Raw genomic sequence first — 1,109,488 nt, forward strand, 5'->3', positions numbered from 1 at the left:
ACATTCTGTGCTCGAGAACACATTTAGCTGCCACAATTAGACAAATTGGGGGATGCAGAGCACTGAATCAAACATATTGCACTGCAAAGATGCTCATCATGCGCCAACTGGAAAACATAGTTGGCACAGGTACAGGTACAAAGTACAGACGGAACAATCTGGTGACACCACAGGTGAAGCTTTGCACATCAATTTGTGCAGTAATTTACTAAGCTATAACAAGCTGACTCAAATTTTGAAAATATTTTATGACAACCATGGATCTAAATGGAGAAAAATTGTGTGTGGGAATCGGTTATAATAAAATTACACAAAGACAAGTAGAAGTGAACATTATTTCACAATTTCGTGCAAGCTCTTAATGAGCTAACCATTTTGATTTTGACATTTTGCTGAAGTAACAACTGTAGCTCTGGTTTGAGCTGCTTATCGACTCTCCTTACATTGATTTAGAACCAAATGTCTACCCAAAATAAAGGGTGAATACAATTGTGTTCAATAGCAGAGGAAATAAAGGTCAAAATTCCTATAGTACTTTTTATTTTCCTATACGCAGATGCATTGATATCACTGGACATTCAATCCCAAAGTAAAACATGAAGACAAAATCATTAACTTTGTTATGAAACTACAGGAAGAGTGAAACAGAGAATATTAACATCTTTTAAGATCTTTTTACGGATACAAGCAGCCGAAATGGGTTTTCTCTGCAGGGTGGCTGGGCTCTCCCTTAGAGATAGAAGCTCGGTCATCCAGGAGGGACTCAGAGCAGAGCCGCTGCTCCTCCACGTCGAGAGGAGCCAGTTGAGGCTCGGGCATCTGGTCAGGATGCCTCCTGGACGCCTCCCTGGTGAGGTGTTCCGGGTATGTCCCACCGGGAGGAGGCCTCGGGGAAGACCCAGGACACGCTGGAGGGATTATGTCTCTCGGCTGGCCTGGGAACGCTTTGGGATTCCCCCGGAGGAGCTGGAAGAAGTGGTTGGGGAGGGAAGTCTGGGCCTCCCTTCTGAAGCTGCTGCCCCCGCGACCCGACCCCGGATAAGCGGAAGAAGATGTATGGATGGATGGATTTAAGAAGGGAAGTATTTTGTAAAATGAACTTATTTGAGTTTTACATCATTGTTATAATATTATTCCTTCATCAAAAAATGACTGGGGTGTTGCTTTGATTATTTCATGGTTGTTTGAGAAATCCTTGATTCTCCAGTGGGTGCCTAAGCAGTTGCTCTTACAGATCCTCTTCCCCCACGCCTTCTGCTCTTAGCTCCTCCAGACTAGTGGCAGCAACAAGTAGCAAACACCTGTGGAAATGTAAGTCTACTTATCAGTCCAATGTTCCAAAGAATGACTGTAAATGACTTAATGAGAAACACTGTTGTAATGAGGTACTGAAGTCAACGTGTCGGAAAGAGTAGAGACAGATTAAAGGCATCAAATTGCGAAATCAATTTTCTTTTAAGTGATGACTGATCTATACAGCATTTTCATAACAACTGAAGGTTGCTATAAAATGGCAATATGTGCCTGGAAAATGCGTAATAGTACCTCTTTACTGTTTAGTCAGTTTTTTTCTCCACATGTCAAAACAAAGGAGGATCTCAATGATAAATACAAGTTGTTCATCAGTGTAATTAAAAAAAGAGAGAACAAACAACTCATCCTGCAGGCTCACCACTCAAAGCCAAATTGTGCTATAAGATCCACAACCCAAGAGGTACAGCGGAACTTCCTACAACAGATGTTCCTGACTAATTATCTATTGTATCACAGATCCCACAATCCCTCAGTTCCTGTGTTGTTTTCCGATGGGAGGCTGGTCATCCCCGTTTCATATCCTTGGTTTGGTCTCCTCCTACCTGGGGCAAACCTCTCCATCTGTGGAGGGATCCAGAGAGATGCAAAGGCTGGCCCACCAGAAGCAAGGCACGCTGTTCGCACACCTTCAGCTGTCATTTTCAAGTACAAACACCACTCCATAGTGCTGCTGTAGCTCAACAGGAAAGGAGTTATATGAAGTTAGCTGAAACGCAGCAGTTATAGTTCCACAGAGGTGGAAGGTGATGAAGGCATGTGGGAAACACATTTGCCACATGGCTCATCACATCCAGAGACAGGCCGTTTTCATTCTGCAGGTTTTCATTTATTAGATTCAACAAGGATGGCCAGCATAAATGAAAAAACATCAGATGAAAACAGGAAGCATGATTTTCTCTCATGAAACCATTTCAGTGGATATTACTTGTTTTCTACACTCAAGACTGTAATTCAGAATTAGCATGCTGGCACTTTTATTCCTGATGAAAGCAATTTCATGAAATGCAAACTCGATCAGTGTGTGCACACATTTTATAAACACAGCCTGAAAATATCATGGAGAAAGGTCATAGAAAATTGGCAGTTTCAGTTACGTCACATAAAACAAAAGAACAGCTCTGGCTCTGGCACTGTCAGGTGCCTGAACCTTCAATGCCTTTGCTAGAATCTTCCGTTTGGACTGATAAGTCTATCGTCTATCTGGTTGAAAAAAAAATAAAAAAAAACTCTTCTTATGTGCAAAGCAAACCTCAGAATCACCTTGGACATCCTAGGCCAAAGCAGGGGAGAGCTGGGATGGATTAAGATATGCCTGGCTGCCTTCTGCAGTCCTGTCAACATGGGCTGGGTGTCTTTGCTGCACAGATCAGAGAGACATGAGAAGGTCATCGCCGCTGGGGAAAAAAGGCAGTGAAAATATTGTCCTGACAAGATGTAGAGTGACTTTTGCAACCCGAGGCTTGAGTTTCAGATTAAACAGTTGGCTGATAGAAGGGGTGAAGTTGAAGGAGGTGCTAAAGAGGGACTCAAAGGGTGTTAATCCCATCACATTTCAATATGTCCTCTCCTTCAAACCAATTTTCATTAGATTTTAAGAATACAGATGACACAGAATCACATGCTTGTCACAGATCTCTGGATGCCACAATGAATGTTTTCCTGAACAGCACCTAGGAGCTACCTTGTGGACTGTGCATCCTCTCCACAAAGGTTGAACTTTTACATTGACAGGCCTGAGCTTCAATAAACCTGACATGGTATTTACTTTATCTGGTTACTTATCTAACTGTCATCTCTACAAAAAAGAAAAAAAAAACAAGCTAACAGCTTCAAAGGTATCTTGAGGTAAGGGCCACCAGCTAGAGGTTTATATTTTATCATAGCTTTTGCCATGTTATTGTTTTAATAACCTAATAAATGAATTAATGTCATTATACTCGTGTACAGTGACAACACGCATAATATTACATTTAGAGTTGGTGTCATCTGTTGGACAGATGGGTAAAGTTCTGGATCATGTGGTGATTTATTATGTGGAAAATAATACGTAAGATTAACCCAATGAGTCCTGGTGCATCTCAATAAAATAAAATGTTTCTGAAAATATGACTTATTTCTGTTATAAGTGATACATAAAGCTTATTTAAGTTCATTACACACTGTTTTTACTGCACATATTTTGTCTCAGGTTTTATTGAGATACTGATTTAATTTTCCAACAGAACTTGGCATCTGTCCACACCACTAAAAATACTAATACTTATCTAAAGATCAGGGGTTTTGTGAGTTTGAATTATCAACTAACTGACCTGACATAAACCTCATGGAAGACCTCTGTGGAACTTGACAAGAGGAAGAGGAGCGATGCCAAACCCAAAATGGAGAGGAGCCGAAGGCCACCAGTGAAATGTATGTGTCTTTAAAACCTCAGCAGACTGACAGGGTGAAGCCAAACCCTTTAGAAAATGTATCTCATTTTACACATTGGGTCTTTACCCAAAAGTTTCAATTAAAAGAAATACAGAAAGATTCAAAAGTGTGAGTTAAAATGATCTGTGCCCAGAGATTTGTGTGCATACTGTACTCAGCAATACTGTGAATTAACCAGACTTATGATATTTCAAAATTTCTCAGTATAAATTTTAAATGATCTATTTAGAGGCTACAGATCCATTACAGATAAACTGTTCCAATAATAGAACATTATTTAATTATTTCAGACATTAATTTTTTGCATTTTTCATCATTTACTAGGCCATGTACCGATGAGATCATCGTGAAACTCTCCATGTTTATTTCTCTCCACGCTGGCAGTTTTTTGTCAAGTTTCTAGCATGTTACAGAAAAGAAAAAAACTTCAGCCCCACTCTGCATTAGTTTGGCAGATTCTTACTTATTAGCTGCTTTTAATTTCCCATTAGACCCACAAAAGCTCTATTCATGTGCTCTTTTAGGTAACTCATTAATTTAGTGTGATACAAGTGAGATGGTGAGTGAGGGCTTCTTGCCAAGAGTTGCTTAGCATTTTATGCATAAAAGAGGCACAGAGTGGAGCAGATGGTTACATTAGGGAATGATGATACTGGCACAGTGTTATATGTGAATATGTCTTTGTGTCTGTTTGCAGGTGTGAATAATTACTTGCTATATTTATTTAGGATACTGGGAGGTAATAATGCGGAAGTAATACGAATGTGCAAAACCTCTGTCACTTTTTTTTTTTTTTTGTATATATGAGTGGGTATCTGTGTATGCTGGTTCTTTTTCCCCTGGTTAACTATGTATTTCCAGAAAAGCAGAAAATAAAATGAAAAATTTAAAATGGAGCTTCACATGAAAAACAGGTGTAGTTTGATAACAAAGGAGTGGGATACTTGCCCAGCAGATTTTTGCATGTTCTGTCCAAGTAAATCTGGGCCTAACAAAGGGCTTAACTGGCTTTTCACAGCAGGGGGAACATTTGTTACCAATAACCAGCCTTCAGGGATGTTTTAAGGTTGAATGGATTTTCTTCTTTTGTTACCAGCAGCCGGGCTGTACAGTGGCGCAGTTGGTAGAGCTGTTGCCTTGCAGCAAGAAGGTTCTGGGTTCAATTCCCAGCCTGGGGTCTTTCTGCATGGAGTTTGCATGTTCTCCCTGTGCGTTGCGTGGGTTTTCTCCGGGTACTCCGGTTTCCTCCCACAGTCCAAAAACATGACTGTCAGGTTAATTGGCCTCTCCAAATTGTCCCTAGGTGTGAGTGTGTGTGTGCATGGTTGTGTGTCTCTGTGTTGCCCTGCGACAGACTGGCGACCTGTCCAGGGTGTACCCCGCCTCTCGCCCGAAACGCTGGCTGGAGATGGGCACCAGCACCCCTCCCGACCCCACTGAGGGAAAAAGGGTGCAAGAAAATGGATGGATGGATGGATGTTACCAGCAGCCTTCACTGACACTCTGAGCCACTTAAGATGCATCATCCTTATAAAGTAAGGTTTTATTTGGCTTTAGGTAAATTACAAAATGAGATCGCTCATATTTCATATTAAGAAAAGAAAAAAAAACTGTACAGTAAGTTAATGTGAGATCAACAGTTGGTGATACATTGAGTGTGAGTGACTACTACAATCATTTTCTGACCTAAGATAAACATTAATTGCATCGGTTCCCTTTTTTTTAAAAACACGTGAATCCATTCTCCCAAACAAACTTATGTCTTCCAACATATGAAGTGTGAACTGAAGCTGGTCTTCAGAGTTTGTCTATGTTCTGAGTTCAACTTTCACAGTTCACCGATTCAAAGTTTTATGTGTAAATAGACACAATAGAAAGATGCCAGTTTAAATTATTGCTTTTTTTTGTCAAATTCAAGACAGTCCCAGAAAATTTCATTTGAAGACTGACTTACCAACTTCTGGTAAGACAGCATAAGCCGAGGAGAAATGGTTTGTTTTGATGGTGAACTTAATCTGTGTGAAGATCCACACATTGCAGTCTTTCTTATTGTTGTCTGTTTCAATAATAACATATTTATATACACGTCTCTGCATAACTGCAGTACATGTGGCGCTGTCTGACGTTGCCTACTACAGGACTTATAGATATTATAACCCTTTAATTGTTATATATATAAAATCAATTCTCTTGCACATATCAATATTAAGGTTCATTTCTGAGCATCGCAAATAGATTTGATCAGTGAGAAAATAAAACGATGTGAAGGAGCTCTCATGGAAGAACCTCTGAGGGGCTAGAGACATTGCAATTATAGAAACTATTGACTTGTGTTTCCCAAGATATGATCAATTGCAGTGGAATAATGACATCTCTGTGTTGTTTTGACCCATTCACAGCCAAGGCAATTTATTTTGTGTGACAGGAGGCTTGCGAGGGACAACTCAGCTGATGTGTGCCAGGGATCAGGGGGAGGAGAGTTCTGAGCTGGAAAGTGAGAGGAGAATCAGAGGAAGGTCATTACTTTGTGCGTTGGCCTCTTTTAGGATGAGCACCCACATATTTTCCTTTGTTGAAGTTTGTTAACCTTTCCTGTCACCTTCTTAGACATTTTGGCTTCTGTAGAAAACCTTTAACATGTGTTAAAAAATTACTTATAAGTCTAAGTCTGTATTGTTATTTTATAAGGCCATAAAAAATTTGTTGAAGCATTTTCTGCACAGGTCGGCTATATAGTATTTACTTAAAAAGACAGGATAAAAATAGAAAAAAATTTTACTTACTAGACAGTGCTTTACCTATAAAACAATTTGACGAAAAGATAACATGCATGTATTTAGAGCCAGAAAACCCCAAATCATGATGGCATGTTAAATAATTGTCTTCAAAGGAAATAAGTAATTTTCAAATCCCCATTTCTGACAAAAAAGCCTCCTAAGTCCCATTTGCCCATAACAGCTGAATTTTGTCACATATGGAAAACAACCACTTCTGCCAAAGTATTGATTTCGTTGCAGTTTGGTTTTTTTTTCCACTTTTTCTGAGTCATTTCAACAAGCATAAAGTGTTGCCATGAGTCCAATTCCAAAACACACATAGTCAGCCAACTGCTAATTAAGTATTTAGTTTGAAACTGTGACATTTATTGATGGATGAATAACATACAAATATTTGTATTTTCAAAGTATAACTTTGAAAAATTAACCCTCATTTTTTTCTCTTAACAGTCTAAATAACCCGAAAATGTAAGTCTAGTAAACGATAACACTTCGTAGGGGCAGAGGTACAAAGCAACTATTCTCATCTTTAATGTACTAGAGCATCAGATCTTTTTCATCTCTCCATGGATGGAGAACAACATGTGTTGTTTTTCTCTTTGTCTACTAGAGAGCAACCAGAATGCATCTTGTAGAGTTGCACTGTCATGAAAGTGACAAATGGGGGTTAACAATCAAAGATAAACTGTTTACAAAAAAGTTATTTGGACTTTTATGCAAATCTTCATTGAAGTCATCATCACTTGGTTGAACCTTTTATGTAAATCTCTTTTCAGAAGGAACTCCTTTCATTCACTCACATCTGTATTTCTCTGTGACACAGATAAATGGGGCAATTGTAGACAGTGGAAAAAGTACTCCAAGTCCACTCACCTGTTCACAGAAAATGATCCATCAGGCACCAGACGACCCCTCTGCCCGTTCCTCTGCCTCGTCTGCAATTCGTTTAAGTCCCAATCCCAGTTCCACCCACACATCCATCCTCACTTTGCTGCAGCTTTTTCCCGTCACCGGCACATCTTGGTCACAAGCTCCCGGTAATCACTTTACAGGTGGGGCTTGTTGAGGAGCTGAGGTTAAGAGTTTGCTTGCATGGGCACAAGATGGATATCTTGTGCAGTAGTTAGTGCAGCAACAAACTGAAGTGTCTATGTCGTCTAATAACCAATTAACCAAAACATTTTGACCAACCAGAAAAAAAAGATCTTCATTGAAAATTTAGGTTAAATTGTTCTAATTAGGTTAGTAAAGCTGAATAAAACTTTGGCGAAAAGTTCAATAAATTAGGCAACCAATAAATCTGTGAATGATGGACCTGCTGACTGAATCAATACAACATGTTTGGGTTACTGAGATAAGTAGCGAAGATACCAGGGTTAGAATTTCTCACTTGTAGAGAGCATGAAACCTGCATATGAAGACTACATTGGTATTATTTTAAGCCTGCTTCAAAAAGTGAACAAGTTAATTCTTTTACCAACTTTCAAATAATTTGAAACTGTAGTATATTAAACCACAGTAGCACAACATGGGAAATGTATTTTTTTAAATAAAACACTGGATATTTTTTGTAACATCTTTAAAGATAATTAAAGAAAATGAAAAAGGTCCATCAGTCTTTTAAAAAATGTTCTAATATTTTACATTGTAGTTCAGCTGACACAGATGGTTCTCTCTATAAAAAAAACTGTTTCTCCTAAGTAAATGTCACAAAATGTCTTCATATCTTTCAGCTCAATAGAAATGAAATGTAAGAATACTAATTTTACTTATGTTTTATGTTTACCAAAGTAAAATTCAGTAGAAGGATATTCTTCAATCATAGAAGTTAAACACATCTCTGTTGTTTCTATCAGTGACTTACACACAGGACGGTCGCATAGTGGACTTTAAAGCTGCAACCTTTTTTGCACTCCATTTCCCATTCATATGATTATGTATGTGCATGCATTCTGCTCCATCTGCTTTGAGAATCCACAACAGAACTATTGCCAAAAACTGGGAGCAAAAGTGTTACAAAAATGTTAATTTGTCCTGCTTTGTAAACTCCTCTTGAGTTTGCATGTCCTTTCAGTTCAGAAACAAGACAGAAAGGCAAATCTGCTCCTACAATAACTCTGCACAAAGCAATTCTCCTACTTTAAATGGAACATTATGCATGCATTTAGGGGAAGAATGTGCATTTCTGTGCATATATGTGTATATTATATCCAGGGCAAAAAGCTTCTAATGGTATTCTTAAAGACCAGAACTGTTTGTGTTATGCAGATTAGATAAAAATATAATCTGCTGAAAGATGGTGGTAATTATAAGAAAGAGGATGAAAAAGAGGAAAACTATCTGCTGCTTCCTTTAAACAAAAAAGTGCCATCATCTACTGGAGTCGCAGCATCAGAGAGTGACTTAAAAAAGCTCAACAAACTAAAAAGAAAGCTGGCTCTGGGATGTTCTGGAAACTCTGGAGATGGTTGAGCATAGAAAGATTCTTCATAAAATGAACATTATGAACAACCCTGAGGACCTGAGACTGCTAGGCAACAACAAAGTGTTTTCAGTCAGAGGCTTCTTCAGATCTTCTGTGATACTGACTGCTACAGTAGGTCTTTCATGCTAATACCCATCACTGTCTACAACTCTTTGAAGAGGAACTGTATGAGATATAACATTAATTTTAGAATTTAATAATTCATTTTTGAATTGAACTAAATGGGATTTTTGACTTCCCTGTGAGAATGCTGCACTGTGGAAACTCTTTAGATAACTATCAAAGCCCCCACAACACCATGTATTATTTTGTACTAGATACATGAAAAGATTTTTGGTTGAAATAAAACTCATGAAAAAAAAATCCAGATTGTCCTTTTAAGTTGCAAAAGAAAATAGTCTTTTCAGGTTGAGACGTGTTGATGCAAAGGCTTTCAATCGAGAATGGACTCTTTCATAAAGGGATTTAAAAGTGGGCAACAAAGCAGCAATCCAAATTATTTGTATTTTCTGCTAACTGATTGATAGATTTTCTAATCCTAACTGGCTGGATAACTTGTTTTGTTTTGTTCCAGGCAAATCTAATTGACAATATTCTGTAATTTGTTTAGCTTACAATTGTCGTGAGTTGCTGCAAATATTGAAATGTGTCTGGAATAAGTTAGCTGCTGTGGAGTTGACTGCTTCATGCTGGTTTAGTTTTACACTCTGAAATGCTTGGTCATGAGGCATTGACAAAAAAAAAAACATTCAATCTAAGGATATTAGCGAAGACGTTTCTTTTTATTTGTTTTGGTTTAGCTGAATTGTTTGGGTTGCATGAAATTATTTTGGTAGTATGGCTGGAAATTGAATTTTGGAGCTTTGCTGTTAAGATTTTAGCCACCTAAATGAGATTTCTTGACACTAATGATTACAGCACGATGCCAGAGCGAAATGTTTTCTCTGCTTACAGTAAACGCTGGAGTTAAAATAGCCCGAGGTTAAAGTCACAGACTCTGTGATCCTCGCACTTCGTGTACTTGTGAAATCTGCTACCATCCTATTTCTGTATCTGTGAATCACAAACTGTCATGTGCAACTAACCAGGAATCACTGCAGCCATCTGCTTAACAATGTGCAATGCTTTGTCATAATGCTTTGTGAACAGAGGTGGCTTTCATATTTCCTTAATTTTCCTATGTGTTACAAACCTTGCAAACATTTTTTTCCCAAAGCACAAATTGGAAAAGATTTCCTTTCCATAACTGAACGAGTAAAGAGGGCATTGGCAGTCGATTTCCTGTTTTCTCATTGATGAAGGACTAAGTGGTGATAAAAAAGAAACACATTTCACAATGCAGTTTCTTTAATTAGGCAACAGAGTCTTGGGAGAAGAAAAAAAAAGTTGGGGGAGGAAGAAGGTAGAGAAAGAGGAAGATGAGATTGTTAATTCCTTTGCTGTCTCTCTGCATTTGAGCACTCATTAATCTAAGATGGGGGCAGACCTCGTTGTCTTGCTAAGCATCTTTTTTTTAAAGCAACCACCCTCAGCCCCTGTGCAGCATTGAGAAATTGTCAAAGATGTTTCACGGGCGAGATATGCTGAGAGTGAGAGATGGATGCTGTTAGCATACTGAGCCTTTCTGCTGTCCCTCCTTACAACACTCTGGACCCCGCAGCCAGAAAGCGAATCCATAACACTTTTCCACACAAGCAGAGAAGCTCTTGGACTGTGACCTTCAAAGTTTACTTGGAATACCAATCAAGTCCGACCGCTTTAATGTTTATCGTGTTCCTGTTACAGTTAATTGAGTTATTGTTGGCAGAGACGAACGAGCTCCTGCTATTTGTTTTGCTATTAGCGTTGATGTGATATTAGAAATGATTCAGACTTTTTTTTTCACTTCTCAATTAAGGCAATGTAATCTGTGTTTACACAACACATCTACATCTTTGTAAAATATATACTGTAATTGAAAACCAGACAATTAATTTAGTGCATGGGACGTCAATGGAAATTGAACAAAGGGCCATGTGTCTGTCATCAACTCAGAGCAATTGGCAGTTCACATGCTCCATGTTGAGTGCCTGTTCATCATCAGTGCATACATACATATTTATTACCCTGGCTACTCAATTCACATAGCAGGAGGTCTCAACAAAGGTGACAGAGAGGTGAACATCCATTATAATGGCTGCTACAAGTATGTTGGAATGGTAGCAGATGTATGTTTATATGTGTGTGTTTGTAAGCATGTATGTACACGGATGAAGGCCTTCTCATTTCCCAATCTGCGCCCCCCAGAGGCATTGGCACCCCGTCCCTCTCCTGGAGTCTCGTCAATAAAACGTCTGCTGCCTCCATTTCGCCCAGAGGAGAAAACCACGTGGCCGAGTCTAAGGTAGGTAGAGCCAGAACCCCCTCTCCCTCCCATCCTGCTCTCAGACTGCCATTAATCCACTGTTTCGGCAGACACAATCCATCTCCCCTTGGCACCTGTTTGACAGAGGGTAAAAACAGGGATGAGATAGTAGGGTCCAGATCAATGCCTTCGATCCTGGTCTCCATCTCAGCAGTCATTCTTCTGCCACTGGTTCTTGTTACTGTTATGTTGTTTGGCCTGGTGTTTTCCCACAACTAAATTATGGTTACGACCAGGGATAGATGCATGACCTAAGCAAATGAATATGTAAATAAATAATCCAAATGATGTTATGAAAGTAATGATAATTGATTAGATTAGCTGCAACACAGGGCTGCACAGTGGTGCAGTTGGTAGAGCTGTTGCCTTGCAGCAAGAAGGTTCTGGGTTCAATTCTCAGACTGGGGTCTTTCTACATGGAGTTTGCATGTTCTCCCTGTGCATGCATCTGTGTACTCCGGCTTCCTCCCACAGTCCAAAAACATGACTGTCAGGTTAATTAGTCTCTCCAAATTGTCCGTAGGTGTGAGTGTGTGTGTGCATGGTTTTTTGTCCTGTGTTGCCCTGTGACAGACTGGCGACCTGTCCAGGGTGACCCCGCCTCTCGCCCGGAACGTTAGCTGGAGATGGGCACCAGCAACTCTCCTGACCCCACTGAGGGACAAGGGTGTTAGAAAACGGATGGATGGATGGATGCAACACAAGAACTGCTTATTTTCACACCATAGTTTTATCTTGGTCTTGTAAAACCAAAGCTCAGTTGGTTTTGATAACATGTTTATTAGGAGTTCAGCTTCGTCACGTAACAAAATAAACTAAATGTATTATTCCAAAATATGATCTTTAAAAAATACCATAAAAAAATATATGTATTTTTGTTATCAGCTTCTGTAGGGATCATAGTTTGACAGATTTATTCAGCTGCATCGTTTTGCAAAGCAGTTAAATTCCAAAGCTGGTAAAAACAGTATTTTGCAGTAGTAATAAAAGTCACTGATGAATCCCTCATCCAAGAATGGAAATTCTAAACTGAGACTTTAAAAAAGCAGCAAAAAGCTGGAGCTGATTGAACTTAAAAAGGATTTTCATACCTGTCTCTTCTACACACTGGCTGTTATGTCACTCCACTTTCCCTATTCTGCTGTGCAAAGTCAATCAGAAACTATTCCACTGAAGAAATGTTTTCCGTCTTTTGATTGAAGTCTCAGAAAACACTTGGCTCTACTGCACTGGTTTGACATTGCTCACTTTCAGATGCATGAAAAGTAGAGACTGTTTTTTACTGCTAAAACTTGGAGGTGGAAACTGAACATAAAGGCAAGGAAACACTACAGCACAGGTCTAATATCAGGGAACTAAAGCTCCCTTTAAATGTTCACAAACCTCCATCTAATTCTGCCGACTATACATTTTGTTCATACAAACAATCAACAAGTTGAAATGTGTTGAATTAAATATCAGTAAAAGATATATGCTTCAGCTAAAGTTTCTAAATAGTTGCAAAGCAAAGTCAAAGACGCCCACAAATAGAGACAAAGAAGCACTTTGAACTTCTCACAATTACTTGTGAGAAATGTCTTTGGAGTTGCCTGTGTGCCCTGATGTTCCGTTCCCCGTCACTACGCCCCTTGCATTTAAAGATACAGAAACCAATGCACTGCAGCTACTGCTGACAGGTTGGGACCTGAGCCTTTGATATTTGTCCTTTGTGTTTTCCAACACATTGCAGCTATACGGTGACTGGTGAAAGGGCGGGTAGCTGTTCTCCTCTAACCTGACTTCAAGGTGAGTTGTATTGTTGTATTATGCTTGAATATAGATATGTGTGGTTTGTGTGTGGTCTAAATAGTGCTGATAAAACAGTAAAAATATGCTGATGACATTATATTGGTTCCAGAGGCCAAAAAGGTTAATCTGTTTCAACGGGTCTGATTAAAGTAAGACTGGAATTATAAACTAGAAATCAGCCGTGTAAACTTATAAAATGAAAAGATATTAAAAAGATTTAATATGGATTGAGCAGGGAATAATTTTGGAATTGTGTATTAAGATGAATAACACTGTCAGATATTATTCTTTGTGAATTGAGAATAACTTTTTGAAAATATATTAGTATCAACACAGATGTGTTAGTGCGCCCTTGTTGCCTGAGGAATATTTTATTATTAGAATGATAGACATATTCAAGTTAAACAACTGAAAGAATAAAAAGAAAACTACAAAAAAACATTCCATGTGTTTCCTAAACTTTTTGTAAAATAAGAAAAACATATTTGGCCTTTATTTTTACACTCATCATCCAATGGTAAAATGTCATTACGTCTATGTTTGCTGTAGTTTCAGTTATCATGTGTTAAAATTATCAAAATATCAAAAAAACGTATAATATTCAGACTCAAAAACAGCAGTTTGACTTGGTTTTAACTTGCTCAAAGTTTCACAAAGGATTTGCAGTAATGTATTTACATTTGCTTTGTTGCTGTTTGTTTGACTGTAAAGACTCAGGCTGCAGGGCTCAGCACTGAGGCATTGGTTGCAAGCTGGTGTTCTTTCTATGCAGATTTCTGTGTAGGTTTCCATCTGTGATGATGTCGTCATCTCACCTTCGCACCACACTGCCAGAGACCGAAACGTTGTGGGTGTTCAATCAACTGAGAAATAGAGGCAGATTTGCATGCTGTTCTCTTGAAAGCTAGAAATGTGTAGCCTTTGAAGATAATGATACACATCGACATGATCAAATGCTGATTGAGTGAGAGTTAACTTGATACTGGAGAGGAGGCGTTCTCAAATCTCTCCCAGCACTTAGTAGGTGAAAGCAATGGTCGTGTTGTGTTCACCTTGCTTATGGTCTTGGAATTATTTCCTTGCACTGGTCTTACTGGCTTAAAGATGTCAGTAAGTAATTATTTTGTCTCTGTTTTAGCTCCATGGTTAGTGGATTCTGGCATCTTTGCATACACAGCAATTTTGTAAGTGTCTGTTGTGCTGACTAGGTTTTAATTTTTACTTAAAACTTTTAAAGTGATTGATGTTTCTGTAAAATTGTGCCTGGGATTCAATTTGCCTCAATGGTAAGGGAGATTGAGCGAGCAGGGAACACATTTTTCTATTTTTTTGGCAATCTAGATATGCTAATGAATTAAAGCCATTTGAGAATTTTGTCAGTTCGTAAACGTAGAGCCTGTGTGAACCTTTCTCTGTTTTGTACAGCATCATTTCACCTTTCAGGGTGAAATCTAGTGATGGATCTAGTGATTTTTATTTCTCTTGGGTACACTGTTGGTGGTATCCACTTTATGCATGCTAAACCAGTGATATCTGAAATGCCCTTGTGCGACTGAGTTGGCCATCATCACACCCTGGTGTGATGTGCGGGCTTTCACAGTGTGCTGTGGGTAAGGTGAGAAAACTGGGAAGTGCTGTGATGCACTATATCAAGAGAGAGCTCAGAAGGCTGCTTTGAGCCACGAGATGAGAAGGATGAGTGAAGCAAAGAAAGTGTTGCACCAAATTAAAATCAAACATCTGAATAAAATGCATGATGAAACAGTTCTAAACGTATAATAATGAGGGAACTGGGGAGTGCTCACAACTAAGGTGTTTGTGTGAGGAGCAGAGGAAGCAAACTGAAAACTGAATAAATACAGCAAAACTTACCATACCAGCAGCTAAATCATAGTAAACATCAGTTGACAGAAGACCTTTAAGAGTGTTATAATGCTTAAATATAGCTGCAGGGATTTATACAGGGCATGCCACGGGTCAGACTCTGCTCTTCAGTACTGCGTTTTTCTCTGTCCTCTGCCAGGAGATCATTATTTCATGGATGAACATCAAACAAGTTTGTTAAATGTGAAGTTTTTAATGACTGGACAAGTGTTGTTTAAGATTTGAAAGAGTTGTTGGCTCTGATAAAAACAGTGTGATTATTAGCAAATAAACACTACTTAACCCTGAAGTATGAAGTTATCAGATCAGTAGAATTGGATGATGTTTTCTCTCCCTCTTTTAGACGCTAACTCTTAAGGTCCCTGACTTTGTTTGATTTTTTGTTATCTTTTTAATAACAACGATGGGTGTAGACCTCTAAGACAAACCTGTCTCGAAGAATGCAGAAACAAATTCTGCCTCTTTGCCTCTGTTGCCAGACTACAATAAGATGATTTAGATCAAAATACAGTCGTGTTGGAACAGTCCAGTCAAAGCCTCAATCCAAATGAAAATTAATAGCAAGACTTTTGAAAATAGCTGAAGCTCTTTATTGAAAGTGACAAAGCTTGAACTATTGTGAAATATAAAACACGACAAACAATGGACAAAACTTGAATTCATGACAGCAACATACAGAAGCAAGCCACACTATGAAGTTCTCTGTAAAACTAAATTGAAAACCATGCATCATTTCCTTTCATTTCCCAGTTATGAGATACTTTATGTTGCTCTTTTATCTAATATCCAGAGGAAATTCATTTATGGTTATAACGCAACAAAAATGTATAAAGCATACTATCAAGGGAGTGTATAAACAGAATGCTAACAAAGAAGCAGGGCTTCAGACTGACTCACTACAAATTACACCAACAGGAGACATAAAAGAAATCCATAAAGCTCATCATATTTTTCTGATGCAAATCTGAAACATAAAATGCGTTCATCTGAGTATGTTGCATTATGTGAGGTGCTATAAGAAAACCTCAAGGGTTCTGTTGGGTTAAGTAATTAGACTCCTTGAGACTGAGGTAGAAACAGCAGCTAGCATGAATGCACTCTTAGGTTGCCCCACAGTGGGTTCAGGAACAAAACACCCACACTCACTTCCGTACCTGCCAGTAATCACCTCTGTCTCATTTGACCCATTTAGTGCAACATTGTGCTTACGCAGCTGGCGTGATTTTAGCCTTCTTTACCATCCCCTGCTATTTCTACCCAAGCAAACTACCCTGATGAGAAATTCAAGGCCCTGATGAAAAATCAGTCTGCTAAAAAAAAAACTTTTAGATTAGGCCGTCAGAACATTATATCCACACTCGTTGTTGCTGCTCCCCCAGTGAGGGTGCCAGAGCCTTGGTTTTCAATGCAGCAACTGCAGCAGCAGGCTGTGGCTGATCTATGTGACCCAGGAGAGGGGTCCAGAGACCTGGCTGCTTGTTGAGAATACAGATCAACCGCCTACATGTCCCGAACTCTGCCCTTTCCACTCATTACTGCACACATTCGCTTTCCAGGGAATCGTGGTGCTGCTGAACGAACCCTGCGCTGAACATCCTTGTTGAGAATGTGAATGCTGTGGAAGCTTTTGCCAACTGTGTGAAAGTGTAGCTGGTTGTGCATTTAAATAGAATGGCTGCTGTATTGGGTTTTGATGAAGAACTCATTGTTTTGTTGATATGAATGTGCATCATCTTACAGTGCAGTTAGCTGATGAAGGATAGCTTTCTCCTATCAAAATCACACATTTCATCCACAGTTCTGTATAATTCTGGAACTTCTTCACAAAAAAAACACTTTATGATCATGAATCAGTAAGAATATGATTTCTCACACAAAATTTAACAATTAGTAAAAATGCAATTATCAAATCTTTATGTAAATATGACCCATGCAAAGACAAGGAAGTCTGCTAAATCCAAAGTTTGAAACAGTATTGTCTGCTGCTGACAGACAAAGAAGCAAAGAGCAAATTTGAATTATATTTTTCTTTGTACTTTTTGGCAGCTTGTTCTAGAGGTAAAGCATTTGTTACCACTTTTGTAATTGCATTTAGGGAAATACCAAAAATAATAAAAGCAAATTTGGATTGATAAGCAAGTACGGAAGGATGATCTTTAAAGGGACAATATTATGTATTTTCCTGGCACATGGTGCCATTTTGTAACACAATTAAGTAGCTATTTTATCTCCAGTTGTTATAAAAATACTGTATATAGCACACCTAATGTAAAACAAAAAAATGATTTCACTATAAGACACTTTGCAATTGGGCCTCTGTCTCTTTAAGACATTGCTGCACTTTCAGACACTGCCTTCAGCACATTATCATGACAAAGCTCCTCCATGATGACATTTACTACTGTTCTTAGGAGAGTTGGATTGAGTAATTTATATGATGACATCAGCAGACTTCCAGTTAAACCAGGTGTTAAGATGTTCATACCTGCTGCCGCTAGTCTGGAGGGGCGGAGTTAAGGAGTCACGGGGGAAGGGAAATCTGTGTCAACAAACTTTTAAATTAAAATGTTGGAGAACCCCAGGAGAACTACAGCAATTTGTTCTGCTAAAAAATTATTTGTGTTTTTCGACACAATATGATACCATAGATTTGTTTAGCTAAAATTTTCCTTTTATTTATTAAAAAAAAGACACTGCAGAACACAGCCCGTGGCACTAAAGTAACTTTTTAATTAGTGTGAACTAATTTAGTGACAGTACCCTCTCACGTCTAAACAACAGCAGAAAAAAACCTGCAAAAACACAGCAAACATTTTTTTTTCCTGTATTCAGACTTTTCAGCTGTGCAAACTCAAACAAAGCCCACTTCATCATAATGAAGCTCTGTCAGAGCGGATTGAAGGCCGTTGTAATGAATAATTATAGCATAGCAAAGGAAGATGGCAGAATACAAAGCAAAGAGAGAGAGAGGGAGGGGGAGCTGTCGAGTAAACAGGTGTGTGTCATGAATTACACATCTGGGCTGATGCACCTTACTTTTTGATGAACGCATTTGAAAATGTCTGTGTGCTTATTTGGGTTTTCATTTGCATAGCTAAAGAGGTAAAAGATATAACACGGATTTTGTTTTTGGAGAGCATGAAAAGCTTTTATGTTTAGGTACTGTCGTGATGTAATCCACCTTTGGGGTATTTAGTTAATTATGCTACAAAGAGATTAATTAGAGAGGACAGATGCGCTACGTGTGCGTGCTGCTTAACTAGTGCAACAGCGCCGTTGTTAACCCCACACAGAAACGCACCACAAGCACGCACACACACGGTGCCCTTGCTCGAAGCCATGTGCCCTGCTCTGTTGGTCACAGAGGTGGGAGCAACAAGCCGTGAAGCGGGGGACTTCCAGCTCAACAGTTCCACTGGCCTCTGACATCCCCCTCTAGTCCTGATGGTAAACTAACAACTGCTGGACTCAGGGATGCTCAGGCCAGCTTAAGAAGATAATGACCTAACAGCACAGCTGGGTCCCAAAAGACAGACAGAAAGTATCTTAAAAGACTGAATCGCATCATGTGTGTCTCCCTTTTTTTTAATTGATTTTAGTCAGTATGCTCCTCTATTACTGTACAAAAAAAAATCCTGAACACATTGCAGGTGTTTTTTGTAGCAAAATATTGTTTTAGTTTAGCCAAATGAGATTCCTCCTGGCAGATTGTACATTCTATGGAAGCATCTAGGGAAATGTGTTTATTCTTCAGCATCAGCTCATGCAGGATTTAGAAATCGGTCAGGTTTTTCTGCAAACGTAAAGAAAAGTTGGCTTATTGCTCTTGGTAAGGACACATTAATAGTAGTGTTTTGCAGATCAAGTTAATGCTGAAGTATAGCGTATAATCTTTGTTGTAGACAAATATCCTGTGTAGCATAGAACAAGACTTTTCTGAGGATGCCATAAATTCAAACTTACCAAATATTTTAAAAAAATAGTATCATACTTCTAATGAATGAGTAAGTGAATGTACTTGGCTTTGTTTTTAAACAAATTCTAAAAAAAATGTGGTTTTCATCTGCTTTCCAGGTAACCTGTTCTGTGAGCAGAGAATGTGAAACTTTTTTAGTTGTTTTTATGAAGTGATTTGGTAAAGAATATTCATTTAACGTCACTTATCACCTCATGTTGTGACATAAGAGTCCCTAACCAAGCCTCTTTTCAAATTGTGAGAACTTCCAGTTGTAATGTATTGTTCAGTCTCTTACATGTGTTTCTACAAACCAGACTGAACAATCAAAATCTGTCAATCTCTCCACATCTCATCCATCTCCTCCCTGTCCTTGAGGAATCCCGTAGATATTGTGGGAGTGTTTAAGGAAATACTGTTTCCGATCCAGGTGACAGGAACACAAAGGTGCTAGCATCCCTTCGTCTCTCAGGGATTTTTACATCCGATCCTCCAGGTCGCCATCTCAGCAACGATAGTGTATTCAGGTGGGATTTGGGAGGGATAGGAGGTGAAGAAAGACGGGATGTAAGTGCTCCTGTGGGACATAAGGGTCACTTCTTTATTTCTTTGCCTGACTCTATGCTTTTCTATTCTGGACATCACATGGCATCCCTGGTAGTTAATATGTTTTACATTTATTGTTTGCTCTTTTGCTAATAAAATGCTAATAAAGGTCACAGCTTGTTGACATGTAATTCAAAATGTTCAGATTTTAGAGCATTTTTCTGGTACACATGACCATTTGCATTTATGCATATTCCCCATTGATATGTAAATTAAAGGGGAGGTATTCTGTAAAATATTCATTTTTGAGCTTTATGTCATGCTCTAATGTTATTTCCTCATCAAAAACATACCTGAAGTGAACTTTTGATTTTTTTATGCATATTTGAGAAATTTTAAGGTATCCGGTGGCAGGAATTCAAGTACCTGCTGCCAAAAACCTCTTTCTTGCAGCTACTGTCTTCAGATAAGTTTTGCCTCACACAGCCCTCCTTCCCCACAACACAAGCCTCAGCTCCTTCAGACTAGCGGCAGCAGCAATTAGCATACACCTTGTGGAACTGTGTGTCTGCTGAGCTCATCATAGAAATTACTTCTCAGAATTAATTCTGTATAAGGAATTTACAGATTTTTTTCATTTGTAGACTTTAGACCAGCCCTCCCCACATTTCAATCCAGTCCATCTTCCAATACAATTTCTATCTCGGCTCAAATCACCTTCTCTCAAAGGTTTTCCAAGTAATTTACATTCCCAGTGATGTACTGCAAATATATAGTATCACCTCCAGATTAATGTAGTTTGCCACCAATAGCTGCCCTGCTGTAAACATATTTTTCGCCTCCAATGAGGATCTCTGCAGTTCCTGCTTGGTTATTTGTTTTGAATGCTGACCTTACAAAGCTTGTTGGTTTTGTTGAACTGCCACGTCTCTAAACTTAAACATGTATATTAACCTTCAGCTTTTGTCTCAGAGCTGACTGGTTTGTCTCTTGGTCTTCATGTTGTTTGTTCACCAATGTTTTTAACAAATGTTTGAGACCTTCACAGACCAGTTGTATATATAATGGGATACAAATTTCACACATGACTCTAATTACTAATTACTAATTTGTTGACTTCGAAAGACTACTCTGGATTTTACTTAGGTGCATCTGTGCTGTTTAAAATGAGTCTGGGACAGAGGAAACCAAGGACATGAAAAGCAGTTTTTAAAGGAGTTCAGTGTAACCACAAGAATAATCACACTTTGTTATTTGCAAGAAGAACCCAGAAGGAGTGGAAGAGGAGATGATTGGTTAGCTGGACGACTTTGGGAAAATGTCACCCCAAGATGAAGTTGACAAAATCCAGTGACTGTGTTGTTTGGGGTTACATAAAGAAGACATAGCTATATATCTGACAGTCTGTGATTAGGAGATGAGATGAGGTGGTGCTGCGTGCTTGGCATGTTTCCAGTCTTCTCTGTGAGGAGGAGCAGGGGGCAGTCAGGCACATGAGTGATTTTCAGTAAGGCGGGAAGCTTCCTGGCAAGGATTACCCAAGGAGTCGACTGTCATATCCAAAGGAACAGCAAAAAGACTTGTAGGATCTGTGGCAAAGAAAAAAAAAGGTTGGTATGAAGCATGGGAGCCTTGCAGGAAGAAGAGGAAGAAGTGCTCCAACATGAGCTCTTGGGACACTCAGAATCTAGTATGAAGGAGACAATAAGGGATGAAATCCAGCAACAAGGACCTTTATTATTAGAAAAGTGTGGAGAAAGCAACCTGGTGATCTTCTTCTTCAACCAGTCCTTTACACTGCCTCCTGCTGAGCTTTTGATGTTCTGCAGGAGAAGATGAAGCACAAAAACACACAAGATTGACAGAACCCAGCAGATGTGGCAGTGAAGCAGAACTTCATAGAACATACAAATTTAAGGAGCTCAATCATGTAAGAGCCCAATAAAATGTTTGATTGTAATGAGACAAAGTGTTGAAATATCACAAGGCATGTTTCTTTATTCTTTATTGCCAGGTGCATGCCTAAGCTTGTTGCTCTCCGTTTTTCTAAATTCTCCTTTTAAGTGAAGACAAATCGAAACTCTGCAATCCTGATTTATAAAACCTGTGGCATATCAATTCAGATTTGTTGTCAAATTGCCCATGCATATTGTCTAAATTTCATCCCCAAATTCCCACTAATAAACCTTATGATCAAGCTCAATGATGCAATGTCCACTCAGAGTATGTGTAAGTGAAGCGTGCATGCAAAAATGGCCGTTTTCACAAAGAAGAGATGAACTCTGAAAAACGAGTATACTTTCAAAAAACGCATCTTTACTTTACTTGCAGTTTGGATCTCTCTGTAATTCCTCCAGACAAGAAAGTCACTTACTGAAAGTTTCCATGGTTGTATCTGACTTCACTCCCTCAGCTGCTTTTGGCAGCTCCAGTGTGAAATCCTCTGGGAGTAGTTTCTACAAGAGCCATCCGCTTTTTTAAGGTCGAAGCTCTTAATTATGCTGGGTGTAAATGAGAGGACTGAAGAAAGAGCTGGCTGGCCAGCCAGGGGCCCCGTGTGGGGGTGACGAAGCTTATACCAGCACATCGGCTTTCTCAGCCGTAGGCTCTGCGCAGATGAAAGGAGGACAGAGAAAAAGACAGAACATAAGGCATGTCTACTAATGTGTCAACTCGGTAAGCTGGTAGGAGGATGAATAAAGCTGCTTCATCTCTAGCAGTATGAAGAAAAAAGATGTTACTCTGAAACGCATTACTAATTACAGTCTCAGTGTTTTGCTGTTATATTTGTGGATCACTGATGAACTAATTTGGTGGGTTCACAAATAAATTTACTGAAATTGGACAAAAGGTGTGTCCTGTTTGTCATCTAACTTTGTATCTATTTTTTTCACATATAGGAATTGCATTATTCAAGGTGCCACCCAACAGTCAAATGCAATGAAAGGAAACATAGCTTCAGCAATAGCAGGTTTAAATAGCAGCTATGAAAATGCTGTCATTTCCAGGACATAATAACCTTCTTCAGTCACCTCAAGAGGAAAAAGTGTAAACCGTGTAAACCATATTCCTATTCTCTCAGATATTATGTTTTATATATCAACATTCTGCTAATGCCTCAACCAGCTCTGAACTTGTAAGGTTTTATGTTTCTAGTGGTCATGCTCCATGTGTTTTTGGTACAGCCACAACATTCATAAACTTTTTTTCATCTTTTCTGAATTGTGCTTTTGATCCCGGTTGCAATTATGTGTAATTGCTGATCGATAAATTGCTTCCCTCCTTGACATTGTTATTGAAAAACAGTGTTTGACTCTGGAAACTTCATCACCCATTCAATATATTATTAATGTAATAAATAGATTGAGGAGGTGATAACTTTAATAAGTTTCCACTCTTGGGTCTGGATGTCTCATTTTTCAGGTTGGCTTGAAATGTTTGGGAGACTTAAAACTGATTGAGGTAATCAAAATGAAAGCTTGTGGGTTTATAAATTAATCCTGTGGAAGTGATTTTTGAAAAAGTTTTTCATTTTCTTCAGTTATTTATAATGCAATTAAAAATGATGCAAAATGCTGGTGTGTTGTAGGAAAACACTACTGGAAAAATTTAAATAATTTTTTGTAAGAGCAAAATCAAATGTTCAAGCAGATAAAAATCTTCAAATCAGATTTTAAGAAGGGTTTTAATTCATCTAAAAACTTAGTGTGCTTATCTGGTGCAGAGAGTTTTTGAGCCATTTTGTGTTTTTATCAGAATCAGTTAGCTGTTGGGAGACAACAGCAATGTTGATGTTTCTTTTTGTCACAGGTCTGAGTCTAGTTACAGTAGTTTTAATGAACTTGGAGTCACCAAATCAAATCCAGGCTGGTACTTGGATGCAGAACCAAATTAGCATGTCCACAATGGAACAGACGTATTTTTCAGGTCTCCATAGCTTTGTTTTAAATACAGGCTTCAGAGGGAAACTTTCACACTCGTGTATATGTGGACTGCAAAAATGTCTCTTTTGTGAAACATTGACATAGTAGCCCCGCCTCTAACCCAATGTATAACTCCAAATGTGTCATACGCATCATTCATAGCAACAACGGTAAATTATATTCTGCAGCAGCTCCAAAACCTTCTACAAAAGACTTCACACCTGCTTTTGTTGTTGGCCATTCTTGTTTTCTTGTTGAATGTTCTGCTAACCCAAAGAACTGTTAGTGTTTAGAGCTAGTAACAGTTCTGAGGTTGTAAAAACAGCATCTTGTTTTGTTCGCTGTGTTTTTGTGCGAATGAAAACATTTCTGAGAAGTGGTCTTGCGTGGAAGCAGAATTTTTTGAAAGCAATGATTCATTTTAAAAAAACAAACATTCAGGATCCATGGAGATCCTGAATGTACGAGTGAGATTCATCCAGGTGAAAATCTACGTTTGACTATTTTTCTGAACATGCTGCCTGTTGAGGTAAAGCTATTTAAGCACACAAAGTTCCAGGTAAAGAGGTATGAATTGATGAATTAATGAATAAGACTTGCAAATTACAATGCAGAACTAAAAGCAATGCAAATGGATGTTTTGTATTTTGACACACAGAATCATTTAAATTACTACAAATCAAACATTTCCATCAATAAGCAATCATCAACAAATCTTTACTCGCTTTAACAATTGTTCTTTTACTAAGATGTCATCATTCACTAACAAAATGAAAGTGAATAAATGGGAAGCATTATGCATTCATTTATACAAAAATGTAGAAAAAAACTTAAGGTCTTAAGAGTTCCAAGCACTGTTGTTTGCACTTGTGTCCAAAGTTTTGTTTTCTTGGCACATGTGTGGAGTAATGCAGGAATCAGTCAGCAAGTGAGGGACAAAAACGGAGGAAAGTGCAACAGGGAGATATGAAGAATGGTGGAGAGTGAGAGACGGTGTGAGAGATAGATATAGAGATGCAAGAGAGACAGCAAGAGAGAGTGAGAATTTGAGAGAAAATGTGATTTGGTCTGAGTGTTTTTGGCTGCATGCTCCATTTGCCCTCCTGACAGAGAGGCAGAGTGACGGGCATTGGCAGGAATTGAATCAGTAGATTAAACACCCCCGCTGCCTCCCCCTCGCCTTTCTCCATCTCCCCTCTTCTCGTCTGCTTTCTCTCCACTCACCTCACCTCCTTCCCCTCGTCACCAATTCTCCTTTTCCATAGACAGGGGAAATGTGGTGGCGATTGCAGGCTGAGATGTTCTCGCCAAATGTGGCTAAGGAGCCTTTGTCAGTGGTAAGATTGATTGTGTGATTAAATACCAGCAGTAGAGTATTAGTAGCCAATCTTGACCATTAGTGTCATCGAGCAGCAGAAATGCATCGAGTGTCTTTGGAAAACCTTTACTGCAAGATATCATCCTCAACGCTATCATGATAGAACTCACTTCTGTGTAGCAAGGCAATGTAAGGAGTCAAGATGATAAAAGCAAAGTACTTACACAAAGCCCCCATGCAAAGAAAGAGATAATCCTCCATACTCCACATGGTACAGTCATATTTTAATATCTAGGTCCTGCAATACCTACCAAAAGGTTCACACCCCTGGAATCTTTCACATTTTGTTCCAATCACAAATTCAGTGTATCTACATGGGGTTTATTGACAGACCAACACAAACTCTCTGTTACAGCTGCAGGTCTTTCAGGATATGTCTCTGCCATCTTTGCGCTTGAAAATTACTGATGTTTTTGCTATTTTTTGCAAAATAGATGAGGTTGGACCAAAGGTTGAGTATCTCTTAACGGATATATTTGATTCCTATCACATGTGTAGTTGGATTTAGGTCTTGATTTTGATCAGGTCATTCTAATACAAGAGTACTACTTAGTAGAGATGTGTAATAATGTGTACTTTGGTACAGATTGATAAAAATATAACTGATATTGATACCAATACTTTTTATTTTGTAAGTTTGATATATCATCAGTTTTCGTACCTTCAGATATTTTTCTGGTTTTCGGTTTGAATTATTTTGTTCTACTTATATAATTGCAAAACTAACTGCTATCCTTTTAAAGGGTTTTGACTCCTGTTTTGGGTGTTACCATGTTGACATATATGAATATTTCTCTGTGAAGCATTTTGTTACATTTGTACGTGAAATGTTCTGCCTAAAGAAACTTTTACTTGCATTTACACAGTCAGTCACCTACAGTCTGACAGCTGACATTAAAGGAATTACATAAAATTGCAATTAATACACTTCAGTTTTTTATTGTGAGAAAAAGTACAATGTTTTTGAGGATATGAATAATTTTGCAAGGTACTGAAAGCAGAAAAAAAGTATTTAACTCCATCAGTCAGCTAGTTTTAGTTTCTCAGTCAGCTTCAAAACTGCCATTACAGTGATAAAGCCATTCATTTAAGGGTTGACTCAGTTCTAAACGTCTGGGAGATTAAAAAAAAAAAAAAGACAGTCGTTTTCTTGAATTAATTTTTTTTTTCTGGGACTACTGCTCCATCCTCAACTAATGTCCTGGTAATTAAACACGCTGTCAAGTGATAAGTAAAACTTAAATCCTCATCAAATATCCTCCTTTTCTGCTCTAATCATAAGTTATACTCCACACAACTTCCAAGACACACCTCATTACCATATTTCCATTCCCTGCTTTCATTATGTTTCATTTAAATTGAATTGTCATTGCCATTTTGTCTTTGTGTTCTTAAGGCACAGCCTGTTCATTTCATCGTCCGTGCCGTGTTTCAACAATGAGAGGAATTGACTCGTGACAGGATTTTTCCATTCAAGCCCCTTGGGTGGTCTTAGTATAAGCTTTATCTATCTTTTTTTGTTGCTCTGTTTTTTGATTACAGCCTACTTGACAATCACAGACAGAGTTTACATTATGCATTACATGGCAAATCCTGGGAAAAGGCAAGCGCAGAAATGGTAGCCAGATTTTATTTATCTTTAGTTTAAGCTTTAACTTGTGGCTGATGTTGAATTAGGGTTGCTTAAGGACTGTGTGGAAAAAAAAAGACTCTTAAGAACTTTATTTCAAAAACAGCGTGGTTTTAATTGTTCAAATTGCAGAACAAATGATATCGTATAAAAACATGCATCAGTGTAATGTCTTGTTAAATGAAACTCAGCCGCGCTTAAATGTCTTTGACAAGATTAAAAAATGGTGCAAAATATGTTGCATAAACCAGAAATTGTATTTGACATTTGCTTCACACTTCTGTTCTAATTCTGGTCTTAGCCGAGGCAACGGTGGATAAAACCAAACACTTACTTGCCTGCATTTTCTTCTCTTTGCACTTTGATTTCACTACTTTCATCTCTTTTTCTGAGTTAAAGATACGCGGCTATTGATGGAGATCACCGGAGCCATGTGGGCAGGCTGGTCTCAAAGCATCATCGCTTTCACTTCTTCAACCTTTAATTCCTTCATGAACCCTTATTTCATGTCTCTATTGATACAAACTGGAGCTTGAGAGCCGATCAGATGTTATTTGATCCAACAGTGTGTTTTAAAACCTAAAATACTTTAAAATGTATTGCTATTATAATTTTCCAGTAAATATGTTAATATAGCTAAGCATGTACTCTAATAGGGTATATCAATGAACTATTCTCCAATGGCTGCATAAAACACATTAATGCATTGGTTCTGTTAATCATTATGGACAGCAAGGTGCAACAGTTTCATGATAAAGTGAAACTTTATAACCACAGAAGAGAGAAAAAAACTAGAACATATTCCCCTTTGAACCCGATTCAGTATATTTCTATTTTATGTTGTGCAGTAACATCATCTGACGCAGATCCAAATAACAAGGAGCTCTTTTGCAGTGTGCACCATGTTTATTATCCCATCCTGAATTCAGGTTGACATCCTCTGAAGCAGCACTTTTCTTTGATGAAAAGACCCTTTTCCTGCAGTCAGCCAAAGATGTGACTTAAGTGGACTTAAGCTGCAGTGAGGTAATGTGTCATTTGGCAGGTAGATAAACCTCTTCGCCATGCGCTGTCTTCCAAGTTATGGCGGACCCCGGTTCCTTTGGGCTGACCTTTCGCTTCAAGGAGGATACGCTGACCTGGAAATTCTACTGTGCTGATTGGTTTAGGAGCTTGGAGATGCAATCTGGTGATGAATACTGAAAAGGTCAAGGCAGCCTTCTCTGAAGCAAAGCCGTTTCGTTCGGTTCCATGCTGTCTAAAATGCTCTGATAATGCCTCCTACTCTGTCTGTGTGTCTCTCTCTTATTCATTTGTTTCTATTATTGTGTTGGACATTGTGTTTTAGTCGCAGCTGTGTGTCTCTTCCCCCTAATGAGTGCTCATTAGCCTCTGAAATTATATGCGGAAAACTGAATGCCCTCTGCACTCCCGGTATGTTGGCGTCTATGTTGACATATCAACTAAGCTAAAGAGATTGATAAATCTTATCAGGAAGTATGAAGTTGATTGTATGTGATTCCAGTTTAATGTTTAAGAACAAATAGCTCTAATTTCAGGGAATATCAATATATTCTGAGGAATGTATTGTAACAGCACTGTAAAACTAAAATGTTTGATTAACATATATACCTGTTGTTACGTAGCTGTCCAGATTCCATTTTCTTAACAGCTGTCATTTTATGCTGACATATTTTCAATGCATATAGCCTGACAAAAGAATCAAACTAGCAATTATTCCAAGCATTTTTTCAATCTGATTCATTGTGGTCAGAAAAGTATATATGTTATAAATCTTAATAGTAAAGCATTTAAAGTAATTTTACTCAGAGAAATAAACAATCATAATATAACAGATGGACTTCCATTATGTAATATATAAGGTTGTAATTTTAAATTGAACTAAACATGTTGGAAAGTTTACAAATAATTGCCAATGGATGTAGTGTATAATTACCTTCTTTCTAATCCCAATCTTTGATTTGGTCCCTAAAGACTTTGGACTTTTTCTACAATTTTATTAAATTCTGGTCCTGAGGCCAAAAATGGAAATAAATAGTATCCAATAATATAAAACAAAGCAAAGACATTTAGCAAAACTTAAATATAAAGATGTAGCTAAACTAAATCTGTTGCAGATTATGTCCATAGATCAGTATCCACAGATACTGTTACAGGAAGCTTAATAATACTATGCTTTTGGTGTGCTAATAAAGCACATCAAACGTTCAGTGATGTTTGGTGTGATCTGGACTCAGGTAGTCGAGATTGAAATAAGGGATAGCTTCAGCAGTGTTGACAAATTTTTCTCTAATATCACACCTAAAGCCAAAATGGTGATTTGTGAAATGTGGATTTAATATTCCCCGACTTATGCTTCATAGCTTTTCTTTCAATTTTCATTTGTCTGAAAAGTAGTCTTTTAGCAATTTTAAGACATCAGAATAAAGTCCATGTTTGATCCATTTAGTGTAGATGCAACTCATCTCATTCAGGTTTAAAAAAAAAAAAAAAAGGTTATTGTGGTAGTTTTATGCAGTTGTAAATATTAGAAAAATTGTGCTGACTTGTCCGGTACCTGACTTTACTGATGTAAACACACAGAATGTCTTAGTATGTCAAAAATACTTTTATTGTGTGAACTGAATGCATGTCAAGATTAAGACCAGAGAAAATCTTTTAGCTTGGCAGATCTTTTTATGTGCTTTAAGGCTTGTCTTAGAGAAATGATGTGATGGAATAATGTAAAACAAGAAAGCTTGAAATGACATTAAACTGTCTGTGCTACAGTTTGTAAATTCCAACAGCGATCCAAAAATGTAGAGTAAATTCTAATATTTTAAAACACTCCATTAAAACAATTATGTGAGACTCAATATCTAATGATGAAGTAATGCTGCTTAATCCTCCATCACATACAGTAAACTGAATTCTTCTTTTTTGTATTGCAAGCTTCAGCTTCCACAGTAACCAAGATTATTATCTATATGAGGGAAATGATTTTTCTCTCCATTTCTTCCTCCACTTTTCTCTCGCTCTTCAAGACGCAACTTGCCCTCCAAGCCTGAAAAGGATTCTAACTTCAGAAAGATATCTCCCACTTACATCCGTGGCTCTCACCCTGCCAATGCAGAGTTAGCCTTTTCTTTCATGCTCTGCCCCTGGGATTGTCATATCAATCTGCGTGACCTGATTACGAGGCTGCGGTTGGCTGCTAGAGCATTGGATCAAACAATCTCACCACTGTCTAATTAACACTAAAGTGTCATTGCTGCACATCACTGAATCATCCTCAAAATGTAGTTTGGCGGTTCTTCATGTCCCACTCTTGGTGCCTGAACAAGTCATTCATCTTGTAAAAAGGTAAAAATGACTGACAAGTAACGGCTGCACAGTGGCGCAGTTGGTAGAGCTGTTGCCTTGCAGCAAGAAGGTTCTGGGTTCGATTCCCGGCCTGGGGTCTCTCTGCATGGAGTTTGCATGTTCTCCCTGTGCATGGTGGGCTTTCCCCGGGTACTCCGGTTTCCTCCCACAGTCCAAAAACATGACTGTCAGGTTAATTGGCCTCTCCAAATTGCCCCTAGGTGTGAGTGTGTGTGTGCATGGTTGTGTGTCCTGTGTGTCTCTGTGTTGCCCTGCGACAGACTGGCGACCTGTCCAGGGTGTACCCCGCCTCTCGCCCGAAACGTTGGCTGGAGATGGGCACCAGCACCCCTCCCGACCCCACTGAGGGAAAAAGGGTGCAAGAAAATGGATGGATGGATGACTGACAAGTTTAGACATGTGGGTTTAATTTGAATTATATAAATAAATATTTACTAAAAACTGTTACTTGTTGAGCTGATGAACTGGAAAGTTCATCAGCTCATATGCTGGAACTTATGAAGTGGAATGTTACTTTCTTTAAAATACTACACAATACAAGTGAGGGTCATCTTTTTAGTGGGACTTGGACAAGAACCTTCTGGATAGAAAATGTTGCCAATGTCCAATAGCTCAAAACTTCATCTCAATTCAGTTGGAATTCATTGCTAATTATGGTTGGCAGCAAAACTGAGTCAGTCCCGAAAGACCCCATGTGAGGTCCAATTTTACAGCAGGAAAAATATGCTACCAGCTTGGTCTTAAGTGTTTTTTGGTAGCTTTTTCACTACTACTAAAGTATGTGGGTGATCTCATTACTTAAATTATCAATACCCCTGGCAGAATTGAGTTCAAAATCATTTTCATTCAACCAAGAAGTTTGTTTCTAACATCTGCAGGTTTTAAAACCCAAAATCCCACTTTTCTTAAGTAAGCATCAAGATCCTTCTCATGAACCGCACAGGACTAGAGGCAGTCCTTGTAACACTTACTGGGAACACGTTTGACTTTGTGCTGAGAATGCACAGTCAACTTTAAATTTGGGTATATAAGGACAGAATATTTCCTAAAAGTAACCCAAGTAGCTTCCACAAAATACTTAAACTGACACCTTTGCAAATCTCCAGATCCATAAAACAAATGTGGAGCTGACAATCAATCTCAGATGTAACCCTTAGCAGTTCCACCTGAGTGATCTGGTCCACTGATACCCTGCCACTGCCACCAAAAAACTATAAAAAATCAGGAGTAAAAGGTACAATAATTGCATTCATTTTCCCATGACCCACCGATAAACAAATTCCAATTAAAACAAGGGAACTTAAACAGTTTCCAGGCAATTTGTAATAGTTTGCCCACTGGTGTTTGTCCTTTTCATTTACACTCCTCACCTGGAGCTCCTCACCTTGAAATTGATGCTTTTTTTAATGCACCTTTGCTGAATCTGTAGTTGCAACTAGGCCTGTTGCGATAAACGATAAATCAATTAATCGCACGATAAATTAAACCTATCGACCTCATTTTAATGATTGGCTTTATCGTCTCTGCCCTTTCCTCTTTCTGTTGATGACACTGAATGAAAAAAGACTCAACTCCGGTGCTCTCCACTGACCCTCCCTTCCTCATTTTCTTAGTGTAATGTTCAGCTCCCACTACAAGAGTTATCGGCCCATTTTCAAAACCTGAGTGACCACACATTAGCCGACAGAAACCCTAGGTATAACGGTTCAATCGTGCCATGTGTTGTCCAGCCACATGGGCACAAAATAATGGCTACAAGTCCAGTTAACTAATTTTAATATCAGGCATTAATCAATGCTTTGCTAGAATCTACCTATGATGCATGTGGCTAGAGTCAGCGTAAAGTCCTGACTGAATGAAAATTGTTATAACCTATTTATGCCACGTTAACGAAGAACAGCTGGAAACTTACCGGGTTTATCAACTGAGGTAGCAATTTGGCTCCAACTCCTCCCCTTGTCATTTCTATATTCTTTGCACAAAATGTTGAATAAACATTAATGTTGTTTCCACATATCATCTCCAATATCGCTGGACTTCGGGTGGCACCATGTCAGCTGTTTGGGATTCCCCTCCGTAATTTCCCCTCTAAAAGGAAGGAGGAGAATCCGCGCTTTCTGATTGGCTACCTGTCACATTCAACAGGCTGCATTAAGCTCCAAGTCGGGGAAAACCCCTGATTTAGATCAGACATCACCTCATTAGGCTGTGCAGGGTATGCATTCTACTAAGGACGAAGTAATTTGAGATGTCGACAGAACCGACAGTCTACCGTAACACACCACACACTGCAGGATGATCAGTTACAAAATCACCAGCGACAATCTTAGATCGGCCAACGTTCTAAGATTGTTTTAAGGGGAAAATAGGGGCAAAAACTTGTGTGATGTGAACTATTGCATCATGTAGTCGGATGTGCCCGTCTTCTCTATTTAAATCTAGTGATTACTGAAGGGCAATATAGTATACAGACTTCATAATTTTGGTTGAATGCAGTATTTATTTCCACTTTGGCTTTATGTTGTTTAGTTTTTATTCAAGTATGTTTTTTGTTAATGGAGACTGAGAATCCATTTTATTTTTGGTTTTGTTTGTTTAGTTCATCAGTTCCAGTGTTATGTGTTCGTTTGAAAATAAAGTGTATCGTGTATCTATCTATGGCAGGAAATTGCATGCATTATTACGTCATTTCCATTAAATCAGTGTCAAAAGGTCTTGAAACAATATTATCGTTTATCGCAATAATTTTTAAGATAATTAATCGCTCAGCAAAATTTGTTATCGTGACAGGCCTAGTAGCAACACTTATTTTCTATAAATGATTGTAAAACGGTTTCAGTTAGCATGACAACATGTGTTTGTGTATGAGCCTTAAAAGACATACCAGGGAAAGATATGACACTTCCAGGTGGATACAAGCAGGAAGCCTTCTATTGGCCTGTATTTAACAGGTGTATAATCATTACTCCGTGATGGGCCAGTGTGACAGGAATGTGAGCTGACTATGTGGTACTCTGCTCTGTGGGAGTTCAATAACGACAGCCAGCCATTCCTGTCCTTGTCATCCTTGTGTCTGTGTGGCCTCATTACTCTGACCGGTGACACATCTTCCTCCTGGACGCCTTTTTTCTGCCATCTCTCATCTTAGTGCTGCATCATGGCTCTGGATTTGTATTATCTGTTTTGGGGGTTTTTTATTACTAGAGGTGAATTTATTTTACATCATCTAAGGACAGAAGGTTTTGCCCTTTTATTGGGATTGGACAACATAAAGGCAGGTCACTGGCAGAATAAGAAAGGGCTGTCTGTAGAAAGAGGACACCAGACATCACCTCATTAGGCTGTGCAGGTTATGCATTCTACTAAGGACGAATTAATTTGAGATGTCGACAGACACCCAATAAATATTTGAATTATTCATAACAAATGGAGAAATTCATAATGTCCCAGATTTGCATTTTAGCATAATTGATTCTTGAGAAAAGATGGAATAATAAATCAATGCTGGCCTCCTTTTACATGAAAGATCCCTCTACATTATCTACCCAACCCCTCTCTCTTCTCAGCACCATTTTTTTTACCTGTCATTTGTATGCTTTTCATTACACATCTTCTCCCTCATGACACACCAGTAATAGCCTTGGAGGAAAGCTAGTAAACAGTTTTGACAAATTAAAATCACCCAGCTCAAGTGAAGAGACTAAAGCTGTACACCAAGGGAAGGAGGAGTTGGGTTTTAGCTCGTCTTTGCGATGACAAGACCAGCTCAAGAACACGCTGCACACATGGAAACTGTGTTTCACTCATTGTGCTGTAGCAACACAATGGTCCATTTTCAAAGTGGGGACCCAGGGCAGTGGCACAGTGAAATGTATCACAGATGTTCAGAAAACAGAGCAGGGTGAAATATTTTTAAATGGTTTCATTTATTACATTTTGCTGTGGTTTGTTTAGCAGTTACCTTTGTACCACTGGCCCACAGTTTTTCAGAATGATGAATAATGTTGACATGCATATTTCACAGATGCATGAATAATTAAGTAATGACCAAAAAAAACCTGACTATTTTAGCCAACATGTATGTGACAGGTTTATTGAAACTTTGGGGTCATGCAAACAAGAAACAGTTCTTTGCTATCAATGCTAGAAAAATCTAACAATGACTTGTAGCACAACCTGCAGGTTGTGCTACAAGTAGTAGTCTTAGACTACAGAAGTAGTAGTCTTAGACTCCTGATTAGACTCCTGCTGTATCTGCAATCTCATGCATTCAGTGAAGTTCAGAATGTGTTGTAAAAAATTAACAGTGGCTGACAAAATAAACAGAAAAAACATTCTTTTAAAGTTTAAACTTCATAGTCAGTACCAGAAAATACTGCACTGCAGGCAGTTATTGTATACGATAATGACTACAAAAATGTTCTTAACTTCCTGTTCAACAAAATCACTTTCCATCCAAGACGCTATCTATCTTCATTTCCCATCATGGCTCGCTGACAGGGGTTTCCATCATGTGTCATTATTGGTGCAGGAGGAAACTCAACGGAACAATCCGCCAGTCTGGAGAATGAATCAATCACTGACTCCTTGTCCCACCCTGACAGTTCAGCTGGGAAACAACAGGAGCTTTGTCCCTCCATACAGACCCGTTTGAACCCACGCTGGATTGGTCCTAGGAGGCTCAAACCGTGTTTACCTGGTAACTGGGATTAAGAACCGCATGAGTAACAGCAGAAAATATCCATTTTGATCAAAATGCTTGTTTTGAATTCACACCAATTTCATGTTCTGATTTCTAAGAATGTTCCCTTTTGAGATGATTTGCACATAGCAGCTTTAAAAATTCAAAAAATATTGACAGATTTCTGTAAGTTTCTTGATTTTTTGTGTCTATTGTGTTATTATTCATGTGTTCAACACTCATTCCTTGTGTCATTTAATTTTTTTTTATTGATAACTTAGTTTGCATTTGTAGTTAATTTGATATTTTTGCAATGTAATGTGATTTTTATTCATCTCCACATGCACTGATTTGAGGTGGGGCTGTAGTTGTAATTCCTTTTATTCACCAGTAGAGGGAGAGTGTTGGGCGTGGTCTGCTGGGAGCTTTGTTGATCACACTGTCTAGTAACAGACTCACATGGCTTCCTTACTTTGTCCTGTAAAAATACAGGTTAGGTTAGTAGCAATAGTATTTTAACTGCAAATTACTGTTAAGGTTAGAAGATTGTTAATATGATAACTTACTTCTATGTCTGAAAGTAAGATTTTTGATAAATCGAAAGAAGGTCAATTGAGTTCTGCAAAAGCAAGCTCAATTCACCAGTAGTGTTTATTAGGTAAGGTTTGCTGACCTCAGCATGTTTTATTTAGTTTAAATGTGGCTCCAGGACTAGAGTAACCTTTAAAATATGGGATTTAATGTGAGTATCATACACTGGTAAGGTTTTGTGAGTTTTTGGTTAATAGTGATTTTGACTTTATCTTTGTGTTTGGTACGGAGAGATGTTTAATATGTTTTCATAAGTTGCTTAGTACAAATAGCAGTAAAGCGGTAAAGGTGCTGTATTTATATTTCAGCCTAAAGCTGTGCCATAAAGAAATGCTCCAAATAAAAGTAACAGTACCTCATAAACATGGACATTTTATGTTCTTTACACAAGAAGTAGAGTCAGAGGTTAAAATGGGAATTTGGGGGAAATGCTAAACTATAAGAATTGTGAAATAACACAGCTATGTAATGAATAAGCACCAATAAGTATAATTTTATCTTAATAAAACCAGACCCTACGTGCCGACACCACCTCCCACGTCTTCCTTACGTTTTCCTCTAAAATACAGAAGCTTTTAGCACAAGAGAGAGTGATTAAAACATAATTTTTTTCCTGAGAAAACCAATGAGGAAGCAAATGTTTATGTCTTTGCTCCAATTTAGAAGCTTACTTACATTTTATGTGCTTTGCCCTAAAACATTTTTAAGAAATCCCAAATATGTTGTCTTGACTTTTTAAGCTTGTTCTATGAAAACAGTGGGTATATATCTGGCTTCAATTGAACCTTCCAAACAGACAAATATCCATATCATTAAATTGTAAAATTAGTTTCAGATAATGTAAAGGAACATTTGGCAATGATTTGGAGCAGCTGTCACACAGTGTTGATGGAAAGCACAGAAGATTTGTGAGCAGAGGCCTTCAATGAGGTGGGATGGGACATTTTTTTTCAGTTCTACCTTTTTAGAGTCTCTGGAGGTACAGATGTTATACATCAATGGTTACAATAATAGCTCCATCTGATCCTGACCTTTGCAAAAAAACAAAACACACAAAAAAAATGGTTGTTCATCAAGCCTTATTACAGCAAGATGCTCAACAAATCAAAAATGTTTAAATGCTTTCTTGCCAGCATGAAATACTCATTTTCAGTCAAACTGAACTTTTCCAAGTTATTTAATTCGCTTAAACTCCTGAATTGTGTTGTTGTGATTGATTACGCATTTTTAGAATAGTTTAAAATTCAGTAAGATGTGTTTTCACGTTGAGTCAGAGTTGATACTAAAAAACCTAACAAGGCTTACATCAACACTGAAAATGTATCATTAAGCTTCCTGAGTTTCCAGTCAGGCAGATCAACCTGCAGCCAGCAGGGAGTTCTGGTTGACACTCAGACTCATTTTATGGACACAGTGAATTTCAATAAATAAGCAAAAGTATGTGGAGAGCGAGAAGCATCCTGATGAAAACAGAGAATGAAAAATTGAGAGTTGCTTGGGTCATCTTCTAGATCTAAGATGTTGTGACTTGGTTAAAATTCAATTAAATCTGAGGCAGGCTTCCCAATCAATCTGTGATCTTTATCAAGGCTTTGCCTCTCAGATCTCTATCTCTCACAGCAACCCATGGGAAATGGAGACGACTTTCATGACAATAGCTGGACTCTGTGCTATTGCTGTGCTGCTCCTTTCCCTCCTTTGACAAACAATGCTGACTGTATTGACAACCTTCACCTTGAGAACTGGTCCCAAGTAGGAAAACCCTTTCTTCTTCTTCATTTCTTTAAGGAGATTTAGCAACATGTCAATTAATAATTCATGAGGCAACACTGGTTCTCTTTGAATATTATTCTCACTTTCCCCATAAGCTCTAAAAGTAAGAAGCAGCTGAAAACAATCCAGGTTTATGGAATAATGTATGCAAACAGATGCTCTATATGTTAAATACACACACGAATTGGATGTTGAAGCAGCTAGTACAGAGTAGAGTGCTTTGCTTTCATACGTGGTCAACAGTCCTCACCAACTCCCTTAATCTCAAGCTCTCCTCCCTCACTAGAAACTGTCTCCCGGTGGTTAATTACTTTCTTTGATCTAGCTTTTTCTACGTCTGCATGATGTATAACGTTCTGTAAATGTAATGAATATGCTCTGGGCCAGTTATCTGATGTTAAATCCTGGCAATATTGACAAACACCAAGCGTGTTTGTGTATGCATCTGGGCACATTAAAGGCTTAAAGTGTTTCAGCTGAAAATTGCATCAGCAACATAAATTTATGAATTACTCAATGATATTTCTGTATAACATAAAACTAGATGAATGCAGCACCTCATGGGAAAAAAGTCTGAAATAATGATAAAATAAATGTTTGAAGTGACATAAGATTAGAAGTGGATTTTATAATGATTTTCCTTTATTTTTCATGTTCTCTTATTATTTAACAGTGCTGGTGTTTGACGTTAATGCTGTCTTCATTCATATACAGATAAAGAGCTTTTTTTGTCAGGTGAAATTGCATATCAGGATTTTTTTAGGGCTGGTTATATAAATAGAACGATTCAGTTCTAAATTGGTCAACCACAATAAAATATTAAATATAGAGAGAATTTATTGCAACAACCCCCCTTCAAAGATAGCTTTCAGGCACAAACACTCGTTACAGATCAGTCTAGAGACAGTTCCAACCAGCATAATTATAATTTTATATACCATATTAAACCACTTTATTTTTGTTGTACCCAAGATTAAATTATTCATTCTAATTTAAAACCAGTCACAAATAAGGCTGTAGTGTTACAATAATCTCATGATACGAAATCATACACAATATTCTGCTCAAGATACAATATATATTGCAATATTCAGCAAGCGATACAATTCAATACACTTTTGCAATTTTCTGAAAGATTTTAGAGGGACAGAGTGATTTTGGTGACATTTTGTGACTGTTACAAAATTATATTGAATAAATTTTACTAAAAACTGATTTAAAGCACCAACTACACAATACCTGGCTCTGGGTGGACACAGACTTAAAGTCGACAGCTGGACAAAATGAATCAAAGAAGTGGTAAGAAAACAGGTTTCTTTTAATTGGAACAGTACAAACTGTAGCTTACATGCATTTATAAAGTCAATAAAGTGCACCAAGTACCTGCTCTGAATAGTTTGATACCTTTTTATCCTCGACACTTAACATGTGAAGGAATCACTCTAAGCCTGATTACCTAATCACTCTCCCGGCGAAGCAAGCAGTGAGTGAGCAAGGTGACAGTTGGATGTTACGATACTTGCGGATGAATATCGATTTTTTTCTAGGAAAGAAAATATCGATATATATCACAAAATTGATATTATTACACAGCCCTAGTCACAAATAGACTAAAAGACATCACAGTTGTTAGGCTCAACTCTGGGACTAAAACCATTTTTGTTACCTCTTACCCCGGGTCAGATTATGAGGAAGTGATGTGACGTTCACAAACGATCCGGTTCTTTTGAAAGGCCCTTTACCCTGAACAGTAGGACTGGAGTCTCATTTAGTGAGACCTATTGTTTGTTTTTATCACTTAACATGCTTATAATGCCCAGTCAATACCCACATCATCAGTTATTATTTTTAATTATTGTAACATTATATTTATTAATTATGTTGAGAAACTTGGAATCCACACTTTCTGACTCTGTAAAACCTGAAAATGCCCTTTGGGAGACTTGTTCCTGCTTTTGTTGTGGCCACTCACATATTTTTAGCAGTCATTTCTAATTTCTGAAGAACATCTTAAGACTCATTACTTGCATCATAACTCACAATGGGGTTTCAAACCAAATGGCCCGGAAAAACATAAAAACCATGCTCTTTTAAACAGACACCTTGACAAAGCCGGCAAATGGGAATAAATATCTTAATTATTCACTAAACCATTAAACTTTACAATATGACTGGATTACTTTTTTTGTCTATTAAAATAGAAAATGTTTTAAAGTTCAGATCTTTTGATATCCTGTAATATTTAATGTCTCCTTCTGAAATAAAGACGCAAGCTTTAAAATCTCACACGGTGTAACTTGGAAGACAGAGGTTCCTCTCTATCAACACTGTGTTCGTAGGTGGCACATGATGGATTTCAGATCGGCGCTCTTTCCATCTCCGCACAGCAGAGATTGCTTGGGGATGCTGGCGGGTCCCTGACAAGCACGGCCTCCTCCATGGCTCACCTTGATCAACATTCAGCGTTGCCCCCTGAATTCATCACAGGCTGTGACAACACGCCCTAATTTAAGCTTTTTTATTTCATATAAGGTGATACACCTGCTGTTGGCGGTGATGAAGGTGATTAACTATATTGCCACAAAATTGGAATGAGAACCTTTCATAGAAACTACATGTATTTTTGATAAATACAAGAATTGATGCAGTTATTTATCCTTGTCAGGGTTGAAACAGACTGCTCTGCCTGTAAGGCAGTATTAAAGTCCTGTAGCTTTTAAGCAGAGTAGATTTACCTTTTTTTATATGTACACAAATAATCAAGAGCGATGATTGGACAGGAAATACGTACGTTTTGTGTTTCTGTGTGCAGCTGGGACCATTTCAGTAAGTTCAGTGGCAGTTTTTGACAACAGTCATATGACTAATCGCTGAGCTTTACCACATTTTCACAACAAGATAATAATGAGCTTCATAAACTTCAACTCCTAGAGCTACTCAAAAAAATTATGTGCAGCAAATCTCCCAGATGTAGATCTGGGAATCTGATTTCCTATTAATAAATGGGCATTTGATCTATGACTAAATGTACACAGTAAAAATGCGTGTTGAATTAACACCCAAAAGTGTTGATCACAAAACATAATGTGGTGTTAAAGTAAATAATTGACCCACAAGGTGTCAATATCAATCAAATCCAATGGAAAATATTCAAAACAATAAGCAGAAATGGAAAGTTTAACTTTTCTTAAACCCATTTCAGTATTATAGACCAATGTTAATTTGATAAAAAAAATGGGTGTCAATCTTTTAACATTTTCAAAAGTGTTACTTTAACACAGATGACTTGGACAGACACTTTTGGGTGTTAATTCAACACTGGCATTTTTACTGTGTACACAAATACCTTTAAAATGAACATGAAGCATTACACAGGATTCAAATGATAGTCCATGTAGGTTTTCTAAAACTAACACATCCAAAGTGCACAGGAGACGAACCTGATGAGTATCCACATGCACCCTGGCACCGCCTGCCTTTTTCATGACTTTTGGATAAGACTTTGTGAAGAATTATCAGCATGCCTCGAGTACAGCAACCCAATCTGCCCATCATGCTCCCTGCTTGGTGACATTACAAAAGCTGATGTGGAAATAATTAAATCCCACATGCTTCCTGCAGTACTAAACATTGCAATGAAAGCAACACTTAAGAACTAGATGAATAAACTGAGGTGATTCCAATTTATTTCAAAAACTTATTACATTATGTGTGTAATGAAAGAATATTTGCTTGTAAGGAAAAGAAACAGCAGAATAAATTAGAATCGTCATGGTCTCCCTTAATAAAACGCAACACTTAGTGTGTTGGGGGACATAGACTCGTTGGGTGTCCTTCGCCTTGCAGGTTGAATGGTGGCAAGATTCATTGAAATCTCAATAAGAAAACATTGAAATTTTCATAAAATGTAAGGGGATATTTGTGTTAGTAAAACCAAATATTGATGTCTCAATCTCTATCAATTTTCTTGATTGGTTGCTTAAAGTGCATACAAGACAAATGACCCGAAAGTGTATGTCTTTTTTCTCGTCTCGGTTAATCATTTATTTTACAGAATAAAATTATTGGTTCTAATTTGCTCATCAACACCAGCTTGTGTTATGTTAATGTTATTGTAGAGATTAACTGTCATAGTTTACCTCATTAAGTGCAACTTCTCAGATGGCTTTGTCATCAGCGGGATGTTGTGAATGGGTTTCTGAGACAACTAAATATGAATCACCATGCAAATGCAGTTTGTAATTATGAATGTACATCAAGAAAAGAAGAAAACAATAAATGTTGTTTACTCTCCAAAGACTCTTCAGCAATAAATGATCCCACAGATGTAAACAAGAGGTGACTGCTGAAACATGAGTTTCCATTAGTTACCCACTTAGATTAATGCTGCCACAATTACCATTCATGCAAGATATTTATGAGCTGGATATATATATATATATATATATATATATATATATATATATATATATATATATATATATATATACAGTATACAGATCTTAGTTTATTCCAGCCCTGTTTAGTCCGAATTAAAAATTTAACATCAGCTTCAATGTCATTTTTGCTTACGTTCAAGGACATTCTTGTTCATGCCACAGAAGGCGGCTGCAGATCTACAAAGCTCATTTTTCTTTCAGATCTTTCTTCTTCTATGACTTCTATGACCACTGGCCACTGGGTCCAGAGCTTTCACTTCCTCTGTCCCCTCAGCTCTGGAATTAGCTCCCTCCTCATATATGCACCACTAACTCTGGCTCTTTTTACATGCCGTCTAAAATCTACCTTTATGAAATGACTTTCTCTGTTTTTTCCATTTTATTCTTCAATCTAGTTGCACATTTGAATTTCATTTTGTTCCTCTAATACAAATTTTTAGGTTATTTTTTACACTTGTCAGTTTGCCTCATTTTACTGCAAGGTATGCTAATAAACTGCAATATTATTTCATGTGAAAATACTGCATAAAACATTGTATCAATTTTTAAATGGAAGGATTTTTTATGAAGTTTTCACTTCTTTCTTTGTTTCCCCAAGTATTAAAAGTGTGGCTTGCATTTGTGTTTAGTTTCATGTACTCTAAAATTAAATCTGGTGCAATTACCTTTAAGTGGCCTTTAGTCACACAAAATCTATAAATAAATCCATCTATGCTTATTGTTGTAATATGAAAAAATGCAAAAAAAAGAAGAAAAAGGCTGTAAATCTTTTTTCCAAAAAAGCTCCAACTCTTTCACTTCTGCATCTTTGTGATGACTGTTTTCTTTGTTTGTGGATACATTCTCCAAAACCAAGCTTTTGCTGCCAGGAACAACTCCAGTGTTTCAGGAGTATCAACGTTTGGATACCAAAGCAAAAAGACACCTAGTGGGTCTTTCAGAGACGCCAAGGGGTCCTGACAAAATATCAGCATTTGACACCCTGGGATGAGTGTGGGCTCCCTGAAGCCCTGCAGCAGATTTTTTCAAAAACCAACCTGCTGACTTTTGAGAATGAAAACAGCTTGAAATAGCTCTAAATTTTCTCTGTAAATATCACTGACTTCAAAGACAAATTTCACTCTCCCCTCTGTGTCTTGTCCTCTCTCTCAGTGCACTTTCGCTGCCATTTCCCTCCAGATGACTGCTTTTATTTGATATCAAACTAATGAGATTTCCATTCTCAAAGCATATCCTCGCAGTGCCTGGTCTTAAAGAAGATTCCATTTATGTATATACCCTGGATGATATTTGTTTTGCATATTTACATAAGCCACATCCACCATATCTATATGTTTTCCAAATGCCAATGTTTTATTCATGCACTTCATCATTTTTTTCCTACCCTCCGCCACTTAAACCACATAAACTGTCTAGAAGAGTGATGTGTATTATTGGTGTATTGAACATATAATTTTGTTTGGAGCTTATGTGGGTGAAAGCTTATAAACAGTCAGAATCATACAGAGCATTTACAATTGATATCTCCTCAACCAAACTCACTTAAAAATTATTTTATTTGTCCCTGCTTGAAGGACTCATCAACTGAACCGTCTTCAAATAACATCACGGTACTCCTTCCTAATCTGCAGGTGCTTTGTATTGTAATGTGCTGTATTTGGCAGCAGCAAAGGCTCCAAATGCGAAGCTTATCCCCAGCGCTCAACTGACAGTAAATGAGCACAGTGAACTTAAACACAGAGGATGACTGACATCCCAGCTGAGAACATGACAGCGAGCACTCAGCCACACTGGCAGAACCTCTCACTCAGGAAAACATCAGTTTGGGAGGGACAGAAAATCACATTTAATATTTGTCTTCCTCAGGCAAATCAGGCACAAATACCCACTCTCATATAGACTGATGAATAGTATCAGAGAGTGAAGTGCTCAGAGTCCCAAGATAAAATATTATTATAATTGCGGGAACATGTCCAAGCTGTTCTTCTTTCAGTTTGTCTTCCTACATGTCACTTTTCCTTGACACATATGCACACACATCTTTTTTTATGCACAAACATGCACACAAGCGTTGAATTATGGATGAATTCAGAGACACTGTGATGATACACATTTTGTCATGTCATCCTTTATAGCGTTGTCCTTATGCTGCCTACAGTTCACATTTTGTCATTTGACATTTACGGAGAGGCTTATGGCAGTCCTAAGTGCTGTTGCGCTGCTACTGCTGACATTGAATTCAAACTGGATGAATGCTGGCAGTACCTGAAGGCCTGCACAGCTCTCACTACAAATTTGTGCTCGTCTGATCGGCTCTTCTAGGAAGGAAAAATTATGCTTTTTTTATGCATAGTCATGTGAATTCTTGAATTTCCTGGAAAATTACATTAAAAGGCCCAATACAAGATGCTCAATTTAGAGGAAAGAAAACCCTAACCATCTGTGCAAACTTTTATATCTAAGAATACAATGATCTTATCAATCATGAAGAACCCCAGACATGAGGCAAGTATTGAAGACCTTTAAACTTACTTCGGTATACAAAAATAGCTAAGCCTGCAGCTTACAGTCAATCAAAAGCCTACATAACAAGGAGGTGATTCATAGACAACTGACAAAATGTGCCATACTGTATGTACAGTCTTCTGCTTTGTCACTGAGTCACTAAAATACTGAGAGTCTTTACAGTGAGAGGCAGAAAAGTGTCAGAGTTCTGTGCAGTGCAAAGAGTTGGTGGAGAAGAAGCAGGGTCTTCCATGTGGCTTTCAAATTCTCTAAAACACTTTCAGTTTGCAACACTTTCTGCAAAGTTTTGCAAGGCTGCTGTACTCTGAAGGCACTGGTGACTACTTAATAACTCACTGGGTTATTACCAGCACTGAATATACAATAGTGCATGGTTAATGTTAGTTGCTAAAGTGTTATTTCAGAAATTAGCACTTGAGACTTTCTGTAAGCAAGCATCAAGTCAAAATTACTGCAAAAGATTGCTGGTGATCTTCGTCCCTGTCTTACAGCTTTTTTCTTCTTGCGTTTGTGCGTAATTAAATCAGACGCCCTCATATTTCTCACTATTGAACTTTGTCATTTCCTTGTTTTATATTTGGAAAATTATAATTAAACTGTTTAAAGACTGGTAGATATGTCTAGAAGTCAACACAGCTTGCTAACATGCAGGATTAGCTATATTCTTCAGAAGAATATAGCTAATCCTAATATAGTTAAAGTTGTGCTCACCTACAAGAAATTTGTCTTTGGTTCCACTTTCCTATGTCTTACATACAAATAAAAAAATTTTGGGATATTTTTTTTTTCTTGTTGGCATGCATCTCTGCTGTTTTTAACTAAATTGGAAGAAAATGTTAAATTAGTTAAATTAGAGCAAATATAATTGGTATTAATGTGACTGTTAAATGTTCATCAGAGAGACAACACACCCCTCTGCAGCGGTGGGCTGGGATTGAAATGATTTGGTTTGAAGAGGCCTTTTATCCAATCGCACAACAAATACACTTTGAGTAATATTTAAAACAAAATAACTTTCTTTGCAGAGTAAGAAATCTTAACAGGTTAATACAAGACTAAGGAAAGATGTAATGCCAACCCAATCCTCAACACAGCACCTAATTCTTTTTTAAATGCTCCCCTGTCCTGCCGTCCCTGATCATCCATCTTCCTCCTCCTCACTTTTACTGGTCCCTCCTTTACAACTGCATTCCAACACTAACCCTCTGCAGCAGACAAAGTTGCAGACAGTAGCAGACAAGAACAAAGATAAAACTTTAAAGCACTTTTGCAAGGAATTCATTGAATTACAACACAAATATAATGGCAAAATTAATTTAAGAAAGTTGATAAACACACAGGTAGTGATTACTGACTATTTGTATTTTTCTTGAGCTTTTACAAAACGCTATAAATTGATGAAACAACAGAACAGAAGACCACTAGATGTAAAGTTTGTATATTCAAATATTATATTTTCAACTTTGAACATAAACTTTCTCCTATTTTATTTTTCTTTTGCAATAAAGTAATGAATCTTTTTCTGGTCAGCCAAAAATATGGGTTGATTTTTAATCAAATTGACACATTTTAAGTAAGTTGCATTGACTTTTGCCTTTATAAAACAAAGTGAACTAACAGAAGACATAGCTCCCCAAATCATCACTGAATGTAGAAACTTTACACTGGACCTCAAGCTGCTTGGGTTCTGTGCCTCTCCTCTGCTCCCTCAGAACTCTGGCACATTGATTTCTAACTAAAATGCTACATTTACTTTCACCTGGCAAGAGGACTTTGGATCACCAAGCGACAGTTTGGAAATGCCCAGGTAAGACATTTCTAATACTGTCTGGGTCCAGAAGTTGCTTCTCACAAGGAATATGACATTTGGTTGCTCTTGACCCTCTGACTCTGCTACATTATTCTGAATGTCACCCCTACATGCTTAAATGGGCTGTCAAGGCTGTGGTTACTATTGTTGCTTGTGCACCTTTTCCTACCACATTTGTCCTTCCACTCAGTCTTCCATCAATATGTTTGGACACAGCACAGCACACTGTACAATCAGCTTCTTTGAGAATGCCTCTTTGTGGTTTACCCACCATGTGAAGTCTCTTTGCCTGTAGTTAGACTGCTGTTGAATCAGTATTTTCCCTGACTTAACAGGGGAAATACTGTTTCCCTGTTATACAGTTAGCTGTTATACTGTTAGCAATTGGGTTGTTAACAGTATAACATGCTTCCTTTTAACATTAACATTTTTTGAGAAACTGAATGTATGGTTTTCATCGTGTTAGTCATGATTATTGAAATTAATAATCAGAGTAAGACCTGAAATGTATCACCTTATGTAATGAACCAGTTGAATATTTATGTTAAAATAACATTAACAGAAAAAAATGTTATGAACATCTTCTTTGTTACCAAATGTATGCCACTTTAATTTCTGCCAACAAGCAGCTGATCACTGAGAAATTTGTTTGTAAGACATAAAAGGTAAGAAATTGTGCTTTTCTTGGAGCTGTAACTGTCAGGGACTGCAAGGCAATTTTACATTAACAACAGAAAAGGTAATCCATGTCAAAATTGTTCAAGATGAGTTCAACTTAAATGAATCAAAACTGAATAACTTTTTAAAGGTGAAATTTCCACATATCAACAAAATATAAAGAACTTTCATGAAGAGAAACTCAAAACGTCAATATTCAAAAAGGCACAAAGTCAATCCTTTAAACAAAACAAAAGTTAACAATGAAATGACAATTAGCCACATCAAAGAACATGTTATTAATTAAAAACAATTGCTCATAAAAAGGCAGATTTTGATTTTATCGATATCCATGTCTAATTTTGAGATATGGTTGAAAATCAATAATCTACAAGTATACAACAGATATAATAAATATAACAAGACAGTATTTCCCAGTTTAAATACTCTCAAAGGGATCATTGAAATAAAATGTTACTTTGATATGTTCAATACTTGATTTAGCCAATTTTAAAGCAAGTTATATCTGTGCTGTTGGTCCAAACACTTTTCACTTTTAGTTTTTTTTTTGTGTTACTTCTATAAACCCAGAAACAAGCCTAAGTTTGGCATTGAGTGACTTTTGATGAGGTAGAGTATGACAGTGCACAAAGTCAGACTAAAAGCTGAAAACACAGACTGATAACAGTACGAGCAGAAGACCTGGAGGGAGGTGAGAACAGAGCAGCTGTCTCCATGACAGAGTGCTTAAATTTGAAGTAATTACATTTTCAAACATCCATTCTTTTTAGCTCTGGCTGGCATTCGGTGTAAGTCACTGTGTAGGTTTGTCTGGCACATAAATTTTACTTACTGCATGTGTGCAATGGGAAAAAGTCTACAGCTTTTGTCTGTAGAACCATCAGCTCAATTTCAGATCATCATTAATAACGGGGTCGTATCTGACAGAAAAAATCAATAAACGAACATATATTGTGGTGACTCTGCTGAAAGGAGGTAAGTAATATGAAAATGTATCTTCTGCTAATCTCAACCATCTAAAGTTTTCTTATTTTCTCCTATTCTGTCTAGTTTGGTGGTTATTTATTAATGGAAAACAATTGTTGCGCTTCAGAAAAAGTTAAAAAGGATTTTAGACTTTGGATATTAGGCAGGAGACAGACAAGTTAGGAAAAACTAATAATATGTGACAATAATCTGATTAATAATGAGTGACAGCAAACAGGAAACTTAGATGTTGAGAAAGGTTGATTGAAAGCGCAAGGAGCTGGTGGACCTCATTTAATGTGGCCCATGTTGGTTTAATTTTCTTTCTCCCTTGATGAGGTACACGTTATTTAAAAAAACTGCATTTTGTGTTTGTTTATGTTGTCTCTGATTAATATTTAAACCAAGTTGATACTGTGAAGCAATGAAGTGTAACAAACATGGAAAAACAATAGGAAACCAGGAAGGGAGCAAAAACTTTTTCACACCAGTGTAGCTGTAATGGGAGCATGAATGAGCAGCTGGGCTGGCTAATAAACACAGAATTATACAAGCTTTACAGGGAAAAACAAAACAGAACATGACTAATGACCAAGAGTGGATCTACAACCGAAAGCTAAAGTGACAACAAAACATAATGGATATGGGATCGTGATATGAATTGTGTGGAGGGAGAAAAGCTTCTCCTGGTTTTTCCCAGCCGATCAACAAGAAGTTTTTGGGTTTTTTTCAGTGAATGGAAAAGTTACAGCTGTACATATTCACATAATCAATTCCCCTCGTCATTTAATAATATACTTAAAATGCTGCAGATTTTAGTAAATTAAAACATTATAATTTGCACCTGCTTATATACCAAGAGTACATGAAAGACAATTCAGGTATTTGCAGACGGCTGTGACTCCGAACTCCTAAAAATACTTGTGGTCCACTTCAGTTAAACATTGTAATCTTAAATGACAATGTGATATAATTTTATATCAGTTTAAGTTTGTCTTATTGTGCAAAGTTAATAATTTATGTATTTCGTCAGAAATAAGTAAAACCTTTCTGGTGTAAAACCAGCATGGATCCTAGGAAAGCCTAAATTAGAATATGAAACCTCCCATCCAAATACTCTTTATCTCCAAGTAGAGTTTTAGATTTGATCAAGCCAGCTTTTACAAACAAAGTTTTGCTATGTTAAACAGCATTTGCCCACTAGGTGGTTGAGGAGCAAAGAAAAAAGTTAGTGAAGCATCACAGGATGCCGAGAATCATAAAAGCAAATGTAACCTAACAAAACGCAAGAGACCGAACAAATGCTGTAAAACAAACACTGTGAATGGCATAAAAAACTGATTTAAGGTAACATAACTACTGAGATAAATATTATAATTGCACAGTGGTCAGGAATGGTCTTACACCCAATGAACCACTCAACACACCTGCCTGTACGGATACACATTAGCCCATAAACTTGAAAATTGAGCTTGAGAACTATTTTCACGTCTTCATGCTTGGCGAATATTTGCATTAAGAAAGGTTTCTTTCATCCTGCCAAATGGACCCAGTCTCCAGCTTTCCAGCCTTTGCAGATGGTCAGTATGGTACCCAACTGACTCTGCAAAGGGGGCGTTCATTGAAATGAATTTCTATTACAGAAAACTGGCTGGCTCGAATAAATCATAATAAAAATGGAACTTGTGGCCTGTCATCTCTCAAAGATCGGCTACCTTGGGACACTGCTGAAACCTCTCCTATCATATGCCCCAGTGAAGCAGAGACGATGGGAAAGAGCATGGAGAGGATTTCTGTGCCAGAGGGAAAGATTTTGAAAGAGATTAAAATACAGTTCACTTTTTAAAGTCATCCTCTTTTTAGGAGTGGAGGCTTACAGATAGAGCTGCAGTTTTTTTGTCTCCTGCTTTTTTTTATACTGCAGACATGTCTGAATGTTACTTTATCGCTGTGACCATCGCTTCTGAATTATGCTGATAAATCATACACGTCAAATGGGAAAAGATAGACTGGTGGTTTGAAACAGCTATTTCATGTTTAGTCAGACCCCAAAGGTGTGCATGACAGCACGCCTTTTGGGAATATTTCTTGTTTCCAACAGAAATTAAGCATATTTTCTTGTCAAAATGCAACTGTCAGAATTAGTTTTTATTTTTAAATGAAAATTCAAGTAACAAAAACAATGAATCAAATCTGCTGTTTTGTATAATCAAATGTCAGTCTTCATTCACAAGATGAATTTAAGTACGAAAAGTTTGCCAGATTTTTATTAGTATCTAAAATCTCTCTTATTAGTTTCATGCCAGTTCTATTAATGTATTTCTGGTTTTCTTAATTCAATAGTTCTTACAATGTTGTATTAGTTCCATTGCAGCAACAAGGTCGTGGGTTTAGATCCTAGGAGGAGCCGTTCTGCGTGGAGTTTGCCTCAAGTTTCACTAATTACTCAGATTTGTCTCACCATCCTAAACTAATAGCACGTTCGGTTATTTGGAGATTCTACATCACCATTTTCTGAGTCAGTGTGAATGGTTAGTTTTCATGAAGACTAATTAGCTCAAACTGAGGTAGGTTCGTGTAAATGCAAACAAAGGTTAGCACGAGTTTTTGATCTGTGATCATTTTTGCTTGTTAAAACAGCTTGTTAAATATTACAGCAGACCAAAAAAGTTCTAGAAGGGTTGAATGTTAAAAGCTCTTTGACGCAAACAAATGGCTGCCTGATTACAGCTAAATAAGAGGAAGTTGGTTAAATTTAGTTCTACATTTAAATGGAAGCAAATGTAGAGATACAAGAGCTGAGAAGTGATTCGAGAATAAACAGGTTTGATCAGTAGTGTTGCAGAATGAAGTAATTGCAATTAGGAGGAAAATATACTCACGCAAGAATAAAGAGAATTGCATTCATGATAATTATACATTTTTGCTTCAGTGTTATCTGCACTCTTGCAGAGGTCAAAAATGAAATATAAAAACAGATCAAGGGAACTGAGGTTAATGATGTTCCACCTTTTAATTATTAATGGGTAAATAGAAAGATTTAATAGACTTAAAATATTATATTTAAAACTAAAGCAAATAAACCATGCATAAAAATAGTTTATAAAATATAGTTTTCAGAAAATGATAAAGAAATTAAGAATTTCACATGTATGTCAGTATTAAAGTCTGTATAAGATTGCTTGTTGTAAAACATAAGCCCAAAAGATTGCGAGAAACATTCAGAGTGACAGTTTCTTTGAAGCACACAGTGATGTACTAAATTTAATGGCTGTATTATCAATAAATCATTTCTTCAAGTACACTGACCTAAGATGAAGAGATGAAAATAGCATACAGCCATCTCTGAATATGTGGGGTTAGAAAAAGGGCAAAGCAGATGAAAAAGTAGATTACATCTGGAAATATTTCAGTCTGAACTTTAAATCCTGGCATGTTGTAATTTTTGGAGAAAGTAATACAAAATGAGTGGTTAAAATGAAAGAAATATAATGTTAAATGAAAGAAATATAATGTTACACTGTATTTGAAAAGGCAGCTGTATCTTTCTGATTTTTTTGTGTGTTGTCTTTTTGTCGCTTAAATTCTTTAGATCAAAGCTTGTGAGATATATATATATATATATATATAGAGAGAGAGAGAGAGAGAGAGAGAGAGAGAGAGAGAGAGAGAGAGAGAGAGAGAGCTGCAGCTGAATTTAAAACGTATTTGCCATACGTTTTAAATTCGTATTTGCCATAATTTACAAATTCGTTTTCTACATCACTTTGGAGAGGAGAGGATTATCACAGATCAAGTGGTCTGTTCCAGGTCATTTCACAACGTCTCATTTCCTTCAACATTTTCTGAAGAACATAAATCATGAATTCATTAATTAGACTCAGTTGTTTAAGGCCCTGAAAAACTAAAGCGTTGCACTGCCACCTCCATGCTTGACTGTTTATTTAATCTTCATTTTCTGAAACGTTGCTTTAGTTTTATGACAGATGCACCAGGTGCACACCTTACAAAAATGTGTCACATTTTCTTAATCAGTCAGTTGTTTTTTTTTTTTTTTTAATCTCAAGAATCATAAATATGTTTTTTGAGAAAAATGTGATGAGGCCTCTGTTCACTTTGCATAGCAGTTGTTTTTGCATTGGAACTGTCCTCTGGCTGCCATTTTCACTCAGCTGCTTGCTGAATCATGAAAAGTGCCTAACTGAGGCAGGTTAGGTGTGTGCTGCTTTAGCTGTTGCTGAGGGGTTTTTTGTGATGTCCAGGATGAGTCATCACTGTGCTCTTAGAGGAATCTTGCTAGGTCAGCCCCTGCTGGGAAGGGTCACCATTTTCTGCTTTCTCTACTTGTGGATAAATGCCCACAACTGGGGTTCACTGGAGCATCAATCCTAATGTCTCAATATATTTTATCTGATATTCAAATTAGTTTGATGATCTTAAACATTTACGTCTGACAAAAAAGCAAAAACTGGAGAAATCAATAAGGTGGTGAGGGTTATTCTGATTGATTCAAAGTTGTTTTGATGTTATGAAAGTGTGGAAGAGCTCTTAGCCAATGGAAAATGATTTGATTTGGTCAGAAACAACCTAGGAATGTCCATGATGGAGGTCTTACAAAAAATGGTGCTTATTTATACATTGTTGCCATATTTACAATGCCATAAAGGCCTCCAAAACAGACCTTACATGTTATAAATACTAATTTCACAGTTCATCCTTTGAAAACAAAATACAGCTGAAAGAAACTTTTTCCAGTCGGATGAGAAAAACCGAGTTGCTCAGTCAAATAAAACAGAAATATTTAACAACACTGATCCTTTATTGACTGTTATGTGCTCTTAGTATCATGTTGTGCAGCTATTTTCTCTGAGCACAACTGGTATATTGCAGCTATAAACATAAAGACAGTCTTACAATTGTCTTAGTAAACACTTTCATCTATTCTTGAGAAAAATTAGCTCTTTACCAGATGTGTAAAACCATGTTGCTAGTCTCAAAAGAGGATCTATGAATGGATTCAAACGCTTCGTCTTAAAGCACTGGAGACTGGTTCTTGGAAAAGAAAGAGAACCAAAAAGCTGAACCATATGCAAGTCTTGCACTTATAACCCAATAAAATATCATTAGTGATTTTTTTTTTTCAACAATTCCACACCGGCCATACAGTCTCAGGTAAGAATAATTGCATTTCTTTCCCAGTTTGCTATACCTGAAAATGTGGAACCTAATGTAGTCCTAGAATATATGTAGAGAACAAGTTCTAAACACCGTTTTTATGTTGTATTACGTACACGAGTTATCTCATTAAGCACCGAATATATTTTGATCTCATATTTAAATTTTGTTCATAGTTTTTGAAAGTTAAAACATAAACTACGAGAAGTTTCAAAGATGACAAGAAGTTGCCATAAACAAACAAACAAACAAACAAACAAAAAATACAGAAATACTTTGAAAAAGCAGAGAAATGCAGATTTAAACAAAAAATGCTTGTCATACTGATGGTTAGAGTGAGCTAACCAGGCAAAAATACCAGATATGTAAGCAAGCTCATGGCAATTGTCAAAGATGTTGTAGAGCTGAATTGTCATGACTCTTGTTATTTGTATTCAACAGTGACATTCTGCTGCAGAGGGTGTGGTGGTGAGTTATAAAGTAACTTAGTGTTACATAACGCTACTTTTGTACTGTTCAACACCTCAAAAGACCTGTGGGAAACAGAGTAAGCCCTCTTGTTGCTGCTGCAGCAGCTATCTCCCATAAGCCTATTTAATACCTACCCCTTCAAACACAGTGCTAGTATAAGTCAAAGGTTAATGAAAGGGCACCTGGTTGGGAAGATGAAGACATGGTAGCAGCGAGAGCAAAAGGGATTAGCCCTGTTCTTATATCAAAGGGATCCCCAGCCATAAGGGCTCAATCTGGATTTTGTGTGGAAATCTGACTCCATTGCAGAGATATTGGTTCCAAAAGCTTGAATCCTCATCTTCTCTCATATCCTTCACTCTCATACATAACAATGTGCAAACTTGCAGTTGAAACAGAGTATAATGCATAAGACTGTGAGGTGTCTAAAGGTAGGGTCATGTCCCTCAGGAAGAAAGTTTTGAAGCAAAAGGATAATATTGGAAAAAGGTTGATCAATTCTGATTAACGTTTTCACTGTTCAGTGAGTAAACAATTTTCACCTATGTTTTGCTCCAGCTCAGTTATATTTAGGAGGAACACATTAGATCATTTAAATTACAGTTCAGACTGAAAACAACCATTGTTCTGTAAAAATCACTTCATATATACAGGTCCTTCTAAAAAAATTAGCATATTGTGATAAAGTTCATTATTTTGCATCATGTAATGATAAAAAAATAAACTGTCAAATCTTTTAGATTCATTGCACACCAACTGAAATATTTCAGGTCTTTTATTGTTTTAATACTGATGATTTTGGCATACAGCTCATGAAAACCCAACATCCCTGTCTCAAAAAATTAGCATATTTCATCCGACCAATAAAAGAAAAATGTTTTAATGCCAAAAAAGTCAACCTTCAAATAATTATGTTCAGTGATGCACTCAATACTTGGTCGGGAATCATTTTTGCAGAAATGACTGCTTCAATGTGGCAATGTAATGAATCTAAAATATATTAATTGTTATCATTACATTATGGAAAATAATGAACTTTATCACAATATGTTAATTGTTTGAGAAGGACCTGTACACTGGAAGAAAACAAATATACATAATCCAGGCTGTGTAACTTTTTACCATCTCTCTACATTCATCGTTTTGTGAAGAGGAACAGTTTCTGCCTTTCATCCTTGGAATGACCTTAACGCTATTAGACAACTCTTCATCCAAACTGAAAGACTGGCAACAGATCCAAATGCTACAGAAACAGAAGGAGGTTCTGTGAGACGAGACATAAGTTAGACCTGAAGTGACAAACTCTATTCTTCTTTCTAATGTGGTGGCTATCTAGCAGGGGACAATGTGACTCATCACAAAGGTTGTCCAAAAATCAATCTGCACTCATCATTTTGTTTTTAGAAAACAGAACAGGCCTTTGAGAAACCTTCAATTTCCAGGTTTGCAGATTTCTCAAGATTTGTGATCCTTTTTCATTCTCTGATGAGCAAAGTATTTATTAGAATTCCCCGTTTTTGTGAGTTGCTTCAATTTTATATGCACAATTTCTTCAGCTTCAGTTAATTAGTTAGTAGATATCGTTTGGCTGACAGTATTTTTTATTGTATTTTTTCTGAATCTGTGAAATACAGAAACCTAGAATTTATTTTAATAGGATGCACATAGCTTGCTCCATATAATTTATAGATTTTTCTTTTTCTTTTGCTGCTCACCTGCTGAGTTTGTTTTATAGCTGGAGCCAGATGCTTCATCATCTGCTTGTAAAAATGATCATATACTTATCATTTTAAATACTCAGCGTCTTTTCCATTGTACTCAATAGGACTCTACTGTGGAGTACAGGGTTCACTGCCAAACACAGTAGTGAGCTCAGCACATTTTTTAAAGTATCCTTACACAGGATCAGACTTGTTTAACTTCCAGGGGATTTTCATCTAATTTTAAATACAAAAGAATGCTTCCATGGCTTGAAAAAATGTCCACACAGTGATTTAATACTGACCCAGTTCTACATGGAAAACTTGATCCAAAATGTTTGGTTTTAGTATTTGGTTAACATGCATCTAATCTCGCTTCCTTTTTTTATTTCAATTTAAAATGTCACAGATCGAGATTTTAGAAAAGTATTCCTCTTTTCTTTGTGTGTACTTAATAAGTTTCACTTTGAATATTCTACTCATACCTATGATACATAGTTACAAAATGCAAAGAACACATCAGGTCCAGGTTAGTATCCTCTCTACTGGAGAGCCGGGCAGCCTACATATCCGTGCATGAGATTTTATGTGAAGTCTAAGTAAAAATAATGAAGATAGACATGAAATTAAATCTTTGCAAGAGTTACTTATAGTATACATTGTTATTTACACATGTTAGCAGTTTTAGTTTACATGTTGCTTTTTCTGCAGCTCAATATAAACATAAACAGTCAAACAAAGGATTTCCAATATTAGTTCCCATTAACTTTAGTAACTTATTATTTGTAGTAAACCAAATGCATACATCTTACAAATTTAGATTTAAAGTAATCTTTAAATTTCACCAACATGTCTCTTCTGACTAGAAGTGTTATTAATGTGCCTGTGTTTTATTAATTATGAAGATTTCCCACTTGGATTTAATTTTAAATTAAAAGTTAGATTACGTTAGATCTAAAAGAAAACTACTTTTGACAACAGAAATTTGGCCTTAATGAAAAGCATGTTTATTACATAGCTGAATTGAATCTGTCCAATGAGAGTGGTCATTATTTAATAAAAAAGACTTATGAACTGACTTGAGACCCTGTCTGTGTCCGAACAAAAAACAGCTTTGTACCACTTCCATAATAGACATAACTCTTTGCCACATCTTCCTCTTGACATTGTTCAAGGACTGACTGCAGAGGACATAGTTCTTTGTCATAACACCTTACGTCCCGGGAACTATTGTATGCGGACTGGGACACATTCCTATGTCACAGTAATAATAAAAACAAGAAACAACTCTAGTTTATATTGTCTGACTGCTAACCAAAACAGACTGTGTTCATAGTTCTTGGAAATTTCTTCTACTTTCTTTTTTATGTCATTTTATACGGGTCTGTCTGAAATCCTCCTTTGTTCAACTTAGTCAACATAGTTGTCTAACATTCTCACACGCATTTAAAGGTGCAAACTCTGATACAAAACATTCCCATTGACCGACATTATGTGTTGTTTTTTAGTTACATTTCTGTGGCTTAACATTGTTCACTTCTTGTGACTCACCCATGTGGTCACCCTGTGGTGCTATATAAAAATGTTGTTTTACTTCCCTAGCTTATATGTATTTTTTCAAAGTTATTGTTTGGCATTTTATTTATTTTCTATTTAAAGGTCTTTGTAAAAATGTTGTCTGAAATGTTAAATGCTCTGAATCAACATCATCATATTCTGTGGCTTTTGACTAAGTAGTGTGATGATAAATGAAAGCTCTAAATCCTTCTGCTATTTTGGAAAAACAGTGCTACATTTCCCTCACATCCACACTCTGACCCACAATAACATGTCTGACATTGGCTCTGATTATCTTTGCATAAGGAGTGGTCTAAAGAAAATGTGTTTCTGTGTGAAGGCTGAAGGGAATTGTTTTGGCAGAGATGGATCGGCTTCTCTGTAGCCATCTTTATAAATTGGATATGGCAGCATAATTCAGAGCTACTTAAACACCTCGCAGTCACTCCCTGTGGTCCCACAGTGTGTCAGCTTTTCTCTAATATGTTCCTCAGAGATAGGCCTTCTGGATTTTCATAAAAGAGCCCAGTTGCTATGAAAGGATTTTAATGGATTTACAGGAAGTCATTAACATTAGGCGCCAGTGTTTGTCTAAGGTGCTATTATCATGGGATGTCAACAGAATAAATAATGTCATTCCTATTTATCTCTCTGCTCGTTGCCTTGTAAAATTCTGTGACACACACTGTGGTGTGTTACTTTCTTTAATCTTTTTCAGATGTATTGGGTCTATTGGGACAGCTGAAATAAACCTTTTTCATAAAAAGACATTGACGGATTACTTGTGTGAGACTGGTGCTTAATCAAAGTGAATTGTTCATTAATCTGAAGTGGCTTGTATTGCTGTACATTTATGCAGATCTGAAAGGTGTATCAACTAAAATGGGTTAGAATTTTTAGAAATAAATTTATCTGAATGGCAAACACCTGTAACAAAAGGGAATGACAACAACACACTAAAGAGTAGGGGTGTAGTGATACAATAATTTTACGATACGATATTCTGGCCACAATACGATATCAATATTTGTACGATATGTATCACGATATTTGTCGAGCAATACAATTCGATATGGTTTAGTGCATTTTTACGATTTTCTGAAATATTTTAGAAGGACGGAGTGATTTTTGTGACATTTTGTAAACACAAAATGTCACTTGAATTCAGTTAACTGAAAACTTATTAACAGCACAATACCTGACTCTGATTGGACAGTCTAACAGTCTGCAGCTGGACAAAATGAATCAAAGATGCAGTGAAAGAATTAGTTTCTGTCATTTAATTCATGTGGATTTTACATAAAACTTAAAAGTTTAAACGGTAATCCAGGAGCAGAGTGGGGAGATTATCAGCCTCTGTAGACTCTCAATATGCAAATGATTGCACTTATGTTTTTTTCTTTTGGACACTGTGGCTGCATTTTTACTCCAAAATTAGTCCAAAATCTTTTGGACTATGGGGAAGAAGGCTTTTCTACCTAGGCTCCCGGAGTTAGCCGTGGCTGTAAGCTGTTTACTACTAGCTGCTAAAGTAGGGGCTCCGCCTCACCCCGTAGTGATCGACTCCCTGTAGCTACGCAGCGCCGCTATTCCCTACCTTGGATCTCTTGAGTAGCTGCCTCTCAGACTGCCAGGATCTCATAGTTCTCTCAGTTTCTGATACTCTTTGTCTGCTGCTAATAAGAATAATCGATCAGCCATTCTTACCATGGAAATCCTCACTGCGCCGCGAATTCCGGCTGCGGGTTTTTCCTCTTCGGTCTTCCTGCTCAAAACACAGCGCCGCTGCGGATGTTATCAACCCATGTTCTTTCTTCAAGTAATCCTTTATATACAGAACAGAAACCACTAAGCTAAAAACTAATTACGAAGTGAATGCTACCAGTCGAAATTTGCATTAATTTCGCGATCTCACTGCTTTTGCAGCTGCTCCGTTCGCGCCGTTACTCCTTTCCGCTTCTCGGTTCCGCTTCTCTTTCACGGTTAATTGCGCAACTTTACTTCGTTTCTCAGCAACAAAATACAGCCGTTGTTATTTATTGAAGATTTTACATGTCCAAAAACACAGGAATCTAATGTTTCGTTTCGTTTTGTACGTTTGGAAGCTCATTCCCTCTCACATAACCGGAAAAGCCGGGGAATGGCGGCGCTTTTGACAATTCTCTGACATTCAGAAAAATATGGTTTACTAATTTTAGCATAACTCCGGTTATACTTGGCCTATTAACACAATTTAAAAACTGGTATGTAGTTTATAATGTGCACTTTAAGTGAGACGGAGTCTTGCTGCTACGCCTTAACAAACTAGACGTTAAAAAGAGCTACAAGGCTATGGACCCCGATGGGTTAACGGATCAATACTCGCGGATGAAAAATCGATACTTTCCGAGTGCGGAAAATATCGATATATATCGCCGAATCGATTTATTTATACAGCCCTACTAAAGAGTCATCTTAATTTCATTTGTGAGTGAAGTTAATCAGTCGGGCCTCCTTTCCAGCACCCTAGAGTAACCTTTCCCGGTTAGGATGAAAGTGTGATCCATTTATAATGGGAACACACTTCCCAGCCCCCTTTCCTAATGGGGACCACCAAGCTAGTCTACTACTCCAACAGTGTTGTCCTGGTCCTTCATGCAACAATTAAGGGGAATGCCAATCATGTCCACAGCCTTCAAAATGTCATGTCAAATCTCATCCGTACCTAGTGACCTGCCACCAGGGACCTTTTAAACTACCCTGACAACGTCTGCGATAGTGATGGAAACATATTCTCATGAGTCTTCAGGTTCACCCTCCTCAGTGGATGACCAGGATTGAGGAAATCCTCAAAGTGCTCCTTATTCCGCCTGACAATGTCCACAGTTGGGTCCAGAGTTCCCCTCCCACAGCATACTTGATTGGGATAGTATCTTTTTCCCTTTTCTGCCAAACGGTTACAAGAACTTTCTTAAAGCCAGCCAAACATCTCAGAGTTTTTCCTTCTGCAACCACTGAAGCTCAGTTCTTCTGGCAAACCGGCAACTGTCAGCTGCTTCAGGAGTCCCCAAAGATAACAAAGCCATAAAGGTCATCTTCTTTAGCCTAACTGCTTCCATCATCCCCGATGATGGGGATGATGGACACATGGGGATTAAAGTCCCCCAGGAGCATCTCTTGAATCCCTCTGAGACGCCTTACAGAGACTCCAAGAAGGCCAGGTAATCTGAAATGCTGTTTTGTGTGGCATGAACACAAATAACAGTCACAGCCTTCCCTCTCGCAACCTGGAGTCACAAATAGATGATTCTCACTCAGCAGAGAAAACTCCACAATCGAGGCATTCAGTCAAGGATTTGTTAATATTGACAGGTCTGCCTTATGCCTCTGTCTTAATGACACTCTGGGGTAGGAGATGATCCAGCCATTCTCCTTCAGCTGACTTCCAGAGCTCAATCTGTGCATAGAGGTGAGGTCAAGTATTTCTAGATGATATCCTTCAACCTTACAGAACAGCTCATCGGTGAGTTGACAGCCCTCAAGCCAGATTATGCCACCAAATGCGAACATCTCATGCCACCAAGAACCCTGCCAACTTGCATTTTACCCAATCCCAATGTGCCTCTCTGTAGATGGTGTAGATGGGGCTTCTCATCGTTTCTTCAGACTGAGCCAAGCTGATGCCCAGTGTGACAGTTGTGTGCAATTAAGGTTTTAGGGTGCCAGCCGTCTGTCTCCTGACATATAAGTGGTTTGATTATGTTTGATGACATTACAACAGGAAACCCACAAAAAGATGTAAGACAAGTATCACCCTAAACATTAAATGAAACAAACCCAATGACCACAATTTTTACCACAAGTCTCAAATGTATTTATACACTAAAAAAAATTGTTTATACAATAATAATTGATTTTTTTTTACTTAAAGAAAGACATGACTCAAGCCTCATTCAGTACAGGTTTTTTCCTCACCAGTCCAATCCCTTCAAAAATTAACCAACTCCGGAGGCCCAAACAGTGCACAGCGGCACAACAAGCACTGTGCTCAGCGGCACGCAAAGTTTAGCAACCTGCAGCAGGAACTTCACATATAAACAGGTTATTGTTTTTACTCACAGTATCAGCGTTTGGGAATACACTTGATCCAAAGGGAAGGCTTCTGTTGTGAGCCAGACGAGTTGTCAGACTTCTGTCTCTGCTGCCGCGCTTCATTTAAAAACTTTCAAAGGGACGTTCAACTGGAAACAACTGGGTTTGGCTGCCACCATGGCGAAGGCTGTAACGCTTCAAAAGGAAACGGGACCTAGCGGTGAGTGTCATTTGTGCATATGTGACCGGTCCAACCTTTAACTCTGGGTTGACCGTCTTTTATTTTGTCTGTTTGACATATCAAAAATAAAAAGTATTACATCTAGTCTAACACACCTCCCTCCTGCTAGCTCGGTGTAGCATTCAACCTCCTCCTGCATGCGTCAGGCTATGTGGCGCTGCGTGAGGTGCGTTCAAGTGCAATAGCATAAACTCACTGCTCAGTCCAAATAGGTACTAATAAAAAATAACTAATTTACATAACACATAATGACTTATTTGGTGGAATTTGAAGCTTAATTATAAAGTAATATATTGTTACACATAATATTTAATGGTGAGTAGTCAGGCTGTCACAACAGGAGCCAAAGCTCCATCAAGAGTCTTCCTCACTCACTCCTAATATCTACCTCCAAGAGGGTGCCACAGTCTCTCAAATATGGGTGAGGTTTGATCAGCATTGGAATATTTGAGTCCCTCTTAGTTTGACCCTTTCTCTAAGATCAGTTTGCCTTGGGAGATTACCAGGAGCTAAAGCTCCCAACACCCTAACCCCAAAGATCAGAGGGGTACACTAGCCCACCACCATGGTGGGAATAAAAATTACTATAACTCATTTTCTTCAACACTATAGAATTCCTATTACAGAAATTAGTCTATTCTTTAACAATATCTTTGCACGTGGTACTGAATTGTTTTTTTAAACTAAATTACAGATAACATGTCTCACAGAATCCCTGTGCATGCGTGGGTTTTCTACGGGTACTCCGGTTTCCTCCCACAGTCCAAAAACATGACTGTCAGGTTAATTGGTCTCTCCAAATTGCCCCTAGGTGTGAGTGTGTGTGTGCATGGTTGTCTGTCCTGTGTGTCTCTGTGTTGCCCTGCGACAGACTGGCGACCTGTCTGGGGTGTACCCCGCCTCTCGCCCGAAACGTTAGCTGGAGATGGGCACCAGCAACCCTCCCGACCCCATTAAGTGACAAGGGTGCAAGAAAATGGATGGATGGATGGATGTCTCACAGAAAACCCAGATATGTTAAACCTGCATTGTCATAGGCCTGTGGTATACAGTCCAAAATAATCTAAGCAAACTAACACAACTGTCTTAATGTAAAACCAGAACAACACAAGAAAAACAACACAAGAAAAACAACATCTCGATAGTTTACAGCTTAGCTTGGTTATAGTTTGCAAAAGTTAATCTTGAAGGGTTGTATTGCTGTTTTTTGTGTGTTTGTTTCTACAGCATAATATTTGAAATAGTTGGTTATCTGTGTTTTTATTCTGGATTGTTACCCTTGAAATGGCAATATTTATACTTTAGTGTCAGAGATTAAAAGTCCTTCCTACCAAAGTCCTCATAAACTTTCTAACACAGCATTTCTCTAAAAATGAGCAAAAGTTTAAAACAACCAGTGAACAATGAATGAATAACAAAACATTAAAATTATCTTAATTTTGGCCAGTATTATCTGACTTAGAGCTTTCTCAAAATCTGTAATGTTAGAGTTTGAGGATTTCTTTTTTTTTTCCCCAGCTCTTTAAAGCATTGTTGTCCTTGCTGTCACACTCAGCTTTAAGCCCTTTCATCCCTAATCCTTAACAACAGTGTTAAAATAAATATTCCCTGTTTTGAAGTCATTTTTCAGCAGCTGGGAATTCTATCTTTTTTTTTCTAAGAAAATATTGGTCACAAAGTTTGGAAGACTTAAGGTTTTCTTGAACCTCAAAACAGAAGTACATGCAATATGTTTCATGTGATTTCCAGACTTGATATAGGACCTGTGACAGGATTTCTCCATGAATTCAGAAATTTGGTTTAAATTATTTAAATGCTATTTAAAGTGTTGACTTAAATAGCATATGTGTTCATAATAAAATGCTTCCTTAAATTAGGTGAACATTAAAATGTAGCTGTCAGTTATGACAAGAAATAGGAAATGCCACAAAAGATGAACATGTAATGATTCAGCTACTTTTGATTCAGTGATGTTTTCATGATGTCCAAGTGGGGCAGGGTGGTTTTGGGAGGTCTGGTGTCTATCTAGTCATTGGGCGAACAGCAGGACTGTTTTGCGGCAGGTTGATGGTGTTGGACTAGAGAAAAGGAGAGAGAGCACAAGCACATTGAAACTGTGTACTTCAGACTTGTCTTAGAAAAAAAAAGGTCCAATAATGACAGCGCATACATCCCTCCTCACTTTATTCTTGACTGTAATACTTTGCTTTAGACATAAGAATACAAACTTATGACTCGTACTCTAATTATAAAAAAGTAATAGGATAAGATTAGTTTTTTGAATCCCAATTTTATTGACGATTGGAGATACATCTATAACAGCACATATGTAGTCTTTAATTTAATTAAAGTGTGCTAAATGGATTTTATGAAGGAGATTCATTGCACTGCTTTACATCTTTTATGACTAATTGTATTCTAGTTGGATTTATTTTCTTGGTTGTTCTATGGATGTTTCTGCTCATTTTCCCAAGACAACTTAATCTTTCAGTATCTGGCAATATCGCTGTGTGTTTTTGTCAGTAAAATAATAGTAAAAAAAAAAAACTTGCTAAATCCATTCAGCACTGGTAGGATAGTAAAGGGAATGTTAATTGACTTCAATTACAAACACATTCCTGGTGTCCTGCTTTTTGGTAACAGTTTCATTCCCACTTTGCTTTCTGATTGAAAAAAGCAATGAAGTATGGTATATGAATCTGAAGAGTTATTTTGAATTATAAAATATAGCTTATGTAAGCAAAGGCAGCAGGGAAGAATAAAAAATAAATCAAGTATCAAGTTCTAAACAACAAGACAATCAATAGGCTAATTGTTGAATGATGTCATGACCAGTGGTGGAGCTGTAAGCGAAGTTCAGAATGTTTAGCTGGTGAATTATAGACATGAGTTAGTTTATGGTTCAACACGGAGTTGAGTTGATGCCAGCAGGAAGTTGAAAAGGACAATTTATTTGGTACTACCAAAGTGCACCAAATAAATTGGGCAGTCAGAATTCTGGTAAAATAAACAAGGCACTCCCAGATTAATTAAGTCTTTTTTCACCAAAATTTTATATCACCACGATTTCTAAATTCTAAAAGGAATGTAATTCTTTTGCTAAGCATTATACTTTGATTCTTTTTGTTTGATTATGTTGCCAGACACTTGAACTAACATTTTAAACAGTAGTAATGAGTCCAAATCCTTCTAATTTCTTGCACCTGTAATTAAGATCCCAGAAATCCCATTCAGCATTTAATTACACTGCAAAAAAAACTGTTACTACAACAAATTACTTAATTATATTCTTGGGTAGGGTTTCAGTTGAAAGTCCTGGTATTTTTCTTTTTTTTTTTTTATCAGATGCTCATAGATTTGGTTTACACACAGCACGTGTTCATTAAGTTTTGCAGCATTTCTCAACCAGAGCTGTGGGGCTGAACACCTGATATATTGCCCTTGCAAAGTCATTTTTTAGGGACTAAAGTTCCCAGGTCTATTTTTTTTTTTTTTTGCTTGGTGCCACAAAATGTTCTAAAATCAGCTTGATGGCTTAAAGTATAGGCAGTTTCTCACTGACCCCCTACAGAACATAAAGGGGTGAATGGAGAACAGGTATTAGCCCCATAGATCATGTAAAATTAGCAGCAGGAACCGCTGTCAGCTCAGACATTGGCACTTAATCTTAGGCTTTTGGCAGACTGTTGCCTTAACAGGTCAAATGATATCTATAAATCAAGGATCCCCTGGTGGAGAGTGAGAGGCAGCCATAGAGAGGAGGGGTGCTGCACACTGCTGGCGCTGAAACTCAAAGGAATTAAAGCCTGGTCATGAAGACTAACCCAAGGAAATAATCCAGTCTATTTCATAAAGGATTAAAACCTTTAAAGAAGATTGATTGCCTCTTTTTGCGTTTCAATGCGATGTAATCCAAGATTATGCAGATCACATGGGGTTAGATTTAAAAGAAATTTGCACATGATTCATGATGAGAGGGGGATTGCTTCTTGAGATTGCCTGGCTGGTTTGCCACAGTTGTGCTTGAAGGAAATATTTTTGTTTCCTCTGTGCTCATTTCACATTGCATTTGTCAAAGACAGGTAGTATTTTATTTTGCAGTCTTACCAAGGCCAAATTGTCTTATCAGAGAACACAAATCAAACTCCCCAAAAATTGCAGAAAGAAACGGTAAACGCCAGACACCCTCTTCATATCTGAAGTCAGACAACATCTAAATGGCAGCACAGGTCTCACAAATATAGCACAAAAACCCCAACTGCAGCCAGAGAAATAAGAATAACGGTGATTGGACAAAAGAAAATAATGATTTAATGAGTAGTCTTTGCAATTAACAATAAACAAAATCTGTTTATGTCAAGGATAGATATTTGACACAATAATTTATCTTTCAATTAATTTTGACTTAATTGTAATCAACAGATAAATATGTACATCATATAATAAAGGTGGCAGTTTTGAAATGTCCCAAAAAATGTATTGGTCTCATTAGTTGGAGATCATATTGTAGTGCCAAAAGATGCTGTAGTGTTGCTTGTTTTTGAAACTGCACATCTTCTCAAGTCAAAAAAACAAAAAAAATAATTTAGCGCAACAGAAATAATCATAATAAAAAACATAACATGAAAGAACTTAGTTACTTTTTATTACTTAACAAGTTAACAAGCCTCTCCTAGTGCCATGGTGCTTCGTCTGCACAGTAGGGAAAGTAAAGCACTGAGACAGGGTGACTGGAATATCAGGTGAAGAGAGCCAATAATGATATGTAATCACAGAGTGCAGCAGCAGCAGTAGAAGCGGGGGAACTGAAGGTAGTGATGGAAATAGAAGTTTCTAGCATGTGTGTCGATGTGTTTGTGCAAAGTGGCCCCCAAGTTAAATGCTCCACCACCCTCGGAACTAATTTAAAGTCCTCGTTTAGAGGCTGTCACACGAGGGGCTGTGATGACCACTGATCTCTGCACATTTAACGGCAAAGGCAGCTGTCAGGGGCTTGACAGACAGGCCCCACCACTGACTGATTACATACAGAGCAAGAGTGAACTGTGATCTGGTGAACTTTATTTTCCCTGGCAGGTCCAACGTGGGGTGAATGCTTCAGCTTAGTGGCTATTCGCAGATCTGCTTCATCGTAGGAAGACTCTCCTATCTGCACCATTTACACCACATGCACATACTCAGCAAAGTTATCATTTATTAAGTTTGAAGACAGCAATTCCCTGACACCTTTGATGATAAAAAAATAAACACCTGCAGACAATTTTATTGCATTTGAGAGAAAAAAAGTGAAAGAGCTCAGTCATTCTGAGGACCGTGCATGCAGAGCTTCATCGTAATGCCGTTGGCGCTTTTAATAAATGCATTCTGCGAAGGCGAAATATTTTATGCTGGCATTATCATCACATATCTACTCGAGCAAGCGTTGCTGCTCCAGAAACCTTAAGTGTAACTACAAAATGTGTATTTCTAATTCTAGTTGGGACAAAATATTTCACTGTTGAGAAAACAAAGAGCAGGAGCATCTGTAGTGTCTAGAACATCACAGCTGAGTGAGCTATGCTAGTGATAAAATGTTGTTTTATTTTAATTGCATTTCTAAGATGCTGGGTTTTTAAACATATAACCAACATTAATGTTAACATTTATGAAATATTAGGATGAGACTCTGTATTGGCCAAAACCTATTCTTACTCGCTTACAAAACTGTTCTGGTCTCATTGTGCCATAAATGTACGGTCTTTCTTAAAATGTCTTTGCTGCTGAATGGTATCTTTTTATGTATAAGTTGTCATTATAGGTAAAAGTATATTAACATTGTTGTAAGAGTTATTATCAGGTATCTAATTTTCTCCCAAGTTCATGTAAATTTTTTTGAACATATTAGCAATTAAATGGGACAAAATGGCTGAATGAAAAAATACTGTCTAATTTAGTCGTTGGCCTTCATAAAGCTGTAAGTCATCTTGGCTCTTATAATTGTCTGACACCTGCTGCTTGAGGCAGCTGTCTGAAAATGTGAAAATATAGTCATCTGGTGACCACCTTCATTCTTAAAACGATGGAAGATGCTCAAAAGATTCCCAGGAGTATCACTACTGTCCTTACAATTATAGTTTCCTGGCAAAGTAAAGGCAAGCCCTCAATGCAGCAGCTATGGTAATACCCAGCTGCACATAATTGATTTATGAAGCATATCTTAACAGACACACTAGCAAAGCACAGTACAACAAAAATCACAATACGTGAAAAAAACATGCACACAAATGCAAAACATAAGCAAAAGCTTGTTTGAATGCATGGACAACTTAACTGCAGCATTTTGTATGACTTTTTAATATTTAAGAGAAACTTTGCATAGTGTTGAAAAGTAGTCTAATCAAGAATAAATAACAGCAGAGTAAGAGTATTATGATGACTTGTGTGAGTGAATCAAGATTGAGGTCAGAATCCAAAGTTATTCTAGATCCTGCTTAATATACAAAGGGTGCAACTGTCTGAAATCCAAGTGCATGTCTAATTTGGCAGCAAACATTTTAAATTTTCTTGAATTTAAAGAAGATATTAGTGACAGACAGACAATATTTTATTTCAGTTAGGTAGATGGTCAATTTAAGTGGCTTGCAGGTACAACTGAATGTTTTCTATAAAAAATAGTAATAGATATGATTAAAACACTGAGTATTCCATACCTGAGGACAAATATAACAAATTTAAATAATAATGGACCTAGTATCCACCCTTGAGGAAACCCATAGCTAAAGAAGCTTTTTGCACTTCATTCCAGTAGAGATGAAAAAATAAACCAGGCCAAAAATACCAGCCATATGTTTAAACCTATTAAGTAAAACACTGCTGTTCACAGTGCTGCGCTGAGGCTCAATATCACATGCAGATATTGCATGTGATATCTGCTCAGCTCTATTAAATACCTTTAATAGAGCTGAGCCTGTGGCACAGTTGCACACCACCACTAAAATAATATATAAAAACAGTCCAGGAATAAACTCAGTTTGAGGTTTCATCACAGATGTATCAGAAGCATTTGGAAAAGGGTGCTGTGGACATACACAGCTTCAAGTGTACTGTGAGCACTAATAATTGACTAAATGAGCATATGGCAATACTTGTGTTGAGAATACTTGGCTCGTGCAAACCATGAGGAAAAACGGCTCAATTAAAGGGCAGATTCTAAAACCCTGTCAGAATTCATGTTGTCAAAGCAACTCAAATGACTGAAATAGACAGTGATAGAATGAATTTACTTTATTTCACAAGAAAAAATCTAAATGTTACATAAAGGACATCATGGCCAAGAACCCAACAGAGGAAAATATAAAACGTTTTTGTGACAATCTGAACATTAACACAAATAACACAATAACTGTAAAAGTGTGCGCTAAGTTCTTACTGTACAGTAGTTGTACTGTACTTTAAGTTTTAAGAGTGTCCAAACATCTGCCAATAATTGTACATCTGTTCTTTAACAAACTTTTGGTTAAACCAGGGGAAAAAAAGTTGCTTTTTTATGTCCCTGTTTTAAAAGAGCTGATATCTCTCTCTGCTTGGACAAAGAAAGCCATCAAATAAGAATTCCAGCCTGTCTACCTTCAAATCTCCCTCTATCTGTGGATTAGATCTAATTCCTCCAGAATCTTGGGCTGGTGCTACATCAGAGGATGTGCAGCACCAGGGAAGTTACGTAACTCATTAAGACCTCACTGCTCTCTCCTGGGTTGGCTCCTTATCCCTTTAAACTTGCAGCCTTTGAGCAAATAAAGCCATATAAGAAGGCTGAACTATAAGACCCCTGCAAACTCTGAAAAACTTTTTGATCTAGCAGCTTGAATTCAGCTTGAGGGCAGAGTATTTGAACTGCGTCATTAGGCATCATTATACTGTTCCGCATTTTAATCAGAAATGCTGTAAAAATCATCGGAAAGAATCGATTATCGTGAATGTCAATGTTTTGTCCACATCAAAAAATGAACAGTTCAATAAAAGCCAAATTTGGAAGAAGTAGATTAAGTTCCTTAGCTTTTGTAAAAACAGATTCATATGCTATAAATATCTAAATAATGTGTGATGAATCAACTTCTCTAAGGCGTTTTTCCTGATAGCTTCTTTCCTGTCTTTTATAGGACACATTTACACAACACTGCTATGATTGGCACTCTATATTAGCTATCCCCTCCACGCCTTTTTTCCTATTGTCATTCCACTGCAGCACTGAGCTGCAATGTTCTCCCTCTGTCTCACTGAAGTGCCATGACAACGTGCTGTAAAAGCCCGAAGAAGCCCGAAGGCCTCCTTCTCAGTCAGGAGGGCTCTGCTTACCTCTGCAGATGACTGCACCATTTCATTTATTTTCATGAAGGAAAACAAAAGGAAAGATTGAACAGGGGATAAGGCGGCGTAGCTAAACATACCGGAGAGACTGACCTCACATACTGTAGCTGGCTCACATATTGCAACAGGAATCCAAATTATCTGCTGAGGAAAAAAAATGGTAGAAATATGTTCCTGACTGGGTTTAATTAAGGTTCTGCTGTATGAAAATGTGCTAACAATTGAACTCGATGTTTATGAGCAAAGATTTAATTTCATATAATAACAAAGCATACTGCTCAGAAATGCTTCATATTTTTAAAGACATAATAAATTTATTGTAATCTAAAAATGATCTAAAAACGTCCTGAAGAAAAATGCTGAAGTTTTTTCTATTACAGTCTTCACTCAACTCTTCTCAATTTTAGAAGCAATCTGTTGTATGAGTAATTTATTATGACAGAGAGTTGGATTAAGTTGGCAATTTCACAACTGAAGGTAACACAGTTACTTAATTGTGCTGTATATTGTGAACTATGAGGAATTCACAGGGCTGCTGTATTCATAGTGAGATTTATCTTCATATAGAAGGAGCCTGTTTACTACTTATGTTTCTTCTGAAGACAATGGTTTGTATTGGACTTTGGTAAAGGGACCATATTAACAAGGGTTTCATACAGATGCACATGACACTTTCCAGATTCTTTGGATCATATTTCTTCCATTTCACAGTGGTTCATTAATTTATGTTGATATATCCCAAAGAATCTCAAAAATCAAGGATGCGGTTGTAAAATGATAAAAGAGTTCAAGAGGTGCAACATTCTTGCAAGTCAATGTAAAGTACATTTCTATGTACTGTACATGCAACAGAACTAAAATAAGTCACAGGCCCATCTTTGGTATTACAATGTTTGGAAAAAATCTGTTAAGATGGTATTGCCTGAGGCTCAGTAAATTGAAGCAATGGTAGTGACGCAGTGCTAGATTTGATCATTACAGTTCTTTGTAAGTGAGAATAAAAAGTAAAGGGTCAAAGCCTGAGTGAAGTTTATAGACTGAAGCAGATAAAGTCGTGATTTTGTCAGAAACCTGTAAATGTCTGTGTACAGCTAAAGATTTCCTTTATCCTCTATTTCCACTGTAGATCAAAACAATCCCATAGAAATAAAAAATACAAAACACCGGTGCAAAAAATCGAAGTGTAACTTGACAACTCAGTCAAACAGCGAAACAGATATAAAACAGTTCAACGTAAATCCTTTATCTCAGACAGATCTGGTTTTACTGTATGAAAATCTGTCAGGATTAAAGCAAAACATTGTAGAGCAACTGCACTACAATCTGATGTGTGTTTTCTTTTGTAGGAACCATATGTGAAATAATTCACTGCCACGTTTTTCTACTCCAGTGATGAAACCTGATTATCATAGTGGCCTAAATAGAGAACCACACTGCATGTCCTTCCTTGTGTTTCCTGTGCTACAATCTCAAGATGCCACCAGTACTATTCGGTGTCCGGCTTTTCTCGGAAAGTCCATGGTGCCTCTTGGCGCCAAAAAGGGTCAACAATGCCTCATCAGCTCTTGTCCATGCGCCATAGTCTGTTAATACCACAGTGATAGTTTTTTCTCTCCTGAGTCAGATGGCATCTAACCTTTCTTTGCCCTGAGCCTTAACTGGAGAATTGTTTTCTTTTTTTGTTGTTGTTTTGTTTTTTTGTCTGCTTACCTCGACAGTTGGTTCTGACCTTACAATTTGAATGCAACAAATATATTGCATAATGCATAATGTTTTGATTATGTCTTACTTAAATATGTCGTAAAGTAATATTTTTGATTCCTGCTCATTTGTGCTGAGAAAATGTTATGTCAGAGGAAGCCTGTTGAGAAGAACTCTCCGGACTGAAGATGTCTTACTGCTTTGATGCCTAACTAGACCTGAGGCCAAAAAGACACAAAGGGAGGTGGGGAGATTTCTGATGCAACACATCTGACGTTCTAACTACTGGAGACTCTGCAGGGTTAAATCATTATAGAAAGAACTTGTGCGTGCAACCTCAAACATGTAGCTGCATCATCATTATTCCAGCTGGTTTTGGTATTTTGTTGCAGTTTTTCCAATGATGAATCTATGACCTTTACATTTGTTTTTACTTGTTTAATTTTGTCTCCTTTTATACATGTTATGACAAATCATGTCTAGAGAAAATGAAGAGAAAGTTTGTTTGCGTAGCAAAATTATTTCTTTTTTTTCCTTCTTCTTTTACTGTAGAGGATGTTTCTCCCCCATGTTTTCTAATTCCCATGCACAATCTGTGTTTTTGGGTTTTGTAAAGGTTAATTTGTGCTTTTATGAACAAGATTATGAAAAGAAAAGTTGAAATTAATCACAAGGAAAATAACAAGATCTTTACTACAAGCTTTACCTCTTACACTGCTCATTTCTCATAGGCTAAGAGTTTACTGCGCAACAAAATTTGCATTTTACTTGAATATAAAACGGACCTGGTGAGATAAAAGCAGAATCGGGAAGAAAGAAATGCCTAAAACCCTGACTGGGTGTTGCTGTAGATAATCTGGAGGATATGACTGTGGATATGCTTTTAGCTGATGTGCTTCAACCTTGCCCAGAGCCGGTGTAGATTTAGGGCAGGATGCTTGAGGCCCAGCCATCTCTGACTGATTAGATAAAGCAGGGAGGCCAAGCATTGGGACCGACTGCCAGGTTTCTCCTCCATTGACCTCTCTAAGATCAACATCAAATCAGCAAGCGCAGCGGGAGGCTGTCACTTTTTTGTGCTTTCTCAACTCCTTAAAGAGAGGTAAACACCACAAAATGTCTGAAGAGTGCTGAAAACGTTTTCCCCACCAATTAGTTTTCTAAAACAAAACATTTCGACTCGTTTGAGGCAACTGTCATGCCTGGGGTGGGAACAGCGACAACAGCTGCCTTAGGGACACCGTTATACTTTTCATGCTGTGTAAGTGTGGCTTTTCTTTATGGTAATGAAATTCACTGAGGTGTCAAATGCTCCTCTGGGCTCCTTCCCATCTCCCCGTTCAGGTCAGACGAGACCAATGTTCTGACAGTTTCGAATGTAGCCATATAATGTCTGACATGGCAGGGACGTTTGAGAACATAGCAGCAAGACATCTTGACATTTTTTCAGTGAAAATTGAATGACTTTCCAAAATGTAAGAAAATGAAACTGGCCTGTTGTTTAAAAAGACAGATTTGCATTTGAATGAGATTCTGAGCTATGCTGACTATCCAATGAATCAAACCCTCACTGCTGAAATGGATTTTGGAAAAATATGAAAACAATATGGTAATCTTGCAAAATATGATTTAAAGCCATCTATAAAGAGGAAATAATTGTTTTCATGAGCGTTCCACTGCATATCAAGAGGTTATGACACTTAGAACTGTCCAGGTTTGGGCAATTTGGAGAATAGCTACTGTCACAATCCACGGTCAAGGAGCGCATCTACTGAATCAGTCAAGTTGTGAAAACCAAAATTGATTTATATGAACAAAAACAACAACACTGAATCAGGAGAGTAAAACCTTGACAGAACAAAATCTGGGGTGAAGACTAGATTGAGAAAATGACAGATTTGACAAACAGCAGGGATTTGGAATAGAACAAAATCACAAAGAATCCGTGTGCAGGAGAAGCAAAAGCAATTACGGATAACAAAACAGTGAGTTTTTGGGGTAAGTCCTATACTGTATCTGAATCCATATTTATATTTTGTAGTTAAATAGAGAAAAATGAGAAAATGCTCACATAGTTGCAAATGTGTACCATTCAATTTTCACTTGTATGCTGAATTGTATGTTTTCTGTATTTTCATTCTTATTCCAATCTGAAATGTTTACAGCAATATTGGAAATGTTAAGTAAAAATCTTGATGGAAAGAATTACACCATGTTTAAAAATATCATTTGTTGACAATGCTGGTGAGAAATGTTTATTACACAGGATGCTGGGTAATTTGAAAGCAAATCAGCAAGCAATAGGGACAAAACGTTAAGTCTTTGAATTACAGCCAAAGGGCTTTCATACCCAAATGCCCACAGCACAAGCGCCATCTGCACATAATCTCATGAATATTTTGCTACTTTCTATTACTGTAAATGAGAATTTTCATGGAACAAGTTCATTTTCTTTTGCTGTGTTCAATCAAACAGGACAATGTTCCAAACCTCACTACTTTGCCTCTGAATGAGTCAAAGAAAAAACAAAATGAAGGGTTCCAAGTGACCTAGTCAAAGTTTATGATGTATATCTGATAAATGTGGTATGATCTTAAATAGAACATTTATTTTGCTTAAAAACTCGTAAATGTCACTGATTTAATTTTGAGAGACCATACTGAATATACATGTACATCTACTTCACAATAATCCACTACTTTGTTCTGGTCCATTGCATAAAGTTCCCATAGAAATTTTTTGTTGTAATGTGAAAAAGTTACAGGGGTGTGAATACTTTTCCAAGGTAGTGTTTAAATTTCTGGTAGGTTTGTGTTTTTTTTTTTTTTAAGCTCAGGGCAAAATATTAATTTTAATAATCCTGCAAGGCATCTGTAAGCATGATTGATGGCTTGGTGCGTGTTTTCCATCATTTAGTTATGGCGCGTAGGTCTTATGTTAAAAAAATTAGTTATCAAGGTTCTCAAGCCTTCTCCAATCCCAACTTTTTAATTTTGCAAATGCTTCTTTACAGGTGATGTTTTTCATAGTTAGCCACAGTCTTTTTAATCCCCTTACCTTACTCCCTAGCAGATGTTTGCCTTGGTTGGCTTGCGGTGTAGTAATTTATTTATTTTGGAAACCATAATAGCAGGGAGTAGGTAAACAACAACTGCTACTTGAAATGGTAAACAGGAGCTGACATGAAGTATACGTGGAATCATGCAAGTCTAACAGAGCACACAATCTCCACTGTACTGTGTTTGTGAGCATTTATGCTTGTCATTGCTTGCCATTGTCCCTTGTCAGCCTCTCATGGGAGCACCCAGCGCAGACAGGGCTTCCTCTGCTTCACAGATGGAGTTTGCAATTGGATACCTCCAGTGGATAATCTTCTCATTACTTATCGTGATGAACTGTGGCATGCAAATATCAATAAGGGACTGTGGCGAAGCAATCCAATTAAGGCCTAAAACCAGGAGTCTCATTAGTGCTAAGTCTCTGATAATGCAAATGACATCCAACAAGTAATCAACCTTGAATATAAATGGCCTCAGCAAATCCACCCCTGTGCAGGGCTCCCAGCAACAATACTGAGAGTTTAAAAGATATGTGAAGAAAGGTGAAACCAGGGAGGTTTTCTCAGTGTTTTACATGTTAACTTAAAGGCTTATCTAGATCTGATTTTTCTGTTGCCTTTGCAGAGCTTCATATTTTCTCAGGAAGTCTAAACCTACTGTCCAACTGTTTCTTATTGTGCCATACATGTTGGCAAATTGAAAAACATTTATTAAATAGATCTAACCACGAGGAAATGAAATGTGTTTTGTGAAACTTCAAATCCAGCCATGTCTTTTTAGAACGTTTTTTTTTTTTTTTGTATTGTGTTAAACGAATGCGTAGTGTTTGGTCAGGAAATGGGATCTTAATTTGAGTGTGAAACCGTTGTCTCTTATTTCTTCGCTTCAATGCTTAAGGATCACTTCATCTGTGGGGATTTAAATTTTATGCTTCATGTGTGTCCCCAGGTTATCAAACAATTATTTATTTCAGACTCTTATCAGTTCAACGCGACAAGCTGAAATACAGTACTTTTTTCATATTTTCATTTCTGCTGCTCTGATGTTGTACTGACCACTTTCTAACACGACAATGTACATTTCTCAGTTGTGGAACTAATAAGGGGTTATGTTATTTTACGATTTCAGCAAGTGGAGATAAGTAAACCTTCATCAGTTGGCATTGCCATATTGCAACGACATTTACACTGCAGATACATAAATTTAACTGTAGTCGAATGCTGTATATCATAGTTGCAATGCTCATGCCCCAAAATCTTTTGACACGTCCAAAAACTGCTTGATTGCTAGTTGGAAGTACATATCATGCAGTTTTAATTAGGAAGACAAATCCAAATCATTGTTTTGTCTTTTGCTGTTGAAGCAACAACAGATACTCAATATTGTGATAAGGGCATAAGAGTGGGTTGGTTAGAAAAACTTGAAGACATTTCAAGTAGTAAATCTCCCAAAAATAACTTGGATAAAACTCTAGTTCATCCTTTGAAGTCATGTAGCATTGACCATGTTTAATCTTAGAGAGGATAACTCTTACATTATTTCACCTGAGTGGGCTGCTTTCTCAACATATATACAGAAAATGCATTTTTGTACCAACACTTCTATTTGAAAAAGCTGGCAAAATGAATCTGTCAGTTTCATCTATTTTTTCTTTATCTGAGAACTTTATGTTTGACTGTGTGGTGGGAAGGCATTCAATCAGTTATCTTTTTTAAAGCGTGAGAAGTTTGAAGTGTAAATAGAATAATTTATAACTCTGTATGATACATGAATATAAAACGAACTGGAGACTTGATAAAGAAACGGAAGAAACTTTGATCATACGGATTTTCAGAGTACCGGCTGAAAGTCATCTCCTGAAATTGCAACCAGCTTTCGCTGCCCTCAGGTGTAAACATGTTTCAGTTTATGATAACAAACACAAGAGCTCCGGTGAGAAAGTCAGTGTTCAAATGTCACTGCAGAGTTACTGAAATGGTTAATGACAATTTTTTTATTGAGACTCGCAGCGAGGATAGGTCAGCAAAAGCAGCATCTCGCTAGAGAAGCAAGAGAAAACTGATGCAATGAAAATGCAACCCAATGCAGGAACTCCTTAGAGGTTTTAAAGCTGTCTGGTTCTCCCTGTGGCGATTTCACACACGGTGACTGTGCCTCATGAGCCTGAAATACGGTACACAGACATTTCTGTTTGTCCACAAAAACATTCATACAAAAAGATTTTATTGACTGAAGAAGATGCCTTTTCCTACAACTGTGTAAAACATTATTTTCATTAATATATGAGCGAAATGTATTAACTGTTGAGAAAAAAGTTCAGGAGTTTTTTAGTTTAATGGCTGTAGACTTAGTTTAGTCCAAGCCCACATCTAAATTAGAATAAATTTGTAAATAAATTGCTGCCTCATGAAGAACAGCTCTGAAATGAATATTAGAATTAATCTGGCAGATTTAGTAATTAAAATAAAATCCATCCATTGAGAATATGCAAGAAGAAGACATATGAAATACAAAGAAACCCCAAGCATTTAAATAAATATTGAATTTTTGGGGTACACCAGACTAATTGTGTCTGGCAACAACAAAACCAGAAAGACAAATGTTGCCACATTTTTATATCATAGTCTGATTATATGTAAAAGGAAAGTTTAGTTCATTCCAGTTAAGTGAAGGTGTTAGTTCTGTCTTGTTTCTTGCCTTTAAGTGATTGTTCACATGACTTGCGATGTTAGACTGTTTATTTTTACAGTTTCTATACTAAAATAAGCTTAAACTGTGGTTTTCAAAACACTTTGCATCTTTTGTTGTTTTATGTGTGTTTGTCACTCCCTTATGAACTGCAGAAATTATGACAATAATAAAATTGACAAACATTTAAGTGATACTGATCTTAAATTATTTGGAAAAAAAAAACTACATAAAGAAAAATAAAAGTTGTAAGTCATTACAAGTTGTCAGCCATTACAGCAATTCTTGAAAAACTTTTGGACCATTAGAGCAATTCTTAAACAACCAGTGATCTGGCATTCCTCAGATCTTTGTCTATTACGGCGCTTCTTTTATCTACCAAGACATCAGTGACGTCTGCATCTTCTGCAGATTTGGCAGTTGAGTCGAGTCCATATGTGCTGAAATTGATTGAAGCAAGTGTTTTTCTTTCTTCCCTTCTCCTTGTTTCTTTCTTCTTTGGTTTGTTTGTATCTTTCTTTTTTCCTTTATTTTGGTTTATTTCACTCAAAGAAAAGAAACTTTCTGGTTTTTGTAAGTTAGGTAAACGTGGCATCAAGCTAAAGAGGTGAAACTTGAAGCATCAGAACTGCACATACATAGTGTGTAGAGGCAAGCTATTACAATAATCCTATTACCTTGTCTTTCTTCATACAGCAGGGCAATTGGTGAGACTTAGAAACTTTTTCTGCCCGTAGAGTTTTTCAGTGCACTTTCAAGGAAATACTTTTGTTCTTCATTGTTAACCTCAAATTAAAATTTTGCAGTTTTCTATAACCTACTCTCCAGAACAGAAATAGGTGGAGTTAAGACTCAAATTATTGAAAATGTATGTCCACTAACACACTCCATTCAATCTAACTGAGCTGAATTTTGAGCTGTCTTGTGCAAAAGCTGATTGAAACAAAAATCTTTCAGTTGCTATCGCAGCAACAACTATTGCCTTACATATTTGTGCCTCTCTGCAGATTTTTTATTTGCAAGTGCCATAAAATGTGAGAAAACATCAAAGGATAAGAGATGATTTTTCTAAGGCAAACTGCAAAAAAAAACAAAAAAACTGCTGAACTGAAGTTCAGATTCAGAAACCTCAGATTCTGTCAAACCGAAGTTTATTATTCTTTTCTTGCACTTAAGAATAAGCTATGAGATTTTTTTAGTTTTGTTTTAACTAGTGTAGCCTTTTCTTGTTTTGTTTTTTTTCCCATCACATTATTTTTCACTTCTGAATGTATTGTTTGTGAATCCATATAAATTTAAACCTTTTGGGGTGGGATTTTTATTTATTTTTAACAGCACAGTCACTGCTATCTAAAGTTACATTCGGGCACCTGTGGAGGAGGCCATTTTTTACTAAGCCCACTCTCAACCTCAGTCGGCTTACAATCATTAATATGATAGTGGTCTGAGACTCTGAAAAGCTTTGAGCAGTCTTGAAGAAAATCCAATTATGATCTCTGATTCCTCTCAAGAAACAGATTACCTTTCTCACTAATGACATTTTCCTTCCCATTCATGCCCCCTCTAAATGTGACGATTGAGAGACTGTGTGGGCGTACCAAATGTGCGCGGATGATGATAATCTATTCCTTACAGGTCTATCAGACGGACGGCTCGCATTATGTATAAATGCTTTTCTTGAGATTCCCAGCTGCATAAGATGAACTTTATAAGGATTATTTGAACCTCTCCATATATTAAGTGAGGGCAAGAGGGGAAAGAGGATTTTTTTCTGTCTTTGGAAGGACTTTAATTTAAATGAAATGAGGGCAGACTGACATCCAGGCAGATTTTTATTTAAAACTACTTTGCCTATGATCAGTTGTAGCAGATGGGGTAAAATCTGTCTGATCCACAAAGGTCTCTGGAGATACATTCCCTCCCTTTTTAAGCTGAAATATCTTCTGCAATATCAGTATTTCTAATATGATAGGGTTATTGCAGCTCAGCCAAACAGCAATACTTTTTTAAAGACTATTACTTCAGTGGTTACACTCAATTTTTTTTGCACCTTTTGCTAGAAAAATGTTCTCTCTCTTAATTAATGAATTATCTAAATAATGACCACACAGCCTGCTCTGGTTAATGTATTAAAAATTTCAAAATCCTTAGGGCACCACACTGATAATTAGATCCAAGGTAGCTGTCTTCACTGATTATACTCCACTCAGGCATTGTGAAGGCAGCTTCTAATCACAGGTAAGACATGACTATTCCCTCTTTGGCTTATCGTTAATGTTAGCAGGGAGTCCTGTGTGCGGTGGAATGAGGCTGTGGCTGGGAACATCCTGGCTCTATTTATTTCAAAGTTTTATCTTAGTCCTGAGGGATGTCACGTCTTGTCACATGTTGCTTGAGGACAGCGCGTCATTCACAATATAGCTTAGCAAAGTGTAACTGCAGCACCTGAATATATATTTCTGCAAGTGTACCTACTTCTAAAGCTCTGGCATCATTATGAGCACATTGGCTCTCATGTGGAGTCTTGGCTGCGAAACATTAGAGTCCCACACCTGAGGCTAAATGAGCAGCAGCCGCTAAAGTCCCACAAGAACCGTTCAGCTTTTCTATGTGATTGTCTCATTTTTTATTTTGTATTAAAATTGCATCAAATAAGTGGGTATTTTTATTTTATTATTCTGTGCCATTTGCTTATGAGTCACGGTATATTACTATGAATAATGCAAAGCAAAGTGCCCAGTGTACATCTCTCCCGATTTCCTACAGTGAATGTATGCAGCGTTTATTACGTCCAAGAGAAAAAGAGAAATCCTGGGTTTTGTATTGAACACGGGGGACAGAAAGTTGGCAAGTTACGGAAAGAAGCAGAGTGATGGACAGATGGACAGACTGACAGGCAGAGGTTATGGTTAAGTCCTTTCTTCTCTCTTGTCCTGACTGATCAGAATCTTCATTGGAATTCGGCAACATACGCGATCTGGTAGTTAGCATGTCTCCAAGGTTAACATTTTTAATGCAAGACTGAGGAATTCAGAGAAGTGCTCCTTTGAAGTTTCTTGTTGGAGTCAGAAGGGAGGCTGCAAGGCTGCTGAAGACTGTCTGCGATATTGACATTAAAACCCGACACATAGAATGATGCCAATTGAAATTTCATAGTGTTCCCTTTGGGAAGCTGGGGAGTTGGGTATGCCAGTGTGAGATGAATAATGAAACTTCCCTCACTTTACTCATTTTTTATTTAATGTGGAATTCTCCTTTGTTGCGCCCTGAAGCTTCACAAGAGCAGGTAATCACATACAACCGACACGGAGTCAAAAGAAAACAGTCACGTTCTTCTTTCATATAACCATGAAACCATGCGTGAAGGTTATACGATTAGAATTAGTCTTTTGTTGTAGGTTCATTAACCATTGCAGGCTCACAGTGACTTGAGAAAGAACTGTGGATCTGTTTTTCTGGACCTGCTGTCTGGATACATAATAATATATTTGTCCAATGTGGCTTAAAAGCATTAATGATTAGTTGAACATGGTCTAAATACGTTGTGATTTTTCTGTTAGTCTAAAAGTTTTTAGTGGTATGTAAAAACTCATATTTACTTTAAAAAATTGTTATCAACTAGAGATGTGTCGATCAGGTTTTTACCTGCCAATACCTATTCCGATCACCCATGAGGGCCGATCACTGATACCAATCACATAATTAAAAAAAAATAAAAAATTTTAATCATAAACACTACCGGTTACATTATGTGGAAAAAGGAACCATGAATTCACCTTAATTTAGACAAAAAATTGTTTTTAATAACTTTTTCCAAGAAAAAAACAGGCATTGTGCAAATTGTACTGCTATCAATAATACTATCTTTAACAGACTGAAAACGTATGAAGGCTCTGAAGAGGCTAAATAATGCAAAGAGTCAAAATAAAACTTCTCAACATTGCCAAAAAATTCAAGTATAAAACTTAACATTCAAAGGCAAATACAGGATCCATTACAATAAACAATCCTGAGTTACTGCATGAAAACTTCCTGATAGCATGGCAGCTAGCTGATTACTGCTAGTTCTGACGTAACGTGAGTTGGTTTTGGATAGTCTGGTGACAGATTTCTTTTTCGATGTGTTAGCAGTGTGTCATTACACACTGCTTCACTTTCAGTTGTTTATTGTGATCTACTGTTTACTATATTAGCAGGAGCTAACAGCATTAGCAGGAGCTAACCCAAAATCTTTACAGCATAAACTCTGATCCTACATTATATGAACAGCAATTCCAAAATTCTTTCAACTGTTTCTGAAATGTATTGAGGTCTAACATCCTACATGATTTGTTTTTTCTCTGACATATCTGCTCTGTTTCTTGGTCTTCATGGTGCTGTTTGTTTACTAATGTTATTTGACAAACCTCTCAGGCTTTCACAGAAAACCTGTATTTATTTTTATGACAAATTCTTGGGAAAAACATCTTTCTTATTTCTTCCACAGCAGATAGAAGAATTGGCAAAGGCTAAACTCTGGCACATTTACTGTAATGTAATGTAAATCTTAGTGTGCACTGCTCCTATTTTAATAATAATTATATATTCCCTTGTGCTAGGTTATCACAAAAAAGCAATAAAAAAAACAACAGAATTTTGTTCACAGGGCAAGAAGATTCTTTAAAGGCACTGTAAAGAGCATATGTAGCATATTATGTAGTATTTCACTGGTGTCATGATAAAATGAGGTGTCTTTTTTGGGATTTAAAATGACATATTACTTAGGAGTTTTATTTAAAGTATTATGAAAGCCAAAAATAATTACAAAGTGTTACTTCAGCATCTCTAGTAAGCCTTTAGAATATTGAGAAAGAAAAGCTCAATTCTGCTCTTTTGTCAGCGGTTAAGCTAAAAGGGTAGGCATGATCTTTTGCTGATCATTATTACATCTGAAATGGCTGTCTTTTTTTCACAGTATTATGTTGCATTTGAGCACAGCATTCTGGCACAATAAAAGCTATCCATTCAGACAGGCACATATGTTTTCCATTTAGTTCTGAGTAAAGTTAAAGTCATTAGGCATTCAGGCACCAAAACAACAAGACTTTCTTTCAGCATCTGTTGTTTTTCATTTGTCAGAAACACCTGCTCTCTTTTCGTCCCACCTAACCTCTTGGCTCTTTCTGCCTGACTCAGCAAGCGTGTGTTGCAATGTAACCTCCAGAGACTGTGCGGCCACCTCTGAATCATAGCTCACCTCCTAAAAGGTTAATAACTTCATGAAAGGTCTGGGGCATCTAGTCGAGTGCTGCTATTGTTTAGCCGGTGGTGAAGAAAAGAATGATGAAAATCCAGAGACAGACTGCAACAGCAATACATTTAGTTTTTATTTAAGTAAACAAAAGTGTTCCATAATTTTTACCCTTGGAACAGCCAACAGGAAAAAGACTCCGGCTTGCAGCTGAGGCTAAAGGGGAAATTTCTTAGATCAAAATGATCATATTGTCTCTGAAATATTTGATGGCCACAGAGGTAATGTGATGTTACCAGACACTTTGTTTACAAGTGTTTTTGGCTGCTCCATAAAGATATTTCAGACATTTTAGCAAATTCAACTGGGTTATGATTCACTGCTAGCAGTACAAATACACATCAGAAATTTTCTTTCCAACAGAAAGTGATCTGTTGGAAAGAATCTCAATTAAACATCCAAATCTGATAGAAAAGTTTCATATTTTACTATATAATTCACAAACCAAAAAATCACTGGGTAATTAAAAATATAGACGTAAAACGGCTTTGTCAGAAAAATGGGCTTGAAACGCAGCGATAAAAACGGAAATACTTTCAGCAGACACTGTTTACGAGCAGTGCTTTTTTCCATGGGGGGAGTTATTCAGAGTTGTGAATAAATGATGCTGTATGGCTTTTTGCTTCAGGTTATTCTCATTTTTATTACTATTAAACCATAAAATCTAGAAATAAAAATGTAATCTTCAAAGCATAAAACAGACGTGTCACTTTAATTCCATGACCTGTGAGGTTAAGTTTTACTTGTTTAGCTATTCACAGTCACATTAATGTTGACCCCCAGGTGACAACCTTTGTAGTTTACTGCAGTTTTGCAGGCTAAACATGCAGAGGAGTAAGAGTGTGGCTGTTTGTTGTAGACACATTAGATTTTGCTTCATTGTACTACATCATTTGTCACGTTGCATTTTAGCTCTCGGAAAGAAGAGCAGCAGCTTTCACATTTAGTGAAATCTGCTGTTAATCTAATGGCTTTGTTCATAAGGTCTACTCGCTTTTAAAACCCACTGAGGGTGAAAATGATCCACCTGTGAGACTGTAGAATCACTGAGTCATGCTAATTAGCAATTACATCCACAATCACCCATGTTAATTCACTTATGGAGGAGGTCAGTGTAATTTATTCTCAGTTTTAGAAACTGAGACTGCCACTAAATTAATGCACCTTAAATAAAGCAGGATTTAAGTGGCAGTCTTCCACTCTTTATCATATAGTTAGGTGTCTAAGTCTCATTTCATAATGCACACACTGCAACCCCATAATTGCTCAAAAGATTTAGGGTTGCTTTTGAGTATAGAAGTATTGCGACTTCAATGAATTAAAAACAAAAATAAGGTCATGCATTTACATTTATTGTTGACTTTCTAAAATATAAATACATACATTTGTCCAACTAAATCTCTTAAAAACAGCTTCTGAAAGCTCTACAACATAATTTATTTGGAGTGGCCAAGTCGTGTGTTACTGGTGGGGACTTTTGGTTTTAAGTTAACAAAGTGTCAGAATGTTTTCAAGGTTTGCAACAAGACTTGACCTCTTCCAATTTTTGTAAGTAAAGTGGCCAATAACAAGCCAGACCCTGCTGACACTTCAAAAAGGCATGGTCAGCGCAATTTCCATTGGAATATTTATTCATGAGCTTGTTGTATTTGCATATATACATTCAACTTTGATTTGAGAAAATCCACCCTAAATTCTACCTTGTGCATCTGTTTTTTTTTATATAAAAATCATTGCATATGTTGCTTGTGTAACCATTCCACCCTGGAAAAATAATGCTTTAAATAAAAACCCTCAGATAATTTAGCATTCAAAAAGCCATGATTGGTGAATGGAAACTGCCTGAAACTGTAATAAATGCTGGGTGCAGCTCTGTATTCGGTGTGTCGACATAAAAGGAGTATGATAACCTCAGATGACTCTTTAAAAGGCACAAAGACATGTATTTCCCAAAATGCTCAGTTACAGAATAACAGCCATGATTTCGAGATGTTTCTAATAGAAAATGATCTTTGTTGACAGAGGGTTGAAAACACGCAATAAAAAGATGCGTCTGAAATGCAACTGCTTAGTGTGTTTGATTGTTTTTTTTGTAATTTCAGTGATCTTTCCCTGTGCGTCTGACTGCAAGTCAACACATGTAACTTCCTGCATGATTTAAATATGACACTGCTCCAACACACCTGATTTAAACAGTGGAATTATTCTCTCCGTCTATAGCTGTAGCTATTTCCAGGAAGCAATAACATTCCTAAGAGACTGGCAGCACACAAACTGGGTTTTTTTCAGACACCTAATCAAACAAGATTATTCTATAAGTCCTCAACCTAATCTTGTCAACATTGATATTTTTAGATCTAAGAAATCAATTTCCCTGAAAAGGCTCGTCTGTGGAAATGTAAACCTCTGAATGAAAATTCACCCACACAAGTTGTTGTTTTTTTCATCATCTTGTTCTTTATGGAGAAAGCTCACTGATACAGTTTCCTTAGTTGTTTCTCAATTCAGACACATGATGAATTCATATTTTGTAGCAGGGAGAAATACTGTGCATGATTATGTTTTCCAACCAATCAGTACAAATATTTAAAGTACCCTGGACAGTTGTCCAGAACCCTGGACAGTTGTCATTTGCACACTGCACAAATCCTATGAATGTTTTCCATCTGCATTTACAGATAAACAAGAAATCCAATCTACAGGCTTTGCTGTTTAAGCCCAGAGTTCAATTCCCGCTGAAAGATTCAGAGGAGATTTTCTCTGCAACCTGTGCTTTCATGGTTTTACAACAGACTTTGAACCACCAACCCTGGACATGGAGTAAATTGCATCAGATGCTATCATTGCTCCGTATCTGTAGGCGGCATGTCTTACCAGAGCCGCAGAGTTGTCGTTGGCTGGATTGTGTCATATCTCAGCCACACAGGTCTCTTCAGAAAGCCTCCTTGACAGACCTTCTGTGCCTTTGGCATTTTTGATTTATCCACAGCAAACAAAAAAAGTAGGTGTTATTACACAGTTTAACTCAAATGATCAATGTTGTAGTTTCTGCTATTTGTTACAGACATGCAAGATTCCTACGTGAGAAATGTTTGTTATTTTTATGAAGGCTCTTTTAAAATTTGCCAGTTATTAATATGTTTAGCAGTGTTCATAAATCCCTGAACATGTTAACTTTACCTGAGAAGATTAAGGAGGAAATTAACGAAGCAGTTTAATCCATTTTTTGCCAATGTTTTGCTGCTGCTGTTTGTTTGATTTCTGCAGAGGATTCACAAAGTAGATTGCACCAAACACTCGCAGACATAAACATTTCCATCCAGTATAGCACATTCAACAATTTGCACCTGATCTTACATCAGGTCACTGATGCCCTCTCCTCAGTATAAAACCCAGCTGGTGGTGAAATTATTAAAACAGAGAAGTGTTTATACTCAATTCGTCCTCCTCCATGTTCATATGAAGCTAAAACAAAATGCAATAAGTCAAAATATAGTGACTTCTAAAAACAAAGTATGTTTTCATGCATAAGCATCTGACAAAAGACAATGAAAAGCCAAGGTTTTATATAAGAAGTGACTGATTTACAGATATATAAAAAGTTCATAAAATGAGAAAATTTATTGGGCCTTTATACCAAAGAGTTTAAATAATCAGGTTAACGTCAGGTTCGGTTTGGGATTTTTTTTCTCAAAGCACGTTCTTTTTTTCTCTGGTATTTCTAAGATTTTTTTTGAAGAAGGAAAAAGAAACATCACCTTTCAACCAATCAATCTCCTGAACAAATGGAAAAAGGAAAATGATGGTGCATTTTCCTCAGAGTTGCACCAATCTGTCTTACTTTTAACACAAAATCTTTGTGAGTAATATATCAGCAAAGTAAAGTCAAGGACTGATTACTCTAAAGTTTGTTCCTGTTGGGAACTGGTGATTAGAAACTAATGTTAATTGTGTTTCCTAATTAAAAAGCTTCCCCTGAAAAGATATCCACATCATTTATAAGCGTATAAGTACAGAGCGCATCATGCCCTTCAACCTGCAAAGTATTGAGTCTGTATTTTAATAGTTACTGTTTTTAGCATTTTTAAAATACTTTAAAAAATGTGAACTGTTTTGATCTCTAACAGTCAAGAAATTACTATAATATAATAGTAGATAGAGGGCTGCACAGTGGCGCAGTTGGTAGAGCTGTTGCCTTGCAGCAAGAAGGTTCTGGGTTCGATTCCCGGTCCCGGTCTTTCTGCATGGAGTTTGCATGTTCTCCCTGTGCATGCGTGGGTTTTCTCTAGGTACTCCGGTTTCCTCCCACAGTCCAAAAAAACATGACTGTCAGGTTAATTGGTCTGTCTAAATTGCCCCTAGGTGTGAGTGTGTGTGTGCATGGTTGTTTGTCCTGTGTGTCTCTGTGTTGCCCTGCAACAGACTGGCAACCTGTCCAGGGTGACCCCCACCTCTCACCCGGTACGTTAGCTGGAGAGGCACCAGCAACCCTCCCGACCCCACCAAGGGACAAGGGTGTCAAGAAAATGGATGGATGGATAATAGTAGATATATTCATGGCTTTTGTCTGTAATAGTAAGAATTTGCGCTTTGCTGGACTTTTCTGTTGGGTTTTTTTTTTGTCAGTTTTCCTCCTGGCTCTTGATTGGTACTGGCCCTTTTATCTTAACTGCATCTGCTTTACATGGAATTTACATTCACCACAACAATAAAATAGTATAATATTTTATTTAATTGTGCGTTTTGTAATTTTTCCCAGAGTTTTAAAAGCTGTGGACTAGTTTACAAGATTCATCAAAAGTTAAGGTATTGCTTGTGCATGACTTAAACCTATTTTTATTTGTTTTTTGCCCTTTGTCCTTGAGATTTTAAACCACAATCTTCAATCGACACTAACAAAACCTTGTTTTCTGTAAGTCTTTTCTTTAAAGAGTAACAGCGTTGTTTTTAATCAGTCTGACTTTATAGCCCTTCACAGCATCAGCAGCTCCCCATGAACTCGCTAATGGTCTTCCACAGGCAGCCGCTGTTCGTGACTGCGATATTTTAATCCCTGTTGATCTTAGCACTTTCTTTGATACAGCTGATTGCTCCATTTTACTTTCCCTAAGAAGAGTGTTTTAACATCACAGTCCCATTATGCAAACACATTATCAGGAGAAGTCTTTTTTTTCCCAATGTCTGATCGGTCCATAACAAATTACATCAAAGCTAAAGCAAAGTAGATTGATTGTAATCAACATTTTCAAAAGCAGTTTTTCTCTGATTTTAGAAATGCTGAATATTTTTTTAATCAGAAAATGTTGTTTCCAGCTCCAGGAAATTTATATGTACATTTTGTTTCTTAACAACCGATTGATTGACAGTTTTCCATCTGACCTGACCTGAAATAGGATTGTTCAACCTTTATACCTTAGAAATATCTATTTGTGTAAAACAATCTCTCAAATTCAAACTATAAGAAATCATTTTTTCTAATGATCCCGTAGAGGAGGTCCTACTTTCAGCTTGACCAAATGCAGACCTTGATTTAGTAAAGCAAGTTAATTATGTAATTTGTGGCTAAAACTGAGGAAAATTAAAACACCAAAATATCACTCGGAATGAGTTTGGATTTTGAGATGATGTGTTAAGAGTGCTAAGTAAAGGTTAAATCATTATAACAACGTACAGGGTGGTCTTAACTCTACACTGGGATCCTTTATTGCATATTTTATAAAGCTCTCTGGGAACAGACAAGTCCCAAAAAACTCATTATGTGTTCCTGTGAGAAAGTACATTTTACTGTAGATTGTAACAACTTGAGAACATGCAGTACTTTGTGATAGAATTCAACTTAAGTACATAATTTCTCATGGAAACTTCTGTTCATAAAATGTAGATGTTTTTTTAATTTCCTATATTAATGTTTAAAAAGTGCTTAAAGTTTGTTATGAAATTAATAAGTGGGCACTTTTCCCTTTTTTTTTTGGTCTGTTGTTTGAGAAATTAGATTTTTTTTTGCAATTGATCATCCAGCATTGACTTTACATTGTTCATTGTGCTGACTGTCTGAGAGTCCACCCCAGTACAAATGTCCTCTGCTGTGCCGCAGCATCGTGAGATTTCAGCAGTCAAGCACAGTTCAGACACTTAAACGACTGTGAATTCACGGACGTGTCCTGGTGCCCGCTCCCAGTGACAGTAGGCTCAGCTCAGCAGCTTCTACCTGCTCCACACTGTTACCTCGACAGGATCAATATCCAATTCAGACTACACTGGCATTTGCAATAACCACCTTACAGACTGAATCACTTGTCCTTAAAGTCTGTTGCGCCTCAACAAGCTTTGTCTCCATCTGCCTGGTCTAATAACATGTTTCTACAGCAACGCCCACCCGTGCCAACATTACTGTCCTCACCCTCATTGTCACCATCCTGTGAAATATCAGTCACATGCAGTAAGCAAAGCTTCAAGCAATGCAGATTGCTACGTTTTAGACTAATTACTTTGTTGCTGGTTTTAGCACTGCAGTGGAAAAATAACTGCTGGCTTTCTAAATGTTTTTTTTTCTTTTTCTGCTCTCAATGATGTCTGTCTGGTAAAGTATTTTAAGACACTGCAGATTATATCATGTTATTTAGCACGAGCCACAGCAGGCATTGTGTATTTAATGTGAAACATTAGGCATGCAATGAATAAAGAAAAAGTTTCTGCTGTTTGATATAAAACGAATATTGCATAACTAATGTATTGATAAGGCCTGAGGTGAGCACATTTAAATTACCCAGTAAACATCCTCACTTTCCATTTTCATTCAGTCATTTATTTAATTGCAAACTCCCAGCAGATTTCCGTGCATCTTGTCTATTTTATTTTTGTCCAATAAAAATCCCAGCTGAAGCAAATACTGTTTGCAAGGGAAGTTTTGGCTGCACCCACTATCCCCCAAGACCAGAATGAGGCAGAGTGTGAATTTTATCTCCCACCAGCAGCAAGGGGTGTTTCTTTGCCAGAAGGAGCCAATTCTGTCACATTTTAAATGTGTTTTAATTGTTTTGTAGTTGTAGTTTTATTATAACTCCCTGCTGAGTGGTGCAATTCAGATTATTCCTGCCTACAGGCAGTGGGTTAGTGACAGCTACCATGTGAGTCAAAGTTTTAAAAGTTAAAAAAGGTCGCAAAGTGTTGTGTGTTGGGATGAAAACATGGGCATTTTGAACCTCATAAAGCAATTCAACGCATCTTTAAGCTATTCATAATAACTTAGTTAATGACAATATTTGACTAGTTTCGATTAAAGTCACATGACCACAAGAGGGAGACATATTCCCATTTAAGTATTATGTTCACTCTGACCCTTGAAATGGCGTTGAATAAATGTTAATACAAATTTTATGATAAAATTCTACCTGACATTTCCATGCAAACCTGTATTGATTCATTTGTCTTTTTTTAAATCTCTTATTTGTTTACAAGCAACAGAGCTGAAACCAGATGTTTACAAAGGCTGTAAGAGAAGATGCGCTTTGTTTTCTCGTTTCTTTAAAAACTGAAGTTTTCCTAGGTCATATAGGGTCATCAAAACTACTCAGACATATTTGTGGGATTATATAATTGTTAGATCCAGAAGTTTACAAACATTTCTTGAATATTTAGTAGAACTATGTGACTTGGGTCAGATGTTTCTGGTTTCTGTCCACAGTTTGCTGGAACTTAACCCATTTCTCCTGCCATAACTACTGTTGCTGTAATACATCATTTCAGATCTATCTACAAATGATCTGAGGGATTACGATCAGGACTCCATAGTTCTGCCTTCAGTGTCTTTAAGTCAGGTTGACCTTCTCACATTACTCTTATAGTCATTGTCCATTTGGAAAACCCATTTCCCCCAATCTTTAAGTTTCTGACTGATGTATTAGGATGTGGATTCAATGTTTCCATATAATGACTGTGTTTCAAGATGCCAGTATTGAACATGAGTTCCTAATGCAGCAAAACATTCAGAGAACAGGACGTCACCTTCCCCATATTTCACGTTCGGCTATCAATCTTCAGGTTATCAATCTTCTCTCTCTTGCCTCCAAACAGCCATGTTGGCCAGACACTTCAGTTTTAGTTTCATAAGACTACATTACACATCTCTGAGAATTAAAGTGCAAACCGTATCCTGTCTTTTTTGTGCTGCTATTGAAGTAACAATGACTCCTTCTTCTCTGAGTGACCTTTCAGACCACATCAGATGAATTACCAGTAGGTAATACTGTTATCTTCTCAGGTTCAGCCAGCATTTCAACAAAGTCTTTTGTATTTGTTCTGGAGTGGTCTACGTCAGAAGTAATCATAAACTTAGAAAGCTATAATGCCATCATCACACTTTTTAAAAATTACATTAAGTTATAGTGATCTTCCTGTATGCAACCTTGAATGTGAAAATAGTGAATAAAAATAAGTCATTTTGGTAACCATATCCCAAAAAAACAGCACAGGTTAGAATGATTTTATGTCAAAATGTGAAAAATGGCCATGTGTAAATAGTGGGTTTTAGACGCACCTGATGGATCTTTTGTAGCCACCCTAACCTAACTGTTGCAGTCTTGTCAACATGTGAGCTCTGTCTTGCAAAGAGGTTCCTTGTCATGGAGAGCTGACAGCTTTTGCTGTATTATTTGCCATAGACTGGATGGGAGCTGCAATTTCAAGATAGTATGCAAGTTTTGCATCAGCACAGACATCGCAGGCCAGTCAGATGTGACCTCTAGTTGAAATGCCTTTGGTCTTAAAGCAGGGGATAGAGGATGGACCACAGCTGATGATAAATTTATCACAAGACTCAAACAAAATTTGTGGCATAAACAAAATTTGCATTTGTTGTTCACTGAAGAATTCAAACTAAATCTATAGAAAGTCATAATTTAAAATATTAAGATCATTTGTTTCATGAGCCTTTTTTGCTCTAGTATTTTTTACAGGTGACTTGTGTGCAGAGTTGAAGTGAAAAGTAACATTGAAAACAGATGAGTGTAATCAGAGGAGCAGCCGTGTGTGAGGACCGAGGACAGGAGACACAGGGAAAAAAGCCTAACACAAACACAACAAAACATAAACTAAATGCACAAACGTAAAACCAGAAATAAAAACAAGACTAATCACAAGGAATGAACTAAACAGGACAAGAACCAGCCACAACGACCAGAATTTCTCTCTCTGTCATCTCTCTTCTGCACAAATCCAGCTTAAGTGTTTCTGTAAACTCATTAGAAAATGTTTTTATTGCACTTCTGAGGTGCTGAAAGTTAGACAAGTCGATGAAAGGAGAGATATTTTTAAAAGCAGAGCAATTACATAGAAAATTCTCCTACAGCGAGTCAAAGTAGTTAAATGGCAATAATAAGACGTATTGCATGCCTAAAATTGCAACATGAATGTCAGACGAAATTACTTCAGTGAAACTGTTTAAATGATTAAACATAGCTTGAAAACCGTCAAAAGAATGCATTAACCAGAGTTTTTTAAACAAACATTTACAAAATCAATTTGAAAAACATGAGGGGATAAAATAAGGTTATCTGAAAAGGACTGTCAGACCCACCAGATTTAGTTCTTTTTGCTGGTAAAACCATCAGATACTGCATGGACTTATGGTCTCATTCCAGGAAGTAAACAATCCCTTTACATACTAGAGAATTTACAGGAAATAAAATCCCTTAATAGGTAAAATCCGCATTATCTTACAGTGACCTTCTGTTTTAAGTTCACTCAGTTCAGTTCTCAAGTTAATCTTATCCACCTGATCGTAGCAAGCTGTGAAAAGCAGGAGCCATCGTCTCACACCAGCACCAAAAAGCCAAATCCTGACATTTAAATAAAAGATGGTATAATTCAAAAGAAAGCCATGGCTCCCAGGAAAATCTGATAACACAGAATAGCTCTTACTTCAATTTCATAGAGCTTCTCACCTGAAGGAGGTATTATTTTTATCTTATGTGCTTGCCATAAAATTTAACATTCACAGACTGCTTTCCCCATATTTACATACATTGTATTTTCCCTTTGTGGGCAAGCCTTTTTTTCAAGGGCAATTCTCCTATTCTTTGGTGATTCACTAACCTCTCATTTAATTGTGGTGTTGAATTACAAGTGTCTGCTTTGCTTTGGCTCTTGAGCACTGAATGAAACAAGCTGAAATTATGTAAGGTAAGTTCCCCTTTGGATTCAAGCACCTCAGACATTTGAAAGTGAGACCATTGTCATGTAGCTTCATTGTCAAAAGACAGCAATTGATGAATATTTCATCCCCCCTGCCTACCCATCCTCTCCTGCCTGCATACAGATGGTCATTGCTTTAAAGCAGAGTTGTGGCTTGCAGTATTTTTCAGAGACAGCAGGTGTGATTTGCCTACAAGTGCAAAGATCCTTTCCTGCAAAATAATAACCCATTATAGACAAAGATTTAATCAGTTAAACTTGATCAATGACTGACGTTTGAAAGGATTTTAATAAGTTAATTATATAGTTGAAAGGTGAGGTGAGTGACATTCATTGATCAAGCTGAGATAAAAATTATGGAAAAAGAGGCAGCATGAGTAAGTTTTTCTGTGTATATGCACTAACAACTGAACATTTTCAGACAACTTTGAACTGTTCTCTTTTGACCTTATTTGCTGAGCCGTACAATAGGTATACCCACAAGTAGGTGGGTATGTGTGAAGTGTGATTCTTTGACTGTTCAAGAGGAAATCGGCACACTGAACTGCTCTCCATGTTGCTGCGTCATTTTTTCTGTGAGTTCCCCCAAATCTTAACATTTACCTAAGGCAAATGCCAAACAGCCTATTGAACAATATGGTGTAAAAGCTACAACCCACATCTTTGTATAGTCTTAACTTTAAAACCGTGTGACTTTAGACACTTTCCACTGGAAAAGACCTTTAAAAACTTTCACCATTATGCGTCCTGTCCAACAGTAAAAGTTTGGCTCTATGGATCTGTTAAAGATGCTTTTATTTAGCTTCTCTTATCTTCTCTGGGCCGTGCTGATCACAGTTGTGTGCTTCTTCTCCCTACTCACAGGGCAGTTCTGAACAGTCCAAACTAGGGAGGTTAGCATCTGGAATAATTATGCTGTGGCCTCCTTGCTGTGCTGCTTTGACTGCACTGACTGGGACATGTTCAAAGAGTCCTGCAGGGGCTTGGATGAGCTTTTATGCTGCATTCTGAACTATGTGCTTATACCCACAAAGAGGGTAAACATTTATCCAAATAATAAGCCATGGGCTATTAATTCAATTAAATTCTTGATCATGGAAAAAATGCTTAGCATTTCAACAAGGAGAAAAGTTTAAGCAAAGCAGAGAGCTGCAAAGAGGTTTACTGAAAATTTGAAGGGTAAAAATAATTGTTTTCAAGAGTAAAATTAAGTGTAACAGACTTATATCAGCTTAGTCCAGCATGAGAAGTATTGCTAGTCCTCGGCTATACCTCTTGTCTTAACCTTGCTAATGATCTCAAGTGTTTTTATGAACATCTTAACTCTTTCTATTTTAGTCAGGAAGTAATAGAGTTAAGGTTTTTAATTGAGAGAACGAGCCTGTCGTGAATCAGAACAATGTTAAAAATGCTTTCTATTGCAATAAAATGAATAAAAAGTCCTGGGCTAGACAGTATTTATGCCTACTTACCGAAGCTTTGTTCACGAGAGCTAAGTTCAGACTTCCAACACATTTTAAACTGATCTTTAGAGACACAACATGTTCCTGCAATTTGGAAACATGCTGTCATTGTGCCAGTCTCTAATGGTAACCTTTTTAAGGCCCTGAATGATTTCAGACTTGTGGCCTTAACCTCAATTTAAGATCTTCCAGAAGATGTTCTGCTTGGAAATCCTGTAAAAGACTGAGCTTTCACACTAGATTAACTGCAATTAACATACAGACCAAGACTTGAACAGGCTTCTTTGTATATTTCAAATTTGATTCAGGCATATTCATTTTTCCTTATCTGAGGTCATCGTATCAAAACCTTTTAGTATCACCTGCACCCACTTCTAAACTGTCAGCTTGGACTCTGTGGATACATAATGTAAAATTAACTTTTTGATCTTTATATTATGTTACAATGATATTTCCAAAAACTTACCTGGAGTGTTTTTTCATGCATGTTTGAGAAAATCTTGAACCTCCCATGACAGTTATTTGGTGGTGCTTAAAAAGCTTGCTCTAACAAAGCACCACTTATTTCCACAAAATTTCTCCTTGGAGTTTCTGCCTCACAGAACACAGATTTGTCTGACAAACTGTGTTCTTCCCCTCAATCACCTCAATGGTGTGTATTCTCACCACAGGTTTTTTTTTTAAATCCTTTACAGAAACACACGTTAGAGCACTTTCATGAATCATTTTATCCTAAAATGTGTAAATGATTCTGTCACCATCATCAGCCTACTTGAGGGTTATGTAGACAGCCACAGATCTGTTGCTGTCTACTTTGTTCATTGGTTTAAAGTCACCACTCGGCAGCTCAATACAGGAAACACCAAGAATATGGCTCTGATTTTAAGAAAATGCATGTATAACACTGCAGACTAATGTTATAACAGGGCAGTTGTTTGAAGAGGTGCAAACATATAAATATCTTGGGATTATTACTGACTCAGCATAAACTCTGACCAAAAAAAAAAAAAAAAAGAAAACTGTGAGGCAACTACCTTCATGTCTTTTCTGTATTTGGAAGTAATCACACTTCCATGTAAACAGAACTATAATACCACTTTCAAAAGGGGCTTTTATCGAATCGGTTCTGTTATTTTGTCTCTTGGTTTGGCAGCCTGCTTCATCCGTGTTCTCACTAAAACCAGGAAGATAGAGCACATAACTCCAGTTTTAAAGTCCCTACACTGGCTCCCTGCAGCTCAGAGAATAGACTTCAAAATACTGTTAGTTTATGAATCATAGAACGGTTTAGCACCACAATACGTCAAAGATCTGCTGTTGCTGTATCAACCTTCCAGACCCCTCAGGTCTTCTGGTTCTGGTTCTGCTCTGCATCCAGAACCAGAACCAGAACCAAACAAGGAGAAGCAGCATTCAGCTTCTACGCACCACAAATCTGGAACAAACTTCCAGAAAACTGTAAAACAGCTGAAACACTGACTTCCTTTAAATCTCGACTAAAAACCCACCTGTTTAGAATTGTATTTGAAACGTAATCAATTACGAATTTACTGATGGCACTTGACTTAAAGTAATGTTTTGATAGTTGATTCTCTGTTGCATGACTTTGTGTTTTTGTGTTTGTTATGATGCAAAGCACTTTGAAATGAATTGCTGCTGAAATGTGCCATACAAATAAAATTTGATTGATTGAGTAATTGATCTGATTTATTTACCTTTTTAATTTTTTGGACTTGAATCAGTTTGACAATCCCTGGTTTAGAAGTGATTAAAATCTATTCACATAAAAAAGAGATGACCCAGTGTTGTCCCTACAAAAATCTCCAGGTAGAGTTTGGTATTTACTTGAAACACATTTTTTTCCCCTCCATTTCTTTATTTATGTAAAATTAATAACACAACTTTACAAACACAAGTTGGTATTTTAGCAAACACAAGGTTATTCTTGAGGAGTTATTTGATGAAAAATGTTTTTAGTAGTTGGACCACCTGACGGATGGCATGCAAGGTGATTGTTAAGCATAATTTATTTGGATTCTTTACTTTCTGGAATTTCACTTTGAGAAAACATTACTCAGTTTGCCCTCACTGTCAGGTCCAAAGACAGATAAGAACTCTAAAAAAAGAAAAACCTTCAGAAACAATAATGTTAGAAAGTTTAAAGAAATTAATAAAATCTGACTCCTTAAGGGTAAATATGAGGGATTGAATATCAGTTTTAAACTATTGCACAACACTGCATTAGAATGCATATATGGGATGCATGAACATGGAAATCTCATGCCAAAAGAGCAACACTATATCCTGCCAAAACACAATATTTACCACTCATGCTTCTTCTGGCTCCTTGTTTTATATAACCATTCTGCTGCTTTATTCCCCAGAGCCATTGTGGCATTACAAGGTATGAGAAAGGCTCTTCTCAAGCCTTTTGGCCTTCTGCAGAAAGGTTGCCTCAAATTCACAGTGCACAGTCTTGAAAAGCTGTGAAGCATGCCAAGGTCTTCAAGAGATTTGTTGATGTCATTGTTGTATTTTTTCCCAAATAAATCCTCAGGCAAGGAGCCAGGGTCCCATGCATCCTTTCTCTGATGAATATTGCATGGATTCCGACTTCTCTGGCAAGCCAGTCCGAGCCTTTAATAAAATCACAGTAAATTGGTGGAGTAAATTGCATTCTAACTGCAGTTGCACCAATTAATAATTCATTAGGTGCTTCAGAGGCAGTTCAGACCTGCATATCTTTATTGATACAGGTTCTAAAGGCAGAGTAGAAAAAGCTATTAGAAAAAAGTTTGCCAAAACAAAAACACAGGATTTAATGTGTTCGTCGTGAAATGAAAATGGCAGTAATTGTGTTTGTGTTTCTAAGAAATGTGTTTAGTTTAGGGTAAATATGATGATAAATGTGAAAATGTTATAATGCATGCAGCCATGTTGTATCCCTCCACTTTTTATTAGTTGAGGGGAAGCAAATGTTGCACTTGGATTTAATGAATTAACTGTACTGCATAGCATAAACAGTGACCACTGCACTTACTGTCTGAGTTGAGATGAAATTTGGAAGAAACCTTTTGGAATGAAACAACAATAACGCTTCAGCTGAATAATCAAATGTTTTATTCATGTGTGCACTCCATTTTGTTCCCCAGTAGAAATACGGTATATCCAGAACTTTGATCATTAATAAGAGCATGAATGCTGAAGCATTTTTATTTTCAGCATGATCACTTATGGTCTCTTGCATACCTGTACTGCAATCTGATGTTCTGTCTAACCACTTGAGTGGAAAGTTCAGCTACTTTGCATGGAGCAATTCTAAGTCAATTTCCCCAACTTTCTCAAGCGGAAAATGAGCAGAGCACAGATAAATGCAAAATTCATTGTCGTATGTGTGGTATATCAGCTTTATGATTGCATACATAAAGCCATAGTGAAAATCCTGTAGACTATCAGCAGGGAACCAACTCTAACTTGAGTCACCTTGCATAAATATTGTCCAATAATTCCCATGGTAATGATCCTTTCCAAGCATTTCTGGTTTTGTTAGGCTTTGTTGTTCTTTCATTAGTTAGTAGCTATATAAATATATAGTCCCTGACAAAGCTATATAATTATGGATTCACAGATAATTGGATTTGCTAAAGCCAGAATAAATGCTTGTGAAGCAGCTATGGCCCTGCAAACAGACTATTGTACTGAGGTAAGACTAGCACCTGACTGGAATAAATGAATTATAGACTCAAACAGTTACATAGTGATGACATTTAAACACTGGATAAGCACAAAAGTTTGAGCTAGCATCTTGCTATATTTTCATGGAAATAAAATTAAAGTATGCCTATTTTCAGATTTTTTTAGACAATGACTGGAAATGGAAAACAAAGTCTTTTGGTATACTACTTATCTGTCCATTTCTTACTTGCTTCTTTATCCTGTTTTATGTTGGAAGGTTGGGGAAATGGAGCTGGTGCCTAATCAAGCAGTCACTGAGAGAGGGGATACATCCTGGACAGATCCCCATTTCATCACAGGGCCCACACAGAGATAAACAAGACAGAACTCACCTGAACACAACCAGATTTCCTAACAAGGAATGTTTTTGGAGTAAGTGGGGAACCCAGAATACCTTTAGAAAACCAATGCATACACAAAGAGAGCAAGTAAACGAATGCAGGATTTTATGGTGAGGCTGCCGGGGTTGAACACTTCTGCATCATGTAGGTCACCAATTAATTAGTTAGAATTGAATTTAATTTCCTTTTGGGATCAGTCAATTATTTTTGAATTGAATTGAATTGACCCATGGTCAAATACTTAATTATTCCCTTGGCCTTTCATCATTAGCAGGTTGTTATTGTTTCACAGCTGCAGTATAATTTTTTGAAAATCTATTGGTTCATCAATCTCTTGGTCTGTCCATTTTACCAGCTTTCTTGGTTGATTGGATAATTTACATAGTTGTTTTTAATAATCTAAGTTTACAGTTTGTTTCCTTAATGATAGAACAGGATAGACAACAAAAATGCAGAGTCTAGGTCAGTTCACCACTTTGCCAATTTACACCTTTCTCCAGCTATTATGCACCGATAGTCAAGCCCACTTCTCCCTCGTCTCACCCCATTTAAAGAGCTCATAAACAAAATGATATTCGTATAGAAAGCAAAATCCTGCAATTGAGTAATAACTGGAACATACAATCTGAGGGTCAAAAGAGATGCAATTTAATTTGCACAAGACAAAATCTAAAACTTCAAATCATCAGACTTTTGTAGTTGATTTTAAATCTTATCACAATCATTGGAACAAATCTACCTAATCAAATTGAAGAATGGTGCAAATCAAATTAAAGAAACTCAAAATAAACTGTTCAGGGCAAAAGTTCAGTCATGATGCTAGTTTTTTTGCTTTTTTTGTTTTCAGATACAAAGTCTTGGAAATTTACAGTCACTGAGTTGACCATTAATCCTTCCGCATGCCAGCGTTGTGTTCTCTGAATCAAAGGTAAAACTTAGTCCTGCAAAATGACAATAAACCCAAGCACATAATAAAATAATCATGGTGGTGAGACCATGATTATTCTGGCTGCTTAATTGCAAATGACCAAACTTTAATAAACTGACACAAACTTGAACTCTGAAAGACAGAGAATCATGTAATTATGTTAATTTCTTAATTAATTAATTTAAGCAAGCTAATAATTGCTGTCATATTTCATGACTGTTTTTTCCTTTTACATGAAAATATTATTTCAGAATTTAAAGACAAGATATAATAAATCTTAATTTTCAAAGTGGTCATGTCATCTTTTTAGGATTAAAAAGCTTTTCGAAACTTAATTAAATGAGCCTGATATCATAATTCAACAATAATGTACATTTAGCGGCGTTCACTTCTGTGATGATTACAACAGCTATGGTTCTTCATTTTTCAACACAGCTGCTTTCGTGTCATAATGGAAATTAATCTTTCTAATTTGTCCTGTTTTGTGTGGATGACTTAAAAATGAATGAATGCTAATGTTCACTTTCAGCAACAGAGCAGCAGATGTGCCTGTAGCTGAAATATTGGATCTTCAGTCATTGTATGTATTCTATTAAGACAAAACCATGTTTTACACAAAATGCACAACAAAACATTCCCCAACAGCAACTGTTAAAAGGAGTCAGAAGTTAATGCTTTGTTTCTGGTAAATATCAAAGTCACACGTACTTGTTCTGATCTCTTGTTTGTTTACTAGCCTTACACACAAAAACTTCAACAATTCCTTTGTGCTGACAGATATCCGGTTTCACAATACCTCCTGGTATAAAGGGCTTAAATTTGGGTCACTATAAGTTATACTAAACACAGAGTACGGGCACTCAGGCTTACTGATGCTCTTCTGTTTTTCTTTTGCTCTGGAACAGTCTATCTTCATGGTATATGAATGCACATGTGATTTGAAATCAATCTTGAAAAGGTAGCAAAGACATTTATTTCTGATAGGCCTAATGTTATCAGGTGCATGGCTTGTTCAGACAAAAAAAACTGTTAAAGGCTGATCACTTACATTTTTCAGATTCCAGTCATTTCTGAGCATATGTAGAACATATAATGCAGGATATAGAAGACTCTGTAAATTGCAATGACTGCTTCTGAAGATTGCATCATATGGGAAAAACAGCAAAACTTAAGATATTTGGCAAAAATTCATTGAATTTGGACAGATAAAGTATTCATTACATTTATTTTTCATTATAACATTTTACTTCCTTTTATCAAACATGTGTTTTGTGAAGCAAAAGGCTGCAAGACAGAATCCAATATGAAGGAAAATATTTTTCATCATGCTTTATTAGTTGTACTCTGGAAGAGTTTCAATCCAATCACAAATGAATAACAACAGAGCGAGAGACTTATCCAACATTTCTACACTCATATGGATTTTGACCAAAAGAACAAGATGCATGATATGAGTTGCTAGAGGAAAAACCCAGGAGCAAACCCAGAACTTACTGGAGGCTCTAAATACCCCTTCTGGATTCATATATCCATCTTTCTTATGTATTTGTAAAATCCTGTTTACTGTTGGGAACTACAGTCTGTTCCATCAGTCAACCATGGAAAAATGGGAAACACCAGGGAAAGTTAATCAATCCATCAAAAATGAGACAATGCTCAAATGCACTAAAACCCAAAGGCAATTCAAAATTAACTAACCAAGCCAAACATGTATGTTTTAGGTTGTGGAAGGAGACAGGAGACTTGTCAGAAAACTCACACATGCATGGGAAGGTCATGCAAACTCCACATGTAAAGGCCACATTAGAAATTTGAACCAGCAACCTTTGAAGTCAAGATGGAAGATCTTTAAAATGGAATGAAGTTATTCATTCTGTTCAATGTATGTAAATAAAGGATCATAGTTCCTGTATTCATCTTTTGATACTTATCAAATTTTTGCCACAGCTTTTCTTTTGTTTACAAATAGATTACATTTTTTAAACACAAAAATAAAACCTTATTTTTGGAGGATGCACAACAGAGGACGCATGTTTGAATACTTTCTAGGGTGACACACTGCTGACTTTAAAGTACTGAAGTTAAAGCATATAAAAGGCAACAGCAAAGAGTATATGTTTGCTTATTTATCCTTCTATTGTTGTAATATCTTTAATGTTCTCTTTTTATGATTAAGTCTGATCTATGCAGGATTTCCTGGAGCCCAAGTGGCCTACTTCTTTTAGATGGCTCTTTATAGAGTCATTAGATTAAGACTGAAATAAATAAAACAAAAAGCATTTATTCCTTACCACACAATCCATAAAAAACACAGGCATGCCTATAGAAAAAAAGGAAAGTTATCAATAGGAATTTAGACTTAATATGTTTTTAGAATTTTTTTTCTACGTGCAACCTGTTAGGATTTTTCAAACACATCAAACACCCAGCAGAGTATGTCCCTGTGCAAACAGATAAAGTGCCTATGGCGGGGCATTTTCCGCCACTCCGGGGGTCACATTGTTTGTCGGCACCACATTTCAGGAAGTGATGCGAGGACCCCTGCAACAGATGGTCCAACATGCAGGTCGAACAAATTAAAGAGGGCAAGAAAGAAACCTTTGAGTTGTTTCCTTTCCTTTCATGCAGCAGCTAAATGATTAGGGTTTGTCTTTGAACAATGACAAGAAAGTGTTCAGGGTCCTTTCATGAATCATCTAGAAGCTATAGCTCATAATCTGAAAAATAATAGCCCATTATCCTTCTAACAATGAAACACTTTAACCATGATTAACACGATCTTCTTGATTTTATTCATTATAGAATTTTGATGCAACAGATTTTGCTTACCTCCCATGACCAGTAAAGCTGATTTAAAACATACACCTCAAAACCTCAATCTGCAACAGCAGAAAATGCAAAAACAAAACGATTTTGGACTTAAATCTGTTTGGAATCTCAAAGGCTTGGACATATAAACACAGTTTTATTTGTATTTGTACGCAGCAATTTATTTGAGACAGAAATCAAAATAACAGATATATACAGTGTGTGTAAATAACAATTTACACACACTGATATGTTCACACTTAAAATCCTTAACAATTTAGTCATTAAATATCTTTGCTTTCATGTTTTCAGTTTGGACATACAGGAACAACAATGTCTGAATAAGAAAAATCCCACATGATCCACCTGCTGCTTCCATTTTAAAACTACAGCTGATTTTAGCTGTACATTTTCAAAGGATTATGATTCAAGTTTGTGAGAGAAAATGCACTTAGTCTATAAATGTATGCTATATTTTGTCACTGTAACAAAATAACATTTCAAACACCTGAGCTATTAACAATTTAAAATACATCATTCAAATGTATTTAAAGATGAATTATCTAAACAAAACTGGGAGTCAGTATTAAAAGAAAATGACATGGATAAAGCATATGATAATTTTCTGAATATTTTTAAATCATTATATGAGAAAAATTGTCCGAATGTAGAGTCTATTTCTGCAAATAAATATTCTGAAACTCCATGGATCACAAAGGGATTGCAAAATGCCTGTAAAAAAAAGAATAAGTTATATAGAGACTTCATAAGGCATAGATCCACTGGGGCAGAAAATAAATACAAGAAATATAAGAACAAATTGACTGCTGTTTTACGAATAGCAAAACAAGATTATTATAGTAAACAGTTGGACAGAAATAAAAAAATATTAAAGGTATCTGGAATATTTTAAACAGTGTTATTAGAAAAAAATCCAAACATGTTAGTTATCCACAATACTTCACAAACAATGGAGATAAACATTTAAATAACATGGAAGAGATAGTTCATAATTTTAATAAATACTTTGTAAGTGTGGGCCCTAAATTGGCTGAGGAAATCCCACAGCCCACAGGACATGAAATACTAAATGATGTATTAGTTAGAAATCCAGATTCCATGTTTCTTACAGCAGTGGAGGAAAATGAGATCATAGATATAGTACATAAATGTGAAAATAAAAGGTCAACTGATTATGACGGTATTGATATGTTAATAATTAAGAAGGTGATTGTGGAAATTATTCAACCACTAACATATATCTGTAACCTGTCAATTCAAACAGGAATATTTCCACAAAAAATGAAAATTGCGAAAGTCATCCCACTACATAAATCTGGGAATAGACATGATTTCACAAATTACAGGCCTGTTTCATTACTTCCACAATTTTCCAAAATTGTGGAAAAAATATTTGTTGTTAGATTAGAAAGATTTATTAGTAAACATCATCTACTGTCTGAAAGTCAGTATGGATTTAGGCCACAAAGATCCACAGCGATGGCAGTTCTGCATTTAATAGAAGAGGTGACCAGTGCATTAGATAAAAGAAACATGCTGTTGGGGTGTTTATTGATTTAAAAAAGCATTTGATACAATTGATCATGACATACTCCTCAGAAAACTTGAGTGTTATGGTCTAAGAGGAGTAGTGTTGCATTGGATGAAAAGTTATCTCAGCAATAGGCAACAATTTGTGCAGTTGGGTGATGTCCAGTCCTCATGCATGGACATTGTTTGTGGTGTTCCCCAGGGATCAGTATTGGGGCCAAAATTGTTTATTTTGTATATAAATGATATATGTAAGGTCTCCAAGAGACTTAACTTTGTACTATTCGCTGATGATACAAACATATTTGGTACGGGTGAAAATTTACGACAGTTGTTGCTTGAAATGAATTTAGAGTTATATAAACTGAAAGAGTGGTTTAAAATTAACAAATTGTCGCTAAATTTAGATAAAACAAAGTTTATGTTGTTCGGTAAGTGTAAAGAGCAGAGTGATTTACAAATAAAAATTGATAATATCACTGTGGAGAGAGTGACTGAAATTCGGTTTTTGGGAGTAATGATTCAAAATAAGATCTGTTGGAAACCTCACATAAAATATGTCCAATCTAAAATTGTAAGAAGTATTGCAGTTCTTTCTAATGCCAGAAAATATTTCAACTACTCTGCCCTATATATTATGTACTGTTCACTTATCTTACCATATCTATGTTACTGTGTGGAAATTTGGGGCAACACTTACAGAACATCACTTCAATCATTATGCACACTACAGAAAAGAGCCATCCGTTTAGTTCATAACGTTGATTTTTATTGTCATACCCACAATCTATTCATAGATTCTTATATACTGAAACTCACTGACTTGGTAGAGTTTCAAACTGCACAGATTATGTTTAAAGTCAGAAAGAAAATATTACCAGAAAATATTCAAAAATTATTTTCTGATAGAGTGGGGGATATGACTATAGAGAAAACCTCAATTTCAGAACTTTGAAGGCTCGAACAACAATGAAAATAATGTGCATTTCTGGTGTTGGTGTGAAGATCTGGAATAAACTCTCTAAAGAGCTGAAGCAAAGTCCAAGCATGAGATATTTTAAGAAAGGTCTCAAAATAGCTATTATTCAAAGGTATAAGGAAGAACAAGGGAGATAATCCTGGCTGGGAATTAAAACTCTAAGTATGATTTCATCAAGTGGGTGCAGGTCTGTACAGGTGTGGGTAAATGTATAAAGGTATGTAAATAGTTGTGTATTTTGTATATAAGCAGATGGGTGTGTATATGGGTGTATGTATGTATATGTGTATAGATGTATGTATATGGGTGTATGTATGTATATGTGTATAGGTGTATGTATATGTGAATATGTATATATGTATGTGTACAAATGTGTATGTGTGTGTATGCAGTACTTTCATTTGGCTGTGGAAATATTACTACAATTATTATTTCATTTTGTCAGGAAGGATACTGGAAACTGAAAATAATGTGATAAATTACAGCTGGAAAAGGGGTCTGATTATATAAGTTATACTTCTTCATACTCCTTTTCAGACTCATAATCACCGATGTGATGTGTCTTCAAGAAATTTATTATGTACTTTGTGTTTGTTCTACATTGCCGGTGAAAGGTTTGTCTGAAATAAATTACTAAATTACTAATTACTAATTGGTTAGCTAGCTACTGCTTATGTTTCACTACATCGCTTTCACACAGCATACAAATACAAACAAATTGAAGATAATACTTGCATGTATCAGATGCTGACATTGTAAAGTCCACAAAAAATAATGCTGTCATTGATAGTAGATCAAAATCAGATGTTCCAGTGAAATTCTGTAGGAAAACCAATGACCCACTAATGGAAGCTTGGGGTTATAATGCAAATTCATTTTGTAAAATGCATTAGAGATAAGATTAGATTATTAATACATTTTTTGAGGGACAGATGGAACATGCTGGAGCTTTTATGGAGTCCAAAGTTTGGACTGTTTGAATCAATGTTAACACGTTTGCAAGAGGAGTCTAGTGCTCTGCTGAGATGGTGATGATGACAACTTAGTGCATCCCAGGTTCCGTAAACGGCCCAAATCAATCCAGAAAAAGTGTAATTACTGGGATTTCTCGGTGATTAAGTGGACAAAAGTGTTTTCCTTAAGTTGTTTTCTTAAAGGCTTATGGTATTTATAAACCCTGTAACACTTTGATTGGAGAATTTTTTTTTTTTCGCCTGCTGACCCCTGAGGTGCAGCACAAAGGTGTCAGTGATTATTAACTTACCTGGGATGTCATTGAAGCACATTGTAAACAGAATGTGGGGGTTTGAGAGAGGTAGAGTCAGATGTGAGGCAGGCAGTAAAGGGAGTGCTGTTCTGCTACTTTGTCCAACAGCACAGAGAGTTGACCTTGAGGGGAATAGGGAAAATTGACAGGGGGGAGCGCAGTAACAAGAGGTAGCTATATATCAAGGAGGCAATTTGGAATGGTTTATCCGATGAGGGTCAATTCCTGCTCCAGTGCCATAGATCAGCGTTTTCAAGCCTTAGCTTGGAGATGTGTGGAGCTGTTCAGATAGGCCCGTTTTTGAATGACGGCCTCACTGATCAATCTCCCACAAATCATTTACCCAAAACATACAAGAGTGGAGTAATCAAGAGGATTTGTGATGCAGGAAAACCCGCATCAGCAGATTTATCTGCTGCTTTTCGTGGCCTTGCAGCTCTGGCTCCCGTCCCAATCAAATCTGCTTCAAGCAGCACTTTCAAAATGGTCGCTTCAATTACTTTACATATCAAGGACATGGAATGGCTGATTATCCACAGGATTTAGGCATTAATGTCATTATTATTACCTGCAATAAAAATAAATATCCTTGTACACGTCCAAAGCATATTCATTCAATATGTAGTGACAGCATTAAAGCTTCTCAATAAATCTGTCAATGCACCACATGCCATGGCATAATGCCAAGACTATAGCAGTAATTCTACACATGCCTTTACTGAGCATCTGACCTTATCTATTATTGCTTCTGTTTTGAATCAGTCTTCCTGCACCTCTGGGTCTGAGCAGATGGCAGGTCTTCTAAGTGATAAAATTCGAAAGACAAGAGCACTATTACGCCACAAGAATGTTTGGCTGAGGTCCCAGCACCAGTGGAGGCTGGAATGAGCACATAACTTTGATTTGAATTCCCTTCATTATTCTGCTCTCCTCCGTGACCAACAGCCTCAGCGTAGTTCAGATGTTCTGCATTTATAGCGGAGAGACACGTCTACCGTAACTCGGATGATAAATTTAAAGGAGCTTAATGGACAAATAATTTTAGAATAAATTATACATTGTGCAGGAAGAGCAATATCTGTATCAGTGTGCTTTCTTAGTAAGTGAACAATACAATAATTACTGAAAACCTAATGTCTAAGTTAATCATTCAGTGTTTTTGTGGTTTAAAATAGAAAACAGGAAAATTGTGTGTTAATTGTGCATCATCTTTTTTCTTCATTTAATATGGATAACCGGCGCATCTTTCTCTTCTGTATGGGTTCTATATTGAATAAGAGTGCAACTCATACAAATTTGCTTTAATTGCTAATGTAAAAATATTAAACATCACATTTTCAGAGCAAACATAAAATCCTGATTTTGGAGTTAAGAGAAATCCTAGTAACAACTTAGATAAATGAATGGACTTGGGTCTAAGTTTTTCCAGAGTTGCTGATTATGAACTATGAAATACGGTTTGAGTGTGTGTGTGTGTGTGTGTGTGTGTGTGTGTGTGTGTGTGTGTGTGTGTGTGTGCGTGTGTGTGTGTGTGTGTGTGGGTGGTGTTGGTGTTGAAGCATTTATCCAGGAGGCAGTCCTGTGTGGAAGTCCTTGATTGCATGCTTGCTCACTCACGGGAAGCACTCTGGAAAATTTGTTGCCGCTTCTGAGCATTTTTTCAAGGCCTTATCAAAGCCATCCTGCAGCCCAGGTGAAAAGTGTACGCCAGAAGTCTGGAATGAATCCTGCAGAATCCCCTCCGTCTTTGCTCTGGAACATATTTAGGACATTTTTATGCAGCGTGCATATGAAAAAGGCTCAACTGGAGCAGTCATGATGTAATAATATTACTGAAAACATGGCTGCTGGTTAGAAAAGCTGTCACAGTAATTAACACAGAAATATGGTGCATGTTGACTGAGGAAGCCCTGATTGAGAACATGTAGCAGTCTTACTGCAGCTTATTTCACTGTATAGGAGCTGGATTTCACAAGGCTGAACTAATCAATTTTAATCCCTTTGACAATGAATAAGGTCTTTTATAGTAATGGTTCTGAAAGCTGGAGCTCTAAACCACAACATTTCTGCAAAGCTGGGAAGAAGTATGTTATACTTTAAAAATACACAATGAGTGAAAATATGTTTTTTTTGCGAATTTGCCTTATACTGCTTTATATGCATATCATGAAAAAAGTTGCTACTACAGTTTATATGCAAATAATGGTAGTTGACACTAAAAGCTTCCACATGCACAGCCTATAACTGATCCAGTTACACCAGTTCTGTCAGAAGGAATGAGCCAGAAGCAAATTATTGAGAAAAGCTTGTGGAAGGAAACTCAAAATATTTGACCAAAGTCTTACAGTTCAAATGCAGTCAAACACTGACAAAATGTGTGTGCATTTCTGATTTTGAACACATGAACAAATACATTTGGCAAATTCTTTCTCTCATTATTATGATATTTGGCAAATAGAAAAACATTGGTAATTCCAGCTGACATAAAACACTTGATGAGTTTTCTTGGAGTTGGACGTCTGTTAGCCATCAGAAGGACCTGAATCCTAATTATAGTCAAGCATAAGGTCCAGATTAACCACCTCCCTATTAACGTTTGAAGCAATTCTCCGGTTCTTAACTGTATGTACAATAGGATTGGAAGACTAAACTCCCCAAGCAACGACAGGTTGCCTGACACGTAGACACAGACGACCAGACATCCTGGGATGTGCTGAGAGGAGGATGACGCCATTGCGCCTGAGTCAGATGAGAGTGGGTTTCCCTGAGTGACTGCTCTGATAAAACAGGCAGATTCCGTTTCCCTGCTGAACAGGTGGATGACAGAAAGAGCTGTTACTTTGACACAGGACATGACAGAGATATTGCACCGATTATCACTCAGAAAGTGCATTTGTAGAATGCAGAAGAGGAAATTAGCTAAAAAACAGTTACAGTTCATGTAAAACAAAACAAACAAAAAATATAGAATACAGACAACAATTAAAAACTTTTGAAGTTGCACTGATCTGAAGGCTAGTTGACATTTCTTCTACTTTTGCTTCTTTTTAGATTTTAGATTATCAAGCAAATGTTAATATCAGACAAAGACACCCAGGGGAAATATCAAAACAATGTTTTTATAGCATGTTTTCTTAACACAATTGAGGAAAAACAGATATTCAGACCAATCTGGGCTTATGTTGAAGAAGTAGCCCATCTTTGTTAATTCATAAACTAACTTTGATTAATCGCACTCTTTAAATCTGTTTCCCAGATTACAACCAGCCCCGATTACTCCCAGAAGTAAAGAGTCAATAAATTACTTAATAGAAGCTGCCTGAAAACATGAAGCAGACTAACAGATCAAAAGAAGAGGTGATACAGATGAGAAACAAAGCTGGTGCCATCTACCAATTTGAAAAGGGTGACACAGTCATTCCTAAGGCTCCTAGACACTGAATTTTTGAATTTGAACTTGAGCAGTTGTAAGGACCATTATCCACAAATGGAGAAAACATTAAACTTATCCAGGAGTGCCGACCAAAATTACTTCCATAGCACTGCAACAAGTAATCTGCAAGGTCACAAAAGAAGAAATGTCACAGAAGATCCCAGAATGACATCTGAAGCATTGCTGGCCTTACTTGCCACAGTAAATGATTCAAAAAAGAAAGAGACAGAAAAGATGGTATTCATGACAAAGTTTAAATGCCAAAAAACACTGCTGACCAGGATGATCAATAAGGCTAATTTCACATTTAGATTTTTGAAAACACATCACCACTGACAATCAAACTTGGTAGTGATGCCGTGGGACTGCTTTGACACTTGGATGACTCGTTATTGTTGAATACAGCTTTTTACCAGACAACGCTGACGGAGAATGTCCAACTATCAGTTTGTGACCTTAAGCGCAAGCTTCACTGGGTTATGCAGCAGGACAAACAACCAAACCGCACAAGCAAGCTGACCATTAAATTGCTTAAAATAATAGAAAAAAATTAAGATTTCTGAGCGATCTAATCAAAGTCTGTTCTGGAATCTGATTGAGATGCTGGGGCATGACCTGGAACAGGCCATTCAGGCTCAAAAACCCTCTACAGTGACTTATTTAAAAACAATTCTGAAAAGAAAAACAGACAAAAATTCCTCCACACCAGTTGTAAAAAGAACCCTGTGATCCTGCTCTGTAGATCTTTTATATAAATTCAGAATACACAATAAAATGTTCAAACATGTACTGGAAACAGCTCTTCAGTGATGTAATAAAGTGCCTGTAAGCACACTTTCTGGCTCTGAAAAACCAAACTGTTTGGGGTTTTTTACGAACAGGCGAGCAAGTGACCGATTACAGCGGGGTCATTTGTGACTTTCTGCAGTCTTAGATATTATATAATGGAGGTTTTGTTGAAAAACGTCAATTGTACCATAAATGGGAGTGTGTTTTGTGGACAAAATGAATCACATAAAACAATATAGTAAAGAGAAAGACTGTTTCAGGAATGTAAGTGGTTCAACAGCCGTTTGTAAGTACATGCTGTTGTACTATTTGCCTCCACTCATGCTTTTTCCTTTCCCAAGCCCTGATATGGAATTATTAATAGCGCCAGGCAGGAACGTTCAACCAGAACTGACCCCTCAAGTGTTCAATAGTCTTTCTTTGGGTGCTTGAAGTAAACAATGTAGGTCGTCATTTATTTTAGCTGCAAATTCTAATGCTCGTTTGCATATGATTGATAGATTAGCAAAAGAAAAGTCTGTATCTTGGAAGGAGTTTAATCTTCTCTAAAGGAAACTTGTTTTCTTTCACATACCTCACATACAGTATTATTGTGGTGGATTACTCTGACCTTGTCTTGGAGCTAGGCACATGACAGAGGGGTGGAGAAAGCTTTGTAAAGGGGCATGGCGCTAAGTTTCTCATGGCCAATAAGAAGCACTGACCCCCTCATTTAGCACTATAATGTCCAGATCAACTCACTGTTTGATCTAGTCACTGACAGAATTCAGCTTTTAACTTTTTATTTCACTCACTGAAAATAGATCGAAGTTGACGGTGAGGTGCCTCTGGCAACTTTTGGTCTGTCATAGTAGATACAGACCCACAGATTCTTTCTGGCAAATCTGTCAAACATATGTGGAGAATCTTAATTTTTCTTTTTTTCGACCATATTGAAATCTGCTAAGTAATATTCAGTTATGTCTACTTTTTTAATGTGCCTTTAAGAGTTATTCTGCAGAGAATCTATCTTTTTTCTACAATTTCATCCAAGGTAAGATGTTACTTGGTTAAATACTTGATTTTCAGATGGGCATTTATGAAGAATCTTTTGCTTTCCTTTAATGTTATATTAATGTTTTTATTGTTATGCAATTCACAAATAAAAACGGTGCACTTTATGTCCTTTCCTCATTTTTAATAATCTGGATCATGATTTTGAATGCTTAGTGTCAGAATCCTAAGGAGGTAGCAAGAATCAAGCAGCTGTTCTACTATTAAATCATTTTATTAAAATAATAAACTTATGGATATTGATTTTCAATGTTTTCAAAGCTGATTTGTCAAATGTCTCTTTGTTTTGTTTATTTTGTTTAGGAACATTTAAACCAATTTTTTACCAATACATTAGGCATTTGCTAAGCATTTAGGAGATAAAAACTGTATGATTTGGAGATAAAAGTTAAAGTTATCCATAAAAATATCTCCACGTTTTTTTCATATCACTCATTGTTTGAGCTAACCTGGCTTTCCTCTGGTCTGTTTGTTGTCATGTAGCACTCTCAGGCTTCCACTCTCCCTGCTTTATTTAGACCTTTAGAGGAAGACATAAGCGTCATGCCTCTGTTTGTGTTATTTCATTCTTCCACCTGTCTTAACTAACTTAACCCTACAGTTCTTACTGAATTATTGACAATTTTATCCCTGATTGTGAAGCTGGGTGGATGATCTTTGGTAAAAATGACACAAAACATTGTTCGTATAGACATTTTAATATTAGAGCCAACCACAAACTTTTTGTTTTAAGCCTTCACAGCATGGAAACATTTGAATCTTTTATTCTTTGTGATTCTCCAGGTTTCAAAGAAAGTAGACAGTGCAGAATCAAAATCCAGACCATCTACATCCTATATTCATCAAAGGTGGGAATACAGAGTGGGGATACCTCTGCTTTGTTTGTGACGTGTCGTTGCCGCTAAAATCTGATTGACGACATTATTGATGAGATGCTACTTTATTAAAAAACTAGTATTTTTGGGAAATGTGTGCATAGGGTTTTAAGAAGCTATACCGTAAGAGAATAAACTCAAACCTTACTATTGCTACGGTAAAATAAGACTCTTTCCCCAAACTTTCAGGGAATCATTTATAAAAGCTTACCTCTTCATACCTATTTATTTAAAGTCATTGTAACATTGCAGTGCATAAAAATCTTCCATTTAATTAAAACAAATTTAAAAATCCAATTATACATTACATTGCATTTATTTGGAATGAAGAATAAAAAATCTTCAAGTATGTTCACAAATAAATGATCCATTTTTGCATAACTGACCCTTTTTTCAAGAAAAATGTATTAAGCTACTCCACATGATCAGAATACAAATAACTGATCGTAAAACTAAAAACAGCATAATATACATAAAGTCAGAAAAGAAATACATTATTTTACTCACCTTAAAGTTTCTGTTGACATTGTTCCTTGAATACAAAACAAAAAAGAGCACAAATCAAGTGATATTCACAGTCTCAAACAAACACAACCACTTAATGTTAAATAATGTTGGCTTCAAGCAATATATATGCAAATTTCAAAACATTTACCCAGGTGTATCCTACAAGATTTCAAGATTCTACCCATAATGAATGACTAAGACAGATACGATGATTTTTATTTATTTTTATTTTTTTTCCACTAATGTATCTATAGAACAACACAGGAGGTGCAATTACACCCGCACAGCTGCAGCTAAAATCCCAGCTCAATAACAAAAGTTATTTTATACATTAAATATTCACAACTTGCTGCACAAGACTGGCTTACCCAATAACTTTTCAGAGCACTAAACTAATTCATCAACCAAATCAAGTCCTGCTCGCCTGAAAATCGCTATATTATCACCCACTTTAGAGCTTAGCCCTGAGCTATGGAGCAGTGTGAAATCAACCTGTTTTCATGAGCTGATCAATGCACTCTGCATAGTCCCCCCTACCCCCCCTACGTGTAAACAATACTGTAAGCAGTTTGACTCTTATTCATCACCTCTAAAATGAAACTGTGTGGAGATCAGTGGCTGGGAGTTCAGTGAACTCATGTAGAGTAGAGAGCAATTCAAAGCAAAGTAAGACTAGGAACTGTATCCTTAATCTTAAACTCTTTTATTGACCCAGAGGTGTAATTAATTAGACAAAAATTGTGTTTAGATTTGTTTAACACAGGAACCACCAGCAAAGCAGCGCCGCTGAAAGAACCTGGTCAGGATAAAATACAACATTATTAGCTGTGTAGTGATTTCCTTTAGTTCAACAAGAAAGCACCTTTGCAATACAAAAAAGAAGTTTACATGGCAGCAGCTCACTATAGTTCTACGAAGGGAAAAGCTTTTCTGGGTTAAGAAAATTGTCAAGATTTCTTAAATGCGAAGTTATTGTATGTTCCTGCTCCTTTCCTGCAGTAGACAGACAAATGTCACGTTGCCATGAGTTTGTACAAAAGTGAATACATTCTCAAAGAAGTGAAAGGGTAGTCAGGAGAAGACTTTTAGCTGATATTTGCCGTTTAATAAATCTTAAACTGGAAATGTTTATATCAATTCTATAGTAGTATAGCATTTATTAGACACTGTAACTTTCATCAGAGAAATCTGTTGCTATTTTCTGATCTAAATAACTTGCATATTACTCTAAAATTGTGGGGTTTCTTATGTTTTAGGCTGCAATAATTAGTGCCACTAGGATTTCAGTATGATTCAAATATCTAATAGTGTTAGAACTAGACTCCAATTTTATTTTACTTCAAATAAAGATGTCAATGTAACGCCTTACAGTTTGGTTTCACTCAGAATTACTGAAACAATTGCATGGAAATGCATTCAGTTTCTCATTTTGATTAATTCATAGATGAACTACTGTAAATTCAAATCTTCTCAGGATTAACCCTCAAGTGATTTATTATTTTTAACAAGCCAAGAAAGTATACTAAAAAACTATTTTTTTAAGTGAACTCATGAAATCATTTTGTTTGTTTATCTCTTTTCTCTCCCCTGGGGCAGTTTTTTGTAATTAAGGAAAAATGCCAGTTGCCCTCGGAGGGCCTCAGGGCTACACGCCACCTGAGGGTGGCTGGGGTTGGCTGGTGGTGATTGGGGCCTTTATCTCTATTGGCTTCTCCTATGCAACCGCCAAGTCCATCACTGTCTTCTTCAAGGAAATCGAAGTGATATTCAATGTGACCAGCAGCCAGGTGTCTTGGATCTCCTCCATCATGTTAGCGGTCACATACGGTGGAGGTGAGCTGCACCCCACATCACAGGCTGTTGATAACACTTGACATTTAGCACATCACGAAGCTTGACTGAATCAATTCTTAGCTCTTAGCGTGAGTGTGAAAGATTTATTCCTGCTGTGTTTAGTTAAAAATCAATCTTTTAATTTTTTTATTTTTTTACTTTTTTGGTGAAATATAGCCTTTTACAAAAGTCTCTCATACAGGGACAAAGAGGCCCCCTATTCTCACACTCATACAGCAGACCAGATTAATAAATATGTCATTCTGGGAGAAAAAACAGAACAATACTGGAGCTCTGCTATTGAAGTGCTTTTGCAACACTATCTGTCTCAGAAGCAGATGAATAGGATTTCCTTTGTGTAGTCTTTTCCCTTGTGCTTTGAGAGTGGAAGACCACCAGGAAGTTTGACTGTGTTGTTGTACTGATGGTGGGTTGAATGATATGGTGGATGATGTGACAAACTTCTGGACAGTTGGATGGTGATAAGACCCTTTTCATGTGCTCAAACAGAGTGGAGTTCAAAAGGAGCTTTCATTGTCCCACGTGGCTCTCAAATCAAAACACAGTTGTGATCTTTACTTTTATTAAAAAAATTACTTTTTTTCTACATATTTCTTAAAACTTTCATTAGGTTTTGTCAGTATAACACGAGACAGATAATATGTGGAAAAGAGTCGCCTACTCCCCGTGGTCCTATTGCCATCTTCAGAAGTATACCGCCCCTGGTCAGAAACAACCAATCAGAGCCAGGAGGAGTGTCAGCGCTGTCAATCACACTCCTGTGTGTAGTGTAGCAGAGAGAAACAATGTGTGTACATGAGGTTGGTTGAAAGTGCTAAGCCCCTCCTCCTGGCTCTCATTGGATGTTTCTGACAGAGAGGCAGAGAAGCTTTAGTTTTTTTAGAGACTGTTTGTCTCTTATTATACTGTCAGGTTCTAACAAATATGTAAAAATTGTTTGTGTACTCCCTCCCGACCCCACTAAGGAACATGGGTGTAAAGAAAATGGATGGATGGATGTTTGTGTACTCTGCATAATGATCAAAAATAAAATGATATTTTAGAGAAACAGGACACATAAAGCCACGTCAAAAATAGTTTCTCCATAATGTTGGATTCCATTCACAAATTAAACCACATATTTAAAAATACTGCATAAAGACACATAGCATTTCTTTCTCACAATTAGACATGAATATGACTGAACCTTTCATATTTCAGGAAAGGTATTCTGGAATTTATGCTGATAAATTCCAGCATAGTGTCTTTTTTTCTTTCTTCAGACTCAGAGTTTGTGTTTGCTCCATTTGTATTTGGTAGAATTACCTTTCGATCTGTTAGACTTGGGGTAAACATTTTGTTTATCCACAATGGACTGCTATAGACTGCAGAAGTGGTGTAGCTGCACCAGGTTTGTAGACTGCCTTACTCCAACACACTTTTTCATCTTTGCCCACAAATTTCTATTGTCATTTCGAAATACTGACGTTCTTGTCCTTAAAATGCTTTGTATCTTATTTGACTTTACTATTAGAGCCCTTGTCCGTTTGAAAGATTCGTTTTGATCTAAGCCGTAGCTTCTTGAGATGTTTCATCAATGTTTGAACATAATGTTTTTTCCTCGTGATGTCATCTATTTTGGGAAGAGCACCAGTCCCTCTGCAGCAAAAACATTCACACAATGTGATGCTGCCACAGTCATACATCATGGAGATGCTCTTCTCTTTTCTCCACTCTTTCACATGGAACATTAGACATTCTGGCTAAAGATGTCAAATTTTGTTTCATCATGCCAGAGGGCATACTTCCAAAAATGGAGGTCTCTGTCCCTAAGAGCATTTTCAAATTAGTTAATTTATATTGTGTTTAGGATAATGGTTGCTTCCGCTCTGAGTGGCCTTTCAGCCCATATTTTTACTTCAGTTGTTTGCCTGTGGATAATGAAACTCTCCTACCAGCTTCAGTGACAATCTTCACAAGCATATTATATTATATTATATACTCCTACAGATAATAAAACTCTCTTACCAGCTTCAGTGACAATCTTCACAAGGTCTTTTGTCTGTGTCATCTGGTTTACGCACATTGTTGCACTCAAACACTTTCAAAGAACCCATCTTCTTCCTGAAAAGAAAGGAGCTTTTGAGTATCTGAAAAGTGAAAGAACTTGCTTTGTGATGGTTCCCATTTATTCTATTGATATTTTACATAATTTAGGAAGCACAATTAACCATGCCACATGTTTATTATATACTAGAAACAACTGAAATGCCTCTTTCAGTGTAAGGCTTCTTTACAGCCCAACATAACCATCGTGTTGAAATCCTTACAGGAATCAATGCTGCTTCGGGTTTGGCATCCAGTTACCCTAGCAAGTTGGTGCTAGGGTAATTTCCTACGTGTCGATGTAGGAAGTTACCGAGTTATAACGTGAGATTGTTTGATTAACCTTAATCGTATAGAGGGGTGTATTCAAGCCGTTTACCCATTCAAATAAATAGACTCAAGCTTTTGCGTGGTTAGGTGAAGTGAATTCTTCACATGTTTTTTCATGTGACCTGCTGTAACCTGCTGTGCCATAGATCCCTACACAAAGGACAACAGGAGGAACCTTAACCTTTTACTCCTACAGTACTAGGATGCTTTGGGCCCACTCGTCCCCTTAGAGGGAACAGTCTCAATACAAATCAATACCAACTTGTTCTGAAAGATCACCTTTGTCCACTTATGAAGCATCTCTGCTCAATAGAAACTGTGTCATACAGGATGAGATTGTTCCCCATTGACAGAATATGAGTTTTCAGTGAGCAGAATAGTAAATGGGAAAATATCTAAAATCCTATAAAATCATAAGTTTACAACTCAACTGAATATTATGTGTGACAGACATTGAAACAAATGAATTTCATTAATCCATCCATCCTTCCTTCCATCCATCCATTAAATTCTGCTTATTTGAAATAAAGTCACGACTAAAGTCTAAAAGGGAAACTAAGACAACCATTTCCACAGTGACTCTCTCCAGCTCAAGGTTGCAGGATGCTAAAAGTGTTCCCAGGCCAAAAGGAACAAGTAGTCTTGATCAAGACACAAAGATACTGGAGCTCCTGTTTAAGGCAGAACGTCACCCCTGAACTCAGAGAGAAGCCCACTTTTTCTTGGTAGATTATTAGCTTCTATCACATTCCTAGAATTCAAGAATATCAGTATTATTACATATACTTTCTTTTCATACTGCACATCCTTCCTCCTTAACCTTGATTGGATGTGGTAACAGCCCCATTTGATTTTACTCAAATGTGTACATGACAAAGTGTTAGTCCATATCCCCTTAATCTTTGCAAGTCTGGAGGGAGCTGGTGCCTATTTCCAGAGGTCGATAGGTGAGATGTTAATGGCTTCCTAGACAGGTCGCTAGCCTGTCAGAAGGGAATGATTTGATGTAAGAATAATAATTCATGCAAATATTCACATGAACAGTTAAGCTCTGCATTGTATTATAACCCAAAATAAGACAAGGAAATATTTTATAGATCTGTATATTCATTTTGACACTCTTAGCACATCAACAGGAGTAGTTCAATAATGGTGTAGTGTTGCGTATTTCTGTACTCCTTTAATTTTTGATACATCACGTTCATAATATTCTACCATGGTTTGTATCTGACCTTTATACCCTAAGCAACCCTCTCTGCAAAGTGGAAGGAAGGAACTCATTGTTTGCGTGGAGATGGCCTGCATTACAATTTAAAAACCCTTTGTCTTGCGCCATGCTGGCAAATGAGTTTGGACAACCTCTAAACAAAAACTGTCAGTTTCCATTTAGCTTCATTGGGGACTGCAGGGATTTGGCAGGGAGGCAGAAGTGTCTTCCATGTGGATCCTCATACTCATTTAGGCTCATTGTTATATGTGCTAGATGGAGATGGTGTTTTGCTTTCTGAAGTCTGCATGCATTTTAGTCAATTGTCTGCAAGTCATAGAAAAGTCATAAATTTTTCCCTTGAATTCAGTATGCATTTTGATTAGGTGATCCACACATTTCCTATTCAGCCAGTCTTTCAGTAATAAGGGTGACAGGTGCCAAAAATGCCAAAAGGGCAAAAAAAGAAGAAATTCTTTCATCTTCCTTTTGCAGATCAGTGATCACTGATACTCTCATACACACATTTCCAGAACACACACTTTAACTTGTCTGAAGAGTTTAATATTTTAAAATAAATCCAAGTCAATTAAAAAAAGAATACAGTGTCATTTTGTATTAAGAATCAAACGCATTTTTTCAATACAATGTTTGTAGTTTTTCTGACGGATCACATTACCAATGACATGAAAACACATTTACTGCAGTGCAGTAAATGATTGAGGAAACTGTTAGAATTTGCTAAGCCACTGATGTAACACTAGAGCCCCCTTGTGGATGAATGTAAAATGTACATTTGGTCTGAGTTTCAAAATCCTGTAACTCTTTGTGACTAGTTTTGTGTTTTTAAAATAATATTCCCAGGCCCTATCAGCAGCATCCTGGTGAACAAATATGGGAGTCGTCCTGTCATGATGTTTGGAGGATTCCTGTCTGGAACTGGATTCGTTGCTGCGTCTTTCTGCAACTCCGTTGAAGCGCTATATTTTTGCGTGGGTGTAATGGGAGGTTTGTGGTTTTTTTCTTTTACTATTTTTATATTTTCATATTTGGTCATGTGAAAATTAAGTATTCACATACTTGACTTTCTTTTTTTCTTTTGGTAATTTTTTTTAGGTTTGGGACTGTCTTTTAACCTCAACCCAGCCCTCACTATGATTGGAAAATACTTCTTTAAGAGACGGCCTGTAGCTAACGGGATTGCCATGGCTGGTAGCCCTGTCTTTCTCTCTACGCTGGCTCCTCTTAACACCTGGCTCTATGACCAGTTTGGTTGGAGAGGAAGTTTTCTAATCCTGGGTGGCCTTCTTCTTAATTGCTGTGTGGCTGGCTCCCTCATGCGACCAATAGGACAAAAACCCAAACCTGCAGAAAAGACCACTGAAAGGAAGAGCATTTTGCAGACCATTAACAGCTTCCTGGACCTCACTTTATTTAAACACAGGGGATTTTTACTCTACATTATGGGCAATGTTATCATGTTATTTGGTTTATTTGCTCCACTGGTGTTTCTTTCCAATTATGCAAAGAGTAAAGAAATCCCTAAAGAGAAGGCAGCATTTCTTCTCTCTGTGTTGGCTTTTGTTGACATGGTTGCACGGCCCTCAATGGGCATTGTAGCCAACACTAAGTGGATTCGGCCGAGGATACAGTACTTCTTTGCGATTTCTGTCTTGTATAATGGCGTGTGTCATGTTCTTGCTCCATTATCAGTAGACTACAAAGGCTTTGTAATTTATGCCATCTTTTTTGGATTTGCCTTTGGCTGGCTGAGCTCAGTGCTGTTTGAGACCTTGATGGATTTGGTTGGGGCCCAGCGCTTTTCAAGTGCTGTTGGGCTGGTCACTATTATGGAGTGTGCGCCAGTTTTGTTAGGGCCCCCGTTACTTGGTGAGTACAGATTTCACTAAAAAAATATACTTTTCATGTTTATACAATTTCTCAAACAGAAAGCCATCAGACAAAATAATAAATTATGACCCATTTTGTCTTCACAGGAAAGTTCAAAGACGTCTACCATGATTACAAGTACACGTACCAGGGCTGTGGGATTGTTCTCATCGTCTCCAGTGTATTCCTGTTTGTAGGCATGGGAATTAACTATCGACTGCTGGACAAGGAGAAAAAAGAAGAGGAGAGAAAGGCCAGGATGGGAGTTAGACAACCAAATGCCAGCAGGGATAACTCTGCAAAAGAGGTTGGAGAGGTTAGGAGCAGTGAAGACACTGTTTAGTGCTCTATTACATGCCTGCTTGCATTTTATAACGCAATCTAATGTCCTTTGAAGTTATTTTTCTGTGAATAACTTCACATCAGCATGTCTCTGTTTCATTATATGCTGCTTTCGAACAATGCCGGTGATATCACAGACCCTTTATTAGAACCCTTGAAGCTGTATTAAACTGTCAACATAAAATACCTCGTATGCATTATTCACTGTTTGCTTGTCCTACAAGATGACATTTATGTTAAGTCAGGGGTTTTTAACTAATGTTTTTCACTTTGCATAACTATATATATATGCCTGTTGTATTTTAATATGTACCAGGATCACAGCAAAGCCTTATACTTTAAAATAAGTTTTCTTGTTTATTTTTTGGAGTGTACCACACAATCTATTTTTGTAGATTAGTAAGTCATTTCTCAACCCCTCAAACGTTGTTCATTCCTATAAGATATTCATTCAGCATTTGATTTATCTTGTAAACATGTTTGTAATATAATTGTTCAGCCAATTAGGATTTTTTTTTGGGGAAGTTAATGCAATCTTGAAACACTGCTTTGTTTGCTAACATAATAGGAATATGTGGCACCATCTGCAGTTTGTTGTATTTTCTGTATATGGAAGTTACCTTAGAAAAAAAATAAACATTTATTAAAACTGTTCACTTCATTCATTGTGTTTTATAACCCACATACATTAATACATCTGCTCATTAAAGATGCATTAAGTCACATTTCCTATAATAAAAAGAGCATATGAGAGAGGATTAGTATGCCCATCCATTCATTCTTTATGTAGTCCTTGGGGTGGTGGGTAGCTGGTGCCAATGTCCAGCATTCATTTAGTAAGAGACAAAGTACACCCTGGAAATTCCACCACTCCATCACAGGGCAACACAAAGTCATATTGCAGATTCACACTTGAGGACAATTTTAAGAATTCTTGCTTAAAATTGCTACAGAATTATGCATTCATTACACAAAACAGAACAAAATAAATCAAAATCTGTATTTGGAATATGATAAAATATTAAAAACGTCAAGTAACGTTCAATTTTAGTGTAAGACTTAAGTAACTTGTTGAAATTTTACTTTAGACTTTGTAGAATATAAAATAAGATCAAATAAATCTCGCCACAGTTATTACCAGCCAATGCCAGGATATATTTGACTCTTTTGTTACCCTATACTTAATTAAGTTGTCAAAACATTCGACGTTGTCCGATAATGGATGCCTCCTACCAGCTTTCCCCAGCGCCAATAACGTCCGTGACGCAGAAGTCTGTCACGCGCTTGCAGGACGGGCGGTTAGAAACCGTTAGAGGCTAGCGTTTGAGCAGGTAAGGTAACTAACTGTAAATGTCATGCAGTTATAAACTTTCATGGCATCTGTTTAGAAACAAGGACCTTCTCTGGTGACTATTTTGGCTATTTCTTAGTGAGAAATGTATTCACTCTAACCTCCATTAGCAAGCACTCTAATAACATCAAGTGAAGTCCATAACGATCCTAAAAACCGAATTCAAGCTAACCTCTGAACTAATGCAATATTTCGGTCGTCTCTGTCTTCCAAAAGTGTATATATTTTCACATTTTATATATGTTTTTTATATATAAGAATATATATAAACGTTGTTGTCTTATTTTGTGCTGTTTCTCTCAGTTCAGGATGGACAGAGATCGAGGTTTTAGGTTCAAATTTTTGGTGCCTCCCAGAATAAGCCACAGCCATATAAATGCTGTCCGACCTCAAGGAACAGTAGGGAACCATCTTCTAAATTCAGAGCAGCAGGTTGCCTCTTCATTAAAACAGGTACATTTTCTGGTAATATTGGTTGGAAATGAATTACAAAATAACCAGATGAAACTTTTATTCACAGCAAAGACCAAGTACTCTGTATAAGACTATAATAAACACATTTTCAGAGAAAGAGTACTTTTGGCCATAATATTTCTTGAAACTGCCATCACAAGGCATTTGTATTGTAGGTTTCAAGTAAAAAGAAAAAAAACGAATTAAATCCTTGGTGCAAAATAGATTATAATATGATTTATATAATGTTTGAGTGCTGTTTAAATGTTCATTTTTATTGTACATAAATGTGCAGTAATACATAAACTCAGCACTTGACTTCTGAATTGTTTATTTCTAAGAGTGTCAATTCACTTCCTGCCATTGTGAATATTGCCCAGAATAATTCCAGCTCTGGTGAGCTTTATTCCAAGCTCTTTGATGAAGTAGAGAAAATACAGTCCTGGAAGGTCAAAGTTGAAAATGACACTGCGGAGAAAGAGAGAAGACTGCAGGATAACAAAAGAACGATTGAAACCCAACGAAAAGCCATTCAGGAACTTCAGGTGTGTGTCGATTGCTTCTACCTTTCAGTAGAGCATTTGTTTATTTTTGGTTTGCATTACTATTTATTTTTGCCTTAGAGTTGTTTAACATTAAGTGTTTTATCTTTACAGTTTAGCAATGAAAGTTTAAGCCTAAAGCTAGAGGAACAAATCTCTGAAAATGAGGACCTAAGAAGCAAGTATGTCTGTATTTCTTCCAAATTTATATAAATTTATATATTTATATAAATTTATACAAGCTACAACAATGTGGATGGACATATGTGCACACCAATACTTTGTTGAAACAACTTTTTATTTAATTCCAATAAACTCTGACTGCAGATATCCAAATGGGGCAGAAATGGATACTGAGCATAGTAAAAAATTTTACTATTCTCTTTTCCTCCTAATGTTTCTTTTGTTTTTTTTCTTCCAGAACTTTATAGTTGATTATGTTTAATTTCTTACCCAGTGTAAAAAAAAATAACCTAAGACATGTAATGTTAATGAAACACAGCAGTTATATTCTACTTTTTAAAAGATTTTATTATTTAATAAAATATTAATTTAGGAGTGTGCACATTTATGCAACATTTTTTTTTAGTTGAATAATAAAATTGTTTTCAGATTTAAAAAAATAATAATTCTAAAAAGATCTTGAAGTAATTTTTTATATCTCAAAGACCCACATAGTTGGTGGTAGTCTACTTGTATTAACTGTTTCATGTCAAATACAAATTGTGTTCGATTTATCAAAGCTTGGCATGTCTCAGCCTGCATTTTTAACAGTAAAATACTTTGCTACACATACAGGAACAATACAACAAGGAACTTGTGCAATATACTTAAGGAAACTTTTCAGAGATCTTCTGAGAAAATGCATTTATGTAAGCAAAAAAACCTTACACATTCAATTCAACTTTTAGAAATTCTTTGCTTTGATATTAAAAGTTTACAAAATACTGAAACATTACTGCTTTTTTGCAGTTGAATCTGAAAGGGAAGAAACACATCACCTCTTCATGGAAAATAGTGGGAGCATTAAGGTAGATTACTACTATATATTGGAGCTGGTGATTCAACATATTTAGATGACTTTTCTTGTCTGAACCCAAAAATCATGTCTTTCATTCTGTTTAATTGTAGAAACTACTTTCAGCATTTGAATCCCTCCGTATTCGAGTAGAAGCCGACCAACAAGAGATGCATAAAGGTAAAAGAGCAGTTTATTTACAGTACCTTGAAGTACATTTTATATAGTAAGACTAAATGAACAATCATGACGTTATTTCCAGTTTAAAACAATTTATTATTGTCCCTTCTTTATAGTGAAAGAAGACTTGTTGCAGTTTGAAGATCTGAAAGAGAAATATCATCAGGAATATATAATGAAAGATAAAGAGGTATATTTAAAAAATATATATTTCAATTGCTTGATGTGTTTTTGGAAAATAGGGAACTAGTCTTTGAATCAAATGAGTTAAAGATTTGAATGGTTATTTTTTTCAGAATGAAATGGTTCAGAAAAAACTTGAGGACAAGGAAAATGAGCTCCAGAAAGCCCTGCTAACCCTTAATGAAGCTCAGAAAGACGGCAAACAACTCCAAGACTCAACAAGTAAGATGATTATGACTATGTCTATGGGTGTATTGTTTATATATCCCAATATAGAGAAACAAGTGTAACATTTTGTTTCATAATATAAACATATACACAATTTAGACAAAAAATATGGGATTTAACTGGGGGTCATGTGTTTGCTTCATTTCCTAATTTTGATAGCAGCATTGAGTGCAGCATTAACCAATATCTAAAGTGTGAAATCAAATAACCAAACTCTTTGCTATAAGTGTATTACTGCATGCTGCCTATCTGGGCTGGACTGCAATGCACATACACTAATAAACTATTCCAAACAGCATATTTTCTACCTTAACAGAGCAACAATTTGAACTTCTCCAAAGCTTGACAACTGAAAAGGAATCTCTTCTTCAAAACCTGAAAAGTGCTGAACAATCCTGTGAAGAATTTAAGGTTTGTATTTGCCACTGATAGTAAAACTTTGCTCTTGAATTATGCTTGCTGGGATTGAAACAATAATAATGCAAAATAAAAATAGAAAAAAGAGGAAAACACTGCTGCAGCCCTGGAAAAAATAAAAAATGAGTATAAAGAGGTCATCCAAGACAAAGACCTGAACATACAGGACCTCAACAGAGTAAAAAATGAACAAGCAGAAAAACTGGAGAAGATTGAAACAACAATCAAGGATTTAAAGAATTCCCAGGCTCTGGAGATACAAAGGTTGACTAAAATCCATAAAATTAAAAGCATGTTGAAAATCTGATATAAATGATAACTTGTCATTAAATGTTTAACACTTGCTCAAGGGCCAAAGATCTGGAGGATAAACTAATGAAAAAGAGCAGTGAACTTGAAAGGAATGGAAAACTTTTAGGTAAGCCTTATCGGTGATTGATGTTGGGATCATTAGTTTAAGAGTATGCATATATTTGGTTTAATTTATTTGATGTTTTTCAAGACAAATGATTTACTCAACAGGAGAGACCATGGAAGAAGTAACAAAGAAAGAATATCTGATAAAAGCCCTTGAAAAGGAACTTGTAAGTTGTTAAAAAAAAAAAAATGTTTCTTTGGTAAATCTAGACGCTGGATTCAAATGTTTGTTTTTTGTAGGAGACAGAATTAAAATCCACTGAGAGGTTGAAATTCAAGGTTGATACTTTGGAACCCAGAGTGGATGAACTTATTTCTGAGCTATCAAGGAAAGCCGAGGAAATTCAGATGTTAAGGGTAATACAAGAAAAATATGTATTCCTTATATGGATATAAGGAATAGGAATATAGGGATATTCTAGCATTCATAACACATGTGACATGCTATTTTTCTTTCTGCTGACAGGATGAAAAAGAGGTGGCATTAGATGAAAATAGTCATCTTAAAGAAGTTTGTAAAAACACTTAGTTCTTACCTTTCTTTCTTTTGACTTCCTATCGAACTTTTCTTCTTACATCATTAACTCAAACCTTACTTTCTTGTGGTTTTCCTTGAGCCTTACCTTGTGTCCATATTCTCTTTTTTGTGGTCATTATGCATATTTTATGTCCTTCCTTTCTCATTTTCTTCATCTATTCTCTGTTCTCTTTTCACGTTTGTCTTTCATGTTGAGCCTGAAAAAATGTGAAATTTTTACATGAAAATGTTTTCATAATACTGTTATGTACGCAGATCAAAGTGAAGGAACTTGAAGGGCAGTTGTCTCTTGAGATCGAGAAAAATAAAGAATGCACCTTTCAGATGGAGCAGCTAAAGGAAGACATCTTGCAACATGAGTGGGTTCAGCTCTGCAGTTACATTACTTATTATATCTACTTTTGTACCTTTGCTCATATCGTCATGTAATTTGTTAATTTAATGACATTTTTAAGAGTGAACTATGAGGAGCTGCTGTCTAGTTTTGATAAGCTGCAGTCTGAAAACATGGCCATTCAACAAGAGTTTGAAGATGGACTTTCCAAAGTAAAAGAGTCTGAGGAAAACATGAAGGTAATGCATATCAAGACATATCTTCTCATATTTAAATAGGTGATGTTGCCGAAAGTAGTTCTAATTTCCATATGTCACTTCCATCATTGAATGATTTACACAGTCTGAAAACTTTGTTCAGGTAAGCGAGGAGAACATAATAAAACTCAAAAGAAAAGCTCAAAAACTGGAAGAAGAAAACAAGTGTTTAAGGTTAGTTTCCAGTAGAGGATCTAAATAACTCCATAAGTTTGTAGCCTTGAAGTGACTTATATTTTGTTTAAATAGAGATGAAATAAACACGATTAAAAAGAGAGTCAGTGGGACATGCCAAGACACTGACACTATGCAAAAGAATGCAGAGAAAATTGTGAGTGTTTAGTCTAAAGCAGTAATGAGTAGAAATGTGTGCACTTCTCAATATGGTGATTGTGAATGGTTTTGTTTGTGCATGTGTTTTGAACAGTGGGAGCATCTGCAAGAAGAGATAGCAGTAAAGGAGAAACAGATAGAAGCTGTGGAAGCAAATGTGATAAAGAAATTACTAATTCTGAAAAAAAAAATTTATTCTGTGATACTAACAACTCCTTTCCTTTGTAGCTTCAGAATCTCAGGAAGACATTTGAAAAGAAATTTAAAGTGCAAGAAGAGTTCAAGAACGAAGTATGTAACAACCATGATACTCTAGGCACTTAGCACAATACCCGAATCAAGAGGCACTGTCGTAAATTTGTCTTCATTGTTAACTCAGAATAAAATTCTCAAGAAACAAATTGCAAAAGAAACTGCTAAATGTACTCAACTAGAAAAGACGGTAAGTTGATTTGAGCTTTTATTTTTTATAAAACTTGGTCATCAGCAACAATAAACATTTGTGTTATTGTTCATTTAACTAAATGCACCCTCAATTTGTAAAAGAAACTATTTTTTTTTTTTTTTTTTTGTTTTTGTTAGATCGACAAGCTTCAAACAGAATACAAGGACTACAAGACAATGAAAGAGGAAGATTATCATCAAATGCTTAAGGATCTTGAATCAAAATCAGTCTTAACAGCAGACCTTGAAAATGAGGTCAGTCACAGGATTATTGTATTGTTCTTTTCTGACATTATTCTGACTTCATTGACAATATCAAAATTAAGTTAAAATTTATGTTACAGGTACAAAAGCTCAAATTAACAACAGCAGAAGCCGTTAAGAACAAAGAAGATGCAGAGCTCAAGCGCCAGCATAAGATTGCAGATATGGTAGCACTGATGGAAAAACACAAGGTACGGTATAATTCAGTTGCTTTTGTAGTTTGAAGTAGTCTATTTGTTGTTGCTCTATTTGCTGTTTGATTCTTTATTGCTAGAGCCAGTATGACCGGATGGTTGAAGAGAAGGACATGGAGCTTCATAAAAACAAGAAGAAAGAGATAGAGGCAGTTGCTCGTGCAAAATCACTGGTATGATTTATTTATTTTTAAAAATAATTTAAGGAACTATAATTTCTTACTAATAAAAAATATTTTCTTTTTAAATCTTACATAAGGAGTCGGACTTGTCAAAACAGAAAATGGAAAATGACCAACTAAAGAAACAGTTGAAGACAAAAGACACAGAAAAGGTAGACCCCTAATTAAATAAAATATCTTTCTGGTCTTGAAAACTAAAGTTTGAAAGACTGAAAGATTTTACATGTAAATATGTGTCATTTTAAGGCACTTCTACAAAAAGAAGTAATTGATTTGAAGAAAGAAACGTCTACTACAAAGGTCATGCAGTTGTCACAAGCAAACAACAAGCAGGTAATCTCAGCACTTAGTGGGGAACAGGTAAGCATATTTGCTATTTTTTGTTCCTACCCAATAAATAATCTTTATCTTTTTAGTCAATTACACTTGACTCTGAAAAAGTGATAGATCTTCAAACTCCAGCGGAAGGCTCAATAAAGAGATACATTTTTGACTTTAGCAAGACCAAGAAAACCCCCTCCAACAAGAGTCCTTCAGTCCTTAGGAAAGCTGTAAGTTTTAATTTCCAACACATTTTACTTAAGTATAATTTTTTTTTCAGGTTTTTAACTGGTCTTAGTTGTTAGGTTAGGTAGGAAATTCAATTATTAGGATCGATTTGCAATTATTGACTGATGGAGACATAATAATAAAACATTTTCAGTCCCAAAAGTTTTTTTAAATTGTTTTATCTCAATTTAGCAACTTCAGGTAGTGGCAATGATACTGATGTTATGATGTGTACTTACAGAAATTATTGTTATATTTGTATAAAGATGTGTGTTGAATTTTTAATGGTAAGGTGTCAGCCTCCAAAACACCCAGGACACCAAGTGGAACAACAGCAAAGACAAAGGTAGGCAACATTTCAGTGCTCTTTATTTACTTAGTTGTCTGGTTTTAATGAAAATTCATAATCATTTGATCAAGACAGTAAACAGTTTTCTGAAAAATGTTTGATATATCATATTTCCTCTGACTTTGCTTCATAGTCTGTTTTCAAAGAAAATACTGAGACTCCAGGAAGTAATAAAAATAGGATTGGTGGAATATCAAAGATGAAAGTAATACACTATATCTTTTTGACATTTTCCATAAGGAACAAAAATAAGCATGCCTTTTTCCTGACATTTGCTTTGTGAATTCTTTTACAGTCGTACAGAATAAGAACACCCCCTTCTAGTGAAAATGCAGGACAGTGGAGAAAGAACACTTTTGAACTTGACTCCAAGTCTGACAGCTCTGATCAAATTGATTTGTTTGTGAGTGCTACTTGTTGAAATTTGTCTTAAACCTACTTTGTTTAGCAACGTTTATTCTACAATTTCTGAAACATTCCAAAGATAATTGATGCCTGTTTTTTGTTTTTTGATAGGCCTGTCCACATGAACCGGCACCAAGTGATTCTGTTCTGCAGCACAAACGTAACATTTTCAAAAAGGTAAATATGACTATAATAATGTGTCACATTATGATACCATACAACCTGACAGGGTTGAGATGACAAGAGAAAAGAATTGAGCCATTTCTTAATTTTTTTTTGTCTGTTTTGTGATTTTTCTTTTGTTTGTTGCCAGATTCAGAGCCCCGTTGCTCTTAAATCACCTGGAAGTAACTTGAAGCTGGCTGCAATAAAAAGAATGAGAGACGCTGGTTGGACTGCAGTGACCAACTGCGACAAGAAAAAGAAGACTAGTGATAAAATATTTGCATAGGTAATCTCAATAGAGATCAGATCAATAGAACATTTTAGACAGATATTGTATTTTTCCTTCATACAATGTTTGTTCTGATGAAATAAGTTATTCTAATATCTAAAGGGTCTAGTCTTAATATTGTTCACTTAAACATGCTTGGAATTTAGAGTTCTTGAGGTTGTAGGTTTTCTTTGGAAGTTCACTGTATATGACTACAAAGCCATGCTCTGGGTTATCTAAAAATAAGCTACTTTTATGTATGTTTTGAATGAACTTAGCTTTATGGAAATTTGTAGTGTTAATGTGGTGACATTGTTGTAATTGAAAAAATATCTTATCAAATTGAAAACTTTTTTGAACAGGTTTAGTCTTAAAATTTTGCTCATTTATACGATTGTAGAGCTAATTTTGTGAAAAAACACTTGAGATGTTCTCCTTATGTGACTACAATGTCACCCTTATTGCTTTAAAGTTCTTGTGAAAAAAAAAGTTTTCCATAATACTGTTGTTTGGAAAAAACGTTATGCTTAAAACTGTTATCCAATTCCCTTAGTTCGGTCTACATAAACCTTTATTGTTATTTTGGTAAAGGTGTTGTTATGTGAATATATTTGTTTGGTCATTCCCACAAACTAATAAAATTATTTAATTAATTTCAGTTACATCAGTCATTGTTATTCATTATTACTTTCAGTATTACTTCCTGTTGGTAAATAATTTAATTCCACAGGTTCTTTTTAGTTCTGAAATAACACTGATCCATGGAGGAGAAATGGGATTCTGTCCATGTCCATATCAGTGGGTTATCACTGTGATTTAGCGTAGAGGTCTCTCTTTAATGAAGGAATTCAAGGCAAAATCGTGATGGTTCCGCAGGAGTGGGTGGCACATTGTCGTAGATTGGATGGGCATCATAAAGTCCTCCAGAAATAACAAGGGTGTCATCATCGAGCACAAATCCATCTGTTGAAAATTGAACAGTTGCTTTTATAAGGTTATAGTCACTGAAATTGATTGCATTTACTACATGGTAAAGCATCAGTCTTTACCTGTGCCATCTGAGGTGTCAAGACGTTGATGCAAGTACTGGAATTTATGTTTGCATTTGTAAAACATGATCATAGCTATCGTCAAAGCAAAGAGCCCAAACATGCCGCTGAAGATTATTGTCATATTTCTCTCTGACATGTTAAGTCTCAAACCTAACAGTACAGAAAGGTAAGACGTTAAAATCATTGACATAACCAGTGGAAGAAAAATATGTTAAGTCATTGAACATGGACACAGATGCTTACCTTCTGTAGCATTCACTGAAACTGTAGATGTAGTCATGCTGTGAGATGAGTTTACAGTTGAACCTAGTGTATCAGATGTAATATTCAAATGTGTTGTAGTCTGGATGGTTTGTGTGGTCGTTGTAAGCGCAGGCGATTGTGTGGTTGGTGTAGTGGTGTTTAGTGATCCACTGCCTGTTGGTGATGTCAAGATGGTAGCTGACTGAGAAGTTTGATGTTGACTTGTGTTTTCAGTTGCAGCGACTGTAGTAGAGAAGGTATTATTGCCATGCTTTGTGCTGGTATATTTGGCTGTATCCTTGGTTGAGGTTAAGAGAGTAGTTGGAGTTACAGTCGAGTTAAGTGAAGTTGATGCTACAGTGAATTCTGTCAGGTTTAAGTCAAGGTTTGGAGTAGTTGTGAAGGTTACATTCTGGTTGTCTGTGTGTGCCATTTTAAAAGAAAGTAGCAGGAGGAAACAAACGAGGGGTGCCACGATAGTTCCCATAGAGCTTAAATCCTGTTTTGGGAAGCAAAACATGGAAATTCTTGTCAGATAAAATCCTAGCAGTAAAAAAGGTTCTACATTGTGCTTTTGTAAGCAGGTTCTTTACATTTTTAAATTTTAGATAAGAATATGTCCAGAAGGAAACACATTTAAGAAGACTGAGCATAGCTATGTACAAACACTTTAGGTTTTGTGATTACGTAACGTATTCTTTTATACTCATTTACAGTAGTAACTAAGACTACACCATATTTAAATAATTATTATTTTTTTGTTATAGAATCAAAGTAATAGCTCACCTTGTTTTATCGAAAGGAGTGAAAATTGTAATCTTATTCAATTTCTTGGTTTGAAGTCTGCTTTCACTGATTCTTGGTTCTCTTCCTGGAACAGCTAAAGGATTATCTGGCCTTGGGTCAGGTAAAAGTGGGCAGGGCAGTTCATTGTAAACTTCCTCTTTTGTTTGTTTCCAAGGAGATGAAGGGGTGGTTTCAGCCAGTCCAAAGCTCAAACTCTACACTTCAGCTAAAATATGTTTTATTACCATTAATAAACACAGACATTGCCATCTAATCATCAACTGCATTGTAAAAATGTCCTCTTAGTTTCTTTCATCTTTTATTCTTACTTCAACCACGTGGTATAATGTCCTCTACAGTGAGTTTATGTGAATGTATGTGAACATTTGAAGTCTTGGTAAATTTAACAGTAGAAAATATGTATTAATAAGTAGGAATATTTTTCAGATTTTTCATAAAGTGTGCACAGTTTTCATAGAAAAATAAACAGAAGTCAAAGTACAAAACAATTACGCCTTTCAACATATTTTAAAAACAGCAGTAAGTGTATTTCTACTTCAGAGTAAAAAGCAGAATACATGTCAGGTAAATATGTTTTTAAAAATCATCTAGAAAAACAACAAATGGCAAAGGTTACATAGCAATAATGCAACAAAACCACTAAAGCAAAAAAATAGAAGGCATCTTAATCAACACAAACAAAGACATGATAACCTGGTGCTGTTGAATGCCTTGTTGTTTGAAGTACTTAATAAGGAACATCATGGTTTTTGACTTTGATCTTTTTACTCGAGCGTAAATAGTAGATAAAATGTAGCAAGTTTTCAATATGATCAATGACAGACAATATCGTTGCTTTTTTTTTGTACAAAAAATCCATAAATTATTTTAGATGCGTTTAATAAAGTGAGTAAAGATAATAGCATTATAGTTTTGTGGCATATTCTTTCTTTACATCCATCTCCATAAATGTTTTGCTGTCAACTCCCATGTGAACGTCTGTTGCAACTTTTTCGATTTCATCAGATACCTGCAGGAAGTTAACAATAGTGTCAGATTAGGAACATTAAAACAGCATACTTGGTAAACTGTTACTAATTAGCTAACAACATGACGAGGTCAGCATTTTACCTTTGAATTGTTGCAACCACTGAAGCACATCAAATCACTCCTCCTCACAAAGAGATCAGAGTTCATCTTCTTTTGCTTGCATCCGCCTGTAAAACAGACATAATCGCATTGTTGTTTTACCTTTGATCGGCCATTTAAATTAAACATATTTACTTTTAGTCTGTTTAAAGTAAAGCCTCAAGAAGTAAACCCTTACCAGTGACTATGCTCAAGAGCAGGCCAGACACCATTGTGGTCAGCATGCCAAAAAGGGAAAAGTAGAGATAGGACAGAGAGTACCAGGAGTCTGCTAAAGGAGGCCTGAAACTAAAAATGAATCGATTTAGTATTTTGCCTTCCTGCAAAATGTACTTAAAACAACTGCTGATAAGTAAGAATTTCACTCCTACTAAATCCAACTGAAAGACATAATACCAGTTAAAAGATCTGAAAGTAACATATATGTCTAGAAATAGAAGATAAATTAAATGAATTTAAGGTTTTGCCACATGTTTATGTATGTTTTACTCAATTAGAGCGTGTTACACTCATACTCAAGTGACCATTGCAAAGTAGTAAACACGGACAGGCATAAGGATTTAAGCAAGTTTGTCAAAGGCCATATGGTCAGTATCTTTTCAAATTGAAACAAGAAAAGAACAGGAGAGATCTGGTCAATGCTCACTGATTCACTACTGGCTCATTTGGTCTGATTAAACTGCTGAGCTACCTTAGTTCACATTACTGATAAGATTTCGGAGTAGACAACTGCATTGCGATCTGCTGAGCATAAACAATCAGGATCATAACGTTACACCTGATAGGGGTATAAGAAGAATGAAGCAAAACAAAATAGAAAAACTATTGTTGCTGTTATTACATGTCTCAAAGCTTAATTTTTAGTGAATTACATATTTCAGATCAGATTTTAAAGCCTGAATAATTTCCTGTCTGACTTTAATTTCCATAAGAAAAAAACATTGTTGCAAAAAGAAAGAAGAAACAAACAAACAAAATTGTTTTACAAGCAGGTTTCTGTTTTGTAAAAAAAATACTAACTCTGGAGTCGGATTTGCTGGGCTGGTCCATGGAGCTGCTGTTGTGCTGTTGAGGTCCACTGTTTTATTGCAGCCAACAGTGGTGAGGGGAAGGGGAAGTGTCTTGTTAGCTGTTTGAGGGTAAAGCAGAGCTCCAATTCCCACCCACAAAGTGAACGCCAGACCAGTGACCAATCCTCCCAGTCCTCCCTGAAAGGTAAATATGACCTGTCAACTTCCACATTCCTGTTTTGCTACTGCATATTTTCTGTTTTCTTAAGGTTCAGTTGTGCAAGAAAACATTTCAGATCAATGAAATACTCACTGTTGAGTTTGCTGTGCGGAAAAACATGCCTAATAGAAAGAGGCCAAGAAGAGGTCCACCGATTATGCCAAATATGGATAGAGCTGCCTGAAAATAGAAAAACGTTAATTTGTAGTGCTTAAGAAGTACCACTTGATGGTGCTGTAGAACTATAATTAACTGTAACAATATTGCTTTATTCTAACATAATTTTACCTGCAGAACACTTCCCATTGCTGAAGCAACTCCAGCCATTCCAATACACACGCCTCCAAAAAATACACCTGGGTGTTGGCAAAATAAAATAATAATAATTAAAAAAAAGCTGTCAAACTTAGGCAAAGATTAAAATCAGCAACGGTTTTATCACCACTTTGCTGCGGTTGCACAGAAAGGGCATTTCTATTCTATTCTAATTTGTTTTTTAATTTAGATATTTTGATTAGGAAGTACTAATGAACATCAACTATTAGGCCATGCAGCCAAGCAAATTTAAAAATGTATGCGTTTTCCTGTGCAGACAGGCCTACCTAATACATTTTTATATTAAGTCACGTCAGGTATATCAAATTTCTCTCACAAAGAGAACCCAGCCCTTCATTTGGGTTTTAAAAAAATTTCTGAGAACCAAGTTACCTGCTTATGCATTTCTCAGTAAATCAGTAAAGACAAAAACTACATGTTAGCCTGTCTGCTCCAAGTTATCCAGCCTTGTGCAATTCAGCTTGTGGAAAGTCAGTGCTGTGACTGCTCTATCCACAGTTGTTAAAGCAGCAGTCATATATTTGTGATTAATTTAGAATCATACATTGTACTGAAAGTTCAGACTGTTATCTACCAATGAAAACAACCGCTGAGATTATAAATAATGTCAATTGTGGCTTTTTGTTGGTCTTAACTGTAAGGAGTCAACAGCTAATGTTGTACTTTGTGGTTGCTGTCCGTCCATCTAGATAGATAGATTGGTAAGTAGGCAGGCAGGTAGGTAGGTAGAACTCACTCAGGCCCATGTTCATCCAGGTCACTTGTTTCTGTGTGAAATCTTTGTAGAATGGAAAAATGAAATCTTCCACAGTGACAGCAACAAGAGCATTAATACTGGAGGACACCGTGCTGAAAGAAGTGCAAAGGTAAAGTTTCAGAAACTTAACAAATCAGAAATGGATAAATGCAAATGGCTGCAAAGATTAGTACAAGGTGGAATGCAATTTTCTATGTTTGATGTCTTAGCACACACTTATCTGTTGGTTAGACAAAGTCGTGTCTTGAGTGTTTTATAGTTTAAATTTACCTCTTATCAGGAAGAAACATTTCCTTATCACAGCATAATTTCTGGAAGTAATTACATTTTTATTTCTTCTTTGTCTCAAGCCTTACCTGAGGGTACCGCTGTAAGCAGCAGCCACGAACAGACCTGGAATTCCAGGATAGACTGAAAGAATATCCATCACAAGGTATGGCAGCAGCTGGTTCACAAATACAAACGAATACTATTGTTAATCAGTGCTTTGTTACCCAATTAAAAAGCATACTGTGCATGGGATGATAGTTACCTGGTCAGAAGTACCTATATCCCCATTTGAAAGTGGGTCACAGTTCTTGTAAATGGAGTACATCGTAAGACCAGAGAACATAGCAAGACTCACTGTCATCCATAAACCAACCATGTTGATATACAGAGACCTGAGGGAAACATGACCTGTTAGTGCTTGAATCTTTGCTCACTGCCAGAGGGTTATTTGCATTTTATTTGAGTGATGCTTACAACTTGGCTTGTCCCAAAGTTTTGCAGGAGATATAGCGTTGCACCTGGGACTGGTTAATTGAGTAGATGGACACCCACATTATGCTACCACCAACCACAATACTCCAGAAAGTGTGCCTCTTTAGAGGATCTGGGTCAAAGCTGTGGAAAAGATCAACAATGAGAGAGAGAGCTTAGAACATGTCCAAACACGGCACAGCTTTTTTTGCTTTCAGCTTTCTTTTTTTATATTTTGCTAAATTAGCAGGTATTCTATTCAAGTCTATTCAGGTTTTCTTGAATATCTTGAATACTCCGATTTGGAAAAAGAGGCTCTTTTGATGTCAAAAAGTATTTAAAATGAGAGTTGTTAACATACTCAAAAGCTACCAGTCGGCCTCCTTTTGCAGCATCTTCCCAAATTGTTGATAGACCTCCTTGTACTACGGCTCCTCTTGCTATTACAGCTACAAATCCTGCCAGCATGATCACCATCTGCAGTACGTCTGTCCAGATAACTGCTTTCAGGCCACCCTGTGACAGAATTCATATGATCAGACAAGGCAGGTTTGATGCTAATTTAGGTCACTCTTGAATGTTCATGGCTTGATCAAGGATATGGTTCACTAAACATGCATACTATGAACTGAATAATGAATATCAGTTGTATCACAAACTCCAATATGATGAGAACCTCAGAGCTCAAATGCAGTATTTTTTGGCAGAACCCAAAAGAACAGAATAGCAAACTTTGAGTTAAAGATCCCATTCTCCATTTAATTTATTTCAAACATGAATTAAATAATGTCCAATAGATACTTATTTTTGAAAGAATAAGACAATACGAACCAAAGTACAATAGATGATGCACACTGCCCCCGTTGCCACCAACACTCCCCAGAGATCCAGCCCGGTAACTAAACAATTTGGAAAATTCTCCATTATAAATAAATATACATTTTGTAACTTTCTGCTATCTTTTCTTTTGGATATATGACAGCTGTATCTGTACGAGAAGATCAAACCAAGCTTTTTTGTGTTAAGACTTACTTTGGTTTAGTGCAAGAGCTGGAGCATAAATAACTAAGCCCGTGTAGAGAGCCTGAAAAGCAGGACCATTAATGAATTAGTTCCAAACACAATGTGGTCATATTTATATCGTCATGGCACAGGTATCTACAATCAGTAATGCATGAGGTCAAAATGAGAAAAGAACAGATGTTGTTTGTTGTTTTAAATGTGCGTCATAAAATTATTTAAAATCTTTTTTTATTTTTATATTGCAACAGTTATCTTAATATTTATGATTGTTCCAATTTATTATCCTATTTTAATTAAGAATGCATGGGTTACCGTTTGCACAATGTACATGGATGTTCCGGTCATCCGGGTTATCCGATTAAAGCGCCGTTCCAGGTACTAGAGATGAAAAATAAAATCCACATATCAACACCACTCAAATAACTATGCCATCATTCCAGGCATATTGAAAATTTGAAAAACAATGTGCAATTGTGTCCCCGTTTTCGGTAAATTTCCAGGATTTGTATTTCATTTTATATGATCTTGAGATTTTTTTTCTTGTGTTTTTCAGATCTCATATTAGCATTTAACTTATATCTTTTATCTGACTTTTTTACTCATTTTGCAAACCCAGAAAAGGTGAGTCATAAATTATTTAAGCATCTAAACAGTACTTTCACACTGCGATGTCTTACTCAGAAAATGTCAAAAAGCTTGTAGCAATCTATCTATATTTCCAGAACTTAAGCATTTTTTTAATGGTCCTGTTCTTGCAACAACAATAATAAATACTTTGATAAACTATGAGTTCAGTACCGTAAGGATCTTGACAAAAGTAAATAAATGAGCTGATATACCTGACAAATGCCTCATCCTTATATATTAAGGATTAGGCTTTTCTAGACTTTTTTTAGTTTCTTGAAGCCCTAGCTTTAATATTGTGTTTATTTTCTTGTTTTTTGCTAATCTTAAAAAAGATAAAAGGTATTTTGTCCCAGTCAAAGTGTGCTATCTTGGGCTTGTTCTGATTCAACCAAAGTTGTTTTGAAGACATTGTGTTTTTTGGCATGCTGTTACTAACACAGTACCTACCTACAGAATAACCTTAAGAGCCTTTTTAGCCCAGTGACAGTTTATCGTTAGATGGTTTAACAAAGAAAATAGTCAGATGCTACCAAACTTAAAAATATATTTTTAAAAACCTTAAAAATGCTGTAAACATGATAGATTGTTGCTTAAAATTCAAAAGTATGATTCTCCTCTAAAAACACTTTTATAGCTTTGCTGTTTCCTGAGATTTCTTTTTCTACTGCAGCTTTCTCCTACTATACAATAGTTTAGAATGTGTAGCATGTTCCTACCTCATAGGCACTGGTGATCCCCAGTCGGTAGAACATCGGTACAAATAATTCAGCAGTGATGGCAGACATGATAGCATAAGAAAAACCAAAGAGCCAGAAGGCAAGACCAAACCGGTATGCCTCTGAAGGTGTGCCAATGACTGTGATGCCAGACATGAAGCTGGCTGTCAGGGACATGGCGACTGGCACAGCTGTCATTTGTCGTCCACCTAACAAAAACTCTGTACTGCTGTTCTCCTTCCGGCCCCGGATGGCTTGGAAAAGGCCGATGCTGGCTGCTCCCAGAATCGTTGCAGCAAAAACCACATAATCCCAAGGAGAGAAAGTGGGTACTGGGCCACCTGTTCCAACCATTGTTGATTTACGAAATGGGTGGAAGAGTTTCTTTGAACCTAAAATCACAGTAAAAAAATATAATATTTGCAAAATACAATCTTGCTGAAGGTATATGTAAAACATCATAAGCATTATAAAAAACTCTACACTGAAGACAAAAAAGAAGATGCTTTTTTAATGAATAAATTGTAAAATTCATTTAACTTACCTCTACTCTTAAAAATCTCTCCTCAAACCTTCACAAAGTGTTGATGCTTCCAAACACTTAAAGACTTCAGTTCTACCTTACCTTAACTTTGTCACTTCAGTGATCAGTAGTTCATTGATAGTTAAACTACCTCTCGTGCAACTGGAAGTTGTCTGGTCAGCTTTAATGCATTCAGCAGACAATAAAGATTAGTTCACTTAGGTTAATGATCCATCAAGGACACAAGGCAGTGAAGCCTGGCATAATTTCAGAGATTATAAAAGAAAACGATCTGTTGGTGCGTCTCTGGTTGCGCACTGGTGACAATTAAAAGGTTCTTTGCTGACAATAAATCTATTTTCTGTGTAAAATAAAGTGATGCAGTGACACATTGATGGTAGGTTTGTTTGTGCCTCCTGGTTACACAGTACCTTTTGGTTAAATAAAAAATTCAAGGGGGAGGGAAAGCTGAGTCTTCAGGGTTTGGTCTTCACTCCTTCCGCAATATCATGTTGTCACTTGTGATAATATTTCTTTATTTAGTGTTGTCATCTTTCATTACATTTTCAGCATATTACTTCAAAATAATGACTAATTTGTAAAATGAATATTCAGCTTAGAACAGAAATATATAAATTCAGACATATTATTTATAAAGGTTAAAGCTTTGTTTTTTTTTTGTGTATATGTCAAATATGTTTTTGCTACCATGAGATTTCATATTTTAATGTCTGTTTTGTAAGAATTAACTGTAGAACAAGCAACAATAATCTAAGCGTTTAATAAAAATGACAGGTTATAATGTAAGATTTATAACACCTGCACAGAAGCAATGAGATACCCTTTTACGCTAATGCCGATTCACACTCGGACATGCATTATTCTTTGTCACTGATAAAGGATAAGGCTAATATTCTGCAAAGATAAATAAAATGAGATGTTGACAATACTGTCTAAACAATTGTGACCTAAGAGAGGAATGAGTATAACCTTTTCAACATGTCCATTTTACTTGGAACACATTTACTGTTTGTTTGTCCATATGAATCCAAGTGAACTAAAAACTAATAACAGATAAGCACCGAAACATCAGTGCGTTCAAAACTGCTGCATTTTGCTTCATAATCACTTAATGTTTCCAAGACACTTTTACTAGTCTGGCCAATCATTACTCAAAATTACAGATAAGAGGTCCGTGTATAAAGCTTTTGTTGGGTGGGTGTTTTTTCTAGTTTTTATTTGTCAGTAGTTTTTTGTGAAAAATGGATTCACTGCCAATTCCCATTGTGAAAGCAGATTAGATAAACCTGAATGAAAAGTACATGCTCTGCTAATTTGTTTTTACCAGCTTACATCTTTGCTGACATCAGTTTTTAACTCACAACAACCAAGAACGTAATTCAGACACACAGTAACGCACACAAAGACATTATTGCATCTTAACTTCTGTTAATTTTTAATCCAAAAAAGGCTGATTTGTTTTGAATAAAGTGGTTAAACCCACTCTTTAACTTATGTAACCCCTCATAACTTATACATTGTTTCCAGCACAAGATTTGTGGCACTTTGTGACACCTAGTGGTCAGTGAATTAGAGACTGCTTTCGGACATAATTACATTGTTGTTTTCATTATGTTATTCATTAAGAACATCAATATGTTCATGTCATCTACGAAATGGGCTAAATGTTCAGTGCACCTCTTTCGTCACAGATAGAAGATAATAGTTTGGATTAACATGGATTAGATTATGTTTGTATATATATCTACAATTCATCTAGAATGTTCAGACTCAGAACATTACTAAATCTGTAAGTGACTGCATCTCTTTAACTTGATTCTTTTGAACAAAGAAAAGAAAAGTCATTTGATGTAATCCTACGTTTTTTGTTTTTGCTTTGCTTGTCTTCCATTACTTTGCAGGAACAAACCTGGTTAAGGGAAAACCACCTGGCTGAAAATGGAGACATCAGCGTTCAGCTGCTGGGTTCTTTTTCTGCTGATTTATCCAGTTGTTCCCATGTGTCTTCCCACAGAGTTCACATTGTTCGTGGAAAAGCCAGAATGTGACTATTGTGTGGCGATCAACACTACTATCTGCATGGGAGTTTGCTTCACAAGGGTATGTATTTCTTTGTAGTAACAGAGAAAAGGCTATTAATTTTACTGTATGAAAAAAGTAAGTTTGTTGCACAGATGTCATATAATGTAAACCCCACGATGAGCTATTTTACTCAGAATCGTCAGATTTCAATTCTGTATAAGTTTAAAAACACATTTTTGATCAAAATGAGTAAAAAAATGCTGAGAGAAAATGCATTTCCTGACTGTGTTGAGAAAAATAAAAATGGATTGATCACTTCTGCTATGACCTAAGTCTGTTAGTTACAGTCTCAAACATAGTACTCGTGTAGTTTTTGATTCGTCATTCTGACAAAACTTTGTTGGCCAGTTTTCTATTTTACTCATAAATTTGGTACGATTAGCTGTTATTTCTAGTATATTATTTGGAAACTCAAATATAGATACACACTCTTTGTATGTTTGTGTCCCAGTCAAATGAGTTTTTCACAGGTTCATTCATCAGCTGTTTCCCATGTGTTTGTGTATCACGCAGGACAGCAATATGAGGGATATTTTCCGCTCACGCTTTGTTGTTCAGAGAAGCTGCACCTATGATAAGGTGGAATATCGCACAGTCATTCTGCCTGGCTGTGCTATCGACTCCAACCCTGCATATACCTACCCAGTAGCTATCAGCTGCCACTGTGGTGCCTGCAGAACTGAAAGGGATGAATGCACACGCAGAGTCTACAGCTACGATGCTAACTGTGCTAAACCAGTCAGGCGCGTTTATCCTTATCCTGGTCAAAGCAACTACATGATCCCATTTTAATCCTTCTGTTTATGTAAGAAAATAAAGGCTTTTACTTCTTATCTTATAATAGACCGTAGATGGTTTGCACTGTTTCATTCTATTTAATCTGATTGTTGACTAATAAAGCTATAGTTTGACATCTTAGTTTACAGTTGATTCCACATGTTTTTCTTAGCATCGTTTCCATACTCTTTCTTCCAGACTTTTATTATTTACTATTAAATAGATTCTCTGAATAAAAACCAATTAAAATTGCATCATCTAAATGGCTCTCTGAATCAGATGTCCTTGAATTAATCACATTCTGTTTCTTAACGTAGCTGTGTGTTTACTACATAACAAACCCGAGGCTGTTTACGTCAGCAGGTCACCTCCTGATTCTATATTTACCTGTGAAGTCATTCAGAGAAGTATGTGATTGTTGACACAACTCTTTTGAATGGGGTTAAACAGATGGATATAAAATCTGAAAGACTTAGCCCACTGTTTACAGGCTCTTCTAAACAGCACATTTAACACGTCTGTTTGTTAGCAGCGTCTATGTCTCATCCTAAATGGGGTTTATGCTAGTAGACTGTCCACAAAGGGAGTTTCAGAGACAGCTGGAGACTATAAATAACTCAGAATTTTGAGTGAGACAATGTTTCATAAAGTCATCTTCCAGGGTGAAGTCACTCTAAAAAGAAAATAGTTGAACCAACTTAATTGAATTGCTTCTATAGGTAACAAGCAATTCAATTAAGTTTATCCAACTGAATTTATTAAGTTTAACCAATTCAATATATTATAATCATCCAACCCAATTTGTTAATTTATTTTTAACAAATGTATTAAGTATGTTTAAGATAACAGATTTAAGTCAGTCTTACTCAAATCATTTAGTTTACTTCAAAAATGGTAAATAAACATATATAGCGCTTTTCCACATTTTGACCACTGAAAGCACTTTACACTAGAGTCACATTCACTTAATGTGTCGATCGGGAGGCAACTTGGGGTTAAATGCCTTGCCCAGGGCACATTGACATGTGGTAGGAGGAAGCTGGAATCGAACCTACAGCCTTGCAGTCACAAGATGATGACTCTACCCACAGAGCCACAGTCACTAAGGGAATCTGTCCCTGGTAAGCTTGAGTCATGGTGTCAGACGAGGGTTACAAATATGGTATTGAACTTAATTATTTCAAGTAAAGTCAAAGTAAAAAGGTCATTTAAGGAAAAGATTTGTGTATTTAGAGGACACTGTAAAAAGAGCATTAAAATTTTGTTTGGAACTACTTAAAAGTTTGAGATGACTTTCTGTAGAATTAAGTCAACGAGGTTTTAAATGTTTATTAGAAGAAAATAAATGATTTGAGTAAGGTTGACTTAAATTTGTCATGTTAAACCTCCTTATGAATTAAGTTGTAAAAACTTAGCAAATTGAGTTGGAAGGACTTAATGAATTGAGTTGGATGATCATGATAAATTGAGTTGGTCAGACATAGGATACGAAACTGGCATTGAACTCAATTGTTTTAAGTAAAGTCAAAGTGAAAAGTTCCTTTAGGTTAAAGATTTGTAAGTTTTGAGTTAAATGAACACAAAAAAGTAAGTTGTCATAGCAACAGCAAAAGAATTAAGTGAAATTAATGTAAATAAGTCCATAAGATGAACTGCAGCCCAAATACACTTTTTAGAGTGAAGTGACATTGGTCTTTCATAATCACTGATTGTATGAAGCTTTCACATATATTTTCCTAAAACATGAAGACATTTCAATGGTTTTTGTTGGTTCTAAAGCTCAGATTCTCACAAATTTTCTTAAATATAAAATAACAAAAGCAAAAAAGGGCCGCAAGTTAGATTTCCAGAGTGTTCCTGGCATTTTGTTAAAAGGAATTGCCAAGAGCCAAAGTTTAAAGTCTATATTAACTTTGTTGAAGATGTATTTTAGAACCAGAAATTAAATCCAGTTTATAAGAAAATATAGGCTAAAAGCTGCTCTACAAAGTACACAATGACGCACCCTAAAAACTAACCTGATCCTCTGTTTGGCTTTGGAGTGAGCTGACATAAATAAGCACTACCTTTAAGTCTTGTGACACAGGAGGGAGAATATTTGTGAAGTTACTGGTCTAACCTGTCTAGATTTTAGAATGGATTCTCTCTAAAAGACAAGAGAAGAAATGAAAATAGGTATGGCCATTGTGATTTTCAACATCAGGATATCCCAGAGGAAACGCTTACAATTGATCAGTTTCAGTTTAATTCCATTGGCCACTCATATTTTATTTTTTAAAAAAATTGCAGGTGGAAAATGATTTATCAAGCTATAAAATGATCTGTACCAAAAAATATCTACCATCATCAATGTATTCAAACCCTTCTCGTCGTTGCTGACTGTATTTTGGATGTTTGTATTGGTTTTTTGATGCTTTGTCTTTGTGGATTGTCATCAACCTGAACCTTAGCTCCTTCCAGTGATTCCCTATTATACTCTGCCAGGGCTCCTCCAAAATGTTAATATTACGGTACATCCAATCACAGGCATAAAGTTAGTAAAAATAAAAGGTTATTTTAAAGCTAAATGTGCCAGGTGAATGAATAATATCTGAGGTTAGCAGCATGCACCCAAAAATTGTGTGTCCTTCTCAGACAGCAGGTATTAATGGAGATTCCTACAGTATCTAAAAGTGGAATGGAAGGCAGCTCTCAGCTCAGCTCCACTTAAATGATGGCACTTTGCAAATCCAAGCATTAGCTAAAGGGTTTTACAAAGCAAGCTAAACAGAAAAGGAAAAGAAAGGATAGAATTTCTTCATCCTACAATATTTCATAATGTACTGAATACTTCTTCATAAATTGCTCTTCTCACTTTCTTTTCCTGAATCGCTACTGCTACAGTTAACGTTGGGTTTGTTTATTTGTTTCTTTGTTTGTACTCACGACTAAATGTGTTTGCGTACAAAATCCCACAAGAACATAAGTTAAGTCAAGTTTATGTGCATAGTACACTTCAGTAACCAAGCAGTTCAAAGTGCAAAAACCTATAAAGACCTGCAATTACGAATATGCGTTCTTTTTCAAGTTCCAACAAGTTGAGCTAGATCATCTCTCTCTTCCTGAATCTACTTCTGCTGAAACACTGGAGTAAAAAGGAAGCACTCAAAATAAAATAGACTCATATGATTTACAAAGTTGTTTGGCTATGACTCTTAAACCTAACAGGTGATAGGTCACCGTGGCTTAAACTGCCTGGCTGTAGTTGTGTTTTGTAAACCCTACTAACCTAAAGGATGAAACAGAGATTCCAAAGGAATTTGCCTGCCTCAGCACTGCACGGAGACCAGCTATGTGGTGAACATGCCGATCACTTTTTCACACTTTTGACTGCGTTTGGTTTACTCCGCTGGGCAAAGCAGTGACATGTTGAAGCAACTCCTGACAGCTTACAGTGTATCACCAGATTAGTATTACATCAGGAATATATTTTTGATCCTGAGAAATTTGCTCCTGGTATTTGCTCAGTGAGTAACACCTGACACATGTAAGCTAAGAAGTAACAGATTATGCTTCCTTTAGTCAGTCAGCTGTGTTACGTTGCTGTAATAGATGAGGAATCCGACATTTGGCTGCTGAGCCACATTGGATACTTTTTAAATGTGTGAGAACCAAGGATTTCAGCATGCAATTTTATTTAAGTGGTGGAAAAGAAAAAAATCAGTGTAATTGTATGCTTGTCAAAAACGCCAAAGCTTTACCAAAGATTAATGTAATACTGCATTGCTTGGACCAATATGTTTTTAATTTATTAAGGCTTTAACCTATTAAAGCCTTGGTTTGAATTTTCGTTCACATGTGTCAACTGGTTGTCTATTAATGCTAATAACTGATTGAAGTTGATGCCAGCTTTGCAAAGAGTACTTGCTTGACTTGCAAATACTGTGCACCCCTCTGTGTTACACAAGCTTTTAGCCCCTGGTTACATACGTAGAACCGGTTCCTGGTAATTTCTCAGAAAATGTTTCAAACCTTTCCAGAAAAATCCTCCTGTGTTTAGCATTCAGCTTGTAAAATTCCAAACTGTCTCCAGTAACCTAAAACAGAAACTTTTCTAGAAGAATTTACCAGATTGCCAAACACAGATCATATCTGCAAGATATATGGTATTCATATTAATTTAAAGTGGAGATATTATCAGTGTTCTAGCAGTATTTATTTATATACTGAGTATAAAGAAGATTTTCTGTAAAATTCTAAACCTGCAAGCACATCCTCAATACTTAAGAGTTACATTTCAGCACCTATGAAGAAATATACTGTTTTAATCATTCTGGCAGAGTGCAAAAGAAGGGAAGGACATAGATTAGTATATTATATTAAAATAATCAGCACTGGAATTTTCAAATAAAAGTAATGCTATCGAAAGCACCAAGTTTTTTTTAAAGATATAAAATACAAATACCAGATAATGTCTATCTGTTTAAAGATAGGCATTAAACCAGATGTCTATCTTTCTCATTTATACTGTAAGTTGAATAGTCAAAAGGAAGCAGGGCTAGAGTATATAATCTTGTTAAAATAAGCCTATTATACTACTATTACTATTCTTGAAGGAATGACAACTTTATTCGCATGGAGACAATCCTTAAAACAATCAATGAATGAATACATTCATCTGAAAACAAAATGGTGCTTCCATAAGTTTTATTTTGCATAACTAAACAAATTTAAAAAATTGAGTTCTTTAAACAAACATGTTTTGCTAAAAAGAAGTACATTTGTAAAACTATAAGCTGATCCGGAGTAGAATAGAATAGAGAACAGAAAGATCTAGTTCCCTTTTGTGAATCCATCAACACCCACACCTCAGGGCTCTTCAGCCATGACAAATTTAGTAGTTCATCTTAAATTAGCCGTGACTAGACCCAAAACTAGAAGTATATGTTAAGAATGAAAAAAATATATTTTGAGAGTCTAGCCCCAAGCTTTTCTATTCATGCATTTTAATTTTAAATAAAATTTTGAGCTTTTTAAACAATAGATTCTTTTTACATTTAACCCCCGCCAGTTGCCTCGTTCTAGCCAGTTACTCACTCGTTTCATTTTCCGCGCTCTGATTGGCTTAACATTTTAACTGACAGATCGATCGGCCAACGGGGACGAAACGAAGAGCGATATCTGAACTCTGATTGGTTTTCATTAAGGCGTATGCTCTAACAGTCTTTGTCATGATAAGACCAGTGGAAATTTCCAGTCGGTCTATTCATTGCTATAAAACGGAGGTGAAAAGAGGTTGGAAACGAAATACACTAACGGCTTAAAACACTTCTTAAAGCTGCATAAGACAATTATTTGGTAAGTACCTTGCTATATTTACGTCTTAGTGAATCACAAATCTTTTAAATAATCGAATTTGAGTTCTTACCTGTGTTATTTAGTTTTGCGGGCTGTGATGATTTGAATGGATGCTTTACGTTGCTGTTCTTTATATCAAACAGCAAACGCCGTAAGGTCTTAGGATTGGTTAGTATTGTTTGCGACCATGACACGTTTTCACTTGTCTTGAAGTAAGAAAATTATTTGCTGTCAAACTTTTATCATAATTTAATACCGGAAAAAGAATTCAGTTATTGAAATTATATAGTAACCATGTCCTGCTAATTTAGATATGTGCTATATGTAGTCACTTTCCTTACGAAGAAATGTGTTTTAGATCTCCAGTTATCTTACTTTTAGCCAGTACATTTCTGTAAAATTTCTATGGAAAGGCGGGAATGCCCTTTTAAGGCGTTCCGGAATGTAAATAGATCAGCCCCATGTTGTGGTGAGTGGGTACATCACAGCCATGTGACTCTGAGGCATATAGATAAGTTTAAACCTGCAGCTCTGGGTGGGTGGGATAAGTTCAGCGTTTAAAAGTCTGTGGCTACTCAGGATTCTGTTCACTTTTTGGTTTCATCTCTCCAGGACACTACTTACCAGCTTAACTGCAAGCACTTGATTCTACATCTCTCCATTTTTGCATCTTCCATCTTCACTTGTGGCATATAAGAGTCAGCATGTCTCAGCAGCAGATTAGGTAAGTCTCATTCACTGTTTTCCTGCTCCTCATAATATTGACCTCAACAGAATTATCTATAAAAAGTAATCTTAGAGTTTTACTTTTTGATATTTTTTTTTATTTTGATTATTTTAAATGGGTAATGTGTTCATTAGGCTTTAGTAAAACAGTTTTCTCTGTTACCTTTCAGCCTCCCTGCCAAACTCATTAATGGCGGTATTGCCGGTATTGTTGGGGTTACGTGTGTCTTCCCCGTTGACTTGGCTAAGACCAGGTTACAGAACCAGAGAAGTGGGCAGCAAGTCTACAAGAGCATGTAAGTATTTATAGCTACAATCTACACAACGCGGATGTGTGGTCTCTGGGCATTACATCTACTACGTCTGTGTTTAATCTGGTGCTATCCTTTCTAATTCCACAATGACGCATTAATGGAATCACAGTCACTGTGTCCTGACCTGATGGATTGTGACAGCTGTGCATTGTTGACGCTCCTGTTTTTTTTTGAGGAAGTCGCTCAGCTCATTTTTTGTGGAATTTTACAGTCCAAACCAATATTCTAGAATATTCTGTTACCTTGTGCAGCAAGTTTATGTAATCTTTGTTTTTGTTTAATGAAGGATGGACTGCCTTGTCAAAACTATTCGATCGGAGGGATACTTTGGAATGTACAGAGGTAAGATTATACATCTGATTATTAAGAAGCTTTAGGTTAGCACATGTGGAAGTTCCATTTTCATAGGATTAATTTTAGGAAAATGGTAAGCTCAGTGTCAAGTTGTTGTGCAGTAGTTTTATTCTTGGTTTTTGAAATAAAATCAAAGTAAATGTCAAAACCAATTCCAATTTATTGATGCTGTTAAATATGGTACCACACACTGTTTTTCTTTTTTTTTTTTTTAAATGTGTTTAAATCTGCAAAGAAAATGGAGACCATTAGGCTAGGCGTTTGCTCTTGTGAGGAATGCTGTTGTTTGCATCTGTGTTTTTCCATATTACAGACTTGGGTCCCCCTGGGATATTGAAGGCTAGCCGATAAGGCGCAGCCACGCTGGAGGCAAATATTAATGGTTCTTACAATATTGCTTCTACTTAAAACTATAGGCTCAAGTTTTATGTTTTGCCATCTGTTCTGTAATTTGACTTCCTGTCATTAACTACTTGGTTGTCTCTTCACTGTCCTGTCAACCTGTCATTGCTTGTTCTTTCCTTGACTCCAACATTACAGTCTTTGTTAGATCTTGCAAATTAATCTGGTCTGAACTATTTTATTTTATTTTTTTTAATGTTTTAATACAACAGATAAGTTTGTCCAAAGTCTGAAATATGTGTAGACTTAAAGTCAGCCTGTCTCGTCACTAACAACTTTTGATTCAATTTCTGTGTTGTCGTTAACATGTTTACACACTTTATTTGACTCATTTTAAAAAGAATAGAAACTTGTCTGAATTTTAGACTCCAACTTTGTTTCATTCCCCACCATTTCCTTTTCTGTCTTCTTGTCATTGTCTTTAAAACGATGCTTAAGTGTAATGTTTCATGAGATAATGTGCTTTGCCAGAGTTATTGAAGCAGCTTTAAGTTGAGTTCTATTTTATGATGTTATAAAAATATTGACAGGCAATGTCGTATCTCTGTCATTGGAAACTAGATTGTGACATCAATGCTAATTGTGAATTTGTTTGTTCCTTAGGGGCAGCAGTAAACTTGACTTTGGTTACCCCTGAGAAGGCCATCAAGCTGGCAGCTAATGACCTCTTCCGCCATCACCTTTCCAAGGACGGGTGAGTGCATTTGTCTAATATCTGTCAGAAATTTGATGTGTCACGACTTATGTCTGACTCATTGTTTTCTGTTAACAGAAAAGGCTTAACAGTATTCAAAGAAATGCTAGCAGGGTGTGGTGCAGGCATGTGCCAAGTTATTGTTACTACCCCCATGGAAATGCTCAAAATCCAGCTGCAGGATGCAGGCAGAATTGGTAAGAAAACCATTGAGTAACGGAGAAGGTACTTCATCCTACAACCTAATTTTTAACGTTTCTAATGTGTTTATATATATATATATTTTTTTTTTGTTCAAGCGGCCCAACAACAGAAACCAGTGATGATGTCTCCCACAAAGCTGGCGGTGACAAACACGGTGCTGAGTCGCTCGTACAACTCGGGCCCTGTGATTCCTGCAACAAGAGCCGTGTCGGCAACGCAGATTGCGAAGGAACTCCTGCAAAAACAGGGCATCCAGGGCCTGTACAAGGGCCTGGGGGCAACACTCATGAGGTGAAGCTCATTTTTATTCAAAAACAGCTTTCCCCCCCCCCCCACTCCATATAAGAGAAAAAAAATCTAAAGTTTAATATTTACTAATGAAGATTTTGTTTTATTTCTTTCAGGGATGTACCCTTTTCTATTGTTTACTTCCCATTGTTTGCCAACCTGAACCGACTGGGCAAACCCAGCCCTGCAGAGTCATCGCCCTTCTACTGGGCCTTCCTGTCAGGGTGTGTTGCAGGATCTACTGCTGCAGTTGCAGTCAACCCTTGTGATGGTAGGTTTCGTTTTATCCATTTGTCATCAAATACCAGTAGCAACAAGTCTTAAAGAATGTTCTCTTTCTCTTTGCAGTGGTGAAGACCAGACTGCAGTCCCTCAACAAAGTAGCAAGTGAGGAGAGCTACAGTGGAGTTATGGATTGTGTGAGGTAAGATGGCACATTCTTTCCACACCATCTACTGATGCATACTTACCCTGTCATATGTTGCTCTAAATATACCCATCCTTCTGTTTTGACAGTAAAATTATGAGGAAGGAGGGGCTGTCCGCCTTCCTGAAGGGGGCAGGCTGCCGTGCTCTGGTCATTGCACCTCTGTTTGGAATTGCACAGGTCATGTATTTTGTTGGTGTTGGTGAATATATCCTGGACAACTATTCTCCAAGTTTCCTGTCTGTCTGAGCTGCATCAGCAGGCTATCTAAACACTGGGCGTGGCGTAACTACCGGCAGCTACAATCAGTTTACAGCAAAAAACAAAAATCATCTTTATAGCTTGACAGCTGTGTCGCACTTTGCACACTTTTGTGACTTTGAAACCAACTGAGCCCATCATTTGCACTTGAATCTGTTGACTTTTTAAGGTGGTGGACTCAGAATTACAGTGTTCTTGTGTCCTAGTCCCAAAACATTCCCTCTATGAGGGAGAGGAACTCACTCAGACCTAGTTTTGTGTTTTAGTTTTTCAATTAAAAAAAAAAAAAAGTTATTATTATTATTATTATTATTAACAGGTTTTCATTTTATATACATTTTTCCCTACAGTTTCTGTTTATGTCTCATCATACAAAGCCTTCCACTTAGAAATAAGATTTGTGATGGCTAAATGTATGGGGCCCAGTTTACGCTTTAATTCTGTAAATGTGTTTTGTATTCTGCTATTTTAATAATATTTAGTTGGTTTATTTGATCTTGAGCCTTCCTTCTGGTGTGGGACCATGAAGGTTACCAAACCTTAAAAAGCGTCCTCATACAAAATCCTGTTATTGTTTGCCTGTCCTTTACAAAACGTGCTATTATTATACATATTAAGTTTGTGTACATAATCGCCCTTCAGACCTTTACATTTATATTATTCTAAATATCACCGGATTATGTTGTAATAGAGCAGAATTTTATTAATTGGGTTCTTGGAGGTAGCATTATTCACTTGAACATGAATACTGTGAGAGATGACTGTTGCATACTGTTACTGTGATAGATTTTTTACACATTATATCCATTAAAATGTTCTTTTCATTCACTTTGGTTGCATAATGTGCTTTTTTTCTTATGCAAATATTTTTATTTGGTGTAAAAATGTCCTTACCCTTGGTGTGTTGTTTTTTTTTCCTTGAATTTAAAAAAATCTCACCTTTTGTGTACATTTAAGTTGGATTGATCTGTCATTGCTGGTGCCTAAGTTATTAGCACCACTGCTTATTATATTTGTATACCGTTTCAACGCTTCTTGTTCTAGAAGACATAAGGTTGGAGTATTAAACCGCAACAATATTTTTTGGCTGGGTGTTTTGGGTCTCTCCAGCCTGACCAAGAATGTTTCACCAAAAAGCAGTTCATAGAAGAAGGTTGAATTTTTCTGGTAAACTGTTGCTTTGGGTAAATATTGCAATGGAAAACCTCATAATTTTCAGTGTATATTTAAAATGTACTGGAATTAACAATATTCACGGTGAAATAAATTTTAACAAGGACATTGGAAAATAAAATCCTTTAACACCAATCCTAACTGGAGTGTTTGAGAAACTAAATGCTACTCTTATCTGACTAGAACATACCATTCCATTTAGAGCACCTCCAGCGTTTATCAGACCCAATGCATTTTTATTGGTGTTGGGAAACTGGTGGCATTGTGTCTAATGGTTGTCCTGGAGACTGGGCAGTATTATGACTAATAAGCCACCCAAGTGTTCACGTGATGGCAAGTTTAAATGGGTTTGTCACATTTTCAGTTGCTTTAAATAGTTTAACTGTTGCTGTGATTGTAGCTATTATCTTGCAGTCAGACTGGCTCGTCGTTCTGTTTTGGCTGAACTGAACAAGCTTTTGAATCCAGAACAGCATGGACAACAAGACGACTCGATACGAGCACCCAGTATGTTTTATTATTAACAGAACAACAAACTGTATTATTTTCTATTTCACATCTTATTGGCACACAAACAAAATTTACATCCACAGAAATTTCCACAAAATGCGAACTAGCTTGCTGTTACAGTTTAAATGTGCTCAAGAAGAGCTCAGCGCAACACATTACTGACCTCAGAAAAATGTGTAGATTTACAAAAGAAGCGGTTCTTCATCAGACCTCCCTAACAATTTGAGTTTTCGTTCGTGCTTTACAGTAGAAATACTTGAAAGTGGAGGCAGAGAACAAGCACAGTTGTTATGTACATGTTAAATGTATGAAAAATTGCACACGTTATTCTGTAGTTGCAGGTTTGACTATGACTTAAAAGGTTCAAATAGGCACACCATGGAAACTCACTCTGCAAAGGTAGGCTAGTCCTCAAAACTCTTAACCACACAAACTTTGATGAGAATCAGGCCCGAAGATGCAAATGGATGGACCGGATAAATAGTGCTGACTGCAAACGTGTAAAATAGTCCATATTTACAGCAATACTCCTCCATCACAAACATTCTTGTGTCATAGAAGGCCTTGTGTATTGTGTTGTAGCTACAGTGCAGTATGACAAACTCCGCAGAGCACCATCTAACAAAAACATGTTAATAGCAGGGAATGTCACAACGTCATGCTAAAAAGCAAAGCATTAAGAATGGGAAAGAACGGCATTAAATCAGTGTTTCTGGGCTGGTAAAGTCACGGGGAAAAGCTTTGAAATGATCCAGCGTGTCGTGTTGAATGCAGCCTGTGCAGTTAACCTCCCCACCTCTCCAGTCTGATCTAAAAGGAGTGTCACAGACATGCAACAGTGGTGCTGCTCTACCCATACGGATACAATGATTATAAAGGGTCGTACGCATGTGTGGGGGTTCCGGTTGTTGTGTGAGTGGGTGGGTGTGTGAGGGAGTCGTAACCCCAACTATATAACTTCTCTGCTGTTCCTGATCGCACAACACAGGACCATGCTGAAGATCATTCCAATAATCTGAAAACAGACATAAACAGGTAACAAGATGAAACTCCTAATTCATTATTGTGTGAAAATCACAAGCCAGTACCTTTAGACAGATATTCAAACATTGTAAAAGATCAGAGTTGAAGGTGAAAGTTTTCCAAATTCTCACCATTACTCCAGCGATGCCAATCCCTATATATCCAATGATGAGCAGCTTTTCATCGAAGAAGTTTAATATTGCAGTATGACAGTCCTAAAAACTCAAAGAAAGGAAAGGTTTAAGATAAGAATCTGAAGTGCTGCGATGGACTGGCGACCTGCCCAGGGTGACCCCGCCTCTCGCCCGAAATGTCTCGCTGGAGAAAGGCACCAGCAGCCCTCCAGACCCCACGAGTGACAAGGGTGTACCAAAATGGATGCATTGATGGATGAATCTGAAGTCAATCAGACTCAGTCCTATACTGCCACCATGTGGCTAAGAAGTGTTACAATTATCTTACCGTTTCCTCTGTTTGGTCCGGGCATAATTCTGGATTTTTCTCCAAACTGGTACCTCCACAGCAATTCAGCTGTTCATGCAGAAGGTAAATAAATATGGTTATGTCAGTGTTTCAATGTCTAACGATGCAATGAAACAAAAGCTACGCTGTACTCACAGTTTTGTGATAAATTAGTGCTATGGCAGTGCCATTAACGTTATTATCAGCAATGGAGTCGCTATAAAACTTCTGGATTTCCTCAGCAATCTATTAGAAAAGAATAAAAAAGGAGTGATTAACTCCTGGTGTTTTGACAAACTGAGATAACCACTTAATTTGTTTTTTAAACAATAATCAATTATTTCACCTGTTCTTTGTTCAAGAATCCAAACACACCGGCAGTGATCTCTGCTCCAAAGATTATCAGAAGGCAGGCAAAGAACTGCAGAAGTGGGAAAGAAGGCTTATTGTTGCAAATACTTTTTTATTTATGTATTTATTTTTCACATTATCACATCTCAGTGATCATTTACAGCACAACTTATGATTCAAATATAGACAATCTCTGAGTGTTTTTAAATGAATCATCGGTAAAGTTGCTAAATTAGTTCATCAATAGTTTCTTTTAAATTAAAAAATAATTTCAAAACATTTTCAATAAGTAAAAGAAACCCTGTCCTAGCTAAAATATAAGACAAGTAACTAGAAATTCATATTAATCTCCATAGAAATTTAAAGTGAAGGATTACGAGTTCTAAGATTTTCAGCAAGAAAAAAATAAGATAAAATTTTGCATTACAGCAACACAAGTTTAGTTTTAAGCACTTGAACTCACCGATGAAAGAAGACACTGAGACTCCCGTATGGCTCCAAAACAACCGAAGAACCCGACGACCATCATCAGGCCTCCTGCACCAAGAAGGATGTAAACAGCTGCAGAAAGACACAGAAAGGTTGATTACGATTATTCAGTGCTTGTTAAGTTTTCTCAGAAAATCTAAACATTTGAGGGAAGAATGGTCATTTTCCTGCAGTTCACAGCTTCACCTGATGGTGGCAGCATGATCCAATGCGCCTTCATGTCTTTGGGTAGGTTTATAAAAAGACTGTTTGTTGTGTTTGGGTAACAGTAGAAACATGTAGGTGGAAACTTCTTTACCAAATCAAAACTTCAGAGCCGCCTCCCACCCCTCACAGTTGGATTATCAGCTTTCTCCCACACCGAGTTTCACAGCTTTCTATGGAGATAAGTGCTGGCTGCCAGCTTGACTGCTCCTTTCAAAGAGATTATTTTTAGGATATGGGTGTTTGTAAATGGTTTTGACACGCTGCCTCTAGAGTGTAAATAATGTATCTAAAATCTAAAGTGAAATGGATTTTTTCAGATGAGAAGATGTTGAGACAGTTCCACTAAAATGATCCGGTTTTGGCACCTCCAAATATAGCCATAAGATCTTCCCAGTCGTTGATGAATCACTGTTAAATTAAAAGCAAAACTGGTTTGAGCGAGTTTCCACTGTGTAATTTTGGTGCTGTTTTCAGCTGTAGGCTTTGTTCCTCCGTGTTCTTGGATACTGAAGCAAAGGAACAGACACGATCCGTCTCGTAAAGCTGCAAATCAAATTTTGGATGGATCAAATGCTGGAAACCACGACCATCTCTGCCTGTCTCCAGTCTGGGTGACGTCACCTCCTCTGTCTGCTCCCCTGCTCCCAGCCTTCGCTACTGAGTCCTCCTCTACGCTGCAACTATACACCAGGCTGCTCCCCGAGGTCCGTGGTTAGAGTCTAATCACTGCAGCAATATAATTAACCCACATGGGCCCAACGCAAGCTGTTGTTTTCCTGTTGTTGAACAAAAGCGCAGGGAAATGCGAGCAAGTCGATTGCTGACCTGCAGGGAGCTGAAGCGCGGTATGATCGGATTCAAAGCAAATTTTCTGGCCCAACATACCTGCAATGGAAAATATGTTGGGCCAAAAAAGCTTCCACTGTATATAAAAGGTGTCAACACGTTTTCCATCAGTCAGTCATTTTAGCACTTGTTCTTTTATAGAACTTCCTGTTAGTGAAACCAGTGACATCTTGCAGACACAGACCAAGCAGCCCTGGTGGTTTTTAAAGCAGGTATGAGGCAGAAACAGGCATTAGTAAGTGTAAACATCTGCATTATCTCTTAGTTAAACTCTGTCCCTATCTTATATACACACGCGATGGTTCTGTACACACTGGAAAGTGCGGAGGTGACAGTAAGGCAAGTGAATCATCCACAGGGAATGCTGTTCTTTTGTCTTATTAAGGTAGCGTTGTGTTTGCTCTCTGTGCCTGAGGTGAATTGTTGCTACTGATGCCTTACTATTGTTTTCAGGAACTTTACAATGGCATTCATTTTGTTGTGACTGATCCTTGGCACCGTGTTGCAAATAAACAGATGCCCAAACTGCTCCAGGTGTCATTCAGCCTGAATCTAATTTCATAAAATGAGAAGAGTAAATCAGATTTACGCTGCACACACTAACTCATCGGAGATGCGAAGCTGCCTCCGGTAATTATGCTCCTACTCATTCACTGAGGCTACTTCAGATTTTTAAAGCTTTAAATCATCATATGTAGGTGGAACATGAGCTGTAACTAATATTATTCCTCCAAGAGGAAGGGTTCCACAGAGCAATATTGGCTTGCTGACAGAACTGTTCATCAACAAGTTGTTCTTCCAGGAATCTAAACAGGGACATTTTTCTACATTATCAACCTTAATAACAAGCTTTCTGATACTCATGTACAGGAAACAATATAAAAAATATATAATTAAACTTCCTAATGTTGTTTTATTTATGTAGACCTCAAAGTGGCACCAGAAATATCTATTATTTTCAATAAATGTATTTCTAATGAGGCTACTGACATGATATGCTGATATTATGTTATGTTATTGCTTAAAACGCAATAACATAACATAACTCAATTGTATCATTTGTAATAAAATATGCATCTACAGTTGAAAACAGTTCTAACATCTACATGACTTACAGTGTAGAGCTAATTTGTTGATTATATTTTAGATCACCCAATTAATAATTGGATTGCAAAAGGTCCTTAATATTTTTTTTACAGAGTCTAAAATAGGTGAAGCTAAAACTATGCCACTTTCAGACAAAAGTTTGATTTTAGTCTTAAATGCAAGATATATATGTTTTATACAGTTTTGGCTCAATTACTGCTCTGAGTGTATTGTTCTTATAGCACACTGCCATATTATTAACTGTAGTTAATAATTTATTGATCACTAAATCAGCTGATTATTTCAATAATCGACTTATCACGATGAATCAGATCTTTTCATCCTTACTATAAATGTTGTTCAGGTGTTATTTTAAATGTTCTGGGGTAAGGGATCTTCTATGCAAAGTTTTCATAGAAGATCCCATATAGAAACCAATTTAATGTGTATATTTTGAAGCAAAAAGATTAGAAAGTTCTTGGAAGATCTTTTTGTTTTTATCCATTATAAGATGCTTCTTGGGACAGACCTAATGAGCAACCCATCAGGCTATCAGTTAGGAATAATTCAGCAAACGTTACTGTGCACTGATAGGAACCTGTTTTGTTACCGAAGGTGAAACATGGTGGTAAAGTAAAAAATATATTTAACTGACAGGTGTTTGGATATTTGCATGTAACCAAATTGTAAAGATATCTCACCCTGGATTTGCATAAATTTCCATAGCAAAAAAAAAAAGAGAGAGACAATCAGAGAGTTTCCATCTGACACACCCAACCTGCTCCTCTGGTCCTGAGGGAGGAACTGGTTCCATGACAGGACAGCAGGGAGTTGATGAAGTGAAGTCACCATTTTAGGTCATGCTCTAAACGGGAGCAACAAGAACAGGCTTCTTTCAAAGCGTGCGCTCCTACACAGAACAAGAAATAGAGAGCCTGTTGTATTGAGGACTGAACACTGAGGCTGCTTGTCTTCTCTACTGTATGTCTTAATAATCTGCTGTGTGTTTAGTGGGAGTTATGCAAAAAAACATAAACAACTCATTCAGTATTCAAAAAGCCACCTGACTACAAAGTGTCACCAAGTTAATGTGATAACATAACCGAAACAGGGCTGCATTTCCAACATTTCCAAAGATCTCAGTGAGCAGTTCATTTATTCATTCATTCTACCAATCCAAATCTGTTAGGCAAAATTCACAGATTTTGCTGCTATTTTCCCCTGCAGATCTTTATGGATCTGAGTACAAAGCAAACTTTGAGGTGTTCCTTTCGGTTTATTTTAGGATAAAAAGAAAAGCTCCGGGGGCGCCGCGTGGCTCAGTGGTGGAGCAGGTGGACTATTTACAGAGGCTACAGTCCTCAACGCAGTTGTTCTTGGTTTTGATTCGGCCATTTGCTGCATGTCTTCCACTTCTCTCTCTGTCCTTCTTCACGTACAGCTACTGTTAAATACATGCCATAAAAAACTGAAAAAGGAAAGCTTCACACTAATTTAAGTACGTTCATTTTCCACAAGCCGTAGTATTCTTTAAGGTAAAATGCTTATGTTTTAAGCTAAAAATGTATGCAAATGTGTTGAGTATCCCGACCCCACAAGGGAAAAAGGGTGTACAGAAAACGGATGGATGGATGGATATGTTGAGTAACCACCATGTAGAAGCCAGCAGTGTTCTTTCACATGAGAGCAGCTTTACAGTAGATTCAAATCTAACAGGAAGCAACATATGGGTAAGTGGTTAATGGACCGCATGAACAACCGCACCCATCTTCCATCTAAATGACTTGAATGCAACATAACTTTTCTACTAATGCTTGCAACTGATGATTAAATTGCAGTGATGAAAACAGCGATATTCAATAAATTGGAATATCCATTCCCATTAGGTTTCATCAGATTAAAAGTACCTTTTGAAAATAATAACACCCTTTAAGCTGCTATTAGTTACACTTTCATTTACGTCCATATTTTATTATTATATGTAGAAAGTTAGAAATAGGTAGAAATATAAATACTTTATGATCAAATTTACAGCTATGTGCTGTTTTAAATATGGTATTGGCCTAAACTGAAACACGGATTGAAAAGATCTACATGTAGTGTGCTGCCTTCTTCAAACGTAAATTATATACTCTTAATGCATTGAAGTTGAAAAATGTTTTAATTGTGTACGGTGAGAGAAGGAGACCTAAAAACTGCAACGTACCGATGAAGAAGGTGTCAGGAGCTCCATCGCCTGTCAGCAGCTTCACTGTGTTCGGGTCAAACCTCAGCCACAGTCCCACAGCCAGCACCAACAGGCCCGACAACTGCAAAACGATACCAAAAATACAAGAAATAATAAAGATTTCTGAAAATTATTTTTCTTATTTCTAACAGTTGACACTTTGACCTCCCCCAAAGTACTGACCCTTTACATAATTGTTAAAAGAGGTAAGTATTTTGAATGCTCCTAATAATTTGGGGTATGTTTTGTTCTTTATTAAGTTTTTCCCATATTATTTTCATCTTTGCTTATTAAATATTGACATGGGGGAAATATGGGGTGTAGTTATGGACACAGGAGGTTAAAATGAAATAATAAAAATAAATCACCAGATCATTGACTGATCAAACCCCTAAAATGAATTTATGGTTTGCTTCTTGTTGACTGTATCATCTTGTTAGTTAGCATTCTTCAGTAGGTGGCGCTGTTGCTCTTGTCTCATCAGTGAGATGGTTTCTGATGCTCACTGCCTGTTTTTCTTTCTGTTTATTCAAAACAGGCATGTGCCAGGAATGTTAATGGTTCACCTCTACAGCGACTCTGGCTCTGCTAAAAGAAACTGAAAAGAAAAAGTTCAAGTATATGCTTGCTGTGAATTCTCACTCCTGTTTTGGGTATGGCCAGACTAGTAATAAACCCTGAAAAAATTAGTTGTTTTTTTTTCTCAAACCCCACATGAACCAAAACCCTAAGATCCTAAAAAGACAACCAAACTGTGTGATCAATAAATAGCGCCTTCTTCTCTTTTTTCCCAATCTTTTGAAGCCTAATAGTGTTACCTGATTGCTTAATGGGTGTCATCAATAAAAGAAGATTCTTGCTGCAGTATCTCACTTGTCTACATGGACTATTAGAACAAGAACATCAGGGGGCCATCTCCCAGGGTGCACTTCAGCCACTGGTTGTGCCAGCCTCACAGCGCCTTGGTGATGTAACTCACGTTGGCATTGGCTGCATGTTGGCTGTGCACCCCAAAATGACAGCGCACTGTACGCCTCTTTTGGCTCCAGCGACAAGAACTCTCCTTTCTGCCTCAAAACGGCAGAAACAAAGAGGCTGCTGTCAGTTTTGGGGTGAGACAAGAGATCATCTTACAGAGCACAGAATCAATGCTGCTTCTTAAACTCATATATAGTGTATCATTTAACAGTAAAACACCAGTGCTCACAGCTGACAACCAAAAAGGCATTTGGCTTTGTATCTGTATTGATTTTCCTCTCTGAATGAGCAAGAAATGAAAAGTAGCTCGGGTTCTGAATTTACAACTAATAGAAGATTGTGTGAATTTATACTAGGGGTGTAATCAAATGAGGATGTAACTGATGCCAGCAAAAAACTGAAGCTGTGATACAAGGAATTGTAGAACAGAAGAGAAAAACATTTTAAAACATCTAAATTCTCTTTAACAAGCCTTCACATGCAACTTTTCTTTCTTTCTTTGCAATTTATAAAAAAAATCTAAAAGTATTCAGTACTGTAAAAAATAGATTTTATTGATTTCTTGTCACTCTTTCACTGCCAATGATAATTTGATAAAACAGAAAATGAAACAGGGTCATAAGTGAAATACTGTAAGTAACTCTCTCCTAAACCTAATAGCCACACTTGGCAGCAACAAGTTGTGAGTCTGTGGAAGAATTTTGATGCACATTTACATGTACTGGACTTACATCCAGACTTTGACTACCTCCATAATCATTTTGGGACAGGCTTTTGTGTTCTTTATACAGAGCAGTCGTTCTCCCTGGGGATTCTCCAGGAAATGCATTTTCTGCCCAGGAAGATCTGGTTCCTTTGTGGACTAATGAAAGAGTTGTCAGTGCGGTCTTGGAGTAATTTTGGTTAGCCATCCACATCTTGGAACATTCACCACTGTTGTTTCATCAATTTGTAGATAATGGCTCTTACTGTGGTTCACTGCAATCCAGAAGCATTAGAGATGCTTTGTATCTCTTTAAAAACCAATAGATGTCACTTTTTTTTAACTTGTCTTTTCTTGAAGTTTTGTTTTTATTATTATTGGAGCACAATTTGTTTCTTTGTTTCTTTATTTTACCCTACTTCGTGTTGTCAGAATGGTGCTATTTAACGGGTATGTTGATTCTGCAGATTAGTAATTACGCCTGGGTGTGGCTTATGAAATCAGGCCAGCTTTCCTAATTAACTGTGGCTTGACTTCTTCTTCTTCACATAGGCTACAGGTTGCAGCAGCTGATTTATGTCAGATGATGAGACAGTGCATGAAAAGCAAGCACCATTAAACTAAAACAAACTAAAACAAGCTCATTAAACTAAAACAAACTGATGCAGCATCTTGTTCAAAGTGAATATGTCTCCTAAAAATGCTCTGTACTGAACCCAGCATTGGAATAGGAAAGTCACAACACAATGCCAAGTCCGAAGGGATATGTGTTGGAAACATAGCAGCATAGTGCAGCTCTAATGAACAGTATGTGCTGTAGAATAGACAGGGTGCTTTACATGCAACATAAATCATTCTGAATAGAACAGATATTGTCTTTGCTAAATGAATATTTAAACACACTTTATATATCATTCATAACAAGGCTGCTATATTACTTCAGCGCTATTAGATTAATAAAATGAAAAGTAGATCAATATGTGTATTAAGAAGGGTTGAAGTAGGGAGGTAGTGCAGACTCAGAGAGGATGAGGACTGAACAGGTGCTTAGTAACTATCTGCAGAAATATATTCTCTTTAAAACTCTTAAACTAGGCTCCCATTAAAACACAGTATAAACAAATGGCACGCATATGGCGTGTCATAAATATTGAACATGTAAACACCACTGCGAGGCGAAGTGGATCACAAAGGCGCCAACAGTTTCTTGCCACCGGAAAAGATGATTATGTCGCTTAAAAACGACGGAAATCTTCTGCTTTTGTGATTGTATGTTAATCACAAGACATCAGAATATGCCCACACATCTGAGTGTTAAATATGAACAACAGCGTCTCCACGCAAATTCATTCCCATCGCGGACTCACCCAGAAGATGAAGTTGAAGGCGAAGAGCAGATATTTCACGCATTTCATCCCGCCTTGCACTTTGCTCATGATGTCGCCCGATATGTCGATTTGTCCGATCAGAAGCCTTTGTCTTGTTTTTTGTTTTATTTTGCGAACCGTCGCGTCTTACCACTGAACATCAGCCCCATGCAATGATGATGAAGACCTGCCCCGTTAGTCTATATGAAAACATGCGCACAAGCTGCTCAGGCTGACTGGGAAGCTGCTACCGCCCAATGGTGATGCGAGCGCCGTCGAGGAGGGAGGAGGCCATCAGGGTCCATTAGGGACCCTGAGGGGAAAAAAAAAAACACAAAAAACGTCAAACGGTTCCTCCACTTTGGTTACGTCAGTGTACATCAGTGTTGGCTTTAGTGACCTGGTCAATGAGAAATTCTCCTGTAATCTATTGTTTTTTCAACTGGCCTCATTTGCAAGGAAAATTAGTTTGCAGCTATGACTAAATCCACGAATTATATAACAATCTGTGTGAATCAACAGACGTGGCATCTGCTATTTTTATTCTATTTTTGATCAATCTAATTTTATTTGTACTATTGTAACAAGAGTTGTTATTGTTGACAAGTCATTAAAACGGGATTAAGCTTTTTTTGTCTCTTGTCTCTTTTTTCTTATAAACAATGTAATTGTGAAATTGATACACTGTTATTTTGGTTGAAGACATTTTTTATGAATAAAAATCTGATAACTGGCATGCATGCATAGAACCACCTTTTTTGTACTTGCAGGTGATTGTAAGGATGGCAGTATTTGTATTTCAATTCATGGTTTAAAATTATAGAACAAGTTAAATGAGGAGTCAAAATTTAATGCAATTTAAAAGGAAATAGAAGGAGGTCATTTTCACAAGATGAAAGCATTAACATGTATGTAAATTGAGGCTCACACATATGAGTGTGTGTGGGTATGGCTGTATTAATGTATATATTTAGACATATGTAAACCCAGATAAAACGGAAAATTAATTAGCCTATGTTTATTTTATATTTTTTTATTTAATAATGAGGGTCCATCTGAAAATATGGTATGAGTTTATGGGGTGGGAGTCCATAAGTTTCTTGCTTCTTCCTACTCCTTTTCAAGCATATTGTGGTACAAAAATAAGTGTGTTTTGTATTCCATGTTCATCTGTGTGATTTTATCCTTCTATCATGTTAAAAATAAATAAATACGGTGGTACGATGGGTTTAGTGTGATGTGCAGTGTTCATTTTTCACAATGCATAGCATTTTTTCATTTTGCGACAAATTTTCAGTTCTGGTCTCAGCACCTTATTCCATCCTCCACTTTCTTGAGTCAAACTGCATCGGTGACTCAACCAGTGACTCAATCAGCTGATAAAGAACGCTGACAATGCAGAAAAAGTTCCTGCCCACTGCCATCATCATTTTGAATGACTCGTTGAAGAAACTTGGCCAGTTTAAGTTGAAACATAATTTAGTTTTGTTTTGGGTTTAACAAACTCTGTTAAATGAAATTTAATTGAAATAGCTTGTCCTGTCAAGCCATTCTTCCGACTGTCCTGTGGATTTCTGCAGTTTGGTCAGAGTTACCGTGAACTTCTTGGCTTCTTTTGTGGTCAGTCCTTTCCATGTCTGACCTGTATGTTTAGATGGATGTTCATCTCTTTACAGGTTTACAGTTTTCCATACTATTTTCATATTTGGACAATGCACTGAATATTTCTGTCTGAGGTTTTGGATGCAGTTGTGTAACAGAACCTTACTTTCAACTTGTCCACAACTTTTTGTTTGACAGGCCAGACGTGTTTACTAGATTAATTGTAAAAACACTTCAGGTTTATATGTCACATTCCTTCCACGTCACAATTATGCAGTACTTTGCTTAGGATAATCCTATAAAAACCAAAATTCAATACATTTACATTTTTGGTTGTAATGTGACAAAATGTGAGGCACTGTACTTATATCATTGGAAATAAAGCAAAGGCAGGACGACACTGTCCTTCAAGAGTCGCTGATATCATTGTTTATTATGAAAATATAGTCTTGTCCTGTGTCCACTTTACACACAGACAGACACCAAGTCTACTCTTATACTAAGTCTACATCCAGACACTCTGTTCACTCTAAAACTTTGAATACATTTATGATCTTCAAATGAAGTATTCAGTTCAGTCAAGATTTAAATTCTGCTTATAGTGATTTTCCTGCACAAACTACAGAAAAAAACTTGTATTTCCTTTCAATGATATACAGATGGTATGTAGTGTCATGATTGGGAGAAAGTATGATTCTGTTATATCTTGAGAAAAACTTGCATGTTTTTCTCAAGATATATGACTAAGTGGAATCAGGAAGTAATTACATTCTCCCTGAATCCTCATGATGTGAGGTCACGTTGCTATGCTGTGCCGCCCTCATTTACAGTTTTGTTTTCAGGAATAGCACATTGTTTCATGACACAGTCGGACTTAAGAACTTTTGCATGAATGGTTCTCTTTAGATCAAATCACTTTAGATGTGTCCCTTTTGACTCAACACCATGGATGACTCTGTATCCTAGATTCCCTGGAGGAATCTTTCTTCAAGACTGTCAGTTGCAGATTTCATTTTCCAGACATTTTGTATTGCTTTTTCTTTTTCACAAGTAAAAGCCAATGAAAATCCATTTTCAGTGGCTTTAAGCTCATTTCAGTTAGCAGGTTTTCAGGAATATTTGCTTCATTTGCTGTTGTTTATGTCTAATTATATCAAATATTATTTGATTTCAATCAAAAAACAGTTTTCTGTTACTAATGACCTTCCCCAAGGGACCAATTTGAAAAATCTTGTTTAATTTTATTTACTTATGTTTAATTTTTACACAATGTAAACATAATCTAATATATATATATATATATATATATATATATATATATATATATATATATATATATATATATATAAAAGCACATATTTTTAGATATGTGCTTACAGCTGCAAAAAAAAATAAAAAATCTGTGAACAATTTATGTCTGAATCCAAGCCATTTCCCTGCATTAAGGGCTGATATGGCACATTACCAAAGCTCTTTGTCATCTGTGCAGGCCGGAGGGGGTCAGCTGGGGTTCACCCACTCTGACATCCAAGCTTCTCATGTTTGTGCCGCCTTTGTTTTCTGCCGTGCTGTGGGAGGGAAACAGCGACCCCACTGTTTGAGGACCAGTTTGGGTGAATCACGGGACACATCAGATCACTGCCTACTCATTTTATTTATTTATTTATTTATTTATTTATTTATTTATTTATTTAGATAGATAGATAGATAGATAGATAGATAGATAGATAGATAGATAGATAGATAGATAGATAGATAGATAGATAGATAGATAGATAGATAGATAGATAGATAGATAGATAGATAGATAGATAGATAGATAGATAGATAGATAGATAGATAGATAGATAGATAGATAGATAGATAGATAGATAGATAGATAGATAGATAGATAGATAGATAGATAGATAGATAGATAGATAGATAGATAGATAGATAGATAGATAGATAGATAGATAGATAGATAGATAGATAGATTCTCTTTGACACTGCTGACAAAACTAACGATTTCAATGTGTAAAATTATTCAGCTGCTTCATTGTCAACGTAACATCTGATCATCCGATCCTGTCATATAATTACCTCTGAGATAATATACTCACGCTGATATTATGTCCTGTGGGTTTAATGGAGTGAAAATCCCATCATCCCTACGCAGTCATCGTCTCTCCATCCTCCTCAACCGTCTTTACTGTGCATCACATGCAAATTGGACACTGTGGTGTAATCTGATCGCCATATGGTGCAACTGTGAGTCACCATCATGATCCAAGAGGCATCAAGCATCAGAGATGTGATCATGGTAAAATAATTACTGCCCTTGAGATTGCATCAGCATCATGTGTAATTCACTTCTCTGAAATAATTGGTGATTTACTGTCAAGGTGTCAAAAGGCAACTTGTGACCTATCACCAGGAGTAGCATCAATTACAAATCCATCATTAGCTGAATATTTTGCACGTGTCAGAATGCATTATTGTTGAATACATTAGAAAGACCTTCTATTAGATGAAGTTCTTAAAAGAGCAGGACTGTAAAATTTCTTTGTCGCCATCTAGTGGACAAAGTCAGAAGCAGCTGAATGACAGCTGCTAATCCAACCCAAGCCCACAAGGACACAGAGTGGTGGCAGCATCATGCTCTGAGTTACTTTGGTTCAGCAGAAATGAAGAAGCTTTAAAGTATTTGCCCTGTATTAAGAAAAATACAGGGCAGAGGCTGCGAAGAACTAGCAGGATTTCCACCTTACAGAAGGAAAATTTATTAAAAAATGCACAAATCATTTTAATTTTGTCTTAATCTCTTTATTGATTAACTAAATGCACTTATTTAATGAAACAGAAAAGCAGAGAATCTATAATAGATTTGCTATAGAAAAGGGATCTGTAAATCACTTCTGTAAAACTTTCCTGGCATTTGAGTAAAAGTGACTGTATATCCTTTTCCCGTTGTAATTAAACTGAAATCTAAACATGTGCTTAATAAGAGTTTTTGTAGTTTTTGCGTTCCATTTTAGGCAGGATTTTAATTTGTTTGAAAGTTTTCAGAAAGACTCTGATCTCAGTTACAATTTATCCATAGATTTCAATTAAAAAGTGTATCTGTATCAACTGCCTGAATTAAATTAAAAATGTAAGCTTATGGACGCTCTCCATCCAGTCTGATTGTTTTGTAGCTATTTTGAAAAGAAAGATGGGCAAATGTTTTTGGTTTCCAGACTCATTTTAGAAACATACACCAAAGGACGCGCAGCTATAACGAAAGATTTAAGGTTTTCTCAAGCATGCATTAAGGCAGGGATGTCAAAGTCAAATACACAGAGGGCCAAAAAAACAAATTTGCTACAAGCCGAGGGCCGGACTGGTTTAATGTTTATTAAAACATATTGAAATGATTGCACATAGCCTATTGAACCAAGACCTAACAGAGTGTATTATTTAACGATTAAATGAATAAAGCAATATTTTGTTATGGCTCTGTCAGTAACTTCAAGGGAAAACATTTTTCAAGAGGCAAACGGCAACAAATTTAATTGTTTTTAAAAACAAAATATGTTTCTTAATATCAAGATAAATGCATAAATCAAAGTGCATGCATTATAAACTGAAAATGCATTACTGTGCTGCTCTATGATCCTACCGATCACTGCTTTCAAATAGTAAAGTAAAAAAATAAATCAAATCAGTTGTATTCTTTCTCATGGCTCTTATCTGCAATTTTACCTGAATCCATTCAACTGAAAAATAAATACAAAAAAATAAAATAAAATACAAAAATATATGGCACACAGACAAAACAATACTTCATTCAAAGAAAAATCACGTCTTGTAGAAACAAATGTAAAAATTTAACTGAAACTTATAAACTGAAAATACGTTACTGCTCTGTGATGCTCACTTGTCTGAGGCTGAGCCTGATACTTGGAGGTGTCTCATCTTTTGTACAAGTTCATCAATGTTCGGGGTGAGGCTCTGAGCTGATGAATAATGAAGCCGTTTGGGCGCGCTGTAGTCACTTCGCGGGCTACCGTTGCATTATGGGAAATGTAGTGTTTGCAGGCAAAACACGAGCGGGCGGCTCTGGCTTGCGGGCCGGTTCTCATAGTAATTAAATATCATTCAGGGGGCCATAGATAATTGATTTGCGGGCCGGATGTGGCCCGCGGGCCTTGACTTTGACATATGTGCATTAAGGAATGCATGTTTGAGAAATTAATATTCTCAAACGGGCATAAACAGGGGACAAATTTTAACATGCTATAAATCTCAAAAATGGCAATTTTATAGATAATCCCCCCTTTAACATCTAGCTTTATTTTAATAATTAAATTAAATTGGACTTAACATAAACTGTTTTTTGTAGGGTAAATGTAGAACCATGGAATAAATCAAATCAACTCAAATTTTATTATATTTTCTATAGGGTTGTTTCAGTAAATATAACATCTTAATTATGGCCACTCCTGTATTTTTCATTTTACCACCAGACTTCAAACTGTTTATTCTATAGACACTAGAATGATTTCCCGCATGTTCAGTAAGGTTAGGTTCTGACATGGTTCAGTTCTGGTCTTTGTCCACTAGAGGGAAGTGTTGCATCTGATTTTGGGAGCAGCTCTTGAGGGATAGTCGGTCTCCAGATTCAAGAGCTCTGGTTGAAAAACTGCATTTATATCTGACAGGTTGAAACTATTACAAATGAAACGTCTTATTGTAAAACACCAGCTTCTTCATTTCACTTCAGTTTCCCTTGTGCTTCCAATCCGGAGTTTCACAAGATCTGCTCGTGAACACAAGTTGTGATACAAGACTGGGCAGGGAACCCAAAAATATCCCAACTGATACTGAGTGAATGCCAGCAGTCCAATTTTTTTGTGTGCAGACAACAGCAAAATGTCACTGCCAAAACAAAGAATATGCTAAGCCATGATATAATCAGTGAGCAGGCCTCATGAATCATTCGCTGTCTTACTTTTTTAATGGATATTTCTTAAACAAGTTGTTTCATATCAAATGTAGAATGATGGTGAGAAGAATCAACATAAATACCAGTCAAAGCAATAAATAAGGTTCATGATCTGTCAAAAACATATAGATTTGTCTGTTTTTTTTTAACGAAAGATGCAAATCTCATATTGTTTTTTTGTGATGTTTCTTCATAGTTGCAGGAACCACTTCAAGAAACATACAGTTTATGTTTGTATATGTTTAATAAATAACATAAACATAACTATTTATTATTTTAAAAAATGAACAAATTGCTTATAACAGACCTGGGTTAAATTGTATCCGCTGAATGGTTTTATTAGTCTTTCTCAGCCAAACGGATTTTCTTTAAGACGGTGAACAGTGAGGCAAAAATGATTGCAAGAAATTTGACTGTTGCTGTGCCAAAACTTTTACGGGCCTTTTACTGTGACTGACTCAGCTGCTATTAACAACACAGATTTTAGCCTCTGCTTTGTAAAAGCTACAGTCAAATAGACTTGTAAACCGAAATGCTGTGTTTTCAGAAGCTGTGGTTTGCAGTGCAGCTGTGGTTTGGTCCACAAGTCCGCTTCTTTGTCCAAATCTGGAATTTAGTACATCATAATTCTTTTTCCGATATAAAATGTTGTTGATGGTCATAAAAATAACCCATTAAATTACATGTTTAAGCAGGACAAACGTGCCGTCTGCAGGTTTGGGGCTAATTTTATTGTAGTTTTGTGGTTGGATTAGGCTCTACATCATACAAAATATAAGGAGAAAGCTGAATTCAGAGAAAATGCTACTGGATTGTATGCATTTAATAGTACCTCCTAATTCCTTTTTTGTAGGAACTCAATTGCAATAAGGAAGGATTAAAGTTCCTATTAAACTAAGGCTGTTTTTATAAAAGTGATACTTTGGAATTGGGAGAATAAAAAGCCCTTAAAGTATGGTTTAAACTAGCAAGATATTCTACATATATGTAATTTTCAAATTGCATTAAATTTACTTTGGCTTAGTAATATCTTGCGGTAAAGTACTAGACTGCAACCAACTGAATACTGTTCACTTCTCTATCCAAACATGTGACAATTATTCAGCTCCTTCAGTAGAGAAAAAAAGAACATGCACCAAGAAAGACATAACATTTTTCTGTCTTGTGGGTTGTGGTCAATTGTCTTTGAATACTATAACCCTGCATCACTGCTTAGTTTAAGGCTGGTTGGATTCCAGTATTGTTCTCTTATCTTAAGGTCAACAAAATTTTCCTCAATTTTCGTGACCATCAAAATATCTTTGAAGTTGATGGAAAATGAATAAGAAAAATACAATAGATTATTCCACCGTTTTTAGACTGTCATATTAAACTGTGAAAAAGTCTTTACAGCCCTGATATGTCACATTTAAATGTATAAAACTATCAAACAACTTATGCAACTCCTAAGTCTTTGTTTTGTTTTTGCAGCCATTGAGTGGCAGAAACTTCAGCTTATCGTCCCGAGCAGATGGCCGACTTTCTGGTAAAAAGATGAATTAATGGTGCCATCAGTTTGTTAGTCAACAAGTTATTGAAGAAACGAGGAAGTTCTAGACCATCACACTCCCTCCACCATGTTTAGCAATCTTTTGGTGTTTCTTTGTGGAAAAGCTGTTTTACTTTTGCTCCAAATGTGAACGGATGCATTCTTCCCGAAAAGTTCCACTTTTGTCTCTTCAGTGCAAAAAAAATCCCCAGAAATTTTGGGCACCATCAAGAACATCTGTTTTTAACTTTCTTAGTGTGAGTAATTAAGCCTTGGTGGAATTAAAAAAAGCTGAATTAAAAAAGTTGTTAATCCCAGGGATTAATAGTTTAATAAGACGAAATATTGTTTTCACATAGGACCAGGTTAGTGTAAACAGTTTCTCCATTACTAAATATAATGATGATTTAACATCTGTTGTTTTTGTATTTATTCTGGTTATCTACTTGCTTGATGGACCTAAACATGTATGTGTAACAAAAGATAGAAATGTAAGGAATCTGTAATGAGGAAATCAATTTCTTTCACACAACTCTATTTAACTGACTAATTCCACCACACAATATTATCACTCTAATTTTAATGTGACCTGGAATAAATTAATATTATACATCTTATTGCCAATTAATTCTCCTAAATGTAGCAGACTGACCAAGTTTTGCAGCTCTTTTAAGTAATGGTAATGGTTTTTACAAGGAGAACATTTCTAATTTCCAACTATAAAGTCTAATCCTTTAATAGTTGCAAGAGAACACTTGTACTTCACCAAACTGCCTCTTTTATAAAAACAGCAGCTGATTAAAACACCTTCACAATCATGTTAATACTTAAATGGCTAAAACTACTTGCAGATACTCTTTGACCCAGGTCTGGTGTGTATACATGCAGTCCTGATACTTTGACACATACAAGAATAATTTACTTTGTGCAGAGGGTGAGAAGTCCTTGGTGATAAGTTATATGCAGAAACACGGCGGTCGGCATTTTTATGTGTCTGTCTATATTGTGTTCTGTGTGCCAGACTACGGGTGAGTCTTCACTGCTGCCACGATTTGCGGCTGAGCACACACACACACGCCACGTTGATCCGAATGAGCCTCCAAGCCACCAGGTTCTTGAATGAAGTCAGCGCTCGGACAAAAGTGTGCGAGTTGGTGCAGTGGGAGTTCCAGTGCCTCGCGTCGATTCCTAAACATCTCGAGCCTCCAGATGGAGGGACGTGGCACGTCGTCTCAAAGAAATACTGTTTCTTGTTAACATTGTTTATGTTCACATACGGGAGCACTGTCACCTCATTGCCTGAGATGTCTGTGGCTTTGGTTTTGTCGCCCACCCAGACACTAACACTCTCACACACCGAGTACACCCCCCGGTGCTGAGGCTGCCTTCGAGTCCTCCTGCTGACACCCTGTCCCCCTGCTGGCTCCGCATCGGGGGGCTGTGAGCTGAAAAGCACCCTGGGTGAGAGGTGGCGGCGCTTATTGAAGAGCTTGGGGTCCACAGTGGGGATGGAGGTGGGGTTGTCCTGTTGTGCTGTTGTGACGCTGCACAAGAGCCCTATGATGGGGGCCACAGCCTGGGCACTGAAGACCAGAAACAGGACCAGCATGGATGACCTCATGGGCACACGATCTGAGACAACCAATGAGAAGAGCAAAAACAACTGTTACAACACAATCAAAAAACATCCAAATGAAAGAAGAAGCCAGCTTCTGGTATGTTGATGTGAAAAACGCTGGTGTTTGAGTTGTTTATAGCTACCTTAGAGAAACATCAGTAGTCATAAACAGTAGTTAACCTTTAACAATGTTTTTGTGCTTGTTTTTTGGCAACTCTAATGAATTTAAAACCTTCGTGTGTTCACCAGTTTATCTACTGCTTGGTCTTAGGCAAGGCAAGTCCATCTTAATGGCAGCATTTATACAAGAGGTGAGTCAACCTGCTTCACAGAAGAGTAAACACAACACAGATGAAGATAATTAAAAACATGACATACTTCAAAAACAATGATGATAAAGTTTAAGGGCCACATAAAAAAGCAAAGATTAAATTGGTGGCTTAAGAAGGTAATATATAAATACAATGCCCCATTAAAATAAAACTTGACCTTTATGTTTAAGTAGCAGAAAAACTGTTTTGCTCCTTCTTGTTTAGACCTGGTTCTGGGATTTCCAGATTAAAAGGTTTCAGATGATAAGCAGATGTATCCAAACTTTTTAATCACATGGGTCAGCACAGCAGTTTCAAATTTAATGCGCTTGGAGGCCACTATAGTCATTTTGTTCAAAATAAAATTTTAAGGATAATTTATTTGTGCTCTTTTTTATTTGTATTTGCTCGGTAATGAACCAAACATGTAAGATTTTATTGAAAGAAGTAAGATGGAAGGAGTTTGGTTAAACAGGGATCTGTAAATTATTTGAGATCCAAAACTTAAAAAGAGCCTTATTATAAGGCAAGCTAGTTTTTAAGTTAGACACATCCAATATTTTAATGGGTTTACTGTACATACATTCAAGGCAGAACCTCATGAAAAAATACACTGATGGTAGTTTAACTCTAAAGTAGAGAAAAAAATGTCCTCCCTAACACCAAGAGGCAATGGATTAGTGAAAGTAATTTTCTATATTATTACTCTGAGTAATTGTTGACTCAAAAAAATATGGATGACAGCAAAATGTCCGAATGAGTTAGTTTATGTAAACAGGATACGTTCTAATATTTAATTTTAACAATAATAGTGACAATACAATCATTTAAAACCCCCGGCAGAGCTAATATTATATTTGAGGTTGAAATCCATCCATTTTCTTGACACCCTTGTCCCTCAGTGGGGGCAAGAGGTGGGGTCACCCTGGACAGGTCGCCAGTCTGTCGCAGGGCAACAAAGAGACACACAGGACAAACAACCATGCACACACACTCACACCTAGGGGCAATTTAGACAGACCAATTAACCTGACAGTCATGTTTTTGGACTGTGGGGGGAAACCGGAGTACCCGGAGAAAACCCACCATGCACAGGGAGAACATGCAAACTCCATGCAGAAAGACCGGGGCCGGGAATCGAACCCAGAACCTTCTTGCTGCAAGGCAACAGCTCTACCAACTGTGCCACTGTGCGGCCGAGGTTGAAATCATTTAGTGTAAACTCTGTACAACACAACCAACTATTTTAATATCACTTCATTTTCAAGGTAGAAGATAGTTGTTTTATTCTATGATTTGATCACTTGAAGTGATCTGCCTAATAAAGGAGAAAACATCAAAATGTATATTATTTTTCAAGACAATCAATGGTAGCTTTGTCAAAACTCATATTTTTCATAGGTCAGCTTTAAAAATTACAACTAGACAAAGTCTTAACAAATTTACTGACAATTATCTTCAATTAATGTCTCAGTTTTATGTAAAATAAATCTAAAAGAATTCAAAACCAAGAAAAATTGTGATACGACCAGGAGGATGGATTTGCTGACGTCACAAAAGGCCATCTCATGATGAATTTCTTTATCTGCTGCAGCCAGCTGTCTTTGGCAGTCAACTAATGACTAGGATTCACATCTGTGCAATTTATTCTCAGAATAAATACAGCTGTGAAGGCCTCCGAGGTTTCTTACAGAACATTAGTGAAGAAACAGTATTAGGAGGACAAAGAAACACAGCAGATATGTCAGGCATGAAGTTCAACCCACCACCGGAAATGGAAAGTGTTGGCAAAACTCCAAACAGAATAAACTATGCAGGGGTTAAAACACACATGGCAAACTAAGCGCTCTGGTAAGATGAGTCCTAGTAAAAAAGGTTGGGAAAGATTCATAACCACAGTTTGAGAGATTTTGACAAGTGTCAGTTTAACACTTGTCAGTGTCTTATAGCAGTCACCATCTACAGCACTTATAATGCACACAAAGGTATTGAGAGAAGGGAATCATGATCTGATCAATCAATTTTTCTTTTGTATCTTGTTGACAGTTGGCATAATAAAATGTATATAAAGAAATACATCAAATAGGAAAGAATCATCAAGACAAAGAGCAGTTTAATGCTTTTGACAGCATTCTGCCTGAGCAGCCTGCTATGAATGTGGGTGTAGTTTTGACACGTATGACCATACTTTACATATAAAATAATATTTCTTCTTGGCAGTGGTTTTTATTAGTTGGAAAATGGTAGGAAAACAGCAGAAATAGTTCAAGACAAGCATGGGAAACACATTGCTGACGTTACTCTGATGGACTTGAAATTATCGTCATCAAGGATACGGCAAAGTGGACAAACAGTTCTAATCCAGGCCCATTTCACACCGTTTAAAAGGGAACCAATTTTTTGTTTTTAAAGTAGCATAAGGAGAGTTATTTTATGTTCCAAGCTGTAATTTTATGTGAAGCATCGTCTGAGGGACCGAGAGGTGCTTTGTGGATCAACCATTAACCCAGTCATGGTCATTAACCAATTTGTTTCATCGCAATTTTCCCACTTTTGTGTTTGGTTATAGCTTTGAACATGGCAGCAAAATCCCCAAGTAGGTTTTATATTTATAAACTAAAACTAAACAGATGTGGAGCTTTTATTTGGCTAAGGAGTGCAAGCAACAAAAGCTATGATTTGGTTCCAGTGGCTCTCTGGTCTGAGAAAGCAGTGGAAAGTATAATAAAACGAATGTGTTAACTATAAAACATAATATTTATGACGAAAATTATTTCTTCGTTATTTATTTTTATATACTTATCTTACAGCAAAATATTTAATGACTAATAAAAATACAGAAGGTATCACATTACAGTTTCATTGGCTGTTGTGATACAGTCTGTTTTTTCGTCAACATGTCTTGACTCACTTCAAAACAGAACGTCTGTACTTTCTGTTTTGAATAAATTGACAAGCGGTGTGCTGTATTTAAAGCTGCTCAGCACACATCATAGGCTTGTTAAAACCTGTGGTTCTTCTGCTGCAGCCAGGATCTGTCAGCTAACCTGCCTATTATATGCTGCGCTTGCCTCGGGTGTCAGGGTGAAGGCTTGTGGATAAAAACTGTTGGCACAACAAGTGAACAGGAAAATTCATAGCCTGTAGAATAGTACATAATGTGGGCTATGATATGCTAGCAACCGCTTGTGAGAATTATTTAACTTTAACTATACAGCCTCTCCCTGGATCTCAGATCTGTGTTCTGCCATCTCTGTGCTACAGTAATTTGACATGAGAAAATAACTACATTGCATTGCATTCACTTTTGTATAGTTACCATAATTACTTCTAACTATACTAAATTTGTATTTCTCAAAAAAAAAAAAGAAGTATTGTAATTTGAACTGATATGAAAACTGTAGGGATCCACACTGGTGAAACTGGTGGTAGCACTAATACCTTACAGCAAAAAATCTTGGGTTTAAATCCCAGCCTTGAGAGTTTCTGCATAGAGTTTGCATGCTAATCGTGTGCATGTGTGGCTTCTCTTTTTATACTCCAACTTCTTTGACTGTTAGGTTGATTGGTGTCTCTAAAGGATGAGTGTGTGTGCATGTAAGGTAAAGGTGATTTTATTTATATAGTACATTTTCAGCAACAAAGCAATACAAAGTCCTTTCCAGGAATTAAAAGGAAATACAAACAAAATAACATGTATGTGCGTGAGTGCTTGTACGTGCACGTTGTGTGTGTGTGTGTGTGTGTGCGTGTGTGTGTGTGGGCATGGTTGTCTGTCTTCTGTGTCCTAATGACTGCTGGAGATAAGCAGCATCCCCCCAATGCGATGAACATCTACAGACAACAGGTGAAATTTGTAAATATTAAAGCTAAAGTGTACACTGTTAAATTCTTTGTCAATTGAAAAAGTGGCTGAATTTGAAAAAAAAAAGAATCATCAGATAAATTTGTTTTAAAGGATCTAACATTTTGCAATTTTCTGACAACTCACTTTATTTTTCTAAAGGAACCCATGGCATGAATATTCTTAGCAACTCTTCAATAAGTAACAGACAGAAAAATCTTTATATTCTCTGTATATTTTTACACTTCTTCATATTTGGCTGAATACTGAAAACTAATAAGGTGTATAAGATCACAGTTTTCTACAACTTCAGCTTTTTAGGGAGGACTTTACCTGTTCTGCAGTAATTAGAAACCAATGCCAAAGTTTCAAACAAAGTATAAAAGTAAAAAGTGTCTGAAGTACATGGTGAACAAATAGCCAATGTATTTATAGTAGCTTAAAAATGGTTCATAATCTCCCCAGTTAAAAGTAACCACAGTTTGTCGTCCAAATACTTGCCACAGTTTTGATGACAACTAAAAATAATAAATATGTAATTAATTGACAAACAAAAATACATTAAGAGCTAAAATGTCAACAATTCCTATCAAAACATTCAGTAAACATAACTGTTTAGCATTTGCAGCACCTCCTGACAAAAACATCTTTGTGAGCAGCAAGTGTATTTGAAGTCAGACATATCTTTAGAAACAAAGAATTATGCTTTTTTAGATTTCTTAAAACAGCTATCCACATGTTGGAGCAAAGACTAAGCTGCATATACAATGTATCTGGCACTGACAAAATGGATATTTAACGGTAAAGGAAGCACATACCTGATGAACCAGTTTGTATAATTTAATTTCACTTCAAACTATAAAATTTTCAAGCACATACATGGCAATGATTTTATTAACTGTGGTGAAGTATTTGACCGGGAGGCACCTTGAGCAATTGCTTAACGTTAAATAATTCAAAAAATCAGCTTTGAATGTTTCCAATTGAAACATTATTTAATTCATTCATGTATTCATTGTCATAACTATCTGTTCTATCCTTTATAACTTATACTCTATTCCAGATAGAGTGGGACACTGTGTGGGTCACTAACAGGGCTAACACACTGGACATGCTGCCAGCTCTTTAAACGACCAAGACAAAGACGAACAACCACGTAAGCCCTTTCATATGGTTAAGATTTATAATCACTTATTAACCTGCAACTCTTTGGAGGCCCAGAGGAAGACGGAGCACTTTGAGAAAATCCCTGTAGGCACAAAGAAAACATGCCTGGTCCAAACTCCACATGCTGTTAAATTTAAAGAGTATAAGACGTTCAGCCCTAAGAGCGAAGCAGAAGCCTCTGTTTGTTAATACCTGTTTCAGATTAGCTCATTTTTAAGGGAAAATATGCTTTTACAAACACAGCCTGACAATGTGAAGTAAATTATCTTTTATTATTAATGATGTACGCATCTCCTAAACAGCATAAGAGTAATAGTTTTCACACTTAGTTCAGAGTTACAATGTTTATTTCTATAATTTCATGAAATTATGCAACTTTCATCATTAATGAAATATAGTCAGAATGTAGTATACAGCTAAAAATGTCAAATTGCAAAAATCCTTCATATTAAGCTTGAAATTATATAAATAGTAAAAAAAAATGCTATTTATAGAATCATATCTGTACACAAACTTATTGGCAACTTTCCATGCCTTACCTTTCAGTGTCTCCGTGTGAACTGCTTCACCTCAGAGGCTCCTACAGGATGTAATTATAGCTCAGCGAGATCTGGGCGCCTCCTGCCATAAGGCCTGGCTTTGGCCCCCATGCAGCACACCTCTGCCCTCCTATGTCTCGGCTCTTCAGTCCTGTTGAGAGACAAGCGGAGAAAGTGCCTCAGTCGCCTCATAAAACCCACTGTAAACACATTCTTTGCAAGACCAATACGGGAAGAGGAAGTTCATAAGATTTGTTCCCCTCACCAGCTCATCACATGCTGAACATACCAAAATAATGAAGCTGCCCTGCGTGACGTAGACGTTGTAGATCAAAAGCATGTTGTTTAGTTCAGTGTTAACCTTAAATTTTGTTGGTATTGTTAGAGACATGAGTTTTGACAGGTGTGTCTGGACTTCAAAACTCATGTGTTCTCAATATAAAACATTTACGTTTTAAGGCTTTGTGAGTTAAGAGTTAAGATAAATTTGTGTTCAGTATGTGAGGTTAAATATACACAACTGATGATTCAAAGGGGGATGGATGTCTTGTGAAGTTCTCTTACATCTGAAGAGTTTTACATAAGTTTTGCTTTAGATTTCATTTCCTTCTTAACCTCTCCGACTCCAGGCCTGTTTTTGAGAAATATGGCTGAAAATAACATGCCCAAATGAATTGAATGTATCTCAAGAACTACAGAGTTTATTTTAATTGTTTTGGTATCAAAACAAAGGCTAGACCCTATAGAATATATTACAGCTCTAAAAAACACTGTGCCTGTTACTGAGGAAAGTGAATTACTATGATACACAGCAGAAATTAAGAAAATAAATAAATTTCCACCTAAAAAACCCACTTCAATATATGAAGATTCCTTTCAAAGCATGCAGAGGAAATCCAAAACATGTAGTAAACAACAGTACACAATCTGACCTTTTACTGTGTCAAGTTTCATGAAAAAAAAAAAATTATCATATGAGTTTTAGAGAGGTACTACTTGATAAAAATCTAGGCGGACCTTCCAAATTAGCCATTTTGGCACAATTTGTCCCATTTGAATTTTCTCAGTTTTTTTTTCTGTAGGTTCTGTTTCAATCATTTATTCTCATCATATAATAAATGATTATTTATCATAGTAATTACATCTAATAATTGTTTTGCCTGCCAACATCCAGCAGACAAATATTTCAAAATTTCCTCGGAACTTGAACAAGGCCAAGCAAATTATATCTTTAAAACATTTTCTACTACTAAGGATTTCCATCTGTCAGTGGCTGATGAGACCAATGGCTTTTGGGCCATGGAGCATTTTCTGGATATAAATTCTCATCTCAAAGATATTTCACTGAAACAAAGATCCATCTTTGTTCAGTGGAACCAAAGTAACGTCATTGGGTCACTAAGAGAGTGTATGACAGCTGTAACATGTACCATATGGACCACCATTGTCATGAAATTCTGGTTCTCCCTAATTTGTGTGGCAGTTACCTTGTTGTGTACTAGAAATGGAAATAGCAAATGAGTCACAACGGTGCAAATATAAATAAACTTTACAAGATAGCAGCAGAGTACGATCAGATCTTTCAGAAAGATTTACTGTTCATTATGGAGAGATCTTGAACTCATTATTTACTTGTGACTTAGCTGTCTGTTACCCAAAGTCACAAGTAGTTCTGAATGTCCAAAACTTTAAAAGCTTTTTATTTCAGATCTTATGGTGCAGACCAAGACACCATGTTCTGCCAATAATAGATTTGTTACATGATAGCTTTCTGAATCATAATTGAACTGAATAGTGAGGTGCCTGAAAATGCCTGTGAAAAAACTGAGATGATTTCATGGAAAATATAATCCTGTCGTGCTTGAAATACATGTGTTGCTGTTGATGCAGCCCCAATAGTGCATGTGTACTGTGATCAAGAATGTGGTATTGACAGTGTTTAGTTGGACCATTGCCATATTTTTCATTTCTTTTAATCTCAAGGGTTAACTGATTCTATGGGAATTAAATTTGAATGCTCTATGAGTTCCCCAAATGGTCAGATAATTAGAAGGTGAGTCACTTACACTTTTAATTTCAAACATCTAACTTGCTAAAGTGAACTTAGTGCTTATATAGTGTAGTGTGACACTAAATAGAATAGAATAAAATATAGCAACAGTAGCCAAGGTAAGAATCACAGAAAGATAGAACATAAAATATTGAAAAGCAAAATGAAGAATGAAAATACTGTACAGTAAGGGCCAAATTTCAAAATAAATATCTTGTAGTTCTACAATAAATAGTGACCTCAGGTCCAAAGGAATGTGCAACTGATTTGGCTAATTGAAAATTATGAAGTTAAAAAATGTGCAATATATTTTTCAATATATTGCTGATAATCAATAAAAAGATATTTGAAAAAAAGAAAAATGTGAGCATACTAAAGAACAACATGTGTAGTGAGATGATAAATACTGCACTATTTTCCCATCACATTAAAAGGAAAGATATATGCTGGTGTCGTAGGGGTACTATGAACTATCCACCATAAATCAGCCAAAGCTTATCCAAAGAGTTGATAACATCTATGACACAATTCATAAAAACTGTCTGAAGAAGTAGCTGTTTTTTCAAATCATTGCTGCTGGGAATGGCTTATGAAGCAAGTGGTACACTTGCTAAATGAACGGAATGTGAGCAACATGTAAACAGAAGTGTATGGGTTGTTAATCTAAATAACTGGTGTGCTCCTGTACAAAATCCACATCAGCACAGAAAGTGTTTTATAATTAAACAAAGGTGGTCTCTGGATGTGATGAGATTTAAATGGGTGAACATTAAACTGCAACTTTGATTCATTCCTTTGCAGTCTTTTTATGTTTGACGACTACAAATGTACAGTGGCTGTATTAACATTTGCCATAAATGTAAGGGAAGAATCACTGTTCTGCTAATTCCCTCAGCAGCAGTGTATGTCATGATTGTATGTCATGATAAACATGCCTGAGATACGTTTTCGCACAACTCGGTTCACATGAAACCTACAGAAGCTTTTAAAGTGGCCCTTGAGATGTTTAGGTTAAGATGTGCATAAATTTAATTAGTGCATGCAAGTAATAGATAACAGACCTGACCCCATAACATAAAAATAATTTTAAAATAAATGCCATGCCTTGATGTTGGGACAACTTCTGCCAGCTACAAGAAACACAACAGCAAACAAAGTGAGTTAGGGAAAGAAAAACAAAGAAACAAGCCAAAAAAAAAAAAAAAACTTAACTCAAGCATTTGTGCTAAAAGCTGAGCTCTTGCAAAGTCAAAGTATTTGACACTCTGATTATGACAATTGAAGAGCTACAAAAACCAGCAAACCCAGATAAACAGTAATCCAAATTGAAAAAAATAAATAAATAAAACATATCTATGAACCGTGATGGTGAAGGTATAGATCTGAAAAGAAACAAAAGCATTTCTGCTTTGTTGAAAGACACAGTGGTATCCATTGTTTTTATAAATGGAAAAATGCTAAAATGTTAAATAAAAACTTCTTTACGCCATTTAGTCTGATTAGCACGATCCTTAAATTAAATGTAATTTTGCAAGTTAATCAATGATAAAACTAACTGATTGTTCTACTTACTTTGTCTTTACCTGCGCACCTTACCATAAGTCACAACTACAAAGTAAAAAAAACACAAAAAACAAACAAACAAACAAACAAACAAACAAACAAACTGGAAACGTACATATATAATCCGCACCGGGCTATAAACCGCTGATATCTCCGCCGCTCTCGGTTTTCCACAAGGAAAAATTAATTAATAAATCTGTTATTAAGACCGCAGCCCTCCGTCTCCAACGCCGAACCATGGTTTCGTTCACGCCGCGCTTACGCGCAGCGGCTCTACTTCCCTCCTGTACTGCCAGATCGATAGCCTTCAACTTAAAAGCTGCATCATATGAACTTCTTCGTGAGGTTTCCATGATGAGGGGGCATGAGTTTGAAAACCTTTCTCCGTCGTGCCTGCTGCTAGCATGGGCATGTTCTAAATAAAAATTAGCGCTTTCTTCTTTGATTTCCAATTTTGACTTCCAATGATTCACTTCCTGCTAAAGAGCCCCCTGGTGGTTGAAGAAAAATCCACAGAAAAGCCGCACCGGCTATAAGCCGCATGGTTCAAATCGTGGGGAAAAAGTAGCGGCTTATAGTCCAGAAAATACAGACTATAAGTTGGATTTTATGATTTTATATTTCCCGTATTTTCTTGGTTCTTGGATAATAACTGCTTTGTATTCACTTTACAGTGAAAATAAACTAAATCAGCATGCCCATCAGTGGTCTCTTACTCCTGAATGGACAGGCAACCCATAACCACTGACCTACAATACATTAGCTGTAATGGAGTTGGTTTAATGAGCCCTGGCCGAGTTGATTGACAAACAGCCTGGTTTGGCATACAATCAAGTCCAGGAACAATTCATCTCAATTCATTCATGGGGTAATAGTCACAGACTGGTTGTAGTAACTGCGACAGACTGGCGACCTGTCCAGGGTGACCCCGCCTGGACAGGACAGTTAGCTGAAGACAGACACCAGCAATGCTCCCGACCCCGCCAAGGGACAAGGGTGTACAGAAAATGGATGGATGGATGGATGGCTGTAGTAACATGATCCACCATGGCTGGCTGTTATTCAAAGGGGAAGGAAGGTGCATGTGACTTTATCTATCCTTTAAAGCTTTAAATGACATGCAGCTCATTACATTACTGTGGTCGTTTGTCTACAACTGATAACCGGGATGAATGAAGCTCCCTTTGTCTTAACTTAAGGAACCAAGCTTTCAGGAGATAATGCATCTGGTGAATCTGGATGCTTATTACAAACAATCTTTCAAGCACATATTTATCCTGATGATGGAGAGTAGCCAACTGAGGGAACACTTTTAATTTTTTCTTTATGTCAAGCCATGTGTAGGCTCTTTCAGGGTACTTCGGTTTCCTCCACAGTCCAAAACCCATGACTGAGAAGTTAAAACTTCAGTTTCATTGAAATTGAACTAAGCTTAATATCAATGCACAAATAGACAGTAAATTCATGTTTATTAAGGTTAATGACATTACCAGAAGCAACCAGAATTGAGCTGATTTGCTGACACTGTTGAGTTTTGAAAAATTTGAAGCTGTTTTAGTCAGCCTGACTTTTCCCCTGAGAACTCAGATGAAAGAGAATATGATGAAGATCAGGGAGCTTAAGAGACTAAATTGAACACTAAATTAAAACTACACTAAATTGAACTTTAACTGCTCAAGTCAACATTTGTTTCTCACAGTCATCGAGCCATGAAGGATGCTGTTGGGCATCAAATCTGAAACAAGCAATGGTGAAATAGTAAAATTAATAAAACTGATTGTGCCGTATGTGTTGTGCATGAAAAATTGTTGAAATTAATGTAACTTCATTGTATAGAAATGTCCAGCTAACCAAGCAATACTTTTTTTGCAGTAACTGCATTTGTAAAAGCTGCTCTTGCATTAAGTAGTAGCACTGTTAACTCACTGAGTAAAGGTCCTGAGTTCACATCTCAGCTGGGTCTAAGGTGACGTTTGCATGCTCACTCTGTGCATTCACATATTTCCTCTGGACACTACTGTTTCCTCGCCTCAATGCATGAATATGAAACTGCTGCTAAGAAAAGCTCCAGCCTACCCATCACCCTGAATAGGAATAAGTATAGAAAATGGATGTTTAGAAAGTGCCTTTACTTTTTTAGATAAGTAGTTGCTTTGTGTTTACCTGACCTAAACAACACTGGTTAGTCCGATGCTGTAACTCACACCTCACTGCTTTTGTACACAGCCCTTTTCTGTTACATTATACAAAACGATACCTTTACTGCTTGTGCAAACATGCTTGCATTTATAAAACAAGTAAAATGGCTTGGTAGTCATTAACTGCAGTGATAAAGCCAGTTCCATATCTAAAGTCCTCATATTTTTTTAAAAATGATGCAAGATGACCTTTGGAGATTCTTCCATAATCGATATATCAAATTCAATTTGGCTCAATTTATAAATGATTTTGTAACTCAAACTATCCAGGTTTAGTCATAGAGTCTTTGTACATGCTGATGGCTTTGGTTGTAGGAATGATTTTCTGTAGCAGTCTGTATTCCAGTGGTGATGAAGAACCTCCTGATTAAAGACATTCAGCTTTTCTGTTACAGTCTCATGAAGAGTATATTCAGAGTTGTCCGTTATGTTATTAATTTTATCAAGTCTCCCTTTTGTTGTACAAACTGCTCCAGAGAAGTCTCCAGAACAGAATCAACCTCTTCAGCTTCTTCAGCTGCGCACAATGCTAATTCTGCTACTCTGACATGACGGCACAATAAATTGCCCTCTCCCCAAAATTTTGTGAATTTTGGCCACTCACTGTCCCTCATGTGCAACTTTACTGTCTCATTTCCAGTCCAGCCTTTTGTCAAGACGTTGGGATATATTGTTAATAATTATGGTCCTAATATTTATAAGAACAGTAATAAAGTGCAGTGATCTATTTTCTTGCTGATTTTTGTCTAATTTTTTTTCACAATCATCACACATCTGCCTTCATTTAACCAATTCATATATATAAGATGTTCTGCGTTAATAAAAAAGACAGACACAAAAGTTAAACATTTTTTGAAATAAATATTGATAGGTGCTATTTTTGAAGTGTTTTGTAAAGGTATAGAATTGACCTAAATGGACAAAATGTAAATTATGGCGTTTAACCAACCATACAGAGTCATTTAAAAATTCAAATAGCAACGAGTAAAACATTCCAAAAATAAACTTAGTGTGTTTCTATTTTCTTTTTAAACATTGGCTAAAATGACAGTTTTCCTCTGTTGCTCTTTGTTTAGGGTGCAGTCTAAACAGCAGAAGCCATTTCACTGAGGTTTGCTTGTTTCGTAACAAATATACACAATTTTAAATGTTATTTTGGAACAAAACTGGATCCCTGTTACTATATTCCTACTTGCCAAAAATACAGTCTAAAGGACAATAGAGGACTGTCTGTAAAGTTAAATATTATGATCCCTGTATCGTGTGTCCTCTTTTTGAAACATTCACGTCATAATTGAAGGATGGAATTCCTAATTAACAGTTTCTGCATCTTTACTTTGTTGTTTCTATGGATGCACATTCATGGACAGGAAGATGCAACAGTGGCAAGATCTAAACAACGCCTGTGTTGACAGACTAAAGTAAACAGGGCGTATTTTTGTTTATGTGTTGACTGGACAGTGGATTCCATCCAGAGGCAAAAGCTTCAGTGTCTAACTGTACAGGTTGAAGCTACATTAGAAAAGACAAAGGCACAGTTGAACATATGATGAGACTGAACGTTATTAACGTAAAAGAAAAGGAAGTCCCAATCATTTTCCAGACATGATTATGGAAGAGTAGTTTGGTCTCCACTGATGCTCCCAGTGGAGAAATGGTTGTTCTCACTTCCAGGTCTCAGGTCCGGTTGCCTACACTGTATTTAATTTGGAGTCTTTTTGACAAAGACCCCAGCACACTGACTCACTAACACAAAGCACAAACAGCAACTGATGCCAGGCCAAAGGCTAAATACAGATAGAGAATATTAAGTTTGGTTGGGAAATAATTTAATGATAGACACAATTTATAGTGATTATTATCACCATAACAAGTTTTCTTCTAGAACTGCATGAAGTTAAATAAAGTTTATTTTAGTCTCACCTGTCCAGAGCACATTCTTCTACATGTTTGCTTTGGAACCATCCAGGCTTTGGTATAAACAGCAGCTGGACTTCTTATGACTTTCTTTCAACAATAGCTTCCTTCATGTGTCTCTGACAAAAAGGCCAAATTTCTGAAGTTCACTACTTCTAGTTATTTTGTCAAAGGATTTTCTCAACAAAGCTGTAGATCTCCTCCAGAGCTATCTTTGGCTTCTTGGTTGTTTTTCTCATTGATGCTGTCTTTGTTCAACGCGTCTATTTATGTATATAGATACTGAATGTATTAGTAGGTTTAAAGCTGTGAGATATTATTTCTTTTTTCACATGGTGGGCAGAAAAACATTCTGGGTGGCTAAATAAAAACGCAAGCCACATTTGTAAAAAGATTTGTTCTTGTGAAAAACAAATTGAAAGTTTGTTCATCTTTTTAATTTAATTTCATTTTTCATTCACTTTAAAATTATGCAATACTCAGTATTGCTTAACCATATACAGACAAAATATGACATTTGTGGTTGCAACAATACAAAGTGCGGAAAAGATCAAAGGGTACAAAAGTCGTAAGGCAGTATGTGCACTTCAAATATTCATCACAACAGTCTGCTGCCGTTTTGCTTTGGATGAAACCAGGCTAAACCATTTTTTACATTTTAATGTCCAAACCTTCACTTAGAGTTGGCAAAATGGAAATATTTAAGCATTGGACAACTTTTTTTGGTGATTTGTTTAAACTGTTTTCCTTACATCAGTCACATAGTGAGGCTTTCTACATCTGCAAACCTGTTGTGACTTGTCTACAGTTTATAGGGAAGGGAAATGTCAGATTTTTCTTTGGGACGACTTGTCAAAGAAAACATGTTAGTAAAGATAATAGCTTGCAATCCAGGCTTGTAATTTCCATTTTATCCTAACTGCTGTCCTGTTGCATCAAGGAGTTGCAACGTTCTGCTATACTATTATCAAGCAGCAATGCAGGAAACCATTTCAAACCGACCTTGGCTTGAGTAACACAGACTCTGCTGGCACTCAGCTGTGATTTAAGGCAGATGTGTGAAAGCCTTTTGGACACAAAAATCCAAAGTCGTCTTCTGGTCCAAACTGAGACAAAATTGAGTCTTGCTACAGAATACATCAGACATGATCAAAGAAATCAACAGTCACAGAAGCGCAGTGCTAACTTTTCCATCCAGCACTTTTTGTGTCACAATAGAAACTTCAAACTCTGATTTGGCCGTTTGGATAGTAATAGTTTATTGAACATGTCTATGTGTTTAGACGCATTCTTATAAAATAGCACCATGTAGTATTTACAACCTAAATGGTTTGTTCAATAGCTTTTGACACAGAACACAAGTCTGTTTTATATCTGAGATGACATAGTAGAGCTAACATCTGCAAACACGTACAGAAAAACCTTGTGACATCAAAGACGAGTTGAAATGAGGACAAAAAATGCATCAATAACTGCCTTAACATTTCATAGTTTTCTGAATTAAAGATGTGTAATGAAATTGGTGACAACAACAGAAGTAATCCTTGTGAGAATGGAATGGAAAATGGCATTACTCATGATGTTGGTGTCTTTCACTGCATTTAAAAAAGCACAGATGACTGCAGTCACTGAACACAATCTAGTCAAACAACAACAATGCCCAGACTCCATTCAAACACTTCAAATTAGTTAAACATATTCTAACAGAAATGAGTCAGGGTAGAGAAATGTGCTATTTCATCATCTTGTGGCTCACGTTCAAAAATGGACATTTGTTTTGTGCTCAAACTTTGGCAGATGTTGGTTGTCTGGGATAAACTGCGTCACTACAAACTTTCTTTGAAAATTAACTTTAGCTAACATGAAAAACAGTCTGTGGGAACTGAAGATGTCTCAGTTTTTTCTACAGATAGCAGAGATTGTGGATCCTACTTTGTTGCTTTAGCCAAGAGGACCAGTCAATGTGCTTTTTGGAGGAAATAAAAACGGTATATTCCACATCAGATGTTGCTTTTATTTCTCTGCTCTCTTAAGAGATGGATTGGCCAGACCTTGACATCCTCTTGTCTCCACACTTGGCCAATGTCAAATCTGTCATAACAAAAATCAGATCCTTTAAACAGATTGCAAGACACATTTTTTCCCATTGAAGATTTTTAAAGGAAACAATGAGTTCAGTATGTTTCTATCAAAGTATTTTTCCCTTTTTTCCCAAGTGCTGCTATTTGTCTAAAACTGTTGATTGTGTTGATTGTTAGTTTTATGGGTTTCCAGACTTTACTTGGGCATCCACCCATATTGAAAATCCCTGCCAAAGGGGCCACCCAGTTTACGCTTTCATTTTTTTATTTTCCTAAACATCAAAAAAGGGATGTTGTCCAATGTTTTTTACAGGTTCACATAAAATATATCTGAAGCTGTATTTCTGGAGATTTTATCTTGGAAGTGTAGTTATAAGCTATGGTGTCAGCAGTTTGCATTCCTGGATTTATTTATTTTTTGTCTGTATGATTATTCCCACTCCTTTGCGTCAAAGCAGAATAGATTGTCAGCATAATATGCATTGTTTTTACACTTTTCAGATGATTAATATAGCTTTGCGATGGTGAAAACACAGCTAAGATTTCTCCTCCAGTTCGGCTTCAGTGTGTGAGCTCCTGGTGATTCTTTTCAAGTAAATCTTTAGACAGAGTAACTCAGCGTTTTCTTTTTAGTTGTGTGTTTTTACAGCTAAACACACAATCTTAGAATAATCCAGTTAGTACAATTTCTCAGACAAGTAATGAGCACTGAAATCTCAGCTGGAAGTTGCTCTTCATCATGAGTTTGTCTCAAAGTACTTTGAAATTTTAAACTTTTTTTCTTTTTTTTTTGGTGCTCCGGGTATTCATTCTTTTAGAAATCACAGCGCTACACAAAGAGACATTTAAGTTTAACATTTTTTAAAACCTTTTTTCAAATTTAAGTACCACAGCCTACACTACTTAGATTTATTTATTTATTTATTTACATACTTCAAAAGAAAGTGGTTAAAAACTGAACAGAGTCCACTGTTGTGCAGCTCAGTGAGCAGCTGGTTTAGGGGGGGATACGTCATCATAACTGTTTATGCAGGTCATTCTTGTCTCTTCTTCTTTGTTTAGCTCTGACCTATTGCAAGCATTGTCAAATGTCATGGCAAGCCAGGCTTTCACAGTTTGTTTATTAAAGTCAATAATTCCAAATGTGCTTACACAAAGCAAAGAAATAGGGACAGATTTGATGGATTAGGAATATCATATTCCTGGGTAAATTACGTGAAGGACATAAACTGGGAGGGGAATCTTATGTGGTGCAGAAAAAAAAGTCTAAATGGTCATGTATGCAATAAACAGCATAGTGTGCTGTATACAACATCACCAGACAAGTAAACATTAGCATGAATGAGGCTGCAGGATAAATCGCCGTCCGTGGATTCTACAAGCTTTTCTCTATGTGTCACAGCAAACATCACAGGTGTTTTGAGGTCTTCAAAATGTGAGCTTCACAAGGTTTTGTCTCAATACCTCTCAGTAGAGCCCTGCGACAGACTGGCGACCTGTCCAGGGTGACCCCGCCTCTCGCCGGAACGTTAACTGGAGAGAGGCACCAGCAACCCTCCCGACCCCACTGAGGGACAAGGGTGTAAGAAAATGGATGGATGGATGGACCTATCAGTAGATGTCGTGTTTATCTTAAAGGAACAATTAGCTTCTTTAAGATTTTAGAAAGCTTTGAAACTATTCATTCATTTGAATAAATGAGTTCAAAATTAATCTTTGACACAATAAATAATCAAAATGAAAAGTTATAATCAATTATTATGCATTTTTCCAGTCAGGAGATGATTATGATGCAGTGAGGGTTTTCTGAGTGCAAATGTGTTTTGTAGTTTTTCACTGGCTTTCTAAGAAGCTACTAAGTTTTTTTCTGAACGGTTGGTTGATCTCTGGCGATGCCTCCTCCCCAGAGCAGGCTGCCGGAGTTGAATTTGTAGTTAGTGAGAGTCTTAGAATCAAGGAGGCATGATTTTCTGACAAACTTCATCAAGTGATCCGCCTTTTGAGATCTGGTTGCATTAAATGTACTTTTTTCAGTTTGTTAGTCAGAATACCTATTTTTTAAGGTTCCTCTTGAATGTCTGTTAGGCTTTCTTGGTACTGCTATTCCCTTTATATCCAAAATGGGGAACCTTTTGGATTTCTTAAGTGCAGTATGAGACTAGACGTTGCCCATCTGACTGATTTCTGGAATCAGCACTGCTGTTGGAGCAGTAAAGTAAAATATTTCTGCAGCTGAGAGAGAAACAGAAGCCAGAATCCTCCTGAACCTGCTGCACATGCGTCCCTTTCTTAGAACAGAGGAAGACATCAAGAGTAGGATTAATTAATTAGTAGGTGCTTTTAATATATTTTTTTCTAATATGTTAACTGGGTCGTTTTTATGGTTTTCAGTAAATGAATAAAAATATGTGGTTTAAAACATCTTGAATATTAATATCAACTTTTTAAAAAATGCTATAGTTTTTTTATATAAACTCCATAAGAAATAATTTTTAAAAACTTCTTTTCCCTAAAATCCACCGTCTTACTGAAACTCTTATTTCAACACTACAACTGTCTGACTCCCTATATTATGGTTTTCTCCTTTTCTAAATAATTTCACTTCTGCTGTTAGGCAAACTAAACAATGTAGCACCATAAAAGTGGCAGTGTGTATTTTTGTTTACATGTGTGGCAATGCGATCGGTTCGGGGTGCTCATGGTTTTACAGTTTCACACCAGAAGACATTTTCCTCACTAGTCTGGACTCAACAGCTCAGCAAACCTTTAAACTTAAAACCCTGAAAAATGCCAGTTAAATAATTTAAATCGAGAAACTACACGTTTTCAATGTCGGTCACTGATTTTACTTTTAGGCTGGGTTATTTTAAATAAAAAGTACAAATGTTCTATAAACTCTGTTACTTAAACTGCAAAGATGCAACAAATTACACAAATATGTGCATAGTGATCATATCTTGACAAGCAGAAGTTACACATGGATGGTTGATTTTGAACTTGGATGATAAAACTGAGTCAGAGTTTATAAACTTTCACAATGTGAATGTGTGTGGTCTTCTAGTAATTTTCACCGTAGAATGATAAAATACAGCAGCCTGCAGGGTGCTTCACTTGAAAGACACAATACTGCTCAGGCACAGGCCTGTTTCAATGCTTGGAGATTCACCTTTCCTAAATGTGTTGGTCTCTATTAATGCCCTTCTAAAGCAAGTAGAGAGTATCTCTGACTCATTAGGGGAGATAACTGTCTGCAGGCTTTAACAGTAGCCTTTAGTTCTTTTTGTGTTTTTAAGTGGGCAGCCAGGTCTTTGAAGTGGGCCTGAGGCAGAAAGTGATGATCAGACATGTTTTTGTGGAAAGTCAGATGATGCTATGATTATACATGAAAGACGGATTATCAAGCTTGATGGCTGTGAAGGTAGGAGGGACAGAGTCCTCTGTAATGGTGTGTAATTACTGTCAGCTCGTCTGAGACATTAGAAGAAGAGGGGTATCCAATAAATAGTTTCTATAATATCTACTAAAAAAACAATAAAAAAATACTTTTATTTTAAAAGATTATTATTTTTTTATTAAGTAGATGCCCTTCCTGTTTTAAGTTTAACTATTTCCCTATTTTCCTGTTTTTATAAGTGGTAGCAATTATTGATTTTGAACAAATTCTTTAATTTAATCTTCAAATAATTACCTTTGTAAAATAAACTTATCAAAACTCATTCAGGATGGTGAACCTTTTTGGGAAGAAATTAGTCTTTGAGATTGTTTTAACTAAATTTCTATTATACTTTAAAATAATGACTGAATAACCAAAAATCCAACGTAAACAATTCTGATTCTATTCTATTCGCCCTAAATTACAAATGAAAATAATTTAGTCTCATTCTGTCTCTAACTCACTCTACTGTTAACTCAGGATGTGGAAATCCAGAGAAGTCACAACGCCTCGCAGAACAATTACAAACTTCATGCCAACCATCATGCAGAAGAAGCTTTGGAATGTAGGATAGTGCAGGCCGTAGCAGCTCACTACTGCAGAAATGTTGGTTCCAAATATTTGAGGGCTCTCGTTAAAATATTTTGGTACAAGTAGACTAATGATACACCGAGGAGCACAGAACAAATAAGCAAACACTGAAGTAAGCTTTTCAACTTGCATTTTAAGTAGTAAGCTTCAATGGCCTGCACAACTAGTATCTGAATACCATGCAATACCAACTTTACTTAAATAACACTTTAAAACAGTGGTTGTTGAAACAAAGTGCTGCACCTAAGGAAATAAAAATACAAAAAAGAACAATCATATATATAAATAAGGCATAGGCACAATCAAAGATTAAACAATACATCTAGTTAAAGGGGCAGTATTAAGTCAAATTTACTCTTTTGAACTTTACATCATGTTATAAAGTTATTCCCCCATCAAAAATACGCATGGAGTGTTGACCTCATTCTTTTATGCATGCTTGAGAAATCATTTAACCATTTGGGCCTGAACTCTCACTGAGTGCCATCTTTTCCATGCAGTTCCTCCTTGAAGCTACAGTCGTCAAGCCGAGCTTCTGCATTCCAGATCACCCCTCCCCTGTCTGTCCCCGACTCAACTCCTCCAGACTAGCAGCAGCAGCAATCAGCAAATGCTTCATGGAACTGCACATTTTCTGAGCTCATTTGAAGAACTACTTCTCAGTCCAATGCTGGTAAGAATGGTTGTAAACAGCCTAATGGAGAAGCTATGTTGTGAGGGTGTGCTGAATGTGATGTGTTGGGAAGAGCTGGTGCTTCTTAAAGAGACAGAGTCCTAATTTCATAGCATTAAATTGGGAAGTCAAATTTCTTGTAAGTCGTGTTTGATGTATACAGCAGTTTTATAACAACTGGACGTAACATAGTTACTTGATTGTGATATAAAATTGAATCATGTCTGTAAAATACATAATACTTTTTGTTTTCTCCTTGAAAACAAAAAAAAAATGTTTTAAAGAGGACTCTAAAATGCACAAGGAGCCAGTGAAGTAAGGCTAGTTTATGGCATGAAGCAGCATTTTCAACCATCTGCGGAGGAAGAGAAATAAATGACTCACTCCAACAAAGAGTCCATTACAATAATCTCAGTGAGATGAAATAAAATCATGGATCGTTGTTTCAAAGAGAGGTATGGACAGAAAGGATTTAACTTTTGCCAGTCATTTTAGGTTGATAAAAGCAGGATCTTACAACTGGCTCAATTTGTCTTTCCAATTTAAGATCAATGTCTAATTTATAACCCACATCGGTGACAGTTGATTTAAAATAAGCTGTCACGGGTCCCAAATCAACAGTGGTTGGAATCACAGGGCCCACTTGGTCCAAACCCCTATTTTCTTTTAATTTAAATTCAGGAAATTCGGGACTAAACAAACTTTAATATTATCCAGGCAGTCCAAAAAGGCTTTCATTGAAAAGCTGTCCTTCTGCTTTAAGGTGGTGGGACTTTGTTGATGGGTCTTGCTTGCTTTGAATCTGATAATCATCAGCAAAGAAAAGGAAAGCGATTTATTAGATTGCTCCTTATTATTGAGTCAAGGGGAAGAGGTAAAAGTAAAAAAAAAAAAAAGAGGAACCCTAAAGTTGAGCTTTGTGGGACCCCAAAAGATAGAGGAGCGCATATTCAGTGTCTAAAATGTTGACACATTAGATCTTATCTGATCAGCCAGATAAGATCTAACCCAAACAGGACGTGATATTAAGATCCTGTGTTGTAATAGTGTTGCACTCTCACTCTTTTTGGACTGATGACATTTGTGTAACCTGTCAAAAGAATGCTAATCTCACTTGCCTGTTCTTTCACTCGTGTAAACCTTCACTGATAGGAACTACAGGGAAAAACATTGATATGTGATCAAGTAATTCAAGTTTCCTTGATGACTAATATTTAGAATGATTTAGATTTTGTGGATTGGTAATTCTTTTTTTGTATCAAAGTGCTACATGGAGCAAAACACGGACGTTTCTGGAAAAAGTTTTCTCAAACATCTCAGAATGCTAGATGAGGACAAGACCCATCAATAAGGTCCCACCACCTTATAAGCATTTTTGACTTTGCGGTTCAGGCTTAATTACTGTGACTGCACTTTTCAGTCTTCACTGTGAGACAAATGGTACATTTATATGTGCAAACACATGTGGCTTTAGGTGAGCCATGGTCCATAAATCAAACATGTAGTGAAATGCATGCTAAGAACAAAACATATCACATACTCAGCATACTTGAGATAGCGTTGCGGATATTAAGTTACTCTCCAGGCGTCCTACCAATATTTGCCAGTGAAGTTTTGTAAGAGCATCTTGTGGTTTTCTGAACTAAGCTTTGATGTCTGCACATTTATTCTTTTCCACGACTTAAAGCCTGACAACACAAAATAATTTACAAAAATCTGAGACAAGGAGCCATGTGGTATCCAGTTTTGTAGCTTGTCCAGTAAAAGTTTAACCACAACATTTCTTGTCAGCATGTGAAAAAAAAAGTCTCTGATACTTCACAGATGCTATAAGCAAAGAAAAACACTTTGCTCCTTACCGCAAAGCATCAAAGTGTTTTTAATCTATCGAATCTATTTGGAAAATATAATCCAAGATTGTTAACCATAACTAAGGAACTGCATATCAAAATCAGAGTTGTGCATTTGTATGTTTGCATATCAGCCAAGCTCAGCTCTATGGGCAACTTGCTACCTGCAGCCCACCCCCCTCTGATTTGTCCCTCTTTGTTGCTGTAAACCGACTACTGCTTCTATTGTCTGTGTGCGGAGAAGCCTTTCTTTCTGATAAACGTTCTCCTTTTAATGCCAGTTCGCAATCATGTTATGCATATCTGAGTTACCTCCTTTATGAAGCTGACCCGTTTGCTGTAAGCCAAGTACTTTTGGCAATGTCACCCCGGTAAGCATGCAGAACTTTAAGTGATTTTCTCAGCAACTATAAAGGCTTCCATATGTATAGTTAAAGGTCTGATAAAATTTCCCAAGACTACCAGATGAAGTCATCTAGAGTCTAATAGCTGACTTTTATGTGAATTATGCAATAATTTGCAGTAGGTTTGTTGGTGTATATTATTTCAGTGAAGTGCCCTACAGCTAGCTTCTTGTTTACAACCACAGATGACATTCAAATACACCAATTTGCAGGAATGCATGAGAACATTACCTTGAAGTGAGAGCAAGTCTGATGGCTTCTATTGTAACACTACGCAGATAAGCCTGGTAGGTTTCTTGGGGGATGAGGGGAGATGACAGGTGATTTTCATTAATTTACAATAAAAATCTAAACTAAAATTATAACAAAATGTTATGCGTATATAAACTTAAAACATAAAATGGTTTACTTACTTAATAATGAGCTTTTTGGTTGCTTTTTTTTTACAGTGTAATGGCAAATTCATGCATTGTAAATGAAAGTTTAATCCACCTACCTTTAAAGTATCTTCTCCCATAGATGTAGAATTCATGAAGCTTCCTGAAATATATCCCAGTTTGTACGTCCACTTCCACAGAACTCCAAGAGCAGAACAACCGTTTTAATCCAAGCACTCCTATCTGAGCCCTGCATTTGTTTGAAAATTGTTCAGAAAGAAAGTGGGAAACTTCTTACAGGCTGCAAGATCTCTGTGGCTGCACCAAGCTCAGGTCCTAGTGCCCCCCGTCTGAAACGTTACTTGAATATATATATGGGTGGAGGCATGCGTTTTAATAAACTCTCCTAAAAAAAATTAGCACAAATCACTTAAGAAAATCTTTTATCTTATTCCACAGGGAATTCCATTGAAGATTTTTAATGTGTATTTTGCTACTACTTTGTTGCAGTTTTAAAAATGGATTGCAATCAAAATATATTGAACAACTTGCACTAACAAGTATGTAGCCTTTGAAGTGCCATTTGTAGAAATTATAAATTGAGGACTTCTTGGTTAGCCATAAACTTAAGGTACATACAGATATGAACATAAATTTATTACATCCAAAGGTTAACTATTGATGATAACGCCTACATATTTTAGCTAACTATTGACTATTGATCACTAGACCAAGGTTCAAGTAAAAGCTTGGACTCACAGAACAGTAATTGTTAAGATAAACTCACAATATGCTACATTTAACTGACTTATTTACAAAGATCCTCAGTTTTTTTTGTGCTTCTTTGATTTTGCATTCTTCATTTTTGGACAACCTGAGTTGAGAGTATACTATAGCACCTTTCCCCTTAGTTCCAGCAGGCTTGTGGAGCTGCTTCACGGGAGATGAAAAACAACTTTTTGCATTTCCACCATCTTGTGATGGCAGCACTAAATTACAACACAGTACCAGTATTCTGTATCCTGTAATAACTAAACAAGTTCCTTAAAATCAATTCCCATTTTTTACAGGCAGACTCTTCCTATTAAATCAGTGTTACATGAAATGTATTGAAACTTGATTTAGCTCTGGAAACAGGCAAACATAGGGAAATAGAAAACAGAAATTATGGCTCGGACTGCAATACCAGCTCTGCTGTTCATACTCCAAGTATAAAACATAAAAATAAGAACAATTATTTACATACAGTTGCTCCATGTACTTCTTTATGTATTCTTGTGAATACTCTATTTTTGCAGAAATTTGAAAAACACAATTTACATGAATACACTTTTTTTCACAAAATCAAAGGACAAGTTAGAATTCCCCTTTCTTATTCACTTTCCTCAACAGTTTTTTTCAGTGTCTGTATCTAATGCAGAACTATGATAATAATTAACATTAGGAAAAAGCAGGAGTAAAATAAGGTTTTAGTGTATTGCTCACCTTTTTGCTGTTGAATGAAGGTGAACTTTGTGATTTGCCAATGCTAATTTTAGTAAAATTATTTGTCAAGTTTTTTTACTTACTCTAAACCCAAACAAAAGTATTAATGTTGATTCTCCAACTGGCTTAATAGCAAATCCTTGTTGACAATTTCCAAGCATTAGACAAGTCAAACTGAGGGAACAGACTCCAAACCATTGTACATAGTGTATAAAAGTGAAGTAACAAATAAATCAAATTTAAAACACATTAGTTTTGGAGACAGTTCTGGTGTTTTGTGCCATTCACGTATGCCTTGCGGTGCAAAACAGAAATCCACAGAAAGACAACTAACTGCTCTCTTATGAGGTTGAAGAAATCAGAGGTAACATAATCAAGACGTTTTTGTGCACCTTGACATATTCATTATTCTATTGTTTTGATTTCTCTTTTGAAGAAAAAAAAAAACATCAGTTCATCCACCTGGCAGTTTAAAGCAACCATTATCCAATCTTTGATTCTAGATTTTTGGGACTGAAATCAGCATTGATACCAATGTTTTATGAGGACGAATTGAAGCAGTCCAAATTCTTTTGGCTGTTCTTTTCCTTTATTTTATACATAGAAAAAAAATCTGTTGTATCCTGTAGCTGTGAAACCCATTTATATGGAAATGAAGAACCACAAAGGAACCTAGTTAAAGGACTCTAATCTCTTGGATGACTATTGGAATTTCATTTCTTCTTTCTTACTCTAATTTCCCACAGGTATTGTTTTAACCAGTTTCTAATTTAGATTTTATTTTAGGAAAAGCAGATGTTAAACAGAGACACATGATGTCTTCATCTTTATTTAATTGTTTTCACATATTTTAATGTTTCCAAGGGCCTTTCATTGCAAATGTGCTGACGCAGCTGATATCTGGTGAATGTCTGTGTTTCTTCTATTATGAAAAAGTGAAACAATTCACCTTACAAACTTTGAGAAATCATTTATTCTTTTTTTTTGTTTGTTTTGCTCCAATATGTGGTGATTGACTTGGTCCATAATGTAAAATTGCTTAGCTTCTTTTAAACTGACGTAATTGTCGACATGTTGCAGCAGAGGATAGGATTACAGAGTGAATGTGTTTGAAGCTGCAAGTGAGTGTGTGTGAACAGTGCTAACGTTTCAGGAGAGATCTGAGCCCGGACGTGAGGAAGCATAAACTAACCCAGGTGTAATAAAAGTGCATGTGTGGATGTGAGACTTCCTTTGAAACTCTGAGACTTTCCTTTCTCATCCCTGCCTGTTAGGTTAGGTTTAAGTCAAGGTCATTGGAAAATCTGAGTTTTATGCTTTTCTCCATTTTTACTCGAAATTGAATAATGGCTGAGATTTTTTTTTTCTTTATATAAGTGTTTCAGTGTGTTCACATTTAAGTAACTACCAGCTTTACACATCTGGATTCCAATAACAACATGTGGAAACAAGATCAGCTTACCAGATTACACTCGGGATCAAACCCTGGCTTTGATTATCATTTTAAGCTCACCGTGTCAGGGCTGACATTTTTAAGCATCTGATCAGATGTCGAAAAGCTACTCTTTGTCTGCTTTAGGTTAACGTTGCTATCCAAAACAATATGGGAACAATACAGGATTGTAGATAATCAGAAGGACTTAATATCACTTAGAAACTAGTTAGACATTGGAGGGGTTTTGCTGCTTTTGGGATTAAAAGCTGACCTCTCTCTGATGGTATGTGAGCCTCATTTGCAAGAACCTGTTTAGTCACTGTCCAGCGGAGACGGTACTGCTTATCAAAATTTTGGGATACATTCAAATATTCCTTCAAAGTGAATTACAGGAAGATGAAAAATAGGGAGAAAGTCACAGCTTGTGCATAAAATGCTTCATTTCGCACCAATTGATTGAAAGTAGATAAAACTTTTTTTCTGAGATTGAAAAAAAAGTAGAGATTTATAGAAAGAAATCATGACCCTGCACTGAAGGAAAAAGGTTTTACATTTGCACAGTTTTTAATTTTACTTTTTAGTATATGAGGCATATGTTATATTGGTAGTACACTTATATTTACAAACTGTTTTCTCCAGATCCATTCAAAATGTCTTTGCTGGACCTATATCACCCCCGTGCCATTCTGTCTCTCTCTCTCTCTCTCTCTCTCTCTCTCTCTCTCTCTCTCTTCTCAGCCTGCTATCTGCTCTCTCCCCTCACACCTGTAACCTGTTAGTCAATTAGCCAGGTTTATTGTTCCAGCATTCACCTGCTCAGTATTTAATCATCTCTGTCTCTCATTCTTCCTTACTAGTTCCTCCTGCTAAATCCTGTTAATGCCTTTTGCTTTCCTGGTCCCTGTGATTTTTTTGTTTGTTTGTTTTTTGTTCTGCCCTGGCTCCCTGCGCTCTCCGTAGATTTTTGTTATGATCTTTTGTTGTTTTCATTCTTCATTAAATCTTCAAATTCAACTCAACATCTCAACCTGCTCCATTTCAGTCCAACACCAATACACATAATGACAAAAATAACCCAGGACTGCTTGAGCATAAGGTGACAATATAAGCAACCAGTTCCATCAATTCCAGAAAGTCGTTACATTTCTTATGAAGCTAAATAGCCGCACCCTGTCACACGAACAACCATCACATGCAAAATGAGTCAAATGTTCCTGTTTCATCTCTTGTGTTGGCACAATATTATTCACAAAGAACTGAAGGTAAACAACATATTTTTCTGGAAAATGTTAAATGTTATTCACTTTTAGCTCAGCAGGGGATTTATTGCCCATTGTCTTTGTCTTTGATGAATCAGAAGAGTGACCTAAACTGAAGCAGAAGGTTGCAGGTATGATTCCAACTTCCTCTTGTCAAATGCCAAAGTGGACAAGACGCTATAGGCGCTTTTCCACTAGTCCGCTTCTAACTTCTTTGGTCCCGGTCCGCCCCAGTCAGATTTGGTTTCAATAAGCAAATCCGGCGCAGCTCTGCCTGGCTGTGCTCAGCTTTTCTTACCTATTTCAGGGGTAGTACTAGCCGGAATGGCTGTGATTTAGCTGTTTGCTGCTACCACCTTGTCGCTCTGAAGAATGGATAGCAATAGAAGAGAGAAATGGTGAAGCTGTGGTTAGCCTTCTGTTGGAGCTATAGTTTTGCTAATTAGCTTATGAAGTGAATCTTATTTTGCCTCTAGATTAAAAATAAATACATAAAGTTCATGAGTGGCTGTCGGTATACATTTTGACTTCATTACCTAAATCCAAATGGTTCTGCATTTTAAAAAACTAAAGTGCCTGAATGTAATTACATTTATATGCGTAGCGAAATAATCTGATCTGAGTCTTTATCATTATGTTTGGGCCAGCAATGGATTTCTATAAGACAAAATGAAATGTCTGGATTTATTCAAGTCCATCAGAACCAGAATCTCAAGGTTCTCCGTTGCTGAGTGTTGCTGCAAACAACATTGTAGAATTAAATTGAGCTGCTGGGTGCTCACGGCCTGCCCACAATATGGAGGAACAGGCCATAAGCTCACTAGCTGGGGTAGAACCGAACCGCACATTAACTAACTAGTGGGCAACTTGCCACAAACTCGTGGCAAGTTGCCACCAGTTGTTTTCTGTTTAAATTAGAAAACCAGAAGAAAGTGGTGTAAAGATTGTGGTTGAAATTAAAAATCAGACTGCTTGAAGTGATTTTTGTCTCCCAACAATTGCAGAATGAATTTTTCTATAAAAATGATTCTTCTTAGAAGGCATCTGGGTGACATTTAATGGCATTTTCAGGCAAACTGCAAATTAGAATGTCTTTTTGAAAAGCTGCACAGTAACTCTGAACTTTCAAAAGAAAAGAAAATATGTGTACTTTGGCAATCCACATCTGGCCTTCATCAGCCACATCAGCTTAGGCCCAGCGTTTGAAAAGACAGCTGACTTCGTGGAAGAGAGCAGGAAGTGAGGGCTTATTCTTCATTCTGTGAAACATTCAGATTTGATTACCACTAAGGCACAGCAGAGCACATTGTAGCACAGGTCATCTTTGTCAGTTGCCGTTGGCTGTCTTGGTTGACAGTTTCCTTGTCAACCTCTGTAGTCGGCAGGGATCATGTTTAAAAAGCGGTTCTGCATGGGAAAAAAGGATTATCTGATTATTTACAGTCTATTCACAGAGATCCAAACAGAAAAAGATGGGGAGTTTGTGCACCTGAGTTAACTGGTGACCAGAGCTATCTCTGCTAAGAAATCAAACCAAGCTAGTCTAAGCATGTGGTCTGTGACCCCACTCAGCCTAGGTCCAGATTAGCCTGGGGCCACCAGGGAGATAGCCTTTCAGAAGAGGCTCGCTAACCTCAGAGGACAATGGCCGTGTTGTCTGTGACAGAAGGAACCATTTCTGCATCAGATTAAATTTCTCACAAAGGAAAAGAATTTAAAAAATTCCTCCTCTCTTTAATTTCATGTCAAGCTGGTTGAGTCTTTAAGGTTTTGGCAGCTTAATAGTTACTGAATCCATACCAAATATTTTACAACCTAACACTGTTAACATCTTACTACTGATTTATTATGCCCAGCAGTGGTTTTGTAAACTGCAGATCTTCGTAGTTTCCTGTTGTTTAGAAATTTATGATTTCATATCTTTTTATAGGCTTCACCATTCCTCATATGTGTGTGTTTGTCATGTACTTCCTCTGCAGCTTTGTCTGTTTCTGTTACATGATTTGATTCTCAGCACATCTGTGTTTACAGCTGTGAGAAGATGATCGAGGGATATTTTCTGTCTTGTTATTGTTTGTTGATAGAGAGTTTAGTGTGTGTGTGTGTGTGGCCTTGTTTTTGAGACAATTTAAGGACCATTTTTCCTACAAATACTAAGTTGTGAGGACCGACTGCTCCTTATGTGGCACAAAGCCCAGGCCTCATAAAGAAAAGTAGTGCTTTTGGGTCAGGGGTTAGGTTTAGGACTAAGGTATGAATTGAGTTTAGGTTAGATTTAGGGTAAAGGTCATGGTTAGGCTATATAAGTGAATGAAAAATGAACAGAAGTTCATGCAAAGTCTCTGTGAAGATAAAAATACATACTTTATTTACATACTTTATTTGTGGGTGTAAGCTACTTAAAGAGGACCACTTTCATAATATAGACGAACAAAGGAAGGTCATTTGTGGAAAGTAAGGACCTTTTCCCAGCCCTCACTTTTTTTTGCAGTTCTACGGCTTTCTGCTGCCTGACCCAGAAAGTTCGGGTTAGACATAAATACAGTTTCTAGAACTAATGGAAGTCAATACAAACTCCTCAGTTTATATAGAAGAACAGGGATGTGCGTGTGCATGTGTTACATGTGCATGTGCGTGGGTGTGTGTGTGTGTGTGGTTGTGTGTGTCTGGGGTTTGTGGGAAGTAGATCAGTCTGTCTCAACACCAAAAAAATCTTCTTAGTTGATTTTTATTGCAATGATGGAATAGTTATAATATACCACATAATTATGTGTAAAGGTCATCTACCTCTTTAAAATAATTGTGCGTTTTATTTTTATAGGTTCATTGTGTGATTTTATCTTGATGACTTTGTACTTTCTCTTGATGAAAGCAGACGTTTATTTTCCTCTGCTCCCTCCCTGCCTTGCTTGCTCTGTTTCTGTTTCTGTCCTGTCTTTTTCTCTTTTTCCATATATGTGGACCTTTTCTTTGCACATCATCCAAATCTACAAATTATGGATCTGGTCAACCGGTCTCTCAATGCAATTGATCAAATTTTCGACGAGATGTCTGGGCACAGGAGAGCCCTCTTGTACTGCGAGGACAAACCCGGCGGGATTCACCCTGGATTTATTCATGATATCAAGATTTTTGCTGTTTGGAGCTTGTGGATTCCTGGATTATTAACAAATTAGTGACGGACTTGGCCGAACTGGCGAACACTCGGACTGTTGGTGTGGACAGAGACAAGGACTCTAAAACTCACTAACGGAATGGAATCGATCTTGGAGAAGTTGTTACTTTCGGTTCAGTGGAACGACCAAACTAATTTGGATGATTTCAACTGAGATGTATCAGAGAAACTTTAGGGAAGATTGAAATGTATAATCTTAGAAGATTACATTAGTTTTCTTTCCTCTTTTTTTCTTTCCTTTGGTTTGTTATTTTGTTTGTATTTCCTTTTAGCTCATGTAAATTGCCTCGTTGCTGAAAATGTGCTATATAAATAAAATTACCTTACCTTACAGCCTAGCCGCAATAATTATCCCACATTTCTGATAACATAAAACATCTGAACTGACATGCTGCCTAATCCTTTAAAATTTTTAAAATCTGAAATCTTTCAGTGACACTTCCTGAAATTATTTAACATTTGGAATATTTGTCTTATTGTGAAAGTGTTTTTAAGTTAATAAGGTGGTTTCATGTCAAGTTTTACAGCTGTGTTTTTTGTTGTTTTGCATCAAGTTTGCTTTTTTCTATTTATATTATAAATTGAAATGATCAAAAAACTGACAAACAGTAAAAACAGCACGATACTAGTTTCTAATGGTTGAGGATTTACATCACTGAGATTTGCATTCTTCAACAATAAGACTTTGTAATATAGCCTGCTGTTCTTTATTAGGCTTTATTTCACTGGGCTGGCTCAGTGCCCTCCACTGATGTTTCATGGCGTTGATTAATTGCCTCTGTACAGCAGTTGTGTGCAACAGGGTGACACAGAAAGCGGAAAGCACTGTTTAACAAAAGAGTCTGCTGCGACACTCACTAAGATTTTTTTCCATTGGTTTTTGGCTGTCATCCACTTGGAATGTTCCCTTTTAATTCTCCACTTTTTGGTTAAGAGTGTTCTTTGTTCAGTGACATTTCTCCACCCATTTACAGATGTTTGTCTTTAAATTTTTAACAGTTGAATGTGTCATCAATGTTCCCCAATTGACTTGTAACTTAGAACCCACAGCAGTAAAAGTTGATTTTAATTGGAACAAAAAAAATTAAATAAATAAAGACAAATACCATAATTGGTTCAAGTATCGTCACTTGAAATCCGGTAAGGTTGAGGCAGGATACATTGTCCTCAGCCCGTAGAAATGTTACCCATAAATTAAATGGTTGATGCCTATTATACTAATGCCACAAAACACTAATGATCCCCACTAACTACCACATAGAAAAGTTTACCCACACTCTAACAGGATCTAACAGGATCAAGTGACCCTCTATCTACAAACTTAGTTTGTGAAACTTAGTATGTAGCCAAACCTTTCTTCTACTAAGCAAAGAACAGGTGGAGGTTCCTCTGAAGTAGTTTTTTGTCTAGTTTCAGCTGCAAATACTTCAATCAAATCAAATTAATAAAAGAAAATATTGGAAATCTATCCAACAAAAATGAAAAACAACCCCTTCATTAAAAGTAGATTAAACTAACACTATAGTTAGTATTTGCACATATTGTAAACATTTTTTTGGTCCTAGTTGCAGGTTGGCATTTATTGGAAGTGATGACATTATGAGTTATTCTTTGTTTTTCTGATTTTACTCCACCTAAAAATGATATAAATTATTCATTTTAAATCACAGTTCAGATTTTCTTTCTTTAATAACCATGGTAGAAAGTTGATGATTGATTTGTCATTCAATTTTTTAAATAAATCTGTACTTTATGCAAAAGTAGAGATTTTATAATCTCTAGATTTTATAATATCTACTTTTGCATAAGTTTGACTCATTTGTTTTTAAATATTTTGTTGTTTTTTTTAGAAACAAAGTGTGATTTTATATCTTATAATTTCCTGATGGGCATTAGCCTGTTGGTAATCTGCAGCCGGACATTCGTGTGATCATGAATTCACTATAGAACATGTTCAGCATGACCATGAGCCTCTAATTGTGATTTGCTGTTCTGGATTTTATTTGTCTCCTTAATTCTATGTTGACACTTTCTTCTCAGATGTGGCTTTTGTGGTCTTTTTCAGTCATGCAGTGGCCCCCTCTCTCGTCATGACCTCAGATTTTCAGCAGACACTTTCTCTCCTCTCTAACGCTGCACGCTGACAGACCCATAATTATAACCAGAGAAATACATAGGATTCCCCACTGAATCACTGAAACGGCAGTAAAAACCACTGAAAACACTCCACAATCAACTTTGTCAAAACAAATTGCAGTATTTTCTGTGCAACCTCTGAATCCAAACAATTGTTTTATCGTGCACAAGGATTTCTAAGCAGATGTCAATTGACACAGAAGAAAATAAGAAAAGCAGATTTTCTTTATACCTGTGCAGCAGGATTTTTATAGAGTATAACTAATGTTAGTTTTACAATTTAATTTACTTTATTTTTTTCCACACAGAAGCAAATCAATGCCTATAATTTTTTCCCAGTCTCCTAACCTGATTACACGAATCAAAGCAAAATTAGGCCTACTTAAGGCATGGAAACTAAACATGCAAGTTAAGTCCCAAATATTTAGCAGTCTGGACACCAGATGTGTCCAGTATCTATCACATAATTTCCATCAGGGTAGCCTGAATATGCTCTCAAGAAGTTGAACAGTAGACGTTTTATGTATGGTGACTCTGAGTGCCTGATAAAGGAATGTGCAGCAAATTAGGCAAGTTAATTATGCGTACATGTTCCATGTACTGCAATTTGCAAAACTATATAAATATTTGAATTTTTTGTCACATAGCAACAACACCAAACTTCAGTGTGTGGATTTAATGTGATTCTCTAGCAGAAAGTAGTGATACTGTGAAGTGGAAGGTAAATGAAACATTCAATTTGATTTCAAAAATGTACATATACACCAAAGTATAAAACAATTGCGAGGATCATTTAGATTTGGACAATATTTTGTGTAAATCCTCTTTGCAATCTGCAGAGTTCTGTTTACAGAATAGCTCTCATTCAGCCAGAGAATCAAGTCAAGTGACAGATTCTCAGTCTGCTTTAGGTTTAGATTTTGACTGTGCTATTGTAGCATTTGGACATGCTTTGATTAAATGCCACTCCATCGTAGCTCCAACTTAATTTTTGGGGTTGTTATTCTGCAAGAAGGTGAATCTCAACATCAGTTCCAAGTTTTTTTAATCTCTAAAATATTTTCCAGGATTGCCTGGAAGAAAACATTTCTTCCAGGCAAATTAGTTCACTGTCCCTAATAAAGAAAAGCATTCCAACATCACCATGCTGTCATCACTTTCTCTCACCATAAGAAGAGTGCATTCATGAATGATGAACACATCTTCACTTTTTATGTTGAATAGAAATGAGTGCCACACTTATAAAATTTACATTTTGAATCAAAATTGAAACTATTTATCATTTTTTCCCGCTTTACAGCAATGTGCAAAATGATGCATAATTGTGAAACCAGTATTTTCATGCATCAAGTCCATGAAAATATTTTCAAGACAGAACAGATTCCAATTCCTGTCCAATACTGAAAAACTAAATGTTATGCAAGTTGTAAGACTTCTACAACTATCTTAAACACACATCTTTTTCTATTAAAAAACATACTGTTGTAGCTCTTAGGCTACTCCAACAACAACAATAACAACAACAACAATAACAACAACAACTTTTTTTGCAAATGTACAATCTCAGGATTGGAGGGTTGATGGGGTGGTGCATGGGGTGCGGGATAAGAGGGCAGTCTTACACATCAAAGAGTTAAGAAACACAATTTATAAGCTTTTAATATAATTTTCAATCAGTCTGGTGTCTAAGTCCAGCTTTGCTACAGCTGATTGAAACAAGATGGTTAAACATACCGCACTGGGGAGACCAGAGAGTCAGTGATATAAATCGAGCAAAAATCCATCTGCTGCCCTCTGGTGGATTCTCACTGACACTGTTTCTGTTTGTATTGATGCGCAGAGATTTACAAAAGCATGTATTTATTAAAACACCTGATTTCTAAAATAATAAAAATAACAAGCAAACAAAAGAAAAACAAATCCCTGTTTTTTAAATTAAAGAAAGCATTTAGCTTTTATTTTGGTGATCATTAAAATACCTGACAGTTATGTTTTGTGCCATGTAAGTCCATGTTGACATATTTTCATTTGGATGTTAATTTACTCTAATTAATGTGTAAAATCTTCTTCCTTTTTGTGCCATTGAAAGAATATTTCTAACATATCACGCCCTGTTTTCTGATGCCTGTATCCCCAGAGGAGCAGCAGCAGGGCAGGTACGCCTGTCCAACTGCTCATTAGAAGAAAGGGCAAATTAGTTCTCCCAGGGATCTTTGCACTGTGCAAACACAACAACAACAGATGCACAGGTCGGCTACAGAAAAACTCACAGTTATTTGTTAATTAAGCTATCTCAGTACATTGCCCAGATCAGATTGCGAGGCAGGCAGCAGACAAAATGGCAGCAGCAGCTGAAGCAGCAGAGCAGACAGACTGAAAGCCCCGAAGGCTCCAGAGACTTCATCTTCATGACAGTTTAAGACTGGAATACCGGAGTATGTTGGTGACAGGAAAAAAAGTGTAGGTCTGCATCACATTGTCACAGTTATGACTGGAAAAAGCCAACGGCTTTACAGACTACTGATTCTCATGTAATAGATAGTCTTGCATAGTTTTTAGTCTGTGCGGAGATCTAGATCACTAGAAGACTACAAGATGTTTTATCCTGTTGTATCACATGTAACATGCAGCAGTGATGTACTTTCCGTTGAAGCTATCAGTACCAACATTTTAAAGTGAAATGGTTGTAATTTTATTGCTGTACCGTTTACAGTCCCATTGACCTCTTGTGACTCAAGCTTCGATCGATTTTTCCAGTTTTCTGCTGTGTTGCCTCTGTGAAGCTGAGTGGGGCAACTAGGACTTTAATAATGTTGGGTTAGAGACACACAAACACCAATCTTGAAAATCCTTTCCTGTAGTCTTAAGGGGGCAACCTGTAATAAATTTGGATCAAGTGAGAGCAGAGAATATTTCCACCAACTCTTTTTGTAACATACTTTTTATTATTTGAATGCTTCTCAATATTCTGCACATTGTTTATATTTTTTGTTCTACCCAAACACTCATTTGTAGTTGATGCATTTTCCCCAGACTTGTTTGCAAATTAAAATGAGAAAGCCTCTGATGCTGCTTCTCTTGACCAGCCGCTTCTCTATGTTTTATTAAAACCGGTGAGATCAAAGACAGACTTGTCGCCATGCGTTGTGTCCATCACTTTCTGATAACATCATCAAATCAAGTCTTTTGGTCTGATTTGTAATCTATGCAGACTCAGGTTTGATGTCTAAATCAATGGAGCGATGTAATGAGCAGTTTTCTTCTGAAGGGATTTTCATCACAGAAAATTGCCTTCAATCCTCCTGGGAAACCTCTGAAGAAGAAAAAAAAGATGCACCGACGTGTTAGCAAAGCAATTTGCTTTCTGGATCAGGTGTTGGTAGTAAACAACGGCGGCTGTTCCTGCGTTGCTACGCATACAACTGAATTACACATAGAGCAAAAATAACACCGTACATTAATATATATTAAAACTACATAAAGATTAACCTCAAGAAAAAGAATTTCTTTTAAGACATTGAAGTTTGTTGTGAAGATGAATAAGCTTTAAGGTTTAAACTGAGAAAATAAACACAATTGCAGATTTGCCTTTAGGTTTATCCACACATTAATTATACTATCACACCCCAGTTCTCATCATCTGTCTGTTTTAGAACATCTAGCCAGCTAGGAGCAGAGGTTTTCCTTCTGACTGGTCAGAATATTTATATCTCTGCCCCATCTGTGCACAGATTGTTCTGCTTTTCATAAATCATTGAGCTAAGGCAATTGCACCGACAGGAAGGATTGAGACCTCCCTCTGGTGTGGAATGAGCTGTGTCCAATATCTCCTACTTGTTTGTGTAGTGAGATGTGCGGAGGGAACAAATGTGAGCGGAATCAAACGTGACACATTTAAAGTCGGAGCGGATGTTTTGGTGTAAATGTGTCACTTTAAGCCGTCTTCACCCAGTGCACAAATTACTGTATCTGTACCCGAGTGCTCCACAGACTCGTCTCTCTCCTGTAAATGAACCTATTATTGCCTGACACAGGCAAACACTTAGTGTTTGCTCAAGACAACAAACATTGTCGTGTTAAACTTGCATCCATTCATTTATGTGTGTCTGAGTGATTGGGTCACTGCATCCATCTGATAGATAAATGTTGATTCCAGATGTTTTGTTTCAAAAAAATTCTTATTTTTGGTTGTAATTTTAGAAAATTTGAGCAATAGTTTTATAAAATAGATATTTAATGCAATATTTAAAAAAAGAAATAAATTTAATTATTATATTTGCTATAACATTACATTGAATTTAAGCATAAAATTAAATGTTCAGTACCCATTTGCCAAAAGACTACTGGACATCTCTTTAGGGTTCAAAATGAACCTTTAAAACTCTCTAAGTGTAAGAATTTACCCGGGAGAGTGAGCATCATTATGGAGTCTCAGGAAGATTGAACCATGTGGTTTAGGAGAAGTATAAAGGCTCAGTGGGAAGCTAGCTCAATGTCATGTTTGACGTGTTCCCTCCTGCACCATGTAGATAAGCAGATGGGTTTATTTTCTTTTAAAGGGCAGCACTGCTTTACTTGGTGATTAAGGTGAGACTGAAGGCACCTTCCTTTTTATGTTTTACATCTATTATGATGATTTAGGGGTTACCTCTCTGTCCATCACTGCTATCTTTCTGTCACAATCTCATAATGCCGACTGTTACAGATATGAAGTCACCCACCCACTCAGACACATCCTGTTATATTTGTACCGTTCACTGACAAGACATCCTATATTATATTGTGACATGTTATTTTGGTAAAGTGTGACACATCCACCTATCTTTTCCTACAGGTGTTTAATTGTACTCAGTGCTGTGGGTCTGTGTGAGATTATTTTGCAATATCTACCTAAATTATGATACTAATAATCAAGTAAAAAATGTACCAACAAAACCAGGTGGACAAAATCACCTGGATTTGACCTCTAGCATTATGCAGCTGTTTCATCCAATTTGAAAATACTGTTCTGGTATCTTTATTATAAGCCAGAACAATCTCTCCTTCCACACTGGTTCAGAAGTAGTCTTGATTGCCTCTGAATATGCATAAAAATACTTTTTAAATTAAAAAAGTCAAATGATTTGTGCTAACTTTAAACAATGATTTATAGGTTAAACTCTAAAACATAGGCCTGTCTTTTGTCAGATTGTTTACATTGCATTAGATTAAGTAGAAATGTATTTATTTATTTGAAACAACAGTTTTCTGTCAAAAGGGTTGCCATGTTGAAAAGAAATGACAGAAAATGAATCATAAACAACCTGTAAGTCTTTACCGTTCCTAGGAAGCAGTCCTCACAGGAGTTTTCATCTGATGCTTTTCTAACTTCCTCCAGCAGTTGACCTATGCTAATGCCTGTTTGAATATAAACAGCAAAAAGAAGTGAAGATGTAATTTCTGTTGTTTTGTGTGTCTGTGTGTGGCAAACCCTTTTGAAAGAGCCGGTAAACAGACTTACACAAGATTCACGGCAATGCACCGACTGGTAGAATTGATTTTACTGGTCAGAAATAGTGTAATGCTCACTACTCTGCTTTGCTCCAGATGTAAGTGTACGTCTCGTTCAAAGCTAAAAACAGAGTTTTCTGTTAATGTGTTCATATTGCACGAACCCCAGTGGGAGACAAACAGAGCTTTCACACCGATCCATCTGTTATTTTACACCAAGGAGAGCTCGCTCTTCAAAGGCGTGACTTGTCTAATGAGGACTCATGCTTTGAAGTCGGTGCTCAGACAGCTTTCTGCTTTGTTTGCTTTTGTTTGGGTCTCAGAAAAGATGAATTGCTCGTCCATTAGCATTAAAAATAAATCAAGGGGAACCTTATCTCTGTGTTGCATGATTGGATCTGATTGTAATGGTTTTTTAATTTTTAGGGCAGTAAATTACATGGTGTGATTCACAGAGGATATCAGCCTCTGTATATTGATGAAAATAAGATAAAAGGCACTTTAGTAATGACACATATCAGATATGGGATGACTGTTTTGTTTTTCTTCTTGTGAAAAACCTTGTAAACACACCTCTGTTGTCAACCAGATAACATAATATCTTAAATATCCTGCACACATTATGTACTTTTTAATTTTTTTTGGTACTATGGCACTGTTTTATAATCGCTTCTATCTATGAGTGGACACTGGATGTGCTTTTCATTGGGTATTTTCCCACAGCTGTGCCCGGTCTCTGTCATCTCTACTGACCTGAATCATTACCCCAGTTAGCCTGTCACAGTGTTATCGGTAAATATATGAATGCAAACCAATGCCAGGCAATGGTCCTGAAACCCAGAACCACGTGAGAATGCTGTCACTGCTGTCCTTGATTTGTTGCAGCAGCTTTCATGCATGCTTGTATGTGTGTGTGTGGCTGGGTGTGTGTGGGGAGGCTTGTGAATGTGCATGCAGGCATGTGTATGTAAAAAAATTAGTATGAGGAACCATTCAAGTGTGTATATATGCAAGTTGGCATGCAAACCATTCCAGCAATGCATTGTATAACTAAACAACCAGAGTGATGGTTTTATTTATGAAACAAGACCCGATGTGAGAAAGTAATTGCTCCTTGAATCTTTGGTGGCAAAACTGGACAGAAACAGTTTAATGCTGTATAATGGGGACTGCTGGTTGACACACCTTAAGGCAGTGGTTCATAACCTTTTTTGAGGTACCGAACCCACCAGTTTCATATGTGCGTTCACTGAACCCTTCTGCAATGATAAATAAAATATGATCTTTTTCCCCCAAAATCAAGACATTGGGGTGACCCAACTGGAGTGTAGTTGGGTCACCCCAAGATCACCATGTCTCCTTAAAAGGTAGAGTCTCTGAGAACAGTTCTTCAAAATATATTCAGTGTTTTTAGCACAGTTGAGCTGACTGTCCAGGAACAATCCAAGGTATTTAAAATTTGCCACAGTTTCAGCAGGTTGGCCTTCGAGAGAAACTGGAACCACTTTAAGGTCTTTAGATTATTTAATTAGCTCTACATTCTTAAGATAATGAAAAATTAATAATAAATAATGAAGACTTTGCGGTATTCTGATTTAGTAAGGTAATTGTATTAGTTGTGTTACCACCCCCACGCCACTAGAGGCAGTAGCAAGCCCGAAAAGATGTGACCTAGGAGCAGATTCAGAAGTACATCGAAAGCTACAGAATTTGGTAAAAACTGTGAGCTTTGCTGAAGTGAATAAAGACACAAGTTCAAATCCATGCTGAGAGTGGAGCTCCTTCAATCAGGGCTCCTCCGCAGCACTGATTGGCTAAGCAATGTGACGTGATCCTCTGCATTAAGCGGCGCGTCATCACGACTTTACACAAGTGTGTCTTACCTCCGCGGCAGAGGCTCCGCCGAACCCCTGAGACCGACTCATCGAACCCCTGGGGTTCGATCAAACCCAGGTGAAAAACCACTGCCTTAAGGCAATTTAGAGTGACATCTGTGTTTATGAATTGTGGAAGGAAGTCAGACTGTCTGAAAGGTAGTAAAAAAGGTACAAAACTCATACAATAAAGTAATTAAATCCAGAACACTTTTCTGTGAGGCAAACCAAAAATTTCCAGCAAACAAAAAAGTAAGTTCATGTTTTTTTAACTCCCAGGTGTAACTTTGCCCTTTGGATGTTTATGGTGTTCTTACTTTAATTTCGATCTCCCGATAAGAAAAAGCTTAACGTGTCTTAAGCCTGTTTCAGTGTTTCTTTTTTATTGCAGCTAAGAGCTCTAACTAATGATGAATAAAAAGAAATGTACGCCCTTCACATTTCTGATATTCTTCCAAATCAGCAGTAATGGATGTTAGAGGAACATTTGTTCAAGCGAAAGACCGAACTAACACTGAGCCACTCCAACACTCCTCCATTTCACCAGAGAACAGTGGCTGTTCAACGCTGTGTGTATTTGTGTCTTTCCTTTGATTAACTGGTTGATATAATATCCAGATAATTAAATGGTTAGGTTCACAAAGGATCACATCAGTAATATGGGATGATGGTTCTGTCATCCCATATGACAGCAGTTAAAAGTGAAGTTAAAAATCACAATGAAAATGAATTTTTGCGGTGTGGAAAAACTAATAGAACTATAGTGATATACAGTATCTAAGTATTTTGAGAAATATGGTACCAATTTACTGGACAATCCATCCAATGAAATGTTCAAGCAGCATTTTCGAATATTTGTAGAAATTGATATTTTTTGTTAAATTCATAGAATGAAACGCTAATTGATGCTTAGGAGAGAATGAGGAAAGGTAGATGGATAGATAGAGGCTGGATTTTCTAATTTAGCACTCCTGTTGTTTGCATTCCCCCTTTCAATCAATCAATCAATCAATCAATCAATCAATCAATCAATCAATCAATCAATCAATCAATCAATCAATCAATCAATCAATCAATCAAATTTTATTTGTGTAGCACCTTTCAGTGAGAAGGCATTTGAAAGTGTTTATCTTTCTGACATTTTGTTTTAAAACATGAAAGTGAAGAAAAACAATGTTCACAGTAGTTCACACTGATGTATGATCTATGAATATATGATTCAGTAGTCAATCTGTGTAACAGTCAGTTTCTGTGAATCTCAGGAGGTGATAAAATGTCAGTTAGTAAATGCCCTTTTCCCTGGGAGAAATAAAATGTATCCACCCCTCTCTCATTTCACAGCAGGTTTCAGGTTGGAATAATTGATGTTTCTGTCAATGTCTTGAATCAGAGGCAGTAAATCAAGCAGCAGGACAATAATAAGAGTCTGGTCTTCTGGGGTCTCTGAACGAGTATTTGATTGGAAAACATTTATAACAGACAGTTCATCCTCATTAATGAAGGGGAGGTTATTTGTGTTTAACTCAGATATGGTGACAAATCTGTTGTTACTTTTCTGTGTCGCTTCTGAGTGACCTACTTAAAACACATAGGGGTGCCGATATTTCCCACAGCAAATGCTCAAACCAAGAAAGTAGTCATGCTTTGCATATCTTCTTACCTTTGCACATGAAAAAGCCTTACTATAAGCCTGTCTATTTGTTGTTCCTGTATGTAAATTACATGTTGAAGCATTCTTAGTCCATATGTATTGAGCTGCTAACAGTGAGATTTAATCTCAGTGTTTCTCAGTAATGTACAGGGCGACTAAATTCCCATTGCATCACAGAAGAGTAGGAATCCCCTCCTTTTTTTTTTTTACAGGAGTTGCCATAGTTACTACAAGGCGTGTCTAAATACCATCAAAGCAATGTCACCATCTGTCTGCTCATTGAAATTAGTTAGACTTGACTATATGCTGTGTGCAGCGCTTAGTCAAATACTGCAGGGTGTACAAGTGTTAAGATATTAACATAGCAAAACTTAACAAAGATGGTTTCTAAAAACTAGGTAGGATTTGTTTTATACAGCATATTAATTAAAACATGATGGAAGAAGTTATAAAAAAATATCTACAAATGTAACAATGTATATCGAAATGCTTTCTTCTTTTACACAGTTTTATCTTTACCTCTAGTATCAATTGTTATGTTGAAGGTAAGACTGCAGTCTGTTCTGTAGATTTATGCATGGCTCTGTGTCTAGATCACAAAGTTCAATTTTTCTATAAACATATATAACCTTTATATGATTAATTAGACTTAAAAGTGTATTTTCTATCACTGTAAAGCATCCAGAGAACTTCTGTTAAAAAGTGTTCTCCTGTTCTTCAATCAGTACAGTGATGCTAGGATAAGCATTTCACATCAAGCAATAAGCAAGCTGAGGTGAGTAAAACTTCATGGGGACAGAATGAACATCAACAAAGTGAAGCAATAAGTTGAGTAATGTTCTTGGCAGAAGTGGATCATGCTGCAATTTTGTTATTATTTTTTAAAACTCTGTGACAGTATCAATAGCTTTTCGTTGTTATCATAAAATGTAAAAGCAGGATCTTGAGAAATTAACATGAAAATGAATAACTGTAGTTAGGCTGGTACTCAGCTTTCATAAGTTTTTTTTCAATGCAACAATTGTTAAAAAGGGAATGAAGATTTAAACTATTTTTCCAGTCTTGATTTCTGTGGTAAGTAGCAAAGATGCTATGAGGCTTCTTAAAAGTAGCTGTTAGTATTGTGAGTTATCAATTTTGATGGAATCAGCTTTAAGAAATATGCAAAATCAGCTTTAATGAGATGCATTGTGTAGATTAAAATAATGTCATTATTAATAATCATAGCTAAGCAAATCCTTGTGCATTTGCTTCACAGCTAAGCATGTGAGATTCCAGAAATAGTCGTTGTACCTCTCATGGATTACATTATTCTAACAAATGTAATTTATTTTCATATTTAGTTTTGACAAAAGTAAAAAAAAAAACATATCTCTGGTGTTGTTTTGTTGTGATTTGGTATTTCAACCAATATCTCACTTGTCTCCATTCTGGTGACTTCTGCTGCTGTGTGCCACATTCCCACATGAGCCTTTCTGCCATCGCTTGCTGTGATTTGGCAGCCTGATGCAGAAGCAGTCAAGAGTTACATCCGTCAGCCCATCTGCTCCTTGCAAACTGTGGCTCACACTTCAAAGACGTCCCTCACACTGGCATCTGCATGGAGGTGCAAGCTTGATAATTTGCAGAAGAAAAAATGGTAACTAATGAAAAATAAAAAAAAATGTGTGTGTGTGTGTGTTAAGTTGTTAGTTCTTAACACAAGACTTTTGAGAAAGGTATGGACAGAACAGCTGTCCATACCAAATCTATACATAGATTTGTCACTATGTATATCTTTATTCCTCTTGACTTTAACCCCAGTTCCATTTGAAGAACTGTAACCCCACACCGTACCTTCATTGAAGGCATGATCTTTTATTATTTGGTGATAATAAAACACCATACATACCAAATACCCAACAGCAAAATACAATTTGAAGTTAAAAACATGTCTAGTTTTCAAAAAATGACCTGAGAAAATAACTGTCTCTCTCCAGGCTATCAAGAACATTGGCGATTCCTGTCACATCACATTCACAACCAACTTAGCAGAAATTCTTGCAGCTCTTTCATTGTTGATGTTGACTTCACATACCAGTTTCAGTCTCAGTCTCACATTTTCATCATTTTTATGGAAATCTGTAGTTTTTTTTTCTGCTTTCTTAATTATTTCCAGTTATAGGTAATTACCTTCACTGGGCCATGGTGTACATAGATTTCTGATGTTTTGTGGTCTTCTCCTGACTGATACCTTTGTACAAAGAGATCCTTTTAATCCTTTGTAATTGGCTTGAAATCTATAGCAAGTCCTATTGAGACAGCTGAACATTATCTCAGGTTTCAAGTGTGTACTTTCAACAAAGCATTTATTTTAATTGCATGTTACATTATATGTGGAAAAAAATCAACTGATTTATCAAAGCCTCCTTTTTTCTAGCTCAGAAAAAGCTTACTAACAACACTGTGCACACTTTTGAGAGCCACTTTAAAGTGGCCTGTGAGTAGCTGTGGAAAAAATAAACCTCTAATGCAAAGGTGAACGAATGATGTCCTTGTACAAATCATCACCAATACCTGACAGCATATCATGCCAAGGCCAGGGAGTGTGTTCTCTCCAGGGATCTCTAATCCAGAACCCTGGACCTCTTCACCAACATATGGCCTCCTCCATGCTTATGACCTTCACATTTCATTGCAAGGATGCTGTACGGAATAGTAACAGCACATTGATCATATCTCATGCCACATCTAGGGCAATAATTCGTTATACTTGTATGACATTCTGTTTCATTCTGGATGGCATGTGTGTTTTTTTTTTGGTAAGATCTCTGAATTCATTGTTAACATTGAGTCGCATCTTGATAAAAATTCATTTTTGACACAGTCAATGTTAAAGGTCACATCATGCTAATCAGAGTTACTTATTATTCGGCATGCAAAGGATTTAGATTCAGTACAAACATTTCACTTGCATGGGATGAAGACGCAGACATAAATACCTGGTGTAAAATGCATTTCAGAGGTGATGAAAAGCAAAGTTTTATTTCCTTGCTGTCTTTTATAAAAGTCAAACTTATTTCATTCATCACTTTCACAGCAGCTTCTTGCCTTTCCTTGGTAATAAGACAAACTTACTAAAGCAAACAGCCTGTCAGATCTACAATCTTAGCCTCAGTGCACAGAACATTTCTACCATTTATCACAATGAACTATTTTATAACATGTTCTTCCACCAAAACAAATTCAGCCAGTCTGACATCAAATTAAAAATGTTTCAGGTAATTTACACAAAATGTCTCTTTTCTTTGAGTATTCATTTAGCAACTTGAAATATTCTTGCTTTAATCAGCATACATAACTTAATAAACCAGGTATCACAAAATATTTACATTTCACAAAAACACAATTTGATTATAAGCAATGTGATTTCAGAAAGTATTTCAAAAGTGAAACTCTTTGGAACGACAGTGTCTGATTGTAGTTGGCGTAAATTTCAGAAAGTGAACATCATACCTTTGGACTTGGATGACAGACTGAAAATGCTGGAATCATAAATTCATCTGTCAGTCTAAAAATCGATTAAAAAAAAGTGTCTGGCCATCCATTTGTTTCCATAAGCTCAATCAAACTTAGGTTATTCATTAGAAAAAAGATTTAACTTAAATTCGATTGCCTAGTTGTGACCTTACACAGACTAAAAACCTTTAGTGTCACTAAATCAAAAACAACTCTGCACAGAATAGAGAACATTTGTACATTGTACAAGGATGGAACAACTACTTATTATGTTTGTGAGCCACGTTTCTCCATATGGTATAGATTTCTGGAATGACATAAAAGTTATATTTTAAGAAATAGATGCAATTATATTTTGGTCTCAGAATAAGTGCTGAAGTAAGTGATGATTTGGTGCATGTTCATTTTTTGCATTATTTCTAATGTTGAATTTCTTTTTCAGCAGTCAAAATCTTTTAAAGCAATAAAAAATACCAATATTATGCAACACACATGACATAGTCAGTGGTAAAGCTTAGCTATGATGAATTTGGAATTACTTTCTTATCGATTTACTGTAGTTATCACATGCACCCTGTATGTAATAACCACCTTTGGGAAAAATGCGTGAATCCCTTCAAACAAGTTGATTGGTGGAAATTAAACAATTAAAACAATTAAAACAATTAAAACAGTGCCTGGATAATGGCATTTAGTTTTTAAGGCTGACCATATATATATTGCCACTTTTCTAGTAATTTATACTTTCTTGTTCTCTGAGGTATACGTATGAAATTACACATTTCTTTTAGTCACTCTGTAATTGGTGGGGAAAAGAACATTTATACAATAAATCTTGTGCAATGGTTGTAATTTTGGTGAAGAAAAAATGTTGGAGAAATAATCTATCATGAAACATTTTTGTTTCCTTTTCTTTCATAGAACTGATTATAACAAAGTTTTTAAATGCATTAAATTACACTTTCTTTCAGGTGCAGAGATGAGAGTTTAAAACGTTCCTTTAATCCCACCTTTTACAAGGTGGATCTGGGCTCCCAGACAAGCGTTGCTGCATTATTTATAACCTTGGCTTTCCTTTTGACCACTGACAGCGCTGAGAATGGACAGTGTGAGACTATAATGATTCTGCATTGGCAGGAAACACAGCCAATGCACAGCTGATCGATAGGTGCTGGTTTCTCTATCCAGCTTTATCGATCCACCAGTATTTGCCTGTAAGCCAGACCCAGAAGTCAGAAAAGAAAAAAAACAAAACAAAAAATAGTGGCTCATTAGTTTAAGTCAATCTCTGTCACTGCAGATGGAAACCGTCTTCCTTTTATTTGACACAATCTATAGGGCTGAAGAATGAAACTTACAGTTCAGATCATTTGCAGGGGATTTTTTTTTTTAAAGACTTCACCCCTTTCAGACCAGAGACACAAAGCCATTTGTAATGTTAGTAAAAATTACAGCTTCACAGGTTTAGAGGTCATTCTTTGACATCCCAGACTGATAAAAAGTCAATCTTTTGCAGCATTTGGTTTCAGAGGTTTGGACAAGTATTTGGCCTATTTTTCTACAGTAAAACAATCTGCAAATTGATGGGAAAACAGAATAAATGACCTTGTGTAATCGAAATGCTGTTAGGAATGAATGAGTGCATGTGAGACTGGACATAACCAAGAGTCCACAAGGTCAGGAGGTATTTTTGTGTTGTCCTTTTTTGTTTATTCTCTTTGTCTTATTTGTTTCATATAGAAACATTAAAGAGATCATTTTTGCTTGTTTTTATTGACCTGTCATTTTTAGGTTCATCTTACATAGAAATCAAAATACAATTTTCTCCAAATATCTTTTCAGACATTCAGATTCTTCCTACAGGTTAAAGCACACTTCTTATATGATGTAAGGTCGTTTGAAACTCAGTAATCTCAACTATTATGTTTAAAACGTGAATTCAGCTAAAGAACATGGGAATAAAAGAGAAAGAGTGCACAGCCAGACACACTTAAATGTGAGTTGTTATAAGATAAAAGTGTCTACCTTGTCCAAGGTCTTCGCTTTAATATCTGCTCTTTCTTGTCGAGCCAATTCTTCTGGTTTTGATTAGAGTCCTTGGAGCCAAAACACGCAAACACAAATACACGTAGACACACACTCACAAATCATCTTTTTATTCTTGATGTGTAACATGTTCATGTCTCAGCAGGAACGTGAAAAATCGTTTCCAGTCTTCTTACTGCTGCACGAGTTGGTCTGGACATTATATAACTTCTTCAATTGAACTCCTTTTCTTTTTACAAAACACTTGATGTTTTGTTGCCATGGTGATGAGAGACCAGACAAAACTTTCCATGCACACTGATTTGCAACCACGCAGAGGTTGTTTGTAGTGGCACTATTCCCTCACTGCAAGTGTTATTTCTAAATAACTGAATTTGATTTATGTGCCATTATCACTCAGCTGTGAGTGAATTTGTCTTGACAGGGATCACATTAATCCTCACCAAGTCCTTGGGAAACAAATTCACCGACTTTAATCTACATTATACTTATCTATGTATCTTGTAATCAGTTTATTCTCCTGCCTAAAGAAGATTCTTTGTAAATCTGAAGATAGTGTGAGGTGTCTATCAACAGGGTTTGATGACAATGTTGACTTGAATCAATATGTTAAAAAACAGGGAGCATGATGAATAATTATGTAGAAAGAAAATAAATTGTTACTACAAGCTAGTGTGAATCAGTTTGTAAAGAAAGGTGGTATAATTTATTTCCTTCTACAAACTATCCCTGCTGTGGAAAAGGCTGCCTAAGACCTGAGGCTCTTTAAGGGGGGGCGGAGCTTAGAGCACCTGTGGATCAGCACGCAGATGGAAAGAAGGAGAGAAGAAAAGGAAGGAGTCGAGTTACCGATAACATTTGAGTAGTTTGAGTTGCCTTTTGCTGTTGTTACATTTTATTTTCGATGTGTGTGCGTGGAATACAAGTAAGTGATGTTAGGAAGTTAAGAATATTGTTTATGTATCTGAATATTTAAGTTTTAGCGTTAATTGATTGCATGCTTCGTTCACGTGCGCACTTGAGCTACACAACGTGGTTTTGTGTCGTGTTTAATTAGAAAGAATGATTGTGTAACCTTTATTGGTGCAGTTAGTTAAGTAAGTGTGTTATTTCAGTCATTTATTCATCAGACACTGATGTTGTATTATTATTTATATCTTGTAGAACCACACCTTTACGGCGAAATAAAGACTGAACAGCAAGTGCAGATTGAATCAACCGACTCTGGTTTCTTAGGGGTTCTGACCGGACTCACCACAGTGATTTGACATTTTCATCAGCGAGTTTAAAGTTTCCCTAATTTTTATTGGTCCTTCGAGCCGGATAAGCGGATTGCTGTTAAATGATGCAGAACCCAGAGTCAAAAGCATTGGACACTCGACCCAAACGACGAATGTCAGTTCCTTCCTACCTGTCAGATTATGACCTAAGTGGACCCGGAGCTCAGAGTAGATTCCAGACAGAAGCTGCAGGGGAATTATTAGTAGCGCAAAGGGCACCAGAGCATCCAACTACCAGATCTCCATCACCACCAATCAGCCAGAGCTTCGACATGATGAACTTGAGGGATGATGAGGAGCAAGAACTAGAGCTTTGTCAATCTATGGAGCAAGTCACCGGGGAGCAGCAGACCGAACAAGTTCCTGAGTTTTGTGTTGCCCTTGAAGAGATGCGCCAAGAAAACGCTGAGCTTCGTAAACAGTTTCAGAGCCTGATGGTTGCTTTACAGTCCCAGCCAGCAGCTCATCAGCCTGTATTCCCACATCCTCCACCTCAAAGTGTTTACAGTGGTGGTTATGGACATTACCAACCCCTTACTTATTCTCCAGCATACCAGCAGCTTCCAACATTTAGCTCCCGAAGAGAACTGCCATCAGATTTCACTCAACCCAGAGTTACCCAAACATCTGGTGGTCTGCCTTATAACCCGTACTACGCACCAGTACCGCAGCAGAGTACCTCTTCCTATTCACATAGAGACTCTTCATTTTTCCAAGTTCCCAGCTTTAATGAGCCTCAGAGAGAGACCACGTACAGGGGGCCAAAGCCCACCATCCCCAGATTTACATCACCAGACCCCAGAGAATTTGCACGCATGAAGATTGCCTTAGAGAATCTATTACCAGGTGATGCTACTGAAAGATACAAGTACCAGATCCTCACTGATCACCTTCAGTGTGAAGAAGCTTCACTTGTAGCAGACTCCTACTGCAACTCAAGGCAACCTTACACTGATACAATGATGGCTCTCACAAAGATGTATGGACAGCCCCACAAGCTGGCAGTGCAACGGATTGCAGAGTTAATGGACGGTCCGAATATTCGCAGTGGTGATGTTAGGAGCTTTCGCCTGTTTGCCCTCAATGTCCGGTCACTAGTAGGCATGTTGGAACAACTGGGGCAAAGAGGCCAAGTCGAGTTAGTCTGCGGCTCTCATGTTTCAAGGCTTTTAAGTAAACTCCCCTATGACCTCAACGCCAGTTTTAAGAGATTCATCCACCCTCTCAGAGTAGTCATTCCTACCCTCGTTGACTTTGCTGATTGGCTAGAATATGAGCTAGAAGTTCAGGAAGACAGCATGAAGCCCCCCAAGAGAGAGGAGTCATTTAACAAGAAGCCTGATACCAAACGCACTCCTAAACCCTCAAGTAAGACTGCTACTATCCTCCTGGGTACTGAGAAGGTCTCTGGATCAAATAGTGTAGCAGCACCACCTACACCTGGACCTACTGTCAACAAGTCAAGGGGAATGGAGAAGGTTACGGCCTACTGTCCCTATTGTGACAATGACAAGCACTTCCTGAACAACTGTTCTAACTTCAAGACCCTGAGCAAAGAACAGAAGGTGACATGGATTAAAACGAATAATAAGTGTTGGCGTTGTGGACGCAATCACCAAGCGGCAAAATGCACACTTAAAGCTCCCTGCAAAACCTGTGGTAGGAGACATCTGCTTGTGTTGCATGAGGTGAATGAGAGAGCAGAGGAGGAACAAGCATCAGTTCCACCTCCAGCAGAAAACTGCCTTGTGAACACTGCCAACAAAGTCATGTACGTTGACCGACCTGTCTACAACTGTAAGGTGCTACTGAAGATAAGTAAGGTACTTCTGAGAAACGGTGACAAGTACCTTGAGACTTATGCTGTCTTGGACGATGGATCTGAACGGACCATCCTGCTTCAGTCTGCTGCCAAACAGTTGGGTCTTAAAGGAAGTAAAGAGGTGTTGGCTCTTCGTACAGTCAGACAAGAAGTGGAGAAGCTCTATGGGGCGGCCGTGTCTTTCACAATTTCCCCAGCAGCCAACCCTGACAAAGTGTACAGCATCCAGAATGCCTTCACAGCCGAGCAACTGAGTTTAGCAGAGCATTCCCATCCAGTTGTCTCACTCCAGCAGAAGTATAAACATCTGTCAGGTTTGCCTCTCCCTCCTCTACACAGAGTCCGTCCCATGCTGCTGATTGGTGCTGATTACACACACCTCATTACACCTGTGGAGCCAATCAGACTAGGACCACCTGGTGGGCCGGCAGCAGTGAAGACTCTCCTCGGATGGACGCTACAGGGACCTGCTCAAGCCATAGAATCCACCCCAAATGTGAGTCACTGCCTCTTCACATCTGCATCATCACCCACAGAGCTGTTCTCCTGTGTAGAAAAATTATGGCAGATGGATGTGCTCCCTTACCGCAGTGAGAAGTTAGCAGTTAGGTCACAACAAGATCAAGAGGCAGTTAGGCTCCTGCAAGAACAGACAGTGAGAGTTAATGTCAGTGGTGTTGAGCGTTATTCCACACCCCTTCTTCGAACCAAGAACATGCCTCTCCTGAACGCCACACCAGAAGCAGTGTTGCCTCTCCTGAGAAGTACAGAGAAGCGTCTAGCTAAGTCACAAGAACAAGCTGCTGCCTATCAGATGGAGATCGAGAAGCTTGTAGGATCTGGCTATGTAGTGAAGTTGGTGGATCATCAACCTGAGATCGGTGGTGAAGCTTGGTATATACCCCATCACATGGTTCAACATAATGGGAAGAAACGGATAGTGTACAACTGTTCATTCCAACACCAAGGTTACAACTTAAACCAACTCCTCTTACCAGGTCCTACTCTCGGTCCTGCCTTGCTAGCGGTGCTCCTACGTTTCAGGGAACATGCTGTGGCCTTCAGCAGTGATATTCGTGGCATGTTCCACCAAGTGAGGCTCTTACCTGCAGATCGACCCCTGCTTCGATTTCTATGGCGGGACATGAACCGAGACAAGCCTCCTGATGTCTACGAGTGGCAGGTACTTCCATTCGGAACTACTTGCAGCCCTTGTTGTGCAACATTCGCGTTGCAGAAACACGTTATGGATCACAGCCAACCAGAAGAAGACGTTTATGTTGCCATTAACAAGTCCTTCTATGTGGACAACTGCTTACAGAGTCTTACATGCCCAGTAGCTGCCAAGACACTCGTTGACAAACTGCGTCACCTCCTGGCTGAAGGGGGATTTGAACTGAGACAGTGGGCCAGTAACAATCCAGACGTCATCCACCATCTTCCTCCAGACCTCAGGTCATCCAGCTGTGAACTGTGGCTCAGTCAAGGTCAGTCTGACATCCAAGAGCCAGCCCTTGGGCTACACTGGAACTGTAAGTCTGACACCCTCACTTACAAACACAGACACATCCATTGCTCAGTGGTTACTATGAGGAATATTTATAGAGTTTTAGCCACCCAGTATGATCCTCTTGGGTACATAGTTCCTTATACCACCCGAGCCAAAGTTATTGTACGCCACCTGTGGGAGAAAAAGAGGGATTGGGATGACCCACAACTTCCCGAGGAGCTGCTGCAGAAGTGGCAAGCATGGGAAGCAGAGCTGGAACAGCTGCACAAGATCACACTGCCTAGATGCTACACCAGTCCCAGGCTAGACCAACCCAACTGTATGAGAGATATTCATGTATTCTGTGATGCCTCCGAACAGGCGTATGGATCAGTGGCTTATCTCAGGACAGAGAGTCCTGAGGGAGAAGTTGAGGTTGCCTTCCTTGCAGCTCGGTCTCGTGTTGCTCCAAAGAAGCAACAATCTGTTCCTCGGTTAGAGCTGTGTGCTGCTCTAACAGGTGCTCAGCTCTACAAGGTCATCAGCTCTGAGTTAACTCTTCCCATACGCAGCTGCATCTTGTGGTCTGACTCCGCCACAGTTCTAACCTGGTTGAGTTCAGACTCCTGCAGATACAAGGTGTTCGTGGGGACTCGTGTGGCGGAAATACAAGACATGACCGTAACTGCCACATGGAGGTATGTGCCCTCACGAGACAATCCAGCAGATGACATCACTCGTGGCCTCACTCTCCAATACATCAGCAAAGGCAGCAGATGGACAGATGGACCTGCATTCCTGAAACTAGATCCAAGTTACTGGCCTGATCTACCACCCCCACCTCAGAGAGATCCTGAAAATGAGCTGAAACGACAAGCTGTTTGTCTGACTGCATCCAGCTCTAATGTTCCAGATCCTTGCCAGCATCAGACTTGGGACAGCTACATAAAGGCCATAGCACATCAGCTTCACGGGGCGGCTGAACCCAACCACCCTCTCACCGCTGATTCCTATGCTGCTGCTGAGGTAGAAGCCCTACAACAAGCCCAAAGGGAATCATTCTTGGAGGAGATCACCCAGTTAAAGGCCGGCAAGCCTATTGCCAAATCCAGTCGCCTTCTTCTACTTGCACCTGAGTTCGATGAGGAAACAGGGCTCATCAAAGTAGGAGGCCGGTTACGTCGGAATCCTGACCTGAGTGTAGATGAAGTGCACCCCATTGTTCTGGATCCCAGACACGCTCTAACTCGACTCATCATACAAGATTATGATGGTAAGCTCCATCATCCCGGACCAGAAAGGGTGTTTGCCGAGATCAGAAGGAGATACTGGGTGTTACGTGGACGTGAAGCAGTACGCCGCCATCAGAGATCCTGTGTTGAGTGCAAGAGGTGGAAAGGTCACCCTAACCCACCTCGGATGGCGGACCTCCCTCCAGCCAGACTGCGTTTGTTCAAGCCGGCATTCTATTCCACGGGTGTGGATTGTTTTGGGCCATACACCATAAAAATCCGACGCAGTAATGAGAAAAGGTGGGGAATACTATTTAAATGCCTAACTACAAGAGCAGTGCACCTTGACTTGATCCCCAGTATGGACACAGATGCTTTCTTAATGGCTCTGAGACGCTTTATAGCCAGGCGTGGGAAACCCAAGGAGATTCTATGTGATCAGGGGACAAACTTCCGAGGAGGAGAACGTGAGCTGCAGGAAGCATTTCGAGCTCTTCACCCAGACCTGAAAGAGCAGCTAGCTTGCCAGCAAATCAAGTTCATTTTTAATCCTCCTGGTTCCCCACACTTCGGAGGTTGTTGGGAGCGTGAAATTCGCTCACTAAAGACTGCTCTTCGAGTTATCATCGGAGCCCAAATCGTCACTGAGGAGGTACTGCACACTGTTCTGATTGAAATTGAGGGGATGCTCAATTCAAAACCCCTGGGTTACACCTCATCTGAAGTAGCGGATCCTGACCCAGTGACCCCTAACTATCTCCTCATGGGGCGGCGGGATGCTTCACTGCCGCAAGTCATCTACGACAGCCCAGAGATTCTCGGACGGAGAAGATGGAGGCACAGCCAGATTCTAGCTGACCATTTCTGGCAGAACTTCCTGAAGTACTACCTGCCAGGACTCCAAGCCCGCCAGAAGTGGCAGACTGAGTCAGCCAATCTACAAGTAGGAGATGTGGTCATGATTGTGGACAACCAGCTTCCGCGAGCACTCTGGCCTGTGGGTAAAGTCTCTCAAGTTTTTCCTGGACCAGACACCCGGATCAGATCAGCTGAAGTGACTGTGAAGGGACGCACCTACGTTCGACCCGTGGCAAGACTTGTGAGCCTACCTGCCCTGCCTAAGGACGATTAATCACTGCTTCTACTCAGCCTTTTTTCGGTTATTCATATTCACAGGTGAATATGGGGGCGGCTGTGGAAAAGGCTGCCTAAGACCTGAGGCTCTTTAAGGGGGGGCGGAGCTTAGAGCACCTGTGGATCAGCACGCAGATGGAAAGAAGGAGAGAAGAAAAGGAAGGAGTCGAGTTACCGATAACATTTGAGTAGTTTGAGTTGCCTTTTGCTGTTGTTACATTTTATTTTCGATGTGTGTGCGTGGAATACAAGTAAGTGATGTTAGGAAGTTAAGAATATTGTTTATGTATCTGAATATTTAAGTTTTAGCGTTAATTGATTGCATGCTTCGTTCACGTGCGCACTTGAGCTACACAACGTGGTTTTGTGTCGTGTTTAATTAGAAAGAATGATTGTGTAACCTTTATTGGTGCAGTTAGTTAAGTAAGTGTGTTATTTCAGTCATTTATTCATCAGACACTGATGTTGTATTATTATTTATATCTTGTAGAACCACACCTTTACGGCGAAATAAAGACTGAACAGCAAGTGCAGATTGAATCAACCGACTCTGGTTTCTTAAGGGTTCTGACCGGACTCACCGCAGTGATTTGACATTTTCATCAGCGAGTTTAAAGTTTCCCTAATTTTTACCTGCAGTGTTTCATTTATATTACTTAAGACGTTGCAGGGACCTTCATTTGGTTGGCAATTTTATTTTTTTTATTACATAGGAAACCTGTAAACGTTCCAAAATTACAAGCTGTTGCACTAACTGTAATTATTTTAGAGATTGAGATAGTTCATATGAACATCATTTAAAAAAATAATTTTAAAGTAAATTAGAAATTTTCATGGCAGTATACAGACCAGAGAACACCATAGCTTTATTTTTGTTTGGGTATTTAATATTTTCACCTGATTTAAAGATTTTAAAGCACATCTAATTAACAAATGGCAAATTGAAAACTAGTCAAAACAAACTTTTAGCACATCTATTTTTCTACCCTTAAAAGGTCTGAACTTATTTTATAACAGTAGTAAAAATGTTTGTACTTCAATGTGTTTATGATAATGGAAAGAAAAATGACCAGCTTTACTCTGTAACCTAATTCAACTGTTTGGGGGGACTGCATCAAGATTATGTGGTACAAAATGCCCTTTAGATGTTGCAGTATCATTAATGAGAATGAATTGGGAAGAGGCGGAGTTTAGGACTGTGTGGCTAATAGAAAAAGACCTACAAGAGCTACCTGAGCACAGAAAGGTCACCTCACTGTCGGGTCGCAGTGCGGAGACAAGACAGAGACAAAACTGGAGTGCAAACACTGTTTATCATGAAGAGAGATGGAGGGGGAATCACTATTTAAAAATAGGCTCAGAAAAAGGCGGCTCTGTTTGTCACTTTGATGATAATCCACAGACACAGTGGTGAAAAGGGAAAAGCTATTACAGTGTAAAGTGGTGCACAAGTCTATTTTTGCATCGCCTGCTCCTGATAACAATGTTTCTTAAATGTGATGAAAACGCAGTGATATATATATGCATCAATCGCTATGTTTCTTTCTCTTACAAGTTGGTGATATATTGGTTCATGCTTTTAATTTATCCCACATTTATTCTATATCTATAACTCCATTTAATATTTGCAACAACTTTGTGTTGTATATTTTTTTTATCTGATCATATTCCACTATTTGCACAGATAAGTACAAAGTTGTTGAAAGTTGTTAAATTATCATAAGGTACTAGCATTCACTGAATGTTTTTGTTACATTACAACCACAGACATCATTATATTTTAGTTGGATTTTATGTTGTGTGCCAAAACAAAGCAGCCCAACCTTGTGAATTGGAGGGAACCTGATACATATATGGACCTACATTATAACTCCATGGATCAATACTTTGTAGAACCAGCTTTTTTCTGCTTTTACAGAAGCAGCTACATCTCAACTGGCTTTGTGAATCTGGGAAAAATATATATTTTTTTATACCAGCTCAAGATCAATCAAATTGATTGGAGCGCATTTGTAAACAGCAACAGTCAAGTCTTTAATTTGATTTAGATCTTGACTTTGGGCGTTAAAAACTGAATGTGCTTTTACTGACACATCTCCACTGAAGTTGTAGCTCTTTGTTTGAGCTATTTGTCCTGCTGGAAGATAAACGTTTATCACAGTTTCAAGTATTTTGCAGCCTCTTACAGATTCTCTTTGAGCATTACCCTTGATTTAGGGCACAAGTAAAAGAAAAACAACTAATGACTGTGGCTTTTCCGTAACAGCATATCGCAGCATATCTTCTTTTCACTCTTCGATAAAGGCCACATTTACATGAATTACTGTTTGTCAATGGATTTTACTACTTGAGTTGTGCTCTTATACTTCTCAAGAAGTACCACGGGTGTGCTGGATGCTTCTTAGATTACTTCTCTCCTTATTCAGTTGGATTAAATTACAAACAGGTGGTGTCTAGTATAGCAGTTGAGCAAATTCTGAAGGTGATAATTTTCATTTAGTGGGTATAGAAGCTGAATACCTAATAGAAGCACAGTTTTTAATATTTTTATTTATGAACAATTTTGAAAACCATGAATCAAGTTCCTTGCACTTCATGAATTTGTCCTTATTTTGGTCGTCTTCCATATAAAATCTAGATAAAATACACTGAGGTTTGTTGTAAAAATTTGATTTAAAAAAAAGGCCCCAGGTGTGTTAGCATTCTATGCATTGATCTTTTAATTTTTCAGGTCAAGATTATACTTGCTTTCATACACTGGAATAAAATTGTTTTGGATTATGTAGCTCCACAATGTTTTATTAAGATGGAAGCTAAAGATTTTACATGTCATGTATTCATATTAACGGTCCACAGACAGGCACATTTATTTGTATGCTCATTTTCAATCTACATGCTTCTTTTGGTCAGAACACGAGTGTTGAGTGTTTTTGCTATCTTGTTTTCTTTTTGAGTTGGAATGATGTGACTTATTTTCTTGTTTGCCTTAGCTTTAAAAATGTAGCGGGTGTCACGTTTAGACCAACACAAGCATGCGCTGAGCCCACAGTTCCACTTACAGGAGCGCGAATTGATTTACAGGCGGGTGTGGGTTTGTTTTCAGCACCATGGAGAGCAACACCCCCTCAACAACAAGCGAAACAAAAGAACTGCTGGGAGGGTATTAGAAATGCTGAAAGACAAACACGTTGGCTTTTGTGGAAACTTTGTTTTCATTTGAGTCACAAAAAAATCTGATCACATTTCCTTGGTTTTCTAACACAAACACGACATCAGTTTGTCAAAACAGACTTTAGATTTTATTGTGAAACACGACAATACATTCGTGGTGCTATGTTTCTTTGTCATGAAACAGCTGAGTTTTTGACAGAAAACAATCAAATAAAACCAAAAGAAAAAAAAAATAACTCAGCTTGCTTTAACCTGTCATTCCCACGCAAAGTGTCGAAGACACCATGTGGGCTATTTAAAAACGAACTTTTATGTACCCAGTGTGAATAAGACAGAAGGGTTACTGCTCAGCCTTAAGTGTCAAGTTAATTTCCGATTGGGCGGGTGGTGGACGTATGTCAGACATATGCGCGCCGTGGGCGGGTGTTGGTGTGTTGGGAAAGAGGGGAAAAGCAGAAGGGAGCGCTGCGCTTCACCCTGTGAATTCGCAGAGAGTGTTGATGGTTAGGAGGCATGTAAGTGGCGTCCGCTTCAGCTCTCCAAAGCTGTGAGCTTTGGCTGGGAGTGACGCGGCGCACTCTGCCTTTCCAAACAGAAAAAAAAAAAAAACACCTGTATGGACGAGCACACTCCCAGCGCTGTCCAGTCGCCTCCTTCAGCCGAACACAACAGCACGATCGCGGCTGAGAAGGGGGGTTATGGAGAGGTGCAGAGGGACGTCATGACGGTGGAAAACATGCTGGAGGAGTCGGCCGTGTTCTCGGCGCCTCACCTGGCTGTGGATCGATATGAGCGCAGCCGCCAGGGATGCTGCGAGAGGGTGGTCATCAACATCTCGGGCTTACGCTTCGAGACGCAACTCAAAACTTTCAACCAGTTTCCAAACACGCTGCTCGGGGACCCGAGGAAAAGGATGCGCTACTTTGACCCACTCAGGAATGAGTACTTCTTCGACAGAAACAGACCCAGCTTTGATGCTATCTTGTATTACTACCAGTCAGGAGGGCGCATTCGGAGACCTGTTAACGTCCCCATTGATATTTTCTCAGAGGAGATTCGGTTTTACCAGCTTGGGGAGGAGGCCATGGAGAAATTCCGTGAGGATGAAGGGTTTATTAAGGAGGAGGAGCGCGTACTGCCCAAAAATGATTTCCAAAAGCAGGTTTGGCTTTTGTTTGAGTATCCTGAAAGCTCTGGACCTGCAAGGGGAATAGCCATCGTTTCAGTGCTTGTGATCCTAATTTCAATCGTTATTTTCTGCATGGAGACTCTGCCTGAATTTCGGGATGAAAAAGACATATCCACAGTGGCACCCACAGTGAATGGCACTGCTCCAAATGTGCCAAACCCCTTCACAGACCCATTCTTTGTCATAGAAACACTGTGTATTATATGGTTCTCTTTTGAGTTACTGGTCAGGTTTTTTGCCTGCCCCAGCAAAACCACTTTCTCCAAAAACATCATGAATATCATTGACATTGTCGCCATAATTCCTTACTTTATCACTCTGGGGACAGAGCTGGCCGAGAGCCAAACAAACGGCGGTCAGCAGGCGATGTCCCTCGCAATCCTGAGGGTGATCAGACTGGTAAGAGTCTTTCGCATTTTTAAGCTCTCACGACACTCTAAGGGACTCCAGATTTTGGGACAGACGCTGAAGGCCAGCATGAGGGAACTGGGCTTGCTCATCTTTTTTCTCTTCATCGGAGTCATCCTCTTCTCCAGCGCTGTTTACTTTGCAGAAGCAGACGACCCCACGTCGAGCTTCACCAGCATTCCAGACGCGTTCTGGTGGGCAGTTGTCACAATGACCACAGTCGGATACGGGGACATGCATCCGATCACTATTGGTGGCAAAATAGTGGGGTCGCTTTGCGCAATAGCGGGCGTGTTGACTATTGCCTTACCCGTGCCAGTGATTGTATCGAATTTCAACTACTTTTACCACCGGGAGACGGACGGAGAGGAGCACCAGCAATACCTTAACACGGGCAGCTGCGAGCACCTCCCCTCCGACGAGCAGAGAAAGTCGTGCAGCTCCTCTTCCCTCAGCAAATCAGAGTACATGGTTATTGTAAAAGGCATCAACAGTGCGTTCAAGCAGCCAAACTTTACAACAGAGACCAGTCAGAACTGTGTGAACATCAAAAAGATCTTCACAGACGTGTAAAGGGGCCCAATAATGGATCATTTATGAAGCATAAAGAGATGTTAGCTCTATTCTTGTAATGTTGATGTATAGCCAGTCGTGGTATGTCAGTCCATATCTGTGGCTGAACGCTCTAGATGTCCGTTTTAACAAACCTTAATGGGCCTAAGAGATCCAACTGACTGTACAATCTCTTTATAAGCCGCTGGCAAAGTAACAAGTGTATTGTTAAAACAGATATATTTTAGTGTACAACGCCACACGATGCCTACATATCTTGGTGTTATTATTGCAGTGTTGTCCGTGTTGGGATACACGTGTAGCATTTAATCCTGCCAGCCCATAAACAAACAGCGTGTTGTGCTTCGTGGAAAGACCAGTTCCGTTGTCCAGAGATGTTAATATATTATGGTAATATATGTAGCCAAATGTCTGTTTAGGTTATATCTAATATCAGAAGCTGTCCACGTGTTGGACTCTGCCGTCTTGTTTAGAGGTGGAGAGGGAAAATGCTTATCGTGAATTAAAAGCTGTATTTTCATTCAGAAATACTTATATAACCTATATTGAATAAAAACAGAAATTAAGAGATCCTGGTTCTGCCTGTTCATAGCACTTTAAATCGCGCGAAAAAGAAGATTGGGTTAAAATAAATAAATAAGCACAGACTAACGTGTTTGTGGTCATGTGCTCAGTGATGACATACAGCGTGGATGAAAGGAGGCAGAACGTTCAGCAAGTTCCGCCTTGTGATGCAGTCTCCATGACGACGGTGGTTTCCTGGGCAACCCCCGTCTAATGTTTTCATGGTATTGTGTGAGTTTCCCCAAATAATTTCCCATTTTTGCCATAGTAGGTGTAAAGCTGCGATCTATTTTAAGTGCATTTCTGTGTCCTTTTCTTTGTTTATCTCTTTTTGTATTTTAAATTCTTTTGCGAAATTCAAGACAATAAACTTACATTATTTTGTTTTTACTCCATTGCACCATTGAGGTACAAAAATGTGGATAGAGATGCGTAGAATTGCATGCTTATATTATTGTTTTAGGAACATTTCACAAAAAAAAAAAAAATCTGGCCAGATAATGGCAGACCAGTCCATTGTCCCTGATCATGCTTTTCCAAATACAATTGCTCTAGTCCCATGAAAGAAGGATCATAAATAAATAAAGAAAAAAGTAATTTAAACAAGAGGGAAATTGTGACCAGAATGGAAATAGTGGAAGTGGACTAGCAATTAGATTTTTTAACTCAAAAGTCAATTAACTTCCTGTCATGCTTAGAGATAAGCTTCACTTTAGAAGTTTAAGAAACAGTTTATAATATTTACTCCTATATTAGTTGCATTGCATTGATCTCACAACAGTAATGATGATGAGGATGACAACGACGACAATGATGATGGTTAATATTATTACTACACAACTACTTAATCCAATAATGTGCAAACTTCCTTAACTTTTTTCCCCCCAAATTTCCCTTTTTTTCTTGTTTGCTTTAGCGTGGGATGTAAAATCTCTGCTTAGAAAATTAGACATGAATTTGTTCAAGGTGGTTCCCTGCTAAACAGTAAGATATTTTAAGAAGAAAAGGTCTGTCTGTTAATCCATGTATTGCTCGTATTTAGGATAAATAATTCTGTGGCATGTGTTGGAATAGGAAAAGAGGATCAACCCTCTTTTTCTTCATCTCTACTCCTCAGATCTCTGAGTTGGCATGCCAACTTGATTTGACGTCAGCCACCTTTTCATCTACATCAGAAGACATACAGGCACAGGCTTTAAAACTGAGAGCCGAATACAAGCAAACAGTACAACTTAAAGCAGTCTGTAAAGTAATGATTTCTCTATGTGTGCTGTCATCATACCATGCATTTCATGCATACCACAATGGCTTGTGGTATGCATGAAAACATTATATTTCATAGTTGAGTTACAGTTGAATCTTCTGTTGCAGATTTATCTTTTGTTTCAGGAGTTAAAGGGAGAACAAATATATTGTCTTTACTAAAATGAGAGAACTAGTGTGATTTCAGATATACTGTATGTGCCTTACTTAAATAAATGATCAAGTAAGGCATCAAAAACCTAATTTGTTGGTAAGGACAGATCATCTTAAACTATCTTTTTTATTTTTACTATAGTAAGTCTTGTTTGTAACCCCATAGGATTAGTCATACTTAATTTTAAGCTCTGCGCATTTACAGTTCTGAATAATAGCTCACTTCTGCCATCTGGTGGATCAAAGAAATTATTACTACTAAGAGGGAGAAAATACCATTTGGAGATGGCAATACAGGTTAGCTTCTCTTATAGACACGATTTTGGAATTTATGAAAGTTGGTAATTCTGACTAATAGATAAATTAATTTTTCATTGAGATAATAATACTGTGGGATTTTTTTTTACGGGAAAGCAGCTGCACCTGTCTTAACTGGACTTTACAAGAAAATCAACAAATTGCAACCAAACCTCTAATAATAAGATCATACTTAAGTATTACTAATTTATCCTGTTCATGATATAATATATGTACAGTTGTGACAAGAGAGATATCTATCATTTAAATGTTTACAGTACATGCACACAATTCATGGTTACTCAGAGCAAAATAAAACAAAAAATTTTAGGTCAGCAGTTTACATGGTCATTTTCTTTTCTCATGCTGTAAGCAGGAACAATCCATGTGTCAATAACTGAAGTAGGCCTGGAAAGCACCAAAAAGCTTCCTTGAGGGTTTTAGTTTGACCCATTATTTTTATTTCCCATGAGAAAAAGGGAATAACAGTGTGTGAGCCAGAGTGCATGGTAAAAACTCATTACTTACACGTTGCACTACTTTGAATAAAGCACAGAAGTCCTAATAAAGGTGACTTTACATAATTCAGGGTTGAAAAATCCTGTTTGAAAATTCATATAATCTCCAGAATGTTAAAGCCTTACTCGGGCAAATAAGCAACAAACTATAAATATCTGGCTTTTTTAAAAGATGGTTTGAATGCTCTACTCGACTAAAACATGGTAAATAGAGCACTGTGAGAGAGTAGCTAGTTTTACAATATTTTAAACATGTACTATCATCACACATGATGAAAGGATCTCCCTACTCCAAACCACATTACATCTGTCCCACAGCTGCAGGTGCTCTACATCACAACTGCTGAATTGCCCTGTTCTTTCTGTCTACCCTTCTGGAGTCCAAGTCCTTTTTCAATGTATTTTTAACAGCAAAAATGAAAAGGGGCCAGCTAACTGCCCATAGTCGTTAATCATCTTCTGCATTGCTCAACAGTAGTGCTGGCGAGGGACAGCAAGTTTGACCATCTTACTCTGTTGGGGTTTCTGGAGAAGCAAAAATTTCATTAGCAGTAAACTTGTTACGCTTAATATGCCGGGGTATAATGGGCCTATCATTTTAGATTAATGTTGTTTAGCTCTCAGTTGTCATGGTAGCTGTTATTTTATTTTGTGCAGTGATGCTCATCATGTTCATTAGATAAGTACGGCAAGCTAAACTGAGACCATGTTAATTGTATAAGAGAAATTATAACCTTGCGATATTACATCGCAAGGTTAGATCGTTTCCAGGATCTAACCTTGAAAGATGTTTTAATATACATCTTGCTTTAGTTATGTAGTGAGACTAACTTGTCACTACAGATGTTCAAATTAAAGGGTAATTCCATCAGTTAAATGCAGCGTGAAGAAAGTCAAATTAAAAGCTTTATGGCCACTTGTGTTTTTGATACAAGGCTGACAATTTTAGAATGTGGGAACATATGCAACTGTGTCTGCATGCTTTTGTATGTGTCTGAGCCTACATGCTCGAGTGCAGCATAGCTGTAAGACAGTCACTTCTTTCTATGCCTCAGTGCAGACTACTGTGGGTTTCTGTGAAACAGAGAGCGACGTATAAGGAAGTATAGACAGACTGGCATGGTGCAGAAAAACGCATTGGTAAAGAAAAGCACACAAGCTCTACAGTTTGTTCTCTTTGTTGTTGCTGATGCTGCAGGAAGATGTGAGGACGAACATCTAAGGTATTTTTCAGTCTGGGTTCATTGGGAAGAAGTAGTGAAGACCCCAGGCTTCCCCTCACAACTCACTCCCCTTGTGTGAGTTCTGAATCTTTTTCATGCGATGCATGAAAAAGATTCATGCATCACAGCAGTGTGCTGTCTCTGATGATACCCAAAAAGTCAGAATAGGGTGTGTCTGCCACGAGAGGCGCCTCCTGCCATTGCTGAACTTTACTGAGGCATAATAATTATAAATCACTAAAGGGCTGTGTCTGTTGTTGTTAAATAGAGCACCGGTCGCTTTCCTTTCTTCTCTCGATGATATTTCAAGTGGTACAGTTTTTGCCCTAAAACTGTACCTCTGTGTTGCCAAAAATAAAATATATTGCCTTTATTTCTCTGGGTGCCATGCATCCATCTGCTCCTTGCAGGGCATGTAATGGCACTCAGGGGGATTTCATAAGGTTCACTCTTCTGCATTATGCCTCCTTGTTGAGGTCTTTCAGTCAGACACAGGAGTGACTGTCTGTGAGGAAGCAGGTCTGAGAATGCATACGTTTCTCCTCTCCCTTATGGGTCCAGCTCAAAAATACCTTTCATACACCCAGCTGTTACGTGTGTTTACAAATGTGCTCCAGGTGTAACAAACCATATCTTACAGTTTATTTGAAGACATTCTATGTTTAGCTTTACAGACATAGTAATGTAGACTGCTGTGTCATCAGGCTTCACCTGAAATATCTCAGTGGCAACAGAAATTCAGCATGGAGTGGCCGTGATGTCACTGCCCAGCTACCTCTCATGCCTGTTCCAAACTGTTGTCTCCACTGCAACCGAGTGAGGATGAGCAACAGAGTTGTTCATTAAAGCAACAATGCTGACTTAGAACAGCGTCATTTGATGAGTTGGTGGTATGAAACGAGGGGAAAAGTCAGATGGGTGTTGGGGTTTTAGTTGTCAGGCAGTATGACCGAGAAACGTGCTGTCCTTGCTCTGCCCCCAGGTGTCCCGTGAGTCAGAGCGGCTGCTGGGCCCAGAGCCAACTGGATATCAGACTGTTTCATTTAGCTGAGGCACATTTTCTGGTTCCTTTAGTCACTCAAAAACATAAACTGGAGGATGGTATCATGACACGATAAATCCCAAAAGTCAGATCAATGGTTAGGTGCATGTGTGTGTGTTTCTTATTTTGTTTTTGCTTCAAGTCATGACACTTACTTAATATTTGACAAAGAAAACTGAAGTAAATAATCAAATAATTATTTCATTCATAGTAAATGAAAGTAAACTAGCAGTTTTTGTGCTGTCACAGCATTCTTTTTGGATTTATTTGGTGATCTAAAACATTTATGTGTGAGAAGAATACATCTTTAAAAGGTCATAATACTTTTAAAATGCATTTATGAGAAGGTATTGTATGCAGTAAAGCAAGAAATGTAAAGGAAGTAGTGCTTGGTTTGGCTAAAATATTAAAGAGAGGGGAGTATAATTCATTAAACACAAAGTATTTTCTTACAGATTCCTGCTCTTCTGCTCTGTTTCTAAAACGACCAGAGTCCCAATTTGATTCTTCCTCTTAGGTGTCTTATTTCCAATATGACCTTTGGTGTAATGTAGCAGATTGATTCTATATCAGGCTCTTACCTTGACTTGAATTTCCCTCACTTCTATAGATCCATCATACAATGCAGCGTAAGAATCTCCCTGCAACAATGACACTGACTCACAGTCCTTCCCCTCAGCGTCAGCATAGCTTTCTGAACTGAACGGAGTCAGAATATATATTTCTGTATATGTCTTCATGGTTTAATTCAGCTCAGGTTACATAATCTCTCATATGAAGTATGAAACATCTACAGGTAGTCCAGAGGAGGAACTCAGAGCAGCAGTGGGTGTTTAGGACTCCAGCTTGGGTGCACACTGCAGTGGGCCAGTGTCCTTGTGTTTCTCCTGGCGTCTGGCTCGTTTCCAGGATCTAACCTTCTCCGGCTGGGCTTCAGTCTGATGAGCAGACCTATCCCTCCCTTTTTGTCCTCTCCTTCCTCCCTCTCTCTTTGCATTACGATCTCTACTCTCCTCAGCTCATCTTCAAATGTACTTTTACCTCCAGGACAAATAGAGGACAAAATGAGGTGCAGCAGGGATTCCTATCAGTACACCTTTTGCAACTTATTTATTGGAACCACTCCTCTAGTCTATTTCTAACCTGCAGTACTTCTTCAGTTTCTGTCTCCTGAACAGTGTATTGGGAATGACTCATCTCCTAGAGGGATAAATATACAGAGTCTCAGTAGTTTTTGGAAAGAAATAGAAAAGCATCAAGGTTGAAAGTTTAGTGAATGACCCAAGGACATTTGTAGGAAAAAAAAAGTCTGCTGTTTTTTTTAGAAAAGCAAATGTTATAGTGTATAGGTACTCTATGTTTTCATGGAATTTTTGGTTTAGTCTGGTAATAATTCTTTATTATACAATTGCATATCAAAATTAATGCACAAGTGAGAGAGGAGTAATATTTGGAAGAATTATATTTTTTCGATTAACTTAACATACAGACCATATCGATGTTACCATAAGGCTTTATGTGAGCTATTATCAAGCACTATGAGATTATATGAAATCTGTTACGTCTGGTTTGTGTGTGTGTGTGTGTGTGTGCGTGTGTAGGTGTGTGTGCGTGTGTGTGTGAGTGACTGTGGGGGGTAGCATGTGTGTGTATAAGGATGAGTGATTGCTGAAAACCTGTAGCTGCTGCAATGCAGTATCAAGAAGGAGGGAGGCATCGATGCCAGAAAATGACCACAACACTCAAGGGACTGAATGGCCAGAAAAAAACAAAACAAAGAAAAAACAGGGCATTCTCCATTCATAAGAACACATGACATCCAAGAATTATGAGTGCAGCATGTTAAAAAAAAAAAAAAAACACTTAATTGAGCTCTCTTTTGTCACCTCAAGACATGGTTCCAAATTAGAGTTACTATATGTGGTGCTTCACATCTCTTTAGGTCTTTCAATCTTTGTCATAAACTGTAACAATATTTTTAGATTTGATGCGAGCCCAACACGAAGTTGCTGATGTTTGTGAAATCACTGGATGTTCCTAGTCAGCTTTACTCATAGTTGTAGAATTGCATTCTAGCAATATTCTGAGATTTTCATACAATCTAAGTCAATGGAAAATTTGTTTTCAGGTATTGTAATACATTCTCAGTTAGATTTGAGTCTGGACGTTTTAGTGAATTATTCTAAACACAAATACATTTTGATCTAAACCATTTCATTCTGTCTATGGTTGTATGTTTAGGTTCATTGTCCCTGCAGAAAGTAAATCTCTGGCCCAGCTCCAGGGTTTCTTTCAGGATTGCTCGGTATTAAGCTCCTTATATCTTTTATTTAACTCTGATCAGCTTTTTAGTCTCTGCTGGCTGAAGAGATTTTCACAACGTGATCCTGACACAACTATCTGCCACTATTGCTCAGTCTAAAATATTTCAGTTTTGGTCATATCTGAACAAAGCAAAACTTTCAAATGTTGCACTGCCAGCATGGCTTGTGACAAACTGGTAACAGGGTTTTTAAATGACTTTCTTTCAACAATGGTTTTCCTCTCATCACAGGATGAGAGGAAAAACAAATACAGATTTGTTAAGTGCACAACTAATAGTTGCTTTGTAAGCATATTCCATAAGGACCATGGTAGCTCTGCTAAGTTACCATGGTACTTTTGCTGCTACTCCAAGTAATGTGCTACTATCATGATAAGTTTCCACAATTTGGACTTCTTGACCATATATAATTGTTTTTTTTTCTAAAACTGATCATTTCTTTAGCTTCTGTAACATTATTAAGGTTGAGACAGTCGTCATCGCACCATCTGACAAACAAGGTGAAGCCACTGCTTCTCTCTTGGAAAACCTCACAGCTAACATGTTAAAAAGCAAAGTGAACAGCAGGGAAAGCTGGTACTGAAATTGAGACTAGATCTGCTCTTTCTCCAAGACCTGCTGAATTATTTCAGTCGGGAAGGTTTAATAGAAACAGTAAAATCTGTTCATGCAGCATAAAATAACAAACCACAACTTCAATTAAGATATTTGATTGCATCTTATTAAAAACAAAAAATATATTTCTTTAATCTGAAATAAAGAACTTAGCATTGCCAATTGGTATACAAATCAGGTACTAAAAAAGAGATAGTGCCAACTTTCTGTTAGAATAATCAGTTCCAATATCGAAATGTTCAAATACAAAGGCATGGACATCATAACCAGAGGCATATTTTTGATAAACAGGTTAAATTGTGCAGATAGTACAGCACACCCATTTCAGACTTTTTTTTGTTCCACATAATTCTTTACCTTTTTCTGCTTGTAAACAATGTTATATAAAACATTTTCACCAAGTTATTTAATTGAAATATATATATATCACAGAAAAGTATTTAAATATTTACAAAAAACTCAAATCCTGGAAGCAAATTTATTTTTAACAGTTTTAAGGTCCACCTTACATTGTCAGATGTTTTCACATCTGTGTGTGGTTAAGTATCTAAAAGATTTTGAATGCAGCAAGGATTTGATTTTAATTCCAGGCAGCCACCTAATGCAGCACAAGCTGGGTTAGAGCCCATGGTAACAGGCCCCAGTCTAATAAATAATGACTGTCCTGTCATCAAGAACCAAGAAAAGCGATTAAGAGATACTAAAAAGAACCTGCTTCTGTGGAAGCAGCAGACCAGATGGACACTGTGGCAAGGTTGGCACCCAGGATGGTCTCAAGTCTGCCAAGTGTAACATTGGAAAGGCTTGCACAAATCATCCTGCTGTCTCTCCCATCCCCCATTCTTCCCCATCATCTTCTTGTCTGAGGGATTCCCATTGACCTCTGTGGTCATTTCAGGATACATTCTCGATGCAAGCATCAACTGTGATGGAAGCATTCGCAGCTTATTAAGTTTGTTTCTTCTTTTGGAATATAGCCAGACACACTGATGGAGGATTTGCTCTATTTTTGTCCCCTCCTCCCATTCATTATTCATGGAGTTTGTTGCCGGGAAAGATTACAACATTCACTGTTATGAACAAGTAGTGAAAAGGAATTGGGAGTTGTTACCTCAGACCACACAAGGACACATGAGATAACTTTATTATCTCATAGAAAAAAGGAGGGTTCATCAAAAAGTTTCAAATTTACATTTGGGTTTATCTTCCAATTAGAACATATCTGTGTTAATAGTCTTGATTCAAGAAAGCTGTGTTTAAAAAGATGGGGTTTTTTTAGGCTTCAGTGACCAAGCGCCTTATGGTCTCCTGCAGAAAAGGTGGTGTTGCTATAGTGCGCCTTTTCCCTGCTCCATCACCAGCACCTATTTTGGTATGCAGAGCAGTGCCCGACTGCAGGTTGGACGGAGCTTCATACAGTAACCAGTGAATAACCCAACGGCCAAGCCTGGCTAGAGGGACATTTCACCTACAACTGTTTCCATCACTTAATGAAAATTTCACCTCCCACCGAGCTGACATGTGCTTAAGCGTTAGGGGTCGCTTCATGCGTGCGCGTGTCTGTGTTGCTGTGTGCGCATGGGGCGCTGGCTTAGTGAAATTGCATAATCTTCAAACCCACTACGACTTTCATGCATGTCGTTTCAAGTCAGTGTCCTGCCCACCATGTAGACTAAAAGGGGGCTCTCAGCAGCGTCTCCTTTCACCGAGCGTTGGAGGTTCAGCTACAGACAGTCTTATGGAAATTATGGTATATGTGGCGCAAAACTGCCCCAAAAAGAAAACAACATATTTATCTGGGTGACGCAAGAAAAAAAAAAAAAAAAAAAGACTTGTTACTGATGCTTCCCATCTGACGGAGATCACCACCTACAACACACATCCACCTATTTTCTGAGGACGTTACCTCTAGGTGTCTACTAGAGACAGACGCTACCTCCGCAGCCACCGGCTCTTCACAGAGTCGCTCCGGTGCGGAGGAAAGCAGTGGAAGGAAGATCATTCTGCTGATCCCAGCACCTTCGGTTAATAAGGGAAGCACCAATACCTCCTTGGACGTCTCCCTCCGCCCTTTTTTTTTTGCCAATCGCCACCCCGCGGCTCCCTACCCGGAGGAGAAGAGTCGGGGAGGGGAAACCGAGGACACACCCGCGCATACTGTACGCGGTGTACACGGCAAGGATGCTGCAGACAACATGAGGTGAAAATCATCGACTGTCCCGAATTGGAAATTCATTTTTACCCCCACCTGCACTGGAGACTGAAGACCCGTTTGCCGCAGCTGATTATAGATGCCCACCTCCCTGACACCAGCGGGAGCATCCAGCCTCACCCAGAGACGAAAAAGATGTCTGTAGGTATGTATGAAATCAAGATAAAGCGGCTTTCATCCGTCTCCTCGATTCTGAGTATAAATCTTGTCGTACAATAGTTCATGTTTGGATTTGCACCTGTCAAGGCATGATTACCACACCTGCAATTTTTGTTGCATGACATATTATTTTGCAAAACCGTGCCTTCACTTGAGAGGGGTAGGAATGAAGATAGAGATGCATTTTTTCCCCTCTGAGAGCCAATTTCCTTTTGTGGGTAAATTATTTATAGATGTTTTTGAATATTTCAGTAACAGGCACCATTTCAAGACAAAAATGCTCCACCAAAACCTAAAGTCAGATCGTATAACCAGCTGTAAACCTTTTCCTTTAATCTCTTTTTGTTTTCTGATGGCACAATACATTTAAACATATATTTTTTAATGTTTAGACGGAAGATATCTGAGGAAGGGTGAAGTCTGGATTTAGTGTCTGCTGCATTACCATTACATGTATGGCAATTCAGTTCAACAAATATAGATGTTGCAGCAAATGCGTCCTGATTTGGGAGCTTTGCAAGTTTTTTTGTTATTATTTTAGCCCGTGGTTTTATCTGCATTGATGTTATTTACATGCAAAGCACGTTGGTTTTTTGAATGTTAATTAGTGAGAGTGTTGAATTATTTTCTATTTTCTGTTTGATCTTCAAGCTGAAAGAAAATTTAGGATTTCTCTGAGCTAAGCAGAAGGATTAATTGAGTGCTGAATCATTTCTCAGGTTTCTCTGACCTTGCTACTTTTCTCTGTTTGTCCTACCGCCAGTCAGCTCCTAGGTGACATCCTGTGGCCTTCAGGTCTTCACTCTGCTGAGTCCCCACCCTCTCCTGGCCCCCACCTGCAGTTCTCCAGGCTGCAGGACCCAGACATCCTGAAAGGTGCAGGCCACCTCGCCCTGCAGAATGACTGTTGCCACAGGCGACCCCTCTGACGAGGCAGCTGCACACCCAGGGCACCCCCTGGACTACGACCCAGAGGCTGACCATGAATGCTGTGAGAGGGTGGTCATTAACATCTCAGGGCTGCGCTTTGAGACACAACTCAAAACCCTCTCTCAGTTTCCCGAAACTCTGCTGGGGGATCCCAAAAAGAGGATGCGCTACTTTGACCCACTAAGGAACGAATACTTTTTTGACAGAAACAGACCGAGCTTTGATGCTATATTGTATTATTATCAATCAGGAGGCCGATTGAGAAGGCCGGTCAATGTCACTCTTGATATTTTTTCAGAAGAGATCCGCTTTTATGAGCTTGGGGAGGAGGCCATTGAGATGTTCAGAGAAGATGAAGGTTTCATCAAGGAGGAGGAACGTCCTCTTCCTGACAATGAGTTCCAAAGACAGGTGTGGCTTCTCTTTGAGTACCCAGAAAGCTCAGGTCCTGCTAGGATTATTGCCATAATTTCTGTCATGGTCATCCTGATATCTATTGTCAGCTTCTGTTTGGAGACTCTCCCAATATTCCGCAATGATGAGGAGGAAATGCATAAGTCCCATGCTCAAGTTTTTTCACCTGAGACCAACTCTACAATAATCAGCTACACATCCACCTACTTCACTGACCCCTTCTTTGTTCTAGAAACTCTCTGCATTATATGGTTCTCCTTTGAGTTTTTAGTGCGCTTCTTTGCCTGCCCAAGCAAAGCAGGCTTTTTTGGTAACATAATGAACATTATTGATATTGTTGCCATCATTCCTTACTTTATCACTCTTGGCACCGAGTTGGCAGATAGAGCAGAGGATGGTCAGCCAGGTCAGCAAGCCATGTCTTTAGCCATTCTCAGGGTTATCCGCTTGGTACGAGTCTTCAGGATCTTCAAGCTGTCCCGTCACTCCAAGGGGCTTCAGATTTTAGGTCAAACCCTTAAAGCCAGTATGAGAGAGCTTGGCCTCCTCATTTTCTTCCTCTTCATCGGGGTAATCCTGTTTTCCAGTGCAGTTTACTTTGCTGAAGCAGATGAGCCTGAGTCACAGTTTGAGAGCATCCCTGATGCATTTTGGTGGGCTGTGGTGTCAATGACAACAGTCGGCTATGGTGATATGGTCCCGACTACAATTGGAGGCAAGATAGTGGGCTCCCTCTGTGCCATTGCAGGTGTGCTGACCATTGCCTTGCCAGTGCCTGTCATTGTGTCCAACTTCAACTACTTCTATCACCGTGAGACTGAAGGCGAAGAGCAAGCTCAGTATCTGCAGGTCAATGTACCCAAAGCTGATTCAGCCGAGGAGCTAAAAAAGAGCCGAAGCGGCTCCACCATCAGCAAATCGGACTACATGGAGATTCAGGAGGCTGTAAACAACAGCAATGAAGACTTTCAGGAGGACAACCTTAAAACAGCCAACTGCACACTCGCCAACACAAACTATGTAAACATCACCAAGATGCTCACAGATGTGTAACCTTCATATGTTTTTCCCCATCACAGTGGGAAAAATGAAACTGTACTGCCACATGGAACAGAAATGCACCCTACTAAACACGTGATAGAAAAATCAAGGCAATAGAAAACAGAATGTCAATGACGATTTACCGAAAAATATTCCAAATGCCATATGCTCCCTTTAAAACTCCTAAAACAATTTCCGCAGTTCTAAGATTTGAATTTCTGCATGGAGTTGTCTTTGTATGATCAGCTGCAACAAAAATTGACAAAGCCTAAAACTGTCTTTCTCACCATTGTAGCCAACAGTTGCACACAATGAAAAGAAACAGAAAAAAGGAAACTCCCCGCTTTTGACCGCTGCCCCTTTATCTGTCATTTCAGATGGCACACAGCTCAGACGGGCTTCCTGAAGAGCCTGTTGTGTTCTACATATGCTGCTTCTTGGAGCAAAAGAAATAAAACTGTCATATGCTTTAACATTTAGAAAAAAAAGGAGGATGTGTGAGCATTAACCACGCCCACTCCAAATGGCTTGTGGATGACTTGTAACGATGCTGGTGGTTAAGTACACCATGTTATTTGAAGGATGTATGATAGCCATCAGCTCTTAGCTAATGGTTTGACACCCTTTCCCCTAGTAGACATCAGTATCTGATGAATGACTGACAATGGCCTTGAATTTTCACTGCTTTGGTCTTACATGTACTCTATGTATTGCAATGCAAGCTTTCCCACCTCCATTCACCCAAACTTGTCTTACTGCAGAGCTTTGAGACATCTTGAATGTTTCTTCTTGTTTAGTACTTCACTGTTTCACTTTTACAGAGCTTATCCATATAGATAGGTAGCTTAACTGTGACTTAGCTGATATCCAATAGGTAGGTAGGAAGAAAACATAGTCAGTAGATTACTGCATGACATTTTTATCTCAATGAGAAGTTCCACTTGGGTTTCAACTGCCACTTGCTTCACCTGGTCACTGTATATTTGTCTGTACACTGCCTTCTGTAGAAATCCACACTTTTAAAAGGATGCCTGCAGATAGCTATTAACCTGAAACTGTAAGTTTGAGAACTTTTGACTTATTAATAATAAGGTAATTTTCTACACTTAAAAAGATGTGTATCAATATTTACATTCCATCTAGAAGTCATTGCCATTTTGCCAGGTTGCTGTAATCTGAGCTGTGATTGGGTAAACGTAAACTCATACCCTGCTTTTGGATGTTAATCTCAGCCTCAGTGATCAAAGTCTTGAAATTGTGTCTGTTTCACAGATTCATCTAATTGTGTCCTTGTTATCAAAATAGCAACTTGTAGGGAAATGTTTGTTGGAAAAATGCTTTAACTGCCTTTTGTCTGGGTTTACGCTTTTCACCTAGTGTTGCATGACTTTAAAACATTTCTAGCATGTATGTAAGCGAAAACAGGAAGCATCTAAGAGACTAAAATAAAATATTGCAATAGATATATTTATTTCTTAAATGTAAAACAATATATCTTTATAGACAGATCACATAATACAGCATACATATGCTTTTATCAGAGATCTTAAGCCCTCTAAAATAAGCATGCGCTTTTCCATCTTGGCTATTTCTAACAATATTAATAATTGTTTATTTCAGAGTGCCAAAGATACACTCTCAATAGGCAAGATTTCTAGTCAAAGTAATTCTTAGGGAAATTGGCATATGACCTGTATCTTAACCAGAATTTTAGTATGCTTTGTTTTTAAACTGCCCTCAAAAAAGTAGGTGTTACCAGTAGGTTAATCTTTCAGCCATAAACAATAAGCTTACTTTTTCACCCTAAACATTTTATGAACATTGGCTTGATATAATAACAGTGAAGTCCCACTGTCTCCTGAGAAAACTCTGATGCCAGAAGCTCAATATATCTTTAAAAGTTGGCATCAGATGTGAATTAAGTTCTTGGATTGCATACAGCTAAAACTTTCCACAGTTCGCTCAACACTGCCAAGGTAACAGTCAAAGGCAGTAACATTAATATGGAAGGTGATAATTAGCAGCAGTGTAGCAGACATTGTCTGACCTACATATGGTCTGACTATGCCCCTATGTCTCTTGCCTCTGCTTTTTCTCACAGATGTCCAACGCAGTTACAAAAGATTGTTGCTTAAGAGAAGGTGTGTAGCAAGAATTGTGTTGATGAATTTTGTGAATGCAAGGGTTTCCTTTTTGATACTACAGTCTCAACCTAGAGTGGCAAAATGTTTCTGTGTCATTGCTGCCAGTATGTGCTCAGGATGCATCGTCCGACTGCCCGATGTGAGGCTTCCTAAGTCGTCTCTCTGTCCAAACTGTGGGTTTTTAGAGACTTTTTTTTACTTAAGTAATTTCCTTGGTAGTCTAAGGTAAATTGAGATGTTAAATTACTACTATCTCAAGGTAGAATAACAATAAGTAGCTTGTTTTTAGCAATACACCCATTCTACATATGTGGACCACTCTTTGTGAAAATATCCATGATTGTTTAACTACTTATTTTCATAAACCTCTTTCATCCAGTTAAGATTTTTTTTCCCCTGGGTACCAATTTGGATGTGTTAATGCACAGTGAGCAGTAATGTACACGTGTCACAGGGAGAGAAGAACCTCTGAATGTCAGCATCATAGTCTGGTTCTACAGCTGCATTATGCAACCGCATATCTTTATATTTGTGGAAAAACTCACAGTCTGACCAAAAATATTTGTCTATACATGCAAATGCATCATATTTTTATGTCTTCATTTGTTTTGTGTTTGGCACTTATGATAAATGTTATCATCTTAACATTTATCTGTAATGTAACAGGTGTGTTACTGTGTTTTAGTCTAACTCACTGTAGCAACTCATGCACTGGAGACCACAACATGGTAACTGAACATCCACTACTGTTTCTTCTTAAAGCACAAATAGAGCTGACTTTAAGAATATTAATTCTCACCCACAGAGGGACCCACCAGCAAATCCCACTCCATGAGCAGAGTGTCCCACAGTGAATACGTTGAGAGATCTATGCAGAGGTTGATTTTTTTAGCTGGCCGCTTTTAAGGAAATAGAACGTTTGAGTTCAGATTTCCTTTAATGTTTTATCTGCCACTAGATTCATGCTGGTTTAAAAAGCTGTTGAAAGAAACTGTAAGAAAACCCTAGGCTTGTTAGCTAAAGGAGAAATATTAACTGCCTGAGTTTTGGGTTTGTTTGAACTGCCATGTCAGCTCTCTGCAGCAAGCCCCCAGATAACTCAACCATATAAGACACAAAATGATCAATATGCAAACTGTGTGCAAGTGTGTGTTTAAGAATCAGTGTCCTTTCTTTCTCTTTTACACCCAGAGCCTGATAGTGTGGCATCCATTAAAACAACTTGTACAGCTGTTCACTTCACCTCTGCTCTGCTGTATAGAAGCCTAAAACATCCGACAATGCTGATACAGTGGATAATGATTTTTCTTTCTGTGAAATGAAATGTGGAACAATATTGTAAATAATCATAAGGAAGAATGGAGAAGGAACACATGTACTACATATTGTATGTAATGTTTGGATTCAAAAGTAGTATTACCTGCACTTTACAACAAAAAGGACAATCTATGGACAAGAAAATATGTAAAATAAGAAATACGTATACTTCCAAATGCTCATAACCCTGAAAAAGTAATATCAATAATGAAGCCAATAATTATTCAACTGAAACTGTGTTTGGTGTGATTATTGTGTCAGTTTTTGCAGCACGCATTGACAGATGCAGAGGTGTTTTTCAAATGTTTCACCAGCCTTTCTTCCTCCACATCCCAATGTCTGTGAGGTACTTGGTCTGCAAATGATTTGACTAAAATTAGCCCAAGAGCATCTTTGCTGATACAAAATGCCACGAATCTATCAAAGCCCCATTTGTTGTTATTTTTAGGGTAGCCAGCGTCTTTGTAGCCACGAGCATTGCAGAGGACATTTTCAAACGCCTCCTGGTATCTTCAGCTTCTTCCTCCCTTTAAGTGCATGCTATACACTCCCTGCAGTTTAAAAGAAAGAGCAGGGTGTTCTATTAATAGCGGTTTTTATTAGAGAATGAGATAGAGAGAGAAGGAAAAGAAGGAGAAGATAAAAAGAAGGTGGAATAAAAGATGCTATTGTGAAAAGACTGTTGAAGAGTCCTTAAAGTGAACTTGTGGTTCATCCAGCTACAAGGCACAGCTGGAAAGAACTGGAGAAATATAAATGTTTTTATTCTTAAAAATACATTTTTATGTCATGAAAAACATTAAAGACGAGAATGTAATGCTTGATCTTTAGGTTGTTAAACTCGTGGGATAATAATGCATGTGGATTGTAGTTAGCATGAGCGCATCCTTCCCGCCTGATTTACACCATCTGTAGTCAACTTGTGGTTAACTTCAGCTCTGCATTGTGAGCAGGAACACTTTGAGCCTCAGTTCTGTGTAGCTTCAGCTCTGCTGTAGTCATTAGTCTTGCTTTGATTTAGTGGTACTGTGTAACACTCCACAGCTCCACTTTGCAGGAACCAGGGCAATCATGGAAAGACAGATGGGACCGAGCCTCCCAAGCAAGGAATGTGGTTCTGGTGCAGGTGGTCACGGCTATGTACAGTGCAGTTGTTGTTATTGTTAGAGAGGAGTGAAGAGGAGTGAGTGCCTATGTGTTGTTTATCAGCAGCATGCCCACAGGAACACAGCTGAGGAGTCCTACAGGCTTCCACTGTACTTACCAGCGTGTAATTAGCAGAAGAGCACTGTGGGACCTGGAGCTTATCCAATAGGGCTGCCCTGGCATCACAGAACACCCCGCCGTTGGGACGTGCACCTTCAAATCCTGCCCTGGTTTAGTGAAAGTGCAAAACTACTTTAAGAAGGAGGAGCAGACTTCCTGAGCACACTGTCACAGTCACTTTGCGTAGGGGTTTGACTGAAAGCAAAAAACCTAACATAAGTGAACAATATTTTATAGGTTTACCTAAATGCCAAGGGATGAAGTAAGAAAGAGCAAAGAAATGCTGCCCTCTAGAGGCGTCATGGCTGAAATGGTGACGCAGTTGCTCAGGCATCAGTGAATGAGAAACCTAATCCTTTAAAGCAGTGGTCCCCAAACTTTTTCCTTCTCTGGTGGGGGCCGGAGTCAGTTTGTAACAGAAAAAGTGTGACGATTGCAGGAGTGTCTAAATGTAAAAATATATTGTTTTCCAGAAAGCACAATCAAATAACTCTCTCTGGGTTCTTCACAGAACAAGTCAGGAAATAAATAATAACCAAACAACCCTCTCTGGGTTCTTCACAAAAAAAAAATCCAGGAAGGATTATAGTCCGTATTTTCCGAACTATGAGCCGCACCGGACTATAAACCACAACCCCAAAGTTTTTTTTTTTTTAAACCAGTAAACATGCAAATCTAAGCCTCAGATATCTCTGCCGCTCTAGGTTTTCCACAACGATGCAGCAGCAGCAGAGGGGGGCGGACACCCAAAATCTGAGTCATAACAGAGCAATAGAATATCACATTTATTATAGTTTAAAAAGAAAAAGTTGTCAAGATTTAACAGAACTGATTACAGTAGTTTCCGAAGGTAACTGTAACAGTAAAAGTGCTGATCCCTCGTGTCTGCTACTAGCACGTGCTAAATCAGTGGTCCCAACCTGTTTATTACCGCGGACCGTCAAGACTTGGACCTTTTGTTGCGGCCCGGGGGGAGACGGGGAGGGGAGATGAACAGTCAGATAAGGCTTCTGCATGTTGGTGTTCCCACTAAATACTGAATATGCCCTATTTGGGTTGTCTTTACTCTTTTATCGCAGCCTGTGGGGTTTTCCCTGACTGGGAAGGAGAATACAACCTGTTTATGACAGGTAGCCAATCAAAAAGCGCGGTGACGTAAGAACAGAGGGGAATCCCAACCAGCTGACATATCACACAACTGAGAGTCCGGTGGGTATCGGAGATGATATATGGAAATTATGTTTATTCAGTTAAAAATGTTAACTATGAAAAAACATATTCACCTCCAAATCATAGAGCAGCAAATAGAGCGGCTGCTCCCGTCGTCTTTCTTCCATGCCTTTTCTTTTTATTACCTCTTTTATCTCTTAAAATGACTCCACAAACTATCACTGCTGCTTCTACATCGTCATCCGTGTTTGCTTATTCTAAATTCCCGCTATTTTTTATTTTTTTATTTTTTTTTTTTTGGGGGGGGGGGGGGGTTACTGGATTATCCTCTGGAATCGGGACTGGAATCGGTTCGTGCCGTGTGGCTGAACACGAACCGATCGAACCTGTTGTACTTTTATCAGCTCTGTGGTCACAGAGGTATGGAGAATCGGCCGACAATTCTTAAATTTTTGCCGTCTAAACCAGATTTAAGACTAAAAAGCTCTACTCATCTCCTCTTGACCACTGCCAAACGCTCTGACTCTGGTCGCTATGGAAACATTTATATATCCCTTCAAAATAATATACAGAAGCGCCACAAAAACAAACATTTTACTTTCGTGAAAAATTTAACTCACAATAATGACTAACGGGAGCCCTGAGCTTGTTTCTCTGCAACGAGACAGTCCGATCTGGGAGTGATGAGAGACAACGACACCCGAGCTGTGTTGCTTGAGCACAGCCTGCTTGGTCTCTACGTGGCAAAGCAGCTTGAAGCTTCATTGCCTCATTAGCAGCCGGTCGCCGCATGTTATGCAGAGCGGCTTGTAATGTGGGACTCACCTACCGGTCCAGGATAAATCCATTCTCCTGGCTCTTCTCTGGGCCTTTTCCCCTTTGCAAAGAAACTTTCCAAAGACATCTGATCTGTTTCTTACTCATTTTGCTGCTTGTGGGCTCAATGTTGGCGCGCAAGTAACCAGACTTCCAATGATTCACTTCCTGCTAAAGAGCCCCCTGGTGGTTGAAGAAAAATCCACATATAAACGGCTTGTAGTCCGGAAAATATGGTATATGAAAAAAAAATCTAAATGCTCTCTGGTATTGTTTAGGGGGCCGGACCAAATGTGGAGGCGGGCCGGATTCGGCCCGCTGGCCGTAGTTTGGGGACCACTGCTTTAAAGTTATCATATTTACCAGACACATTTCTCCTATGAAAATATAGTAAACGTGATATTTCTTTGCTAATGCCTGTTATTCAGTGTAATACTGTAACTGTGTAAGGACTGGACATCAAGTTTGTGTGATTACTTTGTTTTAAACACGTTTGTCAAGTACGACCCATGGTTTCTTGATGAATTGAGATCTGAGTAATGTGAGACCAAATCAACACGTCATGTTTGCTGTGCTTTCCAAATCCTTTCTGAACCATTTTTTTCTTTTGAATCAGGGGCCATTATTTTGTTGAACAAGGGCACATGGCATCAGGTCATACTAATTTCTAATCCAAAGTTTGCATCTATGTAGCATATGATGAACTTCTTTGACATATTTCTGTCAGAATTAGTGTAAAACATCTGTTGGATCAAAAGCCTTCAGTCTGCAGGTGCAGTAGTAAGTTTTAGCAACTCTTGACCCAATTGCTGAATCTCCACTATTTCTTCCTATAAAACCAAGCTTCCACTTCTCTCTTTTTCTGCTTTTAACTCACAATCTCTGAACATATAACATTCACCTGAAGTCTAATCCATCTCACCTCTTAACAGCTGCCTTGGTGAAGAGACAGTCAGGGTTATTTAATTCCCTTATTAATGGTTATATAGTAAAATTATTTCATTCATGGAAAATCTGTAAATGTTTCTTAAGTCTTCCTCCTCTTCTGTAAACTTGGATATAAATAGTACCAAATACACAATAACCTTTAGTTTTCGTCACTGTCATATGGAGAGTCTGAACACAAACAGCATTCACACAATCAGCTGTGGCCCTGTGGGTGGGGGGGCAGGTAACTGGGCCATGCAGGGGCGGATCTAGAAAAATATTTATGGGGTGGCAAGGATGTTATCAGGGGTGGCAGTATATATATCCATCCATTTTCTTGCACCCTTGTCCCTTGGTGGGGTCGGGAGGGTTGCTGGTGCCTATCTCCAGCTAATGTTTTGGGCGAGAAGCGGGGTCACCCTGGACAGGTCGCCAGTCTGTTGCAGGGCAACACAGAGACACAAAGGACAGACTGGCGACCTGTCCAGGGTGTACCCCGCCTCTCGCCCGGAACGTTAGCTGGAGATGGGCACAGAAGGTTGTGGGTTCAATTCCCAGCCCTGGTCTTTCTGCATGGAGTTTGCATGTTCTCCCTGTGCATGCGTGGGTTTTCTCTGGTCTCTCTAAATTGTCCCTAGGTGTGAGTGTGTGTGTGTGCATGGTTGTTTGTCCTGTGTGTCTCTGTGTTGCCCTGCAACAGACTGGCGACCTGTCCAGGGTGACCCCGCTTCTCGCCCAGCACGCCAGCTGCAGATAGGCACCAGCAACCCTCCCGACCCCACCGAGGGACAAGGGTGTAAGAAAATGGATGGATGGATATATATATATATATATATATATATATATATATATATATATATATATATATATATATATATATATATATATATATACAATTTCTTAATATTTATTTTTACGTCTTTCATACTCCTGCTAATTGATATGTATTACTGGACTGGACAGAAATTTCTTTACCTTGTAAACCCTTCTAATTTGCTATTCTTTTCACTCACCCTCCTGTTTGACCAAATTTGACTGGACGTCAGAGAGCTTTGGAAATTCACTGATTAGGAATTTTGGATGAGAGATAAAACCCTTTTCTGAAAAAAATCCAGCACTTATTGAAGCACTTAGGAAACCCGGAAAACCTGGGAAATTTGATTATTTAAGTCAAGTTAGAAGAAACTCACCAGGTTCATATTTCATGAACAAACATGTTTCTCAGCAGAAAAAAAAAAGAAATGAATTATCTATGTAATCTATGAAATATTTATATTCACTATATATAGAACTCATCACATATAGATAAACTTTGAACAAAAAGTAGGGAGATGTGTGTTTGGATAAATATATCTGATACTATTGAAAGGCCTGTTTATTTTTCTTTACATGTTGTCACATTTGTAAGGAAAATGCATTTTTGGGGCTTGGAAAATTGTCAATAGTCTCATTATTAATGTAATCAATTCACAAACACATCAATCATTAGGTTCTGTTTTTTTTTCCTGTGTAATTCTTGACTGTTGTGTAGTTATTTCCAATGATGACCAATTATTAGTCTGAGAAATATGCATAGATGTTCTTGATTCTTTAAATGTTCTCATATACATCTTAAATTGACTGTCAAATTAAATGTGCCAGTATTTAGGTCATAAAATACTGACCTATTCTTCCAGGCCAGTATTTCATGTTTTGTCTGTACCTGAATCTATGAATCACCATGTGAGAAACTGGCACTATGTGCCTGCTGACAAAAGGTTTCCAGGGTGGAGCTTTCATGTCAGGCATTAGAAACGAGGCGGTTAAGCAGCTTGCCTTCATTCATAATTCATGTTGGATCAAAGAAACTGATTCACTTTAAACCGCATATAGGTAAACAAAGACTTAAAATAACAAATGGATGCAGTTTTGATCTTGTGCAATTGAGCAACATTGTTCCAAGTAGTGAAAATTGAGGTCAGTGTAAAGGGTGAATGTTTCTACCAGATGTTATAAAGGGAACAAAGGCAGCTGCAACACACATGGAACACAACAATTGCAACAAAGGCCAGCAATGCTCCTCTTGATAAGCTGATACCCAGTGCTTAGAGTTGAATACCTGTCTGTCTGTCTCCAACAACATGGCAGCAACCAGGGCTTTCCAGCACCACTGAGACAAACACACTGAGGTATCCAATTCCTGCACATACCAACGCCTAGAGGCTGAACAAAGCAACCAGAGACCTCACAAGGATTTAGCCCCTCTGTTGGGAGCAGAAATATTTTATAAGCCAAGAAGAAATGCTACTCCAGGAGACTGTATTAGCACTGAAGAACTGCATTATGGGTGTTGTGTGGGTTTTAGTGCTGCATGCCACTGATAAGACCCTCACTGGTCCCTAAGACAAGGTGAGGGGGAATTAAGTGGAAGAATAATGCTAAATGTTGATTATATTCATTGAAATAAAGGGATATAGCAATGATTAAGTTCACACTGCAATGTTTTTAGATCAGTTTAGCAACATTAATCAAAATAGTGTTTTTAATTGCACTATAACATTATTTTGTAATAGTAGCAGTCCTACAGAAAGGAATACAGTCAGGCTCTTTGTAAGAGTTAAAACTTAAAAAGGGAGAATCAGACAATGTTGGCATTACACAAAGCTTGATGTGAAGCATTGTTTATTATATGCAATATCACAGACTTTAGAAACTTGGTAGTCTTGGTAAACTATTGAAAGTAAATATTTAAAAAAAAACAGTATAAAAATGCTCACCAAATAAATAAAAATAACCAGAAAAATGTACTACTTAGTTCTGAATTTGTATTTGCAAAAATCTATTTGTTGGCTTCATGTCATGGTAAATTTGCACTTTATCGCTCTCCTTCTTTGCATTTCTAGCTGAATAATTGCAGTAACCTCATGAGTGTCTTGCCAACCAAGCCTTATCTTCAACAGATACAGATGTTTTTCAATTTTCAGACAATGCCGCAAACAGAGCTACTACTGCCATTAACTTGTTACTTTTCTGTAACATAAAATGTACTCTGTATTAGTGCTTGTCTTGTTTTTGCTTTTGTTTTAAATTGAGGTTCACGTTTACCTTCTTGTAAGTCCTTGTGCATAAAAACCCAATGAGCAAAACTTTCAGTTTCTAGTTTTTTGACAATGATAGGGATAAGTCTAAAATGATTTGGAGCAAAATAGCTGTGAAATGGGTGTTTGGGTTTTAGTGCTGCATGCCACATATACATTTAGGGAGTGATTCAATACATATGTTAAGTTTTCATTCATAAAAATAAAATGTGTATTTGTTTCATTCCACATTGCAATATACACTTTGTTTTGGCTTATCATATAAAATCCCAGAAAATGCATTGAAGTTTACGGTTATAGCTCAAAAATGTTTTTGAAAAAAAAAATAAAATGATTTTGCTAGGCAGTGTTTGCCTGATTCTGTTGTACAGATTATTGATCACTCTTATTTTGTATGGGGTCAAAATGTTTTACTTCATTGATAAACTAGCTGATAAAATTATGTTATTCATGTAGTTATTATTCAAGAATTATACAAAAACATTCACAAATTATATTTTTAGGGTGTCACTTTTAGATCAAAAGTAAATAACTGAGCATATAAAATGACCAATTGATGCAATAAATTAAAACGCATCTTTATGTGTGAAAGGCTTACAGTAAGGACTTGAACATTTCTTTCCATTTTGAGTTAAGCTGTGAAATTACATACAAAAATACATCACTGGCACAACCACATGTTGCATAAATGAAAACGGATGGAAGCTATTACAAGTGAAGGTGTGTCTGTGAAAACTCAACCCATACAGGCTCCTTCTGTCATTTAGGCTCCAGTGACTTTCAGTAAACACTACACAGACAGTAGAAAGGGCAGAGAGGTGAAAACATAGAGAAACGCTGGCACATGACCAGTGAATCCTACACAACTGTGAAATATGATAGAGAGGCCAAACAAGAGCACCTGGCAGGAAGACGGATCAGTTCAGGACTTTACCAGCACTGAGAAAAATGAGCCCCATGCTGCACAAACTCAGGCTGACTTTCTTGTTCATTACCCTGGTAAAGGACAGATGACTCCCAATCAGCACTTGCACAGAATTACCACAGTGTCCCCCAATGTCTTGATGTAACTGTTACTGAGTTGTGATATTGTTATAACTCAAGGTGCATGTCCTGCTGTAAAGCACATAAATAAGACAATCGCACTTGTGTGCAGTGACAGGACTTGCTTTGTTTGTGTGTTAGCTGAGACTTATCCAAGTGACTGGAACCTTGTTGTGGTGAAAAACATCTGTCCTGTCTGTGGCGTGTGTAACTGTAACTGCCCTGCCTCCTGCCAAAACGTCCCGTTTTAAAGAGATTTGCCATCGCTCCTTAAGACTCTGCCGTCGCCTGGTCACTGAATTAATCTGAGAGGAGCTGTAAGCGGCTGCAGCCAAGCTCCTGTCACCGCAGCACAATGAGGTAAAGGTTTCCTTTGTTTTATACTGAGAATGCCATAGTAGAAATCATTTTCTAGCGTTGTTGTTGATTTCAGTGTTTTTGTTGTTGCAAAAATTCTTAATGTCGCATTGTTGTTTAAAGCTCAATGAAGTATCGCTTTATTTGACCTTCAAAATTTAAATCAGCCAAGATCACATAGTTTGTTCTTTGTATTTAAGATGTTTCGTTTGCTTTGAGACAGAGCTAAAAGAAATACTTGGACGAAGCTGAGGGTTTGGATGAACATAACACTGGCAGTCATTGAACATCCCGGTCCAACGGTAAGAAATACTGTTAAACTGGCTGGTGTGGGGTATTCATGATGACTGTTCGGTTGTTATCTGGCAGACACGGTTAACAGCCAAACATTAATTAATGCAGAAACACCATTGGAGTTGTTTTTTTTATTAATCAAGTGAGTTTGAACATACAAATATTGTTGTGAATGCTCTATTCCCTCTGCCATATCAGTCCAGATTAGCACTTGTTTTTTGCTTAGTAAGGAGAAAATTGATCTGGATATTTGAGTTAAGTTTGTATGATTCTGTTTACGGTATATGTCCATGTGGGTGATCTGCAGAGCTGATTTCCTGTGTTATATAATACTCTTAAGTAAAATCATCCTCTCCCGCACAGGCGGCTCCATCAATGACACACCAGATTGTTAGACCATAATTAAAGCATTTTACTTATAAAGATCAGAACATTTACTCTAAATAAAAATGTTTAAAGTTATTTTATATGTATGGATAACTCCATCCATCCATCCATTGTCTTATCAAAGACAGGTTTGTAAGATAAGTCCACAAATGAAATCCTGTCATCTCTCCCCAACAACATCTTCAGGCTCATTTCAGGGTTCTTAAGACATTTCCAGGCCATAAGGTTTATTTGGTTCCCCCAGCAACTTCTGGGTCTGTGCCGGGGTCTCCTCCTTATGGGACGTGGCCCCATCCAGGATGACAGAACTCCTCAGATTATCTCTAAGGCTTCTTCTAGTGGAAAGAAACTAACTTTGGCCACTCAGTGATATAAAATCTGACTTATTGGTGAACCTCACTAAATCAGGACGATCACTCTTAGGAAAGGTTACTGGCATGCCCCTTTTGCTGCCAGACTGCCCAAAAATCAGGAAGCCTGCTACACATGGGCCTACCACCTGCAGGGAGGGACATCAAGATTGTTTGCGTTATGAACTAAGTGACAGCTGGACACTGATTAGCTGTTACTATATTTGAACAAGCTTTATTTGGTACTTTCAGAAAAAATGCTCTTATTTGATATGCTTTTAGTTTCATTTTAAAATTTTACTGCTATGTCCATAGATTTGTTATCATGGGGTAATTCACCTGCATGTGGTTAATGATTTATTTGTGCTCCTACACAGTTGTTCTGTTAGGTTTTCCTTTTGCTTTTGTATTATAAAGCACATCAACAAATTTGCTAGAGCTCCTGAAATTAACTGCAACTTGTTTTTATTTGTTCTATTTTTTATTTTTTCCCAAATTTATAGTAAATGTCTAACACGCCAACTAGACATCTTGATGGGAAGATTGTGTCCAGCCTTCTTGTTGCAGACACTTCCTGTAAGGATGCAGTGAAGTCATAGGAGTAAATTCCAGCACACTTTACACACGATGTTAGGTAACAAACCGTTACTGAGCCCACAACGCTCCCAGAGAGAGAACATGTTTTTTTTATGATCCCACCATGTCACGTTAATTTTAAGATTGCATTTCTCTGTTAAGTCATTATGCCCGTTACTAAAGAGGAAAGAGAAAGAGAGAGGGTAATTTGCAAACTCTGTGAACTAAGTTTGCAGATGGCTTATGTCCTGTACTGTGTTGTTTAGTTTATAGAATTTGAGTTTTTTGTGCTCTGTTTTAGATCATTTATTGATTTTATCCAAGAAACTGTTTTCATCATTCAATGACAGCTTTTATGCTTAATATAACGTTGTAAGAACATATTCTTCTCTTGTTTTGCAAATATTATTATAATGCAATACATTTTATTGTTGTTTATAAAAAGAGAGCACTGCAATCACAAGGTGAACTGCTTAAACCCATAAAGTAGTCAAAAATATTTCTGCTTTTCTAAATCTTTCTCTCTTTGCTTTCCTTTATTAGCTCAAACTTTTGATATCGAATATATAAATTTTAATATTGCATAGTTTTGTTTCTACTTTACCCCTCTGGCTAAAGAAGAACCAAATATTTCCTATACATTAATGTGAAACCTAAAGATCCTAACCCTGTCTTCTCTTTATGGCCTCAAATCCACAGAAAGCTAAATCCAAAGCTAGTATTGTTGTTACTTAGAAGATTCCAATTAAGTTGAGTATTTTGCTTTTTTAACAGTTAAGTGGTGTGGGTTGGTTTTAATACCAAAGTTCTTACGCCCTTGTATTTTCCTGACCCATGCTACGTAATGAAGAGAACCCCTGGAGTGATATATAGGATTACTAGACTGGAATAACCAGCTGCCTTTACAGCAGCTATAAGATTACGAGTCTGGAATATCTAATCCGTGCTACCTTACGTGCTCTTTGAAATCCTGTCATCCTTAATAGATGAGCGTTTGGGCTTTTGAGATTGAATTACCCAGATCATGTTCACAAGATGAGCAGTTCAGACAGCTGTAGGCCAATTAGGCTGCGTATATGAGGCAAGTGCTCTACCCCTGTGCCGCATGACAAAATATGAAAAGTGGGCTGCACAGTGGTGCAGTTGGTACCACTGTTGCCTCGCAATAAGAAGGTCCCGGATTTGAATCCCTGCCTGGGGTCTCCTTTCATTGAGTTTGCATGTTCTCCATGTGCATTTGTGGGTTCTCTCCGGGTACTCCGGCTTCCTCCCACAGTCCAAAAACATGACTGTTGGGTTATTTGGTATCTCTAAATTATCATTAGGTGTGAATTATGGCTATTTGTTTTTGTCTTTCTCTGTTTTCCCCTGCAATCAACGGGTGACTTGTCCAGGGTGTACCTCACCTCTCACCTTACTTAGATCACATTGTAATTTCTGATCAAAGTCACAGAAAACAGTGCCAGAGTGGCTAAAGAACATGGGCTTCCTGATTGGGGGCCCCCTGATTTCTGCAGGTCAACCCTTCCACAGTTTAAAGACACAGATGATTTTAGATGTTCCAAATACTTGGATGACTTCAATAAGAAAAAAAGCAAAAAAAACACAGGCACAACCCTTCACACACTGACCGAAAGATCTACTGAAATTTTGTTGCCAGCAGACAGAAACCCTGATGTCATAATATTGTCACAATGTCACAAGGTGGGACTCTTTCTAAGTGTATCATATCACAAACTGTAAGCAAAAGAGTCATATTCTGCATGAATGTGTTATTTTGTAATTGTAAATAAAGATGGGGGACCTCTGATAGAAAAAGATACCTGAATGAACTCTAAACCTGACTAAAATTGTAATGACTAGCAGACAGAAATACTACTTACAAACAAAACAAATAACCATTAAGAAGACTAAAAGAATGGAAATCCATCCCAGTGATGCACCTGTGAGGATTTCTTTCTGAGTCTGCAGTTCTGCATAGTCTTACAGAGCCTTTTTGTACACTTCAATGTACTTCAACTGATCTGTGTCGCATTTTCACCCTTCACATGAAGTTATGTTGGAAAAGCTCTGAACGGAGCAACATATGAATATGAGGAGATCATGATCATTTATTCTTTACTTTTTCAAATTTAAGAAACTATTTTATGTAGTTCACTAGCTCCAGTTACTTTTGTTACAGGGAATGCCTCGTTTTAGTCATTTAATATTTTTGTTTTCTCTGTAGACTGAAAGCTGAGCTTTTCCACTCTAAAGCAATTTTAAAAAATGTGTTCAAGAAATTATGAACAGAAAGAAGGAATAAAATATTACCTCAAAGACAAAATTTCAAAACAGATGGGACAATCAATATAAACAGAAGGTAAATTTTAACTTAAAATAATTATGAAAGGCATTTCTTATCATTCTTATGTATTGCAAAACTAAATTGTTGTTAAATAGCCAGCAAAATCACATCAGTATAGTTTTCTCTTCTATTCTAAAACATATCTGGAGGTTTTTTTTTTTCTCTTCAATGTTAAAGTTAGAATTTTCCTCTTCTGGGCAGAGGTCACCGTTTGCACCAGGAGCGGCTCAAAGTAGAACATCTGCGAAGGTGTGCTGAAGGTGTTTCTACCGATGCAGCACCAGTGTAGTTCACAAATAAGCCTGCTGATGGAGAATTGCCTTGTCAACACAGATTGTTTGTCGGTAAGGTGATAGTGTCATCAGGAAGGGCGGAGGAATGGATGATAGATGGAAGGGTGGAGGGAGGGGCGTAAATCGCTCTGGTACACCATCAGTTCCCCTGAGAAGAGTAACAATGCAGTAACTGCAGTCTACGTCATCCTGGAGTTCATATCTCATCTCTAGACTTCCCCTTTCTCACTTTTACTGTCACAAATCATTTTGCAGTGGAGGGGATTGATTATTTACTTTTGATCTGACTCGTGCAGTCTGTGATCCCAGTCCCATCGTTGTCCATCTTCCTGCCTCTGTCTCTGGGTGTAGCAAATTCGATAATAAAGTGGTTTAGTGGCAGGTCATGCCTCGACTGGCTTTGTTCTCAATGACGTGGCGGGCAGTGCAGGAGCTTATGAAAAGGCCTATACATGTGAAGAATATCGAGTCAGCAATTACTGCTTGTCTGAGCAGATGCACATCCCCTCATCTTTTCATATGCATTGGGCTTTCCTTGGTTCAGTTGCTTTAGCACAAAGTTGAAATTTAAATTCATGGATGCATGATGTTACCGTGACGACACATAACGAGGTGATAGTGTATGGTGATGAATGGGGACACAGCAGAGACTGTCAAGTTCTCTGTGACCTTGAAGCTGCGTCCCTGAGCGCGTCTGCAGTGGTCCTGCTCGTACCGCAGTGTTAGAGGGGACCAGCAGACAGCCAGCTGCAGGCTGCAGCAGGATGACAGCCATGTGCACAGAGGATATCTAGCATTAGAGCAGCACTATTCAATCAGGAAACACAACACTCAACCTGTCTTACCAACTTGGTCACCCTTCCAAAAAAGTTTTAGGGAAACTTTAATTAAAAGTTTAAATCCTTGGAAAAACTTTGTATGAAAAAAAAAAAATACAAAGAACAGCAGTCTAAATAATGTATTTAATTTTTTAATAGTTGAAGAGACCTTCATCGCCCTTTGAGGATGATATCTTAAAATCTGTGCAATTTAGTTTAACTCTTGACTTTGTTAGCTTTTTAAACAAATATGAGCTTGAAAAATCATTCCTCAACACTTTGCAACTTTAAGTAAAAATATGTGCAGCTTTTATATATGAAACCGGACGTTGCACTTGTTTACAAAAAATGAAGGATTTCTGTGTAAGGATTAGAAGAAAACGCAGAAACAGATCAGGTGTCAGATGAAATAAGAGTTTGTACCAAATCAGAATACATGAAAAACAGTCTGAAGGCAAACAGATGTTGTTGTAGATATTGACAAGTAGTGTAAAAAAGGACAAAAATAGTTCAATTCCGAAGGTCAGGATTTATCGGATGATCCTGCAAGTGGATGCTTAGTCTGCAGAAAAAAAGCAAGTGAGTGGGACCCACACTCCCTTCCCTCATCAAACAGCGATTGGCTCCTGCACAGTAAATCTCCTATCACAGAGCTTACCTATAATGTCCCCACTGTCGGAGGAGGGAGCAGCCAGAATAAAGCCAGGTGACCCCTACATTTAGCGTACAGTCAGATACCTTTGTGGGTGTTTTATTGTTTATCTGTGTTTGTTTGTGAGAGAGTGAGAGAGAGAGCAGTTGTGTACGTTTGTGAGTTTGTGAGGGTGTATTCAGCTTCTCTGGTTTCGCACATGGTGTTAAATTACTCAGTGGGAGCTTTAATACAGCTAGAGACACTCTTGATTGGAAGTTTGGATGAGGGAGTGTGAGGGAAGTGGGGAACAGAGCGGAGCTGGCAGGCAGGACAAAGAGGGCACAGAAACTTCTGCAGAGCCAGGGACATGGGTGAGTCCTCACTGCATGCATGTTGTGCCTCTTTGACAGTCAGGTCTGATGTTTATGTCTCCATACAGTGATAACTGTTTTTGTAAATGTCGGGCTAGTGACAGATTATAACCTATCTGAACTGAAAATGTTTTTTCTACATTCAGAAAAGTGTCTCCATTCAAAGGATGTCAATTCTTACTTCGTAGGTCTTGGTGATGTCCTTTCTTTTCTCACTTGGACTCATTCACCCTTTGTTACTAACATGGGATACTTAGCTCACATAATTATGTATCTATCATCTATAATTTCCTTATATAAGATTTAACTCTATACCCTAAACTGTCATGCTATCTGCTAAGCTGAGAATGGAATCCGAGTCATGTGAATCTCCTTGAGTCTTGAAGGGCCCTCAGTGTCAAGTGAATTGCAGCCTTATGGTGTATGTTACAATTTAGTTACCTGTTCAAACCTGGCTAAAGGACTGATAAACAGATACGACAGCTGTAAAACTGACAAACTACTTTGAACTCAAGAAGATTTCTGATAGGCAATGGAAATTAGGGTTAAAAATATTGATGTTAACATATAAAGAAAAATGTTTAATTCTGAATTCGCTTATGGCATCAGTCATAGATGGAGGATCAGTTGTTTTGCCAGAGGAAATAGTTTTGCTACGCATTATCAGCAATAATGCCCCATATGCTGCACGTAAGCACTTTCACGTCTGATCTTGCAGAGTGTGAGTTTTTGTTTAGGTCATTGGAAAGAAATTGAAGCGGAAAAATAACTGTACATGCAGAGTATCAGATGGCAGGTTCTTTGCTGATGCAAACAGGAGCCGACAGAAAATCTCCTTATCAACAAAACTAGATTGCAGCACTTAAGAAGAATTTAATATGTCTCTTTTTATCACACTATTTTACAGATTAACCAAAGGCCTGAGTCCAAACCTAGTGTCCAGCAGCCTGAATGGTAACCAGGAGGAGAGAAGCTCTGGCGCAATCTTCAGCGTGGCAGTGGTTGAGGTTCCTTCTCTGTCTCTGGAACCAGATTGACCATCATAGCGAGCATCAAAGCAGGCAATGGAGGTGCCGCTTGTTAATTTTGAAAACATGGACGATGTTGGCATCAACCTAGGTGACCCAAGCGACTCGGGTTACCCGACCTCACCCAACTCAGAGGCTCCTGATCAGAACTTGCTGGCCCACCGGCTGGCTTCTCCTCCTCAGTCGCCACGCAGAGGACGGCGACAGCGTCAGTCTGGGCAGGAAGGGTTGTCCCCCTCCACTCCTCCAACTCTTACCTCCAAGGCAAACTCCAGCAGCGGCAGTCTGATCTCCAGTCTGAAGCTTCTGGCAAACAGTGAGTCTCCCACTGACAGTGTCTTCAGTAAGATGCTAAAGGATTATTATGAGAATGAAGACCTGTTCGAAAAGCACTGCTTGGAGGAGAAAGATGAGAAGGTCGTCATAAATATTTCTGGCTTGATGTTTGAAACCCAGCTCAGTACCTTGAGTAAGTTTCCAGAGACAGTGTTGGGTGATCCCATGAAGCGGTTACAATACTTTGACCCAATGAAGAATGAGTATTTTTTTGATAGAAATCGTCCATCATTTGACGGGATTCTCTACTATTACCAGTCAGGAGGAAGAATCCGCAGACCAGCCAATGTTCCCTTAGACATTTTTGCTAATGAAATTGTTTTCTATGAGTTGGGCCATGAAGCAATGGAGCAGTTTCGTGAAGATGAAGGGTTTATTAAAGAACCTGAAGTTCTCTTACCCACCAATGAACTGAAGAGGCAGTTCTGGCTCCTCTTCGAATACCCTGAGAGCTCCAGTGCAGCCAAATCTGTGGCTCTGGTCTCTGTCCTTGTCATTGTTATTTCCATCTTTATTTTCTGTCTGGAGACTCTTCCAGAGTTCAGGGAGGACAGCGATTTTCCTCCAGGTTTCATCCAAATGATCAACGGAACTGCCTCTTACCCTGCCCCTAAAACTGTGTGGACATATCTCACGGACCCATTTTTCATTGTGGAGACTATTTGCATTATATGGTTCTGCTTTGAGCTCGGTGTCCGTTTTGTGGTTTGCCCCAGTAAGAGTGATTTCTTTAATAACATCATGAATATTATTGACATTGTGTCTATAATTCCTTATTTTGTCACCCTGGGAACCGAGCTGGCCACAAAGCCGGACGAAGATGTGAATGCAGGTCAGAACATGTCCTTGGCAATTCTAAGAATCATTCGACTTGTGAGAGTCTTCAGAATTTTTAAGCTCTCCCGCCACTCGAAAGGTCTTCAGATTTTGGGTCAAACCCTAAAAGCCAGCATGAGGGAACTGGGGCTTCTAATCTTCTTCCTCTTCATAGGAGTCATCCTTTTTTCCAGTGCCATCTACTTTGCAGAAGTGGATGAGCCCCAGACGCAGTTTGTTAGCATCCCTGACGGCTTCTGGTGGGCTGTGGTATCCATGACCACTGTTGGTTATGGGGACATGTGCCCAATTACAATGGGAGGCAAAATGGTTGGCACTCTCTGTGCCATTGCTGGTGTCCTGACCATTGCCCTGCCAGTCCCTGTCATTGTCTCCAACTTCAACTATTTCTATCACCGTGAGACCGAGCAGGAAGAGAAACAAGTGATGGATGCAGCTGCAGAAGCTGCCCAGAAAATGTCAGCTGCTAACAAGTATGGAAGTACCCTTTCTCTCAACAAGAGTAATGGCACATGGCAAAATGAGAAAAACGGCATGCACTGAGAAAGATAAGTACTTTTTATTAATGTCAGAGGAAGATAGACATTTTAAAAAATCAAGCATATGTGTTAGTGAGACAAACTCGGTTTATTCACTCTTCTTTTTGTACTTGAAACACTTGTGCAAATGATTACAGTATTATTAGGCACCATGTGGTGAGACAACCAGTACACAAGCTGTCTGTCTGCATGTAGATGTGTCAAAGTGCAATTAACATAACTCAGCAACTACTGCTTCAGTAACTCAGAGAATACACGGTGCAGTAAGATATGGTTTCTACAACAGACCAACATTTCACCTAAAAATTGGCTTGCTTAGACAGAAATAGTGCATATTTGCCCATCAAATGAAAACAAATCAAGTAATCTGAGCTCACGTAGTTCATTGTTAGTCTACACTTTATCACACTCAGCAAAATCAAGATTGGTCTTGGCAGCATGTTCAAGGGCAGGCGAGTGTTGGAGGTGTAACATAGGACATTGGCATACACATTGTCTTCTCAGCAGGTCTATAGGCGCAAATGTACAGCCTGCAGCACCTCTCCATGTAACAATATCTGTGTGATAAATACCTGGCAGAGTAGCATGTCTGCTATTAATCTTAAAGCTAGCCTGCAAACTTAAATATAAACCTGCTTAATCTTCACCACACATGCAAAAATTTTGCATGCAGCAGTTTTAGTAATCAAAAACGCAGGTTGCTTTTTTTATCCACAGGTTTTATTATTAGAATTTGGCACCAAGCCCAAATGAACATGGTTTTGGCTGTAAATGGAACATGTCAACACTTGTTATTCTAATGTGAACTTACCCTTTAAAACTGCATCACTTCATTGCACTGAAAATGTTTTTCTATGTATGTCTTAAGCACTTTAGAAGCTTCACATCATCCATTGTTGGCAGGGAAAATGTGTTTAAGTGTACAGAAATGTGAGATTATATAAAAAGTATTTTTTTCATCTGCCTTTTTATCTCGTACTTCAATGCATGGCATAGTGGCTAAGCTGGGGCTTAATCTCCATTATCATATCTGAACATTTGATACATGCACACACACACACACACGCACGCACGCACGCACGCACACACACACACACACACACACACACACACATATATATATATATATATATATATATATATATATATATATATATATATATATATATATATATAAAGACTGAATTTATTGTGGTATTTTAAACTTATAATAAGAAACAATATATTTGACATGAGATTGAGAGACATACAAAGATAATGAGCTAACTGGGTTTGTGATAACATATGACTTGTAATTTCCATAAGAAAACATGAATTGGAACCATTTATGCATGAAACATTTCTGTCACTAAAAACTTAATGTATGTGAGTGTCTTGTTCATATAAATATTGCTTGTACTGAAATGTCAGTGAATGTAATTGTAACTCAGTCAATGCCTTTGTAATCCTAAGAAATGCAATACGGTGATGATGTGTGGGTCTGAAAGAAGAACATTGTGTTCTTCATCCACTGAAAAAGCTGTACCTGCTAATAAAATATAATGCAATAAGGTGACATGAGTAGGTCACTTCAGTAATTAGCACTTTACTACGTTACGAAGCACTGAATATGTTAAGACTGTTACTGTATGTGTCAACATTGTACAGTACACAGTGTCATAATTCGCTGTTTTATTTATCCAGCAAAGAGTGCCTTTCATTAAACATGTACCCAAACTGCGTCATGCTTCCCTCTGTTGATTTTTTAAAGAATTTATTCTGGGATAAAATGTGCACAGGTCTAAGCAGATTTATGAGTTTGAGCTTAAATTTTCCTTATGTTTATTTATAAAAGTGATGAATGAAAGTGTAAGTGTCAGTTTTTTGGCTTTAGGGCTGAACTCTCATTAACGCCTCATGTTGGCTTGTTATTAACACCTTCTCACTGGCTGTTCGCATCGCTGATATCATGATGAAAATAATTGTGTGATGCTCCTGTCTTATGACAATATAGAATAAAATCATGTTTTTTGTGGGGGTTTTTTTTCTGTATTGATATAAATAGGTGGTGTAAATAGCAAGCTGGTGGAGCAGATGTTTGTTTGAGATCTAACAAGCCTGTTAGCTAATGAAGAACAGAAAAAGAGCCTGATGTAAAAATGACTACAAATTGATGCAGATGAAAACTGACACACTCTATGATATTTATTACAAATGTTGAAAAAAACCTAATTAGATCACATGTTCTGTTGGCTGTACTCTGTTCTAAACAGGGAAATTACAGTGTTGTGTGGGAAACAATGTCTTTGACTGGGATCACTTCAGAAGAAAAGCACAAAGTTAAACATGCAGTGCAAATTAATCTTTTATTACATGATCTATCTTGGCCTCTGAGGCAAGACAGAGGATGTTTTACTTGCTGTTTGTCCCATGCCTTCATATATAAACAAAACATTCCTAGTCAGTACCTCAAACTGTACCAAATTTATGTTGCTCCTCTGGATTTTATTTTTCTGAGCCAATTTCTGCCATAAAGGTTTTTGTTTTTCTGTTTTGTCATGCTGTGTTTTTGAATCTTTTCAACTTGACAACTTATCACTGAGGTCAGCATGCCACTCTTCTGATTTCTGATCGCTCATTGATATCCCACTGATACCCTCTGTTAGCATTTTAGCATTTAAAAAGACAGATGGCTCAGGCAAGGTCAAACCTAAAGTGAGGCTGCATTTATAATTCATGAGAAGTTCCATGAAGATATCAAATCCAGCCCGCCTTTGATAAAAAAATCACCCCAAGAAAGTGATTCCAAGACCAACCGGTCCAGTCTCTGTGACACACCAGTGTAGTGCAAATCTTAGTAGAACTAAAAATATCTTTGTAGCATGACTGCTCTTTACTTCTGACTCTCTGAGCTGGTGACAAGCTGCGTCCCTCTGCTCTAAAGGAAACAATGGACGAGTCTCACGCAAAAGCTCAGACAGTGAGTCTCATATCAGTGGATTGGGTTACTGTACCGTCAGCAGACACGTTAATTCAATTCTCAGAGCTGCACAGACAGCAGCCTGTGCACAGTAGTTTGCTGCCTCCAGAGAGTAAAGTCACCTGGAACTCAGCAAATTGTGTTCAAATCAAATCGCTTAAAGTTCTTCAGTTCCTTTGAGAAACTGCAACTCGTATTTAAAGCAAAGTGCACACCACATGAGGATGCTTTGGAGAAAAGTGTGCAACACCAAGTGATTTTGCTATTGATTGTGGCTCAACTTTGTTAGCGTACAGTATTACTTAAGGTATAGATCCCACACTGTGACTTTGCATTTACATTTTTATAGCCTGCTCATTAACTACAAGACTAACATTCTGAATTGAAAAGAAGTCCAATAATTTTCTAATGGAGATAGGAAACTCACTGTTCTGTCAGCATAATAGAAGATGATGAATGAGCAAATAATGAAACTGTTTTGTATAAAGTGAGGGTCTGGCCTTTTAGTGCTTCACATAAAATGCTGCCTGTACCTTGTCTTTGAGTACAATATTTTGTGAAAGGGTCAAAAGATGCAATAAAAAAATCAATTTTCTTCATCCCAAAAAATTAAATTCCATGTGAAAGTTTTAATCAATTTCTTTATACATTGTTTTATTTACTTACATGTTTGCTTTATTTGGAAGTGCAAACTAAGAATACAAGTCCAGCAGAGGTTACAAATGAAAATGCAAAGAATGTTCTTCAAAGCACAAACTACATTGTTTTGAAAAAGCTACTATGCCCTTTAACAATTTGAGACTTTTTCATATACCCAAGACAAATACAATAATTTGTCTCCAGAAATAACCTGTTGATTCAGGGGAACTAAATGCAAATATACCTGATACATTTTAAATGAGAAAAATCATGTATCATTTTGTTTCTCGGTCACAAAAATGCACTCCATTATATTGGCCTGTCACATAAAATCACAACAAAATACTTAGAGGTATATATTTGTTAAAATGGCAAAACCTGAAAATGTTCAAGGAATCTGAATACATTTGCCCAGTCCCTATACAAACTACAAAAGAGAATGGGGAATAATTGTTGTTTTACTACTGTTTCAGAAACATTTTTGGAAAACATAGAGCATTTGAGCTTAAGAAAATCCCCAAGAGACCTTTAGAAGTGTGTTTAAAGTTTGACCTGTTTAAACCAAAAGTAAAAAAAAAGAAAAAATTGTTTGGTTCAACACTTCTGGAAATCTCAAGAAAAATAGAAAAAGTGATGTGGAAACTGAGCATATCAACTTTATCATATCTGTTTTTGCAAGTATCTTTGTGACTGACCAACAATGACTTGCAAAGTAGTTCCCAGACAAACACATGACAACAGTAACAGATTCTTTAGATAGTATAGAGTCTAGACACTCATGTGACAGTTTTGAAAGAACAACTACTTCTAAAAACATGTTAAATGTTTATTTTATGAAGCTAAATAATTTTTTAATTCCTGGAATTTTTGCTTACCACCTTTCAGTATATGCAGAATGAGAATACAGTGAATGTTGAAGCACATTATTCAAACAGTACTTTCAGTAATATTGCTTCTATAAAACAGATTTATTTAGTTAGTAGACATAAATAGATCTGTTGTATTTTCTTGAGTCTGTTTCGATATGAATTGTGAGCAGCACAAATCATTTTATAATTGGAGAGAGGCGCCCCTGGATACACAGAGAAGTAATGACTCAAAGAGATAAAGATTTATGACAGGTAAATGCACAGTGACTGCTCTGCTGTTCTGCTGCAAGCTCCAGAGGTCAATGACCAACCCTTGTGGGACGAAACGTGAGTCTCACATTTGTAAAGCTTAACACCCATGAAAAATGAAGAAGGTGACCTAAAGTATCACTGAGGGCCAGACAGTAAATGGAGCGTTGAATTTGGATGAGCCCAGGATGCTTTCCATGACAACAACAAACTGGAAAATTCAGAAAGTCTAATGAGTATGACTGAGACAAGGATTCATGTCATAAATTTTACACAAAGATAAGTCTGGGTAAATCCACATGGAGAGTGAGCCTTACTAGAAGTGATGCAAGTAACAGACTTTAATATTTATCTACACACCTCAACAATTAAAACACTGTATGGGTAATTCGATCAGAAAGAAGAACTTTGACTAGAAATTAATACTTACAATATGCTGCTAGATATGCTGCAGCCACGGCACAATTTATGTACCCTTGTGTATGTTTTTCTTTTAAATCTCAGCATCAAATATGTTTGGTTCTTAAAAAACGATCTTAATGTAATGGTAAGAAGATTATGTTTGTATTACTCTTGTTCTTTTTTAAATTAAGTACAAAAATTTAAACAAAAGGCACAAGTATTGTTTTTTTTACAATGTCCATGCCTTTATGGATACAATGCACATGTTCACTGCCCAGACACCAGATCTAGTCAGTTCAAACAGCGACTCCAGCCCAGTGCTAACCAGGTGCACCTGATAAAAGTCACCTATGAGGGTTTAGATCTTGATAGAGTTTAGATTAGAACTTAAATTTCATTGGTAAGTGTGACGGCTGCACAGTGGTGCAGTTGGTAAAGCTGTTGCCTTGCAGCAAGAAGGTTCTTGGTTCCCGGCCCGAGAATTTCTGCATGGAGTCTGCATGTTCTCCCTGTGCATGCGTGGGTTTTCTCCGGGTACTCTGGTTTCCTCCCACAGTCCAAAAACTGTCAGGTTAATTGCCATCTCCAAATTGCCCCTAGGTGTGAGTGTGTGTGTTCATGGTTGCTTGTCCTGTGTGTCTCTGTGTTGCCCTGCGACAGACTGGCGACCTGTCCAGGGTGACCCCACCTCTCACCCGGAACGCTAGCTGGAGAGGAACCAGCAACCCTCCCGACCCCACTAAGGAACACGGGTGTAAGAAAATGGATGGATGGTAAGTGTGACACCACGTGGAGATTTGGGGGTACTACAAAACAATCCTGTCTTGTTTTTTTATTTTTTAACTCTCACATTTATTTTAAAAATTCACAAAATATTAGAAAGACTTGGAATATGTCAAGTTTGACATCAGCTTATGAATTAAAAGCAAGTTAGTGAAATAAGTTCAGCTTATAAACAAAACTATTCTTGGCTGCAAACAGTCCACGTGATAGAAAACTTTTATCTATGGTTTCTTAGCAATCAGGATAAGACTATTTATAGTGATGTGTCATCGAGTTGACGGACAGAAAGATAAACTAGAAGTAAACACCTTATTTGAATGAAAACAGGTGAGTCTTTTTCTTTGTAAGATACTTTATCCCACAACACTCACAAATCAGTGAGGGTTGATTAACTCTGTTTACAAAACTACAATTTCCGTAATCTTTGAAGGGTCAAGTATAAAAGTCTTTGGTCAAGACTGAAGTAGACTGCTATAAAATGAAAAAGACAAAACATTTTTCCAAATGTGGTTTTTGAAACATATTCCTAAGTAAACTTCAAAAAAGGGAATTTAAAATAAGGTTCTAGTGCCAAGACGAAATTAAATAATCTTTATGTGCTGTGACAAATAGAGTTAATAACAAAGCTCTTTAATCAATATAATCCAGGTCAGGTATCATCATTTTGAGTATTGCCTTTGTGAACCTGAGCCAAGTAAAATGACCTTAATGTCAGCTATACAGAAGAATGAGTCCCTTATTTGTTTTGCAAACAGATCTAAGGTTGCCTTTACTGTGTAAAGGTGTATAATGAAGCCCATACCTTAGCAAAGTTAAAATGCCAGCACCACCATACAGACATTTTAAAAACAGCAGCAGAACTGGAAGAATACTCTTGTAGTGTTTGTGTTGTGTCCAAAAGATAACAGAGTAAAGGAAAATAAAAGTTTCTGTCTCCAAGCACTGCATGTTTGGTTGAAGAATTCAGTATGAGTCCTGTTTTTATTCTGAAGTCACTATTTAAAAGTTTCAAATTTAAATAATGGGCAGGATAGTACAATGAAATCAAAATATCAAATAGAAAATGTGGAAGACTGCCATGGCTATTGTGCAGTTACATAGAAATCTTCATGAAACATCCTAATCTTGATTTTCTGCAGTACATAAAATTCTAAAATGCACATGGATAGGGAAGACTTGCTATTTTCTGACATACAGCTCAGCAACTGTTAAATTATCTTGAGAATAACTAAATTCCCGCAGAGTGGATTACCTCAAGTTATGTCACCAGTCATCCACATCAAAATACTGACCATGACACATGGTGATAAAATATTTATTTAAATTTGACAGAAAAATATGGGTAGTAACCTTAAGAAACAAAGATAGGACGAATATTAAAATCATTTTTATTAAGTCACTCTTCATTTTAGACTCTAAAATCTAGATTTAGAAATGTCAGCAATTTCAGCTCTTCAACTTGGGTTATTTTTAGTACATATTTCTCCAAAGCGGTGAAATAACCCTTTATAAAAGATCAAGGATTATTCTTATTTTTTATTCTAGAAAGGCCACCCTTTACAGGAAACACGCTGACTTCCTAAACGTGGCCGATTATTACACTGCGCAGCTAAAGAGAAACCGTAAACAAGGTCCGATACCGACGTCTATGTAAACCCGGAAACATACCATGACAGCGCAAAGTCCCCTAGTGTCATTTACCTTATCTCAGGTGAAAGCGGCGACGTACTCCGAAGGGGGAGGAGCTCCTGGTCTTGGTAACTTAGTCTCTTTTTAAGACATAAGTTTGTCTACAGCGAGTACCTTCAAAACCAGCGATCTTAATATTTCGTACGGATAATTAAACGATTTCAACGGGTAAAGGTGAGTTTGCTGACAGAGTATCTTGATCATTAATACGTTTTGTTCTTTCTAATTTGACTTTTAAACAGTATTTAAAAACGCGTCTCTATTTGTGTCGCAGTAATAACCGTCTTATCTAACGCAACTCAATTACACTTTCCTGTTTCATCTGCGTTTTAAAGACTGTTTAGAATAGTAGACAAAAAATAAAACACTGCGTGAACTGTAACTGTCTTAAGATCCTATGTGTTACTTCAGAAATTAGATCAAGACATTATGCATTTTTTAAATAAACTTAATATTTTATCATGTATATTGAAACTGGCCCTAAGGATGCATGATCATGAACGGCGTGAGCAACATTCAAACATTAATTACAATAATATTCTTCATAAATAAAGACAATATAATAAGATTTTATTTTGAAAAAGTTAAAAATGAGTAAGAAATAACAGTATAAATAAATTAGAAAGTTCATGGGATTTTTAACTAAGAGATTTAAATCTGATAAAACATGGTTCGCTTTTCTCTTCTTCCTCTTAGAACCCACCATGGAAACAGCAACAGAAAAACAAAGGCCTGCTCACGGCCAGATCATTTCTGTGCCCCATAAGGACACAGTGCGTCTCCTGGAGGTTTATGTCAAGCGGAGCCTGAGCCTGAATGATGGCAGTGTGGGGGCAAAGAAAGCAGGGAAGATGGAAAAGTGGGTGACCATGTCCAAAAGGTATAGACGATCCTCCAGCGACCCTTCCCTACACTTGCACGAGGATTTAAATCCCAGTGAACCTAGTGTGCTTCCTGTGGCTGAACCCCAAATGTATGAACCCATGAAAGATCCTGAGAAATTAGAGGAGCCAGAAATCAAGACTAAAAAGTCCAAAAAGATCAAGAAACCCTCATTTTGGAAGACTTTTCTTGGCATTTTCAAGAATGAAGACAAAGAAGAAGATCAAGACAGTCCATCAGCGGTGTTTGACGATTCAAACCAAGCAACCAACTGCCTTCCCACAACTCAGATCTCCTTTCAAAAGAAATCGTTCAAGAAAAAGTCCTTAAGAAGGAAATTGTCCAAAAGGCGGTCTCTGAGATCAATTAAATTTGGCAAAGATGTCAACTCTACTGATAGCACTGGAGTAGAAGGTAACTGTTGCAGCAATAAAGATTCATATTACTGCATTTAAAAACTGCTCATTAATATCCAAACATTTGCTTAACAGCTGTGATCAGCGTCGAACCGACATACGCCTACTATGAGAAAGTATCAGAAGAACTTGAAAAAATTGTACATGAGGTCAAAGAACAAGAGGAAACGGAAATTCTGTCCAATGGTAAGAAATGGGTTATTTTGCTCATAGTTTGCAGCTGTTAAAAATAGTTCATTGCCGAAAGTATAGTATGGGAAAAAAATAACAAATCTGAAACTGGAAGTACTGAAGGGAAGAAAGAAATGCATAGTAGAATTAACATTTAAACTGAGTCTGTTCAATAAAACCTGTTCAGAAATATATTAATAGTTCCTGTTTGTTTGTGTTTGTTTTCAGAGGAAATTATCAAAAGGATTGTTGCTTTGACCATACAAGAGGGTGATGCCATTGATGACAAGGTGGGTATTTCCTCCTATTGTCAGTGAAAAAGTATTAGTTGGAAATAACAGAGTTTGTAATAATTGGATACCAGGATTAAGAGCTAAAGATACAGTAAAGATATGGTTGACAAGGAAACAAGTGTTTTAAATATAAAAGTTGAAAAACAATTTTAAAAAGATGATTTAAAGTCAAGTTCAGACTTTAAATCATCCATCAGTACCTCCGTCTGTTAGAGGCATGTTTTTGAAAACACAGCAAAAGTGGCTAAGTTTAGAAAGGAGGAAGAGCTTTACAGAGCATGTTGAGTCATAGAAGCTTTGAAAACCAACCACAGGTCATGTGACTGCTGTGCCATATGGTCTGTTGAAACACTTTTACATTAAATCACCTTAGATCTATAAGTGAACAAGCCAACAGTAGTTAATTACGTGTATTGCAAAATGTAATATAAGACAAAAAGGCTTTTACTCAGTGATTTCCTGTTTGTATTTTCTAATGCAGCACTTTACTGTTTTTTTTTATCTTTTACTTAAGCTGTTGAGTATTTGTAGACTTTTAATATTTTCTTGCTCCTTAAAGTGCACACAGTACAATGAGAAAGTATTGCAGTGAGTCAGCTGCCTAACAGCTTTCAAGTAATCATTAACCATATTTACTGAATTACTTTGGATTACAGTAAAATGATCTTTGCTGCGTTATCTCAAGTAGGTCAAAACATACTTTCCCTCCTGATAGCTCTATTGTCCTTATCTCCTTCAGCTGAAAGATAACCCCACGCTGAGCAGCTTTTTCCAGGGCATGTCTTACTCCTCCTTCCAGAAGATGGCAGATGCTTACCTGGAGAAAGAGGCAATGCCAACCCACAAGCCGCCCACTGTGCTACCTACAGCACCCGAGCTGGTCAAACTGGCTTTCACCCTGGACTTCACGGCCAGGGTTGCTGGGCTTTCAAAGCAGAACGTTGGTCACATCACTTGTCTCGGGAACCGTTATTTGCACGACCGATTTGAATACAGACAGGTGAGAATGCTTAAGAATGGATTCCATGTTTGCTAAAGACAAATTTATTGGATTTTGATAGTTTTCAAGCATAAGGAATGTCAAGCTCTAAATTGTACCTGTTAGGTTGTTTCTATTGTGAAAATGGTACAATTACTGCTGTTTCTTAGGATGACAGTGTTTACACAAGCAAATTATTAGAAAAATCTAACAATCTAATTACATTTATTTGAAACAAAATCTATATTACTATTGTCTTATTGGCACAACATATTGATTACAGTAAGGAATAATCTTGGCTACACCTATTACGTTTTTGAGAAATGGACTTAAAACAAAAATGACAGATACTTCTACCAAAAACAGCATACAGTATTACTAAAATGCTAATTTCTCAAGTTCAATTTCAACATGTGAAACTAATATAGATTCATCATTTACATGAATAGAAATGTCAGTCTTTTATTCCTGTTAATTTTGAGGATTATGCTTAAACCTAACATTCATCCATCCATCCATCCATTTTCTTTACACCCTTGTCCTTTAGTGGAGGGTTGCTTAAACCTAACAAAAAACCCAAATTAAATTTCTTAGAAAACTGAATTTCACACAAAACCACTTAGCAAGGAAGTGTGCATAAATACTGAAATTATTCAACTTTTTAACTGAATCTGATATTATTTAAGATGCAACTTTAGTGCAAATTAAATACTTTAGTAGGAATTTTAAAAGAACAGCCTAATCTGTCTTTTTGCAAGCAAGGTAAAGGTGTAGGTAAAAGTGTAAAACTTTAAACCCTAGAAAAAGTATGACAGATATTTATTTCCAGTTTGAAACCTTAGCTGTTTAAAACTTCACTATCCCTTGATAGCATAAGTCAGGCAATACCTACAAATGCAAAAATGGAAAAGTTGACAGACTGACTGGAAATGTTTTAATATCTTGTCTTGTTTCTTTCAGGCATGCACAGACCACCCCTGGTCTGACAGTGATGATGTAGACAATGTTCCTCTAACAGGTAAATGAAACTGAGATCTACCCAACTATCCACATCCCCACAGATGCGACTACAGATCTGCACAAACTTCACTTTATGAACACTGTCTGAAAACTTAAGTTATTTAACATGTGCTTGAAAGATTTTACTAAGCTGTGACCGAAAACCTCTGAAAATGTGACACAGCAGGATGTTTTCTCAGAAAGATGTCACTTGACAGTCCAATGGCCCTAAACCCGATCTTTGTGAGCCAGCCACCAAAAAGTACTGAACTGTGATAGCACTTTGTTAGATTCATATTTAGGTGCTTCTCTAAGAGACACTACAATGCAAGGCTTTTTTGCCAAATTTGAAAATTTGTTGATTTGTAACAATAAGAAAAAACTGCAATATTTTCTTCTGTATGGGTAACTCTGAGCTCTTGTTAAATATGTATTGTGTGCACCAAAACTGTGACTTTTTCTTATGAATGCTGGCATTCATAATGTCAACTCTGATCTTGTTAAATATTGAAATGAGTTTTATTTTTTAATAAACATATCTATGCTTCTTAACATGGTTAGCAGCTCTTTGATTCACTGACATGTAAGCAGGAAGCAAACTAGAAATGAAGTACAGCTTGTCAAAAATAAAGACCTAGTTCTCATAAGTGAAGAAAAGCATTATGTGAGCTGTACTGCTCCTTCTCCTTTGTGTGGGGAGGGTGAAGTTTATCTGAATGAGTCAAACTGTTGATACACCTGGAGGATAAAGAGCTGCTTGGACTTGTTTCCAGGAAAGGGCGAACTCATAGGATTAGTTTTTTTTATTTGCGTTAGAATGGATTTGATCTACTTTCACAACTCAAACTTGGGTCATGAGTCCAACAGGTGTATAGATAAGTTCATTTGCAGATAACCAGCAACAGGTCACAAGACTACATGCTAACTTGCAATTACAAGATGGTATGTCTGTCAGCTATTATGACTAAAGTGAGCACGATGGCTCTGCTGCAGCATGAGACCGTGCATAACCTACCAGAAATAATGATCTCTCAGGGGGAAATGACTACATCCAGTGCACTGCCAAGCAACAGATGAACTTGCATACATCAGAGAAAATGGCACAGATAAGTGGACTGCAATGTTACCTGCTCATACAAGGAGCATAATTTACTCAAGTATGGCAAGAATCATAATAAAATGCTAAATGTAATGCAAAGCCAAGTTATAATTTGACTTAAAAATCTGGACTTCAAAAAATATTTCCACATTAATAATAATTGTATCATCAATTGTGTAATACAGGGACAACACATAAAAATTGGCAGGTGAAAGCAAAAATTTGATTTCTCAAGTGACAAGTTAACTACTTGCTCAATCAAGATTATGCACGATTGTGTGATCAGTTCTCAAAGATGAATTGTCAAGATGATGTTGACTCACATGCTAAAGCTACACCACAAAGAAAAAAACAAGGTTTCTGGTTGCAAACAGCAGTTTTAACATAGAATTAGAACTTTGATTCAGTCAGACCTCAAGCCCTGGACAATATGTGAACTCTTATGACACCATACTTTTGTTTGAATGGTTTTGCCTTTATAATACCTTTAACGTGAGAAATACTCATTGTGGGCATTGGGAATTTCACAATTTGTTTTTCTTTAGACTAGAGAACAAAAGCAGCCACTTGTGCTTCAATGTTGTAAGACTGGTTTGAAGGGTTTCCAGTTATGACAAGACAGGAAACATATTAAATATTGCCACAAATTTTAGTTTCATGTTGATGCATATAGAATAAATAAGTATATTTATATATGTTGACCTTGTGTTTGGACATTTGGCTTTGTCTCTTCGAGCTAGTCTATGTTTTTGTGGTCTCACAAATTAACAATGACCACATGCAGCGATGGGATTGTTTAATGGCGTCTTAATGCTTGTTCAGTGGTTCTTAACCTGGGTTCGATCGAACCCCAGGGGTTCGGTGAGTCGGTCTCAGGGGTTCGGCGGAGCCTCTGCTGCGGAGATAAAGACACACTTGTGTAAAGTCGAGATGACGTGCCCCGCTTTGCCATCACTTGCTGCAGAGGATCACGTTACATTGCTTAGCCAATCAGTGCTGTGGAGGAGCACTGATTGAAGGAGTTCCACTCTCAGCATTGATTTGAGCTTATGTTTTTAATTACTTCAGCAAAACTCACCGTTTTTACCAAATTCTATAGTCTAAATCTGCTCCTTAGTCACATCTTTTCGGGGTTGCTGCTGCCTCTAGTTGCGTGGGTGTGGTGAATGCGCATATGAAACTGGGGGGTTCGGTACCTCAAAAAAGGTTAAGAACCACTGTGCTTGTTCTACACAAATAATCAGACATGAAAAACTGCCATAATGCTGCATAAAAAAAAATATATTTAAAACACAAAGACAAATAGTCAGATATCTGTGTAAACCTTTTACATTTTTATTGCTTTTTATACACTGAGAAGGACGATTAATCAAAGAGTCCGAAGCCCATGTCTTCGTCTGACTCTTCAGATTCCTCTTTCTTCTCTTCTTTTTTCTCTTCCACTGGAAAAGAAAGTAAAACTAGCAGTTCAGCGTAGGCAAAACTATACAGATGTCACAGAAAACACTCAAAAAATCTGAGTGTACCTTACATTTACAAACTATTTTATATGTAGCTGTTTAGTTGTGTACAAAGACATAGACATACCAGCAGCAGGTGCAGCCCCAGTTCCAGCGGCCCCACTACCAGCAGCTGCCGCCGGTGCTGCTACAGCATCACCTGCTGGTACAGAGGCTAACTTGGAGAGGCCTAGAAATAGAAGGACAATATGTTAGGAAAACTTTCATCTGTGGCATAAACTATAAAGTTATGTACCGTATTTTTCAGACTATAAGCCACTACATTTTTCCCACGCTTTGAGCCATGCGGCTTATAGCCTGGTCGGCTGTTCTGTAGATTTTTCTTCAACCACCAGGGGGTTCTTTAGCAGGAAGTGAATCATTGGAAGTCAAAATTGGAAATCAAAGAAAGTGGTGACTTTTATTTAGAAAAAGCACATGCTTGGTCACGACAGAGAAATGTTTTCAAACTCATGCCCCCTCATCATGGAAACAACACGAAGAAGTTCATATGATGCCACTTTTAGAGTTGAAGGCCATCGATCTGGCAGTACAGATCAATAGCCGCTGCACGTCCTTAATAGCAGATTTATTAAGGATGCAGAGTCCTTATGAAAAACAGAGCGGTGGAGGTATTAGTGGCTTAAATATGTACGTTTCCAGTTTTTTTTTTTTTTTTTTTTTTTTACTTTGTGGGTGTGACTTTTAGTGAGATGCGCTCTATAGTCCGGAAAATACAGTAAATTATATAGTCCTTACCTGAATTCATGACTTCGTTGATGTCTTTTCCATTCAGTTCACTAATTATCTGATGAATGAGTAAGATTTTTACTACATGGCATCTACAAACAGAACTTCATAATCATTAAATTACATACTTTATTCAAGCGTTCATCATCGGCCTCAATTCCCACGCTGCTCAGGATCTCCTTGATGTCTTTTGCGGAGGGCTTGGTGTTTCCACCGAGAACAGCGAGCAGGTAAGCGGCCACGTAACGCATTCTGGAAATAAGATGGCAAATGAGTAAGCTGTGTCAAGTTATCCATAAAGCATGCAAGCTCAAACGTCACAAGGAATGTTTTAGAACTTGTGAGATTCATTTAAAATGAAACGAATGTCAACACATGTAAAACACTGTTGGTTTGCAAGAAGTGCAATTTAAAAGTGCAGAATTTTAAAAATTGCACATGTCAAACTTAAAACAAAAATCATACCAAAGATTTTTGAAGAGGCAAATGTTATACTAACAGAATTGGAACAATTTACTTTTATTTTAAAATAAAAATGAATCCCAACAACTATGTTGTGCTTGGCAAATCAGCAAGAAAGTTACGTCACATTGGTGACATTTTTCTACTTAATTAGCATTATGTTGGCAATTAATCAGAAAACATTGTTATTTTGTGCTCTAGTTATGCTAGCCTCTTTGTACCTCCGTTTTGTACTTGTATCCCCAGTTAGTATTGTCCTAAACTGCTTCATACATCTAAATAAATCACTTTCTACCTACAACAAATTAAGTATTTTGAGGTGCTAAAACGTTTAGCCCACATACATGAGTAAGGTGTGTCATTAGTTGAAAGTTTTTGTAATTATCTGTAAAATTTTATCCAATTTTGCTCAAATTTTACTAATTGCTCAATTTCTTACCTAAAAAAGTCCAGGAAGCAACAACCTAACAAGCAGTACGAAAAAAATGACCAGTGTCCTTTGTATTGTTTAAGACTTTAATATTGGCACATTTCGGTTAAGGGAGAAAAATAAGTTTTCAGAGCTTAAACGTGGAATAAAGCCTCTTAAAAATGCACACAGCGTCTGAGTCTAGTACAGATTTAATCATGGTCATGTAAACACGAGGAAGGGGATTTCATTTCAGCGTTGCTAGTTTTAGCTTTTGTTTTTGATGTACTCAAAATATCACACGACCAAATAAACGGTCACATTATTGGATATTGTTTTACACAGCCTAAGTCTACCTATCTACGTTATTTGTCAGAGTTAAACCGTGCCATTTATAGTATATCACAGCTAGCACAGGTAGCAGCATGTGGCCATGTTTTCCAACTACCTTCTATTTCTAACTGCGTAACAGGACACATAGACGCGTCCATCACGATTTAAGCACAAAATATAAGTGTGTGCTTTATTAATATAGGATGATACAGAAGGTGGTCTACACAACATGGTACAAAAGGTGTAAATTCTGACTTACTTTTAAGTCTAAATAGACACGAAACGTCGGTCACGCTAAGCAATCCGGAAGAGGGTGGGAGGTGGTCCCGGAAGTTGAAAAGGATGGGAAAGGGCATTCTCATTGGCTGGTTTGTATGCCAGACAAATTACGGCAAAACGTGCTAAGCTCTGCTCCCTTCTTTGTTTACAACATATAAAGTTTTGGAGGTATTATTTGTTGTTCAAATAAAAAATTCTATTCTGATTACAGACTTGTTTTAACTTTATTTTGTTTATTTTTAATTTAATTTAGGATTAAATATGTAAAACCATAGTAATCTCGCAAATATATTCAGCCGTTTCATTTGTTTTATAAAATTTTATACAGATTAAAATAAAATCTAAAACAAAAAACAACAACCTGTGCAGTTGCACTAAATTTTCTAGTGCTACTAAAGAACCAGTCTTTTACAGGGCATTTATTTCGTCAACTAAGACCTGTTCACTTTAAATATTGGATTTCTACATGACCTAGTCTGTTAAATTGTCCCATTAAATCCTATTTTCCAGCATTACTTCATATTTTTAGCAATTTTCTGGTATCAGATTGTTTTGACAATCCAGAGAGAGGCCAGTGCACACAAGTCAGTTAAAGCCATACACAAAGTTGCAAAGTATTTGTTTTATTATGTCCTGTAGACGAACTACAGTCTTCAGGAACTAAACTGCAGTGTAGTTCCTGTAGAAACTGTTTATGTAACAGTTTTCATTGTTACATAAATATCACATGAAATGCAAAAGTTTAAAAGGATGGTGTGAACACCTTTATTCACATCCTACAATTCAGCCAACTCCTCCTGTCTCTCCTGAGTGAAAAGGCAGTCGATCAGAAACACGACTGAGTCTGATACAAACTCTGCTATCTTCTTCCCATTTGACACATACCAAATTTTATACAAACATTCGATTAGCAAAATCATCACAAAGATGATTAAAAAGGCTAGGAAGATACGATCCATATAATAGTTTGCCTTTTCTCTGAAGGTCCATTGCTCCCATGACTGCGCACGCTGATTTTCTCCATATTTACTGAAATGCAGCAAGGCTTGCTGTTCATCATCCAGGTCTTCCTCCGGAGCCTCCGGATCATGGCTGTCGTTCGTTTCTTCAGTGTTTGCCATTTTACAGTTCCAAATGTAAGCTGCTTTCAGAAGCTTGAGGACATAAAGAAAAGCAAGATGCCAGCGTTTCTATTCAAAACTGGAGAAAAAAAAACATCAAAACATTGAATCTTACAAGTATAAAGCGTCCTACCTTGAAGAAGATTTACTTTTTAGATTTGAGAAATATTGAAGAAGTACACCAGAAATTGAGACATTTACCTTCTTTGCTTCTCTTTTAGACCATGCTTCTGTTTCTATACTATTTGTTAGGCCATAGAAAACAGAAACAGCTGATGAAGCCAGTAATGCCGACTTGGTTATGTGGTATCTCTGTCACCAAGACAAGGGCTAAGGATTTAACCATGCTCAGCAGTTTGAAATCCCTCAGCAAGGAGGGGGGGCTGACAGATGGTAATATACGTATTAATGAGTTCATGACTAAGAGACAGACAGAAACAGAGAGGCAGTGTTAACATTTTCTTCCATTAGACTTCAAAAAAGTAAATGTCTTTAAAGAGCAGAATTATTTTTATTACTGTAAATGTTCTTATTTACCACACAGAATCTGAAAGACAAATTGCATGAAATTTCACAGGAAATTCACATATTTTATTTCAGGACACTTCTGTGGAAACTATAGGCAGGAGTCAAACTGATGACAAAGCAGACCTACTGCAGAAGCTTTGGGTTTAGAGTTGGAATAAATCAGCTTAATGCTCTTTGGGTAATTGATTCAGATGGTCCAATGCTTTTCACCTCTCCGCAACATCTTTTAATATATGGCCCAGAGAAGCTGAATTAGCTGAACCGAGCCCTGCATTATGTGGTAAAGGCTTTGCACTAAATTGCTTGTCTTTGTCATAGTTCTGTTCCATGGAAAGTAGCCTGTTATTTTGCAGTCTTAGCAGGGTAATTTAATTCCTATGCGTATTGAACAGTGATATAATAATAATAAAAAAAAGGTTACACAGAATAACAACCACATTTAACCTCTAATGACAGTGCAAAATATTAGCCTTTAATATGTTTTTATTTTTTCTTGACAATAAAATCTTCTTTTGGTCATTTCTGAAGTTTTGACCCAGTTCCAAGCTTTTTAAATTGTGACCAATAAAGTTAGAGTGGAAGAGTCTTGTGACTCACATTAGCTGGTTGAAATGTTAATAGATTAACACTGACATGAAGACACCATGAAAACAAAGATAATCTTGACTCAAATGAAAGCAAAGAAAAAGTTGAGGAATTTGAAAAGAACATTTTTATTACACCCATTATTGCTTGAAATGAAAGTAAATGATTCACAAGGTTACGACTGCTTCAATAGTTTTGGTCATTTAGCAAACACAGACAAATTTAGTATTGGTTAATATGAAAAAAAGACAATGAGGAATATCCTGACAGTATTCATAAGACAGGCAAATCCGTGGAAGGAAAATGCAGTTGACATTTGAATACTTAATGTCTGCTAAAACATTTATGTTAAATTTGTCCATAACATCCCCAGCCAACCTCGGGTCTGTTGCCCTTTTCTGCACTTAACCTCTAATAGCAGTGGCTTTTGTCAACACCCGTTTATTCTTTTTACAACTTTGGCAAACATATGCTACTGATTTAAAAAAAATTAAAAAAAATAAAAAAATCCCCAACTTGGTCTTCCCCATAGAAGAGTGCTAACATCAATGTTTGGGAACAAGTAGTCCTAAACTGACTGTTTTTTTTAACTATTGTAATAGTATTTGTGCATATTGTCTTACGATTTGGTTACAACAGTTGACTAATTCAAGCAGCATATCATCAAATTTTTTCAGTTATATCAGGGCAACCTAAATAGAAATATTATCTATCCAACAGTTTAACTTTAAATTAAGAAGAGAAAAGACAATGAATGAATATAACATAGGTTCCCATGAATAACTGTAATTAGAAAGGATTTAATACATGGCTGTCTGGGTAAAAAATTTGTGGCTAGGGATCTGGAGTTTGCATGTTCTTCCATGTGTAGATTATTTTCTGTTACTCCCATAGTCCAAAGTCATAACTGTCATGTTAACTGGACCCTAAGTTGTGCTCAGATGCGTGTGTGTGCAAGGTTGATTTTTAATGTATGTCTTTGTGATGGAGGGGTGCCCTGGTCAAGCTGTACCTTGGCTCTTGCCTTCTGATGACAGGAGATCATCCTCCACCCCAACCTTCACCCTCGTGACCCTTGCAAGGATAAGTGGGGTAAGCAATGGATGGATGGAATTTAACACACACTTTTTACATTTAATGTAAAAAATTTTTTTAAATCAACAGTTGCCTGCATATCTAAGTAGAACTCAAATAGTGTTTAACAGTTCCCAAGATCATGTATACTGAAATCACAAAGAAAGAAATTATATGTTAAAGAAACAAGATCAGTCACACTTTTTTTTTCATTTTTGAATATTTAGAGCATTTTTAGTCCCCCTGGGACTATGCATTATAAAATAAAGTTCTTCCATATTTCCTATAGATTCACAGCCACATTTTCACTCCCTTCTATTGCGCTAGTAGGGCATCGGGTGGGCACCAGTGGGTTACATAACATGCAGCGGCGAATTATTTGGATCAGAGTAAGACGGAACCGTTTCATTCTGAATGCATAAACCATCGGGTTGAGTGCTGAGTTTACATGAGACATAAAAATTCCTACATACACAGCAAACTTGGGTATGTCATAGTCTGAGCAAAAAAAGTTGATGCAATTCATGATATGTATTGGCATCCAGCACATTATAAAAAGAAAAACCACCAAGACCAGCGACTTGGCCAGCCTCAGCTCCTTTCGGTAGTACTTTTCTCCATCACAAGTGGCCTCAGCACGGCGGTTGAGCTGCTGCCGGATCACTCTGAAGATCTCCCCATACAGAATGATCATCAAGACCAGTGGCACCACCACACAGACGAAGAAATTAAAGTACACCATGTAGTCCATCCGAATAACATTTTTAAACTCACAAACGATCTCTTTGGAGTTATTGAAGTTCCCATGGTGCAGGTTGTTCCAGCCAACCAATGGAACCAATCCACTGAGGATGGAAAGGATCCAACACATACAAACTGCCATGTACGCCCTCCCCTGGGTCACTATGTCGCCATACCTGGGCAGCACAATCAGAAGAGAAATGAGATTTTCTCCAATCACCTAAATGCACTCGCAGACAACTTTAATGGCATTTTCCTGAACCAAGGCCAGCCGGTTATTTCTCAGAAGCATATTTTTAAGTGTCAGCCTTTGACTTCAGGATTCAGCTGATAGGCAAACATTAGTGTGGACACCTGCCAGCTACCTAAACAAACTGCCTTTGTCAATAATTTAGGCAGACAATATTTTAATTTACTTAAAAGGTTTAATGTCCAGCCCTCTGATTTGTATAAAACTTGGCACAGATGTGACTGGACTGTATGTAGGATTGACACACTCAGTGAGTATTCCTCTCTGTCTCTCTTTAACAAAAAAAGAAACATAGGTCTTTGTAAATGAGACATGTTTGAAAAGGTTCAGTGTCAGTAGAGAAAAAATATTGAATATTTACTTGTTTTAATTTAAAAGACATTTCGAATCAAGTGGTGAAAGTAAAAGTTTAGAAAACCACTCTAGAGCAGAAAAAAAAGATTTTATTCATTTCCTGTTTTGTTCCATTAGTATTATTCAATTATTCATTTTGAAAGCGGTTTTGGTCTCTTACATCACAACATGAGTAATATACCGTATCACTCTCTTCTTAATTGTATTCAGTCTTAATTTGAAATGCAGGGGAAAAACAACATGTAAATTTGAAATATAGATATGTGAAGTTTAAACTTTTTCTTACCTTGTGGGAATTTTTATGCGCAGATATCGGTCGACAGCTATGGCCAGGAGGGACAGAATGGAGCTCTGAGTTATGATCAGCACCAGGCTGGAGAGGATGAGGCAGGTGTAGAACTGCGTCCTGAATCCCAGACTGATGACAATGGCCAGAGGGATAACCAAACTTCCAACAGCGATGTCAGCCACAGCCAGAGATGCAATAAAGCTAAAGGTGGTGTCACGGAGAGTCTGGTTCACATACACCACAAGCACAATTAATACATTCCCTAGGACAGAGGCCACAGAAATGGCTATCTCAATGGAGATGTACGCCACATCCATATGCTCCCTTGGCTTGACACCTGAAGAGGACATCTTTTTTTATCGTTCAGTACCTAACTTATCTTTGCTCAGACTGTAATAAAATGTGAATCAGTTCCTTTTCTCCTTTTTGTGTTCTCCTTCAGCAAAAGCATCTTCCAGTAAACATGTAGTTCAGCTGAGACAGATGCAACTTTAGCCTTGCCACATTTAGAGCCCATGAAGGCACACCGACTGTTCAGTCTTCTGCATCAAATTCAAAATCTCTAAGGAAGCCAGAACTGGTACATCACCACTCTTCTCTACTCTCTCACTCCCTCCTATTCACTGACTACTCTGTATAAACGAGTCATAACATCAAGGGGAGGGACTTTGTTTTCTGCAGCACTCTGCAGCATTAGTTTTGCTTGCATTAAGTGGGTATGTTTGTGCCTTGTGTGTGTATGTGAGCATTACATTTTACTGTGGAAACAAGCTACATAATAACTGGAAGGATGCAGTTAGGCTGTGAGGATGGGCAATCATTAGCATTGATTTGGTCATATAATAAAGTTAATGTATCTTCATTAACTTCAACAATAGACTTCAATGTAGTCCGTGAAAGTGGTTTGATCTCCAATATGAAAGTTTTATAACTACTGTTTTTAGGATGTCATTTTCTCAGAAAACAGTTTTTTGTGTGTTCATTGACACTTTCTCAGGGATCATTTTATATAATTTGTTAGGAATGTGTGGTTATTTGTAAATGTTGAGCAGTAAAAACCATATATTTTAATTTTACCACTTAAAAACTCTTATAAAGAGTGTTGCCCTCTTTCCATCTCCTTTTTTCTTTCTCTCTCCCTTCCTCTCCCTTTATCTCCATGGGGATATTGGAAGTGGAAATCTATGCTTCTGTTAATTAAAAATGTCCACTAATGTTGGAGAATTTAATAATGCACATGACAGTAAACTGTAGAATGCTGAGATATTCAGAGGTCACAAACATAGTCCTTTACTGAACTCTCACAAATCAGATAAGGGTTTCAAAATCACAAACAAGGCGGCTTTAGGTATTCTACATTTAGTGTATATTAGTACATGTTCGAAGAGTCTGACTTAAACTATAGCAAATTAAAGATGCCCAACGTAGTGAAGAATAAGATGGGCTCTCCTGTTTTTCTATTTCCCAAACTGGAAGCTACAGTTGGAAGCTAACTTCACTTTTGTTTAATACTGTGTTACAGTATGTTGGGCTACAGTAAACTCTGCAAAAAGAACACGTCAATGCATTTTATGAATGTTAATGATAGTGCAGCCCTCCACAAACATCTACTCCTAATTTTTTTGTTGATGACTGTTTTGTAATATGCAGCACAGTTATTATTTAGCATCTTATATTACCTTGAGAAATCAGTTTAGAGAAAAATTCATAATGGTAACTGAGACTGAGAAATTTGATTAAAACACTAAAAACCTTTACAAATACCTTAACCATTACCAATAATCACAACAGTGTGTTGAGTTGGGCTAACATGCGCCATTATCTAGAAACCACAGTCATTGATTTTATTATTGGCTTTATTATTTATTATTGGCTTGTGCCTGTGCAAGATCAACAACATGACAACGAAGCCCCTATTACCGGTTTTAATTAGCAAAGTTATTTTTAAAATTCTTTCCAAGCAACCTAGTGATGCATTTATTGCATCTTGTCACATTGCTGTCTCTGTTAGTCATAATCAGGATGTGAATCTAAGCACTTAGGCTGACTGATTCAAGTGTTTACATGAATAAAATTAATGAAAGGTATTAAATAGCAGAGAAGGGAGGATTAGTAGAAATAATCACAGCCCATCTCTCTCTCGAATATTAGATAATGCTTAAGAGGTACAATGCTTTGCAAAAGTCTATAACCCTTGAACTTTTCTACATTTTGTCTTGATAGAACCACAAACTGGAATGTTCTGCACAGAAGTGTTCCAATTATCGTTATCGGACAATAAAGTATATTTCTATTCTATTCTATTCTATTCTATTCTATTCTATTCTATTCTATTCTATTCTATTCTATTCTATTCTAAGATTTTAGATAGTGGGCCAACACAAACACAAGGTAAAACAGAATTGTAAATTAGAGGGGAAAATACTTTGAATCACCTTCTATGCAAATAGCTGCTGCTTGTCTTTTGCTGTGTTTCTATCAGATTTCCACATATAAAAGCATAGATTATGGCCTATTGTTCTTTGCAAAATTGTTCATCCACCATGCTTAGGTTTTGTAATACTTGTTCACTAAAATTCTCATACCTCTGTTCTGAGGCCATCATAGAATTTTTTTTTTAAATACTGAGGTTAAATAACTGTTTACTATAGGGTCACTTATGGAGGCAATTGACAAAAAAATGTATATATATATATATACACACTCTTCTTGGAGCAAATACGGAGTATTTAAACCTGGCCGTCTCCACCTGTTGGGTCGCCTTCGGCATCCACTTGGCCTCCTGTTGTGTGTGTGGTCCTTTGCTGTCGGGCCTCAGCTCCCCTCCTCATGCACATTTGAGTTTGTCTTTGTTTTTGCACTTCAACACTTGCACTCATACATCATATCCAAGCATTTTCATTACACCACTGACACTTACTTTCACAGACCATTGTAGTTTTTGTTTATAAATATCCCTTTTTGTGCACTTTAACCCCTGCATGATCACCTGCAAAATAATGCAGAATCAAACAAATTTACACAAAAATGTCAAAATTTGCACAAAGATAACACTCTAAATCACATTTTTAGACAGTTTATCAGCAAAATAAGTGGATTTGGGGGTCAGTTAAACTTAAATTTTTCAATGTATATGTACTTAAATTCTTTGCGTGATTAACACATTTTGTTGTGGACTATACCCATCTTTAATTCAAAGTTTAAACTTACAGTTTTTAGACCAGGGAGTTTTGTTAGATCTGGAAGTGTATAGTGTTTTCATCAAGTCTTACTGGGAAGACACAGGTGAGAGGTGGAACGTGTATGGACCAGCAAATCTGCAGCTCCAATTTGCCTTTGCTCTGTGTTAATATCACAGCCCAGATTGATATAAATAAATATGACTGTCCATCTCTCACTTCTTCCTGTGAACATCATTACTTGTTCTCTAGGCAGAGTCTGGCCCCAAAATCTGATAGTGCAATTCCTGTTTTTTTATCTGAGGGCCATGGTATCAGACATCACACTCAGTTGCAAAACCATAAGCTTTGACCATGAGTTTCTAAGAATTGTTCCCATTTTGTTGCCTCAGACCTTAATACATTTTAAAAGGATTTTACGACAACCCAACACAAATTGCCACACCGTTTGAAAGTTGAAAATAATAAATACACATGGTTTTTGATTTTGTTTTTATAATAAAAAAATACATTCTAAAAGGTTACCACTGCTTTAGAGATTGATCTCCAGAGGTTGTGGTGGCTGTGATATTAACAAAAACTACAATGGACTGTGAAAGTCAGTGTCAGTGGTGTAATGAAAATGCTAGGATATGATGTATGAGTGCATGAGGAGGGGAGCTGAGGCCCGACAGCAGAGCACCACACACACAACAGGAGGCCAAGTTGATGCCGGAGGCGACCCAGCAGGTGGAGACGGCCAGGTTTAAATACTCCGTATTTGCTCCAAACCAACAGGTCAGCAGCACACGTAAGAGGGGGAGCAAAAAGGCAGATGACAAAAACCCCTGCAGTCCAGTTAATAAGCCCCAGGGCCGTAACATTGCTTGTGTCGGTGCTGGGATATTTGATCAAACGGTGCCTAAGCAGTTTAATTCTCCTTTTTGTTTAAGACAGTACGCCTTTGTGTCACACAGTACAGCGTTTTGTTAAACAACTGATCTGGTCTTTTTTATCACTTATCTCTTCTCAAATGAGTTTTGCATATATGGTGACACATAACAATGTGGGTTGACGATGTGGTTATGGCTCAGAAAGTTGTTTTTAGCTCAAATAAAAGATAATAGCTGACTATAGCATCACGTGTATATGCAATGAGACTTGCTTCTTATCAGATGTACCATTTGAAGTGAACCACCATCCAGCAGTTATTAAGCATATTTCTAAGAGGTTTTGTATAATCTGATGCAATCTAGTGTTAAATCTTGTGCTTAGACTTGCTGTAGCAGAAAATAATAAAAACAAAACAGAAAGAAAGACTTGGAAGTATCAGTCTGTGTATATTAAGTAGTAGTTTCAAACTTATTTAATGGATTTTAAATGTGTCTATTCTAGGTTAGTTTCTAACTGCAGTTTAAAGACAGACAGTGCAGGAACAAAATGCATTTTTTCAAGGACAATAGTATAAAAGAAACTAAGAGTAGGGTAAAATAAACAAATGCCACACAGAAGAAAGTTTGATTTGACTTCAGTTGTATGAAATATGAAAGGCAGATATGTACAGTGAGATTATAAATGTGTGACCTTAAAACCACTACAGTGCTGTAGTGGTACCCAAGTCACCGTAAATAATAAAGTCAATTAATTAGTTTGTAGCTAATATTAAATTATTAATTAGTAATATTAGCTAATATGATTATGCTTTTTATAATAATAATAATAATAATAATAATAATAATAATAATAATAATAATAATAATAATAATAATAATAATAATAATAATAATAATAATGTAAAAACTTTTATTGTGCAAACAAAATTTTAAGCAATGGTTGCAAGACAGACTAAAAACAAGAAAAAAATAGAAGAAGTTGCTGCAGCTAAGGACTTCCTCTAAAAGCTTTTCAAGAGCGAGATGAATGATAAGTGGCAGAGTATGATCTAACTTTTAGTCTCGCTCAGCATTAGAACCTGCAACATGAACCAGTCAGACTCAAACAGCACCACGGATATTGATATTGAAAAAACGATTTACACTTTGGTGGAAGTTCTCATTGCAGTATGCTGCTGTATTGGGAATGCGATGGTTGTTTTGGCTCTGTGGAAAACAAGAAGCATCCAGCAGCCCACCTACTGCCTCATTGTGTCTCTGGCTGTGGCTGACTTTCTTGTCGGAGCTGTGGCCATACCGTTGGCTGTGCTGGTGGATGGCCGAGTGAAAACTTCATTCCACACTTGTCTCTTCATCAGCTGTGTGGTGATCCTGCTGACCCTAGTTTCCGTTCTCTGTCTGACGGCCATTGCTGTGGATCGATACCTTCGGCTCTCTCGCCCTTTCTGGTAGGAAATTTTTCAGGTATTATAAAATGTGCAGATGTGATCTCAAGGCACATTCTGCAGGTCATCATTTTAATAAGAATTACAATTAAAAATTGTCTTACCAATGCTATTCTTTATAGGTACAAAAGGACAGTAACCTGGAGGTATTCATATACTGTGACTGCTGCATGCTGGCTTTTTGCAGTACCACTGAGTTTCACTCCCATGCTTGGATGGAATGCAGGATCAGCGAACTTTACTCCCTCTGATAATTGCATGTTCATAAAGGTGATCAGCTTGAATTATCTGGTCTACTTCAACTTTTTTCTTTGCACCTTAACACCACTGCTGGTGATGACTGTATTATACGCCTATGTTTTCTGTTACATTCGAGAAAATCTCAGAGAGAAACCAGGCAACGGTGCCCAAAACCAGCCAAGGAACCAGTCTCTTTACCTGAGGAAAGAGAAACAGCTGGCATCATCTCTGGCTCTTGTCTTGGCTCTGTTTGCACTGTCCTGGCTTCCACTTCACATTATGAACTGCATTCATTTATTTGCAAAACGTGCAACCAAAATTGCTTTCCATATCGGCATTTCTCTTTCTCATGCTAATTCGGCAGTAAACCCTGTCGTGTATGCATTTAAAATAAAAAAGATAAAGAGAGCATACATAAACATCTGGAAACGGTATACTTATTGTGAAGCAGAAAGTCAAGGATCTCAGACCAGCAAGTCTGATGTTATGCTCACCTGCAACAATATGAGTGAGACCAATGACAATATGAGTGACTCCAATAAAAACTAAAGAAGTTTATCTGTGAAAATGTAGCAGCCTTTTTTATTCTAATCCAATATATTTATTAATGCTGATAATGCTGGCATAAATAGGAATAGCAATTATGCATATATGAATATGTTTTTATTGATGCTAATGACATTGATGTATGGACTGTATTGCTGTTTATATAAATACTTCTTAACCCTTCTTGACAATATTGGTATGTCTATGACTAGTAAAGGTCTCTTCTCTTAAGAATTTTCTTGAATTTCTTCAGATGTTTATTAATGTGCTTATGTATCTGTGTTAGGGTGTGATGTGAAAATGAAGACATTTTTCTTGTCTAAAGAATGTCCGTTTTGCAATGCAACGCCATAAAGAGTTCATGTATTCCTCTGAATGAACTGAAGGTGCACAATTTGGTAGACAATAGGAAAAAACGTTGGCCAGGCGAGTGAAACCACAAACGTTTTGGTTTTTCTGTCTTTTGAATCACTGTCATCAAATATAGTAAATGCTGAAGTGCAATGCTGCAATACTGAAGTCTGCGTCTCATTAAGGTTCCGTTTTATTGTTCATAAAGAAAAACTGCACAATCTGGAGCTGCATTTTTTCTAAACAGATTTTTTTAGAACACAATTCATGATTTGTAAAACTTGTGTTTTAGGTACAACTCATAATTGTAAAGCTCTTATTTGGTCTTCAGAAATTATGTGGAAAGTGGTATACGATTCACAGCATAACAATAAGTTTTTATAGGACAAGAAGTAAATATATCGTTCAAATTTTGATCAAATCTCAAGGGATTAGATTAAATTACCTAACCCTAACCCTTCACCACTCTATGAAATGACAATATGTGAAACCACACAAAGGACAATTTCACAACAACAGTACTGAGAAAAGTTATTTCCCCCTTGCATATTTCTCCTTTTTTGTTCCAGATCATTAAACGATGTTGTGTATCAGCTAAATATAACAAGGGTAATGTATGATATCTGAAGAAGATACCCAAGAAGCCTGGTCATATATAAACAAAGGAAGTGCTCTCTTGCTGAGTCGAATTTTATAAATCACATCCATGTCCGATTCCTGCAGAAACATAAAACTACTGAAACAGAACACGTCTGAACACATGAAGTGTTGAGAAGATGTGTTCTCAGAAAGGAATTCTTTCTTGCCTGATCTAAAGAAATTAAAGAACAGATGAGAACCAAAGCCACACCTATGAGCCTGAAAAGTGTCGAAATCAGAGACATTATTTTAAATAAAGAAAACAGAACCCTGGTGAACGTGTTGTGTAAGACAGCCATACAAAAATGACTCAGAGATTATCTCAGATCTTCAAAAAGGACAACAGCTGGAGGGCTGCAGCCCTCAAATGCTTCGCTTAAGGTCGGTGTTCATGTTTCAATAGCAAGAAAGAGGTTTGGTATCAGTGGAAAAGATATTATTAAATAACTTTTTGGAAAGTGTATATCCCATGACTTTACGTGAAAAACTAGCACAGCAATTGTGAGGGTCAGAAAAAACAACAACATCATACTAACAATTAGACATGATGGTGGTAGTGTGAAGTTCTGGGCCGGCCTTGTTCTTTTGGGGTGTGGATGATTTGCTGTATTTGAAGGTAGCATTGTTAACATTAGCTAAGACAATCTTTGGTGTGAAATAAACTAAGTAAGTGGGTCAAGCGTTCTCTGCAGGAATGTGAAACACTCTTTACCAGTTATTACAAATGCTTGCAGTCAATGATGGTAAGGGTGACAAAATCAGTGGTTAGGACAAGCATGCAATTACTTTTCTGCCACCAGATCAGTTTTTTTTTTTTGGTTTTCTTAACTGAATGAAAATATCAGCAGAAAACTGGTTTCATATTTTGTCATGCTAAGCTCAGGCTAAAAATACAAACAAAATATTGGCTTCTCAGTTTTACCTAATAAATAACTTGTAACAATTTTTGTTTCAAACTCATGAGTTGAATTTGCATTTTCACAGCTACTTCTGTGTATTGCAAAATGTTTGTTGCAAAGAAACCCACTTCCACTTAATTAAGACTAGCAAGCTTCAGTCCCAGCAGTTTCATATCACTGTTTATCAATGTTTGAGTTTAAGTTTCCGTTCATCTTGAAAGTGCATACTCTCACAGAAACTAGATTCACTTCATTGTAAGTTAATCTTAACTTGTACTTATATAATCTTCTGGTAATGACTGTTTTAAATTATCAAAAGTAAGTAGACCATCCAGACTGGCTGATAGTTTGTTTTCAGTCTTAATTATAAGTGAAATCCGCTTTATATTGAATATTATCTGGATTATTCAGTTTATTTTTTGGGGGGTGGGAGGGGCTTGCATCTGTTTGTTATCATGCATATCTGCAAACAGGAACATGTACCTTCATACTTCTGCCTTGCAACACCACAATAAACAACCACACCAGAAAACTGAGCAATCTTGTCTGGCATAGTTTGAAAAGCGCTAAGGTTTAAAAGTTCACGATAATGTAGAACTTCTAAGTTTTACAAAGAATCTTCTCACAAGAATTTTTGGTAACACTTTATTTGAAGGGGGGTGAATAAGACTGACATGACACAGTCATAACACCTGTCATGAACATGAATAAGCCTTCATGAATATTTATGACTGTTGTCATAAAACGCCATTCAGTAAATTATGACACTTTTAATACAAAGTTGACATTATTCAAAATATCTTTGTTATGACAACTTGACATTAACCAAGAAATCATTACTGATATAAATTTGTTATTAAAGTATTACTGATTGCACTTTAAAAATTAGGTAACTTTATGTTATTAAAAGTATAGTTTAAACAGTAATGATTTCTTGGCAGAAAGAGGGAAGAAGTGAAAGGAAAGAAGAAAAGAAAAGGTGTAGGTGCTGAGGAGATGCTTCCTATAAATGTCAAAGCTGCTGCTTGCTTCACTTCCTACAGGGAACTGAACCTGGCTTCTAATTTCAGCAGTTACTGTTTGTTACTGTAGAAATCTACACATTCTCTATAAGTCAAGTTTTATTGCTAACTCACTCCATCTCGTATCACTCTGCTTCCACCAGTGCATACGTAAGTTTTATGTGGCGATCCTCCTCCTCTTCAGTAACAAGTAAAGGAACAACGCCCCCTACTGCTGTTGGCTGGTAGAGTTGTTCAGTATAGCTTTTTGGTTAAGAGAACAAGGTCTGCTAACTGTCTGTCTGGAGTTTTTCTTAACAAATGGATTGCTTGTTCACTCCTGAGTTTGAAAAACAAGGTTAAAGAATAAATACAGACTGAAAGACAGAGCTGCCCCTGGTTGTATGAGACCGTAAGTAGAATTTTGTTTGGGCCCCCAAAAACAGCTAAGCCCACAAGTCAATACAATGTTACTGACCTTTTTGTATGGAGTGTATACTGAATAAAATACTGAAGTGAATACTGAATACTGAATAGTGAATACTGAGTAAATTACCCTAACCCTAACCCTTTTTGTATGGAGTGTATACTGAATAAAATAAATGTTTGTATTTTTGTTTTTAGTTTATTTTTTGTAAATAGAAACATAAATTCTTGATTTATATTAAAGTTATGCCTGTCCATAACACATCTATCAAATAGCATTTGTGCTATTTTTTATTTGTCATGCTTTTGTCTATGTTCTCTTAGAGTCTGACAGTGAACATCAGACTAGAAGTTTTCTGTACCATAAGCAAAAACTAACAAACACCACTTTTAATCATACTCTTGGCAAAAAAAATAAAATAAATAAATAAATATTTGTCCTCATAAGAATTTTTAAATTTTTTTGTGCCAAGTTCTCTTTTGAAATTTGCAAGGTTCTGACTGTTACTAACACAAAGTAGCCTATACATTTATTTAAATTCAATATCTATGGATTTTAATATCTTCTAAAAAAATTCAACCATATTGAAAATCCGAAATCATTGTTTATTTTTTAATGCTATACATTCTCACAAAATACATTTAATTGTAAATTTATATTTAAAACGTTCATGCATCTGGCTTTAAAACTTCAAATATATCCATATTTCAGAGTGTAACCATTCACTCGTTTTTGGCCACACGGTGGCGGTAGAGAGTCTTTCACTATGTAGATAAACCAGTCAGAGGGATTCCAAGCACTCATTGTACCTTTCAAGGAAGGTAATAGACTGTATAGTTATCACCTGAGTAGGATTTGCTCCATCCCACAAACTATACAACCTACTACCTCACCTTGCTAGGCTCAACTTCAAGTATATATTTATGTTCTTTAAACAATGCTTTCTTGCTCAAATATTAAAAATGATGTCTTTTTAAATAAACTTCTTTGCAGCAGCTGGGTAATGACAATCCTGTGCCTGCATGTGTCTTCAGAGGAGCAGGGATGCCTTTAAGTTGAGTGTTTATTTCTTTTCTGAGTTCCTTAACTGAAGAAGCTTCCAAAGTGCATGAAGGCTTGGCTTGAACCGTGGCTTATTCTGTTTCCTTTGGAAAGACAGTAGATTGTATAGTTATCTCAAAAGGAGGACATGAACCCCACAACTATTCAATCTACTACCTCAGCCTTAAGGACAGATAATGTGACAGGTAGGTGTGGAAATCTGGCATGTGAACCTATCAGACACATAAAAAAGTAAAGTTATTCTTCAGTTATATTTACTTTCCCCAAACCATGATTGTCATTATAGTTATGAATAAAAGCAGAAAATAAGACTGAGAACTGTCTTGCATAAAAGCATTTGCAATTAAATGTATTTAAGCTTTTTAATGCAATTGGGAAACAAATGTATCAAAGATTTTTTTTTTTTTCCACTGTGTTTTTAAACAATCACACACACTCCAAGAGATACTGTTAAACTACCATTGCTTAGGAGTTGTTCTATCTGAGCAAATAGCTGTTTATTTGCCTGCTAAGGATGTTTAAACAACTTAAAATCAATCCCTCTTTAGGATTAGGAGGAGTAGATCAGAGGATCTAGTTTCACTTCCTGTTTTACCTGGGGGAAGAATATGATGTGACACAAAGGGCCATTTCTCTTTGCCAGTTTTCAAAACAGGAAAACCAAGAAAAAAATTCTAGAGGAAATAGCTATCTGTCTGAGCTTGTTCATGTATACAATAGTCACAGCAATAAAAAAAAGTTGGAACTGTAACAAACAAAACTAGGTTTATCTTGTCACATAAGGCCAAATAACACACACATATTTCACCAAACATAAAAAAACAACCTTCATTTATGACCATCGCAGTCCTCAGATCTAAAATGTTCAGAAAACATGTGTTGCGACCTAAAAGTAAGAGTACATTGTTTCTGTGCTGTGAAAAGATCAATATCAGGAATGATCTTTTCACAGAGAAGAAGGATCAACCAATGCAGTGCAACCATTAAAAAATGTCATAGATGAAGATGAGGGAAGATCATGTGGCAAAAGTGGGTCCTACAACAGGGGTGCCAATATTTTGCAGAAAATATCAATTATTCAAATAGAATAGATTTTACTGTTTAAATGTGAATGCAGGTTACAGACTGGATTTTTTTTACATTTATATTTAGCATAAGAGTAAGTTCATCATAAAGTTGTGAGGACATCTTTATCAGTGGGGGCATGAAGTTTGAAGGGCATTGTGGTTGGAATGGTCATTATACACTTATTTGCTTATGACTGGCAAAAAGATTTCTCCTTCACAGCTGACATGTCAAACATTCACATCATAAAAACGTGTTCCTTACTGATCTATCAAAAAATATGGAGAAATAATCTATATTCAGAACAAATAGCATATAAAACAACATAATAACGATAAAAAAAAAATCAACTTAGATTTTTGTTTTTCTAATTTAGGTACAGTTCCTCAGTTCACTCTCATATTTCTCCAACCAAAAAGTGAAGAAAATCAAAGAGAATAAGAACAAAGATACCTTGAAACCTACATTTTCCATTTTAGGGAGTTGTTTGGCAGCTGCACCTAACATCTGTGGTGCAGCATGTGAACTGCTTACTCTTTGCTCTGCCTGCCTGTAAGCTCTGTCTTTCTTTTCCATGGACTTATGGTACAGCCAAGGGATTCGCTTGCTTGTGACTTATCTCAGAGACTCTACGGTTTGTAATTTTCCAATATAATGCGATCTGAGGAAGATGTAGATGTCTGGAAGTTGCCCTTTTTTAGTTCAGCGTGACAGCCACTTCAAGTCCATTGAAAAGAAGTCTGTGTACTGTGCCAGCTAGAAGCTGGGACACAAGCTGGGTGAGTGGCCAAGTCTAGACGAGGCCGCACTTTGACAGGGAAAATTGAGGCCAGACACTGCTATAGTAGAAGGCAATGGTCAAACCATGCAAAGGCTTGGGACACTTTGCATAAATTAACATGTGAACCATGTTAGCTGAAAGGCGGCTATGCTTTTCATTGACATTCTCAATTCCTTTTTACCCAATTAATGCCAGCAGAGATTGAAATGTTTTGGCAGGCTGCGTGGCTGTGCCAGCAGGGCATGCTCAGTGGGGCGGAAAAAAACAGTAGGGCATCAGGCAGCAAGTAGTCTTAATTAAGATGTTGAATTAATCAAATGCAAAATGATATTAGAATATTCTGACAATGGCTTACTAGCAGAAAAAAATACCAACAACATTCTTTTATACCACTAAAGTGAATCATGCATACCAATTGAAACTATGTAAATAAATTAATCACAATTAAATTAATCAATTAATCACAATCTCTGTTGGCCGAGGTTTCCTACTTTAGTGGCAGCATGTTCCATTAGAGTCGCATTATGTGGCGCTTAATTGTGATTTCTGTCTCTATTCTGCTAGATATTCCTGTTTTTAGAAAATGTCCACAACATGTTCATGTTTCAGCAACTATTCACAAAGCAGAAGTGGCATTTAAACCACTGAACTGCTGCAATAAATATAGCAGTTCAATTTCATTTTATATCAAAGCTATAGTAAAAGAAAGCATTTATTTAATTTCCTTATAAGCTCTGTAACACATGTAGCTTTGTGAAAAGCAGCACCTTACCAGTATACATATTAAAAAGAGAAATCAGTATTGTGGAAATGCAGGGAAGAAAAAACTCAGTTTTTAAAGTTGCAGATATTAAACCTGGATGATTGGATTAATTTTAAAATGGCATTTATTATATCCGTACTTTACTTTCAGGCACTATCCAAAGAATACAACTTGGTGACAAAGATTGGGGCTATAATTTAAGAGACAAAGAGAATTTAAAAAAATCTTCATGAGCCAAATATAAGTTTGTGTATTTCAGTTTGTGGGGTAGAAATCTGGATCAAAATGCTTGGCAGCTTAGAACAAAGGTATAAATTAGTGCAAAAAATTGTGTAAAAAGACATTTAGAGGTTGGTATATTTAACTTGAATAGTATTATTCACTCAATTTATTCCTGCAATCACTTTTTGGTTTCGGTGTGTTGTGATTTGTTTGTCTTGATGTGCCAGTTAAAATACAGAAGTGTAATTTGCCATTCATTTCCCCACCAATCACATTTGTCTTTGAATTATATGTGGCTTAAATTCAATTTTCCATCATTTCTGTCAAAACATGCATGTTGCTTTTTTTCTTGACCAACGTGTATGCCCTGTGAGTAAACACTTACCTTGGAACTTTGTTTTCTCTTTTTGACAACAGATAAAAGTTTTATCTGGCTGTGTCTGTGGTGCATTACATTAAATGATGGACAACATGTAAAATATGTTTTAAAGAATCAGCTGCAGTGAAAACCTGGAATCAGCCATTAACCCTATCTAGTCATTTTAAAGCAACCTCGATAAAGACATGGATATTGAAATTAAAATGCTAATTTCATATATATAGATAAATGCTGTAGGAATAAAAATATTCATACAACCCATTAAATCAATGGGTTATAGGAATACTTAGGAAAAGCTAGTGTTGTAGGAAGTTAGAAAATTAGCATTTTAATTTCAATATCTATGTCTTTATGGAGGTTGCTTTAATTGTGACTATTAATGGCTGATTCCAGGTTTTCACTGCTGCTGATTCTTTAGAACATTTTTTACATTTTGTATTCATGGATAGTGTGCACTGAACTCGCCCCCTAACCTCTCAAAAATGTGCTTGTAGATGATTATAGCACTCTATGGATTAGATTTTTCAACACTAACCAGTCTGAGTGGAACAAAATATAACCAATTGACAGTTCCACAGCTAGCATATGCAGTTACTTAAAGAAGTATGTGATGGTCTGATTGTTTTATGTTTATTATTATAAAACTTAAAGACCACAATTTGCGGTCATTTCCAGTATCCACTATCAACTGTTTTCAAGTATGATTTTGCATCAATGTGTTTTTAAGAGTTGTGGGGTGTGAAAGTCTGCAAGTACTTTTAATGGTTTTCCTGATGAGTTAGCTGCTTGAAATCAGTGCCGCAGCTACGATGATCATAAGGCAGTGTTTTAAAGTTTGTTTAGTAAACCACTGTCAACTTTGAATCAGTCATTAAATGGAAAACTTGCCACAAAGATAAAGACAGATGGTAAAACACTGGCCAACTATTTAGAGTCTGTCTAAAGAGATCTCTCACAGCTTTTGCTTAATGGTTTCTCTTGGTAGTCTTTTGTAAGACGGCTGTACTCCAAAGAGTTTGATCAAGTGTTGTTTATAGGCCCTGAAACAGTTTTGCTAACAGGAAGAACTGATTAAGTGTGTGCAGTCTGACCTGATGAAAGCAAAAAGGCAAAACGAGACTTTGATCCTGACGACCACAGAGTCACACCAGCTATGGGGAGGAGAGAAAGACAAATAGCGGAAGACGTGGCTTTCCAAACAACATGTCATCAAGCTATATGGCAAGTTCATCTGAGGAGAACTTAAGGGGCGGAGGAAATAGGCTCTTTTTTTTTTTCTCCTGGCTCCCACCCACTTTGTTTTTCTTCATTCACTCTATGCGTGTTACCATATGTAATAATATGTTTGCATCATACATTCAAACAGATGCCTACAACTGGCAACTTCGCCAGCTGGCTTACACAACTTTACATAGTGCAGCATAAATCTATGCAAATGTAATGCAAAAGCTACAGTTACAGACAGTAAAGAGAAACTGAGTGGTACGTAAAGTGAAAATAAAAGATACTTTTTCCTGTAGACAAACTACTGAACAAGCGTATTTTGATGCTTTAGTGACTAGAAAGCAGTCCAAACAAATCAAGTCTATTTGATCTGAAGCAGAAATTCCTCATCCTGGTAACACAAGCCTCTTCATGAGCAGAACAGTTTTCCACAGAAAGATCAGGTTTACACTGGTTTTTAAAACAGGTTTATCAAAGGACACCATCCAAGAGCATTTAAAAAAAAATACAAACCGTTTGAAACATGTGATCAGCACATTTGCCCAAAAGAGTATTTTTATTTTGTGGGCGATTTTGGATAGCTGGTGATAGTTACACTTCAAAGTTGTTTCTGACTGCAGATTTTGAGCCTCTTTCATTACTGAGAACTTCCTGTTTGAAACTTAGAGGTAATAATCACTGTTTATTTGGTTGGTGATTTGAATGTTGCACCAAAACATAGTTTTTTTTTGTTAGAACAGAGAATATAGAGCCACAAATATGGCTTTTATTCTTACGATCCCACATTAACATGAATAAAAATGTTTCCTATGTATACAAAGTTTGAAAACTTTGAGCAACAACAATGCATTTAAACAAGAACGTATTATTCAAACAAAATCCAAGTTTAAACTACTCCGATTTCTGTATTGTTAGCAAAAGCGAGATCTGTGCTGTGCGGAAGATAATATTAAAAGATGTTTGAGACACGAACACACACAAATAAAGGAGGCCTCGTCACAAAAGGACAACGAAGGCCCAAACAGAGCCAGAAAAAGAAATTAGAAATACCTGATGTCTTTTTATGTTAATATCAGGCTAGCGGTCACACACTGGCAATAAGGACGAGGTGTTGATGAGGAAAAAAACAAAAAACGTTGGTTAAAAAAGAAGAAAAGAATGCTATTCCACACCTCTTTCTTTCGCCTGAGGAATGAGGGAAAGGCTGAGCAGTGTGTAAGTGTGCAACCCCACTCGAACAGGGGCTGGGGCTTGAGAGCAGCTTTTGGGCCATGCCCTCCTCTCTCCCTGCCCACTTTTACATGATTGCCAAGAAGCACAGAAAAGAAGGCAGGAAAAGAAATCACTAAGTTAGAAAATCTCGTTTCCACACATCCCACAAATCACAAAGAACGTTGATTATGCTGTAAGTATAGAGAGAATTTAGCTTTGACACAGAGCAGCAGTTGGCTTATTAAACTCATAAGTGCAGCAGTCATGTGAGATGTAGGTTATGTGTCGTCTAATAGACATCCCACTTGACTGAAGGAGTAAAAGTAATTTAAAAGCTATTTAGCTATTTACTAAAGAAATTAAAAATGAGTACTTACTTGCTGTCTGGTAACAAAGCTAAAAGGGTTGAAAGATTTATCTGTAGCTGGCCAAACAGTTTTGTGCCGAGTTGTCCTGAAGCGAGTGAGTTAAAGTCTTGTCTCAGAGCCGTGCAGTAAAGCCTTTTGTCAGCAGTTGGCATCATTCCCAGGTAGTACATGCCTCACACTTCCCATTTTCAGTGGTTGCTCCAGACGTCTTCAGTTGGTCTGCACCTGCCTTTGTTTTCTTATGCAGACTTTTTACAGAAAAGAGAAAGGAGAATGGTCAGCACTGAGATTCATTAGCCTAACAGTATTTTTGGTAGTAAACTAGTGTCCAATGTCAACACAGCAGGAAATTCTTTACTGCTAAATACACTAAGGTAACAAATCGAATCTTGGGACTCTAAAAAATCTAAAGCCAAAAGAAAAAAAAACAGGGCATGAGTCAGGATTGAGCTCTGGAAAAGAACAAATCCCAGAAAATAAAAATAACTCAAATAATAGTTCCAGCCATATTAGAAAACATCAGTATCTTTTATCAGGCAATATCCAAGACAGCTTTATGTGTGACGTCACGACTCTTTGTCCTTTAGGCAGATACTGCTTTGCATGTTTTTTTAAAATCCTTTCTCATCCTGTGTTGTCCTCCTTCCAAGAATTTACCTCATTGATATTTGCAAAAAAAAAAAAAAGTATGAATGACTTTTCTGAATAAAGACAAGAAGACAGCAGCAACAATCTCCCTTTTGCTAATCTCTCGGTGTCTTTCTCTTCCTGTTTGTGAGCACTGAGCTTGTAAAACTTTCAGCTGCAAGGATTTGAGCCAGCCTTCATTGGCACGATTTCAAAAGAGCAATGCCTGTCTCAGGAAAAGAAAAAAACAGAAAAGTCAAAGGAGACGAGTTTCAGAAGGTCTGGCGTTTGCGGTCTCTCCTCCCCTCACCCTCTTTCTTGGACTCTCCACGCAGTGGCACTCTTTTCCTCTCTGCCTTCGGGGTATTTTTGCTCATGCCAGCATAGCTCCAAGCCTTCCTGTTATCTAGATCCATGGTCATTTGAATTGCTCCTCATATTCTGATCCTTATCAAACAGAGCACACACAGAAAAGGAAATGCGTGCAGCAGCACTATTTCCTGAATGTTGCCTCCAACTTTCCAGATATATGTCAAACTCTCCTGGGGCTCAGCACTGCTTGTGTTATAGTTCACACAAGGTTCTGGCTGCTGCCGTTTCTTCCTGTATTGTAATGGTTTGAGGAACTCTCATCTAGACTTTGGTGTAGTTCTCCTATTGAACGCATAGTACTGGAATAATTTTATTCTAACACTTATAACTGATCATCCGTTATTGTTTTTCTACTGATATCAGTTTTAATATAAAATCTGAACAAAGTTTTAAAGGGCCGGTACCGTGTATCTTCCAGGCATATGGTGCACATTTTTTTAGCATAATCAAGTCATTATGTTACCTTCAGTTGTTATAAAGAAGCTGCATAGATCAAACAAGACTTGAAAAAAGTTTGGCTTAACAATTTGATCCCTTGAAATTAGCTTCTGTCTTTTGAAATGTTCCTGCTCTTTCCTATGGTCCAGCATATGGACTTTATAGAAGAGTCACAGGCTGTGTTTCTATTAATCATATATCTATGCACTTGCTTGATTGATTGATGCTTTATCATCAATCAATCAATCAATCAATCAATCAATCAATCAATCAATCAATCAATCAATCAATCAATCAATCAATCAATCAATCAATCACATTTATTTGTATAGCACATTTCAACAACAAGGCGGTTCAAAGTGCTTTACATCATAAAAACACAAACATCAACAATTGAAACATTACATTTTGCCAAATGCCATTATTACACATCAAAATACTGGTTAGTGTTTCATTTATTATGGTTCAAAAGCAACTCTGGACAGGTGAGTTTTTGGTCTAGATTTAAAGAAACTCAGTGTTTCGCCTGTTCTACAATTTTATGGACTCTTGCTCCAGATTTGTGGTGCATATAGAAGCTGAATGCTTTTACATGCTACACTGTAAAAGCATTCAGACCTAAAATCAATTGTTAATCCGTGACAAGACTTGAATGTTGATGTTCAAAAACTATTTTCATCCAATCTGACTGAGCTAAATAAAATGAACAGTCCACTACTAGCAGAACACTGATGACATGGCGAATTAATTCAGATTTGTTAGAACAAGGGCACATCTAAAACATGCAGGACGCCGGCCTGCATGAGGACTGGAGTTTATATCAAAGCATATTCCTCTGCTAGAATGACCTGGCTGAATAATCTGAAGGACTTGAAAACAGATGCTGCATCCAGTCTAACCTTGAACTATTTTGCAGTGAGGATTGGCCAAAATCTCTGTAGATGTGCAGCTGGTAGTGAGATTCCCCATAAGACTTGCAGCTGTAAATAGAGTGAGAGGTGGATCTACAAAGTGTTGACTCAGGGGAACTGAATACAGATCCATGTCAAACTTTCCAGATTTTATTTGCATAAAGAATTTTGAAGTCCCGTATCAATTTCCATTTTCTGTATATTTAGAACCACAGTTAATAATGTTCTCTCTGTAAGATCCCAGTAAAATGTATTGAAGTGTTTTAGAAAAAGTTTAAAGGGGTAGATATGTAGACTTTTCCTAGGCACTGTAAACTAAATATGAGAGACTACATTCTTTTTTATATTTAGCAAATTGTTGAACTTTTGACTGATCAGACTAATGTTTACCCTGCATTTCAGATGTTTGCTGTACATGAAGCATGTTCATAGCAAGTCCCTTCAGGGCATTGTGCTGCATCTGATTCACCTGAAAGATTAGTGCTCTAATCTGGGAATGATGACTCACCTAAATTGAGTGCCTTCTGGTTGCAAAATGAGTGGGATTTGCTAACTGTTGTGGCAGTAATGTTGCATTTGAAGTCATGGCTACTTGGTCACCTAAAACTTTCCAAGAAGGAATTTATACTCCAGAGGGATTTGCGTTTATTTTCTGACAGGAATACATAAAAAAAAGAAATAGCATCTTCCGATGTTATTTTCTGAGGGAATACTGAAGGCGCTATTTTCTCCAAGACTATCACAAGTTTAAAACACAGTTTAAAACAATTAAATGCACTCTAGTTTGATCCAGCTTAGTTCCGTTTGTTAAATTCAAAGGTCTGTAGAGCACAGAGCCATCCTGACGTTTCGGCTCCGTTCTGCCACCATGAAACAAGCAAAGCCCCAAGGATGATCATGGAATTTCTGCTACATCCCATTTTCATTACTTGGTAGATATTTACTTGGAGTACTTTATTTCATATACAATGTATGGTTTTGAATACAACGTTAATGTTCTCAATAATAAAACAAGAGTATATATTTCTAAACTACAATAGAAATTAACACATTTTTTCTTTAGAGTATGACTTGTGGTTCCTTGTAATACAGTCATATTGGATAGGTCAGGCCGGTAAAAAAAGGAGAAAAATGTTTTAGATGCTACACTTTTGTATTTCTGAGGATTCATTTGACACTCTGTTGTCTGCCGACTCTCTCCAAGATACGTACAGTACTTGAGTACTTGATAAAACTGATTAAATCAGAATCTCACTGATAAAATCTGTACTGCTCCTTTGCTTTTCTTCAAGATTGTTTACCATCTTCCTATGCTGAAACATAATTCACAAATCAAATGGAAGGGAAAGTTTCTGTCTCTTTAAGATTACAATGGCTTCACTGTCGCTCCCCAGAGGTCAGTGGCCTTCCTTAGGCTCCCTGCCAACTGCCATGTTACTGTCAACCATTTGCAGAAATGCCAGCGAAGCCATTAGTCTGGAGCCTTTTCACAGTCAACAAACTGGACTGCGTGACCAGAACATCAATGCAGAGGCACAAAGAGTCTGGCCTTATAAAGCTACAAACTACTCCTCTTTCTTTATGTCCCACCATGTGTTGTTGGTCACTGCAGCTGTGATCTGTCCTCTGCTCTGTTAGCTCTCTGCCTGCAGGTCAGTCTGAACCTGGATAACATGTGGATACACCACGTCATTTTACAAACACATTTGAGCTGACATGTACGTCTTTCAGTACTGTTGAGGTTGAGTCTGCCCATCTGTGAAGCATAACATCTATATTACATCAGCATCTCCCCATGTGTTCAGAATGTTTGTGTCTTTGTGTACAGCAGCCTCTGGTGGCTGGAAGAGGGAATTACACTTAATTAAACGTGTTTACAAAAGAAGACTGTCAGAAAGACATTATTGTTGGTCTTATCCAGGGCTGTGGAAAGTATCCTCTGACTGTATTTGTGATTCTTGGAAAATCATATGTACAGAAATCCAAATGTAATAAAATATCTCATAGGTTTTGTGGGGGTTTTTTCAATATGTTTATATGTTACATAAAAGCTCTTAAAGTAATTATGAATCCCAGTGCTATGAAACTTATAAACATTATTGTAGAACATCATTGAGCAATTTTGTAGTACAAAACATCTAATATGTTCAGTGTTTTCTTTTCTTTTTGGTCCATTATCTCTTCACGTATACGCTATAATTTGTGATTTGTATTTCAATTATTAATTGCATTACTGCCTTGCAGTTTACACAAGTCCTTTAATAAAAAAAGAACAAGAATTATCAATTACTTGAAATGTAAAAACATTTCAAATAATTAAAAGCAAGAAAAAATGAATGTGTTACAAGAAACACCAGAGAAGCTTTTCCTCGCCGCTATAGAAAATTTATGATTTTCCCACTTTACCAATCTATTTCTAAATGGAAATTTACAAAATCAAAATGTTCACATCTGTACTCTACGAAAAATGGTAAAAATGATTGGCTAAGTAATTTCGCTCTAAGGTTCAGAACATCCTGATGTGATGGTGTGTGCGGGGGTGTGTGTGCGTGTGTGTGCATATGTGTGTGCATTGTCGTTGATGGTGGTGGTGTGGGGGATCATGTGACACCTTTCCACCAAGCTGTGTGAGGAGAAAGGATTCGCTTGTAGTGACATATTTATTTGCATAAAGCGGTAAAACCTGGGTTTGACCTCTTTTAGCATCAGCTCTGCTCCTCCAGCTTCACCTTGCAAAAAGAGATTTAGGTAATTACCAGCTTAGAGTTTGTCAATATGGCTTATAAAAACTTGGCTCAAGTATTTATCTGGAATTATTTAGTTTACTGGTTATATTATTTTCTTTGTGCCTTCCTTCACTTGTGAAGCTTTGTGGTTTTCTGAATGAGTGTAAACGCCTCACCACACCCTCTTTCCAAAGTTCCCGGCCAAATGTTGCTTAACCAATAAGATGCTGCTGTCAGGCAGACCTACTTTACACTGACCATACTCAACCTGACCTGTTCTTTGAAGAATGGCAATTGCTGTCTACAAGTGGGTTCATCCTCTGGAGGAGTTGCAGAGTTTTAAAATGTGTCTATTTGTAAATTCTAAAAGTTCACATTTATAAATAATGAAAAATAATCTTGTGGCACGCATTGAAGACATTTGCAGGACAATGACCTCGATGATGTCACACTTTCAGCCTCTCGTAATCCTTCTTTCTGTTCTTGCCATCCGTACATGCACAGAGTCACTCCAGGGCAGAGAATCTCTAAAATGTTCTTGATCCAATTGAGATGATGTGTTAAAAGTTCTTTGCTCAGCTCTTAATTTCTACCAAGTTAGTAAAAGTTTTTAAGTTTTACACATTTTCAGAGTTATTTTCAAATATTTAGTAGTTTGGTCAGAGGAAGATTTCTAAAAGGAATAATTTCTGCAAAGCAATAGACTGGGTCCTTCATTGTCACTTATTGTTTTCTTGAGATTTAGGATTTGCGGAGAAGCTGCAGCCTTATTTTGGGGAAAAAGTACATTTCTTCTACTAACAAACAACTCTACATGACAAACAACTCAGGTCCCTCCTCCTGAGACTGCCTTGGTTTCTCCTGTTGACGTGTTTCTTGCAGAGCAGATGGCTTTACACATAAATCCTATTAGCAACTTTCTGCTGATGGAGACATCACACTGAGTTCAGGGTTTTCTCATTCTTTGGTTATCAATGTGAGAAGCTTGCTTTTACTACTTTCTATTAATTGAAAAAGAGTCAACAGTGCATCCTAATTTGGAGAGCAAGCCATGTCTGCAGAAAAGGTAAGAAATAGGCTTGAATGTCTTAGATTTTTTTGCATATATATTTTCAAAGTGCCAACTTTATTAATTTGCAACTGGAAAAGATGGTCACACAAAAGACAAAAGAAATTGGCCTTTGTTTAGATTTTTATGTTGATTAGACTTCAAAGTCATTTCGGAAACAGAATTGTTGCATCTTCTACTTATATCTGTGATAACAATTTTGTTTACTTATGCTAACATATGAGTTAAACCAGTGAATTAATACATTGTGCTAAAGGTAAGAAAGTTTAACATTGCTATAAATTATCCCTGTTGACAGAAATGGCTCACTCTAGAACTGGACCATTTAAAAGGCTTAATTGTGAATGTGAAAAAGTCATTTTAATCAAGCGTCATTTTGACATTATATGTGAGTACTACTGAACATGCAAAGCAAAAACCAGCTAACGTCATTTTATTCATCCAGTACTGCAGAATTATTAAATTAGAGTAAATTAGAGTTTAATAAGTGTTGATATCTCAATTGTCTTATATTTATGCAAGTCTTGAAACACTTTTATAGGTGTTTCAATTACATTTTTGTTAAATACATAATATTTGATCAAAGATTTAACTATTAGATTTTAAGTTGTATGTTTAATTTGAACTGGACAGATTGCCTTGATTTTGCCATGTGAGTTTTCAACTTCTAGGAAACAACAACTCATTACAATATGGTTGTCACATTGGAGCACACTTCACATCAATCTGAGTTTGTATTTTCTGCAGACACAAATAGTCTCCATGGATGCAAGATCTGAACCTAATAGGATTACCCCCTGTGTTTCCGCCAACTGACCTTACTCCTTGGTTACACTGTGACATCTTGTACGAGTCATTTGGTGCAAAGCTAAAGGAAAAACTGGGTTATATATTCATCGATGTGACTTCTGGGGAACATTATCCCTTGTACAAATGATTGCATAGGAAGAAACATTTCATAAAAAATATCAAAGCATCATTTGAGCCTTGTGTTGTGACAGTAGCTTAATTTGGAAGCCATGAAAATACAAGAATGTGGATTATTCAAAAGAAAATATCGACCTACCCACATAAATATTAATATTGTTGTAAATACACTATGATAATCTGCAACAAATGAGAAAGTTTGAATAAATTAAATAAAAATATGTTTAGGTAACATGTTGTCTCCAGACACTTTTACATCTTACAATGTAGGCAATACAGCAGGTGCATGTTTTATTGCAAACCTGAGTTTGTGTATTAAATCAGACATAACAATAAAACAGTAAATATGTATTAGCGAATCACCTCAATGGGTCTACTTTATATTTTTCTAAGTATAAGTGGGAAATAAGGCAGGAAACTAGGTTTTTCTAGTGTAACAACACTGTATATAGTGTTGTTACACTATATTATTAGAAATAGTAATAAATTACTCAATGCTAGAAAGAAGTTTCAGCATCTAATGCTGGATATCGTTACTGATATTAAATAAACCAAGAATGAGATGCTTATTCACCCAAACTCAACAAATGTTACTCATATAAATTAGGCAATTTGTCTTAATTTTGCTTTTATGCTCCTCCCCTTGCTCTCTCCATTCGTCTGACTTTTTAACGGTGAGTTTTAAATGCCCTTGCAAATATTTATTTTTTGAGACCTAAAATGTCATTGCATCTCAGCTCAAATGTCATTACCTACAAACCCACACATCTAACTAAGATTTATCAGCAGAAATGCAAAGAAACCAAAAAAGAAGAAAGAACAGACCAACGGTAGCTCTGAAGCCAAACTCAACGGAAGTGAAGCCAAACCTAAGAAAACTAAGACAAAGAAGAGTGAAGATGCAGCAGAAGATGATGCCTCCACCACTCAAAGTGAGAATTATTTCAGCTATTTCTACGAAAGTGATTAAAAATTGGAAAATATGTTTTCTGGGGCAGATCTGACAACTCATAAACTTTATAGGTGGAAAAAAAGTAAAGAAAAAGAAACCAGAAAAAGATAAAGAAGAACCTGAGAAGGCTAAAGAGAAAGAGCCAAAAAAGAAAACCAAAAGTGGTCCAAAAAAGAAGAAATGTGAGTCAATACACTGGACACTGCAGTTAGTTAGAATGGTGGAAACAGAACAGAGGGAGATCTTTCATTAGCCTTGTAGAATTACTGCTTAAGTCATATTTTGGCCAAATTAAGATCATATTGATTTTCTTACACTGCTACATCACCCTGCCTAATTGCCTATCAGAACACTTATTACAAAAATTCATATTTTCTCCATATTTTATTTATGTTCTTTCTTGTTTTCTGAGAACATTAAAATGGAACTATAAGGATGTTATGAAGCTTATAATTTTTAAGATAGTGTGAAATGTATTTAAACCTCACACTTTATGTGTTACTGTCAATAAATGTTGAAAATACATGTATCAAGCTAAGAGTTAAATAATAATTGCTTTTTTTTCCAGCCTCAGACACTGAAGAGGAGGATGAGGAGGAGGAGGATACCCCCCAAAAGAAAACAAAGAAAAAAACAACAAAGGAGAGTTCTCCATCTGCAAGTAATACCAAGGAGAAAAAATCTAAAACTAAAGGTACTATAAAATGTAAAGACATTAAAATTTTCACATATATTTTAGTTGTGTCGGCTATTTAGCAATATTAGGTCATTGTAAATTATTAGAAGCACAAAAACTACTAGTAGTAATGTAATATGACAAAAACATAACATCCATGATCATATTTATAGGATGTTTATAGGATATTTAAAATGGTAGCCTTGATATGTTCTTAAATGCCAGCAATAATCTAATATATGCTATTATTCTTTTATTCTAAGCTATAAAAAATAATATGTTGGGCCCGAGCCTCAGTGGTTAGAGTGGTTTGTTCATTGTGAGGTTGGCATTAGATATTTTTTCAAGTTACCTGAGGTGTGAATATGAGTGCACTGTTCTCTAATAATAAGCAAACACACTCTTATACGACTCCCTATTTCAGACACACGTCTATTACCACTTCTAATCACAGCTTAACCAGAGAGAAAACTGGAGAAAACCCAGAATCTTCTAGCTGTTAGTCAACACTGCTAAATTTTACAACTCAGAGCAGTCCAAGTCATTAAAGTGCTTAAAACAACAGTTATGTGACCAGACTGTAGGTAAGCGGATTGGATTATTTTATTGTGTAATGGTGAGTGAGTGGAAATGCTGCCTTGACAGCAGGAGCAACAGAGTGTAAAGGTGCAGATTAAACCAGAGATAAGAAATGGAAATTCTAAATAAAATAAGGAAGATTTTAAAATTGTGTTGCTTATTTTGAAGGCTGAAATAATAGCCTCATCTTTTTTAAGAATGCTATGATCAACCAAAAGTGATGGTTGTTAGCCAAGAACATACAAACAAAAAAACTATTAAAAAAACATAGTTGATAAGTAATAAAATGTAAATAAATGTGCACTCACTGTAACTTTATGGAGATATCCTCCTGACTACCAGTAGTTCATTTTTGTCCTCTCTAGAGGACATTTCTAAACTTGAATATTTCCCACCCCTTGCATTCTACTGAATTAATTCCTTTTGGTATCTGGAGAGGACATTTAGGGTTTTTCAATAATACCACATGTGAAGGGGTGGGACTTTTCTACGTACCTTTTTCTAATTCATAAAAATGGTGTTTATCAGTAATAACACATTTTATGGGAAGAGACAAAGTAAGTGTATAAAACCTTTTATTAACTTACAAAGAATGTGGGATTTAAAAAAAATGGTGATTGGACAATATTTTTTTTCTTGGTAGTCAGGAGGATATATTTCTAAGACCCAGTTGGACTCTTTTACCCTCAAAACAGCTTTATTTCTTTGCGTTTTAGATTCAACAAGGTCTCAGAAACATTCCCCGGATTTTGGTTCAAACTTTCTCAATGTTGCTCGTAATATCAGAGATAACTTTCATTTTTCCTGAGTCTGTCCAAATGTTGGCATTTGTGTGATTTATAGCTGTTCTTAGGTGCCAAGAGTAGGACTAGTGTGGCCTTTTGCTGCTGCAGCTTGCTTCAAGGTTTGTGTGTTTGGAGATGCAAATCTGCATACCTTTGTTGTAATGAGGTGGTTTTTGAACTGCTGTTGCCTTTCTGTCATTATGAGGCCTTTTTGTCAACGCAACAGATGCTCACTGGATATTTTCTCTGTTTTTGGCCATTCTCTCTAACTTTGAGAAGATGGAATGCAAAAACCCCAGGAGACCAGCAGTTTTATGAAGCACTCAGATTAGCCCATCTGAACACCAATAACAGCAACATGTTCAAAGCCACTTAGCCCTTGTTTCTTTCCCATTATGACTCTCAATTTGAGCTTCAACAATTCTTCTTCACTACATGTAGATGCCGAAATGCCCAAAGTTGCTGCTATTTGAGAAACTGATTTGGGATTTGTGTTAACGAATAAATGAATATGTAGCAAATGCTTTCCTCTGCATCTTAAAGTATTCCAAAGAAGATTTTTGAAGTACAAAATAAAACTGTAGATTTAAAAAAAATGCATCTCTTATTTTTAAATGTTTGTTCTTCTTCTAGAAATTATTTAAATTAACTCGCTTTTTCATTTTGTACATTAAAACTTTCTCCTATCAATCTTTAAAGTTTCAGCACGAAACATGTTGGATCATTCTGAACAGAATGTTGTCTCTTAAAGAAGCACTGTCATGATGCTCTTAAGAGAAAACAATACCTGTTTTTATACTTGTGTTTTGTGTATCTTGTTTATAGGGCAAGTGATTATAATATAATCAGGGGCAATACAGACTCACCTCTTTCACAAAAAGGGAGAAAATTCAAATGTTCACAATCATCATTACGCAGCTTTGGCTCGGTTAGTATCCACTGCTCTAGTACAACCCCTAGACATGTGACATAAGAATTTTAAAAGAAATTGTGTGAAAAGATTTCATTTCTTATTAAGCTAAAATCTCTCATTTATTTACTATCAATCTAAGGGCTTTCAGTCCTGAAGTGTCCTAAAGTTTGTTACTATCAACGTCACACAGACAAAACACGTCTTTAAGAAGTCATTTGTTAGCAGGGCCAAGTGTTGGGGCATGTTCTATCAGTTTCATTATCGTGGAACTGGTTTTGGGAGCAAGTGTTAACAGGACTGTGGGTGTAATGGAGGTTTTGAAGACGCAGGTCTTACGGGCACCAATTTGAGCGGGGAGTTTTGAATTCTTCACACAAGCCTTGCATTCTGAGACTCAGTCAGTCGCTTGTGTTTTTGGAATCTACACATAAGAAAAACGACTTCCTCATGTAACAAGAGGCCATTAAATGTGCTTTCTAAACAATTTCCCCATAAAAAAAAAAACATGCATTTGACATCTAAATATGGTCAAATAGTTGTTAAGCCTTAATTCTTTCCGCATTCCTAAAATTCTTGAATATGACAAAACAGCTTGCAGCAGCAGCAAAAGCAGATGTCAAACTAAATGCATGCAAAATCAAGACTTTATGCTGAAAATTACTGTTGTTGTTCCACATCTGTCCCACCCTCAATACGTTATAATTTGACTTTGGAGGGTTTGGCACTAACTCAACAACATTTTCCTATCCCTCTGTCTTTTAATGTTTGGTTATTTCAAAATGTGTTATTATTACTGGTTTTTATTCCAATGACTATTTTCCTATCGATTTCATGGGTAAATAGTTTTCTTTCTACTGTTTTCCTATTTGCAGAGGACAAAGATTGTGATGGCAAAGATAAAAAGTCAAAATCAAAGGACAAGGAGAAGAAGAAAGAACCTGCATCAATGTTTATGATAAACGGGGACAAATCATCTAAAAGCAAAAAGAAAGGTAATTCAATACTTAATATTTTATTAATTTTCCTTACTGTACTAATTCTAAAACCATAACACATTTTTTTCTAATGTTTAATATTTTGTGTAGCTGCATACACAGATAAAACACACTGTCTGACATAAAATCTGATTAACTTTATGTAAACAACTGGTTTTAGTTATATATTATACTAACTGCTTCTTCTTTGGAGTAAAGAGCACAATCTTAGCAAAGACATTTGTTTTTATAAGTGCATGAAATTCAACTAAGATCTGTGTTTACCAAACAGCTGCCAAATCAGAGAGTGATGACAGTGAAGAAGAGACAAAGTCAAGCAAATCAAAAAAGAAATCTACTGCTGGTTCAGCATCTATGTTTCAGACAACAGCAGATAAGGAAAAAGACAAAAAGACAAAGAAAAAAGGCAATTTAGCTTCACATCTCTTCCACTGTTTGGGTTTGTCAATCTGTCTAATAAATGTGTCTTCTCTTATAGCAAAGGTAGAAGAGAGTGATGAATCTGAATCAGAGAAAGAAGAAAAGTCAAAGAAGAAAAAGGGTAAAGGAAAGAAGAAGAAGGTAGCTTAAATTCAAAAAAAAAAATTCTCCAAAAAAAGAAATGCTTATTTTAATTATGTTATAGTTGTAAAGCAGCACAACGAACATTTAGAGTTAGTAATGCAGTAAAATGTAATAAATCCTTGTCCCATAATCAGGAGAGAGCTCCGTCACCTGAGATTGAGTTTGACGACTTGGAGACGTTTGTGATGGAGCCAGCTCCACAGGGTGTGACAGTGAAATGCAGAGTGACGCGGGACCAGAGGGGAGTGGATAAGAGCCTCTATCCTCTGTATTATCTTCATCTAGACAATGAGAAAAAGGTCAGGAAACATCCTTTAATAAATTGGGGGAAATGTGTTGATTGGTCAATAAATTAGAAATCATTTATTTTTGGACAAAAAACTATTTCTGTACAGCTGAGGATGAATTGCTGAGTGAATACAAAGTAAAATAAAATATTTTTTAATGTCTAAAATGTTGACTACCGTAATCTCCTGAAGTAAAAAAAAAAGTATAATAACTGACATTCAGGTGCTTAGAAGAATCACGTGAGGTGCACTGATAAATCGGTTTGATTTTTCTAAGTTTGGGAGATCAGGTAGGAATGATCTCCCTGATCTCCCTGATCTCCCAGATAAGATTATCCTCTAATCCTATCTCCCTCTGCAAAGGTTTGACAGCCACTATTCCCTTCTGCTCTGCAGGAAGATGGCTGACTGACCAACTCAGCCTCCAGGTCACGTCTGCATCTGCTAGGTTAACAATAGTCACTCCACTGTTGCCAATTTAAAAACTGTGCTGTGATATTTAGTATATTTTCTGACAAAAAAAAATAAGCCAGGTTCTTAAAGATCAGTGTTTGGCCATTTGCACCCTTATTGTCTACAAATGATAAAGCCATGGTCTAAGGTAGTTACAAAGTTGGAAATCATTTTACCAGAAAATGACCTGCATTAGCCTGCTCTGTTTTTATGTTCCTGTCTAATTCTGGTCACAGAGAGAGAAAAGCAACGTGCCTTATAGACAGATTATTTACATTGCCAACAGAGAAAACCAAAACCAAATGTCAGTTAGCATAACATTCATTGTTTGGTATTTTGTGGGAAAACAATAATACCTGATACAGATAACAGCCCTAATCCAAACAGCGAAGACATTGTCAGGTAATGTAACACCGACCATCCTCTCTCCTCAGTTGGAACGAAAGATTGTCTATGTTGTATTTTAACATCAGGTTCTTAATCATCCAATAGTTGAGTAACACATATTATTTGATTTGTTCTATATAAAACCGTTTCAAAGCAAAAAAATGCTCCACAATGCTCCATAATGTCCATAAATTATAGTCCATAGTCTCCATACATTATAAGGAATATTAACCTGTCATGAAATACATTTTGATAGCAATGACCTAAAGAGAACACAGCATCATATACTGAAAACAAAAAGAGCGTGGGTGAATGATGAACCTGTTGTTACACACAATGACTCTGAGAAACATTTGCTCCTTTTCATGAATTGTCTTGTTTTTTGAGAAGTAGTTTCTGAACTAACTAAAAATACCAGACTAAAAATGAAAATTGTGAATAGAAGTGGAAGTGTTTGACCAGTCAAAGCTGGTTAGAAAGTGATTTAAAGTCACTTTCAGGTCAATCTGTGCACTTAATCTAACATTTCAGAGATTCTGCAATGCACTACAAAATTACAACAAAACAATCATTCAGCAAGATGAAACACTTTTTAACATTGACAGCCTTCTTTGTTAGAATCTAAAGCGGCTCATTGTGATTACCTTTCTTAGACATTCCTGTTGGCTGGAAGGAAAAGAAAGAAAAGCGCAACTTCAAATTACCTCATCTCCATTGATGCCACAGACTTGTCAAGAGGTGGTGAGAACTTTGTCGGAAAGCTAAGGTACGTATATCAAAAGAAGTCAGACAAACTGAATAATGATGTTTTAAAAATCTATTTGTAGAAGTTAACATGTCTTTTTTTAACCAGGTCTAATTTAATGGGAACTAAATTCACAGTGTTTGATAACGCTCTAAATCCAGAAAGAGCTCTTCCGGACATGTCTAATGCACGGCAAGAGTTAGCTGGCATCATCTATGTGAGTTCCTTACAGTTTATTGGTTGCTACTTTACAGGGATTTATTCTGATCTGAACACTGAATAGAAGAAATGTTAATACTTTGAATCTGGTTGTTTCTCACCTCAGGAAACAAATGTCCTAGGAATGAAAGGGCCCAGACGGATGACGGTCATCATTCCAGGAATGAGCAAGGACAACGAGAGAGTCCCACTCAGGCCCAGAAATGTAAGCTTCATCAGAAACTTCACCCTACACAAAATGACATAACAATTTAATTTTCTTTCAGCTGAACTGACTTTAATACCTACAGCTCATTTTCTGGCATAAGCACAGGTTAAATAACTAATATTATTAGTTAGGTCTCGGAGCACTCCTACTTTTGTCTGAGCGTTTAATAAATGGTTTTGACTAGTTAACAACAAAATTGGACCTGAAATGTATGCCAAGGCCTAAGCAATAGCAGAAATAATGGAAATACAAAAAATATTAAGTAAAACTTGCAAAAGATTGTCCAAAATGTTTAAAAAATGTAAGTTAAAACTGATCGCAGAAGTCAAGACAAACATTGAAAAACCACACAAAACTTAAATTAGGCATTACAAGCATGAAACTGTTGGATGCACTCCATGTTCTTTGAATGCTATGCATGTTGGGATAGCGTAATTGAAAAGAGGCTGACTCATGCAACTGAACTGAAATTTAAAACATTCCCAGCACCACTTCTTTTGCTCCTGCATTAGTTGCAGTTATACTGTATTTTAAGGGGACTCTATGAAAATTTATACCCCATTACATTGTGATCATGGCTCATTTCTTTTTCCAATTATATCTGTTTGCTTGAACAAACTTTTTCACTTCCGTAGTCAGTAAAAGATTTTTCTAAACTTGGGCTTGAAAGCATTTCCAGCATTTTTTTTTTTAAGAAAACAACCACACTGAAACAGAACCACCAAATGAAAAACTAAATATGCAAATGAACAAAAACACCCTTTTTTTTTACAAAAGCTGGCTGCCAGCAGAAGAGCCAGATGTTTAACAGCTTGATTTAGGTTCTGTTTATTATGAGAACCAAACAAGGCAAGTGGGTAAAATCTTATTGCTCTTTGTTGATGCTCACTGACTTATGTTTTGCCAATTGACCACAGGAATGTGATGGCTTGTTGGTAAGGTACCAGAATAGAAGGATGGAAAATCTGATTGAGCTTCACAACAAGACACCCGTGTGGAACGAAGAAACTGCCTCCCATGTGCTGAATTTCAACGGCCGAGTCACACAGGCCTCCGTCAAGAACTTCCAGATAGTTCACAACAAGGACTGTGAGTACTCCTTATCCATCTGTCTTTTTCCCACAAACAGTCTGGTTTGTTTGGAACCAGATGTGGATGTGTGGGACAATTAAATACAAAGTGGTTTACTGTCAAAACAAGCTCGAAGAAGACACAAAAGATCAGATGAGTGTATATGGTTTACTTTGGCAGTCCCTCAAAAATTGGTTGACAGGCACATTTACAAGTGGAAAATTATTTGCCTCCTACTAGATATATTTTGCTTTAGAATCAGACAAAAAAATTATTCAGTTTAATTTATAAAAAAAACTATCGAAAATCAATTTTCTACATCTTTTTGGAGGAATTTTTTAACCCACTCTTCTTTGCAGAATTGTTTTAATTTAAGTGCATTTTTAAGGTTTTTCAGCAGGAGTTTCCTGTTTAGTAATTCCAGCACATCTAAATCAGATTTATGTTACTACTTTGACTAGAGTGCTCCACAACCTACTTTTTCCAGCCATTCAGAGGTCAACTTCATGTCATTGTCCTGCTGCATAACCCCAGTGCACTTCAGCATAACCCTACATGACTGTTGGTGGAAAAATCACCTCTAAAGGCTTTCGGGTTTAATGCAGCTCAGATGCCTGTTAAACTGTAATCTATGCATACCAAGGATTGTATTGGAAGTAATGATTTTGTCAACGAAAAAAGGCAAAAACAAGAAATCTTTAAGGTGGCAAATACATTTTGGCAGCACTCTAAGTGATTTGTATCCCACTTTCTTCCGAACAGCTCTGAGTTCCTAATATATTTTTGCTTTTTTCCAGTGGACTACATTGTGATGCAGTTTGGAAGGATAGCTGACGACATTTTCACTCTGGACTATAACTACCCCATGTGTGCCGTGCAGGCTTTTGCCATCGCACTCTCCAGCTTTGATGGCAAAATTGCTTGTGAATAATCCAAAGATATTCACAAGCACTACAGTACTAGCACAAGCACTACTACCTACAGTAGGTTAACAACTACTGTAACCTGAATGCTGCAAGTTCATGCCAATCTGTGACTCTTACTTTCCTACACTATCAGAGGTGAGTAGTGGTAACCAACAGTGGATACCTGTTGCAGCGGTGCCACCTCTTTGCTATGCACATTTCCTCCTGCAGGTGTCAGAAGCAAGTTCAACCTTTGTAGCTTAGTCTGATTTAACATGAATTTTCAGAATTAGTGTTTATCACAAAATGTCACAGCTAAAATTTAAAGAAACAGGTAATAAGATTAGTCTTTAAAGATGTTCAAATTTATGTTTCTTTTTTTTTTATCTCATGTTGTTTTGTATCCTGTTCCTATCTAGGGCCAGCAGTAGAAGAGTTTCTTGTGTCACTGTGAAAACAAATAAACCAAAAACTTCATTTTCCAAATGACACAATGTTTTCTCAAAGACAGATATCTCACAAATAATGTAAATTGAAATTTGTGACATTTGGCTCTATTTTATTTTGATCATATCATTAATAATTATGATATTTAGGCTTCCTGTATTACTCAATTTTTCCTAAATGTAATGACTATGAAGTAGTATTCGTAAAACATCTGTAGCATTGTGTTTATTTTTGTAGGTTTCTATTCATGTGTGATGATTCAATCTTTGTATATTTAACACAATCTGGTCTAATGTAAGCTGTTATAGATTTTTTTTTTCTATTTACACCATTTTTGTCAGATTTTGTGAAAAATCTTGTATTTTTCCTTCACCTTGCCTTTGTTTTATGTGCTTATTGGAATAATGTGCGTGAATTAAACCTTCCTGATTGCAGACACATATTGTCCTCTGAGTAAAATCCTTTACAGAAGACCTTATGGGATCTGCCAGAACAGTTATAAAACATGTTTTATGATTGTATCATCTGCTGCGAGCAGGGAGCAGGCAGCTGGCAGATAATAAAACAGATTCCAGTTGCAAGATTTTTAGAGACACCCACGCTTTTCTCCTCCTGCCGTCTGACATGTCGAAAGCCTCACTCAGGATGAAAAACCTGTTTGCACGGAGGGCCTGGAGCAGAAGTTAGAGGTGTGTATTCTGCCTGAACCTGCTCAGGCAGTTGTCCAAACTCGCAAAATTAAATGAAGCCTGAAGCAGGCGGCTCCTCTTGAACAGATGCTGTAAGGTGAGTTTGTCTTCCACCTCCCACCCCCGCCTCCCACCCTCCCTATTGTCTGTTTTTGATACGGGGCTTTCAACAAAACAACTCCCAACATAAGTGTCTGAAATTGTCTCATTTTTGAAAGATCGCATTGTGTGTGTATATAAATTCTCTATGTCTAAACATGCATTACTGGTGGATGTTGCAGCCACATTGATGACCAACAGAAGGAGCTGTTGCTGGATGGAAACTGAGATTCATCTGGTTTCAACTGAGAAACATTTGTCAGATGTTGAACACTCATAACTTTCTAACAGAATCAGTCTTAGAATTGGTCTACTTCATTCTTGAGGCATTATATGTTATGTGAAAAAATTAAAATGAAAGGTTTTAAAGCCGATGTTGAACGCTTACTGAATGAAGCTCAAAAATATTATGACAAGCTGTATAATGACTTATAATGAAGTTGTAGCATAATAGTTAGATATTAATTAAGTGAGTTCTGATGGACAAAAATGGAGATCAATAGAAAAGCAAAAAATTCAAGTTTCAATTACCTAACCGCAATCTAGTGCGTTTGCTAATAACAAATAAGGAGCAGTAATATTTATTTTGGAGCTCAGTATTTTGAATTACTTTCTTTTTATATAAGGTTAAAACTACTGGACCTTATTCACTATGAAACACCAGTTCTGCCAAAATACTTTGTAAATCAGGTTTTTTATTATCTGTAATAGACAAAATGATAACATATGATAAAGAACTTTAATATTGGGGAACATTTTTTAATTTAGCTTTAGAATATTGCATTTGTCATTTGCAGATGGAGTGAGATACATTGAGTTTGGTTTACGTCATTTCTTTAAAATCTAAGATTAGGTTTATTTCTATATATTTTCTCTATCTGCACCAAATTATTCGCTTTGACACAAAAACACTTTGACGTTATTGTTTCTATTTATTTAGAACATTTTGAATATCACAAACAACTTTGATCAATTCAGTGAAACCTGCACAGATATACATTTTTCTATATATGTGCAGTATCTGAGTAAAATAAGAAAGTTCACTATTTGGTATTAACAAGCCTGGTGTATTAATTAGTTGACACCAGTTCTGCTCAGTCTTTTTTTTGACCAGTGCTGTCCAGCAGTGTAACAATCAGAATGTTTGTTTCTGAAAGTACCTCTGCTGGGAAGCCCAGCAGAGGTACTTTCTCAAGTGGAGCATTGTGGCTTTCACTCTAATGCTGACAGTTAACTTTTTTAATTACCTTAAAAGTTAACTGCCAGAACCTGGAATATGCCCTGGAAACAAATTTAGCTTTATTTATAAGCTGACACTTTAAATGTGAAACCTAGTCATTGATTCTTTTACCCACATACTTTAAAATCAGTGCTCTGAATTTTGCATTTATGCACCAGACATCTGTTCCAATTCAATTCCTTACAGGAAGGACGCTTTTTCAATTATGCTTTATTTTACTGTTCCTCTGGGATAAAGGTAACTTTAAGTTTAATTCATGTTCTCTCGAGGAAGTTCTCTATATTTTTATTGACTGGTACAGAACTGCGTGTGCTCTGTCAGACAGGTTTCGGGACCGGAAGCCCCAGTGTTCAGTGATTTGTAGGCGCGGCCTGGAACCGAGTCTCGGCCCCATGAGCCTGTTGATTGACGCGCACCGATGGCTCCTCCTTGAAAAGTCTTTCTTTCCCCTCCCCCTTCGTTTTCCAGTGTAGTGCGTTGATTTCATACCAAAGTCATACTTAACATTCCACTTATACTGTCAAACCTCTGACAAATATTACGGAAAACAACAAGGCGCCAAATTATAACAAAGTTACTAAAAAGCGCACCTGGCCTCACTGGGAAGAATAGGGAGACTGCCAGAATAAAAAAAAAAGGTAAGTTCTCCACAAAAGTTCCCTCTTTCTGTTCTCAGCCTTTAGCGGGGAGATTTTTCATGCCGCTTGCCTCGGTGAAGTTTTCAGATCATTGTCATTTTTCACATTTTTCCGCGGAGCTGCCTGCGTTGGGAGGGAAGAAAAATATGTGGAGATTGATACACGATTGTGTTTGACTTTCCCAGAGAGCAGGGGCATCTTTGACAGCCTCTGTACATTCACATTTACACCAGATGTCCGCTTATTGGCACACATTATATTACAAAAAAAAAAAAAAAAGAAAAGAAAAAAAAAAGTTTGTCGTTTTTACACAGAAGAACCGAGCCAACATGTTTGATGTTTTCTGTCGCGCAGAGTTCCCAGCTGGATCCAACACGTCCAGCCTTGAGGATTCCAGCAGTTATATCAAGTGGTCCAAGGAGACACCGACACGATTTGGAGGAATAACTTCGGACCGGTTTGGAGCTCTGCATCCTGAAGGTAAGACGAGGTCCTCATCGGTCAGCGCAGTTCAGTCAAGGCGACATTTCAACGCAGAACTAAAAGTAAATAAATAAATAGTATAATAATAATAATAATAATAATAATAATAATAATAATAATAATAATAATAATAATAATAATAATAAAAGGTTACAAATTAGTTTTGCTCTAGATGGCTTTAAGATTGTCAAACAAATTTGTCCTAAAAAAAAAGAATTTCACAGAAGATTTTTATCAGGAGCTTCAGAAACTTTGCCTTCAGTTTATCCAGCGCTGCTATTTAAATAAAAAACAATGGGAACAAAAACACACTGTTTGCTTTCAAGTCTGTGCACTTTAAGACATACATAAAATAATGTTAATCAAAGCTCTGGCAAATAGCAATTTTGACCAAGTTAGTTTTTAAATTTTTTTTATGTTTTGCTTTTTTTTTTTGTAGAGTTACATTTAGGACACAATAAGATAAGAAACATTAGAAATTTACATTACCAGTTTTACAATTATATATACGATATGATTAATTGAATTTTACCATGTGGGATCTTTGCTTCTGTTTAATAAAATATTTTTTGTAACATCACAAGGCTTTAAGAATGAAAACTATTATTTTAATCAAATTATGTTTTTAATGTTCAGCATGATTAGAAGTTTGTGTAAATAATTAAACTGAGTAACTGGCCAGTGTATGAATTTATTTATTTATTTCTATGGTTTTAGCTTTTCTTTTAACTTTACTATGAATAATTTTACAAACTTAAGATAATTTTATTACATCATTTTCAACTTGATGTGTCTCTCTCAAACTTCAAATCTTCTTTAACAAGTTATCCAATAAGATGCTCAGTTCCTCCTGTCTTTCTGAGTTTTCTCATCTCAATCGCCAAAGCATGCCACGATACTCTGCAAAGTCCTACTAAGTACATAATTCATAGGTGAGGATGTGAGATGCATGGATATGCAACAGGCTAATTGTATAATTAGATACAACCTCGGGCTACACCTGTCCTATGTGCTCTTGGTTCAGCCTAGCTTCACATTTTGACAGAGTTTTATGTTTTGAGTGGAATAGAAACAAAACAACATTCCTAATTTGTGCAGTCATAAGAGCTGCTTAGGTGAATCACTGACAATCAACAGGTTTAACTTGGTAGCAGAATGCAGTCCATCTAGTTGGTCACACTGAAAAGATCAATCTCTTAAGTTCTTGGTCTGACATATTATTAAACTCTATCAAATAATTTTTTTACTTGTTTAAATCATTTCAACAAGATTGTGTGATTCTGAACCACAGTCTATCTTTTAAGGGGCAAAAAGTTTTTGTGCAAGTCTTGTTTGACACAGATATCTCATGCCATTAATTTTTTCATGACTACTTGAGGATACTTTATAGGTCAAATTAAAGCACACTCAAGAGTTACATTTGATTTGATTACCGTGAATGAAATGTGCTAAAATGAAAGTCTTCCTCAGAACAAAACAACAGCATATCTGTAAATAAATGAGACTCATCACGTCTCTTAATAATAAAATCTGGAAAGTATTAAGTATTTTTTGCCGCAGTGGCAGAGTCCCTCTGTTGTTTGTTTTTAGGCAGTGTGAATATGCCGGGCCTCTGTGGTACGATGTGGTCTTTTCTTCCTTGTAGTTTTTGTTTCTCCGCTTTTGCAGATTTTTTTTGTAGCTGCTCTATTGTTGTGTGAGAGAGTGAAATGCAGAGGAGAAAGTTTAACAACTCAGTGGGTGTAGGGGTCAATTAGATTATTTTGGGTTAGTGTCTGTTTTTAATACCCCAGCTGTGTTCCTCCAGGTTGTTTGCCGGAGCCAGTTAATGGCCATGTGTGCTCCTCATTAGGCAACAACAAAAAAAAGAAAATCTGGATTACATACATGATTGCAAACTGTGAATACATTATTTTGCAAATAATCCATGGTCTTTGGGTTATTCCCACGCCGGGGCACATCTTCATGCACTGCATTGCGTTTGCTCTGGATGTGGCTCTGTTGACCGACAGTAGCTGCTTCACTCGTTTGTGCTAAACCCACAGAAGACCAGCTAATGAGCTTGTGCCCATTTGTGCAGGCATTGGCTGCCTTTTAGCACCATCCCCAGAAGTGCTTGTCCAAATGGCGGATACTTACCCCTCTGTCGGGCCAGAAGTGAACAAATACAGCCTCACTTATGGCTGTCTGGTGAGGACACAGGAGAAAAGCCTGCAGCTCTTAGCGGAGCGTCTTTAGTGGCAATTTAGAATATAATAGTTGCAGAGGAGTTCTTCTGAAGAGGACAACACGACATGAGCTGTTTGTTGCACTCACTCAGCAAAAGAAGAAAGTGAAAAGATTCAAAGCAAATTAGACCAAATCTTGTAACATAAGCCAGCTTCTTCACTCCCAAATTCCCCTCGAACACAATTTATCAGCACTGTATTCACATTCATGCACTGCACATGTTTACATACTCTCCAAACCATCAGGTTTTCACAGATAAGCCTTCTGGCCTCTTGTTCGGGCCACTCAGGGGAGGAGCCGGGGAGTGGCCTAGAACAGTGTTCTCTTTGTGTCAGCTGTCCACAACTTGTTAAATGTTTTAGTTGTTCTTTTCTCTGGAGACCAACTGGTAGGACTGATGTTACCTAAAAAAAAAAAAAAAAAAAAAATGTGGTCAAAAGAAGACGAGCACAGAAGAGAATATCCAGGGCAATCCCAATCTCTGTTACAGATAACAGGAGACTTACTCCTATCTTAAGTCTGTCTTGCATTTTATAAGTGTGTGTTGGTTTTTGTGTGGGGCTGGTGTGTCTTTGTGGAGCTCCAGTGACCCAAGGGCACTCATGTGAAACTACTTTAATCCCTCTGTGCTGAGTGTTTTAGGTTGGGGGTGATGATCTCCTTCTACATCACAGTGCTCATGCATTTCACTCATATTCTGAACAATCATACATGCATAGATTGTGAAACGGTGCCAAAAGTCGCAGAATTTGGCTCTGCTTTTTGTGTTTGGTTGCAGTTTTTTTCTTGCGAAATTGCCGTGCATATTACACTGATCAAAACCGTGGCTGCTCTTAATGCCTTGAATTATACAGTGAGATGAATTATTGGCTGGGTGCATTCTGCCTCATGTCTTAAAGGTTTCACAGATTATGGCCTGTGACCGCTCCCTTTACCACAAAATGACCAATTCAGGCTAGAATGGCTTCTCCGCTACGTTCCTTGGAAAATTTCCGATTAGAATGCTGAATCAGGCTGATGGTGGGGGGAAAACGGCCCTGTGGCTTACTTTGTCTCAGTCTTTCCCTTTGCAGTTAGAATCAAGCCCAACTGTTTAAAAGTGTGACATTGGACTGTAGACCACATAGTCAGGAGCATCAGCTATTAAAATAGAGCAATCAGGGAGTGAAACTTATGTTTTTGCTCTGACTTGACTTGTGTTTACCTAGTCTTTGTTCTTACCACAATCAAATTTGTCTGTTTTTCATAATATGTGATACTTTCTAAAGAAAAGAAATGAAAAAGGACTCAATTTAGCTCATTTTAATTCATGTGTTTTTCTTCAATCTCAACAATTTTCACCGAAGCTGTGGATTATAATTTTTGCATGCAACACACATTACTGTGAGGGTCATTGTTTTCTTTGGGCCCGCAGCTGGTATCAGACTGCAAATGTTTGACTTGACAAGCGGCGCATATGTTGTGTGTATGTGCGTGTGTTGAAGTGCATGTCTCAGATTTTCCCTCTGCCTCTTGCCGTGTGAGCTGCTGGCTGTCCAGCACTCCTCTTACTCTCAGCTCTGATTGTTTCCTGAGCGCCGTGCCAGATAGGAAGTAGGAGGAAGTTATTGGAGGAGCTGGAGAGAATTTATTAGGGCCATACACAGACACAGGAGGCAAAGGAAAGGGTGATGACTCCCTGTTTTTTGAGAGGGCGCTTGTGATTTCATGAGTCTGGCTGAGCACATGTCCTAAATGAACAATTGTGTTACAGTCAAATGTGTGTATTTGCAGAAAATCCTTAACTCTGCAGTCTCTGTGTCAGTCGGAATAAAGCTCTTGTCAGTGGAGCTTTCCTGGCCTGCAACCTAAAATGTTTTCTTTATCTGTAATCTGACCTTAGAGAGCAGCTGCTCCTTCTGCTGCCAAGACCTGTTGTTTCTCCCCTTCAAATGTGTGTTTGTGTGACGCGGCTGCGAGTTGCGGGGTCTCGCTGTGACGAAAAGCGCTGACTACATCTGTGAGACCCCCTCAACCTTGACACAACGTGCGGTTCTCATGTGGAGAAGTTTTCAGGCAGGGATTTGTTACTGTGTGTAAACTCGAAAGTTTGTCAGAGGTGTATTTAGGTCCCAGCTAAGCAGGGGGGCTTTTGGCCGCCAGCAGCGGTCTGTTTTTTTTTTGCCAAGAACTGTCACAAGCCCTACAGCAACTAAACAAAAGCCGAATTTCTAAAGACAGGAACAAATCGTGCTGTGCAGCAGTTTGCAACTAGAAGGAAGAATATACAATCTGACAGGAGAGACATGAAAGGAGGACAACTTTGAAGGATCAGCACTGAAAGAGGCAGATTTGAAGGAAATCTGCTTGCAATCTGCGTCGCGACTTGGAGTAATGATAGTGGAGGTATACATGGCTGTGAATAGGAAGTTGGTTTCTCATAGTTTTTTGGGGTATTGAAAAAGTTCTAGATTTTTTTTTTACATTTCTCTTAAATAAGAACATAAACCTCTTCATACAACGTAAAGCAACAGTTTTGACAAACACGGAATCATTAAGCAAAGCAAATTTGCACCTAACTGTACAGGGTTTCTGCAGTTAGCATCTTCATGGTTGCTGTAAAGATGCATAAGCTCATTTCAGTTCATCAGGCCAGTAATCAAACTTGTTTCATTTTTAGATTATTCTCAAGAATGTCTCAGTAAATTTACTATTCAATTATTCTTTATTCTGGCATTAAGATATGCTTTATGACAGATCACACCAGGATGTTTCCACATGAAAATGTTACCTTTGGCATGGCGTTTTTGGGGGTTGTGCAGGACCAATCTTCTTCCAAACATTGTGTGTGCAGTGACGTACAATGGTTCATCTTGTATTTCAATGGCTTGTCCAAATGCTCTGCAACAAACTTTAAACAAGCTGTAATTCCGTTTTTCAACAGTGGATTGTTATGCAGTCAGTTTGCATAGAGGGATTGTAGTTCATTACTTTTCTTATTGTTTCTTGTGGGGAACAAAAAACTGTACATGACATTTTCAGGATTTTTGAAGCTCTTTGTGAGTCTTGGACAACTGTTGATTATTGCTTTGACTCAGGCCAGTTCATGAAGAAATCATGTTCTTTCCCCTTCCAGGTTATATCTATAATGTGTGGAGCAGCACAATATATCGCAAATATACCATAGTCACACTGTCAGCATGTCCAATATTCATATCTCAAAGAACTGTCTGGAGTGCAGTACTTGTTGGATAATACAGCATACTTTATCAGATCTAAAGTTGCATTTTTCATTCAAATGCAATATTCAGCCAGTAGGACAGAGTATCACGGCAACAAAAGCTCACATTAGACACATATGGCATTACCAAAAAGGCTGCTGGTCTCATAAAGTAAGAATAACAGATTAGAAAGAGTGGAAAGAAGAAGCAAATAGGAATATATCGTACCTGATATTTTTTATATCATCTAAGTTTTGCGCTCATTGGAATTTTTGAGATGCAGCTGTAACTGTTGAAATTAGTATTTTTGTAGCAGTTATGAAGCTGTTGTTGTGAAGGTCTCACTGCTTTTACAAATTCACCTGAAATATCATCAAGCATAATGTAATATGGAAATATAAATATTGGAACTGGCAGATCAGATAAAAAAAAAAAATATATATATATATATATATATATATATATATATATATATATATATATATATATATATATATATATATTTTTTTTTTTTTTTTTTTTTTATTAAACTGCTGATGAGTGCATCTCTATTTTTTTATGTATATTTTTGACGTATCTGACAACAGACTGAGGTCAGATTAATATTTTGGCATTTTTACTTGGATGGATTAAACTGAACCACTTTTAAAGGTTGACAGAGACAAGATGATAGCAACAAAGAAGCATTGCATTGGGGAAAACCATGACTGCACATAGCCACAGTAATAAATGGACAGATTTGTTTGTTGTAATTCTTTCTGGTATTTATTGCAGTTTCCATGAGCTCATGTTTTAATGCATCATTAATATTGAAAGTCTCTTATGGTTGTGAAGCAAACACATGAATCTCCTCAGCTTAAAAGTAACCTACTGCATGCAGTATATGCTCAAGTGAGTAATGATGCTTGTTTGGCTCTGTCGGCTCTCCTGGTTCTTATGGTGAGATGTTAGTATGTGTTCCTATGTCCTGTCCTGTTATTTGTTCAATTTTGTTATAAAGTGTATTCAGACACAGTGGAGTAATTCTCAATAGTAGTTTTCCAGTTTCCCTAAATGACATGGATCTATTCAGTCTGAGAACATGATGTTTGTGTTACGAGGAAGATGAGGAAGTAGAGTAGCAGTCAAAAGATTGACAAATTTGGAATCTCTTCAATTTTAATGAATAGGAACTTGAACTTGGATCCCTGCTATCTGAACACACTGCTTATGGTTTTTAAGGTTTTAAGGCTCGTTTACTTCATGTGCAATGGGATCCTTTACCTTATTTAGGCCGCATTGACAGCTTTCCTCCATGTGACCCGGCAGCCTCAGAGTGACTCATATGAATTACTGGAATTCATTAGTACACAATCCAGTCTAGGAGGGAGAAAGGAAACTCTGCACAGCTCCGGCCAGTTCGTAGTTAAATCTGAAGCAGAGATAAGCCGATTGCTGGAAACAGACGGCAATATGATCACTCTGGTGTGCGCTGGGAAAATAGGAAGAGGGATTTCGGTGCATGAATGGTGCTGTTTCAGTGAATGTACAAGGAGCATAGCTTTACAGCATTATTTACATTCCTGCTGCACATTGGAATTCTGAAGCGTGTTGGTCTCAGAGTCTCATGGCGTGACTCCCAGAAAGTAGGAGGGGAGGTGTGTTATTGATTTTTTCCCCCCCTTTTTTGTAATGTGTGAGAGGATAGTGTGATTCAGTCTGGATATTTATGAAACTCTCCCATCAAATGTCCAACACATGGGATTGTGAAGTTACAGTAAATTGATTTCATTAACATTTATGTTTTGTTATAGTAAATCATAAAGAACTTATTGTAAGGACTTAAAGCTTTTTTTCCCCTGAGAATGTTTGCAGTTTGTGAGTATTTTGATTCATACCAAAATGGATCCAACAAAATGTTAGTAAAATCTTTATTAATTTAATCTACATCATTAATCTCTATACAGCAACAAAATCAGAAATTCTTAAAGGGGCGTTATTATGTATTTTCCAGACACAGAATGCCACTTTATAGCACAATTATGTAGCTATGTTACCTTTAATTGTTATAAAAATTCTGTCTATATAGAACCTAATTTAAAATAAACTTAACTTCGTAATTTTCCTTGAAATTGGCTTCTTTCTCTTCGACACTGTCTTCAGCTTGTCATCACAATGTTGGTACTGTCATTTACCAACATTGGTAAATGTTGGTAAAAGTAGTCCAACGAAGCTACTTTTCGTTGGACTGAAAAGTAGTTTGTATGATAAACTCAGCAAATGCTCAGTTCCACCAGCTGTTTGCTAATTGCTTCTACCACTAGTCTGGAGGAGCTGTGTGGAGAAGGTGGGAGGTAGGGGTGCTCTGTGAGGCGGAAGCTCAGCTGGAGATTGGTGCTCCGAGGAGTTTTGTGGAAATAGGTGGTGATTTGTGAGAGCAAGCGTTTAGGCACCCCTGAATGCCTAAATGCTGGCTGCCATGGGAGAATCAAGGATTCCTCAGACATGCATGAAAGAATCAAAGCAACACTCCAGGTACGTTTTTGACGAGGGACTAACATTAGCTAATGTAAAGCTCAAAAAAGTCCAATTTTTACATTTCTGTTCATAAAACTGACTCAAAGTTTTATCATAAAAATGACCCTGAGCTAACTTTTGTAACAACCACAGAGGACATATTGAAAGATGGCTGAACAGACGTTGCCCTCCCTGTGGTCTGAGCTCTGAACGTCATAATGCTGGAGCGATTCAGTGCTGATGTTGCATTCCAGCTGGAACAATCCCACTGTTTTCCAGACCCCAAAGTGGACGCCTAAATTGGACAACAATCTGGCCCCCCTCACCACATTCCCTCCCCTTTCCAATACCGCTCACCTCTCTTCCCCCGTGGACACCCCTTTTTTTTTCTCCCTCTGCTCTCCAGCCAGTCAACCAACCCACTCCTCCCATACATGCATCCCCTGGTCTCCTGCCCTTATTTGGGTAGAGACATTCTGAGTTAGAGGGGTGGAGGGTGGAGGGTAGAGAGGCAGTGAAGGGAGGGAAGGAGGGCGTTGAGTTGACACAAGGGAGGCAGGAGGAGAAACAGTGAGCTCTCGCAGGCCTTTCTTAATAAGGACATGTCTGGAATTCAGGCCCCTCTCGCGGCGAAGAGCCTCTCTTTTGCAGCACCTCTCTCGAACACACTCGTGTGAGCACTCTGAGCTCCGCTGAGGTCGTCAGATCGGTTGTTGTGCCGAGCACTGTTTGCTGCTCTTCACAGCTTGCAGTGCAGAAGAGGTTTGTGGTGTTTTCTCTGCTATAATTGGAGATAAACAATAGTGCAGCCACTTCTCCTTCCCTCACACTGCCACCAGCCTTTAATTACTAAACCGGTTACCGCACAACACCTGCAGTTTCATTATTGATACATGCTGTCTATTTAAAAAACTGTTTCACATTAGACTGCTAAACTTCTGCTGAACGTAAAAGATGCTAAAATCTCAATGTAAGAATCACTTTTATAATGATATTAGTGGATTTTGTTTCATTTTTTTATCTCTTGGATTAAAGATGATTAGAATTTTAACTGCAAGTTAATCTTCTGATAGGAAACATACATAGGACTGTGAGTACATTTCCTTAAAACATCAGCTAACAATGTACACAATTTCCTTAATATGTTCTTCTATTCATAAAGTATTCTTTTTTTATACTGGTTCTTTTATTTTCTACACGTTAATAACAAAATACAACCAAATCACAAACCCAGTTTGTACAAACAGTTCAAAAACAAGCAAAAAGCAAAATCATCACACTAAACTAGAAATGTACAATCTTGGCATTTACTTCTCTGGATTAATGGAGTGGTTGGAGTAGGATGCAATGCTTCTGATTAAACTAATGGACTATTGTTGTGTGTAGATTGTGTAATCCTGAGGGACCCAACCTTGTGATCTGTGTGGTCTGAGGAGATCATTTGATCTGCTGATGGGAGCTCGGTTTCAGTGTTGAGTGATCGTGTTGCAAGGCTTCGTCATGAGGGTACCGTCTCAGCTAAAATTAACAGACTGACTTCTGGATATTCATCAAACCGTCGTTTGGGTTCAGTCACTGCAGCAGATTTCGTGTTGCATGCAGTGGCTTTAATTGGACCATGAGCTACGCTGACAGCAAGGGAATTGGGATTATAAGATACATTGTACACTGTTTTTAAAAAGGAGAGACATCAGTTTCTAGGCAATAATGAGTTTCATATCAATGATTAGCAATCTCTTGCACATTATGTTTTACTGTAGATGCATTGATGAGACATGTCAATGTAAAATTCTTGTACAATTAAAATAGACTTCTGTGCCCTCTGTAAAAGCAAAAGTTGTTGTATAGGCATTATTAGGTAAACAATCAGTTTAGTTTAGGTATTTTTTATTGTACAATAACAATCAATCCTAATATTAAAACAAGTCTTGCTGAATAAGCTTAGACTGTAATTAAAGTTTGAGTAATTTATTCGATCTGTTTGTAGTTATGTTTGAAATAAGTGTAAAAATAATATCTATTTCCAGATGCTACTTTTTAGCATTAAGAGGAGATGTCTGTTAAAACAATGAGCCATCTACCAATGCCATATGTTATTGAATTATTTCTATATTGAACTAAGACTTGCATAATGTCATCTCCAGGAACACTTGGCTGGCACATTTTATGGATTTGTAAAAAAAAAATACCATGGCATGGGCATTGCAACACAGATACCACATGTACTCCACATATGTGTGTCTGCAACAACAATTTCGTAACTGCTAAGTGTCGTAACAATGATATAAAGTTTATAAAGTTTATAAAGTTACTTTTCCTCATGCTGTGCTGTGCATGCACTCTGTCCACGTTGATGAAGATTCACTTACCTCAGCATGCCGAATGCTTATAGACAGCAACATGGCATCCCATCCGGCATTTTTTTCTGATTCAGTTAAGATAATAAGTATGTAATCATTTACAGGCAGGGGTCATTATGAAAAACATTTAGATGGTGACACTGAAGAGTGACTGACTCCATCTTTTCCATCTGCAGCACCACACTGCAGTACTCTTCACAGAAATACAATGTATGTGCAGGAATGCATATACATTTATGTTTCACAAAATGAGCTTCTTAATCTTGTTTTTAGGTTTTTAGAGATGACGACATGAGTTAAGTTTAAAGAAAACGTGTAGCCATTTTAATCCGGGAGTGAAATGTGCTGGACTTAGTTAGTAATGTTTTAGTATATTAATCTTTATTTTTTTAAATTTATTTTAATTTCTTTTCGTAGAAAATATATGTATAGATGTGTTTTTTATTTGTATTGCTGCCAAGTTCAATTTAAACAAAATTTGGAGCAAAACAGTGGTATCGGTGATTTGTTACTGTTTCAATAAAGTAAAAAAGGGGTAAAAAATGGTTTTCCAAACCTCACTTACTGTCACATCACCTCACAATCTTTAATATAAATAATAAAATATGACAATCATGCTAAATACTATGAAATCATCATAGCTGCCTTAGTCTTGTCTTGTAAATTCAAAACGGTCATATATTTGGTTAAAATGTTTCATTCCCCTGTATTTATCCATTTTACTTCACATTTGTCAGTGTCTTGTGAAATGTTAAAACAGAAAGAGAACCATCCTGGGAGGATCATTACCTCATTGACTTTTATTATTGAAACAATACAATGTCGAAAAGACAGCTTGAAAAATACTTAAGATCTTTTCCTGCAGTCAGCTATAATCCAACCACATTGGGAAACAGTTCCCAAACCACAAGCATTCTCAGAGACCACTGCTGATTATTGGGGTCTTTAAACTTTGTTTTATGAAATATCTTGAATTCATCTAAGCATTCGAGAGAAATCGAATTAAAGTATAGTGATAGTGACATGACTGTGGAAAACAGAGTGTTATCCTTGTGCTTTACATGAATTCTCACAGCTCTCTCTCCTTTGTATTTTTATAGTGAAAACATTATTGAGGGAAAAGGAGCATCAAACGAGCCGACAAATTCCAGTGACTAATGTACTTACAGAGTATCTAAGAAGTATTCGCTTTGGAGATCAGTTTGCTAGAATAGTAACCAAAAACGTATCCATAGAAACTTCTAACTTGTTTGCTTGTTGGTTATCTCGGATCAGTTTGTTCATGTAGTCATGAAACTTGCTCGTCCAGCTCTAACAGCAAAAGAGTTTCCAGACTTCCATTTAGTTGCCTAACTGGTTGAGTGTCTTAAAGAAAGAAACTATGGCTTGTAATTATCTGACACACAATTCTTAAGAAAGTTTTAGTCATGTGTTGTTTGAATTAATTCTCTACGCGGCTTTGGTGCTGTCATTAGTCTTACAAAATAAGTAAATCTAATAATGATTTAGCGTCGCTTAAAACAAAGTTATTTGGATTTTGTGGATAATCATTGTACAAAATGATTATCATTTTGTACCGTCGTCCTTAACAGTGAGCTCTGAAACTATTCTCTTACTAAAGAGTTTGTTTAAAGCGTAACTGTTTTGATGTTCTAGCAGTTTGCTTAAGCCATATAGGTCACACATTGCAAAGTATTTTGGCAAAAATAACATGAGATTTTTTTGCTAAATTGGCTGTTGAAAAGCTGAAGCAATCTTTTCATGTAACTTTTCTCTGTAATCTGACATGATATCATACATAAAGAGCAGCAAAGAGACTTGGATGTTCTGCCAGTGCTCAGCCAAACTTTAAAAGCTTTGCCCTTCTCATTGTGATGAGTTATTCTTGTTGACCTCATTCTTCCTTTAATCAAGACTCCTTCCAGTGTTGCCTAAATCCCATTATTGTTTTATGGAGTTGTTAAATTTGTCACTCATAATTTTCCAAACACATGGTTCGTCTGCAATGTTTCTGAAACGTTAACCAGAAATAGTTCCACATGCTCTGATTATATCCAGCAGTATTTTGTGGGAGAGAAATTGGAGCATTAGTTCAGTGGAGCCTATGTAATGGATGTGATGGATTTTTCAACATTTGATTACTTTTCCTGCATTTTGTTTACATCTGTCAATGGGGCACGCTAATGTATTAGAGAAAAACGATTAAAGCAGAAGACAAAAAGTGGGTGGAGTAGCTTAAGGTCAGTTGCTGTCCTAACTAGGGATAAACCAATATGAAATTCTGGCCCTATATAAATGTCCGGTATTTATGTTGCTGACTTCACCATTGTTTCTCTGCTTTAATTTAATTTCCTACAATCCTGTGCTGCATCACTGTTACTTTCACATGACCAAAAAAGTACCACATGACCAACAAGATGGAAATAAATATCTGTTGTTAATATCGGCAGCGTTATTTATCGGACCAATGCTGATATGTTAAAAAATGAATATCAGCCGATCTCAATGTTTTTGACGATAAATTGTGCATTTCTACTCCTAACAGCTCTCGCAATAAATATTTTCTGTTGAATTCTATAGATTATCCAGACATGGATTTACATGGATTTGTAAATCCATGTCTGGGATTTACAAATTTGAACCTTAATACAGCTTGGATCTGCCTATGCATCCAAAAATTTGGGGAAACCAAAATGTGTGTGAACCTTTTTTATCTCATATTCAAAAAAGAAAGGTAACCTCGCTGTCCATGAGAGTTAGGCATTGTGAAATTATAAATAACCTTAATTGTGATTGAAGCTTCACTGCTGATTGATAAAAACTTCTGCACTGTTTTGTTCCACAGATTTCCCACTGATCCTTTGATCTTGGGGCTCAGGGTCTGGCCCAGGGGGAGCCGCCACCATTGCGTCCAACGAGTGGAGTGCCAACGGTAGCCCAGAAGATGGGCTGGACGGGGAAAATGAGGACAAGACCATGGACGGAGATGCAGAGGGCGTTTGGAGCCCAGATATTGAGCAGAGTTTTCAGGAGGCCCTCGCCATCTACCCTCCCTGTGGCAGAAGGAAAATTATCCTGTCAGATGAGGGAAAAATGTATGGTGAGTACACGGCCAGAGCAGCACAAGAACAACAATTACAGGGATATAAACCAAGAAGAAGTGCTTATTATAAGCACTTATTAATAAGTGCTTATAAATCACTGCAACATATATGCAGTGATTGGAGAAACCGTATATGTTGCAGTGATTGGGGTTAAAACAGGCAGATTTACACTCTGCTGCTTTAAAAGCAAATAAGAAGATGATTTTTCTTCCTCTTTCGGTTTTCATGTCACAACTTAAACCCAGAGGTGAGTGTTTTCTTTCCACAGGTAGTTCTGTTTAACAGGTCTGTACCTGTTGAGCTGTGACCCACGGGCAGGTTCTTCCAGTCACACTGGCACTTTCAGAGGTGGTTATTGCTGTCCTGAAAGAGACTCAGCTCCTCTTACCGCCGGATTTATACTAGTCTGTTTTTGCAGAAGGTTCTTATTTATGACCTGGTTTTCACACTCAGGCTCTTCCTTCTCTGCCTTCTCTCCAAACTTGTATTTTATCACTCAGCTACAATCAGTTTTTTTCTCTCTCTAAACTTGCAGTACTAGCAAACATTGCCTGTGGGTGACTGGTTAAAATCTTCTGTTTGATGCTGAATCGCTTGGTTATATTAAAGACAATTAGCACAGCATGAAACAAGACTTAAGAACAAAAACATTGCATTGGCATGCTCTGCTGTTGAAGTATTTAAATATCCATGTGGTTGTGTTGTTTCCTGCCATATGTTCATAAAATTGCAGGTGTTGAGTCCTTGATGAGCTTAAAACCTCCAGATGGCCGTACTGGCAAGTGTTCTAGCAGAATCAATAGCATCCAGGTGCAGCAATTTCATCACACTTCTCTTTAATGATTTTCATCCCATTTTCTATTGTTAAAGCTTCAGTTTGTAACTTTTACAAGGATATGTTTTTTACATATTTGTTGAAACTGTCACTGTGTAAGATAGTGTAATATATTGGTATATGTGCTGATGGCAGAGAAACAACTTGCCATCACAGGAAAAGTGTTTATCTGTCGTTATCGGTGGCCATGTTTACTTGTCTGAGCATTCATGGCAGACTCCATTGTAGAGAACCAGAGAACCAGCTGTAGTAGCACAGAGCAAAGTGTGGGGGGGGGGGGTGAGCAGTGTGTACACAAGTTTGATTGACAGCGCTAAGGACCTCCTCCTGGCTCTGATAGGTCGTTTCTGAACGAGCGGTGCATTTGTGTAGATGACAGTAGGAGCGCTGGAAGAAGGCAGAGGAGATTGATTTTTCACAATCTCCTCTGCCTTGTTAAAACTCTCATGACATAGTGAGAGTTTTAACAAGTATTTAAAAATATTTCATATATAAATAATTCCCTTCTCACCCTCCTCGGGTGGTCTGTTTCATCCTCTGAGCTCGGGTCCTCTACCAGAGGCCTGGGAGCTTGAGGGTTCTGCGCAGTATCTTGGCTGTGCCTAGAACTGCACATTTCTGGACTGAGATGTCTGATGTTGTTCCTGGGATCTGTTGTAGCCACTGCTCCAGTTTGGGGGTGACTGCCCCGAGGGCCCCGATTACCACAGGCACCACTGTGGTCTTCACCTTCCAGGTCTTTTCCAGTTCCTCCCTGAGGCCCTGGTACTTCTCCAATTTCTCATGCTCCTTTTTCCTGATGTTGTAATCACTTGGTATTGCTACATCCACCACAACGGCTTTCCTCTGTTCTTTATCCACCACCACAATGTCCGGTTGGTTCGCCATTACCATCTTGTCTGTCTGGATCTGGAAGTCCCACAGGATCTTAGCTCGGTCATTCTCCACCACTTTTGGGGGTGTTCCCCACTTTGATCTCGGGGCTTCCAGTCCATATTCTGCACAGATGTTCCTGTACACTATGCCTGCCACTTGGTTATGTCGTTCCATGTACGATTTCCCTGCCAGCATCTTGCACCCTGCTATTATGTGCTGGACTGTCTCAGGGGCCTCCTTGCACAACCTACACCTTGGGTCTTCTCTGGTGTGGTAGATCTGAGCCTCTATTGCTCTGGTGTTTAGGGTACACTGCGGTAGCTATATTTCATATATATATATATATATATATATATATATATATATATATATATATATATATATATATATATATATATATATATATATATATAAAAGTTACGTACGGCAGCTTTAAAGACCATACATCTTTGATTAAATTTGCATCTTAACTTGGAAGAAAGAACAGCAATAAATGTTGACTGGTGTGATTTTCTTCTGCCTCTTTTTCTGTTTCTCTTGCCCCTGATAGCCAAAAAGTCTAGGTTTTGTGAGATTATTTATTTTTTGCAACAATCAATCTCAGGCAATAAACTTTTAGATAGTTTGTGTTTTGGTTTGTAGATAATTGTTTGTTTGTGGGAGGCTTTTGGCAATTGGCGTCAGATTAGATTCTTTTGGTGTGATTCACCCAAGATGGAATCCCATCTTCTCATTTGTCAGACAGATTTGGAAACTGAAGGACAAGAACATACCTAACTTTATTCAACTAGTGTAGCTGCTTTTGTTTGTTGTCTGTTGAGTTTTTCAGTGCAAAGGCGAGGCAAAATGAATAGCAGAATCAGTCAAAAAGAATCAAAGAGAATTGCTTTGATTAATAGATTCATTATCTGATAATAATTCCCACAATCTTGTTTTATTTAACTTATATTAGTGTGATATATATTTTGTGGATTGTAGAAATAAGGAATTTGCTAATATTGAGCCCAATTTACTTCAGAGACAGATTGATGCTATTTACCATATTTATTTAGAGCCAAATGGGATAAAAACTTGTTGGTAACACTGAAATGAGCATGATGCATTTAAAATGGGAACAAATACATTTAAATTAAAAAGAAAACATTCATGGCAAACACATAAACTGCTAAGTTTTGTTCATGATTGTTTACTCCTAAATGAGTTGAATATATCTTGCTTTCAAGAAATGATCTACAAAGATTAAACCAACTCAGTCCAGAATGCTTAAATTGTAAACTATAAATGCCTGAGTTGATTTTGTTTTTGCCATCCACATTCTATTGCTTTATAAAATGTGTTTGGTATTTAACATTTTAAAAAAGTATGTAAGAGTACAGTTGTGAGTAACACACACCCTTAGAGTTCTTTTCAGAAGTATGCATTTTAATTAAGAAACAAAATCAACATTCATTTTGAATCTTCAGCTTCTTACTGGAACAAATTTTAGAGTATTCAGTTTGTTTTAGCTGCATTCTGTTACATAATTCTGTTGAGATAACCCATCATTACTGCAGAACCAGTGTGGGGTAATTTCTGACATCTAGGAAAAGTCTGTGGCAGCCTGGCTTATCTAGTGATCAGAGTGTGTATGCCACAGTGCTTAATTTGTTGTAGTGTCTTTGTCCTGTGGCATAATGTCTTCCTATGCCATTTAAATCAAAGGCATACAGGCCTCTCCATGTGGCGGAAATGTTTTATCGCTGTGGTTTGTTGTTTTCTCATGGGAGTGATTACGTGAGAACTGTTGCTTCCAGTGTATTGATCTTAAATCAAGAATAACATAAGTTAGCATGGTGACAACCATGTAAAGTGAAACAGAATCATTATGCTGGAAATCCCAAACTTTGCTTTACAGTAGAGGTCACAGAAGATGTGCTTGTTTGTAAATTTGATTGGATCTTGTCAAGAGAAACTGGACTCAGTTCTCAAGAAAATTGGAACAAAATAAAACAAGATTATTGTACGTTGAGGAGGCATAATTTTCCGCATGACAGTTTACAATAAGCATGTTTTATCCTTTCCGTGGAAGCGAGTATAAATAAATAGAATGTTTTATCTTAACTTAATAATGTTCCAGTCCTGTTTGTTAAAAGTGTGCTGTCTCAAAAGGTTTGGTACGAGAAAATCATCAAGACAGAAGGTTAAGCACAAACTTTCTGCCATAGCAACAAACTGTCAGAACCCCTTTTAAAGGCTGTTTTTTCCCTGGGGCACTAAACACGCTCTCCATTTACAATAAGTCATCTGAGGCTTTACTGGCAGAGCCAAAGCATGCCCCAGAAGAAGCCCCCTCACAAGGTGATTACCTCAGATTTCTAAAAGCTGCCCTGACGTTAGGTTAGGGGAATGTTAACGATTGCACAGCATGTAATACTGTCTACCTTGCAGTCTCAGACTCACAGTGGCCTCCAAAAGCAGACAAGTCATCCCTCCCATTGGGAATTCCACTTTTTTTCTGCCAGGATTTTTTTTTATTATTATTATTTTGTGGGAAACCTTTGCAAATTTCCATTAGCTAGTGCACAGTTTTATACAAGTGTAATCTGTGCTCCACAAGGCTGTCTAGACCAGTGGCATTTATTTTCATTCAGATAACTTTAGGGTTACAGAGAGTTCAAGGAAAAGTTATGTTCTACTGTAACCTCTCACATAAGGAAATATTTAAGCTGTTTTAGGACATGAATAAAAAAGTTTTACTTATAATGGTTTTGGCACAGATGTGCTTCTATGTCCAAACCACCGGAAGAGCTCTTTGGTTTGGTTGCTTAAACAATAAAAACTTCATTGAGAATTAAACAGAAACGGAAATAATTACACTGTTTAGAGCATTCTGTTGATATCACATGGGAGTGGGATGTTTGTGATGTTGAGATGCAAGAGTGTGAAAGGTGTAGGTGGAGATGACTTTAAAACTGGAGTGGGAGATATCTCCCAAAAATTTAATGACATTCTCTTACCATCAAGGCCCGGAATGTGAATCACCGCTCAAATAGACCTGTTACTGTAAACATAAGCTCCTGTGTAGGTCGCCTACAACCGTGTTATTGTTAAGCAGTTATTAGATTTTTATCACGCTTGTTGTTTTGCTTTTCTCTGCCAGGTAGAAAAAAACAATCATTCTTTTGCTTAATTGGAGGAGAACTTTAACACCCCACAACTCTGAATCAGCGAGCTACTTCTGCAAAGCACGGGAGATTATAACTGAAAATCTGTTAACAACATAGCATAATAAGACTGTCCAAATATAAGATGGAAGGTAAAACACACCGTTTGTTTACCTAAATAGGAAACAAAATATGACACATCACCTCAAGAGGTTTGGCTTGAGAGGAGTTTTATAACATGACGACAGCCCCAAACAAGTCAATAAGAGTGAAACTAGTATGTCTCCAGGCCTGAATCCAGTAGAATACCTTTGACGTATTTAGAACTGGAATGCAAAGCAATGAAACCAGTAGAAAACAAATAACAACATGGAACTGTGGAGACAAAGAATTATACTCGTACCTAGTTGGATAATCGTGTATGTTCCCAGCTTACCAAGGATTCATTCACAAAATGGAACATAACCATAAACACAGTTTCCATCAGCAATATTTTGTTGAGCAAAATATTAAAACCAAGCAATCAAAGGATGATTGATCCTTTAAGATTATTTGTAAAACGAATAGCTGACAATTTTTATATGCTGAATTCAAAGGAAGCATTTGGAAAAGAAAATGTAGCCCTTCTTGTTTTGCTTCGGGGCTGTGCTCACATGCCGTTCACCTGCGTTTTCTGGTCTCAACAGGTGTATCACACGCCTCTTTGCTTCCACACCCCTGCAGCTGTCACTATTGCAAAGCACTCTGGGTATGAAAATGGAGAAAAGTTCCAAAGCATGGTCGGTGTCTGTTCTGACCTTCGAGGTCCAAATTAGAACAGGTTCAGTGCATGTACGGGTGTGGGAGAACATATGGGTACAGATATGGGAGCAGGGCCTGAGCACGCTGTTTGATGACTACGCAGGCCTGGTGTTTCCTGTCAGCTCCCTCGCTGAGATGTTAGGAATGTTTTCAGTCATGGCTGAGCAGTATGTTAACAATTTAGGATTACCTCAATGTTATGTGAAGGGAGGAGGGAGGAAAATAAGGGAGTTGAAAGGGTTCGGGGGAGAGATGGAGCTGTAGAGAGGTAAGGTTGTGATGACTGAATAGAAATTACCTTTTTGCTCGCTATCTTAGCATGGAAGTGGAAAATTCCAGTGGTCATATAAAAAAGAGAAAGATGGGTGTGTCTTGTCAGGGGAGTTAAGAATGGCGGCCTGCAGCTATCTGACTGACTGTTGAGCAATCACCAGGAGAATCATGATAGGTTCGAAAGTGCTGCTGCAGAGAAAAGTGCAATACTGGGAAAGCTGAGGACCATGAGGCTATGCCCTCAAATGAATGAGTGTGAGTCTGTTTTTATTCACCTGTTATAGTTCCCTGAAGTGTGGACATTTGGCTATCTGACCCTCCCAACGCCATCCGCCTCCCTTTCCACCCCCATTTCAGACCACAATGTCAAGTCTGAACAGATGTCAGCTGCTGCAGCTGTAGACCCACAGTGCTGTAAATCATTTCTGGTAAAAGGTTTAAGGAAGCAATCAGTCTAAAAAAAAAGATAACTGCCACCCAACACAACCAGTTCTGCTGGGTCTTCATTATGAAGAAAGAACAGACAAAGGTCATAATTAGCAGGAAGATGAGTTTCTAAATCCAGCTGTCTCTTTAATTTTTGGTTGTCTTTGAAAGTAGAGCTTCTCTTTGTGTGTGTTTCAGAAGGTGGTTGTTCAAAACATAAGTCTGCTAAGATACAGTGTTATCAGATCATGGTTCTTTAAAAATGTAGCTTATTATCTTAGAGTGCATTCACACCAGCCGTGTTTAGTCTGTTTTAGTCAAACTCTAGTTCGCTTGCCTGGAAAGTCCGGTTTGTTTGGGGAGGTATGAAAGCGCAATCAAGCTCTGATGCAGACCAAAAAAGCTAACTCTGGTATGCCAATAAAACGTAGGCCTTGGCTTGGTTGAAGTTGAACTGTGGCGGGTTCAAATGTATACAGTAAGTGAATCACAAGCAGACCGTAGACCCCTACAATAGAGAAGGGCATTCTGGGTAAATGCAACCAAAGCTAAGACGCAGGTCTAATGCTAGCAGGAGAAATGGCTTGTGGTCTTATGTTTGTAGAACTGCTAAAATCTGATGCCAAGGAAGTTGTATTTATGTTTTCTTAAGAGATTTTCATGTGACTTTCTTCAGTGGTTCTTAGTGCAGTGCTATCACAGGAGATGGAAGTAACAGTTTTTTTCAAAGGGTTTGGCTTGTTTGACACAGTGGAATGTGAAAGCAAACCACACCAGCTGAAAATATAACAAATAATGCAATTTTGGGCCCCAGTTGTACTGAGTCTACCGGACAGCTTCCCCAGTATTACAGTAGGTATCTTTTCCAGTCATGATCAAGTGATTTATTTTTTATTTGTTAAATATTTAACCTTATTTTAACCAAGACCGTCCCATTGAGATTGAAACCTCTTTTTAACCCTTGTGCGTGCGAGGACTGAGGCAAACGTAGAGAACTATGGCAAATGATACATGTTTTATGTGTGTGGGGTTGATTGGACCCCATTTCTACATACAAGGGTAAAAGGGAGTCGGCAAAGAGACAGAAAAGTTACAGTTAACTACATAATCCCATACAAATAATTAAAAACAGTCACAATTTAAGGAAGTCATCTCTAGTAGTCTCAGTCTGGACTTAAATGAAATAAGCTCAGTTAATTTCCTGTGTTTTGCAACATGTTTTATGTAGACAGAGAAGAGTAAACAAAATCTCCATTTTCCCAATTCTGTGCAGGGAAATGGAACAGAGAGCAAGAAATTAACATTTGAAAACAAAGAGTAAAAATTAATGCTTCTCTGTGTGATTAAATCGCAGATTTAGGAGGGCAACAGCCCAAGCATGGTCTTATAAGTAAATTAATCAATGTTCCAATAATGATTATTTTGAATGGTTCCATAGAAAATGTGGATGTCTGGGGTGACTGTGACTCAGTGGGTAGCATTGTATTGTCTTGCCATTGGAAGGTTGTAGGTTTGATTCCAGCTTTCTCACATGTTGACGTTTCTACGGGCAAAGCACTGAACAACAATTTGTCTGATAATTGGTGTACTGGTGAGACCAAGAGGGTGAATGTGGCTTTGATCAGTCAAACTGACTGGAAACATGCTTTATAAGTACTGTCCATTTATATTCGATGATGAGTTTAAAGTTCCGGGATTAACTACTAACATCCAACTATTTGAATTAATGATTACGCTTCCGCTGCCAACCTAAAATAACAACAGTAGAATTTAGCCATGTGCTTCACGCCTGTGTTGGGTTTTTTTTGTACTGCAATAAGGGCATCATGTCCCCACACAGACCTGTTGGTAGTTACTAGCAGCATTATTTTGCATAGATGAAGACATTTCTAGAATTGTTTCCATTTCATAAACACTCTGGAAATATTCTGTTTTCTTGTGGTGAAGCCCTGTTGACCCTTTTCAACTACGTCACGTAATCAAGTTGAGGCGCCATAAGAGATGGTCTCTTCATGGTTACTAATAATTACACAGGTACCTTTTTCATTTTGCAGTTGATTGTATCTTGCTCATTTAGATTATTAATGAAGTACATGAACATTCATCTTCTTACCTTGTAAAACATAGTTGCTTCAAATCTGTGAACACACCAAGGGCTGATAGTACTTATTTATCACTTGCTGCTGCTATCCATCGGCGTCAACTTCCTCATCAAAAGGTTTACAATAAAATGACGAGATTTGTTTGCATTCTTGTCTCTGCAGCAAACGGAAAGCTAATTTAGGCCACCAACTGTCTGTTACAGGAGTTAATCTGCGCATATAGGTTGTTTTGACATATGTTAAAGGAGTGTGAGCTGATTTTGAAGAGTGTGATGTCAATTACAAAGGGTCAATAAGCACTACTGTGTACCTAACTATCAGTCCTTAGTAATATCTAGGTATGGCACTATGCTGACTTTAGCCTAGGGGCCCAATGTTTTCTAGATCTCAGTTGGTAGAGCTGTTGCCTTGCAGCAAGAAGGTTCTGGGTTCGATTCCCGGCCTGGGGTCTTTCTGCATGGAGTTTGCATGTTCTCCCTGTGCATGCGTGGGTTTTCTCCGGGTACTCCGGTTTCCTCCCACAGTCCAAAAACATGACTGTCAGGTTAATTGGCCTCTCTAAATTGCCCCTAGGTGTGAGTGTGTGTGTGCATGGTTGTGTGTCCTGTGTGTCTCTGTGTTGCCCTGCGACAGACTGGCGACCTGTCCAGGGTGTACCCCGCCTCTCGCCCGAAACGTTGGCTGGAGATGGGCACCAGCACCCCTCCCGACCCCACTGAGGGAAAAAGGGTGCAAGAAAATGGATGGATGGATGGATATATTTTTTTTTTTCTAGAATGATTGTAATTGCAAAGAAGCCAATTTGGCTCAGTGTTGAACCGAAAACTTTACTTCAGTTGTTTTAAATCAGGCTCACGTTTTGGAGAAAAATTCTTACCTTTAATTATTTCACTTGTACATCATTGAGTAATTTGCTGTGACATTTTAGTGAAATTCTTTCCACCTCAGTGATGCAACGTTCACTCTCCTTCCCCCTCCAGCTGAAGAGACTGAGAGTGACAGTTGGGTGGGGGTTGAGCGGGCGTTATTCTTTCCCTGCCATCCTCCACCAGGACGGTCTGCAGCAGGTGCTGTTGTCCGTTAGCTGTGGGGTCACACGGTGGTGTTGTTTTGGGAAAAGCTGCTGCCTCGCTGCCAGGTGGCAGTTGTTGGCAGAGACAGTTATGGCTTTGTGTTTTCTCCAAGAGCCCCTGCCCTTTTCAGCTGCCCTTTTTGCCCCTTCATAAGCGATCATCCCCCATCCCCATACCCGAGCCTGATGGCCTTCAACCCGGCTCTAACCCCTGTTTCTCCCAAAGCTGGAAGTTCATTTGAGCATGTGTGCACTCAGCCAAGCTCTGTGTTTGTAGGCCCAATCAGACTGGCCAGCACAGATGTGACAGGCTTACAGGAATGTTAGGAATGTGGAGGCGCTGGAGCGGGTGTGTCCATCCTTGGCCTGGGGCAAAAGGGGAGGGACTCCCTCAGTATCGGCAGACAGCGCAGCTCTGCTTTGCTGGCTGACTGCCGGACTGACTGGTTGGTTAGTACGATGAGTGCTGTAAGCCTGTTGAAGATGGCCTGCGGTACTTTTATGGTAATTGCAATAACCAGTGCCTTCTGGAGGCCAACTACAAGACTTATTTCTCCTGTCATTATGCATCTGGAGAGCTGTTAAACTCCTTGGGTTTAAAAAGGCACGTCTTGACCAGTTTTGTCAGCATAATTTTCTGTCAGCAAATTTGGAAGCATTATTTTAATGATATGGTGGTTCTACCTCTCATTTCAGCCCCATTTCCACAGAAACCCAATAAGCGTGACTTGGCAGAGAAGAAAACTCAAAAACCCCTATGCACCCGGTTTCCTATAAAGCTCCACGTCATGCAGCTTGTTTGTGCATCTCATGCACCAGGGTGAATTTTTACCTGATAAAAACAAAAGTTTAATGTAAAGGAATTGCACATTAGCAAAAGTACAACCTAGCATAAGCGGCTATGATCTGCACAAGCTGTTGGGCAGAATTTTGAGTGGAAATGTTATGTCTTGAAAAACATGGCTATGTTTGTAATTATACTCCATGGCAATGGGAAGACATATTATGGATTGCTAAATCAAGACGTAAAGACAAAACAGTTTAACCTTCCTATTTCTACTGTCAGTAACATGTAACAGGAAACAATGGAAGTATTGTGAATCTTTGTGTTGATGAACTCTGAGGCAATGACTCAAAAGAGGATACTGCCACCAAGTGTCCAATTTGGGATGTACAATATAATGTTTGTGTAACTGCCTTTCATAACTTTTCTTTCTACTTTTTTGTTACAGGTCGAAATGAACTGATAGCAAGATACATCAAGCTGCGGACAGGCAAAACCCGCACGCGAAAACAGGTAAACTTGTGCTAACAATGAAAAAAAAAACATGCATGATTCTTTTGGGTCTCTTTTGGTAACTATAATCCACTAAATAAAAAGACAGAAACCAGTCTGAGATTTTAAAAGAAAACTCTGGTTTTATTTTATGTTTATTCCAACATATTTTGTAAAACAAATAGTAATTCCTTCGACCTACTTAACTTGAAATTATAAAAAGACATGACAGAATAAAGTGCTGATTCTAAATATCTTCTCAAACTTGGTCATTTTAAGTGTTTTTGCTGGAATTAAAAATATGCCATTGTTGGCTGATTGCCAGAGGCTAATCTGTCTTAAAAGCATTAAAATAATAGTCTAAAAGTGTAAGAAGTATATTTGTGCTGCATTATGCACACATTAGTGGTGAAATAAAATTTATTCATCACACAATAGGTTCTGATCTTATTTGCCATCATATTGAAACAGAGGATTTCCAAGCTACGCATGTGTCTTGAATATTTCTCTGACATTTTTTAATAAAAAAGAGAAAAATCCGCGTTTTCATGGCCTGTTGACTTTAACAATAAAATACAACTAAGCCCTCTAAAAGTGGCTTCATTTTTGTTGTGGATTCTAAAGTTTCTAAGTTCTAATTTCTAAAAGGTACATCTTTTCACCTGATTTTATGTAGTGATTCCCAGAAGTGTTGACCTATTAGATGTATTGCTGTTTCAAGAAGAAGTTGAAGTATTTAGGTGAAGTGAAAAGAAACTGTGTTAAAAGCACCGGATTTTGCTGTTGATGGCAGTCAGTCTCATAACTTTTTTTCTGGCTGTTTCTTCGGATTCTGTGTTATTATCACTTATCTCCAGCATTATTCCACAGCTAAATGCCACGTTACAAGAAACCTATTCACTAAAGTGTATAGTTACCAACCTTATCCTTTAAATTCACCTTTCAATGATTTTTAGCAACTGTTCTGACCTCTGAACATTTCCGTTGTTTCAGTAAAGAGTTGGCATACGCTCTACAAGTATGCACCTGCATGGTTGTGCATGCATGAATTTGATTGCATGTTATTTATTTGTTGAAAACTGTTTCACACCCCTGTAGGTGTCTAGTCACATACAGGTGTTAGCACGGAAGAAAGTTCGTGAATACCAGGCGGGTATTAAGGTAGGTCCCGCCGGCCTGCCTCCCGGCAACACTGACTGGGCGTCTCTTTCCTCTTTGGTTACGGCTTCTCCCTTTCTTCCCCGTGTCCTTTCCCTCCATGTCTTCTTTCCTCTTCCCTTCTCTTGGCTATTCTTCTGTGCAGGTTTCTAGCCATTTGCAGGTTCTCGCCCGGAGAAAATCTCGCGAGATCCAGTCAAAGCTAAAGGTATGCGCTTCACCTCAGCAGGGCTGGTACACGCTTGGCTTTGCACTAACCAGCTAATTTCAGAATCTGATTATCAATCTTTGCTTACATGGAAAACCCATTTCGGCTACCCAAGCAGATGCATGCTTGCTATGAACAAAAGAATTGTTTGCAATCAAAAGTTTAAAGTACAAATTAGATTTGCTTTTTTGCATCCAGTACATCGACATGCATGGTTGTTTTTAGTCCTGTATTTCTACAGCAGTACACAGAATTCAAAAAATTAAACTGTAATGGTTGTTACTGTAGTCTCTGCTTTCATTGAACATGCATTGCTAAGCCAGTCTAAAGAAAGTTTATTTAGTTGCATGTTGCTCCAGCTCTGTCTCTGTCCTCCACAGCTTACTGTACTCTTTTTGCTCTTCTTTTTTTCTTTCTTTCTTCCATTCTTTCATTCTTTCTTTCTTTCTCTCTTTCTTTCTTTCTTTTTTCCTTTCTTTCTTTCTCTCTGATTTCTGCTCCTCCCACTTGAATATCTACAGTTTCTTATCTATTCCTTTGTTTGTAAAGTCTTCTGTAAAATGTAATATAAAGTTTTGTACAACTCTTTTTAGCTTGTCTTATTCAAATTCTCTGTACTCTTTATGCTTTTTAAGTAATTTTTGCATATCCACACTGAAATAATTAATCTACTTCTAATACTTCTATATATTAAAAATACTATATTCTGTGGGGCAAAAATTTTATTAAATTAAAATTCTAAGACGGACTAACCTTCTAGAGTAGTGGCTCCCAAACAGGGGTTCGGAAGCTGTTGTTTATAAAAACGGGGCATCTTGAGGTGATACTTTTGTCATTATTTAAGAGATCAAATCAGATTGGGATTTAGTTATATCTACTTTTTTAAAACCATTAACTTTCCTGAAATACTGGGGTGTACTTTGTTACTGGCTGTAATTCTAACCAAAACATTCATCAGACTATACTGGTGCTATGCTGATTCTTTGGTTGTCCAGGCAGTCAACCTCAGATTAAGAACTGAGTGATATGAATGAAAAACAAGACAAAAGTCTTGCAGGAATCTAACAAAATAGCCATATGTAAGACTTACAGTGCCACCTAAATTTACCTCAACTAAATCTAAAATGGAAAATTAATCCTGGCTATGCAAGACTTCTTGCTTGTTCCTTTATAATTTTTTTCTAGAACTTGCAGATTTCAGGGGAAGAAGTTGTCATAAGAGATAGGCCAGTTAGATTGGAAATGTGGGACATTTCCAATCTCACTAGAGAGTCACTTCTCATTAGAGAGCCACTAAAAAAATAGTTCCCAAATTTATTAGCAGATTTGGGCACAAATGATCCTTGTTGGGGAAACTAATTAAGCAATTCATGTTGATGTTAGTTCTGAATTTAAATCAGTTTCAAAAATAAAATAACTGTTAGGTTAACACAGCAAAATGTAGAAGTGCATTTATTAAAAGAATAGGATAATTGTAGTATCATCATGGTAAAGTCACTGCCATAGATTCACTTACTCTTAAATACCACACATGACTGTTGAGTACATAATGCCACTTCAAACCAGGAATGGCATCACAAGAAAAACGTTTTGCAGAAAGGACACTCTTTACTCATAAAGAAAAAAATTTAGCATATTTAAACTTTTCTGTGAAGAACTTACAAAATTTGAAGATTTTTTTAGAATTACAGTAATTAAAGAAATATCTTTGCTATTGTATGTACCTCGGTATACTTCAATACTGTATAGCACCCCACCTTATTATAGCTAGTAATATTCCAATTTAATAATGACATTTTAATATGGATGCTTGTTATGTTTGCATTGTGTCAGAAGCAATAGCTAATATCATAAGTTCAGGCTTATGTTGTTTTGTAAGTTAAAAGATGACAAGATTGTGAAGTACTGAAAAGTAGGTCAGTATCCATTGCAGTCATGTTTCATTTAACTTAAGTCAAAAGTGCGATGTCTACCACTTTTTCCCCTAGATACTAAGTTTATCCTAATGAGATGTTAGAAGCCTCGCTTTAAGCACCCAACAGTCTGATTCAAGGGTTTGTTGCCTAGTAAAAATAAGGTTTAAACTAAGTTTTACATCGTGTTTTAAGACTTTATCAACTGTGTCACCGTGTCCTAAGCCTTTACATAATCCAAACATAAGTTGCAAGTATAAAGCTGAAAGAGGTACTGCCTCTCTTACTTCTTCGAGAACACATTGACTTTCATATCAGTATTTGGGACTGACAGTTAAGTTGATACACTTCCTGCAAAGTTAATGTACTACACTGAAAACTTAATTTGGCAACAATTAGAAATCAGACAGGACAAATTGCATTTAGTTGTTAATAATATGCATATCTTACCACTAGCTTTTTAAATTAAAGATACACATTCTTGAAATCTTAGATAATGTTGACTATCAGCCTCAAATGGAAAATGTTGTTTTCCCATGATGCCACAAGCTGTGCTAAACTAGCCATGGGTAAACTGTACCTAATATTTTTCAGCTGAATCAAAAAGTTTGACTTATTTCACCCCATTTTCATGCTGACCTTAGATTTAAAATCACTATCAAATTTAAATGCCTTAGAAGTAAGCATCAAAACATTATATAGAAGTGCATAATACTAATGGTTTTTCTCTTTTTTGATTCAGGCGATGAATTTGGTAAGTGAATCTGTCTTGTGTAATATGCTTCCCTGCTCCCCTTTGTTTGGCAACAGTAGCGCACTATCCTTTTGCTATGGCCGTCTGCAGGCATGGCATCCCACCCCATCGCTATCCGGTTAATAAACCAATGCTAAAGGAGAGATAGCACAGCCCTTTTATGATGCAGCATTCTCGCCCCTCAGTCTCTGCCAGAAATCAAACTCTTGCTTGCTTTGCATTAGGTGTTGTTCTCGACACTGAATCCTACTTCTGAGGTATCTGTCTTTCAGTCGCAAAGTAAGAGATTACAGTACAAAATGAAACTATTTTGGAATCTAAAACAAAAATTTTGAAATATATATACATTTTTGGTCTTTTGATGTGGTTTCTTAAATTCAGGCGATGATTTAACCTCCAAAGGGTTTGGATTGAAATTGAATGGGTTTAGACATCTTGAGCTACCTGTATATTCTTGGGTCTTGTGGTCTCTTGTATCCAGCTTTAATCACTTTATCGTATTTTTCTTGCAATGTTCTTTGATAACCCACTGACCATCTATTGTTTATATTTGATCGTTGCTGCTTCATCTCCATGTTCTTCTCTGCTTTATTATGAAACCTGCTTTTCATTCAGAACACAGATTTACTGCTAAGCTAACAATTTTCCAAGCTTTCTTTGACAGCTAAATGAGTTGTTTTATTTATCAAACATAGATGTTTTTGAGAAAAAAAATGTATATGCTGATTATTTCTCGCATATTTCTCTCTTAATTTTCAGGATCAAGCATCCAAAGACAAAGCCCTGCAGAACATGGCCGCCCTGTCATCCGCACAGATTGTCTCACCGAGCATGATAAAGAATCACCTTCCTCCTCTGTCTCCCGCCCCATACCAACCAACTCGAGTGAGAATAATTAAAAATGACTTTACATACACATCTTATCGCAGTGAAAAGAAGGGATTTAAAAAAAAAATTGAAACACTTATCTCTTTCCTGCCCTCCAGTTCTGGCCTCCTCCAATCCCAGTACAGCCAGGACCATCTCAGGAGTAAGTAAACACAAGAAACATCTTGACTTGTACTTGGTACAAGAAATAAAAAGCTGAAAAAAATAAGTAAATCAGTAAGCAGGTTAGGTTTTATGTCAGGTGGGTATTGCAGGGGTTTTTTTTTACTGAATAACATTTTTCAACACTAGGATGATTCTAGATGTCAACCCGGGAAGGACTCCTGGGCCCATCTGCACCAGCCATGTGTAAGTTCTCCTTAGCCAAGACCTGAATTTAAGCACAAAACAGCACTAACTTTTCCCGAGCACCTGCATTATTTGTTTCCTACACTGTTGTTGAATTAACCACCACAAGGCAAATGAATTACTTCAGATTTGATTGAAAAAAGGTGAAAAAAAAATTCCTCATAATGTTGATGGTCTTTTAAAAGAACCAAAAGCTTTAATTGGTTTTCTGTGATTTGCCTGGAAATTATATTAACTGGTGCTGTTTTGCTCTATTATGTAGCACTGAAGAAGGTGAACTTAACGCCTAGCTGGTGCAGCAAAACATAATTATTCTTACAAGTTAACAGATTACCACAATAAGAAACACAGAGTTGGAGACATTAGCAGTACGTCTTACACCTAAATACTTATAACTAAATACTTATAACTTACTTGGTCATTTGTTTTCTTTCAGCATCAAACCTTTTGTACAGCCTCCATACTCAGCCCTGCCAGGTCCTGTACAGCAACCCATACCAGGTAGGTGTGACTTGTGAGTGTTTTAAAAAATAAAAACAGACAGTTTATTCATGCCTGTGTGTCTGTGCCCAGCCTATGAGCCCTTGGCGCCCCCTCCTCCACCAACAGCAACCGCAGTTCCAGTATGGCAAGATCGGACGATTGCTTCATCTAAGCTACGGATGCTGGAGTACTCAGCCTTCATGGAGGTCCAGAGAGACCCAGACAATGTAAGCTGAACTTTGGTAGGGGATTGTCTCTGCCAAACATGCTCCTCTGTGGTGATCACAGAGGAGCATTTTTATTATTTTGTTTGTTCAAATTGTACCCTTTTTGTGAGATACTTAAAATGATAAGAGGTACTCAAACTTCACCTGTGTTTTGATGTTACACAATCATTATCCACTTTTTGTTTAGTTGAAGGTGAATATAAAAAATGAGTTTAACTTAGATAAGTAAGGAAGGGTGCACTGAAGCTTACTTGCTTCCTATGTCAGTTGTTTGTTGTTCCCACAGAAATCTTTTCCTGATGATGTGATAACGATTTTAAACTGACAACTTTGAACCTCTGGTCTTTTTCCACTGCAGTACAGCAAACACCTGTTTGTCCACATTGGACAGACCAACCCTTCCTACAGCGACCCGCTCCTCGAGGCTGTGGAAATCCGGCAGATCTACGACAAGTTCCCCGAAAAAAAAGGAGGCCTGAAAGAACTTTACGAGAAAGGGCCTCAGAATGCTTTCTTCCTCGTCAAATTCTGGGTGGGATTTTGTTCATGAACTGCTAAATACATTATTTTCCACTCTAAACATCCCTCCTGGTATACATGTGTTAAATGTCTTAAAAAATATATTTTAAATTAATTGCACAGTGTTAAAGTTCAAGAAAACTGAAAAACAAAACATTTAATATGTTATTTTATTTTGGTGGAATTTTGTAATAAGACAACTTGAGGCCCAGAGGTAGTAGCAATTCTAAATATTTGAAAAGTGTGTTTTAGTTGGAGATGATGGTACTGAAAAAAATATAAATTTATTTAATTTATCATTTATAATTTATTTTTTAAACATCCTTTCCAGAAGAGCCAATGATTGTGGGAGGTGATGTAGTTGAAATAGTGTTAGAGTTGCTCTTTAGCATATTACCTTTTGATGACACCATAACGATTATAATAACTCAGATGATATTTTATTAGATGCAATGAGTTTTGCAATATTTGCCATATTTATTTTCTGCTTGAAATCAGTCTGATATATAATTTATCTTCAGGCTCTTTGTGAGATTCTGGTGTTTCTCAATTTGTTTCCCATCCATCCATCCATTTTCTTTACACCCCTGTCCCTTAGTGGGGTCAGGAGGGTTGCTGGTGCCTCTCCAGCTAAAGTTCCGGGCGAAAGGCAGGGTCACCCTGGACAGGTCGCCAGTCTGTCACAGGACAACACAGAGACACACAACCATGCACACACACACTCACACCTAGGGACAATTTAGAGAGGCCAATTAACCTGACAGTCATGTTTTTGGACTGTGGGAGGAAACCGGAGTACCCGGAGAAAACCCACACATGCACAGGGAGAACATGCAAACTCCATGCAGAAAGACCGGGGCCGGGAATCAAACCCAGAACCTTCTTGCTGCAACAGCTCTAACAACTGCGCCACAGTGCAGCCCCAATTTGTTTCCCATTAGACTTAATTTTTTGTTTTTTTTTAATGAAAGTTTTTGTTATAACTGAAGTTTGTGCTCTCTAAAGGCTGACCTGAACAGCAGCGGGATGCTGGATGGGCCCGGCTCATTCTATGGCGTAAGCAGCCAGTACAGCAGCATGGAGAGCATGACCATCACAGTTTCAACTAAAGTCTGCTCATTCGGGAAGCAGGTTGTAGAGAAAGTCGAGGTAAGGATGTGAATTACATAGCTATTTTCACAAACGTGTGTTTGACACCGCTCACTTATTTCCTCCTGTTTTTGTTGTATGCTCCAGACAGAATACGCCCACCTGGAGGGAGGAAAGTATGTTTACAGGATCCACCGCTCTCCTATGTGCGAATACATGATCAACTTTATCCACAAACTCAAACACTTACCTGAAAAGTACATGATGAATAGTGTTCTTGAAAACTTCACGATCCTACAGGTAAAAAAAATACTTAATTCAAATCAATCCTTAAAAAAGCTGCCTGAAATGTACAATCATGCTAATCAAATGTGTGTTTATGCTCAGGTGGTGACGAACCGTGATACCCAGGAAACCCTTCTCTGTATAGCGTTTGTTTTTGAGGTTTCCAATAGTGAACATGGAGCTCAGTATCACGTCTACAGACTTATAAAAGACTAACAGCTCGTCAAGATGGTTCTGGAGAAGCCAGACTAAGCGTGACGCAATCTCTCTACAACCACCTCAAACATCCAGGAAATCTACAACAGAAACTTTTGACAATGCTAGACCAGACTAACATGGACACACTTTATGCTTTAAGGAAAGAATGCAAGGACAAAAGACAGACTCGCCAACATGAAACAAAATTGTGAAGAACTGTGGATAACCAGCTGTTTTTATGTGATTAAACAAGATGAAGTGGGTCACTTTGTGTTTGATGAAGATTGAAATGTTTAATTGAGGGATGGAGAATGTGATTATGGGGTTGTAAAGACTCTGATGGTAGCAGTAAGAGAAGTGCTTATTGGCCTGAAAAGTGGAGAGATTTGGACCACAGAATGGGGGGAAACCAGAGGGAAATTGTTTAGGTTTGTTAGTACAGCAAGTGCCTTTTTTTAACCAAAGGTTTTACCATTGCCTGCCACTTTGGATTGCCTTTTTTACTACCTCTTGTTTTTGAATGAACAAAATATGTTCATACAGGTGTGTTTTGTTACAAAAAATATTGGAGTCTGATCAACATCTGTGAGGGCAGTTTTTGCCTTTGGGCACACAGACGAATGGGATAACTAACTTTCATTCTGCCTTATCTACAAAATATAACATGAAAAAGAAAAATTCTAAGCAAAATGTTTAACAGTCCAAGAGTAATTGGGGAATGCTGATATTGTTGCTGTGTCATCGTAGTTCTGCTTGTATGTTTTTACATCTTAACAGTAAAACATCAGGTCTTACCAGAATCTATCTGTTACAGACATTTGACACAAGAGTCTTGTATTATTGCAATTGTGACAGAAATCCAGGGCTTTATCTTCCTTATTAGACCCTTTGGTATTTCTTGCTGTTTAAAAACGTGTGCTCAGATGCACTTAACAAAAAAAAAAAACACACACACATCATGATGGGGGGTTGCAGCAACAACAGTGCTTATTTTCTGACTTGAGTTATGTAGCATAATTGAAATGTTTCTTTCTGTACTGTGAGTCAATGGATATTAAAGGAATATGTGTTACATAGGAGTATTTTTCGGGGGGCTTTTTGTTGATATTTGTGATCATGTAACTCAACACAGAGACCATGGTTAAAGGGGGAGAAGTTAATCACTGTTTCTTTTGTTTAAAAAAGAGATTGTATGCTGTGAAGTTGGTTTATTTGCTTCACTCTTCTCCATGTAGTGTGTGGAGAGGCTGTATTCACTGATAAAAAGTTCAGTTTTATATTTAATTCAGTTTTTTTTTTTTTTTACATACAAAATAATTATGAAATCAATTCAAATGATGATTTTGAAACAGAACTATTGTCTCTGTGGAGTATGACTATTGATTGTTATTTATGGGGTTGGAGGAGAAATACCGAAAAGGCAGGGTGGGGTTTCTCAAGACATGTTGATAATTTTCCAATGTGATAAAGGTGTTAAAACTCTGGCATAAGTTTTATTTGAGACAGAATTAACTCTTGACTCCACAATTCCTGCTAGGCAAGCATCGGTTTTGTGTGGTCCACTGGAAAACATAGCTACAAGAGAGTAAAATTGAAAATATATCTGTGACTTTGGATGTCAAACTTCACAGCATGAATACAGATAACACTTCTCCTTTTGCAGGTCTCACGGTTTATCTTTTATACAGACATTATCTGCCTGCATCAAGATTTTTTATTTTTTTGTTTTGTTTTGATCCTGTTGTCTTTTGACTTTCAGTGTTTGCCGTATGTTACACTGAAAATAATGTGTGATTGTTCTGGTATTGATAATACTGAGTTACCTAATGTATCATATTCGGAATGGTGTGGGACATTTTTTTTTGTCTTTGGTTTAAGGTGGTTTACTATTGTCTTTGTTACAATTGTGCATTGCAATTTTATACTTAAAAGTAGAGGTTGGACTATGTAATCAACAAATGTATCTAACAACACAAGACGCATGGTGCCTTTGGGGCCATTTTCCCCCAGAAAACTCATTAAATTTATGTTAATTTGTTTTGTCTATGGTGGTTCTTCTTAATTTAACAAAAATATTAGCAACAAAATGTGTGGTTATGAAGTCTGCAATGAAAGGCAGGAAAACGTACATTTTTAGGAAAGAAAATATAATAGTAGATATTAGTTTAAATTAAGGTAAAACGGAAACCAACAATTAAATAAACATAAAAACTACTGCCTGTACTATTGTGAATACATTTGCATGTGCACTCAATGGCCATTTTGTTAGGTAAAGCTTGTGTTGGACATCCTTTTCTTTTACCCCAGAACATTTTTCTTTGTTTATTTAAATACTAATTTTTGGAAACGTTGTCAGTCCTTAATGACATGATAGCATATCAGAGTTACTGGACATTTGTCAGCTGTACATCCACTTTGCTCATTTCCATCATATTCTTAACAATACTGATTGACCTAGTGATTGTGGAGGCCATTAGAGTGCAATGATTCACTGGTCATGTTGAAGAAAGTAGATTAAGGTGATTTGAACTTTGTGACAAAGTCTGCTGTCCCACTGGAAGTAGTCATCAGAAGAAGGACATGCAGGTGCTGGTCATAAAGAGACACCCTTGTCTGCAGCAATACTCAGCTAGATGGGGCTTTTCAATACTTCTTTGGAACTAAAGAAGTATTGAATGTGTTAAAAGAATGTGTTAAAAAAAATATCCACCAGTACTATGACTAATATCACCAGTCTGAACCATTAGTTCATGGATCTTTCTAGTTACCTGCACAAAATTCTGACATTAACATCAATGTACAGAAAATATTTAAGCTTGTTGCTGAGAAAAAAATAATTGGCCTAAAAAAATAAAATTAAATTCCACTTGAAATGTAACACATCAGGAAACACTTTGACTTACCATTACAAAGTGCATCAAGGTAGTGCTGGACTTCAACTCCCAGAACTCATTTCGACAAATGTATCTCACACCGGAAGTAATACTCTCAAAATAAAACTGCGCAAAAGTTGTAAGGGTTGCTATATTACTATCAGCTTTGAGGTGCAATATTGCATGGCTTATGTATGATTTGAAAGTTAGTCCGTAGTGTAGCACTAAATTTGAACTGATGTCGAGCTTTAGTTAGGAAAGAACAACTGCAATCGGCGGTCAGCTCATTATTTTTTTTATATACCAGCTGACTTGACGTCGGCGTGAGCGAAAGGCACGTATCAATGGCAACGTTTGAGTACTGCTATGTAAGAGTTAGTGGTGGCCTGAAATACACAGGTCTTACTGCTATGCGTTTCCTAGTGGATCATTAACCTGGCGGCTAACAGGCTAGCAGGAAGTATTCTAAGACAAAAGCAAAACAACTAAATAATCTCATAACTCCGACGGCAAATCAACACTTCAATTCAGCCGACGGGAAGTAGACTGACGGTAAGTTATTGGACAAACTGGTACCAGGCCAAAAGAAACCGGAGCAACTTCCACAGCTAAAGAGAGCAGCTAAGGGATTTAGTGGCTGTAAGCTAACGGTTGGCGTTACCTGCAAGATAATGACATTTATAAACAAGCGGAACCACTTATAACAGAGTGTTTTACTTGTTTCAATAATGTTTTTACAAAGGACCCAGTTGGCTGCTAAAAGCGACTAAAGAGTTGTATAAATCAACATGTTAAAAACAAAGTTATTTTCGGCAAAGCGTCACCTGTCCTGTCCTGTCCTGTCCCAACACTAGCACCTACAGGTGTAACACTTTATTTGGTGGCATGTTAGATTACAGTATGACATCTGAATATAACATATCCGAGTAACTGGAGATAGATTTCCTATAAGCCTACTTTTTAAATTTGTTCCAGGCGTATAATATAATTTGTAATAATGAATCATGATAATCATGAATAATGAAAGGTTGATGTTTTGTGATTTACTTATTTCTAGTCAATTTATCAGAGTCACCTACACTAAAACCTGCTAAACAGATATTGTAACCAAGATGTTCTTCGATGTTTGTCATGCATCTACTTGCTTTTGCAAATTACGTCTTATCGGTTAACCAGTTATAATATGCTGTTAAAAATCAATTGATAATACTACAACCTATAACTGGAGACTTCTTTTGTTTTTGTTTTTTTGTGACAGTTATTTATAATAAAGTAAAATCCAAATGTATTCAAGCATCTCATAATAACAGGATACTGTTAAATAATTTGGAATTTATAACATAAAATTCAAAATTTACTTCCAACGTGTTTGTAGTGGATCTGGGGAATCTAACAGCAGGTGATAAACTCTTTCTAAACTCTGTTACCTTTGGCCTCTCCTGATTGTTTTCACAAACAATCAGGACTGAGCCATGTCAGCACTCTGGTCGGGGCAGTGTGTTGTTCCAAAAGACTTGAATGCAAACGTTTTTTTTTGTTATTTTTTTTTAAATGTGGAAAGAAAACTCAGCAGAAATGTGCATGACATATTGCTGTCTGACTGGGTCAGCTGAGCTTTAACACAGTGATCATTCATCAGCTGTACTACTGACATCGCAGAAAGGTTATCTCAGCATTTTATCACTTAAAATGTAGTGATAAAATGCATAGAATTTAATACATAGAATTAAATTGTGTCTTTTAATTAACTATATATATTTTTTTGTTGTTAAAAAAGAAACAAATCTGGTGGACGTAAAACACTTAAAAATAACAGAAGGATGGAATTATAAGTCAGGTTGCAGTTTGCTTGACTTGCACTTTTCGTGCTTACAGTGCAGGTCACAAGTCACAATTTTCCAGTTTCTCCTTTTGGTATCTGTTGTCTATTTTTTGGTTGTTTTATTTTTTTATTTTCAGTCAAATTCATAGGTTTTTATTTTTGTATACATAAGTGCACATAACCCATTGGTTATCCTGCAATTTCTTTAATACCCAGGTTGTATTTGCTCTACTAGTGACTCCAATTTAACTGCCCTATTGATGCCATACATGTGCATTGGATGTTTTTGTGCAATGAAATACAGACAGTAAAAACAACAAAGGAACTTAGTATAATTAAACTCATCAATAATCTTTCATGTGACCCATCAGGATCTACGTCAGCCTTCGCATCTGATCTTAGCTACTCCCGATCAGAAACACCATCGTCACCTCCACTGTTCCACTGACTCTTCAGCATGGCCAACGCAGACTGTGTCAGTGTGCGAGTCTTTTCTCTGAACTGCTGGTTAGTGGCTGTGGTTTGGAGATCTTCCAAATACAATGTTTTACATCTGTGTGCATGTACAGCTTTGCAGAATAAAAACAATGTCTGTTCAAACTCTCTGTGCAAAAGGGGGATCCACTATCTAAGCAAACACTGTTCTCAGCGCTATCAGATGATTGGAGAAATGTTGTGCAAGGAGCAGCATGACATTGTCTTACTGCAAGAGGTAAGTGAAAGCTGTTGCACAATGACTTGAAGTTGATTGACTTTATCAGCCCATCATTTTGTAAGGTTGGGTATGCTAAAAGCATTCATTTAAACTGACACAGAGATAAACAATGATTTATTAAAAACTTGATTTTGAAAGTTTACATGTTTTTTTTGTTGTTGTTTTTTTAAAGGTGTGGAGTGAGAAGGACTTTCTGTATTTAAAAGCGAAGCTGGCCTCTACTCATCCTCACTCACATTACTTCAAAAGGTAATATCTGTGACCTCCTGCTCCCAAAGGAATCCTAGTGAACGTTGGATGTGTTTCCCTCTTAACTGGGTGGTGCTATCTTATATCTTCAAGACTATTGCAAGTGGAGTGTCAGAAAAATAGACATGCATGGCAGTGAGTTGTTTGAAAATGGAGCTGAAAACCCTCATAAATCTTTGCTACTTAATCTTTTGTCTTTTACCCTCCCCCACCCCTCACCCCAAGGCTGTTTTAGTTTTAGTCCTATTATAGCATATGAAAGCACAAGCTTAAATGGATAATCATTTGTGCCTAGTATAACAAAATGTAACTTTTTATGTCGTATTTGTGTTATAGCTAAAAATAAAAAGTAAATGTAGAACTGATTATGTCCTGCCTTTTTTTTCTTCTTTGCAGTGGAGTCATAGGAAGTGGACTGGCCATTTTTGCCAAACACAGAATCCATGACACGTTTCTTTATCGCTACTCTCTGAACGGTTACCCTTACATGGTAAGTCCTTCACATTATAGAGGTTTGTGAAAGTTTACCTTTCCTTGCACATTAACTGAATTTCCGTTGATACAAGAGATAAAAATGCATATACGTGCCCATACTTTCATCCAAACATATCTATTTTTTGTATTAATGTGTATGTAATAAAACTAATAAAAATGACAATGACTTCTAGCTACAGTAATAGCATGTGTTTAGAGCAATCACTTTAATTTATTATAAGGGATTTTTGATCTTTGAAGTGTGAGTAGCATGTTGGTAGTAAATTAAAGTGACTTGCAAAGCGTTTATGTAAACTGCAATTGGTAATATTTTCTGCCATTTCTGGATGTCTGAATTCTATTTTTGAATAAAGTAATTGAATTTACTCATAAATAAATGTGCTATATAAATTTAATTGAGAATGGTATTTGCCATGGCTTTGGGTCAAGAACCATCATCATCCTTTACACTAATTACTGTCAGTTGGAGATTTTTGTCTCGGTTTGTAGCGATCTTTAGACATAGAACAACGGGCAAAAGTTAGATGAATAGACTAGGTTTTTATTTTTATCTTTGTAGTTGAGTCCACTAAGGTTAAATTATAAAATCTCCATAAAGCCCAGGAATGTTTAGCCTTTTAAATATGCCTAGCTCATTCACTGTGCCTCTGATGCTGCTTGAATATGAAAATCATTGTGTTAAACATCATTGTGTTTTGAAGTTGGTTGAGGTGAAAGTACTATCACTTTTAGTAATACTTCCACATTTTTCTGTTATTTTCTTTTTCTATCTGTTATTTTATATATTTCATATATTCTCTCTTATTTGCAGGCTCACCATGGGGACTGGTTTGGAGGTAAAGCTGTGGGCATGGCCATACTGAACATTGCTGGCCTGACCGCAAACGTCTATGTCACACACGTAAGCTTTTATAAAATCTTTTTTTTTTCTTTCTAGATTTTATGTAAATCTTAAAAAGGCATTTGTGTCTGTGTATTGATAGCTGCATGCAGAGTACAGCAGAGAGAAGGACTCTTATCTGTCCCACAGAGTGGTTCAGGCCTGGGAGCTGCAGCAGTTCATCCGGTAGTGTGTCTTTGCTTCAATGCAGCCTCTGTGATCTACTGTGTGTTTACACTGCAATGTATTTACATATCATTTGCATTGCTATCTCCACCAGATAGCTTTTAGTAGTAACATAGTATTCCATGAGTTTAATTTCAATCACCGACACAAGAACCAAAGCAACTTACATCATTGCATCATTAAATAATTTGTTTTGTATTTTTGATTTTTTTTTTGTTAAGTCATACGTCCACTGGAGCCGACGTAGTCATTGTGGGAGGTGACCTCAACATGCACCCTCAAGACCTGGGCTGCAGGCTGCTGATGTCTTACACTGGACTGAAAGACTCTTATATAGAAACGGCTAAATTTGATGTAGGTAGCAAAAAGACAGCTGCACTGAAAACATTAATCTGTTCATAAACTGCATTAAAATTTTCTCATAGAAACAAGTTAGCAGTTTTTAGCTGATGTAGAGTTTGAGATTTTTTACATTATAGATAAATCTGCTATCGTAGAATCTCAAATGAATCAAACAGACTTTAAGCAAGTCCCAACTTCAGAGTTGAAGGTCAAAAAGCCTTATTTCAACATAAATGTTTGGCATGAGCTTCTTTTGCATGCTGTTCATAACCGTTGTGAAACAGATGGACTAAGTTTTACATCATCATTGTGGTTTTATGTTTTAAGATCTGAGTTGGTAGGTTGTCAAAGTGACTTGCATGAAATGAAGTTCAGAAAACTAAATTAAGTGGCACTTCACTTGCAAGTAAAAACTATTTGTTTCTTTGTGGTTATTAAGATTTTACAAACATGTTTCTTTTTTTAGGGATGTGAAAATGGTATGACTTTAATAGCAGACAACCTTTTTATCAGTAAAAATGAACTCATTCCCTTTGAGAAGGGGATTCGGATTGACTACATCTTGTTCAAGGTGGGTGAAAGTTTAAAGCTGAAAAATGCAGATTTTTTTTTGTTTTGTTTTTGAAGTCCTACTTGTTCACATGAATATTTTACAAACTGTAAATGTTTTTTTTTTATTTATTCAACTCACTTTGTCTTTTCAGGGTTCCTCCACAACCAAGATTTATTGCGATTTCATGTCCACCACCAAAGGCTCCGTTCCTGGCCATCCCCTCCCGTATTCCGACCATGAGGCTCTCACTGCAGAGTTACGGCTAGAATCCCACATTCCAGCTCAGGCTGGAAGTGATAAGACTCAGGACACTCCCGCAGGTATCGCTACCATAAAGACAAGATAACTTAAGTAGTGTCGGTTCATAGAGTTCCCTTGAAGGGTCTCTTCTCTTGCAAGACGTATCAAATAAGGTGTTTGATGAGTGTTTTTTGACAACGTCTTTGTCCATTTTCTCTCTTCTTGTTCAGAAAAGCTAGCTGAGCTGGTTGACACTTTAACCGAGGCACGCACAGAGGTCAAAGTGGGCTTGCACTGTGCTGAGAGGATGCGCTACACCGCTGCACGTACTGGAGTGATGGGCTTAGCGCTCCTGGTCCTGGAGCTGGCCATCGCAGCAGTTCCCTGCTTCGCTCTGGGAGCGGAACAGCCTTTTCCTCGCATCTCCTTCTACCTGCTGGCCGCCCTGTGCTTCGCCATCCTGCTGACCACCTTCCTGCTGTACATCTTTTATACCATGGAGCTGAAGTCTCTCCAGGGAGCTGAAGATCAGATGAGGCTGGCTGTAGGTAGTCTCCAGGAAAAGCTCCGAGGTTTCCCTGTGGCTCAGCCTCACGATGCACCACAAAGGTCTCCAGAGGGGCAACAGCCCAGTGCCTTAGATCCAGAGGAGTAACTTTAAAAGCTTGTAGTAAGAAGGTTTTGAAGTCAGCTTTAGTCTTTTCTTCCAAATATGCTTTGAGATTAAATGCGTCAGAATGAACTAGAAGAATGAAACATTTCTGAAAGTAGTGCAGGACACATGCTTTGACATTTTTATACTTTTATAGTCATATGCAGACCTTTATAGCTCCTAGGTTTCCCTCTATGCAGCTGCAGTATATAGATATGCTTCCTAGTACACAGCAATTCCATAAAATGTTGCTGTGGTGCTTTAAAAGTCTTAAATATATATATTTTTTGCATAATTAAGCCTCGGGTCTGACGTCCATTCCACCCACCCGTACTTTGACTGGGACCAGTTGTTTTGGCATTGAATTTCATGTGTGGCATTACTGACTCCTACAAACCATCACGCAGCAGCTGTGGGCCAGGTTGTGATTGTTACGATGTGCTTTGAAGCTAAGAGAAAGTTCTCCGACCTAGAAGTAGCAGACACTTCGAACGGTTTACATTTCAGTTTTATTTTTCTGTAGTTACTGTAAGAATAACTATGAAGTTGTTAAAACATTTCAGTTTTTTATTCTAAGTGGAGAAGTAAATTTATCTGCATGTCTTTTTTTTCTTGCTAACCATAATTAATTATTAATCTTTGTTTTAGAGACAATCTGCACTCCTGTTCCATGTATTATTAAGCTATGGAAATAGTTTGAATTGACTGCTTGTAAATTTGACCTTTTTGATCATCAAAACTATTTTTTAACAAAGTTTTCTGGATGACTGAAATTTTTAAGATGAATAATATATTATTAGTTATGTTGATTTACATTACATTTGCTTATTTTGTGCTGCCACATGACTGAATGTGTTGCTCTAAAACCATAATGTGAAGCACTTGGTAGTTCTTAAATCAAACATTTTGTTCATTCCCCTGCAAAGATTGTGATGAAGATGAATCATGGAAGCAATAATAAATAATTTATAAATGCCACCATACTGTTTCAAATTTATATTGTTTTTTTTTGTTTGTTTGTTGTTTTTTTTGCAAAAATATTCGTGCTCTTAATATTTTTCCCATGTTACAATTCAGATGCTGATGTCTTTATTGGAACGTTTCCTCATATTATACTTTGACAACGTGTTCTTTGTTGGTCTATCATAAAATTCTAAATATATTCAAGTTTTAAGGAGATACAAAAAAGGAGCACAAACACAGCACATTTTGGCAAAAAGATTCAGACATTCACCACCAGAGGGCGGTCTTTCTGTATTTGACGGACTTTTAAATGGTTTGTACAACAAACATCACTGCAGATTTCAAGAAAGGTGACACAGTAGGATTATACAAAGTTGCCAGCTGCCACATGTACACCCAGAGGGCAGCACTACCCTTGGGTGTGTTCCTTTAAACGGTTTTTTTTCCCCAAACGGTCACATGAATAATACATTATATTTGGAGGCTATTCTGTATACTTGTCCATGTGAAGAAGGCAGATTCTGTGCCGCCAATTTTCCTGGAGTCAAACCTGATTTCAAATCCAGTTGGTATCATATTGACTCACAAAATAATTAATTTATATTTTCCTAAATTAGAGCCTGGAGCATGATTCAAACCTCTTATTTTACAAGTTACTTGGTGATGAGAAAATAAGGCTGTTTTGATATAATTTGCTGTACCGACTGAAAGGACTAGCTAGTTGTGTGTTTCATTACAACATAATCTTGTAAGCAGTGGTGGAGAAAGTACTCAAAAAATGTACTTAAGTAAAAGTACAAATACACAGACAAAAATTTACTCGAGTAAAAAAACTACCACATTAATATTTGTACTTAAGTAAAAGTAAAAACGTACTGGCTTTTAAAAATACTTAAGTATTAAAAGTAAAAGTACTTGCTGAATGGATTACCTAATCCCTAATACAATATCATTAAGTGAACCGATTGTATTTCATTTTAATACATTAGAAATGTGCCAGTTTAATGAACAATGCCACAGATAAAGCATGTTTTTATTGTGTTTACTCTGTAACATAGTTTAGACTTAGATATGTGAGCATCAGAATTTCAGGGATGGAAACATCTCGTCTCCTGTCCTTTTTTTGCCACTAGTGGCTTTTATTTTTAAAGAAATCCAACAGAAAGGGGATGATGGAAAGAAGGTGGGTGGGAGAGGACAGGGAACCAAGGAGCCACGTAGTAGAGTTGTAAAGACCACTTACCCAAGACCAAGTCAAGACCAGCACTACGCGCTACATGACACAAAAAATTAAGTTTTACCTATCAAAATTGATTCTCAAATTGATCTTAAAGATCCACATTCCCATAAACACCTAGATATTAATTACTTGGAGCTTAAATAAATTTAATCAGTAAAGATCCGTCCAGAAGAATCGGCATATCACTATATTGCACTTTGGTCACAACGTTGTCCCATATATGCGATACCTCAGTCAACACCTCCACACAATAATTCAGTGCATGAGTGACAACTTTTTTTCATCGCAGATGCAAAATATGTGTCCCAGTACAGCTAGCTTTGCTAGCAACACGTCCACGGATCTTACCTTTCTTTAAGCTTTCCTTCCAAGTGACGCTAAAAGTTGGACGAAGTCCCCACCGAAGAGCTGCTGATTTAACATGTCGCCATATCAATTTGTGCAGCGCTATTATATTACTGGCGATTAGACAGACACCTTCTCCCGCTCAGAGGAAACCACTGCGCATGTCTGGAGCTCCGCGTGCGAGTAAAGGTGGAGCCGATGGGTGACAACAGACACGTAAGTCACGTTATTGTTCGGATTTTACGGCGCCACCTTAAATCCCTGAACTTCACATTTTAACGGACAAGAAGCGCAACTCGACTTGGATGTAACGAGTAACGCGACAGTTTTGTAGAAATGTAGTGAAGTAGAAAGTACAGATACTTACTGTAAAATGTAGTGGAGTAAAAGTAGAAAGAACCCATTATTAAATCTACTTAAGTAAAGTACAGATACACGAACATTGTACTTAAGTACAGTAACGAAGTACTTGTACTTCCTTACTTCCCACCACTGCTTGTAAGTAATCGTCTGTTTTGAGTTTCCAACTCGGATGCATTTTTTTTTTTAAATCATTTGAGTCAAATTCAAGAGCAGTCATACAATGATAGAATGCATTTATAATGTGTTCAGTATGTCAAAAATTACTACCTGATGCTAACCTATTAATTATGACTTTCAATCTCATAATTATGAGATTGAAAGTCATAATTTCGACTTTCAGTCTCATAATTATGACTTTGAAAGTCGAAATTATGACTTTAAATCTCATAATTATGATTTTGAAAGTCGAAATTATGACTTCCTGTTGGTCTTGTATTTTTTCTTTCATGGCGGAAATGGGCTTCCATAGGTACATCTAAAGTAATAACAATGTCCTTTAACATTTAGCCTGAAAAAAGTAAAAATCATATTTTAAACATATCTGTCACACACAGACTTCATCCATTTATTTCTGTTAATTTTGATAATTATAGCTCACATCTGATAAAAAAAAAAGTTATTTCTTCTGCAAATTTGAGTTATAAAAATTATAAAATGGATATTTATGTTGAAATATAAGCCTACTAAAAAACATACTGATACAAGGTATAGAAAGTGAGCTCAATACTTGGTTAGGGCTTCTTTTGCATAAACTACTACATTGACTCAGTATATCATAAAGGTCAGTCAGCCTACAGTGGAGCTGAGGTGTTAAGGAAGCATGGGTTGCTTTAATAGCAGCCTTCATAACAGCCTGTGCTGTTTGGTCTGGTGTCTTCCTCTTCACAATATTCCACAGATTTTCTATGAGGTTTAGGCCAGGAAAAGATATTTCATATCTGTAATTCTCAAGATAAGGAACCATAATGTACAACCTCTATAACAGAAGATGTAGTTTCTCCAAGTCATTTCTGACTGTGAAACCTTCACAGTGGAGCTTAAACTACTTGTATTCTGTGTGCCTCTGTACTCTTTCTCATGATCTTGACTCAGAAATGAAATGAAATTTTTCTTCAAGTGACTCCAGCTGCAGTGTTAAGAAAGTCCCTCGAATGCCATGGTTCTCCCTCTTGTTTTTGGACATTTTCAGTTACATTTTTTCCTTCAACTGAACTTTCCATTAACAGCATTATGTTAAGAGCCAGATATGTGAAAGTCACATATCTTTTGTAACTTATCTTATAAATTACCAAACTAACGGCTCCTGAATTGGTCCTATAGGATCATAACATAACATTTAAATAAAAATAATGTGTTGGTTTCATAATTTGCAAATTTCGAGAGAAGTTGAACTATGATTCTTAATTAGGTGTAATAACCATTCAAATGAATAGAAATAAAATATTGAAATACATATTCTGTGTAATTCACGATGTGTGAATTACGATATTTGTCACGATGTTTACTTTTTGAATGAAATTATTGAAGTAGCTGCTCGATAATATTCTTCCTTTTGGCCTGCACCTGTTGATAACCGGATCAAATAAAGTTAGTTTAATCACTAATGCAATGGTTTTATCCCCCACATCAAAGATAGACGTCGGTTTCACTCCATCCCATCTGTAATTGGGTCAGAAGAATAACTTTACCCAGAATAGGTATAGAGCCAAATACCTACGTAAATATTTACTGCCACAACTTCCTCCAGTTACTGCTCACGTTGTGGGAAAAAAAGGGAGTTGGCTGCTGTGTGCAGCTCGTCTATCCTGCAAGTAAAAGTCCAGTCTTGCAGGTCTATTGTGGTTTCATGTGGGCGCGGTCTCATCGCTCAGGGCAGGGCAGGGCAGCGCAGAGGAAGGTGAGCGGCTCACACTCTGCCGACGCCGACTCTCCTTCGGCTGCCAGATCCTTCGGATGTTGTGGTCGCTCTTCTAAAAGCTGAGCAAAATGTCGGGTGCGGATCCTCTGAAATCGGCGATTTCCATCAGGGGCGCGGACGACACGTCGCTGGCTCTGCCGTCGGCGAATGAGTATCATTCCCGGGAGCAGCGCGTCAGGGCGCAAGTGCAATCTCTGAGGAGGACGAAGTCGAGGCACTCCAGCAGCGGCAGGAGCGAATCTTCTTGTCTTTCCCCATCAAGTAAGAGGGGCCTTTGTTTTACTGTACACACAGTTCAGCAGGATATGGCAAATTTGAATTTAAGCTGGAGAAGTTTTCAAGTAAAAACGTGTTAAAGTTTCACATCTTAAGGCATTTATTTTATGGTGCAGAAAAAGAGAGAGGTCGATAAATTGTTTGTTTAATTTATTACACCGTCATAAATTTTGCTGGTTATATGAAGTGTACACAGGCTTTACTGTCCTTCTAGTGAAAAAAGATAAGAATACGATAGATTGCAGCTTACCTTCAGCTAAAAACATCTGCAATGATTTACCAGGAACTAGTTTTAGAATAAAAACATTTGAGTTTGTAGTTTTAAAAGTATTTTAATAAAGATTAATTATAACACCTAAAGAAGAGAACAAATGATTTACATGTATATTAATAAATTATTGGTTTCAAAAAACCCAAACATTCCCAAAATGGAGACTTATTCAATGGTGACGCAGTTTTTGAATTGAATTCAGTGAGTTAATGTTCAACTCTTTGTCCTAATCTTATGCGAATCACATCCATGCCAACACTGACAAAATATTTCTGATATGTCTTGATTATAAAAAGAAATATAGAACAGTTTGCTCATTCAATAACCCAATTTTTATTTATCTATTTTTGATGCAAATGCCATTTTACAGCTGCAGCCTCCTGAAAACTGCAGCTGTCAATTTATTATAAACGTGACATTAATAATAACAGCGGCTTATGGTTATCATTAAAATGTCAGTTTTATTGTTACCTGCTTGTTCTAAAGAAAATAAGAGTCCAATAATTTTTTTTTTTGGCTGTAACTTCAAACTTCAGTGCTTTTTTGTTTGTTTGTTTATTTCCGTCACCAATCGTTACTGGTTCTACATTTTCATAGCAATTCATACTTCAAGGGATAGACCGCAGATCAGAGGTGCCGTCACAGATTCAAAGCAGTTTATTGTTTTCCCACAGGCAAAGGATTTAAATCACTGGCTGCAAAAGAGGTGTGTGTTCTGAGCGCTCGATAGCAGCTAATAACCTTTCACTTCTCTCCCCAGGCCCCGAGTACGACTCTGTGTTTCTAGATGGCGCAAAGTCATCTCAGTTGAGTTCATCTAATGGAAGCGTATTTTTGAGCAATGGCTCCTCAAAAGTTGTGAGTTTTTTTTTTTCCTTCTTTATTGCTGACTTTTTCCCATTCGAGTGTTGTTTTCTTCTCAGTGATAGTTCTAATAGATCAGGGAATTTTAATGAGTTTATCTCCCAAAACTACAGAAAAAAGGCTTTTTTTTTCTGTGTGGGTTTAGTTTCCTACCTGTTCAATCTTTGCTTCAGTCCAAACTTTGGTACTCCAAAGATGCTTATGTTATTTTTTTCTCTTTTTAAATATCATTTTCTTTGTGAAATTATTTAAAATGAGGTTTTTGGACTTTTTCAACCATAATTAGGATATTGTTGAACTTTGACACTGGATTTTATTTAATTTCATAGCAAGCGCAAAACGTTACATTTTTAGAGATTTTCTAGAGATTTTTCTCCAGAGAAAGGGAGGAGCAGTGCAAGAAACTACTGCTCCTCCCTATAAATGAGAAAAACCTGTCCTAGATACTACACAACATTTTTATTTTCTTTGACAGAAATGAAACATTTTTAAAGCTAAAGAGTGGAAGGCATGCACCACTGGGTCTCAGAAGTCAACAATCTGTCACAGTTTGGTTTGTTGTGTCATTGCTTCACTGCTGTCCTTTTAAGACATTATGCATCTCTCTTGCTAATCCTATTTTGTCTCTCTCTTCATTTCTCCAGTTTACCACAAACAGAAATATGAATAACCAACACATGATCGGTAACATGAAAAGAGCCAACATGAGGAAGCAGACTATGAATCACTATGAGAGCAGGCACAGCGCTGGTGGCGGTGTAGCCCGTCTGGGTCTTGCCAACACCAGTCGCAGCGAGCCCGGGCTGGTCTTTAACAACAGCGTCCCACGGCCGTCTGTCCTAATGCAGACACAACCAACCGTAGAACAGCGGGGCAACAGGAACACCTATGTGAAAAACCACAGCATCAGCAATCACTATATGAAGAGGACCGTCTCCCAAACCCACCCTCTGTATCCTTTAAATGGATCGGGTCAGATGCACAAGCACAGCCAGTACAGAGTCAGTCAACCTGAAATGAACAAGACGCGGTCACAATACACCGTCACCGATTCTTCATCCAAGGCTCAAATAAACTCAGAGTGAGTCCGAAAATCACCCAAAAACTCACATCGTCTCCTAACTTCTCATATTAACAAACTGGATCAACGTACCGAATTGTGTTAGAGGTTGTTTATGACATACACTGAAATTCATTTTTTTCTTTTTCAGAGTAAATGGAAACAGTGTGAGTTCTAACATCACTATGCAGGAAGCTGTGCTGCTTCTTTCCAGCAAAGATGAGAAACTCCAAAACGGTGGCGCTTCCTACATTCAGCACAACACTTTCATTAACGACAAAGCAAAAGAAGAGGTGCCTCAACTTATTCTGATTGCAACACTCTTTCTGTTCTGTTTGAATGTCTTGAATCATCCTGCTAAATCAAATTTGATACAATGTGCTCAGCATAAACTGTAGCTTCAGAAGAAGAATGTCAAACCTGGGTGCAAATCTCAGTTGGCAGTTTGTAATTTGCCCCCATGTAGATTCAGATTTTCTTAAAAGTATACTTTGCTTTTGGAGTGTTCCATTCTTTTGGAAGTTATTTTGGAGAATCTGTTTTTACACTTAGATGTGAGTTTGTGTGTGTGAATGGGGGTTTAGCTCTACGTTGGCCCTGTTCTCAGATTGATGACTTGTTGGGGATTGGAACAAACCTCCTTTAATCCTAGACAGGATTTAATATTTGATATTATTTTAAATTGTGTGCGCTAATAGACCTACAAACCATCTACCCTTGGTTATGTGCTCCTTTATTATAATTAGCTTTTATTTCATTGTCAACCTGCATTTGATTATTTACCAGGACATTATTAACTTTTATCTGTTGTAATTTTAAATCAGATCCATTTAAAGACTCTGCGGTAACAAAACCATGAAACTGGCTTCAAAAATTGAATCTACAAAAATGCAACTGAAGCGAAATATATTTTTAGGTTGAAGTCAAATCAATCTACTCATTGTTTAATGAGAAAGGCGTAGAATTTGAAACAGACAAAATTATTACTTCAAGTCGAAGTGAGGGGGCAAAATGCAAAATGTTAGACTCATGAGAATGAAAACAAATGTGAGCGTTCCTGAAAATCCCCTTTGCTTTGCTGGGTAATTTGAATCCAGCACAGGATATACTGAGTCCTGGCTCAGGGAGAGAAAGGTGAAAAAAACTGATGGAATCCTCAAGAGAAAATGAAAAGAATCAAAGTTTTTTTTTTTTTATTAAAAGTACAATTTACCCTTGTCAGCACTTTATTTCAAACATAGCCATTGTTTAATGATTAAAACCAATTATTTCTCAGTGTCTTTGTTAATCGATTAAATCTTATTGCCTTGCAGGTTTGTACTTTGAATGGTATCCCGCCCCTCGTGCGTCTGCTGCAAAGCCCCAACTCACAGGTCAAAGGCACGGCCTCTGCTGCCCTGCGAAATCTGACCTTTCAGAACAACAAAAACAAAGAAGAGATCCAACGCTGCGACGGCATACCCGAGGTGGTTGCTCAGCTCAGAGACTCAGAATCTGCAGAACTGGATAAACAGCTGACAGGTACACAGTAGCGATCTGAAATGTAAACCATATGTACGAGTACATGCACACAAAAGGCCAAATGATCAAGTAAGACAGAGAGCGGCTTGTTTTGGTGTCACACAATACTGTTAGGTTCTGGTGCTCTGTGAAACGAGGCTGGTGCTTCAGTTATCCTGCTAAAACCCATTCTGCTTCATGCTGAAAATGATCAATTCAGCAGTTATTCCTATATTTGAATGGACTTAGCTTACATTTTGACGTTTCTTTTTTTCTGTAGGTCTTTTGTGGAATTTGTCGTCTGTAGACAACCTGAAGTCGGACCTGTTGAAGAATGCTCTGCCTGTTCTAATGGAGCGTGTGATTCTGCCTTACACGAAAGGCTCTAGAGATACTGTCAGTGCTGATGTCTTCTGCCACGCCACAGGATGCCTTCGGTGAGATACAGAGTCCAGCTTTGTGCTTGATGCGACTCTTCTGCATTTTAGACAATCCTCAGATTATCTTTTTACATTTTTTTGTGGATTCCCACCACGATGCTAACATTTAAACTTGTTCAAAGCAGTTAGTGGAACTTGGTTTTGTGTATCACTTTTTTCCCCCAATCAGGCGAATTTATTTAGATTGAAGATTTGAGCTACAGAATTTAGGCTAGCACCAATTTTCAAAAATTTTTTCAATCACAACTGCCGACTTGGTCCTCTAAAACATGAAAGAGAGAAATGTGAAAAGAGAAGGAGTTACAAGATTATCTCCATTTATTCATCAAAGCATGACATTTTTTTATTTTCAGTAAATTCAAAAAGTATTCATGAAAGTGGATTATTTTTAACAATTGTTTTTAAAATGTGTATGTTTTTTATCTGATTATGTTTTAGCATAATACCTGCTGATACAGATTAGAGCTGAACAAGGAAACTAGTCAAATAAAAGGCCTATCTCTCTTTGAAAATAATAATACCTGGAGAAATTGGATGACAGGATGTGTCTGAACATGCAGTTTAAAGTGAATGAGGGTTTAGGTAACTGCAACTACAAACCCAGAAACAACACCATGGTGACGGCAACAGTTGCATGATGAATGTGATGAATGGAATCTCAATGGTTCTGTTCATTAAGACATTTCTTTTTTCTAATTTATATGTTTTTGTTGGAAAGGAAAAATGAATATCGATGCTGAAGAATCAGGCGCATTTTGCTTAAGGTATTTGTTGCACATCTGGAGCCGTCAGACTCTCTGTGTCTGGGGAAAGAAATCCTCTTGCGTTCATTGCTAATTCCCTATTGTTGTTTTTCCTTACATAAACAATTTTTTTTGTTTTTATCATTACGATGTCTAGAATCTGTGCTGTAGTATTAAAGCCTCTGCTGAGTTTATTCTCGAGTCTGACGGCTTTTCACGTCTAACCGTGTAACAAATGTTGAACAACACAAACCACTGTTAGAAATGTATAGCAACATGATGACAATCTACTGCATAAAGATATGCATGGCTGCAGTGTTGAACGTTTGACTGACATCCAGGGGCATTGCGCAAGAGCTAAAATCGTAGTCTGCTTTATCAAAACATCAGCATAATCGGTGTTAAACGTTTCTCAACCCTCGGTGGCAGATGACTGACATTTTTCCAACAACACAAACTTGTTGAAAACTAGGATATTTTTAGGTCTATACTAACATTTTTATGCTTCCATTGTTACATCAGACTGAATTTGAAATCCATCTGCTTGATGGCACTGTCTCTTTATTCGTCATTGTCATGTCAGGCATATAATCCCAGTTATGAAAGAAAATAGCCCCATACATTGCTGAGTCCCTTACAGATGTTCTCTCTCTGTTACTTAAACGGTTAGTTAAAGTAGCACGTTTGTTCAAATCTGGGGATGCTAGTTTATTCATTCACTATCGGTAATTTCTGTTACCTGTGCTCTGTCCCACATACTTGAAAAATGTGTTCATACACGAATTGTAAAATATTTGCTGAGACTTGTATTTTGTACAATTGTTAGTATAGATTCAGAAAAAAAAGAAGTTTCATTTAGCGCATGTCCAGGATTTCTGTGTGTTGACTCAGGGTTAGTCTGCTCGCTGTGAAGCTCCCACATGATAGTGCAGCCTACAGACTCAGACTGAGAGGATCTTTAAAGGCTTATGACGCCTTTGCAGGTGTTTTGAGTTAATTAGCTCATTAGGGAGTGACACCATGAGTTTCCAATAATCACGTTTTCCAAAGTACTCCCATTTTCTGAGACACAAAATTACAAGAAACAAAGGCTTTGTATATGTCGCTCTATGAATGACGACTGAGATGACTGGCAAGAAATATTGCACTTCTGCACAATATCCAAATATTTTGACATGACCCTGTGATTGGTGGGTGTTCTAAATAGGTACGCCAGTGACACGTCATTATCGAGTTAAATTGTCTGAACTGTTCTGAACAGTTTGCCCTGAAAGTACCATCTTCTCTGTGTGCTGGCTTGCGTTTGTGCATGAGTGTAGGGACAGATAAGCCAGCCAGTTATTTGCTGAAGTCCAGTCAGGTCTGACCCAGTTGATTGTACGTATTCATCTAAACCACTGATTTACATCCCCTGATTTACAAACCGGCACTTTGAAAAGTATTCATACACCTCTGTGTACCCCCTATGAATGCTCGTTTTTCTACATCAACCCCTTTTAACACATTATTGAAATGTGTTAACGCTCCACTTATGCAGAATATTACTTCATAGATCAAAGTTCACTTAGAGTAATCTGCCACAAGCTCCTTGATCCTGTAGTGATATGCATTCTTTCAAAAACTTTCTAGATTCTATTTTAATTTCAAATGATATGTGATTTGGATTGATTTTATACATATGTATTGTATTTGATATTTTTATTTTATGTCAAGAGTAGATTGTCTTTTAAGACTTGAGATTTTCTAAGCTTTTGCTTCAATGGTTGTTGTTTTTTTTGCTGCCTTTTTGTTTTTGTTGTTTGCATTGTGCAAATGAAATAACAACAAATTACCCAGACATGTACTCATATATTGGGCTTTGATTTCTTCAGAAACCTCAGCAGTCCAAATGAGGCCAGCAGACAGACGATGAGGAAATGTCGAGGTTTGATCGACGGCTTAGCCGCTTACATTAAAGAATGTGTGGAAAACAAGAAAACAGAAGATGAGGTAAAAACAGAAAAAGATTTGTATTTCTCAAGCTAAAGAAGCATAATTTTAAAAGAAAAGCTCAGTCGAAACTTCTATGTGAAGTTTGTGTCTCTGCGTGTGCATGTGTGTGTCATGTCTCCTGGTGTGTGTGTGTGTGTGTGTTTTTTATGTCCATAGGCTTTAGAACACTCTGTGAGCACTCTGCACAATCTGACATTTCACCTGGAAGAAGAATTTTCAAGTCTGTTCATCAACATAAATTCTCTGGCGAAGAATATGATGAGTAACGCCAGTCAAAATAACACCAACTCTGTTGGCTGCTTCAATGCACAAAGCAAACCCCTACAATCTGATGTGAGTCAGACAATTTCACTCAGCAGATCTTTGATGACTCCTAATAAAACCAACAATTATCGTTTGTTGTTTGTCTAGGCATAATGAACGGACATGAAGTAAATTAAGATAAAACATGCAGCTTGGTTTAGTTTAGTTTAGTTTAGTTTCATGTTGCTGTATCTCCATCAGTGCTTCCCAAAAAAATGACTTTTTAAAAAACGTATTCTTTTTGATGTAGCGTCCCTTTGACTATGCAGTCATTGAGGATCCGCAGCCTAATGGAGCAGGCCTTTTGATCCACTCCAAAACGCTGAAGGATTACTTGTCTCTGATCCGCTTGACCGAGCGCCAATCGCTGCAGGATGCCTGCTGGGGCATACTGCAAAATCTCACTGCGCGTGAAAGTGCTGTAAGTTACATTCACTCTATATGCAATTTAAATGCTAACATTGTCTAGTGCTGAGAATGAAAAAGGGATGCTTTTGTAAGAAGTTTTCATGTTAAAAAAAATACAAAAGTACAAAAATGTCCCTATTATTAATGAGAAAATGTGTTGGAGATTCCTCCTCAGTGCTATTGTGTTGTTTTGCAGTTTGAACTTTTTCATGTCAGACATGTATCAGTTTTACGTACCACGGGGATGTTTTTTACCTGTTTTAAAATCTGTTCATTTGAAGTAAATATCTACAATATTCTCGTAGTCTATAATAAAGATATTGGCTCATGTGACTTTAACAAGTTTAAACCACCTAGAGGAGTTTGCGAATGATTATTTTTCTTTAATCAAGGCAAAAATAATATAACATTTTGTTTATTTATACATTGGATTTGAGCATTTCTATGGTTGTTTGTCTTCATTATCCATTGAAACAATTACTAAACAAACAAACTAATGCGTAGTAGTTAAGTATGTGGGTGTGAAATAATTTGTTTACAGGTGTAAAACAGAAGTAAGAGGGTCAAAAGGATAATGTACGACTGTTAAATGGGGGTCAAATTGGTAACTAGACAAATTCACAACAACCAATAGGGAATGTGAAGAATGTTTCTGAATTCAAAAGTATTTTGAATCGGAACAAAAAGAAATATGCATAATATGTTCCTATTTTTCTTGCCACAACAGATGTACTGCCAAGAATGCTGTGATTATTTTTTTAAAACACTTTTGGTGCACATGTGTCATTTTCACAATAAGTGCCACAAAATATCATTGTGAAATTTTAAGTCTGTACCTCCACATTGCACATATACCAATACTGTCGTTCTGTAGAAAAGTAGGTGCGACATTAGCCAGTCTCCAATGATGTCACTGCCAAAAAATCTTCAACTGTCATCACATTTCTCTGTTTGACGTTGAGCAGTTTTATGTCACATTGATATAATTTCCAGTAGCATTTAGACTTTAATTTAATCGCATGTTTTTACACGTTTAGCACTACAGAATGAAAGCCTGGTTATATTGTAGATTGACTTTAACATGTCCTAGGTTTATGAACCAGTATGCTTTTGTGTTTCTGCAGGTCTCTTATGTAATGAGTCAGATCATTGTGAAGAAACTGAATGGCATACATTATATCAGCCCCTTCTTAAAGTCAGATAAAGTCAACATGCAGAAGAGCGCAATGGGTTTGGTGGTAAATTTGATCAAGAACCCAAATCTGTGCAGTGTTGTTGGTAAGAGGCAGGTCACAACACAATCATGCTGTGTATGTCATGTTTCCTTGGTGAAATCCTGCAAATATTTGTGGCCTTGAAATCTGATATCTTGAATATGCATGTGCAACCTCACAAGTGTTTACTTGTGTTCTCTGCTAAATGTGTCTTATTGGACTTGTTACTTCAGGTGAAAAAGCCGTCCCAGACCTACTAAGTGTCCTCTCAAAAGACACGGCTGGAGCCAACGAGTCCGATGACGCTCTTGCTTTTGCCTGTCAGGCTGCCAGCGGCCTGGTTCTGAACAACGTTGAGTTGACCAAAAGACATTTAAGCGAAAAACTGATTAAATCCCTGAGCAGCATCAGCCAAAACTAGTAAGCTGACATAAATACAGATAGAAAATGTTCCCACTTGTGCCAAAAATAGATATAGATTTGTCTCGTCTGTCACATAAATTCAACTAATATGTTTCTACTTTTCTTTTCCTTTTTTAGTTATTTCCCCAAATCGAACAAAGCTGCTTCTGTTCTTCTCATCAGAATGTGGTCTAATAAAGAACTTCAGAGCTCTTTGAAAAAGGTGAGCTGAAGGCCAAAACTTGGATGACTTTGGGTGTGTCCTCTATGTTTCCTATGAGTAACTTGCATCAGACACAAAAGTTCACGCCTCACTTGGGAATTTGTGAGAAGTAGGAGGAAAGGCTGCTGTATTAGTCATAGTTCCCATGAAAGTTTAAGCGAGAAAATATACTGCTACCGATAATGCTATGGAATCTAGTAGGTCAGGTTTGATGAATCACACATTCGACTTGATCTTTACACACGTACAACTCTGGTGCCAAGGTTTTACATTTCCACTTCAAAGTACATTAAGAATGTTTTATTAGCATGTTTGCAAGCTTTCTAATGTGTCTATTTTTGTTTACACAGTAATTACTAAGAGAGAGGAAAAAAAACTGATTTTAGTGTGATTTATTTTTCCTGCAGCTGGGGTTGAGCAAGTCTATGTTTATCAATGACACCACCATGGCAGTACAAAAATCTCTCCAAGTTGTGGATTAACACAACTTAAAAGATCAGCTGACGGCTTTTTATGCCCTGAAGAAACTCACCTGCGTCTGGACGTCATCAGGACCCAGAGCCAATGAGGCAGAGCATCGCTGCTTCAAACGTCAGAGAAAACAAAAAAAAACCTTCCATAAGCTTTATATAAAGCATTTCTGCCCTGTGCATGTGCTGCAAGATATGTGTTTAATGTAGGAATAAAAGGTGAAGGAGAGGTTTGGCAGCAATAAAGTTCCTTACAACAGAATTGCTTGTATTGTTTTGTCAGTTACACGTCTTTTATGGTAAATTGTGTTTAGAAATTCAGCTTTCTTTTTTTTTAAGTAACACTGCAAGATATTAATGTAATGTAGCAATGCTGTAAAATTGATATTGATTGTGCAAAATAAGCAGCAGTATAAAACATGTTTTATAAATGATATTGTATTAATCAATTTTTTTTCAGTTTTAGCTGTATTTCCACATGTGCAATTCAAAAATGTGCTATTTTGCTGTCAGAGTTGATGCAGTATCACTAGCAGATGTTTACTGCATATTTGGCAAAGGAGATGAACATGAATGAGAAAGGGGAGAAATGATTACCATTGTTTTGTAATGGTTTCTGCAGAATAAATATCTTTGCAAACCTTTTCACACCCTGTCATTGCTTCTTAATTTTGGCACCAGAGTTTGAAAAGCCTCTGGCAGTCAACCAGTCTTGCCTCACACAGCTTACCCTACAGGAAAACAAATACATAAATAAAAATTCTCTTTTACTGCATTTTGCCACAGTTTGACCCAGTTTCAACCAATCAAAAACTGAGAGATTTATATGACTGCATGACATAATTTGTGGAAAATCGAGAGGCAGAAATCAAGCCTTGGGTTGGTGGTGCCAGATTATAGAAACAAAGCTGGATTGTAGCCAGTCAGGGAGTCAAAACCTGATGCTTGTAATAACCACTTAAGAAATGTAAGTTTTTAAAGCTTATGTTAAGTTAAAAACAAACTGAAAACAAATCTTGTAATTTATTTGTTTAATATCAGTGCTTTTATTCATCCCACAAATTTGTTTACAGACTTCAATAATCACTTGTCACCAAGCAGCTGCTTGGTTTAAACATTTTCAGTTCACTTTTTCCAAGTAAGCACATTATACAATATATTAGTTCAGAAATCTGAATTGGATCTGACTTGTTCGAATTTTAAACACAATTATCAGTTCAATGGGACTTCCTGTAAGAATAACCGAGGTTGGCAGGCTGGCAGATTTTGCAGCACGTGTTACTTCCTCAGGCCTCGCTTGCTCCGGGTGCCTTTTGAGCTGAGAATGAAGATAAAGTCAGCAGAGATTTGACAATGCAGATGGGACACAAACTACAACATTTCTCCAAGTATAGAATCTTGAAATGACCTGTTTACTCTGACTTTTGAGATTTTTAGCAAAGTCAGTGAATCAAGTAAACAATGTGTTGCTTTGTCTAAAGTAAAAGATCAAATAAGGTAAAAGCTTGAAGTAAAACTTTAAGGTTTGACTGGGGTTAATGTAGGAATAATGTAGGAATAACCCCAGCCTGTGTTCTGTGTTTTATTTTCCAGAACACAGGGGAGTGAAACTCATTAAATACTCATCATGCAACATTTTTTATGCAGTGACTCCTTTTGTGCAATGCCGTTTGTTCAGCATTACATGTCAGTGTTGTTGCTGCGGTATTGATGAATAGACACCATAGTAAAGGTGAATTCATGTGACTCGTTGGTTGCCACAGCAACCATAGCAAATATTTGTGCAATATACACACGTACACTCAAAACATATGTTTGTTTATAATTGCAAACAAGTGGGATGTGACCAAAGGCCGTTCTAAATTTAAAAACAGTTCATTCATATGTGAAATATTTCCTGAGCACACATTGTTTACAGAGTACTGTCACTGTGCATAGCTTTGATAATAGCTGTGGCAACCAATGAGTCACTTCTGAAGAAACATTTATTATGCTGAATGTCCATGATCGATACTGAAGCGACAACACTGACAGAAGAGGAGTGACTGCATAAAAACATTGCATGATGAGAATTTAACTTCAGGAGTTACTGAATTTCACTCCCCTGACTTTTGTGAAATAAATGACTGAACAATAATCCCAGTCACAGTCTTGATCTTTTACATTGAACAAATGCTATTCTTTTTTTTTTTACTGTATGTTCAAAATGTTTTGAATTTTAGGATAGCAGTTTTTTATTATTAATTATGGGGTTGCATTTTTTTTTATTAAATGTATTCAGTTTTATGTATAAATATTTCTCTAACAAATGGTTTTTCAACTTAATTTAGTAAAACGTTAATCAGTCAAACTGCAGATAAAAAAAAAACTTGGGAGGACAAAATATTCTAACACATAAACCCCAACTGACCTGTTTGAATTATGACTTTAAGTAGCCCTGCATGAGTATTACACATGATTTCAATGACAGCATGTAATACTAGCCACTGTTTAATTCTCAGCTACATGAGAAGAGATAATATCACCAAACAGCTGAGATAATAAGTCCTCTCAGCTGTTGTGCTTCCATTTTCAGCTCATTTATCCCCCGAGTCTGAATTCACATGCATGGTTTGGAAACATCCTGCTGCTGATTGGTCAAAAACGTTTGCTTACTCTGTTTTTGTATAGCCAATGTGTTTGGCGGAGTGTGAACAGGAAGATTAAGACCTAGCTATGTTGCTTCCGGTAACTTTAAAAAGTTTTCAAACCCTCGAGCCCAGATTTTATTCTATTATATTTGGATTTTAAGTGGCTAATGTAAAAGGGAAGAAAAAATAAGAACGTTTTTTTTTTTTTCAAGTTTTTGCACAAATAAAAACCTTAACATGTGAAACTGGGATGGAGGATGCAGGACATTGAATCTGCAATTAGACTTGCTCAATAAAATTTGTGTGTATTTATTGCAGTATTCATGAGCCAATTTGCCATTATTTCCCTTCTTTGCTTCCACAAAGACAGAAAAACAGAAAAGACTTACATTTTCTGATGATCGCTCACCCGATTCCTGAGCACTGTGATCTGCACAATAAAGTAACAGTCTTAAATTTAATGTTCTAACATAAATCTGTTCTTTGTCTGATAGTTTTTTTCTATTGTTTGACTAAATCCAGTCAGCCTTTTGCTTAATAACTCCTGAACATTGGCAACTGGTCCCCTTTTAGGACCTTTTTAAGATAAGCAGGTCCAGACATCAGATGCACAAATGGATGAATTTGAATAAGCATAAAAACTTAGACTTCAGACATGTGAAAAAGGAGTGTTTTCATCTTGCCATGTCCTTAAATCTACTAATTCAAAGTAAAAAGGGGGAGAAGGAGTTTTTGTTCAATGGTCAAAACAACCTCCACCAGAGGGATGACAAGTGGAATTTGTCCGTCTGAAATGCTCTGCAAAAAGGGCCTTCAAAATCAAAAAATCTGAAAAACATGCAAAACCTTTCAAATTAAATATAGCATTTTCTGTAAGAACCCATTCCGTAAAGAGCCTACAAAAAGGAAAATGTTTGTTTGGAATTAGTGGAATTTTAATGATGTAAAGTCTTTGACACAGCAAATTAGCTTTAGTTATTTCACCATAAGCACTTAACTGGATGAAAGCATGCTGGAAGTAAACACGAGATCATGCTGATAAAAAGCTTCATTTCTCAGAAAATGACTTTCTAAGAGTGTGATTGAGGATATTCAGCTCAGCAAATTGAACACGTATTCTCTCTGAAGGAGAACTATAAGTGACATTTTGATCATGTTATGTAAGTCTGAATACATAGAAACACAAATACATGAAGCGTCCTTCAAAGTCCTGCATCCCTGAGAATCAGAAGTCTTAGAAGAGTCTTTCAGTACATGCGCGCCTTTGTAATGAACTATTGTTCAAAAATGTTATTTTTTTTAACGTGTTGAAAAGTGTCAGCTATGTCTCTATCGTATCTGCAAATTCCTAACAAAGCTTCTTTATCTGCTTAATTCCATTTGTAACAACACAGAAAGCTGTTTAGCTGTATTGTACATAATTTCTGCAAGTGTCCTTTAAAAACTTTCTTGTAGCTCTTTGTGCTGGAATGTTCCCATTCCAAACACAATCTTTGTTTGTACACAGTCAACAATGACAACAACAGTGTCAGCAGCTTTACCTCATACTTCTGCTTCGTGTACTTAAATTGAAGGTCAAATTTCTCTGCCTCAAGCTGCCGCATCCAGTCCCACATTTCCTTTGCTTTCTCTCTATAGACAGAAAAAAAAAATCTTTGAATAGGTTAATTTTATTTAAGCTAAAAACTAATTACATCTTTTTGCGGCAATGGGTACTCCCAACCTCAGTTTGTCCTCCTTCAAGTGATCAATGTTCAGCTCCTTGCGGCGATCATTTAGGATCTTCCTCTTCTTTTCTCTTTCTGTTTGTCTTTTAGTTCCAGGCTGTGTTTGCTAGAAATCCATAGATCATCCATGGTAAATCATTTCACCTAGACATCATGTTGGATGTCAGTGAAAATAGTTTTCTGTACAGCTTGCAGATTTACTACCTTGAATCCGGTGAAACTCAGATTGGACAAAATCATCTTCTTCCTTGCATCGTCGTCTGCCTTCTTCTTAGCTTCCTCTTCCTCTTTCCTTGCTTTCTCTTCCTTATTGTTAGAAAGAAACAGATTTGATCTACAAATTGCATTTCGCCAGTAAGGACTTCAAATAAGCTATAGTTACTTGCTAAACTGCATCAGCAGCTGACAGCTTTTGAGGCCTGGGTATGTTTTCAGCTTCCACTCACAGCTAGTTTGGCCTGCCGTTCTCGTTCTCTCTCGGCTCTGATCTTCATCTGCTCAGCTCTCTCAGACCTGCGTTTATCCTGGGAAAAAACAACGAGGCAAACCCTAAGCATCAGGAGAAATCCTTTAAATTGAAACCTTTAAGAAATAGCATGGGAACTTTAATTTGCACCAGGAACGTTGAGGTAAACATACAATGCGATCTGTGAGCACAATCAGCTCTTCCTCTTCCTTCTTACGCTTCTCAAAGTGAGCTTCAATCAGCGTGTGCAGCTCAGTCAGGTCCTTTTCCATACGCTTCCTATGAATGTCCTGGAGTCAAGGTATGAAATATTAGGGGAAAACTTTACCACAGTAAGTGGATTTGATCAACTATTCTCTTACGTCAAAGTCCACTTTTTCACCATCTGGGATCTTAGGAGGAGCCAAGCCAGGAACAAAAGTAGATCTGAAAGGGAAAGGGGAAATGCATTCAATATCATTATGTCTCTCATTGGAAACCATATTGTATAAAGCCTTGAACATCTATTTATACCCCTTTGAATGTCAATGTATTTTATTGTGATTTTATGTGTTATGAAGTGAGAGGATTAGCTTTTCAATTTTCTTAGAAATATATATTGAAACTGAGTTGCACACAGCTGATTTTCTCAAACTTACTAAATAACTAAATACATTATGTTACCTAATCTCAGTATAAATAGAGCTGCTTTGTGAAGACTGGTTTGTAAGAGAGCCTTAGTGAAAACCAAGGAACACAGCCAACTGGTGGCAAACTATAAAGTAATGAAGACGTGTGAAGCGGGATTATATTATATAACACTGTCAGGCTTCAGTAACGTCACCTACATTCAACAGGTGGTAGGTGACAAAGCAAACACGTGCAAGAAGGTGTTCCCATTAAATAAGACCATAATAGAACTGTTTACGTACGTGCTAAATGCTGTTTGGCTTTAAGCTAACTCAGCATGTCATCCCAAACACACCAGACACATAGAGATTGCAGCATCATGCAAAATACAATTTTAGGATCAGTGTGGCCAGAATTGAAAATTCATCCAGTTTGACTGAATTTGACCTGCTATGCAATAGAAAATGACCAAACTTGCAGCTTCTCCATCCACCAAGCTGGCGACGACGTCAAAACAATAAACCTGCAGCTGAGTGGTTGTATGACGTTTTGATCCTACAACTGGATACCACACTTTTCTATTTTAATTTTGTTATATAAAATGTAAGCAATGTGACATTTTACTTTGCACGGTACAATGTTGTGTTCGTTTGTGCTTATCCATCACATCAAATCCACAAATAAATGAAAAGACTTGTGTTGTGGTACAAACAAATGTGGAAAGGTTTAGGGGTATAAATAACTTTTCAAGACATTGTTAGTGATTGATGCAATAAAGTCTGAACTCAGGACTTACTTTATCTTGGGCTTTGAATCCTCTGTGTGTCAGAAATTTGATTTAAAAAAAATTCAGATCCATAAAAGTAAAAAAGCATAGTTTAAACACAAAAAGGGACAGCTCACCTGTACCTCCCCCATTTTCCTCTGTGTTGTCTGTTGAAAGATTGACAGTAAGTCAAGACTTGATCTCAATATGTTTTTTGCATACAGGTAATCCTTGCCTGTTGTGGCTTATGATAGGAGCTGGTTGTCAATAACAACAGAGTTGTAGAGCCCTCAGGCAGGAACTGTTACAGAAAGTGAGTCAGTAAATTCTCTGACACTGAACGTCACTTATCACTGCTGATTGACAGGAAACATGCAAGGTATCCATGCATTTCTCTGTTAAAACCCTACAAATGTATTTTTAGATTACAGTCACTGATGACCTAGAAGTTTTCTCCACCCAAGTCTGTGAAGCCGAATGAAAAAGAAAAGGAACATACCAAAAAAATGTCCTGACCTACACAAACGTTGTCGTCTGTTATACATAATTGACTTTAAATGGGTGATAAAACCTACAACTAAGATTTCACTTTTGTCTTTATCTACCTCATCTTTTAATTAATAATAGTTTTGTCATCAAAAACACAATATAAAAAGGTTACACCATAACTTCAGTAACACTACAGATTAAGCAGAAAATAGACCTAATTGTAACGACTATGTGAAAGGGTTGAGAAGTTTAACTTTAGCCTGCTTTTTGTTTTCATATTTATTCATCAAATTTTTCCCATAAATCTCACTGCAAGAGTTTGCTTTTGTATTCTTTCAAATATAAGATGGATGACGTATGAACAATGCTCTGTGAGACTGATATTGTTTTCCATCCTAACCCCACTCTAAGCTTCCGTGTTGTATTTCTTGTTTCTCATGCTGCTGTTTGCTCATAATGCTTTTCTAGCAAATCTCTCAGACTTTCACAGAGCAGCTGGATTTAAAATTAAAGTCCACACAATAGGACTGTGCTTAATAATTATGGGACATCTCATATGGGACAACGCAACAGCCAGACTTCTCACCAAATCCAGTGAATTCTGTCATATCACTCCTGTTCTATATTCACTACATTGGCTTCCAGTTGATTTTAAAATTCGTTTTAAAGTATTTGTGTTGATGTACAGAGCATTACTAAATTCAAATCATGTCAGCAGTTTTGTGTTGGTGAAAAAAGAAATAACTTTCTTTTTGCTTTCACTTCACAATTTTATGCTACATTGTGCTGTGTTGACAAAATATGAAAAGGTTCAAAGGGTATTGATAGTTTTGCGCAGCAATCCAAAAAACAGCTCTTTTTCTTGTTTTTGCCTGCAGCTTTGACAGAAAATGCTTCCTAAGTAGGTTGAGTACTACATTTTTTCAGGTTTCCTCATTAAGCCTCTGTTTGAGCAAATGTACCTCCGACAGTACGCCCCTCCAGTGGCTTACCGTCTTTTCATCGCAAAGACGGTAAGCCAACCTCCATTTAGGCAGACCTCTAAAAGCCAAAAAATTGCAAGTGGGTATTGTGTTTCAGCTCCTACTTCCCCAAGGACCTCTATGCAGAACACTGAGTGACCTACATTGCTCTGTAACAGGGACTGTACTATACACAGGAGGAGAGGCGGGTGCTGTTTAGTTTCAAGAGCGGTCAGACCGCACAGGCAGTGTCTTATATGGACAGATAAAGAGTGATGGCCATTCTGTTTCATGGTGACCTTTTGCACCCTTAGACATGAAAGAGAAGATCTTGTGGGATCATAACTAACTGCAGACAAAGTAGGCTGACTGTAAGGGCAAAGGTCAACCAGCAGAAAAACCCTTAGACAGCAGCTGCCTGTGTGTTGGCGCCAATTGGAGGAAAAAAACTGAAAACTGAGCAGTAGAAACAGCAGGATTGGTGATGCAATTCTGTGACTTAGAATCTTTAAATACAAAGTGTCAAAGTATAAAATACAAGACAAAGTGACAGAAACAGCAGTCACCTAACTCTGCATCCAGAAGATAATTATATGTTGTACATGGATGGACTGTAATGTTAAACCAAGAAATGTTCCTCTCTGCACAACAAAGCTTTAAAACTGTAATTAACTAAAACAAAGCATTTAAATTATAAATTCATTCATTATAACCCCGGCTCCTTTTTTATTGCTTCAGAAGCAGCTGGAAGGAGTGCCATGCAGCTGCCTGAATCTGCATCTTGTAAAACTCACTCCAGTGTCAAAATGTGAAGAATTATCCATCTCGTACATGAGTTCAGTGAACTGACAACGCTTTCTGCTTACCCCTGGGAAAAGAAGACAGACAAGAACAAGATTTTGTCTAAACTGATTCTATCAGTGCAAGCATAGCTTGGTTTTTCTCTCTGCAGAAACAAACTGAACACTCACTCATATGTGGCCTCTTCGGTGTCCGACATGTTTTAGGATGCAGCACCTACACACTGCAAAAGGTTTAGGTTAGACTGCATTTAAAACAGCAAAACAGAGTCAAAACGACAAACCAAACCTACATGCCTACATTGCAGGACCTTACCCAGATCTAGTGTGTGCTTCAGACAGGAGCAAGTAGGGAAATGTGTACCGTGTCCTTCTCTTTGGGTTCTAAGCTTTTAAACCCAGCAGAGGATCACATGGCAGCAAACAGCCCATGACTACAAGTGATGGGCACATACCTACAAACAGATGGTAGATGGCCTTAACTAGAATAGGAAAACATGCGTTGTCCATGGATCTGCATTGTCTATTTTTACCTTTCGAAGCTTCAGCAGTAGATCACAGGATTATTGCTTTGAAAAAGGTTTCACGATTACAGGTCTGCCCGACTCAGGCATGTTGCACTTAATCCTTATAAACCTGCTCCTACATGAACATGCAAATAAAGAAGAATGGCTGTCGCTCTTCTGACTCCAAAGCTGCCAAACATTAACAGCGAATACGGGGACTTGGGTGTTAACTTTTCAAACTTTTCCCTCAGTTGCCTTTTCAAAAGAGACAGTTTGTAAAATTGTGTCAGTGAGTACTATTACTGTAAGGGTTCAAATGAATTACCTATCACACCCTCCACAAGCTCAATCTTCTGCACTTTGCCTTTAATCTCATCTTTGCCTCTGCAAGCAATAACATGTTATCAGCAACAGCAGTTATGACCATGCCAAGCCCTTTGATAGTCCCTCTGTTTGCTTTAATGCCGCATTGGACACCACAGTGGGGATTATGACTCAGATGTCTCATCTGAGCTGAAGCCAAACTGCAGCTCTGTTTGTGGCGTTGTCAGGTTGGGAGTTTCACCTTCTGCCTAAGATATTTTTAATATGTCTACAAAATGTGTTGCTGGTTTGAGGACTTTTGTTTTGGCAAATCAAACTCTTATAAAAAATAAACAAGGCTTTTGTTTAAAAAAAACTTAAACAGCATTGCATTTTTTGTTGGGGGTGGGGTTTTATTGAGGGGACTAATTCTTAGGAAAATGTAATGCTGGTAATTGTCATAGGGCAATAAATAAACATACTTGACTTTCCAAGTCATTTAAAAATAATAAGTACCTAAAAATAAGTTACATTTATTTGAAGGGGTGTGCATGACACTGTCATAAACATGACATAACACCTGTCATTACCATAAAGAAGTCTTTATGAATGTTAATGACAGTTGTCATGAAGTGTCATTCGGTAAGTAATGACACTTTTAATGCAAAGCTGCTCTAAAAGTTGCATTAAAAGTCAATTAAAAGTACCAACTTTGCATGATTTTGTAAATCATGATAATTTAATGCAAAGTTGGCATTTTTAATGGACTTTCAATGCAACTTTTAGAGCAACTTTGCATTAAAAGTGTCATTATTTACCAAATGACGCTTCATGACAACTGTCATAAACCATTCATAAAGACTTCTTTATGGTAATGATAGGTGTTATGTCATGTTTATGACAGTGTCATGTCAGTCTTATGCACACCCCTTCAAATAAAGTGTTACCAATAAGTTTGTTTTGTTTTTTTGTTTTTTTACATGAAGTAAGTCATCTATTTTACCACAACACTTTGCATTTATAAGCATTGATGTTGCATAAATATGACCACCTTGGGAATGTCCAACCATCCTACCATCTAGAAACTGAACACGTTCTTTTCCCTAAAGAGGAACTTAGTTTGATGTGAAATGTGCACATCAACTCACTTAAGTAAAACACCCTGGGAAGCTGAATGAAGCTGGGAAGAAACTGTTGGGAACTTGCATTGTACTCATATAAAAGGAAAGGCCAGTCAGAGAAGAAGAAGTCATTGCTCCAAAATGACAAGATGCAGTTTTCATAGATGCAAAGACTCAAACTTCCAGAGAAATGTTCTGTTTTTTGAATTAAATAAAAAAACTAAAGAGTTTGGCCAAAATAACCTCAATGTATTTGGAGAACAATGCTAATATGTAAATTCTTTAAAACATTATTCAGATAAAGCCACATATAAACATATTAAAACTTAAACACTACTTAGACTGGTTGAGACCAGGTTAGAAAAAAAAAGTTAAACCTTTCGATCATTTTATCTCATAAAACTACAGTTAAAGTCATACGAAGAACAGTCATATAGTACGTTTTCAAGCCATTTTCCTCTGACAGAAAAGGAACACCCTTTCTCCTTCGGATTTTATTGTCTACAAACCGCACCTGTCTGGCCCCTGAGTCACACAAGACAAACAAGAGAAAGTCATTAAGCTAAGTTTATTTCACTATGCTGGGATCTTTAGCTTATCCAAGTTTTTAACAGAAACCTCCAGTTATTCAGCCACCATTAGGTCTGGTTTTGCAAAACAAACAGAAGTATACTCAGTAAAGAAAACATTTGGTAGGAAGGTGGACCGGCTCCATGAATTGCTGTTTTACTAGACGCTGCCCCCATGTGGCAAAACGAGCTCAAGCAAGATACAATTCAGGTCAGATGAAATATCTGTAAGAAATCCTCTCCTGGAGCACACAAATTCAGCTAAACATGCTGAAAATACTTCATTATAAAGTTTGTATAAAATAAATTTGTCTTGATTGAAATTCAACAAAAACATTATATACATAGTTAGTCCTCAGCATTAAGGTCCTGAGGAAAGCTGCTGATAAGAAGCTGCTTTCTTATCAGCAGCTTCTTATTGTTCAAATTCTCTTGAGTTTGAACAATAATGTGATTCAGATTTTTTTACACAAAAAAATGAATAAAAATACAAACACTGCCCATCAGACTTGAAAACTTAAGATACTGTTTTTATTCATTATTAATCATAATTACATCATCATTGTTGATTGTAATTATCAAAATGTTGAGAAACATGATCTTAAGTTCCCATATTTTTTTGCTTTTACACTTAAAGTTAAAGTGACTTACAAATAACAGAAACTCAATAAAGTAATCCATTATAATTATCAAATAATGCTAAACATAATCTACACTAAAAGAAGTCTGATTTGTATCTATGTTGTCTTTTTGTTGTTATCCTATTGAGTGAATTGAATTTTTTGGTGAATGTTTAAAATTGAGTTAATTTGTAAATTCTAGACATTGTTTAGTGATTCAGTTTAATTAAGCCACCTGCATAATGTCGATATTCCCAGTCAGAAATTAAAAAATGCAATGTTAAACTAAGATGATGAGTTTTTGATTAGAAAAAGTCTGCCCTCCTTATTGGCTACGAGACATTTAATCTTTTAATCTTTTTTGTCAAAATCTTATTTTTGAAAAAAAAAAAACAGTGTTTTGCACATCTGGCATTATGTAAATGCCAGTGGGTTCTTATTCAACGTAGAGACATTTCATTAACCTACATCCATCCATGCATCTGTTGTCTATACTGATTTTGCTTGCAGGAGTGTGGTATCCGTCTCCAATCCATCACAGGGCAAGAGAGAAATAAGACAAACAACTGTGTGTGCACATAGGCGTCAGATCAATTTGAGTCTGACTCCTCAGAACAAATTAGATCAGTGTCATCAAATTATTTTGTCTAGATATGATTATTTCATTTGAACTGGATCTTATGCCACTGACTGTAATGCTGACTTGGTTTAAAGTTTGTCAGCAACATGCTCCTAAATAGACAAGACAGATTATATTAAGATTTGTTTATTTCATTAACATAGAAAAACAATTGTGGGAAGATACTCAGTGTAAAACATCTTCTTTTTTTTTGTTTTGCTACATTCAACACTCTGTGAACTGACAGTGATGTTGCTTCAGAAGACGAAAGCTGATGTTTTCTTCTGCTGCCACTGTTTTACTGGATCTGGCCTTTGGCTGCATCAAACATCTTCTTGCGCCCCTCCATTCCTGACATGGCTTCCACGTTCTTCCTCCAGTCACTCACTTCCACTGTCTTCTCCTGCAGGTTAAACGTCACAGTTTGGCATTATGCACTAATCAGAACATTTGGGAAAGTTTTGGAGGGTTCAGCATCTTTGCATGGTGAAAATACAACAGTAATTTGTAATTTGTTGATGTTTCATTGATGCTTCTTCGAATTTATGTCTGCTTTATAACAAAATGTTAAAACAAGTACACCAATGTACATGGGTCCAAGGCACTAGCAATTACTTTATTGCTAGTGCTCTGTGACTTATACTCGTCACAATAATGCATAAATACATTCAACTTTATGCATATTTTGTCTTCTGTATTTTTAAGCCTGCACCAAATGCCAAGAGAAATTCTTCTTTGTGAAACCATAAATGGCAATAAATTTCCTTCTGATTGTGACTTGGAAAATTGATGTGGAAATACGGAAAATATTGTTTCTTTGCACTGCTTTCTGTGTAAATTCTCCTGTATTTCAGTAAAAACGTACCTTTTCTGTGTCCTCCTTCTTTACAGATTTGAGGTTGGCTCTCAGATCCATGGAAACCTTGTGCTTGGAGCCCAGTAGGGAGCGCAGAATGGCATCAGCGGAGACCCGGACCCGTCTCAGATTGGGCCTTTTGAACTTCCCTCTCAAGTCCAGCACTTTGATGTTCAGATCTTTAATCTGTATGGATACATATTATGGCATTTTGAACAAGTATTTAGTGTAACTTTGCGTAGGCATGTATAATGTTTACTTTATGGTGCATCATCCGTACCTCTCTGTTGTTGTGCAAGACCTTGGCTTCAATATCATACCGTTCTTCATCCACTACATCTATTTTTGAATGCAGCTCTTCACATAATGCCTACACAGACAAAAATGTGTATTTACTTTTTTACAAAACTTGCTATTTGTGTGAACAAAAGTGAGAACAGAAATATCTACCTTTAGCTCCTCCAGTGACAAACCAGTGACTGGTGCTGGAGGAACTTTCTCTTCCAGGTATTTTGCCTTTTGCTCCTCCTTTTCTTCCATCTCCTGCTCCAGCTCCTCCTTCGCTTTTGCAACCATCAAGCTCTTATGAAGAGTAGAGATGTTTTATTTATTAAAAGAAGGAACTAAAAGTTCTGAATCTTGTTTGCGTCAGAGAGTGAAGTTGCTGTCTATGCAAATCCTCCTTACCTTTAGCATGAGCTTCCTAGAGGCTGAGATTTTAGATTTTCTCTGCAAATATCAGATTCATGTCATAGTTTAACATTTTACTAGTCTGGTTTAACTTTAAAAATCAGTGTTTGTATTAGTTTTCTAATTGGTAATATTTTCTTAACCTTACCTCTGGCCTGTGAACAAAACAGAAAAATATTTTAAGTTAGTTTTTCCATTTAATTTCTATTTATATGAAGGTTTATGCTTATGACTGTATAAAACCGTCATACAGTGACTAAAATACAAGAAGAAAGCAATACTTACATTTTCTCAGGCATCATGGCTATTTTAATGAACCTACAAGACAAAAATACATTTGTTTTATTTAACAGAGCTTAAAAGTGGAGACAGTCTGGTTATAGAGCCCCAGTTGTTCTTAATTATGAAGTCCGGTTAAGCCCTCGTATGGCACCACACCACAGCCAGATGGATGGGGAACCACATAATACAGAGTATCAAGCCCCACTGACCAAGACCGATTTTCTTACTTTCAGATATTTACCTTTCGAAAGAACAAGTTACTTATTCGTTAGATAATAGAATTTAAATGGTTCAGTTTTCTCAGTCATTGTTCCATGGTCCTCATGGGCCGACTGGACAAAATCACCCAATCGCCTTCCAGTGCTGATAACACAATCCTCCCCTCCCCTGGGCAAGGTGATGGCAGGCAGGGAGAAGCATGCAAAGCCCCCAACGTGGGAATGTTTCCACATAGATTAGACTTCCTGCTTTCAAGCCCACTTTTCTGCTGCTGGATAAAAAAAGACACAAATATAGACCAGGCCCCTCATTCTCGGAATGTCATTTTGAGTTTAGGAATGCCACGTTGACTTCACAAAGAGATGTTGGCAGATTGGCAACAGGAATTTAAGTATAAATTAGGAATGGATTCATAAGCATAACTCAAAAGAATATTTTAATGGTATGAAGCATTTAAAATTATATGAACCTTTTATCACTGATGGGTAGAAACATGATGAGCTCAATAGGGAATAGATATTTTTAGAAACAGATCCGCCTTACTCAAAAAGGTTAAAATATACTAACTATACAGATGCATATAAATCCAGTCTTTACTTTCCCTTTTTATTGTGACTTGCGTTATATTTTGTGATGTAATTGCAAAATTTGAATACAACATTGATTTTCAACTATTTTAATATTTAGATGGTTGATATGAGAAAATACAACATTAAGGATCTCAAGTCTTTCTAAAACAAAGTTTGTATTATTCTGTTGCCAATAGTTACATTTCATACAAATAAATAGTAAATAACTTTTGGTGGATTAGTCATGGTTGAAATAGTTTTTTTTTGCATAATTTGTTTTCTAAATATTGTAAATATATTTGCACAAGGCAAACTGTAGACACATATTCTTACCTTCATCTGAAATAAGATTATAATAAAGAAAAAATAAGAGTTAATTTTGTCCTTACCTTAATGTGTTGATGCTACAGGAGCAGAAGGAAAAAGTGATGTAGAGAAGAATGAGCTAGAACATTCAACTCCTGCTTTTCTTTGTCCGGCCCGTCCCGTTTATCACAGGGGTATTTAAGTAGAAAACACACACACACGCAACACAACACACACAATACTGCACAAGTGCACCCACTACTAGAGTGGGTGGTCTCAGGATAACGGTGTTTGTGCGGCTTGTGTGGTGTTGACACCACTGTTCTACTTTCACAATAATGTCAGTGAATGACTCTTCAGCTAAAACAGGACAAATCAATTCTTTCACAAATTCAGAGATTTTTTTTTTTTACAGAAAATAATTTCATAATTTGCTCCTCTTATCTCTGAGATAGTCTGTAACTCTTTCATGGTCTGTAACATGCAGTCCCACATAATGTTGGCACTTGTTTATAAAACTCTCCGATTTCTTGCAGATACATTAACAAAACACTACATCTTTAAAAGATGTGATAAGAAAAAAATTATAGCAATACATTACAAATGACAAAACGTCCTTGTCTTTGGATTTGTTTGGGGAAAACAGTAGCATCATTTCTTGACTGTGAGAACACATTTAATAACTTGGATAAGTCGTACGAAGTGACAGGAATATAAAAGTTATATTTGACTGACTTGGCTGAATTTGGTCTGAATTTGTTTCTGAGCTGCTGGTGAGTCACAATATAAGTAAATGAAATGGTAAAGATCATGTCATCCTTAAATTTAATCATTGTTTCGAAGCATTGCTTGTGTTCATGTAAGCATTTTTATTTTTGTCTGTTTATTTTCCCGTGAAACACTTTGAATTACTTTTGTATGACTGCTGCTGTGTAAATAAACTTGCCTTTCCTATTTTAAATAGGTATTCAACATGCACAGTCTGAAAAAAATCCACACACAGAAGCACACCCAAAGTCTTTTGTTTGATTCTAAAAGACGTCAGCTGGTCTAAAAGCGCCACCTCTTGGGACCGTTAGGCTGTAACGAGGAAATCATGTATACGTGAAGAATAGTTTACAGGAGCTTGGAAAAATACTAGTGTAGCACATTTGGAAGCTGTTGGAGAGCCATCTAGTGGGGCAGCTGCTGTTTGGAGGTAGGCTCTTAAAGATGAGATTTTGTTGTACTTTTAGTTATTGAAATAAAGATATTTGTATTACTTGGCAGTCGTAAGCCCACTGCTATAAGGTAATGAGCTAAATGTAGTGATAATTTATGCTTATGCTATTTTTAAAACTCCAGTATTTACCTCACTCTGCTGACACTCTATATGTTCTGAGGCTGCTTTGAACATTTGTTGATGTTTTTTGGAGGGTTAGTTCTTGGTTCCTCCGACTTTATTCTGACTTCTTTAACATGATTTTTCACCCTTCATCAGCTCAGGTCAACCAGCAACATGTCCTTTGATGTTCTGAGATTTACACAAAAAAAAGGAGATCAAACTTCTTTACTCTTGCTGTATATAATTCATCTATCCGTGTTAAAAGCTGCTAACAGATTTCAAAGAATTATTAAAGACATTCCTTCGGTTCGACTCAAGCAGAGCTGTGTTGCTTTAATTCATGTGTGTTTGCTCAGATCTAAGCCATTGTTGCATTTTGGTTCAGCTTTAGTCACAAAGACAAAAACACGTAAAAGGCAATCATTTGGAGGTTTACACCTCCTGTGGCCCTTGAATGAGAAGTTGTGTGAAGATCTAGTTTTATGCTTATTTTAAAAACTTTATCAATTCAAAGATAGCAGCAAAAGTCGAAGACTTCTTGATCAATTGTTTTGCATTTAGTAATATGAAAACCGACCCGAAGGTCAAATGTTCCTCTTGAAAGGGTTTCCGGTGTAGATTTGAACCTGATGTGGCTCTAGGTGCCAGAACAAACAGCTGCTCCCACCCAGACACCCACCTCCTCCACCACAGCTGGCTGGCACTCCGGCCAGTCTGCCAACTCTCCAGCACAACCAGAAACTTTGTTGTTCACTACAACAACTTGCTTTCAGTCGCAACGCAGATCAAAATTCAGAAGAGCCACAAGCACGCCCAACAACTCAAACACAGAATTCCGTGACTCATTTTCTTATGGTGGTGTCAGAGAAGAATTATATGCTTGTTTTGCAAAGCATAAGTTTTTGTCAAAACAGATAATACAGATAATACTTTTGAATACTTACATTAACTGAAAGGTAAAGCAATATGCATAACACTTTATTTTGATCACCTCAGTCATAACAGACTAGCTTGAATCCACCTTGGACATACATTGATTTCTATTTATTCATACTCACTTTAATATTTTTCAGTATTAATTAAAAACACCACATGTTCACATTGCAGCTATAATCTTTAATTTTCAAAGTGAAATACATTATGCTTATAAAAAAACAGACACATTCCAGCTTTTTTAAGCTTTTTTTAGCTCATGTGCACCTCCCTTCAAAGCACCCCAGTCTGCCTGGTAAACGTGTAAAAAAAAAAAAAAGCCATTTCTTTTGTGAATCATTGCCTACTGCTTGCAGCAAAAAGTGAAAGGTTAGATATCGATGCAAAGACCCAGGAAGCTGCAATATCAGAGCATAGCAGCTGTCAGTCCCTCGTTGGCTGCAGCCTCCAGCTTCACTGTGAATGAGCCAGCGCTCCTGCACCCTGCCCAAAACCGAAGCCTTTTGGGCCAAAGTTCTTTGCGTAGCACCCTGGGGATGAAATAACATGCAATCAAAAATTAGGAGGATGATGATTAATATTTGTATAGCACTGCTCAGTAGTGGGAGACTGGGTTACTAGACTTTCTGCTAGAAAAAAAAAGTCCTTAGAATTGCTGGCATTTTGTTTGGTTGGTGATATGGCAGAAAGAGGAGCTTGACCAGGTCATTATTCCTGCAAGAAGAACTGATCATGGGGCAACACAGAAACAATTTACCAATTAGCCTAACAATGATGTTTTTTGACTGTAGGAGGAAGAAGCGAGAGCATGCAGAAAGACCAGGTACTTCTTGCTGCAAGGCAACAGTGTTACCAACTACACCATCTTGCAATCAAAATGTTACACATTCTCTATGAAAATAGAAAATGCTATTTATGTGCTCAATGTGGTTTTATAATGTATCCAGAAATTTCTTCAGTTACAATTTTAGGACTGCAAAAGCTTAAAGTGGCAGTTTGGTTTGTAAATATTTGACCTTTCTAGGATTTGTTTTCCTTACTTATGAGTTAATTTATTTGTCAAAGGTCTGAAAACACACCTATTGTTGAAACCTTCCTGGGATAAAAACAGTGTTTGCCAAAAATAATGTGGAAATTTTTTTTACTTGACTTAGAAGGACATGATGGATGATGCAATTTTCCACTTGACAGCTAATTAAATCACCATTTTACTTCCAGCAGAGGTGAACAGACCTTTACAGTAAATCTCTCCGTCCCTGTCAGCAAGGGTTGTGGACTCCAGGCCTTTACCACACTTGGCACAGCGAAAGCAGCCCTTATGCCACGACTGTTGAAGAAAATAAAAATTGTTTCAAATAAATTGGAACAGTCAGCTAACTTTCATATTTGCTTAGATTCAAAGTTTAACATTGAGGTAACATTTAAGATTTTTCTTACATTGCCTCCACCAATAACCTTCTCTGCTGCATACACTGTTTTCCCACATCGTGGACACACTTCTGACCCAGCTGATTTCTGGGCGAATTTGGAGGCATTGGGATTATTTGTAGGTCGGTGAGGAGCTTGTCTATGAGGAGAAACACATTTGTTTATCTTGAAGACATGTAAAAAAATCCATTCAAGGAGGATAACTTTAACTGTTAATTTAATAGATTTCAAAACTGACAATTATTGTAAACCTTTCCTTCTCAATTTTTGACGTTAGAGTCACCTGTTCTGGTTGTGGAACTTTATGGTATACTCAGAGGTTAAACGGTGGGAGGAAATAATATTTTGCTCACACTTCAGGTTTGATTCCGAGTCCTTCTCCTGTGTCCATACTCAGCGTTCCTGCTCCTCCTCCGAATCCGTAGCCTTTTGGCCCATACTTCTTGCCATAGCACGATTTGCAGTAGATCTCATCTCCATGCACCGCCACAGTCGTGCTGTCCAAGTTTTTTTTACAGACCACTTACATCAATAGGGGGAGAAAAATGTCTTTTTTAATTTTTTTTTTTTTTTTTTTAATCGTCCAATTGTTGGCAGACAATGTAGTCGAAACCTTCTGAACCAATTTTTTGTGACAGAGAAAAAAGAAAAGGCCTGTATAATATCACTGCTGTCAGCCTATTCAGATGAGATATGTGATGTGTAACCTTTTCTCCGTATAAGGAAGACCAAACCTTCGTCATGTTTACTCTAGAGCCAAATAAGGCCGGAGATGCCCGAGTGGAAACCTGAGGATGCTCGTGCCAAATACTTTGCAATCCTGCATGTTATTTGGTATGTGTGAAAGCAGTCAAAAGACATCACACACAGATTACTTGTGAATTGTAAGTACTTACTGCACAGAAAACAGGATTTATGCCAGCTCTTCCCTTCACACTGCACTTCCTCAGCAAAGTAGACGGTTTTCTGGCAGCAGCCACACTTATTTCCTCCTCCAAAAGGCATTCTGCAAACATACAACACTGGCTTGTGTACATTCCTCACTCATTGTATATCTGACGCTCAGATTTGTCATTCAGCAGACAGAAAACATCTGCAACACTCTGGGTTTGATACAGTGATAACTATAAAAGGAAAAGTGTCGGGTTGCTTTGATATATTACATTCTTTTCCATCCCTTTTGCTTGAGCCTGCAGGCAGCAGTGGATATCTCAAGAGCTATTCAGGAGAATATTGTAAAATGCAAAGAAGCTGTCAGCATGATACAGATAGGACAGAAACAACCTGGATAGGCTGTCAGATTACCTATATTCTAGGTTAGGGTTTCTTTTCAGGTAGTTTATTGAGGATTACATAATACAATATTGGAAAATACTCAGAGTGTAAAATGCCAAATAGACAACCCCCCTATTTTTCTCCAAATAAATAAGAATTTTTTAATTTTAGTTAATTTCTTGTTGCCTGATAATTACTGTGTGCATTTCAAAACAAACTAATGTACGGCAATGAATATGAAGAGCAAATGTTTTAACATCCATTCCAACTTCAGCAACAAAAACTCCCCTAATTGCTTTAAATAACACACATGACATATTAAACACTTTTAGGAGGCTGCAGCAACATATGTAGAAAACAATGAAGATAAAAAAATAAAAGCCATAATAGTTGCTCATGTCCAAACTTACCTGTCCTGAAGTTAAAGGCTGCCACTGTCTGAGCTTTTTGCAAGAACTAACAGTCAACAGAGTTGAGAACAAACATTTGGTTAGAAGAGGAGAAGATGAGGGCGGCTGTGAGGACACCAGCCTAAATTAAGGGAGGAGTCAGGACAGAGAAGCACAGAGGGAGAGCTGGAGGGAGGGGAAAAAAGAGGAGGAAGAGGTTTGGGTGAGGTTTGAGGAGGATGGGTAGGAGAAGAAGCTTCACTCCTTGTACGAGTCTTTTTGTCATTCAAATTTCAGGCTGAAAACCCCAGAAAATGCTACAGCAGCAGAGAGAACATGTATTTGGCATATAAAAAGCAGAAATGAATTACCATAAGCACAATCCAATGGATAAATGAATGAAGGACACAGGAGAGTTTTACTTTAAACCGTTCAGCCAAAACAATTTACTAAGCAACTACAGCCTTGTCTGCTCCTGAGAGACATGTTGGGTGAATATTCCCCAAGAAAATCAGCAAAGCCACAAGCTATTTTAAAAGTCAGAGGTCTACGCTGTTCTTCAGTCCTGTAATTGGTGAACTGATGAGGTGGTAGTTACTACCCATTTTTCATTTGTTGCTGTCATGCTTAGTGGAAGACCCAAGTGCAAAGAGTCAATGGAGATGAGTTTGGAAGTTTTAATAAGAAAAGTAAAAGTGACTTACAATGTGTCAGAAAAAAGCCACAGGGTCTGAGGTGTGAGAATATACAGAGAACCATGAGGGAGACAACAACAGAATCCAGCAGAGAGTGACTGAAAATGAGGAGCTTAATACAAAGAAAGTTGATTACTGGAGAAAGAACAGGTGGCTGATTGGAAACGGGGTGCAGCTGTGAGGAGAGACGGCATGAAAGGAGAAGGAAAGAAAGTAAACCAAACACATTCTCCAACAGTGATAAAGAATAAACTAAAGGATGGTTAACCAACAGATATAAACGTAAGTATATAAACAGCTGAAGAAGACATCTAAAGTAAAGCGAGGGAGGGAGAAACAGAAAACTGTAAGGATCCACTAAACCCAGGATTCTGACAGCTGGATTCTGTGTTTCATAAACCACATTATTTCTTTCATCCCTGCTTTGTCAGAGCAAATTTTATACAAAGCCATGCAATTCTTCAGTCCTATTTTTGACATGTATCTTCAAAACTGTGTTACATCTTACAGAGTGATGTTCACACACACCCTATGGTTTTCACATCATTTTTATTTTCAGCAGTCAGAAACCACAACCAGCTTGGGATGTGGAAATGCCCTTTGAAAACCTTCATGATCCATGTGTCAACAGGAAAAACACAACTAGTCCCCATGCCAAGACCTTTATTTAAACATTTAATGACTTCAGAGTACAATTTATTAGACCACTTTGATTAAGATTGTGTTTTTATTTGACCAAAAGACTCAACGCTCATAAAACGTTTTATGATTCAGAATCAAACCAAACACAAGTAAAGAACGATCCTCTGGATAATGTTACATAATCAAGGTTTGAAATTAAGAAACCAAATGTTAAGCCAGAATATCTAATATCTCAACTACATAATATCCGTGTCTGCTCTTTCACACATATGTAATGTGATGTTTCATACTCTAGTCATCTGTCTGCAGGGAAATGTGTCCAGTAATTTATCCAGTGAGTTTAACCAAGCTTACTGTGTGTTTTAAGGTGAACAGCAGCAGATGAGCATCACAGGACCCAAGTGTTCATCTGTACTTGGGAAATGAAGGAATGAGTTTTCCTTCATTTCTTTTGACTTCCTGCCCCAAACTGCCTCAAAAGTCAGAGTCCTGTCATCTGCCAAAACACTACAATGAGACTGCGGTTGCCTTGTGTTTCTGAGAGAGACAAAGATCTGAATACATGGAACTGGTGGACCGCTTTGTGTCATGGTGTGGAAGCGGTTATCTCATCGAGAATGTGAACACAACAAAGGCGATTCTTGTGGATTTGTAAGAAGAAAGACTATTTGTTTTTTTGTTATTCTTCTTTTCTGTTCATGTTTTATTAGTGGTTAGTTTCCACTTATTCTGCAGTCATTAGCTGGAGAAGCAGCGTCAGTCTGGAAACTCTTCTGGAGCCTTGATAGTTCAAATAGTGCTTTTTAAAAGGAAGAACATAATAACCCGAGTATCGCCTTCGTGAGAGTTTTTGATAAATGAGTTTTGTCGGATCCTTTTGCCGTTGGATTGTGATAGAATATTCTGTCTGTCCACAACAACAGTGTCTTTAAAAAAAAAAAAAAACTTGGATATTCAGAGCTCCTCCAAAATGTTCTTTTTCCAACAATTATTATTTATTCATTATTATTATTATAATTATTCATAATTTAATTACATAAAAGAAAACATCAATGCTAGAAATAATGATTCTCTGCAAGCAAGATGAGTCAAAGAACACTTCTACCTTCTTTTAATAAATGATAATAAAATGTTAACTTAATCTAAAGAAAGATTATGGGAACAGGGTAAACTACATAAAGGTAATGAATCAGTCTTTACGTGGCACATTTATAAAAACTGACTTCAAACAATAGCTAAAATACTTAGGATTATAACCCTCAAAAGTAATGTCTGAAGTCCATTCCTGAAATAATAATGTGCTTGTTAAAATATGCTTCTTACAATAAATGAAGGAATGTTGAAATGAATGTCTTTTTCTTTTCTAGTGTACAAAACCAATTCTGCCAAGTGAGCGATCAGAATTTACATGCAAATGCAGCCGATGAGGAAGAAAATGAACTACTTCAGTATGAAAAGCATTTCAGGCATTTTGCTGGTGATCTTCTGCACTGTGACATTCAACAACAGTATACAGAGGCTTTCACCATCATTCTCTTCTTATTGAAAGCGTTGCACATGTGACCTTTCATTTTTTCATTGCCCCCCTTTCTCCCAAACAGAAACGAAGGACTAGAATCTGTCTCTTGGATTATTGATTATTTTTCTCGTTTTGCTTTGTCATTCAGTAAAATCAAAGCGTGTGACGAGTTATCCTCCAACAAAAATGACGATGAGGAGAGGTGAAGCCAAAGCAGGGATAGTTGGCAGAGAAGGATGCTGTTTGGTCTTTCTTCCTCCCTCTCTCAGCCCTCCAGGCTCTTCACCATCATAGGAAGAGACAATGATCAACTCAAGACGCCTATTTATAGCCTGCGATGGCCAACACTAGCCCTCTGTCTCTGCTGTGTGGACATCCGCCTTGCTTGGTTGTAGAGTATGCGTGCATGTGATTACCCTCATGACAAAGAACGACACGAGTGGGAGAGAGAGATGGACTCAGAGAAACTGAGCTGAATAATCCCCTGGAAAAGGATAAGACTGGAGGCAAAACATGAAAAGAGGCAGGAACGAATGTGGGCTCTGGTCCATCAATCAATGAAGAATCCCGGATGATCAGTGGAGTTTTATGGAGTAACTTAGCTCTTTTTTTTTGCAATTGAAGCCAGAAGTTCTCTACGAATGAGTCTGCTTTTGGAAGCACGTTTTACTAAAACATTGCCAAGTCACCAGGTGAGGAGGAGGAGCTGGAAGAGGTGAGATGACTTCACATGTAGGGAACGCGAATGGGTTGTAGTGTGATCAACGCATGCTTAACGTTCTGCTGCGGCTATTGTGCTCTCTTTGTTAAAAATTAAGTTGCCAAATTCTTCTAAAATGGAGATGTTGTATCAGATTTAGCAGAATGTTTTGGGGAATTTTTTAAGTTAACAACATTAAGTGGAAAATGTGGCTCTTTAAAGTCAAAATCAGTTTCCTCAAATTTATTCTTCACTTTTTCTGTTGGAATGGTACAGAATACACAGACATACTCATCTAACATATAACTTGCTTTCCAAACTTGAATAGAAGTTCAGCTCACATTCTGTTTCTGTTCGTTGACATTTTAAGACTTTCCTCAGAAAAGTCAGCTACCATATTCAAACGTCTATGGAAAAAGGTGTTATTTCTTTATTTCTAACAATTTGTAAAATATGACTCATTTAGTCATAGATGATATTTGGATTGAACATAATTAAAGAACAAACGTGGTTGTTCTCATGGTGTTGATGTTTGCAGAGAATGACCCTTTCTGTCTGTCAGCTTCAGATGGTTTAATGGTTACTGCTCTGTCTGACTCCTCCTCCTCTGCTGACCATAGAGTGGACCAAGAATGCAGTTGCATAAATTAGTCAGTAGAGGTCAGATGTGGACTAATATTAGATTGTGTGGGTGCTGAGACACACCCTGTGTACTGATTCCTCCAGCTCTCTCTATTTTGGTGTGTGTCACTTGGGCTGTTGATGCAAAAGACGACAGAGGTTATTAAGCAAAGCAAAACACTCGAGCATTGAAGCATGAAAAACACAGTTAGTATGCAGAGAGAACAGTGAGGTATCAGAGATTTCTTATCACTCCACTTGTTCAGGTCGTACCTCCCTTCAGACCTGCTGATTACTTATCTGAGCCCCTTTAATTATGCAGTGATTTAGCTGAGGCCTGTGCATTAGATCTAATGATAAGGGAAAGAATTTGAATTCCAAGGTCAGATAGAAACAACGTTAAGTGTGTGCAGATGAATTTCATGTTTCTGAATATCCTTTGCACTTTTTTTTCTGTAATCCTCTCTTGTATCCTCTCAGGAGTAGAGTGATTATTTTCAAATTGCTACAGACTCTCGTCATCCTGCAAAGAGATTTAGCCAAAAGCACAAATTTCTCGATTGAGCTTTAACTATATGTCACACCAACAAACCACCCGTTGGCTTGTCTTCACACCACCGTGTGTGTCATTTTGTTGCTCCTGGCACACAATAAATTTGTTCCAGCACATGTCCTTCCTTTAAACTCTCTGCTAAGTTGAGTCATTTTATAAAATTTACCCACAGCACTCACATAGGGGGATTCTCTTAGTCACAGATTGTAATCCTTACTTTGAAGATCTAACGAAAAAGAGTGTGAATTCAACACATCATAGTTCCTGTCAGTCTTTTATTCCTGAACTGACACCTCTGAATCTGTTCCCATTTGGCCCAGATTCTCACTGAGGTTCGCGGTGAGGCAGCCTGTACCCCGTAGGCAGTCGGCTACAAACATGCAGTGACAATTCAAATTAGTCCAGTTCACTGGCTCTGGCAGTGACTCAGGATGGAAAAGATGCATACGCAGCCCGCAATGCTTCGGTGACAGTTTTAAAGAGGCAGGGATTAAAAAAAAAAAGTAAAAAGAAAGCAGAAGACAGATCGAATATTCCATCAGGTATACAGCCCAATTTTAGCTCAGCACTTTTGTTCCGAAGGAAGTAGACTGGAACGATGCCAGGTCCATTTAAAAGGCAAGAGAGCGCGCCTTGTGGCTAAAGTGGTCTGATGCACATGCAGCAACTGCAGCATGGGATCTGTCTAGAGTATTGTTATGCAAGCAGGAGGAGAGCAGCCCCACTTTGATCCAGACATCGGACAGAAGCTGAGATGCTCTGGAGTTGTAAGCTGCTGTTTGGTGTGTCATCAGCAGAGAGACGTTTCTTTCTTTTTTTTTTCAGAAGGACAGAGAGGTGGAGGCTTAACTGCACTGCTCATTACTCAAATGATTTGACCTGCATTCACACTTGACTCTATCACACCAAGTTGTGCCAGCATCATTGCAGGTGAGTGTGAATATCTTAGTGAATTCTGAGAAGAACTATCAGTTTATTAGTTAATTATTAGATCTGGCTACTGTAAATGCATTGTAGGTCAATATGAATTTTAATTGAGTGGATTGCTATGATGAAAAACAGCTAAATGAGTCTGAAGCTTGTTTCACACATGCACACCTTTTTTGTAACTGATGACAAGGAAACACATTGGTTTTAATGTGTGAATTACCCCCACCAGGGTTTTTCCCTGACACTTTCTTACAAAGGTGTCAAAAGACTGAACCATGCATCACTTTCAAATGTCTAAGCTACTGCAAACATCAAAGGACAGATGTGGTCAAACAGGAGGCTTAAAGTTAACACATGACCAATTTTTTAGAATAAGACAGATTGCATAATTACACAAATTGCCTTGTTCAACATTTTTTTCTTGTCCACATTAATGAGCTGCAAAATGTTATCGTCTTAGCTTGCTTAACATGAATTTTTGAACAAGGTGCACTGAAAGAAATACAGTCAAACTGTTATGTAGCCTTCTTTATCTCATAATAAAGCAGGCCTTATTGGGTTTATTAGTTACATGTGGTAACTAATAAATACCACATGCATTTCCCACTAATAAATACATGTGGTATTTATTAGTGGTAAATACCACATGTGCACTGCAGCTCTTCTTGTCATTTCCACAGACAGGCCTGAATGAAGTTTGGGAGACAAAGAGTAAGCAATATAACATCTGCTGTTGCTTTAACGGATTGATGAACCTTTTAGTTTATCTCATTAAAAATGATTCAAGCAGGTGCATCATAGCAGATGCAATCTAAATAATGGAGGTATGTTAATGCTTTGGATGACTCAGATAGATGCAAACCTGACAAAAATACAATTCAATTTAGGTTAGTCACACATAACCAATATATAACAAACGTCTCGATGTGCTTTATAAGACAAAAAAAGGTTTAGTTAATATCCAATTTTATGGAATCCATTTTCATCTTTTTTTCTCATTTCAATCTGAGCGCTTCCAGATTCAATTTAATTTATAGTTACTGTTTATTTGATCTAATTACAATACTTTCAGATTCAGTTAACAAAAAAAATACTTTGTAGGAAAATGTAAAATAGGAAATCAGCAGATTGCATCAGATCTTTGCTTTAGTAGATTCCATAATCCTGAACAACGACAAGGAAACAGTGGAAAGGAAAAAACTCTTGGAAGAAACCTCAGGCAGTTCCAGACTCAGAGTATGATTCAACCTGCTGGGGATAAAACATGGACAAGATGTAAAGATGACTCTTTGTTCTATACAGAACATCTTTAGTCCTGCCTGGGATCTAGTATCATGTGTTCAGTAATTGCTGGAAAGGCTTGCTGACTCACACTATATGCTGGTTTAAGGGTCTAACGCACTAGTTCTGTTTTCTTCGTCTTCTTAGAGAGATTTGACTATTGTTTAAGCATTTTAATGAAAATATCTACTTTATAGTGTTGTTTTAGCATTTCATGGCTACTTGTTGTCATTATGTCTATCCAGGAAACTATTTCCATTGAAAATGCTCCAGAAGTCAATGCTAAGCAGCTAAGTTGTCAACAGAAAAGAAAATTAGCAAAAGGAGAATAAAATCTGCAGATTTATGATCTTATTTATATCACCAAAGATTAAACTATGCTGGACAAATAGTTTTAGCAATTTTATCAACCTCTGAGTTAAAAAAAACAACAAATTAACTTGACAAAGTGTCACATAAAAGAACATTTTTTTTCCAGTTTTGTCAATAGACACAATATATAAAGGTATGCAGAGATGTTGGGGCTAATGAGAGACAGTTTTAGCTTTTGTTTTTGTTAATTCTGAGTAATTTCTTGTCTGATCATTTTGCAGGTTGATACAATTCCCTAGATGATAAGCTAACATTTAGATGCATCATTTGCCACATTCACCATCTTAATTTTCTAATAGGTAATGTTGCTAAGGCTGATGTGAATGTTATTTGCTTGGCAGTCTTCTTTTAACATGTATGCTATCAATATGTGCACATTTGTTAAAACAAACAATTTATGACATTTTAGAAGGCTAAGTAAACAGAATATTTAGCAACTACTCTCATGTCAATCTGATCTTTATTTATTTTTTTTACAATGCACATAAAACATATTGAAGAACCAGAAATGGCTAAAGCAGCCGCTAATGCACACAATACAAACCATAAAGTAATTTGATTCAATGCTGGCATTCCATCCACAACCAAGAGGAAATACCACTAATGTTGGGTGATGTCAGTGCCAATAAAATAGATCCATCATGTGTGCAACTTGCTCCATTTTGGAACTTAACTTTCAATTGCCATTCTGAATTATAGGTATGAGAACACATAAATAGTTCTCTGTGGTCTATCAGCATGTACAGTGACAGAGTTGGTGGTTAAAGCAAAATGTGCTGCTTGAGGCACAATTCTGTCTTGTCTGTCCTGTTCCAGACAAATTTAGACCCGCAGGATTTGCAGACACTTTACAGACACTTTGCATCCTATTACATCATTCACTCACAGACACAGCAATATAGACTTGGAGAAAATCCACATCAGATTTCAGATTTCTTCTGAAGGGAATTTTTATAAACATAAAACAACTAGTATGTGCAAAGATGTTACAAAGCTGCCTTTTAAATGCCGTAGGTTCTCATACTCAAAGGACAAATTTTGCTTCTTGTAAATGCCACGTCTGTTTGAGTCCTGAATCTAACTGTGTGTATGTGGCTTGTCTTGTTTGGAAAATCTCGTCCCCAGACACGCTCCACTGGTGGACATGTTCCCCCTTGGCGAACCGAAAATGACACGCCTTCCGACCACAGAAAGGCTGATACATATTTTATATGAAAGTATTACATAACAAAAAACGATGAAGTTTAGGATGACAGGTAACAGAAGTAGAAGGGAGTGGGTGACTTATTGCAAAGGACATGGATTCATCTTTGAATCTAAAGGTTGCTAGAGGCAAATCCGTCATATAAGATCTACTGTGGCTAAATGTCAGGGGTAAAGCTCTCTGCTTCACTTCTGGGTTTTTGAAAGTAATACCTTATTGAAAATACAAAATTATTATTATTGGAGGTTAAGCAGTCAAAAATATTAGTCCATATTGACATAAAGGCATTATAGTTTTGCTGAAGATTTGACAGCTGTAGATCCATGTCCCACATCTCCCATTCCACAGAATTCCACAACTATTGAACAAGGTCTGGCGTTCTATCTTCAGAGCTTTGTGACACTGAGGTCATCAAGGGATGGATATGTGTTGTAGCCATTTATGTTGAAAGTTTTGTAAATCGTAAGCTCTATCAATTTAGTTTTTCTTTTTAATTTTTATATTTGGAATAGTTTACATTAAATTGGTAACTTTTAGACCAAACATTAGGTGTGTGGTGGAGGTACTTTTGTTTGGAAAATATCTGGTGTGATGACTGGAGTTTTTTATAAAATGACTTTTTTGACCTCTTTTCGAATTTGAAACATCAGATTAAGTTAACTTTCATTTTCAACTAAGTTGTAACAGGTTTTTAGTACCGTATTTTCCGTACTATAAGGCGCACCTAAAAACCTTCAATTTCCTCAAAAGCCGACAGTGCACCTTATAATCCGGTGCGCCTTATATATGGACCAATATTGAGCCACAACAGGTCTAGCAAGTACGGCAAGCAGCCACCGACTTCATTTTCGCCCGTAGAAGAAGAAGCGCGCGGTGCATGCTGGGATTGTTGTCAGAACGCTGGTTTGTTAATGAAGTTTGACTGACTTATCTACCTACCGACCGTCTAGAATCAGGTCGTCTGCAGGTCATTTAGCACCACGTTCTCCACCAACAAGCTGTGAGCGAATGGAGAAGGGTGACCATCGTCCGGCCACACACAGTCGCGGAAGGCTCTCCTCGCCAACCGGAGTCGGACTGTTTTGTTGACTTTCCCTTTAGTGCAGCTCCATCTAGTGGATGCATAACATAACTCCAGCCTCTACTGTAGCGTCTATTCTATGCGGCTTATAATCCGGTGCGCCTTAAAGTGCGGAAAATAAGGTGATTGTTTTGTCTATATTTTTGCAAGACGTAAAGTATATATACTTTTTCAAACAATCAAGCTGGAAGAACCAAAGCACAGGTTGCCATCTACAGCCTTTATTGGAAATGTTTGGTTTTGGAACTTAGAAGGTCATCACATACTTGATAGCAAAACATTTTAAGCAGGTCATGGCATTTTAAAAATCCTCATTTGGTACTAATTGCTTAAACAGGTGACAAGACTGTTTCCCCTAATTCTTATCAAGGCAGGATGATTATGTGCCTTTATGTTGTTTATGCCAAATTCTGACAACCATCTAAGTGTTGCAGCTGAAGACTCTTTCAAACAGCAACTATTTTTCTTGTTTTTGTCCAAGTTTGATGAGGCCAGGCATTTTGTTGCCTTTATTTTCCATTCATAGCTGGCAGTCTGAGTTGCAGTCAGAGTAAAAATCTGGAGCTGTAAACTATCTGCTTCAAAATGGGCAACAGTTGGGATGCATTTAGAGATGCTATTCCAGATAACTTGGTTATGGCAAGTCGCTATTTGAGCTACTGTTGCCGTTGTATCATTTTGATCCTGTCTGTCCTATCTCCTCCTAACCTTGACATCAAGACATTTTCATCCTCCCAACTGTCACTCCCTAGATACTTTTTCTGTAAAGAAAATCATATTAGATCAGTTGTTTATGAAGTACTCACACCAGCCTGTCTTTTACCCACAACCATCCCTTTTTTTTTGGAGGCTACCTTTGAACACCAGTAAATTGGCTGTCATACTTCTGGATGCCATTTGATTGGTTTGTTCTGTATTGATGTCAACAACAGGCATACCTAATATTGTGGCTTTTGAGTCCTTCACAAAAAAATCCTTTGTTACATAGTTGTGTTTCTGATGTTAAGAGTTTATGTTTTCCTGATGCTAATTGAGAGATTTACCAGGAGGGAGTGAAAGACCTGGTACAGAATGTACTGGGCAAGGAAACAACCGATTCGTTGCATATGTGGTAATTAGAAAACTAGAATCTGGTATGAAAGACAATCAGAGGAAAACAATAAAATAAAACTCAACTGGTCTTCATTAAATGTAAGAAAAGTGCCAAACTGACAATGTCTGACAAAAATGTGAACATGTTGGTGCATATCAAGGCACATGTTGTAATTTCTACATGTTGTAGAGTGCTGACATTTTAATGGAGAGCTGAAACAAAGCTAAACCAGACATTGATCAAAACTCATAAAAGATATTGATCTTTTGAAAACACAAATCAGACAAAGGATGACGAGACAAACCCCATGCTTAACTTGGGAACATTTAGCTCCACATCTGAAAGTAAAGTTTGTCTATCTTGTAGCAGAGCAACATCTCTTCATCTATGCAACACTGTAAGTTCTTGAGAATAGATGTAGGCTACCAACTTGTATGATAGATAAAAAAATTCAGAATACATTTTTTTCTGCAATTATGTTACTTTGCATTTTTGTTGTGACATAATAAATAAGGAAATTAACACCATACCGATACAATTAGCATTAACACTTAATCGCAATGGGTGAATTAAACTTTAAAATGTTCCCCTTGCCTACAGCACACATTTTATTATGGAACACCTAAATGTTAGAATTTCACAAGTTGTTTTAAGCTCCAGCATTCCTTTTAGAGCACATGTCGTTGTAAAGGTTATTTTAAGCAAGGTCAGTAAGTCCATCTTATACTGACGCTAGAAACTTTGTTGTGCTCTGATAAATTATTTAACCTAGCCTGAAAACAAAAGAAAAGATGGACCCTTAAAGATAAGCATGCAATCTTGAGTGGTTCATGAAGTTGGATCTAAAATCCCTAAAGCAAACTACAGCCTGCTGCTGCGGTTATGCTGCTCTTATGCAACTGACACAGTTTTCTGAGGTGAAATCAAGCCTGTCCAGAAATAACCAGCATTTACATACTCCAGCAGAGTGATGTCTAAAAGTTGGGACAATTTTTCCTGCTGGATCTTTGGAATTGAGTATTTTAAAGCCAGAGACATAATGTGCATTGCATCTAAAGTGGAGTTGCACAGACCTCATTTCTGCAACACCTAAAACAGAATAAGTGATTCCCTCCATGCATAAGCAACATCACCTTTATCCAAGAAGTCTAACAGCAAAGACTGAAGTGGTGCGCCAATTGAATTTGTATGCAAATATTTTACATGAGAAATACAAAATATGCCAATATAAGCCAGTAGGGGGTTCAGAACTCAGTTACCTCCAGCCAGAAATGTTTGAAGCTGTTGACTTGAGCAATACTTTATTTGTCAAATAAAGACAAACACAAATAACTTCAAAGTGCATTTTTCTATGTTGCAAATTATTGGCTGCATGTAGAAAACTAATGAACACTTTGGTGATAAATATCAGATTTACTGTGAATTTTGCTCCATGTAGAAAAAAGCTTATTTTAGCCTAGTTTCCCCAAAGGAGTTTACAAAGTGCTAACATGACTCACAATTTTGATAATTTTCTGGCATTGCTTCATGGTAATCAATCAATTAAAGTGACTTATAGTTAATCCCTTTAATCAGTCATTAGAACAATCCACTCTAATCTTGGATGCCAGAAAAATACCAAAATAAAAAAGCTACAATGTTAATTATTCATGTTGTTATTTTAATCTTTAGCTATAAAGGAACAAGACATTGTTTAACAGTGCATAGCTCTTCAACTGTAAACAGATACACACTGCGGATAAGTGCCGCAGCAGAGTGCTGTAATTTTGTTAGCATGTATGATGGACTAAAAGAGAGGGAGAAGGACTATTATTGACATCAGAGCTACAATGTTACTGGGAAAATCTGACTAAAATATATACTTGTCAGGCTACAAACACTGAGGACATGTTAGAAATGTAGAAGGCTTATTTTACCACTGAAATGTAACAGCTTTATGAAATCTTTAAATTGTTCTTATTTAAAACAATTAATAATAAACACATAGACGTTGAGAAACATGCATGTTTCAAAGCAAAACAGAGAACAAATTATGAGATGTCACCCAGTTGGAATTTTTTTTTTTTAAATAAGAAGAGCCATTCCTTCATTGGAATGGCGAGACTGATTGCATGCTGTTAATCAGTCTCATGTTCCATCAGTCCATGGCTTTCCCTACAGAATTTCTCTATGACAAAGCTGGGGCATAAGGTAATTGGGAAAAGGAAGAATCTGGGACTTAGTGCTATATTTATAAAAGATCAAAACTCTTCTAAGACTAGATGTCAGCATATTCAGCTAAGTTATCTTTTGGTTATGGGCTACATTTTTATGCCTGCAATAATTAGACTTTGCCAGCCAATAACCTGCAGTATATCTCACAGTAAGCTGACAGTCTGCAAAAGGTGAAACTTCATAGTATTTGGACCCTGGTTAGAACTAAGGATTTTATTTTATGCTTTAAAATAGTTGATTACCGTAGATGCTACACTCCTGATTAAAATCATATGAGAAGGGAAGAAATTGGTGCTGCAATATTATTGCAATAATATTGCAATATTACTGATGCTGTCTGCAGCCCAACATCCAGAAGAGAAGGAAGGGGTTAAGGAACAACAAAAGACCTTCAACAGCTATGCCTCAACTTGACCATTGGAAGAGCACCAAATATATGAGACACAGAAAGGTGGAAGAAAATACTCTGGATATTTCTCATGGCTTCCATCACTACTGGCATGATAATGAGTTCTACTTCTCCTCTGTAATATTCATTGCAAAGGAGAAGGTAACGTTATGATCTGGAGAGACTTTTACTTTAGAACAATTGAGCTTGCAAATGCACAGGGGCTTGAAACCTGTGAGCCTGTGAAGATGTTTCAGATATTGCATTCCTTGTGGTGATCACTGAGTCTGTAGGCAGAACAGCACAGCAGAACATAATTTCACTCTTATTGGCCGTCTTTCATGTTTCACTCATCTTAATAATATTAACATGCTTTTGAGGGAAGTTGTCAAACACAAATGTGAGTTCCAGACCTTGAATGCCCTTTCTGAAGCAATCTTCACCAAACAAAGCAACATTTGGTGAAGCAAAAGCCTACTGAATGATCAGTTTATATCAGCAAGTGAATTTGTAATGTTTTGCTTACATTGTTGGATTGCCTGCTGCCCAGAGTTCTCTGAGATTTTGCCCAGGTACAAATATTTTTGTGGCAACATGCTATTAGTTCTTAGAAGTATCTTCGGTTGAACCCCCCGGGGCTGGGATTATACGGTTGGTGAAAGCAGAGCAGTTCGGGCTCCTCTTTGCACTGACTCCATGCTCTCACTGTATGTAAAAGAAAAAAAGGAGATCAAAGTGACACTCAAGCTGTGACAGAAACATGAGCACCACGGGGAAAACTATGCATGATGTCACCAGACAGACTGAAATATGAGTCACGATAATCTGTCTGGTCATAATGGATGAAATGTGTGAATGACTGCCGGAAGAAAAGGGGAAAAACTGGATGAAACATTAGAAGCATCACTCGCTTGTTGTCTCCTAGCATCGATCCACCCCCACCCTCTCTAAAGCTCCATGTGGGTCTAAATTGTGTTATTGTAAGCTGTAGCCCACTGTTAAGTGTGGGTTGGCTGGTATAGGAAAGTTGGCTCCACTGCAACATGCTGCTGCCTCTTCTTTGTCTCTGCATGGAATACTGACTGATTGACCATTATTAAATCAGGTAGGAAAATTAACTTTAACCTTTTTGCCTATGTTTGCAGCATAAGAAAACATCCAAATTCAAATTATTCTGCAAAGTTAGCAAATTAGCTGTCAGTTTTTTAAACTATTTTTAAGGGTCTAAAGTAAGGCTACTGATCATTTTTGCTTGTAGCTACTAAATTGGGTTGAGTTGAAAGTTGAATTTTCCTCATTTGCAGGAGAGACATTTCAGAACTTACATAACAGAATGAATATCTGTTCTGTAAAAGAATGCAAAGCTAACTCTTGGGGAAAAAAAAGGCTAAAATCCCCAATTTATTCAAAAGGTTGTAATAGCAAATCTAGACAACATACATTTTGTGGATAAAATGAGAAAAGGAGAAAATGTCAAAGTCTTGCCTCCTGGCAGCAATTTAAAGCACAGAATGCTTTCTTCCATCTGGAGGGAAATACATTGTTATTATATTGTGTAACTAATTGTATTTAGCACGGCAACAGTTAGCAAAACACACTGCACCCACTTGGAACTACTTGGTAGTCTCCTGTGGTGGGATGTTATTGCCATCAGCTGCAATTTTTCTACATAAACTAAAAGCTGCAAAAAATATTTATCAGGGAAAAATAATTAGAAAATTCACTAACTCAGATAACTTTGATAACTATGTCTTATTTATAAGTTAAGTCGACCCAGGGGAAATCACTGTATAGTAATTCAAATTATTTATTTCAGATTTAAATGAAAAAGAAAAATGATTAAACACTAAAGTATTTGCTTGTCCCAAAGACAAACTCAAATATTTACACAAATCTGTGTGGGTTTGCTGTAAAGACTGTAGTGCAGTAATTATAACTGGGAGTCAGACATCCATTTATGCTTTACAGTTTGTCAAAGACAGCGAGCTTTCACTTAGGATTTATGCTGCACTAAATGCAGTGAAACAGCTGCACATTCCAGGAAGTCTGCTTCACAGAGACATTGTTGAACCACATGACCAACTGAGTGAAAGCAAGCATAAGTGAGTAAAAGAACAGAGAGCAGACAAAGGTAAAGCAAAGATAATATCATGTACAAAAGGCTTAAATGTCTGGATTCCAGACTAGCCACCAGTTTAAGTTCCTCAACTCAGAAAACTCAGTCATATGATGTTTATATAATCTTCACTTGCCTATCCTTGGAGTTGTTCTAAGGAAACAAACTATTATGTCATTTAAACGAGGGTTAAATAAACCCCTTCTGAGGACAACTAGTTTCATTTAGTTTTGTCTTAAAATAAAAGGTTGTCAGCAAAAACCCAAACATAAATCAATCAAAGCTCAGTTGTTTATCTAAAAAAAACACCATATGTTTTAACAGCTTCACCTAATGTATTCTTGGTCCAACGTCCACGTCTCCAGTGGGAAACATGCTGTGAAGACCGGTGGCAGACTGACACCACTTGGCTTGTTCTGCAGGTGGGAAATGCTCCTTTCAGGCCATGCCAACTCTGTTTGGACCAGGAGGCAGCGCCTCTCCAATACAGAGATAATGGTGAGGACGTTAGTGGTTGCACAGTTCCATACCCCTTTATCATCCATCCATCCACTTTCTTACACTCTTGTCCCTATCGGGGTCAGGAGGGGTGCTGGTGCCTAAATCCAGCGAATGTTTTGGGCGAGAGGCGGGGTTCACTCTGGACTGGTGCCAAACTGTCGCTGCCCCTTTATTATTCGGTCATTAAACCCAAAATCTGAAAAGTCCTTCAGAGCAAATTATTATAAAGAGTTAAGGTTATAGATAGCATGTTGTCACAACCAAGAGGAGACCAACATTGTACAAATTGTTATATTTTCAGCTGGTGCAGTTCACTTTCATACTGCACTGTGTCAAACAAGCCAAACTCTTTGAAGAAACCTGTTCATCACATTACCAAAATGTAAATAAAAATGGAGTGGCAGGAGATTTCAGCAGTTGTAGGATTTATTAATTTTTGTTGTTGTTGGAGAAAGACCACGAGACATTTCTCTTACTAGACTCTATCGTTTGTTTCAGTTGCAGCCACATATGCATTTGAATGCTCTTGAGTTCACTTGAACTGAACCAACTCAGGTTTTTAGGTGGGGCAGGATTTATTGTTTTTGGTCCATATCAGAGTTAGGTTGCACATTATACCTCCCAAAACGAAAAGGATTTCCAGGCCAAGGAACTAGAGTTCAATTAAAGCTGACTAAACAGGACTGGTGTGAATGAAACCTAATCAATATTCAACAGTTGGCTTTGTCTTTAAAAGGATTTTATATTAAACACATACAAACCAAGTACCAATACCTATTTAGGAAATTGCAAGCAGATTGATTAATTGTACAGTTGATTAAAAAATACTAGTAGTAAGATTGCTTCTGTAGAAAAGAAAATGTTTTGTTTTTTTTTTCATCAAGAGTCTACCAAATCTACCAAAAAAGTGAATGCAGCATGACATTTTAAAGATATATTGTAAGCAGGGTAAGATATATGTGTTTTGGACAGGAGCTGACTGCAGACTTTGCAAAAAAAAAAGAAAGTCTTTAACCTAGTTCAAAAAACTGAGCAATAATAAAACAACTGCTTAGATTAGACAAAAACTAATCAACAAGCCTTAGTTAGTTACTTTCAAAGTAATGGTTTAAAACTGCTGCTTTAAAGTAGTACTTTTTAACTTTGTGCAAGGCCTCACTGTGCTATGATGCTAACGCTAGCTCAAATGTGGTTAGTATAATTATGTGGAGATTCAGCTTCAGCTGTTTTCATTTTTGTTCTCCTTTCCCACTTCGCTCCAAATTATCTTATCTGTGTCAAGGATATTACAAAAAAAATATATAAAGTACAATATTTGTTTTACTGTAGATTTGCTTAATCATAAAGTTTATAATTTTTAATAAAGCTGTTATCTCCTTTAACTGTCTTAAGATGGGACTACAACCATAGCTTTCCACTTTAGCTGTAATGGATGACAACACCATCCAGAATGAAGCATGGCGAGATATTCCAAAACATTTTAGGCAGCAAATTTCACTTCCTTGTTTTAATGCTATAAGAAATGATTGTTGTTTTTCCTTAAGTAATCACAACAGTTATCAGATTGACCTTTCCTGATGCACTTTGTGTTGTTCCTGTCCATATTCAATTTCAATTCTTCTTTTTTTAGATTTCTCTTCAGTGATACAGTGACTCCCACTAGCCATGAACAATGGAGCCAACATCAAAGTTTTATCCCAAAGGCAGAGTGATGCAAGCGTCAGTTCAAGTCTCCCTTTACCTCAGACCATGATGCCTCTGCCAAAGATGGATTCCAAACAGTACAGCAGCCTCCCCGTTCCCACAATGCAGTATCAGCTCTCCTCCAGACGACAACTTGCATATTCTTCATCATCTGTTTCCTCAGATCCTGCAGACGTGGTGAGAGGCAAAGTTTTAAAAGCTAACCTAATGCAGCAAAAGATCGGTATGTATTCTAACAGAGGCCCAGTCGGTACAGAGCGAAGCAATGGAACATGTTCGGCGTACAGCAGCCCTCAGATTGTAAAAAGAGACGTTCCACGTTCCAAAGACACATTGGACCTGCGAAACAGTGTATTGACACACAAGGCTTTGAGAGACCTACAGCTCAGGAGAAACACCAATAAGAACTGGACTTTTGGAAAGAGTCGTCTAAGGAGTGTAGACAACGCGCAAGAGGGGGACACCTTACTGAAGCACTCAGCTAACTTTTATCCAGACCGAGAACGAGGACGTTTCCTTTATACCAAAGGGACAAATGGGAATGAAAGATCACGTCCTTCTTCTGCTGGACAGGAGCACTTCCAAAGAGAAGTGAGGAACATCTCAAACCAGGACTTGGGAGGTTTTGTGGGAGATTTTATTGTTAATAAACCAAAAGATTCTTACCAGAAGTTTAACATGAAACGAAGAGGGAGCGAGCCAGGAAAAATCAACATGGCTGCTGTTGCTCCATTTAGATTCAGGTGAGGGCAGTATTTCACCTTTTTTAAATTAGAAAGATGAGCTCATATATAAAAAATTTTATTGAAATTTGATTTTAGCACCTCCTAAGCCTTTGAATAAAGAAAGCTAAATATAGACTTATTTTATGATATGCTGTTTGAACTGTTCTTGTGTTCGACTACAGGTTTCAGGTCAGTGAGGGTTCAGATGCTACACTTGATGATCTGAGTGACTGCTCCTCTGATTCCATGGAGGTCTGCTGTGATGATTTAGGTGAGTCTGGTGCCTTTGGCAATTCATATTTGGGAATATTTGGCTCACTCAAGGTTATGAGCCAGAGGCAGTCTTTTATAAGAATCTGTGTGGTTTCAGAAATTTCACAGGTTTTCTCTAAGTTTCTAATGAACCCCTTGAAAAAGGAATACTTCTTTCCACAAATTCAAGTGATGTGTCTTTAAGGCCCTTCAGTATTAAGATTACATATTGTTCTGCTATTGCAATTTTACACTCAATTCAAAAATAGCAAGGGGAAATTTGAATATATGCAACGAAGAATAAGCGTTGTAAATCTGAAGCATCTGTGTTTTTAGAGGAAAGTAATCACTTCTGGAACTTCATTGGGGCACCTTTTCTTAAATAGAGATAAAAGAGGAGAAATAAAGTAGGATGACCCTGGAATAAAACAAAAGAGACTACAAAAACCTTCATTGGTGGTGAATTCACCTCCTAAAAGGAAAATTTGCCACAGTTTCAATTGAGTGATTTAGATCAAAACCCATTTAAGTCAGAATTGCCTAGTCAATAAAAAAATATATGGCAGGTCTTAAAAGTTGCTATTCATTGATCTTCTTCTTCCAGTTGAAGTAAGCTTGAATTCTATTGTGAAGAAGACAATCCCATTCTATGTATCTGCAAGGCGAGGAAGGACTAACTCTAAATGCTTGCAGTTGTAATTGCAGTGAAATGTGGTTCTTTTAGCATTGAGGTTGTGTGATACAATATGAAAATCTTCAATGAGTATTTATGCCCAAGTACGAACACTTGAAAATTCTTCTTAGATGTTCAAGGTACTTTCCCCATTCCTCTACTCATCCCAAAGAAGTTTATTAGAAGAAAACAAATTTTACACACTTCACTGAGGTCAGCCAGTTGGTTATGCAGAACACAGTTTTTCCATTTGTGTTTTATTGCATCCTGTAACACCCAAACTTTTACAAGGCTCACTGCTGACTGTTCAGCATGGCTGTTTTTCTCGCAATGTCTGTCTTCGACGCGCAGCCAAAGCTTCACGCTGGCTGTGCTGTCTGTTTTGTGCATCAGGGTTTCCTAAAATACTCCACGTCTTTATGCACTTAGAAATAAAAAGAAAGAAGAAAAAAAAAAGAGAGTGCTGGTAAATGGCAGATTTCTCAGAACCACAAGGCATTCTTAATGCAATATTTTCTTTTTGTTTTTTATATTGTTGTTAAAAGCTAAATATGTGGTGTGACTTGAACCATGTTGCAACTCTGCAATCCACACAATTTACAAATCCAATTACAAATTGAGTTTGTATTTGTCTTTGTCAATACTTGCTAATGTTGTTAAATGAATTCAAGTCACAATTAGCCGAAGAACCTGAGACAATCCAATCAATTAAGTTTAATTAGAAAAAGAGATTACAAGACTACTGTAAATAAAGGAAATTGATTTAATGTTTGAGACCTCCCAGTAAAAGCCTTAGCCAAAGGATAGATTTAGCATTTCACATTGCTGCAAACCAACTGTAATTGGATCAAGCAAATATGATAACACTTTGAAAACTCTAAATGCACTGATTTGTTTAGAGTTTTCAAAATGCTTTCATGGTGGCTTGATCCAGTTACATCTGGTTTGCAACAAATATATATATATACACATAACTTTTAAGAGCAACAAGTGTGTACTGGCGTACTGTAGTTCTTGCCCAATTTAAAATAAAATGTTGCATTATTAAAGCAGTGTGATATGCAAAGGTCTTATTGCAACAATGAAATATTTTATAAACAGCAATAAAACTTAAAACTTGATCATAACAAGCTCTAAAAAGTTGTTATTGCCCTGATTCACAGTCTAATTAAATAAAACATAAAAAGAATTTTAATGAATTCTAGAATTGTAGACAAGACTGCAGTGTTTCAGGCTATCGCTTGTGTGTTGGTTTTTAGTGTGTGTAATCCATGGAGGAGAGGTTAGAAATGATGATCCTCTCCGCCGTTGTGATGACTCCCTGCAGTAATTTCCTCCCACCCTGGCTTCTCTTGCTCTCCCCCCGTGTAATCCCACCATAAAGGATGCTCTAAAATATATCTTCTGCAGATTTGGGTGATCTCTCTTATGGTTGTAAAATGGTTTTAATGTACCAAGAAGCACTCTATAAGAGCAACAATGTTTAAAAGTTATGGATCCTTATACATTCAACCAATAATTTGTTTTTCTGATGATTGGGTATTGAGTTAATGTCCACAAATAACATGCTAACGTCTCAGGTGACACAAAATTGGTGAATGTGTGTATGCAACACCGTTGCTCTGGTGGAGTTTGTCTATTTATCGATGCTTTTTTCCTTTGTCATTAGAACTACATAAAGCCTGGAAAAGGTCAAAATATAAAATAGCATTTTTTTTAGGTTTACATGACGTTATAATGTAATTTCTCATCAAGAACATATCTGTATAATCAATCAACCAATCAAATTTTATTTGTATAGCACATTTCAGCAGCAAGGCATTTCAAAGTGCTTTACATAATTAAAATAAAAACATCATGTGACATTGAATAAACAGTGAGAAAGAGAAAGAGATTTTAAAAAAAGATAAAAACCTTAAAACCCGCACCTCTTTTAGGACTTCAGTTAAACGTTGTTTAACTGGAACTCTAACCCTCTGGAACTTTAGTCAAATCACCGTTTGACAAGGACTCCAACCTCAGCTGTTTTACAGGTTTCTGGAAGTTTGTTCCAAATCTGTGGTGCATAGAAACTGAATGCTGCTTCTCCTCGTTTGGTTCTGGTTCTGGGGATGCAGAGCAGACCAGAACCAGAAGATCTGAGGGGTCTAGACGGTTGATACAACAATAACAGATCTTTAAGGAATTGTGGTGCTAAACCGCTCAGTGTTTTATAAACTAACATCAGTATTTTAAAGTCTATTCTCTAACCTACAGGGAGCCAGTGTAGGGACTTTAAAACTGGTGTTATGTGCTCTATCTTCCTGGTTTTAGTGAGAACGCGAGCAGCAGCTTCTGGTTCAGCTGCAGCTGTTTGATTGATTTGTTAGTCAGACCTGTGAAGACGCTGTTATCAATGCGGCTAAAGATAAACGCATGGATGAGCTTCTCTAGATCGTGCTGAGACAAAAGTCCTCTAATCCTGGAGATCTTCTTCAGGTGATAGAAGGCCGACTTTGTGGTCTTAATGTGGCTCTGAAGGTTCAGGTTAGAGTCCATCACTACTCCCAGGTTTCGGGCCTGAACGCTGGTTTTTAGTTGTAATAACTGAAGCTGCGCATTGATTCTGTTTCGCTCCTCTTTAGGTCCAAAGACAATAACTTCAGTTTTGTTTCTGTTCAGCTGGAGAAAGTTTTGGCACATCCACACATTGATCTGTTTTAAGCATCTATTCAGTGATTGGATGGGTTCAGAGTCACCTGGTGACATCGTGATGTAGAGCTGTGTATTATCCTCATAATTGTGGTAGCTAATCCTGTAAAATCATGCATGTTTGAGAAATTTTTGGTATAGTCATTTGTGTTTGTAAAACTCTTGGTGGGACAAAGTGCTGCCTTTGAGGATGTAGCCCCTCCTCAGAGTTTCCAAGCGTCAGTGAGAGCACCCCTTCCCTTCTACTCCTCCACTAAGCTCCTTCAGACTAGCCAGCATTAATTAGAAAACACCTGGTGGAACTGAACATCTGCTGAGCTCATTATGTAAACTATTACTCAGTCCAATTTTCCTATAAACGTTTGTAGATGGTTAATAGAGGAATGTTAACTTGATGATGTGCTGAAGGCAGAGTGCTGGAAAGCACAAGGACTCTTTAAAGAGACAGAGGCCCAATTTCAAAGCATTAAGTTGCAAAATCAAATTTCCTTTAAGTCATGTCTGATTTGTACAGCATTTTTATTACAAGTGAAGGTGACATATTTACTTTATTGTGCTACAAAATTATACAATGTTGCTGGGAAAAAAATACTCAAGATTGCCCCTTCAGAACTGTGAATGACATGTATTATCACAATAGACAGTGTTTTTTAATTATATTGTGTAATTAAATAATTAGCTGCGCAAATTGTTTTTTTAAGTAATGTCACAATTAACACCATGTCTGAGGTAATTGGGAATACACTGAAATCAGAATATTTTAACAACATGTCTGGTATAAAATGTGTGCCTGATGACCTCACCTCTTTGCACTGAGGAGCATGAAAGCCTCTAACAGACATCCTAATTATCTTAGTGACTGAAGGCCGAGAGCCTCCAGCCAGTCTCCTCTGGGAGAGACCAGACAAACAAATGAGCTGTCCTTCAAAGAGAACGGACAGCTTTAGGGCTGAGACTGACTATTTTGATGGGCAGGTCGGATTTCATGTCTGGGACTAAGAGCCTTTTTTTCACAGTTGAGTGGTGAGATGTTTCTTGGTTAACCATCAATCTGGTGCCAACTGCGAAGTGGTTGAAAGGTAAAATATGGACTTTTTATTTGTTGTTCTGAAAGGAAAGAAAAAAGCACTCAGGCATGATTTCTTTGAAATGAATTATTGATGGTAAGAAGGCTCAGTTGTTGCAGTCAAATTAATCACTCTTTAACCTGTTTGAATTACCTTTGCTGTCATTTCCTGTGAATTTTCTTTTACAAAAATGTTGATCGAAACAAAATAAATAAATGAGAAACTCCTAATCCCTCAGGCTGGTTGCATTCCAGTCAGTTCACGACTTTCACTGGAGGTTGTTGTTGAGGTTACTGCACCACATGAACTATCATGTGACCTTTTAAAACTCTTCATGTGCCTTTAGCAATTAGCTTTTCATGAGAAGATTTAATAGTTTGGGGAGAGGGGTTACAGATAAATACTTAAAAAGTAGACAGTGAGAAGTTATCACACAACTGTTAGAAAACTTGATTCTTCAAAAATGCAACTTCTCAGGAAAGAAAAGTATATTGCTTCTAAATAAATAAATTTACATTGTTTGGTTATAGTTGCATATCTTATACATGAAAAAAAATCTGAATACATTTATTAATGGATTTGAAGAGTAATGCTAAAGATATTTATGATTAATTTTTTCTTAAAATCTTACATTCTTCTAAATTTTTAAGTTTAACTTACTGATTTAACAATTATTTATTCATAGTAGCTGTAGTTGCCATAATATTGATTGAAAACAAGAAATCTGAATTTGCTCTGAAAAATCTGATACCTAAGACACAGTTAAAGAACTCTCTGAAAGATGTTAAGAAAAACATTTCAAAATATGTTTAAATCTTGTCTTGGGAAGACAAGATTTAATTGTCTTCCCAATTAAAATCTTTAAATCTACTTATTTGGACAATTTTCAAAAATGTTTACCTCTGGAAAAGTATATAAAAACTGTCAAAGAATTTTGTCGGTGAAAGTTACAATTTGATTAAGCCCGAATTGTGACTGCAATGAGTCAACTGATGAACCTGAAGCTTGTTTTCTTTAGAATGGTCTTCTGCCTTAGACTTCTACACTGCCATAACTAGGAACGAGTACATTTCCTTTCTTTTTTTCTTTTATTTTTTGGTTTTCCCCCTTAGAGCACACGTGAAGGTCTCCCTAATGTTACTCATTTCATTACATCATAGCAGCTGAGAAGCACAAAACTGATCACATCTGCTGACCAGGGAAATGTTCAGGAGACAGCTGTGTGACTGTGTGTGGACACGCACTGATGTTCCAGAGTCACATGGACGGCCAGCTGGAGAACGTAAATCAAACCCAATTTTGGAAGAAATGAAAGATTCTACTCCACCCTTCCCTCCTGAGGCTTGGCTGCGACTGCGTGTTCTCACTTTGACTGAATGAGCAAAGCGTTTTTACACATGATTCATGCTAAACCCTCAAAATTAAAATTACTAACCAAGAGTGTGTGGCCACCTCACTGAGTGAGGGTGAGGGAGTAACGTTATTGGGATTTTTAAAATTTTGTTTTTGCACTTACATTTTGCTTTCATACGGAAGCGCATTGCTATCACGCAGGAAAAGTGTGTCTTACCTGTCATAAAATTAGTTGTGTGAGCATATTTTGATTGCAATTGTTACAACCAATGTTTAAACATTTAATGGTTTAATTGTGGTCTTCATAACAACATTTTTTTAATTTCATCTCATTTATGGCAGTGTGCTGGAACATTATAGTAAACAACAGAAATTGGACTTATCAAATTAAACTAAATGATTTTATTTGGTTTTGTATGCACAAAGTATACAAATATTAAATATAAATATATTTAAACAACTATTTGACTTCTATTATTAATAAAAAGGTAGCATATCTTTTTTTCAGTCTGTTGTAAACTTTGTGTGCAAAAACTGCAGGAATTAGTTCTGCTGCAATGTATTTGCTAATCCCCACCCTGAAACAAATCAGCTATTCATCACAGGAATGAATATAAGGTCATCATTGGTGTTCTTCAGTCAGCAGAAGAGCAAACTCGTGATGTCGAGAAACAAATCTTGTCTTTGTTTCCACTGACTAATTCCCAGATTACAAAATTAGTGGAGCTTAAATCACACCAGGTGCCTTAAAACCCAAATAAAGAGAGCAGTGGAGTATGGTGAAACCTTTTGTGAGAGTTGGAAAGTCTCCTCTGGACATGGCAGCTAGCAGTAATGAAATCACATAGATTTGTGACATGTAGCATGGTCTCCTCCCAGCATAAAAATGGTTACTGAACATGTCCTAGCATGATCGAAGGCTATAAATGTGGGTTGTGTCATAGTAGCCTGTGGAAAAGGTAAATGTGTCTTTGTCATCTGTCTTTGAGCACTGAAGTCTGGCGCAGATGACATGCAGGCTGCTAGAGAGGGCGGTTTCCATGGAGCAGTCTTGCATTCGAATGCCGCAGAGCCCCCGGAATCTTCCTGTGCCCTTCGGGACACTCTGTGGAATATCTTTGGCAGAAAATTCCCTGCCGTAATATCTTAACTGTATTTTTAATTTACCCATGCTATTTTATTGTGCAAAGTAAATACATTTAAAAGTGACGTAGAAGATTTTTCCAAAGTGCAGTTTTGGGCACTTCACTTGCTTATGCTGGCACATCTTGTCATTCACTCTCTTATTTGGCAAGCTGCAGGGTTTTTTTTTGCATACATAATCTTTCACTGCCTGTGTTTATGTAGAAAACAGCTGGAAGGCAGTGGAGAACTAGGCAGCAAATGATTTATAGGGTAGGAATTTTGGAATAGATATCATAAGGAAGCTCAGACAGGATCAAGAGATAATCTGGTTGCTCCAGTTGTTACACTGTGTTGAATTATGACAGTGATTATAATATGTGCTATATTTTGCAGCTATGCATCTGAATATCTATTCCTTTGATTATTAATTCATCAAAAGTATTGAACAGTGAACCCTATAGGTGAAGAGGGGGAGGGGAGGAACAAAGGACTCACAGAAAATGGTGGGAAATCAAGATATGTTAGAGAATAATTGCATGCCGGTGTTAAAATCCATCCTCTCGTTGCTCACTTGTGTTTGACGTATTCTGGTGAGAGAAGGTAAAGCATCTTTAAACCAAAGAAAAGGGACGGGCGGAAGGAGGATGGGAGGGAAGGCAGAGGCGAAGGAGAGACAGCAAAAAGCAGAGGGGAGGAGGGAGTGCTGTTGCGTGTGCCTCCGCTGTCATTCTGCTGCTGCGCGGTTCGGCGGCAGGAGGGCGTGCAGAAGGGAGGAGAGTGGAAAAAACGGTGAAGAGGAGGACAGAAAGGAAGGAGAGAAAGGGAGCGCCTGGGCTGCACTGCAGCTGCAGCAGCTCGTCAGGAAGAAAGAGGGAGATAGAAGGATACAGAGGGAAGGAAAAGAAAGCAGAAGGATTGTCTTGGAGGGGGAAATTTACATGCATGATTCCACACAAGGAGAGGAGTTTGACTAAGGAAGACTGTTTTCCCCCTCCTGATGCATTTTGATAATGGTCTCATGGAGGAGGCGTGCTTGGGAATAGTGTGAAAAGCAAAGAAGGAGGTTTGAAGATGGAACGGACGGATAGCACCAAGGCATACGGCCAAGCAGATGGCAAAGGAGTAGGCATGGCAGCTAAGAGGGCCAAGTCTGGAGTGCCCCAGAGCACACAGCGTGGGGAGCTGAAGGTTTATCGGGCTGGCAGTTCTGAGGGCAGGATACCAGTGCCCTCCAATCTTCGTAAGCAGAGGTCGATGACAAACCTGGCTGTCCTCACTGATGCTGAGAAGAAGCTGCACCTATATGAGCCAAAGTGGTGTGATGACATGGCCAAGCCTGGAACAGGGCAGACCAAGACCAACAAGCCAAAGACCACAGGGGGTGGCAGTAGTGCCGGCGGGGGTGCCCCCCTTTCTCGAAACCTATCCAAATCTGAACATTCACTGTTCCAGGGAAAACCCAAGCCCTTCAGCGCCCTAGCTGCTCCCTCTGCCCTGAGCAAGCAGAGTCGGATACCTCGTGGTCCATTTGCTGAGGTGAAACCTTTAAGCAAGGCACCTGACGACGGAAAGTCAGACGATGAAATCCTCTCCAGCAAAGCGAAGGCCATCCCAAAGAAAGCTGGAGCCGGAGCTGGAGGAGAATCGGGCTCCAAAGCCCAGGGAGAGGAAGGAGGAGATAAGCCTTTCCTGAAGGTGGACCCAGAGCTGGTGGTGACAGTACTAGGAGACCTGGAGCAGCTTCTTTTCAGTCAGATGTTAGGTAAGTAACGTGGACAGTAGGTTTGGGTGTCGTACTACGAGCTAGAAGCACTCATCATGGTATCCCCTTCTCTGCACCACGCCCCCTTTGATACAGCAACACGGCACCTGCTTCTGCTGCAGGTCGACATTTCTCCTGAGCGAGTTTTTTTTGCAGTTCACCAGGGGGAGGGAGCACAGCATGCTGGTCTTCCTTTTGTTTTATTGAATGGTATCTTAGCTGAACTGTTTCACAGAAAGATGAGCAGATAGTCGGACATCATGGCACTCCATTGTTCATACTCTTCCCACATGTGGCTCAGATGTCTGATGGCCAAAGGCTTAAATTATGTGAAATGTGCTCACTTGCTAAATTAAACATTACAAGATGACTTCATAAAGCCTGGGGGGTTGTGAAATGATTACCAGCAGATTGATTATCTTTCTAAACCTCTCTTTTACTGGAACATGTGTTGGAGGCTCAAGGCTCCATCCAGATATCCATCCACGCTTCCAAATAAAAAGATGTTGACAAAAAATGCTGAGAACAAAATTTTGCCATATTGAATTCCTTTTTCAGACACATATAAACCTCTTCTCAGCTTCAATCATCTCCAGAGTTAGGACAGTTGGTTTACACCCTCTCTACTACTGTGATGATGTAGGTGTAGGTCAGGTTTTTGGATAGACTTCATACATGAAAAGAGGATTTTAATCATCCAAGATGGTGATTAGGATTCTGATGGCTGATTCTTTTGTGTTTTCTTTCTCTTCACACATGCAGAGTCTTTTGTATTCACTGGCAAGTGGAACATTATCACCTGTAGTCACATCAGAGAACAAAGCATTATCTTTGGAAATCTGCCAGATGTTGTTTAACACAAAGCCTGCTTTACATGCACTCGGTCTTTCCTAAAATAAAAAAATGAATAAGATGTTTCAGCTTTTATTTTACTTAAATACTTAATGTTACATTTAAAACTGCATGAAAGGAATGCGATTCCCTATAAATATAACCAAAGAGAGAAATTTTATAATGCAATACCACTGATGAACCTGGATTACTCGATTGATTCATCTACACAATTTCATGCACCGCGATAGTAGAGCAACATTAAATCTCATACAGACAAGCATGCTTTTGCTCACATGTGATTTACTTTGTATCATCAACATGACTCCTCAGGCCTTTTAACGAACACATCTGTTGCAATTCGACATGTTACCCATGCCTCATTAACCAGTATAGGAATCAATCATTCAAGTTTGTTGCAAATTATATACCAGCCAGTGAGAACTGTAAACAACACAGGGCAGATGGCATCATCCACACTTCCATGTCCTTTGTGAGACTGCAAGGAATTGTAGCACAAGAAGAGTTTTTCCCTGTTTCCAGATGCCTGAAAGTTTTAAAGATTATTTGCAAGTACATCAAGGGTCCTTCATTATTGAGTTCAAGTACGGAACTGATTATTTGTAGTAAAGAGGAACATGTCATGGTGTGAAATGTGCCAATCAACCCAAAAGCAACAAAAAATGTTGAAGAAAATGCTTACTGAAACTGGCAGGTGAGTGTCATTATCCACAGTGAAAGAAGTTCTATATTAACTTGCTCTGAAATGTCCTTCAGTATAGTAGAAGCCATTGCTATAAATGCAACATAGCAAGGCACAATACATTTTGCAAATACATTCAGAGCAAAAAACTAACTTATGGAGACTATGTGAAAGCAGGCTCTGTGGTCTGATGAAACCAAAGGTGTAATGATCATGATCGTAGGTACATTTGTGGGGGGAAAGGACTGGCAACATTGGATTGTATGGGTGTTAAGGTCAGCTGTGACTTTAAGATGCTAGCTATGAAAGTTAAAGCTCAGTCAAAAGTGAGTCTGTCACCTGGAAGTCACTCAATATGCCACCAGGCTGACTGAAGGACAACAAAATCTATGTTGTGAAGTGGCCTTCACAAAGCAGAGTTCAGTCCCAAAGAAAGTTTGACTGAACTAAAAAGTCCTGTGCAAACAAGGTGACCCATAAACTTGACTTATTCACATCAATCCTACGCTGGGGTATGTAGAAGGATCCCTAAAGGCTTTGATCTAAATCATAATGTTTTTAAAAGTGTTTATAAAAAAATGTTTATAAAGGTCTACATTTGAATAAAAAAAACTGGAAACATGTCATTTTATTTTACTTTTAAAAGTGATTCAAACAAGAGCCTGTTGTTACTAGTGCGTGCAAATATGACTCACTGTTACAGACTTGTTAATGCAATGTCGGCTTGGCAAATCAAGACCTTTCAAAGATGGAAAACCTGACTGTTCAGAATGCTGATGTGGCTGCTTGACCTTATTTTGTATGCACAAACATATCTGACCCTAATCTTGGGTGACCCTGCAGTGCCAACCCTCTTAAAGTACATCTGGACGCATTTACCTGCATAACCTTTATCTTTTGCTTTAGAAACTTGCTTTGTGCTTTTCATACCAAAACTCTCCTTGTGGATTATGGCGCAACTCTATTATGAAGGACAAAAACAATAGGCCAATACCATAGTTCACTTTAGATGGTGTTTATTGTGCTCATCATCAGGTGAAAAAAAGTTGGAGAATCTGTGAAGCATATTGACCATATATGTCCAGGTAGGTTTAAAAAAAAAAAAAAAAAACGCGGTACCTTCACAGCAGCTCAAAAGTCCATCACCATCAGTGTGACCTGTTTGGAAATTAAATTCAGTTTCAGGGTTGACGAGCCCTGTTTTATAGTCACAGGCTCTGCCCACAAGAAAACACAACAGAAACAATTACTTCTAACTCAGATAACTATCATCAAAATATACAAAATGAAATAAGCATAACACTGAAAAAACAGAAACCTGTAACCAAAACGGAATACTCAACTTAATAGAAAACACTCAATTAATACCATGTCCTGATTATGTCATTACGTCGTCACGCGACTCCCTCCCGGTTGCCTTTTAATCCGGAAATAGCTTAGTTGAATATCGGAATCGGGAAAATGTTTGACACTGAAAATATGCTAGGATGGATATAACAGCTGAGGCAAGAACACTGTGTGTACACCTCTGGATGTATCGCGTCAGTTTGTGCTGAAACCAAAAAGTAAGTTAACGGGGGTGCGTATGTTTGTACGCTTGCATGTCGGCACGGACTTTACTGTAGGACTGCGTCGCAGCTCGTGACATCACATAAATCAAACCAAATTACAATAGTTTCTGTTTTTTCACATCGTTTTATGAAATGTCTAATTTGATCACTATTCTTAAATGTACTTTTTAAAATTTAGCAGTTGTTAGTGTCTGTATTTTGCTTTCATGAAGCAGAGCAATAATTCAATTCTGAAAGACACCTTTGACTCACTCTATTAGCTTGAGTTAAATAACTTAACATCCAGTCAGCATGCATGCTACTGTAAGTAGCTTTATATTTATGGCCTAATGTACATTCAAGGCATTGTCAATGCCTTATATTGAGCTGCTTCAGCTGCATACCTTATAATGAGCTTCCTGAAAGAATGCTTTTACTTCTCAACATAGAAGATCTCTTTGTTTTCCAGCATAACATCAAGAATTGTGTAGTTAGTTAATGGTCTCATTTATTAAGCTGTCCATGTAAATTTATGCTTCAATCATAGGGATAAAAAAAAAATCAAAATGCTGCCTTTGCAATGTGAACATAAAAATGTACTGAATTTGTGCATTAGTGGACCAAAACATCAGGTCCACTTCACTCCACTTCAGATAAGAAGTGTGAAAACATTTTCAAAGTAACTGTGTTTTTGCAGCATTGAATCCTTGAACAACGTGTATTATTAGAACAGACCAATTGTTGAATGCAAAGTAAAAAAGAAAAGGAACAACCTCATTTCATAATAATTGTCTGGGATCTGCCATCTCAGATCTCTGTTATAATAGCCTTTATTTGTTACAGTGGAAAGGAAAATGGGACAGAAAAATAGTCGACATTGTTTCAAACATTAAAAACGTTCTGGAGTCAGAAATGTTTACTTACATATTCTCAGGTAAAGATAGCACATTCAACATCAAATGTATGTACAATTATGTATTTGGCAATGTTTACTTTTCCTCAGTGTTTTCAGAGTAAATATGTATACATTAATGTTTCAATTTATCCCCAATACTAAAATATTTGGTATTTGCCCCAAAAACAATAAATACATTTTTAAAGTAATAATTTTGAAAGCAAACAAAAAAAAAATCAATAAGATCTAGCAGAAAAGCATTTATTTCAGGTTTTTCATTACATACAGTGAATGAATATTATTTGTCTGTAGGATAATTAGATCTTCCTTGTTTGTTTGCTAAACTGCCACTTCACTAAGCAATGTCAATGCTTGTGTAATAAAGTAAAAAAATAAAAAAATTTGGGAAGATAGAACAAAGCAGAATAAAAAGTAATCATGGCGCCTGATTAAAGCTGCAAAATCTTCTCCTTGCTATCTTTGATTATTTATTACACTGTCTTAATGAATTCAAGCCATGTGCAAGACCTTCTGTCTAACTTGGCCATATCTGAAGAGTTTGACATGTGCTGGTTTATTTCCTTATCAGTTGGAAACTTATCTGAAGTTATTTTCCATTCACAAAATGTGCACCATTTAGGTCTGCTTTATATCAACCAGACTGTGGCACATTAAAAAAAACAAACATTTATGAACAAGACCATCTGACAGTGGACAATTATTCACAGGTGCTACATCTGCCTTAGGAACATTCCAAGTTTTCCTTCTCTGGTGTTGGCATTGCTGCAGTGCAGGATGCTAAAGGACCACCAGCTGCTACACAGGGGGTCCAGTGCATTCTTCATACAGGATGTATTCAAAACAGATGGGATTCACACGTGTCTTACATTGAGCATTCCTGCTTCAGTGCATTCCATGGGATTAATTTGATTTTGTAGGATGTTCATCCCTCTTCATTCCCCTTTGCTTCTTATTCAGTATGTTTGTCTCAAATGTTTAAAATTACCTTTGCAAATTATAACAGCAACTAAATGTGAAGAACAAAATCAGTCCTACAGGGCACAACTAAGAAAGAACTTGGAGAATTAAAGTGTATTAAATGCCTAAATGAGACATTGAGCAGTAAATTAAAGGAGAACTAGATATTTCCAGCCATTTATGTTTATTCTCATTAAAAGGATGGATAACATTTCCTGTTTTTCTCACCGTAATTTTATTTGAAACAATTTCTACTGTGTTCTAATGTTGTCATTTCCTGTCTACAAAAATGTACTGAAGAAAAGTAGAGCAATAGCATTATAGTAACAATTGGGTTTTGTTAATGAGTTTATATGTACATTTTCTACATAAGAAATCTAACTACAAAACAATTGGTATTTGTTAGTCGGCACACAATTTAGATAGAGGAAGTACACCCCTCTTTGATTTTTGCGTTTGTTGTATGAGTAAATTAATGATCTGGTTCAAAAACATGCAACAGATTCAATGCTGTCATTAAAATGTATTCAAAAGTTTAAAGTTGCACAATAAAATAACTACAGATTTTCTGCTTTAACAGGAGAACTATATTTTAATCATAAGCAGATGTGAGCGTCTCTCTAAAAGTAGAGGTCTTGGCAGTTTGTTTCTCAGGGACATACAGGTTTCCAAGGTAACGCATTACCAGGAAGGAAAGACATCAGTGATGTTGCTGCACAGCAATTTGCCGAGCAAAGATTTAACGTTTTTTGCTGATATTGGCGGTTTCACAAGCTGTAGAACCACTGATTCCTTTCTCCTTTTTTAAATCCTGTTATTTCTATTTGGGTTTCATCTTTTGTTTTTTTTTTGCCAGTTTTCTTCTGGCAAAAGTATTGGGTCATCAGTCAAATTCACTCAAATAAAAATTTGACTTGAAAATTTCAAAGTTTTCACAGTTTTGGAAATTACATAGCTTGATGATAATGTTTATCATCAAGCTATGTAATCCACAGGAACCAAATTGGTAACCATACATGTAAGGGCAAACCTTCAATAGCAGATGTTCTTTTTCTGTTTTGCCTTCTTGCTTACAACTAGGTGATGCAACAAGTTTTAAATATACAAAGTCTGTTTCTACTTAGTTGATTTGTCTGATTTATTTTCTTCTGAACTCTTACTAAATTAGTTAAACATCCTCGTATAAGCTCAGCACGTTACTGTTACCTGTGGGGTCCCCTGACGTATTTGCCACTCACACAGCTTTCCTAGTTAATGCATTTATTGGTAATTTGTCTTTCCCTTGGGTTATTTGCCTCAGCTGTGTAGTGGAAACCCCCAGATTCCTCTTTTTTATAGAGACATATTTTACAGCAAACTCAACAAGACCCCTAATTGTACTGTAATATTGATTTGACATGGTCATAACCCAGTGACTTTATAATGCATGCAGCTGGGAGAAAATACGCTGACGTAGAGTAACTCTGCTGTGGGTGTAATTCAGCTTGGTGGTACAGTTCAGGCATGCGAGTCTTAGCTAATGATCAGTGGATCGGAAAAATACAGTTGAGAAGGAAAACATCTGAAAGAGATCTTGGGTGTGGTGGGAATCCCCCTGCTGGGCAATCTAAGTTGCAGACAACTTGAGGAAGTACCACATCAGTTCAGAGGGGTGTAGTCTGAAATAGTGAAACAGCCCATTACTCTGCCTAATGGCCTGAACATACACTGGATGAGTTTCTGCATGGAAAACAGCTGGCACACTAATGCAGATGCAAATAATGCAAACCAGCTTTTATTAATGCAGTTCATCAGTGTTTGTGTGTAAAAACACTCTAAAACAATACACACTCAAACATAAATGAAACACTTAGAGAAACCTTTAAGATGTTCTTTATTTTCACACAGATCCAGATTCCCAGAGGAAGCGGACTGTGCAGAATGTTCTTGACCTCCGCCAGAATCTGGAAGACACGATGTCGAGTCTGCGCGGCTCCCAGCTGACCCACAGGTAAACACATCTGGATCTACATTTGCTTTTTAGTGTAAGCGGTTGTGTTCTATACCAGCACAAGATAAAGTTGCGTTTTAATTAATCAGAAACGATTGATATTTAAAGAAAAAGCCTGAACTGAAGAAGATTAACTCACAGAATGAATCAATATATAACATAATCAAGAGTAAACAGTTGTGCCGAAGCTGCTAGGGGGATTTCCACCTGGTGCACATCTGGTTTCCATCTGTTTTCAAATGGCCTTCTCTTTTTCATTCTCATAGTCTCACTTCAGAAATCTTTGTTTTTGATGGAACAACAATAGATCTAAACATGGATTTGTCACAACAAGAGCAGTGTACAACAATTATAGCAGAAAGAACGTGACATTTTTGCAATCCTTACTGTAAATTAGGACTTGCTGTGTATTTTTAGAATTAAAAGAAATCAAAGTAAGTTGTGTTGATTTTTTTTTTCTGACTGAAATTTAAACATGCCTTTACATATTATTCTTGTGTTGTGAGTGCTTGGTCAATCATCAGCGACAGAAAAATAACTGGCTTTTCATTTGCTGAGCTCATTTCTTTTACCAAGTAATTTAGTCTAAAATCTTGTATTAAATCCTCTGTCTCCTGTAGATGCCATTTGAATGCAAGATAATCAACAGTTAACTGAGAAAAAGACACAATCTTGTTCTCAATACTTATAAATTATCCACAAAGAAGAGATAAAAATATCTACAGACTTTGCATTATTTATTTGGTTGACTCGGTTCATCAAGTTGTGCAATCCACAGACATAGCAGATGCTCGAGGCTTGGCGTTTTTAACCCTGACCTACTTATAAAACAAGTAAACTTTGGGATTCACACACATATTGCTGCATTTAACTGCATTTAAAAATATCAGGTCATCCTTGTTTGTGTCTTCATGTTTCATGCGGTAACTTGTCATGATTTATTCCCTGAAGAATGTTTGACATTTCATCTGGTTCAAGAGCAACTTAATATGAGTTTCTTTTAAGAGAAAGCAAAATGTGCTTTTTTGAACACATGTGTGACATTTTGCATATACTAAGCTTTCTGAGTCAAATACAACAGTGGAACCCTCTGAACCTTCTCCGTATCTTTGTAGCTGTATGGATAGCAGCAACGTGGGCTACGACAGTGATGAGACCAATGCCCGCAGCATTTCCAGCATGTCGAACCGCTCCTCACCTCTGTCCTGGCGCCATGGTCAGTCCAGTCCTCGTCTTCAGGCTGGCGATGCCCCATCTTCCACAGGTGGCGGATACCCGGGCACTAAGAGCTCCTCCCAGTACACAGCCCACACCATGCCTGCTCGCTGCTCCAGTCGCCTTAGTAGCACGTCTCGCATTGAACTCATCGAAGGTCTCGACGATGATCCTGATCTCAAGTCTGGTTACCTGAGTGATACTGACCTTCAAGGAAAGAGCCTGCCAGATGATGATGACGACAACTTGGCCAATGGGTGAGAAAGGAGGCTTTTAAACCTTTATCATCATAGCAGAAACAAATGAGGATTGTAGTATAACAAGCAATAAGTTCAAAAAATGGCACATTTCCACCTGTCTGTTAAAGTAGTGATGAAAAAACATGGCATTTATTAAATCAGGTCAGAGTAAAAATCGCTGACGACTTCACCGGGATGTTATATTCACACCAACGAGCAGCGTTTTGAAAGCAAAAGAAAAAGACAAGCAATATATTTGGTCAACACCACTCTTTATGTCAAGCAGCTGCTCATCTGGTGTAGAACCTTTGATAAAGAAAGAAGTGGTATTTTAGCACCTTTGTCTGTACCAGTACTACTAATCATGCAAGCTGTTTAGTGGTCAAAGGTTAATGAATAATCAGATGTTTAAATCAGCTAATCAAATTTATGATCAAGAGAATAGAACACTGAAAAATAGCTTCAAGACTAACTAATGATATAAATGTCAGCAAAACAGCAGTTATAAGATTACATCAGCACAGCAATGACATATGAGGTGGAGCGAATAGGAGGGAAAAAAAGGGGGGAAGATGTGTGTGTGTGTGCCTGTCCATGTGTGTCAAAAGCTGGTGTGTGTGTCAGAGCTAGAGATGAAGATTGGAGAAGGGAGCCTTGATAATGTCCACATCTGGACAAAACGGCGCCAAATTGGAACAAATTAAAGGGCAATAAAACACTACACACGAGGCCTACCCTTTAGTCTTTAGAGAGACAAAGGAAATGTTTCTTCAAATTCCTTTGCTGCATGAAAAACTTGGACAAAAGTCTATGCTGCACCTTTGTGAGGGAGAGCAAAAGAGGAGAAAAGGAAGCAGAACCAATGCACAGTCTTGGCCTGGTTATTCAAAAAACTATTTGCCACATTTTTTTTCAGCAGAGAAAAGAAGAATTGCACAGCATCCAATCAGCAACTCCTCAGAGAAGCAGTGGGTTTAGCCACTCACAAACACATTAAACCAACATTATGAAACAATGTCTCCATCATTCTTTTTTTAACTGTAACTTCTCCCTACCCAGACACTTTAAGAAAGTTCTGTCTTACTTTGAGGCGATCAGTGTCATAGTCAAAGCGATGACCAGGGACACGTCCAAAAAATAAGGCATCTGGCTCAAACAGCTGGATGGGTTGTTTGGGGGAGTCGTTGGTTGCGTTGCGGATTACCTCCCAAGTCGACTATGAAAAGCAGCTTCCAGCAACCTTCTGTTGTACACTGGAAATGGAGGGACTACAGGAGGTTCTTCAAGTCACACTATGAAGTTTTAAAAGCCTTTTCTTCGTCCTCCAGATGAAGAATGAACAGTTAATGCATGGGCGTCGTCATAGGAGATTCTCACTCCAAAGACAGTTTGTGTGGTTCGCTTGAGATTATAAAGGTTTTCTGACCTCAACAAGATGGCTTACAGCAGTATGAATGCTGGTAGATGCAGTCTGATCAGTCTGCTCTGGAAAAACGGGATCCAACTCAAGTATAAAAAGATAAAGTTAGTAGGTTAGTTATTCAGATTTGGTAGCCAGTCAGCATCCATAGTTTAAGAGACTTTCTTAGACTCCCAAATGTTTGTTTTTTTTAACTACATTAATAAGATGTATCTATTTCAGCTTCCACATTGTGTCCATGTTTTAATTGAAATAGTCTTTCTTTAAAGTGAGGGGAAAGTAATAACTTTTTTTTAGCCAGCTGGTCGACAGTGCACAGCATCATGTGGCAGCACCACATTATATGCTTGATAGAGACATATAGAGACAGGAACTGTTTCTCTTGCGTCTCATTAAAATTACTTTAAATAATCAGAGCACTGATGATTTCTTTTTGTCTGGTTTGAAATGGTGACTGAAAACCAGGATGTAGTTTGATACTGGTACCCAACCAATGGCTCGAGCTGGTATGATACTGTCTTGGCTTATTAAACAGATTTCATGAAAAAAAGCATATTTTCTACCATTCACAGCATTCTTAAAGGGACTATTTGCTGACTATAACATCTTATTTGTCCCGATTAAGAATCTCATAAGGTTACAGAGTACATAGCCCCACACTTGGTGCAAGAATGCAGCAAGTGCCGAATGCATTAATAGTTTACATCTCACAGATGGAAATTTTTACGTCTTTTTCCTCTTTTTTTTCTTGCTTTTCTTTTCTGCGCACTCCACTGTCACCATGGCACTTGTCATTTACCGTCTTTTGTGTGTCGTTTAATTTCCTCCCACAACTTTCAGAAGACGGTGAGACTCGGAGAGCGGCATAAAAAGAATCAAGGACAGTTCTCTAGAGTGGAGTAGCAGCTTTATCTTTGTTGCACATGTGGAGGGATTTAAGCTCAGCCTCTGGAGCACTCTCGAGGCCCTGTGTGCCAGGTCACATTCTTACTGTGTGTGGTAAGAAGAAGAGAAGAGATGACACACATTTAAAGTTATTTGGAATTAGAGCAAAAAAATAGAACAATTAAATTGGAACACGTTGGAATTGGGTTTGTTGGAATGGGATGAAAAAGATGGATAAAAAGAAAATGAAGTGCAGAATATTGTTCTTACAATCTACTTAAATTTACATGAATTATACACCAATCCAGATGCATTTATGCAAGAGTATGACTACGACCCATTTGCCTTGTTTTTTATATCACATATGCAGCCCAGATATTGAGTTAGTGACAATACAAAGAATTTTTTTTCTTAAGAACAGCTGTGTGCCAAGGCACAAAAGATGTATTAAATGGATAAATCCATTAGACAGATAGATCCATTTCTTGATGATTTATATACTTAAACTTTGAATCTGTTGAAGCCGTAAGTTCTTATGCTTTTCTCGTTACCCTTTACATGGGATAAGTGGAGAACGTACTTATTTCTGCAGCGGAAAAACCTCTGTGGTGGTGCTATGTCACAAATATTAATTCTTCCTCATAAATTTCCCAACAACCTTTGGAGCAGATAAAAAGCTAATCCACTTTCTGAAGCGAGTGCAGAAGCCCAAGCTCCCCGTTTTCTCCTACAAAATGTGTGAACCATTTGCATTCTTACTACATCCCCCTACTCACACTTACAGTTCGGCTCATTGAGAACCATTAGCTCCCTGGTTTTGAAAATAGACCAGGCTCCTGCATGGTAACCATGGAAACCAGCTGAAAATCGACTGTAAAGAGGAGGTGCAATTTCTGTTCCCTTTCAGTAAAGGGAACAGCTGAGCTTTTTCTCATCTTTACATAGTTAAGTGATCTGAAATTAGACTTAACAAAATGACTTATTTTATTTTTACAAATGCCATCTTTTCACAAAAATGTTAATAAGACAATGATTCTACATATAGATTTGTGGATAAACATCATACTGTTTCTCAATTTCTCAAACAGTACAGTGTTGTGTAATAAGGATCGATTTATTTAGTGAGTCCAGACAATACAGTCTGTCTGTATAATAACTGGGTGCTATGTGACTCTAATCACTTTGGCTTCAGCATTAGTATTCGGATACAACAATATAGTATGTATTTGCTTAGACTTGTCCTCTGTTCAGTCTGTCAGTCAGAAATTACTTGACTTTTCAATACACAATTCATGGTCTGTTCTCCTACACTTAAAAAGTGTACAAGAATTACAAATAATAATTTTAGACATCTTAAGACACCACACATGTGTTAGAAAGACTAGGAAACCATTATAGACATATTCTCTTTTATTGGAAGTAGTGGGTGATCCAAAAAGTGAGCAATGAACCAACAATAATCACGCTTTCTTTTGTTTTTAATTTTTCCTTTCTCCCTGACCTGATTATCACAAAAAGTATATTTTCAAAAGCCCTTTTCATTAGCGTATAAGTGAATTTGGTGTGTAGCACTGAAATTACATTTGTCTGTGTTGATGGGATTGGTTTATCTAAAGACCAATTGATGAATTTCTCAACAACATAATCTTAACACAAATCTTATTATGCAGGGAATGTCTGGATAATTTCTGTTTTTCATTGTAAAGAAAGTACATTTGAGATTAAACTCAAAACACAATGAACAATTGTATTTTCAAACACAGTACAATTCCATCCATCCATTGTCCAACCCACTTGTCCTTTTTGGGGTTCTGTTTTAGTGGCCACTGGATAAGAAACGGGACAGGTTGCTAGTCGATCGTAGACATTAGTTTCTTTTTTTTATTTTGTCCAAAACTACTATCTCCACTGCTCAAATTGTGGCAAAAATATACTTGATCTTTCTTTTATGATAATTTGTATGGTTCGGTTTTCAGATAAAATTACATTACTGACAACAGGATGTCCATAGTGTCACATATTAGACATATTTCTTTATATATCTTTACACAACGGGACCATAGTAGATATGTAGATATTTATGGGGCTTTGTCTATACAGCAGCACAGAGGCAGCAGTGCAGAGTAAAGGACGTAGGCTGGTTCAGCAGCAGCATCACCACTGATCACAATCGAGCACCAACACAGCTCGGGATGGGCTGCCATGGCAACTGTCCTCCACTGACCCAGTGATGGGTTTCCTTGTGTGTCAGTGTGGTAGCTGCTGAGCAAATGAATGTGTGGAGGATGCATGTGTGATATTCAGTTGATGGTTTGTGTGAAATAAAAGGGCTGAAAAAAACTGGAGAAAAAGCAGCTCTTCAAGTAAATGACTGTAGAGGAGCTATTATGAGACAGATTCTTTTTTTTATAATTACTCTTTGAGGGACAAAACGGTGTTCATGTTGCTTGTTTCTTTCTGATCTTTACAAGATGGGATTCCCTAGATTAGCAGTGACACTAATTATGGAGAAATGTAGCTTAATTAGCTAACTTAGGTTTAGGACATGTCATGTTTTGAGTGATAAATTCTGCCATTGCTTCTGTGATCTATAGAAAAGAATTTGACTAACTTTGCAACATCAGCAAAGGTATGCTGCCCCAAGCCAAGCTATGCAGTCTGTAGTTTCAAAACATCATAGATGTTTTGAATGTGCCATATTTAGGTCAGTTTTTGAAATGCTGGAATACTAACAGTCTTGCTCACTGCCTGGAAACTGTCTATTGACAAATGCATTCCATTATGCACCAAAGGTTTGCTGCAGTCATCCGATCCTGGATCGGTTCCCTCAGCAGTCTGTGTTTAATTTCCCTTTCCTGTCTAAGTTCTGGACTTAGTCACTTTGTACCTCCCTGACTGTTCAAACCTCCCATATTTTTCTGACCCATTTAAATCTATCAGTACAAAAGTTGCTGCTTTGGTCTGTGACAAACACTTTGGAGAATACAATTTTATGAACTCCAGTGAAAAGTATTTCTAGTTTCTGAGTCTTTCTTACTGTCACTACATCATTTTAAAGAACACAAATTTGTAGTTTGCATTTGTTTAAAGGACATAATTCTGTCTGTTATGGTATAACATAGGTTACTGTTAAACCAACAGAGCACACAATCTCCCACAGTCTCTCTAAAACACATCTGGGGTCAATATGGAGCTCTCAACAAGGGTCATTGAAACAATGACTTACAAAGACTCCCCTAAAACCAAATATGCCTTTACATTCACTACAGTCCTCAGCGCTGTGAATAATAAACCATTACAGCAGCACCCCCGGGAGTATGAATCATCCCTGTATCATGTCTGCGTGTGGTCGTCTGGATATGTTTGTGGTGCTTGCCGTTCAGCCCCAGGTGGAAAGTTTTCCAAAGTTGGTACAGAAATGATTTTTTAATGGTTAGCTGTGGGTTTTTTTGCAGCATAATCTCTTCACAGCAAGCAGCTACTCAGCAAAAAAAGCATGTTAAACATAAACACAGATTAGAATAAACCTATTAAACCAGATAGTATTAAAATGGTTGAATTGTTGTCTCTAGATTTGGTGCAACATGAGACTTTCTCTGTTGGCTGCTTCAGTGGGATTTCAGACTTCGTCTGACCGATCACACTGATTTTGACTCTACATTAATTTTCTAGGCCAGTAATCAACTGCCATGTCCATGTTTCTAGGCCCCTTAGATATATGGTGAATACACTCTGTGACACAGTCACTGATGCATCTCAGAACCATTTACTTCACTGTTTTGCAATGAAAGCTGCCCAATCCTATTTGTTTGGCTGTGGTCAACCTTGATACGAATCAAAATCATGCACCAGGAGGATCCGAGGTTGTGCTTCTTTTTCCATCTTTATTCGCTTGAAATGAAAAAAACTTATGCTGACATAAATCCCCCGCTCACAGTACTATGCTTTGATGCTTTCTTTCTGTAGTAATTTCCCACACTGTGCTTCAGAATTGGATGCAGCAGACAAATGTCTACTCCTCCTATGATTCAAAAGCCATTTAGTTTTCTGAATGCTAAGTGGTGCTTCATTTTGATACACTGTGAAAGAGGATGAACACTACATTTTTATGCCAGGGTGAGTTTGAATTATTTCTGCCCCCTGCTGGTGTCTTAAAATCATTACCTGACATAGAGACTGCAGAAATTCAAAGTATAACTATAAAGTATTAGATGCAGTGCAGATTGTACATTTTGAGACTTATAATAGAGAGGTTGACTTTTTGAATGAGTAGGAACAGCACAGTGTGGTGCAGCTGTCTCCTACTGGATAAATTGTTGTCCAACACATTGCTTTAGAGCAGTGGTTCTTAACCTGGGTTCGGTGAGTCGGTCTCATGGGTTCGGCGGAGCCTCTGCCGCGGAGGTAAAGACATTTGTGTAAAGTTGTGATGATACACCCCGCTTTACCATCACTTGCTGAAGAGGATCACGTAAAAGTGCTGCGGAGGAGCCCTGATTGAAGGAGCTCCACTCTCAGCATGGATTTGAACTTGTGTCTTTAATTACTTCAGCAAAGCTCACCGTTTTGTAGCCTTCGGTGTACTTCTAAATCTGCTCCATAGTTGCATCTTTTCGGGCTTGTTACTGCCTCTAGTGGTGTGGGGGTGGTAACACAATTAATATAATTATATTACTAAATCAGAATACCGCAAAGTCTTATTTATTATTAATTTTTCATTATCTTAAGAATGTAGAGCTAATTAAATTACCTAAACAAGACCTTAAAGTGGTTCCAGTTTCTCTCGAAGGCCAACCTGTTGAAACTGTGGCAAATTTTAAATACCTTGGGTCGTTCCTGGACAGTCAGCGCAACTTTGCTAAAAACACTGACTATATTTTGAAGAACTGTTCTCAGAGACTCTACCTTTTAAGAAGACTTAGTAATCTTCTTAAAGTGACCCAACTAGACTCTAGTTGGGTCACTAGACCCAACTAGAGTCTAGTTGTGGGTGACCCAACTAGACTCTAGTTGGGTCACCCACATGTCTTGAATTTGGAAAAAAATAATTTTATTTATCACTACAGAAGGGTTCAGTGAATGCACATATGAATCTGATGGGTTCGGTACCTCAAAAAAGGTTAAGAACCACTGCTTTAGAGCAAAACACAAATTTGTTGATTTATTTGTCAACCTTTTATGCAAATGTTAAACCAACAGTTGCATAACTGATTAGCTATGTATAGATTATAGCATAGCAAAATCATAGCATAGATTAGCTATGATTTTATGTACTACTAAACAGATCATATTTGATTAAAAATGAATGATAAGGAGTGTCTTTATTAACATAAAGTAGCCATGGGGCACTGGGTGGGTTAGGTGGTAGAGCAGGTGAACCACATGCAGAGATTATAGTCCTCAAAGTGGCTGTGCTGGGCTATTTTGCCACATCTTCCTGTTTTCTCTTCACCCTCTTTCCTGTCAAACTGCTGTTCAAATTAAGCTCATAAGTGCCAAACTAATCTTTACATTTTAATTAGTCATTTCTGTCTTTTATTATGTCTTATGACGTTTTAATAATGACACTGGACCAGCCAATCAAATGTTTTTAAGACCAGTTTACCAAAAGTGAAGGAAACAGCAAAAATAAGAGATCAAAGGCAACTACAATTAAAGGTCATAATGTAAGAATGTTTTATGTCTCAGCCAAAGCCAGATGCTTTGATATCTCTCTGCATTTGCCAAGTGTAAATGTCCCAAAAACCTCATGTTGGCAGCTTTACAAAACATACAAAGCAAATTTACAGAGGATGTTTTCTTACACAACCCATTTGCTTATCAGTGTAGTACAGTTGTTACTATAAAGTGCAAACATTGCTGGAAGGCTGTTTGGATGACAGCTTTTTTTTTCTAACAGTGTGGTCTGGCTGAGATAAACAGGATATGTGAGCACCGACACACTTTTTTGCCCTGTAAACAATTGAGATCAAATATCATTCTTGGAAGACAAATATTCATTCTTTTAAGTTGTATTAAGGAATAAATGCCATATGTGATCAACAACTATGTAAGCCACTGATTTATGATCCTTGTGAGCAAAGCAAAGAAAATCAACAGGCATCAGAAGAAATAGTGTTCTCCGTTAATATTATCATTATTTACACTTAAGGTAAAGGTGTGTGCAAAAGTTCTGAAATAAATTGTCTTTGAGAATTTGTAACAAATTTTTTGTCTCCATTTATTGTAAAGCTTTGACTTGCAGATACAATCATTGTAGAAAGCACAACATAATAAAAAGTAGCATCTTTGTTCATCTTTCCTGAATAATAGATATGTTTCACTCTGTCATAGCTTCTGTGCATTTATTAACAATCATTAAAAATATCACTGATACAGAGAAACACATAGTTGTGCTCTTATGTTTTGAAATTACTTACCTGGTAAGTATGTTGTTTGGTCACATTGAACCCTCATTTTCAGTCTGAATAACTTAGAGGGTTTACAAATCAAGACTGATGATGTGGATGGGGCGCAAATCCATCTTGCCCCAAAGCTTTGACCTCCTGGAGTGTTTTACTGACATGACATCACCAGAAATTGCAACGAATATAACTGTTCCACTACTAATGAGAGGGGGAGGTTGGGTTTTCCAAAGCTGCTCATGCATCACTGGAGATCCTTGTGTCATCTGTGGGCTTGTGGTTTCACTTGCAGAGATTTAGATTTCTACCTTGAACTGCATTTTTTCCATACTGCATTTAAAAATGTCTTGATGTATGATAAATAATTTTGAAGAGAACAAAAATGTTCAACACTATTTGCAAAAGTCTCTATAGGCTGGCTTTTGACTACTTTTTTTTAGATTGTTTATTAAAGTGCAAGGTTATTATGTAAAATCAACTTTTTTGAGCTTTTTATCATGTTATAATGTAATTGCGTCATAGCAAACAGATGTGTAGTGTTGTTTCAGTTATTTCATGCATGTTTGAGAAATTCTTCAATCTCCCCTGATAGCCATTCGGGAGAAAACACTTGGTGGAACTGCGCATCCTCTGCACTTATCATACGAACTACTTCTCAGTTCAATGAGCTCAAGAACGGTTGTAAACAGCATCATGGAGGACCATTATTGTGATGATATGCAGAAGGTGGAGTATTGGACAAAGTAGGAACTTCTTAAAGAGACAGACGCCCATTTCAAGCCATCAAATTGCAAAGTCAAATTTATTTTAGATTATGTTTGGTATACTGCATACACATCATTTTTATAACAACAAATGTAGCAGTTACTTAATTGCGCTATAAAATGATACTATGTGCCTGAAAATACATAATATGCGCCCTTTAAAATGTTCAGATCTGACAACAAACAACCTCCATAAAGAGCTAAGTTCAAGGACGTTTTTAAGTTAATTATAACAATTATAGAGCGAGAGTTTTTGCCAAGTGTTAAATAAATTTTGATATGTGTGTTAATTTCCTAGAAAAGCAAGCTAAAGTTAAAGGGTTAGCGTCGTCATTGGTGATCATCTTTTCATTAAACATCGGAGTCAGTTCTCTCGCGCGCTCTGTCTCGCTCGCGCGTCCTGTCTCCCTCTCTCTCGTTTTTCATTTGGGGATGGGTGTAGCCTGACTCCTTTCTGCTGGCTGAATGAGTGGTGAGAATGGGTCTTTGCTTCCACAGGATGTGAATAGTACTCGCTTACGGACAATTAAGAGGAATTGCTGTCACTTAAAGTGAAAAGCTAGAAAAAGACACAAATGAGCGGTCGTGCTTTGAAAGTGCCTCCGTTGCGGTCAGCGGCAGGATCAAGGAGGACTTTACTTCTTACACCAAGGTAACTCTCCGACTCTACGTGCACTTTTAGGTACATTTAAATCCGCCAATTTCGTTCACTTTAAACGCTTTTTAAAATAGATGTTGATTACTATAGCCTGTTGGATTATGAAGTAATAATTGAAATAGCGCAAAATACTGTGTATTTTCACAGAAAAAAAAAACCCATCTAAAAACACGTGTGATTGTTTTAAAATACTATTGTATTTGGTTGTAAAATTATTAAGGCTAGTGAAACGAGATTTGAAATGGACACTGTAATGTGGCTGTTAACTATCTCCTTTAGTGAAATGTACCTCCTGTATGGAGGTTCAAACGAGCCAACATTTTAAAAATATTTATTTTATTTTTTTACTTAAATGTCCACATATTACAGCTATAAGCAATTATGTAGATACTTTTTAAAAAATACAGGCATGTTCTTGTTTGCGAAAAGCTTATTTCATGGTTCAGCATGAAAACAATTTGTTTCATCCGTCAGCCTTACACATCAGTAGATAGTCAGGGTTACCAGTTTCAATAAAGTCTGCTGTGTAGGCGACAAATGAAATGTTGCATTGCATGAACCATAAAATAAAGAAATTCTGAAATAATTAGTTAAAATTTTCCAAACAATTAAAGAATAATGTGATACAGTCTGTATGGAACTAAATATGAACTTTGGTCACTAATTGGTAAATGATGTATTAATTGGTAAACAATATATCCAACTCGAAATCAAAGACAACCATTACCAAGAGATGCCACACTATGAGACATCTTCAGATGCAACTGTTTTTTTGTGAGATGGATGAAATTATGAACAGTTCCAATTAACAGTCAGGTTTTAATACCTTAAGGGTTTTGTTGGAAATTTGAAGATTATTTTATATTTTAAACATCACAGTGAGCCCAAGAAGTAATTCCAGTCAACATAGAATAGAATAGAACAGAACAGAACAGAACAGAACAGAACAGAATAGAATAGAATAGAATAGAATAGAATAGAATAGAATAGAATGGCCGAGCCGAGTCCAATTAAAAATCTTGCCAAGATAAAACTAAAATCTTAACCTCATAAAAACCTGAAAATTTAACAGAGGTGCTTACACTTTTGGTAAGCACCTCAAGAAACTATATCTGGTACAGACCCCTTGGTCTTTTTATTTGAAACCAAGGTGAAATCAGAAAGTGGTTTACAACCTTACATTGTTTATATCCAGAATATTTACCAATACCGTTAGCCTGTAGGTTACTGTTTTATGTCCTACCAACTATGTAAAAGTTGTTGGAATGTCCTCACTTTCTTACACTCTCCAGCCAATCAATCATCTTAAACACTTGTAGTGAATCACATATCAGACTAGCATCATAAAGACTCTGGAGGGCAAGAAACACCAGTTAATTGCCCCACCAAACATGCACTCCGTTGTTGTACTCCCACACTCCCTGTCTGGGTTTTACCTCACAGAGCAGACAACTTGGCTTGTAATATCAACAACCCACAGGCCTTCCTCTAAAAGTTGACATCCCTGTGGGGTTATTCACGGCCCCTCTGTGTCGCCCCTCACAGAGGAACTATTGTCTGAGAATACCACAGAAATTTGCACTGAGTGGGAATCGTTAAACTAATCCAAGAGTCGACGGTGTTGGAAATATTTTTGAAAATATTAAATCAAACCTTTATTCTCTTGTTTTTGAACTCAAACTTTGAAGCTATCCACCCATAACCACAAATCAGTTTCTAAGCCATCACTTATATAAATTGTCCAAATCAGCGCCTTAAAGAAGTGTAACTCACAGCCACTGCTCTGTTTTACAACTTCAGCCATGCCACTCATTTCCTGCCATGTGATTATATTCAATTCTGAACGTGTACAAGCCATTTTTGTCTCCCTGTGCTTTTCTGTGCAATCCCATGTTCCCTGCCTTTGCTAATTGCAGACTTCATACCCACAAAGGGCATTTTCAGCTCAGTGGAGAAGTCAGAAGAAGAGTAGAAGAACTGATTCAACTCAAGCAATGACTCAGCTTGAAATGATCATATTAATTTACCTTTTCCACTAGGCCACATTTTTGTGTGCCAACACAAATTTTATTACCATCTGTGGTTACCAGTGGTAATAATCGAGGTCATAATTATGCAGGAACTGAGCTGGACTTGTTTTTATGGTCTCAGCAGATATCACTTTCTTCAGAGTAGAAAACTGTAGCCTCCTATTAGACTTGAATGGTCTCATGCGCTGATGATGATGTTGACTAAAAGTGTGCACAGCTTGTTGAATGTTGCACAATGACTAGCTTTTCAATGTGTTCAAATATGAGCAGCCTGACTTCCAGGGCATGATTTAGGTTGTGCAGAGACTGTCCACCCCTGTAATTTTTGCCAGTCAGGCATTGTCAGTTTCAAGGTGACTTAGAGGTCCATTGAGACATGAAGGAAAAGCTCATGAAGACTTTTCAAAGCTAATCACCCCTTTTTACACAAACTGCCTCTGTAAAACATGGCAGAGCACACTTGAATTCTTTCTTATGTCACAGCTTTAGATTGATTTATAACCTTATTTTGGCTAATCATGCTTTTGAGTTTTTTTTAAAGAAACTTAAAGAATAAAGAATATCTTAAAGAATATTTGACCTTACGCATATAATGAAACTGTAACGTTACATGTGTTTTGGTTTGTGTGCACGAATGAAGTGAGATTTATGACATGAAAGAAAATTCTGATTTAATATTTATGTATCAGCTGATATGTTAGTTCTTGGTTTGTTTAATGCAGTGGTTTCTTTGACTCCAGAGCCAATCTCACATCTATAAACAGACATTTTCCATGCTGTGCAACCATTTATTTGTCCTTTTCTGCTCTTTAAAGGCAGACTAAGCACTTTTCTAAGCGATTATCCTGTTTCGTTTCAGCTGGGATGAGAGCAGCTCCATCAGCAGCGGACTCAGTGATGGTGACGGCTCAGAGAACCTCAGCTCAGAGGAATTCAATGGCAGCTCATCTTTGAACTCCCTGCCCAGCACACCTTTGGGATCAAGACGGAGCTCCTCTGTTATGGTGAGCTGTAAAAATGCATCTTCTCTCCATTCCAGTGTGGATTAATGTCCCTTCTAATAAGATAAGCTCTGCTTGCCTTTATTTTCCCTTGGATGTAAGCCCCCTCTGTGAATAGTGCGCATTCAGAGTTTAACAGTTTCTTAAATCTTAGGGTGACACACATATTGATTGTATGAGATGGTGTGTGGCATTAATTGTTTAGAAGCAAATTATGGCCCAAATTGTCACAATTTTGAAATGGTTTGATTATATTTGCATGTCCATGCATTAATCAATCATGAACGTAATTCAATTTGAGTGTTTTTTGGAACACTGTTTTAGAAAAATTACGCAGGACACAACATTGCATCATCTCTTCAAGAAATCACAAATTTTGATGCTAAACTGTCATGTCAATGTCTCTACCTTTTTGTAGACAAACAATGGGTTTGCTTTTGCTAAACAGGAGAATGCTTGGTTGGACGACATGGCCATTACTGCCACTCTATGAGCCATCTGCCGTTTTATATCACTTTAAAAACATGCCAAGAAACAGCATGCATGATTTTGTCCTTAGTGCCACCTCCACTTGCACCACATGATATCTATTAATGTGTAACTGTCATTTTTCTAAAAATAGCACATTTACATTTTTCAAATCAAGATATTTTAGTTTGTCTTAAAAAGTTTTAAATCCATTATTTTTTTAAACTTCATTTGTTTTCATCTGCGGTTGTCTTCAGTTCTCTTTTGGTGCAGGAGTTTATCTTTCTATTATCTTTTCTGGATGCAAATAGGATACAAAGCAAAATTACTGACACCAGTTGATTGTAAGGATAACAAAGGCTACATCTGATTGTGTCTTCTCCATTTCTCTCTTTTCAGCTCCGCACTGATGCAGAGAAGCGATCTCTGGTGGAAAGTGGCCTTTCTTGGTACAGCGAGGATGGCAAAGCCAGCCACAAGCTTGACAGCTGCAGCTTCAACTCAGGAAGCCTCAAATCTGAAGCCCCAAGCAAGTGGAGAAAGAAGCCGCCGAGCCTCAGCGAAGATTTTGGGGTTAAAGTCGACTTGAAGAAGCCTCAGAGTTTGGGTCAACCAGGAAGTTTCAAGAAGGGCAGAAATCCTCCGGTGGGCGTGACCTCCCCTATTACCCATACCTCCCAGTGTATGCTCAAGGTTGCAGGTGAGAATCTGTTGCATATTGGTCTCATCTAGATTTCATCAAAAGGCTTCTGTTTATCTTCTTTAAGGAATTCTGCCCACAGTAATACTTTTAGCTTGTTTTAAGATGAAAATCCATGTCATCAATTATCTCCCCAGCTTCTGAAGGCAAACGTGAAACAGTGTGTTTATATAACAGTCGAGCCAAATGCCTGCTTGTTATCTGGAACTTTGAAGAGATATATTTGCTAATGCAAGTCTGGCACTGATCCATTCTGCACACTATGTGTAAAAAGAACAATATCATTTTAAAGTTATGCCCCCATGCTATTATTATCTTTTACAATCTATTATTATCTTTTTTATGTCTGCAGACATATTTTGATGAATTTTCTTAACTATTTTTTATCATCAAAAAAACATAGCATTTTAAAATAATCACTCCTTTGTTTTTTTTTAGCGACAGTGTTTTGCTTTTACTTTTTTTTTCCAGAGCTAATTCCATGTTGTGACATATGAGAATCAGTTATGGCCAGTACTAACAACAGTACTGACAAAAAGCATCCAGAGTATTTTGAACTTACTCATATGAATGTTTATTTTCAATAGGAACAGCTATGGGTTCTTATGAGATTCTCACAATGAGATTCTCACAATTCTCACAATCACCTTTATTTAAAATATGATATCCTCTTGATTTTTACACTATTAAAACAAAAATAGTGACTGTATTTGTCTAAATTTCTCACTACTGCAAAAACTGTATTGTATTGAATATTACGATTAACATAATGTCATCTATACCAAATATATACTGTTACGTGATAACAACAAGTAGGCAAATCAACTAAGAGGTGGAGAAAGAGGAGGACAGCTAAATAAGTAGGGCAGTTAACAGAAGGATCTGACAATGAGTGATGGAAACTAATTATAATTGTAGGAGAGGCGATTCATTACATGAGAACCAGAAAAGGGCCATCAACTGAATGTAATGCATTTGGGTGAGGACCTAAACTAATGACGGAGGAAAAATGTACCAATGAATAAAGAAAATAACATATAAAATCAAGTATGTATGACAGATCATTGGCAAAACTAAAACATAATTCTTATGCAAAAGGATCTGAATGCAAAGCAAAATAGTTCACAAGAGAGGAAGATACCATAGTTAGAGGGACAAGTATTTAATTATTAACTCAGTCTTTTAGCCATCTTTGTGTTTGCATCTAATAATCAGAATGAGGAAAAAAGAGTTAAAACAGAACGACAATAATTTAAGATAAGGTTAACCAAATGGGTTAACCTGCCAGTATGTGAATTTATCTAAACTGGACTGAATTTTATTTAATTAATATTTTCTTTTTGTTATCCCTTAAGTAAAAAAAAAAAAAAAAAAAAAGGTCTTGCTCATTTACTTACTTGACATGATTTGCATGTTTTCTCTTTTATTTAAGGTAGGAAATTACCTGCTTAATATTTTTTTTAAACATTCCAGGTACTTGTGGATGACAGATCAGTGTCAACATTGATCTGTTCTACAACAAATAAGTGTGCATTAAATTTATTAATCTCCACTTTCACCTCCTTTATGTTCATGTTTGAAAATGTATTTTTAAAACAATAACTTTCATTTTTGACATCTGAACTTTTTGTCAATCCTGTTTTAAAATATTCATAAAATCTGCCACTGTCAGGTTTATAACAACAAATGGTGAGTCAGAATACGTGCCATCTATTGAAAATTAACTTATTCTCCAAGTAGCTGCTTGCAAAGACTGCATTAGAAATTTAGCTACATGTCACGAGAGCTCTAAAATAATGTATTCAATTTTTTTGTTTCTGTAGCACCGAAAAGTGAGAAGCCTCTGGACAAATCTAAAATTTCCATCAAAACTGCTGGCCTACAACGGTCCCGATCAGATGCTGGCAGAGATTTTCACGGAGAACACCGCAAGCCCCCTTCAGGTTTGGTCAAACCATCTGCTGGAGGTTCCTTTGGCTACAAGAAACCGTCAACAGCCATCGGTTCCGCTACTGTTATGACAGCAGGGGGCGCCCATATCCCCGGAAGCTCTGCTACAGTGGGGAAAACACCCAAGTCATCTGGCATCCCTGTCAAGCCTCTAGGTGGAGGAACAAGCTTGGCCAGAAAGAACAGTTTTGACGCTAGCAGCGAGCACGGCTTCCTGGGGCCAAATGCCCGAAACAGCATTCAGTACCGCAGCCTGCCCCGACCAGCCAAATCGAGCGCTCTGAGTGTGATTGGGCGCCCAGTGGCACGTCCTGCCAATGGAACTATTGACCCCAGTCTGTTGAGTTTGAAACCTGTACCCATGGCTTCCACAGGGCCCAGAATTAAAGAGTCAAGCGGCTGCAGTGGTAAAATGATGAGCAGAACGAATACAGGCCCTGTGAACCAGACAGACAGAGAAAAAGAAAAGGAACGGGCCAAGGCCAAGGCTGTGGACTGTGGCTCTCTGAAGGGAGACGACAGCCAGTCAGAGTGTGCAGGAGAGCCAACTGTGAAACTACACGGCCTGAGACGCACAAGCAGCAGCAAATACCCTGAACTGTCCTCTCCCACAACACCAAGGTCTCTCATTAAGCTACGTTTTTCTTACTTTTCCTTTTTTCAAGCCATGGAAGTTTGGCTTGGAATTTTCCGACTTGTATTAGCACAACGAAGCAGTGTTGGTTTACAGAATAAGTGCTCTAGTTATCTTAATGTCAACAGCAATACCTAACAGCCTTCACTAAAGAATGTATTTAAGGAAAGCTGAGGAGTGGGAGCTAGGTTTTTGTGGATTTATGCTGCAGATAACGACAAGCCTTAAAAACAGTTCTACCAAGACTTTGTACAGTGAAACTATAACGAGCTCCCTTAAACACATGATGCATTGTTTTAATATGTTTGAATAAAAACAATAACTAATTTGAGGAAATTGATAATCAGCATCAAATAGTAGATTATTTTCTCCTTTTTTGTTTTGACATATTTTGCCTTCCTTGATTCCTAGGATGCTGAATACCAAGTCTCTTGGTCGCCCTCCCAGCTTGGCTCATCTGGACAAGATGAATTCAAACAGTCTTGACTCCTGTGTGACCATCCAGGACCTTCCACCTAAAATACCACCATATTCTAAACTTCAAGACCTGGCTGCTTCCCACACATCCACCCGTCTTACTCCAAGCCCGGCTCCTGTTCTCCACATTGATTCCCCCACCTATACCAGCGAAAGTCTGAGTTTGAGTGGATCCCCCATGCTCTACCCCAAACTTTCTGGCATGCATCGCAGCTTGGAGTCTCTTCCCCTACAGATGAGTGTGCCCTCCAGCGTAAGGCTTGTACCACAAGATATGAGCGATAAAGAAGAGAGGGCTTCAGGGACCTGGAGGGGAGGGAGCAGGACGTCACTCAATCTCTCGGATAGGCAAGTTTGCGATTTTTATTTAAAATAGGTTGTGGTAAAAGATGCTTTCATCAGCTTATTGTGTGTTTTTATTTCCTTACATAAGGATGCAGATTGCAGGTGTTGTTACTCTTATTTTCAAATTAATTCACTGAATTTGATGTGAAAGCCAAAAAGCTCTCCCAGGCTTTTCAGAGTGATGTGAATAAATGTTGTATTAACTGGCTCAGAGTTCACATCTGAGGACCACTGACTATGCCACAGGCACTAAAACAATATTGGCAGAAAGAACTGCGTTTGTCCTTGCCACTGATAATTTGCTGTATGCTTGTTTTGTAAAGTAAGCATAAATACAGGGTCCTTGGCAGCCACCAAACCAATCCATTTTTATTTTGTGAGACTTTTATGACGGCAGAAAGTGTGAGCTGTCATTTTGAATAAAAGGTAAAAGTTTGGATCCATCACAGAATTGCTGTTCTTTCAAGGTGAAGATCATCCAATCTATTTTCTGGCAAGCAACTGCACATTTAAACAATCGCACACGTGGCTTTTTAAAGTGTATAGTTTATTAAATGGCTCAAATGTAGAAATAGTGATACAAACCAGTGGTATGTTTTGACAGGGTTTCTAATAAAATCCAAGAAATATATGTTGGTAATTGTGATTCTGTAACACAATAACAGTTTTTTGCTGGAAGTAATGCAGAGCAATTTTTTTTTTACTCTGCTTTTTTGCAGTGTGCAAACGGACCGGAATACTTTGCCAAAGAAAGGCTTAGAGTGAGTCCAAGTAGCATTGCTTGTTTTTACATTCAGTTTAATATGACATCACTGTTTTCACTTAAAACAACCTTTTTTTAGGCGCTACGGGTCAAGCCTCTCAGACAGCGATGGAAGCAAGCCGGGAAGACGCCACTCTCACACTATAATGAGCATGACAGAGAGCAACACCCCCCCTCAGCTACCTTCACCCACCCGCCTTCTCCACCCTTCCTCCAGCAAAACTACTCTAACCAACATTGGTGAGTGCGTCTGTTCCAGTTTGAAAATGATTTCCTAAAACTGTAAGATTATGATGCAAAGAAGATAACAATCTCCTGACTGTAGTCTTTTAGACCAGTTTTTGAAACTTTTATTGAACCTTGTTTCTGCCTTTCATTCAGTCATTGGAATAATTGTCTTATATTCAGGTAAAGTCATGCTTCCTGTGTTTGTGGGTTTTAGTTTTATCCTTTTGTTTGCCTCTTTTGCACAATAGTTGCCCCAATTTCATGTGGCACCCCAAGGATATCACGCTCCAACAGCACAGGCCCCTCCAGTGACCCAGCCTGCGATCTGTATGGATCCTCCCCTCTGGGCAGCAGTATGTCTCTGGCTGACCGGCCAAAAAGTATGATGCGATCCGGATCCTTCCGCGAACCAGGAGAGGATGGTGAATGTTCTTGCTTTTCTTCTCTTGTGGTCGAATATTTCAGCATTAATAGTTTCCTTTCATGGCCAAGAAAGAAGATCCCCCTGTTTTAGACTTATAGTGAATTAAATTAAGATTTGAACTAATACGTCTTTAAGTTGTAGGTAGAAGACAAGTTTTGCAGCACATTCTAATTAAGTGATTGATTATAGTTTGTATTCACATATATTTAATTTACTTTTCCATTGTTTATTTTCTTAAGCTTTGCTACACACAGTAAAAAAATAAGTCAACTCAGGTTTATTTATGAGTTTAATGTTCATAAAGACAGTCATATTGTTAAGTTATTTCTCTGCAGTCATCTGTTCTTAATTGTATTTTCCAAAGCTTGACATCTAGTTGTCAAAGAGAGAGTTTTTAAGAAAACAATTGTTTTGTTATAATACTGATTAAATTAGTATCCCTGTGAAAGAAACAGTGAGTTTTTGGATGGGGTAATGTCTTTCCTTTGTCTTCTTCAGTGCATGGCTCTGTGCTTTCTTTGGCATCCAATGCGTCATCTAACTATTCTGCGGTGAGTCAACACAGCTATTTTACATTAATAAAGAACTTTTTTATCTATCTTATGTTTGCTGTAGTTTCATTCTTATGTTTTAATCTATCTAAATAATATATTTCATAGAAAGTAGTATTGACAAGTTTCTTCTTAATTAAATTGGCAACATCTCACAAGGTTAAATTTTTTAAAAAAACTGCTTCATTATAGAATCTTTTTGTTAAATAGACATAAAAACTGTAAATATATAGCCATGTTTTGTTTTACTCTTTAAGGTTTCATATTTGAAACCTTAGGTAAATAGTTATTTTATATTGTAAATGTAATTAGACTTAATCCTCGACTCAATCCCCTTTTCTTGTGTTGATGCTTCATAAGAGTGAGGAAAGAATACAAGGAGAGGTAAGGATCATGTTATATCTCATCTGTGAGACTTGTTGGAATGTGTCCAGTCATCCGCCTGTGTTCACAGTGTTCCAGGAAGGCCACGGATCTTTATCTCAGCAGCTCATAACTCATTTTGTGTTATCTCTAATATTCTTTGAACTCCAGTAACCTTCCCCAAAATCTAATAAACACAGTCCAGACCCAGTACAGTTCTTAATGCATGCTCTTTATACTCACTTTGTAGTTCCTTTTTGTGGTGCAGTAACATCAATATTATGTTGTTTGCATATTGTGGTTGTAAAGTAGTGTGTTGATCACAATCCACCGTTGCATCATTGGGTTCAGTATCCAAATTAAAGTCTTCAATACTTTTGCAGTTTTGACTGAAGATCAAGTTGTCTTGCATCTTAGACCTGATTAGATTTTTTTTCTGCAGCAAATCCGGAAGTTGAGACGAGAGCTGGAGTCGTCCCAGGAAAAGGTGGCTGACCTGACGATGCAGCTTTCTGCTAACGTATGTGCAGTCGTTATTTTCTTTTCTATTCACTTTTAGTTAGAAGCTAGTTGACTTGATTTGTTTTTACTTTCCATATGAGATTTTGATCATTCTAAAAATCTATTTCTCTTTAAGTGAATTTCACAGTGGCATTACATATTTCCATTTCTAACTCTGTTACTCAAATAATTAAAAACACATTTTCACCACCCTTTAACCATAAGCCTGTTTGTAGCTCTCAGTTGTAAGAATTTTACCTGAAAACCTTTGCATCCTGCTCCTTCATTGTATTGCTTTTTTGTTCAGCTTTTAATGCATGAATCTGACAGGTTTAACAGAAACAAACAGAATTTCAATAACAAATCTATGAAAGAAGCAGTGTTTTTGTTTTGGTATATTTGTTAAAGGGGCGACACTTTTGTGCGTGTGTGTGTGTGTGTTTTTATATGACTTGCGTAGGATTTTTTTCCCCCCAGATCTAATGCATCTGTCCCTTTCTTTTTACCTTGGCTGTATTGACTGCTGGACTCACTGCTGCCCCCTGCCTGCCTCCCAATGACTCACACCTCTGGATGCTGGGTGTTACAGCTAGGCCAGGTTTGTTAGAGCAGAATACTGTGTTGAACTGTAACTTTCTGTTGGGGTTGTGGTGTGGCATGGTGCATCCCATTGGCTGAAGCAACAGCAATAAATAATTTCCATAATGCAGTTGTCTTTTGTCTCTGGACCACCATTTCAGTGTAGTATCTGCTTTCTAAACTTTAACAGCCTCATTTGTGCTTTTTGAACATTTTTTTGCAGCCTTTGTGGCTTTTTCTTGTTCCTGTTTCCATACAGTACAAAGGAGTATTTCCATCTGATTGCAACAAATCTATATTTTATTGTTCTCTAAATCTTTTAGCGTCATTCAGACTGGAGAAATTATTGTTATGATACATACCACAACACAAGTAGAGAAAAAATCCCTCAGGGTTTACTACTCACCTCAATTCTCAATTGGAGTCTTGTTGCATGTCATTCAGCCTTTTTTGTTTCCTACGTCCTTCCTTCCTTTTTGTTTCTTTTATGAGTATAGGGCATAAAAATCATGATGCAATCAGAGCACATTGGATGCATGATTTGTCAGTGTCTAAACATATTTTGATGTTACATTTGTAAGTGACAAAAATGTTCTAAGCACTCATACATCACATTATAAATGAAAGATTAATTCAGATCAATATTGTTTTGTGTTTCTAGGATAGTAGCAATGTTTAGACAGAGACCAGACAAAATTTTACTTTTTGTAACTGAAGATAAAAACTTTGATTTTAGAAAAAAAATTTTGAAGTAAGCAGCAGTAAAATTTGACAAATTTGTGTAAAAAAAAGTTTAATGGAAGCAGAATGCTGGTCTGCTAGTTTTGAATCTGCACAAAAACTATAAGCCTCTCAATCTAAGTGAGTTTTGAATTTCTTACTAATTCTGCATGATCTTATCGGCATGAGTCCAGAAACATTGTCCTTATTTTGTTACAAAGTAACACAAATATACTCTTCGTCCTCTTATTGTCATTTGTCATTTCCTAAATAAGTCAAACTTGCTACGTTAGAGTTGACCTCACGTTGCTGCTCTGCCTCACCATCATTATCCTAATGTTTGCTTTCAACTCTGACATCATCCACAGCTGTTTGACTGCTACATCCCTTCCTTTCTCCCTCACTTAACCACAGAGAGACATTTGTTTGATGTGCTGAGTGAGGTTGCAGACCGATTTTATTCAGCTCATGACTCATACCTATCACCCGTTCCCATCTGCATACACCGTTTCCCTCTGTGGCCGTTCACCTCTCTTTCTTCCTCTTACAGGCTAATCTGGTTGCAGCGTTTGAGCAGAGTCTGGCACTGATGACAGCACGCCTGCAGACACTGTCAGTCTCCTCAGAACAAAAGGTATCTTGTTGGTATTATGCCACAAATGAGTTATGTTTTGCCTCGTAACGAGTTTGTACAAGTAGTGAATTACTGCACAGAATTTCATTGGAGCGATAAGAAATCAATTGGGGTTTTTTACGACATTGTTTTAAATGGTCCTGTACACATGAAAGAAGTCTTAATCATCACCCCTCCACTGCCAGTTTTGACAGCTAGTACGGTGAAATGCTGAGTTTGCTTTTATTTAAACATGATGCTCTGCTAAGCATCTTTATTCTGCTCTCATCTGTCTAAAGCACATTGCTTACAAAATGTCCATTTACATACGACTTTGTAAAACTGTATGTGTTCAGTCTTTTATAGTTTGTATCATCAGGATGTATATCCTTGTGTCTTGTGTAAAAACTGTAAAGTTTATCCAGGAAAATAGGTGAGGCTCAAAGTTTACATGGCAGAATAATTCATGTCGTCATGAACTACTTAACACAACCTAAAAACCTGAAAACTCTTCAGCTCAAATCAGACTCTGTTCAGCCAGTCAGCTACTGTAACCTGACATTGTTTTCTTTCTCCAGGACTCTGAGCTCACTGAATTGAAACAAACCATTGAGGTTTTAAAAGCCAAAAATACAGAAGCCCAAGAAATCATTCAAACTGCTCTCAGCAGCCCAGAAATCACACCTAAAGGTACAGAATGCCATTCCTTATGTAAACCCCTCCACGTGCATTTTTTTGAGTATTAATAGATTGTTTTACCTACTGTTATCCAGAGCTGCTGATAAATCGACAGAACTCATCAGAGAGCATCTCCAGCCTTACAAGCACTACAAGCCATTCGAGCATGGGGAGTCTCAAGGAGCAGGAGGCCAAGAAGAAGAAAAAGAAGAGCTGGGTGAGGAAATAACAGCACAAACGTAAATCAGTATTAAGCAATAAGATCTCAAGAAGTCTGAGGTTGCATAAGTTAAGTGTTTGTTTTGTTACTTTTGCATAAAACACAATTTTATTCAGGTGATGAGATAAACTGTTTTCTTCAAAAGAAGCTGTCTTGAATGATTCATAGCCAAGTGTATCAGCAATATAAAATAACATTCAAACGATTATGTATGTTTTTCTATCAATTCTGCATTATTTCTACCTTATGTCCAGTGAAATACTTGCAGTTATAGTCATTCCAAGAAAACCAGTCTGGAATAAAGGTAAAAGCATAAAAAGGTTTGGAACTGAAGCACAACTTTTCTAGCTTGTAAAACAATCCAACAGACATGATTGGCTCAGACTTTACATAAAAGAGTTTCATTAAGATAATTCTATGACAACTATGCTAACAAAACACAATGAGGCAGAAACAAAAATAACAAAGTATCTTAAATTTATATCCTAAGCAAAGCCTGCAGGAACAATTATACTTGAAAGAACAGATACTTGTACAAAAATAATAATGACCAAATCTGCCAACCAAAGCAGAGAACCATAAAACTAGGTTGGATTGAAAAGCAAAACTTGGTAAATGTGAACAAATTTTAAAAAAGCTGACTGACTCTTAAAAAAATATAAATCATAGAAACCAGAAGAAGAAAACAATCGAGCACAAAAGCATTTCAAAGATGACAAAAGAAACCAGACAATGATCCTGCATTATCATGCATGCTTTTGATTCTCCTCCTATTTTATCCACATGGTATTAAGTATGACTCTATTCTCTCCCTCATGCTCCCTTTTTTATTTTAGGTATTTGAGGTGAGTGATGGTGAAACCTTAAACAACATCTAAACCTGCATGTTTTTAATGAGTCATACTTAAGAAATGTTTGTACACTTGTGTTTGCATTTTATCTACTCCTTAAACTCCTCATAATATCATCTCATTACATAATCTGACATATCAGTCTGCATGTATTTCAACTTTTTTTAAAGGATTTTAGACAGACATTTTTCATAGATACCCATTTTATAGCAGACATTATCAACGTCTGCAGTACATCAGCTGTGAATCATTCATTTCAATTTACCCACCATTTTCTCAGAACTCATACATGTTAAAAGAGAGCTTTCATTAAATTGCTTTTTTCATGTAATACTACCAGCTTTCACATTTTTGGATGTTTTAAGTGTCTTCAAAACCATTGCACATGCTGATCTGAGTTCCTACCTCCTCTCACCAGCTGCGTAGCTCCTTCAACAAAGCTTTCAGTAAGAAAGGCTCAAAGTCGGGGCCGTACGCTGACATCGAAGAGATCGCCACTCCAGAGTCTTCTGCACCTTCTTCCCCAAAAGTCAACATTCCTGGAGATAACCCTCAAATGAAATCCTCTGCCTCTACCTCATCGGCAGGGTAAGCCTCCAAAAACTATTAATTCTTGATTTATTTATTTTTTTAGTATTGTCCAATCTGCTTGGCTTTTCTAGTGTCTTGAGGGATGTGATCTTTTGTTTTTCAGACTCTGTGAAGGAGATGATGTGGCAGATGATAAAGTTGTAACAGAGCTGCGCTCAGAGCTGTGGGAGAAGGAGCGGAAGCTGACAGACATCCGCCTGGAGGCTTTAAGCTCTGCACATCAGCTGGAGCAGCTGCAGGAGGCCATGACCAACATGCAGGTATGTGCTTGTATATTTATGAATTTTTTATGCTGAATACATAAATATTTAAGTATTCACTACAAACAAAAAGCTTCAGAGTATCTTTGCAAGTATTCACAGCACTTTTTTTTAACAACTGTCCTGAAACTGTTGTGATTTTGTTTTTGCAGATGACAGTGGAGAACCTGAAGACTGAGAACGATAAGCTGAAGACAGGTAGTCTGTCTCCCTGTCCGTCTCCTGGACCTTCCAGCTCTGTGTCCCAGTCCTCAGGTCTCACAGCTCTGGGGAGTTCATCCCCCCGTCAGTCAGTTGCCATGCACATGCCCAAAAGCTACAGCAGAGGGCTGAGTGAGGGGAGCAGCTCAGGTACAGTCCAGTCTTTGACAGGAAGAGTAAAAATAGAGCAGGGTGATGGATAACTAGGCACAGCATGTAAGGAAGAGCGATAGACTGGACATCTTTAAAAAATACCTCTGAAAAATATTCTATAGAATCTAAGTGTAGCTGATATAAGTTGAAAGTTTATGGAAAATTATTTTCTTTCAGAGTTGAAGGTCCTTATTAAAACACAAACAATGTGAAGAGCAACAGTAACTCACCAATTTGTTAATTCTTTTTAATTTAAAAAATGTTTTCTGATTTTTCTTAGCTGTTGAGTTTGAGTTCTGCTTCTTTTTTCTCTTCTTTTTACTCCTTAGCAGATGTCCACTCTCCTGATTCGCTCAGCCTTTCCTCGCAGAGAGATGACCACCGTGTCAAAGTGGTTGTTTGTGTGGCGGATTTACGGGTTTTTAAAGATGTGAGCACATTGTTCTTTCACTTTTAGCCATTTTTTATGAATAATTATATATTCTGTGTCACCTAATACTTGCACTTTGACTCAACAGGAGGCTAAACCGCAGGATTTCTTCATCGGTACTGTCAGGGTGAATGGCAGGATGGACTGGGTCATGTTGGATTCTGCTGTCAGCCAGGCTTTCAAGGTGAGATACTGTGTTCAGGAATTGCATTTTAGGTTTTTGCTATTTAAAAAAAAGGCATTTGTCTGGACAAGGATGTCCAAACATGGTTTGTAGGATGTCTTGTCCTGGAATAAATCAAATGTTTGTCAGTAACAGTCAGCCTAATTGTAACAAGTGTTGAAACCTAACTGCAAGGAAGTGTTTTTTTTTTTTATTTAAACTGAAATATCTTTTTGGTGTGTTTTTTATGGATTTGATTCCAGGTCTATATAGCCAAAGTGGACCCCACCTCCAGCCTGGGTCTTTCTACAGACTCAATCTACAGTTACAGCATGGGCCACATTAAACGGGTGCTGGGAGGCGAAGCTCCTGAGACACAGCCGTCTCGTTGCATGTCACGAGGCCCCAGCAGCATCACTGTGGCACTGAAAGGTCTGCAGAGTTGATCAACTCATGATTTCCAATATAGAAACCATTAAATATTTTCAACAGGTCTGTATTTGAATTAGAATTATTGTGTAGTGTTTAAACTCAAAGTGCAAAACCTCCTTTGGAGTTGCCCCACCAAATAAACATGGGTTTGTAGTCCTTCCTCCTCCGTGTTTGTAGGTTTGGTTGGTGAGCTGTGCTGTTAGCAGCAGTGCAGGCAGAGCTTTGAGCAACATGATCTTAGTGCTGTCAGATCCAGCTGGTCAACCAGCCTCAGACACATGGGCCCCAAAGAAGTGAAAAGCAGATCCCTCCCCTGCAGCCTGGGGGTTGGGCGTGCAGACTTCCCACACTTGAACCAGAGTTATTTTCAGAGTGAAGTGCTTGAGCTTAGTGAGGCTTATGAAGGACATGCGAGGTGATAAAAATCTGTCTTCAAAACATCACTCTGCCACAACATGACCTGTTGAAATACATATTCCATGTGTTAAAAATTTCAGCCGAAGTTTAAAGCTACACTTTATCGTCCCTCTTTTATGTTTTTCACACGGTTAATAGGCAGTAATCAGCTGTATTGTTTATCGCAGCAGTTCTTCATCAGGTCATTCTCGCTTCCTCTCGTTAAAATGCAGGTTTGAAGGAGAAGTGTGTGGACAGCCTTGTGTTTGAAACTCTCATCCCTAAACCCATGATGCAACATTACATCAGTCTTCTACTCAAACATCGCCGTCTCATCCTGTCTGGACCGAGCGGGACGGGAAAGTCTTACCTAGCTTCCCGGTTGGCCGAGTACCTGGTGGACCGCAGCGCTCGTGAAATCACAGACGGGATTGTGATCACTTTCAACATGCACCGGCAGTCATGCAAAGTAACAAACTGATGTTTTATTATGATCAGTATGTTATTAAGGTTATTTGGTCTGACAGGGTGTCATTTTCACCATTGTTCTTACCCAGGATCTACAGCTTTATCTTTCCAACTTGGCCAATCAAATAGATCGGGAAACCAGTTCATCAGAAATCCCATTGGTGGTTATTTTAGACGACATTCACGATCCAGTTTCCATCAGTGAACTTGTTAATGGTGCTCTAACCTGCAAATATCACAAATGGTAAAATTACACACACAGACTGAAATCATATTTAGAGATTGTGTTGAAATGGCCTTACATCTGTAACTTTATCTGTGCATTTAGTCCCTACATTATTGGAACCAGCAATCAGCCAGTGAAGATGACGGCAAACCACAGCCTGCATCTAAGCTTCAGGTTGGTTTTAGATGAAAGCTTGATAAAGATAAAGTATATTCTTTTCATAATGTTATAGAAGTCATTACCACATATATCAAGTCTGACATTTTACCATCTTGGTCTCTACTTTTACTTGCATGTCATTTCTTTGTTTTCTATTTGTGCAAAAATATCCTACTATTGTAGTTTTCATTGTGTGACATATTTGTGCACATTTTTGTTGTTGTTGTTGTTTCAGAATGGTGACCTTTTCCAACAACGTGGAACCAGCTAATGGCTTCCTCACACGGTATTTGCACCGGAAGCTCATGGAGTCAGAAGATGAAAGGAGCTTAACCAATGAAGACCTCATCAGGGTTTTAGACTGGGTTCCCAAACTGTGGTATCATTTGCACACCTTCCTTGAGAAGCACAGCACATCAGACTTTCTCATTGGTATGGAAAACACAAAAGAGAAAACCCCTATTATATATTTTTCTTTGGCAATTATGTGTCTGATTTATATGTCTTCTCTTCTTTTTTTGACTTCTCTTCAGGCCCTTGCTTTTTCCTGTCTTGCCCAGTTTCAGTTGATGAATTTCGGTCTTGGTTCATTGATCTGTGGAACCACTCTATTATTCCATATCTGCAAGAAGGAGCAAAAGATGGTGTCAAGGTAAGATATCTTCACAAATGGGGCTTTTTCTGAAGTAGGATATTTAGCACTGGTGGAATCAGAGCGCTAGCACAGCAGGCTATATGAAGGAAGAGTATGCTAAATTAAATTATCTTAAGGTTAGAAGCCCACCAATCTTTCAATCTATTAAAATGAGGCTGAAGTATTAATTATTGACCTTTGGACTGGGTGATCATTATCACATATTTAAAGTAGAATAATAGGTTTCTGTAATTTCCCCAGGGTTCGCTTTTTGACAACACATTAATTAAAATGGAAAGAATGTAAAAAAGAAAGCTAGTAGATGCTGAACTCAATAGATTTGTTAGTAATCTAATTAAGACATACTATCTATTTTCCACTGATTAGAAGTAAAGCAGGCAACAATAAACATGGATTACACTGAAAAAGCAAGTGAAGCCAACTTACTAACTTAGGGAGCTTGCAAATATCAGAAAAAAAACAAATGGTAACTCAGTTTACCATTTGTGTAGATAATCCAAATATCTACAGATTATGTCATAATGCAGTGATATTCTTAAAGAAAGTTACAAATGGACACTGAGCACAAGTACAAGGCATAGAAGAAAAACAAAACAAAATTCTTGGAAAAAAAAAAAGCTAAATTGGGTCCGTGTTGCAAAGTGTGTACTGGAAACAAAAACGGTTATTAATGGCAGTTCTGAATGTGTAGCCAGTCCACTGACCCATTTGGACAAACTTTCTTAACGGGTTCTTCTAAGGTTTGCCAAAATCTGCTTCCAGGAACGAAGTTATTGCATATAACTGATCATTTCTGCTACTTTGATAAAACTGAGAACCACATCACCTTAGAGACCAATAAAAACTGAATTACTATTCTAAGAAAAAATAACATTTTTAGGCTTTCTGCATCCTGGTAATATCAGGAATCTTTTACTGCAGTGGAAGTACTGTCAGAATGCCAAGATCCAGGCCAATGAGTAAAAAGACAGATTCACGGATTGGGTTGCCACGCAAATCAGTATTTTGATTGAAAGATAATCATGAATTTATCATACAGTGAATTTCTACATTAACTATGTATATTGACAGACATTGAGACAAAACCGTTTTTTGAACATAAAAATAAAACACATAAAATGACTTCATTTTGAAGCTTGTGATCATCACTGGCGTAGTTCGACCTAAAAGCTTCTGCAAGAACATTTTGAAGAGAGAGAGACCTGTAGTGTTTATAGATAAAAGTTTAAATCTGGTGTGAATGTGTGGGTTGTCTTGGAGCATAATTTCCTTCAGTCAGCCAGGACAGATAACAACTATCCCCAAGCCGAGTATTCTCTCAATTCAGTGTTTCGCTTTTTATTGTGCTGCCCAGTGCTCCTCTTTATGAAACTGCAGCGCTGCAGAGAACAGCAGTAAACTAGACAAAGATGCAAAGAAACTGCTGAACAATGACATATAGTGATGTTCATTAGGCTGCACAGAAAAAAAACAACAGATCCTACAAATTAACTGCAATTTTTAAAGACTTTAGCCTCTTTCATGTCAGTACAGTTCGTCTTTCAGTGATGACTTCATACTTTACATCTCATTTATGGGTTTTTGCACCTCCTCAGGTTCATGGCCAGAAATCGGTATGGGAGGACCCAGTGGAGTGGGTGAGGGGCACCTTGCCATGGCCATCCGCCCAGCAGGACCAGGCGAAGCTGTTCCATCTACCTCCTCCTAGCATCAGCTCTAGCAGCCCGTGTCAGTCCAGTGAGGAGAGGCCTCACAAAGAAACTCCGCCCAGCTCTATGGAATCTGATCCTCTGGTAGGACAAAATGTGCCATGCTATGAACTTTGTGTCACATTTTTGATTTGGGTTCTTGTTTCTGAATTATTTCCCTTTTCTGCAGATGGCAATGCTTCTGAAACTTCAAGAGGCTGCTAACTACATTGAATCTCCAGATAAAGAAGATCTGCCTAAGCTCTGAACAGACAACTCAGACTTAATGACCCAGCACTAAAGATGTTACTTAATTTTATGTGTTTCACTGTGTCGGAGCAGTGTGTGATCTGGAAGAAATGATTTTGGAGAGAGTTTAGCTATCATTACCATAGAGAGTGGATGAAACTTTTAAATTTAGATTCAGATTATTAAAACATGCATATATGATCACTGAAGCTCTAATAAATAGAAAGCTATATTCTATAACAAGACTATGTATAACAATTTACCACCACATTTGCCCTCAGTACTATTAGATTGGTGCTAACTGTTTACGCTGAAATCCATTGGTGTTTGCACCAAATCAGGGGATTCCTACAAAAACACGCACCGTCCATCCTGTTTTCTCCTTAAGTGCGTCCTGAGATAGTGAGTTCTCATCAAATGTCTCTTACCTTAATAGCATTGACCTTGTTTTGGAAAAGAGTATGACAGCATGACAGACACTACTGTTAAACGCAAAAGTCTTTGGTACATATCTACTGTATACAGAAAGCCTTTGAAGGCCAATTCTTAATACATATGCAATCCTGAACTTTACAACTCCAGCAGGTGAAAAATGCCTTAACAGCAGAGATGTTCATGTCACCTCAACCTAAGCAGAGTTTACTGGTGCTTTCATAAATATTATTACAACTATTCAGTCAGGAATTCTTTATTTCCCCAGGTTCCTATATATATTGTTATTTCAGTTCATCGTTATCATTTTATAATGAAAATGATTAAACTTTCAATTTTTTTTTTATTTCATAGGAAATGTTGCTGTCATACTCTTTTATATAAAACTGAGCTTAAATATCAGTGATGTGATTTAATTGCTCTGTGGCTGTAACACCACTTTTATGAAGCACTTAACAGAGTTTTATTTCATAGAAGACAAGCAGTGCCACTAAGGCTGCCATAAATATCAGGTATGAGATACTTACTACACAGGGATAACATAAGATAAGAAACACTGTTTGATCAAAACAAAAGAGTGAATGCTTACTGAATCCAATTCAGATTGTAATTTATCTTCAAAAGAGCACATTTGTTTCAAATGTTCCCCATGATATTGTGTATATAATGTGTACATACAATCAGGCTGTGTTGCAGTTTATTTATCTGCATTAGTTGGTGCAAAAAATCTAATATACTGAACCAAATATTTTACTTTGACTTTGCATATTGACTGTCAACTTAGTTTAAGTTCAGCTATGAATGTTTATGAAACACTTAAGTGTACAATAGTATTATGTAGTAGGTGCTCTTCAAAGAAGCCTTATCACAGTACTTCAAAACACGTTTAACAATGGCTGAGCAGAGCAACTCCAAAGCTGCACATGGTGAATTCATCCACCACAGTTGTTACACTTTACAAACTGAACAGTCTCTCACCAGTCATCCATATTAGTATTGGTTAGATTCGTATGATGCTTAAAAAAAAAAGGCCCCAAAATGTTTTAGGATTGTATTGCAGAGTAGGTTAGCAAAACGTTTGGTGTCATTTCTGTCAAACCGGAAATATGACCTTACATGTTAAATAGTGTTGAAGACGTTCTGAAGTAACGTGAGACATTGTGTCGTGTGTACCCTCTTCAATGTCGTACAGTATTCCTCTGAGAATAATCTGGGTACGCGACACAGCAAAATAGTGTTATATAGACACAGATAAAAACTTTATTAGGTGCTCGATGTAGAATTGTGTAAAGAGGTCCTTTTGAAGTACATGAAATGTAGGATATATGGTTGTGCAATATCCATCATCACAAACTGACCATTATTTTCGCTGATTGAATGTTGGACCACTTTAATGACAGCAGGATAAGGAAGTGTAACCATTTAGATTGTGTTTCTGCTGCTTTGTCTGGTACAAATTATTTGATTGAAGAGAAAACAATACCAGTTAGCGTCATTGCTGTAAATATTCCAGGTATCAAAAGGCCAGTGGCCACACTCCAACCCGTTTCTGCAGGTTGACTAAAGCCATCAGGTCCAGCTTTTCATCTCATTTTCTGGTTGTTGTGCCTGTTGCTCTGTATAAACTGTGATTTGTGTTTGCTTACTGGTGTATCAGGACTATGCAGCAACTTCTACTGGTGTCGGCAATTGGCAGAGGTCTTAACGTCACATGCAGTTGCTTTGTGCTCTCATCTGGTGTTTCCTACGTTCCTGATTTGGATCAAAATGCATCACAAGAAAACAAGTGATACAAGTTTGTTTCAGCCAGTCAGACATAGCCTTAAAGTAGTTGGAATTTAAAGACAGGGTTCAAAAGATAGGTAAGAATTGTAAGCTGTTTGATACATTTTATGTTTATGAATGACAAGAGAAGAAATGTAACTTAAGCTATGAATTGTCACAGACAATTTAAGCTCAAACTGAGCCTAAATCAGCTCTCAATCTGATTTCTTAGGCCAATACAGGTTGCTGAATAGTCATATTTTTGCAAAGCTTGTTGTGGACTAAACTAAGATTTTAAAAAAAGTTATGCTGTTTGTAATGTCACGGATGTGCATATGTTAAGGGTTCATAGGTGTTGTAAATGCATGTAAACTTGCAGTGTGATGAGAAAAAAGTTCACCTTACCATATACTTTAGGGGGAAAAAATCATATTAGACATTTTCTTTTTTAAAATACTCAAATATTTGATATTTCTTTTTTTAAAATAATCCTTTGTAAAATTTGATTTATCTACTTTGTACAGGACATCGATGTAAAGACTGTAAATACAGTTGGTCAACATTCTGGATGCAGCAACAATTTTTGAGGTGGAAAAAGAAAGCATCCTATAGAAAAATATATTTCATCAGAGCTGGGTCCAATAGATGGATAAATGGTGCTCCTGAAGGCTTTCATCCACTCATCACTGTTTGTTGGCATTTAATAAAATACATGTCATATTTATTTCTTGTCCTAATGTGTGCATTTTGACTCCAAAAGCATCATAGTACTTGGACAGATCTGCTAAATTTTATATGCAGATAAAATTTATTTTTATATTTTGTCTCTGAGATCTAAAATCTCATTTAGAAGACAGATCTGTTTTGATAAAATACAGCAACTAGTAATGAATGTAAACTTTATCAGACATACTAATTGCAAAAGATGATGTCACGAGAGATTTAAATATGCTGATTCTCTTTTGACATGATGTTCTGAGTCATCCGTCACGTTTAGTGTCTATTACATGCAGCTCATTAAAGGGGCGGCGACTTATCATGCAGAGCGGTATATAAGCCTTGAATCCCCCAGAGGAATGATGGCATTGGATACAGTCTAAAGGACTTAACTGAGTTGGGAATTCGCTGCGACCTCCAACATGCCGTCCAAGCCTGCCCCGATCAAGAAGGCGGCCAAGAAAGAACCAGAGAAAAAAGAGGAAACAGCCCCAGAGCCGGCTCCCGAGCCCGCCGCGGAGCCTGCTCCCGTCGAGGAAGCCCCCGCGGAGGCCGCTCCAGCTGAGGGAGAGGCACCTGCTGAGGGTAATGTCGGCAGCGGCTGAACACCACGCTGACTTATTAAGGACAAACAATAGTTTAAATGTGGGTTTTTTTCTCCGTGGAGGACCTTGGATATGTTATAAGGAGTTCAATTAATCGTAATATGTTTGTGCGGGTCTTGGTAAGATCTTCGTTACCTTTACGCACATGTGAGGGTTCCTATATGTTCTAGTGAGAATTCCCAGGCTTTTAAAATCAACCAGAGAGCATTGTAATAATTACATCTAAAGTGCCTTCTTTCATTGATGGAAATGAGCTGTTAATGGCACATTATTTAATAAGCATTCATGTGAAGAACTCGTTAAAACTTAGTTTGTTGCTAATTTAAAAAAGATATTATTTACATATATTTACTATAATCGAATCACTCTAAAATCTGCTCCAGCTGTACTGCTTTCCCCAATAGAGCTGAGTTGCCGCTTCTGTTGCAGCCTTTTTTTTTTCTTTGATTGCTAAGCTTTACTGCATTATAGGCGACTTGAAATTCATATTTACTTGTTACAGCCTATCACTTGTTTCTGGTTCTTATAGCAAATTCATCATGTGGAAGCCAAGCCAATTAGTTATATCCGCTAACACTCTATAGAGTTCCAAAAGTGCCCTAACGGGGCAGAAATTATGATTTTTCAAATAAGATTGATTGGTCAACCTTAACCCTATCCAATCATCTTGACTAGAACAGTGTTGATTCATTCACTAACTTTCAGAATTAGGGTTTAGAGTTAAGATAAATTCATGATGTGCTGCAACACACCCCTATAAAATAATACAGTGAAATATTACTATATAGTGTTCTGCATATGCATATGCTTACTTGTTAAATTGTTCAAACAAAATACATGAATTTGTTCCTATTTAAATCTTAACAAATTTTACTTTTTAGTGTATATACATATTTTAATAGTGGTACTTTTGGTTCCACATATAAGTCGGCTGCTGCACCTGTTACTGAGGAATCATCAGCTGCTTTTGCAGCAACTGTGGTCCCAGCTAAAAGTATAACAGCAGCAAGTGGAGCATCTAATCTTAAACCGACCTCCTATTATAGGAAAGCTGGCTTCTCTAAACTGTAGTGTCTTTTACTAACCTCACCAGTTGTTCCTGCTGCAGAGGAAACACCCGCTAATGCTGCTGATGCTGATGGTAAAATACAAAAACCGAAATAGGAAAATTATAAGCCGTCATCCTATTCTCACTAAAGCTCAGCTCACTGTTTGACTTCTTTATTATCATTTCTCACGCTTACAGTCGCAAGACATGCATAAGCATTTGTCAAAACATGTCCCATCTGCTTAAAGCACTAATTAATAATATCTAACATTTAATAATAGCTGCTTCTGCTTCAGCCACAGAGGGCGCTGCTCCAGCTGCAGAGTCAGAAGCTCCTGCTGATGGTAAACCACTCTGGAAAAGTGTTTATATACTCCCATATTTTTTTATAAAAAATAGGAGCACAAATGTACACAAAACTTGCTGTAAACTAAAACTGCTCATCATTTTTGCAAACAATAAAACATTTCTCTTTTCACCACTAGGGGAAGCTCCTGCTGAGGCACCTGCACCAGAACCTAAGCCACCCACTCCACCTCCTCCACCCAAAGGTGAGACTCTGCTCCAAAAGAAAAAGATCAATGAGAGTAAAATCATGTTTAGCTAATTAACCAATGTTTCAACAATTATTCCTAGAGCCCACAAGCGCCCCTGTGGATCTGTTTGTTGAAGACAAAAATGACAATTCAGTGACCATCATTTGGAGCCAGCCTGAGACCATTGGGGACTCTGGTCTGGACGGATATGTCATTGAAGTTTGCAAGGATGGAAGTAAGTCCCTCTGTGCCTTGAACTGTGTGCAATATAAGGCTGACCTTTGAATCATCTTGTGAAAGATGTACTGTAGACGGCTGATTTTGGTTTTGGCATGCGTATGTGTATTAAGGTCTGAGTTTTCAACACAATCTCTGATAGTATTTTAGATCCATTGAGGAAAATGTGAAATTGGTGTTTTAATTTGGGTCAGCCAGATCAGTTGCAGCTGTCCCTGAAGTGTCAGCCTCTCAGTTATTTCATGAGCTACCTAACCTCTCCCTAGAAGGGAAGAGGCATTTCAGGGTTGGTGTGGTCCTGCTGGAGGTCCTGCTTTTAGACTTACAGTAGTAGGCTAATCTCAGCAGTGGCTGAGTGAAGGCTTCATTTAGCAAACACACACAAAGTGATTAGTTAAATACACAATTTGTATGTACTATGTACTGTTATTTCAATTACAAAACTTTGCAGAATGCCATCTTTACTAGGCACTATTTACCTAAACTGTCCCAAAAAGCTATGCTAACGTAGCTTTTTGGTTATGACCTGCAAAGGCAGAAAACTGAAGGTGCGAAAACATTCGCTGCTGGGCAGAAAGTTAAGAGAAAAGAATATTGCATTAAAAAAAAAACAAGATGGTAGACTAAGATCACAATGTACAGAATGCTATAATGAAACAAATAAGGAGTTGCTTTTTTTATTTTTTATTTTTCTTTCAATTTAACACATTGTAAACATCAGTAGCTGAAGAAAACATAACAACAATGATTACTTAAACTTTGGACTCCTTTTGACTTTGTATCTCTAGCAGTTCATGCAAAATGTGTTTTGTCAAGTGTAGACATTGTCCAGAGCTGCTGGATGTTATTTTCTTGCAAAATAAACATGATATTATTTCTAGTTCAGACAGTCATGAGGGTCTAAAGTAGGGGCAACAATGTCAATTAACGTGTACTTCTCTGGAAAAGTGATGTTAACGCAGTAGGAAACCAAGAAGCTAACGAAAATGTTTGTATGAAAGCATTCATTGTGAGCATTGTTACCTTAATAATGCCAGCAAATGAAAAACAAATCTAAACAAAACTGTATTACTTTAAATCAGTTTGTCTGCGTGTCTGGAAAACATTTTGATGGCTAGAAAAAAAAGATCCAATCAGAGCAAATGTGTTTTGTGGGGGTCCAGAAAAATAACCGAATCTTAATGTAATGTCTGTGAAATAGCTCCTGTATTCATAGAACATTCAGTAAGCTTCATTATATGTCAATATTCCATCAAGCTGAGGACTGGAAAGCGGTCAATGAGGACCTGCAGAAGTCCAGTCGCTACGTCATCAAGAACCAGACCACCGGTGACCGCCTGAAGATCCGCGTGGTGGCTGTGAACGAAGGAGGCCGCAGCCCCCCTGTTACTCTCCCAGAGCCCGTACTGGTCAAGGAAGTTGCTGGTAAGAAAAGCTTTTTCTTTGTTTTTTTGGGGGGGGGCAGAGGACTAAAAACAAAAAGCTTTTGTCAAAATGTTATTTACATGCTATCCTTATTTAACAAAATGTAAGCTGCGTCAGTAAAACATGTCAGCGCAGGAGAAAGGACAATAAGGCAAACCAGTGGACAAATACATAATATAAATATGTAAAGGAACCATTATTACAGAAGAGAAAACACAAAATGTGTATTATGTTAAGGCTTTTTTGCAGGTGCAACCATTTTGGAACAAATTAAATTTGGGTTTGGCCTAAATATTTCACGTTTATTAATTTAGTAGGATGGGTTGCAAAGTCCTGCCAGTATCTCTGTTCCCTTGTAATGGGTTGGCTCCACCTTTAACCTAATGACCGCTGGAGGTGGGGACCAGCGGATGGATGGATGGATGGATGGATGGATGGATGGATGGATGGATGGATGGATGGATGGATGGATGGATGGATGGATGGATGGATGGATGGATGGATGGATGGATGGATGGATGGATGGATGGATGGATGGATGGATGGATGGATGGATGGATGGATGGAGTTGTAAAGCAATGTTTTATTCTTCCCTCTCCTGTTGGCACGTACCTGCAGCATTAATGCGATAAAACCGTGTCTCGATGACTTCCTCCCATGATTAGTTGAAACCCTGTTCTAGCCTGCTGGATTGTGAGATTAAACTGACAGTTTTCAGGATCCTCTACACCTAACAGTGTTAATCTGCGGCAGTAGTTTCTGGTAAGATGACGGTTGGGCTCTGAGGATTTGAAAAAGATGAGCTGTGTACCTTTCGTTATCTCTCTGATTGTCGTTAGCCCTAAAGAAAAGTGGAAGCAAAGTGGGTGGAATGGCAACATGATCCCGACTCAGCTGGCAGCAGACAGTGTTCACCATACCAGATGGTCCACAATTAGAAACAATTTTGTTAATGGTTTCTGGCAGAATTACTGCACATCTTTGGAAAATAGCTGTGATATACCTGCTGGTAGCAAGTAGTTTTTACTGAGAGTCTGTAGTGCATAAGGATCTTTGCCAGGATTCATGCTGAGGAAAGGGTCAGGCTAATTTCTGCAAGATTGATGGTGTCAAGTGATTGGACCTAAAGCAGGTGGGGGCTGTGAAGAGAAGCGGGGGTGGTGAATTCCAGCAGGGCCTGTCTCCAAGAAACAGGGTGGTGACTCTGACTTCTCAGATGGCACCAAATCTCATAGCAGCTCTTGCAATTCAATGTTTATTTTGCAACATGCTATAGACTTTACAGGGGAAGGCTCATTGAGCCTGATCCTTATCTCTACTATGTCAAAAGGCACTAACTGTTTAGTATATTTTAACTTTACAGCTAGGATTCAGAATTTTTCTTTTTTATATTTTATTTACCAAATTTTACTCTATACAATTGATTGTATGTCTATAAGTTGGCTGCTGTTGAGCTGTAGCTAGTAGTTGTTTTTTTTTTTACAGAATTTATTGAAGGATTTAATTATTTTTTTTATGTAACTTCATCTGCAAATTTGATGTGAAGGGTAGAGCTGACATAGTGAGTGCTATAGTATCCCTTCTTTATTTAGAGTCCTGACAAATGTAGTTATGCTGCACTCAGCAGGTGGTGAACTCCAGCAAGATACTCCAACAGTATGACTTCTGTATCACGTCAGAAGTCATAATGACTAACTACCCATGATGGTAATTATATATGTATTAAAGAGATTATCAGCTATACTTCAGCTTTTAATGAAATAGGACTTTATACAGAGGGTAAAGGAAGGAGGTAAACTTTTACAGTTTGTTAAGCCTTTCATCATGTTTGACTCTGTTGTCTAAAAAAGATTTTATTTTTTTCTATTGGCGAAAATCGTTGAACACATACAAGAAAAACAAGGGGACATTTATTGAATTTGAAGTAGATGGCAATTTAGAACTCTTGTGCGGAATTCATATTACTTTGTCTGAATTGGACGTATATGTTTTTGTGCATGACCAAATAAGGAATAAATGAATAAATCAACCATACAGTCGATGCAAAATGAGTCAAACTTAATTTAGTCATTACAGTACAGTTTGTTTCCAGTGTTTACGTTTTATGCTTTCAAAAAAAATACTTGAATATGTAGAAATGAACTGATTTGATTAAATCAAACATGAAGTGAAAAGCTGTTTATGCAACAGGACATGAGCCACTCTCATTCATCCAGGCACAAGTCAAGGTCACGTTACTATGGTTATGAAGCTGTGCCATTAACCTTTATAGATCATTGAAAAAGAATTTGACTATGCAAACTATTATTTCAGTAAATTATTACAAACGATTGTGAGATGGTTATGATGGCAGACCAAAGTGTTTAAAAGGTAATTCTTCTACTCTATGAGAATATATTTAATTGTATAGATTTGAATAATGACTTTGTCTTTATAAAGATCCTCTCTGTTTATTCTGGCATGCAGACAATATAACCTTTTTCGGTAGTCCTAACTAAAGTAGAACAGACAACATTTTACCTGATTTTATGTCCAATGAGGACAATTGTAAAGTTGATGTAAATATCTGTAGTGGTTTTAGCCACACGGTAAAGTAAAAACAAATGCATCCACAAAATATATTTGTCTATTAACTGCACACCAATTTATATCACATCCATGGATATAACTTCAGTTACATCAAAGGAATGCTATGCACATCATTAATTGTCATTGTTGTCATTTGTACAAAATCCATTTGGTTTCATGTTCTGTTTTTTTCTGGTCCAACCCCTGATGTAAAGGAAGGCAGCATTTTAACTTTGGAATTAACCTGTTCTTTAAAGACCAAGACAAAACTCAATTCTGCATGAAGTTATTTTTTAACATAATTTAGTGACTTATTTGTCATATTTATTTCCTTAGATCGTCCCAAAGTCCGTTTGCCTCGTTTCCTTAGGCAGAGATACGTCGCACAGGTTGGGGAAAAGGTCAACCTGACCGTCCCTTTCACAGTAAGCACTTAATCTCTTCATGAAACACAATACAAACATAATAAAAAGAATCAAAGCTCAATCTATTATTTATTTATTTTTTTTCACAGGGTAAACCCAAACCTGAGGTGTCCTGGACAAAGAACGGTGCAGCACTGGACCCAAAGAGAGTGAACATCCGCAGCACCGACAGAGACAGCATCCTGTTCATCCGTGCAGCCGAGAGAGATGACTCCGGAGTGTATGAGATGTGCTTGAAAGTGGAGGGCTTTGAAGACAAGGCCTCACTGACCCTTCAGATTGTTGGTGAGTAAAATGAGCACACACACAGGGGAGAATTAAAACTGAACGATCTGCTATTGATTTTTATTAATCATGGCCCACAGAGCTGCCAGGGCCTCCTGCCAGTGTGAAGATTGTTGATACCTGGGGCTTCAATGTTGCTCTGGAATGGACTGCACCCAAAGACAATGGGAACACCGAGATCACAGGATATACAATCCAGAAGGCTGACAAAAAGACTGGAGTAAGTTCTCAACATTAATGAGTTGTGTCAATAGTCTACAAAAAGGTTAAAATCATTTACAAATAAAAATCCAAAAACATTTGCATTCAGTTTCCTCTGAGAACCACAGCTTTTGTTTTGAGGACAGGTGCACATATTTTGGGATATTTCCGTAGCTTTTTTTCACTAGCGTATTTCATTTCAGGATTGCAAAGTTGTTAGCTCCTTACACCTTTCCATCAGTTCTGACTAGATTTCCTCTCCCTGCAACAAAAAGCATCTCCACTAAACAACTGTCCTGTCACCATGTTTCATTGTGTGGACGTTGAATTCAGGGATCTGTCCGTTATTTGCTACCCCACATTGTAGTAAATAACTTTCTTCTGTCTGTGTTGTTCCCTACATGACTTGTGGCAAACTGCAAACTTCTTATTGCTTTGTTTCAAGAACTTTGTGGATTGCTTGAGTAACAGTTTTCTAATTCTTCCACCTTAGCAGTGGTTCTCTTAGCTGCTTCTCTGATTAATGTTCTTCTGGCTCACTGTGTCAGTTCTGTGTCAACTCTTTTTTATTTCCCAGTTTCTCCATGAGCTTTTCAAAGCTTTTGATATCATTTAATAACCTAACCCTGATTTAAACTTCTCCAGAACTTTATCATGCCATGACAAACTCTCAAAACCTTCTGAGAACACCGACATTTATACTAATGAGCCTTAAAAACGTGAACAGTATTGGCAGGATTGGAAGCTTGGTTCCTTCAGTATTTGTTTGGTGGTTTGCAAGGCACTGTTGGCTGTCATTTTGTTTTGTTTTGTTTTGTTTTCCAGGACTGGTTCACTGTGTTGGAGCATTACCACAGGCTGAATGCCACCATCTCTGACCTCATCATGGGCAACACTTACAAGTTCAGAGTATTTTCTGAGAACAAGTGTGGAATGAGCGAGTCAGCTGCTGTTTCAAAGGAAGAGGCCAAGATCCTGAAGACAGGTAACAGTTTGTCCGCTGATATTAGCTACTTCCATTAATAAATAAAAGGAGCCAATTGGTAAGAATGTGTTGGAAGGTAAGAACGTGTTGACGGCACAAATGGCTCCCACTTTGCTCAGTTTAAAAGTCTTTGCTACCTCAAATGAGATTCTTGTTCAAGCTATTTTTTTATTACCAAAATATTGAAGAAATAAATTATTTCTGAGCAATAGCAGTAAAATTATGAAATATAGTAAGAGGGATTACAGAAATGGATGCAGTACAGAAACCAGCTACTGATGAGCATTAGCAATACGTCCTTTTCACCGTTACTTTTAAATCTTTGTTCAATAAGTTTTCAAGCACTGACAGCTGTACTGAGTTCTTTCTTTCAAACTGCAACAAGTTTTCCAATAATTATCAGTAAACCACAGACTATCAGTTTACCAGCAATTACTCTAGCTACCCCAAATTAGTAGTAAATTTGTTTTACTATTTGTGAAGAGACTCAACTGTTTGGAAATTAATTAGGTTTCTGTGTCAGTTTCAGATTATTTAAGAAAACAACTTATTTCAACCCTCTACTGCATTTTATATTTTTATTTTACTATTATTAGCTATATATTTTTTTATCCTAAATACTTTTTTAAAGTCACCTTAAGACCTCCCCTAACTGTTTTTCCCCAAAATAAAATATAAATGTACAGGAGTTTTGACAAACAGTATTTTTCATAGTTTGTTTAAAAAAAAGGTGAAAATGCTCCTCCCCATTATATATGAAAATAATGTTGGAGGAGGACAAAGCCCACTTCACTGGCACAATGTGTTGGAGTTATGATTTATTTTTCCATTAGCTTTCACAAAAGCACAAGATGCCAATCTGGGTCGGCCAGATATTGGCTGCAAAGTCGGCTCTATCCTCCCATTGTTGTGGTATTAACACCCCCTTCTATATCCAGACTTCTGACAAAAAATAAAATGGCTGTAGTCTGCTATTTTTTCTGCTATCGTCTTTTAGATTTTTTAACCAGTGCACAAATTGTTAATCAGTCTCAAAATCTTACTCTTGGGTCATAAATTCACAAACTATTGAAAAGGGTGTATAATAATGAGATAAAATGTGTTTTTTTTTTGTCTGCTAGGATACAAAACATTTATCTTTTCATTAGCTTTTTAATTACTTGGATGTGAATATATTAACCCCTAATTATTGGTTATTTGGTTCTTTTTAAGCATATCGTGTTAATGACCTAATTTCACACATTTATGGGTTTTTATGCAAGTCATTTCAAATGTTTAAAGGTGCAGACCTTCAAAATGGGGAACACATTTTGTCTTGATAAGAATTAATTGGAGACAATTGAGAAATGATATTAAATAAATCATTCTGTTGGTGTTATTCAAGCAGAATTATTGTTTTTTTTACTCCTGAACTCGGATACTGAGCAGATTTTTTGAGATGGGCAACATCAACGCAAAGTAAACTCTAGACTGTTCTTGATCCTTCAGGTATCGACTACAAGCCTCCTGATTATAAGGAACACGACTTCACTGAAGCACCAAAGTTCACCACGTCTCTGAGCGACAGAGCCACCACTGTTGGCTACAGCACCAAGCTGCTATGCTCCGTCAGGGGATTCCCCAAGGTACCCTTGTGATTCTTTATGGTTCATCCTGCAGCTGATAACTTCAAAAATAATGCAAATAGGATGTGAAGATTTTTTTTGAGGGGAAGAGGAAGTTATTTTGAGAAAAACTGAGAAAGAGTGAAATCTGTTTTTTGAAGTGAAGTTTTCTATCGCGCTTTAGACATTTTGTAACCTGCTGATGCTGCCGTGACCTTAGACCACAAAAGGTTTAGAGCGGAGGTCCATTCGAGGTTATCTACTTCATATTGTAGCGCTCATTTAAAAACTTTTCTGTTTTGGTTTTTTGTCCCAAAGGAAACTTGTTGACTCTTATTTGTTGTCCACTAGCAACAGGCACGCAGAAGCAATAAGGCAAATTATTTGTTTAATGATTTTTCCACTATCACAGATATCAGAGTAATGCCTCATCTGTTGTCTGTTGTTTACCTGTGATATGAAATTCTGACACTTTAATGTCACCTGTCAAATGAGAGCAGATGGGATTGACTGTCCAAAAGAGTCTTAGACAATCTTAAGTCATATTATTTTGTCATCAGATACTTACTTTGGCTACTTGTCAGCATTCCCTTCATTGCTCTAGCATTGCTTACAGTACACAGGCTTTGACTTGACAATGTGGAAGATCTTCACCTGCGTTCATTAGCTTGCCGCCTGAACCTCTCACCCTCTCTTTTGGCTAATAATCAGCTGGGTCACCAACAGGGCGAAATGTCGACAGAATTCTTTTTTGAGGCATGGGAAGAGGAGAAGCAGGGGGATGGGGAACCTTGGTTGGATGTTTAACATTCTGTGTGGAGCCCTGGGAGGTTCTCACCATATCGTTGTCATTAAAAGTCCCATACCAAGAGGGTACTGTGTGTCTTCTTCAATCAAAACGTGTTTTGTCTTGCCATTTGGCTCAAGTCTTGAAAGAGCACACTAATTGTTTGCTGGCTTTGTGATGTGACATTGTGCTAATTTGTTTTCCAAAAGCCCAAGATTGAGTGGATGAAGAACCAGATGATTATCGGAGACGACCCCAAGTTCAGGCAGATCTGCGTCCAGGGCATCTGTTCTCTGGAGATCAGGAAACCTGGAAACTTTGATGGCGGTGTTTACTCCTGCAGAGCCAAGAACGATCACGGAGAAGCAATCATCAGCTGCAAGCTGGACGTCAAACGTAAGGCCAGAATTTGAGGTTTCACCATCGCTTTGAGTTTGTTCATTCAACACATGCTTTGTGTTTGCGGCAGTGTTTAAGTTTCAACTGTAAATAACTTGAACTTTCTGCTCAACAGAACCAGCAGTTCCAGACGCAGACAAGAAATAGATGAGCGTCTTCACTAACACAGGTGACAAAATGATCTGAATTCTGTTTTTGCTACAATTTTTATACTCACTATGTATGGAAGTGAGTTCAAAATAGGTCTGCGGCAGTTACACCTGGATCTTTATCACCCACATGCCACGCAAATAAAACTGTAAAACTCCATCTAGTTCAAGTGACACATATATAAGGGCTGAGGGAGCTCCAGCTTCCTCTATGACTTAACCGGAGAAGGCTGTCCATACATGGAGATCACTAAACTTGGAATAGTTGGCCTCTCCCACTGACAGGGTCTAACCGGGAGCACCCATAAATTAAATCTGTAATGTCTCCCGCTGCACTCAGTCAGGTGACTTAATCACATTTCCAAGACTCAGCAGCAGCGACAAGAACGTATTTCAGAGCACACAGTAATTTAACATGTAAGATCTTTTCTTCATACCGATACAAGGACAATTTGGTGGCTTATGTTAATATAAAGTGTCTTAAGGAGCTGATGTTGTGTATAAATGTTCTGCATATACTTCTAAATTGCAGGAAATATCCTCAGATCACTAAACACCTGTTTTTTTGCTGTTGTTCTGTTGCAATCCTAAAATTAGGAGCAGAGGGTAAGGTCTTTGCAGCATAAGGTGTGTGTCACTTTAGGTGTTTCTAAAGCCGGTGTCCACAACAATTAAAGCAGATGTTAAAGTTCAGGTTGTCTCTCTGTCATCACAGGATCGGTTGGATTCCTGGAAGAACTTCTGTCTGTGGCTGGTGATTCCTTTGCCGACGGGTTTTAGCCTCTGACGTCTTACCGAGTAACATCTACTAAGATGAACAATTTTTGTCATCGCTTCATGCCTAGAACAAAAATATTAAGTCCACATCCATGTCCACAATTTGTTTTCCACAGGAATACTTTCATTAATAACTGTTATGTTGTGACCTCTTCAAACATTGAACTATTTAAACGACTTCCCAGTCTTACTCAAACGAATTTACTGTTCCTCATAGGAGAACTACATGTAACATCTATGTGTTTATATCAATAAATAATTTAATTTCTGGTTTTGTTTTTATTACGGTAAAATTATTTATTTTGCATCATAAGATTTAAAACATACATCTTACTCAACTGTTAACTTATATATTTATACTTAATAATTCTGGCAGATCAGTTAAATATACTCATTTGGTTTTAGTCATGCATGTAGAACTAACTAGTTTTTCATTGGAAAGGCAGGGCAAACTGACGCGTACTTCATGATTTGTTAAAACAATTTGAAGTTTGTTACTGCGGCTAAGAAATGCATTATAAGAAAATTAAATGGACGCACCTTACCATTGAAAGTTTAGGTAAAAGGTTACTAGATATAATAAAGTGATAAATCACTCATTTTCAAAACAGAGACCCGGTGCTATTGTAGAACGTGTTTGTCTCTTTGTTAAGACTCTAGCAGCAGAATTTGGGATGAACTGCAGCTGCCTACTTTTTTATGCACTTAAGGACTTAATTAAAAATAGAACCCGCTACAAGGCATGCACACATTTTGCTGTGTCTCCTTCTGAATCAAGTAACATAATTCTTGCAATATTTTTAAAGTTGTATCAGCTTGAATTAGAAGTCATCTTTAAGTGGTTGTGAAAATATAAGTCAAGGTCTCTAACTTAGATTTCTGTCATAGGATCATGTAGAAATTGAATAAAATTAGTTTTACAGAGGTGCCTTCTCAAAGACTAGCAGGTTTCCTTGACCTGCATGTCAAGGAAACCTGCATGTAATTGTTGCTAACTTAGATTAAAAATGTCCAAAAACATAAACTAAATCCTGACTTGTGCTTTGGAATTTAAACCAATTTAGCACAATACTAGGAAACTAATTTTTAGATTTTTACCTGTCCATTGCAACTAGTTGTGTCAAATGCTAAGTCTGTTAACTAATTTGTCACTATGTCTATCTTTAACAAGGTTTCAAACTTTTTGTCACTCATTTCACAAAGTGAAACTTGTTTATTTTAACTGTAAATCAAAATAAAATTTAGAGGGGACTTCACAATGAGCAGACTGAGTCTGAATCCAGTGCATAAGGAGCTATTATACTCGGAAGAATCCTACACATGGGCTACGAATGTTGCATTCCTGATAGAATAAATGTCAAAAGCATCGTACTTGGGTTAAGGAGAAATAGGGCTGAGCTGTTGCTCAGGGGTCAAAAGTCTTCTTTTTAGATCAAAGAAAAGTTTGAATTGCATGTGGAAATCAATGTCCCAGAGTCTGGATGAAGTGTAGAGAGGCACAGCCTACCAGATGGTTTCATGCTTCCACTGACAAGACAAGTTTTACGGCGATGTTGATTTCTTTTTCCGGGATCACAGTGTCAAAGGTAGTTCAGTCATCACGCTGTTACTGCGCTTGATTGGCCAATGACCTGTAAACTCAGCTGAGCTTAACGCCACTGGGAGTTTATGGAGTGTTGTCAAGAGGAAGACAAGAGACACCAGACCCAGTAATGAAGATGACCTGAAGGCTTGCAGTGTTTCATGCAAAAGTAGACCCAACCAAGTGCTGAAATTAACATACTTTTCAGAAACTTGACATATCTGTTAAAATATCCTTTTTTATTGCTCTTATTTAATATTCACATTTTTCGAGACACTGAAATCTGGTTCTTTAGTGTCTGTATACCAAAACTACAAAAAATCTGTATAAGGTTAGCTTCCTGAAATGATTGAAAAAAGTAACTTTTTCACAATGTTCAAATGATTTGAGCTGTACTTGTGTTTGTTGAGGAGTTATTACTACCAATGAGTGCAAAATAGCAATTTTTCCCTGATCGCTCAAAATATGCAAAGACGATATTAACATAATGCAAGAACTGAGTAAGAAACATGTCAAAGAAGTTCAACATGCATCAAATGCTAAATTCATAAAAAAAGGACTTGCTGAAAAAAATTCAAACTGGTCAGCGGTTCATATATTTAAGTATTTAGACAAATTTGACCTAGAATGTTTAAAAGTTAACACTTATTAAGATATTTTTACTGCAGTGGAACCCTGAGGGTAACTTAACTGCAGACTGGTTCAGCTGCCATCTTTTAAAAATCCATATGGCAGATGATTATGCTTCACCTGGAGACAGCAGCCCAATTCATTTAGCTCAGACAGGCTGCGCCTTAGTATGCCAGGAATACAATAATGATAATACAAATCTAAAGAACTGATCTTGTAACTATTTCATCTTGGAGTTTCTAGCATAGTGACAGGGTTTGGATGCCAGCGATATTGAGGTTACAGAAACACCAGAGTTGACCCAGAGGCTTGACAAATTTAGCCTTGCTGCTCCATCTTGTTGAGGTTATTTTAGGACCAAGTGGCTCAGCTGCTTCTGCGGTGTTAGTTACATTAACTGAGTGGGAAAACTACAAATAAAGAATAAAAATCAATGTAACAAACAGAAAGATGGTCTTATCTCATTACCTTATTATTTTTTTCACTTTTAATACAACTGTTGTTTTTTTGGTAGAGGTCAGAGCACATTAAAACACAAAGCGCTCTTCTCCTAAGATTTATTTTATTCTGAACTGTGTTACAAAATTCACTCTTAGAAATCCTATCAAGGTAATAAGAACAAAAATGAAATTAGGCAGAGTTTCTTTGGGCTTATTGTCCTCTAGTGGTCTAATCAAGTAACTACACTAGTAAACATAAGTGAAAAAACTTGATCTAACATATAAATGTCTACCTTACGCTTTGTAAATAAATAAATCAGGTATCAGAGGTCACTAAATAGCATGTAGCCTAAACAATTTAATTATTCTGACTTCCATCCAATAGTATAGCTGTTCCCTTTTGAATTGTGTGCATAATTTGAGCAGTGTAGCTTTAACCTGTAGGCTACAATCCATATTAGGTCTCAGGCCTATTTCTGATGTCCCTGGATGCTGACATGCTCCAACAAGGTCACAGAAGTAGACATTTATTTGCTAATTTAGATCATGTACAGTAAAAAGGTAAAAAATAAGATAAAACATCTTTTAATTATACAACTTTTTTGGCGGCAGTCAAAGCACAATATCTCTGTATTAAGAAAAAACAAAAGCAGACGTCAAGGAAAAACAAACAATTTAATTTTTCCTACAGTATTAAGTAGCTATTAAGTGAAACATAAAGCCCATGATTAAGAACTGATCAAATCAATGTGTATACATACTGGGAAGGCGATCACTTCACTGTCAACAGGTAACACTAAAGGCACATTTCTCTCCCTTAAGTTACATATCTGCCTTCCTATCATTTACTTTTTCATTAATGCCAATAAAGTTCAACAATAAAATGTATTTCCCTGAATAATTAGATGCAGATTTTAGTTACTCTCAGTTCTATCAGCAATGAGAAGCAACTCCTGAGTGTGTGAAGTTCATATAAAAGCAGCGTCTTTAAATGGCGCCGCCTTCCTGACTCATCCAGGCTTCTGTGATTACTGGTGATGCATCAAACAGCGTCTGGTCACTGCTTCATCAAGGGGAACTCCAAAGGCAATGGAACTGAGTGCCCCTTTTGAAGGGAGCCTGGTTTGCTTTTGTTGCAGAGATCTGGCATCATTCCCAAAACCTCTAATAAGCGTAAGTGGGAAGCTGGCACTCACGTCAGTGTCCAATTGTTGCCTTCCATTAACAAATGTTTCACCTTTAAATCAGCTAGACAGGCTGTCACAACCCAGTTTTCATTTTCTTTACATTTGAATAGTTCAATAGATACGGTGATCCAATGTGCGTGATCCATAATTTGCATTTGTATTAAAATAGTGCAATTAATGCAACACAAGTAACTTGCAGTCCTTTTTTTTTTTTTTTTTTTTTTTTTGTTCCTCTGAAATATAAAGTACCAGGGTGGTGCAGTTCTCTGCATCTTTCCTGAGCAGGAAGTCAGCTTTATTGATTTCAAATTGAATAAGGCTTGCTTAAGTGAATTAAAGATGGTTTCAAACTGAGAAAATTAAATGCTTTGAACAAAAAGAAAACAAAGCAGAACAAATTCTCTGACCCTTTAAAAAAGTGATGTAACAGACAGAAACATTTCAAACACAGAATACCTCAGGGACTTTCAGACTTTGTCAATATATAAAAACAAAAATGTTTCTAATTATTCTGATTTGGCCATCTGCCTTCAATTTTTTTTCTACTTTCCCTTCTTCTAAATCATTTATGAGATGCATGTTAAATGCCTATGAACAAGTAAAGGCAAAACTACAGTAGCCATGTGTCCTAGTGGGGCAGCTGAATAAAAAGGATGAAAAAAAACAACAACTTTCCCCTCTGCTGCAGTAAAACCAGTCTGGCATGCAGCTCATCACGCCTCACTGACTCTAAGGTTCTTGCAGATTCATGGCACCCAGCAGCTAGGAGACCTAAACCAAGCTCCCAGAGAACCACCGCAGGCTGCTGGTTACCATCTCCACCTCTCTTTTCATCACCCATCGATTCTCCTGTCTTTGCTCCTCCCTCTTTTTCCTCCTGCATCTAATTCTCAAAGCTCAGCACTCCTCTTCTGTATGTGCTGGAAAGAAGAAAAAAAAGTGATAGTGTATTGAAGGAAAAGAGGAGGAGCACGGTTGTTAGTGCGCCAAAGAAAACCTGCCTCCCTCCCTGCCCGGTTGATGACACAGAGTCTTTTTATTGAGTAGCTCCTCAGCCAATCAGAGAGCAGTGCCGGGAAATACAGCAGTGGAACTCCACTGGTCCTGATGCTGGGGATGATTTCAGTGTTTGAACTATGTTAATCTACGTGAGTGTTTCCCACCCTGTCTTCCTCATTTGAGCTAACATCAGCAGCACTCCGAGCCAAGAGATCTTGTTTGTGAGTGTCTCTTTGGACCACTAGACCCCAGGTGATTGTGGGATTTGTCAGTACCGGGGTTTATTATCACTTTTTTTTTTTTTGATGATTTACACTGCGTTTCCAGGGTGGGAGGATCCTAAAAGCTGACTGTTGGGGTTTTTGGTTTATCTTCTGTCAAGCACGTATCCAATCCTGTTTTCTGCTTCCACTACTCTCTCCTTAAGGTAAGCAGCCTCTTTCTCTGTGCACGGCTGCAGCATCTGTTACTGCAGCTTTCCTGCGTGGCAGGTTGTCACAGAGGCACCTAGCCTCATTACACACATCCTGCCTGAATGGGAAAAAAAAGCTCTGCAGAGAGAAACACAGAGAATAAATGGTCCAGAGGTAATTAGAGCAGATGGTGTTAACATTGCGCCGGTCCCCTTTAATTTTACTGCAGACGGTCCTGCAGTAATCTGCCAACTTTTAAAGCCTGCCGGTGAGTCCTGCTGACTGGTGCGTAGCCTCGTAGTACTGCAGTATATTGTTACATAATAAAAACAACTGTGGATGAGTAACGGGGCAACATGGGAGGGAACTTGAACGAAAACAAAATATAAAATACTTCTTAGTGGTTGAATATGTCAAAGATGGGCAAAAAAAAAATGAGACGTTTAAACATTAACCGAATTGAAAGTTGATAAAAACTGTTTAAAATTCATTTTCGTTTGGATATATTTGCTGTGTATCAAGTTTTGAGATGGATGATTTAAGTAATCTTACTATTACAAGCAGGAAAAGGGGAGGCGAAGCCAAATTTGCTGAGGTAGCAAATGTCGTCAGTCTGCTGAGCTTTCTTAAAGCTCAAATAAATCTCAGTGGTTCTGTTAAACTGTTTCTCTACAGCCCTTTATCTAAACAAAATTAGAAAAAAAAGATTTTATTCCACAACTATATATACCAGCAAGAAAACAGTGTTAGTATTAGTTAGTGCTTGCTTATTCAACGATACACCCCCTAACAGAGAATCATTCTGTAGCAATGCAGACAAAGATATTATTTTGTCTCCTCACCTATACATGCGATAATCTCAAATGGATACAGCATCCTTTGTTTCTTTAATTTCTAATTCATTTATTTAAAACAAATGAATTATGAATTCTTTAGAAAAGATCCATGGTTGAGCATTATTTTCAGCAGTAATCAGTTGACGCAGTGTTTTCTCCATGCTGGGACAATCCATTATGGGTGTTCCTAATAAGAACTTCTTTTTGGTTTCAGCTCAGGTTAAGGAAGTCGAGGAAACTCCAAAGTGTCTTTGTTCACACAAATAGACCAGTTGATGAATTTAAGGGCTTTTTCAGATGCCTGACAAGGTCAAAAAACGCTACCTTCAGATTTCAAGCTACTGATGGTAAATGAAGGCAGCAAATCATTATAGACTAAATTTAATAACTTTACCTCGATGTACTCACTAACACAATGGCTGTCAAAAGTCACCCCAGATTTAATCAACCACACCAATAAACCTCAGTGTATTTTATTGGGACTTTATGTGACAAAACCAACACAAAGTAGCATGCGATTATAATGTAAAAAAGAATGCATGAATGAATGAATATTTTGTTAAAAATGTTTAAAGTGTATTGGGCATTCATTTCTACTGTTTAAAAACAAATTTCAGATGGTACAAGAAATCTTTATCAGCTTTGGTAGAGAATGAGATGTGTTGTATCCCCACAGCATAATGCTGCCAACACAATGATTCAGCAAAGAGGTTCTTGGCCACATATTGCAAATTGCATGTTGGCAAAACAATTCAGTTGGAGAACCTGTCAAAAGATTCTTCTACCAGGATTGTGGGAGTTTTGGAGCTTTTAAATCCACATTATTCTACGTGACCTGTCTGGTCATTTCCTTTGTCATATATTTACTCACATACACAGTTAATAAGATCAGAAACTGCAGAGCTTTATAATATATATATTATAATATATATATTATGCAGAGCTTTATAATATATATAAAGCTCTGCATATATATATATATTGAACAAATATGTTTGGTTGTTCTTGTTTGTATATATTTGTTGGAAACAATTGCAATATACATACATCAATAAGAAACTAGATTTATAAAACAATGGTAAAATTAAACCAGTAATGGCTTCAGTTTTCACAATAATGTTTAATAATGGTTATACTTATAAGACACAACTACTTTAAGCATCTTCTCAAAGATGCATTTAAAACATTGGGTAAAGGTGGTAATTGATTGTTTTCAAAATAAACCTTGTATGAGACTAAACGTAAAATACTAAATCACATTTAAGATCATGTTGTGTTGCTAAGCTAGCATTTGTCACCACACTGGGCGGAGATTAGTCATGCAGTTTTGCAGGGAGCCTTTGCTTTCTGGTCAACCCTGCATTTTTCCCAAAGTTTGTTTATTTACGTCAGTGACCTACCAAACCCTGCTGGACATTTCCTCAAGCAAAGCATTACCTCAATTGCAGAGCCTGTTATTATCGTTTAAGAGATTTGATGTTCAAGTATTACTGCAGTATATTCTTGCAAGCAGCAGCAACATATTACATTTTTTCTTTTATGTACTCAATGGCATTACCAGGTCAGTATATGGGGTTTGCATTGTAAAAGAATGCATTCCTGGTAATGGTCATATTCTTCTTGCAACAAACAATGTAAGGAGTTTATCTGTTTCTCCAGTAACATTCTGGGTTGGTACTTTCAATAAAAACGCCAAAGGGTTCGTTGGAATAGCTGTGCTCATTAATTTTTAAATATCTACTTTTATATCCTCCCTGTAGTGCAGACTGCTGGACAATCCCAGAAAACCCGTGTGCTCTCCCTCATCAGACTATAATTCCTCCAACACAGGCACGCCTACTGAAGTTGTTAAACTTATTTGTTCAATGAAAATGGAATAAAATAAACAAATAAAACGAAACATCGAAACTTACATTCCAGACATTCTTCAAATAGATCCCTGATGTTATGATATTGTTGTTTTGTGTGTCTTATGAGTGGAATGATGGCTGCGGGTTTGTTCATGCTACCAGCTTCACCTGCATGATGCTTTACAGGTGATCTGTCTTACAGAGCTCACACATATCCAATCTAAACCGATGTTTAAGCTGCAAAAGTTTTTTATATATTTTGCCTCTGTATACACACATTTGTGGTTTATCAAACTAAAATGACAAGTGGGTCAAGGTGAGCATTTATCAGAATGGAACCATTGGTTCTCTGGAGGAGCTGCAGAGATCCACAGCTCAGGAGGGAGAGTCATGTCGTGTTTTCATTAAGTGAAAATTGCCCTAATTATCTGAAGAAAAGTCTTTAATACATCCATCTGTGTGGAGCTAATCTATATGATGTCTGTGCTTCACTCAGCGATAAAGTTCTTAAAATAAGTGGACCTTTAAATAATATTCTAACTTATTGAATGGGTCTGTATGGGCTTTGCCAATGTAGAGGAAAAACTGTAAAACTAGTGTGAAGGTCTGTCTTGTGTGTTAGCTAAAAGCCTTGCAGCAGCATTCTGGACTAACTGAATAAGATCTGTCTTATTCAAAATGATAAAAGGCTGCTATACTTAACACAAGAAAATATCAAATCTTGAACATTCATCTCTAATTCTGTTTTTGATATCAGCGTTTGAAGCTTCAAACTATTCCTGAACTGAAACCAACAGCTTATGATTCATTCTCATGAATGGGACTACAGTACACTGACATGACACAACCAAAAACATCACATCTTTGGAGGTTTGGTTTGACTGACAAGGTCAAACACACCAAAGAGTTACTTGATATAAGCTATTCAGTTTTGAGGAGCAATAATTAGGGTTTCAGTCTTACTAAGGCTCCTCTACAAGAAGTTGTCACAGAGTCTCTGATCTTACTAAAAATGTTTAGTTTAGTTGGATTAAAAGAACAGCTGAATGTCATTCAGTTATGTTCCTATGTTGTCATGATGTCATGTTTTTCCACAAAAGAAATTAGTTACTTTTTAAGGAAGCTTTATCATAGAAGGAAACTTGGAGATATGTCTGTAAATTTTAAGTTGAGTCGATCCAAAAATGTCTCATGCTTAATAGAACAGGCCTGTTAAAGGTGAAGCATTGTGCAGTTCTACAATACAGCGGCCAGTAGCAGGACAAACCTTTTTAAACACACAACAGACATAATTTAGGACTGGAAGATTATTTTATTTTGCAGGAAGTAAAGATGAGATGTTAGATTGAGTCACTGATTCAAACATCTTCAGAGACTGAGAGGGTGGAGAGCCAGAAACAAAGTTATGACAGATTGATGAACAAATGCGTCTTATGACATTATTGACCTCTGTCAAGAAAAAAAAGGAGAAAGTCAATACTATCATCTGTAAATGACTCTTCAGCCTATTCTAAAGAACGTTTTGCATTTGAAGATTTCTTGTGCTCCTTGATGGTCCATAGACTGTAGAGTGAAAACTGTCCTCAGACACAAACAGCTGAAATAAATATGGACATCGATTTATCGACATTCTCATTATACAGTCTTGCACATTTTGTACAAAGGTCAGATGGTTTTGAGCCTATACATTGACTACCTAAGAAACAAAGAAGTCAATAAATGTTTTACAAATGCAGATGGATGCCTGCAGAATTGATGGAGTTGGTCTTTGTGTTCTTGTTCAAGTGAAATCAGTAGAGCTCGTTACTCTGAGGGCTCAGAGTGGAGGAGATTTCTGTTTATGACTGGTGCTAGAGAACCATTGTCAATACCTGTGGCTCTGGTGATGAATCCTCTCTGAACTTAATTCACTATGTGTGCAGCACAATCAAAGAGTCATAAAATTTTGATCAAGTCTGAGCTTTTTGTGGTCATCTGGGGGAAGGTAAACATGCCAGGAGGACAGATAATTAAAATGCAGCAGCAGAGTCTATAACATGGAAAAGATACAATAGCACAGGGAGAAAAGTACACAACAATGGAAAACATTAAGTAGTCATGATGAAGAATAAGTTTTTCTTGGATCTGGAATTTAAAACATATGAATCTCAAAGAAGTAAAATTACCAATATCAATAATGCAAGGATGCAATTTTCTGATGTTAGGATGCTTACTGTTGTTGAGTCTTTCCACAACAGACAAAATGTTTGTAGATGCTGCAACTATCTACATGTTTTCAAAAACAACAACTAAATAGAAAGTTGTACCTGTGTAAAAAAAAAAAAAACAGTTGTTGATCAAATGGATGAGCTGGAAACAGAGGTTACTTTTCAACCTCATACACTGACTGTAAATACATTTCTGCTTGAATTTCAACTTCATATATTTAAGATATTTTTCAACCTCGCTGTGCTTGAATAGAGACTGTTTAACCTCAACAATACTTTAAGGGAAAAGATCAATATTTCTTAACAGATCAATTCAGAGTGCTTCAGGGACAAATTCATATCCTTGAGTACTAGATTGAATCTTACCAATCAGTGGTTTAGTTGGGTTGTGAATGTACATTTTTGCATGGGCTTTTTAAAATATGATTGTATAAAACATCTCAGAAGCATATGCCAAATTCTGAATCAATGACTAAAGGAGGAGTTATTTTTCAAATTTTTAGCTGGTTTGGTTGTTTGCTGTGCCAAGAAATAATCAGGAGTAACTGTTCTATTTAGTTTGAGCTTGTTTGAATTCTGAATAAGAGCTGCAACTAGCAACATGTTAGATTTCAGCTCATAAGAACTACATTGTCCATAGCTGCTGCTTGGTTTTAATTACTGCTGAAGTGTGTGCATGTTTAAGTCGTGTGTGTGTTGACCTAGAGTATCTAGCCAGTGCACCACATCCTCACAGTACCAGTGGTCAGGACATAAGGGTTTTTCCATTTCACCAAGAAGTCAAAATATCTAAGATCACAGTAAGAAAAACACACAAAAACAATTTTTAAAAAGGAAGAAAGTCAAATTATTTCCATTATTAATTAATTTAATTTATTGGGGCAGCACCTGTAAATCAGGGGGGAAAAAAATCATAATTATCTTAAAAGGCTTTTGGTTTGTGTTAGTGAATCTGTACACCTGTAACAGATAAATGTAAATATTTAATGATAATTACATTTATCTTCCTTTCTGCTCATTTTCTCCTATTTTTTGTTTTGTTTGTGAAAGAATATTTTATTATCCAAGGCCTTTTATTAATAGTTTTTCATGGATTATGAAACACATTATACATGAATAAGCTGCTTCTGAATGTTTCACGAATACATTCAGTAGTGATTATGTAGCTTGCTGGAATAGCAAACTTTAAAAAAATCAAGCTTTGTCAACATAGCTATGAATCCCATTGAAAAAAAGTCAAAAAGCAAACAACAAAAATCACACATATAGTTCGTTTCATAACAGCCCCTAAAGTGTATACAAAACGATTGAGTTAAATTCTGAAAGAGATTTATATAAAGCCAACTATAACCATGTGATGCTTCCTATTTACTACTGCAGTGATGACTGACCAGTGAATGGATGCTGATTTAGTCATGTGTGAAAGTGTGTGTGGGTTATGTGATGAAAATAAGACTATCTGACGGTAAAATCTAGACAGAAATAAACAAAATGACAAAAGAACACAAAGAAATTAGACTTGAATTTGGGAGTTTGAGGGACTGACTTTTGGAAAACCTGCCTTGCAGCTTTCTATTTCTCCGATACTCCCCTGCATTGCAGCACTCCCTGCAGGAGCTGTGAGAGGTGCAGTATTTTCCACATGCCTTTCTGCTGCCTCAGAGGAGACAAGTCTTCTCAGCCCAAACGTCCCTGCACCACTCAACGCAGGTGCTTGCTGGCTGTAGTTTTTGAGCATGTAGTTATGTCTGCTGATTTGCCATGCAGAGCTTGGAGAGCGGCTGTGTGGTAACTGTGAACAGCATCTGATTCTGCTATGATGACAACTCCTGCCCTGTTAGCGCACATTGGGTAGAGGCATAAATGGAACTTGCAACTGAATTATGTAACTTTGTGAAGTCGTGCTGTGTTTCCTGAATAAGATGACTAAATATCTTTTCATTTGGAATCATCCGTTGCATTTCTTGTTGATTCATAACTGAATCTGGCACTACGTGTTTGATGCTCGCTGAAGTACAAAAAGTGAATATTTTAAGTGCTCTAGTCACTTTAAACAATGCTAATAAGTGCGTTTGTAATTCGAAAACAAACCGTGCAGAAAACATAGATGATAAATGTCTTCAATTTTGCTCTTCCCTCCAGAAAAATAAAAAAATAAATCCTACTCTGTGATGCAGCAGTTTTACTTGAAATTAATGCCCTCTTCTGGCAGGAAGGGAATATTACATCACAACTGAGATGGAACATGCCGCCTTATGCAGGCGTCCACCAGCTGTCAGCTCAGCTTGTGCACACACCGTGGTATTTCCCCAAAGAGAGCAGAGATAGGGAGGTTTTCAGACAAACAGCATAAAAGGATGAACGCTAGAACAGAAAAGGACTTTGTAATGTTTAAAATAACTGCTGTTAAGCCATGACTATAGATGCACATAACCAAAACAGAGCCAGTTTTCTTTGATTAGCTCTGACCCACAGGTGAGGGACTGAGAAATATACATTTCTTTCTTAGTAATTAAGAAATGCATCAGAATGAATTTGGATTTTATTTATTTTTTTAAAGCTGGTACCTCCATCTAATCGTCATCTAATCTATCTAATCCAATCCTCAATCTAATCCAAGATAATCATTCAAAATCAAATCGGCAGACTTAAAAGGAAACATCACGGCAGTATTCCAGGCCAGGGAAAAATAAACATGTGCATCACTGGGCATGATGGATGTTAAACTTTTATTTTTGAGTCTTTTAAACTAACATTTGTACAGTTAGTTTAAAAGACTGTGGGTCACAGATACAGTGGTTCACAAATTGCTCGTTTTATCTGAACATTGGCCGCTCAGTTTAGCTTAAATTGTAATTCCTCTGATTGACTGACTGGAAACTTTCCATTTCTTCCTTTTCATCTGTTTTGCATCATGACACAGAGAGTTAAATCACATTCCTAAGACCAATTGTTACGATACAGTTAATTACATCAGCTTAATGTAATGCCATTACTAGGGCCGGTGTTGCACTGTCTGCACAGTCTGTAGGCCTTCGGAGTTCGTCAGCGTTCCTGATGGATATTTTGCTTGTTTTCTTCGCTCATTTCTGTAAACTGTAGCCGTGCTCAGAAGCCCCTCACCCCAGGGCTTGTGCTTATTGATCTCTTACAACTGCCCTCAAATCCCAGACAAAAGTGGTATGCTGCAATCAGCTGTGTGAGCAGCATCACAAACGAGGCTTGGGGAAAGCAGAGATGGATGGGGAGAAAGAGGTAAAGAGGTTGCGCGCATAAGTACATAGAGGCTAAATAAGAGGTGGGGAGGTGTGTGACGGGAGGGAGGAATATGGGGGAGATTGTGAGCATTGGACAGAGGAGGAGGAGGAGGAGGAGGAGGTGTATTGCTGCAGTGGAGAGAAGTGAGAGGAGACTGCAGTCTCTGTTAATGGGAGAGATCAGACTATGTTACCACAGCTCTGAGGAACTGGATCCCAAACACTCATTGAATGGGCCACTTCACAGGGGCAATACCTCATCTAATTGGTGAGTTGTCTTTTGATCAGCACTGTTCACTGGATTTGATTTAATACGGTAGCAACGCATGACATGAATGTAATCAGAATATAGAAAATAGTTTATGTGATTCAAAAGTATTCATGTATGACTGCATCCGCCGTACCTGAGCATTTTTATCAATGACGACGTGGCAGAGCGTTTTCCATTCCTGCACTGAGTGACGCTGACTTGTGGTCACGGACAGTGAAAACATAGGAAGGTATGGAGCAAGTGGTAATGAAACAGAGATAAAAGACTATCCCCAAAACAAATGAAAAAGGTTATAACTTCTTTTGGTGTATGCTTTTTGTAATAAAATTTTAAAAAGCTTCTGATTTAAGTGATAGAAATCTGAAAACGGAGCATGCCCGCACTAGGTCCATAATATCGGTTTTCCTTGCTTGTTTACAAAATGTCAAAGGTGATGTTTTCATGATGGATGTACACTGAAGATACAAAATATGTTCAGAAAGAAGTTGGTTTGGATCTGGAGCTCCATTCACAACCTTGAGACAAAACAGCTTAGTGACAGAACTCTGCATTCATATCATCTCCATGCCCACTGTTTGAGCACTGATTTGTGTTCTGGCCTTAATCCAGGTGGTTATTTGACAGGCTGGTCACCTCAGCTATGGGCAGGTTGTGAGCAATTCTGGGTTGCTGATGGAAACTGTCAGGATTGCTTAGCAACAATGATCTGTGAGCCCAGATCACATGTCCATGCTGTACAGAAGACAAATATGAATTAGACATAGAATCATCCATTGTTGTGAGAGATACTTTACAAAGAAATACACATTTGGGAATGCAACACCTATTGATTCATGGCCAGTGAAGCAATAAAGCGGAAGCAACATCATGATTGTTTTTAGCATACAGATGGTTGACTTTATGTTGTTGATTTGACACCACACTGCTTCTGTCAAAACTCACTAACTTAAATTATAACCTTTACTGTCCCTCAGCGGGGAAATTCAGAAAAGTTGTTAGGCAATTTGAATCACAAGCAAGTTAAAGTGCTCAATTTCTATATGTCTTAAATGAGAAGAAAACTTTTCTTTGATGTAATGGAAACTATTTCTGGTAGATTCCTAAGGAAGAAAACATTCTTAGATCTTAAATTTTAAACACTCATTCACACATTTCAACCCCATGTGTTCAAATTCTATCACAGTATTCTGTTTTTTTTCCCCATTTGATTACACCTATCCGTCAAGAAATGTCTCTTCATGATCATCATTTTATGTTATCTTCTAAATGTCAATTAAATTTAATGTTTACGTTGTTTTTGATTCGTCATTTACACACGTGTTGTTGATTTTCCCTCATGATCATTTAACCTCATGTTTCCATACAGTCAGTTTTGGCATCACGATATTTGCTGGATAAAGTGAAACTGAGATGAAGAACAGCCTCTGCCAGGTGTTTTTTGCAATTCTGCGAGACACCCACTTTCCATCATTGCACAGACATAGACAGTGTATTTAAGCAAGATCATTTCCTTCGTTTGTCAGACAATGTTCTGACCTATGAACTGTGTAGCTCATTGTATTTTCTCCTTGCTGCCAAGCAAGTAAAAAATCTAAAAGAAACTCTCTAACTCTTGTGATTTCTGTCTTGGTTGTTTTTTGGGTTTTTTTTTAACAGACAGATTTTCATAGCACTATCAAATACAGTTACTTTTACGATCAGATAAATTTCAACAACTTCTTTAGGATCATTATTAGAAAACAAAACAACAAATAATGCATTTTCTTTGTGCTTGCTTGAATATGTATTATTTTAAAATTGTTGCAAATTTCCTCTAGGCAGTATAGCTCAAGAATAAATTGTCAGCTATTCTTCACTGCTTGGTTGGGCTTGTGGTGAGCTCGGCAGCTGAAAAGTGGCATCCAGATCATATTGCTCAGACAATCTGCAGTATGTATCATCCTGCAGTGAAATAAGGGCATTTCTCAATTGTAGTTAAACGGCCATTTTATTTGTGAATGACCACCAAAAAGAGAAACAACTCCTTAGTTTGCACTAAGTACTTCCTCTTGATTATCTTCGTTACCTCTGGTTTTAATTAAAGAACCACGATGCAGCAAGATACTCTGTTGTCTGAAGCTGTATTTTTTTGCAATGCAGCTAAACAACGATTCTCAATTAGACAGCAGAACCCTGGCACATTCAGACTCAGCAGCAGGTTTTAATAAAGTATCATTATCACAAATTGGCATGCCCAAAGAGAATTAATAATAATGAAGGCTTACTGGAGGCTGGGAGGAAAGTTGATTTTGTCAGCTGTTAGGTTGTCCCAGTAAGTCCAATCAGATCTAGTTATTTTGCAACATAATCATGTACATTTTTAAATTAAATTGTCACAGACTCCTTTCAAGAATAGCCCCACTTTAGCGTGTGCTTCATGAGGCTGCCACCCATCTGTCACCAGCTGGTTAATTCATTGTGGCGTCTTAACAGTTTGAAAGATGTTTCTGGATTTAGGGTCAAAATATTATGATATGTTGTTTGACATAAAACTAATCAGAACTGAACAGCTTGCATGCAATAAAACTGATACAGATATTTCCATGTGAAAAAGGCTTCTTATTAAAACTAAACACAAAACTGAATTATACTTTAGTAAAAAAATAAAACCTATACTTTTAACTCAAAGACAACTGTGTTGAATATTTCACTACATAGAAATTAGAAATTGTTGACACCATTAGAGACCTTCAGTCTGGTAGGTCCATCGGTTTAGCATGACAGGAATGTCTTCCCTTTGCTCCTCGTCAGATAATCAAATATACTGCTCAAAAAAATAAAGGGAACACTTCAGTGTTCACTTAAATGTTAAAGTGTTCCCTTTATTTTTTTGAGCAGTGTATTTAGTTTTCAGATCAAGAACATAATAAAGTCAAAACGTCTCTAAATTACGTGGCTTTAAAGAAAAAAATCACATTGTTTCTAAAATTAAGTTTGAATCCCAACTAAAAGCAAGATAAGATAAAGTGACCCAAGAAAAACAGAAAAAAGAAAACAGATGAGTTTCAGTCTGCCGTCCATCGGGATGGAGACAATGCTGTTTGACTTACTATCTGAGATTTAAAGCTAATTTATTTGCAAATTTCCATTCTTGTGAATAGTATATCCCTGGGTTTTCAAATCCAGGCCTCCTGTAACTTTTACATGTGTTCCTGGTTGAATACACCTGAATCAATGGCTGGATCATTTTCTCTGCCAAGCTACCCAGAGTTCTGTTAATGACCTCATTATTTGAATCAGGTGTGTTGAAGCAGAAACACGTATAAAAGTTGTTGGACATCAGATCTCAAAGTCTCCATTTCAAGCCCTCTCTGTTATATATTACAGTTATGTGATTGTGCATGCATGCATTGTGATGTATTTTCTAACAAGCATAGATGGAACTGGGATTTTTTTGCAATCGATAATCTTTTAAAATGTAAGCGTTTATGGCATTGTGATTATTTTTTAAATAACATCAGAAGCATTAGTTTACATGCTGGAGCTAAGATTAACATTACTGCAGTGTTCAGCAGTGGATAGGACTCACCCTGTGGAACATGAAAGACTAAAGCAGCGAAGGGTGTTAAATGGACTCAATAAATTGAGAAAACAAAATAAAATCAGTGAATTTTTTTGTGACAGTTATCAGGATGGATAAAAAACAATGTGTGCTGCAATTTTTATACTTGACTTATTCCCTATATTTAGACTCATCATAACCTTCCTTTCCAATGCAAATGTTATGATAAAAGACTTTGAAGCTGAAAAGTTGGAACATGTTCAACACAGACAAACACATTTATTTTCCCAAATGTTTGCAAAATGGACCTTTAATCCTTTTGCCACTATGCACTTAAATGATTTCTTTGCTCATTGTATGTGTTTCAGGGACAAAGCCCCTAGTCTTTCACAATGAAGTTCAACTTGTTCAGACAGCCCCAGGCTGTTGCCGCTGCAGAGCCGACAAGTGCCACCACTGTGACAATGGCTCCCTCCCCGGTCTCAGCCTCCACCTCTGCACCGGACACTTCAGGCTCCAACAACACAGAGATCAGCAAGAATGACATGTTTGAGGAGATTAAAAGCAAATTCTTAAATGAAATCGATAAAATCCCACGTAAGTCACACTACAATGGCATAAAAGCATAAAAGTTTACGATCAAATTCTAATTTTGCACCTTTGCTTCTTGAACCAGTTCCTCCATGGGCTTTGATTGCTATCGCTGTGGTGGCAGCATTGCTCGTCCTCACTTGTTGCTTCTGCATAATCAAAAAATGCTGCTGCAAGAAGAAGAAGAACAAGAAAGGAAAGAAGGGCAAGGACGGCTTTAACATGAAGAACATGCAGGGTGGTGAGGTATGACAGATCGAGCTTCCTGCATCCCTGAAAGTCAGGGTAGCATTAAGTTGGGATCTCCCTCCTTTCTTATTCATTTCACTTTATTACGTTTTTTCTTGTAAATTCTGAATTTCATGGCACAGAATACGACTGGCTAACTCCGTTTGATTTTTCACCAGCAGCTCTATTAGGCCAGGCAGTAGAGGACACAAGGAGAGCTCTCGTCCCCTCCGTTTAATTGATGTTGTGTTGTTGTTTTATAATGTGACGTACTCCATTGTGACCCCATGGTGAAAAATGACACACGTTATTTATAGATGGCAAAGAATAGGGGACACCATGTCAGGAAATTTTGTTTGGTTAGCCATAAAAAAAAAAACATAATTCCTTAACTGAAAAAGAGGACAAATGAGCTTATATCACCAGTTCTGTGTGATCCATTTACTTTGATTTAGCAGTCAGATTTAGAGTCCTCATATCAAGTGTGTCATTTCTCCTTCTGACTGTGGTTGTGGTGGTCTTGATCGCCTCTTTCTTTGTTGTGTGTTTGGTGTCTTGTGAGTTGAATCTCTTCCTCTCTCTGCTCTCCTCCTTTTTCTCCGCTTTGTGTCTGTCTTATGTGTGCCTCGTGTTTCTTGACTGTGGTGGACCCCTGCTCTACGGTAGGTGGATAGCTCGTGTTGATACCTTCTGCCTCAAGGGCGGAGATGGGTTTCATGGAATGAAAGTCGTAGCTTCCTTTGCTGCCGTTGTCTCCCTCTTTTTGTCGTGTTAATTCTGTCATGAGAGCCTGAGAATGTAATGATGGGAAAGCTATGATGTCCTCCATAAACCCAGGAGAGGAGAGTCTAACCATCTAACACATTGTTCGTTGGACAATGTAGCTGTAACTCACAAAATGACGTGCAAGTCACCGTTAACACTATTAATCTGTGCATGTGATGAAGGGCATGGTTGGTTGTTTGGGAGACATGGAAATGGTGATGATGAAACTGCATGACAAGCTATTCAAAAAACCTTTGATGCTGAATCTCATAGAGATAGGAGGATGTGAAGACATCTAATGGCCACTTTGACAAGAATGCTTTTAATCGGTCACAAAAATAACTTTGCAGCAAAATATGTTTTTTAGCAGTTTATTGTGATAGAGATGAGGCATTTTTAGCCACATAAGTAATGAGTTAAACAAGAGCTGAAGGTGCTTCATGCTGGTATATATTCTTGAATCTTGATATAATCCTGCCTTATTTCAGGGCCTAATAATCTTCAATTTGTCTGAGAGGATGTTTTTCACTTTTACATTTCTAGAAACCATGAACATGTATAGAGTCCTTATTTTCCATGTTTACAGTGGATTTCAGTCTTTCACTTAAGTTAATATCTTCAGTAACATAGTCTGTTCCAGAGTGTCACCTACAACCATCTCTTTATGGAAGTTATACATGGAGCGTTATGTTGGCAGTTGTTTTGGATGTTTTCTAGTTGACTATTTTGTGTATCTGGAATTATAAAATAACTGATTTGCCAAGCTGCTCTAATCTTTTTTGTTAATCTGATTGTATTGTCCACTTTTACTACAACGGTTAACTAAATGGCTGAAGTTAAAATAAAAAAGATTTTATTCAAAACATTTAACAATATTTTTCACCCCTATTGTAATCTGTCCATTTGTGTGATTTCATTCATCCTAGATGGGATTAAGTCAAGTTACATTTTACTGATAAAATCTGAAAAATCCATTAATTACATTTAATCATTACCATGAGAAAATGTTCTGAACTTGTGAGCTTCAGAATGAACTAGAATAGCATATCCAGGTTTCTAAATGCATCTTCACTGCATATCTGAGTCTCTAAAAGCAGGTTTAACTGTCAGGTAGCACTAATCCAGTCACAATCTATATAAATGTTTGTTATTAAGACAACATGTGTACATGGTTTCTAGAAACTGGCTATGTTTACTTTGGCTGCTATACATCTTTATTAAAGTTTAGCATATGTAATATAAAGCTCAGAATATCTTGTTTGCCTTTATAACATGCACTGGTGATGCTGTTGTAAGCTAGTTCCTTTGGGGTTTATTTAAAAGAGCTTCAGCCTGTTCCTCTGGTAATATCTAAAATTTTACAAACTGGAGAACTCTATTTTTTCCGAGTTGAGTGAAAGATTGTGGCACTTTTTTCTACCCCCCTTAGTGGAACTAGCATGCAAAACCTCCACTGACTCTGGCTGTCACTGTCCTGCTCAAGCATGTCAAAAGAGTTACCCACTGGACCAAAAACACTGAGAGGATGAGGAGTGAAGGACTTAAAAAAGTAGACACACATTTGCAATCAACAAACTTTTTTTTTTTTCCACTTTGAGACTATAAGTCCTTTGTTTTGATCATGAGGACTTGTGCAGGTAAGTCCTAACCAAAACATGTATCTCCCATGTAAAACCTCCTGGAGCTCCAGTGTCTGTGGCATGCTGATGGTTATGGGGAATCCCTGTGTTGCAAGTCTGAGTTTAATAGTATTTCATTCAGTGTTTCATCTTGTCACCTTCACACAACAGAAACAACAGGACGACGATGATGAAGAAGAAGAAGGAGAGACCGGAATGACAGAGGAGGAAAAAGAGGAGGAGGAGAAAGAGCAAGAAAAACTGGGGAAACTCCAGTACTCCATAGATTATGACTTTGAGAACACAAAGGTATGTGGCGGTCACTTCTGAATTCACTATGCAATCTAAGAACGGACAAATCGTCTTTTCAGTAGTTTCTAGGTGTTCACATTTAATGAAGATCCACATTAGGTGAATGATTATATCATAGATATAGACAGGGTCATTGACATACAAAAATAGTTGAGTTACTACAAAACAGAAGAGAAACAGCTCTGTGTTCATCATTTCTCTTCTTTGTGTCATAAACAGCTGACAGTTGGCATCCTTCAAGCTGCAGATCTCATGTCAATGGACTCTGGTGGAACCTCCGACCCTTACGTCAGGGTCCTTCTCTTCCCTGACAAGAAGAAGAAGTTTGACACAAAGGTGCACAAGAAAACTCTGAATCCTGTCTTCAATGAGACATTTGTTTTCAAGGTAAGTTTTCTATGGTTTGATAAGATGCAACAGCAAGAAGACAGTGGCTGAGTTTAGTGAGTTAGTATTTTTATACAGAAGCTCTCTCGCCAAACTGTCCCCTCATTATCAGAACTGTCCTTAGATCCTTGAGCCCGTTTCGGCTTTCTCTGCTGTATTTACTAACGACCCCCGCAGTGCAGCATTAGGTCATGCTGGCAGCTGAACCAATTTGCAAATCCAAAACGAATAAAAGCACAGCTAGAATCAAAATGCTCACTCTTTCAGGGGCAAAAAACAAAATGACCAGTGGCACAATTTTTGTTTTTCTGACAACTTCAGAGAGCCAAAGTAATTCACTTTTTGCACATAAAACTGCTACAGTAAACACATAGACACAGTTTTTTTATTCCTCATATTAATTTGTAACTATTTTGCTGAGAACATTTGAGAATGCCATTACTTATTATGTACTAAATCATTTTGTTATATTTTCATGTGTATTTTCAGTTTTCTTAATTTATTAATTTAGTGACATGACATTTGGTAAAATACACATAGTATGAATTTTGACCACTTTAACATTTATTTCTTGAACTCTACAGAAAAAAAAGGTCCTTTGAACTGCTTTGAAACCTACACTGTTTCTTTTTCACTCAGGCGCCCTATGAGGAACTGGGTGGAAAGATCCTGATGATGTCAGTGTACGACTATGACAGATTTTCCAAACATGACGTCATTGGGGAAGTGAAGATTCCCATGAATACCATTGACCTCGGACGTCCCATTGAAGAATGGCGGGACCTCGAGAGCGCTGACCAAGAGGAGGTGGGTTTCTGGATATTGAATTTTTATAAGAGACTTTTTTTAAACTGTGGCCATGATTGTTATATATTCTGTTTTGAATAATCATCTAAAATGTCAATATATGAAACAGAATGCTTCTGTTAATGCAAGTATTAGGAACAACTCACAAAATGCTGATGCAAATAAAATAATCTTCTCCATTACACCATAAATTGTTTAAATTAGGTCCCATTTGAGTCTATCTGCTTTCAATCTTCTTTATGCAAATATGCTGCAAAAACCTTCTAGTATTACAAAAACAGGTGTACAGTCGGTGGTGAAAGCTTCACGCAGCTTATTTGAATTGATTTGTTAAAGAGTGTGTTTATTTTAGAAAATGATTCGTCTTACAGATTAACCCAACCGTGGGAAATGTTTTTTAATTTAATAGCATGCTGACATATTGTATTTTGTATTAAGTCTTAGCCAGACAACCTACAGTTTTAGAACACTTACATCTTAATAATAGTCTGAACATTCAAATTAAACAAAAACCTAAAGATTAAACTTAAGCTAGAATAGAAGGAACAAAATTAAAGAACAATAAATATACCTTAAAAGTTTGGACAGAGTACAAGTAAAAGAGTTTGCGCTATAAAATAATACAGGAAGTAAATTTCACCAGATAAACTATGGAAAAACGATTAGGGGAAACTAGACTGAATGCAAAAATTTAACTACATAAGTAAAGAGAGAAGTTTGAGCAGGACAGAATATCAGTTCAAACAACAAAAGTCAAAAGAAAATCCAGACAAGATGGGGGAGACAGTTATATTTAAATGAGCTTGTTATAAACTTGCAGTTTGTAGTTTTCTGACGCGTGTGTCTGCTTGTCATTATTCTTTTCTTGTCGGTGGCTGTTCAGCCTGAGAAACTTGGAGACATCTGCATCTCCCTCCGTTACGTCCCCACTGCTGGAAAACTCACCGTCTGCATCCTGGAGGCAAAGAATCTGAAGAAGATGGATGCCTGTGGCTTGTCTGGTAAACCTATTTTTGGATTACTGCAAATTACTGGGAATGATACAGATCGATTAGAGTGATGTTTTTGCAGATGTTTTCCGTCTTTAAATAGGACACGAATGAGTCACAGTGTAAGAGCGCACAGGATCTTGACCTGTGATTATGAGAAATCCTTAACTTTTTTTTTAAGTAGTTCAAACATAATTTTAAATGTATATTAGGTCACAATAAAAATACTCTACGATATTAAAACAATATTTATTTTCAGTAAGGTGGAAATAATAATAATCCTTCATTACCTGATCTGCTGTCCAGATCCCTATGTGAAAATCCAGCTACTGCAGGGAGGAAAGCGTCTTAAGAAAAAGAAGACAACTGTGAAGAAGAACACCTTAAATCCATATTACAATGAATCATTCAGCTTTGAAATCCCACTGGAACAGATGCAGGTACAGTAAAACTCAAATATGATATTCCATTGAGATACATGTTTTAAAATACATAATTCAGTTTCAGTTATGTGTTGGCTTAAAGTGAAATGTTTGCATTTAGTTCTTTTAATCTAGCTTAACTATTGTGTTATTCACAACAGAGTTTCGGAGTTTGTTTTTAAAGTACATCTTTCTTAACTAAAGAGGCAAATAGCTTTTAGAGTATAATGTCCAAAGTGCCAAGCAATTACTTTTGATACACAAGCAATATCATATTTAAAAGTCATAAGTTGGTTAGTAAAGAAAATTGGCATTCAAAAGAACAGTTTTATTTCTAAAAGTTTGACTTTGTTCAGTCCAGGGCAAAGTTTATAGACAATGTCTGTCCCAGGGACAATCTAAATGTATATAAACATTTATAAACTGGGTTATTATGTATTTTCCAAGCACATAGTCCAATTTTATAGGATGATCAAGAAACTATGTTATCTTTAGTTGTTATAAAAGTGCTGTATATGTTAAAAACAACTTAGAAGATATTTGACTTCACATGATAGTCATATCAGTCACCTTGAAATTGGCCTCTGACTCCTCAAGAACTTCCTGCCCTTCCCAAATCTCCCCCTTCAGAACATCGTCATACAAAGCTTCTTCATGTCCTTCCATGATGCCGTTTACAATCTTGGCGGCGCTGTAGCTTGAGAAGCTCAGTAGGTGTGCAGTTCCACCAGGTGTTTGCTAATTGCTGCTGCAGTTTGTCTGGTGGATCAGTGTGGGGCAGGCGCAGGAGAGGGGAGTTCTGTGGGGAAGGAGCTTGGCTGGGGGCTGAAGCACCAAGGCAGATCTTTGGTTAAATAGGCTCTTAGATCAACCCCAAATGGATGCCATAGGAGGTCCGAGCATTTCTCAAATGATGTAATAACATTTTAATGTGATATAAAGCTTAAAAAAAGAGTCAATTTTGCATAATAGTTCCTCTTTATCTAATCTGGAGTACTAGTTTGAGCTACAAAATATGTTGCTAAGAGCCGCTGAGCCTCAATAATAACAGAAGTAAAACTACTGTTAAACACATTTCTTGTTTCTCCCTTCCCTTCATTCTCAGAAAATCTTGGTGGTTATCACAGTGTTTGATTACGACAAGATAGGTAAGAACGATGCCATCGGGAAGATCTTTGTTGGTAGCAAAGCTACCGGCTTGGGTCTTAAGCACTGGTCAGACATGCTGTCTAATCCGCGCCGCCCCATCGCCCAGTGGCACCCATTGCAGCCAGAGGAGGATATTGATGGTCAGCTTGCAGCACTGGCAGCAAAGAAGTAACAAGCCTCATCAACCAGCTATTGCTCTTACTCGGAAAATCATCCCTTCTTTGCATGAATCCTATGACTTATCAAATGACTACTTGTCATAAACCTTGCTCAGCAAAAAAGAAACATCTTAGGATAACGTCGTATACACAGTTAAGTTGATGGAAACTCTTTTCAAGCATCCAATCTCAGTTTGTGGCAAGAAAATAGTGATGAGTTATTGGGTCAGTAGTTCATGAATGATCAGTTTTTGGTCTTTTTTGCTCTAAAGAAGCTGATTTACAGGGTGCTGAAAGTGGGTGAAAAATAATGTTAAAGACAATGCTGGATAAAAGCTTTAGTTTAGTTTATGGAGCATGCTTTACTTACCTCCCCTCTGCTCTGCGCACACATACCTAGTATTGTATGTTGCTTATAAGTGTGCTATGCCCTGCAATAGAAAGTGTGATAGTGTGGAGCAAAGGGCTGGTTTGCATCCATTAGCATTAATAGATTTATTTAGAATGAATCCGGTTGAGGTCACTGAGTACAGCAAATAGTGCTGCAGTTTCTTTTTGCAGTTTTTATGTCAACATTTAATACGCAAGGAATTCCACCACTCTTAGCAAGAATGACAAGAGAATTGACATTTTTTGCTTGTTTGTTTTGCCATGAAGACACATCTATGCATTTAGGATAAACACACAGATGGCAGATCAGATGCAGAATGGGAACATGAGTGTGCCTTCCTGATGAATAAATGTTGAGACATGTATTGTTTATGTCCTAGAGGCTGAGCCTTATTGCAAAGTTTCGAAGGCGCCATCTGAAATAAGGCTTGAGCTGTGCTGACCACATGGGTGTAAAATATTCCTAGAAGAGGTACAGACTACCAGAGAGATTACCACTTATGCTCAAATACATTTGGCTTATTTTCAAATGCTGCTTTTGCAAACTTGTTTTATTTTGTTGTCCTTTATTTTTGTCTTTGGTTGATGTGTTGTACTTTTACCTTCACCCTGTCAAAAGCAAAACTTTTTCATAGAGAAGGGGATTAGAAACGTAAAATGTAGCCTCTTTTTTAAATGAATGTGAATTCGTGTAAAATTCAACTTTGTAGATTATTAACTGCTGCATCATACGGTGCACATGTCCTTGTCCTAAACCAAAAAGAGCTGCAGATTTTAGCATTCATCACGTTTCACAGCAAATTCTGTTAATGGAGATGCTCAGTCAGAATCTTCATTAACAGCTTATCATAGAGAAGCTGAAGTTTGTATTAATCTACAGAGGACTGACCCCCTGCCAAAGTACTTCTTATACTACAATGTGTGTATTAATCATTACAAAAAATAATTTTGAAATTTTAAAACCAGTTAAAACTAATTTTGACATTTTAAAACCAGTTAATTTTAAATAATAAACTATTTTACAACATGAAATTGAATGAATTAGGTCCAATATCCTTGTTTCCTTCCCAGCAGAAAATTTGAAGTTGTGCAACATTGAAAGTGTTCTTCTTCAAACAACTGTCTGATATAAACATTTAGAGAAATTTATTAATGCATCAGCAAAATAGTATATGTTTAGTCTTAGTAGTTTAATGATTTTAATATTAAATTCCAAAAACACAGTAGTTCAGTTAATTTGAACAGTTCCTTTAGAAGAATTTTGTTCTTATATTTGAATAATTTAAATAATGTTGACCAGCAGAGTGCAATTGAGCTCATCCACAGTGCTTCCATCTGCTGAAGAAATTATGCATTACGCCCAGCTGTTAATAGTCTACAGCATGTAATTACAAGATGATGTAAATATTAGCATGTTTTAAAGAGAATCTATAACTATGATGTGTATGTGTGTGTTTGTGTTCAGTGTACTTTTTGATAATAAAGTGGAGCAAAATCAAACGTATGCACTGACTGAAAAGTGTATGTATTTTTTCCTCACTGGGACTGAGTGTATGATTGAATAATCTGATTTAATAGGTTAACAGTGTGTTTGTTTTGTGTAATAATTGTTCAAATTCCCAAAGTTTAAAAATAAGTACTGCATGAATGTGTTTTATTTCCATTGTTTCATGTGTGTTACGATATAATCTGACTGAAAATCAGTTAATGTTCATTTCTAATAGCACTGTGTGTTTGTCACTAAGCAGTAGACTGTATATATTTTAAACCCCTTTACCTCAGTGTACCCCTAAGTATTTCCATTGTTCATTCCTGCCAAATGAAAGTCAGACAGAAAAAACATCTTGTAGCTTCTTATATTCTACCTAACCTTCTGTTTTTGTGTTCGAGTATTGCATAACATTATTCATTTTGTATTCCTAATACAATGTTTGGTTCTGTTAAAGATTGTCACATCATATTGGTCTGGCTGTTCTCTTGCTCAGCATGAGTCTTTTCATCTCAGATACCACTCTCTGAATGAAAAGTCTGTTTTCTAATGGTTTGCAATGAGATGAGATGGTGTTGTTCCACTTTTGCATGCTTTGATTCTGTTCTGTTTTTTTTCAAAATCAACTAGTCTTACTCATTGAGATTTATTTTTTAATAACAATTAGACTATCTCTATTCATCTGAGGAACAAAGAGAATGATAAAATATTAATTTGCAAGTTGCTTCTTTGTGAAGAGACACCTCATTAGAAGCATCTCTAATATGTGTCAACCCTTTTTCCCTTCATTTTATCTTGCATTTCTTAAGACCAAAATTGTGTAATTAGGTCCCATTGCTCAAAATGCAGACAACTGAAATGCAGACAACAAAATCCCATGTCTTCCTGGGCCTCTGAAGCACAGAGCAGACCCAAACTGTGCAAAATCAACATTCACAATGCAATACTGCCAACATTCTTTTCAGATTCAACCATCTTCTGTCAACATAACATCCAACAGACTCATCAAGCATAGACAAGGGGGTCGCTTGTCTCTTTTCACTCTCGTTTTGGTCTACTGTAGAGGAGTATTAATAGATGTGCCTTTTTGTGACATGCATGATTTTGTTTAATTGAAAAGTCATTTTTGCAGCAACAGAAAAACTAAAAGAAACACGTAAAAATGAATCAACTCAAGTAGATAATAAAACTCAAGGAAGAAAGGACATACCTGTGTGTTGTCAAACTGTAATCACAGCAAATAAAAACGTTTTGTGTATCAGCGTCTTGTGTGGTGTGGAGACATATCAAGGGTGCATTTCAACTCATGGTCAATAGGTGACAGTGTTGAATAGTTGATCTTTCATGAACTCAAAGCAGGCAAGCAGCACCTACCGACAAAACAGCCAGTAGATCTTACATTCTTACCATGATGAGGAAATATATGAATAATATATACATACATATTATATATGTATATTCATATATATGCACATATATCATAGAATAGTGATTAATAACAGAAATGCAGATGCAAATCATGTCAGCTGCAATCAAATCCACAATAATGCACCCAAATCAAAGATGATACAAAAAAATATGATTTGTCCATTTCCAGCAGTCCTTTATTTTAAAGAATTGGAATTTAATATAAAATAATAGCCATATGTTAATTTGCACAAATTACTCAGACTCAAAAACATGTGCTTTACATTTATTTTCTATCCATAAGTTTTATCTCTCTAGCTGATGTACTTATCTGAAGTGACCAAAATTTCCATTACTTTGCATTTACTTGTTTAGCTGTAAAGAAAATACTGAATTCACTTTGTGTCCAAAAGAGTTGCTATTCTAAATAAGAAGCAGTATGAAGATCGACAATTTGATTTTAAGTCACTGCAGAAATTGTGTAAAACCAGAACAACAGCCTTTTGTAGATAGACACCTTTAATTAATATTTTACACAACAAAAAAGTACAAGAAAGAATTACGTTTAGAGAACATCAGCAGAACCACAGTCCTTTCAGACGTTATTTCAGAGGTCAGTTTATTCCTTTACTGGATTTAAAAATAGCTTTTTATGTGTCCCCCCTTTCTCTCCCCCGTCTGCTTCCTGTTTTACTTGGAGAGTTTAGTAATGACACGGATTAAAGCCCCATTCTCATCCTTCAGCCTCTGGTTCTCTAGCTTCAGCTCAGCTTTCACCTGAAGACAAAAAGCACAGAAAAGCCTAAACAAGCATCAAGTTTAGATGTAAGCTAATCAGAAGACTGGTTAAGTTTCCAAAGTGTCTTGTCCTATAACTCCTGAAGACTGGAACCAGCTCTCTGCATGACCCTACCAGGTTAAGTGGGTCTACTAGATCGATGAATATTAGCAATAGCTATGATGAGGGTTATGTAAAGATAACTTTACATAACATATTTGAGCTTCTTTAAATGGACCACAGTTTGTTTCCTCATTCAGCTTTCAGCAGCGTTTGCTGATGCCGTTCCAAAATTAGAAAATCAGGATGTGGAACCTGCGTTGTATGAGCTTCTCTTGACATTCAAAGCAGTATTACATTTTCAACTACAGCACAAATATGCACAACAGAAACACAGTACACAGGACTTCCAAAGTAAATTTTTTCTGGGTCTGTGCTTTGTCCTGCCCCCCATCCTTTCTGTCCAGTCGGAGTAGTGATCATCACCCAGAAAAAGCACAATGTGAAATGAACAGCAGAAAACAAAAGAAGCTCATTTTTAGTCATCACCAAACAAGTGTTGACCAAGTGCGGACGTGTGTGAATAAACACTAAATTACTTTTTTAAGCAGTTTGATCAAAACTAACTTTTGATGGCTTTAACCACGACTAAAAAAGTTGGTCCTCCAATTTAATATTCATGATTTAGTTAAACCCCACGTCCACATAATCAATAGATTTTACTGCTTAAATTAATTTAAAACTAAATGCGTGCTAAGTGAAATCATAGATCAAATAGTTAATAGTCACTATAGTTAACATACCAATATCTATGACTCAACACCAAATGGATCAGTAAGTATCACAGTGCTACAAACTTAATTTTTGAAATGTAGTTTTGTTTCTGTCTCTGAGTCAAATCTACTCAGTCAAACAATCATACATCTACACAAAGAAACACACACCAATCCACATTCATGGTGTCTTTTGTGTCAGGGTTTATTTTCAGACTAGTATCCCATATTTGTCAAGGCAATTCATTGACAGAAAACAAAACGCTCTTGTTGGAATTTTCTTGGGCAGCACAGAGGAGACTATTGTCATTTGACAGTGAACAATTGTTGTTCACTGTGGCTGTGGTGTTGATGTACTCACAGCTTCCAAAGCCAACAACAGAATGGTGACAAGGGATACCAGCTAAAACCATCGTCAACGCAATGTCTCACAAACATTCACACAGTTTTTGTGTGCTTAATAACACTTGGAGTAGGAATATTAATACGCTTATGAAATGAATAAAAATTACCTTTAGTTGTTCTTCCATATCTGATATCCTCTTTTTAAGGCTCCAACTTTCCTGTAAAGATAATTTGTTAAACATGAACAGGGCAGTTTTTTAAAACATACAACATCAGATTGATGAGTGGGTACCTTTTTCTCTGCTTCAAGCATTTTAGAAGTACAATCATCTGGTTTTCCCTTCTGTTCCAGTAAAATAATAATAATAATAATTATTATTATTGTTATTATTATTATTATTATTATTATTATTATTATTATTATTGTTGTTGTTGTCGTTGTTAAATTGCCCAAAATAAAATTCATTTGCACACCTGCGCAGTCTGCAGCTGGTCCTGAACTGAAGCCAGGTCTTGTTTGCTGGTCTCTAGTCGGGACTTGAGCCTTTGATTTGTTGCCAGTGCCTTTTCATACATCTGTAAAATTCACATATGTTTGGATCTCCACAGATTCATTTCACAGCTCAAAATTGAAACAAATAAAACAAAATGGAGCAAGGTTAAATAAATCCATACAATGGCAAAATTATATAAACAACAATTAAACACATATAGATCACTGATATAACTGATATCAGAAAACAACAAAACTAAATGTGGAGTCTGGTAGCTTAATTTCTTCATGTGTAATAATACATTTAATTATTATAATTGTTCTATTATTGAAGTACAAGTAAAATTGTACTTCAGCGCAATTATGTACTGTACTTCAATACATTTTTGTATTGAAGCACAACTGTGTGCTCAGTTTAGATTGACTTATTTAAAAGTGTGTAATGTGTGAGGATTTCATGCAAAATTACTTAGAAATGATTCACCGCTGGCATTACTGCATTTTTAGTTTGTAATTTCTCCTTTCAACATGAACCTGAAGGGAAAGAATATTTGTACTGTGTGTATGGGTAAACCAGGACGAAAGCCAATTTTGTTTTGCTGAGTAGGCACCCTACATAATATACTAAATCTCACCTACAGGTAAGGATTTTGGGTTCTTTTTTGCTTCTTCTTTCGTAAAAGAACAATAAACTGGTGGTATCTGTGATGTGAGGTTTTGAGCTGGCAAAGGTCAAATCTTTACATAAGCTTAATATATCATGTAATTATATATTATATAATGTAGATTACTTGTATTAACACAAGAGAATTGATACAGGGTTTACTGTTTTTCACCATTTACAACAACTCCAAGTGAAAAGTTCAACAATCAAATCACATCATTTGCCTTTTTATAGTCACTGTTCATCTTCTCTTCTTCTGCCTTCTTCTTTGCAGACAGTCTGTTCTCCCTTCGTAAAAAGTAGGACTCTGCATGGTTGGTTGACGCGTCGTTGGAGACGTCAGATGAGCTCGATGAGCCCAATCTAAAGACATAACTTCTCATTATCAGTTACTCTCAAACTTTAGCGACCATTAAAACATATAGATTTTATTTGTGATTCAGTATTTAAAGTCATAGAAAACTTACCTAGACAGCCTTTCATGCTAGAAGAGAGAAAGTAGGCTTTAGACTATATTTAGCTTTTATTTAAATAAAATACATGTATTCTTGTGAAGATCAACCTAGCCTCACCTTATTTAACCAAAGTAATATTTTTAATTTTATCAATAAATTAATATGTGCTTCATTTCTGCTTACATTTTTACTTGTAGTAATGTCATTTTACACATGATGTGAGGCATTTTAATGTGTTCCATGAAACAGTTTATGGCAGTCAGACATACCAAAGCAAGTTAAAGGAGGAGAGAGGAAATGATCCCTTAAATAAGCTCACAAGCAGAGATAGCTAAACATATCCAAAAAAGGTAATAACTCTGGCAGAGACGCTCACATTTTGTTAACTTTTGCCTGCTTAGTAAGGGAAGGTTGTGTGGTCTATGTCCTCAGAAAATGTCAAGCAAAAATATTGGTCAAAGCAGTGACAACATTTAAATTAAATGCCAATAATTAAAGTGGTAGTGGGTTTCATACAAACATTCTAAAGAAGAAAAATAAGAAAAACAAAAGGAAAAAAAGTCTATTGTGTTAAGTTTATTGTAATCCAGAGACATCAATGAATGGAACACGTTAAAAAATGTAGTGCACTCAGTTTTTATTACATAAATCCAATGGGTTGCTATGCAAAAAAAAAAAGTAAACTTTAACAACTATATCCAGCTAACATAAATGAGTAATCTCCTTCTCATTTCTCATTCTGTGCAAGTGGAACACATTTTTTCCTGTAAGGGAGTTTAGATAGAAGACTGACAATGTTTTTTAGCCATTTACCTGATCATTTTTGTTGTGTGTTCGGTAATTTTCATTGTTTGTACATTACTGTCATACTAGTGAATAACAGCTACCATAAGTCATAAGTGCTACACTGTCAGCCCATGGTTAAGATAACCGTTTGCTCAAATGCACAGCTTAAAGTAACAATTGCATTGACCTTCAGCATCAGAATTCACCGTTAGGCTGATGGTATAAGGATTCAACTATTGTAGATGTGTTTCTTTATAAGCATAAAAAACTCTTAATCCTTGAATGCCCTGTCATGTTAGTTATTGTATCACAAACATAATCTGATATGCTCTACATTGCTTTTTACAGACACATACAGATGTCATTTTGAATTACAAAAGCTAACATTTAAGTTATGTTTTCATGTGAAGATGTGTAATATCAAAAAAAGATAACTTCTGACAGTTTACTTGTGCACTCATCGATTCTAAAGCACACCAAATACCTCAACATAGAAGCAGACCTTAGATTTGTGCTCAAAGAGACTTATGTCAAACACAATTAATTGGAAGTCTAAAATAGAAAGAAGAGCCAAGACTTTCTGTTACAGACACTCTGTGTAAACACTGCAGTGCCTTTGTTCAGACATTTAAAGAAGCTCTGGATCTTCACCAGACCCTGAAATCAACCCCTTAAAGGATATCTCACAACATGTGACTGACTATACTTGGTAAAAAGTTATTAATCATAGACTCAAGCATGTTGATTTAAACAATGTGTCATCATGTAAACAGATACTATCACATTTGCCCAATTAATTATTCAATTATTCATGCTTAAAAGTGTTTTTCCTGTCTTCCTCCAGTCCTCCCACATCCCTCGAGACTTTTTTATTCCTGCTGACGAGTGGAAAATATTAGCTTCCCTTAGGATTAGCTGAGACATAAACATCTATAAATACTTTGAGTTCCCACCATCACAATCTTCTAAACCAAACTGTTGTTCTTTTCTTATGACTGTGGTCTTTGAACAAGTCATTCTGTTCTGTTCTTTACAGTCTACATTTCTCCTCTCTAGCTTTTCCTCACATGCTGGTATTTTCTGGATGTCTGCCTTATGCCATAAGTAAGTTTTACACAAATATATAAGATCAAATATATATGTACGTATAGTCCGCCCAAAGCTTTCTTATAAATTTTCTCATGGACATCAACATAAAGAATTATATAACATTGTGGGTCAAACATAAAGTTTGTACAAAATATATAATAAAGACCATACTTTAAAGTTATTTTTTTGATATTTAAAGGTTTTATGGACATGCTAAATGTGCTTGTCAGCTCCATATGCAATCAAGAACATAGTGCCGGTCTTACATAATACACTATGATCTAATTCGGAAACAGAAATGTTTGATTCTCATAGGAAAATATAAATTTCCACTTAGTAAGTACTGCACCATAAAACATACACAAATTTTGTTCAATAGCAAAATAACATATGAAATACAGCATTAGTGTATTATACTTAAACTGAATGAGCATAGCTCACGTTTTTGGAACTTATATATTTTTATACCTTCACTGGAATTATCTTATCTGAAGCAAAAAGCACTAGAACAGTCATCTCTATTTATGCTCAAATATATCATTTTAATAATTATTTTCCAAAATACAACCCTCAATTTTTACTTTTAAAGTAGTAAAAATATTTTGTTCAAAGTTGCTCAGGAACTATCATAACATTTCATTACGGGGTGTCTCTTTTGGCATGAAATCTATTTAGGCATATTCTCTAACAACACAAAGAAAAGATAAAAGAGAATCAGGCCTTACCCTCAGGCTTCTGGTGTTGGCAGCAGACGAAGCTGGACAAGAGTCAGACAGCGATTTTCTGATGTACGGCTCATCTTTGTTTTGAGAAAGTAGAGATGACATTGTTCTTGCACTGCTGGGACCACTGCATGCAGTTGTACTCTGATACAAAATACCAAAACAAAGAAAAAATATATATATATATTACAAGTTATAAAAAGCACCTTGTCCGAGACGGGATTCAGGTGAGGTTGTCTCAGTTTGAAGAATGCCAGTGTGATCTTCATGAGATGGAAACACAAATCAGATGTGAGTGAAAGAACACACGTTTGAGAATGTGGGGGAGTGGTAGGAGTAGGCGGGCTGTAGACCGTAGGGTGTGTTTATATGTGTGTACACATGGATTTAAATGAAGTTGTTTGTAACATTTCTGATGTGAAGTGACATATTTTACTGAAGTAAGTGATTCAAATTACTATGTTTATGAAAACAAAACACAAACAAAAACAAAACTGTTGAGTGTTCAACAGCTTGAGAGGAATGGATAAAACAGGAAAGGTCATGTCACCAGTATTTCAAATATTTAAAACAAAAAATTAAACAATATCAACAGATCTAAAACACTTGAAATGTGGCATGTTTTTCATGTCTTTGTAGATCTGTAATATCCTAGTTTGATCTGCAGTATCTTAGTTTGATTTCCAGATTATGGATTAAGTAGTGCTCTGTGAGATGCTAAATGCTTGTTGAGATATTGTTTTATAATCCAACCCTATTTTAAGCATGTCCAGTTTCTTCACTGACCTCTCTTTCTGTGTTCCTTGATCTTAATTATGCTGTTTGTTTACTAATGTTCTCTAAAAACCTCTGAGACCTTTAATGATCAAGTGGATTTATACTGAGATTAAATTATACACAGACAGACTCTAATTAGGTGACTTTTGAAGGCAGCTAGCTGCAATGAATTTGTTTACATCTATCAGAAAGGGAATGTTGATTAAAAACCCATAGACCCATTTCCAGATATTTATCTGCAAGTCATGTCTCACAGAACCTCTATTTCACTGCTATATCTAAGTATACTGCCATTATTCTCTGGTGTTTTTTGCTTGTTTATTTTTACTTAACATCTGTATAATGCATTAAACTTTGGAATTGTAATGTGACAGGAGTTTCTTCAAGGAGTTTGAATACTTTAGCAAGACAAAAGTAGAAAAGCAGAAAGAAAAAGAGTCTGGATTTGGCATTAGCCCTGAACTTTTTTTTTCTGGCAGTTTAGGTACACATTGTACTTACAATGCTGCAAGGGCAGCATTGCGTTTAACCCAAAGTTAACGTTATCTTATTTGCCAACAGACTGAGAGATGAAAGTGCCTCTCTGTCTTTCCCTTCTCAAATTCTCAAGTTGTCTTTCATATTTGTATAGTGTTCTTCATTTTTACAGCTCAGCAAGCAAGCACCATCTGCTGGTTTCAAAAGTACTTACAGCAAAAACAAAAAAGGCAGTTTAAAAGTATGCCTACAAGTTTTGTGGGGTGAACACTTCCCCCTGCCCCGCCACACACGCACGCACACACACACACACACACACACACACACACACACACACACACACACACACACACACACACACACACACACACTGACTTGGTTACATGTCTATTAAAAGTAAAAATAGTTGCAACACATTATCAGATGGCAGGAGCAAATTTCCTCCTGTGATCAGATGCTACATGTCTTGAAGTACCTTCTATTTGACATGCAAATAGAACTTTAGTAGAAAATTTCTATTTCCTATTAAAATAGCAATTACAAAATTGCTGAGCTAATAAACTTTCAGATTTTACTTTCTTTTCACATAACGTATGAAAGAATTTCACAAACGGTAGAGTTGGTATTGTTCAAAACGTAGATCATGGCTAGTTCCGTTCATCAACTTGAACAGAACTCTATTTAATAAACTGCTTAAAATCTACAATTTCCAATGCGGTAGCTTATGTTCAGTGGCTGGACAGGGAGAAAGACAGAGAGAAGGGAAAGACATGCTGTAAATGGTCCGGGAAACGAACCTGGGACAACTGTGTTGAGGACTGATCTGCTCTACCACTTAGCCACACGACGACCCTAAATTTATATAATTTTTATCTAACAAAAAAATGTTACCTATAGCCTTCATATTCGACATTCTTCGTTAGAATAAACGTGGCCAACAGAGAAACAGGAAGTTAATCTGCTCACCTTTAATCACCGCCACCTGCTGGAAGTTTGTAAGCTAACGCTCTTTACTGCAATCAGGAAGTCGATGCTTTACACAAGACTAACTTGTTTTAAAACACATGTATAAAATACGCTGTTGATGCTGGAAAATTTACGAGAACTTAAGCAACTCTTGGGTTTCTGAAAAGTTAGAAACTTTTTCTTGAATTAACGTCTTTGACTTGTGGCTGGTGGAAGTAATGACTGGAGCTTCGATTCAGCGTGGCTACCTTTAGCAAACAGCGGTGGCGAAAAGGTAGGTTTCCCTTGTGTTTGTAGTTCTTTTCTTGTCATTAAGACCATTGGAATGTTCAGCAGTACATGGAAGAAGTGAAGTGTGTTAAATACACATTAATTAAAAGGCTAACATATTTTATGCAAATAACATGCATGCATTCTTGTTTATGTAGGCTATTTTATGTACATCGTAGTAACATGTAGCCTATTTTTTTTAGCATGTAGCCTACTTTTCTTAGCCTGCTTGTGCAATGTACTTCACCAGGTATAACGTCTTTGAATTAGTATTTCCTGAATTTATGAATTTTAAGCTTGTCCTTACATGGTCTTGTAACTATCAAAGTTAGCTGGAAGCCAAATAATGGCAATCTTTAACATATTTACTCAAATTATTATTTTGCCATAGTTTGCCAGCATCCGCCTAATTAAAAAGAGCTTTTTATTATTAGAGTAATATTAGTTATGTGTTAATATTCTTTGACTTTGCAGAGATCAAGCAAAACATATTAGCAGTATAGTCTAACATATTAAGTTTGTACTCAAGATAATTACCATTTCACTAAGTAAAGATTTATTTGGGTATGATTTTAGAGATTTAAAGCATGTACACAACTTGGCCAGATAAAGTCATCATCTGGATTTCATTTAGCCAACAGATAAGAGCCTTCTATTGCAAAATTACCATATGGTCAGATCTTTCACTCGACAACAAGTTCCATCCATCCATCCATCCAGCCATCCATCCATTTTCTTACACCCTTGTCCCATTGGGGACAGGAGGGGTGCTGGTGCCCATGTCCAGCGGTCAATGGGGCGAGAGGTGGGGTACACCCTTGACAGGTCGCCAGTCTGTCACAGTTGGCAACAAGTTATTTAACCCCAATGATCCACTGCCTATCGTCATTTCTTAAACAACCATGTGTAAAGACACTAATTTTTGTCATGGAAAATGTTAGTCTGTTTAGAAAAAGATCAAATCATTGACATATCAAGCAGAGAAAATATCAAGCTCAGGGCTGTGTTAATATTGAAAGTAAGGGCATTTTCACAAACATTTTGTGAAAGAAGCTTGCAGGATTTGAATTTTAGCAATAAAAAAACACTAGTGAGGCTAAATTAAGAAAAAAGCCTTCAGGTTGCAAGGAAGAATATGGATTGAACTCTGGAACAATGGCAGGAGGGCATGTATTTAGATTACTACAGATTTACCCTGTTTCAGAGTGATTGGCATGTCAGGGTAAGAAACGATGCACCCCTTATTTCTAGTTCCTGGTTGGTCAGGTCCACATTAAGCAACATTATGAAGTCATCTGACTACTGAATTGACCATGTTATTCTATCAATGTTTTTTTTTCCTTTCCTTATGGAGGATATTTCAAGATGACAATGCCAGGGTTCATTGTGGTCAAACTGGAAGAGTGGTTCAGGGAGTGTGAGACATAATCTTCACACATGGATTGCCTGCCACAACGATGTTCAACCCCATTGAGAATTGTTGGGATATGCTGGCACAGGCTTTGTGCAGTATTCAAACTGTACCATCATCAATGCATGATCTTGGTGAAAAATAAATGCCACACTGGATGGAAATGAACCTTGTGACATTGGAGAATCTTATAGAAACAATGCCCTGGCGACTGTGTGCCGTAATCAAAGCTAAAGGTGATCCAACAAAATATTAATGTGACTTTTTTTGGGGGTGGCAACTTTTTCTGTGTTGTTAGAATCCAGTGTGCACGCAGGATTCTAACAACACAGAAAACAAATGTACAAATGACCTTCAACTCCCCATTATGTGAAATTTCTATTTATTATAATGTTTGCCCCATTTATAAAATTACCCTTTCTATGTAGGTGCTTCACAATGACTGTTCTGTGAAACTGATTTTAACATAATGTTTATAATGAGCTCTGGTTAGGGGAATACATTAGAATACACCCTTACACCCTTGTCCCTTAGTGGGGTCGGGAGGGTTGCTGGTGCCCATCTCCAGCTAACGTTCCGGGCTAGAGGCAGGGTCACCCTGGACAGGTCGCCAGTCTGTCGCAGGGCAACACAGAGACACACAGGACAAACAACCAGGCACCCACACACTCACACCTAGGGACAGTTTGGAGAGGCCAATTAACCTGACAGTCATGTTTTTGGACTGTGGGAGGAAGCCGGAGTACCCGGAGAAAACCCACGCATGCACAGGGAGAACATGCAAACTCCATGCAGAAAGACCAGGGCCGGGAATCGAACCCAGAAACCTTCTTGCTGTAAGGCAAGAGCTCTACCAACTGCGCCACTGTGCAACCTTGGGTCCTTTTCAGTAACATCTAAAACAACTATTGCGTTCTGAACCCTTAAAACACATTTCATATTGTATATGCATGGAGAGGCAGGTTGCAAATATACCATGGCAACATTAATATGTTTGACAAAACAAGGAACAAACACAACTTTTTTATTACAATTTTCAAATCTTTGATAAACAGAAAGATTCATATGAGTTTGGTGGATCACTTTATTGAAAAGGGTGGCAGTTTAAAATCCATATATAAGTTTCCATTATTGATTGGAAATGCAGTGAGGAATCTCATGGTTCTGACTGATTCTTGATGTTACTAGTCCACTTCATTCTGTAAAGAAACACATTTTTATCTTCATCATGTTTCATTTGCAGCACACACTCAAATGTTTCATCGTGACATCTTGGTACATTTCTCCATTTCATGGATCTTAAACAATTTTTTATAGCTTACCTCTAACATTTAGTGTCATGGAGGACTCCGCGTTCCCTAGTTTGTTCTCAATGATAACTCTGTATTCCCCATGGTCTTTGGGTCCCACTCGTAGTATTAGCAATGAGCAAACTCCACATACATTTGTAATGTGGTAGTTTGTGTTTGTGTTGAGGCTGATGTTGTTGTAATACCAAGTTACACGTGGCGCTGGGTCACCTTTTACTGCACAGCTCATGTGGCATTCATATCCTTCAGGAGCTGTGCGTCTCTTTAAGGGGATAATGAATGATGGAGGTGACTCAAAATCCAGGGCTTTCATCTGGGGCATGTCAACTTTGAACTTTCCTGAAGGATAAATTCGTTAATGTTACTGCAAGTCAACATAAACTGTAAAATGATGAGACATGGTCAACGTTTAGATGATTTCAGTAGATGCTGCATTTGCTCAAGTTATTTACGATATGCCTACATAAATATTTGTCTTGACTGCTGTAACAGTAATCTGTTTCATATAAGGCCATGTATGATGCTGAGTCCTTTCTGTTACTTTCTTTGCACCAAATTTAGTGAGTTGGTTGTAAAAATCATGCTTTGCTTCTAAAGCAAATATATTTTACAAATTAAATGTTACCAACACACATTACTAAAGGATAACTTCTATTACTAGAATTGCAAATGTATATATGCATTTCTTTTCGTGAATTCTTTTTGTGTTCCTTTGTTGTCCCTTTTAAATTGTCTCAAAATTCACACAAACCTTTTTCCTTTTTTAAAGCAAACACTGGGGACTCAGATGGTGGTGACAGGCCCATGTCGTTTTTCGCAAACACTCTGAAGTAGTACTCCCGCCCAGGCATAATGTTGACAACTGTGAACTTGTTGTTAAAAAGGTTGTCAGCTGCTGTCCTCCAAGTGCGCTTGAAGGAGTCCCTCTTGGACACCAGATAGTGTAGTCTGTCATCTCTTTTCTCATCTGGAGAAGGAGCCCAGCATAGAGTCACTGTTCCTGGTATGTTCTCATCCAGCTCTACAGGGCCTGGAGGCTTGGGGTCATCTAAAAGAAAACCAGGACACAGATAGAAAGGCTGATTAATCCCCCTTTAAATTTTGGACTTTAGTCTTCAAAGGTGAATTGGCTACCAGTATGAAAGGTTTTTGAAAGGTTTATTCCCTGATCATATTTTTTTTCTTGTCAGAAATGTCCTGAGGTTTAAAATTTGGTTAATAAGATGCCAGAAAAATGCTGCAGTGACTGATTTTATTTTATTTTTTTCCCCTTGAATGTAGAGAAAGTATGTTTTAAGCTTACACTGTTTTTAAAACTACAGTTAGCATGTCTGTAACCCAAGATGGCTAAATTAGTACATAGCCTTCATCATGCTTGTGCTGATCTATAAAAAGCATAGAAAATAAATGGTGTAATATTTGGCACAAAAAGCAGAAAATCCACCACTAAATTTTGTGGATGTTTTACCAAAGTCTATAGATCAAAATCAAAAAGACAATTGAACATCTTAGAAATAACATAGTCTAAATGTAATAATGCATGTAATATTAGCATCAGAAGGAATAATAGTTCCTCTTTTGTTTTAAATTAAAGAAATCACATCATGTTATGATGCCCTGAAATTATGGTTTTGACCTTATTACTGAATGACAGTAATATGTGCAGGTATAATGCATCTGAAACCAATGCATTATACCTGCATTGTTTGATAATTCTAAAACACTACATGAAAGTTCTGTAAAATCCTACTTATAACTACATACAACTGATTTGGCAACAAAAACTCCAACTACATTCTAATGTATGGACAAAATTGTTAGAAGTGTCTTGTGGTTTCTGTAGTTCTTGGCAGCAGGATGGGATCCTTTATTATGCATTTAATTGGCTTTACAGACTTCATCTGGATTTTTATCCCTATGTAGGACCAATATTTTTGCGCAGATGCGTATACTGTTAAGACATTTTAAATCGATGTTTTTTCACTTCAACAGAGAACATTTGCTCTTATTGTTGATTTCTTTGTAAGCTTTGCTCTGTTTCAGATGTACAGCCATATCTAAATGCTGGAATTTTACCTGTAACTCTGATTTCAACACTGAAGCTTTCCTGGCCAACAATGTTCTTGACAGTGATCATGTAGATGCCACTATCTGATCTTTCAGATGTGGGAATTAACAACTGAGATCCTCTATCTGAACTGGTTATAGTCACATGTTTGAGCAAAGGAATTCCGTCCTTTACCCAAGAAATGTCAGGCATCGGAGAAGCCTGTAGATGATACAAACAAAATAATCACCAAAAATATTGGATGAGGCACATTTTCACACGATCTATGGTAGAAGGTTTTATACCTCAAAGTTGATGTTGACTCGGATAGTGTTTCCAGATTTCACCACCATCAAGGTCTTCATGTTGCGGTCCTTGAACTTTGGTCTCACTGTGTGTTAGATTTAAAAAAATCTAAGTTTAATTTCATTGTTTTTGCAAGATAGCAGGTTAATATTGCGACATTTATTTTGTACTGCCAAGGCAGTATGATAGGGAAAAATGGTGTGTGCAAAACGTGTTCATAAATCAGATCCATATCCTGTACTGTGGTAAAATTTACTGAACACATTTTATTGGTCTAGTGCTTCCTGATGACTCATCCACAGTGTAGTACGACTGAATTCAGAAAAAGCTGAAGCCTTTTCTTCAGCTCCTCACACAGTAAGAAGCTATGCAACACAAAGCTAGAATTGTTTTGCTGGAAATCAACCAAAACAAATTACTTTAATAGTTGCAAAATGCTATGTTGGTTTTAGTTATGTCTTTGTAGTTTTTGTTTGTTTGTTTTGGACAATTATAATTTTATTGTTGTCAGCATATTCCATCATTAATTGCCACTATTCACTATTCCAACTTTGAAACTGCAAAATTGCACTACACAAAGACAAGAAAACTGATTTGGTGACATGTTGCATGATTATAAGTTAATTAAGAAAAACTAACAAGAATATTTTGGTGAAGATATTACATAATGCCTGAAAAATGAAAAAAAAAAAAAAATCTTGTGGTGTTAATAGACTTAAACTAAATTTCTTACCAGGAGGTGGCATGGCAATGATGTAGCTATCAAATCCTTGAGGTTCCCCATTTCCACCATAATTTGTGGCAATTACTCTCACCCAGTATGAAGCCATTGCCTTGAGGCCCAGCACAGTGTAGGAAGTTAAGCTAATTGGAGTGGCATTGCAGCAGGTCCATTCAAGGCTCTCTATTGGTCTGATTTCCACATAGTAACCCTGGGCTTCATCTTCTACCCCTTTCACTTCCTTTGGTTTAGTCCAAGCCAGTGAAAATGTAGTGTAGCTGGAAGATGTTATTTTAAGGTCTATCACTTTGCCTGGAGGTTCTGAAAGCACACAAAAGCAAAAAAAAAAAAAAAAAAGTTTAACTGTATTCCCTTTTAAGATTTTTATATCTTCTGTGTGTAAAAAGACTTTAATACAATTCAGTTGTAATTTGTGGCTGACTTACTCTTGGGATTTCTTGCAATAACTGCCTCACATGGAATACTGGGTTCTCCAGCACCAGATAGGTTGATGGCAGAAACTCTAAATCGATATTCTGCACCCTCAAAAACATCTTTCACTGCATACTTTGTATCTGAGAAGGAAGGAAAAAGCTGCTATTATGTCACTCACAATTCAATTCGGCATATGCCGCATTCTGCTAAAAAAACATCTCTCTTTAAACTGTTGTAGCTTGCGTCGTACCTGTAATTGGCACATTTTGATTTACAAGGCTCCAGTAATTTGTGCCTGTCTTGTTCTTCTCCAAGTTGTACCCAATAATTTTGGTTCCCCCTGTGTCACAGGGTGGACACCATGACAGGTTGATACAGTCTTTGAAGGCACTCACCACTTTGGGTGCCGTTGGTGATCCAGGGTAACCTGTTGCATAAAGAATATATTTTTATATTTAGTTTATTTTTTGTGGAAGTCTTGGTATGAGCATAGCAAGTGATTTCCATGATTATGCATTAGAGCATTAGACCATTTGAAAGGGAGGAAATCCCATTTCATTATTGGGGGGATAATAAACAGGGAAATTTCTTAAGAGCAATTTTGGGGGTGTCGGCAAAGTTACAGTGAAATATAATGTAAAATGTGGTTTGAAAAGTTTTTAATGTGTTCATGCTGCAAGACCAAAACTGACTAGTAAGTGGCAATGCACATGTCTTTTTCATGAAACAAATTGTTGAGACTCATGGAAGTTTAGATATGAGTTTGGTTTAGCGTCACTGATCTAATCTGTGCTACAACTTTACAAAAACCTAAGGCTCTAAATATATATATATATATATATATATATATATATATATATATATATATATATTTTTTTTTTTGTAGTGGCTGTCAATACAAGTTATGTGTTATTTAAATCATAACTTGCTAAGTTGCTTTCTTTTTAAATCTTTTTTGGTTTTGCCATTTCCTGACTGACTGACAACCAAGAATTAATGAATATCTGGGAAGTATCATAACTTAATGTTAAAGCTCAAAGAACCAGGATTTTTATGGAAAATTTTATTTTAAATTTATTTACTTATTTTTAACTTTTGTGGTTTTACGTTGAAGATGGTAAGAAATAAAGGCATACCTTTCTGTTTTTCTATCTGCTCTATTTCTTGTCTGCTCTCGGCTACCACACTGAGCTGTCGGCTGGTGGTAATGCTCAGCTGCTCCCTCCCGTTTCAAACTCTTCTCATTAACATAAGAGTTTAAGAGCTAAATATGATTTAAATATTTGCTATCTTTGACAAAAAAGCTTAAGTCTATCAAAGAAATGTAGCCAGTTTGCTAATTTTGATTTCCAAGGCATAACAAGGCTGTTTATCATGATTCAGCCAAAGTGACAAATTGCAGTCTGATTTTTATTGTTAATGTATTTATTTCTATTAAGCAGTGAACGTAAATAAAAGGTGTTGCATGTCTTTTGCTGTAAGTGTTTACTTACTGGAGGTTTTTTTTGTTTGTGCTGGAGAGCCACAGCTAGCTCACCTCCTCTGTGGCTCTAACGGAGCCGGTGTCCTTTGCAGGACTGTTGTTGCTCCTCCCAAACTTTGGACTGAACCATTGTTCCGACAGTGGTGGTGTGGACTTAAAAAATCACTCTTATGTCTTTCTTAGATGAATGGCAGATTAACTATGTTCTTTGTTTCTTTTGCCTTTTCATATTGATGTTGTTTAAATACAAAAGTTTCATTTATGATTTTTTTGAGACTTTTCCAAGATTGGGGGGAGTCCGAACCCCCTGGGATTTCCGCCCATGACCATTTACAATCTGTGATCATTTTACACTTGTCTTGTTAATATGTCTAAAGTCTTATCAGTTTGTCAAAGGTTGAGCACCCTGCACTTTTAGCCACAATATATCACACTTTTTTACAGATATAAATTTGGCTCTGTTGGAAGACTTACGTAATACACCAGCTGGTATGTCCCCTGTCTGCAGGTAATCACTGATGCCTTCAGCATTCTTGGCTCTAATCCTGTAACAGTATCTTCTGCCAGGGTCCACATCAGTGTCCTTGTAGCTAGGGATGCAAGGGATCTCTCCCAGATTTGTCCATTTATTTCGTCCCACTTGTTGCCGTTCTATGATATAATTGGTAACTGGACATCCACCGCTGTCTTTTGGTGGTTTCCATTTGAATTCAACAGAAGTAACCGCACTCTCTGTTATCTCAACAGGGTCTTGTGGGGGTGTTGGTTTGTCTGTTGGCAAAATGGGTGAAGTTTATGGTTTGCTAAGGATAAAGAGTTGATCTATTCTTTTGTCAATGTAAACCTACCAAGTACTATAAGCCTTGACACAGCTTCTATGACGCCAAACTCATTTTTTATTTTGATTTTGACTTCTCCAGTATCTTTTCTTTGACATTTGGTAAGGCGCAGTTGACTCTCAGTATCTGAAGTGTCAATTTTCACATTGACTGCAGGCAGAAGCTTGTTGTCATTCTTGTACCACTGTATGTTCATTGGTGCTCCACCTGAGAAAGGCAGCTTCCACTCGGCATTGTCACCTACCCTAACAATCACTGGATTTGTAAATTCACCTAGAGCATCAGGGTCGAGTCTTGGTGGGTCTGTAGTGTGAAAGGAAAAACAAGCATTTTGTTTGACAAAGTTGCCATTAAAATCTGATTTCAAAATTGTTATTATTCTGACCTTGGATATTCAGCGTTGCCTCTGATTTGCGTCCTTCAGCTTCAAAGCGATACACGGCAGTGTCGTCTTTTTTGCAGCATTCAATCATTAATATGTGACAGGCGCCATCTTTGATTATCTTTACGCCATCTTCCTCTGTCAGCTTATCAGATAAAAAAAGCATACCAAGAATTTGAAAAATCGTAAGACATTTTTGTGTAAATTATTAAAAGGTTTCATTGTAGCTGTACTGTACAATTCTTTTTTTGATTTACCAGCTTTCCATTTTTATACCAGCGTCCTTCAGAGGTTTCACTGTTTAGTTTGCAGGACAGCTCTGCTCGTTCACCAACTTTGGCATTTATATCTGACAGACCTCTGACAAACTGAACTCCTCGGTCTGCATTTTGACAATGGTACAATGACAGGAAAAAAGTGTTAAGACAACCTCTGCTCTCTTTAACATCATATGAAAACTGATTACTCACAATCTTAACATTTTCAGACCTAAATACTTAGGCCAATTTTTCAGGCTTCTTTGCAGCTAGGTACACTTTTCTTACTGTTTTAAGCCATAACATTTTCTTACAAATCACTTTTTTGCTAATTTGATCAAAAGATTTCTGACTAAGTGAAACATTTAATCTTACAAATGTATATTATAAAGGATGAATAGATGGACTCTAGAACTGAAATAATGTACACCCTGGACCTATTAAAGTATTGTAACTTTTGTAAAATAATGTGTAAGGAATTTCTTTGGCCAAAAGATTAATTTGGCAAAAAAAAAAAGACTTAGCCCATCATTTTAGGAAGATGTTGATATTTATCCTAACAGTTTTTATTACAGTTAAAACAGTTGATCATTTTTCCATCTAACTGGTTTCTTTTAGTCCATAGCTGTGATAATTGTACATATATCACTGTCGGTGATATATTTCGGAGCTTGCACATTTGTATGAACATGTGAATTAATTTTCATTATTTGATCAAAGTTTTACCTATGGCAGAGTCAGAAACCAAAAGAGCAGCTCTGGATTGCTTCTTTGTCTTGTCATTGCCATCATCTGTTGTGCTTTTATCATCTAGTAGGTTTTTATTTTTGCCATCTTCATCATTCTCGTCTCCATCGTTTCCTTTTCCTGTTCCATCACATATACCTTCACCATTACCATCTCCACCATTACCATCTCCATCTTCCCCTCCTACTCTTCCTTCTTTGCCATCTTCTACTTTTTCTTGTGCATCTTTGTCTGCACCATCATTTTCAGCCTTTGTTTGCTTTGCTGTGTCCATTTCAGTATTTTCTTTTGGAAACTTATCCTGCTCTTCTGAGATCAGCTTAGACTTATCACTGGCTTTGGTGCCCTTACGCCCACTTGAATCAGCTGAATGATAGTTGGCACACATGCAAGATAAGAAAAAAAATCAGAAATGACAAGATGAAGCAATTTTTGCAGACCCTGGATAAAGATTAGGTTTAACTTATATTTGATTATAGACAAATACTAATATGTTTTAGTAAAAAAGGACTATGTACCTTGGATTGTGAGTGAGGCGCTACTGGAGGTTATGCCAGCAAGGGCATAATATGCTCCCTTATCTGCCATTTGGCAATCTTTTATTCTCAGGGTATGAGTAAGTTTGTCCTCTGAGATGGTGATCTCATATTTACCACCATGTTCCAGTGACGCATCCTCTTTTGACCAAGTTATTTTGTTGAGAGGTGTTGACAAAACGCACTGAAAGATTGCATCTTCGTTCTCAGTGACTTTACTGTCCTTGATTTTTGCTACAAACTCCACATCGGGTACTAGGAGAGGTGGAAAAAGGCACAATGCTTTATTTCTAATAAATTCCCAATATAGCTATGTTGATTTTAAGTGTAATAATTAGGGCTTACCTTGAAAGTCTGTTGTAAGAACATTGGTCTCTTCAACATCAACTTGATAAAATCCAGCGTCCTCTCGCTGAGGGTCTTTGATGCTGAAAAGGTAGTTTATTCCAGTTTTCTGAAGACTGTGCTTTGAGTTTTTGTCATCATCATATGGAATCAAGGTCCCATCCTTGTCAAAAATAAGATTTTTATTTTGTTTATTGAAGATTTTTTGATCATTCAGATGTTATGTTTGTGCTTAAATATGACATTTTAATTCACCTTGTATAAATTAACTTCACTGTTGGGATCTCGTAGTTTCATATCAAAGCTAAATTCAGCTCTTCCAGACGATTTCACTTCAATTTGTTTAATATTATCCAGATTTTCTACAACCTATGATGTAAAGATAAAAAACCATACATTAATAATAATACGACTGCAGAGTTGCTTACTTTTGGCAACTTATAGTATTGAACGTATGCCTTTTAATATATAATTATGCCCTGTTTTAGCTGCAGGGCATAAAAGCCTCATGCAAAAAAAGAAATGACTAAAATCAAAATACAAATTGATTTGTCAAAAAAAATATGTTTTGTTGGTTGAAAATGTATTCTCACTATTTGTACAGTCATTAATATCAGTCAGCACCTTTGATTGCTCATCTTCCCTCTCCTTTTTTATCTGTTTGAGTTCCTTCAGTAACCAGCGGAAGTCAGTAACACCAAACTCCAAACAGATTCTTTCATAGTCTTTCTTTGGTGCACTCAGAAGCAGTTCTAAGAGTTTAGGATCAATTTCTCCCTCCTTTTGTTGAGGAAGTTGTTTTTTCTTGGTGACCACAGTTCTGAAAAGAGATAAAAGTAAATATCTTCCTTTAGGTTTTATAGTTTTAAATGACTGATAATTCTTAAACTCAAGGTGAACTTACGTTTTCTTAAGCATAGATCTGAAATCTTGTGTGGCCTGCCCATTTGACACATTTGCTAAAAAAGCAAAAAAAATAAAATAAAAAAATTGGGGGGGAAAAGTTGATTTAAGTAAGTAAAATATATATCATTCAGTTTTTATTGCTTGACAGACAAAAAAGATGCATTTTCTTAATTAGTATTTGCATTTCCTACCATTCTGTGGTTTCTTCTTGAAGCCTGTTGAAGAAACACAAGCAGCAAACGGGACAAATAACTAGCTGTGGTGAAGTAAAATTATTTTGTCTTATGAAAATATGAACTCATACCTTCAACAACATTCAGGGTGACTGCACAGGCTGCTTGTCCATACTCATTTGTTGCAAAGCACTTATAATTGTCCGCTTGTTCAGGTTTAACATTTACTATCTGACAAAGTGACAATAAAGATAACATTTCAGTAGAGCTGCAAGAAAATACCCTTTTTGCTCCCAAAACAATCACACTTTATAGCTGTATTACATGTTCTTAGGCAAAGTCTTAACTGCTTTTTTTTTGTTATGTTTGTGCTTAAATATGACATTTTAATTCACCTTGTATAAATTAACTTCACTGTTGGGATCTCGTAGTTTCATATCAAAGCTAAATTCAGCTCTTCCAGACAGTTTCACTTCAATTTGTTTAATATTATCCAGATTTTCTACAACCTATGATGTAAAGATAAAAACCATGAATTTCAAAGTAAATCTGTATTTTTAAGGAAATATTATTTAATTTTCCTTTTCCTGTTGCTAATGTGATTATATATTTGAGCCATTCAGGTACTACCCTAGGTTGGAAAAATACGAGCATTGTAGATTTACAAGGGAATTTCTTCTCCAGGAAAAAAATATAGCCATCTTTTTTTTCCCCCCCAACTTTTACTTCAAGCCATGTTTTGGAAATTAATATTCAGACTTTTAAATATTGTCTTTTGTTTGTTTTGCTAAAATCTCAGAGTACCACACATTTTGGATTTGATGTGTTGGCAAAAAAAAAAAAAATAAATATAATATATATATATATATTGTATTTACCTCAAGAACATGTTCTCGAGCTCGTTCGTCATATCTGGTACTGTACTTTTCTTGATCATCCATTTCACCCTTGTTGCGAACCCATGTAACAGTTGGTGGTGGCTCGCCACTAACCATAGCTTTAAAAAAGGCTTTTTTACCTGAAGAAAGTTAAAACAATGACGGAACGGGAAAGTGCAAAAGTGGCATTTGACCATTTTATTTTAATTTTTTGTATATTGTGCAGTATGTTACTTTACCCTCTTGAACAGTTGTAGTCATTGGTTTCCTGGCAAAATCTGGTGTAGATTTTCCTGCAGGAAGGTGCTCTACAAACTGAGTTATCGTAACCCCAGGGACTCGGGACCTTTTCTTGATGGCCACTGTTGGGATTTAAGGAAAATATATTTAATATGGAAGAATCATTGTTGTATATTTGAATAATATACAACCAAGTGAAATAATATGCTGGTAAAACAACTGAAAGCAGCATGCAGATATTTCCAAAGCATCCCAGAGTGAGGTAAAGAATGTACTTAATTTGGGGTTATTTACAATATGTATAAAACTAAACTTTTGAAATTAGAAGGTTGAACATAAGATTAACTTAAAATTTCTAATGTTAACCATAAACCGAAACCTCATTTTCATCTATTTAAGCAGCAACATTAATCTCTATATAATCTGGCGTAAACTCTACAGTGAAAACATTCGTTTCTAATTTATTACCCCTAAAATGTTTTCACCTTTTGTCATATATCTTCAAACTTTAACAAAGTTTAATATTTTAAGTAATGGATCCAAACAAGTTGCACATAATTTTAAAATATTAGGGAAACTGTTGTTCAAATTGTTTTTAAAGAAAAGAGTATGATACTTCCACAACCATCATATGACCAGTGCACCTTCCTCTACATACTGATTAATGCTCTCTCTGCATGACTCTAATTTTAGGTGGATGACTGTGTGTAGTTAAGTTTACAATTATCCATCCATCCATCCATCCATCCATCCATCCATCCATCCATCCATCCATCCATCCATCCATCCATCCATCCATCCATTTTCTGTACACCTTTTACCCTAGCGGGGTCAGGAGGGTTGCTGGTGCCTATCTCCAGCGAACGTTTCGAGCGAGAGGCAGGGTCACCCTGGACAGGTCGCCAGTCTGTCGCAGAAGTTTTCAATTGTGCAAAAGTGAATTCATATCTAAGCTATACATTTTGTAAATAATTTTACAAATTTCATTCACAATTTTTCCCTGGCCCAGTTAAGTACTATTATGTGCTTTTCTATCAAATGGAAGTCCAATAAAACACACTCACATTTGTAGTTGTCACTAGATAAAATGTAAAGAAATTCAACAGACACCAATACTCATTATGTGCTGGCTGGAGTTTAACATCAGAATAACACCAGGGGTCACTGTTGACTTTCCTTTTTGGCCAATACCTATAGTTGTCTACATAGTGACAAATCATGTTTATTTATTTGATGTAATACCATTTTATTTGTTAGTTCTTAAAATTATTTTTTTATCTCTAAATCAGCCAAAAATTCACAAATGTATACATTTTTGCCCAAATAAAGTATATTTTCATTATTTTTCCGGTCTTGTTTTAAATGTGTGTGATGATTTAGTAGACAACATAAGATTTAACCAAAAGCTACTGCAAACACAAACACCAGCAGACCATCTGTTTCAGTGCATCACCTCTGAACTGCTCCTGTTACCCTCTAGCTAACACATTAAGTGTATCTTTACTGCTGCTTTACATGAATAGATCAATGATCTACTTACCATATAGCACTGCTGTGTGAAGTGTCAAACTTGCCAACAAACTTCTGCTGACTGCGACTTATTTGACTCTAAAAGTTTTCACACTTGTTTTGTTTAAAAATCATACAAACTTACTAGGAGCTTACTTAGAAAAAAACATATTGTGAACATGATTTTATGGGAAATTAGTCAAATTAGGATAAGCAAGTGATTATTTTTTTATAAATATACAGTCAAGTCCAGCTTATTTATTATTGCACTTTGTCCTCTATGAGTCATTTATAGACTATGCATTTGGCATAATTATTTCCCCAGCTGGCGTACTGCAGCTTTAGGACATGCATTGAATATTCATCAAATTGTGTGTCATCTCTCCAGGGAGGAAGGTTTATGTTCTTATATCATTTGAATGCAGGGAGGATTCTTGTAACCTTGTTCCTTAAGCATTGATTCTCTCAAAATCCACGTCTGTTCTGATAGCAGTCTTTCGTTTTCTTCTGCATACCAATTGCTCCCAGAAGAACTGTTGGATTTAGGCGATAGAAAACTTGAGGATATCTTCCGTAAGAAAATGTGTTGGCTGTTCTTGCAGATATTCCTGTCCTTAACCATTCCGAGCCACCACTTTTTGCCTTGAGAATTACTGTGAGTTGCTTTAAGACACTTTGAAGTAATCTTTCTTGAAGACAAAATGGAATGGTACATTTCATTTCCTACATAAAATGTATACCATCACATCTTTTCTTTTTATCTTAACTACATAAAGCATTAATTTCTGGTTATATTCCCGTTTTTCCAGAATTTTTTTTTTTTTTTACAAATTTTGTAATTTTTGCTAGTAGCTTTTAAGGAATGATAAGTCTGTACTCTTTATATAGTTTTATTTTACACATCTTAAATTTAGATGTGTGAAACAATACAATATATGTTAGGTTCAGCAATTTAGAATTATATTAGAATTGATGGATTAGCTTCTATGTGTTGATACTTGTTTACAATGTTGTGAATGATAAAGTTGTTTCAACAGTGTTTGCTTAATTACTTTAATTCCTGAAGTGTGAACATACTGTTTATCATGTACATAAAAATTGTGCGTAATTTCAGATAATATTTAATTTTGTGGCACTAACATCTGCCGAAATGGTAGTGAAGGCCATGTATATCATTAGCTCTTTCCACACAACAGTTCCTTCATATGAGCTAATAAAAACATGTCCTTGTGAAGCAGCTGATGTTCCACTTTCATATTTACACACAGTCACCGATGCAGCTCATAAAATTACATGTGGGATAAGCCAGAGGAGAACAATATTGTGTCGAGAGGAGAATTACTTTCACTTCTCACCTATTCTGCTCATGCATGCCAGTTCAGATTTGTGACTTCCTTCATGTCACAAATCTGACATGGAGGGCACAGGTGTAATTCTAATGGATTTTCTTCAAAGTCTTCCATTTCAACTTTATTTTTTCCAAGTTTGCTACCAATGGAGTGAGAGGGTTCTCAGGATTGTCTTCAGAGCGAAGTAGTGGGGCTGGTGTGTTGCATTTACAAGCATTTGTTTAAAGGTCTAATGTCTATAATTTAGTGATATTTAGCACACAGTTATCTAATAAATATGCAGAATAAATTCCCAAACTTTTTTGTACACAAAATTTATATAAACCTGTGAATCTCCACAATTTTGAAATCCTTTGTCTCATAATTGTTCCAGATGTTTTGCTGACAATCATCCACACACACACACACACACACACACACACACACACACTGATACCTATAAAAACAATTTATCAAAACACTTTGACTTATTAGGACTGGATGAAGCAGCTGGAGTACCAAAAAGGAACCCACACATGCATTTGGGAAAACATGGAAATTCCATGTAGAAACACCTTATTAGAACCCCCAGCCTTTTTGCTGCAAGGCACCAATGCTAATTGCTCCAAGAAGATGTCCGTCCAGAAAACAAAACACACAAACAACAACAGCTACAAAGACAAGTAATTAAACTCACCCGAGGATTTTGGTTGCTCTTGGGGAATTTTAGAACTCATTGTAGCTTTTGTGTGTGGATTGTGACTCAATTCTTGATGTCTTTTGGCTAAAGTAGAAAAAAATGAAAGATTATGAAAACTGAACTGCAGTTGTGATGTGATATTATGTTTTATTGTGGTCTGTATTTATTCATATGGCTATTTTTTTAATTTACATTATTTGTTTCCTTTTAATTTATTAACTATTGCATATAGTTCTGAATTGGTTTATTTATATATATATATATATATATATATATATAACGTGACATAAATAGGTTATAACAATTTTCATTCAGTCAGGACTTTACGCTGACTCTAGCCCAGTGGTTCTTAACCTGAGTTCGATCAAACCCCAGGGGTTTGATGAGTTGGTCTCAGGGGTTCGGCGGAGCCTCTGCCGCGGAGGTAAAGACACACTTGTGTAACGCGCCCCGCTTTGCCATCACTTGCTGCAGAGGATCACGTCACATTGCTTAGCCAATCAGTGCTGCGGAGGAGCACTGATTGAAGGAGTTCCACTCTCAGCATGGATTTGAACTTTTGTGTTTAATTACTTCAGCAAAGCTCACAGTTTTTACCAAATTCTATAGTCTAAATCTGCTCCTTAGTCGCATCCACTGCTCTAGCCACATGCATAACAGATAGATTCCAGTAAAGCATTGATTAATGCCTGATTATAAAATTGGTTAACTGGACTTGTAGCCATTGTTTGGTGCCCATGTGGCTGGACACCACACGGCACGATTGAATCCAATCAAACAATTATACCTAGGATTTCTGTCGGCTAATGTGTGGTCGCTCAGGTTTTGAAAATGGGCTGACAGTCGGCTGACAACTCGTGTCGTGTGCGCTGGACATTACACTAATAAAATGAGGAAGGGAGGATCAGTGGAGAGCACCGGAGCTGAGCCTTTTCTCATTCAGTGTCATCAACAGAAAGAATAAAAGGCAGGAAGAAACGATAAAGCCGATAACTAAAATGAGGTCGATAAGTTTAATTTATCGTGCGATTAATTGATTTATCGCGACAGGCCTAGATTACAGTTTTTATCATTCTTGAGCAACTCTTCCCTCATGGCTTCAAATAACGCCAGTGTAACACCTAAAAACAGAGCCATGGCACAAGAAAGGTTAAAAACACTGTCTTGAAGCTTCTCATGTGGCAAATGTTGCCATATGACATCAGTCGGTCAATTGGGAAGCCATGAGCGCTGCGTGACTTGTGGAGACAGTTGGAGACAAACTGGGAAACTGTAAATGAGGAATGTGAAATCCCACCTAGTGCATTGCTTGCCAGCAATTTTAACTGCTTTTGGACCAAACATAGCAAGGCATGTCATAGCAACCAGACAAGTAAGAGGCATATTTTCAGTTAAGTAGTTAAGTGTTTTCATGCCTTAGGTTAGGTTTTGTGTCTTTATTTAAAAATAAAAGACATTTAAATCATATTTTAATGATTAAAATATTGATGTTGAAGCCTACTAAATATTTTAGTAGATTTTTGTTATACTACAGCTATAAACGCTGTGCGTTTTTGAAGCATAAAATAAATAAATCTTTATTTTATTAAGTTTTATGATAAAACTGCCATTTTAAAATGCCATTCCACAAATTCCAGTAAATCAGAAGAATAGAAGTATAGGGGTCAATATTTTCTTAGTTCAATGATTCTGATATAAGCAGATAATCAAGACTTTTTAATTAAAAGACAAAAGAGAAAGAGTTGGGAAAGACATTTATCTCAGTGATGTTTTTGTTCTAATTTTTTTTAGATTTAAAAAGACAGAGTGTAATTTTTCAAAAGCTGCAAATGTCCTTCAACATCTATGGCTTTGGAAAAAGTATATTAAGTCTTTGATGTGTCACACATTCTGTTTGACAAAATGATCACAGACTCCTGCTCATTCGTAAAGGTCACATTCCTCTGTCACTTTCTTTTTTGTAATCTTTGATCATAAGTAAGGGTGTTTTCAGGAAGTTCAAACTATGTTATAGACTTGACTATAGCATGTCAGGCTTTATTTCTTTGGATTTTTGCTCTTTAAATGATCGAATGTATTAAAATGTTTGAGAGTACATCATGTCTCCGCCAGTTATGTTGGCATTTGACATTATGACTCCTTCAGTTTGCCATGAACAAAATTCCATGTAACATAAATATGTTCTTCAATAATGTCAATGAAATCTACCTGTATAAGTCTACTGAACGACAAACGCAGTATTTACTTTGACAAAAACAAGTTGGAACTATCGAATCTGAATGGTTAACCCTGTTTTTTCAATTTATGTCTTGTTTTAATAATTCTGCTAGTTTTCTGACAATCTGAGTAATTTATTTAAGGACTAATTAAAACATTGTTTCAGTTTTCTAATTATAAAAAAGTTTATACTTAATTACTGATCATATAACTTTTTTCTGAATTAATAATAAATCATACTTACGTTCAGCTCTCAGTTGATTTTTCTCAGATAAACGTGTTTTAGCTTCTGCTCCTCTCACTAGGCGATATTACAGATGTGGCGCCCCTTTTTGTTTGGTGATTAAAGTTTGGAATGCTTAATAACTCCTTACAAGGACACTTTGTAAATCCCATTTTACCACAGCGTGAAATGATATCTCTAGGAAAGCGATCACTCTCCAGTTGGCACTGAACAATCTTTATAACTGTTCTTTCAAACTGATACCAACATATCAAGTCAACATCTTTCTATCATTTATATTAAGATCATAAAAGAGAATGTCAGCAATATATATTAATATCAGGAATGTAAAACTAGGATAAATTGCTATGCATCACTATTAGCAGTACATTTGTAACAGACATCACAGTACCACACAGAATCTGACAGATAAATCTCTATTACATGTGTGTTTTAGTTTTTCTCATGCAACATACAACACCATCCACAAGCTTTTCATTGGCAGCATCATGCCCTTTTAGTAATGTGACCACTCAAGTATGGACTTTATTGGTCTATTAAGATCAACATGATACATTTTACTTAGTAAAATGATCCAAATTTTTTGGTATTAATGGATCCAATGACTCAATAATTATCCATATGCATCAGCTGGAATCTCACAGCAGGCCTGTGGAATTTTATTGGTCACGCTGAACCTGCTGTTGCATTATAAAAAGACAGCTAATCGCTGAGTGTGGGATGCTCTGGACACTGTGTGCAGAGACTTTTTTTTCAGTTTATATTGTCATAGGCTAAATACGCTTGACATTTTCAGACAGTGTGAGAAGTAACCCCAAGCTTGTTAAAGAAGGTGACACAGGTTTGATTCCAGCTTCCTCCTGCCACATGTCGATGTGCCCCTGGGCAAGGCACTTAACCCCAAATTGCCTACCGATCTGCGTATCGGTGTAGAAATGTGTGAGTGTTTGAGTGCGAATGGGTGAATGTGACTCTAGTGTAAAGCGCTTTGAGTGGTCAAAATGATAGGAAAAGCGCTATATAAGTTCAGTCCATTTACCATTTTACCATTTACAGCTGAGAAATTATAATAAGCTGAGAAGGAGCCTGATGACATTTGTGCAGATTAACAGAAATGTTACCCCTGACCTGGTGGAGAAAATGAGGTAATCTCTCAGATATAGTGCCAGGCTGGCACTATATCTGGCACTGCCAGCAGAGTGTTGCTTGTCAAAAAGTCTGAACTTATTACATATAAACTTTCTTCTCATGGCTTAGCTGTTGGTGAAACAGGTGATACATTGCTAGTCTGCTTGTTCTGGATGTTGGAATATCAACAGGTTACTCATCTTAGTTTGTAGAATGAATGGAGTGTTTACCTATACAATACCTATAATTATAAAACCTTAGAACCGTTGACAGAACGAAGTAGATATAATCATTTTAAGGTTTACAGACATGTTGACATGTGGATATAGAAATCCAAAGCAGTGTGTACTTTAAACGTGAGAATTTATTAATTCTGCTTAAGAGAACTTTACGCTTTCAATATTTCTTTTACATATGTTCCCATTGTTTTTATTACTTTTGCCATCCTGTGGTCAAAGTCTTTAACTTTTCTGCACCAAGGGTCATCCTTACTGTGGAATCCCCAAGTTATCATCAAACTTATTTTAGAGTTTGTATATCCTACTTGTTCTTGGCTTGAATATGTCTGAGAAATCTGTCTCTAATATTTTTATTATCATTAATTTAAATTTCAAGATGGCTGATAAATTAGCTGTCTAACAGCATCATTAAATCATACCACAAGTGCTACTGCAGGTGGTCATTAGTGATTTAACGTCACTGTTTCTATAATGTGGAGGAGGAGGCTGAGTTTTTTCATACAGATTATGATTACTGAGGTGAATGGTGGGCGGGGAGGTTACTATTTTTTCAACATTGCTTAAGTAAAAGGACGGTTTGAAATTATACAAAGCATTTTAAACTAGGAATCTGAAGCAGGTTCTTTAGGGATGATGCATTGAAAAATACAATAGGTGGGAGTGTATGCGGGAAAGAAATCTAAAAAAAATAAATTAAAAACAGCAGATTTACAACTAATGCTGACAACCATGCTCATGTTGTCAGTATTTGTAGTTAAAAGTTTCTTGCACTCCAAATGAGTTGTGACATTTCAACTTGACTTTAGAAATGTCAGCACGTAGGTCACTGGGCAGATAGTCCTTCATGGGCTGCCATAAATCTTTTTGTGGTTAATGTTGCGTCTTACATTTCATTTGATGCTCCAAGTGAAAAATTAACAGATTTTCATGGTTTAAGAAGAACAGTTTTTTGTGTATGTATAATTACATTTAGTGGGAATAACTACCAAAGCAAACTGATTGATAATTGACCAAATTAAGCAGAAGAACCACTGACTGATGATTGACCAAATGACCTTGTTGTAATCAAATACCTTCCTCTGCTATTTCTTTCTTTCTCAGTCTTTGTGACTGAAATATTTTTATCCTTTGTGCATCAATCAGAACATTACTGTTTAAAATTGCTGTAATTTGATAGTCCCCATCACTTGCCTCACAATTATTCTTATTGGCTTTGGGATCATATTTCGCCTGGTTTCTTGATGCTTAAGAAATATCTATTATTTTTACTCCATGTTATCATTAACTTTTTACCTCCAATGTGAACTTTGAAGAAATCAGTTTTCCTATTTTAAAAGGAGGAGAAAAGATGAGGGATAATTTTAGACAGAGCAGACTAACCAGGGCTGGAGAGAATGCACGCTTCATAATCTACCCTTGTTCAACTGGGGGCCATGGCCTCCAGTAAAAACATCTTCATTGTTGCTTGACAACAAAGTTTCCCAGTATTTGGCACTTCGAGATAATCTGAGGTGGGAGTCTTCAGAATCCAATCACTGGTTTCTAACCTGCTTTACAGACATAGAAAATGCTTGTGAAGTGGATTAAACTAATATGAATTAAACTGTTACTTTAGTTCAAAATGATACACAACTTATAAATGTACATTTTAATAACATCTTTAAGTAAAATTTTACTTTTGCTATTATGATGACCGGTGGGAGATTAATAGTAATTTGTGTCACAATTTGTTTTCCTCTACAGCCTGTCGTTGCTCAGTGTTGCCACCATCCTGCAAAGACATGCGATATTCTAGGGTTTCAACAGTATGGGGTTGCGAGTAGATAAGTTAACCATTCACATGATAGGTCACATGCTGTGTAAAACTCTGAACCTCTCACCCTAAGCATCTTGATATGCTTGTAAATCACAGTTGACAACATGACATGAAACATGCTGTGCAACAAATTTTAACCTTTCTGTTCATATCTTCTGATATTTTGAGGCATAATTGATACTTCAGCTTCAATTCTGTGTTTATTTTTTTTCCAATACAACAACATTTTTTTTGTTCTATGAAGCTCATATGTACTACATTCCTAATAGCTTTACATGTGAATATATATGTTTAAATATAAATGTTCCTGACTTACTTCATATGTAATACTGGTAGTGAAAAGCTAAATATATTAAATTCAGCAGCATTTTGAAACCTGACCTTTAAGATAATTTCATCCTTTAACATTTGTTTTGACTACTTGGTTGTGATTTTGTTGAAAGTCTACATTGCCATTGCTGTGAGAGGGTTGTGTAATGTTTATTTTTTAATCCTAAATAGCTTTATGAGGTTGTTGCTGGCTGCTGATCTTAAGGCAACCAGCTGCTTCTGTGACCAATGCTGCTCCCAGCAGGAGTCCATATCCTCACAGATACTCAGACCAAGCTGAAATTATTTTATGCAAGGCACAGCTAAAGGCAATTTACAAAAGCTTATGGGTATCTTTAAAGAGGCTGATTAGAGCAGGAAAAGTTAAAGTTGTGAGTTCTGCATAATTTGTAATATTAGGTTCAAATATTGTGTAGATCATTGGGGACTGAAAAATGCAGACACTGAATAATTGCTCCAATAGAAGCATCCATATTAAGATTTTGGTTATGCAAAAAGAAGTAGGAATTAGTCCAAAGATTCTTTATCATACATTATATTATTTTGATCACTGTAACGCAAAGTACAAATTAAAGTATGATTAGTGTTGCTCAAACATAACGCTTTGCACCTGGGATTTAAATTCATCTTAAATCTTGAAGGCATTAAATACCATTAAACTTTATATTTAACTTTCTAACTCTTTTTTTATTTATTTATTTTTACAAAAATTTTTGTTTTTAAATATTGAATCACACTCACAGAGCTGTGGGAGACAGTCGAGAGACAGTAGGGACCTAATTTTTAATTTTTCAAACTTTGAGGCATGAAGCAACAGTACAATAAAGCATGTACAAATTTTAATTAAACTTTTCCAATTATTTTTTAATTAGCAGAAAGCTTTCTCATAAAAGGCAAGTATGAATCTCGTTGTTGAAATTATGTTTGCAGGAAAATCTCTGGGAGTACATACACATTTAATTGCATGGTTTATTTTGTCAAATGTCAATGTTAATACAACTAGGCCAGATTAGCCATGGAGATTCTAGCAGGATTTGGATTAGAAGTAATGTTTTAGTTCTGGATTCATTTTATATAGAGAAGTATTTTCAAACCAGTGAGTCTTTGTTTTTTGTCTCTTTTCAATCCCCTGGTTTGTATCAGAGAAAAGTGGTTTGCGCTGCTTGGTTCTGCTGAAAAAAGGGAGACATTCCTTTCCACTCCATCCATTCTCAGTTTGAGGAGTTGATGAAGTTTTAACACCTTTGGAAAGTAAACATTCCCTCTTGGAACATCTTTGCTGAAAAGAAGAGATTGTTGCAAAGTCCATGACTCAATGCAATCAACTGGGTTTCCATAGATTAAAAACCTTGTACCAAATGAATTTAACTGCAATATAGTAAAACTATGATTTAATTAGTCTGGTTCAAATTAAAATTGTCTATACAATTGGATTAAGTTGATGATGTACATAAATTGGATCTGTGTAAGTGTAGCACCTTGAGATAACACACTTTGCAAATTTTATTTAATTAAACCCCATAGAGAAACGGGAGAGAGAGCTAAAGATGAGTGAGGCTTTACAACCTCAAAGATCTTGAGTTTAAATTCAAAAATAAAATTGTCAAATATCAGAGTAATCATTCAAAGGGGCTTTTGATTACTGTAAGGTCAGGTTTAAACTTTAATTATTCAAAGATGTGTATATAATTTTCAAAATATTTTTGACTTGTATATTGTTCATAAATCCCTATAGTTTCTTCATTAATTTGTAAAGATGATCACTTATAAGCTCATATTTTTCATTAAAATAAAGTATAATCTACTAATAATAAAAAGTTTGGAATATTTGAAGAAAATCTGAACATTGATTTTGGAGAAATATACTTTTGTTCACCTTGGTCACCTAGAGTTGCTTTTCTATTTCAAAAGTCTTCAGGAGACGGGTTTGTCTGAACTTTGAACCACCATTCTTGTCTTAGTAACTGAACGATGCTCAGCTGGTGGGGAATATTTCAAGCTATGTAACAAAAGGAACTACAGCTGCTCTGACGCATCAGAAGACAATGTGTGTGACTTCATATTTTCACCTTTCATATTTTTTTACTTCAACAGGTCATTGCTCTCAAATGTTCTATATTCTGGCTGATGAAAACATGGAGAAAACAAGCTAACATGAGTAAAAGTGCTGGTAATAAAGGATCATATACTTAAAATTTTACTTATTTCACAAAAATTCAATGAATTTCAACTGAAGGAAAACACATTTCACAGAATGCTAAAACACATCATCAACAATAAAGATACTAAGCTATGTTTGGCTTGCTGAAAAGCTTAGCCAGGGGTGTCAAACTCCAGTCCTCAAGGGCCGCTGTCCTGCAGTGTTTAGATGTGCCACAGGTACAAAACACTGGAATGAAATGGCTTCATTACCTCCTTTTTGTCCAGAGCCTTGCTGATGACCTAATTATTCTATTCAGATGTGGTGCAGCAGAGGCACATCTAAAAGTTGCAGGGCAGTGGCCTTCCAGGACTGGAGTTTGACACCTGTGGCTTAGACTGTTGCCAGATGGTAGCTTTTGTTTTTAATATCATTACATTTTGGTGAGGGTGATTGTCAAATATTCTTTCGTCTTTGTCTGCAGGTCCACTCTAAGTAGAATTTCTTGAATTTAACGCTACTAGTTTTATATGATTTTAATCTTTATTTTTCAGTGCTACAGTTTTATTTTATCAGACTTGATTTAATTGCATTACATTGTTTCACACTTAAAATAGAATCAACAATGCTGACAGACTTCAAACTGATGCATTTTCTCCATTGATTTTGATGCAGCGGGGCTCGATAGCAGGTCAGAACTGCTCCAGCATGTTAATCTAATGGAGTAAAAGAAGAGAACAATGATTAATGTTTTTCATAGGTGTTAAATGTTGTGTGTAACATTTTATATTTAGGTTTTTTTACCTTTCACATCAAGTTTCGTTGAGCACTCTACTCTCCCCAGAGAATTTTCTGCAACAACAGTGTAATCCCCACTGTCTTTGTGCCCAACATTGAGTATTAGCATGGAGCAGACTCCACAGGTGTTGGTGATGTAGTAGTTAGTGTTGGTGTTGAGACTGATGTTATTTTTGTACCAGGTAACACGGGGCCTGGGGTTCCCTGTCACAGCACAACTCATGTAGCACTCGCATCTTTGAGGACTTTGGTGCATTTTTAGGGGAACAGAAAATGATGGAGATGTCTCAAGGCTGCAGCTCTTGGAATCTTGAAGTTTCAATGAGAATTTCTCTGAAAAAACACAAGAAAAATTTAGCACATAATGACTATTTAATAACTGAATCATTTTTAGTTATCTTCTTGTGAAGATAACATTAAGCATCCGTACTAAAATAAATATTTTTTTACATTTTTAAATGTATTATTTTGTAAGGGAAAGGTCATGCTAATTTGCAGTGCCAAATTTATCTGCATTGCTGCATTGCAACGGTCACTTATGTGGCAAAGCACAATTATTGCAGCATGTTACTTAACCAGAAAATATCCAGATGTTGTCCTTCAGATATGATTTTACTATGAAATGATTCCTTGTGAATTTCAAGATGTAAATTCACAATGAATCAATGTGCATGTGACTATTAAGAGGACACAACTTTACTTGATGAGTAAACACTAATTCATCCAGTCTTTTGTTGGATCTAAAGCTGTGCAAGAAGGATATAAATGAAATAAATGCCTCTTTATATTAATAAAATACCTCTTAGGTGCCACATTGTAACAAAGATTTAGATTTTCTTTTCATTTGGATTTTTATGTGACATTTTATGCATTTGTAATGTGGAGATCTACAGTTAAACAATACTGCATCCATATTTATTTTTACCTTGAGTACCTAATGTGGTCATTCATAAAGTTTTCATGCATAATTGCATCAAATAATGTAACATTAATGTTAATGTGCATGGGATGAAAGTATAAGCTTTTGCACTAAGATGTGGCAGATTTACAGAAGTCAATCCAAATATTGTATACTGACATAAAAAAATAGTTTAGCAATGAAAACTGCATGTATGTGACAATATGTCAAAGAGTTGAAAATGCCTTATTTCCTTTTTATTTTTGACTTAGTTTCTGCATAGTTCATTCAAAATAATTTACTTTTAACAAATCAGTTCTTAAATCACAGATTTGCTTCAAAGCTGTTAAAACTTGCCTTTCTTTTTGTTTACTTCCCAGATTGGTGACTCGGACGCTGCAGAAAGCCCCATGTCATTCTTGGCATAGATCCTGAACTTGTACTGCCTTCCGGGCATAATATTGACAGCAGTGAACCTGTTGTTGAAGAGATGGTCAGCCACAGTATGCCAAGTGTGTTTAACAGAATCGTGCTTGTCGACCACGTAGTGCAGTCTGTCATCTTTCTTCTCATCTGGAGATGCAGTCCATGAAATGGTCACTGTTCCCGGCACATTTTCCTCAAGTTCTATAGGGCCTGGAGGCTTAGGATCATCTACAGACAGGTAAGAAATCATTCTGATAATTACTCTAAAGTAGAGCAACATAAAAAATGGCCAATACTCAACACTAGGCATTATTTCTGATCACAGAAATGATCATTTTATAAAAAGACAAAGGAAAAAAATTAACTGACTTGATTGATATCTTAGCTTTTCTCTGTACCTGTGACTCTTATTTCAACACTGGAAGTCTCCTGACCAACAAGGTTCTTGACAACAATTGTATAGATTCCAGTGTCATGGCGCTCCGATGAGGGTATCATTAGCTGTGATGATGTGTCGGTGTTGCTCACTGTTATGTATTTGGGTAGAGGCAAGCCATCCTTGAGCCATGTGATCACTGGCATTGGAGAAGCCTGTCAAAAAAGCATGTTTTTGTAAGCAAACAAAGTAGCAAAGCTCTTTTGTAAAGTAAAAAAGATTGATCATCATCGATCAGGTTCCAGCATTGAAAGAACTCATTCACTCAAGCATAAGTATGTAAATGAGTAGAGGTTCACATTTTAGTGATTCCTTATGGTTCAATTTGAATACCTGGGCTTCAAACAAGATGCAAAAGACAGAGAATGCATCCATGTTACTAGCTACTATTAGCTTAATGATTGCTATTGTCTGTTGCTTATATTAAATACACCATTGTTTGTTGTAATGGAAAATGTGTTGATACCCATTTTGTTACTAAAAACACTATTAATATTGCAGTGTGCAACAAAAATTATGAAATTTACTCCCAATGCAATCATTTTGCGTTAATGTTAACCAGCAGACGATTTTTATGAGTTAAAAAAGTTGTTGGAAAGTTCAGTATAAATAGTGAAGATATTTTGTGTTTAGGAGAATCACACAAGACACTGAATCATAAATAAGTTTTTGATTTTAACAATATGCTAGACCAGGGATGGGCAACTCCAGGCCTTGAGGGCCGATCTCCTGCAACTTTTAGATGTGCCTCTACTTCAACACACCTGAGTCAAATAATGAGGTTGTTAGCAAGACTCTGGAGAACCTGACTACACTGAGGAGGTGATTCAGCTGTTGGATTCAAGTGTGTTGAACCAGGGAGACATCTAAGAGCTGCAGGACACTGGCCCTCTAGGACCAGGATTGCCCACCCCTGTGCTAGACTGATGTTCATTTAATCAAGAAAACAGTACCTTAAAGTTGAAGTTGATTCGAACTGAGTTCCCTGCCGTCACAACCATAAAGTTCTTCATTTTTTTGTCAGTGAAATGAGGTCTAACTGTAAAGATGAGAAAATATTTTAAACACTGATTGTAAAGTTTTAAAGCAGTTTTGTAATTTTCAGTGACTGACCTGGTGGCGGCATTGCAATGATGTAGTTGTCTAACTCTTGAGGCTCACCGTCTCCGCCTTCATTGGTGGCCATAACTCTTACCCAGTACATTGACATTGACTTAAGACCCACAATAGTAAATGTGGTCATAACAATGGGGCTGGTGTTACATCGGCCCCATTCAGGGTTTTCAGCTGGTCGTAATTCCACAAAGTATCCCTTAGCCTCATCTTTTACACCTTCTTCTTCTACTGGTTTGGTCCAGCTCAGCGATAAGGTGGTGTAGGTAGAGTCCGTCACCTTCAGGTCAGTAACTTTACCAGGAGGTTCTGTAGGTGTAATCAGTTTCACAGTTACACATTGAGAGGTTTGTGATTTCAGAAATCTTAAAACTATTTATTTATTTTTTTTAAAGTTATTACTTACTTTTTGGATCTCTGGCAATCACAAATTCTGAGGGTTGACTTGTGTCTCCAACTCCAGACATATTGATAGCTGACACTCTGAACTCGTACTCTATGCCTTCAACAACATCCTTTACTGCATATTGTTTTGCTGTTGAAATGAAACACTTTCATGTGTTAAATGGAATTTGTTTCTTTTTTAAGACTTGGAAAACCAAAATTAGTAATATTAGAACAGCCTGACCTTTGATGGGCTCATCTGGTGGGTTGACCGTGCCCCACAGATTACTCCCATTTTTGCGTTTCTCCACATTGTAACCCAAAATGTTTGCTCCTCCTGTATTTGCCGGTGCAGTCCAAGCGAGATTTATACAGTCCTTGAAAGCACTGACAATTCTTGGTGTTGAGGGAGGTCCAGGGTATGCTAAAAAAATCATAAAGTGTGCAACAAAGCGTGCCACAAATGTAAAAGTTTTCGCTCAACCACACTGTATTTCCAATCTTGTGAAAACTCACCCTTTGTTCCAGCCTGGATGTCATCAGTCTCTATCATGTCACTTATGCCTTGTTCAGTTTCAGCCCTGATGTGGTAGCAATATTTTCTGCCATGATCTACATCTGTGTCCCTGTACTTGGGCTCCGGACCAATCTTACCCAACTTTTGCCAGCTGTTGCGTCCAATTTGCTGGCGCTCCATAATGTAGTTGGTTACAGGGCAACCACCACCATCTTTGGGAGGTCTCCATTTGAGCTCGATGCATGATGAAGAGCTTTCAATGACATCCACAGGGCTTTGTGGTGGTGTTGGCTTAGCTGTATTAAGAAATTGACCATATGGATCTGATATTTGTACTGTGTAGTGTTTACAACATACATTTTTTTCGAATGTGGTGGCAAACCTTACCTAGGACAATAAGTTTTGTGATGGCCTCAATCGTTCCACATTCATTTTTAATTTTGATCTTAATTTCTCCAGTTGTTCTGCGTTGGCACTTGGTTAGCAATAGGCGGCTATGGGAGGAAGACTTCTCAATCTTAATATTGCTCTCCTCCATCAGCTCTTCCCCATCATTGTACCACTGGATTTTCATTGGTTCACGTCCAACAAATGTTAGCTTAAAGGATGCATCTTTTCCAGCTTTGATTATTACAGGTTTCGTAAACTCGGCAAGGTCATCAGGATTGATTCTTGGAGGATCTATGTCAGGGAAAAACGGTGTTTATAATTGTGTCCTAACAAAATTCACTGAGCTATGCTTTAATTTTTAACTGTACCATTTTAGTTGAACAACCCTTCAACATAGTAGTGTGGATGACTTCAGAGAGATTATATTACCTTCAACGTTCAACATAGCTTCCGTCTTACGCCCGTCAGCTTCACATTTATATTTTCCAGCATCCTCTTCTTTACAGTTTTTAATAACTAGTTTCCGATAAGACCCCTCTTTAATAATATTAATGTCCTCTGTTGCTGTTATCTGAAATTGATGTAATGTAAATCTTTTGCCATCACAGATGATGAAGGTGAAGTTATTCCTTAATGAGTTTAAATAATCTTTACCTCTTTTCCATCTTTGTACCAGGTTGCGTCACAGTCCTCGCTGCTTAGCTTACATAGCAGTTCTGCATCATTTCCTATAACTGCAGTTACATCTGAGAGTCCACCAGTGAAATAAACTCCTGGGTCTGAAATAAATACATCATAACCTTTGGACATGATATACAATATTACCAGCAATACTCAGAATAAATATAGCTTCTTAATGCACCTCACCAGTTACAGTTTCAGGGACAAGTGGGCCTGTTCTCACTCTTTGTCTTTTCTCTTGAACATATTCTTTCTCTTCAACAACAACCTCCTTCTCTTTTGCAGGATCTGGTGCAGGTTCTTCTGTTTTTCCTTCCTTCACTTTTTCTTCTACAACTATTGGTTTAGAATCTGCTACCACTTCTACTTTTGTCTCTGGCTTTATTTCTGCTTGTTTCTTTGGTTGAGGTTCAGTTTTAGGTGTGGCATCTACCTCTGGGATTTCTACAAGTTCTGGTTCTTCAGTTGCTGCTGCCGCTGCCGCCTCTTCCTCTGCCTTTTCCTTTGCTTTTGCTATCAGCTCATCTCGTTCTTTTTGTAACTTCGCCTGCTGCTCCCGAGCAATTTTGAGAATATCGTCTCCACCACCTCCTGCACAAGTTGTCTTGCGAGCTTTCTTTTTTCCAACCATACTTGGATCCTTGTTACCTATTTAAGAATAAAAAGTGGAAGGAAAATATTTGCTTCGTCGACTCTTGTAATATTTTTAGGAAACTTAGTATACTGCTAAACATGGATAGTTACTGATGTATTAACTGTTCTAACAATCAAACCAAAATGAAGTGATGAATAATTGTCAAGGAGACACTCTACTCCAACTATGGATGTTTATAAAGTGGCCTGTCCAAGTTGTGCAGATAGGAGTAAACATCCATCCATCCATTTTCTTTACACCCTTGTCCCTTAGTGGGGTCGGGAGGGGTGCTGGTGCCTATCTCTAGCTAACGTTCTGGGCAAGAGGCGGGGTCACCCTGGACAGGTCGCCAGTCTGACAGACCAATTAACCTAACAGTCATGTTTTTGGACTGTGGGAAGAAACCGGAGTACCCGGAGAAAACCCGTGCATGCACAGGGAGAACATGCAAACTCCATGCAGAAAGACCGGGGCTGGGAATCGAACCCAGAACCTTCTTGCTGCAAGGCAACAGCTCTACCAACTGCGCCACTGTGCAGCCGGAGTAAACATCATCTATGATAATCATGTTTGTGGAGACCTGTTCTAACAAATAAATACTGTCAATCAACTAGAAGAAGACATCCTCCATCGTCTTCTGCTTATTTAGGATGAAGTTGGTGGGGGGTAATGTGAAAAACCCTGACCTCCTTCTGACACCAGACTCCAGGTTATTTTAGGATATCTCAACCAGATTATGAAACTTTTTATTGTATCTCCTAGGTTAAAACCAGTCATTGTATAGAGCAGGCTCATTTCAGGCATATGTGTTTGGGATTTTCTTCTCCAATTATATACAATATCCCATGACTATTGGTGAGAATTGGAACACAGACATAATAAATTGAAAGTAATGTTGAAGTTTTTGATTTTCTCTACCCTGACAGACCAGAGCACTGACCTCATCATTTAAAAATAGGCACAATTCAGTCTTCAATCTTTCATGCTCTACAGTTAAGCCAAAAAGACTGATCCACAGGGAATAATCCACTGGTTTTCTGTTGAGACTCATGGCTTCAGACTCGGAGAAGCTGACTCTGAATCTGAAGTAAATATATATTTATTGCTTAATCCGATACCATTATAATTTTGAAATTTTTTTTGACAACCCTTGTTTTATCATAAAACATTAGTTAATTTGCAATAACATATTACTGACTATTAATGCTTATATATGATGGAAAGTGTAGATTTTAATGTTATAAACTTGAACAAGATAAACTTCCAATGCACCATTGAACATAATTTTTCCATACCCTCTACTATGAGCCAGGCACTGCAGGATTTAAGTCCAGCCACGGCTGAATAGATTCCTTTGTCCAGTAGCAGGCAATCTTTCACCACTAAAGTGTGAATCAGCATGTCGTCCGATACGGTAACGTCATATTTATCTCCTTGCTCTACTGGGTTGTTTTTCCCCATCCAACAGATTTTTTTCATTGGATGTGAAAGCACACACTGAAACACAGCATCCTCTCTTTCCTCTGCTTTCACATCTTGAATTTTAACCAAAAAGTCCACATCTGGAACTAGACAAAAGAAAAAAAAAGAAACAAAAGTGTATATATGTTTAACATGGGAAAAATCCAATATTTATATAAATAATTTAATAATTGAACAAAAGCCTTAAGAAATACATATTAAGTTGTTTATCCTCTTACTTTTTAATTCAGTTGAGAATATCTTGACTCCATCAATTTCCAGTTGATATAGTCCTGCATCCTCAGGATTAACTCCATTTATGCTGAACACAAACTTCTTTCCTACTCTTTTAAGTCCATGTTTTACCTCTGTTTCAGCATCAAAAGGAATCATAACTCCATCCTGTTGTAACAAGATGGAGAATAAAGTTGAATCCATATAAAAAGCACAATTGTTACTTTCAGAAATTTTAATTTTTCTACTTTCTACTAAAATTTTGTATTAAAAGAACATTCACCTTGAATAGGAAAATGTTGCTGTTGGGGTTTTTCAGTGACATCTCAAGTTCAAACTCTGCTGCACCACTAGGTTTCAGTTCAATGGGCTTGAGGTTACAGAGTTTTTCAACAACCTAAACTCATTTAAATCAAAGAAAAATATATTGACATTCATACAAAAATATTTGCATATGTGGTTTCTGCAGACAACCACGTATGTGTGAAAACCAACCTTTTCCTGCTCTTGCTCTCTCTCTAACTTCTTCTCGTTTAGCTTCTTGAGCAGCCAGCGAAAATCGGTGACCCCATATTGTGCACAGATGCCCTCATATTCTCTCTTGTCTGCACTCAACAACAGTTCCCAAAATTGTTCATCGATTTCTAGCTTTTTCTCTTCCCTCGACTCAAAGTCCGCCCTCAAAAAGGGGAACAAACAAACATTTCAATTCAATTCAGTTTTATTTATATAGCACCAAGTCACAACACATTATCCCAAAGCACTTTACAAAAAAAGTCAATTCAGTCAAGTCTTTCAGACAGACACCCATTGAAGTACCTACATTTCAAATTGAACATGGTTACGAAATAGTGCACTCAAGTTCAGTTGATTATTAAAATTGGTTAAAAAGTTTTCTAAGAAAATCCAGCAGATTGCATCAAGTCAGGGACTTGCAGCATTCATTCCTCCTGGATGAGCACTTTTCAACAATTGCTATTTTTGTTAATAAAAAAAATAGTAATGAAATGCTGGTTAGTTTTGGAAAAACAAAGCACGGACTAAAGGACAAAATATATAGTTAGAAATTTGTTTTCCACTTACGTGCTCCTCAAGTTCCTTTTGAAGTCTTCTGGTAACTCTCGAATTGCTAAAACAACAAGCAGCTGAGTTATACTTATTTTTGTTAAAAAAGGGATTGTCAGAAAAGTGGTCTGTATACCTGTTCTGGATTCTTTCATCGCTTTACTCTTCTTGTAGCCAACTAAATTAAGAAAATTTGAGTCATATTATAATTTTCTGTCTTTGAAAAAAGACATAGTATCTTACCTTCAATGACATTGAGGGTAACGGTTACAACTGCTTTTCCAAACTCATTTCTGGCATAACATTTGTAGGTATCCGCTTGATCTGCACATACATCAGGCATCTATCAAGAAATCCAAAGTTTCTCTGTTTTTTGAAAAAGAAAATTGTACAGTTTGTCATCCTTAAACAATGAAAATGACAAATACCTGAAGCTGATGTTCACCAGAAATAGAATCAAATGTAAACTTGTATCTCTCCTCATCGATTTCCCCATTATTTCTCATCCAAGTCACAACTGGTGTTGGATTACCAGTAACTATTGCTCTGAAAAAGGCCATTTTTCCTACAAACATGATAGAATTAAAAACTTGCATAGTAGAATATGTCACAAAGACGAGGAAACTAAGAAAATTTTACCTTCTTGAATTGTGAGCGCGATAGGTTTCCGAGTGAAATCAGGGGTGCTCCTGCCATCTGGTAATACTTCCACATACTGAGTGATCATAACTCCAGGCACCCGTGACTTCTTTTTAATTTTCACTGCCATTCAATAAAAATAAATAAAAGAAATAATCTGTACAATTTGATAAAGAAAGGAAATTCAGGATAGCATTGATAATGTCCATACTGTTAAAGTACCGTATTCTGAACAGTCCTTTTATAGGTTTAATCAAGGTTCTTGACATGTAATTTAGTTGGATACATTTTTTTAAAAATCCACTTGTTTTTTGACTTACCCTGCCCCGGAGCAGTTGGTTGCTCTTCCTTTGCTTTGCACATCTTAAACATCTTCACACCAACTTCTCTGTTAATGCAGAATAATCACAATGCACTCTTAAATCACTTAATGTTGTTTTGTTTTTTACCTGAGTGCTATTTGTATAGCAATTTGTCTCAATTTTCTTGAGTGAATGCCTGGGTTATTTGCTCTGTACATACCATATTACTAAATTTCAGTGGGTTCTGAAACTGGTCACTGTCTTTAAAATAATTTATGTGCTCCAGATGGTCTAAATATATTCTGGGTATCACTTGTCATTATGGAAACTGGAGGTTTATGGTTGGATGTGTTTTCAGAAAATGCAGTGTTGGTGGGAGTGTTGGTATCAATACTAAATAGTATAGATTTAATAGGCAATAGGCTAAAAATATATAAAATATAAGATGTACATTATTATGTGAAAATAAATGGTGTGTTTAGACTTGTGCCTTGATGGCCTGTAGTTCACTTAGGCAGTCGTTATTTTACTGCTCAAGAAATTATCAACAGACTTAGTAAGAGGAAAGGCTTGTTTTTTTTAAACTTGGTTTCTGAATTAAAAACAAAAAAAAAAACTGTTATTTTGCCTACTTTAAAAGTTCCTTTTTATTATAGATATTTCTATTTTTGCATTACTAAGTTTTTATATTGACCATTAGGCATCAGAATAAGTCCCTGAAATATATGTTAAACTATATTGTCAGATTTCTGTAACAATCAATTGATCACATTTATTAGAATACTTAGATCAATTTGAATAATCTTTAAATCATAACATCATACTGTCAAATTCATAACTGGAAAAGGTATAAAGTTTTTATTCATGTAACTTTATGGATATTAGCTTGATGTGGATTATATGTTTTTCCTATTCAAACAGCTTTGCTATGGCCTTATTTATTTTTCATTTCCTTCTCCAGCCCAAAAGGAACATCTTACTAACTACGTATGCACAATAATAATTTAAAGTTGGATTGAAAGAGCCAAGCAGAGTTCTCATATCACTAAAGTAGATACATATGTTAAAATTGTAGAAGTCCACATACTGGGCTATTGTGTAGATGTATATAAAGAAAAAAAACCTTTTACCACTGGTGTTATGAGTGCAGTAACTTATGAATGTCAGGTTTCTTAAATTTCAGAGCCCTCTCTTGAAACAGAACATATATTTTTGCTAATTTTTTTTACAGCCTTTTAATGTCACCGTTTGGAGGAAAGTGTGAAGAGGATTTTGTCATGAGCATATAGTTATTCTGATTGTGAAGTACATTTATAATCCGCAGCAACATTTTTGTTCTACAGTAATATGAAATCAGAAAATGTATTGTCATTATTCATCCCTTGGCAGAATACAGAATCCCCTAAAAAGTAACATAAGTACACAGCTATCGGACCACTATTTAAATTTCATAGTAGAACCTTAGAGATATTCTTACAAATTGATGGACCACTTTTTTACTTTAACCATGAAGTTAATTTATGAAAACATGCACAAAAACACTTTAGAAATACACAGATTACATCTGGTTTGATGTAGAAATCCAGTCACCTGCTACAAACAACAGATCTTACTGTAAATGTACTTACTTTTTTTTAAATATATATATGTTAGCTGCTTTCCTCTGCAGTTTGGTGATAGCCAAGGTCCAGTGGATTCCTGAGTGTGGGTTCTGCCTTTTAAGAGGCCATAAAGGCACTCAGAGATCCTGAGAGCAGCCCAACCCACTGCATTTTTACAGTGGTACATGGAGATAGGTTTACTTGCATATTCCACCTTACCATAAAGTGCTATAGGCTACAGGTTCAGAAAGGGTAACAACTGAGAAACAGTCGAGAATTTCTGCAATCTTTATGTCTCAAAACTGGGAATCATAGCTTTAGGATAGCTGCTGGATGCCATTGGATAGTGTAGAAAGGTAGTTTTCCTGGGTAGTTTTTTATTCTCATGGTTAGAATACACATGAAGCCTCTATCATGCTTTTTCCACATTACTTAAGAGGGAAGAGTTTTTATTTATTTTGCTCCAACACCAGATTGGATTTTGATAAGAAATGCTAGTATTGAAATATAGTGAATTTGCTGAAAGACTATCATAAAAGCTGAGCTATAATTTTAATTCTATTTTTTTTATGAAAAGCAAACTATACACATAAACCAGAGCATGTTTTTGTAGCTTCAACTTGCATTCAGGACTTGCATCCAGAAATTATTCATGTTTTTAGTTGTTTGGGCTGTTGACCTTTCCTTCTTCCATGATGCTTACGAAGGGATGTTGAACAATTCAAAAACATGAACAGTCACAACATGAGAATGGTAGACATACATTATTCAGACAAACTTTAATGAAGCTTGACATGTGGGATGAATTTTGAGGCACGTTATATAAAGACTTGTTACATGCGTCGTGGATGTTCTTTTTAGTGAATCAGTTTTAAAACTTCTGCATAATGTATTTTTTATGTCTAAAGTACTTGACTAACTCATTGTTCAGTTTTAAAAAGTTGCATCAAAATGCAATGTTCAATATTTATTAAAACTTTTCACACAAATTGGCATATGAATAGCATAGTAATTGCTTAAAACTGCAACCTTGCATGCACAAACATGGATATTTTCACAATGACCTACTAACATCTAGTGTTATCTAATAGTAATGTTTAATTGAAGTTCAGCATACTTTCCAATTCTAAAACAGTTCCTGTTTTCACTCCTCTCAGGAAGGCTCATTTTCTCCTATTGAGTTCCCACTGTGAAATCTTAATGTTTAGGAATAAGGGATTCAAAACTTGTCAGCATGTGGGAGCCCCTTAAAGCCCCGAGGAGCCTGACGTTTGCTCAGAACCCATCTCGTATGACTAGATTTTAGCAAAAGCAAAACCCCGCAAAACAAACAACTTTTTACGTATTTTTTTTTTTTTTTAGTTTTTCTGTTACTTTGCCTTTGCACCATATTTCATAACAGTTGGCATAATTCTCCGGTAAACTCACAACAGAATACAGGCAACCAAAACAAAGTCTGAGAATAAAATGATGGCAACCATCTATGTTGCAGAACAGCCTAATGAGAAACAGCAGAAAATTATATCACCTTCATGTTAAAATCATTAATTCAGGCATTGACAGTAGAATCAAATCAATAAATCTTTTCAGGTACTCAAATGGCAAATAGTTAAACTAAATATATAATTTGTATTTTGTATATTCAGCTTTCTAGTTTAATAAAACAGGTTAAGTACTAGATCTATAAAGAGTATGTGGCAACCTAGGTTTATTTTTTATTTGCACATTAAGGTTTTGACAATCAACTTCTCAAGATGAGGCTTCATCTGTGACACTGAATGTACATTTTACACACGTCTGGGATTTGCTTGATTGTAAAACATGTCAGTTTCCGACTATGTGGCTTATGTGGCATTGTCTGTAGATCCCTTTACTCTGCAAAGAAAGCAAATGGAGATCATTAGTCATTTTTATTTAACTGACTGGTAAATTAAAATATCAAAGTTAATTTATTTGAGTAATTCAGCTCATAACTCACTCATATTTCATACGCAGTGTCATATGTTTTGTATTTATCTTGCTGTTAATTCTGATTAATTTTCCTTACAGCTATTAAAAACGTAAAATTCTGTTTCTCAAATTTTAATATTGCATAGGACTAATAAATAAAATATGTCTAATACAGAAACTGGCCTTTCAAAAAGCCTGCCCATGAACTGTGCGGCATGTGCTCTGGATTCTTGATAGAGGGGTTATTTGCCATGAATTACTGCATTTATAACATAACTTGGGGTGACTAAAGAAACCGACAAGTTATTTTCTTCACATTTTTTCAGGTTATCATCTTGGCACTGGTTTAAAAGCATCTGATGTTCTCTCATTTTCTTAACTGGCTTCAGAAAAGAATGCAACAAGGATAACTATTGTTATCCTTGTTGTTAAGTGCAGCTATTTTTTACCACACATTTTCCTTCTACTTAACTGTATATGAATGTGCTTGAATGCAGACACACTTAAAAGTGGATTCTTTTGCATTTTTTGTCTTGCTCTCCTTGAGGAGAGGGGCTCAATGACTGTTGGCTATACACTATCAAGTTAACAGTCCTCCCTAGATTAGGTAAGCCATAAGTAAATATTTTTGTGTTTACATGTTTTGTATTTTATAGCTGTGAGAAATAATCCTTGAGGGGTAAAAATAAACTCTTAAAATGTTTTTCTTTAGTTTGTTTCTGTCACTTTTAAACTTAAATTACTAAAATAAATACAATTTTGGATCGTATGCTAATTTATTGAGATGTACGTGTAATATTTCCATTAGTGCAAAGCGTTCTGTTAAGGACTTACCTCTGACTGTGAGTTTAGTTGAACTCTCTGCTCTTCCTAAAGCATTTTCTGCAACAATTTTGTATTCCCCCGTATCCTTGGTTCCCACCCTTAATATTAGCATAGAGCAGACCCCACAGGTGTTGGAGATGAAGTAGTTGGTGTTGGTATTCAGACTGATGTTGTTGCGGAGCCATGTCACATGAGGTGTTGGATCTCCTTTTACGGCGCAGCTCATGTAACATTCATAGCCTTGTGGAGCAGTGTGCATTTTCAGGGGGACAAGGAATTTAGGAGGACATTGCAGGTCACAGGCTTTGGACTCTGGCATCTTCACAGTGAATTTTTCTGCAGAGAATCAATATAAAAAATTAATTGGAATATAACTATTGACTTAAAAAATAAAGAAGCAGTTCTTCACACTCTAGTATTAAAAATGCCTCTTTTGACAAACTTGTTATGTGGAAAAGGGCTAGAATCTGTCTTGTTAAGTAAAATATATTTGGTCAGCTTTATGAGTATCTGAGCAACAAAATAAAACTTAAAATTGTTAAAATATTGCATTTACTTTAGGATTTGTGATGCGTAGTTGCACAGTGTTGCAACATATGTTTCTAAACCTGAAAAGCAGATTCGGTCACCTTTTTTGGCAGGAATAAGCCACTTTGCAGATTCGGATGGTTTAGAGGAGCCCATGTCATTCTTGGCATAGACTCTAAACTGGTACTCTCGACCCGGCATGATGTTGCAGGCCGTAAATTTGTTGTTGAAGATTCGATCTGCAATGGTGTTCCAAGTTCTCTTGACTGAATCTCTCTTTGTCACCATGTAGTGCAGCCTGTCATCGCGCTTCTCGTCTGGAGATGCGGTCCATGAGATGGTTACTGTGCCAGGAACGTTTTCATCCAGATCCACAGGACCTGGTGGCTTTGGCTCATCTAGAGTTCAACATTTTTGTTACTCGCTTTACTGAATTATACATCAATGGAGAAAGAAGACCACTATTACTTACCTGTGACTCTAATTTCAATGCTAAATGTTTCCTGTCCTACAATGTTTTTAACAATGATGGTATAGATGCCGGTATCTGAACGTTCCGCTGAAGGAATCAAAAGCTGGGATGTACCCTCAGCATTGCTGATGGTGACCTTTTTAGACACTGGCACGCCATCCTTTAGCCAGGTTACCTCTGGCCATGGTGAAGCCTACAACACAATATGAAAACATTACTTCCAGGAGTTTATAGGTATGAATTAACTTCTGTAAATCATCTGATAAAGTACCTCAAAGTTAATGGTGAATCTTGCAGAATTTCCTGCTCTCACAATCATGAAACTCTTGATTTTGGCATCTGTGAATCGTGGTCTCACTATTTAAAGAATAGAAAGCAATTTTGTTTTTATGAAAACTGAATAGACAAACACATTTCACTGCAAAAAGACAAAATAAATTTCAACTACAAAATTATACAAAATTGTCCTACGCACTACACTGATACATACGATGATTCTGTATAACTTATAATAGCGCTGATTATACAGTAAAGCACATCTGTAAAATCATATCATGATTCGTCCCATCTTTTTTTGAGATATCCTGGAAATACATTGAAAAGAAAAAAATATATCATACTGTTTAGAGATAAACTACACTTGAAGCTAAAAAGAACCAAATGTCTCCTTGTGCCCCCATATTGTTCAAATTACCAGGAAATCTTGTTGAAGTATCTAATGGTCAGACATGGCCTAACATAACCAAATAAGCTATTCAATATAAGTTATGTTAAAGTAGCTATTAAAAGATTAACTAAAATGAATAAGTTCTGCTGAGTTACATGCAGGCAATCTGCAATGTATCATTTTTGTTCTAGATGGTACATCAGTTTCTATGTTTATCACTTTCAACACTACCAAGTTTTATATTAATATAATATGATCAAAACAAAGCTATCCATACTAGGTGAAATGACAAATTCATCCATTTACAATGGATGAAGTAAAGTTTTTCAAATCTTTATTTTGGAAAAGGTTTATAGACTTTCGACCACTTTACTACCCATGTGGAAATAACTGGCCAATGCACAATGCAGTTTTAGCTCTCTCTGTCCTGTTAGCCTATGTGGAAGATAAGCCTTCATGAACAGGTTTTTAGTTGAAATTTAATTCAATTTCTAATAATTATTGTAACTTGAATGTCCCCCCAAGCAATAGAGGATAAACTGGCAGTGCCTGGTTTTGCATGCTGTTTCTTTAAATGTATTTTTAGAGACTGATTTAGGTGCAAATGTACTTACCAGGAGGGGGCATAGCGAGAATGTAATTGTCCAGCTCCTGAGGCACTCCCTCACCTCCATCATTAGTAGCAATAACTCTCACCCAGTACATGGCCATTGACTTCATGCCTTTTACCGTATATGTAGTCATGGTTATTGCATTAGAATTACATCGATCCCAGTCTGTGTTTTCTGCAGGCCTGATTTCCACAAAATATCCCTTTGCTTCATCCTCCTCTCTCTTAATGTCTTTGGGCTTGTTCCAAGACAGGGACAGGGTTGCGTAGGTGGAATCTGTCACTTTCAAATCAAGCACTTTACCAGGAGGCTCTGAAACACATGATTTGGCGCCACTTTTAATGTCACACAAATATTTTATGTAGATTAACAATGACAGCTCTGTCACAACATTTGTAAACATCCACCTACTTTTAGGGTCTCTGGCAAAAACAAACTCAGATGAAGTGCTGAATTCGCTAGCTCCAGAGTCATTGATTGCAGACACACGGAACTCGTACTCCATGCCCTCAACCACATCTTTTACAGCAAATCCTTTACCTGAATAGGAACATTAATGAATACTCTTGATTAGTTTATCCTCAAAAATAACAAAGTGCTAGGAATTAGCAAAGATCATAGATAAATTGTAAAGTAACCTCTAATAATCTCATTTGGGGGGTTAACTTGGCCCCAGAGGTTGCTGCCCTTCTTGCGTTTTTCCAGGTTGTATCCCAGAATGCTGGTTCCTCCAGTGTCAGCAGGAGGGGACCATGTGAGGTTGATGCAGTCCTTAAAGGCACTGGCAACCTTTGGTGCTGATGGAGGTGCAGGATATGCTGTATGCACAAAAAACATACATTTGTTTCAAGTTGTTTTTAAATGCATTTGTTATAATATTTGTTTTAATTCCTTGATTCACGTAAATGTCAGGTGTCAAATTTAAGATTCTGTTATCATTGAGTTAAACTGAAGACATGTGAGAAGAGGAAAATCTACACAATTTGAATATCTTCACATGCTAACTAAATTCAAATTTGTTTTAATTATCAATTTCAAGTTCCAAGTTTTCCATTTTGTTTTGTTTTTTCATAAATGACTACTTGGAGGAATCTTTGTGTGGTTTTGACTATTTGGGTAAGATTTTTTTAAAAAATGGAATTTGGTAAAGCACAGATCATTTACAATTTAAAACAATAATTTTGACACAGGGGAAATATTCATTTTACCACTATTTTCTTATTGAGTATGTAAAACCTGGTGAGGACTTACATAAAAGTCAGGACGGTTACATACGTGTAATAAGCCTGCTTATAAGGCACAGAACACATCTGCTGTGAACAACACTAATTGTTTCAGTTATATTTCTCTTCACTACAGATTGGTTATTTCAGTTGCTAAAAAAACCCCCGATGCATTTAACTTGAACTTACCTTTTGTTCCAGCCTGAATATCTTCAGTTTCCATCATTTCACTGGTTCCCATTTCAGTCTCCACTCTGATACGATAGCAGTATCTCCTACCATGATCCACGTCGGAGTCCCTATACTTGGCCACAGGACCAATTGGTCCAACCTTCTTCCAGGTGTTCCGTCCAACTTGTTGTCGTTCAAGGATGTAGTTTTGTATCTTGCATCCACCACTGTCCTTTGGGGGTCTCCACTTGAAATCAATCACAGAGGAGGAGGCTTCAACAATCTCCAGAGGTCCCATTGGAGGTGTAGGTTTATCTGTCGGAATGCAACACGTTATGGTAATATAGTATTTTAGTTGATCAGAATGTGTTATGCTTACATGTTACTTTTGTCAAATACATACCAAGTACATTTAGCTGGCTTACGGCCTCGATTGTCCCAAACACATTTTTCAGTTTTATCTTGATTTCACCGCTGTCTTTGTGCTGCAGCTTCATCATCAGCAAACGACTGGTTCCATCAGAAGTCTCAATATTTATATTGCCTTCACTTGAAAGTTCTTCACCCTCAAGATACCATTGGACTTTTATTGGCTCCCGGCCAATGTAAGACAATTTATAAGTAGCTTTGTGTCCCTTCTTTATAGTCACAGGAGCTTTAAATGCTTCTAGCTCCTCTTTATCAAATCGAGGGGGATCTGAAACCAAGAAAATGCACAAAACCTTTTTAAAATTCAGTTTAAAGACTTGCATTCACACTCTGGTATATTATGGAAATGTTTTTACCTTCAACAGCAATTTCAGCCTCGGTTTTTCGGCCATCGGCTTCAAATTTATATTTTCCAGCATTTTCCTCTGTGACTTTGTGGATTTTAAGCCTGTGGAAATATCCTTCTTTTGAAATTGTTAAACTCTCAGAAGCCTGAATCTGGAGGAAAAAATACAAACATTACAACATTGCTTTATTGCTTCAGCGTCATCCAGGTATTCTTTGCTGATAATGACTGCTTTAGGGGTCTGAACTCACCTCAGCTCCATCTTTGTACCAGATTCCTACACACTCTTCACTGCTTACTTTACACTCTAACTCTGCTGCTTCTCCAATAATGGCTTTGCAGTCAGAAAGTCCAGCGTGAAAGTGAACGCCTGGGTCTGAGAAGCAAGTAAGTTAATAAATGCACGCATTACCCTCCTTTTACAATTATATTTTCTAATTTTTCTCTTCTTTCTAAACACGAACACAATTAAAACCAGAAAAAATATGACCTTTTTTTCACTGTCTGGCATAAAATCAGTCTACTTGGGGTGTGCTGTGGTGGCTCAGGGGTTAAGCACAACCCACATATGGAGGCCTCAGTCCTCGACGCAGCCGTCGCAGGGTCGATTCCCGGCCTGGCGACCTTTGCTGCATGTCTTCCTCCTTTTCTCATTACCCTGTTTTCTGTCAATTAACTATCAAATAAAGGTCACTAGAGCCAATAAAACCGAAAAATAAATAAATAAATAAAATCAGTCTACTTATTCATCATTTTCGGAGAGTTATGATTTAGTTTTTGGTTGCTGCTTTCTTCAAATCCAAGAATTCCTACTCCTATATCCTACAATCACTATGAATGTATATAATTTTGACCAAATCACGACAATAAAAAAGTTCACAACATTTCAGTTAATTTAATGCACATCTGTTGATTTATTTTTAACTCGATCCCTTAAATGCACTGCTTCCATGTGTGACGTGTTGAAAAAAATGTTTTGCTAAAATATCAGGAAGAGAGTTATGAACCTCTGTTTGACCATTATTTACTTAATTATATCTAAACCATCCCAGCATCATGTTGTGTGGTTGTTTTCCTGCAGGAGGTGCTGATGGATTTCACAAAACACATCCCAGCATCACAAAGAACATTATTCAGAAAAATACAGAGGGTTAAAGCTTGGACACAAACAGGCCTACCAAATGTAAATTAATCCTCTGTGTTGTCAAAATAATCTACAGAGTGGTTTCAGTACAACAGAGTCAATAGTTTAGAGTGGCCATTCGAGAACCATAAAGTTGGCAGAGGAGAAAATGTGTGGGAGCGAGGTGGCCTCCAACCCTTACCAAGTTTCACCACATCTGTCAGAAAATATTCAACCTGTCATTCACATTAAAATTAAATCAAATCAAATGCTAAGATGTTGTGTCAACTTCTGAATTTGAAGAAAGTACAAAAACTAATTTCACATTTTGCAAGTGAAAATAATTTTGGTCAACCTACATGATCTTAATTAGGAAAAGTATGACTTCATGCCAGACAGTAATGGGGAAAAAAGTTGTTTTAAAGCAGTGTTTGTGAATATGTGGATTGAACTTTATATGAATAAATGAACAGTCTTTCTTCTCTGCATACAGACTTACCTGCATAATATTACATCTCAAGTAATGTTTTAAATTTAATAGAATTCATGTATGAAGTCAGGAAAAAACATCTCAAAGTGTGTTTTTCCTTCATTTGAATTGAAGACATCTTCATGAACATGAAACTTAAATGGCTTATTTTCTAGAGGCTTTCTTCAGTTTGACAAGTTGAGTTCTTAAAGCTTAAAAGAAAGTCTTCCGTGCCATTCATTTTCCTCTATTCACTTTATGTTGACAGAAATACAAGCTGTTGAGAAAGAAAATTACCCCTTCCGTACTGAAAGTTTGTTCTTCATTTGAAGAACTTCTTATTTCTCTGATGGAAAGTCAGTCTTTAGTAAATGTACAAAAAGTAGAAAAAAAAATATTTCTGGGCATTACCTCCTCAAAGGTCAGCTCATCTCTTTCTTGATTTTTCTGTTTTGTTAAAACCTCATTTACACAGTGACTATTTCAGTTGCATTGTCTTAAGCAGTGTGTCTATTACTCTGTGTTAAAATCATTTGCCTGAGTGCACCATCTCATCCTGAATTAATATTTGAAACACCAAGCAGGAATGTTAACACAGAGGCATTCAAAGCACAAAAGCTTTCAAATTGTCCACAAAAGACAAACATTGAGACAAACAAAAGGATTTTCTGCTGATGTCCAACCTGCAGGTCAAAGAAACACAGTTAATGACTAATCTGTCTCTGATATTCACAGACTGACAGACTGACAGCCAATACTCCACAAACATAACAAAACCAAAATTGGAATCAGATGTATTTAGTATTCCTTTAAGGCACAATCGTGGTTTTAATGAACTCTTTTGTATTTAAATTTATGGTAATAAACAGCTTTTTGCCTAGTGGTTATGGACGTATTCTGTTAACCTACATACCATATCTCTATAAATTTTATCAATGCATTGAATAATTTAATGCAATGATTATACCTCCCATGCAGCAAATAATGCAGTACTCGGCAATCTTACCGCTAACTCTCTGCTCGATCAACGGGATGTGCCGTGCACCCCCTGAACATTTGCCAGCTGTTGCTGGCTCACCTTCATCTGCACCCTCATCATCACAGCTTGCTGCTCGCCCATGCAACTCTCACCTCGGGCATATCTTCTTCCAACATTATTGGCTTTTCATTTTAGTTGATTTCATTTTAAATAGCATCAAGTCAATTTTTTTTTTCATCTGCTGTAGAATTAGCCTGACAAATAACATTAATAAAAACAAAAAAACCGTTAAAGATTAAAAATCACCATAGTGAGAAGATAAATTGCAACAGAAAAAAGCAAAATGGAGAACAGGGTCATGGAGAAGATCAACCATGGGATGCATTTTGCATGCTTTGTGTAAAGTTTGCTTTTATGTACTCATTAAAGCAAGTGTGCATAAAAGTCCATATCTAGGTTGATTTCTACCATTTCTATTTAAATCCTGCCGATTTGTTCTCAGTTTTTATAAATCAAACAAGAGGTTTATAACACAATGAAAACAAACATGTTTACACACATATAAGTACACTTATTACACAGAAAACCCAAATATGCCAAATATATCAAATACACTGTCTGGCCAAAAGAAAAAAGTTACTGCTTGATTTTCACAAGCCAATTTGTGAATTTCCTCTTCTTTTCTGGATCATTTTTTCCCCCATCTTTTTATGTTCTATCAGTAATGATAGTCAATTTTATACAAAATTATCACAATTTATGTTGTATATCAAACATTGCTTGATATACAAAACTTTTAAAATAATTTTACAATACTTGTAAATAAAGTAGATAATAGAGTAATGTTAGGTGTTGGTTTTAGACTGATATGTGAAGTCAGCTATTTTTGTTGGAAAACTTTCGTCAAGTATTTCCAAAACCCACCATTAAAAAAAAACACATTTTCTGCATTTACACATTTTTTGCTGAGTAAAAATAAACCTAAAGGAAAATTGAATTTGATGGTAGTGAAAATGAAAATAATATTAATTTTATGATTTAGTTTCTTACCTATAACTTCATCAGGAACCAGTGGGCCAGCTCTTACTCGTTTTCTCCGCTCCCCTCCCTTTTCTCCTCCTTCTCCTTTCTCTCCTCCCTCTTCTCCTTCACCTCCCACATCCCCCTTCTCTCCTCCTTCCTTTACTCCTTCCCTTCCTTTTGCTCCCCCTCCTCCTCCCTCAATGTCCTCATCTGAATCTTCAAATGAATCCTCATCGCTTTCAACCTCAGAACCTCCTTCCACATCTCCACCCTCATTGCCTCCAGCCCCACCTGCAGCAGCTCCACTCCCATCTCTCCCTCCAACTCCTCCAGCACCTCCTGCACCTCCACCTGCGGCACCAGCTAGACTACCTGCTGCGCCGCCTCCACCTGTAGCACCAGCAGCTCCGCCTGTAGTACCAGCAGCAGCTCCACCTGTAGCACTACCTTCACCAACACCTACAACCCCCCCTGTGGCCCCACTGACCCCGTCGGCGGCAGATCCTTCCCCAGCACCAGGTACTTTTTTCTTAGTTTTCCTAACAGCTCCATCTTTGCCAGTGGCCGCTCTCTTTGCCTTTGCTGCAGCTTTGGCCTCAGCCTTTGCTGCAGCTTTGGCCTCAGCCTCTGCCTTTTGCTTTGCTCGGACAGCTGCAGCCGCCAATTCCTTCTCTTCTTGAGCTTTTTTGGCGAGTTGTGCTTTTTCTTCCATTTCTTTCTCATATCTTTCTTGCTGTTCCTTTGCTATTCTCAGCAGTTCTTCATCATTGCCTGCTCCAGCAATGGTGGTTTTCCGTGCTGCCTTTTTGCCCTTTTTGGCTGGATCTTTCTCCACTGTAAAAAAAATAAAAGTAAAATAAATACATAAATAAACAAAATTGTGGTCTTGTAATTGTGTTGTCTTCATATTTGAGGTATTTTTGATCGGTCAGAAGATTATTTCCAAACATCAAAAATGGGCAATAAAAGTTTTCTCACCTTCAACCACAAGCCAGGCATTGCAAGACTTGATTCCTGCCACAGCAGCATAAATGCCACCATCCAGAGGCAGGCAGTCCCGCACAATCAACTTATGGATGAGTTTATCTTCAGATACAATGATCTCATGCTTCTCATTATTTGTCAGCAAAGCACTTTTGCCATACCAATTGATCTCATTCATTGGTGCAGTGAGTACACACTGAAAGAGAGCATCCTCTCGTTCTTCCGCCTTGACTTCTTGAATTTTGACAGCAAAGTCAACTTCAGGCACTGCAGAGTTTGAAGAGGGAGACAAATGCCTTTCATTACCTCTATACAATTAATTCAATGCAACTTATCTAAGTCTCATTGATAGACGCTTTGTGTATGTTTGATTCAAACAAACATCAGTGTGACATTGAGTGAGATATTTTACATTTTAAAAGCAAAAAAAAAATCCCAGCAGGTTTGATTTTTATTTCATATAAGTTAAATGTTTGTTTCTGTGTTAAGCAGTCAATGGCTTAGTTCTGTGTCTGTTAATGACCATATCTTTGCATGTTTAGCCCAGTTCTTCTGCAATAAAGGAGACATTGCTGCCACCACATTTTACTTTGGCTTTCATCTTGGATATTTTACCACTGGCTAAGAGTTGATATATTTGACAGTGTTCCTGTCCTATATGTAGTCACTAGAAGATTTACTGCTGCCAATAACTCTGTGTTTTTCTTTCACAAAGCAGGTATTCTTGAGCCAGTCCTGTTTTTGGAGTCAGATGACATTTCTTCTAAACTACCACTATATAATCACAGAAAAAAGTGGCACAAATCTTACCTTGTTTTGCTGGTACATCTTAAAGTTTGAATTATGTTGTGAATTGTAAAAAAGGAACAAACACAAACATTTCAAGTTGCCTTAAACCTAATTGGCTCTTACCTTTAAAATCTGTGGAAAATACATTGACTCCCTCCACGTCCACAGAGTAGAGCCCAGCATCATCCTTACTTAGGTTTTTGATTGTGAACACATATTTTTTGCCAACTTGTTTTAAGTTATGCTTCATTCCTTCTCCCTCTTCTTTTGAGAATGGCACCATGACACCATTCTGCAGAGATTTTCAATTTTATAATAGTTTATGCTTATCAAAATTCTTCAAAATAAACAAGGATTGTCTGTGTGCCTCACCTTATACAGAAATATTTTGCTGCCAGAATCTAAGAGGTCCATATCCAACTCAATTGTTGCACAGTCGTCATCTTTGACCTCAACGGGTTTGAGCGTCCTGATATGTGAGATGAACTGTAGCAAAAATAAGCAGGTGAACGTAAATTATGAAAAAAATAAATCATGCAAGAGTACTTTTTTGCTTTTGGGGAATATCATAACTCATCCAAAACAAGAAACAGCAGGAACTGTACCTGTGCAATCTCCTCTTCTCGCTCTTTTTTCATTTCAGTAAGTTTCTTCAACATGCCACGGAAGTCAGTGATGCCATACTCTGCACAGATTTGCTCGTAATCTTTCTTTTCTGCACTAAGCAGGATTTCCCAGACCTTTTCATTTGCATCCATTGTCTTTTCCTCACGAGTTCCATCAGGATTACTGCAAAATGACACATTTGTTGTGTGGAGCTTGACTAAAACATTAGTTCTTGTGGTTGAAAAGGTACTAGGCTACCATAAAAGATAATACATTTTACTGACCGTGTTTTGAGTCTTTTTCTGAACTCTGTCACATCTAGGGAAGATATGAGACAGTTTATGTAAACAGACAATTTCTTTTCACAATTCACTGACTCAAAACACATCTGTCTGCAAGTATGGGATATCTTTCTATCTTTGAAATGTAACTGTTTTCCTGAACATGTTAAACATAGTTATAGATTACTAAATTAAAATGTCTAGACAAAGTAAAAAGTAGAAAAAAAATGTTTTGTCACATTTATTTTACATGATTTGTAAGAGATGCCAGTAAATGTGGCACTAAATATAAAAACAAAAATATATCTAATATTTTTAAAAGGAGATTTTTCACTTAATAAAATTACGCAAGTAATTACAGAAACAAAATTATTTGTCAAAAATTGTGGTAATGTACTGCTGCAATGAAATCTTATTTTAGCCTAAGGCTTTTTCAAAGTCTGGAATGTGTTTAGTAAATCAGCATACTAGCAAAAGCAAATGAAAGGACATTTATGATTTTGTAAAGATTAGTTGTGTAAGATTTACCTTCTCCTTGAATCTTTTGAAGTTCCTTGGTCTTAGAGAATCCCACTGTGAACAAACGATACAAAACTTTAATTCTGCTTCACAATGTGTCCACATGATCTAGAGATACCTTTATCAGAATAAAACAACTTTAGTTTTACACAGTTAATCATACCCTCAATAATATTCAGAATAACGGTACAAACAGCTCTCCCATATTCATTGGCTGCATAACACTTGTATGTGTCAGCATCTTCTGGAGCTACCTTAGGGAACTATTACAAGGGTAAATAGAGGAAATGTCAGTTTATTGTTTTAGTCATAATGTCAATGTTTCATTGTTATGTATTAAAATTTTTTATTTATTGTCGATGAGAGCAATTTGTATTTTTTGCTTTATTAAAACTTACCTCGAGGGTATGTTCATTTGATGCCTCATCATATTTTTGCTGACACACATCAGGGTGAAAAATGATTTCTCCATTTGCTCTGCTCCATGTTACAGTAGGTGTTGGATCTCCCACCACAATGGCTTTAAAGTATGCAAATTTACCTGCAACATAGCACTCTTACAGTCAACTTAAAAAGAAATGAACAAAAACAAACTTCAAAATAAATTGGCCATGAACCAAAAGTAAGACATATTATTCAGATGAGTAAATATAGATAATGTTTTAATTGAACAATTTAGGATTTAAAAAAAATATATTTTTAATGTATTTATTTACAAAAAATAATAAGATAATAGTTTGTTTAGGCTGACATCAGATTCTGTCTCGAACAAAAATATGTGTATTTATGGATATAGCGGTAGTTAAGTAAATATTTAATATAATTAACACACATTGTTCCTGGAACGTGATCATATTTCAGCTCTAGGTTCTTGTTTAATAGGACATGAAATGATTTCTGTAATGTTTAGGACGTTGGTGATTGAGATGGTGAAGCTCTCTAAGACACCTGAGTGAGGGTAACCATAATGATCTCTTAAAATGTAATTGGAGAGATCAAAATATTGCCAAAGGGAAAATAAGAAATAACAGCTTTGTTAAAATTCTAATTGTCTTCTGAAATATTGATTGTGACATTGTTTAAAATATTGTTTAATGAAAATCAGAGATGAAATTCTTGTTACGTATTGCAAATATCTTATCAGAGTTGATAAATCCATCTCACATTTTTCTGTCTTTATAGTTCTTTCTTAACTCGTTACATGTAACCATTTATTATCGTGAATATCGTTTTCTGTTTTAGACGTGGGGCTACATATTTGCAATGCATTACCTTGTGGTTGTTTATATTGTCCTACTGCATTGATTTTTCAGCTGTTAATTGTGGTAAGATTGCAGTTTGACATAAAAAAAAAGTATAAAATTCCTAGTTCTTGCAGAGACCAGACATGTGCAAGTCTTTTGAGTTGTTTTTTTAAAGGCGTGTATTTTTTTTAAAGGCTCAAGCCTTTGAGCTCAGATTATCTGCCCCCAACCATTCTGCTCCTTTCCAGGTAATCTTAAAAACACAGTTCATATTTGCAGACAGGAAAATCTTACCCTCTTGGATAGTGAGGGCTATGGGTTTCCGTGTGAAATCTGGAGTTGTTTTTCCTTCAGGAAGTTCCTCCATGAACTGTGTAATCATGACACCAGGCACTTTTGATTTCTTCTTGATGCCTAAATGAATCAAGAACCAATTAAGACCCAATTAATTAGCTTACAAACAAAATGATGCAAAACCAAGTTTAAGTGCACAAATGAGCAGAAATTCCTTTAAATGTGTATTTTAATCATTGAAACAGTTTTTTTTTTTTTTTGCTCCATCAGATACACAACATAACATAAAAAAGACAGTTGGACAGCACTGACATTGATTTCATAATGAAAACAAAACAAAAATTAACAGGCTGTATGATTGTCTTTTAAGGCCCACTCACACCAGGCTATGACTGCTGTGTGGTCTGAAAGAGCTGCACAAGAGTCCAAACATTGATGGATTGCAGAAAATTTGGAAAATCTTCTTCTATGTTATCTGTCCTGATCCGATATATTTTCGTCTTCTGCTTTCCTGGTCACCCTACCACAGTCCATGAGAATCACATTGCTTGGAGGTTTCTGGATCACCACTGCCAGTTTCAACCTTACTGTAAAGAATGAAAGACATTTAGTGTTTTCAGCATGTTAAAAGCAGTCTATACAGACTGCTGTGCACTAATAAGCGTGCCATCTGGAGCACATATTGTAATCTGCTACAAGACTCCATTAGGAGGATACTTGTGAATCAGTCAAGCCAAGCCGCTAAAGCCTTAGGTTGTGATTTGAGTCCCACTGTGAGTGTTGTAAAATTAGACTGTAAAACTGCAAAATAATGCATTTAAAGTGCAGTCTGAAAAACTCAAGTCTTTCTTCAGTCGTTCAATAATCACAGCCTGGGGATAATTTAGAGGTGTGTAATCCTCTCCCTAACTGGGTGTCCTTCTCCAGCAATGAACCAAACACTAACTAATTTATTTGTCAAAGGGGGCCTGAGCACACTCCTATAGCATTGACACTACAGTGACTTGTTCACTACAGTTGACTGCTTATGTTCTTTTGACTAAAGCCAGAGACGTGGCTTAATGCACTGCACATAACAGCCATAGTGCCAAGAGAATTATAGTAGCCTTAGCATGAGGTCAGCATGGCCAGTCCAGCTTCAACTTCTCAGAGGAACAAGCCTCACAGCTGTGCCAGCTCCACTGCTACTGGTGCCGTTACACCCCCCATGCCTCTTCAAGGACTTCTATGCTGGCATTACAAATAGAAACCACAACAACTTATTTCCTTACATAAGTTGTGTCAAAGTTCAAAACAGTCAGGGAACTCTCATGTGAATAATGTGAAGCTTGGTACGCTTTTAATATTTAACAGATGAACTCTCCTAGACCCCACAAGGTTTTTATGCCATTATGCAGTTTTAATCTGGTGTGAGAGGAGCCTACATATCAGGCATGTATGTTTACCCAAAAAGAGTGTGATCCTGTTGGGAAAATGCCACTAAAGCGGAACAAACTGTGACCCAAACATGCTGTTACACAAACCCACAATAGATTTTCACTGCATTTTGTTCCATTTTACTAACCTAACATAGTTTTATTTTAGCCAGCTGAAGTGTGAAGGGAATGGATATTTGGTAAGTTGCCATTGTTTGACCCTGCCAATATTTTTTTTCTCACTCTCCTGGTTTTTACCAATCCCACAAGTATTCTCACTGGGATAAAATATAACTTGTTTAATTTCCATTCCCACCTACTTTGCTTCTTTTTGCATTCACTTTACCCTGAACTCTCACCAACACATGTAGCACTAAGCAGAGTTAATGGAAAATGCTTACTGTGAAAGAGCAAGATAAACTGTTAAATCTTTCTTTTTTTCCAACAGGAACATATTCTATATTCATACTTGGGTTAACAGAGAGGTTGTTTTTAAGTAAGAACTACCTCTGTTTTACATTCACAGTTCATGCATGAACTAGAATATATTTAAAGAATTTCTCAACTGGTTTTCCTTTTACCCTGAAATGTATAATGAATTACATGGTCTTGAAACTGCAAATGTAATATGCTATTAATGTGTATTCAAAATATCTAACTCTCCTTTGCTCAGTGATATGAAAAAGCTTTCCCAAATTTACCTAAAAAAAACAAAGCCAATCTCTAATAAGAGTTAGTCTTTGTGTAGTTTGTCTGCCACTAAGGTTCTGCTTCAGGAAACATAACTTATTAAGAATGTTTAGATCCTTAACCCCAAGTTCAGGACAAACTTAATAAACCTTGGGTTTTTGCTGTACCTCACGTCCTATTGTCTTTTCATTTCTTCATCCAAACAGTGGATGTCAAGATGCAAAACAAAGTGCATTTTTGTGCCAAAGCTTTGTCTGGAGGAAAGTGTGAATTTTTGTTGTTGTTTTTATTGTCTCCAGAGACATACATCATATATAAATTAAGGATAATCCTATTTTGCTACCAATATTTCTGAGTTTATCTGTAATCTGTTTACAAAAAAAACGGGCTTCCAAAGCACATCTGGTTTTAAAACCAAGATGAAAACTACGTAAAAGGAGAGATCACATTTATTCTACTTTAGCTTCTCTCTATTAGCTCCCTGTTAAATTCAGAATATAATTTAAACATCTTTTTGTACATCAAAGATTTGATTGTTCCATATGTTAGTAATGGGGTACTTTGCTTTCAAACTGCAGGTTTATGGAACATCTGCGCTTGACTTACCCTGCAGTTACAAAAAGCGACAGATGGAGCAGGAAGATAATAAAGCTAAAAGTGGGAAAAGTTGCTCTAAGCAAGTAAAGAGCAAAATTGGAGATCTGGAAAAAGTTTTAACTGGTAGCATTTTAAAATGATATGTTGGGGTACTTTGGGCACTGGCCTCTAATTAGAGTTAATTAGTTGGGTTGGATCAGGCTTGGACACAATGTTTATGGGGTTCAGCTGGGTTGGGCTGTATTTTTAGGCCCAATCTAAACTCAAAATGTTTTTTTTTTTTTTAACAAATCTCTTAACAAAGCCCTGAAAGCTGTAATAAAGCTGTGGCTAAATTGCAAATGGCTGTATGTTCCTTTATTATGTGACTTTTTAAAGCAATTAGTTGGACTGGATGTTATATAGTGGTATACGAGTAAAAATTGATTTTCAAATGGTAATTTCCACATTTCAGATTTTTATTAGAAATCATTTGTGATAACCATGTGCTCATCCATATAAAATACGTTGAAGGTTGGAAACTGTGGAAACATTCAAGGAGTATGTTATTTTACAAGGCTTGTACATGTCAGGGGTGTCCGTTAAGCTGCTTATCATAAGCCTTCAATGTAGGGGTAAAAAAATGACTACACATTTAGTGGTTTTTGTATCCGAGCAACTCCATGACAGCAATATGCCAGAAAGCATAAAGAGGTCAAATGTTTCAGAAGTATCTATTTTTTTTAAGTTTGCTCTTTTTTATATTTTCTCTGAGAAACAACAAACATTTATAATTAACCTTCCTTGTGGGTAAATGATCCAAAATTTTACTTATTTTGAGCTTAATGAGAATAAAAATAGCTAATTTTATCAGTCACTTTCTCTGGATTGTCATGTTGTGTGATGTTTCCTGCAATATAGATTCCTGAGTTGAGCTTGAAGGTCACATTTGGATAGGACAGATCTGGATTCAAGGTTGTCAGTAAAAAGTGGCATTTTCCCATCGACTCTCAAGCTACAGTAGAGACATCACAATCATTCAGAGCGCCTTCTGGTTACAGCTTGTCACAAGTTTTTACATGGTATGAAGGTTGTCACAATGAAATGCATCCATTGCGGCACAGAAAGGTTTGTCATCCATTTTTGGAAAGCACCTTTCAAGGTTCAAGGACAGAGTTGATAAGGATAATGGAGATGTAATTTTTCATGCAACGAAACCCAGCATGGCATCATGCGTACAGAAAATTATTCATTTGTATTTTGATTATCTTTTTTTCTTGCATACCTTTGTCGTCCTGGTGTACTCCCTCAGAACCGTCGATTTAACACGCAACATGACAGAAGGAAAAGGCACAGGACAGGTAAATAAAAATCCTGACAGAAGAACCATGGCAGGTTGGAACTTTGACAGGATTAAGAACACAGAAGAAACACAAGGGACCACATATTTAGAGTTTGTAACTCAAGGTTGGGTGGACAAATACAACACAGAATATCTGCAGATCAAATATGCAGAGACTGACAACACAACAACAACAACTATTAGTGATAGACAAAAGATAATGCAGCATGTTAGCATATGGCTTGGAAGAGTTGTGCCGTGCAACTGTTAAGACTCAACACGAAGCTTTCTTACATATTTCCACATTGCAGGCTTCTCAGGATGATTTCTGCTTGGTGCTTGAGATTAATTCAGGTAATACTTGGAGAAAAGCAGGTTGTAAGAAAATCCATTTTAGAAAGATATTGTTTCAATTCCGTGACTATTTGAAAGCATCCCTAATGTGGTGCATTGACTCCTATGTGGCCATCAGGTCATGTGTTGGACGTTCAGTAATTTTTTGTTGCCACATTTCATCAGGAACAGAGGTTTCCTGTGATTGTTCTTTGGGGGATACAGCTTGGTTAAATTCAATCTTCTTTTACTATATTTTTGTGATTCTGTTCTTGGGAAAGAGAAAAGCACCATAATCAGAATGCAGTTCTGACCGGTGTAACTTGATAGTTGTTTCTTGTCTTTGTGATGCATGAATTGGGTGATCTCATCACCATTTCTCTCTGTATCTTCTTTGGTGAGATATCTTGACATTAAAGGTTAAAGAGCAAATAAATTGTCACTGGCAGTTTGAGTTCCTCCACTTGATTTTATTTCCTCTGCAATTATTAGCTGTTCCCGGCATTAATCAAAAATGTTGGGTTCCACATCTTCAAAGATCTTTCAAGACTAGATGACATTGGTACTGTCTTCTTTGCTGTTGCTGTTTTGTTGAGTATGTCCACGTCCTGAACATATTTGATTCTTTGTCGCAATCTTAAATGACTATGAAGTTTACTTATAAAGTTTAGTTAAGTTTTATTATGTTGATGATCTCTGGATTGAAAGAAAATGAAGGGTGAGGCAGCTGGAATACCAACCTTTGGCTGACTTCTGCACTTACCTGCCTGCCCAGTGGCAGTTTCATCGGCCACCTTTGTCTTCTTCAACATCTTTATTTCCTCTTCAGATCAGCAGATTCAGAGGACTCTGAACAAAAGACAGAGAGATAAAACAAAAACCCTTAGCACCTCATACATACATATCTCATATTTTCCCCAGACTTTGAGGAGACAGACTTAACTTAGAGATGGCTCATATCTTATTATTAACGAATTCTCTTTGAAAATATAAGCACAGACCACTCAAAGATTCTTACAGAAATATCTGCCATTTTCGGAACATTGTTTTTTTTTACTTCAAGTTCAAAAGGCTTTTTAGTTATACCACTCCTTCCCGCTGATTGCAGTTACCTAAACCTGACAGTAAGAGGCAGCAGCTGGTGTTATTTACAGTAACTGTTGATCATAACATGATCTGAGTTCCTGTCTCATGAGGTCTTCACAGGCAGCTGTAAATTAAGCACAGATTTTAGTGAAGACTTAAAGATGCACGAAGAAGAATTGGATATTTAAAACTATATAAAGTGGCAGTGTTTGGACATTTGAAAATAATTTACATATTTTTAGAAGGAAAAATCTGCAAGAGAAGCTACTTTCAGGTATAAAAGACATTTGGTGGTATAATGCCCTGGGAAATGTGCACAACTTGGCAAAGCTCTGCGTACTGAAGCAACAAATTCATCTGTAGTTTCATGCAGACATGAACTGACTAAAAGGGTCATACTTCCTATCACATACATTTTGACAAAAGCTATCGGTGTGGTTCTTTTTATCCTGGGAATTGAGGCTGGGTTAGCTTTATATAATGTAAACAAGTGTTAATTTGTAAACATTTTGTAATACTGATGATAGCTATCTGGGCAGTACGTATTACAATAGAAATGCCTCTCTAAACTCATATTCTTATGTTTGGAATGACACCTTTTGGTTGGTTGGTTTGGAATGTACACTCTAACCATTATAGTTTCATCTGTCCGGATTGAAGTATATTTTTTAGTCTCTTCATGTTTTTTTTGCTGTATAATTACCATGTTGTTAAATAAAAATACAGGGAAACTCATAACATCCAAAAATACATATAAGTAAGAGATTCAGGGACTTGCTGTATCTCTTCTAACATCTCTTTGGTCATAGATTGACTGACAAACTGCATATGCTGTACTGTGATTTGTTTCAGTGACGGTCCTTTTGATGCATAGATGAACAAATGGTAGATATGCGAGTGCTGGTGTTGAATTTAAATGTTCAGGAACTCTGTTTTAGTTTCTGTCTGTTGCTGTGTAAACTTCTTTTCAGTTAATCACATCAGCAGATTACACACTCAAGACTAAATGTTGAATCTAATCATAATATTACTTACTTAGCCCACAATAGTTTTCACCCATGACAGATTTAAGTATATTTTTTAATCGAAAATTACTTTCAACTGAAAAGTCTGCTTCTGATAGAAAATGAGACAGACATCTTTGAAAGGAAAAGAAAACAATGTGAAATTAAATTGATTTGATTTTAATTGCAAAGTCAGCCTTTTTGTAATTTTATTTAATTTGTTTTAGCACATATGCAGCATATGTTTTTAATATACATGCTTTTGCATTTGTACTATAAAGTGAGGAGTTCTTGCAGCAACATTGTACTATAAACCACATAGGTAAGACCGAAGCAGTCTGTTGGTGAAGATTTGCTGGCTTGAGGTTCTGTTTAATAAAAGATATCCCACCCTCATATTCTCCAGTTTTGTTTTGTTTTGGATATTTTTGTTTTAGCTCATTACACGTAGGGTGCAATGTTTGGCTTTTGCACTCTTAATGTCTTAATGAATTCTGACTTCTGGAGGAGGGGTACTGAAGACAAAATGGTTCTGAATCCACCCTGAACAAGACTGTGATTTGTGCTGCAGGCTACATTTCAGGAGACACTTCTTTGGCTTTGAGAGTGAAAAAAATGCATGCCTAATAATGCCATTATGTACATACAAAGAGGCAGGTTGTCATTGATGGTAACCTGAAAAGTTGTTCAGATTAAGGTAAGAGGCAGGCTTTTGGAAATGTTCAACCTCTGAAAAGAAAAAAAGAAACTCTGAGCAGGATGTTACATCAAACCATTCCTTATTTACTATAATTGCTCAGGTATAATATACAGGAATAATTCATCACACCATAAGAGCATGAATATATAGGTTCTCTCTGTAGATGACAAATGTGCAAATGCGACCCCTTTCTTTTTGTGTTCAATCCTTTATTTCTCTCCTAAGCGAAGGCATTAAAGATGTTGCTTCAACTAATTCTATTTGTATTTCCTCCCATAGATTTTACCACTAACTCAGAGCTTTTTTGAAAATTTCCTCTCTTAAACAAAGGAAGTGTTTCTCTTTTCTTGAGTTTTCCTGTCTTCTAAAATCTGTGGTCGATTGTGACTTATAAATGTTCACACTGAACCAGGTTCTGCAGTAGTTTTCTTTCTTTTAAAAGGAAGTCTTCTTTTCCATGTTCACAACATCCATGCACATTATGAGCGATTTCTGCAAAGTTAATAACTGAATGCTTTAAAGCCAGTAGCTCAGTTCAGTTGGGTGGGTATCCTTGGAAACCTATAACCAATTAGTGTGATAAACTGAACTTAAGGACACTGTTTTATTACTAGGATTGAATTGGTGTGTATGTAATTGTCTTTGAATGTGCCTCTATATTTTGATGGAAATTGTTTAATATTTCAGTATATTGATGTATCTGTTTGCCTCCTGGCATTTATCAATTGGCATTGTATATATGAATAAATTGAAATTAATTGAACTGAAATCTAAATCGGTTTTGACTGTAAAACGGACACCAAGCAATATTGGACTTGCATTTGATTTACTGTGGACATATTCAAAACTTTATAATTTTGTATACACTTTAGTAGCATGTGTTTTAAAGAAAACACAAATTTGAAAACATTAATATGTACATAAATATCATTGGGTAATGTTCTTAATCTTTTACTGTCTATATAGCTTGCCTTGGGCTATACTTGACCAATTCCTGCAACAAGAACAAACAACATCTTAAAAGAAGAGTTTTCTGAAAAGTCTCTGAAGTCATCGCACAACACAAAGTCAGAACATACTTAATATAATAGCAGTACGTGACATCCAGCTTCCACCCACTTCAGCTGACTGCACCACTGACCACATACTCTGAAAATGGCATCTAGTAGCTTCTCAGATGTCGCTCCCTGCTTTTTTTCCTCCAACATGTCAGTGATCGCAGCAGAGTGAACAAGACAGAAAGTGGCTTGAGCAATGTAACTCACAAAACTCAGCTTAATGGTAAGACCTTTGGTGACAAATGAGCTCTAATGGTGCTACATGAACCTCCCTTTGGATTTGCTCATGTGTTCAAAAATAGCATGATGTCAAATTGAAAATAAAAAATGTTTTGTATTTTCTCCGTCTTAGAATTTTTTATTTGCTTTATTTTATTACATTGAAGACATTCATGTTTCTAACGATGATCTTGATATGCATACATTTTAAGGTGTACCACATAAAGATGCATGCAGAAGTCAACATGAAACACAGCTCTGCAGATTCTTCAACGTCAAAAGAAATTGATCACTTGCCAAACTACAGTCCACTTCTTGCTTCCCAGCTCCTAAAGCTCAGGTTACTATTGAATTGATACCTTCATCTAAACTTAGTTGTCATCCAACAGCTTCACATCTCTGACCATATTTCACTGATCCAACCTCTTTAAAAATGTGAAATTTAAGCTCAGTAACCAGGATACGGTGATTTCAAGCATCAGAAGCAAATATGCAACATTTAATCTACAGCCTAATGAATAATGTTTTAAAATACTTTGCAATGTAATGCTAGGTGTGCAAGGTACTGAGTTTAAAACGACAAGCTTTATTCTTGGACAAGGATAACACTCATGTTTTTTCTACAGTTCCACTGCAACTGCCTAGACTAGTGCACTTATCTTTTCTATCCCATTATCATTCAACATGAAGCATTAATCTGGATGTTAGCATGTGGAAACATGCAAAAAATATATATCTCTTTTACTCCCCTGCTCTGTAAAATTTCTGATCAAGCCTTCATTTTGTGAACCACCTACCTGTTCCCTTCTCTTTCAGACAGCACTCTGGTCACACTGTGCCTTCCCTTATTTTTTTTAACCGCAATAGATCCTTCCTGCAGCTTGCAAAGCAGTGCTTGATGCTTTACTTCAGCTCAGACCCAGTGACTGCCAAAAGCCATTTAGGCTTTTTACATGTCAGTGATGACTCCAGAGGCATTAGAGGTCAAGTGGGCGGTGAAGCAGGGTTGGTTAAATACTTCATAAAGGTTTTTTTGTACTTCAGTCTGGATATGCAAGTTTGGCTCTAGATTTGAGGTGAAAAAATGCCCTGCAGCTTAGAAACCATGAATGTTTAAGGCGTGGCATCCTTAAATTGTTATTCTCTTATTAGAGGTGCGATGCTCAACTGCAGAAGTTTTTTTTTTTTGGATAAGTCTTAAATGCACAAACATAAACATCTGTGCAGACTTCTATGTGCTGTGTCATGCATTTATAATTTCACAGACTGATTTAGACATTCACCTCCACTAATTGATTCTTGATGACTTGAACATAGCAATTACTTTCCTGACAACGTTAATTAACAAAATAAGCTGTCTTGAAATGGCTAATATTGATTTGAAAAACTGGGGAGGAAATAATGACAATAATGTCTATTGGATGAAGGTTGATACTTGGAGAAACTGTCATCTTTGACAATTTTTGCGGCAGACACTTTAGAACTGAAGCCATAATCCATATAGTCTTATAATTAGAAGTGGTCAGACAACAATAGTATCTACTATATCATATCACTTGAAGAAAGCGTACTTAGAGTTAACGAATGCAGCTGGAAACATGTTTGTCTATTAAATCCTCTTATACTACATTTAGTCATTGTGAGTAGATGTATTATTTAAAGAGAAGGGAGAAGTAGCCAGTCACTGTCCAGAAACACTTAAATAAAGAGGCACATTATTCCATCCCATCGCATGTTCAGCCTTTACTGGAGCCAGGAAGGCTATGTTGTTTCTATTTCCAACTGAAATTTGATCTAAAGCATCCACAATCATAATTTACTCAGACAAATAGACATTCACCTTCACAAATTCACATGCAGTGGGAGACTATTAAAAGCACCTTTAGACAAACATTGCAATTTGATCCTTAGCATCCAACAACATCCAGTGACCAAGTGATATCCAATTCTATTTGTACTCTTCTTACAGTATCTGTTCTTATTTAGTCAGTATTTAAAATTTACATCCCTAGTAGCATCAGCATGTTCATATCGTGCATATCGGAGTGCTCTGTTTTATTCTTCATATAGAAAATGGCAAAGCCACCCATAAATGTTACCAATGTTACCAAATATTTTTAAACAGACACAGACTAGCATTCCCCTTTTAAACGTGTTTCTTTAGCCACATGCCAGTCTTACAGCATTCCCCAAATCTTTATGGCTTTAGCAGTAAAGTTTGACTTCAACACACAACAACTATAAATCTGAAACACTGTACGCAAAGAATTCTACTTCCAAGTGTCATCTTCCAGGGATGGTAGATCTGTCTGTTTAGGCTCAGAAATAAGAGTAAATTTGTAGCTGATTGTGCGTTACCACATACAAACTTCCTGTCAGTATCTCAGGAGGTTTTAGTTTCTGCAAATTTTGACTTGCTTTATTATTGCATTATGTATTGAATAAATTGACTCGGTCAAGTTTCTCTGGTTATGGTTAAGGATACATGATTTGTTGTGTTGTGTAATGTAATGTTTACTGGTTTTCTCAACTGTAAATTGTGTGATGTTTTTATAACTTAAAGCTCTTTGAACTGCCTTGTTGCTGAAATATGCTGTACAAATAAGCTTGATCATTGATCACCAGGAAGTAGTAACTGATCTGAAATCTATTGTAAATATTCACATAGAAATGTAAAGATTTAGCCATTTCAACATAAACATAAATTAGTTGTGATTTATAACTCGCCAAATCTTAGCTAATGTTCTTTCTCAGAATTCTCACCTCCAACCCACCATCCAGTTAGAAAACTGTATTAATTATATTAAGCCCATCCTATTCCTTGATTTAAGTCTGCTTCCTCCATCAGTATCTCTTCTGCTCTTGCCATTAATCCATTTGAGTCACAATGGTATGTCAGAGCTTTACTACTACAAATTAAGCGTATATCCATTGCAGTATCCCTTATTTGTGTATTGTACATCTTTTGGTTGAGTAATGTTTGAAATTTAGAGAACATTGAGACCATTCATAGTTAAAATCAGTCTGACATGAAACCAGTTTTCCTCCAGCCAGTGGTGCAGGTCACTAGTTTTCCTCCTCTGGGTGGCTGCCCCATATTTTTTGTCTAGATAATTTTAATAGTCTCATAATCAGAGAGACATTTTTATCAGCTTCTCGTAATGTTTTAAAGCTTCGGGAAATGCACCATGCGATCAGGGAAATTGATGCCTCCAGTCCTTGTAAGAGGCGAGAGGCTGATGAGGTCCCAACATGAGCTTGATTTACTGCTCTGCTAGCTTTACAATGCTAACACACACAGTTGGGACTCAGGCCACAGCAGCAGATGGATAAATCTGGAAGAATTTTCTATTCCTTAGAATGTAAAGAAATATGTACCTGAGTTAATACAGTTTTTTTTTTACAGATCAGTTCTCATTGCATGTATGCTACATATATAGGATAGAAATGTGTTGGTGTAAAATAGGTCCCTGTGTTTTTTTTAAAGTTCAATGGCAGATAGGCAAAATTCTTTCATGTCTGGCTGTAGTTGGCCTCCATCTGACCCCTGAACTCATATTTCAAGCACTCACATATTGAGCAATAAAAAGCTGCTAAACTTCTTACTTTATCCACAATAATGTAATGCTTGCTCTTCACAGTTCTCTGATCTTAAAGTGGTGCCTATCATGTTCCTGTCACAGACTCAAGAGCATGGAAAACTCAAATTGAGATGAATCGCACTTTTAAAATATTGCTTTACTACATCACCAGAAGACACTGATCAAAGACAACTTTGACTAAAGCAGCTAAGCTCAAAGAACCTTTGATTAGATTTGTGTGAAGTATGTGGTGTTAACTCGGCTTAATGTTAAATAAACACATGCTTACAGTCATTCTAAAACTATTCTCACAACGGAAGCAGCACCAGTGAAGTTTGTATTACAAACCCTTCAATTACAGTCTTGCCTAGCATCAAGCACAGTGTGATATTTAGCATGCTGTGTGCTGTCTGTGGTTAAAATGTATTTCACTTTGAAAGTGGTGCACTGTTGATGCATAGTCAGCAGCAAGTTAACACACAATGTCTGTCAAATTGGTTTTGCGGTCAGTGTGAAAATGGAGAATCTTTACAAGTCCCCCACTGATTAGTGGATCATACCGCTCAATTTTCGTTTCTTTGTTGTTTCTCCTTCTATCGGTTCCATTTACATGTTGATGTTATTTTGGTAGTTTTAGCAAACAGTGGCATCTTCAATGATAACACAATGAATGGGATGTGCTATACTTGATATATTTTGTGCACATGGAAAATGCCCATTATCTGGTTGTTAATTTGAAAATCCCCACTTGTTTTGACTGTGCACCAAAAAAGCTGTAAAAAAACAAAAACAAAACAGGGCTCCCTGCTGGCTGCTGCAGTAGACTTTACACATTCTACTTCTGGTATTAAAGTTAGACAAGTGTAGTTATTAACATCTTGCAAATGAGACAAGAACCCAAGATCACAAAGCTGAGTAAACGGCTTGGATGACTGTTTTCTCTCTGCTTCTGCACTACCTATGTTCTCTGATTTCTGCTTTCTGGTAAAGACGTGTATATAACTGACAGATTTAATAATTTTTTGAAACAGAAAAAATGAATTTTGTGTGAAATTTATTTCTCAATTCATAATCAGAAGTTGTTTTAACTTCAAGCCCCCCTGAGGTCAAGGATAGGTTTGCCTGGAGTTGAATTACAGGGCAGGAAAGAGGAGGAGTCATTTGGAATGACTCTTTCCAACCAAGAAGCAATGTGGTTGTTATTCCATAAAATTAATCAGAAATAAACACTAGACACAAATACTTTTTTAACATTATGTTTTCTATACACTGCACAGCCAGAGTAGAGAAACCCCTTCTTGTTTGTGCTACTTTCCTATCATGGCAGTAAACCCAGTGCTGTTTATGTCATGCAGCACTTGGGGCACTCATAACGGTGCCACCTGTTTCTGGTGCATGCCGCAACACTTAACTTAGAATACTGCAAACTTGGCACTAGTAATGTACTCCTCCCACAACAGTATCTTTTTACTGGTGACATGAGTCCAATTACTTCTACTAGATCCACTGCAAGCATAAGGAAGACTTAACCTGAAGAAACTGAAGCATATTGGATAATTGCCTCAAAATGTCTCTTTTATGTCTCATCTGTTTTTTCCTTCATGTACTTTTGAAATGTTTTATGAAAATGTTATGATGTAACATGTTTATTAATACAACAAGATCCTTTATTCGAAAACCTGGCAGTGATGAACACTGCTAGGTGTTTGTTTAACCTCCTTCTGAAAACTGTAGAAGTGTTAGATTTTGTGATAATCTAGTGTAAATCCTATGGTTAGAGGATGACTGCCATCCTTGCAGGGATAGAAGGCTATCACAACTTATTTCTTCTAATGAAAACTGTATGTATGTATTATATATTGTAACCTTCTGTGGGTTATTATCAATAATGACACCACAGTTGAACAGCAGAACAGTCTTTTAATAACACTAGAGACAGCTCAATATAACACACTTGTGACAGGATCCAACATAGGATACATAAAATGCTGCAAAGTACTCTGTGAAATACAGTAGGTAGTCCACCCCCAACAGCCACTAAAATATGCCCCTCTGGCATATTCTAGCAGTAAAGACGACCTTAACCACAGTAATGTAAAATTAACCACAATCTTGTAACAAGAACATAACCAGATCACAACAACTTCTCTTTATAGATCAACTACTAAATATGTAAGACTTGTTAACAACTGCCATTTTCTATGACTGGCGTGCAGAGTCTCACCTAGGTCAACCCGTGGGGAGGGAGATGCCTCTGTTGGAGAAGTGAGATGTGTCTTAATCTGAAGGCACACCTGTCTGGGATGGGACTAGGCAGTCACAGTGAAGAACCACAGACAGAGGGTCTAGCCTGCTGGCTGGTAAGCTTTAGGACAGTCGGTTATTCTACACTAGGCACTCAAACCTTGTCCCCAGAACAAAGTCCACAAGAAGGTCATCCAAGTAGACAACACAGCAGCTTCACAGGACATGGGCCAGTACCCATCCCATTAGCAACTGCAGAGGTCAGTGGTACCGAACCAACTATACCCAGCAATATAGTCAAGGGTGTCATCAATGCCTGCGAGGAGGTATGCATTTGTGTTTTCATTTAGCTGCCAGAAGTTGATGCAGACCTGCCAATCTTTGTCTTTCTTTTCCACAAGGACCACCCAGCAGCACAGGGGCTGTTTGAAGAGTGTTCAATGTCAGCCTTCTCTTCGATCTTATGTTCCACAGTAGCTCGCCTTCCAGAAGGTATTCAATGACGCTGTAGATGCATAGGTCTTGTCTCACTAGTGTTGATCTTGTGCTGGACCAGATTGATGTGGGAACACTTTGGAATAAATAATATTATCATTGATCTCCAGGAAGTCTTGTACCTTCTCACCCCCTACCTGGCTCGGCCCTGTACTATTTCTGACATCTCAAGCAGAGTTTGTATTGTTTCTGTGAATAGTAGCACAGCATGTGCCTTGCCCATCAATACTGAGTCACCAGGTGGTGACGGTGGGGACCCAATTGCGGCCTCTCAATTGTGTTGTTGTGTTGACTCATTGCACCACCTCCTGGCCATGGCTTGTGGCCCACTAAAAGTATGGCAACATCTATTGTGTTCCTATATGCTGCCAGGTAGGTCCAGTCCAACAATGCATGGGTCTTGGATGTAGGCTAGCAAGAACATATCAGCTATTCTTACTGTTGTCCTTTACGTTGAGCACCCACTAGTCGCTCACCTGTGGCTGTGGTAGTGCATTTCTTAGTTGGGACTTGGTCTTTTAGTGGTAGGCAGTATGCCTGCTTGGACCATGGAGACAGTGGGGTCACTGTTCATCAGGGAACTGAGGGGAATGCCAATGAGCCTGATGTTATTTTATAATCCATGCAATCTGCCTTGCCAGTCCAACCACAATGCAGTTTCAGTAAGTGGAGTGTCTTCTAGTGGTGGTAGGCCCTCCTCAGCACTACCCCCATTCAGCTGAAAGGGGGCAGTAAGTTTATCTTACATGGGGCTGGAGCTAGACAACCACGAGTCAGGTGACCCAGCTTTCCAGATCGGAAGCAATCCACTCCTCTTTGTTGCCGATGAGGTATTTGCAGAGGGGAAGTTCTTCTTCTCATCACTCTCACTACTAGCTTGGGTTGAATTAAAACTTGCCACAGGGCTGTCATTTCTGACATTCAGCATGGACTCTGTCGTGGGACCTGGCTGGACTGGTTGAGATCTTTCCGGGACACACAGAAAACCCAAGAACAACAAGGAAAGTTTCCCATTCGACCAACAGCCGGGAACCAACAGAAGAAGGACGTGTTCCTGCCACCAGAAGAATACAACAAGTTAACCCTAGAACAGAAACGGGCCCTCCGTGACTCACGCAAGGCCGGGACCGGGGGGCCATCGAAGTAATTACTTCGAGGTTGCGGGTCATCCTGGACAATGCCTACTGGGAGGGGGATGAAATCTATGCGATGGTGAAAGGAGTACCCTACCTAGTGGACACCGGGGCGGAGGTGTCCATGACCCGAAGATGCAGCTTTAACATTGTACATTAATTACAACTGTAACAAATATTTTTCTAGCAATCAGACATTACTAGTGATTGAATTTTAATTCTTGTAAAAGCTGAAGCAATGGCTTCCTGCCCCTTGCTGCTACGACTTACCCCTAGTGAGTAAATTATGGTAGTTTTCAACATGTAACGCGTGTCTTCACAGCTCACCTAGTCCTGTGTATGAAATTTAAAGAAACCAGAGAAAAACCCAATTAATGATGCATTAAATTAGTGTTGTGGGTACAGTAACATCAGAGGCATTTCAGTGAGTTACTATAAGTAAAAATTTACATCAGACCATGTGTGTTATAATTCCAACCAATTTTAAATAAGTTTTTAATTGCTTTTACCTAAATATCTATATCTTTCCTGCAATTTCTAAACATGTTATAGTTTAACATGTTTAAACTACAACATTAATCTTTCAGCATCTTGTTAATTTTTTATCATTAGCTTAAATGACCTTAGTGTCACTAGTTTCTCCTTGTCCTACTCTGCCCGGAAGATGATGGATGATACTCTGCTCCAGAGCTTCTGACCCATTTCAGCTTAATTCTTGTGTAACAGTAAACAGAGGCGCCTTTGACATTTGAGCTGCTTGCACTCACACTCGCATAGACAGCGTTTTCCAATTCCCATAGTTCCACTGTTTTTTGTAACAATTATTTTGAGAGTTTCCAATGTATTTTTATGGTTAAAGATCAAATACTGATTATATACTTTTGAATTAAATTAAACAGCAATAATACATGTAATGTGGTGTGTATATGAATTTCTGAAATTAATATATATATATGTAAAGTAGACGATTAAACAACCATTCAATAGCACACATATATAATCCTAACTGGACTAAAAATAAGTCAAAAAGAGTTGGCAACATAATCGGATTATTGATATATCTTTAAAGAAAATATAAACATTTTTACACACACACAGACACATGCAGACGCATAACATATAAATGTATATATGTTCGGGTAAAAACGGCACATAGTCAAGATGGATCTTGTTCTAAACTTTCAGAGAATTATTGATTTACTTAAATTAAACATGCCTTGTTTCTTGAACCTTTAAGGTAGCAATCTATAACAGTGAGATGAAGGTGGGTTCTCATATAAGTAGTCTGTGTCTGGCCAGCAAGGTTTAAAATAGTTCTTCGAAAACTGATAGTCGGTGCTGAGCAGCAGCAAAACATGGATCCAATTTCTTCAGAGTGCATAAATGAGGATAGTCATACAGGACCTTGTGTGCATCATGGAATCGCACTAGACATCAGTGATTGAAAGACTAGTTTGAACTGATAAATTTTTGTTAATTTTAAATATGTTTTAGTGGTGAGAAGAACACAATTTTGTTGTTTTATCTGGGTAAGCTTCTTTTGCTGTGGGTATTGCCACTAGATGGCATTGTTACACTTTAGTGTATTATATTACCCTCCAGTGACAGGCCTCCTACTAAGCAAGAAATTACTTCTATACTTAGAAGAAATCTTGGGCTGAAAGGTCTTCTGAAAAACATAGCCCAGAATTTATTGAGCCTGAATTTTTTACAACTGTCTCAACCACCTTTGTTGTATTACTGTGCAGCTGCAGTTGTTGAAATGAGGCATATTATATACACCCATTTCTATTCCAACTGGATCCTGTTCAGGGTGGTTAGGGTGGGCTTCTGTCCATCTTCAGCAGTCAACAGGGTACAACTGGAAAAGTGACTAGTGCATTAAAGGGATTTTATAGAGTAAAGAATGTAGAGTAGAATACAAAATAGTTTTAAATGAGATGCATCTTCAAAAATGAAAATGCCTTAAACTTTCATATCTTATTGATCATCTATTTCTTATGAGGTGTTCTTATGCGTGGTGAAGAGAGAGACAAAGACCTTACCACATTGACGCAGGTATTTTGTTAAACAGATTTTCCCTGTTTAGTAACATATTACTTTGCTAAACAGAATTTTTTTTTTACAAAAACACAAGTTTTCATTATCAAAAAAAAAAAAGATTTAGAAAGAATATATTCAAGTAAATTGTATATCTGGAAATGTTATCATAGAGGACCACTATTGACATGCCCGCCATAGCTTTCTATGCAAGAATCCACAGCAATAAAGTGGAACTGTTTTTATAGGTTGGGGAACATCTGTCCTGCTTTGTCTTGGCTTAACATCAAATATAAGTAGGTGAAGTGAGTGACTGAGAGGAAATGGAAAAAGGTACCAAAAAACACCAACTCACACTGTCTGGGGACAACTTCCTGTTGGATTAATGTAATCCAACAGGAAGTTGTTGTTGGAACAGTATGTATGGTATTGTGTTAAACTATTTCAGGTCTTTGCTACACTGGAACACCTTGTATCATTTAGTTATTGTAATTGGACAGAAAGAGCTCACCTGGACTTAAAGATTTTTGTAGCATTAAGAACCTACATGGCGTTGTGCAACAATGAGAGTCTTCCTTGGGTATAAATAGCTTTAAATAATTTCTTAGTGCAAGTATTAATAAAATTAGTAATTAAGATCAGAATAACTAAATCAGAGCACCACTTAGTTATCAAGAAAGGACGCAAATCATTTAGTCTCCGTTTTTGAGACAACTTCTCTCAAATATACGAATCAGATTGATCACTTTTAACATGTTTTGTCCACAATTGTTGTCTTAGTCCTACGTTTTCATCCAGGGTTATAGGGTTCCCATTGTGTCGCACGGTCTCCTTCATGAAGCTCCTCCTCTTACTTTTGCTGGAACCAGAGTAGGTCAAGGCAGTTCATTTATCAATGTATCAAAACTAGCCTCCTGTATTCAGTCCTTGGTGGCTGGAAATCCAACAATGGTTATCGTAAATGGATTGATGAATGAATGGATGGATTTGTGAAATGAGAATAGTGAAAAAAGAACATGTCTGAAATGTTCATTGTGAAAATGCAAGAATTCATTTTTCAAAAGTTCAGTAGATTGTTGTAACTAGAACATTTAATTTTTTCTTCCTTTATATTATTTTCTGTTTCTTTTTTTTTCTTTTCTTTTTTTCATTTCTGTTTGACCCCAACATTGTTTAGACATGATTTTAAAAAATGACAGCATATTTGGCTTTTTTTAATTCTTGAAGCATCATTTCAAAGCAAGAAGCTTCAAAGAGAAGAGAGTGTCAAGGACATTATAAGGCAACTTTGTAAAGATGATTTTTTTAAATGGCTCTGCTGAATTCATGCCTTCACCTTAATGTGTAATCTAACAAAAGGCTGCATCGTGAATTACCCCGCATTGCACTTTTAAGATAATTTGCATACTTATTTGAGAAAAAATAATTTCAAGCATCTAAGTGAGAAATGGCTTCTTTTCAACACCAGTAACTGAATAGGCTTATTCATAAAATACTGTTCCTCAATTTAGACTTGGTTTTTCATGTGTATTTTAAAATCCAAAAAATAAATTCTTGCCTTTCGTCTGACTATTCACAACATTCCAACTTACAAGCACAAGTAAAGATTGTGTGGCTGAGTGGTAACAAATCTCTTAATAAATGCATATCAAAAATGTAACTAAACAATACATTTCAAATGAGTTTAACACATTCTGCTGCAAATATGGCCAATATTTTGTTTTATAATACATTTTTTAACGTTACTTTGCTATTGTGAATATTTGATGCCAAATAGGAGATTGAAATACAAATTTGATTAATTGTACATCCTTCATACATACATATATAGCCAATAACTACACTTTTGTACTTTTTTCTCTATCACTAAGAGGTGGTCTGTTTTTTTCCTACACCTAGAAAAAAACAAGTCAATGATGTGATCATAGGGATTTTCAATGTCAATGTCAAATTTATTTATCTAGCACCAAACAGGTTTAAAACTGCACCAAAGTGCTGTACAAAAATGACAATAGAATAAGTTGATGCAGAGATAAATTATACATGTATATATAAACATTTATTTTATAAAAATGATATATATATATATATATATATATATATATACAACATCCCTATGATGTGATCATAGGGATTTTCAATGTCAAATTTATTTATCTAGCAAATTTATTTTTATAAATAAAAATAAATTTATATATATATATATATATATATATATATATATATATATATATATATATATATATATATATGATAAAATAGAGTAATAAATAAAATTTAAAAAAAATAAAACATCACAACAAAAGAGTTACAGTATCAGGCCTCAATTAAATGCCAAATAATTTATAGACTAAAAGATGACGATTAGCTGGAGTCTAGATGTGACAGGAACTAACTGTTACCTTTGTTGCACTGACCATTGCTACAGATGGCAAATGCCATGCATGAGATTTTTTTTTTATTTCTAATGAAGGATTAAATATTTAAATAAAAAGTTTGTACTCAGAGAGAAAGCTTGTGTCATATGGGAAGACAGTGGACCTTATAGCCACTGAACCAACAAATTGTCATTTAATCTATGTGATAACCCCGTATTGTATGGAGCTAAAACAATTTAACTCTAAAAAAATTTAACTCTTAAAAAAACATCACAAAAAATACATCTCTACATTATGCATTTTCCAGTACAACCTTCTTACTCTTTTGAGTTCATTGGCCTGAATGTTAACTGACCTGATAGACAAACCACCTTTGTACTGGGCCACAGCTTTTGGTATATATCACAACCTGCCCTAAGTACCAACAAAATAAGCCCAGGCAAAGAGGTGATCCATCATGTGATGCCTGGTTGTAATATATCTCTCCGTCTTGGTCACCATAACTCATCCTTATAGGAGCTGTTGAGTACTGCAGTGTTAGCAGGGACAGGAACAATAACTCTTGTACAATAATGGACCCCTGCACAGCCATGATGGCAGACTAGCCTTTGTTGTAGGAATATATTTCTAATATAAAAATATTTCTCCAGTAAAGGACCTTTCTCTTGGAAGTCCCAGGTGAAAAGGAACTCAGGGGTGCGAATACTCCACACTCCTGTAAATATCTGGAAATACCAATGTAGAAGCCAGTGTAAAATGTGGAGGAATTTCATTCACCAGAAGTACACACATCTGAGCCCAACTGTAGTAGCATGGGCCAACTCTATGTATATGTGCTACTGTTTCACTAGTAAGACAAAGTCCAGGTGTGATGCTGTTAGCGAACCATTTAAGTTCAAATTCATGTATCAATAAACCCTACATTAATGGAAACTGGGTTTTAATGGAGATATTTTTATGCAGATGACATGCAGCTATTCTCCTTCAAAGATTCTGTAATCGTCAAATCATTGATCTACCTGACTACATAAAGAAAATGACAAATTGGTTAGGTAAACTCTGAGAGTGCCTCCGATTGCCTGATTATTGCCCCAGAAAGATTATTCTGATAGGGCAACAGATTAGACATTTCTACTTGACAATTTAAGCCAAATTTAAAGGAATTAGGTGTTATTTTCAACCAATTAACATTTCTTAAGAGTCTTGCTAAACAGCTTGTGCTTACCCTTTTTAGTATTTGAAAATTATTTCCCAACTAAGAAGGTTGCATAAAAACAGCATTTTGAAATGGTCATTCATGCTTGTACTTCCTACAGTCTACCTTGTTGTGATGAACTTTTCACATGGATGAACATAAAATCCTTCGATTGTCTTTGGTTAACCCAAAACTGTGCAGCAAGACTCTTAAGTGGAACAAACAAAAGGACAAACATCACTCCAGATTTCTTTGAGTTTTTTTGGATCCTGGTGTATATTTGCATGTTCTTCCTGTGCATGTGGGGGATATCTTTGAGTACTCCGATTTCCTCCCATAGTCCAAAAATATGACTTTTAGGTCAAATGTGCTCTCGAAGTTGCCCTTAGGCATGAGTAGGTGTCTATGATTGTTTGTCCTGTGTGTCTCTGTGTTGCTCTGTGACGAACTGGACACCTACCCAGTTGTACCCCACCTCTCACCTGATGACCGCAGGAGATGGGCACCAGCCCCTTCATAACCCTGCAAGGATAATTTGGTAGATAACAGATGGAGGAGTTTTTAACTGAAGACACTGCATTTAAAGCCATCATAAAATATATTTGAGCAGAATATGAACAGAAAGACTGCTGGTAACCATACACAGCAAATTCAAAAGTGTTAAAGGTTTTGGTGTTAGTAGACTTTGTGCAAAAGCAGAGTTAATTTTACACTTATAGAGTCACATTCTGTTTATGTAACTCTGGGGTGTATATTATTAGTAGTTAAAATCCAGTGTTAAAAGAAAGTGTTTCCGTATCAAATCTAGAGGTGTGGAAATGGAATCAATAACTCTTGACTTCTTAACTCTGAACTCCACCAGCGGCTCTAACACTGAAGGAGTTAATTTACTGACTCCGCCCCAGAATCACAGATTCCCACCGAAGCAAAGCGACAGAAACCAAGTCATTTCAGGACTACTTACTTTCCACATGTCTGAGTTATTTACTGCGATTGGTAAGTAATTTTTTTCTGAGATGGTTTATAACTATTATTTTGAGTTTGCCATACGGCTCTGTGTTAGCATATTTAGCTTAGCATGCTGAGTATAAGTGTTGGAAAAAATCAAGCCGGTGAACATTCAGTCAAATTGTTGGCTAACTTGAACGATCCGTAATAATCTGGAGTATGTTTTTTCATGAAGTTGAACGTTTACATGCATATTGGTCAGATTTATCAACCTTTCTGATCGATTTATTTTCCTTTGAAAAAATGTAAAAGGCCTTTTCACGTTGAGAGCATTATTCCCGCTGTTGTGTCTTCTTATACGTTTTGCAGCATGTTTTAATCTTTTTATTGCCTTTTTGTATATATTAGAACCAGTCTAGTGGAGGATGAATCGCCAGTCATCAGCCTAACCTCCCCCATCCCGATCCCTCCGTGGATTCTTCGAAGATTCAAGCTTCAAAAATGATTATAAGTGTTAATATCTCTGAAACCATACATTTCTGAAATGGATGCTTGTTGTTAGAGTTGTAGTAAAAATTTATTCCTTCGTTGCATTCCTCATTGTTATGTTTTTTGTTTGTTATGATCCAGAGACCGACACTGGCTGTCCTACTCAGAGACTGAAGACTGTCTGATGCAGTAGAGGAGCATGTTGGTGTCTCCGGCCAAACGTCACAAACAGCCCAACAACCTGAAGACAGTCTGTTAGTGAGTGGACATCTCTCTGGTGGAGTGCAGAGAGGAACTGTCTCTTATCAACAGAAAAATAAACTGGATAAGAAATGATGGATTTGAATATCAGGTTGGTCTGTTATGTACTGTAATATCTAGCAATCTACCTGTTAAAAGAAAATGTACTCTATCATATTACATGAACTGCAGCTGAAAGAAGTCATCTACTTGTGAGAAGTTGCTTCTGTTGCACATACTGTTATTATTCCTTTGGACCTTAATTTTTCTTAGTAGCGTTATCTGTTTCCATTTAAATTAAGAGACAAAAAACTGCTAACTTTATATTTCAGGCCCTGCTTACACTGAATGCTACACATCCATTCTTTAGCTGAGGAGCCTGATAGGTCATGAATTACACTGCTAAAAAAAATAAAGGGAACACTCAAATAACACATCCTAGATCTGAATGAATGAAATATTCTCATTAAATACTTTGTTCTGTACAAAGTTGAATGTGCTGACAACAAAATCACACAAAACTCATCAATGGAAATCAAATTTATTAACCAATGGAGGCCTGGATTTGGAGTCACACACAAAATTAAAGTGAAAAAACACACTACAGGCTGATCCAACTTTAATGTAATGTCCTTAAAACAAGTCAAAATGAGGCTCAGTATTGTGTGTGGCCTCCACGTGCCTGTATGACCTCCCTAGAACGCCTGGGCATGCTCCTGATGAGGTGGCGGATGGTCTCCTGAGGGATCTCCTCCCAGACCTGGACTAAAGCATCCGCCAACTCCTGGACAGTCTGTGGTGCAACGTGACGTTGGTGGATGGAGCGAGACATGATGTCCCAGATGTGCTCAATCGGATTCAGGTCTGGGGAACGGGCGGGCTAGTCCATAGCTTCAATGCCTTCATCTTGCAGGAACTGCTGACACACTCCAGCCACATGAGGTCTAGCATTGTCCTGCATTAGGAGGAATCCAGTGCACCCAGTTTCTGTTATAGGGACTTTTCTGCTTCTGTCTGCAGTACATGAGGCGAACAAAACAGCAATATAAATCTGAATGAGAACTCAAATGATCTTTTGTTACTTTTGTCTTAGTCTCTTTGAAAATATCAAAAATCGAAGATGAAAGGCATTTTAGTAGTTTTGTCAAACAGGACGCTGCTGTAATATTTAATAAGTAGATAGAGCTCAGCTAACCAAACAGTATGTTTTGTCTTGGGAAGAAAAAAAAAATATTCTTACTTCCTACCCCACTCAATCTCTACCAGCTTAGACTTCTTCACAGAAACCTTTTTTCTTTCATGTGATGAATCACCAGGGAACAGAATAAAGACAGAGGTAGAATTAGACAGGAAGGAAAACTCATACAGTAGTTGAGACATATATGGAGCAGAACTGTTGGTTTTATTCTTTCTACTACCAGAGACGTTTCTAGTGTTAAAAAACCCCAATAGAAAGTAAAAAAAAAACAGTTATGATATTTACAGTATTTCTCTATATGCATTATCGTAACCTTTTCTGGTGAACTTTTGTTTGTCTAACCCCAAAACGTCCTCCACTTTGTCAAAATTGCAAGAAATTTACTAACCACAAAACTATTGCAAGAATACAGAAGCTATGCAAAAGGTCTTTGCAGAAAGTAACTGAACTTTATGTACTTTTCGGATTTAATCCGCATATTTTCAGTGAGAGTGTATGTGAATGACAGGTTTAGCCTCCAGGTCGAAGGGTAAGAAATGGGTATATTATTGTAGATTTTCAATGTAATCCCTCCAGACTCCACACTTGTCATACTGTGCAAAGAGCTGTGCCTCACTTATTCTTACCTCCTGCAGCTACAAAAGACAAGAAAAAATCATTTTAATAAAGAAAATCCCCTAAAACTAAAATTTCAGTAGCCAATATACTATTAAAACATAACCATGGTTCATTGCATGGCTGAGATTTGCTGCAAAGTTTAGATGAACTAGCAAAAGGTTAAACCACCAAGACTCACCAAGACTATTCCTCTGCATTAAATTAGAGGAGAATTATGATTATTTTGTTTGCAATTTTCAGGATTTTTTTGAGTCATTTTTACTCATACCATATGTGGAGGTTCCTCCACCTTTTCCTCAGTGTTGGTATTTATTTAAATGTTTTCATATAATATATTTAGAATTTCACATTTTCTTTGATGGTGGTTATTGCATTAGGTTGTTTACTAATTTGGGTGCACACATTTAGTAAACACCTTATGTTTATTTACGATCATTAACTATTTTGTTTTGCTGAGTTTTAAGGACTGGCTGGCAGAAGGGGGTTGGCTGAAAGGAAAACCAGGAAGTGGAACAATCCATCAGGCTGCTGGAAGCAGGGGATTTGACGTTAAAGAAACTGCCTCTCTCCACTAATAGCATAATTGCTAAAACCTTTTTGGTGTTGGGTTATTTTGGTTTTTATAGTTGTGTTAAAGTCAAAATGTTGTATTTTAAATTAGTCATTTATGTTTATACATTATTTGTCTTTGTCTCCTTCCCTACACCTCCTCGTGCGTGTAGGCTAGCCTGTTTGTAAATTACCCTGTGTGTTCATTGTGTGAGGTCAGTTTTTGGTTTGTTATGTTGCCTTAGTTGATTTTCTTTGGGCCCATTTTGTTATATTTTTTAGATTTGTTGTTGAACCTTTTTGTTAAGATATTCTTTGGACAAAATAAATAGAAAATATTTATATATATATATATATATATATATATATATATATATATATATATATATATATATATATATATATATATATATATATATATGCCTTTGTCCTTTTGTTTTACTGGTCGGACCGTCACACCATAATTAATGAAAAAACTATATATCAAAACCAGAATTTTAACATCAACATATGAAGTTTTATGGAACATTCTTTTTAACAAACATAAGCATGCATAAAATGTATGTTTGCAGTACAGAGCCCAAATTAGCATTGCACTGAAATTTTGGATTGTATTTAATATTCTCAACTGGACAATTTTATCCTTTATAATATGAACTAACCTTGACATTATGTTGGTCTTTTGTGATGACCTGCCTGATAATAAGCATTGTATAACTATGCTGGACCTCATGCAGAGGCAATAAGAGGTCACTGATTTGAGAATAGGTTAAAGTGGGACTCCCTATGAGTAGAGACTCTGATATTTCAGGTTTGCAGTGTGTTTTTGTGCATAAACTATACAATCTGACTGACATTATCAGTCAGATTTTATATAAATATAAATATAAATAAAACATAGTGACATATCTTTCGTTTCTGTGCACCAGTCAGTTATTCTAGATACCACAGACAGTAAAAAGCAGACAGAGAACATTTACTGAAGGTTAATAATATTGAGTATTTGCATCACGGGCATATTATTTACAATCAATGTAAAAGTAATAATGCAAAGAAAAATTCACTGACAGAATAGGTTTAATGGCTATATTAAACAGTAACAGTTTTTATGCCTTTTAATAACTTAATCCTAAAGTGATTTTGTTTTCCCATATTTCCTGAATCCTAAATATTTTAAAGTTAATTTTTCCTCATAAATCTAAAAACCTTTTTGAAGCATGAAGAGTTCTCAAATTCCAGTTAGGCCAAGTTCAACAGATTATGTAAATATTTAAAAACTTAATTGCAATGGACTCTTTCTTGACCTTAGATTAATTTTTTTTTATTGAATAGTTGATGTTTAAAATCTTGAATTTAATAAAGAAAACCAAAACAGCCCCAGAGTTGTTTTGACTCATCAGAGAGCCGCATAACTGAGTAATGGTTTTACTTGATGGAAGTTTCAAAACCCGAAAACATAATCCCAACTGTGAAGTATGACGGTGGTAACATCATGCCCTGTGTGTTTTGATGGATTAGGGATTGTTGCAATTTACAAAATAGATGAGTTAGGTGGAAAAAACATTGTCTGAAAATAGAGAAGCATCATCTCAAGACATTGGCTGGAAAGATAAAGCCTTTCAAATGGACAATGATGACATACTTCCGAAAGGGTAGTAAAGTGGCTTAAAGGCAATGTTTTAGAGACGCCATTTAAAAGTCTTGCTTTCAGTCCCTTGTAAAATGTGTGTGCAGACCTGAAATGCTGATGCAAGCAAAGTGGTTTCACAAATGTGACTCACTCACACTGGTTCAAGCAGCCTATTATGACAAGCCTAGTCAGAGCTTATCCAGAACATTTTAAGTGTTTGTTGAATAGTTAAAAGAAAAAAAAAAAAGTTTTAATTGCCCTTTGCTTTGTATCAATTATATCTATGTAGTTTTTATCTGATTTAACAATGAAAGAATGACAGAGAATGAATATAGTTTGGATGTGGCCTTGTTCCTATATGAGACAAAATAAAAAATATCTTATTACATATTCATATTTTGACTCAGCTCTGGTTCGATTTCTATACACCACCAAACCAAAAGTTGATGAGTTGTAGTCCATCTTTTTTCTCTTCTGTCTTCCTTGCACATTTTATCCCCTTATCAGCTTGTGTGGAGGTGTGCTAGTGTTTAGAGTGTAATCGCCGTGAATGAAATTACTAAATAAGGTTTTATTTCTGTCATTTACGGCTATGTTTGTTGTGACTTGAGTCATGCAGCTCCAACTGTGAATGATGTATTTAAACACAGTCAGTGGTGGACTCAAATGAAGGGGGACTGTTTCTGTGTCGTTTACAAGCAAACTGAGAAAATTGTTGCTTTTCATGCTTTTAAGTCAAACAATAGGGGAAGTATGCATTTTGTTAAAGATATTCAAGGTTATGTTACAATACTGACAGTTTCACATACTGTATCATCCCAGAGAGCTGCGGTCCTTTTTACCTGGCCTGTCGACAAGGAATAAAATTAAGCTTCATGGACACACAGAGTGTCTCTGGATTTGTGAGTCAAGTATGCCATTGAAGATGAACAATAGTGAAGTGAACACATTGGTTAAAGTGATATAACTTTTTAAACTAGGATGGAACCACATAGCAAAACAACAGTAAAGTGTCTCCCTTCTTCCTAAGAGTTTGTGCTGACCAGTTGCCTTCTGCTTTCTCTCATATCACTCGGTCTCTCGAACTGTGTGTGGTGCTCCTGCTTCAAACGCTCCACCTTCACTCTGATCCTCAGGAAACCTGCTGCTGTAAAGTAAATAAATAAAAATGTAAATCAAATGAAATAGGAAAATAGACTGGGTTTGTGACCTAAACCTCTGTATAATCACATGAATTCCTCTGTATAATCACATGAATTATTTTTCAGTGTTTTTCTGTATAATGGCCCTTAAATAAAGTTATTCATGAATATACTTGTAGCGTAATCCTGCTAAATGAAGTCAAATATTCTTATAATTATATTTGGAATGGATTCATTAAATTAGATGTTTCTTGTTTCTCCTCATCATTACTAGCTGTGTAATAACTGTTTGCCATGGCCCTGTTTTGTTAACACTAAACTTGTTATGCTCAGCACAACTAATTATTACCACAAGCATAACGGTCAGAGGATTCTCACCTCTGACCGTTTGTGTACAGAGCCACTGCTGCACAAACCAAGCTTCTCAGTCTTCATTGATTCAGTATTTTTTTTTCTTTTTGTTTATCTGCCCATGTCAACTTATTTTGATTCAATAGTCCATCTGCTGACATTCATTTCTTTTACGGGTCACATACAAAGAATGTGTGCCTTCTTCTTGTGTTTGCTCCTTGTCGGTGCCTTCAGTCATTACAGCAAGATGAAAGCAGTTAGTCAGCTTCAAGGACTTGTGATTGCACTAAAACACAAGCAGCAGGGAGGCTCTCTAAACAGCTGACAGACTCACAGACTCTGCACTGATTCATCCGAGCACCTGCGAGCTATAGAACAGATCCAGTTCTTTCAAAATCTATGTTCTATCATTCAACATTTTTAGTTATTAGGATTTAACTGTGCATATGTGAAAAAAAGCTTGTTGAAATAACTTAAAGGTAGGAAACAGCATATATCCAATTATGCACACCATTCGTCTCTTCTAAAGCAGTTTTTTTTTTAGACTGTGTGGATCGTGTCTTTTTATATTCAAGAGGCTTTATTTCATTTTATATTTTGTCTGTTTCTTTTGGGGGAAAAAAGACCTTCTCATCAGATTTTTCTCTCACTCTGACTTTGCGTTAGGATTGCGTAAAATTCATATTTGCAATGTTGCAAGCCTTTCTAAAATGTAGACTGGGGTTTACAAATTTGGCAGGCTGGAGATTTTTCACATTACTTTCTTAGACTAAAGGTGCAACAAACAACTGTTTCTCACAGACTTTCTGGCTTGGAGCAAAAAAGTCGTACCAATAGGTATGTGTCTAAAAATGAAGTTCATAACATTACTGTAGAATTACAGAATTAAAGGTTGGTTTTTGTTAGAACTCAGGCCACAAGTTTCTTTCATCATAGAAATCTGTCTTTTTGAAACTTATTTTCTGCCTGGATTTATTATGCACAACATTCCTCTCCTTTAGAGCAAGCAGCAAATTTTCCCAATAAAGGCCTGCTACGAACTGTGCACAGAGCGAACACAGAAGGAAATGTGGTGTAATGCTGTAGCTCTGCTTTCATGGATATCAAGGTAGCACTTCTGCTTCTTATTACTTCTGCATCTTGCGCCTAAGCGTTTTCTTGGGAAACTTCCTCATGCTGATGTTTTATTTGCACTGCTTCTCCTCGTTCTTTATCCTCCAGTGGTCACTGTCCTAAGTTTTCAAGAGTTTTAAATTCAGCAGCATATTCTCGTTTTGCTAACTTTAGCTCAGGTAATTTTCCACAGTTTTGTCAGTAAAGATACTTTCGGAATTTATTGCCTTAAAAGTAGACTTATTAATACTTTAAATGACTGCAACATTGACAAATGGAGCAATAAAGCTGAGATATCAACTTTACACATTCTGTGTACAATATTCGTACACAGAATGCATACTGTAGTCTACTACTGCAGCGAGTAGTAGACCGACTACTACAATCAGTCTATTCACATTTATTGTAAGAATTTTGATTAATCATGACATGACAATAATATATTCCAATTTATGATTTTTGGATACTCCAAAAACAACTGTTTTGTTTGAATTATTACATGATTTTTTTGCCATCATTTGTTCCATGAGAACAACAATAAAAATCGGTACATTCAAAAGCTATTAATAAATGTGCTTATTGTGTGCATCACACTTTTATGTCACTAGTGTCCTGAAGAGGCCCATGTTTAGAGCAGCATTTGTGTTTGTGTTGTGAAGATTGCTGTACCATGTCATTAATAAAAATAATACTACAAAGTATTGTGATGACATTTCAACTCCTATTACTTTTAATAGCAGAAACGTAGATTTTCTTTAAGCCTTAAGACCGGTTCATCTACTTTTGTTATAAAATAAAATCATGTGGTGGCACTACTCATTGTGTTGAAGTTTAGACGAAGACCCAGTTGTGCCAGCCTGAATTGTGAGTCACAGCAGTACACTGCAGCGCTCTTAGATAATGATCTTGTTGTGACAGAAGGGATCATCACAAAGTTGTGTCATACAGTTCACTTACACACAAACACAGGCATATCTTCTTTTTCCAGCCATTCAGACCCTGCATTATGGGTCTGAATGGCCCATAATGCATTTATTACCAAATGCTCACCTTCTTACTTAGTAACATACTTGATATGTTCACATGATATCCATCCCTTCAGTGGGTTTTCTATTCCAATGCAAATTTCCATCTGCCGTTTTCTGTACCCAAATAAGACGATGCATGTTTCTTGTCACAAAAATATATATTTTTTGGAGAGAGGAATGACAGGGCAACCTGTTTATGATGCATAGGTATCATACCTGACAGTCACATCCATATACTCTGGTTCTGCCCACCTGTCCAGATGTTCTGGAGGTGGATATGTAAAAACCTATCAAAGTGTCTGAAATGTAGTATTCCACCTTGCCCCCTTGTTTACTTATTGGACAACTTTGATGATTCAGTTGATATTCAGTTCACATGTGTTGCTAAGAAAACTGTCCTCCAGAACTGGAGAAAAATACTCTTAGTGTTAACCAATATAGAGGCCTTTTGTTAGACCATATTAGTCTTGAGACAGCCTCTGCTTCCACATCAGATCAATCTCTCTGGACTCCTGTGATCGATTCCATCACATAGTGGGATGAGGGGGCTTTTGGTTTTGTTCCATGGGGTGCATGCAATGCCTTTAGAGAGTCTGCCAGCAGACATACTGATCTGGTAGCTGTGGGACTGGGGTTTGAAGGTACGTCGGGCTTGAGTCATTTCTGGTATATCGTGGTTGTTTTGAGGTCTGGGGAACCCCTAGTCGCATTTGATGCATCGGTGGGGGTTAGCAGCCAGCAGGGAAGTTATCATCTCATTGCTGGTGCTTTCTAAGTTGGAGCAAGCTCAAACTAATGTTCTATTTGTTATGGGGGTTGACCAAATGTTGGGGTGGCTGTACCTTATCTTCTATGCTGGGGCTTGGTGGACACACTGGGGTGGAGGTGCCGGGGCCTTCCTCTCTTGATGGATCTCAGCAAACGGATGTCCACCGATGTATTGTGGTCATCGGGGGCATTTCTGCTGTCCCCCAACCCTACCTGTTTAAATGCATTAATAACAACACAGATCAACACTACAGTACATTTGAGTAGAAGCAGATTTGCTTGTGTTTTTCTTGTATTCCCTTTATCCTTGTCCCTCTCTTCTATTCTTATCCCCCTCTTGAGCTTGTAACTTTTTGACCTGTCTTTGTTTTCTTGGTTCTCTTTTTCTCTTTCTTTTCCAGAGCATTATAGAGAAAGCTGTAATGCTCGACTTGTGGAAGTAAATCTGTTGGGCTTCTCATTTGTACTCAAACAACGATTCTGAGTTCTACACTGCCAGATAGGATAACTTGTCCTTCCTGGACAAAACATTTACATCTGTGATGACCCATTCACAGAAAAGAAAAATAGATTAACATTTTAAATGTTGGATTATTCTTCACTCCCAACATCATTAACTAAGTATGTTGTAGCAGGTTATCACCATGTTAGTGTATCAGAGGTGTCGGATCCCAGCAAATCACATTGGAGAAGAAGAGGTATTTGTAAGCCTCCTCAGAATCTACTTGTAGGCCTTCTCAGATACTGGTAAGCCTTCTCGGCAGTATTCTCTGAATTGACTCCATGGGAGGTAATATCCATCAGCGCAAAAATTTCCAGATAAAAAGCCAGGAAAACATGTTGGCACTCACAGCTTATGTGACTGAGACTCATTAGGTTTTATGCTGTCTGAACTTTTTCACACACATGCAGAGCAGCTCCCTGTACTCATTTCTTGGAGTGTTTCCAACAATTTTGTGAGACTCATTTGGCTTTTAGAATGCTTGCTTTGAAATGCTCCACTTCCTAGACTCCTTGGTATTGCTTAGGGAATGCTTTGAAAGGATGATGATTGACAATGTGAACATATGCTTATGCTTCATTTAGATCTAACTCACACAATAGGACATTTTTGTAAAATTATTATTCATTTTTCAAATCTTAAATATGCACACTTAGTTTTGTGTATAAAACTGTATGCTGTGGGATCCCATGTCTTTCCACATTGCTTGTCTTTTGAGGAAATTATTAAATTTATATTGCTTATGTTACCATGTAACTTTACTATTTCAAGATTAACAAATGGTACTTTTGTCCGTATGGTTATGAAACCTGTCTGTCATCATTATTCTGATATTAAAACACACATTGGTCATTTCTTTTAGCTTTAGTCCACTATTGTTTGTATAAGTTTAAATGTTACAAAAAAGTTCATTACTGTTGCCTTTCTATCGTAGTTCTGAGGCCACATGTGCCATGTACAGGTTAATTTTTTTGATAATTTTGTCATCTGTGAAAATATATTTAATGATACATACATTCTGTGTGTTGTTGTAGGCCTGGGTATTACAACACATCCTATAAGTTGATCATTTTATATACTATACATTCATTTATTCAATTAATTTAACTAATAAAGGTTTCACTTGTGAACATTATGAAACTACTTACACATGTCTGTTCTGTCTATTCTACCCATCTGTATATTTTCTTGAATGTGAAGTCTGTAGGCTAAACTGAAACCTAAAATCATTAATAATCATAATAAATGTACATGAATTTGTTACATTTCACAAGCACATTATTCATGCTGGCAAGATAGTTTGCTTGAATGTTAGATCTTGCAAGGCCAACACTTCCTCAGACAGCGGCATCTTACAAAGTCTGTTTTCCAGAGGAAACATATTGTCTTTGATCCTGTAATGTGTACAGGACATGCTCAAACAGACTTGTATAATATTCTTTCTCTAGAAATCTGTGAATAAATTTCTGTAAAGCTTAGTTCAGTTGCCCTCAAGATGAACAGTATATATTTCACTGATTCTCTGACTTCCTACTCAGTCATATTTTTTGCATTTTTCAGTATTCTCCATGCAGTTTATATTTAAATTATGAAACACACATTTCATGCTTATTAATAAATATTGACATATTTAAATGCAATGCTATGGCAGTATTTGAGGTGAACTTGTCTCTATTAATAAACTGCTCTAATTAAAGATATTTATGTAACTTGCCAATATATAATATATGCTCCTGGTTTTTTGTTTGGCACAGTTTGCTTCAGAGCTCAATTTTTAGGATTCCTGTGATGCAGATGGTGGTGGGTAATTAGAGGCTGAAATATTTCAGTTTTATGAGCGTAGTTTCTGGCTACGCTTACCACAGAAAGCAGACTGCCCCCTGTTATTCCTCACGCCTAATTGACCATCAGTGAGGACTGGTGTGCTTAAGTTGTTGACAAAAGATGCGATGTGGTTTCCATAAATGTGCCAATTTTCTTTGCAGCAGATTTCTGATTTTGGCTCGGCACCTCAGCTTATAGCTTAATAAGCAGTTTGTATTGCCTTTTGATTTGTGCTATATAGACGGTAACACAAACCATTATCCTTCATATGCGCTTTTGTTTTTAGAATATCTTTTCTATCTTGAAATGAAAACACTGTAGTTTTTCATCTTTTTTTATTTTTGTGATTGCATGAACTGTGGCCTTAAGGCAACATATAAAGCATAGACAGAGCCACTTTGTGTATTTGAATCTGCAACTAATTTGGTTGTTAAAACTTAAAACATTGTACCGATTTCTCTCAGAAGGATTTTCAGAGAAAAAGCATCATACATTCCACATATCTGAAGACACGTTGTAAACACCATGCAGCCAAAGCTGCTGAATACAGGTGGAATATTATGGAAGTGATGCATTGAAGACGTTATAACATGACTTACAAATTTTACACTTAGTTAGGATCACATGCTAAACTAATGTCTAAACTAAGAATTGAATTAAAACGTGCATAATTGCATCTGAAAGGACTTTTGATTTGTTCCTGCATATTGTGATGTGGTGTTAGTGTAAAAGAGAATTTGAGTCCTGGACAATAAATATGATCAATTCTGGTTTGATATGTGAATTTGTGATTACTTCTTTCCGCTCCCTGCACAGGCAGTGTGTGTTTCTAAAACACAATCCGTCACCATTTTTTTAATTGACAGCTTGTCTTGTTGTAGAGTGAATAAAAGAGGTTATTGCAAAGATCTGCCAAGTATAATTATTTTCCCCAGTCAGTTATTTTTTATATGTGTATCAGTTTAACTATACTCTATACATATTAAATGTAATATAAAAATCAATGCCACTGCATTAGACAGAACAACCCTGTACATCTGGGAGAGAATTCACTGAACATAAAACATTATGTTTTTTTGTTTGTTTGTTTTTTTTCTAGTTCATGCAGTGACTGTCCATCTTGTCCTTTATACTTTGTATATTTCTCTTCCTGGTCACCTGGACAATCATAATATACCTTTTAAAAACAAGGTATACATTCAACAGATTCATTATTACTTATTTTATCAAGAGACATATTTGGTCACATCTGCAACAACTTGGTTTGATTATGAATATAAATGACTACTTATGGAAATTATTAACAAAACAAGCAATTTAAATAAAAATGGTCAAATTGGGCACCATCTGATTATTAGGAAAATAATAGCCACAAACTTTAGCCTCAGTTATCATCTATAAATTCTTGCCTGATAAGGCTTAGGTTTTAAAATTAACAATGGATGAAGATGCTTTTTGAAACAATGTCGTCCTCACAGATGAGTGTAGAAAGAGAGTTTCTACAGGAGCTCTGTTTTGTTAACCTGATTTCACATTCAGGCTATGAAACTCCCATTCCTGCTGAAAGTGAAAGTATAATCATGCAGTGCATTGTGGGATTTTTAGTTCTTACATCAGCCTCTTGTAGTTCAGTCCTTTATGGCTGGAGGCAGAAGAGGACAAATGTCTTACTTTTAGTCAAATAACTATAACTTTAAAGTTTAGGACTTAGACTTGACCTTTTACTTTAAACTTACTGTACATGTATTTACTTCGGTATTGACCTGAGACTTAAACTTGAGACTTATGTGTGACGTCTGAAACAATAACTTGGTTAAACCTCCGCTATTGGCCCACTGACCTTTTCATTATCACTGGAGAGGCTCTTCCTATTGTACATCAGCCTTTTTGACTTTAATAGCTTACTGACAAAATGAACTTCAGTGATAGGTCACAGTTGTTTGCAAAATATTGAAACTCTACAGGATAACAGTCAAGAATATATGCTAAACTCAAATGCTTTTTGTTATGACAAATTGTATCTTTTATTTGGAGAAATAATGACAATATACAAACCTGGTGGATAAGTGAAGACAAAATTGGGTCATGTGAAAGACACACAGGTATTCTTTGGCACTAAAAAATGATTCTGCAAAACATCAGTTCATCAGAATGCGGTTTGAGCATTGATCTTAATTGTGGCTTGTGCAGCCAAATCAATCCTGTTGAATGATAGTTGCTGTGGTACAAAAGTGAATCTCAAGGAGATGAACATTCCTTTCTTCCTTATTTAGTCCTTTGTTTAGCTCCAACCTGCCTCAATGACAAAAGACAGAACATCCTGGTCATTAATTCTAGTAGATGGGAAGAACAAAAACTTTTAAACATAATCAAAGCAAGTGTTGCTCAGAGAGTAGCTCATGTTTTTGACTGTGAGTGGTTATAGCAAAAGGCCCAAGTTTCTAGCCGGTAGGAGGAACTCCAGTATATTAAAAATAAGGAGCTATTTCCTTCTTCGTTCTCTCTTATTTGTTTTACAGTATGAACTTCTATCCTCTCTGTGACCAGACACTCCCTGCTCATAAAACCACAATGCTTTTTTAGCCTATATATCAGATTTACCTACAGTGTCATCTACTATGTCACTGCAGAAAGGGGCTTTGAATGACTCGCAATAAATCATGATTTCCAACAGCTTCAGGGAGCTCACCTCTATCTAGACATGACCTACTTCTTAGCAAAGTCCTAACAACCTTCTTGTTGAGTTCCCTTGTGGGCTAAAGGATAAATGTGGATCTTCCCTCTGTGCTCATTGTCCACTTTGTCACTTCATTAGTTATACACAGATGATGTCGCTCCAGTCCTGGTCACATGACTTGTGTACTGTTTTAACTTGTATTTTACTTCATTATTCTTCTGTGCAACAAATTAAGTGTGTTTGCTAAACCAGCTCTGCTTATGCAACAACATAGCTGTTCTACTTGATAAGTGGTAGTCCTAATTTACATAAGACAAACATGTGCTGGAATAGAATAATTATGCTGATTTAAGAGATGTAAAACATGTTGATGCAAATACGTAAAATCTTAATAGATCTTCAGTCCACAATGACTTAAGTGCACAATTTCAGCATTCAAAAGAAGTCAAAGATGACTTTAAAATAGTGAAGTATCCTCTTACAATGAAAACCAGAAGGCATTTTTAATACACTAAAATAAGGTGCATTTGCCACGTTTGGTTATTTTCTTTATTACTACCTACTGATAATAGGGTTGTTTTTATGCTACGCAAACAAAAAAATTAAACAGGAAGAATTTTAAATGTTTTAAAAACAAAACTTCAATAAAATGCTGTATTTGTAATTCACCTCAGATTTAACAATGGTCAAACTGTGAAGATATGACATATCAAACAAATGAAAGTTAATTTTACATCATGGATGCTATGCTTTACTATTTTCTCAGAAATGAGGTTAAATTCCTCAGTATAAGAGAAGAAGCTGAGGAAGTTTGGGACAAATTCACAAACATTCTCGTAATTAATTGTTGAGCATATTGTTTTTGCTCCTGCCTATTTGCAACAAAATGCATATGCACAAGGAATGCAAGTTATCAAGTTAATCTAAAGTTGATTGGTCTTCCAATTTACTAACAATTAATAGAAAAGCGGATATGAGATATGATAAAACAGAAGTCAACTAGGTTGCAGAATAAAAAAAAATGTAGAAAGAATAAAATATGTGAAACACTTGAAGATGCAGTATTTGGTTTTCTATAAAACATTTTTCTTTTACATATTTGTTTAAACTGTCACCAAACTGTGACAGATGATCTGTAAAAAAACAAAAAACAAAAAAAATAAAAATAAAAACACATTAAAAATCAAGCTTCTCCATTGTCTCCCTGTGGTCTTACTGCAATCTGCAGAAATGCACCGCTCCTGGTCAAGGACAACCAATCAGAGCCAGAAGGAGAGTGTAGGTGTTGCCAATCAAGTTTGTGTGCACGCTGCTAAATGTCTTTATGGCGGAGAAACAACTTACCATTACAGGAGAACTGTTTATTTGCCGTCATTGTTGTCTATGCTGACTACCTGTCACAACACACAGGTGTGGTGAACCAGCTGTAGCGTAGTCGAGAGCAAGGGGGAGGGTGTGAGCAGAGTGTACACAAGTGTGATTGACGGTGTGATTTTCTGTACTGTCATGACAGTGATTGTTTTGAAAATATGTAAAAAAAAAACCATAAAAAACAACTTTTTTTCATAATTGACGTATACTGGAGCTTTAATCCCCCATAAACAGAGATGTAAGACAATCATTTAAGAACAGAGCTCTGCTTTCAGAGCAGTATGCAGACAGTGGTGGGAGTGACATTTTGTGCTAGATGTGCTTTCAATGTGTCTCTTTATGGGATGTGTCACCATTTTCATTGTTTTTACAAATCAGCTATAATTAATTAACAATAATTTTAATTTCAAAGTGAAAAATCAGTTCTACAAAATAATGACTCAACTAATTCTCAACACGACTGAAGCAGTGCCTGTATGCTAACACAGCCCCAATTAATCTATCATTCAGCTCCATCCTGCCAAGACACTCAGATACTTGAACTTTTTCGCTTGAGGCAAAGACTGACCCAAAACCTGGGGGTAGCAGTTCATTTTTTTCGGTTGAATACATTGGCCTAAGACCTTGAGGAACTCATTTGTATATACATGTACATTTCATGACAAATTGGAGGAATTGTATCAAATTTGTAAGTATATTTTATGTACCAAAATATTTTGAGCGTAGGAAGAGTAAATCTACTGTTAAAGAATGTTCCTCTTTAATGTACTAATACAACGTATTTAATGTACTAATACATTAGTATTAGTACATTAAATATTGAAAGAATATTATGTTAGCCCTTACACGTGACACTCTTATTCAGAAGAAACAAGTTGACCTTCTTGTTATAGTATGTGCCTTGCATCTTGTGTATAGTCAAGCAGCTTCGGAAAGAGCACTGGAAGTAATGGCTTGTATTTACTATACAACATAATTCACTGAAGGTCAACAGAGCCTAAAACAGAGGGTGAAATGGTGCATAGCAAATGAAGGAAACGTCGATGGTAAATATAAGAGCTGGCTGTCGTTTACAAGACTAGATTCTTCTGTCACAGCCGTTCCCTGTCCTTGTTAGGATGGCCTAGTTTCATCGCAGAGGCTTTGCCCACCTCCTCACACTTCTTTTTTTCTTCTTCGTCTTTCCCTCCCGGAGGAAAATAAGTGTCTCTCTTAGACCTCAGGATCTCTACATAAAGCATTTGTCTGGCTTCTCATCTTCCCCTGGGCTCAATTAGAAACATTTTTCTGTATTTGAGATGATCACTTGTTGCGCGTTGCAGACAACTGTAATATCTAAAGTCTCAATTTTAGAGCTAAACTTCCTAAGGGCATCTTTATCTACTGTGCATAGTGTTTACATACATTTATAACAAAATACACATAAAGCTACTTCTTCTCTGTAGTTCAATGATATGGATGTAAGTCAAGATAATGTTAAGAGGTCAGTATAAATCCACTAAATGTGTGAAAAGCAAAATTAGTTATTTCATTTATACATAATTGTTAAAAATATTTATGCAAATAAGCTAACCCTTTTCCCTATTCTTTTCTATTTCTAATTTATGTTGTCGCTTTTAATTGTAAATGTAAAACTGTTTGTACGCATTTTTCTATGTCGTTGCTGACTAAAATAGTCAAAGAATCAATCAGCATTTTAGATGGAAGTTTTGGAACTCAAACTTTGCAATAGTAAGTATCTATACTATCAGTGCAAAAAAAAAAAAAAAACTGGCGCAAGAAAATAACTTTTTGACTTTGAACATGCACATGACAGAAAATCTAGCTGTATTTCTAATAATCAGCCCCTTCTGAGTTTTTCTACATAAATGAGAAACAATTGTAAACATAGAATCCTCTACGGCTGTAATCATTGAGCTGGCCATTATGGCTCAAAAAATAAAATCCATTTTCATACCAAATCTCATTTCTGAGTTTCTCCCTTTAAAAAAAATAAAATAAAAAATTGACAGAAAATATTTTCAAAAACATGCTTTTATTTCAGTCATTCCTTCTGACTGTAGATCTGAATTGAAAGTCCAAATAAATACCATCTGGAAAACGTGCTTGTAAAATGAGATGGAAGTTCCTGGGCAGGATGCCAACAGTTTGAACCTTGGAAACAAAAGGAGGGCATTGAAACAAAAATCTGATTTTCAAAATATTTAATCTTTAAAACAGAAAATTAGATTAATTATTAAAATCAATTTAATATGTGATCATGTGAGATATACACTGAAAGTTGTGAAAAGATCAACAATAACAAAAAAAGTGGAAGGATTAAAATATCCACAAGAGTTAGTGATTAACTTTATTATTTATTTAAACTCTTTGCAGATTTAAAGGGAAATGGATAAATGGGTGTTCATCGTTATTTATTTTGACTGTTTTCTTATTCTGGGCATATGATACAAGAAGTAAATCAACAGACGTACTATATTCTAAAGCTTTTTTAAAGGCTGGTAACTTTGGTTAAAACTATGTACAGTTGGTTAGAGCTTTAATCAGCATATAACACGGGCAACCACTCATTGACTACGCAAAATTAGCTTTCTTAGCACGTAGGTTGCAGTTCCAGCACGGCCAAGATGGTGATTAAAATTTTGAGGTTATGTGCCAAATTCACTTTAACTGTTCTGAGACTTGAGCTGAACTTTTCAGAGGTCATGTTTCAAACTTTTGAAGGCATTTCCAGAATACAAACCATTTCCAGATGATTTTCACATTGTAACATGTAAAGCAGTCATATAGCTGCAATCTTAACAGCTGTAAATGTTTGCAGTGGGCTCCTTAAATTAAATGTCCTTTTTTTCCCAGCAACCAAATTAGGATTTTGTGCCAAAGTGTGAGTGGAATAGAAATGGTAAAACTACAACAACATTTTCAGAATCAGAATTATTTGTTGATTTGCACAGCAACCGTCAAAAATTAGTGTTAAAAATTGTGTTAAATTGTGTTAAAAAAAAAAACAAAAAACAAAACAAAAAAACATTATATTCTTTTACGGTGATGTAGGTATCAGGTTAACTGGTTTGATATGTCTATATGCATCAAACATGCCTTGATGAGCTTGTATCAGAATGGAATAATGTAAAAGTCTGAGTAAGTGAGAGGTTTAGATTAATGGGGAAATATACAAAAAAAGAGATCATTGCTAGTCATAAGTTAGCATTAAGTTAGCACTGCTGAAAAGTGCATCAGTGCAGAATTTTGCTTTCACCCACTTAGCTGTCAGAGCCCTACCCCTTTGATTGTGCAATAACAGCAGGATATTCATGAGACACTGTTTCCTAGCAACATAGTGTATGCACTGTGTATAAGCTACAGTAGCATGTCTTCTGGGATCAGTCACCACTAAGACAAAAGATGAATGAAACGTCGGCCGACTGTTTTTAAGTGGGACGCGGACGTTCAAAGCTTTCAGAAAATGTTCTTTTTTTGTTTAACATCACAAAAAAACTGTGGACACATACATTTTTCAGCTTTTCCTTTCAGCATTAAATTGGCCAACTGTGTCTCTGACGCAGCCTCCAGATCTCTGCTTTTTACAGCAAAGCAGCCCCTGTTTGTCGTCGTATACAATGGCATCAGAATACAGCTGAGAGAGCCCACTCACAGGAGCCCAGAGAGAAAACACCACCGCCACGCTTCTCTCAATCCCGCTGTAAATTGATGCTCGATTCCAGACAAATGCACTCCTGCGTTCATTCTGTCACCTGAGGGTACTTGTATTGTTCTGTGTCCAGGTGCTTATGAGAAAAGGTCTGTGCCTAGTGGATAAACATTTCATCTGCTCAACCACTTATATTTGCACAAGGACTGACTCAGCATCGGTACTCCAGCTTACTTCCAGAGCAGTCGGATACCGCTTAAATGATCAATAGAATCAAATGGTTTTCATGACTCAAGCCAAATGAAATGACCATTGGTGGGTTTTTATTCAGCACGAGGGATGACATTCATAAATTTATAGAAATGTTAGAAGTTGCACCTCAAACTACTTCAGTGTTTGAGGTGCAACTCAAACACAAAACCAGATTTTTTTTCTACCTTTATAGTGAAACAATTACGTGTGAGAAAACCTTTTTTTATTCTAGTTTGCTGTAATACTTTATTCAGTTCCTCAGATAAACTATTCTCCCTCAGAAGAAGAATTTGTATCTGTTAATCTGCACGAAAAAAAAACAAACAAAAAAAAACAGCTGGGCAGCTTGCACTGACCCCTTCAGTTCACATGTCATTATGGATGTCTTGAGTTTTTTCAACACAAAACATTTTCTTGAAACAAAAACAAGAAAACATTACACATGTTCTAAAATTTAAATTAGCTGCCTTCCAGACTCAAACAGGCTCATCGAAGCGCAGAGGCACCAGCTGTTAGATACTCAGCTGTCAATTCCACATTTGCAAGAAAACCCCTTACATTTCAAACCTGAAATCACAGCGGAGCTCAGAAATGATCTCAGTGTTATATGTTTAGTTCTTTGCATAGAATAAATAATACAAATATAGAATAACAAACAAATATAGAATAACAAACAAACAAAAAAAATTATTTTATGTTTGTAATTTCTCTTTAAGATGTACTTTGAACTTAAATGCAGAAATATAACTAGTTATTCAGGTGTAAAGCCTAATGGAGTCGGACTAAAACCTGCTTTTATCTGATCACAGAATTGGAAATCCACTTACAACAAAGAACAGGAGTAAGGTTGGGTGTTTCAATTTCTTCTTTAGTTTTGACCAATATGTCTACTCTGATGTTCATGGGCTTGTACCATCACATTCCTCTAAACAGCTGTGTCACTACAACATCCTACTTTATATTACAGTCATTCAGCCATTGTGTGTCTTACTTTTTCACATGATCAGCCTGTGCTTGACTGGGAGGACTATTTGCACTACAGCAACGTAGCTCAGGACTCTGCCACACCACTCAAGCTTTAGAAGTCTGTCTGCAGTTTCCTGATCATTACTTCTTATTCGGCACCAAAAACTTCATTTGAGTTGATGCTGCAGACATTGTGATTGAAACTGAAGCTAAATACTGATGTACGATAAGATGGCTGGTGTAGAAAAACGCTTTATCCTTCATTTGGCTCAGCCACAGTGGAAAGCAGTTGATTTGCTGGTGTAGCTTCCTAACCAAAGAAGACATGTGGAAGAAATATTTCGAGAGAACAGACACTGATTTATTTAACAATGCAATGTTTGGACATCAACATTTTGTGTTTGACAGAGGTAATGTAAAATGCACTTTGGACATGCATTTAAGGATAAAGAAAAACCTAAAATATTTTTGTGTCTGCTGAGTTTTTACTTTATCCTTGGTGGTTCTTGTGTTCGCTTCCTTTTTGAATTATCTGATGTAGTCGTCGCAAGAACTGTGTTGTGTTCGCACCCTTGAGATTTGGGTTGTTTTTCCCTTAAATCCAAGATTCATATTATTTCATAATCCCAGGGCAAAATGTTTTTTTTCTGAATCAAGATATTATTTGGAAGTTGGAAGAGATCCAACTTCTTTACCAGTTTCTGTAGCTTCCACAGAGCTCACTTACATTCCCTGCATCTCTTTTTTGGGTTGCCAATAGACACATTCCTGTTTTGAAAAGTATTTTTTATGCCAAGAAAAAGCTATTGTGTGAACATAACTATAGATATTGAAATCCGGACAGATCAGTAAAATATGTTAAGTCATCATTCACTTAGAAATGTACGTATCTGGTTTTGACATTGTCTTAAAGGGTTCTTTCTGTAAAAGGTCAAGTTTGATTTATTTGTGATTCATACTTTCCTTTTGTGTTTTCTGACACTAAAATATAAGTTTTATTTTAAACTGACTAATGTTTTGACTTTATCTGGACAGATGATCTAGATCTATATGTTTTATGCAGAATGGATTGGTGTTAAATTTGTTAACACATTGTTCAAAACATGCAGAAAACAGGAGTCGTGATGGTGTATTATGCAAAACCCTGTAATCTCATGAGGTTACCCTCCACTGTCTCTCTATTGTGTTGTGGGAGGATAATGTACACTCCCCCATATATATTGTTGTAATTGTGCTCTTTGAACATGCATTTAGCACACTTGCAAATATAACAACTGTTATTTTCAATCCTTTTGTAAGGAAAGGCAGGAAGATGATGACGCCGGCAAGCATCCTGCCTTCAAAGACCTCAGATTTAAGCACTGCTAAGCCTTGATTTAAAATAATTTCATGTTTCCTTCCTCTGAGTCACCATTTTCTAGTGCCTTTATCAGAGCTCCTGTTATAACATATATTTTTCAGGCAATTGCTGACATTGTTTTCCTTTTTTTTTTCTTCTTGCAAAATGAAGAGATTTATTTCACCCAACTGATCAAATAAACAGAAACACAAACCAGTTTTTCATAGACAAAATCCTAAAATTGGACGCAGATGTTTTAAAACATTTTTAATAGAAATAATAAATTTTGTATAAAAAAAACTAAACATGCTTCACACACTTCTTAAGTTTTCTTGAGGTTTTACAAATACATAGTCATATAGCCAGGCACTGCATCTTTTTGTAAATTTTCCTCAATTTTAGGATATGTCAGGACATAAAGCAGACATCATCAATCTATTTAATAACATACATTAACTTGCCATTTAATTTGGTCAGCACTCACATTTTATTCTGCAACACAAATGGTGTTGAAAGTAATAAAGAGGGAGGCATGAGAAGCAGCACTGAACTCACAACACAAATGACCCCACAACATTTTCCCCAAGACATCAGAGGGCTTTTATACTGCACAAAGCCAAATATTAATCTATTCAGCGAGCTGGGGGTGGATTGATAGAGATATAGCATATCTTTTGCAATTTGATTTTCATTTGTTGAAAAGCTTTACAACTTCCTTACCCCTCCCTCTTATCATGAGTGCCAGAAGAGGACATGTATAGTAATGAATTTTCTCTGTAGCCGGCCCATTATGGATATCATCCTCAGGGCAAGCTGTACGATCTCCTCAAGGGCGCACTTCATCTTAATTCCCTTGCTAATGGATCTGTACAGCTAAGCTTCAGCCTTACGTTTTCTCATATGACCGGGAGTGTAACTGATGGCAGTGATGGAAGGGTCATCCTGGATGACGTCTCACAGCGAGATCCCCACGGCTAAAACACCGGCCGTGGTCCACCGTTTCAAAGTACATACAGGTATGAGGAGGGCAGTGGCAGCCTTTTAGGCTAGCTGTTAATACAAATCATGATCTCACTTAAGCACAGATAAACAATCACTCACTAGACCTTTTCACCAATTGAGAACAGATTTTTGAACGCACAGTAGGCTCGTGCCTAAACAATTTTAACAACGCTGCAACAAAGTTTAAAAGCATTCCAAAGATATTGTATTTTTTTCTTCTCCTTCATTTTTTCCTTAGTTTATTTGGTAAACAACACAATACAGGATGTTGAAACTGGCATGCTCAAAAACGGCAAATATCCTCTTATATAAGTGTGGTCCTTCTTAACTCAGCTGGACCCTGAAAGAGGACAGAAAAACACATGTAGTCTGGTACAGATCTGCTGCATTGTTGAGATGATCCCCGTTCCCAGTCATCTGAGTCATAAGACTGGAATGTATTATGAATAAAAAACAAACAAGCCCGTTTTAGAAGTCCATGGATTATGTCTTCATGCCTTTTTGGTGTTGATTAATCCCTTGTGATGCCTTTAAAGTACTTGAAGATAACACTAAGAACATTTGGATTCAGTTCCAGTCAGCAGTGCGTAAGATGACAGGAGTCTCTAAAAGATGGCATAACTGAAATGTAAACACTAAAGAAAAACTCCATCTTTCAGTCTCCAGGCCTCTGTCCTGTTAGTAATTTTCTTTTTTTCTCGACGTGTGTGTACTCTTGGTTGACAGAAGATGGAACCTTAAAATTGTACAGTTATCTGTCCCCTTCGTCTCTTTTGTCCATCTCCGCCCCCCTTTGTGGATTCTCCTCAGCGTGTCATGTCTTTGGGCAATGCTTGTGTGATCTCCCACTACACAATGACACTTCTTTTTTTTTTTTCAGCTGTGAAATTCCACTGCGTGTATTTTTTCTCTCCGCCGGGGTGGAAATCTTGAATTGAGATAAGAACCTTTGTCCCTTAGATTGCATGGTTGCTGTAGCTGATGTAGGTTTGCTTTGTGGAGAAGGCTGAAAGAGAAGAAATAAGAGAGGGAACTGAGACTGAAATACAGGGAAAGAGGAATATCTACCATGTGAAGGTTTTTCTTTCTGCTGTTTTTCTGATGTAACAACTATTACATGAAATGTAAAAAAAAATGGATAAAAATAAAAGCTAAATAGTTTTCAGCCACCACACGACGGTAATGAAATAATATCAGTAATTCCTAATATTTCTCTTGTTTGTTTTGTTTTTATTTTTGCGGTACTGTATACTTGCGTTGCCTACAGCGACCTCGCCACCTTCTTTTCTTGCAACTGTCAAAAGTCAGCTATCCAGTTGTGTCCCCACACCGTGTTAGCTGATTCACTGAGGTGGAGCAGATAAATCCTGACATATTGCAACCAGATCCCGGCTGTTGTGGGAGCTGCCCTAGACAGGAATTTTTCAATTTCATCCACACTAGCGTTGACAATGACAAATGGTTCTTATTGAAATAGCCAAGCACTGTACAGCCTCTGGAAACTGAAATCCCATCTGGATAAATTGTATCCAGCTATCAATTCTGTGTCTTTTGCCTTCGCACCACTTATTGTAACAAAAGGCCCAATTAAACCCTAGCAGAACCTTGAATCTCGAACAGAAATAATGGTGGCGTGTCTGTTTACATGTACACTTTCTACTGTAAACTGAGCATTGTGCTTTTGTTACCGTGTTGCATTCTCATACATTTTTTATACATTTAAGTTTTTTCAGGTAATAAAAACAAAAACAAACAGCGTCAGGTCTTTTTCTGTATGCACAAGAAAACACTTCCATTCTTGGTGTTAAAATAATAGAAGGGGGACTGAAGCTTTAAAATGTGCAACAAAAGCCCTGATTCCATCTTCAGGCCAGGTTCAGACCAGACTGAGTGAATTGATTTCTGTTGACAGAGAAAACTGATTAAAATTGCTTCCTGCCCAAGGCAAGCAGAAGAAGAGAGCTTTGAACGCAACATAAGTACTTTTGCTCCTTCAGTTGTCACTATGTACCTATCTTGAATAAATCCTGGTTGTGTCATTGATACCGCAGTACACTTTCAGTGGTATTAGGAATAGTCAGAGGACAACTTGCTACTTGTTGAAGTCTTTGCTTCTTGAAGGAGATTTTTCCACAAATGCAGATCCAGGGCTAACCAGAGCTCGTGGTACAGCCAGTTCTTTCCTTTTTGCCATTTGTCTAAAAGTGCAAACCCAGGCAACCTTGCTGCCGTGTTCACAGATATTCCAAATTTGTGCTTGTCTCAATTCCTTTGAGACATGTTTGGTAACTTGGAAGGAGGCTGTGCATGTGGGAAAATTACTAAAAATTGTTACCAAAGAACAATAATTACATTGCTGATTAATGGTTTTGTTTGCTCTTCAAAAACTAAGTTTAATGGCAGTTTAATTGGAATAGGCTGACAGATTTTTAGACTTATTAAAACATTCAGTCTTGTTTTAATTTTTGGAGAAAACAAAAATAAAATTTAGTTTTTTGTTGTTACTATGCTATATATGCTTAACTATTTTAATGTGGCAGCATTTGTAATGCAACCATTGATGACTTCATTAAAAAAAAAAAACAAGGCTTGTACAAGATGAACTGTGTCCCGCTTGGAAAGTGATTGTAAAGCAAGAGCAGCCATTAGTTTGATAAAAATGGTAAAGAAACTGAATTAAGCACTAAACGTTTCAGGAAATCTCATCCAAAAAAGATTAAGTGTTTGTTTTTTTTTTGCAACCAGTCAACAGCAGGATTTACAAGCACAGACGAGACTCAAAAATAATTATTTAGAAGAATAATAAGAAGGTGAGAAATATAAATGAGTTGGGCTGGAATTGTGTTTTGAAAAGAGTGACATGCAGGGACTCCTTTCACATTTAATGCATAGTGTTGACGGTGATGCCGCGCAATACCTGCTATCATCCTAAACTGCCTCATTGCTTTTTTAAAATTATAAGGTGCAGGGTGAGGCCATATATCGTGATTTATGAAAGGGCAGGGCTAGCTTTTGGGAAGATGTTTGTGGTTTAAGAAGGCATATTAAAGCCATCCTCATTTACTAACTGAAAACTGAAAATATCATTAGTTACTAACATGTACAAAAATAGGAGATTTAATGATAGACTTGTGTTGTTTGTCTACACATCTAAATGTGTAGTTTAGCAATGTGCTCTGTACACACTGAACATTTACAATTAGACACTAAATGGATGCAACGACAACATTTAATATTTTGGAGAAAAAAAAATTACTCGTGTGGAGGCGAAACAAATTAATTGTTACAAAATGGGAAAAACAATTGTTTCCCATCACTCATGAGATAGGTGGCGGAAAGTAACTGAAAGATGAGACTGGGTAGGGGTGCAAACAGGACTGTTGTATTTAACTGGTAATCAATCAGCATCATGTTAATAAAGGGAATAATTCATTATTCAGGCATGAACACAAACGGTATAAACAGACGTATGAAAAGATGCTTTTTTGACGTGAAACGTTAAATGGGATAAGATGTAGTTTAGTAAGACTGTAAAGGACGTGAGATGTACACACATCAGAAAACATCAGATTTCTTATTGATAATATAGCAATAGCAAAACACACCTTAAACTCCCAAAGTTATTTCTTAACACCAATACCCTCTTGGCCTCTGCATCAAAACAGCAAGAGTGACACATTTACTGGATTTAGTGAAGTTTCAAGTATCTTGCTACTCAATTTTTTTTAAGTAATCTTTTTTTTTCTGATTTATATCGTAGCATAAATTGAGTTTGATTTCCATACAAAAGGACAGAACACTTCTGGAAAACAAACCATTGTGGGTCTTCAGTGAAAGGGTATCGGATTTGCATACGTGTTCTTACATTGTGTTTCCAGGCTTTCGCATAATTCAGTCTTGGCCTCTCCGTTGGGTCTGAGTCCAGCCTTGGGGTTGAACTTGTTGGACATGGTGGCGGCGGTAACCACAGCCTTCAGGCTGCGAGTGCGCTTTGGCACATTCTGCTCTGGGTGTAAAAGAATCACATAGACCTTGGGCATGTAGAGCAACCCGAGGGACACCGAAGCACTTAGGCTCACAGAGATGGTTAGTGTGGTTGTTTGGATGTACATCTGCGGAAGACAAACACCAGAAAAACAGCTGAAACAGTCATATCTTTCTAAATGACCACCATAAAGAACAAGTGACATCTGCTTTAAGTCATTAGAGTGAAAGCAGTCATTGAACCATGGGTAAGCCAGGCTGCTATTTGAGTAGTTCCTGTTTTCTTCTTTGTCCAGTTGAAAATTCTTTAATTCAACCAATGTGATGAAACCTGCTTTAAATCAGCATATCTTATTTTATGAAGTCTGTGCTGAGCAAGTCAAGGCCAGGATATTTTCTAAATTTCTTGCAATGATAGTTTTAATATGACCGTCACGTAAAGCTGGAAACAGATTTCATAACTTCAAGTGAATTGGACACTGCTATTATTCATAACAAGCAGACTCATAAAAAGAAACAAGCTCATGAAAATTTTACGCATGGTCAAATCCTGCGAACCAGGAGGGAGGGTAACTCTGAATATCAGCCTCGCTCATTCCATTTTAATCGTCTGCAAAGCTGCAGCAAATTAATGAGTCATGTTAATGGAAGATTCGAGGAAGAGGAAAAAATTGTCACTTCTATACATCAGTTACACCATGAGGAATTGATTCATTTTTGGAGTAATTCACTTTGTAACTTATGAGTTCCAACTGTTTATGACAGAAACCTAAGTCACAATTGAGCCATTAAAAGCACATGTTTTACCTTGGGAAAGGTGCATTTTAGCTCTACAGACTTGTGATACTGTGGATATCAGGACTGACAACAAAATAAAACTTTATGCAACATAACCATGGACGCTATGGATGGATAAATAATAAATTCATATAAAAAATCTCATGACTGGTCAGATAGATAGGGACCCTTAAAGGAATAGCTTACATAATTTATGAAAAAGGTATTTATTTTTTAATATATTTCTGAATAAGGTGAAAAAACTTTGGAAAAAGCAGATGAACTGATGACTTTCAGTCAAAGCAGATTTCTGCAAACTACTCCAGTCAAACTTTTATTCAAACAATATTTTAGAAACCCTTAAACTGTGTGTTTTTTTTGTTTGTTTTTTAAAATGTGTTTTACATGGTAACTGACCCTGCATCAACTCAGTCAACTGAAAAGTAAAGGTTTAGACTCTTGTCCTGTTGGACACTTATTTTGTTAAAATTAAGTTATTTCTTTCTAATGCTTTCTTCTGTTAGTACTTAAGACTATGGATTGAACTGAGAGAAGTTTTTGACACATCTTTCATTATTGTTTTACAAACTATGATTTTTGTAGTCTCTTAAGTGTCTGACCATTTCTGTGTTAAATTGATGTATGGTGTGGAAAAAGAAAAAAAAATCAAACAACTCAGATTCCACAGCTTTGTCTTTTAGGAAATGTAATAATTTATTTAAATTGCATAGTTAATGCTAATTATGTGATAGTTGTTATGATATATATTCTAATATTGCAAAAATTGGGTAATGGTCGGTTTGGGTTTTTTACTTTATCTTGTTTATTTATTCAGTGACATTGCAAACTAGCTAATTTGCAGATGCCATATTTGATTAATCTCAAGATCAAAGAAGCATCGTACAATGAGCTGGCGCTAGAGCCACGAAAATAAACCCTCACACCTAAGGTGACTGTGAATCTCAGCTGAGTGCAAAAGATAAGGTTGGATCTCGAATCTCAAAATGATGTTATAATACTAATATTATATCTTTAGTTATAATATTGAGAGAATAAAACCATTAAGATTTCCTAAGTGTTGTGTTCAGTGCCCAGCCTACCTACTATTAGCAAAGAAAGTCAATAAAATAGAAATCTATTTATTTCCAGCATTTACCCTCACAGATAGAGATGTGTTGTGCTGTGGGCGCCTCTGCTTTAATGAGCTACAAACTGTCAGAAGTGCAAATAAACAATTTATTCCAACACCTTTTAGCTACTCTTCAGATATGCAGCTATATTGAACCAGAACCTAGTGATAATTAGAGATGTCTGACTTTCAAAGTCATCATTTACATTTCAAAAGGTTTTGTTTGATTTTCCAAATGTGGAACTTGGAAATTACAACTTCCAAATTCAAAGAAAAGTAAAATTGGTACAGAAGAATCACACAGCTTTCACATTATTAATGCTGATCGTTTTAGAAAATGACTAAGGACCACTGAATATCATGTAAACAACCTTTTTGTACGATACAAGTAACTGTTTTTGTTGATCTACTCATCTGTAGAATTATTTTGTGAACTCAGAATTACATATTCTAGTTTAACTAGCTGATTGTACTTTACATATATACTTTTTATTTGTGCCCTAAATGTTCCTTCTGAGTTTATGGTGGAATTACATATGTTTCTTTTAAAAAACAGTTTAACAAACTGTACAATGAGTACAGTTCCAACTAAAGTTAAGTTTGCTGTTTCATCTCTGGTTTTGGTTCAGTCACATTATCAAATGCTGCAGTAAAAACTTCATGAATCTCTCTGGCAAGTGCTCTGATAAGCAAGGTTAATGCGAATGCTAAACTGGGATTTTTAAAGTGGTTGAAGATAGGTTTTAAGGTTTCAACTGCCTGACAGCAGACAAGAAGTACAGCCACTGATGCAGCTAATGAGCCCCAGGATTACAGACATGAACTTTAAAACTAAACTTATGAAACTATAGTGACTTTTTAACTGTGGTACTGACATCTGAAAGACCTCCTAAAATTATTTCCAACTGAAAAATAGACTCCTACTGGGATGATATTGCACTTTTATTTCCTTTTCAAATCTATAAAATCAACAAAACTGTGTATGTGCATAAGATGGAGTCCAATTTAAAACTTGTAAAAATATGAGCAAAAATAGATCTTTGAAATTTTGTCTCATCAGGTTTATTTCTGTGTTTCTTTTATAGGTGGATTTCAATTCATCAGAAGTGTTCATTTATTACAGTAAATTGATCAAAAAAAACCTGACTCATACTGCTATTTATATACTCATTGCACAAAGTTTTATTTTAAGCATTTATATTTAAGATTATTTCTTCCTGCTTTCAGGTCATATTATAACATAAACTTCAGATTTTCAGAGAATGAGAATGTTCGATAAAATCAGTTTAAAGCAAACATTTTAAAACTGCAATGTTATGGCCTACATTGTTATGGACAACACTGTTGATTTAATTGTTGTTCAGCAGACAGTCATTAACAGTCTAATTGCTAAGGAATCTGTTTTTTTACAGGGGGTTGTATCCAATGTTAAGAAGATGTGGAAGAAAATGTATGATAGAAAAAGAAGCTTTGCTTTTTGAATTACTTAAATGGATTACCTTATCATTGATGTCCTAATTTATCCAAATGCATCTGTATCAGATCCAATCATTTAACTGTGTAAATGTCCACTGCATTTTGTCCTAGTGATTGTGTAAAATAGTTTGGAAATTGTTCCTATGTATCAAGTTTAAGTTCAGAAGCGGTAGGTTATAGATTCTTTCTGTTTACATGAGGCATTTTGGGATTACAACACAATTTTCAATCTTGAGCTACATCACCGGGCCGATCAATGGATCAGTAGTTAGCTCTGTCACCTCAGAACACTTCTCTGCAGGTCTGACTCAGCACAGAGCTTCACCACAAAGCAAAAAGAATTCAGTCCGACATTCTCCATGTTGGCTGTCTTTACAAAAGCCAAAGCGCCACACAGAGATGATGGTTATCAGAACAGCCGTTAAAAGGTTTTCTTGCAAACCCACGTTTCATTCATTGTGTCCGATGAATAGTCTCATTGGGGACAGCATGATGCATAATTGGACGCCTGTGCTTAAAAGACGTCAGTTACACAAGTGGAGAGGGAAAGTAAAAAAAAATAAAAAATGACAGCTGCTGAAAGTTTTGGACAAAGTTGCTGACAATCAGGAATAAAATGTCATGTTGTTCATGCTGTCAATTTGTAAGTTGGATGATTCTGTGTACCACCTGCCAGGCGATACCTTGTAATGAAGAGATTAGCTAAATCACATTTTTTCCTCTAACACCATCTTTATTTGTTTAATATCTGTGGTACGTTTTCATTTACACTTGTGTTAGCAGTTTATTCACAGGTCAGATGCGGATCGGTTTATTTATTAACAAATTCACGGGGTGTCCAGGCTCCATTCACTGTATTTCCCATGCATGTTTTTAATCAACCACTGACAAGTGGGATTTTCACTTTAAGATATGCATTTTTGGTTTTTGTTTAATCAGGGTTGTTGATTTAAAAGTAAAAAAAAAATCACTTGTGTTCATTTTGTTTCTAAAGAATTCAGGAGCAGTTTTGCTTTGTGTAACTCTGCCTGAAGGAAAATGTGATGTGAATCTCAGCTTTAGCAACTGATACAGTTCTTAGGTTACCATGAAAACTGATTTAGAACTAATTAAAGCATGGCTGGCTGAAATAGTCATATAAATGATTTGAGCACACACACCAGCAAGTCAGAATCAGTAATTTCCACGTTGCATGAAATTAGAATCAGCTCATAAAATCCTTCATGCACAGGATTTAATAGTTTTTTTTTCTTCTTTTTTTTTATGACATTACATTTATTCAGAGCTCCTTCTAGTAACTGGATGGAGAGTAGTATTTAGTCTCCCAGATGTGACCTTGGCCTGAATATCTAGTTTGTTTTTATTATTATTTGTAAGTCTCCAGGGCACTCTCCCTCCAGACTGACTGCATCTCATCAGACGCCAACCAAGGTACTTTGTGAGTCTGTTGGCTGAAGAGCAGACTGGAAGAATGGTGGCAGTATGAAAGAAAGAACAGCTGCAGTGGTCCCCTCCCAGCTGCAGAGAGTATTAACCAGTGTACTGCTCGACGCTTGGTTTTCTTAAGGATTGACCATTCAAACAAATCTCCTACTCACATTAACAAATATAAAGGACACAAGAAACACACTGAAATGTGTTACTTTATTCACTGGTTATCTGGTAGATTGAGAGTGAACATTGAAACATGGACAGTATGGTTAGAATAAATTAGAGCCAACAAATAAATCTGAAGTCTCAAAATCATGAGACTATCTCTCAAAAATCTGTTTTGTGAGATTTGGAATTTAGAATGTACAGATTATTTTCTCTTCCTAGCACCAACATTCAAAACCAGGAGTGTAAGATTATGTGTAACAAAAAATGTCTGTTTGAGCTGTTCTGTTCAGTTCCCTGTGTGCCAAATAACAGGAACATTGTTTTAAATCTGAGCAAAAGGCTAGAAAATTCTAGCTTTGAAAAGCTTGCACATGAAGCAAGACAATGAAACAGACTGGAAATACAAACAGGAAGACCACACCCTCACTATTATTAAAGCCTGCTGTTTATGAACATTGATTCTCTATGAGACGGATATCAGGACCATCTTAAACATTGTCCTTTTGATCCCTAAACTACAATGCTATTAATCTGGCAGTAAGTTTAGGGTTGCTGTTCATTTGGAAGATCCACTTGTGCGCCAAGTATGACTTTGTGGCTGATGTCTTGGCATGATGTGTCACTATAACAAAATGAGGTTCTTTGCTTATGAGGCCATCCATTTCGTAAAATACACCAGACATTCATGCAACATAACCCTCCAGAAAACCTAAATTTATATTGTCATTGCATGATTTGTATCAGTTATATTACTGCAAAGGTGTTTGAGTCAGTATATTTCTGTCTGGTATTTCATCAGGTGCGGTAAATGTGCCATTAAAAGAGAAACGTCCATCCCCAGTCTGCCTCATGAGGCTGCGTTTCCACGGAGTCCTGTTTTTACTGTCAGGCTAAATTCTATACTCAATCCATTAATTTGTTTCCCCGGATTGCAGTGCACCTGAGCATTCACTGAGTGGAGATCGTAAACAAGGCCTGCTGTATATCTTCCGTTTCTGTCATCATACCACCATCAGCAGATCATCCTCGAAGCAAAACACGACAGAGACGAAGCAGCTCATAGCATCATTAATCACTGAAGTGCATGCAAGAGAAACAACACAAGTCCATCAGTACTTGTGGTGGAGGTGACTGTTTAGAGGAAGAGCAACACAAGTGGTATTTTAAAAAGTACTGACTCTCAGTGGAGTGTGTTTACAATCAGTGACCCAGGGAGGACCTTTGCTTCACAGTTTACATTATGAGATTAATTTAAACTATGTAATCTCACTCTGCATTTTAGCCAGTGTGATTTTTCTCAGCATGCTATGGAAATGTTCAACAGAAGGGCTTGCTGCATGAGAAGTCACTATAATTGCGCTCTAATTAAGCCAATAAACAAATAGAAGCCTAAGGGGACACAATAATGTGTGCTTCACGGGAGAGTGTCATTTATAAAGATCACAATTCTTTGGCCTTGATTAGCTTCACGGCCTGTTCACGTTATTGGATTGCCCAGAGGTCAGCAGTCGAGGCCCAGAGGGTGTTGCACTGTAGGCCTAATGAATGCAAAAGCTGCTGCGTGAAGTCCAGGATGTCACTCAGCTCCTTCTGCTCCATTGCATTACTCTTTATTATTCATTATTAGGCCTGTGGGACATTAGTGTGAATAATGCTGTTATTGTTACAGATAAGAAGCGGGAACTGGCTTTTTTTCACTGCATGAAGCTTCTTAATTCACAAACTTGATTTTCAGTTGTTTTGCCTTTGAATGCAGATGCTGAAGCTTTCAACTCAGCTGAATTGCTACCAAGTTAAAATGCTGTGATTGAAGAACACAGATTTTTCTCTTACGTTTTGAGTGGAACTTGAATTAACAAATCTCGCAGCAATATCTGATCGAAGGTTGCCACATAAGCACACATGAAAGCTGCTGAAGTTGCTGTGCTCTCATGACAATTCACAACCTGCTGTTACCCACCTACATCTATATAAACAGATTTCTGATCCAGGCACGCATTTGCAAATACGTTTCTCCAGAGAACAAGTTGTACTGCCATTGAGTGCATTAGTTCAAGTTGCTAGAGAGACTTTGGAACATCAACATGTGATGAATCTCAGTGGTCTGCAGTGTTTCAGAATCGCTGTCTAGTATCAGCTTAGCTTGCTTGAAACTTCAAGCCAAGTACAAAGTACTATCTCTAGAGGACAAACAAAGAAAAGAGTTGAGTTGAGCTCTACCATGCAGAGACACTGAAAGCACTGGGAATTGGGGGAGCAGTAGCAGGTAGCAGAAATCCACACTGAGTAACACACACACAGCACAAGCACACTCCTGTTTGACTTTTTTAGTCTTGCTGAACTCACTGTAACTCCCACTCTTTGTCTGCCTGGTGTGCTAACAGCATTTTTGTTGACAGTGCCAATAGTGTGGTGGAGGCTTCATGAGGGAAATAAATAACACCACTCAATTAATCAGGCCATTCATGCACTGTAATGGCAGGACCTGTTTGTGTGGGCTGATTGAATTCGAACTGAGCCCATTGTGCTGGAGCCTCATTCCAATGCATGGCCATTGTCTGACGCCCCTCCTCTTGCCTCAGTGTTACAGACAGCCACTGATTTAGACTGTTTCTCCAGGTAAGCAGGTGTCACATCTATTCCTGAAGGTAGCATAAAGCCCGATGATGAACCCCCATAGATAGACCAGATGTCCTCATTTGAATGACAGAGAAAGCCTCCTATGGCACTCGATGCATCAATCCCTACACCAGATGACACAGAAATGATAGTGCTTGTAGTGCTGCTGCAGAAAAGCATTATAAACTGGTGATTAGAACGGTGAGGCGGTAAGATAAGGTAAATTAGGAAGATGTGAATCATTTTATTGTTCAGAAAGACATGTTGACGTGGGCTGTGAGGCTTTATGGAGCGTGTCATTTGTAATGGGATGAAGATAAAGTGTGTTTGCTTTGACATGTTCCGTCCTTCAACAGGCTAGTCACTGAAGTTAAGCAGCATTCATTTGATTGCTTTGTATAAGCAGGTCAAATAATACTAAAATTACACTTAGATTTTGTCCAATTTCATGACTCAATATGGTCCAAATAAAATGTTTAGCATCTATTCAATAGCCTATGATTGTATCAATTTTAGATTTCTAGAAAGTAATATGCCAATAATGCAATTTTATAATTGCTGTTTGAATAATTTCTGTAGGATAGCAGACAAATTGATTATTGTTTGTGTTTGAAATTATGAGTGTAATTTAGAATAAGGAAACAGAAGAAATGTTTGTACTTTTCACTCCTTTTCAACTGCTTCATTTTATCGTGTTGCAAGAATTTTTATGTACGTCACATCAAATGATGAGTATTCAGCTATTTTATAAAGTTATTGCATAATTATTGTTATGCTGCCAGAAAGTTGTTTTGCTGTATAACAAATGCACAAAGGAAGTATGTTGTCACAATTTTGTCTATTTTATTTAGAATGTTCTCTCGAATGCTGAGTGAATGTTCTCCATACTATTCAAGCAGCAATCTAATTTACCTTTTTTTATTTTACTACTTATTTTTTATTTTGCAGAGAAGAATGGGCAAAAATTTCAGTCACTAGATGTGCAAAGCTGATAGAGATAAAACTAAAAGAGACGACAGAACAGAAAACAATCTAAACACAATGTAACTTTTGCACACCACATTTTTCAGTTAACTATTTTTTTAGCTGAAAGCAAATAATTAACTGCAAAAAATATCTTGAATCATGTGTAATATTCTTTATACTTCACAATTGTATACAACTTTAAGTTGGTCTTTCACATAAAATTACAATGAAATATATTTGTCATTTTAATGTGACAAAATATGTAAAGGTTCAGGGGGTATGAATACTTTTGCAAGCCACTGTATAGATACAGTATGGTTATACATTTCTTATATTAAAAAATGTGAGCTTAGAGTGATTTATTTATATTATATTAGACATTTTTGTGTTCTAATCTATTTGTATTAATTGATTTTATTTTTGTTCTTCATGCCATATTTGTTTATTTGGTTGCATTTGAACTGGTATCCTTGGTGGCGTTAAACATGTTATGAAGATTGTTTCTGACATCTAGGACCTAGGTTCTATTAAGCATAGTTTTACAAGCAGCAACCAATTACTGAGCAAGTTCAATTTAGTTTCTTGGTCTTGACACTTAAAATTTGTAGGAACCTGTTTATATTGCACATGTTTATTTTCTCTCCAAAGACGACAGAATAAGGAAAAAAAAAACTTTTCCCTAAAGCTAAACTTCCAGTTTGCGTTCCATTATGGGTCTCACCTTAAGATCGCTCAGGGCAATGTCAGAACTTTTCGAAAATGATAAAAGTAAAACTATCCTCTAGCCATTGTGTACAGTTGTCTACAGAAACTAATAAGTAACAAGCATCTTATATAATTTGGAGCAAGAAAGGGAGAGCAATTTAAATGACCCTGCACCTAAAATAGTTTTTGAGGGTCTGGAAATAACTTTCATCTGATGGATAGTGCACAAAACAAAATATAAGACTTCTTTAACCCTTCAAAGATTTTCCCTTCATTTTCTGTTTATCAATTCAAAGCCATGCTGGCTAATGGATTACCTCATCCTCAAAAAAAGCTGTTCCGTCTCTCTGTGATTGTATAATTCTCTTTCATCTTCAGAGAGACTAGATGGAATGATTAAACAAAGAACTCGCTGATATCCATGGCTCCTGTTGACATGCGACTTAAGATGTGCATCACTTGCATTAAAAAATAATGTGGGGGTTAGCACTTGGACTGCTTCCCCTCCACTGTGTATGCCACTTCTGTTATCATGAAGAATGAGAAGTGATGCTGACTCTTTAGTATATTTATCCAAGATGTATTCAGGGCATGTAACAAAATGCAACCAGAATGTAATCAGCTTGCTTGCTAATTTTAAACTTCTTTTTTTTTTTTTTTTTAACAAATTATTTTCAACATTTTGCTCAAAATGGTTTTAAAAACATATGGACAGCATATTTCGATGTAGATTTACCTGCAAAAGTATTCATCCCTAATGAAGTTGATCACATTTAACCACATTACAAATACATACTATGATATGGTGTAGATTCACACAAAGTAGGGCATAATTTTACAATAAAAGACAATCATAATAAATGATGTTCATCTTTGTAAATATAAATAAAAATCTGAAAAGTGTTAAATTCCAGTATAACCAACTGTTTTCAGAAATATCCTAATTAGTGGAGAGGGCCCACATGTGTTTAATTTGATTTCATTGTAAATACATAATCATTAAAACCAAAGAACGCAATAGGTAAGACGGGGATAAAGTTGTGGAGAAGTTTAAAGCAGAGTTCGATTATAAAATATTATCCCAAGCGTTGAACTTTTCGCAGTTCAATCCCTGCAAACAACTGCAACCCTACAAAGACATGGCTGTCTACCTATCAGGATGTGGTAGAAGGGCAGTATTCAAACAAGCAGCCTGGGTCCACAATAACTCATGAAAAGCTGCAAAGATCCTCAACTCAGAAAGGAACATTTGTTGACAAGTAAATTATTCATGTCCTCTAGAACGCCAACATTGAAAAAAAAGTCATACGAAGTCCCCTGCTAAGTTTTCCAAAAGCCATGTTGGAGACACGGTAAACATGTCTCCAACATGGCTTGGATCAGTTTCCCTGATCATCAGCTGATGTATAGAGCTAAACATGAAGTTATAAAAACTACAATCATTATCACTCCACTTATCAATTATGCAAAGGTTTGTGATGGCTTATCACATAATACATTAAAATTAAAAGCAAAAATGTGAAAAGGTTTAAGAGAGATTTATACTTTTGGAAGTCATTACATGCTGACTAAAAATGGAATTTCTGATTGCCACATTTAACTTTATTAATTGGCTGCAATTACATACAGACTTTATGCAATGCTTCACATTTTAGAATTTGTTTTTGGTGGGTTTTGAGAAAAGATTGCATACTCTAGGTCTCTCAAGAATGTTTTTTTTTTTTCCCAGAGCTTACTGTCGGAGCCAGTTTTCCAAGCCAGCTTTTTGAGGCATTGTTTTGTTAAATCCCAAGAGGGAGGAGGTAAGGATTAATTTGTTGCATCTGTCAGACCCATGCAGGCACTGCTGATAGTGTTCATGCCAGTATGAGTCTTTCCATCACCACCGTCCTCTGTTGTAGCCACCGAGACCCTTTTGTTACTCTGCCAAAACAACCCTTTCAACTGGATTGACACATTTCTTATTTGTCATTGTTGTACCCTGTTGGCTTTCTACCCGGACTGTCTCCTCTGAGTGTGAGGTCTAGACTCGGCCTCGAGTTTCCAGGGCCTTTTTGAATCCCTTTTGACCTGTGGACTTCCAGAGCTTCCACTGGATGTGATCCAGACTCATGGTTCATGAGGCTGGGCACATTGATTTGACATGGGAATAAGAGAGTGAGCTTGTGTTTGTGAAAACAGCTCATGGCCCTCTAATGCAATGTGGCATACAGCCGTCACATATATATGAGTCACAAGCTTTCGTGCAGCCTTCAAAGTCATTAGAGAATGATTTTGTTTATTACTCTGTTTTCATTTAGTAGCTTGTGCAGTTGAAGTCTAAAAATTTCAGATGACATCCCCCAAAGTTGTGTTTTAAGATAATTTAGGATTCATTTATAAAGTTCTTGTTACCATAAAATAAACTGTAACTTAAACAACATATTTGATCGGTAAGATCTCAGAAAAATAAGTATCCCATGTTATCTGTACTTTTCTTTTTTCTTTTTTTTTTTTACTATTTTTATAGCGTAATTTGTTTTAAGATGCCAGATTCAAGCCAATGTGAACAGTGATCACAAGTTGACAAGGTTTGGTTTTATTTGGTCCAAAACCTTCAAAGCTTATATATTTAATAGTTTTCTTTTCAGGTTATTTTTATATTATTTAATGAATGTCTAAGAATTTCATCACAGTATTGTCTGTTACCAAAAACCCTGATAGAAAATAAGTTGGACTCAAGCTTACCTTTTCTGTTGATTGTGAAGTGCCAAAGAAGATTGGGATGAATGCAAGCCAAATAATGCAGGTTGTGTACATTGTGAAACCAATGGGTTTGGCCTCATTGAATGTCTCAGGTACTCCTCTTGTTTTGATGGCGTAGACAGTACAGGTAACCATGAGCAACATGCTGTAGCCCAGCAAGCAGATAAGGGATAGGTCAGAGATGTCACACTTGAGCACACCACGAGCCAGCACAGGGTTGGATGTCCTCTGGTCTTCATAGTCGATTATGGCCTTGGAGGGATCCACACCAAACCAGATGCACACCCCGAGCAGCTGCACTGAAGCCAGTGTGAACGTGATGGCAAGCTGAGAGGCTGGAGAAATGAACCTGGGTGCACTTACAGACATGGTGCCCTGCTCAAAGATCCGATAAATACGATTGGTTTTGGTGAGCAGAGCGGCGTAGCTAATGCTCATCCCCAGGCCCAAGAAGATCCGACGGAGGGAGCAAATTCCTACGTCAGGGGTAGAAATCATCAGGAATGTTGTGGCATAACAGAGAAAGATTCCAGTTAGCAGCACATAGCTCAGCTCTCTCCCTGATGCCTTCACAATTGGAGTATCATTGTAGCGGACGAACGTGACCACCACAAACAAAGTGGCCATGATGCCAAGGACTGCGATGAGCACAGGGATGACAGCCCAGGGGGAGCTCCACTCCAGCTTAACAATGGGGATTGGAACGCAACCTGTGTGGTTCTCATTGGGACGCAAATCGAAACGACACATTTTACACGTGTAGGTGTCTGCCTGATACTGATATCCATCGCAACGCTCGCAATGCCAGCAACAAGGAATGCCCTTCACAATCTTCTTGCGCTCGCCTGGCTGACAGGGCTGACTGCAGATTGAGGTCGGAACCTGACGGACTCCACCCGGCCACTGCATCGAACGCACCTGCAGAGAAGAGGAACACAAAAAGAGATGGTTGGAAACATAGAGCGAGATAAAAGCTGAGAAGAGTTTCTTACATTGGAGAAGGTGGATAGTCTCTGTCCGGTAATTAGAGGTTGTGAGGCTTTATTGATCCAGAATGACCCTGAGAACTTTGCAGACCAAGGAGAATCTAGAAGGCAGTTACTTAATGTTCAAGTGTTTGACCTTCGGCTGCTGTAAACTTACTTGTGAGTATTTATTTTAGCGGTAAGTGGGAAAGGTCAGACTAGGGATCACATCAGCATTCGCTCTAGATTCAGCAAAATGTTTTCGTGGAAGGTGAAATTATCTGAAGGACGAAATGTTAGATGAAAAAGGAAACCTGTTGTTTTCTCCACAGGGATTTGACAGCAGTGTTTCTCTTTTTTGAGGTTTATAGAGAAAATAACTGTGTAAAAAAATCAATCGGAGAAGTAAAACACAAATTTCATTTCCAGATATTGCTCTCCTTTGTGGATTTCCTCTTTTGCAAACATGCTTAGAAAGAAGAATTAAATCCCTGATTTCAGACGGGGTCTTATCAGTTTTATTCAATTGTGGTTGTTTGTTCAAAGCCGGTAAATTTCTCTTTAAATGTGCATTTAATTAAGACCTCAAAGAACACTAATTAAATACTGCCTTAAGAATCGGTGCAGCCAAGTAGCACAGCAGGTACCAGCTCCAAACCTCAAAGTATTTCTTTTCTCTACAACATGTCAGCGAGTAAGAAATAAAAAAAAATCCTCTTAAGCTGCTGTTCAGTTGCCCTCCTGCCTGTTAAAGTCCGTTTCCTTTGCTTTTAAAAAACATTAACATTTCCATTTCTATTTGTAAATCACTGTTATTTTATGACAGTGTCACCCCACAATGTTCTTTTTTTTTTTAAGTCACTGAATGCGTCTGGAGAGATTTTATTAAATATGTCTGTCCTTAAGCCCTTATGGCTTTCTTTTCATCACTGTCTGCCCTGTTAATCATTCAAAGCCCCCTCTGGTTATTTATACCTTTGAAGATGGGACTTAGCACTATCAAATGATTTGGGAGCAGTTCTAATAAGCTGTTTCAGTGCTGAAGAAATATGTTTTTTTTATAGATTTTCATTAGAAACATGGACACAAACTTTCTGCAGAGTGCAAGTGAAGAATAAATTGAAATGGAAAGGAAAGTGCTTACATTCAGATGTAGCTGGTCTGTCCAGTGACCAATGACTTTATATTCAGGTGTTCGGTTTCTGATCTGGTATTGGTAGATCTCGTAGCGTCCCGGGGCATCTCCGTTTTCGTTGAAAAGCACTGGGTTGCCAGCTATGCCTAGATGAGAGAAAGACAATTATAATTTACAAAACATTTGTTGGTTTCTGCGTACTGAGCAGTGATGTGTGAAAGGAAGCTGTGCCATTGCTCTTGTCGCACCAGTTGTCATTCTACTACATTAGAACATAATCTGAATCTGAAAGGTTTTCCAACAAATGTGGATGGACTATTGGGCACTTTAGGTGCAAAAAAGTCTTTCCTTTTAAGACCTTAAACACAATCCTGACTTTCATTTTTACCTTATTTATGTTGGAAAGCAGAATGTGATGGTGTGCAGGAGATGGCACATTAACTGTTGGAAACCAGAAACTTTTACTGGCATTTGCTTTATTGCAGCCACAATTTATCTAGTCTGGCTCTATATTTCTATATCACAGCCCATATCTCCAATCAGTGCAGTGACTGAAAGGTCTGTTCCATTGTGCAAACTGATACGTAGCTGTTTCTGTCAACTAAAAGGTCACTCTGAAAATGTCTTTGGGGTTAGATAGAACTGCGAAAGGAGATAAAAACTGCTGCAAATGAAGAAACAACGTGAGAAAACTGTCATAATATTTAAGATAAAATATATATTGATCAAATATAATAAACTGCATTTTTAGAATTTAGTAGATTATATGAACAAGGCCTAGTCAGTGGGAAAAATGTGACTTTATTTTAACAGTGATCTTACTTTCTTATTTTAAGACTGTCAAAGTGTCTTATGTATGGCTTTGACATTCTGAAAGCTATACATAACAAAATATTTTTCCACATTTGAGGCAATACATGATTATGAGTCACAATAAACAATAACCAAGTTCTCTACCAGAATCTGGAGGAGAACTTTATACATAGTTCTCAGAGGAAAAAAACAGGAACTTCTTCTCACTTCTGCTTTTAACAGTTACCTGACTTCAAGCATCCCCCCCCTTTTTTTTTTTTTTTTTTTAGGCCACTGTTGTGTCATTATTAAGTGTCCCAAACCCAATGCACATCCTGTTTAAGACCAGGCGGATAAACATGTTCACTTGCAGCCAAAGTATTTCTGCTGATGAGCATTGTTTTTCCTGCTCTTTGTTTCGACTCTGGAGGATACTGCCCTAATCCATATCTTGATGAGTCAGCCCTACTGGATTACAAGCATTACTGTTTTACTCAGCCTCTGCCTATGTGACAATGCCGCCCACACTAAAGCATTGAGTGATCACTGCAGGATTACAGTGACTTTATCAAGCTGAGGGGAAACATGTCTGGATAAACACATTAAGCTATTACCCCACTTCTAAACAGTCACATATTCTGTCAAGGATTTTAATAGTGATGTGTTTTTTCTCTCAAACTTCCATGGTTACAAAGGGATTCTATGGTTTATCTTCATATCTCAAGTCTTTGAGTTAACTTATCTCCTCAAGTGTTTCTGGACACAATCCTGCACCAAAAGAGGAAAACAGATCATAGAAATTCAGCTGTCTTCTTCTCCAACTACAACTTTAAGCCACCAAAAAAAAAAAAAAAAAAAAATATATATATATATATATATATATATATATATATATATATATATATATATATATAATTTACAAACATTAAATATGTAAAGGCTTTGAAGTAACAAAGAAGCGGATGTTTTCTAAAATGTATGTTTTTTTTGTGCAACAAGGTATTTTAATTTATGTCAAAAAATACTTTACAATTCTGTCATCATTGGAATAGAAGAAAAAAAAAAACAAAAGGGAAAATATTTGTCTTATTTCCTCTTCTTTTTGTAGTAGCATATAAGCACTTAAGGGAAGTCAGAGGAAAGAGAAACGCTGTTTGAGTCAGCATGGCCAGTGTTTGAGTTAATGATGAGAAATTAAGGCTGTCATTCTCCATAAAGTGCTTGTCTAAACAGTTCACTCAAAAGTTAGAGGCATAATGAGTTCCAGTGAGGCCCCTGCCACTACTGTGCTCTCCTGTGCATAACCTGGGGTCACACATGTGTACTATGGGCCACTCATCTGCTCTTTTATGTTGTGCTCTTAAAGAAACAGCTGGGGTTAATGAAGTGCATGTAATTATATGTAATATTTAATGATGGTGGCCCTCTCTCGTCTTCACCACTGTATACATATGCTCTCTAATTATTACTGGGGGAAATAATTAATCCAACCTGTGCTTTTTCTGCATCATTAAACAACCAAAACAATTTGGTGACTGACAACTACATGACAGCTAATCATTAAGCTCTAATGACCCATATGCAGAATTTGCGTAGACTCCACTTCACATTTTGAGAGTATTTAATGTTTCTTTGCTTCATCCGCCTTCTACAATTTTGTTGTAAGTTGTGAGTATTGTGTTGATGAAAACAAAATGTACATGTGGCGTTGTGGGAAGCGCTCAGAGAAGAATTAGATTTTTTTTTCTCCCCTACCTCCTAAAAAAAAAAATAAAAAAATTGTACAGTCCAAAAAGAATAGGAGGGCCTTGCAAAACATTCACACTTATTAAATTTTCATATTTTGTTACAATATAATTAGTGTTCAAAGTGTAACTATCCCCTGTGTGAAACAGGAAAACTCTTTTGAAACTTTTGAATAATTCAAACAAAGTAGGTGGCGCCAACTGAGAGAGTGGGCCACAGCCAAGTGCAGGAATGAGCGGAGGGGGTATAGCAGTGGTCAGGATGACAAACGCTGCTGCCTGCTTGGCACCTTATCAATCTATTTTTAGGCCCCTCTAGCAACTTTTCAAAACGGCGACGAGCAACAACTGTATTAAGTATTTTTTTTAATGTATTTTTGGAGACTCTTATGGCGACATGTGAAACACCAATTGCTCTGCAACTCTGCTGCAGTCCCACTCTGTTTTGAGCGAGAGTGCTACCGTGGGCCTCTCCCTATTCACTGTAGTCAGTGTTACAAAGTTGTCCGTTATGCAGCATACTGCCAGCAGTCAGAGCAGAGGAGATTTCTTCCACTCTATGTCCAATGGTGCAAAAAAAATCACAAGTGTGCGAAACCAAGAAGCGCCATCAATCGCTTGTTATGCTAACTCCTGCTTTTCACAGGGCCATGTCTCTGAGTGAGATGGCTTAAACTCCAATGTGGGGCTGTGACACTGACATCAACCAAACCGTACCAAGCAGTACTTTGTGAATAATGAATCTGTACAGTTGAAAGCAAATATAAATTTTCAACTGTAGCAGCTACTGTTCACCCACAAACGCCAGTACTGAGATGTTTTTTGGGCAGTGTTTTGTAGAACTAAACAAATTTACACAAAAATGTCAAACATGCACATAAACATAAAGAAAACACCTTAAGAACCAAGTTAGACACTTTATTGGTAAAAAGTTGGTTTGGGTTTTAGTTACTCTTTAATGTAATGAATTATGTAATAAATTAGGTGATACTGACTAACACAAAGTAGGAAGCAAGGAAATGATTCATTGTTTTTAAATCTGTTTACAGATAAAACATTTAAAGAATTGACTTGCATTTGTAGTTAGCCCATTTATGCTTTATTACCTTTAAGGAAAATCTATCAAAATTAAGTCAACCCATTGCTTTCAGGAGGGTAATACTTAGAAGACCTGCTTAGTAGAGAGTAGTGGTGTGTAATTTAATTTACCTATAAATATAGTTGTTCTGGGAAGGCTTCAGAGGTTTGTTAGAGAATAAATGAATGATTAATGTACTTTATTAATCCCAGAGGGAAATTCACATTTTAGTACAACATATACAAAGAACAAACATAAACTTTGGATATGACATGACATGATAGACAGGTGCCTAAGGTTGCAGCCCTGGGGGGCGCCACCCTTTTGTTAGATGAAAATGGCAACATTAGATAGGATGAGGGGGGGAAGAAATCATAAAAACAATGACCTCCTAAAGTATGAAAATCTTATTCTGGAAAAACAGAGGCACTAGGGCACAACTGCAAACCTAACAAGATATAGCTATCTAGCTAAGCTGACAGGCTGGGAAAGTACAGCATTGATCAAAAAAGCAGCTAAGAAGTAGCCCATGGGAACTAAAGAGGAGCTGTTTAGTTTCACGTCTCCTGTGAGAGAATCTGTCAACAGGAGAACTATTAGTTGTCCTCTTCAAAAACGTTGCCTTTAAGAGTGACAAAAATGAAAGCCATTGTTAAAAGAAAGACAAAGAAAGTTCTTTTTGTAGTTTGCCAAAAGCAATGTAGGCAACACAGCTGACAGGAGAGGCATAATATTCTGGTCAGATGAGTCCAAGATTGAACTCCATATATATATATATATATATATATATATATATATATATATATATTCTGCTTCAAAATTATAATGCAAACCTGTGTTGATCTATCATAAATATACCAATAAAATACATAGAAATCTGTGTTTGTAATGTAGAGAATAAAGATATGAATATTCCAAGACTTTGTCTATATCTAGAACCAAAATAAATGCATGTGTCAAACTCATCACTGACAAACACACTCATATACAGACCATGTTGAATTATCACAAACATGCCAGTTGGAACAATCCCCTTAGCTACACAACTAGCATCAAAATCTTTTAGAGAGTGAGAGACGTGTAGAAGAAGGAACTATAAAAGCTTTCCTTTATTGCAGACACTGTGACGTATGTCCTCAGTGAGAACAAAAGTGGATAAGGCACTGCTTTTTGGTTTGTGGTGGAACAGAAACACCTCCCTTTCTATGATGTGATTGCCAGAGACATAAACGCTGACAGAAAGGTTCATTCAGCTGTGGCCCAATAAAGTTTGAACAACTACCAGACATTCACTGAGGGAAGGATGGTCTAAATGTGGTTGTTCTGCTGTTTTTGTGGCCACGGCTTAGGTTGCTCCAAAGAAAAGCTGCATCTCAGGACAGAAAAATGTCTCTACAATTTCAGGCATATATGTGACAATGCTGTACAATCACAGTTGAAAAAAGTATGATTTCTGCTTTTTTTTTCAGTATGAGCCAGCTTGAATCTAACAGATATTATTCAAATAATATCTATTTGTTTCTTCATTCAACCAGCTGAATATGTAGTTTCCATAGATGCAGTCCAAACAAATCTTTTTGCAGGTGTCAGCTAAAAACTGTGACATAAAACATAATACATCACTCTCCTTGCTTGTAAATTATTCATCACAACAAAAGGAAAAAACTGACCTACTTCTGTAAGCATTTTGGTCGATTGCTGATTTAAGAGAAAAAAGGCAGAACAACAGTTTGTTTCCTGAAGTGTAACATATAATTTACACAACACAAAGATAAATATCATCTTTGAAAATGTGACACGTAGCAAATCTACTCTCAGCAGTTTGCTGGTTTATGGATTTGGGCCAGATCGATATACAGCTGTGAGCTGATGCAATTAGATGGAGTGTCGTGCAACCTCAAGGCAACCCTCCTGGACAGTGTGTGTGAATAGTGTCTGTCTGGTAGAAACAAAAATCAACCAAAAAGTGCTTACTGCACATGTCGCTGCTTGCAGGCATCTTAAAAAAAAAAAAACTGTAGGAAACACAACAACACCTCTTGGTCTCCACATTGTACAAACTGCTTTGAATGAACCTACATGTCATGCAACACCTGTGTTCTTAAATAAAAATTAGAATTTTCCATTCAGTTACTGTTTCTTTTTTTTAATTTATTTGTGTCAAAATATTTCACAACTCTTGTGATTGGATCTGAACCTGCAGGCTCACAGGAGTACTTTAGTTAAAAATCAAGTGCACTAATATAACCAGCTACTTATCAAAATGCTTGTCTAGGATTAACAGGAGAACACAGAAGCTGTTTTATGGCAGGACAAGAAGCCCATTAATAGAACAATGAGGCATGTTGTGAACAACAGCCCATCTCCAGTTTTTTCTGCTCTGTGCTGTGGGACAGAGCACAGAGCAGAGCTGCTCAGTCGGTGCATCTGGGACATTAAGGGGATCTTGATAGTTTCTCTTGAAGGACACTATTTACTCTGTGAATTTTTTCTCTCACCAACTTCATACAGCTAAGTCGCATTTGACTGTAAGAAATAAACCTACATTGAATATTATTTCAGAAATACATCAATTGCCATACAAACTGACAAATATAAAATGCTTTATCATTCACAAAATGAATTTATTTTGCAGGTTTCATGTGTTAGTATGATATTTCCATTGTGATAATGCAAGTAAGGGTCTGTGGTGAAATCATTGCTCAAAAGGCTTGAAAATAAGACTTAAAAATCAAAATTAATTTCTGCTTGGGAAAACAGGATCACATTGGAAGATGTCTCTAATTGGCAGTAACCTGTTTTATGCTTGAGCAGCAGCTGGATGAGTCCAGGTGACATCAAGTATTATTGTTTTAAACACCAAAAATTACATGAAAATTTCTGATGTATGAAAGCATTTATTACCATAATAAAGTGTGAATGATCTTTTGTAATGCGAAAGACAGCACAATGACTCACTCAGTTATTTGAAGGAAAATGTTTCTCTTCACCTCTCAAATGTGAATTAAACATTGAACTGACATTCTGTAATAAGTAGATATTAGAATGACAAATTAGCTTGAAGAGCAGGAGTTCAAATGAATAATTTATCTGTATAAACAGTGCATACTCAAGTCTCTGTAAGGAATTTTAATTGTCTTCAGTCCCGTAGCATTATAAAACAGTGTCTACATAATGGAACTCTGGATCAGTGCGTTTTGTGTGAAAGCAGTCAATTATTAACATGCCAGTCATGAAAGTGAACTTGACTGATAAGTGGGTATAATGTAATGCTGCAGGAGGGGAGGGAAATTAGGCCAAAAAATCAAGGGAATGAAGTCAGTAGAGTTGTACATTGGTGCTTGCATCTGCTGGAGAAGGTTAGTAAACTGTGTGCTTGTGAACGGATATTGTTTCCAACAATGTCAAGATGAAGTAGTTAATATGAAGCACTTTAAGCAGCTGAAATAATACAGGTTTTTATTTTATTTTCAACTGGTTTCTTCCCACGTACAGACTCATGGCCTCGTTTTTCAGGAAGCTATGATAAATTATATTCTGAACTTTACTCTCCAGAGCAGGACAGTCTAAAACCTGTGATGGAAATCTGCTTGTGAATTTTTATGAATAGTGTCAAGCAAAACTCTCAGTCGTCTGGCATCTTTTATCTATTAACTGAAAGGGTTTTGAACATGGATTTTCTTTTCATCGCCAATAGCCTTCATAATCACAAGCTACAGTGCTTTATGAATTTACAACTAAGGAAATTTATGTTTTACCCAGTTTTTGATAGTCTTTGGCTGCAAACATTCATTTCAATTTAAGTTTGCAGTTTGTGAGTCTAATACTAGAAGTTAGTATTAGTATTCTCAAATGTAAAAATTTTAAATGATCTAAGAAAACAAGTTAGTGTATAATCACACTTCCTAGGAAAGTGTGATAATATACTTTTCTCTAGCTGGGGCCTCATATAGCCACAGCTGTATGAGGCCAGTGAGTTATAAACGAAGTTCTTTGATCCATCAAGCATCTTAACAATTGCCTTTGGAGCTAAACATAAAATGTTTGCCAGAGGTTGAATCTTAATCCAAATTAGTTGACTTTTTCTTTCACAGTGCATCAAGGGTGACATTTTAAAATGGATAATCATGAAATTCAGCCATGACTTTCATGGTGCCCGACTGAGTAACTCCTGGTAATTCTTTACACGGAGCGATTTCATCCAACACTTTCATCATGTCAAGGTTAACCTAATAAGACCTCTCTGGCTTAATATGTGTATGTTGCAATTCCTATAGCTTTATTTGGGTTTGTACATTGAGATATATCACAAACCCATCATATTTTTTTTTATCTGAAATTAGAACATCTTTATGGAAACACAATGACATCGACCAAAAAGTGTAAAAACTAGTCTGGAACTGTGGATGTTCTAAATGTAAGTGCTTAAATTTGGGCAGAATATATCATTAATATTAAAATGGTACTTAACTCAATGTAGTAACACTTGCCAGAGACTTTGAGTTTTTTTGTTTTCATGTAAACAGTCAGCGATTCAAAGAGAAAATCCTGTAAGGTCATAAATGCACCAGCTGGTTCACATTACACTAAAACTGGCTTAACTCCTGGGCTGTGTTTTCTAGGAAGTGTGATAATACACTAACTTGTTTTTTTAGATCCTAATTTTTTTACATTTGAGTAAGTGGCAGCTTTTACACCAAGGGGTTCTGACTAATTAATATGAAAACTCTAATAGACAGCCCTGAAATTCTTGACACAGTGGTATTTTGCTGTACATCATGACACACATATTTGACAGTCATAGTGGCAGTGTGTAGAGGAACAGCACTATCAAAGGAAGTCTGAACGAGAGAGAGCAAAAACTGTAAAGAAACCAGAAAAAACACTAAAATTATTACTCACTGGAGAAAGTTCAGAAAAAACAGGTTGCAAGGCACATGGTGACTTAACCTTGTTTCCATCAGAGTAGTAAATAACAGCTTGCTTTCTCTGGGTTTGTGCTTCTTGGGTTTTGTTGCTTTCCCAGGCATCTCTCATCAGACAATCATGATAATCTTGAGATAATTTCACCTACTTGTTTCAAATCAAGGAATTTTTTGAGCAAGCATAATATTAATTTGTGTGAATCAATAAGTTGGAGATCACAGACAGGTTTTTAGGTGACTATTTATAGGTATGTGATTGTTTGCCAATATGTGCCAATACATAAAATAAACATTTGTGTTTGGCTTTGAAAGTGCAGAATTAAGATATGAAAAAGCGTTTCAGAAAATACTGTTTACATGTTAGAATTGGTCATAGAACAAAATGAAAAAAAGTTTTCTTTTTCTTTGTTTTCGTTGAGCAGAGAAAGACATTTTTGTTTGAAGGAACTGACCTGAGAAGTTTAGCCGGCGAATATGCTTGAGGAGATGGGTACCGTTGATGGGATCCATTTTTGCGCAGAGACCCACCTTCCCAGGGCAGAGTTCTTTGTGCATGTTGTGCAAACCGTGAGCCATCGAATATACAGCATCTATAACAAACTGAACCTTTCCTTCTTGCTCAAAATCAGAGTCCTTCCCTATTCGCTCCTGATCTGTAAGACACAAGGATATTTGCAAAATCAAACCATTTATTCCACAATATTTGCAATTACAGTCATGTTGGATTCATATTGGATTAGTTTTTAATGACTTATTTGAAGTATTTTCTTTTTATCTTGGGGCTGTTTTTCTAGGGAGGACTGACAGCACAAAATACAAATTTGATCATATTTAAACATATTGTGGATTTTCTCCTGTCCGCTAGAGCCAAAAGTATACATCCAGTTTTACATATATGCATAAGTCTCTCTCTCTCATATATATATATATATATATATATATATATATATATATATATATATATATATATATATATATATATATATATATATATATATATATATATATATATATATGAAATACCCAATGACATAAAACATAAAATGTTGTCTATCACTGCATTAGGAGTCATGAGAGACTGTAAGGGATTTTAAAAGTGGAATTGAAATACACAGTTGCAAAAGAAAACAGAGTCCTCATGAAATCTGAAATAAACCCTGTTTCAGGATGCACATTTTGTGCAATAATAGGAAGGAAAATGTTCATCTTGAGACTTATTTACTCAGCAACATAAAGATGATCTTCAAGTGTGCCAACATTTAGTAAAAATTCTCTAACTCATTGTTGAGCAGCTCAAGTTGGACTAATCTGGACAAGCTATTTGAAATGAACCACCTATATGAAGGATGTGGCTGTAATCCAAAAGACGTAGAAGAAAATGCATTGCTCCTCTGTGAGTCCTATTCTTTCACCACTGAATGGGTTCTGCCTCTTGCAATTAGCTAGAAGGTAAACATTGGGATCGCTGCAGAGGAGCAAATCAATTTTAATATCTGGAGGGGAAGTTTTTCCTCTTCTGGGAAATCTCATCAGTTAAAAAAAAAAAAAAACTAAATCTTTCTTGTATCTCCACTGAGCCTTGATGCAATTCCCTCTTAGCTTCTCTGTAACCATTGAATATTGGGCTGACATTCATTTGCCATTAACTATTAACATCATGTCACGTGGCGTCAGCAGATTAAATGACCTCATGTTAGTTCAAATTTGAGTGAATTCTGACCTGGCAGGTTCCAATTAAGCACAGGCTAAAAGTAGAAATGGAGACATTCATTCTTAGGACAGGGATAATCCCCTTATAGTCTCAATGTAATAACTGGTGATATGAGTTGATGAATGTTTTGGCCAAGTTGTTCCATAGTTTTTGTGATTGTTAATTGCTGTAAGAAGGTAATGCCGGTCAAGAAGACACAATATGTCAATCCTAACTCATCCTTTCTCTCCCTAAGCCTCAAATCATAAAGCATTCACATTGTAACTCTGCTGTGCATAAGAGATTATAAACAAAAAATATAAAAAAATAAATCAGGTGTGTTCAATTTAGATTAACAATAGACTAATTACTGTGGATGAGCTAATGATAGAACAGCATAAAACTGCTAAATGGAATCCAATTAGGCTTTGCAAGTTAATAAGACTTTAACAAGGGATATGCTGCTAAATTCCTGCAATTATGATTGTAATGTTCGGCAACAAAGACCAACTGTTTATTGCTGTGCAACTGAATTGTCATTGCAATATTTACAAAAACTGTTAATGAAACCAACAGTGATTAAAATTGTTTCCTATCTGAATGTGTTAAATATGACATAATTTAAAATAACAAAGTACATTGATAAAACGTTAACATATCAAAGAAGCTTATATTATGTAGAAAACTACATAATTAAAGCGTACATGTATTTTCTGATGTAATTGGCAATAAACATAAATTGCTTGATGAATGAATTCATTTGACAAATATTGCATCCAACAATTAGAAAATAAGAACTCTTGCATTGTATTTGATTATACAGTGTAACATAAATTAATATATGTTTATTATTTTAAACAGTAGGGGAGGTGGAGCCTGGTGGGCAGCTTATCTCCTAATGGTCAAGATCAAGACCCAAGCTTTGTGTGCTGAGCCTGAGAAAGGCAGGCTTTGCTCTTTAGGAAAACTGGTTTCTGAAGTTTGCAAAGCAGGCATTAGGGTTAGGCATCTCTGAGGTCAGCAGTCTGACCCGAGAGAGGCTGCTCATGGATTGGGAGAGTTAGAGCAGTCGTTCTTAACCTTTTTTGAGGTACTGAACCCCCCAGTTGCATATGCGCATTCACCGAACCCTTCTTATTCCAACCCCCCTCCGACACACAAAATACTTTGCGGTATTCTGATTTAGTAATGTAATTATATTAGCTGTGTAACCACCTCCACACCACTAGAGGCAGTACCAACCCCGAAAAGATGCGACTCAGGAGCAGATTAGACTCTAGAATTTGGTAAAAACTGTGAGCTTTGCTGAAGTAATTAAAGACACAAGCTCAAATCCATGCTGAGAGTGGAACTCCTTCAATCAGTGCTCCTCCGCAGCACTGATTGGCTAAGCAATGTAACGTGATCCTCTGGAGCAAGTGATGACAAAGCGGGGCGCGTCATCACGACTTTACACAAGTGTGTCTTTACCTCCGCGGCAGAGGCTCCGCCGAACCCCTGAGACCGACTCATCGAACCCCTGGGGTTCGATTGAACCCAGGTTAAGAACCACTGAGTTAGAGGAAAGTGACTTTTGTGAATGTACAAATGTATCCCTGAGATAATCTCAGATAAATGTTACACTTTATATGTTAAAAAACAACATGTTTATTTTGAAGAATGCTTCTCCATTCAGTAATAATCGTAAAGACAGACTGGCTCCTGGTGTAAATAATATCAATTTTTTATTATCATTCAACAGTCCCTTTCCAATGGTTCAGGCGATTTTCATTGGCCACTTCAATCTGAGGGAGTCCTGGACCCTAAATCTGAGGAGGTCTGTCTTTCATTCCCGGTGTGTCCAGCTCCTCGCTTCACACCAGAGGGGCTTTAATGTCCCCTATTATCTCATGAGCTTTTGAAATGCATGAATTATTGTTGGAGGTTACGACTCGGTAATTAGGAGCCACAGGCCCCTGATTGGACAGAGATTGCCACAGTTTTGGCCGCCACACTGATGCCATGGGGAATCCTGTGAGCCACAGTGGGTGTGAGTGATATTTCCCTTGGAGGCTTGGCAGGCCACCCACACTAACTTTCTGTTGTGTATTTTCCATAAGACCATTTTCCTTTTTTTCCCCCACTGTCTCTCTCTTTAGCTCCCTCTCATCAGCATTTTGGCTCCCTTGCACACATTTCCCCGGCTGGCATTTCAGAGAAACCCTTTTAGATTACATAAAGCGCAGGCAAAGTGTGGGTGTTCTCCACTGAGAAGTCACACGAGACTTCATGTGACAGAGAGTGTGGGCTAAAGACTTTTGACCTTTTTATTCTGCTTGTGATGAGCCAGAGGCAAACCAGTATTTCCCTGCCAAGACAGTTGTGTATCCTCTCTAATAAATCTGACACCACTGCTGTAGGTCCCAAATGCACCTTTTTAAAATCCTATATTTTTCCTTTGAATCTTCTATGTGGAAATTTATATCTGATGTGAAAAATAAGATCTATCTATATAAATCATTTGTATTGCTGAGCAGCCTACACCTCATTTCAATGAAAAGCCTCAATGAGAATACAAATATTACATTAATGGTAAATCACAAGTTTTCAGGAAGACATAAGTTACTGATGTTTACATTTGAAAAGCTAAATAAACATATATATATACTTTGGTGTATTGGTATATACATTTGATTACACTAAATCAGAAAATGATGTATGTAATACTTTTTCTTTTAGAGCTTCCAGTTGCTAAAACAGTTGTATGAAACTACAAGCTATCCTCCATGGTGGTCTGATTTCAGTATTTTTCATTAGCTAAATAGCATTTTCATAGGTTCATTATTTGTGTTCATGAATGTTCAAACAGAAAGTTTTTCTGTGCTGAGTTGCTGGTCATCATTTGGTCACTTTATGTTAAAAGATGTTATTTGGGATGCAAACTCCACAGCTGTTAAACATTGGGCACTTCCAGAACTAAATATCACATGTATTATTTGTATTGGCTATATAGTATTTAAATCTTTCTTTTATGTGTTCCTGAATTTTAACAAATTGGAGAATAAGCAATGTAATTTCTGTAAGTATAATCAAAGAATTTGGTTGGGTGGTATGTCTTCAGATTTTAACCTGCAACATTTTTGGTGTTAAGATGCTGAAATCATTCTCAGTACAAAATGTCCAAGAGTTCATGCTAGATAAAATTGTCCCCGAGTTACAGCTTGCTGTTTGTCTGATGAGCTCAAGTTAGCATATGGCTTTATCCCTCTGAATTAGCTGTTAGCATACAGCTTTATCCCTCTGAATTAGCTGTTAGCATACAGCTTTATCCCTCTGAATTAGCTGCTAGCATACAGCTTTATCCCTCTGAATTAGCTGCTAGCATACAGCTTTATCCCTCTGAATTAGCTGCTAGCATACAGCTTTATCCCTCTGAATTAGCTGCTGATAAAAAAGGTCTAACTTACTCAACTGTCATGGTGATAGTTTTGAATCAGCTACCAACTTTGCCTTTGTTTTCCCACCTGAAAGAGTTGTACACTTTTTTTAGGACAGCGTTGTGAAACAGTATTTCAAATATCATACATATCTTGATTATAATCACATTTTTGTTCCATTTCCGTTCCATTTAAATTATTATTATTTATTTATTTTTTGTCAACAAATACCCCCCTGTGATTCTCATGGTATGATTTTTACCCAGAAGAAAACAAAATCCTACAGCCTCTTCAATTTGAAGGTTTCACTACTTAGCACATTCAGTGCATTTTTATGCTGATGGCAGTTCTTAAAATTAAATGAAGACAGATTCATAGTAGCAACATGTGACAGTTATTTCCCCTTTTTATTTGAATGTGATGAAAAAACTAATTCCAAATGCAGAAGCACAGTTTGAAAACAGAGACACCTTTGATTCTAATTAGGTGCGTAAGAAGAAGCTGCCTGCCAGTTATTGGTTTCACCTTATTAACTGATCATTAGTGTAAACTTGGTAGAATAATTATATAGATTGGTGTGTGTTAACACAAATACTTCTTCTTTTAAAAAAGCATCTATTGAACTAAATAAATCTGGGAGGAGAGTATCATTTGATTGGAATTTCATTTTCTTTTTCAAAATGGGATATCACTTAAGTCAATTACCAATATTTTCAGAAGCCAGTACATGTGTATGGATATAATGAGACAAAACCCTGTAAAGTAGTCTATGTATTAATTCTTAATTTAAATACAATGATGAAGACATAGTCTTGTAACTTACTCCACCCCTCAGAGATGGATCCAACAGGGCTCGGCTAAGTGACAAACTGGCTATCCCTACTGGCTAATGTGCAGTCTTTCTAAACAAGTTGGACGACACAAAATAAGTTTTCTAAACTTTGAAAAAAGATCAATAGCTAAATCCTTTCCAGCCTGATCCTACTATCCCACGATGAAGCACATAATGTCATGGATAGGTTGAGTTTATGTAATGATGCCTGTCGCCATGTTGTTGTGGTCTGCGCCCATTACTGGTGAAGTTTATTATTATCAAGTGTCTGCCTTTCTGTCTACACAGGGAATTTGGGGATTCTTTCTATCCTTTCCCATTGTGTCTTCTGTCTGTTACCATCTGGAAGAAGACTCCAGAGTCTGTGGGCCAAAACCAGCATTCTTGGTGACAGCTTTATCCGTAAGTCTGTCAGAAATCTCAGCTCTCTCCCTGTTATGCCTTCCCATCTTGTCCTACTGCCCTACACATTTGAACTTTGAGCTCTTACTCCTTTGCCCATGTCTCTGTTTCCCCCTCAACAACAAGCCCCTGGCTTTCACAGGAATCATTCAGTAATACGCATGCACACAAACTGAACTCAGAGACCACACTTTCTACTTTATGCAACGTTGGACTCTGTTCTGCTCTTCTTGCACTGTTCATCACTTTGAACTGACAGATGCCTGAAGTTACTGGTATGTTATACTTGAATCTTCTGTTCTTCTGTGGGTCTCAGAACCGCTGTGCAATGATCCAGAGTCCAGTTTTCAAATGAAAGTAAATTCTGCATTTCATTTGGAAATTAAGATCCCAGTATTTGAAGGAAGAGTGGAGAAGACAGAATCCATGTAGCTAGAAGTCCAGTGTAAAGTTTGTACAGTCTGATTACTTTGGGTGTCTCATCATCTGCTGGTGTTGGTCCACTTTGTTTTCTGACATCTACAGTCAAAACCGCCATCTGGCAGGAAATTCTAGAGCACTTCATGCTTCCTTCTGCTGACAAGCTGTTTGGAGATGCTGATTTTATTTTCCAGCAGGACTTGGCATCTGCCCACACTGCCAAAGATACCAAAAACTGGTTCAATGACATTGCTGTTCCTGATCGGCCAGCACACTTCCCTGACCTGAATCCCACAGAAAATCTATGGGCTGTTGTCAAGAGGAAGATGAGAGATACCAGATCCAACGAGGCAGATTACCTGAAAGCAGCTATGAAAGCAATCTAGGCTTCCATTACACCTACATGATGCCACAGGGTGCAACATACCAATAATTTAATGATTTACAGAAGTTAATATTAGGGCATGCTTGCAAAAAAAACCAAGTGCATTTTACTACCCTGATTTGGTGCAAAAACTTACATTTCAGTATCTCTGTTAGATAGATAAACCATGCTCTGTGCTAAATTTCATTTTTACAATACAAAAGAAAATCCTCCTGTTACAAATCCGACAAGCTTTCCAAAATATTTCCTATCTCTTGCCCAGTGCATTCTGGGAAACATTCCAGCCACCCTGCAAGGCTCTTCAGGATAAGCGGTTTAAAAAATAGATGGTTGGATGGAAAAGCACATGTTCGCTTTGTCTGTATTGCTTTGTTTTCTGCAGCTCTCCCACATCATTAATGCGCAGGCAAAGCAGAGTCCACAGTTTGACTGGTTTCAGTTCTACCTTATCTCTGCTTTCTATGCGTTAATCAATATCAGTTTTACCTCTTCACATAGGGAAAGGAACAGCTTTCCCCTTCTTTCCACAGTGAGTCATGCACATCTATATACTTTGATCATGCTAAGAAGCAGAGTTACCTCCTCTGGACACAGATAATTCTGCAGGACAGCGCATGTGGCTCTTGTGCAGCTGCCTCAGGGACAATGCAGCGCTCTTCATCTGAGCAGAAATAACACATATGCTACAAAAGAAATCTGACTCATTCTCATTGACCCAAAACCAAGCAAATAGGGAAACGTGGCAGTAGAAGATCTGTATTGAGTGGGGTGAGCATTTAGCATTTCTGAAGAGTCTTTAACCTTCTCACCAAACATCTTGATAAAGTGAAAACACCTTGATTATTTCTTTGCATAATTTACAGCCCCCTTCACTCTTAATGGAACTTTTAAAGAAGTGCAAATAGCCTTAAAATAAGATAATCTTTTACCACTTTTAGCATATAATGTTGAGAAAAACAAAAGTATGATCCAGTAGGGGCAAAGTTCAATTAATACTTTTTTTTTTTTTTCGAAATTGCCATAGCTTTCAACTTTTGGCACCTCTCCTTTGAACAGTTTTTTCGTAAAGGGGACTTTGTTTCACAAGGCTTTCTATGATATTCAATGCCTTAATCCTTTATATTTCTTTCTCTTTAACTCATCTCACAAGTTTTCTCTAAGGTTGAAGTGTAAGAACTGAAATGGCCATGGAGAGAAGCTGATATTGTGTCTGTTGGAACAATTTAACTTGAGATTTTCCAAATATTTAGAATTTTTCTGAAGACAACCTAATGTCTTCATTCTTCTGACAAAAGCCACATTTATATTTGAAATATATTGCTACTTTTAAAAGTTCATGATGCCATACAGAATAAAAGGTTCCCAGAGCTTTTAAAAAAGAGGCATGCCCACACAGAGTTCATTACAATCTGATCTGCAGACGTTTTAGACCGTGCAGATTTTCTTACGCTGGAGTGACATTCTTCTCAGTTGACAACTGACAACTAACCCTAACCCATATTTATTTTAATAGAATTTGTTAGCAGAAACAGTCATTTTATTAAAAGCTATTATTTCCAAAAGTGGGAATTTTTACCCACTGAATAAAATGCTGGACTGGCCTACATTTTAGTTGTTTTCTGCTGCAATAAAGTTTTCTGCTGCAATAAAAAATTTATTCATTTTCTGGCCCTTCACATATTTTTACCACAGGGCTTTTGTTTGTATCCTAAATATTTAGTCTCTTACAGGTTATCCCTGTGGGGCTACATTTTATACCTCGTTCCTCTTTTATTGGTTATATTTAACTTGTAATACAACAAGCCATCAGAAAACTGAAAATGTTTCTGATGCTCTGTAATGTAGAATCCAAATTTTAGTTAACATATTTTTAGACACAATATGGGAATGCTAATCTACTGTTTTAATGGGAAAACTATTTTTGGATGTACTTAAAATGTATAAGTTTGTTGCTCAAACAGTAAAAAGTTAAATAGTTGAAGGGGAAATTACCTGCAGCCCTACAACAGCTAACATGAGTCAGAGTAATGTACATTTTCACAACACAGATTCCATTAGCTAGTGTCGTGTAACACTCACCACTCTGCTGCTCTGAGTACTGTTTTTTATTTTAGGGAAACAAATTGCATACAGGTTGTTGTGTTTTGGCAAAACCCTGATAATAAACTGCTGTAAAGCAAACATGATGTTTCGTTTTGTCACTTGATTTTTCTTACACAGTAAACAGTACCTGGGAGGTTTGGGTGTGCACTGAAAAAAAAATAAAAAGAGATGGATGTTTAATTTATTCCTACTCGTATAAGCAAGGCAGGACAGTATGTGATTGACATTTTTTTATCTAAAATTGAATTAGTTCCTGATCTTCTGTATATATTTACTTGAAAGTTAGAAAAAAATGCACATTTTCACAAATGCACACATCTGGAAAAGCTACATCAAAGAGTTATCCTATGTTTTATTCCTTTTCATGCTGTTCTGTGGGATGATAAACTGATCTCTGTTTCTATGCCATAATTCCTACAAGGACACACTGCATGAATACTGTCATGACTCAGTCTTATTTAGAAATACCCATGACTGTGTGGAGGATTATACATTGTGTATTTGCAAATCTGGCTCCAGGTGGTGTGATTACTCAGTGGTTAGCGCCTTTAACTTACAGAAATAAGGTGGTGGGTTTTAGTTCCTTTTTGTTTTTCTGAAAGTAGTGCGTTCTCTTCTCAAACAGAGCTTAAATATGCAAATACTCCAAGCCACAAAGCTGCCCTTCAGTAGAAATGTGACAGTAATTGTTCAAGTTTGTGTCCATTAAAGATATTGATTTATTGTGATGTTCCTCCTGGTCAATGGTAGTTATGCAACACTGTCAAATTATACTTTTAATATTTTGTGTTGCACATTACTTCCCCCTTACTTTAAGGTAAGATTTGATTTTAGATTTTATTAACCTTTTAAATTAGCTCCAAGCAGGATGTATGGGTGCAGATGTCAACAGTGTGAAACATCATGTTGCAGGTATGCTATGGTACCAACTTTTTAACACTGCACTTGATTAATCATTGTAAAAATTGTTTGCATTTTTCTTTTTCCCTTTAATATAATACACAAAATATCCTTTTCAGTGATTGAACATAGACATATTCATGTTTAACACTAATTATGTAGGTTTAGTTCCAGTAATATGATGATCATTTATTTTCTATATTGTGATTTAGGTTAGTTCCCTGCAAGTATTATTTTAAAAATATGGTACTCCATTTATTACATAGTCTTTCTTAAAATGTTAGAGGTTACCGCAGCAACTATGCATCTTTCTGTCTCTATCCTTCTGCCCTTAGGTAGTGGCTCATTCCACTATGAAATGTGTTACTCCTTAGAGAAGCTTTTACATCATCGGCTATTGCCAGATTTCTTGCGTATATAGTATAGTCATATTCTGCATGCCATGTAACCATTATTAAGCCAGCAGACATTTCTTTATCCTTGTTAAAGGCAGGAATTTATACATTTCCTCATACATGATACTGTTTTTATTTAAGAAAATATTTTTGTGAATACAGTTTCATGCAAAGCGCATACTTTAATAACGTGGACCTAAAAAAAAAAAATCTATATTAAGCGTAGAAATCTGTACCCCATGAACCTCCCCTTAAATCAAAGAAACATTCACGCCTGACATTCATGCCAGGCATGAATGCACAGTACTGGTTTGGGGTTGAAAATGAATTGAAAGAATTCCATTGAGATTTAGTTATTGTCTCCGCTAAATCATCCATGCACCGCTATTCTCTGGGTGCGTTTCGTTTCCATGACTCTCTTAGCTGATCTAGAATATTGGTGATAAAGATTTTTTTCTACATTCAGAAGGTGACAATACCAGGTGAATAAAAAAGCCAGCAAAGGTTCTTTGATGTAATTTTATTTTTGATTGACGTCTTCTCACAGCTGTTATTTCGTCAGAGCTGAATCTTTTTAAGATTGAATTGCTATTCTAACACATCCAAAGCAGCCTTGTTGTTTCTAAGTGGGAGACTAAATACGTTTGGACCTCAGTCTCCTACCCACAATCACAGCTTCCTTTCCTTTGGGAGCAATTCTCATTCCAAGCTGCTCTGAAAAGCTGGCAGCCTTAGTTTTGTGTTTTACAGTCCATATTGTGCTCTCCCTCAAAAACATTTGCAGTGCTACTAAAACCCCCCACTTTTAAAAGAATATTTTGAAATTAACATGTTAATTAAATGAATGATTGTAAGGATTTCGACCCTTAAGTGGCCAGATGTCCTGAATCTTTCGATGCTAGATTTGAGTGTTTTCAATTCCTGTGCAGATTTTAATTGAATAATGTCAGCAAACAGGTTGCATATAGATGATTGATACAAATCAAAGCATCTGTCACAATTCAGTAAGAGAATTAAAGCTTAGTCCCCATATCAAATGGAAATCTGGATTGTATCAAGCAGATCAAATCAGAAATTCCTCCACTGTGCATGACTTTAGAGATGAAGAACTCTGAGGATGATTGCCTAATGTATGCTTCGGGCAGGAGTTATCTTAATTGTATTGTGACACTCCTCAGGAGAACTCTGTGTTCATAAATATGTTCCTTAGAACATTTCCAGTATCAATTCCAATGTTGTAGTTATTAATTATTTAATGTGAGAGTGAGAACATAGTAGGAAAAATAATTTTCTACCAAGTAACGTATTGAGTTTAGTGCTTAGATATTTGGTTTTACCAATACATCTAAAGATTTTCTGACAATTTTTTCACGTCGTCATAAGTATCAGTTCTGCACTTCCCAGGACAACTAATAATTAGGTTTTCATGGGAGAAAAATGATACTTTTGGGGTAAATGAAGTTGTACATCTCCCTGAGCACACAATCCAAAATTGAAATGTTTTTGTACTGGCAGCATCATCCCCCAGCAATGTATTTTATTTTTAACAGGGACAAGTTAATTAGTCAAATTTCACATGAAAATGGTTGGAGCAGTCCTAGAAGAAAACTTGATGGAGTGGAGCACGGGAGTTGCAATAATTATGTGTGACAGGGACTTGCCCCCCTCATGTTTAAAAAATGCATTTGTTTGGACCCCTACACAATATAATGTTATTTCCTCCAACACTGTTTGTCATCATAGAAAATAATATATAATAATAAAATAATTTCTAAAGATATTTTTACCCTGTGGTTTGTACTATAAAGCACCTATTTTCATTTAATTTAACCAAATCTGAGGATTTTTTCCTTTAAAATCGCAGAATTTTTGCATTTTCCCATTCAAATGCTTGGAAGCGAAGCCGGTCAGGCAACAGTGAGCTGAGCCTCACCTGGGATTGCGCAACCTCTCGCTAACTGTACTGGCTAACTGTACTGGACTGATAAATCATAAATTCATAAATTAAAAATATTTAATTTATGAACTGATTTTCCATAATTTAGCTTATGTATTTAATGTACTGTGTTTTTATTGTCACCGACTGTGTGTGTAACGTGTTTCGTGTGCTGAGGAGCGATCAGAAACGGCAGAGAACAGATTCGAGGTGAGGCAGGCAGTTCTCTTGCCTCATCGCTGGGGGCGCTCATGTTCCCAGACATTGTGACTCCACAACTGCAGAGTAAGAAACAGTACAGCGAGCTAGCCATGCAGTAGCTGCGCTGATACAGAGGGTGAGAAAGACGTGGTTTTGAGTTGTACTTTAACAGTTTCTCCCTGTGCTGTTAAGCACAGCACGAAATTAATAATATCGACATGTCTAAGTTTGAGATAATGAAATTATTCTGTGGTGGCGGCGCGGCTATGGATGGCTGGAGGGCAAAAATAGCCTTTTTGCCCTCCAGCATTGTACGCATGCGCGAAATTTTCTTATGTAAACAACATGCAGGGGTCTAGATTTGTAAATCCGATTATCATTAAGTCGGTGCCTCACCAGCTATGAACCTCACCGCACGTCACTGATACACACACAGTTGGAGACAAAAAAAAACACTACATTATAGACATAAGATAGATTATGGAAAATCAGTCCATATATTAAATGTTTTTTAGCCATTTTATTGTCAGCGTACAGACAGGATGAACATGCTCCCATAGAATGGCAGCCAGTGCAGTTAGCAAGAGGTTGAGCAATCCCAGGAGAGGCTCAGCTCGCTGTTGCCTCACCGGCTTCGCTTCTGAGCATTTGAATGGGAAAATGCGAAAATCCAGCAATTTTGAAGAAAAAAATCATCAGAATTGGTTAAGCTAAGTAAAAAATAGGTACTTTATAGAACAAACCACAGGGTGAAAATAGCAATATAAATGATTTTATTATTATATATTATTTTTCCATGATGACAGGTGTGGCTCTGCTTCACCTGCCTCCCCTGACCGCACGTCACTGGTGTGTATCATGTTTTGTGTGCGGAGGAGCAATAAGAAACGGAATAGAACAGACTTGAGGCGAGGCAGGCAGTTCTCTTGCCTCACCGCTGGGGGCGCTCATGTTCCCAGACATTGTGACTGCACAACTGCAGAGTAAGACACAGTGAGCTAGCCATGGGACTAGCCATAGAGTAAATAAGTAAAGAACAGCGATATATTTGTTTTCTTCTCTCTTCCAACATCAACATGAAAGACTACATTTCTACACTTAAACAGTTTTTTAAAGTGGATTTTCAATTGAAGCAGGAGATAACTAAAGGAAGACCAACACCGGAGCTGAAAGTTTTGCTTCGAGACAGTTTAATGATTCTCAAACGGAGTAGAAAAGACATGCCGAGGATAAACTTGGCTTTGGATGAACAGATATTTCTGTGCAGAATTAGTGGTGCATGGATTTCATTGATAAGAAAAGGTAAGACAGCAATAGGATGTTTTTGTTTAGTTTTTTTAATGAAATGTGCGTTTTGTGGGCTACAGTTTATGTATAAATAATTCAGTAAAGTAGAAGCGGTAGCTAATCTAGTTTTTTGGTGTTAAATCCTAAAACATGAAGCAGCAATGTTGTCAGTTGCTATGGCAACGAGTCTGCTTGTAGCTTGACGGATACAGAGCGAGAAAGTGCTTTCTCGCTCTTTCCCTTTGCTGTGGATCATATCACGAAATTAATACCTACATTTCTAAGTTTCACTGAGTTAACGCGGCTATGGATGACATGTAAAAGTCTTTTTGCCCCCCAGCGTTGTATGCCTGCGCGAAATTTCCGTACGTCCAATAACATGCATGGTGTCTATAATCGTAAGTCAGTGCCTCACCAGCATTGAAACTCACGTCGCTGATATATATATAAAGCATTTTTTTCTAGAAAAAGCCAGCCAACCTTCTTCAATTCTTACATAGTAGATTTTTTAGTCTGCATCAAACACTGGTAAAGGCACACCTTAGTGCTTCCAACTGGAGTAATGCCATTATTACACTCTTTTCCTGGGGTTGCATCTATTTCCTCATATTATGCCTGCAGCATTAGCAGAGCAGAGCACATAGTGCTGGGGGGAAAGGTGGAGGCCCACAGTGCAACAAAATCTGTAGAGAGGAAGTTATGATGCAAGAAAGCTTTGAACTGTGCATAGCATAAGAAAAAAAAGGACAATTCTGATGTTATTCTGATGATTTTGAGTTTGAACTTATTCATTTGGGAGTATGTACAGGAACATTAATCCCACTATAAAGCATATGCACTGCATCGGATTTAGCCATAGGCAAATTTCCACCCGCAGTCCTCAAGGAGGGTAAAACACAAAATGCTTATAAAAAAATAGAGACAAAATGAAACTGTAACATAATTGCAAAGTTAATACTGCACTATTAAACACGCTAACCTGCACTGCAGAAACACCTGCCAAATGGACCATTTTAGTGAAAATAACAAGATCCACAACAAATTAAATGTGTCAGCTATAAAACTAATTTAACTTCTTTTTGCTACTACCATTACTGGTGTATAAAAAATTTATCTAAAATGAATAAACATCACATAGATTGTCCCTGCTGAATTCCCACAGTATGCCATTGTCACTACCATGTTGTACTGCGAGGATGGTGTATTCAGGGGATATGATTACATTTTGCATGCAAGACAGAAAATTTAAATTTGGTCTCACCCCATCTCTTTCTCACACATGCTCTCCTATGGCTTGAGACAAACTGCTAATGGCTTTGTCTCCGCAATATCTTTGTTTTTGCCATTCTCTTACAGTACAATGGCCAGATTAATAGTTGTCTTGACAACGCTCTCCAACCTGAGCTATAGATATATGCTGCCTACTTCAGAGTACTTGCCTGTCCTTTCAGTTTATCTGGATCAGTGGCTCAAAAAGTGGGTATGCAGGGTGTGCAACGCATAGGGGCGCAGCACCAGAGGGGGCGCCAAAACCCCGTCTGGAGGGAGTGGCGCGCCGATGATGTTTTCCCATACACTTCAGCGTGCCTTACGCTCCTTCACCTCGCGCACATAAATGTAAATGTAGCGAGTTTTACCCTTCACGTATTGTCGCCTCGGGGGGGTTGGCGAGAGTGAGTGAGCGTCGCTCCTTCACCCTGACGTTCCTTCCCCCAGTGGGTGTGGGGGGGAGCGCTGATCTATGTTTTCGCATCCACCTGAATAATATGTAGTTGCCCCACTGATGTGGATGACCTCATTGAAGTTGGCTCATAGGTGAGCCAGTTCACTTATTATTACTTATTGCCTAACCTAACAAAATGCAAAAGAACAGCTTTATTTATGCTGGGATTAAATTACAACCAAATGGACTCTATAGTTAGGTGGCCTTTAAAGACATGTAGCTGCACTGGAGTTTATTCAGGGGTGATATCAAATGTTGATTGCACGTTCCCATCACAATTTCTTTTTTTTTTTTTTGTAAACTAAAAACTGTGCACAGATTTCCTTCCACTTCTCTAAACTGTACTACTTTCTGTTGGTTCTGTTGGATTTAAAGGTCTCAATGTGGCAAAATGTGGAAAGGCTGAGGGGGTTTGAAAAGTTTGTCTGTGAGGTGGAAGGGATGACACTAAATTTAACATCTGAATTGCGGCTTTCAATTTGGCAATTTGGTGGTGAAGGGCTACTTTGCTATGGTCAAAGAATCTGGATTACCTTTGATCAGCTCTTGTTCAAAACCTAAAATAGTTAAACTGCTCTACCCACCATTCATTTTCTAAAATGTCTTAAAATAGCACTTTACTCAAGTGCCAAATTGGAAGCTCAGATAAAAACCTGAATTCACTGTCATGGAATAGGAGTGATTGGTTATAGTGAAGTTTTTTTTAAAGAGTTAATTTTATCCCAACTAAATATAGACAAGGTAATGACAAACTGACGATGGCATGACATTATATCAGTGACAAGTTATGGCCCAGACTGACTGGTCTTATTAGACAGAAAAGTCTGGAAAGCATTCTTCATTTTTGCAACTCACATTACTAACAAGCAATTCTTTAGCTTTATTAGGAAAACCCCACATCTTTTCAGATTACCAGAGAAAAAGAACTAAATAAAAGTTGCTTTTTTTTCTCAGTGATTCTAGTTCCCTCCAGCAGACGACCTTGTGGAGGTGGAGTTTTGTAAATTACTGAGGCAAATTGAATATTTTAAATAAGTATACATAACGATAGAGAAGTATGCATTTATTTGCTTCTGTATTAGTGCTTAAATTACTGGCAATTAGCCAGATGCCCCAGATTAGATTAGCAACTGCTTGTACTGCTGTATAGAAAAACTGTATACTCTATTGAAAAACAACAGAAAATCTCTAAAAAGGAATATGTTGTTATTTATATGAGGTTGTACATATTTTCTTTTAGTTTTGGTAAATGTCTGCACAGCATATTTAGAGTGGAACTTACGCTTTTCTATCAGTGTATATTGTCCCACTAAATAGAGTTCTAAATTATGCAATGCTTTTCCTTTTCCGCGCACTGAGATTGTACTAAAAAGCCGTAAAAAGAATGGCACGGAGCCGGCTTTTTTCATCTAGCCCATCTAAGCCTTTCACTCATTATGGCCATATGGGTAAACAGACATGAGTCAGCAAAAGTACAGAGCAGCAGTAAAAAGAGCTGCCAGATGAACTGAGAATGTATAGCACTTCAACTTTTTATAGGTGGGCAATGCTTTCCAAAACACTTTCACGATGAGCCCAATGTGTCACAGATGTAGACAGAATATCTTGGAGTTGGGTAAACGTTTAAACAAGCACACATCAGATATCTCTTTCCTGAACAAGAGAAGATCTTACTTGTGCACTTTTTGAGACCGGACCCTTTCTTCACGGCGTGACGGCTGAGTTTGCATTTGAAGTTGTTCTCCCAGAACTCGGCAAACCAGATATTTCTTCTGTTGTTTTCCAGTGTGCGGCTAATGAAGTACCTGTCAAACCCTAAAAAACATCAATGGGTTCGCTGTCATAAGTTCAGCCAATGTAATCAATACAGGTGGTACAATCTCAGAGCAAAGGCTAGGTGATAACCTGTTCTATAACTGAGTGTGTTTTACAATCCATTATGCAGAATATGTACATATTTAAAATTTATTTACTACTTGTAATCAATTTTGTTAAACATTTTTTCCATTAATGCTGCAGTATGTAACTTTTATAAAATTATATATACATATATATATTTGTTGAAACTGTCACTATGTCATGACAGTATAGTATGAGACAGATAATTTGTGAAAAAGTGCATCTCCTCTGCCTTCTCCCACTGCTCCCAGAAACAACCAATGCCAGCCAGGAGATGGGTCTTAGCGCTGTCAATCACTTCCTCATGTGGCATTGCTCATTCCCCCTTCAGCTCCTCCTTTGTTGCCTGGTAAGGTGCTGCTGCAGCGTACCAACTGGTCCTGTGCTAGAATTACTACCCAGACTAACTAGCTCAGGCTAGTTAGTGTAGCCACTGATGACAGCAGATAAACTGTTTTCCTGTTACGATAAGTTGTTTTGCTGCCATTAGAACATTAATGGCAGCAAAACACTGATAACCAGTGGATCCAGTCCGGTTCTGACTGGTTTTGGAGGCTCAGCTGATGATCGGTTTGATTATTAAACTCAACAGCGATTATTTATTAGCTCATCATTAATCTGGGCGGAGATGAAGAAGCAGAACCAGTGAGCTCCAATCAAAGACTGATTGACAGTGTTAGCACTGTCAATCAGCACTGATTGACAGTGCTAACACTGTCAATCAGGGCTAAGACATTCCTCCTCGCTCTGATTTGTTGTCTTTTGTTAGTGTAAATTGGGACTAGTGCATTCAAACAATAGTAGCTTAGGGAGAAGGTGGAGGAGATTGATCTTGTCACAGGTTATCTGTCTCGTAATATGCTGTCACGTAATGGCGACAGTTTTAACAAATGTGTCAAAAAAATAATGTTTTCTTATACACTGCACATGTAAAGCATTAAAAGAAACAGAAACAACCTTGGTTCACAAGAGGTGAATATTCCACTAACACCTGCACAGAGTTTTAAAAAGACAAGGACATATGATGCCTGCGCAGTGCTCATTTTACCTTTGATGGACTGGCGCTTCGGCAAGATGGTGACTGCTCCCTCTGCCATCTCCTCCTGGTTCTCAACCGGAGCGCTCTTTGAGCCCCAGCTGTCTGAACCCACCCAGATAAAATGACCCGTCTGGTTGGCCTTTTTTGCTGCATGAAGTAGTCGCCTGCAAAGGAGAGGAAACAGATGTTGCCACGGATAAGGTCAGCATCCCAACCTGCTCCGCTTTGATTTTGATTCACAATCCATTACACAGTGGGCCGATAGACAGGTAGAAACTCCTGTGTGTGCTGTAGTCCTGGTTTTCTTATCTTCAAAGCACTATTACAGTATGTAGCTAATCCAGGCTTTACCTGATATCGTCTTCGTTGGCAAAAAGTATGACGACTCTTGCATTTGTATTTTCTCCGAGTCTTCGCATAATCTTGTCAAATTCTCCCTGCTTTGGTTCTCTGGGAATCTTAACTGACTGTGAGATGCACACACCACCTGAAACAAGAAAAGAACATTTAGTGATGTTACATCACTAAATATATCAAAAATGAAAATCACAGGAAAAAAAACAGTCTGTTTTCAGGAAAAAGAAAGTTTGCTATCTTTAGGATTTTGTTTCCTTCAACCACATGTGATATATCTCGTGTAACAAAATAAAAAATAACCAGGAAAACAAAAGGGACACTGTCAAAGTATTTTTCAACAGCATGGATATTAAGGCACTGACTCAGAGCAAAACATGTTTGAAATGATACTTTGTGTTTACTCTTTTCAGCCAATTGTAATTGTAATATTAATTTCAATAACAAATCAATAGTTAATGTATGTATGTGCAAACTTAAGAAATGTTCAATTAAATAAACGAACATCAAGTATTTTTTTGCACAGCTTTTGTATGTTAAACTTGGCGATGTGCTCTGGCATTATCTTAAATTTAGGAATGAAATGCAGATATGCATAAGGTACCTGCTTTCTGTGAATACTTTGGTTCTTTACGACAGCAGGAGAGTGATGCTGTTGTACAACAGCATCACTCACAAAAGTCTCACATTTTGTGCAATAAGACTGCACAAAATAACTAAAAGAGCAGCTTTGTAAGAACAGCTTTGTAATGCAAAGTTAAAAAATGTGCATGTTCAGACAAAAATGGAACACTCCAATTTCCCTGCAAAAGCAAAACTCTTCAAAAGCAACTACCTGAAATTACAGTATCCTTGTGCTTATTATCATTTTAGGCAGGCACTACTTTATTGCAATGGCAGCAGTCACAGGAACTGACCAGTGTGACTAGAAGGACAGGACGTAATCAATGGACAACAAATTAATTAGTCACACTTTTCTCACGGTTGGCTCTGTCTGGTGTTTATCCACCACCTACACACGTCTAGATGCAAGTCTCCCACACAGAAATAAATACAATGGATTAAACTGAAAACCACCTGTCTCAGTTTGGCTTTAAATGGGTAAAAGTTACTTATGATTAGGTTTTATGGACACCAAAAACATGTTGCTATAAAAGTGGTATTCAAAATTTCATTTGTAGAGAAATAAAACTGCATTTTACATCCCCCCCCCCAAAAAAATTACATACACATCGTTTATGCAGTTGTGTCATAGCAAGAGGGAAGTAACTGCTACATAATTTATAAAAAATTCAAGGGAATTTATAATCACGATGGAGTAATGGTCTCAATAAAATTGATTCTTAGAAAAAGGTTCCATATTTGGTTCTTTGATGTAGATGTGTCAAAAATGTACCATTCTTTTTTAGTGATGTTAAACATCATGTTTTCAGTAAAATTTTATACAAACCAATTTTGTATCGTAATTTTCTCAATAATGTTGAACCAGTAAAGTTCTCTACAAGGCTGAAAACAGAACAGAGAGTTGAACTTCTGAATCTGAGGTTTGTTTAAACATTTCTAACAGTTGCGCTCAACATGTTCGATTCAGTTCATCATGTAGCCTGAAGGCCTTCTTTTAAGCTGCATAAATCAGTGCACGTGTAACTGCAGATGTTCATTTTGCTTCCTGTAAAAATCATTTGGGACAGAATTGCTGTAAAGACAAGAAAAGCGAGAGCAGTGTCATATGGTTCACAATAATCAAAAAGCTTTGTTTTTTTATTGGTGACGCTGGTTTTCATTTCATCCGCAAAAGAAGAGAAAAGTTGGGAAAGAAGAGAAAACGGCAGCAGTGTTCAAACTAAGTTCTCAAAGTTTTTCAGGATGCTTATTTTTTTAGAAAAACTTCACAGGTTCAATAAAAGAGGACTTTGATTTCATTCTGAAAATTGAGCAGTAAATTCTAGCTTTGCACCAACCAAAAAAGAAAAAAACTAAACAAACTAAACAAAATGAAAACTCTGAACCTAATGGTTACATACTGTATGAACATCTTGTGGTACGATAGTACATACTGCAAGTCAAGGATCTTTTACAAGTGTTTTAAAATTAGTTAAAATAATTAAACAGATGTTTAAATTTACAACACTTTGATGAAACAGCAATGCTTAAAGCTGCAGTATGTAACTTTGATAAACATGTTTTTTTTTATGTATTTGTTAAAACTGTCATTAAGTCATGACTATGAAACATAATGTGTGAAAAAGATCAGGCTCCTCTGCCTTCTCCCTGTGATCCTAAAGCCAATTGCTTTTATACACCGCTTGGTCAGAAACAACCTGTTGGAACCAAAAGGAGGGTCTTAGCGCTGTCAATCATTCTTGTCTATGCCCTGCTCACACCTTTTCTCTTATTGTGTATAGCTAATTCCCCACAGCAGAGCCTGTATGCTCAGATTAGTTAGCATATTCCCCAATGATAGCGGATAAACACTTTTTTCTGTAACGGTAAGTTGTTTTAATGCCTTTAGCACAATGGTTGACAGCACTAAGACCCTCCTCCTGGCTCTGATTGGTTGTTTCTGACTGGGAGTGGTGCATTTCTGCAAATGGCAGCAGGACCACAGGGAGGAGGTGGAGGACATAGATTTTTTTGCAGATTATGTGTCATGGTATACTGTGAATGAAACATGGTGAAAGTTTTAACTAATATGCTAAAAACATTATTTATAAAATATACATACTGCAGGTTTACACAAACTGTCAAAAATCACTAAACTGTTCAGAAATTTTAACCACATTCTCATTTTTAAGTTTTTTTTTAAAAAAAGGATGCACAATCTGTAATAATAAAAGTCTCTTTCTTTAACCTTGAGCTCATTATTTGGGTATGTGGCTTTCTGCTCGTTGATGTTTGTGTGTCCTGACTGCAGTCATGAGAACCTTTCATCCTCGGGGATGTGCCTGTGATGACCCACTTGTCCTGTTGACTCAAATAGTCTCGATTATCAGCCATTTTAGGTGTTTACTTAAATGGGTGGGTTTTGATAAGTGGAAATCATTCAAAGCGAGCATCAACCTCCAGTTCCTCACATGTCACCATAGATGGCTATCCTGACTTTATCTCTACCATGTCCTTCTCTTCCATGGAATTAATGGAAACCAATAGACAAATACCTGCAGCAGTGCGAGGCCCGGCACAGTGAGGGTGTCTGTCTTTGTGAGAAAGGACGAGCCATCTTATCTCTAACCTCTTTGTTTTTACACATATCTATACAACGTGCTGCCTTCCGGATACAATAAAACATGCACAGGGAGATGAATATGAGAGCAAGACAAATGCATAAATGGCAACTGAACTTTGGAATACCAGCAAACAGCAAATGTTTCATTTCTGTCCGTTTGAAGTATGTGAACAGAAACAGAAATTATGTATTTGCAGCTAAAGAGGAGGCAATTAATCTATAAGCTGATCCAACAGAAAATATGTGAAAATACATACATTTCACATTATTTAATGACAGATCAACTGTTTAAAAATGTCCCATATCTACAAAAACTGAAGTCACACATTTTGGTCTTAAGCAATGTTGCCATCACTTTTCTATATTATGAGACATTTTTCTTATCGCCTTTCCTCTCAGCTTGTATAAACCCAATCACATAAACTTGAATAAAGCTTCGCAATCAAAGCCAGCAGTATAATAATATAATTAGGCCTTTCCAACATAATGTAATTGAAAATGCTTTGGTTAAGTTTGCTTCCTGATTTTCATTACTTGTATTTCTTCTGAGCAATCCTTTGGTTGGAAATTGTTTTTCTGTTTTCAAGGCCTCTTGGTCACAATTGCATTGCAGCTGCTCTACAAAAGTTGTAAAACACCTTTTCACTGCTCAGGCACAACAAAATGCCACCATTTAGGGCAATTATGTGGGAAACACAAGCAAAAAAGTAACAGACTGTCTTTTTCAAGGGTTTGGAATGTTTGATCAGATTTTTTGCTAGATATTTAATGCCTTGTGTGTTTCATCCAATTTGAGAGATATCAGCTCAGCAGTCAAGCAGTCGACCTACAAATCCACTGTAATGTACTGCAGCAGTACATTACATCTTACACTGCATCTTAAATAAATGTGAAAATTAGGGCCGTTTTGAATGAATATTTTAGTAATTGAGTAATTATCTATTTTTCTTACGATTAATCAGAAAAAAATAAAATAAAATAAAATACTGGTAAATCTAGCATAACACCAGTGTTGCTATTGGATATCAACATCTGTCCAATTTTTCATATGTGAGCATCCCTAACAGTAACTTTTCTGTAGTTTAGAAAATTACCTTGTAATAATAATAACTCACTTTCCAAGTTAACCATGAAGAAAAGTTATTAAAGTTTCTGAAATTATATTAAGACAGGCTCACACTTATAAAAAATGTCTGTGCTCCATGTTTTTGATTATGTACTCATCTTCAGTCAATTTAATAGACGAACGCGGTGCTCTAAATAGTAAAACATAATTTAACGAAGCTTTGAGGCAGATAAATTTTCCTTGAGGAATTTTAATAATCGAATCTGTATCCCATGAAGTGTCCTAATTTTTTTCTGGTAGATAAACATACTTTTCTCTGTACAAACTCCTCAATTTTTAGATATTTGTGTATGTTATTGTTCCCATTAATTTCAATTTGTTTTATTGTGAAAAAAATAGGGTCTTTCAGACATAATTCATAAAAATCAGCTGCAATCCTGCTAACCTCAAACAGCTTTTCAATTCCTTCGCTGCAGCTCACTTGTTCAGTGCTCTGTAGAGACCTCTTTGTCTGTAGGTTAAGTTATTCCATGAAAAAACAAGAAAGTCACGGATGTTCTCAGAGTGAATATAAATAGTCCTAAATTACCTGTAATAATCAGCTATTGCTGGATAATTGAGCATAACAGAGTGATTTAATGGAGGTCAGCACTAGGTAGGATCACGATGTGTGCAGACTTATGATCTAGCAGTTGTGAGTATGACATTTAAAAGGAAATGTTTGAACTATTCACTATCATAATGCTCCCAGGAGCTGTACTTTGCTTTTACAAATTAAATGTGAAAAGCTGAAAAGTCACCAAAGTTCATAGGTGGGTCTAAGTTCAGAATTAAAAGAACTTAGAGATCCAGAGTCATATTTTTTATGGCTTTTCTTTTTTTTTCTTTTTTTTTTTTGCTGAAGTTTAAAACAAAGACTGTCAAGTTTTCTGTTTGGTGGTTGTGAAGATTTTTATTATATAAATGAAATTATTTTAAATTCTATCTTTGCATATATGTTTCAATAATAGAATATCTGTAGTTCTGTTTGAGTCTCAGAAATCAGGAAAAGAAGTAAAACGTTTATATTGTACAGGTATATATTACATTATTTATTGTAAATTGTACATTGTTTTGTATAGTGATATGTTATGATTTGGCCATTTTCAGTTCATGTTCAGTTAAACCAACAGAATACAAAAGTTTTAGGCCTGAGAACACAATTTGTTCTGTTTTTTCTGCTCCACCGAGTTTCCTAATTGTACATTTTTCCTCTGTTATTAGTTCACCACTCATGTCTTATTGTGAGTTGAGAGTGTGGAACCACTCAAGTAAATAATTAACATGTGCCACATGCCATCTTGATTTCCTTTTTTTTCTTTGGATTCCAAAAGGCTGCTTCTTTTTTGCTGTTCTGAAGTATGTAAGGGAGGGCTTATCTTCAACTTCACATTAACACATTCTCATGAATCCAGTGGGAAAGAATGAGTCAAGTATCAGTCAGCCAACACAAATTGAAATTAATACTGACTTTTGGGTAATGTGCAATATACACAAAACCAACATCAGGACAAGAAAACATTGTTTTTTATAAAATCTATAAAAATGTGGCTGGTAATCTGCATGCAGCCATAAATATTTGAAATAAAAAATATACCCAAAGCAATAAGTAGTTAATGTATAGCGAGACTCTGGATTCAACCAAAAATAGTTTGAGAAAAATGTTTTACACTTATTTTTGCTACTGGTGACCAGTACTGAATTTATAAAAAACAGGAATATATAGAATACAGTAACCCCCTCCATCTTTGCACCCAGTGCTCTTTTTATTGCATTTCGGATTTATTTTGATGTAAAAGACAGATGACATGTCATAATGCACAATAATCCCTTTTTGTTTACATGAAAACAACTGAGGTTGCGTATTTGCTGGGATTTTTGTTTGTATGTTTATTTAGTGACTCATTCTGCTGCACACAGCACTGAGTGCTTGTATGTTTTATAATGGTATGTTTAAAATAATAATGTATTTGAAGAGAACAGTCTTACACAACTTAACTTTCTTCTAAAAACTCCAATTAAGGTGTTTAATTTTAAACTCTGTGGTTAATATCAATGTTCTGATTATGTCAAAACCTGTAACATCCCTGGTTCATTATCTCTGCCCCTAAGTCAATCTTTTTCTTCTTCTTTTTTATGTGGTTATGCTAAAATATAGGTGAATAAAAGTCACTATTTTCACTTTAAATTATTTAATATCAATTGTGGACTCAATTCTAAGGCTTCTGTTGATTCATTCAATATAAATGTTGAAAGCTCAGCCATCACTGCCAGCATATTCCATTCCTTCAGGAACAACCGGCTTAAATCACTCACTCTCCAATCCCTGATCAGTTCATTTAAAAGAGGCACATTTTTAACGGTCACTGCACTGCTGTATATTGGAAGTGCTATATTTCTATTATGTTCTGCTGTCATCTGCAGTGAGGTGTAGAGAGAGGACTGTTGATTTGTTTTGCTTCCTTTCCATTTTAGTTTAACGGTACAATGGCAAACGGTAAAACAGATGACTAAATAATCATTCAATGAATCTTACATTTTGAAAGAAATTTGGTCAGAATCCCAATTATGACACTGAATACATTCCAAGAAATATATCTAAGAAAATCTACGCTTTGTTTCCACTAATAACAGTCAAAATGTAAAAGAAGCCTTCATAAAAGCTTCATGTTACGGGTGAACAAAAACATTGCAGATGTCAAAACTTGTCTGCTTAGAAGGCTGACCTTTAATTTGCATCAAACTAATCATTGTAGTGGTTTTAAACACCAAATCACAGTGTCACAATGAATCTCCTTCTAAAGGGTGAGCAAAACAGGAAGGAGGTTGGGTATGCCATATCAAATTTACATAAAAGAAAGTGAATTTAATTAGAGCCCTCCTCCAGGTCAACCATAAGACACCTTTCAAATATACTATATCATCCCAGACATCCCACTACAAAATGGACTGACACAGGCATGTCACTGTAATCACTCACTGAAAGTGCATGACATTAAAATGCTACATGGCAGCGTAATAGCTTCCATGTTATTTTCACCTTTAAAGCAGAAGCCCCAGCTTCAATCAAAACAATTGACTTCTGCCTGACCTCCCTTCTCTAACTACAAACCACAGGCGCCTTAGGCACCGCTGAGTCCACACACACTGTACCCGTAGAATAGGAGTCCAGCAGACTGGAGCGTACCTAATTGACTTTGTAATAGTGCCATAGTTCACTGCCACCAAACTGACTGAACTTCCAAGCATAGTTTGGCAATGCTGATACTCTGAAAAATTACAAAAGAGCCTTCCAGGGCAACTCTACATTTATCATTGAGATTGTAATACTCCAAGAAGTAACAAACAGTTGAGCATCTGATTTTCTGTAGAATTGATTGTTTAGTGATATCACCCTGTTTTAATCAGACTTCTCTCAGCAATGTCTGTTCTTCTGTAACTGCATGTGGTTGTTTGATTTGAAGAAATAAAAATAAAACTTTGTCCCAAAATATAATACAGAATGCTATTAGCCATTTTCCCTTAGAACTGACATCAGCAGGCTTAACCCAATCAGCATAAATAGACAGGCTTTGTGTTCAGCTTGAGGAAAGACGATAATCATCAACTCTGAGGCAAAACCTACGGCCTACTTTCTCATGGGTCTGACCAGCCGATCCTAACAGCCTTGGTTATTACAAATGGCTACTCTAAAGGAGAGGTTAGACAGGTGACAGGAAGCTGCTAAATGAGATTCACAGTCTTGTGATGACTGATTTAAAGACTTCAAGTGGTTCTCTGAGATGCTGATAAAGAAATAGAGCAACTTTTCTTACTGCTATGATCTGATAGTTTAATGGAATAAACAAATGAATTCTTATTGTGCAAATATACATGGCTCCCTTTTTGACTCGATGCCTCTAATGAAACAAGAACACCCAATTTCTATCACAAATCACCAGATTAGTAAATGTACTTCACCAGCAAAGTACATTTACTAATCTGTAAAGTACATTTACTATCATGGGCCAAGAGGCCCATGATAACTTTAACTGGAAGAACTGCAGAGATCCACAACTTAGGTAGTAGAGCTCTCCACACATCTGAGCTTTGTAGAAAGGTGGCAGGACAAAACCTACTTCTTAAAATAGTTCAAAGGTCATGCAGTTTGCTGCAAATTATGTTGTCTATGCAAGACCAAAAGTCATGCAGGGGACAAATTAAACTTTGCCAATAAGGTGCTTCAGTCAAATGAGACCAAATTTGAACTTCTTTGGTCAATGTGCAACATTAGGTTTTGAAACGGAAACCTAATGCTACATATAACTATAAGCACATCAATTCCCATTGTGAAGCATGATGGTGACAGCATCACGTTGTGTGAGCGACGAGATTTGACACCTTCTTCTCGCAATACAAAAGTGTGAATGTAAAGACTGTTTAAAGGTTGCAAAAAAACATGAAAGGAGGCAGATTTTCCAATGACACCAAATTTGCAATGAACTATTTTTGGATTAAAGTGTATTGCTATGGTAACCTGTCCTGGTCAGAGTCCAAAGCTAAATATAAGTAAAAATCTATGGCAAGAACATTTTTGTTGACTAACTGAAAGGGTTCAAGGACACAAAAACTTTTGCAAGGCACTCTTAATTACATTGATTTACAAGCAAAGATTTTATTATTTTCTGTGCGTAAGCAAAATCTCTTATTTAATTTCATTTCAGGGGTATTTAACGGCTTATTAAATATTTAATGACATTTTGAATTTCAAAGAACCTCACTTGGTAGTGTAATGATTTTCTTTAAGAGGGAAAGAGCAGTCATTAATACATTTATACATTTTTTATGCTGTTAAAGTCTATATGTTTTGGCTTAAGTATATAGAAAGTGAAGTTAAGGTTTAAAGACTTAAGTGTCAGTTCTATAAGGGCCTAATGTAAAGGATTACACGTTTTAACTTTTACTTATTGTTGAGTTTGACCCCCCGTTTGCATGAACATAAAGGAAAAAAATATTCATAAAAATCATCACAATGTGAACAATTACTTTATTCCTCACAGCGTTTTCTTTTTCTGTCAAACTCCCTGATTATCTGAACAGTCTCAACCTCCTCCAGAGACTGGTTTTTCCACCCTTTTGTCCTGCCCTCTGCAAAAAGCAGGCTGCTGCTTACCTTCAAAAGGTGTTAATTAAAAAGAAAAATAAAGTTGAGGCACCATATGGAGGAGGCAGCCCCACACTGTTTTGAAATTTCACTTTAATGCTTCTCTCTGTGTTTCTGTGGAGAGGAGGTCATCTGGAAGTGACAGCCCGACAATGATTAGGTAATGGGTCTTCACAGGCTGCCAAGACTTCATAAATTTGCCCTGTTGGATCACAAAAGACTCATTCACAAATTTGGCTAAACTGGTTAGTTTTTCTTTAGCACAGACGAACAATTAGATGTTTTATCGACCGCTGGCTTGCATAAAGTGCTTCAATGTATGTGATAGATTTTTGTACCTCATAGAGAGAGATTAAACAATACAGGAAAGCACTCATGAGAAATAATTCAAAGCAGCTTTTGAGGATTCTTGCACTGTTGCTGAGCATCATATTCTATCAATACAGGGACTTATTGCTCAGGAGCACTGAGGCTTTCAAAGAGGAGAATCTAATCCTTAAAGCGCGAGGCCCTGTTGCAAGAGCTGCAGATTCACAATTTTAGACATTTAAATAAATACACAGAGAGTTTGTTTTTCCTGTTCATTATACTGGATGGTAGGAATCAAGCTCAAGTTTCTTTTGTGCAAAGTGAATCCAGCACAGAAGGAAAAGAAATCTCTGCATAACAGTAAAAGACAAATTCAATTTCAGAATTGATGTGGGAAATACAAGTGTTTTCAAAGTGACTAAATAAAATGCCCACTCGCTTCTTTTAAAACCTCCTTAGTCTCAAGTTGTCTGCTTTCTGCCCTTGAGACGCAGGGCCTTAGATTGCTTCTGTCCTAAAGAGAGCTTTGACCGGAGGATGAATGTCCTCGGTCCAATTTCCATTATCACCTACCCACCAATTAAAAAGCCCATGAAACACTACAGTGGAAGCAGCTGCTTTCATTTTCCCACTGACTGATTGATGTGTCAGTTTCCCCATCAGCTTATGAGAGGATTTCATGTTGAGGGTGGTATGTTTGATTTATACAAAATGACTCCAGTGGACACAGTCGAGTAAGAACTTAACATAAATATAATTTCCGAATTCATTTTGTGCTAAAGCCCTGTCTGCTGGGCACACAAAGCGAAATAAGTAAAGGAAACTGTTTTGGTAATTTGTCGTTTCTGTTTTGCTCATCAAGAATGAACATGAGTCTGGGCAGAAACGGCACAAAGAAATTGAACACATTTGCATCATATTCATAAATCTTAAAATACGGAGGAGCAGAGGACTAACTGTCAAGTGTGGGAGTTGTTTACACGATTTTGTTGTTTATGCTGCCTGGTTCATCTATTGAGAGCCGTCCAGCCCTGGGGATGAGCTATTTCGGAGGAATGTTCCATTCATCAGAGATCTCATTCACTCTGTAGGATTAGTTCAACTTAATAAAACATATTTAGTCAAATTATTTTTTTTTTAATCATTCTTGTCTAACATATTTCTGGACTGCAGAAAGCATGTTGTTTCTAACGTTATTTTTAAAACATTTTTTTGTGAAGATTACTGCATCTTGTAATCATAAATTTGCTTTGGGATTTTTCAATTTGATCCTTGATTGCACTCAACTTTTTCAACAAAAAATGTAAAGTTTCGGTTTATTTTATTCATAAAGTGATACAGACTACTGTTTTCATTATTTGTTTTTTATAAAATAAAAATGTGTGTGACGTTGATTAAAGTGCAATACAAGTTCAGAGAAAACTTCCACTTTGAAACATACGCCACAAGGACAAATTTAACAAAATGTATGTCAGATACAATATCAACAACACAATACTCCACAATAGAAACAAGAAGCACATTTGCTTTTAGCCATGTTGTTCATATTTTAAAAAACAAAAACCCCACTTCATGCAAACCAAACAAGAAGATTTATTGGGATCATATCACTGCATTCCAAAGTGAACCTCTTTTCAAAAGTGTCATTCAACTTTCATACTTTGTTTTGGATTTACATTCACAACCACCACTTGGTAAGATGACTGAATGTGCCTGGAAGAAACTCAGTAGGACAAACAATTATTGCTGCTGTTTGTCCTACTAATCAGGGATTAAACTAGCAACAAAATGGAGACTAGGGACGGAAAGGAATGTTCAGTGTAATTAAGTCAAGTCTGAGTTCAAAACTGATTAACTGGTCAAAATCACTTCCATTAGGTTAAACCAATGATTTTGATTTAAGATAAGTGCAACAATATAACACTTCACTAGACTGATTATGTGACTGTATTGCTGACTATATTCACCATTAGATGATCCACAGCTGATCTATCCATGTGTGTCTATGTGCATGTCGGTTTCTCTGTCATTTGTTGTGAGTAGCAGAACATGAAACATGAGTAGAGTGTTTCTTTGCCCTGGAGCACAGACAACTGTGAACTTAGCAAATTGCCAAATGCTCAGCTGCGAAACAAGGCATTCTTAATTAAAAGGGTAATTTTAACTGCATTACTGATAGAAAACAGTACTCTGTAAATGTTCTTTGTTTATTTTGTCTTGATGTGTGTTTGTGTTTTCCGATGAGAAATATATGGTAATAATCCAGCAAAATAATCGGAATAATGATGATTATGTGGAAGAGGATTTTGCTGTTATCAATTTCCGTGTGGTTTAGTGCTTCTTGTACGTGATGCAGATTTTAGTTCTTTCATCCGTTTGTCTGCTTGTATGTTCAATTTGTTCGATGAATGCATTTTTACCTTTTTCATGATTGTATTTTCAGAAATCCACTTTCTTTTTTCAATACTTTATTTCAAAATTTTCAGATAAGTAATACAATAATACATAAAAAAGTCAATATTATATGAGAAGATGAAGCAGAAAAAAGCATGCAAATAAAAATGATCCTATTATTAGCGGCAATCAATAACAGGTAACTCACACAACAAGCTAAAAATGCAGGGACAGTTCTTGAACACAACGGCAGATTGAACAGGTAGAATATGTATTTCTATGTCACCTTTAAAAGCTCACATATCCTATATGACTCTTCTACATCTTAGTTGTTCTGTTTTTTAATGCAGTTATTAAAGAAATTAGATTGATCAGATTTTCACTGGAGAAAAATAAGCCTTCGAGCCTTTAGCGAAGCAAAAGCAATCATTTTTAATTGTGATGAGTAAACCTTGACATCTCGGAAAAAAATCTTGAAGATAGAGATGTGAAGCGATGATGATATTGTTTTACTACATTTGTATGAAAGAGCTACACATACTTTTGACCAGAATTTATATGAACAGGGATAAAACCCAACATGTCTTAATGTGGTTGAATCTATTCCAACTTTAGCTTCTTACTTCTCATCAACTCTGTACCAGTGACAAGAACTTTACACAGTTGTCTTTTTTTTTCACTTCAACTTTTTCATTACACCCCCTGAAATAAGATTTGGGAAAAAAGTTGCAAATCATAATGATTTTAAAACACTTAAAAAAACAAGTTATCTTGAAAAGGTACAATCTGTCTTTTTCAACTACTAGTATTTTAACCACAGCAACACTAGTGAATATATATATATATATATATATATATATATATATATATATGAAAAATCATTTAGGAACAATGCTATGATGGTTTCCGAGAATTGTTTGAGCACCAATCAAAGAAAAACAGCAACTCATCATAAGGTTTTATGGCTGCTGTTTCAATACTATTCTGACATCATTGCGCCCTTTTATGTGAAACTGAAAGCATCTTGTCAACTTAATTCACATGACAACATTTTCTTGTCGTTATCATTCTGAACATGTCCTCAGTATTTTTATTTTTATTTTTTTATTGGTGTCAGTCTACAATCAGTCTTAGTGTTTTTCATGTACAAAATAAACCATTGCCCATATAAATTCTAATTCTGTTTGAGTGACACCATTACAGAAATGTGTGTTATTGCTCACCAGAACAACCCCTGAAGCTGGATTGTGGGATTCTGTGTTCAGTGTATACCAAAGACAAATATTTTCACACAGCCTGTTATGTGCTCAGCTACACCAAACACATTTTTTCTTATCAAAGAAACTAGATGAGAAAAATGCAAAAGCGACAGTAATATAATTTATTTTTATTTATTTATTTTTTACAAAACCTCTTGTTTTTCTTTGGGAAAACAACATACGTGATTCAGCATGTTTCTTTTGTCGCACAAAATGTCAACATCAACGTTGTGCACAAACAAATGTCTTATTAGTTGTCTCTTTCAAAGCCTGACCTTCGGTTCATTATAATGAGTCATTTGTTTAGTGTTTATACTATTCATGCACTGACGTCCTTTTCATTTTTAATTACAAGCCAAAGCTGTTTTGCATATTTTAAATTTTTCATGCTGAGAAAGTGGTATTTAGAAAGCCTAGAAAACAGAGTGGTTGTGCTGGGAAACATGGCCTCTCTGTGTTTTAACTATTTGGGTGAGGATAATTAGTTTGTGCTTCTTGTGTTGGTTGTAATATTTGATTGAAGGCTTCAAGATGACTGAACCTCTGGAACAATCCTATTACTGTGAAAACCAACTTGTGAATCTCACGCCTACAGAGAATGCTTCTTTGTGTCCAGTGAATTCATAAACATTTTTTGTTTTTATACAGTTTTTTTAATTCAAGTTTATTCTTCAATTACTATTGAATTCCAGTGATATTCCAATACAGGAAGTAAAAGGGCAATGGCAAAAAATTTCAGCTACCACTTTTTTATATTGTTATTTCTGCACATGCTGTACATTTATCCATGTCATTTGTTGAAACTTTCCTCGTTCAAACTCTGCATTATTTTTCACTGAATAACTTTCTATGATTACAAAGACTATGATGTCTATTTCATTGAGACAAATTTTCTCTGTACCAGTGAAGTGTCCCCTTTGCTGCTTGGTGCACTGGCCTATCACAAGCCTGATCTAAAATCGATAGATAGTTTCTTAATGCAGTCCAGCTTGTTCCACGTCTTTATTTCTCTTTCCTTATGGGCATGAATTTTTATTTGCAGAAGTCTGTGTAGAACTGCAGAGCCATTGACATTCCTCACTAGATTAAGGTCTGAGTATATATGGCTTGCATCGCTCACCTTTTCTTAATTGTAACTTCTGAATAAGCAATACTGTAGTTTAAAGAAGCCTGTTAGATGAGACCTTGAGAAACAGAAAATGTTCAAACATTTGGAAAGACGCAAATTGACCTTACTGTTGCCTGATAAAATTATTTTATTTACATTAAATTTATTGCAATTTTGCAATAAAAATGTTTGTTCTTTTATCTTTATTTTCTGTGTTTGTTTTAGTGCTGGCTAATTTTATCAAACTCTAAATCAGTTTGATTACTGCATAAATTACTTAACTTTACAATAACCAAATTCAAGTCATGTTTGTTTAGTTTTTTTTCTAGATACAACTTAGCGTTCATTACCGTGCAGGCTGCCAGTGTGAAACAGATGGAGATGAAACACTTTTGTTTCTTCTCTGCATTTCAAGTCTTCTAAGGAAATCTATGGAGACTTTTTTTGGTGGAGTGCACTTGTTCATTTTCTATGGATTCTTTTGTAAAGAACCTTTGAAGAAAAAAAAGAACAAACAATGACTAGCATGGCTTTGATTCATCTAAAGAACATCTGTCTACTATGAAATATTCATGAATCAAAGATTTGTAGATTTTTTTATTCTAATGTTTTTTTTGTAACTGTTATGCAGTGTGTATAATATGTAGTCTGATTGGTTACATAAATGATTCTAGATTATTATGTTGATGTGGTAACTGCTGATTTGGATACTCGTTGGAACGCAGATTTATTTAATCCTTTTTTCCATATAGAGTGACAACAAACAAAAGATAGCACTATTATGTATTTTATTTTTAGATTTTTTAGTTTTTCTTGACTATAACCAATGTTGACCTGTTTAGTTTGTTCAGTGAAGGAGACAATGTCAAACTGGACTAAAATTGTATGTCAGTATGTAAGATCTGTTCCAATATGCTAATCTCATGACCATGGTGTTGTACCTTTGGGTCTAATCTTTTTAAAGGCTGAAGAGTGGGAAGCAATGCTGCAGAAGAGTCGGTGTATACTCATGCACAATGCCCATTATTTGAGTCTAAATCTTACTTTATGTTCTTTTCTATGGGTTTAAGCTATCTTCTATTGCTAATAAATTACAAGTACACATTGGTCTTCAGGTCAATAGCTTGTAAAAAGAACTACACTCAGTCCAGACACATTTTGTTCATCTCTGTGTCTCCATGTTAATAGCAAACTCGGATAGTAATCTCTCAACTATCACATAGCATAACAGACCACTACGTCTTTCTCTTCATCCATTTCAAGTACTCAAGAGTGTTACTTGGCAGTCAGAAAAAATGGATTTGTTCATTTGTGCTGCACAACCACAATATTTGACTGAAGAGAAATGTTATTCTTCAGAGCTGCCACATCCTGCAGAAACAATTCAAGTGCCTTGAAAGGCACTGTGTGTTTTTCACTGCTGTCTTGGGGAGCAGATGACACGTTCTCTGACTCTGAGTTGGAGAGCTTCTTTACCAAAGGGAAATCTTTTGAATACCATGAGCATAGGCTGCACCTGTTGGTGGAAAACGCTAGCTGCCTTATGGCTGTATCCTGTGTGACTGATGCTGTTGTCAGTCATGAACAGAAAGAAATACCTTTTAAAATTCATGAAAACTCTATTGAGCTGCAGCTCGGAGCCGTGTGAAAGAAAGTGAATTAAACTGAGACTTGCATCGTCACTTTTGGTAGCCCTTAGACTTTGAGCCATTCTGCATCATTTGTATATCTTGGCAGCTTGGCCGTATAATTGATGCCATTCATTACATGATTGAGGGAGGTGTTTATGTGTGGTGAGTGAAAGTAGCCAGACCATTGCTGAAAGCCATGTAGACTGTAGTGATTGATGGAAAGCAAGGTCCATAAATGCTAGTGTTTGTTTGTGTTTTCTTTTTTTGCCTAAATGCAAGTGTTACTCTCTTTGCCAGCTTCAGGCAACGTCATTAATAAACTTTGCAAATGATTATAGTGGCTTTATTGATTCCAGTTTTCCCCCACTATCCCAGTTGCCCCTGTTGACCCTTTGCATTGCCTCAGTAAACACAGCCATTGAAACTGTGGACCTGCTCTGACTCTGCCATCGATCACCCCTGCTGATGTTGGAACATCACATTTTCCTTGTTTGTCTGGTAGCTTAATCCATTCACAAAGTGTGCAGAATGTGGAAAACTGGATCAATACAACAGGGATAAGTGTGTGACTTAATTTTGTCAATACTTGGGCTGATCAGGATAATGCCAAAAATCATGTGGCACAACTTAACTTGTAAGGTTATAAAAATAAAAAACAGTGAGAGATATTAGTTAAAATAATTTAGGGATCTTGATGTGTATTTTGATATAGGCGACATGGCTTTCTGCCATGACAAGTATCAAACAGAACAATAGCTTTTTAGTTTTTGATATTTTAATAAGTTACACATCTATAAGTTCTTGTTTTTCCATAAGCATGTTATTTGCAGAAAGGGGGCACAAAAGAAAGAACTCGCCCTCATGTTATTAATGCAAAAATGCCACTGATCCAACATATGAGCTCCCAAATAACTGGCTGAAACACAACTGACTTCAACTATTCTCCACAGAACTATCAGCATAAGAAAAAGGGGAAAAAAGTGCAATACTTACCTTACTTTCAGATCTTAAAACCCACGTCATGAGCCATAAAAGAATATTACTCTGAGCCAGCACCAGTGCAGTTCTGATAACTAAGTTATGCATTAACTGGCACCAAACCAGCCTGATAGAATATGCACAAAAGTGAGAAAAATAACATACACCTAAGTTTCAGCAGCCAATTGAGCTTTTTATTTCAATAACCTAAGTTTAGCTAAAATAATTCAAATAAAATACTAGAGACAAGGCATACAAGCATGAGGAAATCAGCTGTGTGTGGATGTTTAGGTTTATGTTTTGACTAGGAAACACGGGAAGTAAGATTCCCAGAGAGCAACTGCTTTCTAGCCAGGTTTCATCACACAGGATGAACAAAATCCAAGGAAATCCTTACGTACAGTGCTCTACCATTAGTGAACTGCATTTAGAGGACAAATAGTTTCATTCTAATCTGGCTCAAAATAGAAGAAATGACAAAATTTCAGCTTTGTGGCATCTTCCTACCCACTGGCAAATTAAACGACTCTTATTTTGCATTCTGCAAACGTTTCACTTTTTTCAACCTTAACATCTGATTTTATATCATCCCTCCCACTCTTTTCCCCTCCACCTCTTTCTGTTTTTCAACAGACTGTTAAGCTGGTTGTCATTTCTAATGGAAATGACACACCCTGAGTCAAAGTGACACTGTGTCAAGAACCCATCCTGTGATTCCTGCCAGGCAAATCGCTCATGCTTTATTCCTTATTCAGAATTAAATTAAAAACCCTCTCCTAGGCCCTTATAACTTCATAAGGGTTTCAGTGTAATGTCTTCAATAACAGTTCAATAACAAATCCTGAGAACAACCCAGTGCCGTCCTCATTTGCAGTTTTGTAGAGAAGTCTGAAAACATCTAGACTTCTATAGTGAATTTGAAATATGCCAAAAATAGAGGGATTATTTTGATATAACTTAAAATGGCAACACAAAGATGTTTTCTTTCCTCTCCCTTGAAATTGTCCCCTCTTAATGTATTTGGACAAAAGAGGTTTTATGATGGTATCTTTGTCTTTGATGACTGATAGGCAGTTTACCATTTTTATAAAGCTGTCAAAGGTCGTTTTATATATTTATGTAACTCTGCTCTCCCTAACAGCTACACAAACAAGAAAAAAACGACAATGAACAGATTATTTTATTTTAATCATTTCCTTGAAGAAGATTTCTGACTTTGTATTTTTGTGTTTTTATGATGTAAAGCACTTTGAGCTGCCTTGTTGCTGGAATGTGCAATGTGAAAGTTTCAGTCTATCAAATAAACTTGATAGATTGAAACTTGAAACCCAAAGCACATTCATTCATGGCTAAAGTGTCTCTTTCTGCCAATGTCAGAAAATCAAACACATTTGGTCTGGAAAAACTACAAATCTGCTGACATTCCCTCCAGTTAGCTCTCAATGTTTAGCTCAGTCCAAATATTCCGCTTATTTCATTAGGGCTAATTGGACAATTGGAAACCTATTTGTAAGTCCTTGTGTAGCCTATTACTGTATGGAAATTTTGCTCCAAACACACCGTCACTGATTTCTCTTTTTTCCATTGCTAAATCAAATTCAGTTTCCACTATCAAGGTTATTCCAGCATACTGTGCATGGAGATTGGCTGTCCCTGACAGTCATTGGTTGGTTTATGCCAATGTTGCCTCATTAGCTACCAAAGTCATTATTTTTGCCCCCTCATGGCTGTGATCACCATGCATCAATAAAACAGGAGTGGTTCTGCCATTTCTTTAGCATAAGCACTTCAGGGTCCTTGGCCAGAAGTAAAATTGCCTCCATACTCCATTAGAGGACATAGATAGTGCAGTAAAAGAGTATTTGTTCACACAAATTCCTCCTCTTTTTTTTTGTTTGTGACACTTAAATATTTTAGATTACCACACAAAATTTTATTTCAGACCAAAATAGTCTGTGTAAGTAAGAAAAAAAAAACAGTTTTCAGTTGATGTAGTTTATTAAGGCAAGAAAGCTATCCTAAGCAACCTGTCCTGCTGAGGGAAGGTAATTGCATCCCTTGTTAAATCATGAATTAACTGTGATTAACCACATTTTTAAAACGCTGAGCTCAGTTTCTGCTAGACTGGTGAATTTAGGAAAGAATGGAAACTGTCTGACAACATCCAAAATGGTATCCACTAAACATATAATAATTATTGTTTTATGAAATTAAAGACAATTATAAAGATGTGAATATATAATTTTTCAGGGTTACAGACTGTGGTTTTGTCTTCTTCTCATGATCTGCTGTTTTTTTTTATATGCAGGGTGGTTGGTGCCATTCTTAGAGTGAGGTTGGTGATGTTCCTATCAAATCTAGACTGCACAGAGAGACATCTAGCAAACCCTGGAGGTTGAAGAAAGATGATAATATCTTAAAACACAACCTATCAAGAAGATAGTAGAGGGAACTAGGAGGTATGTATCACTCTGCTTAATTTTAAACAAATCTCTGAAAAAGTTTAATGTTCACGTCAATAGAAAATTAAATTGCCATCCTCCTCAAATGAAGTCAGTTAAGGATATTTTGTCTAGAGCTTCTAATCGTGTAATATATCCAATCCCACACACAAGCTCTTTCATATGTTCATTTGAGAAGGTTTTTTAAAAGGTTTGTGCTTCTTTTATATCGTCTATTGTGCGTCTGCGAACTCTTCCCAAGTCATCATGAGCCACACTACAGTAGTTCAAAATGAAAGCATTCTCTGATGTTTTTATTTGATCAAATCTTTATAATACTGAATAATACTACATGTAAATCTGCTCTAATGACGATTATAAATTAAGCCATTTAGAAACTCTATGTCAGAAGCCGAGAAAATCTCATCCCTTGGACAAAAGTGACGTTGGTATGTAATAATGTAAATAAGTTGTATGGATTAGTGGGAGAATTGTAATCCAGATTAGTTGCATGAGCACTCCCATTTATAATATTCTCTCATGACTTCTAATAAAAAGCCTCCATAGAATAGAGTTAAATAAAGACCAATCTAAATATCATTTAATATCTTATTCATGCACCACTGCCTGTACTTTTAGCTTATCTTTTCTAAAAAAAAGACCTTCTGCAAATATTACCTGAAAAAAGTGCACTAATATTCGAAACCTTATTTTGATGTGAGTTTGTGCCGTTTTACATAAGAACATCAGGCTACGATTGAATGCAACAGCCCACACAACATCCCTCACAACCTAATCCATTGCCATGGATTTCTTTGTACTTTTGATTTGATCTTCACGCACATAATTTGCCCAATTATCTTCCCTGTTTGAATATGTATTATTTCACACTTACATCAGAAAGTACAAGCCCCATGTGGGAAATGTCATTATGTGAATTTACCACACTGCATTCACGGGTGCAGAACAATGTCATGTGAAAATCGGAGCTGGGGAACGGCACATTTCTGTCGGGCATGTCTGAAGATCAGAGTTCAAGCAGCAGTTCAAGCAGCAGTGTTTGCTTTGAGAAATTGACTTTACATTAAGAGCAATATATGACCATCATGCCCCTAAAATGAGGGAACAGCTACTAAGAGAAAATTCTTCAGGTGATGGATGATTATTCAACTATTAGCTTTGCCCAATTAGGCAATGACAAGTAACTGTTTAAACAAATTCTAACAGGACATATCTGAGGCACTCAGGGGTCGTTTCTGTGGTGTCACATAATAAATAACGCTATAAGTGGCCGACACACCGCACAGGGTGTGAACTCGAGATTAAAAAGACCATATGGATAGAAAGAGGAACATTGCTGAGTGTGCTGTGATCTCTTCCCTTGGTGACTGCAGTCATTTAGAGTACAGATGTTCGAAAGCCTCCCGGGCTGCTCTGGGTGGAGCAATGGTTTTCTCTCAACCAATCGCTGAGCTTTCAATGTTTTTTTTTTTTATTGAATCTTCTTGCAGGCTGTTTGGCTTTTAGTGAAGGAAGACTCTAATATTTCATGTTTCTCTGGGACATCAAATTTGAGAACAAATCAAAAAAATATGTCTGCATGTCCAAAGCCTCGCCTGCAGAAGCACACTCTGGGTTTGCTCAAGTGTTGTCACATCATTCCCATGAGTGTCATATTCATCAGTGCAATATAATGAATACATGCCCTGTCTAACCCTCACACAAAAGCTTGCTCGTGTAAACACCAACGGTTCAAGCATGTTTTAATCTGAATTTTAAAATGGTCCTTAACTCCCCCCTTGCATCAGTGAAAGGCATGTCTCATGTTTTGGGAAATTTCTTTTTCTGTCCTCATTAGACAGGCAGAGGGGGATGGGAAGTACATGCAAGCATGCATCAGAAAAAGTATTCTGGTATTTTCATCAGCTGTATTATCCAAATAAATACATAATCCCAACACCTAATCAATGGAACAAAATCAACTTTTAATTAACTCATTAGGATCTGATAAATACAACATAATAATGATTTCGCTCTTCTTCTTTCTTTTTTTCCTGTTACCAGGAATAACATTAACTCTCTCTATTGTCTGTTTTCTGAATCTTCAAATAACAAGCCTCGAGAAATTCATCACTGTTGATGCTCCCTGATTTCTTTTTCTTTGTTTTGCATTTCCCGCGTGCACTTTTCCATGCCGACTCCATTTCTAATGCTTGTAATCCTTTGCGTCACACAGGGGTGGCAGTTACTCCATTAGCAAGGATTCTCATGTTAATGTCAGGACGGTCATTGGTTTGTGAGGGAATCTTGTTAGGGCTCTTATCGACATTGAGTTTCATTAACTTGATTAATGATGTCTATTGGGGCAAGCTCCATAGTAATGAACATCTTTGCAGAGATGGGCTGTCTGCAGTCAAAGATGTGCTTCTCCTGCCAACTCTTGCCCGGCCACACAGTTGCTTTCAGAAAGGTTGCACAAAAAAAAAATAAAAATCATAAATACTGAAGTAGTAGGAGTGAATGAATTGGACCCCAGATAAACATTAAGAGCTTTCTGTTTCTGAATCTATGTTGTTTTCAAAAGGCTTTATTTGAAATTAAACATATAAACATCCTGTGTCCCTAGATCTTGAACATACATTATGTAAGGATATTCCCGCTAACTGTTTTGGTGACACAGGACTTTGTCTTTCGATGTTAATATTGCTTCTGAGGACAGATCATTGTTTTTATACATCAATGAGGAACTGGAAAAGGTCTGGAAGGTGAAGACCACAGTGGTGCCTGTGGTCATCGGGGCTCTTGGGGCAGTCACCCCCAAACTGGAGCAGTGTCTCAAACAGATCCCAGAAACAACATCAGACATCTCAGTCCAGAAATGTGCAGTAGCTACTAGGCACAGCAAAGATACTGCGCAGAACCCTCAAGCTCCAGGCCACTGGTAGAGGACCCGAGCTCAGAGGATGAAAGAGACCACCCACGGAGGGTGAGAAGGCAATATATATATATATATATATATATATATATATATATATATATATATATATATATATATATCAGTGATTCTTCAGAATAGGGACAAAATGGGTTTTAATTTTCCCTTTTTTTTTTTTTTTTATTATTTCTCAACCTTATCTATGTAAATATGACAAATAATGTTTTGGAAATGTAAAGATGCTAAGGTGTAGGCTCCCAGTTGCAACATTTTATTTTTAAATTACATTTTTAATCGACCTGACCCAGACTTTTATCACCATCTGACAAAATAAATATAAAATATTTTTTTAATGACCCTATTAGTGATGTTTTTCTCATTTTTACAGACAAAAGCTTCTCAAGAAACAAAAAAAAATTATTTAAAACAAAAAACAACAAAATGTCCATCTGACAGAGTTGACAGTGCATGACGGAGTTGACACAGAACTGAAGGTGGTGACAAACTAGTGAGTAAAAAGAAATACTTGTTACATGTGAGGTAATGCAAATTATGTAAAATACATTAAAATGAATTAACTGCACATTTAAGTGAGATTTCACCGAAAGACTCAGAAAAACTCTGACGGTGTTGACAAAAATGCCAAACTACCTCAATTTATATGTTGTTATTCTGAAGGAGACCATATTGTAGCTCATCAGGTTCATGAAATATTTACATTGTACCAAAATTAAGCTTTTATTTCACAAAATTTAATTATTAAAGTTTTGTAAATTGTCAGTTATGGTGTTGATACATCATGGTTGTGACGAGCAACTTAGGAATAAAACAGAAGAAAAAACTAAAGAAAAACATAAGCTAACCGGAGCTAACTATCCCTTTTAGCAAAGAAAGAGAAAGGAAGTGGTTGTGGGGTCCTCAGAAGTTCTGGTGCCCCCCAATAATGCCTGATTTCTTTTACATTCTTTTCATTTCTGACAGTGTTAACAAAAACTAGGGACAAATTTCAATGGAGTTGGAAAATATATAAAAATGATATTTAATTCAATTTATTGACACTTTTATAATTATTTATATGACTACTTATACTTAATTGCCATAATATATTATCTTAGTATTCCTTTAATTGTTCTAAGCTATTACAATGTGTTGAGTTCTGCTCTGGGACAAGGGATTTTACAGGCACCATCCACCTACTACAATGTTTAAAATAAATAAATATTCAGCAAACATGTGGAAAACATACGTTGTTGTGCTCACAGGACCCAGGTTAGTTTATTCAGATATTTAAAAAAATTATATTTTGTGTATATTTTATTCAAATTTTGTGCTTTATCCATAGGACCTGTTTTGTCCCTATTCTCAAGAATCACACACACACATATATATATATATATATATATATATATATATATATATATATATAAGACCCTTTGAAAATGACCATGCTGCTGACTTTACCACTGCTTCTCTGCCTTTTTTGATTTTTGAATAATCGTGCACTGCAACAGTATCATTGTCATATGATCAAATAAATACAAAGAATATCAATTTAGACTTTTGCTTTTATAGATTTATTAACTCAAGGACAAAAACTTAATTTTAAATGGAAATGATAGTTGACAGCTCAAATATGGCTGTTTAATTAAAATTTATTGGATTAATCAAAAGGTTTTTTTTGTCAGTGATCCAGAACACAATGGAGCGAATAAGGAAACAGAAGAAATAAGGAGGATGCTGGAATCTGAAGTGAATGAGGTCAGGGAGACAACAATAATCATCATCATCAATCAAGATTACAGGAGATGCGACCTGAACACGGCATGCCGCTTTCTTTTGCTGCGCAGAATGTATGGATCCTTTCCAAATGTTAGATGCCATTGTGAGACCAGTAAGAATTTGTCTTAAAGCTCCGAACAGAAATGGATGGATGTCCCCTGCCAACACAAAACAGTGCTAACATCCTTAAGCATAGAGAGGTGAAAAAGTAGAGTTCACACAAGACAAAATAACAAAAATATCCATTAAATGTGTTATGTTTATTTTTCTCTGAGAGAAAGTTAAAGATATTTATTGTTATCTGACAACAGGAGAAATACAGGATGCCAAAAGTACAAACCTATCAAGAAATTAAACTCACACTAATTTTGGTTTGTCATCTTACATTTCAATCTTGTATTGATCTGGTAAAATGACTAATCCTTATCTGTCTTTTTCACAAAATTGTACTGTACATATTAATTTTTATTATGAAACTTTGTAATTAAGATGGCTACATTGATGATAAAAATGACCAGCTGGTAGTTAACTATAAGGCAATAAGAAGCAAAAAGGGTTGCAGGCAATTAAAATGTTTTACTTTGCTTTAATATCCACATTGTCTGGACAATGAGATACTTACATCTTTTATCTTGAACAGACAATTACTTATCTCATGTTTTTAACAAACGTTATTAACGTTAATGCAAAGTTGTAATCCTATGGACAAGCACAAGTCTTTTTCCATGTGATTTCTTTTTAATGCTTGTCTTTGAATTTTACATCTTATCCAGTACGTATTACTAAAGAGAGTGAAACGGGGTAGAAAGCTTCGCATTCAGCAACAACACCTTAGAGATGAAATACTGGTCACCTCCAAGAAAAAAGGAAGTCTGAAGGTTACCAATTCACATCTCTATATTCCTTTTTCTCTCACCGGGAAGAGAGGCCAGCAAAGACCAAAACAACCCCACCTGGAATTCATATTTGCCTTTCATCATCCGCTTCTTGCTCACAATGTGCCCAGTAAGTTATTATCTCTCCTTAGAGAGAAAAGTCTGCTGGTACAACGGCAAACAGGTGACTCCAGGGCATCTGGGGTCATTGGTATGGAAGATGATTCAAATAATTTGCCTCATCAGGTATTACCTTGGTCTATTAACTCATATGGATCCTGTGTGATTTGGTAAGAGTGAAGCAAGTGCAGCAGTCGTGTTACTATTTACAGACTGTGTAGAATTTTGTAACAGACTGATTAGTTTGCTTACGTAATGCTGTTGAAGCAGAGCGCAGACTAGAATGTCTCTTAAGACCCCAAGCTGTAAGCTAATCATAGGTAGAAAATTATCTATACGTTCTTCTGGGCCTTTTAAATTGATTTGATTTGTTAAGTGTTGATTGAAGAAACGTATCCACTCAGAAAGAAAATCTGATGAATTCTATGAGCTTAGCTTTTTCCAAGTCTGAGGAAATTCTTGTTCATATACATAAAAAAAGTTTACAAAATCAACATATTTTACATGGTCACTGAAGAAAGAGAAACTAAAAAGGTTTAGGGTGACAACCACTCAGGATAAAATAATAAATTGCCTATTATAATAGTTGAAACACCAAATGTATGTTAGTATACGTTTATATACACAGTGGAAACCATTTTGTCAGTACTTCAGAAGTTAACAGCCATGGTTTTCTTGATCTACACTGTTATTGGTTCAGCTAATCAAGAAAAATGAAAAGCACTTCTGGATTGGCTGCTCTGCAAACGCCAGCTAAAGGCGTGTCATAAAGTCTTTATTTCATTTTCAAAAGCTACATTTTGTTCTGAATGCTTAAGATGAGCTATAAAAAAATCAGCAAAATGGCAATTTTTTGGTGAATAGGCGAATCCATGAATACTGAACTGTGAATAGGCAGGCATCCACTGAATTCTGTTAGTGCCACAACAAATGGTTATCAAGGCAGAAAAATGACAATAAGGTTGCTGAATCAGCCTCACTGAATCAGCATTTTTATTCACTGTATCACATAATATTCCTGTTATAATATCAGATTTTTTTATTGGATTGTTCTGCGTGTGCACACTATCTGCTATACTACTAGCAATGCAAGGAAATAACAAATGTATTTGCATTGTGTGTATTCATACATTAGAGGAACTTTCAGATCTTCCAGACAAACAAGAGAAAAATACTGTTCCTACATTGATAAAGACGTGTGCTTGGCTTAGATCTATCAATCCACTTTGAGTTATTTGAGCCAGTGCTACAAAGATCTGATAGTATGCGCGTAATCCAGTATCACATTTAGCACCTTGCAGTTCAGAGAAACAAGACTTGAGATCCAATATATCACCTACAAATGTTACATTTAACAGTAGGTGGTTTTTGGACGATTTTGCTGTTGTTTTTGACACCTTCTAAATAGGGGTGTAGTGTTATTTGTTAAAATGCCACAAGGCATCGAAAATGCTAATGACACTTTCCTTTGTATTCTAGAGTGATGTTTATGCATATTATAAACATATATACTATATCTTAGTATCAACAAGACTTTGTACCACCTCACCTGGCTTTTTTTATCTTTCTAAACCGACATTTCACAAAATGAAATAGCCATAGCTTAATTTCTTGGTTTTACAATTGGCTGATTTGTTGAGAACAAACTACTTCCAAATTTGAGATACTTATTAAAATATTGTTTACGTATATCTGTGATGATATGAATGATTTTAAAAAACTAACACACACCGAGCTCTGTCTATGCTGTCTATGCTCACATCTTTGTTGGCTGGAAATCCCAACAAAATTTGCGTTGTTTATACCATTTTACCTGCACCCATGTTAATGTGATAGGCTGTCACCAATAAAAATCATGTGCTTAGAAAACATGACATTCTAAGTTTTCTTCATGATTAGAAAAAAATAAGTTTCCTAAGTACATGATTTGAAGTGCTATTTCATCCTTTTTTTTTCAGAAAGTCTAATTGTCTGACATTTTTTCCCAAGTGAATTGAAAAATATCAGTTTAAAAATATCCATGGTCAGGGCCTCTGAGTGTGGTGCATAAGGCCTCGAATGATTGCCTCCTCCTTTTATGGTGTCTGGGGTTGAATAATAAAGCTAATAAGAAGGATGGAACCATCTTGATATAATTTAGAGCAAAAGCAAAAGCTCAGGAGATATTTTTCAATGAGGTCATACCTTATTTCATGAGCATAGCTCGCCTCATTTGTTTTAAGTGATGGTCGGATCTTATATCTTATAGTGTAGATATGTTTATGAATTTCAGATGGATCAAGTAAGGTGATTTTGGTCTCCTTTAGAAGAAATGACACAGCAGCTTTCAGCTTGTCCCAGATCTATTCCTTTCCACAAACTACTATGCTAAAGGAGCTCCAAAAGTATTTCAGTGGGTTGGCTGATAAAGTACGAGTAACTTTGGGATTCTCCATCATCCGTCTCTCTTGAATTGATTGTTTTATTTGGAGAGATTGCATTCTTTCTTTAAAATACACAAGAGTACATTAGGCCTGCAATATTCATTTTGAGGACAGACATTAACTAAACAAATTTGATCAAAGTTATATTTAAAACAGGGAATATATATATATGTATATGTATATATATATGTATATGTATATATATATATATATATATATCTTCATTGCCCTACTCGGATAAAGTCCTGGAGATGCTTCATGCAGAAATAATGTTTTTTCTTAGCCCTCAGCAGACTTGTTCCCAAGAGATTAATAGAACAAAGTAGCAGACTGAGCCGATGAACAACAACATCTAAGTTTGTTTTTTTTGTTTTTTATCTTTTTGTAGCCACAGTGCAAGACAGAGACATCACTGGGGTATCTTAGAGTGCATTTTTTAATTACAGTTGCACTTAGTCAACCAAAGCAGTCAAATATCACGGGAACTCTTTCAGTAAAACAGAGTAAACACACCTAAAGCAACTGGATGGAGAGTCCAAAAACACCTATTGTTAACTTTGTGTAATATCTGTAGGAGTTATGTGTTTTTAATATACAGATTATTGTCTGTCTCTAATAGAAGGTGTTATGTATGACATGGAATTACACTACTCGATAATTCTTCTTGTTGAGTAGTTTGCTGATTATAGAAAAACTATTAGACCTTCATAGATGTCTTACTTTTATGCTTTTTTTGTCACACTTAGAGGTGTCAGATCCACTATTATATATTTTTTTCGAACAAAGACAATCGCAGTATGTATAAAAAGGTTTTTTTTTTAACTGTGGTGCTCTTTCTTAAGGGGGAAAAAATGGTATCTAAATCAACCTAGCACGATGAGAAATACCCATCCATTTTCTTTACACCCTTGTCCCTTAATGGGGTCGGGAGGGTTGCTGGTCCCTATCTCCAGCTAACGTTGCAGGTGAGAGGCGGGGTCACCCTGGACAGGTCGCCAGTCTGTCGCAGGGCCGATGAGAAATATATAATTCCGTATTTTTGCTGTCCATAAGCAGGTCTGATTTCTTACCTGTTGAATCAAAAAATCCCTTTTAAAGACAACATATCTGACAAGAGGATGAAGGCTAACATATCTCAAGAACCAAAACATCACACACTGATCTAAAGAGATGCAAAACAAATAAGAAAATAGTTGATTTCTAACAACCTGGAAAAAGTCACAAGCCATTTGGGACTCATGTTCCACAAATGGAGAAAACATGGAACAGAGAATACACCAACAATTCTTCTAGGATGCCACAAATGAACACAGAACAGCATTTAAGCACTGAAGGCCTCACTTTCCTCAGCCAGGGTCGATGTCTTTGATTTGACAAGAGTTAGACTGGAAAAAGTGGCATCCATATAAGTTTCAAGGTCAAAACTAATGCTAGCCATAACACACGCTCTGATGATCCCCAGCATGAATGGGAAATTGTTCTGTTGACTGATTAGATAAAATTCCTCCACAGAAATGTAAAAGGAGTATTTCCAGTTAGAAGACAATTACTGTTTTCAGATAGAGCCAGTTTGCTTTGGATAGCTATTTCCCTTATTGAGTGAAACCATAATTTGAAAATTGCCTTTTGTGTTTACTGAGATTGTCTCTGTCTGATATTAAAATGTATTAAATAATCTGAAATATTTAAGTGAGAAAACAGCAAAAATAGAAGAAATATGTGATGGATAAATACTTTTAACAGCCCTTTGTGGTGTTAGGGAAATACAAAATGCAGGGTGTGATTCAGAGAAAATAGATAAAAGCCTAAAGTACAAAAAATACAGCAGAACATCATCACTGCTGTTTCAAGCTTCTGTTCCAGGTGTTAAACTTAAAGACTTAGACCTGACAGTCTTTCAGAATTAATATGACAGCTAAAATGTGCTTACTTGTACATTCAAGCAACATAAAGCAACATCTCCTCAAAATGTTTGGCAGCTGTGGGTAAGAATGTTACATGGGTTTTCATTTTGTCACAATATGCCTTTTTTTAGGATGTGAGTTTAGAAATCGAGCAGTTCTTTAAAATAAATTCACCTTGTTGTTCACTTTGTCTTGGTTTGTTATGTGTGTGTGTGGTTGGGCTCAGTGTATGCACTAAATGTAAGCTTCACACCAGTAGCCCAGTGAAGGGTGAGAGGGCATCAGTAGGTCAGCAAGCAGAAAGACAAAGGAAGCTGAGAGCCTGATTAGTAGTTTGCAACCTTTTTTCTTCTGCAGTTTCTTATTTTTGTACTGACAAAAAAGCTGCCTTCAAGCTAGCAAGCACACACATACATGGATGCACTAATAGGTGCATCCAAACACACATGTCCTGCCTAGCAAAATGGCAAAATCATTACTTACATTTTTATTTATTCTTTCTTTATCCTTTTTAGGAGTATTATACTATAGATTATTTGAGAGAATAATCTGAAATCTACTCCCACGCACGTCTGTTTGTTTTTTGACAATCTGAATATTTTTGTTTGTCTGATGCTGAATCATGTTACAGAAAGCTGAAGTACTTCATGTCTTGAAATCTACCATGATTTGTAATCTGTTAGTTTTCTGCCTCTGCTCCTTAGTTTGCTTAAAACAATAGAAATGAAGATGCATCTTCTTTTCTTTTTTTTTTTACTGTAAAGTAATTATATCCTCAAAGTATAATGATGTTAATAGTTATATTTAGTTTTCAGTTTTATGGATAATTTACAGGTAATATCTCTAGAATTATAGCACCCTTACTTCCTACACACACAAAGCTGAAAATCAAATGCTAGTAGAAAAAACAATTGTATTGGAAAAGAAGCGCATTGAACCAAACCACTCACCATTTTGTGGGTGATTCTACCTTTAATCAGCCTTTTGCTAAAGAAATGATTAAAAATGTAACTATATACTTTACTTTCTTGTAGTTATCTTTAAAGCTATCTCTGTTTACCTAATGGTTCTCCAACAAGTTTCCACCCCATTATTTACTTTGTAATAACAGTAGATGTCATTTCTTATTTTTCTTGAAGACATTTATGAATTTGACTTATTAAACTTGAGTCAAGAGAATTAGTGGTGTAAAATGCCATACGAGGACAAGTGTACTCACCGTCCTCCCGAGACTTCTGAATGAAAGCATCAACTCCGCTCTCTCCATAGTTTCCCTCTGAGGCCACAGTGGAGACAAAGTTCCAGCGCATGGCCTTAACAATGTCCACCATGGCCTGGGCCTGATATGTGTCTGGAGGCACCACACGGGAGAAGAAGTCGTAGCGGGTGTTGTCACTCAGCTCCGGCGCTGTAGAGGCGTAGCTCACCTGGGGTATCTGTACACAGATATACCGATAACATTAAAAGCATAAATTGGCCTTCAGTGCAGCTGTGGGGAAGGATAGCATACTGGCACAAGGCTATGGTGGTTTATACCGCGTATGAAGAGGCAGTTACACAACACAAAACAAAATGTTTTGCATAGGATGTATTATTCTAAAAATGTTAAATAAAGACACAGACTCTACTAGCTCAATAATGTAAAAAAAACTGTAGCAATGGTAATTCTGCAGAAAGTAGATAAGAATAGTGAACTTAAAAATGATCTTATGGCAAAAGGTTTTTCTTATTTAAAAGTATGGATCTTGTTGTATTTAAATAAATTACTGTTTCTATTCAAGTGTTCCAGATGTGGAGCATAAATGTAAGTGAGTTTCTGTGATGTGCTCCGAGAGCTCTGTTGTGCAATAACAGCCTGGTTTGGCGATAGATAGTTCATAATAAAGGCATTTAATACCAAAATTAGTTATTTAGCAAAATTACCAAAATATCTGTATCGGTATGTGGTAGTAAAGTAGTTTGCTCATGAATGCCTACCTGACAGGATATGGAAATTAGAACAACAATAGATGAAAGATGAAGTTTAGCACATTCACAGACAGCTTAACTTTACAAATGCATAGAATAAACATAGTTTATTTCTAACATAAGACAAGTTTGTTAATAATAAGAATTCAATCCTTCAGTTAAGTAGTTTGATGAACAAACTCACAAAGTTAGTAACACTCAACTAAACTCAACTACATAAAACTAAGGAACTTCTGAGCCAGTGTGTGTGGAGCTGCGTTTTCTGTAAGGAGGGCGGAGGAAATGCTGGTCCATTGGCAAGATTAGACAGTGTTTTTTTTGTTTGTTTTTTTTGGGGAGGAGAATCTATCATTATTTAGATTCCTTCTTCCAAACTGCAAATAAAGCAGGATCAGGATACCTTTAGTTAGAATGAATATTTACTTTGGATCCAGGGTTGCTTCAAAAATGAAATACCTCACTTTGCCATCAAATGAAAGCATAGGCGTGTAGAAAAAATTATTATTTTCATTAGACTAACTGTTTTCATACTGTGATTGATTTGGTTACAGATGTTTGTATATTGGTAGTTTTGCCTGACTTCTGTAAAGATTTCTGTGATCCACTAAGGAAAGAGAAAGACTGCAACACTCAGTAGCATAACGTAGGTCAGCTAAATCCCAAAGCTTTGTGATCATTTCAACTCATCACACATGTGACTTTGCTGTTTTTCTAATGGATAAAACTGTGTTTGTGAAAATATAATTTTTCATCCACACGGATTGCTGAGAGCAAGACAGAAAGGAGGCAGCAGGGCTTCCTGGTAATGATACAGAGCGTGCCTTTTTTTGATGACAACTGGCCACGTTTTGTGTGTGTCAAAACAAAACAAGACGGAGGGGCAGCCTGCAAAACATGATTTTAATGAAAACAGCCCTGTATTCTCCTAAGCTGTGTCTTCACCACATGCACTGTTTCACTAATATAGACAGCAGACCTGAAGGCTGTGGCACACCTAACCAGATAAGCTTTGACGTGAAACATCTCTCTTAAAGGGAATGTCTCCCAGCCTCTCGTACTATGATGATAAGTCCAACCTGGCCAAAAATAAAAGGGTATGCTGGTTAAAATGATCTGGAAGATTTATTGTAGCTTGTCATTGGCCACAAATTAAATGTGAAGCAGTGAATACAAAACTTGTAAATAGATTATTGAATGTAAAAGCTACTTCAGAAACATAACTAGACATGTTTATATTGAAGCTCAAAATGTAACCTAAAGCAATGTACTGTAAAATGTGATGTTTTCAAAGAAAAGCATATAAAATAATATTGATGCTAAAATCGTGTCATTGTAACATTGGTGAGTAACATTGGAAACACTGTTACACCTATACATAGTACTGTATTTAAATGCGTCTACATTTGAGCATTTAGCCGTTTCTTTCTATGGAAGAAACAATAAATCTTGAGAAATGGTGTAATATTTTATCTTCTTATTGAGTTCCTGGGGAAAAAAAAGCAGACACACAAGTTTAAAAATGTCTCTGTTGCTGACTTATTTGTGAGCTGTTCTCCTGTATGATGAATGTAAGTATCAGCATACTCAGCTGAGAAATCCCCAATCTGGACAGATGCTGGCCCGACATTTCAACATGATAAATTAAGCCACTTGTATAAGTTTTAAACAACCGCACAGCAGTAAGAATAGACAAGTCCTTGATAAAATGATGAAAGCATTATAAAACTGGAATCCCAGTGATGCCGCTTCTTATACAACAGATTCCATTACAAATGCCTACATAATTGTTTAATATAACAGTTAACTAGTAAATAAAACACAAGTTAATACAGTAAATATGAATAAATCTATCTATTTGTTTCCCCTTCTGTTATATAGTGTACTTTTTTAAAGTACACTATATAAGCGTACTTATATAGTGAATATATAAGTACACTATATAGTACACTATATATTACCTGCTAACATTGTTGCTATCAGTATTTTCAGCATTTAGGCAATAATTTTGAACAAAATTAGATGTCACAGTGGTTTGTTGAGTTGAAAACACAGACCAGAACTTGTTACTCTTCAGGCATTGTAAGTCATGATGACCATGTGACAAAGTGGGTTATGGAAAACCTGCTAATTTTGTGTCTAAAGGCTGTTTGGTAGCTACTGTAGCTCCTGCCCAAGGGAGAGATTTGTAAGAGTTTGTTTGTGTGAGGGAGTAGGAAGGATAATCTCCAGCCTACTTCTTCAAACTTGAGGTGTAAAAGTCGTAAAAACAAGGCACAGGTCGCTGCCTCTCATTTAAAATAGTCGACCTACTGGTTGCCCAAGAAACATAGAAACTAAAAATACCAGTCAAATTGTTTAAGGAAAAAAAGAAATGCTTTAACATGTCAATCTGATTTCTTTTCAACCAACCCAAGAACACAGCAGTAATGAAAAAGGAAAAACTGTTTTCCCTCTTCCTGCGGTATTTGGAGTTTGCTTGGTGTTTTCGGTTTCATCCACAGCAGACTTATCCGTTCTCATCTAAGCCACTGTAGCAAGTTATGAAATGTATTCATAAAGACAGGTTAGAGGCCACGCTTCCAGAGATACTCCACCTTGATACCGAAAGCGTAAGACGATTTCCTCACAAAGCCACAGCACAGAAAAGCAAGAAATAATGATATGAAAAATGGAATATAGCACTGACTTTCTTAAAAAACAGTTTTGTCAAGTTCACATAACCATTCAGGACAAGACTGGAAGTAGTTGTGTGGCTGAAATAGAGGACAGATTTAGGTTTAAAAAAAATCTAATGCACTTTAATTGAAGATAATTTTCAACAACACAAAAAGGAATTTTAAACAGAACAGTCTGTGTTCCCCCTGCCTGGTGTCAGATTTTCTCACTCTGACAACCAACATGTGCTCAGCTGAGAACTCAGCAGAGTGCAAAGCTGTTTAATTGTTGTGACTATTATCAGGTACAGTGTGGGGGCAACGAAAGCAGATTTCTCTCACACTGCTTCAGCCTGACAATCTGTCAGTTGCAGTGAAGATGACAAGTAGCTTCTCGCAAACAAAAACGTCTAAATTTTTCCTCTTGACAGGAGTATTTCAGGATTCCCTGGTATTAACACAAGATTTTGAGCTGTTCCCAATTGGCATTTCAGCTTATGAGAGCAGTGGAGAAAAAAAAAAATTGTGACAGCAGTTAATGCATCTCAGTATAATTCATATCCCAGTGACAGATTGTGTTTTGAATATAAAAAGGAAACTACTTAAGCAGCGCCTACCTGCACGTGGATTCAGGTTCCATTTCGGTCTTTTAAATTTTAATATAAAACCATACATTCCAGGTCAAATTCTCAGATCAGTCCGTGATAGAAAAGCACATGATTTATTAGTTTTTTCTTTAAAGAACTCCTGTACAGTGAAATTATTTTGCATGCTAGTAATACAAGTAAAGGATAAATGTTTGTTCCCTGTAGAATCTTGGTAACTACATTCTTTTAGACCGAGGCTCTACATTTGTATCAAGTTGCAAATATTTCTGCTCTAAAAAACAACTAACTTTGTTTGCATCTGTAATTCAGACATCTGACTACTCTTTGCGACCTGCTTCATGAACCAAATGGTAAGCACCAGTTTCAATCAAGCAGCACATGAAAAACATGGATGAGCAAACACACACTTTATCCTTCCTTCTCTGCACATCAGTCGATTTTGGGATTTATTTTAAGTATTGGCAGCGGGTCATGACACCACACTCTTGATATCACAGCGATGCTGCCGCTATGTTGACAAAGTGACCTGCAATGTGCCCTCCAGTCTGTCAAAGAGAAACAGTTTTACCCAGATGAGTGATTGTTAGTCTTAGTGCTAACTTCAAAGAAGTCATAAATAAAAATGAAAAAAGGTGAAATTTGTTACTATTATTTTTTTTTGTGCATTTTTTTATTAAATTGGTAAAAGAAAAGTCGATTTGTAGAAAAATTTGAATTAGCTTCATAGCTAAGTATTCATATAGATAACTGTGAGTTAGCAGTACACAATTCTAAAACTACTATCAAAAAATCTCCTGAAAGATGGCCTCTCTCCTTTGTCTGCCAGCAGGTTTTTGAGCATCTGGAGCAGAGAGTTCACTGCTCAGGTTGTATTAAGAGGAGCAGTGAACAAGACAGACACATAAAACAGATTCAAGCATTAACAAAAATTTTATGTAGTTCACTTTTTCTACTGAACACATTGACAGAAAACAGCTCTTAGTCAGGTTGAACATACAAGTTATAATAATCAGCTTATTCTCAGGAGTGTTTCAGGAACATCTACCTAAATTTATCTTCAGACACCAATATTAAAATGAACATTTTACTGGAACCAATTCAATTTTCTTAAAGGAAGGGGGTGGGGGTGACCCAAAGGTCACACTTTACTGAAAATTACGAAGGTAAAAAAAAATTAAAATCTGTCACCAGTTTCATTACAAATGATTATCTTCATTTCTTTATTTTTAGCAAGAATTTTGTGCTATAATATTTTTACTGCATTACATTACTGTCTTTTGCATTATGCGTGGGCTAATATCAAACAAGGTTTTTTTTCCATGCACTTTTTAGAAAAAATGTCAATTTAAATTCAAGACAAAAAAAAACCTTGTAGTTAAAATTATTATCATTTTCTCCTGGAAACATCTACCAGCTGCTGTCAATAATCTTATTTTCTGTAAAACTACCAAATGTGTTAATGACTTCACTCTTGAGTATGCATTTTTTTATGTATGCTGGTGGAAGTATTTTAGCCTCTGCGCTGTTCTTTATTCACATAGAAATGTGCCAAACCACTTCTAAATTAAAAAAGGAAGCCCGACGAAGAAGAATGGATCATTCTCAACATGTCCTTGGTTAAAAGATAACACACATCTCTTTAAAACTAAATTGTCACAAAATGCAAAGCTGTGTGAAACGGCTACACAACAAGAAGCCCCCTCAGCTTCTGCAGCTAATAAGCAGACATCTCCTTTAACACATTAACATGAAAGACGCTGATAGAAACAAGGAGAAAAAATATCCTTCTCCTACTGTTTGAGACAAGTTTGAATTTAAAAACATGGTTTCGTGAAGTCTCATTTTGCTTGCTGTGAGCTCTGGGCTTCAGCACAGTTTTTTTTCTGACAGAGGAAGGAAAGCTCACAGTGCAAAAAAGCTCTTTGCTCTAACACAGCAGGAGCTTTGTGTGTTGGCTGCAGCACAGCAAAGGCTGCATTATACCCAAGCACAAGTGGGTAAAATGGCAGTGTGCTCGCTTTATTCCGGCAGAGTTAAACCTGCAGTGTTCTAGAGCAACGTGCATTAAATTTACTTAGATTAAAACCCCAATTAATGATTAACTGCATGAATACCACAAAATAAGAATCTAGGTTCAGCAAAAATTACAAACTCTAATATACTTTCATTTTAGCAAAGCAAACATCAGCACAAACCCAAATAAGGGAATAATTATTCCCTTCACATAGTGCCTTGATTTAGTTTAGAAATTCAGGCCCAAGCAGAGCGGACAGAGGGTGCAAACATAACAAGAAGTCAGTGAAGTTTTGCAGCGAGTGATGTGGGTAAACAGAGCACCACTTCAGCATCCAGGCTTTGTCCTTAATTGCTATCAGCTGCTGCTGCCACTGAAGAGAGATTAAAGTTTCACTTTGGAGCTGTCAGGGTAAGTGGAGCAGCAAATAGCAGAGCTTCTTGAATAGAAAACCAATTTCTGCATAATGATATAACAAAACACATAGTCTCTGGTATAAAAATGAACAACAGTTGAACACAATAAAGCTCCGTGGCCAGGATTCAGATCTACAGATTAATAAATAAGGATTCACGTGTCTCATACGTAGGTATTTTATCACTTTAAATATTTTCCTGGATTTTCAGTGGAAAAGTTGATCACCAATAGGCTTCATTAGGTCAGAAGATGTTGTGGTACTCCATAATTTGAGCCAGCTGGAGCATACAGTGTAGCTGTTGAATTATATTTACCTGTGAATACAACCTTATAGAGATCCATGTATAGTTTGTTCAGATTTATAGTTGCTACGTAATACAAGGAAGTGATTGCCAAATACAATCTGAACCATTCTAGCACAGTGAACCAATCGTAGTTACTTTTCCATTGACATTTAATGAACCTGTTATGATCAACATCAACTGTGACATTCGGTAATATTGTTATGGATTTTTCTCTACATCACTAATAAGATTTAATGGCTTTTGGAAATGTTATCAGTCGTATTTCTGTTCTTTGGTTTTTTTAATCTGACCGAAAACTACAGAAAATATTGTTCAACTCCCCATTCATCAGCAGTTGCCTTCTTCTGTACAGTGTTAGTTATTAATGATCCTTTATGCTTGTGTTTTTTAATACGTTGAACCAAGCAGTTTGGTAACATTGTCCACTGACATGCTGAGCCCCTGTAGACTGACGATAAAAACTCTGAGCATGTTTCAGACCTTTTCATAACATTTCAATCTTTCTGGGTCGAACTTTAATATTTTGACACTCAACTAAATTGAAAGGAGAATTTCATCCTGCTTTGTCTTCCACACAGACTCCCTCTGTGTTTAATGGCCTATAACCAGCGAGATTAGCTCAGTTCACACATCCATTTTTTAAGAGTCACCAACACTTGATTAGCACTAAAGTAGACAGCGAAAAGATTTTGATTCCCAAGCGTGATATGCATGATTGCAAGAGGCTGATGTCAGGTTTCTTCTTAATTTTTTTTCTAGGACAAGAGTGTGCTGTGTTGAAGAAATTTAGTTTATTTATGGAAAAAAAAAACTAAATCAGGTTAATATATCTTTGTTAGACCAAAGGCACAAAACATTGCCAAGATTAGAAAAAAAATATTGCTACAATTTAGAATTGTTCTTAAAAGCTAGATTTGAACCCAAGTATCACACTTGGGCAGCCCAGAGAGCAGAAATGCTGGCCTTAACATTGAAGGGTGTGTGGGTGTCTCTGTTTACATGGATGAGTATGTATCTTAGTTTCTTAAAGACTCTCCAAATATTGATTGCTGTGCTGCACTTCGGCTTTGCATGGTCAGATGGGATCCAGAAGCTGTCATCACTTTGATTTTGTCCAGTATTGATGAGACAAATGACCTTTTCTTTTTACTGAGCAGAGCATTTAGTTTGACCTCAGACTGTATTAAAACTGCTGATGGAAATGGAGAGAACATTGCTCATACAATCCAGCAAACTTTTTTCTTCTCAAATGTTTCGGCCTGTGAGGGTTTCTGGAAAGACTTTAGGGCAATGCTTGGTAAATGCTTATTATTTTCTCCACGGTTACAGACTGAGTTAAATCTTTCTGCTGTAATAAAGTCGTAACATTGCAATAGGATTTATAATAACTGCTCGCTGCGTAAAAGTTTGTGAGCAAATGTATTTCCTGTAAAGTCAGTCAATCAGTTTGAATCCCAGTCTGGGGTCTTTTCTGCTTGGAGTTTGCATGTTCTCCCTGTTCATGTGTGGTTTCTCTCCGGGTACTCCCTGCTGTCTCCCACAGTTCAAAAACAAGACTGGTTAACTAAATTGCTCTTAAGTGTGAGTGTGCATGGTTTTTTGTCCTGTGTCTCTGTGATGCTCTGTAATGGACTGGCTCCTATAGGACGAACAAGGCCTCTCACCCAACAGTACTTGTTCAGGTCGTATTAATTATTTGTGATTTGTTTTTAAGGCTGTGGACATTTCTGTTCTTTATAGACCTTTTCTACCACACTTTTTCATTCCACTAAAATAAAAAAAATAAAAAATAGACCAACAAAACAAAACAAAAAAAAAAAAAATCCATTGACACAATTGTATCCAGCACTTTCTGAAAGAGTCAGCTACTTTGGCAGCTGGCGTTTTTGGCTCACTCTCCTATTTGAGAGTGTTAATCAATGTCTGCTGCATAACTTTAAAGAAAGTCTTCGTCATGACTGAGGAAGCCAGGGGTCTTCAACTCAAATCTTTGAGGGCTGGTGTCCTTCAATATTTAGATGTGTCTCCTTCAACAAGCCTGAGTTAAATAATCAAGTCATCAGCAGGACTCTGGAGAACTTGACTCCCTACTGAGGAGATAATCCATCCATTTGATTCAGGTGTGTTGGACCAGGGACACATCTAAAAGTTGCAGGACACTGGTCCTCGAGATCTGGAGTAGAAAATCTAACATTTGTCTATTAAAAATCCTTTTGTTTTCTTTTTCAAATTATTGAAAGGACTTTTCAAAGCTGTTATTTCCTTAGATCCATCTCTGTGTTCTTCAATTTTCTTCAAAGTAGAACTCTGGAGAGTTAAAGGGATTTTATGAGTCAAAATTTCACTGTGAATAGAAAGTTAAATTGAGTTAAATTATCATACAATTTGTTTTTCATCTGCTATTATTTCATTGAACAGCAAAAAGTGTCATAATGCTAAAATACAGCTACAGATCTGTGATTATTGTAGAAATAAGAGATTTAAGGAAAAAAAGATGATTATAGGTCACTTTATGATCTAACCATAAAACTAGAACGTCAGCTGTTTTATATTTACAACGTAGTGAGAGTCATATGACTGTATAAACAAAAACAAAATAAACAAAGTTTAGGAAAAAAAAGTCAAAATCAAGAAATGAAAAATGAACATGATTTTTTTTTGTACAGTTTTTTTTTTTAAGTAAAAATGTAAAACGCTTACATTGTGCTCAGTTTTATGAGATGGATTCCATATATTTAATTGGTTTTCAGAAGGTTTTAATTTGTCATTGCACTTCCTACAGTTGTCAAATGTTTCCAAATATTTTTATTACCACACTTACTGGTATTGCATGTAGTGTTTACCTGGAACACCTAAACCACCAGTTGCTCTAACTGAAACAATGCATCAACAATATAGTAATTTCTTTTTTGTTATTAGTTTTTGTTCATCGTTCCATCTTACAGTTGTTTGTATGCCGAGATGATCCATTCATAAAAACCAAACTGAAAATGTCTGGGTGATTTGTAACCATAGACGTAAAACGACAATGCTTTGTCTGCTGCAAGTGTAAACAGGAGTTATTCCAGATCCTGCTGGATACCTACAGTGCTTCAACTTTCTTTGAGCTACTTATCATCGGTGCTAAACTTAGCAACCTCCATCTGTTATAGACCTTCTGACAAATTGTATGAGGAATCGACTCCCTGTTATCTAGGTCTCTGTCTCTGCTCTCTTTTCAGTGTGTACTAAGGATTGCACCTCCAGCGACCCTTAATTTAAGATGTGGTGAGTTGAGTCCATCATTGAGGAAACGGAGGGATTACTGGTGTTTTTATGGAACCGAAAGGAAATGAAAACTCAGCCTAGTGTAGGGCTGAGAGTTGGTGTCTTATTTACTGCCTAAAAACCCAGACCTATATCTCTATCTGTAATCAGTGTTCAAAGTGAGACAACAGGATGTGAATATCCGCTATCTGACCACAGAGGCTGTTACTCCAGCAGCACTTCTGTCAGCACAGTGAGCCACAGTCAGTCTTAGCTCAGTCCTACAGATCCATCATTGAAAGCATCCTCACACCATCCATCACAGGCTGATATGGCTCTGCCTCCTGCTGCTTCAAGGGAAGCGTGTCATTCAAACCACAGAGGGGGTTATCAAGAGCTGACTGCACTGCATCACGCATGCACACGCACACACGCACACAAACATCTGCACAGTAACAGAGCGGGAAAATGGTACAAATTTCTCTCAACTCCCAACAACTTGGAGTCACCCAACAGGTGGCCTAAAGATGAAACTTCTGTTATGGGCAAAAACGTTTTTTTTTTATTCACAACACTAGAAAACAACAGGCTGTTTCTATGGGGGTTAAACTACATTTATCTGCAATTTAATGGGAGGATTTAAAGCAGCTCACACTGTCTTTACATTTATGCCACCCCTGGTAAAAATACGGAATCACTACTTGTAGAAATAGTGATTTTTGTTTCTGGTATATAGTAAAACAAGTAAGTGTACATCCTACAAGAGAATGGTTTATTTTACATTGGTAGAAAACCTAAACAGTTTTAATGTATTTATTACCTTTTTATTTTTACATTCTACAAAGCAATATTTTCATCATTGGTTAATGATGGTACCGATGATGAATGAGTTAAAGATGTATCATAGATGTATCATATATTTGTGTCTCTCACTGAAAATTAAAATCTAAATGGTAGTAAATATTAAAACTTTTTTGAAATGTTGTAAACAGATTCCTATAAGCATGTCTGGAGTAAAGTAGGTTTTAACAACAAACCTTGAAATCAAAACGACTAATTCTGTGTTATTTCCATATAATTTTTTTGTCTTTTTTTCCCACAATGTGAATGATATTGCCATGTTGTTCAGCTGTTTGTTTGAATTGACAGCTTACCTAATGGGATGTGCATTTAACAGTTGAGTTTCCAATAGAAATTCAACATACCAAAATTTTAAATCCGTTCTTGTTGGGAAACACGGTTGAACACTGGAAAGTGTGGTAACTGTCATGGTATTGATTTTGTCAAATATTTTCTTGTTGCTGCTTAGATTTGATTAGTTTTCTGTGTGCTGACATCCAGTGCTGTGAAATTGTTTCTTAAATTTGATTCACTAGAGTCTCAAAAATGTAAAAATGACTCTGCAATGTCACTGATTTTGTTGCTCATCAGTCCTTGATTTATTTTTGGAAGAGGGCCATGGTGTATTACTTTCTGATATCTTTACGTTATTTTTTATTGTCAGACAGATTCTATTTAAACTATTTCTTGATTGTACTGTTCAGGCAGCAATCAGTCCCTGGTGTGGCTAGTAAAAAATAACTATTTTCCAAAAATGTAGTTTATCACAGATAAATTCTGATTTAATAACGGTGGAAGTAATTACTGTTTTGTGTAACACTAGGTTGGCTTTGGAAGCCTTTTTTCCCTGAATAAATTAAACCATCTTCGGAAAACTGCTTTTTGTATTAACTCCAGTTATCATTGTTTGATGTTAATATTTGTTTGAAGGTCTGTAACCTATAAGTAGGAGAAAAGGAAGAAGAAATTAATTCTGGACAAACACAGCACTGGATTTGGGTGGTTTGGCATGTACTTTACGGTTTGTTTGTGTGTTTGTTTGTTTATATCAATTAACTGTATTCTCCCAATCAATTTCAACAAAAATCTTATTTACAAAGGCTGTCATGTTATAAAAATATATAATTTATTATAACAATAATTTAAATACATAAAAAGTAAACTCAAAATGAAGTTTTTCAAAAAAGTTATCAGTTATTAACAGAGCACAAAATTCCAAACCTACGTGCTGCTTTGGCTGAGCCACTCAGTGAAAGCCTTCATTTTGCTGGATTTGCTGGTGTGTTTTGTATCATATTCCTGAAACAGAATCAGTCACTTTTCTCTCACAGGGCCATATATTTGGATTTTTATCCCTTAATAAAAAACAACTACATTTTAAAACAAATTTCTTTTGTTTTTATGTGTTTTCTTTGACAAATATTTAAATTGGTTTGATGTTCTGAAACACTCAACTAACAAAAGGGATAAAAGAGGGAAATCAGGAAGAGGAAAAACACTTTTTCATGTCCTTAGTGAAAGGACAAGGGTGTAAAGAAAATGGATGGATGGATGTCCTTAGTGAATTATGCAGTTTCTTTGCAGTCAAAGCAAAAATAAAACCAAAAAGCAAATTTAGCTGCCAGAACCCTCATTAATAATTGTTATGCATGTGCTGCACCAGAACTCTGAAATTAGACAAACTAAAAGTGAAATATTAAACATCATCAATCCTAATTACAAGTGTACTTTTCCTGCTGTAACAAGTCAAATCTCTGCTGTGAAAATAGGCCGTAAATTTGATTTGGCACACTAATTTACTAGAGATGAATGATGGGCACCAATTAGAAGGCTCCTCATCCAAACAACAAGTCAGCTTTCATAATGGCTTCTACTTGAATCTTATTTGTCAGGGTAAAAATTAAAAGGCTGACTCAGCCTCTTTTTTGTTTCTTCAATCAAGTCAAATCCAACCGGACAGGGTACAAAACTGACACCAAACAGGAACCTCTGTGGCTTTTAATCCAACATGCACCACACATGGTGGGGATTCCCTGCTACGCTGCATGGCTGATCATCTTTTACCAACAATGATGCAACCAAGAAGACATCATTTTGGTCATTGGAGGTTAAAAAATAGCCACAAGCACAAAAAAGAACATTCAAGTCTTGGATGTCAGAAGTTTAGATAGACAGGCATTCACCATACAGCAATAAAATGAAATACAAGCTTTCTGCACACAGACAACATGAATACCATGAAAAAAAAATGTTATAGGTGTGTGTGTTGGACTTGTTTAAAAGAAATATCCATCATAGATAGTGGTAATTGGACAAAACTGTATCCAATCCCGTGGCTCTTAGAGTCCACTGACATCTAAGAAAATGTTTTATTTGGGGTGGGGACTAATTACACCCCAGACTTGAGTAAAACTGACAAGTTCATATCCCCAGAAATGTCAGCAAAAATATATTTATCATCAATCATTAAGCACCAAATAAGAGGGAAAAGATTCATAGCATCTCTCTCCAAGGCACGTGTCTCCCTGCTGTGTGCTTAAAAACACCAAGATGAGCCCTCACACTCCAATAAAATATCACTTAATAACTGTGGAGGAAAAATCTTCACAAAGAGCCTGAGATATCATCAATCAATACACAACCATCAAATATATTGCACTCGTGAGGACGGAGTGACAGGGAAGAGGCAAGATGTTTGTTTTAAGTCTAAATGATTTTTCCTAAACTGAACAGACTGCAAAGCATCATGGTCTGTCACTTTCATTGACCCATAAAAACAGCTGTTGCTAGTAACCTTCAATACTGCCCTTATCAACACTTGCAGGTGAGACAGGTTAGAGCTTATTTATGCCTTTTATATGTTAGAAGACCTTAACATCCCAAAGTTTCTGTTCAGCCTGACATCACCATGCACTAAATGCGAACAATGGTGGAACAAGGGGTTTAAGGACTTGTGGAAAACTGAGAGATATTCCCTTAATATTACACAAGCTCATGTTTCTCTTTTGTTTTCATAAATGTCACATGCTTGAAAAAAGTTAAGTGAATGCACTGGACTCACCATATCCTCTTGACATGTTTTACAGCTTGTAAAATCATAATTGTGCACAACACGCACTGTGTCACAGCAGGTTAGTCATACTGAACTGACTTATTGTTTGTGTTTGTAAAATGAAGATGAAGACATGGATGGTTCTAAAGTTATAAATGATCCTGAAGCTTCATCCTTCCCACCTCCAGGTTGGTCAATAACCTATTACACTCCACTCATAAAATGACTCTTTTTGCATGGCTGCTTGTAAATCACTGGTCTTTAATCCTATTTCTTGTGACTTTAGAAGTTTTCAAATTGTGCCTGCATGGTGTTTTTTGATGAAAAATCTGTTTGACATCAGATGCTTGTGTTTTATAAAATCAGTCTGCTGCCTTTTTGATCTGTATCACTTAACCTCAGGAAATACCAAGAGAAGATGAGAGTGTTTGGACCCAGAAAGCCACTTCTCTTCAGTGAAAGATGTCTGAATTCCACCTATTGCATCTTTAAATGAACATGCAGAGTTAGTTACAGGGTTCTGTGCATATCGGCACTACTAAAGACAGATTTATGACTCTATTAACTGCTGTGAATGCATTCAACCTTTTACAGTTTTCATAACGTGGTGATATTATTAACACTTCACAGTAGTAGTTGGCTGTTACCGAGAGACAAACTGGCACATATTCAGATCCCTGGGGAGACAAAAAACCCTCAGCATATCATGTCATTTTAGGAGTTGAATGTTGTTTGCAGTCAATGGGACACCAAAAATCAGTCATGTGTTAGATTCTTGTGAAAAATATTTGTTGATGCAGAGATCTCTATTCAGTCTGGATAAAACTGGTGCATGTGAGCTTGAATTCAAGCATCTCATCAGACTTGCTGAGGAGACAAGATGCTGTTTGACTAATGGATGATCCTAGAGAACAAGAATGAGTGGTAAAATAATTATCATAGCTTTGTAACCCTGCCTAGTTATCAAGAATGGATATTTTTCTTCTTTTGGTAACTTTGAGCCACTATTAACTAAAGAAAAATAACTTCTTTTTTTTTTTGACTGAATTGTGGAAGAAAATCAAACATGCATCCCGAGCACTGTGAGGAAGACAATTTCCAAATTTCAGATGGAGAGCTTAAAAGCATTTGTTATTTTCTATTCACAGTCAGTTGAGAGCATACTGATGCTTTTTGTAAAACACCGTTCATTCTTGTCAGAAATGTCTTTTGAAAAATTGCCCATCACAAACACATTACCAAGTGTTTCTCAAATTAAACAGTTAAATCCCACAGTGCTTTCCGGTATTTCCATGAAGTGTGGATGAGGGTCCAGGGAAAGTTTTTATCTTTACAATGCTGGTTATTTTATGTTTTATCTTTTATTCTAGTCATTGGATGAGTAATTGTTAGCTGTTAATGGTGAACAAATTTGGATGGAGCATTAATAAAAATGCATTTGCATGCTAGGTGCTGATTTCAGCAGTGTGCAAAGCCAAGGAAAATGTGGTAAAAGAAGGAGATATATCCTGCTAGTGGTCCAGGCAAACTTGTCTCATTTTCTTTACGGTTCTGTTTTAAAATAAATGCCACGATCAGCTTTGCAGTAAAAGAGAGAGCACTGCAAAATTTAACAATCATTAACTTCTATATGAGAAAAAGATGAGACTAAATTCTTAACTTTTTCCGTTAAGCAGTTACTGGCAATACATTTTCGTTCTTTATTTAGAAAATGTGCGGTGAGGGAGGAAGACACTGGGTAGTCCTAACTGAGCTGTCAAACTAAAAGCTGATTATCTTCATTAGATGCCCAGATGACAGTTATCACCAGCCCAATTATCCATGCGACGTATCTGTCACCCAAGCAGAGAACCTGTCTGGGAACCGTAGGAGAAAAACCTCCCAAATTACAATTCATAACTGTGTTTAGTCCAGTCTCTAGCCAAAAGATCAGGCTTTCCTGTCGGCTTGGGATGAGCTGTGCAGTATTTTACCTGAGCCTGCCCCCTGGTGCTTTCCGTTTGTTGATTAATGATTAAACACATCAATTATTGATGATCTTGGAATTCCTCAATTATTTAAATGAACCTGTAAGTTGAAAGCAGACCTGGGATTAATGTGGGTGATATCATGGTGATCTCTGACTGTGAAGATTAACTCTGCATGCCTTCTCATTGGGTTTGAGGTGTCACCTTTAACTTACAAAGAAATATATCATTAGCAATTTCCTTTTTAACCTAATACCATTTTAACAGTTTAATAATGTGCCTATTTTTATTTAAACACATAAACCCTTTGTATTAGCATCTTTTTTCCAGTGGCCAAGTTTCTATATTTCACAAAAGAGTGAACAAATTAAACACCATGTTATGATAGCTGCTACTTGGGAAAAGCTGCAACTTCCATTGAATTTAGAATACAACACACCATAAAATTGAGACTTACTATTTTCAGCTGATTTCAATTTAATTGAATTCAACAAAAATAATACACATACCCAGCACAAGCCAGGCAGGAGACGCAGCGAACAGAAGAACACTGAAAACTTAACACTGCAAATCCCCCCTAAACACACCACCTTCACTGTGAAACATGTTAGTGGCAGCACTATGATGTGAGCAGGTTTTTCTTCAGCAGGTAGGAACAGGGAAGAAGGCTAGAGTTGATAGGAAAATGGAAGGAGCTTAATAAAGGGCAGTCTAGGAAGAAATCAAAGTCTCACCTTCCAGCAGGACAACAGCCCTACAACACGCTTTCATGGAATAATTTACATTAAGGTATATTAATGCGGGCTGCACAGTGGCGCAGTTGGTAGAGCTTGCTGCAAGGCAGAACCTTCTTGCCTTGCAGCAAGAAGGTTCTGGGTTTGATTCCTGGCTCTGGGTCTTTCTGCATGGAGTTTGCATGTTCTCCCTGTACATGCCTGGGTTCTCTCTGGGTACTCCAGCTTCCTCCCACAGTCGAAAAGTTTTAAGTCCAAAAACATGACTGTCAGGTTAATTGGCCTCTCTAAATTCTCCCTAGTTGTGTGTGTGTCTCTGTGTTGCCCTGCGACAGACTGGCGACCTGTCCAGGGTGACCCCGCCTCTCGCCCGAAACGTTAGCTGGAGATGGGCACCAGCAACCCTCCTGACCCCACTAAGGGACAAGGGTGTATAGAAAATGGATGGATGGATGTATGGGTTTATTAATGCTTGACACTGACGAAGTCAAAGCCCAGATCTACATTTAGTTAAAAATTTCTTACAAGACTTAAACATTGCTATACAGAGACATAACCCATCCAATGTGAAAGGCCAATTTTCACAACAGAGCTTTAATACATATAGTAAGTAAGTAAGTAAGTAAGCTTTATTTCTATAGCACTTTTCACAGACCAGGATCACAAAGTGCTGCACAAAGTATAAAAAATAAAACAAATTAAAAACAACATACAAACAATAAAACACAGTAGTACACTAAAAAGCAAGATTAAAAAAGTGGGTCTTAAGTTGTTTCCTGAAAGTGTCTATGCAATGTAGAGATCGAATGGTGCAAGGTAGCTCATTCCATAGTCGAGGCGCCACAGCTTTAAAAGATCTGTCTCCACGAGTCTTAAAAAAGGTCCGAGGAACCGTCAACAAGTTCAGATTCGACGACCTGAGGCTCCTAGTTGAAACATAAGGCTGTATGAGGTTCTTAATGTAGTCTGGCGTCTGTCCATGAAGAGCTCTAAAAGTCAGTACCAGGATTTTATAGTGCATCCTGTAAGATACAGGCAGCCAGTGCAAGCTTTTGAGGATGGGAGTAATATGTTCCCTCCTGTGGGTGCAGGTGAGCAGGCGTGCAGCAGAGTTTTGTACTACCTGCAGACGCATTAACTCCCTCTTATTAAGACATGTAAACAGACTGTTACAATAATCCAGTCTAGATGAGACAAATGCATGAATAATCATCTCAAGCTCACCATAAGTTACCATTTCACGAAGTTTTGAAATGTTCCGAATTTGGAAAAAACAATTCCTAACAAGTTGAGTCACGTGCCGCTCCATCGACATTGCTCCATCCATGAAGACACCCAAGTTGCGCAGGTTGCTCTTAACTGTGCAGCTCAGGTTTCCAAGGTGCTGCTTAATTCCAGGCACAGCACTGTCAGGAGCAACAATCAAGGTCTCAGTCCCTTGCAGGTCACATATTTGTGACCTGCAAGGGAAATTATAAATACATTTGTGTTTATAATTTTCATTCACTGCAAGTTTGCAGCCAATGTGATTCTCTTTTCGCTATATATAACCATCATTAAAATAATAATAAAAAGTTTGTAAGTCAGTTGGGCTAAAGTAAAATTACATTCAAGCCACAGGCAAATCAGATTAGTTTCGTGTTAGTAGATAATATTCACACAGAGCACTGACTGGATTTCTGTGCAGACATTTACAATCTGTATTAGTTGTAGTAACAGTGAGACCATCAGCAACAAAAGCCCTTTGTTGTTGCCTTGGCTTTGTGACAGTAGGACTATCCAGCTGGGTCTGTGGAGCAGTTCCCTCATAAAGTCCCAAATGTTTTTACTTTAAGCCTCTTAATCTCTTCTCCATAGTTTTCTCTGGAGCCACAACAACAATATGCCAAAAACTGACGTAGCAAATTTGAGTTTTGTATATTAAAACCATGGAGAAAGGCACTGCAGCCAGCAGGCATACCTAGATATGCATTCTTTACTGACAAAATAACATTTCTGAGGGTCACATTCCTTCATCCACAAACAGTTGATTTGTCAAACTTTGCAAAGAAATTAGATGCTACAAAAGCACCATCATTTCTTGCTGAATGCCAGTCAAAGTCTTTGTTGAACTGTTTTTCCACTTCAGTGTTTTGAGTGAAAAAGATCTCATTTCTGCAGCTGCTTGTTAGAAGAGCAAACAAACCAAATTTAAGAAATGAGAAGAACAGAAACCTGGAGCAATGAGCTAAATAAAGGTGAATGAGCATGTTTGCTCAAAAAGCCCTTAGGATTTTTTCCTCTGCATATACTGTGCAAAAGTTCAAGATCTTTTCCACATTTTGTCACGATACAACCACAAACCAGGCAAGGATAGTATTAAACAGAGAAGCCAGAGAAATCCACAAGAACTCATGTTTGCAGTTTCTAACATGCCATGTTGGAAACCTGGCATGTACAATTTTACTGTAATTGCAGTAAAACGTCTTCTTACAAAGTATTGACAGAAAGGAGGCTGAAGCTCTTCTCTGATTGTTACTTAAAAAAACATGTATCTTTCATTTTGTGGTTGTAACGTGACAAAATTGAGAAAATCAAGAAGGTTTGGTTGCTTTCTTACAAAGCACTTCATTTTACACGTTAAAACCCAGATTAGTTCAGTATAAGCATGACCATATGTATGGCATGTCAAAACCAAAAAATGCCCTTTGTGGCAATTATAAAAGGATAATACTGTCATTTTGAGCAATGTTAGCAGGAGATATTTTTTCCCTGAAGCAGGCAGGTGTTCTGTGCTTTGCTAATTGGCAGCTTGGCAGCTTTACAAGTAAGCAGGCAGCTTGTCAATAACTCAGTAATTTCCCCAACAACTCTGCAAGAAGAGAAGTTTCTTGTCAGTTTGCCTTGACCTAAAAATATTTTGCTGCTGACCGTATTTTTTATTTTTATTTTTTAGTCACACATTATCAATTAATTGTTACAATTCTCTTAACTTGTGGGGTAACAAGGTTGTATATAGCTGAAGCATCAATGCACTGCCTGTTTTGTGACATTTAAAGAAATGGTTGTGCACAGGGGAGATGGAGGTACCATGTTAGCAAGAGCAGAACACCGATGAGGACTACCAACAGTTGAAAATAGCAGCCTTTGAATGGAGAATCAGGATGTTGGATTTATCATGCTCTCAACATGGTCTCTTTCGACTTGAAAAACACAAGTTCTTTGATTGCTGCCGCCTCTCTGACACAAGCTTTCAATCAGATCCTTTGAGAGTAATTCCCCGGCCAGGCTTTGTCATCCATATTTCCACAACTGTTTTGGAGCTCTGATTTTTGAAGAGCACTCACAAGCTGATACGTTCTTCCTCACCTGACCTCTCATCTCCAGAGATGAAGAGATTTTGGCCCTTGTCAAAAAGTGCATGCACACTCAATTATATGTAACTGTAAGATGATTATCATGCAATCTACTTGGCACACAAGATACAATCAAAGTGTTGATATTTAAGGTACTAATTAAATCAGTCTGAAATTCAGTGCAGGAAAAAAAAACACAATCTTTTATATTTCAATTCACTAAATGCAGTTTTTCATTTCCCTTGTGTTAGTCCATGGATGATCATTAATTTTAAGGAATTGAATGGATTTTTTTGGGTGCACATAGAAAATGGTACACATATGTAAAAAGAAAACAATGAAAACTTGCAATAAAAGAGAAATGGGTAGAGGCATGAAGTCAGCAGAGGCATGTTTAAGGTAGATAAGGTAAAACCAATTGACAGTTCCCGCTCTTTCCCAGTGGCAACACACATTTTATTGGCAAGTCAGTAAGATAGTCTCCCCAGCCTCAAGAATAAGTTGGAGAATTGCAACAGCTGGAGAAAATGCTATTGGTCACAGTCAGTCATTGAAAATGGAAGTCTCAGAGCTATGAGCTTTTCCCATGAAATCCTGCTTTTCCCCTCCATAAAGGTGCAGCATATTTCTAACAAGATCCCTCTATCACACTTCAAGTCAGATATAGTGAGTAATTAACATGTTCATTGTGATGCACGCTTTTCTCTGTTCTGCTTAAATAAACTTGTCAAGCCAATGTGCCCCATAGTGGCATATGTTGTTTATTTATTATTATTATTATTATTATTATTATTATTATTATATTTTGTACGTGTTTTCCATTTTCTTATACATTGTCATGCTTTGTATCATGAAATGTAATTAAAACTTTGAGTTGATATGTTCTCATTGTCATATCTGAGTTGATTTGATTTGGAGAGGGTGGATTTTGTCCAATGTTCCAAGATGATTGTTGTACACTTAATATGCAAGTAAAAATTAAGGTTATTATGTAAATGATATAAAGTAAATATTTACATTTGAAAATGCTGTACTGTCCTAAGTTTAAATTTTTTGTAAAAAGAAATCATTACCTTTCCATTTGGAAGGAAAATGATATTTTATGTCAATGTCAAATACTCAGACCCTCACCAGCCCTATATGTGATAAGGGCTAAAACAGACACATTAGAAAAGGGTGGCAGAGGAAATGTGTCACCGCGACACTAAAATAGCCCTGGGATGGAGTCCCTGGACACTCTGTTTCTGGCATGTGTTCCTTGATCAGCAGGCTCAGGCAACCAGACACATGGTGGGAGGGCCTGGCAGTTCACACACAGCTTTCAGAGAAGGACAGAAAAAATAGATTGATGGAGAGATCTTTATTGTCACTGTACAATTTAGAACAAAACACGGTCTGGAGCGATCCAGCAGCTGCTTAAAGGCAGAGAGAATGTGTGGTTACTGCATATGGGAAAACACACAGACCTCATACACACACACACACACAGCAGATGTACAAAGTTTGTTTGTGTTCTACTTTATAACACACACAGAGGCACAAAATGTAATATATTCTGGAGATTAAAAAAAAAACACACTCATATGACTTGATATTTTTAATCAGATGGAAAAACAAAGTTTATTAAAATATAATCCTGCCGTCATCATGATGTTAGGATAAAAATAGAATGTAATATTGTGCATCTAAATAAATTAATGAGTCATTAAGAGGTTTATTTATTTTAGTCATTAAATTCATTCACATTTTAGTCAGTTTTTTTTGACAATAAGTTTGATTAGTCTACGGGTTCAAACAGACTGTGAAGAGACACTGTGTTCTTTTCTTCTAGCTGACAAACTTAATTTGGGAAATTCTGGATCACCAGCCTATTGACTAATAGATTACTTGCCCTTCGAAACTGCCCTTTCTCGGGAACTGAGACGATTCTCACACATAGACGCTGTTGGAAGAAGGCCTAGCAGAGCCTGTACTTCCTGCAGCAACTCCAGGAGTTTGTTCCTCCACAGGACTGGATGGTGATTTCCACAGTTTCATTGTTCAGTCTGTACTGTACACACCCATCACTGTGTGGTGCATCACAGCTCTGTCTGCAGAGAGAGTTAGCCATGACGACCTTCCCTAAAGCTTCTGCTGACCTTACACATTCTGGACACAAACTGCAACTTGGTGCTACAGAGTAACATTTGAAAGAAAAGACAACTGCCACGGATAGTTTCTCACCCAAGGCTTTCACTTTGATCACCACTTTGCAGTCAGTGCCCAAGTCAATACCATGCATATTTGCATAAAAAGCATACAATTGCCACAAGTTTCTCTTTACTTTTTTTTTAAGTTAACTTCTATATATCTGCATTTTAAATGTCTTCACTGAGAGCAAAGTGAAACCAAAGTCATATTATTTATTTGTGCACAAACTTGGCTAATTAAGCTGAGTCTGATTATTATTTGAAAGCCAGAAACATGGAACTGGCTCATCCGTTGCAGTTACAACTACTTCATTTCTTTTAGAAAGGCTGTTTATGGGTATTTTTTATCCATGTTCTTGAACATTTCTCAAGTCAGACACTGATGTTGGACAAGAAGACATGGCTCATAGTCCACTGTCTTAATTTGTCCCAAATGTGTACAATCAGCTTGAGGTAGGCTCTGTGCTTGCCAATTGTTCCATACCAAACTTGGTCATGTCTTGTCCATGCGGACCATGCTTAATGCAGTGGTACACAGTCATGTTGGGTCTGAATGAGCCACCTACAAACTGATCCCAAAGGACACAGCTCTGTCCAAAATGTCTTCATATGCAGCAACACTGTGAGTTTCTTTAACAGAAACCAATAATTCATCACAGCATTCAGCACTAATCTAGACTCCAGTGACTGTGGTGTGTGTTGCACCACTGAATCTGACACTTTGCATTGTACTTAGTGAAGTAAGGCTTGGTTACAGCAGTTCAACTACTGAAACCTGTTCCGATAAAGCTCTACTGTTTTTGACCTAATCTAAAGACTGCATGATATTTGCCATTGAATCTGCAGGCAGCTGGGAACTTCTGCACAATGGGCATCTCAGCATGTGCTGTTCACTTTGTTTTTATTGTGGCTGAGTTATTGTTGTTCCCATTTGCTTCCACATTGTTACGATGCTACTGTATTTCAGCCATGTAATATATGCACAGGGAACAAACTATGGCACCACGATGGACTTCACTGACCTTCTGAAAGTGACCCATTCTTTCACACATTTGTAGAAGTAGTGTGTGTCTTTTGACATTATGAAACATGTATTTTTAACTTCCTATAATTTTAATTCAAAATAATGATGTGACCCACACATTCGTGGGAGATTTAAGTAAAGCAGATAACTTCCATGCAGGGTAAGATGAATACATGGAGTTAAAAGCAAATACACTTTTTAAAATTACATTTCTCACTAACATGTTGTGTGGTGTTTTTATTCTCTTTAAGTGAAGGTAATAAAACAAACGTGTTAAACAATCAGTAAGTATTTTTTTTATATATTGATTTATACTAGAGAATTTTCTTTTTGTTTTATCTTATGGATATTAATAGTGTGTCTCTACTGGAGATGAATGTCAAAAATACGCCAATTCCAACTCAGTGGTTCCTTTAATTGTCTTAATTTGGGAGAAGATTCTTGTTAATTAACAAAATATTTAATTGGACAGTATTAAATTACTAATCAGTTATTAAACAAAATCAATTTTAACTGCTCCTTCTCTCAAATGATAAAACTTAGGAGAAACATCTAAAACTGTTACAGCCACATCTTTCCAACTTATTAGCTCTTCCTTTCAATCTTAGATTTAACTTAAAATTTATTACCATCCTTACTCCATTCATGTTTTAATCTGAGTGATTCACCCCATAAAACTTTTATTGCCCCAGCTCCTCAAGCAAACCTGTTAGAACTCTAAGCTTTGCCAGTGCAGACAACAAAAATCTGAGAAAAAGAGTTTTATCTTAGCCTTATTCACCACAGAGTTTACTAATCGCCTGTAAGCAATGTTCCTGCAACAGTTAGTTGGTACGCTCATTATTCCTTACCAAAGATCATTGGGTTCATGCATAATTATTATTGTACAAGGCAAGTTCTGAAAAACATGTTAATTAGTAATGACTGTAAGCAAGATGGCCCAAAACAAGAAGATTTATGGAGTTTTCGCTTCAACCAGTGAATAAAACAGGAAAACAAATGTGGCCAAACCCACCTTGAACACCTATCATTTAACTTTACTAGGGGAGCAATCATCAGAATGAGCTTTGCAGCACACGGTAGCCATGAAATGCAAATTACAGCCAGCGAGGGTATTTCTACTGTTTTTCCATTCATTTAAATAACATGACCTGCAGATGGGTTTAAATGAGGCACCACATCAACAAGGCGGACCATGAGAGGGCTTCTCCTGATCAGCTTGTCTGAATGATTAGTGTAGGTGGTCTGGGAAACGCTAAGGTCCTTGTGGAAGTTAAACCCTGATTAGAGGGTAAAGAGTCTCATTTGTTATAAGCGAGCTGCTCTGTGGTGTCAATAATGACAAAAACAGTTAAACTCAGGATGGTTTTTTCTGCTTGCGGCATTCATTTATTTAAGCTCTTACCTTTGAACCACATTTGTTACTTTTATTTTTGTTGTTAATTCAATATGTCCGCAGCTATTGCATGTACCAATTTATTAGGCTAAAAAGAGAAAATGGATGGTTGTTTTTTTTCCCCTCCTTTTTTGGGCTTGTGTTAAAATATGGCGTTTCACTTGGCAAGACTTGTTGCTTGTTCCGCCTTTAAGAACAACATTTCTTTTCTGTTCTTTATGTTTAACTCCATAATATCATTTTGGAAAAAGAAAAAAATATTTAAGACCAAAAATAAGAGAAATATTTAAATATTTTTCCTATGATTGTTATTTTAATAACCCAAAAGTCTGATTTAAAAATTTTACTTCCTAGACAGAAGTGTAAAAAAATTTGTTTGTATATGACAAATACGAAGTCACAAATTAACACATTTTGTGAGGTTGTTAGGCATTTCAAGGTCAACATTGGCCAATTGAATTATAAAGAATTAATGTAAGACACTTAATCATATCTTCCAAAGTCATGTAGAAAATGTGGTGTTTTGCTAAATTGTTTACAGACCTGAAACTTTTCCACATTTTGTCATATTACAACCACAAAACTTAACCTATTGTCCTCATTTACTTTTATATGTTATGCCTAGAAGACTGAAGCTGAGCAAACATTTTTGTGGTTTTCTTTTCGTGTTAGATTTTTTTTCATTACTTGTTTACAGTTTCAATTAGATTTTTGTTATTGTAGCCACGTTTTAAATTCTAAGACTTATTCTAACTTATTATTACAGCAGTATATTTTTAGGTATAGATTTAATCTACTTTTACACTTCTCTGAATAAATACTTGAATATGGACACAATGTACACATTTTACTTTGACCTGTATTTTATTTTTAACAAATAAATTCTAAAGATATTTGACTAATTTGAGAAGTTGTTATTATCAAGATTGTATTTGATTGTGCTATCATACTGCAGTGCGTGACATCATCATCAACATGTTGAATCTGTCAGTCAGACCTCAACTCCACATGGACAGAAATTGCATTGCCAATTTGCCCATTTTACACTTTGCAACCCGTTTGTAATTCAGTTTTGTGTGAACAGCTGTCCTAAAATGGGATTGCTCTCTCCTTTTGGCTGCCTAATTGTTGGGAAATAAAAGCTGGCTATTGAAAACTCTCCCATCTTGTGCAGCCAAGTAAAAGCACCACACTTATGAGAGAGAAAACTTGCACTCAAACTATGTCCATCATTTTAGCAGGATTTTCATTTTAGCAGGATTTTAAGTTTAGTTTGCAATTATTTTAAATAAAAGTACCTGACATGTGCTCAACATAAAATGTCACGCATTCAAGACATGCATGTGCAATTGAAGACAGGAGGTTGGCTGACACCTAAGACACCAAACAAATAAGTGAAGAATTATAAAAGACGGAAATGCATAAGAACCAGCAATGAAGCAAACATGACTTTGATCTATTCTGTTCTTAAATGTCTATTTTTTTTCTGAGAATACACAAGAAATGTCTTCTACCCACATGATGTTTTCTGAAAATGCATGTGGTGGATGTAGATACAAAAGTGTTTTGATCTAAAGATAGATAAACATGAATGCAAAAATAAAATAAACAGAGTAACTTGTGGTCCATTTGCACTTTGAAGGTGACTTTTCCAACTCCAAAGTTGCAAATATAAACTAGTGTTATGACTTGGACAGATGGAAGTAATATTTGAATGCATAAAATGCCACTTGAGTTCTGTATTGTTAGACTTTGTTGCTCATAGTCAATACTCTGAATAGAGAGCTCAATAATCACCAGATCGAAAAGCATTTCCAACTTGAGCTGGAACACAGTTGTGTCTGAAGTCTGAGATCTAAGTCCTGACTTAATAGATTAAATTTATTAGATTATTATTCTAATACGTTAATGGATTGCTTTAATTGTATTTTTGTTTGTGTAGTCACTTGGTAGCAATTAATAACATACTTTCAAAATGCCTTGTGTGCGATCTGCTTGACTGGAGGAAAAACACAGAAGCTCTTCGTATAAATAAATCTGTTTCTCTGATTTTGTTATCTTTAACAAACTGAACATAGATTATTGTAAATGACCTTGCACCAAATCTGAAGAAGCTTAAGCTCTTTATAACAAAAGCCAGAGGAATTCAGCTCACTACTAATTCAATCTGTATAATTACTGTTTCACATATTGCCTACCCCGAAGATGAGTTCAGCAAGAAAAAATGAGTTCAGGGCAGATATGTTACACCCATCATGCAAGACCATAAAATGGCTCCTCCTGTGTACTGTACTTACTAATCTCATTACATTTCATCCAGCCCTATGGTTCATATAGCTACACCCACCAGCTCCAGCAGGACTCTCTAGAGACTGGGCTGGGAGAATTAGAGATAGGCACTTAGCTCTGCTTATATTCCTCCCTTCATGGCCAAATCCCACATCTTTTCTGAGTGCATTGGGGAGAGATCAGATGACATAACGTGAAAACCACTGGACAGCAGGGCTATTTTTTTAATTCCTATTCAAAACTTGAAACATGTTTCTGTTTCTTAAATTGACATAATTTGATGCTGAAGACAGGCAGCAGGAAAGTCGCTCAGCTAGATTTTCTGTGTTGCAACTGTAAGAAAATGCAGTTTCCCTCAAACTCCGGCCGTAGAAAGTGACCATGTTCTGGTACTTCTTCAACAGTCATAGCTGCAGGGCAGAACCATTGATCCAAGGCCTAAATGTTTGAAATGGAAAAGATCAATCAAAAGCAAAGGGGTTATCAGACTGTATGAAATCTAATAATATGAGTCTCACAAGGAAAACTCTCTTTTCTTCTGTACCCATCGATCCCTTTCTCAACTTGCTGTTTCAATTAGACAGCTCTTATCAATGGCCTGCCCATATGGAATTATAACAACTAAATAGATCAGTATCCTTTATGTGCTGTCCAATATTACAGATATGTCCAATATTGTGAACAGGCCCACCTGGGATATAAATCTTTAGCAACACTGCAGGCTGCATGTCGAATTGTGCCACAAACGCAGGGCCCAAAGTGGCAGAAGAAACATAAATATTAGCAAGTGGGAGCTTTCTGTTTGGCTGCGGTGCCACCTGTTGTAATCTCAATTATTCCTTCTGCAATTCCCAGACTGATGGGCAGCCTTACAGATTTTGGCAGTTGGGACAACAGTAACCAGGTCTAAAGTTGTGGAAAGATTTATTTAGGGATTGTATTTTTTGGCTTGAGTCTTTTAAGCAGAGGTATCCATTTCTCAAAGAGGAGATATTTCAGAAGCAGTGATCTGTGAGGAATGTGTAATGACATCATCTTCTTTCCCACATAAGGAGATGGGGCAGGGGGCATTACACGCCATCAAAATGGCAAAGTGGTTTTCCCTGCATACATATTCAAAACTATTCACTTGCCTTTTTAAAATGTGCTATTAGAGCATGGGAATTCACTGTTGTGCAGGTAGCTTTATATAAACCCTAATTTAATGTGACCTTTTTTCTTCCTGAAACAGGGATGAGTCACGAATTGAGCAGTTTAAATGACATTATACCAAGGAGATTTGGCAAGGATGTACTAGTGAAAGCACAGCAATAAGCAGTCAAAATATGACATCAAATAAATAAATATAGATTTAGCAATTGTGCAAACATTTAGTGTGAAATACAGATAAATAAATTTTAGTAAAGTGTTCAATGTAATTTAAGTCAGGAGATTAAATACCCTGCCTGGTCAAAACCAGTCACCATTAAAAATGGTCACAAACTCTGGACTGCCCTCTGCTTTGATTATGGCAGTGGTTCCCAAACTTTTTTTCCTGAGCCCCCCCAGTGGTTTCCAAACATTTTATGGGCCCCCTATGGATTACAAATAGCTCTGGTTGAACAATGTATATTTATGTGAAGGGGGGGGGGGGCGGGGTGAATCGACTTTTATGGGGGTAAAATGAATGTACGTAGCTGAACATAGACAACAACAGTAGTACCTGTTCCAACAGCTTTACTCAACTCAGTTAGTTTGGGGGGAAAACTGTGAAAAGTTCTTTGCGTTTTGCTGGTTTGCTGCCATGATTCTAACACATCTGCGTAGCTCCGCACAGCAGCAGCAGGTCTCCTTCACTGCCACACAGGTGTAAACCCAGCGCGAGCGTCATAGCGCTCATGTTGCGTTTGAAGGCGGCTTGGAAAAACAGGTTACCACATGTTAACAACGATTAAACTGTTTTAACTGCTGATAAAAGTGACCAGAGGACACTTATATGGGAAGTGTGGAAGCCCCTACTGTATCGAATTTACATAGGAATAACAGAGAGTTGGCCACTCTAAGGTAAAAACCCAGCGCATACAGCGTTCATGTTTTTTTGTTTTTTTTCATTAAGACGGCTTCCCGTGCCCCCCCTGCAATGGCACGGCGCCCCCCTAGGGGGCGCGCCCCACAGTTTGGGAACCTCTGGATTATGGGATGCATTTGCCATGGCATTGTTTCCATAAGCTTCTGCAATGTTGCTGTCCAGTGCTGGAATCATTTTTGCCAAGACCCTGTACAAAGCCTTGACCGGAACATCCCAAAAATGTGCACTCAAGTTGATATCTGGACTCTGTGGTGGCTCCCTGAAATACTCTTTTGCAGTTTGAGCCTGATGAATCCTGGCGTTGTCATCTTGGAATATACCCGTGGCATGGGAAAAGGCAAAATTCATTGTTCCAATGTTGTGATCATGCACTATAACCAGGTAGTCAGCTGACCTCATTCTTTGGACACATGGTGTTGCTGAACCTACCCACGATTATAACACTGCCCCCACAGGCTTGTACAGCCTCTTTTCTTACCCTGATGCACCCATCCCTCTGTAGCAGGGTCAATCTGAGCTCATCAGACCACATGGCCTTCTTCCATTGCTCCAGGGTCCAATCTTTCTGTTTTCTTTCAAACTGAAGGATTTTTCTCCAGTTAGCCTCACTGATTAGTGATTTTCTCATGGCTGTTCAGTCCCAATCCCTTTGGTTCCCTTGACATTGAATGTTCTTACTTTCACAATTAAACATAACTCTGAGTTGTACTGTTGTTTATCAGTTTGATTTCTCCAAGTGTTTTAGTGGTTGCCGATCACAGTCATTTAGGATTTTTTGTCAACCACATTTCTTGCTCAAAGATGATGGTTCCCGACTATAATTCTGGTTTGTATATGTCGGACAATTGTTAGCTCAATTTTAATAGTTCCTGCAAATCACCTGGGATGTTTTCTCTGCTTGATGCTAATTATTTGAGCCTAAATTTACACGACTAAAATCTTTTCCACAACCACATGATTTGTCTTTTGACAGGATATGAGAAACTTCTCGTTGCATCTGTTGGGATTAAAAAACTTGTTGTAAGATGATAGCCCATGCAGTAATTATTCAATAAGAGGCTTGTATCTATTTGCTTAGTTAAATCCAGTTAAATCCTTTATTTTGGCCAAGTAGTGAAGATTCACCCAACAAATCTTTTCCATCCCTTTGGTCAAATATGAATTTGTGACGTTTGACAAACAGTGATTAATAATGCTCTATTTGACCTCAGTGGCATTTATGCGACATTGGTTTTCTCTGTTTTGTTGCTGTTAGAGACCAATAAAGACAATAATACTTCTACATTTATTCTGACAAGTGCCTGAAGATTGTTATTGCAGTGGCAGATAGGATAATCTACACTTTTTTAAATTTAATTCATTTCTCTGTTAGGTGAACAAACTTACACACACGTTCCCTGAAGGTTTCGCTTGCTGCATATACTGATATTGCAATCAAAATCCTAAAGCAACATCATTACCCACTGTTTGCCAAAGATGCACCGTGTCTTTCTGCACTGTGTTAGACTTGGTTTCAGCTGGTCATCAAATTCCTCCCTCTTGATGGGAGGAAAAGAGAAGAATTTACAACATATATTATAATTTTTTTTTTTTTTAGCTGCTGCTTTGATTAAGATTTTTAAAGTGAATGCTACCTGATAAAGGTTTAAAGATTTGTGTTTCCCAGTGGGTTAGTGATGCAATGCAAAATCACTTGCTGCTTGGAAGAAAAAAATTTTTAGAAAAATATCACCATTGTCTTCAACCAACAGTCCCCAAGCTTCACTTTTCCTAGGCTGTTCCTTTTTTTTTTTTTTTTACGTCTGTGAGATTAGTTCCAGACTATGTGAGTATCCATGTTCAGAGTGAAAAATAATAATTTACATTTTATGTTGCTCTACTTCAAAGGCATGTGGGAAAGATGAAAGCTAATGATCAGTAATTTAACATGCAACAAGAAAAAAGGAACAATGAGAGCTTTTCAACACTGCTCTGAGAGAGATCACAAAATATAGTACATCTGCAATTTGGTAGAGGTAACGGATTCAGCCTAAAGCACTGTGACCAGCCTCGGTGAGTATGTAATCTACATACATAAGCATGCACTACGCCCACACATTCATTCAGAAACTCTTCTTCCTTATCGCGATCGTGACATATTAGACCCTTGTTTGTCACTGTCATATTTTCAGAGACTCAGCTTAAGGGAGCATCCATGTGCAGTCTGCACTCATGCATTTTTCATGAATACCCACTGGAGTTCTTTTGAAGGACTACATTCTCTAGTCACCATCAGAGTTTGGTTACAGTGGCTGTGATATGTAGTAGAGGGGAGAAAATTGCATTGGCCCCAGATAAAGGCCACCGAAGATGAATACGCCCGACAGAAGTGGAACCTTTTAAAGTAGGGCGGATTAATTGGAGTAACTTTGACCAGAACTCCTTCAGAAAACAGGTAAAAATCTTTGTTCGAGGGTTTGTTTATCCTTCTAAGTCAAGTCAAGTTTATTTGTAAAGCATATTTCAACAGGACAGCAGTTCAAAGTGCTATAAGACATAACACAATGAAAAAACAAAAAAAAAGAGAAAATAAAGAAAAGTTGTCATTCACATTAGAATTAATCAATATTACAGTTATTAATAATGCAATGTAAAATAACTCAGTATTTCAGCAGTTTTGCAGTTTTCTGGAAGTTTGTTCCAGATTATAAAGAGAGAGGCATTGAAATTAGATGCTGTTTCTTTATGTTTCGTTCTGACTCTTTGTTCAGAGTGAACCTGATAAAGAGGACCTGAGAGGTCTGGAAAGTCAATACAACAAAAGATCTTTAATGTATTTTGGTGCTAAGCCATTCAACTATTTATGAACGAACAAACGTATTTTACTGTATTCTTCAGGGAGGCAATGTATTGAGTTTAGAACTGGGCCATGGCTCTATTTTCCAAGTTTTAGTCATATAGTAACTCCTCCTCTCTTAGTGGTCTTCCGGATAATAACCCATGCTGACACAATGAACTTTTTATTATTTCACAGCAGAAGGAGCAAATGCTATCAATCTCTGCAATATGGGAGTCTGCATCAGACACCAGACACGTCGCTCGGCCACTGCAAGGCTGAACGTCAGAGTCAGCAAAAACAAATCAGGAAAACAGAACGGGAGTGGACCTTTATGCCACGGAGGAAAACACCATGAAATAAAGTGAGCATGGGGGAGGCGGATAAAAACAAAACTGTTGACATCGAAGTTGCAAAACTGAGGAGGCAAAATGGAGGCAATGATGCAGAAGGAGGAATTTTAGTCTTAAAAAGGTAAAGTCCTCATCCTGATACTCCCACTTGTCCTTACAAAGGCTAGAAGGCGGAGACGCTTAATTAACTTGATCTCGCTCACCTCTGAGCTCAGTTTTTAAGAAATAAGCTCTTCTCGTCGAAATGTCAAAAATACAATTATATGCAACACTTATTCCAGACAATTCAATTATCATCAAATTCATAAAGTCTTTATTTCCCACATTGAACATCTTCAGTAGCTCCGTTGTTAATTGCTTTCTCTCTCTTTCTTTTTTTCTTTCTCTCTCTCTCCCCCTTGGTGTATACATATATATAAGCACAGATTCAGAAGAGTGTTATCCCCTTAGGCAAAAGATTTGGAAAAGTTCTGCTCTGACTTTTAGACCTGGAGTTGACTGACTTATGGCTTACAAGCTCCTGGGGCTGTAGGGGCCAGATAGGATTCCCTCCCCTCAGATCATTTTCTTGAATGTCAAAGGTAGCCAGTGTTAGCAGTGACTACAGGAAAATCTCCTTCCTCTGCATCACATCACAAAAGATTTGATTTAGCGTCACATACATCTGCAAGAAGGTGATAAACATGTCTGCTACAAGCTATTCGGGGGCTTCCCTCTGTTGTCGTTGTGGTTGGAAATTAAGAACATGGAGAAGAAAGATGAAAGAACACGAAGAAACAGCTCAGGACTGTGGAAACAGGTTAAACAGGATTGGGTTTTAAAGCTCAGAGACAAAATGGTGTCTGTAAAGCTGACCATAAAGTTCTGGTATTTTTATGTAGATTTGGAGAATATCCATTAGAAAAATTGGCATTGCTTTGATATATAGAAATAACTTAAAAACTTTCGACACCATTTATGAAACGGATATAACACAGGAAAATCTCTGATTGTGGCGTTGGTTAAAAAAATTAGAAATGCTTTTGCTCTGCATCTCAGATTTTTCAACAAATAGATGAGTGAATGTTATAACATTTCAGAGTCGTAAGCAGTGTTCAAGTTTTTTCCACAAAAGCAAGGAATTTATCTTAATGATTTTTAAAGTTGTTCGTATTTAAGCACAAAAACAGATTTACTTGACAGTAAAACAGATAAATTATTTTCATATTACTCGCTTTTACTTGAAGCTTAGAAATAAGCAGTTTTAAGTCGAAAGACTTGTGGACCTTATTTTATTTCTTTACTAAACCACCCACACATAAACATTCTTATCCTCAGGTGTCTCTAATATTAACTCTTATGTTGTGTTAGGACCAGCCACAGTCCTGACCTAAATTCAGTTCAGAACTGGTGGGAAGAATCAGAAACTGATGTTCACAGCCTCTCTAAATTCAATCTTACTGCGCTTTAACAGTTTTGCAAAGACTGGGCATTTTTGGATGTGCAATAGTGATAGAAACATACCCAAAAAATCTTCCAGTTATAAGAAATAGGGGGTAATACAATGAAAAAGCAATATTGAAAAGGCCAATGTGCAAAAATACATTTGTATGGCATTGTAGCCTACAGACATGTAACAATAGGCTCATTAATGTTTTTTTTTTTCTTTTCTTTTGTCAATTTTATATTGTTGGTCGCACCAGGATTCGATTTTACCTAACAGGTTTATGAAAAATGACACATTTAGAAGAATCACATCATAATTAAAGGCCTTTCTTATATATTAAAAAAAAAAAAAACTTAAAATGCAATAAAAGTCTTAAACATGTTTGGCTTTTCTTTTTCACAAGTTTCCGAATCAAACATTTTCTTCTTTCCTGAACTCAGGTTGTATTGTTTCCACACCTACAAAGCAATATGTTTGATCTGTGAAAAGGATAATACATGATCTATAAATTGCAGACATAAGAGAGACTAATGATTTGTTTTATTTATCTGCCTTTCATTTGAACCTTGTGCGAGAATGTAGGTAATCTGGAGATCTATCTGACCTCATTTTCCCAGAATGTATCAGTTGGTGTTGGATGTGGTGCTGCTGCAGACGTTCATACCTCTAAGGAAGTGTAAAATTGCAATAATGACTAATTAGCGATTCCTTATTATTCCCATTCAGGTAACCTGGTTTTATGATATCTGTAGAAAGGCTGACTGCTATTCTTACAGGGAAACAAATAATGTGTTACTTGATAATTGCCTGTTTAGAGAAAATGTGCTTGGAGTCAAACTATGTTAAAGACTGGTCTCAAGACTATCTCACAGCTAATACTTAATTTGAATGTCTAAATTTAGGCACTAATGTTTCCCAGTGCTCATACTGGTGGCAAACAAAATTTGCATTAGTTCAAGTGGGGTCGGTTTTATTTATAAGATGCATTTACAACAACAGCCACTAATCTAACCACTGCACATATGTAGTCTGTAAAATACAGCAAATAAATATTCTAAGAACAATTTATATTTAATTTCTGCAACATTCTACAAAGAATCAGACATATAATTACTATAGAAATTGTAAAATTGTCAACAAAACAACGTAAAATGTGAAGTGTTGGTTTCACAGCAAGTTTAACTGGACATACTTTGCACATTTTTATGGTACTCAAGTATCTGAAATTCAAAGAAAAATCTGACTATTGATCACTTAGTCATCATTATAATGAACAAATAGTACATCAGTGACTGAGTAAATAAATATTTGAAACATTATGCATTCTTATCAATCAACAAATCTTTGTGTTTTTATTGTTTCAAATGCAAATAAAGTTAAAAAGCAACCTATATTAGTGATAAAGATCAGCATCAAAAACAGTTTCAATATTAATTTGACTTAAATGACCATTGATAAATTCAAAGTAATTACTTAAAATATAATTAATCAAGAAGGTAGTTGTTATCATTATAGATTGTGAGATAGATTGCTAAAGATTGAGTAGCTGGCACATTTTATATGTAATTTCCTTTTATCAGATTTTCTTGGCCTCATGAAGCAAATTCAAATAACATGTTAACAATATGAGCAAATGTAAAAAGAAAACTAGTTATGAAAAATTATTTTTAAAAAACAGCCCCGTTTCAAAGTGTCATTTGTCAGAACACAGTTTTTGGTGTGCCAAAATTGTGCATTTCTTTTAAATCTATACACAATTGTAAAATAAAACTTGCATTTGTTTTGTACACGTACATCTTAGTCTATGCAACATTTCACCTTCATATACATGCACCTTGTTCAAAGTTACAACGCCCACACTGCATTTGTCATGTAATCCTCTCTTTCCTTAAACTATCCAAACTGCTGGTGTAGTATTATCTGTGCAGCTCCAAGCCCAACAGTGGCATTAAAAGCACATGCCCACATTTACTCCAACATATCCTATATTTGGCTCACTTACATTGTATTTTTCAGAAGAGCGAACAGATGCACAACTCATTGCATCATTCCATAGCCCTCTGCCAGAAGCTTTTCTGCTTGGTGAGCTTTTCTGAACTTTGCTAAATGTACAGTGTGGGTTTGACAGTTTGCTGAAGCTGAAAAATAAATCCCCCCCCAAAAAAAAGTGATTGACAAGAATTCACATCTTTGATGTAACACCTGGGAGAGCTGAAGAAATAAAAATGAGTCAACTACCTTTCCTGAGAAAACCTGACAGGCATGAGCATCAACTGTGCCATTACTAATATGTGGGTAATTTCATGTCGTCATAAATTCTCAGTTTCAAAATAGTAAAAAAAAAAAAAAAAAACATCCTTGCTGACATTCATAGATATACAAACCCAATGTAACATATAACTTTAGGCTGCAGAGACCAAGTAGAAAGAGACAAATGTGCAAAACTTGAGATAGTTGTTTACCAAATGCAGCCAGAACGGAAAATCTCATGCATGAATTTAAATAGTTTGAAGCATTACTTGGATCCCAAAGGTCTGGGGCCCCATAGCATTTGACTCAGTGTGCACCAAACTTAGTCATGAGCTCAGGATTTGGTTGAAGTTTACGTCACAGCCTCATGTTCAGGTATGACCATCTCACTCACACATGGAACTAGCAAACAAGGTGAGTATTGATCAATGCTTTGCATGTGTGTATCATTTCCAATGCTCTACACAGGTTGTCACTAAAATCTCAAATAACAGAAAAAAAGGCACAACACTTGTGGCTCTCTTTTTTTTTTTTTTGAAGTTGCCAGTGACGTCTCAAAAGTTGCTAAATATAGCAACAAAGCCACCAATTGTGTTTTCTCTCATCTTGACCACAAACCCGCTTAACCCTTACCACTCACCCCCACGCTTGGCCGTTCCATCAGTGTCTGCCCACTTTGGTGAAATTTTTCAAACCCTAAGAGGTCAGGGCTATGTTTTCACTCTGGGTTTATTTACAATTTCACCACCAGGATATTTGCAATTGCATCATTATTACATTTCGCCAGCATGCAGCACACTTTCCTTTGCTGTTTGGTTGTTGCATTGTATGTTTCCAAACAATAACTTTAATGCCCAAAGTGTTTTAAATGTTCTTTTAAACACAGTTTGCAATGCCAGTGAGTGAGTCTTTTATTTTCCTCACTTCTCAAAGAAGTGCTCTGTATCACGTAACATGAATTAAATAAGAAAGCAAGTGTTTTTGTTCAAGGTTTCCCTGTAATACAGCAGTTCTGCCCTTTTATTCTTATAAACTATTTATAGAGTTCAGACTTTTGATTTGGTGTCAAACATTTCATTGATACTGAAAAATGAGACCTTTCGTTTTTATGTACTTACGTTAAGTGCTTTTGTCAGCAGATTTTTTTCAGATCTGGTATATGAGCTTATTTATTTTTCCTCCAACCTGACCACAGTCTTTGTCAGAAGAAATGCTGCTATTTGCTGGAGGTGGACAGAGTGGGAATTTGAGGATGAACACTGTTCATTATAAGTGATCCATATTATCAAATTAACAGGTTTATTTTTACATTATTAAATAAGGACATGGATGAATTTCTGTATGTTATTTACACAACACCACCCTTCACAATGTGCTATTGTTGAATGTGTAAGGTCGTTATGACACTTGACTCTCCTTGTGAGCCTTGATTAAATACTATCATCCATCTTGGATGGTTAAGTTCACATAGGTGATGTCCTTGTGCTGACAGATTTGCTCCACCTTTTCTGTTTCTCATTGTGTTGAATAATTTTAACTTTTTACGACCCCCCTACAAACACAAACACCTTCAAATTAAAATGTATTTTGGTTTTGAGGGGGTTCCTCTGCGAGTGATACAATCACAGTGACAATGGCTTTGAAACGTGCCTCTGTGTGTAATGAATCTGTATAATGTGTTTGAATTGTTTTTTTCACTCTTAGCTCAGGCTAAGTTGGCTCTAATGCTAAAAAAAATCTTAAAATCCTATTCTTTGTGTTTTTACAAATCAGATTAAGAGCTTTTGACTCCTTGAAGCCGTGTTCAGGATGCAATCACTTAGCTGATGTCTCAGCAATCTAATTGCATAGATTTTGAACCAGAAATGTAGTCAGAACATTATTTGAAAATAGTTATTTAATTTATCTCCAATACAAAATCAGATACCAACTTCTAAAGGGTTTTTGACTCTACTAATAAAAACTGATTTGGTTTTCAGTGCTAAAGAAGAAAACAAAATATGATGACCCTACAAGTTATGGACTCATTCTTATTTTAATTTAATGCTATTTGAATTAACGTTGTTCATCAAGAGTATGAAGAAATACATAGAATTATTTAAATATACTGTTTGATCATTTTAAAGGTATCACAGTTAAAGTGAGATGATGGTAAACTTTATCACGATCCATGCTTGTAGCCACCCACACACAGAAACACTGTCTCTGCTGAGGCAGCTGCCAAGATATTGGCCCGAATTGATCAGACGCACCATGTGACTACTTAACATTCTTTAGCCGTCAAAAGTCCTCTAATTGCTTCATTGATGTTGTTTTTCTCAAACAGAACATGAGCCTGGCATTTTGTGCCACAGAAAGATGAAGGGAAACCCAGGAGACTTATAAAATTGTCTTCTGTTAAGATTAATTCTTTCCCAGAAACAAGATATGAAAGGTATGAGTTTATCACGTTAGCTTTGAAAAAGAGTTGAATAATCATCATTATAAAAGTCTTTAATACTTCAATCCACATAATATTAAATGGGCATATGACACACATATGCAGAACTCCATCCATCCATCCATCCATCCATCCATCCATTTTCTTTACACCCTTGTCCCTTAGTGGGGTCGGGAGGGTTGCTGGTGCCTATCTCCAGCTAACATTCCAGGCGAGAGGCGGGGGTCACCCTGGACAGGTCGCCAGTCTGTCGCAGGGCAACACAGACACTCAGGACAAACAACCATGCACACACACACTCACACCTAGGGGCAATTTGGAGAGGCCAATTAACCTGACAGTCATGTTTTTGGACTGTGGGAGGAAACCAGAGTACCTGGAGAAAACCCATGCATGCACAGGGAGAACATGCCAACTCCATGCAGAAAGACCCGGGGCCGGGAATTGAACCCAGAACCTTCTTGCTGCAAGGCAACAGCTCTATCAACTGCGCCACTGTGCAGAACTCCTGAAATAATTTTTAAAGTCTTTTCATTAAGTCACTTTTGGAGAACCTATTATTTTAATCCTATTGTCCCACCTTAGCTGAGACCTATTATTCATTTCAATAAATTATTAATATTTGAGACAGGAGGCTGTCTCCAGGAAGCCTCCACCGTGAGTGTGTTATGTCAGCTGAGCCTTCCAAGGCTTGACTCGGGTCTGTGTGCACTGCATCCAGCATCTTAGCCAGAGGCGGTTTCCATGGGAGGATGGCTTCCCAGATCTCTTCATCATCTGGAGCGTGCTAGACATGTGTGTAATGGTCTTTCTCATGCCTCACTGCAGACTGTCTTCAGTCTGAGAAAACTACATAAAGATTTGGATGGCAGAAGACTTGACAAACGCTCTTTCCCAATTCCCTACTGGTCTGGTGGCCTTTTCGCAAATAGATGCTCAGGCAGCATGCACAGGTTGAAAGCACTTGAGGACAAACATGCACACATGTCCACACTAGAGCACATGCACAAAGGGGAAACACAGAGGCAGAGTTTGTTTGCAGTTTCTCTGCACTGTTTGGCATTTGTCGACTTTAGTGTCAGACTGACAATCACTATAGGTCAAACCAAATTGCCTGTTGTCTAAAGTGTCTTGAAAACAAGCTTGCCTAAATAATTACTCACTCCATTCTCCATTCCCACATTCACCAGCTGTGAGTGGAGAAACACTAGGCTTTTAGATTTTAGAGCTTATAATATGTCCGACTGAATGAACTTAATGATATCCCTGCAAAAAGTAAAAATGGCATAACAAGATCTCGCTTCTCTTCAGCTCAACAATACACCATCTTGACAATCGATCTGCTGTTCAGTCACGCTCACGATAGGAAGTACCCAGACTTCCTGTGGACTATTTATTATGCTTTGTGTGCAAAGCCTGGTATTTTCCCTGCATGATATTAGTCTATTTCAGCAGTCATCAGTAAGCATTTGTTATCCCTTCGATAGGAGTGGAAATGATTGGGTTTAAAACAGAGCACTACAATCACCAACACTGGCCATGAATATCAAAACTTAAATGCTCTCATCAAATATGATCAACAAAATCATGTAACATCAGGGGACAGAATGATAGGGGGGCTTTTATAATAAACTGACATTTGCAATCAGGTCTTTGGCCTGAACAGAAGATTTCCGCGTCACATAAATCATTTACAGTCAAGTGTTTTTCAAAAATGTGTTTCACTAAATCACATTTACATTGTACATTAAGTAAATATTAAAGAAAGTTATACAATCATGGAGTTCACTGTTTCACTTAGTCAAGCATGTGAAAGTCAATAATGAATCAATAGAGTGCCATAATTTCACATCACCTTTAGCACATGTCAAACATTACCATGATTACAGAAAGTATTTGGATTTTTTGAGGCTGCTGGCATTTACCATAGTAATTTAGCAATAATGAAACAAATCCTGTTTCCCTGAAAAAAAAGTTTAGATTATACACTGCAGAACAAGGATGTCTACTGGATATCAATGTTTTTTAACAGCCATCCGCCCGTAATTACTATATAATTAAATGTTTCTTATAGCAGATTTTTTTTTAATTCTGCAATAATCTGATTTTAAGAATATTGGTTGGAGCAAAAGTCTTGTGGTTACTGAGAAGCTGTAGCTACACAGCATTTTGGTGCTAAAACACAGTAAATCTGTGACTTTGTAAAGTCTAAAGAAGCTGAAAGCTAAAGCTAGGGGCACCTACTGCAAAAATGGCTGAAGGCTGTGAACGGATAAGAAAAAAAATGGAAGACCATCCATATCCCACACCAAGCTGATGACACTTATTGAAGCAGGTGAGCAAAGATGTCACAAACTGTGAAAAAACACTTACATTATTATCTACTAAGGAAAAATGTTTGCTGGACTTGGATAAATTCATTGAGAAGGAAACAACGCTAGATGTTCTGGATGCAGAGAGTCCATGTGCTTCGAAGTTTTAGTTCAGGAGGAATGACAATCAACAAACCAATGCAGGTAAAAGTTCAGCCAGATGACCTACTGGACAGACTATTACACTGCCAGTACTACATAAAGAAAAAATGTGATGGTGAAATAGGGCTGTGGCAAGAATTTAGGCTTTAGAATAAAACAACTTACCTGTGTCCTGTTAGCAACAGTAGCTGTATCAGGACTTTGAATGGCTGATACTAATTATGATGTCGCCATAAACCTGCTTAGCCGCTGCTTTGGAAGAAAATGTATTGTGATCAGTTTGCACATGTCCAAATTATTGAACATAGCACTCATAAGAAAACCATCTGATGTGGTGGCTCTCACAGAGCGCTGTGATGAATATGAAATCAAGATTCGTAGCTTGGAGACTTTAAGTGTTTCGGGTGATATATAAGGATGTCTTATTACAGTTCATTTTAGAGGGCTTAGCTTTGGCCCACGCTAGAAAATCATACTACTCCACTAAATGGAGCACACTTGAACTTGGACAGCACCTACAGAGGAAGAGGAAAACTGTAACAACACAGAATCTGTTCTGTGATCAGGTCATCTGTACAGTGAAGTGAAAATACCATATCCAGTATACTGTAACTGTTGCAGACTTTTAAAGCACATTTGTGGGTCCAGCAGGATATAATATATATGCTGTCGGTGAGATGGAGGCAGACAGAAAAGCGTTATTTCTGCGAAGGTTGTTAAGTACCTGAGATTACATGTGATAAGAAAACAAACACTGAATATTCACACATAATTTAGAACATCTCAGTCATTATGTAGCACAATATTGTAAGGAATTTCCTGTAAAATGTACGGAGCACCAAGTGAAGATTAGCTGTGATAAATGCTCCCGGGGGCCAATCCAGGAAAAGGTTACAAATCAGAGGGCTCCAGCTAGCTCATTTTCATGTGGAAGGGTTCATGACACAGAGCTTTCAGTGTTGATAGGAGAGGACTGTTCCTGGCAGATTGTGTCTGGCAAAGTTAAGAAAATAACAGACTCACTTGTAGCTACAGACAGTTAGTTTGGATGCATTTGTAAGGGTCAGTTAAAGCATTTGGTGAAATCAATCCCACCTTCAAGCATGTAAGCCTATATGAGGACGCTCAGATCTCCAAACAGCTTCATGCCTTCTGGGAAGTGGAGTCTTCAGAGTGAAGAGGAAATTAAGGCACTGAAAATTTTTGAATAGACAGCAACTTAAAAAGGTGGCAACTATCAAGGGGAATTACTATGGCGACCTGACAAACCACATCTCCTGAATAACTTCAGAGTTGCTAAGAAACAACTTAAAGTGAGGTATTATGTATTTTTCAGGCACATTGTATAGCACAATCAAGTAACAATGTTACCTGTTATAAATGCTGAATATATCAAACATAAACAAGAAATTTGACTTTGCAATTTGATGCCTTAGAATTGGCCTCTATCGCTATAAGAAACTCTTATTCTTTCCTATTCTATTGCCACTGTGCTGTTTACAACCATTCTCAGAAGCATTGGACTAAGAAGAAGTTTGTATGATGAGCTCAGTTCCACCAGGTGTTTGCTAATTGCTGCTGCTAGTCTGCAGGGCCTAAAAAGTGGAGTCATTGTTGATCAGAGCTCCCACAGGCCTATTTAGTGGTTTTGGCAAGACGGTATCAAATTGAAATCCAGTCATGTTCACAAACAATGAAATTGAATATCTCCTGTGAAAAAGTGGATAGTGCTGTGGCATATTTGCAGGGACACAACGAGAACAAAGAAGCTGTGAGATGTTTTGTAGTTTCCAAGTCAAAGATTGCACCACTGAAGATACAAAATGCCACATTTTAAACTTAATAAATCCGCTGACCAGAGCAATGTTAGGAAATAATATTTTGTTTCAAACTCTCCAGCATAGAAAGGAATCAACTGAAGTTGTGGACAGATCAAATGGTCGTTTTTCATTGGATATGCTGCACAACATAGAGGTCTCACAACACAGAGACGCCTCATTTACCCATAATCCTTGTCTCTCTTGCAGAACAAAGCCAGCAGATCTGTCTACAAGAGGTGAAAGGTTAGAGGAGCCAGCTGTGATGACATGAACCAGCTTCATTATCTACAGCTACAGAGACAGAGAATGTTGCCATGGACAGTGATTCAGAGGAGGTATGCACTGAGCTGCGGTCAAAGTGTCAGGTGGTTATACAGCTTACTAGTCTTAACAAGTCAAGCAACTATTTGATCTTGAGAAATACAGTAACATCAGGACCAATCCAAAAAATAACTGTATGGAACATTTATTTCAAATGTTTGTTTTGAACATAAGACCTCACATCTGAGAACCTCATTGATGCAGAAAAGTATTCAGTAAAAGTAATGCAAGAGCACAGTTTTAACAAATAAATCTGTCTATTAAGATGCTGCCAAGGAGTCTAGAAAGATTTCAAACTGAATGATTTAAAACCCATCTTACATGAGCATGACCTTGTGTGTGTCGGAGGAGGGCTGCAGCACTCTAATCTTTGGCTTTGAGAACGTCGTCCATAGGCGCTGCCAACACGTACCTGATATTCTGCTAGTTCAGAACATAAGAGAATAATGTTTTCTGGAGCACAAGACATACTCAAGCAGTTGAGAGAAAATGATTGGTTTCTAAAATGCAGACATTTTAGAAACTGATGTCACTGTGTTACCTCTGAAAGAAAAATCCCAGCTAAAGCAGCACAGCAGGTAACAGTCCTTTTAAATTGAGATTGAGTGACTGACTCACCACCGTTTCAAATCATGGGGTTGGACTTTTTAAGTGCCCTTGTACATAAAAGCAGGTGGTTAGTCAAAAAACACATATATTGCTCTTTTGACTTGTGCTGTCACAAGAGCAGTTCATTTAAGGTCAGTCTAAGACCTGAGTGAACATTAACTTCTGGGCCTTACACAGTCAATGTAGAGCATGGACTGTGTAAAGTTATTTTCTAAGGCATTGCCAAGACTTTCTAAAGAACAGAGCAAGATCCAAAAGAATTGAAGTCATTTAAAGTGTTCAAGTTTTTTACAGGGAAGGGTGTGATATGGAAGCTTTTGGGAGAGGATTGTGAGACCTGCAAAAACATGTTTGAAGAACTTGTGGAAGGCTGAGCTTTGAGGACATCACAACTCTGCTGACAGAGGTCAAAGTCATATTAAACTCTAGGCCCCTCACATACAATAATGACACTTCAGAGCCCCAACCACTTTCATGCTTTCATTTTCTAGTCGGTGGAAGTTTGCTTTCCTTGCAAACAAAATCTATGATACCCTGCTCTCCCACTGGAGAGACCGTCAAAGACTTGAACAGCTTTTGGAATAGCTGGTGAAGGGAACATTTCAATCACTTAAAATTAACTTACACATGTGAGACAACTATATGCATTGTGCCCAAAGGGAGAGATGTTGTCATGATCGGAGAAAACAACACAACCAGACAGATATAGGCAGGATAGAGGAGTTGTTTCCAGGGAGGGAAGATTTATTTGTTGAACACACAGTATGTTAAAGTCATTACTAAAAGGTAATTAGCAAATTTTGCTTATTTGAAATTCAAATCGTAATTTTTTTTTTCTAGGTAAAATACTGTGAATGTGATGAATACTGTACATTTTGTATTAAAATTACTATTATATGCTTTTATTTTGTAAAAGTTGTTTTGTTGCCAGCGTGATAAAAATCAACCCCTTGTCCTACGCTGTTTGTTTTGTACAGAGGGTCTGGGCTCTCAGCTGTTGAGAAACAATTGCTTCCTGGAGGCGTGGACTACATTGAAATTTTACATTTTACCCAATCTGAAACACTTTTCCGCAATGTATGTAAGTGGCCAGATGGATCTATGAAAGCTTTCCAGAAGTTGTAAACAACCATCCTCCTGTGAGAAGAGAGAAGAGCCGAGCTGAACTAGGTGGCTGTCTCTGTTAATTCGATATTTGGAAGCATGGCTGACATAGACTGAACAGCTTTGTTCACTTCCTCTGCTGCCATTGCTAAAACTATAGGCAGACTACAATTCTAAAACAGCACAGAAAGTCAACATCATCCTTTACGACTTCTCCTTATGTTTGCTTATTGCCCCGGTAGAAAAGCTACTGGAGAGAATCCAAATGAAAGCCCAGACTGTGCTGTAAGCAAGAGTTTTTGGGGAGCAGAATTGCACAGGAAGCCAATGGCAAGGCTACCTTGTTGCAAAATCTATTAAGAATGCAGTACCTAAGATGAACTAATGGTATATGATCTGTAAAAGTTCAATTGGAGCAGGAGCCTTGCAGTTGTTATTGAAAAGCTTCAGGAACACAACAATTGTCAGCAAGATAGTACAACAAAATACAGAAAGAAGTACAGATATGTCATCTGCAAACTGACTGGATAAATGATGCATTACTGAAAATGGCAGTTCAAGCTTCATTTTACATTATTATTAAGAGATTAAGAGACAGTGGAGACTACTTTTTTTTAATCTTGGAAATATAATTCTTACTGGGTCTTATGTGAAAGACTGGCTCACTTGAAAAGTGATATCTGAGGTAGTTGTCTCAAAACACAAACATACGTTCAGAAAAACTGCATATTATTGTCACTGTTGTTGACAGCATGCTTTCATTTTCTAAGGTGGTGCAGGGTTCCAGATGTACAACTGCAGACAGAAAGACTCTCCAGAGAGAGTTTAAGGCAGCTCAAAATATCATTGGTAGTTAGAAGCAACCAGAGGACATTAACCAGGATCTGATGTTTCCATTGGGTTACAAATATCATCAAAAACCTTTTCACCCAGGAAGCATAATTCCAGACCAGGGCCACAAATAACTTTTACCTTTTTTTGGTAACTAATAACGTAACAGTAATAATGTAATTGGTAAGTATTTTACCAGTTCTTGTTCAGTCTTAGTATATCACATTAATAAGTTTAGTGATAAAATAGCACAATGCTTGCAATGGTATTTGTAAACTATCTTGGACAAATTAGTCTAATTTGGAACCAGTTTTTTTCTCTCTTTGTTTGGAAAGAATACCTAGAGAACAATTAGTGCTAATCAACTGCTGTACTTTAGGGGAATGACAATAAATACCAAACTGAGTTTACCGTTGGTAGATAAAAAATATTTTCCCTTCACATAAAGAGCACAACTTACGTATGTACTGTGAAGAGTATTATAGTTAATGAATGTCAGTACAATGACACTCAAAGATGTACACACCATTGTTATATTATAAATATATTTATCAAGCCTTGGTTGCTCATAGAATTGTCCTTGGTTGCAGCACATTTTGGTTAAATTTCATTCATCACTCTTTGCAGAGAATCAATCAGGATATTTGGCGCGTTTTCCCACTCTGACAAAAGTTCTCCAATCAGATTGTAAGGACATCTCTTGTCCCCTGTCCTCTTCTGGCAAGTTCACAGATTTAGTCAAATTTAGGTCTCCACTCTTCTGTCTTTCATAAATGTGTTTGGATTTGGGTGAAAGTTAGAATTCACATAAATGCTGTAAATTAAATCCATTTAGTATCATCCATTTAGCATACACTTTAATGTTTTGTTTAATGACTGGTATAAGGAAATGCTCATAATTCCATCAGCTTTGATAGAACCCCTTGTTCCATCTGAAGAAAAGATCATGATGTTGTCGCCATCGTCTTTCACTGAGCTCATGGTGTTCTTTTGTTGATTGATGCCCAATACAGTTTTTGTGTCCACCATAACTTTTTTAAAGTGCTCCCAAAACTGTTTATTTCAGACCAAAGCACAGTTTCCTGCAATGTACTGAGCAATTAAAAAACAATGTATTTCAGGGTTTTTTAATGGAAAAAAAATAGTTCTGTGTTATAACCTCCGCTTTTGCCTAGACATATACAAGAGGATATTGTTATATGTAGGACACAAAATGATATTACTGCAAAGTCTGTCTCAGTGTCGCTGTCCTCTTGGCAACCTCTCAGACCAGTTTCTGCCCTGTGTTTTAAATATTTCTGGAGAAGTGTCCCATTTTTGTAATGTCATTATTGTGCTGCATTTCCTCAATTATTGATGGCTGTATTTCTTTGACCTTTGTATATAAATAATGCTGTGGAACTTGTTGTCCCCTTCTCCTGATATCTTTGTACACTGAGATCCTTCTGACAACTCGGTGCAAAGACGGGCTTTAGTTAAATGATACAATGTGAAAAGGATTAAACAGGAACAGCTCAACTTCAATTCAGGTTATATTCAGTTAATTTTTTGGGGGGTGCGGGGGGGGGGGGGTTGTGCTCCTGCAAAGTTAGGGTGATAGGTCAAGAAGACTGCTAATATCTTACATTATAGTTGACATTGACTGTACATTTTCCCCTTAGAAGATATGTTTGTTTAACATTTTCTTTAAAATAATTTTTTAAGAAGTATTTTTCAATTCTGTTACTGGAAATAGTTTGCATGTCTAGATTTTTTTAACAGTACTCATTGAATGCCTAACATCAATGACCAAATATTTTCAGGATACACTTATTTATCTTTTTTATTGAGTCAGCGGTAAGAAGGTGAATTATCTTGGATAGAAAGACAGAGTGTGAACATGGTCTTTACTGGACTGGGTACAAGGAATACAAAGAATAAATCACCAAAACTAAATCATGCTATTTTGCAGCACCTGATAACATTACAAATGTGGATCCGTCCAGAACGATTCAGCTTATTTTAGAATAATTAAAAAGCGTCATTACCAGGTACATACCAAAATGCTTTTGATCCAACCTAAAACAATTAAACAGGTGATGCAGCATCCAGAGACATGCTGCAAGAGCGATCCTGTGCACAGCCTGATTGAATCAACCCCACCCAATATTAGATAAGCAGTTATGACTGGCCCTGTCCCAGTCCAATAGAAGTCTGTTTGAAAGGAAGGGGGAGCCAACATTCTGCCAGAGAAAATGAAACATGAGCTCTCAGATTCATCGGCTTTCCTGGCAAAGATTCCCAGCAACACAGAAGGCATCTTAAAGTGATTTTACAGCTACAGTATCCTCTGACTTCACCTTGGACACTGTGTGATCTTACATATTCTTGCCAGAGTGGTGACTATGTTTTATAAATGAGGGCCAAAAATGCTGATTAAGATAAAAGCCACCTTAAGAGTCCAACTAATCAGTAATGTTGGGTCATATGCTTGAGACAAAATGCAGCATTTTTTCCTATGGCCCAGCTGAACACGAACTCATCTTGTCGATCTTCATCTAACAGTACTGTATAATGGAAACATTTTACTGACCAGACTTTTTTTTTCTATTAAAGTTACATAAAAAAGAATTCCTCCTGGGAAACTATCTTTGCTTTGTTCACTCTGTCATTGAACCAAACTATTAGTTTCTCTCTAGTCATATTCCACTCCAACCATCAAAGATCTTAGCTTTGTGCAGACAATGTTATCTCTAATGCTCTAGGTAAGTTTTTGAGCATATTTCCTCCTTTGTGTTACACCGTCTTTAACTCCACCTATTGTGCTCTGTCTGTCTATATCTCTTCATTAAAATATACTCACCACAGACCCAGATTCTCTCCTTCATGTCTTTATGGACATTGCCTTGTGTTTGCGGGCACCGTCGTGTTTTGAACTTGAGGGAATAGATCCAAACTGGTCCTCCAGACTCAGGAGCAGATGGAGCAAAATGTATAAAACACATCAAACCTTTAGAGCTTTTTTCACTTGAACTAAAGGACCAACTCCAAACCCAAAAGAGCACCATATTCCGTCTAAATTGAACAGTTGACACAAAGCAGTCAGGCAAGTGCTAGTCTCCTGGAAACCTCCAAACCCAGACATTTCCACTGTATTACCAAATGGTAAACTGTGATTAGTCACTCTGGAGAACATGTCTCCACTGTTCTACAGTCTACTGGTGGTGTGTTTTCCCCACTGTGTCTGACTCTTTGCGTTGCTCTTGGTGATGTGAGGCTTTGATCCAGCTGCTCAGCTCTGAAGCTCATCATCTGAAGCTTTCTACAGGCAGTTCTTGAGCTAATCTTAAAACCACTAGAGGTTTGAAGATCTGTAGTTATTGACTCTGCAAACAGTTGGATTTTTGCCTACAATGTTCCTCGGCATACTTACCCAGCTCCATGAGTTTTCTATGGCTGAGTTGCTGTTATTCTGATTTGCTTCCATGTTGTTGTGATAGTGCTGTCATTTAACTGTGGAATGTCTTGTAGCAAAGAAGTTTTATGAAATAGTTGTTTTTTTTCTGGAGGCAGCATCCTGTCAGTACAACACTAGAATTCACTGACATTCAGAGAATCTTTCATGAGTGAAAAGCAAATAAAAGCAAAGAAAACACAAATAAATGTAATGACTTGGAGGGATAACCTAATATTTTTGGCGACATATTGTACATCTTGCTGATTAATTGAATTGGCAACAATAGTTGTGGTATTTGTATTTTTCAGTAGACTTTTTACATTTTGTTGTAATTTGTGGAAATGTTTTTTCCCATATTGTCTTGTTTGGCATGAGATATTCTTAGGGATAAAAAGAAAATAGATTTTCATAGCATGTGTTTAATATCAAGAGTGCCCCAAGACCGACGGAATCATTTAATGATTTAATGATTTCCAATTAAATGAAAATGTTTTTTTTAAATGTCATTAATCTAAATTGCAGTACAGAAAGAAACTTCTTGCTCACCAAACATTCACTTCTATGTTAAAAGCAGAAACCCGGATTCACATACAAAACATGTGAGCGGTTGGCATCTCAGAAAAACAGACAGATGGCTGAATGTCTGGATCAGGATTCTCAATGGAGGCTTGTCAGCGCTTCAAAATACAAAAATGTTAAGTCTAATTTCTCTGAAGAATGATTTGGCTATATTTGGCAAGGGGAGATAATAACTAAACAAAATATGATTATGAAGTAAAACAATTATGCAGGAATAAACAGCATGTGGCTGAGACAAGTCTTACAAGCCAGCACCTGCCTCCACTAATGTATCTTTTATTGCATAAAAACAGCAAAGAGAATCAGGTCACTCTTAAGAAAATGGATCACAAGGAAATAAATGAGAAATTGTTTTCAATTATGGAATCATATTAATCTGTTATTGCTATTAAAATGCATGCCATGTAGTGGTGTTTGCTGTCAGGACTTTTTTTTCAGAAGAATGAGTCACGATGAATCAACACTTACTCACCAAACAGCAAAATAAAAAGAAAATCAGCAATAATAAAATAGCACACCATTTTATTGAGCGCAAAGACTGCACTTGAAGCATGTTTAATCACTTAATTACTTATGTTAGAGCTGAGTTAATTATTTTATTTTCAAGTCAAAAATCTTAACAAGAAAACATTGAATGAAGACTGTGAAGCATGAAACTCCTGGAAGACCACGTCTCCTGCAGAGATTATTTATGAATTAAGATGCTGTGGGAAAGGCAACAAGAAGGCATGGGCACCACATGCCTGCAAAACTGTTTGCATAATACGCAAATATATAGTGTTCAAACAACATCGAGGATGATAAAGCAAGACCGTACATGTCGTTTTTGGAGACTTGTCTTTGTAGGTACAATATTCAGTTTACATGATTCATTAGGTGATTTAAGGTGGATAATTTCAACCAATTAGTCTCATCTGTCTTTGATCAAAAGCTTCATTAACAACAAAAGCTTGAATGAAAATGCAGATTTTCAATCTGATTATCTTTTTGGGTGCATATTTTTTTCTATTACTAAAGTCATTTGTTAAAACAAGATGCTTGTGTGTGATTAGAAATGACAATGATTAGGGATGCAAGGGGTATAGTCATGATGCGTTGCACTCTGCGTTCATTCTATGATCGAGTTAAGTTTCTGATGATTTAGAGTTGTAGTCTTTAGTTTATGATTTTCCTCATTTATAGTTCCTGTTTTAGTTTGGTTAGTCTGGTCCTTTCTATGATCAGTCCTCTTTACTCTGTGTGGTAGCTTCTGTTTACCTATTCTTCCTCATTTGTGTCTTCTTCCACTGATCATCTCATCTTAGAAGATATTTCACTCTGTTTTTGGATAAGCTTATTTCTCCTGCCCTTTGTTACGTATTTTTAGCTTTTGAATTAAATTATTTGTTTTCTGCAAGTTTTTCATTAAATGTTTTTCTTTAAATCTACAGTTTACCTGCCTTAGGTCTACCATGCAAACCACTGACATGTATTATTATACCATTAAAAACATATTAAGACTTTTAACCCTTTGAAGACGAGGTCTAAATGGCCATCCCGGCGCGCAGTCGCTCTTCTCTGTGCGTCAGCGCTCGCTATGAAGTCATGTAGCGATAACTAGCAAAACTACTACTACCCCTGCACACACCACGAACTCTAACTAACACACTTATAGTCTAAAAAACCCATCGAAACACTCTTAGTAAAATCCACAGCATCACTTCACCCTAGTCTCTTGCCCTATCCAACCCCCCCCCTCAACTTCCCCTCGTCTCCCTTCTCAACATTAAAATGTAACAACATACATTGAGATTACACCAATTAAACACTTTTCTGGCTTCTGGCTGGGCCACTCCAAACTATATTAAAAAATGTTAGTGAAATTTGAAAATTTAAGTATAAATCTGCAAAGAGCATGAATAATTTTAGCTGTAGAAATATATTCCAAAAATTCATAGTGAACTTTTTTTTTAATCTACCAATTAGAAATTGACTTAAAAAGCAGAAAACTCTATGTATTGGAGTCTAACAGAAGCATTGCAGTTTAATAAGATCACTAGAAGCCCTGTGTGTTGAAGATCTATAGTACACAGCGATAATTTGGTGAGAAGCTGAATTTTGGGGGTTTTACTAGATCAGAACAAAAGAAAAAACTATCAGCAGAATATTTCCTTCATGTTGAGGTCAAATCAGCCTGGCTCTGTAGGTGCAAGCAGCTGGTGCATGAGCAGAATGAAATAACATGGATAATGCTGAAAAATCCTCTGGCAAAAATGAACAGGTGATCACATCTGATGATATCTGACTGATCAAAGCATAAACCTTAGGCAAACAAAATCTTTTACTTTATGTGATTTAAATACCAAAGAAAAGATAATTGTAATAAAACAAAGTTGATATCCTGTCAATCAGTGAACATTTTGGTAATGGCATCGCAAGAAAACAGAAACAACAAAGGATGGGATACAGAAGAGGAAAGAATAGCATTGAAAATGACTGAAAATGGAAAAAAACACACCACCCCGCTACACCAAGCAGGATTATTATCTGCAGCTTCCACAATGACTTACAGTACTCTGGCCAAAATGGCTCTCATTGTAAAATTACAAAGTAACAGCACTCTATGCAATTTTTCAGTGTCTGTTGGTTTTCCCATTTTAAAGGGAAAAGAAATGGTACAGACAAAATCATTTGTCAAAATGTAATGAAATATACTCATACTGATCCCCTATGAGTAAACGTGACAGTAATTTATACCATGAAACATGTCTCTGTAATTAGGCGTCACATTATATGCAAACGACGATTCACCTTCACCAATATTTCCCCCTTGTGTTTAAACATGACACCTTTTTAAGGTAAAGTCCACGCAAAAATATGAAGTAGTCAATGTGAACAATCATGTTGTCACTTGCTCACTAAATGAGAGGGTTTGGTTGACGCGAGACGCCTCGATGGGCTCGGGCTAGTTAATCTTGATATAACTGTCACTCCCCCAAATGAGCAGCTAAATCAATTTTGGCACCAGGCCGTCATTAAACTGTGTCACTGGAAGGTTTATGAGGGGAATAGAAACCATCAGAACAAGGTGAGACAAAGCATGAAATTTCATGACCCATTTTTGGGGTTTTCAAAATTCATCATGCGGGCGGGGAATCATGCTGAGGGAAAATTAAAAGAGGAGTATTGAATATTTAAAAACTGATTTAAAAAATTGCAACCATGTAATCTATTTTAATCCAGAATCCTTAGAACTGGTGAAATGCTCGTAAAGGGTATAACCCACTTTCACACACGAAGTATAATTTGTGTACAGAACACAAATTCATGCCCTGCAACTAAAACGACATGGATTTTATTTTAAGCATGTGAACCTCCTTATTATCATTTTTTATGCAATGATTTTTCATAATTTTATTGAGTTAACTTAGGAAGGTTTAGTCAAGTAATTCCACAACACAAAATATTGCCAAAAAGAATATTTGGTGGAACAGATTTGGCTTGTTGCATTTATTGTTACAAATAATAATCACAGTTATTATTATCACAATGAATAAAATTGTAACCTTGTCTTACCCCTTCTATGCATTTTCAGTTAGGGAGAAGATTCCTCATCCGCTATTTTCCCAGCAGAGAATAAAAAATAAATATCTGAGGTTTTGTGGCACGTTAGTTAATCATAAAAGCTGAACATTTACTGATTTTACGCAAATGAATTGAAGCTGAAATGGGTACAGTGAGGAGTAGAAGATCAACTGGGGGCAAATAACCATTAACTTGCTGAAAGAGAATGCAACAAAGCAGATGGTGAAGACCTCTGGGAACCGAGGATTCGGTGCAGCTTTGACCACAAGACAGCTGCAGAACAGATCAGCTTACTCACTGAAGGAGCTCAAGAAAGACACTGCTGGCTCGTCATCCTCTTTACAGGTTTCTATGCGGCTAGGCTCCTGCTGCAGATAGATACTTTGAATCAGATCGACACCGACGGCGCTTATCTCACACGTTGTTATGTAATTGCAGCTTTACTAAGTGTTTTCATTTTAAGAACTTACTCTAAGATGAGTCATGACCAAAGAGGAAAAAAATCATGAGTAAATCCACACATGTGCCACTTTAGGCTAAATTAGATTGGAAAAATGGATTCATGTAGTCTTTTAACCTGAAATATATTTGCTTTTAATATGCATCAACTAATGCTGCTTGATGTTTGAAAAATGAGTCATTGTTCAGTTCTGACATGTTTTGCTTCACCGTATTCAACACTTTTCTCCAAAAACAGACAAGATTGTTGTATTTGTTGATGTTCCATAAAACATGTTATTTTTCAACACTGTGGCTCAGGTTTTGATAATTTTCCAGGGAATGTTTATTTGGAAGAAAAAAAACTCATAATGATTTCTAAGTGAATGAGACACACAATCCCAGCTGGGGGGAAATGTCTGACGATTAGTTATAATTTGAAGTTTAGATTCAGTCCAAATAATTACATAAAATATATTTTCTTTCGGGGCTGCACAGTGGTGCAGTTGGTAGAGCTGTTGCCTTGCAGCAAGAAGGTTCTGGGTTCAATTCCCGGCCCGGGTCTTTCTGCATGGAGTTTGCATGTTCTCCCTGTGCATGCGTGGGTTTTCTCCGGGTACTCCGGTTTCCTCCCACAGTCCAAAAACATGATTGTCAGGTTAATTGGCCTCTCCAAATTGCCCCTAGGTGTGAGTGTGTGTGTGCCTGGTTGTTTGTCCTGTGTGTCTCTGTGTTGCCCTGCGACAGACTGGCGACCTGTCCAGGGTGAACCCGCCTCTCGCCCGGTACGCTAGCTGGAGATAGGCACCAGCAAACCCTCCTGACCCCACTGAGGGACAAGGGTGTAAGAAAATGGATGGATGGATGGATGGATATTTTCTTTCTTTTCACACATATTGAGTTTGAATGTTTTGTTTCTGAGACCTTTAGAAAATAAAAGGGAGATAAGGTCTATCGACACTAAGAAGAGTTTTTGTTTTTGTTCTTGCAAAAAAAAAAATAAAAATACATACACTTTTTTGTATTTTTCTCAAAATGCATCATTTAAAAACCAGTCAGTCAGCGAATCAGATTCTTTGTTCAGGGTAGTATCAAACTGTAATGTCAGAACGAGGAGCCGGCGAAATGATTTCCAGTGAGCATTAAAGGGTGGAACACACTGAGCTTCTTAAACCTGGGTCACTGCCTGGCTTTTGAGCTACTGATGTGCACCACAGAAGTCAAGAAAGTAAATGTATAAAAACAGTTTTATTTCCCAGCGAACAGGAACAAGGCTTTTGTTATGGTTGAGTTGAAAAGGAAATCCTTTTTTTCAGAGCCTCCTGCTGAGCTAAATGGGTAGTGTAATCTGCCTTGTAGGTGATGTGTGGCAACTTTATGAGCAAATCTGCAAGGCAAATGAATAATGTAATCATCTGACATAGCTCGTGTGTGATCATGAATGATCTTTTCCCCGAATGCTTGTCACAGCAGCTCCCACATCTCTGAACAACACTAAAATATTCTTGAGTTGCAGCTGCAAGTACCTGTGTTGGAATTACATAAGGTTAAAGTAAAATATTCATCAAGCTGCTTTGGACCACATCTGTATGCATCTGAGTGCGCTGAGGAAACACTTTACTGTAAACCTGCGAGCTACGCTAAGGTAGTGGCTGTTGCTTGGTTAAAAGGAGTTTGCTTGCAAATGTGCCTGATTGCTTTTGGTGTTCACTTGTTTCTCTGTGTCAGTCAATTATGTGCACACTGTGTGTCCCTGAATGCTGCCAGTTTTGCACAGCGCCTGTGTGCCTGTGCAAGTCCGTGCTCATGTGCATGCCTATATGTCCAAGAATCCACTTGTCTTCATCAGTATGCTGAGATGGTGTTTATGTGCAAGCGTCGGCTCTATTCAAAGCAAACATTTATGTCTGGCTGCAGAGCTAGTAAAGGCAGTTGTCCTTCTCTCTGCAACCTGGGCCCTGCAGTAAAAGACTTGCTGATGCAGACGACATTATGAGAAGGCTGTAAAGTTAAAAACCTCAGCAGGTCCAGCTGAACCATATGGGATCATGTTGACCTAAATATGTGTATATAAATTCATCAGTGGTGGGAGTGGATTAAATTTTTTTAATATAGTCTGTAATAAATTTGTCAAAATTAATTGAGTTTTAAACGAACATCATATATCGACAAAATAAACATTTATAATTCAAAAACCAATGTTGCTGCTAAATTATTGAACAGGCACATGAGCTCAACAACAAATATCAATCATTTTATTTCATGCTAAAAGTTGCCGTATTTTTTTAGATTATGTCTGTTACTCAATTAAATTGGACGTTGAATAATTCGCCAGAGAATTAGAAAATGTTTGATGTCAATAACGTGATTCAGAAACCCAAGTGATCGTCAACAGTAAAATCCCATCACGTTGATCTACTCGACACGCTGACAGACAGGATTTGCTTCGGTAATCCTCAGCTTTTTAAACGTAAGACCAGGAATTTATAAAGTATACAATGAAGCTGAAGTGAAAGAAGATCAGAGAAATGTAAATTTAATATGCAAGGACAATGCTTAGGCACATTAATGAATAGAGAACAAGCCAGTGTGTTAATGACAAAGGATTTGAGGCTTCCATGTGAGAGTGGGATCAGGCGCACGCTGCGGGAGATGCTCATTACTGCGGCCCACACTGAGTACTACCTGTGTGAGCAATACTACTGAAATACTTCGTCCACGGAAGACAGCAGTACGTTCACAAACGACAACGTTGTAAACTTGTTTGTATCGTCTTTAGTACCGGAGAGCTAATTGGAAAATAAAGCCAATAGTACATATTTTGAAAAATATATAAACGATACAGAGAACTCCAATGTGTGTTTTATACTAGGTTTACTGACAAAGCTGCAGGCTTTCACAAGCAGGAAACATCCCATGAGATTTTAATACTTTTGAATCACAGAGATTATCCAATAATACATAGACTGCAGGCTTTTCCTGAGATATTGCATTAACTTATACATAAATAAACATAAAAAAAAAACAAATATGTGTCATTTAGCTCCTCATAAAAATTTAGAGCCCAGCCAAAATAACATTTGTAAAATTGAATGAATGGATTTGATAAAGTCATAAATAGATAGACGAAAATATAGGTTTATGGGTTTTTGTGTCATATTCTTTTATAAGTTTGTTTTTCTTCAGTTTAGGAATTTGTTGTGGTTATGTTTACTTGTCGTGTGTAACTCTGTGTTGATGTTAATTTAAGACAGTCTGGAATAAGTCTGTACAATAACAATGTGGAGAAAGTGAAGCACTGTAAGTAGTTTCTGGATGTACTGTACATGGTGTGCAGTACATCCAGTGCATTGTGCCGCTTGGTTTAAAGTCAGCGATAATAAATTTGAGTCCAAACTGTGTCTAATTCTAAAATTTGCTGTAGTCAAAAATAATTCACCTGGAAAATTCTTAACATCAACTTCTAGTTCTAAATCATAATAAAAAACAATGATCTCATATTGTAAATGAAGCAAAACAGAAATAAATTTAACTGAATTTAAGAGAATATAAATGATTTTTTTGTGTGTATTGATGCAATACCAATGAATGGTCACACAACACACACTCGAAACAGGTGGTAGCTTTATGGTGTTGGGCGAGAAGTTGTGCAGTTTAAAACAAACCTTGAGTGAAAAGTTAGAAACTAGCTAGTTGTGTTAGAGAAGAGGCCAACAGGAGCTTCATTGTCCTTAAAAGACTTGCAGTTTGAACTATTCATCATCCTGCCTTTGACATCTGCTTGACAGGATGGCACCTCGCAGTTTATTATGCAGGGTGATAATGACCAATAAAGATCTAATCTAATCTTCTCTATTACACTCTTTCTGATCAGAATCCCATTATTCCCCCAGTAAAATAAAATAATAAATGGTTCAGACAGTGAATTTATGCTACATAATAAAGTTTAAATTTTCTGAGTTGACTTGTTCATTTAAGATACTTTTTATGGTGAGGCCAGACAGATTTACCTTTTTGCCACAGAGATAAAAAGTGTATTTGCAGCAGTCAAAACAAGGAATACTGCACTCCAAGCACGGTAGTGGGAACATTATGTTGTGGATATGCATTGTTTGCACAAAGTAGATGAAATAATGAGAGAAAAGCTAAGTCCAAATTAACAAACCCAGCAGCTAGATGGTTGGAACTTTAACATATTTAAATTTTCTACTAACATAATAATTCCTAACCCACATCAGAAATTGTTTTGACATAAAGAAAACCAATGTGTTTGTGTTTGAGCTTGCATATAAAGCATCATTTCCTTTTTTGAATTGTCCAGATCAAATGCATAGTGAAAAGGTCCAAATATAAGAAAAATATGTCTATATGTGTATGTAAAGTTCTCACCGATACTGTAGTTACATATCAGTTTTGCTCAATGTTTCACTTGGACTATTACATTTTATTGACTCTACTCTCACAAATGCAATTATCACTTATGACATGAAGATTCCTACAATCAATGAAAGACTACATCCACTCATCATAGCTCAGTGATAGTATTGTGTCCCACTGCAGACTCTCTCCAGATGGCAATGATCACAATGAAATGCAAAAGATAAATCATTTAATATTGCACAGAATACCTACTTGGATCAGTAGCAGGAACAAACTATTCTAATTTGGTGACACCTCAATCTTTACTTTGATTAACTTGGATGCATTCTTTCAAAAAGAAGCCATTTTTTCTGTTATACGTCTGTCAGACAAACAAAGGACAGCATAGCATTCTTCCTAACCCTTAAACCTCAAGCTGTTGTTGAATGATATAGAAACAGCCAACAAATACACTGATGTTCATCTATAAAAGATAGAACAATGAGCTCCAGATTTAACTCTGTGGCTCATCTTTAAATGTCACTTTAATTGAATAACTTGTTAACAAGAAACATGTTTAACTGGCAATAAATCAGCACCAGACATTATTTAATTAAAAGCAACTTCTTCCAGTTTCTGGCTTGCACTCTGAAAAGATGCTTATGAATATTTCAAACTTATTCCAAACCGAAACATCACCAGTGATATATGCTCTTGCATTTTTGCTATCTTAGCGTTTCATCTAATAGATATACATTACGGTTGGGAGATACAATCTATTTTTTGATACATCCATGCATGGATAATTCTGGCTTGATTAACAACATTGAAACTCCAATATCTTAATGTTAATTTATGATCTATGATTTTCTCGTTTTGAGCAAAGCTAAATCAGAACTCAGATTTGCATCAGTGAGGCACCAGGACAGTTTATGACTAACCCATAAGGCCACAAAGACTTCATCCCAAACTGTTTGCATCAAAGTGAAAATGACTTTAAAAAGAGCCACACCATCTCTAAGCTAAAAGTAATTATTTTAACCAGGACAAACATAGGAGATTGTTTTACATGGTTCCACCTAGTGGTGAAGGTAAAACAGCTGATCTTGCCCTGGAAGACCATAAAGCAAACAACATCACACCTCCTGCTAACTCAGAGAAGGTGAAGCTAATCAAGTCTAAATGAACTACGCTTTGTGAATAACTTCATCTAACTTTCAGATAATTATAAAGATAGTAAGTAAGCTAAAATTATACTGAAAATTAACTGAAAATAAATTGAAAAACATAAAGAATCACAATGCATCTTCTGTTTATTCAGTTTGGTTGGCTATGGTATTGTTTCGCTATCGTAATTGTTCGGTATGATAATGTAGAAGTCATAATTTTCTTATTGTGACAGCACTTCAAGCAATAAAAGTATTAAGTCCATTAACTTTTGGCATGAGTGCTGGGAAAAAAAATAAACCAGGCAGACAGAGAGAAATACCATGCATTACAATCTCAGGCCTTCCAGCTGTAATATCTGACAACGTAGCTAATGATTATTTTCATGACTTATTTATCTGCAAATATTGTGGAGATTAAAACAATTTTATGGTTCAGCAAAGAGCCTATGCCAGTCTCCGGAAGCTAGATACTTATCAGACAGCTGTGAATTTAACTTTACTTACTTGAAAATCTACTTTTTGTATTCTGTTTATGCACCTTTTATAAAAAATGTATTACTTGTTGAATAGCTGTGTCCTTCTTTTACACCTGTAACCCACTGCAGAGTTGGAGACAGCTTCACATTCAGCAGTATCCGTAAAGAAAAGGTGAATTCGATTGTGTTTATGTTAGACATGAATTTTTGTGCAATATCAAGACATCTCCCTGCTCTCCCTACCCCGTTACGACTGAGGCATAGGATTATCATAAATTTTAAAGTCCAAGTGTTGACTGAAACAAAAAAATGTTGCTTGTGTCAATTGTGACTGAATTATGTAATCCACTGCACCACTGAAATAACTATGAATTATGTGCAATATCCACAAATCCGTGGCAACAACATGACAGTAACTCTGTTTTTTTAAAATGCTGTTTTCTGGCGAGCCAACCTGTATAAAGCGATCATACCTTCAGCAAAGAAAAAAGAACTAGGACATTTGCAACAGCTGACTGGCAAGAAAACAAAAATATGTGTTAAATAATTCATCAAATGTCCAAATGCGTATGAACAGAACATATTTTTTTCTGTAGTGTGGGCAAATGTAAACACCTAACTGATTGTGTGAAAGGCTTTGGGGAAAAAATGAAATCAGGGATCTTATTAATCACTCCTGTATTGTGACAGGTAATACCTCTCATTGCCTAGCAACCCGAGTCCTCCGGGGCAACAGTCAGAATGATGAGATTTACAATGGGATCTCTTCTCTGAAGTTATGGGAATGTCCATTGTGTTGCTGCAGACATGGCGCACAGACATCCAGTGTTCTTTCATACTTCAGCTACTGATGTTCTTTTTCAGTTATTAATTATTCAAACAAATACTGTGTATGAGACGATCAATAAAGCAAACACATCATAAATCTTTTCTCTGCTGTGTTTTTCTCTGCATTGCATTCTGGCGGTATCTTACCTTAAACAGGCGCAGTATGTTGGCCACCATGATGGAAACGGAGCTCGAAGACGCGCCGATGACGCCCACCACCCTCTCAGGTTTGGTGATGATTGGCGCCCCCCCGCCGAGGCATTTGACATCTGTCCCGTCCTTCTCGATCAGAGCCTGGACGAAGGTGAGCGACTGCTCCAAGGCGTGAGTGTCCCTGGAACAGGTGTCCAGGATCCTCGCTCCCAGTGTGATGTTAGGCAGGAGATTATTATCATTATTTATGCGGTCAAGGGCAAAGAGCATGGCTTCCAGTCTGTGTATACCCTTCTCCTTCTTCAGCTCCCCGCAGGGTTTGCCATCATGGCCCCTGGCATGCACAGGGAACAGCCCACCTAAGGAGATATCTCCGTCAATGCGGATGGAGTTCAAATGCGTTTGTCCTGGCCCTTTGGGTTTGGCAGCCAAAGAGGCCTTGAGGGAGCTGTAAAGAAGCAGCAGCAGCAGCAGAATGTGGATGTTTCTCTGACAGCCATTCTGATTCGGTCTACAGGCTGGAGGCTGAAACATGATCACCATCCGAGCACGAATCCACACCAGCAATCAGGAAACAACAATAGCCAGGTATTATTTTATGATGGCCAGAGGGTTAATTGCACTGCCTCTTGAAGCAGTTTTCACAGAAAAGGATTCCTCTCATGTCTATGCCCTCTCTCAGGCATTCAATTAGAGTAGAATATGAGCTTGGCTCTTTCTCAGGATGTAATCCTGCTTCTTTCTTTTCTTTTACTCACTCCATCCTTTGACCACTGTTGTGGGCAGCTGCTTTTGTGTCTTCTGTTATTCTTTGGAGATCCTTCACTCGGGGCATTAACAAGAACAAAGGTGAACGATAAGCTTTTTTCCTCTTCTGTCTCTCCCTCCCTGTCTTTGTGTCTCTTCCCTCTCTACCTCAATCAGAAGTTTTTAATCTCCACCATTCCCCTGGGCAGGGATTTGGTGTATGTCAGAGCCCTCGGGCCGTCTCAGGTCCACAGGCTTCAGAGCGAATTCCTGAAAGATGAAATAGAGAAGTGAAGTGAGACAGTGCTCAGAGAAAACAGAAAAGGGCAAAGGAATTTGAATTAGTACGAGCTTTTCAATAGTGGTTTTTTACTTAACCTTTTAACTGCAGCATTATGAAGAAGGAGGAGACAGTTATGTTTAAAAATGTCTTTCTTTCCTGTTTTTGCAGCATTTGTCTACATTTGAAATTCTGATCCCTCTTGCTTTCCTTTAGATAACAACCTTTTCTGAAGTTGATGTCAAAATGCTGCAAAATTCTATGACTCTTTTGCTTCCCTTTGCTTTCACATCAGAGAAACTGAAAAAGAACAAGACTCTTCTGTTGTTCCAGAAGCAACGCCTGTGTTATGAGTCGCAGCGGCACATAAAGTGTTAACATTGCCGCCTCAAAGCCTGACAGATGATTAGTCACATTACGCGTTTAAAGAAAAGCTCAAAAGGTCTGAGTAATCTATAAATAAAGTTAACGCTATGAACCTTACCTAGGGACATCTGTTCATGGCGGGCAAAAAGAAATTACACATATTGTAATGTATGGGACTCATATGTGGGTCTTAAAGTCTCTCAGGCATTTCTAAATCTGTGGCTCACAGGCAAGAAAAATACAAGAGAAGAGCAACGGAAGGCTTTGAGAAATTGCTCTAAACCTCTTATAGTGTTATTAAAAAATAAAAAGTGATTTCATTTTCAAAGAAGCCCTGAAATTACTTATTTCCACACACCGATCTGCTCCCTGCAAACACCTCACACCTTTTAGACAAAGATGCACACTGACCGTCGTGCTGCTGTGAACCAGGCAAATGAGCATTTTTTTAAGGGTTTTCACACATTAGTGGCCCTTATTTGTAGCAGATCAGACAGGAAATGGGTAGAGGAGGATAAGACATGCAGCAAAGGTCTCAGGGTCGGGAATCAAACCCAACACTTGGGGTTAGATCGGATATTTACTAACTTGGGACACCTGGTAAAACCTTCAGTTATTGCCTTGTCTCTGCTTTCCTCCACAGGTATGCTGCTGCCTTTTGCTCTCTAAATTATTTTTGATTACACATGGAAAATCTGTCACATACATCATCCACTCAAACACACCATACACCATTGATCTCATTGAGTTTCAACCTCTATATTAGAAGACACTTTGATTTCGACCTTAGTTTGTGCCGAGTAAATGTATACTTCAGAAAACTCTTCTACATATAGCAACTGCTCTACTTCTACACCATGCACCTCCCCAAATGAGCAATCCTGAACAACCGGCGTATGCAAAAAAAACAAATGTTCTGCAGTTAGTAAAGACACCTGCCTAGTTTTTCAGAAATTGCCATTAAAAAAATTACTATGAAGGTTTTTATGGCCAATCAAGCCGTAGCTGACAAAATAGAAACTGAGAAACTCAATGAAACTCCCCAAAAAACTTTTACAAGAGGCTTTTCTTTTTGTCTAATATTTCTCTTGGCCTTTGACAATTATAGTTCTTATGCAACCACAACCCCCCCAATATAGATTATGCTGTAATTCACCCACAAGCCGATCAGATGAGCTCACAGGGCACAACCTGTGACTCAGCAGGACAGATGTGTGCAGTGTGTCATCACACCCCCGCTCCTACTGACCAAAAGCAATTAATGCAACATTTTTCCCAGCATGGTTTTTATATCAGATTCTGCTGACACTGTAAGATCATAAAGTTGTGCTTTTCAGATTGTGATGAGAGCAAAACAAGTATATATGCTGAAAATGCTTTCTGGAATATGCTTTATTCGGCCAATACAGAACCAGGATGATGATTTTACTTCTCTTTTTCTTTCCCTACAGGTTCTTAAATGTAAGCGTTGGGTTTGCATGGGTTTGCATGAACTTGCACATATAGCAAAATGTCTCAAGTTTAAACTGCTTTTCTAAATTCCTGTAGCAGCTAACTGTGTTGCTGTGCTACTGCAGGCTTATGGCCTGTGTTAGTAATATTTCCAACCCTTATAAATAACATAACAGCACAAAACATTTTAGTTAACATTCGTGAATATGGAATTTAGTTTAATTTAGTGTTCATGAGTCATAGGTTACTGTAGCTGTCACCCTCCAGTTCCTGCAGTGATTGACAGATCTATAATTTTCACAAACTAATAAAAAAATCCAGTGTCTTAATGTAACAAACTCATAGAACCTTTGCATATCTTTATGTTTTTATGTTGTGTTTTTTATTTTCATTTCAGTTTTTCTGAAAAAGTTCATGTTTACTTAAGTTTTACCCAGCCCATCTGTGTTCTCATACACAGTAATACCTCAGATGTCGTATGTCATTATGGAGAATTTTTTCTCTGAAACAATTAAAATTCATAGTTGAGTTTGGATCTGTTGCCAGATTTTGACTATCGACCCCGTTTGCAGAAAATCTAATTAACTGTTTCCTCTAAGTTATTTGGCTGTCCTTTTGAAATGAGATTTAAATCACAATAAACCAAGACAACACAGATTGTGGAACTTGGCTTTGGAACCAAATTCATAAAGTTAATGTCAATAGAAGCTTAAATACTTGAGGTCACTCAAAAGTTGTATGTGAGTGCCTTGAAATGAACATCTGGTCCTGCTGCAGCTCATCCCTTAGATCCAATTAAAGAAGAGAAGAAGAAGCCAACTTAAAGGACGGGAAACCCTCAAACAATAAGCAAGGCTGGGATTAGGCCTTGTTATTATGTTAAAACAATTAGACGTCCTCGCGGATTTTGTTGGCTGTTAAACAAAAAATATTCTGTGTATCCAAGCTGGAAAATTAATTTATACATAAAGTGACATTATGTATTTGCTTATAAATCAGTACTAAAGACAATATTTTTCTCTAAAACAGTATTTGTTTTAGATCAAAAGTTGTCTTTCTCATTTATTTCACTACCTGAAATTTGAATCTACACTCATTGACACAATTATTAATGCTATTTTTTTTGTATCACAGAATCAAAGACATTCCTGAAAGATACGCAAAGTATCCCACTACCAGTCATCCTGTATGTTGATGTGTGCAACCTGTGAAATCCTGCCATAGTAATGAGCTCTGAAGGAACAATCTCCTTGCACACTGTGGCAGAATGGGGCTGTAGACATTGGTTTTCTCGCAGAGTACACCGAGGCCTTGGATCAGCAATGGCTGAGATTCATTGAGAGCATATTGGAAGTGACAAGGTCCTTTGAATACACTCAACTATCTCCTACTGAGTGAGAAGTAATTTTTCAGACTTGATTCTCTGCAGGCCGAGTTTAACTGCTTGCAGAGCAAGTGACAACTGGGAAGCCAGCCAGCTCACCTTAGCCCTGTAACCAAATGCAACTGTACATCTAACATTAGAGCAAGCACTGAGATTGAAGGAGCAAGTACTGCTGCGAACGGACACTCCAGGGTATGAATAGGACAAAAAAAAAAAACAACTCCCAGCTGTAAGAACTAAACTTTCCAAACAAAACAAAAGTGTTCTGCAAGACTGCAGAATCAAAGACAAATGTCATCAAACTTCATGATTGTGGAAAAGAATTGCTGGCAAGCATGACAGTCCATAAGTCTTCTTCAGACTGAAAAACATTTGCCAATCTATGAAAATACCTCATCTGTGCAACAGCCGCTGAAAGAAGTCACATAAATCACAGATCACATAAAACACTTTGTTGATGAGTCTGTTTTGCTATATTCCAGATCAATAGCTTACGGTGTTCCATTACTGGAGATAATGCAAAATAACTCTTTCAGTATTACCTTGAGAGATCTCAGTGCGTGATCTGCAGTCCTCCCATAGCCCATGGAAAAAAAAATAATCTCAGAAACTGTCATCACTTATCTGACGCTCAGATATTCCTTTTTAATGAATCTCTGAAGTTGGGACAAATGCACCCTTCAGACTTTTATTCAATGTGGCATGCATTGATGTACAAGCTGAATGAGAATATAATGTTGGAAACCTGGTCGTATATTTTTGTCTTCAAGTAAGTTGTTCTTGCCGCAGCTTGTGTGTGATAAATTGTTTTAAAACACAGATGATGAATGGCAAATCTCATCTGTTTGTCAGAATTTTTAAGTCCCCCTTTGTTTTAGCTTGCTTTCAGCACAGGCAAAACAAATACAAAAAAAAGGCTCCAGTGATACAAAAACAAAATAATTGTATATTTAAAGATGACTCTTTAATGGCAAATCTCAAACATTCACCGTAGTGACACTGTAAACAACAAAAAATGTTAAGCAGCTGGAAAATGTCAAAGACAGCTGCAGGAAAACTGGAGATTTATATCAGGGAAGCAACCTTTTCCTAGGTGCAAAAGCATATTTCAGAACATTTATTCATTTCAAAAGGCCATAAAATAACCTTGAGGCAAATAAGTACCTATTACAGCACAGACAAACTAGAGCTACTAAAGCTACTCTAACTTATTATTACACCTGTAACCTGTAAAAATAAAGACCATATACTGAGGAAGAGATGCATCAAAAGGACAAAATATGACCTAAAACTCTATGACAGATGGATTTGGTTCCTCTTTCAAGTGTGCAAGTTATCCAAATATCAACAAATACTCATATGTTTGCAATAACAGAGATCAGAGTGGTGGAAACTGTGATGCACTTACCTATAATGCTCTCAAATGTCAGGCGAAGTGTGTGAGATGATTGATCTCGTGCTGTTTGGCAGCTCAGAATAACCTGGTGGTAGATTTGAGGTTTGTGGCCAAATAACACCAGCCACCGCTTACATAGGAGCCCAGTTTGTTTTTCTTTGTCTGACTTAAGATAATTTCTTGCATAATTGAGGTTATTAATTTGTACCTACTTTCCATCAGAGGAATGTTTGTGCCAGTTTAATAGTTGCATCCTGAGAATGAATCATTTGGCTTTGGTTCAGTTCACCAGTTTACCATTTTAGAGTTTATGCATTGCTATTTCACCGCTTTCTTTTTCCAAACTGTTTTGGACTGTTTTTTTTTTTTGTTTTTTTTGTTTTTGTTTTTTTTGCTTAACACAGTAGTATAATCTCCGATCAAACCTCAATAACTATAAGTGATCTGTTGCTTAAAGATTCTGTTTATTATAGTCATGCAAATACATATCTTTGCTACAAGTAGATTATAGAGAATTAGTTTAATTTGCTAATTTTATGGACAGGTGTAAAACAACCTGAACTGTAGAAATACAAAAAAGTAAAGTGACAAAAGGAATCCATATGGATGAATGTCAAGAGGAAAGAAAAACTGGCTGAAAACTAACAAGCATATTCACAGAGAAACATAATGGAGATATAATTTTAATGTGACACAAATGGTCTAACAGTTTTTAGTCAGTCCCTAATGGTGTTAGTTAGTAGCAGTAGTTTGTAGTAGTTTGCAAAGTCAAACTATCTCTCCCTCATTGGTAACTATGTATTTGTGCAATATTGAGTATGTTACATAAAAGTTATGATTTCTCCTCCAGAAAGTTTAATACTATTTTCCAATTTTTCCCTGAGAGATATTTTTTCTTCACAAATGTTGGTTGGTAATCTCCTTAGCTTTTTTTTTTTTTTTTTTTTTTCAAGATGAGAGCTCACTGGGGAAATTATGCTTTACTACGTGGTGCATGTTTAGATTGTGTAATATAGATGAGAAAAGTGTTAATGCTGCAGCAGGCAATTTTTATAAAAATACATGTTTTTTTTTACTTATTTGTGAAAACTGTCACTATGTTGTGAGAGTATAATATAATACAGATAATCTATGAAAACTCAAGCTCCTTTGCTTCCTCCCTGGTCCTACTGCCATCTGCAGAAATGCATGGCTCAGTCAGAAATAACCAATCAGAACTAGGAGTAGGGTCTTAGCAGTGTCAATCATTATTTTAATAAATATGTTAAAAAAAGAAAGAAATATGTATATATACATAACTTACCTACTCCAACTTCAAGGATTCTCTGAAGAATATTTAGTTTTACAAGTAAAATAAGTGGAGCAGATTAATATTACAGAAAAGAAACTTGGACAGATTACTTTTTCTTTTCATAAGTGAAATCAAGTATAATTTGACTAAATCTCCCCAGTAAACTGAACACATAGGCAACTGCTTTTGGCAACATTTGCAAAAGAATACTTAAGCTCTAATAATAAATTATTAAATAGATATATAAATATAAAATCTAGGATTTACTCTTGCAAAATAGACAAAATACTGTAACATCAAGAAAGATTTTAAACTATCTTTACCAAAATATTACCTGATTGCACTTCAAGAGCAATTTTCCAATCATGCAAAGAAATGAAATTGTGCTTTCCAGCATGTTGCGTTCACTGATTCTCACATCCTTGTAGTGCTGGATTTAACTCTGACATGCACATGCATGCAGAAATCACAATAAAGTCCATTGAGTAAAGGTGGATTTCCGTATACTGACTAAAGAAGCACAGAAACACAACCTCCCTTTAATCAGATGGAGAACTGCTGTACTTTCTGAGACACAGATATGATCTGTAGACAAATAGGAGTTTTCTGAGATAACATTTATCTAAGACACTCCATGTTGCTGAAGCCTTTTCACCAATAAAACAGAACCATGAAATAAGCTAATAGTTGAATGGATCATTGTGTAGCTTGTCCCATCAGTCATATACTCACACTTTCTCTTGACAGCTTCTTAAAGCGGTCAGAGTCATTTTCTCTGACAGCTCACACTTTGCAGACAGTTTTTTTGAGTTCATCTTCCTGGGTTGGTTGACAGACATTGTCCCTGTTCTCTTCTGCACTAAAGATGCTGCAAAAACATTGAAAACTTACTTTCACTCATATTTAATTAATTAGCTTTCCAACAACAGAACATTACAGCAGATGATGATTGGTGAACCTGGGAAATGTTTATCTTTCCACTGACTGATTTCTATTACATATTTCAGGAAGAATGAAAATATTTCTACATAGTCTTTAAGCTTTCAGGGGATGACTGTGGCTCTTTGGAAAGAGTAGTTGTCTTGCAATCTAAAAGTTGTGAGTCTGATTCCAGCTTCCCCTTCCCAGATCTTGATGTGACCCTGGGCTCAGCACTTTAGCGACTATTGTAAATGTGGTTCTAATGTAAAGTGCTTTGAGTGATTGGTATGACTAGAAAAGTGTGATATAATTTAGAATGAATCAAAGATGATCACACTCACAACAAAGATTAATAGAAAAGTCATAAAGGATAAATGAAATAAAAAATGAAAACTGTTACTACCAAAGTTGTCTAGTCACTAAACTCAGCTAAAGAAAACAAATAAATATCAAATATCAATTGAATTGTATTATGAGTTTATCAGTGTCTTTTTAAAGTCTGATTTTCAGTCATAATGTTTAAATCTATTATTTTTGAGACACTAAAAAGAGGTAGAACAGGGGTAGAATGCCCAGCTGGATCAAAAATGGCTGTCTACTTTCATATACCCAGCTTATTGGATCCCCACCATGGCTCTGATCGGTTTTTCAGCTGCGACAGCCAGGCATCTTAATGTCAAGCACTGACATCAAGATACCTGTTTGTTTCTCGCTTTGGATTCACCACCAGGTTGGATACAATGAGAGGCTTGCCTAATAAACTTACAAGAGGCGTGGTTTTTAAATACGACATCTGAACCAGGATGTGTCCTTTGGGACATATCTCTATTCCTTGAGTTTGATGTGATTGTAATGCAGTTCTACGATGCATATGAAATCGTGACAAGTTTCAAGCTAAAACACAAGAATTTAAAACTGAAATTCAGAATCAACCTCTTCACAGAATTTGTCTGTAAACAAGAAATTCAATTGCAATAAAAGAATTTCTTGGTCTATGCTACTCTAAGTGACACACTGATGGTTTTTCTTATTGTTTCAGGGATGTAACAAAAATGGTGGTTGATGAGACAATTTAAGGACAATTATTTTTACAAGATCTTGTAAGTGAAAGGTCAAATCTGATTTGCACAAATAACTGAAACTTAAGATTACACTCTTTTGGATTAGCTTTCCTAAACAGATCCCGAAGCGGTAGTTTGGTCAAGAGTCATGCACCCCCTCCCTTCATAAACAAAATTCAGCCTGGAAATGGCTTGTTTTTAAATCTACTTTAAAAATATCTCTTGCATTTCAGCATGCACAAACAAGTCAGCGAAGATCCAGAGAAATACTCTACACTTTTGTTGCCATGAGTAACAATCCAACAAGAAGGATCTCTTCACTCAGAAAGACGTGTCCTTCTGATCTATTCATTCTGCTTGCCCTTACAAATGCACTTTACCTGAAAACAAAAAAGCCTGCAGGATGTGCTCTTTGAAGCAGACAAAGCTCCTCTGCAGACCTGACACTGCACATTCACAAGGTTGCATGTTTTTTTTATCACATCACATTAGAGAGTTCCCAGCATCACACCAACCATTTTACTGTCCTGCCTATTTTGCAAGAAGATTATAAAAACAAACAAGGGTCCAGCTGGATAAGGGGATATGTGTTGTAAGCAGATGAAACCTGAGGAGTTGCTACGTGGCAAACAACCCAGAGAAACTTTTAGCAGGAGCTCTCTTCTCATACATGGGCAGGAGGGGTTCTCTAATTGACACTCCAGCATGTTGATGCTGCACAGCGGATCAATAGGAAGGTAGAAGTGCTGCTGCCCAAAGGAAAATGAATGGAGAGAGCAGGGCTTAGCTGCACACAAGGACTAGAGAGCTTAGAGGAGACTGCCACTTTGTTTCTAATGAAAGAATAAAATGGCTGAATTATCCTATAAAAGATCCATCAATAATCTGGATCAAACTTGTAAGTGGTCGAAGGGTAATGCTTTTTTTTTTCCAAGCAGCAAAATTAGAAAACCACAATGTAATTATTTCAAATACAGCCAACAATCTGTCATGGGCTTACTTTTTTTAGCAACATTACTCTTTAAACCTAACCTTGATCTTTAAAAAAAGAAAAGTATATATAGAATTATTTTTTTAAAACTGTACTCCACAGTGTTGGAAGGTCCTGAGTGCAAATCCCAGACAGTAAATTTCTGCCTGTCATCTGTTTGTTCTCCCTCAACATGCATGATTTTTTTTCAGCTCTCTGTGTTTCTTTTCTTCACAGTTAGGAAGACTTTCATTTTAGGTTCATTAGAATTTCTAAGTTTTACTTTATCAAATGTGTTTTCTTATTCTGGACTAATAACTTATGCAGGGTACCTACCACCCACTTACTACTGAAGATAGACTACGCCAGTTATTTTACATGTTTTGCTCTACAATCTTGTGCTTAATTTTTAATAAGACTCGTTTTATGTCATATTTTAAATACATAAAATTAATAAACCTCTTAAATAAAAACACGAAAGGATGAAGGCTTCCCCCCACACACACATTTTGTTTGTTTTTAGTACTTGTGCTCTGTTTGATAAAGGATCTGTTATGGCCGGTACAAATCATCGGACCATGTTCGGTTTTTTGGTTGCTTCAATTCGCTTATTTTACCTGAAACGTTCCCCTTTGTTGCAGTTTGGTTCAATTCAAAAGAACAATTATTGGAGGCACTGTTTACACAACTGGCATGTGGTTGAGTCAGGATACAACTAATCAAAATCCTTTTCCGCAGTAATAACAGAAACAACCTTTTCCTGACCCAAGTATCTTTTCAATCACTGTGAAAATAGGTAGCGTTCATATTAATGCATTAATAATCAGCATGTCAATATCAATTCTAGCAAATTTCCACAGTTCACTTTTCTGTACACTTGAATTTCTGTCTTAATATTCTCTGAAAACAAAAAAACATGTTAAACATTTTCACTTCCAGGAAATATTCAGTGGTAATATGGTAATATGTTTAGGATATTTTACCAATTCTTACTCTGGTGCGAATGTACAAACGGACATGCTGGACATCTTTTGACTGAATTTTATTAATATCCAGCTCGCGCAGCAACTTGTGGTGAGATAGAAGCAACGGGAGCAAAAGTAACATTAGCTCTCTATTTAAAGGGGATTTATATACCAGGAGGGGGCGAGGTGATTTGAACATTAAAAGCCTTGGTTTATTGGTTTGAAATCAGTATGGAGCATACACGTTAATTATTTTCCTTCCCCTTGCTCATTTATTAATTAGCGGTAAAAATGCCTCCTGTTGCTCAGCAAACATTTCTCTTTTGGCTGGAATTGTATTAAACACAAGGAGGTTGAGCTTTTTAAAATAAATAGGACAAAATTTATCATTCAGAACTGCTTAAAGAGATACCATCCATACAGCGATGTAAATAAATATTACCCTCTTTCCAGATATATTGTTCTACTTTTTTGACACACTTAAATATTTCAGCTCATGGAATATTTTTATGTCTGAAAGGTAATCGGAGCAAATACAAAAAAATATTCTTTCCTTAGGGAAGAACAATTATTCAAACCACCTTACACCTGTTTGAAAATGTAATTTCCCCCCTTGTTGAATTAAACTTAATTAAAACTTAATTAAGCAACAACCTTCTTTGTTCAGTTTCACTAGTCACAACCAGGCCTGATTTCTGGCCTGGTTGTGATTCTATAGGCTGACCAATAGAATAAAACAACACTTAAAAGAACCCATCTGATAACATGACATAGGCTCAAAATGAATAGAACAGCATATCATGCCTCGCTCTAGAAAAATAATAATAATAAAAAAAGATGTCAGTCATTCATCTATCAATCTGGAAAGCATCAAGTTTTCCTAATGCTCTGCTGCTTCAGTGGGAGCTATATTTCAGAACTTCATGTCTTTCCTAGGAGACACCAGCTTCCCAAAGTACTCTCTGAGCTAATAGGAACTCAACCAAGAGGTCACAGAAGAACTCAGGACAACTGCAGTCCACACTTGCTTCAGATAAGGCCAGAGTCTATGTTTGTCGTGCTATGTTTGCTAAAAAAAAAAAAAAGGAACATTTCTGAGAAATATTATACCAGCAATGAACCACAAAGGTGGCATAGGAAGCTAAAGGTACTCTAAAACAGATATCTGTTTTAGCGGACAAAAAGTGGGATTTTTGACCCTGTATTCTGACGTGAACGCAGCTCGTGAGCGACGGATATCGACAGCAATCGACAGTCTGCATTTTCAGTGTCTCACGACTCACGGGAGTCGAAATCTGTCGATTGCGGAATCCCAGGAGTGGGGAGTGTAGGTGCGGGGGAGCTGGAGGTGTTAACGACTCTACTTAACATACGAATAGCCTAGCATATGTAAAAGTGCTTCAGCAGTACATGTTGGAATACAGGCTTTTTTGAGCCAGTATTCCAGTATTTGTGATTAAATACTGAGAATGTTTAATCACAAAGTCCAGATTAGGAGACAATACAATTTAGTATGCCATGAACATCTGCCTGTGATACTATAATGACAAAAATTTTACATGTGCAAATGATTGGAACTTTGTCATGATGACACAACTGGTGCTTTATGTAAAGCTCAGTGTTTTCATGTTGGCAGAAACACTTCGGTCTGCATTCCATCACACAATCTTGGATGAGCTTGACAGACATGCAATGTTGACAATACAGTATATCATCAGATTTACCCTGAAAATTGTACTTTGATATGCAGACTTAAGTGTTAAGGTTACATCCCTAAATTGAGCTAAGTGTGTTCAGTGCTGGACGGTGAATGTCACACTAAATTTGTTCCATTTGTGTGACTTTGTAACATTACAACATTTTCAGCATTAATGCCTGTTTTATACTTAAATCTCATTATTTCTAATTAATAACATGGAGGGTTTTGGCCAGGTCCTGGGTCTAGTAAACAGGTGAACAGAAGGTAACATGGGTTAGCTACAACAGGCCATGAGAGTCAAAAGGCGGTGCTCAACAGTTGATTTGCATTTGCATGGATCTCAGCAACTTCATTTAAATACGAAAACCTCTGCTAGGCACAAGGGGAGGGGGCTGATAGGGGAACACGGACACACAGCGTTTTTGACCATTTTTGGCAGTGCTCTACCATTTTCCACTCTGACAAAAACCTGTTGCCGATAGCCCTCAATCTCCATGCGCACGGCAGAACTAGGTGTCAATAACTGTCAAAAATCACACTTTTCGTCCTGTGAGAGAAACTTACTAAATTGGGATTTCAAAGTCACGGTTCAGTATGTTTCTACTTCAATCAAAAGAAACCAGTTTTTTTCTTTTACTTCATTCAGCTTTGAACAAATACCTTCTTCAAATTTGTGAAAATAGTCTGATTATGTTTTAGAACTGAAGAAAGCAGCTAGTGAAGAACTTCCTGAAAATTGAATTGATTATTTTCAATTAATTCTGAATAATCAGGTATAATTGTGTAGGGATTTTAGGATGGATAAATGCTACTACAGACAGTAGGCCTTGGGCCTTTTCTCATTTTCTCCAGTAACAATTGTGTCCACATTCCCGTGGAAGTTGTTTCAGGAAAGTAATTAGCTTAAGCATTTAAAAATGCTGACAAAACCTTTGGTTTGGTTCTTCTCTGTTTCTTCATCATCACTGTAGCTGAATAAGAAACCTTAATTTTCCCCAAATAGCAGACTTTAGTGAGTCCACACTGTTCTGGACTGCTGATATGTTTTAAAGTTATGCACTGGGCCGTAGCTTCTGTTCTGCCCATAATAAACATTCTGAATGTGTTCAGCTTTAAACAATGCTGTACTCTTTGATACACATTTATATGTGTACTGTTACCTCTATATAGTGGTAGTTTGATGGTCTTGATGACCTTTCTTTTTTATGACTGCTGTAATAAATAGAACTATGAATTATTTTCTCCACTAGAAGATGCTATAAGTTCAGCCATCAGTTTGTGACTTTATGTTCAAGTGTGTTTGGGTTATATAGCAGGACAGTGATCAAACGCATCAGCAAGAACACCTCTAAATCTAAAAATAACACTGAATGTCTTGTAGTGGCGTCATAAAAGTCAGAAGAAAACCTGACTCAGATTCTTAGGTGTGACCTTAAACAGGCACTTTTCTGCTGAAAAAAAAAATGTAAGTTGGTTTTGACAGATTTTCTCTTTAATAAATGTAACCACATATATTTACTCAGGTTATCTTCAACATTCAAACAGCTTGATGGTTTAAACATTTAAATGTGAGAAAAAAGCAAAAACAGGAGAGATTTACGAGGGCGCAAACAATTTTTTATGGCGCTGTAACACCAACAGTAATCATTTACAATGGCAACTGATCCCAGTATTTAGCTTAGATTTCCATCCAATGTCCAAAATAAACTATTTCAGTCACGAATGATGGGAGCCATCCAGAAAACTTGACAGGCAAAGCATATTTCTCGCCAGCCAAATTAGCTAATTGCCTTTTTGTGTCTCATACTAAATTGCTCTGCATATTTTATAGTGAGTGTTTTTGTTTGTTTGTTGTGTGTGTGTGTGTGTGTGTGTGCGTGCGTGCGTGTGTGTGTGCGTGTGCGTGTGCGTGCGTGCGTGTGTGTGTGTGTGTGTGTGTCTGTTTTGCATAAATAATAGCATAAGGAAGAGGCCTAAGCTAAAATCTTGAAAAAAATATATATATATTGACCGGTAGCTAATAGATTAAGTCTTTTATCTCTGATTGCCAAGTATGGAGTGCTCATAGTCAGAACATTAAAGCTAAACAGAAATGCCAGGGTCAGGATGAGGTCGTGGAAAAAACACTGGTAGTGAAAAAATAATTCTGTGTGTTGTGTCAAACTCAAGAGATAGCCGAGCGAAAAACTTTGACATCCGCAGGCTGGCGTGACATTACATTCCAATCACAGATAATGGCTATCACTACAGTTGTTATCAGCTTCCTTTGTTGAGCCGTTTTTTTTTTTTTCTCCTTCTGTAGACATGCTCCAATAAAGAAGGTGTTTGATCATCATTTGACACTTCTTTCACGTTACAAGGACCAGTCACATGCAATTTAATTCAATAAAGAGAATAAGGTCACTGGGGCCTTTCCTGAATAATAAGACATCACAAGAAAATTTCAACATGGTGTACTAAATTGCCTTTAAGTTGTAGCTATCTTTGTTATCAGAGCATACATGCCTTTTAAACTGTCTGGCAATGTTTCATAGTTAATTGTATACAGAAATGATTGTTTGAATAGGTTTTAGTGTGATAGATATCCTAGGCAGTCCAGTTTTAATAGCCTGGTTAATTTTCAAGTATTAAGAGTTTTACGATACCTGCAGTACATTGGACTTGGCAGTGTGGGACCACGAATTTCTGCCTTTACAGTTGAATACAGATGTGTTTCTTTGGAAATCTGACACATTTTATCAACACTTTCTAAATCATCCATCAAAGGAAGAGTGTCAGTTTTTACAACCAATTTAGGTCAGAAACTCAAAGTAATCATTCTTTGTGGGCAGCATGCAGCATTGTTGCCATGGTGAACTAGCCAGATAAAATAACAGTGAACCTGGTGGCACCCAAAAATCTACTAGTTTCAAAATTTAATCAGCAATTTTGACATAAGTAGACAAAGTATTGTCATAACAGTTTGAGGTGTTTGAAGTCAAAAACAACAAAATAATTATCCTCCACAATGTTTTGTGAGATTTAGACTTGGAGAGGTGTAGAGAGGAAAGGGCTCATGACTTTCCAAACAAATTCTAAATAAAAATCTTAAAAATGTGCAGCACATATGTTTTAAGCTCCTTGATTTCTGAAAGTCTTTTAGGGAATGTTGCCACCAGCTTCTCTCATCTCAAGTCAGATTTTCTTTGTGTTCTTCTTAATTAAGGTGGACTAAATTAAGTAATGTGACACTGTGAACATCAATTTTATTATTTAGATTTAAAAGTTACTCTTTCTAACGTGCATGGCACCGATCTAAACCATACCATAGTAGCTCTGTGTGTTTAGGGTCATTATCCTCCTCCAAGGTAAACCTCTCCCCCGTTCCCAAACCTTTTACAGCCTCTAACATGTTTTCTTCCAGGATCGTCCTGTATTATGGTCCATCCATTATCTCATTAACTCTAACCAGCTTTCTATCTCACGTAAGAAGCCATCTCCACAGCACAATACTTTCACAGTCCACAGAAATTCCTTCTGAGAAAGGCTAAAACAAGGGTTTTAAAAAATATCTGCATTGACTAATTCAATAAATACTCAACAGCTGTATTCTTTATATTAATTGAATTACATCCTGACTGATGTTTTGAGTTTGTAAAATAGATGTTAAAATGGAAAAGTGTAGCAGAAAACAAAACAAAAATCCTAATTTGTTTCCCTTAGAATCAAAGGATTTTGTAACCATTAAACATTAAGGCAGATGGGAGATGAAAGAACGTTTAAAACCTCAAGTGTATTAATTACAAGAAATCACAAAAACCAGCCGTCGAGAGTTGTGATTTATTTGCTGCCCTCAGATGGTATGTGGTAAATCTGTCTAAGACATTATATTCTCCAACTGCTGGCTGTCGACGTTTGATTTCAATTCACCAAAAACCCAGAGGAACCAAGGTTGTGATTTATCTCATGAAATCTCAGCTTTATGACATCTGCACTACAGAGCTTTTTCCTGTCTATGCTGTGTACAGAAATTTCAAGACTTGCATGCAGAGTTCAATAACATAAAGCCAGAGTTGTGCTTTTGTGGCACAGCGGATGTAATGTGTTGTTTTGAAGATAGTATAAGTGATTTGGAAGACAAGGTTGATGACAGGGAAAGGGGAGAAGAAATGAGCCATACCTAAAATTTCTGTTTACTTGCACAGGATGCTTTTCAGAGCAAGCTAATGGAGGGCTAAGATCACTGAGCTGGATCTAGCAGGAGATAAATGGACTGAAATGCGAGAACCAGCTCTGATTCTCCTGCCCTGGAGGAGAGGAGGCAGGAGGCTCATGCTGCTTAGAAAGGATGTAGATGATATGAGGGAAAACCATCGGGGAGTCAGAAGAGCATATTAAAAACTGTTGACTTCCCGTTCGCTGACTGGCTGATTCAATGACCATCATCTTGCAATAACAATGTGAAATAGACACTCCCACAAGTCCCACTTCACCCCTGATCTTTACCAAGTCTTATACTTTATTCACAGAGTATCTCCCATAAGATTAAATTTTAAGGAAAAAACGCATCTCTCTGCTTGGTATTCATCACCACCACCGCTTTCCTTTCCTGTAAAGCTTTCTATTCCTCCCCATCATTACATGCACACCTTGGGGCCCTGGATTGAATATGACTCAGAGGGCAAGTTTAAATGTTGAATCCACAGGTTAAAACATATCTAGGTCTCCTAAGCCGCTGGCACTGAAGACAGCTCTTGCTAAATATGTGAGCCTGCTTAATGGCCCAGTGAAAAGATGGCAAGAAGGAGGTGAACCATCTCAAGCCTCATGTTGACTCTAAGCGTCGCTTGGTAATGATGCCTAACGTACTTCGTCTTGCGGGTCAAATACAGTCTTTTTTTTAACCTTGTATTTCAGAATACCAGCTGCTGAAGTATAGAATTTACAGGGGCTGACGGAGAAGACAGTCTATATCACAGGCCAACGCTGCCTAGCATGTCTTTGCAAGTGTTATTGGGTGACAGGAGAGGAGGAAAGAGGGGAGCACAATCAATACGAAGAGCTGCTACTTCTCAGACACATTGATTGATTTACTGTATCTGTTGAGCTGGTCCTGCCTGTCTGTCAGGATTAAGGAATTATGTTTTATCAAACCTGCAGCCCTCGCAGACCTATTTCCAACAGCATTCCCTTGAAGCCACATCACATGGAAAACCAGGGGACATCAGAGAGAACAATGTGTTCAAAGCTGCAGTTCCTGCTTGTTGGATGGTCCGGGAAAATGAAAACAATGTGATTAGTGGCGATACAAACATCAAAAGCCTGTGTGACAGCTGCAGTTGGGGCCGTCTGACCTAAGGTGTGTTTATTGTTAAATCATACCGCTTCCAAGAAACTGGCAAATGATGAGAAAAAAATGAGACTTAAAGAGGAAAGCTACTTCCATTGCAACAATGAGCAAAACAAAGACTTTGATAAATACCAAGAGGTTTTATCTGGGGTAAAGCGGGTATCGCTCTTTTATAGTGAAGAAAAAGCTAAATCGAAAGGGAACCTAAGACTCTCAATGTCATGATCCGAAGATATGGATCATGACCAAATGAACCAAATCCCAAATCCAAGGAGATGAAATGAAAGTTTTTGTATGGAGGGCTCCATCATAAAAGGAGGCTCAGAACAGAGCTCCTGGTGACCTGCGTTAAAATGAGTCAGCTGTGGTAGTTTGACCACCGGATTATACTGCCTTCCTACAGACTCTCCTTAGGGATTTTCTGGACTTTTCCCAATGAGAGGTGGCCTGAGAACAAACCCAGAAATTAGTGGTCTGACTGTTGTTCTGGGAAAACCCTGGGTTTCCCTGTTGGAAACATTTCCAAAATTTCAAGCCAGTTTAAGACAATAAAATGACAATTGGACAAAAGTTCTACTTTCTAAGAACAACACTGGGTTCTCCAATTAAATAAGATTTATTATTCTTGTATATATCAGAAAACAAAATGCAGTGGCCCAAGTGAGACCCCCAAGACACACTAATCCAAATGTAATTTTAAAAGTAGATATATTTTTCTACTTTCTACTTCCTTAGTGTTTTGGAAGAAAATGTCAACATTTTTATGCTTCCTTGGATTCTATTCAAGAAAATGCTGCAATACTTATGGTGTTTACCTGTTTTTGTTCTCTGTAATTATCTCATTTTTTTCTTTAGCGAACATTTAAAAATCAATGGAAATAGAGTCAGGTGAATGCAAGAGAAATGTGGAGAAACACGCTGCTTTGCCGTCGTGCTGATACTTGGTGAAGAGGTCCTCGATGTTATTGTTTTTAATCATCTCTCGATATAAAATCCACACAAACACAAAAAAATTTATTTTGTATGTTTCCACTTTGAAGAGTTTAGAAGAATCTGTTTTTCTCACCACAAACGTCTTTCTAATCTCTTCCACTTCAACATTCTGAGTCAGCAAACCTATAATATACATTTCCACTACTCTTCAAATACAAGACAGGCATTTCATAGCTAGATCTAAAGCTTGAATGATTAAAATGATTTGTGAAATCGAATCCAATGTGAGAAGTGATTAATAATGCAGGTAAACTTTTAGCCTCTCCTCTGTGACATTTATCTAATTATATTTTGGGGAAAAGTTGGGACAAAGGGAAAAAAAAACGAGTAAATGTCAACTTGACCCTTGGGAATAGGTTTTCTGACATTGTGTAAATGGAGACAGAACAATTAATCAGTCAGCTGATTAGTTGGCATTTTGAGATAATCAGCATTGGCTGCAGATTACCTCACTTCGCTGGGGAGAAAAGACATCTACCAAGTTAATGCTGTGTTATTGTTATTTTTCCTGTTGCTGCACTGGAATGAAATTTCTGATTACCTGTGTCCATTCGTTAACTTGATAAATTATTTTTGGTTCAATTATATCTATTGCAAACCAAGAGCAGAGTCTCGTATTTTAATCACATGCAAAAACCGAATAACAACAGCATGAAATTGATATAATTTCTCAGCCCAGCGGAGTCCTGAAATAATCTGCTCAGACAGCAGAAACATGCATGTTCAAATGGAACCATTAACTACAAAAATACATTTAAAAAACAGCCAATTTATCTAAAATTATGTTATAGCTCTAGACCTAATCAGCAGCTAGCAAATAAGACGAGGAATTAACAACATGAAAATAAATATTAACATTAAAATACATAAAAATGCAGTAAATAAATGCATATATGAAATATTTGTATTGTTCAGTTTCTCAAGCTAATTCTTCATCCAAGAATATAAACTAATTCACACATTCAATGTACTGTAGATAACAAGCACAATAAGGACAAAACACCATCAAAGATCAGCCAATAAATACGAGAGTGGACTTCTGGCACATCCAACTTAATGAGCTCCATCCCTGGACTTTCTGGGCGTTGTTAACTTCAGCTGACATGGGCACTACAAATCCACCCAAACAACCAAATGGGACAATTTAAGCAATAAAACCTTCGCTGGAGTAACAACCTGCCAGATTATACCTTGTACCAATCAGTTCTAAAACAGGGAAGAGAAAGATGGAGAATGCATTCGGATCATCAAGTGTTATTTTCTTCACTCAATGTCGAATCGAAGAATTGTCCTGAGTAGTTTTTAATTCTAACTTTTTTTCACACTGAACACCAGCGTTTCTCAGATAACAGTTTATTATTTTTAGAGCAATAGTCTTCACTTTTCTCTACTTCTGCTTCATCTTCTAAAGTCTTTATGTCTTCTCAGTATTCTTTGGAAACCTCAGCCATTTATGAGATGCAAAAACAGTGTTTATTAGCTTTAACTTACACATACCATTATGAGCATTTTGTTACAACAATGTAGTTCAAATATAGAATAGCTGCCCATTTTTGGACCATAATTTATTTATTTTTTTCCTTGGTTAGAATACAAACTTTTCTTGCCTGGTGGTAAAGCACTACTTTGTCAGACATTACAGTCATATTGTAATAGCCCTATTGATATGTATATTCAATTTATTACTTTCTTGTGTTGTTTATATGCATCCGTGCAACTTTAAGTGGTTTTATATCATTTGAGCTTTGCAGTGTATTTTTCTTGTCATGTTAAACACAGTTTGCATTGCAATGACCTGTAGAATAGATTTCTGTTCTCCTCTTCAATAACTCTGAGGTGTTGTTCTTCTGTCTGTATTTAAAACTCTTTAAGCAGAAGCAGTAGTTTTTCCTAAATCGGGTTCACCGTCAAACTGGTTCTAAATATGGTGAAAATCTCTGTGGTGTAGTTCACAGATCGACCCCCTGCAGAACCTTGATATATCCAGCACCTGCATGTCATCATGCATGTAAGGAGTCATTTTTAATACATGGTTAATTACATTTTTGCTGCTTCTCAGGAGCACAAACACCTGCTCCGTTAGCTCAAAATGCAGCTTTTGAGCCATTTTCTTGAAATTATGCGCTGTGGATTTTCATTTTTGAGGCTTGCACAGGCAGAGCTCCTTCTATCTGTCAAACTCCGAAGCAGATCAAAGCCAAACCTCCACAGTAAAAAGGAGCAGTCTGCAGCCCACAGATCCTTTGAGATCTACAGCAGATGTTGGCAGTGTGAAGACTTCTTCCAAAGCTGCAGGTGGTGGAGGCCGTTCGTCGTGAAATGTGCGGTCAGTGTGTGGGCTGGACAGCTCTTTTCTTCACTCATTTTACCTGCCTCTCGACACCACAAAATCAGAACTGATAGTGGTATCTCTACTTTTCCTTTAACATTATACATTTATATCAATCCTTGACAGAGCACTTCTTAATTATTTTATGAATTATGATAATTTTACTTAGATCAGTACTAAGTGTACTAAGCTTTGATTCAAGCTTAGTACAAAAGTTTGTAAATATTGCAGGTTGCAGTACAAAACTGAAAGTGCTTGCACTATAAAGTTTTAGAAACAAACTTAAAGTGCGGGCCATCTTTTACAAATTAGCTGACAAACAGATTGCTTTGATGGGTTGTGTAGTTTCTGAAAATCCATTAAATACTGCTTAATGTATTTAAGGTAAGTAGGACTCCACAGTTTTAACTGGCAATCTTTATTTCAACACCAGTGTTTGCAAATAAAGTTTCTACACATCAGCAAAGAATTGCACACACAATTGAATACAAATGCTTGCCACACTTTTCAGAAATTCTATATGTAACATTTTTAAACTTTTTGTTGTTTTCCTTTAACTTCCATTGTGCACCAGGTGTTGGTTTGTCTCATAGCTTCCCAACCAAGTTCAAGTTTGTGGTTGTAACATGTAACAATATTAAACAGTTAAAATGCCTTGAATCCTTTTGCAAGACACTTAACATTTGCTGCATCTCAAACAAGTAAATCTGCATATCAGAACTTCCTGACACATAACAAGCGGCAATAATGTGCACCTGTCTTAACTGCACAGACGATCTGAGGTCTTTACAAGTGTAATTGCTATGTGACGCTGAGGAAGACAACACAACAATGCAATCTCAAGCAGGATAATCTGAATTTAAAAAGGAGGAGACATTGTTAAATAAGAAAGATGTCTTCCAGAAGAGAATGGTTCCTCCCTGTCTGCATTCATGTCACAATCCTAACATCAGTTTACACTGTCATTCCTTCACATGCTGCCCTGAGCACTGTAACAAGTCTTCAGGGGCAGAAGAGAGGGATGTCACTGACAATTTTGTAGCGCATCCAGCTCGATTGCTAATGAGATTTTTTCTCTGCCTTCGTGATGCAAATACAACAAGTCATTTTCTGCAAGAAAAATAATTTCTAATGAGACGTAGCTCACCACTGGTACCAAATAATATATCTAATGTATTTTCTTGGGCAAAACTAAATCAGGTGAAAGATCATTACTTTTTTTTTTTTTCAACTGTCAAATTTTTCCAATTTGTAACAATATTTTTGTTTCATGCAATGGAGTTTTAATGGGTTTGTGAGCATTAATTTGATGTTTACAGCGATCCTCCCACAGAAGGATGTGGACTTTCTCTATTGCCCAATAAACTGGGAGCAAATAAAATAAATTAACAATGAATAAACCATAAAACCAAGGTGATGCTTTCTGCTCATTTCACAGTCATAGATATGTACATAAATCTGCTTGGAGAATTGCTATATCTTGTTACCGATAATTAAACTGAAAATTTGTTTGATTTTTCAAAGTTTCTACAGCTCTGCTCCACTGTGATGAGAGTTAATATTTAACTAAAACTAATCTGTTCCTGCTCAAAACAATAAACAAAGAATCTGAATGAGAAAACTACTTCAAATTCAAAATGCATAAATGAGGTAGAGTGCACAAATTATCAGTAGAAACCTGAAAGACCTATTAGCTCAGTGAGAGAGATTGTAAAGAGTTGCTGCTATAATTTGTAAAAGTATGCCAGCAAAGAGCTTGAAAATCAGTACTCTGTATCCCGAATAACAGCTTTGAAAACAGATATTCAAAAGCAGTAAACGATTTTCAACAAAAGATTAAGCTTTTACTTCTTTACAAATACATTTTAATGACTGCAACACCTGAACAAAGGCATACGAGCATTAACTTTTGTCTGGACTGGAAGTAGGCTGCATGCCAATGACTTCAAAAGAGCTACGGCTTTTTTGTGAGTCAGAAATGTATTGATCCGATGGGAACAGACACATACAGTTAAGCTCAAAATGATTAATATCCCTGGTTGATGTAGATTAAACATTATTTTTAATTTAATTAAGAAGTTGGATTCTAACAGGAAATGAGATAAGTATCTCAAATGATGAAAACATTCTATCCATCCATTCATTATCTATACCCATCTGTCCTTGCTAGGGGCTATCTCTGAGGTGGAGTACACCCCAGACAGGTCTACAGTCCATCACAGTATATTTTAATTATGTGTGTTTTATTTTAAAAAACTGCATGTCGAAAACTCTGTGTGCTAATTATATCTGTATGGAAAAAGTATTGGTCTGCACAAATGAATCATGAGCCAACAAAATATCTTTTGGAAATGCAACTAGGAGCTGAAACAGCATTTATTTTAAAAATACACATTTTCTTACTAAGTACAAATCAGCGAGACCAATATCTAAAAACTATTTGTTCATTAGAACAGTGAAAATGAGTCCTGGTGCAGTGAGTAATTTATTATCTGAATAGAAAACTGAGTCACAAAAAGGCATCATTAAAGATGTAATTAACTTAAACCAGTGTTTCCCCACCCTGGTCCTCAAGGCACCCTGACCTGCATGTTTTAGATGTTCCCCTGCTTCAACACACCCCATTCAACTGCAATTCGGCAAAACCTGTTAATCAGCCATCAATTGAAATCATGTGTGTTGAAGCAGGGGAACATCTAAAACATGCAGGTCAGGGTGCCTTGAGGACCAGGGTTGGGAAACACTGACTTAAACAACATGTGGTTGCACAAAGTGTATATACCTTTGTAAAAACACAATTTATCTGTGACAAATAAATAAAAGTAAAATTAACCACTTCATAACTTTAATATGATGTGTGCTCTGTACTAGTAATCTTACTACTACTACTACTACTACTACTACTACTAATAATAATAATAATAATAATAATAATAATAATAATAATAATAAGCTTCTAGTCTTACTGGGTACACTCCTATCATCAGTTTAGCGAATCTAATAAGCTATAAATAAAATTCACCTGCAGTTGTTGAATATATTTTAATTTCTAAATGTTTGAGCTTGTGTGTTCTACGGGCTTATTCATGTAAATTGTTTTTACATTATTAATAATGTCAGTGTGATTTATGTTGCACAAAGCTTTGAGACTTTGTTTCTGTGAAAGGTACTTTATAAGTACACTTTACTTAATCACTTTTATCTGAGAATATAAATAATAAGAGAGAAAACATTTCTTTCACTCGTAGTTATTGCTTTGGTGAGTCTTTTGAATCATAATGACAACAGAAACTATCCAAATAACCCTGATCAAATATTTACACAGTCTGGTTCTTAATACTGTGTTTTAACGTCAATGACAGCTTCTACTCAAAAAGAGCAAACACAGTTGTTTGATAATAAATAGCTTCATTCAATCACGACTCATGAGTGAAAGACTAGATTTTCTACAATTTATATATTTTTTAAAAGCCTTTGTGGCATTGTGGCCTCTTTTTGCAGAGGGTCGTAAGAGGGTTAAAACCTGCATGTTATGTCTATATTTATTTATAAGCAAATTTTTTTATATATATAAAATTACAATTTTTTTTCCTATAAACCAGTCGTTTCCTCCACTTGCCTTCTTATTTACGGTGCACCTTTGTAGCCTGTGAAATACCAGGCAAGATTTAGAAGGTGTGGCCACTGAGACGGGGAGAGCAGAAGCAGTTCTCTAGTGTTAAACCGGGAATAACATGCAGCATCATCATCATCCTGCATTTACACAAGCCTGCGGAGATCCAGAGGTAGCAACACAAATTCTACAGCCTGATGGCCTGAAATACTGAAATGAAATTTCAGGGTATGAAAAGGTGCTGTGACTGAAGAAAGAAAAGGAAAGATTAATCATAGAACTTCCTTTCTTGATGGTTCTTGTTGTTATGGAAATGGTTCCGAGCTATTTTAACGTAAGAGGGTTAAAACCTGCTTGTTAGGCCTATAGTAATTTGTGCCTTGTACTGGCAAAGATTCTTCAGGTAGTGATGTTTACTGAAAGAGCCAGGCTGGTTTATTGCTCCTAATGCCATAATTTACATCCCACCTTAATGGAACCAAAGCCTCATATCTCCCCTTTTTAAACAATCAATGGAAATGAAGATTTTAATCTTCCTGACCACACAGCAGGCTCCGCTTTGCTTATAATGGTTATAGCTTTGACTTGCAGTTGCATGAGTAGCACTTTTTTTTTTTTACTGTTTCCATAATCAATATTGTTTCCTTTGCATATTTTGGATTGACAATGGAACTTTTATAGCTGGTTCAACATTTTCCTTTTTCTGTGATGAACCTTTGTTTGAATTCAGGCTGTGATGCACTTTCATGGCACACAGTGTGACTCCTGAACCCTCTAACAGAATCTGAAACATCTGTCAAAAAATATTCATAGCGTGACATTGTAATAATAAAAACCATCACTATCTGAGCTACAGCATGAAATATTCATTCAGAATGTAATGGGGGCTTCACCTTACATTTGGAAGCCCAAGAAGACACAATTTAAAATTGTACCTGTTATACCTGTCTGCACACCAGAGGCCCTCATTAAGGTAGGAAAACACGTTGATCAGCCCTGTTTGTCCAAACTGAATTCATTCAAAATTTAGATCCACTGAAATTAAGAAAAGAAAATATGGTCCAAACAACTACAAAACAATTCTCTTAATGCAAAACTGTTGTCTGCAAAGTTTTTTGTTATCTAGCTCAGTCCCATCAAAGCAATCTCAAATCAGAAAGTATTGCTTTGGCAGTTTGATAGCTTTTCAAGTCACAATTTCTACGTAGTGAACCATAAACAGGTACCTGCCACTTCCTGTTTGGTCCTTTATTCCCTTAAGCAAAATAAATCTACATACCATATTTTTATTTCAGCATCTGTATCTCTGTCGGCAGCTTGTGACATTCAGTCATTTTCACTGGAGTACTCAAATCCAAGATGAAAGCTTTTTCCCTCCTTATGATTGTATGTCTTTTGAATTTTTTAAACATGCAGGATGATGACATGCAAAGAGTTTCTGGTGGGGGAAACCATACAGATATTGGACCTCATAACTTTCTCTTCCCGGCTTCCTTGTCCTTTCTCTGCTGGCATTAAGAAGCCTACAGGTCTTGCCTTTTAATGAAAGGTGTTCATCATCACCTTGTCAGCAACAGTGTGTGACGACCACAGGTTGACGCCACTTAGTCTCCCTACGGGGAGCTTGTGCTGTCAAGTAGAATTTGCAGTTCTGCCATTTTAGCCCGACAGACGAACCAACCTGGACAGGACCAGAGAGTACGGCCTCTGAATGGGCCCTCCAGTTGTCTTCCAACTAAAAACGCTAACTGGAGTCCTGAGCTGTCCCCCATTTTGCTGTGGAAGCCACTCTGTGTTTACACCAACAGATAAATCTGAGTGTTCCTTTCACCGTCACTCATCTCCTACTACATTACATCACAATTCTTAAAATTCCGCAAAAGGTCATTGTGGAAGAGACGCCTGGTTTCTGCTTGGCTTTCACGAGCGAGTGCCTTTTGCTTTGCCCCAGTTCCTCTGCCTGGTTGAGCCCTGATCACAGGCATAAGGGGGGGTTACTGTAATGCCAACTGACATCCCGAGAAGTTGCGAGTGCTTGGAGGGCTGCATGGGCAAGCTGGGCAGAGGGTGTTGGTGGCAACAGAGAGGCAGAGGCTGTGGCTCAAAGGGGCCCTAAGAATCCTTCTAAAGAGCTCAGAGATGTCCAGGCCAATGCCCATGGAGGGGCATGGGGGGAGATGCTGACAAAGCTTCAACAAGGCAGGGGGCGGAGGGATAGGCAGTGAAAATGTGTACCAATTCCTGGAATGCTTCTAAATTCAACACATCATCCTGTGATCCATGCTATGATTTAGACACACCACAATCTAATTGCCCTTACTGTAGATTATGTGTAATTACAACCATTTTCTCTGAATATTTCACCAGAGGCAACAGCTGAAATAGTATCTAGCTGTTTTTGGTATTTTCTTCTTTTACTTGTCCACTGCAGCCTATTACATCATTTCAGTTTCTGTCAGCTTGGTGTAATCGCTGACACTGAAACATCCTGCATTATAAACTTTTGACCTGCTACCACTCTCAGCGCTCTCACAGAATTCTGTGTTTGACCTTAAAGAGTTTTGGCTAACCATCCTGAAGCCGTGCTGCGAGATACTGAAGCCTCTGTTTCTTTGGACAATACTTTACTCAGTCCTCAGGAAGCTTTATTATGCTCACTATATTCAATAAGTCCTTCTGACTTCCAGTTGTGTGCCATATTTCATCTCTGCTCTGACGAATGAGTTTCCCGACAGTGAACATGAGGAATGCAAAAAGACTCAATGGGCACGTCTGGAGGGGGGCGGCTTACCCACAGAAGATCTCAGCAGTGGCGATGAATGCATCAGAAAACACTGCTGTAGGCAAGCATAAGTCAACAGCGCCTAATGTGAGCCCTTGGTATGCACGATGTTAAATAGATTGTGAAAATGCTCTTTTCATGACTAAGATGGAGCTTTTCATTAATCTCAAAACTGAACCTGCCTCCGCAAAACAACGAGGATCCCTCGCAGGGAAGACAAAACACCCACGTTGGACTAAAGGGATCTCAGAAGAGCTCTCATCGAGCCCATGGGCTCTCTCTCCATGCATCTACCCCCTTTAGGGGTGCGTGCATTTGTGATTTGCAGTCGCATGAAATGAGTTCAACGTGTAGCATGTTGTAACAATTGTTTTCAGTCTGAGCATGTATGATTTTTCTTGTACTGACCTGTAAGTGTGCGTGCACGCCTCTCAGTAGCATCTACATATGGTTTTTTAGCTCTACATGCAAAGTGTAGGTGGACGGGGTTAAGACAGAGATTCACACAACTCGGTAAATAATATTCCATCTTTAGCGTGTACAAATGCCACAGTTAGTTGGAGGTGTAGTGTTTTCATTTTATTTTTGGAACGCCTTGTTAGTGTTAGCCACGTGCTGAAGATTAAAAGACCACGGTTCAGAGAACACTCTGGTGTGTACGTAGAGATAAGTCTGATGACAAAAATACTACTGCTGTACATTATTTTAACACGTTTGTTCCTTCACTTCTCTCCAGGGTTGGTTGTTTTCACACTATCGAAGCTGAAAGAAAGCTCGAAGAAGAATGCATGTGCGGGTGACATGTTCAAATTCATTTACAGACACAATCAGAAAACAGAATTGCAGTTTACAAGTTCCAGCTGAGTAAGATCATCCCTTAAATTGAATCCCACCAGTTCGCCTTTGTGGGGTTGCTTGCACATCTGCGCCGGTGATTACAAGTTTTACTTTCATACACAGGTGCCCCTGATAGCTCTAAACGGCAAAGTGCAAATTCAAAATGAAGCAGGTTCCATATGTCAAAGTGTCATCCCGTCATGCTCTGTTAAAAAGGTGGCAGAGACAGTTTAATCAGCCGTTGCAAAGTTAAATGAATCACCACAGGCCATCAGAGGATTCAGGCTTCGCCTTAGTGCCCAGAGATGCTAATTTTAGGGTATATCAGCCTTATAGCCGCCATAGAGCTCCGTCTATGTGCTCTCAATTCTCCCGATCCTGCAACACACTAATCTCATCAGAGCAACCCCAGCAATCTATTTCTGAGCCAAGTCATTTTTTTGAGTCAAACGCCTTCCTTCCAGCCGGCAGAGTGTATGAGAACCTGTGCTGTCCCCATGTAAAAGCCCAGGGTTCCATTTGCAATGCACATGTCTGAGCCAATAATTGCAGCCACTTTATCAACACCCATGTTGATAAGTGATGGCTGCGAAGTGATCTCGATTTCTACAGCAGGAGTCCAGAAAACAACCTAAAATCCACATCTACCTCCATCAAACCTGTGACTTTTTTTTTCATATTTTTTTGGGAAAATGATGCTAAAAGCAGTGCATCAGCACAGCTTCATTGCAAATTTCTACCATCTGAACTGAAATCCACTCAATAAGCAGGTTGCTTAATGGCCAGCCTCAAGTTAAGCTCAAAAGTGGAAGACATAACGGAGATATTTTTGTATTATACCAAAAAAACAAATTGTGCATATATTTTACTACACATGAGCCTCCCTGATATCGCTGTGCGCAGAAGGTGCCTTCGTCACAAATCCTCGAGGGACGTTTCCACTTGAGAAGTAGATTACTCATGAAAATAACAACTAGAATAAAAGCAGCACTTCACAGCATTTTAACCACATATCATGAGGTTTTTGTGAAATAGTTGGCCAATTAAAATACAGAGTGAAAACTGGCATTTTTCATGCTATGTTGGACCATACAGCTTTAATGATCTTTGGCTGAGTCATTTCCAAGCTTAGGATGAAGTGTGCTGGAGGGGTGAAGAGAAATGTCATTAGAATATTGGATGTTTTAATGACATTGCTGAAACACACACAACTCTGGTGACAACCTTAGGTTCTGTAGAGTTTACATTTTTCTGAACTGTATGTCTCAAAGACCTTTAAAAAAATATGATCACAACAGATCAGTTCAAAAAACTCATCTGACAATAATGGCAAGTGTTTACAAATAAATATTATACTTACAAAACAAAATTTTTTTTAAGTATTTTGCTGCATTTTTTTTTCTTTTAGCATTTTCCACTCAAACTTTAATTTACAATACAAAGATGAAGGTAGATTTATAAATATTTGCATTCAGTGAATGGGCTAACTACTAGCAATATAATTGAGTAACATCGCACTGCTCGTTTATGCATTAAAACACCAAAGCGTTTTGTTGACAAGTACAGGTTCTTCTTTGTATTATGCCGTCAAAATTAAAAATAAAGAGTTGGTGAAAAAAACCTTCAAACATGTCCAGTTTGTATTCAGAGCTCATAACGTGTTGAAGGTTTTTCTTTAGCTTGAAAATTGGAAGTTCTGAGGTCAGAATGTGAATGTAATACAAATTAAAAAGCTGAAGGCGACTTTTTATTCAGCATTACTTCAGTCGGTCCTTGCCATTTCTTAAAGGTGCATCTAAAAAATTTGAATATCATAAAAAAAGTTAAAAATTTGTTGCCCCTCATTTTAGAAAGTGATCCCAGATATTATACAGATTCATTACACTTACAAAATACCTCAAGCTTTTATTTCTTGTCATTGCAAACGTTAGACTGCAATTGTTGCTGCTTCAGGTGGCTGAACTATGCATAAGATTTTGGGGGTAATCGCTTTTTCACACAGCAAAACCATGTAGATTTGAGATTTTAAGCCCCTTCTTTGAAAACTTTATATTATGATTGCTTGTGTTGTCTTTGACTAATATTTAAATTTGAAACAGTTAAGTTTGACAAACAGCCAAAAAAGTCAGGAAGGGGACAAACACTTTTTTACACCACTGTACACTACGTCTGCCAAGAATAAATCACATTTATAGCATTTTTTTTCCCAACTGCACAGGAAACAATTTATAAGATGGAGGATTTTCTAATGAGGGCTGTTACCTTAGACTAAATTAAAACACCAGTGACAATAAATATAATTCAAGAACAGATAGGTTATATTTGCTTAATATATGAACTATTTGCTATATTTGAAAAGCACAGTTTATTTGTAAGCACTGAATATATCTACTGGTCTTTTGAAAAATGTCCCCAGATCATTTTTTTATGTTTTATGTCAATAAGTTTTTTTTTTCTAAAGATGTGCCCTTAATTTAGTGCTCTTCCCCCAAACACATGTAAAAATAAATAAATAAATAAAAACATACAGCACATATCCTGGATAAATTACTATCAGCAGAAAATCTGGTGTTTTCTGACCTTCAGTGGGTTAAGGTCTCCTCAGCTACAAGAATATCGACATTTACTCTCACCATTCGGTGAAAATAGAGAACCAACCAAGCAACAAAAAAGTGAAATACTCCCTTTCGACCTGATGTTAAGTTACTAGCGGAACAAACTGGAACCCGAGCTGTAAAAGAAGAGATATGATAAATAAGTGGGAACAGTATGTATCACTATTATTACAAAGAACTGAGGAAAAATGATAGGGTGTATTTAAAGACGAGCTTTTGATTCAAAATGAGCACGAACAGAACATGCAGAGTGCACTTCATGATTACACAGTTCTCACCCACATTCAGAGGTGGAAAGTGCCACCCATCCATCCATCCATCCACCCATCCATCCATCCATCCATCCATCCATCCATCCATCCATCCATCCATCCATCCATCCATCCATCCATCCATCCATCCATCCATCCATCCATCCATCCATCCATCTATCTATGGTTACCCATATGGTTCTTGAACAAGGAGTATGTGTTGGCTTCTTTTCTATTATTTCATTATGCAAATGCATCACAGGGGAAACACTGAAATCAGCAAACATTACACAACCGTGCAGGAATAGCAGGAAAAGAAATTACAAGTGATAGTTTGGGAAAATAGGATGCAACAGCTAAAGGTAATATCACCAGTGACACATCTCTCATTCTCAGCCAAGCCTCTCATCTCTGGCATCATTGTGAATGTCATTCTTTGGGTAGAAAAGGAAGAGGACTGAAATAGGCTCAGCACAAAAGTCTGCGGCCGCTTTGTTTGTTGCGGCCATAATTTTGTGTAAAGAAAAGGCTGAATTTGTTTTTGTTGCTCATTAATATACAGCCTTTAGCTCCGTGGATGACTCCATGTGTTTATGTCAGGAGATTTATTCGTTTAAACACGGACATAGAAAAAAGCATAGAGAATAGGTGGTCTGGAGAGTTCAGCAAAGAAAATGAAGCAAGACTAAGGTTAACAATGAAAAGTAACATAGATAGATGCTTTTCAGAATTGCTCTTTGGGTCCCTGTAATTAAAACAACAATCAAATGAAAACCTCCAGTAATGTTTTAATGTGTTTCAGATAGTGAAAATATGTCACATGGAGAATAATTCCTGAAACTGTAGTTTGAAATATTTGAGAGATTTATTATTATTTTTTTGTCTAACAAAGACACACTCACAATGAAAAATGGGCTGAGGAAAAGACGTGTAAGGATTAATTACCTGAGGAAACTGAAGCACAGTTTAACATCAGAATGTATAAAAGCCATTATTTCACAGAGCAAAGTGTGTCATTATCCCTTCACAGTGGTGAGATACCTATAGTTTTTGCAGGGTATGCTTGAGACAGGACTCATTAATCTGGCAAACTGAGAATAAAAGAAAAATTTAGGTTTCTTGCATGTTATTACTGCTGTGAATACCAACACTGCATCTTATCTAGCTTTTCATCATGTTTTGATCCCGGAGTGAACCCAAAGTGTTCCCACTACAATAACAAAATCTCTGATTTTCCATGCACATTCACATTCACACCACAGAACAATCTTGAGTCACCAATTAATCCGGCTTTCAGGCTGACATTTGAACCCTTTCTGCATGTTAACTACTAAGCTGCCACATTGTTTTTGGAATCCATGTCTAAAACAGGCAGTCCTTTTATTTATTTATTTTACAAAATATTATATCTAAGAGAGTGAATAAAACTTTTTAAAAAGTGTTTAAATTTGGAATAACCAAAGAAAAACGGAGGGAAAAAAATAATCTCAGTCTGAAAAGAGTGCAAAATATATACCCTTCTTGTATTAACGGTCTCTTTTAAAAAATCCTGTATTTGAGCTGTGCTGCCACTGTTCCATCATGCATAGTTCAGAAGTATTAAATAAATAACAGAATACACACGTACAGTTGTCCTCAGATGGATTTACGACCTACGTACCCCACCTCTCACCAGACCACCAGAAATGTCTGTCTCCCTGCCACGATGCACTGATGCAGTAATTAGTGCAAAAAAAGCCTAGAGAAAGAACTGCTAAGTCCACTGTACAGTACATGGATGTCCTTTTAGCAGTCTTTTAATTCTGTATTAAAAATACTTCTTCCTTATGTTATATTCAATGAAATTGAATTGTGGATTAGCTGTAGGCCATAATTATCTAAATTACCAGAAATACACATATGAAATACATCAGTCTATATTTATAAATCTATGCAATATAAGATTTTACATTTTAATTACCTGATTAAAAAAATTACTTGAATTATTACTTTTTTAGGCACACTTGTTTATAAGCAGACATAAATGTTAAACTTTATTTTTCCTTATACAGTCCAGTATGAAACACCACCAGAAACGGAGACGTTTCCATTTACTGTCCATCCGTTTCATCTTCCCCTGCTGCAGAGCTTGTAGGGTTTCCACCGTGATGTTTCCTTGTAGCCCCCTCACAGAAGGAAAAGTGAGCATGTTCCACTCATTCCCAGCAAATCTAGACCTGTGGGCAGATGAATGCAGCTACCTATTGCACCATTTTTTGAAAATGCGGTTGTAGCAGTGATCTTGGCTGCCCTTTTTACTCAAAATGCAGTATTTTTTCTGCTCCATTGTGGCCCGCTGAGGCCACTTAGACTGGAAAAAGTAAAATTGAAAGTGATATCCATTTCTACTCTATGATGGGGGCTACTGCTGCCTGTATATGTGAATAACTTTGGTGCAAAGAGTAGTACCTCTTTTGGCAAAAATATAAATAAATAAATAAAAATCCTCAGACAGATTTTCATAAAATATTGACGTAAAAAAAACAAGTATATGCCTTTATTTTTTATTAGCTTTTTTCAGAGCTATTGCTGCAGTGCAGGAATTTCAAAGTTGAGCCATTCATTTCATCACAGGTAGTAGAAGGTAACAAAGTTTATTTAGCTATGTATGGCACTAAAATAGAAGGCACTAAAAGAAATATACATTTGAAAAAAATATTTTACATTTATTGTACTTGATAGCTAAATAATGCATCTTCACTTGCAAAAGTGTGCAACTTCTCTTCAAGACTATTCAAAGATCAAAAGGCTAGATACTATTTGATTGGAAAAAAAGACTTTTGTTGTAAACTGACAGTCAAAATTTAATTGACATTAAAGAGCAGCTTTTTACTTAAATCACACATATTTATTGATTTCAGTAAATATTCGTATAATCATCACTGGATTTCATTGGAATTAAAAATCAAAAAGTAAAATGAAAATGAAATGTATCTCAGGTCTACTTTTTTTTCTTTCTGTCTGCGATGGTTAGAGAGTTATTCAGGGAATTCCTAATAAGAGAGGAAATGAGAAACAGAAAGTGTCCCTGCGAGTAAAACTGCATATCAAGTAGTTCAAGCCAATACTTCAAACTCCAGCAGCTCCAGCTGTATAAATAATAACCAGCTATTAGTCACCGGGACAAAATCAGCATGAGAAATTACAAGTTAATACCGTGCCGTCCAAAAAGGAGGCCCACTCCTTGAAATATTTCAGATTTTGCCATGTTACAACCACAGATTTGAATGAATATTATTGGATTTAATATGATAGACCTGCAGAGAGTAAAGTATAACTGTGAAGTGGAATGAAAAGGAACTATAGTCATCGATTTTTGTACTCAGTAAAACTCTCGAAATACTTTTGTATTCAGCCATTTTAAAATTCACCTGGAAATAAAATCCAGCATCCACCGATTGCATTCAGAAGTCACTGAATGAATAAATAGTTCACTTGTGTGTAGTTTCATCTTAGTATAACTGCAGATATTGTATCTATTAGAGGTAAACAACATCAGTGAACATACAGTATCATGAAGACTGATGAATACAACAGAGAAATGGTTTTGGAAGAGTTTAAATCAGGGTTGGTTATAAAACAATATCCAAATTTTACTCAGGGCAACGAAATACCACACTTTTCATATTTTCATTTACTAAAATTCCTGAAATTTTGTTGTCCTTGCCTTAAAAAATGCAGCTATTGCACGACACAAAGGGAAATAATTCAAAGGGTATGAATACTTCTCATGGTTGTTAATTATTTTAAATAATTCTTACAGTTTTATGTACTCTTACTTGGCTAAATTACCATTCCTGTGTAATTGGCAGTTATTTCAACAATACGGTCTAAAAATAGAAAATACTTTGAATCTGCAATCGTGTTGAGGTTCTATTAAAGAATAGATGCAAGACCATCATTTGTTTGTTAATGTAGGTATTGCACCTCCTCAATAGCTTGCACTTTGCAGGAGAAAACAAAACAATTGAGAAATAAAAAGAGTTGAGTGTGAGAGTGGGTTTCTGTGTTTACAACAATGAACAATTTTGGATTCAATAATGATGCACCAATGCTTTTTTTTTAGGTACACCTCAACAGTTATTTTATGGTCTTTCAGTGCGGATGTCTGAGAATGAACTGACTGCAAAAAAAAACTGAATCTACATAAGGGAACATTGTAAGAACTCAGGAGAGGTACATTTTAAGGGATGGCAGAAGGTAAAATGGTTTGAAACCCTTGTGTAAGATAATGTGCATAATCCACTGCAAGGATGTTAAGTGCACTCATTTCACACTCCATTTCACACAATACCGCTTCAGGAAGAATGTTGATGACTCAGGAAACACGCAACATACCTTGTTTGCATCTTTTTTTGTTGATGTTTTCATATCAATGTTAACAATTTTCATCATTTTGACGTTAATATGGAATAAATGACTTAATAGAAATACAATAAGAACTAAAACTATGGTTGTGTGGGAGGATCTGTCTGATCAGTGGAGGCCAAATAACAAACACTGCATTCATAATTGACATTAAGCTGCTAAATTATGTACCTGTTGCTTTTTCACATTTAGATCCTTATACAATAGGAAAACTAGAACAATCAGAGAAAATACTGTCTGCTTATGTGAGATCTTGTTACGTGGAGAGAAAAAATCCATTAACCCAAGATAGAGTTCATTTCCCTGAATATAAACTACTCATTATCATAAGGAATAAACAGGTTTTCAGTACATGTCCATGTAAAGACTGTAACCATGCAAAATAATAAAAACAAATAGACAGGTTTAGGAAAACAAAAACTCCGGCATCTACCAGTCTAAAAAATAATTAACCATTTCTAAGGCTTTAGGACGTCAGCAGACCGTATACATCAGCCATGTCCCCCACGTCGCCTGTCTTTACTGTATGGAATCGCTTGGAAAACCTCCCTCGGTGAGCAGATGGCGTCTGCCAGGAGGAGGATGAAGCTGGAACCTGGGCTCCACGGTCTGTGCACACATTTTGCCCCACAAGCTTTCGTAAAAGGGGAACAATGCAGGTCTGTGGGGAATTTGACCACAGGTCTGTTTTGGGAAGCAGTGCACATGTTTGTTTGTTGTAGCCTGTCTGAAAGATCTGTGAAGCAGCTAGAGTAAAATCTTCGACGGCTTGGGAGTCTGTCTGAAAAGCTGGATCAAACGTCTCTATTTCTCCTAAAGAGATTTCAAACACTTTGATCATCATAGTTTCTGTGAAACGAATGCAACATGTTCATTATTTGACCTCTTTGCCAGTGGAGTGAAATGCAGAAAAGTCTGCATTTTGCAGGCTTGCTAATCCAGTGTGCTGCCGAGTCCTCCTGTATTATTAAACAGAGAATGAGGCTGTGCTACAGTATCTCTTCATAGCTCCTTACATTCTAGCACATGACATATTAAAGATAACTTCGCATCAGGCAAAGCAGAGGCCTTATTTGCTGAGTCTGCACTTGCTAAACTAACTCAGAGGACAAGATAAGCAAAGCAAAGCTTGGCAAAGTAAATCTAAGGCTGGTTGAAAAGCCTCCCTGCCAACTACACAATCTGCACCCAAAATATTCCCCTCAATCTCTCTCTTGGGGAGATTTCTTTGCATGCTTTGTTGCTAAAGCCAGGTAGGCTATCAGTCACTGAAGAACACAGCAACAAGAAAAACCCAACGCAAGACAGAAAATCCACCTCACGGGACCTCAAAACCTGGACGAGGCCGAATTAAAAGCCCTTTTCTGCTGAGTCTCACTTTTGAGATAATTATGCATTGATATGAAGAGCACTTCCCTCCTCGCCTGTAAGTTGAGGGAATGCATACAATGGCATATTTGGCTGTAATCATAGCAGCACCCCGCCATGAATTGAACCTGTGAGAGCACTACTGCACAAAGCTAATCTGTGGCACAGCAAAAAGGCCCCTGGGAGCACCTCAAAATGGAAACTAGTATTAAAACCAGGGTTTCCTTGTGTGTCAGGCATTTACTCATTTTATAAACCCTGACCATGAACTCTAGCCCTTGGTTACATGCCTTTAGACCAAGCATAGCAGGTGCAAATTTGGTATAAGATACACCACTGTCAACAGAACAACCCTTTAAAGTTAGCTCTGGCTTGCAGCTTCAGCACTGCCTTGTGTTAGGCTTATATTAATAAGAGGTTGCACATCTGCACATCTCCAGTGATTGGCAACCCTTCACCACCTCCAACGCGCTCTCAGAGAATACCACCCAAGCACTATAGGGTGCCCCACCACCCACAACCCCGCTCCCCTCTCCTGCCCTCGGCTTGATTCAACTTGTTCTTGAGGCTGACAGGGGGGACCCGAGGTGAGAGGTGGGGGATGAGATGAGATCAGATCTTGGGGGAGATGCTGAGGAAGCGGCGGTTTGCGCCCTTTCAGATTCAAACAGGATTGGTTCATGCACAAAGAGAAGATTCATCCACGGTTAATCAGGTCGTTCAGAACTGTAACTATAATTATATGAAGACCCCGCGGCTGCAGCAGTTTCCACGTTGAGTCATTCTTTTATCATATTTTGTGAGACTTCAGGCGCCTCTGCAGCGCAGCGAGGCACAGAGCTCCACGCATAACGCTGCGCCTTAGCACGCTAAAGAAAAAAAAAATCAATACACTTACAGTTCAGGGCGTTGCACTGCTTTCAAACCCAATGCGCGGGTTTACTTTGCACAACTGATCTAAATCTGTTAGCTGCTAGTCACTTAAAGACGCATTCAAATGTTTTAGGTGGTTCGCACATTGTCATGTAACCCAAACGACCAGAAATGCGCACATCAAACATCTGCTTTGACAGTTAGGTAGATTGAAGTCACGATGCTTTCTACACATTTGATTACAATAAATAGTGTTTGTTGTTTGTTTGTATTTTTTTTTTCTGTACTTACCCAGCTCTCCTGCCCACGGGGAATCTACATGGAGTGACCCATATCCAAGGAAAAAACGTTCATTTTTGTTTCTGCTGGAATATTAGGAGAATAGAATGTTTCCTGAAAAACTACGGTTGTGCTTTCAGTGAAAAAATACTGTAACTCAATAGTATCCAGCGGGAATCCAAGCGCATTTCGAGGCTGCGTCGATCTCCGGAATTCATTGCGAGCGCTGTCCACGAAAAAGTGGTGCTGAAAACTCCTCAAGTCCCAACTTCAGGCTTTGTTCGAGTGAGGAGGGGGAAGGCAGGTCCGGTGGAGCCACTCGCCAACGCTTTTCCAGCGAAAAGGGCATCAGATTTTTTTTCAACTGGATAAAACAGGAGAGGAGCGCATATCCGACACCCGAGGCGAGAGCATACACTCTCCAACTGATAGACTGAAGACTGCGTGCGCTCCGTGCACTGGATGTGATTGATGTTAAATGCAACCCCAACCCACCGCCTTCATCGGGAGAGGAAGCACAGCATCGCTGAATGGGAGAAACGTTTGAATGACAAACTGCAGAATATCAACAGCACTTTGCCGACGTTTTAATCAGTAGCTGGCATGTAAAAATATTAATTTTGACATTGATTTCAGCACCTCGTCCCTTCTCCTCGAGCACTGCCGGACCTCATTGCATCTGTCCGTGTCTACGGATCAGTTGAAACCATGTGAACTATGTGTAAAAGTGTAGCTACATGACATCTTGCGTGATCATGTTGAATCAAAATGCATCAAACTCATAATTAACACGCTGCATGGATAAACTAACGAATTCATTTTTGAGCTCCTAATGAAACAGGGCTGGTTTTATTGTTTCCACTATGTCGGTTGTGGCTCGTCACGCACGTTACAGGTGTTGCCGCAGCCTATGCAGTATGTCGAGCCTCAAAGCGGTTGGGATGCTGTGCGTAAACCATGACGAACATATCAAGTCCAATCACTGAGTGCGAAAACTCAATCTGGACACTATAGGTTTGTGTTTTGTAAGTGTGCGTGTGGGATGCCACACTCTACAGCCTGCTTGTGAAATGATGTCCGACGGCATGCCTCTGTGTGTCCAATATTATTCTGGGGAAAAAAGAAGAAAAAAAAAAGATAAATTACTTTTTAATCAAGCTTGGCTTAAAACTACTTAATGTTATTACGTGATTGCAGTTATGTTGTAGTTTGGTGTAAAAAAAAAAAAAAAGAAAAAAAAAAGGGGGAAAAAAGACGTTCTTGTCTTTTTTTCTTAAAAATTGGCTTCTGTGCAGGACTGTTCCAAGCTTGCATGACGTTATTTGAGGGCCCACTTCCTGCAAAGCATTCCACCACGGTTCTTGAGAAAACTTTGGATATTTAGTCTTTCAAGTGGGATAAAATATTTTAATATCTTGAAATATTGCTGTTTGTGTACCAAGCATGCGTGATTACCTAGAAAAAATGTAGAGGGTAATCATGGCTGTAAGGCTTACTTGAAGTTTTGAGGAAAATATAAAAATCTTGCCTGTCTCAAGAAAACTTATATTTCAGACAGACACTGGAGTACTTCAAACAAAGTACAAAAAAAGACCAGTGAGCTCTAGCTCCATTCTTCAGTGTTAAACCACTTCATCAAGTAATGCTTCAGAATCCTGATTTGGGGGGAAGTTTAATGTTTTGTTCACAGAAAAACGGGGGTAAAAAAGGCTACAGGAAAATTAAGTAATGCTAGATTTAATAGGGATGCATGATATATTGGCACCAACATTGGTATCAGCTGATATTAGGAATTTTTTAACATATCGGTGTCGGTCTGATAAATAAAACTGGGCTGATATGAACAACCAATATTTATTTTTATCTGTTTCTGATGGTTTTTCTCCAAAGGTGCCAAAACCGCAGTGAAATATACATAACATCGGTAAATATAGATTATTGCTCATGACAGTAGTATTAATATTGAATATTGATTTCAGGCCAAACTTTGTGTTGGTGCATCCCTAAGCTTTGCGTAGCACTTATAAGCGCTGTTCTCATTGGTCAAAGTGTTGGAGCATCATATCCAGAACAAACAAGCAAGAACAAAAACTGAAAAACAAATAAGCAACAAGAAAAATTCAAACGAAAGTTGAAATCATACACCCACAAGCAGCATGTATACCAGACACATGAAACAAACACAATAATTTAGTTAGAAATATGTGTAGGCTTGGAAGGCCAAACTAACAAAACAAAAATTTTAACACAGACTTAAGGATCAGGACAAAAGGAGCACAGTAGGGAGAAAAGGGTCTCACCAACACGAAGCAACAACTGAAAAGACTTTGTCTCTTTTGTGCTTGAGACATGATTTAGTCACACAGAGGTCAAGTTTGTTGATTTGAACACTCTGAAATAAAGTGTTAAAGATGTTTAAAAGGAGAATAATACAAAATTATTCCATCAATATGTTTTCCAAAGAGCTTGTTTTGCAGATTAAAAGCACCTTTATAAAAAAAACAATCTTTAAACAGGCAATAAACAACATTTAAATTAGATTAACATTTCTGCATTAAGGTTTTCTTCTAGTAGTCTGATGTAATATTGTAATCCTGTGTTTTCATTAGCTGTAAGTGTGAACACATAATTAATGGCAATGAAGGCTTGGAAACATCAGTCTGTGTGTAATGAATCTATAATGTGTTTCACTTAACGAATTAAGTTACTGAAGTGAATGAACTTTTCAGTAATATTACAATTTAGTGAGTGTAACTGTACACAAAGGCCAAAAATACATCATCCATTCATTTCCCCATTTCCCTGCTTGTCCTTGCAGGGTTGTGAATTTTAAAGTAGACAGGGAGCCAATGCAGAGGACACGAATGATGAGCTCATACAGAAGTCATAAAAGACTATTTATTGATTGTGAGATGCTAAAAAGGATTTACATTTTGTGATTATTCTTAGCTGATGGTTGCTATTTTTGGTGGAATGTTGATCTAAAGGGAGATCTGAATCTAAAATAACTTTCAAGTTTTCCACTTGAAGCTTGAGCTCTGGAGTAATGGAACGAGATATGAGATAACTTGTTGGCCAGGCTGCTAGCAGAATGATGTGGGCCAAATCGTGAAACCTCAGTTCTGTTGCCGTTTAGTTTAATGAGGTTGTTTTCTATCCGTTCTGTCGTTTCATTAAGGCTGAGGAGGAGAGATTGAGCACAATACAAAGATGTTTTGAGAGAGGTACAACAATGTTTTCAAGTGAGAGCACAGACGAAATGGACACGGGATGTCCCCCAAAGCATGAAGAGCAGATATTGGCTTAATATGCAAAATGGTCTTGTTTTTGGATACATGAGATCTACCACTCAAGAGCTGAGTCATTATGATCAACCCAATGCTTCAGGAGGATAATGTGACAAATACCTTTGACTTGTTAATCCACTTAAACGTTGTCACTCTGCATGAAATTATGCCCACAACCTACACATAAGAACAAATCACCACTAATCATTAACTTAGGCATTTAAGCATGCCTCTCATTATGTCACTTTAAAATGTCTGTCTTGGCTCTGGCGACAAGCAGGAGGTCCCTAAGCAGCCGTACAGTTTGCTTATTCCTCAGGCCGGCTCTGCTACAGTGGCCGCTGCTGTCCCGATTGGCTCATCTCCCTGGTGATAATTGAGCCGTTGCTTTCTCAGATTTGTGCAGCTGCTCCTTTTGCCTTCCTGATCACAGGCCGGAGTGTTGTGTGGAGCCTTTCACAGGTCTGAGTGGGTCACACCTGTGGAGTGCTGGACCCACTCCACCAGATCAAAAGAAAAGTGGAGGGAAGTGCATGTGTGTGTAGAAGTAAAGACTAGGGAGGTGGGGGTCCTTGTCTCTGAGGACCCTCGAGGCAGCTGAGCCTCTGAATATTCATCAGCACCTCTGCTGGAGCAAATTCCAGCCAAACGTTTGAGCTGACTATACACTCTGCTGAGCTGTGGTGTCGCCGTACAAGTCATGCAAAAGAATGACAGAGCTAGCTTGTGTACATTATTGAACAGCGTGCTCTACATCATTTTATTACTTGTCAAAACATTTGATTACCTCCATCTGTCAGCCCCTCAAACCAGCGTTCTGTTTCTGTTCAGCATGGTTAGCACAAATGATTTATTCAGCCATGGCGAATGAATGTAAAAGTTATTTCTTCCAGGAGGCCCATCGTTGCTTCACTTTGCTTCCTGCTAGCAGAGCTGTTGTTTTGTTGAACGTGTCTGTTGAGAGGATAACGTGTAATGCAGCTGAGTCCTCCCCATCCCTCTATGCAAGGCAAACTCTGGAGATTACTTGTTTCAATTAGCTATGGGGCGGAGAGAATTTAAGCCATGTTAATTCCAGTCACTAGTGAAAATCCAAGTCGAAAGGACCAGCCACTCAGGCATAATCGCCTGCCCCCAGACGTCTCCTTTTCCATGGAAACATTAAGGGAACAAATCAAAATGTAAATTCTAAGATTTGAAAAAATTACTTTATTGATGTCTTTCAGGAAAGAATGTAAGTTCTGCTGTATTTTGTATGATTGAGAGAAACATTGTTTATGGGACTTTTGTCTTCAATTTAGCTTCTGGTATGAATACTTTTTTCAAACCGCTGAATTAAAATTTAAATAAACATGTGAAGTCTCCTTTTCAGTTAGCAGAAGAAAAATGAATCTAATTGCCAGATTTTTGTGTAAAATATTTAAATAAGCCTCCAGTCCTTTAATATTGAGAATCTAAAAGCTTCAAATGTTTGATTCAAAAGCATCAAGACACTGAGAGTCTAGCCAAAACGTGGGAGGACGCTCAAATGAGTCACTTTTCCACTGTTATTTGAAGCAATATGTTACAACAATGGAGCAAGGCAGCCGGGTCATGCAGTCTGAAAAAATGCGCTCCACGTGTGAGGGATATATTTTGTTCAGATAGTTGCTGGCAGTTGTCGCAGGTGTAGCCTTTTGACCCCTTGAAGCTCACAATGAGTTTTTCTAAAGGAACAGAAAGAAGAGAAAACAATCTATTTGATGTGAACCTCCAAACTCACATATATCCAGCCCCTTCAGTGATGTTACATCATTAAGATATCAACCAAGAAATCAATAAAGGAGATGAAATTGTCGCTAGGAAATTTAGGTTTTATGAGACCAAAGACAGTTTAATTATCCTTATAAATATTTCACAATAATTATTAAATTACAAATCTCTAGTTCTTGGAATATGTAAATGATTTTTGTCTGATATAAAAAAAACATCACAATTCTATAAACAATGAAATTACAGATTTACCATTGCAGCTTCTTTTGCTAAAGTTTGTGGTTGTGCTTTACGGTGCACATAATTGTTTTACTCTTGAATTGTCAGACCAGTCTTCAGGAATTTGAAGTGAGTGACAGTGTGGGATTTCTGTAGCCAGAATAAGAGCAGCCCCTGGTGGTTAACACATTTATCAACGTCCAAAACATTAAAAGTGTCTCAAATTCTCACCCAAACACAGTGTTATCCAAAAGTGTTAATACCACTGAACTTTTATGATTCTGTTATGGTATAGGCACAAACTTCAAAGCATTTTTTGTGACTATTTGTGACAAACCAACACAAACTGATGGTTTTTGAAGTGGAAAGAAAAGGATTTGTGGTTTTCAAAATATTTTGCAAATAACAGATATCAGAAAATTTCAAACCACAAATTTCATTGCATTGCATTAGGACTTTATGTGATTGATGAACATATATCTATGTACATTATTATAAAGTGGAAGAAGGATTTATTTAAAAAAATAAAATCTGAAATGTGTGGTGTGCATCTGTTTTCAGATAATTTTATAAAATAAAATACTGCTCAGCTGAATTCAAAACCAAAATGTTTGAACTATACTACAAAGTCCAGGTACATGGCATAAAGCACACCCTGCACATGCTATCCCCAGTATTGAATGGGGATGTGGCAGCATCATGCTGCAGGGACTCTTCTCTTAAGTGAGAATATGAAAGCTGGTCAGAGTTGAAGACAGGTGGAGCAGAACAAGGCACAGTCCAGGGAGAAAAAAAAACTCCAAAAGACTTGAGTTTTGGTGGTAAATTTTCCACCAAACTAACAACCATAAACAATTACATAGCCCTCCAATGGATTGGTTCATCACCCTGGTAGTATACATCTCCTGACCATACTTGTGGTCTTAAGAGGCCTGCTAATCAGCCATGATTTGATTCAGCTGTGTCAAAAAATAAATAAATATGCAGGATTTTATTTATTTATTTTTTTTTTTTTTCAACTTTTGAGTCGGTATCTTTGAGTCAATAGTTATCCACTGTTTAAGTCAAATCATGGTTATGTGTTAAAATGAGCTAAAACTAATCATATGAAAAATGTCTGGCAATGCGTTACTACTGATGTTCACTCTTCACTCTCCATCCAGTCTGTTCAAGCTTGAGTTATTGAAAAAAAGTTATTTTTGTAAAACACTATATATGAGACACAAGCCCTATTTTTGCATCATATAAACATATTTACTAAGTAAATTTAACTTTTGACACAGTTTGTTGTAGACAGTGATTGTAACAATGGATTTAACTTTCTTTTCTTTCAGAACATTTAGAAAAGGCAAGTTTACGCAAGCTCTTGAATAATAAAGATTCAAATGAAGACTGTGTGCACAGGAAGCAATACCACATTAGGTCGAAAAAAGAAAGAACAAATTAAACATGGTAACTTCTCTTATCTTTGAAGCCAAGCACAGTCTGTTCTGGCCTTGGGCAGGACTGCACTGTCTCCTGCTTATTTAGTCATTAATGTGCATATTTACCTGGAGAGAAAAAAGGAGCTTAAAGGTTAATGTTTCCAATATCCTCACACTCGTCTGTTAAACAAACCTCAGCTGCTGCGTAGCCCTTGGTGTCGTTTTATCTTTAGGGATTGCCCTATTATAAGATACAGCACTAAAGCCGAATTTCCCGGCTCATTTACTTTTCGCCACACTCCAGTTGCGACAGTTCTGCTTATCTTTTATATGACTGCCAGCAATATGCTGTCTGTTTTACATCACACTTTCTTATTTGAGTATAGGATAAGACACTCTAAATCTAATACACATGTTCACTAGCTAAATAAACTCACTCCTATATGTGAAATAATGGAGTACATTGCCTGCTTTTGGAAAACTACTTTGTGCAAAAGTCTAATGTAATGTCATAGCTTCACTGAAGCAAAATGTGTTCCCTACTGCAGACTTTAATTATGTAATTTGGTCAGCTATACTTGCGACGGGTTTGAAGACGTTAAATGATGGTAGAGAAGGTAAGATGTTAAAAGTTATTTCCTAATTTACATAAAAGGACAATTGAAGCTTCACACTAGCCATGCAGGCAGTCCTCCAACAAATTCAAACCAAATCCAAAATAATTAGAAGAGGTTTGAAAAAGAAAGAGAAAGGTAGAGGCTGAGACACCTAATAATGGAAACTAAAGGCTTGTAACATGGAGGCAATCTGACAAATGAGTCAGGGGATGATGGGGGATTATAAACCTAGAGGGCTCATTAGCAGAGAGAGAACAGGTGAGCTATGGGGTGGAGAAGGTCAGAGCATGGAGAAAAACAACATGAAGGGCAAGTGGGAGTGATTATTCCGAAGTGGCAAGAACACGGGATGACTCAATCAATTAAGAAAGCAAAACTGTAGCAGAAATCCTTAAAATCCATCCACGCATGAAATTAGATTCACATTAATTTACGAGAATCGGAAAGTTTAAACCAAGCTGAGAAGCTGGAGGGTGTCCAGGCTTTGCAAGAGGGAGATCCAGACGGACCTAAGACCTCAAGACACCCACTCTTGTGTTAGCTGCATAGTTAGATTCTCTAATTACTTTTCAAATGAAATGGAATAACAGCTTACTGTTTTTCCCCCCATACTTTTGTTTGTTCTGGTTCAGCCAAGGTTTCAGCTGGACAGTTCAGGATGGACTGGTATCATCTTCTCTAAGGACCAGATCGCAAGGTTGACCTTCTTGACCGGAGGAGTCCAGTTGGGACGACATCAACTTAATATAAAACAGACCCCTTGTTCATTTGTTCTCTTGAGGAGAAACCCAGTCTATGGGTGTCATGTTTCTTACTGTGTAGCACATTATCTGGAAACACTGATGAAGTTTTAATTTGGCTCCATCCTGTAAATCTACGAACATGTAACATATCTGAACATTTCTTTAGACAACCTTTGAATTTTTACCTTTCCGAGTTCAAAAACAGTCACTTAAAGGTTCAGTCTCTGGTGGGAAACAATGCATTAAGTGGAAAATCTATCTAAATGATTACACTTATAGACTTCCCAGTCTTTCTCCGAATCTCCACTGATTTGTTTGCCAGTGCTGTTTTATCTGATCGTGTGTCTTACTGGCATCAATGCCAATTTAGTTCAACAAGTTAAAGCAACTTCTCAGAAATCGAAATCATGTCCTCAGATACTTTCTAAGAATAAGAGCTTTTTTTCCCCTCGGGATTCTGTCAAGTCTGTAAACACTGCATTTCCTCCCAGTTCAGAATGTCTGGCTGACAGTATCTCTGACAACACTGAGTAAAGATTTTAAACCACTTTATGTTCAAGGAACCAGACTTAAAAAAAAACAGTGCTTAAGACTCCCTCAGGGTCCTTAATCACTTTTTTTAAGACTTTGACTGCTTTTTCACTCATTTTCTGATTGGTCCCAGCACTGACCATGAGTGCATATTGTACAGTGTGTGTCAAATATAAATAAAGACTCTGGAGGAAATAAGCATCAGAACCTAATATAATATCTACAGCAGAGGAATAATATGTAAGTCATGTCTGTAGGACATGAGAAAAATTCCATGCAATAATTTTCTGCTCACAGCTAACTAAAACAAGTAATAAAAATCATTAAACATATATATATATAAAACCTAAGACATTTGTGTGTTTAAGAACCTGAATGTAAAAAAAAATAATTGAGACTCTGAAGACAAAATACTTCATGATGCAGTCATATGTATTAAAATCTACTTTGGTGTATTCACTTATAGCGGAGAGCGCCATCTGTTGGACAGGAAAGGGACTGTAATCTCTACCCTTGCATTAGAATGGTACACCAGAGATTTGCTAAGAGAACAGGTTGCCGTGGAAACAGCAGAGTAAAAGTGCAGCCTTTAGTGTGACCCTACACTGTTATGTTTAATTGTCTAAGGCATGCTCTTGTTTGCCTGAAAGACAGAGAGAAAGAAAGAGAGAGAGAAAATGAGAGAGAAAAGTATGTTAATTTGTCTCAATGTGAAACTGTTGCTAACCCTAAGATCTTTCAAGTTTACCTTTTCAACATGTTATATACAAACATTCATCTATATGTAATTGATGTCTTCCCACAACTCAGTTTGTTTGACTGGTCTTCTCACACTCAACTGCCGTTTTGTTGAATTTAAATTTACATCAAGTTAAGTAATTTACTGAATTTTGTATTAGTCTTCAAAAGATACTTTCTGTACTTGCTTTTCTTTGTCAACATCTGTATATTAATGTCACCCATGTCTGTAGGTTTTCAGTAAGTTGCTTACTGGTTAATGGAAATAAAGTTGGAGTATGTAACTTTTACAGAATTTATTTTTTTTTTACACATTTGCTAAAACTGTCACCATGTTGTGACAGTAATATAAAACATTTAATCTTTGAAAGGATTGAGCTCCTCAAGCATTCTTTCTATTTGACAGGAATTAGAGTTTAACACAACTATTCTGTGGTTAGATTCAGTGTTTGGTTTTTTTTCTTTTTTAAGCAGATTTCTTTTAACAGGGAGCCATTTAAAAAAAAACTGTGAGGCAGTAAGGAGTGACTTCAAATGTCAGCACCTATGGGGAGAAACTTGAATGGAATATAAATAATTAGATTAGATGAAACAGTATTGATCCCTGGCAGGAAATTGCTTCTGCAACGAAGGCAATATGGTTTAGTAAGAGAGAATGAGACACTAGAAACAAAGATAATATAAAAAGAAAAAAAATACAAATAAACCAAACAAGCAGCTAACACATTTAAAGAACATTGTTGAACTACGGAGAAAACATTATTTTATCGTCTTAACTGTGTAAAGAATGATGAATGTGAAGGACCTATTTCTGAAGATATGTCTAGCACTCCCAGTGAAGTGTCCGCTGCCACTTAGAGATTGATCATAAATAATTCTGGTGGCCCAGACTAGCCTTCTGTACTGCTGCTTTGCTTATTTTCTGGATTTCTGATTGACACTCTGCCTCAATATGCTGTCTTTAATCTATTCGTCTTTCTTATTAAAGATAGAAGTGGTAAAACTAATAGTTCAGAAAGTGATAATTGAATTATGTTTATGCAGTGCCAGTTCACAACATGTCATCTCAGTGCACGTTACAAAAAAGGTCAATTTAATCCAATGAAACATACATTCCAATTCATTCTTGTTATTAAACAATGAAGACAAATTCAGTTTGTATTTAAATTGATTTAAACATTTTTATCTAAGAAAACCTACAGACTGAATTGAGTGACAGTGAACAATTGTTTGCATTGTGTCATTGACTTTGAATCAAACCCCGATGGAAATGAAAACTCCCCATTAACAGGAAGAAAACTCCAGCAGAACCGGCTCCGTGTGAATGACCATTTGCCAGGATCGACTGGGGTTTGAGTGGAAACAGAAAAAAGGAAACCAAAGTGTCTTTTACAACTTCTATAACGAGTAAACAAACTGAGAGAAAACATAGTTAAAAGTTGAAATAACAGTAAATATTGAACATGAATGTTGTAGAATTGCCAGAGAAGTGCTCAGGTTTCTCCTCCAGGAGCCCAAGCCAATAACAGCATAAATATAGAGATATCTCACAATAAACTCACTCTAATTATAATCTTTATCAAAAAGGAACATCTTAAGGAACCTCTTTTTTTTACATCACTAGTCAGATTCAGCAGGGAGGTATGCGAACCTCCCTGCTGTTAGCATACCTCCCCAACACCCGAAGTGTTGCTTATATCCACAGCCTGCTTGGTCTCTACGTGGCGAAGCAGTTTGAAGCTTCATTGCCTCATTAGCAGCCGGTCGCCGCATGTTACGCAGAGCGGGCTTGTAATGTGGGACTCACCTACTGGTCCGGGATGAATCCATTCTCCTGTCTCTTCTCTGGGCCTTTTCCCATTCGCAAAGAATTGGGAGTGAGTTTATCTCACAATAAACTCACTCTAATTATAATCTTTATCAAAAAGGAACATCTTAAGGAACATCTTTATTTTACATCACTAGTCAGATTCAGCAGGGAGGTATGCTAACACTTCATTTCTTTAATTCTACATGGATTATCAGTCTGTTAAACTAAGAGATTGTTGGACTGCTTGTAAAGTGGGAGACTATGCGATCGTTTCTATCATGCATGCTGAAGACTTAGTGCTCTTGTGACCTTACAGTGCAGATATGCAACAGTTGCTTAGAGTGTGTCCTATGAAGTGCAGAAAAACCTCAGGTTCAACTCTGGAAAGAGTACTGTCATGACTGCTAGGAAGAAGATCAGAGGTAAACGTTTCCTTCCTTTTATTTGTCCAATCCGTTTCTAAGCGTGCACATAAAGAGAAGTAACAGAAAATCTATTATATCGATTCGCTTTATAGAGCGAATCTATGGTGCAACTAAGTGATTATAAAAAGGCTTTAGGACACCAAAGTCATTGTTTTGGTATGACCATCACAAAGCCTTGATCTTAAATTAGTGGGCAGATCTGAAAAGGCATGTGTGAGCAAAGCAGCCAATAAACCTGACTTGTTACAGCAGTTCTGTCAGATGAATTGAGCCAGAATTCCAGCAAACTACTGGAAGAAGGTTATTGTGGAGGAAAACGAAAATGTTGACCCACATTATACATTTAAAAGGGAATGCTACTAAATACTGAGAAAATGTATGTAAACTTATGATTTTGAAGACATTAATCAATAAATTGCATTAGTGTATGTGTATTTTTATTAAGTATTTGCAAACTTCTGGTATCTATCCATCCATCCATCTATCTATCTATCTATCTATCTATCTATCTATCTATCTATCTATCTATCTATCTATCTATCTATCTATCTATCTATCTATCTATCTATCTATCTATCTATCTATCTATCTATCTATCTATCTATCTATCTATCTATATCTATCAAACTGGAAATAATTTAGAGGATTAAACAAGGATTGCTGATTTATATGTATAATGTCGTTACATCTATTCCAATTTTGTGTTTTATAAATAATTGAGTTAATCTAAACTTGTCCTTAAGTTGTAATTATAGAGAATTTTTTACATGTAAAATAGGTGCAATGTCAGATTTAACAACATTATGACGCTGTCCGTTACCTCCAGTGCTGAAGCCGTTAGTTTCGCATATCATTTCATTATGTAATTTTTGACAGAGTTTGACTTTAATAACACTCTGTTTTAAAAAGTTTAGAATAAAATAACATGAGAGGGAAACGTAAACGGGGATCACACAAGTGGTCTAGTCGAGTTAGTTTGAGGCCAAACCACTAGTTTTCCTCACCGGCTCACTCCAGTCAGAGAGAGCGTGGTGTTGCATTTCCCCCGCTTCAGTCACTGCTACTCAAATTCTTCAACTCTCGCTAGGCAATATCCTTACGCCCGCAGAGCTGTTAAATGTTACATTACGTCGTGGGCGTAAAGGCTCCTTGTAATGGCGACCGTGCCGTAGATGTGCCTAGGTTTGTGAAAATGAAGCGGAGAAGAAGTTATTTCTTTTAAGTAAAACGCCGAGGTTCCCCGGAGGAGGACTTTGCGTCGATAACCGTCATCTTCATACGTGGTAAACAAAGCTGTACTTTTATACTTTTGTGCTCCCGAAATGATGAAGCTCAAATCAAACCAAACCCGGACGTACGACGGGGATGGCTACAAGAAGCGGGCAGCCTGTCTGTGCTTCAGGAGTGAGTCGGAGGAGGAGGTGAGCTCGGGGATGTTGCTGCTGGAAAGGCCATGCTAACACTAGCAGCAGGGGGTGTCTTCAGTATCTTGCGTATCTCTAAATCGATACATTTATTAACATGGTCACCATTTTAGTGATTACTGAGTTTAATTCCAAATTCTCTTTTTACCCTGTCTGTCTGTATGTTAACATTTAGTTTCTAGCCAGTACTTATGCTAGTGTTATATAAGCCTCTTTAGCTTTGGAAATGGAAACCCCATTGCATGGAGTTAGCTTAGTGCTAATGCTAGTTCTAGCATGCTAATTAGCGCTGCTGCTGCTCCGGGGAGCCAGCTGTCAGCTAGCAGCCACAGCCTCATCAAAGGAGTATTTGCTTGATTGCTGTGAGCCTCATGACGATAAAAATATGTATATTTCATTGACTGACTAAAATATTGATGTAATTTAAAAAACCATGTTAAATATATTATTGTGACGGCAAAAACAATTTGGGGGGTTTTTCCCACCCATGGTATGTTGCTGGAATAGCTTAAGCTATAGGATCGCCTTGTTGTGTTGGTCAATTCATTTCACATGTTGATGTACTTTTGTGAGATAAACTATAGTATCTTGAGTTTAAAGCATCGGACAATGAGAAGACATAAATCCACAATTTTTGCATTGTTTTATTCTGTTGAAAGTTAACAATGGCTACTCTGTTGTTTAAACCATTTAAGAAATTCGCATGCTTTCGACACGCAAGAACAGAGGTGTCTTTGTAAGAAAAACATTACCAGGAGAGCAGACAAAATAAGACTAAATCAGTTCCTCATCCTGGTCAAAGGAGGGGCCAGACTGTGAACAACATATGCCTCATTGATTTCAGGAAATGCATCATTATCTCACACACACACACAAACTTTTCCCAGGAACAGTAGTTTACCTGATTGGCTCGCAACCCATCCTCGCCTTTTGCCATATCCTACTAAATAGAAATGGATAATTAATTTCACTCCTTGCATTTCCTCTACATACAGATCTATCTGTGGCACCTGGCACAGAGTCACCTAAGTAATAGGAGGATTACATTTAGCATCTTAATTGGAAGGTTTTTAGGAAGTTCTATATTTTCTGTACTGCAAAGATAAGTTAAAAAGAACACAAAAAAGAAATTGTGTGGGATTCATTCCAGGTGCTGTTGGTGAGCAGCAGTCGACATCCTGATAAGTGGATTGTTCCTGGAGGGGGAATGGAGCCTGAAGAAGAGCCTAATGTTGCTGCAGCTCGAGAAGTGTGTGAAGAGGTCAGTTCAGATATTTTTTTTTTATCTCGTTTAATAGCCTTAGTCTTCACCTTTTCATATTTGTATTCTAACAGGTGTTAAATGTCACCCAAAAGTAGAATATTTGTTACAAGTCTTACATTTTCTGATGAACAAATACAAAACTTGTCTTTCTTCACTTCAACTAAAGACAAAAATGTTATTCTGAGAACAGCTTTCCATTTTCGTTGTGACAAATTGGTCTGAGTCGAGTGTAGGCTCAGAGGAGTGTTGTATTCCAATCATGATTGTATTTAACACTAGGAATACGGCCTTGCTCTCAGAATCTTTTTTGTTAATGCAGTCATCCTGTTTGCACAACCAGAGAGACTGGGAGCCTGGCAACATGTAAGCAGTATCATGGCATCATGTTTCAAGACAGTGTTGTGGTGTCATAAGGGTCACACTGAGATTAAATGCTAGCTGCACTAGCACTGCACCGTCCCAAAAATAGAAGAAAAAAAAAAGAAGAAAATTTGATTAAAATTTTTGAGAAGTTTTTAATTCTGCCTCTTAAATAACATGTTGCAGTTTTTATAATTTTTTGTAGAATTTAGTGGAAATGACTAAACTAAAATTCTGCTAATACAATTTATACACTTAAATTGTGGGTGTTCCACTCATTTTCCTGGACATTTTGATTAGAATACAAGCATTGATACTGAAGATGTAGAAGTTCTGTCAGCATTTGGCTCATGCCGGGCCCCTGACATGTAAAGCCTGTTCTTTGTGTGTGATCCATCACACTGATGGATGCTGATATAATCTCTTATCCTGGCTCTCATAGTGGCTGCCGGACACTGCTTGTTGCCAGCACATTTTCATTGACTCAAAGTGTCTAGCCACTACTATGGGTTATTTGAGCGCTTAAAGCAATCACACAGAAATATATAGTCATATAATCTATTTTTTTAGCCTTATTTTGGATGCTGGTGTAATTCTAATCCTTATGATCTTATTGTGATTACCCAGTGAGCGATTGCTTGTGCTTTCTGACTTGGGAGTGTTGCCAGATTCCATTCAGGACCCAATCGCAGTCCAGATGTTGCTCTGGCTTCATTTGTCTATTTACCCGCTCCTGGCCTGACCTTATTCTGTTATCAGTGATACGCCCCAATCCTGCACCATTAGGACACATTGCATAACTGTAATGCAGCCTCAGAACTGTCCATCCTCTTCCAAGATGATGACCCGTAGTTTTCAGTTACACAAATGCCTGAGTTGGGAGACATTTTCCACTTCATAAAAAAAAACATACAGGCTGACTTTTGGCCTATTACTTAATCCCTGGCATGGTTTATGAGTTTCTTTTGATGGGTCTGTTCTTTTCCATCAAAACCAGTTGAAGACTTGAAGTGTAACACAGAGGCCGTGGCGCAGTTTGTGGAGTCCAACGTTTATTTATAGAGTGAAACTGGAAGCTGAAGAAGCTTCAAAGATGTCAGCAAGCAGCCCGGCTCTGTATTTGAACCTCTCTAACTATTCACCTGGGGCTTAAGATGTTGGACGTATTTTTTATTTTATAGTAAGCCTGAATATTATGTTTAAGTTTTTGTATCTGGTGAAAAGAGGTTTTCTTAGTTGTAATATTGAGAGGGGAATAGAAATGTCTAACAACAAAGAATTTATTAAGTCTATATTTTGACCTTTTTGTACAATCTTGTATTACTTTAGAAAGATTTCTGTCAGAGGAGCTGCTTACAAACCGCATCAACTGAACAGGCTTGTTTCATGTTTTTGCTGCTCTTTAAACAAAGAACTAAATTGATCTGTGAGGCAGTAGAAATGTATCTGTTAGGTCATTCAGTATTATGTGATTTGTTAAACTAAAACTTAAAGATCATGTCATTCCAGAATACTACTTTGTTGAGTTTTACAATATAACCTGCCAACCTGTTCCGCAAAAGGTTGTGATTTACATTTCATACATTTTAACAGAAGTTTGTGCAAAACCATTATTTTAAGTTTGACATCTAACTTTCAGCTGATTTCTTATTTTGACATTCCGACCTGGTGTGTGCTTCGTTGAGGCATTGCAGAAAAGTGTGATCATAAATAATCTGAACATGGCTTTTACTCTGCATTTGTTATTTGGAGGACTGAACACACCAATAAAGGAGAGAACCTGCAGTGTGAAAACACACAGTCTTATGTAACGTAATCCACTGCAACACAAACACAAACTAGTTTCAAAATTACCATACCAATTACATCAGCACTCTAAATCCAGCTCGACAAAACACTCCGAAGTTTAGATGCAATGTTTATTTTTGGTTTGTCAGGCTGCATTACTTTGAATTGTCTTGTTTTTTTATTGTATTCATTTTATCAGAACAACCCATAATCCTCTTTTGTGGTTTAATTACCATGGTATTATTTTCCGACCTTTTCCTTCATCTTGCAGGCCGGTGTGAAGGGAACCTTGGGTCGCTTAGTTGGAGTATTTGAGGCAAGTTTCCTTCTGCTTCATGTGGATTGTGTGTTCCCCCCCCCCCCCCCACATTTTTAAATCTCAACCAAGTGGCTTGTGTGTGACTGCAAATAAAGATCCAAATTTGTAATTTTCTCCCTCAGAACAAGGAGAGGAAACACAGAACCTACGTGTATGTTCTAATTGTAACAGAAGTACTGGAGGACTGGGAAGACTCGGTCAACATTGGTAAAGCACTTTGTTCCGTGGTCAAAACAAGAATCACACGCAGTCACATGCTTCTCTGTGGCTTTGTTGTTGTTGTTTTTTCTCTTAGAACTCAGTCTCGGTCATATTGCACTTCAAGGATGTTTTAATTCCAGCCCTTGTGATTTTTATTTTTTTATACAAACTCTCTGCAGTCCTGATCATTTGTCCAATTTATTTAGTATTTAGTTTTCTGTATCAATTGTTCTTTCTGGGTGAACTGTATCTACCACTCATGTTTCTTTTCCTGCCTACAGGGAGGAAAAGGGAATGGTTTAAAATAGACGATGCCATACAAGTGTTGCAGTGTCACAAGCCCGTGCAGGCCACCTACTTCGAGGCTCTCCAGGAGAGTTGCCTGACCAGTAATGGAACGCCACTGGTGACCACGATAGGCGAGGACCTCTCACCAACCTACAGCATCAATCAGAGCTCCGTCTCGGGTATCAGATAACTAGAACCACAACTCTGATTTCCCCCTGGAGCTTTTGCCACCACTTGCGCTCTTACTTGTGTCACTTCTTTCTCTTCTCCTCTCTTCTGTCCTCTCTACTGTTTTTTTTTTTTTTGGTCTTTTTTTTCAGTAACATGGTTTGCCTTGCCAACTCCTTTGTGCCAGAATTGTGGCACAGACTTGATGACAAGTGTTGGGTGAATAGACTGAAACACTTTGTAAATGTAATTAAATGTAATTTTTGACCCCTGTTTTATTTTTCTCTTTTTACAGAAAATGCATGAAGTATCCCCTCATTCCCTGTCCTTATGCACCCTTAGTGTGGTGTTTAATGAATGCAAGAACTACTTTTTACTGTTGTAACGTAAAAGTGTATGCGTAGTGCTTAAGCTGAAGGCTTTCTGGTGGTCTTTTTAATGTCTTTTCCATTATTTTGGTTGTTTTCTGTGACTGAATGTGCCCATAAATGTTCTCCCTCCCTCGTTGTAAGGATAGGAAATAGTGTCTGTATCTGGAACAAACAGATTTGTGGGAAACGTCTTGCATGAGCACCATTAATGTCGCCTCGCTCACGTGAGTGACCTGATGTTGACTGTGCAACAGATTTGTGGCAAGGTCTTTGGCTTTTCTCCAGGTTCTCCTAACTGTGGTTTTTATTTTATTTTTTATTTAAGCTCAGCTTTTTAGCACAGCCCCTGAGTACTTCTTCAGTTTCGATAGACTTTCAAGTGTCAACTGTGTTTCTTTTATTTGGGAAGTTAGCCAAGCACTACAGGTTTCACCCTCAGGCTGAGCGTATACAGTAAACTGTACAGAGTGGAAGAATGTCAACTTATAATGTAAAAAGGATCCCTTATTCTCCTTGATGTATTTACCTCATTTTAATCACTTTTTTTTCCTATTCTAAATTTCTCTTGTGACGACAAAGTCTTCCTCCGCGTACTTAGAGGGTGAAAGTAGGTTTAAAATTATTTTTCAGAATTCAGCACATATCACTTAAGTTATTATAACCCATGTCCATATCTTACTCCTCACATTCAGTTTGGTTGAAAAACAATTGTTTACATTGCGTTTGTAACCTAGCACGGATGACTTTCGTGGGCACTTTCATTACGTAAATGGCTTTTTTTCTTTAGCTTTTTTTCTTTTTACCCTTATTTTTGTTAGCATTTAAATTGCATCCCCAGAAACACTCAGAACACCCGATTGACATTGAAAGTAATGGATCTGTAATATTGTCTTTGGCAAAGGTGCACAACAAACAAGCCTTGTACAGTTTGAGAACGTGTTTTTACTTGTAAAATGCTTTTGGATACTTTTTTTTTCCCTCTCTTGGTTTCTCTTCTCTAACTCGTCTGGCGACTCTCTCTAGCCGAGCTGTGTCACATGACCTCGATGAGTCGTGTGGCAGCAGGCTCAATACTGTGAAACTGGAGGCGCTGTAGATAGCATGCAAGAGGTTTTTATTGTAAATTGCTTATTTCTGTATAGATCAAAGGTGAAGAGTACAAATGACAAAACACCTCTTACACATCTGTGAGTGCTGTGTCATTTCAGCTGTGGCTGGAAATTTGAAAACTTTTGTTGGCTTTGGAGCTGTTTAGATTTTTTTCTGTGTTGATGTGGCAAACAGTACATCCGAGACTAAAGAACAACGAATGTGGTTGTGAGATAACGAGCCTTTTAAATCATTTAAAAATATAAAATCCCTTCCAATTCTCTGCTGTTAGGGTTTACCCATTCATTTTTTTTGGTTCAAATGTAAAACAGTCATTGCCATTGAAGTTTCCAAACTGCTACTTGGTTAAAAAGTTAGCAAGTCTGTAGTCTATGCATTTTTCTGTAGAGGGTTTCATTTGTTGCAACAAAAAAAATATTACAAATTAGCCAAATCAATGTTTGTGTTTTTACATATGTGCTAAACTCATTAAGCTTGTTTGAGGTAATTCTGCGCAGTTTAATTTCAATCATGTTTACTTTCCTATCAATTACTATGTTTAATACCACAGTTCAACTCTTAAAGACACAGATAAGTCTACATCTTATCTATAATTATGGTTAAGAAATAATAGCACTGAGTGAAATCTGATGTGAAACCCCTTACAGAAAATTGCATTGAGAACTGAAGCTTCATGAAAAATGTCGGAGAAAATGGAGCATCAGGATGTTCAGCGCTGCTGATAGAAATGTGTGAACCGTGTCGACGGTCTCCTCCTGCCTGAGACTTTGAGCAGGTTTTATTGTTGTGCATTTGCAGGGTGTGGTGGCTAAAGTCTTGCTTTATGATTCCGTACCTGGCAATAGATTTGTCTATTTGACCATTTATGTAAATGTGCTATTATCGTAAAAGAAAAGTCAGTAATTAACTGGGATTGAATTTGTTCGTTTGGTTCAGTTTTAATGATGGGTACTGTCAAAATGAATGTGAGGAGGATTTCCCTAAGTAACAGCCAACAATGTAATTATTAATGACCTCTTGTTTCTAACCATCACCTAACTCGGTTGTCTGTGATGAGCTAACGCAGGGGTGTCAAACTCCAGTCCTGAAGGGCCGCTGTCCTGCAGTTTTTAGATGTGCCACAGGTACAAAACACCTGAATCAAATGGCTTAATTACCTCCTCAGTTCTCCAGAGCCTTGCTAATGACCTAATTATTCTATTCAGGTGTGGTGCAGCAGAGGCACTTCTAAAAGTTGCAGGACAGCGGCCCTCGAGGACTGGAGTTTGACACCCCTGAGCTAACGCCTTGTATATAGGTAGAACAACCTTAAAACTAGAGGAAGCACTCTGGCTGTGGTTAATTAGAATTACTGTTTCTTAGTTGGAAAATTTCAGACTGTTCTGATCAGAGGTAATGAAGTCTTTAAATACAGAACATTGGCAATTATGGCAGAAATTTTCCACTTTTTCATGGGCTCTGTTTTATGCTGAAGCAAAATAAGAGCATGTTTGTTACACAACTGAATCTTGAAATAACGTCACTTCCTTTCAAAGTTTGAAGCTCGTTTGCTATGCCAGTGAAACGGCTCCATCTTGTGGCCATGGCAGAAGTATTAAAAGCACATCTCAACAGCTGAGGCTTGTAAACATTCAGTTTTCTTTATCAACTTGAATGATTGCAAAAAATGTTCTATCTAGTTAAATTAGGAAAACAAAAAACAAAGACCCCTAAAATACTTGCAACTGAATTACAAACATGTTCACTTCTAGAGTTCAGCCTGGAAGTTACATACTTGTAAACATTTTGTGTTTTTGTGTCACTGGAATATTGTTTTCCTCTTTTGTCATTTGGGACTGTGGAATAAAACCAGAGTAAGACTGAAGATTGTAATATAAATGTGCCAACAAATAAACACCAGTATTTCAACTTCTGTGAAGTGTCTCTGTTCATCTCAAGAAGTATTTCCACTTCAGGTTAAACATACAGTAGAATATTGTAGAGCCCACATTGAAAGATTAAAATCTACTTTTATAGTATGTAGAATAGTTAAATACTCATCTTAAACAGGAAAAATGGCAAATCAGCTTTGAGGTGAACTTTCTAACCCTATTGAACCATTTTGGGTATTTAACAGGCACGTCACTGGACACAACTAAAATTAAACATTTCTAAAGGCTTCAACTTATGTACAGATGTAAGTATCCATCTTCTGATTTAAAGTTTAACTTATCTGCACTGACATTTAAAAAGGCAGACTGGTTCTGGTGGCAAAGGGAAAATATTGGCTTTAAAAGCACTTTTGGTGAATAATGAATTTAACGAGTTGGCTCCTTTGGGCCTTCTGGATAAGTGATCATTTTGAGATATAGCCAGACTTTTTAACCGAAGCTTGTTATTCTATTCAGAAAACTGACTTCTGCCATTCAATCTGGAGGCTTAGGATGCAAGTGAATCAAGAAAAATCTGTTACAGTTAATCAGTTTATTTATCAATTCTGCTTGAGTGATGTCACCAGACATTAGGTCAGTAACTTAAATTAGTTTTACTTGGTCACAATGTACTAATGAAAACGGACATAACTTGGATTTTGATTCTTTATTTGTAATAAACAGTAAAATTTACTGAGGCTGTTGTCCTCTGCCGCGTCCAAAGCCACCTCTCTGTAACAGAGAAGTCCAGTCAGTCGAAACAGAATCAATTTACTGCAGCCACAATGTTTCAGCAGGGACTGTTAAAAGTTCTGAACAATAAAACCTGAAAGTACTTACAAACTGGAACTCTGTAGCAGCTCCAGCGCCAGCCTCTGCCTTCTTGTCAGCACCAGCTGAGGAGAAAAAGGTCAAAATTAAATCTATATATTCAAAAGCTTCTTTTTGGTTACTTTATCACATATTTGACAAACTGGAGAAATGTGCCTTGCAACACTTTCTTAATCTTGGAGAAAATTACTTCCATTGAATATACTAAATAGATAACAGAAATCAAGCCATTGCAGTTACTGAAAGTGAGCTGAAACATAAAAGTTGGATATTTTTATTTTAAAATAAAGTCTGAATGCTGTATTTTTTTTTAAGATAATGATTGAATTGCAAACATCCCATGCGGAATAACTGGCTAAAAAGACTAAATTTAACACCAAATCCATCCCGCCCAGCTATCGACACTAAAATGTTCAGGTTTACATACGGGGTGCAGCAGATCGCCTGTATGCGTCTCTGTCAGCCTCGCCACGGTTGAGGCGGGCGGGTCTCTCTCCCTCCATACCTGCACAAAGAAAAAAACACAGAAGAAGAATGTTTACATCCAAATCTACTGTAAGACTTGGATGCGATCACTAATAAGTCAGCATGGACACAATTTGGCCTTTGGTGTTTACAGTTAACTTCTGAAGATTTTTAAATATGTTACTGAGATGTTTTAGAGCTAAAAAGTGTCAATGATTTTTGTGTGAAGATGGTTGGTTTGTTCCACCCCAACAACATAGATGTTCAGAATTGGAAATGGTTGTTGAGGAAAATAAATATTCTCTATTTCCTCAAATTTTGGATTTAAAATGTATCAAATATTAGCAAGCAGGATTTACAATGTAGATGCCTAAAGTTAAGGCCCTGCTTAGTAATTGTTAAACTATGACAGTTCTCCGTTTACAACATAATTATAAAAAAGTTAAGTACTCCCAATAATACTTAATCACCTCAAAATCTAAGTATGAACTTTGACACACCTGCATTATACTACAGTGTCTTCAGCAATCTCAAACATGTTGATAAGCATGAATCACATTATCACAACTGTTTCACATTTCTGCAGGTAAGCACCACCAATACAATTTAAAGTAAAGTTAGGTCATTAACAGACAAACAAAATAACTGTCTGATGTCACTCAATTCTTCCTCGAGTCCAGTACTTTAATTATCAGTGGTGTATCGATTTGTGTAGGATATTTTCTTTTATATCACCAAAACATGTGAAAGTTCAATCATCAGTTTCCCAGCCAGCACTTAGCAGTGGCTTTAATATCTCACCCTTAGGCCTGGGCCTGGCGGTCTCAGGGCGGGTCTGGCGGCGCAGGGTGGCCGGGACGATCTCAGGGGGAAGGTGGAGGAAGTCTCTCAGGTACTGGATTCCCTCATTGGTGAGATACCAGTAAAAATGGCGCCAGGCAAATTGCTCCTTGACGTACCCACAGGATTTCAGCGACTGAGAAAAAAAAAAACACAAGTGAAAAGATTAAATCTACTTGATGCAATATTAAATTGCCTTTTATCCTACTAAGAAGTTTTACATCTGATCTCAGGATTCACCATCACCAAAGCTGCTGAGTTCAGTTCTAAAGAGGAACTGAACTAAACTCTTCCTGTCCAGAACGAACTTCTCTGACCAATTAATATGAACCTAGCAGTCTTACAAATCTCTTCATTTTAGTGTCATTCAGGCTTGTAATAATGTAGAATACTGTGGACATTTACAACACACTTTGCACATTGATTTCATTTCTTTTGCTTCTATAAATCTTTCAGATGTTGACTCCACTGCATCTGCACAGGTTTTTTGTAATTGTTTAAACTTTTTTGAAATCCTTTATACAAACTATATGTAAAAGCTCTTTAAGTCATCAGCTGAAAAATTTTGCATTCTGTAATTTTACTGTGAATTTTGATTTAGGAAAACTTGTATGGAACAAAAAAAATCTGGAAAGCTGTGGTTTTTGTTTATAACCAGTTATACTCAAACATTGCATAGCAGCATTTTCCTCAAATGCTGCAATAATTACAATAAAAGGACACTGTTCTGATAGTTTCTAAATATTATTTCATAAGCTACGACATGAACTTGCTGCTAGCTCTTAATCCAGACTTTTGGAGCCACTGAACTACACAGGAAATGCCAGCTTCCATGAGACAAGATGTCCATTTCTACAAAAACAGGTATTCTCTCCTGGTATACAAACTTATTACAGATTTTTAAGCAACATCCTTGAGATCTGATGTAGCTAAAGATGGATCACCATCACCAAGGGGACCCGGGTATTCCGGAGAAGTGTTAAAACTTGTGTTCAGCCGTCTCACCTGCATTGCCTTCATAACATGAAGGTTGGGGACATTCTTGTCAGCAAGCTCGGGATGCTTGGCAAGGTGGACGTCTTTCTTGGCCACCATGACTCCCTCTTTAAAGAGGAGCTCGTAGATAGCAATGCGGTTCTTCTTGGGCATAAGCATCTGTGCAAAGTGAGAAGGCAGGTTTCACTTTCCTCATGTTTTAAAAAACACAAATAAGCTATCGTTTGCTTCAGATATTAACATCAAAAGCAGGACATTTTTACACACTTTACAGTTTAAAACAGACGCCCGCGTACAGGGGCAAACATGGCAGCCGGCCGTGATAACCAAAGCCGGGAATACTTCCTCACTCCAATACTAAATATCTACAATTTTGGGGTGTTTAGGACTAAAATATGTCAGCCATTTTAATCACAACAATAACAGAAAACAAACGCCAAAGAGTATTTTCTTCTAGAACCTGAGATGTTAAAGATTTATTTAGATTTTGACACCATGTCTAGCTTTACCTTTCCACAAGAGAAGGGACCGGAGCCGGAAGGAACGACTGTCCTTGATCAGGAAGGTATATGCTCCGAGCGCGAACTTGTTCGAATATGCTGCCCCCTGCTGGTGTGGTGGTGTACCACCAAGAAATTGTGAAAGTCTGTGCCTTCAATTGGAAACTATACGTCCGTAAATATGAACATCTTCTCTGTAAAAAATTTTTTTTAACAGTTTAATTAGCACTGTTTCCAGTTTGTGGTGTTCCAGTTTAAGATTAAAATGGTTTCTTATTGCTAAACGAAATGAACAAGAGCAAATCGGATTATTTACAAGTTTAATTGTTTTACAACTGAAGTAAGTAATGAAATGCTAAATTTGAACCACGTTTAGTAGTGTTCGCCTTTTTTCTCAATAGACAAAAGGGAAAATAATGCACAGTATTTTTCTAAAACTGATTTTTGCAAGATAAAAACACCCGTTATTGTTTAGTTTGATATACTATGCATGCCTAAAAACAATCACTCGTATACGCTGTGTAAAAGTTTTTGTCACGTCAAAGACATTTTAATATAAGACAATAATCTAAATTTCAGCTGATAAGTTCATTTGTAATTTCTATATACTTGTTAATTTTTGGTATAAAATATATATGTTTGGTGACATATGTATGTCAGTTATAACTGTATAAATTGTGATGTGTGGAAATATTGTTGCACAAATGATTAAAGATCTGCTCTAAATATGTGCATGGTACGCCTGTGGAACCTTTATTTTGAAAGATCTTCCCGGATGTAGTTGCTGATCATTTAGTCCAAGCTTTATTCCAACTCTCTCATCAGCAGAACATTTCAAAGACGGAGGCAGTCCCTGCTGCTGCAGAGCGCTATGGCGACATATTAAAAAACCGTAAACTTATCCAGGTAAGAAATATGCATATATAAATATATTTTTATATTTTTGCAGGGTTGAAGTGTGACAGTCGGCTACGGCTTGTGTCATTTATAGCTGCATTGCATCTACTGTTGTTGAGAGGAGCCTCTGGTGATATGATACCCTCTTTACTCTATGACAGAAGTCCCTAAACTCAGTGTGCTATGTGAATGTAACCTGAACCACTGCCAGTCTACACCTTGCCTCATTATATAAATGTTGCATTAAAACTCATATCCAGTTTGTCTGGGGGTGAAAAAAAAATCTATTGGTTACACAAATTTATAGCAGCTTTGGTGCAGAACTCGCAGTGGGTTCTGGATTTATCAGTGCAGGCTGCAGTAGAATGGGCCTTTTAAAGTAAAAAGAAAAAGCTTGTCTCAGGGGAGAGCTGCGTTTCCTCTGATTTATTCTAGAGAGCAGCTGGTGCTAGATCAGGTCAGAGCTACTGACCTCCATCTCAATGCAGACTCCCCTCCCTGATAAGTGAGCTCTGTCCACGGTTCTGAACTCAAATCAGCTAACGAACTGAAAGTACAAACATCAGCTTGATGCTGTAGCAGTACAGGCCTATTTCTGTTAGATTGATCAATAAGCATTAGGTTACTGGTTGAAGTTGGTTCAGAAAGGCAAAATAATGAAGTAGAGTTGCTGAATTTCTCCAAATATTAAACAAAAAACAGAAAATGAAAAAAAGAAAAATAAAGTCATCTGAATTTAAAAAAAAAAAAGAAGTGATGTAAAATTGAGTTGAATTTGATCTGCTTGTCTTTATTTTTCTTGTCAGGCTTTTGTTTTTGTCAATCCGGATCTATGTCTTGTGACAATGTTTTATCTCAGGGGAATATCACGGTTTATGCTTTGTAAGTGACTCTTTGCATACAGATTTCATTAAAAAAAAATAAAATGAAGCAAAAAGGGATAATTATTCTACAAGTAGTTCACAAAAGAACCTCCTGACTTCTGACATAGGAAGTGTAGGCGCCGTTGTCTTTCATGGAATGGACTGAGCAGTGGGTTGGACTGAGTGGTTAAAATAAAGACTTCTATAAATAGTAACAAATGCGCAACAGGGCGGTTATGATGATGCGCCCTGGGTTGGGCTCCAGCACCTCCTGATCAAAGGTCGGAAAGGTCCTGGCTCATAATCCTGGTTCAGTGCTCAGTCAGGCCACATTTCCTCTCTGATCTGATTGAATTTACATTTTTTTAACCATAAACATGCCTGAGGAGCAGGTGTAATTCCAAAATGGCTCCTTCAGAGTCATTGTGCTGAGTCAAGCTGAGTGTTTTTGACTGATACAGTATTATCTTCCTGCTTTTAGATATGAGGGTTTGAATCTGTTTCATCATCACTGGTTGCTCTGACTTTAAAGAAAATTTTACAGATAATAAAATAACCGATACTTCTTCACACATTTGTCAAGCTTAACTATGAATCTGGACTGGAGATGAAGGTTTTTATCGTTGTGACGATGTCTATCCAAGGATTTACTCACTGAACCTCCCTAACAATGCTACAAATATTATAAATAATTTACTCTATTTGGATTTTCTGCCATCTGTTCTAGAGTTCTTTTATTGTGAAAAAAGTATTTAAACTAATTTCTAAAGTCATTAAAACAAACTGATGAGAAAGTGAGCTATTTTTATTGAGTGCCTCTAGAGGAATATCTGGGGTTTTATGTGTTTTATTCAAGGGTGGATTCCTCAATGGGTTTAATTTGCTCTTTACTTATGAGTGATTTTAAATGAGTGCCAGTAAGTGGATTAATCCACTTGAAAAATTAGTGACACTCATCTGATTTGCAGCTTTCAGTTCCACTCCTTATTTTGGATGATAGATGAAGTGTCACTGCTAATGGGATTCATTAGAACAAATCTTAACTTGTCTTTCAGCTCCATCCTTCTCGCTGTATAACTAATTGTGGGTACGCTGGTCCCACTGGGTTTAGACAACACTTTGCAAGCTGTTTCATTCGTATTTACAAGCTTGGCACATCACATCTGGTGCTTTTTGTTTTCAGCCATTGTTAGACGACTGAAAGGATTCAGCTCAGATAGCTTACTCTTTTTTTCCCCCCACATTATTCACACATTCATACATTAAAGGTTTTTCCGTCTCTGTCTGGCTAATAATCAATATAATTTCCATTCTGTCTGATTCTGAGAATCACCACAATGCTGAAGGACAGAAGAGCGGGTTTGGTATGTGTTTTACAACCTGCCTTGTGTTATTTATTGACTAACAAGATCATTTACATTTAAATTTGAACTTTTTCAGCAGCTCTCACTGAGAGGTTAGGGCGCTTGGTGTGCAGGGCTCTGACTTTGCCTCAAATTGTGACGTGATTGGAGCTCGAGATAAGATAGGCAAGATGGGAAACTGAGAGGTTGCTTTTTCTACAAAGTCTGCATTCTTTATCAAATCCATATTAAAATTGTTTTTGTTAGCTTAGCTGACTGTAATTTTTATTATCATGACAATGCATATATTGAGCCGGGCAAGAAGCCCCGCACAGCACAGGCTGAACATATCAATCAATCAATCAATCAAATTTTATTTGTATAGCACATTTCAGCAGCAAGGCATTTCAAAGTGCTTTACATAATTAAAATAAAAACAGAAATAATCAGTGAGAAAGAGAGAGATTTAAAAAAAAAAAAAATGACATCATATAATATACTATAATATACTCAGTTTAATGTTTTAGCTTAAATTGTCGGTAAGAAGCACCACCTCTAATATAAATGTTTCTTTCATTTTCTAATTCTAAATTATAACATGTTAATTCATTATAAATAATTATAATAAAAAATCTGTGTGTAATTCAAACTTTGGTAATGTTCTTTAACACAAACAGCTACTTTGTATTTGTTTCCTATTAACTCTATGTGGCAGATCAATGTTACTGGTATCAAATTTTTAAAAAGAATTACCCTTTTAACAAATCCAAAATCTTCCATTGTACTGTTTCTATTGTTCAAAGTCTTTTCAATGGGATGTCAGAGAAAGTGCTTGGGTTTTCAGCATCTCTACAAAACATTAAGTTCAGCAGCTGTCCCTTCTCCACCTGTTGCTGCTCAGTCAAGCAGAAAGATAATGATTGTTGGTGAATTACAGGCATTTTTACTAAAATAACAGATTATATATATATATATATATATATATATATATATATATATATATATATATATATATATATATATATATATATATAAACAATCAGTATTTTGGCATAGAACTCCTCTAAGAAAACATAATTTGTATTTATGATACTGACCATCAATCGTGTCCCTCAAAAATATACACCGCTCACACATTATAACTGTAGATCTACAGTCTAAGTGCATCAATAAGGAGAAGCAGTGAAGCAGTAGTGGTCTCAGGTGTATGTTTGTTAGAGATGATACATTCCAGAGACCATCTCACTGTTAAAGAGGAACAGGAAGAGGCTCTTAGAGGTTACTGGCCGCTGATTGTCTTTGCTCTCCTGGGGATCCTGTACATCAGTTTTATAGGGTCAGTGAAAAAGCTCATAGCCAAACATTGGATCATAGAGAACCCCATGTTGTTATAGTGACTGTGTTTGCCAAACAGTGGGCTTTAATTTTTAATGTATGTGTTTGTGGGGTTTACAGTCGCAAACATTTTCACTGTGTATTAATGCTTTACTAGTTCTTGCAGTAGACCATAAAAAACAATCTTAGTCATATTTTTGCTTCAAATAATACTTTGAGATAAATGTTTTGTCCCAGTAATAACCACAAGCATACACTTTGTTGTAAAACAAGAAATTGATTTTCAAATTCATTTGCATTAAGCTGCCTTTGTAAATGAAGTAAGGTTTCTATTCTATGAATGACAGTGACTCTTTTTACACTTTTTTCTCTTAACTACTTGATACCTTTTAGACATTGTTTATTGCACACCAGTGTTATATATGAAAATACCAAGGATTTCAAGTAGATTCACTGACTTTTCATCTATGATCTGAAAACAAAATCTAGCTACAGAACAAAAGTATGGCAGGATATTGTAGATGATTTGAACCAGTGACGCTGCAGAGACTAATCTGATTTAATGATCATGGCTTTTTTTCTGCAGCACACATCGATGTGCTCCTAAGCCAGCTCTATTTCTCTGTTTGATGTGTGTGAAAGATGGCTTCACAAGGACCCTGTTTGGATGACAGTCAGGTGAAAAATATGCATAAAATGTTTTTTGTCAGACATCTAAGTGTTTGTATATCTTGCTTTTGTATATCAGTATTAAACACGGATGGAAATGATGCTTAGAGCCTTTTGGGAACATTATGAGTCATTCTTGTCACTTTGCTGATTGCCAGCAACCTGTGTAGTTTGCAATCACTTTACTACATCACGATGCACTTTTCTCTATGATGATCTTTTAGCCTGAGGAGTTTTCATTCATGAGAACAACAACAGAGGCTTTAATGTGTGTGTGTGTGTGTGTGTGTGTGTGTGTGTGTGTGTGTGTGTGTGTGTGTGTGTGTGCGTGTGTGTGTGCGTGTGCGTGTGTGTGTGCGTGTGTGTGTGTGTGAATGTGGGAGTGTTTACCTCTCAGGGCTTTTAGCAGCTGCACTGTCTCTGAATGAGTCACTTCCATTTTGGCCCACTCAGAGTTGTGCTCAGCTAATGCTGGGCTCATTCAGAGCCCAGAGTGTGTGCACACTTAGACTCCAGCAGCTAAATAACAGGCTTCAATAAATTCCCTCACCACTCTGCCACCACTCATTGATTACAAACAAACATGGATGCAAAGCAGCACCATGAGTATGTATTGATTCAATTCTTCAGACTATAATTTAAGAAAAAGATTTTGCTGCACTCACCAAATTATATTCACTACCACAAGTTTCCACATCTTATGTACAGTATGGGTTTTTTAAATGCATTCCTTAAGTGTATTTAATTACTATCCAGTACCAGTTGATATCATAGTAGTGTAATGCAAATATCACTTACATTTCCTAGTCCCAATCTGAAGAAAAAAAAAACAACCTTCTAAAACTTTTATCTGATCAAAATTTTTTGGGTTCTCTCTGTTCATTATAGGTTTTGGTGAAACGTCGACTGTCAGACACTGGATAACTTTTTTTCCCCCAAACAGCCAGACAGAATTTACAGAAAAACAGCATATGTTCACTTTTCAATCTCTCCCACGCCTGAAGTCTTCCCCCTGAAACAGTGTGAGGTGGGAACCAAGAACCACAAGGTGTTTCACTAATAATAAACCCTTACCTAAACTATACTTAACGTCCCAAAAAATAATTCACAAAGAGAATACTTGTAGTTAAGCATAAGAATACAGCTGTAAAAATTAAAAGTAAGCAAAATATTGACAGTAAATTAACCAAAGTTACAATAAAAGTATCCAAAATACTTTTGCTAGCCTTGCTTTTATGATCAATCAGTAATTACTTATATAAGGAGTAGAAGTGATTTAATCAAATGTATCTGAGAGTGAGACAGGGTTTTAGTAATATTTTAAAAAGAATGAAAAAGCTGTCTTTAGCAGCAGATATTATTAATTATGGCACTTAGCATGGCTAGCATTGCTAAAACCAGCTAAAATACGTGTACATCCTTACCTTATGTCCAGCAATTCTAAACTTAGCAAACTTTTCATAACCGAGAGAGAGAGAAACTTAGCTGTAGTATTCTTGTAATCTACTGAAGGATTATTTACTCTCTCTCTCTTAGCCTCAATGTCTTGAAAAGGAGATTTTTCTTTTTGAAAAGCTATTTACATTATTGTGGTTCCACCGACTTAATTTAAAACACTTCACTGATGTTGAACACAGTGAAATTTAACTCTCACGGTTACTGTATCCACATCAAACAGTATTATAGCAAAACTGATAGAAAAAATGACTCATTTTTGAATTTCTAACTGGCTTGTTAATAATCAGCTCTGATCAAGCTGGAAATTGACAGAATTTGTGCAATAGTCTTCTTCTTCTTTTTTGTAGAATTCACTCTACTTATTATTTTATTTGTTACACCAGTGATGTAACTTTGTAGCTTGATTCACTAAACATCAAACCAGAATTTATGCTTTATGGCATTATGTTTTTATGATTGGTGAGTTACCAACATTAGTGCAACATAATGACATTTGATTTGATTATTCAGATATGAGACCTAAGATCAACCTCACTGCAAAGTTCTAACACAATGTAGTCACCTTGGTATTACTGTTATTCATAGAACATCTAAATTCTCTTCTTGAATTAGGTTTAACAATGTTTTGACCAGCTCTAGTCTGTATACAACTAAATTGCTTCACCAAAGCAACAAAAAGGATCTTATAATAAAAAGAAAATCACAGCAGAAAGAAAAACAAACTGAATTTTGAGATTGCTTTTCAGGGTAGGGGAGACCTGCAGCGTTGGTCGTTGGCTGTAAATTACTTCCTGAGGTAATAGGATATAACAGTGGGGTCAAACGGTGTGAGCCCTGTAGGGAGAAACATGATTAGATGATACACAGATGGCTCATACTGGGAAGGAGATTGTCTGTCTGTGTGTATACACAGAATTTTTTGTGGGTTTTGTTATCACATAAAGTGGTTGAGGGAACCATCTTGATCAATGACTCAGCATGTGGTTATTGACTTTTTGTGCGGCCATCATTGCAATTGATGTAATTTATTTTTGCTGTTATTAAATTAAACTGTTGCCTAAATATTTTTCAGAAAGATATTTAAACATGTATTTTTAATGAATTTCTAAAGGAATAATGAAAAAAGAAAGGTTCACCTCAAACTTTCAAATTTCCACATCACAAATTCGTATTGATCTTTTGAAAGAAGCAAGTCTAGCTGATACCCTGATGCTGACTCTGTGTGTATTCCACACAATGGGCTTTATCTGACCACCCATGTGGTTATCTCCTTTATCTGCCCTTCCTGTCCATCTTAATCTCCGTCATAAACACAACTTTCCAAATCATCTCTGCGTGATGTTGAGGTTTATTTTTTAAGAATGACTGCATGTGTTCAAAGTCTCCACCTTTACACAGGAAGCTAATTATTGACGGGCTGATGTGCCCTCTAAAGGGAATGTCAAAGTTCTTTCTTTGCTTAGTGGGAGTATATAAAAGGCAGGTGAGACTGCTCGATGTGTCGGGTTTCTACGTGAGCAAAGCGTGAAGTTGTCAGTTTTCTCTGGGCGTCACTTTATCAAGGACTTTGCAGAAACAACACCCAATGGTCAGTAACTTCTCTGATCTGTGTTGATATATTTATATATTAATATAGGCAAGGGATGTTTAAATAATCGTTTAATAATTCAGGTTAAAATCAATAATTTTTTAACAGACCTTCATTTCTGCTTATGCAATTCAATGTGTCAGCTCTTCACTCTTTGATTAAATTCTGCACTTTTGTAACAGTGATAAAGAAAATTAAAAGTTTAGGTTTTAGAGGTTTTTCAGTCCGTCCTGAAATGCTTTGAGAAAGGTGGATGGTTACATCGCACAGTGGTCACCATATTTCCCCAGGACAGTTATTATTGTTGTACAGGAAACTTTTCCTTACATTGTGTGGTGGGAGACAGCAGAGGGTGACAGAATAAGTCAGAAAAAGATACAAAAAATATTTTCTGTAAACCTGAATTAGCTTATTGTGAGTAAAGTAAGCACTTTGTGTATTACCAGGTGTCATTCTTTGAAGATGCAATTGGTTTTTATAGACCTCAATAAAGGGACTTAGCAGAAAATTAATCTACAGATGCAGAATTTAAAAAGTTGGAGGCCATGTCCTTTTGTTTTGGAAAAATATTTTGAGTCAGATGGTTAAATATCATTGAGTGTTCAAACAAAAGAGTGATCCCAAACACATTTAAGTTAGATCAGAATACATAAAGCAGAAAAGCATTAGGCTTTTAGAAACGCCTTCCTTCAGCTCCTCTGAAAATATAAAGAGTCATGCTGAAAACCTGGTCAACTCCAGAAAACTAACTTTAAAAACTTCTACCTTTTGTGCCAAAAACGTATGATCAAATATCCAGTCAGAAGATCACTAGGCTTTATATTATTTTCTACTACATGTGTATTTAGGGGATACCCTATTAAGAAACTTAGAGAGAGCCAAATATACAGTATATATGGTGATTTATATATATGCTTCAGCCTGTACATAAACTTATGAGATTTGTGGGTTTATAGAAAATCTACACTAAATTCAAAAACACTTTCCCAGTTCTTGATTTTTTAAATGTAATTTTTATTTATTATAAGATCAGTTCATTCTGGAAAACGAATGACTCAAATAAATCATTCAAAGTCTCAAATTAATTTGACATTTCAGCTCATGATCATAGTATGTAAACTTCAGACCAGAGCTATACTTGTCACAGATTTCAGTACCTTCTAAAAAATAGTAATATAACTATATTTTGGGTACAATAAAGAGCTTCAGTGGGGAAAAAAACTTTGTTTGGGAAAACTTGTGTAGTATTTGATTAATCAATTGTTTTATTGTAAACATTTGTTGCTAGAATATGTCTACTTTATGAAGGATGTTTGCTTGCCCTCGGTGAATTGTGAACTAGTCTACTTACGCAACCACATGTACATTCATCATTAAGTGAAGACCTCATCGGTAATGAGGCTTTAAGCCATGACTTCACAGAAAACCCTGAAAGCTGATTGGACTGCATATAAAAGCCCATGCACCAAGTTGTTGTTGTGTGTAATTGAAGCAGGTCTTGCTATCAATTTTAGTATCTTTATGCGAGATGATGAGATCATTTAACACATTGATAAAATGATAAGTGAGCTTTGCCCACTGATTTGTAGAAATAAAACTTACCAAACAATTATTACATAATTTTCCGTTGTGTCAAACATTCCAATTAAACACACAAGCAATTTTTTTCTGAATTATTTGGCTCAAGAGCAGATGTACAGAAACAACAACAGCTTGTTGCAGCTGCAGACGTGGAAAATATCTACTGATGAGGCATAAATGCTTGACTGGGAACCAGAATTTTCTGGAACTCATAGACACAAAGATTAAACACAAAGATTAAATTTTTAATATATAATTTGGGTCTTATGTTTTTGTTTTTGCTGATCGACTAGACATTGAATGTGTCTTTTCAGGGCTGTAGAAGGAGAAAACATGATCATGTGTGTCAATTATTGATGACATGAATTAAAGAGGACGAGAAGTTCAGTTGGAAGGTTGTCTTGTTATGACAAGCTGTTTTTCAGTGTGTTTGAATTGTAATATAATGTGAAAGTCTTTCAATTTTGTCTATCGTAACTACCATTCATACAGTCCTACACATTTGCATGCCAACAAATAGCGTGGCAGACTCACTATGTGTTTGTCACGCTCGCTATGTGTTTGCATAAAACAGCAGAACTGTTTAGTCAGATGAAATGACTCAGATACACATCTGTCCTGGTTTTCACCAACATTGAAATTGTCTTAGATCTACTTTATTGGGTCAGTTCATTTGTTTCTGTGACTTGTCTTTGACATTAGACTGCATCAAACCTTAAAGAGTTTTAGCCCATGAGTCCGGTTTGCTATCACCTCTATCTGTTTACACAGCACTGCAAATTATTGATGAATGTGGCTCTAAATATAGGCCTTAAATACGATGAGGGCAGCAGCACAAAGTTTGTCCGAAGGGGAAAGGAAAAGCTCGATTGGAATAATACAGCCAAGAAGTGTGTGTTCAGGGGAGGGTGGTTGTGTGTGTGGGGGTGTGTGTGTGTGTGTGTGTGTGTGTGTGTGTGTGTGTGTGTGTGTGTGTGTGTGTGTGTGTGTGTGTGTGTGTGTGTGTGTGTGTGTGTGTGCGTGTGTGTGTGTGAGAGAGAGAGGGAGAATGTTTTAAGGGGTATAAATCACCGATTGATCTCTGGCCAATTAACAGGCAGGTCAAACAGAATATAAAGCAAGAGGTATATTGCTTTGCATGTTGCTTGCATTTCTATTGAGGCCCTGAGGGGTGAGTTGGTAGGACTGTAAAACATAAAATTTAACTTCTATGATGTCTCCGAGTCATGGGTGTTCAGCAGGGGAAATTTAAAAAAGGGACCGTGGCACTTTAATTTATAGAGGTTGAGCGAAATGTTGTAAAAACATTTTTAAAAAATCGTAGATTTTGAGTCTCAGTCTGGCCTGGTAGGTGGAGTTTATATGTTGTGAACTTGTTGTCGTTATAGCTTCACTTTTGCTTTAAACATGTATTTTATTTTTGTCTCCAGAGCTGGTAACTGCATTTGTGTCCTGAATTCCATCTCAATCTGTGTCTCAGTTTGGTATAAGTAAACAGGAGAGGGGGTGAACAGGTTTGGTTGCAGTGTGAAAGCGAACCGCACCAGCTGAAAATCTAACAAATGTTGCAATTTTGGTCCCCAATCAAACCGAGTCTGCAGGAATATTAGATGCGAAATGATCCCAACTAGTGGCCAAAATAAGTCAAGAAATGCAAACATACATGTGCGCGTTTTTCTTTTTTTTTTTACACTATACCTCTTTCCTAGGACAAAGTGCAGAAAAAAGGGCTGTGCAGAGGTTTTGTGTAGGTGGAGAACAACAGAGGAAGTCTTTGAATGCAGTAGAAAATCAAGCGGCCTGTCTATCTTCCGCTCCACCTGTCCTCCCCACTGAACTGGACAGTCAGCAGAGACTGAAGGCCGTCTTTGCTCCTCTTGTCAGGCTGTGATTCATGTCAGCCTGGTTGGCAGAACAATCAGCCAACAGAGGCACAGCGCTCCTTAAAAGCTGCCAAAGCTGCGGATCAGTCTCGTTGAGCATAGTATGTTTTTGCTCTAAATGGCAACAGAAGTTAATTATTTATCATTTTATAGCTTTTATGTCAACATCGCTGACATGCTCACTGGTCACGAGGAAATTCCAAAGAGCTTAGGTATTGCATGTATTTATTCTGAAATTGTGATAATATTGCTTGGGTTTGATAATTGCTGCATTTTATTGATAGTGTTAACCCAGTTCTCTTTATCAATAACAATCATGTTATCTTTGGTGTTCCACAGTTTGTCTCAAGATGTTCAAATTGTCAGATGCTTCCTGTGAAATATTTTACTACCAAATTCTAAGATATCGTAAACAGAGATTGTAAGTTTCTGTTTTTGTGTTTCGGTTTTAGAATTAATTGGCAAATGGTAAAATGGCTTAAATCATGTTATGAAATATAAACTTAAAACTACAGTTTAACTTTTTATTCTTTGGAGGAGTTTTTAAAATGGCACAGAACAGAAAAAATGCTCTAAGGTTTTTAAATCAGTTATGCTCCTATATCTCCTGTGATGTAAATCAGTTCAGACACAGTCACCTTTCATTTTGCTACATATTTTTTAAAAGTTTTGGCAGAAGATAGTTGATTTTCTTTTATTCTTCTCTGGATTATGATGTGTGCCGCTTTTAAAGATGGATTACCTGCTTTAGGTTTGGTGAAAAATCATGTTAAATGTTAATTATTCCTATAAAAGTGAAGCTGCAACGCTGCGTGTTCACTCTGTTGATTGAGTGCCTCGTGCGCCCACACCAAACCTTCTGCGGTGCCACCACATAGCAGCCGCACACCTACCCCACCCCCCTCTTATCTTTGCCCCTGCTCTGGTCCCAGCCATTAAAACACAAGGATTACTGCTCAGTTGGTGGGAACACAGACACATGTAAACTTTACACAGAACTCCAGGCTGAAAGACGAGAAGACACAGACCTATTTCCCCCGCTCTGGATGCACCACTGAGACGACTGGCAGCACCGAGCAAAGATCAGCCGACAGGAGGGGTGGCAGTGAAGAGCAGGACTGCCTGCTAGAGGAGCCCACGTGCTTCTTTTCCCCCTCTCTCGCTGCACCCTAAGCTGCTGTTCATGGAGGACTGGAGGTAGGCTTTTGTTGCTGTTGTGGGGGGCTGTGTGCCCCTGTTCTCGGGGCGTCTTTGCTGCTTTTGTGCTGGGGTTTTCCTCACTTAGACGCGTCGATGCAGCTGGCTTGCAGTGATGGGGGTCATCTGAGCGCTTGCATTACATGGATGCTCTTGCTTGTTTGTGAATGCCATGGATGCTGAGCAGTAACTGCTGTCTACTTTTAGAAGAAAAGGAATGAGTAAGTGGAAGTGGTGTGATGGTAGCCAAATGTTAAAGGATGCTGCTTGGATTTGAGTTTTTGAATGTTTTGTTTTTTTCAACATGTTTGGGGTTTCTCACTAAATTCTGTATTATATTGTTAAATTCAGTTTATTGCCTTTGTGTTTGGAGAAGCAAGTCAGTGATTGTTTTCATATTCTGCAATCTGCCTTTAAAATAAGCCAAGGCTGAACAAAAGCCCCCCGCTCAGCATGTAGCTAATGGCTCAACCAAGCATAATAAACACCCACTTCTTAAGCTCACTCTCTGCAGAGCTTCGCTGCAGAAAAAAAACATTTATTCTTTCCTTGAAACTGTTGGTTTAGAAGGGAAATCTCTCCCAATTTAAGAAGATTTTATGTTGTTCTTGGGAAACAACTTCCTTGTTTCAACTCTGCGTTTCATTGTGAACTGTGTTGTTCCATCCTCTGGTCCATGGTTGACCCAAATACTCGCACAGCTCTCTCCCCTCCCCCTGACCTCAGATCAAAACAAATCACCGCTGCTTCCTTTTCTATTGTTTCACATATGCCTCTTCTGTATCAAACCGGTTTTTACAGTAACAGTTTTTAATTTCAGATATTTTTAATTCTACCTTTTTATTATCAGACACAAACAGGAGTTGGAATCCACCAGTTTTCTAAAAAGCTGCTGAGAGGAGATTTCCTTGGACAAAGAAACCTAAAGAATAAATGTGTGGCTGCCACTTAAAGTCACAATGTCTGAGAAACAACAGCAAGAAACTGCTTCACTTTATTTTAGGGGATGTTTATTTTGAGCTGGACACGTTAGACAATGCTAATTGATCTGTTTGTTATAAAGTATTAAAATATTCACAACTAAGACCTAATTTTTTAATCATGTGAAATTAAGTGTTGCTTTTATTTCCATGCTTCATGCTGTTTATTGGTATTTCTGTTCTGTTGAGTATGCATACTAAACTAATACTAAAGGTTGGCTATCTGTGAACCAATCAACATGTAAAGAATTAAGCAGAATGTGCCAAAATTATTTGATAATCACAAAATGAAAGCTATTTTTCATAATATGGGCCTGAAAGTATTAATAATATAAATATACTGCCTCATTTTTTTAATCCCTGATTATCATTCATATATTTGGGGAGGAAGAAGCCCTCATAGCTTAGATGCCTAATGTCTGTCTCACTACACTGTCAAAATGTTGAAAGTAAAAGTTTATTCAGATTTATTAAGAGTGAACATAGTGTCCTAATAAGTAGATTGGTTTTCTTTTAAAGATTCCTCCTACTTCTTAGCTGTTTCACTTCTTAGTAACTCATGCTGTAACAGACATATTTACAGCATTGATCCTCTTATTTAGCTCTCAGCAAGAAAGTAAATAAGCTCATTTCTCAAAATGCCAAACTTTATATTTATCACGCAACATCTGCAATGTATCTCCGGACATGGTGGTCCTTCCTCGACATGTTAAAAGCCTGCAGCAGAAACGGCATCGATCAGCACGATTTCCAAAGAAATGCTTTTCCTGTCACATTATCTGTTTGTTGGTGTTTAGTATTCAGCAGAGGCTCCATGTAACCTGCCGTCTGCGCAGATGTAATGAAAGCAGCTTGTCTCCGTGTTGTTCTGTTTCATATTTTCCATCCAGTTCATTTGCATTTTCACTTTGCATTTTATTCTGATCTGTCTTATGCAGGTCATTATTTGTCTGTGTAGCATAATTATGATTTGCACCTTGTGCCTCAAATGCTTACTTTCATGTCTGAGATCTACAGTTTGTCATCTTACGTTACATAATGACTGGGATTCAAAAAATGTAGACAGCGTGTTGCATTTATTTTTGATGGTTTCATCTGCTACAGCTAAGTGGTCATCAGCTTCTAGCTCAGTTCTTCCATCTTTTTTGTGAAATTGACAAACATGTATTCACTACTACAGGTGCAATATTCATAATATGATAACTGTTTCGTTTGAAAAAACAACACAGTTAACTCCCTTTCATATCATAACACAAGTATCATTTTTTTCTATAATCTTTTAGTTCAGGTTTAGGTTTTGGCATAATGTGTGAAATAACGTGCTTATCAGCCATATAATCACTGTGACCATCATTGACTTCCTTTGCATTGATTCTTTGTAAATCTATATCACCTCAACATTACTAAACACCAACAAACAGATGATGTGACAGGATTTCACTTTGTATGTAGAGAAATTTGATGGTTAACATGTTAAATTATTATTCAAAAGTTTTAAAGAAACTCGTTTTTCCTTTCCATCTCACTCATCCAGGGTTAGGGCTCACATTTCTCTCATCTTCCCCAACAGTGCATGAGGAATACCACTCTGCTGCAGTCCCCTACATCCTGAAGCCACCCCGCCAAATCTGGGACCATGTCTGGAGGCTACGACGAGTACGCCAGCCAGGAGGAGGCCACGGACAGTTTCTGGGAGGTGAGGAAAAATAGGGCAGCAGCGTTTGACAGATTAAACCTGAGCTCAGCGTGACACTGCATTGTGATGAACTGCCAGCAGACCAACCTCCTCTGGGTTGGTGAGAAGAAATATGATGCGTTGTCTCGTTTATCCGCGTTGTGTAGATTCACAACTGTACATAAATCAGGCGTGTGCTCAACAGTAAACATAGCATCAGATTTATCATGAGTGTTGTGGCACGGATCTAAGAATTGCTCACACTTACTGAGCTGGTACAGCCACACTGATTGTCAACAAAGTGACAAACTATCGCATCCTGAGGCCATTATTTAAGAAGGAAATGAGTGAGCAACTAAATACATTCATTCAACTGCAACATCAGGAGGTTTTCATCCTGTGTCACTATCTTTGGCCTTCGCCACACTTGTTTTATTTTTCCCTTTATAGCTTCATTATTATTGCACCTCTGTACTTTTGAAGTGATAGTTTTCAGGTATTTTCTCCCTGTTTATAACTACTTCAATGTACTCCTTTGCCTCTGTGCTGACTTTTATCTACTTCTAAGGATTAAGGTCCTTGTAGTTGTCTGCAGTTGTAGATGCTTCACACTGTCAGTCTCTCATAGCTCAGAAAAGTTTCAGACAGGTTTCCTTTTCTTAGAAGAAAGATTTTATATACGCTGTAAAGTCTTTCAGGCAGATTACAAAACATCAAAAGCTGATGCAAAGCAGAGAGTTAATAAAACTGTGAATTAATGATGCAAGGAGGAAGTATAAGGGCTAAATGCACAATGTCATCTAGCAGTGAACAAAGAAAAGAAAAAAAAGATGAAAGAAATAAACTATCATAATTCTGAACAATAAAAATAGAGAACAGATGGAAGTGGAAAAAACAGATTCATTTAAGGATCCCTTCATATGGAATAAGGATTCTTAATAAAGAATTTTACAACAGTGGGTGTGGGTGGTCTTTACAAGGTATTGGACCCTTATTAGTCCTGCAAAATTAGCTGGCAAGTCATCAAGTAAAGTTCTGTAACTCTATTTGGACCACAGCTGCTATTCTGACTTCAGCCAAATTGATCTCAACAAGCTATTCACACCAATACAGCAGATACGTCACCAAACACAGGTTTGCTGCAAGTCAGAATCGAACATGTAAGAGACTAGTGCACACATGTCCAAATTGCACATACATTTAGATGTGCTGGTTGCTCGAAGAATGAATGAAACTTTGAGTTTTTCATGCTGCAGTTTTAATGCAAAATATATCTACATGTCCAGGAAAAAAGTCCTGGACATGTTTGACCAGTCAATTTTGTGCAGACTTTCAGGGGGGTCCTTTTCTAGTGAGGAGGGGATATATGTAACTGCAATAAAAAAGAATTAAGAGAACCAGAATATACATTTCCAACTAAAATAGTTGAAAATGTATATTTCCAACTATTTTATTCCAACTATTTTAGTTAGTAAAATACTAACTAAAATAGTTGGAAATGTATATTCATGACACAAAAAGGAGATTTGGAACATTTGAGTTGAAATTACAGTCAGTTTATCACAGCAGGGACTGTTTAATAGGTGAGACTGACTGTTCCTGCATAGCCCCATCTGGAATAACACGACAGATCATAGCACAAGTATTAATTGTTCTATAACCCTTTACTTCAGCAATTATGTAAAACTAAGTTACAAACAGTAGAAATGTTGTCTAGAAAGCAATTTTTAAAGGTAACTTTCTGAATAAAGAATAAACTGATTCTAATATCACGGAACGTATTGTTAAATAAAAATGTTACTATGTTGCGCCATTGGTGTCATGGTAATTTTGGTTTCTCTCACAACATTACATCAGCAACAATGTTTCTTCAACACAAAGAGTCCCATGTTATCTGAGCTACAAGTTCCCTGAAACACATCCATTATTCATGAGAGCTGGTGACTGATCACAGTGTGCAAAGCTGGAATAGATTTTCCTCTCCTCCAAGAACACAGCCTGCCAAGTTCCTTTACTCTCAGAGTAAACTCTACATTGAATAAAGATTCACAGCAGATGCTTTATTTCACATTTTTAGATTTAAAATGAAATCTCATCTTAGACTGAATTTTCTCCTCGGGTTATTTTGGTCTGTGCCTTCAGAAATCAGCAGGTGCGGGGAATATGTCTCCCTCCAGCACTCAGTCACTTCATCACAGTTTCTGCATCACAGCAAAGACGCTGCAGTAGCGCCTGGTGATTGCTGACTCTGCTGGCTGCTGCTGAGGCAAAGGTCTGGTGTGGAATACTATTATACGGCCTCAGCTGCTTCCTTTTAGTCCACACTTACTGTTTGTTGAAAGTCATTTACAGGGTCACTTGCAAGCAAACACTGCGTTTAAATGTTTTCCACTTTTCTCGGTCATAAAGGTGGAAAATAATGGCTGTAAATGGAGGCTTCAACCTCTCTTCTTTATCGAAGCAGCTTTGTGACTCTGGGGAGAACTATCAGCTCTCTGGGAGGTGGCTGCTCCTGTAGCTGTGGAGGGTTGTAAATTATATGACATTTAACCACCCCTTTCTTTTGATTGCGTAACTACTCACAGAGCAGCAGCAGCAGTGTCTTCCCTGCTGCTCCTCCTGCTGATTCAGTTCATCTCCCACAGGCTGCGAGGAGAAAAGAAGTGACATCTCACACAGTGAACTTTGGAAGAGTGAAATTACAATGCCTCTTAAGCAACCATCCAAAATCTGTAATTTACAAAACCAGGAACAATTTGTGTTATGAACATTTGTATGTAATTTACAAACACATAAAAAAAAGATAATAACATACGAATGAGACTTGCTTCACAATTTCTATATAGGCAGAAAATATTTTCTGAGGTTACAAAATTTCTGATACTCGATATTATAACCAAGCTAAAAAGTAACAATTTAAACGCCTTTAGTTGGATGCAGTTTGGAATTTGTGCAACTGGATGTCATTCACTTTTACGCACTGGGCCTTTAAAGTGATAATTTAGTTGTTTTTTTCAAGCAGCGTTTCTGTTACAAAGTCCAGAGATGCAGTTAGACAAATTCAGTTATATTAATTTCAAATTATTCCAATACAGTCCAATGAAAAGACTCATATTTACATTCCACACAGTCAAATTTGAACCTAAATATAATACAGTAAAATACTGAATTCTTTTAGCAACATTTTATTTTGAAGACAGCAGACAACTTGTGGAGCTTCAGTAAACATATTGCACTGGTGCTTCGTTTTGTATTTAAGGTTGGGAACTACAAGCGCACAGTGAAGCGCATCGATGATGGTAATCGACTCTGCAATGACCTAATGAACTGCATCCAGGAGCGTGCCAAAATCGAGAAAGGCTACGCACAGCAGCTCACTGATTGGTCCAAGAGATGGAGGCAGCTGGTTGATAAAGGTATAATAGCAATGACAATTGTTTTTCTATTAAGCTATTAGTTTGGGGTTTTTTTTGCCAAATAAATTTAGAACAGACATATTTGTACTAGAGTATATTTTAAAAAATATGACTTCAGGTCTTAATTCCTCCACCAGGTCCTCAGTATGGCTCGGTGGAGCAAGCCTGGATGGCAATGATGTCAGAGGCGGAAAAGGTGAGCGACCTCCACACAGAAATGAAGAACCACCTAATGAGTGAAGACTTTGAGAAGGTGAAGAACTGGCAGAAAGACTCGTACCACAAACAGATGATGGGAGGATTCAAGGAGACCAAAGAGGCAGACGAAGGCTTTAAGAAGGCCCAGAAACCCTGGGCCAAGAAGCTGAAAGAGGTGAGAGTGAAACTGATGACATTTTCTACTGTATTCTAGTCTTGAATCAGTCATGTTTAGAAAGGTTTTAAAATCCTATTTTTCAGGATGAACAAAATTTGTCTTAGAACTTCATGATAATGCTGTACTGTTCTAACCAGAGTCTGCCTTTGAAGACATTTTTACTGAGTGAAACTGACTAAATGTTGGACTTTTTCAACAACAGCACTTTACAGCGTCAGTGTGACAGATTTACTGCATAATTTATAAAGCTACTCAATTAATAAATCGCTTAATCATCTTAGTGTTTAAGTATTTGAGCTGATTATTAAATATTTCCTGATTAAACTCAGTCATTTATCAGTAATGGCAGTAATCTGCTTTTACATTTTTCCATATACCATATGTCAAGCATAAACCAAGGTCATTATTTGCTGCATGTCATTTATCTGGTTTCACGTTGGAAAACCATGTTTATGATATGCGATAATCCACTTAAATAGCACTTCTTACTTCTTAACGCAGATTCTCTGCTCAGGTTGTTTATGTTATCTTGTGTTGTCAGGTCGAGGTTGCTAAGAAGTCATACCACATGGCCTGCAAAGAGGAGAAGCTAGCCACCACCAGAGAGGCCAACACTAAGGGAGACGGCACGACGCAGGCAGAGCAGAAAAAGCTGCAGGACAAACTGGAAAAGTGCAAACAAGACTCACAGAAGGTGAGCTCATCAGCTGCAACGCCTATGGGCTCATCATTATGTAAATATTATGTCCTATAAAAACCGTAGACGCAAATGAGCTGCCATTCCATTTCAAAGTACCAGGGTTTGAGTCAGTGTGGTTTGGTTAATGAGTGACTGAATGCCACTCCTGCTCTTCTCTGAATCTTGTCTTTCCTTGAAGTGGACTCTGATCACTTTTTATTACTTGAATCATCAAACATCTGATTCATTTGCTGTCTCAGAAAAAAAAAAAAACTAAAACTCTTTAGATTAATGTGGTTTATGTGTGATTGGAGAGACAGAAGAAGAAGATGTCAGTAAAACACCAGTCATCCCAATCATTTTAGTAAAGACTTTACTAAAACTATTAAAAAAAAGAAAGAGTTCTAGATAGCAGTCATTTTAATCATACAGTTTTCTTTTTTCTTTTTTGGTCTGATGTAGACGAAGGAAAAGTATGAAAAGGCTCTGGATGAGCTGGATAAGTGCACCCCTCAGTACATTGAGAACATGGAGCAGGTGTTTAACCAGTGGCAGCAGTTTGAAGAGAAGAGGCTGAGCTTCCTGAGGGAGGTGCTGCTGGATGTCAAACGTCACCTCAACCTGACAGAGAACCAAAGGTGAGTCAGCGTGAGACAGAAAGAGAAAGACAACATCCAGACTCTGTGCTCACACCAAATCCTCGTTTTCTGTTCACAGTTATGTCACAATATACAGAGATCTTGAGCGGGTGATTACTGCAGCCAGCCCTGAAGAAGATCTGAAGTGGTTTGGTAGTATCCACGGCCCTGGCATGCACATGAACTGGCCAAAGTTTGAGGTGCCGTTGCTTATTTTTTCCTGTTCTCGAACATGTTTTTTTTATTATTATTTTTATGCTTTTTGGGTTTAATGTGAAGTACTTTGTGATTTTAACCAGAGCTCAGTGCTGTTTAAATGTAACTTTAATGTCTATGCGTAGTTACAACCATACTAAAATGACTTGCATAAACCATTAAAAGGAAGAAGTACACATCGGAAATGAAAAACTTATGCACAAAATTCATGTGAATTTTATATTTTATTTTACTTTACTGCAGTGTAGTTTTGCTTAGTGTGTTTATTTATGTGCACTTGATAAATACAGATCGACAACTAAAAAGTAATAAATTTTTCACCTTCATTCATTCAGTTTTTCTACTGCTCTGTTCACTGACTTTTTTTGCAGGAGTACAATCCAGATCTTATCCACACCATCTCTAAGAGAGAAAAGTCAAAGAAGTTTAACGATGAAGTCATGCTGACTAATATCAAGACACCAGGAAGCAACGTTCAAGCAGAAGACAGGGGAAGGTCTGATCTGATCTTTATCCTTTTTAGCTCATCCAGTTGATTTCACTCATCTCTTCCAGGCACCAGTTATGGTTCTCGTCTATAATAGTCAGCATTTTCCTTCATTATTACACAGTCATTCATTACCCAGCATAACAACACAATCGAAAACAATACACATATAGTGTCAACAATACCAGGACTCATCCAGGTGTTTGCCCTTCCTTTTAGCGTGAGCAGCTACGAGAAGAACCAGGCGTACTCGTCCAATGAGTGGTCAGATGATGAAGGGAAGGGCCTGAACTCGGGCAGCGACACCAACGGAGGGTCAAACCCTTTTTATGAAGAATCGGGCGAAGGCGTCAGAGTCAAAGCGCTGTACGACTATGAAGGCCAAGAGCAAGACGAGCTTAGCTTCAAAACAGGTGAGTGCTTTGAACAGGAAGTACAGTGTATCTGCATTTTCGTCTGTCAGCTTGAATGCACGTTTTTCTTCACAGCATCTGCAGGCCATATTTGCAATTTGGTCCAAATTTTTATTTCCTTTAGCATCCTATGGATAATTAATTATTGCGGTTTTTACGCTGTAGTTTTATGGGGTGTTTTGTTTTATTGTTTTCTTTTACAAATGCCCAATTCTAACTTAACATACACATAAACTGTGGTTAAACATTTTATTCAGAAAAGCAGATATTAAAGAGCTAGAAAATACACAGTAAATACACAGAGCTGAAAAAGTATTCATGCCCCTTTAACCTTGTTGTTGTTTTCACTCTAAAAGCACAAATCTCAAGTTAGTTTGTTTTGTTCACTTTGGGATATTAAAAATCATTCCAAGCTTTGAACCTCAAACAGCCTGTTTTTTTCATCATTTGACGAAGGAAATGGAAAGAGTTTGGACCATATTATCTGCCTAAGCTAACTAAATAACATTATTAATCACAGAAGCAGCCAAAACTCTCATGACAAACTCTAGAGGAGCTCCACTGCTCACGTGTGAGAATTGATCAATAAGCACAAAATCAATCTTCTTCCATCTTGACAAGTTGTGGGAAAGAAGAAGATATCATATGACAGGACCCAGAACTTTGGGTGAAAGTGAATACAGTCTTGTGAAATGTTCCAGAAGACTGTGTGAAGTCAAAAAGGGAGTCATTCAAAGTGTCTCCTGCTGACTTTATGCAATTTATTCAATATATTTAAAAATGTGGGATATTTTTCTTCTCTGTATAAACGCATTGAAGATCAGAGGATAATTCTTTTTTCTTTTTTTTTACTGTATTTTAATTTGAAGTTATTTTACTGCAGTAAAAGGTGAATTTATTTTAAGGATTTTTAACACATCTTTATGGGTGCCAGTAACTGTGGAGGAGGCTGATTTTAACCATCTGTTTGAAATAAATTGAGGTGAGATGTCATGGCAGCTTAGGTTTTGTAGCACAATTACTTTTCCAGTCACATCTCTTATGAACTGTCAGGTCTTCTCTAAAGACAGTTCCCTTTTTAGCACCATTTGTCATGCTGCGGGGACTCTACACTCATCGTTCTCATCCCTTTGCATCCTGATCACCCCATTTGTTCCTTTCTAACCTCCTCATTTAAAACTCTAACTCTTGTCATCACACTCTTTCAATCCAATTGTAGTTCACTTTTTTAACAGAGCACAACTTCACAACTTTTCAGAGCACCAAAAAAAACCCCTAAAATTAAACCATTAGTAATTCATATCAACTCACAAACTGTCCAGTTGACTACCAATGTTAATCAAGCCAATCCATCATTCTCCTTTGTTGCTTTCACCCTTCATTGTTTACCTCATCTCCCCCTTCTATCCATTCTTCTCTATTTTTGCTGTCCTTTTTTTTCCAGGTACCATCTAGGGGATGTCCTAAGTTGACCAGGTCATTTGGCCCATCCTGAGTCTCCTAGACAGCAATTACAAGACTCCCCAGATGAGCCTCAACCTTCAAACTCATCCATTATATCACCCTCTCTTCCATAAATCACTGACATAACTGCTTATTTCCACTTTATTTCTTATTATTGTGGCTGATGCCACCCAATGGCTCTAACAAAATATTAGCAATGTTAGAAATTTTACCAAAACCATTTAAAATGCAATAAATGCAATCTTTATGGTTTTTAAAATTTCTTGAATTTTAGAATAATAAAAGCATTTTAAACTCTTGTTTTGTAATGTGACATGTAGTTAAATCCAGATTTATCTACTTGATGCATTTTCATTGATAGGTTTGGTTCGATGCATGCACGCTATGACTAGGTTGTTTCCATGTTTCACTGTATTGGACTGTAAAGCTGAGACCTCAACATAATTATAATTGCAACAAGAAAAAATATTAAAAAAAAAATTTTTAAATAGAAAAGCACAGAAATCCAAAAATACACTGAGGTAGATAGTTTAGACTCTCAGGGTGGGTAGCTTCATATTTATTCACCAGGATAAAAGTCAAAGAAATGTAATCAGCAATGATAGTAGGAGGAAACACTGTGAATGTGGAGCAGTTGGTACCTTGTGTTGACATTTCTGGGCTGCAAAAAGATTCTTTGACTGTAGTGAACGGTGGCTAAATTTGATGCTGTGATCCAACAAACCTAGTTCTGTGCCAGTCTTGGGTTTATCCCTGTTTGTCTGCATCATCTCAAAGTTTAATTGTGTGATCCAGATCCTGCAGCCATGTTTCATTAAAAATAATATTCACCGCTGTCCCGATGTATCCTTCATGTTTTAAATTCACCAAACAGTTTATGTAAAAAATGTCTGCTGCTGTCTGTCAGTCCCTGAAAGCTATAAGTTACAGTGGATAACTTGAAAGAAACCCATGTAAGAGTAGTCCAACTCTTAGAGTAAGAAGGCCAGAAATACATTTCTAGAGTGATATTTACGCATCCAGACAGCAGTTACAACACAGAAACAAGCTGGAAGTCAGAGAAACCAGTTTGAGCCTGAACCACACATACTTTTATCAATAAGAGGATCGAATTATCTCAACTCAGACTCCAGAACAAAATGTGACAAAGACATGCAGTCTTACCATATTTTCCATGGCGGAACTATCCATTTTCTGCAGGGAGTGTTAATAAGCATATCCAGACAGGATGCAAACATACACAACAGCATATGTTTATGATCTGCAGTCTTGAGGGGAAAAGTGCAATAATTCAATACATTAAAAAATATGTGATAACATATGTGGTTACTTTATATGTAGTAATGTGACATCGTACTACTGCTAAATCAGTATTTCAGGCTTTATATAATGATTTCATTGTAGCCATTGGAAAAAAAAAATTTTTCTCAGAATTTTTTTTTTCTTAGAATCAGAATTGTTTCAATTATTTATGCAGCATCAGGTAAATCTAGTCTTAAAACTCAGATCTTCCAAACCAATTTGTCACTCCTTTAATGTGGATAAAGTGGAGATTTACAAATCCTGCAACTAAGAAGAAGCCGTTATGTGATTATTTTTTTATAACAGCAACATAATTTACATACACCTGATGTTTCTTTTATATTTTTGGATTTTGACATAAATTGACAAAAAATCACCATACCGAGAAAAAAGTCAGAATTTTTTATTTTCAGTGGCCATAACCCTCTTCCATATTTTAGATGTAGTTCTTTTTCTTAACAATTTTTTTGACAAGATATTTATTTGTTACATTATGTCCCTTTTGCGCATCAATAACGTCTGCAGAGCTCAATATTACTTTAAATGTCATCAACAAATTTGGAGAAGTCGAAATAACTTTCACACAAATATCCACATGAAAGGAAAATACGCCAGGCAAACATAAAACTCGAAAGATGCTACAAATCTTCCCGATTTGGAAAATTGGTGGCAACTTCCTTTCATGTCCTTGTGGTCAGCTGCAAAAAACAAGAAGGAGGCGTTTCATTAAATCCCCCTCCCACTTTCTGTCCCTTTTTATCAATCAAGGTGATTTGCTGATGAAGCTGGAAGACGAGGACGATCAGGGCTGGTGTAAAGGTCGCCTGGATAACGGCCAGCTCGGTCTTTACCCTGCCAATTATGTGGAGCCGATCTAAACGTCCCCAGCCGAGGACGCTCAAAATCCGGACTGAACTGTCCACTCACGCCCGCACATTGCCAGAGACTTCAAAGCAAACCTTTCTTTTCCCGAAAAGGAGCAGCAAGCTGTCGTCATCGTAAAGAGGATTGCTCAAACTCACATCACCTCCAGTTCCAACAACTGAAGCGACACGTTGTTGTCTCTGAGTTTGCTGTCAGCCGTGATGCTCTTCTCTCATGAGAAATCGAATAAGGCGCCGGGGTATCAAGAATGAGCTGTGCATTTATGTATTTTAATCTCTTTTTTTTACCATCTGGATGCTTGTACAGTTTGTTTCTTTATAAAATACACTGTTTTCTTCCTTAGTATTTACACTACGTTTAGCATTTTTGGAAGTGTATGTGCGTTTCATCTTGTAAAGTTCAATTGGAGAATTTAAACCACTTTCAAAACTGCATGGCCTGCAAAATGTTAGGTTTGCTTAAAATTGGCTTTCAGGCTCACACAAATGTAACAAAATGCCTCCCAGCGAGCAGAGGGCCAGGAACAAGACAAACATACCACAACTGTCTAAACACTTCATTTTTTTAGTTTGTCGCAGAATCATGTGTGAAGTCCTGCATACAAACTGAAGGCACCAGTGTTAAGCTTGTGATTTAATCAGTCAAAAGTGGAACTGACCTTTGACCCTTGAAATAAAGTAAGCGGACTTTTTCGATGTCAAATAACTGTTACTATTGCTGGATAAGTAGGCTTGGTTATTTTGAATAATCACGCTTACAAACAAAACACATAAAACAGTTAAACTTAATCGTGGATCAACTGCTTTTAATTATAGTTCTGTTGAAAAGTTCTTATGCACTCACCATGGGCATGAACAAGGATGTGATGCACAAGTTTGAATTTATTCCAACATTGGGGCAAAATTATACATATAAGCTCAAGTATGTACATACACTACCAGTAACATTTGGTTAAATATCCCATAAAAAGTTGGTCTTTACAGATATCAACAAGCTTGTGGCGTAATCTGACTGGATGTTTGACTATTCTTATTATTAAAGTTTGCTTAAAACTGTTTGGTTTTTTGTTGTAGACCCAGCTTTTAATTATAGTTCATAGAATTTTAGTGGGGTTGAAATGACAACCTGCCAGCCTGCTTCATTTATCCTGTTTGAATTCCCAATTTGGTCTATAAATTTTGACCATCTTTCAGAGTCAAATAATAATATTGACATGGAATAAAATTTGGATCTGACCAAAGATTAAGGGATTAAGATTAACCTTAAATGCAGGAATTTTTGGAATAGTAAAAGTCATGCTTTCAACTTCCATCCAATTTGTTCACCTTCCTTCCTCAGATCAGTATCGGTGTGTGTGTGTGTGTGTGTGCGTGTGGGTGTGTGCGTGGGTGTGTGTGTGTGTTGGAGCTTGTATTTGTAATTCTGACCTGTGCATTAGGATAATTGAAAATGAATTCAACAAAATTTGTGCACCAAGTTCTTGTTTTTTATTCAGTGAATTACTTATGACATCATGCCCATTGTGAGAAAATGCAAACCTTCCATCAGCTCGGGATAAGTTACTACCTGGAGTGTATAAAAGAACAAAACCCACCGTGTAACCTCATTGAGAAGGTGCTCTACCAAGAACACTGATTCAGCAGAATTGTGCTGCTCGTTTCACAGCTTGTTGCTGCATTTCTCTATTAAAGATAACAGAAACTCACAGTTAATCTCAACAGAGATTTTCTCGTTTGAAATGGAGTTCTCTATCAAAAGCATTTTTTTTAATGCAACGCTCCACTTTTCCCATTCACTGCGACAATGTGCCTAACTTCTCTATCACCTTTTATTTACTCTCTTCTCTTTCTGTGTTGATAATGCAGCCTCCGTGATCACAAGCTGCCTTGTAAACATCAACTCGTAGATATTTTATATGGAGATTAGCCACATTTACTAACCAGTTTTATAATTTATTTGTTCCTGTAATCAGTGTGGATTGTTTATTTTGAGCGAACGTCGGTGACTCGCAGCTCTTACCCCCTGTGATTTTGTGCATGCTGATGCGCCCACACGCTGTTTACTGAACTGATCCGGCGCATGGTTTTGATTAGTTTCCATCTACTTATTGGCTGAGGCTCAAGTTAATTAAAGCCCCATGTTGTGCTAATGTTTGTTTCTTTCTTATATTTTATCTTCAGTCAGGAAATTCAGCATATGTAGCAGTGCTGTATAAGAGGCTGGTTTCATTGCTGCACATGTCGGTGCAGATTCCTGTTTGGTCTGGGTGGCAGGCTGCTGTTTCTCACGCAGACAGGAAAAGCTGCAGAGTTAGAAGCAGAAAGAGGATCCGTCTGAAATATTGATGAGACACCAGACTTATCTGCTTTGAGAGCAAAAATTATTTTTTCACACAAACCCCCCGAAAGTGACACATCTGTTGTGTTAATGCCTCTGTATGCTTCTTTTTCGTACCTGCCTCTGTATGGTGTTAGCGCTCGATTCAGAGAGGTGAAAGGCCTCTCCAGAGACTCTCTGCCACCAGTGACAGAGAGCTTACCTCTTCTGAATCTGACTCCAGCTCATCTAGATCAGTTTACATCGACATAAGGTCTCACTGAAGAACATGTAGATGGAAAAGCTTCCACATCTCAACTGTCATACCTGTGTCTTTGTCTGTATTTGAAACAGGATGGGATTGTTTACGTCAACTGTGAAGCTCCTGGAAGCCAGTAGATGACAACTTTTTCTCTTGTGCTTTATTCTGCATCTTCAAAGGAAACTTTTAGACAACTAGAGGGCTTTCTCTGTACTTTTAGCATAGTGCTGTAATTTCCAAACTGTAGTGCCTGTTCTGCATAAATAATAAAAAAAATATTTCATCTGAAGTTTGAGACACACACTGAAGTCTTTAAATACAGTTGAGACTAATTTAAGTACAGACCTAGTCCTAAGACACCAATGGGTCACCAGTTAATGTAACAGAAATGTTTTTATAAAGTGGAAGAAGTCAAAATACCGCTTCAAACTTTTAAATTTTTCTCTTTGAACATACAGTATTAACTTTATAAATGTGTCAGACTTAGTTATCCCCCTGAACCAAACCATTTTAAACAGTAAAGAACATGTCAATGTGATTGAAAAGTGAAAAGAAAAGCCATCCACATGAAGGTATCTGTTACAGTGGCAGCCCTGCTGAATAATGAAGGACTTAAATACTGTTACTGCTCTATCTATCTATCTATCTATCTATCTATCTATCTATCTATCTATCTATCTATCTATCTATCTATCTATCTATCTATCTATCTATCTATCTATCTATCTATCTATCTATCTATCTATCTATCTATCTATCTATCTATCTATCTATCTATCTATCTATCTATCTATCTATCTATCATCTAGTTGTTGAGTTTTATCAGGAAACTTATTAACAGTTAGAAGAGAATATTTTCTGAATATTCCAGACATTTAATGTATGAATTTAAACTGAGAAAATTTGCCTTTCCTGGATTAAAATCTTTTAATCATGATTTACAAAACATTTTCAATTCAGTACAAGTCAATACCTATTGTTGCCACTAGATGTCACAAGATATCTTACAAACAATTTTATCATTTCTTTTTAGGAAAAATATTTGTGTAGTTTAAGTAACTACATCTCCAAACTAATTACAGTTTAGATATTCCCTCTTATAATATATTAATATGTTTGATACGACTATATTCACAAACTTTCAGAGCTAACAGTTTAACTTTTCGTCCTTGTTTACAATGTAGGTGTCACTTGAATTACGGAGAAATCCTTCAATGGAAAAAGAAGGAAAAACAACTGCTATCTGCCTTTCTAAGTCAATTTTGCGGTTGACTTCTGTTTTTGTTTCTTTTTCTTGTTGACAGTTGCTAAAACACACACTGTTATTTCCCTCAGCCTTTTTTGCCCTCTAATTATCACCGCATAATCTTGTGCACTATGAAAAAATCTTTGATCCCGTGCCACTTAAATGAATTTTAATGTAAGCAGTCGTATGAAATGATAATAATTACCCCTCACCATAGAGGCACATTTTAACTGGGAGTGCACTCTGCATGCATGTTGTAGCTTGTTAGCATGTTGGCATGTTACAATGGCGTAAACTGCTCCCATCATCCAAGTCATCACATCAAGTCTGACTTCACACTAAACATACTATTTTTTACTCATATTTCCTTTGAAGCTTGATCAGCACAAGAGGAAACAAGTTCACCTCTTATTTTCTAACCTCAGCACAAGAGGTGTTTATTATTTTTTATTTTTTTTACCTGCTTCATTTAGCTCAAAACCACCTTGTCTTGGCTGATCTTCACTGCAATCACTCACCACTGGAGGAAAATGGTAATTATGATAATTTTTTTAAAAACCTGTTGGATTGCATGAAAGACAGTTAGAGAAGAAAATGTCGGTGAGGACATTCATCAGAATAAAAAAGGACTGTGAAATTCAAACAGCTTGATACCTCTTCAAACAAAATGTGGTTGTTTTTACATGTACCACAAACTTGTGCAAATTACCCACAGGTAGAGTTCAAATTTAGTTTCTGTCTTAGTTTGTGCTCTGTCTGAATCATGAAATTTGCCTTTACTCAAGAAGTAGATTGTTGGGACATTAGTTCTTTTGAAGTAGACATTTGCATAACTGTTTTAAAATCCCACGACTGATAATTATTTGATTGTGATGAGTTAAAAGATTAAGTATGACCTTATTTTAAAACGGATGCCAAACTATAACTTCACGAGGCATGCTCAACATGTCCCATTTTATCCCAGTTTTGTGTCGGAGTTCCCATAGCATTACTCCATTGCAGTTATGAATAACTGAAGTGAAATAAATTCAAATGTATGATTCAAAATGTTTGCAAATTAGATTTAGAAAAGTATTACATATGTAAATATTCAGATGTTATCTCATAACCGTAAAGTCCAGTGCAGCCAAACATGTTCAGGAGTCACCTAATTAGTAGCCAGAGGCTATCTGTGTTTACGTTGGAATATGAATTTAGAAGTTCAGTAAATGACTGAATAAAAACAGGAATACACCAGACAGGTCAGAGGAAAAGTTGTAGAGAAATTTAGAAGAGGGTGAACAATGTGGCTCTCTTCCAGTCATCATCTGAAAATCTAATAAATATATCTACAAAAGACATGGATGTTCACTGTGTCACAACCGTCAACAATACTACTGTCAAGTTGGGCTTTTATAGAGAAGTGATAAAAAGAATCTTATTGCTTAAAAGAAAAATATTGTGATTTTTTTTCTCCCTCTCTGCAGGTGTAGATTTTTAACTATTTTCTTTATCCTTTTCCCCTCCTATCATCATATCTCGTTTCCATTTTAACAATTTTTTCCCACCTATTTCCTTTTGTGTTTTCCTCTTTCTTTTCCATTTTTATGTCCATCTAATGAACCACAAGTGTAAACATACAATCAGGGCTACAAGAAAATTGTTTATATCAAGGCATATTCATATGAAAGAATGGCCCAATGAAGATCCAGATCCAAATGAATGTATGTAAGCTTTTCATTTAATCTGACTGTACCCGGCGTATTTTGGAAAGAAATGGACGATTTCCATGTTCAAAGCTGGTAGAGGCGTACGCTCCAAGGATCGCAACTGACTGCACAGAGAGGTGATCCATCAAAGTATGGAATCAGCAGGGATGAATACAAATGCACACCGCACTTTTCAGAATTTTATTTGTAAACATTTTAGAAAATGTTTCCTTTCACTCCACATTTACTTTGTGTCCTGTTATATAAAATCATCCTATAAAATACACTAACGTTTGTAGAAATAATATAGGAAAATGTGAACAACATATTTTCAAAGATGCAAGGCACTCCACTTGAAGTCATGGTTACCCACTTCATTCAACATCTGTAATAGTTGCATTAGGATGTTTTTATGTTAGCAATGAGACAGTGAATTGATAATAATTGGTTTTCAGCATGTTGTGCCTCAAACTTCAGCAAACTAAAATGCAATCTACATAAAGCTATATAAACCAGAGCTGGCAAGATAAACCATGAAGCGCCTCAGCAGTGCTGTTAGAGAAAATGTCACTCTTGTCACGGAGGAAGACAAAAACAAAATTGGCCTTATCATCTCCACCACAGAAAGTTTTAAGAATTGCACTTGTGAATCCAAATTCAACAAAAATGCTTAAGTGTCCTTCCCAATACTTCCCAGAGGAGATATGGAAGCCTGCTGTGGCTTAACAGGTCCAGCAGCACAAGGTTACCTGGTGGCGGTGTGGATGACTGAAACAGAAGTCATAACAAGCGTAGGCGTAGGAGAGGGGCAACTGCATGGAGCTTGTTTGTTAAAGCATAGGTGTGGCGCTGAGACATCTGAATTTAATCATGGAACCATCACCAGGCAGACCATGCAAACAACAAGGCAGTTTGTTTATTGTAATCTGCGTTTGCTTGATTCTGCAGCAGGAAAAAAAAGCATCAGGCGCAATATTTTCTCTCATCATCATTGCTTCTGCAGAGGAAGGCACGTTTCTCAGTGCATGTGTCCAAAGTCACTTTTCATCTTGGGTTTAATTGTTCAAGTGCATTGTTTGGTATAGTTCTGTTTTATTGTCATAAGACTCCTTCTCATCATCCCAGTCTCCTGAAGCCTCATACTGGGTGAACAAACTGGTAGACCAGTCTCTGAGACACGTCAGGCTTGCGGATGATTCCCTTTTTGTAGTACTGCCGAATGGAGCGGCTCAGCTTGTCATAATTCATAGCAGGGCGGTTCTTCCTGAGTCCCCACAGTCGCGCCACATGAGCCGAGTCTTCGATTTTAAAAATACCTGCAGGGAGAAATGGGAATCTTTAAAAACAAAGCAAAGCAAACAAAAAGCACACATTGCAACAAGTACAAAACAGAGTGTTCTTGTGCTTCAGTTACTAGTCAAACACATGAGCTTAGAAAGAAAAGTACTGCAAGTTTTTCCAACTGCTGACCTGTAGTTTGTGGTGCTTTTAAAAAAAATTAAATAAATAATAATTAAATAAAATAAATTAGAGAAAAAATACAAAAGTTATATCATTGGAAACTAATCATCATCATCAAGCAATGAATAATTCTTATCCAGAATTTTGCAGAAAAACTGCAATGAATAAAATGAAATAAATAAAATGAAAATGAAACAAAATGTACGAAGCTGGAGAATTTAGCTGGCCAAACTTAGCAAATGTTTAATATTTATACTTGTCTATTCTGCATATTCCGGTAGAATGTAACTCACTGCTGAAAGAGGGTTTTTTTTTTCATGGAATTTGGGAAATAATGAATAAATTTACAACAATAACTACCTTTCTAAGTGGTCTAAATAACCACCTGGCAAATATCAGTAAATAGATTTTAAACTTTATGTTATACTGTCACTTTTCTGACTTCCTGCAGCAGCTGACTGTGCTGCAAAGCTAACACTGGTTTTACTAAAGCAGGAAAAACAGATGAAGAGTCCTCTCTAATCAAGTTGATTTTATTTATCTCCTCTATAATAGGTCTTCTGCAAAAAACATTTATGTTCCACTCATGAAAAAACTTCTTTCTTTGGAGTTAAATTACAATGTTTTTATGAACCACAAACAAAGCCGCCAGCCCTGAAACCTCATTACTTTTTGCATTCCTATTTGTCATACTACCTTAAAATACATTTAGCAAAATGGCAGGGGATGCTGCACCTTTTTCTTTATTGAGCCAGCGTATGCAGCGACCATAGTTGTGAGGTTTGAGCAGCAGCTCTCGGAGGAACTGCCACAAATGAATCGGTTGACCCGAACAGGATGAATCCGCCTCGGACCAAAGCTCCTCACAGCCTACACAACAAAACACAAGCATGTCCTCCTTTAGGTTGTTCATATCAACCAACTAAAATCTCACAAAGACATTTATTATTTGAAGCACGCATAATGTAATAATTAAAATTGTGAACTTATAAATGGTGAAGTAAATTGGTTATGTGAAGAGAGGGGGAAAACGTGCACTTTAGATTAATTGAGCCTCCTTCTGTTTGTGTTAATGCAGCTTTCATTAAGGTTAGGTAATGTCCTTAAGTACAAGAAAAAGCAGCAGGAAATCAGTCTCACCTGTAGCTTTGGTATCTACAGCTGAGCACCTCTCTTTCATCCAGGCAGCTGGAGATAAAGGTGACAGACAATCAGTTAGAAGAAACTGTATTTTTCACACCTCTTAATTCCACCTAAACGTAAGTCTATTTGCTCATTTCTTTTTGTGGTTTGTTAAATAAATATATACCTGACTTCCATATATCCAGGTGAGCGTACAGCGTGTCTCCGCACAGTGGGGAGCGCTGCCGAAACTCCTCTTCGCTCATGGCACACAGATCCTTCCCTGTCAGCTCCTGGAAGGCTTTTCCTGCGTGGGGCAACCTGTACAGGTGCTCAGTCCACAGCATCCACTTTTGGACATTCCCCGTGTTCCACTCTGTAGGGTCTGTAATGAAACGGAAGAAATTCAAGCAACCTGTTCATAATAATCACAATATGTGCAGCAATTGGCTCACGCAAAGCCATTTTCAAGTGTATGTTCTCTGAATGTTGTCAGGCATAACTCAAAGTACATAAAGTTATTATCTTTTTTTATGTCGCTGCAGTCCTAATCAGGTGAACAGATGACTGGGGATCACGTAGGTATATAACAGCCAGAAGCAATACAATGCAAAAAAAAAAACCGCTTCCTTTGTTTGCTTTCCAAGCAGGCGAGACCTCGCCCTTAAGACTGTGTACACGGCTGCTGCCAGGAGAGAATCATCACTGTCACAATTCAGGGAAACTTGTTCAAAAGGTCAGGATTAAACAGATCCTGGAGCAGGCAAACATAAGTTTGCGTCAGTAAGGATATGATTGGGAACAGCTGTCATCTTAGCTGGGCTATTTACACAAAAACATGTTGATTTTGGGAGTAAGATTGGTTCTCCGACTTAGCAATTCTTTTATCTGCAAATAGTGAGCAATGCTCATTTCACTTTGCCAGTTAGATGCATTAATTTTCTTCAAAATGATGAAGTGCAGCAACAGGTGTGGTGCTGGTGAACAGCCTACCTGAGGTGATGTTGAGCAGTTTGCAGGCTGTTTCGATGTCCTTCAGCACCTCTCCTACGACCATGCTCTGCACCTGCTCCAGAGAACGATCCTCCATCTGACCCTCAAGCCCAGGAGAGAGTCCATGCTCCTGGCTATCAATGACAGGGCACTGCTCTGGCTCCTCTCGGCTCTCCATGCGACTCATGGGTACGGCTAGCGCAGTGGACCCCTCTGAAACTTTCACCACCCAGGCGGCATCTTCAGTGAGGAGCATGTCGTAGCAGGAAAGGTAGAGGCCTGCTCCACGCTCCAGAGCTTCTATGTTGGGTTTGATGTCAACTGTGTCCCAGGGGTCTTCAGAGCATCTGGTTCGCTCGCGGAGGACCAGTGAATCCTCTGTCATCCCAATCCGGGACACAAAGTCAGAGCTCTCTGGTAAGCCGCTCACTGGATTCGACATCTGAGGAGAAAGACAGAGAGAAGATCTGAAAGTCATGCAAGCATCTGAATGACCTGGAAGATGCCAGGAAAAAGTATCAACGTAAATACACCACTAACATCTGAACCTTGTGGGAGCTTACCTTGTCAAATTATGTCTTATTCTTATTCCTCCAAGTGCTAAAGTACCAACTATCCTCCCAGAAACATCATCCTGTGTTACACAAGGAGCTGATTTAAGACTGGGTAGTTCTTCCTTTATAGCTTTCCCAAAGTCAAAATGAGATTCTCAGGAGATAAACCTCAAGGGAGAGTAAAAGGACACCCACCCCTGGCAGGCATGAGTCAAAATGGATTTGACTGAGTCTCTTATTTGTGGGTCAGTGGCCCAGAATGGTTCTCATCTTGGGGGTGGATGACTTGTATTGAGACCTGAGGTAGCCCTGCTGCCACTTTCAGGCTTTCAAGGTACCGTCTTGGCGGCCCTCTGTCTCCAGAGTCAGCTGGAGATTTTAATCAAAAAGATAATAAAGACAAGAACATGAACAAAATGTGCCCAAAACCAAGTGTTCACAAAAAAAAAAAAATCGCTTTCAAGTGAAAACCCTTATTGATGGGTGTGGGGTTCTTCCGAACAGGGGCTCATCATCCAAAGTGAACATTTGGCTACATAACCTGCGACAAAAGTGTAATCTCGCATATGGCACCAATAATTTCTACCTGCCACATCTGGCATATGGGAAGTCACACTGCCGCCACACACCAGGTTATCAGTGATTGTGTCTGAGGTGGCAGTAAAGGAAGTGTGTCCCCACTGAGCACATGTTCAGTGGAGTAATGGCTTGATTCAGCGTAGGGTAAACAATTAAAGTCTCATAAAGTTTGCATAACAATAAATTGTACTTTTTAGGCCATATGCAACTTTAAAGCTAAGCTCTGAATAAATTCAATGGGATTTATTCAGGTTATGAGTCAAATTTTAGATTTGATTTTTTTTCTATCAAAAGTTTATATTGATTAAAAAAAAAAAAAAAAAAGCAATACCGTATTTTCCGCACTATAAGGCGCACCTAAAAACCTTCAATTTCCTCAAAAGCCGACAGTGCGCCTTATAATCCGGTGCGCCTTATATATGGATCAATATTGAGCAACAACAGGTCTAGCAACTACGGTAAGCAGCCACCGACTTCATTTTCCCCCATAGAAGAAGAAGTGCGCGGTGAAGCCAGGGGGGGCGGAGGGGTGGGGGAAGAGAGACAGAGACTGCGGCGGCAGCGTGACGGTTGGTCTGTGCTACCCAGAAAGCAGTTGGGCACAATATCGCAACACCAACACCGTGAGTGAAACAATGACTGGATGTCTAATAATAGAGTACGGCGCAACCCAAACTGAAGAGTCTATTCTATGCGCCTTATGATGCGGTGCTCCTTGTATCTGAAAAAAGTTTTAAAATAGGCCTTTCATTGAAGGTGCTCCTTATAATATGGAAAATACGGTATATTCTTTTCCAAACCTCTCCAAAGTTGAATTATATTATCATTCTCATATTTGTGAAGATTCCTCTTTCAGCCCTTACTCCTTAACCCCCAAATAAAAGGTCCTCCTCCTTGCTCTTCCTTTTATCTCCAAACATTTGGTAAACTCCAGCCCATCCTCCACTTTTCTCCATCAGGAGTGAGATTAAACGCCTCTGGTGTCCCAGCTTGCTGCTGCATGTCAACTCTGCTGTGCAACAGCTGGCGCTAAACCCATTAGCGAAGCAAATTTAGCCATATTACCTTCTTCCAAAAGGAAGAGAGGACACAGGAAAAAGATACAAGCTCACACCCCCTGTTGAGCGAGGGATTAAGACCCTGACTGATCTCTAAATGAGTTTGGTCAAGACGCTGATATTCATTTCAGGAGCTTTAGAGCTTGCTCCATTTACTCTGCAAAGAAAAGAACTCCTTCCTGGGAAGCTGATGTGTTTTCACCAGGATTGGTTTCATTTTCTTTTCTACAATCTCAAATGTTATTTATTGTAAAAATATCCTCCATTTTGATTGGAATGAAAAAAAATTGCCAGAAAGAATATTTTTTGAGGCCAAGAAGCAAATCCTTGAGTTCTGCTTCCTCCTGAATTGAATGCAATTGCAAACCTGTGAAACCATTTGAACTTAATATTAACCAGTGATCTCCCATGATTGATGTGAGAAAATGTAGCAAAATGTTCAAATTAAAGTTAATAAGTCGACATTATACAACCTAAAAAGTATGGGCTTTGTTTAAAATAAATATTCAGAGGTGAAAGAGAAGAAAAAAGGACATAAATGTCATCTAAAATTCTTTATCCAATGGTGAAAATCATGTTGGCAGAGAGCTCTGCTGGTGTCATTTGAGTCTGGAGTTAAAGGAGTGTGAACAACCAGGCGTGACTGTTTGCAGTGCGAGTGTTAAAGGGAGAGCTCTCTCTCTCTCTTTTTTTTTTTTTCCTTTCCTTGTTATTGTTTCTCATGGGAATCTTGGGCTAACTAAGAAAGTTACTTTGCAAAGAACAGGATTGAAGGAAGGAGCATCATATGGCTTCATGTAATTATTTACTGGATGAACCTCTGTTGGTTAGATTCGCTCATTTAGATCCTTTTTATGGCAATGCTAATAAAGGCAGGTGCTCAGCTCACACTGTAAATGACATTCAGACGTAACATGGGTCTGTTTATGGATATTTGCTTATTTTATGAATCAGAGGTAGAAGCCCATTTTCCATTATCTGCAGAGCCTGTTCTGAATATCATGTTCAGACCATCACAAAGCTCCTTTTCTTATCTTTTCAGCAGGATTGTCATTACTAGCCCCTATGTGGGTTGTCTTAACTGGCATTGGGGGATGATGGTGCAGAGGATGAATCATTCCTGCAGTCAGGTGCACAGGCGTCGGGCCAATATCCTTGGAAACTGAACTTCTGCAAAGACAATTTTTCTGCTAGTCCTAATTAATTCTGTCAGAGGATTGTATTTGTTCTAAATGGCTGAGATAAGCCTTCAAACCTACATTGATAGATGAGCAAATAAACCTGTCACCTGGAAAGATGGATGAGGGAGCGGAAGTTATATGACTCAAGCCCCTGAAGCCTGATCCAAATGGTTCATTTTCATGTTTACTGAGGATATTTATCATTATCAGCATCTACATCAGAATGGGATTTTAAGAGATATGCTGTCACCTGTTCTTTTGTTGTTTTTTTTGTGGTGTAACTGCGGCCTGATCTCTTATTTATACCTGCTGATGTTGCAGATTCGATTTTGGCCACAACTTCCCATTCCTGGTTAATAAATTGTTTTTTTTCCCCAAGTAAATCATTTGCTGTTACGCTAAATTCACATGCAAATGAAATGAAATTATCCCTGCAGTCGTGGTTCTTTTTCCATTTTGTTCTTCTAAAAAGCAAAGATCAAGACACATGTCGGACAAGAATTTAAACTGAAAGGAACCCCTAGAAGTATTTTCACTTTAATAAAAACTCTTTAGAGAAAAATAGCATCTTAGTTGGGTTGCCACTGTCCAGCAAGAAATAAATATAATTAGAAATGAGTAGCACTGCTGAGAGCAGATTGTGGATGATTTTAGGTTTCAGATATAATAGTTACTTCCTTAAATGATGAGTTATTTATAATTTATGAGTGCACAGGCATCCCGATCTTTTTTATAACACACAACTTTCTCAACCTACAGCAAAAATCTGCCACTTCAAAACAAAGAAAAATTACATGGGGGAATTTTCCCCCCACAAAAATACAACTAATGTTCTCTTCTCAGATTTAAAACATTTGATCAAGATAAAATAAAATTATACTTTTATGTTTGTAATATTGAAACTGTCTGACTGCAAAATCGCTCTTGAGCAGCCAGCCATCTTTATTTCTGATGATGATGGCACTGCAATCCCAACCTGGTGATTACATCAGAGTAATTAAAAAAATAACACAGAAATGTGAGCCTAATGAAAAGTATATCTGCTTACAGGTTTCTTTTCAAAAAGTATGTTTGAACTGATAAAAGAGCCTTGTTGAAATGCATATTCTGATTTATTGAATATGCATCAGTATCAGCAATTATAGGAATGAGGTGAAATTTTCAATGTAGGAATCAACAAGTGTATTTTGTAAAGCATTGATGCAACTGTACTAAAACAGTTTAATTCATTAAATGCCTTTATAATTATATAAAATGACATGGATTACGTACTTTCTGTTGAAAGAGTTTAATACATTTCAAATTTAAAGGTTTATTGTCGTTTTTATGCCTGTTCAATTGTGCAGCAATCTTGTGGTTTCTAAAACAAGATGAAATGATATCATTTTAACTCCAGACAAAGAGCTGCACAGTTGTTCCCTTTTAAATTGTAATATTAAAGAGAAGAATCACAAATACAAACATACAATATTTAGGATCTAGGTTTGAGTGGTGTCTTCTTACCTCTGCAAAGATGCTCTGATGGAAGAAAGCTTCCCTGCAGATGCGGTTCTCTGCCTGTGAACGAAGGTGAAGCAGGCAGTCCACAGACTGTTTTTCCTTGATGACTGATGCTGAGCCCCAGGCTGAGGCCTGGGATCCCCCTCGTAAGCTTTTTTTTGGCACAATTTCACTGAACCTAAAAGACACAGCCTAAAGCACAACAGCAAACTAAACCTCAAGTGAAAGCACCTGCTGGGGGTGTGTACAAAGTGAAAGGGAGAGAGGACAAGTGACTGGGTGACTGAGTGCAAAGGAATTCCAGCACCATTGACTGCAATTTATATTTATAAGGCCGTTGTGTTTACTTACGCACACAACCCAGAGCCTGTGTGTGTGTGTGCGTGTGTGTGTCTTCATGTTCGTGTGTATTCATGCAAGCATAGAGTTTCCTTCCAAATTAATAGTTGACTTCAGAGCTTGAGTGAGAAAATTGAAAGTGCCACTTTAAATTTTACAGACAAATCCCTCATTGTAGTCATGCTCAGTTGATAAGTACACTTAGATTTATTTCCAAACTTTTCCTTTTTGTTGTATTTCTGGCCTTGACATTTTGTTTTGCTTTAAAATGTCTTTCGAATTTGGACGTCTATTAGTTAGTTACTATTCATTTGTAAAATGCATCTTTTGGTGACCATAAGAATGGAGAGTAATGGCAACTTGGTGTAGCTGATGCAATTGTTATAATTGTCTGCATTAAATTTGGTGTGGCTGATGCAAATATTCAAATTGTATGCATTAAAATTGTGCTTTTATTTTGAATTTGCACTTGCATGAGAGTTTTCAACTTGCTCTTTGTCTCATTTTATGCAAATCTCATTGCATTGCTCACTGCCTGGATTGAACTGTAGGGTGCCTTTTAAAAATATTCATCACCCCTGAACTTTTTCACATTTTGTCATATTCCAACCTCAAACTAAAATATATAGGATTTTATGGACCAGACAAACACAAAGCAGCACAGCTAGCTAACTTTACACATCTACAGAAATGTTAGCCTTTTATTTTTGGTAATATAAATCTAGCTCAGTCAGGTCAAACAGCGGTTTCACATTTCTAATACATATACTTATTTTCATTCAAGCCATTCCTTTTTTATTTTACCTCTTTATCTTTAATGTTGTTTCACTGGAAGGTGATGCTCTACCTCTTCAGTAGCCTCAAACAGCATTTCTTCCAGGATTTCCCTGTATTCAGCCCTAATCTTCCCATCAACTCTGACCAACTTCCTTGTCGCTGGTTAACAAAGGTACCCCCACAGCATAATGCAGCCACTATGTCCCTGCCTCAGGTACTGTATGTTTAGAGCAATGTGCAGCTTATGTATTTCTTTCTGCCACACAGAGCAATTTGCAAGTAAATCAAATAGTAAAGTTTTGATCTCTTCTGTGGTGAACTTCTGTTGTGAACATCCTCTTCCACATCTTTGCTTCTAAATTACTTGTGGCAAATTGCTATGATCAGACTTTTATTTGTAAATAATTTTAAAATAATGCATCATTTTTCTTTAACTGATTTTCCAAATGAGTTTCTAAATCTTCTCAAAAATGTTCCATAATTCTGAATCTACCTAATTTTAGGCTATATTTCTGATCTGTATTAAAATTTTCCCAAGATATCCTTTGTCCAGCTTTCGTAAAACCTGGCATATTACCAAAAGCATGATGAGACGACACTGAACTGTTTCGGTTTCAATTCAAATTCAACTCAGAAATACTTTATTGATCCCAAAGGAAAATTAAATAACTTAAGTTGGTATCAGTTGATATGAACTGTATCAAGCAATTCTGAAATTGTGCTAAAACAAGCCCTTTAATATTAACAACACAGTCTGGCCTAACCTGTTCCTGGAACTCTTTTGTAATTTGATATGTATCGTCAATGTTTTCTTTTTGCTGTTTTGCGTTTTGGAACTAATCCAGATGTCGGCCTATCTTTAGATGATGCAAGGATTCTGGAGCTGTTTGTCTTATTTTACTGCTTTGCTATCTCTGTCTTTGCATGCAGAATATTAAAATTAGTGCTTCACATCAGCAGTGGTTGTATCACTTTTTTTTTACATCGTGGTTGTACATCAAAGCACAGCTTCAACATGTCCGAACATCTCCACCATGTCTTACTTTACCGCTTTGTTTTTAATTCAGATGTTTTGCTCAGTTCTCAAAAAACACAATTATGCAGATTGTAAAGCTTCATTTGCATACATTGCTGACTTAAATGAAATGTTAGGTATTTTTAAAGTGTGCATAGACCTGACACAGAAAGAAAAATCTCAGTTTGCACATACAGCGAAAATCAAACTAACCTAAGAACCAAATGAATAATCTATTCTGTGTCTTCCTATTTTATTTTCATTCCTATTAATATCAGCAGTCAGTGTTCTCTCACACAGGCCTGACAGCAGCGACACATGGGCTCCTGGGCTAACATCGGCATGCCTTGATTTAGTTTTGAAAAACATGATTCTAACATGGCTTAAAATGGTTGTTGGTGTTGTTTCCTCCCGTTCTTTTATTATGATCTTTGAGCCAGAATATAACAGGTTTCATATTTGGTCTAGTATGTAAGAGCGTTGCTTTGAACAGTGCATTTATATTAATATTTTATTCCATTTGCATATACAAGATTGTGTGAATAAATTGGTTTATTGAAAAGCTTTTCAGAAATTTTGCTTCTTTCAAAATGTTAAAACAACATTTCAAACTTCTGTAATTGATTCTACAGAATCAATAAAAAAAGGTTTGGAAATACAGAAAGGAAGTCCAAATAAAAAGAATTCATTTGTACTGCAAAATATATGTACATACGTGTTAGAACTATTTTGCATAAATTGCTGCAGAAGTGCTATAGTCACTAAACCCAGGTGTGAGTATTTCTGCCAGTGTGGCCAGGTGCCAAGTCCAGCTGGAAAATGAAATCCGCATTTTCATAAAGTTTCTCACCAGATGGAAGCAAGAGCCTCTTGTTTCCATCTTTTTGTACTGATAATGTGAATTTCAAGAATGAGACTGAAATACAAGTGAAATAGTGATTGTGTAGTCAGACTAAAAATGTGCTGCATTTTTGCTGTTGCTGTCTGAAACTGAAAGAAGCACACAAAACATCCTTCACACAATTGTCCAGTGTTTTTATTTCATCTCCCTGGCAGATTTCTTCCCTGAGGTTCCGTCTCTGTCACTCACCAACGCTAGTTTGAATAACAGATCTTCAAAAGTACTAATACTATAGGATGTTTATTTAAAAAAATCTTCCAGATTAGTCATCCATTTATTTTTTTTCCCCACTGAGATAATCCATAATGAATGAAGCATCACATACTAAGCTTTAAGTTCAGTCAACCAGAAAAAGCCAAAACACTGTGGAGGGTGTGTGGGATTTTATCTGACTCATACAGATATAATGGATCATCTTTGTAGGCCTTATGTGAGGTTTAAAAGATTATACACAAGTGTGAACTCGAGGACGATTTTCATAGGTGATCTTGGAAATTGAATGTGTCTTTAGCTAGATTTTAACTCTTATGGAGCAGTCCAACACATCGTTATCAGTTACTAATTAGTTTTTATAAATGCATGGAAAAGTCAGCACAGCTTTTTCTTCTTTTAATTAGTATTTAAAAATATAATTAGCCAAACTATTTTCTTAAATATTAAAACATTTTATATAGAAGAGACAAAATGCTGATCAGTTGTCTGAGTCTGACAGATTAATAAGGACCTTTATTTTAAAGAACACAAAAGATTCTTTAAAATAATGAGTTTAGAAAAATATTATCCAAACAGCAAACTCTTAATTTGCATGAGAAATAAAAGCACAACAATGTCCATTTGACACAGAACAAAGCAGGCCTGTCAGGTTCAATCAAAAAATGATTGCAGATATCAAACTTAACATTATGACCATTGACAGGTGAAGTAAATAACACTGATTAGGCTATCTCTTCATCGTGCATCATGGCAACTGTTTGTGGTATGTATTAAGCAGTGAATGGTGAATTAAATCAATTATGTTTCGAAAGCAGGAAAAATGGGCATGTTTAAGGGTTTGAGGAAGTTTGACAAGGGCCAAAATATGTTGGCAAGACAACTGGTTCAAAGCATCTGAACTGAGCTCTTTGATTTCTGATCTGCAGTGGTCAGTAGTTATCGAAAATGTCACAGAAAGCATAACAATTCATCCTTGAATCATGTGTTGTGGATGGAGAACCTAAAAACAGCAAAGTGGAGAAAAGAATCATGTCAATGTTTATTGAAAGAAGTAACTTACATCTCTGTGAAGGAAACATGAAGGAACACAAACCATCGAGAAGCAGAGGAAGAAAATTGGAGAACAGGCAACAAAACTGTCAAGTCGGACAAAAACGGATCTGGAAATGAGTAACTGAAAACTGGAGACTTAAAAACTGAGGAGGTTATTAATGAACGTAAAAAATGGTGAGTGATAATTAATGGATTGCAGCTGTGGAAGAAGGCATGGAGCTGAAGAGAACTGAGGAGACTGGCTGGACATACATGGAACATAACTAAACATAAATGAATACTAAGGAAACAGAGCCAAATATCCAAAAACTGGGATAAATCTAAACATAAGAAACAGGACACTCAATTCAAAGTCAACTAAATTCAAAGTCATGGGACAACAGCAACTTGCAAATACAATAAATAACACAAACTGATCTGTTTTCTAAAAAGAAAAACAAATCTATGAAGTTCTTTACCTGATTTGATTCACTGCTGATTTGTTTTCCAGAACCTTTCCATGCTTGGTCAGGGCATATTAATATGATAATAAGAAATATTTTTAAGGAAAACTGACTTGTTGAATTTTATTGTGATTCCGTGACCTCATTGAAATTTTTATATTAACTTCCACAAAAAAACTAAGGGCCTCTATTTGTTCATGTTCAATTTCTTAGACATAAAAAACGAAGCAAAAAAGGTTTTAGAAGTAACTGTTAAAATTTCTGAACATAATTCTTTGACATGGGCTTCAAACATTATTGTTCATTTGCAGCACAATAAACTAAAGCAATCTGTTAAACTTTGCCTGTTAGTGGTTTAAGTGATTAGATTTCATTCTGGATTAGGAGGGAACAACTGAATAAAAGTTTGAATTATCACTGAACTGTGACATTTGAATTCCAGTTACCGTTAATCATGTTGTACCAGGAAATGACAGGTGTTTTGCTTCATTGAACTTTGTTTTTCACTGGGTGCATTTAAACAAAGTAACTATGTTTCAGCTGTACAGGTGATTTCATGAAGAGCAGACAGAGACAATGAGACACTACATGACTATCTCTGCAGATTAGTCTCTGCCATGTAAGCATACAAAGTAGAATATTTATTTTTTATGAATGGATGCAATTTAATCAGTGTTTGATCTCTTTAGGAGATAAGTTTTGTGAAATTCATAATCACTCTAACTCATGTAGTTAACATGTTTTTTCCTGACAAATATATGTCACCTGTATGTTTTTCGCATAATATGTTTAACTCTCAATAGATACAATTAGTTTTCATTTTAAGTGAAGATGACATCATCAGCACCCAGGAACGGAGTCTTAAGAGGAGGAATGTGAGAGAATGTAACATTTAGCTGGTTTGTTTTTCCTCTTTTTTTTAAAGTTTTGTTTCATTTTCACAAAAACTAGCAAGAATATCAGTGTCTGATTTTCTGACAACAGTTCAGCATCCTTAAAAAGCTTTTGTAGTTCACATGTTTTTGCTGTTTCCATAGGACTACAAACTACAAATATGCTAAATATGTGTGTTGTTGACAAAACATCTAGTTGAAAACACTTACAAAATGTGCAACCAGTGACAGACTTGTCAGAAAAATATTTTGGGAAAAGTCACTGAATTATATAATTATATATCCGCATATAAGACAAATCATTTTTACATCTGAAACACAAGGGAAAACCTTTCCACATGTTAATTATGTGGGAAAACTTTTCACATATAAAAGGTTTTCTTGCAGATCTATAGAGAAAGAAGAAGCTTCAGTTTGTGAAGACTCAAAGTCAAACACTTTTCACTGTTTCAATAAGCAAGAATGGCTCAAAATACCTTCCAAGATTATATACAACCTGACTATGGAGGTTTATTTACCAAAAATTAAGTCATGCTGGGTTTAAGAATCAAAAACCTTTTTTAAAGTATTTTAAACTACTTTCAAAAGTCCAGCTCCTCCGGATATTTTATCCAACATTCAATTTATTCTTACATGTCTTTGTTGTGTATTGATACCGATACTTTATGGATATTATTTAACTGTTGCTAAATAATACGGCGATTCTACTCTTTAGAGTATTTTATGAATACATTTGACTTTACTTTACCTGCAATGCATGAAAACCACCTTTGCTGAGCAAATAGAATAATAAAAATGTTGCTCAACAGGTATAAAGTGAAATAAAAAATATTTTTTTGGAACACTGGTATTTTAAAAAGAATGAAAAAAATGTTTTTCCAAATATTTCTTTCTTGCAAAAAATCCTTCACTAATATTGTTCAAGCATTATAGGATGATTATAGGATAGGACTGATGTTTTTCAAATCTTACCTGGAAGCAAACACTAAATCTTAAAGATTATTGCCTTTTTTAAAGTTTCTCCACATATGTCTTTGTTTTATTAATAAACTGATTGCTGTCAGTGTGAGTTTAATGTTCGTCTCAGCTGGGATTAAATGTGAGAGGGTGTGCGCAAACTGTGTCAAGACTTTGCAGCCGTCAGAGTGTTTGTGGACACACCAAATCAAACTGAGGGATGACAGACTCCTTTCTTCAGGGAATTCAATTTGAAGACAGACAGAAATGTATGCATTTTTATGGAGAACCCTGCCATAGTGCATTATTTTTGCTCATTCAAATATGGCAGAAGTGAACATTACATAAGATACATTTTGCAGTATAGGACACCTCTCAATCAAAAATATATCTAAAAAGAAAGTTCCAAGTTTTACTTGAAGAAAATGTTCTGTTTGCTTGTGGCTTCTCCTGGTATTTATTTCTTGAACTTCATTTGCATGGCAGTTTCTTTGTGTAACCTCATTGACCTTTTCCCTGGCTTTGGAACAGCATTCGCACAGTTGAGAGGCAATGTGCTAGAAGATGCCAAATACCAAGTCACAATTGGTCTACAGTGAGCTTGATATGAGTAATGATTGCGCAGGTGTCCCTACTGTAAACAGGTCTCAGTGACCCACCTAAGCTGTCTTAGCAGTGTCAATAAAAACTTTTTGGTTGGCCTCAGTGTGATCTTTGTTGGGTGCCGAGTTTACTTTTGTCAAGTATGCAGTCGGTTATCATCTCATGGTGGTTATGACACCTCTTCCAACGGTTATCTAACTCAACAAGACACAAAAATTACTTTTAATTCAGAAATACGTGAACTAGCAATTTTAAAATGTGTGTTGTATCACATTAAACACCTATGCAAGACGCAGGAGTGAATGAGCATGAGAAAGAATAACAGATGCACTTTGGCTTGGGAAATTAAAAAAAAAAACTGTTATCAATGATGAAATCCTCTGTAAAATGCTGACAGTGCAGTGATAAAAAGAAACATTTTCTTCTCAAGTTTCTTCATAAGTAAATTTTTCTGGTGATCTAATATAACAGTCAGGCAGCATGCCAAAAGCACAGTGCAGCTTGTTAAACAGTGTTATGTTGCAGAGGCATGCCTGATCCTGCAGATGTTTAAAAGAAAGAAATGATTTCAGGTTAGAAGATGAAAATTTATGGGGTGAATGAAATTTTTAAGTAGAAAGCATGGTTAGTTGAAGAAAATGGTGCAAAAAGTTTAATGTTTCATCACTGTTTTATGTGGGCTTTTGCAGACATAAAACGTCACCTGACAAAGTGAGAAAACACCTTTTCTGTTAGGCAATAGTCAAAGCAGCTAGTGAGTTTTCTATTGAAACACCCAGAAATAGAGGTTTTGGAGTGTGCTGCTGACCCAAGTAGCTCACTGGTAGATTAATGGTTTAAGGCCTATCACCACATTTAGTCTGTGAGTAAGAAAAAGGTAACAGTGAAGGGCTGTGTGTAGACAAATGGATATCTGACAGATATTGACTGACAGGTGTCTGGCAGATATCTGGAGCTTATCCCTGAGAAGGACTGAACTGTAATTACAACCCTGACAATGTTTACAAAGAGGAAATATCAGAACTTCAATGTCGTCTGCCGCTACAGACAGATAAACTAATTAAACTCATCATTGAAGCTCATCTTTTGTTAGATAAAAACAGCTTCAAAGGAACAACTGCAGGTAATGTGGTTTTGTGTCGGTAGCGTTAGCCTCTTTCATATGATGTCAAACTGGTGGCGAGTCATACCTGTAACAGTTCCCCTTAACGCAACAGTTTGTATACAAAGCACATGGAGGTGTCTTAATATATTCTTAAAGTGATACATGAAAGGAGCCAATATCTTTTAATATCAGGATACCAAGTGTGGTATTATGAGCAAATTAAAATATAAATTGAGCCAAAGCATAGAGGTGGCAGTCTATAAGCCACTGCTTCTGGTAGCAATCGAAAATCAAATATGATATAATTTGGGCAACTGGATAAATATACTCACATCAGACTCTGTCATAATCCGTGTTTCTGTGTGTTTATTTTGAGATTTTCTGTGTTTAGTCCTGTTTCCCTGTGAGTCTCTGTCCTGTCCTCCCCATTGATTGATCCCAGTGTATTTAGTCTCACCTGTTGTCTGTGTTCCTCGTTGGATCCTCGTCGTTGTCAGTGTGTTCTCAGTCGTCACAGTTGAACTGTATAGTCCTGTGAAGACTTTAGCTCATCATGTCAGTCTTTGTTTAGAGTCAGTTGCTACCGGTGCTGAGCCCCTGTGTTTTCCGCTCTGCCGTGCTGCCTGCCTGTTTGGACAGTCGAGCTATCATTAAATTCTCCATTATCATTACAACCTGGGTCTCAGCGTTCTCTCCTCACCTACAACCACATCACCTTTTGACAGACTCAAGGAAACAAGACACGTTTCATGGTTAACAGTTACTACATAGTTATTACAAAATTGGCAGGTAATAAAAAAATAAAAATAGTTTGAAAAAATAATTAATGGTGCAAATATGGCATCTAAAAAATAAGAGTTTTTCCAACTCCAGCTAGGAAGACATGGTTCCTGAAGTTTGTAAGGCTCTGTGGTCTGTGTCAGAATAGGCCAATAGATTGGAAGAGTTAGAGGAAACTGAATTTTGCAAATGTATAAATGTTGGACCTCCAAAGTGAAAACACCACACCAGTAATAAAAATATGAATCAAGCTCCAAACAATTAGTAGGTTTAAAAGGATTAATAATGAAGAATTACAGACAGAAATATTATCCTGTGTGTTTTCTTCTTTGCTCATCAAGAAAACCTCACATAAAAACTTATTACTATTTAATAGATATTACATGTCAAATAGGCTGCACAGTGGCGTTGGTAGGGCTGTTGCCTTGCAGCAAGAAGGTTCTGGGTTCAATTCCCGGCCTGGGGTCTTTCTGCATGGAGTTTGCATGTTCTCCCTGTGCATGTGTGGGTTTTCTCCGGGTACTCCAGCTTCCCCCCAGAGTCCAAAAACATGACTGTTAGGTTAATTGGTCTGTCTAAATTGCCCCTAGGTGTGAGTGTGTGTGTGCATGGTTGTGTGTCCTGTGTGTCTCTGTGTTGCCCTGCGACAGACTGGCGACCTGTCCAGGGTGACCCCGCCTCTCGCCCGGAACGTTAGCTGGAGATGGGCACCAGCAACCCTCCCGACCCCACTGAGGGACAAGGGTGAAAGAAAATGGATGGATGGATACACGTCAAATAATTGTTTAAACTAAGCACTTTGAATTGTCTTGTTGCTGAAAATGTGCTATACAAATAAAATTACCTTACCTAAAATTACCTTAAATCCCATTCATTTTTATTTCCTTATTTGACTTTAGAATTTTCCAGTGTCTTTTTTATGTCAATATAAGCTTCTTACTTCCTGTCACTTGGGTTTGGAGTCCTTCTTAAACCCTTGATATGTATTTCCTTATAAGCTTATCACGTCTGTTTGTTCAGTTGCACCTGGTGCTGTTGACACCTTCATTTTAAAATGTATTCAGTCTCACGTAACTTAATCGGTTGAAGGTTTCCATTATGAAAGACAGCACCGAGTATAAGAACAGCCTGCCAAAATGCAAATGTTTTGGTCACAAAAGTTGCTGTGAACTTGCCAGTTGTTAAATTGTGCCCGTTTGTTTATTCAGGTCTGCCTGCTTTGTTGCATGCCTGCTTCCTCTGTGACACTTTTTTTTAAAATGTGGGGACAATGTTCACCAAGGAAATGATTGCAGCAGCTAAATAAATATAACTGAAACAGCAAATAATGTGATTTTGCTGATACCATAATCTCCCAATCAAAGTGGAGACTGGTGTTTTCATAACATCCCTCATAGAGCTGAAGATGTTTCAGATGATACACCTGAGGTATCAATTGTCTGCTGTACATATGAGAAAGGAATAAAAAGTGAAATCTTAATTTTGTGTGCTTCGCTACACGTATTTAACTGAAAATGTATTTGGAAGACATATGAGTAGTCAAACATCATTAAGACGATTTCTGGAATTGAGAGGTCACACAAACTTGTCAGATGACCCCCAAGCACCTAATTCAAGACATATTACGCTGGGAAGCTCAGAGGCTCAAGTATCATAGTGTCAAGCCCATTTATCACTTTCCAATGATCATGGATTGGTCCGAATACATGCCCTTGAAATAAGAGTTTCAACAATACATCGACTAAACAAGTAGCGTCTTGGTTCCCCAGCCACAATAATGTGACCAAACTGATCCCTGGATCTTTCCATGATCAAAACCCATTGGTTGCTGGAGCAAATCCTTTAAGTCAGGCAGAGGAAGAATTTGGCTAAGAGAGTTAATAATAATAATAATAATAATAATAATAATAATAATAATAATAATAATTATTATTATTATTATTATTATTATTATTATTATTATTATTATTATTATAATAACACATTAAATGTATATAGTGGTTTTTAAAACACTCAAAGAATAAAATACCATTGTGGTACTATAAAATATCACAAGTCTGTACATGGAGGTACTTCTGATTCTACTCAAAACATAAAACCATTTCACTTTTTTTTTTTTTTAATTGTCAACTTTTGGCGAAAAAAAAGTTTACTACCCAAATTTCATCAGGATGTTGTAGAATATGTTTTATTATTATTATTATTATTATTATTATTATTATTATTATTATTATTGCTGTTTTAATCTAAGGAAATGATTATCCACTGTTTGTTCACCTTATGAACTCTTTGTGCTCTGAACCAGTCCCAAAAAAGGCTGGCACATGTTGCTTGTCGTTTATGATGCCTTTAGTGATCTCCACCCAGACAAATACAATCTCTAATCTGATACTTCCAAAGACGCAAGGTTCTCTGGTTACCAGATGGTGCATTAAAACATGACCACTTCCTGTCTACAATTCTGACTATACAATTACATTTTATTATAGATAATTACTTAAACTGGTATTGAAAATCTATCATGCTTGACAGGGAAGGAAACTTTGAATACAAATCCTGATAGGAGGTGATCAGAGTTTCTGGTTAAAGGGACAACTGACAGAAATTTGTCGTAATTTATGCTATTCTTGTGGAAAGTTTTTGTTTTTTTTACTGAGCAGAATTAAGATGGCTTGCAACATTTATGCTTGCATTTTAGCATAGTTATAAAAAATTTTGTTAGTAAAGGCCTCTGCAGCATAAGTTGAATAATTTCTTATTTGAATAAAACCCATTTTGTCCATCTCTAACGCCTCTGTTCCCTTAATTCCTTCACTTAAACTTCATGAACCCCTCAGGCTAAACTCCATTTCGACATGACAGGTATGATGGGCAGTTATCAAACATGTGACTGTTGACACAAGCTCGGTGGGAGACGAGATATACGATAGGAGGTTTGGCAGAATTCATGCTGGGACAAAAGTCAATATTTGCCTTCAGTTGCCCTGTCACTTATGTGTGCACAAGCCCCATTCAAGCTCTAGTCAAGTGCCTCAATGCACCCGGCAGGCACATAAAAAGCACACAGATGACAGGGTGCTGGTGTAACTGTATGCCCCTCTGGTTTCTTCCAGTATCATATTTATCTGGATGCAAACACAGGAGTGAACTCATTTAATTCTTGTGAAGAAATAACAAGCAACAAAACAAATGATTTCTTTGGGCTACAGGTGAGTTGCAGTTTCAATGGAAAACTTGCCAAGCAGGACTAAAGTAAATAATCACTGAATAAACAAGGCAACTTGAATGATTGGCATTGTGTTTTCTTTTCTTCAAACTCTTCTTTGGAACTGAATGTGTGTGTGAAGTATACTATTCTGCTGACACTGGAGGCATTTAGATATGGTTCAGTACAGATGCAGACCAGGTAGAGAGATAATTAGATTTTCAACAGGCTGGTATGTCTAGAGCAGGCACAAAAGTGCCTATGTGTAAGGTTGTTGCAATAAGCAATTAATCAATTAATTATTCAAATAATTCAAATGAGCTCAATTATTTCCATTGTGATAATTAATATTTGTTTGAAGGGAAGTTTTGTTTACCGACACATCATAATCCATTTTATTTATGGTTTCATTTGTAAGTGTTTTTTAATTTCCTTTTTATTTATTGTTTGTTATGTTTTATTTTGGAAATGTAAAATATCTTCCACTCCCAATGATAAAAGCTCTTTTCAAAATTAAAGTGTATTGGTATTTGAGAGGGTGAACTTGGATTATTATGGCATCATCAATATATTACTTGAAACCAAACAACAAAATTATTAGCGGCTGCACAGTGAACCCATTCATGTTTTACAGCAGACAGCAGCTCCCCTCTCTTGCAGGTACTGCGTACCCCCGCGAAATCTTTTAGGGATACGCAGTACCCTGCCGTACCCCCTTACTTTCACCCCTGGTCCCACCATAAATACTGCCTCTGTGCTGTGTTTCAGTCTAAGCCTTGCTGTCCATTGGAGCATTATTTGCTCTCTGTTGTAAAATATCCTGTTGCTATGGTTATGCATCAAAACAAAATGGCAAAGTATGAAAAATATTTCCAAAAATCAGTCCAAATACATGGTATCCAAAACAAGAAGCAACTTTTGTCCAAACAAAAGCTATTTTCCTCCAGAAAGGTGGAAATGAAATTTTAAAAAGTAAAAATCTCAATGAAACAACATTGAGCGGCACAATTTTCCATGCATCATAAGCAGCTTTTGTATTCTTATATCAGTGTACTGAATTTTTCTGTCTTATTATGCCAGCAGGGTATATGATCACTGTCCATGCACACCTGTTGATTGTCTGAACCTTGTAAAAGTATCCATAGCCCTTGAACTTTTCCATATTTTGTCACAACTGCAAATATATTTTCACAGAATTTTATGGGAAAGACAAACACAAAGTGGTATAGCGTTGTTAAGTATAAACAAAACTATACATGATTCAAAACGTTTTTTACAAATGAAAGCTAAAAAGTGTGGCATTCAAAAGTGTTCAGCCCCCTTTCCCTGAATACAACCAATCGCCTTCAGAAGTTGCCTGATGACTGCTCATGGTAAACAAATTCAACTCCACTATGACTGCCTCAAAAGTTGGCTAAGAGAATATTGGGGAACAAACAGCATCATGAAGTCCAAGGAACACACCAGACAGATCAGGGATAAAGTTGTGGAGAAGCTTAAAGCCGGCTTAGGCCATCTCACAGAGTACTGTTCCATGAATCATCTGGAAATGAAAAGACCATGGCACAGCTGTGAACCTACCAAGAAAGGGCCATCCACCTAAACTTACAGGCTGAACAAGAAGAGCACTGATCAGGGATATAGCCAAGAGGTTCATGGTGGCTCTGGATGAAATGCAGAGATATCCACACCTCAGGTGGGGCTATCTGTTCACAGTAAAACTATTAGTCATGCACTGAAAAAATGTGGTTTTATGGAAGAGTGGCAATAGAAAAGCCATTGTATAAAGAAAACTATAAGAAGTTCCATTTGCAGCTTGCCACAAGCCATATTGGGATACAGCAAAAATGATAAGACAAGACCCAAATTGAACTTTTCGGCAAAAATGCAAAGCGCTATTTGTGGTGGAGAACAAACACTGCTCATCACTCTGAACACACCTTCCCCACTGACAAACATGGTGGTGGCAGCATCATGCTCTGAGGGTGCTTCTTTTCTTCAGGGACAGGGAAGATGGTGTCATGCCCAGCTCAAAGGCGAGGACAAAAAAGGAAGACAGACGAGCGGATCTATAGAAACAATTTATTTGATGACCAAAATACGTTCCAGGAGATCAAGCCAGCCAATGCTGCTCGTTCCAGTCTGGTCCGGAGGGCAAACAAGCAGACAGTGACTGACTAGACGTCAGTATTTATCATCTGCCAGTGTGTACAATTAACAGCCCATCTACCTGCTTCCTGAAAAGAAACCAGAAAACACAGAGGACTAGAGACACCTACTGGAAAGGAGGGGATTGTCACAATGGTTAGAGTTGATTGTAAGATGGATTGAGCCAAATACAGGGCAATCTTGGAAGAAAACCTGAACACTCCTGAACCTGGAGTCTGCAAAAGACTTGAGGCTGGGGCAGAGGTTCACCTTCCAGCAGGACAACAACCCTAAACATTAAGCCAGATCTACAATGGAATGGTGTAAATCAAAACATATTTATGTGTTGGAATGGCAAAGTCAAAGTCTAGACATAAAGTCAGTGGAGAATCTTTGGCAAGATCTGAAAACTGCTGTCAAGTTAATTTTATTTGTATAGCACACTTCAGCTGCAAGGCAGTTCAAAGTGCTTTACATCAAAGAAGTAAAAAGTCATAAAAATAACATACATTCACATTAAAAAAGAAAAACAAATTTAATTCAAAGTAATAACATTAAAATCATATACATAAAACATATTGATACATGTACCATTGGTAATCATTTTGCCAACTCATCCCCAGTGTAAGAGTTGGTAATTTACACACAATTCATGTGTGTAAACAGCGACACGTGAATGATAAAGACACTGTAGTAATTAGCAGAACCTTCCGGAAGAAAACCAATCAGAATAAGAGCTTGTGTCCTGCTTGAGGTCCTGCTATTACACAAACCTACCATAGGGGGCACTGTGGTAATACACAGATTATACACAAAATCAGGTTTATGTGTATTAAACGGACATCTCGGGTTTTTTTGCATTTTGGGGTTAAGAAGCAATAAGATTTTCTGTAACGTTTAAGTTCTAGAATGTGTGTATGAGATCCATTTGTTTGTGAAATATTTGTTACCTTTTGGGTGTGTCCTGGTAGCAGCCATCTTGGAACCTACTAAGGAGGAGGCCCGCCTCAAACCCAGCTCTTATATAGAAGGAGCCATGTTTGCTGGAGTTTGATTGGCTGGGCAGTTAATTGAGAAGGCGGGGACAACAGTATATAGACTGCTGGCTGAGCCTTGAGAAACTGAAAGCAGAGAGACTGATAGCTAAGAGACTGATGGAAAAGATGCCATTTTGCCTTGTGAGTGAAATATGCTGTGCTGAAGGAGGCCTAATAAATCACCTTTGTTTATGGAACAGCCAACTTTGCTGAGTTTTCCTTCCACACCACACCTCTCAGTGTTAACAGGGGTTATTGGACCAATAGAACCTTTTCTACACTTTTAGATTTTTGTCGAAATTAGCAGGACACTGCTCCTGTCCTGTCAATTCAAAATGTTCTTCTAGGGTTGTGTGTATTCTGACAAAATGTCCTGCTAAACCACATTTACCAACACACACACACACACACACACAAAAAACAAAAACTGTTGTGACTAACAGAGGCAATGAAGAACACTGTATACTCTTTGGGAAGAGGACTCTTGTGACAATTACAACAGAGCTGCAAAAGGCTGGTTCAGTTTACAAATCAGCAAACACTATGAGAAAACAATAATTTTTATGGATAATAAAAGTTTGTGCCAGCAGTTTGGAGAAAAAAAATAGTAAAAATAAACAATTGTGGGGCTCTAAATAACTTTTTTTCCATTTTATTTTTTTTTTCAAACATGCATGAAAATCACAAACATGATGAACGTTTTAAAGCTGAAAGTACAGCTTCAGGTGTAACAGCAAAGCTCATTCATGTGATCGAAACAAAAGGCAAGTTTATTATTTTCTAACATCTGATATTTCAGTGCAGCAATCAAACTGCTGTTTTTAACCTTTATGCCCTAAAATGGAGAAGGTGTTGGACAAAAAAAAAAAAAAGATTTTTTTTTTTTTTTTTTGGAAAATGCTGGTGTCACATCCCAACTCTATTAAAAAAATCCTCAGCAGAGGTGGTCAACAGCATAGTGCAAATATTAGAAAATAAATCACCGGTGCTAACAATGCTGATGCAAATCATTATAACTAGTATTAGCATGTTCTACCAAGCTCAAGCTAAATTGGTTCTCATCACGATCCCAAGTTTGTCTTTTGATTTTTAGCACCACCTCCTGGCCGTCAATGGGACATTTTTGACTCTGCAGCGCACAAAAAGACATGAAATAAATAACATCAGGGTACTTGTGGAAAAATCATCCAAATAGATCACCCAAAAATACTTCTGAGGTACATTACGTTTAAAGCTCTCTCTATAATGACATGTATGTGTCCATTCATCCTTTACCCAAGTAGTATACACTATTTTTAAGTCAGTTAAATCCATGGAGAAACCATTGAGATACATACACAACAGGCACGCTCGCACATACATTTTATATTTACTACACATCCTGTACACATGGACTCAAACTACAGTCACTCACCAGGCAAAATAGATTTAAATGGCTTTTTCAACCCTTCCCACTCACTCACTTCCATCCTTTTTGCACTTCAGCATCTCTTTAAGGTGAAAACCCACCATCGAAACCGCACACTGTCCCATGCAAACTGAACTGGGCAGAATCACATTGTAATGCTTGATAGTTAGTGTTTTGGCTCTCTGGGATGTATCTTTGGGAGTAGTTAGAAATATACAGACAAAATAACTGATACTGAAGACCAGCTCATTGATAAGGATGCTCGATAGTGTGACAACGTTTAGTGTTGCAGCATGGGAAGTTTTTCACTGATTCCTTCGCAAGAAATAACAATAACTAAAACGCCAAAATCTTCATGTATGAGACTAATTAAAAACATATTCCTTCAGATCAAAACATATCTACACAACCAAAGCGTTACAATTCAAAGGTCACATATTGGATCAGCAAATGTTGAAAGAAATTTGTTAATCTCCATTTTAAAAATGCTTAAAGAGGCCAAATATGCTTAAGATTTTCTCTCTAAAGGCTAAATTTGAAAAAATCAAATGGGCACTTCACTTGAACTAAGAATGGCAGGCTTAAAATGATGAAAGCCAGTTACTGACTGTAGGCCATCTTGAGCTTCACTAATGGACTAACCCTTCATTTGTCACCAAATCAGAATGCTGTAGCTTTTGGACGACAACAAAAGACATGATTGAGAACTTCTACTAAACAAAGTCTGCTTATAGTTCGACAAATCAGTATTTTCATGATCCAAGGGACTTTTCAATCAAAGTCTAATAAAATTAGAATGTTGCTGCTTATAAAAGGTACTTTGTTGTTTTAACCCATGTGAAAACACATAAAATGACACATGATTGTTGCCACTTTTTGAGCATAAAATTTTGTCAAATTAACTGTATTAAACAGTTTTTTGAGAATTCAAAGGAGAGACTCAGCTGCCCATGGGAGTAGCAGATGCATGTCGGTTTTTTTAGGGGGATTTTCTCCTTAATTAGGCATGTCTTACAAGTTAAAATAAAAATATTCTTGTGTATCCATCTTTAGAGGTTTAAAGCACTCTTAAATGAAGCATTCACACGTGTGAATCCATGTCAGGTCGGATGTTTCACTGCAGTATATGTGATCCATCAAGTCACCGTTGTTTGTCTGTTGAAAGGTCCATAAAGGTTTCAGGGAGAGTTGTCATGAGTCCATAAAAAAACAACAAAAAAAAGAAAATATCAGTTCCTCCCCCCTCCAACTCCTTTGCACTTAAGGATTCCCATGATGTTAGAGCTCATGTTTCATCATGGGGGTGAGGGGTCTTTGTCTTTCTAGCTCTTTCCAAACGGATAGGGACCATGAATACCCTGGAACAAAAAAGATGGAGAATGCATATCACTTTATGTTTTTATTTTGACATTATGTACCAACCCTATGCCTATTGTGGACTTTAGTGTTCCCCTGGCTTAGAGTAGCATCTGTAGGAAAACCTGTCATGCTTATTTTAATACAAAGACAAAAGGTTTTGATCAATTAGGTTCAACCAGCCCAGTGAAACTTCAGAGCTGAAACTGGGAATAAAATGTGAGCTACAGAAGTTATAGGGTGTCAAAACATATCACTCTGTGTGTTAGGAATCTATCAGTTCAAATTATGAAATAAGTTAACTTTTCAATATTACACCTCAACAAAACACACAGTAGTGACAAATGTTTTAGAACCTGCAAAAGACAATTTGTAGGTTTGATAATCAATTAAAGAATAGTAGTAATACAAATAACACAAGCACACACTCATAACTTCGTAAACAGCCAGTGCAATGCTTGCAAAAAAAAAAGCAAGAAGTTTTGATACACAGGTAGCTTAATTTAAAATATAAAACCACAAACGACATAATGGAGTCATACTGGATAATAAAAACTGGTGGGAACTGATATATCCAACGCTGTTATTGCATAGAGTTAGACCTGATAGCTAATTAAACATCTGACAGGTGTGTGGGTAATTAAAAGTAGCAGAGAAAGGCTGACTGACATATGAACTCTCAACACTGAGATCAAACATCAGTTCTGAGCTGAAATGGAATGCTACAGCTGCAAACATGTATTTTAATACCATTCTTCACACGCTCTTTGTGAAGAAATCAGGAACTGCTTTATTGACATAAATGAGTGCAAATCAAAAGTATCACGTGAGAGGAGCCTCTCCATGACTGTGACTGTAGGAACTTGATCTTCTTTAGGATAATGTCCAGAGGAATTTGAACAAAAAAGTTTGGGGGTAGTTAAAGAACACGCCGTACTGTCCAACACACAGATTTACAAGAAACCATCAGACACAACCCTCAGCATCCTTGAAATCAAAAAAAGATAAAAGCCTGACCAAGTTGTTCAGGGAAGAGGCCACAAAGTTTTACAGATTCTTTAAGCAAAGCAGAATTGGGTGATGATAACATTTTCTTTTCTGTAGATGTAAGTTATCAGCTTGAGCAGATTTGGAGCTGCTGACAGAAAATCAGGTAATTACACTGTCTTAAATGCTTCACTGTGAACCATATAAGTCATCATTATGCAACTAACGATTGCATAGTGTAATCATTGGTTGCTGTTCTAAACCGTATGTAAATAACAATATAATAGTATTGCACTAGGGCTGCGGGATATGAGGAAAATCTAATATCCTGATATATTTTTGCTATATCACAATACACTATATGTCATAACATTCTTAAATGAGCTCTAATGTTATTTTAAACTAGACTCCTTGCATCATGATGTTACCCACTCAAGTTCCTGCCCCCATTTCCCTGCTAGGCTTAAATGTAAGCTCATATAAAAAGGGATGCAGTGTTTTGCTATGAACTGTCTGGACTATGACTAGATAACAAGGTGAGAAATCAGTTTTAACTAAGAAAAAAAGAATAGCTAGGGAGAGGGAAGTAGGTCAGTTATGCTTGACTTTGACAAACTTAAACAAATGTGCTGTGGAATAATGTGTGTTTTGGTTCAGCTTAGAAATAAAAAGCAGGCGTTTAAATTAGCTAATCAACCACCGCTGTGTTGCTAGTAGCAGCAGTGGCTAATCTACCACAGCGATCACTTATTAATAATCGCAAAATACACACCAAGCCTAATAACCCCAAACTGTAACGAACTGAATGTTCTGTTCTATGTGGGGCAATGTTTGAGTGTTTTTGCTGCTGAATCCAGACACATAAAGTTGCATTGTTGTCAGTTGCTATGGCAAAGTGTCTACGTGTAGCATGAAGCGACAGAGAGTGAGAAAAATAAAGAATGAGTAGTTTTGAGGGGTGTCAAACTCCAGTCCTCAAGGGCCACTGTCCTGCAGTTTTTAGACGTGCCACAGGTACAAAACACTGGAATGAAATGGCTTAATTACCTCCTTCTTGTGCAGCATAATTGGTAGAAAATGTTCAGGTTGGGAGGTGGGAGGGACTAATGATTCATTCATAGGGTATTGGGTAAACCATATTCGCATTCAATTTGAAGTTTATTATTTGAACGACAATTTATACTCGATGGTTGCCATATAGCCATTTTAACTATCATAAATAGAAAATATCGCGATACATCAAGTATACATGATACATCGCCCAGCCCTATATTCTACTATTACAAAATGAGTCCCAAAACCCTGAATAAAACAGATGAGTGGCGTGACAAATGCAAAGGGTTTAATGAGCAACAAAGGAGTGATTTTGACTGTCCTGTGACTCAGTGACTTTGTATATTTGTAAGAGCTGGGCATGTTTTTCCAACCTGCATGTCTTAATACAGTTTTTCCTTAAACCACAAGCAGCACAAGCAGCTTGTGGTTTATAGAATGTTTAGTTAGACCATTTTAATATTAAACATTAAAAATGTACACGATTACCACACTATTAAAAACTAAGTTTAGAGCATATATATAAGCAGAGAAGTGGCAATATTTAAACCACCACTTTGTAACTCAGCATGAAAGGCAATTTAATATGTTTTTGTCTTTACTACACAAACAGCCAAATTACATAAGTAGCCCTTTACCATTTCCAACAGGTACTAACTGACAAGGAAGTAATGTAAAATAATTTCCTAACATTTAGTTGATAAAATGTTTGCGGACTTCTTCACTCTTATAATATGTAAAGCAGGTTGACTTTCAGGTGTTTTGTGTGCCTAATGTGTCTGTGATATAATCAGCTACACGTAGATAGATACAATCAACTTACCAGTATTAAATTCTGCTTGTTAAAGCACTCAGCACTAAGATCATTAAAAATGATCATAAAAAATGATCTTAATGCTGGGTGCACTGTGAAAGATATCCTGCAGATTTTTGCGGTGTATTTTGAAAACTTGCAAAAAGGCGGAATAATAAGTCATATAAACAACCAGACCTTTTCACCTTCAACCTATATGACCTCTGTGTTTTTCTCTGTTGGCAAAAAAAATATGAATTCCTAATGAAAATATGCCAGAACTTTAGACAAAACTGGGTTTGAGCCGAATAATCACTGTTCTAGTTCAGCATATCTGCATTTGGAGGAAAAATAAAACTCTTTACATACCCCACTCAAAAGATATTAAAAGTATTTATATTGGAACTTACATACCTGGCCATAAGTTACCACGGAAAGATTTGTTTGGAGACCGTTTGACGCCCTATTTACAGCATTATGAGACAGTCCGTTCTGATCTTGCTGGATTGGCTCTTGTGTGCGCTCCCAGGCTCCTCCAGGGTCTCTGAAGCTGCTGTCAGTGGCATCATGCTTGTTCTTCTGCGGCGAGGCGAACGGGTTGAAATCCCCCTGCACGTTGCGCTGCGGTTGCGTGTTGAATTCCGTCTCAAAGGAAGAAAGCTGCTGAGTGACGCCGAGTAGACCGCCGACTTCTACGCTAAGAATCACCCAGATCACATCTGCAGAAACAAGGACGTACAGTTGAAATCCAATAAGAGAATATGTCAGAGATGCATTTTTTTTCATTTCTTCAAAATTGAAAGTTTACATACAGAATAAGTACTGTCTCCTTAATGAAGGAAAACCCAGATGATGAAACTTCTGATAGACCATCAATAAAGATATCAATAAGGCCAACTTACTTGTTTTTTATTAATTTAAAGACATTTTAAGGCCTTTATTTGAAACAGATTAAGATTTTTTTAAAGATGCCCAGACACCCTGCTGCAAGAGGAACTGGTGTGCTTCACAAAATGGATGGAATCATGAGGAAAAAATTTTATGTGGAAATATTGAAGTAACAACTAACAATATTAGCCAAGTTAAAGCTTGGGTGCAGAATATTCTTCATAATGGACAATGGCCATAAGCATACAGCCAAAGTGGTTACAGAGTGGCTTAAGGACAAAAAAGTCAAAGTTTTGGCATGGCCATCACAAAACCTTGATGTCAATCCTATAGATAATTTAACTCAATACTTAGTTGAGTTATCAACTCAGTATGTATTGATATTTCCATACTAAATATCAATAAATGAGACATTTATTTATTTTATATAAATTCCCTATCTCATTATTCAATCAATCAATCCAATTTTATTTGTATGGCATATTTCAGCAGCAAGGCATTTCAAAGTGCTTTACATCATAACAAACACAAAAACACAAAGTCATGCAAAATAGAATCAACAATCAAAACATTACATTAAGTCAAGTGCCATCACTAAATTCGTAATTGATTACGTTTCAAATACAATTCAAAACAGGGGGGTTTTTAGTCGAGATTTAAAGGAAGTCAGTGTTTCAGCTGTTTTACAGTTTTCTGGAAGTTTGTTCCAGATTTGTGGTGCGTAGAAGCTGAATGCTGCTTCTCCTCGTTTGGTTCTGGTTCTGGGGATGCAGAGCAGAACCAGAACCAGAAGACATGAGGGGTCTGTAAGGGTTGATACAACAACAGCAGATCTTTAATCTTTAATTATTGTAGCATTTAGTAAATAGAAATAATTTTTGGTAATTCTAACTGATCTAAAACGAGAAATTTGGTTGGATTTAATTTCAAACAGTTAGAGGGAAAAAAATGTGTATGTGCCTTATGTACTGTCATTCCTGGGCTATGAGAAAGTAAAGGAATATCTACTCGGACTTAGAAATGAAATTTTGCAGTTTTTCCTACCTCCGTAGAACAACCCGGCTGCTGTGCACATCCTCCATTGGCCCTGGTACATGCCTGGGTTTGTAGGACTTCTCATCTGTACACTCACATCTGAAATTTCCTGGGGGTCTAGAGACTTCACCATAACCGAGTTTACATGCCCAAACTGATCCCCTCCAATGTATTTGAGGCAAACACCTGGCGGCCATGACTCTCCGCCTACAAATGAGGAAAAATATCAAAGCAAAAAATAAAGTTAAGAAAAACATCTGGTGACGTTTAGTGTTGTAAAAAGGTTTAAAGATGCTTCCTGACAGAGTTAAGTTGTAGTAAAAAAGCATGTACCTGTGTTTTGTATTCTCCAGGTCTTTGTGAACAGTGTGTCCGGAGGAACAGACTCTCCTTCACCAATTGTCACATCTTCAACAAAGGACATGGATGGTGTGTTGACACTGGGGCTTTCGAAGTCATAATATGCACCAATAGCAGCCTGAAGGTTCCTGCTCCAGCATAATAAAAAGAAAGCAGGGAGTCATCACATTTTTTAACATGCATTAATATAAAAAAAAACATTCTATCTGAATCTTTGGTAAGAGGATTGTGTTATATTGCTTCCCTTAGAGTTTTTAAACAAGTCAAATTGCTACAACTCATGTTCACAAGTCAAGTTACAGCTGTGTTTTAGAGAGCGCTGCTAAAATGCTTTACTTCCCACTCAGAGGTTTCTGACAAATAACAAGCACTTTTCTTTAAGTGAAGAATCTTTAAATCATTGAGTACGGCAAACAGGTTAAAGTGCAAATGAGTTTTGCACTTTAACTACTAAAGCTTAATGCATTTTGTATTTCTGTTATGTTGTTAAACCAGTTACAAACTTGAATATGAATAGGCAGGGACACAACTGAGGGCTTTAGAAATGGAAATAACACTAGAAAACATTAAGGAAGAATGGGTGGGAGTGAGAGACTACAGAGATCAAGGAGTTCGCCTGAATAAAAGACCAACCTGGATGTAAAACTGAGGATTTTTAAATGAAGGTTTTGTAACTTTCAAGCCAGGTTAGCCTTCTTGCTAATGCTGTAACTTCTGTAGGAACCAACACAACATAAGACGTTGAATTTAACTTGGTGTTGAGTCTCAACAAGACGTAGTCACAAGTCCCTTTTAGATCAGAACTGAACGCAACCCTCCTAACGGATCACTGTAGGTCCTTTCACACCATACAAGTTAACCTACAGAGATCACAGAGCCAGAGGGATTTCAGAACATGGAGATGGAAATCCTGATATATTTGTAGTTAAAGGTTTGCTGAAAAAAGTACATGCTGTTGACCTATGTGTTTGGAAGTTCTTCATTTCAATGCATTGAGTAAAAGGAATATAAATAAAATCTGATATTTTATAGCATTTCAACTGAAAATTTACAGCGTTTAACAAATGAAAACTGTGTAACTAAGTTGTGCCTTTCTATAGGAAACGATATTGTACATATATGAAATGGATGTACAAATTACCAAAGAACTGAACTGCCCCGAGGAGCTAAAGGTAATACACTTTGCATATTTAATAATTAGAAAACCAAAATGTTCTGTTATTTTTGTGTGGAGGCTCAGGGACACCATCCTAAAACGTTTCAGTGACTGAAGTCACAAAGAATCACGTCCATTGATTAGATCAATTGATCAGGAACAGAGAGGCGTTTTGATCACTGCTGCTTTTGCTTTTGTCTCCTGATAGATCACGACTGATTCTAATCTGAGTCGTGGTTTCACAAACAGCTCATTTTGAGCAGTTCTCCACGCTATTGCATAATACAACAAACATAACCTAACCCAGGAGTATAAAGTGCTTCATTTTTCACGTTAGGTTTCTCAACCAGGTTGGTGTTGTTTTTGGAACTTTGTCGCGGCATTAGAACTCGTGGTCAGGGCAAACTTTACTGTTTTACTTCCGTTTACCTCAAATGGCCCACTAAGAGTTAACAGCCATTTCCCGTAACGGAAGGATAAAATGACCCATGCCGCACTGACCATCAGCACTCATCCCTGGCCTACAATAGGCACTTTATTTTTTTTTAATAATTTTAACATACGATAACTAGCTAAGCCAAAAGCTAAGTTAGCGCCATGGTGCTGTTCAACAACAGGCCCACCTATCCCCGCACTCACCAGTTGGTCATGTCCAGGAAGAAGGCGCAGCCGGCCGGGTTGAGCTGGAAGCCCAGCAGCCTCTGGAACTCCGAGATGAGGACGTCCTTGTCCGTGGTACCCATGCAGCTGAATTTCTGCATGAGCTCTGCGTCCACGTCCATGTCTGTGCCCTCCATGGATGGCGGGTCGTCCAGAGGCGGGGGTCCTCTCTCAGTTAAGTCCGAGGCCTCGTTCAGCCATAACGACCAGCTCAATAACAACAACAACAAGCGTCAGTGCGCATGGCACGAGCAAGGGGGGACGACGTTTGACGTTGCAACAGTGCGTGCGTCACTTACAACGTCATCTGTTGCTATTTGTGGCCACCTTTTCATTGGTTTATCAATGAAATTCATGTAAAACACATTTCAGCGCACACTGATAAGAAACCGATCGAGATTATGCTTCTGGAACTCTGACAATTATTCATAGGCCATTCAGTGGACATGTCGTTCATACTGGAACATTTCAGTTGGGTACAATTTATGAAATTAATTTAAATACTAATACAAAGTGGAAAAATTGGACATCGTGTGCTTTAGTGACGTCGCAGTTATGGGTGTGGATGCCACCAGTGCACCCAGTATATATTTTGGAAATAGAATACTCAGCATGTAAAAAAAAAAATAGATAAAGTATATGAGACACAACTGCTGCACCGTCTGAAGGTGTTTGAAATATTTAAACTGCGTAATAATAACTAAATCAGGTATCCCTGATTATAGTTTTTCAAGATAATTCAGAGCCCAACAAGTAATTTCCACATCAGAATCTTATTTGTTTTTCTATTATCATTTTATTTATTTATTTATTTATTTATTTATTTATTTATTTATTTATTTATTTGTTTGTTTGTTTGTTTGTTTGAATAAACAAATATTTGTTTGTTTATTCATGTGTACTGCTGTTCGATTATTTGAATGTTACAGTCATTCAGTTCTGGTTTTTGCATTATTCCATGTAGATAGGAATGTTATAGAATATTTTACATTAAAGTCATGATAAAATAAAATCTGCTTTGATAATGTCTATTAAAATTCAAAGTCGTCAACTTACTGAGCTCTTATTATTTAACATGACTGTGCCCAACAGCCATTGTTTCACACAAATCACAAATTTTGCAGCCTTGTAGTTACTTTAGTTAAACTGTCCTTTCATCTTAAACATTTTTTTCTGTTATACAGTACATTTTTACATTGTAAATTATATGTGTTTTTAAATCAACGCTGTGTTTAATATGATAGACTATTTTATTATAATGTCACAAATATTTCACTTGGATCTGGTGATGAATGAATAAATGAATGAATGAATGAATGAATGAATGAATGAATGAATGAATGAAAAAAGACAGGTAGAAAAACAGAAAGTACGAAAAAGAAGAAAGAAAGAAACAGAAGGGAAAAAGAAATATAAATCATTTTCTATTATTAGTTTAGTCATATTTGCTTCCTTTGTCAAGGCATTATTTGATTTGCATTTATTTATTTATTTATTTTATTTTATTTTATTTTATTTTATTTTATTTTATTTTATTTTATTTTATTTTATTTTATTTTTAAATAAAATCTACCAATAAAATCTACCGAATTCTCGCGAAGTTTCAGTCTGGTAAGCGGAACTGTCTTCATTCCGCCTTCATAGCGGGTCGGGAAGGTTTTTGGGAGCACAGGAACCGCGCTCTCAGCGTAGCTTGCGGACAACATGCCGAAGTAAGTTCATAAATATGCAGTTTTATTTATTTTGTATTAAATCTCTCCTAGTTCTGTCGGTATAATGATTATGTTTTACTTTTACCGAGTCACGAGCTGTGCAAAGATAACATTTGAAATCTTTTAATCCATGGTGATCTCTTTGTTTGGGACGTGTCTATTTGCTGGAACGACTCTCAATGGAAATGTCTACCTTTATTGGGGATCTATGAAACACAATAAGACATACATTGAGTAGTTTTGGACATCAAAGATAATTATTTTGTGATATTTTAGCAACGGTTATATCTTCACACAAGTCATTCTGTAACTGCTATTTTTCGATCGCAGCTCATCTCATTTCCATGACTGATTTGTACAAAATATGGTGCTCTTTTCGGACTTTTAAATTAGCAGTTTTGGGTTAGACCCAGTATTAAGTTAATCTTGTAATATTTAATAGTCATTCACAGTTTTTCAACGAACAAGGAAAGATTGTAATCCTCTAGTCTGAAACACAAGAGAACTGTACATTTAAGCCAGCATTCCCGAGAATGCTGGCTTAAATGTACAATTCTGCCAGAGTTTTAAAAAGATAAAATTTTCGGAGTATAAAGTAATATATATAAGTATATATATATATATATATATATATATATATATATATAACATTTAGGTAATTCTGAGTCCTTAAGTATTCTAAGCTAAATATCGAAACATTTGATATGGATATAATCAAAAATATCTCAGAATATTAAACTGGTTGAGACATTTATTGACCACAAGTAATGTAAATCCTGAGTTTTTATGGGTTTAATGTTTAAGAAATATGTTAGTTTTTAGCTATATTACCTGCCAGTCACTGATCAGAGCTGACTTTTTCTGGTCAGCCTGTATATCCGAAAAGTGTGAAATATTTCGCAAATTTTTCTAATTGCAGTTGTAAATTATGTCCTCTCTTTCTTCCGGTACATTTGGAAATTGGCATGCAATTTTGACTTGGACATCAGTGCATTTGTTTCTATTGACAAGACATTTTTGTTTGTTCCGTTTATTCCACAGGTTTTATTGTGACTATTGTGATACATACCTTACACATGATTCGGTAAGTGACAGTTGTTTCTACCTGAATTGTTGACTAGATGTTTACATGACGATTCATGAATTGATGGATAAATTATTCACCATTTATGTCTAGTTGGGATATTTGTTTTCTCAATAAAGTTGGATCATGTGAAGAACGTACGAGTGGTCTTAAAGTTCATTCTTATTTTGTTTCTTCTGAATTTAATAAATTTATACATATTATGTTGTGAGAGCTTGAAAACAAAAGTCAAGTTCCTTGCTTTTTCACACAATCTTGATGAATGAAGCTGATCTGACTCATGTAAAACAAAAGTGAACATGATATGATAGTTTTTTTTTCTCTTTTTTTATTTTATTAATAAAATAGAAAGTAGAAACCTCAGCTAAAGTTGCAAAATGTTCAAAAAATTATAGTTGCTTGTAACAACCATTCGCCCCAGCTAAATGTACTCTGGCCTTTGCCTTCTTTGTGTAGCACATTGAGTATTTAGGACATTTTACAACATTTTGCTTAATCTTAACCAGCTCTCCTTTCTTTTTCTGTCTTAGCCTTCAGTGAGGAAGACTCACTGCAGTGGCCGAAAACACAAAGAAAATGTGAAAGATTACTACCAGAAATGGATGGAGGAGCAGGCGCAAAGCTTGATTGATAAAACAAGTAAGTACATGTCTGTCCATCTCTGGACTTTAGCTAAAGTTAGTTTCTGGAGTAACTAAAAAAATGTTGCACACATTTGAGCATATTTGTGATTTGATTGGCCTTCATGTTGGGGATGTTTGTATCTTTCTGGATTACTCTGTCCTAAAATGCTTTGCATAAATCTGGAAAAGCTAGGCTTTCCAGTTATATATTCAACATGTCCCTACTTGTACATCACTTTCTAATTAAAATAATCCACTTTATTTAGTATGTACTTTTGAATAGGATGCCAAGATCAGATATGTCTTTGTTAGATTTTGCTAACACAAGTTAAATTGGATCGCAATTCATTTCTTACTCCATCTCATAAAGCACAAACATCTTGTCAATGTTTGTTTGTTTTTTTTGTTTGTTTTGTTTTGTTTTTTTGTTTAGCCAAAGTGAGTTATGTGTGCCCGCCTCCTGTCTGTTTCCAGACAGTAAAAGTCATTTTGTCTTAAAATTGAATTAATGTCCTTAGCTGTCGTTCAATTTTTCACACAAATTGGCTGTCTTATCTATTTATCACCCCAAAATAATAACATTTCCATAGAAGAAAATACATTATTTATAGAACAAACCAATACATTTAAGACACTTAATGTACTTATTCTGACTTATTTTTTGCAGCTAATGAATTTAAAAATCAGTTCAGAAAATTGGAGAAGCACATTAACCAATGAGATTTATCGTACAGACATGTTTTTTTGTCATAGACTACAGTATTATGGGTAAGACTTCTAACTTTATTGGTCCAGAAGACGGTTGCTGATGCGTTCCACAAGGAGGATAAGCTACTAAAGATCATCGCTTAAGACATGGTTCTTCAGAGTGCTGTATCCAGGCCCAATATTGGAAAATTGATTGGAAGAAAAATGTGTGCTAGGTACTTGAAAAAAGGATAATGTACCAAGAATGAGAGCTATATATATGTATGCTGATATATTGTCTTATGTAATTTGGATGATTTTTTTGTAGAATCAGAATTTTAGATACATATTGCCAGTTTTTAAATTAGGAAGGCTGAAATAAAGATAGAGAATATAACACTTTGTCTATGATCAGTCTATACAACTTGAGCTGATTTTTGATTTTAAATAATTTGACTTGACCTGCAAAAAATAACTTTGGTGTGCAACTTGTTGAAGGTGATTTAGCCTTTATGCCTATTCAACAGCATCATTCACAAATGTTTAGCATGGATTAACAATTTTGTCTGCAGAATTGTCCATCTGTGCTTTTACTTTGTAGGATGAATCAATGTTTTAACCTGCATCTGTATTTGTGAAAAAATGTTTTTTTAGAACCCTCCTCTATGTGTTTATTCTTTAAGAAAGACGCAAGTTTATTTATTTTTGTAAATTGTGTGCAGTAGAGACTAAAATAAGCAGCCTTATTCATTTCTTTGTTTTGCATAAGGAGTAAAAATGTTTTAACTGAATAATGAGTAGGATTTTCTAAATATTAACTATAGAAAATTCAGAAATGTTAAAAGTAGATCATAGTATGCTTTTTTATGTGAAACTGACCTCTAGGGGCAGTAATATACTAGTGATTTTTCTCTTGCTTGCATGTTCCCTCTTACCAATGTGAGCATTGCATGCTTTTTTTTTTTCTATATTAAGTCAAGTGGTCAAATGTGGACAATAAAAGGCTGTTACATATTCCACATGTGGGATTTCAAAGCTCTTTTCTCAGACACTGGCCTCTCTCTCTCCATCACAGCTTATTTTTCTCCCCCTCTGAGATTACAAACCTCTAATCCACACATGTAATGCAAAGCTGATGCACAGTTTGGCCCATAACTGAGGATGTGACGTTTGGCAGATGAAATGCTTCTTTGCAACAAAAAGATCATTCTTTGCTCCTTAATGTTTTGGTTTATTGGTAATGCCATTCATTCTGCACCCACACTTACAGCGGCTGCAGACAATAGCATTACATGATGAATTTGCAATGGTGAAATGTTAAAGGCCTCGTGCATTTGGCTCTATTGTTGTTTGCATTCTGTGTAGTTTATGGATGACATTAAATCTTGACACAAAAAGCCAGTGACAGTATGTGTTCTCTGTTTACTTTATGCTTTCTACAATGAATCATTTGTCTGATGCTTTTGAGTGTGTTAATATATTTTGCCTTTTTTACTCAACAGCGGCTGCTTTTCAGCAGGGAAAGATCCCCCCCACACCGTTCCCTGGTGGTCCTCCACCAGGTGAGTACGTCATTTCAGATCCCTTCGAATTAAAGTCAAAAATATTTCCAATTAATACTTGGTGTTGTATTTATTTTTTAATTTTGAAAATGTAGGCAGTTTCATTTTAATCAAACAGCAACATATTAGCAAATCTTGCAACTTGCTGTTCACATATGTTGCAATGTGTCTGTAATATTTTGTGTTTGTGGCATAGCAGGACCTCCACGGCCAGGCATGCTACCAACACCACCAATGGGAGGCCCTCCAATGATGCCTATGATGGGGCCTCCGCCTCATGGGATGATGCCCGGTGGGCCTGGTAAGGAGCAGCTTTCTTTTGAAGAGCCTTTGGCCTTTCCAGGGTTTTAAATTCACCCTGAAAAATCACTTTTTTTTTTTTTTGTTTGTTTTGTTTTTTGTTGGTTGTTTTGTGAAATTTTGGATTGCAGATCTTTCTTATCTCCTCATAACAGCCAAGTCTGTGTTCACTCACTAAGACACCCGAAAAGGTCATGAGTAGAAAGCCGATTATTCATTATGCAGCTAATGATTCTCTGCAGTTTGGTTCACAAAGTCCAGCATGATGCAACCGTTGCCTAAAGCTTATAGCCGCACAGATCTGCAGTGTACAATAAGTCAATATTTATCCATGTGTTTACAGTGAAATGATAGCCATTTGTTAGAGGGGAAGTATTATGTAAAATCCACTTTTTGGGGCTTTTCATCATGTTAAATTGTTATTCCCTCATCAAAAACTTACCTGGAGTGTTGCTTTGATTCTTTCATGAATGTTTCAGGAATCTTTGAATCTTTTAATCTTCCATGGTAACTATTCAGGTGTGCAAAATGCTTGGTCTCACCAAGAGCTGCTTTTTCCATGGAGCTGCCATTTCCAGTCTTCCAAGCTTTGGCCTTAACTTCCCCACTCAACTCCTCCAGACTAGCAGCAGTTAAACACCTGGTGAAACTACGCATCTGTTGAGCTACTCATACGAGCCACTTCTCAGATAAAACGCTGGTAAAAACGTTGTTAAGCCTTAATGGAGGAACAATGTTGTGATGATGTGCTGAAGGCGGAGTGTAGGAAAGAGCAGGAGCTTCTTAAAGTGACAGAGGCCCAAATGTCAAGATGTTAAATTAGGAAGTCAAATGTCTTTTTAGTCATGTTTGATATATACACCATTTTTATAGCAACTGAAGTTACTTGATGTTTCCATTTCACAGCACAGTGTGCCTGCAAAACTCATAAAAATCCATCTTTAAATGTTTGTAAAAATGATCACTATTTATGTTGCTGTGTTGTTGTAAAGCCTCCTCTCAGCTCTGTGTCCTATTTTCCACTGTAGGAGGCATGAGGCCACCGATGGGAGGACCCATGCAGATGATGCCAGGACCTCCACACATGATGCGCCACCCTCGTCCCATGATGATGCCCGTCAGGCCAGGCATGGTGCGACCAGACAGATAAAACCGAGAAGACTTTGCACTCTCATTGTTGCCATGAACAGATACTGTCGAGGGAAGATGCTTCAATTTTTTTATTTTTTTTTTCAGTGCAACTTTCACATCTGTTCCAGCTGGAACATAACCTTCACCTTACAATTGTCATTTCTATTAAAATTCTTATTGTTTGGTATTTATTTACTGGGTTTGAGTCAATCTAAGAACCTAGAATAATCTCTTCCTCCACAGACAAACTGTTCAGCACACATGTGATTGTTTGACTCGACGTTAGATGCTTTTTTTTTTCCCCCTTTATTGTGGTTTTAAATGATTTTGTACATCACTTGCATTGGTTGAGAAATAAAAACAATGCTTGGAATTTTTTTTTTATTTATTTATTTTTGCCCTGTCTTGTCAGAAACCTTTTAATTCACAAATGCAGTAGATTACGTTATGTTAAGAGTATTATCAAAAATTTCATGTAATTCAGCTGTTAAAGAAACTTGGGCGTGTTGAATAGTGTAATTTCTCACAGAATTATGCTTTGATTATTTCTCTTAATGCTGATGATTTTGGGTACCAGCTAATGAAAACCAAACTGATATTGTCAATACAATAATATTAGGACTTTGATCTTCTAAATATGCCCACCTGAAAAGTAAGATATTATTGAACATTTACAAAGTTATTTTTTTAATGTTTTGCTTTCTTAAACATTAAACTTTAGACTAAACAGTTATTCAGTCATTGACACCCTCAACAAAGTCTGTTTTCTCATCAAATGTTGAGAAAAGGAATTTACATTTTTCTTTAGCTTAAATCATTAAACTGAAATAAATACGTAATGTATCACTTTTATATGGAAGTTGAATTCAAATGACAAATTTAACTATAAATATGACATCCTAATTTATTAAGATGTACCTGTACAGTTGTGGGTAGTTCACATCAGATGATACAAGTAACATTTCTGAATAGGTTTAGTATTGGGTATGTGTAAATTTACCCAATGCTAAAACAAGGACTTTAGATTTCTGTCCTTGTTTTGAGTGGTGAGCAGAACTTTGTCATTTAAGAAGCAGAAAATTGTTCCTCATTAAAAATTCAAACTTTTATCTGTTGAAGGATTCACACTAACTTAATGTCAGAAAACCTCTGGGTTTATGCTTCTCTCCCCTCGCAATTTCATACCTTTCTCGATCATTCTCGGTTCTTTCATTAAAAGAATTTCAAGAACGAACTCATAGCTATTAATATTTATGAGAGTATAAAATCTCCCGTTTGAAGTATCCCGGCTGAAACAATAATTTTCACATTTGGCAATTCATTTGGAGAGACTCAGGGGTTTTGGGGGGTTTTAGTATAAGACTCCAAATTATTTGCTACTGTTGCATTCGTTTTTTTACTTCCTTATGTTGAATGCAAATGTTGGCATTACTGTGTATCTATAGAGACACTGATTTATGATGCGGTTAGCATTAAAAAGCTGCGTCCCAGAAATCCGAGTTCTTACTTGGCAGTTGGATGCACTCTGGAGCTGCTGACAGAATTAAAAGGTGTGTTCAAAACTGAACCTGACACTACATCACTCAGAAGGAAAAACAATGTTTGCTTTTTCTCAGAGAAGAAGAGGGAGGGTGTAAAAAAAGGAAGAAAAAAGGTGAAGCTTGATCAAAGCGATGCTGTCTAGCTGATGCATCCAGAGCTCATCTCTGCCTTAAGATACACAGGATTGACTGCGTTACGTCGCACAAGTTGTTTAAAAAGAGCCACGCAATTCTGAAAGTTTTGGGCTCATTATACCCATTTGTCACAACAAAAAAATTATGCCTTTTTTTTTTTCCGGTAAATGTGAGGCTGAAAGATTAGCTTTTTTCAGGCTTCTCAGTCATAAATGTGATTAGTTTGAACCCAACATAACCGCATAATAAAGCTCTTCTGAATGGAAGTACCTTATTAATGTGTTTAAAACTGTTCCTGTGATAGTTTTCTGTCCTGAACAGAGTGTACCCACATCTAAAACGTGCATCACAGTGAACGTTGCTGGCAAATAGAGCAAACAGATGGATATTTCTAATATTTCTGCCTCAGATAAATGAGAAAGTTCACCCAACCCCTCATTAATCTACTCAGCCAGGCGTGTTTGAAGAATTACAAGTGTTATGTAAGAATCATCTGCAGCCAATGAATTGTTATCCCAGCTGACATTTGTATGCACAATGCCTTCCAAGACTTCAGTGCCCTCCTCTATGCTTGGTTGTGTGTGCTCACAAACTTTAACTATGAAATGGTTTCAACAGATGGAGCCAGAGAGTCATGATGCCCTGCAACTACAGCCAAGACACTGGGATGCTGTGCAGTGACTGATTTCTGTGCTTCCACGGACTGTCAAATTTCTTTGTATCTCACACACCCAGAGGACATTTTTGTGGCTCTGTGGGTTAAGAAATTTCTAGGCCACGTATAAAAGAGGAACTAATTTGTTGAGGAGAGATATCCATATGCTTTACGCCATGTTTGCCAGTTTCAGAACGGAGGGAAATTATGACAAAGACAATGCAGTTACATGGCTGTGTACAACCTCACCTAACTTTTGAGAGATGCCATTTAGACCTTTTGTACATTTTGATCTTCAGAGACCCACACAGATTACATACAAGCCCCTCTTAAAGGCTGATCTAGTAAACATGCAGTTTCCACATCAACAAGACCAAAACGAAGCCGTGTTAACGCTCATTTCATGTGTATGTCTGGCATAGGCGGATGCTTATGTGTCATCTTAAATCCGTGGTGCCTTTATGAATATTCAGTCCAGCAATGATGGGGCGTGCTGCCCCGAAGGGAATGAAGTGGAGTGGCGTAGAGTGTTTATGACTGGAGTTAAGAAAATCATAGAAAATCTGGATTATATTAAGTCTTACTGGAAGAAACACGCTTTTAAGCATTTAGTAAAAAGCTGATCTCCTTAGGTGTGTTTTTGTAAAGAAGTTCACTGTGTTAGTTTTACAGAAACTTCACAGTTAACCATTCGTCTTTCCCTCCGTCTGTGGTTTTTCCAGCTTCCACATTTAAAACGTGGCGACTGCGAGATTAACTTCAATAAATTCCGTGACTTTTAAAAATTTACCTAAACAACTCTGGAAATGTTAATCCAGTACTTCCTATACAGTGCATACCTCTGAGTGTAAGAACATCAGCTTGTAAAAGCAGCAACATTTGTTCTCTCACCAGTGGCTGCAAGAGCAAAAATCAGATCATTCTGTCTCACAGCCTTGATTTGAGAATTCTTCTTGCTGGTTGTTTCTAGATTCATTGTCTGACCAGAAGTTTTTTTTTTTTTTTCATTTCATATCTGACAAATATTGTGTGACTGGTCAGAAATGTGAAATGGGAATGGTTACTACACTGACGAAAGCTGCAGTTGGATGGACCTATGATGACTTCCTGCACTTGAGTTCTTCTAAAGAACAAAATGTCCTTCTTCTTGTTCCTGCTGTTTAATTATATAATTGTATTTAGACAAAAAGCACAACAATAATAACTAAAGCAAGTAAAGTAGTGCAGTATCCAATCAAACTGTACATACAAAATAGCAATAGTGTATGTACAGTAAAAAAAATGTTACTGTATAAAAAATATACAGTAACATTTAAAATAAAAAAATGTTACATTTCAAAGTCAAATCTTTAATCATTTAATCTGCAGTAAGGGCGAAGATACTGAAATTATCTTCCAAAGTGATAAAAGCTACTCTTGCTTAGAGTAACACACATTATAAATGCATCTTTATAATGTGGTAAAGATGCATTTCCTCTACATTAGATTGTGTTTTCCTTTGGGTAGATCAGTAAGAGGAGCTGAATCATATTCTCCTCTTTCTCCTGGGGGATATTTAGTGTTAGCCGCTCCCAAGGCAGCTGAGGAGATAAAACTTCTCCTGTGGGACCTGAATCCTCCACACAGTCTCAGCTCAGATAGCCTTGCTTTATAGAGCTGAAGGAAGGCCAGTAGCAGTCTACTCAAATTAAATCCTGGTTTTACTCTCTATTTGTTCCTCCTGTATACGGATTCTGCCTCTTCTGGTTGTACAGTCCCTGCTAAGCTTCATAACAACATGCTGAGATCTTTTCCGGAACAGAAACTCTTGGCTCAGTTTTTAAATGTTTGCATTAAGGATGAAATGACGCTAAAATAAGCTGCAACAGACAGAAGGCTTCAGAGTCAGGTTATGATGTCTTGAGTCTGTGATCACGCTGAAGCATTAAACTGATAGCAATGCTGTAGGTCTAAAGGCTAAGTAGCGCAAAGTAAAAGTCTTTCGAGGTTTGCTGCAATTTCTCCTCAGTTTTATCAGTTTTCCAGTGCAGTTCATGCTCACCTCCTTGATATTCCTGTCACAAGTGAATGCATTAATGTCCTGAATATCAGAGCTCACAGGAGACGCACTCAGAAAACGATTCTCCGCAGCCCCTGGGCCCATCAGCAAGGCTGTGCAGGAGAAAGGCTTAAGAAGGTTTGCTGATTGATTAACTGTTTGTAGCAAACAACTTTGACTGTGACTGACTGACTGACTGACTGACTGACTGACTGACTGACTGACTGACTGACTGACGGCCAGACTCGTCCAGATTTACGCTCTCTGCGGGATTATTCAGGTTCTGAATTCATGATTGTGCATCTTCTTTTGCTCCCAGCACACATTTAGCAGTCTTACCACTCAACAACCTTGGCTGAATGGAGGACAATAATCCTCTGACTAGCTTCTCCTCTGTAGCCAATTGGCCCATGACTGCATGAAGACCAGGATGATGCTGGGGAATACGGCGAGCAAGGATGATTGCGCAGGACTGCTAGTTGGGCTGTGGATTAAAGGAATCCGCAAGAAAGAAATCAGTCTGCGAGGCAAAGATTTTAGCAGACTTCCACTACCACCTTTCTCGTTTAGTTTTGTCTCCCTCACCATCTCTTGTTCCTCCTCCTCCCTCTTGTCTCATTCTCTCTGCTGCCGCGCTACCAACACTACTCTGTAATTTAATCCATTTAGTCATGGCTCCAGATCAATATCCATTTTCCTGGGCCTCAGGGAGAGCTGCTTGAATATGCTCGTTCCAAGCAGCGGTGGCGTTGGCCAGCGGGGGCTCTGATGGGCCCGAGGGCCGATGCGGACGTCCTACACTGCACCATCTGGGGAAACAAAGCAGAGTTAAAAACCCTAGCTGCAGATGTTAGATGTTGTACTGCACAGCTTACCTTGTTTGCCAGTGAATGACATCAGATTCAGTTAAGTCTGATTCGATTAGGGGGGTCTTGTCAGTGACCAGGAAGTGAGGTGGAATTACTGTTATTTCAGCTCCCTGCAGGATTGATTTACTGTCAGCACAACACAAGTGCGGCTACTTTAACTGTACAACTGTACAGCATACGTTTACTGACAAGGTTGTTCTTGAGACCATCAGCAAGATGTCACAATGTGAGTAGAAGAAGTTGCTGCCGTTGAGTAAACGCTCTGAGTGTAGATACTGTAATATTTCCTGCTGTTCCACTTAAGAATAAATATTCTGCAACCCGCTGTGCGGTCGCCCGCCTGTGGCCAGCCGACCGCACAGCTTTCTCCTTCACCTGCTCCACTCTGCCATGTTTTATAAATATCCACGTTAAATATTCAGCTGTCATTATTTGCATGCAAACCATTATGTATTAAAAGATGAGCTCTCTAAAGTCAAAAGGACAGGCACAGGATGGGTCAGCAGCGAATCAGAAAATGAGTAACTTTAAATCACATTAGTGGTCATAATTCAACCAGCTTTACTGGTTATAAAAAAATCAAACACTCGGCCGTTTGATTAGTTAATTTTAAATGTAGTTGACAACGGATGCATAGCAGAAGCTATGTATGAATTTACAACTGTGTTTGCTCATTATTGTCATATTTTAGTGGCAAGAAACAAAATTAAGTTGCATGAATTCTGACAAAACATCTACATTTTAACATCTCCATCACCCTAGATACCATTTAATGCCATTTAAAGTATTTTTGGACAGCCATGAAATAGAGCCTAATACCATGTTGTGAATCTAAGACACTGAAACTCACAGGAAGCCATCTTGTATGTTTTAGATCTTCAAAAGTGTAAATCTGGAAAAACCTTCAGCTGCTCAATATTTGATATGTAACTTCACCTCCAATTTAAGGACTTAAATTTTTAATCAGAGTCCTCATCATTTCCAACATATGGTTCTCATCCATGCATGCATATAAAAGTAGTAGTGACCTTTTTTGGTTTGGTTTGGGTGTAAACGATTATTTTCCCTTATTGCTGCATCTCGACCATCTCTGTAGGTTTTCTTTGCCCTCTAATCTATTTTTGCTCCATATATATTTTTTTTATTTTTCTTGAACCTTACTGTGCTTGTCTTCCCTGTGCTTTACTTTATGGTCTGTTTGCCCTTTTTTCCTTCAGAATAAAACATATCACTTTTCCCCTGAGCTTCAGTGTTAGCAGGGGAAATGTCTATTCCTGCACAGGATGAAGGTTGTCGGTTTACAAGTCTGGTTAGTAGGGGCCTCTATGTGTGAAGTCATATTCCCCAGTGCCTGTGTGGCTTTCCTCTGGCCACCTTTGACAGAAAAATGTGTTCTAGAAATTGCCTGTAAGCTGGAGGTTGAGAGTGCAAATGTGTGGATCAGTCTGCTTTGGTTAGTTGGAGTTTGTCACATGAATGGTTTTGATATTTTTTGCTCTTGTAAGTATGCAACTGTCCAGTGTTATTAATCTATTTCTGCATTTAATGTGCACAAACACGCATGCTTGTTCTTTTGCATCACTCAGAGGATGCATGCACACAATACCTTGTGGTATTGTAGATTTATTGCACACAAAGATATATGTCTCAACCTAATATTCTTTTTTTAAGAAATATAATAATAACGTTTTTAAAAACCGAAAAGTTTTCATCTTGACAGTTATGGGGAAATGTTCCCTTGTCTAGCAGACTGTCACAGGCACCCTCCACAAAGATGATAGGCAAGAAAAGGTCATTGTTAAAGAGGCTGGCTGTTCACAGCGTCCCTTATTAATGGAAAGTTCAGGGAAAGGAAAAGTTTGGAGGTAAAAGGTGCATCAATAACAGAAGGAAAATTGAAATGATTCTGGAGTAACGCCCATTTAAAAGTTTAGAGGCGATTCAGAAGGCATGGACCGCAACTGGAGTCAGAGATTCAAGAGCCACCACACACACAGACATTTCCAGGACATTGGCTACAACTGCCACAATCCTTCTGTTAAGCCAATTATTAACCAGAAACTATGTTAGAAGAGTCTCAGTTGCACGAAAGAGAAAACACATTGGACTCCAACGCTCTCTTGTCTTCTCAGATCAAAGTATAATTTCTGGTTCATTTTTAAATGGCAGTCTGAATGAAAAATAGAGAGCGACAGCAAATGTGTGCTGTAATCAAAGCTAAAAGTAGCCCAACAAAATATCAGAAAGGGTGATTTTTATTTAGTGGTGACTTTTTAGGGGGTCAAGGAGAGTGTTTTATTCTAATCGTAAAAATAGTCTGATGATCTGAAGCATTTTGCTGTTCCAAAAATAGCAAAATAGAATAAATTTGTGAGGACGCAAATACATTCTCACATCACTGTTAATAGTTCTAAATAGAGCAGCAATACCTCTAAACTGCCCTCAGGGTAGACAGAACTTTACAAGATTTACTCAGATGTTCCTAAACTTTCTGTGGGTAATAAAATATAGATCACAGAAACTTGCTAGATCACAAAAACTTGGACAACTAATATATGTAAACTTTGAAACCACCGTTGTTCTCATATCACCGTCAGGAACTGAGACATCCACAAAATCTGTCACTCTTTGAGTTCTACATTTTCAGAAAACACGGGGATGCATTTGGAGGAAACATTCTGTCTAAACTGCAGTGGGTGTAAATTTCCAAAAGAAAAATATGCAGATTTTTCAAACTTGAGTGCTTCCCTTCCCTTTGGTTCTATTCTCCTATGTGAAGTTAAAGTACCGACCAAAAAAGTGCAGAACATGCAGTTTTAGCCATGAGGGATGTGGATTGTTTCTCCTATATTTTGGTCACGATTAAAGTTAGAAAGTAAGTTCCCTGCTGAATGAATTATTCAGCCCTTTAAAGCAAAGCTCTATTTTGAGATTTTATTTCCGTTAGAGTTCATGTTTTGTCAAACCACTATCTCTTACAATTCATTTTTCCCAGTTTCTATACTTGTAGCTTTTACTGACTGGGGTTTTCAAACAAAGTAGTAAAATTTAATTCACACCAAACAAAAGGAACGCTGTGAAAAAAAAAATCTCTGTGATCTCCTCTTTTATATCAGACAGAAGGGAGAGCTTGAGTACCATAGTGCTCGTGTTGCCTTTTATTCCTGCAACAAGTAAAATTGCTTCTAAAAATGGTTTCAACATAGAGAGAAGGGCAGAATCTATTTAAAGAAGAAGAGGTTTCTTATTCTCCAACTCTTTGATGTTCAGAAGTTAAAAAGGCTAAAAGCCTTTGGGTAGGCTCCGGATATCTGAAGATGAAGACAGATTTAGGCTTGGCAATAAACTCTTTTGAGGCCAGGTAGAGAACCCGTTTTGTTCTACAAGCAGCTCAGTGCGACAATAAAGAGAACATTTTGAGGCTTGACTATGTCAAAGATCTCAAAAATATATTTTCCTGCAGCTGTCAGCGGTGATAAATGTCTTTTTTCTCAATCTGCGTTCTGAATCTACGTTGAAGAGCTGGCCCATAATGGTAATGGATTGTCCTCCACTTCCCTGAGAATGAATTTCCTGATTCAGAGCTGAATATATTGAGCATATCTGATTGATTCATGACTGCCAATACCATTAGTATCATTTAGACGTACATCTTCAGTACCAGTTGGATATGGGGCTTGTCAAGGACAGCTATTATAGTGGCGTTACACTGGAAATGAACTGGCTGTGGACTGTCAGTGTTAACCGTGGATTAATTATCCAACGGTCTCTTTTCTGCTCTACCTGCTCCTTTCTCAATCTTTCTCCACACTGGTCTTTTGGCCCATTCTGTCATTTTAATTTAAAGGGATAGCCCAGAGCTTTTGAAGTGAGGTTCTGTGAAAAGAGTACTTTTAAAGTCCTGTGAGGAAGTGTTTGCCCACATACAAATTGATTCTGCTTTTCTTTACATTCCATTTAACTGTTTCCACAAATCAAATTAAAGTTAACATCAGACAAAAATAACCTGTTGAAATGATTTCATTTACTTTAGGAAAAAAGCCACCATTAATGGCAATTTCAGACTCAAAGAACTTCACTCATTGTTTTTAGTGAGAGAACCAACCCGACACATGGACATTTGTATGCTTCTTGCTCAAATACAGTGTCAAGTGTATGTAGAAACACATGTACACAGATGGCTGCACAACACACAAATACCTGTGTTTATATGCTGCTTGCTTTGATCCTAATCTTACCACGTTATATTTGAAGGTTGATTTTTATCTTTGTTTTGTTAGTTTTCTTTGTTTCCAGCAGCGTCATGCAATGCCTTGCAGCTTAGGAAACAAATTAACTTTTCCTTATCACACCGAACCAATGATACATTTTCCCTATGCATCGTGTGCTGGTAAAGTGCTGCAATAGCGTGACTTTTTTGAGTGTGACAATTGGTTGCTTGGAAATGATTGCTATCTCTTCCGAACTGGCACAGCAACACTGCTCGCTTAAAGACACCTGACACTTATCGCAATGTTTGTCAGATTTCGCATTTCTGAGTCTTATTGCTTCATGGTGAAAACACAAGCAGAAATTGGAAAGCAAATTGCAAGTGAGAGAAAGAAATCTGAAAAAATGAGGGAGAAAATTGCCCATAAGAAAAGAGTGATTAAAGAAAGTGTTGATCTAAAATAAATTATGGCTAAGTATACATCCATGTTTGCAGTTTTATGAATATTTAAGAAAATACAAGCAATGGTGATAAAGTGTTCACCAAGATCAAATAGAATTTTTTGTATAGATGCAAACTGTTAGAGCGCAAAAAAATGAAAAGTTTGTTGTTATGTAAGCAAATATAGATGGAAAAGATGATTCCATTTTCATGCCAGCAGGTTTAAGACTAGATGTAATTCTATTCTGTAGCTGTTTGGTTTAAATCTGATTGTGTTGACAGGAAAATGAGACTGGTTTTGAATTATCTTTTGAAATTGTCTCTGTCTTCACCCTCATGCTTTTTGAAAAGCACAAAACTTTGTTCAGTTTCATTATTACAGCTGCTTGTACACAAAAATACTGACATCCGCATGTAAAATTGACACTGGATTGATCAAATTTGAAATCTAATGAATTTCATTTAATAGCTATTTTTGTAAAACAGGTAAGGTAAAGTAATTTTATTTATATAGCACATTTTCAGCAACAAGGCAATTCAAAGTGCTTAAACAGGTAAACAGGTATTTAAAGTTTGACCAAACTTTCACTTAGAGGTAAAAAGAAAAAGTGTTTCATATATAAGACATATTTACAGATGCGTCAGCATCAAGTATTAAAAAAAAAAAAGCTGACAGACCCAATGTTCAATAAATTAATACATAGTTATTATGATGTGGAAATATTTAGGGTGAATCAAAAATGTGCACATGGTGCATATTACGGTAGTTGTCTTACCTGAATTAGAAAATATCAAAGCAAAAGCCTATCATCCTAAAGCAGATTGTTTTCTTCAAGGTTTTTAACCTTTATGATGCCTGTCACAGAGGGCATCATAATGTTTTATAAACCCTCTTAAATAAATAAGTAAACCAGAGAAAAAAAATCTTCATGCAAATCAGTTGGAAGTGCATTTTATGTTAAATACTACTCCACTTTGTTCCCCTTTTCACCATATCCAAAGTAAATAGCTTTAAAGACATCTTCCCTTGTGGTTCTACAAAAATGCATGTCATGCACATATTTTCACCGCATATTCATATCTTTCTGTGGAGAAAAGATGTGTGCAAAGCTTTTCGGTGCCACATTGTTCATGCATTTAGCCTCAGGTCTCAAGCAGCATCATGAAAAGCACAAAGCTTCATCTCAGTGCATTAAAGTCTCACAGTATTTTGTGAATGTGCACTAAGCACATTTTACTGGTCTGTGTCCTGGGACATTACTTTCTGTTTCCCCATGTGGATGGACATTGAAACGTGGGCAAAATCTCAGAATATTTTTAAAAGGTGTTGCATAACGCAGCTGCCATGCAGCTTTGACAGTGAAGAATATGTATCCTCTCAATTAGTTTTACAAATACACTTGTAAAATTTTACATTTATATTCTGTTTGCACACATAAAATTTCAGTCTCACTTTGCAGATTGATAATGTTCTTAAACGAGTTTTTACCTACAAAAGAAGCATGTTGCACTTCTCTGAAAGTTGTAAAATAACATACAAAGGACGGTTTTGGTATTAACTTTCAATGCAAGAGGCTAATAATTGGCTAGTGCATATCAATATCCAACAAAATAAGATGAGCCAGCCCGTTGTAGATTCATTTGGAGAGCATATCAAAATTAGTCCATGATCCCCTCCTTTAATCAGGTCAGTGAAATCTTGATTTAGCCCGTTGGTAACAGAGTCTCTTTTTTGTAGATTTTTTTTTCAGTTCTCAAAAATGACACCCCTAAATGAATTCCATTTATCTCAGGAACTACACCTACAATGCAGTGCATTAAGCTGCTTTAATAATCACCATTTTCACCTGAACATTATTTGCAGCTTTGTTTATTAACACTCTTGTGTCAGCATTTGTATAATATAAGCACTTAATATAAGCACTTATCTGTTTTAAATTTGGGATTGTTAAGAGTTGTCAAAAATCCTGAATGTTGAATAAAACATATCCAGATTAAGTTAAAAGATATCAAACATTTGGTGGAAGAGGCATTGCTCGTGATGCACTGATGTGACTGACACAGCTCTTCAAACCAAGTCAATTTTTCACTTTATTTCATAAACTCAGTTAAGAACCAACAACAATTTTATCTTTGCACCAGAAACAATTTTCTTGTCCCGGGCTTACATCCTTTCACAGTTGGACTGAACCTTATTCTAAAGATAAACATTAGAAAACAGTATGTTGAATCAGCATTTGGAAGAAATGCATCTCTTGATGAAAATAGATCCAATAATCATTGAGTCACCCAGTTATCTTGGTTGAAATGCCAGAAAATCATCCTATTCCTGTTGAGAATTGTCTGATTCATTCTCTGCAGGTGAATTTCTATCATTTTCCCCACAAACAATAAATGATTCAGACGCTATTTATTGGCGAGTGCTTGAGAAAATCCACAGAGTAAGCCTGGATGACTAGCAACTGAGCTCATAGAAACCGAGAAAAGATTGTCTCATCCCTTCAGCCTCTCTTTGTTTTTCCTTTTTCCTCTCTGTCCTTCTCAGAAGCTGACGGATATCTAGCACTGCGTTTTCACTCAGCCATGCACGATTGTGCTCCTATTTCCCTGCTGGGAGGTCAGCTCTGTTCCGCGTCTGCTGGAAAGCTTTCACAACGGTCTCATATTTAACTATTCTGAGCCAACAGCAGGTAGATTTGCTGTTTCCTCTGATTAAAGGACATCATTCCAGCCCATCACTTTAGAGCGAATTTTATAATGGGAAAATGTTAAAGAAATACTGCCTGAAAGTAAAAGGTACTACTTAGGATCTTAAAACACAAAATAAATGTTAAGCTGTTAGTAACTTTTACTGCATTTCAAACTGTTATACAGATATTTGAAAATTCATAAACCAAATTGTTTGTAAATCTTGTCCTAATATTTTAGCCTTTGTAAGTAAGATAGTATAATTCTTTGAATGTGCAATAACTCCTGGGATAAATATTTAGCAGATTTGAAAATGATGGCCTGGATGAATGATACCTGTACTGCTTCAGGGAACATACATTATTTTGGGGTATTTTTTTGTTGTTGTTTTTTGTCTGCATGTCTGAAACTCTCCAAAGTGAACAAGCCAAGCACAGTACATTAAACCACCTGAGTGTTTTGGGGTCCACATTTTCCGGCAGAAAGGGAAATGTAAAACATAAATTATGATGTTTATAAGAGGCTGATTTAGGCTACTTTGTTCTGAAGCCTGACTGAAGGTAATTGCTACTGTGGCTGGTTCACTTTATTAGATGTTTCTCTAGTGGGCCCGTGCTCCATCTCCGTGATGCCAGCTGATTAGTTTGGCTCTACAGGGCACTAAATTGCAGCGAAGGTATTAAAATGTGTACTGTGTAATTAAAAATGCCAATTGTGAGAGTGGAAACTATTACAGCTGGCGGAAGGAACATCACAGACATCCCCCAGGGTCCTGAAAAGGCATGTATACATCAGGGAAACAATTTCCTGCAAAAATCCTGTACACATGACACCGCTGCGATTCACTGGGAGTGTTTACAGTACGTGCAGCCTCTCTGCAACTTGCACAGTGAGCGTTTCGTTCATGAGTCACCACTGTCTTCAGCCCGAGGCTCAGCATCCAGCCAGCTGAAGGAGGGAATTCATGTTTTATTTTAGTCCCTCTAATATGCCGTGAAGACATCGTTATCTTGAACACGTTGTTTTCTAGAGCCTCGATTGTTTAAATGCCACAGAAGATGTGGATGACACAAACAGCTTCACCCTCATCACCGTCACAGAGATCATTAGATGTGCAATTTAGCGTGCATCATTAGACGTGGCTTTTTGTTATTGCCAACCTCAGCAGTCTGTGGCACAGCGCCCCGTCCTTGGTGGGGGAAGGATGTTATCTTTTATGTCATGCACACACCAGCGCTGCCCACAGGGGAGAGGTGAGTTTGCAAGGAACTTGGCTGATTGAGGGCACAGGGCACAAGGCGCTCTGTGCACAACTATAGTTGCTGTGAATACTAAGGATGTCTCGCAAGAGACTCTTTTGTCAGCTTCAGCTCCCTTTTAGAAGAGTCATAAATAGCACACAGTGTGAGCACTCTTTCCTCCGGTGTTGGCATGCCATAGACATTTTTATCTTTACTTTTTTTTTGTCTACATCTGCAGCTGTCATGTGACTTATTCCACCAGATCCAACCAAACAGAGATAAAATACTCAGTGATGTTTATTTTGCCTTACATGAATATGTAATTGTAAAATTCAAACATTTAGGATTTAAAATGAAGCCACAGCAATGAAGGAAAATAAAAATTTATGATAAAATAAAACCTAATCATTGAGCATCTTTTACTGGCACCTATGGGAAGATTTTATGACTTACAAAAACAAAGCCACTGACTGATTAAAAATGGTTTTGCTAATTATACTAGTCAATTAATTGCTCATATTAATGTTTTATGAAGACGAAACCGCACGTGCCCAACTTGACATCTGGGAATATGTGAAATGTTAAATTAACATGAGATATGTGAAACACCAGCAAATTGTGTGCCTTGAACATGTGATGCTGATGCGAGATCCATTGGTCAATCAGATACTCCAGAAATGACAATTTTTGCCTCATTTCACATAATTTTCCCTCTGATTTAGACTTTTGCAATTTTCTTCACTGTTTTTCATCACATGTAATCTGAAAAAAAAATTATAAATTTTTAATAACTGGGGATGTCCGTTTTTAACATGTTTGATACAGAGAAATATCTATTGAACCGTCATAACTACCTGTTTCATACTTAGATCTCCAGCATTGGTCCCTGTTTGTTTCAGTGAGTTAATTCCAGTCAGATCTGTGTTTTTTTTTCTGAGATTTTTTAAATATCTTGTATTCTGGTTCTGAATCCATTCCTGAGTAGTTTTTGATGCACTTACTTGTAAAAAGGGTTCCAGCTTTTGCTATTGCCAAGAACATGACTGCTCGGTCACGACAAGTTTTAAGTGGGTGATATCAGAATTCAAATATCTCTTACTTTAACACTTGATTTGACTGATATGAGCGGAATGAGCAGATGTTAAAAAGTTAGACCTGATATAAATATTTTATTGTAATTCCACAGTCTACTTGCCTAAAGTGTACTTATTTTATGTTATCACCCCAATGAAGCAGCCAAGTTCCTTTTTGTGACCTTAGCCTCAGAGTCAGTGAGAGACGATTCCCAAGTCGCACTCCTTAAAAATGGAGCAGCCACCCAGTGCATCAGTAACCTGATTATCCCAGCTGTCAGTCTGGATAAGGCCGCGCTTTGGGATCTGCGTGTCCTCTGATTCTCACTTCAAGATAAAACCGGTCCTCCTGGAGATGGGAAGCAACATCAGAGCAGGACAGACACGAAAACTTCGGAAAAGAAATCACCGGGATTTTATAAAGTCAGGTAAGAAAACAGATTCTTAAAGCTTTTCTTTTTTTGTTAACAGTGATGAGTTTGTCTCAGTCATTAAATATTAGGCAGTGGTTTGGGGAGTACTTTACCATTTCTTTGTGTTTTTCTTAATTGAAGCTGTGTGCCACTGTGTGTATCATATAGTATGCTTTTGCCAATTTGTGTTAGAGTATTCATTGTCTTTTAATGCTGGTTTACTCACTAAGAATTCTGTTATGATTATTTTTTAGGCTTATTATAACCGCTCAAAATAACTTGCCTTACTGAGGCAGTTTAAAGTTGATATGAGAGCGTAGGAGTCTCAGAAGAAGGCAGCCATTTACCAAGGGGAGGGAAACAGGATACAACTTGTGGGTGGGCCTTAGTTATTGTTTCTATGAACCACAAGTGTCTCCTTTATATGCCGTCTTTGCTTCTATATAGGGGAACTTTGTAGCACAAGTCTTTGTGTCTTTGTTGGGAAAGACGTTTTTTTGAGCCCACAGTATTTATGTCCTTTTAATCTGCATCTTTTCTGCATCAGATTAAAACTTTGGATTAATCTTTGCACCGTCACAACGGATGAAACTGAGTTGCAATTTGCAGCCCGGCAACAATGGCTGACTGCATTCCAGATAACACCACCAACGTTATCCAGAATCCCAAGGCTGACCTACAGGATGGCACCGAAGTTTCACCTGAGTCCGCAGCTGTGATCAAAGTGAGACCTGCAGACCTGGGACTGATTCGAAGCCTGTCAAAGTCAGACTCTGACCTGTTGGCGTCTCCGGTCGGGGAGGAGGACGAAGGTCTGGCAAACCGTAGCGGCTCTGTGGCTAACTGCAGTTCTGGGCAGCCGTCCATGGAGTGCATGCCTTCCTTTGCATCTGAGTGGGATGAGGTAATACACAAGCTGTCGGGACAAGCATGAGGGTGTAGATGGCAGGAGGAATGGCACTGTGGAGTGTGTCGCTGTGTGTGAATGAGGGGAAAGAAAGGGAAGTGATAAGAGAAGAGAAGACAGATTAGTGGGGAAAAAAATAGACAAATTTAGCGGCACATTTCAGGAAAGGGAAAGGAAGGAAGAGGAGGAGAGCGGAGGCAGCAGTGTGATCAGGAGTCCAGCTGTAGCAGTGATGGAGTAACTTTACCCAGGCTGTCAGCAGAGAACGCCTGCGGGCGAGTGCTTGAATGCATGAATGGCTTGATCACTTGCACCGACCTCCCTGTAGCAGTCCTGGCATCCAAGACTAATTGGGCTTGTGCTGTCATACCACATCCATTCAGTACATGTCTCAGGGGCCGACCCACGCTTCTAGTGTCTCCTCCTGCTCTTTTCTGGCTCCTTTGCTCCGTCTTGCGCCATCTACTTTTGAGCCCACTATGAGCAATCCTTCACTATCCCCGCCGTACCCCCAACCCACCTGTCCCACCTCCTTCAGTTCCCATTCATATCCTGAAAAAGATTTGACTTGTGATTTCTGAGCATTTGGAGTGCCAGCCCCTCCTTTCAGCTCTGTAAACACTGTGAAATTATTTAAAATGTCTCTTTCCAAAACATAAACTTTTAAATATGACAAAAAAAAAAAAAGTCAGTGAAGAAAATGCTTTTGCTAAACCACAGCCATGACACTTTTCCACTTCAGAATCAAGGTTCTTTGTGCACAATGGTTAATTCTCATGCAAGCTGTTCACAGTAAAATAGAAAAAGCTTTTGAGATTTTGTCTCATCACAACTACACACTTCAATTGTATCTTCTTTGACATATTTTCTTACAATGAAAATCTGAAAAGTGTGGTGTGTAGCTGAATTCAGAGGTGCAAGTCATTACTTTGTAGAACGATTCTACGCAAATAATTTTTCACGAGGCTGAGTTGTGCATTAAGAGACATTTTTTTTCCTCTTCTTTTCTGCAAAAGAGCTCTAGTTCAGATTAGAGAATGTCTATAACAGTGGTTCTTAACCTGGGTTCGATCGAACCCCAGGGGTTCAATGAGTCGGTCTCAGGGGTTCGGCGGAGCCTCTGCCACGGAGGTAAAGACACACTTGTGTAAAGTCGTGATGACGCGCCCCGCTTTGCCATCACTTGCTGCAGAGGATCACGTTACATTGCTTAGCCAATCAGTGCTGCGGAGGAGCACTGATTGAAGGAGCTCCACTCAGCATGGATTTGAACTTTTGTCTTTAATTACTTCAGCAAAGCTCACAGTTTTTACCAAATTCTATAGTCTAAATCTGCTCCTTAGTCGCATCTTTTTGGGGTTGCTACTGCCTCTAGTGGTGAGGGGGTGGTTACACAGCTAATATAATTACATTACTCAATCAAAATACCACAAAGTATTTTGTGTGTTTGGGGGGCAGAGGGTTTGGAATAAGAAGGGTTCGGTGAATGTGCATATGCAACTGGGGGATTTGGTACCTCAAAAAGGTTAAGAACCACTGGTCTATAAACATAAATTTCTAAGCCTGAGTTTACTTTGACTGAGCTATTCTAACCCATTAAAATGCTTTGATCGAAACTCGTCTATTGCATCTCTGGCTGTGTATCAAGAGTTGGTGTACTGCTGTTTTTTTGCATCATTTCATAGCTTTTCTTCAGGATTCTGACCAGCTTACCTGTCTCCCCCGAAGAAAAGAATCCTAACAGCATGATGCTGCCACCACCGTGTTTCAGCATGGTGATGTGCACTGAGCTTTCTCTCATAAAATTTTGCATATACATGAAAATATTTCTCCGTCTCATCTGACCATAAAACCTCTTTCTACACATCTGATTCATGTGATGTCAAAGTAACTTTACGAAACTCATTTATATACAGTTTAGTTCACTCCAATAAAATCCAATCATACAGTCAGTCATACAGATTTTTTGTCAACTTTATGCAGTACAATTCAATACAAGCATTAAACATCACAGACATTCAGCTGATCTTAAAAAATAAAACATTCAGTTCTCAGTCCTGATCAATTTCTCCCTGTTTATGACTATTTGCGCAAGATTATCTGTTATAATCTTGGATTCTCATGGCCCAAACTCATGTCATGTTGATTTAAGCCCTGCTTAGCGCATGAAGACTATGACCTTGTACAACTGACTTGTGCAATTACACTCTTAAAACAGAAATGTGTCACCACACAAGGCCGAGAAAATGTTGAGCTTCCACTTGAATTTGTGCATCTCCCTCTCTGTCATCTCCCATGCCCTTTTCCTGCTCTCTGCTCCAACCCTTTGCTCTCTGACACACACTGTTTGTTCAGGCCGTTCTGGGTGGGGTGTCCTGTTCTTGAGGGCATCCTGTTTCCTAGCTGTTTCAGATGTCTTTTTCCCCCTCAGTGTTTCAAGGGATTTTCTTTGGCAATGTAGATGTGAGGGAGTGACAGATACTGCTTTCATGACTCCTCTAAGTTTGTAGGTATTGTTTCAAATGTGCATGAAGGCTTACATTCAAAGCCTTTAGCCTTCACCATAACAATTTCTGATGCTTATTTTTCTCAGCAACTTCTTCTTACTTGTATTAATTTACCAAGTTTCAAGTAAAAAAAAAAGCTGACTGAAACAAGTTGAAGTTTTGGAGCAGTAGCTGCATCTGAGCCCTTCATGATTTCTTAAAAGTAATATTAATTGTATTCCAGTGACAAAAAGTTAAGTGTTTGTTTTTTACAGCAAGATTTACTCATGTTCATTGAGCTTCACTTAACATAAATAACTACAAGTTTCCATCAACTTTAAGAAAAAAAATCAATATTTGATGCCATCAGCTTTGTCAGGTTAAACTGCACTTCTCAAAACTTTCCATTATCGAAGTCATTTAAACTCTTATTGAAATGGCCATTATTTCCAAAGCTTCTGTCATTCTCTGCTTGTTCATTTCTAATTTAATTCTTAATGTCCTATTGTTGAGGCCTGATGGTTCTCGTCATTCTCCATCACTCTACCTCCTACTGGCTGATCTTATTTGGACCAACAGGTAATCTCGGTTATGTCTTCGAATTTGGCCCGGACCCCAGAAGAAACTGGCTGCCGTTTTTCGCCTCTTTTTTTCCTACTCATCATTGTGTCTTCCAATCTTTTGTTGATTCCCTCAATTTGAAACCATTTCTCCTGGCACCCCGCTGCGGGGAATGGAAGATCGAGTCTTTGCTCATCTAATGAACAGCGTGGCCTTCTATCTGCAGAGAAACAATTCTTGACCTTTTCTCTGAGCTCACTTCACTTGTGTTTGCCCTTTTTGCAGTTGCTTTCAACTAACCAGTTCAAACAATTGTTTTAGCAGAAGCAGAAAGTAAGAGTCTACTTCTAGTTACAAGCTGTTTTATTAGAATACCCAAATGCACCGCTTTCAGACTGACTTTTTTATTTTAATGAATAATCAATACATTTAAGCAACAGAGAAAGCTCAAATAAAGTTTGATTAAGTCTGACATAGAAATATTCACTGCTGCAAGGTATCACAGTATATAGTACTGTGACATTAAAGTGAAAACAAAATAACTGTTTCAAGCATAACCTTTATACCCATTTGACATTTTAGTGGAAGCATATGTGTATTAAATGCTATATCCTGTGGCAGCTGATGTTACGGCAAGCCATTCTTTGTTTCCTGTTGCAGCAAAAGCACTTGGTATTCTGTTAACAGTTTCACTTATATAAAAACGAGAGTCGGCTGATGTAACGACACTGCTGATGCAAAAATGGCCAAATTTTTGTCCACGTTGAAACACATTGTAGATGAATGTGGGACGCTACACCAGTACGCTCTAACTGATTTGAATCTGTGTGGGATTGTCTTTGATGTAAATAAAACTTTAATTACGGAAAATGCTCAGTGGAAAACCTCAAAGATGTAACCACGTTCACCCTGGTCCCTGCAGCAGCAGATGTCTCAGTGCTGCCGCCTGTTTTTTGGTTCGCCTTCGTGATGATGTTCGTTTTGATGTCCAAATTCCTGTTAGCTTCTGTTGTTTTAGTACATCTGTCTTCTGAAATATGACATTGTTCACATATCGGAATAAAAGTCTTAAAATGACCAGTTCGTTTTTTTTTCATCAAATGTATGTTTTATACCAGCTTCTCTAATAAATTTAATCCCCTTTGCACAAAAGAGGTATATGATGAGATAAAACGTAACTTTTTTTTATATCTCAGTTGGCATAATCCCCTGTTTTTGACTGATAGAGAATATGTTATTTAGGACAATAGTATCTATTTTTTTGTGTGATGTGGCTTGTGCAAAAAAACATTTGTTTGTCCAATATCTGTAAGCTTTTCTTACAAGACAGCCAAAACGTCAAAGTAACTATAATCATATTAAATCCTTTTTGACATTTTCTTGTCTAAAAAGCTATAAAATTCAAGCACTCCATGCAGATTCTTCTTTGGCACACCATTTGATATTTCTATCTTTATCGGCCTTATCCTCAATATCTTTGTTACATCAATTTACTTTCTAAGGTAGATAACCATCAAATTCCCACATTTCACTTTGACAAGCAGACTCATTCCAGTAATAACATCACTGTGCAATTATTTTTTAATTCCATGAAAAATACTACAAAAATTGTGATTTTTTCCGCATCTGCTTAGTACTCAAAGGTTGTGTGCTAAAAATGCTTGAGTAGTTTCATTTTTGTGCATAGTATGAGATTCCCAGTGGCTTTCATGAGGTTTTTACGCACTCATGCGTTTAAACTCTTCAACATTCTCTTATGCTGTAGCTTTGGTTGTAAATAATACATGTAGATTTGTGACACCATTGTAATACTTTAAGTAATAAATAAAAATTAATTGTGAAAATTAGGATTTTTGACAAAAGTCCAAAAAGGAAAGAGGACCAAATTATGCAGTATTATTATATTAAATTGGCTCATGGGGACATTTCTTTAACAATATGAGCGGTGCGGCAGACAAAGTGAACAAATCCTAAAGATGGTGAAAGGCAGATGTTGGTGAGTGCAGCTTGTGATGAATTACAATTTGGCTTCATATTGGTTGTAAAATATCCTAAAAATTCTAATGATAACCTTCATGTTCAATCTTTTTTTAAAAAACAACCATAGGGGAAAAAAAAAATCTAAAACGTCTGATCTTCTTCACACATAACAATGTTGTGAGGCAATTAACAAAAAAGTAGACAATAAAGCAAAATAGTAAATAACTCTCAAAAGGTTCGAGCTGGTTCTTCATATTGGTTATGGTTTAGAATAAAAATCAAAGACAAGCTCTATTCTTTTTTTTAACCGACTGATCTAAACCTCTTGTCTAGGTTTGAACCTGCCAGATTCTACAGACAGCATTTTTATACTTGTTTGTTAAACATTTGTTAAAAAATAGCTGCAACATTTTTCAACATAAAAATAGACAACTGGTTTAAATGATTTACACATAGTTGGATGCACTCGTATATAGCTGCACCAAAGCCATCCCTGAAAGGCTTCATAAATATTCCAGCTCTCCTGTTTTCCATTAGTTTTGTATAGAGCTTCAGGATGTCCTTTATACAGATGGATTAAAATACAACAGAAATTAAATGTCAGTTGACCAGCCTGTTATAGTAAATTCACTCAATAATATCAACACATCTGTATCATACCATCAGTAGTATTGTACAACAAGAAAGTTTTATCATCAACAATAGAAACGTTACGGAAAACCCCGTAAATTACAACAAGCTTTTCTGAAAGGTTTACGCTATCACTAAATTTATAAGCCTGCTTTCTAAAAAAAAAAAAAAAAAAACTATACAAAAACCGTGATGGAAGCATTTGTGAGTAGAAAAAAAGTATTCACAAACCTTACCAGCCTACATTTAGACTTTCTTCACCATCTGGATGTTGTCATTCATGCTGACTTTATTTATGCTGTGTGGTTTCAGAGCTGTCAAATAAATAAAAATCACTTCAGATCATCAGAACTGTTGGATATAATTATGTGATCTGTGTCTCGTTCACTCCGGAGCTCCTGGCCCATCTGTCTTTATTGACAGTGATACTGTAGCAGTAATCCTGCTTTCAGACCAACGCCAGTGAAGCAAGCAGCTTTTTTTTTGTTTTGCTTGGTTAAATATATCGAGTCATCATTTTCATTATCTCCGTTTTAGGCTTTCAGCCATCATTTCTGCCCAAGAGAGACAGGCTCAGTAAACAATAACGTACTCTGCATCCCTAAAGCACATTGTTTAAGATTATTTCGCATTATCTCTGTCCTGTTAGATAGCATGCAGACAAAGGAGATGAGAAACAATGGTGCAAATAAAAAAAATAGAAACAAAGTGAAATACTGACATTAAACCCTATTCTAGTGTCTCTACATCAGATAAACCAGTGAACCAAATTGAGCCTTATTCATTATAAAACCCCTATAGTTATTAGCGACCAAAAAATAACCAATCTACATTGTACTCACATAAAATACCAATTTTCCACTTTTTTAAAACTCACTTTTCTGATGATCTGAGGGCTTATCAGGGTTCAGTCAGACTCTGGTCAATTATACAAAGTGAAATTAGAAATTGCTTTGGTGAGAACTACAGAAACATATTTATTTTGAGAACATTATATTAGAACAAGAACATTCTAATATAACATTGATAACATTGTGAATTTCAAAACTTTACGATGCATGGTGTAGTCTGCAAAGCCTGCAACTTATCCAAGAAAATAGTTGTCTTTGTTTGAAAAAGTTCTCATTACAGAAATACAAGATAGATCTTTTGCAAATCTTGGCTTCAGTGAAAGTATCAATGCAAGGCTGAAACATTGGATGTGCCCTGCAACTTATGTCATTGGCGCAAAATAAATCTCCAGCTGCATGTCACCAAAAGGTGCTAAAGGTAATTAAAGCCACACTCGCATAATAAAATGTTCTGTATTTGTTTGACCTCAGACGTTTTTTTAATTTTTTTATCTTTCTATGATAGCAGTTTATGCTATGATGAAAAATAACTGGAAAAAAACCAAGGAATTGTCCGTTGCTTTGTCATATGTTTTATGCCTAATATTCACATTTGGAAACTTTCTAGTCAATTCCAGTTCAGTGAAGTTGATTATTTAAAGTAGTACCTATACAGTGAGCATATAATCTATTTTTACTAAGGGTGACGAAGCACAAAATGAAGGAAATAATTCAGCCTGACTGAATCACTGTGCTTACTGTGTGCAGAAGGCCTATCGCATATGAACATAGTTAATATGAAGGAATGAAAAAAACTGTTGTAACATCTCACAGCAGGTCACCAACTTAATTGGATGAAAACGTACAGACTACATGGACAAATAGTGATTCTAATTATGAATAATGGCCCCTCTCTGCAACATTTTGGCGCTTTAGTAACATTAAAAGATTCAGATAATCTAGCTAAAGTGCAATAAGAACAATCAGTATGTGGTTGTGATCTTTGGTCTCTTGTACAGCATCAATTTGACTAACAGAATAACATTTAAGTCTGTACATTAAACAAAATCTTTTCTCAAAAGATAATTACATAAAGTCTAAGCTTTAGGAATAGACATTGGCATGAATATTTAATAATAGTGCTACTTAAATGACCACTGGAATGTAGTGTAAAATTGTAACATAACAGTGTAGATGTACAAGCGTGTCATGTGAGGTCTTTGAAGAGACAGGCTTTCTTCAAAGTACACTGATATAGTTTGAGGGGCTTGTTCCACCAGCTAGAGACTCTCAAACACTCGTCACTGGTTCTCTCAAATTTAAACTTGATTAATATGTCCAGCTCATGTGTTCCTCTCCCTTTTTTCATGTGCCCATAAATGAAACCCAGTACAACTGTTCACCGTCCAACTTTACCAAATTAGTAAATCAACAGAATATTAACAAACATTCTGTTGATAATTCTCTGTGTAAATGCAATTATTCTGCATAGACCTCAAAGGCTTCTTGGAAAACCTTTGTGAGAAAATGGATTATGAAGACTGAGGAGCAAAGTAGACAGGTTAGGGATAAAGTGGAGACTGAAGTCGAGTAAGATTAGGTATTAATAACCCAAACATTAAAAATCTCAAAGTATTGTAAAATCCTACATTTGAAAAGAAAAAATTTAGGGGTATCCAACTCCAATTCTTAAGACTGATATCCCATGCACTTGTTCCAGCAAAGCTGGGGAAGTGAACTAAATGCAGGGCCACCAATATAAAAAATAAAATATATATATATTTTTTAAATGTAAGAGACTGTAAAACACTTCAGACAGACTCAAAACATACAACCTGGGCTGCCTAGACTTTCATCTAATTGAGAATATTTGGCAATGCTGGAATTTTTTATTGAGTGTTGTCTTCTTCTCTGTACAATTTCTGAAATATAATCTTATGAAGAAAAACATTGCATCAAAAAAAAAAATCACCATGTCCGGCATCAAAGGTTGGATGGTTTTTCTGTCAGATGATTGATTTTTTTCAAGTGGTTAAAAGCGTAACTAACATATCCGTTACAAAATTGTATTCAGTGTTAATGTGCCACAGAGCTCAGTAATAATAATATGCAGCTGTGAAATATTTTACCTCTGTTAATTTTCTTGACACTGGATTTTCTCAGAAGCGTCATATCCGGAGACGAGTTTTGATAAAGGTGCACCTGGTTGTGTGTGTGTGTGTTTCTATGTGCCTGTGTGTGATATAGAATGTATCTGGGTTAATTCAAAGAGTAATGTGGGGTCTGTATTGCTGGAGGCATATGCCATGCATCCCACGTGCCTGTCTTCCAAATGAATCAAGGCTTTTCCACAGTGTTGATGCCACTAGCGAAGAGCATAGTGCTTTTTCAAACACTAAATATTACATCAAATAAGCCTGGCTGTGTCTCTGCCTGGTGTCAGTAGTGAAAGTAAAATCATTTTTTTCAGCCTTGCAAAAACCTGTATTGCTGATTGTGAAAGTCTACTCCAAGGGTCTCTATATGTAGACGCCCGTCTGGTTTGCAATATTTTGCACATAAATTTTGAGGTCATCTATGCATGAAAGTTGGCTTGCTTGCAGCTGACAAACATTTATATGCAGGTTCTATTTTCTTCAGACACCTAAAGAATATTGAATGGTTTAAACATGTGAGTTTTGTTTGCCTGAATACAGAATAATGTATTGCAATGTGCGTGAGGTCTTGGTGTCCTTGAAGCATTGAGCGTCAGCAAACACTTCAGCACCGTGTAGACAGCTGCTTAACCAGCGATGAGAGAGATTGTTCTTCTAACATGCAGTGTATGCAATAAATGTGATGAGTCCCAGACTGTTGGGTAGACTTAGTATACAGTGACATATGTACTTTATATCTATATTGAAAACACCAGGTCTGTGTTTGCACCTTCTTTATGTCAGTTCAATTTTTTGTTTTATTAAGATCCGATAAATTCAGTCATGTTCAATAAACAGAACATCATGGATGCTGTTTGCTCATCATAATTAAATAACCAAACGCAACTAAAATCACGTTAATAAGTTTGTTCATACAATTAGCGACAAAAAAACATGCTGTCATTATCCTCTTACCACTTTCTGTCTTCTTCATCTGTCAGTCGTAGCATTCAGTAGTAATGGCGTTTCCATTGCAGTTTTGCGAAATACACTAATATTTATACAACTGAATAACATGCTTTTTTTTTTTTAATTGGTGTGTTTCTATTAAGCGCATATATGTTCATAATTCTAATTACATGGTCAATGGAACCACAGTTATAACTGTTCTCTCAATACTGTTGAATTAAAGTCAACAGTTGAATCCCTCCTTTGAGAAAACTAATATTGACATGTTTCTTGCTCTTACTTCTTGCAACATGTTTACTATCCCCAAAAGTAGATCGGTAAAACCTGAAGTTGGCAATGTAGGAAAAATACAAGCAACTAATAGTTTTTTTGTTGGCTCTGAAAGCTCCGAGTCTTCTTAAATAAACATTCCTGGCTCTAAGGCCCAAAGCATCCTTTTCATGAGCTTCTGCCTGCCTCACTGAGCATACATGATGCTGCATCAAGCTATTGCTTTTGTATTTGTGGAGTCTAAATACAGCATATGTCTGATACTGCAAACTCAATCGTTTTGTTTGGGTTATAGACTCATAATGGCCATTGTAATGTTTAGTTACTGGAGATTCGTAGTTGTAATTCAGCCTGGTACCAGTCTATGTTTATGCTAAGCAGTGGATTACTCATCGAACTGCTGTCTACGTTAACCTGGTGCTCACAATCCATCACTGCAAAGCAGTCCACCCACTCAGTGATTCTAACAGAAGCACACAGTTCAAACTCCATAGCAAGTCTCATTCATTCAGAAAATTTTTTGATAATTAGCATTAGGGCATCTAGTTTGTGAGCTAGAGTTGGATTCTGTGATGTATTTTTTAATTCTTTTTTTTTTTTTTTACCAGTGTTTCATGCTTGTTTTCAACAGATTGAGAAGATCATGACGTTGATTGGGGCTGGCATTGAAACAACAAAGAACCAGCATCCCAAGCCAAGCCCAGGTAATTCTTTTTTTAATAATGCATAATTTCAACTTATGTTTATTTCTATAAAGTAGCTCAAAAAGATCAAACATTTCAAGTTTCATATAGTTAAAGCTTAAGAATTATAGATTTAGATTTGTTTATGGAATCTCCTAAAAAGACACAAGTAATGTTTCCTTATTTGACGATGTGGAAATTTGCAGCAATAGCACAGTACTGAAGATGATTGTAATAAGTATAAATGTTAAATAATATCACCTGATTTATTCCAAAGAGGCTAAGCCAGGATTGCAAACTGACACTACTATGTTTGAAAGATGTAAAACATGTACAAAAGGTGCCATGTTTTGGAATTTGAATCATTGGTTTAATCCCTATTTTCAGATGTTTATTTAAAGGGGCAGTAATATGTACTTTCTAATCCAGTAGTGCCATTTTATAGCACAAAAACTATGTTACCCATTGAGTAACATATCATGCAACTATTAAACTGAATTTAAAACAAATTGGCCTGTCTCTTTAAGAAGTTCTTGCTCTTTCTGGCACTCCACCTTCAGCACATCATCACATCATCACAACATTTCTCCATTATGACATTTACAACAATCCTTAGGAGATTTGGAGTGAGAAATAGTTTGTAGACGTGCAGTTCTACCAGATGTTTGCAAAAACTAATCACTTATAAATTCAGAATTACATTTTCCATCCATCAATATCTATTTCCTTAAACCAAGGACACAAACAAACTATTTGCAGCAAAGAGGAACAATTCAGATCAATCTGAAATTGAAACTATGGAATTAACTTTCTAAGAACAAAAGACTAATCTGATTCAAATCTAAAAAAATAAAAAAGCAAATACCACCAACACCCAAACTACAATAAATAACCAATTAAAAGTCTTATTATGAGCATGTCATTTTTCAGAGACCCACAGCAAGAAATACTAGAGTCTAATTCAAAGATTTTACTTTAACATGAGTGGAACGAATAAAAAGAAGAGATGACACAAAGAATTAGAATAAACCATGAAGGGTATCGGCAACAAACACCACTGTAGAAAAGGCACGACAAGTTTATTTGTATACACAGATACATTTAATGTGCAAAAAAGACAAAGTAACAGAAAAAACAACATTTGATAGATTAAACAGTATCACATAATAGAATAAACACATAAAATGTAATTTGACAAAAAAGGAAAGAAATGAAAAGTAGAAACAATTCAGCAAAGGAAATGCTGAAACATTTCAGCATTTCATGAATGGGTAAGTTTACTGCAACTTACCCATTCATGGGTAAGTTGCAGTAAACCGTTATAGTGCTTTAGTCTTAGTGCTTTATAGTAACGTTTGTCAAAGTGATAGAAAAATATGTCTTACAGCTAGAAGGTCAATTCAAGATGTGTGCATATTTATGTGTATGTACATTTAAACATAATTAACTTGTGACAAATTTGGGCTTGTTTGCCAGTATTAAAGCAGATGTATAGAATGGATGTTTTTCTGACTTGCAGCGAATTAAGATGACATTCATCTGACAGCTCATTGTTGCCAATTGTAACTAGCAAGCTTCCCCTTTATGAAAAATACAGCATTTTAAATTCCCCACTGTCATTTTCTCCCCAGTTGATTTATATTTTAATAGTTTGATAGTGGGCTTCAGTGAGTGTCCTTCAGGCGGTGCAGAGGGAGAGGCCAGCTGGCACCAGCTCAGTGTGTTTAGGTTACACTGTCAGCTTCCTCCATTAGATACTTTCCTATAAGGAGGTTTCATCTTATTACATAACAGCTTTTCTCTGCACAGGACTGCTTTTTACACAGATTGGCTTGGATAAAATTTTCATCAGTTATGCGTGGTGTTCCTTATGGGCCACAGCAAGGTATGGCAAGTTTTAAGGGAGCAAGAAATGACAAAAGATGGCAGTAAATTTCGTTGAATGCATAGAGATACAAATATTGAAATAAGAAGACTGGGTCTTTACAAAACCTTCATTCTTTTCGAGACTTTCTAATACTAGCCCATCACTGTTGGAAGTTTGCACTGGTGTATTCTCTTAATAATTTGTCTTTGGGTTTTCAACAAACATGCTATAATAACAAACATGAATTTATAACCAATAGATGTCATTTCATGAGTCTTGTAGCTCATTCCAACACAACTTTTCAAGCCTAAATGCTCTCAAAGCATCAAACTCGGCATTCACTGACGTAGCTGCATCACAAGAGGAAATTGCGTCATCTTGTTGTGCTTGACACCATGCCTGGGTCAAGCTATTTCACACAGAGCTGAATAAGTTTTGTGGGCATCTTTCATGAAGAAATGCGCTCAGATAGCAATGTTGATATTTCATTTCAACTGGTAAACTTTCACTATCTGGTTTTAGTAACCGCGGGCAGCGTGAATACTTTTGTGGAGCGTTTATCAGACGTGGTGAGGAATTAAGCACAATTCATCGCAAAATGCCTACACATATTTTCTGGATGGAAATTGCATAGTGGTTGTCCACAGAGGAGTGTGTCTGCAGAAAAGTTTGGCGCTCTCTCCATGGCGTTTCATTACTTGTTTAGATGCACTGCAAATACTGAATTGGGAGGGGTGTCCCCAGGTGGTCTGCACCATGTGTGAAAGGTTTATGAGAATATGAGAAGTCGACTGCTTGACTTTAGGTGAAGTCATTCTGCCAATGTTCTTATGAGGGCAATACAGTTTCTTTCCTGACAACCCCTCCAAACTACCCATACTTGTCCTGTCTTTTTTAATTCTATCTGAAATGTCCTGTTGGGTTTTTTACAGTTTTACAAAGCACTGCACGTTCTGACCTTAAGGTTGAATTTATTGTGACAACCGCTCCTGGGAACATTTGCGACTGTCTTAAATTGCTTCCATCCATGAAAAAAACATTCACACTGGAGAATAATAGGTTTCAGAAATGGCTTTTCAATACTTTTCACATTCATGGACAGCAGCATTTGCTCCTCCGTTGTGACAAATGTATTTGTTTTTTGAGATTGTGTTAACAACCACCTGTACGCTCTAGATCAACAAACTGCCAAGACTTTTCTGTTGTAAGTTGTCTGCACTTGCTGATTGTTTAATTAAGTACATTTGACTAGAAGTTATGGGTGCTCCTTTTCCTCCTAACCAATCTACAAAAAGTAAGAAAGAACTTACTTGTACTAAAACCCTTGTATATAGAAATGAGGTCCAACCGACCCCACACACGTAAAACTTGTATCATTTTCCATAGTCCTCTGTTTGCCTCAGTCCTCGCACACACAAGGGTTAACTTTTAACATTTTTGTTGTGTAATGAAGCTAGAGTAAATATCTTAATATTATGAACAACTTCTCAATGTAGTAAAATATGCATATTTCTTACAATTAAAATTGTCTTTATGATTATCTATGAAATTAGTACACTTGATCTAAGATTATAGAAAAACCAGCGAGACTAAGCAAGAGTTGAATTTATTAACAATAAAACTAGGATATCTTTAATGATCCTAAGATTGAATGAGTTAAAAAAAAACCACACAATTATAAGAACTGACAACAAGAAAAACAAGAAAACAATGCTAAACCTGCTCTACAACTACTGCTATAGATTTATGACCAGAAAAGTATTGTTTAAATCATTTATTAAAATGGATCAATCACCTGACATTTATTCAATAATAATATGTCTCTCAGGTGACTGAAGGTGTTTGACGGTAAATGGTCTTCTGATGGTGGTTTTAGATTAACTGCTATCCAGTTTTGAATTCAGGTCTGGATAACACTTAAAGTTACGCTGGGCTCAAGTCCAAAGTGTAGGAAAAAAAGTAACAATATTTTAGCATAGCAGTGTAGTGTACAATGCAAACAAAAATATGTATTGCGACCAAATGCCCTGGAGACATCGCAAGGATCTGGTTAACCAATCAAAAGCAAACTGGGGAATGCAAGATTTTTCTAAACCACATTCACTTTAATACAGAAAGACTGAAAACATCAAAAAGTCTGTCACTGTAGCCAAAATCCTTTCTCTCAATTGTGACTGTTTTAACATTCTGGGTTTCAAACTTACTTTACTATATGAACAGGACAGATTCATGTTCAAGATGTACAGCTTTGTGTCTTTGAAAGAAATGTAAGAACTTGCAAAATAAAATTTGTAACGTTCTAAATTTACATAAAACATACTTTAAACATTGACAAGCATTCAGACAACTTTTTTTTGGGTATAATGAGTGTCAAGATCATACAAACATTAATTTTAATTAATTAATTAATTTTACAGATTCTGGGACACAACATGAGGCGAATAAAAAGGTAACTTGGTGAGATTTAAAGTGCAGTAAGGGCATGTAGAAGTGACCTGGAGGCGAGCAATGAAGGAGGAGAAAAGTCAGATCTGGTGTCCATGTGACCTAAACTGTAACGACAGGCATGGAAATGTATTTTTTTAATGTGGAGTTATTTCTCATATCTTTTGTCACCTCATTTTGAACCCTGTGACAAGTGTGACTTGAAATGGTTTGATCACTTGTAATATTCTTAATTAACCAAGAACATTTCTTGAGTGTATTTTCAGCCATCAGTTGCCATGGAAAGCATTGATATTTATATTCTGTAATTTACACGGTAAGAGGTCATGGATGAATGTATAAATAAAGAATCTGTACATTTACCAATAATTACATGCCCAGTTTATAAAAGGATTTATAATAGCTGATGCTGAGATACATTTTAAGCAAAGCTTGTGTCCAGCGAACCCCTAATTTATGATTTTAATTATAAGTTCCAGCTTACTAAGCATTTTTAGATGAACCGCTACAAAACGATAAGAGTTAAGCTCTGAAATAAGACATTAAGGGGATATATAGTGTGTCTTTTCTTTCCGCTCTTATAGGTATATAGTAATCAGAGGAGCATTTAGAAGAATGGCATTCTGAAAGTGTCCCAGATTCAGCTGAGTCATCCAGTCACTGCTCCGATTATAATTGTAGATTGTGAGCAAGTACTTTCTGAGGTTACGAAGATGCTTTGTTGCTGTTTTTGTAAGAGCCTTTTTCATGGGGAGCTTAGTTTTCTTTTTTCTTTTTTTTTAAGGATGAAAGCAAACAAACAGGTAGCCCCCAGAGTATTCACAAATGGGAGTGAGACAGAAAGAAAGCATTTTCTTGTCATTTCGCTTTTATTTTTGTGACCGAAATGAAGAAATATTTATTAAGATGATTTGACTGCTTTGATTTGTATAATACTCCTCTAAAGTTAGAAATCATGTAGGACTCAGTCATTTCCTTAGAATGGACTTTTGAAAACCCAAATGAGATTTTTTTTTTCTTTTTTTTTCTTTCAAATAAAATTTGATTGATTGATTGATTTATTAAGAACAAAAAAATATTGCCGTGTCAAGCCAGAAACTGTTAATGTTTTGTGCCCATTATGAGTACCTCGACTGTGGAGTAAACGAGCTTAACACACGGGGAGGACGAGGAGAGAAAGCGCAGCTAACAGGAGGCATCGACTGGGTTTGTGTACAGGCACATGCTGATGTTCAAAGGAAAAGCGTCCGCCTTCAGTTTCCCTGAATTAATTCAGCTTTGCGGCTCATTTTCTCCACTGCTTGGGTGTGTTGACAAGGAGCTACTGCTTTTCTCCTGCTTTGATAAAGCGGCACAGCTTTATCTAGGCACAACCTCTGCTTCCATTTTTTTTAATTTTTTTTTTTGTGCACAGGTCTTTCTTGGCACTCCTTCAAGGCAAGTCCAGACCTTGCTGTGCACAAACAGAGAGGAAATCCACTTTGGTAGATTTGATAGTTTGGTCTAATAAACCAGGGGACAAAATAGTGACCCATTCCTCCTCGCCGTTGAGCACTGGATACTCTGTCAGTCAGTAATTAGGTCCGTCTAATGTGGGAGGGGATGAGGGATATAAATGGGTGTAGCGGCTGATGTTTTTGCCAGGCTTTGTCCGGATGTTAAAAGCTGCAGTAGCGTGAAGCTCGGAAGAAAAGCCTAAAGCAGGAAGAGGAGTTCTAGTGAATCATAATTAGTCTGCTTCAGTTCTTCTCACATACTATTACCGTCCTTATCTCAACCAAATGTTTCATCGCCTGCTGCTCTATTAGTCTTTTTCGGTGTCTTATCTGTCCTTGACTGGTTTTCTCCTCTATCTTCCTTCTCCTTTCTTCCCTTCATTCCTATCCTGATTGTGGATTCTCTCCCTCCGGTCTCAAGCAATGCCTGGATGACTGACAGGTCACACACAACTGACCTGGCCTTTACCTGAGCGTTGCGCGGGCTGAGTGCCGTTGGTATAGGTGCCCAATTACAGAAGCGGTTCAATCAATAGCTCCTTTTTTCGGGCTGCCTCTTATTGGTATGACTAACTGACTGGCTGACGACCCGACAGGGAATGTGTGAGGTGATTGCGACCAGCTTGGGAGCCTGAATAATTACGCTCTGCCTGGCAGTTGTATTCTGATAACACTGGTATTAGACAGGGTGAGCAGCCCCTCAACTGTTAGTCGGTGGAGTCTGTCAAAGTGGTCTTTTTTTTTTTCCTGTTACGCCAGATATATCAGAATTTTATATCATCTTGCTTGTTCATTCGGGCTTTTTGCTGTAAGTAGCTTCTGTTGTGCTTCAAAAATGCTTGATGTGACATGAACATCTGGAAGTACATAATGGAATTTGCCTCTTTACTGTCATTCGCCATGACTGAGCAAGATCAGGAGAGACACGTCTGTTTTTCGTCTTCTTTCATTTTTTTGCCTCTCTTCTTTGCTCTTGTACAAGTGCATTAGAGGCTCTGCTGACTTGAATCAATGCTGCCCTCCCTTGTCCTATCATCAAAGTAAGATGTAAATGAATTAAAGCCCTTTGGTAATAAGGAGGTGGATTGAGGAGCGCTCTTTGTTTCACTATCTCCTACCAAAAAAAAAATGGTGTGAAAAATCAGGGCTGCTCAGTTGCAGCGCAACATTCAAGTCCTATGATTTTGGACTTGTACCTTGCCTCTGCAAGTGGTGTCCTTTCTCAGCTGACGAGATCAGAGTGGCTGTGTGTAATTGCAATCAGTACACTGAAGGGAAAGAAGGTGCAAGGAGTGGGAAAGGCAAAGAAAGAGGTGGAAGACAGATGACAACCAAAGAGTGTGTTTGCATCTGTCTGTGTGTTTGAGAAGCAAAGAGCGAGACAGAGTGAAGGAGAGTGCAAGGCAGAGAGGGAGAGGAAGGCAGAGGGAGGGGAATTGATATAGTGAGAGAGAGGAAGAGAGGGAGAGAGGTGGTTACGTGGAACAGCACCCCACTTCATCAGGCAGCATACGGCAGACCTGCAGTGCGATCACAGAGCATGGCAATGGGGCTATGAGACTGAAGGGAGACAGAGAGCAAAGAGAGAAGAGAGCAAGAAGGAGGGGGGAAGTTGAAAAGAAGCGCTTGAGGGATTTGCTTGGATGAAAAGAAGGTGGTGGTGGGGGGAAGATCTCTGGCTGCATTGCCCATCGTGGATGTTGGAAGGACGTGGCAGCAGTGGCTTAGGTTCAGGCAGGTCTGTGGTCTTCTGTGTTGAAGTAGGAAGCGTCAGGACGTTATGCCCTGTGAGCAGTGAGGGGTAAGCGTGTGTGTGTGTATGTGTGTGTGCGTGTCTGTGTTCCTGCATCAGCGCTGCCTGCATGTCTCAGACAGGCGAGGGATGCAGCAAACCTCTGCCCTGAGCGCAGAGGCTGCTAGCTGCACCCAGCGAGGAGAAGAAGAACCAGGTGGGCTCAGAGCAAGAGTTGGGGGTTGCTTGCCTCAGGAAGGAGCTAGCTTAACATGCACTGTGGTCCCACGGTGGTCCTCGCTTCAGAGGAGAGAGAGCTCACCTGCCGCGCGTCGGATCTGAACCTGGATTTACTGCTCTGAGAGATGAGAGGCACGTTCTCTGGCGGAGCCGCACTGACAGCAGCCCTCTGAAGGAGTGTGAATGCTGGGCTGCACTGGGAGCACTGGAACCACCAAGGACACTGAGCCTTTTGCCTCACAGTTCACCTGGAGCGAGGAATATATTCTTGGATTTGAATATGAATTGAGGAGTTTGGAATTGGCACACTGGAAATCCAGCGTTTCTTTGATGTGGGATTTACAATATGTCTACCTGATCGTACTCTGTGTGGCTCTGGAGTAAGGACGAAACATGATTTGAACTTGAAATGTGTATTCCTTGATTTAAAAAAAATAACATGAGTACCTCAACAGTACTTTAGAATGCTGCTACCTTCATTGTATGAGCCTTGCCCTAGCTCTCAAAGAGGTTGACCAATGAAGCCATGGGACTCAGCCAGAGCTTTACAAGTATGTGGTGAAAACCCTGTCCACTTTATTTTGGGGGAGCTGAATATATCTGTGTTACACCCTAATGAGTTTAGTATATCTGAAATGACAGGGAGACTTTTAGGATAGTAATGTGTTATATATACAAAAATGTCTGCTCCCTGGTTTCCCTCAGCCTAAAAATATCCAGCCTTTTTTGTTTGTAGTGTTTAGTGTTGTTGTAGCTAGGGACTTGTTTTTTTTTCACACTTGCTCATCTGCTCACTAAAGGAATGTTTAGTGAACCTTGTTTGTTGGAAGATGCCACAGTGGCTCAGTCCAACATAATTAGGAAAACCAAGCTTCAGATGGGCTTCCTTCCCCGCACTACCTCCACCCTCGCCTGACATCTCCAGTCAGTCACACTAGCACCAGTAGGTGTAATATTAGTCTAGTCAGTCCCCTGCAGGGGCCGGAGCGTTGCCTGCAGCACTTCCTATCCTCCTCCTGTGTTTGAGTTTAGCCGGGCCCCCGCCTGTACAGTGGGAGCCCCTCATCCCCAGCCTGGACCCTGTCTCCCCCCCACCCTGCCTGGTGCTGCTGCACTCGGCTCTGCCTCTGCTGGCCGAGGATGATGTGGCAATGCCATGTGTCGTCCTCTGAGTGCCGCTGCTACCGGCTGAACGGCTTCTCCCTGCTGAAGCGCTTCCCTCTCTCGGCAGATGGGGCCTGTGGTAAAGCCCTGGACCAGCCGGTCGGAGAGTGGCTGGAGCACGTGGGGCTGCCGCAGTACGAGAGCAAGTTCCTGCTCAATGGCTTTGATGACCTACGATTCATGGTGAGTCACCTGCAGCATGCCATCTCAGGAGTCAGTTCCACTTTATTTCACCCCTGTCTCTGCCTCTGTCGGCCCGGTTTCATTTGTCTTTTCATGTCACCACTCTGCTCCCCTCCACTCGTCTCCCACAAGCTCCACCTCCCCCCATTGCTCTTTCTTTCCCACCTCTTTCACGCAGCCTTATAACACTTTTGGCCCTCTCCTTATTACCTCATCTTCAACTCTGCAATGCATGACCCAGGAGAGATTTATGTCTCCACGGTGAATCCTTTTAAAGAGTGTGGGTTGCCACCAGTAAAAAAGACGAATAACAAGAATCCATTAGCAATTTTTCTCCCAAACTTCCAAACATTCAACCTTTGCCTGAAGGAACTTACTGGTGTGTTGAACCGTCTTATTGAAAATCATATTTACTATTATATTGGTCATTGGTCGGTTAGTTTGAAAAACACCCGGCATCAAAATTAAAATCTTACTCTCTTGCAATTTATTTGTTTCAGAATTCCATATTTTTAATAAAGCTAATTTTTTCCATGCCAAAATGTAGCCAGATGCTCTAATTATATGGTTGGCATACAGATGGTTCAAGTACTTACAAATAATATAAAAGACACATAACCTTTTTTATTACTGTCTGACATTAAATGTAATCACATTCTTTCCATTTTCAGTTGCCAAAATTTATTAAATTTTCAATAAATCCCATTAAACTGAGACAGAGAATTTGTAGCAAAATTGTTTACTTTTTTTTTTACATTTAAAAGATTATTTAAACTGAGAACACAATGTTTTAATAAATTTGAGAGATCACAAATAGTGACGTCATGGCTTTGTAAGTTTCAGTCACACCATCTGAATTAAACTGAGTCACACCTGTGATTTTACTTTAAAGCAGCACATCAAATATATAGCTACCTTAAATGACAAAATCAAGAAATATCAGCAACATAATCAGGAAAAGATTGTTGTTTGACTTTGGGTAAAATTTCCAGATGCCTGAAGTTACCATGTTCATCTGTACAAATAATTATATGCCAGATTAAACAGTCATTATGGCGTTCAGGAAGGATATGGGGTTTGTGTCTAAGAGATTAATGTGTTTCGGTAAGAAAGGTGCTCATTAACTCCAGAAGAGAAGTAAAACCTTGTGAAGAAGTCATCCCTCCAAAACTAAATATAAAAACAAAGATCTGGAAATGCACTGAGGGCCACAGCCTTTCTTCAGCTATGTCAGAAGAATTTGTTTCAGCTATTTTGAGAGGTTTTGAGAAAGGACACCACAAAATTTGACAAAGCAATTTTACAAAAAACGTGGAAATGTATGTTAACTGAATCTCAAGAAAGTTAAAAACTGTTTTCATCAAAATATTCTCAGTCTTTCGCATTTAGCAAATGAAAATAATTATCTTCACAGCTTCCACAAAGAAAAGCAGACCACAATCTGATGTCTGACAGTGAAAGACGTGGCTACAGGAATTTCTAAATAATGTATGTCAAAATGTGGCTCCTAATGTATACCATTTCCACATTTACATAACAAAATATCACCTGTTTAAAAGAACTGCCATAAAAGTTCCACAAAAACAGCAAAAAGAGTCTCATCTCTCTGACAGGCAGGAAGCTGCAGCGGCCAACATAATCTCTCTGTCACTGTTCTAACACCGAGGACCTCATACAAAGGCTGGAAAAGCTTTTGGGTTAAGCATATGGAAAGACCCATATATTTAAGATTACATCCACTTTTTTTCAAAGAAAAAAAGCTCCACACAATATTTGAGTTTTAGTGTTTTAATGGATTCCATGAAATGTGCTTTTACATTGCAAAAGTTGTAAGGGAAGCAAAATGTGGCAAAGCATGTTTGCTGCTGCTGTTCATGATGATTTAGTAAATTGTTTGGAGCAGAACTCTAATTCAATTAGTCGCACAGCCCTGTATCTCATTCGCAAATGACCAGAGCAAACATTTTGTATGGTTGCACACCTACTCTTACCAATGCACCCTCTTTTTATTTTCTCCAATTCACTTGCAATAACTGCAAAAATATATTGAAGTATTGCAGCAGCATACTTTATTTGTGTATTTAAAGATGCTCATCTATAATGTAACTTAAATACACATGTTTAGAAGCAGATTTTTGATCCCTTTCATTCAGTGTGTAAATAAAAGATTATTCCACAATTTTTCCGGCATGATGGTTTTAAAAGTAGATCATATAACTTTTTAAACGTTGACACATTTTCCACACATGACTGCCTTTTTTTTTTTTATCAGAACTATGTCAGATTACATTTAAATAATTTTGCTCAACTGTAGCTCAAAGGACGTCCACAATCTGACTAAAAGCCTTATCATGTTTCCTGTAAAGAACATAGCGTGGAAAGCTGATAGCTCTGTCATCAGGGACTGCGGAAAACCAAATTAGACTCCCCTTCCAACGGTCATGTTTCTCAGAAAACATGGCTATGTGTTGTAAAAAAGTCGGCCCAGAGGGCTAACTGTGGACATTTCTCAGACCACAGAGCTGTGTTAGGACCAGAGGTTATGTGTTTCATCTGTTTGTCACAGCTGAGCTCGGTTAACTGAGATCAGTAAGCTCAAAAAGGGGGGAAAAAAGTGTTCTGCTCGAGTACTCTTGCTTTTTGGAGAAGATCTGATCAAAACACAACGGAGGCGTTTAAGAAAATGTGATCACTCGACTTTGAAATGTGGCGCTGACCTGATCTTAAGATCCATGAAGGTTCATGTGACAACAAGGCTGCGTGAGTCATACAGGTCTAGATATGTTGAATTAAAGGATTACATCAGGAATGATCTGCATGGCGTAAAGCTGAATCAATGAATAACTCATCTATTAATCTGCTTTAATCCTCTTACACTGATATTGCTGCATACAGTACATCGTGTGTCAAAAATACATTTAAGGTAATTTCATTTTTTTGTCCTTTTTAACTTTTCTGATTAAACCTGTATGAATTCATACATAAGAATGCATCAACACTGATATTTTGTTAGGGTTAGGCCTGCATGATAGGAAATTCACAATGTGCTAACATTATATGTAGACTTTATGCAGTACAATATTAAAAATTATTCTGTTGTGATAACAATATTGCTTGGAAAAAATTTTTTTTCTTGTGTAGTAATAGACCACTCACTAGGATCAGTTGGATAATACTGAAATATAAAAATTATAATTGTATTAGTTTATGGTTACAAAGTCATAAAGGCTTGCAAAAACTTTAAAAAAGTGAAATCTTTTTAAATTTCATAATGTATCAGCTCGCATAACATCATTGCCCTGACTCTGTACACTGCTCTCTGCCAGGCTGCTGCTAAACTTCTTTAATTTGACCAAATTTGCAGTACATTTGCTCTCATTTACTGTACTGTTGTTCCTGTAACTTCAGAAACTTTCACATAAACAGTTTTCCAACAACTCCGTTTGTAAATCCCCAATCAAGTCAGTCCTGAGAAGATAAGTGCATTCATTAACGAAGTCAGAATGAGCCCACATGGAGTGGAACTCGGTGGAATGCCATGTAAAATCTTGCTGACATCTCCCCCTGACCTTTTTTCTTTCTTTTAAACCATGTTGGTGGATGAATGCAGAGTAAAGATCCTCTTGTTGGCTGAGCTCTTTCCATGTTTGTGAAATGAATTACAGTTTATCCTCTTCGTAGTATTTATGCACCCGAACCATAAATTATCACACCAAGGAGAGGCAAAGCAGGCTCATGGTACAGTTCCTCCCTCACTTGCCAGCTGAGGTGGCTTCAACCAATGTCAGCTGACAAAACATCCACTCACATAGATGATGTATATGTCCAAGATCCTTTCCAGGCTATACCTGCAGGCACAGTGGAAGAAAATAAAGCCATAAGTGACAGAAGGTCTCAAAGTTTTTACATAAATTACAGCTCAATTCCTTCCCTTCTCTACCTTCTGCATACGGAACCTTAATGGATTTTGGAACACTCTCCCGCAAGGTCTGTGGGGTTTTGATGGCTAAAGGTCCACTTAAACCAAAAACAGCTTGGGTTGTGCTTGTCACTGGCTTCAGCTTTAACCACGACGTTTCATAGAGGATAGCGCTGAGTTTTCAAAAATAATGAGCTCATATTAAGGTTATAGTTGACAAGCCAAGAGCAGCAGTGCTGTCAGCCATCATGGTGCGTAGGGCTGGTGCTACAACCTACACTAGCACCGTTAGTGAACGAGATAAAGAGAAAGTTGTGATGATTGGGGGGGTGGGAGCTCTGTTTCCTTATTGACCAGATATTTTCAGCTGAGTCAGGAGGAGTGTGATGGATATCTTGTATAAATTAGCTGTCCACTGTATGACCCAGAACACCACAGTCACAGTTTAATCAAACTCAACGTTGACCGCAGCGCAATGCCTAGGGTCGGGGCTGTGCATGCATTTTGCAAGACACACCTCAACATTTTTGTTGTGCAATACATGGAAAAGAACCGAGTTTCAGAGCGCTGTGGCATTGGTCATATTTTTGCTCTGAATGCTACAAAAGATGTGGTCCTTGAGTTTGTAGTTAAGTTTTAAGTGCAGAAAAGACTACTTGAAATTTTTACATACGAGTGTGAGAAACAGTCTGACAAAGACGTCTGTTCACCTCAGACAACAACCTGCTCTCCAGGGGAATTATTGTGACTTGTTGCTGCAGTAAGTAGCAATGCTTTATCCTCGGTCTCTGGTGACAGCTATTTATTCTTGAATAGAATGTTGTTTATTGCTGCCATTTTAAGCAGCAATAAACATTTGAGGAATAAAGTTCCTCAAATTAGAAATGGGTCTTGTTAATATTTGTACATTGGAATATACTGGGTCACTACTTATGGCAGTCCTTTTTGATGTTCTACAATAAATTTTGAATTAAATTATACTGCTATACTCAAGATCCCTGCTGAAAGTAACTGTTGGGCCCATTTCATTTACTTCTGGTTCAAAAATAAATAAACCCTCACTCTTTTAGGTTGCAGGTAAAGTTGCAATAGCTGCACACAAAATTTCTAACATTACTGACAAAGAACTCTAACAAAACCACCTGTAATATCACAAGCAATACATGAGAGAGGGTCAGACTAAGATACACTGTTTATCTGAATTTATTTAGATAAATAACCATGAGTCAACGGCTAAAAGTTGACTCTTGCTAAAAAATATCACTTTTGGTAGAAAATGACCATTATTTAAGGAAGGTGACAAAATGTTGTACTGGCTCTCAATTGTGCATGAAGAATGGTTGTCCTAAATGAGCTGTGCAGACATTTTTATACCCTTAATAGATATTTTATTTTCACAATAAGTTTGTCTTAAACCTGTACAGTTGTTGTGAAGATCCCAGACAAATCTTCTTTTCTGATGGGCTTTTAGAGTCAGTGTTTGTGGAAACTCCCAAGGCTATAATGTGACGGAGACTGTAGGTCATCAGGCATTCAGATGCTCTTGTTCATGTCACAACTAATGTGTCTGCTGAACTTGATGCATCAAAGAGATAAATCATTAGGCTCACCAGGCAAATTACACATGCAACCCCCAGAAAGATGTGGAGGTTGCAAACAAGAGAAAGGTCAGAGTAGTCAGGCTAGTGTTGTGAATGTTTAATATTGTGCCCTTTAAGGTGGTGCCAGACTTGTTTCAGATGTGATCGATCAGAACTCATTTGTGGGACTCTTTGTAAAGGTGGTTAGGCTGATCAGCAGATGGCAGCACTATGGCTCATTTTCTATTCAGCTTTGATTGGATTCCTTTTCCTAAAAGGACAACCATAAAGTAATCCATTGCCAAGGCCACTTTGCTGTTGTGGTGTTTTAAAGAAAGTGGCTTAGGATAGCATAAATTATTTAAATCTTCCTTTTATATCAATCAGTCAGTCAATCAGATTTAATTCACATACCAATGTTTATCCACTTAAATGTACTCCAAAGTCCTAAACTAAGTAGATAAAGTAGACATCGTTACCAACCAGACATCTTATGAGATATAAAACTGGAAAACACTCAAAACTAGATATTTACATCAAATCAAACTTAAATTTCCATTAACAGATGAAAATATATGTACAGACAATATCATAATATATCACTATATTAAGGTTTTAATATACATTTTGAGTGTCCTTCCACAAATTTCTCAAAATAGTTTGCTGAAACTGTACTCCATTTCTCTTGGCAGAAGTGGTGCAACACGATCATATTGTTAGGCCTCACACACCTTTTAAGCTCTGTGCACAAATTTTCTGTGGAAGTGTGATTTTGTGTTTGCACCACTTCAAATCATTGTCTTAGTTTTCCATAAGCTACTTGGTAAACACCTTGGTGTTGTTCTTAGGGTTATTGTCCATTTGGAATATCTACATTTGTACCCAAGCTTGAACAACCTGGCTGATGTCTTAAGATGTGTAATCTTTGCTTATTATTCCAACTATTTTAGGAAATTCACAGTTTTTTTTAATGCAGTGAAACACCCACACAACATGTTGCTACCATCCTCACACTACTTTATTGCTCTAATTATTTTGGTACCTAGCAAATTGAAATAAATATGATTCTTATTCACCTGAAACAGATTTTTTTTTTGCCTGGTTTAATATCAGACATTAAAAACAAAGTGTTTGTTGGTTTCAGTCACACAAACAATATTATAAGCTTTCAAACATCTTAATATTAACCCAAAAGTTGTTGTCTATGACACGTAAAAACTGATTACTTCAATATTGTACATCGTTATTACATTTTTTACTTATGGAGGTCCCTTTTTTGACATAATGTGAATATCGGCGTAAATAAAACATAAGAAATCAAAGCCGTGAAGGTTGACGAGAGTAGTCCACAAAACGTCTGGAATGACGCAAACTACCTCAAAGTTTTTATGTGCTGTACACAAGATATCAGTTGAAACAAATGTCTAGCAATGTCTAGCTAGCGTCATTAGCGCTAGCTAATGAAAAACCTGGAAGATAGTGAAAATGAAGCAACACCATTCTAATACATTTTAGAAAATGTTTTGATCTCTTACTTATCGTAAACAGCTTGAGATGGAAACTGGAGATCTTTGCAGCTTCACTCTCCGTTTTGGTTGTTGGCACTTCCATGCAGCGGTAGAACAAACACCAGCTTTTTCAGCAGACTCTCTTCATCCGTTTGGCCCTCCTCATCCTCATTTACCCTCGTCATGTCTGCATTGCCTTATATTTCAATGTGCTCCAGGTCAAATTGAAAGCGTTGGACATTACTCAATGTACAGAAATTACTGTTCTGCCTAGATGGCGCTCCTCACATGTGTAATCTCCCAAGTTGCATTGCAACGTAAAAGATATTGCAATGTCCGTGTGGCAATATTTGATTTAAATTTATAAAATCTAAACAGCCTATAGTATTTTTAGTGTACTGTTTTTACGAATGAAAAAAACTGCATTGTAATCTTTGAGTTTGCCAAAGAGCGTTTGTAGCGATATTTTTATTTTTTTATTCTAACCATTTTGTTGAAAAAATAAACTACATTTTTATAGAAGCTGCTTAGGTGACTCATCATCAGTGGGTTTATGTTTGCAATGAGCTCAAAAACAGTAAGGAATGAACATGTTTAGTAAAGTATTTGCTTACTTATTCCAACATTCACCATCATTGTAACACCTCATACGCTTGCTTAATATTGTGTAGCCTTACTGGAAACTTCTGGTTAATAAAACTATTAATGCTTTTAAAAGCCAGCAAGACCACCTTCGCTCCTTGGTCCTCATCTGCATTTTTTAAACTGAAGTTTATTACTTTAATGTCGCTATTTTTGTTGTACTTATACCAGAAATCAGTGAATTTCCTTTGGCGCAGTTCTGGTGTGACAGGAAGCTCAGCATATACGCTTCACTGTGCCTACAAACCACTAACGTCATAGCTGAAGATACTGTACTGCAAAGTTCCCCCTTACTCTCCTTTAGAGCTCCTTTAGAGCAAAGGGGCTGGCACTGGCATGGTTCAGCGAGGCGCTCTGCACGTGATGACTGCTGTGAGATGCGGCTTTTGAGGGATCATAAATTATGAACAGCTGTGCGCCCATTCTCATAATTTTTACACGACGATTATCATTTTGTGCTCTTTTCATGCCACCAGAAATGGGGCGGCAGTGGCTTTCCTTCTCTCTGCCTTTATGCCTACACGTTTCCTTTCAGATTAAAAATCCACATCATTTCTTTCGGGTTTTTTTCCTCATGCTTTGCTGCTCTAATTTCCAAACAAATGTGGCAGTGAGGCATATTGTCTTGTGTGGAGCATCTAGAAGTTGTCCATCATGCATACACATTGCATCTCTACCATATTAATATTGCATCAGACTCTGCAGCCCTTTCTGTTTCGGTTGGCATAATGTGGAGCTGAACTTACATATTATAACACATAAACCTATTTTTCCTCATCAGTTCACCATTAACGCCCACTGCATCTTGAAATAGGAAATTTTTTTTAAACAATTGGGGCAGACCAATAGAGCAATTCTAATTCACTGCTGCTTTAACCGAATGCATTTAGTGAGATGAAGGACTTCTTCCATGGCTACATCTGCAAGTCGTATCCGATTAAATCAAGCCACCATAGCTCATAAGCTATGTAAGAACTGAACCATACATTCCCATCACATGTTTCAAATGCAGCATGAAATAATAAGTTTGCAGAGTCCCCCAAGGCATCATCAAACTTCAAACTGTGTTAATAAAAGTGGGGAATCTATTTTGGGCCTCCCTCACGTCCGACCCAACTTCATTTTGACCTTTTATTACAGCGATCAGTGAGTAATCTCCTGACTGCGCCCTGATGCTGCTGCATCGTGTGTTCAGAAATCAATCCAGTGAAAGCTGCTTGAGTAAAGACAACAGAGCATTTTACCATTCTTTCTCATTTTTCTGGTTGTCTTTGTGACTTTCTTCCTACCTAAAAAAGGAAAAGAAGACAAAATCTCTGGAGCTGAGCGTGAACATCTCCACAAATTAGACAAGAATCTGCTTTTTAGACATGATTTCAGGGATTGGAGTAGAGTTATAATTGTGGATTGTTTCCACGGTCTTAATCAAACAGGAATTGTGAAAGAAATAGTGAAATAATGGATGTAATTTTGCGAGACACACCGAGACAGCAACTAAGGCGTCCTGTAGATGCTGCTGCTTTGGAGGCTTTGTTCTCTCTGAGTCGCACCAGATTAGATTGATTACTCCTGGCATGCACATTTTATTTGACTTCATTGTCCTCCCACTCTGTTGTTAGTGCTTGTGTCAGATGTGCATATTCTGTGTGTGTGCACATGTACAGCTACAATTAGCTGTTCTCGGTTAGCGTGCATAACAAGTCGTAACAGTTTTATTGATTGGATATTTTCAGAGCAAATATTTTATGTTCATGTGTGGGAAGCAGACGTACTACTTGACATGTAGGCCATTTTAGCTCAAAGCTGTGGCTGAAAGAGGCTGTTTGCATGGATGTTTCCGATGATTTCATTCATGTGGTTGCGCCTGTGTGTGGATGAGTTTATTTGCATGTGTCTCTCATGTTTGTGCACATGCAGGGAAGTAACGTGATGGAAGACCAAGATTTAAGAGACATGGGGATCACTGACCCAGGGCACAGAAAGAAGATCCTCCATGCAGCACGCGGCTTGCCCAAGGTACTTAACACCACATCCAGAAAAATAGACTCCAGTACTTCAACAGCGGATGTCAATTAGCTAAAATGAAGTGAGATAAAGGTTTTTGTTGTGAATGGATGTAAATGTGATATTGCTCCCTTCAGGATTGGTTGGAAATTGTAATCTGCACATAACAGTAATCAGTTTTAGGCCAGCAACTAAGGCACAAATGAAGCTGAAATGCTCATGAATGGATTTGTTTTTGCTTTATTAAAACATAATTCAAAAGAGAATTGCAATATTAACATAAATATAGATTTATGTGCAGAATTCAGATTTACAGTGCTCTCATTTTTTATTTGTTAATTATAATCTTAAACTCACAAAATAATAATTTCCTGATTATCTACTTTAGGAGATTCTGTTTATTGGATGGAATGGTGGATGGGTTCACATGTGGATGCAGTGATGCTGGGGGAATGAATACTCTTTTTTTTTAACTACAAAAAGTTATGAGCTATTTATTGGTCAGATTTTATTTTCCTGAAAAAGACATAAAAAGTCAATTGGTTTGCAAATTGCTGTGTGACTAGTTCAGAGGTCAGCAGCCTTTCCCATTTAAAGAACCACTTTCCCCCAGTACTACAAAACAAAACTCACTTAGAGCTGCAAAAGCTAACTAGATTAGCTTTATAAATGTATTTATTTATTTTTTTAGATTCTGGAACAAAACTAATCTTTTACAGAAAAAAAAACCTATTTTGTAGAATGAGATGAGATTTTCTATAAATATGGAAAATGAAGAAATATAGGTAGGATTAGTTTGACGTTTGCTACTTTCTAAAAACCTGTTTTAGATATTAAAAGCAGTTTTTGCATAATGACTAATGGAAAAACTCCTTAAATGACAATTTCTTTTTGCATCCATAATCAAAGTGTTTCTCTTTTAGTTTTGTAAGAACCACATCGGACTGACCAAAGAGCCACATGTGTCTCTGGAACCCCAGGTTGCAAATCCCTGGACTAGTTGAAATTGTCTATAACTTGAGACTCTATGTTAGGATAACATGGCAGAACTTTGCATTGGCCAAGTAGAACTCAAAAAGTAAAATTGGGTTTAGCACTGCTTCCTCGTTTACTCCTAATTTGACGTTAACATCACAGTACTTGCTCTCATATGTCTGCTTTCTATCTGTAGGTGAAACCACTGGGTTGTGATGGCAGCACATCTTTAGCCTCTTGGTTGGACGTCCTTGGCCTGCATGAGTATCTTCCCAACTTTCTCTCCAATGGCTACCGAACCCTGGAGTGTGTGAAGAACTTGTGGGAGCTGGAAATTGTCAATGTAAGAGTTGTTTAAGTGTTTAACTTTAAATGTTTAACATGTTACAGTGAGCTGTTATGAAATTTCACTTCTGTGGCAACGGGAACTATTTCTCACTGAAACACTAGATTCTGGATTCGTGGATTATGTTTGAGGTTAAGAAGCACTTGATACTCGAGTGCAGAAGAATCAAAAAAGTGTTTCAGTGAAATTTCCATAAAACTACAGCTCAGATGCTTTATAAATCATAGAGCAATTAGTAGATAAATAACAGATAATGTAAATTAAGTTGAAAAGAGGGTGAGGGATGACAGAAAAAGTCTAATTTGGTTTTGTCTTTAGGGAAATAGTGTGACATTTTATGGTAATCAGTTATTATAAAGGAGGACTAATTTATTAAGGTCTTAAAATGGTTGATCCAACAGAGAGATGCATGTTGCATTTTCAATCAAGTAGTTCTTAAAATTGCGCACACGTTGTGAGTACAACTTTTTTTTTTAATGAATTCTCAAAAGCAGATTGAATTTGTTTGTAAATGTCACACATCATCTGTGACCTTTTATTAATTTGATCCTTGTTTATTGCTTGACTCAAGTCAAGTTTATTTGAATAGCACTTCTCAGCAGCCAGGCAGTTTGAAGTGCTTTATATGACAAACACATAACACAATTGGCAAACAAAAACAGAAAGATAATATTCCAATGGCAGAATAAAGAGAAGTAATGAAAAGTTGTATTTCAGACCAGAATTAATCAGTGTTCTATTTTTTATTAATCAAAGGCAAGTCTAAGCAAATGGCTTTTAGCCTTGTTTCAGCAGTTTTGCAGTTTTTTGGAAGTTTATTACAGATTAGCGCAACATAATAACCATTGCTTAAATTCCTAATTTAATTTTGTTTGGTCTTGGACATTCTAACAAATATATATGCTTTGATCAAAACCTCTCTGTTGTAACTCTGACTTCATGTTCAGTACTGGATCCAAACCTCCAACTCAGTCTCAGGTCTTTCTACTGGACTATCCTGCTTGTTGAAAGAAAATTAACTACCACAGCATAATCCTGCCAACACCATTTTGCATGATGGGCCTGATGTGTTCAGGGTGTCAGTTACCTGCCAAACAAAATGTCTCTTGGCTGCTTCTCTGATTAACGCTCTCCTTGCACAGCCAGTCAGCTTAGGTTGATGACCAAGTTGTAAAGCACTCATTCTGTATTTGGATGATTTATTGATCAGTTCTCTAACTGTTCAAATCTTCATATTGTTTTATAAGGCGAAAAAGACAGTGTGCAAAAGATTAGGTGTTGCAGATCCCAGTCTTATGGTTTATTTGTAATATTTTCACATTTTTGAATTTCATGGATGTTCACTATGCTTAATGGAATGGCTTTTTTCTGCTGGAAATATATTGGGTTTCAACCCTTTAGTAATCACCAGTGTGGTTTCTAACATTTAGATCACTAATTATGTGAAATGTTATTTATTTTAGCATATTGTATGTTATCTAGCGCCATGCTTATTGAGGACAACTAGGCAAGCAACGCAGATGAACCATAGTGTCTGCTATGTGAGTGGATAATAGTGCAGAAGCTGAGAATGAATGTGCTTGAAGACATTATATTATGTTTGCAGCGTCTGGTGGCAGTAAACAAAAAGGCAGCGGTGGTAAAATTGCAGAAAGCGCTGCAGTAGCAGCAGCCAAGCTTGCTGCCAATGCAGTGTGAGAGGGACGGTGTCCAGCAGACTGCGATGAAGAAAGATGGGGGTCTGAGTGCGCGGCACATTACTCTCAGTGTGCAGAGCAGCAAGAACTGCCTGTGAGCATCTTGGCAGAACTCTCTTTGCCCATTACATTTTCTACATCCTCTTCAGCATTTTAGAGCGAATAGCATCAGGCTTCTTGATGATCTACGATGCAGGTCGCGTTTCCAAAATCATTCCAAGGTTCTTTTCGTAAGCGTTGTGTTCACTGTTTTTCCTGGAGCTTTTGTGGATAATAAAAACATAGCCAGAAATCAAATGCACAGACCGTTTGCTTCTTCTGCTTCTGAGTAATGGAACCGATCAGACAAAGAATTACATGAGCTTGTTCTGGAAGGTTTTGTACCAGGAACATAATTGCAAATGTAACATTAATCACTCAACATCCACCCTTTGAGGATGAGCATGAATGTTAATAGCCAATTATGCAAATATATAGTATTAAGGTGATGGGATTTTACTACATGAAATGAATATTTGCTTCATCCTGCAAGACGTTTAGACATATGAGCAGATGTGGTCCTTGTAAACGGTTAAACAGAGATTGTACTCATGGACATGTTATTCTGTTGTGCAATTTAAGGTATGGCATTCGGAAAATACAGCTGCACTGTCTATATATTTCTGGATAATGTTCTGTAGGTCTGTAAGGTCCTCTCTGTTTTCGTAGCTCATCATCCAAAAATGGCTTGTGAATTTTAGAGCGTCCCAAGAAGGACGCAGTGTTGTACTTTAGGCTCATGGCAAAACAGATTGAAGCTGAATTATTGACGAGAGTCACTTCTGTTTGCCAGCCAGTGAAGAGTACATAGCATCAAGACCGCCAGTTTAGATTTATCTCTCTTTGCTTTTTCTGGATAAATTGTTCTGTATGAGACATTCAGATGGCTGTAAAATGGAAATTCATAGAGTGATGCTGTTCCCTCCAGGTTATTAAGGTCGGGCCTTTAGGCCACAGGAAGAGGATCATTGCATCTCTAGCAGAGAGACCCTATGAAGAAGCTCCCTCTAAATCCCGTCGGCTGTCCCCAATTATGGTAAGACTGATTATGAAGTTTACATACTTAACACTTAATCAACCCTCTTCATTATGTTGGTGCTGCCTCGTGGGAATTAGCTTCCTACAAAAAGACATGTTTGGCAGGGAAAATTGTGAATACATCAATGTTTTCTCAGTAAATATATATTTCTAATGAAGTTGTTGACATGGTAATTATATCAGATGTTGGTAGCAAGCCAAATAAAAAGAAATCAACACAGATAAGTCCACAAATGATGTGTTGTAAATCTCCTGAATATCCAACTGAAATATGTTAAATACTAGTCGAGACGCATTGTTTTGTAATGACACATTCTGATTGGATCATCTATTTGCACGGTACAATTTTGACCTTTTCTTCCACTCAGTCCGTCTTCAAAAATCTTGAAGGTTCTGTGGGCATCGTCTCGGACGTGGAGGTTTTTTCCCCATAAATTTTCAGTTGGTTTTCATTCAGATGATGGAGCCATCTATACAAATTAATTTTCCTTCTTTAAAACTACCTGAGAGTTTATCGACTGTGTTTGGAGGATTTTCCACGTTAAAAATACACTCTGATTTCTTATTCAGATTTTTATCCAGACTGTCCTGGACTAGACCAGCTGCTATTGATTGGACCTGGTACAGAGGATGATTGCTTTGTAAATATTGATATATTTTAACTATTTGACTTTCTAGGCCTTTTTGTGTTCAGTACTCATTCCTGGTGTCATTCCACCCCATTTATTACACATAACCAAATTAATTGTTTTATATGGATTACTTTGTTTGCTGCTGACATATGTTGTAAATTTCAAGTCAATAGTTCAATTAGAAATGTATGAAGTATTTAGTAGTTTCTTTAATTCATATAATTTTTGAAGGGCAGCTAAGATAATTAGCTAGTCTGAATGTAGCCAATTTAAGAGGATGTTTTATACCATCACAACTGTAAAAATGTCAAGCAACTAGAGAAAGCTATGGAGGTCATATATTATATTTAGAATTTCTTTAGTCTTGGACAAACCATAAAACACTGTTACCTTTAGCAAAAAAGTGATTTTCTAAAGGTCCTCAAGCTGAAGGTGAATTTCCAGGCTTATTCTCTGGTCTGGCATTTTAAAAATCACGAGTCATTAAAACTACATATAGAAACAAAACTATTTAAATAAGCAAGAAAACAAAACATAAGAGAAAAGTGCATAAAATTGGCACAAAACAATAACAGTAGAGAATAATAAAAAGAGAAGAAAATTGCTGCTCAGTATCGGCTGTGCGAGCAGCAGTGTTCACAGATTTGTCTCTGTTTAAGCCACTGTTTCACTTGGGAGCTCAAAGCTCTACAATCAGCCAGCTTTGTTATTACTGGTGGCAAGCTAGTCTAAATATGGGATCCTTTGCATGAAAAACAAGAAAGTAAAAAAAAAAAATGTTTTTCATCTTCTTTTAATAACTCTCCATGAGACTCTTGGTTATGTTGACTCTATTTTCTGTTGTTTCCCTGACAACTATAGACAGTAAAACTGAGGCATTGCTACCAAGTCCAAGACAAAAGGCAGGAAAGAAAAGGCAATAACTGTATGAGCCAGACTATAAAAAAAAACAAGTGTTGATCAGAGATGAAAAAGCTTGTGGAAGACTGCACTGACGATGTTGGCCTGCATTAGTAGTTACATTGCACAGCGCTGAAAGGGTTGTTGAAGAAAAAAAGGCAACATAAAGAATTTTGTTTTCACTTTGATACGCGCCTAAAGTTATGATTCTGTTTTGATTCAAAAGCCTCTCAAGGCCGATATTATCAGTATTGCTTGTGAATCTCTTTCTGCCATGTTTTTTTTCCTTCCACTCAACATTCTGATAATCTGCTTGTCTGAGAACAACTACCTTCTTAGCACTGCTTTTTTATGGCGTACTCTGTTTGTGTGTTCAATGACGGGCTGCTGGACAAACATCTGTTCTTCAGTCTTCGCCATAAACATGTAGGCTATTAGATTTTTTTTTTCTAAAATAAGAATCCAATTTTATTTTTAGCATTAAGACCAATTTTCTAATATTCTGATATTTTATTTTTCATTTTAATATTCAAAATTAGCATAGCTAAATACTTGACATTTACCACAATGTGTGCAACAAAGCTTTTTCTAACAGAGTTGCTGAAATATATTAACCTTTTGATGAAATTATTGGAAAACACCTTTAATCATGATTTGCAGTTGTTTTTGGGATCAGGCCGGAGGAACTGAGACCTGACAGATTCACATTCATCTTCTGGGATTGTTTGGCTGAGAAAATAGTGACTATGTCGACAGCGATCTTCTGCATGAGTGACGGGGGTAAAACATTTAATATCCTAGCATTTTCCTAAAATGGTAGAAAGGTTTTTGAACTAACATCGCTTCACATGGTGAAAATCTACTCTTCAGTATTTCCCAAGAAGCTATTAGATTAACTCCACCAGAATTCCTTCCTGATTCTCCAAAACATGACTAAACTAATGTTTTTCAACTGCCTGTAAGATATTTACACCCCCTAATAGCTATACCAACCCTTGCTGAAAGAGTAGCGACTTTTTGATCTTTTAGACTGCAACACTTTCAGTGGATTCTTTAATAACGTGCAGAAATAGCCTTTCTGTAATTTAGTTGGTACAGTAGATATCCCTAATGTGCATAATTAGAAAGGTAGTTCAATGCATGTGCTTTGTATAAACTGTAACAGTGTGTTTTCATTAGACAGCATTTATGTTTATATATTTTGGATAAGTGGAGATTAAACCCCAATAGAGCAGAGCGATATGGACTTAAAGTTTTATTTTGTGATTCTATTCTGATGACATTAAAAGTGACGATAAGAACTTCTTCTTTTTTAGGTAACTGTCTGAATTCAAATGTGTGTCACAGCAATAACAGCCCCACAAACCCAATATAAAATTAACCAGCATCATGTGGTAATCTGTTTTTATTTTTAATTTATTACGGGGAAAGATGTTTGAAATGTAGATGTGATTCAGTACCATTGAAATACAAAAGCTGATAAATTAGGCAGATTAAACTGAGCTAAATTAAACCGAGAGAGTGATGTATTGTCAAAAGCTTGGACAGAGACCAGGACATTAATGTGCTTGGTGTGCCTGTGTGTGTTTCTGTGACAGTTCCATGACCTGCTATCCCAGACCACTTCGCCCCTCAGTCAGTTGGACCCCTACACCAGTCGCTCCATGGACATGCTCCTCCCCCTGACCGAGTCGGACCGGAGGCGAAGAGCAGTCGATCAAGACTGCAGCGTTTCGCTGCGATCCTACAATGAGAGGCCGCGCTCTGTAGTGAGTTTCAACTTCTTTCACTTGGATCTCAGTTAAAGAAGCCACCCACTGCAGCTTATTATAAGAGAATTAATAGTTTAAAAAATGGAGGAGGATTCAGCATATTTGCTTTCTTCCCAGAGGCAGAACTGCTATGTTCATCCGCAGTTTAATATGGCGGTATAATTAGTGGGCAGATTTTAATTCCATGGAGCCTTGCTCTAAATAATGCATCTCTGTCCATTTATGCGCAATTATCAAATGAATTTTCTATAAAACATCCTAACGTGGTAAGTTCAAAATAAATTAAATGGTAACATTTCAAATCCTACTGCTGTGTCCTATGGTTATAAAAACTGCAACTCGTTGCATTTGTTAATATTTTTCATGTTCAGCAGACTAAACTCAGTCAATTGTCCCTCAAGGCTTAAATAATTGGATGAATTTATTCAAGCACAGATAAAAAAGCTGACGCAAAGGTTTGCAAGATTTTGGTCCAAACCCTTGCAAAATTTATTATATAAGTGTAAAAGAAAAAAAAAGACATTCATTTTCAGTTTGTTCTCTTGCATTTTGCATAGAATCATACATTTGTATGAACATAACATCAGTGGATGGTAAAATATGGCTGCATTAAATAATAACCCAGCCCTGCAGCTGTTTTGCATCTCATGAAGCTCAGCCTCCCTTGGTGTCTTGGATTATTTTGCGTGAGAATGAGCTAAAAATATCTCTGTGATCAAATTTTAGCATTTGCTAAAGGTCAAACTGCGACACAAACAGTCAAGCTTGCACGCCTGGTCTCTGACTCAGTGAGGCAAAGAGAGAAAAAGAAACCACAACATTCTGGAAATGAAGGACTATGTTGTACTGCCTGCTTTAAATGACATCTTAAATCAATACCTTTCTGATAGAACTTTGGTATGTTATTATTATAAGTATATTTTATTCTGACAAGTGATTTATGAAGGAGCTCAGCACATCCTGCACTGACCTGAAGGCTGAACATGCATGAATATTTATGAGCCTGCTCGGATATCAAAAAACGACTTACCAAAAAGTGCTGACCAGACAGACTTCAGATGCTTTTCCTTTAACATGCAGCAGTTAGAGGTCTAGTAACTCAGCAGTTCAACAGAGACACAAATTAGTATCCGGAGTCAAAACGTCTGCGAGTTTTCTTTGAATGTATTTACCCAGAGTAGTGCAAAAATCCCAGCCTTGCCTGTAGAAAGTGGGATGCAGGACTGTGACTCTGCATCTCTTCATCTCTTCAGGACCGACACAGTGAACGACATAAAGAGTCTCGATTGAACCTCCGGCCGCCGAGCCACTCTGCCACGTACGCCACCGTGTCCGCCTGGCATCACCAGCCTGAGAAGCTCATCCTGGACTCCTGCAGGTACGAGGCAACAGTAAGTAACCTTTTCTGTCTTCAGCATACAGGTGGAAACGTTTCATCTGTTTTAGTTTCATAAAATCTATTTTTTTTTCTTCTCTTTATTTGGTTTTGATCGTCATGAGCAATGAGGATACTGAATTCTGAACTGTGTTTTGATTTATCTCTCCCTTCAGTATTTAGGATCATTGATAATCAGGGATTTACGAGGGATTGAGTCCACACAAGATGCCTGTGCTAAAATTAGGGTGAGTTGAAGAATTTTGCTTTACTTCCCACTCCAACCTAAAAAGAACAACTGCATGTTTGTGTTCTGGAGTTCACAAACATTTTTCATGAGAATTTGAAGCTTATAATGAATAATTTAATATTTTTTATTACAAACTTGTGTCAACATTGCTAAAAGATTTAAGTGTGTCCCTTAGAAGGTGTGCATTTTGGAATAATTCTAGTTGAATATTCAACATTCTTTGGCCAAACTGGCAGAATATCTTCAAATCAGTTGGTTTCCTGGGACAAAAAAAATGTTTAAGCTTATTCCATAATTTCTCCCATCAGATAGAGGCCTTTGGAAAACCATTCCTGAAACATCATGTCAGCTTGCTTTATCCCTTCAAAACACATTTTTGATATGGGCTTGTGTTTAAGTTTATACTATATAGTTGTCCTCTCCTTGCGTTGTACAAGTACCAAGTTAGTGAAACGCACAACCTCCACTATGTCTGACAGCTGGCACAGTGTTAACTTCACCCTGATCCAAACATTGCTCTTGTCATTTCCATTCTTTTGTGATGCAAATTGTGATCAATTTTATTTGAAAATGATACAAAAAAGGAAATGCAATTTAGACATGTTTTCATCTTCTGGTTTGAAGAGAATCAACCAGGGCAAGCAAAGTGTAATTTCATTGGTTGTTGATGTAACTTATGGCTATTAAAAAAAACAATATGTAGAAATTTTTCTGAATTCGTGCCTTTAGTAAGGCCTGGAGGTTTAAATTTTGGACCAGATGCTTGTTTCTTTATCGGCACCCTCTTAAGTCTATAGCAGCATAAAACTGGTGTTCCAACAATTTCTTTAATACAAATGTGTCCTCATAAAAGAACAGGGTCTTTTGAACAAAAATGTAAAAGGTGTTCCAAAAAAAGAACAAACTTAAAAGTTAGAACAAAAAAAAAGACAGCATAAATGCTACTTTGATTAAACATTAATGCCAAAGTTTAGAAAGACATATCTGCAATGGGATTAGGTCGAGTGGAAGACCAAAGAGTGTTTTGTATTTTAACATGAACCAATGAATTTGTGGCTGGTGTGCAATGATTGCCAGTTCAGAGAGGACTTTAGAGTGCAGCAGTGAATTTTGGACGGATCATTTGTTACAAATTGGATGGCAGAGCTGGAGAGGACACCGAGCTTTTTGGAGTGAGCTCTTACATACCCTTCTGTAAATTCCATCATCATAATCAAACAAGGAAATGATGGTCATTTAAAAAAAATAGTTTAGAGAATGTGAAAGAGAAGAGCTGACTTTTAATTTAACCTTAGACTCATTTGTCAGTGCAGTTTGAAAAGGACAGAGTGTTGTCTGGCCAGATTCCCAAATATTTATACTGAGTAACCTGAGCAGAGGTGTCCTTTGAAGGGCGGAGGTACTTGGGGTTTTCAAAGGCACAAAGCCCTTCTTATCAAACCATGTGACTTGGTGGCATGGTGATACAGTTGGTAGCATTGTTGCCTCGTAGCTAAAAGGTTCTTGAGGTCAATGCTTTGCGATGCATTGACCTCAAGACTATTAAAAATCTGCAGACTATAAGCTTAAAAGTTTGTGTCAGAAAACCAACCAATTTAAATCAATTTCACTGATTCTAACACCAATAGGGGTTAAATAATAACCCAGACTGATGTTACAAAAACTGGGTGTTTAAAGTGCAACTTATGGACAGATTTCACAAATATTAGTGGTGGTGTAAACATATGTTTGAATGGCATTACCTGCAACATCTTGGAAAGCTCCAGGTTAACATGGCATTCATCCCCATAATGAGTGTATGTATACTTCTGACCAAAACCATGAATCATTAAATCCGAGGACATGAAGAATAATCAGTTTCTTTTTTTGAAACATGACAATTATGTGAATCTTGTTCACTTCAGAAATCAAAGGATTCCAAAAAGGGCCCAGTTGTCATACTGTCCATCACCTACAGAGGTGTCAAGTTCATTGATGCTGCCACTAAGGTAAAGGGATATTAGCATCTGTGCTAATTAAACATTTCAACACAAAAATTGCTGTCGAATTGATGGAGATTGATTCTTTTCACATTTCACCTCATGTCTGCCTCCAACAGACGATAGTTGCAGAGCATGAAATCAGAAACATCTCGTGTGCCGCCCAGGACCCGGATGACCTCTGTACTTTTGCTTACATCACCAAGGACTCTAAGAGTGGCCACCACTTCTGTCACGTCTTCAGTACTGTGGAAGTTGTAAGTATTCAAACCAGTTTTAAACTGTGGGAAGTACAAATAAACGTGCACCTGTTTGTTATTTCGTCAGGAGTTATAATAATCACTGCTCTTTGCGTGTCATCAGCTACCCGCAGTTAAATTTGTATGCAAACATCTTGTTGCCATTTTTTTTTATATCTCTATCATCTCATCAAATAGATTGATTTGGTTTCTACTGTTAGATTGAATCATTTTTCATATGAAGTTTTGCTCATTGTCTCAGTGACTGTGAAAAGGTCAACAACAATCACTGCATTTTCTTTTTGTATGAAGTGGGGTAGTTATCAGTCATCAGTGTCAGCAGTCTGTGAATTCTCTGTTTTTTTTAAGCAGGAAGAAATTCTCCTGAATCTGTTTCCATTTAGTTGTTGTTCAAAACATTTTAATATGTAATGATACATTGTGCTATATGTAGCCGTTCAGGGCTAACGATTTATCTATGAATATTGCATGTGCTCATCATTTTGTAATAATTAAGATTTGTAAAACAGAATCACATTTGGTCATAGTGAAAAGACGGCACTTTATGCATAACAAAGCTTTAGTTGTACACAAGGTTTTATGCATTTAAGTATTATTTCCGCTTGAAGTTCTACACATTTTAGAATGCCACAAACATCAACATATTTTCCTGGGATTTTAATCACAGGTCAGCATAAAGTAGGAAGTGGGAGGAAAAAAAAAATCAAAATTCTTTTACAAATAAAAATCAAAAACATTATGATGTGCTATCAGAGATTCCATTTCTCTGATGGCCTTAAATAAAGTTCAATTCAACCGATTGCCAACTGACTTTGGGGAAATTACAGGGAGAACATGCAGGTGGTTTCACCTCATGCAGTTGATGGGAAGATGGATGGAGTGAGATATACCAAACTCCTTTCAGCTGTAATTGTTGTAAAACGTGCTTCTGCAAAGCTTTGAGTTATGGAGGCTGAATAAAAATGCATAGAGCTTTTTTGAGAGCATACATGTCAATTAATGTTTTATCCTTTTTTTTTCTTTTTCTGATTTAGATCCAAACATATGAGATCATCTTAACACTGGGACAGGCATTTGAGGTGGCTTATCAGATGGCAGTTCAGTCCAGGGCGAGACACTATGTGCCTCCAACATCTCTGGGCTCAGAGTTCGTAGAAACCAAAACCAGCCGCCCGGTGTCTCAGTCGTGGAACAGCACGAGAAGATCAGCGGTGAGTATCAAGAAATGAGGAAAAAATTGTTTTTTTATTAGGCTTTTCTTGTTATCTGAAGTTGTTCAGTGTGTATAAGGTGAAGGAACTGATAGAAATATACAGCTGTGGAGTCATTATTCAGAAAATATACACAGACCTCATGACCAATATACACAGACCTCCGCTCCACTCAATTCCCAATACGCCACCTACAAAGGAAGATTTGCTGTGTGTGGGGGAAAAAAGTGATGAGTCATTACTTTTCCACCAGCTTCCACTCACATACCCCACAGCACTGAGAGTCCATCCCGATCAGTGGACATTTTCAATTGGTGCATATGCGGGAAAAAAAAAAAAAAAAGTGATGAATGAAAGCTTTATTTGTTGCTCACAGGCAGATGAATGATACGCTGCGGGTCAATTCTAAAAGCTCAGCCCCCCCCCGGTGGGAGGACACGCCCGCATGTTCTCACCTATGATTGAGTGGGCTGCGTAATGTTCACGCAGGTCCCCCAGGGGGACGCATTGACATATTGACCTTTCTGGCAGCGTATAATAGGCGTTCAGCAATCACTGTCACCCGAGAGTGTGTGTATGCTGCAGGACCAACTGCTTATGCAGAAGCACAAATCATTTTGTTTTACCACCTGCCTCTTGCCATAAAATATGGAGTATGCACACATCTGCATAATGAGCCTGGCTCAGTGTTTAGGTTTTAGATGAGTTGGGGACTGATTTTTGTCATCTGTGATTAGTTTTAATGCTTCATGCTGCTGCAAAATGTTGTTGGTTTAAACAGATTTTATATATCATCCCCAAAGTGTTGTTAACTGTCTCCTAAGCCCCATCCCACAATGTTACAGTTGTTACTACATTAATGGCTTCGCGTGTCAGGAAACCAGCAGAGTTTAGCAGCTTAACAAGGACCTGTGCAACTAATGATTATTTTATACATTTATTAATCAAATAATCAGATAAAAATATTCATTTAAGCCTCATTTAATATAAGAAATATACTAAAAGATGCAATTAAAATAGAAAATTCCTTTTGTAAATAAATGCAATAACATAAAAAAAATGCAATAACATAGCATTCCTGTAGTGTATGCTTGATGAGTTGTAGATTAATTGATTAATTCTTGCATTAACTGATTATTAATTGGATGGCAAAAAGTTCTTAATTGGAATTTTCTTTTTACAGAAATACATTTTTTTAAATTTCACTTGAATTAAGTGAAATTAAAACTATACAACTTGAGGAGTTCTTGTCAGACGAGGCTTTTTTTTTTTTACTTAAATGAAGATGTATATATTTATGGTACAGCTTTGACTAATTGCTGCTCTGTGTACGTTGTCCGTATTCTCCAGTTAACAATTAATCAATTATTAAATTAGTTGAAGATTATTTCAATAACTGATTATGATTCATACGATTAATTGCTTCAGGACTAATCTCTGTAAACTAGAGAATCAATGAAAAGATAATTTATTTCAGGAATTCAATATAAAAAAATAAACTTACATGGATCAATAAAAAAATGTGATAAATGTCAAATCTTTAGTTCTGTTCATTTTGATAATTTTGGCTTGTAGTTAATGAAAATTTAAAATTCAAGTTCTCAGAAAATTAGAATATTTAAAAACTAAGCCAACCTAAAAAAGGGGGTTAATATAGAATGGCCACCTATTCCAGCTGTAGTGTCCAGTGAACAGAATAAATTCTTGGTCGCAGCTCATTTTACTACTTAAGGTGTTGAGGAAGCCCAGGTTGGGTTAATAGTGGCCTTCAGCCGTTGTGCATTGTTGAGCCTGTTGTCTCTCATCTTTTCCCTCTTATGAGCATCCAGTCTGTGCATATGACTCTTTTACCCATGGATTTTCCAATCATGTTGGTGTTTTTGGTAGTGTGGGCAGCCACCAAGAACTGCTGGAAAGTAAAATCAGTATCTCATTAAGCTTGTTAGAAAAGGGAGGCATGAACTGCTCTTAAGTTTCCTGGTAGGTGGCTGTGCTGACTTTGAAACTGACACAACACAGCAGATCAACACCAAATGAAATGGCTCACCAAATCATCACTTTAATCATCACCAAAATATTAAACTGCACCAAGAGCTGCTTAGATTTTTTTTGTCGTCAGACCATAGGAACTTGATTTCAAAATGAAATACAAAATGTAGTTTCATCTAAAAAATAATACTTTTTTACTACTGAGCAACAATTTAGTAAATTTCTTAGTTTCTTAGCTTAGGTAAGACTCTTCTTGTCTCCAGTTTAATAGTGGCTTACCGCAAGGAATATTGTAGCCAATGCCCTGGACATATCTGTGTTCAAGAAGCATTGACTCAGTATTATGCCTCACAATCCTTTTGAGGCTGTGATTTTCCTTGTTAGTTGTGCACCTTTGTCTGCAATGCTTTTCCCTTCCTCCAAGCTCTCCGTTAATATGCCTGGAAGCTGCACTCTGTGAACAGCCAACTTATTCAAAAATTACTTTTCGTGGCTCCTCCTTGTGCATCATGCAAATGTTGATGAGCAGGTTCTCCCCATAATTGTGTGGGCTGCCATGATGAGCCAACATAAACTTTCTGTCTGGGAAAATGATTTAGACTTTTCATAAGCTGGAACCCAAAATCAACAGAAATAAACACTATTTATTTAATGAAATAATATTCAAATTATATGACCTTTAAACTGAACTACTGACATAAATTAGGTTTTTGAGTTTAATCTAAAATGCATCTGAAGATACTTAACAACCAACCCCACCCCCACCCTCAGTGCTGTGAAAATGTCTTCTTTAATTGCCCTGAACTGTTTTAAAATGTAAAAGATGTCCTAAGTATATTCTTGACAGCTACATGCGTGGCTTTATAAAAAAAAGACTAAGCCTAAAGCAAACAGTCGGCCCCCGCAGAAGCAGCTGATCCACGTGGCGAACCCACATCTAATTCCAGCATTTCAAAAATGATATGGAAGAATCTGACACCCCACTCTTGCTCTTTGTTTTAAAGTAATTAGGAAAGGCTTTTATGGTAATGGGTAATTAGTGAGTGTCTGCCAGATTCAATGCTTGTTCAAGTTACTCTGACAGATGCGTAAATGCAGAAAAGAAGCAAAAGACAAAAAAAATAAAAAAATATCGGTGGCTAAAATTCACAGAGATGCGAAAATAAAAATGCAAAGATGGGGATGGACGAAGGCCAAAGAATAAATAACATGGGCTTAGCAACAATTTTGCCAAACAGCATAATGCTGTAGATATCAAGCAACCACAAATCATATCTGTACTGTAAATGTGGGGTGATTTTTTATTTTTTTTGGCTTATGGTCATCACACACCTCCGTGGGATGCGTAAAGGATTTTTCACACGGCTCGGCTCACTGTTTCATAATCCGTCCGTGTGTGTCAGGCATGCAAAAAGAGCTGCTGCTTATGACGAAACAAATGAACCTGATGTTTAATTAATCACACTCTGCTCCACCCTCACGACTGCAACGCGTGCACGCCACGTCGGCATGTGTAGAAATCCAAAGCTCCGCCGTCCTCAGCTGCTGCTGCTGCCGCTGCTAAATGGGATTGGGACGGTTGTTATTCAGAGCCAAAATTCCCCGACATGAAAACAGATTTTTCTAATGATAATTCCTGTGCTGCTGCTGGATTTCTTCACTGTCCATTTAATGCTCTGTCCCTCCTCTCCTGCCTTCTTTTTTTATAACATGTCTTTGTTCTTGTCTTCTCGGTCCTCCTGCTTCCCAGGGCGCCCCTCTGCTCGAATGCCGCTGCTGTCACTGTCACACGTGTACTACCCACCGTCCTTCCTTCCTCCCGTTGCACTCTGTTAGCCCTGGAATCCAGGTCCTTCTCTTTCCTTTCCTTTTTTCAGCCCTCAGTCACCATACATCTGCTTACACACCTGAACCTCCCTTATATATATTTTTATTATTAACATTATTATTATTATTTTGGGGATGCTGCAGTGCACTTTGACTCTTTGTTTTGTGGTTCTTAATATTTTGGATCTCATAAAACCTCCTCATCCCTTTACTTTCCCCATCTCTCATCTCCATCTGACATGTTACAGTTTGAAAATGAAATTAGCGGAGGCTTTGTGGGAAAAGGTGAAACGGTCAAGTGATTCTAGTGGCTATTGAGAGTTAAATCCATTGCAACAATATCGCCTTTGGTTGTCTCAGATGGTTGGTTGCAAAATGCTTACCTTAAGTTAAACTCTTAGCTATTTTGAAGTAATTCTTTCAGAATAAAGTATGAAGGAATGTGCATCTTGAATGAGCTGCTTCTTAACTACTAATCAGAATGCTCTTTAGCTTCCAGAGAGTCATATGTCTGGGTTTGCTGCTGCTGCGTACAGAAGCTGCGAGTATTTTCTGTCAGATATCATCCATTCTCTGTGGATTGAGCCCTCAGTGTCTGTGATTATAACCTGATCACTGGACTATCTGTACCTCTAATCCACATGCACGTGTGTGAGCTGAGGACTTGTCAGTGTGGCGCAAATGGCCTCCACTGCCACACGTCTCACACCTCCTCTCGTCCCTCCTCCCTCCCCACCCCCCTCCGGCAGATCGACCCCCTGGAGATGGATGCCGACATGCAGTCGCTGGGCAGCACCACCTGGCTCTGCGACCAGCGGGACTCCAACAGGCGTCCCGTCAGCACCAAGTACGAGACCACCATATTCTGAGGCCGGACTCTCTCCCCGCCCCGCTCCCTGTCCCCACCCCCACGGCCGCCCCCCCGCCTCTCACTGCACCTCCCTCGTACTTTTTTCCTCTACCCTTGCATCTGGTTCTCCGCTCATCTCTTTCTCTCACGGAGAAACACACAGACACACACACACACACAAAGAGATATATACATGTGAGCCCCGTGCCTTCTCACTGTGATGGTATAGCATCCCTCAGGGCTGCCTCCTCCTGCACCTTCCTTTGCCCCGCCCAGCGACCCACGCCGACCTCCTACATGCCATGACAAACACTCCTGCGGCTCCCCCGAGCTCCCACAACATCCCTGGCAGCCCCCCCTTCGCCTGTTGCTGCTGCAGCTAATGGTGGAGCCCTGGAACAGATGATCCTGGACTGATCTCATTTTACAGTGGCCCTGCTCTCTCAACCAAACTGCCTCTTCCTCCTCATCCTCCTCTTCCTGACAACTTGCATCTGCCTCCAAATCCCCGATAGCTCCCAGAGGTTGCATCTTTATTCTTCTTCTTCTTTCAAGACAATTTTTTTTTGGGGTTTTCTCCACAGGCAAAACAAGTATGTTCATTTTTGATTTGTTCAAGCTTGACTTCACAGCAAGTTCAAGTATTTTTAGATATGTTGGAATGATTTGTGTAAGGCTAAATTGGTCTGTAGGCTTAACCCTTAAATGAACAGTTTGATATTTTGGGAGAAAATGTTGATTATTTTCTTGCAGAGATTTGAGAATAGTGGTAGCCATTAATATTTTTGTAAGAGAGGCTCAGTTTTGTTCTACATATTATGCATTTAGTCATGCATAATATTTTAATACTTATTTAATATTTCATTTGTGCAAAGCATGTCTCTGCAGGGGTCAAAATCTAAGTTTGCAATTACTCTGTGTTACAGAGGTCATGCTGTTGCATTCAACATGGCTCCCACTGTTATTTGTCAGACCTGGAGTATAAATAGTGAATGTTAACATACATTGAAAATGGCATCAACAGTAATTCCTACGTCCTACAGTAGAACTGGAGGTCTACAAATATTAAAATCAAGAAGGAAATGAGAAAATTGGACTGATAGGGTAGTAACAACAGATTTGTCATGCTTTTCTTAACATTTTTTTGATGATCTACAGGTCCTTCTCAAAAAATTAGCATATTGTGATAAAGTTCATTATTTTCCATAATGTAATGATAAAAATTAAACTGTCATATATTTTAGATTCATTGCACACCAACTGAAATATTTCAGGTCTTTTATTGTTTTAACACTGATGAATTTGGCATACAGCTCATGAAAACCCAAAATCCCTGTCTCAAAAAATTTGCATATCATGAAAAGGTTCTCTGAACGAGCAGTTAACCTAATCATCTGAATCAACGAAGTAACTCTAAACACCTGCAAAAGATTCCTGAGGCTTTTAAAAACTCCCAGCCTGGTTCATTACTCAAAACCACAATCATGGGTAAGACTGCTGACCTGACTGCTGTCCAGAAGGCCATCATTGACGCCCTCAAGCAAGAGGGTAAGACACAGAAAGAAATTTCTGAACAAATAGGCTGTTCCCAGAGTGCTGTATTAAGGCACCTCAGTGGGAAGGAAAAAGTGTGGCAGAAAACGCTGCACGAGAAGAGGTGACCAGACCCTGAGGAAGATGGTGAAGAAGGGCCAATTCCAGACCTTGAGGGACCTGTGGAAGCAGTGGACTGAGTCTGGAGTAGAAACATCCAGAGCCACCGTGCACAGGCGTGTGCAGGAAATGGGCTACAGGTGCCGTATTCCCAAGGTCAAGCCACTGTTGAACCTGAAACAGCGGCAGAAGCACCTGACCTGGGCTACAGAGAAGCAGCACTGGACTGTTGCTCAGTGGTCCAAAGTACTTTTTTCGGATGAAAGCAAATTTTGCATGTCATTCGGAAATTAAGGTGCCAGAGTCCAGAGGAAGACTGGGGAGAAGGAAATGCCAAAATGCCTGAAGTCCAGTGTCAAGTACCCACAGTCAGTGATGGTCTGGGGAGCCATGTCAGCTGCTGGTGTTGGTCCACTGTGTTTCATCAAGGCCAGGGTCAATGCAGCAGCTATCAGGAGGTTTTGGAGCACTTCATGCTTCCATCTGCTGAAAAGCTTTATGGAGATGAAGATTTCATTTTTCAGCACAACCTGGGACCTGCTCACAGTGCCAAAACCACTGGTATTACTGACCACATGGTATTACTGTGCTCAGTTGGCCTGCCAACTCTCCTGACCTGAACCCCATAGAGAATCTGTGGGATATTGTGAAGAGAAAGTTGAGAGACGCAAGACCCAAAACTCTGGATGAGCTTAAGGCTATCGAAGCATCCTGGGCCTCCATAACACCTCAGCAGAGCCACAGGCTGATTGCCTCCATGCCACGCCGCCTTGAAGGCTGCAAAAGGATTCCTGACCAAGTACTGAGTGCATAACTGAACGTATTTATTTGAAGGTTGACTTTTTTGGTATTAAAACACTTTTCTTTTATTGGTCGGATGAAATATGCTAATTTTTTGAGACAGGGATTTTGGGTTTTCATGAGCTGTATGCCAAAATCATCAGTATTAAAACAATATAAAACCTGAAATATGAGTTTAATTTTTATCATTACATTATGGAAAATAATAAACTTTATCACAATATGCAATTTTTTTAGAAGGACCTGTATAGTACATGTTTTATTTAATCAAACATTATTAAAATAAAATGTAAAGATGAACTGAGTAAATAAAAATTTAGTTTTTAAGTTTTCATTTTTATTTTTTTTGTAAATATCTTCATATTAAAGTCAATGGACAAATGTGCTTCATTTACAATAATTTCTTTAGGATTCATCTGAAGAACAATTATTTCATCATGTGGATTTTCTTTCCCATCACTGAATACATTATTACTGAATACATTACAAATCCAATTAGACATTGGATTTTTTTTTAACTTTCTTTTAAAAATATGGTTATAGTACTAGTAAAAGAAAAAAATATATTTTCCAGACTTTTGCATTTGTTAATAATTGTTTAGGGAATTTAGACAAAAGAAATATGCAAATTTGTTGGAAAATGTTTTTATTCAAAAATTGGTTGTATTTTTAACATCATCAGGGTTCAGTTTGTATTTTTGTTTTCTTTTGGACAGATTACAATAAAAACAGAAGTGTCATTCACATGTTAATATCAGTATATTAACATTTATCCATGGTTATTAGTAGGTTATCAATCTTTATTCTCTGCAAGAAGGCAACTACATTGTTCTCAAAATATTGACCTGTACCTTTAAGACTCCCAGCAATATAGATGTCAATTCTGCAGTGACGATGTTGTGTTCACATTTTTAAGTATATATTTCTTTTATTTTTGACTTATTAATTTGTTTTGTTTCAAGACAGTTATATACTTTTTTCTTTCTCCATCTTTAGCCTGTCCTGTCTTACCAGGCATCTACCACTGTGAGGCACTATGAGGAGGCTGCTTTGCTAGCATGGGATGCAAGATGGACAAAAAAAACATATATATATAAATATATATATAAAAGTGAAAGACAAAAACAGCAACATGCAGCAAACAACCTGTATTTTTTTACTCATTTGTACAGTACTCATAGTAAGACCACTTATGGATTGGTCACAAATCTATCACTGATGTCTGAACTCAAAGCGGACTGAGAACTGAAACCTCCTTACACAATATTGCAGTAACTATAATCAACTAAAAAAATCCCACCTGATCCCCTATCCTGCCAAATTCCAGCACCCAACAGCGGCACGCCTACAACCAGTTTTTAACAAACAGAAAGGAGAAAGAAAAAAAAAAAAAAGCTACGGTTTGGATTTCCTGCTGTATCTAACTGTGACTGGCTGGGAAGACGTGTAGATGATGGTACAGGTTTGTTGAGATGAGTCTGGCCTTGTACTGCCCAGTGCCTGTCAGCATTAACGGTAGCGCTGAGAGCCTGCGAATCTTCTTCATTTAAAAAGAAAAACTAAAAGCACTGTGTTTAAAAAAAAAAAAAAGAAAACGGAAAAAAACAGCACTATCCCTTTTAAAACTTTGTCTTCTTACAGTGCAAGTGTAGTATTAGTGCATTTTGTGATACTTTTTTAAAGATGGGAGGTAATTGAAAACGGATTTTAAATATCTCGACAGAGGTAACATAAAGAGAAGACAACGAAAAAGAAGAAAATAACAAAAGTAAGCATATTTAGGATGTTGGCAGTAGTCCCAAGCTTTACTTATTTTTGTAATCTACAATCAAAGATCCGTTCATTGAAGTGATAGTTTAGGACTTTTGAAGTGAGGATATGATAAAAAGAAAAAAAGACATTAATATCTTGCCTGTAGTAAAAACAAGTCTTTTGGTGTCTTCAAAAAATGGTCGTGTCCTGAAGGCTGAAGTTAAAAAGTAATATGAGAGGGTATACCAAAATGGACTTTTCTTTCCCAAAACATCAAACTGAAAAATGTAATTGTTTTATGAACTTCTCTGATGCCACTTTTCTGTTTGACAGTTATTTAGACTGAAACTGATGAGTATTTACATAGAGAATTGGGTCAAAGGAGGTGTGCCATCAATGAGCTTCCTGTGTGCAGCACATGCATCCATTTGTAATCAGTACCTGCTTCACCCTTGACGGTTTGCGGCAGCGGGTTGGGATGGTATTGGTTCTGACCTCCAGCAGTCTTTGGGTGAGAGGCCTGGTGCTCCTTGCATGTGCTTCCTGGTTGTTACCGGGCAACAAAGAAACACACAAGACAAACACCATGCAGATGACACACTTATAGCAATTTAGAAAGACCAGTTAACCCAACAGTCATGTTTCTTACTCATGGGAGGAGACTGAATAATAAAAATAAGATTCAATGTGTTCCCTGATAAACTTTTCAAGCAATTAGAAACATTTTATCTTAAAAATCTTCACCCGGTAGTTTGGTAACACCCTTCTGTTATATCTCAAAATCACTTTTTGGATAAGTGAACCAGTAATCATAAATTTCTGGTCTCTGTAATGTAGGTTGGACAAGCAAATCCCTGTTTAGTTGCACGTAAAATGCGCTGAGTTTGCACTTTACTGGCATGATGTAATGATGCCCAACTTTGGTAAAACTAATTAATTCATACTGAACTTAATGAAACTATCCTTAAATTTCAGTTCATGCTTTCTGATGTGTTTGCATAACTTACTGAATTTTGTTTTAAGCGTAGACTTAAGACCAGGTTTTGTTTAGTCTAAAGCTGTCCACAGATTTGAAATCAAGCATATTACTCTTTGGATGTTCTGGGCAGAAACACTTTACAGGTTCTGCTCTCTGGACATTTTTAGTAAAAATCATTCCGTAAATATTCCTCAACTTCTATGTAAATAATCTTCAAGTGCTGTGTCAATGGTTGAAAGGTTTATTTATAAAATAGTGTTCTCACATAGATTAACTTTAAAAAAAACAATGCAGATCAAAAATCAATTAGCAATGCTTTTATTATTATTATTTTTACAAGCTTTAGCTTTATATCAGACCATTGCTATGACTATTTCCATGGTCCATTTTCAATTGCTGTTACACGCAGGAAGTTAATTGTTGCACCTCCTCCTATGTCCATTTAGAGAGTAAAAAAATCTAAAGTTTCTATTTAAATAATCTCCAAACAAGCATTTATTTTGTTTAAAAGTTCATAAAAAGACTTTGCACAAATTGCTGACATTTTTTTTAAGATGGTAGAAGTCCACTTAGTTTTTTTAGCTGTTAGCTTCAGCCCCCAGGACTAAGATGTTTGCTGTTCATAACCTTCTGACATAACCCCACTTCAAAAATCCTGAGCTGTTCCTTTGACACCGGTAAATTAATGAGCCCCCGGCAGAGACTGGTGCACATTTCCCTTCATGGTAAGCTTATTATACATGATTACACGTAGCTTTCTATTTAACTCCACTTCCGAATTTGGTACAGTACAAGTCAAGTATGTCACTTCACGTAATTGAGAGTGTTCTGTTTTGTTCCGTCTAGTTAATGCAAATAGTATGTAAAGCTGGAAACGACACATGGTTATTTTTTAAACCAAGTATTTTCCTCCTGCACTGTGATTGAAAAAAAAAAAAAGATGCTGATTGTGACGATGAGACATGACTGGGTGCCCCCTCCTGTGCACTGCCAACCGTGTGCTGTTCGCTTTGTTTCTGTCTGTCCTCGTGGACGTTTGGACTGCTACATCACTGGCCGCTGTCCTTGTTTCTGTGTGCCGCGGGAGGATTGAGGGAGCTCTTCTCCAAAAGACAGTGTGTCTGGAGACTGTATAGATGTAGCTGCTGTCTGTGCGGCACTGTGGTTGTGTCATTGCCACTTTGTTCTGACTTTTATCTGTTAGCTTCCACTGATGATGCATGTTTGGCAGTGTCTTTGTGTTCTGTCCCCTCTGATGCATTTGGCCTGAGCAGTCTCTGTATGTACTGTACTGTACTGTAGCAGCGTCTCGTCTCCACTCTTTCATCTGCCATGTCTTTTATGTTCCCACTCTGTTTACATGCTAATTCATCGCCCATCCCTCCGTTTCCACCCTTCTCCCCATTTTTGTCACACTCGTCCCCTCCATTTTGTGCGTCTCCAGGACAACGTGCTCTCGTATGGCTGCACACTATAAAAGGAAAAAGAAAAAAAAAAGCATTACACTTTAATGAAGAGCAGCTATTTAAAGCAAGAATTGGTAGCATGATGTGGCTGTGCATGTACCTGTCCTCTTTTTAACATTCGTATTCTCCCTGTGTAGCTCGCCCCAACGTTCAAGTTTCCGGACACCAAGCTGTGAGTTGAAGGGGAGCAGCTGATGCGAGTGTGTTTGTGTGTGTTGAATTAGTGCACAAAGCAGTGGGAAAATGGTTAAAAGAGAGAGAAAGAGAGTGAGAGAGAGAGAGAGAGAGAGAGAGAGAGAGAGAGAGAGAGAGAGAGAGAGAGAAGGGGCCAACCAGCGTTACTCTGACATTTAGATCTCACTCTGTACACCTCCTGCTCCTCCACTGCCCCCGAGATGAATTCCCAACTCACAGTCAAAAGGTAACTTGTGGTCCCACATCACTGGTTGAATAGGACCTGTCTATCACTCCTGTCTCGAGAAAGGTCAAGTCTACTTCCTGGCCTCCGTGTGACTTACGGATCTTGTCATGTAGGTACTGTTATGTATAGAGCACTGTAGACCGTTAGTAACATAGACCATTAATGAGAATTTCTGTTGATTTGGGTCTACTGAAGATGGAGCGCGGTTTGAAAAGGGGTAACAAAAGAGAAAAAATGAACTGTACCAGCATACAATGCTTTGCCCATATTTGTGGTCAGAGTATGGTTTGTTGAAAATGTGATACTGTTTCAAATTTCAAAGCAATATTATATTCATGATATTAAATAATACAAAGCCTAAAGAAACCCTCCCAAGTCTGTTGTCAGCATTGATTTTCTTTACATGGCTGAGCAGTTAAAAACAGACACATTACACCAGCTGTTTGAAATCAAAAGTGACATTACAAGATGGTAATTATTGTACAATTGTGCTTTCATTGTTTCCCCCACTGAACAAGATTAGTGGGTGGTGCGACTTCTAATCTAAACAAACGATTAGCCCCGTTTGTGCCTCTCTTGTACTTTATTATTTTCAAGTTGCAGAACTGAAGCTCTCACTGATCTTTGGAAAAAAAAAAAAAAAGAAGGAAAAAAACGAAGATTAGCACTGCTGTGTCAGTGTTGTTGGTGTTCAGAGAACCATCTAAGTATGAACAAAAAAATTAAATGTCAAGTGACTGATTTTAAGTGTAATAAGGAATGACTTGAATTACAACACTTCACATTCTGCAACATATTTTTAAACACAGATTTACCTTGTATTTTTTATGTGCTGTACTAAACATGTAAAAACAAATATATAATCTCTGTAACAATGTCAGTAAAGTTTTAGCAAAAGAAACAAGTCAAAAATCTTTGTGGCACAGGACCCTGGAAATCCCCTAAAACAACAAGATGAATTGTTAGCAGACCTGACATGTTTGAGTCTTTCTGAACATTTAGCTTCCAGCTGATGCACAGCTCTAACTTCCCATCCACCTCACTGAGACAGCAGAAAATTCACTCAAAGTTAAAGGAGCATCCCCACTGTTTTCTCACATTGTGCTTCATTGATGTAAACTGATTAAAAAACAAACAAACAAAATCTAATTTTATTATTAAGACTGTGAAAAATTGTTCAACAGGATGAAGATTTCACAAAAGAGTAAATTAAAGATATAGCCTAAATAATTATACTCAGATTTTTGAAACTTGCTTAAACACCTTTACCTTGAGTCACGAGGTTGCATACTGCATACAGTTAGCTTTGTTAATTTTAGATTTTTTTTAAAGTTCATATTGATTTATCTTTGTTGTAGAGGAAGCCAATTGCACAACACTCACTTCCTATGTACTGTTCCTAAGTACAAATGATTATGGAAAAAAAATAAATAAAAAAATGCATTAATATTTCCATCAACATTTTAATGTACGTATCATCAAAGAACAATAAATACATTATACTAACCACAAGAAGGGCATCTATTCTACTGCAGCTGTTTTGCCATCTGGAGGTTTATTTTGGATCATGGTGGAACCATATTACTAATATTAAACATAAAACCTCTCCAAATAATTTTACTTACTGAAGCTGACGGAGCCTCCATTCTGTGTACAGAGGAAGAACAAAACAAAAGGTTGCAGAAACTTTACACAAAAAAGACAAACATAAAATGGTATATAAAGTAAAGAAAGAAAAATATAATTCAATAAAATTTTGAAAGGTTGATTAGTCCTCTTGATAGTTCTGTCTGAAATTACAAATCCATCTAATTGAATGTAGTTTCAGGGCATGAGCCATCACCAGGGACTGATCAACCAATCAGAAGCAAAGCTGTGAAAGCATATATTAGCTGATGGCAAAGGAATTCCACTATTTTTATAAAACACCTCATTTTGATGTGGGTATCTTTAATTTCCTAAAATCTTAGTAATTTAGCACTGTAGACTTAATAATGTACTCATTATTGAGGTTGGTTTCCTATTCACATTGTTGTTTTATTTGTTTATTTTGTTTTCAAGGATCCAAGATCCAAAACCGCTCTTCTAAGAAGTTAAAGTACCATTTTGGTACAGGATCAAGTTCTGCAGAGACGAGTGCACCAAGTAACTCAGATGATTGTCTGGTCTAAATGATGCCCTGCAGACCACCAGGCTAAAACTAATACAAACCAAAGCTACTTTAGACAAAATCTTTGTTAAAATAAATTAAAGATATGTCATATCATATCAGATATCAATTTCAAAAATCTCATTAAAAGTATAAATACAACTGCTTCACTGTGGAAGATTAAAGAAATTAAAGAATATAAGTTCATTTTCTTAAGTGAAAAGACATAATGAGCACTTTACACATTTTCACATTAATCGTTGATCATGGCTCTCAGTCTGGGACGTTGTGTTGTAGCAGAAGAAGAAAAGAAACAAAATATAAACTAACTTTATTACTACAAAGAAATCCCAAAATAAAGCACCACACGTTATTATGAAGGCCATCTGCAGGATATTTATTTTGCTCAGTTCATTATATTTAAATATAGTTTTTCTCTAAGAGTATTTGTTTGAGATTCATGTATTTTTATTTATTTGTTCTGTAATTTGAGATGTTTGAATGGCTGTGAAATATAAAAAGGAAAAAAAAAAGCATTTTGTTTCCCAATAAAATCCTGTTTATTTACACAATTCCCTTATAACAGTATATATATATCTGGTTTATAATCAAAGGTGCAAAAGAAGAATAAAAAGAAATAAAAGAAAAGTGCCCAATGTCTTTGGTAATTCATACATAAACATTCATCAACAGCAAACAAGCTACAGCGTTGAATAAAATATTGTTTACAATATTAGCATATATTTTTGTCTTTCCATTTTGATCTATTTATTTCTGCTACATATTCTTGTATTATGAACACAAATTTGCTAGAATTCAGTAATTGCCTTAGGCTTTCACTCACTCTTTAGTCCTGACATTTGAGAAAATATTCAGTTTCTGTACACTCTAAATATAACTAAAGAAGTTCAGCAACACAGACTTACAGATTTTCATCTCAAGCTCACCCGACGCTCATAATTAAAAAGCAAAATTGTGACAAAATGTTAGCTTATGATCATGTCACTGGGTTTTTTTGGCTCAGCGCGAGTCCTCCCCAGTTTCGCCCTCTCCTGACGGCAGCAGCAGCTTCCTGAGGATGGGTGCATAGAAGGGACCGAAGACGGTTCGGTTGAAGTGGACAATTCGCCCAAAGGCCGTCCCCAACTCTGCGAGCTCGGAACTCACCAGCCCGAGGGGAAACTGCAGCTCTGGACGCCTTTTAGCCGAGCCGCCTTGCAGCATGGCCAGGAGGAAGCCCCGAACTCTTTCTCCTGTGTTGGACAGAGAGAAAAATGGAGGAAAGTCAGAACTGTGCAGAGGCTTTCATCAAAGTTTGAAAGCACGTAAACACTGAAAAAGAAACGTAAAAAGTGCTCGTTATTTTCTCCGATTAGCTAAGAAAGAAAACGGTTGGTTTCAAGTCGCGCTTCTCTTACGGGGGAAAATTGTGCATCTCTAAACACAAGCTTTTAACAAACATTAATAATATATTTCATTTAAAAGCCTGTTAAGATGCCAAAGGTTTACAGAGCAAGTGCAACATTAAAATGTGTCAAAAGTACTACAACTGAAAAAATGAGTTTTTCAATACATATTTATATGTGGTAGTTTAAATTAAATTGTAAATACATCTGTTGTCTAAAGTTGTCTCTACTCTTACACATGTCAATATTTTTATTAGATGAGTAAAGAAAAAAATGTGGAAAAATTAAATCAATATACCTTAAAAGCATACAAAAATATTTGAATTTCTATAATTGGTAGGAATTTATTTTATCTTATTTTCCTAAATTCAGTGGTCATTGGTCTGCCTGTTAAGTCAACCAATCAGATTTTGAGGTCTACTTGACAAGCCAATTTGAAAATCTGAATTATTTTCATAGACTGTAGCACAGGACATATTAAATACTTAAAATTGTTTTGAAGATATGGTGACTTAAAATTCAAATTTCTAACTCATTAAAAGATTTCTTATTTTTATTATTATTTAAATATGTAAATATTTGCTTAATACATTTTTAGAGGACTGTGGTACTTATGGACTTTCTTATTAGACAAGGTAACTTAATGCAGACAACCGAAAACATGCAAAGTTATAAATGGAGTGAATACACATCCAGTGGAAGCCAGGCTCTTTGGGGGGAGAGAAAGGAGCAAAACTACTGGAAGAGATTCTGGTGTTTTAGTATAATAAAAGATTATTATAATAAATAGCTTAAATGGAGAAAGTTGGAGGAGAAATAACATGTTTTGTACAGAAACAGGGATTTGAAGTTTGAAGATTTGAGTGTCATTTGAATGCTAAACTCAATATAAAATTTTCAGAAAGATATTTAAAAAAAGAAGGGATAAACAGGAAAAGACTGAAGACAGAACCTTGGGGAACACAGGTAGAGGCTGGAAATGAGTTAGCTTTGAACACGTTGATATAATAGTGCTTACTTTAGCCAGGGAGCTCAAATTGAGGTGTGTGGCAGTCTTATAAACAGAAAATAATCTGTTTATGGGAGATAGCATGAAAGTCTGCAGTAAATGGGGACGAAAGTGATTAATATTCCAGCCCAGTAGTTTCTGTGCAAGGTATTTTTTTCTTTTCTGTAGCTTGAAATTGATCCATTTTCCCATTAAGGTATCTGCATTTTCTGCACCACACTTTAATCAAGGAGAACAACCAGAATAAACCAGTAATGCCTGGAAAATAACTAGTCTTGGAATCTTGCCTGACCTATAAGTGAGCGGACCGGGTTGTTATTCTTCCACAGGTCAGATATTTGTCCTCTCAGCAGATCCTGGCTCTCCTGAGGAAACTCTCCTCCCCCCTGGGTGCTCAGAGCTTCCTTCACCTGCTGCAGCACCGCCTCCCCGAGCTCCAACAGGACCCTCTTCAGGTCAGCTTCCCTGGAGAAACAGAAACTGGTATTAAAATGTGCAACAGCTCAAATCTATCAGGCTTATAGAAATTCTGTCTTTTATGCAGATCGCTAATTTCGGGGGTAGACATTTTGATTAATTAAAAGCCTGTTGCGATAAATTAATAAATAGTAGGATTATAAAGTTGTTGGACTAATGCCATCCAATAATAATGGCAAGGCTATTCTTAAACGGAAAGAATGAGGTTAGCTGGATCTGTCCTGACAACCTAGTTGCCTCCTGTCACCTCCATTGGTGTCCATCTCATACAATACCTGTTCTCCATGGCAGCCAGTACATGCATCACCCAGTCCTTCTCTTACCTGGTGTGACTGCCCTCCAGCAGGGCAGTGATCGTCTGCTTGAGTTTACCTACAAACCCTTGCAGGGAGAAAGCGACGCCCCGACACTGAGTGGCGGTCAGGAGCAACACGGAGGCCTCCAGGACCAACATCTGGAGCTGCTGGCTCAGAGCGTCCAGGCGGGACCGGTCCATCAGCATGCTCTGCAAAACACGGTCACCTCGTTGCCGTGAGCGACTTTAAGCTTTAGACGAATTCAGACCAAGTATGCGGCGCAGACGCGATGTTGATCGGCGAGTTTGTAACTCCATCCGACATTGCTGTGTTGATACGTGTAATAAAAGGGTTCGGAGCTGCTGTTCTACAAGAGCTCCAGTGTCCTGTCACATGCTTTAACATGCCGCAGGGTGAGGAAGAGTGCACAGAGCAGCTGAATATTCCCCCCACAATCAATAAAATATCACATAGTGTAATGAAAGGTGCAGCGAGAGGTAATTTTCTGAGTTGCTGCTGACCTCAGGATATTTCTGGCCATGCGGGTCCCAGTGGAGCAGATGCATGTAGGCGCGGTTGAGAATAGCAGTGGCGCTGGGGAGAGCTCGACTGTCAGGACCGGGAGAGTCACAGTGAGCTGGGAGCGCCGCCGCCTCCTCGGACGCTGCCGCCACAAGCCAAGCAGCTGTGTTGTCTAGAGAAGCTGAGACAAGAAAAGGGACGCGCTTAAATAAAACACACAATTAAACTGTGCTGCAAACATTGCTGAGGATCTCTTGAGTTTTTTGGATTATACAGGTTCAGATTAGTTTGTGCTTTCAAGAGGTTCTGTAATGTTCACAGCAAAACATTTCTACTATTGGACAACTATGAGACGTCTTGATGTTTTTCTCCGATGAGCTTTTTACAGCACAAGAATAGGGCTGCAATTAACCATCGTTTTAGCATTAATTATTTTCATGATTAATCAATAAAATGGATTTTAAAAATTGGCACATTCACCTGCAGATTTTTCAATTTTCCATTTGAACCTTTTTTATGAAATATTAGAAATAAGCTAAAAGGCAAATGAAACAAAAATTGATGATTAATGTACTGATGTCTTTATCTGTGTGATGTAATGCTCTAATCATTAATGGTGTATTTTCATTTTCATTAGCAGTCAGCAAAAAAAAACATAGTTGACAGGGAAAAAAAGGTTTTAAAATATTATTTTGTGTGTGTAAATAGTCTATATATGTTTTACATAGTGAGCACAGTTACTGAAATAAATAAACTTTTGAATAAAATTATAATTTATTTATTATGACTACAGAGGGCAACAATATTGTTTCTGTCAGGTAAAATTACTCTGCTCTTTTTTCCCATGCAGTTGTTACTGCCATTTCCACAGCTTACAGATGAGTGTTGTGCCTCAAATATAGATACACATTAAATTTTTTATTTTTTTTTACAAAACTTGCTTGTGTCCTGAAGAGGCAGTAAAACAATAGAAGTGGAAGCTGTTTTATTAATCAGTAGCTTTAGTTTTACTTTAAATATCTGCTAGCTTAATTTCTCACACGGCACTGGTAGATAAAAAAGTGGAGGATGGTGATTTAGTGCGACAGAGGTCAGAATTTGTTTAATTGAATACCGAGACATTAAATTACCGTAAATGTTTCTCTCACAAAGTCACCTATGCCATCTACATACATCTCTGTCGCCGCTTAATTAAAACGGAGGAGTGAAACAAAGATAGATTTCCCCCCCTTCACCTGGCTGCTTGTCCAGGATCTGCTGAAATTTGGCTCTCTCATACTGCACAGCCTGCTGCAGTAGATGAGGCCTCAGGCTCTGGATGGTGAAGTTAACCATGTCGCTCTTCATCAGTCCCAAGACGCGGAAGATACCCCTGAAGGAAAAGGTTACTTACTTTTACTTTTTTATTGGCAGTCCCTTGGGAAACGGTTTCATATCTATAGAAGCTTTTCACATTTTGTCACATTAAAAGCACAGCCTCAATGGATTTTATTGAGATTTTATGCAGCAGACCAACACCAAGTAGTGTATAATTGGAAAGTGCAAGGCGATGGCACACAGCATTCAACCACTTTCAGGAATAAAAATCTAAAAAGTGTGCATTTGCATTCAGCCCCCTATACTATGATTCAACTACGGTAAATAAGATCCAGTGCAACCCATTAACTTCAAGTCACCTAATTATAAACACATTTTATCTGTGTGTAAGATGATCTCAGTTTAAATGCAATGGAGTTTTGTGAAGGGCTTTTTGTTGTAACAAAATGTGAAATGTGTTTAAGAGGAGTGACTGTGATGGTTGGACTGACATATTTTATAATCATTTTGTTATATTTTATGCCGTTTTTTTACATAAATGTTACAGATAACGCTGCTTACCGAAGGAGCTCCACGGGCTCTTTGAGGTCTCGCAGTGCCCTGACCTCGGGGTCGCGCACAGGAGCGCATAAAGATGCCATCATGTTTATGACAAATCCTGCCAGCCTGTGGAGGTCCAGCGCTCCGTGTTGGACCTGCTGCTGGATCAACTCCATGTCCAGAACCTCATCCAGCTGAGACCTCAACCTAATGTGACCAGGCAGCAGCAGCGACCCAAGCATCTGAAAGGAAACAGAAGATGTGTTGCTGTAGTTTTACCGAAATGTTTGTTATTAAACCCTCATCGTAAATCATCTCTGATTCTCTGAATTATGGATGCAAACAGTTAACTGAGTTACAATTAACTGCTGATTCATGCATTATTAGATTAAAATTAATTTCAATCAATTAACTAATAACATCCATTTAGATGTTTTTTTAGTGTTGTAGTTTCATCGCCACCCAGAAGAGAAACAAAGACGGCGACAAGCTCCTTAAGTTATCACCTTAATAGCAATCATTTGTCAACTTCTCATTCAGAATTTACTGACGTGAAATGAAGGTGAGGATGCGATGACAGAATAAGCAAAGGGCATAACGCAGGAAAAAAACATAATGCCTATAAGCACGGTTAATTTTGAGTTCGGTCCTGAATGAATGCACTTTTAACATTCCTTCAAGAATAATCACAGACGGTACTTCTGTACAAACATCTCTGTTCATGGGGGATTGAGCGTTTTACATATTTTATTCCTTTCATGTAAAACTAATTTTTCTGTTTATTCTATCAGTATTTAATACAGCTGAAACAAAATAATGTTAAAAATAATGCTTGTTTTTTTTAATTCAAGATATGAGAAATTTAGCCTTTCCTGTAATGGAAGACAGGCTGTCATCTTAATAAAGGTTGGCTTTTCAAAAAGAGTCCTTCAAATTAAAGAAAACTTACAGTTTTGACCTCCTGCAGCAGGATAACTGCTTGGCTGTAGTTTGGGGGATCGCTGCTCAGCTGTTCCTGCAGACTGTCCCAAAACGCCTGGTGAATGATGTCTGTCACTCTGCCCTCCAGACTAAAACAGAAGCAACTGTTTAATTTAACTCAACAGTTTTGATTTGTGAAGCAATAACTGGTTGAATGCATCTTGCCTGTCAGTGGGAGGGCTTTTTGGTTTGATGCAGAAGTCTCCGTTCACCACTATCTCATGTGCAAGGCTCAGGTTGGAAACACAGTTTTCCAGCTCCATCAGACTGGATAATGAAGCAGTGGGTGGACTCCCTGATGCAAACACACACACACACACACACACACACACACACACACGTTTGTCTCGCTGTCTTTGCAAAGACTTTCCATTGACTTCCATTCATTTCTACAGTCGAACTCCAACCACAACTCAATGGGGTATATGCCACGAGAGGTGGTGACGTATTTCCGTTTGAATTTATGCCCTATAGATTGGTTCCGGGTCCTGCTCGCTCCTATTGTTTTTTAGCCAAAGCTGCAAGATCTGTACCATGAAAAAGACGCAAAACTTAAAATATCTGTGAGCTACTGGTGCAACAATCGAGTTTTTTGGTGTGCCGTTGTGTCCCGTAAATAGCCAGTACCATCCAGTGCTTAGTTTTTTCATTTTCCTGCTGATATCAAGGCGAAAGCAGACTGCAGCCAAAACTTAGCCACTACAGCTAACACACGGTTTGTAGCTGCCTGCTATTTCAAAGCTTGGGGATGTTGAAGATCCAGCGTTAGAAATGGGAAGACGGAGGTTAAAAGGGAGCTGTACGAGCTTCGTTCAGCCTAATAATTTGTTGGAGGACAATAATGCGGAAGGAAATCCACTGCAACGGGAACAGGCTGAGAACAGAGGCAGTCAATACATGTGTGTTGATGTATGCGTTTGTGTTATATGGAGTATGAAATTATTTTTAGGCAACTCCTTAGCTTTTGTTTATGTGACAATTATAAAATACATTTAACGTGCAGTCGGAACGCCGAGTCCCTCCGATACCGAGCACGGTAATTTAAGAACAGCCGAGAGCAGCAACGCTTCAGCCCGATCCAAACCACACAGGTAGTCAGTCAGATTAAGGTCCAAAACCTTCGGTTTACAACCGCGGTAAAGCTAGCCGGCTCTGCGTCCAGCCACCGCCATTTAAGTGTCACCGATCCACATTAAAAACCCACAGAACAAATGGTACAAATTACGTATTTTCCGAATCCCGGAAATATGACATCTACCTTTGCTGTTTCATAATTATAATCCACATTGAAGTGATTTTTTTCCACTTGGCTGCTATAATCTGTTTTTGCATTACACAACGTAATTTCTCTTTTTTCCCCTCTGAGATTCTGCTTAGAAAATGAGGTTATAAAGTTACACCCTCCCGCTGCTTTTTGTTTCTAAAATAGTAAATTTAGGTTTGCCTTGACTTTTATAAACTAATGCCTCTTATATGCATCATTTTTTGTATTACTGTTGGTACAGATAGGCGAACACGGTGCTTTGCCTGCTAGTAATTTAAATTAATTTCAGCTGCACACTTTCAAAAGAGTATTCAGATTTTAACATGCATTTTCTAAGTAATAAATATTTCAGTTCACTCTTACTCAGTAACTTCAGTGTTGTTACACCTCTGAAATATTTTTTGCAGTTTCTTTGTGATACCAGAACTATTTCACTTACACATTTAATTTCCTGAGATATTGTCAGTTTATTTTCAAGCAAAACTCTCAAAAAGAGCTGAGGATTTATTCGTTTTGATTACGTTGTGCAGCTAAATATGGAAGCTTATTAGTTTTTTTTTTTTGTTGTTTTTAATTTTTCAGGTTTGCATCTCAACACCTTGTGATGTGTTTCTGACCCATTATAGAGCCTCTGTGCCGATTACCTTTCCACTGGATCCAAGCCCCTGGACCAGCTGACAGGGTCCATCAGTCCACGGTCTGCCGGATCATCACAACGTGGACTAACTTTTTATTTACAGTACTTGGTTAAACTATGATCTTGAAACCGGAGCACCAGATATGCAAAAATCTACCTGCAGACTTTGTTGGCTACCCTGACACTGCAGGGTAGCCAACAGTGTCAGGAGTGTCCAGGGGGCTGAGCCGGTCTTCCTCTCCTCCAGAGTGACGAGTTTTCATCACCAGTAAAAGTGATGAAAACTCCAGAAGTATTGCAATACTTATAGGAAAGTAGAGTTTTAGGAAAGTATTGCAATACTTTCCTATAACAAAATAGACCTGCAGAAAGAAATTACTAATAAAATATCTTACATATGCCTAGTGTTATGCTCTATATGGAGATGTTCGTTAGCTTTGATTGTATATGTCACATTTTTGTAATTTATCATTGTTTATTAAACTTTGAAAGCTGAGTGGCTTTATTAATATTCTGTCCTAAAAGGCGGTTAGATGTGCCCTTTTTTTGGTGTTGAGAACCTGCCCCTTGGCGTCATCACAGAGAAAAGGCAAACACGGCGTCATAACAGAGAAAAGTCAAATATGGCGTCATCAAAGATTAAACGCAAACGTGGCGTCATCAGAGAAAACGCTAACATGGCGTCATAAAAGACTAAACGCAAACGTGGCGTCATCACAGACTAAACTCAAATGTGGCGTCATCACAGAGAAAAGGCAAACATGGCATCATCACAGAGAAAACACAAACGTGGCATCATCAGAGAAGAAGCAAACTGTTAGAGATTTTTTGGTATTATCATTTTGTTTCAGGTTAAAGTGTTCTCTTGTTTAAACTGTATGTGTGAACTGACCTGGAAGTCACAGCTGCCTGTTATCTTCATGTGAAACAGTTTGACCGAGATTTGAACCGGGCTCAGATCAGGGGCCAGATGTTAAATTGTTTTACGACCTTTGCTTTGTTTAGGTAAAATGTTTTACGACCTTTGCTGTTTTTCCTCTGCTGTCTATCTTGCCTATCCTCCCTCTTTGAAGTTTGAGAATAAAAGACAAGCTGTATCCAAAGAGAAGCAGAACGCTCTGTGAACAGCTCTGAGAAGCAGTTGACAGAGTCTTCTCCTTTTGCTTGCAGAAGTTTAGTCATAAATTCATATACGTTGTCTGTGGTTCTTTTATGTAGGTTCTAGGAAAATACCTATCATTTTGGTGCCGAAACCCGGGATCTCTCATACCGACCGCTGTCAGGCAGAGGAAGGCGCGCTGAATCCATGCATGGCCAGAGTCAATTGGACCTGGAAAGAAAGACCCAGGAAGTAGAATTCTTCGCTGGGCCAGCGACACATGTCCGACTTTGTCTGCCAACGGCGGAATGACGAGATCCGACTGGACAACCCGAAAACTACAGAAACGTAGGTGAATTTTAAAATGGCTATTTTAGTGGTTTGAGTTCCCTTGTATGATGTCGCTCTGCTAAAACTCTGTGGTTTGAGAATCCTTGTATGATGTCGCTCTGCTAAAACTCTGTGGTTTGAGAATCCTTGTATGATGTCGCTCTGCTAAAACTCTGTGGTTTGAGAATCCTTGTATGATGTCGCTCTGCTAAAACTCTGTGGTTTGAGAATCCTTGTATGATGTCGCTCTGCTAAAACTCTGAGGTCTGAGAATCCTTGTATGATGTCGCTCTGCTAAAACTCTGTTCGAGGAGACCCCATAAGGGTAAGTCCTCAGGCGGATAGGAAGCTTGTCATTGCTGTGTGGTTTTGATTTTTTGATGGGTAAAATATCACTGGTGCTGAGTTATCTGACAAGGCAAAAACAGATAATGTTGCGCTAAATCGTAGTCATTACTGTGCTTATATTGCTGGTTTGCTACTGCTGCTTTGTGTGTGTGAGAGTGATTGGAGGTTTAAATACCGCTCTGTATTTTACCTCATATAAAACAGTGGAATTAAACAGCAAACCTCTTGTGGATGCAATAGGCAAGATTCTCCCACTCGAAAGAGTCGAAGCGGGGAATACCACAACAAGGTATTTTAATTGCTGACCCACTGAAAAGATCTCCAGTTCATAGGACTCCCTAGGAGTCAACGAACCTGGACCAAATTTAAATAATTTCAAATAAATAATATTTTTAAGCTGAAATTGCAAGTGTTTTAAATATGGGAAATAAACATTCTTGTAATTCATCACTCGGTAAGGGCGCCGATGGGGATGAAAAGTACATGCTGTCCAGGTTTCCTGGTAGCACTGTACACATGAAAAAATGGAGAAAGAAATATAAAATAGATGGAAAGCTAAAAATCGATCAATGGCAAACAATTGTGGGAATTTTGGAGAGTAGTGTAGAAAGAAAAATGGGAATAAAAAAAAAAAAAAAAAAAGGAGAATGAGCTGAGGTGTGCTAAATTATGGTTAAATGAATCTAAAAACTTAATTATAGAGAAGGAAGAAAATAAAGTAATTCCAAGCACACGGAATGCTGCAGCGGTGCAGGGAGAGCAAGCTCCTGCAGCCACCTCTCCCCTGGCTGCTTCAGCAGCTCCGTCTGCCCCAGTATCAGCCGCTGCTGTTCCAGCAACACGACTGTATCCTTCCCTAAAGGAAGGGACACAAAACTTATATATCTTTAGACCCTGTACCTTAGAAGAGGTCAGGAAAGCTGTGAAAGGATCAGATGTTTTTCACCTGGAGAAATTTGGAGGTTTATATACCTCTGCCTTTTCCAACGACCGGACAAAAGGCCGTGGAAGAGGCAGAGGCAGAGGAGGTCACGATAGGCGAAGACCCCAAAATAACACCCCACAAAATCTACGGTATTCAAAAGGCTGCTGGATTTGTGGCAATATTGGTCACTGGGCAAGAAACTGCCCTTCAAAGAATGTTGCACGGGGCGACAAGAGGGGTGGTGGAGTGAGGAGACCACAAATAGGAGAAATCCTCAGCATAATCAGACTCTACCACACCCCAAAAACACAAACCCCCAGTCCAAATTGATGAAATGCTAGAGACATGTGCATGCAGTTTAAGACGTTAAGTAAAACCATAAAAGAAATTGAATTCCTGCAAGAAATCAGTGTATGCAAAATAATTTTTAATGTTACTACAAAATTTGGTTTAAACCTCACAAGTGAGAAATAATTTGTTTTAAGAAATACTGATGTTTGTTTTGTTTTTCTTTTTTTGAGCATTCCTACACCTTTGAAGAAAAACCAGTAAAGAGAGGTCTCACTGAAATAAAGCATGGGAACAACTTCTTTGTATGCTAAAAGTGGAATCATGAAGGAGGAGAAGCAGGAAAAATAAAACTAAATAATAAAATTGTCCTCAGAGAACAATGTTTAATGTATTGTGTAATATTATAACACCAAATTGGTGAAATGATTCTTAGCTGTCTATCTGGAGGGGTCAGCGGTCAGAGTAAGGTACCGACCTGGACATTAAACCAGCCTCGTAAACTCTCTTAGGCCTTGAGAGGAGGGCTGCCCGCTGACTTCACAGTCTGCAGCACTGAGATCAACAAATTTAGAGAAATCCATTGTTCTCTGGTGAGACGTGTCTTAGATGAAGTTAACTTAAACTTACATTCTACATTTTACAAGTTAATGGTGAACATGATGAAAGAGACTACAGCTTTTAACATGTTTCATGTTTATATGTGTTTGAATAAGGAAATGGTTTATGACTTCTTAAAAAGTTGGATAATAAGTGGCTAAAAGCTATACGATGAAAAGTAAAGAAAGTTATAATTGACTCTTATTTGCTTCTTTCCTTTTCCTCTGTCTGAGCCTCGCTGCGCTGCGTCTGACCTCTGACCTCAGCTCAGATCTGTCCTGCCAATCAGATGACTCCCTCCTTTATCACCAGCCAGTTGATAAAGAAGCGAAAAAGGACAGGACGATTTCTACCAACTGGACACTGAAGGCAATAAAGTGTCCACTGGTCCTAATTCCTTGACATCTGGGAACTGCCATGCAGCAAAACTACTGTATGGAGTCCTGCTAGACGTTTGGAAAAAGAAAGCAAACTGAACTGTTTGCCGCTTGTTTCATTGGTGGACAAAGGGACGGTCTGGACAACTTATAAATAATCCAACACCAGAGCCAGTTGGACTGACAGGGAGCTGGAGAAGAGACAGAGGGAGGACCAGCTGCAGTGACGCTAGCAGCAGGAGGGGGAAGCGAGAAGCAAGACAGAAAGGAGAAATGCAGATAAGTAATACACACACCGCTGTGATAAGAGAATGTGCTTACTAATCCTGTTTGCATATAGGAATTATCTATTTAGAAAAGAACATTTTGAAGGTTTTAAGGTACAATGTTAAATAAAAATCTTTCATTTTGTACCCATTAACTCAGTCCTTAACAGAAGGACCAGTGATCCTTTTAGGGCCCACGAGCCATAGATTGGGAAACTGTGAAGGAAAAAACTGTAATGGTTAAAAGTTAAGAAAAAAAAAACTGAGTGTGATACGGCTAAATTACACCAACTAAAATTCTTAGATTCAAAACTAATAATGATTTGCAAATGTTTTATTTTCTTTGAAATAAATATACAAGTTTGGAACTAAATTAAACATATCTAAGTGTTGAACTTAATTGATATTGCAGTGTTGAAATACTATGGAGTATTTCTTTGCATTTAACTGAAACGCTTAACTTAGAGTTTAATTATATAAAGAATCTATAAATTGATTGGGATTGTGTTTGTGTGTTTTATATTGGGATGAATGACAATTATTTTGAGACGAGAGAAATTTTTCTGCTAAATTGAGTAACGGATAAAATTATTGACCATTTAATTTTTTATATAAAAACTTACATTGTAAACTTGTCTGAAATGCGAGGTTAAGGGAAAGTCTGAGACTTTAAGCAACCTTGTAAACGGCTACTAAAAACTGATGATTGTGATTAAAAGCAACATTTTCTAGACTTCAGTCTAGAACATTTTAATCCAGATTTGATTGATAGTCAATAAATTCAAAAAGAAATGGAAAATTAGAGGATTTGAGGTTTTGGTTTAATTTCAGGATGGTCATTTTTATTTAGGAAGAGTTATGCTTTGATGAATTTGATAACATCTACAGGGAAACCAGTCACCCATGCATCCTTGCTTAAGAATCTTTTGCAGGCCATATATTTACCAGCTGAACTAGCAGTTTGTAAGTGTGCAGTGCACACCACGGGACAGGATGAGGTTTCAAGTGGCAATAGATTAGCTGATAAAGTAGCAAAGGAAGCTGCAGCTGGGAAGCATGGGGGAGACAATTTCTCAATACAGATAGAAGATCCTCAAGTAATAGACAAAGCTGTGTTAAAAGACATGCAAGATAATGCTCCAAACGCAGAAAAACAAATGTGGATAACTAAAGGGGCGACACTGAATGATGATAACATTTTTTCAGTAAATAGAAGTCGGTCCTTCCAAAATCTCTATTTAGAGCGGCAGCAATTTTGACACATGGACATTGTCATGTGTCAACAGGGGGGATGGTCTCTATGCTACAACAGCATTTTACCACATATGGATTAAATTCTTACTTAAAAAGTTTTTTGTACTGCATGTCCAGTTTGTGTCAGAAACAATCCTCAAGGAAACATTAGACCAAGAAGAGGATGTTTCCCAAAACCCTCATCCATTTCAAACAACGCATATGGACTTTATTGAACTCACACAAAGTGGACCACATAAATATTGTTTGGTGATGATTGATGCTTTTTCTAAAAGAGTTGAAGTAGTTCCAGCAAAGCCTGCTTTTGACAAAATTTATGGGAGAGCTTACATATTGCCTCTGTTTGCTCCAGACTTACAGAAAGCTGATGAAGAACAAACATTGGTAGATTATATGATCAGGATCCTGAAACAGAAAGAGGTGTTAAATGCAAATTTACTGCCGTCTGACTGTTCTCCTCTACAGGAAATAAATAAAACCACCCCCATCCAGCCAGGAAACTGGGTCTACATAAAGGTCACCAACAGTCGTAAAGACCCAGCTGGATACATCTCAGTCCCTGCAAGCTGCAGAGAGTGTTTGAACCCCTAAGTAGGCGGAGGGAGGAAGGCCGGACTTCAAAGGGGGGCTATTTTTTAGGGTAGCTCGTCTCAAACCCGGTGAAGAAACGCTTAAGATTCCCCCGTCTTTAGGTTGGGGGTTCTGACATCTCTGTGCACCGAGCAGCAATGGGGACTCCATATGCCAGATGGATCTTCTACTGCGCTGTGACTGCAGCATCAACCTGTGGTGGAAACTAATGAATAGAACCGCGTACGAGGGACATGCTGTGAACTGCTATGTGTGTGCGCAGCTGCCAATCGCCACACACAACTCAGGTCTGCGTGTAGGACACATCACGGATGACAAACAGATGTGTCTCTATGGCCTGAGCACACAACCACGACTAAGCGTCCCCATGCCAAAGGGATGCAAATGGTGTAAAAATGACTATTCTGTTCTACTTCAGATAGGAGATGCCGTGAAGGAACTTTTTGGATCTATGAACTGTTCCTTTAATGCTGACGTATTTCCATTTCCACTAACCGCATGGAAAATACCAGAGACCATTTCTTTAGCAGGAGCTAAACCCGGGTCTCTGAGGAGCTGCGTGTTCAACAACGGACACGTTTCTCTTGGAATGTTACCTTGGAACTTGTGTAACAGAGTTTACACCCACTGCGAAACGACACCGGATTACATCAACTGCATCGCCTGTAGGGGTCAAAGGATGACTCCACACTGCAAAGTCTGGAAGGACAACCTAGACTGTGACAACTTGCTTCAGGAGAGGAGTTTCAACATCACGCATAAGACAAAGAGGAAACAGGAGACAACGCTGTGCAGTGCCATAGTGCCAGGAGACTATGGTTCACGGGTGATGGCAGACTGGTACTTCTTGTGAGGAAATGGAGCTTAGCTGCCCGCTCCAAGCATGCAGTTATGCCAGAGGCCTCACTACGGACACTGGAGTTCCATGGGAAATTCAAGATCTGGACCGGAGGTGAAAAGTTCATGCAGAGCATGTTCCCAGGAGTTGGATTAGGAGAAGTTCAGGACCACGTTGAAATCAACAGATATGGATTACTGCAACTCATCAACAGCGCACACCGGCTGGCAGACGGCTCCATGAGAGGGCTGACTGAACTGAGAAACATGGTTTTGCAAAATCGTGTTGTGCTTGACCTGCTCACAGCCTCTCAGGGAGGTGTTTGTAAAATCATTGGCCCAGCGTGCTGTACATTTGTTCCGGATGAAACAGGAGCTGGTGGAACTATTTCTGATGCTCTACATGGCCTGGAGGAACTTAAACATTGTGTAGACGGTGCTACGAAAGGATCACATCCTTTTGACTTTCTGTCTTGGTTCACGTCTGGGCCGTGGTGGACTTTACTGTTGAAGATTGTTACACCAATTCTGACTGTGTTGATTCTTTTTTGCCTGTTTACAACTTGCATCATGTCATGCCTTCGTAGCATGATGCTAAAGACATTTAACACAGCCATGATCAACTATCAGATGGTCAGGGTAATCTCTGACACCGATGAAGATTACATGTCTCTTCAGAGAGATGAAGATGAAAAAAAAAAAATGTATGACGATGTCCTGTAACTAATAAACAGATGGAATCAAATGTTTTATGACGCCTACACCGAAAATGTGAAAACAAGTGGTGCTAGTGATGAGACACCTGCATTTGGTTTATTTTGCTGTTTCTTTCTTTTGTTTTTGTTCATTTCATTTATTCATTATATTAATTTAGTCATTGTGTAACTTTTATGTTTAGACTAGGGAACAAAAAAAAAAAAAAAAAAACATTCTTGCATTTATTGGTTCTATTTTATTTCTTTTCTTTTCTATGCTTGGCTTTTGAATAGGGTTTACACACATGGTAAAATGATAAAAAGGGGGGAATGTTAGAGATTTTTTGGTATTATCATTTTGTTTCAGGTTAAAGTGTTCTCTTGTTTAAACTGTATGTGTGAACTGACCTGGAAGTCACAGCTGCCTGTTATCTTCATGTGAAACAGTTTGACCGAGATTTGAACCGGGCTCAGATCAGGGGCCAGATGTTAAATTGTTTTACGACCTTTGCTTTGTTTAGGTAAAATGTTTTACGACCTTTGCTGTTTTTCCTCTGCTGTCTATCTTGCCTATCCTCCCTCTTTGAAGTTTGAGAATAAAAGACAAGCTGTATCCAAAGAGAAGCAGAACGCTCTGTGAACAGCTCTGAGAAGCAGTTGACAGAGTCTTCTCCTTTTGCTTGCAGAAGTTTAGTCATAAATTCATATACGTTGTCTGTGGTTCTTTTATGTAGGTTCTAGGAAAATACCTATCACAAACCTGGCGTCATCAAAGACTAAACGCAAACGTGGCGTCATCAAAGACTAAACGCAAATGTGGCGTCATCAAAGACTAAACGCAAACATGGCGTCATCAAAGACTAAACTCAAACATGGCGTCATCAGAGAAAAAGCAAACACGGCGTCATCACAGAGAAAACACAAACGTGGCTTCAAAGACTAAATGCAAACGTGGCGTCATCAGACAAAACGCAAACATGGCGTCATCACAGAGAAAATGCAAACGTGGCGTCATCAAAGACTAAACGCAAAGATTAAATGCTAACATCGTGTCATCATAGAAAACGCAAATATCGCGTCATGAAAGATTACACGCAAACATCGCGTCATCAAAGAAAACGCAAACACGGCGTCATCAGAGAAAAGGCTAACGTGGCATCATCACAGAGAAAACGCAAACACGGTGTCATCACAGAGAAGAAGCAAACATGGCGTCATCACAGAGAAAACGCATTCGTGGCGTCATCATAGACTAAACTCAAACATGGCGTCATCAAAGATTAAACGCAAACGTGGTGTCATCAGAGAAAAGGCAAACATGGCATCATCACAGAGAAGAAGCAAACATGGCGTCATCACAGACAAAACGCAAACGTGGTGTCATCAAAGACTAAACTAAAACATGGCGTCATAAGAGAAAAAGCAAACACGGCGTCATCACAGAGAAAACGCAAACGTGGCGTCATCAGAGAAAAAGCAAACACAGCGTCATCACAGAGAAAACGCAAACATGGCGTCATCATAGAGAAAACGCAAACGTGGCGTCATCAGAGAATAGGCAAAAGTGGCGTCATCACAGAGAAAACGCTAACGTGGCGTTATAAAAGACAAAACGCAAACGTGGCGTCATCAAAGATTAAATGCTAACATCGCGTCATGCAAGATTACACGCAAACATCGCGTCATGAAAGATTACACGCAAACATCGCGTCATCAAAGAAAACGCAAACATCGCGTCATGAAAGATTACACGCAAACATCGCGTCATCAAAGAAAACGCAAACACGGCGTCATCACAGACAAAACGCAAACGTGGTGTCATCAAAGACTAAACTCAAACATGGCGTCATAAGAGAAAAAGCAAACACGGCGTCATCACAGAGAAAACGCAAACATGGCGTAATCATAGAGAAAACGCAAACGTGGTGTCATCAAAGACTAAACTCAAACATGGCGTCATAAGAGAAAAAGCAAACACGGCGTCATCACAGAGAAAACGCAAACATGGCGTAATCATAGAGAAATCGCAAACGTGGTGTCATCAAAGACTAAACTCAAACATGGCGTCATCAGAGAAAAAGCAAACACAGCGTCATCACAGAGAAAACGCAAACATGGCGTCATCATAGAGAAAACGCAAACGTGGTGTCATCAGAGAGAAAACGCTAATGTGGCGTTATAAAAGACAAAACGCAAACGTGGTGTCATGAAAGACTAAACGCAAACGTGGTGTCATCAGAGAAAACGCAAACACGGCGTCATCAGAGAATAGGCAAACGTGGCGTCATCACAGAGAAAACGCAAACGTGGCGTCATCAAAGATTAAATGCTAACATGGCGTCATCAGAGAAAAAGCAAACACGGCGTCATCAGAGAAAAGACAAACATGGCGACATCAAAGACTAAACTCAAACATGGCGTCATCACAGACAAAACGCAAACGTGGTGTCATCAAAGACTAAACTCAAACATGGCGTCATAAGGGAAAAAGCAAACACGGCGTCATGACAGAGAAAACGCAAACATGGCGTCATCACAGAGATAACGCAAACGTGGTGTCATCAAAGACTAAACTCAAACATGGCGTCATAAGGGAAAAAGCAAACACGGCGTCATGACAGAGAAAACGCAAACATGGCGTCATCACAGAGATAACGCAAACGTGGTGTCATCAAAGACTAAACTCAAACATGGCGTCATCAGAGAAAAAGCAAACACAGCGTCATCACAGAGAAAACGCAAACATGGCATCATCATAGAGAAAACGCAAACACGGCGTCATCAGAGAAAAGGCAAACGTGGCATCATCACAGAGAAGAAGCAAACATGGCATCATCACAGAGAAAACGCAAACGTGGTGTGATCAAAGACTAAACTCAAACATGGCGTCATCAGAGAATAGGCAAACGTGGCGTCATCACAGAGAAAACGCTAATGTGGCGTTATAAAAGACAAAACGCAAACGTGGTGTCATCAAAGATTAAATGCTAACATTGCGTCATCATAGAAAACGTAAACATCGCGTCATCAAAGATTAAACGCAAACATCGCGTCATCAAAGAAAACGCAAACACGGCGTCATCAGAGAAAAGGCAAACGTGGCATCATAACAGAGAAAATGCAAACACGGCGTCATCACAGAGAAGAATCAAACATGGCGTCATCACAGAGAAGAAGCAAACATGGCGTCATCACAGACAAAACGCAAACGTGGTGTCATCAAAGACTAAACTCAAACATGGCGTCATAAGAGAAAAAGCAAACACGGCGTCATCACAAAGAAAACGCAAACATGGCGTCATCACAGAGATAACGCAAACGTGGTGTCATCAAAGACTAAACTCAAACATGGCGTCATCAGAGAAAAAGCAAACACAGCGTCATCACAGAGAAAACGCAAACACGGCGTCATCAGAGAAAAAGCAAACACAGCGTCATCACAGAGAAAACGCAAACATGGCGTCATCATAGAGAAAACGCAAACGTGGCGTCATCAAAGATTAAACGCAAACATCGCGTCATCAAAGAAAACGCAAACACGGGGTCATCAGAGAAAAGGCAAACGTGGCATCATCACAGAGAAGAAGCAAACATGGCATCATCACAGAGAAGAAGCAAACATGGCGTCATCACAGACAAAACGCAAACATGGCGTAATCATAGAGAAAACGCAAACGTGGTGTCATCAAAGACTAAACTCAAACATGGCGTCATAAGAGAAAAAGCAAACACGGCGTCATCACAGAGAAAACGCAAACATGGCGTAATCATAGAGAAAACGCAAACGTGGTGTCATCAAAGACTAAACTCAAACATGGCGTCATCAGAGAAAAAGCAAACACGGCGTCATCAGAGAAAAGACAAACATGGCGACATCAAAGACTAAACTCAAACATGGCGTCATCACAGACAAAACGCAAACGTGGTGTCATCAAAGACTAAACTCAAACATGGCGTCATAAGGGAAAAAGCAAACACGGCGTCATGACAGAGAAAACGCAAACATGGCGTCATCACAGAGATAACGCAAACGTGGTGTCATCAAAGACTAAACTCAAACATGGCGTCATAAGGGAAAAAGCAAACACGGCGTCATGACAGAGAAAACGCAAACATGGCGTCATCACAGAGATAACGCAAACGTGGTGTCATCAAAGACTAAACTCAAACATGGCGTCATCAGAGAAAAAGCAAACACAGCGTCATCACAGAGAAAACGCAAACATGGCATCATCATAGAGAAAACGCAAACACGGCGTCATCAGAGAAAAGGCAAACGTGGCATCATCACAGAGAAGAAGCAAACATGGCATCATCACAGAGAAAACGCAAACGTGGTGTGATCAAAGACTAAACTCAAACATGGCGTCATCAGAGAATAGGCAAACGTGGCGTCATCACAGAGAAAACGCTAATGTGGCGTTATAAAAGACAAAACGCAAACGTGGTGTCATCAAAGATTAAATGCTAACATTGCGTCATCATAGAAAACGTAAACATCGCGTCATCAAAGATTAAACGCAAACATCGCGTCATCAAAGAAAACGCAAACACGGCGTCATCAGAGAAAAGGCAAACGTGGCATCATAACAGAGAAAATGCAAACACGGCGTCATCACAGAGAAGAATCAAACATGGCGTCATCACAGAGAAGAAGCAAACATGGCGTCATCACAGACAAAACGCAAACGTGGTGTCATCAAAGACTAAACTCAAACATGGCGTCATAAGAGAAAAAGCAAACACGGCGTCATCACAAAGAAAACGCAAACATGGCGTCATCACAGAGATAACGCAAACGTGGTGTCATCAAAGACTAAACTCAAACATGGCGTCATCAGAGAAAAAGCAAACACAGCGTCATCACAGAGAAAACGCAAACACGGCGTCATCAGAGAAAAAGCAAACACAGCGTCATCACAGAGAAAACGCAAACATGGCGTCATCATAGAGAAAACGCAAACGTGGCGTCATCAAAGATTAAACGCAAACATCGCGTCATCAAAGAAAACGCAAACACGGGGTCATCAGAGAAAAGGCAAACGTGGCATCATCACAGAGAAGAAGCAAACATGGCATCATCACAGAGAAGAAGCAAACATGGCGTCATCACAGACAAAACGCAAACATGGCGTAATCATAGAGAAAACGCAAACGTGGTGTCATCAAAGACTAAACTCAAACATGGCGTCATAAGAGAAAAAGCAAACACGGCGTCATCACAGAGAAAACGCAAACATGGCGTAATCATAGAGAAAACGCAAACGTGGTGTCATCAAAGACTAAACTCAAACATGGCGTCATAAGAGAAAAAGCAAACACGGCGTCATCACAGAGAAAACGCAAACATGGCGTAATCATAGAGAAATCGCAAACGTGGTGTCATCAAAGACTAAACTCAAACATGGCGTCATCAGAGAAAAAGCAAACACAGCGTCATCACAGAGAAAACGCAAACATGGCGTCATCATAGAGAAAACGCAAACGTGGTGTCATCAGAGAGAAAACGCTAATGTGGCGTTATAAAAGACAAAACGCAAACGTGGTGTCATGAAAGACTAAACGCAAACGTGGTGTCATCAGAGAAAACGCAAACACGGCGTCATCAGAGAATAGGCAAACGTGGCGTCATCACAGAGAAAACGCAAACGTGGCGTCATCAAAGATTAAATGCTAACATGGCGTCATCAGAGAAAAAGCAAACACGGCGTCATCAGAGAAAAGACAAACATGGCGTCATCAGAGATTAAACGCAAACGTGGCGTCATCAAAGATTAAACGCAAACGTGGTGTCATCAGAGAAAAGGCAAACACGGCGTCATCACAGACAAAACGCAAACGTGGTGTCATCAAAGACTAAACTCAAACATGGCGTCATCACAGACAAAACGCAAACGTGGTGTCATCAAAGACTAAACTCAAACATGGCGTCATAAGGGAAAAAGCAAACACGGCGTCATGACAGAGAAAACGCAAACATGGCATCATCATAGAGAAAACGCAAACGTGGCGTCATCAAAGATTAAACGCAAACACGGCGTCATCAGAGAAAAGGCAAACGTGGCATCATCACAGAGAAGAAGCAAACATGGCATCATCACAGAGAAAACGCAAACGTGGTGTGATCAAAGACTAAACTCAAACATGGCGTCATCAGAGAATAGGCAAACGTGGCGTCATCACAGAGAAAACGCTAATGTGGCGTTATAAAAGACAAAACGCAAACGTGGTGTCATCAAAGATTAAATGCTAACATTGCGTCATCATAGAAAACGTAAACATCGCGTCATCAAAGATTAAACGCAAACATCGCGTCATCAAAGAAAACGCAAACACGGCGTCATCAGAGAAAAGGCAAACGTGGCATCATAACAGAGAAAATGCAAACACGGCGTCATCACAGAGAAGAATCAAACATGGCGTCATCACAGAGAAGAAGCAAACATGGCGTCATCACAGACAAAACGCAAACGTGGTGTCATCAAAGACTAAACTCAAACATGGCGTCATAAGAGAAAAAGCAAACACGGCGTCATCACAAAGAAAACGCAAACATGGCGTCATCACAGAGATAACGCAAACGTGGTGTCATCAAAGACTAAACTCAAACATGGCGTCATCAGAGAAAAAGCAAACACAGCGTCATCACAGAGAAAACGCAAACACGGCGTCATCAGAGAAAAAGCAAACACAGCGTCATCACAGAGAAAACGCAAACATGGCGTCATCATAGAGAAAACGCAAACGTGGCGTCATCAAAGATTAAACGCAAACATCGCGTCATCAAAGAAAACGCAAACACGGGGTCATCAGAGAAAAGGCAAACGTGGCATCATCACAGAGAAGAAGCAAACATGGCATCATCACAGAGAAAACGCAAACGTGGTGTCATCAAAGACTAAACTCAAACATGGCGTCATCAAAGAAAACGCAAACGTGGCATCATCACAGAGAAAATGCAAACACGGCGTCATCACAGAGAAGAATCAAACATGGCGTTATCACAGAGAAGAAGCAAACATGGCGTCATCACAGACAAAACGCAAACGTGGTGTCATCAAAGACTAAACTCAAACATGGCGTCATAAGAGAAAAAGCAAACACGGCGTCATCACAAAGAAAACGCAAACATGGCGTCATCACAGAGATAACGCAAACGTGGTGTCATCAAAGACTAAACTCAAACATGGCGTCATCGGAGAAAAAGCAAACACAGCGTCATCACAGAGAAAACGCAAACACGGCGTCATCAGAGAAAAAGCAAACACAGCGTCATCACAGAGAAAACGCAAACATGGCGTCATCATAGAGAAAACGCAAACGTGGCGTCATCAAAGATTAAACACAAACATCGCGTCATCAAAGAAAACGCAAACACGGGGTCATCAGAGAAAAGGCAAACAAGGCATCATCACAGAGAAGAAGCAAACATGACGTCATCATAGAGAAAACGCAAACGTGGTGTCATCAGAGAAATCGCAAACACGGCGTCATCAGAGAATAGGCAAACGTGGCGTCATCACAGAGAAAACGCTAATGTGGCGTTATAAAAGACAAAACGCAAACGTGGTGTCATCAAAGACTAAACTCAAACATGGCGTCATAAGAGAAAAAGCAAACACGGCGTCATCACAAAGAAAACGCAAACATGGCGTCATCACAGAGATAACGCAAACGTGGTGTCATCAAAGACTAAACTCAAACATGGCGTCATCAGAGAAAACGCAAACACAGCGTCATCACAGAGAAAACGCAAACATGGCGTCATCATAGAGAAAACGCAAACATGGCGTCATCAAAGATTAAACACAAACATCGCGTCATCAAAGAAAACGCAAACACGGGGTCATCAGAGAAAAGGCAAACAAGGTATCATCACAGAGAAGAAGCAAACATGACGTCATCATAGAGAAAACGCAAACGTGGTGTCATCAGAGAAATCGCAAACACGGCGTCATCAGAGAATAGGCAAACATGGCATCATCACAGAGAAAACGCAAATGTGGCGTCATCAAAGACTAAACTCAAACATGGCGTCATCAGAGAAAAAGCAAACACAGCGTCATCACAGAGAAAACGCAAACGTGTTGTCATCAAAGACTAAACGCAAACGTGGCGTCATCAGAGAAAACGCTAACGTGGCGTTATAAAAGATAAAACGCAAACGTGGCGTCATCAAAGATTAAATGCTAACATCGCGTCATAATAGAAAACGCAAAAATCGCGTCATCAAAGATTAAACACAAACATCGCGTCATCAAAGAAGACGCAAACACGGCGTCATCAGAGAAAAGGAAAACGTGGCATCATCACAGAGAAGAAGCAAACATGGCGTCATCACAAAGAAAACGCAAACGTGGTGTCATCAAAGACTAAACTCAAACATGGCGTCATAAGAGAAAAAGCAAACACGGCGTCATCACAGAGAAAGCGCAAACATGGCGTCATCACAGAGATAACGCAAACGTGGTGTCATCAAAGACTAAACTCAAACATGGCGTCATCAGAGAAAAAGCAAACACAGCGTCATCACAGAGAAAACGCAAACATGGTGTCATCATAGAGAAAACGCAAACGTGGCGTCATCATAGAGAAAACGCAAAGGTGGTGTCATCAGAGAAATCGCAAACACGGCGTCATCAGAGAATAGGCAAACGTGGCATCATCACAGAGAAGAAGCAAACATGGCATCATCACAGAGAAAACGCAAACGTCGTGTCATCAAAGACTAAACTCAAACATGGCGTCATCAGAGAAAAAGCAAACACAGCGTCATCACAGAGAAAACCCAAACATGGCGTCATCACAGAGAAAACGCAAACGTGGTGTCATCAAAGACTAAACGCAAACGTGGTGTCATCAGAGAAAACGCAAACACGGCGTCATCAGAGAAAAGACAAACATGGCGTCATCAGAGATTAAACGCAAACGTGGCGTCATCAAAGATTAAACGCAAACGTGGTGTCATCAGAGAAAAGGCAAACATGGCATCATCACAGAAGAAGCAAACATGGCGTCATCACAGACAAAACGCAAACGTGGTGTCATCAAAGACTAAACTCAAACACGGCGTCATAAGGGAAAAAGCAAACACGGCGTCATCACAGAGAAAACGCAAACATGGCGTCATCACAGAGATAACGCAAACGTGGTGTCATCAAAGACTAAACTCAAACATGGCGTCATCAGAGAAAAAGCAAACACAGCGTCATCACAGAGAAAACGCAAACATGGCGTCATCACAGAGAAAACGCAAACATGGCGTCATCACAGAGATAAATCAAACGTGGTGTCATCAAAGACTAAACGCAAACATCGCGTCATCAAAGAAAACGCAAACACGGCGTCATCAGAGAAAAGGCAAACGTGGCATCATCACAGAGAAGAAGCAAACATGGCATCATCACAGAGAAAACGCAAACTTGGTGTCATCAAAGACTAAACTCAAACATCGCGTCATCAAAGAAAAAGCAAAGACAGCGTCATCACAGAGAAAACGCAAAAATGGCGTCATCATAGAGAAAACACAAACGTGGTGTCATCAGAGAAATCGCAAACACGGCGTCATCAGAGAATAGGCAAACGTGGCGTCATCACAGAGAAAACGCTAATGTGGTGTTATAAAAGACAAAACGCAAACGTGGTGTCATCAAAGATTAAATCCTAACATCGCGTCATCATAGAAAACGCAAACATCGCGTCATCAAAGATTAAACGCAAACATCGCGTCATCAAAGAAAACGCAAACACGGCGTCATCAGAGAAAAGGCAAACGTGGCATCATCACAGAGAAAACGCAAACACGGCGTCATCACAGAGAAGAAGTAAACATGGCGTCATCACAGAGAAAACGCATTTGTGGCGTCATCAAAGACTAAACTCAAACATGGCGTCATCAAAGATTAAAAGCAAACATGGCGTCATCAAAGATTAAACGCAAACATCGCGTCATCAAAGAAAACGCAAACACGGCGTCATCAGAGAAAAGGCAAACGTGGCATCATCACAGAGAAGAAGCAAACATGGCGTCATCACAAAGAAAACGCAAACGTGGTGTCATCAAAGACTAAACTCAAACATGGCGTCATCAGAGAAAAAGCAAACACGGCGTCATCACAGAGATAACGCAAACGTGGTGTCATCAAAGACTAAACGCAAACATCGCGTCATCAAAGAAAACGCAAACACGGCGTCATCAGAGAAAAGGCAAACGTGGCATCATCACAGAGAAGAAGCAAACATGGCATCATCACAGAGAAAACGCAAACGTGGTGTCATCAAAGACTAAACTCAAACATGGCGTCATCAGAGAAAAAGCAAAGACAGCGTCATCACAGAGAAAACGCAAAAATTGGCGTCATCATAGAGAAAACGCAAACGTGGTGTCATCACAGAGAAAACGCAAACACGGCGTCATCACAGAGAAGAATCAAACATGGCATCATCACAGAGAAGAATCAAACATGGCATCATCACAGAGAAGAAGCAAACATGGCGTCATCACAGACAAAACGCAAACGTGGTGTCATCAAAGACTAAACTCAAACATGGCGTCATAAGAGAAAAAGCAAACACGGCGTCATCACAGAGAAAGCGCAAACATGGCGTCTTCACAGAGATAACGCAAACGTGGTGTCATCAAAGACTAAACTAAAACATGGCGTCATCAGAGAAAAAGCAAACACAGCGTCATCACAGAGAAAACGCAAACATGGTGTCATCATAGAGAAAACGCAAACGTGGCGTCATCAAAGATTAAACGCAAACACGGCGTCATCAGAGAAAAGGCAAACGTGGCATCATCACAGAGAAGAAGCAAACATGGCATCATCACAGAGAAAACGCAAACGTGGTGTCATCAAAGACTAAACTCAAACATGGCGTCATCAGAGAAAAAGCAAACACAGCGTCATCACAGAGAAAACGCAAAAATGGCGTCATCATAGAGAAAACGCAAACATGGTGTCATCAGAGAAATCGCAAACACGGCGTCATCAGAGAATAGGCAAACGTGGCGTCATCACAGAGAAAACACTAATGTGGCGTTATAAAAGACAAAACGCAAACATGGCGTCATCAGAGATTAAACGCAAACGTGGCGTCATCAAAGATTAAACGCAAACATCGCGTCATCAAAGAAAACGCAAACACGGCGTCATCAGAGAAAAGGCAAACGTAGCATCATCACAGAGAAAACGCAAACACGGCGTCATCACAGAGAAGAAGCAAACATGGCGTCATCACAGAGAAAACGCATTTGTGGCGTCATCAAAGACTAAACTCAAACATGGCGTCATCAAAGATTAAACGCAAACATCGCGTCATCAAAGATTAAACGCAAACATCGCGTCATCAAGAACACGCAAACACGGCATCATCAGAGAAAAGGCAAACGTGGCATCATCACAGAGAAGAAGCAAACATGGCGTCATCACAAAGAAAACGCAAACGTGGTGTCATCAAAGACTAAACTCAAACATGGCGTCATCAGAGAAAAAGCAAACACGGCGTCATCACAGAGATAACGCAAACATGGCGTCATCACAGAGATAACGCAAACGTGGTGTCATCAAAGACTAAACGCAAACATCGCGTCATCAAAGAAAACGCAAACACGGCGTCATCAGAGAAAAGGCAAACGTGGCATCATCACAGAGAAGAAGCAAACATGGCATCATCACAGAGAAAACGCAAACGTGGTGTCATCAAAGACTAAACTCAAACATGGCGTCATCAGAGAAAAAGCAAAGACAGCGTCATCACAGAGAAAACCCAAACATGGCGTCATCACAGAGAAAACGCAAACGTGGTGTCATCAAAGACTAAACGCTAACGTGGTGTCATCAGAGAAAACGCAAACACGGCGTCATCAGAGAAAAGTCAAACATGGCATCATCACAGAAGAAGCAAACATGGCGTCATCACAGACAAAACGCAAACGTGGTGTCATCAAAGACTAAACTCAAACACGGCGTCATAAGGGAAAAAGCAAACACGGCGTCATCACAGAGAAAACGCAAACATGGCGTCATCACAGAGATAACGCAAACGTGGTGTCATCAAAGACTAAACTCAAACATGGCGTCATCAGAGAAAAAGCAAACACAGCGTCATCACAGAGAAAACGCAAACATGGCGTCATCACAGAGAAAACGCAAACATGGCGTCATCACAGAGAAAACGCTAATGTGGCGTTATAAAAGACAAAACTCAAACATGGCGTCATCAGAGATTAAACGCAAACGTGGCGTCATCAAAGACTAAACTCAAACATGGCGTCATCAGAGAAAAAGCAAACACAGCGTCATCACAGAGAAAACGCAAACATGGCGTCATCACAGAGAAAACGCAAACATGGCGTCATCACAGAGATAAATCAAACGTGGTGTCATCAAAGACTAAACGCAAACATCGCGTCATCAAAGAAAACGCAAACACGGCGTCATCAGAGAAAAGGCAAACGTGGCATCATCACAGAGAAGAAGCAAACATGGCATCATCACAGAGAAAACGCAAACTTGGTGTCATCAAAGACTAAACTCAAACATCGCGTCATCAAAGAAAAAGCAAAGACAGCGTCATCACAGAGAAAACGCAAAAATGGCGTCATCATAGAGAAAACACAAACGTGGTGTCATCAGAGAAATCGCAAACACGGCGTCATCAGAGAATAGGCAAACGTGGCGTCATCACAGAGAAAACGCTAATGTGGTGTTATAAAAGACAAAACGCAAACATGGCGTCATCAGAGATTAAACGCAAACGTGGCGTCATCAAAGATTAAACGCAAACATCGCGTCATCAAAGAAAACGCAAACACGGCGTCATCAGAGAAAAGGCAAACGTAGCATCATCACAGAGAAAACGCAAACACGGCGTCATCACAGAGAAGAAGCAAACATGGCGTCATCACAGAGAAAACGCATTTGTGGCGTCATCAAAGACTAAACTCAAACATGGCGTCATCAAAGATTAAACGCAAACGTGGCGTCATCAAAGATTAAACGCAAACATCGCGTCATCAAGAACACGCAAACACGGCATCATCAGAGAAAAGGCAAACGTGGCATCATCACAGAGAAGAAGCAAACATGGCGTCATCACAAAGAAAACGCAAACGTGGTGTCATCAAAGACTAAACTCAAACATGGCGTCATCAGAGAAAAAGCAAACACGGCGTCATCACAGAGATAACGCAAACATGGCGTCATCACAGAGATAACGCAAACGTGGTGTCATCAAAGACTAAACGCAAACATCGCGTCATCAAAGAAAACGCAAACACGGCGTCATCAGAGAAAAGGCAAACGTGGCATCATCACAGAGAAGAAGCAAACATGGCATCATCACAGAGAAAACGCAAACGTGGTGTCATCAAAGACTAAACTCAAACATGGCGTCATCAGAGAAAAAGCAAAGACAGCGTCATCACAGAGAAAACCCAAACATGGCGTCATCACAGAGAAAACGCAAACGTGGTGTCATCAAAGACTAAACGCAAACGTGGTGTCATCAGAGAAAACGCAAACACGGCGTCATCAGAGAAAAGGCAAACATGGCATCATCACAGAAGAAGCAAACATGGCGTCATCACAGACAAAACGCAAACGTGGTGTCATCAAAGACTAAACTCAAACACGGCGTCATAAGGGAAAAAGCAAACACGGCGTCATCACAGAGAAAACGCAAACATGGCGTCATCACAGAGATAACGCAAACGTGGTGTCATCAAAGACTAAACTCAAACATGGCGTCATCAGAGAAAAAGCAAACACAGCGTCATCACAGAGAAACGCAAACATGGCGTCATCACAGAGAAAACGCAAACATGGCGTCATCACAGAGAAAACGCTAATGTGGCGTTATAAAAGACAAAACTCAAACATGGCGTCATCAGAGATTAAACGCAAACGTGGCGTCATCAAAGACTAAACTCAAACATGGCGTCATCAGAGAAAAAGCAAACACAGCGTCATCACAGAGAAAACGCAAACATGGCGTCATCACAGAGAAAACGCAAACATGGCGTCATCACAGAGATAAATCAAACGTGGTGTCATCAAAGACTAAACGCAAACATCGCGTCATCAAAGAAAACGCAAACACGGCGTCATCAGAGAAAAGGCAAACGTGGCATCATCACAGAGAAGAAGCAAACATGGCATCATCACAGAGAAAACGCAAACTTGGTGTCATCAAAGACTAAACTCAAACATCGCGTCATCAAAGAAAAAGCAAAGACAGCGTCATCACAGAGAAAACGCAAAAATGGCGTCATCATAGAGAAAACACAAACGTGGTGTCATCAGAGAAATCGCAAACACGGCGTCATCAGAGAATAGGCAAACGTGGCGTCATCACAGAGAAAACGCTAATGTGGTGTTATAAAAGACAAAACGCAAACGTGGTGTCATCAAAGATTAAATCCTAACATCGCGTCATCATAGAAAACGCAAACATCGCGTCATCAAAGAAAACGCAAACACGGCGTCATCAGAGAAAAGGCAAACGTGGCATCATCACAGAGAAGAAGCAAACATGGCATCATCACAGAGAAAACGCAAACGTGGTGTCATCAAAGACTAAACTCAAACATGGCGTCATCAGAGAAAAAGCAAAGACAGCGTCATCACAGAGAAAACGCAAAAATTGGCGTCATCATAGAGAAAACGCAAACGTGGTGTCATCACAGAGAAAACGCAAACACGGCGTCATCACAGAGAAGAATCAAACATGGCATCATCACAGAGAAGAATCAAACATGGCATCATCACAGAGAAGAAGCAAACATGGCGTCATCACAGACAAAACGCAAACGTGGTGTCATCAAAGACTAAACTCAAACATGGCGTCATAAGAGAAAAAGCAAACACGGCGTCATCACAGAGAAAGCGCAAACATGGCGTCGTCACAGAGATAACGCAAACGTGGTGTCATCAAAGACTAAACTAAAACATGGCGTCATCAGAGAAAAAGCAAACACAGCGTCATCACAGAGAAAACGCAAACATGGTGTCATCATAGAGAAAACGCAAACGTGGCGTCATCAAAGATTAAACGCAAACACGGCGTCATCAGAGAAAAGGCAAACGTGGCATCATCACAGAGAAGAAGCAAACATGGCATCATCACAGAGAAAACGCAAACGTGGTGTCATCAAAGACTAAACTCAAACATGGCGTCATCAGAGAAAACGCAAACACAGCGTCATCACAGAGAAAACGCAAAATGGCGTCATCATAGAGAAAACGCAAACATGGTGTCATCAGAGAAATCGCAAACACGGCGTCATCAGAGAATAGGCAAACGTGGCGTCATCACAGAGAAAACACTAATGTGGCGTTATAAAAGACAAAACGCAAACATGGCGTCATCAGAGATTAAACGCAAACGTGGCGTCATCAAAGATTAAACGCAAACATCGCGTCATCAAAGAAAACGCAAACACGGCGTCATCAGAGAAAAGGCAAACGTAGCATCATCACAGAGAAAACGCAAACACGGCGTCATCACAGAGAAGAAGCAAACATGGCGTCATCACAGAGAAAACGCATTTGTGGCGTCATCAAAGACTAAACTCAAACATGGCGTCATCAAAGATTAAACGCAAACATCGCGTCATCAAAGATTAAACGCAAACATCGCGTCATCAAGAACACGCAAACACGGCATCATCAGAGAAAAGGCAAACGTGGCATCATCACAGAGAAGAAGCAAACATGGCGTCATCACAAAGAAAACGCAAACGTGGTGTCATCAAAGACTAAACTCAAACATGGCGTCATCAGAGAAAAAGCAAACACAGCGTCATCACAGAGAAAACGCAAAAATGGCGTCATCATAGAGAAAACGCAAACATGGTGTCATCAGAGAAATCGCAAACACGGCGTCATCAGAGAATAGGCAAACGTGGCGTCATCACAGAGAAAACACTAATGTGGCGTTATAAAAGACAAAACGCAAACATGGCGTCATCAGAGATTAAACGCAAACGTGGCGTCATCAAAGATTAAACGCAAACATCGCGTCATCAAAGAAAACGCAAACACGGCGTCATCAGAGAAAAGGCAAACGTAGCATCATCACAGAGAAAACGCAAACACGGCGTCATCACAGAGAAGAAGCAAACATGGCGTCATCACAGAGAAAACGCATTTGTGGCGTCATCAAAGACTAAACTCAAACATGGCGTCATCAAAGATTAAACGCAAACATCGCGTCATCAAAGATTAAACGCAAACATCGCGTCATCAAGAACACGCAAACACGGCATCATCAGAGAAAAGGCAAACGTGGCATCATCACAGAGAAGAAGCAAACATGGCGTCATCACAAAGAAAACGCAAACGTGGTGTCATCAAAGACTAAACTCAAACATGGCGTCATCAGAGAAAAAGCAAACACGGCGTCATCACAGAGATAACGCAAACATGGCGTCATCACAGAGATAACGCAAACGTGGTGTCATCAAAGACTAAACGCAAACATCGCGTCATCAAAGAAAACGCAAACACGGCGTCATCAGAGAAAAGGCAAACGTGGCATCATCACAGAGAAGAAGCAAACATGGCATCATCACAGAGAAAACGCAAACGTGGTGTCATCAAAGACTAAACTCAAACATGGCGTCATCAGAGAAAAAGCAAAGACAGCGTCATCACAGAGAAAACCCAAACATGGCGTCATCACAGAGAAAACGCAAACGTGGTGTCATCAAAGACTAAACGCTAACGTGGTGTCATCAGAGAAAACGCAAACACGGCGTCATCAGAGAAAAGTCAAACATGGCATCATCACAGAAGAAGCAAACATGGCGTCATCACAGACAAAACGCAAACGTGGTGTCATCAAAGACTAAACTCAAACACGGCGTCATAAGGGAAAAAGCAAACACGGCGTCATCACAGAGAAAACGCAAACATGGCGTCATCACAGAGATAACGCAAACGTGGTGTCATCAAAGACTAAACTCAAACATGGCGTCATCAGAGAAAAAGCAAACACAGCGTCATCACAGAGAAAACGCAAACATGGCGTCATCACAGAGAAAACGCAAACATGGCGTCATCACAGAGAAAACGCTAATGTGGCGTTATAAAAGACAAAACTCAAACATGGCGTCATCAGAGATTAAACGCAAACGTGGCGTCATCAAAGACTAAACTCAAACATGGCGTCATCAGAGAAAAAGCAAACACAGTGTCATCACAGAGAAAACGCAAACATGGCGTCATCACAGAGAAAACGCAAACATGGCGTCATCACAGAGATAAATCAAACGTGGTGTCATCAAAGACTAAACGCAAACATCGCGTCATCAAAGAAAACGCAAACACGGCGTCATCAGAGAAAAGGCAAACGTGGCATCATCACAGAGAAGAAGCAAACATGGCATCATCACAGAGAAAACGCAAACTTGGTGTCATCAAAGACTAAACTCAAACATCGCGTCATCAAAGAAAAAGCAAAGACAGCGTCATCACAGAGAAAACGCAAAAATGGCGTCATCATAGAGAAAACACAAACGTGGTGTCATCAGAGAAATCGCAAACACGGCGTCATCAGAGAATAGGCAAACGTGGCGTCATCACAGAGAAAACGCTAATGTGGTGTTATAAAAGACAAAACGCAAACATGGCGTCATCAGAGATTAAACGCAAACGTGGCGTCATCAAAGATTAAACGCAAACATCGCGTCATCAAAGAAAACGCAAACACGGCGTCATCAGAGAAAAGGCAAACGTAGCATCATCACAGAGAAAACGCAAACACGGCGTCATCACAGAGAAGAAGCAAACATGGCGTCATCACAGAGAAAACGCATTTGTGGCGTCATCAAAGACTAAACTCAAACATGGCGTCATCAAAGATTAAACGCAAACGTGGCGTCATCAAAGATTAAACGCAAACATCGCGTCATCAAAGAAAACGCAAACACGGCGTCATCAGAGAAAAGGCAAACGTGGCATCATCACAGAGAAGAAGCAAACATGGCATCATCACAGAGAAAACGCAAACGTGGTGTCATCAAAGACTAAACTCAAACATGGCGTCATCAGAGAAAAAGCAAAGACAGCGTCATCACAGAGAAAACCCAAACATGGCGTCATCACAGAGAAAACGCAAACGTGGTGTCATCAAAGACTAAACGCAAACGTGGTGTCATCAGAGAAAACGCAAACACGGCGTCATCAGAGAAAAGGCAAACATGGCATCATCACAGAAGAAGCAAACATGGCGTCATCACAGACAAAACGCAAACGTGGTGTCATCAAAGACTAAACTCAAACACGGCGTCATAAGGGAAAAAGCAAACACGGCGTCATCACAGAGAAAACGCAAACATGGCGTCATCACAGAGATAACGCAAACGTGGTGTCATCAAAGACTAAACTCAAACATGGCGTCATCAGAGAAAAAGCAAACACAGCGTCATCACAGAGAAAACGCAAACATGGCGTCATCACAGAGAAAACGCAAACATGGCGTCATCACAGAGAAAACGCTAATGTGGCGTTATAAAAGACAAAACTCAAACATGGCGTCATCAGAGATTAAACGCAAACGTGGCGTCATCAAAGACTAAACTCAAACATGGCGTCATCAGAGAAAAAGCAAACACAGCGTCATCACAGAGAAAACGCAAACATGGCGTCATCACAGAGAAAACGCAAACATGGCGTCATCACAGAGATAAATCAAACGTGGTGTCATCAAAGACTAAACGCAAACATCGCGTCATCAAAGAAAACGCAAACACGGCGTCATCAGAGAAAAGGCAAACGTGGCATCATCACAGAGAAGAAGCAAACATGGCATCATCACAGAGAAAACGCAAACTTGGTGTCATCAAAGACTAAACTCAAACATCGCGTCATCAAAGAAAAAGCAAAGACAGCGTCATCACAGAGAAAACGCAAAAATGGCGTCATCATAGAGAAAACACAAACGTGGTGTCATCAGAGAAATCGCAAACACGGCGTCATCAGAGAATAGGCAAACGTGGCGTCATCACAGAGAAAACGCTAATGTGGTGTTATAAAAGACAAAACGCAAACGTGGTGTCATCAAAGATTAAATCCTAACATCGCGTCATCATAGAAAACGCAAACATCGCGTCATCAAAGATTAAACGCAAACATCGCGTCATCAAAGAAAACGCAAACACGGCGTCATCAGAGAAAAGGCAAACGTGGCATCATCACAGAGAAAACGCAAACACGGCGTCATCACAGAGAAGAAGTAAACATGGCGTCATCACAGAGAAAACGCATTTGTGGCGTCATCAAAGATTAAACTCAAACATGGCGTCATCAAAGATTAAACGCAAACGTGGCGTCATCAAAGATTAAACGCAAACATCGCGTCATCAAAGAAAACACAAACACGGCGTCATCAGAGAAAAGGCAAACGTGGCATCATCACAGAGAAGAAGCAAACATGGCGTCATCACAAAGAAAACGCAAACGTGGTGTCATCAAAGACTAAACTCAAACATGGCGTCATCAGAGAAAAAGCAAACACGGCGTCATCACAGAGATAACGCAAACGTGGTGTCATCAAAGACTAAACGCAAACATCGCGTCATCAAAGAAAACGCAAACACGGGGTCATCAGAGAAAAGGCAAACATGGCATCATCACAGAGAAGAAGCAAACATGGCATCATCACAGAGAAAACGCAAACGTGGTGTCATCAAAGACTAAACTCAAACATGGCGTCATAAGAGAAAAAGCAAACACGGCGTCATCACAAAGAAAACGCAAACATGGCGTCATCACAGAGAAAACGCAAACGTGGTGTCATCAAAGACTAAACGCAAACGTGGTGTCATCAGAGAAAAGGCAAACGTGGCATCATCACAGAGAAGAAGCAAACATGGCATCATCACAGAGAAAACGCAAACGTGGTATCATCAAAGACTAAACTCAAACATGGCGTCATCAGAGAAAAAGCAAAGACAGCGTCATCATAGAGAAAACGCAAACGTGGTGTCATCAGAGAAATCGCAAACACGGCGTCATCAGAGAATAGGCAAACGTGGCGTCATCAAAGATTAAACGCAAACGTGGTGTCATCAGAGAAAAGGCAAACATGGCATCATCACAGAAGAAGCAAACATGGCGTCATCACAGACAAAACGCAAACGTGGTGTCATCAAAGACTAAACTCAAACATGGCATCATAAGGGAAAAAGCAAAAACGGCGTCATCACAGAGAAAACGCAAACATGGCGTCATCACAGAGATAACGCAAACGTGGTGTCATCAAAGACTAAACTCAAACATGGCGTCATCAGAGAAAAAGCAAACACAGCGTCATCACAGAGAAAACGCAAACATGGCTTCATCATAGAGAAAACGCAAACGTGGCGTCATCAAAGATTAAAGGCAAACACGGCGTCATCAGAGAAAAAGCAAACACAGCGTCATCATAGAGAAAACGCAAACGTGGCGTCATCAAAGATTAAATGCAAACACGGCGTCATCAGAGAATAGGCAAACGTGGCGTCATCACAGAGAAAACGCTAATGTGGCGTTATAAAAGACAAAACGCAAACGTGGTGTCATCAAAGATTAAATGCTAACATTGCGTCATCATAGAAAACGCAAACATCGCGTCATCAAAGATTAAACGCAAACATCGCATCATCAAAGAAAAAACAAACACGGCGTCATCAGAGAAAAGGCAAACGTGGCATCATCACAGAGAAAACGCAAACACGGCGTCATCAGAGAAAAAGCAAACACAGCGTCATCACAGAGAAAACGCAAACATGGCGTCATCATAGAGAAAACGCATTTGTGGCGTCATCAAAGACTAAACTCAAACATGGCGTCATCAAAGATTAAACGCAAACGTGGCGTCATCAAAGATTAAACGCAAACATTGCGTCATCAAAGAAAACGCAAACACGGCATCATCAGAGAAAAGGCAAACGTGGCATCATCACAGAGAAGAAGCAAACATGGCGTCATCACAAAGAAAACGCAAACGTGGTGTCATCAAAGACTAAACTCAAACATGGCGTCATCAGAGAAAAAGCAAACACGGCGTCATCACAGAGAAAACGCAAACATGGCGTCATCACAGAGATAACGCAAACGTGGTGTCATCAAAGACTAAACGCAAACATCGCGTCATCAAAGAAAACGCAAACACGGCGTCATCAGAGGAAAGGCAAACGTGGCATCATCACAGAGAAGAAGCAAACATGGCATCATCACAGAGAAAACGCAAACGTGGTGTCATCAAAGACTAAACTCAAACATGGCGTCATCAGAGAAAAAGCAAAGACAGCGTCATCACAGAGAAAACGCAAAAATGGCGTCATCATAGAGAAAACGCAAACGTGGTGTCATCACAGAGAAAACGCAAACACGGCGTCATCACAGAGAAGAAGCAAACATGGCGTCATCACAGACAAAACGCAAACGTGGTGTCATCAAAGACTAAACTCAAACATGGCGTCATAAGAGAAAAAGCAAACACGGCGTCATCACAGAGAAAGCGCAAACATGGCGTCATCACAGAGATAACGCAAACGTGGTGTCATCAAAGACTAAACTCAAACATGGCGTCATCACAGAGAAAACGCAAACATGGTGTCATCATAGAGAAAACGCAAACGTGGCGTCATCAGAGAAAAGGCAAACGTGGCATCATCACAGAGAAGAAGCAAACATGGCATCATCACAGAGAAAACGCAAACGTGGTGTCATCAAAGACTAAACTCAAACATGGCGTCATCAGAGAAAAAGCAAACACAGCGTCATCACAGAGAAAACCCAAACATGGCGTCATCACAGAGAAAACGCAAACGTGGTGTCATCAAAGACTAAACGCAAACGTGGTGTCATCAGAGAAAAGGCAAACATGGCATCATCACAGAAGAAGCAAACATGGCGTCATCACAGACAAAACGCAAACGTGGTGTCATCAAAGACTAAACTCAAACATGGCGTCATAAGGGAAAAAGCAAACACGGCGTCATGACAGAGAAAACGCAAACATGGCGTCATCACAGAGATAACGCAAACGTGGTGTCATCAAAGACTAAACTCAAACATGGCGTCATCAGAGAAAAAGCAAACACAGCGTCATCACAGAGAAAACGCAAACATGGCGTCATCACAGAGAAAACGCAAACATGACATCATCACAGAGATAACGCAAACGTGGTGTCATCAAAGAATAAACGCAAACATCGCGTCATCAAAGAAAACGCAAACACGGCGTCATCAGAGAAAAGGCAAACGTGGCATCATCACAGAGAAGAAGCAAACATGGCATCATCACAGAGAAAACGCAAACGTGGTGTCATCAAAGACTAAACTCAAACATGGCGTCATAAGAGAAAAAGCAAACACGGCGTCATCACAGAGAAAATGCAAACATGGCGTCATCATAGAGAAAACGCAAACGTGGTGTCATCAGAGAAATCGCAAACACGGCGTCATCAGAGAATAGGCAAACGTGGCGTCATCACAGAGAAAACGCTAATGTGGCGTTATAAAAGATAAAACGCAAACGTGGCGTCATCAAAGATTAAATGCTAACGTGGCGTCATCAGAGAAAAAGCAAACACGGCGTCATCAGAGAAAAGACAAACATGGCGTCATCAGAGATTAAACGCAAACGTGGCGTCATCAAAGATTAAACGCAAACGTGGTGTCATCAGAGAAAAGGCAAACATGGCATCATCACAGAAGAAGCAAACATGGCGTCATCACAGACAAAACGCAAACGTGGTGTCATCAAAGACTAAACTCAAACATGGCATCATAAGGGAAAAAGCAAAAACGGCGTCATCACAGAGAAAACGCAAACATGGCGTCATCACAGAGAAAACGCAAACATGGCGTCATCACAGAGATAACGCAAACGTGGTGTCATCAAAGACTAAACTCAAACATGGCGTCATCAGAGAAAAAGCAAACACAGCGTCATCACAGAGAAAACGCAAACATGGCTTCATCATAGAGAAAACGCAAACGTGGCGTCATCAAAGATTAAAGGCAAACACGGCGTCATCAGAGAAAAAGCAAACGTGGCATCATCACAGAGAAAACGCAAACGTGGTGTCATCAAAGACTAAACTCAAACATGGCGTCATCAGAGAAAAAGCAAACACAGCGTCATCACAGAGAAAACGCAAACATGGCGTCATCATAGAGAAAACGCAAACGTGGCGTCATCAAAGATTAAATGCAAACACGGCGTCATCAGAGAATAGGCAAACGTGGCGTCATCACAGAGAAAACGCTAATGTGGCGTTATAAAAGACAAAACGCAAACGTGGTGTCATCAAAGATTAAATGCTAACATTGCGTCATCATAGAAAACGCAAACATCGCGTCATCAAAGATTAAACGCAAACATCGCATCATCAAAGAAAACGCAAACACGGCGTCATCAGAGAAAAGGCAAACGTGGCATCATCACAGAGAAAACGCAAACACGGCGTCATCAGAGAAAAAGCAAACACAGCGTCATCACAGAGAAAACGCAAACATGGCGTCATCATAGAGAAAACGCAAACGTGGCGTCATCAAAGATTAAACGCAAACATCGCGTCATCAAAGAAAACGCAAACACGGCGTCATCAGAGAAAAGGCAAACGTGGCATCATCACAGAGAAGAAGCAAACATGGCATCATCACAGAGAAAACGCAAACGTGGTGTCATCAAAGACTAAACTCAAACATGGCGTCATCATAGAGAAAACGCAAACGTGGTGTCATCAGAGAAATCGCAAACACGGCGTCATCAGAGAATAGGCAAACGTGGCGTCATCACAGAGAAAACGCAAACGTGGTGTCATCAAAGACTAAACTCAAACATGGCGTCATCAGAGAAAAAGCAAACACAGCGTCATCACAGAGAAAACGCAAACGTGTTGTCATCAAAGACTAAACGCAAACGTGGCGTCATCAGAGAAAACGCTAACGTGGCGTTATAAAAGATAAAACGCAAACGTGGCGTCAAAGATTAAATGCTAACATCGCGTCATAATAGAAAACGCAAACATCGCGTCATCAAAGAAGACGCAAACACGGCGTCATCAGAGAAAAGGAAAACGTGGCATCATCACAGAGAAGAAGCAAACATGGCGTCATCACAGAGAAAACGCAAACGTGGTGTCATCAAAGACTAAACTCAAACATGGCGTCATCAGAGAAAAAGCAAACACAGCGTCATGACAGAGAAAACGCAAACATGGCGTCATCATAGAGAAAACGCAAACGTGGCGTCATCAAAGATTAAACGCAAACATCGCGTCATCAAAGATAACGCAAACACGGGGTCATCAGAGAAAAGGCAAACGTGGCATCATCACAGAGAAGAAGCAAACATGGCGTCATCACAGAGAAAACGCAAACGTGGTGTCATCAAAGACTAAACACAAACAGGCGTCATTAGAGAAAAGGCAAACGTGGCGTCATCAGAGACTAAACTCAAACTTGGCGTCATCACAGAGAAAACGCAGATATTTGGAAACAAGAGATTCTGTGCATTTTTTTGAAGTCGTCCAACAGTCGCTCAGAAGAAAACTCCAGGAGCTTCTGATAGACCTGAAGGAGGCAGAGCTGATGGCCCACATTGTGCATGAGTGGGTTCTCTCCGGGTACTCCGGCTTCCTCCCACAGTCCAAAAAAGTGAAGTGGTCTCTCTAAATTCTCTCTAGATGTGTGTGTGCATGGTTGTTGTCTCTGGGCTGCCCTGCGACAGACTGGCGACCTGTTCAGGGTGACCCCCGCCTCTCGCCCGAAACGTTAGCTGGAGATGGGCACCAGCAACTCTCCCGACTCCAATGAGGGACAAGGTTGTTAGAAAATGGATGGATGGATATTTTATGTAGAACTTTTATGGAGTCAAAAACACATCATCATTTGGGTTTTCCAAAAGGATTATGGTTCAAAACAAGTGGATGGATGAAAACATAAATGCTTCACTGGACTCAAAATCTGGTGAAGCATTTTGAGCTGGGTGATCTCCGTTCCAGGTCCTGTGGGAAACGTGGGATTAGCAGATGACTGAAGAGCAAACTAAGAAGCAATATAAAATGTGAAACTTTTTATATCTCTGTAAAGCTGTGTCTACCAGCAGTAAACGGTCAAAGTAGTTGATTATGTTTGTTCGATTGATTGCTTTACGTTCACTAGCAGTTGTAATTGCATTCCAGTTGATGCTATGCGACACATGATTTTTTTTTTTTTTTTTACCCAAAATGTTATTTGTGTGAGTAATTCTGTTTCTGCACTAATTCACGTTGTAAATAATCATAATCATAAAGTGTTTACACAGTTCAACTTACTGTAGACAACTCCAGATACAGGTCAAGCAATATGGGAAAAAGTGCCAGAAAGATTGGTCTCAAATACTTTTTCAGCTTTACTGTAGTCTAGAAGACTCAGCGATAAGAAAAAAACCCCCAAGATTTAAAATAGGAATGTCCAATCCGAAAGTCTTGTTTCACTATCTGTAATCAGTGCTGGATATCAAGCAGAAACACCCGACTGAACCCGACAGAACATTCAAATTTATTGTACAAATAAAACTGATAAATTGAGAAAAAGACAATAAAAGTCAAATTAAACTCAAATAATCAGCAGATAATGACAGATACCAATAGGACGTAATCTGGGATTTAGGAAAGCAAAGTCCCACAAAGTCTCTGTTTCATTATTATTTATGTTTCTGTATTTTATATCTCTCCAACATACACACACACACACACACACACACACACACACACGTTTGCGTGGCTATCTTTGTTGGGACTTTCCAGTGAATTCCATTCATTTACACAACCTAAACCTTATCTTTACCCTAATCCTAATCCTAACCAAAACTCAATTAAGATCTTGGTCCTAAAATCTGACCCCTGACCCAAAAACAGCGTTTCCCCTTGTGGGGACAAGGATTGAGCAGGTCCCCACAATGTAGTATGTGTCAGGAAAATGGTCCCCACAAGGTATTATAAACACACACGCACGCACACACACATCCACGGATAATTAAAAGTGCCTTAGTAGTAATTCAATTACTAATAGGCTCTGAAGGTGTCTGAGGACAGGAGCTGTTCTAATAAAGCTTCACCTACCTGTAGGAGAGTCGAGTTTTTCCAGACTGGGAAGGTCAGCTGGGGAATCATCAAAGGGCTCTTCTCTTTGACCGGACATTTCTGCAGCAGCCAACATTTATTTTCCTCATTAACAAGACATAACTGGATATTTAGTGGAAACAGGTACTTACAGCTGCGACTAATCAAATGTAGGTATCTATAGATTTGTGTCTTTCTCTCTCATTGTTAGTAATCAAATGGTTTTTATGTCATACATTTGAATGGATCTTAACTATAGCATATGTTTTAATGTGGAGAAAACTTTTGAGTCAGTAATATAAAAACATATGTTAAATAATATAAAAAGGGCCAATGTTGGTCAATGAAAAACTATTTTGTTTACTTAAACAATACTGAATAATTAAATAATTAATTTAATTAATTAATGTATAATTTTTAATACTTTATACTGTATTTTATTACATATAAAAATAAAAATATTGGAGGTCAGCCAACTGAAAAATAACTTTAGCTTTTATTAGCACATTAAAGCTACAGTAGATGGTGTTATTATAAAGGTTAGTTGTAAGCTAACTTTCTCCCCTTTGCTCTTGTGTGTCGGTGTTACATTCAGGGCCAAATTCTTTAGAGTTTGAAGCCAATAAAATGACCGAACTCTTATTCAATTATTACTGTTAACGGTTAGTATGGGAAATAATGCAGAGATAAGCAGATGCATACAATTACAACAATACTTTGCAAATGATTAGTGCACATTACTTAAGCAACCTCCACGGAATTAGGAAAAGAGCTGCAAAGTTAGCAAAATTCAATAGTGTCAACGTTAAAAACGATTTTAGCACAAAGGTTAACATATTAACCATTAACCAACTAACTTTTCATTCTGTAGTTTAATAGTTAGATTCAAGCATTTCCAAATCCAGGACTACTAATAGGTAGCAATTTCTATCCGTTTTCTCAAAGTGAATAAAGTTAGTGTAAATAGACACATTCAGATACTAAAGAGGAGACTTTAAACTTAAACACATATAATTACACCGCTTTAAGCTTTTTAATATTTAACTTACCCGGTGTTGATTTTTAAATGACTCGAGAAATGAAACGTCAGACTGACAGTGAATGTCAGACTGACAGTGAATGTATCAGCCGTTTAAATGACGTCTGCGTCAACGTCCAAGTTCAAACCAGGACCAAACCATTTATGTTGAAATAAACGTGGAAGTTAAAAGCACACATTTTTGCGGCCCCGCTTCATTTTAACCTGTATGTGCGCCTCGGTTAAAACAAAATACAACCGTTTAAATATAAATTATTAACCTGTATTCATTTTAGTAAGAAATACCTCAGAAATGCGCAACTTTATTTAGTTTGATCCAAATCTCAAATCAAAACAAGAGGGCGTGTCTGTCCTGTAACTTCCTGCTGCTTTTCTCTCAGTTCTAATACAGTCCATCTCACCTGTTCTGTTTCTTTTTCTTTTTTTTTTTTTTAAACACAGTGGAAACAAAACGGAAAGCAGTCGATACTTTTGTAGAAACGCCCTTTTGTATAAAACAACTACTTGTGAACCAGAAAGATCGTGTTTCCTGCCCCAGCTTCGAGAAAGATAGGCCGAATTAAAGAGTCCGGATGAACCAATGTAAACAGTTGCAATAACTGTTTAAATTTAGACACACGTTTCAGTCTCCGTTAAATGTCCGAATTCTAGACACATTTAATAGTCACATCGTAACGTGTGATTTAATATATACCATTTGGGAAAGTTTTATTGTTGCCTTGACTCAAGATCCTGTTCCGTTGAACTGTAGGTGTAGAATTCCCTAAAACGTTTATTAATTAAAAGTTATTGGATTCGAAAAGTGAAATTCATCGAGATTCATTACACGGTGATATAGTCCTTGCGTTTCTGTGCAGTTAGAGGATTATGACTCATTTTCGAAATTCTACTACTCAGAAAGGAAATTTGCATCAAACTAATGAAAAAGACTTTAAAGTTTTAATTAACAAATGCGGGCTTCCTGAAAAGCACATTAATCTAATGTATTTGATCAGGATGTGCCTTTGCAGAGGCGCTACAGAAGCCCAGATTGGTTTAATAGCACCTTATCTTCATCCACTTTGGCTCGTGTCTCATCTTCTCTTTGACAATACTCCATAAATCCTCTATGGGTATTTAGATAGCTTAATCTGCTGTTCTATAAAGCATGATAACCACTTGGTTATTGAATCACCTTCTAGTGCCTTTGGTGTTGTCAGGTGTCCAACAGTGTGGACAACGGTTCTGACGTTCATACTTATTGAATTCTCCAACCTCCAAAAATTCCCTTCAAGAATGGTTTTCCCTGCTAACTGAACATTTTTCTACCACACTTCCTCCTCCCACTTAACTTTCATAAATGTGTTTGCAATTACAATTGCTTCTTATTGTTAACGAATGTGAAGTCAGGGGTCACATTTTTCAATTTGAATTTATCTACTTTAAATTGAATACTGCTCATTCGCATTAACCAGTACCAAAACGAGAAGTAAAAAGCTCTTGAAAAATACTCCCTTTGTGTATATTGACTTAATAGCTAAAATAAATAAACTTTAATCATATTGACTTGCACCAAACAGTAATTGCATTGCAGCACTAATTCAAAACCATACAAAAATTAAGCAAACCGAGACAAAAATCTTCTGCAAATGATTTATAACTGCAAAATGTGTAACAAACTGTTTTCATAAATACAGGCATTTGACGAATGATCTAAAAAAGTTCACTTTCTATCACACAAACAAATAGTTTTTTATTAAACAAAAAATAGACAAACTGAAGGGAGTCCAACACCAATGGTATTTTTTTTTATAAATTTGCATATATCAAAATATTAATCAAAATTAAATCTCTTTTAAAATAAAATGATAACTTATAGAAAGAACAGTTCCAAACTTTTCTTCAAATAAGCTGCTATACATGGACAAACTTGCATTGTTTAACAATTGCGCACCACACCACATTGTGTAGAGGACAGAAAAAAAAATAAGCGCTAAAAGTTGGGTTGAGTCGAGAGAGCAGCAAACCCATTTTGTTCCTTGTATAAATTAGTGTCTTTTAAACCTGAGTCAGAAAATCAATGCAATATTTTAGTTAATTATTCTGAAAAAGTAGATAATTTGTAAGTAGTTTAAATCTACAGAAAAAAAAACTAGTGACTGAAAAGAAAGCAGACACAAAAGAGGCCCCTTAAATCATTTTCTCTGCATTCAGTCGAGCTTTGCTCGTTGATAGCTGTGGGGGGTCTTATTGTTAGGAAAGGCAAAAAAAAAGCCACTGCCGAATAAAAACGCCAATTATTGACTGCAATCTTCTGTTCTCAGACTCTCAGCCGTCTCTTCCTTTCACTCACACCACTAGAACTGTACAAAAATATGAACAACAATATAATAAATTCAGACATCACTCGTGCTCATCACAATGCCTCAAATGAGTGCAGATTGTGCTGCCGTGTGAGCAAACTGAGAGCACAACTCGCTCTCGCAGCTCAGGTTTCTTTTGTGAACTGGGTTTCTTTCTCAGACTTAATCTGGTGGAGCAAAATCATAATTTAGCAAAGAAAGGAGAAGCTAACCGATGGTAATGAAAGGCTGATAAAATGTTTTTTTTGACCAACACTCTTTAGCTCCCTGATGGCACATTAGAAGTGCTAAGCATGTTTTTGGGAGGGAGAACGAGCAAAACATGACTATAATCCACAAAATCTTTCAAGAAAAAGCACAGAATGACCCAGTGTGGTGGATATGTGTACTTTCTTTCTGTATTCACACCTGCACAGACATGGAGAAATAACTCATGTTATAACATAAGAACTGGATGTTTAAATTTTTTCTGCTTGGGGACGGAGCAGTCCAGTAGTGCTGAGAAGGCTGTGTCACAGTGCAACCAGTGCTCTGTGCTGCTAGTGCTTTGAGCTCAATTCACACACATCTTCTGCTAGGAGTCTTTCAGCATGTTAATGCGTGCAAAGATCTTGAGTGCAGGTCCCAGTTTAATGTTCATAGTGCTCATCAGGTGGTCCTCCTTCAACAGGAGCAACGCCTGTCCGTCAATCTCCTGAGAGCGAAACTCGTCGGCGATCTCCTGACAACCTGTCCGGACGGCAGAGAAACGCATTAAAAACACGATTCCTGGAGGCAGGAGTTCATGAATCTCCCTGCTTTAGCACTACCAACCTGGCAGAGAACGGATGAACTCGTAAACCTCTTCCACGTTCCACTTGGCGGGGTCGTTGGGTAAAAAGCGCTCGTTGAGTAAGGCGGCGTCTCTCCCAGCGCAGGCCTCTGGCTCTGAGGTCCTGCTCGGTTGCCGGTGGACGGGGACTTGGGTCGAGGCTGGAGCAGGAGCGCGAGGTCCAGAGCTGGACGCTGACAGGGGAGACGGCGGCCCTTCGTAGCTGGACATGTCTGAACATGGGCTGGACTCCTCCTGACTGGGTTGAGAGGCGTGTGGCGATGAAATAGAGCCTCCCTGGGTCTGCTGCGGTCGTGGCGGCGACATTTTCTGAGAAGGAAAAAAAATTAATCAAGTGATGTAGTTCACTGAGAAAACTAAACTAAGCAGGATTCAAACCTACAACACAATTGCTAAAAGATTTTTGGATTGATAACTGCCTCAAAGATTTAGGTGTTGAATTCTTTGACTAGCTACATGAAGCATAAGTTCTGTCAAGTAAACATTTTAGGCAAGTTCTAAACACTGTGCTTGATATTGCCACTGAATTTCAGCAGTAATACACAGAGGTTCTGGGTCCACTCAGCTCTTTATTCTCTATTTATAATATGTGAAGTGACCAGAAAATCCCAGACTGATCACCAATAAAGGTCGCTTTAGATTAAAAAGCAGTTAATGACCCATTAAGACAGAGGCAAACAATCAGTTCATCCGAAGTTCATAAAATTAAAAGGTGCAAAAAGTAAAAGGGTATAAAGCATGTTGTGAAGTAGTTCTAAAGGTTTTATAAGGGAAAAATGCACTTATGAGTCTTTTTACCTGCTTCTTAGCTTCTATACTAGAGCGGCTGTGAGGTCTTTTACGCCAGCGATTTGTTGTTTTGTTCTTCTCTGGCCGGAAAAGTCCAACCCGTTTTGTGCAGCCCACATTGTACCTGTTCAAAAAGAGACTCCACTTAATAAATATGTCCTAATACAAAGCTGAATAGATTCATAGTTTGCATACACTGCATAAAAGAAAAAAAAAAAAAAGCATTTTTTCACTGACTAAACCTTTCCTGTTTCAGGTTAGTTAAGATCATCAAGTTTATGTCAATTTGTCAAATATCAGCATTTTTTAAACACTCATGCACATCTGACCTTTACTACTAGGGTGAAACTGAAGACCCTTTTAAGTCATGTTTTTATTACATTATCTACATAGATTCTTTATACCCAACAATGAGCTGCATGGCTCTAACAAGGATTGTGGGTTGAAGTCATGGCAACAATATTATGCCCCTGAAAAGCCTCATAATGTAGTCCAAAACCAGTAACCACTGTGGTTACAGGTTAGCATTTTCTGGAGCGTCACAATTCACTTACTGATGCTTTGATTTGTTTTTAATTTTCCATAATGTCAAACAAGTAAGCGGATGTACCTTAAAATACATCTACAGCTGTGCCTTGATTTAAGTTTTATCAGAACCTTGATGCCATGACAACACCATCAGGAGATTTCTCATTTTATTTAAAGAGACAGTTCACTTATTGTACCATCACCATCAGACTTTACGAAAAAAATTTAAAAATCTATTTTTTTCTCAGATGTTATGTCAGTGTTAATAAAAAGGTTTTGTATATTTTATGCTATACATAAATATCTGTCAAAATATTTTTAGAGTTTATACATCAATGAAGATTTAGCAGATATTTAGACAACTTACCTCTTTGCACAAACCACAGAGCAGAACCTTTTTGAACCCTTGAAAGTGTATGCAAAGTCCACCCACCCACAGTACTCGCAGGTCAGTTTGGGTTCTTCTTTTTCTGTGCAGAAATATGCAGCATAAGTAAAACTACCAGTTGTCAATTAACAGATTGACACTTTAAAAATTGATGCCTGGATTCTAACATCAAAATAATACTGAAAAGTATAGTTTTTTAGTACAAATATACCTAATATTTGAATTCCTTTAGAGTTTGCAACAAACTGTTTAGCAAAAAAAAACAACAAAAAAAAAAACAACAAGGTAACGAGCAAACACGAAATCGGATGCAACATCCTCTGGTGAGAGGACGTCGTATTATTCGGCATGTTGCTTCAGATTGGCTGGGAGCCACATGCAGGGTAATTGGGTTGGTGAGGAGATGCATATGCATGAAATTGGGCAGGTAGAAGAGCCTCCGTTCTATTTATGACACGGCAGCAAGCAGCAGGTGAACCGAACTGTCACCATTGTGAGCCTGATTTCACAAATTTCACGCCTTTCTTGAAGATGTACGCAGGAAACGTGGGAACACAGAGTGGGATAATCCACTGCTGTAACAGGATGAACCAACACAAATAAAAGTAGACAAACTGTTCAGCTTTAATCTGTTTGGTCTCACCTGGCTGGTTCATGTCCTCGGGCTCCGAGTCAGTGTTCGCTGCATTGCTGACGGGAGTTTTGTCGGGGTCTGAGGACAGCTGATGATCCAGTTTCTTTGGGCTGTCGATGAGAATTGGCAGACGCTCCACCTGGAGTCAGAATTAAAACCTTTACAAAACGGAGCAACATGAAGAAGTGCATTTTTCAGGAATGAAACACAGAAACAGATCAGTAAAACCTGGTGATTGCTGAGTATTTGACAATGGTACCACTATGCTTAGTCGACCACAAAACTCATCTGACCTTACACTTCAAGCAGAAACTATGGAGTACTGTCAAGAGAAAACTGAGACACACTTGACTTCCTCACAGATTGCCTCTATGCCACACTGTATTATGAAGTTGCCATTGCAAAACGAGTCATGATTAATCAAATTCAATTCAAAAATACTTTATTTATCCAAAAGAAAAATTAAATGTTATCATAAAGAGTTAGTATGGAAGTTGATACTGCAGGCAGGAAAGGTCTCCAATAGCAGCCAGTGTTGCACTGGATCTGAATAAGTGTTTGACTGAAGACTGTTGCCATATAACAGCTTCATGATGGCCATGACATGCCAACAGCTCAGTTTTCAGGTATACAGTGGCATGTTGTGGATGATGCAATCCCTTGTTAGTAAGCACTGCTAATCCATGTCATTTGCTGTTGCCTCTGTCTCGCTGCCCAGCCCTTTTAACCGTACAGCCAGAGTTTGGGATATGATCTTTGCTCATCATAATCAATACAAGAGATGTTCTGAACTTCCTCTTTGGTCCTGCTCTGCATCCATAAAGTCTCCTGTTCATAGTCCAGGTTTAGAGCTTCTGAGATGCTAATTAGCTGGTTCTAGTTGTAAAAACAATGCCTTCTTCTCACAGTGATGCATCATAGCAACTGTCCAAAGGTTAAAAAACAAGGGCACAAATATAGCCGCACAGCGGCAAAATAGAACTAATAGAACTAGATGCAGCTACTATATGCAATTCAGTATATGTGATCAATAAAGTATTGGTTGATAGTGTATATTATGTATGCAATTGGCTGATATATCTGCATTAAAACCACTTTTTCATATCAGTTTGATTCAAGTTTCTTATTTTCTGATTAACTGAATTCTGGGTTTGATAACCTAAAATGAACATACATAAATGCATGAAAAATAACACTAGTAAGTATAAATTCTAACTTCAGTTTTTTTAATCAAAGTACTAAAATAAAATAACTTTTCAATTATATTCTAACTTATTAAAATCCACATGTCTTATCAACAAAGTTAAAGCAGAGCATGCAGTGACTTTCATCCTGATGCTCAAAGCAGCATGTACAGTTTATTTCTATCACTGTACAAGCTGAGAGTTTCAATATTTTAACATTTTTGTTTTAATAAGTTAATCCAGAAAAAAAATAGCATTTTAGCACAAGTGGGTCAAAAATATATTGACAGAGGCATTTACACTCACTGTCCAGAAGGAGGCAGACAATGTAAAGACTTTGAATCATTGTCCAATAGAATTTACACTTTTTAAATTAGTTTAAAAAAAGTGTTCACTATGCAATAATGTTACACATACAGAAATATTTGACACTTCTAAAGAGACAAAGCATAAACTTTAAAGTACATGTGACAGATTAGGGACAATTTTTTAAAATCTTAGTGGGAAGTAAACAGTGCAGGGAGTTAAGGTCATACACCTCCATCCATCTGTATTCTGCCACCAACACAGTCCCTCATCTCCCTTTAATTAAAGACTGATTCAAGCCGCCACTGTGAGCTGTCACTACAAGCACCAACAGAGGGTTTGTGTTCGCCTGCTGACAGCTCCCTGCAGGCATGTACACTGGAGAGCGTGCCGGCTCTTGGTTGTTTACCGTGTTTCTCTGCCAGTAAATCTGAGGTCGGGGGCACTTACACACACAGGGAACGGCTCGGCTCCCTCCTGGATGACGAAGCCTTCGATGACATGCGTGAGAACCTGGGGCTTGACTATGGCCTGCGGCGGTTTGTTCTCTCCATTTTGCGGTGCGCTGCCCGTCACAGTGGGCGCCTCGCTCTCATTTCCAGAGGTCATGGCCGGAGGTGGGGTCCCAGGTGTTGTAACTGGCCTCTTGGCTGAGCCCCCTCCTGACCGGGAAAAGGACACATTCCATGTTTTAGGTGAAATAGCAGAGAAATGTTTATGTTTTAAATTGGATTCGACACTTGGCGATAAAAAAAAAAAAAAATGGCAGAATTGTTTCAGAAATGTTAAAAAGCACCAGAGCACATATAAGTGGGTTTGGTATGATACCACTGGAACACATTTGATATGTCATCTAGGAATGAAAGTTGTTATACAGCTTATTATATCTCAGCATTAAATCAATTATTGAGCATAAGTACTAAATATATTCCCTAGAAGACTTGCATGGTAATATTTCTTAAAAGTTTAAGTTTTCTCCTTTAATAAAGATCACGGATGTTTATAAGTTTTCATTAAGCAATTGAATACAATTCCTAATATTGCTTGGATAAATATGATCGAAATAAGTGCTCTTGCTTACCGAGGTAAAATCTTCAGATTTTTATAAACCGCAGGATAATCTGATATTAATGTAAATGACGTCATCTTGTTGTTATTGACGTTACAAACAAGCACCAGCATTGCATTGTGTATTGGCATGATCGTCAGATCCACCTGCTTGCTCACTAAAACACCGCTTCCGGCGGTCAAAAGTGAACTTTTACCATGTCTAAAAATTCAATGAACAATAAGCACGCAGCTATCTCCATCCAACCATTTGAGTCGTGCTGATAAAAGCCGTTTATCGGATAAAAAAAAGCCACACAAGCGAAACTAAACATCAAGATCCCGTCTCCCTACAGTCACTCGCGCTGAATGAGAGTTTTCTTACCGCGCAACTTCCGCGCTGTTCAGACGGACAACGTGCCGTTTTGTTGTTCTAATGATCCGACTCAGCAACACACCGGGCAGCTGCACAGACCGAGAGCGACTTAAAGCTGCAGCGGCGCTTCTTCACACCCCGCTAATGAAAAGTCTGAAAGCAGGACCCGCCTCCGCCGTTTCCTCCCACAGCGCCTCCAGTTCAAGCTGCAGAGATCAACACTTTTCCACCGGGAAGCACCGAGCAAACAGCCTTCACTTCCAGACTAAACAACTGAAAATATTTTTTCGACTCCGAGACTCCAGTGAGCAGGGCCGTAAATAGGGCTTTAAAGTTCATGAGCCCCCTGCCCCAAACTCCCCACCCCACTAAAAAACACCATTGTCTTCACTTCTTGAGAAGGAGTGAAGGATACACTTCCCTGATGAAAAATATCACTGCTTCAGTGCTGAATCACTGACAAATCAAAGTAATTTTATATATTTAATAATGAACTCTAAATATGCTTTAGATCAAGCTTCAGCAACTTAAATCATTAAAAATGAATAAAGTAAAACATCAGACTGACAACTGAAAATATTTGGAAGCACATTAAGACCTTTATTTCAGTGGATTTTCAGTATGGTGTTAATTCAAGCTGCATTCACAAAGAACACCAAACTCTTTTTCAAATAGATTCAAAATCCAATTAAAGAAACTGTTTAACCCAAAGGGAAATTAAATGCGACTAGTAACTCTTATCCAAGTATCTTCATGGATTTGCTGTGGATGGTGATGCTGTGGGCAGGGAAGCTATACAGTAGCAGTGAGACTTGCAATAAAATTGAACAGGCCTCTGACTGAAGACTGTTGCTGTAGGACAGTCTCATGACTGTCATGACATGCCAACAACTCAATTTCTGGGTGGCAGAGACCCTGTTCCGCAGTAACCTGTCCTGGATGACACCATCAGTTTTTGAGAAACACTGCTAATCCACCTCATTTGCTTTTCCTGCTTCTCTTTAAATCTTTGTCTGGCTGTATGGTTGGAAAGCCGGGCAGAGAGAGATGATGGAGGAGGGAATATGATCCTTGCCCATAATAATCAATACAAGAGGTGATTTCGACTTCCTCTTCTTCTCTCTGTTCTTTGGTGCAGCTCTGCATTCAGAAAGCCTGTTTTTCAACTTTTTGGGGATTTGGGGTCAATGTTCAGGTATTATTTGAGCTTTTGAGATGCTAATTAACTGCTCCCAGTTTTAAAAGCAATACTTTCTTGCCACAGTTATGCATCATAACAATTATCCAAAAGTAAAAAGATAAGAGCAAAACTCCTCTCAGCTCAACTGTCCAAACATGCATCCTCTCAACCTGAATAAAATTATGACCAAAAAAGAAACTAGAAGAAACAAAGCTACTCCAACATGCTGCCACAATGAACATCAATTTTACAAAGAATATATTCTATCAAGTATTGACTGATATAATACAGAAAGACAGAATTCTTGAAACAACATTTTATCTCAGCAAACCAATACTTGACTGCACAATATTGGAAAACTGGATTGTCAGTAATACTGCAATACTGCTTCTAGCACTGTCGTTTTTCACCATCTTTGCATCATCTTTGTCAAGTATGAACATCTAGCTGGAATGAGGCTCCCTCCAACTGGGTGAATCACTTTGCATGCAAAGTGTGCATTCATGACATCTAGAAAAACAACAACAAATATTGAACTCCAAACAATATTTTGTAATATGTTTAACTGGATTATATATTGTGCAACTCTTCATTAGTTAAAAACAATTCTGTGCTATGCTTCCCATTTTCAGCCTGGCTTGGCATTGGTACACACACAAGGGTGCTAGCGAAGAAGCCAAGGAGAAAAATGACAGAAAATTGTCTTAAAAGGTTGTACAATCATAAAAGTTGATTTCCAAAATTAAAAGAAGCATTTTGGGATCTGTGAATGGAAGTAAAAGTGAGGTTAATGTCGGATTCTACAGTAGAACGACCAGGGCTGTTAAACTGCATCTTAATAAAAGTATTCTATTGAAATTAGCTTGATGATGAGAATGTGTAAATACTTTCTCACACAGTTGCATAAGGATGTCAGTTCTGTCTCTGGGGAAAAAAAAGCTGATTGTAATGGTAAAACCAATCAGATAGACAGGTGACTTTAAAAGCTCTCCTCTCTCTTAGCCTTTTTCTTTCTTCATGGGTTTTACCCCGGGCTTCACTTTACAATGAGTTCCATGTTGGCCCAGTTGTTAATACAGTGTCTTAGAGAAACGCTAAGCTATTTGACTACAGCATCATCATCTTTGCATAACCTTAATAAACTACTGACCACTTTGTATCTGAATTAGCCATCTAAAAAAATGATGTAGTGCACATTTAGCACAAAATGAAGCAACTCCAACACTGCAGCAATTCTTTTTTTAGCTGATGAAGTTGAATATCTGGGGGTTTCTGCATAAAAGCAGCTAAAAGTGTTTAACTGAATTATACATGCAGCTCTTTGGATTTCACACACATTACTCAAAGACATAAAATCCACTCTTGCGAAATGGAAAGAAAAAAAAAAACATGACTCAAGCAATCAACTGCCCCTATGGTATATTGCTGAACCAAACCCAAACTTAAATGTCAGAGAGGCAAATGTGGAATTTCCTCTCTGACATTCATAAAAATATTGTCTCGGAATGATATAAATAATCTGCTATTTGAGATCTGGGCTCATATTTGGAGAAAAGAAGTGTTTTTGAAATCTTGATGTAAATCATTCATAATATATAAGTATATACAAGTATTAATACGCAAGCAAAACTTATAAGCACCAGCAGCACACCCTCATTCCAATTTTAACCTAAAAGCATACATGCACAAAAACAGAATAATTTCTGATTGAAAACCTTTTAAGAGACAAGTTTTAGGGAAAAGTTTTAGCCATCATAGTGAATTCTGCTGAGCTTTTACCTTGTGCCGGGACAGGTGGGGTCGCAGCGTTAACTTTGGGCTGTTCTCCAGGCTTGAAGGGCTGTGATGGAGAAGACGCAGGTCGTTGCTGCTGCTGCTGCTGTTGTTGTTGCTGCTGTTGTTGTTGAGTGGATGGGGTTTGACTCGTCTCCCTCACTACTAATGAGGTTGGCTTATCTTTACTGTCCTGGACAAGTCGTGAGGTCTAAGAGGCAGAAGGAACAATAAAAAGGAGTGCAAATGTGAGAACAGAAACTAAAAGATTTAGGGATAATCTTAAGAGAGCGAAAATCCACAAGGAGAATATTACAACAAGAATCTGATGACCCATTAGATTTCAGTGACTTTTATCCCCAAAACTTGTGTCTTGAAGGAAAAATGCAGACTGTGTGATGTAGCAACAACAGCTTTTTTTTCTCGTTAGCACTTTTAAGCCAACACATTTTAGGATGTGTACAAGAAAAAAAAAGATCTTTTCAAATGAAAAGCATCACTGTAAAACTCACTGCAAAAATAAAGTATATTTTCTTTTAGTCTCAAGGTTTAGAACCAGAATATAATGAATATGATCTGGTCTATTCTAGGTTTAAAATAGTTTTAATCCAACGACAGATTCCATGTTATTTGGATATTTCCTTATAATCCTTCCCAGATTGATGGACAGCAATGATTGCTTCTTCAAGTTTATTGATGATGTCTTATCTCCCTGTCACTGAGTTGCTACACATCTGTCTGTTCCAGATTAAGATCTGATCAATTTAATTATATTAAAATAATTTCAAACCCTTGAACTGGTAGAGGGTGTAATTTGAGTTTTACCAAAATTGTACAATAAAATAGTACATAAATCAATCTCTCATTCTTTCAAATGCAGCAGAAAAGGAATGTAGTGAGTAATTAGTACTAAATCCGCAAATTACATACCGCTGGCTGTATTTGCAGGTTGATGGCAGTGAGTTGGACTGGCTGGGCTTTGGCTTGGTTGAGTGGGGAGTGAAGAGCGTGGGAGCTGAGGGTGGAGTGGAAGATGGTGGCCTGCTGGCTGGGAGCGGAGGGCTGGTGAGGCGCAGGTTTGGGTAGAACAGGCACGGGGTGCTGTGACGGCTGAATGGAGGCAGTCTGCAGCAGCTGGCCCGTCGTCCTTTGGGAACCTTGGGTCTGTTGGACCACAAACTGCTGCTGCTGTTTGTGCTGCTGAACCAGCGAATGAGGTTGGATCTGGGTGTACGCTGGAAAAAGAACAGCAGCTCCTTCAGGCACCTCTGTTCTGTCCCAAACATTAAGCACTTAAGTTTGTAGCAATTTAAAGGAAAAACGCTTTGCTAACTTATTACAATTTCTTCCATAGATGCTTTTCTTTCATATTTATATAAAGAAAAGTTGGTTTTACTTTTAAAAATGGGTTTAAAGCTTGTAAACAAAGACACCTTACCCTTTCACCCTTTATCTACAGGGCATTATCCACTACCTTTGATGACTTGCAAAGTAATTACAGTTGAGAAAATGTGAGGAGGAAGCAGAAAGTGAATTGCAGCACTTTGCCTCAGGCTCAGACAGTGAAAAATAGAGGTTTGTACAAACAATCTCATTTTGTAGTGCTGCCTTCACCTGTGTGCCCCCCTGTTGACAAGATGTAATAATAGGAGCATGTTGAAAGGTCCACCGACAAATCCAATGGTGGGTTTTGACCTGACCATTACCCACAAATTGTCTCAAAACGGCCTGTCAGCACCTGTCTGTGCATTGTAGGTGAAGAGACATCCTGAGCTCATAACTTGCCCTGAAGCCAGAGACACAGCACATCAATCTTGTATTGTGGCAACATGTGAAAATGGGATGGTGTTCTGCGGAAGTAGCCTCGGGCAGCTCTAATATTAGAAAGACGTCAGGAAGAAACCCGCTGAGCCAACTGTCCGTGACACCTTTATAGAGTCTCTAGGCCCCAACTTCTCTCCCTCCACTTTGATCTCCAGCAAATCCCCCAGGAAACATTAAACCTAATAACCATGGTGCTACTACTAAACCCAATCAAGAAATGACTTACTACTCCAAAGTGCTGCTCGGTTGCTCCTGCTGTACAACCTGTGTGAACATGGAGGTGTGCCGCATCATGTTGATAAACCTTCACAATAAATCTGAGAGTGGAAAATTGCCAAGTTAATCAGCGATTGTCCCAGATCCCCCTTGTGCCACCCTCCTCTCTCTGTTCTTTTCACGATGCTTTGTGTGGGATCGGCTCCATCTGGTTTCAAAGTTCCCCTGTGAGGCATTAACCGCAGTCTGTATCCTGCTGTGGAAAATATAGATGTTTTTTTCTTATCCTATCCAACAGAGTTGGCATGTCTATAGGGGTTTTAATACAATACAATGGGCTGGAAAATGTTTTCTTTCTCACATGGTGAGACGGGGGAACCCGCTGACAGAAGATGGAGGTAGCTGTGGCGAACATGGAGAACCTTGAGTGAATATTTAGAATGAATTAGAGGAATATGACTGTGAGCTTAGCATGGATGGATACAAACAACTGTGCTGCAAATAAATAGATGGTAACTTAAAATTGAAAGTAATGTAGAGCATAATGAACATCCACCAGCCCATAGAATACCAACAATAACAAAGGCATTTCTGTCTTATGGAAAAAAATATTATCAGTACAAATAATAATTTAGATAGTAATGTGATTTAACATATGTCTGTAATAAAGTGCATATAATCTTGAAAGGATCCAAGATTAGTTATAAAAATAGGCCTTATTTGGGAAATTTTTATGTTAGATGTAAAAACAATACAGTAATAATGCTGTAGGTTATTTATAAATTTTTAGAATATACAGTGAGTTACACATTCAACATTTAGAGACAACCAAAATATTCATTCTACTTCATTAATATTTTATTTTTTTAATGCAAAGAAGTGCATAATTGTGTAGTGAAATGAACTCCCTTTATTTTATTTTTTACAAATGAAAATCTGAAAAATGTGGTGTTCATATGTAGACGTCCCCTGAGAGTGATTGTGCAAAACCCCACCTCTCTGCCATTACAGCTCAAAATCTTTTGGGTTATGTCTCTACCATTGTACATTTAGAGAGTAAAGTATGTTTTTTTCCTTCTTTGCCAAAAAACCTCAAGCTTATAAGATTGCTTAGATTTGTTTGACAGTGTCTAATCTCTAAATTTAAAGTTTTACCACTGATTTTCATTTCTAAATAGGTCTGGACTTGGACTGGATCATTTTAACACACATTTGCTTTGATCTAAATCATCCCATCGTAATGCTTTCTGCACCAGTTTAAAGTCTTTTGCAGCTGCTAACGGGTTTTCCATCAGGGTTGTCCTACATTTAACACCATCCTCTTCCAATCAGTGCTAACCAACTTCTCCGTCTTCGTCTTTTGTATGTGAGCCAAATAGTTGAATTTGGCCCAGTTCAGCCAAAGGAAATAGGACTTCTTATGTCTCCCTTCTTCCAACTCTCTCACTTAGGCCAAAGCTATGAAGTGCAAGATAATAATTTTCCAAGAGGCTTAGCTTTTTTTACTGATTCACACTGTCCTTGCCAATCCATCAGTTTAGGTGGAAGACAACTTATTGGTAAGTTTGCAGTTGTGCCAAACTTCACTTCCAGTGTTTGATGATGAATTAAACATGTGAGATGTTCAAAGCGTGATATAGGATCATATAGGGTCCAACAGGGCTGCAAAAAAGACTATTAGTCAGATCCATCTGTGTCTGCTCCATCATTTTGGACTCTATGCCTGCCAACGGTCCATTTGCTTTGTGGGTCGTTTCCTTAATGTGGTTCACACACGTCAAAACAATACCCTGCCACTGGACATTGATTATTTTTTCTCAAAACAAAGAGAACTGTTCTGGAATCAAACAGACGCTCGCCTAGTGACGAGATTCCCAGGCACTGTGTGAGTAAAGTAGGAGGATTTCTGAATCGGTACCTGCCAGATTCAATCTACTCTCTCAATATATTCTGACAACTCTGTCAAACCTTTATGAGAAGTCTCAGAAGAGAAGTAAAAACTGATGTGAAAACCATCTCTCCTCGAATATTTTGGATTAATGTCTGCAATGATGCCGCTCCCTTCAAAACGCCCACACACATGCAAATCATGCAATCCGTTTTATGCAGCAGTGAGTCCAACTCCCCCAAAAGGAATATTTTAATAGCCGTACAACTGTGAATAACAGTTGTACGGCTGTTGTGCAATGTCCGGAAACTGAGAACGGTATACATTCCATTCAGTATTTGCAGCTCTGGAAAATCCCGGAGTTTCCACATTCTCATTGACTGCCACATCAGCTTACTGTCATCAAACACACTGCAACCTACAACTACAACACAGCAACAGCAGGCAATGCAATATGATGGCTTAGTGTAGAGGACTCTGAAATCATGTTAGAGTTGGGGAAGAAAAAAAAAGATAAAACAGAAAAAGAAGATGCATAACAAGAAATTGAGTCACTCTAAATAGGCTACTGGTGTGCAATTCCTAAAGACGTGATGATGGAGTATTTTCCAGTGTTTTTTCTTGTCCAGTACAATCCATGTGTAATCTAATTATTTTGGTTGAAGCATTGCTGTTTCTGGACAGTCATTTCCTCTGGTTTTGGATGCTGTGCAAATTGAAGCATGTTTGCATTTTGCCCTCACTTTTTTGTAACAGATGTTACGATGCATAACCGTGGAAACAAAGTTTTTTATTTACAACCGAGAGCAACAGATTAGCATCTGAAAAGCTTAAACAATGCCTGAACTACGACAAATCCCATAGGAGTTGAAAAGGATGTTTCATGGAAGCAGAGGGAGAAGGGGGAAGTTCAAACCATCTCCTCCATAGATCATAGCAGTTCAATGGAGAGACTCCAATGTCTTTCTACCCGGTTTTCTAAAGGCTCTCCCAAACTTCATTCCGAGGCCATACCTTTCTGCAAACGTGGACAACCACTTCATATTTACAATCCAGGATTTTTTTAAGCAATTTGACAATCTTTGTTAGTATTTTGTGACGAATTGTACAAATGTACGCAATTCTTCACCGTGTTTGACAAATGCTCCTAAAACATATTCATGTTTCGCCTGTGGATACAAAAACTACATAGTTGAAGTGAAATGTTAACATTGCTGTCCGAGTGCATAAAATACGTCCAAAAACGTCTGACCAATCATACAACACATCATACAATACAGTACTCTGTGGGAAATAGTTCGATCAGAGCTTGGTGTCGAGAAGGGAAAGCGGATGATGGAATTTTTTTTTTGTGACGCAACTACGTCAATGGGAGCCATTTTTGATGCTTTGGATAAAGTGTGGGAGAGCCTCAATATGATCTGTTGTTTTGTCAACCATCCAGGCCACTCAGCCCTTCTGGTTCAAGTCCACTTTGCATCCCCAGAACCAGAACTAAACTCAGAGAAGTAGCATTCAGTTTCTGTACACCACAAATCTGGAACAAACTTCCATAAAACGGCTGAAATCAAGGTTAAAACCCCTCCTGTAGAGAGTTGCCGTTGGTCAATAACCCCTGGAACATCATGAACTGTCATCTGTTTTTCATCATTTTCCCTCATTTGTTTTGTGTGATTTTCCTTCTAAACATCCAAAATACTTTGAATTGCCTTGTTGCTGAAAATGTGCTATACGAATAAAACTGCCTTGCCGCTGCTCCTGTTCACCGTATTAACTCCCCAGCATCTCATGTGCACACCTGTCCCTTGTGGCCTGCTGCCATGGCAACCGAAGTTCATTTCTTTTACCAGACAGCACGCAGCCAGATTTCCAGCTTCCATCCTCCCTTTCATTTTGCGTGAATCCATTACTGAAACAAAGCAACGCACAGTTGTGCACTGACACGCTCGGATAATCCGACTCCCACTCTCGTCACAATCCAAAAAAAGAAAACATGTGCACACGTTTGAGCGTTTGAGGCAGACGGCAACAATACTGTGCATTAACACAGCATTTAGTCTGCATTACAGTTCAACTGATACATAAGATTTGGTCACTTCTGCACAAATGATACAATTAACTGTATTATCTAAATAAACCCCTCTTAGATGAGAAAATGAATCTGAAAAGCATGACTTAATTTGATGTAATTAGCATCATAAGAAAAAAAATATGTCACTGCTAATAAACGTTTGGTTGCTTTTATGTGTTCCAGCCAGACTTTTCTTAACAAACCAAAACAACATCTATAACATGCCTTGTTTGCTCTTTTCGTGAATGGATTTCTGGTGCGAGCCCAGACATGTCACAATCTAAGAAAACAGTGGAAACAAAAAAAGTCTTGATACTTTCTTACACAATCTTAATGCAATCACAACATTGCATTTCTGGTGTGTATCCGACAGCTGCGTGGAATTTCAGGTTTATTTTAGGCTTGAAACGAGCAGCAATTACAAAAAGTGGCATGAAGCAGCTGGTAGGCAATTTAACATTTTAATGTATATGTCTGCAAATAAAAAGAAGAAATTCCAGTGACAAATTAAGTGCTTTTAAAGATAAATGGCAAATAATGTCCCATGACAAAAGAAAGGTAAAATAAAGTTCTGATAGTCTTTGATATTAGGTTTTAAAGAGAACCTCCACTTACCTGGTGCAATAAGAGGCTGAGCACTCACAGCTGTGATGCTGCGGCTCATATTTATAGCTCGGACTTCTGTGACCGCTTGACCATCTCCTTTCTTTCCTCCATCCGGTGGGCTGTCAGATGAACTGGACTTCAACCCCGAGGAGGTCTGGGTCCCTTGGCTGGGATTCTTGATGAGTGAAGCAGGCTGGATGGGTACCGGATTCTGCTTCAAGCTCAGCGGAAGGGTCTGAGTCTGAGAGGAGGACGTGGTCGCCCCCTGCTGGCCACGAATAGCCAAGTTCTGAACCTGGTTCTTAAGACAAAGACATGAACTACAAATTATGTCTGGAGGATGGTATAGGAGACAGATATTCAGTCACTTTTTAAAGCAGTTTAAACAATATGATTTTATATTTCAAACCATCATTCTGTTAAACGTGGAAAAGTGTTAACTTCCTTTAATAAATAGATTTACAAATATGATGTCAACTGACTGGAATGTTATTTTTTATAATCCGTTAAGTCAGTCTACCTGTGAGGAGGCTTGTGTGGCGCTCTCAGACTGAACAGCCGTTACTGTAGCAGCTGGGGTGAAGATGAGCTGTGGGGACAGGGGAACGGCCCGACTCAGACTCCTGGCCACCTGCACCAGGTTACTCTGCTGAGCCTGCAAAGAGCCACACATTAAAAATTTTGATCAGAACTGAACATTAAAAAATAAAAAATAAAAAAAATAAATTGCGAGTGAATTAAATCATAAACTGCAAAATGGAGACAAAACCGTAAAAAAAATAAATAAAATTCTGTTTTCTTCTGGATTTGTTCTCCCTTTATTCTCAAGGGTAAGAAACAACAAAAATTTGTAATCATTTGAGCATATATTAAGTGAATCTATGCATAGTCACATTTAAAGTAAATTATTCGATAGGAACATTAATTAACATTTCTGCGAATGAAACTGAATTAGCCAAAAGGCTATTTTTCATTTGTTGTCCCTGGATAATTCTCAATTTGTTTTGCTAAAAATAAACAAAGGCCATACAAACAAGGTTAAAATGACTTAACTACAAACACTTTTGTCAACAAATACAAACAATAAATTTTATTATTCCAAAAAGTATAAGTAATTAAAATTAATTAATTCATCTAGATGACAAAACACAGTTGGTTGAATGGTGGGGTTAGGAGTAAGTACTTATTATTCAAAATATTGGCAGAACTGATGCGATATGAACCATTTCTTTTACTGTTTTTTAATTAGGCTATAAGTGGTACGAGCTCTGATTGTTTGATGGACAGAGTTCTACTCCTGCACAGCTGAAACCGAAAAGGCAGTGTGACTAAAAGCCCTTTTCCGGAGAGGAACAACACAATCTTCCCAGGTTGCTCTCGTTAATCAGCATGCGATTGTGTGGAGAGGTTTGTGGGGCACTCTCATCTAAAATTCTAAAACGCAACATGGCAGCTTGTCGGAAAAGCTTTGACACATTCAATTCATGTAATTCAATTGTCTTTATAACTGTCCTCCCCCTTTTCTTGGTTGCTACATTGTTTTCTGAAAGATTTTTCAAACTGGCTTTGGAGACAGTTGTAATGCTGTTATGTTTTTTTTTTTTATCTTGACACAGTTGTTATGATCCATAGCTACAGCCACTTAAAGTTAAGATTAGAAAAAGTGAGGAGGCACAACTTTAAATCTATTGCTGGGCATGGAAGATGGATGCTCCCACAATCACTTGGATGAATGACTACCTGACAGACCGACCATAGTTTGTAAACACTAAAAAGATTGTGTGTCTACCTGACCAGGTAGTCAGCAGCAAAAAAGACAATAAAGAACTGTACTCTCACCATTCCCTTTCACTCCGCACACATCAGACTTCCAGTACAAGAGACAAGTCAGAAATACTGAGTATTTCTGCAGATAATCTCAGAGTAGAGAGCTGGTGGACCGCTTTGTGGCATGGTGCAATAATAATAATCATCTCATTTGAATACGACCATAACAAAGGCAGATTTCAAGGGAAATGGGAAAATATGAAATACTATTTCCATCATGGGGGAAATAACTCAGTGTTCACCTGGACAACAGACTGGACAGGAAAAATCAATAGTGAAGCTTTTTTAAAGAAGGGATAGAGCAGACTGTACTTCTTGAGAAAGTCTAAGTTTAGAAGATATTGAATAAGCCTGTTGAAGCAAGTCGTGTAACCTTCTTCATCTGTTTGATTAGCACCATAAGAGACAGTGACTTAAAAGAAGTTTAAGAAGATGATAAAGAAGGGTGGTTCTGCTCTAGACTAGAACATCTAGAGATTACTGTGCAAAGACCAGACCTTCGTTGCCACCAGAGAGTGCAAAGAAGGATTCATAAAACAAAGAGCCTAGCGGACAACCATGAGCATCCTCTTCAGGAGACTGTCACACCACATATTCAGCCCGGCTTCTTCAGAGCTGTTGTGAAATAGACTGCTGCAGAAAAGCTCTACTGAACTTTTCTGTCTACAATGGCTCTGCTAAGACATCTGGTCAGTCTGCAATGTGACATTTAATTTCCATAGGGGATTAAGAAAGTATTTTCACACAGTTTCAAACATTTGATCAGTGGTTGTTTCTGTTAATAACATGACAGATACCTCTGACAATCCCACACATGTGTAAATTTGTGTTCCTGAGCTGTTCTCTTTAGGGACCACAGCTCCACAGACTATACTACAGCCACATCTGGAGTGTTACCATTTTATAGGGATCCAAAAACTTAGTGTCAAAGGCAGTTTATGAGTGTGTTTTGCTAATGAATGTTTGAAGCTTGTGTAAATGTGCCAGAGGCGCTGCTCCTTGTCTCTCTGCTCTCACCATCTGCTGCCGCAGGTACATCTGGGCCTGGCTGGGCGTGAGAGTGGACTGGCTGCCGAGCAGAACAGCTTGCTGGGAAATACTGGTGGGGGTGGAGCTTATGTTCTGGGCCCGACTGATCAACTGAGCCGCCGCCGGGGATGTGGTCAGGTTGATCTTTGGGAAGGAATTAACAGCATTATTATTTTATAGACCTTCATGTCTCTGATGATATTAGCACAATGAATCTTTAGTTCAGCACTTCAGATTTAAAGAGACGGCGTACATTCTAAATACACTAAATTCAATTTCTTCAAAAGTAAAGCAGTTTGTTAACGTTAAACGGATATGAAAGCTCCGGGTTCCTGGCGTCGCTTTGTGTCCAAGATTATCTAACCAGGCATTCATCTAAACTTTAAAAAGCTTTTAAGCAACAAGCTCAAAACTAAAAACTGCACTTACTGTAGCTTGAGTAGACCCTGTTTGCTGAGATGAAGTGCCATTCTGTGAGGAGCTTTGCCTGCCAGCTGCAATACTGGCCTGTCATAAAGCATAAAAGAGATGAGAGGACAAAGCGAGGTTCAGTTTCTGAAACAGGGTTTATGGCAGGTCTACAGCAGCATGAAGTGCAGGAATGGACAGCAGCTCCCTGCAAAAGTGTAACATTTTGTTATAGAACAACCAGTAAGATTCTTTATTATAATCAGACACAAACTAGACCATAATTGAGAAATGGAAGTAAAAAAAATTATTCCTGATTTTTAAAAAAATTTTCATAATTTGAAAAGTGTGGCATGCATTTGTACATACTCCTCCATCTCATATCACATATTATGATTGCAACAATGGTGCAAACCTGGAAAACACAGTAAAAGGTATCTGACTGACATGTTACTAGTGATATATTTGCATTACACTTGAACAAGAACAGAACCAGTTACAGATTCAAGGTTTACTGCTGCTGGTCTTTTTTTTAACCCACAAGTTTACATTTAGACTTCGAATAAACATTTTAAAATTGGAAATTAGGGGTCTTTCACTTTGAAACAAAAACTACCAAAATAAAGTCTGGATTAATATTACGGATGCACCACAATGACACTTTGGTCTAATACAGGTACTTAAGATTAATACTACTGGTATGGTCAATAACATTTCCCTTTTGACACTATACAAAAAAGAACCTCTCCTCAAGAAACACAAACTAAGAGGAACAAAATTGAAATAAATGTTGTTAATATTGTCCCAGCTTTGCTTATAGGATCCATTTACGGTACACAATGAATATTTTATGCATCTCTAATGTCTATAAGCAATTTAGACATTTATATGCATCTTCAACAAAAAAAAGACACAAAAAAAATCCCAATAAAGTATAATAAAGTTTGTATTTTGTTACTAAACAAATTATGAAAATGTGCAAGCATATGCTGGTAAGGATTGTTTGCTGACCTGCTGAACAGCCGCTAAGCTCTGCAGCTGGGCGGTGCTGAGGCTGTGCTGCTGCAGGGCTGCTGTTTGCAACATCAGATGCTGCTGCTGGGCAGCATACATCTGCTGCAGGTACTGTGCTGCTGTGTTTGGCTGTCTGTGTAGCGCCTGCTGAAAAACCTGCAAAATGAAGCCAGAGAATATGAGAAGTCTGAGAAATCTGGGTAGAGGTCTAACGTTTCCCAGCCCAGCAAGACTCATTGAAAATAAGAACCAATTGTCTTTAAGGGTAATACAAACCTATTTTTTTATAGTATGTACATAATGAACCTTGCTATAATACAATCTTCAACCAACTATTGGCCATAGTCAACTTTTGGAAAAGGAAAAAAAAGATCAAATTCAGTGGGTTTTTACCTTTGTCTGGAAGTAAAATTTATTAATCTTTACTTTTCTTGCCTTCATATGCATTAACAGTGGAAAAGGAGATGAGTCTTTTAAAAAAGTTAAGTCAGGATGTCAAAGTAAACCTAATAGAAAAGAAAAGCACATTAAGAACAGTATCATAGTACGGTGATAAACATATAGCACAAACCCCTCTCTGTGGTGTTTAATGACGTTCTGTGTGCTGCTGTCCTCTTTGGGTTGTATGATTTGCTTTGCATCGTCACTTGTCATGCAATCGTCTCCCACCCTGTCATTTAATGGTTGGGATAACTCTGGGACTGTCTCCCAAAGTGGATCAGAGCAAGATAAGAGAGCATGATCTCACTTTCCATGTCGATGCTTTCAAGTGATCGCTGAAGCATAAAGAGCAAGTGTTGACCCCGATTGAAACTATGAGCTGAAAGGGGCTACAGTACAGCTTCCATCGCACAAAATGTGGAAATTCAACAGAAACTGCCACTGCCAACATTTTAATAAGCAGTGTTTAAAAATATTTGTATGTGAAAGTTTTTCTGGTCTTCCGTGATTAGGAAAAACTAATTTGAAGGCATCTCCAGTAAAGAAAACAGAATGTGATTTTTTTGGTGATGTTCTAAAACCAAAATGACTAAAAACAATAATAATGACATTACTTTTTTCATTTCACCAATTCAATTATCCAACACCAATTGGAAATTGAACTCATTTATAATTTAGGATTTCAGTAGTCTTGACAACTGATACGACTTCTCTCTAAGAAAAATACAGAAGACTATTCAGACCGTCACTTTTAAAAAGAACACTAATTAAGAAATCCAGTTCTTAAATATGTGCAAACTAAACACCACATTTAAACACCAGAACTAAATGTTTTAAAGTGCAAGTATCCTCTACTATGTAAACTGATAACAAGACAACATGCTGACCTGAGGTTCATGGTGTCACACAACCATTCGGACCATCACCTCCAGGAATGAAAGTGAATTAGCAGAAGTGAAATACATTGATGAGCTCAGTTAGAGCTCAGCTCAGTCACCAAAAAACTGGTGACTGATGTTTTACTTTTAGCTGTCAGTGCAAAAAAAAGGAAAGAAAAAAAGGAGGGATCTGTGAAACAATAAACCTGCTGTCAAAGAATTAGCACTGAAAGTTGAGCAACCCTCATTCAAGCAGAGGCAAAGCCTTTGTAGAGGTTTGCCCTTCAGTAAAAAGGTCAAGAGCACTAAAGCGCCTAAGGCCCATTAGCATTCCTTCATCCAGTTAGGCGCCACTCTGTTTCCTTCTCCCCCACCGTCATTTATTTCCAATTTGAAGCAGGATTAAAGAGTATGTTGAAATATAAAAAGCACCAACAGATGGCGGTAGAGTGAAAAAAGTATGCCCACACAAATAAGTGACTCTGTTTCAACTCCAAATCGCTCACCTGAACTGTTTGTCGGTCGGGCATCTCACTATAAATTGATATCTGTCGCACCGCCTGTCTTCCTGCTGAAGTGCTGTTACTGGAACTACTGCTTGGAATGCTACCACTACTGTTACTACTACTGCTAACACTGTTGCTGCTGCCTGAGGTGGTAGAAGCAGTGGTAGTAGAGGTAGAAGCACTAGTGCTAACAGCTACGGCACTGGAGGAGCTGCTGGTTGTGGCGGGAGTGGAGGTGGAGGAGCTGCTGGTTGTGGAAACTGTCCCAGTGCTGCCAGTGGTGGAGGCAGGGGCCCCAGGTTCACTCTCCATGGTGCCCTCTGCTCTTCTCACCTTTGACCCCCGGCTCCTCTGAATGGCTCTCCTGTGCCTGGAAGACAGAAAAAAGGGAAGTGCATGAGTGGAAAAAAAAGCCAGCTCATACAATACTTCCCTTGAACAGAAACTTTGAAAAATTGTAAATAAATTGCAAGACATACACAAAACCCCTGATATAAAAACCATCAGAACATGACAGGTGAATCTTCAGTGTAGAAGACATGAGACATTGGAAACAGATAAACAATGTAGATCATGGGTCAAAAATGTATCTTCTTATTCAGGGAAAATATTTTCATATATTTTTAGCAAAAACTGACTAGGAAGCCAATGTAGCTGTCCTGCAAGAAAGGTCAGTGCTTTTCTTCAAAATAAAAGTTTTTTTTTTTTTTACTAAAGCCAGCAGATTCAGTTGTGAATGGAACATTTAAAGTATTCCATGTTTAAATTTGGATGTTGCATTGGAACACAATAAAGAGCCAGATCTGAGCCAGAAATGCTAAGGTTTCTTCTACATGATGGCTTTATATGAATTATTGCTACAGGTTATTAGCTAAAATGCTTATGTAATATTGTTAAATAAGGTAATGATGAAATCAGTTAAAATTAACCCACTTTTCCCCCCAGTACTCCCATCTTTATCATCTCAAATGACCCTCCATATGCTCCATCAGCTGATGGCATCTCAGCCACCAACTTCTATCTCGGGTGTGAGCGTCGCAATCTATTCTGCTGATCCATCAAATTATTGGCATGCAGCTACTTGAAGCATCCATTGCGTTGCATTTTAAAGTAAAAAAAAAAAAAAAAAGGCCATTATTCATTTTTAACAAAAAATTAAGAAAATTACACTGTGACTTTTGACTCAAGTTACAGAACATTTTAAAATCAATACTGGGTCTTGTCAGTTACTGTGACAATGCAAAGTTTCAGAAGCCCTTCCTGTTAAAACCCCTGTTGGGGAACATGGTCATTTATACATTCTCCTGATTTTTCTGGAATAAAGAAAACACTGCTGGCTCAATGTTTAATTATTTCAGCTATGCTACTTTTCTAACTTGCGTTAAATGGGTCAGGTTCAGCAGAAGAAGCTGTTTTACTAGTCTGTTGTGTGGGTTGTTTTTTGAGGTGTGCCTCTAAACCTTATTCCTGCCATACTGGTACTTGTTCATCGTTTAGATATGTTCACTTTCAAGACATTCTGGTTGATGACTTAGTTTGCTTAAAGACCTGTCCAAGTTAGATACTCAGTAAATGTTCACAGCAATTAAAAATTGTCCATAGGGATGAGATGACTGTTCACATAAGGGGTCATGTTTAAAATCTGATCATAAAAAAATACATTTGTAATTTCCAATTTTTAAGAGATTTTTAAAACTTTACATTTCTTGTGCATTTTCTTTCACCACATTAGAAGGAATAATTACTGCTTCTTTTATAAAAGTCTTTTAAGGCTTGGTTCCGTTTTATTTATTAATGCCAGAGAAAATGGGTTGTGAGCTTTCCACAGATAATATGAGCCGAGCCTCAGCACGACATGTGAAGATGGAAGCACAGAAAGCAGCTTTCTTTGGCGTGATATCTAGTTTTATCAAGTCTATACATAAGGCTCTGAAAAATAAGAGTTTTTGTAAAGCATACTTTTTTTTTATAAAAGTTAGAATAGACAAAAAAAGTTTTCATTAAACATTTTTTCTTTAAGTGCAAGAATGTTTAGAAATCAATCCTTGATTTAGCATAATATGAATGTCAGAATGAAAATGTCAACAAGAGCACGCCAGCACTAGTAGATCTCCAGCAACCTAACCCTATAAACAGCACACCATGCATGTAGCTTCAGTTCCTCTTTTGAACCTCCTTAGGTGCTTTTTGCATTTCTAGGCATAAGAAGAAAAATGTTGTTTGTCAACCTTGATCGTTTAAGTCAGAAACTTAACCGATAGATTGGATCTGCTAGACTTAAAGGTCAGAGGTGAACAGGTTAACTTATACGTCAAAGAGCTAAGAGAAAGTAAGGAGAGAAGGCTGAGTGAGCTGGCTAAGGATTTAAATGGGCTGGAGTGAAAAGAGGGTGTGATGGAAGTAATTAAATAAAGGAGGAATGCTGCCGTCATGCTGCAAATCCTGAGCCATTTCCTCTCACTCCTCACTATTCTTTCAGGAGGAGCAGCAACCAAAGCACAGCTCCATATTCCACTTATGCTGAACAGGAAAACACCGATTCCCCTTAACGCTAAATAGAGCCAAATTGCTTCAATGGGCCTTCAGTAAATAATAAAAGTATGTGAACTCTATAAGCTAAATTGCATCCTAGCATCTACATTGTGGTCGTATAAAGGCCAAAGTCTATTCAGACAATCAGTGTTCGATGGTAAACAAAGCACCACTGCTGCAGGAAAAAAAAACAACCTGCCAGGCTGTATTTTAGCATCATTAGAGTGCATCCCAGACTCTGCTGCCATATGACTGGAGAGGACAGAGAATCCCCTCTGGTAATGATGGCTTATACCGCCGTCAGAGTCACCCATCCATCAGTGGATGTCTGGATCCAATGGTAGAACACCCCCCACTCTGATCAAATTCTGCTTTCACATATGAAATGTGGTTTTAAAATGGATTTGCATGGGAACCCCCCCCCCAAAAAAACATGCCATTTAAAAAAGGGGAGAAACTACAATGCTTGATAGAAAAGTCTCAGCACTACGAGTCAAAACAATAATATTACATTATGAGCACTTTTATGTGGACATATTGATCTACACGTGAGACTGTCAGTTTTGTGTCTGGAGGATCCAGCAGAATAACGAAAGGCTGTCAGACAGACTGGCTGCCTCTAAAAGCTCACATCACCATAAGGAAGTGCTGAGCCTCCATCAGGCAGGCTCCCTCCTCCACCTCCATGTAGGACAACTCGGATGACCCACATTACAAAAAAAATAAAAATTAATTAATTAATTAAAAGAAGAAAAAAATACAATGAGAAAGCTCTTCTCTGCACTAATTGATGCGGAGTCTCCGTTTAAAAGCCAGGATGCCCACAGAGAAAAAATGCCTATGAGGATGGATGCGTATGTGCAGAGGTGCCGAGACAAAAGCCCCCCAGCCCTCAAGCTCCCTACCTCCTCCGACACCCCCAACGCGATGCAGGGGTATGATGCCCCATCCCCCGGGAGCGCGCTGTCCTCCTGCAGGATGCTGCTCCTCTTTGTCTGTCTGACTGCGTGACAGGCTGGTCGGCTGACTGAGGGAACGAATGAGCGCGTGTGAGGGTTGTTTCTGTGCTACATCCAAGAACCCCGAGCCCCTCTCATCAACCCCCAACACGCAGCCAGCTCGTCATTCCAGCATCCGACCCCCTGATTATGTGGTTGCCTAGCTACGGCCAATGGGATGCTTGTGGAATCCTCGTGCAGAGTAGCATGCGGATTGGACAACGGGCGCCTCTCTAATGAGGATGATGGTAATGTCTTTCCATCATCCTCTCTCCTCCCCCTCAAATGTTGCCTGAATACTGAATTAATTTTAATGCATTGAATGCACTGACTGATTAAAACAGACCAGCATTATTTTAATTTATTTTTATGAAGCTGCAATTTTAAATAAAGCAATTGCCGTAAGCCTACATTTCAATATATCTTTCTCTACTAGTAGAAATCAGAAAACTCTTCTACCTTTCACTTTTGGCTGATGCTGGAAAAAAAATTAATAACCTACATTGGCTAATATAAATATCTGAATCAGAACTACAACAGTAGTTGTACGGGATAGATTACGTACCTAAAACAGACAAATTAAACACAGAGGAACAGATTTGCCAAAATAAAAACAGAAAAACGGATTATTTCAAGGTAGAAAAAAAAAAAGATAAACCAAATGTTTATCACAATTTAGCCACTTCCCAGTGAATTATCACCATTTATTTCAAAACAATACGAGTATGAATCAGAACTTATGAAGTACATGTGAGTCAGAACACAGCAAAGAACTAGCATCGATTCATAGGAGGTACCGAAATAAAATGCAAAACAGCAGTCCCTGAAAGCCACATATTAAAAAGGTAAAATGAGATAGCTTTCAAGCTGAATTTAAACTCATCTTAAATGACATTAGAATTCATTCCGGTGGGATAGAGAAAAGGAAACGCGGGGATAATGGGATACTTATGGTCTGCCCCAGAACATTAGCACGTCATCCCAACTGCCGCCCTGTATGAAATGTAGCTATTTGAGTAATTTGCCAGTGCAATGTAGAATTGATTGGGGCCAGCCATGCGCAAACCTCATTGATTATCATCTCCTCATTAGCATATAGATTAGCTAATGGTGCAGCCAGAAACACAAGCCTGGAGTCTCACACTTGGCTAACAGAGCTATGCACCAGAAGGGGGTCAAACGAATAGCAAAGACCCCAGATGGGGTAGCTCAATTGAACGTGAGGTTTTTAGATGACGGACGTGGGAATCAGGAAGCTATAAGAAAAAACAGCACAAGGAGGTGCTTTAATAAAACAGAGGATACCTTTAAAAAAAAAAAAAAAGTTTTAAAGGGATCTTGTGCTAAGGTAGCAATTTTATGAAACAGTTATAAATTAAGTGACTAAAGGCATTATTTTTAATCCCTTCTAAAAAATGTAACTAGCAAAAAAAGTTTAATGAGGGAAATTTAAAGAAAGAAAGTAAGAAAAAAAAGACTTATTTGAGTTTTATATCATTTTATAATTCAATTCCCTTATCAAATAGAAGTGGAGTGTTGCTTTGACTCATTCATGTAAGTTTGAGAAATCCTTGAATCCTCCATGGCAGCCATTCAGGACTGCTTGCATGTTCAAACAATGCTCCAAATACGTACCCAAGGCTCCACCTCTGAGCTTTATTCCCCAGTTGAACATCCCTCCCCCACTCAGCTCCTCTAGACTAGCAGCAGCAGAAATCATCATTACCAAACACCAGGCGGAACTGCACATTTGCTGGAATTATTACGCAAACTCCAACACTCCTAAGAACGATTGTACACGACATCAATGAACTGCATGGAGAAGCGTTATTGTGATGACGCGCAGAAGGGGGAGTGAGACAGAAAAGTTGAGAGGTTCTTACAGAGACAACAGCCAATTTTAAGAAGTCAGATTAAAATTGTTTCTGATAAAAACACAAATTTTTTATAGCTAAAGGCAACAGTTACAAACTGCTACAAAATGGCATTATGTGCCTAGAAAATACTGTTATTTTGTTAAATTAGGGTAACTGTTGAAAACATATTTTACAGCAAACCATTAAAGGGAATTTTTAATAAATTCTATAGCTGGATTCACCCACGTGCATCTTCTATTATGTCTTGGCAGTGAGTTCCTACCCATTTTCACCCAGAATGTGTTGGACCCACTAGCTCAACTCATTAATTTTTATAGTCAGAGTTCAAACTGATTTAAATGGTGTAAGAAAATAGTCCCATCATCAGGAACATCATCATTCTAAATTAGAAGGATTCATGGAAATATTTGAATATAACTCCAGTCTAATAAATACATAATTAGACTGGAGGGTTTTTTTTGTCAGTTTTAATTAGGATTCTTTACTTGACATGCATTGTAATCTTTAAGTTGTCATGAAAGTTATAATTATATAATATATAATAATAATTAAAGGCTTAGAATGTCATAAAATATCATTTTATTGTATAATTAAATAATAATGCCAATACTTTTCTGTTAGATTTACTAAACACCAAATTTTTTTAAAATGGAAGTAAAGATAAAAAAATAAATAAAAAAAACAAGCATGTGTCAGTGTCCTCATCTTCATTTCATGAAAATACTGGATCAAGTCAAAAGAAGTCCTTTAAAGAATGCCGGAAAATGTATATATACATAAATATAGATCCTTCAGTTATGCATGTCCTGAGGCTGAATAGATGGCAGTCCTTATTTCAACAGTAACCAGAGCAGTGCCTATGTGAGTGTCTTGTGTATGGCACAAAAATACCCAAGATCTCGAGGCAAAGTTGCTTGGTTACCCATAATTGAGCCATCCAACTGAATTTGACCTTAACTTCACAGATGAATAAACCAACACAGAATGAGTCTGACATCTTTTCAGGTCAAGTGTGTCGAGTGTCTTCAAAATTCCAGCAGCCCCATGCTGTGAAGGTAACAAAACACTTGCACTTCACCCTTCAAAGTTGCACATGGGCTCTTTCAATTTGGACTCATTAAAAAGAGAACTAAAGATTCAATACATGCTAAAGATTGTTTGGATTGTTAAAATATGGGAGAAGCAGACTAAAAGGTGGAGACATGGGTTGAAAGGTATACACACAGGAGAAAGACAGATTTTCATTCTAAACTTGAAGTGCCACAGTTAAATAGTTCAGTCAAAGCTTGCCAATTACCAGCATGCTTAGATCAAGACGTATTTCTAAACCATGTTCCAGGCATCATCTAGGGGAACTTTAACTCACAAAGAAAAAGAAATGGGTCAAGCGTGAGCCAAGATGAATAATAAAATAAAACCAATGGTAAAATACTGTGGGTTTCAAAGTACAATTCAAGCAAAATAGGACTCCACAATATTAGGCTTGTAATCGCAGTACTATTTTCCAATATTGCAATTACAATGCGAGTGGCAGTAAATTGACATCTCCCTCAGTCCCATCTCTCATCTTTCATTATGATTCTCTGTGACCTTAAGCATACTGAGTCCTATCATCTATGTGATGGGAAGCTAATGCAGTTAGACTCCATGTATTATTATCAGGCAATATGGGAATTTCTCATTCCTTGATTGCAATACCCAACTACTGAATTTCAAACTGATCTTTCAAATACATCACGTACACCAGACATTAGAATGATCAATTATGAACAATATGCTGTATAATGTAGTCGTAAATATAAAAACAAAAACCTTTCTGAATAATATTTAAGTTGACTGATGTATAAGTTTACAAAATAAAAAAGACTTTCGCAAAAAATTACTCTGTTCAAAATTAACCCCCAGTGTAAAACAGTGTAAAACAACATGTTTTTTTATGTTCAAATGCCAAATCCAATCATTAGTCTTTAAGCCTTTTTCACAACATAGGCACGTTCCATGCTGTGCCAAGTCCTGGGACCTCAACAAAACAGCATGGTGTGTTTGGCTGTCTATTTGTATGAGTGGTAGATTTGCTAAAAAAAAAAAAGTGGAAGTAGTTTTGCATTTCTCCTGCAATAACTAATTCTTTAAACAGCAAGACACCCCCATAAACCCAAGAGCGGCACCTCAAGGTCACAGACACAGAGAAAAATCCACAGTGGGGAAAGTGGTGAACCACTGAACTAAGACCTAAGTGACCATTGTGTTGGTATTTCTTCTACAAGTCGACTTGGCTTACCTTTTCAAGGATACCCGCAGCAGCAGCAGCAGCAGCAGCAGATCACGGTTTAGGTCTGCAAAGCAAAGAAAATTATTCTAACAAGCACTGCTTTTATGTCCACATTTCCACTCATTTATACAATTCTGAGTAAAGTTTCAACACTTGAAATCCAAAGTTAAATCCAAAAACATTCAGGATTCTAGCTGTTTTGTAGAACAAAAAAAAGTAATTACCTTCACAAGAAAGCACAATTGGCATCTTGGAAACATCTGTTGACTATTATGCCAACCAAAGCATTCCAACTGTTCTGCTTTTGCGTACAAAAATAGAAGTAGCAATATTTGGGCTACTGAAACACACTGGGAAGTCAGACTGTTCATTTAATATGCATCCAATGAATGGCTAAATAAGTGACATAAAGGTGAAAGAAAACATATTTCTCATTTAAACTTGGGGAAAGTGTCTGTTTTTTCTTCTCTTGTGAGATTAATAAACCTTGTTCATAATAGAAAAAATAAGTAATAAGTGTATTAGTACACTATCAGCTTATTTACTCATCTGTTATGAGAACAGAAGTGAAAAGAATTATCTTTGACCAGGACCGCAGGTTTAAAAGGCAGCTATTCCTTAAGAACAGCTTGCAATGCTTTAAACTGGACAATATTCCAACTTGTAAGCCTGACAGAAAAGTCTATAAGTATTTTCTGTAGCCATGTGTCTGGCTTTATTTTTATGCCTCATTTCCACTGAGTGGCACGGCATGGGTCAGTACAGTTCGGTATTTTATCTGTTAAAGCCGCCCATACAACCGACCCATACTGTAACATTCCTTTAGTTGGACCAACAACTAAAGGAGCTTGCACAGCCGTAGCTCCACCAAGGATTCTGTGGAGCTCCTGGCGTCACACAATGCAGTCCATTGATTGGGGGGCAGAAAAATGCCACTGTTTGCAACAAGTAAAACAGTCGCAAATGTGTGACATCAGATGACTCTAATGAGGATTGGTATGAAAATAAACAAAGGTGCAAAACAACAAGGAAAAACAAATTGATGTGCAAAGATTTAGATACATTGTATGAAATGGTTTGTGTAAAGAAGTGAGGTGCAAGAGGCGTGAGAGACTGGATACTTTTTTAGTATTAGTGTCGCAATGCATGCTTGGTCAATAAATAAGCATCCAGTCACTAGATGACAGAAGTTCTCAAACTAATAAACAGGCTCCCTGTTCAAACCCTGAGGAAGACGTAGCCTACACAGACACACCAGCAAAGTTGATGGAGGAGAGATAGATTTGTGACAATAAAAACAAAAGTGGCAGTTAAGCAAGTAGTGTTAGCTGGCAGAAAAAGACCAGTAAATACAACAAACCCTACACAGTCCTTGTGTTTACGCCAAATGAAAATGCACTTTTCATCTCTTCTGACAACATAAAATATAAGAAATATTGTCACAAATTTTGCATAAAAAATGTAAAAAAGTTTAATGCTCTTTTGAAAAGGAATAATGTGATCAAGATAACAAGTAAGAAATGTTTGCAGTTTTAAAAAGTTTTTAATGCTACCATGTTTAGACTGAAAAGTGCCTACCTTAGTGAATTATTTGCACCTCATCTCTTCTGAGAGACCCACAGTCTAAGTTGTCTTGATTAAATGTTCCAAATTGAGTTAGTTAACTAAGCTTGGAAATTGTTTTAAAACTTAAAACAATAAATGAGCTGTAACAATTTAAAATTGAAGTTATTGTTTAGGAATGGTAAGGCATAGGTATGAATTAGGGATACAAATTGTGGGAGGAGCAAAGTGGCTCTAATCTGTTTTTTGTACACAGCTGTGTTGGTTCCTTATGCATGTATGTCAACTGAAGAACTGACAATATAAAACTAGCCCACAAACAACGGCTAAACGCAGATAAACTGATTTCCAGAAGGTCTTAGGATATCTCAGCACAGATAAAATGGGATCTACTCTCTGCTATTGGTGTAATAAACTAAAACTGAAACAAATAATTCAAATTCTTCCTCATAAAAATGTAAGATCATTCTGACCTGCTAAGTGTACAACTGATTTTTGTACATTTGTAATGACTCCTAATTAGTAGCAGACTGCCTGTCTATCATCGGTGAGCTCCATCTGTCAAAAAAGCAGCTTCTCGACTGAACCTAAGGCCGCGGAGATGAGGGAAGTTTCTGAACCAGGCAGCTTATGGCTAACATTAGCCAACATCTTTTAAGTAATGAAACATAGCACAGAAACAACTGAAATACAGAAAGAAACTGTAGTTCGCCTCAATACATAAACGTTTCCGTTACTTGCTTGTTATTCGTAGCTCATTTCCCCCTGAACTCCAACACAAATTCCACCACAAAACTAGCTAATGTTAGCCAGAGATGAAGTGTCGTTTGTTTACAACAGCAGGACACTTTTGTGTGAATGAGGAAACGTGCACCAGACTCCGCCGTGTAACCGATGTCAGCGTTAGCCTCGGTGCTAGAATCCATTGCATGCCTGCATGCCTCTGTTTTGGGCCCCCTGGACAGGCATTAGCTTGCACAGCCGTTTAACCTCACGCGTTCCGACACAAACAGGCACAACTGACAGAGCCGTGCCATCCGCGGCATTCTGTTTCACGGGGCTAAACGTTTGTCACCTTACCGTTTTCAAGAAAACTGAAGCCTCCCGCCTCGTTTAAGCTTTCGGTTCCTTGTTGTCCCTCCAAATATTCTTCTACCTGAAATTTTGGACGGTAGCTCGGTGCGCCCAATAGGCTTCGATCAGACCAGCAGCAGCACAGCAGCAGAAGCAAGAAACTCTTGTATTTGCATTCCATTCTGGCGACGTCAGAATGATATGACCAATAGGATTAGAGTATGGTTTAATCCCACCCCTTTTTATTGCAATCACGCCCCTTCCTCTCCGTTGTCAAATGGACGCCACTTTACTGTTTCCATGGCAACATAAAGGTCTGTCCTTCTGCACTCTGTCTGAAAAATGCAAGATAATAAAACGCTTCCCAAGAGGGACAGGAGAAAATGTCACTGTTAACTCTTTGGTAACAATCTTTTTCATCTTTTGGTCTTTTCTCCCGTGCTTATCTCCAAGCAAGCCCCAAGTGATTCTTTTGGTGTGCAAAACTAGTTTTACATCTTTACAGAGTTACATCTTTTTCTGCACCTGTCATCACTGTCATTGATCAGCAAAATTCAAAAGCACTCATGTTATTAATCTGGATGTGTAGTTACTCTTGTTTTTAAACCTAGTAATTTATTAATCAATGCAGAATTGTCACTAAAGCTTTGTTAAGTCTCCCATAAAGATTCCTTTTGCCACATTTTATATGCCCACATTTACGCACGTTATTAAGATTTGGTTTTTGGAATCCAAGCAAAAGAGATGTCATTAGTAACACTTGAAATAATGTCAATGGGTTGAATTAAAATTTTAGATAATGTATGTAATTATATAATATAATGAATGTTTGACCAAATTTGCTGTTGCTGATATACAAGTAACAAAAATAACCTTTTGTTCCACTAGAAAAAAGGAACCACTAAAATTAAATTTAGGTAAATTAAATATCATTTTAAAATATGACTCCTGGAAACAAAATAGCAAAAATCCTCTTAGCAGGATTCATCTTTTCCCAAATAAAATTACTTATCTGACTCAGCCCCTGTGGCCCCTTAGCATAAGCAAAAGAATTCGTCGAATTCAGTCAGAACTGCTCATGTTATGTCAATATACATCTCCCCATATGCCTCTTTTTTATTGAAAGAGAAAACATTTCTTAAATTTCCACAATTTTTAAGCATGTAATTTTGTTTCAGAACAGCTGCAGCTTCATGCACTTTAGTTTTTAGCATTGTTTATACACATAAAGTACAAACAAAGTCTTCAATATGTATATATGGAAATGATCCAGCTTGGCTGTGAATCGGACAACAATAAATTCCTAATGTTTCAGGGAGGCGCTATTGTGTTGCCTGCAATATGAGAAGGGACAGTATTCATTTCCTTGCAAATACTGAATAATTTATTAGAATATGACTTATCTGGTTGGCCCCTGAGTTAATCATCTGCTCTTTCATAGCTCCCTTGGTACCTCACTTGCAACATCACTATGAACACAGTATCATTTCCAGTAACATAGTTAATCCCAAAGGCGATTCTTAGAGCCACAGACACAGGATTATAATATTGATGTTGTGGCAGACAGAAGTAAAATTGAACTCTGTGATCTACTGGAATATGGTTCCGAAGTTTAACATGTATGATAATTTTTTCTTCTAATCAAATTAAGTCAAAGATTTATAGTTAGTTTGCAATATCAAGTATGAAACACAGTTGAAACTTAAAAAAAAAAAAAATTTATACAGATTTGTTGGTGATGGTGTATTCTGAAATGCATGTACTAAATCAAGTCTCTTCAGCTGGAAGCTAACATAACATTTTTTAAACATCTGAAAGCTTTTGCCTCAAAAGGCAAAGAATTAACATTAAAGGTATTTCTTTAAAGTATGTTGGAGAGTCTCTTTGGGAAACATTTCCAATTATCTCAAGTTGGTAGATTAGTTTCAAGAGTTTTGCAGTGTGACCTTAATTAACATCAGACTTTTCCCTCATCTAGTCAAATTTAGTTCTCTACAGCATCTCTATATTGGTGAGAAACAACAGAAGTAGAGTTACTTTAATGTGCTTTAGCAATCTAACCTTCCAAAGACAATCTTTTAAAGGATTTCTGTAAGTAAAAAAGAACTTTGAAGAACATATTTACCCTAAAGAACTATGCTGTTGTGCATTTATGTTTTTTTTTTTTTTCAACAATAGTGTAAGGTAATTATACAAAAATATTTCAAAGAAGCAAAATATCAGAACTTATCAAAATACACCATTCTGCTTTCTGTTTCTTGATTTGTCTAGTTACACTTCACAATTTTCTAATTTTTAAGCAAAAACAAGCCATTCCTTCACTGGCTTTTGCCAGCTGAGAAAATAAAACCTTTTGAGTGCAAAAACATTTTGGAGATGGTAAACTGTGTGCTTCTTCTTTTTATTTTCTCAGCTGGCACCTGCTGGCCTTGTTATGTGGTGCTCAACCGAGGTGCTCATGTAATACCAGGGATGACCACAATGTGTCACTAATGATTGCTTAGATACAGGGTATCCTAAAATGACCATGATTTTAACAATCAAAACCTACATGACAATAAACAGTTGTTTTGTTTGGCAGTTGAATTGTGGTTGAGGATTTAACATGGAAATTTAAATGTAACCACACGCAAACAACATATAAAGGAATTATGCAAGTTGTGTTCTTCTCACATTGAGAACTACAGGAGTTACCTTTTTGACTATTAGTTTCAGACATATAATCCTTCTTCACACATGTACACTAATGTAGACTATATTAGTGTTATTTGTTAGCAATTTAATCAGACATTTATCTGAATAAAAAGGAATGGAGGATATAGAGAAAATTCAATGAGTAAATTGACTGTGAGCTTCAAACAGCATGACTGTTCGTATTACAAATCCATCCATCCATCCATCCATTTTCTGACTCCCTTGTCCCTAGTGGGGTCGGGTCGGGAGGGGTGCTGGTGCCTATCTTCAGCTAACGTTCCGGGCGAGAGGCGGGATCACCCTGCCTCTTACTTCTGCTTTAAGGACTTTGAAGGACTCATCCATGCCTTCATAACAACTCGCCTGGATTACTGCAACTCTTTATATAGAGGGACGGATAAATTACAGATTCAGCGACTTCAACTGATCCAGAACGCAGCAGCACGGCTTCTCACAGGAACCAGGAAGCATGACCATATAACACCAACTCTGGCATCTTTACACTGGCTGCCTGTTTTTTATCGAATAGATTTTAAGATTCTTTTGTTAACTTATAAAGTTTTAAATGGGTTAGCCCCCCCTTATCTTCGGGATCCTTTAAATTTCCGGTCTGTGTCCAGAACTTTAAGATCTAATAATCAGTTATTACTGACAGTTCCTCTGACTCGACTTAAGAGGAAAGGAGATCGAGCTTTTTCTATTGCTGCTCCTGTTTTATGGAATAACTTACCTTTCCAGATTAGATCTGCCCGCAGCCTGGATCATTTTTAAATCATTTCTTAAAACTCATTTTTACTCTTTGGCATTTAATTGATGTTTTGTTTTATGCTCTGTTTTGTTATTTGTGTTGTTCTTGTGCAGCACTTTGGTGCAATTTTATACCTGTTTTAAAGTGCTATATAAATAAATTTGACATTGACATTGACATTGGACAGGTCGCCGGTCTGCCGCATGTTACAAATCCAGTCTCAAAAAATATTTTATTTAAATTTCTGCTTTTCTTTGCTATTCTGCGTTTCACATAATTTTCATCATGTGGTTCCTGTTTTTATTCTCCAAGTTTGAGAAAGTGCTATGAAACTAGCCTACAACCTTGGAGCTGCTACGGAAAATGCTATGCCTTCTCTGAGCTTTTACCACGTCCTTCAACCATCCAGGAAAGATGGTCTTCTAACAGAAGTAAACAGGAAGGGTAATATAATTGCACATGTTCAGAGAGGTAGGGTGGAACCAATCCATGTAAAAACTTAAAAACAAATAAAAGATTCTTAAAACAAAAAATATCTAGGTTAATCATTTCATCAAGGTACTTAAACATTGACTCCAAATAGTTTCCCTCTTGTTTCATGTGAACACATACTGTACCTGGTTGTCATCAGCACAAAGATGAAAGGAACATTTGTACTTTTTCAAAAGTGGAGCGCAAGGGAAACAGAAGCAATTAAAAATGAACAGACCCAAGAAATAAGCCTTGTGGGACCCCACAAGAAAGGCAAACAGAGGACAATTTGAAAATGCACAGAATGGGCTCTCAGTCAGATACAACCTACATTCGACCAAGGGAAGTCCTTTGAAAACCTATATGGTGTTGTAAGCAAAAAATTAAAACGCCGGCATCCACAGTATCAAATGCAGCTGTTAAACCCAATAAAACCAAGATCACACAATTTCTGGAGCCTGTGGTTGAAACAATGTAATTAAAACCTTTTGAGTGCACTGTGCCTGTGCACACAGTGCACAGTGCACACAGTGCTGTGCAAATTCATAAATTAATTCTAAATTTATTAATTTAGAACCTTCAAGATTAATATTATAAACTGAAATACAAAGACTTTCACAAAAACAAATTTAAAATATATCTTAATATAGATTTTGTTTTAAAGTGTGCATTCAGCTCTGTGGGAATGACCCACAGTATACACTTCAGATAATACAGCTGCAACAAATAAAGCTTTGGCCAATTGTTCACTTCCACAACCTCTGTGTCTTAGTCATAAGACTGCATCTTAGGCAACCGACCGATTTGAGGTTTTAGTAATTGTTATTTGAGCTTTCATCCACTTGGGTGTGCCATTGTGTTACAGTCTGTTCAAAGGCCTTTTAGGCTCTCAGGCTCATTATTTTGAAAAAAAAAAAAAAAGTCACAAAACCAATTATGCAGAGTAATTTGTGAAGTTAGTCAATGTTATTTAGTTGTTTTTGCCAAGAGTATTTGCTTGGCTCTCTAGTCTACTATTAATAGAAAGATAAAAGTTGAAATAGTTCCTGTTGAGTTTGAGCCTGAAGTCCACTGTTAAGTAAGCAATCATTTTGCTGTTGTCTTCATTTAGGCTTGGGAAGGTATTTAAAATAACTCCAGGAGCTAGATTAATTGTTCCTCTGAAACAATGAAAATTCCTGGAGTCAAAGGCTGTCGTGAAGTAACTTCCTCTTTGGTAGATCCGTTTGCGTTTGTTTTGAATAATTTCTTCAAAGACAACCCCAACCTTCACCTTGATGCCTTTTTGAACTGTTTTTACTGTATGAAAGAGTTTGGGAATGACGGTCGAGAGGCCTCTGGCATCAAAGATTGCTTGTTAGTTTAAGAATTACTCAGTTTTCTTGTCATTGTTTTATAACTCTCCGATTTGTCCCTCTACTGTTTGCACAGCAAGGATGACTATTGTGAAAAAGGATATTTAGTCTGATTCAGCCCCAGCAGACATCCCCTCCCTGCTGCAGACAAACTTCACAGACAAGGTTAGGAGATTACGGGCATCCTGTTGTTTAACATGTCGGCCGAACACTGCATCAATATCAACACCTATACACAAGGAGTATTGCACAATACTTACCAAGCCTGTATGAGCAAGAACTTGAGGAACGCTGGCTGTCCAGTGGTTGACCTTTACGTTTAAACAGGAATGTTTCTAAATAGAATAGAATAGAATAGAATAGAATAGAATAGAATAGAATAGAATAGAATCATCCTTTATTGTTCCACAGGGGGGGAAATTCGGGTGTCTTAATAAGTTGAGGTAAGCAGGAACATACATATTCAAAACATTTTAAAAAATTAAAAATAAGAAACTGTTCAGTAACGTCAAATTTACAGCATAAGAAAAGCAATACTGTTCATTTGTTTAAAAAAAAAATAGTATACCCAGAAGTAAAAGTAATGTGTAGCTTGGTAGGTTAATTTCAACACGAAGACAAATGTACAAAATGTGCTTGAATAAGTGAAAAAAATCTATGCAAACATGGGTGTGCATATAACAGCAGAGTTATAAAGACATATTTAGTCTGTTGGGAGAGGTGATGGTTGTAAAGTATTACAGCTGCTGTGACTCAGCTCCTCTTGCCCGGAACATTAGCTGGAGATAGGCACCAGCAACCCTCCCGACCTAACTAAGGGACAAGGGTGTAAAGAAAATGGATGGATGGATGGATGGATGGATGGATGGATGGATGGATGGATGGATGGATGGATGGATGGATGGATGGATGGATGGATGGATGGATGGATGGATGGATGGATGGATGGATGGATGGATGGATGGATGGATGGATGGATGGATGACTCAGCTCCGCTGCCGTACTTGAATAGGTCCTTCTTGTTTTCTCACAATCTCTAGAAGTTTCTTTAAGTGGCATTAGTGGCAACACTGGCATAAGATTTACAAGAGCTTAAAGTGTTTCCACCTTATCGGTAGAAACAGGACGGCTGAATAGATCAAGCACACTCATTACTTCAATTCCCACACACCCGATCAAAATAATAGGCTTTTTTTTCATTGACATGACGACATGCTGGGTAGCGTGTCGTGATGTGTGCGGAAGAACAAGGCTCCAGTGTTTTACAGGGCTGTCTTTGCTAATGAACGTTTCATTGGCAGAGCCTGTGTGCTGCCATTTGGGTTAGTTTTGTCCCCCATATATTCTTTCTCAGATACCACCATGAGAGTTTTAAACTAATTTAAAGTCATATAAGCCCCCTGGATGCAGCCAGTGATGCAATAAAAATACTAGAGGTCTTTGTTTGTTGACAGAAAGAGGATAGGGATGGCTGTCTAAACAAAAAGTTAAGGGAACAGAGGTTTAATACAGACCTCTAATATCTATTTTTTATTTGTTGTGACTCTCTTCAAGACTCAAGATTTTTTATGTGATCAACATTTTGTACCAACCACAAAGAAAACAACACATTACTTGGGAATGAACTATATTTTACGGGTCATAAATAGAATTCACTCAAATTAAATGCAACTCACACCTGTTCTAAGTAACAGTTTATTTTCATAACTTGATCATGGTTTTTGTGAAACAATTTATGTTGTTTTGATTTCCTTTTGAGATAGGACTAAGACTCATCTCTCTTTATTTACCTTTGGTCAAAATTGGTAAGACAAGAGCACATTCCTTTCAAGTAGGTCAGATTTTCATTGGCCTTCCTGCTTACCTAACATTGTCCATTTCTACATTCAACAATTAAAGCTGTAATGGAAAAGTTTGGAAAAAAACCACTGCACAAATATTTTGGCACCACACCAAGTTAGTATGTTTGAAAAAAAGTTAAAAATAACTCTCCAAAGTTTACCGTCACAGAACAGATACATACGTTTCTATGTGAGATTAAACTACTTCCATTATACGTTGAATTTTTTCTTCTGCACATAAAGATAGGTTTGTCTCTTTAAGATTACAACTATTCCCTTTTTGTATATCAAAATGATGGTAAGATATTCAAAGTGCACATGTCAAAATGTTTGAATATGTTTTGTTTCATTATTTGGAAAGTTTTGGCAATAATTGTAAATGTCTAACTATATGTCCTGATACGTTTATTGGAATCACTGCCATGTTTTTACTGCTAACAGGCATGAGGCAGTGACCACATATGAAAATAACATCTTCCTGCGTGCAGGTGTTTCAGAAGTCAGATGAGTCACAGGAAATACCTTTACCACCAGCTGTAGTTAATACTGATCAACTGGTTACTACATGAGCTTATCTTGTTCATGGATCAGTTTTGGAACGTCAACTATATAGTCGTTGACGGCAGTTGTGGCACTGAAATGTAGTTCTCAGTATCTGTCCTTCTCTTTTACTTGAAAGGTTAGTGACAGTCAGCTTTTCTAGGAACCCAATTGGCAGATGTGACGGAAATGATGAAATCCAAAAGCATTTATCACACCAAAGCAGTGTGGAGAAGAAAAAAAAACAACCTTTCCAACGGCTGTAAAATGAGAGAAGAAAATGTGCCAACTGTCTTTCAAGGGGCCAAAAAGCTCCCATCCCCCAGAAAAAAACAGTAAATTAATTTAGTATGAGCAAACTAAATTTATCTCCCCTGAGAGTGTGTGTGGTCTATTCTTCATGGTCCCTACAAAGGGAAATGTTGTTTGTTGTTTTTGGGTTAGGGGTTAAGTTTAGGACTAAAGTGTGAAGTGAATTTAGGTTAGGTTTAGGTACATATGATGGTTAGGTTAGGGTAAGGGTTCGGGTTAAGCTGCATAAATTAATGCAGCTTAACCCGTTTTGTTTTTCTAAAGACATGTGTGCGTGTGTTCGTGTGTGCGTGTGTGCGTGTGTGCGTTTGTCTGTGTGTCTGTGGGTGGATGAGTGACGTAAATAAAGCATTTCAGGTCAATGAATGTAAAAGAATGAGGATCTTAAAGTCAGGATATAAGAGGAGATCTGCTTTTCCTGATTGCCTAACTTAGTGGTTTGTACCCACTGGTTTGGTTTAGCATTAGCAGAGAAGAAGTGGCAGATTTAAATCTACTGCATAACATTCATTTATGTTGTGGTTGATAAGGCTGGCTGCTACAGCAGAGTGCAGCATGCCGCCCTGCACGCACACAGTTTCTTCTTCCCCATTTGTCGAAAGTGTGGCGAGGTTTTAGACCACAGGAGCTTCTGATGTATCAAAAGGCAGAGTGTGAAAAGAGGCTTAGAGAGTTTGGTTGCCTGGAAATCATCAGTGAGTCAGACAGAAAGACTGAATAGGCGAGGAGGATACTTGCACGTCCGCAGTGAAGAAGGAGAGAATGAAAAGGTTTGGATTTTACTAGTTCATATTAAAAAGGAAAATGAATAACATATATGGCTAATTACAAGAACTACTTTTCTAAGAGGACAGGTCATATAACTGATGAACTGATTGCAACATAAAGAAACTTACTTACTCCAAGAGGACATCAAAGAAGAAAACTAACACATTGTAGAAAAATGAAATCTTTGATAAAATGATAATTGAGATTTCAAATAGCAGCACCCTGTCACCCCACACTATTCTATTCTTATATTCAAGGTTAAAATGACAGAGTAGTGTCACATGTTTGGCTTCTCCTTCGTGCCAATTGCCACTCCAGGTTTGCTTTTACTCAAAGAGAATCAGGAAGAAACAGAAGAAGTATGAGGAAGTGATTGAGATACAAACTGGTGAATTAATCCATTGTTGTACAGTGTTGTTTTATCTATTTATTTCGAACATGATAGAAGTATAAAATCACACACATGAATCAGGAATGCAAAAGACACATATTTTTATACTACAATAAACTTAACATGCTCTAAAAGGGTTAGGAAGAAGTAAGAAACTTATGAATTCCTCCCCCATAAATGTTGACATTGACACCCTAAGAAGAGACAGTTAAATGCAATATTTTTACATACTGTGTAAATGTATTAGTCCTATTACATCCAGATTCTGTTTAATGCTCATGTCACATTTGAGTGAGTCAGATCCTCCAGCCAGACAAGGATAAATACAAAATACAGATTTTATTTTTCCCTTTCAGTTGTGAAAAATGTTATCCCAATTATACTGACTTTATGGGAAAAATCCCAAACTTTGTATAATGGTTACAACGTCCTTGACATCAACAACAGCCATCAGCGGTCTGTTTAAGATCCTGCAACAAAATCTCTGTTTAATTTAAATTTGGACTTTGGCTTAACATTTTTTTCTTGCAGTTTCAAGTTTAACTTGTTGGTGTGTTTCAGACCAGTTATGTAAACTCAAGTGGGGTCGAGTTTAAAGTCACCAACTGATGGAGAAATCTTCACCTTTAGGATTTTCTGCTAGAGAACAGAATTCATGAGTCTTCAGCAAAAAAGCGATTCCAGCACCATCAAAAGGATGTGGAATCACCATCATACTGCCACTCGCATATTTTATTGGCAGTAAGATGCTTTATTTCGGAAATGCTTTACTCTATGTCAGATATTCACACTTTTCAAAAAGTTGAACTTTTGCCTCATCTGTCCCCAATGTTTTTTCAAAGGTTTTGGGGACCTATACTAATTTTGGTCAGCAGTGATTTTGGTTTTGGAACACACCATGAATGCCAAGCTTTGCTTATTTGGTTTCTATCACAAAATTGATTTAGAATATTTTATTCATATCCCTGTATATGCTAGTAAATATGGATTTTAGAGGAATTATTTAATAATCCATTCATATGATCCTATTTTCAACATGAATTTCTTTGCCAATTTCCCCCATGAAATAGTCATCAGCATAGTGTTCACTTAAACTAAAAGAGAAAACCGGTCTGTTTTTATCCTGTGAAATACTGTTTCATGTCTCAATTTCTTAACAAATATCACTTTTGGTTGGCCTTTTTGTAATTTAGTTTTAGAACTTACTGACTGATTTGTTCTCTGTACTCAACCTTTGTCAAATCACAAAGAGGGAGGAACAAAGAGAGCAAGAAGCTCCAAAATCAACAACCACACGTAAAAATGAGAGGGAAAAAATTAAAGAGCAACTAGTGAATTATGCAGCATCAGAAACAGAGTCAGTGTGTTACTGGTCATGCCACAAACCATGAAAAGCCAGTGTAGTCCTGAATGACCTGGATGATATGGCATTCCCTCTGTCACAGGTTGCAAGGTTAATAATGCAAACAACAGAACGCTTCAGGTTTCCTGCCTCCACATTTACGAAGCTTTCACCACTTTGCCTGATCACAAGAAGCACTGAAACTATCCTTTCAGTTCCATAAAAAAATTCTCCCACATTATGAATTTCCTCTGTTACCATGAAAGCACAATTTATTAATTAACTTCCAGCTGTACTTGGACAATTTTCTAATTTCTTAACTGTTTTTCTTTTAATATATTGATATAATTTTCTCTCAAATGAGACACTCAGTTCAATTCCCAAGGCACATAGGACCAACAATCATGCATACACACACTCACACAAATACACAATTTATTTCAGTTCATTTTATGTAAAATAACAAAACAAAGAAACAGACTCAACTGAGTTCATATCAGCAAAGATTTTGTCCCCATTCAATCCAGTAAATCCAATTTTATGCAATTGAAACACAATTCTGAACAATTAGATTTAGACCAGTCAGCAGAAAGTTGTCATTCTAAACATGACTTTTGGCACAATGCAAATAGCACCCATTATGGCCTTTTCTTGCCACTTTTTAGTGCAACTCTTGTCATGTTTTTAGCTTCTTAAGTCTCAACATCAATCTCAGAAGGAATATGCCGTTTGAGGGCGTGACTTATCATTCTGTTTGAATAATTTTATTAACATGGCTACAAGGCATAACAAATGTCTTTCCAAGGGATTTTACAAGACAAATATTAAATTCAACTGCATATAATTACAGTGCAGTTGTAGTTATTATTTGAGTTTATGATGACAGTAGTTGTGTTGGATTAGAGTGTTTCTTCCTCAAAATGCTTTACCAGATTGTAATGGCCTACTATGGGTGGCATATTCATTTAGCAGAGACAAACAACAGAGTTGTTGCCACTTGGAAATTTTCCTACCTTCTCAGTTACTGTGTGACACTGGTGTAGAGTGACAGGATGGACACACACAGCTGCGCTTTTATTAATTACCTCACAGAAGAGGACCATGGTCCTCCATGTTCTCTGTTTTGGCTTGGTTCACCTCTTACCTCATTTGGCTCTGGGGATCCAGACCTCAGAGATGCTCCAATGAGCTTCAGCAAACACCGCACACTCACACTAATGCAGTGTGACAATCTGTTTTTTCTTTCTGCACGGTACTGAAGAGAGCCGACGGAGTGATGTTTTTCTAATTGCAGATAATGGTGAAGAGAGAAGTATGTGTGTCCCCTGTTCAGGGTGACTTTTTGATTCTTTTGTGAATGTGGGCTACCAGTTGGTCAAAACCCAGGAGATAGTTCTGGTATTTATTTGTTTATTGGTCCTGAGAATTCAAATTGAATGTGGTGACATTTCCACGTATGTCAGAGTGACATCAATAGGCACTCAATACGAAGTCTCTCTTTCAGCAAAAACTGTAAATCAGATCCATTGAAGAGATTTTAACAACTACTTAAATGGATTAATTAGAAGCTCAATACACCAACCAATAAGTTTGGGTAATGTAAGTTCCTCACCAAACATCACAATGGCAACAAGGTCATGGGAAAGCTTACCACTATACATTCACAATGACATTTACAAGTTTGATATTATATACTGGCCTCCTTTGTTCCCAGATGTTTAATTAGTGAGGAATTAAACACATTTAGTTCCAAACACAATCACACACCTCAGTGGCATCTTAATTCCTGGCAGCCTTAGGGGCCAGCAGCAGCAGTAACGCAACCTTTGTGGGTCCTGCATTGAAAGGAGTGTGTCAGCAGTTCAGCAGAGATCTAGAGCCATGTTTTTTTTCCAGCTGCCCGGTCTACTGCGCTTCTGCAGCAGGCAGTGAGCAGAGCTACAGAATTGGTCACTGTGAATCAGGGCCTTGTTGGGAATGGGTAACCTCACAAAGATGTGTGAGGGATAATGGGGGAAAAAAGAAAGTGCATTCAGTCCTTCTGTGGAATCTGGCTCGTTTGGGAGCAGTCGGTTCATTCTGGTTAGCTTTTGGGTTGTGCCAGGCCTTCACAGTGCCAAAAGCTATGAGTAATGCTGCACCGGCACATGGGTGCCAACAAGTGCACAAATAAACTTTTCTCACAGGGAAAGAAACAGATTTTAAACTCACAATATGTTGTCTTAAATCTGAAATGTAATGAACACTGAAAATGTCTGTGTGTCTGCAAAATGACTATTTGAGCATTTCATCCACTCTAGTAGCACTTCCATTGAAAATGTGCAGAAAATGTTGTCTATATTTCGCTAATGTTGAAAAAACACAACTTCGCAATTGCAGTGTTTCCAGTAAATAAGAAAAGCAATTAGAATCACACATTTATTAGTTTGTCCACATGAAAAACATGCGGCGCCATGATCCTCCTGTTGTCTTCTTCATGGTTTCTCAGAGGTAACATCTGGTTGTTAATCAGGTGACATGTATGACGCAAAAAATTGCGTTCATTGTGAAATTATTTTGTCTATCTAAACAACCCCAATCTAGTGCCAACATTTTTATTTAAAAAAAAAGAGAGTTTTCCCATGGAGCACATATATTTTCTAAATATCAAATTCTGTAATTATGTTGTCATTGGAAACACAGCTACCTTAACCTTCCTGAGGAAACACAGATTACATAATAAATTATCAGAATTTTTTTTTTCTAAACATGGAATGCAAACAAGATATGGAAAGGTTTTGTAGAGAAATGCCACACAATCTTTTGAGAACTTGAGTTGTTACCACACCTGACCATATGTGCTTTATCTCCAAGTTTCACAACCAGAAAGGAACTGCAAAACAGTCAGAGCCCTTGGATCACGTTCCTGTTTTCTCTAAATCCTGTCATACTTGTTAGGTTGTTGAAGATCTCTGCTGCAACTATTTCTTCTGAACCTGAATCTTCATTTTATCTTGTGAATCACTCAAATTAAATGCTTGTTTAACCAGTGTGTGCATGTTTTAGTTTGTTTGTCAAGCAACTGCTTTCTTAAGAGATGTCTACGTTTTTAGAGGACTGCTTGGAGTCACAACCTAATGAAACTAAAAGACGTTGTGTAATTAGTGGACTGTCGCCATGTAGGTCAGAGATCTGTATCAGCTCATGGTGGATTTAGGGTTATTTGAAATATTTTTTGTCTCTATCTTGGTTACACAGTTAAAACCAGATGTTTTCATACGCTTAATAATAATAGTAGAAAATACTTTTTTCTGAGTGTTTGACATTAAATCAGGGAAAATGATGGTTCGTGTCTTCATGGTTTGTTTTTGGATCTCTTACTCCATTTGTTCATCATTACTAGAAGTTTTGGATTTTTTAAAATAATCTTGACCTTTCATATGTTGTTGCCCATCATTTGTCTGAACTGAAGCCTTCTGAAGAACCCTACAGGTCCATCAAAACCAGCCCTACAAGATTCATATGCAGTTTCTTTCCCAAAGTTGTTACCACAATAAACTTTGAACTTAAAGCACCACATTAAACACAATACCGCATTAACTTAAAGCAATTTTCAGAGGATTATCTCTAAGGTTGCCATGTATTATGTATTTTATCCATTTTTATTTCAAATAAAACCCCACTCTTCAGTGTGCTGAATTTTGCTTTATGCTTTCACAATGACTATAAAGAATTTTATTTTATTTAAAAATCATTGAAACCTTCTGAGAAATCATCTGCACTAAGCTAAATTTCACTGTTTCTGTACTTTGAGCATAAAGTGGTGTTAACACGTGTGTAGGAATGTTATGCAAAAACTTCAAATTCTTAGAAACAATGACATTCTTTGTGTTGGTGAAGTAAGAGCTTGAGTAAACAAAAGTAGAGACAATGCCCATGTGTTTCCACGTGAATTTGCTCCAGAGTACTCCATTATTGAGTTGCTCATTGAGCAACAACATCTGGTCAGGTTGGAGTTCGCTTTCTACGCCTGCAAGCAAAGCAGAGTATTTTAATAAACTCATAATTTAGGTCAATGTTCAAGAGTTTAAATGTGTCAATATTTGTACATTATCACTGGTATATATTATTGGCTATAGTACTTACTGCTATATAAGGAAACAAATAAGCAACATGCAAAAAAACTGACTCATATGTCTTGACTTTATTTTTTTAATGTATAGTTTGTATTTTTTGTAAAAACCACTATTGAAGCTCCAAATATTTCTGACAATTGATCAATAAATCCTTTAAGAACTGTTGATGCCATTTCCAAAGGGAGAAAATAATGAAAGGCGGGCAGCTTTGCAGCGTCTTTAATCAAGTTTTGCTACACCATAAGGGCTTGGAAAATTGAAATCCTTTAAAAGATCAAGTGAAATAGGAAACTCCTTCCATGTGAAATCCAGCTGATCAATCACCTGACCAGTTTGTTGGAAACCACTGAGCAAATTCTTGGCATTTGTTTTCAACAAATTAGAGAGCAGCAGCCCTGCCAAGAAACAGTTTCAGCACATTATAATCATGGCTTTGTTACAACTTTTCACCATTACATAAGTCTTCATTGGTGTTCCGGGTGCTTGGCTAATTTGCTTAGCTGTCCCCGTTAACAAAGAGAGCATGAATAAAGAAGCACTGGTGTTTAAAAATATAAATATCTCCTCAAAATGAATCCACAGAATAGTGAATCAGAAAGTTTCTTCATATTAGAGTAAAAAGATTTGCCTTGCTATATATGTTGTATTTTACATCAGCATATGGATTTTTTCTTATGTTGAATAACAGCTACATGAAATTATCATTTCTTTCGGTTACCTTTCTCCCAGAAGCACATTTAACTCTCATTGTTGAAGAAGTTACCTATTTATAATCATCAAAATTGTTTTAATTTTCTCTAGATACAACCTTTGAAAAAAATAAAAACAGATATAAAGAGATTTTGATCTAAAGAAATTCAAGAATACATAAGAAACAAAGTCATCAACATCAGTCTATAAAAAAGGTCTCAAACCCTTTTCTACTTTGGATTCCAGCAATTTACAGAATAGTGATGAACATTCTCAAGAGGGGCAAAACAACCTGCTTATTGTAAAATATCATTTTATTTCTTTTCCAGTTTGGTTTGTAGTTTCTTTAAGTCTAAATCCAGCTTCCTTTGTGTTAATTACTCAAAGGAAGCTGTATGTTTGCTCTTTTCTAACCCCCTCTTTAACTCACCTGCATTGATTTTTCCATCAAAATGCCTGTTACTTTATCTGTGCTCCATATCCTCTCCAAGCTCTGTTTGAAATTTGTAGTTTTTAAACCATCATTATCCCTAGTTCCTGTCTGCATTTTGGTCTTATAAAAAACCTACAAAACATTACATAATTGGGTTATGTTAAAGGAGTATGATCTGAACCACACCAGTAAGTTGACCTCTCAGTGACTCAAACAGAAAAAAAAACATCTGAATGAACTAAAAGAAAATGAATTATGACAGGCCTACTCAATATCTTGCCTTAAATCTAAGTGAGATGACGTGACATAACCTTGAACAGGCTGTTTTGGGTCGTAACCCCACCAAAATGACTGAATGAAAATTATTCTGTAATAAATTGTGCACCAAAAGTACTCAGCAGCGAAGTAAAAGACTTGTCAGTTATTGCAAAATACTTGATGGTAGGTGTTCCTCCCAAGGGTGGTACAACCAGTTATTAGGAGGCAATTATTTCTACAGAGCCAGCCTGTTTCAACAGGTTTTCGCTCATAATAAGTGAAATCATCATTTTAACACTGCATTTTTGTAATAAATGGGGTTATATTTGTCTGATATTAAAACGTGTACAATAATGTTAAATATTTCAGTGTGATTAAAAATACAAAAACAGCAGAAATCTATAAAGGTCTTGTTTTTCACAGGGTGTTGGTAAAGAAGTTATTTGTCTGATCCCTTTGTATTTCCCCCGTTATGCTAACCATTAGCCTCACTCCTGTGTGAGAGAATTATCTCCTTCTTCTCCAAGCCCATTGTGATTTTCTGTTCATAGCAATAAATCCGGTATGTACCAACTGTTGATAACCCTTTCATGGAACCCCACTCCATGAGGTCCTGACTCTTCCTTTAAGGGGTTAAATAAAAGCTCACCTATTGCACTGAGGTACTGTGAACAGTGAAGCGGTACACACACGCATGTATTCATGTTGACTCTTGATAGAGCCTATTGTATTGCTCTAGGCTTGTGTGACGACACATTGGAAATTATTATCTTTAAAGAGAGACAGACATTGAATTTTTGAATGGCCGTGAGAGCGTGTGCTTGCATATAAACACTAGGTTATCGGTCTTCCTGATAGGCTCTGTTCAATGGAGGTTGGTCAGATAGATATTCCAGTTTGAGACGTGTTGGTTGCTGAGGTTTCAGGTCTAATTAATGGACACAAAGGAAGCATCAAGATAAACTTTAGAAATCCATTGTTCTTTCTGTGAAATGAGTTATTGGTAAATTGATTTGCTCAGCTGTGGAAACTCAGTGACAAACATACAAAAACAGTTTTTTTTAACAAAGTGAGAATTCCATATTCAAGCACAAAGGAGAAAAAAAGAGCATGATTGCAGTCAAACATAGTACAATAAAAGCTTTTATTTTTAATGTTGATCAATCATAGTTGAGTCGAACTCAGCACAACTTCTCTCCCCAAAACAATTTCATCAGTCAGCCGTCTGCTGGATCGACAAAAAGATATCGCAGTCTGGAACAAAGTAATGGTGCAATAATCACAAACAAACTGAGAAACTGTTGTCCGTAGAGACAGTCTGTGAGAAACTCAGGCCTACGTAACTGTGACCCTGTCTGGGTAAGAGCTGTCATCCAGAGTCAGTTTGGTATCCATGGTTTTGCCAGTGATGCCTTTGAGAACCTCTTAGATGGTCACAGTCCCATTCATGAAGTGGACAGATCCCTGTACTTCAACAGCCAACCCTTTTTGGCACAGCACAATATTAGATCCTGTCAGCCAATTATGCTCAAAGCTCTTTAAAAGGAGGATGACATGTTTATGTTTAGGTTTCTAACAATAAAAAGCAACCAAAAAAGAAAACAAGGCCTGAATGCTGCCGACGGGTGAAAGATTTATATATTTTTTTTGATCCGGATAAATTTAAGGAATCTACCCAAGGATTAAACTGAGAAGTTGCGGTCATGTTGACAATTAAGTTCTGTAAACAAAGCAGTTATTGAATTAAAAATTTTATGTTTTGGTGACATAGCAACGAAAAAGAAGAAAAGGAACAACTTTATGACTTGACAGCAATGAAAATAAAAATTGTAATAACACAATACTTTATACAAATGTTAATGCTGCTGAAGGCTAACTCGTGATGCTGTAAGTCACAGGTTTTAATAACCAACAGGAGCCAGTTGTGTACTGCTTTCTCCTCATGATGAAAGAAAGCCTTTGATACATTTGTTTAGATGGAGGACAACCCAGATCTTGCTTATCAGGAAATAAACCTGATTTTTGACAGACCCAAGCCCAGGCTCTAGGGATACAGTGTTGCGTCTGCATGTTTGGTTAACAGAAGGCCTCCAACAAAGACGCAAAGCGTGCCGGACATGCACATGACATTGTACACATCCTGCTGTCGCACTTCCGCTTACAGACCTGAATTTCTTATCTTAATGTCATCATTCACTTTGAGTGGTGATCAAAAATAAGGAAGTTCCAAAATCTCACCTTGATTTCATAAAAAAAATAAAACACCAGAGAAACAGCAACTATTAATGCTAGACTTAAGCATTTGATGAGGAGCAGTAAAGAAAAAAACGATAAGGTTATTTTGATTCTTTGTTAGTTTTTTTTTACACTAAATTGACCAGACATGACAGCTGCTTGGAAATGTGTGAGCCCTTAAGGTGGCATCTTTATGAACACTGATCTGTACTGATTTTTATTAGCTTGTTGCCAATGCAGTTATGATATATGTGTAAACTAGCATCAGTAGCAGCAATGATTTAAATTATATGCAAGTTACTGCTGTATTATTATTTTATTACAATGGGTCGTGTACTGAATGGGAATTTAAAAGTTCTGATTCCAAGATCTCAGTTTCCAACTTTGCTCTTTGGGACCTTTTCCCCCCACTCTTTATGCCCATTTCCTGTCTGAGTGCTGCAATAATGGACCCATTAGTGCCATTCTTGCACTAAATGCAAATGAACAAATCAAGTCTGACTACCTGTTTAATCTGCCTCTCGCCCAATGACCTCTGGATTTAATCACCAGCCTCCTGTGATCCTGCAGAGATAAGAAGTTTGGACAATAGATGGATTGATGAATGGAGTTTGCTCCAAGAAAGTAAACATCTCTCTCATCGCCCTTAACATGCTACAATCAAGAGAGTACATTAAATCTAGAATTTGAACCTGGTCTATCCTTTGATCTAAAATTAATGAAACCTAACCTCAGGTGGAAAGAGCTACAGACCACAAATTCCATCTTTTTGTTCATATTTAAAGTTGCAGTAGGGAGTTCTGAGAAAATCCTAGGCTTTTCTCAGAAAATTTGAACAAGCACACCTTACAGCTTCATCACCTTTGCTCTCTGCTGTGCTACAGCTCTCCGTCCATTGCTCTTCCTTCACTGCATAGCCTGCTGACAGCTGGAGAAATCTGCAATTTTCTGTTGTTTCTGCACCATTAGCACAGCTATAGCACACTGATCGACAATACCTGAGAACAGAGTAAGGGTGTGGGTGTGCCCAAGAGCATGAGATATATCTTTTTAACATGTCTTGTCCTGCAGTGTGGCACTCAGAGTATTTTTCTGAGTGTCAAGGTGAGGCCCAACAGATTTACTTTCACAAGCAGAGCATTTTGGCTTTCGCCATGGTGTTCGAGTTCATACGAAAGCTTATCAAAAATAGCTTTGGGTTTATTTCAGTTGTACAGAAATTAAAGGAAGAAAGGAAGGGAAAAAGTTTAACGGGAAAAGAGGTAGGAGTGGAGGAAATAACGCAGGAGAGAACACAAGTCACACTGTAAGTCTGCCTCTAGATCTGCAGAAAGATAAAAAAAAAAGTTAAGACAGCTACAAACAAAATATGCATATATAATAATAACTATTATAACATCACTGAAAAGTACATGTTACAATTGAAAATAAGATAGAATATTTAGTGGTAACCACACCCCACAGAGTGTAACTGGAGAACATCTAAGGCCCTCCTTCTGGCTCTGATTTGTTGTTTTTGACCTTATGAGCATGTGTGAGTGTGGACTCATGTTCTCAAATTGGGTTTGAATCACAACATTTGTTGATATTCAAAGCACATGCCTATATTTATTTTCAAGCGGGTGAGTCAGGCAACAAAGTAATCCTTAATCTATTCACCTTTGTGAATAAAACACCCTCTCTTGTCTCTTATTCATATTTCAACTAGATATATTAATGCAACCTGAAACACACAGCCAGGAATCAACCGTTAAGCAGCTTCAAGATGACTTAACGATGACAACACAAGCTTTTGATTAACAGGATCTTTTTAAAATAATTTTTTCATAGAACATTGCTGCTTTTCAGTGTAATCACTCTTCACATTAACTGAATATACTCTGAAAAGTTAGAGAAAAGTGTCCTGAGAAGAACATTAGTGCCACAAAGAAAGCCTAGCTCACTGCGAAGCAAGGGAGGCTACGTGCGTGAAGACACAGATCAGGTGCGGACTCTCTTTGTGAACAGGTGAATTCGAGCCGCCTGTTGAGTCATGAGAAAATTATCCTGGGCACTGTCCGATGCATTTGATCTCACCATGTTTACTTGCCTGCAAAGAGAGAATCTGAAGGTCTCACATCCATGACTCAAATCAGTTCAAACAGAAATTATGTTAAAGTGTCTAACAAAAACATTCATGCCACCAATAATGTTGCACATTTCTTCAAGAGACAACCAAAAAAAAAAACCCCTTTGCTTTTTGTAGAGACTTAATCTGATAGATGAATCATTAAAAAAGTAAAAGTCATGCATGATTGTGTGCCTTTTCTTTCAAACTCATTTTCATGGATACTCCTAGAAAAAATCCACTGTAGCCAATCGTCTTCTGAAGTCACATTGTTAGCAATAACAGTCCACCTGCGTGTAATTTAATCTCATCTTAAATAGAGCTGGAAAGGTCTCAGAGGTTTGTCAGAGAACATTAGTGAATAAACAGCCTCATGAAGACCAAGGAACTTTGCTCTCAGTTAAGACAGTTAAAATATAAGTATTTAAAAAGGCAAAATAAAAATATCATGTACGTGTATTTTACAAAAGAGGAAGACGAGGTTGAATTTGTGCAATTATGCATAGTATCAATCTGGGCATTCTGCATTTATAAAAACACAGCCTTGGGGAGAAAACTGTCTCTCTGGTGATTGGTTTCAGCAAGTAGTGTTCTGTGGCGCAACCTGATTGTAAAAGTCTAAATAGTCTCCAGGATGTGTGGGGTCTGCAGAGATGTTAGTTACCCTTTTTCTTACCATAGCAAAGTCTGGACGGAGGGGAAGCCCTAACGATCCTCTCAGCAGACATGGTTGCATTGTATGCTGTCAGTTTTTCTAAACTGTCATTTTACTTGAAGAAGTAAAATGTAAAATTGTAATTTTACATGTTTTTTTCCAGAGACAATTATACTTGTTTGGAAGTTATACCCTTTGGCTCACAGTTACTGAATTTTGTATAAAATCTATCTTCGGTGTACCTTAAGTAACATTTATCTTCAGGCAGTACACAACTTTTCATCATTTGCAGACACAATAGAAATCATATCAGAGGATTCTTGGAAAGTACAACATACAGAAAACTTAGGCTGAAACCTCCTGCAGTGTGTACTCCATATTGCGGTTTTATACGTAAAGGCTTTGTTCACAAAGGACCAGACTTGAACTCCATGTGACAGCCATCCTGACCGTTTGATTTACGACACAATACCACCCTTCAGAGCATTTGCTCCTTTGTTCCAGGAATATGGCTGTTATTGTTTTTGTTGGCGTTTCAAAGGATTTGCTGGTTGAAATCAAGCAATAACAAACAGTTTCAGAGTTTGCCATTTTTCCTCTTCGTCTCTGCTACGGCATGGATGCAGACGTTCTTCCTCCTCTGCTATCACGATTATTTTTCTTTTGATTTCTGAGCGATCTCGCAGGATACAAGCTCTGGCAATGTACATGGAAGTTTTATCCTTGCTTCTAGATTGTGTGCATTTATGTTATTTTGTTTGTTTAAGAAAAGGACAAAAGTTTCCCCCAAAAAAGCTGAGTAAATATGATTAAATAATAAAAGTGAAACTAGATTCAGCTTCAGATTTTCTTCCTCCATGTTTCCAGTGGACTGTTATCTTAAGATTTCAAAGGCAATGAAGAAAAATACAGGCCAAATTTTGACAAACATATTCTTCCTCCCTATGGTGCTTTCAGATGCTCTGCAACCACATGTGTTTCCTTTACAATCCTTGAAATTATTTTCTTTTCAGTTTTTGTAACAACCTCTGGACACCTTTCAAAATCCCACACAAAAGTTCTTAGTTTTCATTTTTAATATTTGTTTTTTGAAGCGTTTGGAAGCAAACACTCCAATTTCACAGCAGAGAGGCTGAATGAAAGGCAAACTCATGGGAAAATCCAGAGCTTGTTGTTTATGGAACTAGACCTGAAGATAAAACAGATTTTGCTGTCACGGAGCTAGAGATAAATTATTGAAAAATGACTTAAGCCACAGAAGCAGTTAATCATCCAAGAGGCCACGTGAGAATAAACAACAGCATCTAAAGAACTGAAGTCCTCATTTAAAAGTTGATGAAAAATCCTACAGACATGCAGGAATAATTTCAACTACAGTAGTGTCATGCTTACTCATGAGTCTGATAATAAATTGAATAAAACTAACCCTGAAACGTTAACTTTTTGCCAGAGTGGATTTTGCTTTAATTTCAAGTGAAGCCAAATGTTGTCAGAAAGACAATAAATTTTAACTTGCTGAAAACCAAAATAAATCACCAAATTTAGTACTTATTAAACTAATCAATTTCATTTTTCTCAAAACATCAATTTTAGCTAGTTTTTTTTTTTTTGGATATTTAGAAACCATGTCAAAAATAGTTTCCAACTTTAAAGTTACACAAAGAACCCCAGTAGCTTTTGGATCATGTTCAATATTTTTGCAATTAAAGGTGGAATATAATTCCTTATGCTTTATGTCTTGCAAAGGTTAAAGGAAACATCATAAAAAATGTATATGTAAATAAAGCTGTGCAGGTAAGCGGGTGTGGAATTAATAAAATCTTTTAACAACAAACATTTCAAAAGCAGATGATTCATAAACAGAACAAAATTAGGGACCGCCAAACTAAACTTAATATTAGAGAGGATTACTTGCGGTCAAGGGAAGGGAGTCAAGGGAAGACTTAATTCTCAAGGAGGAAATGAACATAGGACCAGTTAGATAAAGAGTAAATTAAGCCTAAGTATGCAGATAGAGCAGAAAACAGGATTAAGAACAAGCAAATAAAGAAAAGACAGAGTAAGTGCTGGACTTTAACCAACTGCTTTGTGTGATTCACTGGCAGGGGTTTTCCAATCCCTCTTTATTCAGCTAGAAACCGGAAAAATATGACGTTTGAGATCGCATAAAGTGCACTTGGAATTTAAGGATTGCTTTTTAGAATATAGCTTGGTCAGTTCTTGCATTTTCATGAAGATATAAAGAGTTATGGAGAGTGAACCCTTTCTATAAGAGTGTAAGACTGAACATGTCTTGGATTCTTTCAGTTTATTTCAATTTTCAATGTTATAGAAAGTACTTACCCCCTTGGATATTTTATTTCTTTCATTGCTTTTACAAGTCAATAATTGGGCAACACATGTGGCTTTTTTAACAAAAAATATTTACAAAAAAAATCTTTGGTGTCAAAGTAAAGACTGAGTGTATCTCAAGTGATTGTAGTATAAAGAACCAGTTCAATTCACTGGTTAATCACTATTCCTGAAACAAACTCTCCAGGCAAATCAGAGAGAGGTTTATTAAAGAATGATTCAACCAGTGCTATTGGACATCACTGACTTAAGATGCTTCTGTGTGGTTCTGGAGTGGCTTAACTGGGATGTGACAGTTTTAACTTTCAATAAGTAGTATGGCAAATGTTGACTCACTTTTTTAACCTTTTTGATTAATCCCCAAACTCTTCAATAGGCTTTGCTTCATAATTATTTTTGTACAACTTTTTTGGTACACTTTTTCCTTCCACTCAACTTTACATAATCCAGGGTATACATCAATGACCTCCTGTAGTATACCCATCTTGTGGGTGATGTCAATGACTGTCTGCTGCACAACTGCCAAGTCAGTTTCCCCAAGGACTGTGTAGGTCAACTGTAATAATTTTTGCATTCAAATAATTTGTATTGGTGTTGTGTAACATTAAAATTTTCTGATAAACTATATATTTTTAAAACAGCTGTAAATATTCAACCTTACATTTGCATATGTCACACTGTGTGTAATACATATGCAATATGTTTGTTTGAATGAATACAATTAACTTTCGACGATATTCCGGCTGAAATTCACAAGGCGAGAGGGAGGAGCTTCATTTTTTATGGACTTCCTACATTTTCCAGTGTTTGATAATATAAAAATGGTCAGGACTCGCTGCTCTACGGGCTTCCGCTAAGTGGGAGGAACTTCATTTGCTTCGGACAACCCATTTAGAAACTCGTCATCCTTGCTATATCAACGCGTGGCTCAGCTCATGTCTGTTTCCATAAAGTTGAAGAGGCAGAAGGCTGCTGCAGCTGGAAGTTTTTACACATCCACGAAACTCCGTGAGACGAAACAGAAGGAGATCTCATTTCAAACGACGGAGGGGTGAAGGACCACACCTGATACAAGGTTAAAAGAGAGAGAGAGATACCACGCTGAGACAGAGAGAGACTTCTTGAAAAGTAGAGAACTCCCAAGACTCAAAGGTTTTTCAGAGGAACCGAAGCTTAATAAAGATGAACAATTTCTGAACGGAGACCCGTAGGAAGGCTGTCCATCAACTCTTAACGATAAACCGACAGACAAAGAGAAACGCCTTTGTCCCTTCGCTGCCATGGACTCGGGAAAGGTAATAAAACTTGACAACAGCAAGCTCTGTATCCTGTCAAACTCGTTTAGTTGCCGGTGGTTTTAAAGGCATTGCGCGAGATTTCGCTTCACCCAGTTCTTATTTTTTTTAACCCGTTGGGCGCCATGACACAGCTAATACTTAAACATCCTTTTGTCTGCTTATTACATAGCTGTTGCGTCTGATAGTGTTTTTAATCCCCCAAGTTATAGCTATTATAGTCTTGATTTCATCTCAGATCAACATGTGTGTCTATATTTAACATGTCCGATCACATTCTAATTATTTAAAGTTGCGGGAATCTTAAGTCCACATGTTTCATTTTTTACTATGCGTCATGACGTCACGGAAGGGGGCTTGATGCAGACTGAGGTGGTCGGTTCCTGTAAGGGGCTACGTGACTAAAGTTTCAAAAGACCCCGGATGCATCATGATTAACACTTATGTGTATGGTACTAATATTCCGAATGTATTCGACATTAATCCTTTTAGTTATGAAGATAAAAACAATAAAGGTAAAATTTAAAACAAAAACAAGTAAGATAATCAGAATTACATTTTAGATTTTATTTTTCAAAACAAAAGGAAGGGGAATAAAGATCTAGTTTATAACTTCTGTCTATCTGATTACTGATTCAAAGTAACTTCTGGAGTAAAATACATGAAAGAGAATCTCATAGGGTTCATATGTATTACTTTTGCAAAATATTGTAATACCACAGGAATTTAGAAGGAATTTCATACTAGGATGTGTTTATTAAACTTGAAGTTTATGAAAGTTTAAGCATAGGCCAACAAAAACTTCTCAGTGTGAAAATCTTATTGAAATACTAAAAAGTGGCATATTTTCCTTATAAAACTAATAAAAAGTTAACAAATTTTAAGTTGCTGAAAAATGATTAGCTTGGTTTGAAAATAATGATGTGTGCCTTTAATAATTTTGCTGCCTATTCAAAGATACTAATGTTTAGCTTAAGTAGTACAAACATTTTTTAAAGTGATTTACTTTCAAAATTATTTTCCTAAACAGTCGATGTTTTTGACAATCTGGTTTCAGAACATTCTAACATTTTGTATCAGGAACAATCTATAAAAACTGGTGGCACTCTGTCAGTCCTGCCGATACAGTATCAAGCTATCAATTAAAGGTTCTGGTTTGTTTCAAAACAAAACTATTTAAACTAAAACAGTCATATCGGAACAATATGATGGTGTATTTGTCTCATTAAGTTTGTAATGCTCCATGTCCTGAAAATATGACTTATCTGCTGCGTGATAATGTTAGCTCCATCCTGCTACGTTTTTGGTCACAAGTTGCACGGAGACCAGTAAAGCATAAACACCACAGCAGGACTTCAGCTCCCCCCCCCCCCCCCCCCTCCTGCTCTTCCCTTGATGTTTCCCTGGCTGTCCTTCTTGTCCCTCCATCTGCAGGGGGGCTCAGGGACATTATGGGAATGGTTCTCAGTGTTTCCACTTCACAGTGTGACGGTGACACAGAGTTGCTCCTGAGTAAGAGCTCTTAGATAAAATAGTGAGTCTTCAAGCCTAGAGCTCCCTCTGTGTCAGATGTTGCTTTCATTGGTGCTTCTGAGCTGTTGTGTGTATTTATGTTTCCGTGCAGAGGCTAATCGCCGTCTTGTGATCAGGATTTTAATATCTGGCATTCAATTAGAGTTGGGTAGTTAAGAGCAGATTAACGCGTCACCAGTCATAGTTTGGCCTCCAATGAAGTGATTAATTTGTTTAATCTGCAGCGTCACTATTGGCAACTATTGTCCCAGCAAGGTGCGGCTTGTTAATGCTGTAGAGGAAGGACATTGCTTATGGAAAGTGCTTTCGGAATTATTTCTAATATCTTGAACTTACCCTTTTAGCATTGGATTTTCAGCGATTTTTGTCAACTGGAAAATTCCCCCCCTGTCTTCCAAACCAAATGAGGATTGTTAACTGGGGCCAAGCACATGGCTGATCTGCTCTGTTTGGAACTGGAGAGCTGCTAAGTTCTTGCCAACTCTTATGGCAGCAGGTATTTTGATTGGGGGGTCCAGAGCCAGTACCGTTGGCTCATAGTACATCAGCAATGACAGCAGCTGAAGTCTTTTCCATCCCCTGCTTGTCAGACCTCTGCCAACTCTGACCGCTCTTAAAATGCTCCAGTAGTTTTTCCTTTCATCTGCAAGACTGCCTCCCCTCGGCATGTCTCCTAATGTAACTGTCATCTTTGTTGTAATGAGGCACAATGAGGATTTTCTGTAAAAGAAGATTTCAATACAGCTTGACTATGATGTAGAGTGAAGCAAGATTACCATTGTTGGTAGTGTGAAGACTTTTTGGAGAATAGAAGGGCAAAACCTGCTTAACCCAAAGACAAAACAGCTCCATTAGCTGAGAAACAGCTGTACACCCTCATTGAAAGGATAAGGGACAGTATTTTGAGGACAGTAAAGCTCACATTTTTGTAGAAAAAGTGACTGTCAATAAATAGAGAAAAGAAAGCAGCTCCTAGTGGATCCACCACCATGTTTGTCTTCACATAATGTCCGACCGTCTGTGACCCCAGTTTCTTTAACACATGAATGCCTCTTGGGTCAACAGTAAACATGCTTCATATTTCACATATATTGACTTCAAAAGCATTAAAGCCCCAGGAAGTGGTTGAATCCTTTTTTTTTATAACAAGTGAAATTTGTTCTGAAAAACAAGACCTATTCTCAGCTCCTTAGAATCTGCACTAGACATGGCCAGTCTATAATTTTATAAATGTTTTAAGCAGTAATGGTTTCAAAAGCACTTCAATGAGTTACCATAGCATTCCTACACTTCAGAGTGCCTTTAATGAGGTAAATAATGAGGAAAAGTTTTTAGTCTTTTGTGGGTATTTGACATAGAAAACAGAGTGGCACAATGCTATCCCTCTCACCCACTCCTGTTACTGTGCACTGCCTGAAAGAAGGCTGATATATTTTTATCTTTCGTGCAATACTGCTAATCTCGTTTTGAACTATTTTTTGACAATTCCCTTTAAGCTATTAGAGCACCATCTTACTCACTCGTAACCCTTTAGCTACTTCAACATTGAATTTTTTTGTGATCAATAAAGACCACAATTAGACCCAACAGACATTGTAAATCTTACGTGTTCAGAGGTCCTTAGTTTGTCTCTATAAAGAGCAGAATGCTGAAAGATATAAAATTCTAGGTAAGGAGATTGTTTACTTGAAAACTACATATTTAACAGTTTATTCTAATTTTGTACCTGAGGTTTCACTTACAAAACAACAATAAACATAGTGTGCAGACGATCCGTATGTAACATTTTATAAACTACAGCCAAATTAAAGTACCTAGATCATATTATTATTTTTGTTTTGATGGTGTCATGGTTAAGTTGCCCACCCATGCCTTATGTCCAGAAATATACACACTGTTGACTTTAATATTACAAGTGAGCTGTCAATAGTGTCACAATTAAATTCAGTCAACACATTCCTGGGGGCGGAGCAGACTATAAATACATCTTTATCTGTGTCTGGTTGAAGTGCCACTGGCACTGATAGATAAGGCCCTGAAGATTTTTGCAGTGGTATTGGCTGAGTACACCGTACATAGTGTACAGGTGACCCGATGTTCTGCATGAGACCAACTGGAAATGCTTCACAGGGCAAACATGCAACGTTAGCTGCTTCATATTCTTAACTGTGGACACAAATGCGGATAATGAAGCTGGAGTTGCATACAAAAGATGATTTCGTGCAGATATTTCATGATACAGCCCTTCCGAAAGAAGGAGATATCTCATGTTGCAAGAAATTTCATAAGAAATACTTGGCAAATTGAAAGTACGTCTGGGCCCAATTCCTGCTTTTCTTATAACAAATGGAAGTCTATACCTTATTTTGTTGGATTATGAATAACTTCTGGAAAGACAAATTTAGAGGAGTTGTGCCCTATTTTCAAAATTTTTTCAAATTAATAAATTTTTTTGTAGCTGGATGTTTTTGGTCCTGTTAACTAAGAATTTCAAATGAAAGCAAAAAAATTTAAATGTTTTAAACTTTGCATTGTTCCCAACATTTTTCTTGTAAGAGGATTTAAATTTGTCAAATTTAAATCCTGGCAGTCCAAACCTTCTTGAATTGCGCATAGGCCAAACAAAATCATTCCAGTGTCCACAATTGGCCTTTGAGCCACACTTTGGACACCCTTCATATAGACAATGCTTTTTATGAATTGCGTTTTTCTTAATCGTCTGACTTTTTTTAATTCACTACAATGTCACAAGATAAATTAAATTTCTTTCAGAATCTGAGCTATAGCTTTATTAATCACAAAGATGGATGTATTCTCTGCTGACCGCTGTTTAACTGTTAACTGACCATGGTGGGGGAGCAGGGTATGCTATCAGTGTGAGGGCGCTCTAGGAGGCGGGCGCATGTCGGGCTCCGCACAGCTGTGTAAGCTGAGACCAAAGAGACGACATGCTGAGAGACGTGACGGGTGTAGTGTAGGCCAGAGCGGCTGATCCGGTGCATAGTGGAAAAAAGGAAATTAAATGAGTCGCACTTCTGCCTGCTTTTAATCCTTTACTCATTCATCGGGGAAATACTCATGAATGGCTAAGATGAGTCACAGAGAAACAGAAAAACGACCTTTTCCAGAGCTTCACTTATTACGAATATTTTTTGCTTAGTTTATCCAAAAATTTCCTATTTCATAACATTGAATTTGTAGGTTTTTTAAGTGAATATTTATTGTGGCTGGTAAAACAGTCAGTTTTAGAACATCCTCAAGGACGTTTGAAAAGTGTTTGGAATTTTATAGACCAGACACCAAAAAACATTTGTAGCTCTGTGTGTTTGTGAGTGCAAGTGAGATCATTTTAAACATTTATGACTTATTTTGCATTTTAAAACAACAAGGCTGCTCAAAACTCTCTGTTGAAGTGACCTACTTTTTGATAGCAGCAGTTTTGAAGTCGCTTATTTGGAATCGAACCAAAGTGGTTTTCCTTCTGATGTGCCATGTGATGAAATGTCTTATTTTTTTCTCATATGACACCTGGAATGCAAATTAACTAAAGATCACAGACACTGCTGCTCATGTGTGAAAAAACTGTGGTAACAGATTGAACTGATGTAACAGATTGAACTGATGTAACAGTTGTTACATCAGTTCAATTGATGTTCCTCCCTTAGTAAAGAATCTGTTTATTCTATTTTACACTTCATGATGTGTAAAATAGAATAATCGTCTGACTTTTTTTAATTCACTACAATGTCACAAGATAAAGGACATTTATCTTGTGATAAATGTCCTTTATCACAAGATAAATGAATTGAGATGCTGTACTTTGTGCCATGTTTGTTGGATAAAATTTATTTTTCTGACTTAAAAATCATGTTTTTAACTCTCATGATTTTGTGTCTAAATTTAAGGCATTAAAATGACTTAAAATCTTTTATAATGTAAATAAGTTAATCACAGATCTTAAATTCTGTCATTGCATGACTACTTAACTTTTTGTATTCCATGTAGTTTTTTCTTTTTCTCACGGGACTTTTTCGTCAGGCAAAAGTTTGAGTCGCACACAAACATTTTTGTTGCGTTCTGTGACTTGAGGCAGTGGAGGCTACCACTAGTATAAACTGCTAGTATACCTTTTTTGTGTCCATTGTGGGTAAATTCAAATTTGTTACCAGTTGGACGGATGACGATTGTTTTTGCCATTGGCTCACTTCTGTTGCCAACCCATATGAGGTTAGGTATATTCTGTGCACACCAACGTTTAAGCTAGTCACTGTGGATGTCAAGGCTGTAGAGTCATATGCTGTGAGAAAAACACAAAGCTGCAATAACAAACCTGAAATAGACCCCAGAAGTTTCACTGTATTTGCTACGCTTGATTGTAATACTGCATGATCCCCCAACCATCTACTATATTTATAATTTTTTTGGTCTTAATTTTAATTCAGGGTGGTAATAAAAAAAGTCTTCAACTTGACTTGCCACAGCCTGCAGATACACTTATTTCTCAGGACGTTTTAAGGACCTTGTCTGGCAACAGGTGTTGAATCACTTGTGGATTTCCTGTTGACATCCCTTTTTGTAATTAAACCCTGATTTTCTTGATTAAATTATCATAAATTGACGTCACCTCTCTGTCAGCTGGCTTGGATTCTCACAGCCTCCAGGCTGTATTTCCTTTTTTGACCTTCAGGACCCTCAGGATAAGGAGAAACATTCAACTGCACAAAGAGTATAAGGATATTAGGAGGTTTATTTCAGTAGTTGTGGTTACACATGCTCAAATTTGGATCGGGACTTCTGCCCTGCTTCATTTCCTCCTATGTTTTATTGTTGCGTCAACTGAACAAGAGCCAGTTCTACGTGACTGAAAAAAAGATCAGAATGGCTGAGCGTCTACCGATTTGACGGTGGCTTTTCAGCTCTTCCTGTTCTGCTCATCTGACTGTACCGGTTTATTTGACGAACATGTGCTCATTGTTGGCTGTGGTTTGTGCACTGCTGCCATGACTGGACAGAAAAGTCCTGCTTGCAGACTTATGTCTTGCTTAAACCTTCACATGCAAACACAAAACATTTGCATGAGCTTTGATAAAGTTTATTCAAAAACCTTGTGACTGCTTGTTCAGGTCAAACCACTTGTTTTGGAAATGTAAACACATCTGAAAGCTCCTGCTGCATTAAACATGCCAGGGATGTAACACGAATCTGAGAGGCGAAGCACGAGGAGAGAGGGATTGGCTCCAACGTTTCGATAGTAGAATAGTTTTAACGGGTGTAACCTCACTGCTTCTCTTGCGAGGAAGTAAAGTTTAATGCTGGCCTTCTTGTTTATGAGTTCCAGGAAACATAAAATATCTCACCTACTTTCTTATTTTGGATTTTCACAGAAAAGAAGGAAGGGTTTGTTATCATCTGGGAGAGTCAGTGTGGGTTAAACTGTTAGGATTTCTTTAGAATGCTCTCTCTTAAAGTTTTACTCTGTGCTTAGATTCCCTGTGCAGTTTGTGTTTTGAAGGGTTGAAAGCTAGAGTATCTAAATGCTAAGAGCTGTTTGTAGCTGAAGTCAAACATCCACATTTGAGGAGATTTTTTTTTTGTGGACAAATACATCTATTCCCTGAAGAGAGGAGGGATTTAAATAGATAGATTTTTCCCAGAGGCACCAACAGGATTTTATTGTTGATAGTAAAAAGCAGCTGGTAGTTCTCTGAGAGCTCTTGCAGTTCTTCAGAATATACCTTCAGAATCAGAATATGAGTTTCCTCATTTACCCCAAGGCCTGCTTTAAACCCCAAACCCAGAATGATAAACAAAGTCAGTGTGTGTTTTAATATACAGCTGCCAAACTGTGTTACGAACTCGATGACCTGAAAAACAGGAGCCGCTATTGGTTGAAAAGTAAGAGTCGGTTTATACATGTCCTTTATAGAAAACAGGCGTGCAGTGACAGCCTCCAAAAAACCCCCACACAGGTTTTCTTCTTCATCATCAGATCTAGGGGGGAGAAAACTGGGCAGTTTCAGGCTTGCCAGGTCTACTTCTGTCACATTTAAAAGCAGCAGTGTGCGCTTTCATAATATCTCAGAGGAGAACAGTTTACATAATCATCTGAAATAGTTTCTCAGGGCTGTTTTTTTTTTTAATGAAACGCTGAGAGGTTTTCTTCAAATAATCTTGGTTTTATTATGTGAAAAGTTTAATGAAAATGCCAGGCTGCTATGAAGATTTCAGCAAAATTGGAGATTTCTGGAGAAAGAACAGCAGTCATCACTGTGTAAAGAACAACCTTCTGAAAAAGCAAGAAAGAATTTGGTTTGTTTGTAGCTCAGTGGACCATATTAGCGTTGCGGCAGAAAAAGCTGATTGTTAATGAGATCAGCTGGAACTGATTGACATTTGGCATTTGGTTTCACCTGCTGTGCTTCTTTTTCAAAATACTTAAAAAAAAACCCCATATGTACCATTTTATTACGTACTATTTTAGTGTCTTTAGATTTCTGCTTATTGAGAACTTTTTGGGTTTGTTACCTTAATAGTTTCAGACTGTTCACCAATCTCCCAAAATTGAGAAAATCAGCGCAAATAAATCTGTGCACCCCTGGTACCAGCTGATATCAGTCATATTTTAATAAAACAAGTGTTATACCTCTTAAAAAAATGTATTTTTAATTTAATTCAAATTGAATTTGAATTAACGGAAACGTAGCTCCACTACTAGTGCGTCAGTGTGCCCACTTTTCTTCTACAACATAAGCATTAATAAAGAATACCCATATTGGCAAACATTTCCTAATCAGTATCCCTAGTTTAAAGCAAACAAACAGAATAGTTATAATGTATTGAATATACTTTTCACCACTCCCTCCATTCCTAGTATGGAGAATAACTTTCAGTGCTTCTGGTGATAAAGAACAGATCTTCATGTTCTGCGCTGAACATGGACTCACCAGAAGAGCTGGTTACAAAAACAAAAACTGATAAATTTAGGTTCCTCCTGAGGAATTTAGCATCACCAGCATGAAGCACCAAACAGTGCTGCTCTAATTGCATGAGAGAAATGTTCTTGGCAAAGTTTGGGTCCCATAAACCCACTTAGTCATCACGGAAGGCAGAGCATTTGTTTATAATCATAGTTTCCAAACTTCTTATTGCTACTTCCAATCACATGTCACAAAAAGTGTTTTATATTACTTACCTACACGTGATAATGAATGAATTGTCTCTTTAACTTTAGCACCTCATTATTTACAGCCTCAGGGAGTGCGTGTCCTTTTTTGACTTTAATATCATTATATGGCTAAACTCGGTAAGAACTCTGCTTGGTTATTTCTCCTCAGGTTAGAAAATGCCTTTGAGGTGACATTCAGGCATGTGATTGTCTTATGTTTCCAAAATACGAGGCAGCTATCCAGAGTAAATCACTGAAACAGCACTGGACTTATAAACAACAGGAACTTTCCAGACTGGATGATCTCAGTGTGAGTTATAAAAGACAAAACGGTTAAAAACTAGACATGGGAGTATGAAAACCAGGACTACTATAAAATTCTACAAAACAGACAAACTAAATCATATAGGATATTATACTTATATTTTTATATTAGAGATTATTTTGACTGACGTAACCTAGAACAAAGATTAAACACTGGTATTTGTACAGAAACACAAGTTTAACAAACCGGTTAAAATGTTTCATTGGTGATTGAGCGATCTGATCAGATAACTCCTGAATCGACAGGCAACTAAAAATAGTGTCATGTTAAGACAGTTGGTTGTTGTTCCTTAAGATTTTTTTCTTACGTGAATTTTTTGTCTATTTTTTCCAGACAGCTGAATTTGAGTGACACAAAAGTTAAGTGGTCTTTTTTCAGCCAGCTGAATGACAGTGCTTAGCAACAAGTGCAGGAGCAGCAGGACTTTGTTACTCCATATACCCAGAGAAAAGATGATTGAGAATTTTTGAAACTTTTAAATATTTAAAGTCTTCTCGTTTACCATGAATTGAGGCAATATACACAATATAAAAATGTTTTTTTTTTTCATGGAAACGTTAATTTCCGTAAATGCTATTACAATTTATTTATATAACCACAGCGACTAAAAAACAAAAAAATTGTGTTTTAATAAGGTTGCTATTTCCTGGCCCTGCAGGAGGAAAGATGAAAGCAGCATACCCCACCATGCTTTATTTACTTCTTGGTATGAGGAAAATCCTTTCTAATCTATGGGGCTCTACTGAGCTTCAGCTCAAAATGAGCTCTGTAATCACAGGAACATGAACACAGACAAAGCATCAGTACACCTGGGGTTAACCAGGACCGTTTTCATCAGAGAGGCTTACGTAGAAAACCCGGAGCACGGTCAAAGGTTCAGGGACAATAAGGACGACTACATGGGGTTGAATATGCCTCATGGTCAAATACCTTAAACATGAAAAGCAATACAGGGGGATAATATTGAAAGTAATATGTAATAAGAGCAATGGATGGTCTGGTAAAGATATCAAAGTGCAAAAAGTAAACATTTCCAAACATGCAACCGTTAATATGGTAAGATTAGGATGATTAATATCTTTTTGTGAGAAGCCAGATGAAATGTTGACAAAAGCCTTTTCTACCTGTTACTGCACACTGCCTATCAGCTGGCTGAAAGAAGGCTAAAGCAATTTTATCTCCCTTAAAAGAAAGACAAATAATATTTCGAGCCACTCTTACGAAGGAAACCTGTTTTTGTGCAAGCAATTAATAATCAAGTCAAGTTTTGACTTGGATATCAAGTCAAAGCTTGACTTGATAACCTTTAGTTTTGCTTGCAAACATGTTTTTGTAAAATGTACAAAGCTTGAGATACTTATCTCAAGCTCAAAAGAAGAAATAAATTTTTTCCAGTTTTAGGAGTAACTGTTGAGTTTCTTTTCTAAATAATAACATTTTTTTAGTAACATTTTTGTTCAAAACTTCAAAGCCAAAATGTTTTTAATCAAGGTTATCAAGCAGTAGAATCCCATACCGACCAGTACCAAGAAACGTTCCTTACTATTTAGTCATAACATTTATCTTAATCTTTTTTTTTATATTTTAAATAATGTAACTTATGCTACATGTTGCAATATTTTTTACTTATTATCTATAAGCCTTACATTATATAATATTCTTATAAACATGTGCAGATCTGGATGTCAAATCAATCCATCTATAGCAGTTGGAAATTAACCGTGAACTACATTATTACAAATAACTACTACTTTTAAACACATAGAAAAAGTTATAGAATAATATCTTTCTCAAAAAACAAACAAAAAATATAACCAAAACAATATCAGACAAAACTTTACCCAGAAAGTGGAAAATAGAGAGAGCTACATCAGTCTTTAGCCAAATAAAATAGACTCAGTAAAGTGATGCTGTTTTAACCTTGTAATTTTAAGTAATTTGTGCTTTTGAAATAATGAATGTTTGTTGGTTAAAATGGTGAGTAACTTTTTGAGCTGGTCTTCTCACTGAATACAAAACCTCTGCTTTGTGTTTTTGTTTGCAGCAAATAACGTTCCCCTTGTTGATGAGCGTTGGCACTGCGGTGATCGGCTCCCTGCAGTTCGGATACAACACAGGTGTCATCAATGCTCCACAGAAGGTGAGTTGGACATGATTATCAGGACATGAGTCCATTTTAAACCAATAGTACAAATTAACTAAACATTAAATATCTGTAAAAAAAAAAAAATAAGTTAGTTAACTCTGAATTTGTTTGCTTGCATGACTGAATGTCAGGACAGAATAGGAAAAGTTTGGATTAAGAGAAGAGATAAAAGTAGCTGTCTTCTGTCCTAATAAGTCCAAGAACATTAGTACCAGAGTTTCTGTGCCCAAAAAAGGACGTCGTCTGTTCAGCAGTCTGCTGGAAAAGGGCAGCATTTTTTTTTTAGAAAAAACAATATGCAAACACTTACCTATCCCTGTAGCTAAACAAAATAATGAAAAATATATCTTCATGCCCCCAGAGGGACATTTGTAATGTGGGTTTTATTGACAGACTGGGAGACCAGAGAGACTCATTTCTCCTGGAATGTCAAAACATTTCATCACAAGTAAATAACTTTTGTGAGGTGGCTTTGCATTGGTCCGTACACACCCTGCAGCCACACAGCTGCCTTTTCAAATGACTCACCTTTTCACAGGTTGCCAAGCAGGTCAGATATATTTTTTTATCACCTTGACCATGCTCACACCTAACAATTTCTGCTTACAGTAATAGAAAAAGCACCTTAATTATCATTCTGTCAAAAATGCTCTAGACTGTGATTTAAACAAACTTCAAAAACGTGGAGAAATCAGGAGAAGAACTCCGACAATGACTTGAAATGTAAAAGAAACACCCTGAATGTCTTTACCTACCCTTTTTAAGACCTGAGGTTTTTACAGAAACTTGATATATTACCTGTCAGCTGAATCATCATTTTCTCAGCCTCTTGTGAAATTAAAGGTTGGTTGAAAAAAAAAATGCCCAGAGAAATGTCTTCAGGTCTGACACAGAGATAAAATCACTTCCTGATGGTATAGCATGAAATCCAATAAAAAGGGAAACAATTGGAGAGAGGTTATCTCGGGACCTTTTAGGACAATCATTAACATATTAATCAGTTACAACCATAAAACCAAGAAAATAGTTTATTATTGGCAGTACATACATTCTTTAACTATCACAGAGCTAGAAGTTGTTCCTTACAGAATTCTGTTCCTTTGCCTCGATAACATTGAAGCTGTAAGCACAGCCACTTATTTTTCTTTCTAAGCACAATAAATGGTGGCCGTTTGCCTCATGGCTCAGATATGAAATGCCTTGCATGTTGCTGTCAGCAGAGTCGGATGCCTTTCTCTTGGGACAACCTGACCCAGTGTAAAACTCTCCTTTTCACACACACTCAGGTTTGAGCGACCTCAGATGCTTGAAAAATGAAAGATGATGCTCTTTTATGTTTAATTCTTACCCAACCAGAATGCGCCATCCGCCGTTGAGATTATCGCCGCCACTTTTTTCTCCCCAGCTCCAGTTTTTGATAAAAGCCGCAGTGATGCTGCTGTTAGAGCAGACCTTGACCCTCGTCCCTGATTAGATGCGCTCAAGGACCTTGTTTCCTGCTGTTCTGTAGGATCCTCCTTACTTTACATGTGCCGTTCTGAACCCAACCAAACTTAAATGCGTTGCCGTGTTTCCATCCAGAGCAAGCTCTCCCTAGAAACGAGAGAAACATCTGAGATTCCACCATTTGCGTGCTTATTATACTGCTTACCTTCAACAGCATTTTTTAATTACATGCTTAGAATCTGACAGTCAGTCAGCTGGCACTGTGAAATGTGACGTTTGCTACTCTTCAAAGGCCACAAGTTTCTGAAGGGGCATATTGCTCCTATGATCCTTATAATACCTGCATTTGGGAATATAGAAACTTTAAACATTTCAGATGTTATTTATTGTTAGGTTTTCACATTTAAATGCCTCTGTCTGTCACTACATGTGTCCTTGGAGTTTCTCTCATTGTATGACGCTAAACTGTCTTTGTGTGTGATTGGCTATAGTGTGAGCCAATCATAGTGAAGTCCCGCCCTCATGGGCGTGGATTCTCAGCAGAGCTGATCAGGGGCATCTGAGGACTCAGCACTCAGCAGCAGGAGTTCACTCTTCTTGTTTGCTACAAAGAGGCTTTTTTTTGCAAATGACGCATCACTACTCTGAGCAAAATATGTCTGACACATGTTGTTTGTTGGTATTTTAAGCTATGGTAGCTTTAAAACTATTTTTGAAGTGTCGACTACTTTGTATTTAATATAAAAACCCAAACCAGAAACTGAATCAGCCCGCGATTATAAGGCCTACTTTACATAGCTACAGCTGCTAGGTAAACTGGAATAAATTAATTGCCATCTGTCTGAGCAAAAAAACAAAAAAAAACAGACACCAAATAATAAGTCAAGATCCAAACGGTCTCTATTTAATTTTTAATGCCAATGAAAAGTGGAATCCAAGTGCCTCAAAACAGATTTTTCCAGTTTATGTAAAACAATAAAAGCCATATTAATCTTAAAAAATATGAAAGGAAAAAGCTAATACAGATACTAAAACATTTCTAAGATTAGATCAAGAGCCTTAAGTGGCTCTCTGAACCTTCAACAATGGCTCTTTATAATTTGATCTAAAAGTACTTAGAAACTAAATAATGTTTTTAAATATAGATATATGCATTTGTTTTAGCTTTTTGTAGAAAAGTTATGTTGCATATCACCTGAATGAGACCAAAAGTGCAATTACTAATAGTTTGAATAATTTTTTTCCTGGTCATTAGGTTGAAATCCGGGCTTCCTCTGCATTCCTCACAATATTTGTTCTACAGATATTGTGAGGAATAGGTTCACAATATTTGAAGGCTGTGGTTTATAAATGCTGCATTTCCTAAAGTAGATAAGTATTACAAATGATATGTTGTTCTTTTTTCAGTAGATCTGGTGACTTCTGTGGATCTTATTGAGTTTTATTCAACTGGACTCCAGACAAAAATGGCTCTTTGGGTTTGAAAAGGTTGCATAAAAAGCAATATTGAAGATTTTACGTGCAACTTTTGCACATGAAGTTGTGCCTCTAAATAAAGTGGCAGACGTGTGTATGTGAAGGTCATGGGCACAGTGCAATGCATGATAGCATATTTGTGATATCACCAAGCGGGGTCTTGTGAGTGTAAGTCGATAGTGGAAATGACCCAGGCTCTGTGGTCACAGTGTCAGTGTACATGTGTGCTGCCACCAAAGGAAAGCCCTTTGATAAGTGATAGCCACGCTCTTTAACCACGTTGCCAGGACACTGCTGACTTTCTAATTCCCCTTCGCCTCTCCTCAGCTTCCAGTGCATTAAGATCTCTGGTCAGGAGACAGATGACACAACCGGAGCAAGCAGTTCAGACTAGGTGGTGACCTTTATGAGTCTTATGAGAGATGACTCCTAAACAAACTCTGGTGTCGCCGCTCGTGGGAGTGTTTTGTTGACATGGTGATTTGTGACGGGAACAGTGGCAACGGGGGAGGGGAGAAGAAATCTGACACTCCTTTGTGTCACTGAAAAACTTCCTGGTTTATACAGGAAGTTATGGTGATTACATAGAGTAGTTAGTACCGCCCTCAGCTGGTCGCTGCTCTGCCAACATCTGTGTTTGGATTTAAGAAGGAGGACAACATTGCGCACATGATCAGACTCAGGCACTTATGTAACTGTGATGATCGCATTAGAAATGTGCACTGGCGTGAATTGGAGCTGTGTTTAATTATGTAACATTAAAATCTATGATCCTATTTACAGTGAGAACCTGCCTGAAAGCCTCTAACTTTCTGTAACGCCCCCCTCGGAGGTGTGAAGTTGCACATGTGCAGAACTCACAGCTGTAGAGCTTATCCTACACATACACAGGCAGATAAAAACAATGTGCTGTATTGTTCTGCTCAGTTTGATACAATTTCTGATAAGGAATATATGTGTTACATGACCACTTTCATTTCTGGGAGAAGGGAGATGGGTTACTGTTCAGAAAGAGATGGAAGCTAGTAAGTTTGTAAGCTACGGGTCCAAAACTCATGTGCAATCCAATCTTAAGGTGTCTTAGCAATGCTACCTAATAGTGGTGTGTGTGATACTTCATATTTTGGCTTCAGTCTACTACCAAGTAAATACATGGCCAGTATCGCCGATACTAATATCGATCACCATCAAACTTCTGGCATTTAGATGTTTTTGTAGTTCTTTGTTTGAATAATTTATTAAAGGGCAGAATTTAGGTAGTTTACGAAACAAAATCTTTTTTCAGGTAGAGTTGAGTTGAAATTTCAAGAGGGAATCTGAAACTAAAGCATAGATCACACCATGCTATTATTGATCCGATTTTGATTTCGACTTGGTATCGATGCTACCAATATTTTGGATCAATTCACCCACCTCTACAGTTTAAATGTGGAACTTTTTCCCAATCAACATCTGAAAATACCAGGAGTTTCCAGGCACCGGTCTCGTGTAAGCGAAGCATAAATCTGTGATATTTATATTTGTGCATTAAAAAAATGTGTTCTTTTCTTAAACAGATAATTGAGAATTTCATCAATGAGACGTATAGAGAACGTTACCAGGAGCCCATCTCCGAGAGCCAGCTCACAGCAATCTGGGCCATTTCTGTGTCCATCTTCTCTGTCGGAGGCATTTTTGGTTCCTTCTCTGTTGGATTCTTTGTCAACCGTTTGGGAAGGTAAATAAATTACATCTGAGCCATAAGCACTGAAGCATAGCATCTCGTTTACCATTCTTCAATTTACAGAAATGACTTCTAAATGATTCTGTGACTTCTACAGGAGGAACTCCATGCTCATAGCCAACATTTTAGCCTTCATCGCGGCTGCTCTGATGGGTTTTTCAAAGATGGCCAGCTCTTGGGAAATGCTCATCATTGGTCGTTTTGTAGTGGGTCTCTACTCCGGCCTCTCCACTGGTTTTGTGCCCATGTATGTCGGCGAAGTCTCCCCGACAGGCCTGCGAGGCGCATTGGGCACGCTGCACCAGCTGGGAATCGTCGTAGGCATCCTCATTGCACAGGTTGGTGATCAGAGGATGCTCCTATTTTAACCTGTCCTGTCGTGCTCTTTGCAGCTGGTTTATAATGGGGCTGCACAGTGGTGCAGTTGGTAGCGATGTTGCCTTGCAGCAAGAAGGTTCTGGGCGTTAGAAAATGGATGGATGGCTTATAATGTTCTGGTTGTTTTCTTTTCTCCAGATATTCGGGTTGGAGATGATCATGGGTAACGCTGAGTATTGGCCGCTGCTGCTGAGCTTCCTCTTCATCCCGGCTGTGATACAGTCCATCCTGCTGCCGCTGTGCCCAGAGAGCCCCCGTTTTCTGCTCATCAACAAGAATGAAGAGAACAAAGCCAAAACAAGTGAATTAAACTAACTCATGATTATTTTAGTAATTGATTACTCTATCAGTTATTCTAACGATTAATCAATTAATCAGATAAAACCAAATGGCACATTCTGCAGATTTGTCATTAAACCATTTGAGCCGTCTTAAACATTTCTATAAATACATAAAAAAATACAAATAAACAAATTATTAATTGCTTTTTAAATAAGAAATTAAACCTTTTATTGCTTAAAATGCCACACCAGCATTTCGTTAGTTTATGTCTTGATCATTTGAAGCAAAGGATGCATTTGCAGCTAAAACATATTTAGAACATCAGCATATAAAAAACTCAGCTTTTCTGGTTGACTTAACATTGATACAGTCTAAGGATGATCTGTCGTCTATTTTTTTGATCAGCCGATTAATAATTGCACAGCAAACGTGATTATTAGGAGATTTTTGTTTTTTACTAAATTTGAACCAGGTAAAGCTAAAACTGCCTCTTGCAGAGTAGAACATATTTACAGACATAAGTGTTTTTTTTATGTTAAATGCAAATGTATATTTTTTTTGTACAGTTTTACTTTAGTTGTTTTTTAAGAAAATTGCCTTTTTTGAGTCTGTACACTCCAGCTAATGATCAATCAATTAGCTCAATAATCAATTCATCACGATTCATCCAATTAATCGCTTCCTTACTATAGATTAGAAGTTAGTGATATTAGTAACCAGCCCATGCGTTGTTGCTATAGTTATGTTGGAATATGCCTGCATGGTTTAAAATTACTCCAAGATGCAATAAGAGACAGAAAATAATCTGGCTTAATTTACAACTAATACCTCCTTTTGACCCATTTTAGTCCTGAAGAAGCTCAGAGGGGCAACAGATGTGAGTTCTGACATGCAGGAGATGAAGGAGGAAAGCCGGCAGATGATGAGGGAGAAAAAAGTGACCATCCTGGAGCTTTTCCGCTCTCCGCTCTATCGCCAGCCCATCATTATCGCCATCACCCTGCAGCTCTCCCAGCAGCTCTCTGGAATCAATGCTGTGAGTTATTAGACATTTACGCATGTGTTGTGTGTGTGTTGTAAATGTCGGAAGGTCCTGAAGACGCTGACGTGAGGATTGTGTGTTTTTCTGCTTTAGGTCTTCTATTACTCCACACGCATCTTTGAGAAAGCCAAAGTTCCACAGCCAGTGTATGCCACCATCGGAGCTGGTGTTGTTAACACTGCTTTCACTGTAGTTTCTGTAAGTACTGCATGAAGATCGGCTCTTATGACAAAAGTAATATTAAACGTATTAAATATGTGGATATTTTTATGCTTGAAGCCAAACTGTAAATGTAAAGTCCTTTGACTAATTTGTGTTCGATTAGTGACTCCACTCTGCATGATCATTCATTGACTGCAGACACAAATGTCAGCAGAAGGATTGCAGTTGCTTATAATTTCCATACAGCTGCACTGCCTTCACTCAAAATTCAACCATTTTAGTTTAATCTTATTTTTGATGATCTACCACAGGGGATTTAACTCATTCTCTCACTCTAAGTTAAATTGGTTCATTGGGTTATTTTTTTTGTTTTATTCATTCACAAGTTTTAAATTTGCTTAAATTGGATCAGATTATATCTGCCAGAAATAACGGTGACCCAAGCCGTCCGAGCTTTGTTTGTGTAACTGTACTTCCTCATCCGTTTTTCAGCTGTTCGTTGTGGAGCGTGCAGGACGCAGAACTTTGCACCTGCTGGGACTGATGGGCATGGCCGTGTCTGCCGTGCTGATGACCATAGCCTTGGCTCTGCTGGTAGGCTCGCCTTTCAAGAAACACTAAACATGTACTTTCCGCATCACGCATATTTTTCATCTTCCTTCTCGTCTTTTTATTTCTGTAGGAGCAACTCTATTGGATGTCCTATGTGAGCATTGTGGCCATTTTCGCCTTTGTGGCGTTCTTTGAGATGGGCCCCGGTCCCATCCCCTGGTTCATCGTGGCGGAGTTGTTCTCTCAGGGACCCAGGCCGTCGGCCATCGCTGTAGCTGGTTTCTCCAACTGGACATCCAACTTTATAGTGGGACTGGGCTTCCCGTATGTAGAGGTTAGTGGAAAAAAACAGAGTGGCCTGGTGATAAACTCACTCAAGCACGGCCTCCTGTGGCCAGAAGATAAAATGCAACTTCTTGCTTTTAGGCAGAGGCTTTCAGCAGAGAGAGCTCTCTCTGTGCATATTACCAATTAAATACTCATTTTAACAAACCCAAATGATAATTTTAAGGATTATGACACTAACATCATGCTTACACCTTACGTCAACTGAATATTAATGGATTATTTAGAATTAAAGAGAGTTTCATTTGGAATTTACAGAAAAAAATGACACATTGTTAAAGGTGTAGCATTGCAGAGCGTGTATTTTAGAACCTTTAAATTAAAGGTGACCACACATTACAACATGAAATTTTCTGTTTCTTTGGACATGGTTGCTAATCTTCCACCTTCAGCATTTCCATGTATAAAACAATTCACAAATATGGAATTGCACTGCAAAAACACAAAATCTCACTAAGTATTTCTGGTCTGGTTTCTAGTGCAAATTTCTCGAAATAAGAAAAAACTAAATGAAAAGTAACTTTTTAGCAAAATATGGGAGTTTGTTGTCATGACAGAATTCATGACTAATGATAAAATAGTACTTATTCCACTGGCAGATTATTTCACTTATAATTTATGTTAATGAGTGAAATAATCTGCCAGGCAAATTAGTATTTTTTGAAATAAATTTTCGGAAATTATTTACTTAAACAAGCTCCTAAATCTTGCTGAAAGGTTACTTGTAAACTAATTTTGTTTTATCTCAAGCGTGCTAAGATATTTGCACCAAAAACTAAACCAAAATACCTGGTAAGATTTTGTGCTTTTGCACTGCAGCACAGATTACTGTAAGTACACAAACAAGTCAAAGTATGCAGTTGTAGTGTTTAAAACTGGAAGAAGAAGAAGAAGGAACACATTTCGAAGTGATAATTATTGTTCTCTTTTTATGTCTTCACAGCAAGTCTGCGGCCCCTACGTGTTTGTCATCTTTACTGTGCTGCTGCTCTTCTTCTTCATCTTCACGTACTTCAAAGTGCCAGAGACCCGGGGCCGGACGTTTGACGACATCGCCGCCGGCTTCCGCCAGACGGCCGGCGGTGGAGCAGAGAAGCACTCGCCGGAGGAGCTGAACAGCCTGGGAGCGGACTCTCAGCTCTGAGCGAACGACTGCAAATGTTTCAGACAAACTCTTTTTCGCAGGCCGAGTGCGAGCTGGAAGGGTCCGCTGGTTAGAAGTAGACAGATCTTCTGGTCGGACTAATTTTTACTCTGTCACCACATTTCGGACATTGTCTCCAAAGCGACGGTTTCTACTGCTTGGCTCTTATTGCGTAAAATAGATACATATATATATATAAAAAAAGGATAATAAAAAAAAGAGAGCCTCCATAGTTGAGGTGTCCCCTGACTAGGGAAGAGAGGAACTGACGAGAGATCTGGAGGAAATATTTTTAAAGGAAAAGACGTATTTGCATCACTCCACCAGCTTCTACCACCTATTTTGTTGGTATTTTATACTGATATGTTCTTTACTGCTCAATGTGATAATAAACTCAGCACATTGAGTTTGTTATCTGGCTAAAGAGTGCTATAACTGTAAAAACAAGTTCACTGTGGAGAGATTCCTGTTTTTATCGACCATACTGTATTGCTGTATCTTTTTAAGACTCCGGCGCCGTTGTGCTACTGTGTTCTTCCACCAGATGGGGCTATTACTTTACAAAAGGTGCCCAATGTTCCACTCCGACAAAACAGAATGAAGTTACTTAGTATACAAACCGTGATGGCAAGCAGTTGAATGTTTCTTAAATTAACTCCTTGTTTAGTTACTATGTCAAATTTTATTCTGCTTAAAAAGACCTTTCATACCTAAAATGTCATTTAAAAAAAAAATTGAATATATTTGTGTTCTTTCTTTAGTTGCTTTCACAACTAATGACATTAGTTTTAAGAAAAGGAACTTGAAATACCCCATCTCTGGAGTAAGCTGCAACAATTTCATTAAATCACTCACAACCAGCTGCCATAAAACCAAAAGAATTGCCTCACTTAGGTTTAAGTGTCCACCTGAATCAATGGTGTTTCCCCAGCCGTCACTAGACGTACGCTTCAGGTCAGGCTGACCTTATCCAGACTGAAAAGCTTCAGTTTAAATTCTCTAATGTCCAAGAGTTGAGAGTTTGGCGCATTAGCCTAAAAAAACGTGTTTTTCTCTGTCTGGAGCTGCTTGCCGTTCCTCAGAGACAGAAGTAGAGTACACCAAACTGAACGAGAGGATTTCTGTTACAAGTTCTGCTATGTTAGTGTTTGTTACTGTTTTGCCACCAGTACTGAATTTAGCAGAATGTTTCTGCTTTCTTGCTATTCTGTAGTCATGTCTTTTACTCTGCACAGATTTTTGTAAAACAAAACAAAACAAAACAAAAAAACCTGAAACAAACCCAGTTTGCCTTGCTGCACAAATCGCTGTCTATCTCTGCTGTATCCCTTGTGAGAAACCGTGTCTTCGCTCTGAGTTTGAGAGAAAGGTTATCGTTTTAGCAGCACTTTATTATTCACAATGAGATAGACGTTGAGGTAGAGTCTGTTACCTTTCGATGCACAGTGTGTATACTTTGTCACTACAGTGAGATGGAAGAACTGCTGACAGATTTAAAAAAATGTTTTTTTAAGATGGAACGTTGTGTTTGTGTTTGTATCTTCCGTAGCCCTTTTTCTGCACAGATTTGAACCAATCATATCACAGCAATGAAGACATTTAACATCAGCAACAAAAAGAAGTTTTTAATCATTCGAGGACCAGCAGTCTGCTATTTGTGTAGCAGTTCTTTCCGTAACACTGTAACATCTCCACTCTTTGCCTTTGTGTGCCTTTCACTTAATATCAACAGAAAAGTTTTGTAGTAGCAGCACCAACTGAGGTCTATTGCTGATACTAAAACTGTTATAATTTCACTCTTGTATATACTTTATTAAATATGTTTGGGCATTGAATTGTCGAATGTATAGCCTGTGATATTGAGTACGCAGGTTAAAGACATGAGATGAAGGCAACACATAGATCCATACCCGTCAGAACTTTTACTTTTTAATTTTTTTTTTTTTTTTTTTTTACACTTAAATTATTAATGATGTAGAGCAGCACATTTTTCTTATTTTTCTGTCTGACTACATTGTTTCCACTTTTCAATACTGTAACTTTTAGATTTGCATGTGAAATTTTTTTGTAGTGTTTAGAGGATTGTGGAAGAATCTTTTTGTTGGGTAATATGAACTGTGATGGATGATGCTGTAAAAATGGTTTAAAACTTGTTGAATAAACAAAATCAAACAAAAAGATTTGTGAAGTTTTATTTGATACTTTCAGTTTCTGTTCTTTGCTTTTGTTTTGCCACATTTGATTTAGATCAACAATTGGATATAAGTAGTAAAACATGCCTGTTTATCTGGTTGGTTTGGAAATTTTCTTCGTCAATAAATGAAATGATTTTCTGAAAATTATCTTTTTTTTAGATAGGCTACCTATGGTATTGCATTTTATTTAAAACATTTAAGTGTGACAAAAAAAGCAAAAACTTATTAAATATTTGAGGGGACAAACATTTTGGAAGCACTCTATTCAAGTAAGTTTATGTTCTCTTGTCTTTGATTCTAAAGAGTAAATACATCGTCATATTTACCTTCCATGGGCAAAAGATCCCAGAGGTTTCCAGGAAAAAGGTTCCGCAATACTCTGATCAATCTAAAAAAATAAGCATATTTTAGTTACATTTATGAAAGAGGAATTGTTAGGGGATCAAAGTTTAAAAAAATACCACAGTAAATGTGTTAAGATCCCTTGTTGAAACCTGATAAGAGAGTTTAAACCGCAGGCAGGTAGAGAAGCTCAGTGTGAATTGAAACCAACAAAACATCAAAAATTATATAAACACAAACCAAAGGTTTAGTTTGAAAAAAAAGGAGTATTGTAGAAAAATAAGAGTTCTTTATGTACTAAAACAAAAAAATAATATCCCCTATAATATCTGTCAGCACATATATTTAAATAAAACACATTAAATTAAAGTGAAAGGAGGCAGGGCGTACTGACAGCTTGGGCCTTGACTTGAACCTTTAACTTAATTTTTTTTTTTAAATTAAAAAGTACAGTTTGATTATGAAACAGTACATTTCAAGGCAATTAAATTTTCCACCAAGGTTATTGTCCAGACTTTCTCTTTTTCCACATTTTGAAACGTCCACTGTGGCTCAATATTTTTATGTAATCTATGAAAATAGTTGGAACTCTGAAGGGGTAAAGTGATTCTGTTCTTAAACATATTGTTTTGTAGAGAACACAATTGGATGTGTTGACTTTTCTTGATGAAAAGAAAAGAGGAGAAAAAGAGATGAATTCAAAACTTGCAGCATCAAAAAGAGTAGGTCAACCTGTATTTGAGACATACTTAACTTCCCTCATGTCTTTCTGCTGCCTTTAATAATGTACAAGCGTTTCACCCCCACTTTGCGGCTTTTCGCTGACATCTGTTACATCTTAAAACCAGAGGCTATTTCACTTTTATCTCTTGCCTTTGGACTTCTCAAAAAGCCTGCTTGAAAACTTTCAAGTGTGCCATCTATAAAGGGGCAAGTACAAGTGAACAACTATCACATTTAAGGTTTGAAGCAATTTGCAAAAAAGTATTTATGCCGTATTTATGCAGCCGAGAGAAAAGGTGCAAATTGCATTTGGAAATCCAGGACCCTCCCTGTGAATTTTAACCATCGTTCAAGGTTGCATAGAGACCTGCATGCGTAATGAGATGCAGGAGAGGCTCCGGCAAATGTAAGCATTTGAATATGTTTGATCATGTCCTGCCAAAGGAGTGACTACAGACGAGACAGGAAGACTTCAAGGTGGAACAAAGTAGCACACAGGGTCCTTGGCTTACCTTCCACATCTTCTGCTTTTATTACGCTGCACATATGAACCTCTTTGACAAGCTGTGTTTAGAGTTGATGCTTTTCTCTCTTTTTTTGCCGAATACCTCTGTGAACATGAACTGGAGTCTGATTACTGATTTGACAGAAAGAAGCAAAAGGAGTTCTTCAGGAGTATAGGAGGAACATTGTGCTGAAGTCGGTTAAAAAACTAATTTGCATGTATTACCTTAGATTCATGCTCGTGCAGTTGTTATGACAGCTGCAGCCAACGTGTCTGATAGTGTTCTCTGCTATTTAATCCCACAGTAGGCTGGAGTGGAAAAGAAGAAACGCTCTTTTACCTAAATTTGTATTTCTTCGAGTGCAACTGTTGGACTAAATTTAGTTAGGAAGTATTATGAGACTAGAATATGATCTTATCTCTTTAAAACAACCAACAATGACTGATCAGCATCCAGATAATGTTTACTACATTTAGCTATCCATGAATCCACCAAAAGACGCCACTGAGGCTACAAATAGAAACTAAATCTAAATCTAAAGCTAAATCTGGTGCAAAGCATATTTTATACCCCCTTTTTTTGCACATTGTCCCTGTTAAATGAACTAAGTTAGACCGGGTTAAACTAAGCTAAACTAGGCTATAGGCTAAGCTTTCCCCTTTTCTAAGACAACTTAAGTTTTCAGTGTCTTGCAACTATCTATTATTATGTGTTTTTCACTGTCCAATAACGGCTTAAAGAGCAAAATAACATTAAAAAAAACCTTTGCGCTAACTTGAAGGTAAACAGATTATTACAAATTATTTAAATATCAGATGTTGCCTGGATGGATGGTTTTCAGTCAAATTTCATTCCTCTACTTCCTGAAAATGAAAGTGTTAAAAGTGTTAAAATATCTGAATGAACTGAACTTCACACATTAAAAATCCAGCCAGTAGAAAACTACATACATGAGCAAAGAGAAGAGAAAACAATTCAACAGTTTGTTTAAAAATGCTAGAAGATGTATTCTTTAAATTTCATTCAGATACAATATGATAAAACAATGAGAACTCGTTTCTGATGAAGCTGTGAAATTAGTTCAAAAAGTTTGTTTGTTTGATCTGATGGAACTGGCACTGAACACTGAAGACAGATGTCGTTATCCTCGAGCAGGATCTCTGTCCAGTCCCACTGATCTCACTGCCATGAGAACAGACTGTGACCTTTGTGGGTGGCTGGTGTACCAAAACAACTTGGCTGTAATAATAACTCGACCATCCGAAAATCTTATGGCTTAAGAAAGAACCACAAGCCTGTAAATTGCCTTTTAACATGGAGGTTTGACCCCTATTTCCTGTGGGGCATAGCTTTCAGCAGCCAGTACTCGGAAAATTGAGCTTTTTATAAGGGAACGGTCATCAGACAAGTTGATCCTGACAAGTCAATGTGAAACCATTCTCTAGAGAACTAAATGTCAGAGTGTTAAGAGCAGGGACTGTGAAAGAGTTAAGGTTGAAACGGCTCAAGCTGCAGCCGATCCTTACAAGACTGAATGGCAGCTTCTAATAATACGTTCTTTAGGTTGAAAGCTACTATTGGACAGGAAGTAGCTTCTGTCTCAATCTTTACAGACCTGCAAGTCTTTGCCAGGACCAGGCTGGATCAACTAAAGGTCTGCCGCCAGACTTTCAAGAATGCGCCAATTGTGGCGCAATCACAACATGGACCGCCTGGCACCGCTCTCACATTATTATCCTTCATCGAGTTGCAACAGTTTTGTCAGAACTGGATTTTAAACATCAGAAGAAACTTGGGAAAAAATGTTTTTAATATCTCTGTCTGGACCATTTTATAGGAGCGAACATCATGTTAAAAGATGATCAGAAACCACCTCATTTCTTTTTGTTCTCTCATTTTGAAGAGCTGAATTTTTACAGCCAGGATTGGATAAAAAGCTCCTGGGCTTGTGAAGAAAATCTAATACAAGGCAAATTGAAATACCCAGGTTATGAAAATCTTTTCAGTTTTTTTTTAATTTTTTTACTGATATTCAGTAAAGCCATTCTGAGGTAATTGTAATTTATTAAATTTTGACTTCCCAGACATTTTATACAAGAAAAAAGTTTTCAGATTTCTCCAGTTTAATGCTGTGTCACATTTTTTTTTATCTTTTTTTTTTTTTTTTAACACAGCAAGTAATTTTAGAAAGATCTATAGGCTAAATATCAGAACTGGTCATGATGGCCTTTGGCCAATTTCACTATCTGCAAATATAAGCTGTGCCCCAAGTTGATATTAAATACTGACTGTGTGCATATTTTAACAGAAAATAGCACTTTGGGGCACACAGCTCAGCGGTTAAGCAGATACACCATATGCAGAGGCCACAGTTCTCAATGCAGTTGCTCCTGGTTTGCTGCATGTCTACCCTTCTCTCTGTTCATCTACTAGTGAAAACCACTAGTGCCACAAATACCTAAAAAGGATATATAACACTTAAAATATGTTTTTAAAAAATTGCTATGCAACTAGGCAAATATTTAAGTCACTCCCTCCTTTCTTTGTACTCAATTTGCTTCGACTGAGTCAGACTTTGTTTTGAAGACTATAAAGTTGTCTGCAGGATTTCTGATGGTTTCAATTTTTTCTCTGGAGTATTTCTGGTACTGGACTGAAAATCAAAGAAAAATCAGCAACACTGAATTAGTGTGATGTGCATGTATAAGAAACTTGGCATAGAACCGATTTCAAACTGGATCTCTGGAGAAATGACTTGATGCATGTCGTACTCTGACAGTGTAGTAAACACAAGCACATCAGCTTTGACCTGTTTCTACTTTTACTGTTTTCCTCCATCTCCCTTTAACATAACTTTGCTGGATGTTTCAGATGTTCTGGTAAAGTTTTGTTGTATCCAAGTATAATGTGATATAATGTTGGCTTTGAGTCTCAGACAAATAGAAAGTTTGTCTGAGTGCTTGTAAAGGTCAACGTTTCTCTTAAGTTAATGATAAGATCTAATCAATTAAAAGTTACATTTTTTTTAAAATAATCCACAAGCGTTGTAGCTAATTTTAAATACTGGTCAATGTGCACCTGCTTATACTTTGTATGAGAAAAAGAGAAGTGGAAGGGGAAGAAAAAAAGAGATAAAACCAAGATTCGAAACCTGACTTGGTTTTGTCATCAGACAGAACCACCTCAATAAAACAGGAAACAAAGATATTTTAGTGTGGTCAGACATGGCTGTTCACTTTTATCGAGCCAACTGTGTCTGTATAGGCAGTTTCTTGCTCCTCCACCTCTATTTGCTGGAGGTGGCTAAAGGTTCTCTAGTTTGTATTCAGAACTGTGCAATGCCCTTAACGGAAGTTACCAAAAGACATTGAAATGTGGCATAATATTACATATGATAGTGAAATGTGCAGTGGATGTTAAAACAACTATTGCAAACTGAATCTTGAAAGAGTAATCAATAATTTCTGACCTGGTCTAGCAAGGCTTCTTCTGTTTTATCTGCTTTTGACTGAGCCTTCAGAGTCATCAGCTCACTGCAAATGTAAGCTGCTAGCTGAGACCTAGCAAGAGAAACTAATCAGCCAATCAGTGAGATGTGTCATGTTTGGTGGACAGTAAAAAAATGCATTGATTCTACTTTTCCCCTGAACAATATTCCTTTGACTGAGAAACTTTACAAAGCACCAAAAATGTCAATAAGCTAACAGTTTAGGAAGAATACCTATTGATAGGACTGTTTTCACATTGCTATTTTTCAAAAGTAGATAATCACCACGATTTACATTCAAGGTATTACGGTAGCTCCCTTGGATTATTTAATAGTTTCCGTTATTTTGAAGATCCCGACCTGTGTTAATAGAAAGTTATTTTACAAAGGATACAGTTCAACGAGGACCTTTAGAAGTGAGAAAACCAGTTCTCAAAGGTGTAAAACTGAACAGGAGGTGTTCAAGTGAACTACATGTCATCTAATGATGAAGAGAAAAATGAGGACAGCAATCTGCATATAATAATAATAATAGTGGTGCATAATCTTTCATAATTGAATATATTACATTCATCTTGCATCTCTAGCAGTCGGTGCCATTACAAACTAAAGCATCATTTATTATTCATAGGTATTAAATGAAGTGTGTGATTTTTTATTATTTTTATAAAATAAATCGATAAAAAGTGTTAAAGAAATGGTAACATAATGAGCAATGTCTGTAATGTTTTTTTTTCAGAAGTATTCAGTGGTTAGTTTATTTAAAATTAGGCCTTTGTTAATTACATCAGTAAAAGCTATTTGTACAAGCCTGGCATACACTGCAAAGATTAACTACTTAATAAAATACCCTTACAGAATACAAAATGAATCCACCGGCAGGATAAGCCATTTTAAGCTGTTTACAAAACTGACTGTATGTGTAGGATATGGCGAGGAGGTTGGTGTTGCTCAGCAGGTGTCGACTAATCACAGATGAACCCTTTTTATCTTTAGCAAAATGCCCTCGAGCATAGCATCCAGCCTAAAATTACACACAAGAATTTTACATCTATTAACTTGTAACCTTTCAGACATGCTTCCCCTGTCGCCTCGAAACTATTTTCAATTCCTTGTGATTTCTTATCATAATTGAATTTTGTTGTAAGGCGTAGCCTTTAAGACTTGTATCTGCAGCTTTGATGATGTTTTAAAAAATGACATTCGAAATTATCTTATCTCCGTGAAACGTATTTGATCTGTGAACTTTATTTAAAAAGATGTTTAAATAAAGGTAAGAGAATAAAAGCAATCAGACAAATCAGAGTAAAAATCTTCCACCACAATTAACACATTGTACTTTTAAAAATGAAAGTAGATTGAAAGTAGATTTCCGAGTTTGGAAACGTGCACATATCAGTTTCTATCATAGCACATTCACAGGTGTTTGTTTGAGCAGTGTGCATGCAGAGGAGGAGGCTGAAATCAACATTAAAATCTCCCCCCTGACAGCAGCTGTGAGTAATCAAGATTTTATTATGCAAATCCAATAGAAATCTCAGATACCTCAGGGTCGTCAAGCTAAAGACTCCAGTTTTACAGTCAAAACACACCTTCAGTTTGCATTTGATATCTGGTCTGCCTTGACAAGAGTAAACAATGTAAAGTCTTTATTTGGTTTATTACCCATAATGCTTTGAGTAAAATGTGTGCACAACAATTGGACTAGTATTCTTACAGTTAAACAAACCATCTTTTTAAGTAGTGGAGAGACAGATTTATTTATTTATTTATTTTAATGAGGGAATGAACATAAATTAAACTTTAAACCACTTGAGCACTCATTCTAATGCCACAAGTCAAAGATGCTTGGGCTCAAAGGTTCATACTCAATACACAATTGTTGAAGCCATAAGCAGAGCCTCATCCAACTGCAAATAGTCAGGTGAGTTTCACAGGGAAATTACCTTTAGCTTGTATTATTGAAAACAGCATCGAATAAATTATTACTATTTTTAATACAGCCAAGAATAAGTTGGAAAACTAGCCAAAAAAAATGTAAATTAATAAAAATATATAATAATAATAATAATAATAATAATAATAATAATAATAATAATAATAATAAAAACATCTTTTAGATAAAGCAGTAAAAACTCAGATTTCATCAACATTCAAATAGTCTGCGCTGGCTGGAAACACATAAGCCAATTAAACAAATGACAGATTGATTTTAGTTGTCACTGGGCCTGATGTGGCTAATCGGTAGAAAATAGGAAAATTCCTGTTGAGACAGCTGGTTAAGGCACCACAGGAGCTCATGTTAGTCTGTCAGTTTTGGGGGGCTAATGAAAGGAGAACAGGCCAGGCTTACACTCACAGGAACAACCTTGGTTAAAACAAGCTTAGCTTCTAGATTTTGTCTGTATTTCCAGGCGTAATTTTAGAAAATAAGAGTAATGCTTTCACTGCTTTTATTAAATCCCAGTGTTCACTGCGTGCTGGGTAAATATTTCTTCTAGGTGAGAGTTCTTCATAAATATTAACGGTGGTGAAAAACAACTCGATTTAGCTCAAAATACCAAGCAAAATGCCTCCAGCTGTACAGAGATGAAGGGATTCATTTGAACTTCACCTTAAGTGTTTACAAAAGGTAAAAGGTTTAGAGCATGAGTCTTCATTTAGAACTAACTGCTGTGGGTCAGTACACCATGTCAGGTGGAGCACATATATTCAACATAGAACGTTACAAGACATAAGCACGTTACATACAAATCTTCCATAAATATGTGAACATATTTTTGGTGCTAATGTAACCCCATAGATTTAGACCTGCTCCAACTTCAGTTTGTTCCAGTCTGAAGTTGGAAAACCAAAGGGAATTTGCTAGTTGCTATGCTCAGTGACCTGGCTAACTAAACGAGCAACACAAACAGCACAACATCAGGGATTTAATGGAGTTTAGGCCTTAATGAGTCAGAATAGAAGTGGGAGCAAAAAATGAACCAACAAATGTTAGCCAGGAGATCACTGTGTTACACCTGATTGGTGAAAATCTTTGGTAACACTTTATTTGAAGGGGGTGAATAAGACTGTCATGACACTGTCATAAACATGACATAACATGTTATAAACATGAATAAGCCTTCATGAATATTTATGACTGTTATAAAGCGTCATTCGGTAAATTATGACACTTTAAATACAAAGTTGACATTATTCAAAATGTCGTTGTTATGACAACTTGACATTAACCAAGAAATCATTACTGATATACATTTGTTCTAAAAGTATTACTGATTGCACTTTAAAAATTAGGTAACTTTATGTTATTAAAGGTCAAGTTTAAACAGTAATGATTTATTAGTTAATGTCAAGTTGTCATAACAACGACATTTAGAATAATGTCAATTTTGTATTAAAAGTGTCAATTTACCGAATGACGCTTTATGACAATAGTCATAAATATTCATGAAGGCTTATTCATGTTCATGACAGATGTTATGTCATGTTTATGAAAATGTCATGACAGTCTTATTCACCCCCTTCAAATAAAGTGTTACCAAATCTTTCAAATGAACGAACTGACAGAAGACATGTCTTAAAATTTTTCAAGTTGTTGGCTTTATTAGTTCTTAGTTAATGCAAAAAACTGTGCTTCCTATAAGCCATAACTGTATGTAGAGAATTGTTTCAATATCTCTGTCCTCTCCTCAGTGAGCTAACACAGTAAAATGAGAAAGATTGGATGATATTTGATGGTTACCCAAAAACGAGCAGCTTATCATTTTCCCCCTCACAGACTTTCCTGTTTGCAAATAACTATGTCAAACTAAGGCAAATATCCACATTTGTTACTGTCACGTTGAGCTCTATGACAATTAAGCCAAACTTGGCATACGGAGCATTGGCAAAACCTGGATATTAATATGAAACAGCTAAACATCAGCAGCATATTGGAGAGGAAATGATGAGGAGAGGAAGTGGAAGTAAAATGATGAGGAGTACGGGGAATAATCCAAATATGAGTTGAGAGAACACCTGTCACTGAGTCCTTTGGATATAAGTCTGTTCATCCATCAATCAAGCCCCTCATCTTGATGGATAAATCAGCACGGACACAGAGACAGTAGCCTGTGGGGAGCCTCTAATAAGGCAGGAGTTCTGGGGACGCCACTGAATACTAATCAGGAGCAAAACTAATTCTCATTAGTTGGCCTGATGCTGTGCTGGAGCACAGGCGCAGCTGAAGCATCGTGTCTGTGAGGTGAAACGCAAATTTGACATTTTGAGGGAGGCAGACTGGGAGAAACAAGTACAAGTGTTCCCCCAAGCTGATCCATTTTCTCCACGGTAACCGAGGTCAGACAAATTTAGCGCTCCGTGTTTGCTAAGGATCACTCAGCCTCTGTTAGGCTGTCATTCGTATTTGTGAGGGCACTTGTTTGTCTGAACATCAACTCGTGATTAAGCGGGTTATGGATTCATGTCGAATATTTCAGAGTGAGGGAGTTTGTTCCAACAATTGATCTCGATGTTTCAATCAAGAACCTGCTGCAGTTGAAATGAAAACCAAAAGAACTTTTTAGCTGTTCTTTGAGTGAAGCTTTGGAATAAATTATTTCTACATTTCATGTCGAGAATAATAGAATCGCAATCGCCAAATCTGGCGGTTGCTAGCTTTTAGAAAAAAAGTTATATAAAACTGACAAAGAACACCCCATTTGAGATTTAGTGAAAAGGAAAGACAGGGATCGTTCATTCATAGTGCCATGGAAGTCTCAGACAACACTGCAGAGAGGAACGGAGGCAAACAGAGCTGGGGGACATGAATAATTCAGCAGCTCTGCCACACAGAGCCCTGGATTCCCATCCTCCACATCTTCTACTTCACCAAACGGGATCCCACGAGACCAAGAATGGGATTGTAGCACAGCTCAGTCGGCACAGCGAGTGCATTCTGGCCCACACCTCTGTGAATGGAACCGTAAAGCCTCATTATGTTGAGGAAAGAACTCACATTAATAAAGCAGACCCTTGTTTTAAAGCATAATGATGATACTACTGCCAACTGAATGCAGATTAGCCCGTGTACTTTGCGATAAACCCGGTGACCTGTTCGAGTGGGTCGCAACATTTGTTCCCTTTACTACATGAATAGGGAGTTATGGAAATACGACGGATAGACGGATGGACAGACAGATGAATGAATGGATTAATTCAGCACTTCATCCATCATCCTCAGTTATTATACACTGCACTAAAGAAGCAGCTACCCTCAGAGAAATTTTTTTATAAATGTATTCTGGTAATTTCCTGTGAGTAAGCAGATTTGGATGAGAACTGGAAGAAGCTTTGAATGCAAAATAAGTTTCAAAATGAGATGCAGCAGAGCTTCGGAGTGTTTGGTTAAATGTGGAGATTGACAGACTACCATTCAGACGGACAAACAGTCGTACTGAATCTCCATATCAGGGTACTGGATCTCCTATCAGCGCTGTGTGGAGACTGTAAAGGAAAAGTATTTGGAAGTCTGATTAGCACGTGGTTTCATGAGAAACAGTGTTACCAAAACACTGTTCTCACGTATGAGCAGCTCTACTTCAACATATTTTTACTCAAGTAAAAAGTAGCTGTCCAAGAAATTGATCAAGTTACATAAAAAAGTATATGGTAAAAAAAAAAATCAATCATTTAATGTTTAATAATTATATCATCAGACAAACCATAGTTATGTGTAAATTTTGGATGGTTGGAATTAGACTGGGAACTCTCAAAGCTAGTGGGAGTGTAACTGGTTGCTGCCTAAATCTGATGAGAAACCGCATCCAGATTTGAATTATTTGCTTCCATCCAATTTGAAGAAATGAGCCTGGGGATTATTTTTAATTACACGTTTTTAAATGTTTGCTTGTTTCTGTATCGTTGTTTAGAAGTTGTAGTGAGTTTCTCAAGGTGCTCTTTGCGTTTCAGTGCATTCAGAAAACAAACCAGGCTAAGATACAAAGTTAATTAAAAATGAACAAAGACTTTTTTGGAAGAGGGTAATATGTCATTCTCTATTATTCACAGGGCTACGAAAGTTAAACTACTGTCCTATAAAGTCTTATGTGTAAACTGAATGAAACACAAACTGAGGCTTAATCACAGCACGGGGATGCAAGCTTGAAACACACTCAATATTTCTTTGCAGCTCTTGTGGGACAGGAAGTGGTCAGCTAGGATACACTTCAAAGCAGTTTATATATATTCCTCAGTTGCTTTTATTTGTTTTTCAGAACAGATTTATAATCATCTGAAGAGGAGTTTTCACTGCTGGAGTCATTTCCAGGAACCCAATTATCCTAAAGAAACAGACCCGTTGCTGAGGCACTACCACGGAGATTATTAGTGGTTATTAATGTTTCTGATTGATGGAGATTTACAAATGATTTACAAATGATTTACAAATCAGAATGGGATAAATAGTATTGAAAGGGAAAATATGGATTATTCGTTTGATTGATTTTCACTGTTTTCATTCTTTAGTAAAAAAGAGAAAGTAATCATATTTCATTTCTTCTAGCTATGCTTCCTGGTTTGGGAGTGTTGAAGACTAATTTCTAAATAACTGCACCTCTGATGAAGAACACCAGGAAGACACAGATGTGCAGCAAAGGAGCATTAAATAAATTCACAACGAGGTCGTAACAGTGACAAATACATGTGTGTAAGTTAGTAGAAAATTCTTTTTGCTTTATCTTTTCACACACTTAAAATCTTGAAAAAAAATACATTGTTGCTGGAAAATATTTTTGTTTTAAAGCCTATTAATCATCTATTTCAATAAAAAAATATTTATCTATATCATGAACATGCACTGTTAAAAACCTAAATGGCTGCTATCACAAAAGGGAGAAAAAAAAACAGCAAATCATAAACAACTGGATAACAATTTAATATTTTGCAGCTTACTGGGGATTTTCGCTGCCACTTTTCTAGCTTCCTGTGACAGCTAGCTGTACTGCAGTGCAACAACTCCCTTCTGTAGAAGAAAATTTTCTGCTTTATTTGTTTCTTAATGTTAGTTCTCTCAAATTAAATTACGCCATGCAATGATTATGTTACTTTCTCGGACAGTGTTAAAAATGTGAAAATCTTTGCTGCCGTTTGTGTAAAATTTCATTGGAGTGAAGTTTAATTTTTTTTAACAACCACATGAAGGTGCTTTAATCTTGATAGACCCCGTACTTTCTCCACCGATGAGGAAAATTGGTTCGCTTCAGATAAAAATAATTTAACTCGTTTCCATCACCATCCTGCAACCCATCAACTGTAGAGACAATTTCCTGTCGTTAAACCAAAACTGCACCCACATGAATAGATGGTCTTTTTTTAAAATATTTTTTCATGTAGAAAATCCGAGAACATCTGCTTTTGCACCTTTGATTGTTTTAAATAACAAATGGGAAAGTCTGATTATGTATAGTAGCATATTTAGTTGCTTCACCAACTCCACTGATCAGAGAGGGAAGCTATGAACCAATGTAAAAAGTTCTCAGGCATATCAGTATTCACAAAGTAATAAGATTGGCCGCAAAGCCGACATAGAACCCACTCAGAGCCTTAACACCACACATCCACAGGTTTGGCTTCAATGTCAGGAGAAAGTAGGTTGAGATATTTTGGGGCCTATTGGTGATAAAGCTGCCTCACAGCTGCTACAACATGAAGGTAAATGTATTAATCAACTCTGTAGTAGTGAAGTGGAATTTTTATATGCTTTTAAATCTAAACTAATTGGTTAAAAGGAAGTTTTCTGTTTTAGGCAGAGAAGTTTGTCAGAGATGAAACGACTGGTATGTCATGTGATTGTGAGCAAAGGAAATGCAATGAAGGAACATAGAAGAATGTACCCCTGCCAGCATGCCCAGGTGGGCCCCATATGGGGGAAAGGAGGGCAGACATATGGGTCCCATATGGGTTTGTCCACGGGTTCCACGGTGGCCCCACATGGGTTTGCCCATGTAGGGCCACAGCCTATGTGGGCCCTACATGGACCCTAAATGGGCAAACCCATGTGGGCCCACCACCATGTAGGGCCCATGTGGGCTATGGCACTACATGGGCCCTACATGGACCCTAAATGGGCAAACCTATGTGGGCCCACCACCATATATGTGGGCTGTGGCCCTACATGGGCAAACCAATGTGGGGCCACTGTGGAACCCGCGGACAAACCCATATCGGACCCATATGTCTGCCCTCCTTTCCCCGATATGGGGCCCACTTGGGCATGCTGGCAACTGACCAAATAACTATGTGAGGTAAGGATATTCCAAATAGAGACACAGGCTTATGCTGATTACTTCAAATTTTGATTCCTCAGCCCCACTTTCCTCCTTTATTTATTGGTAACCTTTGGAACATGAACAATCATGTTTCACTTTGGGTGCACGTTCAAGTCAGGATTCAAGATAGCTAAAGATGCCAACAGCGCAAAAGTACCAGATCTAATGATAGCATACCAATCTGATTAATTTATTACTATATTTTTGTTGTCAGTTTGTGGTTAAATAAAATGTCAAATAGAAAAACGGCCTTCAGAACCAGCTTTGACATTCATTTGTCATTTATATTGTGGAATAGAAGCCTCATGTCACCTTTTATGACATGAGCTGTATATCATTTAGACCTGCTGCGACTGCCAATTGTAACCAGGCAGATCTACATAATCAGCTCTTGAAGATAATTTCAATGAAATCCTCTCGAGATTTCAATGAACTTAAGGTCTTGGTGCTGGTGGTCACAGAGCATCATAAGACTTAAGTGTAATTGATCAAGCAGGGAAAACACAAGTCTGTTGCAGTTCTCCAGCACAGTACGTGTTTGTCAGGTCCAACATGAATTGTACAGGTATTGAGAAAACTACAACAATGTGAGAGCCAGTGTTAGGTAATTTAAGACATAATAGTTTAAGATCATTATCCATGACAAAAAAGCAAAACAATCATTCAGAATATATGACAGCTTTTACACAATATAAACATACACAAACTTATGCACACGGGGTGTTCAGTGAAATAAATTATAAACCTATGTTGTGGCTGATGTTTTCCAGCATTCAAAGTCAAAATACTTGACTTTTCTTGGAAAACGCCACTTTCCTCTCGATGTCAAATTTTTGTCCAATTAAGAAAGAAAACAGTTTTGTTATTGCTTCTTTAACAAAGAAAATATTTTTTTTGTTTAAGAAGAAAAACAGAACATTATTTTTAAAAATCTATTTGTTTTTTTATGCTTTCTAATCGCTTCACAAACTATTAATTCCTTGACTTTGCACTTCAGAATGTTTGCTGTTCTTTGAGATGTATGAAAGTTTTGGTGAGCTGAAACTAACAAACAATGCAAACTTAAAGATGAACCTGAATGACATCCGACTATTAATGCATTTTATTTCGCACTATTTGATGACAATAAATCGTTTCTATTTCGTTCTGATGCTCCAGTAAATTTACAGATGCACCGAAACCACAGAAACCTTAAAATAAATATGATGTTTTTCTTGAGTTCTTGCAGGCAAAAAATGTTTGACTCATCTGTTGTTCAGTCGTAGGAGGTTAGTGGTTTGAAATCCCAACAGAATTTGAATTTTTCCTTGTACAGATAATTATCCTTGTACAGATCATTTTTAAATTAGACAGAATTAAGAAGGAGTCAGTTGCATTTGGTAGTTTTCCATTTTTACAGATTGATTGACTTTGTTTTCGAGTAAACAATTCGCAGACCTCACTTTTTTATTCACATACACAACAAACATCCCTGCCTCCCACCTGCTGCCTTGCTTTACCGTTTTCAATCATTGAGATGAGCATTATGATGGAGCTCCTTTTTCATGGCTGCCCAGCTGTAATACGGAGGTTTATTACAACAGTACAAAGATTAAACTGGGTTTTATTGATCAAAGGCTCAATGAAGTCAACAGTCACCAGAAGGGAAATAGAGACTCTTCTAAGATGTGAAGTGTGTGTGCATGTATGTGTGTGGGATGGGGCAGATATTAAAGACATCTACAATGGTCTTGAATATTTAGATCTGTTGCAAGCCAAAGATATGAGGGTGAAAGTCCTTCGGCATCATGTGAAGACAAGAGCTATGTTTTTGGTTTGAGCATGTTATTGACGTGCAGAATTGTTTTTTCAGATAAACAACTGACAACCCTCCTACATGATTTCTTGGCCTCTTTTGTTGTGTGCCTATTGAACAACACCCACATGTCAGGATCATGTGTGGCTTAAAGAAAAAAAAAACCTTTCAAGACAAATCAATTTGTGCACGCTCACCAGCCAAAGGAGTCATCTTCACTGACAGGACACAGTGTCATATAGGACGAAAAGAAAAACAGTATTCCAACCCACATAACATCATCTGGATTGTTCTTTTGAAAAAAATATTTATCATATTAAAGAATTAATTAAAATCCAGGATTTTATTTCCTAAAGAGACTCGATATTAATTGTTTTCAGATCTGTTTATTTGGTATAACAGAGATACTTTTCTTAATACACAACAAATACGGTGCCTTGCAAAGGTATTTTCATTTCTAAATATTTTTGACTTTTTGTCAAACTCCAACCACAATTTTTTATGTATTTTAACAGGATTTCAAGCATAAAGTTTTTATGATGTAAAGCACTTTGAACTTCCTTGTTGCTGAAATGTGTTACACAAATAAACTTGTTTAATTGATAAAGTATTGCATATTTATAAGAAGATTGTTACAAGTTTTACATTTTTCCGTAGTAAAAAAACCCTGAAATGTTTATCTGTGTGTAATTCTCAGGAAAAATACAGTGGCTCAGAGCTTTATTAAGCGTGAAATGAGCCAAGAGTCTCCAGTTATCGAGAGGCTGTACAGATCCACAGCTCAGGTTGAGGTCAGCTCTTCCATTAGCTGTGCTCTCCAAGTCGAAAGCCAGACAAAGTTTCAACCTACATGATCACATTAGTGGGGACAGCATCATGGTCTGGGCATGACTTTTTTTTCTCCACAGGACAGGGCAGCTTGTTAAAGTTGATTGACCAGTGATTGAAAGATGGATGGAGCTTAACGCAGTACAATTCTGAAAAAATAAAATAAAATCTGCAAGAGGCAGCAAACGAGTTAAGACTGGGACATAGTTTCGCCTTCCAGCCGATGACTCTAAAGAGCCAGAGATACAATAGATTGGCTTAGATCATGTGTTAAACTGACTCAACACCAATTCTGTAAGGTACGCGGTGCTCAAATGTTGCCATCATTGATCAGATCTGAATGATCTTGAGCTAATTTGGAATAATGGAAATTACACTCACTAGGAGTGTTAGACATATACTCCAAAAGCCTTGCACCTGTAAGTGCAGCAGAAGGCTGTTTTACAAAGTGCTAACTCCAGTGGGCTGAATAAAATCGCTCTCCAGAAAGCCGTTTTATTTGACCTTCTATTTGATGAAATTTTACTTCCATTTTACAATTTTATACCACTTTATGTTAGTGTACCATATTAAGCTTGTCCAGGACATGGCAGAGAAATAAAAACACATGGAGTGAGACACTACTTTTTCAAAAGCCACCACACATTATCTTTTTTTTTTTCTCCATCAGTTTGTTTCTGATGGTGGGCACTATGTCTATGTGCTATGTGAACAAAGAGTGACTCACATTGAATGGGAAGTCAAGAGAGAATGAAAAATTATTTTTAATAAGTGCAATTAATAGGGTTTTCTAAAAAGGTTGTTTTTTTGTTGTTGTTTTGTTTTACAAATCATGAGCTGATTCTGTGGCAGTGAAACATAATTAATCAAAAGTGGCACACAACAATGAGAGCAGATGGAGGAGGACAGAGAGGCAGTAACACTGCGCTGTGTGACTGCAGAAAAGCCAGGATATGATAGTCTCTTCCAGGGTTCTGATAATCAGCGTCATCCGAGGTGATATTGGCTGCTAGCATAAGCTACTATTGAAGAGGATATAATGTTATTTGATTAACAGGAGAACCTCAAGTTGAGGGGAATTGTGACGTTGGTTCACCTCTTTCTCTGAATTAGAGGATTTGTTCAGATCAGTTTGTTCTGATAAACACTGTGGTTCTGAATTAGGTCAGTAAGAAACTAACCAAAGGGTTCAAAGGAAAGAAAACCTAAAAATGGGCTGTAAAATTTCTGCTTACCATTGAGAAAGTATGCTTTTTTTTCTCATATCCTGCTAAACCTTTACAATTACTTAATTTATTGCCATAGAAACATACTTAATTTTTTTAACTGTAGTTCTGTTGCCTACAAAAAACTTGAAAGCTGGGAATTATTTCTCCATGTTTCCTTACCAAAACCACACAGCTATGCTACCTTCTCTAAAACTCTTTATTCCGTGTTGGATTTGACCTAAAATATGTCTTTTTTTTTTTTTGCAATGTTTTGTTTCCATTCAAACAAAACATGTTGAAACGTTGGACTCAGAAGTAATACTTTCTTTCCTCTATCATTTGTGAACAGACCACAGGGGACAAAATAAGCAGCAAAGCCAAGGATTCATGAGGCGGCAGACCAGGGAGGAATAATGACATGACTTCTGCTTGAGCAACGCCTGATGGATGGATTTGTACCAGCTGTCCATGGCTTAATTGCTATTCAGTTAAATTTTTGAGAACAAATAGAGAAGCTAGAGAAGATATTATTTGTGTATTTTGTTCGTAGTATTCATGCATGTTGTTGGTTTCCTTCTCACACTTTCATGATTTCAAGTGACATAAAACGTTAATGTTAAATGTCAAAAAGTCATATATGGTGATATTTTCTGGCTCAAACTGAAAGGAATTTAAATTCCAACACACTCAATTTTTGGATGTTTCTATATTCTATATTAAAGTTCTTGGTTAGATTGTTCCACAGTAATACTGAAATACAGGAAATGCCGTTTTTGTTCTGCAAATACTTTAGAGTAATATTCTACAGAAGCAAGGAATCTAATAAATCGTCAGCTGTTTGACGTGTTGACCTCTATGACTGATGCCCACTCTTACCATTCTGACCATGTTTACAGAAATAATTCAATTATGCAGAATTAGAAACATGTACTTTGCTCTACTACAACCAGAAGTAAATATATTTGTCACGTAGAAATAAAATCTCTTGCAACATTAGCGGTCGGTAATACTGGTATTATTTTGAACACTGCCTCATTTCTTTCTATGTTCTGCTGGGTTGACTGGCTGTGACGACTGGAGGAGCATGTGAATGTTTACACCTCTGTTGCTTATGGCGAGAGACTTTGCCAGAAGCAACAAGGGTATCTTTACAAAAAAACATACAAAAATACTGTGTATATGTGCAAGTTTGATGATATAGAAGAAGTCTTACTAACTTTAATTGAAAATATATGAAAAGAAAATTGATCCCCTCATCCTGTTAAATCAACATAATAATTTATTATCAGTTTTCTTGGAAAAGTAAGTGTACACTCTGTTGCAACCAAGGGCCTCTGTCCCACTAATATTAAAGTCTCCTAACTCACCAATTTCCCCCTCCTGCAGCTTTACGCACACGTCATGTTTATATTTTCCCTGAAAACTTTCAGTGCAACTGAGGTCTGAGTAATGAATACTGAACTGTTCAGCAGCCTCGGTAACCTTCACCTTTCAGGTATACTGCCCTTGCTCAGCCCATTTGAAAGCAGTCTGCTCTGCCAATTATCATCTGATTCAAGTGTTTGGCCGTGGCTCTTAACTGAACAATGTCATACAGCAGCACTTTGTACAACAAATAAGTGCTCTTTTAAAAGAAAATGTAAAAAACGTTAGTTATGCTTCACTATAGTGTGATTGCATTGAGCTTTTGAGGAAATCTGGTTTCAGGTAGAGTTCTTGAGAACAACATCATCAAAACATCTATGAAAATATGTTCCTCAGTTATAAAAGCAAACCTGTCAAATCATAAACACTATTCACATCTGTAGTGAAAAAAAATCTTTTCAATATGGGGGGCTGTAGTAGTGTGTATTATAAGTTGCATATTCAGATAGACAGCATCTGAATTACATCATTAGCCTGACAGTCTCCCCTTTTTGTGCATCTGCCAGCTCAGTGACATTAATTAATCCATTACTCAGTTTCTGAATGTCACTCTCTGTTTTGCAAGATTGAAATTTTCCAGGACTCGAAAATCTAATACCCTCCTCGTTAATGACAGAACGGTTAGTGGAGATGATTGGATTTCTTTCAATGAGCTCTGTGCGTTCCAAGAAAAATCAATAGCAATTTGAAAATTTGGTCTCAGACCAATTGGGCTTCATAGAAAGCGAGCCTGATTTGAAATGGCCATTCTTGGAAAAGTTTTAAAAACAGCAAAATGAAGTGGTTGGCAGTTAAGATCTGTGGACGAGCAAAGTCCAACTATTAAATAAAATGTGGGCATGTCTGGTTGAAATCAGGATACGTTTTGCCTCATATGGTCACATATTTGATACTTCAATCCTTTTCTTTGAGACTTGCAGAAATAAAAAGTCCCTTGTGAAATTTTATAATAAAGAAAACGCATAATTAATTTTGACTTAAATTAAGAAAATGATGAAAGTGTAGCTGATACTAGACTAGATATGTACACCAAAACTACTGAAGCATCAAATTTCAAAGAAACTGCAACACTCTTGTTCAAATCTGAGACATGGCAGCAGGCTTTCTGTTGATTGATTAATAGTGTCATTTATATTTATTTTCACATAATACACTCAAACCATCTGTGACAGCTTTAGTCATCAAATTTTAAAAGCTGCGTCTAACAAATAACTTTTGCTCGAAATGACAAAAATGATTAAGTGACAGAATGACTGCATAGTTATTTTTTTGTCATTTAACACAAAAAGCAATTTGAATAAAAACGGAGATTCATACGCTGATATTTAACTTTATTGTGTTTTTTTTACGTAGCTTTTATAACTATAATTTACCGAAGGCTTGAGAAAAGACTTGAACGCTATTTGAAATTATAAGAGGTGAGGACAGAAAGATCAGCTGTGACAGTAAGAAGAATTATGTGTACTTTTCTCTGTCTTTTGCATAATAATTACTCAAAAAAGGTCAAGGGGATCATTAATTACACGACATAAGGTTAATGGATTTTATTTCTAACAGTGTTGAGAAAATGAGGAAGTTTGGGCATGAAATGAAGTTGTTGAACATGATGTGGACAGAAAAAAATGAGGAAAAGGAAAGGAGAGGGTAAAAAAAATCACTTTTATAGAAGGTCATGTTTCTGCACCATCATTAAATTCTGGCTGCTAATCAAGTCATTTTCTGCAGACTTTCACAACATGGACGAAATATAATTCCTTTCACTTTTTGGAAGTTAGGAGGTAACAGTATGCAAAAACCTTTCATATTCACACCAAACGGCAAAACAATCACTCCCATAAAACTGTTTTGGGATTTCGTAGAGAAGGTCTTCAGGCTTGGAGGCAACAGATATGAGACAACATTTAGGTTTGATGACTGAGGTAAAATGTTCTTCATTAAAACACATTAGAATAACACCGTTATGCAAAACGTACACAGCATACTTTCCTGCCCACTTTTAGTGTATAATAGAGAAGACAGACACTCACATTTCCATAGTTGTATTTTAATTCATGGTTAAAAGTGAAAACAAACAACTGGGTGAAAATAAAAGCAGATGTTGTTGGCTGTGTCCTTGACTGTTTTACTCCAGACTCACCCTTCATTTAGAGCAGTGGTTCTTAACCTTTTTTGAGGTAGCCTACCGAACCCAGAAGTCTCATAAGTCACTGAATCCTTCTGTAGTGATAAATAAAATGTGATCCCCCCAAAAAAATTCAAGACATAGGGGTGACTCAACTAGACTCTAGTTGGGTCACCCTAAGATATCTAAGTCTACTTAAAAGGCAGAGTCTCTGAGAACAGTTCTTCAAAATATAGTCAGTGTTTTCAGCAAAGTTGCGCTGACTGTCCAGGGACGACCCAAGGTATTTAAAATTTCAACAGGTTGGCCATCGAGAAAAACTGGAACCTCTTTAAGGTCTTGTTTAGATCATTTAATTAGCTCTACATTCTTAAGAAAATGAAAAATTAATAATAAATAATAAAGACTTTGCGGTATTCTGATTTAGTAATGTAATTATATTAGTTGTGTTACCACCCCCATGCCACTAAAGGCAGTAGCAACCCCGAAAAGATGCGACTAAGGAGCAGATTTAGAAGTACACAGAAAGCTACAGAATTTGGTAAAAACTGTGAGCTTTGCTGAAGTAATGGGGTATATGCCACGAGAGGTGGTGACGTATTTCTGTTTGAATTTATGCCACATAGATTGGTTCCGGGTCCTGCTTGCGCTTATTGTTTTCAGCCAAAGCTGCAAGATCTGTACCATGAAAAAGATGCAAAACTTAAAATATCTGTGAGCTACTGGTGCAATAATCGAGTTTTTTGGTGTGCCGTTGTGTCCAGTAATTAGCCAGTACCATCCAGTGCTTAGTTTTTTTTTATTTTCCTGCTGATATCAAGGCGACAGCGGACTGTAGCCAAGACTTAGCCACTATAGTTAACACCCGGTTTGTAGCTGCCTGCTATTTCAAAGCTTGAGGATATTGAAGATCCAGCGTCAGAAATGGGAAGACTGAGGTTAAAAGGGAGCTGTACGTGCTTCGTTCAGTGGAATAATTTGTTGGAGGAAAATAATGCCAGAGGAAATCCACTGCTACAGGAACAGAAGCAGCGATTCGGCACAAGGTAAGTCAATACATGTGTAGATGCGTTTGTGTTATACGGAGTATGAAATTATTTGTTAGGCAACTCCTTAGTTTTTGTTCATATGACAATTATATAAAATACATTTAACATGCAGTTGGAGCGATACCGAGCACGGTAATTTATGAACAGCCGAGGGCAGCAACACTTCAGCCCCTTACAAACCACAAACAGTCAGTCAGATTAAGGTCCAAAACTTTCGGCTGTAAAACCTTCGCTTTACAGCTGATTAACCCCTTAACAGGGGTTAATAGTCCTGCAGCGACTGAGGAGCCACTGTTAACATACTGGTGCCTGTGCACCGGAACCATTCTATGTGGCAAAAAAATACGGAAGGGCTCAAACGGAAGTCCGTGGCATATACCCCATTCACACCTTGGACCTAAGCTTTACCCCAAACCCAAAAACAGCATTTCTTCTTTGGGAGCAGTGAGTCCCCACAATGTAATATGTGCCAGGAAAATGGTCCCCACAATGCATCGAATACAGAACACACACCCACGCACAACAGGCTTCTAGTGGCTTTGATGAACCAGTGATGTCACTCATGCTCTATGACATCACTGATGACTTTGATCCATCTCCCTTTAATCCCAACTCATTTGTGCTACATGTAAGATTGCTCTACATCTCCGAAGAACAATACTGGCTTGTACATACTAATAATCTTGACTTTTCAGCAACAACAGTACAAAAAATGTCTTTAGATAGGAGTTACACACATGTGCCTAGTGAGCTTGCCAACATTTTTAATAAAGTAACTTTTGATGAGGTGATACACAGAAGACTGAAGGAGGAAAATCAACAACTGAAACAGATTGTTGAATGTCTCAGTTGGAAGATTGAACGCGCCAAGACTTCTGGAAATGCTACCACGGAACCAGACCTGCACGCAGAGTATGAACTACTAGCAAGTCGAAACAACACACTCCGTGCACAACTCAGGTCGGTTCATGCAGCGCTTCATGAGACAGGGAGCAGATATATGGAAACAAGAGATTCTGTGCATTTTTTTGAAGTCGTCCAACAGTCGCTCAGAAGAAAACTCCAGGAGCTTCTGATAGACCTGAAGGAGGCAGAGCTGATGGCTGATATGCAATCTGGAGAGAGGGACGACCTTTGCGATGAAATTGACTTCATGCATCGCCAACGTGAGAGAGCACGTCAAGAAATTGAGAACCTGAACAGGCAGAACATGGATTTGATGAGGGAAAATGCTCAAATGAGAGAAAGGCTGGGTGAACCAGAACAGCAAGAGAACCAGGAATCTCCATCAGTTCTGAGAAAAGTCCTTACATGGGTAACTACCGTTTTCAAGACTATGTACCAGTCGGGAACACTCAGATACTGGGTGCCACTATGGATCTTCTAATTCCACTGGTTGGTCAGGAAAAACTGGTACCTTGCTCTAACTGGTTGTTTTTCAGTTACTGGATGTTCTTGAGGAACTGGTTGTTCTAGAAAATGTCCCCACAAGGAGCAATGGTCCTCATAACCCCATACTGTGCATGATTGGGTTCTCTCCGGGTACTCCGGCTTCCTCCCACACTCCAAAAAAGTTAAGTGGTCTCTCTAAATTCTCTCTAGATGTATGTGTGTGTGCATGGTTGTTTTCTCTGGGCTGCCCTGCGACAGACTGGTTCTCTCCGGGTACTCCGGCTTCCTCCCACCGTCCAAAAAAGTTAAGTGGTCTCTCTAAATTCTCTCTAGATGTATGTATGTGTGTGCATGGTTGTTGTCTCTGGGCTGCCCTGCGACAGACTGGTTCTCTCCGGGTACTCCGGCTTCCTCCCACCGTCCAAAAAAGTTAAGTGGTCTCTCTAAATTCTCTCTAGATGTATGTGTGTGTGCATGGTTGTTGTCTCTGGGCTGCCCTGCGACAGACTGGTTCTCTCCGGGTACTCCGGCTTCCTCCCACAGTCCAAAAAAGTTAAGTGGTCTCTAAACTCTCTCTAGATGTGTGTGTGTGTGCATGGTTGTTGTCTCTGGGCTGCCCTGCAACAGACTGGTTCTCTCCGGGTACTCCGGCTTCCTCCCACCGTCCAAAAAAGTTAAGTGGTCTCTCTAAATTCTCTCTAGATGTGTGTGTGTGCATGGTTGTTGTCTCTGGGCAACAACCAGAGACAACAACGACAACAACTTTTTGGACTTCCTCCCACAGTCCAAAACAGTTAAGTGGTCTCTAAATTCTCTCTAGATGTGTGTGTGTGCATGTTTGTTGTCTCTGGGCTGCCCTGCAACAGACTGGTTCTCTCCGGGTACTCTGGCTTCCTCCCACAGTCCAAAAAAGTTAAGTGGTCTCTCTAAATTCTCTCTAGATGTGTGTGTGTGCATGGTTGTTGTCTCTGGGCTGCCCTGCAACAGACTGGTTCTCTCCGGGTACTCCGGCTTCCTCCCACAGTCCAAAAAAGTTAAGTGGTCTCTAAATTCTCTCTAGATGTGTGTGTGTGCATGTTTGTTGTCTCTGGGCTGCCCTGCAACAGACTGGTTCTCTCCGGGTACTCCGGCTTCCTCCCACAGTCCAAAAAAGTTAAGTGGTCTCTCTAAATTCTCTCTAGATGTGTGTGTGTGCATGGTTGTTGTCTCTGGGCTGCCCTGCAACAGACTGGTTCTCTCCGGGTACTCCGGCTTCCTCCCACCGTCCAAAAAAGTTAAGTGGTCTCTCTAAATTCTCTCTAGATGTATGTGTGTGTGCATGGTTGTTGTCTCTGGGCTGCCCTGCGACAGACTGGTTCTCTCCGGGTACTCCGGCTTCCTCCCACCGTCCAAAAAAGTTAAGTGGTCTCTCTAAATTCTCTCTAGATGTATGTGTGTGTGCATGGTTGTTGTCTCTGGGCTGCCCTGCGACAGACTGGTTCTCTCCGGGTACTCCGGCTTCCTCCCACAGTCCAAAAAAGTTAAGTGGTCTCTAAATTCTCTCTAGATGTGTGTGTGTGCATGTTTGTTGTCTCTGGGCTGCCCTGCAACAGACTGGTTCTCTCCGGGTACTCTGGCTTCCTCCCACAGTCCAAAAAAGTTAAGTGGTCTCTCTAAATTCTCTCTAGATGTGTGTGTGTGCATGGTTGTTGTCTCTGGGCACAACCAGAGACAACAACGACAACAACTTTTTTGGACTTCCTCCCACAGTCCAAAAAGTTAAGTGGTCTCTAAATTCTCTCTAGATGTGTGTGTGTGCATGGTTGTTGTCTCTGGGCTGCCCTGCAACAGACTGGTTCTCTCCGGGTACTCCGGCTTCCTCCCACAGTCCAAAAAGTTAAGTGGTCTCTCTAAATTCTCTCTAGATGTGTGTGTGTGCATGGTTGTTGTCTCTGGGCTGCCCTGCAACAGACTGGTTCTCTCCGGGTACTCCGGCTTCCTCCCACAGTCCAAAAAAGTTAAGTGGTCTCTAAATTCTCTCTAGATGTGTGTGTGCATGGTTGTTGTCTCTGGGCTGCCCTGCAACAGACTGGTTCTCTCCGGGTACTCTGGCTTCCTCCCACAGTCCAAAAAAGTTAAGTGGTCTCTCTAAATTCTCTCTAGATGTGTGTGTGTGCATGGTTGTTGTCTCTGGGCTGCCCTGCAACAGACTGGTTCTCTCCGGGTACTCCGGCTTCCTCCCACCGTCCAAAAAAGTTAAGTGGTCTCTCTAAATTCTCTCTAGATGTATGTGTGTGTGCATGGTTGTTGTCTCTGGGCTGCCCTGCGACAGACTGGTTCTCTCCGGGTACTCCGGCTTCCTCCCACCGTCCAAAAAAGTTAAGTGGTCTCTGTATTCTCTCTAGATGTGTGTGTGTGCATGGTTGTTTTCTCTGGGCTGCCCTGCGACAGACTGGTTCTCTCCGGGTACTCCGGCTTCCTCCCACCGTCCAAAAAAGTTAAGTGGTCTCTCTAAATTCTCTCTAGATGTGTGTGTGTGTGCATGGTTGTTGTCTCTGGGCTGCCCTGCGACAGACTGGTTCTCTCCGGGTACTCCGGCTTCCTCCCACCGTCCAAAAAAGTTAAGTGGTCTCTCTAAATTCTCTCTAGATGTATGTATGTGTGTGTGCATGGTTGTTGTCTCTGGGCTGCCCTGCGACAGACTGGTTCTCTCCGGGTACTCCGGCTTCCTCCCACAGTCCAAAAAAGTTAAGTGGTCTCTAAATTCTCTCTAGATGTGTGTGTGTGCATGTTTGTTGTCTCTGGGCTGCCCTGCAACAGACTGGTTCTCTCCGGGTACTCTGGCTTCCTCCCACAGTCCAAAAAAGTTAAGTGGTCTCTCTAAATTCTCTCTAGATGTGTGTGTGCATGGTTGTTGTCTCTGGGCTGCCCTGCAACAGACTCGTTCTCTCCGGGTACTCTGGCTTCCTCCCACAGTCCAAAAAAGTTAAGTGGTCTCTCTAAATTCTCTCTAGATGTGTGTGTGTGCATGGTTGTTGTCTCTGGGCTGCCCTGCAACAGACTGGTTCTCTCCGGGTACTCCGGCTTCCTCCCACCGTCCAAAAAGTTAAGTGGTCTCTCTAAATTCTCTCTAGATGTATGTATGTGTGTGCATGGTTGTTGTCTCTGGGCTGCCCTGCGACAGACTGGTTCTCTCCGGGTACTCCGGCTTCCTCCCACAGTCCAAAAAAGTTAAGTGGTCTCTAAATTCTCTCTAGATGTGTGTGTGTGCATGGTTGTTGTCTCTGGGCTGCCCTGCGACAGACTGGTTCTCTCCGGGTACTCCGGCTTCCTCCACCGTCCAAAAAGTTAAGTGGTCTCTCTAAATTCTCTCTAGATGTATGTATGTGTGTGTGCATGGTTGTTGTCTCTGGGCTGCCCTGCGACAGACTGGTTCTCTCCGGGTACTCCGGCTTCCTCCCACAGTCCAAAAAAGTTAAGTGGTCTCTCTAAATTCTCTCTAGATGTATGCACGTGTGCGTGCATGGTTGTTGTTTCTGGGCTGCCCTGCAACAGACTGGTTCTCTCCGGGTACTCCGGCTTCCTCCCACCGTCCAAAAAAGTTAAGTGGTCTCTCTAAATTCTCTCTAGATGTATGTATGTGTGTGTGCATGGTTGTTGTCTCTGGGCTGCCCTGCGACAGACTGGTTCTCTCCGGGTACTCCGGCTTCCTCCCACAGTCCAAAAAAGTTAAGTGGTCTCTCTAAATTCTCTCTAGATGTATGTATGTGTGTGTGCATGGTTGTTGTTTCTGGGCTGACACAAGTTCAAATCCATGCTAATCAGTGCTCCTCCGCAGCACTGATTAGCTAAGTAAGCAATGTAACGTGATCGTCTGCAGCAAGTGATCGCAAAGCTGGGCGTCATCACGACTTTTCACAAGTGTGTCTTTACCTCCGCGGCAGAGGCTCCGCCAAACCCCTGAGACCGACTCACCGAACCCCTGGGTTCGGTAAGTCGGTTAAGACTCACTGATTTAGAGTTATTTAAAATGGAAATCATATTAATTTTTCACCCAACTGACTATGACATCTGAGATTGGAATTTGGACATTTCTGCAACGAAATGCAGCAAAAATTTAGAGAAGGTCTATTTATTTATTTAAGACATTTTTGAACTTGTTTTCCTGCTAGCATCTATTTCAATCTGAAAAACACATTTTAAATCTATAAATCTCATTGCATGTAATGAAATATTGATATCCTAAATAAAAGAAAACACGACAGAAGATTGTTTTTGGTGAATTTCACCAAGCTAAATTTCCTAGGAATATTCACTTCCCCCAGAAGAAAGGCCTGTTTCAATTCCGTTTCGCAATAATTTTTTTTTTAATCCTTTCATCTCAAGTAAAATTACCATGAAGTGATCCGAGTTAAATTAAGTTCAACGGAGGATCTTTTTTGGTACATTTTACACCAAAAGTATTTTTTCTGAGGTTAATGAAAGGACATTGTCTCTTTGAATAAGTGCTTTAAATTCACTGTACGAACTCAGATCCTCTCTGTTCTGCACTGCTGGCACAACAGTAGATAGCTCACTAACAAAATCAAAGAAAAATCGAGCAAGAGTAAGAGGTACGGTTTTAACATGCATAATAAATAGCTCATCAGCGAGGCACTCCCTGCAGCATACCAAGCTGCTACTTTTTATTTCCGTAGACATATTTTCCCACTTCATTAGGAAAGAAACATGCTTTTGTGTAATAAATGTCTTCAGTATGGAGATTATCCTCACAATGTAGAAAGCACCAGGAGTGACTGACCTAATACAATGATGCTGGATTCACCAGTTTATTTAATGAAATGAGACAGAAAAAAGTGACATCATTTAGATGATGTGATTAATGCTTACAGTGTTGTGAACCAATTCAAGCAGGACATGCAATAAAGTGTGACATCATTTCAAACAAACCTGGTTTGGTTCCATGTCTGAATGCAAGAAGGAAAAATAGAGAGATTCAATCTTCAATCTTATATACGTAGAATTTAAAATGAATCTTTTATCACAAAAAAAATTTTTTTGTTTCACTGTCAATGCAAAATTTTTCACTACATTTATTTCAGAATCAGTGTTAATATTTTCAGTTTCATTTTAATATTTCATCATGTTAGCTCTAATGCTAGGAAAATCATTCTTCAGCCAGAAAATTGCAGTGGGACGGCTGTCGGATTTTCTGCAGAAGCAAAGAAAAATACCAAGTGAAAATAAATATTTTTATCTACAGTAATTTCCTTAGTAATACATGTGTCTGCAACCTCTTGTATGTATAGCCTTAAAGAAGGTCTTATATATGAAATACTCAAGATGACCAGGAATATCATCATTATTCTGCTGGGGAGCAGAACGTGGGTTTGTTGTGGACTGAATACGTTGTTGCTCACAGAGGGTCTGCAAAGGCTGTGGGAGCCTGAATTGCTTTCAAAATTGAACACGGGTGAAATCTGGAGGGCTTAAAGCAAAACGAAAAAGATACAAACTGAACCTTATAGATAGTTTAAAGTAAATTTCTGTGAGATCATTATCCAGTTATCATTGAAGTACAGAAAAGACAAGTCTTTATTAGACTGGTTTTTCCATTGTTTTCAAAGTTAAAGCTTAGAAATGATTTGCATGCAGGGTGTCCTCAGAGTTTCATTCTAGGAGAACACTTGAAATCAAACGGAGTTTGTGAGGCAATCCAAGAACTTTAGAACCAGCTCAGCAACTTTCAAAACACTTCATCCGACGCCTGCCGAAAAATAAACTGCATCAAAATAATTTGGTGGTTTAGACAAAGCACAGTGTTATTTCTCTGGCTGGATTATTGCCGCTTCACACAACCCGAGACATCTATTCTCCGACACTGGCAGCACCTGAGTTGAAAATATTGTCAACACAAGACAAAAAGAATGACAGGAAAGATGGACGAGGCTTTGAAAGCAGATGGTGGCTGGAAGGCAGGTGGGTTACATCAAACAGACGTGCTGATCTGAATTTTAATGCCTAAATCACAGACGTAGTTCTTTGGTCACAAAGAACTGCCCCAGATATCGGTTGAAAAGCCCTGCAACAAACACAGCTACAAACCCTACTATGAGAATTACATATTTTACTTACAATATAAGCACTATTAACTGGGTTTGCTTGTGATTTTGTTTTTATAATGCCTTCGCTCAGTTTCGGTGATTACTGGAACTTTTGAGATTGGTGGGAGAGAAAAGGTTTCCTCCTCCTGCTGCAGCTGAGTTGCTTCACCCAAAAAGTCAGGACTTAATCCAGCTAGTTTTATCATTCGAGACGTTTTTGTCATCATTATTGCACATAACAAAGAAAAAACCCCTGAAGATTTTATTTTCAAAAGACCCAAAACAAGTAAAATTCATCCCTCCACTAGCAATGGCAGCACACAATGGAGGCAATTCAGAGACACCAATTAACCTAAAAGTCATGTTTTTGACATGGAAGCTATGAA

General features: G+C 37.4%; 39 protein-coding genes and 6 long non-coding RNA genes across 110 annotated transcripts; 22 read left to right on the top strand and 23 right to left on the bottom strand.

The window, feature by feature from the left end:
* Positions 1 to 19,159: 19,159 nt before the first annotated feature.
* LOC145551638 (uncharacterized) lies at positions 19,160 to 60,774 on the bottom strand. Of its 2 annotated transcripts, XR_014087509.1 has the most exons (5): positions 60,673 to 60,774; positions 60,364 to 60,531; positions 21,958 to 22,191; positions 21,348 to 21,406; positions 19,160 to 21,172 (listed from the first exon to the last, which is right to left on the bottom strand). It is a non-coding gene; the product is annotated as an uncharacterized LOC145551638 (long non-coding RNA). The 2 variants fall into 2 exon arrangements; XR_014087508.1 differs by having other exon boundaries at positions 60,364 to 60,774.
* Positions 60,775 to 107,230: 46,456 nt separating this feature from the next.
* Positions 107,231 to 119,168, bottom strand: LOC108166056 (uncharacterized). The gene is made up of 4 exons (XR_014087510.1): positions 119,096 to 119,168; positions 115,443 to 115,538; positions 111,582 to 111,606; positions 107,231 to 107,731 (listed from the first exon to the last, which is right to left on the bottom strand). It is a non-coding gene; the product is annotated as an uncharacterized LOC108166056 (long non-coding RNA).
* On the top strand, positions 109,849 to 119,941 carry slc16a1a (solute carrier family 16 member 1a). Of its 2 annotated transcripts, XM_081606858.1 has the most exons (6): positions 109,849 to 110,179; positions 110,983 to 111,047; positions 113,178 to 113,414; positions 117,922 to 118,065; positions 118,174 to 118,947; positions 119,055 to 119,941. In XM_081606858.1, exons 3-6 carry the CDS (start codon positions 113,198 to 113,200, stop codon positions 119,288 to 119,290), a joined length of 1,371 nt encoding a protein of 456 aa, XP_081462984.1. In that variant the 5' UTR covers positions 109,849 to 110,179; positions 110,983 to 111,047; positions 113,178 to 113,197; the 3' UTR covers positions 119,291 to 119,941. The 2 variants fall into 2 exon arrangements, with proteins under 2 accessions (XP_081462984.1, XP_081462985.1); XM_081606859.1 differs by lacking the exon at positions 110,983 to 111,047.
* Positions 119,942 to 120,530: 589 nt separating this feature from the next.
* Positions 120,531 to 129,018, top strand: sycp1 (synaptonemal complex protein 1). 2 transcript variants are annotated; one of them, XM_008408941.3, is made up of 33 exons: positions 120,531 to 120,620; positions 120,944 to 121,093; positions 121,474 to 121,638; positions 121,750 to 121,817; positions 122,434 to 122,507; positions 122,608 to 122,666; positions 122,767 to 122,833; positions 122,950 to 123,023; positions 123,130 to 123,238; positions 123,561 to 123,655; positions 123,741 to 123,925; positions 124,012 to 124,079; positions 124,184 to 124,245; positions 124,319 to 124,435; positions 124,545 to 124,589; positions 124,872 to 124,975; positions 125,072 to 125,189; positions 125,311 to 125,381; positions 125,457 to 125,538; positions 125,635 to 125,697; positions 125,769 to 125,831; positions 125,920 to 125,982; positions 126,123 to 126,239; positions 126,329 to 126,439; positions 126,523 to 126,615; positions 126,702 to 126,776; positions 126,871 to 126,957; positions 127,041 to 127,175; positions 127,466 to 127,519; positions 127,656 to 127,727; positions 127,818 to 127,925; positions 128,039 to 128,104; positions 128,241 to 129,018. In XM_008408941.3, exons 2-33 carry the CDS (start codon positions 120,950 to 120,952, stop codon positions 128,376 to 128,378), a joined length of 2,952 nt encoding a protein of 983 aa, XP_008407163.2. In that variant the 5' UTR covers positions 120,531 to 120,620; positions 120,944 to 120,949; the 3' UTR covers positions 128,379 to 129,018. The 2 variants fall into 2 exon arrangements, with proteins under 2 accessions (XP_008407163.2, XP_081462986.1); XM_081606860.1 differs by lacking the exon at positions 120,531 to 120,620 and adding an exon at positions 120,672 to 120,695.
* A 2,306-nt stretch (positions 129,019 to 131,324) lies between these two features.
* On the bottom strand, positions 131,325 to 145,938 carry slc5a8l (solute carrier family 5 member 8, like). Of its 2 annotated transcripts, none has more exons than XM_008408948.3 (16): positions 145,831 to 145,938; positions 137,021 to 137,412; positions 135,990 to 136,055; positions 135,687 to 135,738; positions 135,486 to 135,553; positions 135,016 to 135,170; positions 134,658 to 134,798; positions 134,446 to 134,575; positions 134,270 to 134,358; positions 133,893 to 134,005; positions 133,109 to 133,176; positions 132,914 to 133,000; positions 132,611 to 132,798; positions 131,769 to 131,878; positions 131,573 to 131,658; positions 131,325 to 131,471 (listed from the first exon to the last, which is right to left on the bottom strand). In XM_008408948.3, the coding sequence occupies exons 2-16, from the start codon at positions 137,372 to 137,374 to the stop codon at positions 131,367 to 131,369; spliced, it is 1,812 nt and encodes a 603-aa protein (XP_008407170.1). In that variant the 5' UTR covers positions 137,375 to 137,412; positions 145,831 to 145,938; the 3' UTR covers positions 131,325 to 131,366. The 2 variants fall into 2 exon arrangements, with proteins under 2 accessions (XP_008407170.1, XP_008407171.1); XM_008408949.3 differs by lacking the exon at positions 145,831 to 145,938 and adding an exon at positions 137,565 to 138,159.
* On the top strand, positions 139,104 to 140,564 carry tshba (thyroid stimulating hormone subunit beta a). The gene is made up of 2 exons (XM_008408946.2): positions 139,104 to 139,664; positions 140,160 to 140,564. Exons 1-2 carry the CDS (start codon positions 139,503 to 139,505, stop codon positions 140,436 to 140,438), a joined length of 441 nt encoding a protein of 146 aa, XP_008407168.1. The 5' UTR covers positions 139,104 to 139,502; the 3' UTR covers positions 140,439 to 140,564.
* slc25a55a (solute carrier family 25 member 55a) lies at positions 145,575 to 150,258 on the top strand. Of its 6 annotated transcripts, none has more exons than XM_008408943.3 (10): positions 145,575 to 145,760; positions 146,373 to 146,484; positions 146,657 to 146,782; positions 147,087 to 147,142; positions 148,160 to 148,250; positions 148,329 to 148,447; positions 148,550 to 148,745; positions 148,859 to 149,013; positions 149,091 to 149,166; positions 149,259 to 150,258. In XM_008408943.3, the coding sequence occupies exons 2-10, from the start codon at positions 146,465 to 146,467 to the stop codon at positions 149,416 to 149,418; spliced, it is 999 nt and encodes a 332-aa protein (XP_008407165.2). In that variant the 5' UTR covers positions 145,575 to 145,760; positions 146,373 to 146,464; the 3' UTR covers positions 149,419 to 150,258. The 6 variants fall into 6 exon arrangements, with proteins under 6 accessions (XP_008407165.2, XP_008407166.2, XP_081462987.1 ...); XM_008408944.2 differs by lacking the exon at positions 145,575 to 145,760 and adding an exon at positions 145,883 to 145,972; XM_081606862.1 differs by lacking the exons at positions 145,575 to 145,760; positions 146,373 to 146,484 and adding an exon at positions 147,468 to 147,536 and having other exon boundaries at positions 146,713 to 146,782.
* An 840-nt stretch (positions 150,259 to 151,098) lies between these two features.
* On the bottom strand, positions 151,099 to 161,125 carry tspan2a (tetraspanin 2a). The gene is made up of 8 exons (XM_008408950.3): positions 160,853 to 161,125; positions 157,784 to 157,886; positions 153,413 to 153,510; positions 152,945 to 153,019; positions 152,755 to 152,844; positions 152,599 to 152,667; positions 152,268 to 152,351; positions 151,099 to 152,128 (listed from the first exon to the last, which is right to left on the bottom strand). Exons 1-8 carry the CDS (start codon positions 160,919 to 160,921, stop codon positions 152,063 to 152,065), a joined length of 654 nt encoding a protein of 217 aa, XP_008407172.1. The 5' UTR covers positions 160,922 to 161,125; the 3' UTR covers positions 151,099 to 152,062.
* A 4,684-nt stretch (positions 161,126 to 165,809) lies between these two features.
* Positions 165,810 to 193,888, bottom strand: ngfb (nerve growth factor b (beta polypeptide)). The gene is made up of 3 exons (XM_008408951.2): positions 193,684 to 193,888; positions 176,428 to 176,578; positions 165,810 to 170,580 (listed from the first exon to the last, which is right to left on the bottom strand). The coding sequence occupies exon 3, from the start codon at positions 170,567 to 170,569 to the stop codon at positions 169,985 to 169,987; it is 585 nt and encodes a 194-aa protein (XP_008407173.1). The 5' UTR covers positions 170,570 to 170,580; positions 176,428 to 176,578; positions 193,684 to 193,888; the 3' UTR covers positions 165,810 to 169,984.
* A 33,822-nt stretch (positions 193,889 to 227,710) lies between these two features.
* LOC103464695 (potassium voltage-gated channel subfamily A member 3-like) lies at positions 227,711 to 230,865 on the top strand. The gene has a single exon (XM_008408952.3). It carries the CDS (start codon positions 228,358 to 228,360, stop codon positions 229,909 to 229,911), a length of 1,554 nt encoding a protein of 517 aa, XP_008407174.1. The 5' UTR covers positions 227,711 to 228,357; the 3' UTR covers positions 229,912 to 230,865.
* Positions 230,866 to 239,409: 8,544 nt separating this feature from the next.
* On the top strand, positions 239,410 to 246,360 carry LOC103464696 (potassium voltage-gated channel subfamily A member 2). Of its 2 annotated transcripts, none has more exons than XM_081606864.1 (2): positions 239,410 to 240,266; positions 241,048 to 246,360. In XM_081606864.1, exon 2 carries the CDS (start codon positions 241,181 to 241,183, stop codon positions 242,675 to 242,677), a length of 1,497 nt encoding a protein of 498 aa, XP_081462990.1. In that variant the 5' UTR covers positions 239,410 to 240,266; positions 241,048 to 241,180; the 3' UTR covers positions 242,678 to 246,360. The 2 variants fall into 2 exon arrangements, with proteins under 2 accessions (XP_081462990.1, XP_008407175.2); XM_008408953.3 differs by having other exon boundaries at positions 239,412 to 240,266; positions 241,044 to 246,360.
* A 7,383-nt stretch (positions 246,361 to 253,743) lies between these two features.
* LOC103464697 (potassium voltage-gated channel subfamily A member 10-like) lies at positions 253,744 to 264,706 on the top strand. 2 transcript variants are annotated; one of them, XM_008408955.3, is made up of 3 exons: positions 253,744 to 254,786; positions 255,007 to 255,085; positions 261,761 to 264,706. In XM_008408955.3, the coding sequence occupies exon 3, from the start codon at positions 261,918 to 261,920 to the stop codon at positions 263,595 to 263,597; it is 1,680 nt and encodes a 559-aa protein (XP_008407177.1). In that variant the 5' UTR covers positions 253,744 to 254,786; positions 255,007 to 255,085; positions 261,761 to 261,917; the 3' UTR covers positions 263,598 to 264,706. The 2 variants fall into 2 exon arrangements, with proteins under 2 accessions (XP_008407177.1, XP_008407176.1); XM_008408954.3 differs by lacking the exons at positions 253,744 to 254,786; positions 255,007 to 255,085 and adding an exon at positions 260,196 to 260,853.
* Positions 264,707 to 271,030: 6,324 nt separating this feature from the next.
* Positions 271,031 to 275,475, top strand: LOC103464699 (uncharacterized). Its single transcript, XM_008408956.3, has 6 exons — positions 271,031 to 271,357; positions 271,880 to 272,479; positions 272,557 to 272,667; positions 272,881 to 272,942; positions 273,685 to 273,945; positions 274,885 to 275,475. Exons 2-6 carry the CDS (start codon positions 271,888 to 271,890, stop codon positions 274,948 to 274,950), a joined length of 1,092 nt encoding a protein of 363 aa, XP_008407178.1. The 5' UTR covers positions 271,031 to 271,357; positions 271,880 to 271,887; the 3' UTR covers positions 274,951 to 275,475.
* Positions 275,476 to 277,335: 1,860 nt separating this feature from the next.
* Positions 277,336 to 279,891, bottom strand: rplp2a (ribosomal protein, large P2a). The gene is made up of 5 exons (XM_008408957.2): positions 279,735 to 279,891; positions 278,400 to 278,523; positions 278,281 to 278,329; positions 277,610 to 277,711; positions 277,336 to 277,464 (listed from the first exon to the last, which is right to left on the bottom strand). The coding sequence occupies exons 2-5, from the start codon at positions 278,520 to 278,522 to the stop codon at positions 277,388 to 277,390; spliced, it is 351 nt and encodes a 116-aa protein (XP_008407179.2). The 5' UTR covers position 278,523; positions 279,735 to 279,891; the 3' UTR covers positions 277,336 to 277,387.
* A 465-nt stretch (positions 279,892 to 280,356) lies between these two features.
* Positions 280,357 to 287,325, bottom strand: LOC103464702 (adenosine receptor A1). Of its 3 annotated transcripts, none has more exons than XM_081606866.1 (3): positions 284,694 to 287,325; positions 281,077 to 283,979; positions 280,357 to 280,908 (listed from the first exon to the last, which is right to left on the bottom strand). In XM_081606866.1, exons 1-2 carry the CDS (start codon positions 285,044 to 285,046, stop codon positions 283,346 to 283,348), a joined length of 987 nt encoding a protein of 328 aa, XP_081462992.1. In that variant the 5' UTR covers positions 285,047 to 287,325; the 3' UTR covers positions 280,357 to 280,908; positions 281,077 to 283,345. The 3 variants fall into 3 exon arrangements, with proteins under 3 accessions (XP_081462992.1, XP_008407181.1, XP_081462991.1); XM_008408959.3 differs by having other exon boundaries at positions 280,357 to 280,954; XM_081606865.1 differs by having other exon boundaries at positions 281,009 to 283,979.
* Positions 287,326 to 289,761: 2,436 nt separating this feature from the next.
* LOC103464703 (adenosine receptor A1-like) lies at positions 289,762 to 291,163 on the top strand. Its single transcript, XM_008408960.3, has 2 exons — positions 289,762 to 290,195; positions 290,315 to 291,163. Exons 1-2 carry the CDS (start codon positions 289,834 to 289,836, stop codon positions 290,979 to 290,981), a joined length of 1,029 nt encoding a protein of 342 aa, XP_008407182.1. The 5' UTR covers positions 289,762 to 289,833; the 3' UTR covers positions 290,982 to 291,163.
* Positions 291,164 to 294,879: 3,716 nt separating this feature from the next.
* On the bottom strand, positions 294,880 to 303,064 carry LOC145551639 (uncharacterized). Its single transcript, XR_014087511.1, has 2 exons — positions 300,842 to 303,064; positions 294,880 to 295,569 (listed from the first exon to the last, which is right to left on the bottom strand). It is a non-coding gene; the product is annotated as an uncharacterized LOC145551639 (long non-coding RNA).
* A 4,247-nt stretch (positions 303,065 to 307,311) lies between these two features.
* On the top strand, positions 307,312 to 319,067 carry LOC103464704 (TUB like protein 1). 2 transcript variants are annotated; one of them, XM_008408961.3, is made up of 13 exons: positions 307,312 to 307,511; positions 309,241 to 309,373; positions 309,465 to 309,575; positions 309,962 to 310,087; positions 313,219 to 313,338; positions 313,613 to 313,747; positions 313,820 to 313,902; positions 314,040 to 314,204; positions 315,686 to 315,798; positions 315,886 to 315,994; positions 316,103 to 316,201; positions 317,122 to 317,293; positions 318,073 to 319,067. In XM_008408961.3, the coding sequence occupies exons 1-13, from the start codon at positions 307,497 to 307,499 to the stop codon at positions 318,204 to 318,206; spliced, it is 1,515 nt and encodes a 504-aa protein (XP_008407183.2). In that variant the 5' UTR covers positions 307,312 to 307,496; the 3' UTR covers positions 318,207 to 319,067. The 2 variants fall into 2 exon arrangements, with proteins under 2 accessions (XP_008407183.2, XP_081462993.1); XM_081606867.1 differs by having other exon boundaries at positions 307,427 to 307,511; positions 309,231 to 309,373.
* A 2,046-nt stretch (positions 319,068 to 321,113) lies between these two features.
* On the top strand, positions 321,114 to 356,076 carry tead3b (TEA domain family member 3 b). 10 transcript variants are annotated; one of them, XM_008408962.3, is made up of 16 exons: positions 321,114 to 321,293; positions 321,648 to 321,773; positions 334,907 to 335,161; positions 345,926 to 345,990; positions 347,068 to 347,130; positions 347,273 to 347,335; positions 349,991 to 350,002; positions 350,762 to 350,887; positions 350,989 to 351,032; positions 351,182 to 351,238; positions 351,675 to 351,739; positions 351,812 to 351,948; positions 352,307 to 352,480; positions 353,473 to 353,616; positions 353,704 to 353,856; positions 353,944 to 356,076. In XM_008408962.3, the coding sequence occupies exons 3-16, from the start codon at positions 335,038 to 335,040 to the stop codon at positions 354,055 to 354,057; spliced, it is 1,341 nt and encodes a 446-aa protein (XP_008407184.2). In that variant the 5' UTR covers positions 321,114 to 321,293; positions 321,648 to 321,773; positions 334,907 to 335,037; the 3' UTR covers positions 354,058 to 356,076. The 10 variants fall into 10 exon arrangements, with proteins under 10 accessions (XP_008407184.2, XP_008407186.2, XP_008407187.2 ...); XM_008408964.3 differs by lacking the exon at positions 349,991 to 350,002; XM_008408965.3 differs by lacking the exon at positions 351,182 to 351,238 and having other exon boundaries at positions 321,115 to 321,293.
* Positions 356,077 to 357,025: 949 nt separating this feature from the next.
* On the top strand, positions 357,026 to 364,024 carry smpd2b (sphingomyelin phosphodiesterase 2b). Its single transcript, XM_008408974.3, has 11 exons — positions 357,026 to 357,464; positions 359,106 to 359,241; positions 359,350 to 359,446; positions 359,622 to 359,698; positions 360,095 to 360,188; positions 361,005 to 361,094; positions 361,177 to 361,259; positions 361,481 to 361,613; positions 362,068 to 362,172; positions 362,306 to 362,474; positions 362,625 to 364,024. The coding sequence occupies exons 2-11, from the start codon at positions 359,192 to 359,194 to the stop codon at positions 363,047 to 363,049; spliced, it is 1,323 nt and encodes a 440-aa protein (XP_008407196.2). The 5' UTR covers positions 357,026 to 357,464; positions 359,106 to 359,191; the 3' UTR covers positions 363,050 to 364,024.
* A 3,708-nt stretch (positions 364,025 to 367,732) lies between these two features.
* pkp1b (plakophilin 1b) lies at positions 367,733 to 378,689 on the top strand. The gene is made up of 13 exons (XM_008408975.3): positions 367,733 to 368,136; positions 369,183 to 369,280; positions 369,931 to 370,367; positions 370,498 to 370,639; positions 371,660 to 371,867; positions 372,127 to 372,283; positions 374,901 to 375,018; positions 375,178 to 375,354; positions 375,575 to 375,745; positions 376,857 to 377,010; positions 377,180 to 377,366; positions 377,487 to 377,571; positions 377,979 to 378,689. The coding sequence occupies exons 1-13, from the start codon at positions 367,944 to 367,946 to the stop codon at positions 378,051 to 378,053; spliced, it is 2,202 nt and encodes a 733-aa protein (XP_008407197.2). The 5' UTR covers positions 367,733 to 367,943; the 3' UTR covers positions 378,054 to 378,689.
* A 368-nt stretch (positions 378,690 to 379,057) lies between these two features.
* On the bottom strand, positions 379,058 to 386,945 carry LOC103464708 (troponin T, cardiac muscle isoforms-like). 2 transcript variants are annotated; one of them, XM_008408976.3, is made up of 12 exons: positions 386,807 to 386,945; positions 386,661 to 386,714; positions 384,377 to 384,407; positions 384,270 to 384,291; positions 383,227 to 383,290; positions 383,038 to 383,154; positions 382,845 to 382,922; positions 382,603 to 382,704; positions 382,395 to 382,504; positions 382,213 to 382,303; positions 381,061 to 381,101; positions 379,058 to 379,359 (listed from the first exon to the last, which is right to left on the bottom strand). In XM_008408976.3, the coding sequence occupies exons 2-12, from the start codon at positions 386,688 to 386,690 to the stop codon at positions 379,320 to 379,322; spliced, it is 726 nt and encodes a 241-aa protein (XP_008407198.1). In that variant the 5' UTR covers positions 386,691 to 386,714; positions 386,807 to 386,945; the 3' UTR covers positions 379,058 to 379,319. The 2 variants fall into 2 exon arrangements, with proteins under 2 accessions (XP_008407198.1, XP_081463004.1); XM_081606878.1 differs by having other exon boundaries at positions 386,784 to 386,808.
* A 3,414-nt stretch (positions 386,946 to 390,359) lies between these two features.
* On the bottom strand, positions 390,360 to 395,418 carry tnni1b (troponin I type 1b (skeletal, slow)). The gene is made up of 6 exons (XM_081606880.1): positions 392,060 to 395,418; positions 391,772 to 391,929; positions 391,535 to 391,666; positions 391,365 to 391,454; positions 391,094 to 391,270; positions 390,360 to 390,631 (listed from the first exon to the last, which is right to left on the bottom strand). The coding sequence occupies exons 2-6, from the start codon at positions 391,778 to 391,780 to the stop codon at positions 390,527 to 390,529; spliced, it is 513 nt and encodes a 170-aa protein (XP_081463006.1). The 5' UTR covers positions 391,781 to 391,929; positions 392,060 to 395,418; the 3' UTR covers positions 390,360 to 390,526.
* A 151-nt stretch (positions 395,419 to 395,569) lies between these two features.
* On the bottom strand, positions 395,570 to 399,299 carry csrp1b (cysteine and glycine-rich protein 1b). 2 transcript variants are annotated; one of them, XM_008408979.3, is made up of 7 exons: positions 399,204 to 399,299; positions 398,521 to 398,566; positions 397,732 to 397,841; positions 397,189 to 397,357; positions 396,845 to 396,974; positions 396,641 to 396,734; positions 395,570 to 395,937 (listed from the first exon to the last, which is right to left on the bottom strand). In XM_008408979.3, exons 3-7 carry the CDS (start codon positions 397,838 to 397,840, stop codon positions 395,861 to 395,863), a joined length of 579 nt encoding a protein of 192 aa, XP_008407201.1. In that variant the 5' UTR covers position 397,841; positions 398,521 to 398,566; positions 399,204 to 399,299; the 3' UTR covers positions 395,570 to 395,860. The 2 variants fall into 2 exon arrangements, with proteins under 2 accessions (XP_008407201.1, XP_081463005.1); XM_081606879.1 differs by lacking the exon at positions 398,521 to 398,566 and having other exon boundaries at positions 399,204 to 399,270.
* A 2,450-nt stretch (positions 399,300 to 401,749) lies between these two features.
* On the top strand, positions 401,750 to 467,380 carry nav1b (neuron navigator 1b). 13 transcript variants are annotated; one of them, XM_081606869.1, is made up of 34 exons: positions 401,750 to 402,070; positions 404,055 to 404,159; positions 415,802 to 415,869; positions 416,040 to 416,856; positions 417,021 to 417,109; positions 432,606 to 432,708; positions 433,824 to 434,180; positions 447,183 to 447,327; positions 448,192 to 448,492; positions 450,316 to 451,063; positions 451,488 to 451,901; positions 452,618 to 452,659; positions 452,741 to 452,901; positions 453,138 to 453,311; positions 453,812 to 453,864; positions 454,225 to 454,248; positions 454,670 to 454,747; positions 455,318 to 455,326; positions 456,578 to 456,661; positions 457,219 to 457,330; positions 457,414 to 457,535; positions 458,808 to 458,977; positions 459,084 to 459,240; positions 459,393 to 459,591; positions 459,924 to 460,024; positions 460,113 to 460,208; positions 460,451 to 460,619; positions 461,249 to 461,484; positions 461,573 to 461,727; positions 461,812 to 461,883; positions 462,104 to 462,300; positions 462,402 to 462,520; positions 464,119 to 464,316; positions 464,402 to 467,380. In XM_081606869.1, exons 4-34 carry the CDS (start codon positions 416,075 to 416,077, stop codon positions 464,477 to 464,479), a joined length of 5,745 nt encoding a protein of 1,914 aa, XP_081462995.1. In that variant the 5' UTR covers positions 401,750 to 402,070; positions 404,055 to 404,159; positions 415,802 to 415,869; positions 416,040 to 416,074; the 3' UTR covers positions 464,480 to 467,380. The 13 variants fall into 13 exon arrangements, with proteins under 13 accessions (XP_081462995.1, XP_008407207.1, XP_081462997.1 ...); XM_008408985.3 differs by lacking the exon at positions 415,802 to 415,869; XM_081606871.1 differs by lacking the exon at positions 415,802 to 415,869 and having other exon boundaries at positions 459,927 to 460,024.
* A 347-nt stretch (positions 467,381 to 467,727) lies between these two features.
* mybphb (myosin binding protein Hb) lies at positions 467,728 to 479,672 on the top strand. 3 transcript variants are annotated; one of them, XR_533693.3, is made up of 14 exons: positions 467,728 to 467,958; positions 469,323 to 469,370; positions 469,512 to 469,577; positions 469,663 to 469,797; positions 471,057 to 471,224; positions 474,129 to 474,217; positions 474,307 to 474,502; positions 474,583 to 474,722; positions 475,529 to 475,688; positions 477,177 to 477,313; positions 478,289 to 478,475; positions 478,594 to 478,647; positions 479,225 to 479,254; positions 479,343 to 479,672. XR_533693.3 is itself a non-coding variant. In XM_008409000.3 (13 exons), the coding sequence occupies exons 1-12, from the start codon at positions 467,796 to 467,798 to the stop codon at positions 478,623 to 478,625; spliced, it is 1,521 nt and encodes a 506-aa protein (XP_008407222.1). In that variant the 5' UTR covers positions 467,729 to 467,795; the 3' UTR covers positions 478,626 to 478,647; positions 479,343 to 479,672. The 3 variants fall into 3 exon arrangements, 2 of the variants coding, with proteins under 2 accessions (XP_008407222.1, XP_008407223.1); XM_008409000.3 differs by lacking the exon at positions 479,225 to 479,254 and having other exon boundaries at positions 467,729 to 467,958; XM_008409001.3 differs by lacking the exons at positions 469,323 to 469,370; positions 479,225 to 479,254 and having other exon boundaries at positions 467,729 to 467,958.
* A 4,629-nt stretch (positions 479,673 to 484,301) lies between these two features.
* LOC103464714 (synaptotagmin-2-like) lies at positions 484,302 to 507,181 on the top strand. Of its 7 annotated transcripts, none has more exons than XM_008409004.2 (10): positions 484,302 to 484,494; positions 484,570 to 484,669; positions 496,986 to 497,214; positions 497,294 to 497,454; positions 499,992 to 500,129; positions 500,352 to 500,519; positions 501,159 to 501,326; positions 502,210 to 502,327; positions 502,622 to 502,755; positions 503,843 to 507,181. In XM_008409004.2, the coding sequence occupies exons 3-10, from the start codon at positions 497,010 to 497,012 to the stop codon at positions 504,056 to 504,058; spliced, it is 1,308 nt and encodes a 435-aa protein (XP_008407226.1). In that variant the 5' UTR covers positions 484,302 to 484,494; positions 484,570 to 484,669; positions 496,986 to 497,009; the 3' UTR covers positions 504,059 to 507,181. The 7 variants fall into 7 exon arrangements, with proteins under 7 accessions (XP_008407226.1, XP_008407227.1, XP_008407228.1 ...); XM_008409005.2 differs by having other exon boundaries at positions 484,302 to 484,463; XM_008409006.2 differs by lacking the exon at positions 484,570 to 484,669.
* Positions 507,182 to 507,831: 650 nt separating this feature from the next.
* Positions 507,832 to 515,793, bottom strand: LOC103464717 (protein phosphatase 1 regulatory subunit 12B-like). Of its 3 annotated transcripts, none has more exons than XM_008409016.3 (8): positions 515,656 to 515,793; positions 513,439 to 513,579; positions 510,851 to 510,867; positions 510,608 to 510,746; positions 509,701 to 509,802; positions 509,519 to 509,569; positions 509,394 to 509,444; positions 507,832 to 508,107 (listed from the first exon to the last, which is right to left on the bottom strand). In XM_008409016.3, the coding sequence occupies exons 2-8, from the start codon at positions 513,538 to 513,540 to the stop codon at positions 508,021 to 508,023; spliced, it is 549 nt and encodes a 182-aa protein (XP_008407238.1). In that variant the 5' UTR covers positions 513,541 to 513,579; positions 515,656 to 515,793; the 3' UTR covers positions 507,832 to 508,020. The 3 variants fall into 3 exon arrangements, with proteins under 3 accessions (XP_008407238.1, XP_008407239.1, XP_081463010.1); XM_008409017.2 differs by lacking the exon at positions 515,656 to 515,793 and adding an exon at positions 515,581 to 515,625; XM_081606884.1 differs by lacking the exons at positions 509,519 to 509,569; positions 515,656 to 515,793 and having other exon boundaries at positions 513,439 to 513,881.
* On the top strand, positions 515,793 to 733,426 carry LOC103464720 (uncharacterized). 2 transcript variants are annotated; one of them, XR_533698.3, is made up of 5 exons: positions 515,793 to 515,929; positions 542,669 to 542,952; positions 645,719 to 645,832; positions 677,936 to 678,086; positions 731,996 to 733,426. It is a non-coding gene; the product is annotated as an uncharacterized LOC103464720 (long non-coding RNA). The 2 variants fall into 2 exon arrangements; XR_533696.3 differs by lacking the exon at positions 731,996 to 733,426 and adding an exon at positions 682,689 to 684,795.
* On the bottom strand, positions 518,403 to 535,051 carry LOC103464716 (immunoglobulin-like and fibronectin type III domain-containing protein 1). Its single transcript, XM_008409013.3, has 24 exons — positions 534,940 to 535,051; positions 532,476 to 532,562; positions 528,941 to 529,063; positions 528,702 to 528,841; positions 527,955 to 528,054; positions 527,842 to 527,865; positions 527,649 to 527,703; positions 527,369 to 527,564; positions 527,000 to 527,113; positions 526,745 to 526,907; positions 526,382 to 526,654; positions 525,843 to 526,229; positions 525,117 to 525,241; positions 524,863 to 525,004; positions 524,487 to 524,780; positions 524,113 to 524,409; positions 522,406 to 522,582; positions 522,167 to 522,295; positions 521,733 to 522,041; positions 520,999 to 521,084; positions 520,723 to 520,915; positions 519,398 to 519,694; positions 518,659 to 518,985; positions 518,403 to 518,535 (listed from the first exon to the last, which is right to left on the bottom strand). Exons 2-24 carry the CDS (start codon positions 532,513 to 532,515, stop codon positions 518,531 to 518,533), a joined length of 3,996 nt encoding a protein of 1,331 aa, XP_008407235.2. The 5' UTR covers positions 532,516 to 532,562; positions 534,940 to 535,051; the 3' UTR covers positions 518,403 to 518,530.
* igfn1.3 (immunoglobulin like and fibronectin type III domain containing 1, tandem duplicate 3) lies at positions 541,114 to 550,687 on the bottom strand. The gene is made up of 23 exons (XM_081606882.1): positions 550,589 to 550,687; positions 550,269 to 550,391; positions 550,058 to 550,194; positions 549,873 to 549,972; positions 549,766 to 549,807; positions 549,648 to 549,693; positions 549,060 to 549,243; positions 548,848 to 548,961; positions 548,570 to 548,732; positions 548,165 to 548,437; positions 546,422 to 546,883; positions 546,209 to 546,333; positions 545,984 to 546,125; positions 545,552 to 545,845; positions 545,164 to 545,460; positions 544,892 to 545,071; positions 544,670 to 544,798; positions 544,264 to 544,572; positions 544,104 to 544,189; positions 543,113 to 543,305; positions 542,646 to 542,942; positions 541,397 to 541,723; positions 541,114 to 541,308 (listed from the first exon to the last, which is right to left on the bottom strand). The coding sequence occupies exons 1-23, from the start codon at positions 550,638 to 550,640 to the stop codon at positions 541,304 to 541,306; spliced, it is 4,080 nt and encodes a 1,359-aa protein (XP_081463008.1). The 5' UTR covers positions 550,641 to 550,687; the 3' UTR covers positions 541,114 to 541,303.
* Positions 552,932 to 577,084, bottom strand: igfn1.1 (immunoglobulin like and fibronectin type III domain containing 1, tandem duplicate 1). 2 transcript variants are annotated; one of them, XM_008409018.3, is made up of 24 exons: positions 576,925 to 577,084; positions 572,824 to 572,909; positions 567,705 to 567,824; positions 566,565 to 566,707; positions 566,330 to 566,429; positions 566,176 to 566,220; positions 565,651 to 565,684; positions 565,366 to 565,549; positions 565,133 to 565,246; positions 564,884 to 565,052; positions 563,966 to 564,238; positions 563,015 to 563,821; positions 559,645 to 559,769; positions 559,404 to 559,545; positions 559,022 to 559,315; positions 558,637 to 558,933; positions 557,863 to 558,042; positions 557,636 to 557,764; positions 557,228 to 557,536; positions 556,218 to 556,303; positions 555,947 to 556,139; positions 555,576 to 555,872; positions 554,956 to 555,282; positions 552,932 to 554,046 (listed from the first exon to the last, which is right to left on the bottom strand). In XM_008409018.3, the coding sequence occupies exons 2-24, from the start codon at positions 572,870 to 572,872 to the stop codon at positions 554,042 to 554,044; spliced, it is 4,422 nt and encodes a 1,473-aa protein (XP_008407240.2). In that variant the 5' UTR covers positions 572,873 to 572,909; positions 576,925 to 577,084; the 3' UTR covers positions 552,932 to 554,041. The 2 variants fall into 2 exon arrangements, with proteins under 2 accessions (XP_008407240.2, XP_081463007.1); XM_081606881.1 differs by lacking the exons at positions 572,824 to 572,909; positions 576,925 to 577,084 and adding an exon at positions 571,671 to 572,747.
* Positions 612,103 to 790,348, bottom strand: LOC103464721 (metabotropic glutamate receptor 4-like). Of its 2 annotated transcripts, XM_008409022.3 has the most exons (12): positions 787,876 to 790,348; positions 749,650 to 750,672; positions 689,324 to 689,540; positions 658,472 to 658,607; positions 658,130 to 658,284; positions 656,857 to 656,997; positions 639,945 to 640,145; positions 630,962 to 631,098; positions 628,835 to 629,770; positions 616,718 to 616,964; positions 616,458 to 616,503; positions 612,103 to 613,858 (listed from the first exon to the last, which is right to left on the bottom strand). In XM_008409022.3, coding segments are annotated over exons 2-11 (2,721 nt in total). In that variant the 5' UTR covers positions 750,199 to 750,672; positions 787,876 to 790,348; the 3' UTR covers positions 612,103 to 613,858; positions 616,458 to 616,501. The 2 variants fall into 2 exon arrangements, with proteins under 2 accessions (XP_008407244.1, XP_008407243.1); XM_008409021.3 differs by lacking the exon at positions 616,458 to 616,503 and having other exon boundaries at positions 787,876 to 790,346.
* A 10,039-nt stretch (positions 790,349 to 800,387) lies between these two features.
* nudt3b (nudix (nucleoside diphosphate linked moiety X)-type motif 3b) lies at positions 800,388 to 805,488 on the top strand. The gene is made up of 5 exons (XM_008409024.3): positions 800,388 to 800,830; positions 801,984 to 802,094; positions 804,517 to 804,561; positions 804,687 to 804,771; positions 805,047 to 805,488. Exons 1-5 carry the CDS (start codon positions 800,732 to 800,734, stop codon positions 805,241 to 805,243), a joined length of 537 nt encoding a protein of 178 aa, XP_008407246.1. The 5' UTR covers positions 800,388 to 800,731; the 3' UTR covers positions 805,244 to 805,488.
* A 3,776-nt stretch (positions 805,489 to 809,264) lies between these two features.
* rps10 (ribosomal protein S10) lies at positions 809,265 to 812,405 on the bottom strand. The gene is made up of 6 exons (XM_008409025.2): positions 812,254 to 812,405; positions 811,754 to 811,903; positions 810,710 to 810,884; positions 809,871 to 809,948; positions 809,453 to 809,508; positions 809,265 to 809,344 (listed from the first exon to the last, which is right to left on the bottom strand). The coding sequence occupies exons 2-6, from the start codon at positions 811,901 to 811,903 to the stop codon at positions 809,303 to 809,305; spliced, it is 501 nt and encodes a 166-aa protein (XP_008407247.1). The 5' UTR covers positions 812,254 to 812,405; the 3' UTR covers positions 809,265 to 809,302.
* A 621-nt stretch (positions 812,406 to 813,026) lies between these two features.
* pacsin1b (protein kinase C and casein kinase substrate in neurons 1b) lies at positions 813,027 to 840,456 on the top strand. Of its 5 annotated transcripts, none has more exons than XM_008409026.3 (10): positions 813,027 to 813,150; positions 827,609 to 827,734; positions 830,973 to 831,129; positions 831,267 to 831,502; positions 832,047 to 832,199; positions 832,647 to 832,822; positions 832,902 to 833,022; positions 833,410 to 833,534; positions 833,745 to 833,938; positions 837,473 to 840,456. In XM_008409026.3, the coding sequence occupies exons 2-10, from the start codon at positions 827,675 to 827,677 to the stop codon at positions 837,580 to 837,582; spliced, it is 1,332 nt and encodes a 443-aa protein (XP_008407248.1). In that variant the 5' UTR covers positions 813,027 to 813,150; positions 827,609 to 827,674; the 3' UTR covers positions 837,583 to 840,456. The 5 variants fall into 5 exon arrangements, with proteins under 5 accessions (XP_008407248.1, XP_008407253.1, XP_008407252.1 ...); XM_008409031.3 differs by lacking the exon at positions 837,473 to 840,456 and adding an exon at positions 835,383 to 836,237; XM_008409030.3 differs by lacking the exon at positions 813,027 to 813,150 and adding an exon at positions 820,378 to 820,397.
* A 2,831-nt stretch (positions 840,457 to 843,287) lies between these two features.
* On the bottom strand, positions 843,288 to 852,114 carry spdef (SAM pointed domain containing ets transcription factor). Of its 2 annotated transcripts, none has more exons than XM_008409032.3 (6): positions 851,553 to 852,114; positions 846,678 to 847,119; positions 845,872 to 846,069; positions 845,703 to 845,750; positions 845,298 to 845,432; positions 843,288 to 844,417 (listed from the first exon to the last, which is right to left on the bottom strand). In XM_008409032.3, the coding sequence occupies exons 2-6, from the start codon at positions 847,117 to 847,119 to the stop codon at positions 844,239 to 844,241; spliced, it is 1,002 nt and encodes a 333-aa protein (XP_008407254.1). In that variant the 5' UTR covers positions 851,553 to 852,114; the 3' UTR covers positions 843,288 to 844,238. The 2 variants fall into 2 exon arrangements, with proteins under 2 accessions (XP_008407254.1, XP_081463012.1); XM_081606886.1 differs by lacking the exon at positions 851,553 to 852,114 and adding an exon at positions 847,241 to 848,038.
* Positions 852,115 to 866,392: 14,278 nt separating this feature from the next.
* ilrun (inflammation and lipid regulator with UBA-like and NBR1-like domains) lies at positions 866,393 to 877,390 on the bottom strand. The gene is made up of 5 exons (XM_008409035.3): positions 876,694 to 877,390; positions 874,872 to 875,026; positions 874,548 to 874,745; positions 873,030 to 873,334; positions 866,393 to 869,784 (listed from the first exon to the last, which is right to left on the bottom strand). Exons 1-5 carry the CDS (start codon positions 876,849 to 876,851, stop codon positions 869,749 to 869,751), a joined length of 852 nt encoding a protein of 283 aa, XP_008407257.1. The 5' UTR covers positions 876,852 to 877,390; the 3' UTR covers positions 866,393 to 869,748.
* Positions 877,391 to 878,310: 920 nt separating this feature from the next.
* Positions 878,311 to 884,186, top strand: snrpc (small nuclear ribonucleoprotein polypeptide C). 2 transcript variants are annotated; one of them, XM_008409036.3, is made up of 6 exons: positions 878,311 to 878,426; positions 879,468 to 879,510; positions 880,041 to 880,149; positions 882,323 to 882,382; positions 882,579 to 882,683; positions 883,711 to 884,186. In XM_008409036.3, exons 1-6 carry the CDS (start codon positions 878,419 to 878,421, stop codon positions 883,830 to 883,832), a joined length of 447 nt encoding a protein of 148 aa, XP_008407258.1. In that variant the 5' UTR covers positions 878,311 to 878,418; the 3' UTR covers positions 883,833 to 884,186. The 2 variants fall into 2 exon arrangements, with proteins under 2 accessions (XP_008407258.1, XP_008407260.1); XM_008409038.3 differs by having other exon boundaries at positions 882,582 to 882,683.
* Positions 884,187 to 898,860: 14,674 nt separating this feature from the next.
* On the top strand, positions 898,861 to 954,248 carry anks1ab (ankyrin repeat and sterile alpha motif domain containing 1Ab). Of its 9 annotated transcripts, none has more exons than XR_014087512.1 (16): positions 898,862 to 899,132; positions 899,665 to 900,021; positions 910,517 to 910,589; positions 919,580 to 919,695; positions 929,262 to 929,360; positions 930,520 to 930,666; positions 933,334 to 933,441; positions 936,574 to 936,744; positions 938,001 to 938,138; positions 938,299 to 938,370; positions 940,277 to 940,360; positions 940,471 to 940,608; positions 941,646 to 941,822; positions 945,562 to 945,660; positions 946,388 to 947,081; positions 949,939 to 953,935. XR_014087512.1 is itself a non-coding variant. In XM_017304861.2 (16 exons), the coding sequence occupies exons 2-16, from the start codon at positions 899,737 to 899,739 to the stop codon at positions 949,970 to 949,972; spliced, it is 1,839 nt and encodes a 612-aa protein (XP_017160350.1). In that variant the 5' UTR covers positions 898,862 to 899,132; positions 899,665 to 899,736; the 3' UTR covers positions 949,973 to 953,935. The 9 variants fall into 9 exon arrangements, 7 of the variants coding, with proteins under 7 accessions (XP_017160351.1, XP_017160350.1, XP_081463014.1 ...); XR_014087513.1 differs by having other exon boundaries at positions 946,388 to 947,012; XM_017304861.2 differs by having other exon boundaries at positions 946,388 to 946,485.
* LOC145551561 (uncharacterized) lies at positions 922,541 to 927,013 on the bottom strand. Its single transcript, XR_014087428.1, has 2 exons — positions 926,730 to 927,013; positions 922,541 to 923,543 (listed from the first exon to the last, which is right to left on the bottom strand). It is a non-coding gene; the product is annotated as an uncharacterized LOC145551561 (long non-coding RNA).
* Positions 954,249 to 955,623: 1,375 nt separating the features above from the next.
* On the bottom strand, positions 955,624 to 999,020 carry LOC103464728 (T-complex protein 11-like protein 1). Its single transcript, XM_008409039.3, has 10 exons — positions 998,925 to 999,020; positions 997,876 to 997,956; positions 962,423 to 962,552; positions 962,226 to 962,346; positions 961,298 to 961,518; positions 960,655 to 960,791; positions 959,419 to 959,600; positions 958,925 to 959,106; positions 958,417 to 958,589; positions 955,624 to 956,962 (listed from the first exon to the last, which is right to left on the bottom strand). Exons 2-10 carry the CDS (start codon positions 997,952 to 997,954, stop codon positions 956,730 to 956,732), a joined length of 1,458 nt encoding a protein of 485 aa, XP_008407261.1. The 5' UTR covers positions 997,955 to 997,956; positions 998,925 to 999,020; the 3' UTR covers positions 955,624 to 956,729.
* A 1,512-nt stretch (positions 999,021 to 1,000,532) lies between these two features.
* Positions 1,000,533 to 1,033,515, bottom strand: phc2b (polyhomeotic homolog 2b (Drosophila)). 2 transcript variants are annotated; one of them, XM_008409042.2, is made up of 16 exons: positions 1,033,324 to 1,033,515; positions 1,030,690 to 1,030,744; positions 1,023,002 to 1,023,371; positions 1,021,174 to 1,021,332; positions 1,020,184 to 1,020,261; positions 1,019,743 to 1,019,898; positions 1,017,419 to 1,017,553; positions 1,016,908 to 1,017,199; positions 1,011,224 to 1,011,528; positions 1,010,300 to 1,010,504; positions 1,006,368 to 1,006,579; positions 1,004,437 to 1,004,566; positions 1,003,773 to 1,003,875; positions 1,002,887 to 1,003,001; positions 1,002,070 to 1,002,397; positions 1,000,533 to 1,001,985 (listed from the first exon to the last, which is right to left on the bottom strand). In XM_008409042.2, exons 1-16 carry the CDS (start codon positions 1,033,496 to 1,033,498, stop codon positions 1,001,831 to 1,001,833), a joined length of 2,973 nt encoding a protein of 990 aa, XP_008407264.1. In that variant the 5' UTR covers positions 1,033,499 to 1,033,515; the 3' UTR covers positions 1,000,533 to 1,001,830. The 2 variants fall into 2 exon arrangements, with proteins under 2 accessions (XP_008407264.1, XP_008407265.1); XM_008409043.3 differs by lacking the exon at positions 1,033,324 to 1,033,515 and adding an exon at positions 1,026,439 to 1,026,560 and having other exon boundaries at positions 1,030,690 to 1,030,719.
* A 16,922-nt stretch (positions 1,033,516 to 1,050,437) lies between these two features.
* LOC103464732 (uncharacterized) lies at positions 1,050,438 to 1,052,533 on the bottom strand. The gene is made up of 3 exons (XR_533701.2): positions 1,052,372 to 1,052,533; positions 1,052,016 to 1,052,074; positions 1,050,438 to 1,050,529 (listed from the first exon to the last, which is right to left on the bottom strand). It is a non-coding gene; the product is annotated as an uncharacterized LOC103464732 (long non-coding RNA).
* Positions 1,052,534 to 1,057,522: 4,989 nt separating this feature from the next.
* slc2a1b (solute carrier family 2 member 1b) lies at positions 1,057,523 to 1,079,816 on the top strand. Its single transcript, XM_008409045.3, has 10 exons — positions 1,057,523 to 1,057,919; positions 1,068,987 to 1,069,082; positions 1,073,567 to 1,073,727; positions 1,073,831 to 1,074,071; positions 1,074,250 to 1,074,412; positions 1,075,242 to 1,075,429; positions 1,075,529 to 1,075,633; positions 1,076,090 to 1,076,191; positions 1,076,280 to 1,076,483; positions 1,077,438 to 1,079,816. The coding sequence occupies exons 1-10, from the start codon at positions 1,057,905 to 1,057,907 to the stop codon at positions 1,077,636 to 1,077,638; spliced, it is 1,476 nt and encodes a 491-aa protein (XP_008407267.1). The 5' UTR covers positions 1,057,523 to 1,057,904; the 3' UTR covers positions 1,077,639 to 1,079,816.
* Positions 1,079,817 to 1,109,488: the final 29,672 nt, after the last annotated feature.

This window comes from Poecilia reticulata, chromosome 5, assembly GCF_904066995.2.
Source record: "Poecilia reticulata chromosome 5, P_reticulata-male-v2, whole genome shotgun sequence".
Taxonomy (NCBI): Eukaryota; Metazoa; Chordata; class Actinopteri; order Cyprinodontiformes; family Poeciliidae; genus Poecilia; species Poecilia reticulata.

Bases quoted from the DNA above. Each gene is read 5' to 3' on its own strand.
- LOC103464695 (XM_008408952.3), top strand. From the start codon at position 228,358: ATGGACGAGCACACTCCCAGCGCTGTCCAGTCGCCTCCTTCAGCCGAA.
- LOC103464699 (XM_008408956.3), top strand. From the start codon at position 271,888: ATGGAAACAGCAACAGAAAAACAAAGGCCTGCTCACGGCCAGATCATT. The intron at 272,480-272,556 runs GTAACTGTTGCA...TTTGCTTAACAG, and splicing joins TGATAGCACTGGAGTAGAAG to CTGTGATCAGCGTCGAACCG. The intron at 272,668-272,880 runs GTAAGAAATGGG...GTTTGTTTTCAG, and splicing joins AACGGAAATTCTGTCCAATG to AGGAAATTATCAAAAGGATT.
- slc2a1b (XM_008409045.3), top strand. The intron at 1,075,430-1,075,528 runs GTGAGTTATTAG...TTTCTGCTTTAG, and splicing joins AGCTCTCTGGAATCAATGCT to GTCTTCTATTACTCCACACG. The intron at 1,075,634-1,076,089 runs GTAAGTACTGCA...TCCGTTTTTCAG, and splicing joins CTGCTTTCACTGTAGTTTCT to CTGTTCGTTGTGGAGCGTGC.
- LOC103464697 (XM_008408955.3), top strand. From the start codon at position 261,918: ATGGAGGTGCCGCTTGTTAATTTTGAAAACATGGACGATGTTGGCATC.
- rplp2a (XM_008408957.2), bottom strand. From the start codon at position 278,522: ATGCGTTACGTGGCCGCTTACCTGCTCGCTGTTCTCGGTGGAAACACC. The intron at 278,330-278,399 runs GTATGTAATTTA...CTCATTCATCAG, and splicing joins ATGATGAACGCTTGAATAAA to ATAATTAGTGAACTGAATGG. The intron at 277,465-277,609 runs GTATGTCTATGT...TTTCTTTTCCAG, and splicing joins TGGGGCTGCACCTGCTGCTG to TGGAAGAGAAAAAAGAAGAG.
- ngfb (XM_008408951.2), bottom strand. From the start codon at position 170,569: ATGAGGTCATCCATGCTGGTCCTGTTTCTGGTCTTCAGTGCCCAGGCT.
- LOC103464728 (XM_008409039.3), bottom strand. From the start codon at position 997,954: ATGTCCGGTCAAAGAGAAGAGCCCTTTGATGATTCCCCAGCTGACCTT. The intron at 962,553-997,875 runs GTAGGTGAAGCT...TGTTTGCATCAG, and splicing joins AAAACTCGACTCTCCTACAG to GGAGTCCACCCACTGCTTCA. The intron at 959,107-959,418 runs GTCAGCAGCAAC...CGTGTTTTGCAG, and splicing joins ATGGCCAGAAATATCCTGAG to AGCATGCTGATGGACCGGTC.
- tshba (XM_008408946.2), top strand. From the start codon at position 139,503: ATGGAGACATCAGCGTTCAGCTGCTGGGTTCTTTTTCTGCTGATTTAT. The intron at 139,665-140,159 runs GTATGTATTTCT...TGTATCACGCAG, and splicing joins TGGGAGTTTGCTTCACAAGG to GACAGCAATATGAGGGATAT.
- smpd2b (XM_008408974.3), top strand. From the start codon at position 359,192: ATGGCCAACGCAGACTGTGTCAGTGTGCGAGTCTTTTCTCTGAACTGC. The intron at 361,095-361,176 runs GTAAGCTTTTAT...GTGTATTGATAG, and splicing joins CAAACGTCTATGTCACACAC to CTGCATGCAGAGTACAGCAG. The intron at 361,614-362,067 runs GTAGGTAGCAAA...TTCTTTTTTTAG, and splicing joins TAGAAACGGCTAAATTTGAT to GGATGTGAAAATGGTATGAC.
- igfn1.1 (XM_008409018.3), bottom strand. From the start codon at position 572,872: ATGTTGAAGAAGACAAAGGTGGCCGATGAAACTGCCACTGGGCAGGCA. The intron at 559,316-559,403 runs GTAAAAACATTT...TCTTGGTTTCAG, and splicing joins GGCTGAAATTGCTGTTGAAG to ATCCCCCTCGATTTGATAAA. The intron at 558,043-558,636 runs GTAAGTTCAAGT...TTGTGCATACAG, and splicing joins TATTCAGGCTGGAACAAAAG to CATATCCTGCACCTCCATCA.
- LOC103464702 (XM_081606866.1), bottom strand. From the start codon at position 285,046: ATGTCCTCTTCAGGTGTCAAGCCAAGGGAGCATATGGATGTGGCGTAC. The intron at 283,980-284,693 runs GTAAGAAAAAGT...TGTGCTGCCCAG, and splicing joins CGCATAAAAATTCCCACAAG to GTATGGCGACATAGTGACCC.
- spdef (XM_008409032.3), bottom strand. From the start codon at position 847,119: ATGTCGAATCCAGTGAGCGGCTTACCAGAGAGCTCTGACTTTGTGTCC. The intron at 846,070-846,677 runs GTAGGCTGTTCA...GTTTCATTACAG, and splicing joins ACTGCTCAACATCACCTCAG to ACCCTACAGAGTGGAACACG. The intron at 845,433-845,702 runs GTGAGACTGATT...TTTGTTGTGTAG, and splicing joins TGTAGATACCAAAGCTACAG to GCTGTGAGGAGCTTTGGTCC.
- LOC103464717 (XM_008409016.3), bottom strand. From the start codon at position 513,540: ATGTCATCTCTACTTTCTCAAAACAAAGATGAGCCGTACATCAGAAAA. The intron at 509,445-509,518 runs GTACCCACTCAT...TTATCTTTACAG, and splicing joins TGCTTGAAGCAGAGAAAAAG to GAAAGTTGGAGCCTTAAAAA. The intron at 508,108-509,393 runs GTAATTTTTATT...TTTTGTCTTCAG, and splicing joins ATATGGAAGAACAACTAAAG to GTGAAAGCTGAGCTGAAGCT.
- nav1b (XM_081606869.1), top strand. From the start codon at position 416,075: ATGAACAATGGAGCCAACATCAAAGTTTTATCCCAAAGGCAGAGTGAT. The intron at 453,865-454,224 runs GTGAGTCAACAC...ATGCTTCATAAG, and splicing joins CGTCATCTAACTATTCTGCG to AGTGAGGAAAGAATACAAGG. The intron at 464,317-464,401 runs GTAGGACAAAAT...CCTTTTCTGCAG, and splicing joins CTATGGAATCTGATCCTCTG to ATGGCAATGCTTCTGAAACT.
- slc16a1a (XM_081606858.1), top strand. From the start codon at position 113,198: ATGCCAGTTGCCCTCGGAGGGCCTCAGGGCTACACGCCACCTGAGGGT. The intron at 113,415-117,921 runs GTGAGCTGCACC...TAATATTCCCAG, and splicing joins AGCGGTCACATACGGTGGAG to GCCCTATCAGCAGCATCCTG. The intron at 118,066-118,173 runs GTTTGTGGTTTT...AATTTTTTTTAG, and splicing joins TTGCGTGGGTGTAATGGGAG to GTTTGGGACTGTCTTTTAAC.
- pkp1b (XM_008408975.3), top strand. From the start codon at position 367,944: ATGTCGGGTGCGGATCCTCTGAAATCGGCGATTTCCATCAGGGGCGCG. The intron at 371,868-372,126 runs GTACACAGTAGC...TTTTTTCTGTAG, and splicing joins ACTGGATAAACAGCTGACAG to GTCTTTTGTGGAATTTGTCG. The intron at 372,284-374,900 runs GTGAGATACAGA...TGATTTCTTCAG, and splicing joins CACGCCACAGGATGCCTTCG to AAACCTCAGCAGTCCAAATG.
- rps10 (XM_008409025.2), bottom strand. From the start codon at position 811,903: ATGCTTATGCCCAAGAAGAACCGCATTGCTATCTACGAGCTCCTCTTT. The intron at 809,949-810,709 runs GTGAGATATTAA...TTCTTTGTGCAG, and splicing joins CGCCAGGCCCAGGCCTAAGG to GTATGGAGGGAGAGAGACCC. The intron at 809,509-809,870 runs GTATGTAAACCT...TTTTCTCCTCAG, and splicing joins CAGGCGATCTGCTGCACCCC to CTGGTGCTGACAAGAAGGCA.
- anks1ab (XM_017304860.2), top strand. From the start codon at position 899,737: ATGGCTGACTGCATTCCAGATAACACCACCAACGTTATCCAGAATCCC. The intron at 933,442-936,573 runs GTAAGACTGATT...TTTCTGTGACAG, and splicing joins GTCGGCTGTCCCCAATTATG to TTCCATGACCTGCTATCCCA. The intron at 936,745-938,000 runs GTGAGTTTCAAC...TCATCTCTTCAG, and splicing joins ATGAGAGGCCGCGCTCTGTA to GACCGACACAGTGAACGACA.
- LOC103464708 (XM_008408976.3), bottom strand. From the start codon at position 386,690: ATGTCGGACACCGAAGAGGCCACATATGAG. The intron at 384,408-386,660 runs TGAGTGTTCAGT...AATCTTTCAACA, and splicing joins CCGAAGAGGCCACATATGAG to GACAACACAGAGGAAAATGG. The intron at 381,102-382,212 runs GTAAAGCTGCTG...TTTATTGTGCAG, and splicing joins ACACGAAGCAGAAGTATGAG to ATCACAGTGCTCAGGAATCG.
- mybphb (XM_008409000.3), top strand. From the start codon at position 467,796: ATGCCGTCCAAGCCTGCCCCGATCAAGAAGGCGGCCAAGAAAGAACCA. The intron at 471,225-474,128 runs GTAAGAAAAGCT...TTATTTCCTTAG, and splicing joins ACTGGTCAAGGAAGTTGCTG to ATCGTCCCAAAGTCCGTTTG. The intron at 474,503-474,582 runs GTGAGTAAAATG...CATGGCCCACAG, and splicing joins ACTGACCCTTCAGATTGTTG to AGCTGCCAGGGCCTCCTGCC.
- LOC103464703 (XM_008408960.3), top strand. From the start codon at position 289,834: ATGAACCAGTCAGACTCAAACAGCACCACGGATATTGATATTGAAAAA. The intron at 290,196-290,314 runs GTAGGAAATTTT...TATTCTTTATAG, and splicing joins CGGCTCTCTCGCCCTTTCTG to GTACAAAAGGACAGTAACCT.
- LOC103464721 (XM_008409021.3), bottom strand. From the start codon at position 750,198: ATGGTGATCATGTTTCAGCCTCCAGCCTGTAGACCGAATCAGAATGGC. The intron at 689,541-749,649 runs GTAAGATACCGC...ATCTGTGTACAG, and splicing joins ACATACTGCGCCTGTTTAAG to ATACCCCAGGTGAGCTACGC. The intron at 656,998-658,129 runs GTAAAATGAGCA...GATGTTTTTTAG, and splicing joins GAAGCGCCAGTCCATCAAAG to GGTTTGACAGGTACTTCATT.
- pacsin1b (XM_008409026.3), top strand. From the start codon at position 827,675: ATGTCTGGAGGCTACGACGAGTACGCCAGCCAGGAGGAGGCCACGGAC. The intron at 832,823-832,901 runs GTGAGTCAGCGT...TTCTGTTCACAG, and splicing joins AACCTGACAGAGAACCAAAG to TTATGTCACAATATACAGAG. The intron at 833,939-837,472 runs GTGAGTGCTTTG...TTATCAATCAAG, and splicing joins CGAGCTTAGCTTCAAAACAG to GTGATTTGCTGATGAAGCTG.
- phc2b (XM_008409042.2), bottom strand. From the start codon at position 1,033,498: ATGGAATGCAAATACAAGAGTTTCTTGCTTCTGCTGCTGTGCTGCTGC. The intron at 1,019,899-1,020,183 runs GTAAGTGCAGTT...TCCTTCCCAAAG, and splicing joins CAGGGTCTACTCAAGCTACA to ATCAACCTGACCACATCCCC. The intron at 1,003,876-1,004,436 runs GTGAGACCAAAC...ATTTCTGCACAG, and splicing joins CGAGGACATGAACCAGCCAG to AAAAAGAAGAACCCAAACTG.
- tnni1b (XM_081606880.1), bottom strand. The intron at 391,271-391,364 runs GTACGGATGATG...GTATCCATACAG, and splicing joins TCTTGCACAACAACAGAGAG to ATTAAAGATCTGAACATCAA. The intron at 390,632-391,093 runs GTACGTTTTTAC...TTTAACCTGCAG, and splicing joins AGAAGGAGGACACAGAAAAG to GAGAAGACAGTGGAAGTGAG.
- snrpc (XM_008409036.3), top strand. The intron at 880,150-882,322 runs GTAAGTACATGT...TTTACTCAACAG, and splicing joins AAGCTTGATTGATAAAACAA to CGGCTGCTTTTCAGCAGGGA. The intron at 882,383-882,578 runs GTGAGTACGTCA...TTTGTGGCATAG, and splicing joins CCCTGGTGGTCCTCCACCAG to CAGGACCTCCACGGCCAGGC.
- igfn1.3 (XM_081606882.1), bottom strand. From the start codon at position 550,640: ATGTTTAAGATGTGCAAAGCAAAGGAAGAGCAACCAACTGCTCCGGGG. The intron at 549,694-549,765 runs GTATACAGACCA...TTGTTGTTTTAG, and splicing joins GATGAAAGAATCCAGAACAG to CAATTCGAGAGTTACCAGAA. The intron at 545,072-545,163 runs GTGAGTTTTCAC...TGATTTTTTTAG, and splicing joins CATCCAGGCTGGAACAAAGG to CATACCCTGGACCTCCCTCA.
- tead3b (XM_008408962.3), top strand. From the start codon at position 335,038: ATGGACGGAGATGCAGAGGGCGTTTGGAGCCCAGATATTGAGCAGAGT. The intron at 351,740-351,811 runs GTAGGTGTGACT...GTCTGTGCCCAG, and splicing joins TGTACAGCAACCCATACCAG to CCTATGAGCCCTTGGCGCCC. The intron at 353,617-353,703 runs GTAAGGATGTGA...TGTATGCTCCAG, and splicing joins AGGTTGTAGAGAAAGTCGAG to ACAGAATACGCCCACCTGGA.
- slc5a8l (XM_008408948.3), bottom strand. From the start codon at position 137,374: ATGGTTGGAACAGGTGGCCCAGTACCCACTTTCTCTCCTTGGGATTAT. The intron at 134,006-134,269 runs GTAAGGCTTGAG...CACTTCTTTCAG, and splicing joins GCTTACAGCGGTACCCTCAG to CACGGTGTCCTCCAGTATTA. The intron at 131,659-131,768 runs GTAAGGGTTTAC...TCTGTTTTACAG, and splicing joins GCTCTTGAGCATAGTCACTG to GCGGATGCAAGCAAAAGAAG.
- sycp1 (XM_008408941.3), top strand. From the start codon at position 120,950: ATGGACAGAGATCGAGGTTTTAGGTTCAAATTTTTGGTGCCTCCCAGA. The intron at 122,667-122,766 runs GTAGATTACTAC...GTTTAATTGTAG, and splicing joins AAAATAGTGGGAGCATTAAG to AAACTACTTTCAGCATTTGA. The intron at 123,239-123,560 runs GTAAGATGATTA...CTACCTTAACAG, and splicing joins ACAACTCCAAGACTCAACAA to AGCAACAATTTGAACTTCTC.
- csrp1b (XM_008408979.3), bottom strand. From the start codon at position 397,840: ATGCCTTTTGGAGGAGGAAATAAGTGTGGCTGCTGCCAGAAAACCGTC. The intron at 396,975-397,188 runs GTGAGCAAAATA...TTCTCCTCATAG, and splicing joins CTCGGAATCAAACCTGAAGT to ACAAGCTCCTCACCGACCTA. The intron at 395,938-396,640 runs GTCTGTTCACCT...TTTCATCCCCAG, and splicing joins CGGAGAGATTTACTGTAAAG to GGTGCTACGCAAAGAACTTT.
- LOC103464716 (XM_008409013.3), bottom strand. From the start codon at position 532,515: ATGAGTTCTAAAATTCCCCAAGAGCAACCAAAATCCTCGG. The intron at 527,114-527,368 runs GTGCTGACTGAT...TTTACATCATAG, and splicing joins GGGAAGATGAGCAATCAAAG to GTTGTAGAAAATCTGGATAA. The intron at 522,042-522,166 runs GTAAGTCAGCCA...GTGTGCTTTCAG, and splicing joins TATTGCAAGAAATCCCAAGA to AACCTCCAGGCAAAGTGATA.
- ilrun (XM_008409035.3), bottom strand. From the start codon at position 876,851: ATGGAGGGCACAGACATGGACGTGGACGCAGAGCTCATGCAGAAATTC. The intron at 874,746-874,871 runs GTACATGCTTTT...CCTCATTTGTAG, and splicing joins CTGGAGAATACAAAACACAG to GCGGAGAGTCATGGCCGCCA. The intron at 873,335-874,547 runs GTAGGAAAAACT...TTGTTTCTGCAG, and splicing joins AGCCGGGTTGTTCTACGGAG to ATGTGATCTGGGTGATTCTT.
- LOC103464704 (XM_008408961.3), top strand. The intron at 313,339-313,612 runs GTAATTCAATAC...TTTACCAAACAG, and splicing joins ATCTAAAAGCAAAAAGAAAG to CTGCCAAATCAGAGAGTGAT. The intron at 314,205-315,685 runs GTCAGGAAACAT...TACCTTTCTTAG, and splicing joins ATCTAGACAATGAGAAAAAG to ACATTCCTGTTGGCTGGAAG.
- LOC103464696 (XM_081606864.1), top strand. From the start codon at position 241,181: ATGACTGTTGCCACAGGCGACCCCTCTGACGAGGCAGCTGCACACCCA.
- slc25a55a (XM_008408943.3), top strand. From the start codon at position 146,465: ATGTCTCAGCAGCAGATTAG. The intron at 147,143-148,159 runs GTAAGATTATAC...TTTGTTCCTTAG, and splicing joins ATACTTTGGAATGTACAGAG to GGGCAGCAGTAAACTTGACT. The intron at 148,251-148,328 runs GTGAGTGCATTT...TTCTGTTAACAG, and splicing joins CATCACCTTTCCAAGGACGG to AAAAGGCTTAACAGTATTCA.
- tspan2a (XM_008408950.3), bottom strand. From the start codon at position 160,921: ATGAGCAAAGTGCAAGGCGGGATGAAATGCGTGAAATATCTGCTCTTC. The intron at 153,511-157,783 runs GTACGTTGCAGT...GTCTTTCTGCAG, and splicing joins TCCTGACACCTTCTTCATCG to CTGTTTACATCCTTCTTGGT. The intron at 152,668-152,754 runs GTGAGTACAGCG...CTGCATGAACAG, and splicing joins CACTAATTTATCACAAAACT to CTGAATTGCTGTGGAGGTAC.
- nudt3b (XM_008409024.3), top strand. From the start codon at position 800,732: ATGATGAAGCTCAAATCAAACCAAACCCGGACGTACGACGGGGATGGC. The intron at 800,831-801,983 runs GTGAGCTCGGGG...GATTCATTCCAG, and splicing joins GGAGTGAGTCGGAGGAGGAG to GTGCTGTTGGTGAGCAGCAG. The intron at 804,772-805,046 runs GTAAAGCACTTT...TCCTGCCTACAG, and splicing joins GGAAGACTCGGTCAACATTG to GGAGGAAAAGGGAATGGTTT.
- LOC103464714 (XM_008409004.2), top strand. From the start codon at position 497,010: ATGAAGTTCAACTTGTTCAGACAGCCCCAGGCTGTTGCCGCTGCAGAG. The intron at 497,455-499,991 runs GTATGACAGATC...TTCACACAACAG, and splicing joins AGAACATGCAGGGTGGTGAG to AAACAACAGGACGACGATGA. The intron at 501,327-502,209 runs GTGGGTTTCTGG...GTGGCTGTTCAG, and splicing joins AGAGCGCTGACCAAGAGGAG to CCTGAGAAACTTGGAGACAT.